At 36.3% G+C, this 1,153,433-nt stretch overlaps 2 protein-coding genes and 5 long non-coding RNA genes across 11 annotated transcripts; 3 read left to right on the forward strand and 4 right to left on the reverse strand.

The window, feature by feature from the left end:
* Positions 1-16,604: 16,604 nt before the first annotated feature.
* Positions 16,605-61,355, forward strand: NDFIP2 (Nedd4 family interacting protein 2). Of its 2 annotated transcripts, XM_066313431.1 has the most exons (9): positions 16,605-16,787; positions 34,580-34,736; positions 36,179-36,306; positions 40,038-40,097; positions 42,733-42,820; positions 51,254-51,378; positions 54,407-54,473; positions 57,805-57,910; positions 59,813-61,355. In XM_066313431.1, exons 1-8 carry the CDS (start codon positions 16,752-16,754, stop codon positions 57,906-57,908), a joined length of 765 nt encoding a protein of 254 aa, XP_066169528.1. In that variant the 5' UTR covers positions 16,605-16,751; the 3' UTR covers positions 57,909-57,910; positions 59,813-61,355. The 2 variants fall into 2 exon arrangements, with proteins under 2 accessions (XP_066169528.1, XP_066169529.1); XM_066313432.1 differs by lacking the exon at positions 40,038-40,097.
* Positions 61,356-81,132: 19,777 nt separating this feature from the next.
* LOC136357832 (uncharacterized) lies at positions 81,133-117,010 on the forward strand. Its single transcript, XR_010742961.1, has 3 exons — positions 81,133-81,408; positions 114,777-115,018; positions 116,157-117,010. It is a non-coding gene; the product is annotated as an uncharacterized lncRNA (long non-coding RNA).
* Positions 117,011-174,761: 57,751 nt separating this feature from the next.
* LOC136357834 (uncharacterized) lies at positions 174,762-907,558 on the reverse strand. 3 transcript variants are annotated; one of them, XR_010742962.1, is made up of 4 exons: positions 907,499-907,558; positions 701,744-701,818; positions 533,166-533,238; positions 174,762-174,836 (listed from the first exon to the last, which is right to left on the reverse strand). It is a non-coding gene; the product is annotated as an uncharacterized lncRNA (long non-coding RNA). The 3 variants fall into 3 exon arrangements; XR_010742963.1 differs by having other exon boundaries at positions 533,154-533,238; XR_010742964.1 differs by having other exon boundaries at positions 533,166-533,248.
* Positions 271,654-272,144, forward strand: LOC136374338 (uncharacterized). The gene is made up of 3 exons (XR_010745882.1): positions 271,654-271,677; positions 271,753-271,888; positions 272,022-272,144. It is a non-coding gene; the product is annotated as an uncharacterized lncRNA (long non-coding RNA).
* Positions 379,416-386,037, reverse strand: SPRY2 (sprouty RTK signaling antagonist 2). The gene is made up of 2 exons (XM_066313434.1): positions 385,166-386,037; positions 379,416-381,195 (listed from the first exon to the last, which is right to left on the reverse strand). Exon 2 carries the CDS (start codon positions 381,142-381,144, stop codon positions 380,209-380,211), a length of 936 nt encoding a protein of 311 aa, XP_066169531.1. The 5' UTR covers positions 381,145-381,195; positions 385,166-386,037; the 3' UTR covers positions 379,416-380,208.
* On the reverse strand, positions 580,453-585,496 carry LOC136374344 (uncharacterized). Of its 2 annotated transcripts, XR_010745885.1 has the most exons (3): positions 585,334-585,496; positions 582,582-582,680; positions 580,453-580,727 (listed from the first exon to the last, which is right to left on the reverse strand). It is a non-coding gene; the product is annotated as an uncharacterized lncRNA (long non-coding RNA). The 2 variants fall into 2 exon arrangements; XR_010745883.1 differs by lacking the exon at positions 585,334-585,496 and having other exon boundaries at positions 582,582-582,692.
* A 193,764-nt stretch (positions 907,559-1,101,322) lies between the features above and the next one.
* LOC136374353 (uncharacterized) lies at positions 1,101,323-1,101,950 on the reverse strand. The gene is made up of 2 exons (XR_010745887.1): positions 1,101,456-1,101,950; positions 1,101,323-1,101,370 (listed from the first exon to the last, which is right to left on the reverse strand). It is a non-coding gene; the product is annotated as an uncharacterized lncRNA (long non-coding RNA).
* Positions 1,101,951-1,153,433: the final 51,483 nt, after the last annotated feature.

Below are 1,153,433 nucleotides of genomic sequence, written 5' to 3' on the forward strand. Positions count from 1 at the left end.
AAAAAAAAACAAAAAAAAAAAACAAAAAAAAACCTTAGGGAGGGGTATCAAATAAAAGTGGTGAGAGTCAGATTAAAAAAAAAAAAAAACAGAAAAGGAAATGCTTTTTCACACAATGTAAAAATTCTGGCAATATGATACTGGAATATTAAAATGTCAAGAGAGTTCAAAAAGCAATGAATAAATGTGTTGAAGGAAATTCTGTGGGGACAGTCAGATACAAAGACAGTGCATACACTTTGCAAGATACAGACTGGGCAATTAATTATTCTGTGATGTGTCACTATATATTTGTCTTGTTCTTACTCCCCTGTTTGAGCATCTGGCAGATTTTGGGAGCCAGATCGAGGTAACCAACTTCCCTTACTAGTATTCTGAGAGAAAAAAGTTAAGTGGCCACTAGCTGACATGATAATTTTTCAAATTATCTTATGAACTCATCATTTTGAATATGTAACACATAACTATAAATTCTACATATCTGATATAGAAGAAAATACAACATCTGTAATGCAAGCTACAGATATTCCTCAAATATTAAATGCTTGGGAGGCAAGGGCTACTAGGCTGATGTAATTACTGTCATTAGTTTTTACTTCTCATCAATACTTAATTGCAACTCAGTCAGATTCCAGGAAGGAATATTATAGAACCAAATGCAAGATTATTATACACCAAGTGCAAGGCAACCTCTGGTGTCGGCCCAGGCTAGGGCTGCACAGATGGGGAGCAGCCCTGCCCAGAAGGGCTTGCAGTTGCTGGTGGGTGAGAGGCTGGACATGACCCAGCCATGGGCACTCCCAGCCCAGAGAGCCAAACGTGTCCTGGGCTGCATCCAAAGCCCCGTGGGCAGCAGGGCCAGGGAGGGGATTCTGCCCCTCTGCTCTGCCCTGGTGAGATCCCACCTGCAGGGCTGCATCCAGCCCTGGGGTCCCTGCACAGGAAGGGCATGGAGCTGCTGGAGGGAGTCCAAATGAGAGACACCAAAATGATCAGAGATGGAACAGCTTTCCTATGAGGAAAGGCTGAGAGAATTGGGATTATTCAGCCTGGAGAAAAGGCTCTGCAGGTACCTTATGGCAGCTCTCCAGTGTCTAAAGGGGGCCTAAAAGAAATCTGGAGAGGGTCTTCTTACAAGGACATGCAGTGATAGGACAAAGGAGAATGGTTTCAAAATGAAAGAAGGAGGGTTTATGTTAAGTATTTGGAAGAAATGGTTTACTGTGAGGGTGGGGAGACACTGGAACATGTGCAGAGAAGCTGTGGGCACCCTGTCCATGGAAGTGTTCATGACTGGGTTGGATGGAGCTCTGAGCATTTTGGTCTAGGGGAAGGTGTTCATCCCCAGGGCAAGTGGGTTGGAACTATGTTATCTTTAAGGTCCCTTCAGCCAAAACCATTCTATCTTTCTATGATACTTTATTATATTAAAAAAAAAAAAAAAAAACACAAAAAAAAAACCCAAAAAAAAAAAAACAGGAAAAACCCCATTTTCCAACAGTCAGATAATGGCTAGAAGACACTGACAGCTCAAGTCCTGGCTGTTCTCAGTATTCTTGATGTCTTACTCTGCCTTCTCTAGAGTTTATTGTTCGTTTTATTTATAAATATGTGTGGAAATTGTGTTAAGATTTTCATGACAGTCCATCCAAGAATAGAAATGAGGCAAGACCTGTGGAAGAAAGACTTTAATTTAATAGAAAACTGCTAGATCTCTGAAATGGGCAGACATAACTGGGTTTTTTTCAGGATATTCTTTCTCTCTACACACTTTTCCTCCTTTATCTAATAGTGGCGTAATGTAAAATCCTCATTATTTTTCTTGGTATTTTTCTAATAGTAATAGCACATTGTTAATGGATATAGTTGCAGATCTATACAGCATCTTACTCATCTGCTGTGCTTTTGTTGTCAGCATGTTTCTGTTTCATTTACTAATGACTTGTTTCTGTGAAAATTTAAATCAGTGTTTCTGTTTTTAAACTTTGAGTACTTAAAAAATTATTTCAGAGAGATAAGGTTATCAATTAAAAATGAATTGTTACTGTGAATATGAGGCTGCTGTGTGAGTTTACTGAGCAGAGTGGGGAGAAGGAAAATAATCAGAGAGAAAAAATACAAAAGGTTGGTTCAGTTGCTTTAACTTTCAATTGCTATTTCAAAGGCCCTCTGGTTTCTAAGGTAGAAACACCCAAAAAAGGTGAGGTATCTCCTAGGTTCGGCCAGCCCTATAAGGATATCATGATTATCCCAAGGAATTTCAGAAGAGCCTCACCTAGAACCTCAAACTATGGGAAAAGGGTGGGAGTGGGAGTGCTTGTTTGCTTGTTTGTTTGTCTGTTTTTAATCTAGCATTTCCAGTTGATTTGGTAACTTGTGTAGCACAACTAAGCAGAGGGAGACAATGAAAGGAAATAATTGCAGTCACCCAGCCTTACTTTCCCAGGAACTGGGGCAAATCTAATCACTGCCACAAGTTATTTCATGGCTATGCTTTTTTAAAATCCACTAGTCTGTGTTCTGTTCCATGGGAAAGCAACTCTATTCCAGAAAATATTATTAAAAAAAAAAAAATTTTGGAGCAGTATAGCAATTGGATGACACCTGAGTTTATTTCATTGCGATTTATGAATTCTGTTTTTAAAGCTACTTCCTAACTTTGAGCATATGAAACAGTTAAGGACATGCAAAGTATCTGGTCCTCACAGTTCAAAGTCGTTTAGTTTGGCCTTGTTTACTTTAAACATAGCAAGTTCTACTACTGCGGTACTGTTAGTGCAAAAGGCAGTATTATTTTATTCCAGACTTATTTTAAAATAAATCATAATGACTCACTGAATCAATTATTCATACTTCGCTGAAGTGACAACGTGTTATTGTACTAATATACAGGAAAATATAAAGTTATATTTGTTCCTTAGCTTTGGACACAATGGCATTTTTAAAAAAATCAAATACTAATGTGTACTTTGGCACAAGATCTTCAGCATTTGTGCCTCCCTCTGATAAAGTTAGATACAAGACCTTTCACGCAGCCTCTTCAGAAACAAGGACACTGCTTCAGGGCAATGCCAGACAGCGCAGTAGCTCTCTGAGGTAGCCAGGGAAAACATGGTCTCCCTTGCAGTTAGCTGCTAGAGTAGCCTTGGTTTTATCATGTTTCCTTTATAAGTAACCAGTTTTGCTCTCACTTGTGTGAATGAATGTTTTTGTAGGAAACCTGCTTTTGTTCCATACAAATTTACAGGAAGGAAGTGGTCCTTCAGGAAGGGTTCATTCTTGTGCATTTATGAATTTTCTATAGCAAGGTTTACAGCAGCAACAATTTCACTACGTTTACCTGCAATTCACAAATAACCTTAAACTCTCATTGCTGTCAACTGTATGTGTTTATTTGTCTTTAAATCATGATAGACATTTAAGATCCCCCTGTGGCCATAGTAAACTAACTCTGTATTTTCATAAAACACCAAACAACCTAAATTTATGTCCTTTTGAATCCATTGCCACCCTCTTGAGGAGATAACAGGTGCTGAGGGGGCTGCACATTAGATGCTGCTTCTGTTTTGCTCTCATTATGGGAAATTAATTCGTTTGTATCATTGACTATGTGTTACTAAGAAAGAAAATTAGATTGCACCTTGAAGTAAAAAGAAGAGGAAACTGCAGCAGATTTTAGCATCTACAACAGTTATTGAATCACAAAGAAACTATTCAAAAGTCACAAGCAATCATTACACTCATTCTTGCACGCTTCATTTTGTGAAAACAACAGAGTTGTTTAAGATCCGCAGCTTTTCCTGGTTATTGTGGGCATAAATACGTCACAGTTTGGAGGCAGGTACTCCAAATCTTGAACTCAGCATGACATTCAATACAAAGTCAACATATCATTATTCATTTTTCTGAAGAACCAAGTTGGAGTACTTGTCTATGAATATTCTGGCTGTGGTGTACATAGTGCACATATTTAAGACATATTCTAGTTAGCAAGGTCCATAGGGACTCTGTTGGTGTCCTAAGTATTGACAGACTTCTGTACTGAAAACACAAAGAATGAAAGGAGCCCAACCACCACACAGTGGTTTCGTTTTTCCCCTACTCATGCTGTTGGGAAGTAAGCCAGTCACTAACTGCTGGGCCCATCCATGGACTGACTCATTGCCATTTTTACCTTAGTCATTTGTTTCCGTACAGACAGTGTGTTTTTTTCTTGATAGAGGTATTTGGTCTAAGTTTTTAGATTTATGAGCTCTTATAGCCAGGCTGTGAGATGATGATCACATAAACAAATTCTAATAGGGTTTACAAATAGAAGCACTAAATATAATTACGTGCCTTTAGTGGCAACAGTACTACTAGTGAAATGAATTAGCAACTGGATCGATTCGATATATTAATTTGCCAGCCAGATTTGGACAAAAAAACCCTCTTTATCTTGGAAAATAGAGGATACTGGCACTGATTTACTGATGGCTTCACTATTATTCTCTCTGACATATCAATCACTATACTTTTCAGTAACATATGTCAGCTATAATGTTTAGAAACGGCAGAGTAAAAAGTTACAGCAAAGACCCAATACTGCTTTGTCCTTTGTTAAATCTGAACTTTGTACTCCAGTGAGAAGCAGCCTTCTCAGAACCAGTAAAGGTTAATTGTGTGACAGATCCCTAAACTCTTATGAAAAAAAAAAAATCTTATTTAAGCAGTACCTTTCTTTCTGTGGGAGAAAAAAAAAAAAAAAAAGAAAAAAGCCTGAAAAGCTCTATTTTTTTCCCTCTTAGCTCTGGTCTTATGGACATCTGGTTCAGATGGAATTAAGGGTCTTCTAGTTCATTCAGACATCTGGTTCTAAAAGTATTCATGCCTTGGTATGATTCCAATTCTTTTGTGTCCATTGGCTTCTTTTGCTAAAAAATACATGAGTAGTTTATATGAGAGGAACTTTCCTCCATTTGAGTGCTTGCTCAGAGTTATGACTGTATCTCCAAAAGCTGCTGAAGAAGGAAGAAAATTGAGGTTGTATAAAAGCATTATAACTAGACTGAGTCAGACAGAACAAAACCCCCACAAATACTTAGACCAGCACCCTCTCCATGACACCAATCCACAATGACACACTAAACTGTGATTTTACATTGAGTTCCTCAGTGTTTCATTAATCCTTGTCTAAAGTTAGCAGACAAGCCGTTCTTATAGCCAGCCTAGAGAACAGAATTAATGTTTCACAGTTGAAACAGATTCTACATCCTCGAAGGTACCCAAAATTTGACTGGGCAAGGCTTGAGCAACCTGACCTTACTGAACCTGCTTTGTGCAGGATTGGCCTAGCTGACCTTCGCATGTCCCATATAAGCTACATGGTTCTGTGACTCTGATTGTAGTATTTAGCCTCCATGAATTGACTGCTAGCACCTGGCATCTCTTCAGTTGTACAATGAGAATGACAAAAGACACAGTCAGTATCTTTTTGAAGGCACAGAGGATGTAGCTAGATGCCTGTATATGAGCTTGACACCCCACCTCCCATTAAAGTCTGTGGAAATCAAATCTACATAGTTGGTAGGTATATCAAGCTTTAAGAATCTAGGCCACAAACTAGGGTCCTCCACAAACTTAGTACTGATATGTTGCATTTAAATTATAGCTTAGGTCACCCCAGCCAATTTGGTGCAATACAACTTATGCAGTTTATGTGGGTCACTTACATTTTATGCAGAACTGAAGATTTACTGCTAGTTCATCGAGTCTAATTCATGTCTCGATAGTCCAATCAAAGAATTTTTATTAGTCTGAGCATAATGATACTATAAATTGTAATTCCAAATATTCAAACATTATGGCTCCTCCCTATAATCATAGGGTGAAAATCAAAATACTCAAACTTTATGATAATTGTCTCTTTATCTGCTATTATGCTCACCCTTCCAGCATTATTCTGGTGACACAGAGATCCTGTCCTAATGTTGATGGTTTCTGTGTGAGAGGTCTGGGTGTGTCATGGCAAGACATCCATGGCAGAGGTGTGATATGGAGGGTTTCTTTCTTCTCTTTACTGAAAATAGGGTATTGGTACTGATGGTTTCCTCACTCTTGGGTCTTAGTGTCATTATTATGTACCTCCTAATACAATTTGTCTGCTCCTTACTCATTGGTTCACAATTCCATATTACAGCAAAATCTTCTATGTACAACATGTTTTAACATATACTAGATACCCGTTTCTTCCTCTTTTTGTCACCCCTAAATTGTTTTACCCATCTGCCAAGCAGCAGTAACTGTCTGCTCCCAAATTGTTTATTCCAGTGGCCTCTGTTAGCAACCCGTGTCTCTACTGCTAAGGCTCCAGTTATCATCTGATGCCTGTTAATCTCTACCCTGTATTTTTATTGTAGTATCATCATAGATCACTAGAGTAAGAAAAAGTACGTACTGTATTTACTACTTATAAATATATATATATATATTGCAATAAGCCTTATGTCAGTCAGCTGTGCAATGGTAAGCAAAGGCTGGATCAAATCAGGTAACTGTTACCTGGTTATCAGACAACAGCTGTTACAGCTAAACAAACTAACCTCAACCTTCAGGCAGGTCAAGGCAAGTCCATTGGAATCCTGATACTTCTTAATTACTGTGTTAAAACTTAAAACACACAGAGGCTGCAGCCTGCTAGTCATATTGGTACTGTATGTGCTGGGCTCTAAGGCTGAAGACTGGACAGATAACTCTGTGTCGGATGCCTCCATTTGAGGTACCCAGTCCTGCCTATAACATCCTGAAAAAATTTTGAATCCTGGGGATGCTTTTGTTGGTCTGCAAGGAGAGTGAATTATTAACATTTACTTTACCTTAGTTCTGATAGTGTTAAGATAAAATAATGTTTCTAAAGGTCATCCTGAAAGGCACATGCTTGGCAAAACTGTTTTGATATGCAAATACCATGGTTCTTATCTCAAACCCTTTACCTCAGCAAGAGCTCATACATCAGAACAACTGGTATATTCCACCTTTGGAACCAAGTTTTCTATCACTCACAAATCTGATGTCCCAATGAGCCAAACAAATCCCACACTTCCTTCATGACTAGAATACGTGTCAGAGTGAAAGTAGTTGAGACCAGCACATCCTGCCAAGTGGACATTTGTGTGCTGAGTTGAACAGAATTCTGTGTTACTTGTTGACACCTGAATTGAAGCCCTGTAGCACTTCCTGAGCTCTAACTATAGCTGCTACATGCAGTTTCACTTTTACTGGGATTCTGGCACAGTTCCAGTTGAAAATACCAGAAAAAGATGCTGTTAAACACTATGGGTCGCATTCAGCTCACAAGTACTGACTTTGTTTCTATTGAAACATAGTATGTTAAATATCAAAGGCTAGGGAATTTGGTATAATGCATGACTGAGTATGTCCCTCAAATGGATTGGGATTTTGTCAAGGGAAACTGAACCCAGGAAAGCAGCCTTAGGTCTCTAAGTATTGAGAGTGAAGGACTATTTCTTAGTTCTAGTCAAACTCTCAAAGTATCAGCCAGCATCTTAGGCAACATGGTTTCTCCCATTTGTTGATTTCCAAGTTTCTAAAGGTTTTTGCAAATTATTTTTCACCTGTTTCTCCTTGTCTGGTGCTTATGCTTCTTTCTGAGACTCAATATTGCCTGCAGATTTTACAGAGGCTTCCATTTTCAGTTCCCACCATGTTAATAGCAGTATTGTCAGCACATGACCCAGCGCTTCTGGAAGATCTCACTGAAGAGCTTTCCAGATTACAAGGAAATAAGCTCACTTAATTGTTACTCAGTGTACTTAATAGACTTGTGGCTGGAACATGTCATGGTCCTGGTCTCCAGTCACTCATTCTCTTTTCTGAGATATGTACCTGATTTGTGCCTTTGGGTGGGTTTTTTGTGTGTTTGTTTGTTTGTTTTGTTTTGTTTGTTTTTAATTTCTGCTTTGGCCACACTGCAGACTTAGCATGGTGACTGATGCCCACAAGGCTTTCATCTCTAAGAGAATATGGCTGGCACATGAACACATTTCCAGAAGCAAACTAGGAGACTTCTCTCCTATTCAAATTCTTAGATACCCTTTCCCTCTTTCATCTTTTCTCCCCTATTTTGTGGTGAGAAAAATTAGCCTTTAAATGTCCTTTTTCTCAACTTTCCAGGTAGAAAGGGCTAATCAAATAAGATATCCCAGTACAATAAAAAAATGTAAAATAAAATAAAATAAAATAGCTACTACATTGAGATAAAGTACCTTCAGCTATTTTTTTGAGAAACATACTCTTAATTCTGCTCACCCTGTGGGTCACCTGTCATTTCCCTCATCTCATGCACTTCTTTTTTATATCTGAATTAGTTTAGGAGCTCCTTGCTCCTCCATGCAGGATCCCTGCTGTCTTTGTTTGATCTCTTTCTTGGGATGGAGCCTTCTTAAGCTTGAAGGAGGTGATATTGAAGTATAAACCAGCTGTCCTGGAGCCTTCTTCTATCTAGGGTCAAGGGTCATATCCTATGGGGTTATTCCAAAAAGTTCTCTGAAGAAGTTGGAGTTCTGAGCTCCCAAAAATGCAAGCTTGTGGTCCTGACTTTTCCCCTGCTTTCTCCTCTCTGGATATTCTTCCCCCATATCCCTTGGGATCCTGTTAGTCCAGTAGTCAAATGGCCACTGCAGCCAAGGCTGCTCCAACTTTGATATCTCTGACCAATTATTCTTTGTTTGTAACTATCAAGTCCAAGAAAGCACATTTCATTGTTAGCACCTTGAGGAGGCTGAGAGAGTTGGGCATGGAGATGAGAGGCTGAGGGGAATCCTATCCATGTGTATAAATACTTGCAGGGAGGGAATGAAGAAAAGATGGCCAGACATTTTCCAGTGGTGCCCAGTGACAAGACCAGGAACATGTATCTTAGAATGAGATGAATAGCATCATGAAAGTGCCTTTTTATCTCCACTCACTTTAAAAAAACCCAGATATCTGGATCCAATGCAGACGTCTGTGACAGAAACACCTAAACTTAGGTGAGCTAACTGCTCTGTAGTAGAATAAATTGGGGCAACAGAGCTGACAAATATTTCAAGATAAGTGTTCCTCTTTTGGATTGGCTGAACTCACACAAGCATGTACAGGATCAAACCCTTACTGAACTGCTTGGTTTAGAGCCCCTCTGCATATTACCAGCAGCATTTAAGACTTTCAAGCATAGGGCTGCTTCCTTTGCCTCTAAACTGACAGGAATGCTGAAATATCATGCCTGAAGCTACCTACACATACCACACAACGAAACAAATGCTAGCTTCAGTGGAAATCTCCACTGAAGATTGTTTCTCAACATTTTTTTTCCTTTCTACCACTGCAGCCCTGGGTCAGATCAGATATTGATGGACACTTCCACTCAGATTCACTGAAGATGGCGTTTTTTCCAGAGAGCCATGTATTTTTTTAAAACAAGAGTATGCAAAGGACCTGAGCAACTGTTATGTGTTTGCATATTACTAGTTCCTGAGCAGTGACTGGATAAAATGTAGGCAACTGCCTCTATCTGAAATAGCAGAGTGCGTTCTGACAATGGGACACAATGTTGTTTGACTGTTAGTATGCTAGACCAGTGAAAAAGAAGTTTTCTTGATGTTTATGAAATTATGTTAAGTGGTCATATTCACATGCTACCTAAGCTTACATGGGTAGCTAATAGGTAAAATCTATGTACACCAGAAATCCTCTGAAAGTCATTTGAAGAGTCATTTGAACCAAGAAACAGAATGCTTACTCAACAGGAAACTCGGGGCATGGGGCCTTAGCCAGAATTTAGGCTGAGTTAGTACTGCAGCTGACTAGGTCTGGTTGATGATCTTGTGGTTAACAACATTTCTGTTATATTCTGCTCTATTTCTGTTTGTGTTCTGCCTTATGTTCAAAGGAGACTAAGTTGGCATTACAAGGAGCCACTATAACAGCTCAACAGCTCTGTAACCACTGTATGGTTTTAAATGCAGTTGCATTATAAACAAAGAATAAAAGGGGGGGTTCATAATAAAAGAGGTTTATAATTTATGTGGAGCTTTATTTTATGTAGAAGAAAATCAGTTTGGGCATAAAGCCTGCTCAAGAGCTGTATATATGGGGAACAGATACCATGATGAACAGACTGAAAGTTATTTAGAAAAACAAACTAACAGTACTGTGCAGGGCAGTGTCACAGCACATGTGATTTCAATGATCAACACCATATGGATAACTGAACAGATTATTTTCATTTTATAGCTTTTTCAATAATATTTTATATTATACACTTTAGGAGAAATGTCAAGACTTCAGGCTTAATGATCAAGCAGTAAATTATTGTGAATATATATCCAGCTTCCTTCTGTTCCTTTAGGACAGAGACTAATACTGCAAACGTTGGCAATACAAGAACATGGAGTCACTTATGTATCTATTGTCTGGTCTTTTCTCTTCTAGTTCTATAAGAAAATGATTTTCAGACAACATTAACGCCTTAACTGATTAGATATTTTTTTTGAATACAGCAAATTTAATATCAAAGTGGCTTTCAGATAAATGGATCAACAAATACTTGAATAATCTTTTTCCTAAGGAATACATGCTAAAACTCTATTCTACTTAATCATGCCTTATTGATATTACAGAAATGACAAGTATTGCCAAGATCAGATTAGAAATATCTTGTCCAAAAAAAGACTTCATAACAGCATTGGATTTCTTCTTGTACCATGTATCTGTATTGACTTCTGATGCATTAAGCCTACAGATATATGTATCTTCTATAATTTCCTCCATTTTTTCCCCAACAGGTTTCAAGGGTTTGGGGGTTGTTTTTTTCTTCATTGTTTTCCAGCTGAAGGCATTTTCTCACATATTTCTCACATTCCTTCAGTTTGGTACATTCTTTATTCTGTATTTCAAATTTACTGTCATCAGTTTTATCAACTCTGACTCACTTCTGCACATTCCATTCAACCTCACTTGTTAAATTAAAATTTCTAAGCCATAGGGGAATTTTTTTTGTTTGTTAAACACTGTGTATTTACATAACAACACATATTGGCAACGGTCAACATCAGGTTTTTAACATCAGGTCTGTAGCTGAAAACACACTGAAAAGCTAGGCCACATAAATTTTGGAAAATTCTAGTTACTTCTCAGCTTTTGACATTTGTGGCGTGTTTAGGTAGTGTCCACCATCAGTGTTCATAACTCTCAAATATTTAAGTTATTATATTTTATTACAAGGGATTTAAAAAAAAATAGTTATAAACGCACAGATTTTTAAGAGAGAATCTAGTTTTAAAGTGAACAACTTCAAACTGGAACACACTCACAAATCTACTCCTGTGATTCTTCTGCTTTAAACTGGCTTCTCTCGAGTACATGTGCTTCTCCAAAAAGGTGGCACTTGACAGGTCCTTTTTACTCAGTGTTAGACCCTCCTCTGTCACCTGCATGAAACACTCGCAGCCTTTGCATTCATTCTTCATTCTCGATGTGTCACATTATATGGAAATACGACTTTTAAGAAGAATCTACTCTGAGAGACAAGCACACACTGCCTCAGCCTTTATTTATGGACTCTGTACCATTTCCTCTAGACTCATAGCTTACTTCACAGAACTGGCTAAGCAATCATCTTTCAGTGGCAGCTCATTATGCTCTTTTTTTCTCCTTGCAAAACCATTGAGCTGTACTGAAGCTGTACTGCTGGTAATGTGAACATTGACTCCCTGAACTTGTCTGGAGCCTTTTTAAAAGATAATATTCCTACACTTCTGTGGTGTCCGGCTTTAACTGTGCTTGTATTCAGCAAAGGTAATTAACCTAGGTTGTAAGGGAGACAACAGAGATGTAGGGATCTAACCATGCTACCAGCATAGACAAAGTACAGCTGTACAATACACAGCTGTGAGGAGTTTGTCAGAATATATTTGAGCTGATTCAGAACTGTCTCTGTGATTTAGCAGGAAATAGCTGCAGCAGTAAAGAGATCCATGCAGGCTGCAAAATCAGTCCTAGATCAAGGCAAATATTTGAGATATTTCCCAGCCTAAGGTCTGTGTTGCAGAAATTACTTTTAAACCTGGTTCAGACACATTTGAATGGTATTTGGACATATCCAAAGGTCAAGTTTGCAAGACTGTACACATGTATAGACACACTGAAACCAGATGATGACAATGTAATTGAAAATCTACATTTGGCTACAAAATCTTAGAAGTAGCCCAGTGCTCCTGCTAATGATGGCTATGGCATTGCCTATGTTGCCTAAAAAAGGAGACGAAAAGATGAAGAAAACCAAGCCAAAGTCCTGCTGTGAAATTCAGTCCCAGTGGTTTGTTTAAGCCAATTTCCTGCTTAAAGTAACTATCTAAGCCCATGCAGAGGTCACAAAATTTAATGCAGTTTACATAAGCAGGAACACAGAAATAAAAACAAATAGTTTATAAAAAGAGTTTGAAAATACAGATGAAAATAAATAGTCAATAAACTCACAGACTGCTTTATGATTGGTCCATGAGTAAAATAAGTACATTGATTTCATTAGATTTATATTTGGAAAAAAATCTATTTATTTCTCACTGACATTATCTGTATTAGACATTTAAAAACACATGCTAAATGTGTAAAACAAAGCTATAAAACTTGAAACTTTACTTGGTTTCCCAGGTTCTGGATAGAACTGTAGAGCTTCTATTTTAATTTTTTAAAATTCTTTATATGGTTCAGTGAGTAAAATATTATAGTAATTGCTGTGTTTACTTAAAATAGTACAAATTTATGTACTATAAATGTAGTATAAATATTTGAATTTTAACCAATACAAGTATTTGGTTTATGTATCTTTATTAAGATAAAATTAACTTAGTTCTGAAATCTGCCTATCCTGTAAGTTCCATAAGAAACCTTAAAAATTTGAATAGGTTTATACAGGTGAAGAAATGTGAAGATAAATACTGTGCTTTCTTATTTGCTGGCCGTTGATTGGATAATGAATGAAAAACAAGATTAAAATTGCTAATAGTCCTGTGCTACTTGCCTTTGTGCAATTAAGTTTAGACTTGTCTGAATTCAGATGCCATCCCTCAAGACAACTTTTCACAGAACTGGGCTTGCAAGAGCTGTTGTTAGCTAGAAGAATCTTTTCTTGGCTCATTTTCGTAGTGGAACAAAGTTTAAACTGTTGTAAGTTTGCTGACTAACAGCAATTAAGATTCTTTTTGCCTAAAAACGTCTGAAGCAATACTTCCTTTTAAATGTAAATTTGAAACTATTTTGATTACATACTATTTAGAGCACTATTTCTGTTTCTTTAAATACAGTTCTTTCATAAAAACCCAATGACCTTCAGGATCCAGAAAATAGTCCTAACCATTACTGTTGTGATGACTAGGCCCTTAGGGTTTAAGAAAATCAAAATAAAAAAGTAAATCTTAAAACTAGCATTCAAGTGTTTTGGTCAACATGATGGTCCACACGATTTGTTCATCTAAGTAATAAAGTCCTAGCACTTCTGAAAGACACATTTCCTATATTCAATATATATTCTGTACAAGAGAGTACAGGACAAATACAGACTCATAAGAGAAAGTCCAGCAAAGAGTCACCAGGGTGAGGAAGGGACAGGAGCATCTCTCCGGCAAAGAAAGTCTGCAAGATCTGGGGCCTTTTCAGCCTGGAGCAGAAGGGTCTCAGAGGGATCTCATCAATGTATATATATATATATATATAGACCTGAAGTGAAGGTGGGCAGTGGATGGAGCCAAGGCTCTTCTCAGCAGTGCTCAGTGACAAAACCAGGACAATGAGCCCACAGAAAACCACTAGAGGCTCCCTTTGAACATCAGGAACTTTTTTATTTACTGTAAGAGTGACTGAACCCTGACTTAAGTTGCCTCGAGAACTTGTGGAGACTCCATTCCCAGAGATATTCAAAACCCCTCTGGTCCTGGGCAGCCTGATCTTGGTATCCCTGCTTTAGCAGAAGGGTGGGCCAGATGGCCTCCAGAGGTCCCTTTCAACCTCAGCCATTCTGTGGAACCTTAAGGAACCTTAGCGCTTGCCAATTGTTTGCCTTATAGATTAATATTATGCTATGGTCAATACCTCTGGAATCAGACAGTTACGTTAAAATATACAGATTATGCTACTTTGAAAACACAAAGACCTGAAAGAAATGCGTGATCTTCCTTCTTTATATTTTAAAGTTCCAGAAAGAATACGAATCAAAAGAAGGGCATCTTTAAAGCCTAAGTTAGTCACATGGCCTGCTTTGGTGTAAGTCCCATAATGACACTTATATTCCTGAAGTAAAAGAAGTTTGGTCTCTGTATATAAGGTAGACCATCCATCCAAAATTTGTCCCTAAATATGAAACTCCCTCTCCACACATAACTCTATTACCTCTACTGAATCTGCTCCTGCTTCTACTGACTCTTTTCCCAAGCACTATGGAATATTTTTCAATTTTCCTATTAAATATACTTTGGTTCTCACCTATTGTCCTTTCTTTCCTCAAAAGACATGAATTGCATACGTTCGAAACTGAAGGTTACATCTTAATAAATGTTTACTTAATTGTATTCCAACATTTGCAGTCTCAAATTTCATTTGGCAGCTCTTAACTCGTTGAAATTTCTTGGAGAGTGTATTGCAGAGCAGAGATACAACACTCAAAAATCCATGGAGATCAGGTGACAACTTCCTGAGCTGAGCTGCCACATGAAACACTTCAGAAAAAGTTTACTTTGGAGATAATTGTTGCTAATGATACAGAAGATGTTAAACTGATTACATGAATGGTCCAGTTTCCCTGTCCCGTGAAATCTGGAAATATAATTAGGAAGTTTCGGTAATTGAAACAGACTGCAATACTCTGTACAAACTTTCTTAAACTCAAGATAACCTTTACTAATACTATTTTGCTATCAGGACAGAATAATTAAACATCCGTTATGTATAATGAAGAAAAAGGAGAAAATCCTGTTAGGAAAATAATATTAGTCCATTTCTAACCTGTATTTCTCTGCCAACTCTGTTTCCTAACTGTTGGGGCTTTTGATGTGCAACAGAGTTGTACAAGAAACAAAACAAAAGCAACAAACAGAATAGGCCCGAACTTTCCAAACATGTTTTTCTTTTCCTTTGGATAGCTTTAGTCACTGCTGCACTGGCCAGGTATGGGGTGCAAGCACGGTCCCAGGCACACACACAAAGTCTCACGCTTCCACCTCCTCCTCCTTTATAATCCTGCCTTATCTCCACACACACCCCCATCCCGAAACAACTCCGATAATGGAGCTCGCTCTCCACTTCTCTGCCCTCCCACGTACCGCACTTCATCCCACTCCTGCAGGTGATGGCTTCACCCAGCTCCCCAGAGACGACTGCCTGCACAGGAACACTCACCCTGCTGCCCAGGGCGGCAAGCAGCTACGGAATGCTGATGACCTGAGCTGCAGGATAAAGTTCTGCGTAGTGATAGCGAGAAGCCGCTTTTGTGAGAGCATTTGCCTTGCAGATCGGCTATAGAGCTGCATACGCGAACACTTCACTGCAGCCAAGAGATGCATCTACGGCTATTTAAAATGGTTGCGTGCCACAGCTACACATCTGACAGCTCGGGAACCTAGAAATGGGTCAGCCTCATTCGATACACCTTTATGGGTGCAGGAGTTTTTAAGTGGTTTTACTCCAGGACGTCATAAGCATCTCAACATTAAGTTTTTTAGGAGGAAGAAGAAAATCACAACATCTCTTTGCCACAGAACGGGTGCTTTGCCGCCACAGAAACAGCCAGCAAACGGGCTCAGGATTCTTAACCACGTTAAGTAAATGCCTATTCTAAATCGTTCTCCGAGTCCCCCAAAATGTCTTCTGTGCTATATTGTACTTCTTGCCCCATGGTGATCAACAGCGATAAATATCAAGGCAAGGCCTGGGCTTGGGCCACAGCAGCCTCACGGAACACCGCTGCCGGGCGAGGAGCGGGGAAAGGCGAAGGCCGGCTGCCGGCAGCTCCCCCGGAGCCGCGCGGGCCGGGGCAGCGGGCGGGGCCCGAGGCACACCCCGGGCCCGGGCACGGAGCGGCTCCCGGCGGGGCGGGGCCCGGGCACGGAGCGGCTCCCGGCGGGGCGGGGCCCGGGCACGGAGCGGCTCCCGGCGGGGCGGGGCCCGGGCACGGAGCGGCTCCCGGCGGGGCGGGGCCCGGGCACGGAGCGGCTCCCGGCGGGGCGGGGCCCGGGCACGGAGCGGCTCCCGGCGGGGCGGGGCCCGGGCACGGAGCGGCTCCCGGCGGGGCGGGGCCCGGGCACGGAGCGGCTCCCGGCGGGGCGGGGCCCGGGCACGGAGCGGCTCCCGGCGGGGCGGGGCCCGGGCACGGAGCGGCTCCCGGCGGGGCGGGGCCCGGGCACGGAGCGGCTCCCGGCGGGGCGGGGCCTGGGCACAGCGCGGCTCCCGGCGGGGCGGGGCCTGGGCACAGCGCGGCTCCCGGCGGGGCGGGGCCTGGGCACAGCGCGGCTCCCGGCGGGGCGGGGCCTGGGCTGGCTCCGCCGCCGCGGGGGCGGGCCGGGGGCGGCCGCAGCGGGGCTGGGCCGGGCGGCGGCGGCGCCGGGCGAGCGGGCGGGGGAAGGAAGGAAGGAAGAAGGGAAGGACGGACGGACGGACCGAGCGACGCGGCTCCAGGTCGGAGGAGCTGCGGCCGCGCCCGTGCGTGTCGGCGGGCGGCCAGGATGGATCACCACCAGCCCGTCAGCCGCTACCAAGTGGTGAGTGCGGCCACCCCGGCGAGGCCCCGCTGGCCTCCCCCCGCCCCTCGGGCCGGCCGGCGGGGCACGGTGCGAACGGGGCGCCCTTCCCCCGCCCCCGCCGCGGCTCCTACGCGCGGGGGTCTGGCAGGGACCGGGGCCGGGACCGGGGCCGGGATCGGGGCCAAGCGTGGCCCGTCCCGCAGAGGCGCTCTGACGGCCGGGCCTTGCTCGGGCGGCGGGGGCTGCTCCGCTCGCCCTCCCGCTGCCCCGGCCTCGGAGGGGGTGGCTGCCCGGCCTGCTCGGGAAGCCGCCTTCACCCTCCTCCTTCTTCCCTCCCGCTTCTCCCGCGGCGGCCGGTCCCGGCCCGGGCTCGGCGGGTTTTCCCGGGCGCCTCCCCCTGCCGGGAGCGGTGGCGGCTCCCGGGAGAGCGCGGCCGAGCAGAGCGGGGCGCGCCGCGGCAGTGCGGAGCGGCCGGGGGAGGAAGTCTCTTGTCTCTGCTACGTACGTGCCGCGGAGCCAACCTCTGAAACCTTGTGATTCCTAAAAGCCCGTCGCTGTCTGGAACAGCGATAGAGTGCAAGGCCGGTGTGAAGATTAGAGGGAGGGAGGGAAGTGTGAAATGCAGGGAGGAGACTGACCTTCAGTGTGTGTGTGTCTGTGTGTGTGCCCATGCACGAGCGCACTCTTCTCAAGAACGGTCTGCAGCTTCGTAGGTCACTGAGACTAATTTTTCTTTCGTTCCTGAACTTAACCACAGAAGTAATCATTTAGAATAGAAAGATTTTCATCCTGCCCGAATTGATTGTCCTGTTTGTTTCTCTCAGTCATGAGTTTAATGTCAGTTACATAAATCTTGCAGTCATTAGCTTAAGGTCAGTTATACTCAAAATATATAAGCCCTTCTGATTATTGGGTGTAAAAATGACTTAGGTGCAGTCAGTCTCCTCAAAATTTTAAATTTTATCCTTAAGTTCCTTGTACTTTATAAGTTTGCTATGAATGTAAAGATGAGGAAGTTTGAAATCTTTTTTACTCTCTGTGATTCAAATTTCTACTGCAATCTTCTAGCTAAATACTGATTTATTTATCTTAGCGTTTGTGTTTTACAGCTTGAGCAGTGAAAAGAATGTCCACAGAAGTAATCACACGTCTGTGAATATGTAAATACTGGTATTTATATTCAGATTGTTCCTAGGTTATGATTTAAGAAAAAAATAATAGGAAACGCTTTTATTGTATTTGGCATATTTATATTGATAGTCTTAGAGCATTGTAAATTTCTGTGTGCTTTTGGACACTTAGATGCAGGGATTGCCACAGAGGTGGTGAACACACCACGCACCCTGTGACGTTTGCCTTTAGGATGGCAGTTGGTCACCAACTGCTTTATGGGTCAGAGCTTTGTAGAACACTTCTTTTCTGGCACCATGCTTCCATAACTTGAAGTCAGTACAAGTCCTAAAGTCATTCCTTCTTTTTTGCAACAGAGAAGGAAAATGCTGGCAGAGCGTTTTCTTGAGAGCCTACAAACACTATCTTCCTTGAGGCCTGAGGTAGGCTGGGTATGTTTTAAAGGGCCTTGAAAGCATATGTTATTAGAGGTCAGACAAGTAGAAGGGAAACTTTAATTTAGTTACTCAGAGGAGTACAAAAAAAACCCCCAAACACACGAAGAAATAATTTGTCTCTGTAATATTTTTATCTTATGCTTATTAGGAGCTTTCAGTGATGGTGCTGATGCCCAGCTTTGGGTAAATGTGGTGTGGCCTTCCGAAAGGGCTTTAATGTTTGACTGCATGAGTTGGCCTCCTCAATTTACTGTGTATATTAAAATGCATAGTCATTTGTTGTAAATCAGTCTGCTGTCCTCCAAAGTTTAAAATGCAGCCCTACTGATTACAGCCCCATAGGAAGGAGTATATTGTTTTAGTTTCTTTGTTATATCTGACTGCTGAAGACTGAGATTTTCTGAAATGTTGTTTACTTACTGTTTTGGGTCAGAGAAAGGAAGGAACAAGGCAATTGCAGATATACTTAATTAGCAGCTGATTATTCAAGCATGTGATCTTAAGTGTTCTGATGTATTTGCTTACATAATGGCTATGATAGGTACTGAGAAATACATCATTGCAGATTTTATGGTTGTGTCCTAGTTTTTAAAGACAAAATGTAGGAAAAAAAGATGACTTAATATAGTTAATACCACATTTTATGAATGTTTTATGAATTTAGTTTGATGAAATCTGGCCAGTTCACTGGCTGTATTCACTGTATTTTTCTTTTTTTTTTTTACTTTTTCTTTCTTCTTTCTCCCTGATTAATAATAAATACTTTTGGGCCCTGCTTGTACCCATTCTGCCTTTATTTCTAGCTCATCTGTTTGACTCTGTTCATGGCAAGTTCTCATCTAAATATAAAGATTTCCAGGTGTATATTATTATCAGAAGAATTATTGCCTTGTGTTTCTCTTCCTGGCAGTAGCACTTCAGTGAAGTTGAAGGAGCAATCTTTGTCTTTTTATTTGTGGTTTCTTCAAGTAAGTTAAACTAAAAGACTTTAGATTGGCAGGCAATTTAGTTTTGAGTTTTAGCACAAAAAGTCAGTTCTATGACTTCTTATGAAATAGAAAAGCTCTCATCATAAAGCTTAACCACCAGCTTTTCTTATTTTTATCTCTGTTGGAAATTGCTCTAAAGCTTCATTCAGGATCTTGTTCTTCTTTGTGTGTCTGCATTTTATTTACAATGCAGTTTAAAAGTGTTCAAACTGGGCAGCTGTTAAAAGCTGGTACTTGGAATTGCAGCAAAGTAAGTGTTGTGAGCGAAGAGCAGGCAGTGCGAAGAGCAGGCAGTACACGTCAGCATTACGTAACTCTCAGCCGCGGGCATGTGTAATTTGTATTGCTTTCTGGCACTCCTCTTTTGTCTCTCTTCATAGGGCAAAAAGACAAATAATTGATGGGTAAGAATTTGTCATACTTCTCTGCAGGAGCATGACATTAGAGGTAAATTAGCCAACCTTTATTGTCTTGCTTTACTTCCTTTTTTATTTTCCTTAGTCACTTGAATGACTGCATTCCTGTTGGTAAATGTGTCTTAAATGTTTCATTTGAGATTCCTTGCAGGTATAAGTCAGTTTAGCTGTATCATCTACTTATTGTTGTATTTTTTCTATTTCTTCCCCTATTCTTCTCTTGGACAAGATGTCAAGTTTAGGAAAACTATAATAGAAATTCTTCAGTAATAATTCTTCTGATTGTTTTTACCTTCTAGTTCTTTGTTATCTGATCTTAATAGCATTATCTGAAACCTCTGCTTCTAGTCCAGCCTGTTTGCAGAAAAAGTGATTGGAATAATGCTCTGTGAATTTGTACTGAAACAGAGGAGGAAATGCAGCTGTTTTCTGCAGCACATAAAACTGAGAGCAACTAAACATTAAAGCCCAAAATTGCCTTTTTTTACTTAGAAATGTGGTGTTCCAGATAACTGAGTCATAAGGAAAGACTTCACGTGCATGTGAGTGATTTAGGCACAGAAAGTGTATTGAAGGCTGCAGGACTTACAAGCTCTACTGCTCATGAATTATAATAACCAGTCTTTCTCGATTAAAGTTTTGGGTAACCAGTTTGGGGTCAAGTAGTCTTGAGTCTTTGACTTACCATTTGGTCAGAGCTAAATAGGTAAATGGTAAAATGGGAAGGTGAGAAAATTATTTGGGTGGAGCCAAAGGCAGCTCTCCACAGGGATGTCAGTTCAGCTGTTACTGAACTTGCCATGCCACTGTTGCACTTGGTTTTGGTGGGGTTTGTAAGTGATGGTTGAGGCAAGACTCTGATGGCAGCCTGCTGTTGTATGGCACTATACAGGGATAAAGAAATTGTGGTTTTTAAAAGGGGTGTTAGTCTTGTATGAGTGTAAGTTGTGTGTGCTTATAGAAATGGGGCTAAGAGGTAAAAATTTGTTCTGTAAACACTATAGCAAAACATGAACTCAGGGCTTTATTTTCTGTATCTGTTACCTCCATTGTTGCTGACTCTTTGCTCTCGCAATGCCACTTGGTTAAAAACCTTGATCATAGTCAAGTTTTCTTTGTGACTCTCATGAAAGTCAACCTACACAGGAAGTGTCACCAAAGAAAAATCTCTTCCTTTTTTTTTTTTTTTTTTTTTTTTTCCCCGAGGACTGAGCCTTATAATGATTGGCACATAAACTCCCAAGTGCAGGTAATTCTATGGCTTTGATGTAAAACTCTTGGCTTATATCTATATATCTACTGTATTTTCTACAGTATTTGTCTTAGGAAAACTCTTATGCAATTGGTGTTACTGAACAGCTCAAGGTAGCTTAGGGAAATTCTGTTGCTTTCCACAGATACGGGGTGATGTTGTAACTGGAAGATAAAATTCTGCATCTGGAGCACTAAGTTTATAATACTGAAAAGTACTGAGGAAAGATGCATTAAATGATAAGTGTTACAGTTGTTTGCTTGTGACAGCTGCACAGATATTTTTAGTGATAGGAGCCTCAATCATAAGAAGATACAGATTTTCATTGCACTGGCTTTTTGCACATAAACACCTAGCTTAGCCTTTTAATGGCTTAGAAAAGCAAATTAGGATCTCCTAAGATGAGGTATAATGATTCCTTCAGACAGTGATCTGTCCTTGCATCTTAGGTGTTTTTTGGACTGTAGTATTAGCCATTTAAGAATTTTAATTTATTTATGTAGCACTTACCTGTTACAAATTTCTCTATTAAACAGTAGTTTCTCTCTTGAAGAAATAGCATTAATATTTTTGTAAATACTTTTTCACTATTTTTAATCAAGAATCCTGCTATAAACAAGAAAAATTGTAGCTGTTGATACTCTTGCATATACAGTAGGGTTGCAGTTAATATGTAAAAGACTAAATTTTACTTTTTTTTCACTTTTTAGTTAAATTTAAAAGTACTTTCTCATTTTATATGAACAAGGAAATAAACTTCAAATCTCTCTGCATGTTGCTTCTAAGTAGGGGTACTAAACAGGTACGATACTTTTTGTATAAATTTAAAGCAGGATTGTTTAACTATGTATTGCCATTACTCTGATTTTTGAATCTCTTGGAGAGCCACAGACATAACACCCTGTTCTGCAGCTGATTCATAGGAGGAAACCCTGGCTTACTGGTACATCAGGAATATCAGTGGTTATGGTGACTTTCTGGTTTTTTATGTGGGCAGTTTCCTTTCTTTTTGATCTGGGCACAGAGTGACCTAAGTAATTTTGCACACAAATTGGCTGTTTCATAAGTTCATAAGTTTTACCATATTGAGGAAAAAAACCCAAAAACCACAAACAAAAAACCCCAAAAAACTAAAACCAGCAAAATGTATCTGGGGTACTGCACTCAGGTTTTTCACCAAATATCTTAGTAGGCCAGAATCCAAGATTGGATCTGTGCAAAGTAGTACATGAAGAGAGGTTGGGAACAGAGCTGGCTTTCTAGTGGCAGTGAGATCTTGGTGTAGCTGAGCCCATCTTGTGAAACTGGAGGATTTTTAGGTACTTGAAAGATGCATGAAACCTGAAGAAAGAGGGACCTGATCCATGCAGTAATATGAAATCACGTAATATAAAAAGGCTGTGGTGTGCATGTCACATCTAGTAAATCTTCTAATCCTATTAGGAAAGTTCAGTAACATGAATAAAATTACTTCAAATAGCAGGGTTCTGAGCAGGAGTCAGCTGTGTTACTGCCAAACTAGATGTTCTTTCTGTGGTACTTGAAAAAGGAGAAACTGTAAGCCTTCTCTCAGCTTGTTTGTATCTGAAAAACGTGGTAGGGACCACATCAGGATAATCTCAGAAATCAAGCACTGCATTAATACAAAATGTTGGTAGTAGTCTTCTCAATGGGGAAAATTAGTTACTTTTGACAAACGGCTAATTACAGGCTTATTTTGAAACTTTCTTCCCTGCGACAGTGTTGACAAAACAAGGAAGATGTGGCAGCTGGTAACGTTGTCGCACCTAACTTTGGGAGACCTCAGTGTTCAACTTAGTCATAGATTTTTGTATTTTCTAGTTTCATAGCCTCAAATCTCCCTCTAGATTTCCATCTGTTTTGGAAAGGGGAATGACCATATACCAGTACACTCAAACCAGGGAAGCCATTTTCAAATGAAGAAGAAAAAGCAATCCTAAGAGATCATGAATTAGGTGTGTGTAAAAAAAAAAAAAAAAAAAAAAAAAAAAAAAAAAAAAAAAAAAAAAAAGACAACTTTTTAAGTTAGTTTTCCTACTGAAACTGAACTACTGCAGAGCCAAGACTGTGGGTTTGAGTTGCCTCAGGCTTAGGTCTCCCACTTCCTGGGCAAGTAAGTCATAAGTAGCTGATTTTAGTAAACTGGGCACCCCCTTCATCAGCTGTGTTTTTTAATGAGCATGACTAACTTTTTCTGGCTTGTGCTTAAATCTTGTCAGGCACAGCCCGCACTCAGAGCATGTCTGATTTACAGTGAAAGTGAAAAATATATTTCCATTTTAACATTTAAATGGTTATTTCACTTAAGTATTGTTTCCATTATCATGGGCTAAGATTAGCCTAAGGCTGGGATAGGCTAGCCTTCTCCTTAACCACTCCATAGCCAAAACATTAGATATTGAGTCATGCCTCCCAACCTCATATATGGCTACTCCTCCAGCTGTGTTTGGAATGCACAGATCAATTAAAAAAAAAGTCCTCCAGACTGTGAGTGGTGTAGACACAATAATATCTGCAATAAACTATATATTTATTTATTTTTCTTTGAAAACCCATCATTCTTTTTCTTTAGTGACTAGGTGCTTAGCAGAGATTTGTCACTTCTTACTTGTAAAATGTGGATTTCCTGTAAAAAAAAAAATTAAAAAAAGTTGATCTGCCCACTATTGCAGGGTAACTTAACATATTCACACACATGATTTGTCCATTTTAGCTTTGGACAGTGTTTTACCTGTTGAAAGTAATATAAATGTTCACTGATTGTGCTCGTAGGGGAGGTCAGAAGCATGTCCTTGGTAAAGATGTCTATGTAGCTTGAGCTATTGAACATGCTTTTGCTTTTCCCTGATCAATCTGAAAAGGTTATATAGAGCAGCCTTGAGGAAAGGTTATTGAAAAGAGGATACTTACAGTTGCAATTGTTTCCTTCCTTCAGGAAAGTTTAGGGTTCTTTTAAAGTGGTGCAAGCTCATGGTTAAACATTGCTTTGTTAATGGTTAGTGCAATTAACACTTGTGGTCTTTGAGGAGTAAATGATGCCTTTGGTAAAAGTGAAACAATTGGGATAGAGGTCTTGGGTGATACTGAGGCCAATTGTCCATTTTGATTGTGGTACTTATGAATCAATTGTCATATCTTGAAATTTAACAGAAACAGTCCTTAAGGTATTTTTCAAGAAATGTACTGAAGCATTAAGGCTCTTAATTGAATCTCCAGAGTTGTGGTCATAAAATTGACTTACATCAAATACATGGAATGAATGGTTAGCAGGAAGACTCGCACAAGCTGTTTGCGCCTTAAAATCTGTTCCAAATTCTAGAATGAGTACATAGTTCAAGTAAAGGAGCTGGCCACTAAAGCCCTGCAGTGCTGGGCCACAGTTTATGTTCAGTGATGTGGCTTATGTTCCTTTTTTGTGTCCCCAAATATATATATATATATTTTTATGAGAATAGTTTCTGTGATTTAGTGACAGCAGTGATTTGGTCATGTTTTGCTGTTTTCCAAAGAGGTGAACTTCCTGGACTGGTGGGGTTTTTTTGTTCTGTTTAGCTGCCTTATAGTCAACAACCTGCTGGAAAGTGCCTGCATTCAGGTGTGTGCATCATCGCACTGGCAATTGAGAGGTCCAGAGAATTGTCCTTTGTGCCACATATTTTGTAGGATTGCTTTAAAATTCTCAGTCGGCACTCTTTAACAGTAGCATTGAAAAAATTCCTAACTACCTATTGAGAGCTACACATACTTTTTCTTTTTTAAAAGAAGGACCTTGAATGTTTATAAATATTGTGTGAGTTTCAAATTAAAATGAAAATCTTATCAGTAGAGCCTGTCCTTGCAGTTCACAATAAGTGTGTTCAGCTGATGTTGTGTATGTGTGATTTTTTTCAGCTGTTGAAATTTGTCTATATAATCTCTGTAAGTTGAGGAGCTCAACTACACCATTTCCAGTTACTAAGAAAATGAGTTATACTGGAAAAGTCAAGCATGACTGGCCTGCTAATAAAAATAGTTTGCTCTTACTGATTAATAGTATCCTCTTATTTATGTTTTATTTAATTAATGATTTCATTTGTGGCTACTGAGTCATATTGTTGAGTAGAAAACTGTTCTGCTGGGCTAGCTTTATTTAAGTAAGTACACACGCAAGAAAATTCCAGGGTTGTTGATAAACTTGAGACTTTCAAGTTTTTCATAATTTTTCTGGAGAATTTCCAATGACACTTATGCATGGTACAGGAGACAAACTTGAGTCCTTTTTTTCCTACTTTTTTCATTTCAGGGGCTTGAGATGGAACTGTATGATGCTTCTGCAGTTCAGTTTTTCCATAATACATTTCCAGGAAGAAACATACGCAGTTTGTTGGTACACAAGATTACGCAGGCAGATTATACCATCAGATTCAAGAAAACAAACTCGCATCAAATCTGTAACAGATGCAAGTGGAATAGGCAGAGATGTACACTTTACCAGCTGTAATGAAACTGCTGTGCATTTTGGGGAATCTGAGGAAAATGTATGTCGAAAAAGTGATTAAGGCTCATGTGCTGATGATTATGTTGGGAGACAGAACATGCCCTTAGACTGACCTCTGCTCTTGGTAACATGCTTCTGCTTTGTTACTGAGTTTCTTCTATCTAGAAAGCTTTTAAGGAAGAAAACCACATTTTATACTTTGTAGAATTTAAACCAGTTCTTCTAGCTGTTCTCAAGTTACTATTTGACAAACAGAAGCCTACATGGTAGGTGTTAATGTTTTTAGTAGCTTCTACATTCTGGAGTAGGTCAGAGTTGCAGTACCTCATTGAGTACAAACTTTAGAGTAAGTTTTTAACAACTTTTTTCCCCTAAATTTTTTTTATATCATGTGGGAAGATTTGAAAATGTTGGTCCCAGACACTGTTGCTATTAGTATTTAGACATACCAGTTTTTTGTTGGCAAATTTCTCCATTAATTCCTATAACTGTGTAATAGGAAAAATTGTAGAAACAATGCTCAATTTATAATTTTACAATAAATATGAAGCCTGTATCTGTTTGGATCATACCAAAATTCCAGTGTTTAAATTCCAGTGTCAAAATTATTGTGACATAATTCTTTAGCAGACAAGAAACCTTCCAAGAATAGAGGAGAGACATGGATATGGTTTGAGGAATAAGACCATACTTCTACTATCATTAGTCTTAGAACATTTACTTTTCTGGAAGAGTTCACACATTTACATCAGGTATATTCTTGTATTCACTAATGACTCTACTTTTACTGTTAATAGGAGGGATTGGGAGGAATACATCTCAATAGAAGCGATAGGGAATGAATGTGGATGTGCATGTTGTGCTATTAAATGTGTAATTGGTTAAATCTGGGTTATAATCCATGTAAAATGAAAGGGAAGTAAAATGTTATATATGAGGTAGTCATTGGGATGGACAGAGAGACACATCTAGATAGATCTATCTGCATACACATTATAAGGTTTTTCTTTTCCTTTCCTTTACAAAGTCCTGATCACCATTGTTTTACTTGGTTTGTTTTTTTTTAATCAGTCTTGTAAGATTCCTTTAAAAAACCTTGAAAACTTCAATAGCCTAAAGATCCCTGGTTAAGAGAGTGGTATGATAGTTTAAGTATCATTTAAATGCATGTGAAACACTTTCACTTGTTACAGATTACTTTATTTTTGCACAAGGAAATTGCTGTGGTAGAAAAGCCATTCTTTGGCTACTTATTTTTCAATAACATTCAGTATAAATCTCTGGATTCTTTTCAGTTGAAATTTGCCTCCAGAGGTTCTGGGTTTCCATGGTATCTAATCTCTGTTTAAGAGACACACTTGGAATTTCTATACAGCTGTGGAATGGCAGCAATGGACTTCTATTCAGCTTTCCTGCTTCTAGTGCTGATTTTACACCTTTGACCTTCTGACATACTGTTGAAAGCTTTTTACAGAGATGCTTGATTAAGAAAAACCAAAAAAAATAACAAACCAACCCACTTCATTATCATGAAGGGATATTGCTAGATCTGAGTGTTGGATAGTTGATGCTTGCCAAGTGATGGGATGGTGAGGAAAAAAAATTGATGTGCATCTGTTCTGTGCAGTCAGAAATTCTAATCAGATTTGATCACTTAGTTTTGAATACATAGAAGGAAAAAGTAGCTGAAAATTTCTATACTTCTGCCTTTTACTGAAGTGCCTTTTAAGCTTAATTGCTTAGTCGGGCAGTGTTTATTAATCTGAAGGTTCACCAATCTTTAGAGGTTTGGTTTTCTCTGGAGTGCTTTGGCTGTAGCCAGAACTATATTGCAGCAGAGCATCCATTTGGTGGAGAACTGGAAATAGTTGCCTTTTGGCAACTATTTGGCAACCTGGTCTGCATGGGTCCATGGGAGATTGGTGTTAAAGCACACATTTGAAGGTGGCATGTCTAAACTACCTTATTTGTGGAGGATAGAACAGTGATACTGAGGAGGAAGCTAGTAAGTTTGAACACATTGTGGTTTGTGTGATGTATTTTCTCAAGAATCCTTGTATTCTAGAAAATTGTGAAATATATCTTTCAAAAACCTGTTTTGTGGTTTTTTTTTCCCTAAATAAACAAGAAAATGAAAACATTTATTTTGCAGAAAGATTTATTTAGTTCTTCTACTCTTAAAATTGTTCTCTAAGTGTAATTACAGATTATTGGTTTTAGTTTCGATTTTTCAGTGGCTACTAGAGACCTAAATCAGAGCTGATTGATCTTAGCACTTGCCTTCAGCAAGTTTGCTGATGACACCAGGCCATGTGGTGTGATTGAAATACTGGAGGAAGGGGTGCCACCCAGAAGGACCTTGACAAGCTTGAGAGGTGGGTGGGTGCAAACATAAATTTCAACAAGGCCCAGTGTATAAGGTCCTGTGCTTGGGCTGCGGCAATCCCAAGCACAAACACAAGCTGGAGAATGGAGATGGAGAGCAGCTCTGCCCAGAAGGGCTTGCAGTTGCTGGTGGGTGAGAGGCTGGACATGACCCAGCCATGGGCACTCCCAGCCCAGAGAGCCAAACGTGTCCTGGGCTGCATCCAAAGCCCCGTGGGCAGCAGGGCCAGGGAGGGGATTCTGCCCCTCTGCTCTGCCCTGGTGAGACCCCACCTGCAGGGCTGCATCCAGCCCTGGGGTCCCTGCACAGGAAGGGCATGGAGCTGTTGGAGTGAGTCCAGAGGAGGGACATCAAAATGATCAGAGAGATGGAACAGCTCTTATATGGGGAAAGGCTGAGAGAATTGGGATTATTCAGCCTGGAGAAAAGAAGGCTCTGCAGGTACCTTATGGCAGCTTTCCAGTGTCTAAAGGGGACCTAAAAGAAATCTGGAGAGGGTCTTCTTACAAGGACATGCAGTGATAGGACAAAGGGGAATGGCTTCAAACTGGAGGAAGGTAGGTTTGTATTAGATATAGGAAGAAATTTTTTCCTGTGAAGGGTGTGAGACACTGGAACCTGTTGTGCAGAGAAGTTGTGAGCACCCCATCTGAGGAATTGTTCAAAGTCAGACTAGAGGGGGCTTTGAACAGCCTGGTCTAGTGGAAGGTGTCCTTGTCCTTGGTAGGGGGATTAGAACTCTGTTATCTGTAAGCTCTCTTCCAGCACAGACAGTTCTATGATTATGTGATGATTATGGTTTAATGATATAGGTTTTATGTGTTTTTCCTAAAATTAAAAAAAAAAACAACCAACAAACACAAAACATAATAGCTGATAGTATGAGCTGTTGATTCTATTAGTTGGCATTCAGAAAAAAGAAACATCATGGTGTGTTTTTCTAACAGGTTAGGATCAAATTTTATTTCAGCATCTTTTTTTTTTTCCTTGAAAATCCCAAGATTAAGATTTTGCTATTTACAGATAAATAAATCTTATTTTTAGACTAGTAAAGCTGAAAAATGCAGTATGTGGTTACAAAACAAGCATTAAATTTGCAGCCTGTATTTGTTGAAGTGAAGTTATTTTTATGTAGCAAGAGATCTCTGCTTTCATGCCTCATTTGTAGAGAGGAGTTTATTGCAGACTTATAAATCACTACCAGTAGGCAAGTGTAAAAAGACTGGAATTTTTTGGCAAATGAAAGCATCAGTTGAAACACAGATGTGAAAAGCTCCCTGTTAGCTTTTTGAAGAGGATAGTTGTTTTTTTTTTTTAACTCACTGTTTGTTGCACCTATCGTATTTACAATGTTATGATTTCTGTGGAATAAATACGTATGCACCAGTATGGAAGATGTCATTAATCTAATGCAGAAATGTCAGGGTACTCTTTATGCACTGCACCAGCAATCTTGAGCCTGTCATGCCTTTCCCTCCAGTGCTAGGAGCTGCAGTAAATAGGTATTTTTGATTGACCTCTTGTCATAATCTGAAAAATTGATAATAGAAAACCAAAGTAACTTCTACTAAGTAAAGAAAATAAATCTCAGTTACCAAGAGTGTTGCTTGTTGTGAAGGAAGTATTTCAATGGAATTCTGTATACCAAGGTTGAACTTGCATCATCTACTTGATTGTCTCCACAGTTTTACTTGAAGCAAAGTATTAGGTCCAACATCATGGAATTTTTGTGTATTGTATTAGTTTTAATACAGTTTGGAAGAATCTATGAACTTGTCAGTGTAAGGTCAAAGCTTCTTCAAAAATTGAATTTCATTTGAAGGGTGCTTTGTAGTTCATGGCTGCTGATGAGAATTTTGTCTAGCTCTGTGGTGCCCCAGACAGAACCATCACCGCTAAAATTTACCTGAAAGTCACATTTTGACAAGATGAACTGGTAATAAAGGTATTAAAAGAAACAGGAAAAGAAAGCTGGCTAGCTGGGGTTTTGTTTTAAATTTGTATGGCACTATCCCCTGAATAATTTTTGTGCTACGCTAAAGAACTTGCGTAAGCGTAAAAAAAAAAGTTTATAAAAAAGGATTTTTAAAGTATGTGCAATATGCTGTTGAAGTTAATTGTGTTACAATAATTTTATAATATACTGGTTTCCATAAATCATATTTTATAAAAGGAGTAAAGCGCAGCTTTTGAAATGTAAAATCAATTACACAGAAATTGAATGGTGTTTGTACACTATGACTAGAATTAGCATGTGCTACTTCAACGCACTTTATCAGAGAACATCATTCTAATCTTGTGTATTTTTGGTACAGGTGACAACAGACATCTTATATCCTTTTTCCCTGATTTTTTTAAATGACAGAATTGAATAACTTGCTTATGTTGCCACTCTTGTCTAATCAGTTCATCAGAAATGAAGCAACCTCTGTGAAGCCAGGAAAGCAAACATCTGTAGGTCAGATAAACTTACTATCTGCAGATAGATAGAAAGTGTTAAGTAAAGAATGAGATCTTCCACTTTTAGTTTTTCTTTTGGTAAGCCTAAACATTTAAAGTATCTGCATCCATCCTCTCAGTAAAAGCTTCTGTTCTAAGCTCGCTCTTGTGGGTCATGTTTCTTTGTAAGCTGTCAGCTGATTTCAGATATTGCATCTGATTACTTTGAAAATAATTATACAAAATGGCAGACTTAAGGAAATAAATTGTAGAAGGAATAATTGTGTACATTGTATGAGAATATTTTATTTTTAAAAGAAATTATTAATGTAGAAGTAGAAAATAATGATAGCTGTGTTTTATCCAATATTTTGGTGCTGAAAGCTCTGGCACTGATTTTAACTTCTGAAATGAAGTAGTGGATCACTATTTTGTAGATCTTTTCTGGGAAGGAAACTGAAGATAGTATAGGGTAAAAATCATATGAGGGGAAACTATTGTGTTATCCTGTGCTTTTGTAGTTGCCATGAGACTGGGTCATTGTCAGCAGAACAACCACTGCTGCTCAATTGATCTTTGAATTTTACATGTCCTATCTTAGACACTTTTTGAGAATATGAGCCTGTAATGTACTGTAGTTTGCAAAAGCAGGGATTGAAGTAATGGCACTAACAGTTTAAGAGTAATGTGTCTAATAGCAAAGTACTCACTTTTTCTTTTTATAGTGAAGCTCCCTTTAGTCAGCCAGATAACCCAAGTACAGACTAAAACATAAAGGAAAAGAATTTTCAGTGGCTCCCACTTTTAAAATGTGAGGGAGAGAATAGAGGAAGGTACTAATTTACAGCTGTCTGTGGTTTAATAGACCTTAGTAATTGTTTTGACCATAATCTTGACAAAAGCAACTGTTTTGCCAGCTACCAAATAATGGTTCATTGGAGGCTTGGGAGGGGCTGAGATGATGAACTGTGGTTTCTCCTTAGTCATTTAATTAAAAATTAGATGAAACATTCTTACTATTGGAAAAAGAAAATCTTGGCCACTGTTTATATACTTTCAATGTTAAATGCTGTTTCAGGTGACATTTAAGTACATAGCATAAGTAATGCCTCGAAACAGACATTTTCTGTTCCTTTCTGGTTGTTTTTAGCTTGGTTTCTATGGCAATGAAGCCTATGAAGAGTGTCGGGCCTCTTTATCCCTGTCTCCAAAAATAAGTTCTAAATTTACTACCAGAAGATGCCAAAATTAAACGTGAAGGGGGAGGCTCAAAGGTAGTCAGATTCCGGATGACTCTAGAGAGGAGAGTCAGTGTTCTGTGAAGAAAAGGCAAAGTGGCTACAAGACAAAAATGATATAACCACTGCTGTCTACCCTGCTGCTGTGGGCAAAATTTCTGATTTACTGGGACAGGTTCTGCTGCAGTTGGGGGGTTTTGTTTTTAACCCAGCGAAGTAATTCTTTAAAAGGTGCCAAGTTACTGCCTTGAGGAGAGAGAGTAGGATATAGGACACTTGAACAAGAACTAACCAAAGCTAGTTTGTGTTCATAGAACAACCTGTGTTTATTATTCTAGCTGTAAACACTCAAGCTACTTAATCCAATTATTGTGGGTTTTTTAGTTTTGCATTCTTTTTGTGTAGGGTTTTTTTTGGTGGGTTTTTTTGTTTGTTGCTGTTTTTTTGCGTTGTTTTTTTTGGGGGGGGGTTGTTGTGTGTGTGTGTGTTGTGTTTTTGTTTTTGTTTTTTTTTTTTTTTTTTTTATAAAGGGGGTGAATGTCACTGGCCACCGCCACCACAGGTGAAGACTTTTCTTTAGGTTGCTGCATTAGGATAGCCTTGGTGCTTTTCAGAATTTCTGAGAGGCCTCTATAATAGAAGAGATAATAAGTAGAAATACTTGGTTCCTAACTATAAGTCTTACAAAATAAAAGCACTTCAAGTGGCGCTGAAGGGTTTAACGGGTCTCTACTCTATGGAACCCTTAGAATGGAATTTTTCCATTTCCTAGTTGCAGTTGAGATAACCATTGGATGACTCATTGACTTTGTCTTTGAAGGCAAGAAGTCTCATGTATGTGTTTGTGTCTGATCTTTATGTTAACTCCATCATCTACTAAGTTACTCCACTAGTTAGTATGTTACAGCTAATTTGGAGTCGAGCAGCTTTCAAGATACTATGTTGAAGATGTAAAATTAAATTCCTGGGGAATGGCAAAGTTTTTTGTTGGTTTTTTTTTTGTTATTTTGTCTTTGTTTAGGAGTAATATGCTCTTTAACCAATGATGTGCTTGTGGATCTCTGTATCTTCAGAATAGTGACACCATTTACTGTGGTGTGATAGGGGAAAAAAGTTGTGGTGATTGAAGAGGAGAAGGGCAGGAGAGGAAGAATGGAAGTAGCAGAAATCTATTTAAGTTTACTTTAGTTTTTCCCCTGCCCAAAGAACAGGTTGTTTTGGTGGGGTAGTCAGAACTACACACACATCCCAAATGAAGCTGAGTGTACCAGCCATTAGTGTAAGAACCATGTCAGTAGTGTTTTGTTCTTTATACCTTAGTTAATCAAATTAGTTTTATTTAAGAATGGGCTTATTTTAGCTATATCCATTGTAGTACTAGATTTTTCTTGTGAATTAATGTACTTAATTTAGAATCATAACATTTGTAGCTCTCAGCTTGCTTTTCTGCTCTGATTAACCTTTTTAGAGTTGAGTGGTTTTTATTCTCACTTGCTTTCTATATCCCGGAATATATGAGGTTATTTTGAAGTGCTTTTGTTTTCTTTGGCTTTAACTACTTGAAATGGCTAAAAATATTTCTCATATTGCTGCTACTTCTGGATCACTGTTTAGGCATTAAATGACCTGATTGCTCAGGACCCAGAAACCCTCAAAAACACCTATCATTTCTATTGAAGGTGATCTCTGAGCATCAGGAAACATTTTTTTCTTTTTTTTTTTCCTCTTATTTTGAGTAATGTGAAGGTTGAGGACTGAGCACTGAAACAGGTTTTCCACATAGCCCGTGTAGTCTCTATCCTTGAAGGTATTCAAAAGGTGTTTGGATGAGGTCTCATACATCCAGCTGTAGGATGTAGGTTCAGAGATTGAACCAGATGGGCTCAGAGCTCCCTTTAAACCTCAACCATTCTGGGAACTTTGATATAATCTGCATATTAAAACAATTTTGGTGTGGGTGTTACACTGCTTAATAAGAAATCTAGTGTTCTTTTCAGAAGGCACTTTTTCCAGTAATCTGATTGTACTTTGCCTAATAGGAAATAATATTCTTAAAAATTATTACTGAAATAATATTTTACTGTAAGGTGTTTGCAAAAATACCAATTTGAGATTATAGAATTGTTCTTTTAGATATATTTAACTTAATCTTATTTTTTGGTCTGGGTTTTACATGTGGTGCTTCAGTTGTTGCTTTCTAGGCATCTTATCTTGTAGTCCACGCTGCTGGGAACTAGCACTTTTTAATTCTTGTACTCTTTCTTTTTAGAAGCGTGATGCATGCTAAGAACGGTCAAGTTAGCTAAAATAATCAAAAACGTCTTCTCTAAGAGAAGATACTAGGTACTGGTTCTGAATTCCCTAGTTTTAATCAACATTTTTCCTTATCCAAATTCTTATTTCTTTGTATGCTTTACTGGACATGTATTTTTAAAACTGCATCTTAATCAAGAAAAAAACCCCAGCAACTTGAAATGTTGTAGGGAAAGTATTGTTTCCAGAGAGTAAAGAAGAGCAGAATATTTTGAGAAGCATTGGAACTAGGTCTTTTATGGGATGCAAGAGAATGAAACTCTCAGTTTCTGAAGTAGAAATGTGTCTTAATTATTTTTCTTCTAGATAAATACAATAAACAATAATATTTCTCACTTGATGTGTTTTAAAATAGGTTAATACATTTTATGACTGTACATAAGAACAAAAATATAATGGTATTAAAATATTAATATAATAGTATTTTGCCATATAGTAAACATGGAAAAATCCAGTTTTTTAAAACTCGCTCAAAATCACTGAGAAGAAAACTGTTCCTGAGGAAAAAAAAAGGCAAGGCAGTTAAGATAATCTTTAGCTGATTGCTTAAAAGAATTTAGCTGGACTACCTGAAATGGTCACGTGCTGTTTTGTAAATAATTTGTTTTGATCAGAGTAATCTTGTCTCTTTGAACATGTCTCTGCAAGTATTAGGTTGTCATGGGAAGTGTTCCCTGGGTGCCTCTGAAATGTGTGTGTTTTTCTCCTAAGCTTCACAATGAGGATGACCCCCCAGAGTCTTCAGCAGCTGAGCAGCCTTCAACATCTGCAGAGACTCCGCAGCCTCCGCAGACAGCAGCCTCACCTGAGGCAGACACTTCCCCTCCTCCTTACTGTAGCATAGCTGTGGAAGCAGCTGCAACCTCAGGTATTTTTCTCAAATAGCAGCTTGTCAGGGATGAGCATGTATGAATCAGCCCTTGGTTCAAAGTGGTCTGATGCTGCCGTGTGGTTTTTTTTCCCATACACACAGTTGCAGTAAAAAGCTGTCCTTTGATGTGCAGCCCTTTGGTTTGTTCAGAAGAAGCACACTTCTAAATTACGCTGATTGTTTCAAATTGCTAGACTAAATGGGTGTTCATTAATTAGTTTAATAGGTTTTATTTAAGTCTGCTTAGAGTTAATTTCCACATTTAATCTACATCCTTGAGTATTGCTCCATTATTAGACCTCATTAGCAATTTTCATTGCCTCTTTATAAGACTCTTCAGACTTCCTTAGTGTGTAACATGGTTTGATGAAAATATCACCATGAAAAGGTTAATTTTGCCTTAAAGGGTCTCCATAAAACTTCTCATGAAAAATGAGTAATGGGTCTCTTTATCCATTTGTTAGCTGCTCCCTTTCTTAGGGGAATTTCTTAGGGGAACTTTTCTTGGCAATATGGGAGACTTAACAGCAGACAACATTGAAGTTCCTGTTTAAATAAAGGTGCATGGATTTGTGTCTCCCATGTGCCAAATAAATATTCTTGGAGTAACTACCAACCTAATTTTTTTTAATGTTTGTTAAAAGAACAGTTTCCTGTCCCTGTTCTTTGAGACAGTGTTGCCAAGTATAATACATAGCTGTGTGGAATTATCCCTATATATAACATCCTTGTGTTGGTGTGCTGACAAATCTGTTGACCATGTGACCTGTGCTGACTAATCTTTACCACGTAAACAGCCTTTTAACGAGCTACTGCTGGCTGTAGGAGGAAGCTCAAGGCATATTTTAAGTACTTTTAATTAATATTGTTAATAATTCTATATGGCTATGTCCTACTGTTACAACACAGAATAATGAAGTCTATGGTCCATTTTGATGGAAGGCACAATTTTGAAAGAATGCGTTGAAATTGAAATCTTGGAAAAACTGATTTTCAGAGAGCAGCTGCTGTTGGCAACAAGGCCACACTGATAAGAATACAGCATGGTTATTACTGGACTGAAGTAACTGATACTGACAGTTAAAAGCTTCTTTAAAAAAAAGATTTTTGTGTGTATATCTTTTGTATGATTGGATAAAATGCATTTGGTTGGAATGCCTGAGGATATAACTAACTAAAATATGATTTTATTCTTCATAAATTTGTTGACTCCTTGCCATAATCTATGTTAAGGTTTCTGCCTTGGGTAGCAGCTCAAAGTAACATCAAACTGTTGAAAGTTTTTCTTCGCAAGTACTTTTAAGAGCTTAAAATGTAAATATCCTCAGTTTCAACCTCTGTAAAAAGTATATTTTAAAGGTAAATAATTGTGTATGCGCAAGTTAATACTCTTAGCATCTTTTTGGTTTAAAAATAAATAACTTCTTTATTTTGAACAGACACACACAATGAGTTTTATCCTGTACCACCTCCATACAGTGTAGCTACCTCTCTTCCTACGTATGATGAAGCAGAGAAGGCCAAAGCTGCAGCCATGGCAGCTGCTGCAGCTGAAGTTGCCCAGCGAGTAAGTGATACAGTTCTGCTGTATTTCAGTTTTGTGAAATGTGTTAGACTAATTATTTGTAACAATTGGGCCCATATTATGACCCACTACTATTATAATGGTGGGCTGATGATTGAAATATTTTGGATGTTTAGGTTTTTTATAGGTAGTGTAAGGTAGTTGTAAATACTATAAAAAGAACATCATATTCAGTCTTTTGAAAGACATAGCTGTCCAGACAGCTTTAAAAGCGAAATTTTGCCCTGTTTTAATAGTTTATCCAGTATTTTATCAACTTTTAATTAGGTATCCCCTACTAATGTTATTCTGTAGTGTTACCATTAATGTGTACTGTTTTGGATGGCAAAACCAAAAGAATTACCAAAGACCTTTAGAGAGGAAGGGAGAATTTCAACAGTCTGCAAGAGTCATGACCCCAAATCGTGTAGATAATTTGTAAAACGAAAGATTTTTGTTGTTTGATCTATGGAAACTTAAATACTGAAGTTCAAAGAAATGTTCCAAGTACTAAAAAAGCCCCTACATGAGTTGTGGTAAACAATTAATAGATGTATATTCAGTGTTTCTAGTTTTGTAAGAATTAGTCTTATGAAGAATACAGTCTTCAAAATAGAAGATTGATATCTGCAGTCAGTGGTAAATGTTAGTTTTGTAAGCAAGTTTCTTCTTTTCTCTGAAGTTTTGGAATGTGGAAATTCTACTGCTTGGTAGTATTGACCATAATATACTATACCCAAAAATGGCTTTCAGTGCTTTCACTAAAAATGTCCTCCTTGAGATCAAATATGGTTACATTTGATGTGCATTTCAAATCTTACTGGCTGCGGTGTGCTTGTGACTGGGAAAACACCTTTACTCACCCAGCAGGAGGCAGGTCCTTCCTTGACTGCAGCGTGGTGCTGGCTGTGCACAGAACTCACTTGAGGGTATGCACAGCTAATGTTAAAGTGAGTTTCTGTAGCATCAACTGTGATGGTGTCACACAAATCCGTTTGACTGAATTTGGTAGGAAAATTTCACAGAGGACTTGCCAAGTTTTAGCAGTGAGGGGATGATCTCCACTGTCACATTTTATCTGCTCTAACTGGAGCATGGATTCTTTGTAGTCTGTTCTTACTGCTTGTCACATAAGTAAAACTTTTGCTGAAATACTGGTCAGAATGAAACCCTTATTCTGAAGTTACAAATTTGGAGAATTAACAGCCCAAACCCTAACTTTTAGAGTACCTGTGACACTAAGACAGGATATGCAGCTCTCGCCAGATTCTTGTTCTTACGCCTCGAACCCTATGAAGCACCAATTTCAGCCGTACAAGCAATCTCCCTTGACAACTCAGCCTCAGGTTCAGCCAATTTCCAGAATAAAGCTAAGTGAAACAAACAAAGCTCCAAAACAGAACAAGTACTTTTTGTCCTGTCATTATGAACTTTTATTTACTCTTTCTAGTTCACATTACTGTGACAGACATGTCTTTTGTCCTTCTTCAGTCTGCCTGGTTTTGGTCAAACCACACATTTTTGAAAAATGAGTTTCCTCAGTTGATGCATACATCTTCAAATTTTGTAAGTGCATGGAGATGGTCTTGCATGAAAAAGTTTAGGCTGCTCATAGCTCTGAAGGGGATGAGGCATCAGATGTGCTGTTCCCAGAGAGCATTCTCAAATATTCTCAAAAAGAGTAGAATTACAGAACTAAAAGTAGATACACCACCTTATGGCTGCTTTTGACTGTTTTTGGTGAAAACATTGGACCTGAGAAATAGCAAATTCTGGTGTGTCCTGAAGCAGTTTTATTAATCTTAGCCTTCAGTTAGAAGGGAAGGGGAAATCCACTAGATTCAGCTCTCTTAAGTGGTGGGTGGAGGGAAGGAGGACAATGGCTGAACCTTACATACTGTGGGAAGAGAAGTCTGGTTTTGATTGAGCAGGGAGGTAGCTGGCTCTAGCAGGGATCAGAGAGGGTGGGTCTAAGTCAAAATAAGAAAAGGCAAGAATGAATGGAGGGCCATGGTATGGACAGATGGAAAGACTTAAATGAGAAAGAGAAGGGAAAAGGATTAACTGAGATTGGTGGAGAAAGGAACCCAAGTGGGGACAAAATGTAGTACTGGGAAAGGAACTGAAGCTGGTGTGGGAGAAAAGAAGACCAGGGAGGAAAAGGAATCTGGAGGTATTAGAGTTGGATACAGTGATGAAGTGAGAGAGAAACTTTTTCACAGTCTGCTTTGCTAGAACACACAGGAGAGCTTGAAATTTGAGAACTAAGTGCTGACACCACAAGAATTTCACTCATGAAAAATCAGTGGGAACACACTATCATTCCCCCAAAGCAGAGATTGACTAAAAGATTCCAGACTTATAGCAGTACTATGTTAGTATCAGAAGTGTATCTGAAAGTCACGTTCTTGCTGACTGCTGAGGAGCTCAAGTTTGACAGTAATTCTGCCCAGTTTGCTTCTGTTTTATTTTTTCTTTTTTTCTTTTTTTCTTTTTTTCTTTTTTTTAAGCAAATGCATGCATACACACGATCTGTATTAGAGAAACAGCATTAAGGTTGCAAAGTTGGGATTTGGGGAAAAAGTAAGAAATGCTGAAGCTGAGTTTCAGTTTTGTAGATGATATTAAAATTATGTGCCAGTGCAGTTTTAATTACTGCTGTTTTAATTATCTTTCCATGTGATGCTGCCACGAAATCCCTACCTTATTTAATACTTCTGGACTTACACTGAGATAGACTAAGACTGTGTAAAAAGACTGTCTTAATGTGGCAGATGGCTGGAATAAGAAAGAAGGCTCTTGTTACAGTTCAAGTGGTGGTTTGCCATCTTCAGGGGAAGGGTTTAGCTCTGAATACTCATGGAAGAACACAGAAGTAGCTTAATTATGTAACAGTAATGCAAAGTTCAATTGTTTTCTCATTTTCACAAGTGACAGCTGCCGACATTATTTGACCTGCATGTTACACAGTGTGCGAAACATAGATAAATGATGTAATGTAGATTTTTCAGTTTTTATTTTCATCCTTATGAAATTAGTGCTCTTATAAGTGTGAACTCTGCTGTGTTCTAAACTTCTGGTTTCTTCCTTGTAGATGAGGATATATTGCCTCTTCACTGCAATAATGTAAACAATTGGAAAAAGTTAAATGTTCTTATGTTACCTTGAGTGATGTGTGAAGGTGATAATTTTCATGGTGTACTCCAAAGCGTGCAGTGAAGGTTAAAATCTACTCATTAAGCAAGAGAGGAAAATGACATGGAAGGGCAGCACACTATTATTATGCAGCTTTCATATTTTCCCCCAAATCATGTTGGCCACTTTAAAAGGTGCTTAATGTGATCATATTAAATACTTCATCATAGGCCCTGTATTAACATAGAATAAGAACAATTTAAACTCAACATTTACTGAAACTTCAATAATTTTATAATTCTTTGTGTTACTCGTCTTACAAGAATAGATTTTGTATAGACATGTATTCTTTTCAAATGCTCCCAGATATGTCATTTTTTCAAAGAAATTATACTAGCCTTGTGTCATCAGTAGTGACAGCATTAGTTATCCTGCCTTTTTCTTTTCAAGTTCTCAAGGTCAGTTTTGAAAGGGCAATTTAAATGGACAAAAATACTGCTAACAGTTTAATGACTTTGTTTGTATGTTGCAATGAATGGCTTTTACTTAATGCTTTTCAGTTGCATTTGTCTTATGTTTTTCTGTTTTTACATGCTTAGCACGCCCAGTTTAGGGAATCTAGGAGTCTGTTTGATGAAATATTCCTCAGTCGTCCAGAGGTATGGTATAGTTCTCTCTAGTTTAGATTTTGCTATGAATTTTCCTGCTGGCAAACAAATGCTTCTGGGGTTTAATTTTACCTTTCCCCCCCACTATTAATTTTTCCCTATTGGTTTGTTTCCTGAAGATATAATTTATGGGGTTTATTAGGTAATTAACCCTTTCCTCAGAAGTTTCTCTGTAACCACTGCATTGGGAAGAGTTATATCAGTTTAGGTGTTCTTTACTTGATTAAGGTGGTTGTCTCCCTATAGACCATACTAGATTTCAGTTTGAAGAAAAGCTAAAAAACATTGAGGAGAAAAACCAGTCCTCCTCTTGCAGAATACTACAGAGAACACTTTAGTTTATGGGGATTTAATAGATTCAACTTCAATAGATGCTGTGTACCATTTGATGTTCTTTTGTTTAGAGAAATTACTCTGTGTGACATGCCATTTATGTTGATAATATAATTTGCTGTTAAGATGTTTCTCTGGTTACAGGAGCAGTAAGTTTTCTGTTCCTACAGATGTCAGCTTATTTAGAAAGCAAGAAATACTGTCCATCTTCCTTAACAGTGGTCAGTTAGTGTTTTCTGTCTGCAGGAATCCTCATAAAACCTCATAATCCTAGATGATGTGGATGTGGTTGATTTAATTTCTTAGTATTCGAAGTATTTAATTTTGTAAACACTCAAACTCAGTTTTGCCTTTCTTTTTGACATGGAGTGTGATAAATTAATACTTGTTCACGCTTAATACAACAGTATGCAAATATCTGCTCATGTTCGTGAGCTATATGTATTGACCTGTGTTTCTCACATATGTAAGCCTCAGAGAAGCCTCTGCTAAATTTGTTACTGTTATTGAGCAAAATTTTCTTTTTTTCTGAGGCAACTTTTATATGGAGAATAATTCACTAATTGTTTCAGAAATGCCAGTATGAAGTACAGTAGTTAGCAGACAGTTTTTAAAAAGTCCAAAGTTATTATGTATGGGGTTTTGTAGACCTTGTGAAATTAAAATTTAAAACAATTTTTTATCCTGACGTGAAAAAGGAAGTTTTATGGCATGCATTTCAGAGATAAACACATTCAAATGCAGCTCTTTTTCTTTAATGCCTTTTCAGCCCTTCCTTCCCTCCCATTCCCTTCCTCTCTATCAGTCTTGTAGCTGCAGCAAAGTTGAACTAAACGAACTGATGCTTTCTTAGTCACTTGGGATGACCATTTAGGAACACCTAAAATTATGTGGAGTTGAGTTACAGTGCCTTTGGATTGTTGTTTAACTGGCTTTTTGTGCTTCCATTGGAATTGTCTGTGTAAATAGCAGTGCTTTTTGAGTAAGTTATCTGATACAATGTCCTGGTTAATTAACCTGAAATACAGAGCATAGCTGGAATTTCATGGCTGTATTACTGAGGGTGAAGCTGACTACTCTGACTTGCTACAGCAGTTTTTAACCTAATTGCCATACCCTGGTAAATTATTTCGCTCTATTCACAAAGGGGAACATATGACAGAGCTTTAGATCACTGTGCTTGTTGAACACCCTTTTAGTAATAAGTGTAGTAAGTAGTAAGTGCTTGTAGATGAAACAGCCAAGTAAATTTCACTTGATCTATCTTGATCTCATTTGTTTTTATAGATAATTTCTTATGTCAGTTCCAATGCATTATGGTAATAGGAAAAATTAGGACAAGAATGTTACCTGTGCTTCTGTTTAGACCATTTTACTGCTGCTACTGACAGCAGTATCTTGTGTCATCCTACATTGATTTGATGTTACTCATTTAAGTATAAAAATGGCATTTAATTGGTCTTAGTTTTCATCAGGCTCTTTAGGAAGTGCTGTCCTTGTGAAAACTTTGGTGTTTGCCAGTCTACAGCTGGAGCAATGTTTCACCTGTGCATAGAACTGCATATATAAAATCTGCCAAGTTCAAGAAAATCGAGTGCTGAGAAACAAAGCAACTCTCACTTTCAGTATTTTAAGGTCCAGCATTTTGACACAATGGGAGAAATCTTTGGATCGTTTTGACTGATGTCTCTGCTTTTGTTTGACTTCAAGTGCTGTGCTTTTTGAGTTTAGAAGCCTTTTAGACACTTTCAATGTGCTCACGCCTTCTAGTGACCCTGGAGGTGTTCTTTGCCTTGCTTATGTTTTGCGGTGGATTGTAAAATTGGTTAGTGCAGTGCTGTTGCATCAGCACTTGATTTTAAGATACTAACCTTATTCTATAACTTTTATTTTGTATTAAGGAAATTATTAGAAGACCTTTCCAGCAGGAAAAGTATAAAGCATACTATGTGATGGCTTTTCAAAAAAACACTTAATAGTTTGGCTAAATATCAAGAAAGTATGTTGGTTTTGATTGTCAAAGTACTAACCTGAAATAATTCTTCATTTAAGATGAATGGACAGTATGTACATATCTTCTACAGAAACTTTTACAGAAAATTTGGGCTCTGTTAATATAAGCAACAAATAAGACTTGTTTTATAGTTATAAGTTATTTTTTAAAAACTTCCTTAATGTGGACATGTTACAGAAATGTCAGTTTTCTTCTAGCTTTAGAAACATGATTAATACTTTATCCTACAGATAGTTATTCTAAACTTTTCACTAAATTATCACTAACCTGTAAATCCAGGAAGAAGAATATCCACCACGGGATGATTTCAGTGATGCAGATCAGCTTAGAGTGGGCAATGATGGCATCTTCATGTTGGCATTTTTCAGTAAGTTATCTTGCATCCCAGACCTACTGAGGTGTATCTTAATTGTACCTTTTTCGTATGGATTATAAAAGAGAGCTGTGATAAATTGCATTAATGTATTTTAATGAACAGACTTTTCTGCCTATGCACCAATATAAACACTTCCTGTTCCAGATACAGCAAATATGTTGCCTTTTTTTGGTGGCCATCTGTCACAGATAAGGAGACAAAGCAAAATCATAGCAAATACTTGAAGGTTTAGCACTGGAAACTCTATCATCTTCTAGTTGGACCACCAACTTGAATTAAAGGTCAGATCATAGGAATCTGGCAATTGATTTTTAACTAGAAAAATTTGAGAGAGACAATGTGCTGTATTAAAGTTGCTGATGTTAATGTAGTGACTTAGGCAGCCGTGAGTTGATTTTTGGAACAAATCCAACCATACTCATTTTCAGGTTGAACTAACCACTGTCATAAAAATGAATTGTCTTTGGATAACCTCTGATTTCAACCAGCCCTCTTGTAGCTCTTCATCATGTACTGTGTGCACACTGTGCATGTCTTGTAACTTGTGTACTGCATCAAGCTAATATTTAGCAACCAGAACCTGCTCTTACGAGGCATCTGTGTTAGATTTATCATTTGCTTATTTCTTTCTAATTTCTGAGGGTTTCTTCCCTTTCTGAAAAAAAAAGTGTTTGGCAACCTGGAAGGAGGTTTGGTGTTGGGGATATATCTGTTTTGGTGAGAATTCATCAGGATTAAAGCTGATTGATTTTTCACTGAAGTCTCCATTATGTCTTTCAGCCAAGGTTTCATGGTAGTTCTTTTTTTCTGAAATCTTTTTTGCAATCTCTTTAACTGTTGCAGACGCAGGTTACAGTGCTTTCACAGAAGGTTTTTTCAAGTTGGTGTATCCACTGTTTGCATCCTGGGATAAAAATGTGTCTGCCTCTCAAAGCAAATCTATAAAGATGCTTATAGAGTAGCAAAGTGAGTTTTGTAGTCTGACCTCTTTCTGTAGTTGGAGCCTAGAAAAAGTATATTCTTGGGGGCAAAGGGAAGTGTGGCTTAATCTTTCTTTTTTGCTTTATTTTCCTCTCTCTTTTCTGTGTTCTTTCCATAACTTTTTTAATTTAACCTATTTAGATCCTTTATTGTGTGAACTTGTTCTTCCTTTTAAATTCTGGTTCAGGCCTTCATTAACACTGTGCTTGGAGGCAAAGGGGATTGTTGTCTTTAATATGTCTTAAGTAATTTAAGTCGCAGATGTCCAAAATTGCATTCCCAGAACCCTGTGTCCACCTTCAAGAGTGAAAGTGTTTACTTGGATAAACTGGCAACTTTCTCTTCAAATAGGTATTTAGCTGAGTCTCACTGCACAGAGCAGTATTCTTACACATTGGGCAAAAATACTCTGTAGCTCATAATTTTTCATGATTGTTCTGAGACTTTTTTATTGATAACTTTGCAACCTATGAAGGAAATGTATAAAATGAGTACTTACACATTGTAAGGTATTTATCTAAGTGTGTGTTTAATTGTAATGTGTTGGTTATTATGGATACTGGTTACATAGGGAAATTGATAAACATTGCTTGCTGCTTGTGCTCATAGTATGAATTCACAAAAACACAGGATATTATGGATAGTAATAGAACTGTTATGTTAGGTTTTAGAAGTTTTTCTTAGGAAATTGGAGAATTAAATGAAAAATGAGCTTAACTTAATGAGGTATATTATATATAGTGGGCTGTGTATTTGCATTTCTCCAATAAGGAGAAAAAAGTCTCCAGAAAGTTGATGTATGTGGATTTAAGAGAGCGGCAATTAAAATGAAATTTACAGTAAGGCTATCTTCTGGGTTTTTTTCCCAGAGTGGGATATCTTTAAGTGCTGCAAGTAGAGGTGGCAGATCACAGAAGGCCTCAAATAAATTCTCTCACATAGTTAAAATGTGAGAAAACTCTATCAAGAATGGTTTTCTTATGAAAGGCTTGTTCGAGATGTGCTCTCCCACCTCCTCCCCGACTGTCAAATACATCTTTGGAAGATCTTTGGCATGGAAGCAGGGGCAGATAGCTTTGTTTTAAATATAAAAGTAAGTTAGCCTTCTTTAATTTCATTTTATTCAAGTGAAGTGTAGCAAAATAAACTTCTTACTGAGCTTACCTGCATATTGCAGTCACTTAGTGATATGTAGCCACCATCTAGTGGTGGCTGCTCACGTTGCAGAAAATTGCTGTCTCTAGGCCATCTAGTGGCCGGATTGTTTGTTGGGGGGTTTTAGTTGTTTAGGAGTCTGGTACATGCCAGTTACAGACTTGTCTCCCATCTAAGCTCTAAAGCGTTTTTCTCTTTAGCAGAACTAAACAGAATAAGACAATACACACTAAAGAAGTGACGTCCTTTGCATGAAGAGATGTTTTTTTTTGTTTTTTTTTCCTGTTTTTTTTTTTTTTGCTTGATCCATAAACTTAGAACTTTGGAAAACAACCCATTTTATTTTTAATATATGGTAAAACCATGTTTCAGGAAATTTGTGTTGTTCTTAGCCTGTGATTATGTTGGTGAGCTAAGAATCTGCTCTCTAATAGTTGGGACTGCTGTCTGTCAGATTCTTGTTTTGAGGGAAATGAATGTATATGTGGATATATTCATTTTGCTATGATTGCAAAATGGAAAAAAAAATTCCTATCAGACCACTTCATGCATTTTTTTCTATTTTATATTTTTAAGTCAACTGTGCCTTATACAGCATAGTAGATATTTTTTAGAATGCCAGAGAAAGTTAGAAGTTGAGTTTCTCAGAATATATTTTTTTGTATGTACAACAAAAGGGAGGAATTTCTGAGCTGTATTGTTTCATTTTGGACACAGCTGCAATTGTGATAGAGCAAGTAACTGTCATGAGCAAAGGTTTTGGTTTCCACGCTTAATCTGCCTGTAGTGGAAGTCTTTTCAATTATGTCTGATAAACTCATACTGGTATGTTCTCTGAAGGAGATCCTTTTGGACATTATTAAAAGGCTTATATGGTTTTCCTTTATGTGTAAGGAATGCTTTAGAATCAACCTTTTTTTTTTGTGGGGGTCCCAAGAGGAGTTGTGGAGCTTATCTGGATTCTTTGAAACCATGTAAGAGAGTTTTGAGTTGTCCCTAGAACATAAGAAAAATTAATTCAAACTTCACAGATAGGTTAATAAGAAGGAAAAAAATGGAGAAAAGTGTTCAGTAGTACAACCAAAGCTTAAATTCTCATGCAGAAATCTGACCTGTTCTTTCTGAACATCTAGGCAATTTGAACACTGTATACAACTCACAGCAATAAAACCTTGTTTTATGGGGAAATGTAAATGTACGTGGTGTCCTAAACACTATATTGAACAGAAAATAACTGTACCAAAGTTTTGTAAATTAGCGTTCATACAGTTTTCAAAACTTTTAAGTGCATCAAACAGTCGATAAACTGCACACAAGTTCGGATACCTACTTTTGGGGTTTTAAGGAAGCCCAAGCTGGAAGGCACAAGCTCAGGGTGAGCACAGCCTCCTGATGTATGCTTCCTGAGACTCCTCAGTATGATAAGCATGGCTGAATTTCCCATGAGAGGCTTCCTCTGTGTAACTTTAGGAAGCCTGACTACTGTACATCTGCATCACCGATGTTATCCAGGTTTCCCTTTGTCATGCAAGAGAAGCTGAGGGGAAGTCACTTCATTAAAATTTTAATGTTGAGAGATAGAGGAACTGTTTTGAGTTCTTATTTCTCTCTGGTTATTATGGGGGAGTTGACTGACCTTCATACACAATCACCTAACTTCTTTCTGTAGAAACAATTTGACTTGTTTTTTGCCTTAGGTATAATACAAAACAATTGGAATAAGGAAGCTTCTACTTGGGTAATAAGAAAAACATAGCAACAAAAAGTAGGAATAAATTGCCAAGGAATATTTCTGAACATTATTTGCTAAGAAAAAAAATTGTCTGTTTTCTGTGGAAGCTGATAGACAATACCTTTAGTGATCATCATCACTCTGTAACTGAACCTTCAGGATTGAGCAAAGAGGTATCCCAGTTAAAGAATGGAACAAATTGTATACAGGAATGGGAAGAACAATTCCTACTGGTGCCTGAAGATCTGAAGAGGATTATTTATTATTTTATATGCTTAGTAAGACTAGACCAGGTACAAAACATTAAGCTCTTTGGTGTTTGCTATATATTAAAATAAAAAGTAAATGAACAAACAAATTGTGGAATAAAGGCTTTAATGGAGCATAAGTTGCTTTTTGTATATGTAGTTCCCAATCTTATTACAGGCTTGAGCCATGGCTAAAATTTGGAACATAAGGCTTCAGATCAGTTTTAGTGGCTTCTTTTCACAATACTGAATATAAACTTAGAACAGGTGATTAATGTGTAGTTATGGAAGGCTATGTAAAGATCAGCAGGTGAAGTGCTGGAGCGACTGGGGGAAAACCATTGTAATACACCTGTCATTATAATTTCATCTGATATATTTCAATATGTACAACTCAAAAGTCCTGTACTTTGTATTTTGGCTGGGATTATCTTACTGAAAACCTTAAGGAGAAATGCAGCATAAATGTAGGTTCTGTGTTGGATCACCAACACTGTTTATTAAAAAGGATCTTTAGTTAACTGTCCTCTTCCCCCCCAAAAAAAATTTCTTATGTGTTTCATTATGAGTTTTGTTGTCATGAGGAGATAATGCAAATGTTTATATTCTTTCAGTGTAAATTACATTTACATAGACTTGCTCTCTCCTCTAGTCATCACCTTAGAAGTTACAAAACTCAAAAATCATGCTTATATCAGTCCTACTTCTCTGAATGGTGCTGGAGTGTCAAAAGTAGATACTGAAATTATGATGCCAGTGCAGTCAGCGTGAGTTTCACCTAAATGTCTGAAACTTACTCGAAGAAAGTTGACAGTAGCTAAAGTTTGGGCTCAAGTAGGGATGTAATCACTTTGGGGATAGAAAACAATTCTTGTTGCACAATGGTTTGATTTGCAGTGGAGATCTACAGGAGGCACACAGAACCTGACTGGATGAAGAAGATGGGCAAGCAGAAGTTAAGAATTCTGCTTTAGAGTCATGATGTGGTTGCAGCAGCTCACTACGTTTTTTCCCCTCAGTTTTAGGAATGGCTTTCTTTATGGTAGCGTGTTATTAATGACACGGCAGGTACATTGTCTATGTGGGAATGTCATGGAATCTGATGTGGTGTGAAGGATGAGGTCATCTCTAGAACAGCTGAGCAGTGTCATTTACAATTCACAAAGTGAGTGGATGCAGAAAAATAGTGGAGGATAGCATTTGTTATAGCAAGGAACTTAGTTGTGTCTAGTAGATAGAGAAGGAAGTTGGTAATTCTAGAGAAATTAGCACATAATTCCTTTTACTGGTCATTCTCCTCACCAGTCTGTTTTATCCCTCAGCTTGATGGGAAAACTTGTGCTGTGGCTTCTCTAAGGCAACATAAGGATGAAAATTATGAACAACTTTCAATGCAATAGTAAGTTGAGACAGGAATTATACAGGAATTAACTGCAGGAACTCTTAGCAGGTGCAAGGTAAAGCTCAGAGCTTGCATGGCTGACAGAAGATACATATGGACGCACATGATGGAAAAAGACATACAGATAGGCAAATGAGACTGATCTTGATGTAGAGAAAAGTAATTGGAAGGCATTGTAGTCTGCTCAGAAGCTGGAGATGCATTTCTGAAAGCAACTAGTATATTTTATTTCCAGAATGAGACAAGGAGAATGATTTTCAAACTACTTGTAGGACATAGGATGTAAGAGATGAGTAATGGGAAGGATGGAAAGCATGTAGACATTATTGTTGTCCTTCTTAAGTTTGTGAAAATGATGCAACACCAAGGCAGTGTTGGGAGAATCTCCCTAATGCATTGCCTGACTTTTAGAGAGGTGGAAGTAATATATTCCCTGTGCTGCTGAAGACACAGATTTTTGATTAGGTTCTCACTGTACAAGTTATCTATCAAATGGTTACAGATAGAAACTTAATGAGATTTTTCTTCTGTATGTACTCCAGTTTTATTGTAATGCATGAACTTGCATAGTTTACAACTTTTATAAAGTTTGTGTCTTTTCTGCTTGCATTAGCTGCTTGTGTACCTTGATGGAACAGCAGACTAATTAGAGAGAAAAAACCCTTACTGTGAACAAGACTGGAGCATGCTGATGCTTTTACTTTCAAGAGTTGAACAAATAGCTTGATGTTAAATATCCATCGAATACTTACGCAGTGACAGTGGATTCTATTTTGAATATTCTTTTGGTTCGAGTTGAAAGTAGGGTAGAATTGTCAGTGCTTCTCTTCAATTATAAAAACTATTTTTCCCCTCTTGTGTTTATGATGGGGAAATCTTTAATTTTTATAAAGCATTTACAAATTAGTTGAGGCAATTTTAAAAAATATGTCTATTAAAATTGTGCATATTCAGAGAATTCCTCTAGTCCTCATAGACCATTAATAACATGTGAATCCTGTGTCCTTTAAGATACCTGTCTTTAGGTATACCTAACCATAGTTCAAGTCACTCTCTGTAGCTTGACTGATGGGGAGAAAGCCGCGAGCTCTTACACTGAGACAGGATCAGATAATGCATCGAATAAGAAGATTTTGAAATCTGTTACTGCTAAAAGATAGTGGGTTTGGAGAGCTTGCTTAAAGTAGGGAAATCAAAACAGTTTATCTAGGTTCTCTAAAATATAAATGTGTCTTGGAAAGCTAAGTAAATGTTAGAGTCACAATGTTCTGTAGGGTTTTTTTCAGTGGGGGTTGGATTGGTTTTGTTTCCTCTGCATATGCCAGTTTGGATCAGCATCTGTTCAAAGTTGTGGGGATTTTTGATTGTGTTTTTTTGGGTCCTTTTAGATTAGTAATTTGTATAAAAGTAAAAATTCTTGTTGCCACCATCTGTTAGCTATGTCTCTGACCGATGCAAGATGTTTTCTCACTTGTACTAAATAATCATTTTGATGTGAAGCCTTCCAAAACTTCTTTTGGAGCTGCAGTTTATTTAAAGTTCATGGAATCTTGCTGCAGTTTTACAGACTAATTTTGCCTTGGTGAGCATATCATTGCATCTTCATCTGGATTATTGGAAGAATTGTAAGAAGGTTTTAAAGTATAAAAACTGTGGGTTTTTTATAGATAGTATTTCAAAATGCTTTAATTAAAGAAAATTATTGAGCAATTTTCTGTTCCTAATTGTGTTCAAACTTTAACTGAAGAGACAGACTTATTTTCCTCTGAAGATTTAATGTCTGAATTTTATGTAGCTAAGGGTAGGGGTTTGGGATTTTAAACTTTAACAATTTGTGGGCATGGGTTTTGTTCCCCTCTGCCTCTCTTCCATTCTTCTTTTCCTCCTCTGTGATTCTTGTGTTTACTGTGGAGTTTCCTAATGTTTTCAAATTTCTACTGTCATATCCTCTCCAGAATTCCTTGAGTTGCCTTCTACCCATTCCTTCAGCTCTTCTGTTTGGTGATTTTCTTTTTGGATGCCCTCACTGACACCCAAGCTTGGCGATTCCCCTAGTTGTGAATTCTCACACTGATGTAATGCATGCAACCTGAAGTCAATACAGATGATGATGCTGATTGCCAAGTACATATGCAGATAGGAAAGTTTTAGTTGCCGAAGTGGGTGTTGTGTAAAAGTGTTAATTGAAGCAATAGTGGTAGTAATGCTCAATGTCCTTTTTGTTCATTGATTTCTTAAACTTCTGTGTAAAGTTTCCAAGGCTTCTTATGTATTGTGAACATAGATCTAAAAGAGAAGACATGAATATGTCTCTATATGAATATGTTCTCTCTAAGAGAGACCCATGGAATGTCAGCTTCTCCACTTAACCTTCATTTCTACACTAAGTTTACAGAGCAGGAGTGGAGACTTTTATTCTGTTCTATTCAAACTGGATAAAGCTGAATATGCAGCCTTGATACAGGCACATATGCGTGCATATAACTATATTTTTTCTTATAAAATATTTTTGGTTATAGAAGTATAGCAAGGGTTTTTCCTCTTTGTTTTAATCCAAATATTGTATGTTATAGTCCTTTTTGTGAATTTACTTTTCATGTACATATATAAATATATTATACTGGGTATAATCTGCTGTCTCTTGCAGTGTAATACTTTCTTTTATGTTGGAATTTTCTCTTGTGTAAAGTAGTAGTTCCAGCCTGTTTACCATTTGCTTTGTCATTAAGTGACTATACCATGGGGAATGTCTGGGTTCAAAGTCAATCTCTGAAAGTGTGAATTACCGGAAGGGAATTAACTGACTGTGTAAGCATGTCCTTAGTAGTTTAAAAGTGAAATTACTGTTAGGTCTATTTGCTTAGCTATACAGATTAACAGAAGCTACTGTTTCTTTTATTTTATAGTGGCCTTTATTTTCAACTGGATTGGATTTTGTTTATCCTTCTGTATAACAAACACCATAGCTGGAAGGTATGGTGCAATCTGTGGATTTGGGCTCTCCCTGATCAAATGGATTCTCATTGTACGGGTATGTTTCTTGATTCACACTCTGTACAGACTCTGTGGAACAAAGCCATAACAATTTATTCAAGGATATAATAAGGGAATTGAAAACCAATTTTTTCTTTTTTTACCTGACATAGCATTTGATGTTCTCATTTCCACTAAAATAAATGCAGAATGACTCATTCCTTGTACAAGTATTTAAAAGTCTACGGAAGAAGTGGAGCAAGTACCTAAAATATCACCGGTATTATGGTGTCATTTATAAAAGATTTATAAATATCTTGGCCTGTTGGGAAGGGAGTATAAGAAAACATTTCTTTCTTGTATTTGATTCTTTTATTCCCCGTAAGATACATATGGGATTGAGTCTGACTTAAATGTGAAGTTAGCCACATTTTTACCATCTTAAATGCTTGATTTCTAAAATGCTTGTTTTCACTGAAAAAATAGATACTTTTCCAAAAGGCACTTAAGCCAAATGCAAGTTACTTAGCTAAGTGGATGCTAGATGAAATGTTATGCTGCTTTCTGAACTTGAATTCTACATATCTGAGAGATACAACATTTAAAATCTCATCCCTTTTAACAAAGAAAAAGATCTTGGATAACTTATATATCTTTCATATTTTGCCATCAGTGATATTTTAAAATTTTTTTTTCCCCTGTGTGTGTTAGTAACTTGATTTAGTCTTAGCATGATAGTAAAAGCATTTTTGAAAAATTGCATGGTCCTTCCTGAATGTGTACAGCATCCTTCTGAGAGCTTTTTTTTAAATTTCCTTTTTGCTCATTCAGAGCAGGGAAATGCTGCTCGACCAGATGTGATTCTGGTGTATTTGTTGTAATTCAGGGGGTGAGGTGGAATTCATCTTAATGGAGAGAGAAGGCATAAATTTTTCAGTCATGCATTGCTTTGGGATATTTTCAGCTTCCATTAAGGCATATAAGCAGAGGGCAGAACTTGCCCATTATGTCAGTTTTATTATTCCTCTCTCCTGGAAAACGTGCTCAAAACAAATATAGAAATTAATATATGCTAAACTTCCTTGCAGAATTACTGTGTTCTAGACTATAATTAAATTATTGTATGTAATCTGTTACTAATTCAAAAATATTAGAGCTGGCCAATTCCAAGACCTCAGGAGTATTTTTTTTTCGTAATGAAGAGCATCATGTTTCTCTGTCTCCCTTCCTAGGGAGAAAAGCAGAAAGCTTGTGAGGTGTGTGTTGACAGTTATTTTAAGGATGACACACAAGCCGGCCTGTGTGCACCAAATTGTTCTGTTCCTTTCTTTCAAGATCTTCCAAAGGCTTGTGTCACCATTTTTCACACAGGGGCAGTGATACAAAACTTTTTAGTGTCTAAACAGCCTGAATTCACATATGCTTGATGTGTATCAGTTTTTACTGGGGAGAAGGAAGAGCAAAGGGAACAAAAGCACAATTTTACTTTAGGGGGAATTCTGCAGCCATGGCTGATTCTGCCCAGGGAGAGTAGGAGAGGAGAGTAATGGACATGGGCAAGTATTTGATTGTTTGTTGTAGTAAATCTTCTTTCCAATTAAATTAAATTTTAACTATTGAGAAAGTATATTGATATGTTTGTGTGTGTGTATATTTATATGCACACACATATAATGTCTAGACAATTAAAAATACTAACAAGTGAGATGGGATCGGTGTCAATGTGTTGTCAAAATCCTAGGAATTGAGTATTTATATAGGGATAATGTAAATACCAATTCTTTAGTTCAACTTAGCAATTCTATTTCTTACTGTTTTTTTCTTTGATTGATGATAGAAATGAATAGAGTCTATAAGAATAAACCCTCCAAGAATTCACATGATCTGGCTTTATTCTGGAGAAAATAAATTGGATTAATAAGTAAAGAGAAAATAAAGTGGATTAATTGAGGAGAAAAAATACAGCTTTATCTAGAGTTCTTTAAATGCCTTAGGTTTTTAACCTAAGATACTGGTTGCATATTTGGCCCAGTATCTTTTGGTTGGTTGATTTTGGTGGTTTTTGTTTTGTTGGGTTTTTTAGTGTTGTTTTTGTGGGGTTCTTTTGTTTGTTCAAGGTTTCTTATTTTCCCTTCATTGCTATTTGGTTGATGTACTGAAATGTACAAATAGGCAAATGGGAAGCACTGTCAGGATGCAGTAAACATAATGATAGCAGGGTAAAAGTGTATAGAAAGTGTGCAGAGCTGCTAAGTAGGTTATTTTATTCCTTCTGGCAACTCTTCACTCATCTCCCCATTTCTGTTTTTTGTGTGGGTTTTGGAGACATTTGATTAGCCTTTTTATCAGTGAAGCATGAAGTCTGGAGTCTGGTAAAGGCACAGATACCTGTCTCCAGTATGATCACACCCTGCCCTCCAGCTGCCTCCCACTTCACAGGGAGGACAAAACTGTCTGCCATGGTCATTTGCAGGAACAGTTGAAATGGCACTTCAAGGTTCATTTAGTTGCCTTCAGCTCACTGCTGGGAACTGAATACTGGTTTGAAAATGAAAAGACTTTAATGAGTTGGGGGTCTTTATAGGGCTGGTATTCGTGGCAGCGATTAACAGTAGGGGGTATACAGAAGGTCAAAAGCTCTTCTTTTGTGGGGTCAGCAGAACATCCCTGTCTGATAAGATTAAACTAATGTGGCTTTTCGTGTTAATATCTAAAGCAGCAGGCTGCTGTAATGTGTTTGAGATGGCAGGCACTGGGGGAAAAGGGGAAAATCAACAAGTGGCGATTCATTTTAATAAAAATGTCAGATTACTGAAAGTAATACATGGATGTTTTTCATATATACATGTATTTATGAGTACACGCACATTTTTGTAGTTTTTTTAATTACTTTGCTGCAAACTGACACTAGAAGTGTTTTGTTTGTGTATTGAACTACTGTACGTATACTAGTGTTGCATTTCAGGAGGCTACATTACTCTTATTTTAACTTGCCTTTTCCTCCATGCTTTCTCTATTTGCATAGTGCATTAAATATGTCTTAGTCATCTATCTTACTGCAGCTAAGCCCCATGTATGAATTTCAGTTTTCAGATTATTTTACTGGATATTTCAATGGACAGTACTGGCTTTGGTGGATATTTCTTGTACTTGGTAAGTGGCAGTTGAGTTCATTTCTGTTTTCATGTGGAAGTAGTCGAATTTGACTCATGTAATTGTAAATAAGAGTTTTGTAGCAAGTTTAGCTATGTGCTTTTCCTTAGCTGCTGATAGTTTAGTAAATTCTTTTTATTTTCCTAGTATTCATGAGGTTATTGGTTCCCATAGTGGTATTATTGTGAGAACTGTGGGCTATTCAAATATCCTTCAGCTCAAAAAAAATCTGTTTTGCATATGAGATTATATGTAAAGTACACTTATAATTTGTGTTTTTTAAGCTGTTTCTACTGATCTAGGGGTGCAGAACTGTGTAATGAAACTTTGGCTTTATGTAGAGAACATATTGAAAAGTGAGTGATAAGTAGTATTCACATGTAAAAACCTATATGTCAAGTATTAAATTTTAAGAAATGTGACTGAACCAAAGAAAGTGGAGTCTGCTGTCTTGTGCACGGGTCACAAAATGTCCTTTTTGAGTCCTTTGAAATGCAAACTGCATCAGCAGTTGCTCAGTAGGATGAGAGAATGGCTTCATGCTTGCTGATCACAGCAGTCCCATGATGTCAGCTTTCTCTTAAGAGCTCTGCCTGCCCATGTTCAAAGTCTTATGCATATCAAATTCTGCTCTTCTGTTTCTTTTAATGAGGATATACCAATCCAAATTGCTATAACTTTTCTCCAACTGTGGATTTTGTAATTTGGGTATGGAATGATTTTCTTTTACAGAAGTGAATGCTGCTATGCATTTTAATTTCTGTTTCCAGCTCTGGAAGCATGGTAAACTGTTGCTGGTTCAGTAGGTGGCACTCTTCCCTTTAAGTCAATTGATTCAAGTGGCTAACAGCAGATGTTAGAATGAAGTGTTGAGTCAGTTAAGAAAAAACAAAAACGCTGAGATCTTCACTGTTTGTGACTCATTATCTTGCAAGAAATGCCAAAAGTCTTAAACAACATTACCTGAAAATTTCTCTATCTGCCTTTTAGTAGTGTTCATGGACATTCATTAGACTTTCTAATGCTCTGCTACTGTGCACTTGGTTGCTTGAAATACATAAACCCAGCAAATATTTAACATATCACAGCATCAGTCCCTTGAATGTTTTTTGTGTTGTTTGAAGGTAATGTATTGAAGTAGGTGAAATGACTCTTTGCAGACACAAACAAACATTGAAGTGAAATAACTCTTTGCAGGCACAAACGTCTCCAGATAAGTTTTTAATTTAAACCAAGCCCTGTTGTGCCTGAGATTGAGGTTTGACACCTTTTTTCACTAGGATGAAAATAGTGTCCTTCCCCTAGCACTCCCCTGCTCCCGCATGTCTATGGAAAAAACTGCAGTTGTTCTTTTTACCAGTCTTTTGCACATGTTCAGGAAATAGCTCACTTTAATTTGGTGAAGCTTTATTTTTGGTCTGAAGTGTCTGAGGATTTTTTATTTTTCTTTAAATCATGAAGATTTTAATATGCCTTGGAATAAAAAGCACTCTGAGGCATACAGTATGTGTCCGGCAGTCAGCATTCCCTTGTGTTATGTTTGTTTTGCATGAAATGTTCCAACAATATTTTTTAACTGATAAAGTGGCTATTTGGTATTGCTAGAACGCCATAGAAGGATTCTACCTAATAAGGCTACTTAGCTTTTGGAGGAGTATTATCATGTCATGGGAACTGCCAACCAGATCTGTGTTTTGTTGTTTTGGATAACCTTTTGTTAGAGCACACAAAGTAGTATGTCCAGCATCTCTCCAGGAGTGAATGAGTTGGAGTCCTTCTTTTGCATAGCCCTTTGACATCCTTCAGCCCACCTACTGCCATCTTCTCTCTTCTGGTGTTCACCATTCTGTTTCTACTCACTTTCCTTCTTTCAACATCTGGAAAAATCTGCTTACGCATCATGGAAAAGCAAAGTCGACTTCCAAACAGCTGTCATATACAGTGAAAAAATTGGAGAGAGACAATTCTAAATTTTAAATTTAAATGTTAGCCAATGTTTCTTGTTGAGGAACACAATGGAAAGTGGAGTGGTTTTTCTTTCTTCCCTTAACAGAGAAATGTAAAATATGGGTTGAGCTTGGATTGGTTTGCCAGCATGCAAAATACAGAAAATATGCTATCAAGCACCTAAAGAGCTGCCTGCCCTCATTTTTCTCTTTCAGCTTCTTTTCAGTTGAAAGGGGGACTATATCATATAGCCTTTGGGTAGCAGGTTTAGTAGTAGACTTGCAGTCAAGATCTTAGTGCTTTCTTCTGTATGGAGAATTTGCCTTAATCACAAAAATGTGTCTGGCTTAGATTAAGTTCCACTAGTTAACAGAGCATTCTCTGTTGTCTCTTTATTAATGCATGCATGCATGTCCTAATGAAGCTTTAGTTTAAAAAAACAAAAGGAAAGTTTAAAAAAATCACAAACAAAAATAATTTAGAGAAGAAATGATTATTGGAAAAAATCAAGGGTTTATCCAGGACGCCAGGAAGAATAAGTACATAATGTAGGAAAGAACAGAATTAAATCCTTTGCTAAACTTGTAAAACCTCAGTTTGGATTTTCATTTGAACCTTTGGAGTTTTAAAGCATGCGTATATATTCACATAAGCATGTATCGTTAAAGTACCACTACTGCAAATGTAACTTCTCTGTGACTATTGTGTACATCTTTTTCCACTTAGCTGGAATATTCTTTCAAATGCAGTGAAATGTAGATAAATAAAAGATTTTGAAATTTGGAGTTGACAAAAACTGTAATATTTACATATGTTGAGTAATTTTCTTTGGCAATTGCTCTTCCTCGACTTGGACAGGTTTTTTTTTTTTTTTTTTTTTTCTATAGCAGATTGTCTTGGGTTAAATCCCAAGTCACAATCTGCTGTAATTCATTTTTGACTTCTTGCTAGAGCAATCCTTACTTTGTCTTATTTTTTTTTTTTCCCCTCTTTTGACTTGCAGTACATTTATTGTAAACATTGTTAAAGGTACATTTTGTAAACCAGATACTCTTCTAACAGTAATTTATTTTGAGAATTCTACTTGAAAAGAATTTGCCAATTGGATTCTTTTACTTTTCAGGATTTTTTTTTCTTTGTAAGTATTTCCATGCAGTCTTTTTAGCAGGTGACATTTGAATTGAAAATCACTAAACTTTGTGAAAAACTCTTATAAAATTGAGTCCTTATATCAGAAGATGAAAGCTGATTTGCTTGTTGAATTTGTGAATGATAAATAAAGACTTCAATTTACATATTTTTAAAATTATGTTAATAAGAATAATGTGGGATAGTGTGTATTTATGTTAATATACTTAATTTTGTGCATTTTCTACACTACCAGGACTCCTTCTGTTCTTTCGAGGCTTTGTTAATTATCTTAAAGTCAGAAATATGTCTGAAAGCATGGCAGCTGCTCACAGAACAAGATTTTTTTTCTTGTACTGAAGGTAAGCCATTTTTAATGATGAGGTCATCTTTCCCAGGAAAATCGAGAAGAAAGAAATACTAAAAATAAGTAATCAAACTTCTGTAAGGAAGTAGGAATTGCATGGTTTTTGAACATCTGTCATGAATATTGTATATATATTCTTCATGGGCTTAGAGACGTGTGAAATCTCTTACTTGAAATCAAATAATGCATCCTCATTGCCTCCAGTCTTCCCTGGAACAAATGTTCAGCAACAAAAAATGGGAGGAACATGTTGTTTTTCCTAAGGAACAGTGTCTGCTGCTGTCAGGATACTGTCTTTTGTGCTGGAAAACTGGCTTTAGTAGTCAACCTGTTGTCAGCAAGTTAGGAAGCACTAATCTGCCTGCATATTAAATCTGATTGACATGGGTTTGAACATGCAAACAATAGTTGAGTATTGTCTCTCTTTACATGACTGGATTAAGACAGTCATGTACAAATATGATTATTGTATATGCAACAATGTGCTTTATGTATCCTTCAGGTAGCTGACTAATCAGTCTGGCACATATCCACCCTTTTTTTTTAATACTATTTATCCGTTAAGTGGATTTATTGGACTTCACTATGTAATTTAAACCAAAGGTCTTTATTTGCATTCAACATTTTTTTTATTTAAATTGCATGACAAGATAAATTTAAACCTAGAAATAAGTATTGCAGCATTTTCATTGCACTGCCCTTTACTAAAAGTGCTTAAAGACCATTTTTTGACATACCTGGGAAGCTATGTTTGCTGTAAAAAAAAAAAAGAGTATATTATAAATTTTCTCCAGGATCAAATTGAAGTAACTTGCAACACATTTTTAAAGCCTGAAAACAGAGAGTATGTGACTGAAAAAACCCCAACCTGGTTCTTTTTATATAAGACCATGATAAACATTTAAAACCAGCTAATGATGAATGTGTTCTATACACCTATTCATACATATGTGTATAGAACAAATACACATACAAGTGTACACTTGATTATGAAAAAATCTGTTAATGTAACTGTGACATAATATTTCTTTTAAATGTGCTATTTTTTCCCAGTTATGCTCTAAGTTAATTAACTGAGGTGTATATTGCCTTTTAGCAACCAATCTAAGTTGGCAACTACGTGGCAGCATTCTTTTTGCAACAATTAGATATGGCTTCTTTTCTTAGTGTTGTGGTAACCTCTTCAGAATACTGAAATCTGTACAGGTGACTGAAAATATCTTTCAGTAGAGTAAAGCTTAAAAATACTATTTTAAAACCACTTGTAAGGACTAAATCATATTTGAGAATTGTAATTTGAAGAGAATAGTGAAAGCGTAGGATAATGCAATCTGGGATTCCTTGCTCTTCTGCAGTTAAAATTCTGTGTTGGGACAAAACACTGTCCCAACAGTGTTTTAAGCCAGGACTTACTGGAGTTAATGAGCTGTCCTATCAGAGTTCAGTGGCCTTGAAATTTTTCTTTACCTGTAAGCGCCACTCAGATGTGCACGTTGTGGGCTCATAAGATCTATGGGGTGTTTAGAGAGATGGACATGTAAATATTAGGTTTTTGAAGCATCTTAAGTGCTGAAACAAGAAGCTAAAATTAATTGCTATCATATTTAAATGTCCTTGTTCTTGCATAGAAAAGTAAGCTCCTCTAAAGTGACTCCTCTACACTGATTATTAGTTTTATTGAATAACAAATAACACCCATACAGTTGGAATTATTCTCAGGTCTTCTTTTGAAATCATAACAAATAACAGTAAATTGTTGGGGTTTTTCTCCTGTCCTGACATGGGGGATGGGGAGTCTGCTGTTTTGCTTGCAGTTCAGGTTTGCTGGTCACTTAGCAACGCTGCTTCTGGTGAGTCACGGTGAGGAACTGAAGTACAACTTTTTCTTTATCTCCAGACTGCACCGAACAGACATTCCTTTCCTATGCTGGTGTGAAACTTCCAGATGATCTGTAACCCTCCAGGTTAATAAGATAGAAGGCTACTAAAACCAGAAGACAAATTAATGAAAATATGGCTTCAAAAATGAATGACAGGATGGTTTATGATCAAGTACCAGTTCTGGTTGTTCTAGTAAATATTTATAATTGCTGCCTTTTGTTTTAGCACATTTGTATATGTGCTTGTTAAAAAGATAGTACTGAAGTAAAAGCAATCTGTAAGTATAGATTAGGTACAGTCAGACTCAGTTAATCTCTGCTTGTTTTATCTGAAAGATTTGAGTGGTAAATTGTTTCACAGCTTGTGTGTACCACTGACTTGGTGAGCTGAATTTCTGAGTACAATAAAATGAATTAAATGATTCAGATTAACCAGTTCAAACAGGTTTTTTAAATATAATTTAGATTCATCTGATGATTGTATAGAACATTTTTAAGTTTACTAAACTCTAGAGTTTTTTGTCGCAAACTTATATTCGCCAATATTTTATTGAATTCAAACCAATATATTGGTTGTGCTAAAACTGATACACTTTGAGTCCCCTGTAAATAACTCTACATAAATGACTGTTTTAATTGCTTCTTAGGAAATACGTAAAAATATATTTTGTAACAGCATATTCTCTAAATTTTGTTTAATCTTAGAGCTATAAACTTTTTTTTGTTAATTGGCTATTAAAGATTTAGTTAGTAGTAGATGTAATTTTGGAGGTTTGCATTCTTGAGGTCACTATAAATAAAACATCTGCATTGAGTGCTTCTCAAAAAAAATTCATACAACTACTTTGTAATGCTTGTTTAGAATAAATACATTGCTTAATTTCATAAGAACAAACTAGTTTAAATGCAAGGTAATTTGGGAAGTTATCTATGAAGGAAAAAAATCTTTTAAAGCTCTGAAAGTAGAAAATGTGTTTTACCTGTCCCTTTATTCATTTAAGGTATACCATTGCATTCTTATAAATATCATCTCTTTAAGGGGTACTGTCTACTGTTCATGCATGTGTAGATTCTTTTAAATTTTGTGAAATTTTTGCTTCTTCTTTAAATAGGAGAAGACATCTCTCAGACCTTTGTACAACTGGAATCTCAGTTGCAAAAATACATTGGCTGTTGGTTGCACCTTTGAGGAAAAAAGTACAAGTAGTTTCCTCCATTTTTATTTTTAATTAGTATTCTGCTTTTTTATTACTAACATTAAAACCAGTGAGGTTTATGTTGTGTTAAGCTAGTGCTGTATTGAGTTTTGTATCTATAATGAATGTTTAAAATATACATATGTAAACATTTTCATTTTCCTAATCTTTCAGAGATGACTGATAGTGACTAAAACTTTAGGGGCACCTCTACTTAGCTTTTTATGGAAAGAAGAAAGTTAAGTATTATGTTCAATATCCTATTGGGATTTCCTTCTAAACTTCTATTTGTTTCTGTGTTCTTTTGCATTCGTTGTCCAGATGAAAAAGAAGCAAATAATAAAGCATTGCTTTGTTTTGCTAATTAAGACTTAATGCTTTTTGGGGTTTTTTTTGTACTTCATGGTGAAAAATGCATACTGCAGTATTTGTGTCAACATGGAATTACAGACAAATTACTTGGCAAAATAGGTACTAACCAATCCTTCCTGTTCTTTATCATCCATCTTTTATGGCACCAAACTCTGAGGATATTTCTTCTAAGGAATTAATGCAACCATGCAAAGCCAGCAATATTGCTTCATTTTCTATGCTTGCCAAAATCAACTAGCACTATTTTCAACTATATCAATTTTCCCACATTAAGTAGCAACTTCTGGTAGAATTACTTCTGTTTGGTCCATGCATTTTATAGGAAGCTTCATACGCATACTTTGTGTACTACCTTGGAAAAATTCTCATTTGGTCAGAAAGAATATGGAGGGTTAAAAATGTACACGTTATCTAATCCTCTATAGCTGATGCATCAGTTTGGAAGCTTGAAATCTCATCAGCAGGAGGAAGAGAACTGGGACAGTATTTTCAAAGACTCTGCAATCTATTCCAGATGTGTCAAATGCTGCATATTTTCCTTGCTATTTCCTGTGAGCTTGGTTTGGAGCAGCTGGCTCTGTGGTTTAGAGACACCTGGCCAGCCTTGCTTTGTGTCTTGGGGGTGTGGGGGGAAAAGCTCCAGTATCACAAGTTGACTGTAAACAGATCTTGTGTGAATGCAAATAAGGCTTTGAAGCTTGGGACTAAAACAGCTGAAGAGGGAAGGTAAGTAGAGAAAATTCTGTTTTATTTAAGTAGATGACATTGAAATTTTTCTAGTTCTGTCATCTACTTCTATTAATGTAGACACCACAGGAAGACTGGCATTCTGAATGTGATTCAGGTAGCCTGTGGGACTCTATTAACACATTCCAGAAATGATCTGTCACTCACTTTCAGTCCCTTTACAGAGCAGAGGTTGTCTCCAAGCTTCTGCTTTGCTGTCTCACCTAAAGGTATGGACACGGTCCTCATCCTGCAACACCTTTTAACCTGATTTCAACACCCTGCTCTTTCTGTGTCTGCTTCCCTCGCTTTGAATAATGACAACAGGTGAGGAAAAGTGGCTTAGTTTGTGTGTTATTGTAACATCAGAAAGCTTTTAATCTCGCACTTTTTGAGAATGTTTTCCCCTAACACTCCTCCTGTGTGGTTACTTAGATTGTTTTTTGTTCAGGTGAACATTCGTCCCATGAAATGACAATAGATAGTTTCCTGGGCTTTTGAAGAGAAGATAAACAACCTCTGATATGGAGGTAGATATCTCTCAATAAGGCAAGAAAAAATTCCTAATCATGCTAAAACATGATTAACATGTGCACAGTTACCCAGAAACAGCAGAGTCCAGGCTATTTGTTTATCCAGTGTATGTTGTTCTTTTCCACCATCCACGGATTCTTATCTTTCTTCTTTATAATTATGAGTATACTTTTACCATCTGTGTGTTCTCTACTTAGCATATGCTTTCCAGTTCCACATCCCTTCTCCTTTCTCTGTGCATTGGCTGTGCTCCCTGCAAGGATGGGCAGAAGGCTGCTCTTCTGCGTGTTGGCTGCAGTTAATAAATAAAGTACCTAGAAATTCTGAAGGGTATTTTTTTATTTCTTACAACAATGGACTTGTATCCCCATATATCCATATTTTATTATTATTTCTGATATGTAATTGCCTTTCCCCCTCAAACCTCTTCAAATGAAATAAAGTCAGCTTTCTTCGATTTTTACTTGTGGTATATTTCCTACTTGAGGTAACTAGAATTCACTGAGGCTTGAAAGTATTGCAAATAGCATCAGATCTCCAGCTCTTGTTCCTTTTTTTAGGAACAGAAAGGTGTCTTTTTAAAATAAGCTAAAAATGTTTTGCTACTGTCATGCTGAGGCCTGGTCACAGTTATTCCCATGTTTTTACTACTGTTTTTTTAGTCTTCACTCCTAATCTTTCTTGTGTTCAAAGAAACACTGTGTTTGTGTGGGAATCTTAGTGTAATATGAGAAAGTCTTCATTGATTCTTCATTATACACAGCTGCACAGATGCCCATCCTTCTTAATTTTCTAGGGTGGTGTAGTCCCGTGACTTCCAAATGCCCAGTTGCACAGGGAACATGGACTCCTGCTACTGTAAATTGTTTATGAGTTAAATAACTATGAAACATGCTTCACTTGGATGCATTCATAAACCGAGTCTGGCAATTTTAATATAATTGCAGTAGTGTTGCTGGTTACTCCATTTCTGCTTCTGTTGTACACAGCTTTTTCCTGGAGTCTGAAGTTTTAGGTGTATCTTGTCCAGGTGTTAGAGCAGAGTTTTCTGGTCTTACTGCTGGAAGGATTGCTGGGATAAAACCAGTGCTAATCATCATGTAATTGGTAGCATGAGCATTTGTGGGACCATTGCTGACATCAAGCTGCCCTACAGGAGAGCTGACTGGGTACCTTCAATGAGGGGGTGTGGGGTTAAGAGCTTCATACTGAAAGAGAGCATATTTCATTAAGATATTAAGAAGAAATTCTTTACTGTGAGGGTAGTGAGGCCCTGGAACAGGTTGCCCAGAGAAGCTATGGGTGTCCTGTCCCTGGAAGTGTTCAAGGCCAGGTTGTATGGGACTTTGAGCAACCTGGTCTAGTAGAAGGTATCCCTGCACATGTCAAGGGGGTTGGAATTGGATGACCTTTAAGCTCCATTCCAACCCAATATAACCCCTATAATTATTCTTTGATTCTTTGACTTCTAATTAATTAATTTGACGCCATCTCTTGCAATTTTCATAGGAAGTCTTTAGAGGGATTTTTATTCTAGAGAGTGACAAGCTGGTTTTGATGGATCAAATTTACCTCTACCTCTAGAAACAAGGAACTTCTTAAGACACTACTATTGGGTCATTTTTCTGTCTACAGAATGATGGAAATGATATCTTCAAATTAAATTGATAAGCTATTTCTACCTGAAATGTATATCAGATCCCAACTTAAAAGCTGTTACTTTGAGAACAGTATAATGCTGTGATTAGCAAAAAAAGGAATTTCTGTTGTGAATAGTTGTTGTCAGTCAGTTGTAATGTTACTGTGCTTTGGATTCTCAAGTGCTGCTACTTTTCCTCTGAGAAGTCAAGTTTTGGAGTTTTGGTTTTGTTTTCTGGTGGATTGATACATATATAAATATATATATTGTTTGTTTGTTTGTTTCATTTTTGGTGGAGGTTTTTTGTAGTAAACTTGCATACCTTAAGTGCAAGAAGCACTGGTAGTATAATTCTGTGGTTGTCAAACTGAGTTTGTACATTCAGGGTTTAAATGTTCCTGAATTCTGACAGAAAGCTGACATCACATGTTGGACTTGGCAGGTTATGTGTGTCTGGCTCAGGTCTCCACCTAATTCTTCCTTCATAATGATGGTGAGTGCTGCTACACATTGTGCTCTGGATGTGTCATGGACTCTTTCAACACTGAAATTTACATTAATGAAGAATCATTTTATTCAACTTTGTATTTTGTCACAAATCTCATCATGCTGGACCTTCCTTACCCTTTTACTTAGTGTGGTACCTACACAAGGTTAGAGGAGAAATAGGTGTGTTCCCTCCCTGAATGCTCTTTAAAATTTCTGCGGTGGACTTGATGTGTTCATTAATACTTGTTCCTGATCTTGGCAGGACCTCTCTACAACTACATGGTGCAAAGAGTCAGTAAATTTTGTGACAGGCTGCTTAGGAACTAGCATTTTAGTCATAAAATGTGCACTTTTTAAAAGAAACTGCTGCTTACTAGAAATGCCAGCTTTTCAGTAACAGCAACAGATGTATGGGGAACATAGACGAGAACAATAACACTTCTTACTGATTGTGTCTCATCTATAGCAATTTTCAGTGAGTGAAAAATTTCAAGTACCATGTTAAATTATTTATGTTCCAGTGTTATTTTACTTCTAACTTTGATTTTCACGTTTAATATGAGTGGAGGATGAACATATCTAAATGGTGAGTGTTACAGTTCTCAGTGTTACAGAGGCTGAGTCACTTGGTTTGGTCTTACAGGGTCATGCATCTTTGATGTGTGAATCTGAAAGTTTCAAGAGCAATGAATTATCAAGAATTTAAGAATCAAATTGGTCAAGGAGGTTTACCTAAGAAATAAAGCAAAAGCTGTTGCGTGTTGTTCTCTCCACTCCCCCAAATAAGTAAAAAAGTCTGTCAGCTTTTTTATTTTTTGCCATTGCTGGTTGTGATAAAGTATCTTCAGTTCTGCAATATCCTGCCTTGCACATCATTGAACTTAATAAGAACTCAACAGAATAAAGTGTCCTTCCAATTATGCCCTTACAGTTGAATTGGTATTTGGAATCTTCCCACAGTGAGCACTCATATAATTCATGATATAAAAATTCCCTACAAAGAAAACTAATGATTTTATAACTTGAGAATATATCTGTTCTATGATAATTATTAACTTGAAATTTTGTGGACTTGCTGTTAGTTCTAAGGAATGTCTGGGGTAAAATGTTATTGGGACTTTATTTATATCTCGCTGATCAGACTCTTCAATGGAGTGTCATGAAGCCAGTACAATTCTTCAGGCTGGCTGTAGACGTTAAATCTGACAAGTGTGCGTGATGCAAGACATTAACATGATTCTTGCCTTCCTCAATTCTCTTAAAGGCATATAATGCAAGGAGATGCTGAAACTTTGAAAATTGTAATATAAAAACTTCTGTTATATAAATAAAAAATATTTATATAATAGAATGATATAAAAATAAATTACTTGATAGTATTGCAAGATGTATTATTCTTTATTTGCTTTTTGCTTTCACAAACTCAAATAACTGTAAGAAGTCCTGTACCTGGGTTAGGGCAACCTCTGGTGTCAGCCCAGGCTGGGGCTGTAGAGATGGGGAGCAGCTCTGCCCAGAAGGGCTTGCAGTTGCTGGTGGGTGAGAGGCTGGACATGACCCAGCCATGGGCACTCCCAGCCCAGAGAGCCAAACGTGTCCTGGGCTGCATCCAAAGCCCCATGGGCAGCAGGGCCAGGGAGGGGATTCTGCCCCTCTGCTCTGCCCTGGTGAGACCCAACCTGCAGGGCTGCATCCAGCCCTGGGGTCCCAGCACAGGAAGGGCATGGAGCTGTTGGAGTGAGTCCAAAGGAGAGACACCAAAATGATCAGAGAGATGGAACAGCTTTCCTATGACGAAAGGCTGAGAGAATTGGAATTATTCAGTCTGGAGGAAAGAAGGCTCTGCAGGTACCTTATGGCAGCTTTCCAGTGCCCAAAGGGGCCCTACAGGAAAGATGGGATATAACAGTTTTGGCAGTCTGTTGCGATAGCACAAGGGGTAATGGCTTTAAATTGAAAAATATTAGATTTAGACTAGATCTGAGGAAGAAATTTTTTATTATGAGGATGGTGAACCACTGGAAAGGTTGCCTGGGGAGGTGGTAAATGTGTTATATATGGAAATATTCAAGGCCATGTTGGAGGAAGTTCCTTCTTATTGCAGAATGGTTGGACTAGATGACCTTCAAAAGTTTCTTACAACTAACTTTATAAATGCTATGACAGCATTTTTTATGTTGTTATTTCCCTGTGGCTTTTGTGAAGACTTACTCACGGTATTGGGTTGTATAAGTACAATGTATAAAATTTGATCTCTGTCTGTGGTCCCTGCTTATAAAGTGACCCACTGTATTTTATGTGTGGGCAGTATACATTTAAGTTATCAAGAGAAAAGATAGTGTGGGGGTTTTTTTTAAATAAAAAATGTAGTGAAGTTTGCTTTTGTTTTGCTTTAGAAGCTTCAGCAGACTTCAGCAGTTTATTACTTCTGCATTTCAGCCCTAAATTGTTAGTTGTAGTGGTAATAGTGATTTTTACATACTTATTTCCTAGGATTTTTTTCTTTTCCTTTTCTTGATGCCTGTGTTCATGCTTGTGCAAGTGTTTAGCTGAGTCCCACTCCCCATCCTTTTCAGAGCTTCTAATTATAGATCATCTGTGTTACAAAAGTGATTAAACAGCTCACGTTACAAATCACGTGTGTGATTTAATCCATATTTAGGGCTTGTGAAATGCATAGAATTCAGTCCAGTATTATTTGTACTCCTAATTAGTACAGAGTTGTTTTGCACTTCAAGTGTTAGATACCATACTATTGACTCTCAGCTCTCCAGAGGCAGCTTGTCTTCATGGTGAATCCCACAAACTGACTCCTGCCTTGGTCTTGTTTGGCACCCAAGTCTGTGCTTGGATCTGTTAAGTCACAGCAATGATGCTAAGAGCTTGGATTTAGGTTTGAGTTTGGAAAAGTTAACCACAGCCACCCAAAGTCCCTGATCCTGAGCTAATAAGTCCTTTGCATCTGATCTAGCTGATCTAGCTGCATCCAGAGCTATCTTTAATTTCCTAGACTGTGACTAGTATCATCAGGACTACTGGGAATTATAGTGCAGAAATTTAGATGTAGAGCTAGCTTGGGTTTGACATGGCTGGTTGTAATGAAAATAGAACAGATTTGGTGAGGCTGAAGCACTTTCCTTTTGGGACCAGGTTGAGCATGAGCATCACACTTTTCAGCTAATCTTAACCATCCATATTAACCAGTTATTTTTTAATGATAATGAGAAATGAGTATCAGACTGATGTATATTACATTTAAGTTTCTCTATGAAGCCAAATTTAGGTGTATTGCTTGGTTGTACAATGGGTTGTCCTGAATTCCTTCTTCCAGGATTATTTCTACATTTAGCATAGATAAGTCACCAATCTCAACTCCTATCTGAGCACTATAGCTAATTTACAGCGTTGAGCAGCTTCTTACCTGCTTTCCTTTGGACCAGTAGTCTCCACACGCACTGCACAATCAGTCATTCAGGTTAGAGGGGACCACAGGAGGTAATCTGGTGTGGGCTCCTGTTCAAAGCAGGGCTGGTGCTGAATTCAGACTACATTGCTTTAGACTTTGTCAGATGGATCTTAAAAACTCCAGAGCACAACGATTTTCCACACACCGTGGATGACTTGTCCCAGTGCTTGATTATCCTCATGTGTTGTCATCGCTGACCAAGTCTTGATGAGGGATGTGTTCAGTGCCTCCTTCCACAGCACCCCAGAGCTCCGAACTTTCTCTTGACAGGGAGCCCTGCCATGAGGAGAAACATAACCTAGATGCCTGGGTTACTGAGCAGCCCTGAAAACTGCTCTGCTGTCAAGTGGCAAAGGGCAGAAGGCATTTGGAATGAATGTCCAAACTCTAATGAATTGCTCACATTTCAAACACTGAAAAAAGGATTGTGCATCTCCTACAATTTGCTGCCAGCTTGTTTAAGCATTGTAGCACACAGGGCACTGGATGCTGTGAATACTCTTAATTGTTACTGAAATTATCTCCCTCCTGAGGCCTTTTCCTCAATACATGGCATCTGGGTATTCTCCCATGATTTCTGTTTCCGACTGACTAAGTTTGAGGGCCTGGATCACTTGCCACAGGACTCATGTAATCTGATTTCATTGCCTAAAAATTTGCATTCATTTGCCATCTAGTCTAAGCTAGTTAGCAGCTGTTGCCAGATCAAGAAATGCAAAATTGCATTTGAAATTAAATAATGCTTTTTTCCACCCAAAACCATATGTCCAAACTGGAGTCAATGGAATCGGCATTTAAAATAATAGGAGCTTAAACTACACCTTTCAGTACCTTTCAAAAATGTACCTTTCGAAAAATGTGCCTCAGAAAACAATAGCTTTTGGTCTCTCTCACTGGAACTTGCTGAAGACTTCCTCAATTATAAGAAAATCACTTTTCTTTCTGTGAAATTCAGTTGTGCAATTTTCCACAGTTTCCAGTGTTCCTGCCCTTTGGGAACATCTGTCCTGTGGCTGAGGATACCACAACTTCCAGAGCTGCCAGTCCCCTGGATTCCTCCCGGATCCTGCCTTGTATTTGGCAATAGACTTCACTCTGTGGTGTTTCGAATGGAATAATTTCGGCTTTGTGAAATCCTGTTTTCCTACAGACTTTGTTTCATAAGCAAATAAGGATCAGCTGTTTGCTCCCTTCTGATCCAAGAATTGTCAGGCCATAATGAAGCAAGTATACAGATGTGAACATTTTTTCACAAAACATACTGTTGAGTGTGGGAAGTGGGACTCCCCCCAGTATTTGTGTATTTGTTGTGATTAAAGTGGCTGAGTTCTTTGCAAAGACCAGAGAAACCAGTTTTCATGGCCAGGCTACTTTTTGATATGGCTTGTGAGGTCTGTATGTTTCATTGATACAGCTGGCAAGGTGTATTAAGAGTTCCACGCAGCAAGCTGCTGGTCAAAAATTTTCATGTTCCGAGCTCATTTACTTAGTTTATGAACTGTCTTTCTAGATGTTATTTTGGGATTATTTGCTACTTGAGTAATTTTGAGATTTTGAGGGGTCACTCAAGTGCTCTGAGGCCTACAGCTCCATTTGATACTTGAATCTTCCCACTGGTTCTGGCACAAAAAAAGAACAATCCTGCTGCAGGAGTGCTGCTCAGCCACTAGGCAACGCTTTCCAGATGGGACTTAGGGACTTGCACTGACATGGATTGAAGTGATTTGCAGAGGCAGCCTGAGTGCAGTGTAGCTGCAAAAAGAGATCCTTGACACCCAGGCCAGTGGTGCAGAACAATTTACATTTGTGTGGATACAGCAGACCTGCAGCAGACTGACTGCATCCATACTGCATATGTATATAATACTCAATTGTCCTAGTACTTCTGAAATAGTGTTTGGAGGACTGAGATGGTAGAAGAGGAAAGAGAGTCAAGCCTGGTGCAGTCTTAGTCATACTGCCTGTTGAGAGCCTACTCTAGAATAATTTCATGCCTGAGCTGCATCCAAGTCCAGTCAATAGGGAGAGAACTTACACAGAGCAATCCAAAATTGCACCAGAGGATGACCTAGCAACTCCTCTGTGTAGAAGACTGGAGCTTTGGTGTTTGCATTCAATCCATGACTCTTTCATTGAGCAATGTGGGCATTACCTGAAAACTTATTCTCGTGACACCACAAATTGATATTGCTGCAAGCTCCGTCAGGTAAAGCCTGAGAAACACCTCCAAATTGTTTAAGAAGTAGTAGAGACTCCTTCTGTCAGCTCTGGGAAAGTGAGTCAGTTGCTCCAAAATAAGCAAGATTTTCTTATTGTTTGGAAGGTTAAGCCTGAATGTTTTAATCTGTTACATGAAATGAGAAGTGATCCAAAGTGGGGAATGGGAGAGTCTAACACCACTTGTAAGCTCAGATTTACCCTCACCACCACTATACAAGTTAAAATGTTGTGACTGTGTGACTTCCAGGCAGGTAGCAGAAGGGGCATGTTAATATTTAATTTTCATTCTGTGTGACATAGGAGTGCCTGCCTGCTCCCACCTCCACTCCATGTCCCATCTTCTGGCAAGGCAGTTTCCACACAAAGGAAGAATGTTTCAGAGAGCTCTGAAAATATCCTCAGGTCCAAACAGCCATGAAAGAAAGGTGTGTTACCAACTACACTCACCCTACCCAGGCAGGGAGACCACCCTTTGGGTAGTTTCACAAGCTGTAAGGCCTCAAATTCTGCCAATGTTTGCACATAATCTTCACTTTGCATTTGTAAGTGGTCCCTTTACTTTTGAAGAGTGGGGGAGTTTAGAAGAGATGCTTTTCCTTATGGGACTGAGGTTTTCTCTGATTTTTTGTAAATTTTAATCAATGTTTTTGGTTAATGACCAAATACTGAAAATGTGACTTCTTTAATATTTTAGTAATGTTTTTCCTCCTTTGGTTTTCTGTAATGAGGTACAGAAAGGATGGCAGAGCTGTTGCCACAAGCATAAAGGATAATCGGTTGCTCTCTGAGGGGCTGGGTGGGTGTCTGGGAGGTAACACTTCACCTGAGCTTGGTCTTCATCCTGGTGGTTCTGCCCACCCAGAAGGCTCAATAAAAACCTGTTTTGTTTGGTTTCTTTCCTTTTGCCATTGTTCTAGTGAGAGGAGGCTTCCTGAATTCAGCTATATAAAGTTTTAATGAGTGACCTATTTGTGAGACTCCTTTCCACATTGGCAAACAGTGTGGATGGGAGGCAGCTCCTCGTGCTCTCTGCCCTGCAGCCCTCTCCTCCTTCCCATTCCCTCTCCATGGGGCCCAGCTGAGGCAGTGAGAGCCTGACCCAAACTCGCCAGCTGAAAAGCAGAGCAGCTGGATGTGGCATTTCTGCATCTTGCTGCATCTATACCAGAACAAACAGGGGCCTCCTGGTGAAACTGGTGGTGTGTGCTGTCTGCCCCGGCTGATGAGAAACTTCTCAGGTCCAATGCAAGCATCTCTTGCTTGTGGAGGCCCACACTGTTGTTGACATAGCGATAAAATAGCATTTGCACTTTACAGCATCCTTTCTTTTGCTGCTTGTGAAAGGTGAGGTGCGTCCAAGCACCAAAAAAGCTGTGGGTGTGTCATGCTTTGCAAGGAGAGATCCCAGTGTTGGTCTGGATGGGGCATAACATGTCCTGCTTTCTCCTCCTCTACCTGCTGTTTTCAGGTTTGGAGTTTTTTCTCTAAACACAAACTCTGGATTAATTTATCCATAAAAAGAAAAGGCAGTTCCTTGAAGTAATAACTTTTTCATGCTGATATTACTGAGGCATACTGTATCCCTGAAAATGGGATTAAGAAGTAGAACTGGGGAGAAGCCTGAAATCCAAAGCAAAATAATTAATGAGTGATTGAAAAAGCAAAGATGGAATTTTGCACATTCTTTGAAATCCATATGAGTTCATAGTACACAAGACAATATTGCAGGATTTTACAATGAATAATCCAGTTTATCATATGATATTCCAGTAAATACTGGGGAAAAAAAAAGGATTATTTCTCAAGGTTATGAGGCCAGATATTTTTCATGAAAATAGTGCTGAGTTAACTTCCACAAAAAATTCTGGTCGAATTTGTTCCTCAGACAGTTAGCAAAGACTTTTTGAAGAAAATGCCACCAGTTAACTTTAAATACTTAACTTTTGCTTAAACAGAAAGGAGTTAATGGGCTGTACTGATGACAATTCAGTCCTCCATCTCTGACAGGCTTGAAAGGTTGTCATACAGCTAGACTGAAGATTAAATATGTACATTACATATGTTGTAAAGAGACAGGATACATAAAGAGGAGGATAAGGAAGCATCAATTAACATCTGGTTTCACCTGAGGCAGGTACGGGTTTCACATCTTGGATTTGGTTCCATTTTACTGTTCCACATGCAGGCTTTGTGAGAGACCAGATGCATAGGTTGATTTCAAGCAGAGTACATCTTTGATATCTACATACCTAAGAATGCAACGTTTAATGCTGTATGCGAGGAGAAAGGCAAAACTATCCATGTTTGTCTTGAAGTTTTACTTGGAAAGGGAAAATGCCCATTTCAAGTCTGCAGCATTGCTCCCTTTTCCATGGTTTTCCAGTGAGCTGCTCTGGAAGCCCATCTGCATCCCCGGTATTTCATCTGCAATTTCTCCACAGTAAATCATAAAAGTACAAGAGTGATATCCAGTGTCCTTGAAATGCCCAAATTTGACTGCAACAGAGTTCAAGGTTTGTGTAAATATCTTCATCCTGGAACTTGAATTCAAACATTGGTTTATTCAGCATTGGATAGTTTATTTGTATGCATCTCAAAACCACTGCATAGTTTGGCATGGGAAGGGAACAGCAGCCAGCTGGCATGTCAGGAGTGAGGTCAGCTGGAAAAATGGTGAAGAAGCTGGCACAATACCTGCCTGCCACTGGTTTTGCTCCAGCTGATACTAATGCCCCATGCCATCAGGAGCTCTGAAGTCACCCACAAGTCAAACAATGTTAAAGAAACATTGTAGACGTTTATATAACACTGTAAACATGAATCAGTTTTTGGTAACTGAATGTGCTTTATCAATTGAAATGGTAATCCAGATTTGGGGGAAAGAAGACTGGTGGGAGGTGGGCTGTTTCTGGGGATGGGGTGAAGAGGAGTCTTTTCTTTCAGAAGAGTGAAATTCTTTCCTCTGGAAGGTCCCCACCAGGTGTTTTGGTCTTGGGGAGGAATGTGCAGTAATAAAAAATTGAGATTCAGTGAACAAACTAGGAGGCAAGGATAGATTTATGTCCTTGGCAGCTCAGGCCAGTCTCCATATGTTGTTAGCATTAGATGGTGAAAGAAATTAACTGTATCATATGCTATTGCACAGCCTGCATGTTAAGCTTCTCCTGTTTGAAAACAATTTAATACAAATGGAAAAGATACTATGAGAATTTTTCTCAAGTGAGAACAGATGGCAGAGTTGTCAGGCTCTGGAAGTCAGGGGGAGACTTCTCCACGGCAGGAAAGAGGTTGGACAAGGAGCTCTCCTCAGGGCACGGTGTCACCACTTTCTACAGCAGGAGTGTTTAAATCCTCCAACAACGTGCATTGTGTCACATTAGCTTACCTTTGGAGCTAGCCATCCTCCTTTTCTTTGTTGTGCTTTAAAGCTGAAAGTATTGTGGGCATAAAGTTCCGTGACAGACATGGTCATTTCTCCTGATGACACTTAATTCATTAAACTGCATTTGCCAGTTCCTGCTTCAGGAAGACTTGGGGAGTATGATGTAGCACTGTTGAGTGTCTTGGTGGTCTTCCTTTCTTATATCTCAGGAAATATAGGAGCTTACTATTAATATTTGTGGTGTTTAAGTTGTCCTCAGACCATCTGTCTGTCTCCACCTCTTCCTGGGCTGCAGTGTCAGTGAGCAAAGGAGCTGTAACAGACATTGGTGGGACCTGGAGGTATCCTGCCTGGAGTCCAGTGCCTCCAATAAAGCAGGGAGGATGCAATTAAAACAATTAATTCAGGAACTCTGCAGTTTATTTAAGTTATTACAAATGTGGCCTGACTTGAGCTCCTTAAAAGCCCTAGTTACAATTCTCTTCTTTTAAAATGTGAGCCTTTTCAAGCTCTGAAACAAGCTCCACCTCCCATTTTGTCCAAAGATTTTGTCACTAAAACACCTGCCAGGGGAAGCTGCAATTCTCATTTTACCTGCAGGGGATTTTTTAATCCATATCCATTTGTAGTATGCCATGCCAAAACAGCACCCCCAAGTGACCAGATGTGTGGGGGCTATTTTCCCAGTCCCTGATGATGGATTTTTTCTTACCCAATAAAAATTTATTAGGTCTCTGAAGTAGCAGCATCATTAATTAATTATTTACTGGTTTGCTTTACCTCCCAGCAGAGTGCCCTAACTGATAGGCCTTAAAGTAATTTCCCTCTCTCTTTGTTCAATGTATATTTAAGTAATTACTTTATACAAAGGGGTGGAATGGCTCCAGGAGCAGAGCTTGGCAGAACAGGGCTGCTTTGTCAGAGCAGGCAGGATCCTCTCCCATGAGATGACTGCTAAAGATTCCACATCCTGAACCAGCATCTCCCAAATCCAGCGTGCTAGCTGTTGAATAAAAGCACTATTGCCTTCATTTTGCAGATAATGCTGAAGCTCAGCTGCTTGAGAATATCATGTGCCCCAAAACAGTTTGGTTTCTTTCAGTGTTATTAAGGACACTGCTTTTCAAGTCCCATTCTGCTTTGGAAAAATGCCTTTTAATTTCTTTCAGTGGTTTATTTTCAAGACTTAAGTAAAATTAAAAGACTCAAGGAATTTATTGACACATCTACAGCTTACTGGGCCTTGCAGAGAAAGGGCAGCAAGGGAAGTGCAGCTGCAGTTTGATCCCTGCAGGGCAAGGAGATAACTTTGCATTTTCTGTCTGCTGCAAGATGATGAATTTCAGTTCATCTGGAAAATAGTCGTGGCTGTAGGATCTCAGTTCAGCTTTGACCTTCTGGGCGGTTCCTATCATCACAGAGCCTGGGGGTTTACTTTGTTTTGTAATCACTTTTGCACTGCCTTCTGCTCAGTAAACATTTTGAAAGCTGACTGCAGCTCTAACTGCTAGAGACTTTATTTTCCAGTGTAATCGGAGACCTGAGGCATGTTTTGCAGAAGGGATGAGCTGTGGGCACTCATGAAATATACAGCAGAGGCTGCCATCCCGCATGCCTGTGTTCCTAATTGCTGTCAAACCTGGTAGCAACTAAATCACTTTATAACCCCTGCAAATAACAACTGAAATAGCAGGCCTGCCTGATGCTGTAGTATGACTGCAAATAAACTGCAGTGTCTGGGTGATTTTGGGGTGGATTATCTGACTGATCAAATTTTGTAAGGTGTAGTCTACAGTACAGAATCTGAATTTCTCAGCAGCAAGTCATCAAAAAAATTGAATGATTGGCCAGGAAGTTAATTGTTTACACTAAAACAGCTTTCTTTCAAGACTTTGGGTGTGGATGAAGCATAATATTTATTTAAAGATGGAGATAAAACTTTACCATTCTCACATAATCTTGTATGTACATCTCTGATGTAAATACCTTCTTATCCCTAATGCCTCTGACTGCTCTAATTGTGTGTTGCACTATTTATACCAGGAAGAGACACGAAAAAGAAAATCCTGTATGTCTTTTAGGGGTACACAAAAGCATCTAAATGAGGGAATCAGAGCCTTTTTTTTTTTTACACGGATTTTGTAGATTTTGGCAAAGAAAAAGGCTTCTAAGCAGACATGTTTTCTTCTACCCCCATAATTTCTAGCAGTTATGGTGTAGTTTATGCCTAGAGAAGATCAATCTAGACTTTTGTCCCATCTTTGTAATAACAGTACAGCAGAGAGTTGTGGGTTTGGTGCTCCATTCTTCACCTCTTTAAGCTGCAGGCAGGGGCTCTGAGAGGCAGCAGCCCTGTGAGCAGTGAATGGCACAGTGATTGCTTTGGTGAGGAGGTGCTGAGCAGGCCAGTCCCAACACGACCTATTTCTCCCTTACCAAGGATTCCAAACTTGTTGACTGGGAAAACCCTACTTGCCAGAACAAGATCTTTTTACACACATCGAGAACAATCTCCTATTGTCTCCGGGGATAAAATGGTGCCAATAAAAGATGAAAACCCCATGCCAACACGGTGATGCATAAAACTATGTTAACTGCTTCACCACTATATTTAACTATGAGGTAAAAGCCTCTGAGAGAGGTGTTTTTTGGTCTAACAAATCCAAATAAATGGTATGTAGTAATTACACTGAAAACCCCCAAATTTTACATTCACAACTCTGTAACTATGGAACAGAATATTACCATTTTTTTTGTCTGTTTGTTCTTGTGCCCTGGCTGAGTTTCTGTATGGTAGGGCAGGAGCAAATGTTCAACTGTCCCCTGCTGCCTTCCCAGTTTTGTGGGGCTATTGTCAGAATTGAAGCATTCATATTTTCGTTCTCCACATCTGGAAAGAAGATGCAGTGACACACTTCAGTTTTTCAGGAAATGTGCAGTTTCTGGTGCCTCCTCTCATGCTGTTTCTTCCCTCTGCAGAAATAGACCAGCCCAGCTTTGTATGAGCAACAGCTTCCTGAGGGTACCTCTTTGGTATAGCTAGGAGTTTTTAGGAAGTGGAAGGAGACTGGGGATGGGTCTTGTCTAAGACGTGCAGTGACTCGAAAACTGTGGAAGCGGGTCTCATATTTCTGGTTCCCTCTTCTCAGCTTTATGCCCTTACAATGAGCCTGAAGAATAGTTTTTGCTGCCCCCAACTCCTCTTCCTTCTCCAATTCACACTCTTGATTGCCTGTCCTGCCAGGTAAGGTGCCCGGGGAGAAGAGCAAGTAACTTCCAGTGGCAAGGTACTTCTTTTCACCATGGGCTCTTTATGTAAGCTTTGTAGGTGAAGCCTGAATCACTTTCTCCAGAGACCTCCACAGAATAACAGAATATTCTGTGTTGGAAGTGACCCACAAGGATCTGTCTGACCAACCCTTCAGTGAATGGTCCATCCAGGTATTGAACCCACAACCTTGGCATGATTAGCACCATGCTCTGACCAGCTGAACTAAAATTGTGCACAAAGGGTGCCAGAGGTGTTCTCAGAGGGGACCCTGGATGCAGCAAGCACCTCTTTCAAGATGCAGAGCAATTTAATAGCTCAGGTCTGCTATATTCAGTAGTAATGTCTGCAATGAAGTGAATGTGAAGAACCAGCTTGCAGAGCTCTGTGTGGGAGATGGGTGCCTCTTCATAGAGAGGACTGTGCTCAAGGCAAGGGATTCTGGAAACTCCCAGGCTCTCCAGAGAGGCTCTGCGGGACTGCAGGACCCTCAGGCTTCAGTGCTGCTGTCCAGTACAGGCTTTCAGGAGCCTTTGACTACGAAGATATATATAGGTAGCCAGGAGGAGAGTTTGGTGGTCTAAATCTTGACTGAATCGTGTCTTCACCTGATATTCCCTACACAAAATGATAATTCTGCTGACAGTTTTGAAACCCATCTCTGCTTATCCTTTGATCTGGTATTATTCTTGTCCTGCTTAAGCCCATTTTGTAAATTAGCTGGATCACCGTACTGGCATTGCCTTTGAGCTGTCTTCAGATGTTTCCTGAGGGGCAGTTTACCTTGAGCTATTCCAGCCCTTTCTTCTCTTTCTCTTCCCCACCTCCCCTGCTCCAGCTTCCCTTCACTAAGCTCAAACCATGTATCTCCTAAGGATCAGGTAGAGAAGGAGTTTGTACTGTATGAATATGTATGTACAGTGCACATATGTATGTATGCATGGGTAGTGCACATGTACACATACAGAGCATGTATGTATATATGTATATGTATACACATATATAGAGTGCTGCAGAAGAGCTCCAAATGCTGTGCAGTCTCTAGATGCTACTCCATACAAAAAAACAGCCCCTCTTTGAAAATCTGTTTTTAAGTTTGGATGTGCTCATTGTGGAAAGCTGGCCCCATTACGGGGCTTGCCCTTTTCCATTGATTACATGGCACCAAAATGTAGAATTGAATTCAAGTCCAGGTTCATGCTGAGAAAACCCTGCTAACCTCAGGGAGAAAGAATTAGTCGGTTTTGGAATTTTAATTTGGTCCCAACTGTATTTCAGCTTTATTTCAAAAATCTGAAAGCATAACAATCAGGGAAAACATGCCACATAGATCCATGCAATTGAGTTAAAATGTTTGTTTGGAATAAATAAATGGAAACGCAAACCACTGCGAACAATCTGGTTGCAGATTGTTGTCAAAATTATATACACACGTGTATACATTTTCATTTCCTTCCTTTCCAAGATAAATTATTCTTTAAGCTTCTCCTGTGGAACACATGTGTCTCTGAAATTCCAGGGGACTAAAAAATGTGTGGAAATGCAACATGTGAAATCAGAATTACATCTGGTTATGTACTTTTTGATTCCAGTGTGGCTCAGTCCCTTGCTTCCAAACAATGTTTAGATTAAGCCCTCCAAGGTGAAAATGGATTCTCTTTGTGTGTCTGAATTTGCAGCCATGAGGAAAAAAAAATAAAAAAAGGTAAGGAAGACTTTTTCTGATGTAGTGTTTTCCTGTATTACTCTATGTTGTTCTTTTTTTTCTTTAGTTGGTAAAATCAGCTGTTATGACAGAGGCAGCACGATAAATAATAAGCAGTAAGCTGTCCAAGCAAGAGCTTCTTTCTCACGCTTTTTCCTGCAGAGTCAGATTGTATGAATGCCTGCAAATATCTAAACTTGGGGCAGCATTTGAACATCCCTATTACCTTTCTGAGCTTTAGATCCAGTTCTTTGATTTGTTCTCTTGAGCTCCTTAAAGCTCCTTCTCTGCCAGTTTGGATGATGTGTAGGAGTCTGTAATGAATACGCTCATTATCTAATACAAAGTGGCATAAAACACTCATGCCATGAACTCCGCCACACAGCTATACCCCGCTGCAAGTCTCTGATTCATGCTGTACGAGATTAATAGCATTTATGTTATTCATATATCTTGGTTGACCTTGATCTGTTAGAAACTCCCTCCTTTTTATCTCTGTCCCATACTGGGGAGGTTTTGTCCCACATTAACAATGGAACTTTTGTACTTCAAAGCACATTCTCCCCACGCCCAACATCCTGAGTTTTAATTTTCCTTACATATATAATATCTGTTCCCTTCTCTTTCCCTCTCATATTCTTACCTATGTTTAATGGGCTGATACTATCTCAGGAGCTGTAAGCTTTTATTTAATTTTTTTACATATCGTAGTAAGTTAACCCTTTGAAATCTAATTGCAGGAAAATATTTAAATTCTACCAGAAGAAACAAAAACATGATCTAAGAAAAAACAGTATTTGTAGCTTTTCTGCATGGCATTTGTAGGGGAAATACTACCATTTCAGCTGTGACAACAAGTAAGAAAATGTATGTATAGAGAAAAGATCATATAGAGACTTGAATTGGTGAAAGATGGAGTCACATAGTTATAGATGTGATTTTTCAGAATGCTTTGGGTTTCTCCTTGGGCACTTTGTGAAACTAAGGCACGTTCCTGCCTCTTGCATTGCTCCTGCACTCAGAGAAATGAATTTGCCCCTGTGATCCCCCACTTCTGCTTCCCACTGCAGCACACTGCTCCCTGCTCATGGCATTGTGAGAGAGACCCTTTGTGAGAAAATTTGGGCTGTATGGAAAAAAGATGTTCCATGGGAAGAAGGTGTCTGTGGTCTAGTACGTCTCAGCTGAGGTCTCCCTTTGCTGGTTGCTGCCTCTTCCCACAGCTGGTGATGCACAGGGAGGTTGAGCAGTGAGCAGGAGCTGGGGCTGGGAGGAGCCGTCCCCTGCAGAGGAGAAGCCATCCTTCCCTGTCCCCTGGCACAGCAGCAGGGCCCTGAGGACAGTTTGCTGCCATGCTGGTGGGGAATAGAGCACAGGATGGGCCCAACACCTCTTGTCCAGAGCTGGAGCAACAGCTAACAAGGGTCTGGGGTGGATGTGCCGAGGAAGAGAGAGAGGGACAAGAGTGGACCTGGGCAGGGGCTTCTGGCAGTGCATTGGGACAGGGAGGTGCAGAGGAGCACACAAGCAGATGCAGAGAGAACAAGAAAAGGAAACAAGACAAGAAAAAGATCAAAAGTGGGATGTGGTAATAAGCATGAGCAACAGTCTAGTGAAAAAAAGAACAGAACCCCTACATATGGTGCAAGGAGAGATGCCACCTGAAGCACTGGTGCCAGACTCCCACCTCAAGTAGTCAGTCATGGCTCTGCTGTGCGCTGGACATCCTATGTCCTTACTGTCTTTCTTGGCCACCTTCCATCCCAGTTGGAAGTGGGATTCAGCTCTGTCTGCATTCCAGTCTGTCAATTGCTGTGACACCATGACAGGCAAACAGGGAACTCCAGCTACCACTTGTCTCCTTTTTCTTTTCCTCAGCACATGCCAAGACTGAGAGCTGTCAAAACAGGTGTATGCTTGAGTTCAAAAACTGCAACTGGCAAGGACCATGCGGTTCTTAGGTTTATAACAGCTTCCCAGTCTATTTGTTTATTTGCATTTCCCTCAAATTTGTGATTGGCAGCTTCTTAATTTTTATTTTCCCGTCAGTTTTCTGGAAGACTGTGTTAAAAATGTAGTTGCAAAAAACACTGATCTGGAAATACTCATGCAGGGAGAGGCAATGTCTTTTATTTAGACTCTGATACCGCTGACAAAATAGGCAACTTCCAGATATAATGGCTCAACTTTAGGTCATGAAATCTTGTCTTTATTTTTTTCTCCAGTGGTTAGGCCTAATAAAAGACATGACATCTCCTTGCAGATCCTTCCTTGCCTATGTTCCTAGACCATCGTCACTCCAGCAGCACTTATCAGTAAATATTTGTGGCTGGAGCTGTGCTGCTTGGAGCGGTTTGGCCCCTCCAGCTTGGGCCCTCCAACTTCCTGCCTCCCCAGCTGTTGTCTCCTCGTGGCCCCACTGCCGCCAGCCTACAGCCCCTGTGCCGGGCAGCAGCAGCCCCAAGAGCACAGAGGTGTCTGGCTCTGCTCCACATCTGTAATTCTGCGTTCACTCACAAGTCTGTTTCTAGGGGATTTGCTGAAAGGGAAATAAAACCATTGCATTTAATGCAGAGTAAACAGAGCAGATGCTACAACCTTTCTTAGTGATTTATGGTGAGTTCTGTGTATTTTTTCATTCTGTTTTACAAGTTTTTTTCACTATTTGAATAACCATGAATCAGAGTTTCGAAGCAGACAGTGCTCAGAAATACTTATGGGCCTTCCATGTGCTGTTGCCCGGGTCTGGAGAATAAGATCCATCTTTGTTATAATGCATTGAATTAGCTAGGGGAGAAAAACAGGAGCCACCAAGATATTTTTTTTAATCTTTGCTTTAATCTTGCAAAAAACTTGTGACACTTTATAATATAATTCCAAAGTAATAACAACTTTACTGGTATTAGGCCCATGGTTTAGCTATACTGTACCTGTGTTAAAGGAAAGCACTGTTGACTCTGGATTTGTGGCAGAACATATACTACTTTCATGGGATTAGAAGCCTGTATACTCTGGCCTTGTGAAATTGTTTTGCTTTCTCGGCATGTTCGAACTTCTTGAGGAAGTGAAGGACTTCCTCTATGAAGGGCTGTGCTTACTTCATTTCTTTTGTGCTCCAAATACTGAGACAGCAAGTTCCTCAGGACATCTGTTCTTTGTTCGCCTTGGGTTTATTTATGACATGCATCTGCCTGCCTTTTCCTCTCTGCATTCAGTACTAAGAAGAAAAAAAGAAAGGGAAAAAAAAAAAGGAAAGAAGTGACTCTCGGTGCTGCTACAAAACCATATCCCCTAGTCTTTATTCAAAGATAGGCTGATGCTTTAAGGCACAGTTTCACACTAAATTAAATTGCAGAGTGCAGTGCCAGGAAGTGTATCTGAATATCAGCAGGGAAAATATCCTCCCCACCACTATTGTCTTGGGCTTGGAAAGAGCTGAGCTGCTTTCCTTTTTTTTGGGGGGCAGGCTATAAGAAGCAAGCCGTGTACCAGTACAGCCAAACATTTTCTAACTTCATGGTCTTCACCAGGCCAGAGCCAATTAAAAGGTTTATTTTCTGTCTTTTTAAGCCTGAGTTTTTTTCTAAGATTTTCATGCAACTTAATGTGCCACATTCCTTGTTTCCAGACAGGCTGTGTGATTTCCCACAAGTGCTACAGGACTCATGTATTGCTTGCAAAATTGTGCAAACAGAGTGCTTAAACAGGATGGGGCCCCAACATACTTTGGGTAGGATCAGGCTGTATTGCTGATGTCCTACAGCACCACATAGGACATGGATTGAAAAGCAGTAAAAACTTTCTTATTGTGTCTTCTAAAAAAACTGCACTTGAAAACCACATTTTTTTTTCTGAAATAGACATGTAAAAGCACAGTTTGTGATCCCAGAGTTGGTTGCTAGGCTTAAAGTCTCTCTCACTCCAAATTAAACTTATCCTTTAATGTTCCTCTGTGCTCAGGGTTGATGGATTCATCCACCTCAAGAGGAATGGTCTGAAATAAGGATTGTTCTCTCTCTCCAGGGATTCTTCCCTCCTTCATTCAGGGGTAGCCCAAGCAGTATGCTTAGGCTAGCTGACTTTATGTTAGATGTTTAATATTTAGACAAACTATTTCCTACCATGGGCAAATAGAAGTTGTTCTCAGCTGAAAGTCAAGGTACCCAGACAATGACCGAGTTAATACAGAGACACTTGCAACAGTTCCTCAAATAATTCCACAGCACAAAACCACACATGGGGCTTCTTTAAATGGTCATATGGTGCTTCTACCTTTAATACAGCTAATTTACTTGCTACAACTAATTGCTGATTCGCAGCATAACTTGAGAAAATGCAGTGGAAGAGGGGAGAGTGATTATAGCATTTAAATTTAACCTCCAAAAGGAGGAAATTAATCTTCTTTTCAAGTCCATTGGGAAAATAAATAATTTCAATAATTTTCTTAAACTAGAGTGGAAATTATTTTGGCCAAAACCCTTTCTGGCTTAAAGGGGGACTAAATGCTAAACTAGACTAGAGGCTATGGAAATCTAGAGATTAAACAAACTTTGGTTTAGTTTATATAAATAAACAAGATCAATTGAAAAAAGATGGACTTGCTCCAAAGTTACAGAATGCATTTCCCAACGCTGATCTCTGGGCATTGAAGTCTTCTTCCTACTGCTGCTGCAGACGAAGGAGAGTCAAAGCAGGAGTCTGTAACACAAAGAACTGAGGAGTGACTTAACTGATGACTCTGGACATGGGGGAACTTTTTGCATTGTGCTAAGAGAGTGTGATTAAGGGGTTATAACAGAAACCTGAACAGGCACTGCATTACTCAGCAAGGACTGATGAAAAATCTTTAGAGTTAATGAGTTACATGACACAAGCCTGGAAAAAGGCAGCCAAGCCCAGTCTGATGTGAATTTGTGAACTCAGTAAAACTTCTTTCAGGATGAATGTAGAGTGGCTAAGGAATGGTAAGAAATTTCAGGAAATAGAGGAAAGGATGTAGCAGTCAGCATGACAAAGAAACAATGTTCTGTATAATATTGTGTCTTGCTTGTTTGTACATCCCTGCCACTCTATCCTCTATAACCATCTGCATTTGTTGCCTGCCTTGTTTGGGATCTGGACAGGGGCTGTATTTTTAGCTTGACTTCAAACATTGTCAGTGCTTGGCTCTGAGTTGCAGGGGCTTTTGCCATTTCTAATATTCATTGTTTGGGACTGGGAAGCCTTATATAGCCTTGAGCTGGAAGACAATGTATTCAGATTCTACAGTCACAGGAACCAACTGATTTACATCCACATGATATTAAGGATTTAGGTAAAGCATTCAAAATCGTCTTCATGTTGTTGAGTAGAAATGGAAAATTTCTAACTTGTTCCATATTTCACAATTTCCTTTTACCTTGTTTCTTTTACAAGTTTCTTTTAAAAGTGGATCTAGTCTGGCATTTGAGATGAGGCTGTTGTGGTAAGGGCTGTGGGTCTGTCTGAAAACACCAATTCCTCTCTGTTTACCATAGAGGGAGCTGAGAGGGCCAGCTTGGATTACACGTTCATCTTTCTGCCTGCTGACATTAGATTAGAGGAATCTGTGTCTCTGTCAGTAGTGAAATCAAACCACGAAGAGAGAAAGTGCCAGAAAGCAGATCCCCAGAAGTCAGTATGGAGTGGAAAAGCTTAGCTAGCTTTAAGGAAATACCTTTGAGATAGTGTGGTTTAGGCACTACTTCAGAAAGTGAAACACTGTCTTTGAGGTTCCAAAGAAACGCCTACTGGTGGTCAGGGTCACATCTATGAAACAACTCCCAGAGCTGAATTAACCTTTCTGCATTTGTTCTCATAAAGGCCAGCAGAGTATTCTCTGGACATGTCAGAAATATGAAGCCTTTCTTTCCTCTTTTGACTGCCATGTGTGAGAAATGGCTGGTTTAACAGCAGTCATCCAAGAGATAGTTCTTGGCCATAAATTTCACATGAAGGGATGTGTACTATGGTTCAGACTCAAAACTTGGAGCCTAAGTGTATCAGAAATCACAAAAAGTGTCCAAGGTTAAAAGCACTGTTCCCTTGCCTGTGTGGACAATGGAAAGAGCAAGAAACACCTACAGAAAGAGGTATCCCTGCTTGGAGGTTGAGAAGGGTATCTGAGACACCTTGGGAGCCTTTGGGGCGGCACCTTGCCCTGTACCACTACTACAACTTTTGCCACAGAATAAGTGGAAATGGATCCTTTTCTTATGGACCTTTATTTGCACAGAAATCAGGAGCAAAGCTGTGCTCACCTATCATAAAGTAATTCTCTTGTAGACAGTGTGAATTTGCACGTTCTAGATACAGATGGGTTTGAAACTAATCAAGTGTTTTGATGAGATCTGTTTCATAAATCCTGTTGTATCATATGATACGACGTGTTTACTTTCAGTTTACACTGTTGGCTCTGTGTATTGCATTCTATTAAAGTCCAGCACACAGGACTTATTTTTAAGTCTTGTTGGGAGAAAGATAAACTCCAACATACGGAATTACTTAAATGACTAAACTGAAAGTACCTGAAAGTTTCTATACTCAGAAGTGCATTATTTGAATTTCTTATGTGGGAGCATTTTCTTGCAAAAGACAGGATATTGATGTTCAAACATTCAATTAACTAAAAGGGGACTGTGCCTTTGTACTAAACAAAAGTATATTGCATAAAAGCTCTGGCAGTTTATTTTTAACTCTTTTTTTCACTCATTTAAATGTATGAGTACATATATTTTAGTATGCTATTACAGTAAGTTAACTAAACGTAGTCACACATTTGTTAAAGATCAGCTTTCAATGACTTAAAAGCTCACAGAACCGCTGATATAAATTGCTTCAGTGCAAGCTGATCTGCCCATATGTTATATTGGTTCATTTCTATATTTTAGTCACAGGGTCATTGAAAACATCCTATCAGATCTCCTATGCAATGTAGCCAATAGGTCAATTTGCATTTAGAGTCAAGTCTATAGTGTTTATAGGAGCTTGAAAGCTTCTCAAAAGGCGTCTCATTCACTTATAAAGACCGATGGAAGGATATTCTGCCTTAATATTACCACCCTGTCACATTTCAGAAATGCTTTTAGGTTATCATCATCCTTCTGTGCCAGACATCCAGCCTTCTAGTGCACCTGTTTCTTTTCTTTTTTTTTCTTTTTAATTTTTTTTTTCCCCAGGCTCCTCACAAGTGTCTGCATTCACAGTTTTTGTGTGTCTGTTTGTATTTTACTCTGCCATCTGACACCCTGTTTCTTTGCTGGGATGTACCTCTGCAGTCCCAGTCTTCCACATTTCCTGTTCAGTTGTCATTTTTATCCCACCCTCTACTCCCAGACACAGAGTTACCTTTGTGCTCTTGACATCTCTAGCAGATGTCTTCATCTGACCTGAGTGCTCCCCAGCACCTGTTAGCCTTCCCCCAAATCCTATCTAAAATAAGGCCTTCCCTTTGCAATTCCATCCGTCTTCTTGAGTAAATTGTCTCCACTGCACTAAGTAATCCTTTCCTTGTATGATCGTTTTTGTCTTTATTCCTATCTTATCCAGTATTCAGGAAGAATAATCCTCCTTTTACATATCTTTTGCAAACATTGGGCTTTCCTTGCCAAATACTACAAGGTGTAGTAATACAGAGCAGTTCAGGATGGGATTTGTGTGGCAATTTCAGCCCTAATGACTGTGAAGTCATGCTTGCATAAGGAGATGTATTCTGTGCAAGGTCTTCAAGAATAAACTGCATTAGTACCTCACTGATGAATTACGGATGAATAAGGTGGAGCTGGTATGTAGAACTGAAATGGCTCAAGACAGGATTCAATAACCCAGAAATCCAAAATTTGAACCATATTTCTGATTATTGAAGCATCATTCCAATGATCTTTTTACACCTCAGCCATATGTGAGATACAAGACTGTGGTCATTAGCAGAGAAATATGCATCCCTGGAAAGATACCCTTCAATCTTGTGAGGCATCGAGTTACCCTGGTGAGTGAGGTCTAAGGGCAGGAGATGCTGAATCACAATTGCTGCATCTGACTGGGGCAAATCCTCTTTTGTAGGCACACAGACGACATACAAAACAAGAATATGGCCTATTGTTGATTTTCCTTGGCTTTTCTAAAGCCTCTGTGGCAGTGACCCAATTTGCTGCACCTCTTAGTGGCACACAACCCAGACTCTAACACACAAAAAGGCGTTGGCCTTTATTAGAGAGTGTCCTCATCTGCTGCTTTTTGCCCATTCCCACCCCAAAGTGAGCGAATGTCTCTGAACTACCCTATACCATGCTGCAGATATTTGAAGTGCTATATTCAAGTGAAATATTCTTTGGTCCCACATAAGATTTGCCCATATTCAGTTCCTTGATTTAATTGATCTGCAACCCTCACAGTCTTGCATTACGTCAACAAGGCATGATTTTCTGCTTGGGAACTGGTGACATAGACAACAGCTTAGCACATGCAAACTATTTTCTCTGTTTAAAAGTGAGGAAAACTTTTCTCTTTGGATTGTATGGTGTGAACATTGCTTTTAAGAAATGCTTGGGTTTGTTTTTTTAGGGAGGAAGAGGGTACTTCATCCAGAAACCTATCAAAAAGTCTTCCCAAAATGTGCAAAATATGGTCTCTGCTACAATCTAGCAGGTGTGTTTGAATTCCAAGAGGATGCCAGGATTCTCCTTTTGAAACTTATTTCTTATTTATCAGCACTCCTAAAATACAACAACGTGCAAGATTTGGCATGGTGGGATCCAGCTGCTTTCTGGACTCTTCCGCTTTTTCTTTCTTTCATTCATTCATGGATCAGTTTGCCATGTCTATGAGTTGTGCCATCAGGCAGTGGCTATACTTGAACGTTGATTCTTGATAACACATTGTACGAACAACATTTCTGTTTGCTTTACATCTGGGCAAAGACCATTTAAAACAGTGCAAAAATTCATAGGGAAAGTGTAGGAAAACACTCAGGGTATTAGCTAAACTCCTCTCTGAACTGTGGCCATTTTCACTGCCTGAGTGTCCATCTCTCTGTACGACAGAGCAGCCTACACCACATCTGTTGAGGACCTGCAACTGCATTAACCTCGGGATTATGACATCAAGAATGGCATTTGTACAATTAAAAATGTTATCTCACAGGGCAGCCCTTGTTGCCCTCGGCCACCTTTGGGTAAATTGTGTGGTAGGAAAGGTTAAAAAAAGCTGCTGGAACTAATCCTTTTGATGAAACCTTTAACAAGTATGTCAAGCTCCTCTGATCTTGGCCCTGGCAGAGTGTAGCTGTAGTTAATGTCCCCGGCTCTAGCTCACCATCTAAGACCTTCTTTCCTGCCGTGTGTTTTCTTCATCAGTTTGTATTTCTGCCAGTCAGTGTCACAAAGCACTTCCTGCTTCATCCCCGCCTGACGGGGTTAAGCCACGCTGATGGTCTGCAGTTGTGTGCAGCTTCATTTTTCATAGATTCTTTCTGATAACCATAACATGAACTCTGGAGTATGTGTTAGGAACTGAAAACAGGCCAAGTGTTTTGTATTAGAGCCTGTATTCCCACATTCACCAATTCTCCAAGGGTTGAAAATGCATCAGTGACATGTATGAGAAAAAAAAGGCTGGGACTAAAATCAATTTTCTCCCCTCTTGCCTACATGAAACAAAATTAAAAGCACAATGAGCCTTATTCTTTTTTCATTTACTGCTGAAATTCCTCTGCTGTCTGTGAAACAACTCTTGTTACACCACTGTAACTGGAAGTAAAATCAACCTCAGTATCTGCTGCAGATGTTTACACCTTAAAAAAACCAGGAGCATACACAGTTTCTCTATCTAATTTTTTTTTTTTTTTTTTTTTTTTTAAGCCAGTAAACATTTTATCTTTGTGGAGGGAGCTAGACCCTGGAGAACTGATTACCCAAAACTTGTAACATGGTCTAAATGAACAATCTGATACTCCCTTATACATGACCGCCTTTCAATATCCTGGTGTGTATTGTGGCCCTAAGCTGTCAGTTTAATGCCTGTGTTAGCACAGATCAAAGGAGAACAGAAACAAAATATAAAAATACAGCAATAAATAACCTAGTGTGCTTTCTTATCTCTAGTGAACATTTTATATTAGGTTGGTTTGTTTGCTTAGTGTTGCAGAGTCATCTTTACTTCCGCTGAAATAAACTGGGGTGGAAAGCCACAATAATCCTTCAGATAAAATGGAAAAAGTTATTTATGATTGTGCTATTCATAGATGTCTCTTCTTAGAAACTGGCCATTTGTGGTTTTGGTTTTCTCTGTAGCATCCGCTTTTCTCCTTGAGATCTCACAACTTTTTTTTATTTTGAATTTTAGAAAAAAAAAATACTAACCATAATGCAGACCCATGCTAACAATTCTGGCTGTCAAAGAGATTTCCTGTGGTCTGTCTTTGGCTGTGCACTCAGCCAGTTGCACTGTATATCAGGCATTTGTTTAAAAAGTAAACAGCTACAGTCATCATTGGCATAAAAATTAACCCATGACGTGCGGGACTTCTCACTTTCTTGGTGTCTATCCATGAGCCACCTGAAGACTCGTTGAAAGGTGGACAGCCAAGAGGTTGAATGCATCTGAGGCAGGTTGTTGCTGCAAGAAAGCCAAGCCATGTGTCATTGCCTGAATGCTAAACAGAGGTAACCATGGATTTGCTCATGTGATTTGTCCCTTTACGCTGCTCAGAGAAAGGGATGGAGGAAATACTGCAGAGGCCCTTACAGCTGGGGACAGAAGGGGACAGTCCCTCCCTCCCTGCCAGCACCAAGCTGTGCAGGTTCCATGTACACCATTAAAATAGATCAGCTTGATTTTCTAAGAACAGATCAGCTATGAATTTTTTCATGGTATTGTTTAAAGAATAATTGTGGTTTCACAAGTTATTTTTCACAGTAACATGTGAAGAAAAGGCTAAATTATTCTACTCTGTTCAGGATGTAGGGGTATGTGGAAACATTTTTATCTCGAAGGGGCCTTTTGACTTAAGAAGGTAAATATTTTTTGGTTAAGTTTTTTTTCCCCCTCTGCTGCAATTTTGACTTAAGGTGCCTAGTCCTGTTTTAAACATCAGATCACTGTCTGGCTCAATCTTGCAGTTCCTAAGTATTAAAAATGTTTTTTGATGCTTGCCAAGAATGCTATATGAGTGAGTAATGTGATTTGACTTACTGAAAGGATTCTAATGCAACATTAATTCAATGTAACAAACCACTCATGGAGCAGAAATACAGCTTTCTTTAAAAGCTGGTGAGATACCATGCTATAATGTTGCAACCATAGAGATTTGCAATGCATTAATTTTAGGCTGCCTATTTAAATTTGGGTTATATAGAGATTAATCTGCATAATTATTTGCTGTAAGAATGAATCAGAATTTATATTTCCTGTATTAGACTGTACTTTTAAAGCAAGTATCATTGGAGATAAATGACACTTGCTTGACACCTCTGTTTGCAGCAACAATGTTTATTATACATCTTGCAGAAAGAGCGTATTCTTTGTGATACAGAAAACAAAACACTGATAAGTTATGTGGACGTCCACAGGTTTTTATCAAGCTTGGGAAACCAAACCTAGGGTTATACAACTAAATTCTTTACATACAAACAAATATACCAAGGCATGTTACAGGGTAATATGGAATAGGTCTGATCTAACTTTAACTCCTCAAAGGTAAGTCTCCAGGAACACGTGCTTCTAGTGGATTACACACCCCATCCTTTAAGGTAAATGCTGCTCTCAGAGCAGTGAAAGTGCCTGGTTCTAGGAAGGCTTGTGAAAGCACTTCACATTTGGGGTCCTTTATGTGATGTGACATGAAATCACTTTCTAAGCTGAAACCATGTACTTCCAGTGCTGATAATGATGCCACTGTAAGTCACTCATTTCTCATATTAAGTGGATCTGTTATTTTGGATCTCTGACCTTCCAGTTCCAAGAACGTCCTGGGATTTTTTTTTTTTTTTTCCTGAAGCTGTATTTCTTTTTGAGCAGACCATGAAGTGGATTAATTTCTCTAAGGAACATGAATAAAGTTTGTTTTTCTTAAATTCCTGGCAAACAAGTTGATAAAACCCATATGGATCACAAAGTTTGAAGCATGAGTACAATGTTCCTAGGGTGAGCAAACACTTGTCTTTTAAAATAGACGACTTTTAGCTGTGGGGATTATATATATACATATTTGAGATCCGTTCTGTGAGCCATCAGCTCAACTTCAAAAACATAAGACAGGAAGCTGACTGCTTCTGAAGGTGTTTTGTTTCTTCCTCCTGTTAAGCATACATACTTTTCAGATAAAGATTTTTAACTCAAATTTGTCATTGTATCTTATAATTAACTCAAAATTGTTAAAAAGTGGCTTGAAGCTTTCATTTTAAACCCTACTCCTTCTCAGCCCAAATAGGTCAGAGTTTTAATCTAATTCTTACGGTTGTGAAAATACTTTCAATTTGCAGACACATAAACACACACAGAGACGCACACAGACAGACACAGATATAATGTGTCTCCTACCTTCGCCAAACTGCAGATGATCGATTCTACTCAATTTTGAATCAATTTCTTTTCAATATGTTCTGTACACATCTCCATGCCCCAGCATGTCTCCAACTACACCTTGTTGGCAACAGTAGATCTGAGACATCCTTGAGTGCAGACTAGGATGGGAAGGCATCTTTGGGGGCAAGTGCTTTGTAAGGCTGCAGAGAAGGTTCTTATGTGTCCCAGGCTGCTCAATGAAAAACTATGACCTCCTCTCCTTTGAAAAAGAAATGGGGAGACCAGCTTAGTTAATTAAAAAATGTTTGTTTGTGAAATGAATAGAGTGAAATGAATCATTGATTAGCAGAGCGCTTCTGTATGTCCTTAAAATCTGTATGCTGCTTTCTTATCTCTGTTTGTACATGAAATGTAGCCACTTCAGATGCTAAACCCTATGGCTATGCCACAAGTGGGGGATCATGGTCTTCCACCTCTTTGGCTTCCCCAAAACCTTTCCTGGGGGTTTCCACACTAGCCAGGTACTTCGCAACGTTTCTTCATTTAGGGCAAAAAGAAACAGACATGCTTAGATGTATTCTCTACTATCTTCTCACCTCCTCAAAAGACAGGAGAAGTGGCAACAGCCTTAAAGTTCCAGAAGTGTTCATGGAGGAGAGGATGGCTGCCCTTGCACCTAGGGGCTGGAGGTTGCTCCTGTGGTGACCCTACAGAGCACAATTCATTATCTGTTGATATGCAAAATAAAGGGTAAGCTTTTAGTTTAAAGTCTCAGAAACATTTAAAATTGCCTGAGAGGAGAACAAAAGCAATTAGCAAAATATGTTGTTAGAACTGAGGCAGTTTCCACTGATTTTTTCCTAAATATTTCTTTTGTAGTGGAGGGAGCAGTGTATAGTAAAAAAATTAATAACAGTGAAAAGTATTCCTTGGCAAAAAGCAAGCATTTTGAAAGCAGCTGAAGATGAAATGTCAAGGCAGCTGCTGGATTGCAGTCTCCATGGCAATCATAACACAACACTTTGATTAGTTAGGCACATGGAGGAGCCTCTGGATAAGAGTCCGGGGGTGGTGGTGGTGAAGGGCAGGTTATTGTTTTTTAAGAACATTAAAAAAAATCGACATAGAGAAAGTTCTGTCCTTTCTAAAGAACAGAGTGTATCAAGTTTTCTCTTCAAATGCATTTGTACACACATTTTGGCATTTAAAAAAAGAAATCTTAAAATAGGTAAGTCAGATACTTTTTGCTAAAATAATTCTTGCAGAATAGAAAGATGATTCCCTTATTATGGGGTCCAAGCATCTTTTGTCTTTCATACATTTATATTTTTAACACCCTGTAGAACAACGAATATGTGTCTTTTATTCACATATTTTCTTGTGGGGAGAAGAAACCAGAAAGCTGTGGTGTGGACTCAGGAAAAAAGGCAGATGTTTGGGCACTGCATCACCCCATACAGGCACATCCAAACTACTTGTCAAGTGAGTTGGGCTCACCTGTGTCTCCATTTGTGCAGAGTTTTGACAGTGGCGTGAACTGAACATGCTGGAGGCAAGGGAGAGCTTTCTCTCTTTTTGCTCCTTCACTTTTGTTCTTTTCTCTCCTTTTGCTTTCCTTCACTTCCCAAACCCCAGAACTGAGCCTTAAATATTATGCTATTGGTTAGAGGCGGACAGTCCTTCCAGTCCACGTTTCAAAAGGAAGGAAAGAGGGTTATTCAGTTTTGAAGTAAGGACTTGGCCTCCCAACTTCAGTGGTGGGTTTAGAAGTGGTAAAATCTCCTGGTGGAGCTGAGCATGAGTATGTCTGGGCGAGGTTCCCATCAACATGCTTCCTCACTGCTGCCTTTTTGCAAACAAGGACATTTCAACTCCGTAATTGTGGGTTCTCTTCAGACCTTTTGCCTGTTGTGTTTATTTTGAGTAGAAACCGGGAGGAGGTGTGTGTGTGCACAGGGACACACGGGACTGGCTCCTGTGACATGTGTGCACAGCATGGTTTGCCTCTGAGGTGATGCTGTAAGGATATGTCACCAACACAAGCAGCACAAATAGTGTTACATATTTCAAAGTGGTGAAATATGTGAATTACATAGAATGACACATCACCTCTTTATCCTGTTTTCTTTCAAAAACCCCACACAAATCAAGACCAATTTGTGCTGGCTTTTTGTTGGTTTTTATTTGGGTTTTTTTTGGTTTTTTCATGGGAAAGTTTGAACAGGAAAGAGTACCAAATCTTGTAACATGTTTTCCCAGGACAGGTTTTCTTACCTCTTTTAGAGCTGCTGCTAATTCTGTGCAGTGCTGTTCTGCATTCTCACAAATCATGGGTGTTAAAATCAATCCCTTCTTCATTTTGTTTATCAATGAAAAATCCCCTCTTGCTTTTTTAAATTCAAGGGTTAATCCCTTTCCTTTACCTGGCACGTTTTCCTGGGTAGGAGCTGGCTTCCTCCACTGTCACTTGGCACCATGGCATCTCCAACACCCTCATTTTGGGCAGCCCTATCCCAGAGCAGTCCCCTGACTGTGCTGAAATTTCTCTGATCTGACTTCATGGATCAGCTTGCAGGGCAGAGATCTCAGCACACAGCCTGAAAGTCATTTTAGACTGAAAAGCACAGAAGTAACGCGGTAATGTAAAGTAATGCCTAAACAAACCTGCAAAACCTAGAAGAGAAGAAAGTCATGTAGTTGCCCTAAGCTTTGCTAATTGGGAGACCTCCAACTCTGATCAAGGAAATTGATTTCATCAGTTGTCAGTCATCCTCCTTTTTCTATTAAATGATCAGAAGTTCACATCTCCTCCAGGCAGGGCAAAGTCCTGCTTTGCTCTGCTCCTCTCTTGTCATGCTGAAAGCCTTGACTATAGTCAACTCTTGCATGTTAGACAGGGAATTTTCTCTCTCCCTGGTGGTTTCTCTTGCTGGAATCATGCTGAGATGAGTCCCTGTCCTGACAACATCACTTGGAAGTTTCTTGTATAGCTTGTTCCTTCCGGCCTTCACTTATTAACTACTTAATATATCTGACTTCTAGGGCAGAATTTCTGTGCTGGGTTTGAACTGGTTTCTGCTAAATACAAGAGGGCACCCTGAGAGGGTGTTATTAGCTATGATGAATAGCACAAAAATGCAGGACAATGCTGACCCTTTTTTAGAAAAGAAGGGTCATACTTATTTCAAATTTATATGAAACTGAATTCAAACAAGCCATATTGTGAGTGAAATTGTTTTGTTTGACAACACATCAGGGAATGTTCCTTGCCACCTCTCCTTCTCTCTAGCACAAAGCTAAGTCTTAAAAGAGCTGTTGAAAGATGGAATTTTATCAGAAGGGAACTTGAAATTTTGCTAGCTACATATCCATCAGTTCTTGCTTGTTAGGGTTTCAGTTTCAGATAGATGTGTATTGACAAGTCTTGGTACTACTCTTGGAAAAATGAGAGAGGTCTTAAAAAAAAAAAAAAAAAAAAAAAGAAACCAGAACAGGCACGTCTTCCTCCCTCTTCATTCTAAGCAAATTATTCTGGCAGTGTTTTTCCAGCTGACTGGATGTGTATAGAGGAAAAAGCTGTACCAGACCTTCAAACTTTCAGCACTGACCTTTAGTCTCTGTAGAAAATCATTATTTTTAAAACTGTTGAGGGAACATTTGTGAGGAAAAGAATTTTTGGGGTAAGATGAGAGGTTTTGCTTAAATGCTGAGGGATTTTTTTTCCCTCTTTCTGCTTACTGTATTCAGACTTGTTCATCTAAATTTGGACACCTGCAATAGGGCACATGAATCCATGCCTGAGGTCTGGTAGAAGAGCTGGTAGTGCATTTAATTAAAGGGCTGCATTTAATCACTGTTCCCAGGAAGTGACTGGAACTGAAGGGACAACACAGGGGACAGTATTGCAGCTCCCACCAGAACTGTCTTGCTCCACAGCCCCTCACTTAGCATTGCTCTTGTCTTGAAGCAGTGTCAGCAGTGGTGGAGTCTAACTGTGATGCAGACAGTCAGAAGTCAGGGAACAGAAATGTCAGTCTTTACCATTGCTGGATGACTCTGGGTTGAATTATTAATTATTAGGGGTTTTTAGATACAATTGACATAGATATAGATTGAGTTAGATGTGCTAAAAGTAGTAAGTGAGAAATTAAAAGCCACTTCCAAACTCTTTTATTTTCACCTACATTTTGCGATATGTGGCACAATTCCACCTCTCTATAAAGTTTGTGTGGGACTTCCCTCTGTGCTGTGTATTTAAAGGTCTTTGTTCTGTTATAAAATCTTGAAGCTGTGTGAAACAAGAGCAGTTTGTGAGTGAAGGCAGCTTGCTGTGACTCCACCTTTCTGGAAGTGCCACCTCTGGCAGGCGCAAAGCCTGGTGTCCATCTGAAGACTGTCTGCAGGGGAAAGTAGATATTTTTGGAGGCACCCTCCAGTAGTGCTCCATTCAGTGCCAGTTTGTCTCTACGTTTAAACAATAATCAAGCTCTTCCTGTCTCAGTCGGTGATTCACAGTAATTTTGTGCTATACAGGCTCTAGATTAGATGAAGGCAGCTGCGTACATTTGATCAGGCTCTCACATCAGCTGAATTCCGACAGGCTGGCACTGTCCTGCTTTAGCACCATCCTTCTTGCATACAAATGTTCTGGCATGAAGATTTCCTAAATGACATGGCTGAGGCTGGCCAGCATGGGAACCCTGCTACTGCAGAGAATGAATAAGTGCCTTGCCTGTGAGGTTCAGGCTATTTTGTTTCCCATTTAAGTTGCTGCACTGGAAATGTGATACATGCAGTTAATCTTCAACCAGCAATCTCAGACGCTATAGATCCACTTATACCTTGTGATGAATTACTTCAGTATCTGGAAAATATTAAATAGCATTACTTTGTTGACATGGAAGTGTGACCTGAAGGCTGCAGCTGGTCCCAGTGTTTGGTGCTGTTTGTGTCCTGCTGTCTGGCTCTTCCTCCCTCTGTTCTCTAGCTATTGAGACTCAGCTGGTTTATGTCCATCACTATCAATGGAAGGGCATTTCCAAACTGGTAATTGCTGAGAGGATCCGGTGCTGATGGTTTCTGGAGCTGCCAATCTGGGGAGCAGCCTTTGGCTCCTGCTGCATACAGTATGTCTGCAGTTTGACCATTTATCTCACTTTACATACTTGAACTGAAAGAAAGGTTTGTGCAAGTACTTGCTGCTCATTCCATGGGATGTCCTTCTCTCTCTCATCCCCTCCCTCCTGCTCTTGTGTGTTATCAGCTATTGCAACAGCACCTAACTGTCAAATAAAGTGAATGCTGTTGTCAAATTCAGAGGTAATGCTTCACGGTGACTCCCTTCAGAGTCGGGTGGGGACTTGGAAATAATCATGGGTTCAACATCATGGGAAACAAAACAATTATGCTGGCTAAGTTCTGAATGTTGAAGGCCCAGACTGTTAAATTGTGGTCTGTAAATGCAGTTGCAAAAAAACTAATTCAGAATTTTCAAATGTGTTTCTAAGCTCAAAAGCTGGTTAAAACTCTCTGTTAAGGAGACACAGGAGGTGGATGAACAAAGAAATCAACCTGCTGACATAGGTGATTGAATTGCTTCGTTTAAAATGTCAGATGATAAAAATGTTGAGTGGGATTCAGTCTACAAAACCCTGCCTATGCTGTGACTTAAGTTCCTATAAGTCACTCAGTTTTCAGTTTTGCTTAATCCCGTAGGCATCTAAAATTCACTAAGCCATTAAACCTTACTATCTATTTGAAATCTTCAGTTCCTGTTTGGATTCTCCTTCAAACACTGAGATTGCCATTGCTAGGAAATGAGTGTCTGTCAGCCATCTAAAGCAGTTTGGGATTCAAGATGATGAGGACAGGCACTCAAACACTGTCCAAGCCCCTTAGAGAAGAAAATGAAAAATGGGATTTTGTCAAACCACTGATTACTTTTGTTTGACACAATGATAATGCCCATGTGCTGCTGGTTAGCACAGTGTCTTGCGTGCTGACAGAAGGAGGAAGATGCTGGCTGGTTAGCACACTGACAGAAAATTGACAACAGAACAGAAATGCTATTTAGCATCTTTCATCCACAGACCCTGTGGAGCCCTTAGAGCTTTTAGTAGAACCCATCTGGACTCAGCCAACTGCAGTGTGCATCTCCTTTCTATTGTATTATCAGTGGATAAACAACCAAAACTGACTTGGGGATCAAGATAGTAGGTGTTTATCCTTTCTCCTTTAGTTTCTCAATTTTTTACTAAGTTAGACAGAAATTGTACTGAAGAAAGCTCCTAAAATGAAAATTTTACCCCTTCCCTTCCCTTCCCTTCCCTTCCCTTCCCTTCCCTTCCCTTCCCTTCCCTTCCCTTCCCTTCCCTTCCCTTCCCTTCCCTTCCCTTCCCTTCCCTTCCCTTCCCTTCCCTTCCTTCCCTTCCCTTCCCTTCCCTTCCCTTCCCTTCCCTTCCCTTCCCTTCCCTTCCCTTCCCTTCCCTTCCCTTCCCTTCCCTTCCCTTCCCTTCCCTTCCCTTCCCTTCCCTTCCCTTCCCTTCCCTTCCCTTCCCTTCCCTTCCCTTCCTTCCCTTCCCTTCCCTTCCCTTCCCTTCCCTTCCCTTCCCTTCCCTTCCCTTCCTTCCCTTCCCTTCCCTTCCCTTCCCTTCCCTTCCCTTCCCTCTCCTCGGCTGCTCAGCACGTGGAAAGAATGCTGTCTTTCTGCTTTGGTATCTTCTTTGTTTAACTCAGCTGTTGGTCAACACTGCTCACATCCGTTTTCTTCTCAGGCTCCATGGAGACAGAGTATAAATCCAGAGTGAGGTGACAAAGACCTCATAAAAAGGTGTGTTTACTTCCAGAAAGATATTGAGAAATATCTCATAGGTAGCCACCAGATAAGTGGAAGTAAACATATTTCTGACTCTGTGGGATAAAGTTCACAATAATCCCTTGTTTCTTATCTTATGCCTTCAATGAGACATCACCAAATAGCAAGAATTGAAGCAAAACCCCATATCCCATTTTTCTCCTCACCATTTTCATCATAGGTCTATCATATCAGACCTGTTCTAGGTGCAGGATGGAGAACATCACTCACCTCTTTACAAAAGACTGGGTTTAAATAACTGTAATAGTGCTCTGTGTAGAAGGCTTAGTCTATGTCAGACCCCTCTGTCTGTCTGTGTTCTGGTCCACATACAAATAGTGTGCCATGGTATTTGGAGGAGGAAGGAAAAAGGAAGATGTAGGTCTGCTTCCCTCTCTTGCACTTTGTGCCTGGGTGTGCACAACTCAGCTTTGCAAGGATGGCCCCCAGCAGGAATTAGATCAGCTCAGTGCCATGTCTGGTCTGTCTGTGGAAATCCACTCCCGATTCAGTTCCTTGCAGTTGGAGAAAAAGAAAAAAAAATAATGTTTTAGAATGACTTTCTGGCTCAAAGGTGCTCAGTCATTGAAATGCGACAAATTAATATGGAAAGTAATTGATGATTAGTTTGACAAATGATGGAAATGATTTGTGGCACAATCAATTTCTAATTATTATTCAATTATATGTCTTAAAAAATCTCATCTAAAGCATATTCTAAAAAGGGAAAGCTCTTCAAAACCATAGGACAAAATATGTGCAAAGTCTTTCCGTGCTGTCTTTTTAGCAGTATCTGGCAGCTTTTTATGGCTGCAGGCAACTTCAAATAGAACATGACAGCAAATCAGCCTGAGCAAAGAATCAATGACAGCTAAACTAGTAGGCAGTAAAGCACAAAAATAACTCATACCTCCCTTTAAAAAAAATAATAGAAATATGGTGCTTTATTCTTATTTTCAATTGGACATGGAAGATGAGAATTTAAGGACTTTCAGTATGATCTAGGACAGCCTTGTTAGACAATTTTATTGATTTTTTAATGGAAAATTTTGTTCTTTGTTAAGTTTTATAGCAGTAGGTGTTTGAATAGAGAAAACCTCACAGAGAGAACACTTACAACATTTCCTGCCATCTAACATTTGCCTAAAGCAGTAGATTTTTGCTTTTATTTACAAAATATAAAAAATGTAAATATATATTTTGGAAAAATATATATTTTATTCACAAGAAAGGTGAATAAATGCATTTTAAAAGAAGAAACAGGTGACAGCCAAGATTGGAATACTCCTAAACTACAACAGTTCTTTCACAGAATTTATTATAGCCAATACTGTCCTTAGGAAAATCATTGTGCATATATTCTTATCCCAAACCAAATAATTCATTCACACATAAGAGTGTGATATATTTGTCTGTAGGTAAAAAGAATAAACTCTTTAAATGACAACACGTTCATAAAACTGCAATAATGGCAAAGGAACTGTAGGAACTGATCTTCCCATTTACACCAAGCAACAGCAGGTGGATTAAGCCATTTGAGCTCCTTGAGGTGATAAACACAATACATAACATCTCCCCCCACCCCCCCTTCATAAAACTCTGAATTTCATTTTCATTTCCTGAGTAAACACTGGAACTCTGTATCAAACAGCAGGTGCAGTGCAGCCTTAAGGCCTAAATCCAAATATTTGAATGTTACATGAACACTGGGATGTGAATATGACTGGAACTTCTGTGACCTCAGTGAATGAACACATAAGCTTAACTAGAGGACAGTCATCACACAGAACTGGAGCACATGAAGACACTCAAAATGAAAAAGGACACCTTCATAAAAGACTCAGATCAATAATTCTGTAACAGATGAAGAAAACAAAAGGCAAATAGTAACATAAGAATGCAGAATACAGGTTTGCCAAATTCCATTGACAGTAAAAATATTCCTTGGCAGTGACTTTATGTGTTAAGTAAATAGTTCATGCATTGCAAACCTTAGACATCAACAAATATATATATATATATATATATACATATATGAACATATGTAGAATAGTACAGAAATTCTTTATCTCAGTTTTCTTTCTCCTTTGAACATACAAATACACTTGCTACATTGGCCTCTCCCTCAGAAATTTATAACCACTATTTCTGATGCAGTTGTATATGGGGTGAGGATGAGGAAGGGTAAGGCCCTTCAGGATTCCATTAGCTCCTCCATCACCCCCTGCCTCATGTCCCCCTGTTCTTGGGGTCTATGGGACCCTAGAGCTTCCCTCTCCACAAGAAATACTATGGAATAGATCAGCTACCTGCTACTGATTTCCCCACCACATCCCAAAGCATGATTTTGGGGCAAACCCTGTTTTTGATATAGTGAAAGCTTCTGTGCCCTGTCACTTGACATAGATCATGGTCCATCCACTCCTCCAGTTCCCATCACCCCATTTTCTTGTTCAGAAGAAATGTGCAGTAAATTCGGAGTTTCTTGGAGAGTTATCAATATTTACTTGACCATAACTTCTCAGAGAAAGTTGGGTAACCACATGCTGGGAAGAAAATTGGATTATGTTCTTTTCAACTTCCATATTTCTTGATTTAGCAAATACTCTTTCTCTTCTAAACTAAACAGTACTAAATTATAAGATTCTTGGTCAGGTTCCGTAAGTTTCTGCAAATAGATTTTATGTTTTGTTTGACGTATTCATGATTGCAGCTATGTCCCAAGTACAAAGTGTCTGCTTCCCTCAAACTTCTGTTGTACAAGAAATGGAGCTGTCACAGAAGGTCATTTCTGAGCCTGTACTAAGCATGATTTGTCTTATACACGTAATTTCAACATTAGTTCACATTAATGGTTTGATAAACTTTATTGTCCACTGTCCAAATAATGTTTCTTGAATAAAATTGTCTCTCATTATACAGCGTGTGCTACGTACTTCACTGGTATTTATCATAACTCTTTACATTCCTCCTATACTACATGGATAGTTTTCTTCTTTAACGCATGCCAGAAAAAGCTGAAGAAGTAATTTCTAGCCCATCAAAAGAGTTCTTTGTGCTCCTACCCTAACTTTAAATGCTAAGACTTGTATCTCTAAAGTCTGAGCAGAGAAATAGAAAATGTTACCTGGAAGGTACATTTGGTTTGCCAAATTCTTTAAAATTCAACCAGTGAGAAGACTAATTCTCTGATTCTCTGCACTCACTGGGTACTCTTGGACTGCACTGCATTTTGATCTACAGTCCAAACTTTATTTAAATCATGAAAGACAAATCCACAATAAAATATTTTTATTGTTTAATACAAATAACTAGAATTGAGCATCCAGAATTTTCCTTTCAACCTATTTACTGTTCACATATTCTCACCTCAAACTGTGAAATGTCTGACTGTTCCCTTTATCTTTTTTTTCACTCGGATTAATAGGTGCAAGACACACTAAATATTTCATTTGTTGTGCCCTGAATTATATCATCTCACCTGCTTCACTAAAATAAATCATTAACACATGGGTTTATAAATAACTTGGAAAACATCCTGTCTGAGAGCATTTCTGATATAGTCTGGTCAGGCTGAATTTAAAACATTCCTATAGCTCTAAAAATATACATACTGATGGTTTCTTCTGTTACAGATTGGTTATTACTTGTGGTACTAAAGTCTACACACTACACACTAAGAGCTCCAACATGGAATTTTCTAAAGCATATTTATTTTATACACAATAACATTGGTTAATAACTGCCTAGTTGTGCTTTCTCTCTAAAATATCTAGAGCATTTGCTGTCCTTTGCTATGATTACTGAAAAAATAAATAGTAGTAATGTTGATTAAATTTAATGCTGATGGAGTTAGACTGTACAATTCATTAAAACCTTCCTAAATGCTATTCTGGGCATTTTGGAGGTTTAAATTCATTTTTTTAGTTTTTTACTTTTTTTACTAAAGACTGTTTCATCGAACTTAACTGCAGAAAAAAAATCTATTTCCAGAAAACTTCCTTCAGAATTATAAAAGTTGCAGTTTCCATTATTTTATTCTGGAAATAAAAATCAAACTATAATTTGTATGAAAGCTTGTCTTGACTTTCCCCCACCCTTTCCATTCCCGGACTCTCTGAAACATCAGAATAATTTTCTGCTTGCAAATAGCATGGGCTAATAAAGTCTACCTCCATTCTTGTAAGTGTTTTCAACTTGTTTAGTGTAATAGCTTAATGGTGTGAGTCCATGACTAGCAAAATAACCGGTATTATCTCATGTTTTCATCGAGTTATATCTGATTTTCTTCCAAGAGCACTGAGAACTTTGTGACCTGAAAAAAAAAAAAAAAGGAAAGCGGAAGTGCTTGTGGATATATGGTCACAGGAAGAAGCCTGGGATTTTCCAATTCAGCTCCTATTACAAAAAAATTAGTGAATATGAAAGCTTTAACTGGGTGTTCAGTTGAAAAATATCCCATGTTTAAATGGTGCAGTGTACTGACAGATCAATAAAATTCTGAGTCACTAGATGGAGAATAATGAACAATTTAAGCTCTTTGAAAGTGAATTGGTCACTCCTGCTTGAAAAGGATTTTTAAGTTTTCCACTGACAGTGGAAATGATCAATCTACTGTGTTATAAATATGTTTCCTACATTCCTGCTCCCTCATAGCTGTTATTCCTAATGAAATACAACAATAACTAGTAATTATCATTGATTATTTAACAAATTTGTAAATTATCTTGGTTCCCTTCCTACATAACCTCTGGAAGAGGAGGTAGCCTGTGGTATATCTGATTTTGGATTTTGTGCACATTTGCTGGATGGATAGGAAGTACAAACCAAATAGCCTGGTTAATAGAGGATTTCCATCATCCTTTGTTAAGAAATACAGGTGGAAGATTTGTGGATAAATGGAGTAAAAGAAAGGGCTTAATTGCTCTGGACACTTCTGCATGTTCTGCATCTTCTGGATGAATCAATATTTCTGCAGCACACATTGGCAGCATGGCTTTATTCTCATATCACCCTCATGGTAGAAAGAATATTAGCCACCATAATTAAAAAGAAGGTGATGTTTCACACTGCCAGGTCTTGCAAGGGAAACTTACCCAAGCAGTGATGAGCTACTGTGAGCTCCAGCAGGTCCTGTGGCACGAGCAGGAAATTTTATGACAAACATCCCTCTGCCATGTGTCTTGATGTGCTGTGTAGCTAGGCAATTGTAATTGCATTAGTTCAAGTTATGTCATGTCTGGACTTGGAACTGTTGCCTCCATTTCCCTTTCTGGGCAATTAGCTCATTGCCATTCATGTCCTTCCTTTCTGGACTATGAGAAAGGCTATTTGTAAAATGGCTTCATCTTCACTGCTAAGACAAAGAAAGCTATCTCAAGCACTGAGGCCCCTGTTACACTTCTGGTTGTGCACACAGCTTAACTGCTTGCTCACTCCATTTCAAAGTGTCACAGGATCATGCAGTGGTTTAGGGTAGAAGGGAGCTCTTAAGATCATTGTTGATGGAATCTAAATAAAAGTCAGCAGTGCCCTGGCAGCCAGGAGGGCCAACCCTTTCCAGGGGGGCATCAGGCACAGGCACTGCTCTGCTCTGCAGTGGGGCGGCCTCACCTCAGGTCATGTGGGCAGTTTAGGGAGCAGCAATATAAAAAAAATACATTAAATCATTAGCAAGTGCCCAAAGGATGGCCATGAGGTTGGTGAAGCACCTGGAGGTGAAGCTGTGTGAGGAGTGGGTGAGGTCACTTGGTCTGTTCAACCTGGAGGAGACTGAGGGGAGACCTCACTGCAGTTACAGCTTCCCTGTGAGGGGAAGAGGAGGGGAAGACACTGATCTCATCTCTGCGGTGCCCACTGGCAGAACTTCAGCAAATGGCCTGAAGCTGTGTCAGGGAAGGTTTATGTTGGATATTAGAAAAATGTTCTTCACCCAGAGGGTGGTTGGACGCTGGGAGAGGCTCCCCGGGAAAGTGGTCACAAAACCAGCCTGAAAAGGTTCAAGAAGCATTTGGACAATGCTCTAAGGCACATGGTATGACTCTTGAGGATAGTGCTGTGCAGGACCAGAGCTTGAACTCAATGATCATGATTGATTCTTTCCAAATCAGCATATTCTATGTTGATGGTTCTATGAGCTAGTCAACTCTCTCTGCTCAAATGCAGTCACCTAGAGCAACCTGACCGGGAAAATGCCCAATCGGGTTTTGAATATTTTTAAGGAAACTACACAATCACTCTAGACCACCTGTTCCAGTGTTTGATCAACTTCAGAGTAAAAAAGATTTTTTATTGCTTTCATTCCATTCAATTGGAATTTCAGGTATGTTAACCTCTGCCCATTGCCACATGTCCTATCACTGGGCACCACTGAGAAGAATCTGCCTGCCTTTTCTTCATTGTAATAAGTAATTAGCACAATTTCATCAAAATGCCATTTTATTAAGAATGATTGCGAAACAGAAATTTGAAAAAGCCACAAGCAGTGGACAGCATCGAGCCTGGGATCGGCGCTGGGTGAACCTCAGATCTGGCAGTGTGTCGTATCCTCCCTGGTTCACAACATCCGCTTGTGCATGGCTGGCTTATATACAGCTTTTCGGCCAGAAAGAAGGTGGCCTCACCCTTTCGTCCACCCAGTCACTGTTCCATAGTCATATTTCTTTTCTCTCCATCTGCAGGTCCGATGAATGGTTTGCAGGGCAGGGCTGGGCATCTGATTGCATTTACAGGAACCTGGTATTGGGATGCACACCCAGGCCAATGGAGATAAGATTTCCATCAGGTGTTGATCACTGGGTCGTTGGTAATCCCATATTCGGAGGAGATCCATCTCCTGGCAGAGACACCCTTCTTTCTATTGCAAATGCCATGTTTCCCCTTTTCCTGGCAGAGGCTGCAGTTTCACAATTACTTTTTATTTGGTGGATTTAAAATGATTTAATACCATATATTTCTACAAAACACAAATTAATTCTCCAATACTTATAACATTCACCAATGTATCAGTGTAAACTTTTATCACATTTGACAAGATCACCTCACTCTGCCGCTGAGCTTTTTTTTTCCAGGCTAGAGGCCCAGTTCTCTTGGACTTCTCTTTCACTCACTATCTGTTTGCTAGGTGCATGCTCTGACTGCAGAATTCATTCTAGTGCAGTTTTGCTCCATCACCTTTATTGTGTCATCGATGTTGTTGAAGGTATTCAATTTCCAAGTCATACACACGTACTGGAAGAAATGTATTCCTCTATGTATTCTCGGGACTTCCATGGTAGTTTCAGCTACCTGCAACTTTATCGGGTAGAGTCATGTACATTTTTATAACAAAAGGTCATAAATGAAATCGTCTTTTTGAATGCTTAGTGTTTGGTAGGACAGGCACAAACCACTGATTTGCACTTTAGCCTCTCCTGATACCAGAGAACTATAGTAACACAGCCTCTGGAATCACCTGTGGGCAAGTAGAGATTGAGGCTCCTATACTAAATTTTATTCCTATTCAGTAATATTTTTGTTGTATCTCAATCCCACCTTTGAAATGGAATGGTCACACTCTTATATCCATTCCTCCTCTGTTCAGTCAGGCAGGCCATGATGGTGCTGACCTTACCACGATCCATTTTTTCATCGCATAATGTTGTTCCTATTTGATGGAATTTCTATTTTATTATTAAATGTTAATTTTGTTTAGCAGGATATTGCTGTCTCCTTCCAAAACTCTTCAGATTCACTGGTTATGGTCCTCAATTGTCTTTCCTCAGGGGAAGAAAAGCCTGTTTATTTAGATCTTGGCAGTTATCTTACCATCACAATGTTTACTTTATTTTCAGTACAAAAAGCTTGTTACCAAATACAAGCCAGATGGTGCCTTATTTTTCCAAAAGATAACACGTAATATAGACAAACATGCTGTGATGTCTCTGAGAATAGAAAAGTATTTTACATCAATGATGTGTCTCAAAAATTTTATTTTGTGGAGACCATATTATCTTTTATTACATTTGTGGGTTGTTCTGTGTCTATAAGAAGTGAATATATCCATCTGTCCTCTCTACAATGGCCCTTTTTTTTTGGTCTTTACTTATGGTCTGTTTTTAAAAGAAATTAATCATCCTCTGATTTTATAAAAAGGGAACTTTGCAATGACTGATCTAAAACTCCAAGTTTGATCATCTGCTGTTGGGATTTTAGCTGAACACTGATCAAAGGAGAACTTTCATAGTGTAATGAATGATATTGGTCTCCAAATATATTTTTCACATCCACTATATAAATTCCCCTTGTGGGTGTAAACCCAGCTTTGAAAGATGTCTGACTATTATTTTTAATTTCTTTAGCTTGGATATTGCTTATAATGTTATTGAGTTGTAAGTGCTGTTGTCTCTGACCTTGTATTAGCCTGTGCATCTGTTCAGTTTAAAATTAATGATATTCCCCTGACTTTCAAGATCTACTGATGTTCTGCTGTGACACAAGCAAATACTCCCCTTAAGAGAGGTCATTTAAGGTAGTCCTTTTGTTGCCATCTTTCTTGTCTAAACAATGAAAGTCCTGCTGGCATTTGGACAGTTTTGCAAAGTAATGCTCTGCATTGCAATCCTAGCTTTTCCTTAAAGTGCCAGGGATTTTCTGGGCTTATTGAGTGTGTGTTTAACATGTAGTGTTTTAGGAATATATGCTAACAGGAGGTGCTCAGAAGTAACTTAATGACAATAAGGAAAATGAACACGGTCCTCTGCAGAGAGGCTAAAACTGAACAGCATTGCTGGCTGCATGCTGCCCACAGCATTTGTAGCCTGTTCACTGGGCATAGGCACCAATCTCTGATGTGTGAGATATAATATAATAATGTGTTTCACAGGTTTGCTTCTTTATCTACCATGTGTGCTGGTAAAAGGCTGGCAGCCTTCAGGCTCAGCTCCTCAGCAATCCAGTCGGTACCTTATCAGCAAGCTGAGTGAAAGGATAGGAACAGTCAGCTTTGGGGTGCAAATTTTCACAGTCAGCAGATCCTGGAATCCATGTGTGCTTCTTCACAACTTTCTCAATGTCATATAATTTCTGAGAAATGTTCCACTTTTGATTAATCACCTGTCTCTGTCCAAAACAGTTCCATTAGGAGACTTGTATCAAGTCACATGTATGGCTGTAATTCAGAGTTCTACATATTCAGTAGGATTTTTTCAGGCAGTGTTTTCTAGAAGCATAGAGTGAAAGTCCATTTCTGTCTCACAAATATGGCAAAAGACTGCTGACACCGGAGTTTGAAACAGACTAGCCGAAAAGAAGATAAACATCCCACAACATACTCTTATAATGTTTATCTGTGGGGTGAATTTATCAGGTGACTACTTATGGATTTTTTGGATATACTTACAATTATATTTTACTTTTTTATTTTGAAGCAATATTTTAATTTAAGCAATGCCTTAAATTAAAAAAAAAAAAGGAGATAATTTTAAGAAAGGATGTGAAGTTATCTAAACTATCAATCATACCTTTCATTTGGAATTGAAATATTTTATATTAATCCAAAAATCTTCTTTCAAAAGCTTGGTTGATTATTTTGCAAAAAAAGTCTTCACTTGATTACTTATTTCTTTTGGAGCTGTTCTCACTTTTCCATCCTCTGTTTTTTCATTCTACTAAACAAAAATATGAATATTCATAGGGTTCTTTTCTGAGATATTATTTCTCTGTGGATGTTCCAGTCCTAACCAGAAAAAGCTGAGATTGCAGCTTTCACTAGGAAAATGCTAGTGCTACAAAAATTACTAAGAAGTCCTTTTTTTAGATATTATGTGAAGCCATTGAAAGAAATCTGAAAACTATTAAGAAAAAAGAAATCCAGCAATTACAACCAGTTTTTTTCTCTTTTTTGACAATATGTTTTCCTAAGGATGTCTTCCTTTTCAGTACAATTCATATTGATAACCCTCTCTTTAGCATAACGAAAGTGTTATCAAGGGCATACTATTCAATTTTAATTCCATATGTCAAAGCATTTGTTGCTTCTCTTTCCAGCCTTAAGAAATATTTCTATACCTAAAGGCTGGTTTAATTCTTCCACCTTCATCAGTAATAGATACCAACTGCCTCAAATAATGTCCTACCTGTACTTTTTAAAATTAATGTTACAACAAAATACTACTTCAGAGAGAGAGATTTTGTAGACAATATTTTGGAGACCCTCTCTAGTTTTCTCTACTGATTATAGGGAAGTGCAAAGGACACTAACCTCTTAATTTCAACACTTCATTATGTAACATAAAATTTATCTATCCAAAATACAGACTTAAGTCTCGATCCTTGCTTCCTCACCAGACAACCAACTATTCATGAAAGTCTAAAGATAAGTGGATCAAACTGTGAGAATGTCAGCACAGAAAAATCTACACTGTAGAAGTCAGAACACAGCATTGATTTCTACCCAATCTTTAGACATACAACTTCTGGATTACAGAATATTCTTCCACAAAAAGAATTAAATTTACCTGAGCTTTATCTAAGGGCTCTTTGTCACCAGTGGCCCTAGTGGAAGGATGCCTCAGTCTCTCGGGATCATTGTGTTGCAGCTTCCAGGCATATGGTGAAATCAGAGAATGATATCCAACATGCACCATATGATTGGTCATAGTCACCAAGAAATCACTTTCTTATGATATTATGTGCAGACTCGCTTAAAAACCCCACTATTTCTCCACACTCTGAAATTTCCTCTGTGGTAGTTCCAGAAAACTGCAATCTTTCAGGGGCTCTGTGTGGTTTTGGTTTCTCTGCTCCCTATCTGAGTGCTTTGTGAAGGAAAAGGGAACTTTAAAAGGAAAGGCTGTAGAAGTTAACAGGAAAGGTGAGACAATGGCACAGATAAGAGGGTCAGGTTCTCAGCTTCAAAGGAGTTCAGATAACAATGGCTAGGACACCAAGTGATGGGAAGCATTTTCCTGTCTGGCTCCATCCTTTCTGGGATCAAACGACACGGAAAAAACCTCAAAGACCCTTGAAAACGGAGAGGACTCAGAAGAGTGCCCAAATTGTGTCAATGAAAAGGCACTGGTGAGCTCCCTCCTCCCACATGAGAGAGAGAGGTCACTTTTGACAGAGAAATTGGGAGTAAAGGAGGGCTTCCTTTTGATAGAGTGGAGAAAACTTGGTAAATAATCCATGTAGTCAACATAATTAAAAAAATAAATTTCCCAGTATTCCATTCCTTCTGGTGAAAAAAACCCAAATGTCTTGTTTTCCATTACAAATGTTTTGCTTATTAGTGTAGAAGATATTCAGGTTCCAGGAAGAGACCTCCTAGAAAGACTAGTTATATCTGTCTCCTATTTATAGCTAAGAGGATAAAATGTTCGAGAATGTGTTTTGGATACTTCTCTGAGAATGGGCTCAATGAAGCCAGTCACTCTGAGAGTGAATTCATTCAGAGTCAGTAGTGTCTTTACAGTTTCTATGTCCCTCTGTGTATAATAATATGAAGACCAGATAGACCACATTCAAACAGAATGCATATTTCTCCCTCAGGAGTCTCCTCTGAACAAAAATATTGTGATGCACATCCTCCCGTCCATCATACACAGCATTTCCTGCTTTCCCATAAATGTCTGCAAGAAAACTATTGATCACAAAAGTATATAAGCAAGAATAAAATTATTCATATTTCCAGGAAGCTGTTGGTCTCTGTTTGGGCCTGTGGTGGCTATTACAGGAACATGCCACAGGTGTTGTGGTTATCAAGAATTTAGAGTTTGCTGGTAGACATTTTTGTGCTAACAATAATAGATCACCTCTCTTTCTTCAGCTCTTGTTTTAACAACTCTCTGTAAATCTTTCATTAGGAATTAGTAAACCTGGACTAATTTTGTTGTCAGTGGTAAGAAATAGGTGTCTTCAGAACATAATCATCATACCTCTGTTAGCTGTCTTTGCACTCAGCCTTGGGAGGATGAAAATTCAGTTTATTGGCTGAATTTTCTTATGCTCTGTTAGTTGTCAATATGTTGACTTAAATACTTCATATATGTGTGTGATGTCAGAGATGTGCCAACCATGACTCACAAGAAACTCTAAAATAATTGAGTATTTTTAACTTTAAGAAGAAAACATTGAAACCATAAATTGTTAACCCAAGTATTTGAATGGTACAAAGAGAAAAAAAACCACAGTCTTTCCTTAGTCCACTGGGATATGAAAAGAGCTGCATATCATGGCAATAGGGTGTATTTAGGTTAGATTTGAATGAAATCAAGTATGATTATCAATTAAATGAGCAGCCAGTGGTGATCATGTGATCTCTGTCCCCAGATGTTTTTGAGAACTGTACGGACAAACATCTGTCAGGAGCACTGAGCATTTGTCCCCATCTACAAGAAACTGTTGATCTTATCAAACTCCCTATATCCCTGTTTTCTAGGGCTTCATCTATACTGATAATTTAAATCTGCCAAGGCTCATTTTCTGACGTGACTCCAGCTAGTATAGAGCAATGTGTATCTAGACTATTTAAGTGCCTTGGCCACCCAAAATGAGGTGGCCAACTCCACCCCAGTCAAGATGGACACTGGGCTGTGCCAACTGCCCAGCCATACTGAGAATTTGTTCAGGAAGCTGCTAATTGATATCATCCAAAGATGTGTGGAGACCCTTCCAGCATTTGAACAACACCAATGATCAAGAGAAATTGCTCAGGAATATTCCCTGGCCCAATTTAATTTGCTGGTATCACTACATTTTGTAATTCTGTAACCAAGTCTGTCTACATGCTCCTCTGAACTGTCCTCAAGTTGGGAAATGAAGTTTAATGTTCTGTACACCTGAAAACAAGCAGTCTTTTATTACTTGTACTAGCTGGTGAAGATTCTCTGTAGGTCTCCTACTTAGATTCCTATCCCTTTTTTCTCAGTAGAGGGCATCCTTAGTACAGCCACTTCAGCAGCCTGCATCCATGCAGCAAAGTGTGGGGGGAAACTTCCTATTGCCTCCAAAGCAGACTAAACTGAGTAAACACTTGGTATGCACACATATTTATGAGAAACACTAAGTCTTCTGGAACAATTTGGGCCAGTATTCTCTAGAACAGATCTTCTTCTCTTCACCATAATAGACAAAATAAAGCAAAACAAAACAAAACAAAAAAAATGAAAAAGGGAGGGGGGAGGGGGGAAATAAGGACTGGAACAATAAAAAAAAACACTTGTGAAAATGTCTTGCCTAACTTTTTTTGGGGGGGTAGAGAAAAAGAACCAGTTTGACCATAGAGTCAAAATAGCATACTTACGTTTTTTTGAGAAGAAGAGGGGAGATTTTCCCATTTACTTTAATTAAAGTTCTCCACAAGCTTTTTTATTTTTTCTCCCTTAGGTTTGGGATCTTGGCAGACTTTACGTTTTTTTAGAAACATCCAGCATGCTCACTAGGCAAATTTTCCCATGCTTTCAAAGCTGTACTGCTTAGGCAATCAAATGTTAATCCAACCACAGTCTAGCTTTTGCTGTCTTCCCAACAGCTTGATATCTCTTGCCATTACTGTTATACCCTCAGATGTAGAGTAGACAGTGCTGTCGCTGTCCAGCACATAAGTGGTAAGGAACTGCAGCATAAATAATGAATTGATAACATGCATGTGTTCCTCACCCCTAGAGCATATGCAGCACTAAGCCAGCTGCAAATGATTTATTCAACGTACCAAAGCTATACTAAATCAAGCCAAACAATATTGCCTCTTTTTTTTTTTTTTTTATAAGGGTGAAGTATTTCCCACGAAGCTTGTAACTCATATCTATTAACTTATAATCTCTATAACTCAAATGCTTTGCTTCATAGCACTCTGCCAGGGGTAAACATCAAAACAATTGAAGGCAGTCTCTGAGGACTGTGTTAGCTTAATATGCAAATGAAATGAAGAAGGCACCTCTAAGGAAAGATACAGTATAAAAGTGAAAGTCTAAATAGTTGAGGGATCTCAGACTTTGAACACTTTTTCACTGAGTCTGATCTGCAAAGAGTTACCACCCTGAATATTTTAAGAAGTAGACGAATGTAAAACTTGAATTACAGCCCTTAAATCTACCTGATCTGTATTGTTCTTCATTGGTGGCCTTTACTGATAAATGTAATATTTATCTAAGACATCTGATAACAGAAAAAAAAAAAAAAAAAAAGAAAAAGAAAAGAGTAAGTTTAAAAAAAAATTAAAATTTTTTCTAACAAACATCTTCATTATAAAGGAGGCTTGTAACATTTCTTTATTAGAAGCTAAATTTGAATGACAATAATTTTGCTGTGATTATTTTTGATGATAAACTGGAAACAGCATACAGTGATCACTACCACATGTATTTAGACTTGGGTTGGCTAGACTTGTGTTCTCCCAGGGAATCTGGGTACTTCAACTGGATTTCATTTTTAAAAATTTATATCTCACTGAGAAATTTCCAGCTTAGTTTCCAATCTATTTATTCACAAGAATTCTTAGGGTTTCCACTAACTGTTGCAGATGTTCTTTGCTAGGCTGGGTTCCGCAGCCTTGGAACAGGCTCTCGGGAGAGAAAAGGCCTATTTTATGGGATCAGACTGTTTATTCACACTGAAGTCAAAAGGACTAGCTGTATCATGTTGCAAACAACAGCAAATTATCTGAACAGATAGATTCCTTTTCATTGCAAGGATAAATGTGCACGTACGCACACACATGCACACACAGACACACAGGCACATGCACACGTATGCATGAACTCTTTGGGAGTAAATCTGAGAAAAAAAAATGAGGGAGGGATGAGGTTAGCAAAAGTTAATGGAAGAAAAATAACCCCCTTGGGCTTAGCACTACTCCTGTCAAAGAGTAATAAAGGGGTTTTGTTTGTTTTGTTTTGTCTTGTTTTTCCCCCCATGAAAACAGATGACTGAGGTCTGATTCTGTTCTCAGCAAAACTATTGTAAAAGCCAGAGCTGGATGTTGAGCAAAAAGGAGCACTTGTTGGTGCTTGCCCAGAGAGAGGAGCTTGAAAGTTTAGGGCCTAAAACTAGTAGTGTGACATTAATGTCAGAATATTTGGACTTCTTTATTTATGAAAGAAGTGCCCGTGTCTTTTTAGGTGCAGAAGTTAGATGGATGCAGCGGTAACAAAGGACCCAGTTTCTCAGAGATTCTTAAGAGCTGCCAGATAAAATTAGGGTTTCATGAAAGGCTGAGAGAGTGCAGACGCTCATAAATAACGATGCTGTCCTCCTTCCTTCAACAGCACTGCAGTGGGCTCTTGTGGCAGCAGGCACTGTGTTAACGCTTTTAATACACTTTAAAAATTAGGTTTTTATTTTAATGAAACATCCATGTCTGCTTTGAAACAGATTTTTGTTTCTAACTAGAAACCTAGAAGTTACTTTTGTTCAAACAATATAACTATCTTGTCTTCCTCATCCAGAATGTGGAATTTCACCCTTGAAAACTCATAAGGAATTGCAAAAAACACACAGCCATAATCGTCATTGGAGCCACACTGTCTCCCAGCAGTGTATCTCTGGATGTCAAATATATATGTCAAATATCTTTTTCTCAGTGAGAAATGAAGAAGAGGGGGAGTCACAGTTTGTCACTTCTTGTATTTACAGCAGAGGCTACTCTGTATCGTGTAGGGTCTCTCCCAGTGGTCAGCACAAAGCTGATAGTGAAGAAAGGTGATCCAATGGATTCCCATATAAGCTTGATCCCACTCCAGAAATAATCCAGAAATAATTTCTTATAAGCATGAAGGCTTCATTTCATTTAAAATCATGACAAAATGCATACTTGTTTCAAGCTGCAAAACTAACTGCTATATGGCAATATTTTGTGCCTTAGAAAACAAGGGTTTGGACAGGCCAAGACATTGTCACATGAGTCAGATAACAAAACAACTCAGTGTGAATGACTGTCAGGGGAAAACATCTTACCAGGTTTGTTTCTTACTCCTTGTCTGCTAGAAAAATAACTATTCCACTGAACTTTTTAAAAATACATTTAAAAATGCAAACATGAGGACAAATCACCAAATCACCTCTCCCTCACAAAAAAACTACAACCATAAGGCAAGCAAATAATATTTAGCTGGAGTCACTCTTCTATTTGAAGCAAAAATTACACCAAAAAATCTAAATGACAACAATAGCAAGCCTTCCCTGACTCTGGAGTGATGGAACCCTCCATGCTTTTTGATTTTTGTTTCTGAAGGAAATCCACCTTCCAGTCATTCAGACCCAGAAGCTCCCTGGAACATGTGGTCTCTAAGCTCCAGGGGGAACCAGGAGGCTGAAAGGGAAAAGGTCCCAACTGCATCCTAACACAGCCTGAGAAAAGACTTCATTATTTGTGTTTCTTTATTGACATTCAACCCCTTTTAGAGCTGAGGCAATACAGACAGCTGTTCCATTTACTTCAAATGCTCCCTGTTTCTGGGGTAATCATTTGGATCTGGTAGCTGAACCTCTGAACAGAGTCTGCTTGACTTCTCAAAAAGAGATGAAAATCCAGCCTGGAGATCTTTGGGAACTTTTCTGCTGGTTCTGGATAATGGAGATAAATGTTCTTATTATTCTTTTCTTTATCTTGCAGGCAGTCAGTCTTCCTGCAGGAACTGAGGAAAAATAAAAAAGCAATTTATAAAATCCAGCCTCAAAACTAAATCTTACTGTGTAATATAATCTCTCCTTGGGAGTTTGTTTTTCCCCCTTGGCCAGGCTATATTGCTGCCAATTTCAGGACTCCAAAATTTGTGAGTCACATCTTGATCTGTAGAGGAGCTGGGTCTTTTGCCTTGTCACATATTGCACTTGCCTTTCCCGCTGCTACTGTGGGTGAGTATTGCCAATTCCATTAGCGTGGCTAGCGGTTCTAATTTGTTTCTGGTTTACATTGGCTGCAGGGAAAGCAAATACAGTAACCCTTCACTTTAGGTGGCACCAGTAGAACTAGGTTTGTCATGCCACAGAGCAGCCAAAAGAAATACAGTAATTTCTGGGAAACAGACTTATTTACATGTCATATTCCTTTTAGTGCTATACTGTCATAGCTGTCTGTCTGCTTAACAGGCTTAGACACAAAAATCTGGATGAGGACTATAAAAGAAGCAGGGGAAAGTGGAACAAAATTAGGGCAACACTGGAAGTAACAGAGAAAACCAGCAATGGAATTTTACTGAAATGCAAATTTGAGACAAGAGAATACTGAAGATAAAAACATTAGTAACATAAAAGAAGGAATTGAATGTGATCAAATTCAGGTCCTCTATGTTTAAAAAACCAACAGCAAAAGAGTGGTGAGAAGTATAAGTAGTTGCCTTCTGGCTTCTTCATTTATGTGGATCCTGTTCTCTGCAAACAGCTAAAGCTCTCGGCATCCACAAAACCCATAGCTGGGCCCCTCACTTTCCTTGTCACTTCTATGTCTAGGACTTTTGTCCCTGTTACATCTAAACAACAACTATGATAAACAAAAAATACCTACAAATATAAATACATGCTAATGTATTTATATAGTTTATTATTTTCCATTTCCTGTCTGGAAATGGAAAGTACCAGGCAAATCTTTTACAACATTGATGAAAGAAAAGTCACAGGAGGGCCAAGTTGTTTCCAGAGGATTCTTGTGTAATGTTAATCAAAATGTTAATTTTCGTAAGGGAGTGAGCAGGGAACTGACCTTAGGACACATAAGACATTAGAGAAGCATTGAAAGCTGCTGGGCCTTATCGATCTCAGAAGATGTCACAAAAAAGTTGTAATATTGAGAAAAGGGTTGTGAGGAAGGTAAAAGCATTTGAAGATTGATAAATAAGCATATATATTTTAAACATTTGTCTCAAATACCCCCAAATTTCAACCTATACTGAATAGTAAATTGGAAGTGTTAAAGCAAAGAAGTATTAAAGCTAAATTATGTTCATCATTCAATGACAAACTGTCAGAAGAAATTAATTGCTATTGTTTCCTTCAGTAATTTCAAGGGGTGTGGAGAAGGCTCTCAGAACAATTCAAATATCTGAATTGCAGAGAACCAAGTGAAAGGAGACAGTCACAGCTGAATTTGTGAGCTATTGCCCAATGGCAAAATATCTTTTCTCTTTGAGCAACACATATCCCAGATATCTGCTGCTGGCACTTTGTAATCTACTTCATCGGATGCTGAGCTTCCTGTTTTGGATCATACACTAAGCACATGTGGTAACTAACTTTTATCAAATCTGACAGCCAACCACTGTTTGATAGACTAGTTTCTAAAAAATGTGTGGAACTTTTTGGACTTAAACACAAGGAAATTCAAACCCAGCTGGACACCCTCCACTGACTTTTATGCGAAAAACCTCTGCTTGACAATTATTAAGAGCATTTTCTTTGAAATATCTCTAAATCAGCTTTGAGACATTGCAATTCCATAGCTTGCCTCATTATGGGGAAATTGTCTGGAAAGTTTAATTTCTTGAAGGCAAGTAGAGATGACTTTTCAAGCTATCAAGCAGAGGAAACCTGATTGTGACATCTCCATAAATGCTCAGGTGACAGCTGCCAATTGAAAATGCGCTTTGCCAAGAAATGCACTATAAAAGAGGGGTGACAAAAACTGTCTTTGGAAGCTGGGATCAGTGTCTGGCTGGGAGAGTATGAATCCTAAAAAGACATGTCTCTGTTTCTACACAATTTCCAGCCACCAGAGGGAAACCACATGGAATTTAAAGCAAACCTCCTCTACCTTTCCATCAACTCATCGATTTCCAAAGCAGAGATCTAATCTGTATTGAATTTTACTGGATGGCTCTAAATAAACTTCCACAGAACATTTATCTACACCTATATTGGTTTCATCTCTCTTATATTTTATAAGATCTTTCATATGAATGAGGAAAAGCCCTTTTTTACCTGAAACAAGGGAAACTTGCTCATTTAAAAGCCATGGGCTGAAGATACGTATCTATGGCACAGTTCAGTTTCATGCAGAGATCCTGGAAGCCGCCCTGGATATTCTTGCTAGGTTATGGGAAGCATTATGGCTGTATTAACACAGGACTTTACCCAGACTCATAGTTTGCTTCTCAGTTGGGCCTATTAGCCTATAGAAAATGTTGTGCCAATACAAAGAGTATTTTGTTCCACAGTAACCTATTTAGATTTCACGTACCCTTTTTGGGACATCACATCCTGTTAAGTAGAGCTTCCAAAAGTAGCTGAAAAGAAAAAAAACTTTTGTGTGGGAGGTGATTCATCCAATATAAATTAAATTCACTGCATCCCCTACAGAAGGTGTCAACAAATGGGAACGCCAAATGCAATTATTTACCATTGATCCTGATTGTGGTGATTATCTTCCAAGAAGTAGGCAGATTAATGTGCAGTGAGGAGGAGGAAAGCGTTTCTAGTGTGGTCGAGTAGGTTAGCCACAGGCCTAGTGATCTGATCTAAGGCACTTGAGCTGAAGTTTTCAAATGCCTCTGCCTTCCCACTTGTGCACTTTAACACAGTGAGAAGCTAGTTTTTCCAAAGCACATATGAATCTGATCCCAGGCTATGTCTGAAAATTTAAAGTAAAGGTTTAGATCTTCCTGGAATGTACCTAGAATGAGCAGTATGTACTATAATTCGCTCCACTTTGTGGTGATTTTTGTTATGCTGAGGGCAGTCTCCCCATAACATGCAGCAGCCTGTGATTGCCAATAATAACAAAGATTTTTTAAATTTTTTTGTTAAAGGGCGCAACTGTTTTATCTGTACAATGATAACTGCAATTTCAATTTAAAAAATTGCCCCCTTTGCAAGAGCCAGGAATTTTGTTCACCACATGTGTCAGGATTCTTTTACATTATCCCAACACACACACAATTGTCAGGCTAGACTTTGACAATGAAATTAGTGTCATGAAAAAAAAAAAAAAAAAAAAAAAAGAGCTGCTTTAGCCTCTAGGTGCACCTGTTTATAGCAACTAGGCAGGCTCAGTCAGGGTGTGTGTGTCAGTCTGCCACTGCAGCTGTTCCATTACCATAAAACCCATAGTATTTATTAAGTTTTAAGCCTTTCTGAACTCCATAACTTTGGCTTACAAAGGGAGGCTGTAATGCTATGTCTGGACTGTGATAATAGTTCCGATAAAGATTCAGCATGTGACTCCTAATGAAAGCATTAAGTCTATTGGAAGGAACTATATCAAACTATATGCAGTAAAGCAGACAGCAAATATGAACCATGAAGAATTAATGATTAACTATTCACTGCATGCTTCACTTGGAACAGCACTGCCATTGAAAGAGTCTGCAAACTGTGGAAGAAGTTAATTCACAAACTCATATTACACAACAAGGTAAAAATCACAAATGCATTGCTCAAACTTTGGTTAGCTGGTTTTAGTGCAAGAAAATTTTTTCCTTTGCAAGTAAATGTTTGGTCTTGTTCACGTCCCCAGTTCTGCAGCCAATTGTACACAGACAGAACACTCCACACAGACTATCCAGGCACGCTGAATTTATTGGCAGTCCCAGGCATGTCCACATGGATTCAGCTAAGGCATAGGAGTCTCAGTCATGATAAACAACCAACTCTTAGATGCTGAATTACATCCTTATTATTCTTTAAAACTCCTTGTGGTTTTTCTTTTCCTAGGAGAAAGTTGTGTGGGATTACCCTTGTTAATCGTTGTGCATTCTGTTATTCCAGCAAACCGTAACATTTGAAAACCAAATTTGAGATGCCATCATTTAAATTACTTCTGCGTTAACATCCACAACTTCAAATTAACATCGCTGGCAGAACTGGAGGAAAACCCTGGAGAATCCAATGTCACAGCTACTGACAGGCTGTGAGGATGACATCTGTCTCCCTCTGTTCCTGGCAGCAAGCAATTGCTGTCTTGTAACTGGTCTCTTATTTCTATGAAAAGTACAAGTCTTGACTCGTCGTGCTCCGGTGGGAGGAAAAACTGCCCACTCCAGGAGCACTGCCTACTCCAGCAGCAGTGCTCCTGCAGGTCCCGGGGATTAAATCCTGCTGTCAGCTGGCGTGCTGTGGTTCACCACTGGCCATGTCAACAGTGAGAGAGCCAGCCTGCTCTGCTGCCGTGCAGGGTAGTGGTGTGCTGGGGATCTGCTTGGCCTGAGAAGCCCTGGGTGTGCCCCAAGGACACATTGCAGCTCAGATCCTGACTTGGCTCCACACCCTGGGCACCAGAGGAGCAATCTTGTGCAAAACTCATTCTGTAATCAGTGAAGGAAAGCAGACAACCCCAGCGGTTAATTCAGTTCTGCCTCAGATTTAAATTGCTTAATTGTAGAAGACGCCATTGACAGCGTGAAAGGATGAGACTCCAAACTTAAGGCTCACTGGAAGTGCATGGTTGTTTACCTAAGGCAAGCGCCAAGTACAGAAATTATGTTTATGCCAACACAGTTCTATTTATGGCATTTCTATTTATCTTGCAATCATGAATGGGTCTAATGAAAATGAGGATGAGCTACAGCATATTGAGGAAAGTAGGTTATAATATCCTCTTCCTAAAACTACAGAAAATTTTCAGTGTTAAACAAGAAGTACTTAATGGTTTGGGCCAGTGTTTTGGTGCAGAGTGATGCAACTCTAGATTGCTCCACCTCCTGGCACTGTATTCCCATCACTTCATAATCACCATAGTGCATACGAATTCCATCTATGTTCTTACAGAGGCTTTTACATTTTTTTCCTGCTGCTAGATCAGTGGGACTTTGAAGGACTCTGAATTAGTTATATTTTATGACAGATATGAACACTTTAACTTCCCGTGGTAGACTAATCTACGAGATACTGACCCAGCCTCTCTCTCTCCCCCTCATCAACAGGACAGAAGGGAGAATATAGGATGGAAAAGTTCATGGTCTCAGATAAGGACAGGGAGTTCACTCAGCAGTTACTTTTATGGACAAAACAGACTCAACACAGAGAAAATCAATTTTATTTATTGCCAGTTTGAAAGATTAGAATGGTGAGAAAGACTGAAAGTAATACACCTTCCCCCTCCTCTCAGGTTCAATTTTACTCCTCAGTTCCCAGGTCCTTCAGCTCCTTTCCCAGGAGTTTTACAAGGGGAGGGGGGACAGTTCCTTCCTGCCGTTCTTTACTCCTCAGAGCTTTTCCATCATCCAACATGGGTCTTTGCCAAGGGCTGCAGTTTCTTTCAGGAGCCTGTTCATGCGTGTTGCAGGGAAATCTTCCATGCCATGGTCTTCTTGGGGAGTAAACTGCAGGGAAATCTCAGGGGGATGTCCTCCCCTCCTTTGACATTGTCCTTCCCTCCTCTGTTGTTTCTCACTCCTTTAATTTCCTTCTTTGCTCTCTGGAGATCTGTGGGTTTTTTCCCCGTTCTCAAATATGTTTGCCATGAGGTGCCACCACTTTCACTACACAGGGCTCAGCTGTGCCCTGTTCTTGGTTGGTTGGAGATGTCTGGAACCATCTGTATGGAGCATGAGTCAGCCTTGGCCAGTCCTCACACACTGTGGTCCACAAAGGCTCAGATCCACAGGAATATTTCCTTCTCAGTCTCATCTATGTAAACTTTTCAGACAATTTCATCAATACACAAGTTTAGTTACATGTGGGAATGCTTGCACCTATTTTATACATCCAAAAGTCAAGTTTCTGGTTTCAGTTACTGATTGGTGAGAGACAGGCATCTTGAGGTGTGTGTTCTGTACATACTAAACTATGGATGAATGGCAGGGCTGGACATCCCTTCAGCAGACTCGTCTTTTTCCACTGACTACAGAGGTAGACAAGGCAAGATGTTATTTCCCTCTTTCCTGAAGTATCCTTCATGTCTACCCTAAAACAACACATTTCTCTGCCTTTCAGAGAGGAAACATCCCTTCTTTAATGACAGTTGGATTTTAGAGCTCTGTGGATCAAACAGCTTTAGAACTTCACCATCATGACAGACCATAATTTTATTATGGAGATATCACAGCCCAGTACTGCAATAGGACTTCAGCAAGATTTGTGCTAGTTTTGAAGCATTTGGATCTTGCATGTGTGTGTGCATCCAGTGTTCCAGTGGACAGGTTAGGGAGGGGGTTTGAGTTGCAGGACCTGTAATTGTCCACCCTGTTAAACTACCACATCTTCAACTGTGTTTTGGACTGCCCCAACTACCTGTCTCCAAGACAAATTTCCTCAGGAGGGCCCAAACCAGTCAGTGTCAAATGACTTTTGATTTATCAACAGAGACACAACTGTTACTTGTGCTATCATGACACTAGAATATTGTGTGCTGAATGGGCCTGAGATACAAATAAAATACTGGGTTTCAAGGAAGAAGTTAAGAGGTGCTTTCAAAAATAAGGATAAGGAATGATGACCCTGTGGGAAAGGTCCAGTTTCAAACAAAGGCATTTGGAGCTATTTGAGGTGCCCTGAGGTACCAAACATATCCGCTTGGTGCTGGGAAAGCCCAGGGTTCATAGGGAATTTGCTTCTGGCATGGAAACCAGGGATCCACTGAATTATCCTGTGGCGACTACAACCACAACAGGTCTGTGCGTTTAGACAAACTTATCATACACTCATCCATTAATCTCACGTTTATATATTTTCTTTAAGGGATTGATTTTAAAATTTGTTTTCTTCTTTGCTTCTGTTTCTAGGTACCTATTTAGGGAATTATGATATCCTTACTGGAAATGAGTAGCACTATGCATTATGGGTAGATATTCCTTTCAGTGTTATTTGCCTCACTGATAACTTTACCAATTAATGTGAAAAAGGAAAAACCTGTCAAAAATGAATATATGAGAAAGGGAAACTGTTCCTAATAATCACTATTAATTTGAATTCTTTTTATTTGGAAAGGAATTCCTTCCTTATTTCTTTTCCCCTTTTTCTTTAAAATATCTTGGAATCAGCTAAATCTTTCTTCAACTTGGTTTTTAAATTAGTCATTGCTTTGGGTTCTCCAGCTTTATAATTTAGAGAGAAAAATCTTCCTTGCATTACAAAACCACATTTCCTTTTAATTTAGTGGCTGCTTTCCAAAGCAGGAAGTTAAGAAAACAAAGCAACTTTATACCCAGAGTAAGATAAATAGTACTGTCCTAAGAGGCAATGCTATTTATACTCTCTTTGTATTTTTATTTCCTACTCTGCCCTCTTCCCCATTCCACTGACTGTAATTAAAATCATAGCGTCTGAAGTAATTTTACATTTCCTTTACAGTGCTAATGTTGTTCTATCCCCTTCAGAAATTATAATGGTGTGGTTGCTAGTGTAAGCAAGCTAGAAAGGACAACTGGCACTTTAATCTGTTCTATTTAAACCTTCTCCTTTTAGTTGGATCATTATGATGAAATAGGGGATGCTTTCACAAATGTTATATCGTGAATTGACTCTTGAGGCTGCACATGTTTTAACAATTCCATTGCTATGCAAAAACACCCATCTTTCTGGTTGTGGGTCCTCTTCTTGGAGATCACCTGGCTTTCAGTAGGGGAGGAGTCATACAGTGTTTACAATGACTCCTTATTCAGTCCGTACAGAGAAATAAATGCCTAGGGTGCTTGGTTTGTCTTCTGTAGCTCTTCAAAGACACACATGCCTCTCCACTGAGAGAAGAGGGAAGCATGTTACATCATTTAGCAGAACTGTGCTGCTCAGAGATGAGGATACGGACCAGGTGCCCTAGAGCTGGATGCTAAATTAGCCACCCTAGACCTGGATATAGGCTATTACATAATAGTGGTGTTATCGTTATCAGCAGCAGAAACTTAGTAAAGGAAAAGCTGGAAATAATTCTGGCTCACAGACTCCAAGTGGCTGAGATTGGATAAGGAACAAAGGGAGGAAATATTTCAGGAACACCTTTGTCCTCAGGGCCTGTGTCTACATGGCAAAAGGCATTTGTTCCAGCTGGTACAAAGCAGCCATGTCACTGCAGCCAGGGCTGTAGAGGCGATCGGCTGGTGGGAGTGATGCCTTAGTTGTGTCTGCCCAGGATGGCTCACAAGTCAGATGTCATAGAAAGCACGTTGTTTCACTTCAAAAGAAAGCCAGAGAGCTTATTAGTGCTTATAAATTATCTTGCTTATGGTAATTGGAAGTATATGGGGGAGTGCCAAGACTGTATGTTGAAGCAAGAATTTTAATTTTTTCCCCCTAAATTATTATATATTATTTCCTAAATTGTTTCCCTAGCTAGCTGTGGTGGAGTCTTCCTCAGACACCCATCCTTTGCTAAGTTAACTGGATTTAACTGTAGATGCACTTCTGGCACTGTAGTCCCTTAATGAATTTGATTATAAGGGCATTAAAAATGTGGTAGTGGGCAGCAACTTTGTGGAACTGAAACCCATTCATACAAAATGCACTGCAAAAAAACAGCAACAAAATTATCCTGCTATCTTAAATTCATGTTGTTTGGGACTTGAGAGTCACTATAAACAAATGGCAAAAACAAATTAAAACAATGCAGAGTTAATTGGCAAGACTTTTTTAGGATGCATAAATTTCCTTTCACAGAAATGCAAATGAATGCCAACCACAGTGAAGGCTGATCCCTATTTAGGATCCACAGGCAATATAGGAAATCTGCACAGTCTGAGGCTGCCTCGTCATGCTCCTTCAAAAGTGAAATAGAGGTGGTAGAGTTAAATCACTCAGAATACCAGGGCTCCAGTAAGAAAGAGCACTGTCCAGTGTTGAGTGACATAAAGAAAAGCTGATTTAAACCAGTGAAACATGCCTCTCTCCATCCCTCCTCTAAAGGCAGTGAGTGGTATGACTAAAGCCCAGTCATACCTAGAGCTTTTCCAAATTGGAGATGTGTGAAAGGGGTGTTTGGCAGATGTGGAATAAATCCAAGATAAATGCAGGACCTGCTGGACGGGCTGCACGTGCAGCTCAGGGGGCAGTGCTCGGGCTGCCTGGCGGCTGCTGCTCCATGGAAATGTCAAGGGAAGGTGGGTGGCCAGACAGGGCACCTCAGAGGAGACTTGACTGACCTGTCATATGGCTGGCAGCTCCAGGTATAAAACTTTTGACCCGTGCCAGGGCTACCAGACATCCAGAAGTCATGAGTAAAACTATAAATGTATCAAAATGTGCCTAGAGGGAGCGTCTCAGCAGGAAGGAGGGAGCGTGGTGGAGGAGCATGTTCAGAAAAATTTGGAAAAGCCTGCTACGTGCTAGATTTTGTGCATGAAACAGATCTCATCTCTTGGTGTTTTTGAGGCTAGAACATTCTTTTTCAAGTATTGTTACGGATTTTTTTTAGCTTCTACGTGTTAAAATGTGATCAAACTAACAGTTTGTTTATTAATGATGTGCTCTAGAATGGAGCAGTGATTCCTAATTGCAAAATGGGTAGTACTCAGCCTGGCTTTCTGATTGGCTTCAGGGAGCTTGAATGCATGGCCTTATTTCGCTGCAAAGCCCTGGCAGACTTTGCACATTAAAATTCTAAACTGTCTAAGTAGGTGTGAAACTAATTTTATGTTTATTTTTTAAAAACCACCTATGATCATTTAGGGCCATCCACTTCACTTTGGGAGGCCCTTACCTAGCTGCAGGTGGGCCCTAGGAGACAATAAAGCCCACCTCAGAGAGGATAATTTTTTGAATATCATAACCTGAATATTTATAGCTTCTGGAATCGTAGCTACTTATCCATGTTTCCAGCCACAACTTTACTTAATAAGAAGGGCTTTGAAAAACCTGCTAAATCTGGACATAAAAGGAAACAGAAATTTTCCTAGTGCAGTGGAATTTTTTAAAAGTCACATAGTAACTTTATTGATGAAACAAGGAAGAAAGCACTTTTCCACCAGACTTTGCAGAGCTTATTTACAAAACACAAGATTTTTTCATTAATGTGTAGGCACGGCAAAGTCATGGTGAGGTTTGCTGCAGAGTGAGTGTGCTTATGTGGCGAGTCATTTCATCAGTGAGTTATCTTATTTGTTTGCTTGTGGTGTTCTAATATGTTTATAAGAGATGAACCTTGGGGGGAAAAAAGGCTTTCAAAGAGACATGAAAGAACTCAAAGACATTTTTGAGTTTAAAAGTTTTATTTTACATGTGAAAATGTGTTCCATGTCCTATTTATACAATTACAAAAATGTCTACTAATGACATTTGCATCTATCATTCCTATGATTACTGGCTCTCTTTCTAAGCTCACTCTACCAGTGAGAGACAAGCTTCAAAATTGGTCAGCAAAGTCCAAGTGAGCACCGAAATCACACTGGCTGACCAGGGTTCACATAATTTTGGGTATCTAATTAAAAGTTTCTGCATGTAAGCTAGAGAACTAAACTTCTTTTCATGTCAATGGGGAAGTGAAGAGATGGAAGAGGATTCAATTACCTGTTGTCACATGAGACACCCAAGTATCTTCCATCAGGTTCCTTCTGATGCCTAAAGGAGGTTCAGGTGTAGCATGTAAATGGCGATCATGTAGTTAGGACAATGTGCGAGCATAATGCGCACGCATACACATGGCACATCTTCTTGGTACATATTAAAGGAAGTGTGGCTGATAACTAATTTAATTTTCAGTATTTCATTTTACATTTCTCAGAGTCCAAAGTTCTGAATGGGAAGGTACAGTTGAGATGTAGGTGTTAAGCAGTTGCGTGTCCCTTCTCCACTTGACTGACGCTAGAGAACTGGTAAGACTGCAGATAGAAGTCATGTCATTAAATAAACTTTCAGAAACAGAATCAGATTTTCAACAGTCCTGCAGACAATACCTTATCTGTCCTCTGCATGGACAGTAGGCTGAAAAAACTTTTGCAAATATGCCCCTTTGTTTGCAAGGTGCAAAAAGATACTATCATTACCTAATGGGGTAACTAGCTGCTGAATGAGGTTACAAACTTAGTGCTGGCAGGGTATAAATAATTTGGGGAAGCTGTAATGCCTTATTGCAAACGATGGGAGCTAGGAAGCATTGCAGTTATGTGAAAGTGTTATTACTATGTATGCTTAATTATCTTTTATGTATGTTTATGTTTATGTGACTATGCATGCTTGTGTTATTACTACCTTTATAATTGTAGGGAATAAAAGCTTAAGTATCATTTTCCCACTATATATAGTCTCTATAAATCAGGACTACACTGTAAATGCCTTAAAACAGGTAATCAGCAATGCCATTCTCTGTCTTGTGAGTAAATAATTGCCCTGGAGATGATCTGTTCAACAGGGTTTTTTTTGCCATAAGATATTAAAACCACAAGAAACTGTTCTTTCCAGCTGTGAGGACTTCTCTCCTTTAAGACAAATCTTGCAAATAATTGACTGTGAGTCATAACATGCCGCCTTGTTTCCAGAAGGAAGAGGATTTGGTTCTTCAATTAAGCAGTCCAAGTACTTTTATTTTTTTTCTGCAGTGTTGGAAAAATAAAATAAAAAGATTGATTGATTATAACAACAAGCTGAACACCAGATGCTTTATGAATATATAGCTTCCCCAGCCGACACCCTCGTGCATGCAAGAGAAAAAGAAAAAACAAAGGGCTGTTTATAATTGTCAGAATATTAAAACCTTTGCTTATTCAATGTTCTTTCTTTGCTGGCCTGTTCATCCGGCCAAAAAATTCATTTATGACATAGACCATTCATTGCTTGAGTTTTGCTTTCCAAACTTGGTAGAAGTATTTCATGGCTGTAGTCAGATGTCTTTCTTTATGTAAATTTTGATAATTTGGAGGCTATCTTTAAACCAGTTCCTGAAACCACAGGCCGCAATAACTCACTCGGTTTCATGCGCTCTGCTCAGCCCCATCAAGACAAATTGCTGGGCTCAGTGTCCTTTGCCAAAAGAGAGGAACATTCCCTTCTCCTGTTACATAACACTGAGACACTTGAGCGGGAGAGACGGGAACCAAGGCTTGCTGACTAGCAGGTATTCTGCAGCTTTGGGGCTTTCTGCCACTCTGTAGAGTATCTTTTATGAAATCTAAGTACTGTTCTACTGGAAATTTGTGAATGTAGCTATTGCTAGTGCATCAGTCTTTTCCTAAAAGACAGGCTGCGGACCAACGCTTTCCTGCAGTACCCTTACAAAAGCTTCTGTTTGCTTTTAAAGGATTTTTGTGTTACAGCAATGTAAGAGTTGGTCCAAGAGCACCTAAGAAAATAATTCATCATACTGTTTTATGGTTTCTATAAAAATCTATGGTTATTTTTCCAGACCTGCCAAAAAGCAAAATCCTGCTTGGATTCATTGCTATCTTTAACTCCTTGGATGACAAGGCACCCGAAACTGAATTTTTAATGGCATTACTGCTTTCAGGAGTTTATTGTTTCACAATTTCATAATTTGATAGAGTTCCAAAACACACTTCAGACTTCACATGTTGGTTTGAGGCTGTTACAGCCCACTTTAAAGACACAGAGTATATCTGAGTAGCAAGCATTAGCCTCCCTTCACAAGGTTACAGTTAGCTTGAGTTAGGATCTTCAACTGCCTGAATCTGTGCTTTGCATGTGCTACACTTTGATGTAGGTGAAATGAGAAGTGCCATGACTGCTTTGTTTAAACTGTGAAATAGCTAAAACAGTATCACATAAAATCCCTTGCTTTTCTGTTTGAACTGTTCTTCAGCAGTTTTTATAATCTGTATATTTAAAATAAGATAACTGCCGTAGTATTTTCCCCAACTTAAATATATACACATATGTGCATGAGTTTAGTTTAGTTTCTGAGGGATGAAGCTTAGGCCATCACATGGTGAAGGGCATGTCCATACATCTTGCTCGTTCCTCCTCTGTAATAATTTTTGAACTGGTTGCTATGTAACAACCAAAACTAACAATCCAGAGGACCCAATCTTCCTACACATTTTGCAGAAAGGGATGGCTATGAAGGCAAGAGAGACCCAAATAAGGGCTGCTATCAAAAGCAAAGCCATTGTAATCCATCTCTGTTATGTTTGAAGGGACTGCAAGTGACCAGTTTGTACACACTGCTGGCTGCAGAACAACACACGCTGCTGCTTTGCTGACCAAAGAGTTGGGGCTCTCAGGGGGCTGTGGAGGGATGTGTGGAGAGGAAATACATGTGGAAAAATATCCAGTTCATCTCCCTGCTCAATGAACAATTTATGTGTATATCTGTATATACACAGCATAATTAAAAACCAGAATAAGTTTTATATGTACCGCTGAGGGCAGTTAGAACTCATCTCTCCTGCCATCAAGTTGCCAACAGCCGTCTGAGGTTGTCAGGGTTTCTTAAGCAGTATTTAACTAAAGAAAGAGAAAATAGGGAAAATAGAGGATTCAAATCCCAAGCTAGTTATTTCTGGCACTCAAATATATTTTGTTAGCTTACTAGTCTTCCCAGACCAAACTCTAATTCTTCATTCTAATGGATCAGCAGGTGTTTTTCTGATGCAGATACCGAGACAATATCCGGTCAGTGTATTTATTCTCCATGAGACCATCAAATAGACTCAAAATTTCTCTTCAGTGTCTAAGTAGATAAGCCTTATAACAAATATGTTTATTTCAACATTTGACTTTTCTACTTAAAATAAAAGTAAAAGGATTGCCTTTTGCAAGTAAAATTTTATAATTCCTGATATTAAATCTCTAAAAGAGGAATTATATTATGCTGTAGTCTAGAGAAAATACAGTGTATATTTAGCCCTTTAAAACAGTTTTGATTTCTTGGTGAAATTTTATTTCCATACAAGAAAGGGTTTCTGTAAGACTACCAAAACCAAAATTGGCACGTTAATTTTAGTGAAAGGCTTGTGAGAATCCTGATTATCCCTAGCAATATGTGGAAATTAATCTCCTCTGTTCTTTCTTCTGTATTTTCCCACCTAGTATGAGGTCACAAATTGAAAAAGACACCCTGTGAATTAATGTGCGGATTCATTTTGAGCATCTGATGGCAGTGCACATGGTCTTTCTATGAAGCTCTGTATGTTTGTATCTGTTACACAAATCTATAGATAGTTATAGTACTCTGTAACATTGTCACTGAAAATGAGATTCAAAGATTTCAGCAGCTGACATATGCTAGGTGGTTAGCACAGGCCCAGTTCTTCACTATCACCTCTGACAGAAGTTGCCATCTCCTCTGTTCTAGATTAAACATTCACTTAACTGCTCTAAACCAAATTTTTGCAAGTATCTTGCTTTAAATATATATATATACACACACACATTTTTATTTATATAATTTTTGGTGCTGGGGACAGAAATAAGAAAATGCTTAAGACTTGGAGCAGTTCCCTACGGGCTTTCTCAAATTCTTCTGGTTTTGATAGGGGCAGCTCATGAAACTGTTTCTAAAAAGTCCACAAAATCTTTACAGGAATTACCTCTTTTCTCAAAATCTTGAAACATATTCAGGTATCAAGCACTCAGTACTTAAAAGAGTAAGTTCCTCACGTTCCTGTGTGCAAAGAAGTGTCTCAGAGCTCTGCCACACATTGTGGGAGTTAAGGTACAGTTGCAATGGATCCCTCCTGGCTCCAGGGAGCAGATGCTCTAAATGTGTATTACAGCCCTGAATTTTCAGCTTGCCTGCTTCAGTCTCACAAAGAAAACCTCTTTTCAAAGAGCTACATTTACATATTTTATACCTGATTTTGTTTGAGCTTACATTGAAATATACCAATATTCCTAAAGATTTATTTTTGTGCTCTGTGTCAAGTGCTGCTCTCAGTAAATAAATGTTGATTTCGAGACACTGTTTATGGTAAGTAACATCTCAAAAACTGGAACTGAATTGATCACAGGCAAAAAATATTCTGTCCAGCAATTCAGTTTGTAACAAGACTGAGGAGTGGAAAATGGAACTTTGGATAGCTGAGATCTTTTCTCCAAGAGAAGAATGGAAAATACATGAGATATTGGACAGTTTAGCAGTTAAAACAGACAGAGGACAGGAAGAGAAATTGTGATATGATAAATATACAAGGGGAAGAAATAATTCTTACTTTTTTCCACACACAGGAACACTTACATGCAACTTCCTTTTTAAAATCCGCCTATGTCAAATGCATGAGGAACCTGATAATGACATTAATACTAACAAAAGAGGACATTTGATATCCTAAACTACGCATACTGTAATATCAAGTTTATTTTACACAAAAGAGATAGTATCAGCCAAAAATAATCCCTGCCACAGAACACAGACAGCGTATCTCATTCAAATAAAACTCTGCTATTTATAGCTGACTTCAGTATAAACTTTCTCCTTCAGAGATGAAATTATTTAGCTTCTTATGAAATGTAATAGCCAAAACCACCTTTCAAAGTGGATCACTTTCGTTAAGGTGCATTTCCCTTTCATGAAAGTGTATTTCACTATTCTCAATTTCCAAGCTGGTAGGAAAACGAGACAACTATTTTGATTTCATTCATTAAAGGAAAAGAAGAGAGAAAAGCAGTTGGAGAACAACCTTTTTGGGAGCTGGTCCTACAATACACTGGTTTTGAGAGCCACACAGTGCAAAGCAGGCACATTCTGTTTTATTCAGAAGCACAGCCCATGGAGGTGCCCACCTTTTGTGCAACGGCCCAGAGCTCAGGGCAACGAGGAGACCTGAGTGCAGCTGCATGAGCCACGTCCAAATGGAGGAAACTTCTACCACTCCTATGGAAGCTGGGCTGACAATCAGTCAAAATGGAGGAAATTCCATAGATCAGAGGGAGAAGAGTTTACTCCCTTTTAGATAAAAGTTTTAGTGCTAAATGTATTAGATGGTGGTGAAGGAGGCACACCATGCCTCTTTCAAATCACTCTGCATCTAGATCATCAGATCTGGCTCTGGTTTAAGGCTTTCCACTAGGGAATTAAACACTAATAACTGAATACTAGGAACCTTGAGAGAGGCCCTACTTTACTGTCCTACTGAAATTTGCACTTGAAATAAATATGAATGGGAATAAGAGGACTAGAAGTTTATAGTGCAGAGAGTTGAGAGACAAAGGTCATTGTTTGACTGCAGACCTGGTGGCTCCCATTTGTCATGCAAAGCAGGACAGCTTTCCACAGAAAAACCCATGTGTTTGCTAGGCTGGTTATGTGCTCTGCTAAGTCAAGGGATACATTTTAATTTCAAACTCATTTTTGCTACTGAATGAAGCAGAGGCAAAGGTAAAGCTTGAATGCTAGCTTCATATGTTGGATAATATTGTGTGAATTTGTAAGGCATATGCCTCCTCTGATTTGTGAATTGTTCCAAATGTCCTTCATAAATGTAGCTTTTCATTACCCTTTTCTTTCAGAAAGACTTAGATGAGACAATTTGTAATTTTAATTTTTTTAATTATCTTTTGTGCACCAATCCAAATTTGCCAAATCTGATTCACATTGAAGAATCACTTTCAGTTGAAATAGTCTTCTTTTCCCCCTCGAAATTGCATTATTTACTGAAAATAATTCTCTTGACTACTCTAGGGTACAGCATCCCTGGCTATATTATAAGAGAACAAAGTATTCTTCTCAGTGCCTGGCCCCCCTGTTTGGTGCATTTTCCGAGGTAAACTTGGCAGTTTAATTCTATGTTAGAAAAATGATCAGAAAGCCAATTAACTACCCGTCTGAATAACTCTCTGCAGTGGGAGGTGTGAGCAAGCTGGAATCTTCTAACCCTACGGGGCAAAAGTGTAAAGGAAGAAATTCAGCCAGGCTGCATCATGAGCTGCCAAGTGTTCGGACAGAAATAAGAGAGGAATCTCTGGCTGCTAGCAGTAATCCTCCCAGATCTAGAGTTTGCTGATGGCACTGCCAATCATTCAGACTCTTTTAGTGTAGTGCTTTCACATGTGCTTTTATTTATCCATTTCTCTACTATTTATTTATTTATTTATTTCCTAGAGAATTTTTTATTAATTTCATGTAGGATTTAAATAATTAAAAATTGCTTTCGAGGATATGGATCTTCCCGTAGAAGCATTGCGATGTCCAACCCTATAAAAGTGTTTGGCCCAATGTTACTGTATCACTTAGTTGATATTTACCTAATGCTAAATAAGAATAATCATTTTGAGGCAGTTTGTTCAAAGATGGGAAATGTGGGAGATTTCACATCCCATCAGAATGAATGAGTGAGAAAAATGGTGTAACAAGCCTTTTTGTAGATGTTTTTTCCTCCTGCGTTTTAGAGAATGTAGGATAAATGGAACCATGGAGGTTCCCAGAATTTTGTTAAAACAAAACAAAGGTCCCTGTTTCTTTTCAGCTTGAAACCACCTGATCCTCATCTAAACCTGGAGAACTGACATTCTCTTTGTTCTCCCCTTCAATCAATCAAGTGTACGTGCACAGCTTTTTTGAATCTGCTTACTGCTTACTCCTGACACCAGAAGGATGTTCCAAGCTGGTGGTCACTGAATTCCTTTGCTTAAATCAAAACATTCTGTGGAAATCTAAATTTAACCATCTTTTTTTCCCCAAAGACTGATAATAAGCAGACTCATAAACTAAGGGGGTACAGTATCTTTCCAATACAGTGTAAAGGCAGAACTGTATCATATATTTAGGCTAGCTGATAGAGGCCAAATTCAGTCCTCTGCTGCATTCTTTGGCATCATGTTGAATTCAATGAGAACCACCTGCACTCAGAATTTGACCCCAAAATGAAAGCCTAGTCACAGATTTGATTTGAATTACTTGACATAAAAGAGAGTTAGGGGCTTTTTTTTCCAGTGTTTTTGAGTAGTTGTCATAGTGATAATAAAGATAGGACATTTCTTTATGGAATAGGTAAGACAATATTTGGAAATACTTCTGAAAAATAGTAATGATCTGCTGATGCTGTACCACCTATTAAAAAGTGCCATTTTCGTGTGATGCATTGGAGCCATTATGTTTGAGATAGTAGGGCTATGTGGTGCCAGATGACTCAAAAATTCAGGTGAAAAGGAGTTTACAAGTGAGTTGAGTTTTATTAACTAGCAGAACTGTCTGGACTTCTTCAATTTAAGCAGTCCTGTAAACTCACCATACACTGTGGTTAATTCCCTGCACTGGAACACAAGGACAGGAAACAGAATGAAACTCCCATAAATCCAAGGGGAAATTATCAGCGACCTGCTGCACCAGTTAGACACACACAAGTCTACGGTTCTGGGTGGGATCCACCGAAGAATACTGCAGGAGCTGGCAGAAGTGCCCACTGAACAACTTTCCATTACCAGTTACCAGCAGCTCTGCCTAACTGGGGAAGTTCCACTTGACTGAAAGTCAGTGAATGGGCCACCCAATTACGAGAAAGGCCACAAGGAGAATTCAGGGAATTACAGCCCTGTGAGCCTGCCCTCAGTGCTGGGGAAGGTCATGGAGCAGGATCATATGGAGTACAACCACATGGGACATACAGGACAAGTAGGTGACCAGGGCTGCCAACATGGAAAGTAGGTCCTGCTTGACCAACCCAATCTCCTTCTATTTCAAGATGACTTGTTTGTGGATGTGGGAAAGGATGTGGATGTTGTCTACACGGCCTTCAGTGAAGACCTTGACTCCTTTTTCCATAGAATTTTCCTGGAGAAACTGGCTGTGCATGGCTTGACTCTCTTCACTGGGTTAAATTGGCTGGATGTCTGGACCCCAGAGAGTGATGGTGAAGGGGTTACATCCACCTGGCAGGTGGTCACTCATGGGCTTCCCTAAGAATCAGGATTGAGGCCAGTTCTGTTTAATAACTTTACCAGTGATCTGGATGAGGGGATAAGTCAATTCATAAATGACACCAAGTTGTATGGGAGTGTTGATCTGTGGAGGGTAGGAAGGTTCTGCAGAGGAATCTGGACAGACTAGATCAGTGTGCTGAGGCCAGTTGTATGAGGTTCAAAAAGGCAAAGTGCCAGGTTCTGTGCTTTGGTCACAACAAAACTCCCTGCATCACTACAGGCTGAGGGATGAGTGACTGGAAAGTGGCTCAGTAGGAAACGACCTGGGGGTGCAGGTTGACAGAAGCTGAACATGAGCCAGAGCGTGCCCAGGTGGCCAAGAACACCAATGGCTTCTGGCTCGTGCCAGCAAGAGTGTGGCCAGCAGGACCAGAATAGTGAGTTTCACAGCATTGATGCAGCCATGCCTTGAATCCCGTGTATAGTTTGGGGCCCCTCACTAAAAACAAGGCACAGAAGGGCTTGAGTAGTTCCAGAGAAGGTAGAAGTCTGGAACACAAGTCTTATGAGGATCAGATGAGGGAGCTGGGGTTGCTTAGCCTGGAGAAAAGGAGGCTCAGGGGTGACCTTATCACTCTCTACAGCACCCGAAAGGAGGTTGTAGCAAGGTGGGGGTTGGTTTCTTCTCCTGCGGGGCAAATGTTGGAGCAGGGGAGTTTTAGATTGTGTAGTAGGAAAAACTTATTCACTGAAAGGGTTGTCAAGCATTGGAACAGTAGTCAACATCTTTGGAGGTAATTAAAAGGTGTGTGGATGCGGCACTTAGGGACATAGCTTAGTGGTGAACATGGCAGCTCTAGGTTAATGATTAGACTAGATGATCTTTTAGGACTTAAATGATTATATGATTCTAACTTGTTTTTAATGTCTTTTTAAATGCCAAAACATGTCAGCAAGGAAATTATTTTCTATTTTGTTTGCAAGTAAGAAGATAAAAATAATGACAATCCCTTAATAAGAATTGTCTCAAAAAAAAAAAAAAAAAAAGAAAAATATTTCTCACTGACTTCACTGTAATGTTCTTCTGTTAGCTGTACTGCAGCTAAAAGGATGACTGGAAAATTTTGGCTAGCATTTCTTGAGTTCCCCTAATTTCCTCAATTAATCATGGCAATAATGAAAAATAAGCATTCCATTATTTAATGTACACTTAACTACGTGCCTGTCAGTAAAACAAACTAACTGCTGAGGTCAGAATATCTCTGGTTCATGTTCCTTCTAAATAACAGTCCAGTGGTGGCAGCAACGTCTAGTTGTTAGAAGTTAAAAGTGCCCTTGAAATATTTCAAATACTCTCATGTAGTTGAAAGCTAAGCACTCATTTAATAAAAGTGTAATCTTGAACAATAGAAAGTGTTAGTGATTTTAAAAAGATTTAACATGTAATCTTTTGAAACATAGTTTCTCCTTTTCTTTTTTTGTACCCTTTGTAACCAGAAAAAGCTCCACAACACAAGTGAATTGTACAGGCACCTCTGAGGTCTGTACTTAAAATTCAGTGGCTGGATACCTATGGTATTTTCAAGGCGATGAGAGACATTGACTTAAACCAAGGACTGAAACTACTGGAACAGGTTCTTAGGCATATTCTCACTCCCCTTCTTCTCTTCTGCTCCTTTGGTTTCTCCTCTTCTCTAGAAAAGTGTTTGATTAAATAGAAGAGCTCTCTTGCTCTTTGAGCAGTTACGTGTTTAGGGTCAGATCAGATACCTTTTCCTAGAACAAGTAGTATCCTCCTCCACAAGAGTCCTTAAGATTGCAGTAGGAACTAATGGTGTTCCTTCGAACTAACCGTATCCTGGCCATTTAAATGCAAAAAGGTCACTTATACAAGATGTTTCCATTATGTATTGGAGGTGTACGATTATCAAGAGCAGTCGGGGCATCCAAAGCAGTGTTACTGAAATGAAAAGGATATAGCATGAGCTGAGCAGGATCCTAGATATGGATGTGAAGACTGTGTAGAAACATGTGCTAGAGTGGTATAAGTACCAATGAGCCTCACTGGAGCTATTTCTTCTCTTCTTGGGAGCTGCTTTTAAGCTTTTTTTAAAAAAATTTGATTACAAAAATGAGTCTAGAAATAGTCCATCAAAAAAGTTTACATGGTGTACTTTTGAAATTTGGACAGATGAAACCCTATATTATTTGGTCCTGTCTCTGACCAGCCATTGGTCACATTCTTTGTTACCTATGTTCTGCTCTGAATATTTTGAGTTTCTTATATTCTCTATTGTGGCACAAATGGTCTCTTACTATCTGATTCTCTAGGTCAGAACGTGACGGTAGAGTTGTGTAGAGTACCTCACAACCCGGGTATTACTACTGTAATACAAATTATAATTTCAGCATTACATTAAATAAAATCCTTCTATCTCTCTGTGGCTAAAATTATACTGAAGTCAAAACCTAATGTCAGAAGAACAATACAGCTTAGTAAAAATTTGAACTAATGCCCCATTCCCTCCACCACATACACATCTGAGATATAAAAGCACTTTGTGCAGTCATACTAAATTTGTCAAATCTGTTTCCAGGGGGTTTAGAATGATAAGGAAGAGCTTGGTTACTGAACCAAGGAATCTGTGACAGTTCTAGCAATGGTTATTAGTATGTTTTCATTTTCTGAAAACTCCTCAGCCTCCTGGTGTCCAGCAAATCTATTACTCTCCCAAGAGATGATGATATTAGCAGAACCACCACTGTCTTGCCTCTGAGATGACAATGCTTTCTACTGTGGATAGTCTCATTTCTAAATCTGAAGGTGCTACTGCCTAGATATCTTTGGTCAGTAAATCACCCCCTTTGTGTTTATAGCATTTGGTGACCTGATTTTGTCTGCATGAGATTTTCCTTAAACAAAGAGTTCAGGATTTTTAAAAGTAGAGTTTAAAGTTTAGTTCATGGCAAGAACCCGACTGATTTTAGAAATTTCTGAGACCATAAAAGCTTCCATATATTTAAGCTGCAGTCAGCTTCTTCTCCTTGGTGAACCAGCTTGCCTGTCAAGCTGTGTTTGATTTTAAGCCCTAGGAGCTCGTAGGTTTCCTTTCCAAACAGGTTTTTTTTTTTTTTTTTTTTTTTTTTTTTTTTTTTTTTTTTTAGTATTTCTGGAATATGAACATGGATCCTAAAAGATCTGTTTGGCTAAAAACGTATCCAAAACTCAGCTGATGGGGGCTTGTGATGTGTTTCTTTGCTTGCCAGCCATAGTCAGCTTGTGGGTACAATTTTGATCTTTGAAAGTTTTGCACATGAGTTCATGAGTTAATCTAAATTAGCAGAGAAAACATTGGCAGAATTGCCTACCTCTTGTTAGCCTGAGAGTTGGGAGCACATGAAGGCTCTCAAATCTGCATCTCCCACATGGCATCCCACTGCTGTGCCCACTTGAGTCAAAGGGCAAGAAGCAAGTACTCCTTTGAAGTACTACCTTAAACAAGAGATAAGGAATAGTAAACTTAACTGAAGCCTAACTGATGGCAAACAATTCTGTCTTCTCATGCACAATAAGCAATTGCTGAAACTGTCTTTCAACCTGTGTAACGTAATCATGACAGCAATCAACCAAGCCCAGTCTCTTTTTTTGCTCTTCCCATGTTATTCTTTTACTTCAGCAGATCTTCCCTATAAAGCTGAGTGATAAGACTTAGAATTGCATCCATGTTTCTGAAGAAACAGTGCACAAGGTAATGACAGGTTTTGTCACTGGTGGCTGGTGGTGGTGGCTGTAAACATTTCCTAAGCTTCCTGTTGTTGAATGATATTGCGCTGGCTTCCTGCAATTACACAATACATTGTCATGCAGATTTGCCACGGGTCACTGCGTAGGGATAGGAAATTTCTGAGGTTTCTGTTGAACCTGTCAGGTTGGCAGATCTAATGTAACTTTGGGATCCCCTCCAGCATTCCTCCCCATAGTCCACACAGCTTATTGCAGGCTCTCTCTGAGGAGGGGGTGTAAAACATGTTGGTACTCTTCGCCTGAGGAAATGCCCCAAACGCCTGCTTTAGACACAGGCATTCAGAATCTTCAGCTCCTTGAGGGAATGGTTAGGCCTGAAGGTTTGCAGGAAAGCAAGCTGAAGGAAACTGCAGGGATACAGAGGAATTTATTTTAAGAACACAGGAGAGTTTGAGAAGCTTATGGGCTCAGTCTGTCTTTCTCTCAAACAGGGACATTACAAACATGCACATATACAGCTACAGTCCTTGGGATGAAAGGAGAAAGATGATGAATATGTGTGTGCAGCTTTTCCATTAAGTGTAGCTTTTTCATTAAGTTGCCAAGAACAAATCTGGGGAAGAGATGTGCTTCCTCATGCTCAGGAGTTGGCATTTAATGGTGGTCTTGTTATGTATCTAAAGTCAGGGGAAATATCCAATAAACCAAAGAGATGAGGAAGAGATATCAAAAACAACATTTAAGTTACGTTTAGAAGCTGAGAACAGGATCCAAGCTAACATAAGCATGGAAGGAACCAGTCAAAGTCTGTCTGTCTGCAATTTAGAAAATCTCACACAACCAAAGGAAATGACAATGCATTTGGAGCACAAATCTCATGCTGGTAACAGTAATATAAGCCATGTATATGCAGATTGCATTTAATATGGAAAAAGCCATGATTTGGAGATTTTATGACAAAGCTAAGCTTAGGAACTCAGCCTAGATTTAGGAACAGATGTATCCTGAGTTAATCAGAAAGCACAGTGGTGGGCTATGATAAAATTAGACAGTGTTTTGGGGATGTATAAAAGCTGCTTGCCCTCCCCTTCCATCCCTTATTGTGATATTTTTATATACACACACACACACATATATATATATAATCAAGTAAACTGTGTAGCAAATGCAAGTGATTCCAAAGGACAGTAACCATGCTTCATGACATTCTTTTCAGAAGACCTTAAAAGTGTTTTCTCCTATTTTAGGGGTTGTCTCTGAAAAGAGTTTACACTCTCTCTACCTTTGCAATAGGCAAATTCCTTGTCTGTGACAGCATCAGCAATTAACCTTTCCTCTGCTTTCTGTTAATCTTTCCTCTGCTTTTCAGGGATACTGAGTTTCAGGTTTGATAGTTTTGTGAACATTTAGAAAACAGATAGAAAAAGGTAAAAAAGCAGCTGACAGGTCTAGGAGTATTTTGGGTTCTATTTCACCTCCTTTCACTTAAATATTCTGCTGAAGGCAGGAGTTCTAGTCGGGACAAACTAGAAGTTTCACCTGTGGGGTTACTGTGGTGGAAGAAGAAATCATATATTTATATTCCTGACTTGTTTTAAGCACTTAGTAAAGCTGCTGATATGAAAATTCTTTTCCCCTCCCCCACCTTTTCTCTGTTAAGTAGGTGAACCTACAAAAATTATTTTTAAAACATGATCTCCACTATCCCTCAACAGATGTCTGTCCCTCCTTTCTGTGTCCCTACTGCTGCAATTATCTTCTTGAAGCTGTATGGGGAGAAGCACAGGCCAGACATTCACTGAATTGACTCATTTATTAATCATTCATTATCTTTTGTAAGAATGAGAAAATTTACTGCCTTGTGTCTGAACAAGAGTTTCCTGAACAGATTCTGCAAGTCAGCAGTTTCTGAGGCTGAAAAGATCCTGAAGATGAGAAAAGGCCTGTCTTCCTCCATTAACAGTGCTTCTCCACTAATCTGCTGATTACCCTGAGTAGCCAGAGTAGCCAAAATGTGGATTATGCCCTGGCACAGGCTTCATGCATGCAGAACATCTTAACTTCTGTCATGGTAGAGGACTGTGTTCTAACAAGCTGGTTGAAACTTATGCTTCAGCTTGCCATGGTATGTTTATTTAAAGGCTTAACAGCTTGCCATGGTTACACTTGATGTTATTATTAATAGGAAGTGTTTTGTTTTGACTCTCTTTCCTGCCTTACTTAGGGTCCTTTTTTACACCGTGGCCATCCCCAGACATCTAAATGCACCTTCCCTCGATGCCTTTCCACACCCTGTGCAGTCACAGAAGTCTGTGTGGCAAGGTAGGCACAGGAATCACAACAGATAAAATCTAGGCCAAAATGGTCACGGTGTCTGCGTCAGGCTGGCCTGATTTGAAATCTTCTATTTGGAACAATTTTTCACGTATAAAAATATCCTTTACGCCTCAGTACTCTTTCTCTCCTCCAACAGAGGCAGAGTCTGGTAGAAAAATCTTCTTTTGGGAGTTTTACAGGGAAATTCAGGTTTCATCTGTCGTTTCAGTTAGAAGAATGTGATAGATGACTGCCTTAAAGTGAAGATTTTTACAGAGAAATATAAATTAAATTCCAACATTTCTGTGAAGAAAAGCAAACCCACCCAACCCCTTTTTATTTCACTGGAATTAAATTTTAGAGTGAAAGAATATGCCTGTACAAAAGTTAAGTTCTGTGGAGGTGAATAGCATAACTCTTCTTGATCCCAACAGAAGCTCCTGGGTCAGAGTCTGCCTGACTTAGTTTACCCCAAAGAGGGCCAGTTAGTAGGTGGTTGATTGGTGTAACTGAGTTCTAAAAACAAGTGCAATAACTGTGGTGGGCTGATGAATATAGCTAAACTGCTGTTCTCTAAACAGTCACATAGTTAATATCACTTAAGCAGCTTGGCCTAAATTACCTTGGAACAAGTTACTGTGAAAGGGAAATGAAAGCATATAAATGAGTCTGAGACACTTGTATTCATTTGAGGAGAAGTGAGGGAAACAATTAAGATAAACCAGAAAATGGCAGGCCTGTCGAGCCATATGGCCCTTTCCTGTTCCTAACACTTCTTTTGTTTAACTTTTCCAAAGCAATTTTGTCACTATTACTACTGTGGTTGTTTCAGTTTTAAACATGTTTTCCTAGCATTCAATCTTTTCCCCAGCTGCCCTTGCCTAACAAAAAAAAAAAAAAAAAAAAAAAAAAAGGAAATGAACAAAGTCTCAACCCAATGAAAAATAAATGCTAGAAAGGTCTTTAAGGTGCTCTTCTTTGGCTCATGTTGCCTTTGAAACTTTGCACTGTATGTTAGTTTCTTTTGGTTTTTTGCTTTCTGCCTGTTTTGCCCAGCTGTTGGGCACTTCTGTGTTCTGCTATAGCAAAACAGATGCAGACTACAGATCACATGGACTCCTTCAGTTGAATAAAAGCAGCTTTGGTCATTAATTCTGTCTATAGGCTCTTTTGCCTTTTTTTAACAAGTTGTCTTTTTTTTTTAAATTCTAACTTTTAATCACAGTTCTCAAAAAATTAAGAAACATGTCTCAAAAAAGGTGCAGGAGAAGGAGATCAGGCAGGGTGCTGTGAGCTCTGAAGCATAAAAAATAAAGGGAAAAAAGAGGAGCTTTTATTGTCAGGAAATGGCAAATACCTATCTCAGTTTAACAATTCTGTCTGGCTGTAAGATAGGGAAGTAATGCCTTTGGCAGCACATAAACTCTTGTTTTCTTGCCCTTTGTCTTCCGGTGTAAAACACTGTTGAAAAAATCACCTGTCCATAGCAAAGTTAAACTCCTGGCTTTAACACAGTTGCATGGGAACTTTGGTTTATTAATGAATACAGCATACCCTCTTTGATTTGAATGCTTTCAGAGCGCTGAAAAGATTCAAAAGGCATCGCTTCCTGCACCAGCGGCGTGCCTTTATCCATCTCAGTGGTTCACCCCTACCCAGCTGCTATATCTCATTAACAAGCGTTTGGCCATCGCAGCGAACTTCGCAGTGTTGACACTTGAAAGGCCCAGGCAGGCGCTGGCAGGCTATCAGCTATGGCAACAGGAAACTGCCCCAAGACAACACTGAGAAAACAGCAGCTGCAAAAGCCAAAAGCAAAAGAGGACAGGGAGAGCTAGGTGTTTCCAGGCTGTGCTGTTTTCCATATGGGCTGTTTGTGCAGCGGAGCAATGCCAAGGGAGGGGAGGAGAAGAAAGAGAAAAGAAAGGTCTAATAAGGAGGTTGATATAAGCTCGGTAGGCACTGGGGCATTAAATACTTTTTTGTTACATTTTAATGGCTTCCTGAAGTCTATTTTCATGCAAATAAAAGCCTGTCTGTCTAAGGAGTTCACAAAAGCCAGGCTTTGGGGCCTGTTCCCTGAACCATCTCTGGCCTGGGGTGGCTGGAACCTGCCACCCTTCCCTAAGGAACGTGCTGTCCTTGTCCCCTTGCTTGCAGCACGTTCCCTCTGCAGACACGCTGGACACCTAACTCCTACCACTTGGTATCATTATACCCTGAGCAACTGTGGCTGCAGCCTTCAGCCTCAACAAGCTGTGTTTGCCAAGTGCCGCTGGAGTGCTGAGGACTAAGCCTGTCAGCCAGAGTGGGGCACCTGCTCTGCTGCTGCTCTGCCCCAGGCAGAATGTGCTTTTCACCATCTTTGTGTCACACAGGGAGCTACAGAACTTAGAGGGGAGGCGTGGGAGGGAACCTACAGGACCCAGCATGGTGAGTTCTCTTATCACTGTACCTTGGGACAGAGGAAGTTTGGTGTCAACTGATGACAGAGGGATGAATAAGTAAAGGAACATTGAAATGTGCAGCATTGAAATTAGGATCCTTACTTAAGCACGTCACACTTCTATTTTACATGTGTAAAGAAAAAGTAAAGCCTGAATGCAGTTTATCCTACCTCTTACTCTGCGCTTCCACTGCCATGCCTGATGTACCAGGTTAACTACAGCTCATTCTGCATTTGCAGCAAATCTTTAAGTAGTAGTGGTCAAATTCATACAACAGTATTGAAAGCAGCAGGAGCAGAAAGCAAACTGGCATGAGCTCAACTCACCACCACCACCTTAACATTTTCAATGGCCTGGAAAAAACCTCTCAAATAGTTTTAAGTTTTTAATAAGGATCAGTCTTTATTTTTCCAGCGGTTCAAATGCAGCGCTAACCATTGCCATGTTTCTTCCTTCGGCTGCTTCAGGGGTTTTGCAGCTGTGAGAGGCTTAAGGGCGGATGTTTAGATAATTCAAGCTTGTATTTTACATTTACAGGTAGAAGTTGTATACACTATCACTGTTACAGAAAATGGAAACTATTTTCTCAAGCCTCATGCACGTCAAGCTCTGTGGTTTATACTAAAAGTGGATTTTATAGCCTGTTGTGTACACTTCATGTTTCCTGTGCCCAGGAACCACAAGACAGAAAACCTGAAACCTGTGAAGTTTTCCTGCCTTAGACCTCGGTGTTGCATCGTCACCAATGGTTTCCAGCACAGCAGCACACACTTCCAGTTCTGTAATCTGTGGTTTAGCTGCAGGGTGACTCAGGTGGTGATTCAGTAGGTGGCAAGCTTCCCTCTGTCAATATTGAACTCATGTCCCACTATCCAGGTACACAGCACTGTTTAAAGGACCAACCTTCTGCTGGGATACAAGAGAAACACAGTGACTGATGGCTGTTGTTCAAGATCCCATGGCACAAGTGGAAATACTAACTCCTGGGCACATGCCAGCCTTCAGTTTGATGGAACACATTGTGCCTAAATTTTCCTTTCCCAGCCTTATGTTGGTTTGTAATCTTGTTCCTGGTGGCTTCTTTCCACATGACAGAAGGCTGCATTCTTTATTATGGGAGATGATTTTTCTGGATCCAAGGGACAGGGGATGTTGCAGAAATAAATCATAGCAGGAATAATGTTAATCCTCTTTATTAAAAAAGTTCACACACCCTTTGTTCAAAAGTAAAAGAATGTAGAGATATTTGAGATTGATCCTGGATTCTCACTGACATCTGTTGGTAAAGGAACGTGCATGTGAGAAACTGCAAATGCCAGCTCACCATGCTGCTTATTACCACTGTACAGGCCACTGGGAAATAGCACCTAATTCTAAGAAAGGCATTTTTCTAACAAGAGTTGTATGCTGCAAGAAGTACATAACTTCATACTGTTTCCATTTAATCTAACTAAACTCTTAATATCATTATTGTTGTTGTTATTATTATTATTTTTTTTCATTTCTGGTAAAACATTATGTGTTGAAACTGATATTCCTAAAAACCTCCCAATACTTCAGATGTTTGCCAGTTGAGAAGTGGCTGCTGGCAATTGAAATGAGCAATGCTTGTTCTGGGCTGGCACATCCCTGGAACAGAGCAATCAGCTAGCACACATTCATGCCAGAAGGACGTGCATGTGCCTGCCTTCGTGTGTAACTCTCTCTCTTTTGCTCATTTGTGCAGCTTCACAGGGTTTTTCTTTGCTTCTGATCAGTTATTTTTGTGTTTTGGTATTTTATCTCTTGTTGCATAGATACAGCCTCTGCTCTCTTCTTGAGAAAGAATTGCAGCATCCCCCCTGTGAGTTGCAAAACCATATCTAGAATATATAGGGGTGTTTAATGATTTACTTTTCATATGTGTCACCCAAATAGGGAATTGCTGGTCTGCTGAAAGAAAAAATAGAGAATTTGGAGATGCAGTGTTATTTCCCCTGGGTGCTATGTTAAGACAATGAAACATGTATTGATATTGGAGTTGGTTCTTCAATGTCATGAAAAATAAAAGCCACTTCCAGCCAAAGCATGCTTATAGAAATAAAAAAAAAGCATTTTCTGAGTCTATATTAAGAAGTATTTATTGCTGATTTTGAGAAGCAGCAGAATATATGACAGAATATACCCTTGCTCTAGAAGTGTAGAAAAACCTGTGTATCAGCCCTGGTAGACAAAACCGGTGTTCTGACTTGCTCATCAAACAGTACCATTTTAAATATATGAAGACACATGGAGACAGACATATAAGAAACAATTACCAGGTGGGAAGATCATCAAAGAGCTACTTATTGTATAACTATAATAAACTATGGCTATGCTGGGAAAAAAAACCAAACAAAAAAACCCCACTGCCAAATACAGAGCAAATCTATGCTCTTTTCAAGAAGTCAATTTTTTTCTTTAATTTTAAGAATTAAAAGTCCCTTCCCTTATGAAATCCTGCATACCTCAGATAACATGAAACATTATACATGCTGTTCAGACTAAATTGATTGATTGCGATGTTCTGCAAGTATTCATACTAGTGTATCTCTTTCAATCCCTCACTGAATCTGAAAAAAAGTTTCTGACCTTGTATGTTTAAAATGAAGACATAACTTAGTTTTTCCATATTATAACTTAGATCCTTATATTGAATTATTTTCACATATAGAAAGGCTAGGAGAGGATTAGAAATTCTAATTTCAAATTCTATTTCTTAATTTTTACCGGACTTTCAGGAACACGGACTATACAAAACAAAACTATGTGCCCATCAAATAAAATTTATATTAATTTGTTTCTGGAATGAGATTTTAAATATGAAATTTTGCTCCAAGGCAGTTTTTTCTCTTTCATAAACTTAGGATAAGATGAAACAAAATACATAACAAAATGTTAACCTTTCTTTAATTCCAAGAATTCTACTGGACATCTCTTAAGGAAATCCTCATCTTTCAAATATCTTTTAAAGGAATTTAGTTTTGAACTAGTATCTTGGCCATATAGATTGTTTAGGAGTTTTTTGGCTTTATTTTTTCACATGAGCATCTAAGATTATTTCTGGTAGACAGAGCATCTAAGCTCCAATCCACAAAGCCCACAAACATTTACACATTTTCCAGTTCATAAAATGTGGCATGAAAAAGAGCTCATTACAGGCATATTTATTTGAAAGATTTCTTGGTATTCTACTCCAAGAAATGATGGCTGATTTGAAATTGAGAAAAGTGCCATAAAATGGGTTCCTTCAGCTTGATCAGGTTCAGTGAAGATCGTGAAGGACTGTAAAAGCCTAGATTAATTCAGTCTTGTGCCTTTCCAAAGCTCCTGTGAATGTTTTGTATCATTGCTGTCAGATGTGATTTTTTCTGCTGCTGCAGATGTGCACAACAGATTTACTGTTACAAGTAATAGATAGTAAATTCCTGACATAGAGGCATTTAGGACCACTGCCAGATGTCTCATTTTAATAATACGTTTGTATATCCTAGTTCCAGAGGAACAATTAAGCTGTGAACAATAAAGATAAAATCATTGAAGGACAGGTATTACCACTTTATTGTTGTAGTCAATCTATGGTGCTCAATAAAATGGATGAATTTAGTTTTGGTTTTGTGTTGTTACAACAGGATTACTATTGCTTAGATCTCATTCAAAAAATAGTGGATAAGGACATGTCTTCATTACAGCTGTCTGCATGGCAAGAAGATGGTCTGTTGCTCCAACTTTCCTCTGACAGTTTGGATGCAGAATTATCTCCATCAAACTCCAGAATGCATTAGCCAAATGGAGTCTCATTTCTATCCTCAGCAAATTAGGGATTTTGAGAGAGCTGTTGGCTGGGCACCGACAATTTGTTATCTGTGCAATTGAATTGCCTGGAAAACAGTGTCCAACCTTGTGAAGGGCTTATCTATTTTGCTGCAGGTACAGGAAAACTGTACAGGGAAGTTTCAACAATTACCTGCTTTCTGGCTTTCCCTTGGGCAGTTTTGAACTAGTTTTGTTTAGCTTTTTGTTTAGCATTTGGAATAAATGTTTAGCTGGTTATGTCCACGACAAAAGAGTGTCTGGGAGTTGCTTAATGTAAAAACATCAATCACAAAGAAAAAGAGAGGGCGAGTGCAGGTACACATCATATCTTTACTTAAAATTAGTAGGATCATGAAGACATTGTTAAAAGCAGTAAAAAGCCCAAAACATCTACTGCAACATTAGGTGAGTCAAGGCCTGACCTTTCCAGAAATTCAATATTGTTTGAATTGAATGAGAAATTCTGATATTGGTACCCATTGCTCTATGCTTGCCCCTGTGCCACTCTTTAAGATACACTATATTTAGGTGTTAGTATAAAGAGGTAGATGGATTATAACAACCAGAAGAGAGAGGAAATAAAGGGATTACTGAAGGAAGCCTTCTCTAAAAACTTATTTGTTTACAGTGAATCTTGCCTCACCTAAAGATGTCATAACTCTTTCCAGTCCACTCTTACACTTTGAAACTGATTGTCTTTGACTCTTCTTTTCTCATAATGCCTAAATGAGCAGCTGCATGGGCCCAAACTGCCCTTTTCCTGGCTTACAAGGGTCTTAAAAATGGTAAAAAATGTGGCTGTGGGCAGTGAGCCCTCTGGACTGTTATTTCTAGCGATGGATGTTGTTTGAAATTGGCAGTGGCAGAATATGGCACGGTCCCTATTCCTGTCTCACATTTTTGGTGTCTTTCCATGGCTGAGTCAGTCCTTTAGAGTAGTGTCCTGTCTCTCAGGTGACATGACCCAGGTGATGGCCCCCACTGAAGGCTAAGCAAGATGGGCAGTGTACCTCGTATTCATGTACCCCAGAACCTCTGGGGTGCACACTACAGTCAGAAGTGGCTGTGTTCTATCCTCACATTTTGGGGGAAAAAACATTTTTAGGGGTAAGGAATGAACCTTTAAATCTTCCAGTGCGTCCATCAAACTAGAGTGCAGGGTGTAGGCCTGCATCTGCCTTCAGTTTAGACACATACCTTGTGATGCAGAGGAGACAGGAAAGGGGTAATAAAAAATACTTTTGAAAGGTTTGTTTTTGAGGATGACAGTTGGAGAATCCCTCTCTTTTCACATCTTTTAGTGTACATCTTTTAGTGTACATTATAGCTTCCCACCATAGGGTCACCCTAAACTCTGATTTGAAGGAAACATGCTTGACTACAATCTATCAATCTGGATCACATACTTCAGTATATTCAATTTACAAGTGTTCTTCTTCAAACTACCCCTCCTTTCCTAGTAAAAATGAGACAGCTTTAGACAGGCAGTTTTAAGAATTATCCCGTGGGTACTGTTAAAAAGACTTATTCATAGATACTCATGTGTTAACCACATGTGTGTCACTGACAGCAAGTACTCAGAACCTAATGGTGATGGGGTAATGAAAATAGCTAAAATAATGGCAAATCATGAAAAAAACCCCTGTTCAAATTTCTTTAAAAAAATCAATTAACAAGCTACTAGGCTATCAACATGGAACATCAGAATAAGAAGAAAAGCTATTAACAGTCCTGCCAAATCATCATTAGCAGTCCTTAGCTTTCTTCAGATACAACCTACTCCCCTCCCTCTCCACTGCCTTACATTTTTCTTTGTAAATAGTGTAAACTGAGTGCCAAATTGCTTCCCTGGTTTCAGCAGTCCAGAAAGTCTCCCTGGCATAAATCAACCTGCTTTGGAGACATCTCCCTTCAGCTTGGTCTGGCAGATTAACAATGGAAAGGGAAGAGACAATGGTACAGTCAGACAGCTCTCCAAAAAAACACATTAGTTGAGAGCTAATAGCTGATTAGTAAAATCTTCCCATCATTTAAAGATGCATTTTCTTTAGTGATGAAAACCAGGTCTCGAGTCAGTGTCTGATCTTCTAGGTCAGTTCCAGGGTAGGTTTATGTTGTGATTAGAATGGGGTCTGCAGTTTGGGTGGGCATTTGTGCAAGTTAGCTTTTAATGTCAGGACAAGATTCAGGGCTGTAGCTGCAGCAAAACCAGAGAAGCACACTCTAACTGAATCCTGTGCTGCTGTTGGGGTCCAGTCAAGCTAATGAGCCACGAGGCCTTGAGTGAGGTGGAAGCAGAGCACACACTTCACCGCTGTCCTCTGTAGTGATTTCAGCATTACTTCTGCGTAGGAAGGCAAGTAATGTCATCTCCCTAGGTGCTGAAGAGTACCATTGGTCCTTTACCTTGCTTTTCCTCTGTAAGACAGAAAGATCACCCATGTGAAATATGCAGCATGTGAGCTATGATTATCTCTAGTCTTCAGAATTACATTTCTGCAATTAATTACTGGTAACTACTACATCCAGTCTACTTCAAATTCTGATGAATGATTCCATGAGTATCTTCCCTTCTTTGTCTGCTGTTGCATAAACCCAACTTTTAAAGTTGCTGGAATGCAAGGTTATGTGAACATGAAAGAAGTTGCATCTAGGTGAATACTCAGAGTAAATTATATATATTTCAAAGAATTTATAAATAATTTAATGATTTATAAATAACTTTCTGTATTTAATCCCATTTTATCATCAGATTGTAAATCCTTTATAAAATGGAAAAGAGGATTTTGCTACAGAAATACTTTTCTGCAAAAGAATTCACATAAAAAATGGTTTTTGAAGCATCTATGACTTTGTGGTCTTGCTTAATTTTTTACTGTTGTTTTAATAATATGAAAATATTAATAATAGATAATTTTTAAACTATCAAAATCTATTATTATTGGAAAGTGATTTAATGTTCTTTGGAGCATCTACTAAATAGATCAAGAATTGCAGTAAGTAAAGAAGCAATTTAACCGGAGTTGAATGGGACTAGATATATATCTTTATCTATCTATCTATCTATCTATCTATCTATCTATCTATCTATCTATCTCTACAACCATATAATCTATATCTATATCTGTATATCAATATGTGTATATTGAAAAAAAAAGTAGAGCTATACAAGACACAAAACCACCACTGCTTTTCCCAGAAGCACCTATACTAATATCTGCCAGATAAAATTTTCATGTAATGTGCCTTACAAAATTCATGTTTCTAAGTCTTGTGATATGCATATTTTTGCTTTTTTCCCCAAAAGCTTTAATTGTCAGAGTTAGGGGACTAAGAAGGAACCTTAGCTTTCTTTAAAAATCCTAACATTGTCTCCTATCTGACAGCTTTACAATTATATTGACTAAATCTGTTTGACTTTTGTAGTTACCTGGACCCTGAGAGGCGTATTTGCAGAAGCTGAAACAGCATATTCTCAATCTTTGGGTAACTAAATGTCTCCCCTCGTTGCTGAGACATTCTCTGATTGTAAAACTGCCACAATAACAATGAAGAGATCACGATCCTCAAGCCTCAGAGACTCCTCAAGCCCTGGATCCCTGATTTCCCTTCTTGTTTAACTACTATTTCATTCCCTGGTTCCGTTTTGGACTGCCCCAGTAATCTGACACTGTGACAAAGCTCAGGAGTGGCTAAATAGGGCTCATTTCAGATAACATGACTGTATCAATCTGACCTCAGTCTGTCCCAAACAATCCTCTGACAGCATCCCAAGCTTCAAACACCCATATAGGCCTTCACAACATTCTCTGAGGAAGGCAATAAATAACTTCAGTCCTCCCTGGCATGTGTGACACAGTCCCTTTGCTATTTTGGGCACTTTTAACTGGAACAAAACATGAAATGAGTAATAGGAACATCTCAGGGAATCATGGTACTGAGGACCACTCTGGACAAACTGCTATATAGAGTGGGCATGGCCATGTTGTTCTGGATGCCACTAGCCCTCGGATCCCAAAACCAGGCAATCTCGGGATCAGCACCAGTCAGTGATAGATTTTGGGGTCTTTCCCAAAAGCATGATAGATTTTGGCAAATGAGGCTTCTGTGCTTGTATGCAAATCTAATTAGTACATAGTTATTCATTATGCCAATTTCCCTCATCAGGGAAGCCAGTTTGCCAGTTACCAGGTCATTAATGAATTGTCTGATTATCAAATTTAAGTTGATTTTAACTGCTTCCCTGGGGATTAGAATACCTGGATGTTTTAATACTATTGGGCACCACTGAAAATCCACCAAGCAAGTAATGCTTTCTATGTTTCTTCCTGACAGCTCAAGTTTGTTCCTGTTAATTTTGTACCAAGATAACTGTCTGAACTTTTCAGCGTATTATAATAATTTTGTGTACAGGCCTTTACAAATCACTTTAAACCAGGGTAAAACAGAACAATCTGAATCCTACCAAAGTTTAAATTTTTATGTTGTATTTCTCTGGGCACTAAGAGAGAACCCTGCTTGGTTTATCCTGTGAAGCAAACATTTATGTCTGCGCCTGCACATGCAGGGTTGTACTGGAACTGGTGCACCTACGCTTAAAACTCAGACTATATAACTGGACTGAGTCAAACCTCAGTTCCCTCAGGGCAGGGCCCTTAGTCATTCTTGCTGGGATGCTTAAAAAGGAAACACTTGCCTTTTGCCAATTCTTCCTCCAAGTCTGGTTTGCAGTATGTAGAAATTGCAGCTCAGAAGTGTTTTGGTAGGAACTACCATGTTCTCTGGGGCCTGCTCAGGTTAGGCACCATCTCACAGCAGAAGCAGAGTCATCTAGGCTCTACTATTTGTAGGGCCATCTGAAGAACCTTTTGGGTATGAGCTGTTCAACTGCCCACCTTCCAGAAAAGCTCCTCCACAACCTGTGCCCTCTCTGCTGCTCTTAGGAGCTGTGGGGTGCTCTGGCAGTGGTGAAGCGTGGTCATTCGCAGGAGAAATGGGGGGGAACTGCACCACCTGTAGTGCTACCAGCCCTCATTCTGAGCCATTCTGAGATTGTGCTATTTCAAATTCACAGACTGTTACAGGGTAAACATAATTTGGTCCTTTAAGTCAAGAGCTCATGCAACAGCAGCCTGTCAGACCTTTAAGCCAAAGATTTCTTTAAGGAAAGCATGAGAGTTTAGTCAATGCCAGGTATACCAAAGACTTTTTCTGTTCACCTTACAGAGGATCAATTGTCTTAGCCACTCAGCACACATTTGCCATGCTCCTGCCTGTCTACAGAGCCAGAAATGGACTCAGTGATACCCTGTTCACCAGTCCCCTTTGCCAAGGAGGGAGGACTCCAAAAGTAATACAAGTGTTCCTCCAAGAGTGGTGCAAGCTTCTCCTACACTTCTCCTACACTCTCTGGCAAATCACTCATTCAAAAAGGTGCATTGGGTATGTGTGACTTCACTGACTGGCTGGTAATCTGGTGTCTGGTGATGAAACAGAGGCTGCCTGAAGTGCTCAAGGTCTGACAACCAAGAGGATGCTGAGAGGAACTGCCTCGAGGAACTATTAAACTGGGCAGTGCCATATTCTCATGAAAGAGAGGGCAGCATGTCATGCCAGAGTCAGAGATTTGGAGGGGAATATTATGTCTAGCAGTGTGATTCTCCAGGTCATGCATGATTCTAGTGACTGTAGAAATGTATCAGTAGGTCATTAGGCCACCTGGAAAAGCCCACTGGAGTGTATTGGGAGAGGTGGGTGTACCATTTACTTTCAGAGTGCCTTGAAAAATCACACTGTAAAGTGCATAATAAGGAACTCTCCATTTTCACAGCAGTAGCCAATATCCTGAGACAATTTGTGCCAGCAGGGTGAGAACAAGGAAGGGGTCCGTATTGTCTCTTAGAAATAGAGGCAACTTCTACAGGCAGAGAATAATGAGGCAGTGATGGACACGAGTGGCTGTGGACAGTTAGGACCGACTGCGGGGTCCCTGCTGGATAGTTCTCGCTTGCCTTCTCACCCCCAGAGCAAGAAAATAAGACTGTTTTTTTGTTGACAGCTGCAAGAAAAACAAAAGGCTGGGGGAAAGCTCACTCCCAGCCCTCCTTACCTTCACAGAGGGAGGTCTGGAGCAGGGAGAGCTCAGCAGGGTTGAGGCCGGCGTTTGGGGGGTGATGGCAGGGCTCGGGGGAGACAACGAGAAGCAAGAACCCACTGTCTCTCTGCCCGGTGCAAACACACACAGACTTAACCTACAGCTGAACTTTTGCCCTTGAGTGACCAGTGCCATTAGGACGCAGGTCAAAAGGTTGCAGGGTGACAGAAAATGGAACTTTATTGAATGAAAGAGAAAATGAAAAAATTCCTTTGTTTGCTTAACTCCTTGTGGTTTGTATAGCCACTGTGATCCCATAATGGAGTCCAGAGTGAAAAAGTAACTTGATTTATCACATGCAAAGGAAAAAAAAAAAAAAAACCACAACGAAAAACCAAGGAGGAATTTTACTAAGGGAATAACTAAAAAAACAGTGAAAGACTAAAACCCACAAATCCTTAAAACATTAGAATAAATGTGACTTTAATCAATAAAAACCCTTTTAAAGATATGAGGCAGAGGGAGATTTTTCATTCTTTAGGAACAAGCATATATTGAGAACACCAGTATATATATCCGTGTACATGAAGGATACCAGCCAGGCATGTTAAAAGAATATTCTTCCTGTATGAGTCAGGAAAAACGTGCACATATATGAGCATCTGGCTTAAAAATACTTTGTTTTAAAATGTTTGACTGCCAAATTCATTGCTTTATATGCATAATCCACCTGAATTTATATGCAAAGGCAAAACCTAAATATTTAAAATCCACTTGAGGAAAGGAAACATCTCTGGATAGGTAAAGAGAAAAACAGTAGGACTGGTAGGACTCTATCTAGAACTGGAGATCCTAAATGAACTTAGCTAATGCAACCTGAAATTTCAGTGTGCTTGGAATGCTTAAAATGCATTGTTTTTTTTTCATTTCTTCATGTAATATCAATAAAGATACAGCTGGTTGAAATTAGATGCTTTAAAATGCTGGATTTTTAATGGAGTGACATATTCTGAATCAGATCCAAAGAATTTTAAGGGTTAATATGCTAATTCTGAACTGTCTCAACAATGTCTCAACAATGAGATAGCAATCAGTGGAGCTACAGCCCAATAAATTGAACAAAGTCCAAAGCTATGCCAGGAAGTAATACTCAGGATATATAGATACTCCTAGGAACACTTAAATAATAATAAAAAATGTCTCAAAGTGAATTAAACATTTCATGATCTGTCTTTCAGATCACAGAGGAGCAGATTTTGCTACCTGTGTGCATATGTAACTGCTGTGGATGAGATGAGGGGTACGACACCCAGTCTGTGCATAAATACTACTTGAGGGACATGAGGCTGAAACGCTGCTTGGTATGACCAGGGTGTCAAAAGCTGCATCCCAGCTGGGACTCTCACCTCTCTGTTACTCTTCCCCCTTCCCTTTGCATTGTCTCCTTCTCTGTCCCTCTGCTTTTCATCAGTAAACCTGCAGGGCTACAGAAATTACACCTGCATCTCCAGTGCACCCCATAGCTTCTTCTTTTTGATCCCAGTGCACAACCAAACCTCCTGGCCTGACACTTAGGTCTAGGGAGTGACATCCTCTGTAGGGTGTGTCTCCAAGGGTCCTCATTTCCAGAATATATTTATGTCTTGCTAATTCTTTTTTGTATTTTGTCACAAGCACAGGGCTTTTTTTCTCATCCTATAGCTAAAACTCATATCCAGACCAGTTTTGGTGTTGCAGCCACAGATCTCACTGCAGTATCCTCTGCTTTTGCTCCTGACAACTGCAACCATGCTCTCATCATATCTATTTGGATTGCTGCTGTCAAGATCGTTATCCCCATCTGTTGCCCTGAGTCTGTCATATTCTGTTTGTCTCTTTGCACTGTCTCCTTCTTCTCTACTATAGCATATGCACCACCTTTCCCTATTCCCACATAAATGACACTCCAATCAGTACTGAAAGGCTGGCTGCTGCCTCCTCTGTTTTAAGAATTTCCATCACCTCCTTTTCAATGTTCAGCCATGTATTTTCAATTGTTAGTCTTTCTCTCGATCTAGGGGTGGGAGGAAATCCCCACAAACTCATGCAAACCTCCTTTATTTCCTGACTTCAAAAAGTGCTATTGCAGTTTCCTTCAGCTCTCCCATCAGGCTGTCTGATTCCATCTAGTGCAAGAGCTCAGACTCCTGAAATCTTTTTTTACTGTCATTGTACAATGCCTAAAGCAATGTGGTCCTCATTCCTGAGTAAGTGTTCCAGTTTGCTTCAGTAATACAAGTAATAATTATTTGTAATGACTTGGTCAAATAAAGTTAAAAAAAGGATAATTTCTTTGACTCTAAGCATAGAGAATCCATGTTTATATGGGTATAATGGATAACAAAAAATATTTCTATTTTATTTTTTCTGTTCACCTACAGAGACTAATAATCACCATACACCTCCCCTTACACCCTCCAATATTCTAAAAAAAATGTGACTTTAAGAAAAATAGAAAATCCAAAACATATAATGAAGTGAATTTCATGTGCAATGTCTTGAACGAACGTTGAGGCTGTGAACTAAATGCCTACAAAATTCCTTAAAATGCTACTTAAACATAAACTTGTTTGTACACGAAATCTTGAAGGCACTGTAAGTTTCTTTTTTCATTCCCTCTTTTTTCTTCTCACAAGCGTAGTCAAACACATCATAATTTACTGGCTTGCGACCTGTATCTTTGAAAACATTTAAAGCTGCTTTTTAGATCATGGAAAGAAGCTGAAAGAAGAATATTTAATATTTTGTGAAGAAAACTTGGTTCTGATCTAAAATCCTTTATGCCAAGTTTCACTGAATTTTTGCAGCCAAGTTATACACTTCTTCTGACAAGTTTTAATGGTACCAGACAATTTGGCTACACAGTATTGTTATCAAAATGCTAAAAGAAAAACTCAACAACTCATTATATTGGGGAACTAGTGTCAGTAGACAGTTATTATGACTTTTAGTGTTTCTGTTCAGCAGGTATTAACATGTTCGGAGAAAGGGAAAAAAGGATGGTAATAAAGGCTAGAATTTTTTTGTGGGTGGGTGAATGATTATTCTTCTACACACTGCCAGAGAGAGAAAGTAATTTGTGGAAGGCATTGTTTAAAGCAGAGGTATTTTGGGAGAAAAAGTATTGTGCATTGTATATGTTATGCCAATCTTTTTGTCAGTCATGTCAAAGTGGCTGGAGAAATTTTGGGGAAAAAAACAGCAACAAGCCTCACTGCATTTCATTATCTTTAACAACTCACCAGGAATCTGGTACCTGGAAAGTATGAATAAAGCAATTTAACTTGTCTTTCTCAACCATAATATCTGCCAGATAATATATATGGATCCTTAAAAACAAAGCTGTTTTATTCTGTTAAGTGATAGAGAGTTTCTGCAGCTATTACAGAATGGTGTGTAAACAATGTTTAAGATTTAAGGTGGAATTCTAGAAAGAAACTAACACTTCTGCTTGGTATGGACAAAACCCCTGTGGATGTATTTTTCAAAGGAGAGATTTGGAGTACAGTGGCAGTCTAGATGATTCATTCAGACCAAACAGAGGACACATAGATAGTTGAATTTAAAGACTATGAATCCTACTCACAGAAACTACCTAGTCTTGTTTTGGCACTGTGTGTGTAAAGAATCAACCTCTGACCATGGCTGGTAGCATCACAACAGCTGTCACAGTGTTGAATGAAGGCAGAATGCATTTATACAAAACCAGCAAGATGATCCCATTTAATATCTAGAAAGCTCACCATAAAAAAATGGCTGACTTGAAAAAAACAAATACGTGCCTTACAAAACAGAGCAAAAATAGGTTAATCACTGTTTGGATATTTACAAGTGCCATGTGCAATCAGGCCACAGCATCTTTGTGAAAACTGCCAGCTTGTTCTAGTACTGAGAGAGAAGGGCAACTGCTGGGAAATAACTAAGCCGTCCCCTCATGTAACACAGACCACAGAACAGCTGCCGGATATGAATGCCTTTCAGTCGCCATTGATCAGGAATCGATTCAAATTAGTGACCTAGAAATAAAAGGCTGCATATTGGAGAACAAATTTCCTATACCATTCTGTCTTCAGTAATGAGAAATACAACTGTCTGCCATATTTAACATTCAGCTGTCAATTACAAAAGAAATAGATGACCTCAAAGCATGATAATATGAAAAAGAGCTCCAAAACTTCAGACATTTTATCTTATAAGTGGTTTTTTGTTTTGTTTTGTTTGTGTCTGTTTGGCAGCTTCCTCACTGAAGTTGGCAGTTAGGTGTTTACAATATTAGGCAAACATAGGAAACTAATATTTTGTTTTCCTCACTTTCTCACAAAACCTGGCTTTAGAAATGGTTTTTCATTTCTAAGCTTCTTGTATTACATTAAAACCCACAGGGAGGGTGTGCTTTTAAGTGCCAGGCTAAAGCACTCACAATTTGGATTCCAGTCCTTGGCTTTGCCTTTGCAAGGACTACCTCCACAGCCTTGGCAAGCTGCTCATATTTTCTATATCTCAGATTCCCATTTAGAAATGGAGAAAACTAATGTTTCCCTATCCTGGGAATATTTTGAAACTAAAGTCACAGGTAACTGAAAGACACTCTGCTACGCACATACAAATGACCAATCTGACGATCTTACTTGGCTCTTTGGACTAGCTAATGTTTCCTTTGAAGGCTGAGTTGGAAATGCAAGGCTGAAATGTGATATTTATGGATATCATTTTCATGCTTATGGTCCTTAGAGATAAAAACAAACAACATTCCCCTCTCCCCAACCACTGGAGAAAATGGGTCAATCGAAAATTATCACAGTGACAGGTTTTTCCTTTCATTAGGATTACAAAACACTCAGCGTTAGTAAGAATTGTAGAGATTTTTCTGACAGAATTAATTATTCTGAATGATTAGTTTGTTATGCTCCTTGCAGGCACCAAGTTTGGAAGAGGAAGTGCTTTGTCTTTCGATTAAAAATATCCAAACAGCTCTGTGGAGTCATGATCTGAGAAACCAAAACAAGTCCTTAACCACAGATAAATGAAGGTTGGCTGATCCCAGTTTGCAGCAAGCCAAAGGAAGCCCTCTGCTCTGACCCTGTGCCCTCTGGCATCACAGCTGGTGCATGAGCACAAAGACAACTTCGATGTAGATGATGCTGTGGGCACTTTACACAGGCTAGATTGTAAATTTGTCCATTTATGAGTGTCCTGTGGGGGTTCCCAACTTGGAAGACAAAGAAAGAGCTGAAGCGAACGAAGTATATCCATAAAAGTTCCTCTGATTGCCACTATTAATAAGATGGAGGCCATAAACAAACTTACTGTTTACTGTTTCTTAAGTTGGGGAGCAGGAAGCAGGAGATGCTTCCCTGGGACTGAAGGAGGTGGGTGTACTACACAGGGTAAGAGTGCAGGTAAGGTTCATATGTGCTATGTGCTATGAAAAGTGAGTGTGCCTCCTGGAAATGATTTCCTTTACACTTCTACTACTGGGCCGTGGACAGGAGTTTCATACTACCTGAAATACCAAATTGCCCTAGCAGAAGTTTGAGCAGCATATATTAAACAGATATGTTTGGATTTTTGGAGCTTTTTTGTTTTGTTTTGTTTGTTCTTCATCTAAATTCAGTAATGGAAGAGTAGTTTTAAACTGTCCTGGCATGTGTCAGCATACTCCCAATGCATTTCATGGTCTACCTCCAATCTGCATATTTTTCATTTTCATTCACCCTTTCTAGCAATAAAGACAATATGCTTATTTTTGATGCCAAAGACTACTATGTAGCATTAGATATGGTCCAAAAATCACAGCAACTTTATAAAAGTGACTCAGCTTTGAAGGGAATAATGACAGAGAAAGTTACATTTCTTCCAAAATGCCAGGCCCTGTGGTTCTTTTCCTTCCTGTGTACAGAGAAGGGTTCAGAAAATAGCCTCACTTCTAAGCAAAAGTTCTTGCCTTTTCCAGGACTCCCTGCTCTGGTTTGCTGCTCATGGTGAGGAGTTCTACAAAGCACTGCATTAGTTGGCAAAGTGGGGAACAAAGCTCGGGTGGAGAAGATAACACATCAGTCTTTCATTTGTTCCTGAAAGGAACCAGTTTTGGTTTGACTATGTCAGTCAGACACCCCTTCTGCCATAGTCTGCCTTGCATTGCCCGTATTTATCCAGAAATCCTTGCTGCTTCCCAAAGCTGCTGCTCTGAAGTTAAATACATTTGTTTCTGACTTGGCAGTGAAGGCCCAAAGCAAGTAGCAGTGCATATCCCCAGTGTGTCTACAAGTCAAGCAGGCCATAAGGAACACCTCTGTAGCCCAGTAGTGGGATCTCCCACAGGAGGCGCTGCCCTTTAGCACACCTGGGGTCAGACCTGAAAGCTTGACCCATTGAGGTGCACAGCAAATGCCTAAGTTATATGGTATTGGAACATGAAGACACTACTTGTGCTGTAGTTTTCTGCATTGCCCTTGGAACTTTTTTCAAATAATGATATTCAGGACTTAGAATAACTTTTATACTGAAGAAAACCTGATAACCAGCATGGCACTTAAGCTTCTCCCCAGGGTACCAAGCATCAAACGTAGCCAAGAGATCCACATGGATTTTTTTTTCCTTAACTTTAATTAGCACCAGGTAAGTTCTGGGCAGAAGGTGGACACCTAGTTTAGCTGGAATTCATGTCTGGAAACCACTAAGCAAAGCCTTGTTCCCGTGTTCTACATCCCAAGTCCAACATCTCGTGGTCACACTGTCATGCAGGAGCACTGACAGCAGCACAGGAAATAGCTTGGAGAAACACCCTCATTCTGTTTCATTTGGAGCCCATTTGTTCTGAAACTTCCAGTGGCAAAATTATGGTGCAGTTTTAATAGGAGTATGTGTCTAAACTCATACTCATGTTTTTTCTGCAAATATAGTTCAGAAGATCTCATTTTTCTCCTCCCACACATGTACTCACTGCCAGCTTCACAAACAATGACCTGTATTCATCCACGCTGTAACTCTGATGACATCACCAGGCTACAACAGAGAGAAATTTGGTCCAGTAAGGCAAAGTGCTGTGAAATGGTTGCATTTTTCTCTTTTACCCAAGCAAAATGCATCTGGAAACATATTGTACTTTCATGCTGACACACAGGAATGTCTTCACCATTATCAGGTGATTGATTTTCCTGTAGATTCATGAGAGGGTTTTTTTTAACAGATGCTTAAATTGCAAATGTAGGACATGATATTTTATTTTCTATGGCAATACAAACAATATGTAAGTATAATTATTTTTCTGCTTATAAACGACTTTTTGGAATTAGGATCTTTTTCTTTTTCTTTTTCTTTTTCTTTTTCTTTTTTCTTTTTCTTTTTCTTTTTCTTTTTCTTTTTCTTTTTCTTTTTCTTTTCTTTTTCTTTTTCTTTTTCTTTTTCTTTTTCTTTTTCTTTTTCTTTTTCTTTTTCTTTTTCTTTTTCTTTTCTTTCTCTTTCCAAAATGTTATGTGTTTCTGGCCTTGTTTTTGCTTTTCAGAACATTTGATTTCACTTCCATAGGATCTAAAGATGGAGTATTCAAGAGCACCTAAGTGTTTCTGGAGACTAGCTGGCATTTTCAAAAGTGAGTTGAATCATTATATCAACAAGGTTTAGGAACATGGAGTCAGGATGAACTCAAAAGTGACGTCACTGAGTGCAATAGTGTCACTGGTTAAATTAGAAGGGTGCACACAACCCTAAGTTAGGACCTTAACCTAAGTTTTGTGACCCATGAGGAGGAAGCAGTAATGCCAAAGACTAGGATTTGCAGAACATAGCACACTGAAGAGAGGTACAGCAAAACAACACAAAAGTAAAAGCTATGAGAAAGATATATCTGAGTATATATTGTGATTGTAACCCAGTAAAAAAAAAAAAAAAAAACAAAAAAAAAACAACAGAAAAACCAAAAATTACTACACTCTTGAGACAGGTGCCTCCGCAATGAAGATCTAGAGCCAGAAGTCACCTTTGGATACAAATGACTGGATTATTGCTTGGATTACTGCTGTTTTCTTTTAAATGCAGTTGCTTAAGAACAAAGTGTCCTTTATTTAAAGGGCATCCTTTTCTATACAGTACAATGGAACAGGAGAAAGAGACATTTCATTAGGATGGATTTTGTTTTTTAATTTCAGATTTATAGCACAATAAATACAAAGATACTGTTCACAGAATAAAAAGCTGTTGCATAGTCAATCTAAAACAAACAAGAAAGCATCTAGCTGATAAAATCATTTATCTGGATGATCCCAAAGAAGTCTGCATTACTAGTCCCTGATACTGATAGATTTTTTTCCCAGAGCTCCTGAAAATATGAAAGGCAGCTTTCAAGTGAGTTGCAATTCTGAAATTTCAAATTCACTTGTAAATTACTAATTACAAGTGGGATTTAGAAATGACCATATCTCTGGGTTTTGAGTTTTCTTTTACTTTGGCATAATCAAAGTCAGATTATCTTCCAGAAAAATTGCTATAACAATATTTAAACACTTAAAAGGGGTTTAATTAGTTTATACAGTCATCAGAGATTCTTGCCTGTAAGACAGCGTGCTAATTTTACTGCAAGGAATTTCAGTGAAAATTTAATTAAAATATAGCACAAGGATTTAAATTCCTTACCATATTTGAATGTAATATATTTAATCTTTTTTATATTCCTTCTACAAAGTTTAATATTAAATTACCTGCATCCCTCCCCCTGCAAAAAATCAAGGAGTCAAATGCATGAAGAGTGTTGGAGCAGGAGGATTTTTCAGTAAATAAAGAGTCATCCAATGAGTTTAGAAGGGAACCAGATCTTTCAACTATGTCTTATGATACTGATTTCTATCTTCCTGCCTGGTTTAAAAATACCACAAATAAATCCCATGCAGAAGACAGTTCTGCATGATGGGAATTCAGCCCCTGGTACCAATCCTTCAAAATAGCAACTAGAATACTAGAGAGACAGGAAATAACCTGGCTGCCTCAAAGTGAAGCTATAGTCTCTGTTGGGACGACTTGCTCCCTGCCCAGATAACTTTTTGTGACTGTTTGCTTTCACTCATGTGCAGTTGGCTGTGAGGTTCATTTTGTGGCAGGATTGCCCACATTAATGGCTAGGTAGTCTGGGGAGCAAATGAAGCACAGATAGAGCCGATGAAACTAGAGCTTCATGAAACTAAACGTGTCATATGGTAAATTAAAATGGAAATGGGGATGATTGCCTGGTAGAGTGCACTTCCTCTTCCCATTTTCAAGTTTCATTTGTAGTAAGAAAAAGATGTATCAGAAAAAGAACTCAAACTTTAGGAGATTAGGGAGACTACCAAATGCCTTTTGCCCATATGTACTAGAGAAGATGTTGAGAAGAAGCCCATTGTACCCAGGCAAGCAGAAAATGGAATCACCTAGAATCAAAGAAAGTTTGAGGTTGTTTTGAGACACTTCATATGTGTCTCTCCAGTGTAAAATACAGGGGTAGGATCACCTCCCTTGAACTGCTGGCAATGTTCTAATGCAGCCCAGTAGACCATTTAGCTTTTGCTTTTTCTTTTTTATTTACAAGGGCAGATTGCTGGCCCCTGGTAAAGATGATAGGTTTATCACTGTATTGGATGTCCCAAAAGGAGCCAGGAATTTCATACTAGCAATGGTGTGGCAGTGAATATTCTCTCTTTGGATGGTGGTATATCTTTTAGTTGCATTGCTTTTAAGCAATCAGTGGGCTGAGTTGTCTACCACAGATTTATTTCCTGGCTAAGAAGGAAGTCTCAAGTAAGTTGTTGGTGCCCCTTCTCACAGAATGCACATGATATTCAAGTCTACGCATGTGTAGAGTATACTTGGAAAAACTAGACTGTATTCCTTGTTGACAAATTCACCCTCAAGATGTACTTTATTCCAGCATAAAACCTGTTTAGTGACAAAGTCTATGTCATTTTTCTCCACAAAACAGATAACTCTTAATGTTGCACACCTTGTGAGATCAACTCTAAGAGCCCTGAGCTGGATGATTTGAAACATCAGTAAATCTTTCAGATGCATAAAAAGGCCACTTAGCTCCCTGGGGCTTCCTCTACAGACCAATTCTTCAGGAATGGGCATGGGAATGAGACTGCTGTAAGAAAACAGTAGAGAAGAAGACCTTGTCCTCCTCATGGCTAGAAGCCTTCCCTGGCAGGCAGGAGTTTCAGCTTGCAAGAGAGGATCATGCTCTGAAAAAGAGTAAATTATGTCTTTTAAGCTGGACAAATACTACGGAAAACATAAACCTCTTATCTGAGTAATAATCAGCCTCTTCAGTAATCTTTCTGTTGCAGTTTTTGGCTGAAAGAAAATGGAAGTGTTTCCACTTCCAGTGCTTTGCATGTCATCTCAAAGGGATGCTGAGTGATTCAATATACAAATCTCACTGCTACAGAGACAATGAAGGCTTGAAAGATGAATCTGCTGCCTATCAATACCTTTGAGAATTGTCAGACTTGGAAGGAAATCTCCGAAGGGGAAAAAAGTTACCCACATGCTGACAGATCAGGCTTTTCATTTTCCATCTGCCAATGAGAAATGAGATGAAGGTGATAACTGCTTGAGAGATGGTTGTATAGTGATCCTCTTCCTGAGGAAAGGAAGATGTAATGCATGATAGTTCCTTACCTCCTTACACTTCTTAGGTACTGGGAGTGTTAAGCAAGGTTGCCACGTGAAGTGTAGTTCTAGAACCTTGTGGCTCTATGACAAATACCTCTGTGTATACACCCAAGGATGGATTTAGATCACCTCTTTCAGCCCTGCAGACCTATCCAAGCCCATGGTGCCAGCTTCTGTATCACAATCTCTTGTATTCACAGTGCAGCTCAACAGCTTCCTACTTGAGGGACAACTCAGGAAACCTGAGTGTTTTCTGAAACCTGAGAAAAAGCCTTAGTGTTACTCTGGACTTTTCTGGAAGGTGTATTTCTTTGGTAGTAGCCTGATGCCAATCTCCTCCACAACGTTCTTCTTGGTTTATTTTTCAAACCATTCCAAGAACCTCAGCCGCATGACTTGGACATTGTCAAATGGCTGCCCCGTCAATAAGCCAAGAAGTTTGTCAAGCATATAAGTAAATTACATTTTTGCCAGTTTTAGTTCTGTAAAAATATTTAAATCTTCTGTTCTCTAGCTCAAAAATTGCTCATAAAATTTCTTCATGAAAACTACATTATCATGATTCAGAAAGGAAGTATTTATTTAAAAGATATTTCTTTTAATGCTTTTAAGCTAGAATAGGCCAAAGTCAAAATGAAATTGTTAATCAGACTCTATTTTCCTAATATATATGGTCCCATTGATTTTATAGAATTATACAACTTAATAAAATAAGCTAATTCTCCCTGAGGTAAACTTTTAAATTAAAAGCTGGTGGAAATCTTGATATGGGGAACTGTCAATTGAATTTGGAAGATGTACCTCTGATTCTGGAGCCATTCTTTTCTCAAAGACTTTGTATGCTTTTCTACATATATTCTACGCAACAGAGGAGAAAGAGTATCTCATTAGAAAAATGAAATGCCAGTATATTTTCATGTTTCTTCTCTTTACTCTTTATTTGAAATAAATGATTGTTTTAATGTGTTTTTTTTAAATTGAAATTATTGTAGAAAGCTAAGCCAAAATGTTTCCACTATTCTTTTGAATTCAGTTAAAGTTATATTCTTATCTGCTTTTTTTATTTATTGTTTGATATTTTTAATTTCTAGGACCTGAAAGCCTGCATAAAGATGGCAATCCTACTGTGCTGTTTGCTAAATCCTGCTTTTGCTGGAGCAGAGAGTAGATTTCATGGCCCCTCCCAGCATCTATTACATGCACAAATGTAAAGAGGTACATTCCACAAGTGTAGGGCTATTCCTATGTACGTGGATGTGAGTGTGTGTGTGCACACTTGCCCTTTCACACGTGCACTTTGCCCTTGCTTGAGAGTCTGATGTGCACTGAGAGAATTTTAATCCCATTTATTGACCTTTCTGAGAAGTGAAACAGGGGAGGCGGAAGCATACACACCTGCAGTTTATTTCCTTTAAACAGAGGACTAGAAGATGAAGAGATGAGATAGAAGAGGAATAGGATAGAAGATAGAATAGGAATCCCTTGCCAGGAGCTTTGCTCACAATGCATATGATACATGGCCTGAGAAGCCAACTGGGAACTGTTGGACATTGGAATGAAGAGCAGTATTGCCGGGGGCCATGGAGCAGGGAGTGCAATCGATTAGAGGTATAAGTCTTAAGATGGCAGCGGGGAAAATGTCCAGTGACCAAAGTAATCTGCTAAATCACTTTTCCTCCAGATGTGTAAAATATTATTCTTTTACAAGCTGAATTTGCATTCAGGTGCCTTAGCTTAGCTGGTTTTGAAGGCACTGGAAATGAAGAGACTGTCTGTGAGAAGATAACAGAACAAAGGATTCACAAGAACACTTATTTTGCATGAAAAATATCTGCCTGATATTTAAAAATGTAACTACAAGGGAATCCAGAAACAAGGTGCAAGAAGCAGAACTTAGCTAATGTTTACTGGTGATAGGTAACTGATCATTATTTAAAGTGCATTCCAAGTCCACTGATGTCAGTGGTAGCTTTTCAGGAGAAATTTAACTGGGTCTTTGGTTAACATCATCCCCACTGCATGGGAATCATTTTGATGTCATCATTGGATGCTATTTAAAGCAGCGGACTCCTAAGCAATTACACTGTTTATGACAAGCCTCATTTATGTCCACTATATAATGACATATTCTGAATTTATCTTATGAATATCATGACAGTTTCGATATATAAAAGTTAAGACTAGGCTGTTTTAATCATGTTAGGAAAAGATGCCTCTTTGGCCTTAACTTCCTTCTGTCTTTCCTTTGCTCTGTAGGGAAAAGAAAGTACATGTTGCAGTATGCTTAAATTAATCCATCACTTATTCTGTCACATATTTCTGTACACTGTCATTCAATCCTGCAAAAAGAAAATCAAACAAAAACCAACTCTCTTTTGGTAATGAAATCTTTTTCAACACTAGAAATCCTTTCTTCTTCAAATTCTGCTTATGCCTTACTGTGACCTGATTACAACTAGTGTGGAGAAATTCACAGCTCTTTTATGATCTAAAGCAGATCTGAACATAACATTCCAAAGATGAAAGCTGCATGAACACAGCGTGGAGTTCTTGGCAGAAATCTCTGTCCTCAATACCTTCTGTCATGAGAAATGTTTTCAGCTACAAGACCAATTTACGCTCATCACGAGTGAGGAGTGAAAGTGCCTGCTCCCAGATCAACTGCAGCATTCACTGCAGAAAGATTCACTGGTCATGTTGGTATTGTATATTTACTCTAAATGTTTCAGCCACAAAGTCAAATTACAATGTTGAGTTTGAAATGTTCTTTGATGGATTAGTGCATATAAATGTCATGATTCTGTCATGATTTTTGATAGAATTCGCTCTGCTAAAAGCTATTAAATCAGACTGAGTGAAAAGTGGTATAAAACATATAATACCATGTTACAGCACAGTTTTTGACATATTTCATGATTTCAAGATCACTTTGTAAGACTGATTTCAATTTCTTTTAAGTCTGACTGCTGAATATATTCTTTGTTATGACAAGAACACCAATGCTCATATCAAAGAAAGATACAAACGTGATGGAAAATGTCAGAAAAGATTTCCGTTCCTGTATTGGGAAGTATAAAGGTTACACTACAGGATCTGCTGTGCTCAAATGTAAAAGTAGCACTTACTGAAATGCCTTGAACTTCCACATTTGCTGCTTCTTTTTATGATAACATTTTTTGCACTAGAATACTAGCTAAACTAATCTTTGAATAGTATTTGTTGAAAATTTGATAGTTCTGATAATGATGGATTTCCCTCAGTGTGAGTACCCATATGCAAGAGGATTTTTGTTGCTCTCACATCCTGTTTGATGGTGTTCTACAGCTGATATCTGAGCAGCACAGCAAGTAACTGATATAAGAATTGTCAACATTTTGCTGTCTTTAGCAACTACCCACAGGCACTACTCTCATATAAACTCTGCAATCAGCTATGATATACAGCATTAAATCTCCCTGTTGCTGTAGCCGGGCAAGAAAAATGTGCTCAAAGCTTTTTTTTTTTGTTTGTTTTGAAAGAGTAACACACTTCAACAATCAAAGGGTGAAACCAGATAAAAAGTCACACAGAACTGTATTTAAAATCATTGGTGTGGGAGTATGGGGGGTGTGTGAACAAGTTATGTATGGGAGAAATCCCTTTAACTAAAAGCATTAGAAAAATGGAATGAATGTAAAATTCAGCAGTCTAATTGGATCTTGAGGAATTATCTTGGAACCTGCAAACTGGCTTCCAAGCCCTGCTAACTAACTTACCTTCATCAAATGCTTAAAGGCTTTCCTCACATTGTCAAAAGCATTTTAAGCAAGCACAGCACTCAGCTACATACCATGACAAATTTTGCCTGCAGGCCATTAAAATGGCTTTAAACTAGTGAGGCGTGCTCTCAAATATACATACATATATATATATATATATATACTTTGTATATATTTCATTCTGAGCTGGCTCCCTCCTACCAAGCTGCTTTCTTTGTGGGTTTGGGTGGGGTTTTTTTTTGTTAGGGTTGTTCTTTTTTCTTTTAGGCTTTATATCTTCGGAGTCTAGCAGGGTTATTAATTAATGAACTTGTGTATTTTCTGTCTTTAGCTGCTGAAGAGTGAGGAACTGTCAATCAGCAGGGACCCTCCTGAATTAGGTGAATGCTAACATTTGGCAAGTGTCATCACAGTTGCTTGCCCATGCCCTTGTAATTCTCTAAGCCAGTGACCCTTCCCTCTTTGTCACACATTTCAGGTAGCACTCAGAGCTCATTGTGTGCAGCTGAGGTCAACTGCCAACCAACCAAGTGCTCTGTCCTGCTCACACAAAGCTTTCCCTGAAGGCAAGAGAAAAGAATAATAAAAGGGGGAAATGGCCTGCTGAGCAAAGACTCTGAGTCTTTTATAACAGGAGGTCGTTTTTGATTATAGGAAGGAACCTTCAGTGGCCATGGAAACCAAAATGCCACACAAAAGCCAGAGGGTGCTTGGGAGGTAAACAAGATAGATGAAAGGTGATGGTGCTTTTAATCTCCACAATCAATGTGTTTAGGTGGGTGACTTTAATTTAATCCATGTCTGATTAACCCACTCCCTTTGTTTACACCATTATAGGAGTTTTTCTCCTATAAATTTTTTAAACAAATGTTAAAAGATTCCAGGAGAGGGCTGGTCGCCACAGTGTTTTCATCCTATTCACCCCACTGATGTAATCATGGATGTTCTCATTATCCACATAAATGCCTAATCCTTCTTATTCCTGCTAAGCTTATCCTCAGTGCTATATTTTTGAATGAGAGAGTGAAAGTTCTTATACAAATACAAATTCTTGTGACTTTCTCTTTTAGACACCTAGCAGGATGAAACAACTGGAAACAATGCCACTCAGTAAGGAGACCTTTTCCATCAAGAAGCCTTGGAGCAGTTTTGTGAAAACTGGTTTTGATTTGGGTGAGTTATGAGTCCTTGAAAGCTGCCCATCGTACGAGCTTAGAGGTTTTTAAACAGCAGCAGAAGTTTTAATGACAGCTGAGCGTTCGGAAGGAAGTTGTGCCGTGCATGTGTGCGCGGCTAATTTACCCTACTTACTGAAAAATATACTCAGGGGTAGTGCTCCGAGTGAACCCTGCCACATTCAGTTTGGCTGGCTTACACGACTGAAAACTTTCTCCAACGGCTGTGCAAAAGTTTTCCACAATAGTGAGCATTTTATGGATGAGATTTTCAAAAAGCCAGTCCCCCTTTAGGAGAATGGATCCCATTCAGACAGGAAAGGGAAGGGAATTAAAAAAAAAAGCCCAGAGGAATTTGTGTTCCTACATCCCTTGGGGTTAAGGGGTACATTCAATAAAGACAGGTATTTAATTAATTGTCTGAGTCTCAGTGTCATTAGAGAATAAGTTTTAAAACCTCTCTGAATCTTGTCCTGGTTTCTGAATGAAAATAAAATGATCACTCATTGAGTTAGGTTTCCTAAAGGGTCTGGAGTAACAGATAGATGCTTCAAAACAGCATTTGCTGGAAGAAACATCTAAGTTTACTGACTTCAAGTTATCATAGCCCTTTCTGTAGCTAAGATGTCTTTGCCACGGTATTTAACAGCTGCCTTATCCAGCCAAACACTAGTCCTTTCTTGAGAGCAGCTGCCTATCTCAAGTCTTTGATAAAGTAAAGCAGAGCTTAGTGCGCGCTTCTACAATGCAAAGGAGGCACTGCAAGTGGTGCTCTGTGTAATAACCCAGCAGTAGGAGTGCTTGGGAGCAAGAGACTTGGTCACCGTGCCTTCCCCAATGTTGAGGTGATTGAACCTGTTTTTCCACTCTCCAGGTCAAGCATGGGGAGGAGGACATTTCTGGGGCTGGGATGCTCCATAAAAACAAACAGAATGATTGAGGCCCAGGAAGAAAAAAAATGCATGTGAGCTCCTAACTCTGTAATCCTGTCAAGAAGAGATGGTCTGTTTGAGGAGATACCGCTTAAGTGAAACAGGGATCAATCAATGTGCCTGGATATTACAGCTCTAGAGTTTGACACTCTCTGAGGAAAAGCACTGATGCTGTTAGTTGCATTCTTCGAACAGTGAGCACTCACACACCCATTGAAGCATTCAATTCTGATTTCTGTTCAGTGTGGAGCTCACGCCTTCCTCCACAGCTCCCTGGTGGGGTCTCTGTCCACTAAACCATAAGATATTCTGAGACAGCCATTAGAGACAGCCTAAGAAAAAGTCTTCTAAGCAAAGTGAGAAACCTTTTTCTTTTCATTGAATCCATGGCTATTTCTTGTTGAAAGGATTGTATCTAAGAATCTTATACATGCTAAATCAATATAATTATCTCTTTCACCCAACTGACATTTAAATACTTTCTATAGGATGGAGCAGCATAAACAAGCATGAAGTGAAGGGGCCTGCCTACACATGCATCTTTCAATAACTTTTGCCCCAAAACCAGAAATTTTTTGGTTCCCGTATCTGTGTGATATGAACTTGGTCATGGATCAGGGATACAAACAATTACTATTTATTTTCTTCTACTTTGATTAACCACAGTAAGAGATTATCTTCTGGACCTCCTTGTAGCAAATCTCCACCATACAGCTGTGCAGTGCCAGGAGTTTGAATACTATGTGTAAAATCAAAATGATAATTGAGGGAAAACGGGGCCTTCAAGGTGAAAAATCAGCAATTATGGACTGGGGGTGCTTTTAGGGTTAGCTATCAAATGATCCATTGTTTTTCAGGACCTTTGTTAGGAATAAGTTTTACAACTCATGTTCATGAATCTTTCCATGACAGAAGTTTTCAGCACTTCCAAAAAGCACAATAATAAATCTTCTGTATCTAATATTTTGAAAGGTTCAAGGCCACTCCATTGGCCAAGAATTGGTCTTGTGCACGTAACACTTGTATGAATGCAGTGGAAGCAAAGGACTTTCCTTCCGCCTTTCCTCCTTTTATCAACATAAAGGTTGCCTAGAGCTGCACTGATCCATGCTATTAGGATTCAAATTTGAATCAAACTTGCTTTGACTTCACACAAGTTGGTAGGCATCTTTCAAGGCATTATAACCTCCAGTTTTTTGGCCTAAATATGCTCAGGAAAAGGTTTTTGAGATTCTCTTCAGTGAGCAGAATTTGCGTTGGTCACCTAACCAACCCAAGGATTATAGTTGACCATGTACTGTGTCACACTGAAGCACTCACAGCACCATTCTCACAAAGGAGCATAGAAAAACTTGCTAATGCAGCAAACCTTCCCTAATTTTGCTCAAGCAAAATTCAGCTTAGTATGCTAGTCTATTTAATGAGGACCTTGTGATCAGTAATACCAGTTGCATTGTAGAATTCAGGCTTTTGACACAGTACACTGAATCAAAGAGCCTGTGAAATATTTCTCAGATAACTACATGGCAGTAGGATGGAAAAAGAAAGAAAAGTTTTTCCAGGATTTTGGCAGGTTTTCAAGGGCCTTCCACTGACTAGTCAGATGATTACATTCTCATTTTCACTCTAAATTTTTGTTTGGTCTCTTTAAGAAGGTAAAGAATGAACAGAAAATTCAAAGAAAGTAAGTGGTGGAAATATATGCCATATACTGGAGCTCTATCTCACTCTGTAAAGACAAAGTAAAATAATATGTGATTTAGACAGCAGGTCATAGAACTACTCAAGAAACAGAGAATAATGACTGAATGGAAAAGATATTTTACTGATTGAAGGGAGTGCCAACAACACCAAGTCTGAAGACTGAGTACATTGCTATGAGGATGAGGAACTGAAGAGAAAGGTGATTAAGTGATATTTCAGATGTTGCTTGTGGACCTCTAGTTTTGGGCTATTCATGACTGCTTGCAGCTGTTTCCACTTGTCTCCTTTGACTGCTTTAGCAACAACATTCAACCTCTCCACATTCATAATTTGAACACCTCAGAATGAATGCATTATTTATTACATGCTCTACTTTGCTGAATGAGCCCCCAAGTTGCTGTGGGATAAACCTAGAGTTCTGAAAAAGACCATTTCTCTCTTCACTGTATGATTGGGTTGTGACAGGTACAGCATCTGAGTCCTGAAAAATTGCTAGGGTCCTAGAAATAACAATCATGCTGCTTTCTGCCCAATGAAAGAAACGTTATATGGCCAAATTAGGCAACCCAGTGACCACCATGAAATCTGTTTGAAGCTTTCCTTAGAGTTGATGTGGATACTTAGCCAAACCTCTTTGGCTGTGCAATTGAGCTTTATCATACTCTTCTTCCAGCTAAAATTACAAATACCCTTATATTTCTGGTAGTGCACACACCTACCAGGAGGCAAGGGTAAGAAAGCTGGCTCTTTTAAAAATTAATGAGCCTTGGAAGGAAATGAAGCTGATGAGAGTATGAAAGCATATGAATTTCTCCTATGCAGAAGAACTAGCATTCATTAAGCTGTAACTCTACACTGTTCAAAGCTCCAGTCCACTTCAGCAGTAGACTAGTATGAGTAAGACTGTAGAGTTCAGAGTATGTGTTTTTCTATTCCCTGAAAAAATATATTACTGCATCTGTGGATAACAAGATTAGCAAAGACATTTACTGTCACAGACACATGTGCCTACCTGTACATTAGATGTAATAAATTTGATTTTGCAATAGTCTGAGAAAATAGGAGGTTTCTATCCAATGTTAAATTTGGGCCTTTTGCCATGGTAGCAACTGTAAACCTAATCCTATTTTTACACTGTCAGATGATGGGAATAATTGCATAATTGAGTATGTTAAAAATGGCAGCCTGAAGGTTTTGGTACTAGTTAATATTAGGACTTTGAAGAGGTGAAAATGAATGTTCTTACAAATAATTCTATTAAGCAAGATATCTTTTACTTGTTTTTTTGTTTCTCTTTTTGCCTAAAAGTATTAAAAATATAACCCTTGAAAGCTCTCTTTATGTCCAAGGAAGTGAAAATTCTTAGAAAGATATAGATTGGATTATTCACAATTTTTTCCCCAGAGATGACCACATAATTTCAAATTTATATATGAAGTAGGTATGTTACTTATTCTTTTTCATCTACGAAGAAATAGTCTCAAGAAACTCATGTTCCAGGTCAGAAAGCTAAAGAAGGGCATATTGACCTGGATTCCTCTTGTTCTGTTTAATTTCAGACTTTTGCTCATATTCAGTCTTCTATTGAGGGTCACTTCTGTACAAAACATTTCTACCAATATATCTGTATCAAATGAAAGTTTGCAGTTATTTAACATATTGTGCTCATAGTTACACATCTGTGAATATTATTCCTTACTACCATCTTGGAATAAGCTATAAAAAGGCAACACAGATACAGAAATGACTGTGCCTATGCTAATGAACCATTATACCCTCATCACCAAGGTAAAGTAAGTAAAGAAATACAACTTTACAATTCTGAAAGGAAACTGCTGTCAGATACAATGGATTGTATTTCCTGGCTCTGTGGTTGGTAAATTTATATTTAGTCTTCATTTGATTACTGGTCACTATATTGTGTTTATTGCATAATAAGTGACTGAGGAGTGATCAAATAATTTTTGATTATTTGATAATTTGATTTGTGAAGACACAGATTCAGCATTAGAAATTAAGACTTTTGAGGAGACACTCAGACTTTCATTCACTTTGAAAAAAGCAGCTATGCAAAGGGTGGGCTAGCAAAAATGGGGAAGATTAGGTCTGTATTCTTTCCAGATAGCCACTGTTGCCATTTTAAAAGAACATTATTAGATGCAAGTAGGGTTGATCTGATGGAATCCTGTATCTGGACAGTTCTGCTTCTCTAACGAGTATGTGCAGGATGTGAAGTCCCAAAATCAGAATAATGTTCAGGTGCTAGTCACAAGAGGGAGCTCAGTGCTTCAGAGCTATAATAGAAATAGATGTAGATTGAGGAGCAAAATTTGAATTGTTTGTAAAAGGATATAGGGTTGGTAAACCAATAGCAATTTTCAGTGCTTGTATTATGTTACTTCAACTTGGATTTATCCTAGAACATCAATCTTTGGCATTAAAAATAAGACTATTTTGCACTCAGCTAATATATATTATATATACACACTCTATATACTCACTTTCTCTTTCATCTCTTTATTTTCTCATATTTCTATTTCTTTATCAAAAGTAAAGTTGAAATGGAATGGAACCTGACAGTTTATAGAGCATTTCAAGGCCAAAAAAACCTCCAAACTAGCAATATTTTATTTACTCTATTAATCTTTGGAATGGACTGGAAGCAAACAAATTTATTATCATGGTTAAAAACATTCAGAACCATAAGTTTGAAATATTGTAATATTTGAAATTATATGATAAATGTAGACACATTGAAATGGCATCTTTCAAAAAATTCCAGTTGCTCACCTAAATATGCTAGTTTTAAAACCACACATTGTAGATGAACTAGCGAACATCACAGCTGGGAGCATGGCACCCAAATGGGCACTTACACCAACAGCCCAGGAACCAGAGTGTAGATGAGCTGCCACAGAGCCAATCTGGTTGTTTAGGTAGTTAACATACTTGCCTGGAATATTTTTGTTTTAAAAAATGCAATCATTGAACTGGGGAGCCTTCTATTGATAAAATTGTGGCCAGGTGATTCCAAAAGTAAGGGCATTAACCTAGAAATCGTGACAATTAACATGACATTTTAAAGAAATCCAAACTTATTTTGATCCTTGGAGGTGAACAATTTTTAAATTTTGTTGATTCCCTCACACAAGTTATATAATGGAAAAAAAGTATGATTTGTGCATTCCAGACTTTGTTGTTCCAGATTAAACTAGGCCAATTCTTTAACAATGGTTCATTTCTTATTTGCCTCACCCACTCCTCAGGTTGCCTGGGTGATGTAGTTGTTCAGATGTTGTGGGCTTCTTCAAGTGTTACTTATCAGTAGTGCAAAGCCTGTGGAAAGGATTGGCTTGCTGAATTGGATTTACAAACAGTGTTCTTCCTCAGGACAGTAGAAACTATCTGAAATGGTCGTATTCCTCCTTCTTGCTGTAGGTTCCCTTATCTTTGTGTGTCTTAACCTACACTATCTTTGACAATCTCTCCCTTTCTCATGCTCTATGTTTCTGGCTTGTTTCCCACTCCTTGCAAAACCTCACCTTTTCTTGGCCAGCTGCTTTGAAAACGTCTGGTTTTCAAAGTGGGTAATTTAAAAGTAGAGTCTGCCTGTATCTCATCAGAAAAAAGATTTGTCATGGTTGCAAAATAGACCCTGAAGAAAAAAACCTCTGCTACACCCTTTCTAGGAAGTTCTGGATCCTGTGGTAGTTATAGTGCTTAAATCAAGTTTAAGTCTAAATGGTACACTTTCAGACTATGGACATGGACTTCATGACAAAATACTTGCTAAAATTCCATACTCCGTGTTACACAATTGTGCAACATAAATCAGCCTAACAATCCCTTTTGGCCTTGCAGAGTTTTGCTCTTTTAATTTAAAAATCCACTGTGTCCCTTTGATGAGCACCAAATCAAGTACTAGGGTGTTACTAAGGTAATTTATTAGGGAAAACCCCCTGAACATTAAATATAACAGCATATTTCTTAAAATGTATATTTTAAATCAACCACTTTATTAATTAATTTTATTTTTAAATTTTAAAAAGTAGTTTTCTAAAGTGAAAGAAGTATAATTTTTGATAGCCTAAGTATGCATTTGCAAATAGTCAAATCCTTGAATTAAAAAACCCCAAACTCAGTTTGAATGCTGTCAAAGATTCCATGATAGACTTGCACAAAGCATGATTCAGAATTTATATTTCCATATATAAATAATGGATCTATAACGTAAAAAGAAAGAAAGACTTGATTAAAATTTTCCACTTTTATTTTCTTTGTCAGAAGACAGAATGATAAGTAACTTGCCTTTTTTTTTTTTTTTTTTTTTTTTTTTTTTTTTTTTTTTTTTTTTTTTTTTTTTTTTTTTTTTTTTTTTTTTCCCTAAAATCTGAAGTACCTTTTATCCATTAAATGTTTTCTTCAAAAGTTTTTGGCCAGACTATATGAATGTCTGGCTTTAAAACTATTTTTCCCCTTGTTTCCCAAAAAGCAAGGTGTGCATTATTACACTGTCTGAATAGCCTTCCATTTCTGTTTGTTATCAGCTCTCCTAAAACTGCCAAACCTTGTTGGCCACTTTTTTGATATAATTCCTATGAGTTTGATCAGCAGTAACCAACTGGGAAGGAGGGTCCCATTTATGGAGAATGTACAGAGATCTTTTTTCTTTTCTTTTCCTTATGGATGTGCAAGAGTCAAGATGCAGCTAATATCTTACTGAGAAGCACTTGCTTCAATAAACAGACAACCAACGCATATATAGTTCAGCCATAACAAATGATGCTCCTTCCTTTCCAGCAGGTCTGAAAGTCAAGGATTTGCAATGTAAATAGGGATATTCCAGTGAATGGAACACAAGACACACAACTTTAGGAAACTGGGCTTCACTTGTTGTTCTTTTCAGTAGAAAGACAATTCACAAAACAGAGGAGACACCTTCTCATATGGCCATTAATTAAGTTCAAAAGAGGCTGAGTATCTTACCCTGAGAACACAAACTGGGAAATTTGCTTTTAACCATCTAGTTGCTCTTGCAATCAAGGCACAAAGCAAGCTATAAATTAGCCCAGGACAATTTGAGATAATTCCAATACCCTTAACAGGCAGTGTCTTGGCAGCCAGGATCTGATGGCTGTGAGACTTCTCAGTCACACTTTTCACCCAGAGACATCCCCAGAGGTTTCTAGCTGTATCCCACTGCTCTTCCCTGAGGAAGCACAGATGGTCCAACTCTACAGCTGTAAAGGCACTAAGAACATCAAAGCCAAGACTTCATTTCCCTCCAGCACAGCAGGTTTTAAAACAACGACAACGACAACAAAACCTCCTAAACTGTCTCTAGTTCAGGAAGTAATCCCAGCACAAATTGGTAAGAACTCAGATAACTTCAATTGGAAAATGTGCAATTAATTGCTAAATGCAAGGTGACAGGTCTGAGAGGATGGTTTGTATTTGAAATCAGGGACAGTTGATTAAAAATTGTGCTCTCTACTAAGAAGGAAACAGTCATCCTTAATCTATGATTTAGAGCATGATTTTATTGTACTCTCATTCAAGTATGCAGTGCCTGATTGAAAGGAAGCAAATCTAATTAATTAATATTGGCCTCTCATTATCGTGCATCTGCCCTGCAGTTCCTGAACGACCAATCCTAAACATTAAAAAAAAAAAAAAAAGACAGATCTCTTTATAATCGAGGATCTCATAAACAACAAATTTAAAAAAGAAAAAAAAGAAAAGGAAAAAAAAATCCACGAGTCCCCGACCTGTATCCTCTTGCTAGGAATAATCCAGTGGCGTTCCAGCCGCCCCGCGGAACAGACCGGCCTTATATCGCGCTCCCAGCCTGGCCAGCACGGGCCTGGCTGGGGGCCAAGGGAAGCAGATTTCAGCGGCGCGAGCCCTCCACTGAGAACACCCCACCGCTGGCTCCCCCCGGCCCGGGCACCGCGCGCTCATTTTATGTGTGCTGCTCCTGTGCCTCCCGACTGCCACGGCCCGTATTTTCTTTATGACTTCAGCTTATTTGAAGGTTTGGCCGCAAGACGTATTTTCACACAGTGCTCGATGCAAAGTCTAGAGCTGGAGCTCAGAAATGCAGTCTACAAAACTGAAAGGAGCTAACTTGATCTGTAGATATAAATAACTGTGGAAAGACAGAGGGATCTACTCCTACGTAGTTTTGATAATTTCTGGCATGTGTGATGACACCAAAGAAGGTCATACTGAAAGTACGTGTAACTCTAGCTGTCAGTTGGGTGAAATTTCTTCACAGATACCCAACAGAAACATAGAGAAGTCAGAAAAGGAATATTGAGTCACTAGTAGCAGATAACATCCACAAATACCCACCACCACCTTTGTATCATAGACTGGCATTCTAACTTTTCTATCTCTTTTAATAGCAATTTCCCTCTAGAAAGCTACCAATGACCAGTATATGGGGTTTTATGGATCTTTGTGCCTGAAGGACTAAGTTGGAATTGGGGAGGGGAGGACAGTGGTAGAGAGGGGAGATAAGACAAGGGAAGAAGAGGAAAAGAAAAAAATATTGGATGTGTAAGCAGAGTCACAAGTGCATGAGCCTAAGGTAGCATCACAGAATAACAGAAGTTTCTGCATTTTAAGAGGCCCACAAGAATCTTTGAGTGCAACTCCTAGCCTAGGATGATCCCCATGTGCCTTAGGGTATTGTCCAAAATCTTCTTTAACTCAGACAGGCTTCATGCTGTGGCCAGATCCTTGTGAAGCTCATCCCAGTGCTCAGCAACCCTCTGGGTGAAGAACTTCTTTTCTAATACCCAATCTAAACCCCTAAACCTTCCCTGATACAATTTCAGGCCGTTCGCTCTGGTCCTGTCACTGGTAACAAGAGAGAAAAGATTAATGTCTGCCCCTCATCTTCCATTCATGAGGAAGTTTTTCTGTGGACTTTTTAAAGTTAAGGATTGGTGAATGGAAGAAGGGATATCTGCTATCCAGACATGGATTTCTTTTCCTTTCTCTTAGGGTCTCCAGATTGTTTTGTATTGTACTCTAAATGCTATAGTCTTAGCAAAATAAAATAAAAATCAGCCTGTTGACTTGACAAATATGTTGTTTCAGATGTTTATCTTCCCAGTTGTTGATGAAAACCCTTTCAAATTTGTTCATAGACTTCCATTAGAATTATTTTTTTTCGTAAATACAAAACACTTGTTTGAACAGATTTTCCTTTCAAAAGGCTGAATAACATTGAACAATGAAAAGAGAGATGTTGTCTGTTGCAGAACAAAATCTCTAAGCCATTAGGAGACTGCTGTGGCTAGGTTCTCTCCATCCATGCTGTTAGGATTTAGGGGTTAGAAAGAAAAAATATATTTGTATTTTTCCACAGGAAAATATGCCCGTGATCTGACCTCAGTCAATGAACTCTTAAGATGCAGCACAGGTGCCAGAGATGGCTAAGAAGAGACAGTGGAGAACATATTGATTATTTTTATTCTACACTTCACGCTGTCACTTGATTTATTAATCCAAAACACTTAACTCTTTCCAGCACCTGGAAAAGATGTTGATTTCTATTTCATCCCTAGCATTTCCATCAAGTAATGAACTATAACATTTTTGCCTGCGAACTCAAATTAAAAAAAGGTCAGACAGAATCAATATTTTTTCATACACTAAAACTTTAAACAACTGTCCAACTGGATATTTTCAGGTCTGCTGTTAATATGTTGAGTGAGTTCCATGGATGATATTATAATTTGCCAAAATACTTAAGCATATGTTTGATTTTAAAGTCTGAATCATCCCATTTGCAACAGGAATTTAAGAAGGCAGGCCAAACTAAGGATGGAGTTGGAAAAGATAGCAGTACTCCCATACCTCTCAGTCATCCGTCTAGGAGTTTTGCTATTTGGATGCAGGTGGCCTAGCTATTTTACAGGAATTTAGGTTTGGCAAGAATTTACCTGGAAGCAGGATAAAAATACTTGAAAAAATTAACCCAAATCATATAATGAAGAAACAGCAAAAATCTGTCATTGTAGAAAATAGGCAGGAAAAAATATGGTATTTGTGAGCTTTAGGATTTATTTATGCCTTCAGTTGCTTCAAGACCCTCATTACAAAGAAGTTTGCGATTAATGTTCCCTGTGATATTTCACAGCCAAGTTATAATAATAATTTTATATTTGACCAAGTGTATAGAAACTTCCAACTGCATACAAAAGGAGCACTCTGGAGACAAAATAGTTATCTGAACATACAATGGTATCAGTGAAAAATTCTGCTGTACTCTTGTTTCTCATGTAGAGCAACAGGAGTAGGACTAAATATAGTCATCACAGAGGCTGAATGCCTCATTTCTCTAATGCAGTCATTCGTCTGGCATTAGAGCCAAGTTAAAAATTATTACTATCTCTATTGCCATGAAAATCTAGACATGTTTGAATGTATTTTTGTATTTTTATAGTTGACCTCTCAATATATTCAAACATGGAATTGCATCTTTAGTGTGTATGGATACAATATTTCAGTATTGGAAAGCAGGCAATGCAATAACAACAGCTGTAATATCAATCTCAGTCTTGCAAGTTATTTTAGGTGCAAAATGAAGGGACACTTAAAATAACCTTAAGTGTGGCTTTAAAGGCCTAATTTACTCAAAAATGCTATTGTCTAGTACATAAGAGACCAACTGGTTTTGTTATGGTGTCTTAAATTCTGGAGATTCTTAAATTCTGAATCACAATTGTGGGTGAATCCACCCTGAAGGTTTCTGTGTCACTTGTCACTAAGCATTTCCTCTTGCCTTCACAATGGTGGAAAAAAACCCAATCAGTCTGGGTTCATCATGCTGAAAGCTATTTGCTGAAAATTCATCACATGGTCAGTGTAGGTTTTGAGTGCCAGATTTTGTTAGCAAACTCTCTCTACTTATTTTACCACCAAAGTTAAAACTGCCAGAGACCCCTTTCTCTGATGGCACTACTGACAGAGTCTTTGTCAATCTGGAATGGGCAAACAAGTTTAGGGAAAAGAACTGACTTAAGCGACTGTGCGAAACTCAAAGGTGTTTCCAATGAATCAGTACTTTGGTTTTGAAAAAAGCTGACATAAAGTTTCTTGTCTGGTTTTTGTTCTCCAGTCACTTTTAAAATTCCTGACTCAAGCCAGGCCAGTAAGTAGAAACAGAGCCAGTAAATGCTACAGACCTACCTTTCTTGTGGAGGTTTTTGAAAAAAAAAAAAAAAAAAAAAAAAAAAAAGGGAAATAAATAAATTAAAAAATTATATTTTCACATACATGTACATATTATATATATTTATAAATCTCTCAAGAATATCTGACTTTGCAACTAACACCAAGATTTGCAAATCCAAGTTTAAGCCAATCCAAACCCAACTTCCCACTTGCCAAATGAACCAAAATCTTTATTTGTAGTGATAGTTTATGTCAGAAATCTGATGTGACTCCAGACTGGACTTATACACAGATATAAGTTTCCTTAATGATTTAAAAGATAGAAATATCATCATAATTGCTTTATGGAAAGCTTACTTTCACATAGTCTGAAAAAAATTGTATTTTATGTTGATAGCATCCTAATATAACTGGATTTGAAGGCTCAACCTTTTTTCCAAGTCACAAGAAACAACAGCAGGCAATGTTTTTATCAGTTTTGTTTTGGCACATGGTAAGAGATAATGGAACTTCTAACTGCAAAGATATCTTTGAATCCAAGTATGATTTATTTAAAATAACTGTGAGAGCAAACACAGGATAGACAGTCTCTCTTTAAAAAAAAGGTAAGTCTGAAGAACCTTATGAAAATTATTCCCTAAAATTAACAAAAGCAACTTACATGTGAGTTCTCAATGGTGAGAACAAGATTAAGGCTGAACAAAAAGTGAATGTGACAGAAAAAGACTAGTACTTGGTGTTATTCAGAAGCAGTGATATTGGCATTATGGCTAATAAATGAAGGTAAACTAGGTAAATAAGAAATATATGCAGCAATTAAGATTAAAGCAGACAAAATATAGGCAAGAGCAAATGCGTTCTGCAGAGGTTCAGATAGTCTTTATCTCATGTTGTTGAAGTTAATCTACGCACTTACAAAGATCTTGTAGGGTGTACTAATGATGAGTTGGAAGTGTTAATTCATCAAGCAGTGAAGCAGCTCAATAAACTTAAAGCACAGACATGTCACAGAATCTTAGAACTGTAGAAATGTTTGGATAGGAGAGGACCTCTAAGATTGAGCCTAACCTTTAACCAACACTGCAAAGTCCACCACTAAACTATGTCCCCAAGTGCCATATCTATGCATCTTTCAGATACCTCCAGGGATGGCGACTCCACCGTTTTCCTGGTCAGTCTCTCCAGTTCTTGATAAGTATTTCTGGGAAGAATTTTTTTCCTAATATCCAATTGGAATCTCCTCCGACACAACTTGAGGCCAACTCCTCCCATCCTGTCACTTGTCCCAGTGAGAAGAGACTACAACCTCTTTTCAGGTTGCTGTAGAAAGTGCTAAGGTTCCCTCTGAGTGTCCTTTTCTCCAGGCTAAACAACCCCAGCTCCCTCAGCTGCTCCTCATAAGACTTGTGCTCCTAACCTTTCACCAGCTTTGATGCCCTTCCCTTGACCTCCTCCAGCACCTCAATGCTCTTCCTGAATTTGGGGATCCAGAACTGGACACAGGTATTAAACAGAATCAGCCCCCCATACTGAGCTCTGGGCAAGATCACTTTTGTGCCCAGACGCCAACCAGATGTGACTCCAGTCCTTCTCAATTGTCTTTAAGCCACTGTACTATAAGGAATGATTAACCCACTTTAAAGTCCCCAAATTTAGGACAGGCAATAAGATGACCCAGAAGCAAATGATTCCACAGACTTCTGATGAGGATAGTTGTCTGCAGTTCTGACTTTTGCTTTAACTTTGTGTTGTGATCAATAATATCTTAATGAATACTGAACACACAAGGTACAGATAAACAGAATCTAAAATATTTTTCTTTTCTGAAAGCAGTGTGCTCATCACTAAATAAGAGAATCAGCTTTTTTCTTACTTATTTTCCCAACGGCCCCATTTTGCTCTGCAGAGTGGAAAACTTGCAGCTTAAGGCTCTGTGGTGGTGAAGGTATTTTCCAAGGAGGTGGGAGCTGTGGGACTGGTTTCTTTAAAAAAATGAGGGAAAAGGTCTTACACATCTGGTTTTCTGACTGCTAAACAACTCTGCAGAAGTCTGAGCACAACTTGTTCCTCTACCCATGTAGAAAAGAAACTTTCAAGATGTATAATGAGGAGAACTTCATTCTTACCTCTAAGTCTTGGAGATTTCAAGCTGTAAATCCCAGGTGTGTGTAGGTTTTTATCTCAATTGTAAAAACATCCTTCTATGAATATGAGAGAGAAGACTTAAACATGCTTCATTCCTAAATAGTGTTACTACTTGGCTTGAGACTTCCTTAAAGGTATAGGCATCTCTCAAGTCTAGAGTTTCATATAGATGAAAAACTAACTCAGAATTATAAATGCTGTTCTCACTGAACTCCAGGTTCAGTTATGCTTAGCTGAGAGTTACAAACACTTCTGGAAAGTGTTTTATAAGACCAAACAAAACAAACTTTCCATCATTATATGCCTGCCACTCCACCTTATCTATGAGCAAGCTGCCTTTCTTGCCTTTTGCACATCTTTTAGACAGTTGAGAATTAAAATAACCTGTTTATTTTACTGCACCTCTTAGATGGTGCTTTTTCAGAAAGCAACTGCATATTCTCTGTAGGTAGGATTGCAAATAGAAGTCCAGTCTGTGTGATCCCTTCCTCAATTATTTGGAAACTATTCCTGGCCATTAGAGGACATTAGGGATTTGATCCCTTAAAATTAAGCACTCGTAAGTGGTTGTCTGAGGTAAAGCCCAAACCAGTAGGCAATTTTAAACATACAGATTTTGTCCCATAGTTAAAAACTTAACTGAAAAATGTATTATGACATTCTTGTGAGAAAAATATACAAGTGAAATGAATCCCATTTGTATGTTTGGTGAAAAGCTTTGGAGTTTATATAGTGAGAAAATGGTCTTGTTGTTGTTGTTGTTGTTAATGTTGTTGTTTTCTCACGCTTTAATGAACTTCTTTCAAAAAAATCTTATGAATGGAAGAACACAGCCTGGATATTTTTTGACATCTTACAGTGCATGCTAGCAGGCATATGCTTGACACCTTTTCAAATCAAGAATGAACAACACCTCAAACTATATTTCTTTAAAAGCAGTTAATGTCCTCACAGTTCACATAATGAAAGTACAGGTTTTTATGTGCAAAGGTACAGGTTGATTCTTTTAACTTTTTTTTTCTTTTTATTCCATTGAATTCTATGAATTTTACTAGATTTACAGAGATGTAAAGTTGAAATAACACAGTGTTAAATCCAGCACATTAAAACCCATAAGTACATCTAGTGCAACATTCTTCCAAATATCTCTACAGTTACATTTTCCTATTCCTTGCCAGACACTTTGTTTTTGTCTGCCTTTAATTTGGAAGCTTTTGGGGAAAGAAAAAAATCACTATTTCTTTTTGTAAGTTTACATAAAAATACAGTCTTTACTGCAAGAAAAATAATGAATAAAGTTTACTCATGCTGTTTGAACAAGTTTGAGGAGCCTTGCAAGAAGTGAGCTGACAATGCAGACTTAATAGTTTGATCAGTCAAAGCATATTCCCAGCAATAGAATTAGGTTGATTCCCAGCAGTCATATGTCACTGAATGCTTTGTGATTGTGCATTATCAGTTGGAAATTGATTGAATGACATCCCTTGAGCTTTAATCTTTTTCCTAATTGCCTATGATGTATTTTTCAGGAAAGTTGACAGCTTTGGAAGGGTTTGAATTGCTCTGTTAACATATCTGGTTTCTCATCTTGTGGCATAGACTGACTGGAAATCCAGAGATAGTGGCCTTTTGTGTAACTTCCAGACAGATTTAATTATTAGTAATTACATAGCAAAACAAACAAAAATACTTTCAAGCAGTGCTTTTTGTCATACTGCTGCCATCAAATAAAATGCAAGCATAAGCTTCTGAGAGAGAAGGAGAGGCTGAGAAGGAATCAGTGCTACCTCCTTGCAGTAAAAATGGATTCTCTGGAGGGTCCCATGGCAAGAAACACCTGATCTGTGGTGGACATCTACATTTGAACTAGTCTCCCCAGTTCTCTTTAATATTGGGGACGGGAAAAGAATGGTTAATCTCACTCTAACACAGACAGTGAAATTATGTGACATTAATTGTTCTTTAGGAGTATGTACTTTGGCTATGAAAGCAACAGAGTGGCATTAGCTCAAGTAAAGGCACCTGCACTGACAAACTACATCTAAACACCATCTAGGTCAGGTGTATTCTTCTTTGATAGTTTTGTGTCTAATGTTAAATTAGGTAATGCCAAAGAATGAACCCCGCTACTGGAATTCAGTCATTTGCAATATTATTATTTAAACAACCCATGGTGTGATTTTTGCCTATTCCTCTTAAGACTTCACCAAAAAGTTTCTTGGCATAGTTTGGGAGCAGACACAGCCATTCCCAGCACATAATGTGAATGTAGGCACCCTGTCTTTGAAGGTAAAAGATTTTAGAAATACAAATGGAAATAATCTACATGTGATGTTTAATTTTCTGCTATAGATGTATTTGGAACATCTAAATTTGAGAGTAATGGTAGGGGACTGTAAGCCTTCATAATGCAACATGTCACATATTTTCATCAAATTTTTGACTGAATCATCTTAGTTTATCTGGTAATAACAAATATGTAGACTAATTAAATGAAGATGAGACAAATTAAATGAAGATGAGAAGAGTATTTCCACAGTACACAGTGAGAATCACAGTGAAACACCTTCCTGAATAATACTGATATACTCGAAAAACACAATATGGCCTTTTGTATCTGTGAATGCATCAATTGCTCCAGTATGGCTTGTGCATGAGGGTCCTGATACAAGCAAAATTATAAGAACAACCAACAAGGTTTTTTTGGTGCAGTCAATTTGCTATACTCTACTGCCTCTTTTCCTTGTCCAAATAATAATATAGAAATATTATTAATAATATATATATATTATTATATATAATATATATATATATATAATATATATATATATATATATAATATATATATATATATATATATATATATAATATAGAAATATAGAAAATTCATGAGCCCTGTGGGATATATTTTAATTAAACAGCTATCATAACATCCATCCTCTACTATGAAAAGTTGTTTGACTTTTTAGACTTTAATGACAGCTTATCATTGCCGTTATGGCAAAACAGTATTTTAGACTAGGCAAAAGTTATTCCTGATATTAACAAGACTTTCATATGCAATATATAATTATCTGCTTGGAAGCTAAATGCATATTTATATACATATGCAAAGTAGACTTTGCATAGTCACTAGTACTAAGTAATCACACAGGTTCCCTCTCTATTCTAGATTTTTATATTTGTGCTATTATCAACGGTGTGAATAACATACTGAATGTCTTTTGAAAGATAGAATTTCTGATAGTTGCTTTGAGTTCCAGGTAAATTATTCGAAGAAAATGACATCTGCAAAGCATATACTTTAAAATTAAACATATCAAGCAAATAATTTCTTTAAATATAATAATTTCCTTATATGGAATAGATAATATGTTCTCTGATTCAAATGAAAAATTACAAAGTCAGTGAGAAATGAGAACAGGCTGTTTGCAATTTTCTGAGGTATGAGAAACTGCTGAGCCAATTGGTAATTTCAATTCACATGCTTATTTCCCTATTAATGCTACTGTAAAATAAAGAATAAACAGCCTTTGCTGTGCTTGTTGCTTAATTAGCCATAACAAAACTTTCTGAAGTATGGCACCCCAGCAATTGAAGGTATCATGATTGTAGGCAGTGGCCTGCCAAAAATAATATGAAAAGATCTTGAAACTTGCCGAGACTTCTACTCAGCAAGGCTGGAGCTTCTCCAAGTTATCTGAACCAGTTCCTGCAGATGCATTGGGCTTTTTCATTCAAACAATTTTTGGAAGCTATGTATTCATCATATTCTGGATATCTTCTCTTAACAATATTGTCTTGAGGTTGTTTTTGGAAAACATGGTCTGGGTTCCATGTAGTAAGAATTTTAATTCAGGACAATGTTTTAGTGAATTCCTATGATTGCACTGCACAGTATTAACCATATTCCACTGATTTTCCACGAGCATTTAAGATGAAGAAAAATTTAGCCATAATATTCTTCATTAGCTTGATACTGGACGATGGTTTGGATTTCCCAGGGAAAGAGTTGGGTGCAGCAGAACTGATGCTCTGCAGTCAGTGATCTGCTGAGACCAGGTGGACAGAGAGCAAGTGGGATATGGTGGGCTGGGATGGAAGAGGGGCCAGGGCCTTTTCCTTCTTACTGGCTAACTAGAGCATCTGGGCTTGAGAGGACAGGGAAGTAGCTCAGTGCTGATGAAAGCCTGCAGTTTTTGTGTGTCATTTGGGAGCAAAAAGGAAACAGGAAGGAAATCGTGCCACACCGTCCCAGAAATGCTCTGCCTCCCAAGACTTTTCTTGGGTATGTGCCACTGGAGATTCCATTCTTTGCTTTGGAGAGGAGCTAAGTTAAACCCTGGGTTTTGCTGAGTGCTTGCCAGCCTCAGGCAGGCAGGAGCTGCAGGGAGACCACGCCAAAGGCATGCATGCATGCCCATGGTTTTCATGGAGGCTCTTTCGTGAGGAGAATTCTGAAATGGTGCCCCCTTTGCACAGCTTAGATTTAGTAAATTTGTGCACACACATATGCAAATAATCTCCCTGCTTGGACTCCCAAGGTCCTCTGCCTTGGCTGTAAACGTCCTCTGACAGTCATGCTATCCTCAGCACACAAAGGAACACAAAGCACAGCACCATCTTGGCTCAGAAATGCTCCTTATTTTCTTAGATTAAATGTATTTTTATGGCCATATCCATTTTAGGGCCTGAGCAACTTTATAGTTGACTCCTATTAGGTCAATGGAATCTTATGGAGAACACATAATTTCTGCAGCCATGAAAATGAGCAGAAACCTTCTCAAGTAAGAGATGCAGTTACTGTGGCATGCACAGCGACACCTCTATAGATATTTGGATAAAAATTACAAATTCTCTTAAGAAAGAGAAAGGGTAGAAAATGTGAGAGAAATTGCAAATCAAGCTATGATAAGCTATGATAACTGCAGAGTGTAAGACCTCTCCAGGCAAACATCAGCCAAGTGTCACTGTTCACAGAATCTTCTCTGTATGATTTCCAAGTAGTCTAGCTTTTTCTGGTGTTTGTTCTTCATCTGGTTAGGACTGTTTGCTCACTTACTGAAGTCTAATGCATGTTATATGATAAAAGACACATCCAAGAAGCCTACCATCTGCTTTATTAATCACCAGTCTGATCCACAGCTTCCATAACAGCCATCTAAATACAGTTCATTCTCAGTTGGCAGGTTCCATTGGCACTGTGGGACAAAAGAAATTAGTATGGGAGACATTTTCCTGTTCTCTCTTTTACTTTTAATGGCCTCTGGGGAGACTGCCACTCATGTAAGCCATCCTTTGGGTAGAGTTTTCACTGGAAGGACAGCAGTTCTCAGTGCAAAAGCTCTTTTACTGTAAATAGACGTCAGCTTGCATCCAGCAGCAGGCTAGACAGCATCAGTCTTAATACACCTTATTCTCCATCCCCAGACCCAGCTGCTGCACTCTGCCTATACTGGCCTCTCAGGTGGTCTGGTTTGTGAGTCTGTGAGCAGAGCCCTTCATGGCAAAAGCAGTGTTATGCTGAAGGGAAGATGGAGACATCGGGAGAGTCTGGGAGAAAGTAATGTTTGTGAAGAAAACACTTGTGAAGTTATGCCTTTATTGTTGCAAATCTATAGTTCTTTGTTCCTTTGGAAAGGTGGGTGCAAACTGAGTGCCAAATGGAAGCCCAAACTAGTGGTGTCTGGCTCTCATCTTGCAATTCCTTTAGATAATTTTGAGTGAGCATGTATAGAAACAAGGCAATGGATAATCAGGCTCCTCAGGTAGGCAGGTATGTATCTTCCACTTTAGAAGCCAAGAGAAAAAATTGTGTGATGTGGTTGCTTTGAAGGTGTTTTATTTTGCTTTTTAGCTGGCTCTCTGAAAAATAGGAGTAGTGCCAATTATTCTAATACAGAGAATGAAGAAATAGATCTTGTTTCAGGATATTTTTCTAGGTCATAAAGACAGAAAGAAAGGATTTTAGAGGTGAAAAGAAGAACGAGAGGAAACAAAAATACATTAGCCTTTCAATTTTTTTTAATAAAAAGAAATAATTATTTAACTTTCTCTGTGTGATGCATCCAATGTCTGCTTTCTGATGTGTATCTAAGAAGAAAATTTACATACAAGTTTATTTTTGGCACTTTAGCATTGGAGATAATAAATTAAAATTCTAAATAATATTTTGCCATTCTTAAGTGAAAAAAATTTATTCTATTCTCCATTCTAAAGCTACTCCTCACTTGCTTTAAAAAATTCTCAAATAAAGAATTCCATTCTATACTATGATACTAAAATTGTAATTTTCAGAAAGGCTTCACTGGGTAAGTGTTAGCTCTCTTCTCTCTTCTTATTTTCCTTCTTTAAGTAGTCAATCTCCTCTTTTTATCTGTTTTTTATTTTTTAATCTTTTTTTGCAAGAATCACATCTAAACTTTCCTTTTATCATCATCTTGCAGCAACGTTACCATTACAGTCACAGTACCAGAGGCTGTGGAATTTGATTTTCATTATTCCTTTTACTGTCCTACTGGATATATGGTATGTGAAGGTTTTAAAATTACATTTCTTTCTAATAATATTACATCTCTTTCTGTCCTCCAAAACATGAATAATGCTAGTTTGCCAGGTAAATCAAATCAGTGAGTCTGGATGTCTTTTTCTCTTAACACTTCCCAGCCGACACAGACTTTTGATAAGAACTACAGCATGAGTTGATTGTACCTTCAAAGAAAGTGTGTGAGTAAACCTGGGGAGCATGTAACTAAGGCTTTATTTCAAAAGACAGAAACAGGAAATGGAGTATCAGGATCCCACCTCCAGGCAAAAGAATGCCTCTTGGCCAAGGAACTAGAGACGCTCATGGTAGGATGGATCTTGATTCCTGATTTCTGCTACCAAAGCAGTCCTCTGTGTTTGGGACCCAGGCCAGACCCCAGACTGATACACCCTGTTTTGCTGCTCTTGAATTCCTTACCAAGTTTGATACCGCTCTGCCAGCAATTAACAAAAGCTCTGGCCTAAAGCTTGACTATGATTACCATAAGCATCTACTACAGGAAATATTTCACTTATGTCAGTGTCTCTTGTTCAATATAAATCTCATATATTTTATTTCACATCTTTAAATAATTTCATGTCATCTACTGCAACTTTCATCCCAAACCTAGAAATCTCAAAAAAATTGGCAGACTGCAGAAAACGCATGTCAGTTTCTGCAGCCCTTTGACTGCATCCTTTCAGTGAAATCTCATAACAAATTCAGTTGGATTTTCCTTGAGAAAGTAATGAGTAAGAGTTGATTCTGTGTCAGAGTCAACACTGCTACAGTCAAAGCTAAGATTGAGTCACATTTGAGGAAAGAGTGTATGCCAAATGGCAGGGCTCTGTGTGCAAAGGGGCAGAGACAAAACTAGGAAGCAGAAGCTTTACAGACATGTCTTAAATGTGGTGAACAGTTGATAGGTCGATATGCAGGATGGGAGGCCTGTCTTAAGCAGAAGGGCATTTCTGTTTGTCTGTGAAGATGCCACCTGGGAATGCCCCTAGCCAAAAGTGGTTGGCAGTTTTAGTCAGCAACCTCCTGGAAGTTTGTCCCCACAACAGGCTATCATCTCCTGACTACATCATGTTGGAAATGACTCAGTTGGTACAAATATGTTCCTATGATATGTTAGACCTAGCACAAATTCTCTAAATCCCAAATATATGGAAACTAGAGCAATTCCGTGAAGTTCCACGTTGTAAAAATAGTACTGCTTAAAAGCATTTAGTATTATTAGACTGAATTTCCCACAAGAAGAAATATGTTCTGAATGTAAGATCACTTTATGTTTTTAGCCTCCTAAATCCACCTTCTTGTTACAAATTTCCTGACTTTTTCCCAACCTCTGTTTCTTCGACAGAGCTGAACAGTCTGTTGTGCATCTTTCTGTTAATGTTATTACGTGTATTTTCTGGTCCAGGCAATCAGTACCTATCCAATTGCATATTTTCAGGCAGCTCACTAAAAATGGAGCTCAAAAGCAATGCAAAAAGTGGTATTTCTGTGTATAGGAGGATGTGAGTGAGAGCATAGCTCTTTCCCTCAGCCCTGGTGATTTACATAGAGTAACATCATAAACCTGTCTTTATGTGGGAGACTCCACGAACATATCATGAATCTGTCAAATTCCAATCTCTCTGGTATACTTGGTGGCAGTTTAAAATCTTCTAGAGACTGAAAAATGTATTCTAAAAATAATATCTTCCAGATACAAAAAATAGACACCACAAAATGCAGTGATAAGCACTTCATAAGGATATTAGTGGATATCTGCTTTCTTTGGTAGTGTTTCACTTCCTACAGGTTTTTCCCTGATTATAAACCTGTCTGCTTTATGTAACATGGGCTCTGCATCAATATTGTCACCTGCAGACTGCTGACTTCTCATAGAACTGTCTCCACCGGAAAGAAACAATAAAGCTTGTTTGATAAATAAAACTTTTATCTATGCTCTTGGTCAAATACAATTTGCCGAGACTTTGAAAATCTACATCTGTTCTGTATACAATTTGTATTGCCATTTGTTCCACAGATGTGTAACAAGACAAATACCTGTCCAGGCTTACATGTGATTCAGAAATGCGTATGTTAATCATGCTGGTGGAAAGAGGGGAAGAAAAAGACAATAAATCAGCTTACAAATGGTTTCACTTGGAAAGGTCTAACAGAACAGGGTTATTTTTATCCTAGGATGCTTTTAATTTGAATCAAAAATGCTTTACCACATGTTCTGCCAGCAGTTCAAAAGAATTGGTAACAAACATTTAATCTTTTTTATTCTGGGATTGGCACTAAGCCCTCATCAAAAAGCGTATGCAGTCAAACAGCTTATCTCCATTGAGCTGTTTTCCTTAATGTGTTCCTAATTATAATCCTATATACTGCTCACTGTGGCTGAGGGAACAATATGGCAATAATTTCTTTACAGACCTCGCTGTTCTTTGAACTGCAAGTACAGAGGGCTAGGACGGAACCAGATCAATGGGATTTGAGTGCAGAAGAATCCAGCCAGATGCAATCTCTAGAGAATGCATTTCCAGCTGTTCTCCAGAAAGGGACCAGAGCAGACAGCTGGTAATTGTGCATTCCCTTTCATACAGCCTCACAGATCTGTGCTGCAAGGTGTAGTCCTTATCTTTATTGCATTCCACACCTCTGGGGAGGGATTCACACAAATTCCACACAAAAGGTGTTTTTTAACAACAAGGATTGGAGTAATAACCTGCCCCTCACCCTCCCCTCCTCTCAAGATTTCATTAGACTATTAAAAAGTTTCTGAAGGACTATTTGAACCAAACTTGGACAAATATTTCCATAAGCTAAAAGCTGTAAAGTGATGCTGAGAGGAAATAAAAGTATTTGTGCTGTAGTGTTAGCTATGTTTATTTGTGGAAGGTTTTAGGATGTATACAATCTGAAAAGTCATGCCTTTTATTCTTAAATTGCCTGCAGCCTTAGGAGTTGCAAGACTTTCTGCCTCCTTTTCCCTGTGTGAACACCTGGTTCACAAAGAACACGTTTTGCTGTAATGTGATAGATACCAAGTAAGTGAAAATAGTTGTAGCTGAAATTATGTTTATACCAAAACAACCGTTGATATTTGTCAGCTACCACTTAGCTCTGATGCAGTGATAGTTAACAAGGAGAAAAAAGTAGTTGATGAAGGATTTGGTACTCTTGTGTAAAGTTTCCCCTTACAGATCATATTCCTCCTTTCCTGATTGAAGCACGCACTTCCTTTACTGGGATGTGTTCCCATTGCCCACATACCCCTCACATACAGAGGACCCAAGCAAAACAGAGCATAGTGCTTAATCTTTAAAACAAGGCAGATCTGAAAGGCAAACTCCTCAGACTAATCCTGCATAATTCACAGGACAAACTGGGTAGTCTGGGGCTATAAATTTGTTTTGGTGGAAAAGAAGGCATTGTAAAAAGTCTTTCTAGAGACCATTCAGTTCCTCCAGAGGGTGTTTGGGCAGATACTGCATCCCAAGCCTAAAAACCACAAAATGGTATGTTTCATAAGTGCATGTTGCTGATGTTACAGGGACTGAAAGGCAGATAAACTCATCTTTGCCATCCCCAAAGGATCCAAATACAAAGATTTATTTTTTATTCACTCACGCACAGTGAACACTGTTCTGAATTTCTGACTTGAAAGTTTCATCAAACCCACTTTTTCCATCCTTGGGTCAAACTGCCTTTGCCAAACAATGTTGGGAATTTCACAGTATACCCTACTCACAGTCTTTTAAAGGCCTGGTGTCTGTGAAGTCAAGGTGTGGATTAAGATCACTTGAACAACGATGTTGCTTAATATACCATTGCACATACAGGTAATCAATCAAATAATTAAAATTACTGAGGATGTTCAGCTGGGCTGTGAGGCAGTTAAGGCTCATTGAGGGTCTCCAAGTAATAAAAATCATTGCTTTCAGAAGATAGCATTACCCTTGTTTTTTTACTTTCATGTCTTATGCCTCAACTTTTGGGGTCGTTGCCTGCAAGATATCTGAATCTTCCCCTTTCAGACAGGTGGAAAACATGTCACTGTTTCTGTGTGGTTCTTTTAAAGGTGACAAATTCTTATTATTCCAGACACTCTACTGCTCACTCCTTTTGTTCATGCTCATTTTCCCCCCAGCATTATTTTCACAAAGTGTGGCCAGACACCAAATCATATTTTGTGATACAGGATATGTGTCTTTTGTCACCTTTTATATACTGTCAAGTCACCAGTGACCTTCTTTCCATTTCAAATGAAGATTGAACACTTTCAAATAAAGAGACGGATAAACTATTTTTTTGATGAACGTTTATCCCATCACTTCTGTTGAGTCCTCGAGAAAGAGTGCTGGTGATTGTCAGATTGTTCTGCAACTCAGCCATTTTTAACTGAAAGAATATTCCCTTTAGGGTGGGTATTTCTGGGTCACTTACTAGCCTTGAACAACTTTATGAGCAGTTTAAGCTACTAGAACCCTCACATGAACAAAAGCATAAAAATTTTTACACCATTGATGAAGGCCAAAGATTTGAGCAGATGAATAATTGCTCTTTGTTAGAATCTAAGATGGAAAAAACACTGGTTGCCAGTTTCAGCTGTGCTTTTACACGAAGGCCAAGTCAATAGCCCATTTGCAGCATCTTCTAAGAATTTAATGCTCCTCATGTCATGATATTTTCAGGATCAGCTTCTTTGCTTTGGTTTCTCATGTCTGTTAAATAACTTTGTACAGTAACCTTCCTAAGTAATCAATTTAGGCTGTTAAACTAAGAGCGTATACATGAATCATATTTTCAAATAATTTTGTATCAATTTCACGTCTAGTAAAACATGCCTGCTCTTGAAAGCCTCAGCTCTGATGTGACCTACCACTTACAGTCTTGCATGCATATATTATTGTCTTCACATACAAACTACATTTCTGCTTGTTCAGATTTATCTTAGCTGATCCATGTTTTCCAAAGTTTCTGGTTATGCAATACAACTTTTTCCTCTCATAATTAAACATCATGTTTATAGTCTTTTGTATCCTCCCTACCAACAAAAATGTTATATTTTGCAGTCAAACCCCTCAGGGGTTGGAAAGAACCCAAATAGTAGACTGCAGAAACAATATTTCTCAAAGGGACTGTTGAGTGTGAACAAATACCTTCTGTTTTTCTTAGGGCCCCTTGTTGAAAGCTATTTGGCATTATCTGTGTTCCCCAATATGTCTCCTCTCATAGGCAGAGGAAAGTTGTCACGATAGATAGATAGATAGATAGATAGATAGATAGATAGATAGATAGATAGATAGACATCTTCAGAACTTAAACCAGGCAGAGATTTGTCTCTTTTAAAATCTGAATGGCTAGCAAATGAATACACACTAGTAGTTCTTTTTTGTTACTCCCAGAGCAATAAACATCATCGTGTGTTTCAGGGTAAGAGGATCTTTCATTTGTACATGAGCTATTGATTTTTTGGCTCACTCAGCAATTTTCCCATTCTTACTTCTTTTTCTTACAATGGTTTGAAACCTCTCGCTAAAGTGTCAGACAATGTCTGTGGGAAATTTCATTCTTAAGTTGAAACTTTGGTTGCCTGTCAAATGCCAACTGTTTTGCTAATAATGATTTCTAGGCTTATCATATGCATCATGCTTTTTTACTCACCCTCCTTTCCTCCTTGTTCCTGTGACCTGTTTTGTATCAGGGAGTTGCCAGCTAATATTGCAAGCTTTTTAGTCTCAGATCAGTCACAAATTGCTCTGTTGGGTTTTCCCTCCTCCTGCATCATCTCTTAGATGAGACACGTTCTTCTGTGAATCTTAGGTTTCTAATTAACTTAGCTGACTGAAAACCATTCAGAACCATCTGTTGTGAAAAAAAGATTGCTTTCTGAATTTCATTGTCTTGACTGTCACTTGTATCTCAGAGGCAGAGAATGAGAGGTCTGTTTCAACCTGATCCAGTGGCATCACAGTTTTCCTGAGAGCCGTGGGTTTGACACAGGTTCTGACTGCTGCACTATGCCAACATTCACATGGTGTATTCTGAGAAGTTCTAATTTCTTTAACATGTGATACCCACATGATAATCAGTGAGCAGATTTACAAGGGATGTAACATTTAACTCAAGTCAGGTCAAACACGAAAATTTCCATTTATAGTTTACAGGAATTTTACTTTCCTAGTTTTATATCTAAGTAGTTAACTCACACTTAGGTACAAGTGCTTTTGTTACATGTTGCTATTTAAAAAACATGTGAACAACAATTGCAGTGAATACACAAGTAAGGATATCAGCACTTCCATTTCTACTAGAGATAGACTAATTTTCCATTAAAGTCTCACTAAGTTTTAAAAAGCAAAATGAGCATAGTCAGAAAGGATGAGAACTTACAACTTCCTTTATAGATGACTGATGTAATCACAGAACAGCACAGTAACAATATATCTCCTTTTTTTTCTCTTTCACCTATAAACATTAAATTCCTCTTTGAACAATGACATAGCTTCATGAGGAAGAATGTTGTGTTCTTATCCTGGCTTGCCATGGCCTTTATTGCAGTGGCTGAGACCATGATCTGAGAAACAAAAAGCAGGAAGTTTTGAATCCCCTCAGGTAGAATTTTTTATTCCTGTTTTCTCATTTTCCACATGAATATTTAACTGTTGGTGAATGCATTATCTTTCTGCTGTTTTCATATTTTTTAGGTGATTTCATGTCATACTGTGAACTCGATCTCCTCCCACATTTCCCAAAGAGGCAGCTTGAAAGGAAAAAGACCATTTATTTAGATTAGATTCAGTTCAGGATTGAGCTGGATTCATCCCACTGAACCTAAGAATTTAACTGTGGAGGCTACTTTGCCCTAAACTCCATTTATATTCAATAAATCTCCCAGTAGAGGGTAGGATGACAAGTCTCCTATTTTAGGTATGTCTCTGCTAAGTGGTTGAAAGTAGGTAGATAAACCCAGGCTTGAGGGGTGTCCTCTTAGACCTTCAAGGCACTAGTTCAATTCTGAACTTAAGCACTTGCTTAAATATAGTTCTATTTGGAAAAGCACATAAGCACACACTTTCACTTAACACCTAAAACTTAGGCATAGAATCCTGCAATAAATCATCTTTTCATGACTACTGACTGTGACATATTTTTTAAAAGAGAAATGCCTCCTGCAATTCTATTTTTCTGAAGCAATTTTAAAACTCCCTCTGGTAATAAGATATTTCCTACTAAGCCAAACCTTATTAACTTTCTCAAATTTCACTGTTGTTTTTCCATCATGTCCTTCTGGTTTGGGAAATTCCTGAAGTTTGCAATTCCATTCACTTTAGTTTGGAAAGATGACACTATATATTATATTCAAATTAATGGTTATAATTGAAGAGATAATCTGGCTGTACTTGAAAAGATAAATTCTAATCGTTATTATAGTAATTGTAGCAATATGAAAAACTTTCACTTTCTATTTTGCAGATTGGGAAAACCAGCACATGAATAGAAGCATATTAAATATTTGGACTTGTTTGATCTTTCGATAGAACTACTCAGTCATTTTATTAGTAAGCATCTAGTAAAATCCATATTCTTTGGCTAATGAAAGTCTAGTAGTCATGTTTGGGATTCTCTGAAACAGGTGGTCTAGTTTTTTTAAGCATAAAATAAGTAGAGGATATAATAACTGTTGAGATTACAGTATGTTTATAAAATGAAACCTGAGCTAGGAGCCATCTATTCCCCAAATACAGAGAAAAATTTTGCACCAATTTAGCCAAAAGTAAAACCCCACTTCAGGTACTAGAAAAGTAGCTCACTCTTTCCTAGGGTCCCTTTCATTGCCTTCTCCTGTTTTAAAAGTCCAGCTTGTCTCCTCGTCTTTCCTCACTCCATTGCAATCTTCCTTCCATCCTGTATTAGCATCTCTGTAAAAAGCTCCAGATCATTTTTCCGAGCCAGTTTAGGCATTTCATTTGTACAAAGAGACCAAATTATTTCCCTAAGGAAAGAAATATTTGAGTGAATGTCTACTTTAGGGGTAGGGTACTTGAATTATGGTAGAAACCAAACATAGTTAAATACATATCTGATACACAACCATTGAGCCTGAAATAGTTTTACATATGACTACAACTACCTTTTAATCTCTGCTATATCTAGAGATGGTCTCCACTGAAGTTGTCATGTTCGTCTTGATGGAAATATAACTAAATAAGATCAAAATGAAGCAGCTGAGGCAGAGAGATTTGTAACTGGTGCCAAAACAAATCTATGGGACCAGAGTTTTCCACCTAGATTGTTTCAGTCTAAACAGACTGAAAAGTTTTTCCCCTAGTAAGAGAGAAATCATTAAATAAGCAATTTTAATAGTCCAGTCAAGCCTCAATTTATTTGGTGTCCCCTTTGAGATTATCGAGTGAAACAAAAATAGTACCTTTCTGTATCTTTCTTTCTATAGTAAGCAATGAGTATAGAACATACTTTCACCCTTTCCAGACTTTTGCTTCTTGCTGCTTAGCCCTCATTTCCTTATTTTTAATGATAAATAAATTAACATTAATTTTTGGTGTTCACAGCACACCATACACATCAGGTGAAAAAGGAAAATGGTTAGTAATTTTTTAATGGAATGCAACGTGTGCTGCCCCTTCTGTGAACTCAACACTCATTCAGGAAATTGATTTGTCAAGATGTAAAAAAACATGCATCATTTCATCGCATTTTTGGAAAATATGGGTCTAATCTTATGAGATGCAGAGAAGGCTCAGCTCCCTTAAAGCATTTCAATGGAAGCACTTAGCACCTCACAGTAACAGGCTGATTTTACATGTCATTTTAATGATCCTTTTAATAGTTAATTCTGAAACCAACAACACTGAGCATTGCAGTGCCCGATGCCCTTTGTTGGGCCTGGCTCTGAGCCAGCTTTACGCTTTACAAGTTATTTGTACCCAACAATGTCACCTTAAAAAGCATTTGTTTTCCCAGGATGCAGGTGTTGATATAGCTGCACTGTAGGTAAGGTTGTTGGATCAGATTATAAATCAGAGCAGGGCGCTGACTGGGGAACTGAGTTCAGGCCTCAGGGCGGGTCGGAACAGTTGCTCCCCTCCTCCTCTGCAGTGATCCTGTGCAGCTCAAGAGTGGTCCAAGAAAAGCAGCTTGTACAGGCACTACAATGTCTGGAAAACCTTGCTAATATTGATTTTCAGGCCAGAGAGGCAGATACATCAGGCATAGCTTTCAACACTTTACACAGGCTTTATACCAGTGCAACTGAACTTTACTGAAACTTTTCTGGCATAAAACTGGTACTATACAACTGACAGTGTGGCTCACTGCTGTTGCTGCCCTTCTTTTGGCCACATGAGAAACAGTGATTTACTTTGCCACATTTTAGAATATGATCAGTCATGACAGAATTTTTCATGGACTCTTGATCTCTCTAGTACTGCAACCTCAATGACACAAGGTGTAACAAACCATTATTGCTCTCCAGTACTAATAATAAACATTTTTGAAAATGTATCATAGGGAGAAAATCCCTTGTTATCTGATCATATCTTTGATTTGTATTTATTTTGCCCCTTGAGCTTCAACCTTCCTCCCATTGATATCTCATCAATGATTTCCATCAATCCCTTCTACCAGATGTAAATTTTTTGAGTTCATACTTTTATTCTGCAATATTAAGACAAAAACCTTTATTTGTTTTTATCTTCATCATCTTAATCCTCATCTGCTTGCACATCTTTCTCATGTAATGTCTGTACAGCCTGTTGTTGGAGTCCTATCCACTACTTCCTTTAGTTATTCAACGACTGATAAATTTTCTGGAATAAATTTGTTAGAAAATGTCGACAAGCCAAAAATTACACATATCATCTTCAGCAAAGTGTGAGAAAATACCAATTATACTCAATGGGGTACTGGAAGAACAAACTCCTACCTGGTGCCTTTTTCCCACTATTTTTCAAGTTGGATGATAGATTTTTTCTGGTGAGGAAAACACAGTGGATCTTCTGGTATGCCTGGCAAATCCTGAAGTCCATAACTGGCAGCTGCTCTTTTCTCAAACTGCAGGTCTTGATGAGCTGCCTGCAGCCCTCTGGGTTCCTGACATTCACACATCTGCCAGAAGGTGAAAGTCTCCACTTCCAGAAAGGCTGAGATTCTGAACACAAATTTTTCAACTTACTGAGTGCTTTTTATCAAAACTGCATATATCTGAAAACTCTAACTGATTCTATGTATCTAGAGCAAAGTACCACAATGAGGAAGGGAAAAATAAGTTAATAACTGCAGGAAAATCCCATGATTTTCATTCTGGTTTAACGTAAGCTGGATAGCTCTTGTCCTTCCAAGAGAAATTCTCTGAGTTGTAGCTGAGTAAAATCTGAGTAAGATCCTCAGAACTTGGTTCTCAGTAACTCAGAATTCCCTGGAAATTATTAGCTAAATGTTTTTGAGAAAAGTAGCAGACAGAGAAAGAGTATGTCCTGTGGAATAGTTGTATAATTTTGAGATCAAAGATTATTAGGAATTTCTAAAGATGGGTTTTCCGTGCTTCTGTAATAAGTGCTAGATTCAGAACTTTGGCCAATTTATGATATTTTCATAAATTGCCAGTTACTCAGATGAACATGTAAAAGAAGTCAAATTAATCCCTGAATGAATGAAATTGTTTTGTTTTTATTTCTTTATTCATAGTTCTCTGCAACAGCAAATCTATAGAACAAACAATTTTTAAAAATTAAAAGGCAAACTAGAAGGGAAATCCGGGACATAAGATGCAAAAGTGGAACTACATTAATATTTCAAAGGCATCTACAACTTGTACGCTCAGAATAGCTCTACTACTATTCTGTGAGGAATATGCAGCAAGAGATGACAGGTAATGCTTTATTTCAGAGTAGGAGGTGGTTGGTGTAGGGCATTCAGGACATGGGATGGTGATGGCTGTGGTGTGAGTTACACTGTTAGAACAAGGCTGTGGTGTGGCATTTGGCCAGTGGCTGAAGTGAAAACTGAAAAGCGACAGCTTTGTATCCTGCCAAAATCTGGTATTGTCCCACAGGCTTTTCATTTTATTCCAAAGGTCATAATGTACTGTATTCAGCCAAATCTGCTTCACGAAACTCCCATTCTAGAAAAACAGTTCTTGACAGAGTAAGTGATATACTGAATATTTTGTATTTTAAAATGAATTTTCTTTGTACAGAAATAGGTTTGTACAGTAATGTCTGTGCGCAAGAAGGTAAAATCCTTTGAAAAGTGTGACACAGTAAATGGATAAATCTTGTAGCTCAGCAATTTGTGTCAATGTTTTACATAGGAGGAAATCCTCTGTGACATGTATCAGATAATGGAATCATTTCCTATAAGGGTGCTTACTGCGTGAGGACTTTACTCTCTGCAGTGCCATACAATGGAGCACATTAGCAGCACAGCACCAGTTTAACACCGGACATTGAAGGCTGAGCCCTGCTTTTAGTTATTGCATCAGCAGGAGTTAAAGAAGCCTTGTTCTAAAAGTAAAGGCCAGGGAGGCAGGGTTGAGAATTAGCAAATACTGAAGAGTGAGGCTTTTTGCATAAGTTGGACCAAATTCTCTTTCCAGTGCTGTTTTTATATACTGAGTTACCCTTCTTATTTAGAAAAACACTCCTCACAAACTTCTGGTTTTGAGAATCAGATCTATTTTTCCATCTAGGTTCTTTCACTTCATTACCTAAGTGGCTCCATCACCCTAAGTACCTAATACCTCTCATTATCTTAGTGAGTCATTTAGGGATTGACTATTTAATATCATGAATTCATCTCAAATAAATATTAGAGCTAAAATCTATATTTGCTCTGGAAGATGGAAAACTTTTTTTAATTTCTGAGGTCCAGGTTACTTAACTGCATTTTAAACCACTGGAAAGGTTTTACAAAGAACCCTGCAAATAACCTTAACAACAGCTTCCCACTGAGATATAATATTTTGCCTAATAATAAACAATCTCATTTATTGTTAAACCAATAAGTTCTTCTGAGCAGGAGACAAATTTAGCTTTGATGTGGGTTTCCTTCTAAACTGAGCTTTCCAGCTTGCTAAGGAAAACTTTGTCCTCGAAGGTGAGCAAGAATTCAGTCAAGTTTCATCCTAGCAAAGTCTTCATGTGCCAGAAGAACAGGCAGATTTGAGATATTGAAGCAAGATGAAATGTCTTTCTTTTCCGATGCCCAGACTGTTTTTTCAACCATACAAAATGGTCTCACTTTCCCTCAATGTAATTCTGATGGCTACCACCTAATGCTATGCTGTGTTGAGGGAGCTCTCATTACCGAAATTTCTTTTGTGGGATCAGAAGGGCTCTTCTGATCATAATTTATCTTCTGTAATTTTTAGTTGCTTACAGTCCATACTTACATTTCTGAGTGTGCTTTCAGCAAGACAACCTAGATGGACACTTCTGCCTGTTCTGCCTTGAAAGATGACCCAAGCCCAAGGATGTGTCCTGCATGGACAGGGCATAACCACAACCAGGGCTGTTCAGCAAAACCATTCACCCAGTACTAGGTGATGACTTCTGGGGATGTCAGATGGTCAGGGTCAGGCCAGGAAGTTGTATAAGTGTCTTACTAAGAAGGGCTTATATTAAATATTTCAAGAAGCGATGAGATATAGAAAAGTGCATTTGCAATGGCTTTGAATTAATTGAATTAATTTCAATGCTTTCAATTAACTCTTACTTACACTTTTGTTCTTTTCAAATGTGATGTGGTCCCTTCACCCTACAATTTTTTTCTAAAATTGAATCTCCTTTCAGTCTGAACTAGGACTGAAACCACTCTAAATGCTGCTTTAAATTAGAGAGTTTGGGTGAAGAAAAGGCCAATTGCAGTTATTTAGAAAATAGTTATCTAGATTGAACAGAAATTTGAAAGACACACATCTATGGGTTTGCATGTTGTCTTGCTATATGTCTTGCCACGTGCTCAGAACTAAAAGGAAAAGAGATCATTCCCATTGGCTGTGACAAACACCGCAGAGCTCAGACAGTGTGGTACTGTATAGGAGCACAAGGCATGCTGCATTCCAGCCTGAGCTCTCCTGATTCCCTTCTGACTGTGTAAACACCAGTCTTTCAGACAGGTCTGGTGCCTACTCTGTCCTTCTTCCTACCAAATATAAGCTCCCTCTCTTGATCAGGAAGGAGTAAGGAAATCCAGAAAACAATTTTTCAAAATTATCTGCCTTGCTCCTCTAGCAAGCTACCTTTCAGGAAAGCTTCTCATCTGAATGTTGCCATGCCCTGCCTTCCCTTTCTCTTCCCCCAGAAGACTATTGCTTTTTTTTTTTTTTTCTATAAGAAGACCATCTCTTATAGATGTGTTTCTGTTTTTGCTTTTGTTAACTTGTATTTCTTCTTTTTCTTCCTCCATTATTTCTATTTCTATTGCCTTAATTCTTCTGGGCATTATTTCCTGCAAAATCTTGACCATATATCTGTTTCTTTAGATCTCTTGATGCTGCACTCACAATACCTCTTGCAATCATCTTCAACAAAATTCAGTAAAGCATTGCTTTAAAAATACAAAGTTCACTCAAGTTTTCTAATGGCCAATGGATGATGAAGGGTCAAACACTTTAGATGGTCTAGCACCTTTTCCTCCCCTCAGTGCTTCTACCCATGAAAAAACTATGAGCTCCACAGTGTCTGCTCAGGCATGCCAGCTGGCCTCTCCATACATGTTTTTTGTCTCATTCATCACCACATGTAGAACAGAGGCCTGTCCTGTCATTTGGGAAGGAAGAAGGCATGAAAATCAAAGAGGTACTGGCAAAGTCTGAGGTGTTGCCAATGAGCAGCACCTCAGGTGGTTCATGGTGTGAAAACTGATGGAAGAAGGGAAGATATGTAATCCAGCCATTTGTGCTGCTCAAGAGATAACTGGCTTTCTGTGCCTAAAAGGACTTAAGAGATTCCTTGCGTATTTTCAGGACTTCTTTTAGCCATTCTATTGCTAGCACGGACATTTATAGCTTTGATCTTAATTATGATACACACATGTAGCACATTGTGATGACTCTCACCTGATTGCTGGCCATGCTGTGTGGAAGGACCAGAATTTATTTAACCTGTCCTACCTAATCATCTTTGCAGAAGAGGTAAATACTCATACTTGGACTTGAGGACTGAAGAAAAATAGCTGGTGAAAACTTAGTTTAAAGTCATGGTAATGGTTTTCTCTTTCAAGTTTTATTAATGTGATGGTTTTCAAGTCTGTAACCCAACATCTGTGCAAGTCAATGTGAGAGTTTGGGAGTTCAGCAATGCATTTTTGGTTATCATGTATGGAATAGAGCTGCCAAAAATAAGTACAGTGAGCCTCTGTCCATATTGTTTAATAAAAACATTTATTATATCAGTGTGGTGAGGGAGTTTCTTTTGTATTAGAGGAAAAAATTGCTGTTGTGCATTTCCAGGAAAATCCTTCAGTTTTATTTCTTAACCAGGATCCTTTAGAAATGTTACTTTGCCTCTGTATGAAAGAAAATGATTTGGGCTAAAGATTTGAAAGCAATAAAATATGGACAAACATGAGTCCACAGACATGGACTCAGCATTTTGAGACTGCATGAAATACTCCTTCTGTCACCTAATTTCCCCAGAGTATATGTATGTGGTTACCTACCCTTTTGTTGGAAATCTCTAGGGAGTTAAGGAAGCTGGCTATCCTATGATCAGGAGCATGAGCCAAAGTATTCCTCCCAGTAAATGGCATCTGAAGTGTTTACTGGAAAATCACCTCCTCTTAGGTACTGCAGAGCTCCACAGCCTTGCAGTACCCATGTTTAAAGAGAGCAATTCATGTATCAAGCAGGCTGTAATCCCAATGAGGATGTGATATGCGAAAGGGGTCTGGGAAGACGGGATGTTTTTTTCTGCACACTGTGCCTAACAATGCTGAAATGTTTTTTCCCTGTCCGTTTGCTTTAACAATGTGCCATTCTGTACCTCATAAGCACTTAATTTATTCCAACTCTTTGGCCTGACCTGTAATCCCCCCTCTCCTTACCCATCTGACCCATCTGTGTTTCATTTCCCACTCATCAGCATCCAAAGAGCCAGGCCCAGGCCCTGTTTGGAGCCATTAGACAGAGATTGGCACTGCTCCCTCTTCCTGCACCACATCCTCCGCTGAAAAAAATGACCATCAGATCAGAGAACAGAGCCTGCTTTGTCCCCGGCAACCAAGATCTGGAAGCACTTTCAATCATTTGCACTCTATACCCACTCAAATGCATTAATGTGATCAACATTGGGCCTGTTGTGGGCATTTTTTCCAGCAAATAGCTTGCTAACATTCCAGGCATGTACTTCCCTGAAAACAAGACCGAGACAGGGCCCTGAATATTCAATTGGAAAATCACCAAGAGCAAGAGCTTAGCTTGGCACGGCTGGTGTTGATTCTTAATAAGTGACTTCCTAAAGCTGAGGCATGGGGCTTACAGCTTCAATGACTTGTTTGAAAAATATTTTGTAGGTGCCTCATACCACTTTATTTCCTGTGGTATGCGTCATATTGTGAGCTATTCTGAGCCAGGCTGTTTAAGCACACTAACATTTTTTTCCAAGATTGCGGTGTTTAACTAAAAATGTGCTTATACAAGATGAGCTCATAGCTATTAGTGCTGATGTAGTTTTAACTACTTGGATACCAATACCCCAAGACCTAAGACCTGCTGAAAAGGGGGAGAAACCTAAGCAAAAACCATCCTTCACAGTCATTGAAGGCTTTTTGTAGACAAGAGAACTGGAAAAATATTTTAAAAATTGGATTTTGTTTCTGTAGGACATTTGGTGTGCAAAATGCCTTTTGACCTCATTATAAAAGCTTGCTACTAAAAGATTTGCTTATGTAAATGGCTGAAGAGAATTCAGAAATGCACTGAAAAATAATTCCTTCAATGTTTTTTCATGTACTACAAATATCACTTCCAGCAAAAGCAGTTTGTGTGTGCTTCTCCAGTGCAGCTGGATGGACTAGGTACATCCTAATGTTTTATTCATTGGAATATGTCTTCCATTGACATGGCTACCATGACAAGGCAAGTTTGACTGTGCTAAAGGGGGTCAGCAAAGATTTTTGTCAAGGCATGCCATTGTGGAGGAGAGTGTCTGGCTGTCACAGTGCTATTGTTCAGTGATGTGCTCTTGTATGAGTCCCTTTCTTCAAGCTGAGAGAAGATGGACGCATTTTGCATGACACACTTGAAAAGTCAAGGGGTGGGATTTTTGGAGCTTACCTTGGTGCCTAAAGAGGACTATGAACAATGGGAGGTACCTTAACTGAGCCTTGTTTCAAAGTCCATTTTATAGGAATGGCACTTACCTAGATTATATCAGGTCATGTCAGGTATAAAGGTATTCAAAAATGTTCTGGGTAGAAGAGTTAAAATGGAAATACATGAAAGAAAATGGAAATAATTTACATTTTCCCAAAATATGATATGCATGGAGCAAGGGGAATGAGAAAGGCAATGATGTGCAAATAACACATACCATGATCACTTTTTCAAACCCAAACCATTTAAGAGTCAGGGATTTACCTCTGGAAGAACTTATATAAAAAGGACATTTGCATGTGCACAATTTATTTTCATCCAAACTCCTTTTCTGTATTTCAGTGAAAAATAACTGAGACAGGATTTACAGCTAAAAATGTCAACAACGTTTTGCAATTTGTATTAAAAGATCTATTTAAAAATTTTGTTGGTGAGCTTATTTTTGTGACAAGTGCACACACATGAATTGAAGTTGAACCCTTTACAAACAGGGAATATAATAGTTTCTTCCTGAATTACTGAAAAAAGATTCTGTGCAATTCTAGAATCTCTGCTAGTCATTTTCTGTGGATTCCATGGTAATTTATGGCACTTTGTTCAAGTGACAGTGCTTTTTGACAGGGTTCAAGTACCTATGTTTGTACTTGCACATCTGTGTCTTAACTATGCAGATATCTCACAGGAGACACAAACCCAGTTTCGGTCAGAAACCTGTGCAAATAATTTGATTGTGCTAAACATCCCCCCCCCCTCCCAATTTTTATCAAGAACTTCTCTCTGAAGTGAGTTAAGATCTCAGTGGAGTATAGTATAGTTTCAGTTCCCCACAAAGCAAATTCCAAACCTTCAAATCCCTTTTATAATACACTATGTTTATTGCAAATTGTTTTACATAATAGAAAATAAGCTTCCCAAATTTAGCAAAGTAATGGGAAGAGAATGCATGCAATAGAATGTCATAATAACAAATTCTGTGATCAATCACAGCATTTCAGTACAAGTGTAGAAGCGCCAGTGGTGTCTGCTGCAGTGGTGCTGAAGTTTTGCCCTCGTTATGTTTGAGCTGATTTGAGTTTTCCCCGTATTTGGCCCCATAACAGAGCTTTAATGTTTAACATGGACATAAATTCACTGTAGCCCTCAAGTGAAGACTATATTTAAAAACTGAATAGAATGCTTGAATTTACTCTCCAAATTTTTCTTCCATGATCAAGTAAAGTTCCATGTAACTTTCCTTCCCAGTGCAGCGCACACAAAATCTCAGGAAACAGCAGGGCTTAATTAGGACCCTATTTTATAGTTTCACCTGAAAAAATATATTTTAAAAATCACATATGTTTGGCTGTGCAGATTTTTTAGCCAATAAATTCTTGTTAATTAATCACATTAACGGCAGTCCTTAAAAGTTGAAACAAAATCACAAAACAAACCAAGTATCCCATAAATATAATACATAAAGAACCATTCACCAATGCATAAACTACATGTCTAAAGCATATACAAATATTTATTCTTTTTCATCTTCTTCTTCTTTTTCTTCTTTTTCTTCTTTTTCTTCTTTCTTTTTCTTTTTCTTTTTCTTTTTCTTTTTCTTTTTCTTTTTCTTTTTCTTTTTCTTTTTCTTTTTCTTTTTCTTTTTCTTTTTCTTTTTCTTTTTTTTTTCTTTTTCTTTTTTTCTTTTTCTTTTTCTTTTTCTTTTTCTTTTTCTTTTTCTTTTTCTTTTTCTTTTTCTTTTTCTTTTTCTTTTTCTTTTTCTTTTTCTTTTTCTTTTTCTTTTTCTTTTTCTTTTTCTTCTTCTTCTTCTTCTTCTTCTTTTTCTTTTTCTTCTTCTTTTTCTTTTTCTTCTTCCTTTTCTTCTTCTTTTTCTTCTTCTTTTTCTTCTTCTTTCTTTTTTTTCTGTCTTTTTCCTTTTTTTTCTTCCCTCCTCCCTCTCCCCCCACTTTTACTTTCCCCTATTTTTTACTTCTTATTCCTCTTTTCCTCTCTTTTATCTTATTACAGGCACAATGCCAAGACAACAGCTGCTGTCAGAGGTAAGAGTTCAGTAGATAAAGCCAAACACTTTTTCTGGGGGAAAAATATATTGTATTTGATTAAATGATGTAACACGTTTCCCCTTCTATCTTGACTTTAAAGGCCTGGTTTAGAATTTTAAACAGAAATGACTGCAGTCACTCTACCTCAGACAAAAAGTAAAATGTAAAGAGAAGTCCCATTCAACCTTTGTTTTTTCCAAGGATGCTGAAAGCATTAATCCTCACTGCAAACTATGGCACTGAATACTGCATTATGATCTATGATTATCTGATGTAGAGCTGATGACACCAAGACAGGATTATATTGAGTCTAAATTATAACATAAAAAAATAAACAAGCAAATAGAAACAGTCTGGGTTTCCTGGATTATCACTTATGACACAGCTACTTGTTTAAATCATCAGTGCAAAACCACAAAAACTTAACAGCATGGTAACTTATGAACTGGCAGACTCCTAAATCATGGAATATGTATTTTTTGTCAAAATGTTTTGGATGAAGCGTGAGTGACAGTAAAGACTACACATCATGCTTTCCCTTACTAAGAAAATTATTCTCACTGTAAAATGATTCCCACCATGTTTTGTTTTCAGTTAAGAGACAGTTTCTTTGTATAAATTTTCAGTCCTTTGAGATAGACTGAGAGACTATCCAGCTCTTATGATAGGTTACTTGTGTACGTAAATAATATTGGATTATTATATATGAGTAAATTCACTTTATTTTCTTTGTTATATTTAAAGGATTTATAATGCTTTCCTGACTGTAAACTTTGCATATAAAAATGTCTCTGTTAAACTTCTAAATTAAAAAATTCAGAAAATGATAAGCGTAATGACTAGAAAACAAGGAAGATAACTTTTATTTTGCACGTTAGTACAATTCTGATTATTCCCCATTTTTCTTTTTCGATAACTTTTGGATCATTATCATTTCCTCTACAGGTTATCCTCAGTGTTTCTGTATTCTCTTCTGTATTCTCTCTTAGCATTATCACTTTTCTGACAACATCCTGCCTTCAGGAAATCTGCAAGATGTTCACAGAAAGGGTTCCTTCTGTGGTCTTCTGCATTTGTACTTTTTAGTCTCTGTATATAATACATGACTCAAGCATCCAAAGTCATTACACAAAGGCAATTCCTTTTCCCTTATAATTATTATTAAACATTTTTATTATTGTTTTTGTTTATTAGAATTTTTTAACTCACTTGAGTATTTGTTTCAATGGGACAGATAAGAAGCAATTTTAACTTTTACCAATCAGAATGCTCCTGTAGGAAAATCAAGTCAAACCAGAATCATTTGAATTTCACTGACTTTGATAATGTTGCTGCATATTGTGTTCCCCACAGGCAGAAAGCTTTTCCAAAGAAAGTGGGGACTGACTACAAGCAATTGGCCTAGCTGCAGCCTGATGGTGTTTGTGCGGAAAAATGTGTCTCTGTTGGTAACAGTGCATAGGGCACTGAGCAGAATGGTTTGAGTACAGATACAGACATTTATTGCCTGCCCTGGAAACCAGGCCAAATGGAGAGAAATCTGATTCAAGACTGAGTCTGTGAAACATCTGTCTACTTAATGGCTCCAGTCTGTTTGTGATATGGCACAAATTATTTGGTATTTATGAATGATTTTTCTAGATTTGCACGATTACCAAAACTTTCTACTATCCGTCTTTTATCTAACTTCAACTTCCACACACTTGTTAAAAATGGGTGAGGACTCCACATATGAGACAAATCTTGAGTATAAAGTGGAACAAAGGTTTGTCTGGTCAAACAGAGTAGTTTGGAAATTCTGAACAAGCTGAGAGGTAGGAATATAAGGTAACCTGTTCTATGAAGGAAATTACTGGAAATGGTGGAATATTCTAGGATCTATGAGTTCTGGACTGATAGAATATATTTCCTCTCTCTTAGATTATCAAGGCATGAGATATGATTTTTTTCCTTTGTTATATTTTGTTACTTCCCTGTAGCAGCATTAACACAGTCTTTCAGCTTTCTCCCTCAGCATCTCTATATCCTTCTGAATAACATACTGAGATGGATTAACTGGCACATTTATACACTGCCCTTTCTCTCTGGATTCTGGAGTTCCTAAAGATCACACTTTCTATCACTCCACTTTTACATTTCTTATTGTTTAACCACAGCCAACAATCAATTACCTCTTGCTCACTCCACCAGCAGCAGGACTGAGGAGAGAATCAGAAATTAAAAGCTAGAGAACCCATGGGTTGAGATAAAGACAATTTAATTGGGAAAGCAAAAGCTGTGCATAAAATGAAAGCAAAAGGAGGAATTAATTTACTGCTTCTCATGGGCAGGCAGGTGTTCAGCCATCTCCAGGGAGAGCTGAGCATTTGGGAAGACAAACACTAAAACCCTGTTCTTCTCCTCCTTTGTCCCCCCACTTTATTTACTGAGCATGATGTTATATTGTCTGGAATATCCTTTTGGCCTGTTGGGGTCACCTGTGTTTCCTCTCGACCTCCCGTGCAATCCCAATTTCCTCATCAGCGTGACAGTAAGAAAAGCTGCAGGGGCCTTGGCTCTGTGTAATAAGACAGCCTTGACCACCTATAACAAAACCAATTCTGCATTATCAACCCTGTGTTCAGCACAAATCCAAAATACAGCCACTCTACCCCAGCCAAAACCAGCACTACACTGAAGATGTTCACATTGCTACACAGTGTGCAACAGTGCATAATCTGAAGATAAATATGGCCTGGATTTATGTTTCTGTAAAATAACTGGTTTGTATCATGATGGACACAACAGCAAGGCTCAACAGGTATATTTTAGCACACAGCCACTTTTTGCATGGTGGAAAACCATGGAAACAGTGGTTTCCATGACATCCATATATGTGCTCAGAAAGGGGGACAGGATACACATCAGGGACCAGCCTTCTCCTGTTAGTCCCAAACACAGGACAGTGAGGCAGAACAAAAGCTTCTGTCTCCTTGGAAAGATCAAGCACTTCCATGCTGTTTGTTCTCAAAATCTCACATTTTTCCTGTTCGATGGCTTCTAGATGCAGGCACAATAAATGGTGTACACCACTTATTCCATACCTACACCTCAGCACTTCTACCAATCCACTGCCATGTGCTGACTGTATTGCAGTTTGAACAGAATTAGCAGAAGGGGAAAAGTTCTTATGGTTAAAAATTAAGTACATTTTACCATTTTTGAAGGAAGCAAGCATGGAACTTGCTTTGTTATTTTGATGTCAGACTTTCCAGCTCTGTGTTCTCTTTTATGACACTAGCTCTTCTGTTACTCAATTCATTGGAGCAATCAACTTCCTAGAAAAATAAGAGTGCTAGTTATTTTATCTAAGTGGATACATGTGATTATTTTAATAATAGTAGTGGATAATTAATTGGCTTAGATCTAAAATTAGACCATTAAAGTGGTAGTATATGAAATTATCCCAAATAAATGTCGTTTTCTGTTACCAAAATATCTTTTGCTGTTGTTTTAAGTTGTGCTATAGTCAGAATTGCCTTTGAATTGGTTGCACCAATAAGGCTGTTAAAATATTGAGTGTTGCAGAGTGATTGGGTGTGACTTCAACAGGAAATATGATCTTCTGTGGCTTGACTGTACTCCAAATCCTCTTGATTGCTTAAGGTTTTTTTGCAGAGTTTAGGGAAACTGAATGAAGTTGGTGACATGCCACAAGATATCATAGTGCAAAGTCAGGAGGAATTTTAAAGATTACACAAAATTGATTTTTTTTTAAAACTGCATATTCTCAAAAATGAAATGTCATCATATTGGTCCTGGAATAGAAGCAACAATATTAACCCCAAAATTAAGATATTCCCTGGTCTACAAGTTCCAGAGCTTTATTAATAATTGTGGTCTTAGAAAAATATTCCTGAAACAGTAAACAGTATTCTTTCTTGTTATCTGTTCTCAGGTGTCTACTTGTAATCTGCACTGTGACAAAGGTACTAGTCAAGAGAATTTGCAGGTGAGAAGCCATATGCAGTTGGCAGCTGTAGAAGATTTTAATTTCTTTTTTATTTTTTAATCATGACTGTGGAAGTACTTAAAAGACTGTGTCCTTATTAAAAAAGAACAGAAACTTGAAATTATCAGAAAAATAGGTTTCTAAATACTTAGACTTTTTTTTCTTTTTCCACATGCTCATGCAAGAAAGATTTTCAGCCATCTAGAACATAGATTTAAGCTGCACATTGGCAGTATTTGGAGGCTACGTGCTTTTGGAAACAGCTTACTTCCGGATGATATTATGAGCTCCAGGAAACTAACAAGGCCCATCACACTAAGGAGAGGTAGAATCTATAAGGAATCTTTAGTAATCCTGTTCTGTGCACTGATGAGCAGTGATGGGCAAAGGAGGTGCTAAGGAAATTTCTATTTAAGGTCTACGAGGGCAGGTTGGACAAACACCTGTCAGGAATGACACTTGCGATCTCTTCCAGTTCTGGGATACTGAAATTTACAATAGTTTGAGGAAAAAAAGGCCCCTCAGAACAGCCTATGGGTATATATAACTAATGCCTTGAAGTTTAGTCATGCTAGTGTAGTGAAAACAGAGCATGGTTCAGACTCATCTTTCATTTTGACAGTTGTAAAGTGTGACATTTGTAAAAACAAATTTGTAAAAATAAATTACATGGGGGCAAATAATGTAAGATTAATCAATAAGCTTATACATTCATGTTTTTGGGAAGGAGAGTTTAATAGTAGTATTAATAAAATTGAGTAGCATTAGTAATTAAGAGCAACAAGTTAAAAGTTTTATAATTGCAAATGATGAATTCTGTTGAAAGTTTATCTTAAAAGTACATATCAAACTGGACCTTGCAAAATGTAAAAAAGATAGGTGTTCTCAGACTTTTAATCCCTATTATGAGTTTAATAACAGTATTTTCCCAAGGCAGTAAAATACCTTTGCCATACAAAGGCAGTTCCAATGGAAAGCCTAAAGTTTCTTCGGGTCAGATCTCATTCCTTTAGTAGCAAAAGGCATCTCATTCCCGGATTAATATGCAATATGCATTTGGAATTATATTTAGCTTATTGAAACAGAATAAAAAAACTCCAATTATTCTTCTTACTCAGGTATGTATATGAAATGCATGGAGAAACTGATATTCAAGTCCTCCTTAGAGGACAACTAGAGAAAATTAAGTATAATGTCACATACTAACCCTTGAGACAAAGTGAGTTCATCTTTGCTAATGCAATTGTCCAAGTGGTCTTTGCATTTCACGTGGCATAGCCTATGGATGGTTTTATATGAATGTATTTTTTAAACATAATTTAAATTATTGTTTAAATTATCATTTAAATGAATGAATGGATAAATGTTATATGTGGATATATAAGTAGAAATTTGAAATAAATGTTTTCTGGTCCAGCCATAAAAATAGTTTCAATAAATTCATTGCCATATTTTTACTTTCCATGTAAATAACTACCTAAAAATATTTCTTAAAAAAACCCAATGTTATAAAATTTTCTGCAGCTGAGTCTTTTTCCTCCAAGAGTTGTGGCAGCTGGACTCTTGTCAAACACCCAAAGACATTGACCAGAACAATGCCCAGGGATGTAACATGTAAAGCAACTCATTCTTCATACACCTGAGAGTATGAGAGGATTAAAGATTTGCAAAAGAGTGACTTAAACTGTGATGTAAGATACTATAAAAATCACACTCAAGCTATTTTAAGCAAAAATATTTAGATCAACATATTATTCAGGTATTATTTTTATAACAGCATCTGCAGCTGTGAAAAAAAAAAAAAAAAAAAAAAAAAAAAAAAAAGGAAAAAAAAATAAAAGAAGAGACCTGGGTAGATTTGAGTTGAGACATGGTCAGATTCTGACAGGTGTAAACTGGCATAGCTTTGTGGGACATTGGCTCAGAAGGAGTCTCTGGCTTGGGCTATGCATAATTGATCAGACAGACATCATGACTCTCTGATTTAACCTTGCTTAATGCATCTGAGTCTGCAAAATTGCTTAGGGGAACAAAATGACTGGTTTTGGATATAACCATTAGCTTTTTTCTTTCTGATTACTCCATTATGTTTAAGCTTTGACTGAGCTCATTTTTTCTGCCCAGAAGTTTCGAACCATGAATTGGGAATGACACTTCGCTAAGGAAAAGAGTACAGATAAGTAAAAAAGTACATGGATATATTAAACTGTCATAACCTTCTTTTATTAAGAGACTTTAAAATGCTGGAAGATAATGTGATAATTGCACATTATCTGCTCAGAAATATCTAGAATAACCAAAGAAAATACCCTGGTTAGTCGTTGCATGGGAATGACATAGTGGCACAGTATTATACTGACAGAACCTGTACAACTTCTTTATAGCAGAGATGCTAGGCTGAGTTCTGACTTGCATTTTTGTGACCTTGGGGAAAATAATCTCGGATCTACTGGTACAGTGTGGAAAAAAAAGATTTTCCAACATAGCAAATACTATGGCTGGCTTTTGAAGGATCCTTTTGGTTTTTTCCTTAGGAGAGTTATGACAGAAATTGGGACATGCCTGAGATTCATTTGACAAAGCGTGTTGTCAATCTTTGACTAATAAAATACACATAAGTTCAAAGGAACAGACATTCTAGACAAGGTTTCTTCTTCTAGTCTTCTATTTCTTGGAAGGAAGAGAAGGCAAAAAGAGGGAGAAATACATTATTTGGAAAATTTTATTTTTGAGATTGACATACATAATATCAGAATTTTCCTTAATGTCCTTTGTTTTACTCCTGGAAAAAAAATCTTGTATTTATGAAATATAAAACTTATATTCTGCAGAATGTGGACAATTGGCCTTGGAAAGGCTCAAGAGGAAAAGAATTATAAGAGAATTAAAAGCAGAAGAGAAAAATTAATTTTTTACTTATCATAAAAGGAAGCTTATGTTTCATTTGTATTACATATGAACTAACAACCTTCATATTTTCCTTCTGAAAAGTGGAGACATGACGGGTTAAGTTAGTTGAAATTTTATAGTTTCTTTTGCTGAGAAAGTTGGCTCCATCTAATCTTTTGATGACAGCTTTTGTTGTTCCTAAGAAATAGGAAAATTGAAATCCTAGTTTTCAATGCAAATTTCTTGTTTTCCTCTTTTTACTGATGAATTAAAAAAAAAAAAAAAAAAAAAAAAAAAGAAAAAAGGGAGAAAAAATCTCTAAAAATAATTGGTTGTCCCTAATTCTTCTTTGTTATAATCATGTTTACTAGACAATGGTGTAATCACAAGCACCTTCCACAGGGAATATTATGAGACATATGCTGATTTTTATTAATGCAAAGTGGTAATAAAATTAGTACAAATAATCATCTATTCACACAACAAATTAAGAATGGAAAAATACTAACATAGAAAGTACGTCCTCATTACATCAAACATGCATCATGAATAAAGGCAAGCTTATAATTTCTCCAAACAAAATATGCTGTTCTCCCATCTCCCTACAATCAACAGACACAGATTATAAGTACGTATTTCTCTAAAATTTTCTCTGGAATGATCTTTGGAACTTTGCCAAACAGGACATAAACTAGAGCAACATTGCACGGCAAAAAAAAAACCAGATGCACTTGACTTAGGTCAACTTGTAGTTCTATCTTTCCCTTTTAATAGAAGATATGTAATCAAGAGCGAAGATAAATTACTTCCTGGTTTTTTTTTTTTTTTTTTTTTTTTTTTTTTTTTTTTTTGTTTTTGTTTTTTTTGGGTTTTTTTGTTTTTGTTTTTGTTTTTGTTTTTTTGTAACTACATTAATTTATTCTGGGAATTTGGTAAAAATACTGTAAAGAATGACTGGCATTTTTTCCTCTCTGCACAGAAAGTAATACATTAGAAGTAAAATGCTCCATTTACTGTAGTAGCAGTTTGGAGATTTTTGGCATAGCAAGGAAACTGTGACGTGACTTTCTCCTGGAACTTTTGCTTTGCCTTTTAGTGATTAATGTTATTAAAGGGCCCTTCAAAATGGCCATTTTGCAGCTTAGCTGGGACAATGCCTCATTCTTAAGACTTATCAAGACTCAAAGCAAGGGGACAAATGGTAGCTATCAGTCACGCAGATTGACCTTACAAATATTGATAGCAGGACACAGGATCAGGCTGTGATGACTGGAAAAGAAAGAGAAGTGACATAGATGGACAGACATCTGGATGGGACAGATAAAAAAGGAAAGAGTGGGTGAATTTATTTTTTGCTTATTTTGTCCCCATCAATTTATGCTGCATCTACAGTGTTTTTAAGGCATTAATGTCCGCATTGTTCTCCACCATCAGCAAGAAGATTTTTCTTCTTCAAGAGTCTTCTAAGAAATTATAATGTCCTTGAAGTCAGCTTACTCCTCAATCACTTGATTGACCTGAGGCCTCTTCCAACCTCCTAAAGGTCCCATATATCATTATTCATGCTGACCATAATAATGGAAACCTGCATCTGTAATTGATGACCACCAAGAAAAGTAGCATCAAAATAGTGGATTTGCTGCACATTTGGATCCACACATGTCTCAGTCACTCTGCTTTTTCTAGACATTTTTTTGTCCTTAGACTTTTAAGTCTCCCTTTGAAGTGAGCTCCTTTCTGCAAACTTGTAATTATGGCTCATCTTTCTATGGGTTGTAAAAAGATAGAAGATATTTTCTTGCTGCATAATCCTTTAAGGCTCTCTCCACGTTTAACTCATTGAGAGTCCTGCCTGGAGAGTCCTGCCTGAAGAGTCTGGCCTCTCTACTGATTTACATGGAACTTGGAAATTCCTGTTCATAAGCCCTTAACTCAACCAAATGAGAATTGTACCTGACTTGGACATTGAATTGCTATGGATTTTTTTTCCGGAATTCTTTTCCAGTTGCTCTGGATTTTTTTGCAATTGCCCTGGATTTTTTTCTACTATCACAGCAGACATCGTGTCAAGATAAAATTTTTTTTAACTAGATCTGTACCATGTGGGTGAAGGATAGGGACAGTGTGCAAAATCCTGCACTTTGCAGGCCAGGACCCAGCCCTAATTTCCTGGTTTCATTGACTGAGAGGGTACTGGAACTTAGTACTGAAATTTCTTTCATTAAATGCCTCATTCACATATTCCTGGCACCTAATGACTTGTGGGGAAGAATGGGTTTATTATTTGAACCCATTGTCTATGATTCTGTCACTAGATTTAGACTGACAGTTATTACTTTCTAAGAGTACATGTCCAAAATTAAAATCAGTTAAAGACATTTTGGAAGGCAAGTATGGCTTAACATTAAGGACAATAAACCTGTAACTATGAGATACTAAAATAAAACTTTCCCAGGACAAAGAATAACTTGTAACAGGGTGTTCTGAGGTTTTTTGCTTTCATCACTGAAGCAACTGGTACCAAACATTGATGATGGAGAGCTCATATACCTCTCCCTCCCAGAGACATTTTTATCTCTGGGAAGGAAAAATTTCAGAAGAACTTATAACTGAAAATGACTTTATCTAGAATTGAATATTCCAGACTTTGCTGGGATTCATTTAAATGCTTTTTGGTGGTTGGCATGGACTGGTTTAGCCTCTGTCAGCCAATGAACAGGTATCATAATGACACAGATGGTAAAGACAAGTTATCACTCAGTCTACAATGGCAAATAGCATCAAGCATTGTATTAAATTCTACATAGAAATATCATTGGAGAGATCAATGCTTATGGTCCTGTATCGTTCTGTTTAAGTACTTTCAGTGAGCTGTTGGAATTAGATTCTGCTTAGTATGGAGAATTCACCTAGTATTCTGGACAAGTGTTTGAGTGTTATTTGTGAGGGCTTAGGACTTGCATGAGGAGGGGCTGATGTTTGTTGATTGGGAGGGTTGAGCCAGAATGTTTGGTTTTCTCTTGTGCATTTGCCAACACATGGCCTCTGCCAGAAAAAAAACCCAACAAAAACAAAAACAAACTGATGTAATCTGCCTCTGTATTTGATTACTAATTGGTTTTCATAGAATGACATGTTATATCACCTCATGTCATGGCTCTTCCTGGCTGAGTGTGTGCCCCTGCTAGCCTAAGCCATATTCAGCAGTGAGTTCCAAGTGTGCACCAGCACAATATAAACACAGAGACATAGTACACACATCAAACACACACACACACGTATTCATGCACATGCACAGACAGATATTCACAAACTCTATATACACCAAATAAATACCCACCACTCTTACATATGTGTGTGAGGTCCTGTACAGAATAAACTCAAGCACATGCCTCCAGTGGGAGCAAAGACACACTCCAAGAAGGTTGGAGAAAAGCCAAAAAATATGCTCTGATAAGTATCAAAAGATGAAATTTACATATAGCTATAAAAACTGATTATAGAGCAATACATGAATGCATTTGGGAAGGACTAGGTTGCAGTTCTTGCTGTACGTATGACACCAGTACTCTGATGCACACTGGCTGGTTATTGAATTATGAGTAAAGCCGAAGAAATTGTTTCTGAGAGTTAAAGTTCTTTGTGATGCTCACTTGGTTTAAACACTGTTGACATAATCTGACAGTGCGTCAGACCTTCTCTCTGGGTGCAGGCACTCACCTTAACAAGAGTGGGCTGCCAAGTGTGTTCTTTCAGCAAGGAGCCCTAAAGAAATTCACTTCCATAGAGTACATCTAAATATCAGGGTAATTTCCTGCCCCTCTTGGATCTATACCTCCAGAATTTTTTCCAATTTATGTTTAAGAAGAAGAAAGCAGATATATCTGCCAGAGTAGTTAACTCACTTTTCTGTTGTATCTATGATGTGCAAAACTCAGTACCGTCCATGTAAGAGTTGGGTAATTCCTGTTTGTCTACATTTGTTCTCATAATTAGGAGAATAGTGCTTCTTAACAGCTTTGGTGCTTTTATTTCCAGATGAATTAAAATTTTCTTTTTCATTTCATATATATTTTCTGATGGGTACACCCTGATGGGTACACCCTGATGTAATTTTATTTCAGACATATAAAAAGACCAAATTTAGAAAGTTTACATAAGAAATGAATTCATGTGCTCTGTATGTAGTTTAGCATTTTTTCTATATTTCAAGCCTGAGAACACACTGCACATGAGTGACTACACCCTGTTTTTATAGGCACGTAGACCTAATCAATATATTTGTAAAAAAGCCTTCATAGTTATTTTCCACTGAATTTTGTGTAAAGATATGGGACTATGGTGTGCACAATAATAGTGAATGTATCTTCTCTACTGATCTGAGAACCTGATATTAAAATATTTTGCTTTAAAGACCATCAGCGAGAGATTTTTCTTTTTTTATTTTCCTTCATCATCATGTAAATTCCATTGTACATCACTCATTTTGAAACTTACTACATATACAACAACTTCCTTACACAACCTGCACATGGAAAGGAATAAAAGAAAGACAGTAGCCACTTGTTTAGAAGTTGGGTTTGGATATTTGACATCTAAACTCAGAAGTGCTTGTCTAGGCATTGATGAGAACTTCAACAGGGCCTGATTTGGAAAGAAAATATTAGGCTAATTAACTGTTAAAACTAGGATCAATACTAAAATATACAACTTTGGAAAAGAAGGTGGAAAGAAAGGAATTAGTTAGCAGAGATAAGTGTGTAAAGGAATGAAACAGAAACAGTGTCATCCAACTCACCCTGTTTCAATTCAGTAAGATTTCACAAAGCTGCCTGAATTACTCAACAACTGAAAGAAGAACATTTTCTTGAAGCAAATTCAATATTATAGAACACCCCAGAAGGTCTGTAATATTGTTAAAATATTAAGAAAGACATAGCTCTTAAAAGAGCAGTTCTTAAATCAGCTCCCAGGTGGAATATGATTAAAAGTTCCTAAGGTGTCAAAATAACACTGTTGCATTGAAAGCTGATGTTGCTCAGTTAATTTAGAAAATACTATAAACTACTATACAATGGGAAATTGGTAAAGGCATCTTTCATTAATAGGAAAGATTGGTCTGTGCACTGCAAATAAAGTGATGTTTATATAATTTTGAAAGATCTTTCAAAGAGGCAATATCCTTCTGGTGTGGCTTGCTGTAAGCATCATAATAAACTTGCCATTTTTAATAAAATTTAAATGCCATAATTAAGTAATTATATTGTGGGGAAAATGCTTGCACTTTGGACAGATACACAATTAGATTTTTAGTAATTCCTGAGGATTTTTGCTATTAAAAAAAGCTTTCACACTGAAACATAGCTCTAAAGGGTACTTGTCAGCATGTGTCAGATTTAGTCTGAGACCAAATTCTGTGAGGTTTATAAAACCTAAAATTTTATGGTAGTTAAAAAATTGTTTAACTGCAAAAAACTCTCCTCATTTTCATTTAAGCCTGACTAATTTCATATTTGGATACAATATGAATACTCCTTTTCAAGGTTCAGTTATTAAAAGAAGGTTAAATTATATTTAGCTTTGTCATAACCCATTCAAGAATAAGTCAAATAGATTTCCTCACCATTTCCTCCATTGTCTAATTGTTGTTGTTTTCTTTGCAGAAACACTGTTGAATTGGCTCCCACTATTCCATGGCTAGGACAACAGGTGAGACATGCAGATTTTTGTGCACACCTTGGTTTCATTCTGAGCCCATCATTTCAGTGGGCTTGGCTGTCAGTTACATCTTTCATATTAAATCTGAGATGAGAGTGGAAATAACTCAAACCTTCATGAAGCACACAAAGAGAAACACAGATCTTTGAAGACCTTGTTGCTCCATGAGGTTTTGTCCGAGATTCTAAATCGAAGTGTGCATGATGAGGTGTGAGCTTGTTGAGTGTAGCCATTGGGTGGACAACTAGCACAGCCCATCTGACACAACTGGGAATAACATCAGTTTATATGCAATGCTAAAGAAAGGGTGTAAAAGGGTGTAAAATACACCCTGTAGCAGGGTGTATTTGACACCAGACTTTGCTAAAAATTAAGTATTTATGTTTAGATGTGTAATGCTAATATAAGGTATGTACAAGTATTTCCAGATAGGTTTGATATTTTAGGTTTCATAAAGGTGATGCTTTAGGAAGGCTGACCTGGAACAGAGACTAGACAGGGCTAGGAGAATAAAGTAGGTATTTATTAAAAGGCCTTTAAAGATACACCTCAGGTAGGAGAAGAGCCTGGACAGGGCTATACCCAAGCCAATATGGTAACCCCAAATGGTCACAAAATGGACCACAGATCACGAGGTCTCACACGTTTAAAGTTTTGGGTTTAATTGTCCAGTTACAGCTTCAGATTATGAAGTCCCATCCTTCTTGTTCTGTCTCTTCAGTCCATCGTTGTTTATGCTTTTGGGCCTGAAAACTTGCAACAGTTGTCCTCGGTCTCCACCTGGGAAAGGATTTGTTTTTTCTGCCTACTCTGTGAAGAGAGATGAAGCTCAGAACCACATCCCTAGGCAGCACAGAATCTGGAAAACATGAAAGCTAAAACTTAAGACTTAAGAGGTTTATGGTTTATTTTAAATACATGAAAACTAAGAGTTTACAAGATAAAAATATGTGAATTTCTAATGGAATGAAATTCATTATTTTTATCCAGTAGTAGCTAGTCTTGATCAGCAACAACAAAACAGAACTCTGGAAAAGGAAGAACAAATCTGGATGGAAGAAATGAGAGAGAAAATTTCAGAGAAGAAAAATGAAGGAGATTTGTGTACCTGAATGTAAGCAGTAAAGGCCCTTATATTTAAGCTTCATTAAGGGAGATTTAAGGTTCATTATGACTGTTTTTCATAGAGCTTTTAAGAGACCATCCTTTGTGCGCCATCACATAACAGTGTAATGGATAAATAAATTAACAAGGTACATCAGAAAATTATTTAAAACGACCTTTATTTCCAATCTAAACTCTTTTTAGTGCCTTAATTTGATCTAATATATGGGACTTTCTGTATATTTGGGATAATACACAGAGCAGCCTTGTTCACTTGTCTTGAGCAGAAAAAAAGTACAAAAGGTTTTTCTAACTCGAATGAATAGACATCTAAGGTTTCTTGTTTTTTAAGCTTTTGTACTGTTTACCAAAATCGAGAGAACAGAATTTGTCTTGAAATTCTGATATACACCTCACAATACAAGGGCTGCAGCTCATAAAGAAATCCTGATTGAAAGATTTATCTTCTGGAAGAAATCCATGTGGATAAAGTGGTGAGATAAGAGAGGATGGAATAGCATACAGTAGAAATAGGTTTTTATGCTTTTTGCAAATGGCATTCTTTTGTTCATTGTGTAAAATATTCTAATAGAAAGGTTCAGTGTACATATTAAGTGATGAGATTTAGAAGCACCAGATATGAAGCCCACACACACTACCTCTGTCTCAGAAATCAAGTTTAATGGAGTATAACATAATAATAATATAAAGTTTGCTTTCTGGGTCATCTGAGAAACACCTGGACAGCAATCAATTGGGAATATGTGCAGAAAAATAACAGGCTTGCCTCTGTGGGTTGTTGTCCCAACAGGTACACAGTAAGAAGTTTGTTGTATAAGAAAAACAGGATTGGATCCTACTGCATTTTTTTTATATTGGCAGCAATCATTTGTTTACTATTAATTAAAGAGCAATTTGGGCAAAGAAGCCCAGACAATTAATCTTAAAAAATCCATTGTTTCTTCCTACAAATCTTACCCATGGTCATGAAAATATTTCTTCTGTTAAAACATAGCCTGGACTTAATTCAGGAAAACGCTGAGGTTTGCAGTCCCTTTCAGATTAACACCTAATGTCATAAGTGGCTTTAAGCACATGCTTATTATATTCATTTATTTCACAAGGACGGACACACATTTCAAATTAAGCATCTGCTTCAGTGCTGTCCTGCAGAGAGATACTTTCCTGGAGTGGAGAAATAATAATTGCAATTAGATCAAGCTGAACATAGCTATTTTTCACATAAATTCTTTTATTACTTCATCTCTCTTATTACCAATAGTTCTAAAAAGTATTACCTTTGTTTTTCCAGTTTGACCTATATTTCACACATACATAAAGCTTGCCATGGCAGTATTGATAATTCTTTTTACAGTCTGTGAAAGATTTCTCTTTTGAAAGTTGGAGTAAACATAAATTTGGTTAGCACAGGAAGGATAGGAAGAGTTTACAAGGTCTGTAATTGTGGTCATCTCTATTCAGCCAAAGGGAAACCTCTAATTTTCTAGCTTATGTAATTGAATTTTTGACTGGTGTACAGTGAAAAGTCTTATTTAAAAATTTTTTTTATGAGAGAAACAAATTAGAATTTTAAGTATGATGACTCCAACATTTAAATAAGCAAATAGTGTTCTATTCTGACATTTCCTCTTCTGAAAACAAACAAACAAACCCCCCAAAAACTGAACAAAACCAGACACATATACACACAACAAAACCTGGAGGAAAAACTTGAATGTGTTACAAATAAATTGTTCCCTATAATCAAAATTGCCTTGCTATTTAGTCAAGGAATTTGGGTCTAGCAGGATTTAAAGGATTTTAAGGATTTAAAGGATATTTTAAGGATACTAAGGATTTTAAAAGACAACCATATGCATATTTTGTTTTATACTTTCCATTTTTTTTCTCATTTCAGTAATAGCGTAGGTTAGTGACTAACAAGTATCTGAGAAACTGAAAAACAATAAAAGTCTTTGCTTGGAATACTGCCATGGAAAAGAAGTGACCCAGGAACATTCTCTTGTCTTAAGCTACACTATGTTCATGACTCTCATTTGGAACAAAGGAGAAGGAAAAGCTATTTGTGGTAACATCTATAAAGTATTAAGATCTCTTCGGATGTTCACACAGAACTATGCTTCAAGAACTCTAAAAACTGAAATCAACCACAGTTAAAAAAATATAGTAGTTTTGGAGGTTAGTTTTTGTTCAGAGTTGCTTATAAACAAGTGCCCTAGAGCAAGCTACTTCAATAAGAAATTATATTTTACTTCTAATATTAAAAATGATACAACAATTGCCAAACCTCGTTCTTTGAAGAAAATATAGTCAAAGTAATGTGAATTTGAGGACAGGAGGCTTTATGCTTTTGCATAGGGTTCTTTATTATAAATTAATTTTACAGTACCCAGATCTACTGCCCTTTAAACTCTGTGTAAAGGTTCTCATCAAAAGCAAGGAGCCCTCCCAGGACTCCTGAGGGCCTTCTTCATTGATCTTTCATGTCTCTGTGTGTTTCAGAGAGTCGGGCTGTCATGAGATGCTCTCTCTTGCAGCACTAATGTACAGAATGAGCCTCATGAGCATCAGTTAAAGTGTGATTCAGGGAATGGGATGTAAAATACTACTGTCTGTGCTCTACTTTAGGCACAGTCTGGTTCAATATGAACTTTTGCAATTAGTAAACCTCTATCAATCTGACTGGGAGAGGCATGGCACAGATGCATTGCTTCCCCCCTCTCTGTGTCCTGCCATTCCTAGATGTACTCCATACCCAGTTTACCCATTGACATTAGTAGGGAGGACCACTGGAAACTAGTTTTGGTCCATAAATATTTGGACTTATGGAGAAAGAAAAGAACAATTTTGTTTGTACTCTCTCTTTACATGATTTTGCAAATTTTCATAACAAAGCTGCATTCAATGAAGCCAGAATATTTCTTTCCAACAACCCACAGAATGATACCCCAAGGTGTGAATGAAATTATCGAGTGTATAGACCCATGAACTGGTGTCTCATAAATGGTGTAGGGAACAAAAGAACAATAGCCATCTAACTTACAGTAGAGAAACTCTGATAAGAAAATAATATTTGAACTTTAGAGTCTAAAAGGCCACAGTATTCAATTTCAAAACATCAAACATGGGCATATTATCTTCCTGCAAATAAGGTGAATGCATTCAGATGCTTATCTCTCTTTCGTTATATACTGATATGATGTCTCCTGCAATTCACATGGGGATTGATCTGAAGTCTGCTAAAATCAAAAGGACTCTTTGTGTAGCATTCATTGATTCATGAATCAAACCTCCAAAGTACAATAGTGAGATGAAATTTTTAAGTTCTGAAATGTGTCCCATTTTGGACAAACATTTAAAAGCAAGAATGTTTCTCCCAGTTGGACCAAAGCCTGCTTATTTGTGATTTCTAGAAATCATTCTAAGTTCCTGCAAGAAACAGTTTGAGATTCAGTTCATTTTTATTCTGCCTGGACTGACCTGTATCACAGAGTCTGTCATTATTATGCATTTTATAGCATTTCTGTTTACAGGTTATCAAACATCCAATTCAAATTATGCTCGGTTCACTGGAAAATTTCTCGAGCATTTGATTAGCCCGACCCTGTGGGAGTATCTCTCAAGTCTTTTTGAATAATTTACTGAAAAATTACCAGTACCATTTGCATCCTCAGGCTGATTTGCCTGCTATTGTAGATGAGAAAGTTTCTGCCATATATTGATCAGGAAGCAAAGGAACTAGGAATAATAAATGCATAAAAAGGAAGAGAAATAACAAGGTAATTATTAAAATATAGAAATGGAAATTAGTGTGTTTTGACCTAGAGAACTAAGATATTTATGAGACACTCTCGAAGGCAAAATATTATTTAAAACAGTCAGGTATAAATGGGAACTGTTCATTAGGTCCTCAGTGATACTTTAGTATCTAATTCAACTGTCCTGTAGTCTTTACTTATACATTTGCCTAAGATGTGTAATTTTTCCACTGATGTGCAGGGTAGATGAACTCCCCAAAGCCCAGAACACCTTAAGCAAAATCTCACTGATTCTGAAGCAACCCTCTTACAAAAAATGAAGTTTAATTAGCTGCAACCATTCCAAACTCCTCTAAAAAGCTTTGAGATTTATAGAGTTTGGGTTCATTGCATGCTTCCTAAGCTTTCTTCTGTGATGAAGAAAGAAGGAAGGCTGAGGATCAGATCCATGCTGCTCCTCAAGGCTCTGATGTGATCTCCATTTCATCCCACACAAACCATTCTAAATGCTGGACAGTTGTCCAAGTTTGGACTAAATATTTCACCTTGTGTACACTTCAAAATACACATTGACACCTATTTCTCATCAATCAGCTGCTAAACCATCAAACCCATATCCCTTCCTTCTTTTCCATTTCATCCTGCTTAGCTGCTATTGGGTTATTTAACAGATGCCTAATCTCCACTATTACTGTTAGAGGGAACCCTGGGAATATAATAAGATCCAAGATCTGACAGCAGAACTCTTGAGACTTAACTATTGAAGTGTCTACATGCTTTGAAGAAGTTAATCTCTGTGCATCTGTTACTTGAGATAAACATTTTGGAAAAAAACCAAACAAATGGACCAGAAAATTTTCTCTCTTCAAGAAACCACTAAGATATGAAATCATACAACCTTAAGGAAGGAAACCATTGAGAATTTACAAGAGTCAAAGCTGCAGTCTCTGCTGCAGAAAACCAAGACAAATGAAACATAGTCTGAAAAACACTGAATAAACACTACTTGTTCTAATAGAAATTAAAAATACATTTTGTGATATTAACAGACAGAAATTAGATCATTAAGATCCTTCTTAATTTATCACTTGGGTTATTAAGGTAAAATCCAGCAGGAAGTAATTTGAAAATTTTCTGAGCAAAAGCTGAGTGAGAAATGAGTAAAACCTGCAGAACAACTTTATAAATGCAGACTACAACTGGACATCACTGTGACTTAAGATGGAAGAAATCTATTTAATATGGGAAGACCTAATTTGTGAATCAAGATATGGAAGAACACAGAGCTGGGGACCAGAAAGAACTTGCATCTGCACATACACGATCTTGCATGAATGATGGATCAGTGGAGGCCACCATCATTACCATCCTGCTTGGTCTCACACAGGCTACAGCCAGAGGCAGGATGTTAAAGGAGACATTGCTTCCCTAGGACATGACTTAATGGCTGTTGGGTTTGAATGTTCCCTGGGAGAAGCAGAAAAGATGGTTTAACATACTAAGAAAGTGACTCTCTGTATGCCTAAGGCATACTTTTATTCCCGATCTTCTAAGCAAAAATGTCATGTTAGTTAGCAGCACATTTCTGTGGTGAACAGTTCTAGTGAGTACAGTAAATTTAGTGGTGAAATTGGAAGAAGAGGAAAAAAGCTGGTGATACTGAAAGATCATTTTCACTGAAAATGATATCTTAGAATTCAACATCAAATCTGAAGCCATGAATGGCCTCCGATTTAGTAGTGACTGTGCTGTGAACACCATTTAGGAAGCATTTGGCTAGAGAAAGAGTTTAACCCATTACATTATTAAAGAGTTTAACCCATTACGTTATTACACAGAAATTTTGTTTTGATTCAGTGCTTTCTTATTAAAAAACAAACAAACAAACAAACAAACAAACAAAAAAAAACCTGCTGTTGAAATTAAAACATTTTATCATATTTTCATTGAAGAAATTGTCAATTCAGAAAAAAAAAAGGGAATGTTAGTGCCATGTTTTACCCAGGCAGCAGCAAAAAGAAGTAGTTTTAAAGGCATAACTGTCAAACTCACCTAATGCATGATCTGACTTGAAATCACAAGGGTTGCAGCAGGTAAGATTCTGTCTTCTTATGCCTCTGACAAATGTCTGTGTTTGAGATTGTGCTGCTTCTGCTGACTGTGATTACTGGTGAGATTTCAGCAATATTATATGTTATACACCAAATGTGGGACTTTTTCCGCTGCTGTGTTGGAATTTCTCTGATATCCAGTACCTATTATAAAATAAGTTGCATTGATCAGCACTGTGTACCTGTTGCTTATCTTAGTGTCCTGAAGGAGATAAAAAAAATAAACAGAAGGGAAGAAAAAAAGCTGCTACTTTATCTTTGAAGTGGCTAGGCTGCAAGGGGAAGTAGTTAATTCCCCATGGGTAGGCACAAACATTCCTTCACTTGTGACATGTGCAAAGGTTGCTGTTAGGAGCAGACTCTTTTCAGGACCCATTTCTTCTGGGCACTTACATTTCTAAACCCCTCAAGAGGGCTGTACTTCTCAAAAAGAGAGTGGAAGCTCTGGTGTTTCTGGGCTAAGACTACACCAGCATTTTTGTGAACAAACTTTGGATCAATCCAGAGTTGGAAGTGAACATGAAAAGTGTCAGTAACTCTTTTATAAGTCTTTTTGTGGTGCATGTGATTGACCCACATTATGATGTACAATAGCATGAAAGAGTGTTAGTAATCAGTGCTAATGAATACATGTACCTACCTGATTCATATCCTGGGCATTACCCCTCACTAATGCTTTTGTTCTGTATTCATTAAAATTCCTATCATGACACAAAATGCTGAACATTTACTATAACAAAAACAAAGGCAAACAAAAAAAATGAGACGCAATTATTGCAAATTTCAGTCAAAAACGTATAAATAAGGAAATACCATAGCACTGGGACATTGTCCCAATCCTACTTTACTTTAGTTCATTAATTGTTTTTAGAAAAGATATTTACAGTGAGACCTCAGGCAAATACTCAGAGAGAACTTGCAGCATAATCCTTCTCTGCCCCCCACCCCCTTCCACTTCCCCCACCTGCAATGGAGACTTGTTATTCCATTATTTTCTTTCTTTTTTTTTTTTTTTCCCTTTTAGAGTCCAGGCAGGATTTAGAGAAATTGTCTTCACAGTTTAGATTTATGTTATCTTTTCATCCATCTCCTACAACACATTTACTTAGAAGGAAGAGATAGAAAGGATTCATTTGGGAAAGGCACTGTGATATCACAAAAAGGATTGGGGAACATGAAAGAGGCTTGCACAGTGACAAAACAAAAAGGCTTCTCTGAACATAAGCATGTAAGATACCGTCACAAAGAAGGCTAATAACCTGCTTTTCTGCACCTTTCTTTTTTCCTGCCATTTACTGCCAAGAAGATGTGCTTGATGCGGTTATTTGTAGAAAGTCAGGAATGGAGAAAGCCAGTGTACAAAGAAAGGTGGACAGCCAGTGGTGCTCAGAAGGATGATTGTGCAGTCACAAGTCTCTCATAAGCCTGGACATCCAACTACAGGTACACTTTTCCAACCTGATAGGGAAAAACAGGGATTTTTTTTTTTCTCACTGAAAATTTAAGATAAAAGAGAAGAACACACATGCTACTCTTCTGCCCAGTGCTGTGAGAACATCACCACTAGAGCTAACATGTTCAGGATAAAGTCAAACACAGAGGACATTTTTGTTCAGATATCATGAGGTTTATTTCCTGATGTGAAGTCTATCACACTGAGCCCTCCAGGACTTTAGATAAAAAAACCAAAAAAACAAAAAACAACAACAACAACAACAAAACCCAACAACCCCCCCCCAAAACAAACAAACAAACAAAACCAAAAAAAACCCCAAACCAACCAACCAAACAACCCCCCCAAAAAAACAAAAACAAAAAACAAAACAAATAAAAAACCCAAACCCCACCAAAACTTGTTTGAGGGTTAATCTGAGGATTTCTCATAGTCATAAGTATGGAAGGCGTTCTGCTCACACCTTCCAAGGCAGCAGCTATTGCAGAGGTGCATGGAAGCAGACATAAATTTACTAAAGAAGACATAAATATTAAACATAAAGAGTCTTAAAGCATGAAGGAGAAGTTTCTTGAGCATGGACTCCAAAATTTCCTTCAGGAAATTAGATGGTGGTGTCCTTCAGGGACCACTTCTATTTCATATCTTCATATCTTCACTGATGTAGACAATGGGATTGAGAACACCATCAGAAAATTTGCAGGTGACACCAAGCTGAAGGGTGCAGATGACACACCTAAAGGATGGGATGCTATCCAGAAGGACCTGGACAAGCTTGAGAAAGCTGGGAATGTTATGTTTAACAAGACCAAGTGCAAGGTTTTGCACTTGGGTTGGGGCAAACCCCACTATCAATACAAGCTGGGGAATGAACAGTTCTTCCAAGAACAACTTGGGGTTGCTGGTGGGTGAGAGGCTGGACATGACCCAGCCATGGGCACTCCCAGCTCAGAGAACGTGTCCTGGGCTGCATCCAAAGCCCCGTGGGCAGCAGGGCCAGGGAGGGGATTCTGCCCCTCTGCTCTGCCCTGGTGAGACCCCACCTGCAGAGCTGCATCCAGCTATAAGGACATGGACCTGTTGGAGGGAGTAAGGACTACCTCTTCTATGAGGAAACACTGAGAGAATTGGGATTGTTCAGTTTGGAAAAGAAGCAGCCCTAGGGTGACATAATTGCAGCCTTCCAGTACATGAAGGCAGCCTACAGAAAAGATGGAGAGAGAACATTTATAGGCATATAATGACAGGACGTGGGGAAATGGATGCAAACTGAAAGAGAGTGAGTTTAGATTATATATAAGGAAGAAATTATTTTCTCTGAGGGTGGTGAGGTATTGTAGCAAATTGCCCAGAGAAGCTGTGAGACACTCACTGCATTTGTGAGTGTTCAAGGCCAGGTTGGATGGGACCCTGAACAACCTGGTCTAGTGTAAGGTGGCCACTTATGGCAGGGAGTTTAGAACTACATGATCTTTAAGGTCTCTTACAATATACACCATTCTGTGATGATTCTATGAGGTAAATGTGGTTTCCTTTGTGGATTACAGATGTGAAATCCAAATAATTCTGCTTTACATATAGAAAGCTCCACAGTTTAGCCAGAATGTTTTTTTACCCAGGATATACTGATTTCTCCTCAATGACTTACCTGTATGCAGCTTCTTAGCTCATGAGATGAGAGTCCTCTGACTGGGACATTTTTTCTACAATGATTAATCCCATTCAGTCAACACAATTTATTCCACTCAAATCTCATTTTCCAGACAGCTCACTACCATTAAAAGCAACTTGTGTTTGTTTCTTTGGAGGGAGGGGCTTTAAGATTTTCTCTTTAATTCATATAATCAGTCCTCTGATTCCAGCAGTGCATGAGGCTCATGCAGCCCAGTGAGACATTCTGGTTTGTATAATTCAGCTGCAATCCTATTTGGCTGTGTCATTACATGTTATTCAGTACTTCAGCTGTGCTTTTATGCTTCTCTCATGGTGGTATGAATATTTGCTACTCATTGTAGTCCTTTAGACTCCCCCATTTCAGAGCTAGGGAAAGTGAAGTGCAAAAACCAAAGCTTTCATTTAGTGAGAGAAGGGAAATGCATAGAAGATTTATGTCAGGTTTCCTAAAGCACAGTAGAGGCTTAATCACCTACTATTGAATGCAACTTAATTCAAGATAAACACCTAACAATATATGTGATTATATAACATGACTAGAGGTACAAATACTGGATTCTGTTGTTTCAGCAGCAGAGTACTGATGTCAAACTATGGCTGTCGTTCAGACTTTGCCATCATTCTGTACAACTGGTGTTTCTTTGATGCTGCAAAAGAAGGAAATCAAATAGAAACTCCAAACCAAGAAACCCCAAACAAACAAACAAAAAGTTTCTTTCCTCCAGAAGATCAAAAATAGACTGCAGCCAGTCCCCACTAATTACACTTATTGAAAGCTTGGCTTTTTAAAGATGCTCAAAAAAATAACTTTGCTGAGGGTAAACTATCACACTCTGAGGGATGATGAGGAATGCCAGATTTAGGCATGCTGTACTTTAGACCTCACCCAAATGATCTGTTTCTCATCCTTACTTATTTCACTTCATGATATGACTCAACTCATGAAACATTTCAGACTCAACCTGGGTCCAAGAGAAAGTGCTTCCATCCTGCCCAGGAGTTCTGAGATGGAGTTCTAGAATCTATCACACTACTAAACAGGGACTTCCTCCTACTCAATTCTGAGTAATAGTTTGGAAGTGAGACCTCAGTATTCCCTCTGAATGACTGCACTGTGGTTTGGAATGAATCACTTATGCAGTAGGTAGATTATGGAGAGGGCAAATTCTGCTGTAATTTATTCTCACTTGTAGCTGGGGTGGATATTTTTCACTCAGTTCATTTGCTTCATCAGCAGCAATTCAGCCTTCCAACAAACCACACCCTTTTCAAAAATTATTGCAGGAAGGGGAGGCTGAGTGCGCATGGCTACTCATTTCCCTCTGGGCGGATTGCCTCACATCATCCTTCAGGGGATGCACTCGTAAAGAAAATCAGAGATCTTGTAGTTTTTGATTCCTTAGTGATAAAGCCACTGCACCTGCTGTGTGATGGCAATCACACCAAGTTCCTGTAGTTTCTAACATCCTCCAAGCAACGCTTTCACAGACCTTCTTTGGATCTCTTCCATTTGCCTCTCCTGGATTCTCTGTTTCCAGATGGAAGATTATTAACTCATGAGATCAATAACCTGGAAAAAACAGTAGCCCAGGAGGCTCCATTTCAAAATTAAATTGTTCAGATTGAACTAGCTCAGAGCTGGTTGACATTCCTTCTGAATACAGTTTCCCCCTATAAAGGCTGAACGGATTTTAGAAAATACCTTCAAAGGCTGCATTATAAAATCTTATTACATCCTTTCTTTATTTCAAGGGCCATAGAGCAAGGATTTGGGCCAAAAACTATACTCATAAAATTTTCTTTAAATACTGTATCTGGTAACAAATAATTATAACAAGACCGGGTCTGGAAAGAAATCAATCCCCCTTGTCAAAAACCAGACATCTTTTCCCCTGTGAACAATACAATTTTGCATATTTCACACATTTATTGGCTTGCACAGACAAAAAAATATGATGGCCACAATATTTACAAGACTAGAACAGTTGAAAACTGGTTCATGAGAAAGTCAAGACTTTTAAAGGTTCCTTGGGAAGCTGTCACAAATGGAAGAAAAATTAACAACAGAAAAAGAAACAGCTCATATTTAAATGTCCATGTATGTATTCAAGGCCAGAAACAAACAGGGATTTACAAATTGGGATGTTGAACATAGTGATGCCTACAAGATTCAAGGACAGAACTGAAACCATTGAACTAAGAACCATGATCAGCAGAGAGTGAAGCTCCTAGAGGTGGGCCTAGACTGATTATCTCTTCAAACGTAAGATACACTTTTCCATGAGCAGGAACAAGTAACAGGGTATATCTGAAACTGCAGAAGGAAATTTCAAAAGCTCATGGAGTTTACTGTGACCAAAAATAAATATTCTGCAAGAGGGAATTCAGAGCATCTAAATTTGGATTTTCAGGCAATTGCATCCCTATTTTTTATGAACACATGTGTGAAAGAGGCAAAACCCTGTCTCTCAGAGCCATAATATGAACCCCAGGAACACAAATTTTGAACCCACTGAGTGTATCTACATTACTAAATATAAGAGGGTCACGGAGAAGGTTGTTCATTGAAACTCTGATTTTGCAATATTTAATTACTATCTGTCTCTCTCTGTCTCTCTGCTAGACTTCTCCATCTAGATTTTTTTCAATATTTATCTGCCTGAAGGAGTTTAGCTCTTGGCAGAAATCCAGCACCTTGGCATTTTCTTTTATTTACCAGTAAAGCTGATGTGATTAGTGGAAGCTGTTGTTTTAAGTGACATAGATCACCTCTGAAGGATTTGTGTATATGCTCCATTGACTTTTATCAGAGCTCAGGTGAGCATCTGGCTTCAAAAAACTTAGTTCATCTTTTCCTCATCAGAGCTAGATGCCTAAAATATTTAAATATGCCTGCATCCTATTTTGTCACACTAGATGCTAGATTTAAGTATTTATTTTTTTGTTTTACACACTGAGCAAACATGAGTGAAAACAAAATACCAGTAGGCAAAAAGTATCTGTATGCAGTTGGTATAGGATCATCAAAGGTAGGTCAGTAAGAAACTGGAGAAAGCGGAAGATATATCAGCATTCTAAATCTATGAAGGAAAAGATTTCCAGAGAAGTCCCTATACCTGGGATCCACTAAGATAGATATGAGACTGAACAGTGCAACAGAACTGAGAGACTCCTGCCCTGGGAGGCCTGAGGCCAGCTTTGTTCCAGCTGTGCAGACTGCCTATAAGGAAGTATATTCACAGATCTGTTCCTCTCCTGCGCAGAGGTGATAATGTTACCTTTATCTGCTCTGCACATTTGTTTAGAGCAGAGCCTAATGCCTGCTCTAAACCAAGCTGCAGAGGTGAATGCCCTATGTTTCAGGTCCTCTAAAGAAAATTAGTTTTCCAGCAAAACCTAGTAAATACAGCAGCATGTATTTTTTCACTCAGACTCTACATCTGCAAAGAAAGTGAAGATCATCCTCTTTTCCCCTCTGCCTGCTACCAGGAATGGAAAATTTGAGGGCCTGCAGAGCTTTGAGGCAGCATCTGATAATTCGCAAGTTACAATTTGTACCAAAAGTCTTCTTTTTTGCAGAAGTTTTTCACGGTGAATGCAATTGTAGCTACCAAATTCACGGTGTTCCCATTTCCTTGTTAAGAATATGCAGTAACAGGTGTCAGTAGAGTTCCTGTTCCTTTTGCTGAAGCCAGCTGAAGCTGAAGGCTGCCATGTACCACCAAAATGCCTGCAAAGCTGCACAGAAAACTTCCCTTGATTCTGGTACCTCTTATTCATGGGAATCATTCCAGGGTAAGCAGGGAAACATTTTTCTACTTTATCTTAGTTTGCTCAAGGAACTGAAATCATCCAGTACTGAGTCACATGCCATTTGCAGAGCCCCTGACTAGGTCAGGGCAAATTCTAAGAAATCCTTTATTCAGAGTGTCGTCTGGTTTGGTAAGGCCCTGGAATTTGGGTGACCACAGGAAGGAGTTGAGAGGTTTTCCAGCCTGACCCTATCAGCCGTCTCACCACAAGAACTTCCTATTTTGGCTGAATCCCTTCAATCAATTTGAGGCTGCCCTGTATGATCAATAACAGGCAGTTTAAGGATGGCTTCTTTACCTTGTGTTTGTAAGTGGTTCTTGTTCTCTGGTTTCTCTGTCATAAAGCAGGGCTCCTACTGTTTGTGTAAAGGCTTTAAATCATTGCTAGATTTTACAAAGAAAAGCAAAGAGTTAAAGGCATATATTTTATACTGAATTTCTTTAAAAGTTAGCAGTAAAATAAACAATGTAAAAGAGAAGCAGAAAAGACTTGGAATAAATTACATAGATAAGTATAAGATAGAGAATGGCTTTACAGATAAACTGCACTTAAATGATAACGTATATTATCCAAAATACATATATTAAAAGTATTTGTAAACTCTATTGAAATTGAAATAAAAAATTCAACTCTAAAACTTATAACACATATAAATATGTGTTAATATAAATATGATAGAAAAAATGTAAAAATGAAATAATAAACCACTAAGTACTCTTTGCTTTCATACAACTCTTAAAAAGTTTCATAATCTTAGGGAGAAAACAACAGCCACAGTACAAAGCCATTAGTGTTTCATGAAAATAAGCTAGTGAAAGCTACTTCAGTATGCGAAAGAGATTTGCATTGAGGTTTTTCTAGAGGTGTGGGTAAATGAATGATTTCAGTTACTGGAAAATAATATTTGCATTAGATAGCTTAACATTTGAATAGGGCAAAAGGAGTGCAACTTATCTGTATCAGATCACTGTGTCCTATCTCAAAAAGAACTATGAATTTGTTGTTTTTCTTTCACAGAGAGGCTCTTCTTTTTCGAGAAGGGATACGGTAGGACAAATGTTTAATTGTTTTCATAGTCCCTGATCTTTTAATCTCAAACTCGGCACAGATATATAACACTTCTTAGTGGGGGAAAACAGAGATTTATTTGATTGAAATAAATGTTTGACCCCTAACAGGACATATAGACTACCTGGAATACAGTGGCTATTTTGTTCAAAAGTTATTCAAATTGTAGTATAAGGCAATTTAGTTGATCTACAAAACTTTTCAGATAGGACCTTTTATCATTAGCTGTTCTTTAGGAAATCAGGCACAAAAAAGCTTAAATACAAAACTGGTGAAAACTAAATTTTATTTAGTCATTTTTTACATTAGAGAAGGCCATTAAACTGTGACAACTTCCTTCATGCACAGAGCAAGGATAACATGGAGGACCAATGTTGGTTTAGTTCTTTTAATATACCCACCCACATGTACAGTACAGGAAATAAAAATAATTTCCTTCCTTACTTGGCGACTGGTTTCCAAAATCTGGAATGAAGATTACTGTCCATGAAAGGACATTTGTTCAGAGGGTGTTCAGCCAATTACAGTGTATGAACCAAAGCCTGCTTTATGAGACACATCTAATTCCTGATAAAGCCCAGAGGCAAAATATATAGCTAAGAGAATCCTAATATGTTACTTGATGTGAAGGAAAGAGATTTTCCATATCTAAGAGGGGTGAAAAGCAGAAGCAACCATCGAGCTTATCTTCCTGGTTTCACATTCGCCAGAGTATGGGCCTGAACAAAAACAATTTCAGCCAATATCATAAAACATATCATAGATCATAAGAATTACTCAAAAAATATAATTTCATCTTAAAAGCAATAGTGATGAGCAGCGGATACTGCTTTAGTGACCAAGATTCCAAAGTAGTTCAACACTCTTCCACTACTATACATTTACAAAGTTTAGCTGTAAAATTTCACATGTACTCAAATGAAATATACAGAAGGAGAAGTTGCAAGGCCGGTAAGGTGTCTAAAAAGTATTTTAATTTCTTTTTCTTTCTGTTTGACTCTCAGATGTGCTAATATCCCTTGCTCAGTGTTCATTTTATGCAGAATCTTTGAAATATATATGTGAATACAAGGAGGTCCTCCTTGTACAACAAAAAACTACATTAAGAGTAGTTTCTTGCTCTGCTCCTCTCATAGAGCTTCCTAAACTGGTGGACCAAGAACTTTTTTTCTTTTATTCCCAGGACACATCTTGCCAGACTGCTTACTGCTCTCTGATGTGGCTCCCAGTGTCCACTTTTCCTTCAGGCTAGCCCCTTGGCACAACCCTTTTGACTCCACTACTTTTGTCCAACAGAACTAAACTGATTTGAAAATTTCAGGCAAAACTATTTTAAAGCTTTGGCAAGTAAAAAGAGACAAAACAGGAAAAACAAACAAACAAAACCAAACCAAAAAACCCTAATGTGAGATCACTTTAGTTTGAACCCTCACATTGACAGAAATGCTTTGCTTCATTTGCCTCAAACATGACCAGATAATTTTTATTCTGGCATATGATCACACCTGTGGCATTTCAGAAGGATTAGCTTAGGTTTTATGATGTTACCACAGGTCAAAATCTGGTTTATAATAGGAAGCTGAAAGAGAAAACTATAGTGTGGCTACTTTGTTTCCCATAACTATGGAGAAAAGTTACTGTCCAAACCCAGCGTTTTTTCTGGAAACAGAGTTTGTCATCAGGAAAATAGCTGATAAGAAGTGCAGCATTAACATCTGAATCACTAGCATTTGCTATATGCCCTCAGTGAATTTCTTTACAAAATCACTGAGGTAGAGTCATAACTAAAGCTGAAAGCCATAGATAAATCCAAAACTTCCCTACAGTGAGAAGAGGAAAAGAAACTCTTGAGACCACCCTAGCACAACACACGTGTTTATTTACTAACCTTTAAAGTAAGGAAAGTATAGAAAATGTGAAACCAGAACAAAGAAACCAATAAACTTCAAAAAATTAGTTGGACATTACTTATTTAAATTATACTGACAGAAATTTGTTCCTCTGTAGAAGTGGGCCCTGGGTTAGTATTTTGCCTATGGTGAAGTTACAAAATTTACTCTTCAAATGTTTGTGTCAATCTGCTATCAAATTGTATTAAAATTCACAATTTCTTTACACATCATGGCTTGCCATGGCTCCCTGAAACAAGGTCATTACGTCTTAACTGTTTAACACACCCTTCCTGCTTAATATGTGCAGTCAGTATTCTGTGGGAAATGCTTGGCTGTCCCTTGCAGCTTTGCAGAGCTGTCAGGAAGGCAGGCTTTCCCTACAGTTTAATCACACTTTTCTTTTCTCACACTTCAAGACTTCCACATGCTGCTATAGCATTTCCAGCTGAAATCAAACATATAGAATCCTCTCGTCTCCTGGACAGACCATAAGCCTCTTCCAGGGTGTTTCTGGTATTATGGCTGCATTCCATTATTTTAATGTTGAGGCAAAGTGGACCACAGCCAAGAAACAAAATTATACCAAAGTCTCTGCATCACTGCCAGATCATCTAAGCCAATGACTGAAATACAATTAAAATTAATTCCACTTCTTTCTCTAGAGCAGCAGTGGACATGGAGTGCAGCTGTTGTGATCTGGTTTATGTGCTATCATTCCCACCTCATTTAACTCTTGCTGGTGCATTTTTAAAGTGAAATAGTAGACATTCTTTCTGCCTGTTAGATGGGAGATACAGTGCTCCACATTTCACATAATAGTTTTCCTTCTTTATAGAGTGCCTCAATTATCCAGAGTTCTTTTCAAAATAAGTAAAAAATAAGGTGGCTGACAATTTTAGTGGTGTGAATTGGTAGCGGGTCTACTGATTTCACAGGGAGGAGACTGAGTATTATTCAAAATAACAAAATCTAAACTAAAATCCAATTGCTATTCACACTTTTAGACTGTCTCAGATGCCTGATTGCACATATACTCAGTCCTACGTAAGTACTTCCTGCAGACCCTACACATTTATACTTCATGGATTTTCTGTTGATGTTTCCATGGGCCTTCTTAGAGGTGCCCTGCAGTTATTGTGCCAAGGTGCCATTACGATGTGACAAATGAGGGCAGAATATATCCTTTCCTTTGGTATTCAAATTACACCTGTATAATACCTGAACAAAAGTTGACAGAAAAATAAACAATTCCAGCCAAAATTCTATCCCCTAGTAGTGATATATGGAGAACTGGATATGGCATTTCCTCAACCATCGTTTATTCTGCTAGAAAAAACCTGAATCATCCTCATCAAAGGAGGAGTTACGTAGCAAATATAAGCTGCTTGTCCTGAATAAATTTTTGTTCTATTAATGATTTCACAGATTTCCACACAAAAACATTTGATTACATTGAACAAAATAAATTTTAAAAAAATTTGGTAGGAATGTTAAAATTCAAATGAATTTAGATAATGAACTATTTCTCCTGGCCTGGACACTCAGTGATTTTGTATCTGCGTATGCACTAAATTATGTTTTTTATGTATGTTCCATGTAAATCAAACACTATGTCAGTTTAGAAACTATAAATTGTATGTGTAGAAATAGATGATACAAAGAATTCAGCCTTCAGTTGAGGACATGAAGGTATATAATAGAAGGAATATTAGTGTATATATTAATGCACATTGATATTTCAAACAATGCTTTCAATTTAGTATTTTTCTTTAAATGAGGTTCCAGATCTGATTTTATCTTGATGAATATCTTATTTAGTCAGTATAAGTCTCACAGGTTGGTTATGATTATATATTGGATCCTAGGTCTCAGTCATGTGTAATAGTTACATACTTCTTGATTGTTCATCTGAATTTTGAGAACAGTACCAAAATAAGAAACTATGTGCCTAAGCAGAGACACATTAAAATGCATTCTGTTCTGTATTCTGTCACACACAACTCTGGGTGAACACAAAAATATAATGTTGTTTATGGATAATTCTGCAAAATAATGCCTGCATAATGATTCAAGTGACTAAGCATAAATTGAAATTATTATCCCATGTAAGCTTCCAGCCTTGGGATTTTTTTGTTATTTTTTTATTCTAATAAAAAAAAAATTATAAATATTTGTCCACAGTTTGGAATTTCAAACTTTTCTAGTCTTTTTATCTCTGAGTAATTTTGAGGATAAAATTTTATCAATATGCATGCTGGCTGAAGGGCACTCTCTTTTTTATGGAAGAATCTACTTTCACAAGTCTGTTAAAACAGGTCATTCATTATGTATTTTGGTGCTGCAAATCTAAGTTTTGTTCAGCAAGACAGGCAACTCTGAATTCTCTCCATTTGCTAATACTAATATTCTACATAGAAAAGATCCAGGTAGTCAATTTAGACTTCTATCATGCTTGCATTTAAAGAACTCTTTGAAGCTGTTTTCAAACAGTAAAGGCCTTGCTACAATACCTGTAGGACTTGTCAAGGTGTCTACAAGGAGAGCTCCTGTTCATTGCCAAAGGACTTGCTTCTCTCCACACTTTGTATGAGTTTTGTAGCCAAATCCTAGTCCATACTTCCCTAAATGGCACTAGAAAATGTTCCCAGGCTCTGAAAATCATTTATCCTGTTAAATATTTGAAGTCTGGGTTGTGCTAAGGGAAGTCTTCCAAATTCTGGGCATTGTCTGGGAGTTAGTGCAGTATAAAATCCCCTCCACCGAGCAGGAGCAGTTAACAGATATGGCACAGTGAATCACAGAATCACAGTACCACAGGATTGCTCAGGTTGGAAGGGATTACAGTGGATCATCTGGTACAATCTCCCTGCTCGAACAGGGTTATTCTAGACCACATGGCACCGGACTGTGTCCAGATGGTTCTGGAATATCTCCAGTGAGGGAGATTCTACAACCTCCCTGGACAATCTGCCCAGTGCTCAGTCACCTGCACAGTAAAGAAGTTCTTCCTCATTTTCAGGTGGCACTTCCTGTGCATCAGTTTCTGTTCAGTACCCCCTTGTCCTACTGCTTGGCATCACTGAGATGGGCCTGGATTCATCCTCTTGGCAACCCCAATTTAGATACTTACATACATAAGTGAAGTGAGGTTCTAGATTCAAAGTACAGTTCAAGTAACTCCTGGTAAGAGCAAAAAAAGGTTTTCCCAACAATATTAAATGTTTACCTGAAGGAAACCTACATTTTCTGTTGTTCAGAACTAAATAATATGAATTCCAGCAATACAGGGATTAAACACAGTCATGAGTAATTCTGGAGTTAAAATACATTTGTAGTTGTCATATCAGTGATTGGATTGATATGCCATCTCAATGAAATATATGGCTTTTTAAATAGATTTGGGAGAGTACAGCAGGTTACAGTCATGCAGCAGTAAATGCATGTAATTCAGCATAATTAGTAAAACTGGACAGGTTAATGAACCCACATGGAACTCAGCTAACTTAATGTAACTATTTTGTGTTCTGTAGCAAGTTAATCCTGCTTCAATACCTTGACTAGAGACTGTAAAAATATCTTTGTCAGGAAAGGGTATCAACGTTTTAATCTGCTTTGTGCTGATAAGGAGAGGGAGAGGGAAGGAGTTCATTTTCATGGAATAAGATGGAGGTGAAACAAAACCCCTCTTTGTCTTGAGAAATATTGCACCTGCATTAAGTTTCCTGCTGATTCCTTAGTAGAAATTTGATGGTTTTCCCTCTCCTCCCTCCCTTCATTATTTTCAGCCCTGCGGAATGTGAGGCATGCAAGACATCCTTCTTGTCACTGACAAAATGCTTTCTTCATTTGCAAAAAATAGATCTTCCTCCCCTAAGTTACCATCAGCAAGTCATCTCAGCAATGCACCTGTACTGTGTAACACCATATTATACTTTCCAGGGCTTCATATTTGTGTGGCAGACTTGAGAGATCCATTTCCTGGTCATTTAAAACCTATGGTTACAGTTTCTATTCTCACTAGGAAGGTCTTTTAGGAATGTATTGTGATTTCCAAACGATGGAGAAATTATTATTTCTTTTATTTTATATAAAACTCTTTTTTCAAGAAAGCTGCAAATTCCATTGTACCCTCCTTCCCAAAATAAACCTATTGCATCTTCAATACGTTGTTTAGAAACTAGATTTTCTTGGATGTACTCTTCTCATTAACTTTACACTTTAATGCTTAAGACTCAGAGTATGGTAGGCTCAGACAAGAGATCCGAGGTTTCCCCAGATGCTTTGGTCACTGTGGAAACCCAGAAAAATAGAGGTTGTGTGTAGGCTGGCCTGATAGCCCTAAAGTGATTACAAATTATGTAGGCAGGAAAGCACACAAAGAAAGTCTCTATACAGGCTGTGTAATTATGAGGACTCAGTAGATTACACAACCTTGTAATAGATAATCATGTACTCCAACATTCCCCAATAATTTTCAGACCTATTGGACAGACCATCACTGAGCAATCCTTAGGCTGGTAACAGCCTTGGAAGATTTATCTCTCTGATGATGTACCAAGCTGTTAGTATAAGAAGCACAACAATGTAAGTGAGGCTAGCTTGTTTCTTAATTGGATCTAGTTCAGTCAATCAGGAGAGGTAGAATCTGTGTACCTTGCTTCAAAGAATGGTTATCAATATATTCATCTCGTACTTTCAAAGTATTCCAAATAGGATATTTTAAAAGTCTACCCTGAACCTGGATTAATTAATTCTGTGCCTTAACAACTTCAGTTACAGAATATAATTTATATTGATGGCCTTTACAGATGACAGCAAGGCCACCAAGGTTGGTATAAATTTAAGAGTAGGTGATGAGAATTTAAAATAAATTAGTGAACACTGAGAAAATGTTCAAATTGAACAAGATGGAATATTGAAAAGACCAGTGCCATATGTAGGAATCAGAAAGCAAATTCTTTCTTTTGGGAAGCAAAAATCGCAGAATACTGCCTGGCGGGTTATACCAGTAAAAGAAAAGGAAGACCTTAAGATGAAAAACAAGCTCATTATGCACCAAAATAATTTATGTACTTTGCATAAAACGTTAGAAATAATAATTCCTGTTCCACTTTGCCCTGATATATCCAGATGAGATTCCTGTGACTTTCAACCTCCTTCTTAAAAGAAAGGTATTACTGGCCTGAATAGAGATCAGAAGAAAATAGTCCAGATGGCAGCAACATCAAATATGAGAAAAACAAATTAAAAATTACAAAGTGTCAAAGGCCCTTGTATTCTTTAACACAGGAAGGACAAGTACAAAGAGGAACCTTGTCTCAGCATGTTGTAAGACAGCATTGATCAGTTCAGCAAATCCACTGGCATAATGACAGACAAAATCCATTTGACTGCTAACAAGATTTGAGCCACTTATTCAAGAACTGGCATGTGGTTCTACAGAAGTGGAAACACTTAGAGATTACAGTATTCTTAAAATCTAAAGTTGGAGGAGAAACTTTTACAGATAGATTATATTTGGCTCTGCAGCAATGTAGAATTCGATAAGGTTGGTTTCATGCTTTCTCAAACTTGCTTTCTCAATTTAAATAGCATGGTTATTCCCCATAATTCTGTTACAATTCCCATTACTGGTGGTAGTCTCTCTTAATATTTTTGTCTGTAAAACCCTGTATCTACTCGCCCTTATATTGACAAATTAACTATTAGTATCTAATATTTTTCCTTTTTTTACATTTTGAAAAAAAAACAACTTTCTGCTGCTCTTTGTTATTTCCAATTTTCCAAGAACTCTTTGAAATTAAGAACTTCTCACTGAAGTTTTAGTGAGAGGTTCTCTTTCTCTGACTGGAGCTGTAGGAATTGCCTCAAGTACTATTAGACTTCAACAATGTCCTCTTGCTGACCACCTATTAATCTCTGGTATAAACCTTCTATCTGGATTTTTTTTCCCTCTGAATGTTGTAACTAGAATGTTTGTGGATCATCAAAGTTGTAACAAACAGGAAAGCACAGACATATGCACATTTATAATAAATATATATACACATATATAAATATATATACACATATATAATAAATATATATACACCTGTATAATATTTTGAATTTTTTTTGTCAATTGATACCACAGAGTAGCAGTATTATTCTAGAATTCCTAGGCATCATACATCATATGTTCTTCCTCATTCCTTGGTATGTAATTTGGTTATGTTTTATATTGCAGTTTCCAAAATTTCCCTTCATATTGTATATGGATTTGTCATTATGTTCACATCAGTGTCACTAATTATTTTTCTTTCTGGGTGAAGAAACCAGTAGATGAAATTTCCTAGCTGAGATCAAACTGAATCAACACTCATTAACAGATCCTATGTGTTCAGTAAGCAGTCAGTATTAGAATGGGGAAAAAAAAATGTTCTTTTAAAAACACAACACTGAATTCTTTTCTGAAATGCAGATGAAAGAAAAAATTACTGTCCACAGTGAACAAGAATATCTTCAGAAGTAAGCTACTTGTCTGAAGAGCTAACAGAACATTGAATCTAGCTAGTGGCAAAGATATGTGTTCTGCACAGAGCTACACAGTAATTATTCCTTTAATCCTAGGAAATTAACAAAGCTTGATGGATTATGAGATTCTGTCCCAACGGATGTAGACCAATTGACGACATTGTTGGCACTTTAAAGACCTCTATTAAGGGCAGGGTCACCGAACCTGCATCATTTGTTATTACATTACAACTCCGTGTACTCTGCTGTGAACGGCACAAACACACAGCGTTTCCCTTGCTCCTGGCTGCAGATAACAAAGGTGAAAAAAATTATTCCCATTACTTCCCCTTGAACATTTATTCCTCTCTCTGTTCTTCTATGCACGGAAATTGAAAAAAGTCGAGGAAATTGTGTAAATTCCCTTCACTGCAACCACTGAGGTCTTAAGAAATGCAGAACAAGTTCTGACCTCAGTGCTGTCCTTTCTTTGAGCAGAATGACAGAATAATGGCTTCCTGAAGTCCCTTCTCACATGAATTTTTTTGCGATACTACAGTTTTAAAAAAAATCTGCCAACAGTTAAAGACTTTAAGACCTGAAAGTGCTTATTATCTAACAGTGCTAAATCTCAAGCATAAAAAATCTTTGTTTTCTTGCCATACATATTGTCTCTCTCAGCCTTTTTAGACAAATCAATAAAAGTTAAAGAAATATTCAATTCATATACACAATCTCCATAAAAGCATGAAACTGCCTGATTAAACACCCCCGGAATCTCTTCATCTTTCACAGAAATCAACATAATCCAGCTTCCCTTCACATTCAGTTATTTGGCATCCTATCAAAAACAATAGGGTAAGTACGACACATATTAACCATGTAGTTGACCTTAATGTAATGATGTGAAATTGTCTAAATTTGAGTAGCAGTTACTATCTTCATCCTTTGAAGAGCATTTTGTGGGATGCTCCTGGATGAGAGGCCTCAAACAACTGGAATAATGTTGTGGCATTTTCCACAGTCAATTTCACCTGCAACTACTTCAAACTTCATGTAACTACGATGCATGAGGAAATTATCACTTCCGATAGAGAGGTTTGATTCAACTTACAGTTCTTTCAGTTACATATAAATATGAAACAAATAGAATTTAATACTGAAATTTGGAAAAAACTATACAAATATTTCAAACACTTACTTAGAGCTTTAATTTATTGTCCACCAGCATTATCTAAAATGTTCCGCAGCAATCACTGTGAATAATATTTGACACTTGTTTATAACTTCTCAATGTCTTGTTACAAAAAAGTGGTAATGCTATTGAATTTCTTACCTCATCTTCTCTCTTTGTTGTTGTTGTTGTTTGGTTGGTTTTTGTTTTGTTTTTCAGGTGTGGTGTTTCCATATCTATGTGCATTGCATGACATTCTCCAATAAGAATATTTACCTTACATAAAACCTTGATGTTCACTCTCTATCTAAATATACTACACACAGACACAACAAAGACAATCCCTGTTTTGTTTGCTCCTGGAGCCAGGATTTTTGGTGCCTGGTTGTCTGTTGGTATTTGTTCCAGAGAAAAGGTGGACATGATTTTCTGTAGTCTACTCAGGAGACAGGCTTCCATCTCAAGAGGATGGCATCCTTCTCTTTGATGTCTCACCTTCTCTTGGAAGCAGAGAGAAGTACCTATTTAGATTAAACTGGATGGTTGGGATTATGTCACTAAAGTGGACATACAAAAGGTCAGTGAGGATCATATGCTTCAGATAACAAACTTTATGTACTTCACTATGCTACCCATTACATATGAAGTAAACCAAACATGTGCAAAATATGTCTTGTAAAGTCTCACAGCTTTATTTAATCCAAACTGATGTACTCTTTTGTCCAAATTTCAGCTTTGTCTTAGTCTCTTTACTTCAAAGAAATTAAGATTTTGAATATTGGGAACTTACAAGAAACTTTATTAGTAGTGGTATAAGAATCATTTTGATGACAGTACCTGCAAAGTGGGCGAAGACTAAATTAATTCTCTTAAAATAGTGAATATCTTAGACTGGAAGGCATTTCTAGATTGCAGAACAGAACAGAATTTAGAAAAAAAAATTTTTTGCACAAAATTTACCTCAGAATCAGTATGCCAGTATCATTTTCTGAGAAAACAAAACCAAAACCAAAACAGAGGAGAAAAAAAATGAAACCCAGAATTTACCCTTCATTTTTGCTTTACTTGGTTATCATAATTTTTATACGCTTCATTTGGTTTCTTCTGCCTCTGTGAGGTTCCTTTTCTCAGAGGAACAAGGAAACCTAAAAAATATTACTTAATTTCTGTGTTCTCCAGAAAGATGCAGAGCAGTCTTCAGGAGCATCTGCTTTACATGGATTGTCTCCATAGCTGGTGCTTTTCCTTGTTTCTGCTAACAAATAAAATATTTTTTCATTAGCACTTCAAAATGAGTTATGTTCAATGCCAAGTCATTAAAACATAAAAGTAAACACATCTTTCTTGCAAGAAACATGCAAAAGAATTTTTCTGAGGTTAATATTATTCACAGACAATAAGTTCTCATGAGTTTTACAGAATTGACATATCCAGACTCTAAGAGGTTTTGGTAAGTTGGTGCTAGGCTATGATGATCCCAAATGGCAGTGATGGAGAAAATTAAATGATTTCAGGTTTACAAGTTTTCTGCTTCATCCATCATGTCAGGACTAATTCCAAAGACTTATCCCACACAGCATTGGTCCTTGCTTAAGGCTGGAGACCAAGAAGTGTAGCTGAAGAATTAGGTTTCCAATTAGATCTTTTTCAGAAGTTGCAATTTGAGCTGACTCCAAACCACAGCCGAATCACAGATTTCTTCCACATTGCTACCATCTTGGAAACATCACGATTTTTGGTGAAAATAAAAAGTGTGTGAAGTACATAGTCTACAGATTAAGTACATGCTCACACAGATAAGACTCCTAGGGTACACCCTGTCCTTATTTGTAACATCTACTCTTTGGTTATTGCTTGCTTTCTCTTTTTAGATGGAATGGTTTCAGCTTTGCAATTAAAATGTTCTGTTTAAAAACCCTCTGAGAAAGCAATGTGTATTTTTGTGTGTGCCACAAAGAATAAAAATACTAATATCAAGTCCTTTACATTCGGAAGTGCTAACAGTGGATACTCAGAAGGTTTCTCAAATCTGTTTAAGATTAGGCCTAAAAATAAATTGGAGTAAAAGGAATGTTTTTATGTGCTCAGATATTAGGACCAGCTTGAGCTGCAGATCATCTTGGCAGACATTGCTGGACCTCCCTGGTGTCTAAGGAATTGCAAACTCCTTTCCAAATCCTTTCGGAAATTGCCAGTTTGATAGAATAACATTGCAGGAAACCACTCAAATTTAACATATTTGCTGTTTCATGTTCTGCCAAAACAATGACAGGACACCGGATTAGGTCATACTTTGAAAAATAAAACCTCAGACAATAGATCTGAATTCTGCATTATATTATTTAAAATATATATCTTATTTTTGAAAATGTAGAGTCAGAAGAATGTCCACAGTCCCTATATAATTTTTTTTTGTGGCTAGTTTCATAAAATACATCATGAAAATTTTGTTTCAAGGAATAAATGCTTCTTTACAGAAAAAATGTTATCATGTAGCTGAAAAATATATTATGTATGTTTTTTATTCCTGGCAGTATATACAAAATACATTGAGAGAGGTCATTAAAGAAAAAGTCTTGGCTTGCCCCTAAAGAATTTAAAATTTGAGTAAGGTACAGCTAAATAGTTCAAATTTTAAAACTATTACATTTGGTTAACAAAGAAAATTAGAAATTATTGTCCACTTTCTTAACTTTTATTGTAACTTGGATTAGAGTTCAAATTCAAAGATTAACAAATAACTTCTTATTAAGAAATAAGTATCTGAGAGTGGTTCAAATAATAGACTTCCCCTAATCCAAGTTGCAATGAAATGAAATATAAAAGCTAAATGTCAACAATAGGTTTTATAGGAGCTATAATCATGATGAGACAGAGATAGGTAGCTAAATGATATCCTTAGAGGTACAAATTATGTATATTTTTTATGTAGGTGCAACATGATGGGAAACTCTTAGCAAAGGAATTTTCTTTCTGTTTCTGGCTTTTTAAAGATTAGTTGACAAGATCAAACTTAACTCATCACAGATCTGGAAGGGGTGTGGGGAGGGATATGGCATGTTTTGAAAGCCACTGAGTGTTGTTTCAAAATACACTGAGACCATCTGTATTAATTCCTCAGACACAAGCTGTCTATAGCTTGTGCGTTCTGTTATTAGCACGAGTAACTCAAGTTATGCTCCCATGGAAATGTTTTGGCAAATATTGATCCTAAATCTAGCAGTTGATAGAAGATTAGGTAACTTTGCTGTTCTATGTCAGCAAAGAATACTCCAGCAGAAGATGGAACTTCTCTACTAAAATTCTGATCTTTCATCCTTTTGTGAAATATGGACCTGTGACTGATTTTGTTCCCAACCAAAAATGCTAAGCTCTGGAGCTTGAGCATCTCACTGAACATCTTTCCATTAATCAATTATGATTCTACAAAAGCAAAATATTTCCTAAAAATACATTTTTAACCCTATCTGTGAAAATTATAAAAATTTTTTTTCAGAAGATTTTTTTTATGATGATGAGTGTATCTAGCATGGCATAAATTAGAGTGCTTTGGATTTTATATAATTTTATGGTCAATATCATAACAATGCTATCAAAAAGAAATATTTTGAAAGAAAGTTTATATTTTTATTATTTTTCATTTGCTTTAAAAATTTTTCACTAACAATTTTTTGGAAATACTAAACTTCATTTCTAATGGAAACATACAGCATTCACCAGGACTCATCAACACTAGGTGTGGCTTTTTTGGGTTTTTTTTGTGGGTTTTTTTGTGGTTTTTTTTTGGTTTGTTTTTTGTTTTTGTTTTTTTTTTGTTGTTGTTTGTTTGTTTTTTGTTTTTTTCTTTTGTCTGATATCTGCTGAACAGAAATGATGTGGTTTAATGAGACTGTTGAACTCTTTCGAAGCACTCCCATCTTCTGCAGTTTTTGGTTCCTTACAACCTCGATACATGAAAATTCTTTAATATAAGAAAATAATTGTTTTTACAAAATGCATTTCAGTACTATTCATGGAAGTTAATAACTTTTTCAAATGTTGGATCTTCTATGTCATTAAATATGTTTGAGATACACTAAAAATGAATGGAAGGATCAGTATATTTTTCCTCCACAGCAGATAAGAGGCCCTTGTTTCCCTTTCAAAAATTGAAATGGCAGCTGTTTTGGCAGCTGCATAGCCATGTAAACAAGATACGGTTTTCAAGTTTCCACATATTTATCATATTACAGGCACTGGGAGACTGAATCAATGAAACAAAAAACTCTAGAGATTGAGTGAGTTATACTACCAAGAAGGAGAGGTGCTGTTACCCTGCCTCAAAAAGCTCTAGGATAATGAGGAAATAAAATGTCAAAATTAAAGTATGGTTTCTTTTCTAATGTGAAAATTGATGTTTACTCAGAATATAACAAAAGTACAACTAACTGAATTCATAAACCAAAAACATATTAATATTTTGTTATGATTCAACAATTATTATATTCAACAAATATTAGGAGTAAAATTCATATTTTTCCATTTTTTAAATTAAAAAAGAAAACATAAAAATATTTATTAAGAGAAATTACTTATAAGATTTATTCACCTTCAAAATACTCCTAACAGACTTAAAATATAAACCAGAGTAATAGCTATCTGCATTTTCTTCCATACAAATAGACTAATTAATTCCCTTTCTTCTTGTCACCATAGAAAACTAATCCAAGGAAATATAATAATATTCATCTGGAAGTGTAGAAGGTAAAATATAAACTTGTGTAGAGTAGATATGAAGATATCTTTGGCTTGCACTTTGTAGATTTTTGTATTTATTTTCAAACCCTCTACATCTGAATCTGTGATGTAGATTTTGAATGCAAATACATCCATAAATTCCAGTAAAGTCAAAAATATAAATTATGCATTTAAAATAGCTGGATCTTGGAACTCAATAAAGTGGCTGAGCTTTTTTTTTTCTTTTACCCTAAATATATGAACAGCCTCACTGACTCTCCTAGAGCTCACTTTCCCTCTTGTGTCTGTGACAGTTATCATGTTCCCAATGTTTCACAAACTTCTAGTCCTTTTTCCGGATAGATAACTATGGTTTGTCTTTCTGTCTTATCAGGCAGCTTGATGTCCTTGATGTCCTCTAGATTTTGCAGAAAACTCTTTCTCAGACACTCTTTACAGATTCCAAATTTTACTTCATCTCCACCTTTGAAAGTTATTAAAAAAATGACTGGGGAGGTCTTCCAGAGAGTTATAAAACCTGAAAAAATTGATCACAGAGAGTTGGATCCAGAGTATAATGTTGAGGGGTTTTATTTACAAAATAAACACCTTTTGGGAAATATTCAGACCACGTGAAGACTGTCTTGTTTTATACTCAGTGAGAATACAGTTTGCTGTAAACCGAGAAAGTAATCCAGAAATCTTATTTCCAGCATGCCCTTTACTCTATGTAGTCAGATGTGATAAATTGGACAATGAAATTACATGACTGTAAGTATATATACACACAGACAAAGTTATACTTAATCCATTGATGTGCTTGGAAAAACTTTTTTTATGGCCCTTCTGAAACTGGGAACATATTCTTTCTAGAAGGACAAAGTTGATACTTCTGATTCTGCAATGCTGGAAAATAAAAGTCAGATTTTTTTAACTAATGAAGTGTAACTAGTGATGTGTAGCTGCATATTAAACCCAGTTTTTCAGATAGTGTTCTGTCCCTGTGAAAGAAAGACAAAAAAAAGTTATGGTCACATAGAAAAAAAATGTGGTAGCTGTCTGAGATCGCTTATATGTTGTATAATTTCCAAGAACTGTCCAAAGGGATCAAGGAATATGAAGCAAACATGAATTCAATACAGCACATACCTCAGTGATAATGTAGCTGTCTCAGACAATTAAACATGTTTCATTATGTGTGTGTTCGCACGTACATGCATAACACTTCTAAACAATCACATACCAATACATGCACACACATATCTATTTATATCTATTAGTTTTTAAAATGTATTAACTGGGCATGTGACAAGAAAACTTAAAAAACCACAGCAGATCTACCTTACCTAAAGCACTGAACTTCTAAGGCCAGGTTGACTGGTAAGTTGGCTAGCCCTGAATGATGGCTTCTTGTGCAAGAACTGGACCACAGCATACTTAATGTTCATTGGCAGCTTTCCCTCCTTTAAGGCAATAATAAAGTCCCTTCTTTAACACTCAAACAACCAAACTTAATCAAGAGATTCATGCAAAAGTATGTGAATCACGAGAAAATAATAAATAAATGGAGTGGTCTTTTGGTCTTGCTGAAGGAAAGAAATATTTTATTCTGCTCTTAGATGTAGGGCAGAGAAGTTGAGACAGGTGTCAGAGACAAACCAGATCTGCATGCCGTAGGTAGGGCTGAAAGGTTCATGTGCCAACACTGTGGTAAGCCAATGGTGACAGGATCTCTCCCTGGGTGGTCAGGCAGGGAAAGATTTCTATCAGTGCAGAGCTGAAGCAAAGCCAAAACATCAATTTTGAGTGCATCTAAACTGAACTGCAGGTGTGCACTGCGGTATGCCCTGAATCAGAAATCTGGTGGAAGCGTGTGATGGCTCTGTTTCAGACAGCACTCCCAGGTAACCATCCCATAGAAAACAGATAAGAGACACAAAGCTTTTTCTGGTTTGGAGGCAGGGCCCTTTTCCAGACCCATCAGCTCTGAAGTCCTCCCAGTTCACCTCCCAGTTTAGATTGCAGCCACCAAGTTTTCAAGCACCTACTGCACTTGCTCTATATCTGCCAATCTGTGTTATAATAATCATACCCATTTTCAGGGTGCAGTAATAGGACTATATTGCCGAAAGAAAAAAAAAAAAAAAAAGGTCAAAAAAAGAGAGGTTTTGCTTTTCTAGAAAACAAGTCATATCTTAAGACAGCAGTCCAGCAAACTATTTTGGCACTAACTATGGCATTTAGTACCCTCAGTTTTGGGAGAAACAATCTAATCCGTTTTGTACTTGATATATGCTAAGCACCCTAAAAGCCAGACAAAAAAGTGTCTATATGCTCATATGCTCTGTGTAAAGGCATAAATGCTACTTAGAGTCCAAACTCCATGACCTGAATGTTTGAAAATGATTTTCTATGACAAACAGCATCTGTTTCCTGTTCATGGTTTGTTGAAGTAATAGGAGAAGGGGATCTAGATTTAGCCATTGCCTTGAAGACTGATCAACCTTGCATCTCCTCTGTTATTACAGAGTGCATCAGTGAGACACATAGTTATCCTAATCAACATCTGCAGTGCATGTTTCAGGCTGGAACAGGTCAAAATCACTGTTTTGGTAGCCATCAGTGCATATGATTTATACACACCTGCCTGCATGGCTAAAATTTCTAAAGAAACCACAAGATCAAGCAGTCCCACAAAGAAAGCAAAAGAGCTTGGGATAAGTTTCTAATTGTAATAGCTCATTCCTGAAAAATTTATTGGTGTCAATAAACACTCTTTCCTGCTTTAAACTTATCTGCTAAGTTTGATAAGCCAGCAGTGCAAACCAACTGTTTTGAACTTGGGTAAATTTTAAGTAGCTTAAAATTCTGGAAGAGGGATTTGTACCTACTCAGAATAAGTTTCAGTTTGTGACTAAATGGTTGCCACATCAGCAGCTAAAAATAAGAACTGTAATTTTCATAGATTTAAAACAACTCTGATTTAAGCCTGTGACTGGTATCTGGTCTCCTCTTCATGTGGTTCTCTCTCCATCTGTCAATCAAGCCAGGAGTTTTCTGAGGACAGAGAGAAGCAGCTGCAGATTCAATAGGAGCTCTGAGTAGCTCATCAGCACAGCTGTTCCTCCACATTTGTTTCCAAAGCAAAAAGTCTTTTGTGTTTATATTAGGTAAGGAAATGTACTATTTGTGCATATGAGACTTTTTATGAAAGCTTCTGAAAGGTAAAGAAGGAAAAAATATGCTTTAGGAACAGCTTTTGATGGGAATTTAGAGTTAACTTAGAGATAAAATGCTTGCTAATATTGGTGAAGATTTTGTGCTGTAGTGCTTGTAAAGTGAATCATGGCCTGGCTGTCAAACTACCTTTTATGGATCTCTTCTCTTCTCTTCTCTTCTCTTCTCTTCTCTTCTCTTCTCTTCTCTTCTCTTCTCTTCTCTTCTCTTCTCTTCTCTTCTCTTCTCTTCTCTTCTCTTCTCTTCTCTTCTCTTCTCTTCTCTTCTCTTCTCTTCTCTTCTCTTCTCTCTTTCTTTCTTTTTCTTCCTACTCTTTCCTACCCTTCTTTTCTTCTTTTAAAAAGAAATGGTATAAAGTAGCTACATTTAGCAAGATTATATTAATATTCATTAATTAATCTATAAATAATTGAAAGTCAGAATAGGGTTCTCTCCAGTACATATGAGGATTGTATATTTGACTTAAAAAAACAAAGAAAAAAAAAAAAAAACCAAAAAAAAAAAAAAAAAAAAAAAAAAAAACCAAAAAAAAAACCCCAAAAGACCCCCAAAACCCACAGAATAATTGGATATTTTCCCAAAATTTGGAGGTATTCTGCCTCTGAAGTTCATGGATGACTAACACTAGACCTTCATCTTCATGAGAAAATCCATATTTTTAAATAGAGGGATTATAAGAAGTTGCTGCTGCAGTAGGGAAATTTATCTAACACTGCAACAGAGATTATTCTCTGATTCCAAACTGATTCAACAAGATTGCAATTTGCAATTTTGTAATGCTTTTGCACACATAAATCCTTCATTACCTGTCTAATGAGCATATCTAAAGTGATTTGTGATTTGTGTTATTTTCTAGCAAGATTTTGAAGCAGCAAAACTTGTAAACAGAAGTTCCAAATCAAAGAAGACAAAGTGATTTCTTACTAAAATAAATTAAAAATCACTGGTTTTGTGCAAAACAAACAAAAAATAAGCAGCTTTCTTTTTGAGTTTGTACATTTAGATGCAGTGGTTCATAAAAGGACAGACTCAAACCCATTGAAATCGATGAAAGTTTCTGTTGACTTCCAAAGGCTTTGGACCAAATCCAGAGTACACATTCATGACTTCAAAGTAGGAGACCCATTAAAAAATATGCAGCTCTTGGTGTGTAATGCTACAGTCTTTTGTGTTTTCATTATAACAATTACAACAGAAGACCTTTGTGCCAGATGTTGGGTCACTCACAAGAAACATCTGTTAGTAGCACGCAAAACCTGGCTGGATCAGGGCCATTAGGAAAAATAAACAAAAATACATTCTTTGTTTTCATTACAAGAATTATTGTAATTCTCCCAAGAACATGATCTTTCCCCACAAGAGGAAGATTTTGTGAGCCATATACTAAAACCTGAAGACATGAGATCAGTGCCAGCAAGACCTTTCCTGGAAACTTTTAGACTCATTTGGATCTGGCCTGAATCAAGGCAGAGAACTAGCTTGTCTTCTCTCTGACATAGTAGACTTGTTTTTTCTCGCTGTCTGAGGGTAAGAAACCAGCTTCAACACAAATCACTCATAGGACATACAAATTTCTTTTTTTTCCTCCATTTTTTTTCTCCTTTTTGTTTTCACTTACTTGGTAAGCCATTTGGACTGGGGTCTATTTCAAGCTTTTTGGATTGTTAAAAGTTTAGCAAGAAGTTAGGTCAGACTTTTAGGTAAAAGCTGCATGTCAAGTCAATTGTCAAAGGCTGGTAGCCAAAGTTCACACAAGGTAGTCTTGTACCCCAGCAGCGGATGGGAAACGGTCTCAGTGGATTTGCTCTTGGCAGAGCATATTTGTGCTGGTTTGTGCTAGTGGCCTGGGACACAAGCTGGAGGTCTTCTCTCTGGGAAGGGTCATATGCTGAGCTGAAAACTTGGGGCCGTGCCCAGTCATTCTTAGTAGCTGAGCTCACATCTGCAGAAGATGTTTGAGAGGAACTCCCAAAAGTACCCAGACCAACCAAAGGAGACAGATGGGTTTTCCTGCAAAGGAACTTAGCTATTGTGCTATTAAAATATCTTTAAAGTGATGAGGGAAAGTGGAAAGTTCAAAAATAATGGCAATTGCACAAATATTGTGCTTTCATCAACAAGACTTGACTTAAATAAAGTTTGCTGGGGTCAGGGGTGATGGTGGGACATGGCCAAGGGGTCCAGGGTAAGGATTAGCCTATTTGAGGAAGATGATGGAAGGAAGACCTCATCAAGGCTTGTTTGTATAAAATACTGAGGAGACAGAGGAGTTTGTTGAAGGTGAAAATGTCTCAAAATACATGGGTTCTTTTTTTTTTTTTTTTTTTTTTTTGTTTGTTTGATTGATTTTGTTTTTGTTTTTTTTTTGTTTTTCGTTTTTGTTTGTTTGTGTTTGTTTTTGTTTCTGTGGAGCATGTGGATTTTGCAGATCAACAGTTATTCTTAGATCAAATGTGGAATTTCTCATGATACAATCAAGGAAATGTTAAAACCTCAGGAGAATCAATAGTTTAATGACAGCCACTTCTTTTTCACTCTTATTTTACCCAACCTATATGTGGTCATGACATTTATCTTAGCTGTCCCCCCATCCCCCTTTCCTGTTTTTAATAAAAACCATGGGATTTTCTGGCACAAAAAAAGGAAAACTGGCCTCATGGATACCAGTTGCCTGTTATAGTCTTGGTGTTGCTCCTGTACAGACAGGCAAGAGATGGATGGAAGTGCAATTGTTGCTGAATACTGCAGGAGAGAGAATGTTTAGGGGAATATTAGCCTGTTTCTCTTCATATATGAATTTGCCCATGGAGCACACATAGCAGGCACTGCTCATGTGGGAGGTGGAAGATGTCAGGCCAATATTTTTCATGACCTCTCTCAGCATTATTCTCTGCAAAGATCTTGGGGATGATGCCATGAATCCCCTTAGTGAATTTTGCTTTTGCTGGCTGACACTGGCTCAGTACAACTTTTCTGCCTGGAAGGTCCTGCTCATATAAGGGAAGGAAATGCAGACGGTCACAAACCTCATCCTCCTGGAATGAAACAAAAACATGCCTCTCTGGGAACACCTGTTACTGGTTTAAATGTCTGTTTACACTGACCCTTAAAGCAAGCTGAAACTGAGAGAAGGGTGGGTCTTGGAAAGGAAAGGACAGCTGAGAAAGATCTGTTCTGCATGCAGTGAAGATTTTTAATTTGCAAAACACCAGAACTCAGACAACACTGTCTAGTGGTGTCTTGATGGGGCAATAGGAAGCTGGGTCGTAGAATATAACTTTTGTCTAATGTCAAGCCAAATGCCCAACAGGTGTAAATTCCTATAAATCACTGGAGCTTGTCTTCTGTATGTTGTGCTGCTCTGTGTTGAGGGGCACACAAACAAACCTCTGTTTAGGCTTTTTGTAGGGCATTAGAACTTTTTGTATGATCTGCCTCCTGTTTTTGATGTTTTGTCAAAACCCGACTGGTCCAAATTGCATTCTTTGACCTCCTCTATCACTTTGTTACCTCCTGCATGTTATTTGCTGGACTCTGTTGCACTCATCCGCCTTGTTCATGGTCAAGCATTCAAGATACATGAGTATCTAAAAGAAAAGCTGAGGAACAGATTCGAAGTCAGATGGAGAATGTGATGACTTGAAAGTTTCATGACCAAAAATGTTCCTTGTTCTCTGGCCTCCCTGTGACAATCCCACACAACCTCCATGTAAACAGAGGCAAGTGTGCTGACCATAGCCAGTGCATGTGCCCTGGCTGAGGACAAGCTGTCAGGAATTAGTCATTCCAATTTGGAAGCAGAATCATTGATACCCTTTTAAAATTACAACTTGACTTTTTAAATTTAGTAGGCTTGCAGGAATATGTGCAAGAAACCCTGATGCTGGAGTGTGTTGTTTTGAAAGGGTCACCTCACAACTGATTATGGAAACATTTAGTTTCTCTGTCATTGCTCATCTCTCCTAACATATTTCTTTATTTTTCTCATCAGCATTAACTGTTCTGTCTGGAACATACTTTAAGAATTAAGAATTAAAAAAAAAAAAAAAAAAAAAAACAAAAAAACCGGCTTTTCTCCAGCATATGATAGTTTCTCTGAACATCTTAACAGCCTCTATTTATCTATTTCTAATACTGATTGACTGGCTGAGCAGATTTTTTTTTAGCCTTACCCATAGAGTACCTTTTTTTCCCTGAAGCAATTCAGAGTTCAGGTAATGAAGGCAGCTTTCTGTGAGCAGTGGATGAAATAGAGAGAAGTTAACTCTTACAGGACTGTGGACCCGTCTTTAAAAAGGACTCTCTGCTATCCAAAGTGGTTGAATGAAACACAGAAAGCAAAACTTAAAACCAGAGCACTTTACCATGATAATTTCTAGAGGAAAATGGACCTCAGAGCTTTACTTTTTCTTGTAGGTCTTTAAAATTATGTATATAATATTACACAGCCCAAACAATTACTACTCTTATCATTGCCCTAGATTATGAATATGCGTACAGAAAGCAGAGGGGAAAGACAGACACAGTCAAATCTGCATTGATTTTTCCATTGACTTGCCATCCATGTAATACAGGAATATTGGCACAACACAGAACAGTGTGACTGTTCAGATACTGGGACTGCAAATATGTATTGCTCTATCAACACCCTCCAGGGCAATTCATTACCGACCGTGTCTAGCATGTCATGCATGGTTTAATCTGCAACTGGCTGACAATATCTGGGTTTTCTGCATCTGACATTTGAGGAACAAATATTGTATGGATCTGTGATCTACAGCGCATGGATACATCTGGTTAATAGGATAGTGTAGGTTAGGGCTTCAATACAAGTTAAAACTCATTTTCCTTACCTGATAATAGTGCTTATCCCTACACCAGAAAGTTGTTTCTGTTCAGTTTTCATTTGTTTTTGTGATTTCAGAGCATTCATAACTACAGGCACATTGCTATGGCACACACAGCACAGGTGGAGAAAGTGGACAAAGCTCCATAATTGCAGCTGTTCATTACACTTGCCTAGATTATTATAGATCTCCTAAAATTCCACAGCAAATCTCAGAGAAATTAAGGCAAAGGCTCATCCTGAATTTCATTAATTCAATGCAGTGTTAGCTAATGCTCAAAACCTATTTCCCAAGCCGTGGTCTTGAAGTTTGACTAGCAGTATAACAATATTGATATAATATTGGAATACTTGAAAGTAGAGGTTTTATCAAATCAATCTATAACTGAATGAATAAGTGCTTTTCTTACAGGCAGGCAGGACCCCAGCTCAGCTCACCTTCCTCAGTTTCGGAAGCTTTTCAAACAGAAGCATTTCAGAAATGACAGAAAAATTTGTTTAGCTAATGTTAGATATCTACTTTAGACAAAACAAAAATTTTCTAAATGCTGCAGAAGTTCAGCACAAGCAAAATAACAGCCGTACTGACCACCATTATGGAAGAGAAAGTAAGGAAGTACTCATGGAAATGTATAGACACAATGTGGGAAATAGATATAACTCAGTGTAATGTATTCCATAATAATAGAAATGAAATTTGAAAAGCTGAAATGCCAAGACCTTCAGATAAGAGATTGTCCTACAGAAATGGTGGTAACAAGTATTTCTCATCTATATTACTTTTCCTTTTGGTATTCCTGTTAAAAGGGTCAGTGAAACCACCCCTATAATATTTTTTACTTCCACCCCAACTCTCAAGTTCATTAGACAGACTGAAATAATTCTGATTTTCACCTAAGAAATGAAGGGGCACATATTTAAGAACAGAAGATTTGTGTGACAGATGATGCGATTTTGTTACCTGAAATGTTCATATATCCTCTTATCCCAGATATTCGTCTCACAAAATCCCCAAGTTAAAGTCATGGATGATTTTGAGCTTCTGATTAAACAGGCAAGGAAAAACTGAAAGAGATTTTTATGCACAAAGTTGTATCACATCAGTAATTATATAGCCACAATGCCGTGTGGCACTACATGAATAGTATAAGGCAGTGAATTATTTCAATTTCTCTTTTAAACCCTATTGCATGCAGAAAAGTATTTGAACAGTTAAAGCCTAGTTAAACAGTTAAAGTTTATTGTACAATGAGCTCTGATAGGTATGTCCTTTAATATAGGGAGGTTTGTCACCAACCAGCCCATAGTGAACAAAATAAATGATTACTCAAGACTTCACCTCCATGGAGGTATGGAAAATGGATTTCAGACAGATGTTTTAAACAAGTGGATTACATATTTAGTGTTGAAGAACCAATGATTTGCTGTATGTGTGTGTCTCAAACACTGATAAGCTGGAACCCAACAAGGGTCAGTGGTAATAACACACCGTGACAAAGAAGAGGATGTAGCTGAAGAAGGAGGGCATATCGAGGGGTAGGGTATCACTTCTCCGGGACAAATACCCTTGTTCTAGTTCCTGGAGATAAAGACAACACAGTGTGGAAGGGTAGGGAGAGATCAAGACCACCAAAGCCCCCTGAAAAGAAGGCAAGAAATTTATGTCTAGGTTGAGGAAAACTTATCTATAAAAAGGTAACCCACAAAGCCCAGAGGTGTGAGTGCCAAAGGGCCATGAATATGCTAGCTGGACTGATGCTGGATCCAGGACTGGTGATCTCTCTCCTCTCCTTCCACCCTTTCATGATCTCTCTGTCTCTCTCTGTGTCTGTGTCTCTCTGTGTCTCTCTCTTATTCATCTCTTTCTTTCTCTCTTCCCACTCATTTTACTCCGTTATCCAATACCCACTGCTGTGTGCTTATCCTAGGAGGTTGGGGCTAACACACCAATTTCCATATCAAGTGTGACATTTGCTAATAAAACTTTGTAAGCCCTTGCAGTCTGTCTAACTTTTGTCATTCTTTCCGACCACAAGCATCTATGAATCTTATGTTCCCCTTAAGGCTGGGAGGCCACAGCTGCTGTGACAAGTTTTTGGGATACACAACAACAGCCTGAGATGCAAGAAGCAAAACCCTTTTTCCTTTCCTTTTTCCTCAGGAGAAAATCTCCCACCAATTTCAAGACATTATCAATACCCTTTAGCAATTTTTACATTTTGAAATACTGTATTTAATTATTTCATATTAATTAGCACTCTTGTAGTTATTCCATGCTAAGGTCAAGAAACTTATGTATAGAACTTTTCAATGGCTAGTTGCTAAAAGCCATAACTGTTTTTAGGGTGACCAGTTAGAAGAAACACACTCATATTGCTGACTAAGTAGCATATTTTGGCAATGCTGATCAGATAAATATTATATTTAAAAGTGTAACAGGTTTACTAGCAGCAAAAAGGTTGAAAGAGGCTTTACATTAATTGAGGTATTAAATATTGCAGAGGTGATGACTCATTACACCCTTTCTGGCATAAAATATGTATCAGAAAAACACATGGCTATGTTTTGAAAGTCTTCAAAATCCTTGTGGGAATGCCAGACCTCTTTTGATGAGGTCATTTTCTGCATGTTTAGTACATAGAAGTACTAAGTGCAAATGAAAGTAACAGATACCAGTCCTATAGAACATTTAGCCATGGCACAGCTGGCAAAAAAATACTATTTAGCATATTTTGGTTAAACTTTGGTTTTAATCTCAAGATGAGGAGTTTAAAAACAGCTCCATATAATATTGTGAAGGAAAACCATATGAAGTTCTGAGTTGCTGAAAAGCACGGATAAACATGCTGGCCTACAAAAAGCTGGTTAGCCTTTAATTCTCTACCACAGCAGTTCCTTAAAAGTGGTTTTCAAAGTCAAGAGCCGCATTCAGGTTTATGGCAGCTAAGAGACCCCTTTTGGTTTGAGATGATGAAAAAGAACGGAGTCCCAGGCAAAAAGGATGTTATTAGTAGAGCTCTTTTTTTTAACATCTGTGAAAGCATAGAGAGAAATGCTAATATCAACACAGGAAAAAAATTCTTTAACTATATGTGTTAAGCTATTTGTCTTCATATTGAAAAAATACAGCAAAATCTCCACCCACCAAAAGCATCTCTTGTCTCCCCAAACGACTTCCCATGTACTGAAAACCCATTATAATAAGAGCTGTGATCTGCAGTATTTAATAGCTTCTAATTGGCATGTGTAAGGATAGACAGAGTTTTATTACATGAGTTCATAGTCCGGTTCCATTGTACCCCATTGTCTCTAGCTTTGGTGATCCTGATTGTCTGCTGTACATTAAAACAACTCCCTGATCAAGTGGCTGGAATTATGTTCTAAGCATTGCTCAGAGCTTGACAGAATAAGAATGGAAAGTTGTGTTTCAGATCAACACTGATGAGTAGTTTATTAAAGTAAGAACAACTGGCTGCTAATAAGAACACAGGCATGGTTTCCTGATGAATATGAACCAGTTAAATGAGTAACTCTTCTGTAAGTTTATACTTGGCATGGCTTATTCATTAGTCTGCAAGCAAATTCTTTTCTGCATTCAATACAGAAGGTCTGGGGAGTTAATAAAATGAGGGAAAATAAAAATACCACAGAGCAATTCAAGCAGTGAAAGCTAAATTATACTCTTGTATATTTTGAGACTAAGTGTTTTACCTGGTTGGTTGCACTCCAATCCTATTGACATCAATTGACATAGCTACAATATGTGTGGAAAACAGCACTGGAAGTGAAATTATGATATGCTACATTGATTTTGTAGAACTGCTGATAAAATGCTGCAAATTACATATTAAAATACTTGTATTTAAATGGTAAGAGAGGCCAGAAGTTGCAAATATGTGTTATTGTCACCATGAAATATTATAGTTAATGTTAATTTCTTAGCAAAATCTTTTATGGTTCATGAGAGGCATTTCAGATCTTATTATAGATTTGAGACATTGTCATATTTAGTGTTTTACCAATGCCTACAAATGCTAGCCCTGCTGCAGATTCTAGACTATTTTGCACCAAATGAAGTTGAGAATTTACTCAAGAATTGCTGAGTTTTCTGGAGGGGTTATATGCCACTGTTTATTTGACTTGTCACAAAAATCTTATTCCAATTAGTTTGCAGTCATGTTCCTCAAAAAACAATGGCAGGAGGGATCCATTTTCCAGTCACACAGCTCTAATGAGAAGTTTGTTTGATATGGTGCAAACCTTAATCTAAAGTCATTGTGAAAGGGAACTGGAGATTAGCATGTAGATCCATACACTGGGATAGATATAGTCCTCAGGATGATACAAAAAGCACCAAGACACAACCACCCATGACAGCTTTCAGATAGAAAACATTAAGTTGGATCCTCTGACTTTAAAATTATATGAGCAACAAGAGAAACCTAAGCCTTCTGAACGTCTGAAAAGTAAAGCAGAGTAAAAGCCCCTTGAGATTATAAAATGTCACCAATAAAATGTCACCAATAAAATGTCATCCCGGCAAATCAGGAATTTGGGCAAGAGTAAAGGGAAACAAAAATCCTGCAAGATATTTCTTGGTTTTATTCTCGGTTTAATTAGATGCTTATGAAGGCCGCTACAGTTATGATTTCTGAAGACATCTTAAGTATTTAAGAATAGATATAATAGATCGTTTTCTTTCCAACTCCATAAACAATTCAGTATAGGTATTTCTTACATAGGAATTTTCTTCCATTACAGCAGAAGGATGTAGTTAGGTCAATATAGCACTGATGATCAGTGTCTTACAAAGATTGTTTTTTCTCTAAAAGAAGAGGTAGTATTTTCTCCCATTTTTTAAAGCTACTTTTAAAATGATATACATTAAACTGGGAAAACATGTACTTCATCCATAATACAGTACTGAGATTTTTGAAACAACAGTGGTTCCTGTTCACAACTCATCTTTTGTGATTTGATGTTTGAAGGCAGTTAATTCTTACATCTCTGTCTTTCTTACATGGATATGTAGCTGAAAACACAGCCATGAAAGACTTCATCTACATGTATTAAAACTGACAATTCATGCTTAAAAGACATTTCAAAATGTTCTAAGATTCACTTGCTAATCCAGAATGTCTCTGTAAGTGCCATGAGATACATGAGCAATGCTCAAACCCCAAATGTGGGACAATAAGATCTCCAAAGGAAAGTCAAAATATTATAGAAAAAAGTAAAAGCCCTCAACTTCTAAAATATTTCTCTTGCATTCTCACTGTTCACTCTGCTGCTCTTTTTTAAAGTTATCGCTGCCAACACATGAAGCTCCTTTGTTTCTTAAAAAAGTAGTAGTAGAGATTATGTTAAATGAAAGTGATGAATTTTAAAATTAGCTGAAAAAATAGCATAACACCTGTGCACAGTCCCAATAGGGCTGCATGCAAACTTCCAGCTTGGTGCAAGAGGACACAATATCATCATCACCTTCCCTGACTGGCACCTAAGTGATACTACCTGCTCAAATACTACCACTGATGGAGTGGTAAAAAAGAAGTATGAATGTGTTTCTCTAGTGGACAAGGCATTGCTTGCAGAAATGGAGCATTCCTTCATAGTTTTTATAGCTAAATTAAAAAAAGCATCTAACTGGTATATGAGCATGAGACTGGTAATAACAGCTCATAATCTCCACAATTCCACATGAATTATTTTTTATTGTGTGAGGGAATCTTACTCAAGGGTAAAGCTAGTCATTGATCACTTAGCACTGACTAATCATATCAGCAGTAAACACAACTGCCAGGGATAAGGAATCTCTGTTTTCTGAATATTGAATTTAGATGTGAAAAGAAGGTGAAAAGGATCTGGTGGACATATCGCTAGCACAGGAATTTATAACATTTCAGATTATTACAACTTTTCTGAGTACAATATTAGAGAATGGCAGGAGTATAGGTCAGCAGAGCCTAATTTAGATCTCTGTTTCTTCATGAGAATTCTGTTCTCTCACTTTAAATCACGGTAGTAGCTACACACAGACAGACACAGACAAAAACCTCTTGTTTTTTTCAGGCAGTAAAATTGCATTAGCAAAGATTAATGACCTAAGTCACAAAAAATCCAAAATTATTTTTGGAAAATGAAACTTCTATGCCACTTTCTTAACTCTGAGCTTACAGACATAAGGAAAGTTGTGGATCTTTTGTTTTTTGTCTCACCATCTTTATCCACCTAAATTTTGTTTCTATTTATTTCTGATCCTCTGATCTGCTTTATAAAAGCTGTGCAGTCTTGTGCTGGCTTTCTCACATCCTATCTGTGTCACTGCTCTTTGTGAAGAAATTTCTGCTGTTGCTTTCTACTGTGTGAATGATCAACACGCTCAAACTTCCCCATGAGCTGTACCATTTCTTGGTCATCTCTGACCTACCGACAAAAACATCTCATCTTTTAAATTCAGTTCATAGAATTTTACTGAGCTAGTGTGGTAGCTGTGAAGTACAGTACTCTGCAGATATTCTTTGCCTTATTAATAGCTTTCTTCAAGTTTTAGTAAATGAATCATGGAGTGTTCTAGTAGTGACTCAGAAGTCATCCCACATCATTGCACAATTCATTGATATTTGATGTTTAATCTATATATGAAATTTTTTTAATGAAAAAACTGCACTGAAGAAGCAGAAAAATGTCTACTCTAAATCACTTGACAGAAATCTTGCATTCCTGACCTTAAAAAGCTTTTTTCAAATTATTTTTTTATACCTTCCTAGACTGAAGTTGTATTAACAACATTTCTACCCAGAAGTGATAGGTGTAATTCAAAAGAATGCTAAAAAGAGAATTAGATATATGTGGGGTGAAACATTAACAATTCAGGAAGGAGCTTTCTTATGCAAAACAGAAAGAGAAATCTTTTTTGATGCCTGCTTTGTAAGAAAACAGGGAAGAAAGTGATAGTCCAAAAGTTGCTTTTGTAGAACACTAAAATAGGTATCCTAAAATTTTAGATATTCTCTAATTACAGTCAGCAAGTTGTCCATTAAAAAAAAACAACAACAACAAAAAAAAAAAAAACCCAAAAAAACCCCTACAAACCCAATACTTCCTGTTTGCTGGGAATATTGTACAACTGTGGTTGTACAACAGGTCTAGATATAGACAAGGTGTCCCTCAGGGTCAAGGTATCTGGAGAACGATTTGGGCAAGATCTAGACACTTCAGTCTAATAAGTCATTCTGAAACACTTACAAGAGGTCCTTACTCATCGTTTTATACTTGTGGCAAGGCTGAGGTTGCATAGGCAGGGTGTTTTCCTAAGTTATGTGGGTTTCCCCTAAATTATGTGATGACAGAGACTCCAAAACTACCTCTGGCCTGATCTAAGATATCCACAATGAAGAATTGTTTGAAGATGCTGATTTGTGCCTTGGTGTAGTACAGCTGTGTTAGCATATCTCTGAACCCCAAATAATAAGCTTGGCTTTTCAAAAATGTGGATTTAGGCTCAATTATGTGTTGAAAAAACTGTACAACTTTCAGTTTGGATAAGTCCCAGCTAAAGCCAGCTTGGAGGTCTATGGATCATCGTATAGTCCATGCTGCAAACAAACAGAAACATGACTAGCACTGCTGAACTGAGTACTAAATTTGGAAATAATAGTAAGTAGACATCAACCACAACAACAACAACACAATTTTTTTAGACTGAAAAAGCAAAACCAGTCTAGGTGCAGCCAAATACATATTCCATCTCTTAGGTATGGGGTATATTCTGAGAATTGATTAGTATGGTGCAATTATTTAAGTATTGTCATGTAGAAATGACATAGTAAAAAGTATGAAATGACAAGGTAAAAAGTCATAGGTGAAAAAATTCTAGTGTTCCTTCTTTGGTAAATCATAAATATAGCAGTAAATAAATAGAAGAAAATGTGTAGATGACAGAGATAAATTTTGTATTCAGTTGTTACTCTGAAACCTTGCCTTTTTCCTCCAACAAGAAGGATTTGTTGGTACAGATGTTAAAAGATTAGACCATTCACTGGCTAGGAAAGAAGAAAATACTTTAACTGAAGTTTGGTAGGATGGCTGAAGAAAAACTTTGTATAGCTGTTCTAGGACTTTGTAAGACTGCAATTTTACAGTGCTCTGCACTCAAATCAATGATATTTTTCTGACTGCTACTTAGCTTATAAAAGTCATAACTTGTTCCAATCCTAATAATTTGCAGGTGTACAGATTCCTGGAAATTATTATCCTTCTCTTCATAAAAAGCACAAAACAAGAGTAGAAATAAAGCTAATGGTTTAAAGAAATGAATAAGGAAACATCCCTTTCCCACATATCAAATTGTGGCGAAAGTCCATAAGCCACTTTACCTTTTTTGTAGCACATAAATGATGAAACAATTGTATTGGTTTCTTTCTTTCCAAAAAGAAGATACCCATATCATCAGGCTAATGTGACACATGGCCAATGAGACACCCATGATATTTAAAAGGGTCATTTGAAGACTAGTCTGGATGTTTTGAAATGCAAAAAATAGGCTGACAGTAGATGCATGCTTTACTAATTGAATCCCAATCCTAGTCTCAGTGATGGGTAGAACAAAAAATGGTACTTGTGATTCATATTCATAAATTTTTGCAAAGAAATCTGTAATAATGATCACTCTGAGAGCTGTCAGTATAGGAAAAATACACCCTTTACATCCTCCATTACTTTGACAAATAAGGAGGAGATGTTCCACGTTAATATTGTCATGGTTCAGGATATGCTATTGTTCTACTGGTTTTACCTATATAACCTTAAGTAATCCTTCTTCATCTGTAACTAGGATATCTGTTTAGCAACAATAAAGGTTAGTCTGTCTTTAAGCAAAATTATCATAAAGACAGAAAGAGAGAGAAAAACCACTTCCATTTAAATTATAACAGCTTATGATCTTATATTGATTATTTGAGTTTAATGAATATTTAAAATTATAATGATAACTAAGTACATGAGCTTGGACATTAAACTAGGATATAAGTTTTGAGTTAAAACTTTCAGAAGAGCTTGTACTCAATACAGATTTCCTTTGTTGTTAAATAAGTTCATATCTTTTGATGTGAATTATATGCATTCTGAGCTTAAGCAGTGCAGACAAGCCCTGAATTGATCTGGTTTTGCAGCCCTTTCTCTCACATAAGCAATATGAGAGAAAGCAACCAATATTTATTCCTTTTAAGTAAACAAGCTTCTCAGTGGATCTCTATGTGTTAATAAAATTCACAGAATCAGAACTCCCTATACTAATACGAGTATAAAAATGTAAAAAATATATTTGAGTGCCAAATGGACAAAATTTTCAGAACAGAAATGTGATGTCACTTTATCAAAACTACTGCCAGCTATAATTACAGATTCCTATTAGGAAGTTGGCTTAAAAGCATACATTTTTAGGTGGCTATCTTTACAGACATGTATCAGCCCTTTTAGCTGGTTTTGTATACCAAAACTGATTTGTTTATGTAAACATCAGCCTTATTACACAGTACTAAAATGACACATTTAGCTAGTAACACACATTTATTTTTTGACTATCAGAGAAATGATGTTTATTGCTTATTCTGAAAAATGGCATTTGTGGCTCTATCAAAACAGGTAGATCAGCAGCATATATATATATGTACGCCAGAACAACATTATTTTTCTGCAAATTGTACTACATTGATGTGAGAGAAAAGCAGGACAAATTAAGAATCACATATCACTCATTTTGTAGAAGTGCTCATAAGATATCCTATATATGCGTTTTTTTCTAGATACATAGTTTTGGACCAGATGTATGTATGTAAAGTTCAACAAAATGCAGTTATTGTAGAGAGTTAGCATTGAAAAATTAATTTTTGGCACACGTTGGACTTTGAAGCAACTGCATCTAAATGAAATAGATTAGTCAGAGGCTGATTTATATTTTCATTTATGTCACTGGGAATTGAACATATTAAGTGTTTCCAGAATTGATTTCCAGGTGTAATCACTGTCTTGCATGATAAATACCTCATTTTCTGCAAGGCTTTCAAGGAATTCCAAGTTCAATAGAACTTCAGTTTACAAGGTGGAACCCATGTCTCATTTTGGTCCTGGGTTAAGCATTTACAGTTTAGGCTTTTCTGCCACCTGTTAATGTTTCCTCATGTTTTCATATGTTCTCCTAATTGAAGGTCATATTAAGTTTGGTTGTTTCCCAAATTATCTTTAACAAGCACAAGTCAACTGTACAAATATTGGCTTTTACCAGATACAAAAAAGGAAGATCATCGTATTTCTTCTAAAGAAGCAGTGTCCAGATATTTTCCAGGCAATTCTACCTCTGCTAGTTTCTCTCTCACTTTCTCCTGCTTTCCATGAATCAACCCCAACCCAATGCCCCTTTCTTCTGATCTGATGCTGCTCATCAAATTCCTTGCATCTTTATCCTTGTGACAGTTTCAACTCTTGAATAAAATATAAGTTAGTAAACCCAGGAGAAAACCTGGGCTGCTCCCATCCCATATGTTGAAAAATTGGATTGTCTTTCCAGTGAGAGATTTGTCTTCATGGATCAAAACTCTGTTTCACATCATGCTTGAAGCCTCACCAATGTGTGCTTCTTCAGGCTCAGGCTTGAGGCCTGAGACAAATTCTTTCAGATATGTTTGCCAGATATGTTTGCCACTAGTAGGGAGAATGGATATGGCTCATTTACTTTCTCCACATAAATGGCACCTTATGTGAAACATCATTTTAGGAAAGCTAGCATAACAGAGTAGTCCATCATAATCCATTCCACTCAAAGGATGCAAATTCAAGAGAGAGACTGGGTTGATTTCTCATGGTGTTGGTGTACATGCACTTAGTTTCATATAGGTGGAGAGCTTATGCACCTTGCTACAGAACTTCATTAGAAAACAGCCCCTATTGTATCTCTCACCAGAGGAAAAATGTTTATTTCTATTTACTGAGAAAGAGATAAAACAAATGTGTTAACTCTTCAGTCCTAAACTATTTTATTGAATGCAGGCAGAAAGATATTTATTCTTTCTTCTTCCTGTCCTAGAGATTGGGTTCATTTTCATCACCTTATTTTGCGCTGCTAAGCTGGAAAAGCTTTTCTTGTGTTTACATTTTGGACATGCAGTCCATGTTTCACAGAAAAGTCGATTATACTTACAAAGAAGAGTGCATAGCTAGAAAGTAAAAAATGTCATATGTAGTATTAAAGAAATATCACCTTTACTAATTAATGTATCTATAGTTGCAATGAGAAGAGGGCCCAGCAGTTCATTATTGCAACAGTGTTCAATTTAGTCCCAATGACTGATTTAGCCATTTAGAATGATACAATCTTCCCAGAAATGAGAATCAGGAATTAGCTGGGTTGGAAGGCACTGGGAATGCCTGTTGATCAAGATTTCTTGAGGCTTCTGTTTTCAGAGTTACTGAGGTAAGTGTGGCAGAACCCCTGTCAAGGAGTTATGTCCTTTAATATAGAGTATCATAAAGGAAAGGAATCTGGCCCTGCATATTCTGATGACACCTCAACACTCTTCACTTCATTGACTTTTTTTTTTTTGGTACTTGTGGATATGATTTATTTAATGTATTATTAGTTTATTTAAAACATTTCCAAGTACAATGGAGAGGGAAAAAGAAAAACTGTTTAGTTTGCAGTTCATTTTTTATTTTTAATATACTTGATGAGAAGCTTTTGATTTTCCCTTCAATAAGTGCTTAATTCTTGAATCCCATATTTCAAACTAGCTTCACCCAAAACAGACTGAAAAAAAATATTTTGCTCAGATCTGTTTTGAACTCGGTTTAACCACAGGGGTTTTTTTTCTGAAAATTGCAAGGAACCTTTCAATGATTATTGACCAAACAGGGAGCAGCAATGTAAGTGAATCAGGTACATGTATGTTTCTTAAGTTTTACTGCAAATATTTTTCGCTCTCCCTGGTGGGCCAACATCATCCCAAATTTCAATTTACCAAGGTCAATGTAGCTTGAACCAAAGAACAAACTGGCTTATTAATTTTTAACACAGTGCTAAAGGAAATACTGATTGCATTTTTAAACTCTACCTCTTTTCTTTCAAAAGGAGAAAAAAAGAAAACCAAGAAATATTTATATAAAAAGAATATTGGAGCATCACCTAGTTAGTAAACTTCACAGTGGTATGACACTGGGCATGTTAGCTAGTGGAGTTTTAAGTGTTTAAAGTGTTTGCAGAATGTATACATATTACTGAGGAGGGTTTGGCACTATCACTTGATGTCTGGATTGCAACAAGCATTTCTTTTATTGCAGACAAATAGAAAACATGTATTTGGCATTATTTATTTTTTTCTGTGGAGCATATGTCAAGGTTTGAAAATGTGTATTTCCCTAGGCACTTACTGAGTTTAGTTGATATAATTAAGTTGCTAATGTCTGGCACAGTAACCAGTCAGTGGGGTTTGATTTGACAGTATGGGAGACAAGTTTTACACCTCTGGAAGTTGAGGAGGAGATGTCAGCAACACAATAAATGAGATAAATACTGACCCTTTTTTAACAATACAGATCACACTTTCTAAAGTCGTCATTAGTTCTGGTCTCCTCATTACTTGGTGAAAAAACCAGAAAACGTCCATCAGCAACTGCACAAAAAAATGTCGATTAGCTAGAGCCCTGAAAAATAAGGGATTCTATTTTTATTTCAGGAATACAATCAAGGTTTGAAAAGTTGACATAAAATTTTCCCCTAAAATGGTAATTTCAAAATTTTCCACTCTCATTCTGGAATTACTAGAATGGCTGGTCAAATCTGAATAAGTCTATCCCACGAGAAAAGCTCACAATTCAAAATTATTCCACTTTGCATTGGAATGAAAACAAATTACTTTTAAGCTTTGAAGCAAATGTTTCCAAGTGAATTATATTTTACTTCATTTTTTATTATTATTATCAGTTTTGCATATGAATATATGTGTATGAATTATAAAGAACATTCTAAAATGCAAAATCAAAATAATTATTTCTAACATATGGCATATACTTGAAATTTCAGGTAGGTAGGAGTGCTTCTACAAAGCAGTTATTTTGAGAATTTTCTTTCAATGAAAATAGCATTACAAAGAAATTTAGACTTTTTGCAGTATTTTGCTACGAAAAAGAATGTGGACTACATATTCAATGCTACAGTAATTAGCAGGTTATAAATGTTACTCACACGATGAAATGTGGAGTTAAATGCTACAGTTTAAAGTTTTTTCTTTGTCTCTTTGTTTCTTCATAATGTTCCTATGAATTCAAAATATTCAAAATACATTGATATGCAAATGGAAAATTTCATTAGCTTGACAAAATAATCATAGTGGTTGAGAAGATCAGAAAGCCCCTATTCAGACTCTGTTTTTCATATACAAATGATAAACATTTCATGTAAATCAAAAGACAAAAATGAAGGATGCAATCCCAGGCTGCAACTATACATCTACATAAAACAGCAGAGACATTGCTTCTGTGACTCTTAAAAATTTACCTCTACAAGTAAGGATATTGGTACAGGGAGCTATAAAGGGTCAGATAGAATGTTTGATAGTTTACATTAAAAAAACAGCAAGAACAGCAAAGTTGTTTAAAAATAGGAGCTCTATTAGTCTCAAGAAATAAAAAGAAAGAAAACATTAAAAATGTGTCTGTAACCTACGCTTCTTTTACAGCTTGGGGATATGGATAAACTACACTCCACTGTGCAATGAGTAAGTTACAGGTGATGATTTTTAAAATTGGAATATGAAGTTTCCAGAAGAGATGTAAGTGATTACAGGACAGAGATCAAAAATGTGACCAAACCCTCTTACCTCCTGTTTTCAGTTACAGTATGTTTTGAAGCGTGGGAAGGTTTGTCTCATGTCAGTTTTTGTCCATGATGGCCATGGCATTGCTCCCTATTTTGTCTGTTCCTCAATTTTGTCATTTTTTAGTCTTAGTTTTCTAGGACAGAATCTTTCTAGGTTTTCTAGACTTTCTTAGTCTTTCTAGGGAAAATAAATAGATTAGAGGGAATATGACAATGTAAAGTTACCTGGTTAATTGATCTCAGCAAAAAATCTCCAGATTGTCTTTAACAGAATTAATGGACCTTAACAGCCCTGTGTTAGAAGATGGACACTGTTCCTTCCATGGTGCTGTTAATCAGTAGAACCATTTCATACCCAGATTCAGGGCCATGAGAAGCTTACTCCAAGACATGTCAGAAAAAGCAGTCCACATGTAAACAGATGAAGTCTTACCAATGAGGAGTCAGTAGAGATGACCTGGGGACATAATGTACAGCCAGCATTATAAATTATTATGGAGCAAACTCAGAATGGAATATAGGATTTAGTCTGTATTTCATCAAGAGATATGTTCCCTTAAGGCAAAGTGATTTAGGCATGGCTATTTTTTCACATTATATAAGTAATAGGGTCTTGTACATTAGGAAAAAAATCTATGCTGAAAAGGTGGTCAGACTTTGCAACAGGCTGCCTAGGGCAGTAGTGGAATCACCATCCCTCAAAATATTCAAAAGACATGTCTTGGTAACACAGCTTGGAGGTGAACATGGTGCTGGGTTAAAGCTTGGACTTGGTGACCTTTGAGCTTTTTCAGCCTTAACATTTCTTTGATTTTATATAAATCCCATTTATAAATAAGAATTGTTACCATTAACGACCATTGATTTTTTATTTTTTTTACCAATAATTATGACCAACTTCTGCCCAGGATCTGCCAAAAAGAAGCCAAAAGAGCTCAAAATAATTGAGCACTCCAAACAAGAGTATTTTTTCCTTTAAATATTTGTAGCGTTATCGGTCTCATTAACATTTTCCATCCACTCTCACGCCTGGTGCCCCTGGGTTAAGGTGCTGTTATCTGAATTAGCAGGGCTTGCACAGGTGTGACCAAGGGCAATAAGTAGCCCATTCATTCCACAGTCTCTGCTTCTTTGAGGATCCCCAGGGAACATATTACTGGTAACGGGTATTTGTGGCACTTAGTAGTTTCATGTTCAAAGCTGAATACAATATCTTACTGTGTAACTCTCCTAGGATTAACACTTTGATTAAATCTGAGACTGGACATGTTTGCCAGCAAGAATAGGGAAGAGTTTGCTTTGTGTCCCTGTAGTTCATAAAATTAGAGGGAGGTAGAGTGATTTTCCTGGGCTACTGATTGATTTGACAGGTACACACTGTTTGTCCCCTTCCTAGCAACTGTGACTGTTTTCATCTGAAAGCTATAAACTCTGAAAATGCAAGCTCTGCCCAAAATGCACTGAAATTAGCTAACAATTTGTGCCTCATTTCTGCTGCTCTAGGTGGAGCAGTGTCTGAAGAAAGACAGTTGAATTTCACCCACTGCACACTGCCAAGCTGGAGATGCTGGTCAGAAATGTTTTGGCAAGTGCGCTACTTATCACAGTCCAGGAGGCGATATAAAACTGCGGCTGTGAACACAAGAGTCCTGCTCTGCAGACTGACATTGTGAGGCCACCATTCCAATGTTTAAAAATTCCTGTCACACATAGCCTTATCAGATGGCCTTATTTACATTCAGCTGCAGGTGTCTTTACTCATACTGCATGACTAAGGTGGGTGGAGGTACCTACAGAAAATAACTTTTCTTCATTCCCTTCCAAGAGGTGCAATATACAACTTCAGCTGTGCAAAGCAATCTGGGTTAGGGGTTCTGAAGCATTTCACACTGGCTTAATTGCTCCTTAATTGTAACTAATAGGAATGTCTTAATTCTGTTGAACTCTTGAAAATCCTAACACATTAGGGTTCGGTTTTTTAATATTCAACATTTAAATCTGCTTGCTGTGTCTTGAGTTCTTCTACTTCAATTACCCTCCAGATTTCATGAACATAAAAATTGAGGAAGCCTCCTTTCTTAGGAATTTATATCTTGTCCTTTGATACTTCTACAGTAAGCTGTGAGTCTTCACCCAACTGTATTCACACAACTTTCACATGGACAGAATTTATTGCATCTAATAAAGATTGCATTGCAGGTTCTAATGTCCTCATGAAATTTAGAATAACTTATCTCAGCCAATGTCCTCTAAAGAGAGAGGCAGCAGGTCCATCTCAGATGGTGAAGGCAGTGTGCCTTCCATTCCTTAGGAAGACAGACTAAGAAAAACCATTTAGGGAACATGGGACACGTTTAGCTTGTTGCTCAATATTTAAGAGCTAAAGCAAGTTTTTTTAATTCCATGTGGACCTAATGAGTGCTTGTGAGGTCTTCAGGTGGCTCATATGTACTGTTAGACAGCTGCATAGAAGAATAGTGGGAGAGGGATCAAAGACACTGTATATAAATAAAGTGATGTCTTCTGTCCAGCTAATGAGTCATTTTTCCTCCAGACCCCATCCTGTAGGTTTCTGTAGAACAATATTGCTCATGTTTTCCATAGCTGCTTCAGCACCTGATTTTATGAACCATAAAAGTTTCTTTTCACTGAAGCAGAACTATAGAAAAATTCAGAATAAAAGAATTTTCTGTAAGAGAGGTGGGGAGGAGGAAAAAGAAGAAGAAGAAGAAAATTGAAGTTCCATTATAAGTTAAGCATTGCTTGTGCATTGAATTTGAAGCAATCAGTTTCATAAACAGTCCCCTGGTTTTGCTGCCCTTCCTGCTCCCTATCTCAGCTCCCCAGACGTGCTCAGAGCCAGTGTTTCACATTTCCTGTAACTGGCTTTGGTGGATCATGTTTGTGGCTTGCATGGCCACTGACTGCTGATTTTTTTTTTTTTTTCTGGATTGCATGTGAGATATTACTCATCAACATGACTAGTCAAATGGTTTAACAAATGAAGTATCATCCAATGAACACACACTGGTGCTTCAGCCTGACTAAGCCAGCTGTCAGGGATGGCAACAGCTGCTGATTCATGAAAGGAATGGAAATATTTCTTTGTTAAATGAGAACACATCCAGCAAAATCTGTCTTAAATGGAAATGAATGAATATAGCTGTGCATCAGGTAATCCAAAGTGGAAGTCTGAGGGTTGGGAGGAATTTTGCAATTGCAGAAATCTGTTTTAAACAAAAAGTTGTAAAGAAAGGCAGCATTGATATTTTTTATTTCATTTCCCAAGATCCATTCAAAGTCCAATGAATCTGACACAAATCCCAATATAGGCAGGTGATTCTGCTAGGAAAAAGATTCTGCGTACAGGTCCCCATTTTCTTCTGTATTTTCAACTTAGTTCTACAAAGCCTTCTCATAATGTAACACACTTCTCCCATGTCTGCAAATGCTGCTATACAAACTATAAAGATAAATGAATCATCATAAGTCTGAATAACTTTGCTCAAGCACTCAGTAAAGCATGAGGACATTCAGACCCCATTCACTCAGTTGAAAAATATCTTCCATCACTAATGTCTCAGCCCTGAACTTCAGATAATAGCTAAAATTTGCTTCTTGAATGGCAAACTTATCTGAAAGTTAGTGTTTCTTTTCCAGTCAGTTTTATAAAAGGTATAATCTATCACAACATTATTTTCCCATTCTGTGACAAAAATCATTGTGACTGCTGGTATAGTAATACTACTTTATGTATTTCTTTTCTACACAGTAAAAGTATAAAAGAACTTAATAATATTTCACTCAGAAGTGTCTACCCCTAGATGTAATCATCAATGAGGTTCCATATAAGATCCTCATTTGAAAAACTGGAGGTTCCAGAGATAAGCAGTAACTTTTAAGTTTAGCTCAGTTTGTTATGTTTATTCTATGTTGTCCTACAGGAACAAGGGTACATTCAACAAAATTGAAAAAATCACATGTTTTCTGAAACTGTAAAGCTTTTCAAAGCTAACCTGATTTTGCACTTGCTGAATAGAGTAGATCCAGTGCTTTTATCTCTTACTGTTCATAACATACTTCCTCATACATTACCATTCTCCAGATTCACAGATTGAATCATGACTCCCCAATGATTTGTCCTGGGAAGACTCCTTCTGCACATTGAAAATAAATATTTTCCTGTTTATGCATTTTTTCTTCCCATACAATATTTTATAGTGTCAGAGGTGTGACAGTGTTTGCACAGAAGGATGCAGAAACCCCCGAATGAAAACTCTGGGTTGCAAAACATCATTTCTGCTTGCCAGAAGAATTACTTTCCTTGCTGTTGGGCTATTTTTATTTTTTTTTCTAGGGCTAAGAAATCTTATTTCATGACAACACTGTGAAGAAATTGGGGGTGTTTCCTACAGAGAGATATTATTCTCTGCCAGGAGATATATATGAACTTAATATTTTTAGTTCTGTTTTGATTTTGCAAGGCATTCCCCTCAGCAGGTTGGTTAATCTGTCCCACAGAAATCGTAAGTGTTGCCAAGTTTCTGTTTAAACAGAATATGAGTTTACTTTCTGAAAAGTAAATGTGAGGAATGACCTTTTGTAAGAGGAGTTACAAAGTAAACTGTTGGTGCTTAAATTCTGTCCAGTAAATTAAAATTAAAAATTGTCCTAAATAAGATAAATACCTTTTTAAAAGAAGAATAATATATTATTAACCTATTTCCATTATCTACTTAATATATAGCTGCCTGTTATAATGGTGTCTTTACTGTTCAGTTATTGAACTTCAGTTGGCAGATAGGCAAAAAATTATATCACTCAATAACCCAGCTCTGGAGTGGCAAACCTTTATCATGATGAGCAGACTAGCTTATTGGGTAAATCTTTTATCTAGAGTATTAGTAGAATAATTGTAATAATAACTTTGAAGAGGCTTAAAAATGTCATTGTCTGTTTGCAGAGTCATCTCACCTTTCAACAGTTCTTCAGTGGGAGGAATTGAAGGCTTTTAAATATATCAATGATATAGATCTGGTATTATTTCTATAACAGGAACAAAATATGTTTTAGATAATAATGAAAACTAGATATTGTATAAAACAGTTATTGTACATGATCGGTTTCCTTTTAAGATGATAGAGGAAAGAATTTGATCTTTTTCTGTGTTGCCAGTGAGCAATTTCCCATTGAGTTCTAAGGACATAAAGACTTCAATAAATAAAACCCTGTACTAAATAGCTCCATTGGTATATTCAACTTATTTATTAACAAACATAGAAAAGAGCTTTCTATAGGGTAGGGTACAGCAGAAAAGTAGTAGACACTAAGTGAAAGACTCACCTCTGTGACAGGTGTTTCAGGCATGAAGGGCAATGTAGTGCTCAGGCCTACTTGCTGACATGTCAGGTTTTCTTTCCTGCAGACCCCTTGGTGGTGGGCAGCAAAACACAGAACAGTTCTCCACTTCTCTGCAATTGCTCTCCATAAAGACCAAGCATATTTTAATTTTACTCCTCTTTCTTTCTTTCTTTCTTTCTTTCTTTCTTTCTTTCTTTCTTTCTTTCTTTCTTTCTTTCTTTCTTTCTTTCTTTCTTTCTTTCTTTCTTTCTTTCTTTCTTTCTTTCTTTCTTTCTTTCTTTCTTTCTTTCTTTCTTTCTTTCTTTCTTTCTTTCTTTCTTTCTTTCTTTCTTTCTTTCTTTCTTTCTTTCTTTCTCTCTCTCTCTCTCTCTCTCTCTTTCTCTCTCTCTCTCTCTCTCTCTCTTTCTCTCTCTTTCTCTCTCTCTCTTTCTCTCTCTCTCTCTTTCTCTTTCTTATAATGGCAATTTCCCTTTCTAATCTACATGTCTCTTTTGTTCAACATTGATAGTACAGGCTTCACTTCTGTTTTATTACATGTAGAGACCATGAGATGCCTCAATTAGGAATACAGTCATGTTCAGATGACCTCCATAATCAATAGTGAGAATGAGGCAGCAAGCTCACTATAGAGACCTTGATTACCCTCTGGAGGCCACAGTATTTCTCCAGCCATGACAAAGGAGCCATGGATGACCCCACACCATCAGGAGCTGAAAGATGGGCTGAGGAGAATGAGCTCTGGTGCCGTGGTGTTCACTGTGGAAATTCTGTGGAACCACAGTTAGGGCATCTTTCCTTGGGGTGACCAGGTTTGTTTAAGAGTATCCTCGTGGGAAGATTGGCAACAGTCTTCCCACTTTAGTAAGGTCTCAACAGCAGTTGAATAGTTCAACTATTGCACATCAGTTACCAGCTGCTAGACCAGATTTTCTTCAAGTGTTTCAAAACAAATAAAATTGTTGAAAATTAATAACATAGCTTTCATTTTTGTTGGTATCTCATTCTTCTCTTCCCCTTTTCATTTCCCATCACTCTTTTTTCAGATATTTGTTTTTCTCCGCTATCTGTTTTAGAGCAATTTCAGCAAATACAGGTCTTTATGTTTTGCATGCTGTGAGGGAAAATAAACTTGCCACAGTGGCATAAAAAATCTTTTTCAAATTTTAGCCAGAATAAACTTTCACTCTTTCTGTGTTTTAGCAGAATTATAGTGATAGACATTAGAGACAGAAAAATAAATCCTCCTTCTTAGGCTGACATTTAGTATGCCCCTGGTCTCCTAAAATCATTGCATACTAAACAGCAGATGATCATTAGTATCATATCACTAAATGTCTATCACACTTCCATGCAAACCAAAATTATTTTAAATAGTGATTCAGTGCCTCTAGGAAAAGAAAGCAAAAACATCCTCGCAATGCATTGAGAAAAGGACAAAGAGAGATTAAGAAATGGTTTGAAGCTGAAATAATCCAGCCAGACATAGATCCAATACTTCCTCCACTGTGCATCAAAGTTTTCAGATACTATAAAATGCATCTTCATATTTTGGAAACATGTTTTGTGAGTTTAATGCTGGGTGTTTATTTCTCTCTACAAGATACACTTAATAACACTCCAAAATGCCTTAACCAAATGGAAAGAATATGTGAATCTAAAAACGTCAAAAGAAAGACTAAAAGAATGACAGGCAAATATCCTTTTCAATAAAAAAAAATAAAGTTTGACAAAATATTAGGATATGACATTTTATGTGACTGTTCATTGCAGAGGAACTCTTTTTTTCATCTGATGTTTATACTGGCTCTGTGAAGTAAACCCTTCATCACCACTGCAGAGTTGGTTCATGCAGCACTTTTAACATTGCCAAATATTCTATTTGTAAGACTAAGCGGTCAGCTGCTGAAGCATAATGTACTACTTTTACAAATGCTTATAGGTTTATTTTAAATGGGAAAGGACTTTTTTATATATTCATATATTTTATGTATGAAAATGTGTTTCAAAGCTGTTTTTTGATAAACTCATTCTGTAAGCTACTTAGTCTGTCGAAATCAACACAGCTTCCTAAAAGTGTTTCCCAATATATGGCTGTCTGGATACCATAAAAGTGGTAAGAAATATAAACTAAAGATAAGAACTTTTTTTTTTTTCTAAACCTGTAATTTATTTTGTTGAGTAAAATTTTTTTTGTCACAACTCTGAAAAGACACACTTCTTCACTGCTGATATGAGTGACTCCTAGCCACACCAATCAGTTAAATAAAAAAATTAATGGAAAAATACAGGTTTTGCAACATTAGACATTTAACAACCTTATGTCAATGTTTTGGATCCACTTCAGTTTCTGAAATGGTGAATTTTAGAGCTGAAGCTGTTTATGGACAACAGAGATATAATTCTGAAGACTACTCTTTTTTTTTTTAGTGTCAGTTTAATGCAATATAAAAATTCTACTTAAAACATCATGTTGATTTTTCCAGGCGAGGACAGGAGGACAGTAGAAAAGGCAATCTAGACATCAGTTATCTTCTAGCACTAATCTGTCATTCTCACAGCAAACCATGCATCAATTTCATTTATTTATTTACCGAATTGCACACAAATTAATCTTTTAAAAGAAAATACAGTTTTTTCACTTAGGGGAAAAAAGTGAAGAAAGCTGAAATTTTTTCACTTAGGAATTTCTGTCCTAAGAAGAAAAACTGTTCTAAGAAGTCATGCATCTTTTCAACATCCTACTATATTTTTTTTCGTCTTACAGAAATCAGAAAGAAAGAACAATTTTTCTATATATATAGGTCAGTATGGAATTAAATCAGTGAAATTTGAGAAAAACTATGAAGGGGAAAACTGTGGCTTTTGAGAAGTACCAGTAGACACAAGTATATTTTTGTTATTATGTTCTTCTGCAGCATTTATTCTTCATATAATCTCTTACAAAATAAAAGTATTTTGCTGCAAAATTGATTGAACTTGGCTGAAAACCCAAATCTTCTGAGTTTAAATGCTATGGAGCTTTCTGGGACCAGAGTGAATGTTAGCAAAAACAGAGCTAGTTACTTTGGTATAAAACATTTATATTACATGTTGGAATAATTTATTTTCCTTGGGCAAATAGCTGAAGCATGCATTCTACAAGAACTTGCTGGTGATGCTTTATACAGTTTGATGCTGACAATTTTAGCCATTTTTATACTTGTACTGGAAGGATCTAGCTACCGGAAGGCCAGATCAAATTTCTCAGCTCAACCGCGCTATTCTGTAAAATCATTTATAACACAGACCATCTCTGTGTATGCTGGCCAGAGATACATCCTGCTAGCAAGAACACTGCTTAAAAGACTTCCTCTTAAAATGTTTCCAGGACAGGAATAGACCAAGAATTTTTTCCCCATTCAGATTGCAACTAGAATTACATTTTTTCAAAGGAAGTAACCTTGTTTTCAGAACCACCTAGGTCAGAATATGTCAGAATGGGTCAATATTCTTCAGCACTGGATCATTATGCTCTGAGAGGAGAGGTTAATGGGTTGTACTACATCTGATGGCCAGTTACAAGTATTTTGAGATCTGTCCTTTTTAATGTCAGAAGCATGGAGGAAGAGAAAGATTATACCTTAATCCAGTTCACAGATGGCAGCAAACTGGGGTATCAGTCACTGCTAAAGGGTAGGGACATCTTTCAGAGGCACCTACTAGGCATGCTGAAATATTGGGCCAACAGGAACCAGGCTCATCACAGTGGTGTGTGGTGGGAGAATGCGGGCAACAGGCACACACCGGAACAAGCAGCATATAGGAGAAATGAGAAACTGGATATAAGCACAACAGCTGAAGCTGAACAGGTGGAACAGGTTGCCAGGGGAATCGGTTCTCTCTTGGAGTTTTTCAAGGGCCAACTGGGAAAAGTACAGCACTCTCTGCTCTAGCCTCTGAGTTTCTCCTGTTTTGGGCAAGAGCTTGGACTGGGGACATTCTCACCCTGTGATTATGTGGTTGCAGCTCTTGTCATTGCCATCTGTTTGTTCATACTCTGCATTTCCATATGAACAGCATTTGTGGTAAAACTTCTCCCAAAGGCACTTTACAGTATTGTTCTTCTGCTTCAATAAGGAAGCGGCCTGAAGAAAAAAAAATACAGTTATGCAGAAAGTATTTTGTTCTAATAAAACTGTTTCAGACTGAAATGAATGCTTTAATTTTTAAGGTGAAAAACTAGGCCGATTATTACTTATCACTGAATATTCTCATGTTAATTTTTTAAGGCCTTTCACATTAGTTGAATGTCAATGTATAGTAGCAGTTTTAGACACTTGAGTTTTCATTTTGGCAAACTTTATCTTCCAACTTTTGAAGAAAATATCATATTTATCTGATCAGCAGTTTCTCAGTATATCCAAGTCATTTCATATCCTGACAGAGTATAGAATTATTTTTTTTTGGATTGGTACATTTATATTTACTCTTTCAGTACAGTACCATGATCAAATTCCTCTGCTAATTTTCATGCTTTACCAAACTGATTGGACTAATTTACTGCATCCTTTCTTCTTCAGGTAAAACAGAAATGGAGGATTAAAAAAAAAACCAAAACAGACTCACAGAGACAAAAAGTTGCATCTAAAGTTTTAATTGCATGGAGTGTACCGACTTGCATTTTTCCAAGTTAGATTTTATTTTCCCACTAGTATTTCAATTATCTTAGTTACTAACATTAAAACAAAAGAATTTCACTAGTATTCTGCCACCTACTTACAGCTCGTATCTTAAACACTTTATTTCTTATTTAATTAAAAGGTAACAGCTTTTGATGCTTGCTCTTTAATCTGCCTCAGCTATTGTCTCGATATTTCAATTACACTATTGTGTCTCTGTGCAAAGAACAGGTAAAACAAGCACGATACTCAAGAGATATGCAAACTATCTTATAGCAAAAGCCTCAGTCTTCCATCAGTTTGAATGTATATTGCCAAAATCTGCCTCTTTTACTTTGCTCTTCTTAAGAAAATCAGACTTGGTTTTGTTTCTCCCACCCAAAGACTGAGCAAAGCCAATGAAGCAATGTCTTTGTGATAAAAAGTACTTATTTGCTGGGGGATTTTTAGATCTAAGATGTCAGCTGACATAAACTCAATTGATATTTTATTAAATGGGTTGGCAGCATTTTGGTAGGTCCAAAATTATTCGTGCTATGTTGGCACCGTTTGCCTTTCTTTGGTGGTAAAACTGTTAAATTTATATGTATCATATCCTTTTGTCCAAAACCTTTGGCCTTGAAAATTAACTCTAACATATATTGGGGAAGTGCTGACTTTCATCTCTAAAGGTGGCTCTAGGGAGGAAAAAGCAAAGAAGGAAAAGAGGGACAGACTCTATAGCTCATCAGTAATGGTATTAACCTGAGAAGTAAAAGAGGCCTATTACAGTTCTCATTTTTCTACATTTGGAGTGAATTAATTTACCCCACAACTGTCAGTTTATTATCAAATTCTTGCTTGAAGTTGGAAAAAGTGATCCTACAACAGTGTCACATCAACATGACACTAACACTGACATAACTTTTACAAAAAATGAGGAAGAAGCATCTTTGGTTGACAAAATACTACATGACTACAAGTTGCTACTACCAGAGAAAGAACAAGTAGAAAAACACCAGCATTTGGATCCACCAACTATTAATGTGAAGTCTTGAAGAATGTAAAAGGATGGAAAGCAAATCAAAATAGGTAAAGTCAGCCAAATAGCCTGGTTTCAAATAATTGTGGGCTCATGATATTCCAATTGCTGTCAGACAGTGGTTGCTGCAGAGATTTCTGTATGAATCCCAGAAAATGGCATTTGCACTGCCTGGAACTATAAATGAGATGATTTAGCTAGTAATTTCAGAACTAGACTTTGATACACTTGAAAATCAGCTATATTTCTATAGACACTCTCTCAGTAGCTATAAGACAATGACTTATTCCACAGACATAAATCAGACAATTAAGTGGCCAGTACTGTAGCATTGCTTAAGGGTATTTGTACAATTTGACTGAGCTACAGGACATGCAAAGTACTCAAGGATGGGAATAACTGAGCTGTGTTTGTTGGTATGTGCTATGTTTGTTGTATTTCCACTGCTTAGAGAATTTGACACCTCATCTTAGTCTTTTGTTCTTGTTTATTACTTCTGGATGTCCTTCATGTATATTTGTAATGCTTACCTATCACAGAAACATGCTACTATAAAACCTGGGCAAATACCTTAACTTTTTATACATTTGTGATGTCCATCAATACAAATTTAGCTATTAAAATTTTCTGTCAAATATGAGTGAATACATTCTACTAGGAAATCCCATTTCATGGTAGATCCTGGCATTCTTGCTGGCTTTGTAAACTAGATTTAGTCCTAGTTTCCATAACATCTGAAGAAATGCCTCTACTGCAGGTACTACTCTACAGTAAACAAAAGTTCACAGCAGGTGGAATAGATAGATACTCATCTCAAAACCTCTGAAGTGAGTGATACTGATCGCTCCCTTAGTGCCCCAGTCAACAGTCCTCTATATCTCCTAGTTGCCCTTGCTTACAGGAAAGAAGAAACAATGAGTGTTTTGCAAGAAGAGGAAGAAGCATTATTGCCTCATTCCATCTGAGCCGATTTTGCATGCTTATCTAAGCTGGAAGAAGAGGTTTCCCTATTGGGCTATTTTCTCCTGGTTAACTGTTTCAAATTTGTTTTTGGTTTTTTTTTTTTTTTTTTATTTCAAACAAATGGACAGCACCAAAAGGAAAGACATCCCAGTCGTCTGAAACAAGATAAGGTCTTTTATGCATCTGGTTTTCTTTGGCAGACTCTGTTTCAACTATTTAAGCAAAATTACACTACCATAAACCACGACAATCTCAGGTCTAGAGTATACATTTAGATCTGCAGTTTTCTGAAGTCAGACGGAGAATAAAGGTTTACCTTTCTTCTGCCTCTATCATTACCACTGACAGCATCAGTCCTCCTTTACAAGTGTAAATCTGCACCTTTGTTGAAATTAACAGCTGTGCCCAGCACATTGTTAACCTGCAAGCGAGAATCAGATTCTCGATATCTAAAATAATAAATTTGCAAGGCAATGAAGAGCCTAATTACCACTTCAGACTCCTGCCTTCTAGAATGCAAATTGAGTGAATCACTGGCACATCGTATGCCAGGTAAGGCCGCAGTAAAAGAGCAGACAGCAGCAGCAATCCCTGGTCAGCCTGGTAACCAGCGACTTGGCCACATGCTAGTTCATACTATTTAAGGGGATTCAGATGTTACAAATCTGGTTTTTGTTAGCAATATGGAGATAAATGCTGGGCAGTAATAAGTGTATGTTTTCTTAATTTCTAATGGTATCCTGCCAGTAAATGCCATACAAAGATGATGATGACATCTGATCCAAGATAAGGCACAGATGCATTTTTATAGAACAGTGGTACATGTGTAGCACTACATATATAGAACACATGCATTTGATTTCCTAAATGCTGTACTGCCAGAGGCAATCACTATATATTTTAACCTTAGAGAATCAGAGAAGTTCTGTCTATGTTTCAGGATTCTGGTAAAACAGTAATTAATGTATTAGATGCTACATGCAAGTATGCAACCACTGTTGTCTGGGCATCCATACTACCACTGAGACTGCCTTTGCACTCAGCAAAGCTAACCACTGCATTCTCCACCATCCATAAATCTACCTCTCTTCAGTGCAAGTCTAGACAGCAAAACTGGGCGTAAAACTGGACTCATTCAGCAGATTGTCCTCTTGCTCTCCCAGGCAATACTCTGCTTTAAGGTTATGAGTTAATCTACTTGAAATAGTTCAAATGTCATCCCAAAAGAAAACAGGAATATAAACAGGAGTATATTGAGCAATTCTGCTTCCTTCCGTTCTGCTTCTTCTCAACAATAAACAAGAGGCATCAAAGGACCCCTTCTGATCAACATCAAAAGCCCAAGATTTTACCAAGAGGACTCAAAAGAGTTCCCATTTGTGGTCAGTGGGAAAAACTTCGCTTTTGCATTAAAATGCTTTTAAAAAACATTTAATAAGCTTTCTCTAGTTTAAAAAACCCAAACATCTTACACTATAGCAAATGTTTTAATTCAGTGCAGCAGTAATCTTTATTCAATTTAAAAAGTGGACAAATAATAAATCAGAAAATAAAAATAAGAGAAAACCCTTCACACTCCTGAAACTGTGGCTTCTCCTCTCCGCTTTTTTCTGGTTTCAGTTGTAGATAAGGCAGAGAATTATTTCTTGGCTAACAGTAATCGAGAAGAAAACATTAATAAGTATCAGATATAGAGCAAGTTAAGAATGTTTTCTATGGAAACTTGCATGCCAGGAAGGAGCAAGTCAGTGAAAAAAGTAAAAGGGAGTGGAGGAGGGGAATGGTCCTTAAAGACACAGCACCAAAAGACTGTGAAGTAGATCCCAACCCTGTGAGTTTCAGGCAGCCCATGCCTCAGAGAGTAACCACCTGATAACCGGTGCTCACCGGGCTATTTTTAAAAAAAAAAAAAAAAAAAAAAAAAAAAAAAAAAAAAAAAAAAAAAAAGTACTGTGGTAGGAACCAATCAGGAGGATTTCAGCCTGGGAAGATTCATTGCTCATTCTAATAGAGACCAATTGGACATTACACTGGAGTCATAAGAGATGGAAAAATATGTGGAGAGGGCTTGAGGAGGTTTCTGCTATATCCAGGCAGCTATTAGTGGGAAAATGTGTTATTTATGGCAGCTCTGTCCAGGTGCTTTGACTCCCTAAGAACCCCTTAGCTCATCGGACCACCGCTGGTACAGTACAGTCCACAGAGCACCACAGCCACCAGAGAAGTGGGTGCAGGCAGGGACACAAATCCTGCTGCAAGGAGCTTCTGGAGATACCATCTCAAGTCTCACCCCAGCCCTCAAGAAGTCTGTCTTTCCATCCTAAAGGGCTAATAAACAGATAGCCTGCTAGCTCTCTACATTACTCTACATCCTTTTGCACAAGGTGGGAAGAATGGATAGGGCCAGTAATAGGTACCACAGCAGGGATCCTGCGATGGGCCCCTCAGGCTCCTGGGAGGGATGGAGGGGGGTGGGGGAAGGTGGCTGCAGCCCACACCTCCACCCTTCCCCAGGGACAGAGCAGTGTAAAAGGCCTTTCTCTAACAGACAGGCTCAGACTCTTGGCAAAAATCCCTATTTTAAGCCATTGGGGCTGGTAGAGGAGAGAAATGAGATTACAGGCAAAATAAACCAAGGGAAGGGATAACTATGTAACAGAAACAATAAGAGACTGAAATTTTTGATTCTGAAGGTGGACGTGGGGAAAACAGGAGGTTTGGTCAGGCTGCCAGGAAAGCCAGTGTGCTCTCATGGAGCTGCAGAAGTCCCCTGAACACAAATAAGCAACAGGTACATCCCCAGAACTGCTTGCAAGGTATCTGGAAAGTCTCATCCCGGCCACTAAGCTTACTGATAACACAGGGCAAGCTAGCATGGTGGAGAGTAATGGAGGAAAAAATAAACACACCTCTTCATCTTTTGTAGGACCTCGCTGTGGTCAGGTCTGGCAGCAGTTCATCATGAATAATGCCTTCTAGAAAGAAATGGAATTTCCCAGTGTTTCCCAGTTACATTTTTAAGGAGCATGCTGTGAGCTTTTGAGGCAGCTCATCTGAAATTAGAAATGACTGTGCCTTCCTGACTTCATCAGATTTCAGGATGTGAAAGTGAACCCATGGGGTTCTACCTGTGGAATCCTTACGCAGGTGGCAGCTGTAAGATGAGGTTGTTGCCTGCTCTCACAGTCAGAGCTGTGGTTGCTAGCATTGAACCAGAAGTTGTTCTCCACTGGTGAGCTTTGAACTATGCAAATACTTCACTGCGAACAGTGTTTCCTTTCAGACTCACAAATATTTCCAGAAAAGGTGCCTGATTTGGGAGGAGACAGGAGCAGCCAGTTTCTCTATACATGAACTTTGAAGAAACTATATTAATAAAGTATTGCAGCTACTGTGCCAAACTGTTCTCAAATAGATTAATGCTGCACTTGACAACAAGGTAGCTTTTACCTATGCAGTCCTGTGTATTTGTTTGTCTGTGCACCTAGTTGTGTAGATAAAGTCAGGGGTGTTCCTGTTTGCTAGCACCTCTCTGCTACTGCAGCCTTAGGTCTTGAGCAACAATTGCTGTGCTAAAACCATCCTGTGTTGCTAAAATCCCAGTTTTTCAACATGAAACATTTTAAGTGCTTTCTTTAAGTGGTGGTTGCATGAGGGGAAAAAAACAGAAGGTAGGTAAACTGAGGTATAAAAGTGCAAACACACAATCCGTTGTCATACATGTCACAAAGCTAGAAATAGAATAAATACCTCTGGAGTGCTGGCTGGAGAGGCAATCTCCTTTGCAAGCAGGTACCTCATGGTTACCCTCCAGCTACTGCTTGGTTTTAACTCCTCCTTCAGATAGGTCACAAGAAGGAGTGACTTGGGTTGTGCCAAGACCTGAAATGGGAGACTGGTGCAAATGGCAGATAGCCAGCAGTGAGGAGACATCTGGCATAAGACAAGGCTCTAAGGTGTGTTGTACATAGTTATGAAACTATTCTACCTTTGTTTTCTGTGTAACGTTATATTTTTAAGAACCGTGCCTGCCTGATGAGACAGTAGTTGTTTTGTTCTTTCAATTGCTGTAGCCTCGGGGTGTCAAAGTCATTTAAGCACAGAGGGTTGAATTCCATGTTAAATTATGGTTCGCAGGTCACAGTATAAATACACAAATTGCATACTTTCCAGCACAACAGTATCCCAGTGATGTCAGTGGAAGTTCACAGAGAGATTGGCATCACTCAGCTCAACAATTTGCTCCCTTTTAAGATCACAGTTCTCAAGCTCCATATTACCCTCATTCCAACAACTCTTCATTTCAGTTCTTTGAGACATGCATTTCTGCCCCTTCCCTGCTGCTTGTTGAAAGTGACCAGCAATGATGCAGAAATGTGTTTGGGGATATTCATCGGTCTGGGAGCACTTCAGGATGCCAGTGATCATGTGTACTATGTATGTGTCTGCTATGTGTAGCCACACTTGGGAGCTCTTCTTTGTAACCAAAAAGTCTAGAAAAAGGAAGCAGGATTTTATATCCAGTGTCCCTGGATATGACCTATAGGCTAGGTTTAAATCTCCTTAGTACAGGATGAGAAGAAACAAACCCACAACTCTGTGTAACAGGAAGGCTTTTCTCTGCTAGCTCCAGATCTATTTGAACCATGGAACATATATGGAAATAAAATACTACCAAGTTTGGGAACTTGCCCAAACCTCTCCCACGTGGACCCTTTGGTGTCTGATTGTGTGATGGACCACACTCAGCCTCAGCTTTTATCTGTCTGGGCACATATTTCCATAGAATTGTAAGATTTTTTTTTGTTTGTTTGAAGTCATTCTATACATGTAATGAAATAGTTGGTTTGTTTGGAAAGGATGTAAGAATGTGAGCAGGAAGGAAGGAAGGAAGGAAACAAAAAGAAGGATGTAAAACTCTGTGACACTACTAGTTACTGTTCGTGCTGCTCTTAAGACATTCTAAATGCTGACATTAAAGTTGGGCTGCTATTCCCCAGCACAGAGCATGGGTTGCCTTGCACATAAAGGAATGGCTGACTTTCCACATGGAAATGTGTGTTTGCATAAATCTCTCTATATTCACATCTTTAAATCTCAATTTCAGCCCTCTTGTCTTGCTCATCCCATCCCCTCCTCCCTTGCCTCAGCATGGGATGCAGATGTTGTGAGAAGATGGTGAGATTGGAACATCGATTTTCTCTTCTCCCTCACAAACGAACAGGAGATTGCTTTTAAAGGTATTAAATGGACACAGGTGGGACTGTAAACTTAAGTGCCTCCACATGGAACATCTGCTGCATGTTCTCCAGTTCCTGTTATCTTTATAGCAGAACTTGATCTTTTAACCCCTTCACAACTGCCTCCCTCAGTACTTGTGCGAAGATGTGCAGTGGCTTTTCTTTGATGTATGGAGAAGTCACAATGGATCTCTGTGATGTGACTGGCGTATGGTGCAGTGCTTTGAGCTTCAGTGTGCTTAGCAATTTGCACAGGTGGGTGGGGGAGGAAGACAAGTGTTGTCCAGGTGTTCTCAGTCTTGCTACAGATAAGAGGATTCCAGACATACCGCAATACATCGAATATCCCCATTCTCCCGCCTTCTGCCCTCCCTCCTGCACTCCCCCAGCCCCAGGAAATGTCTTTCTTGGGGGAAGAACATATTTGTGGGGATACTCCAAGCCAGTTAATATAATCTGAGCCATTTGGGGTGTAAAAGAAATTTTTCTAAATGTTTGCTATGGGCTTAAAAAAAAAAAAAATTCCTTTCATCTCCAGAATCCATCCCTTCTCCCTAGTGCTTCTTCCAAGCCTTCTTGCTCACAAATTCAGGTACAAAATAGAAACCTAGACCATGTTAATGTATCTTAAACCTCTTCACTGGCCTCTGGCCTCTCACCAGTCCACAGCATTTGTGCAACAGAGCTGTGTGATATTCTCCTTTGAAGTCCTAATGAAGTTGGAGTGGATCCTTGAGCTGGGGCTGCAAGTTGGTTGCCAGGTGAAGCATTCACATATCTTTTTCATGTGCTCAGTCTGAAGAAAAAAGGAAAACTTGGATGAAAGCGCACAAAACGCATAATTCCAAACTAATTTTAATGTAGAATGAGATTGAAAGCTGTAAACTCAGAATAAAGTCTAAATAAAGTAAACTCAGAATAAAGTCTAAATAAACAGAATAAATATCTGTTTCTGAGTGTATCTACATATTAAAACTCTTAATGCCATATCTGAAAGCTCATTTGCAGCTGGAATGAGGAAGAGAGATAACATGGCAGAGAACATGGTAGAGCAGCATCAGTGGCAAGAATTTATTTTAAAGCTTGGTAGTTGTACCATATGGGAGGCATCCCAACAATCCAACTTTGTGCAGAAAAGGTCCAGCATTATGTCATGGAAGAAATAATGATACACAATTCTCAACTATCTGCTTGAATGCTAAGTACATGGAAAATATTACTATTTTGTTTAGCAGAATACACCCAGTTATGCAGTTGTTCATCATGAAGCAACTGGACTAGGAAATGAGAAATCAGGAACAAACAAATATTCCCAAGTAAAATGAAAAAGACTTCAAATGTCTTTGAAAACCCATGTCTGTGTCCCCCTATTCTGCTCTTTCTTTACTGGGACTTAGGCACCTGTGTTGCTCTACACAAAACAGTAAATTTGATTTGTGGTAAGCTTATTCTTCTAGTTTTTAGGAATAGACTTGCTTTCTAAGACAGGGATTGGAAAAGCAACTAGTTCTTTTATGTCCCTAAAATGAGTCTCTCTGAGTTCCTTCCCCATGCAACTCGAATAAGAATAGATAAAACTCTTCCATAAAGTAGCAGTGGTTTTGGTTTTTAGCCACGCAAATTCTAACTGATCTGCCAGTTTCCCTCACAATCTGATCGTGACCTTTTCCAATAGGATGCTTACAAAAATACTATGGAATAAAAATGTCTGTGTTTTCAAAACATTATTGCTGCTCCTATAAAAGGTGCTGGGAAAGGATGATGGTCTAATATCAAAAGAGTCCACTCCATTTTATGTTCTCACAGCCCCTGAACTGCTATTAGATCTCTTCAGCCACATCCTAAGCATCTTGACATACTTTGCACTGGCAGCCAGGTTATGCAGGAGCCTCCTGTATTGTTATCCTGCATGCTCTCTTTGCCTTGGATTCATTCTACTACTGTTCCAAGCCTCTTTGTCTTGTGTCATTTTCCTTCTTTCCTTTGTCTTTCAGCTTAGTAATCACCATCTAACAAAACTCCACTCCAGTAATTTAAGAAATTGCTGCTCCATCTAGAAGAAAAATGTACAAGTGAACAACTAGGAAGACTCATGCAAATCCCATTGCTCAGTATGTATTCCACCAGCTTCCTCCAGCCCATTGTCCAATTTGTTTATTTAGATCACAGCTCTCTTTCAGATAATAAATCTCTTGCTATACCCATACTTACTGGCAAGGACATGTTATGGCACTCTTCCCCAACCCCTACTCCTGATGCTCCTTAGAGCAGTGTTCACCTGGACCAGGTGCCTGGGCTGAGGTCCACCAGGATCAAGGACTCAGCCAGAGCCTGCTCCTGGGGTGGGAACTTGGAATGGCTCCTAGGCTCTGAACTCTAGATGTCTCCTCTGTTACTCTCTGTGCCCAGAACAATGACATTTTTCTTAATTGTTCTCAGTTGGCCCCTTGGCAGTCTTGTCATTTAAAGAAATAATTCTCCAAGAACATATGCCTGGCTGTAATTTGCAGGACAAGCACTGCCCATGAACACTTAATATTTTTAAAAGCTATGTCTGTGCTTTTGGTTTGGTACTAAAAAAATAATCATTACTTAAACAACACTTATGCCTGAAAAAACCTGCAGTTTCTGGGGCAACAAATGGGTCAATGTTTTCAGAATTGTACTTACAACCAAAAGAAATTATCGTGGCTGGCATGAGAGACAGTGTTCCCAGAGAGAGTTAATTCAGAATAATTTTGAAGGATATCGTGTTATGAAACAAGTCTTAGTGGGACATTAAAAGTACCTCCCTTACTGTAAGCCCTGTGAGAGGTGATGAAGCCTTCTGTTCTTTGTGGTAAGTGCCTTAGGTCAAAAAGGGCTTAGTATGTACAGGAGGCATAATTTCAGTTATCCTCCTGTCCTGAATCCCAGCTCTTTTAGCTGTAACAGAAATTCTAAGCCAACCCATACTTTTTGGATTACTTTAAAGTCCATCACAGTGCTTTTCTTAAAGCACTTTATTTTGAATAGGATCCATGAAAGGATTCTGATACGGCCTGAAACTAAATCACTTTCAAGGAAATGCAGCTGGAAGCACACTAATCTAAAAGCTTCCCAGGGAAGGCAGCACAGGCCTCCATTCTGCTGTGTCTATGCCCACAGCTAAAGTGCACCATGCCTCTCTGAGAGCCCTTAACCCTTGAGCTGCAGCATTGCCTCACCAGCAATATTCAGGGGATAAAAATAAAACAGTGTTTTCTTTCAACACCCCCTCTGTGTTGCATGCAGTTTTCATCTAGTTGTCCGGGTATAGGATAGAGGCTTAAGGTCATCATTCACAGACTTTATGTGTTGAATTGCAATAGTGGTTCTAACCCTGGGATATAAGTTAGGGCTGTTTCTGTTGAGGACTCTTCCTTTGAGTCCCAGTAGAGATGACACTGTTTATGTTACATTTTATACGGCCTCTGATTCCTGCCTGCCCCACCCTGTGGGAGTGTGCAGCTGAGGCTGATGTGCGTCAGGACAGGTTGTGATGGAATTTTTAAGAAATATTTCAGCTGTTTATTAAAGGATTAGAAAAGCTGTAACTAACAGAGGGTATGTTTTAGTTGGAAACAAAGCCAGGCAATGGTGTGGAGACTGAAGAGGGGGAAATGCCAACATGTATATATATATATATATAGCAGTTCATCCCTCCCACAGCCCTTACATAGGAACTCCTTCTTTTAAAATAAAGGGGACAAGGGAGGTGATCTCTGTAGATGAATCTAGGCCTAACTAGCCTGTGGATTTGTTTTGCTTTTCCCACATATGATGATTTATATGCTTTCTTTCTCAATTTCTCTTATTACCTCCTTCAAACCAGTCACAGCCTACATAGCTGTCAAGCCTACTGCTCTCCATGGACTCTTTCAGGATTCAAGTTAGCAACATGTCTATCCAGAAGGTAAATCAGAGTTTCATTTTGTTCATTTGAATGCAAGGCTTTAAGATTGCAGGAGGGTTTATTTTCCACAGCTAAAGGACCTCATCCCCCCACCTCCATTCCAGGCAGCTGAATTTTTTTATCTGTGGACAAATGATCACTTGTAATAGGACAGATAAGCTTCTACTTCTTCAGCTCCTAGCCTGTATATTATTATTATCCTTCCTCCTGAAGGCCTACTTACTGCATCCACTATTGAGCAGTTCCTCCTAAGAACAGAAACCTTGGACAAGGGGGTGGGAGAGGTGGATCAGGGGATGGTCTGTGATTCAGCTGCCCCAGACAAAATTCACCTTCAACAACAAGAGAGAGCCTTCCAACCCCACTGTAGTTCTGGCAGCTGAGACAGTGCTGAGTACCTTTCAACTTCTTCTACCAGTGGAAATCACAGATTACAATAATGAGCTCACTAAAGTCAATCTCTGGTATCATTCAAAACTATTTCAAAAGGCACTAAAGTCTGTTTTGCCCTAGAAACAGCAAAAGTAACGACAACAGTAGCTGACCAGGTGATTTCATGCTGTATCAGGTGATTTACTTTGAGAAGTGTTTGCATACTGTTTGACTTTTAGCCAGCAAAGATAAGCCCACATTCAGGACTGAACATCAAGGTGCTAATGGAGTTTTCCAGTGTTATAATTAATAGATTCAACAAAATGGGCAGGGATGGGGAAAAGGTTTGCATCAAACACTAAAGCAGTTGCATGAACTGTTTTGAATCTACTTTTATACTCGCATAATTTTAACTTGTATATCTACATAAAAGTCTGTCCAAATGTACTGATAGAGAAAAAGATTCACTGATATAAGATATATGTGCATAAATAACATCATATTCTTAAATACCAGGATGTCTGATTTTTTTGATTACTGCATATATTATAATCCTTTCTAAGTTTTCATTGCATTCTTAAATGAGGCCATAAGTTTCTGTGACCCTTTGCAAAAATGTATCAAAAATTTACATAGAAGCATGTGGAGTTTAAAAAATCCAAAAGTTTGCTTAATTAGTGTACAATGATATATGGAGCAAATAAGAGCCACGTTAGGCCCAAAAACCAAAAAAGGGGATTGTTACTGATACTTACTATTTAGTCAGAGGAAGAAAATGAATTTATATGGTGTATGAATGGTTTTTGTGCATGCTTACATTGAGGTCACATACTCCTATCACGACAAGAGTAGGAGTCCAACCTAGAACTCACACTACAGGTACACTGCCACCAGAAGAATAATCCTACCACGCTTCCCCAAACAGCCTTGTGCTTCCACTGATTCTTGTGTAGACATGGGATCATGTCCCCTGAGAAGAAGCTGCTTGGTGAGGCCTTGGGAGCTTGTGGAGAGATGGGAGTGTGGCTCAGCCCTCCTGGCAGCACCACGGGGCTTGGCTGGTGTTCATCTGGTGGCCAAAGCACACTGTGGCTCCCAGCAGAGCCATGGCCATGTTGCAACTCCCGCACCTTCAGATCCCCTCCTTTTTGCTTCAGCTCCCCTGTGTTTTATTCGCTGCTGTTCTCACATAACTTCTGGAAGGAAAGTCTGTTACTCTTTGCCAAAGTCGCTATTTTTTCGCTCTGGATTGTTTAGATGCCACGAAGATGAGGTGGAGCATCCAATTCCCTCCCGTTAGGAAGCTGTCCTTTGGAAGGGCATTGCTGCCCTTGCCTCAGCCCAGATGCTCCCTCCAGAGCGAGCGCTGTGGCTTTAAGGCCCCTCGTCCCAGATCCACAGCACACCCAGATATTTGTCCTCTCTTTGCATAGCCAGTGCCAAGCGGTGACATCTACTCTAGTCCCTGGGACACGCTGCTCTCTGCAGCGGAGAAAAACGGGGCCGGGGGGGAGGGAGCGGCCGAGGGAGAGCACAAACCCCGCTGTGTTCCAGGAGGATGAGTCACTTCCTCGCAACAGCTCTGTGATGCTTTATTTATTGCCTCTCCACTGATATGAAGGCCGGCTCCCTTGTCCCTCTTCGGCATCCCTGGACTCGGCCACCCCATTAATCAGGGGGCCTTTGGGGAGTGCACGGGGAGCGCGAGTCCTGCCCGCTGGTGGCCTTTAGCTGTCTCCAGTTCAATGAAATTACCTTGTGTGAAGACTTGTTTTATGAGAGATTGGTTGATTTGTAACTAAACTACTTCCTCCATTATTTGATAAGCTCAAATATTTGCTACTGATAGTCAGAGAGTGTCACATTTATTATCCCGTTTCAGGCATTGCTTAACTCCTTTGTGTTAGGCTTTTTTAACCCCTTTGAGGGCAGCAGAAAGCAGACAAGAAAAAAAGTCTTATTCCCCTTACTCATGCTTCAAAAAGAACTGGGGTTTACTCTGTAAGGGATGTGGTTGATTAAATTAAAATTCTTTGCAGTAGTTCTTTATATGTTAACACTTAGCAGGGCTGACTCATGCTTTTTTTTTTAGAAATCCAAAGCAGTAGAAAAAGAAAAGTGAGCAATGTCTTTTTCTTCCCTCATATGTAACACTTCAAGATTTAGACATGAAGCACCATGGTCCCAAGGATGGGGCATGAATATCAATACTAAGTCCTGGTTGCTATCTTGCTCCAATGGTTATGACAGCTCTGACCCATTTGTACCTCAATCCTACAGCCCTAAGTTGTACTTTTACAATAACTTACTGTCATACACTCTCAAGTTTTTCTCTTAGAGGAGAAAATTTTACTTTAGAATATATTTATATTCCTTTTAGGATTTATTTAGAATATTTTTCTTTTAGAAGTCTTTCAGACTTTTTTCAATTTCTTTTTTATTTTTGTGGATGTCAAGGGGTTATGATCTGTTTGATTCTAAGGATTCCAGCAGTAGATCACAAACCCAATACAAAAAGATTTTTGCATGTGTTAGGAGGAAAAAAGCTACTTAACCCCAAGAGAGATCTTTAGGAACCCCATCTGACTTCCCAATACTTCTTACAAAACTTTTGTGGGTACTTGATATTCCAGTAGTATACATACTTTAATCGGCACTGTCTTGCCTAATCTGAGCATTTCTGCCAAGACCACAGACTTCTACCTCACTATCCTCCATAAACATATGCTCAGATGGAGATGGGACAGGGAGAAAACCACTCTTTGTCTAATAAAGAGAAATAGGAGCTTGGGATTTGGGGTTGTGAAATGGAGAGGCTCTTGAATCGCATTTGATACCTTCCCAGCATCCCAGGTTCAAGACCTTAAGATGCCTGAGGCCAGAGGAAAAGTCTTTGAGAGAAAGCCCATGCCTGCCACACTTCATAGGGAGGGTGGTTATATTTCTGTAATGAAAAATTAGAGAATAGTCACTATTATTTTATGGGAATGGTGTAATTGCAGGCCTGCTGACACATTTTGCACAGAGAGTTTTCAAGGCACTTCTGTTGGAGCCAGTAGGCTTTGGGGAGAAACTTTGGGCTGGGCAAACAGCACTGTGCCCAGAGCCTCCAGTGTGGTTGAATGCAGGAGAAAATTTCTCTATTTGTTCTTATCAAGGGCTCCACTGAGAAAGTCCTGCTGCTTATATTCCAGTATACTAAATCCCATCTGAAATTAATGGGACTGCTCTTATTTAAAAAAAAAAAAAAAAAAAAAAAAAAAAAAAAAAAAAAAAAAAAGTGAAAGGGCTGATCTATGGAGAACAGGATGAGACTAGTCGGAAATCTCCCTCCTGTGGAGGAAATAAGAGTTTTGAGAAAAATATATTTAAAGCAGATTAGATAGAAATAGACAAGAGTTTCGTTTTCTCAATCATTTTGAAGTACATACATGAGTGAATTTATTAAAAAAATTCAAAATGTGAATTTTCAAATGGTGCTTTTAACCTTGCTGAAACTTTATAGTCCCTCAAATTTCAGAGGAGTTGGGTTTGTTTCTCTCTGAGTTAAAAGTGACTGAGGGAAACTATATGTTCACCGTGCTAACTAAGAAGGAAGTAATGGTTCATTCCATCTGTGACAGATGAGTAGAGATGCAGGCAGTCACTTGTGCACTCACAGTCAGATGCAGCAGGCTCACGGCACACGGATACGTGTCAGTTGGTAAGACATTCTGAAATGATAAGGATACGTAATGCTGACTTAGGACTGTAGCCTTCCAGAATCCCCTCAGGGAAGATCAGGCCTTTTGCAGGTGGCTCAGCTGATTTCTAACAAAGAGCCTGCTGGTGAGAGTCCAAATTGGTTGTTTCAGCTGAGGTCTGCCCTGAAAGTCAGGGAGTGAGAGCTGAGCCTAGGGAGGTTGAAGGTTCATTAAATATGTTTGTCTTGGACTTTGACATGAAGATGTTGCTATTCCAGTTGCAGCTGAACTCTTAAGGCTTTGGACTTAGGAGTTACAGGAGGAGTAAAGCTTTAGCTGTGATTTCTGTACCACAACAGGGGCTCACTGAGACAGCACTCTTCTTTGACATATCAGTTTAAAATAAATGCATTGTAAAATCACAATAAGCTGGATTTTTAGAAGAATATGTTACTTAGAAAATTGTAATTTTAAAAGCAGGCGTGCATTCTACATTTTTCCATGAGCTCACTAGAACACAGATAAGCCCAGGTAATTGGTGAATTTATTTTTTGTACAATTTTCAAGGCACAAACTTATAGTTCTTGGTAGGAAGATACTAGAGCATTATCAGCAATTTCAAACAAAATTAATTTATAAAACTTACATGCAAACTGAAGTACACATCTTTAATATTTTGCTATTGCTCAGACAAACGTTCCTCTCCTAAAACACTTAGATTCTTCAGGCAGTACCTGTGCTCTGTACTGAGGATTAATTCAGTCAAAACACCAGCTTGGCAGCTTGAAAGAATTAGATTCTCTCAAATAAATTATTTTTTCTTAGATTATGACCAAAAAATCCTCTAAGTACTTCATTTTTTCATAGCTGTGACTTATATATCGTTACAATTACTAAAATTTTTCTTTGCATGCTTCTTCCAGATACCATCTATATGTGAAACTTATTGAATAGGAACTGACTTACACCTTCAAGATATGAAAAGATGCTTTGTTGAGCAGAAAAAAAAAATGGTCAGATCTATGTCTACATTACTAACTCATTCTCTTCCAAAACATAGGGTTGGTAAGTCCTACTTATGATTCAATACAGCCCTAAGTGTTTGCTGTTTGTGCTCATCCCTGCATAATTGGTTTTTTTCCCCTCCTTACCTATGACTACTACTGAGAATTTATTAATTTACCCTTCTGATAATTTGAAATCTCCTGGGTTTTTTCTTCTTGTCCAAAAGTAATTTATACAAATTTTTAATTGTGCCATCATTATCTGTTAATTTTAAAAAAGCATTTTTCCATTTATAGTGTTTATCTGGTTGCCTGTTCCTAAATAATGTCTGGATCTTCACAGGCTTAGCCTTTGTTTTGGGAATCTGAATGTTCTTCCAGCTGCATCTGATTCTCAGGGAGAAATTTACTAGACTGACCCTCTCTGTTCAGCAGAGTTGCATCCTTGCAGGCATAAACACCTGTTTGCACTTGTTCTTCTTCACTGATTATTATTTCACAATAGAAAAATGTCACAGGCGGTAGTATGTATTTTTCTCTGCAAATGGTGGAAAATAAATGCCTACAGTCAAGGAGACATGCCTAGTATCCGTCCAGACGCAAGTACTTTGAGTTCTTGCAGGAGACAAGTGGTTGAACTGAAATATTATGTTACTCCAAACTCAGATGCCTTCAGCATGTTTTCAGACTACTTTGAACTGTGAACTATACCGATATTTTATGCTGCTATTCCTAGCGTTCAGGTCTTTACCACAACTTTTATCTCTTTCATGGAAGTCGGTGCCTGGCAGAACTTGATTTCTTCGAGTTCTAATATGTGTTCTGCTTCCTTTCACTCTGATGGGATAATGGCTGGAGGGCTATTCATTGGCACTTAGCTCTGCCTAGATCTAAAAATCTTTCTGGTTTCAGGACTTGAGCTTTCTCACACCAGAACTGTGACCTGTCATTTGTGTTTACAAAAGAATTATGTTTGTCACTAACCAACCTGGGAGATTCATATTGTTAGCAACTGATAGTCTAGCTGCCATCAGAGATTATCTAGGAAAAGAGGAGAGTTTAGAGTCCACATAGAGGCCACATGTTCTGTTGACTTTTATTTCAGCTAAAAATGCCTTAAGTAATGTTGGGAGAAATTTTCAGCTATTTGATACTCTAAGTGTCCTGCCAAAAAAGCAGGAGTCACAAGCCACAAGTCCTACTTTGAGACAAGTACACTGGAAGCCCAAGAAAAATATCATAAACCAAATGGAAAGAAAAAGTATGATGAGCTCATGATCTTTGCTTGGAGTTATGAAAGAAAAGATGATAAAACATGGGGAAAGAAGGTGTGATTTGACTTGGGTTATGAAATAAGTAACATATAAATAGATGAACTCTAGGTATAGCTTTATTAACAAAAGATATTTAAGGGCTACTTGGATAAACTTTCCTAAGAGAAAGTAGTAAAATGAAAATTATGTGTTCCAAATTTTGTTCAAAGATGCAAGGCAGAATACTCAAATGCCAATAGAAATAATATATTACAGGACAGCATTTTTTATGTTATTCATCTAAGGTTTATTTAAATGTTTTTGTTTGTTTGTTCACTGTTTTGAGGGTTTTGTTTTGTATATGAACCATGGTAAAATGTGAAGAATTTAAACCCTTATATTTGGATTTATGGCATAAAGCATGGTATATTGGAACATGCTTTACTGTCCACTTTCCATAGCAAAAATCCTTCTTGATCCCTTTAACGTTGCCTTAGGAGACCTGTTTTCCTGCCTTATTTTAGGTTTTATTACATCTTTGTACACTATCAGCAGAGTATTAAAATTGATTTTATCGTAATTATTGTAAAATTATGTGTGGAGACACTGTTTGTCATCCAGTATTCTGGGGCTGCAAATTGCAGATGAATTGAGCTGCCAGAAATTTAGGGAAATAAACCCCCACCAGTTCCTTTAGGACTGACTTCTTCTTCCATTGGAGTCAGTGGGAATTTTGCCATTGACTTAAGTGGAAGTAGGATCAGGCCTTTAATGCTGTGTATTTACTTTATTTAGACCAAAAGACACACAGACACAGAGAAGATACTGTTCAATGGTTGCAATTCTAGTCAATAATTCTGGTGCTTGCTGGCAGTATGGCACCTCTAAGGGAGCGAAATATTACAGCATTTAAGGAGTGCTTTTGGCAATATGTATATTATAGCATGAGGCAATACAGCTATAGTTCTGTTTCCGAAGATGTAATGAAATTTTAGGTGCTAGACTGAGAATGTAGTTGGAAATGCTAGACTGGAAGCCTGTATAAGTCTTCTTGGGAAGTGGCACTGTCTTAATTTTTTGTTTGTTTTTAGGTTTTTGTTTTTAATTTTTATTATTCTTTATTAATTAAACCTGTCTGGATAACAGACAGGAAGGTGCACCTTGAGACATAGATTCGTTTCCAGGGGTCTGCCCTGGACATCCTGTGTGACCATGAGCCAAGCATTTAATCTCTGCAACTCTGTGCTCTGTTTGTAAAACCTGGATACCAACTCTTCCTTTCTTTTGTCCCCAGCCCTGCCTGCTTGGCATGGAAGCCCCTCAGGGAACAGCCTCTTGCTTACCCTGAGTGTCCATCCTCCCAGATCAGGGCCTTGGCTTTGGCTATGACCAAAATGTTTAAAATAGCAAAATAATACTTACTGCTCCATACTTTTACATGCAGATATTGAGCTTTAACACACGTTAATTTCAACTTTTTTTTTTTTTTTTTTTTTTTTTTTTTTTTTTTTTTTTTCTCCTTTGGGTTAATCTGTTGATGTTTGTCTGACTGACCCAAGTGTCTACCATGAGAGCTGGCATGACTTAAGCCCATGACTAGTCTTTCACAGCTCCTGCTTTCTACTCTGACCTCTTCTTTGCTTGAGTTGGGTTGCTGACGAACTTCCATTACCCTCACATAACAATGACTCTGCATATATAAATGATCTGAGTATGTGCATTAGCTCTTTTTTATCTAGAACACATGAGACCTGCTGTACATCTGTGAACTGAATTATACTTGTCTGGAGAGACTGGTTTGTGCTGAACATTGGAGGGGCCATATGTGAACTCATCAATGGCAGGGCACACAGCACAGGATCTGACACTGCACCAGACGTGGTGCTCAGGCACTGCTGATTTGTGGAGAAGTGTGAATCCAGTGTGTCCAGGATGCATTGAATTTCCTGCATCTGCTTAACTCAGCTGTGTTTGAGTAGTAAACCAGAGGCTGGTCACTGGTGAGTTTATAAAAGCATTTAACAGCTCTAAATCTGATCTCTGATGTACCTTCACATTTCACTTCATATAGGTATATGAAACACCTCAGTAAAATCAGTGAGCCATGTTCACTCATAAAATTTCACTTGTGGCTTGGGGTCAGTAGGAGCATGTGGGTGTGTTACATTTGCTCTGAAAATATTTCTTGGATTAGCTCTCCAAGGACTTTTAGGAAAGATATCTTTTTTGCTGGGTCCTAACTAGGATCCTGACAAGATGGGTGGTGACATACTTTGCCGTGCCATGAATGGTGGTTTTCTGGGTACAAGGTAAGGCATAGCTCTGTGTGCCAGAAGAAGGAGTATGAAAATTTGAAGTGCTCTTATTGAATGGAAATGTTTCCATGAGTTGAGTAATTTGGTTTCACTTTAGCTTTTTGAGAATTCAATTTATTTTTTTTTTTTTTTTTTTTACTCTGGCCTTAAATTATTTCATTAAACTTAGGTGTTGGGGAAAGAATCAGAGCTAATATCACTGAAACAACAATCCAGTTTCTACTAGAGCCTTTCTGGAATATTGAGATCATACCTGGATATGTTTTGATTCACAGAAGAATGAGACGGTCATTTTTATAAACCCCTTCTATATTTCATGCTGTTACATCTCTTGGAAGTACTGGAACATCCAATTACTTATTTCCAGGTCACTCAGCTCATGATTTTAGAAAATTAGGATCTTTTTTTTGAGAGTCCATCTGCCTGTGAACCAGGCATCACAGTCCTTAGATCAGATGCTAGCTGAGAATAATGGAGGGAGCTTATACAGGTTCCAATTCAGCCCAAGAGATCAGTACCAGAAAGAGAGGCAGCACGATATCCACAGGCTGTAGCACAATGATTTCACTGATGTCTTTGAGCATTGGTTCTTCCATGAATTACTGACTTGATCTAGCCCAAAAGCCAAATTACTCCACGTATTTTACAGGCAGAACAGAACCAGCCTTTCTTGAGGTGAGAAAAAAAAATCAGTTCTTCCTATCCTTGGTGGTTTCCTTATCTCTACATGCCTGCCAAATGGGGACAAGATGAACACCACATGTCACAGGTTAATACTAAATAGAGTGGCTGGTGCTCAGAAATATTTCTATTTACTGTAAATTATTTTAGAGGGTTGAGGGTGGCTTTGGCTGTGCTAAGACTATTTGTGTGCCCAGGTGCTACTCTGTGATGAGGCCACAGGTATATATATATGCAGCAGAGCTCAGTAACATATACATCAAGTGCCTTATCAAGATTTCCTGTGTCCCCAGAACTACGCAAAAGACAGAAATAAAAGTGTAATGATGGTGCTATTTTTTTTTTTTTTTGACTAAGAAAATCACACTTCTTCAACCTCAACAGCGCAGTGTTAAATGATCATATGTTGCTGTTTTATTATGTAGACCTTACTGTAAAAATATAGAACCCATAGGTTCCAAATGGATATCTGGATAAGGTGATTTTCCCTTGCATTAGTCTTGAAAAGAAAAATTTTATTCATTCATTTTGCATATAAGAGCTTTTTACATTCTTGATATGTTCAGGAAAAAGAAGCACTAAACATCTCAGAGCATTAGATTATTCCTCAGGGCAAGAAGTTGTTATTGGTACTTAGTGCATAACACAAACCTAGAATTTCATTCTCCTGTTTCTGAAGTTACAGTTCATGTTGCTTTTTTTCCCAACAAAATAGACTTGGTAACCTTTAGTTCCAGTATCTGAGGCTTTGTCAGTAAATAAGATTTGTACTTAAATTGTGATAGGAACTAGACTCTCATAGATCACTTGCAAAATTTTTGCCAGAAATATTCTTGTCTCAATAAGAATTAAAAGTCAAGCTACCATGCACACTGCAAAGAGAAATTAAGTTTCCCATGCTGAGACCTGATGACTCTCAGCATATGAGACTGTATGATCATTAGTACAGAAATTCACCAAAGACATGTAATATTCCATTGAGCTTGTAACAATTACCAGTTTTGGCAGGAGCCTTGTGAGCAACCTTCATTTATTCTAGTCAAGCTCACTAACAGTGCAGTCATTGTGCATCACCAAAATTTTTCAAGAAATACAGCTGTCATGCTTTTGGTGTCTCCTCTGGAGTGAAAAGCATGTTGCCATAATGTACTTTAAATTAAACCCATTTTCCCTGCCCTCATTTTATTCTTCTGTAGTCAAAGATGTATCTGTATTCCTAAATAATTCTTTTTGCTCTACAGTGTTTGCATCTTTCAGGCATTTGTATGCTTATGTCTCTACATTTAAGAGTTCTGGCCCTACAGGCAAGATTTTCTGGTTTTGCTACAGAAATTCAGTGGAGCAAAACCTGGCAGCTTTGCACAGTTCTCTACACGTACAGTACTGCAGGTCTTCTACAGCTGTAGGTTTTACCTTGTACAATATCATAGTTTTCACAGCAACTTTTATTGCTTTTAACATATTCACATTCAATATTCTTCACAAACTATTTATCTAAGTTACCAAGGATTGCTACCTGTGACAAACTACATTATAGTCTGTTTTTTTTTCCTGTAAACTTGTCAAATATGCTGCTTGTTTCTTTTTTAAATACTGTCTGTGTCTAAAGTAATAAAACAAATTATGGTTATCAATTTTCCTGGTTTGTTTTTTGTCTCTTTAAAGATAAAACTAAGGGGAGTTAAAAAAAAATCCTTCTTGCATTCCAGTAAAACATTTTCCAAAATTGCATTTCACAACTCACTTGTAAAAGAATGTTGTGCTTCTGGAAGGAAGCTCCCAGAAAGTGCTGGAGAGCTTTAAAATCCTACAGTTTACACATCTCAATGCACATGGATTTCTTTCTGCATTTCCATTTGTTATCACTGACCTACATCTCCACCATTTCTAGGTCTGAACTCAAGTTAACCCAGAGGTACACTTCTGTGATTTTGTCATATGTTCATTAAATAACAACAATGCTCCCCCCTCCAAAAAAAAAAAAAAAACAAAGCCCAAAACCAAAAACAAAACCCCAAAAACCAAGCACAATGGATAGAAAAAAAGATTTGAAGATTCTGATATTAAAGAAAGTTCTGAAGAAAAAAATCTGTTGATGTAAGTAGTTCAGCAAATGATGAAATGCTGTCTAGTAAAAGTATACTCCATTTACTTTCAATATGAATACTGCAGCATTAGTACCTCTGGCATACTAAGCCAATTTGCATTCTTTATAATCTAATGCTTCAACAGGTTTGTATTACATGCAAATAAGTCTAGTGTTCAACTCCTTAGAAATTGGCAGAGTTAATTAAACTAATCAGTCTCATCTAGATTCCTGTATTAAACTGTATTTTTATCATCCACAAATGAATGTGCAAGAGACTCCACTGAAGATAGCTATGGAATAACTTGCCTGTAGAGACAAGATATTCTGAATCTTTCAATGTAGCAGGTATGTTTTATGCTTTTTAATAGACTATTTAAACTGCATAGTGTATGGTCATTTTCTGCACTGTCCTTCTATACATAATGCTGGGCTTCTGCTCTCTACAATACTATGTGCCAATAAAGTTCGTGGCCTAATTATGCGTAATTTGAAAAGGAATTTCCTTTTCTCAATTTTTTTAAAATATAATGAATCCTTCTGCTGTGTTATCTCAAAGAATAAAAAGAAGTATTTGATTTCATTTCCTTATTAAGTCTATCTCCATATTTTTATCACATCACTTTTCTTTATTATAATTGCAGTTCCATTCTGAAGCTCATTATTTTCATTGAGTCTACTTTTGATGCCTATAAACTTGATGATATATTTTGTTTTTTCTGGATTATGAAAAGTCACCTTTAAATAACTGGGTTTCAGTTATGAATGTTTGAATTAGATTTTTACTTTTATTTAATTTTTTTGCAAGCAAATAAAAATTAAAATTTTATTTATTACTTTGAATAACAAGGATTAGCTAGACATCTGTAGAAAATCTATGGAAGTCACGTGCTGGTTTATTTGTTTTTTTTTTTGTCAGTGGCATAAACTTAGCAATTTTCGTGCTAAAAACTTTAATACTTGCTGAAGATGTTTCAGGTAACCATGTGAAATAAGAAGCACACACACAATGCTGTCTCAGTTGAAGGTCGAAACTCCTGTTCTGTTTCTCCCAAAGCTCATGAGTCTTTTGAGGTGAGTCAGATTAGCTTTCTTTTTTGAGTACCTAAGCATGAATTTAAAATAAAACCTTAAATAAATCAGATGTTTGTTTATATCAAGCCTTTTAAATATATAATTCTGTCATTGTGATTATCATACTTTAAATTATTCACTGATAGAGTCCAAGGCATTGCTAAGGAATTCCAAAGCTTTATTAGTGTGTGAAGTCAGCTCCTGCTATGGGCACGGTGTGCCCACCCGTGTGTGTGTGTTTGGATGTGGGTCACAGGAGTACTATTGTGTACTGCAAAAACACTGTCTGGGGTTCAACCTCAGCACACTGACTCTGTGCACCCGCCTTTGGAGTACTCTCTGTTCTTTTGTCATGAGCATTTATACCAAGAACATGGATATTTCTGTTTCCTTAAGATCTACAAGAACTGGCTGTTACTGTGGTCTGAGGCTGCTTTCAACTTTTTGTCTAGTACAATTTTTTTTGCCCCATCAATGTTGCTCTTGTCTTCAAGTTAAATCAGACTTTCCTTTTTGTAAATAACAAGAGGTATATGATAATGAAGTGGAAAATGGGAAAAAAACCCAACAAAAGACCAAAAAATTTGTACATTTTCCATGCTGCAGAAGCATATTTTGCTTAATACATTTAATGCATCCTGGCCTCCATGGTGCTGCAGCAGTTTAGTCAGAGAGCTTAGGAGTCCCGTATTCTCAAAGTTTCACAGAGGACACCCTCACCTACCCAAATCCACAGTTCTGTTGTTCCTGTAGCATGCACATCATGAGAGAGACTAAGAGCGAGGATCCTGAATTTCGCAGTATGGATCTGACTTCCAGCAGGCTGGCAATAAGAAAGCCTGTACTACCACTTGCATATGTGCAGCTACAACTTCAACGCTCAGTCTTTTGCTGGTTCCCTGAATAATTCTGATGCATGAATGTACAGCTTTTTCTCCCTCTGTATAAGAAAATATCAGCTGTGTGTCAGGGGTTTGCCAAATACGCTCTACTTCTTACTTCTTGGACTTTTTCTCAGGAAGAGGGGCACCTGGAGCCATAGCTCTGCAAGAGGGTATAGCAGCTTCTGTCTGAGAGATTCATGTGTGGAGGAGAGAAGTGTGGGAAGGCCTGAGAGCTTCTATCACTGAGAAATGATTGGGTTGCCCATAACCTGCAGGGACACACCATAATTAGTCTGGAAAGAGTTTAATTTTTTTCATCTAGACTTCCTTTAATATCTATATTCTTTGCCTCCATCTGCCTTTTTCTGGGGTTTGTTTTTCTTGTTTCTTATGGTTAAATATCCTACTCTGTGTTGGACTTCAGCCAAAGCATGCTTTTACAGGCTAGGAAGAACTTTTCCCACCTTACAGACTGGCATCTAGTGGGTGCACATTAGTTGCCTTCCTAGGAGCACATAGGAAGCCTGTCTAAAGAGGGGATGTTACTTTATTGGAAGTTCTTTATTGCAGTCATAGACTTGATCATCCTAGGAAGCTTATTGAGGTAGTTATAATTAATGATGCTTCCTGTTCCTCATAAATGTTTTGCCTCTCTTTATGTATAATATCTATGGTTTTAATATTTTTAATTGCTTTCTGACAGTTCCTGGCTATCAAATTTTATTTCATTTTAGTGTTTCAACATTACAGCTGTCCACTTCTTTCATTGCCTTATGATTTTTGTTGCTGAAGCCAGCATTATACTTTTCCAGAAATGTCCTGTTATAGTTTATATCACCATCTCTATAAAGATGCTCTTAAAAATCTTGGCTTTCAGATGGCTTTTGGACAGCCTTTTCTAAGGCCTCTCTTATTTTTACCAAAACTGAGTTTGGCTTGCTGGGCTCCTCTTTACTTTTACTGAGCTCAAATTTTTGTGTTATTTGTAAAACTCCAAAGTGAAGTAAGTGCGAGTGGACTTCTTTGTATTCAATCACCATTCTTTCATCCTTTGGGCTTCAGCAATCCTACAAGAAGTTAAAATTTCCTAACAGCATAACTCCTGAGAATATTAACGCACAAAAAACTGTCTACGGTGTCCATCTTATTAAGAAATATCAGTAAAAGCATTTGCTCTTGTGCTATTCCTCTACTGTGGAGAGCTATCCACTGAGAGTACATTTGAGAGATTTTTAGAAATACTTAGATATCTTTAGATGTTTATTGATTTTTTTTTGCTATTGCCACTGTTTTTATGTCCCAGGTTGAAAGGAGATATGAAGAAAAGCAGCAAAATCAGATGCATGTGTTGGACACATGAAAGCCATTAGATTCACTTTCTTTTACCTTTCAAAGAAGATGGCAAGAAAAGTATTAAAATTTCTGTTGTCTACAAAGTACATTTTTTTAATATCAGTGACTTAACTGGAATTTTTTAGTGCTGTTATAAAAGATATGGGCATAGAATTCTTCCTCTGACAGTTTTTTAGTGAGGAACTCTGTTGTGTGAGCAATAAGCTACAATATTTATAACTCCAACTTGCACAACTTGATGTATATTCATAACTAAAATGTTCTGTAAGAATTTTGCTTTTGTTTTCTATTACCCTTAGTTTTATGTCACCAAGATCATTAAATTTATAACATTAATTCCATATGTTGAAAATGTTGGCAGAAAATACATTACCTTAAATCCCATAGAAAAAAATGGATACAGTTAACTCATAAACTTTATTAACTTTCATCTTCTAAACCGAGGAAAAGTCCAATCGTACACAAGTGATTTTACCAGACCCTATTTTTATTGCTATTGACACTGCAGTTCCAGGGAAATAGTACATATTTCTAGGAAGTACTTATTACCAGTTTCAAAGAGATTTTTTTTTAAACCTTAAAAAAGTTTAAAACCTTAAAAAGGATTTGAATATTGATTCTATAAAGACAAAAAATAAAAAAGCATCAGGATACCAAATACAATCAATGTTTCTGACAGCTGATAATTTGTTTGCTAATGAAAATGTCTAACTCGCCACAGCATCCTTGCTTATATAAATGACGCTGTGCTCTTAAGTAGTGCTTTGTTTAAAGAACATTTTTTGACTGTTTCCCAGGTACACATCTTAATGATGGAAAATGTTGGCACTTCTTACATCTAACATTTATGTGGAAAAGCTGGTAAAAATTGGCCTTGTCTCCATCTTGGATATTACCTGTGACTTGGTCTGTACGTGTGTTGATTCACACACTGCTAGTATTATTGGCATGTCAAATCAGAGGAAAGGGATGTCATGGACTTTCAAACTCTTGCTGCCAAAATGAGCATCTAGAAGGTTATACTGAAGAAAATACATGCTACAATGTCTGGAAAATGTAGTCTGACGCACTGGTGAATGTATTGGGGGTTTTTTTTCAGATCCTTGAGGTGGAAAGTGGAGGACAAACTTCCACAGATCTTTTGCCAGAGAAGGGCTTTGGAACCTTGTGCAGAGATAATGTCTGCTGTGAGATAGGAAGGTGTCCCCACATTCACTGGAGCTCCTTATTTTCTTTTCTTCTTTGCCTACATATAAAGTAGTGCTTTCTGCAAACATATGAGATAGACCTGTACATAAGACTGTACATGATTTTTATTTTTGTTCTGGTCTAAGAGGTAAGATGCCTGCAGTTTTCCTTGGCCTTTTGAAGTACACATTTTTTATCTATATTTGTTTCTAGACAGGTCAAAATTATACAGCAATAACAAGTCAAACAGCACAGATTTAAAAAAAATGTAAAGGTTTTGCATTATATTAGGTCCATCTGTGAGTGGAAAATACATTGGTTGGTACTTTTTCTATAAATCAGTTTTCCAAAGTTAAAAAGCAAAGTGCAGATTTGAAGGTTTTTGAAACTTGTGAAAATTCTGAACAGCCCTGTGTAACAGTAACTTCAACTTGACACAGGCCAGTTGTTCTGGTTCTTTATTTCAGGCCTCTTTATTACATGCACCTGTTTCAACTAACTTGTAGCTGTTTCTGAAACTCCTGACTGGCCTGCAGCCAGGATGCTCTGCGTGTTCCCACAGTTAATATGATCTAGGTCTTTAGAGGGTTCATGGGGATATGGGTAATAGGAAAGTCCAGACAGATAAAACCTTTCCCCTTGCCTCTGCTCAACAGTAGGTCTACCTGTTTACTTCTGTTCTCCACCAAAATTTTTGAGAGAAAACATTGTTCTTGGAAACTGTCTTCTGCACAGGTGGCACTTAAAGTTCATGAGTCTAGGGGAGTTTTGCTCCGTTTTTGATTTCATTACAACCAGTTCATGCGATTTTGGACTAATCCTGCCTATCCAGTTCCATAGTAAAAAAATGTGGGTCTCTAATGACATCAACAGATAAAAATAACCAACTAATTTGACAATAAGTGCCTTATGCAGTTGAATATTAATGTAAAGATACTTTTTCTGTTTGCAGTTCCATGTTGGCTCTGGGCAAGGTTAGGTAAAGTAAAGCTTTAATAAGAAAATATGATATGGTCATCTTATTTCTGGGAAGAATTAGGCATTTGTGGGCGTGCTCTGTGGCTGTGAAGCAAGGAATAGGGTAAAAAGCTCTCTGTAGAAGGGTTTGCCCGCTGGGTAGGATTCTCCACAACAGGTTACCAGGCTTTTGTCTGCAAAAGCCACATGCAAAAGCATGTCTCCCTCTCTAACACCAGTCTATAGTTTCAGCATCTGCTTAAAAATTAAAATTAGTACAAACCTTCATTAAATTAATTATTAAGCTTTCTTCACATAAATTAATTTTAACAGAAAAACATTTAAAATCTGTTTCACTACTTCCTGGACTTTTTTTTTCCAAAGGTCACAAAGGAGGTACATTTTCATGTGTCTCAGGAATATTTTTCAGAAAGCTCAGCACATTAGAAAGTAGCTGCACATATTTTATATGATTTTTAGAGGATTTGCTCTTTGATAGCAATGGAGATATTAATCAAAAGGAACAGACAGACTTTAACTGCAAGCATGAAGGGAAGCACTTAACAGGGTATTTTTCCATTCTGTAGCTCTGTGGTTGCATGAAAGCAAAATGTGATACTTGGTGAGATCAGAAAATCAGAACCTGAATCAATAATACTGCAGTTGTTTCAGGGAGGGTCAGTTTAAAGAAACAGCATTAAATTGAGATTTAATGGAGTTAAAGGAGAAAAACTGCATTGTAGTTATAAGAAAAGGTTATTTTATTGCTAGTAAGCATCCTTTACTAATCATTTGGGAGAAAACAGATAGATTCTATCTAAGTGAAAATGCTGCAACATTTTAAATGCTATAAAATGGTTACTTAGGAAAAATATATATTTCTCTAAAACCTTCCTAAAACAGATTTCTCTAAAGATTACTTTAAAGTAAAGTACATTTGCTTATTGAACTCTAAAAGTAATGAGGAATGCATACAGCTGAAACAAAAGGAGTAGGCAGAGGAAGAGTAAAAATTTCTACAAATGAAACTCAATTTTACTTTTGCATTTAAAGCCTTATTGTCTAATTATTTGACCACCTCTCTGCAGAAATCAAGCTAGTTGGGGTAAAAAGGACTGTATTTTGAACTTCACAAGCAGTTAACCCGAGGTATGTCTTCCCAGGCTAGTGGGAATACCTCATTCACTCAAGGTGCAAATAGTCTCTGGCAGAAGAAGACCCACTCCTTGCTGTGGGTCACCTTCTGCGAGAGCAGCTGGTAGAACAGGGTTTGCTTTGCTTCCTGTTCTGACCACCAGTTAAAAGGTTTTAGATGGGAAGGTATTGACTTTGATATTACGATGATGAGAAGTGGAGCAAGAGTGGTGTCTCCTTTTCCCAGCTCTGTTTGTGGGAGACCAATATCCAACTGCTTCAGGCCAGAGCAACTTCTCATCAGTGAGTCACTGCTGGAGAGGATTGGAAAGACCAGACAAACCAGCCAGAGAATTGTTGCTTGTGGTCAGTGGTTTCTGCCAAAGATTTGCTGACATCCTGGGACTTTAACCTCTGCTTCAGTCTGCAGACGGCAGTGTGTGCAGAGGACGGAATTTTATGCCCCATCCCTCCAACTATCTTCCTACCCGTGTGATCTTTCCACAGTTTGTATCCCTCTGCTTCACCTGAACAGACTAATCCCTCCTGCCACAGTCTCCACATCCATTTTATTACAGTATTTCCCCACCCATCCCCTCACCTGCCCCTCACCCCTTCAGTTTTTCTTTTTTCTTCTCCTCAAGCAATTTCCATTTTTCTCTAATGAGACCTTCTTTTGTCAACCTATTCTGATTCTCATAATAATGGAAGCTAAAGCATTAAAGGTATATTTATCACTTGCAGACCTTTAGCATTTAGCATCCCATATTCAAGATCATCCTTTAAAACTTAATTGTGCTTTTCTCTATATTCTAGGAGTAGGTCTTTAGTGAGGGATGCTGAAGAAATGCAGTAGCTGTAGGGTCTGTCTTTAGTTCTTTGCTTGTAAGCCACTCCTATTTGAAGTGACTGGATTGAAAACTATAGAAAATAATATTTATGTAAAAGGAAAAATGTTTCTGTCTATAATAGGACATCATAATTAGCAAATATAGTTTAAATTATGATGGTATCTTTTTCCTGGACTTTCTCGTGACCATTTTATCTTAATATCTTTTAATAGTGATGAGGCACTATCAGGTTTTAAAGTGTGAAGAAAAGGAGTTAGCTGAACACAGTGATCAATAATAAATTACTAAACTGTAATGAGCTCCCAATGAGCTGAAATAGCAAATGACTGGTAGACTAACATTAGTAGAAATTTGCGTCTAGAAAGTGGCGTTTCAGAAAATGAGGCAAAAGTTTAGGTACCAGATCTCTGTCTATCAGCATGACAGGTGATCTATCAGCATGGGCTTTGATTCAGTCATTAGGCTTTCAGCTTTCTTATATACACTTCACATTTCTGTCCTCTCCAGTGTTCTGTGACCATTTCTCTTCCCATTTTCAGTGAAACCAAGAAAGCAGCAAAATTTGCTTGTAACTCAGTGTTATTTAAGTTACCTCAGACAGGTAGATACTGTGCAGAAATATGGGGAGCTTTAATCCCTCCAGGATAAGTAACACAGCTGCAAATTACATTTCCCGGTTCAAAACAAAACCAAACCAAACCAAACAAACTAACAGGCACTTTCTGGAGAAGTAATCCATTATGAAAACCTTCAAGTTTGCATGTTTCCAGAAGAGTTGGTGGTGTCCTAAGAGGTGCAATGTCTCTTTGATTCTTTAAAAAAAAGATCAGGTACAAAATTGGTTTGAGGGTGTAAAAAGGAAATGGAAAGACTCAAGCAAATATAATATGACATACTCCTGAATAGAGTACTAGTCTATAAATTCAATTAATTCTAGGTAACCAAAAGTGCTTCTGTTTATTGCTAACTACTTCTGTGGTCTAGTCACTGCTTCACAGAGAGGGGCAGTGAGACGATGGTCAGGGACCACTTTTGGTTGGGTTTTCTTATATATAGATAGTTTCATGTTTTATATCCAGTAGAAATCTAAGGTAAAATAAAAGAGAAACATTTTTATTAAGAGGAATAACACAAGTCTTCCTGAAAATTTTGTTTCCCTTGATGTTCTAGAGCCAAGCTCTTCTTTACCTGCTGCTTTTCTGGCCCTGTGACTTGTACATTCTTGGGTGTACAGACTAGATTTAAGAGAGAATGATGCTTTCACACAAAATCTAATTAGTTCAGATCCTCAGGGTACCTGAGAAACTGTTCTGTGCAAACACCTCTGGCTGCAGGTCTTTCCTCTTAAGCAGTTATTTGAACAACTAGGCTACTGTATATATACATATGCACATACATATCTACATACATACATATATATACACACACACTCATTCCTTCACCCAGAGAATACCATGGCCATCCTTGGGCAGTAGTCTGGAGATGTTAGGGTGTCTAGTTCACTGGTTTGATTTCACGTAAGATTTTTTGACTTTTTCATCTATAAATCTATTATCTGCAAGTTTTGTTAAAAATAGCAAGGTGCATTGACCCTTCTGTTTGTGCAAACTGAGAATGTTATGTAGTAGAGAAAATCAGAAACAATACACCTCCCTCTGTCTCCAGCCCTCTGACATGCTCAGAGATCTCAGTGACATGAGGTATGCATAATTAATCAACAACCACTCTCTGAGTACACTTTCAGCATGTTTGCCAATGGAAGTCTGCAACCTACTACTAAGCAATTTCTCATGGCAAGGTCAGGGATCAAATAACAGGTGGCTTAAATGATACAGCAGTCAGATTAGATGACTTGCTCCAAAAGGACATACTACCTTTTCTCCCTGTATTTCTAGCTATGTTGATAGAACAGCTTGTTATTTGATGAAGAAAAGCTCATAACGGTGGTCTGATGAAAACTTTGTTGAGACAGTCATCTTTAGGGCAAGAGTTTTATCTGAAAATATTATCCTATTTAATTTATAGACAATAAATTGGATCTATCTATCTATCATGATTTTGGTGATGTTTTTCTTTCCTTTCAAACATATATAGAGTCTCTTTTCTGACAAAACATGAAAATGAGAGTTCTTGTATCGAAATCATATCCATATTAGTAAGGTTGTTTACTGAGATTTAAAGCGTGTTTAGTCCAACATCATGTGTTCAAAAGTAGCTGGTAGATGGGACCTTCTAGTGACCTCCAAGAATTCCTTCACCAGACAACCCAGTTATGCCTTTCTCTGAGCTCCAAGATGATAGAAGGATGTGCCTCATTCATTCCAGGCCATGGAGAGCCCACACGGGTGCAGGGAAAGAATGTGAGTGGGCAGGAGCAGAAGAGAGAAGCTGCTACGTGCTGACCATACCCACCTCCACCCTGGGCCTGTGGCATGAGGAGAGGACAGAGGAGTGTTAAGTGGAGGATTGATGCTGAGTCTGGGAGCAGGATAAAGAAGAGAGTGTTAATGTTTGTCTTTGTTTCTCACCATCCAAATCCATCTTCGTTATATTTTGCCACTGGGTGGCTGAGCCTGTGGACAGTTGAAATAGCACTCTCAGTAAAGCAAAATAAAGGAGGCCCTCAGCTCCCTGAGGAGCAGGTGTCCAAGATCTGCTCAGCTTGGAAGAAGAGAGCATTGGAAAGGCAGCCTTGCAAAAATGGAGTATGTGTTGGACATAGACTGTGCAAACCTAAACCAAACATTTTAGCAATTTCTATAAGGTCCAGATTTTCCTCACTTGGCTCAAATATACAGTCAGGCAGCGGCATGGAGCAATGCAACTCTTATACCCAAATTGGGAATCAATGGGAACAGTGCCTAGTAAAGGTTGCTTGAGGGAGGAAGTATAAGGAAACAGAAAATATACAGTAACAGTATTCCCTTTCTGCAGTTAAGGGATTTCCTGAGTTAGAAGACAAGCATCTGTCCTCCACAGTTTTTATAACAGTTTCATCCAACTGAGCATTTGCCTCCTTGTCTTTCTCTGGTGACAGATTTCAGCAAGGCAAGGTAAGGCAGGAGAGGAGAGGAGAGGAGAGGAGAGGAGAGGAGAGGAGAGGAGAGGAGAGGAGAGGAGAGGAGAGGAGAGGAGAGGAGAGGAGAGGAGAGGAGAGGAGAGGAGAGGAGAGGAGAGGAGAGGAGAGGAGAGGAGAGGAGAGGAGAGGAGAGGAGAGGAGAGGAGAGGAGAGGAGAGGAGAGGAGAGGAGAGGAGAGGAGAGGAGAGGAGAGGCAAAAATTATTTGATTTTATTGATTTTAATTTTCTGGGTGCTATCTTTTGCTGTAGTGCAAAGAGGCAGGTGACCTCATAAGAGGCAGGTGACCAGATTCAGAAAAAAATGTTCAAATGGGACTATGATGTTTATTTTTAACATAGCATAAGGATGTTTTTATTTTTTAAATATTTTTCCTTATATTTTATAACATTAAAACTACATTTCCATAGCTGCTAATACTTGAAGTTTGCTTTTTGTTTTTTTAAATCTGTCTGTAATGACTCCAGTGTCTTCCTGGGTGATAATATGTATTTGAAAGTATATATTTAGTTAGGTTTATTTTTCTCCTTCTATGTTTCTTTCTGCTTACTCAGATTTAATTTCTCCTGATGTTTTGTTCCTTAGAAACCCTATTACCCTGTGATCCTGCTACATTTCTACTCAGTCAGCTTTGACTCTCCTCAATAATTTTGTGTCATTGGCAGCAGGCTCTGTTACCTGAGTGTTTGTCCACTTTTTCTGTCAGTCCTGAATACACAGAACACAATACACCACTGAGCTGATAATGTATTTACACCAAGTATTTCCAAGTCCCTGAGTGGTTAGGGATCTATCTGGTAGAGGTCTGAGTCATGTAAAAAGTCTTTCAGCTTTGCCATTGTCAGACTCCTAAAAACTTTAGAGGCTTCTCATCTTTTGTCTGGATTTAGTGACAATCTTGGAAGCATTTTCTACACCCTTAATCATGTGAATACTAATTTTATATTAAACATTGCCTTCACTTACAGCCCTTGAGCAGGAAACTCCAGAAGGTATTTTGGTTGACATGAGAAGCAGTTCTCTTGTGTAGTTTGCCAAAAGTCTAAAGAAGAGAAGAAATCTAAGAAGTTTAAAACACATTTATGCTCATGCACCTTTATTTTTAGCTGTTCTTCTATCAAAGCATATGGTTTATCTTTTTTTGAGGCACTAAGCAACTGTGTCCCCACATCCCAGAAGGACAGAGCTTGCAGTCTTTTCTCTTTAGATGTCTAAAGACAATAGAAAAGCAACGTACCTTAAGACCTTCACTGAGGACACCTTTATTCTCTTGTACAGGCAGTATAATAGAAACAGGAGAAAAGGGCATTTAGTTGTGGCTGAACAGCATCTAAGAAAATTATAGTCACTTATTTTCAAGATACTGCAGCTTAGTGTATTGCTAAAGTAAGAGTCTTTAATTTGTGGAAGCTGGCATATGTAAGAATGTATGCCAGGACTTGTGGCACTCACCTGCACATAATTGGGCCTATAAATATTAGTGAAAGGTTTATTTTTGAACGTTTAAAATTAAAGGTTCTGTCTTCCCAGAAAATTATCAGAGTAAACTACATTCTTCCCAGAACATACACATTTTAGATACGGCCCTTCCTGAAAGGAAATATTTTATAATAATTATTACCAAAATTGTAATTTTGTGCTTTCATGGAACAAGAGAGTGCTGGAAAGAAATCAGTTTATGTATTGAGATATTTTGTACACTCAGCAGGGCTGAATATTTTGTTTGTTTTAAATGCTTATATTTTTATTAATTGTGATCATTAAGTTGTGAGAAGGGAAGAACTTTCACTGCCTTTTATAAATTAAGGAAATTCAGAGCTGCTCAGCAATTTGCAGATTTGGATTTGAGTTTTGTGGGGTATTACGTAGCCAGCTACTGAGCTGAAAAGGCTTGTTTAGCTGAAAGACCAAGCTGAAAGAAAAGACTTGTTTAGAGGATGCCAAAAAGGTAAAATGAGGAGAGGTTTTGAGGAAGAGATTATGGATGGGTATAATTAAGTGAAATATCAGGAAAACACTTTCTAATTGTGAGGATTATTAACCTACAGAACAGTGTCTCAAGGGAACCAATTCAGAGGCAAAGGAATATATTAGCCGAAATACAAGCCTTAGTCTTTGCTTTCCCTATGATTTGTGATTCTTACCCTTTAAAAATGTGGGTTTTGCATAAACTGTGTTTCCATTTAAAATACAATTTATATTATATATGTATATAAATAGATAGATATAGAGATATGTGTATACATGCCTTTAGTCTTGTGCTCCCCCTGCCCTGCCCCTGCTCTTTCCACAAAAATAGAAGCTACAGCATTTAATTTCTGCTCACTGTGCCTGGGACAAGCTCAGTGCTGCATGGTCTTGACTATGCAAACATACTCATGTAGCTTAGCTTACTCTTACACCCAGCCCAATCACTCCTTGAAAAAACCATCAGTGTCTGTGGAAGTAACAACTTGTGTGGTACTGACTGTTAAGAGCACTGAGCCCTAATATTGCATTTTATACTGATTGATTAAGTGGCCTGTGGGCTTGGAACTGCAGTCAGCCATGCTGTGGCTTTGCTAGAACTGCTCCTGTCACATTTGTTTCCTGCAACAGAATCCTCCAACAGCTTCTGGTCCTGGTTGGAGAGTTAGCAACTCCTAACAGGTGAGGGACTGAGTTTTAAAGAATAAGAGATTTAGATAATACAGTTGTGGGCTCTTACATATCAGATTGCCTCAGACTCAAGGAATGACCCTGATTCTTCTAATTTACAGTCAGTCTTTAGTTTTAAAATGTACACAATCAGTTAGATTACACAGCTTCTTAGTTTACAGAAATGCTTATTTGCTATCTATTTTCTCAAAGATATTTTTATTTCTTTGCTCCTGAAGTTAATACTTCAGAAAAAGATTAATCACTGATATTCGGTCCCCTTTTTCAGGGCTAAGTAAATTCAGGGTGGAATGATTTCATAGTGCTTATCTCTCTTCTCAGCATTCATTTGATGAGTTTCTAAACTAACTTTTTGTGTAAGACCAGAGCATGAAGTTACTAATAAACCTCAAATAAAGTATATGACAAATGGAATTAATCTGACTATAATAGTTTCGAGAGAAAAGCAGTAATTTTCTGTTTATCTTTGCCTCCTAGTTTTGCCAATTACATGCTTTTATTTTCAGCATCATTTCTTTAAAATTTTTAACTAGTTTTTCTTTTTCATGTAATTCAGGGCTCAATGCCAATTCCTAACAATTATTGTGAATGCATCCTGATGGCTGTCAGAGCATGCACAGATTGTCAGAGACACATGTTAATGTTTACTTGTCTTGGAATGAGGGTTCAGAGGAAGAAATTTATTTCATTTTTTCCACCTTCTTTATCATTCCAAGTTATTAATTCTTCTTCTTTAATAGACATAAAGCCACTCTTCTGTTGTTTCCCTCCCCTTCTTCTGCGAGTTTTGTTCACTGTTTTCTTTTTGATACCACCCATGTCCTGAAGACAAAGACCAAAAAGTGTAAAAAAAAAAAAAAAGTTTGTTGAGATTTATCTTTACATTTGATATTTTAAATTTAAGATATCTAATGTGAAGGTTGGCTGATAAAATGCAGCTATATACAGGGCAAACTAGTTTTCAAGACTCCAGTTATATAATTCTTTCACATGAATAATTTTGTTTTAGAGAACACATCTAAAGCAGGCCAGATGAATTGCGTCTAAAAAGTGCTTATTTCTCTCTCAAGAGAGGATTTCAGCAGCTGGACTTATGTAACTGTTATTCATTCATTATGTACACAGCTCATTCTACCCTCTTTTCTATGGTAAGCCAATATCTGAGTGGAGTATTCTTGTCCAGCTTTGGCACTTACCAGGAAGGAATAAGTTGCCCTGTTGAGATGCTTGTTCCTCTCTGCTGACAAGTAGACAAAGTGATTAAAGTGAGTGGACATCCTGCTTAGTGTACCTGAGACCCTCAATTCTGTGTCCAGGATGCAGTGGTCACTTTTTCCAAGAGAAGAGACAACACAGAGGAGCTCTTCATCCTTCAAGTTTTGCACACACATGCACATCAGCTGTCTGCCCTGGGCTGATGACTTGCTGTGACAATCCATGTGACCTCTTCACTGGAGCTGTGGGGTCCTCTTGGATTGATACCTGCTTCCAGCCCACTAGTTGTGCTGTGAGAACCCTCAAACCCTGTGTTACATATGTGGTATATTGCAAGTGTTAGTGAGCTTTATCTCAGGGGATAAACTGCCACTGCTTTTAAATAACGCGCTGGATTTCAAGGCTGTCCCTTGTCGACCTTTCACTTCATACAGCACTGAAAATCCCTCCTCTATAAATATGACCTCATTAAATCTTTAGCAAAAACACACAAATTCTTACTTATTTGTCCTTTTCTGTACTTGTCTTGTCTCTGGTGCATGTTCCCTCCAATGCAATAACATATTCTTCAAGTGTGCATTCTGGGTCTGGACTTAGGGTTGCAGTAAAAGCTGCCCCAGAGGTAATATGATCCCCTTAGAGCTACTTCATGTTTCCCGCTCATAAATTCCAGAATCGTTTTAGGTCTTTTCCTACTGTGGTCCTTTCCTAGATGACAAAGACTGAGATAATCTCTCATCCTTAAAGTGTGCCCCGAATTGTTTGTTCTGATATTTCATAATATGTATTATTTCTGCTTGACTTCTATCAAAGGGTACAGAGGACACTTTAGATGAACTGTAGTGACACCATTCTCTTGGCTTTTTTTTTTTTTTTCCACCTACAAACTTCATTAGAAAACCCTTGACATTTTTACAAATTATTATAAAAAATATTTACTGCGATATTGTAGACAAGAGTTTTCTTTGGAACCTTATTTTAAAAATTCTCAATAATGATTTTTATTGGAGATGCATTTAATTATGGAAGAAATTATAATTTTTTTTCTCATGGAACTTGAAACTTCCCATTTTTTATCCTAACACAATCACTTTAGAAAAATTCATCCTACATAAATTTAAAAAATATAAAAAATTCTAATAGAATGAGATACAAAAGAATCTTTCTTCCTGCACTTAATGTGCCACTTTTATCTAAGCTGACAATTCATCTGAGTTTATAAATTGACATATAAAAGGCAAATTTGAATAACCAAAACATAAGGTATACTAATTTTCAGAGCTTGGTTAAATAAGCTCACAGCTGGTACAGGACTCAGGCTGCCTGGATTCTCAGGTAGCTTCTCTACAGTATCTTCCAGAGCAAAAACAGATTAAACCCATGTGGCAGTTAAAGAACAGCCATACCAATGCAGACCTGCTCATCCTGACAGCAAATGTCATTCTGAAATGAGCTCAGAACATGGTGCTAGTAACACCAAGGTTGTAAGCTCAATCCCTGTATGGGTCCTTTACTCAAAATATGGATTTGGTGATTCTTATGGATCCCTTCCAAATCAGAATATTCTGTGAAACCACCAAGCAGACTCATCTTGGGAAAACTGAGACAGTCTAAAGACACTTTTCTACATACCCAAGATAGCATCACTAACTATTTTGTTTGCAAATATACTGCTTCTTTCCTGACACTGATGCATTTTTCCAACCCAATTCTGCTGACTTTGTAGCATTCAATTGCAAATACACACTAAGACATTATTGTTATTGGTATTGGTTTTTTATTATGCAGGAAAATGCAACTCTCAATTTATAGATGTAAAACATGCTGAGGAAAACATGCTTTTATACATATAATTGCAGTTAATAGAAGAAAGATGCACTTCAGTCTTCACAGACAGTGAATAAAACATGGCAGAAAAGCTATAGTGTATTGATCCATTTACTGCCTACAAGCTTGTGGGTGAATTTTAAATTAAAAATCTGACCCTATTCTCTGTTCCCTGAATGACTTCTCTCTGTTCTCTTCCTCTCTAAGAATGTAGACATAGTATATACTGCATTCCAGAGCTTTTACACACACAAATTCCCCTAGAATGGATATTATATTTCTATAACTATCCTGGGACAAATTTATTTTTTTCAAAATTATTTTATTCAATTCTGTTTGATCTAGATATCTTGTACGAGTCGTTCAAAAAAATGGAATTACTAATTTTAGTGTTCATAGCATAATTCCCCAAGCATGCAAACAAAACAACACAGACAACAAGTCCCATAAACAGAACATTAAAAAATATTACTTCTTGCTGAAAGCTCGAATGAATGATTCCCTTGGATTTTTAGAGATTTTCATAGTATAAATGTCATGGATTTAGTCTAAACTTTTTTAAAATAAGAAATCAGAGTGATGCCAAATGTCAGTGATGCCAGTGATGACTACAAAAGCTCTGTTCTTTATGGAGAAATAATTATTCACATTTAATATCTCCCTTCTTAAAAGAGGAAGAAAATAAAGGGGGAAAAAAAACCCACAGAAAAAGCCTTGTGAGAAGTCCAAGGCAAAATGCCAAAGACAGCATTCAAAATTAGAGTTAGTTAAAATGAGAGGGACTGAAGCTGCATAAGTGGAGTCTTAGCAGCATGACAGGTCACCTTACAGGCACATGTATCACTATTTTTTCCCCCTCCTAAATATAGAAAAGAAATGAGGAGAGTAATTATGGTTTTGTGGCTTGAGTATTGACCTGGGTTTGGTTCCTGTTCTGCTTCCAGTCTTACTTTGAAGAAATCACTGAGGGTCAAACCACATTTGATGTTAATGCAGCACAGTCAATAAAGTCATGCTGCTTTAATCCTTCTGAAAATCCTGTTGGTAATTTTTCTGTGCCTCAGTTCCTTACTTGTGGCATTATAGCCAATACTATTTTCTTTCTCCATCCGTTTGTGAATCTTGCTTATTTACACAAAAGGAAAAATGAAAAAGAAAAAAGCCCTATACAGGAATACACTACACTTTCATTAGCAGCTGAACAGATAAAGTCTAAACCCTGAAAGGCATAGAAGCTTTGTAGATATTTTCTTTCTTTTATGTATCCCATGGTGCAGGCTGAGCATCCAGATGATCACTGCAGTCATGATTTGCAGTCTTTAGGAGGTTTGAGGTACCTTGCACTTTCTTTGACCGCTAGAGCCAGATCCAGGTTTGTAGACAACCACTGTGCAGTTCTGAACATCTGTTTCTCAAGTTCCATTGTGACTCAGCATCCAGGGATTTTTGTCATTGCTTTTCTTCACTGAAATAATCTAGTGATATGCACACCAAACAATTAACATGAATTTTCTACCTCCATCTTAAATAATTCTGATTTACTGGATTCTGAGTGAATGCACCAAAGAAACATCCTTCTCACAGATGGTTTGGTTGGCAACTTTGTTTGTTTCATGTGAGGGTTTGTTGTTTGATTTTTTTAAAATTTGTTTTTGGGTTGATTTGAGTTTTGGGTGGGGCTTGCTTGTTATGTTTGGGCTGTTTTTTTTTTTTTTTTTTTTTTTTTTTTGGCTGGGGTCTAGGAAGTAGATACACAAAGGCAATGGAAATGAGATGGAATTTTGTTCAGTTTCATAAATGTATCTCACTTCCGAGAGAAGGAATATCACTCTCACTGGGCAGAATGGATGAAGACAAAAGAAATGTATATAGAAATGTATTCAGAGCACTAACATAGAACCTGCATGTTCTTCCCTACCAAAAATTCTTTGGATTCTTTGCAGTTTTTGAAAAATGCAAAGGAACTGATAGACTGCTTTCTTCAGATCTAATTGTATTGGCTACCAGAAGATTATCTCTTATGAAAAGTAAAGGTTTCACAGTAGTTGGTCTGTTTTTTAAATTTTTTGTTATTTTGCTTGCTTGTTTGTTTTAATACAATGATAGAGATTCCTCATCTAGGGAGTGCAAAATTAATTTTCTAACAAGTGTCAAGTAAATACATGGAGAAAAGCAGATTTCCATTCATTAGAAAAACTGTAGACTGTACTGCACCACGGTAGTCAACTGTGCCAGTAATTTTGGCATTCCCTTGCAAATTAGCCAGGCTTTGTGAGTACAGGTCTACTTTACTGCACAGGGGGGCTTTCAGCTCCTGGAATCTGGCAGGGGTTCAAGATCAAAGTGTTGCTTTGAGCCCACTTGTTAGCCATGCAAAATAAACACAATTTACCTTGCAATAAAAAGCACCAGTGAGGCAAAAAAATGGAGAAGAAAAAAAAGAAAATAAGAAAACATTTTTGAAAAACCTTCAAATGCAAATTTAATACTTACACTATTGCTATTAACTTAGAATAAGGAGAAAAAAATTAAAATATTATTTTAAAATGATCTACAGGTAAAAAACTTCTACAAGGAAGGACAAGTGAGTTTGGGTTTTTTCCTGATCACAATTGCAGACAATGCTTTAAAGCACAGAAAGCATCCTGATGCTGCCGTAAAAAGTTCCATGGCTAATTATTTGTTCACTTCCTGTGGTGGATTTATGCTAAATCCTGTTATTAGTCTTGCTCTGCAATTGCCATTGTCTGTGACTGGAAGCAAGGCTCAAAGGCTACAGTCAGCCTTTTATTACAAAACATGTGAATGGAGATTTGACCCAATGTTCGACTACTTCCCCTTTTGGTTTTATGCTAGCTGCTGAGCCTTTCCCTATAAATCACTATGTTGAAATGAACTTTTACTCTTGTTCTTCTCTTGCAACCCTGTTGCGTTTGGAGTTTTGGATTGGATGTGAGTTTTTTGATTTTTTTTTTTTTCAAAAAGTAATCTTATTTTTTTATTTTTTATTTTTTATTTTGTTTTATTTTCTCTTTTTAAATTAAAATTAGAATTGTTTAATTACAATCCATCACTAAGGTTTCCTACATTATTGGAAACAAAACAAATGCTTCAAGTCCTGAGAACTAAGCAATTCTTGAATCCGTTTGTATTTAAAAAATAAACAAAAGCCCTTTTTATAAGTATATATTGCTTAAAGCATAATTTAAAAATAGTTTACTGTACAAATGAAAAAATCTCTATGATAATTGTGGCTACAAATTTCTCCACAGTATTTCATTCTTTATGTGTTCAGGCAAAATTTGGTATACTTTTTTATTTGGACAATAAAAGCTTTCTAGTATAAATATAGAGATACAGGGATGCAAACAAGCTGTAAGAATGAAACATATCTAAGGCATTCAGTCATTATAGATGGAGAACCTAGTCCTGCACTCATCACTCAGAATAAAATTCACATTAAACTGATAGAGCCAAGCACTCAGTAAAGGCAAAAGTAGATTTACTTGTGTAATTATGTCCAAGGTACCTGTTTTTGTTGGCACTTGAGTCACATACCTGTTGTTATTTTTCATTTAAATTAAAATTAAATGATTTAAATTAAATAAGCGCTTGGAACTAAAACTTATATTAAAGTATTATTTGAAATCTTTTTCTCATCATACTGATATAAATTGGAAAACTTGAACTCAAATTAATGTGGTTGAAATCCCTTTTTCTCTAGTTATATTCTGACTGCAAGAAAAGTAAACACAAACTTGCAAATGACTGAAATAGAGGTGAATTCAGGGAATTGTCAGACTAATTCACATTTCCAAAGTAGTAAAGGAAATCTTCCAATGATATCTAAAACACATTTTACTGATTTGATAACCAGTTGCTAACAAATAATAAGGTAATAGTTTGTGAGGCTTTAAAAAAAGAAAGAAAGAAAGAAAGAAAGAAAAGCTAGTTGGAGCTCTCCAGTGGAAAAGCATTAATAGCTAGTAACTATTATGTCAACATGGGTAAAGTGGCAGGCTGTGAGCACTTCCCTCCAACTCATTTCCCCTACCAAAATAGCTTCTTTCTTTCAGATCCAAAGTCTGAAGTGCCTTGTCCATGTTCTCACAGAATGCAACACCTTTATGAAGGCTGTGGGATGGACTTATCTGTATTTGTTCACCCAAATGACCACTACGTGTGCTCTGACAGGGAACCAGTTCTTATTCACCCTCCAAACTCCAAACACCCCAGGAGCTGAGTGTTCAAACCGCTAAGGTAGTGTTCATGAGGAGTTTATTAATAGTTGGCTACTACTCGGATTAACAGTTAATTTGTCATGTTAATCCACTCATGCATCCTGTTGAGCCAAATCCTGTCTTCCCTGACCCAAGCCTAAGGAGCTGGGTTTTGCTCAGGAGCATGCCTTAGGCAGCAGGAAGGTTTGATTGCTTTTTTTTAATCTTTTTTTTTTCCTCTTTGCCACAAAGAAGTATTGAAAATGCTGTGTCTATTGCCACCACTAAAATATCCCCACTAATTTTTCTGCAGGTAAAGCCCACCTCCCAACAGAAAGAGGAGCAGGATTTTTCCCTTTCTCTGTGATTTTAAGTTGTTTGAGCTTTTTGCTCTCATTCTTTTCTTTTCTTTTTTCTTTCACTTGCTTTGACTTCTGTTTTCTTTCTAAAGCTTGTATTACAGATGGTTTTTCAGTTATTTGCTAAGAAGCAATGTCTAAAATAAATTATATTGTGTAAACTGCTGATCTAATTTGAGGAGAATGTATTTAAGGAGAATGTTTTACATATGACCTTTCTGAGAAAGTCACAATTTCTTCATGTAATCTGAAACGCTCATCATAATTTCTATAGACTTTGTTGACATCTCCTGCTGAGCGTGGAGCTGATCAGCTCCTGACTTCCTGGGAAAGAGCCGCGCTAACAAGGCTGCCCCTATTCCTTCCCGTTAGCCAATGTTTCTGCCTTCTGGGCTGGAGCCTCCTCACACTGAGGACAGCAGCAACTGGCTCTGCTGCTGTCAGTGCCTTGAGGATCAGCGTGCCTTTGTCTGTGGCAAGCTCACAAAGACTCTGTACCTCCTCAGTCCAAAAGCAATCTGACAATTTGGTAAATCTGGCAAATCGGACGAATTTCCACAAAACTCCACGTTTATTTACACAAAATATTGGTTTTCATATTTTATGCAAAATGTGAAAGGAGGATGTCAATCCTTTGTGGGATGTGATGTTTAGTTCCTAATTAACAATCTATGTCCTGTAATTGTAATCAACATATTGAATGAACAGGGAGCTGAATTTTAGTGTGTGCAGAGGGTGAGGAAAAGAAACCATTTCCAAGTCAATTAATTCTACATGGTTTATTCCTTCCTGGATTTAGAGTTTTGTTTTGCAAGTTTAACATAACTATTTACAATGTTGTTAAAAATAAAATGACTTGTCATTTAGCATGAAATTATTCTGAAAGTTCATCATGTTTTCACCAGTAACATGACCACATATAATAAAAGCTAGTAACAATCAACATTTGTCCATAGTTAGTGCACAGTAGGTATCTCCAAATATTTTTAAAGAAGTGCTGTATAGCACCAAGGGGTAATTGTTGACAAATGTTAGTTTTTATAGAAAACTTGGGAGATGGAATTTACAATAAACATATAGAAAGTATACTTATGAATTAACATTAATTATGGTTTCTATTAAATGAAACCTAGTGTTTTAGATTTCTTTTTTCCCCTACTTATTTTTAAATTTTCTTGACAAAAAACAACTATAGATTGCAGCTCATTTTTCAAGGGGCTGTTTTGGGACAAAACCTCCTGGTTTAAAAAACAAAACAAAGCAAAAAAATCCTCTATAAAGCCCAGAAAAATAACAGAGTACATAACACATCTATTTTTATTCTGGAAATTGCAAAAAATTAAAAAATTATATAGATCTTCCTGTTGCAACTTGTTGGGTAGAAGAGAAAGGAATCAACCAATAACTGCCATGCAGGAAAAGATGATGGGAACAGTTCTTATTCAGTGGAGGGCAATGCTCAGAATGAGATTTTCACTTCTAAAGATAAAAATATTTGCCATGCTGCTGATGTACTGTGATATAAAACAGAAAGCTAATTATAAATGGGCTGCTCCACACTGTGCAGTTCTCCATTTTGCAGGGGACTGTCAGAAGAGAAGGCTATCAAGTCTAAGCTACCTATATGGAAAGGTGTCCCTATTGAGAAAACAAGAGTCAGTCAGACCAGACCAGACTGCTCTGGGCACTGCTCAGACAAGACTACATGTAACTCTCAAAACGGAGACTGGTCTGTGGGGAACATGCCTGAAAAAGAAGCAAAAATTGCTCATGTTAGTACTGAAGGAGGGACAGATTTACTGCTGAAGTGAATTCTCCTAACAGTGTTTTTAGCTAAAAAAAAATAAAATAAAATGCTAGAGATAGCAAAACAAAACATTCCCTAAATAATATATTTTCCTTTCTTAAGGAGTAAGGCTCATAAGAAAACATTTTGCAGCCATGCTGAAGTTGAATCAGGCTCCAGCTGACATTAAATTGGAGACTTCAAAATAGTTGGAATGATTTCATGTGCTTGATGAAATTAGTAATGCAGTTAGAGATCATGGTAGAATTTTACTACAGAAAGACCAATAACAGCACTAGAAATATTTATATTTTTAAGGGCACCTTGTCAAAGCAAAAGAAAATTTAAAAGAAACAGAAAATATTAACAGAAATTATTAGTACTTGGAAGGACCATATTTTCTACAAATTTAGTCACTGTTGTCTATAAGACTATTTCCATCTGTAGAACAGTTTGCACTGTATTTTCCAGGTATCTCCTGTATCACTTTGGTAGGCTGTATCCCGCCACTCTTACAATCAAGCCCTTGGTATAGCTTCACAACTTCTATGATGCTGCAGGTGTGAAAAATCAAAGGCCTGCATCTCTTAATTGTTCCCTTTGAACTTTCAAGTTCATGTTGCCTGTATTGTGTTATACACCAGGCTGATGGGTCTTAGGCTGATATTTAAATTACTGACGTACAGACATCCTTATCTTGACACCTAAAAGTCTTGGTCTCCCTTTTGGGTTAGTGGAAAAATAATAGGTACTTCTAAGATATGATTCATTTATCCCAAAGCTAGTATCTAAAATAAGTCAGATGAACTACATCTTAAAACTGTTTCTATCTGCTTACTATAAGGGGAGCCTGGGGCAAATAAATTCAGATGTACACAAGTTAATATTTGCTTCAGTGAATGCCACTCCTGAGAAAATGAGTTAAGTATACAGATACCATGTTTTCAAAAACATAAGGGTTTCAATAGCTGCCATTGTTTTCCATATTTCATTGGGAAGTATTAAAAACTTCTTTACATCATAAGATGTGTTTACAGTCTATAGTACAAACACATATGAGTGGGTCCTGCTTATGTTCCAAACTGTAAAAAGCCACATGACAAAGGCAACATATTGCCAAACTCCAGCTAATACACCCTGGAAAAGTTCCCTAATTTAATTCCCAAGTATGAATTCTGGTAAAGAATTAAAGAAATACACTTTATGCAGTTGAAAATCAGGATGGCATTTGCTAGTATCTTTTCACTTCTCTTTTGCAACAATGTTCTCATTCTTAGTAGCTCAATTAGGATACTTACATTGTTTCATAATTGATTTAATGAGGAGGATAATTTAAATGCAATATGTTGAGACAAATAATTAACTACTGTGAGGTTTTTTGGAACGATGATTAATGATGCTGTCCTAGACCCAAATGCATGTTCACAATGATGCATTCATAGGGATGTGACAGGTGATAATAAATGTGTTAACATTCAACTATTGTACTCCAGTATGATCCAAGCAGGATTTCCTCTTATTACATAGTTTACAGTAAATTTTACTACAAAGCTGAAATAGAAAAGACTGCTCCAGTGATTTGTAAACTGCTGTAATTTTTGCTGTCTTGAAACCCATAATTTTATAAATTCCATCTTCCACCAAAATGAGCTTTGAGCAAATGTAGTTTAAGGGAACTAAAACTAAATTTTCCCTGAAGGTCTTTAACTTCACAAATGGCACAGCATGCCCTGGTTTTAGGCTAACTTTAGGTGCATTTAGTACACCCTTTTACACAACATGCATAATTACCAATACTGTACTGAGTAGAGCCTCTTCCTGTCTTCTCCATAAGAGCCTAAAGCGTTTAGAAGTTTTGCATGGGAGATTTGGAATTATATGGGAGCCCGGGTGTTATCTTGGTTGGATCAGGGGCTCTAACCTGTCTTAAGGATAAACTCAAATTCAACTGAGACTGACACAGTGATCCAACACTAATAAAATCCTCCAAGAAGTCATTGGGAGTTTTCTTGTTTCAGAGCTGAACCAGCAGATGCAGGACAAAGTTTTGAGGCTAAGTGCTGATCTGCATGGAATGAGATGGGACATACTGGTGGTTGTGTTGGCCAGAGAGGACAAAAGGTATGAAGAATAAAATACAGATACAGAAGCATCTCTTTAATGTTTAGTTGACGCAAACAGGTGGATGAGTCTGTAGCTTGGTGAGTAATTACACTGATTAACAAAATGTGAGGTTTGAGAAGCTGTAAACTGTTGATAATTTTCCTTAGAATATAAAAGAGGACATCTCAAAAATGGTTTGGCAATTAGTACGTGAAGATTTTTCTGGCTTTCCGGAGACTTGGTTTTCACAATGAAATTCATTTACCCTTTCCATTTATTAACATATATATTTAATTACATAGGCTTACAAAAATTTGGTGTGTATCTCTGAGCAGGCTCAAGGCCCAGCTTTTGAAAGAATGCTTGATACCCATATGAATGCAGTTTAATTGTATAATAATCCCTATATACTTTAAAGACGTGCAAAACATGTCTGCTTGCATTCCTAATTTCACTTAAGTGGCTTTTCTCATGAAAAGGTTTTGTTTGTATTCCTTCAGTTGGTAAAAAAAGGAGCTGCATGCCAAAAAAAGCCCCTAAAACACAGTGGAAACAGTCCTGAAAAGACCTCTGCCACCTGTTTTAGTTCAGATATTAAACTAATGTTTAAAATACTTAACAAGTCTCCAGAATTTAACATCATCAGCTTACAGCTCAGGAACTCCTGATTGTGAGGGGTGAAGCCTCTTTGCACAAGCAAGGAAAGGCCAGAAAAGTAGCAGTAGAGAGTAACCATTTAAAGAACAAATGTACAAAAATGACATTTTATCTCTTCATTCAGGAGTTCTGTAGAGTCAAACTGAAGCAATATGGTCCACCACAACTTACTTGGTTTATTTATTCACTACTGTAAAATTCCTGGTGTAGTTCTTTTTGGATTTCCTCAGGAATGTAGAGTTCAAATATACTAGAGAGGTACAAATGTAGTCTTAAGTAACTTCAGTCAGTTTGCTCAAGATTTTTTAAAGCAACTTTAGTGAGTTGATTTTTTTTCTGCACGTCTAAAACCTGTTGATTTCAGCCTAACTCAGTTAAATTTTTGAATTCCTCTGAAATCTCACAAACACATCACAATCACTGTAAATGTTTTCACATTGAAATTAAAGATGTAAATGAAGTGCTTTGGTCTCTGTCTGGTTTTAGTTACAATGTCTGTTTGTTGACATCTCACATGAAGGCCTGCTGTGTCTCTGGCTCTGTCTACTTCATTTCCCCTCTAATTAGGCTTTGCCCTCAATTAAGTTAATGATGCAACTTTTCCTATAGATCATTTGCCCCTTCAATCAATTAGCAGAATATGAAGGGTGCATCCCTCTTTGGCTTTGGATTTGCTTGCCTCAGGGCAGACTGTTCAGTTCACAAAAGTACTTAGGCAAAGCAAGCTGTTTGCTCTGAAATATATAACCTGACTAAATTAGGGCTTGCAGAAGTATGATCTTGATTAAAACAGGGGAACCAACCAACCAAAAAAAATCCCCAAACCCCAAAACTAGACAAACCTCAATTATTTATGACAGTATTTAAATAGTTACAGCAATCTGGACCACCAGAGAAATTATAGAAATTCATCAGATATTAAATGGCAAACATTTTTAAGGGCATACTTTCAATGACCAAAAGAAGACAAGACTAAGCATTGGTTGCCCACATGCTCTTTCTTCTAAGTTCCTGCCTTCCTTAGGTTCCATCATCGAGTTTTTTGATGAGATCCTTCCTTTCTTGAGTATTTTTTTACCTCCTTCTCAGCGAAACAACTCAGTTGGCATAACTTGTCAGCACAAAGTAGTCCTTAATGTCCTGTGCTACCACCTGCTGCTCCCCTGTGAGCTTGGTTCATAACCACATTCCATTGGGTTTCCCATGGTCAAAATCAGTCCATCCCTAATGTGGCATAATCCCATCTTGCTATCCTAACACAGTCATGGGATTATTGCTCATGCTTGCTCTTTTAGTTTCACCATCCAGTGCACTTCCAAATGCAGCCCATCTCATGTTTTTCCCTACAGATTCTTATATTTTAAGTCCCACCAAAGAATATTTGTCTCTGCATTGGTGAGGTCCACATCACTATCCTTCATTTCGTTGCTTTCCTATCTTATTTCTCCTCTTTCCTTGTTTTTTTTTTTTTGTTTTTGTTTTTGTTTGTTTGTTTGTTTGTTTTGTCTAAAACACTACTATGAAGTAGTTGTGCAGATTATTCAATCATACTTACCATTTCTACAATATATTCTGCTTCTTATGGTATTTCTAAATTTCCTTTTTTTCCTCTTGAGGAAGCAAAACAAGCCCTGCATCCCCTCCTTTGATGTCTATATGCCATATATCAGCTCTCATTTCTTCTTATTTCCAGTCTGTTTGCTTCACAGACTTAGCTGTGGTGATAAAAGGAGGTGTGATTTTTACCTTCAGGTAACTAACAAGCAGGAGCTGTACTGAGGTGAAAACAAAGTAAAGATCAAAGCCTGTTAGTTTTACCACAAGGTAAACTTGCTGAGGTCAGCCATACACTTTGGCCAGGAGCTGACCTCAGCAAGTTTACCTGGTGGTAAAATGACAGAGATTGCTCTTCGCTGTGTTTTCATACAGGAATCTACTCTGCCTTTCAATTATTAAATTTGGGGTAAAAAATATTCCCCCCTTTTATTAAGCAAAGGAAACCCTTCTTCTCTTTTTCACTTTTTCTTAGTCATATCTCTTAAACTGCATATGACATAGTTCTCTTTACTCATAAATAATTATTATTTATAAATAGCCTTCTTTCTAAAACCAGATAACTCCTAGCCAGCTCTGGCTTTTTTTTTTTTTTTTTTTTTTTTTTTTTTTTTTTTTTTTTGGTGTGCGTGTGTGTGTTGTTTTGTTTTGTTTTTGTTTTGTTTTGGTTTTTTTTGTGAAATATATTGTAAGCATTCTTGAGGGTTTGTATACAACTCAAACCTTTTGAGTTGCACATAGCATGACATCTGACTCCTCTGAACTGTTTGGTTGTATTCATTTCCAACCTTTGCAGCACACATTTCAGTAGACTCCTAAGCATCCCATGTATGTGCAAAGTTCACTTTGATATAGCACATCATTCTTCCAGTGGTAAGACTGTTATCACTCTCTTGGTTTAAATTTCATTTGCATGTCAAGAGACAAGCAAAACAAGACAGACAACTTTTTACCATATTTTGAATGAGTGGACAGCCAAAGGCTCTTTTTTTTCAGATAAATAAGAAAGAATTAATTTATTTTTTAATAGACATAGTTAAATAAGGTAATTTTAATAAAGCAAGTGTGTCTTTAAATTATACTAAACCCACAGTATTTGTTCCTATCATAATTCATGATATAGTCTTGCAAAGAATGACAAGGGCATGTTCTTAAAACTTATACTGCCCAGAAATTTCTTATGAGAAATTGAATAAAATGCAGGGCAGTATATAAATCTGGATGCCTTGAATCAGCAATTCAAAAGGAACCAGTATCATGCAATATACATTTGACATACCATGTCTGTGGAAACATAGCATTTTGATAAACAGATGTTCACCACCTCAGCTGTCTTAGTGAGTTGGGTAAGCAATAAAGATAACGCAATCACAGTAACTGTTCAACATTTAAAACAGTGGGGTCAGAATGGAAAAGGATAAGATTCATATCAACCAAAATCTGAGTTGGATATCAACTCTGAGTTGGATATTTTTAGGCTCTCTATGTCTGCAAAGGAAAGTGATAGGCATCTCCAAAGGGCAGATCATGCCTTTGCAAGACCAATGACTACAAGTAGTGGAAATAATTGTCCAGTGAAGGGACAATTTTTTTCTTAACTGATTATTGAGAGCCCCTGAGTGACTAGACCAGGGTCCTTCTTTCCACATGTCTTTCAGCAGCAGAAATTCAGCTATGATGCTGCAAGTGCTAAACACATACACAAATTTAAGCACTTGGCTAATCCTAGAAAAGTGGAGGATCCTCTTGGAGCATTTACAGTCAAATGCGTATGACTGATTGCACACTTAGAGATTAAAATAAGCCTTCATCATCATGTTCTGAAGTCTGGCTTGCCATACCTATCTAGAAACTCAAACATATCTGTGATTTTCTAATTTTATGATGTGGAGTTTAACTGGGAAAAAAATCTGTTGCATAGACACAATCTTTTTAATTTCTAGTAGCATAGAAAACTTTGGTCTGGGTAAGAATTTGTTTGAAATTACTTGACAGCTGGATTTATTTTTTTATCTAATCTACTCAGGAAAAGTAACAAATTTGAGTTCCCTCAAGCACACACTTGAAAGTAAATTTTACTTATAATATGGTATAGCTCTCTTAAAAAAACAACTGTGTGGAACACAGTGGGAAGGACCAAAAGTAAACCTTTGCATCAGTTATATTACATCAAAAGAAAAAATCAATCTGTAACATAGTGGATGTCCAACCAGGTAGACAATGGTCAACTCAGCTTCCTACCTGCTTCTATCCAGTGAGGTGATGTAAGGAATTATGTGTCTATGATAGAGCATATACTTCTTGGAGGAGTAAATTTTATCCGTTATTCTTGGTGACATTTTTATGTCATTGCATTGCACTGGTTTTAGCTAACATCAAGAAATCAAAAATTTATTGAGTTCCATCTGTCAGATGCAAATGGCAAGAAGATTCCACTATTAAAATTGAGAAAGAATGTTGAATGGTTTTAAAAAAATTCAGTGATTGTCATATTTCTTTATATTTGAACGTTTCCTTCCTCTTACAGAAAGGAAACAGAAAGAAGAAGAGCAAAAAGGTATGTAGAAAGAAAGTGTGTAAATAATGAGGAAAACCTCCACCATATGACTATGTCTGTATGAAAACATCTGTATGTGAGACAAAAAAGTGCATTTCCTCCCTTGAAATATCCAAATGATCTGACATGAAGAATTAATAAATAAATAAAGAGCAGGGATTTGTTTTGATCAAGCAAAATTTGAAAGCTTTGTTGATTCAAAAAAATTCAAAACAATTGATGAGTAAGGAATGTGATAGCTGATTTCTTGTCCGAGGACAAAGGGCCTAAGGTTGAAATAGCTTTCCTTCTCCTGAGCTATTTTCTCCTCTGTGTAAAGAGTACTTCATTTCAACTACACTGCTTTGTTTTATTCTCCCAATAATCATAAGATCCCCTCTTTGCCTTCCTATTCAAGAGGAGAGATGTGCTTTCTCTCTTAGCTAGACAAGTCAGAGTTCTCTACCTGTTCTTCTTCTTCCCTAACACCTCAAAGAGTGCTCATGAAAAAAAAGGAATAATCACTTTCCTGTGGAACAGGGAGTTTGAAGAAAGGAAATAAGGACTTTTTGAAAATTGAGTGGTAATGTATTTGAGAATATTTCTTCATCTTCTGTTGCTTTACCTATGGAGAGGTACCTCTTTGCTTATCATTCAGGTCAATGCAACATTCTTTCCAGAGTCTGAGACACGTTCTGTGTTGTCCGGACATGTGACCCTGAACACTGAACACCAGCATCACTGGTGAAGAAGGCTATCACTGCCGTGTGCTACGCCACACATCAGAAAGCCTAAGACTTGTCAGTGACATCCTTTGCCTCCTCTGGGTAGAATCCACTGAGGAAAATATGCAGAGGTGACAGAGTGCACAGATCACAATAGTTAGGAAAGACTCTTTGTAGAAGAGCAGATACTAATAATGGATGTCTGGAGACACTAATGAATGCAAAAAGAAACAAAAGTTGAGACAATGACTTTGATGCTATGAAGAGGTAATGTATTGTGATTTGCATTTTTTTTTCCTTTCATTTAAAAATATTTTCTTTTTCCCACCATATCCACATGTGTCTTGTCTGGGTTTTGTTTCAGTCTGCTATTTGCCACCTACCTGCACATTTTAGCAACATACAGTAGTGTATTCCTTTCTGCAGCCTTGCTCTTTGGGACTGATGTCTGAGTTTTGAACTGTCTAAGGATTCCTGGGTCAGTAATTCTGGACTAATGCCTAGGATGCAGGCAGCAGGCTACACTTCTCATTATAGCCCCCCAAAATAGAATGGCAAAATTTAAAATGGAAAATAATAACTAGATACATACTTTCCAACAGCTGCAAGTAGACAGTAAAAAATTATATTCTTCCATACATTTGAGCTTTAGGAAAAGATTGGTTGCAATGAGGCAAAAGTGAGGAAAACCTGGAACAGCCTCAGTGCCCAGAGCCTCAGTGGGGCACTTGTACCCGAACACTGAAAATGATGCTTTCTAAAGTTTTCTGTCCCAACCAACATAATCCTTATCCATCATACTTTCTTTTTAAAAAGATTGAAAAGTTGTAGGCTTGCACAGGAGTTATTCACTTTTTTCAAGCTGTCTGGCTGAGAAGAAAGGACAGTTTACAATTCCCTTGAACAGTGGTCACTGAGCTCATGAATTATCTGTGGGCAGATTCAAATACAATAATTTTATGTAGCTGTTTAAGAGAGTAAAAAGCACTTGCAAGGGAAAAATAGTTTTTACTTAGAAGTTTTTATTGTCAAGCTTATTTAAAGTACTTTATTTAGTATTGGCCAGGTACATTAATTCTGAAACATTCATAAAGATTTTTCTCATGAATCACAAAAAATGGAGGGTTTTTTTAATTATTATTGTTGTGTTCCTATGATTCCAGTTCCACTTACAATTTTTGTTGCATACTGGAAAGGCATAATGATGCTTCAATGTAAAAACAACAGTAAAAGAACTCTTTTTTTGAACAGCTTTTTTTCACCTCCAGATCTCTCTACTCCTACCAAAATGTCACCAGGAAACACTAAACACAGCTTTGAGGGAAATGCATGCAAATGTGATAGTAGGATTGCAAGAAGAAATCAGCCACAAATTATATGGAGAATACTGAAATATTTTTGACACTTGTTGAAGGAAATTATTTTACTTAAGTTTGTACAGAACTACTAAAGAGAAAAAATGCCAATATAAATATAATCTTAACTATTGTTCATTACATTTTCAAGACAGTGAGGCAAAGCATAGTTTTAGTTCTAGAAGAGTCATGATGGTAACCTTTATTACCTACAGTTAATACCATAATAATTCTTTTTATCTCATCATGTACATACACATTCCTAGGACTTAAAGCCAGTGATTGTGCAAGAAGCTATTTGTAGTTGAAACGAAGTATTTGGATGATAAATCAAGAGGTTTTATAAAATTCTAACTTGTGATAAATCATTTTAATGCTGCTTTGCTCTCTCTCCAGTACAGCACCAACTCCAGTTCACACAGAACATAAAAGACAGTGTATGAATTACTGTCTGCTTATTTATTTAAATAAATTGCTACCTTTTGGGTAAAGAAGGTCATTTCTTGTGTGTCTGTGTGGCCCTAAGCACAATCTGAGTATTGTAGTAGTAAATAAGTGGAAATAAACAAAAGTGAAATGAAAGAAAGACTGACCAGTTTTAGTTGAGGAAAATCCCCATTTTTTCCTAAACTGGAAAACTACAGGTGGGATCAAGCTCATCTCACTTTCATTGTATCTTAAAATAATTGTATCTAAAATAGGTCAGCAGAATCACTGTCTGGGAATGTTTCCTTGTTGACAATAAAAGGAGCCAAAAATGGCTAGGTTGGATGTAGACATCAATATTATAGATAAGGAAATGTTTCCTAAATTAGCCCCTACAGACCACATAGGAGTTTTAATGTTATGATGCAGAAATTAAAATAGTTTCTTTGTGGTACTTGTGATCCATAAAGCCTGATTACCAGAAATGCCAAATAATCACAATTCCTGCATATTTCAGAATTTAACTGTGTAAAGTCAGTGTAAAAATCAGTCTCATTAGGGCCCTTTTTAAATGAGATGTACACAAGGGCAGCCTGAAGTCTAAGATTGTAACCAGGAGTGATTTGGCTACAATGACAGCCATTTGTTCCAACACTGATCAGGAAGAGGAAAGGGTCATGGAAAGGGGCTGTGTAACTACCTGGCCCCCTTGCCTTCGTGAGACATGGACAATTCTTCAGCATTATAGCAGCACAATGCAGTTACAATAGAGTCTGTCCTCTTCTTCTATTCTACCCACTTTCCTCCCAAGTGGCAAATTTTCCCCCTGCATAGGTTAGTATCAGTAATCTTCTTTACAACAGTGGGATTTAGATAGTTTCCATCGTTATTCATTTAAATAGGTTCAAAACTACAGAGGAAAGTAAAATGTAACACATCTATAGATAGGGTTGTCTCTAGAATGCATGGAAAAGAGTAAGCACATAGAAATAGTCCTGAGAACATGAGAAACACAATCACAGTTCAGGCACATAATATTGCCTCTGTTGCACTTTGATAATTTACTATAGTCAATAAAGCCATTTTGCCTTTCTGTGATTACAAGTCTGATGTATATCTGTGAATTATCCTTCCAGAATATTCTTCCAGATTAAGAATGCAATCAAAATCCATGTAATGCCTGATTAATCAAACACAGAATGTTGTCCAGCAGCCAAAATAGTCTGAGTCTAAATACTGCGTGTATCTATACAGAGAGACATATGTAGATATACATATTCATCTATTAATCTTATCATATTTGCTCCTGCCAAAAAATTTATGAGTCAGTACAGGAACAAATAGACAAGCAGAAGAGATAAATCAAACAAAAACATGAAATGTGTTTCTTGTACAGCTAACTAGCCAGTTAGAAATTATGTATATTTCTCAGAAAGGGCCATACAACAACTTATGTCACACATAGCATTGACATCCGTGCAAGTTTTGAACAAAAAATAAGAGTAGATGACAACTACTATGAACCACATCTGTTCTTGATTATATTAGTGCCATTTTGATTCAACCTGGAATATAAACTAAGTGTAAAAAATTGTTTTAAGTAAATATGGACCAAAGGTTGAACCTTGCAAACTTTCACAGCAGAATAGTGCTACTGATAGGCATCTGATCCTGATTAACTCAAAGTGCAAGGCAAGCTCCATGTCCACAGGAGTTTCCTTAGCAGTAGGTTTAGGCATCCTAATTTAAATCAAAAGTGAAAAGGTACTTTGGAAAAATTCTTCCCCCAATGTATTTCTCTCTCATGTCAAAGTAATGTTAAATCCAGGACTAATTTGTTGTGATATTATGCTGTAATATTTCCCTTGGCTTATGTCCCTTTTTATTTAATTAAATGTCATCAGAGATTTCATTGTCAGACTAAAACATTTGTATTCTCTTTTTTATATCTTAATGGAGTCAGTGAAGAAATAAAAAGTGGAAGTGGCATAAGGAGTGCTTTCTTCTAAACATTTTATGGCTGTAGACTGTCTGTAGGTAATTTAATATACTCTTTGCCATTCTTGGTATATTGTGTACTAAAAGATCACCAAGATTAATTTAGATTCAAATGAATTATTGGATCCAAACTAATTTTTGCTGTTCTATTTCCATTCCTTGCATTATATGATTGCCTTGTGCATTACTGATTTGCAGGTAGGTCAAAATATTTCAAATTACTTCCACTGTCTTAATGGAGGCAGAAAGAGAGGATGCTTTCACTCAGCTGCCCAATCTGGTTTTCTTTTACCCTCTCCAGGATTCACAGGAGGTATGTGTTTGCAGCTAGAACAAGCTTTGCAGAGATACAGCATAGAGCATAGAGCATACAGCATGGGCTCCCTCACATCACTCTGCTGGCATGTTTTTATCAGGGGTAACATTACCAGCATTGAGAAGATCACTGTTTTACTCCTGTGGCTGCCTGTTGGGACCATCAGAACGAGTGCCAAGTAATATCCACTGTCCCTCCACACACACACCTTTGCACTGAGAACAGTGTGACACTACCTCCTTCCATCACTTCATAAACACAGTCTTACAAGATTCATATGCTGGATTTCAACTGGCTACCAAGGACTAAAACATTTTTTGCTACCATTACTGATCTCACAGGTCATATTGCATGTTGGATAAGGGCTCTAAATTGGCCATTTGAGTACCATGGCAGGAAGAGTTTTAGTTGTTGCATGCAGCAGTGGCAAGACAATAATCAAGGGCATTTAATGGGCTGACTATGCCCTTGCGATAAAGAAACTTGCAAGTATTGAGGAAAGCACGGAAAATTTTTCTTTACAAATCTTAGTACATGTTCCTGTTGATGAAATCAGATGTCTTCACATGAGCTGTTCTTAACTGAAGTGAGCTCAGCAAAAATGGGGGGTTGTTGGGAGTGACAAGAAAAAAAAAAAAAAAAACATGCAATGTCATTTATACTTGGGACGAAAAAGGTAAGATCCACTGATTCCCAGGGAATAAAATTTAGCTTGACCTGATCCAATAACTTCATAGTCCCCCTTCCCTGCACTCCTTATGTCATTTTAGAGGCTCCATTGCCTCATTTTGTAGTCAGGTACCTGCAGCCCACTTGCTAAAGAAAACAATTGATTTGCTTGGTGATGGGTAACGAAGCAAACCATGGGATTGGCAGTCACGGCAACCTCAGGTAGGGTAAAAGAGTAGATATGGAGATCAGGGAAAGGGAAGTAGAATGAGAAAGAGCTAGTACTGACCACAAAGAAAACTGTAAAATCAACAAGGAAGAGTGTTGGCATGCTTTATTTTCCAAAATAAAAGGCAGAAAGAAAGATAAGTAAAAATATTTAAATTTCATCTAACAGATTACATATCAGTGGCACAGGTGAATGCTGGCCTAGCATTTATGTTTTGAACATCTATGGATTCAGTTTTCCCTTTTTAAACAAATCTTGAAATCATCTACAATGAGTAGCAGATTCACATGAATTTAGAGCCTTAAGATTCAGAAAACATCAAAATGAACTAAGGTACAGACTATGTTGTTTTATTTTGCATCAAATGTTCAATATACCTTTCAATGACAGAACATAAAGTGATACTAAATTTAATGTGAGAAATGCCAAAATTTATCTACCTCTGAACAACAGATTTCAAGACATTAAGGTTTTTGTAAACATTAAAGGAGTCAGACAGGCCTATACTTTTCTGTATCTGTCAGATTATTCATGGGCACAGTCTCATGGATGTTTACTTACGCAAATGTACATATGTGCGTAAGTATTTAGAGAACAGAAGACATTACCAATCAACATTTCCAGCAAGAGGATTTTTATACTTCTGGAGAAATTAACTGGAACACAACATTGCACTTTGATGGTTTGTTTCAGACAGACCAGTGATTCAGAGCATCTTTTATTTATTTCTTTTCCTCCTGGTATTCAGCAAATATAGCTGGGCAATTAGCAACAGTTAAATAGCTGCAACATTACCAGCACTGAATAATTTACTAACTGGCAGAACAATTCCCATCTCTTCCATTTGACCGGATATTTATTTTATGTGTGTGCTTGATATGCAATATTTACTCCTGATAAATTGGGGGAGGTAAGTGTATTTGCTTTTGCTAAATCAGGAGTAGCAAAACTTGTGGTTGAAATTATGATAATTATGAATATGACATTAAAAATGGAAATAGAACACTTCCATACCTTTTTTTTTTGTCGAATACAAGATGTCATTTGTGCTCTGCACTTTTAAAACAGGATTATTAGCTATTCAATGAAAAAAGATTATGTGTTATAGATCTCAAAAAGTTCTTCAAGGACTGTTTATCCATGTGTTAAGTTTTGTAGGTTTTCTGCTTAGGTAAATTAAAACACTTTGGAACGTTTTTTCTCTTAAAGGTAAGAATTTAAAAGTGAAACACTAAAAAAGGGCCAAAATTATGAGCTCTTTGTAAGAATACATTTGTAATACAACTTCTCTTGTTTTTATAACATGGGCAAGCTGTATTTTGTTTATGTGGTTTTCAAAGGGGAAACTTTATTTTCCTCATTTGGTATGAAAACAGTATCAAAGTGAACATGGTTTGCTCTCAATTTCTTTGCACTATCTGATCTTTGTAAGTAATCTATAAAGACTTAAGCCATAGGACATGCAGGATACTCAAGTTACAAGTGCCTCAGGGTTTTAAGAGATTTTGTCTGTGTCATAGAGTTGAAACAGGGAACATGTAAATTTAGTGATTTAAGTCTTTCAGTTCTGGCATTTTAAAGGTAGTAGTGCCATTATGAGTAGGAACAACATTTTATCTGCCTCATTACATTAAGGTTTATTTGTTATCATTATCTATATCCTCAATTGCTGGTCACACTGATAATATCCCAAACAGAAAGAATTCCAAATAATTCAATGCCTGATGGAGCTCTATCCAAATAAATGGATCTTTCTTCTTTTTTAACATTAAAATATGATGCCAACAATTGGGGAAAAAATCAAAATATTAAAAAAAAAAGTTAAATGAAAAATAATTCAGTGGTGATGGAAAGCCGTTCTGAGAACAGCAGCAAGCAAGACTTTATTTTAAAATAATACCTTAGAAGTAGGTTTATTGGTTTCAGTGGAAGAAAAGCAGAAGTTTGATTGTTTCTCCAGTTGTAGATGTATATACCTGAGAGGCTTGTATATGTAAGTCACAGAGAGAAGCTCAGCTGGTACAAATCAGCAGGGTTATTGAAGCTGGTGGAATGGTAGGAGAGTTTCACCTCCTCAGCATCTGGTCCTCCTACAAAGTGAACAGCTGATGATTCAAAAGGTACAGAACATTTGTACAAGCAAGGGAGACACCTTCCGTGTGCATCTTGTTAAAAGTCTGTGGCTTTGATTAAAGTGAATTCAATGTTTGCCTGACAGGCAAGATTGACAGAACAGGAAACCGATGTCTTCCATTAGCCCCAGAGTAGATAAAAGCAAAGGCAGGAAGATGCAGCTCCCCCCACTCAGGAAGCATTTCCTTTAGGACAGAGCAAGCCATTAGCTTTCAAAGGCTTTTATTCCTTGTGATGAGAATGCCAAACGTCAGACCAGTCATACATTAATATCTGTTTTTCCCAGTATGTTTTTTGTTGTTGTTGTTCACAGAAGGTGTGTAAAAAAAGAGGCAAGGAATGCATGTAAAAAGAAAGCCATCCCCTTGTGCCCTTCCTGGCCTTTGGCAACAAGCATTTGACAGATTTTCTTTGCTAGACACAGCTTTTATGCTGTCAAAAATGCATGGGACTATCCCACTGTCCATCTTGTAAACTTGTGAATTTAGGATATGTCAGAGTTTAAACAAACGCAACTGAACCAACCATCACTTTATAGCATATAAATGACTCATCTTTTTTAGCATGGTTTTATTTCCTGATAACTGTTACTCAATTCTGAAGCCAGTAAGGTCAGTGGGGTCTCTTGCAAAGCCTATTCTTGTCAGTACTCTGGGTATCTAAGATATTTGGGGACATAGAAGTTCTCGATAAATAGAAAGTTTATTGGTCTCCACATGAAGAGAGGATCAAGTTCTGCTTGATTTCTTATATCCAGCTTTCTAGAGCACATACAAGATACAAAAGGTAAGCCAAACAGTTCTGAAAATTTTGGTGTACTTACAAGTGTAAGAAACATCTTCATTTTGAAATGCTGCTTACCATTATATCTGGATTTTTATGAGTAACAAGAATTCTGCAATCACTTAGGAGAAAAATGTGAAACACTGCTAAAAGACTAAAAGCCTGCTAGTACTTCTTTAGCATTTAGAATCTAATTTTAATCAGGTGTTTTCTACACAGAGTTTTGGGGGTTTTGACATGCCTGGTAGGTTAAAGGATAACATGAGCCATTCTAAGGAGGCACTAAGAATGTGAAAGTTAATAGATTTTAAAAACAACATTTAAACAGTCATTTTATTTGCTATCTTCTTCTGAGTCTTTCAGCCAATTTTTATGTGTTTACTACTGCTTTCATCTGGAGTGTCCTCCATGTTTTTTTCTCTTTCTTTGTTATCATAAGCAACACTAGCACAAACAAGCACAGCAAAGCAGCAAGGACTTTTGCCCATGAAATGCAGTCCAAGTTAGACACAATATCATAAATAAATAGAGCAGGACCAGTAACTGAGGAACTGAGGAAATCAATGACAGAAAAGGGAAAACAGCCCTTTTCTTCTTGCATGTACGCTGTAAATATTTATTTTGGTCTTTTTCCCCTGATACAATCACAGGTGTGAGGAGAAGTGGTTGGTGCCAACCTAGAGCATATTGACAGAAAGGTAGCTGCTGAGAGTGGGGCTTTAAGGAGGGCTCTTAAGGAGGCAAGCCAACACTGTGGGGACTGAGACACGTTTGAGTTACATTATCCACAGGAGTTAAAGTACAGAGTGTGTCGTGGCAGTGGAAGTTGTGCTGAAACCACTGGGCCAGGGAGAGAAGGTTTGTGACACTGAACTGCCTGATGCCATGGACACACCATCGCACTTCCCACCGGCACCACCAGTGCCTTGCAGGAGGAAACAGTGTAGGGGTAAGGAGGGAAAAGCTCCCTCTGTGCGTTTAAGTGATGACACCCAGAGGGGTAGGGGGAGAGACTGAAACAGAGGTAGGTGGGTGATGGTTCAGAGCCTACCAGTGGAGTCCCTGACAAAAATTAAATCTGACTTCTGCCAACATGAATGTAAATGAGCTCACTTTTGGACACATTTGGATACTACTTCTCACTGCAGACCAGAGGGTATTCCTGAGGGAAGGAAGGAGCTTAGCATGTCTGGCCTTGTACTTTCATAATACTTGGATGCCTCAGACACGCATGCATTTCCAGGAAGGTAATGTTAATAGCAATACAATGTTGCTAGCATAGTATTACTCAAAAAAAAAAAAAAAAAAAAAAATCCAGCAAGACCAACCAACAATCCATTTTAAAAAAATATCTCCCACAAAAACCTCCACAACTGAAAATAACCCAAACCTTTGGAAGTTTTATATTCTCAATATATATGAGGACTACAGAAGATATAAATTTAAGGTATAGGTGTCAATGCCAAGACACAAATCTGGAAGACTGCAAAGTATGAATGTAGGAAATTTTCCAAGGACTTCAGATGTTGAAAATGGAGTGTGCAGGAACAGTAAGCTAACTGTAACTTTGTGTCTTCTGAAGAACATTTTATAAAATAAACATAATGAAAATATTGCTCCTACCAAAGCATTGAGTAAATAACATTTACAGCTATATGAACTTCAAACTGATCACTAGCAATGTGAGACATCACCATTTTTTTTATATGGCAGATAGCATGTCCTTTTCTATTTTCATGAAACGCATACACTACCACCACATACATATGTTCTTAAAACAGCAATGCCATTCATGAACAGTATCCACCTGTTGCTCAAAACAGAATTTCTCAAGAAAAAAAAGGAAACTAGAACTTTCCCTATCCTAATTGTTTGATCTTTCTTGATTATTCCATAAATGTATTTATATTATATATTAATATATAGTTCTAAATAAAACTCAGATACCACACAAATGTAAGTCTTCCTCTGTTTACTGTAATTATTTACTGTAATACCAGTGTAAGACATAGATTCCTTTACAGTCATTGACTAATTTATGTTTTGACATTGAATTGTACCAATAAGGTTAGAAGAGCTTCTGCCTCTCCATTCTTCCTTTTAATAAATCCCAAATGACATCCCATGTTATGCTTTTGCCTCTATAAACAATTAAATCATATGTTCACATATATTTGTAGCTCTCTGTCAGAGGGAAATTTCTCACTGTTGCTTCTAGTATTTCAGGCCCGTTACCAATCCAACCAATTACTCTATATGTAAACTATAACAGGCACTTGATTTGACCTAAATCTCACTTATTTCTTATTTTTCCCACTTTCTTTTGCATAGGATGTAAGACATTCTCCTAAATGAACCTTAATTGAAAACCAACATGGGTGGATGTGATGGCAAATAATTCTACAGAATCTAGACACCAGTATCTCAATCACCATAAATCATAGTGTAGATGTAGTTAAGGTCTGAAGTGCTCATTTATGTTGAGTAAAATAAAATAAGCACTTCAAGAGTATGATTCATCCCATCCTAAAATAGATGGTGAAAATAGGTCAAATGACTTATCCTTAATGCACCTTTTTCTCTCTCTTCCCTATAAAGGGAATCTAAGGTGACAGCCTCGTACAGATACCTGAATTCTGTGAATCCCACCTTGTCCAGCTTACCAGCAATTTTTATGGGCCAGAATAAGGCTTATTTATTTAAATCCTGAAAATTCCAGAGATTCTTCAAGAGGTCTAGGTGCTAATATATGTGGGTGTTTCAGAGTAATTTTTTATGATCTTCATATCATATCTTTTTTCCTTCTATCTCATTGTGATTGCAGCTTTTCTGTTTAAACAGTTGTATAGAAAGTAAGGAAAGAAATAGGCCAGTGGTGAATCTCTGATTACATCTTAAACTGAGTATTTCAGAAAGGAATTCAGAAAAAATTAAGCTGAGGTACAATCCTTTTATTTATTCTTTCACTAAAATGTGTACAATATTCCCTCAAACTTTATGGCCCATGAACTGTTTTGCACTTTCAGGAGCAAAGAATCAAGATTTTTAACAATGCTATGATGTGTTTTTACTGCAACACCAGTGAGTTTACACAAATGTTTTACATGGCTTTAGTAAAGGATTTGCTCTTTCAATAATGTTCAGTGCCTGATTACCTCTGCCCTCCCACACCATTAATTATATGTAAATGTTAGAACCCTTGTCCAGCCAGGGCCTGATACTTGTACTTCACATTGTGTTTTGCCCCAGCATGTCACTAGGACAAGTTTAGGGAAAATGCCCTGTGTCTTCTGCAACAGATAAACCTGAATTCCTCTGCAAAGCTGTGAGGTTCAACCCATTCTTGTGTTCAGAAGGGGGTCATCTGGAAGTGCTTTACAGTTTTCAGTAACAGAGATTTATTGAATGTGGTAATATAAAATGCAAATAAGTGAATCAGAGAAGCATTCTCTGTGTTACATACATTGATTTTTAAACTCAAACAACTGTATATTTTCATGCTTCATGTCTGACTTTCCATACTTTTGCAGTGACAACACATTTATTGCTCAGTTTTGTGTGATGCATGAAGATCCATATGATGGCCTGTGTGAAAGGCAAGGATTGGCATTCCTTGCAGGATGCCAAAGGAGAGACAATACCATAGGAAAATGCTGTTTTTCAACTCGCTCTACATTGGAGTGGCTGACACAATCCTTCTCTGAGAGAAAATCACTGTGTCTCAGGAGAAAAAGGGAAACCATATCATCCCTAGCAAAGAATTGCACACAATTTAGTAGGAGACCCATTTTTCCAAGCCTGACATTAGACAGGACTGACACTCACAAAATCATAGAATGGCTAGGGTTGGAGGGGACTTCAAAGATTATCTACTTCCAACCCTCCTGCCCTGGGCAGAAACACCTTCCACTCGACCAGGTTGTTCAGTGCTCCATCCAACTTGGCCTTGAGCACCTCTAGGGATGGGGTATCTATAACTTCTCTAAGGAACCTGTTCTGGCATTTCACCACCCTCAGTCTAAAGAATTTATCCCTATTATCTAATATAACCCTACTCTATTTTAGTTTGAAGCCATTCCCCCTTGTCCTGTAACCACACGCCCTTGTAAAAAGTGTCTCTCCATTTTTCCCATAGGCTCCCTTGTATGTACTGAGAGCCTGCAATAAAGTCACCACAAGGCCTTTCCTTTTCCAAGTTGGACAATCCCAATTGTCTCAGCCTTTCCTCACAGGAGAGATATTTCATCCCTCTGCTCATCTTGGTGACTCTTTTATTGACTCACTCCAACAGGTCCATGCCCTTCCTGTGCTGAGGACCCCAGAGCTGAATGGGGGTGGGATATCACAAGAGTAGATGGGATTATTCACCTCCCACAATTACTGCCATGAAGAGGTTGTTGGGGAAATCTGCTGGGTTTAAGGAGCTGGACATTTGGCACTTGGAGCTTTTAGCATTTTTGAAAAGGATTTTGTTTTTTTCTGTCACCTATGGATGGGAGGGATTTCAAACAACTTGAATGTCTATACAGCCCTTTGCATCAACATTCTTGACAAAACAAATTTCTTCCTAGGTTTTTTTACCTCATGATCTGCTGCCTTATGCAGCTATGTTTGATAAGGACTGCATTTTTTTAAATCTTTCCAAAATGATAAGTGAAAAGAGATTTCATTCACAAAACTGGGTGACCTAGTTTGAACCAAACATTAACTCTGTAGGGATAGATTTTCCCTAACATCTATGTTCCCTCTATCAAAAACAGTCACTGCAATGAAAAGGGCTTTGAAGATGCTTAAATTGTATGTACCAATCTTGAGAAAAAATTGGGTGGATTGAATTGTAGCCTTTAATTGACATTTATACTGCTGTCTTTATAACTCTGTTAAAATTGTTAGAACCACGTCAGCAAGAGACTATATCTGCTTGGATGTAATGCATACTTTAGATCTGGGAAAGCAAAACCATAGTGGTTTACATACATTTTAATTTAAAAGCTTTTTCCCTGCTGTAAGATTATGCGCCCAAATGATGCTAATGCTGTTTACAAAGTAACTCATGAATACAATTGAATTTCTTTTGATGTACAGTGTCATTATCTCAGAGATCAATAACTGAGCTAAAGGAAATGTGCCTCCTATATTAGCACTGCTGTATAGTTAATTCTTTTGTCTATTGATCTATAGTAGATAAAACTTTTTTTCTCCTTTTAATTCTCTTGGACATTGTTATAATATTGCATACTCCGAAACACATTTTCTAAGACACACAATTACCAGTGTCTCTTACCATTATCGACACTAACCAGATGAAAAATTTTGTAATTATTTTTTACTCCATTAATTCTCAGGCAAATCCTTCAGTTGCTTTGGTCGTTGTGAGACATTTCTCAATCCACTTGCACATACTGCATCAAATCTCTAGTGTCCTTCTTCACCTTATTATGAATCCTTTACATTTCAAACGTGAGTACTACAAAGTAATAAAGCTGTGAAAGAGTCTTGAGGATCAGACTGAAACTGACTTTCATTTTTTTTCCCACATTTGCTCATTTCTCCTGGGCAGTCTGTCTATAGTTAGGTTTCATGGAGTTCAATTCATAATATCAAACCATTCTGATTTTGAGACTATTTGTGGAAAGCTTGAATTATTTTTCCTGTAATCTACCTAGAAGGTACAAATGTCCAGCTTTTGCTATTTGATATGCTTGCTGTGTTCACTATGGCTGCTGTTGAAGCCAGATTCAATGGAACAAGGAGAAAGACAGTATTTGTATTGTCCACATCTGCCCTGTTTTGGATCTCATGTTTGGAGAGTCATAAACACAATGTCTTTGTGAGGCATTTTAAACAGGTCTACTGAATGTGACACACTTCGGCTGTGTCATATCATATCAGTGCCAAATCATAACAAGGCACTGCATAGTGTAAGCCAGTTAGCCTGTTCTGTCTGTGGCATAAAGCAAATGTATTGCTCTGGAGGAAAAAAGTCTCTGCCTCTGAATTGGGTTACATTCAATTCCACATTCTTGTGGCATGCTGTCATTCCCAAGAAAAAAAAGTGTCACTCCAAGTTTGTGCTAAATCAGGGAGTGTCTGTCTGTGAACTCACACCAAGCATAGTTTTAACCAGTGTCACCACTGCCTGAACATCCTCTCCTTGTTATCATGCAGCACCAAGTGCCTAAACATAATTTTTCTGCAAATATCTGAGATTTTTATTTTGTGGGCCATGTGCAAATTTGATTGATACCATGCATGACTGTCTGGCCCTGTGAGCTGGACATGGCAAATGTTTTCTTTAGCATTGCTTTTGTATATGGTAACATTCTGCATTTTACTTTCTGATTCACAAGTATAAGCTAAAGAAATGCAGAAAAGATCAATAGCAGACACTAAAGGACCTAGTCACAGAAACTGACATAGTCACATTTTTAAATGCAAACACAGTAGTTTATTCAGAGACACACACGTACTTACGTGCAGCAAAATGAGTCAGAAAAAGACAAGCGTGTGCCACTTGCAATCTGATTTCTAACCTTGTGTATTGGCCACACAACTCCAGTGATGCTCTCTGTAGGAATATTTTGTGTATCTCCACATGGTAAATCTTTCTGTATTACATGTGGATTCAGTTTTGTAGAGTCATAAAATGAATTAATATTTAAGCCACCTAGCCACCTTTTGCTTACCCCTTTACAGGAGAAAAAGAAAATTTATGTATTTCTATACTCATGACATCTTTACCAGAATTTAAAGAAAAAATTCCTTACAATGTCATTGTGAAAATTGTCTAGTTCAGGAGAGGTTCAGTTCACCTAATGCAAGCACAAAACTGATAAATTCAGCTGTTTGCTGGAGCAGACAGCATACTCCAAAAAGTAAGTGCTTAAATATCTAGTATGTTTGAAGGTAACCAGACAGAAAACCTGTCTGCTTCTACATCAAATTCCCAAACTGGGTACCAAAGCCTCAGCAATTAAAATCTTTCATAAGTGCTCAAAGTCACCCATTCCGTTGTGTTGACCGTGTCCTTACATAGTACATATTATCTTTGGTGCTACTGCTTCATTTGTTACCTAAAGCAGAGAGACAAAGTAGGTATCCCATTAGATAGTTAGATGTCACCGTGTACTTCTAGTCTGGGAATTCTGACATATTTTATGACTGGATTTTAATACAGACTTTATATTGCACATACGCACAAATATATATATATATTATTATAATGCAGGCTGATGCTTGCAAATGAGCTGGAGAGTTTGGGCTGGACTTGGTCTTTGATGCACAATTCTGATGGACTTTAAAGGAGATGAACTTTCCCAGGGTGGATTTTCACCTCTATACTCAGACCTTTACAGGTTCTCAAGCTTAACACTGTGGTGCTAACACTGTCTGAAAGCAAAGGCCAGAATCATTGTCTTTTCTTGTCTGGTCTTGACTTTTTTCATATGAACATCTTAATCAATATTAGTCATATTTTATTAAGGCAGGATTTTGTTTCTGTATATATTATAGGGAATTGATGAGTTCATCATGTTACTAAATGGACAGAAACAGGTTTGTTCACTTGTGTGTCATAAATACAATATTCTTTGCTAGCCCAAAGTTTCTTCTCTTTTCTCCAGTCAAGCTCTCCATGCTTTTAAACTTTCTGCTGTTAATAATGATTATTAAAGTGCTGCTATACCTATGAATTTTAAACTTCTGTATGAAAAAAATCAGTAAAAATCAATGCAGAGCATATTAAGTTGATGAGATGATAACTTGGTACAGAATTTTTGAGTTAGGATTCTGTAACGTACTTTAACAAAAGTTGTTTCCTGAAAATACTTACTTTAGCAAAACATGTTTCCTGAAAGATTCCCTTAGCATGGATGCCTTTTGTAAATTCTCAGTATTTTTTGTTGATATATCAATATTTTTGCTAGCTCATTTTCTTACTCTACCATTTAAAAAAAATACTTATTTATTTCCCCCTTGCACTGATTGTTCCATATTTTTGCCCCTGAGAGAATGAATTTGCAATGTAGTTGTGGTGAAGTCATGCTTTGTGTTCAGAAACAAAAATGCATTCTGCAGGAGAAACAGGACATTCCAAAGTGTCCTGTTCCTCAAGTGTTTCCAAAGATGCTGGTTCCTAAATACAAATAGACAGGAAACAAAAATATGTAGCTATTTGTAGCATTAACTTATAAGATTTGTCTTTCTTCAAATGCAGTTTTCCTACCACCTAAATTAGATTCCTTAGCAGCCAATCTAAATGTCTAATTGAAGAGTAGCTTTCTGAAGAGTCTGTAACTGTCGCTTGGCTTCGTCCTTCTCTGTTTGTTCCTAAGGTTTCTTTCCTCTCTTGTTTTCCTTCTGAAACAACAATGCACTCTATTTTGGGGTTGCTAGTCATGATTCCAGGAATGGGAATCCAACTCTTGAGTACAACAGGCTTTACATAGTAACTTCTTGGCAGAAATTCAGAAATGCTTTGGCCAAAAGGAATTAAAAAAAGACCCAGAACAAGGGTAACTTGAAATGAAAGACATTCACAAAAAAAAAACCCCAAAAACAAAAAGTGTGAAAAACCTCACAAAACCTCACATAAAAAAAATACCTTCAGCACATAAAAGATTGAAGAATTGAGATAAATTGTGATATTTGTTTTTCATGCTTAATTGAAAGCTTTTTGCTACTCTATCACCAAGTATCATGAATACTAAGATACTTCTCTTCTAAATGTGTATGTGTATATGGGAACGTTCTAACCCCAAGCTTGCCAAACATGAAGTCCTTCTGTTTGCTTTCTTTTTAAAATTAACTCTTGATGGAGGATCGGTTCCATTCAGCAAAGGAAGGAGTTTAAGTTTTCCCTAAGTCTGGCGAATTAGCATAAGAATGGTCCTGGAAATGATGAACTGTCTGTAACACTACCCTGCTCACAAAGGAATGGTTCACAGTTCCAGAGTACCTGTCTGGATGCTGCTTCTCTCTCTCCCTCCCACCTGTGCCCCCCATAACACAGGAGAGATGTCTTTGGAATCAGAGCCACAGCAGGACCTTTGAGATTTGGCACCTGAATATGTCTCTTTATATGTTTTCCCTCATAAGTTCCTTTCCTTCTTTGAGGTTTTTTCTGACTTATCATTTTCCCCACTAATCATGTCTTCCTCTTGAGATGACTGTCCCAAGCTGGCAGGATATGGACACCTAAAACAGCCTTTCTCTCATACCTCAGAAAGCTTCAAAAAGTAGGTGCTCTATTCAGTTCTGTCTTTAACAGTTCTTTTAGAATTTTAAACCCCATAAATTCCCATGTTATTTTGCTCTACTTTTGTGCTTTTTCATATCTTGCCTCCCTCCATCCTCAAACCAATTAAGAGAAAGAAAAAGAGTGCACAGTTGACAAACAAATACACTTTTCCAAAGAAATGACAGACCTACTTATTGCCAAGGTGAGCCATCTCTCTTCTTTCAACATTTATCTATTATTGCTAAACATTCTAATGCATCTATCATCTTTTAAACACAGTAATTTTCAAGCTATTTAATAAAGTGTACTGTGTACTTATGACTCCTTAACCAGAAAACCATACCCTAATGGATAGATTTCAAGTTCCTGACCCAAACCCCTTAATTAACTGTAAACCAAACATTCTTATTCTTCTTCAGAGGAGTATTATGTTAGCAGATTTGGAAGTTAGTTCTGAAGGGACCTGTTTTTATAGCACCACAGATCCTGAGGGGGGGGAAGTAATTTTCTATTCCAAGAAAATATCTGCCACTAGTACCACTGAGAAGAAGAGCTCCAGTTGTTTGGTTTTTGGTATTTTTTTTAAGCCCTAATGACTAATTTTTATTCCATAATCACAGAGAGATCCTTTCACCTGATGATTTTTGTTCAGTCTTCAGCACACTTCCTTTCCTTCATCATTCATCAGCTATGAGGTCATTAATTTAAAATGGGAGATTCTCAGTAACCAACAGAGAATTTCAACATAAATCAAAACCTCTCCAGCTGATAAGTTAATTTGACTGTAAGGCAGCTCACCAGCCTTTTTGCTTTCCACAGAACTTTCCAGACAGTCCTTTAGGCTGACTCCAGAGAAATCAGGACCACCATTTACCATGGGCCTTCAGTCTTGATGAGGGTCTTCAAAGAAAACAGAGATGATATTATTTTCCTTGTGCTCCCAAGGTCTCTATACCTACAGCTATCTCTGTTCTACTGTCTGCTGGGATATGTTTGATCATCCTGCCAATCTATGGATGGATGCCAAAAAATTGTGTACGGCCATTAAGGAACACTTGTTCTCTGGCTGAAAGGGCCCCTTTACACATGTCTGTCCTGGAAAAAAAAAAAAAAACAAAAACAAAAAACAAAAACAAAAAACAACCCCCCCCAAAAAAAACAACAAACAGAAAACCCAACCCAAACTTGCACAAAAGCTTAATCTCCAAGATATGACAGCTAACAAACTCATTACAGTCTATATGGGGAAAGGGACCAGTGGGACAAGAAACCAAAGTACCTCAGATGTCCACTATGTTTTCACATCAAAATAGCAATCAGAAAAAAGCTTCAGAGCCAGCAATGGACAAACTAGGTGTAGATTAGCTGTGCTGAGGAAACTCCACAACAAAACACAGGATCTAGCATGTGGGAATTCTGTTAAAAATCATGTGCAGCCTGGTGGAGCTCAGCAAATTGAAACATGCTGAATTAGCATTAACTTCTCTGTCCAAAGAAATTTTACAGGCCAGACCATTGCTTCTGTTATGACCTAGGTTTTCCCTACACAAATTGTTAGGTCAAGGAAAGGGAGACGAGCAAGCACGTACTTGCTTCATTGGTGCTCTGACTGTACACATGGTGTGCCGGTTAGGGCAGCTGAGCTCCAGTGTACATTGGCCAGAGGAATCAAGAACATGAGCTTTTCTTCAGGCCTCCTGGACTATGTAGAGCTTTGGTATAGACAGGTGTTTCACCTGCCATGCATGCATGCTCCAGAAGCATGATTTCGGCAAAAACTAAGCTTTAATACCCAGTGCATGTGGACAGGTGAAATAATGGCAAGTCACATTTCTAGTTGAGATACTGCGTTATGACAGTACAGTGTTCTCCAGTTTTGCTCTAACATCCTTAAAACCACCTCTTCTATTTCACATTGCTTTATATGCAGACGGGACTAACAGGACTTGCCAGAAGGAAAAAAGGATAGAGACATAACTTCAGAAACCTTCTGCATATTGGGGTTTTTCTTCTGAATTTCCAGGAAGAAGTAGAAGTAACTGCAGAGTATGTTCCTGTGCAGTTATTCCAGGCAAAGGCCACTGGTAATGGCAATATCCTTGGAACACCAGCAGCAGTTATTCTGCAAATGAACACTGGCTCCTTTACTGCTGTGTTCTCTCTTTAGTTTTGACCACAGCATCCTCACAGCTGTCCTTTTTCATTCTTTTTTTCACCTTCAAAACAATTCAGTTCCCTTTTCCAGGTGATTTTTGAGGCCATCTCTTTGATTATGATGAGCTATAAAGTGACCTCTATTCTGACTGCCCTGTTCCTACTTTCCTCTTGGCCTGGACCATTGGGATCACAGCCAAAACAGCCAAGGATTAATTACAGGGCTGTGCAAGAAAGAAGACCCTTCGTACTGGGATTTATTGATGAAAAGCCAAAATATTTTGACTGCTTATAGCACCAGGGCCTGATCCTGTCAGCAAGCCACATGCAGACTTCCCATTGCGTGTTCTACAGGCAGGCAGCTGGGGACAACCAGCCCCACTCAGAAATGTCTAACAGATCTGCACAGGACTATGAATGACACATAGTGATGTGATTTTCCACATGTAGCGCAAACTCAGCCTTGTTGCTGAAGCATTGCAGTGGCTGAAGGAACACGTTTCTCAGATCCTTTCCCAGACTTTTATGATTCAGGGTAGTTAACTGGAAATGCAAAAACCAGCCGAGTTGCTGGGTGGCTGCTCATATGGAATTTTGATGCATCAGTAAAGGAGAGAGAAGCCATCTTGCAGCACACTTTGTGCTATCAAAGGCGTGCTGGGGCAGTAACGCTAATTGCATTGCACTGTGTTCAAATAAAAATGCTTGAAAGCAGTTCTGTCACAGAGCTTTGTGAATATGTGGACAGAGCTTGTGTGTGTGACTGTTGCAGTAAAGTGAAAATGTCTCTCAACAACAAAAAAAAGAGAAAGAAAGAAAAGAAATATGTCATTAGTACCTCACAAGAAATTTTCCCTCCAGTTTGTAACCAGTAATATCATCCACTCATTTCCCCTTTAAGACATTTTCAAAGAGGTGGTTTCTTGATCATAAAAAAAATCATGACACCAATAAACCCCCCAACCAGAACAAGACACTCCATTGCACATGCTGCATCTCAAGGGAAAGGATGAGAAAGTAAAGAGCATGCAACAGATGTTATTCACGTTGCTTCATGCACTGTTGGAAGGCTCAGACACTGTAGTTCTGAGCATGGTGAAAGAGCCCGTAGACACAGAGCAGGGTCACTAACAAGATATTTTATTTAGGAAGAGATAAAAAAAAAAAATTGTTATTTATACATGCATAGACAAAGTCTTAACAAAAGTAATAATCTTGAATCTTTCTGCCCCACTGCAGCCCTTCCAATAAGATACAGAAGAATACAGAAATTAATAAAGATTTCAGAGTATTTAAAGTTTTTGAACTAAGAAATATATATGCTAAATAACAACCTTGGTAGCATCTTATAAGGACTATCTGGATCTGTGCTAGCTTTGAATCATGGGGTTTCAAGGGAATTTTTTATTATAGTTTTGGCTCCAGTGTACTAACACCATGTGGGTTTTTGCTTTAAGTTCTGGGTTTGAATGGACCAAGTACTGCAAAGCAAGACTCTAAAACAGAAAAACGCAGTGAGTTTCATATGCTTTCCACTCAAAACCATACCTTGGCCCAGATTCCTGTACAATGGAGCCCAGCTTCACTTGAAACTCAGCCCACATTTGTTGAAAGCATTTACAAATCCCATCAAAACTGGCCCAAGTTTCAAGTTTGTAATAAAATCCAAATTCAAGAGTACTTCTTGGCTATAAATTACTCTCTGTTCTAGTAATTCCTACTTGTTTCCATTAAAAGGAAAAAAAATGGTCTCATTCATGCTGATTTCTTCCTGTTGCACTGACAAACCTGGAATAACTCCATTAACTCATCAAGATTGTTTTAGATTTGCACCAGGATAGGTGTGAGCAGGTTGAGCAGAGGTTTTACTAAGATAAAAGTGGGAAGCTGGCTATACTCCAAGGCCACAATTCCTAAAAGCAACCCATGCCTTCCTGTTGAAGTTAACAAAATGCAAATGCAGCCTGTAGGCTTCCTTGGGTATAAGCAAATATTTCCGGCTACGACCATGGCATTTGAAGTGTCTCATCTTGGTGGCATCCCAAAAAGCAATATCCATCTTTCTGAACCCAGACTCTGGCAGCTCCCTATGCTGACTGCCTCCCCCACTCCCTCCTGCCCTTTCTGTCAACAGTGACCTCTGTACAGTGACCAGGGGATCAGGCTCGAGGATTGTGATTTGTTTCCACCTGTGTCCATGCCTTGCAAGCAAGCAAGACTTGAAGCAATAACATTTACTAAGAGGACGGTTCTGGAACATGCAGCTGGGATCACCAGCAAGGGTGGGAGCACTGGAGTCTGGATTTAGAGTCACTTAAACCATCATGAAACCATCCCTGGGCTTGCAGAAATAGGATTGTGTAAGTACTGTGGCTCTGCATTTGCCAGGCTCTGCTATCTCACTTTACATCACAGATCTGCAGGGAGATTTTATCATCTATTAACGCTATTGTCTGTCATGAAACATTAAGAATGATATCACTGACACACCTATTACCTGATCCACCCCTGGATCTTATTGTCTGAGAAAAGTCCACCACAAGCAAAAAAAAAAAAAAAAAAAAAAAAAGAGCCTACGGCTATTGTTATCCAGACACCAAACCATAGTAGGAGGCTATCCCATGGTCACATTGCAGTAGGCATCATAGCAAAATCCACACTGCAATGCTATGGTTGCCACCTGATTTGAGACTGGAAGTGCTGAGACCCTGCAGGGATGTAATAGGGCAGGTAAAATGCAGCGGCAGACAGATTTTTGCCCTGGATGCTGAGTCCAGTTCCCCTTTTTGCACTTCCTCAGTCAGGAATCCTCAGGAGAACTCACCCTGAGACCCCATGGCATTACTACCAGCCGAGGCCAGGCTTGCAGCACCTTGCCCTCGCAAAACCTGTCCCCCTATCTGTGTTTTTCATTCTTTCCCGTTCTCTGGGGAGAAGAGGGAGCTAACTGAGATACAGACTGGGGAATCAGAAATCTACATTTTTGAATGAGCCTCTTTCAAAAGGCAGGTGTGCTCTTGTGCAACCTTTCCCACCCCACCCTTTGTTACCCCGAATGATGTGTGTGTTGTTAAATAGCCCCCAGCTCCAAGCTTCTGATCATGACAGAAATATGTCCTGGACATATTTCCTGTCCATGACAGAAATAGCACTGGAAGGACTGCTCACAGGCTCCTACAGTTTGCTAACACACTTTCTTACCATCCAGAGGCAGCCCAGAGGCAGCTCCGAGCAGCTCCACCCCACCTGCGGCTACTCTCACCCCTCCCTGCCCTGACCCCCTTCTCCCCTGGAGAAATTCGAAGGGCTGGGGAACTCGAGGCTGGCTACCTGAGGCCCTGAGCCGTGAAAAAGATGTGATGCAGTGCAGGGAAAACAAAGCAAACGCCGTGAGAAGGCCGTCCGTCCCCCGCTGGCCCCCCTTGGCCAGGCGGGCCCACCAGAAGCGGCCGGAGCGGGAGCCGCAGCCGGGCCACAGGGCTGTTTGATTGCCTAAGCCTGGTGGCCAGACAATAGGACCAGAAAGAATGGCTGCTTCCTTCCTTCCTGTCGAGTGTTCTGCCTGAGTGAGCAAATTCAATAGCACTTCGCTTCGCAGCAACACCAGGCTCTCTCGCACAGGCGAAAATCAACAAAGAGCCATTCTCGGGCATTTCCAACTGCACCTAAGCCAAGGCACTGAGCTGTGGAGCCATCCGGCCTGGGGAGGGGAGCCGCGCACACGTCGCTCTTGGGTGTGCGGCCAGGCACAGTGAACATCCAGGTTATTCTGTGGTGATGGGGAAGGACTGCTTTCCCCCCCGCCCTCGAATGTCAGGCACCAGGCAGTTTGGTTCCCCATCCTACCCCCAACCCTGCCGCTTACTCTGTTGGTTTGGGGGATTTTTTTTTTTTTAATTTTTTTTTCTGTACCTTCCTGATGAATTCGCTGCTTTAAACCCCTCCGTACACGCTGGTTGAAGGGTGCTACTAGGTATTCACGGGTAACTAAACCGGGTGAAGGTGACACAAGAGTTGCTGTGTAGAAAACCTGAGCCTGCTGCTTTCTGCAGGCTCAGGTGGTCACACATTTAAATCACAGACTGGCTGAAAATAAAATAGGTGCCTGGATTAAAACATTTGATGAAAAGCAAATTAAAACATTTGATGAAAGCGGGCAAGCAGGTGACTAAGACTATTCTCAGGTGGGTATAAACTGAAACACCAATCCCTGTAAATTTCATAAATAAGAAAGTAAGATAATAATTATGTAATGCAATGTAATGCAGTTTTTATTAGTCTAAGGCTCTTTTCTGTCTTCCAGATCCCATTCTTTTGTTCAGTGCTGTGCCAAAATAAGAAGGAACATTGTGTTGCTAAAAAGACAAGGACCCAGGCGGTGCACACCCAGAGCTGACAGTCAGAAGTCACACTTTTTTGTAAGCGCTGAATTTCTGGATCTTTAGTGCCTCTAAAGTGTGTTCAGCCCATGAAGTTTTTCCCTTGCAGAAATAAATGCACGCTGTTTGTCCATCACTTTGCAGCACAACAGTTGGCACTGAGAATTCCTGTGCATCTGCAGTAAGGCATCTCCCCTTGCACTTGCATGGCATGGGGCGTGAGGGATACCGAGGGACATATTCTTGTGAACATCTGGGTTTGCTGATTCAGTGTGTGTAGGAAGAGGAAAGGGGAAATGCAGAAGGAATCTCAAAAAAATTAAAAATTTGCACTGAATTATTGGAGTGATCTGTCCCTCTTTCTCTCTGTTAAAAAGCTAACTTTTTGCTTTTTGTCTTTGAAACAAGCAGAGTAAGATTTTGCACTTGCCTGCTGCATCTGTTTTCTCAAGCAAAGACCTGTTTGTTTTTCCCATTGTGTGTGAACCATATTTGAAACAGACCACTGAGCCAAGTTACATCAAGCCTGTTTCTTTTCTTTTCTACTTCTGAACTATGACAGATTATCCTAACCCATCTGCAGGCATGATTAAAAATATGAAAATAATTTTTACTTTTCTTTTGAACTGCTTTTGATATAGTATTTGCTGTCAGATAATCTATAGAGTTTTAACATCTGGTAATGCAAAATGGTATGTTATTGCAGCTGAAGAAAGAACTATTTAGAAATTTTTATAGCAATTTTTTTTTTTGTGGCATCCAAGATTGCAATTGTGGCTTTAGTTTACAATAAACTTGTGGTGGTACAATTGTGACTAAATTATTCTTTTTTATACATATGAACATCCTTTGTAACACAAAGGAAAAAGCACCCAAACCCAGCACAGAGGATCTTTATTAAGATACAGATCCTGCTTACATGATTGGGATAAGTGATGTTCAGATATGTCATCACCCAATCATAGGAAACTAGCTCAGACAACTTTCTATTAAGCAATAACATATAAGTGACAAAACAATATCTATTTCAGTCATTCCACAGTGAAGTTTAGATTACTGTAGTTGAAAGATTTTTTTCTCTTTCTCCAAGAGCATTCACAAGAAGCATGCAGAGAAAAAAACCAGCAAAGTAGGACAGCTGTGTAGACTTTTGTATTCTAGAATTTGAAATCAATGGGAATTCATACAATTTATAGATACAGCTGATTTAGTTGTAGGCATTAATGTTCGCTGTCTCTTTCCCCACAGAAAGATAGTCACTGACTGAGTACAAGACCCACTCCTGGTTTGGTTTGCTTAGCTTTCCTTTGGTTATTTTAACCACTGGAAAAGCTCATGACACCATGCAGGTGGTTTACTCCTAACAAAAGTAGTTAACCTAGGGGATGAGGTATGCAATGTATATTTTTTAACCTAATTCAGACAAAGTTTCCCTAAGAAAGCAGTCTACTGTTGCTTGTCCTGTAGAAAAGACTTTGCAACTAAGGATAAAGAAACTTATTTAGATCAAAGAACACCACCACCACCAAACTGTATTCTGATTGTCCCAAATCTGGTATTTATATGAATTTGATTTATGCTGCCCCTTACTCGATATCCTCTGGAAGTGATATGCAGGTAGGTACCTTCCCCACTCCCTTCAACTGGAAGTGTGCATTACCATAAGATTTCAGAGTTAAGTGTGAAGATTCCACACATTCAGGTATATCACATTAATTCTGAGGTCAAAGCCAAACAAACTATCAGATTCTAGCATCTGTGAAGGTGGTTGCTGGCCACGAGCTGCTCATTATAACAGAACCTCTTTTCTTTTTAACACCTTCTGTTCTTTTAAAATGGTCTGGTGCTTTTTTTTTTCTTTTTTTTTTCTTTTTTTTTTTTTTTAATTTCCATTGTAGTCAAGCTGGAGAGAGGTCAGATGAATCAGACATTGGCTAAACCAACAGAACTAAGATAACTTTTGCCAGTTATATAACCTCCCACCTTCATTTTAGGAGATTGCTCATACCTCTAGCCTATAGGGCTTCCCACATGTTCCTAGGGAAAGTTGAGAAGATAACTACTTGGTATATTTTAGATTATATATTAAATACTCTCATTAACCCTAGGCACCTGCATTCCTCAGAGTCTTTTGATATGTTTATGTTGAGATTGCATGTATGAGGTAGATTGATCCTTTTACAGGTGAGGAGCTGAGGCCCTGTCTTCACTGCCAAGGGGCAAGTGTGGCAGCAGCAAGGACAAGCATGGCAGTGTTAGTGGCAGCGACCAGCTCAGGCACTCAGGCGCTCGTGGAAACACAGACAATGCAGCCTGGGATGCACAAATCTGCCTGGGACCATCTGCATTTAACCCACATTGAAGCCATGCCATTGGAGTGATTCCCATCTGCAATTCCCAATTTATAGCAAGTGGTTTGCTGAACCATATAAAACAAAGTGGTCACAATGGTTCTTTTGATTAAAATTTTTACAGGGGGCCACAGTGGCCTTTGAAAACAGTAGGGGTTGACAGTGTCTAGTGGTGCTGCTAAAAAGTTCAGGAATGCTGAACTTTAAGGTTAGGTTGTCTGACTGCAGTGCAAATATATGCTAAGTGACATGCCCAAGGTCATTTGTATTATGATATCTATAGCAGAGCAGGCACTGAACACTGATTTTCCATAGCTGTGGTTAGTGCTCTAATCTTTGCTATGAAAAGAAAAAATATTTTCTAATCTGACTAAGTATGTTCAATTGTATCTTAGGCAAAGTTTAACCGGCTATACAATATACATAAGTAGGCTAATAAACATATCAGGAATCTCCATCTTTACTTCTTCCCTATGTGAACACTTGAATTGAAACAGCAGTTCATTTTAATTTACACCTCCTGATATTTTTGATGCAGATTCCAACACGGGAATTGAAATGGAACACACTTGTTCCCAAGTGAGTGGAATCACAAACAGGTTTGGACAGAAACAATTAATGACCTGACTTGAAATCACTTTTATTTCTCTCTACTGGAGGAAGTTGCAGTGGTTAACTAAAGGGACAGTTTAAATTAATTTAGTTAAACTACCTTAAACAGTGGGTGGAGGTCTGTTATGTGTATTCAGAATAAACAGTTTACAACAGTTTAGCTGGGTCATTTTTGAAAAACCATGCATATCTTTGTTCCATAGACAAAGTCTGCCATTTTTGGGAGGGACATTTCTTTATAACCTAAATTTCAGAACTTGAAGGGAGCTTTTCTCGTTTAGGTTTATTTCCTGCTGTACCTCATGAAATTGTCGCTCTCCTGCTTTCCAGAGACTAATAAATCATGGGGCAGACTGTCCTTCTCAAAAGAGTTCAATGGCTTGTCCATATTGCTAATATTGCAAAATTACTTATTATTACTGTAAACAGTGTTCAATGTCTTTTCCAAACAAGCTGACTGTACTGATTTAGATGATTTAGATTTAAAATGATTTAGAGTATCTGAGAAACTGAAAATGCATGTAAATACATATATTAAAGTTTTTCAAATGGAAGAAAACCCTTTCTCTAGATGGTTGTATTTTCATTGGGTCTTATTGAAAGAGAATTTGAACATTTAGAATAAATAATAATTTTGGAAATTGTCACTAAAGAAAACAAAAAGTAATAAGAACAGAAACAGCAGTGGTGTGTGGAATGTCACTCAGGGTATACAGGAGTGTAAAGGAGCAGCCTTTTTCATACCCCAGAACTGTTGTGCAAACACTAGTGGAAGCTTATGCAGGGGGACTAGATGGTGTAAAGATTGCAGTAGTTCTGTAAAAGTATGTCACAAGCTCAGAGAGACAGGGAGACATAAGTGGGTAGGCTCTCTTTCTTTTTTTTTTTTTTTTTTTTTTTTTTTTTTCAGAAAATTAATAACGGGCACAGATCTGAAGATCTAATATGTCTGTGCTTAATTGTATTGCCAGCAACTTACACCTGCAAAAGAAAACTGCCCCTTTTGCAAATCCACCTCTTGGGTGTGGAGTTGGGGTGAGAACTACTGTCATGCAATAATTCATGAAATGGAAAATGACTGCCTACTCCTTTTGTTGCATCAGGTGCTTTGCATAGTTGTTTGGTTTACAGTGTGACAAAGTGCAACAAGCTGATTTACCCAGCAGCATGACGTGAAAGTGCTTCACATTAAAAACTGTGAACCAAACTATTTTTAAATATAAGCAGAATCTATAATAAGCAGCAAAACGCCCATGCCTCTCATGGCTAATGAGAATTCCCATCTGTAATGGTCTGCCACATCCCTGGTTAATTAGAAACTAAATTACTAACATCGCTGATTATTCATAATGACATTCTTTTACGTCTGTTAAATTAGTTATAAAAATGATTAGCATAAGAAATGCTCGGCTTTGAAATACTAGTCAATAAGTCAAAAAGCCTCTGTTTGCCTATTTAATCTAATGAAAGGTATTTTATCTCACACGGCATCTAAGCACACAGGCAAAATTAACCCTGTGAAAGTAAAGGGTTTTATCAAACAAAGCAGCAGAGCAGGGTTGCACTACTCTCATTTACATGTACAGACTGTTTTCACTAATAAATGTGTTTCAGAATACTATACATACTTTGAATAAGTTACATAATTTTCAAGAGCGTATGCAAAAGAAAAAAAAAAAAAAAAAAACAACTTTGAAAAGATGTATGTCATGATTTAATGCATTAATAAAAAGATGACCCAACTGTCTCCCAGGCTTTCCAGATACTTGACTAACCAATTTGTTTAAAAGGTGTGTATGAACAGGCAAGTTTTCACAGGGTGTCATTTTCCATATAATCAGGAGGGCTTTGTGCAAAATTGTATAAGAAAGCATTCAGGGTTAAAATTCAGCATGACTCTCCCCCAAACAACCCTTCCTGCACCTTCACCCCCACTCCCACTTAAACCCTTTTGGAGGTTCCTGCCCTCCCCTCCCTGTTCTCCTCTTAGAAACAAACTCAGCACCATTAGCACACAAATGCAAAATAACTAGCCTAGGCCTCTTCCCAGGAATACAAATTAGGGGCAGGTAGTTGAAGAGCTTAGAAAGCTGAAATAGCGAAGTTCACAATGAAAAGGATGAATAGATGAGAGACTGAAAGTGGGGTAAAGTGTTCAGCTTTTGTCATTTAAAGTGACGTCTTTAACTCTTTGCCTTCATGAGGCTGCTCTTCACAAAAATAATAATGAATTGCAATTAAGACCTGAAGGACAAAAGGGAATTATGTGGGAGGAAAAAAAGAAAAGGAAAAAGAAAAAAGAAAAAAATTATGATGACTACAAGATTATTTTTTCCCTCTTATGCAGCATATGAATATCTGTCAGGAAAGCAGAGAGGGTAGTTTTAGAACTGTCATTGTTTAATCTGACAATGGTGCCACTGTAGATAGTGAAACCAATGATGTCATCAAAGCAGCTGGAGAAAAGTTTGAGATGGCTCATCAGATCTTCTAAATTTATATCCACACATGAAGCCCTGTAGCTGCTTCATGTTCTGTTCTGCTTTTGGGGACATGGTACTGCTTCTTACTGAAACAGGAGATATTTTAGTTGTAAAGTGCTGCTATGTTTAAAGTTATTTGTCCTTCAGTTATGCAAAGCCTTTGATTCAGCTGCACCTCTGGACTTGACTGCCACCTGTTTATCCCCTGCTAGAACAAAGTACTGTTTTATGGCATAGACCTATGAATAAAGTCGTGGTGAGAGTTATAGCTTTAAAAGACTTCTTTAAAATTTATTATTTGTGAATACAATATCCTGCTGTCAGTGTAAAATGGAATGGCTTTTTGATCACACTGAGGACAAGCAGTTCTTTAAACCAATCTGATCCATCTGAATGTGGGGAATGGATAGGGACCCAAGATATTTTCTCTTCGCTTTAAGTTATTAGAACATCTCAGAAAACTTGGGAAAGGTGCCTGGAAGAATTCCATAAACCCCTGTCCCATTTATTTCTGCTACAGTATTTCCAAACAAAATGTGGTCATCGGTCCCTCATATTCACCCATAAAAGCACAAGCCCAACAATAAGCCATCACTGTGGCAGGCCATGTAGGATGCAATATTTGGCAGAAGACTCCATCAGTACTTAAACAGCAAAGTAACCAGTAGAATCTCAAAATACAGCTTTTGAAGATGGAAAAAGAAAAACTGAACAGACAAAATAAAAGTAAATAATAAACCTTCAAATATTTATCATAAAAAATTAAGTGAATAGTATTAGACAACACTGCTCTAAATGACCAGTGAAGATTATATATCCATCTTCTATTTTTACCTGGGATGTTCTCTCTAATTACTGAAGATGCAAATGCTTTTCAGACATTGTAATGACCATTTTACATTTACATTGTTACATTACTGAATTTAATAGCAATATACTTTGGAAAAATTTTGCCAAAACACCCATTCACGTAACACTTAAAACTTCAACCTATGGAATCTTATCCAAAGGTTACCAGGACCTTTAGTTTTATGAAAAAAACTGAACATTTTACTGGTTCTTCTGTAATTCCTGTCCTAATAGCCAGTATTTCTGGATCAGATTTTGAAAATGCCAAAATTCTTCTTAAAATAAGAAGAAACATTAAAATAAGATAATAATGAACAAATTAAAGGTGACTGCACACAACTAAATTAGCTTTTCAAAAAGGGTTTATGTCAATTTCAGCTATTGCACTTGCATGACAGTTTATGGGTGTGGGAGGAAAAAAAATCTCATTTTATTTGCATTGTTTTACCTATTTTCTTTGTTGAGGATATTTCAGCTCTATGATGATTACTTGACATTCCATATTCATTGTTTACTGTGACATTAAAAAAAAAAAATCAGCTATTTAGCAGCTTTAGGGTATGTCTCCAGGGACAGGTACAGACAGATGCAAGCTTGTCTGTCTGCTCTTCAACTGGCCAGACATGAGCCAGCTCGGATCCAAAGTCATATAGAGGCATTCACATGGCACTTATGTTTTGAAGTAACCAGCAGGGTTGAGCAACCAGGAGTGCAATTAGTTGATTTTGGACAGGATCTGGCTCTGTCTGACCAGGTCCTCTGCACAGCCAGAGGACCTTAGGTTTATGCTTGTCCAAATAGTCAGGCTTCAAAAACCTTCCAGAACAAAATGATGGACAACAGTGACAACTGAAAACAGCCTTTTCAATGTCATTATAATGTAAAAGAAAAAAAAAATCTTAAGACCAATTTTCTTTATGGTAACATGAATTTGGATGCTTTTCAACAATCTCACCACAGTAAAAAATGAGTTATAGCTTTATGTTTAATTACATCTTAGAGATCATACATCTATTGTGAGATTTTTTGATTAACTAGTTCTTAAAAAGACCCTCCAGACAAGAAGTTTTTGTGGCTTTCTTCATTTCACAATTCCTTTGACTTCTTAAGCATATTTTAATGATTTGTCTCTTTCTTATATTAAAAAAAAATCAAATTAATGTTCTTAAATTCTGTTGTAGTTAATGGAAATATTAAAAATTATTCAGAACTACTCATTTTCCTTAGCATGCCTAAGTAAATATTTCCAACACTGTGGTCTATTCCGTCTTGAAATTCCCCAGTGAAGTCAATAGGAACTGAACACGTGTATCAAAAGTCAAACTTTGCCTCTTTATGATTTCTTGGGCATTTTAAAGTCTCTGAAGGAACAACTATATAAAATACTTTCTGAGGTAAGCCCCATAAGGAGAACAAAAGCAGGTATTATGTAACAGCCTCACCAAAATGTAGAGGATCTGGAATAAATCAGGAAGAGTTTGGAATGGATTTTTTGGAAGGATGATGCTTCTGTTTAGCTTTCCATTTTTTACGGGAAGAATTAGAAATGTCATTTGGCAGATGTCTATAATGTTTTTGGAACTGGAAGGAAATTTGGCTTTTCCATTTGGTGTGGGTGGATGTTCCTCTAGGCCACATTTAACATGTAAAATGAGAGAGGTGGGTTTGAAACCCTTCCTAAATGTAGACCTGTAGCTGCATGTTTTGCAGACTTACCTTGGAAAATCCTCTGCCAGCAACCTGCATACCTGATCCATATATTACCCCCAGGGAGATGCCCTAAGCATCAGTTTCACCCTTTTTGCAGCATGAAGATTTGAGCCAAAAAAATCAAAGTATCAGGATTCAGAGCAACAAAAAATCAATAGACCAGATAAACTGGTTTATCCTCCTTGCTGCTGTGCAAAGGAGTTATAAACATGACCTAACCAGCCAGATTCCACCAGTGCATCTAACCTTATCTGTATTTCATGCCACTAAGTACATTTTGGGTTTATGCTTGACATTATATATAATGGGTGTCCTCTTTATCCCTCCTGGAGCAGGATGTAATTCTAGTCTTTCTGGATTTGGGGGGGTGGGGGGAGGGGGTGGGGGTGGGGGGGGGGGTGGTGGGAGGGAAGGCTACTGCTGATAATAATAATAATCTTGATAATAACAACTGACACAGAAACAGTGAAAGCCCTTATATATTGCAAGAGACTACAGGAAGCTTCAAAGAATACCACACTCTCAGTGCTAGATGAAAAAAACTGAGAAGATACAAACCTGAAGAAGATACAGAGGGACTTGAACATTTTACCAAACACTGATAGAAAAATCTAAAGTTATTATGCCCCAATACTGAGGTACGTTTCCCTCCTGATGAGAAGAAACTCCCAGGGAATAACTCAGCTGCTATTCATACATTTGCCTTACAACCAAACAATGACATTGCTATTTTTGTACCCTGCATCTTTTTTGATAATTGTTGCAGGAATTTGAGCTGCAAAGACAAGGGAAGCATCTGGCAATATTTCTTTTCCACGACTTAACAAAAACATTAGCAGCCTGATAAATGTCTACAGAAAACAGTGAGGCTTGGTGCTGGGTGCTAGAAACATATGTACCCAGTTGGATGAATTAGCTTTGTGCTGTACCTGAGGGTTCATACTACTTCAGGTAAAATGCTGCCATACAACCAAGGAATTATGGACCAAAGTATAGATCAGTCCAGTCAGTGTCCCTTCAATCCATATAAGGGTACTGGAGAATATCTATAAAAATCAGTTTGCAAGTCTTTGGGGGGAAATAAATCTTACCTTCTTTGGTCAGCTAAAAGCTAGATTTAGAATAAAACTCCTTGCTCAATTTAGTGGAACTCCTTGCTCAAGGATATTGTGGACAAGCATGTTAGAATGGCTCGAGATAGTAGACTTTAGAAACTAACAGAAAAGTCATTAAAAGCCATTAAAACACTAGATTGGATGCAGGAAGTTTCTGGGTTGAAGAAGTACTTTACTATTCCTTAAATACTGATGTATCAGTGGTTATATCTTTTTCTGGATGTTCCAGTGCTGATCTCCTGGGCATGAATTTTTGCTAGCATCACCCAGCCAACTTGCTAACTTTGCAGAAACATCCATAATGTTGGTGTTCATATCTGTGTTCACATTGTTGGGCTTCCTGCGGGATGCCAGATGCAGAGTCTTGCTGACTTAAATGCTTGAAAAGCTGAATTTTAGTGAAAAATCTTCCCTAAGGTCACTGTTGAGAATTACTTTATCAACATATTTAGCAGAACAATTTTCATCTTTTTCCAGGGTCAGCTATACCCATTCACATTGGAAAAAAGTCTTAGATATAGCACCACTCTATGAGATTGTTTTGTTTTGTTTTTGTTTTTGTTTTTTTCGTTACTTCTACACATTTTCTAGGAGAATCCAGATGGAGATGCTGGCAGCTATCTAAGCCTTGATAGGCTGTAGTGGACAGCAGCTGACACACAAGCAGTGACTATAATTTGCCTACACCTACTTCAGGGAAACCCAAGGTAGTTCTGACTTGGTATTGATTTCTGTTTCTCAAAAATGCCTTAAGAACACAGAGATTTTCTATGGCCTCAGAGGAGTGGTTCATATAGCCCAGGATGTATTTTATGATGGTGACAAGAGAGATGCTCTTTAGAGATAATTGTGCAGACATGGCTACTGTCTGCAGTCCATTCCCTTCCTTATCCCTCTCACGTGTGTCACTGTTGTTGTACTGGGACAGTAAACAGTACACCCAAAGCCCCATTCATTTTACTTTCTGTTTAAGGATTTATGGTGCATAAAGCAAACAGTGTACAGATACACTCAAACTGCATATCTTACTTTTAACACCAAATTGACAGAAGTGAAGGAGGTTAAGGCTGCCCAGAAGCAGGTTGCAGTTGGGCTGTGGAAGCCGGTTATCATTATGGGTGTTGATGAGACTGTGTCTAATTGTGAAGGCTGTTTGTCCATGAAGATTGCCTTATACATGTTCTCAAACAGCTCCTGGTTATGGATGCATCTCAGCCTGGCTGCTACTTGTCAAAAGTCTCCTACGAGGTACCTAAATTAACCTATCATCAGGCTCTTCCCTTACTGGATGTTCTGCTCTTTCTAGTGTTTATCTAGCAAGGGAATACGAAATAGTAGCTTATTATAGCCCTTACAAATGTATAACTCCTGAAAAATCTGTTATAGTTCCTGTAAATTGGGGAAAATTGAATCCAGGTTTTAACTGCAGCCAAGATTCCATTCTGTGCAGGGCAAACAGGAATCTGAAAGCAAAGACAGCTCTTTCACAATCACACTAAAAAGCAAGATCAAAAAAATGCAATTACCAAAAATATTTACAGTCCTGTGGTAAGACTGCTTGCTTACCAAAAGGATGTTTACTTGTCACATCATTTAGGATGCACAGTGACATAGGCTCCCACTATTTCTTTCTCTCTGCAACCAGGAGGGGGATCTCCTGAAATGTTCTGCCTGTACTTCCTGCTTCTAGACCAAGATGAAACAGATCCTGCTTGGGAAATGAAGTGGTGAGTACCTGTAAAAACTCCTTGCAGCTGGTCGAGAGGAGAAGAAATATTTGGATTTATAAAAGCAAGGTCTCTTGCATTTTAAGACACACATGTGAACTGCAAGGTCGTTAGCAACATCTTTTTGAAGGTGTTAACCAGAAGCTCAGCTCTTATCTTCTCAAGAGAAAATTGGTTGGGCAATGGCACTTAGTTGCTCATGTTTTTTAAACAAACATTTTCTACTTATCAAATGTTAAAATCACAGTGCTAAGAGTGACTGTACCTTCTGACATGTATTAGTAGAGATGGTAAACATTTTCTTGGTAGCATGAATGACCAAACCACATGCACTGAAATTCCAGCAGCTGTAACCACATGAACATTTTACCTTGTGCTAATGATCATGTGTGAGCAAGCAGTTGGTAAAAAACATACGCTTTTTTTTTCCTTAGGAGTGTGGACACAAAGAAAACAGCGTTCTTCACCTAAGATAAATTAATTGAGTTGACAGAACTAAGTCATGGAATACTTACTTCTTTTGGCCTCTTAAGAAAAGGAAGAAAATGAGAACTTCCGAAGCATCACAAATATGAGGGAGGAATAATTTCCCTCCATCAAGAAGTCCACAAATTATTCTGAAATCTTTTTAAAACTGTAGAAATACAGGTGACAGTCTAAGAAGAGAAGGTCAGTAGCTTCTCTGATTGAAACAGCAAAAGCTTGGTGGTGAACAGCAACCAAAGCCCAACAATTGGCAAAGAAGCCCTATATTCTGTGGAAACCAGGCTCTCAGAAGCTATTTGTCCTTAAAATGAATTGAACTTTGGGTACAAGCTAAAAATTTTCCTTGTTTTTAAACTGTAATATATTAATGTTTTCTATTTTATCTTCATGCTTTTAACTGCACTCTAGGTTAGGCTTGTTTGCAAAATTATAAATGAAGTATAGAGGAACCAGGATATTGATTGTTATTTCTTCATCTAATCTCTAATGCAATTCAAATGTTTTACATGAAAAAATGTGAAATTTGTGTATAGGCCAATGGCTTTACACAGGTGTCAGATTCTCATTCTTCTGCAATGTAGTCCATGATGTGTGAAGTAGTCCACCCATGGTTACACTCAATAATAGCTTTCATAACTCCACATAAAACTACTTCATGGCCTTCATGTGCTCAAGAGCTGTAGGTAGCTTTCTTGCACAATTAACCCATTGACTCTTACCGAGCAGAGCTGATATTACCAGAAATTACAGATCACTTCTGATTCTGAATCTTGCAGAAATGGCAGAATTATCCCCAAATAGTCCAACAAACAAATAAAGACCACATTACGCCAAAAAGAAGGTTTCGGTATCAGCAGGGCAGTCCCAGTGGTTGTGCAGTTGTAAAGTCACAGTCCCCAGAGACGCTGCCTCACGGATCACAGCTGTGTGAGCCTGCCCACTAGCCTCCTTCCAAGGGCCTAGGTTTTTCTGTCTCCTTATTTTTCATTTTGCATTTGTCAACATCCCACTATCTCCGTCTAGGAGGTAGAGGAGCTCCCTTTTGTTTGATGTGAGCTAAATGCCCGGGGGCAGGAAGGGGTTAAGTGGAGGAAATTCTTGTCAACTTCAATAGAGAATAAGGCATTTTAAAGGATTCTCTGTAAGAAGAACCCAGTATGTCTGACATCAGAGCCACAGCACATCACAGTGAAGGAGTAAAATTTTTACTTAGAGGGTTTTTTATACTTTCGGAGTGGAAAATATTCATATTGTGGTTTCACACTAAAAATAAATTCTTCCATTCACAGCCAGCAACAGGTAGCTGAGGTTAGATCAAACCACTAGCTTACTAATGACTGTGAATTGCAGTATCTTTAGAAACGACCAGAATTCAAGACAGCCTCTAAAATAACCCAGATGAATCATTCTTAAAAAATATTATTCACTCTACAATAAATGACCCAGCATAAATGTCCACCACACAAAGCATGCTTTAAGTATGTTTTATAAACTTAAAACACTGTTGCATGTAAATTGAAATTATCAATTTTCTACCTTTTGCAGGAGTTCTGCTTTTTTTTCCACAAGTCTGGGAACACTGAAGTGATCCCAGGATCCTAAACTTAAATGACTTAATTGAAAGCATTCCTTTTGTGCAAGCATCTTGAATGTAATTTTAAAAAATAACTCTTAAAGTATTATAAATAAGGAATCTGAACTGTCTTGAGTTATAGTGAAAACTATTGTTCAACAGTGATGCAGAAAAAAATAAAAGCTGATAAAATCTTAATATTATTATTCTACTGTGAAACATGAGGGGTTTTTTGGTAGTAAGTTATTGGCCAAACATTCTGCTTGTGGAAATCAGCAGGATGTCACTGTCATTAGTGGTGCCAGGTTGATTTACCCAGCTTGTGAATCTGGGCCCCAGTTAAATTACTAAAAACCATAACCTAAAGATCACAAACTCCCCACAATGACAGCAACCACTGTCCTGCAGTGCTGTGATATAGTTTTAGACAGAGTTATAGGTTCATACTTCATATCCAATGTTTTCTCATTAAGGCAAATGCGTGATCTATGACCATAGGACTGGTAGGCCCTAAGAGGCCAGAAGAAGACAAGGACTGTTAGGAAAGAAAGACTGAAACAACCAGTGGATAAAAATCACTACCACCAGAACAATATACCCAACCTGCCAAGGAAGTAAACACGAAAATAGCACAAAACTTTAATTTCAGCATTTTTTTGGTGTCTGGCATTCCCTTGTCCCAGTAAACCTTGTTGTACATCTCTGAAATTGTTACCAAGGATGGCAAGTTGTTTTGTTTTTGTTTTTGTTTTTTCTTTGTATATATGCATCCTATATCCTATAGCCATATATTCCATATATCAGGGAAAAAAAGAAAAAAAAACCTAAAAGACCAAATCAAAACCAACAAAAAACTATTGAAGAAAACAATACCTTTCATGCCCTCAACATGAGATTTCTAAATCACATGTGGATAATTGCAGGTTTAAGTACCTAAATTTAGAAATTTAGAAATTAATGTTCTTTGTATCTACTTAGTGTCTGTACTACTGTGGGATTGAATCTCTCAGTAAAGTCCCACCAACAATAAACCCACCCCTCATCATTTCATGGCCACTGCTGCTCATGGTTGGTTTCTATACCACATCATATCTGTGCACTCATCCTTCTCTTTATCACTCAGTCCTGTGATGATATCTCCTCCCAAACTAGTAGTTCTGCATATCTGTGTATCTGCACAAGAGCTGCCTATCGGCTGCTTCGGGAATTGACAAAAGCTTTCAAAGTTGCTATATTTATATGATTAGTAATAAAAAACCCCATATTTTCATCACTCATTTGTCACTGAGCGTACAAAGTGGAAAAAAGCTGTCCTGTTTACTGGACCATCATGCCACGCCTGGGAGATTCAATATACAGAGTACAGGGCAGATGGACTCCACTCTGCAGATGGTCTCTCTCAGGGGTGGGAGAAAGGAGCACCTTTCATGGTAGCATTTAAAAACCACGAGAAAATGTTATAGCAAAAGTCAATACTTTGGAAGAGGTATATTGGTAACAGTGAAATACAGTCATTCCATTACTCATTCCCCCAAAGAAAGATGTAATTGTGATGTGTACATATCTATTTACCTATTTCTCTATATATCTGTATCTACAGTTGATATAATGCGTGATGTAGAAATGCAACTTTAACAATATTTTACCCATTTTAATGGACATCTCAGATGAAAGCAATGCTCGTATACACTGACACTTCTGTCTGACAGCAGCTCACTGTACTTGAAGCGTGTTTTCACTCATGTAACTTCAGGTAGCACTCAGAGCTGATTTAGTAACACTCACAAAACACTGTGCAGATACTACTAGTATGAACGAGCCTATTCCAATTAACCAGACTGTCCGCTAAACCAAATGAATACTCTCCCTACAGTTTTTTGCATGAGCTGAGCTACACTGAATTCAAACTGTTGCAGCTTCAGTATACAAGAATGGTTTGATAACAGTAAGCTGAAATAAAGGGAGAAAGTCTATACACAAGCTTTTATCAGCACAAGTCTGTCAGCAAAAAAGCCTAACAGGAACCTACAGAACCCTCAATGGAATTAACCCCCAAAACAGAATCTCTCAGCAAAATATAAAAGATTGATGCCTAAAGCAAGCAACTACGTATATCCTACAGCAGTGGTAGGAATAAATTATCGTAGTAGCAGAGTAAGTTAAACAGGATCAGAACGAAGGTTAAAAACCCTAAACTAAGATAGCTACTCCTTGATTCAAAAGTGTGTGTCATGCAATTATAAACTTTTTTTATTCCCCTAGGCAGCTGGGATTTTCCCAGGATACCCATTCAAGTGTATGCTCAATCAGTACATATTCAGGAATTCACCTCTTGTCTATACAAAGTTTCAAGGAGGTCAAGGAGAATTTTGTCATTGCCTCCAGTGAGGCCAGGCATTTCACCCACCAATCCTGCAGATGATGTGAGGTCTTTGGATAAAAACTACGTGAAATGTAAACAGCACAAATCTTGGACACATTTAATAAACCAAAGAAAATATATTTCTGTCTAATATTTCACTTAGCCTAATTTATCAACTTCAAAAAAATAATCGATATTGATTCCTTTTTCTAAAGCAGAGATCTTAAGGGGTGAATTTTGAGTCCTTTTCTCTCCCAGTCTGAGCCGCATCCCTCAGACTGCATGTATGTAGAAATATATTTTGCATACACTTGAAATATTTTAATGAAATCTGTCCTCTCACAGGTTAAGCTCAAGTGCAATATTTTACACACCGGTTTTTCTCTGTGAAAGTCTGCAAAATCACTAAGCAATCTCAAGGTTCCATAAGCCACCCACTCTATAACCTTGGGGCTAAGAGAGCACAGGGCTGAAAGCAACAAAGAGAGAGCACTTTCCATATTTTGGGAAAAGATGAAGTTGTAATGATTACCATGGAAGGAAACTGTCTTTTGTGACTGTTTTCTTCAGAGATGTATGTAATTTCCAAAAGCAAGAAACACCATCTCAATTAATTTTTAATAATCAAGTGCTGTGACATACTAGATCTTACTTTTAAGTGAAAGAAAATATAGGAGAAAAAGTCTGTTTTTATGACATGTCAGTACATACTTAAGAAATAATTAGAAAAAAATGAATGCCATTTCCCCAAACAAAAAAAAAAAAAATTATTAGTTCAGGTTAGTTACAAAACTAACAGTGTCAGTAACTACATTGGAGCAAGTGCTCCAGTCACTTCAGCTTTGCAAAATTCTAAAAAGTTACCTTGTCAAGTACCTTACTCCTTTAAGATAAAAAATTAAGTAGGTTGCTTCAGTGTATTTAAGTTTCTACTCGAGGATTAGATTGTGTCATCTGAACTCATGAGAATGTCTGGTTTTGTGAGTGAATTTCCCTTGAAATGTGGGAGGGATCTCTCTCCTCCTGGACTGCAAATAAATCTATCCAAGAATGTTCCTGGGCACTATGTTCCAGCTGGCCCCAAAAGGACAGTGTCCATGCTGGGCAACTCCTTTAACCTGTAAAAGAAGGAGCTGCTGGCAAGCTGACCTTTGGGAATAACTCCTGAAATGTGGTAGGGAATAGCTCGGGGAGAGTACTTTTTGGCTCATGCTTAACTCACATCAGGCAAAGTCTTAATGCTTCATTAGCGTGGGCAATTGCAATCCATTGTCCAGGAACATTTCCACCTACTGTCTGATTATGAGTAGAAGTGGTCAGAAACGCTGCTGCACGCTTTCAGACTTTGTGCAGCAATTGTGTGTGTGCGCAGGACAGGACAGGTCAGGCACAGCCCTGATGGGAAGTTCACCTTTTATACCATAACCCATGCCTTCCCCCAACCATATGTATTTCAGAACAACTCACACAGTCTTTTCCGTCCACTTGGGATGAAGAGGTGTGAGGAGAGCCTTCCTCCCCAAGAATAGTAGTATTGAGAGTAGTAGGCAGTGGGCAGTTAAGATAACCTTCACATGTGGCTAGTTGTTTTTTTTAGTAACATGCACTACTTTTAAAGAATGAACATAATGTTTCTCCAAAAAAGAAAAGACACTGAGGTCTAAAAACATATACATGATAAACAACTGCATAATCTTCATCTGCAGAGCAGCAGAGGTAGAAGAGGGTAAGCCTACTGGTGAAAGATACAATGCATTCAATGAGTTCTGCAAGAAGGCATTGATGCTCCTGCTTCGGCTTACTATCTAATGCAGCTGCACTTAGGTTAAGTTCACAGTGAATTCTTGTTCCCTTAACTGCTCTATTACATATTTCATACTGCCATATACTTCAGGGGAGAGACTCTGAGGAGGATGGGGAGAGAGGGGAGGAAATCACAAAACAGCATTCCATCAAATTAGCACTCTATGATAATTAAACAAAATTCATAAATAAAATGACCCAAAGCAAATACAACCATTTCACAATTTCCTCCTCTTTGCAATGCTTTGTGAAAGAGAAATGAGAGGGAAGAAAAACTGCTCACTTAATGCATTTGACAGTTTGTGATACACCAACTTTTATATGTATCTTACAAGAAGCAACAACACTTTAAGTAAATCAAAACTGCACTACAGAGGAAGCTGACAAAGGTCTGAGTTGATATTGAGACCTAAAGTGGAACTGTGTCTAATTATATATAGCAACATAGTTTTAACATAACCAATTAGTGCAATTTACTTACAGTGCAACTGATTTTGAAACATGGCTTGACATCTACATCTACAGCCTTGACATCTGTATTCATTTTTGAAGATGACAGTGGTAAGTTTGGTCATTTAAAGATTTTCCATTATGGTGTGGTTTTTTGAGGCACACTATAAGAGCATCAATACATTCTTTCATGAGTAAACATAGCAACGACAACAAGATTTATGACTCATTCATATACACCCCTTCTGGATCAAAATAACGTGACTGTAAAAAAGAAAAAGTAAAAAACTCCCTTTGTTCAAGGGACTTTCTATGTCTGTAAGTTGGTGATTCCTCCTAATACACCCTTGTGTACCAGCTCAGATTCTCCAAGTGAAACTTGTGCCTGCAACTCCTAAATGGCATCAAGTGCTATCTCTTGTAACATATCTCAGGTTCACCAAGTGGTTTGTATTTGGAAATACAGCAGTCTTTCAGGAAAGCAGAGCTCCTCTGATTATACAGTTCCTTACCTTTCAGAAACAGATTATCTCCCTTGGCAAGACCATTCTAAAATGTAACTTAAACCTCAAAGTTTTAAAATATCTATAAATATTCCTACATAATAGCAGACTACATTGTCAAAGCTTCTGATTATTGGTAACTTCTGCTGAAATGGGAACTGATCCATTTTAGTTTAGCAATTTGAGCATTTTAGCCCTAAGCTTCTGCAACCAGCATGCACAGTTAAGTCAGAGAAAAAAATAAAAGTTTCTTACACCACGCATAAAGAGAAACTTCTGATATGCAGCACAGCCTCTGTTGCCTTCTCCCAAGGTTGAAAACACTGAACTCCCACCCTGTTTCAAACAAAATCACTGCTACTCATGTCCAGAGGTAATTACACTGACTCTCTACTGAACAATCCCTGTGGCAGAGGAACAGCAGCAGTTCACACTTTTATGGTAGTAACACCTCTGCCTCTTTCATCTGAAACACAGTGCCAGTGGGTTAAAACAAAGACACGCAGAGCCTTCTTGAGTAATAAAATTCACACTAAAACAATGAAAATAAGATTTTTCTGGAATAGTGGATTCAATGTCACATGAATGGATAAAACCCTTTATATTTCTGAAAATGCAGGATATGTGCAGCCAGGTAATCAGTTTCAGGCACAGAATATAATGAGAAAAGCATGTTTCATCCTCCTCTTTTGTCCTATAAGTGGCAATAAACCTTTATGCATTATGGCCAAGGAAGATCAAGGAAAGGAATAAGGACGAGAAAGAATAATATTTCAAAAAGAAGAGAAATAACACATAGGAGTCCACAGATTGAAACATGAAATATTTTTGAAGTCAAAAGTACTATACATATCTGCACTTTATATGCATGTGTTTTTTGAGTCAAACTGTCTTGACTTCAAGGAGACTTTTTTTTTTTTTGGTAAGATTCCAGTTTAAAATCAGATCGCATAAAGAGGAAAACAGCCAAGTATTTTCATTGCTAAGGATTTGGTGTGCTTTGTCACCTGCAGTCCCATGTCTGGTGTGCTGTGTACCTGCAATCCCAATCTGTAACTGAATTATTTATGATGACCCAACATGACAAATGCTGATATTTTCAGTAAGACATCTATTCAATACTACTCTTACAGACATTACAGACACTACTCAATCAAGCGTGCTCTCATATTCAGCCAATTTCTTCCTGGGACTCTGCCCCAGTGACTGATTGAGAAATTAGTCTCAGCAGATAAAATCATTGTTACTTGCTGTACCTGCACCCATCTAGGAACATCTGAGACAAGACAGACTGTTCAAATCCATCTTTCTCAACTGTTATGTCCTAAAAATATTTAAATGTTCCACTGTGGAACAGAAATGCATTCTGCTCTCTTCCTGCCACCTGAGAAAAAGACCTAAGATTGAGGTCATTACAAAAACTAATTATTTTGTATTTTACTAAAAGTGAAAAGGGTAATACAGGTAATACTGTATATTTAAATGCTAGGAGTTTAGTAAGAATGTGCAAAAAAATCTGTTGTGTTAATCATGACCACTTAACTACTGCACTTTTGCACTTGGAGAATTTTTGGCTTTTGAAGACTGATTTGGTAAACGCATTGATTGTAAATACTCACCTGAATATGAGATCAAATCCTTTAGGAACACATTTTATTTCCATCAAAAGCACTATTTATTCTCCACTTGAATCCAAGTCTCTTTCTTTTTCTTTTTTTCTTTTTTTTTTAATGCTATGATCCCTATCTCAAAAAAGAAATTATAATCAAGTTTCAAAACATTAAAGAGCAAAGTATGAAAAAAAATCTTGAGGATATTAATAGATGAATTTCTGAATTTCTCTAAATTTGATGTACTTATTTGTAGCTTACATCATACAGAAAAATAATTTGAAAAAAATTCCATTTGTTTCCATTGTTCCATTGTCAACTGTCACTCCAATCCTGCAAGTCTCTATACCTTAAACCTTATGAAATCTGTAAGTTAACAGATCAAAACTCTGAAGCAACAACAGAACAAATGGAGCAATATTAAGGGTTTTGCTCTCTCTCATGACTTACTAGCAGCCTAAAATTAAAGTCTTATATGATGTATATCAAGCATGACTTTCATGGTTATCCTCAAAACCTGTGTATGGAAAATTTTCCTTACTTGGACCTCCACTTTCCTATCTCAAAGGATAAAGTAGGCATGCTTTAATAACATTATCTCAATCCACTTGAAAAGCCCTCTTAATTCTTATTAAAACAATCTAATCTGCTTGAGGCAAGATTTTGGTTTTATTTAGAATACTAAACCTTATCTAATTAAGTGCAATATTAGGATGTTAACTACTATACACAAGCCAGCTTTTAAGAGTCTAGTGGGCACAAACATCAATCCATACTAACTGAAGGCCAGACCCCAGTGCCATAGTTAGCCCAACAGGCCACACTTCCCTACAACCCTGTTAACCAAGAGTCACACACCCTATCCAGTTTCTGGTAATGGGCTTTCCTGGAGTGGGGGGATCCACTATTTTATCCTGACTAAGAACCCAGTGAAAAGTGACAACCATTGCTCAGTGTTTAAACCAGTTTCAAATTTCACTGTCAACAAGAAGATGGTTTTCCTTTTCCCTTAAGAACCTAACGAGGCAGACAGAGAACTTACTATACTGCAAAAAGATAACACATCCACAATTTTAGTATTGGACTTCAGCTTGTAGGACTTTTGAATTGCACCCTCTTTGACTGCTATGCTGCTCAGCCATGCCAGTTTTCCAACTTCACCTTCAGCTTTCTGTAGTTATCTTTGACTGAAACATAAATCACTGAAAAAACAGGGCTTGCCTTCAATTTGGTCAAGTTCATCAGTCCAGTGAAAACACTGGATTTACCCTCTACTGAAATCGGTGGGATTTGGGGTTTCCAACATAGAGCCTAAAGGTCAAAGACTCCCCTAATGCTTGTTTTCATGAACATCCAGCAAGACTAACCCGGGATAGTTTAAGCCTAAGCACCTAACCTAGTTCAAGAGCTACATTCAATGAATGGAAACACATTATGCTTATCAACCCCCTTCAAGAGCAAAATTGGTAAAAGTCCCCATAAGGAAATAATAAAAATCTCTGTTTATCAGCAGCCAAGCACAATCTCACATACACTCTCCACTACTCAGTTACAGTATACTGATGCACTTTAAATATGGACAAATTGTACATTTTACATAAGCTACCTTCTTTCTGGCAAATTCCACTCAGAAAGCTAAATATATACTGTTCATCTTTGTACACCAAGGTGTCCAGCCAGCTGATGCAGAGAGAAAAGAAAACCAGCTTATATTTTTCATCAGAGGTAAGAAAAAACCCAAAAACAACAACAACAACAACAACAACAACAACAACAACAACAAAAGAAAAAGAAAAAAAAAAAAAAAAAAAAAAAAAAAAAAAAAAAAAAAAAAGAGAACAAACACTTTTTAATTTCCCTTGGTGATTGATAACCAATATGCACAAACACACAGCGTAAGATTCTTGAGTACTACAGACCTATGTAAAATCATCCAAATACCAGATCTGAGATGAAAATTAAGAGGCAAAAAGACAGAACATTTACTCAATGCTCTGTTTTTCAACTTTTAGTGAGTTCTTAATTTATAAGTAATAACTTGTTTTTCTTGGAGGAGGTTCAGAAAAGGCTGGGAGACTTTTTTAAGCGCCAGCTTAAAAATACTTACAACTATTCTTACATGCCAGCTTAAGAAATGTATAAATAAAATTGAACATTAAGACCTTTAAACTTGGAGAGACATGCTCAGAACAGGAAATGATAGTTTGTTAATAAAGAAAGGTAAATCATTCTCTAGGCTTCCGGTGGGAAACTTGGCAGGGAAAGGATTTTGACCTCAGTGGAAGGTAACTGCCACAAATGACAGATCAAGCAACTTTCTTCTTACAAGCAAGGCAAATGTTTGACATAAGGCTGGACTGCATTCAGATCTATCATTCCCTCTGGCATATTCTTCTAACTTTAACAAATAGTCCTGCAAGCTTTTTGCATTGACCATATTAATTACATTTTTTCCCTCCTCCCTCTAACTGAGTAAAGCCATGCAAGCCTAACATTTTTTGTGAATGATTACTTATTTCCTATTTGAAGCACAAAAGCTCATCACTTACAGAACAGGCCAAGCTTTCAGTGCCTATTAGTCCTAGTCTGGAATGAATTAATGCATTTTCCTGTGTGCGTTTTCCTTTTCTGTTGCAGGAACGGTATATGGGACATTTGTGCAAAGAAGGGAGCAAAAATCCTGCATTGTTTTCAGGTGAGGAAGTAAACGAGAACAAAAGAATACACTTTAAAAATCTTTTTCATTTCACATTAGGCTCACAGTGACTACAGCACTGTGAAGTTTGCGATTAGAAGTATAAGTTCTCCCAGCTCGAAACAATAAATGGGGGGAAAAAATGACAAGTAGCCCAGTTTAATTTCAAACGTTAATATATTTTCTATTTTATAGTGAACATATGCATCGTTCACCCCTTGTTTGCAGCAACTATGACGTCCTCATAAAAAGGGGTGACATTTGTAAGATGCCTCTTAAAATAAATATTTCTTTTTATAAAATAATAAAACTTCAAATAAATATTCTTTACACTAAACAATATGTTGAAAAAATTAGAAAATAAAGGCTGAATTTTACTGTAACTGTACAATATACATGAAGTCCAAAGGGAAATCAAAGTCTTGTAATAGAAGGTTTCCGTAAGACAAAATACAATCTAAAAACATACTGATTGATTCACATTCTTCCGAATGTACAACATATTAGTATAATATTTTGTGACTGTGCCATGTCTTATGACAGCACTTACTTTTTCACAGTTGAAAATATTATTGTATGTACAAAAATATACGACATTATCTCTGGCAGAAAACAATGAAAAAAAAAAGGAGTAATTTGCTAATTTACAAATTTTGCAAGTACTATTCACAAACAATAGAGTTGCCTAGGAGTGTCTGTGTTGCTTTAGCTTATGCAATATGTGGGTCACAATGTACTGCATCCCTTTTTTTCCCCTGTATGCCACTAGCTGGATTCTAACAAGCGTATCAGTTAAGATGGCACACACACAGAAAAGCATTTCACTGCAAACAGCAAAGTACATCCCCAACCCTTCTACTACAGTGCCAAGACCATAGCTGCTTAGTTGGTTGCATATGTACGTTAAAATAATAATCCGTGTTACTTTAGTATTTCTGGCTAGTGATGCTGCTATGTCGGCTTTTCAAAGTTCCTGGGGGGTACGCTGGGAACTTTGCAGCAAACGGTGTTGGAGTGTTTACAGCGGCACCCAGGCCGATTTACCCGGTCGTAACAGCCCTGGCACAACTTAAGGCAACCCTTGGCTGGTAGGTAACACCACAAGCAAGGCAGAAAGAGGGACACTACGCCCATGGCGGACCACCTAGTGCAGCAATGTGACTGACTGCAGGAGCAGGGGTTGTCAGCACAGTTGTCCTCATCATCATTAGAGCAGTGATAGAAGAGCCCCTTCACACAGCAAACGCATGTCCCGTAATCAACCACGTTCTGGGCTGAGCAAAGACACTGCTTGTCACAGATCCAACATGAGGGGAGGGTCCTTGGATAAGTGCACTCCTTACACTTACACTTTCCACAGTCCTCACACCTGTAGCTGTGTGCTCCCAAGTCTTCTTTGCTCAGTGGCTTCAGCTCACTGGACTTGAGCTCAGACTTGGGCTGCATTCGGACTATCCCGTCAGCAACTGGTGCCGAAGATGATCCCAGAAGTCTTTGCTCTGATGAATTACTGCTCGTACTTGTCCTCGTACTGCTCCGTGAGCCTGTGCTGACCGTGCTGATGGATCGGGACAGAGGCGCTCGAGGAGACGCGTGCGTTTGCGTGTGCTGGATCCGGCTAAAATGACGATGCTCAGGCAAGCCATGGGGCCTTTCATTTTTGGGCTGGGTTGTTACCCGAGGTGAAGACTTGACCCCTGGCCGTGGGGCCACCGTAGGCCCCTCCGTGTATTCATTCGTGTTTCGGATAGCTCTGATCTGGTCCAAGGACAGGACGTGAACCTGCTGCATCAGGACATCCCGCAGGTCGGGCTCCCCGTGCGGCCTCCCGCTGTCACGCCGAGCCTGTAGCAAGGGCTGCGACCCGCTGCCGTGCTGAGTCTCCATCAGGGCCCGGAAGCTTGCTCACCCCGCCAGGCTTAGAACACATCTGAAATCCTGGAGCAACAAAGAGAGGATTCACTATTGCAACACATCTCATGCTCTCTCCAGCAGCCTTTCAAGCCTGCAGGACCCCACAGTACCGCAGACAATCAAGTAATGCATCAGCCATTAAAAAAAAGGAGTCACATCTGGGACAAGCACAGGCAGCAGTCAGCTGAGCGCACTTCCCTTGGCCTGTTCTGCCTACTGCTGTGGAGAGCTTAAAGAGGATTCTTCCCTAGGACCATGCAGCTTAACCTGTGGCTCTGGAAAGTCTGGGAATTAGACTCCTGCTAACTGAGGGTTCCCAGGCCATCTTCTGGTTAGACCATGGCCTTTAAAGTGATTACATTTCAGCCACTTGAAGTGACACTTCTTTTCACATCAGGCTACTGAAAACCTTATACTAAAAAAACCCCAAACAAACTATCCTGCAAGTATTTAGCAAGTGTAATGTGACCTGCTGATGACAGACACATAATTCTTCAATTTTGTTTAAAACTGGATAATATTTTGGTAGGCTAGTTTCTTTACACATTAAACTCTACATGATGTAAATAGGAAATTTTAGTTTAATACCAGTGGTCCCAAGAAAAACACTAAATAGCAATAAAATGTTTGAGGCTAGACATTAAATGAGTTAGTGCTACCAAAAACTTCAACAGCAGAAGTAAAAATATCTCTCTCCAGTATTTTAGTGTGTGTCATACTGGTGCACACCACTGTGATTGTTATTTTAAGGCTCAATACTACAAAAGCAATGCTACCACAGTTGTTTGAGAGTTGCTTTTTTTTTTTTTTCATGCATAAAAAATTCCATAGACTACATTTCAAATTGTAAATATTATCGAGAGTGGCTTGTGGGATAGAGGCATGCATAACATAATCAACTAATGCCAGCATCCAAGAAGTCTACTTGATTGTGAATACTACTTGAAAGGACCGTTAACTACAAAGTAGAAATGCAGACTTTACAATTTAAATGAAATCCCAGTAAAAGACACGGAAGATGAGAACTTGCAAATAACTTCCAGTCAAATATGCACAAGTTTCAAGTACTGCCCTCTAAATCAGTTAATATTTGTTTTGCCTTTATCACATTTTGAAGTGGCTCCAAAATCCAATTACCTATACAAAAATCCAGGACAATATTTTACAATTAAAACCCAAGCAGGAACCAAACTTCTTACAGGGACCACACAATGTCTCCAATTATACCTAGAAGGAGCACCATAGTGTTACTCTGTACACATCAGTTACCAACAATAATACTGTACTGCAGTATAATAAAATATAGTCAAACAGTTTAACAAAGAGTATCTCAAGACACTGTCTTTATTCTAACATCAATGCAAAACATTTAACCTTTTAACTCCTGGCTCCCCTCCTTCAAGCATTTTTTGTTTAAAAAAAACCACCCAAAAATCATATAGACAAATCCCTAACTTTTAAGAATGACCACTTATTTTAAGTATTGCTAAATCCTGGTTTTGGACACAGGATATATGTTACGGTGTTCATTTCTTCCCCCTGCTTACCCCCCCCCCCCCAAAAAAAAAACCCCAACACCCTAAAGTCTCACAAACTTGGCTTGAAGCATTGCTTATGCTTTTTTTTTTTTTTTCCCTCCAAATTAAAACCTCTGCCATACTAAAAGTTTCAACCAACAGCCTAAGTAGACGTTCCCCTCCTCTGAAGCTGTCTGTAGATAAAAAATAATAGAAAATGAAATGCTTTCCCCATTCTTGAGAGTAATTGGCAGCCCTATCTCTCCTCCACGACCAGGTTTCCAGCAGCCCCAGTCAGCCTAGAGGGTACACCGGATCAACCCCTGCCTCTCCAGAAATGACAACCCACTGCAAAAGTAAAGCTGACCCTGACCTGAAGGCGCTTCAGACGACCCGGGGATCGGTGGCGGAGCACCCCTCAGACGCCAAGGTGGGAGCTGGAAAAGCAGCCTCCGGTCTGCGCTTCCCTCCCCGCCTCCAACTCCATCTCGGGCGGGGGGCGCGCAGCAGGTGGGAGGCGACAGCCCCTCGCCCGCCGGAGAGTGCAGACAACCTGGAGATAACCAGGAGACATCCTCTGGGCTGGGAGGTGGGAGGGGGCTGCTTCAGCCGCCTTATCAGAAAGTCAAACCCATGTTTCCTTTTAACTCTTCCCCCTTGCCCTCCCCCAGGAGATGCTAAAGGAGCTTCCCCTCCCGGGAAGTGCCAGGCGCCCTGCAGACGGTTCAGACAACACCTCCGGGACAGCTGGGCAAAAGGCAGATTACCCCCTCTCGCCTTGCCCTAAGCACCCATTCAACTTCACAAAGCCTGCCGCTGGAAAAGCTCCTCTTATTTTACGCATATTCTGCAAATTGCCTGACCTTCAGCCCGCCCAGCTCCGCCCCAGCCCGGAGGGACCCAGGAGGCATTTCCAATGGGGCATCAGGCCGAGCCGGGTGCTCTCCGTTTTTTCTCCCCTTGATAGATCCGCTAACAGGACAGGATGCAAAGAACCAGCACATTTGCAAACCTGCATTTGACTGAAAATCCTTAAGGGAATGGACATGCCTCCCTCCTCTGACCTAATACTTCTCCCTTTTGCATCCCCCAATAGCAAGAGAAGCAGATTTGCCTTTTTGTGTGTGCATGTGTGTGATAACACGATTTCCCACTTCTAAGAGGCAAAGTCCACTCTCACCGAGCTCAAGTGCCAGGATCACTAACTTTTTTTAGCTGGGCTTGGCATAAGGGTGAGCGAGAAGGACGGGTTTCGCGTTCGGCACACTTGGGGAGGTTTAAAACGCGAGGGGCTTCTTGCATGCTGTGGAAAAAACCCGTGTACCGCCGGCCGAGGAAGGGCGAAGCCTAAGGGAGAGAAGTCCTCTGCCCGTGAATTTCTGTTTTGTGGCCCGAGCCTGTGCAAGGCACCCCCACCCCCATTCCCACCGCACACACACCAACCACCTCCTCTTCTTTCAAAGTGCTTTGAAACCCCCATTAAGGGCCGAGTGTGTGATCAGACTATGGATTAGGGCAAAAGGGACTTTACCATCGGGGTGGGGCAAAGTGACACACAAATAGCTTGCTGAAACACCAGCAGCTTTTTTTTTTTTTTTTTTTTTTTTTTTTTTTTTTTTTTTTTTTTTTTTTAATGGGAGAAGGAGGTTGTCACGAAGCAAGCCAAGCCAAAAAAAAAAAAAAAAAAAAAAAAAAAAAAAAAAAAAAAAAAAAAAAGTGGCTTTTCCTTCTCCATACATGTCCTCTGCATAGAAGAACTTAGGGAACGACTTTCCTCGTCTTACAGATCGAATTAATTTCATCACAGAGGAAATATCTAAGCGTGCACAGACACACATATATATTTGTACCAGACGTACACTCACTTCCGAATCGCACGGATCTCCTGACGCCACTACAGACAGGCGTAAATCACGCACTGAAAGGCGGGTTGCTCCTTCTCCCCCAAGACCTGGGGACAAACAGCCCCGACGCTCGCCAACCCCGCTGCGCCCTCCCTTCACCTCCCCCGGGGCTTGTCGGAAACCCACGCGTGCCCAGCGAGGCAGGAGCGCACAGGACCTCCGTGCCCGGCTCCCCGCAGCAGCGAGAACACGCCGGAGCTGCGGCTCCTCCGGCGCACCCCCCGCCCCGCTCGCAGCCCCCGCGGGCACTCCGCGGCGCCCGCGCAGCCCTCCGCCCCCCGCGCAGCCTTCCGCACCCCCGGGGCACCCCGGCGGGGCGCGAACGCGGCGCAGCCCGCTAACCCCACGGAGCTCCCCCCACCCCTCCCCGGAGAGAAACCGCTCCGAAATCCCACCTCCAGCTCCTCTCTGAGAAAGGAAGGAGAAGGGAAGGGGGGGAGAGGGAGAACCTGTACGAATGGAAAAGGGATCGGCCTCAAACATTTCTACGAGTTTTCTTGGAGCAACCAAGGCGGGGGGGGGGGGAGGAGGTTACTGAAAAGCTTGTTTTGCAAAGAAGGAAAAGGCTCTCACCGTGATCGCGGCGCTGCACCAAACCCCTCTCTCTCTTGTATTTTCTTCTTCCTGCGGTTTGCAAATAAATCCAACCCTAAAGCAAAAAAAAAAAAATTTTTCTTTTCCAAACTCTGCTTTAGTCCAGCTTGCAAATTAGAGTAAGAATGATCACCATGTAAAAAAAAAAAAAAAGTCCAGAGAAAAGTTAGGTGCCTCTCCCCAGATCGATTATAAATACGTGTGTGCGTGTATATACTATAATAATAATCGTAACGCCTCTCCAGATCGGGGTGGATTTTCCTTGCTCTTCAAAAGAGATCACTCAGTCTTGCAGACACACACTTTCCTTTTTTTCCCCTCAATGAACAGGAGGCCGAATCGCCAATACCAAGTCACTTTTTTGTTGCTGTTGCAAAGTGATCAGGAGGAAGGGGAAAAAGCCAAAGAAAACAAAATAAAGTGGATCTAAAATAAAATCCCAGAGCTTTCTTCCACTGAGCTCCTCCAAAAAAGCAGCTTGTGCAATGTAGCCGTTCTGCTGAGAAGCTGCTTGCTGCAGGCTCCTCTCCCCTCTCTCCCTCTTAGCTTTCTCGCTCCCTCCTCTGCGAGCGTGTGTGTTGCAGGCAGTTCTGTGGTTTGCAATCGGGGGGGGGGTGTGTTTTGGGAGCGCAGCGGATTTGTGGTGGTGGTTGTTGTTGTGTGTTTGGAGGAGGTGGAGGAGGAGGAGGAAGATTTGAGATCTGAGCTGAAGGGGCACGGCGTTTTTCTGCTCGCTCGCTCTCTCCCTCTCTCTCTTTTTCTTTCCGGAGGAGGTAGGGTGATCTCTCTGCAAAAGCAGCAGTAAATGGCGTCATGTGGATCTGAGGAGGAACAGAGCAGTTGTTGTCCCAGAGGATATATCGCATCCGGTCCCAGCTCATTGGCTCTGCGGGGCTACATTCACTGGCGCTCCCAGCGCCCTGCCAGCACTCCGAGCTGCAGGAGGCATTCAAAGGGGCAGTGCTGCTGCCGCCGAACCAGCCCGGCCGCTCGGGCCCCGGCCCCGGCCCCGGCCCGTCCGCGGCGCTCCCCGCGCTGCACGGGGCGAGCGGCAGCCGCGCTCCCGGGGCCTGGCCGCAGCCTGTGCTCACGGGAGGCTGCTCCGTGCGCCGTCTCACGCCGCTCGGGGTTGCTTTTGTGCTCGTGTATTTACTCAGAGGCAGGCGGCGATAGATTGGAAGGGAAACTGAGGGGCACTCGCTTTTCGCGGGGAGGAAGGCACGCTCTCCCCGCCGCTGCGGGCGTTCGTGAGACCTGTGTCCAAGTGCTCCCCATTCATTCCCACCCGTTTTTCTTCACGAGTGGAATAAAAGTTTACACTTTCTGCCCCTCCCCTCCCCCGCTTCGCCCTTTCCAGCCGCCGGTCGCCGGCCGCGCAGGGAGCAGGAAGGGTGATTACTTGGGGCATTGTCCCGCGGATTAATGCGATTAGGCGGCGCGGAGGGCGCCCCCGTGCCCGGGCGGGAGCGCGGAGCGGGGCACGGAGCGGGGCGGAGCGGGCGGCAGGTCCCGGCGCCTCGGGCGCCTGCCCGCGGGCTGCGCTGCGTCCCTGGCACCGGCGGAGTGCCTTCGCCTGTGCGGGGGGGCCTGGAGGTGTAGGGTTTTCTCTAATAAATTGAAAATCCTCCCCCCAGCCCCTGCAACTTTATGTTAGACAGTTGCCATTCGTGCGGGGGACACGGTCTGCGACCAGCTCGCGAAGGTGACTGTTTGTCTTCTGGGCGTTTCCTGACACGGCCGCAGCTCGGTCCCTTTGGTCCAAGCTGGAAGCACTGACGGAGCCACTGTGGTTGGTTTTACGCGGCATCTTGCGCCGACACGTATCTGTAGGCGCACCCCTGTCCCCAGGCAGGCATGCACCGAGCACGAATGTTCCCGTGTCACGTGTGGCGCTGCTTAAAATACACACCGTGTGTAAGGCAGAAATCGCTGCGCTAATTCACATGGACAACCCTCGGTGCAAAACCCCAACCAGCCCTCTACTACTCGAGGAGATTTCGCAGGCACTTCCTCTCCTACACCTGCTGGTCACCGCTCTGCGGAGGGGGTGGTCATTCCCCATAAAACGTGTAAATAAGGAGGGCTGTGTCTCACATGGATGGCCTTCGGGTTTTCTTAATTTTGTACGCAAGTATCCGTTCTTCCAACAGTAATATTCTAAACCTGCAAACTAGTTTCCATACTTAGGTGACAATAAGGTCGGCCGGAGTTAAACTGGGCTCGCTTCTTTTCCTTTCAGGCGGGTTCCACAGCCCGCACAGAACCGCTGTAGCCCGGCCGCCCGTCCCCCTCCCTACCCTGTTCGACCCCCGGCCCCGCAGACGGAGCGCTCTCCCGCCGGGTCGGGGGCTGCCCCTGGGCTGGAGCCGCAGCCCGGTGGGGCTGCGTTACCCTCGGGGCTCCGGGGAGCGGCGGCGGCGCGGTCGCTCTCCCCAGCAGAGGGAGCGCGGCGCCGGGGCGGGGGGCGGCGGGTCAGGCCGGCTCCGCGGGGACAGCAGCCCCGGCGCCGGGCAGCGCCGGAGGGAGCGGCGGGCCTGCCCCGAGCTTCCCCGCGGGAGGGGGCACCCAGCGGCCTGGCGTCTGCTGAGGATGCGCCGGGCAGCCCCGTGAGCATCCTCGGAGATGTGCCCTGCGCGTAGGCTGCGCGCTCTGTCTCAGCAAGGCAATCCACACTGAATCCAATGTTCAGCTGTGAGAGACAAGTATGAGTTAAAATATCCGGGAAACAAAAACCACAATATTCCCTCACTGCAGAAAGACAAAAATCACTTCCTCCCACATAGGGAAGTCAAAAATAGGTTAAGAACTTTTTGTGCAAACCTATACACATGGGAAAGGTCTGTTATATTATTTATCATCGTTTATGTTGAGTACATAAATAGTGTTCAAAATGGAAAGTTCATAACACTATTTTTAAATCCGCCGGTCAGTAGTGCAATCAATTCTCACACCAGTTCTCAACTACAGGTGTATATGCTTAATACAGAGAGTAGTCTCAAAGACAGATCTGAAAACAGTGAAGCTATTTTTATTTACAGAGCCAGTCATGTGTGCGAAGTGGTGAGGCATCACTGTCTTAAAGCTCAAAAAAAGAAAAAAGAAAAGCGCTAAAAATAAAGCCAGCAAAATCCCCAAGAATACAGCATCCTGATACTGAAGAGTTTGAAAGAGAAGCCTAAAACTTGCAAAGATTTGTGCGCTAACTGGCACAAATGTAAACAATAAATAGTGCACAGATCTGCAAAAAATTAAGTGTCCTCCTTTTTTGTGCATGTGCTTGTGTGTGTTCTTGTTGGAATCTTGACTCTGATTTCTCAGATTTTTAATCTGATGGTACCTTGGAACCAGCTTTTGGAGAATTGCATGTATCACTCACATTTCACTCACATTTCTTGTAGAGCAGAGTGGCTTGATGCATGTGATTATGTTTCCCCTAGTGGTTCGGTCTAACCACTGCATGATTTTTTTTTTTTTTTTCTTTTAGCCCAAGCAGACCTTGTTTTTTGAGATGAAGTTCTTGAGTTTATTCTCAGCAGAGAAATATGAGTGTTTTATATATATCTATGTGTGTGTGTACAAACCAACATACACATATATTTATTTGTTTTATTGTATGTCCATGATATATTTGAGTAGTAGCAATTCCAGTGGCTTCAGGTGAAAAATGGGGCACCTTGTCATGCATTTGAAAAGTGTATGACATGACATACACTCATCTGAAGTAGCTGAAACTTTTCTGCTTCATCCTGACATTGTTCCACAAGTTTTTATTTGATTTTCAGACCAGGACCTGAAAACAAGTGGTTTCCCCTTTTACTTTGAAAAGAGAGGGAAATTCATTCATAAGGAATTCTTTCCTGCAAGGGAATGGAAGTGCAGTACTTTGCTGACTTTGAGAACATTTCATGCATTATCTCATGAGTTAATGCAGTGGTATGGGAATATTGATTCTGCACATCTTAAAAGGACTAAGTTTGGCTGCACGTTGCTTCTGATGTCCAGAAGTTCCACCAAAATGTAAACCTTTAATTGGTTATCTTCCATGTTTGTGACTCTGAATAAGCTAAAGTACATAAAGGAATTTTAGAGCTTTTTAAAAGTGTAAAGCTTTTTTGCCTACTGATCTTTCATTGAGGTTCTCAGGGCAGATAAGGCCATTTAGATAAATCGTATAGAGAAACAGAGAAGTAAAACACACTTCATTGTAAACAGCTGGATAATGAAAATTTTGTCCTTGACTCAGTACTCTTAGTTTTGCTTTTGCAATTTTTGTTGTAGGTTACCTGAAGGAAATCCTGGAGTTCTTTTCCCTGAGAAGAGGGGGAAAATGAACATTACGTTCTAGAACCACAGTCTGGTGGGACAAGGATCAGCACTGTTGCATGTGAAAGAACTGATACCTACCACAAGCTTGGCAGCTGCTCAGAGATTTAGTCTCCTGCTTTTAGTGATGCCCAGATATTCTCTGATTAAACTACTATTTTCAGATCTAGCTCATGATAGACACCTTCCTTAAAGGTGATATAGGCTAGATCCTGTGTAACTTTATCCCATCTGGTGATTGCCCCAGTATACAGAGGGACATTGGCCAGAAGGATATTTTCTTGTTGAATACCATATATACTTATGTAAACTTAAAGAATAAGCAATTCCCTTTCCTGATCCTTCTGAAATTATACTGAAGGATACATACATTTAATACTTAATATAATGTGGAGCTTTTGCATATAAATTGTTCTAATAAAGCTAGTATGCTCTTTGATGTGTCATTCAATGTTATTTGGTTATATTTGTGTCCTTGATAAAATCAGCATTGGTTTTTTTTGAATTCAACTTTATGAACCTTTCTAGCTTATACGATGCATTTTATAATTTATTCTCTCTTCTCAAATACCTTGAGACCAAATGTTCATAGGTGGGACAATTTGGCGTGGATTGGGACTAAGTGAAGTTTATTTGCTAAGCTGGTATTATGGCAGGCTTTTTTATGGTGTATGTCGTGTATTTGTTTTTTGGTAGGCTATTCTTCCTAATGTTTTTGGTTTCTTTGGTAGAAGTAATCATGAGAATGACAGCACAGACAGGCCTTGTCTGTTAGTGTTTGAAACACTGTGCTTTCTAGATTCATTCAGTTAGAGGCTAGATAACACTGGGCTTGACTATACTGGAATTTTATGCAAAATCAACTGATTGCCTATTAAAATGTTAGTAAGTGCTAGTTTGGGAATTCCCAAAATATTTTGTAGCAGGATGCAGACATTTATGTGTTAACCTGTGATTAAAGTCACTCAGAAGAAATGGAAGAGGTCATTGGGAAGAAGTTATGGGAAATTTGAAAGAAGGTTTTATGAAGAGACTTATCACATCTCTACTGTGGTTTGCAGCAGTAGAGATGTGATAAGTAGTTTTCAGATTTCTTCAATCTGTAGACTTTTTCTATGCTTTAGAAGAGGAAAAAATGTAGAGGAAGCACAGACTTTTTAGAAAATTGTAAATTATGAGACCTCCCATTTAGAAGTGGTCTATAGGAATTCACAGATCGTAGTTAGAAAACCACTGATGTAGAGATACCTGAACTAGCTCTAAACTGCAATGTAGTAGAAAGGTAAATGAATATCTTTGGTACTGTCAGCAGTGGAGTTGGAAAAAGCCTCCCAGAAGTGTGAGGTAGCCTGCATGGACCTCCATGCTGTGATGGCCACTCTGGTCCCAGAACATAAGGTATTTTTCTGTGCTGGAGGCTGCAGTTCAAAACATACTCCTAGAGATTAGCAATTGGTAGCACAAGTCTTCAAAGTCAGTCAAGGCATATGTACTAGTCAGACTTACAGATTTTGCTCTGAACAAAAGGAAGCAGATTGAACAAATATATATAAAAATAATCATGTTTATCCTATTCACTGAGATTATTTTTGTTTTCCTCAGTTGTGAAAGACTTGTGTTCATCTGAATACAAGCATACAAGCACATCCTGAAAGCAGAGGTGATGCATGCAGAACAGAACAATTTTCTGGAGCCTAATGAATTTTGCATAAAAAGGAAAATAAAAACTGGTGTTTCCCCATCACTTGTCTGAAAATCAGAACACAATAAAAATAAAATACTGTTTATATGGTTACATCAATTAAAAATATTAAAAATTGTGAAATACCCTGATCCTGCTATCAGATCTGTACTGTCTTTTTTTTTTTTTTTCACTGATTATAGTAGCAATATCAGTGACATTAATTAAAATGATGGATATTTTATCAGTTTTCTCCACAGATCTCAAACTAGTTTTCAGGAGATGTCACTGCCCATTTTAGAGGTGAGAAAAAACAGGGAGGAAGAAAGAGGTGATTTACCTCAAAAGCAAGAAATCCAGGACTCTCAGGTCCCAGTCCAGTCTCTGTGCTTGGTACATGCTGCTTCCCATGGAGATCCAAGGTGTTAATTTCCTTCTGACCTCCAGAGTCCTTCCGCGCAACCAAACTTTCAGAATCTGTGTCTGATAGAATTGGAACATGTTAAAAATTCTGAACTGTTAGACAATTATCTTACTTTGAGAGGGAAGAGGACAAAATGTTTTATTATCTAAACAAGGTTATCTCTGCAGGAGCCTCCACTCCTACCCCTTAATTAAACAGTTCCTCTAAACTTCCATCTCTGCATCTGGTGTAGTTACTCCTATCTCATTTGTGGTTTTGTAATCATCTTTTTCTGTATTTTAAGCAGGTCTATTACTTTCAAAAGTCTCATAGATACAAAGGCAGAAATTAACAGAGAAGCTGAATCTTGGAGCTGTTCCTCCTAAATAAGCCCCTGACTCCTTCTGGAGCCTGAGTGAAAGTCTTATGTGCTCCAGGCCAGGGAGAGAACCCACTTGTCCAGAGCAGCTCCTAGGATGGTGTTCTAAATAATGAAAATTAAAGCAAGCATTGGAAATTGCATTACAAACATAGTCAATAAATCCACTGCATCTGACAGAACAAGCTTGCAAAATAAGCCCACTGGAAAACTTCCTTCATTCTTGAGGTTAAGTGTTTAAACCGTTTAACATATTTTAAGTTTTCTTATTGTTGCTTACTCACAACACAATTCAAATTGGCAGAAATTACATCCAGTTCTGATGGTGTACGTTGTGTCAAAGCAGTTGTGTTTTCCAAAGTATGTGCTGTTCAATTTCCATTTTCTTTCTTAGCTCTGTAGATTTGTTTTCTCCACAGGGACACAAATTATGGCTCTATAAAATCTGTTTTAGCTAAGGAAATTTCTGTTAATGCCCTATTCAAATCCCAATGTAGACAATAGAAATAAAGGCAACAACCTTTATTTTGTTCAATAATTTTTGCATCAGGTAAAATTTGACTTCTCTGAAGACAAAGTATTTGCAGAGGTAGAGAATATATGTAAATATATGTCTAAATCAGACGGTCAGTATGCAAAATTATGTATACAGATGGTAGATGCTGGGCCACAGCCCGGACTAGTAGTAGTTCTTTCAAGTTTGGTCGAAGATGGAGCTTAAGCTGCAAAGGCAAAATCTTCATTCAGCCCAGCTTCAAACCCAAGGATTTTTTCTGCAGTAAAAAGGACTAGGAGAGGGAAAGCATTTTCTCTGTGGTGAGAGAGCGGCAGGAGGGAAGAGAGCTGCCTTTTTGCTGAGACCCTCTCGGATTTAGCATTGCAGAAGCTGGTTCTGAAGGCAAGTCAGTGAAATAGAAACGGGAATTTCCTCCGCTCTCCTTCCTGCTTCTGTCTTTGCCTGTCTCACCTTTTGAGAACCTGATTTGTATTTGTATACATGCGTGTGATCCCGATTTCATTGTTTGCCTTTTCACACAAGCACTTTCACCTACATCCCCCTCTCCACCCCTCCCCTCCCTTCCTCTCATTTGGCAGCCAGTTGGGCTTCTTCCTGCCTTGAATACCGCATTCCCTGGTTATTCAAGCTCAGTCATTAGCACCCTGTCCCCCCACTGAAATTATGAATGAAAAGCCTTGTTGTTCTTTACAAATAACTCGGGCTTCCTCAGTCAGTCAAATTCAAATGGCAGTGACTGCCAGACAAAGCGCCTGTATGATGGACAGTCCTCTCAGCAAGCCGTCAAGGCACACAGGAAGTTTTTAAAGGCACAATCTAGGTAGCGCAGCCCGGGCCTTCCCCCCCGGGAGCGGGATGGGGAGCGAGGATGGGGCTGGGGATGGGAAGGAGGAGCGGGGATGTGGATGGGGCTGGGGATGGGAAGGAGGAGCGGGGATGTGGCTGGGGATGTGGATGGGGCTGGGGAGCGGGGATGTGGATGGGGATGTGGAGCTGGGATGTGGATGGGGCTGAGGAGCGTGGATGTGGCTGGGGATGTGGAGCGGGGATGTGGATGGGGCTGAGGAGCGAGGATGGGGCTGGGGATGGGAAGGAGGAGCGGGGATGTGGATGGGGCTGAGGAGCGGGGATGTGGCTGGGGATGGGGATGTGGAGCCGGGATGTGGATGGGGCTGAGGAGCGGGGATGTGGCTGGGGATGGGGATGTGGAGCGGGGATGTGGCTGGGGATGTGTGGCAGCCGCCGCCCTCCAGCGCCGGCAGCTCGGGGCTGGCCGGGCACCTTGTCCCGGCGGGGGCGGCGGGCTCGGAGCGGCGGCACAGCCCCCCGCCGCCCGCACATTGTTCGCCGGCCCCTTTCACGACGGGGGAAAAGGTAATTGACAGCCCCATTGTCCGCCCCGGCCCCCCGCGGCTTTTAAACACTCCGGGGCCCCAGTCACACGTTGTCAATGGGAGCTGTCGGAGGTGACGAGTGAAGAAGGGCTGTTCAGGAAACAGTTTGAGCCCTTCAAGTGGACAGGCCTCAGTGACTTCTCCGGCACTCCGGCTGCCACAGGCAGCCCCTTCAAAAATAACCTTAAAGCAATAAATCATACATGTTTCCTGCACTATACAAGGAACAGCTGGCTATTTTTCTGCACTTCCCCTCCCCCCCCTCCTTTTTTTTTTTAAGCCTAAAAATTATTTAAGCACAGGAAATCAAGCATGTCAAAGTTTGGCAAAGCAGTTTGGGTGATTTAGCAATTACAACACTTCTTTCTGTGTTAGCCAAACTTTGGGCTTTGGCTTTTTATCTCTTAATTTCCACTGGTTTCTGCATCTGCTCCAATGACCGGGGTAGCTCATCCCTTGTCTTCCTCGCAGCAAGGGAAGCGATCTGCGTGGTTTGCAAGGAAAAACTGTTCACTCTGATTCTTCTCTTTCACAGGAGCTCTGTATCCTGGAGTTAAAAAAAAAAAAAATGTCATGGGTTTAGCCCATTGATTTATTTATGGAACAAAACCCCTGAACCTGAGAATTACTGATGTGTGTCAGCGTAGGCAAGTCTGTACCTCTGTGCTTCGTGCCCTGAACTGATGCAGGCAATATTGACGCATCTCCACGTGTGATACATCATATATGATATGTGTGCATAATAACGTGTTGGATGCATTGAATTTTAAATACAAATACAGATTTTTCTCCTAAGGTCTCTGCAACCTCAGGCTCTGTTGCTGCAGCTGGATCCACACGGGCCAACATTTGTGTTTGCAGCAACCCTTTTTAGGAGCCCACCTGCCTGGATCTGATTGCAGCCTTGGAGCTGTCATTTCCTGCCATCACACGAGGTAGTTAGTCCATGCTAACTAACTAAAACCCAGATCTGTTAGACTTAGTGTTGCCGTTTAGCCGTGTCCAATTCTGCCAGTATATTCAGTGATTGGAGCTGATGATGATACACTTAGGAAATAAAAAGCAGGGGTCAAATATTCTTTGCAATGTTCTGCAATGTCTGTACTGTGACTAAAACATTGTATTCTAGCCAGAAATGTAACTCTTAAAAAAAAAAAAAAAAAAAAAAAAAACCCCCAAAAAAAAAAAAAAAAAAACAACAAAAAAAACCACAAACACAAAAAAAAAAAACAAAAAAAAACAAAAAAAAAAAAAAAAAAACCAAAAAAACCCAAAAAAACCCAAAAACAAAACAAAAAAAAAAACCCCAAAAAAACCAAACCTGACAGAAAAGCCGAAAGATGAAGTAAGGAGAAAATCAAACATTTATGGAGGTTTGGGATCTGTGAAAATCAAGGCAAAAAAGAAAGGACTAGCTAATGTGCAGCAGCATTACATTCTCTTTACTCACATAACGTATGATGTATGTTCTTATTTCTTTATCATGACACATATGAACAAGATATAAAGAATATCACTGTTTCCTTAAGGGTGGCCAGAGGGTATTTAATTGAAAAAAATGATAACGAGAAAAGAGGTGTACAGCAGCAGGTTTAAGTCTATGATCTGCACAGTTCATGATATTAACCCATCCATTGCACAGCATTGCACTGGTAGGTCAGGCACTGGGAAGGAATATTTGCATATTTTAAAATTTTTTTGAGTATTGTTACTGTTTTTCTTTCACTTGCAGTATGATATGTTTGTATGACTTTTAGTGTAATTTTGTCTCCTCGTGGGTGTAGTTTCAGTTCATCTATCCGCAGCACATTTCTGACGTGGTTTAAAGGCTAAGGTAACAAAGACTTGCTAAGTGCCTGAGACTAGTTTACAGGCAATTTTAGCCAAACCTTACAGCATGCTGTAAGACATGGCCCTCCTAAATATCTTTTGAAATCTTATGGGAGTAAAAGCTGTTCAAAACCTCAGACCAGATGCTTTGGTAGGATCCAGCCTTTAGCTTGCAAATTACTCCAGGCAAGGATCTCCTTCCTGTTTGGCAACTTCCTAGAACACTTTTGCAGCCGGATACATAAACTGCTTATTATGTTGAGGAGGAGATACTCATCTGGGGTGATTTACCATTGCTCACTTTCATCCTCTGAGAATCCAGCACCATATGGAAGTCAGAGGTTATCCATGTCCTGCAAAGGGAACCCATGATGGAAAGCTTTTGCTGTAAAAATCTGTTTTCTTACTTTCCTTTACTGTGACCAAGAATTACACATTCTCATATGCCACATTATACCAAGTAACCTAAAGTCTGCTCACACAGTTAATATAGCAATATTTTGCTGTTAAAATGAATGGCATTTTAGAACCTACCACCTTTGGGGCTTTGAGGTGTGCCTCTTGTGCTGGGGAGCAGTATAAGAATGTCCAATAAGTTAATAAGTTTGCTATTGGCCTTGCCCAGCAGTGCAAAATGATTGCCTAGCTACCTTGAGATCATTGGAGAAAAGGGATATCACAACCAAACAATAATTAAGGACCAAAACCTCTGCTGTTCACTGACTTACATGTAGAAGAGCACTTCAAAAGCCATTACAAAATATGTATTCTTATTCCCTAGCAGAGCTGAATCCTTCAATTCTTCCCATCTCTTTAGGTAGGCAGAAGAAAAAAATCCAGTGTTTTGGAACACTGCTGGTAGAGAAACTCAATGTCAGTACTTTCCTGACAGGCTTTTCCTACTTAGCTAAGCTCATTTTTAATGGGGGATGAGAAGCAAGTATGACAAATATTTTTCTTCCGATGTACAAACAGATCAGTGAGCTAAGGTTGTGAATCCTGCCATATGAAAAAGTGACATCAAGATGGCAGGAAAGCTGGGGTGGTGAAAGAGGAGTGACAGAAAGGCTGACAGAGAAGCTTAACTGGGCAGTCAAGTGTGAAGAAAGTGCGGCTAGACAGGTGTCTGTAGATGACAAGATGGGAGAAAAATGCCAAGAGCTAGTCACTCTCTGTAGAGGGGATTCATTTAATTTATTTATATATTTATTTATATTTTTATTGCTTGCCTTATTGCCCTGGAGAACCATGCATTTTGTCTGGATTGCAGCGAGGAAACTGTTCTTGCTTTTACTTTGCCTTTGCCTCAGTCTTGCAGTCACACTCCCTTAACACTTGTTGTGAAATCCTGAGTCTAATAAAGTCAAAGGGAGTTTTGCCATCAAGTTTAATGTGGCCAGGATTTCACTAAGTTTCTAAGTCCGGCAGTGTCAGCAATATTGGATTTGCATAGATCAAAGTTAAATTTGACAACAGGAGGGGAACTTTTCCTGCATTTCCCCCCACTCCTCTTTCCAAAAGAAAGATGTAAGCCACTGTTGAAAGACAGTTAATGGTCCTTAGTCAGATCAGTGTAAACTTGGAGGAAAAACACCCATTCTGCAAGGTATAGGCTAAATACACCCTGCAAACTCAATTTGTGCAGCTTGTAACCTACTCCCAGGAGTAGCTGCAGGAGCAGCTTGGGAATGAATTGCATAGCAAATTCACAGTTTCTGGGAAACATGGTGCTAGTTTGCATGCCAGCCCAATGGAGGACTCCATGAACACTCTAGCTTCAGCTATGTGAATTGTAAGTGCTGGGGTAGAAGGCTCTCACTGTCTCCTAAAAGGAGGTATTTGCCCAGACAGTCAGAAAAAGTTGGGAACTACTGATTTAGATCACAGTAAAATTTTCTTTTGAGATTCTTGTCAGTGCTTCCACCATTCAACCAGGAAGAAGTTGGGCTGCCAAATGAATTGAGGTTGAAACCTGTTTCTGAGCATATCTCTGGGTTCAGTAGGACATAAATGTAACAGATGGAGTTTTGAATCTTTTGAAGTCTATAGGAAAACTACCCTTGACTTTGATGAGGTCTGAATTTCATCTTTTTCCCATCACCTTCTTCTTCCCCCTTCACTTAATTCACCTCATAAAACAAAAACTGAGACTCGTGTGTTTTTGTATGGCTGCATTCCTTTGAGCCGTGCACCAGCGTAGAGGCTCCATTAGTATGTACAAAAGCCAGCTATACATATGTAATTGTAACTGTGCATGAGAAGATCCTCTACAACCTTAGGCTTCAACTTATGAAAATCTGATTCTGGAAGCTTTATGGTTCCAGACTCTTTTCAAGAGAGTCAGGGAGCCAAGGGATGTCTCTGTCTGCTACATTTTGCAATGAGCATTTTACATGGGAATAAAGCCTGCAAGATGCTGAGTGCTGCTGTTTGCTTTAACAGGAGTTCCTTTGAAGGCATGGTAACGTGGGATGCAATTTTGTGAGAATCCAATAATGAGAATCATGAGGAAAAGAAAAGGCCTTAATTGACTCTGTCTTTAAGTTTTCTGGAGTCTTTTGTATGGCTCTTCTAATGCGTAGAAGGGCTTAACACGCGTTTTTCCTCTGTCTGGAGTCAGGGGGTGAACAGGCCCTGCTGTTGTCAGCTGTGCAAAGTAGCGCAGACATCATGTGTTTCATCCTCAGAAGTCCTGCAGTTGGCTTCAGACACATGGGAGTTTCACCTGAGTAGCGACAGGAAGATAAGGCTCATTAGCTAATTAATTCTCGCGACGCCCAGGTCACAGCCCTTCCGCAGCCGCTGTGGCACAGGTGTGTTGGACATGCAGATGTGCACAAACATGCCCCTTGTAGAGAGAGCAGCGTCTCCCCTTTGCGCAGTGGCTGCCGTGCCTGAGCACGTGTTGTGCCGCTAACTGCGGGAGATTTGAAGATACATTTTTGTTGCACAATTTAGCCACCATGCCCTGGGACATCTTAGGTCTCATCTTGGTGAAATTCCCTACCTGTGTGTGCCTTGGTTGCTCCAGATGCTAGACGTTGATTATCCTACGGCAATCTGAAACCTGTGTTACCTCACAGCTGTATTTGTGATGCATAAAAAGGTGCTTTTAGCAGAGAGCGTGCGATCATTAGGTTTTAAAAACTTTTAACTTGGGGGAGAAATTGGAACAGCAAAGTAAAAAGCTCCCCTTGCAGGTTTGAAGCCCACAAAAAGCAAAGCTCTATGCTCCCTCTGCTGGCACCAGAACAGCCAGTCCTTCCTTTCCTAGATGGATTAGCACGCCAAGGCACTGACACTATTTCAGCACGAAAAAAACTCGTGGATTTAGTGGCACTGCTTTTGTTTGGTGTAACAAATAACAAACCATTTCAGATTTTTTTCCCTCCTTCTGTTTTTCAGAAACAAGTGTTTGTGAAAGAAAGAGGCTGCATAGCTACATCTAGGCTTCATGATTCTGTCTTTTTACTTATGTCTAGCTTGAATATACTGCTTCTTGTTACATAAGCTACAGACAAATAAGGAAAATACATATTTAGGGTATCATTGATAGAGAACAGGGAAATAGCACTACATAATTCTTATTTTCTTGTTGGGGTTTTTTTTCAGATTTTTTTTTTTTCTATGAGAATCATACCTAGGCTGAGTGTTGCTACTCTGTGACTTCTGTTTTTCATTCTAGCTGTTTTGGAGGTTCTTATGTTATTAATATAGGTAACCTACTTATTTAATGAATCAATGAATATTAAGCAAGGTTTTGCTTTTCCTTTAACAAATGCTAATACATGGTAATATTTTCCTCTAGTAAAACACTATTTGCACTGGTCTAGCGAGCTGCAATTTATCACAGATAATTTTTTTAAACTATTGTGACTTTTAAAATCTCTCAATCATGAAATTATATTTATCTAATTTTGTCAATTAACTGTGTAATTGTCTAACTGTCAAACTGAAAAGAAGAATTATTTTCCAACTAATTTTTTATGCAATACTTCTTGATGATTCTGACAAAAAAAATGCAAAAACAATATTATTTTATTTATTACTTCTCTTATCTCAATATGCTTTTGTTTGCAGTGAAGGCATTGGTGTGAGTGAACAAGAACTATGTTTTTTTCTAACTTTAGCTAAGAAACCGTGCAAAACCTTTAGTTGAATGGCTGAAACATCACTGGTCAGGTACCTCTTGAAGAAGGAGAACAAAGGTCCCCTTGAAGAGTGGAGCAGAAGTGAGAGAGATGTGCAGACACTGGCTCCATAATGATCCTTCTGTGCTGTCCTTGCTGAAGAGAAGTGATGAAGATGCTGCCCATCAACTGCAGTCCATTGTTCCTATTTTCTTCCTCTTTATTATGCACTTTGCTTCCTGCAAAGAAGGGTATAGCTGGAAGAAGAGCCCTGTTGACAGAGGGGAGAGCTTTAACAGCTTTGCTTCAGAAAAAAAAAAAAAAATTGCAGTAAGGGTTACTTTGGTATAATATAGAGGCTTTAGTGTAGTGCAGATAGGAAAGCACATTTTATGCAGACAGGCATAGCTGAAGCCAACCTCAAAGCTGGCCAAGGTCAAAATATCAATGTACATATATAGTACAGACCAAATAACTTGGAAAAATTTGGGATACTCTCAGCTTCAAACAATGTTCTTATATGCAGTCCCAGAATACTATGACTAATTTTGAAGGTTTGACTTACTCTTCTCTCTCCAAAATCAATGACAGTGGTTGACATTATGACCAAACAAATTTCTTGAAACAGAATCTTTATTTAGTACAGAGACCCTTCAAAGAAAGCATGTTTGAAACCAATTAAAGAAATACATGCATATCTAGCTTTCCCCTGAGGCTTATCTTTCCTTAGATCTAAAGGGCCTAACAAATTTCAGCACTCTCCACAAACCTATTCTCTTCCTTCCCCCTCCCTCTTTCCCTCTTCCTTCCTTCCCTCCTTCCTGTGCCCTGGTATTGCTCTGGCAGCTTCCCCCTGTCTGTCTGCTCAGGGGATTAGCTAGGACCTAGAAGGACTGAAAGGAAGAAGTGAACATCAGTTAAGCAGAGGAAGTCAAGGGAAGAAAACATGGGTGGGAGGCCCTTTTTAAAGTTAAGCAGTTATAACAAAGAGTAGTAAAATGAAGAAAAGTGCAGTCTGAACTCAGCTTGGGGCTGTTAGGTTGTATAACTTAAAGCAAAACCTCATAGTATGAGCTTCTATTTAATTTGGAGGATGCAGGCTGATGAAGAAATTGAAATTATGGTGGTATAAAAGTTTGTCTGAATTTAAGCCAAATAATGGACCAAAATACACAATTTCCTTTAGTAACCACAGGTTTCAAGGAATGTGATTGAGGGCCCTGTTCTGAATGCAAAAAGCAAATGGTAAAACTATATGAGTGTTGTCTATTGGTAAAGCCTGTGGCACAGTCTCAGAGAAGACTCTAGTTCAGCTTCTGGTATAATGAGTTGGGATGTGACAACTGGTCACAACAGTGGCTTGATTTCAGTGAGATGAATGGGTATTTGTACTTTACTTTCCCATGTACTGGGAGATTGTTGGTCTCTCTGGGGAAGAAGCAGCTGATGTTTATTTCTCTTGCTTAAAGCAAGTAGTTTTTGTTTAAAGCTGAGAGAATTGCTTGTCAATAATTTGATCAGAAATGTTACAATCCCACAAAAGATTTTCTGATAGGAAAAAGCTCCTTCCCCATTTCTGTCTAGCTTTAGCAGTATGACTCATGATAATATTTCCTCTCCCCTGTCCAGTTGTGGAGGTGAGTGATAGAACAGCTTTGGTGGGTGCCTGACATCCAGCCAGGGTCAGCCCATTGCTGACAATGGTAATTTCATTTCACTGACTAAATTGCAAACATAATTCCCAAAATTACTATTCCCATAATTTTATTTAGCAGCATGATCAGTTGTACAACTGCCACAGGTACTATTCTGCTGGATCAAGTATCAGTCTGTCTCAAAGGTTTGTGCCACATTTTGGAGGAAACGTTGTCATACTGCCAGATAGTATTGCAAAACCAAAAAATTACCTCTATACGTGCACACTCAGAACGAAAATCTTCCTCCAGTGGTAACTGGATTTTGGAGTCATTCTGCAGTTGGCTGTAGCTGCTCAAGCATACCCTCAAATAAAATGTTGTGCATTCATTTAGCCCAGAGGGTCATGAAAATGGATTTTATGGAAATACATTATTTTGTTAAGATACTTAATTTAGCCTTATTTTTGTGTGCTAATTAGTAGCACTCACTTCATGGAACAAAACCATCCAACTGGTTACCTAGGGGATATTGTGTCCCATAGGCCAGTTCCAGTCCTCAGGACAACTACAACGTCAGATAAACATTATTTTCCCTGAGAAAACATCTGTGATATAACCCATCCCACAGTAGTCAGGAAGTTGTGCAACATGAAGGTGAATCAATGTTGGGAGCCTGGACAGCTCACATAAAATGAATATGTGCACTGGAAAAAATAATGAGTTTATCATGGGCAGAATGGATGAAAGATGACTCCAATTCTGCTGAAAATTGCCCCCCTAGCTACACCTGTGAGAGCTGTTGTACAAACATTTACCCAAGTGCTGGATGTACATAGTGGGTATTCCCAAAAAAGAGATTTAAATGCTTGCACATAAGAAGGAAATCGCTACTGTACTAAGGCACATGGACTGTGACAGCACTCTCTCCTTTCTGAGAACAAGCCCAAGGTTAGTGATGATGAAGGAATCAGAGAAAGGCTGATGGGTTAAATGAATGTTTAGAATTCTGCATAGTGCAAAGAATTTTTCTATCTTCTTGTCTTTTCCCCTTTTTCCTCCAATTTCAATAGCATAAATAATCTCCCAGACACTTATCCTTAGCTACACTGGAAAGGCAGAATTTATCTTCAGAAACTTATGGTTGTTGCTAATGGAATATGGTTAATGGACAAAAGCAGACACTTTTAGAGTATTTCAGATGGGTGCTACAGGTTAAGATGAGAGACATTGTGCAAGTCCTCTCCAGTAGCTATAAAAGAAACCAGGATGACTAATTTGGAGGTAGATATCTTCAAGTACTGTGATAGCTTCATCACAGGGCTCTTTATTAGGTCAGGTGTAAATCATTGTAATTGAACTCTATCTCCAAGTTTATTTGTAGCCTTGGATTGGGAGAGCACTGATGATAAACTGGCATTTCATATAAACACATTGGATTGCTGTATGTATGCAATATGTATATATAAGATGGAAAAGACAAAAGGTATTTTTTTAAGTTAGTTCCGTACCAGAGATACATACTGGAGGAATTAATATAATCTAGGATAATATTAGAGGGAATAATATTGCAACTGTTGTCATAAACTTCTTCTTTACATCTGCAGATGGAGAAACTGATTATTCATTTGGATACTTTTGCTAGATTTAACCTTTGTTCTGCAGGGAGGTTTATCCTTTCTGTATGAGAAACAATATTGACTTGTGTTGCAGCGTGCTGGCTGCTGGGTCAGCTGTCACCAGATAACAATGTATAATTGCATACTGCCTACATGAGAACATCCTGTCGCCTCGTCTCCAAGAATAACTTCACTGCAGAGTTCATTGTTCTGTAGGGTCACTGCCAGTGAAGTCATGTGCTGCAGACCTCCAAGAAGAGGAACAGTTACACTGGTCCAAAAATCCACATTTAAAATTAAAACAAAAACAAAAACAAAAACGACAAAACAAGCAAAAGAAGAAAAGTCCCTCCTAACCCCTCCTTCTCCCCCAAACCCAAGAAAAAATACCCAGTCAAACAAAGTCCAGCAAAAGAGCCCCAGTGGTGAAATTTGTAAGAAGCAAAAAATAAGGCCTGCTAAATAAAGTAAAGGAACTTCTTTTCCTTGACACCCTTAACACTCCTTTTACACTACAACTTGCAATCCTATGATTACATACACCCTTTTTATTCTGGAGCCTCTGACACGTTTAATATGCAGCCTAGATTATGTTCTTTGATTTTCTTCTTGCTTGACATTTTCTAGGTGTTGTTTCATACTGCTGATTATTAATTCTTTGCAAATGTTTGTAGTTTCGACATTCTTGTCCTTAGGTTCTTTGTATCTCTTCTATCTCTTTCTGACATCGGTGGCAGTTTTAGGTGTCACAGCTGTAGGGGATAAGGTCTTGCCTGACTGTAAAGAAATTTAGTATATATTTATGAGTGGGAAGACAGTATCATTCATTTTTCTTTCCCTTCTTTTACGTGGTCTTTCCTCTCACCCACAGTACTGTAACACTGAGATAGTTACTGCTTTAAATATTCTTCTAGAGTTGCTGTAACTACCAAAGTAAAGAGGCAAAGAAATAAAAGGGTATTTTCTGTGTATTAGGAAAGAAGTGAGTGTTCTAGTTGTAATGGAATGCACAGATATAGAGGTATATCTAATTTCTCATAATAGTTAATAGTTTTAATTTTTCTCTATGTTTTTCATGGGCTCACATTGCTAATGAAATATATAATTTCCACAGTAGTATTTTATAAATGTAGGTACATAGAAGTGGAGTTTTATCCTTTTTCTGAGTCCATAATGAAATGGTTAATTTTAGATAACTGGTAACTAGTGAACAGTGCTCATCATATGGGTGTTATCTGAGTTGTAAGGTGAATACTATATGGTTTATATTACAAATTAGTATTTACATTATATTATATTATATTATTTATATTATTTATATTATTTATATTATTTATATTACAAAATAGTATTTTCCTTAAGAAACAGAGTTCTATAAAGCTGAATTTTTTTCAACAGTTAAGTACTGAGTAATGTACTGCTAATTTTCTACTAAGTTCATTTCAAAGTGAGAAAAATGGATGAAATTAGAATTTGTGATTTTAGTCTGGGTTTTAAAGAATTTGGTGATCCAATTTTTTCTGTCAGATCTGCTGGTAAATGGATTATTCTGTCCTTTCCATTAGAAGAGGATGATTGCTGGGAAGATAAAGCAGTTTGGTGCGGCATCGGAAAAAACCATGGCATGCACATACAGTGCCAGCCTCAGTCAACATGAGATGCAGGTCTCCTGCACATTTCTTATGGCAGCTTCTGCCCAATAAGTTTGCTCCATTTTCTAGATGACAGGGCCCACTGTGGTGACAGTGTGCTGGCAGCAGTTATATCTTCCAGTAAAATTGCACCACATTTTCATTTATATTGATGGCTCCGTCATGTTTCCATGGTGGTGCCATTAAAGGTGTTAGATCATTTATTTTCTTCCTACTATACAATACTTCTCAAAATGCACTCTTTACATAGCTCACATTACTGCGACATGGACAATCTAAAACTTCTGAGAGCATTTAGGATTATGTTTTCCCATTTCATCCCCTCTGATTGAAGAGATTGGACAATGACAATACCTCCCAGGTCTTTTATTTTTTACTTTGCTAATATCCTTTTTTTTCTACCAATGTTTCTTTGTTTTCTGTGTCTTAACTGGTCAACATTAGGCATTTTTAGTAAGATATGTATTTCACTTATATTTCAGAGGGTATTAAAACTTAATATTGTGCGTTTTCCTAATGGTGGACCTAACATTCATCTTTGTTAATATTGTCCTTTTTTAAAATTTTGCTCTCTTAAATGGGCTTACGTTATTCTGTACACTTTTCTGGTGAAATCTTAGTCATAGTGGAGTTCATGAGAATTTTGGCATCAACTTCAAAGAGGGTCTGATGTCCCACTTGTGCCTATTTAAGTATACTTGTATTTTTCAGTGTGAGAAAGTCTTACATTCAATGCTTACCATGGAGCTTTGAGAGAGTGGAATTAGAGTAGAACTTGGCACATATTAGAACATCAGATCAAAAAGGTACAGTGTCCAACCTAATACAAATACTGTTATCATAAAGAGGATATGCTATTTTTACCATTCACAAAAAACAGACCTAAAAAATAGTCATCTGAATTTCTGAATTTTCTTTTATGTTTGAGTCAACTTCACATATCACATGCATGCATTAATTAATCCTTCTAGATTTTGTAATATTAAGAAAGCAAGGGCGATGTTTGCCTCATATGATTTGAAGCATGCACAAGTTAGATCTCAAAATCCAAATTAGGCTGCTTTTTGTAGCCCCAGTAGAAAAGTAAGACATGATGTGTATGATCTTATTCTAGAAGCCAACATTGTTATGCAGAGTTTATATCATGGTTTAACCCCAGCTGGAATCTAAGCCTCACAGAGTTGCTCACTCACTCATCATTCCAGTGGGATGGGGCATGGAATTGGAAGGGTAAAACAGATATCTCATGTGCTGAGCTAAAGACAGATAGGAAAAGTGAAAGTTGCACACACAAGCAGAGCAAAACAAAGAACTCATTCATCACTTCCCATGGGCAGGCAGGTGTTCAACCATCTCCAGGAAAACAGGACTCCATCATGTGTAGCAGTGACTTGGTGTTGTGGTTTAACCCCAGCCAGCCAGAAACCGATTACCAGGCAGCTGCTCTGTCACTCACCCACCATTGGGTCAACAAGAGAATCAGAAGGGTAAAAGGTGGAAAACTTGTTGATTGAAATGAAGACAGTTTAACAGCAAGAGCAAAAGACATGCATGCAAGCGAAGCAAAACAAGGAATTAATTCACTGTTTCCCATGGACAGGTGTTCAGTCTTCTCCAGGAGAGCTGGGCCTCATCACGCATAACAGTGACTTGGGAAGGCAAACACCATCACTCCAAATACCTCCTTTCCTTCTTCTTACACCCTCATTTAGTGAGCATGATGCCATATGGTCTGGAATGTCCCTTTGATCAGCTGGGGTCACCTGTCCCAGCTGTGTCTCCTCCCAACCTCCCATGCACCCCAACTGCCTCACCAGTGTGGCAGCATGAAAAGCAGAAAAGGCCTTGGCTCTGTGCAAGCCCCGCTCCCAATAACAAAAACAGCTCTATATTATTGACCCTGTGTTCAGCACAAATTCAAAACACAACCCTATACAGCCATTGTGGAGAAAATTAACTCTACTCCAGCCAAAGCCAGCATATTTGGGAATACAAAAGCCATCACTCTGAACATCTTCCTTTTCTTCCTTTTTACCCTAGTTTTTTATGCTGAGCAGGATACAACATATGCTATGGGATATTCCTGTGATCAGCTGGGATCAGCTGTCCTGGCTATGCCTCTGAAAACTGCTTGTGCACCCCTGGACTGTGTGCTGGTTAGTAGTGGTGTTAGTAGCAGAACAGATCTTGAGTCTATGTAAGCCCTGCTCAATGATGAAAACTTGTCTGTACTATTAACATTATTTACAGCACAAATCCAAAACACAGCTCCCTACCAGCTGCTGTGAAAAAAAACCAAAAAGCAAACAAAACAAAACAAAATCTCTATGCCAGCTAAAACCAGGACAGGTAATTTCCTGTTCTCCTTTGTCTGTCATGAAAAATCTAGAGGGACTGGCTCAGAGAGACTGGTGCCTTTATTGCCCAAGATAGAACCTGTAAACCACACCCTAAATTTCCTACATTCCATGCCAAAGATAGGTCTCTTGATTACTCTTGATCCTTGAATACTTCAAAAGTACATTATAGGTCTCAATGTGGTCTTTTTCTGGACCCGTTCCAAACAGTTGAGGATGATTTTGGAGGTGTTGGCTCTAAATTGCTTGTAATATTTCTTTTCATGCTAAATAAGAGACAAGGTTTGCATCTTGTTTTATTTTTCCAATTTAGATTTCTTTTTCTTTCCTATTTCTTTCATTGGATAGAATGTTTTTTGATCTTTGTACTTCTTTTCCCCCTTTGGTAGCTGTGTAAGTCCTTTTATTCTCTTTTTCCCTCTTTGGCCTGTTCAGATTTAAGAGTCCTTGGATTCCTTTCCTGCCACTCCTTCCTGTATATGTACTTTGAGCTCTGAATAGCCCTTTTGAAGATACTCTGACTATTGCTTCACCTTATATCTCCTTTCTTTCCCCCCCACAGATGAATTTCATTTCTTTTGCAGTTTTCCCAAAAGTCCCTAATTTAAGCATTCATCCCATATTCAACATTTTATGTTGTCTACAATATTTCTGAAACTGGAGTTAATTAGTTAATTCCTTACACCGTGGTGTTTTTTTTTTTTTTTTTTTTTTTTTTTTTTTTGGGGGGGTGTTTGTTTGTTTGTTTGTTTTTGTTTTGTTTGTTTGTTGGGTTTGTTTTTTTTATTATTATTTTCTTTCTGTATAAGATTCAAGTACTCTGCTTTCATAGTTTCAGTGTCCCACTTCCCAACAGCTGAAACTTTGACCCAACTCTTCATCTTTAGTTTTTGGAATTCATTGTACGTGTTTGACAACTTTGCATCTGTATGCACTGTCTAGAGACTTGATCAACTAAATTGCAGTCAGGGGTTTGTGCCTTCCCTGGCTCTGTTCCAGAGTACTGGCCTAAGGGATATGAATGAAATTATTGCTATAGGGTTTTTTTTTTTTTTTTTGTTTGTGTGTGGGTTTTTTTTGTTTATTTGGGTTTTTTTTTAAATTTTTTGTATGCTCACTTGAGATTTTTACCATTTACTGTTGTGACTGTCAAAATGATAAAACATGTGCTTTGAAAGCATTATACAACTTATTTTACACCTATTGATTTTCTCTACTCTGCCTTTCCCATACATACTGCATCCTGTCTTTTCAACACAAGGGAATTATCCCACTAAGTTTCAGTTAGTCTTTCCAGATCATAATCTCCTTTATTTAGTACAGCACCTTCCAGTTCTTGCTTGTTTCCCCACACATTTGAGTCAGGCATTATACTCATGTTATCCTTCATCTTTTGCTTCAGAACAATTTTAGTTTCTCGCCTAATTTGTATGTTGGAAGTACAAGCCAGATTATCCAAATTAAGTGAAAGCTTTCCCTTTCCCTCCTTCTCCTGAAGGTTTGCAGCCTGCCTAACAGGCCCTGCCAGTTCTGAGCCCAAGAGGCTGGCAACCTGTCTGCATAAGGGGAGACAGTATAATCCAAACAGTTGGCTGCGGCAGCAGGAGGTATGCAAGTGATCTGTGCATTCAAACCCCTCCAACCTACCCATCGGATCTTCTCTTGGTTGGCTTCCAGCATGAGCATTTTACTTTCTTCACCCGTGCTTGACATGGGGAAGTCTTCTGCAAGCTCCTTTTCTGCACATTTCCAATTAATTTTCTTTTCCTTACTGTCTGATGAAACAGTTTCTTGTATATTATATCTATACTTTATTGGTTGTCATTTGTTTCTTTAGGGAATATGATGATTTAGAACTTCTGGAACATTACTCAATAGATCTAGCAACACCTTTGTTATGACAGTCCTTTTCATCCTGGCTCTCTATTGTGTTTTGCTTATGTAATAATTTGAACTACTTTCCCTGTACGCAAATTAATCAGTTGGGACTGCTTAGCCTTTCTGTCTTTCTGACAGGTCTCTTTCAGTGCTTCTGCTGCAGTCATGCATGGTTGGAACCCTTTTTTTCATATCGAAAGAATAACACACCTGTTGTAGGTGTTAGCACTGTTTCCACACATATTTCCCATCTGCTTTTCCTGTGGGCTTTCTTTGGATTCTACCTTGGCAAAAAGCTTTGCTTTTCTCCTCTTCTATATGTGGGGTCTAAATTGCCTCTTCCTTTTATTTTTTTTTTTCCCTGATAATTTCTTCTCTCGGTCTTTGTCCAGTCCCTGTTTCAGTCTGTCTTTCCCATTTGCACTTCATTTGGCTGTTCCTTTATCATTCATAGAATACATCTATTCCCCACTGGGTTGTCCATGGAAAGGTCATGGACAAGTTTTGAGCAGCTGTTTCTTCCTGTTCCTCAGGCTGGTTTGAAATGTCACAACCTTTTGCAACCCTTTCTACATTGGCTGCAGCCATCCTGTAGCTGATTCCTGACACTGCCTAATTTTCTGCCCTGGTTTGCCATAAGCTACCATTTACCTATGGTGATCCTAGCTACCACTTATGACCAAAAACGTGAGAGGGGGAAAAATGGGGGTAAAACTAGACCTGTATTTTCCTGAGGCTGCAGCACAGTGGGAGACTCATCTTCCTGCTGCAGCTGTCTGAGTGGCTGGTCACAGCTTTCCCTTAGTTTGGGCAGATTTTGTGGCTAAATACTGGGAGATTTTTTATAGCCATGGGTAACAGCTATAATCTGTATAACAGTCATTATAATACTTTGCTTTCAAATATTTTTTCTGGATGGGAAACACAGTCTTGTGGAAGAGGTACAGCCATTTGGTTTGAGGATGGAACACCCCATGCAACATCACAGTTACAGAATCATAAGACAGCTTGAGTTGGAAGGGGCCTTTAAAGGTCGTTAAGTCCAAACCCCCTGCAATGAGCATGATTCTCCCATGCACCTGTGAAGAAAGAGTAGGTTTTCTTGGGTCAGTAAATGAAAAAGTAAGGAAAAACCTCCAGGCACTATTATTCCAGAGCCAGCAGGTTCCTTCTCCATATGCCCTGAGACATACCTCAACTGCTTTGTATCCCTGAAGGTGTTCAGGTGACAGAGAAGAGCTCCTGCCTGCCTCCCCCTGGAAAATGTCCAGTCCACTCTGCATGGATTGTCATCCTTCTTGTACCCATGTATGAATTATCTTGCCTAGGTGATATTCTCCACCGGGCCATACTACTGCCACATGTAGCAGAGGACTTTAGAAATATAAGGAACTACTCCTTGGTTCGAGGCTAATTAGGCTTGCTACAAACTTCGAGGAAGCAGGTTTGGGGTCCCTGGTGCAGCTCTTTACATAGTGGGTTGTGGGGCCATGCATAGAAAGTGGATATAGGTCACAGAGGCTCTGAATTCTGCTTTTTGCCCTCCAGATTCTTTGATGTGAATTTGCTGGCAGTGACTCCCTTCAGGCATGAATTCCTCACTGAAGTCATGTTGTCGGTTAAAAACACTTTGTTTAAGGGAGATCTGAGCCCATTTCCATGCAAAGCAAGTTTCCTAAGGAGACAAAGATGTTCAACCTTGTTATCTGTATAGGGTATTACTCAGAATACAATTTTCTAAAAGCATTATTTAATTTTGCTATCTTGTATTGTTGACTTCTGTTGATATTCTGTGGATGATTTGCATTTTTATTTCATTGTATTTTTTTCCTCATCTTATGAAATAGTTATGTATAGTTTACAGGCCTCTCTAAAATCAGGTGGCTGAGTAAGAGTTGCAAAAAAGAATATAGCAAACATTTTAGAAGAGATTTTTGTCATTTTTTCAAAATGGACCACAATCAAACATATTTGTATTAGGTCAAAAATAACATTGAAATTGGGGAGAGGGTAATTTTGCAGTCTGCTAGTAATTTTCCCTTCTCAAGAAGCAGACTAAGTTTTGTTCAAAACAACTCAATCTCTACTCTTCTCACTAATGTACACAGAGTGTTTGATATTGCATTTCATTATGTAAACCTTTAATGCTTCTCATTACTTCTGCTCAAGTAACCCTGAATAAATGTAGTATCTGGCACAAGATGCTATTCCTATCGCATTGTTTCAAAACTAGTGCCTTTGTATTGCACAAGATGGATCTCTCAGTGACATGGCAGAGTTTCCACTTTAAATCTTCAATTTAGGAAAGCTGTTCCATCTAACAAAAGCCTGACATCCTACATGAACTTCCAGATCCCTACCCCAGGGCATCAAGCCAAAAATGCAGGATTAAGTCCTAGTTATGAAAAGGTCTTGAACTGAACATGAATAAGAAAATTTTGGTTCAGGCACCATATATAGAGAGCACTAGGGAAAAGTCTTTAGTCTCGTCTATTTGCGATCTAAAATCATTGTGAAAATAGTTTCTTTACTTTGCTGGTGTGGGCAATCAGAGAAGCAGGAGTGAAGGAAGGAAATGAGAGACTATCTAATTATGCTTCTATAAATGTCCTCCAATCCCTTGCTAATGTGGCTGGGGAAACTTTTTCAAAACTGAAGTAGACAAATATGGTGCTTCTTGCCTAGTTGAAATGTGAAACTAACATGCACCAAGCTTGGCTAGAAGGCTCCAGGAAAGCTTGACTTTAGCTGCATAGCCATGCTGCATCATTTGCTGCGTCATCAGCAGCCAACAGAAATGACAGCTGAAGCTGTCTATAACATAGCACTGTCTTCTAGGCTCTAAAACCTCAAAGAAATCCTTCATTTGACTCCACTGTGTCTATTCTAGGAATGATATGATATTAGAACCCCTTCCCCCTAAACATTAGCAATGTTTAGGTAGATGGTACATTTTGTCATTGTATAGTAAATAAAAGAAGGGAGGGAAGAGAAGTAGAGTTCTGGATACAATACTGTAGGCACTGCTTAACTGTTAGCTCAGTCCCAGGCTCTGGGAGGATGTCTCCAAACAACTGTTTCTGAGTCAATATGTGGCAGAGTTCTGGGTCTAATTTGTTCCAGGGACCACCTCCAAAAACAGTCATATTTTGTTTTGGTCTCTGGCCCAATTTTATTTATCATCATAGGCATAGCCACGGGGTTTGGGTTGGCATGTGGTATTATGAGGCTTTTCATGACGATTCTGTTTCTCAGTGACTTCACCTCATCAAACTTCAGCTTCAGCCTGTCCAAATTCCCATCTGTCCTATTATATTTCCTCCATCCAGCACATCCAAGGTTCCACACATCTGTGATCTACTGTTTTATACAAATGGTCATCTTGTGGTTTGTGTTTTCTGTTCTTGTTTTGTTTAGTTGGGTTTGAGGGGGTTTTATTATTACCTTTGTTTTGATTCTTTTTCTTGTTGTTTTGCCATTGTTTGAAATTTTGATCTGAATTCAACACAAAAAAACAACAGAGTTAAGTTCCTTCTCATATATCTCCTTCATGTTTGCATGCTGGTAAAATTTGTTTTTTTCACTAGCATGGCTTAGCCAACACAAGCATGTGCAGAGGAAAAATTTTAAAATATATTTAAATACCTTGCCTTATACTAATTTCCATTAGAAACATAAAATGCAATAACTAAGGTTTTCAACTTAAGATGTAAGAATTTTACAGCAAATGAGTACTTTCTTTGTATCTGTATTTTACTAAATTAATCTTCTATGTCAAACAATTACCTACCTAAGGAGAAATATGTGGAGGGATGTGATAGGTTCAAGAGTATTTAATTAAATTTATCTCAAAATCATAGCTCTGGGATTAATAATTGAGAGAAGTTCAAGTATTTCGCACATTTATGTTCATGGTACCTTCAACCCTAGAATCAGTATTTCTACAAGCCATTAACCTTATAATGTAATGCAAAGCCTCCAATTCAGTTGATATCACTAGATATCAATTGCTCTGAAAGTCAGAACATTTTTCTAAATAAAGTTTATATTTTAAAAAGGGCTGGCATTGTGCAGTGTTGACAGCACAACATGAAAAGTCCTGCTGAGCTTGTCTATACAGGTTTTGCTATGGCTGAGCATAAAATTCATTGCTATGCAACTGAATGAATATCAAAAGAGAATGTGAATACATGTAGCAGGGAAATGAAGTGTTTTTTAAAAGGCCTTTCCTCTGAATGAAAGAAGAACAAAGAAAGATTGGTTAAGAATCAGCAAGCTGGTTATATTTTTTTCTACCTTGGGTGGCTCTGAGGTCTGACTGAGTGCCAGTCAACAAATTAGGTCACTGATATGTTACTTCTGCATGTGGAATAATTCTTGATAACTGTATGGTTCGTCCACACATGCGAGACTAATTTTAGTTTCTGACATCCTTCTTTCTCATTTGGGGAAAGACTTTTTACTGTCAAAGCAAAATCTATTGATGCAGACTTCACCCCACCACTCCCCTCCCTCACCCTCACCATTTAAGAAGAAATTAAAAGGAAAGAGCTTGTCAGAAGTTATTTCATTTCAAACCACCTCTCATCAAAAAGAATGATAAATAAACATGACAACCAACTCTCCATCTTCTTAGGCCTGTTGTGTTTCATTTAGAGGAAAAGGACACAGTCACATTTTCAGTGACAGAAAGGTAAAAGCCTTTTTTGAAATTTTAAGAAGAGCTAATCACAATGTATTAAAGTAAACGTATATATTATTTTAAGTATATGCTTATTTCGTGTGTCTGGGTTCTCTTGGAGTAGGAGAACTAAATGCAAAGCATTTACATTTACTAAATGCAAAGCTACATAATGCTACTGTTAGGATCAGGTAGTGATATAGAATCAGGTGATGATTGACACATATTTTGCACGAGATGACTTCACAGGAACTCAGCTTCCTCGGCCTGCTTTTCAGTTTTTAGCATCTATGAGTTTGTCAAATAGTGTGCTCTGATGATGTCTGCATTTGGCCCGTCTTCTGGATCACCTCCTTTCTCGAGTGTTCCCAGCTCCTCATGTGTTCAGCAGATTTTCAGCCCCCCACCACCGGCACTGCACAGCCCCGTGTCTCCACATGGCCACCTGGCAGGGAGACAGACTGTCTCCCACTTCCATCTCCTGCTCCTCCCCTCCCACCCGGATTGACCAGCAAAAGAGGCAGAGGAGGAGAGGGAAGGGGAAGTGGTGGCTGGCAACAGTTCCTATAGGAAGGTCAATTAAAGGCTGGGAGTTGAGAAAGAAAGGATGAAAGAACTTGGCTGTGATGGTGTGTAGGGAGCAGGGAGCCGGGGATGACTTGAAGAAGTGCAGGAGAGGAGGAGGGAAATAAATTTGGCCACAGGAAGACTGAGTGTGCAGTAGGGAGGATGAACCACAGGAATTGGGACTTTGGAAGGATAGTGAAGGCAAGATGACTGATGTTAATAACGGATAATTTAAGGAGAAGGAGACACAGGAATGGGAGAGCAGAATAAGACAAGATGTTAGAATTTTCTGTATCCTATCAGATGAGGCAGCCCCTGCCATGCTAATCAAGAACTTCAATACAGTAATTCTTGTTTGAATGTCATGCAAGATGGTGATAAATATGTTTTCTGTAAATTAAAAATTAGATATGTCAAATGGGAAGAGAAGGTACTTTGCAATGGAAAAACTCAAATAAGATATACAGTGTAATACAAATTATAGTGTGTAAAAACAGTGTATTTCTATATGCTTCTTACTTTCACTTGTTCTCTCAAATCTTTTTGCCATGTACCATACCTTATCAGTTGTCAGTTTTTGTATCATACCTTATCTTTTGCATGCACTATCAGAAGAACAAACATTATTTCTATGCATCCAAACAAAGGATTGCCAAAGAGAAAGTTGAAGAACTGAATCGTTTTTTGCAAGTCAATATGCATATTTATATATTTATGTATAAATATTTATATTTCAGGCTGTTGTGAGAGGGCTTTATGGAATACTGAATGGTAAATCAGGCTTGTTTTAGCCTTTGAAACATGACTTTATTGGATTGGTATTTATAGACAAAGAACATCTCAAATGATTAATTCCCTTTTTGTTTGTAATCATTGTTATTACACATTCAGAGCTGTTATTCTTTAACAATCCTATCTTAAATTAACCCCTGATTATCTGCACTAGTTCTTTGGCTCTGTTCCTATGCCAACCTTTCTGATATATATATATATGTTATAGAAAGGGTGACACTAGCAATCTGGATGCAAGTCAGGCAGTGCAAATAAAACCAGAGCTCTCTCCTTGTTTTGACATAGTAGAGAGAGCATGGGTGATCTTGGAGAAGACACTGGACAAACAGTGAGTTTTTCTGGTTTGGCTGTATTGTGTTGGATTAAGAAACTGCCACCCCTAAGAGCTTGTTCTTAGCCTCCCTATTGTATTTATTTGTCTAGAGAATTTGAGATTTATTGATCTAGAACAAAAAAATTGCATGATTTAGTGTACTCACCAGAGGATGGGTGTGCTCACATCCTGTCTCTCCTTAAGGCTTGTTTATACGAAGGGTAAAAAAAATGTATACTCACAGCAATAGCAATTTCCGCTTCTACATATTGAGGCTGGGTTGGAGTTTATTCTCAGAAATAATAATGGTTTTGTCATCCGGTTTAGTTTCACTAAATCTTCCCATTTTTGGAAAATCAGGAAGAGATACTCATCAGGCTTGCTATTTTGGATTTATTAAATGTTGTTTTTTTCCTGTAAGGACATTTTTAAATACAGTTGTAGATATTTCTGAAGGGATTACCAGTTACTCAGAATTTATTGTCCAGTGTGTTTACATGAAAAAGCATTTTTACCTTCATTAACAAAGTCACAATGCAAGCTTGTGGTGTTAATGTACAACGAAAAGAAGCATTGCTTCTGACACTGAATAGATACATTTTGGGCAAAAGATCTGTCCTGGGAGTCCGTACAAAATTACAGACATGCAGTCAAGGTTTTTATAAATGAATTGCTAAGGCATTTTTTGCCATGGCATTTGTGCAAATGGAACTGAACAAACCACGGAGATGCTTTAACCTCCACATACACTGTCTCAAAAGGGTGTGTTATTCTTCTTGTAACTACAGCTCTACATTGTCTCGTCCCTCCAGGGACATAGCTGATACTAATCTCTCACCTTGTGCTGCAGTCAGACAGAAGCTTTATTAATAATGACAATGGCACATCCTTTGCAGCGTCTTCCTGCTTCACTTGGAGCCTTCTCAGATGTTATCTTCATTGTTTCAGAGTAGCTATAAATACAAAAGTATTTACAATGAATTGTTTCCAAAAAATAATTACTGAATTATGAACTAAGTTTACATTGGCTTTGTTACTCCCAAACTCAAAACTGAGAGCAGAATCAGTTAGATAAATGCAATTCTTCATATTTGGGGCATGAAAGATATCTGATCTATCATCGTGGAGTCATTTTCATGTGAAAAATATGAGGCAGCATCTTGGACAAATGTGACCCTGGATGATTTCAGGTTGGAAAACAAGCACTAACTAGAAAAAACAAAAGACTTCAATTTTTCATCTGGTAATTTCATTAAAATTAGATTTATAATAATTAGCATACAAGCTACACCTTTTCTTGTTTGTAAGTCCCAAAGGAGTCTAGAAATGGATAACACTAAACTCCAAAGGAGTCTAGAAATGGATAACACTAAACTCATCAAAAAATGGAAATGCCAGAGATTACTTTACATGCCCAAGTCACATTGCTCTTCAGAAACAAACTGTCAAGATTAGATCTTTAGCTGATGAGACAGGAAATTTCCACCTCTTCATGTTGTCCAGGATGTTTTCAAGAAAATCTTCTTGGGTTTTTTGGTCACAGGCTTCAACAAAAGGACCAAGTATCTTAATAACAGATATGAATGAATACAATAATGTAAAAGATATATTTAACCTAATAAGGTTGTCTCTTTAATTTTCAGACATAACTAGAAGCAAAAGCACTTAGAAGATTTTGAAAGGATAAACTTGATTTTTAACTGTGTATCCCAGAGTTCATAAATTTGAATAGCACCTACCTAACTACCAAAATTGTCTGTGGTATATTCCTTTCTATAGCTCCAATAGCAATTAGAAACCTTGTTCTGAGAAAGCTGAATATAATTCTCAGCTGCATATACTCTGTAAAAGTGTGAGAAATATGGTATTTTACAAAATACAGTATACTGCAAGACCTGGTATACTACAAAGTAATAACTCACGTTTTCAGATGAATTTGAACAGCAAAAGCATTTACTGGAAGGGATATTTATGTGTAAAATCATGTGCAAGGGGTGATATTCCTAGTACTCTACCAAAATGGGTTTTCATGTGATGCTGAGTCAATGTAAAAAAAGGGGTTTTTTTGTTTAGGTGACATAATAGAGACTGAAGTGATGTTTCTTCTACCATCATGGTTGTGCTACAGATCTACTTTGGTTACTCTGATAAGCATTTTATTCACCATTAAAATGGAAATGCGAACATAGGGAGGAAAAACCTGAAGTTGAGCAATTCAGCAGAGTCGAACTGGCACAGAAGATGAAGTGCTGAGGCAATATTTATCCCTGCCACTATGTGAAAACTTAGAAGCCTTTTATTGCTAGTCATAATGGGATTTTTCCCTCCTTTATTCCTGTGTAGCATGTTGATATAAACAGGAGGTTGAGGAGGAAAGAGATTCAAGAGATGGAGCCATCCCAGGGGAGCCCTCAGCAGGACAAAGGAGATGGAATTCCCCAGAACTCCACCTCTCAGTCCTTCCATAGACATGCAATTTTCTGTCTCTCTCTGGATGGAAATTGTTGCGTTTCATACTTTCACCATGGGAAGGTAAAACTAACCTTCAGTCAAACACTTCAGTTCAATATTTGATAAAGGGTTTTAAGCAAAAGGGTTTTAGCAGGGTCCAAGATACAGTGATTTTGAGGCTGAGAAGTGTCATATCCCAAAGTAGCAAGCAGCCTTTCATGAAGACAGTACAGAAAGCTACTCAGAGCTTATGCAAGAGGCACAGAAAACCCTTTAAAAAACATCCTTTCTTTCAGCCCCAAGCCTTTGGGATCACGAGCCGGGGCATGTTAAAGAAGCTGTTAACCCCAAACTGCTGAGCGATGGTCAGGCCACAGTTTCAGTATACACATGAGGAAATGATGTCATGCAGCATAGGAGATATATCCTAACCATGACTGTCTGCATGAGACTCTTTTCTTGAAAACATCAACATCACCAGCACTTCTTTTAGTTCCCTGAGAAATATTGTTGACTCCACAGTGTCAGCCAGAGAGAAACAGAAATCCAATTTCCTATTCCAAGATGGGGAGCAGTGGTTCAAGGCATTAAGCTCTTACCTAGATTGGATCTTGTCAAAACTTTAAGATCAGTTATTAATTCTTCTTTGTTAAGTGCAGAATATGTGTTTGGTGGTCTGTAAGGCATTCAGAAAGCTGGCACCTACAGCTAATTTCTTTCACCTGACCCTTCACAGTAATGCTTTCCTATCCCATTGAAACTCTGTTTGAATGAACAAGGTAATTTCAAAGACAAACAATTTACATAGAAAGATTCTGGAGGATATAAATATTTAAATTAGAATTGTCTCAACTGGATATAGGGTGGAAAACTGACATGAATATACCTGCAAAAGCCAGTAAATGGAAACACAGGAAAGTAAAATTTTGTAGTTGTATATTCATTGTGTTCATAAAGTCAGTTCCTGGTTATAATCATTATACTTTGTTATTTCTGGTTTGTGGGAATAAAGAGAAACTAATTTTTTTTTTTAAACAATAGAGTTTGGAAAGAAAATGAGACATCTGTGGTCTCGTTGGGACCTGAGTAAAGCCAGTAGTGCATTTTCCATTAACTTGAATTTAATACGATCTAAATTTGATTAAATTTAATTCTCAATTTTCTTTAATACATTTTATAATGCATTTTAAAGAGGTTCCAAATTTGAGATGATAAAACATTTCCAAATACGATGCAGCTAATATTCAAATAGTATTTATGCCTAGAGGTATGTTACAGTGGTTGATCCAGATGTCAAGAGAAACAGCTCTCAAAGCTTGCTGGTATTTAGAATGGCTTGTTGATGTGGCTGCTGTGGCTATGCTGGAGCTGCAGCTGAATGGGTCTTTCATTGGCAAAGCTTATACTCATTTTCCAGACAGAGGAGGTCATGCTAGAAGAAGATATTTTTGCCATTATAAGTCAGTAACCGTTCAGCATTTCTGTTACTTGTTTTGTGTGACTCATTCAGTGAAGCGTCTGTCTCACCTGCCACTCTGCAGTGTCTGTAACACAAGTATCACTGTGCTGAACGTTGGGGAGTAGGGCCTTATATCAGCTGTGCCAGGCACAGGGTGTCCACAGAATAGGGGAGTGTGTGACCTCGGAGAGGAGCGTGAATGCTTTCTACAAATATCAGAGATTCCCAGAACTCCATCTAGAAAAATGTTGTCTCTAACTGCAGCCTCTTACCAGATGCCTACTTTAATTCTATTTGCTAACCGTTCAGTGCAGAAAAAACCCCAAGAAGATCTGTTTATTCTGGTGGGTATAATTTGGTTTCATAGAGATTTAGCTATTTAACTAATAAGGAATTAATAGTATAGAAGGTTCACCTCAAGAACCACAAGAAGTGCAAGACTATTTGAAAGAAATAGTCCAAACATGTGAGAGATGAGCCTGAATGCTGGTAGTTACATGGAAAGAGAGACTGATGGAGTTTTGCAGTAGGCTGCAAGAGGAGAAGTGTACTTGCTTTCTGCTGTAATTTCTTTTCTGACTGAAATAGAGTGTTCAGAAAAGAGTGCTGAATATACTCATGTCACTGCTCATACGTGCTGAAATTACTTCTTGGTTGTGATGTCATAAATATAGCAAAGAAGTGTGATCCATATCCCTGTCGTTCTGCATACATGTTATTTGCAATATGAGAAGAGGGAGAATGCAAGCCCACTGTAACCTGGCATATTAAGCTTGCTTCATTTTTTTGCTATTTTTATATAGAGGGTATAAATTTTTTGGGGGGAAAGTGCCTGAAAAACCTGTTATTATGCTGTAATAATGTGGTAGTAGTGAAACTATTTTGACTGCTACTTTTAAAGGAATACTTTGTTTTAGAACATTGTCTAAATTAGAACATTTAGAACATATGAACATGTTTCTAATGCAATTTTTTTATCCATTTATTTTTTGGGGGACTGCAACATATGTTTTTCCTCTTTCACTTTTTAATATTTTGGTCTCGGGTGAATACACATACAAAAACTTCCTTCCTTTAGTTGGAGTCCACAAATGAAGAGCTTTTCTTTCTCTGATTGCAGATTAGCCTGCCAAGAAACAAACTCTAACTGGAGAATATCACTTTAATTTATTTATGGGATACAGATGACAAGAAAGTCTGTCCTCTTCTCAGGCTTTTTGGAAAGCTTTGGGCTGACCCAGCCCAACAGAGTTCATATGGCAAAGGCAAACTATGCCAGGAACCAAAGCCAATAGTCAGTGCAAACCTCTGAACCAAAACATTCCTTTAGTGCTTGAATTTCCCTATAATTTGTGTAGATTCCCTTTTTTGTCAATGAGGCTTGCAGTGGATAACTAGCTTAGTGCAATCAGACTAAACAACTGTGCTATTCATTCAGCAATTAGATGATAGCAGTAATGCATGCTTTATGGTTTCCGTTCTTCATTCTTTCCTTTCTTTTAAAGTCCTTGGAGACAAACCCTGAAATGTTTGGCAAAGAGGAGGCTCTTGCTGAGAGATATCTTTTTTTTTTCCCTTTAGTGTTGTTAATAAGTTCTATTCTCAGAAGCAGAACATCAGATCTACATAGAAAGAAATGATCAGCTGGAGAAAAAGCAACTCCACGGTCATTTACATATATGAACATTTGCTTTCATCTATTTCAATGCTGGAGGAAGAACTATTTTTTAATCACCAGCAGCATATGGCTTAATTTAGAATAAAATAAGTATATTTTGAATGCAAATAGTTTTAGCAGAAATAGAGTAAGGCATGTTTACTCTATAACTTGCTCTAAAGAAGCGTAGTGCTAAAAGTGGAGAATTTTGCTTTTGTTGGAGAAGATAAATCTTTGTGAAAGGATAGGTTTCAGTACTTCGGCTTTCAGTTAGACGTTTAAGCTTTGGCCAAAATCAGTGATTTTTACCCTTTCCTTACTGCTGCACATAACTTCTCTATGTTTGAAAAAAGGGATGTATACATGGTTAATTTGATGATATTGTTAGTGATCCTATTAACTAAGGGGCAAAGTTCACCTTTGTGTGTATATAAAAAAAAAAAGATTTGACTATGTCAATAAAAATATTAGACTGCTTAGGAAATGTTCTCTTGATAGAGTTGGAAAATAAGTGTTTGCTTAACTACGACTTTTGCAATTTCTTATTCTGGCAATTCTTTCTTTGCTTTAGATCAGCTTCTGTGTGACCTCAGACAGATCAAATAAATTCCCTGTACTGTAGTTTCTTCACTTAAGGGCTAAACCAAACCCCACCAAACTTAATGTGGGCACTGAAAGATTAAGTACTGGCAGATTTAGTGTTGTAGCTTAAAGCATTACAGCACCCAGATGTCTTTGCTATCTCTTTTCAAAGGATTACTTCCCCAACAAGGAAGGATAGGAAGGATAGGATATGAGCCATGTGTCAGTCACCATGGTTTGTTGTACAGAATATTAGATTAAATTGCAATGAAGGTATGTGCTCCCTAATAAATTGAGCTGTAAATGTGACAATTGAGGCACAGATTCAAATCCTGTTCTGTTGTTCTGCAATATTGGTGATGACCTAAGACAGATGGCCAAGTCAAAAACAGAGGTTACTTACTCCTCTAATGATAAACATGAAAGATATCTTCCAGACTTCTGAAAATCCTACTTGAATACCTCAAAAATGTTAGAAAATGGTGATTTCTTTAAATTGCTTTAAGATCCTGATAAAAGGCAATAAATAAAAATAAAGAATGATTGTACATCTCAAGGGGAAAAATGGTTACATTTAATTCTGAAACGCTGAAAGGAAAAGACATGGGGAAAAGGAGTTTCCAGCTGACTCCAAATACATTGGATTTCTATTCAGACCACTTCATTTGGTTTCCAAATACGCTGTTGTGAAACACCTTTCAGCATAAGGGCAGTAATTTTTCTCACAGTGACATTCAGTCATGACAATATGAATGTTTGTGAGGACTTGAAATGGAAATAGAGAAAGATAGAGTAATGAGAAGCTAATGGGGCAGCTGGCATTCCAGCATGGTTTGTACTAACCACTGAGTTGAAATACCTTCTTAATGTTGGGACATTACTCGGAAGCTGCTGTAGTGCCTCTCTAATCACCCACTTGAGTGTGGTGAGCTCGAGGTCACTCCACCTTTTTTAGATATTTAGCTGAAGTGCTCATGATTAGGATCTTGTTTCTCTGGGTTTCCTGTCTTGTCAGTGGTCAAGGATGTTCAGAATTAACTGGCTTTCTCTCCTTGGTGCTTGAAGAAGGAGAACGAAGTGGCAAGACAAGAGGAAATGGCCTCAAACTGTAGCAGGGGAAGTTTAGCCTGGATATTATAAAAAGTCTCTTCAGTGAAAAGTGGTTAGGCATTTGAACAGTGTACTCAGGAAAGTGGTGGAAGTGTTAAAAAAATGTGTGGCTGTGGAATTTGGTAACACAGCTTAAAGGTGAACAGGGTGGTGCTGGTTTACAGTGGGATTTGATGGTCTTAGAGAGCTTTTCCAACTTTAATACTCCTTTGCAGAATGGGGAACTCAGCTGTGGTCTGCCTTTTCTCTACTGACACCTTAGAGGCAGCCTTATTGTTACAACAGACAAATTTAAGCACTGTCTTGCCAAAGGCAGAATAGTTCAGAGTTTTGTTTTCAAGTCTGAAGCTGCAATCTTTATGCAAATTCTTCATATTACTTTTTCTTTAGTTGGATCAAATGTAATATGATACTGCTAAGAGTAGCAGGGCACAATGTGAATGGTATCAAAGCATAGAGGGCTAACAATATACAATCAACACAGTATTGGTTTAGATGTTACCAAAAAAACCAGAAAAAATTAACCCCCACTCCGCTGAAAATCAATAGAACTAGTGACTTCTGCTTGTTAATTAGTAAGGCTTGCCTTGAAGTAGTGGATGAAAATTAAAAATTTTAGAAAACTGTTGCTAGTGACTAGATCATGTACTCTACTTAAGCTGAGAGAAAAGGGCAGTTCCAGAACAGAAACAAGTATATAAATTCTCCCACATGATGACTGTATTTTTCAGTAACTACAGTCCTTTAAACACAGAAAAACACAAATAGAACAGCTGTTTTTGTGGGTCAAGGCTAAGGGAAAAAAAGAATAAATTTATACAAAATTATCTTGTGGGAGAAACAATAATTAAATGCAAAATGCACATTAAAAAAAAACAGTGGTATGAAAAATATACTGTTTATTTTACAATAAAAACATTCTTACTGGTTAGAATATGGCTTTGGTTGAGTTCCGGCTGTAGTGAAGTCTTGGAAATAAATGTGTGGTTGTACAGGAGGTAGGCTATCATGCTGCCTTTGAGCTTGCTGTTTTTCACATCTGGGACATAAACAGTTATCAGTAATACATCATTAATAAATTTACTTTATTTGTACTGCTTAGAGGACAAATTTGTAGTGTGTCATTATTTGAAGTTTGGTGTAAGTCTCAATTGAAACATTAAACTTCTTATGAACTGGAAATCTTGGAAATCCTTCAGAGGAAGGCTTTTATTTATGATATTGTAGTCAGTGTTTCCATTATTTCCCCCTGTTTTCAGGGATTTATAACTTAGTTGTAAAAAAATCATTCTGGACTGAAATTTGGCATATGGGATTGAACTCAAAGAAAGTTGTTTTTGCCCAGTTTGAAAATAAGTCTGATCACACATAAACTGGAGGATATATAAATGATTAAATGTATTTTTAAGGGTTGTTTTGCTTTATTATTATGTTGTATTGCATTGTACCATTTTTTTCAATTAATCCTGTATTAATAACTTTATATTTCATTCCACATTCCTGTTTCTTGGATAAAGAATAGATTGATTACTGCTGTGTTTACCACTGAAATGTGGTATGGTTGAGTGGTTTTGTAGCCCCTAGAAAAAATGGTGGTTACATCTCCTGAGTAGCATAGCTCACTAGTTTGTTGCATAGATGAAATCTAAGCAGACGAAATGCCAATAGAATGACAACTTTTTGCCAGCTAGGCATTGCCAGAAACCAAACAGCCAGCAATAAATAAATATTTAAATATATAAATCCCAAAATTAGAGAAAAAAAACCCCCAAAAAACCAACTCCAAACCCAAAACAAAGCCCAAGATAATACTGAGTATCTTAGAGGCATTATAGCTAAGGCTTTCTAGTTTCTGCAGTCAAATGCTGGATAGGGTGATGCTATAGATTTTTTGTTATTTTTCATGATTTCCAGTTCTGTTCCTAGCTCAGAAAATGACCATCTTTTCACATTCCTGTTACTTCTCCATTGTAACATCACAGTAATGATGATCAAGGAAAAAATAAAGCTTGTTTTTGAGATTAGATGTTGTTCACAACTGTGCAGAGAAATTTCATGTGGCCAGACCTCAAAGTTTAAGTTTGCCAGTACTGCGGGAGACAAAAATAGCTTTAAAAAAATATGCTAACAGCAAAAGAAACTCCAGAAATTACATAGGCCAGTTTCTTGATGAGTCTGGACATCTCACAAATGATAACATAGACAAGTTAACTTATTAGAGATTATTGAAAAAAGATCCATTGAGACGGCGAAGTTGTATGAAGAGCAGCAGAGGTCACTTTGTTTGTTCAGGCTGGAGAAAAGGGGACTGTGGGGGGAATCTCACTCTGGCCAGGGGAGGCACCTATCCCTCCTTTCTGGTGACCAGTAACAGGACCTATGGGAATGGCAAAAAGTGGTGTCAGGGGAAGTTTAGGTTGGATATCAGGAAAATGTTCAACCCAGAGAGTGGTTGAGCTCTGTAACAGGCTCCCCTGGGAAGTGGTCACGGGCACCAAACCTGACAAAGCGCAATAAGTCTTTGAACAATACTCTCAAAAATATGGTGTGATTCTTGGGACTGTCCAATGCAGGCCCGGGAGCTGGACTTTGATGGTCCTTGTGGGTCCTTTCCAATTCAGGATGTTCTGAACCATCTGTGACTGTTCAGTATTAATAAGCTGGGGGAAAATATCTGAATCAATAACTAGATATTGCAAAATGATGAGAAAATGCTGAAATAGAATTGCAGAAAATCAACACCTTATTTTGGTACTTGTCTATGGATAAAGCAATGCAAGAGGGCAGAAATGTGCACAGAAAGAAACAAGGAAGAGGAATGAGAGAACAGTAGTTTGTAGACTAAGTTAGGGAGGATGTAGTTAAGCTGTCAGAAATTAAGGAGTAAAGTTAAGAATCTGGGGAGGGATCAGTTAAGAAAATTAAACTTGTAGTCTTGAAAAGGGAAAAATGTATTTACGAAGGTTCCTCAAGAAGTGTTAAGAAATATCCTTGAGAGTGGTTTTATTGCATCTTTTAAAATGTGCTTTGTTGATAAAGTGTGTGATACAAAATGAGGCATTGGCAGCACAGTTAAATGATACAGGCAGAGCTGACAGACTGACAAACCTGAAGGAAAGGATTCTAGTAATTCCTGTTATCATCAGCAAGATATCTTCCCGAGAGGGAAGACAGGATGTGCTAATTAATCAGAGCAATTTGATCCAGTACTAGAAAAGGAATATGACACATAGAATATATCCGAGATTCAGACTCAGATGAGGTTTTGATGGGGCTTCCTTCACAGTGCTTACAGTTTTGACCATCCATATATTTAGAAATGTGTTAAGCTGAAGCAAGGACAAAGTAGGAAAGACAAGATAGCTGGGGAAGTTCAGTTTCTGAGAAGAAACTGAATAGACATGGTATTTAACTTACTGGAATGAAGACTGGGATGAGGATTTCATTACTGTCTCGAAATGTGTTAAGGGCTTAATGCCAGTAAGACAAAAAACTATCATGAGGACAAATGTTCATATGAAGACTAGATGCATGCAAAATAACCAGAAAGATGTACAAATTAGGAGTTTTTAACTGCTGGGATACTGAAGCTCCAGAACAGATTGAAAAAAGAAACAAACAGCCCAACATTCTCTAAATACAACTTCGTAAGTTCATGAAGGATATCCTATGGTATGGATGTTAGCAGGAAAGCAAACCTGATGAACCAGAAGGTCATTTTTCTCTTTGCTAAATGTCCTGAATTTTAGAAGTTCTTGTTTAATGAAACTTTCATTGTTGTTTTCCTTGAGAATGTTCATAATTTTCCTTTGAAACTCTTAGCAGCCAAGACCTGGTAACTGAAAATATTTAGTAAGTTAATAGATTTACTCTGGTATGAATAACCTATTTTAGGGCTATGGCAAAGTAAATTTTCAAACACTTAAATTACTACAATCATGTATGTATTTAATCTAGTGCTATGGTTGTTGGCCTGCTTATCTTGCTAATGGACGCCATTGAAAACAAGGGAGCAACCAACTGACTCTTTTGCATATCATCTAAACACCACTCATGTATTCCTTTTCTCAACCTCCATGACCTTCCTTTTACTCTGCCACCTGCCAGTATATATTCTCCTCCTGAGATGATCAGTGGAGAGCCTTAGCTTGCACCAAATTTTAAATAGATACACATTCAGAAGTTATTCTAGGTTTGGTGTGGTTTTCATGAATCACAAGTATATAGTTTTGCAATTACATATTTAAATGACTGATCTTGGCTGGTAGCTGTATTAAATGTAGCATTCATTTTTTTGAGCACTGCTGAAATTTTCAAAAGATTGTGCATTTTGTCTAATATCCTTATTGTATAAGGTGAAACTTCATGATAACAGCTCAGAATGAGGGTAAAGATATGTAGGTTAACTGTGGCTTAAAGGAATACTGGGAACAAAGAAGAGAAGCTCAGCAGAGTGACAGAATCCTCTGTTTTATTGCTTATTGCATTTCTGTTGGTGGGATTTGCAGTCTGGCAAGCTACCACCAAATTAATGAAGTTCATGGACTGGAATTTCACCCAGAGTTATAGTTATTTGTATTGACATGTATCATTTCCTCTATGCCCTCTGGCATTTTTATCTGTACCTGTGCTTTCAGGAACACAGTATATATTCTTTCGCCAGGTCTGCAAGATCCAATCTACTAAAAAACCGATTGGTATTCATCCCCTAGTATTAGCTTTGATCTGCCAAACGTACTTTGTATCAGTGGGCAAAAAGAGGAGTGTGGGCTGAGCATTTTCCACACTGACTTAGTATGCTAGCTTGTAATTGCTAGCACAGGCCACTCCTCAGTTCCTGCATAGGCCTGCCTACACTGCAATGTAGTTCTGACAGCTTCTACCTGGATTTAATACAAGATCAGCTAAGCAGGTGTTGATATCTCTAGCTATGTTTTAAGGTCACAATTTACAAAAGCTGACACAATATGTCACCTGTGGTTTGCTGTCAAGGGCTGAAAGGATACTTTGTCACTGAACAATACCTGTCGATTTGTGCCTTGATTTCCTCTATTTCTACCAAATATAGAGCCTGGGCCTTGTCTGTTAAAATGTACACTTAGGATTACCTTGTTTTTACTTATTTTCATATGCCTTTCCCTTATTAATCCAACTTTTTTAGTCAAAACAGGACCATAATATTGAATCTGTAAAACAGTAATTATTTTTACTTGGTACATTCTGACAGTCTTGCTAACTTCAGTTGTACTCATCTCTCTCTCTCTTTTTTTTTTTCTTTTATTTTTTTAAATTTAATTTAATTTAATTTTTTGACAGTAGATTCATTTTGAGAAGTACCAAGTAAGAAAGCTGTAAACAGTGACACAAAGTTGCTCACCTTCATGCTACCAAAGACCACTCTGAAGTAGATATTTCCTAGGCTTAGTGGTCCAAAACAGAGACTGTGGGCAAGCTAACTCTTAATCTTCATGAGCAATCGGCAGTTCAGTACTTGAGTCATTCCCTGGCCCTTTTTCATTCAGCAGTACAGTTATAGCTTTAGGCAATGTCTATATTAGTAAATAATATGAACCAAGGCCCATCCTCTGGTTCTGGGTGTGTGCACGGCACAATTTGTGCCCATGTAACCGAATATTCTTTTATGTCTGTGGTGGTTGCCTTCATATATAGCAACAACTGAGAGCAATCTGTGGCTTGTGCTAGCCCTAAACTCGGGATGGTCTGTAAGAAACTCTTAGGGAATGTAATTAATAATGATGAAGTTGATTGGTTGTGAGATGGTACTTTAGTTTGTGTCCTGTCTCTTTGAATTATACTGTCATATGCAGTAGCCATTAGTCCATCTGCAGGCTGGACCTGGATTTCCTTCCGAAAAATACTGCTGAGCATCTACAGCTCTTTCTATGCCGTCCTTCTGAGTTTGCTGCCCTTTGCCATGTTTGTATGCCAGTCTCCTGCTTTTGGCATCTAGCCTCCAAGATTCCCTTTGCTCCAGGCCTGTCTCTACACTTAATCTCCATCACCCACCTCTTCTGTTCTCCATGTTCAGGGTGAGTTTTCCAGCTCTCCCTCTAACTTCTTCCCTCCAGCAAACTTTTCCCCTGCTCTTACCCTATTCGGTTTCTTTCTACTTTTTTTTTTTTTTTCCTCCTTACTCTATTACTCAATTTTACCACATTTCTCCTCTAGTTCTCCTTACTTTGCTTTTTGCATGGAGTTCAGTCCCCATAGCCCCATGCTTTCCACATTCCCTCCCAGGCCCCATGGTAGGTCTGGTTTTTTCACCCTATGGCCTGCCAGTGTGTAGATGGATGTCCACAGACAGCCCCAGATGCTCCTGCTTTCCATGTCCTATTTACCAGTCCCCACATTTTTTCCATGTCTCTTCCCGTGTCCACCTCTTGCATGGATGGATGAAAGAGTCACCAGGGAGGCTCAAGCTGTCCCCTATAGTTCTAGTTTTCTTCCCTCAGGAAAGTACATGCACTTCTGGGTGAGCAGAAAGTGTAATGAGGAACTGTGTCATACCCAGTGAGGACCCCCCTTTCATGGAATCATAATGCCTGAATTTAGGCTCTGCCTTACATAGCCTAAGTGCTTCATAAATCTCTTTCTGTAATGTTTCTTGTTGGCTGTGTTTTGCTGCAGAAAATGTAAAAGAAAAACAAGTAAAGGCACTTCAGCAGAGATTAGTGTCCAAGTCTGAGCCTACAAATCCCTGTAGAATATCTCAAAAAGGCTGACTTTTGAAAAATTTAAATGCAAATATTTCTATGCAGATATACTTCACTGACAGAAAGTCAGCTTCCCCCTCTCCATTTTCCTGCCACTCCAAACTTCAAACTTTTACTTTCTGCATAAAAACACTTGGACTTCTCCAGGAAAAGGTTGCCAGTATTTTTTCAACATTACTAAACAACAGATTTTCTTTAACCTTATTCTCAGAAACAGCTGTACCATTTTGGATGAAACTTCCTGAAATATTTCTGCCTCAGGCAGACACCTGGCATGGAAAATTTCAGCCCAAACATTTAAGGTTTGGCAAAGTGATACGCAGCTGAAAACAGGCTCTATAATGAGAAGTGTTGGGTAACTTTAATACGAAACAAAATTACGAGCCTCACCCCTGTACCAATCCTAACTGATGTGCCAAGCTCTATGATAAAATACTTAGTTTAAATGAATGAAGTTCTTACATCTCAAAGAACCAAAAAAAAACAAAAACAAAAAACAACCAAAAACCCGACAACAACAAAAAAACAAACCCCAAAAAACCCACCAAAAAACCCCCCTAGGAACAGAGTCTTCTTCCAGATATAACAAACATTTCTGACTTAAGGCTTAGTGATGTAAAGAGAATGCAGTAGATTACTAACAAAGCATAAAATGTAATCTTGATTTTGTGTCTGTTAAAGAGAAGAAGACTCAAGTGTGACGTGTACTGACAAAGTTTGTAATAACTTTGTTGTTTAGAACTTATGTGTTTGAGTCACTCAAAAGCCGGATGGTTTATTTTCTCCAAACTCCCCCAAAGTTTTAGCTGGAAAACTACTTAGACATTAAGATGGCAAATGTAAGTTCTGAACACAATAACATAATTTATTAACCTTTCAGCAAGTCACCCAAAATGTTTAACAACTGCTTTTTCATTTAATTTCCCCTTCCAGTACAAGAAGAACTTAATTTCCTATTTCATTTGTTCTCCTCTCTAAAATATAGCCTTGTCATGGTAATCATGTTGTTCTTTAACCAAAATAAGTTGATAAATATGAAGACATGTAATAAAATTCATTCTTCTATGCACAAATACAGTGAAACTGCTCTATAGTTTTCATGTCTGTAAAAACACATTTTATTGTACTTTTAATAGAAATAAATTTAAGCAATATATATTTATTTATTAAAGGAGAAATTAAGCAAAAATATAAAAAAATTCTGCTATATTCTATTCTATTCTTTTTCCTAGAGAAAGAAACACAGTCCCTGAGTATGACCTTCACCTGGGAGAGAAAACAGGGTGCCCAACTGAGTAATTCATACTTCATTTATTCTTCACTGAAGTCAAGAAGAGGCTTCATCTCAGATACACTTAAATCTTCCTCATTCATCATCCCTAAGTTCAGTTCAGATAATGGGAGATGAAAAACAAGAAATAGTTTAATCTGTATCCTGTAAAGAAGAAAGGAGAATTTGCTCCTTCAATCAGTACTGTCCTATGTCCTGGGTTATGGCTTGTCCTACTGAATATCAAATATACAAACTGCATGGGAAACAGGGTCCTGATTTTCCTCTTTCTCTGGGACTGCTCTTACCAGTAGCCTCAGGGAGAAAGTGGGAAGCCTAAAGCTTTCCTCTGTCTTTCATTAGAACTTTGTGTAATAGTAACTTTGTAGTGAAGCGAAAATGGTCAGGCAAATTATTTTGAAGGTGAAGCTCTGTATCTAAAATGAGGGTCTTAAAAGCTCATTTTAGTTTGCTCTGCACTTTATGTTGTATAAGACTAAAGCTGTCATGAATTGAGCTGCCTCTGTGATGTGATGCCTCAGAATCTGTCCTAGTCTGCTTCTATCAGTAGAAAGAACATTATCTAGATTTTCTGTACAAACAACCCCTTTAGGTAAGATAAGTGGACCCAAACACATAAGTTTAGGTAACATCTTGATCCACTTAATATTGACAATGTTTAATTTCATTTATGCCAAAGCTCATTAGATTTACAGCATTAAACTATAACGAGTAGTAAGAGATGATGAATTACATATCTAATGTCTGCAAATTGTGGGATTTTCCTTTGCTAATGATATCTTTAATGCATGGTGACCAATAGAACTATTTTAAAATGCATTTATCCTTTAAACATGTACCTTAAGGGAAAAAAATGTACTTATATTGACTCTTCTTCACTAAGTCAACTTATAGCACCTGTCTTAAGATACTACATTAAGAAAAACCAAAAAAAACCCCTGAACCAATCAACCAACCAACCATAAAAAAACACCAAAAAACCAACCCAGCAAAACAACCCCATGCGGAATTAACAAATTATAGAAATTGTCTCTGTGTCAAAACAAGATACATGTAACTAAAATCATGATCCTGACATATTGCATACACCATCACTGGCAAACTGCCTCTAAAAAGTACCAGGAGCATTATGCTGTGATGGAATCAGAGGAATTCAAGGAACAAAAAGACTCCACTTTCTGTGAAGACTGTCTGATGGAAGGCATCACCCGACTGACAACCATGTCACTGCAGAGAAAAAGAAGTCAATGGAATCAACAGTGCATGTGTCCTGTCACTTTACAGTGGGAGCAACGAGGAAAAATTCTCTCTTTTTCTGACTGAGCAAGTAATTGAAACACACATTGGGCATTGCATATAGCCTCATGTACTGTATTGCATGGTAGTAACACAGGAATTTGTTTTAGGAATTGCTGTTGGGATAGCTGTTAGTCAGCAGGAGAGACATCTTCCCCACTGCTAGGATGCAGTGGTGTCAGTATCCTCAGGAGGCACCAGGTCAGAGAACCAGTGACTAACTTGGATGTTTGTACAGACCTTTTACAGCTTCCATGGTACATGTGAAATTCAGGCAGCGTAGACTGAGTGCCCTGCAATCCCACAGACCTGGTAAAAGTGTAAAACAGTTTTCTCTAATAGCATGACTACAACATTCAGGAAATGTGACTTGGGGTCTCATTACTGTGTCTCCACTTCTGACATTTACAGTTAAATGATGTTGTTGATTCCGGCAAGAGACGTTATAATTTCTCTAATTAAAGGAGGGGAAAAAAAACAACCCAAAACAATCTTCTTGTTCCTTCCCAGATTGTTTCCATTTACTGCAAATAAGCATGAGTTCCTGCCTGGAAGCACTATCTGCAAACTGCAGTCAGATGTAAAAGAAGCCTAATCAAGCTTGGGAACCAGGCCTTAATTAGACTGCTTGGAAAACAGAGCAGAAGAGCAAATGAAAATTATTAACCATCACTCATGATTCCTGTTTCTAATTTTAAAGAGGAAATCATGCATTAATCAAATGCTAGCCCTAAGCTCAGATACGTATTTTAGAAGTATCCTGAAACAACAAGAGGAAATCTTTCCAGTATTTAGAGAAAGCAACTCCTGATCAGCTAGTATGTGTAGCACAATATATTTTGACATGAAATAAGCTATGTTTCAGTATGCCTAAATTTTGTTGGATCCAAGAAAAACAAAATCAGTACCAACTGAAATGAAGTCACATCACAACAGTTGGGGTTAATCCTAGGTTTTGTTAAAGGAAAACAGAAATGAAGTGTATGTTGTTTTCATGGATAAATAAAAGATATGGAAGAGTAAGAGTAAAAGGAACAGTGTGGCAACATTGCTGATATTGTATTGTTTGGTCATAATAAAGAAACTCTTTGGTTCACATAAACAATATTTACTACAAATTATTTCTTATAAAAAACAAAAAGTATGAGCATAACTTCTATATATTACCCAGAGATCACTTGAGATCATGTAATAGGATTTATCAGAACTTACCTCATAGTTTCTGTTATATTTGGACTATAAAGATAATTTTCTATTTTTTTGGCAAACTCATATGAGTTTTCTGGCTGTAATTCAGAAACTAGCCTTTTCTGATGGAGTCAGATTGAGGTCTTCAACTTTTGTGGAAATCTACAGAATGAGGAAAGAAAATAGAGTCTAGAACTACATTAAACATTGTATCCATTTCTGTTGGAAACATCACATTACAAAGAATGCTCAGTTTTTTTTAAATACAAATATCCCAGCTTCTTGCTTTGAGTTACAAACAATGCTTTCTAGAACACACCAGTTTTCCCCCTAGCCATCCAAGTATTTGCTAAGTATTGCCTCTTCAGATTTCTAGAGCTGGTGGTTTCATCAAGTGGCATATCCAGAAGTGTTGATAGCGTGGATGTTTCTGTTGCTATTGTGACTCACAGACCACAGTTACTGTTCTGTGAACAGATTAAAATATGAATGACGAATGAGAAAAGTACAGGGATTTTTTTCATCTATCATATGCCAAGCTTTGATAGGACTAAGCAATCAAGTTCAGTGATCAAAGTTGGTGATTTGATAGAGCATTGTGATCTGGAGGAATGGACATGGATGAAAGTTACTAAGTACTGAACTTTATGATAATTTTGACATGGTTTCTTCTAAAATCTTGATGAGTAACCTCCACAGTTCGGCCCTAGGAAGAAAACATTCTAAATAAAGTGAAGGTTTCGTACCTTTGCCCTGGCTGCTAGAATTCAGTTGAAATGCTTTTTTTCTAAATTAAATATGACAGGATTTCAACTCCTTATTTCAGTGGATGACTAAGGACAAGATAGAGCTTGTCTTGTCCAAAAATTGGTGCAGGTGCCTTTGAAGTGAAAGATGAAGATTTAAATCTTCTTAGTCTGGACAGGAAGTTAGACACACATTTCCCATCTATGGCATGAGTGCTGTTAAGTGGCACACTGTTGTGCAGAAATGTAAATGATAGGAGTATAATGTTTTGTAACAAATTAGCTGAGACTTCTACTTGGTGCTAGAGTGAAAGTCACCTCTACATGTATTATTTACATCCCTTTAGTTTAGGCTGGGGTCAGAAGCAGAGCTCAGGTGATAGGTAGGAAGGATGCTTGTAATGCAGAACAGCACTTTTCTCACTTTTAGATTTCTGGAGGGTTTTCATAGCTGAGTCTGGGAAGATTTAATCACTTTATGGACAACTGAGAAAATAGTTTAATACAACTTAAATGATTATATTATTTTTTTAATACTTGTAGCTCATTCATTTTTCTCTCTGGTTTTGAACTTAATCATTGCAGTATAGCCATTTTTTTCTAAGCAGTACCACAATAGCAGAATCTGCTGATATCTGCCTTGTTTTCATTATGAGAATGTGTCCTGCCAAGTTTTCCTTACAGGTCAATGTACTATTCTGGGGACTACCATGTGATTTCTTGTAGTAAATATTTTTCCCTGCTTTCTTATCCCATCTCTACAATTATCCATCAGAATCATACCGTTATCAACACTCAGAACCCTAAAGTGGAAATGAGCCTGTCACTGTTCATTCCATATTTATGTACCAAGGTAACAGCCTAGTAGAAATAAAAATTTGATTTGATTTTGAGTGTGTTCCAGCATTACATACACATCTGCCATGTGCCTCGTATCAGCTAACCCTGATTTTTTTCTCTTGTTTTTATCTTGGCATTCATTTTTAGTCTTTAGACATTTGCAGTTATTATTGTAATTACATGTTTTTGGGTAGCAATTGAAAAGTTCTAGGTGCTTTCCAAACATTAAAAAAGAAAAAAAAGCAAGCTCAGTTTCTTGGCTATTGTAATCATGTCCTTGCAGGTCTATCTCAATGCACCCTTTATGTGAAATATGCCCACAAGCACGTGGCTTGTTTGATTTATAGCTGCTTGTGTTTTTCCAAGTGACTTGACTGTTGAAGAACTCCAATGACTGCTCTGTTTGTGTACTTTAGCTGAAGCTGGCTCAAGCACTTAGGACTCTGCATACTGGAACAACTTATTCATAAAGTTTGGTTTTGCATTACGTTCATCTGTGTTTAGTTCCGTTTGCTCCATGTTTTTTTTTTTTTTGTCCTGCATTTGGTAATTCTGAACACCATGTCTGTTCTGTTGTTCCATCCTTTCGGAAGTTTCACCTTGAGCGTCTCAATGATTGAATAATGGTGTCACTTCAAAACAAACCCAAAAAATATTTGTATGCTTCACTCACTCCTCTGGATTTGTCTTATTGTTCTCATTTGATGTCATTGCTGTGTTATGACGGAGGCTGCAACTGTAATCATTAAAATAATAATAATAAAAAGAATACAGTGATGCCAAACCAAAGAAGAAACAGATAACAAGCACAATCTTTGTTTCTAAAAGGAGCTAACCTGGAGCTCTGAGAGCACAGCACGAACTGCCTCTGAAATAGATACAAATACGTATTCGACAAATAAGACCTAGTTTCTCACACAAAGTAAGAGCTTATTGCTTTTCTTCATGGTTGTTTTACCAGACTTTTCCATATTTGGAGTTTTATAAGGCTACATTCACTCTTCTTTTGCATGCTTTGGTGCAAGCTGAAGTCCTAACCTACCAAATACTCAGATTGTCCTTTGATTAGAATTTGCTCTTGCTCCCACCAAGACTGCAAGCATAGCTTTGTTGCAAGGAAACTGGCATGTGGGGATTGTACATGTGTTGGCAGGAGTATATGTACATGTGTATGTACAGCCTTGCAGGAGCTGTAGCATGTCTTCTGGATTGGGGACTGGAAAGGGCTCCTTGCTAATCATGCTACAGCTGCTTACAGCATTTGAACAGCAATCAAGCATGGTGCATGACTGCTGAAACCGTATAAGAATAGCTTTGGAATGTGACTGTTAAATTTTTATTAAGGGAAAACAACTAAATGTTTTTTGCAGGAGAGAAATGTATACATTTGTAGATGAGAAGTCTTTAAGGAGACTCTACAATTAATGATGGGCCTTATGATACAAGCAAGAATTTTGTTGTATTTGGGGACTTCAGGACAATCCTCAAAATTATGTTTTTATTATTTAACAGAGTGGAAAGCTGTTTATCAAGCTGGAACTGGTCACTGAGGCTTTGTCTAAATGTTGAATCAAAGACAGCTGGGGTTTGGTCTAGTCAGTGTAGATGCTCAGGACTAGCTCTCTTGGGAGAAGAAATATCATGTAGGAAGCTGCTTTGAATAGTCCAAAACAGATGCAGGAGCAAAGCTATAATGAATTGATGAGGACAACAATGGATCCAGTGTTTGAGGCTGATTTCTGGCCTGGCTTTATTTACCAGTGAAGACAAAGCCTTAGAAGTCTGAGTGCATCCCCCACATCTCAAGCTGGACTTAGTTCTGCTGCACGGAAGACGGGTTCCCAACAGCTAATCTACGTCGAGACCACACAAGGTGGAGGGTTCAGCCATTTTTATAAATTCATTAGCAAAATTGCTCACCTGGGACATTCCCAGTTTAGCTTTGCTTTACTGCTCTATTTCAGAATTCCTCCCTGACCTAGGAGAAGGCAGCTTCTGTGAAAATATTTTGCCCACCTGTAAGATGAAAACTGCAGTACTTCTATCAGTGTTATGAGATGCTGCCATGCTTTGGGACCAGGGATTCTACAATTTCTTAAGTTACGTGGATGCAGAGACTACTGTTGGAAGAAGATTTCCAGAGCTGATTCAGAGTATCTCTGAAGTCTACAGGCAGGCCTACTTCCAAGTTCAAAGCCAAATTTGTTCTTAGAAATGAGATTAAGCCAATAAAGAGATGACCTCATTGAAAGACATGAAGAGGTACATCATGTACAAACCTTTCTCTTTATTTCAGAATGAAGGAAACATTTGTGGTGTTCAAATACACTCCTTTTCCAACTTACCTGCCAGGGATATATTGCCATTTTACTTTGTTTTTAGCTTTCACTTATAAATCATTGTAAAACAAGACAGAACCAGCAGATAGCACAAAGTGTAATAAAATCCTTTAGAACTTGATTAAAAAATGAAAGGAAGAATTTATGGCAAAGAAAGATGGAAACTCCATTTCAACATTTACACACAAGGAAAGGAATGACATTTGTTTTTCTCTCTGTTCTTTCTACTCATTCTACTTTCTCCTGTGTCTATAAAGTGTGCTTAACATTGATGTAACTTGAGCTGAGGAAGGTCTTTGCAAACCAATAAACAGAAGTGCTTAAAGATTGTCTTGCAAATGGCAACCTGCATTCCTGGTGTTGACTGCTGTGCTGCAGGGGCTGCTGCTGCTGCCTCAGTGTTGGTATTGACAGACCAGTTAGGCAGGCTGGCTTTGATCTAGCTTTTATGTTCCTTTACCATAACACAAGCCGACTTTATTGGACCAATTAAAATTGCAGTCTTCCTTTCTTATCTCCATAGAGTAGACCAGGGATGGACCAAACTGAAGTTAAGCATTTTCATTGGTATTAGGTTTATGAATTTTTGTTTGATGTTTTAAACTTGAGTTTATAAAGTGCAATTTGCCTTGACCTTGCTTATCATTTATGTAGTATAATTTTTAAGACCAAGGATTAAAAAAATATTAGTTGGAGATGTATCATTTTACTTAAAGCTCTTTTTGCAACATTGATTACAAATGTGCTTTAATTGATCAAATGTTAATAAAATTATATAATTTGTTTAAAATTGCTTATATTATTTTGCTAAAATGGAGTTTTGAAAATACAACATTTAGAGAAGACCAAAGTGAGAGGCGATTTCATGTGTGTCTTTAAGATATAAAAGTTGTGATCTTGACATCCTTCATGTACCAGAATTATGTGGCTCCAGAATGTGCAATCAACTGTGTTAAATTAATTATCTAGTGGTGCTTAATATTATTTTTATGTTATTGTTATTTTCCACAATATCATCTCATGCTGTGGCTGCTGTTCCACCAAGCACAGGCTAGTGCTGGTAACAAATGAAGTATCCAAACTGATACTTCAGTTCCATTTTGGGGGGATGGATTTTAGCTGCTCATGCCACAGCACTTCTTCTCTTCTTGAGTATGAGCACTAGTCCTGATGAAATTCTCTCTGACTCTGGTGAAAGCAGTCTTGGTTTCTAATTACAGGCTAAAGTACAAATGTAATAATCTATCTGTTTACTGATGTTATGCAAAACTACTGTATCCTTTTATTATTGCTCCCATATTTTTAAAGCTTCATATACAGAGAAGGAAATGGCCTTGTCAAGGACGTTTAACACAAAAGAGCTGTGTTTGTTAAATATGGTGTTGTAGCTACTCTGAGAGAGTTGGTTTTGATGCCTTACAGGAAACATTTCTTAATGTGAATGTCTGTCATCCGTCTGTATGTGTAAAAGCCTAAATGTTACCTCTCTGTTGCCTATCTCTATGCATTTCTCAAGGACTTGATAGTTATTGTATGTTACAACTATAAAGTAGTAACAGAATTTTCCTAGGCACTGGAATTCAGCTCTTTTAAGCTGCATTCCCTCTCATGATTCTGGCAGAGCAGCTCTCAACCTTCCAGTCATTTTTCAGGCTTAAGAATGGGTCTCACACAGATGAGAGACCATTTCCAATTGTCAGCCCGGCTGTGGCCATGATGTTTCAGAAAGGAGAGTGTAACAGACTTGGACATTCCACATCAGTGGATCTCAGTGCTAGAGAATATTTTGACACATAGTTGATTATTGGTGTGAGCTAACAATAGTCCTGTCCTGTTTTTCAGGACTCTCTGATCTAGACCTGTATTGTGCTGATAGATTCAGTTTTAGGGTGCAGTGTTTTTCTAGGAATAAAAAGACCATTGGACTGAGGATTTTAATATAGGGTTGCTGAGATGTTACTGTATTTGAAAGGATTGCTTTATATAACAGGAGGTATCAAGAAGCTTGCTAAGTTAATTCTGGTTAATTTTTTGTTGCATTATCATTCTGAAAATCTTAAAGGAAATAAAGATGCCAAGAAGTAAGACTTTTTCAAAACCCTCAATAAGCCTATTTATGAGAACAAGAGAGTGGTTTTTGGGAGAGGGGGAGGTTGTTAGTTTGATACTGGATTTTTTTCCTCCATGAGGAAATCTAAAGGAACTGCAAATTTGGTCCCTAAGTATGTAGTATATCTGTAACACTGTAAAAGTCATAAATTACCTACTTTATTTGCAACAGCAGAAACCAATATTGACTGGAGACAATATATATATAAAAAAGGAAGTTTTATTAATTCTAGATTCACAACATTTTGCACTTTTCATTTTTTTTTCTGTGAAATCATAGCCCTGTCTCTGTTAAACACAGTCCATTTGCTAATCATTGTATGTGACTACAGACCTTCCTCTATAGTACTATCTATCTTCCCTTGTTTGCTGTAAAGGGGTGGTTTTGTTTTTGCTAAATTTCTTAGGAAATACCAAGGAATGAAAATTTTAAAAACTTTTTAATTGTTGCTAAAAGGCAGCCTAATGAAGGTCAGAAATTTTGTTCTCTTGTAATTTTTTTCTTTTAATTAGCAAAAACCAGTGGCAACTGCTGGTAAACTAATTCCTATTTTTCTTCTATAGAAGAATCTGATATTTTCTTTACAGATACTTTTCAGATAAGCTGAACTTGTGTGAAATTTGCAGAAAGTCAAAATTGAGTGGCCTTAAAAACAAATGTTACCTAATGTTTACTTGGTAGACATAATGTAGACCTGTATGTTTTAGTTAATTTTCCTTATTAAAAATGCTTCAAGACACATAACAGATTGGTGGGCAATGAGCAGTAACTGAAGCTCATTTTGAGGAAAGAAAAGAGGAAGACTGTGTCAATAGACTTTAAAAATGACTTTGCGGTCCATCTCAGTAGTATTCTTTTTGCTCTCCAAACTCAAGAACTATAGTTTCAGAATAATTACTAATCTAATCTGTACTCATAATGCCAAAGCTTTGTATAAATTCAAGCTAGAGGACATATCTCAGGAAACTGCCATTCATTAGCTGCATGCACCAAATATGTGGTCAAGTGCTGTGCAGTTTCTTCTGTGAAAAGACCTCCTTGATTAGAATTTAGTATGGGAGCAATACACTGAAAACCAGAAAAAGATTTATTATGAACAAGATGACTTCTTGTGATCCATGGTGATCAAACATATTGATAGTCATCTGGTTCCCTTTTATATGGTTATACTGCCTTTCTCAGTATTAATAACTTTTCCATAAAAACAAAACTATAAGCAATTTAGATTGCCACAGTTCAAAGAATTCCATTTTAAAATTTAGAGAAAGCAACATGTTTTCATTGTAAATGCCAATGTGATGCAGCATCAGTGTATGCTGGGTGACACCACAGTAAGGACTAGCCTCACCTGGTTTTAGCCATCTCTGATTCTGGAGCAAATGCATCCTGGAGGAAGGACTCCATTCATGGGACTCCACTTGACTGAGTCAAGGATGCTGAGTAATTTCCATGTCTGCTTTTAGAAAAACCTAAGATTTGGTCAGTAAATTGTCCCACCACAAGTTATTTCCAGAACTCTGGCTACATCCAATTTGGTTTATATTCCAATAATAAAGTAAAAGACTAACACAGACTCAAGGCATAGTTTTCAGTAGGAATGTAACCATGTGTAACTAACACCACCATTTATCTCATCTACGAAGTTTTCTGCTACAGTATTAATGATCTATATAGCAAGAAGTCAATTTTAGGCTGTTTTCATGTGCATTCTATATTGTGTACAGTATTGCCTGGATGTAGGAGGAAAGAATCACTCTATATTTTGGTTGAATAGCAAGGATAAGATTAATCATCTCTAATAACACTGCTGTTTAGATAACAAAAACTTCTTCTTCCAAGGTTGTGAAATACTTTTAAAGCTTAGCAGCTGGAAAATATCTTCAAATGCTTCCACACTATTTATATGCTTGTAGGAAGAGAACTGAATTAATTTTCTTTGTCATTGGAAACTTTCTGGAGAGTTTAAGGCAATCTTGATATCATTGCCTCTTTGAGAGACATCAAGATGTTAGAGAATTTGTCTGCAAGTCATAAATGTTATGTCTTTCTTTGCTCAATATTTTTATAGTCAAGAGTTCAATTAAAAATTTAAAAATAACAAAAAATTGTGCTCGTGAAACACAATGACATGCAAATTCTGAAATAAAAACATAGCATCTTTTTTTTATACCTAGGTATAATTTTTATTGAGTGTCATACATAAGGAATAAGAAGACATCAGGATAGCAGCACTACATCAGTGCACATCACAACCATATTTATTCTATGGTAAACCAAAACTTTTTTGTTTATGTATTGAAAACCTGAAGTGAAGCTCCACAATCAGTTCAAAGTTGCTAATTCAAAATTAGTAAATGCCTAATAAGCAAACTGTTCTACCCACTAACTTAGTTTTTGCTTTCCCATAATTTTCCACAAATACAACTTAAAATTTCTTCCTCCTAATTGTTAGTTTGAACATAAAGGTTGAACTTATTCTCAGTTGCAACAAACAAGCTTTCACTGTCAGCCAGCTGTTCTTTAAGCATTAAGAGCTAAAGGGAACAATACAATCAGCCAGTGCTCAGACTCATGGAGCAGCAAGGTGAGCAGGACAGATTCAGAGGTAGTGGCCAGCTCCAACTCAGTCCAGATCATGAAGCAGCATCACTGTGATGAGACAGATCTGAGGTCAAGGAGAAAGTCAGGCTGGATTTTTTTTTCCATATGTTCACCAGTCATGATCATTATCATTGTCACAATTAGTGCTGCACTTCTTAGAGAGAATGTCAGTGTTTCATTAGGTAGAAAGACCAGACTCTGTGCTCTTTGCTCTAAACCTATGGGATGAACTAAAAACATAGAGAGAATCTGTGGGAAGCAGGGATTATTCTGCCCATTTTCAGAACTGTGAAGTGGAAATATAATCATGTGAATTGTCTGCTTGGAATTTTCCTTGGAATTAGAGTTTTGGGAGACAATGTTCAATTTTTCTTTGCAATTACTTTCCCTGGAGTAGAAACCTCACCACCCTCACAGTAAAGATTTTCTCCTGAATATCTAATCTAACACTATCCTCTCTCAGTTTAAAGCCATTACCTCCTAATTATTACTATGTGTTCCCTCTATAGGGAACAGCTTTCTCATAGGCTCCTTTCAGGTACTGGACAGCTGCAATGAAATTTCCATGAAACCTTCTATTTTTCAGCCTGAAAACTCCAACTCTCTCAGCCTGTCTTCACAGCAGACGTGCTCGCATCCTCTGGACATCTTCATCTTCCTCTTCTGGACTCACTCCAGCAGGTCCATATTCTTCTTATGCTGGAGAACCCAGAGCTGGATGCAGTACTTCAGGTGACATCACGCAGAGGGGCATAATCCCTTTCCTTGGCCTGTTGGACATGCCTCTGTAGTTGCATCTCAAGTTTACTTTCTGGGCAGCAAATGCACACTGCCAGCTCATGGTAAACTTCCTGTTCCCAAGTCTTTATCTCCAGGGCTATTCTCAATTCGTTCTCTGCCTGACCTGTACCTGTGCCTGGGATTGCTCCAACCCATGTGCAAGGCCCTGCACTTGGCCTCATTGGATTTCATGAGATTTGCATGAGCCCACCACTTGAGGCTGTCAAGGTCCTTCTGGGTGGCATTCTTCCCTCCAGTGTGTCAGCTACACTGCACAGCTTGCTGTCATTGGCAGACTTGCTGAGGGTCCACTCAATACCACTGTCACCAAAAGAGGTGCCTGAAGAAGTGTGCTGTGCCCTTCCCATATAGATGGAAAGCGGAGGAGAGAATAACGACAACTGCTTGGTCAACCCAGAAGGCAAAACACATTCAAAATTAAGTGCTAGAAACAGTACATCCATTCTGGAAGAAAATAGTAGCCTATTTAATTCTTGACTATATTATGAAGTGATAGTTTGTCAAAGCCTTATAAAGCCTTTTATGAAGTTTTTATACCTATTTCTACACCTACCTGGCCTATTTCTACATCTACTTAAACCTTTCTATCTCATATCATATGAAGTTTGCATTCATCTTTGAAAATACTTAAGCTTTGGATTTGGTAAGAATTGAATCAGTCAAAAAAGGGGATACCTTGAAGGTAGAAATACTGTTCACTTAGGACATTTGAACATAATGAAATATTTTATTCCATATATGTTTGAAGATATTGCATGCATTTATTCTGCAATGAACTCAAAGAATGCTTGTATAGCACTAATATTAAGGCTTGCAACAATATGTTCACTGCAGAAAAGAATCTTTCTATAACTCATTTCACTGATATTTCTCAAAATTCTTAGCTCAGCTTTTAATAATGACATAAAATTGGCTTATTAGAAGAGAAGAGGCTTTCAAAGAAACATTCTTCGCATGTTCCTGCTTTAAAAGCACTAAATGTTTTTTTCCAGTTTCATGTAAGACAGCAGACATGTTAGACATTTAATTGGGCCCTTAATTTTAATATTTGGGCATCTACATATTGTTTTCTAAAGTCAGTCTATTTAATCTGATTTTTTTTTTTTTTTTTTTTTTTTTGTGCTAAGTAAGTAAGAGTCCCCAGCATAGCTTTATGGAATTACAGGCTGTGGGGCAAGCACTTTGCATGTTGAAAAAATTTGCAACAGACTTCAAGGAAGCAGGGAGCCGTCATGCAAACAAATTTCATAAAACTCAACTGACTTCAACTGAAATCAATGGGAGGCTTTCCTTTGACTTCAATGAGAGTTGAAACAGACGCAGAAGGGCAGTTTATAAGGAGACAAAACTAGTTAATTTAAGATTTTTGTACCTAATTAAAGAAGTATTCCATTATTCACATATGTGAATGACAACTTGCAACATGTCTTTAATGATTGAAAATGGTTGGATAGCATCCAAATGAAAATTCTGGCTACTTCTGGCTATGTGGCCTAAATGTAATAAAACGCAATGTATCAGATTCTTGCAACACCATGTGTATGCCAAGGATGATCTTTCTACATCATACGCAGTTATTTTACATAGGATGAGTTTGGAAAGGTGGGATTCATTAAAGAGCATCTGCACTGTTAGGAAATCTATGTGTCTTAGGAAATCTAATGTGTTGTTAGGAAATCTACAGTGGTATCAGTGTAGCATGTTCAGCAAAAAAACCTGACACTGATTATAAGGACCTATGGACATTACTTCATACATTGCCTAAACTTGCACAAGAATAGCCTCTTCCATAACCAGAATACTTGAAGACACACTCTGAGCAGAAGCATATTTCCCTCTGTCCCACAGATACTCAGAAACAGATGTGCAAACACATGTAATGTTGTGTAGTCTTACGCAGTTCACTAAAAATACCATATTTTTACTCAGTGCTTTAGTCAAAAGTATTTGCCTCTTCCACATGTACGGTTATATAATACGCCAGTGTATCACTGTGGCGGTGATAAAACTTGTAAATTATATGAAGAGGTATTTCAGATATTTTATTTTAAGGGTCTACCAAAGATACTGTTTCTAGGCTATGGCTGGCTTAGCCATACTATCATTGTTTCTACCTCCTGTATCATGTTAAATGCAAAGTCTCACTCTCCAATAAAAGTGTCTCACAGTCTTGTCTCCCGAGTTGTCTTTATCTCTCTTAGTATGTGGACATAGATTTTTTCCTTCCATTGGCTGCAACCTTCCCTGTATTAGGTACAATTGCAAAGAAGTATTTCTATATTTTTCCCCTGCTCCTCCTAATAGTCGGAAAAAACAGTCTCTTCAATCATCTGCAAGCCTCTGTCATCTTTCTTCAAATACTTATTTAAAACTTTCTTATTCTGATTAGCATTTAAAAAAATAAAATAAAAGAAGCTAAACAAGCTTCTAGAAGAATATAAGAATATGACTGCCTGACTGCAAAGGCTTTGTTACGGAAATACAAAAAAACCTCATTTGCCATTGTACAGCAAAACATAATTATTTATAATAGCTGATGAAATAAGAACTATATTTAACTTTTTACAGTGACAAGATGAACCATTTAGTCAGTGTTTAAAAACTTCTGAAAGGGAACAAAACTCTTAGGAATTTTATTTTCAAGCTTAATTCAGGATGATATCAGGATTTAATACCCTATCTTCAATCTAACAAGGGATGATTTTGCAGTTACCTCAATGTTTGCAGCGCTCTGTGACTCATGAGCAAATTGCTTTCATGGTTCGGTTGCACTTACCACAAGTCAGCATGTGAATTTTACATGCAGATCAACAAGATGGGACAGATTCAGGTGTGGGCATATTTATGTAAAGGATTTGAATATAGGCATGGAAGAGCAGAAAGCAGAATATCTGCACTGGTGCGTTTGCTACTTCAGGCAGAAATTCAATCATGCTGATGAAACTTTAAAGAGACTAAATTCATACAAGGCATTAAATAGGATTTTGTCAGAGAGTCTGTGGTAGAAGAAGCTGAAAGCCAGTGACATCCCAAATCCTTAACTAAATATGGATTGATGCCATGTGTTAATCCTTCACTTAGAGCAAATTATGTGGACCTCATCCCAAAGATGGCAACCAGCCATATTAACCTCTTTTGTGAAGAGCAAAATGCCACTGAGCTTTAGAGTGTAAAGGGAAACTACATGCATGCAGTTCACATAGAAATAAAATACAACATATTTTGCAGTGTCTCCTACTAATGCAACACATGGTGCTCAACATGGCATGTTGATGTAACTGATGTAACCGGGAGGTGGCTCTTAGTTACACACTGAAAATTCATTGCTTAGGGGGTAACAGGTGGATGCAGAACTTTGGTGATAAAGAAGATATTGCTTAAAGGAAAGGAAGATGATGAAGCACCCAAGCTAATAGAATTTAGAAGATGAAGGAGATTGGGCAAAGAAAGGAAATTGAGTGTGTCAAGCAGGACTTTCCCATGGTGAGCCTGTGAACAATGCCTGCATAGGCTTTCAGGCTTTCCAGAACTCACAGAATAATCTTCTTCATTATTCTGCCAAGCACTGAATGGAGACTGACAGGCCTATAGTGACCAGGGTCACCCCATTTGCCCTTATTGAAGATTGGGACATTTGCTACCTTTTCATCACCTGGGACCACTTAGATCCCTTACAGTCTTGAAAAGCCCATTGAAAGAAGTTTCACGATGACATCTGCCAGTGTCTTTTTATTTGGTTAGTACATCCCTTATAGTCCAAACGTTCCTGCAGATAAGAATGCAGTACAGTATATTCAGGATTTCTAAATTTTTATTTAAAATTAATATTTCTTCATCAACACACAAACACATAGGCATGGAAAATACTTCTTTAGTAGAATAATGGTATGCTGATAGACTTCAGTTGGAGAAGTCTGAAATAAAGTTCAGTGCCAATTTTATCTGCATGTTTTATTTAAAAATCATTCCATGCTTGAACCAGAATTGTTTGCAGGGGGAAATTGCTCTTGCTTGGACTTCTGAAGATGAAAGGGGATAGTAGTTCTTTTAAAAGGAGTGTTAAGAAAGTCTTGTATGTAGATCGTCAGGAGTATGTGCAAATGTGCTTCTCCGTCCATGTGCATGCCGGTGTCTGTGACAGAAAGAGAGAGGGGGCAGAAAAAGAGAAGGGGAAGAAGATGAGAGAGGATGAGAGTTTCAAAAAGGGCATGAGCCAACATCTGAATGCTGAGAGAGGAAGTAATGAATTCTGAAAGCTCTGGGATTTTTTTAAGCTACACTAGCTGGAAGAACGCTGATGTAGTTTTATCTGGGACTCTGCATGTGAATATCAGAATCTGCCACGGTGTTTTAGACTGGTCTTAATGGATAGCTGAGTTTTACAATATCCATTAATAGTTTATGATATACAGAAATAGACTAGAAGAAAAAAAGCCCTGTTAATGTACTAACTTCGTTTGGGAAGAGGTACAAACAATAGAAATCCCACTAAATTGATTTATCTCATTTAAGTAGGATCTGGACAGCATAGTCTAGCCCTGTTGAGGATTGGGTTTCTGGTTTGGTAAATGTGTTTTGTTCCAACTCTTTAAGTACCAGGATAGTCTTCCTTCCTCTTTCTCTGCATTAAAGCAATCATATCTGTCATGGATTTGCCATTATTTGTAAACCATGAAGGAGCTTTAGCTTAGGACAGAAGTCTGGTGCCTTGAAATTTTAGACAGATATAAAGCAAGTGTGTTAGTATAATAAAACATTTCTCATGAACTTATGAACCTGTAACTCTTACAGATTTGTCTCTCATGGTTTGCTGTATAAATGGTATGTATACTTTCCTTACTAAGTATCTGTCAAAATGATGCATATCTTTCACATAAAATATATCTCCAGATGCATCCAAATATAAGATATGTCTAAGAAGGAAGGAACATGCTAAAAGGAGAAAAAAATCTACATTCTTTAAATAGCATTTCCGAGTGCCATCTAACCTTCTTTTTAATGAAAGAAAACAGTGTTGTTTAGTCAAGGTCTCTGTCATCAATGAAATTTGTATAAATTCACAAGCATTTGAGGAAAGCAGCAAGATTTTCTGGTCACTCTGATCAAATTGCCACAAAGTCACTGTGGCATACTGTCATGGAGTTTTGAGTGTGAGCATGCTAAATTTTTGAGAGAAAAATTATTTCAGAAAGCTAAACAAAAATCAAATAAATGATGACTTCTCTTTAACGCTGCTTTCAAGATTTATTCTTAGGTTTCCAAATGGCATGAACACAACTGTAGAGTAATGAGAGAAAAGAAATTTTTAATGAACACTTAAAAAAATCTTTGTAAAAGACCTCAGTTCAGCAAAATGCTGAATCAATTTTTAAGTATTATTAAAGTAGACAGAATCAAAACATGAACTTAAGTAGGGACAGCTTCTGATTTGGGCTGTTAACCACAGCACTGTTCTTAAATAATAATATAGTGACATTATTTAAGCTCATTATCTTGAAAAAAGAACCTAAGTTTTTCATAGGAGAAGGAAATTCTTCTGTTGAGGCAGTGCAAGGTTTTTTTTAGTTTTTAAAAGTTTTTTTTCCATGTAGAAAACAGTATCTCGATATATTATGATATTTTGGCAGATAGAAAAAAAATAGAAATTCCAGTAAAAGATTTTAAGAAAACAGTAATCTCCCTCTTTCTGTTGGTCCAAAACCTTAAAAGTAGCAGTCTTAGTACAAAGATAACCTGGTTTTACAGGAAAGACATGACAACAGTGACCATATGTTTCTAAAGATATTTTATAATGCCCTAAAGACATTTTGAAATGCCTCAAACACATTGCATAAAACAAATACTTGGTGGACAATGATTTCTATTGTAATTTTTGTAGAATGCTGTGCCTAACTCATTCTTGAGTAATGTGACCATCTGAATCTCATTCTGTCTTTTGCTTCAAATTTGCTCCTTCCAAATGTAATGTCCTTTGGTCCCTGTCTCTGACCTGTTTCCTCCTATCTGCCCCTTCAGAAGAAAAATGTCATTGTCCAAATCAGCAGTTTTTGTGACATATTCTTATCTCACAGGAAAGGCTGTGTTTGCAGCCTAAGCTCAATAAGCCAAATGCGTCTTTGGGATGTTAAAATACCCCAGAAGCCATGTGTCTAGGATGTGTTGGACTTGAGGATGTGCCGCTCAACCTTGCATGAGAAGCGCAAAATTCTTCCAGATGTTGAGTGTCTTGTTCTATGCTGCCACTCCCATTGTATGATCAGAAATCTGGAAATATGGAAAAATTACTGATTTCTACATCTTTGTTTGTAGGAAGAAAACATGTCTTGCTACAGACATGGGATGCTTTGTCTTGATGCGAGAATGGGCTAGGGCTTCCTACAGCAACTTTACTTCTTAACACTCTTTTTGATTCAATCCCATGCCATTAGGAAATTCTGTTCTTAGAGTGAGAAAAGAATGATGAGGAGAGAGAAGCCAGTATATCTTGATTTTATGTATGTCACCATTTCGTGTTTTTTTTTTTTTTTAAACAAATGTATGGCAGCTATTAGTACATAAGTATCAATATTTTCTTTCAATATCCACAGGTTTGAAAAGAAACATTTCCACAGAAATATGTCTTGCTTACTGTTACAGAGTTTATCCTGTTTTGCTGGGTAGATAAGATGTGTCAGTCCTGAAGGATGTGTAAATTTCTTACAGTTGTTATTCAGTTTTAACTCTTTATTTGAATGCTGAAATGTACTGTCTTGCTGTGCACTTACAAACAAAGCATGTAGAAATTGCTAAGACCTGCCTTTTAAAAGCAGAGTTTAATAAGCAGATAAAATTGTCTTTCTATTATTTTTTTAAAATATGCTAAACCAGTTAACATAGTGTTTCTTTGTATCATGTATAAGAGTGATCACATGAATAATTCACCCTCTACATTTGCTATTTGTTTGATCAACTCTTGTTTTATATAGGTAATATTTCAGAAAAAAAAGAAAAAGAGAAGGAAGAATGAAAGAAAAAAAAGGAAAAAAGAGAAATATAGTTCCTCCTCTCTAACAGTATATCCTAAGTGGTCTAAAGAAAAGAATGATCCTCTTGCAAGACCGATTTAAGTAGCAATTGAGCCAGAGTCACGGTTCTTTCTTGTTCTCAACTTTCTGAGAGTTTATTCCCTCTTCACTAGGTGACAGAAGAATTGGATGGCACCTGCCTTAGGTACTTCCACCGTTGTCATCTCTGTAGTCAGAGACCATTGTATATACACGTGTTTAAGGGCACACCTTTCAAAGGTGTCTAACCTTTTTCTACAGTGCATGGCTGACTTTCTTCCTAGCCACATCTGCAGTTTAAAATTACAGGAGTGGTTCAGAGTAGGTATATCTACCTATACATTATTTTAGGCTTATCTTATATTTTAAAGGACTATTGATAGATCCCAAACAAATTAAATGCCATGTCAGCTTTCCCTAATACTACAGGAGATGAGTAAGAAAGAACCAGAGATAATTTCTAGCTTGTGGCAGAGAATTATTAAGAGGTTCAGCACACTGTTCACTGCCAGGATAATTGTCTCAACTATCATTTGCTGCTTCAGTCTGTAGTCTGACAGAAAAATATTGACATTATTTGCTACACCTTGAACAGAAAGCTGAGTCCTAAGACTCTATCATGGCACTTCTTCACGTAGAAGGTGGAGGGACAAGATGCCAAGCATCATCTTGCAGTATGAGCTTCTATTCCTGTGTATTCAGTATTTACCCGTTCAACAGATCAGACATCCTACAGTATAAATCCTGCAGCAGTGGCTGTAGAACTACTTTACTGGTGTGTCTTGGGTCTTAAGAGCAAGAATCCTCAAAGAATTTTTTCTTTAATATTTAGGACGATGTAGCTGACTTTCACATGGGGAATACCTAGAAAGGGGGAAAGTATCCAGCCAGTGCTCCCTGGCTTCCACATCTAGGGACAGTGATTTAGCACTGAGGCACAGTATGTAGCAAAGAAATATCCCTGGGCTGATTCAGCTGCAGGTGGTAGTCAGTTAATTGTGTCCAGATGTTGACGAACAAAATATTCAACTTCACTTACAATCAGTACACATCTTGAGAATTTGTCAGTGGAGTCTCAAGTATACGGCTGATCAGCATATGTTGTTTATTTGAAACTTGATACTGAGTCCTCCACAGATTTCTTTGCGGATACCAGCTGGGGTACAAGCTGGCAAAATGATGTTTGAGATGTCATAGAATATCAGACATGACCTTGTTGGACTTAGAGATGAGAGACTTCATGTATGAGTGTTATAAATGAGAAGAAGCCAATTAAAAATAACAGAATTTATTTAACAAATTTAAAAAGACAATTAAGAAACCAATTAAAAAACAATTTAAAAGCCACAATAAAATTGGACAACATCGATCGAATGTTGGGTGGGCAGAGTGACAGTAACAACAGTACCATCCATCCTCAACCACACACCCTGTGTCCTGGTGTAAGGGTTTTTATACGGTTTATTTGTCCTGAGGCTAAGTTCATTGAAAGTCCAAATATTGATGTATCTCTTTATTTCCAAGCGAGGTCTTGTCAGAGGTTCCCGTAAGTGTGAGAAGACGTTGATAGTCTTCCCGGATCTCGTCTTTGGGGTGTTGATTCGATCATCCTCAGGATCTCCCACCGAGATGGACATCAGATGTCAATCAGCTGTGAAGTGGAGGCCCATCCTTGATGAATGGGCCATCTCCAGTCCGGCTATGTCATTTCTGTTGCAAATTTTGTGGTTTTGCAGCTTGCACCACAGGTCTTGGAATCTCGGAGATGCCATGGAGTAGCTTTTAATAAACCAAATCTTTGATACACGAATTTATACATTACATTTACCACAATGAGCATTTCCGAGCTCCATCAAATTTGGTGTTTGACATCAGATAGTCTATGACATCATTAGTGCTGCAGACTGATATTTCTGTTAGTGCTTATTTCAATGTAGCAGGATGAATGAGAATAGTGGCTGAGAGGTGGGCAGCAGATCTAGCAGAGAGGCCAGGGATGATGGCTGCAAGGAGATCTGCATGCCATAACCAGCTGCAGAATTGGGTCTGTGAATACTTGGCACAGTTTCTTCTGGAAAAGGGATGCTATCATGGGATGTCCTTAGAAGCAGGTCTTGTTTTTCCAAAGGTTTTGGCATTAGTGCCTTTGTAACACATAATTCAAATCTTAATGCTAATTGACTATGGACTACATGTACATGCAATAGTAGTCATTATTATTTGGTGATAAATTCCTGGCAGCTGGAAAGGACAATTCTGTTTCTAAACAGACAAAAGTGCATGTATTCCCTGTAGTGCCTGTAGTGTAGGTAATGTGTAGCTGTACATGTGTTGATCTGAGAATATTGGCAGGTTTGGGGGTTATGATAATGCATTTTATTAAACTAGACTTGCTTTGCTTTAATAGATAAATAACCTTTTCAGAGTTAGAACTTGCTGCAGGAATGTAAGAATTTCCATTTGCCCCAAGCTTTTAAGAGCACAAGAAAAACAAGGACTCAGAGATGACCTATCCACTGAAGGCTTCAGTTCTAAACAAAACCCAGGGGCATTCCTGATATTCAAGTCAAATGAATGTAGTTTGGACCTCAGAGTTTTCTCCTTTTAGTGAACCAGAGTCAGAAAACTGGTTGCTTGAAACTAAAGTGTGAGATGTGCTGCAGTACACATAAGAAGTTGTCTTTTTATTCTGTTCTGTGTGTTAATGCTTGTACTGAATGACTGCAAGGATTGTCTCTTGTTCTTTGGAAAGAAAGTCATTCATTAGGATGCTTTAGCTTTGCTAAAAGACATGTTTTCAACTTTGGCATGGCCACTGGCCAGAAAAGCAATTTCCTCTTTTTTTTCCCTTCAAAAAAAAGGAGGATGTAAACCATCAGCCTGTATCAGAAAGAAGGATTTCAGTTTTAAAGGTGAAATAACGTTTGCTCCTTTTTCATGATAAATGAAAGAAATAGGATACACTAATGAAAGAGAGAGGACATAGCAATTAAAAATACCAGGAGAGGGTGGTACACAAGTCTATCCTCATGTTATCTTAAAGTAAATTAGCATGAGAGGTTAAAGAAGCCAGACTTCTTTTACTACATAAATTACTCAGCTTTCAGTACAGATTTTACAAGAGCACATATTACTTACCTGAACAACTGATAGTGTGGTATTTATCACATGCTGTCTCCATTTGTAAGGTCATAAATTCCCTTGCTGTGGTTGCCTGTAACTTGTTTTAGTGCTAAGTGTAGCAGTAAAGTGCTGGAAGAAAATCTATAGATTCAGCTTATAATACCTGTCTCTGTTTTATCCTATCTCAAAGGAAGTGAGAGATAAAGCTGAGGTTGCCTAAAATGAGTAGATATAGGAATAATAGCTACTTAGTGTCTTAACTGTCATTTATACATTGATTCTTGGCATTTTAATGGATGAAGAATGCAAGCTTTTTCTTCCTGCATTAAGCCAAGGTATTTCAGCTAGGTATCGCCCCTGAAACTCTTATCCCTTGCAAGCTAAACACATAAATCAATACAAATATATAATTTCAAATGCTAAATGTACATATATGAAGATATATTTACAGCGTATAATTGGCATTAAAGTAAATAATAATAATTTTAAAAATTACTGTACTGTTTTTGCATATGTCGTGGTGATGGTAAAATGCTGGTTTGATGGTCTGTAAATTTCAAACAAGAATGAGGCTTTTAAACTCTAAACTTTTAAGGTAGAAACTTTTCTTTGCTTTCTTATATGTATCTTGCCTCAATGTCTCCTTATACCCCAACATATGTTATGATAATTTACTGTAGGTCTTCATCTGTTTTTTTAATCTATTTTTTGTGTTTTTTTGTTTTGTTGAGTTTGTCTCATAATTTATGATATATGAATTCTTACTGCTTTATGGTGGCTTGTTTGTTACACTGGTTTCCTTTTGTGAAATAATTATGAAATCTCAAAACCAGTGGAATATGCCATTTACTGCAGATCTAGAGCATACTTTAGGCTGCGAGGACTTCAAGTCCAACAAAATTATGTTTTGTTTACAGATATCTCAGTTGATCTTTGGAGGCATCATGAGATGTCTGGAAATAATTTGCTATGGATACCTTAACAAGGCAGAATCAGATTGAGGTATTATTGGAAACCAAGCTGTACTGTTCTGTGATTTGCATTTCCCTAACAGGTATGACATCTGCCTGATGACTCCTGGAGCACGGTTAATAATGCTGCTGGCAGGGTTTGCTCTTTTCTGCATTTTGCAGATGTTACATCCAGTGGTGCACAGTTTTATGCCTCTCCTGAGGCATTCATTAAAATCTGTGGTGTTGTATGAATGTTGTATATTATGTGCTACAGGACGGAGATGAAGATGACTTTCTCAGGTCTTTCTCAGCACTATGACATATGTTCTTTGTGACAACAGGCATATCACTTAGGAGGTCTTCAAGACTACATATATCCTGTTGAACAGAAAGAGATTTTAGTGATAGTCATGTACTACTGCTAAAATGCATTCAAGTTTAAAAGAAGTGTTTGCATTTAATTATTATACATATTTACTAAACAAACCACAAATACTTATCAAAATTGAGCAGCTTACATGTTAAGTAGGCTGTTGCCATAATCATCTTGTTTTACACTCATGAATACAGAGCAGTACTAATCCTGTATTTCAGAGACTGAGGGTAGGGCAAATTATTTCCTCAGGGTTCCAGAAAGATGTATTAAAAAGCAAGATTCTAAAGCAGAAGTGTTTTGACTAAGATGTATGAAACTAGCCATTTACATAACCTACATCTTAATTATTTTTTGGCTCAATTCAGACACCAGAATTTAAGTATCTGGTGACATTTGGGATGACATAGGGTACATGGGACATGCTCACATGCCTAGGAGGTATCACACAGGACCAGGAGGACACTCAAACTCTTTTGATGCAGAAGCTGAAAGGCGGCATGATATTCTAAGATACGCTAGGATAGGTGCCTACGCTCTAGCAGCTGAATCAGGTCTTTATACATTCTTTCTATTCTTTGATATAATTTAGATTTAGATAGAAGATTACCCAGTACATTTGCTGGCAGAATACAGATAAATATCTTAAAATTTCAGTCACATAATTGCCACAGTGACAATTGTCCTGCAATTTTTCATTTATTTGGAGTCCTGAGAAGAAAATCCAAGACCAGGACTTCATAACCTACTTCAGTGAACAGCTGCCTGAGCACAGATGAGCTCTGGATGGGCCCTGGTTGTCTGATCATGAATCTTACACTTCTCTCCCACATTAAATTCATGTTTCTCACTCTTTTCATGGTCACTGTTTTGATTTAGGAAAGGTATTCTCCAATTTAGTACTCCCACTAAAAATCACACGCCACTCCTCCTCCCCACACTCCAATTGGAGGCAAAAAAGACAAAGATCATAGGTTGAGATAAGAACAACTTACTGGAAATACAATGAAATAGGAAAATGAACAATAACAGCAACAATATTAATAACAAAAAGTAGAAGAAAAGAAATTATTCACACAGAAAAACCCTGCCATAATAGGCATAACCAGACAGCTCCCTTTATCACATTTTCTTGATGAGACAGAACGCCTGCTCCCTGGAAGATACTCCCTTTCCCCTGCCCCTGGCAGGAGGTGAGGTGGTAAAGAATCCTCCATGTCCTAGCCATGCCCCTTCCTGGCTACTGCAAAAATTAACCCTCTCCTGTCTGGAAACAGGACAGTCACACGGGGGCAGGGAACTTGACTACTATAACCAGTATGAAGCTGGGATTTGGTTCCGGTAAGCATCTCAGGCTATCATCATAAGAGAGAGATAAAGCTATAATTAGCTGCAGAAATTAGCCTTTACAATCTTTGAGCTAAGCCAATGCAATTTTTACATACTGTGTTTTCCACAATGCCTTCAAAAACTGAGGAGGGTACTAAGGACTTACTTTAAAAGAAAGAAAGGGTAAAAATTTTGAAATTTCTAGGATGTTGAAATTACAGCTTTGTAATACCCACATTGGGAGACTAGAGTGAAGAAGGCTGCTGTTTTCAGCTTTGCAACGTAAGGTAAAACCACAACACAAGACTACCCACACTGAGTCAAATTAGGGATTTATTTAGTTTTGAGAGACATTAGACACCTTGGCAAGAACATGACAAGCAATCAAGTAAATGTACTCTGCACTACATTACCTGTCTAAAGCAATCTAGGGTGTCCCAGAAAAATGTCATCTATAATATAAAATTATACTTCCAAAGGAAAACCACACAGAGGTGGACAGAGGTGTTGTCTTTGTTTTTAATAGCTCTTGATGAATTCCTCACCACATCTCTTTTTTTCAGTTGGTTTTTGAATCGTGAGAAAGAGATATTTGAAAAATCACCTCGTCTTTGTTCTGAGCCTGAATTTTGCAGTCCTCATGACTCTCAGAAGAGCTCTTCAGAGTACTTATAGCACTATTAATGAACAAAATTTCAGGGTAATCATTAACAAATTCTTAGCCTAAACTCATTTTACATAGGGAACTGAAAAGTCTGTGTAGAAATGTCAGCAGTTGGTGTCTTACTGAGCCTGAGCTTTAGATAGCAACAGAGAGGTGAAAGGTTCCTTATTCTGTTCTCATTATCAGTCTCCTGCATGATAGGATGCAGGATTTAAATGTTCAGAAAAGTGATTTCCACTGATATGACAAAACTCTTCATGGTGAAAGCCCAGCTGGAGAATTGCAGAAGTCTAACACTGTGTTATTACTAGCATCCTGAAAGTAATTTGTGACAATAAGGAAAGAAATAGGTACATAAATCAGCCTGCCACTTCCTGTTTCAACCAGAACACACTCAAGCAACAGATTGTAAACCAAGATCTTTCAGTGTTCCAGTTTAAGAAACCTTTTCTTGCTGATGTGTAGCCTCAGGAGGAGGAACTGCATGATGCTGGTAGTGATCCTTATTAAATTTATAAAATAAATTTCTGGGACAATTGGCTGTTTCTTCAGTCCATGTGCCCACACACTGTATTTTTTCCATATATATACAAAGCAGATTTATGCCTTAAAAGTAAGTACAAAGAGAAAGGAATATTAATAGTAATAAGCTTGTACCAGATTTTATGACCAGCTCTGTTAATAAAGGAATTCAGCTACTTTGAATCGTAGGGTCTCTCTGATCCTACTCACTGTTTTGTAGGTCCTGATGAAAAACTCAAGAACTAGGTAGAGAAAATGCATTTGATTCTTTCATTAAAAATTGAATACTTTTGACAGTAATACTGTTTAAACAGAGTGATGTTAAAAAAAGCCAATATCTCAGGTTGAATAGTTTAATTTTATTTTGGATCCTGTGTGTTAGCTTCTCAGCTGATTCTTGGATCTCCTTGTTTAGGAATTTCAACCAAGAAAGTTTTTAAGTATATTTTGCCAATTATGCCAATTGGACCCAATAGTGGAAAAAATGGGACAATGACAAGTCTCTTAAAACTTGATTTTTTTTCTGTATGAATGAAGTAAAGCCTAATATCTGAACTAAATTAACAGATCCAGCTGAAAACTTGTCTATTGATGCTCTAAATAAAGTTTCCTGTTTCCATAGACATTGTTCTTCTAGGAAAAAGAATTGCGACAGCCCATTTTCTCCTTTTTTTTTTTTTTTTTTTTTTGTAATATATCTCTCAATTTCTTCATATTTTTAAAAAGCAGTGAGGATAACCAGCAATATAAAGCTGTTTCTAGGAAGTGGGGATGGCTTGGCATTCCCTGAAGGGAGGACCTGTGCTCCAGGGGATGGGATGCCTCCTTGAGCCCACCAAAGGGCACAGGTGTATCGTGCTTCAGGGAGACGCTCAGGCCAGAAGATCCCACTGGATTTCCTGGTCTTTGTTCAAATAGACCCTGCAGGAACAATATATGCATATACATATGCAGGAATTATATATGCATAATTTCAAAAGCCACCTTAAATAATGCTCAAGCCTTTCAAGCTTCCCCCCAGGGAGGATGCATTTCCAAGAGAGTGATTTTGTGCCACTAGTGGTCAGACTTATGTAGGAGAGCAGCACCTGGCATTTTACAGTTTTTTAACAATCTGCTTTTCTACTCAAGTGCTAAATGGTTAGGTCCCTAAAAAACTTGAACCTGAAAGCAGGAAGTGTTCAATTCAGGAAATTTTAAGTAAGACATAAGAAAAAAAAATAAAATTGAAAAATTACTTTTAATGAAGAACATTAGAAGTGTGGCATTTTCAAAGCTCTTTGTAAGGAATGATGCAGGAAAGAAATCTTCTGTGCTTCTCTCTTCAACCTTCAGTTTATCACGAGTATTTTTTTCCTTGCTGTATTGAGAACCTTCCTTTCTACTGTATTGTGTCTCAGGATTAGTCACATCATTTTAAATTCCTGCTTTCTACATTTATTTTACTAATTTGGCTGGAGTATGACAGATCTAATCATGTTTGGCAGGATTTGTTTTGAGATGAACGGCTCTGCAAGTCTTTGCTTGCAAAGTATGACAGTCCACGTGTATACTCTTAGCTCTCACTCCATTTATTAGTTTAGTTGTACGTGTTTTCATATAATTCTGTGTATTTTAATTAAGAGATATATATCTAAAAGCACATTGGGGGAATCTGAAAAACAGTGCTCAGTACTCTGAAATTACATTGAATTTGGAAGTGATAGCAGATATGAACTTTAAAAAAATATTTTCTAAGCAAGATCTTGTTTGTGAAAATAAACAGTACTATTGTAGACACAAGGCTTAAATTATGTTCATTTGAAAATTTGACAGTTGTTTCCATTTGGCCACTTCCATGATCTTCTATTAGTAATTTATAAATAGTCATGACAAAAAAATTGTGTAAGTTAGAATATCTGGAAAATGTTTATTCTTTTATATGCATACCTAGGCAACGGAAATAGTTTTACTTAAACAAAATAATTCACTATTATTTTATGTTTTAGAAATCTGTCATCTTCTCAGGGAACAGATACCATATTACATGATGTAGGCAGCTTAAAGACACAAAGCAAATGTTTTGTAAATGCATAATCTAGAGTTTATAAATTATTTACGTATACAACCTGATGTGTAGAGTCCTTGCTCATATTTTAGTGACTGCACCACCACCCCATTGCCTTTAATGGAATTTCTTACACATCTAAGCACTTGCCAGCATGAGCTCTCACTGCCCAGCAGTCCTTGATAGTGGGAAGAGGAGTCATAAAATACAATTTTCCTATTGGCTACACATTAAACTTGAACTGTTGCATAGACAATTGATTTTTGTTGGCTTATGCAACTTTAGATTTGTGTGGTGAATAAGCTTTTTTTATGTAGGATTTTGAGCAAGTATAGACTGAAATGGAAAACAGTTAAATACCAGAAAATGGTGGTGTAGTATCTTTATTCACTGTTTTGACCCTAGGTTATTGCAGGGATCTATCTGAAATGAAATCAGGCTCTCTGTCAAATTCCTGTAATAACTTTTAAAGTAACATCCTCACTGTCAGAACTAAAAAGATATCATTTTAATCCAGTTAATTCTCAAAACAGGATTTGCAAAGTCAGAAACAAGTGAATCAATATCAGGTGAAAGTTGTTCTGTGCTTACGAGTCCAGGTATCCTCTGATGATTCATATAATTACATATTGATTTGGTATAGTTATCTATGTCATCAGCATAGATAACGACATTATTAGTTCCTCAAACAGCTTCCAATAATGTGTGAAAAGAGCACTTACATTATCATGTGGGATTTGAGTCATGTGGGGTGGGAGCCTTGAGATCTCATGAAGTCCCCAATGCATCACTCCAGGAATACTTGGCCAGGTTGGAAGGAGCTTTGACCAACCTGGTCTAGTGAAAACTGTCCCTGCCCATGGCAGGGGGATTGGAACTAGGCCGTTAAGATAAAGATTTTTCCCTTCCAAATCTACTGATTCTATGACTTTGTGATTTCTTGGAAGTTACAGAAATAAAAGTGTACAAAGAGCAGGACTGACCAAAATTACTTAATGTTAAATCTAATTAGGATGGAAAACAGTGAATTAATCACTCAACTAGGAAAAAATATTTTCTTAATATAACTAATAAGAATCGGGTCCATATTTTATATTTAGCCAAAGAATGACCCAGTGATGAAAACACATGGCTCTTTTGAAAGATATTTTCCTGAACTAGAAAGCAACTGCTGACATAATGAAGGAAAAGGTCCCTATTATTGGGTTGTTTGTGAGAGACCAACAGAGAAAATAAAATAAAATAAAAAAAATCTGCTGCACTTCAGACTGTAACTAAAAATACAACCACTGGTTAAAGAAAGCTAATGCCATAAAATGTCTGAAAAAATACATACTTTATTTGTATCAGGAAATGAGAGGAATTATTTAAATTCTTAGAAATAACTGTAGCAAGATATAGATTCTGTATGAGACAAAAATTATCTCAGCCATTCAGAAAAGGTAAGGCCATTTAATGAGTAGCCATTTGAAGTCATAGAATATAATCAGATATATTCAGTAAAAAAAATACTGTATTTGAAGTAGGAGAATCAGTTAATATCTTGCAATGCCAATGAAGTGCATTCTGTTTCATCAGTAGCTGTAACAGACACTAAGTGACAAAATAGAGTGAAACAATATTGGATCCAGTAGATTTTATGACTTGTAACCAACTGTATTAAAGGCATTTGCAGATGAGGTTTTGGAGACATTTACGTTGACTTTAAACAATCCACACAAAATTGGAGGCTTTGCAGAATGCTGAAACAAAGCTAATGTTGTTCTAATATTTTATGAGAAATATTTTATGAGCAGGGTTTTATGAGAAGTATTTTATAAGAAAGTTTATGACCCACATAAGTATATCTCTGTACTAATTCTGAGCAAGAGGCTCACAAGTGAAGCATCCACAAAAGAATTAAATGTAATTAAATCTAACCAATGTATTTCAGGGATGTTGATAATTTTTCAGTAAATATATGGGTCTTCTTTTCAGGCTGACTATTGTAACAGAAATTTATGCTTGTACTGTATTTGATTTTATTTCATATGACATCCGAAAAATTGCAGTCTAAAAAATTTAGGAGAGACAGTCTTTCTTGTATCCTTCCTTCAAGCAGGACCTTGAAAAATTTGGAAAAAATTGAGAGGTTTCAAAATGGACCTGTAAACCTCTTTTTACAGTTGTGCAAATATATTGTCTACTTCCAGAAAATTCAAGTATCTTCCTCATAAAAATTAAGACTTTTTCTTACACACACTCTGCTCCATGCAGAGTGGAGTAGCTGTTTGTGGCTATGAGCACTTAATGTTTTCATTAATGCAAGCAGAGTTAGACAAACTTGTGAGGGAAGGCAATTTCTAAAATTTGTTAGGCAAGCTTGTGTTAGAATTCACAGATAAAGAGACCACTGTCTTAGTTCATGAAAAGGACAAATGAAAGAAATAAAAATGTATAAATTCATCCCATCCATTCTCATGTGCCAAGGAGATCAATAAGAAGTGAACAGGTCTATAGCATCTTGGAAGTTTGGGGATCAAGCCTGGTTTTGAGTTGTATCTTTTCTGCCACACACCCTGCCCACACACTGGTCTCACACTCTAGTCTGCAGAAAGTCAGCTGGCTCTCTGATTCTCTCAGGAAATATTAGGATGTTTGGGTTTGGAGACAGCGAAAGGGCAACAAGTTTCAGAATACATGCAACTGACAAGCTCACACGCCTCATGGTTGTGCAAACTTAATCTTGAGCTCAGTTTATCCATCAGTATAGCCATCACAACAAGTAATTTGCCATATTTAGTAGTGGGCAACTATTAAGTATTTCATATTCACTCTTCACTATTCCACATCTTATATTCTTTTCCCCTGACTGAACTGAGAAATTGAAATCCCTTTTAAGTAACAGCTGCTCTCTTTAGCCCAGCTGGTGCTCTTACCATAGGGATATTTGGAGAAAACTGGTAAGCCTGTGGGCCTGGTAGCCTTGCACTGATGTGTACTGGGTCTGCAAAGATGGAACGCAGTTTCTGTGCAGAGCTGAAGGTTTATCTCTATCCACATCTCTCAGGTATGAATCCTTTGCTTTGGAAAGGCAAGTAAAGCAGGTGGGACTTCAGCAAACTCTATCTCCTTCCTGAAGATTCCTCATGGGGCACATGACAGTAAGAAAGCAAAAGATGCTTTTTCAGAATGCTGATTATTACACAATAAATAAATCTATGGAAGCCCAGGGGAAGTGATGCATTTACTCATGTCAGCACAAGGGGCTGTATGGTCGTGCAACATATACTACAAAAGTTGGCTGGCCTTTCTTTGCACCTTCAGCTCCAACCTCCCATCCAATCCCCCGCCCACTCTTCTGTTATCCAGCAGAATCTGGAAAGCAATCACTAAACTGCATAGCTGTTCCAATAGCAGCTGCCTGCAAGGCAGCCTTGGGAGCCCATGTCAATTCCTGTGCTGTGCAGGGCTGCTCAGGGCTCTCATGTGCTTCTGGCAGCTCCCCACTCTCACAGCTCCAGCACAAGGTTGTGTGCAGGCTCTGAAAATGAGTGGAAAGAAGTGAAAATGGCATGAAGTGGACAGCATGACTTGTACAAATTACCTGTGTGAGGGAGAGTCACAGCTTTAGATATTATGGGGCTTCTCCTCATTTTCTCTTTGTTGTATTTCTGTTTGATATTTTGGGTTTGCTTGATTTTTTTCTCTCTTTATCTCTTTCCATGGCCTTTTCCACATTTTCCACTGTGCTTTTATGTACCTTCACCTCTTTTTATATTTTTTCTCACTTTCTGGTCCTTATCCTTCTCTCTTTTGAAATCATTACAAATATTTATTCTGCTTCTCTCAATTTCCTCACATATTTCTTTCCTTTCTCATTTTTCTTTCTGCTGTTCTTCCTAAACTACTTCTCTTCCTTCCTTCCTTCTCTGTCTGATTTACTCTATTCTGCTGTCTTCTGCATTGCCCCCATCCTCCCTCCCAAATCCCCTCTCCATTATTCCTTATCTCTGGTTACAGGTGCTGCAGCTGCGGCAATCGGAGACACTCCGGGAGGGGTGGAGTGGGGTGGATGGTGGTGGTGCTGGGGAGCGGCTGTGCCACATGTATTCCTCCCACTCTGCAAGCAAGAGGAGGGATCTGCCTCTGCAGGTTTCGGGACAGTGGTTCCTGTCAACAGGATGGGGGAGTTTTATTTAAACGTGCGAATGTCCCATGGAAATTGGGACATCTGGCACCCTTACATTCCACGTCTGACTTCAGCTTCATCTGCTGCCGTTATGAGTGTCATAAACATGGGTAATTTCACGAGCCCTAGGAGTCAGAGTGCACAATAGCATTGCATTGCAGATTGTATGCTTGCCTTTAAAAGGACTGGGTCTTGTAGAGCTGCAGAGATTGCAGCTTGGCATATCCTGGAAAGGGAAACATGAACTCAGGAATGAAAGATTCCACTAGTGTCATCACACACAAAACATTAAAAATATTGCAGTCACAATTTAAAACCAGAAAGGAAAGAGATCAAAATATGCAAATGGAAAAGGAATTACACAGCATTAATGTAGGAGCTATTGTTCAGTACTGGTCTTAATCACAAAATCGCATTTATGCGCCTAAATTAGCAATTTCCCAATAATCCATCTAGAATTAGTGAAAACATCTCAAGGAGATCACTCAGAGCACCTAGGCTGATACTCTGCTCTTGCTAGGACCCTCTAAGAGTGTCTCTCTCTTCTAGTCTGGTCTGGCTTTGCTTCTCACCACACCATGGTTCAAGTTAGTCTTCCTCTTTCCTGCTGTTTCAACGCCTCAGAATTCAGCATAGCTTCCTGGAATAGTTTTTCCACAGAAATAGGCAAATGGATATTTTGCTGTATTTATTTGGTGTTCTGGTCCTGCCTTTTACTTTGAGAATACTGAGGCCATTCCCTCTGTGTTGTAGCAGTGGTCTGGTTCACAGTACTAATTAAAATTTTGGCCCCCGTTATTTTGATTTGTAGACACACTGCCAATCCAATAACCAGCAGAGGGAGTGCAAGTTAGATGTCTCAGTGCCCATGGCTGTTGGTGCCCCAGCAAGGAAATGGCTGTAATGTAAATAGCAGAATGTGTTCATTTAAACAGGAGAGATAACATGATAGAGATGAGTTGCCAGACGGATGAGACTAACTGATGAGAGGAATGTTTTCTCTAAGCATTAAGAGGATCATATGCACAATGTCAGATGAAAAATAAACTGGCAAGAATTTAATTAATATCATCTGCTTAATCCAGAATTTTTCTTTTTTTGGTTGTTGATTTAAATCAGATTCTTGTGCAGAAGTTTATCTAAACAATGCTCCTGTTGCTTTCAAGAGTCTGCACTTCAAATTTTGCCTCCTAAGATACGGCTTAGAGGGAAAGGGGCGGTGGTGACAGAGGCTGCAAAGGGAAACAAATTTCTTTGGGAGCTGCACTCCTTTTCACAATGATTTCCCATCTTCCGTATGAGATAATGTTAGCTACTTACCAGGAACTCATCTCCATTTGTTTAGGCACATGGTAGATGTCCCAAATACAGGATGACAAAAAGACCTGCAGACATCTCATGTGATCCTTAGCTGTAAAGATTTTTCTAATGTACAGGGCCTTAATCCATTTAGATGGATTTAACAGCCTCAGCAGCCCTTCCTCTGGCCTGGGTACTTGGTGCCTATCAGATGGCTGTAGTCACAGCAAGAACACAGTACAATAGGTACCAGGAGCTAAACTTTGCCTCGGGGCTTGTAACACCTAGTTCTTTAACCTCTCTGCTGGGCTATTACCCAAAACATAAACTTGTCTCACTTGATCAGCATATCTAACATTTCCTTTAGAAGAACACTGTGGGTCCATGAACCCACTAAAGGATGGAAAAACTGAAACCTGGAGGCAGTAGAGCTCTAATAAATCTAATGACAAATTAGTTTGACAATGAAATAGTGTATTTTTGATACCACAGGCAGGGAAAGTCCGTCACCACGAATATATGATGGTTGATCAAAACCCTGGATGCACACATGTATTTGAGACACTTGCTAAGAGAGATATCAGGTTTCCATTAAAAGAGCAGAGATCTCTTCAGACATGGGCACAAGTGTCTTACCAAATTTCCAAGGAATTCAGTGGGACCATGACATGCAAACAAAATCTTTTATTTCAAAGGAAGAGAATTGGACCAAGTTTTTCCATTGGTTTATCTTGCTCTTGTTAGTCTCTGATGCCTTTCTACAGAACAATCTGTAGAGGAGATTGTAGGGAGAAGATATTTTTTGTTAAATCATTACTCTGCAATATTCTTCTGTTCCAATAGATTCAGTGGTACAATAGTTTCTCTTGTTTCAGTGAGATTTATGCACTGGAATAATGGAGTGAAGAAGCTAATTAAATTGCTCACAAAAGGTAAAAATCCATCTCTGCACAAACAGGCTCAGTGCAAACATATGCTGCAAAATGTTATTTAGTCAGTGCTTTTCTAACTGCAGTATGCTGAGAGCTGGCTGATTACTCTGAGCAATCTCTCCTTCCTGCGTTCAGCTGCTAAATTATATTAGTCATACTTTCCTAATACTTATTTTCCACATAAGTAATTACTCTGTGGCTTCACTGGATGGTAAATATCTATGTGAGTTTGTGGTACTCACTGTGTTGCTTATCCTTTCCCTAGGTGATTTAGAAAAATTGATGTCCATAACAGAAATTTAATTATTATTCCATTTTACCTTTCAATAACATGATAGTTTTAAATGAACTGCTATATAGAACTCTTTCCATCTTTGATCTGTCCATACAAACTTAGAGTTTGAGAATAGGAGGACAGCAGAAACAGAAGCTTTCTTGTACTAATGTCATAAGTACAAGGAAACCAAGACTAGAGACAGTGTTTCAGAGAATTCTAATCTAAATTCATACCTTTGTAAAAAAGTATCACCTTTTGGAACAGAGATCAAGACATTAAAGTTTCACTCCCCTGTTCCATAGCAAGGACTCCAGCACACAGTACTGACCTGACAGAATGTGCACTTCATACCCTTATTAGTATTCTTCCTGCCAATATTAAATTTTATTCTGCTTATGCAACAGCTCCATTGCAAGAAAAAAAGGAACCCCTTTTCGTGTGTGCTATTCCATAACTCAAAAAAACACTTAGTGGAAGAAATTTTTAAATATTGCCAGTGAAGAAAATATGCCTATTAATTTTAATCCTCACAAAATTAAAATGGAAATAACTTCTGGGAATGTACAATCTAGAATGTTCAACCACATATAATTAATATTTTTTCTCACCAGAGGATTAAAAGTATTCCACGATGTAACATTTTGCAAATTCCTGTTTCCTTGTGTAGCTGAAGTTCCTCTTAAAATATCAGCTGCTTATGTATGATATGTGTCTAGGAGGTAAATATGAAGGCAAACAATCTTAAATTAATAAAGGAAGTAAAGCTTACCCATGCCTTATTGAATGAATATGCAATTTTTTTGTTACCTCAAAATCTCTTCTTTAAAATACCTGAAAGTAATGGTTCCTTTCCTCTTGCTTTCACAGTATTTATTATTTGATAAGAAAATGCCCTTAATGATTTTTGAGAAGTGGACCATTTATGTTTGTTTCTTAGAAAAGTTAAAAATTGCAAAATTAGCACACAAGATGATGAGAAGGGAAGAGGGAGTGAAGGGCCAATGAAAGGGGAAAGAAAGATGAAACATTGATGTAATTGCCAAATGTTCTGTCCTGTCTTGTTGAGGCTTGAGACACCAAATTTTTCTTGCCAGCCTTGAAATATACTATTAGTCAAACTCTTCTGAAACATTTGAAAATATTTTTTTCAAACCATTTTGAGCAAAAGCTCAAAAGCACTATTTGTTTCAAGCACTTAATTGTTTAATCAAATATTAGAATGAGCTTACTGAGAAAGATGTCAATGTGATACTGCTAAGTCTGCCATGAAAAATCCATAAAAAATTTAAGAAGACTGAAAGTGTATCCTTTTCATTTGGGATTAGTGTCCTGATTTCTGATGCTAATATCCTGAACCGATGCTGAAAGCCTGTGCTAATTATTGCTTTATAAACGCTTAGTTACCTGACTGCATTTTTAAAATTTATCTTTAAATGCATAAAGAAATAATACTTTTTCAAGCATATCTTATCAAGCAGATCAAGCAGAAGAAATAGAATAAGGTTCTTGTATCTGTTTTTTGAAAAACAGACTTAGGAATACAGAGGTAAGAGGTTACCTGATATTTGTACCTGATATTTGATGTAACAGTTGAGCAATGCAAGTTTCCTGTAGGCAGTTTGTTTTGATGCAATAATTATTACGAGGCATGGCTCTAAATTTAGGCCAGGAAGGCAATTTTAAAACAGTAGAATTATTTATCTTGAATGAATGATATCACTAAAAGCATTTAGAATTTCATCCAAATGCAACTGAAGGAATTGGATGCTTTTGTTTTCCTATAGTTATGAAAATACAGACTTAGACTGTTGGGTGAGACAACAGGTTTCTAATGCAGAGTTCAACACCTTTTTCTTGGCTTTGCTTTCAGGAATCAGTTGCAAGAGAGTGATCTGACAAACCCCCTCTTACTCAGTTATCTTTTCATTGCTGTCTGCAGAGATATATGGCTTCAGTTGAACAGGTGGATCACATCTCTCCTGACTCGGGCGTGGCTTTGTGAGTAGAATGCATAGAGGATCAAGTCTCTGCAGGCTGACAAGTGATTTGAATCCAGACCTGTGACTTTGTAGGCAACTGCTTTCATAATAAAAAAATTATAAAAGTGTAGCAAAATTATTATAGATCCTGTCTGGATTTGTAATCAGTAAAATTCTTTACACAAGTGTTTGCTTTCATCTCAACATGGAGACAAAGGTGTCTTTTCCATGTAAGGACCTACCTAGTCTACAAATGCAGAGTTGAGTAGGCACTCAGCTGTTTGGATCAGCAAAGAACATATCCTCTTTAGGTATGTGCAATAACAGGGTACTTGGATTTTGGAATAAGTGCTTCTTGGGACCTTGGCCAAGGATTTTTGAGAGTGCTCTGGGACTTAGATGCCTGAATCTCATTGAAATTGTACTGTGTGGGCTTCTGTGAAGTACTGGATTGTACCTTTAAACACTTATGATGTGGAAAACTTTATATGTTTGAGAAGACAAAGATTGTATCTTTACTTCAGGAATAACTTAAGCCCAGAGAGCTTCAAGAACCTCACAGAAGTTTTCATTGCCTTTTCATTGAAAAGCCTGAATTCAGGCAAACTATGCATGCCCTGTGTGCCTAAGGAAAGTGGGCATGTTTCAAAGAAGGCAGCCATCAGTCATGTCTTCATGTTGCCTGGGTGATATTGTCACTAAAACACATAAAACACAGGAAGGCAGTCATACTTGGGACGTCTCTCTGTATATTTAAGGTTTGATTTGTGGGGTTGTTTTTGGGGTTTTTGTTTTTAGGGTTTTTGTTTTTAGAGTTTTTGTTTGCTTGTTTGTTTTTTCTGTTTTTCTGTTGTTTTGTCTGAAGTTTGAAGTTCTGACTATAATGCAGTTTTCTCCCACATTGAGCCGCCAATGCTTGAACTTGTAATCAGTGGGCTAAAGCAACTGCTATTTCACGAGAGTATGAGCACAGAAAAGAGATTATCTGTAAATCATTATTTCCTAGGACATGTCCTTGGGCCTGACACTCTCCAGCTAAAGGGGGAACGAGACAGAATATCAACACCTAAACCCAAAATGATGATACCGAGGATCCTTACCTTATTCTTCAGTTCCATACTCCTGACTTCTACACTTCTTTCTGTTTAGTTTTTCTTTTTGAAGCATCCTAGAAGCCTTACCATCATGATTTTTCCCTTTCTGTATGCAGTATACTGAGACAGAGGGAAATCTGGAGCAGATAAAAAAAATTGACTCTGTGGAAGTTTATCGTGGGGTAGGTAGCATGATAAGAAACAGAAAAGTGTTTGTTTTCTGTAGAGTAACTATAATGGATTTTGTTATGCCTACTGTAAAACCACAATGATTTATGAGAAGAAGCATTTTAACTACACAACAACAAGCTAAATGTTTCCCTGTGTGGGATAACACAACACTTTCTCAGCTGGCTGAGTCTGCAGGGCCATCTACATTTATCACTCTCATAAAGTCCTCTGAATAAGTAAAAGCTCCTCTCTCCCGCTCTTGCCTGTGGCTTTTAAACAGGAAGGAAGTATCATTTTCTTCTGCCCTAGCACAAAGAGAGCTCTGAGCATCTAATTACAGTTTCTGTGAGCAAATGGAACCAGAAAAACATTTCCCTGTAGCTAAAATGCCTGAGCAGAGCTCGCACTCTCTCAGTTTTCCCAGACTAAGGTTGAAAATCTGCTCTCTAAATTATTCCGTTGCTTTACAGAGGAAGTATTAATTACATTACTGCAAATGTAGATTGAGGTGGGATGTAATTACAGGGTCGGCTTTGTGTCTGTTGTCCAACAGAATTAGGCAGGAAGTGTTTGCAATGCCAGCAGTTTCAGGTGTTTTGCAGCCTATTATATTTGCTGGTTCTCACCAGGCCTCACGGATGGATCAGGTGACTTTCTGCTGCCCGATTGTCTGGAAAATCCACAAAGCTGCTATTACTACAGGTTCATGGCTTTTACAAGGCTGATGGGTTTAGATTTTTAGAGGAGGAAAAGAAAAAAGTAAAAATCCATTCTTCTCCGTTCAGCCTTTGCTGAATTTTGCTTTCTTCCTTTAGTGAAAGGCTTATTTTTCTGTTTGTTTTCAAGTTTCCTACTTCTAATCTTCTATTTTTTGTCCATTTTTTTCTACTCTTCTGAGAATATCTTTCTTGTTATGGGGAGAAAATGACTGTGTGTGCACAGGAATAGCCATCAGGCTCTGCAGCAAGAAAAAATGTGAGCACTGGGTTGCCATGACTGGGCACCATACAAGGAGATGCACTTGACTTCCAGTTTAGGCACAGCATGGACTTATTTTCTGGAAAACATCTCTGGTTTTTGGGACTTGGTAGATGGTAGGAAGAAAATCAAACTCCTGTACTCTTCAGTTGCTGGCACTCTCACCAGGCATAATTTCAGCCTAAGCTGAACGAACATGTGCCAGAAAAATGCCTGATCACAGCTTGGGAGTGACAGAGACCAGGAGGCTGCAGACACCTTTGATACAGATTCCTTGTGTAGGAGAGAGAGAGTTGTTTTGTATGGAGACAGGTTGTTATCACCCAGTTGATCTGGGTCCAAATGGATGGTCTGGGGCATAGTTAACTTATTTCTGCAGACATGATCCATGAGTTTGGATATATTTAACTTGAGCTCTGAGCAAGCGGCTGTCCTTGTTTAAAAATGCTTTCAACAAGAATTTGGGATGACCGTTCATCAGGGAAATAGATTTTCAAGAGACAATTCTCTGCTATTTGACGACTATTTGTTTCTTCATAAAACCTCTTTGTACTGATTTCTGTGCAGGAACAATATGCTCTGATCTGTAGAAGCCTGAATGAAAGAACCTTATCCACTGAAAACAGATGGAGTGGGAAAGACAGTAAGATCTCTTCATATATCTTCCTTTGGATCAAAGTGTGCGGCTAAAGATACCACCATTACTCTCATCCGTGTGTTTCTGCTGCTGTATTCTGTCCAAAGAGCCACTTCCACTGAACAGGTAATTTTGTCTGACCACAGTCAAAGTGAATTTGCCTGCCTGTTGTGGAAAAGCAGGATGGGGGGAAATGGCAAGAAGCAACAGCACAGGGTGAGACCTGTGACCAGGCCAAACAACACAAGTTATAGATGAAAAAGGAAGTAGCAATCACAATAAAGACACTGCAGCTGTATGTTTTTCTGGCACTGTTACTAGTTATTTTATTTAGGGGGACAAGTCCTAAAAAGAAATATTCTGGTATTGTGTTTTATCCAGTTCTGTAAAACCTTAAGGTGAAGATCAAGGCTCATAAAACATTAATTAGCTTGATTCTTAGAGCAAACATAAGAACATTGTGGAAGGCTCCAGGTCCACCCATTTCTCTATGGCATTTATCTTTAAAAATATAAACATTCAGAATATACCAACATCAATTTGTCATGGAAAAGTCTTTGCATATAGTTTTCAGTTTTCTATGTTAGCAAAGATGGAAGACATATATTAAGTTTCTTTTAGCCCTTAAACTTATATAAATATGAAAGGTAGATGCCAAAGCAACATACGCCTTCAAAATTCCTAAAATAGATAGGATAACTATTACATATACACAGTCCCCATGAATGCCAGCATTTAAGATGCATATTCATGCATATACTGTGGCTGGTGTAGTGGAGTGTGGAAAATATTTATATTCATTCTAGAAGAAATGACCTTAATAATTCATTTTGGACTCCACCTCTCCTGAATTACAGTTGCCTCACTTGTGGAGTATTTTCCATATCTTGGAAAGACCCTAATAAATTCTAATACTTTCCTAAGTGTGGAAATAATTAGTAGTTTATGATGTCACAGATTTGCAAACTTTTTTCATAGTTGTGGTTGCAAGAAGCACATATTTCCTTTCTGTTCCGTCATGCTTAGCTGTGCTTTAAATTTCTTTCAGTGATAATTAGGGCCTTTTTAGAAAGATGCAGCATTTGTTTCAGATGTGCTTGGAACTAACTGGAAAACATGTTTGAAAAAGGACAATATCCATAAGATATCAGTGATAAGAAACACAAATAGTTTTATTTTAAGCACTGATACATATTGTATTTTAAGGTATTATTCAAAAGATTACTTTTCTAATGTACCTGGCAAGGCTCACGCTTGATATGAGCTAGCAGAGCCAACAGCAGGTCATCATGCCAAGGTTTTACAGGCATTATTTAAACATGATTCTATTCTTAAACAACTTTGCATATTACTGGAACAAGTTGAAAAATATCTAATAATTATTAAAATGTGAGGATTTTCATTCAAAGGTTGAGGATTCTGGGGTAAGGATTGCACCCAAATTTAAGACTGAACAATGCTAAATTTCACTTGGAATGACATTCAGAGGAACGAAACTGTTTAAGATGGTTTTGATTCAAGTGCAGGTTGGATCAGTACAATTAAGCCTCTCTCCAGCAGAGATTCCAATGTGTGTACAGATGAGTGCAAGTGAAAACTTAGTAAGAAAGCTTAGGGCAGAGAGGGAAAAAGATTAGGAAAAAGTGTCATGGGTTAAAGGAATTTACCAAAAGAGTAAAGACTCTTAAATGTTAGCACCACATATATTCTGACTTGGTAAATATATGTGGTGCTAACTGAATAAAAAAGTCAGCCTTCTCTTCATATCTAGTTTGATTCTCATCTTTTTTTCACATCTGGAACTTACTAAAAGTCAACTGCAGATGAGAGGGCTTCAGCACAACAATGCATTACCTTTTTAGCACTCCGGAAAGTGGTTATTTAGCAAAAGAACGGAATAACCTCGCTGCTTTGCACAGTTCTTTTGCACATGTGTGGGGGTGGGTGGAGCCCTGGCTGCTCTGCCCTGGAGGGAGCCAAGCTGAGGAGTCAAGGAAGAATTTTGCAACTTCACCCAGAGTCCCTAAGACAAAGACAAACCTCCTAGCCACGGCGACCTGTCTGGAGACCCACAAGCCCCCTCGGGATTTTATGTAGATCTGTTACAATTGATTGGTTCTGTACCCTTTTCCTCCCACCCTGGTGTCCCATAAAAACCCCTGGGTTTCCTCTGGTTGGCAGAGGTACCTCGTCTCTGGATCCCCTTCGCTGGTACCATTCCAATAAAGTACCACCTGCGGAAATTCCATACGAAACCTCTCTCTCTCTCACTACGGCCAGCTAAAAGAGGGGCTAACTCATAAGGGCATGAGCTAAGAGTACTGAGCTGAAATCACTGAAAGTTGAAATCACTGAGCTGAAAAATCACTGCTCTACCCACTGCTGAAAAGCCACTCTGTCCAGCTGAGGAGCGCCCTGACCCCCCAAGGAGCTGTTTCTAGCGAAACATCCTTTGGGGTGGCTGTAACTCTCTGAGTCCCAAGCAACGGACCCCATCCACCAGCTGGGATACACATGAATTAGTCCTTCAAGTGCTTAAACACTTCCCAAAATATAAACAGATGTAAGCTTACTAAACAGTTTCAGGAATGTCAAAACTCATATATATTTAAACTAAACTTTTAATCTTCTGTATATTTGTTTCCTTTTTGACACGTTCTCCTGGTCTGTAAATTTGTAGATTTGTATTTGTCTTTCTCTTCTTGCATTTGATCTCTTACTCATCCTCTTTCCTTTCTCTCTCCAGCTGTCTGTCTTGTTCCATTTATTTCTTTCTCTCTTTCTTGGGAAGTGGGAGGGGATTGTTTGGTTTTGGATTCCCCTCCCCCCCCCCCCACCCCCCCCACCCCCCCCCCCAAAAAAAAAAAAAGATGAAGTACCAGCTTTTTAGATAGGGATTAGTAAAGACAGAGGTAGCAGCCATTCTAAAATTGTCCACATGGTTCAATAACGGAATAGCACTGGATTAAATAAATAAATAAATAAATAAATAAATAAATAAATAGAAACATTAGGAAAATGTGAAAGGATACATGTAACATGCAGGCTACTAAACAAAGACCATCTTGTGCAGAGTGTAAAGAAAATATAATGACTACAACCTGCCCTAGGGTTTGAAAACAATTTACTGAGAAGTCTTTTACAGTGGCTAGCTTTGGAGCCATTTCTAATTAGGTAGCAGGTAATTCAAAATCTGTTTAAGTATGTTCAATAAATTTCCTTCAGAGTTTCAGTGTTATAAATCTGTCATGATGATTTTTTTGAATCTTCAGGAATTAACAGATCCTAATCTCAGAGCTACAACACAGTCATATTTCATGACAGCATGTTTCAAAATGAATATATTCCAAACGAAAAGTCCCAAGATAAACTGGACCTGAGAGATGTCAACAGAGTAAAATAGTTTGGAAGTGATTCACTTCTTGCAGTTAGAATACTGTCTTTGTGTTTTGATAGCAAAATACAAAAAATGACACAAAACTTTGATTTTAAATATTCTTTTTGATTTTACATGAGGAAAGTGCAAATCCTCTCAAAGTATCTAACTCTATTCCCCCTTTTAATTTCTAAACTTCAGTCTTCTGTAGTGGAAAATATTTACAAAATTATTTGGTTTGTTTCCCTCTCAATGCAAATTTAGGAAAAATGCATCCCCTATGTTATGCATGACCTTCTAGATAAGATATGGCTAGATATGCATAGAGCATCTAAACTCCACAATGTCCTACTAATTTTCCAGGATGATGGAGATGAGAGATCTTGGATGACATAGGTAGTGCAATGTGTGCCTGAGAGTTTTTGTCACAGACAAGCAAGAATAACTGTGGGGAGCCAGCTCAAGTCTGGCAGGACTTTTGAGTCCTTTTCAGTTTCCAAAACCAGGCAAGCATGTACTGGGCTAACCTTGGAAGCAAGGAATCTTTGTTCATGTACCACATCACCACAATGGAGTATTTGTCTGCAAAATGAATGCACTGCCCACAGGTGATGGACAGTCAGTTGTACCTGCTGGCGTATTGCAGTGAAGTATTCTGTGCCCTGAAGGTGTGTGCAATGGAGGCAGATGAGTGTGGAATGGAAGCTGTTTGAAATAAAGAAGGTGAAGAAACTGGTAAATAGGGCAGGCAGACTGAAAGTAGAGCAATGCAAAAACAAAAGAAAGAGAAGGAATCAGCAAACTATTTAACCAAAGAGTACTTCCAGGTTGGGAGAGAAGGGAATTTACAGCCTTGGAAGAGATAGAAAGAATTGCAAACAATATCTAAACAGACCTGTTCAGAGCCTTAAAGGACAATGAATTTGTGGCACATAATTTAAATGTAGAACAGAGAGCAAAATGTTTTTGTCTAAGTCCTGACTTGTTGGTAATGCTTATACTTCTGACTTTTTGGCTTTTAAAGACAATTGGAATGATGCTAATGTGACAGTGCTACCTGCTCTATAGTCTGCTTCTACTAGCAGGGCATTAATGCTCTGATAAGTGAGTTGTGTCCGTGAACTTTATATTTTTAGTTCCATCTTTCATTGGTGACTAATGTTTGCCAGTATTCCTACTGAATTAAGAAGGATAAAAAGAAATGAACAATTGTGCATATTATTCAATTGAAGTAACTTGCAAAAAAATTAAAAAAAAAAGTAAAAAGAAAATACACCAAATTGTTTTTTTAAAGAAAGCACCTAGAGAATCGTGCTTTGCAAAATAAAATGCATAACAGATGTGTTTTTCAGACACTCTTTTTTTTTCATCTTTTTTTCTGTGTCTCTTAACCCAAGAGTGGAGTACACTCTGTGTGTTTCTCGAATGGGTAAATTCATAAAACTCTTCCTAAAGCTGCTTCTAGAGCCTCAAAGAACATTCCTACTGTGTCTAGAAAAAGCAGAAGTGTCTATAGTGATATGAATATAAACATTGAACATCCTAAACTGGATTAAAAAACCTCCATATATTCTGAGAATAACATAATGAGATTACAAAGGAAAAAAAAGAACAGTGAGTGCCTAAACAGATAGCAGCTGTTTCATTTTTACCTTCCAGGGCTATATTGTCAAACACATGTGAATGGGAGCAGCTGTGTTGCTGCTATCAACATCCGATCTGATACTGTCTGTCCTTATGAATTTATGTGCTGATTTTCTCTTTCCCTGAAGAGAAAATTCTTTGTATATTTTGGTATTGTGAGCAATAGCGGACTCTGCTTTCTTTCTCTGAGTATTCTTCTTCTCTATAAGCTCTTCAAGCCCATGACACTGTCTCAGTTCCCACTTCTTCCTCCTAATTTTGTCTGTAATCTCTTCATCACCTGTCTTAGATGAAAACATGGTGCTCGTATCAGGTTCCTCATCTCAAGGCTGGAAGCAGTGACAGAGCATCCATCATTTTCTTGGATTGCAGCATACTGAAGGTAAAGAAATTTCCCAAAATGAGACTCAGATCTTGATTCAATTGCCTTCACATGCAGTTCCAGTGCCATTTGAACAATCCTATGATATCTGGCCTGGCCTCCAGCTACTCTGTGGAAGACGCAGGTTTCCTACCCATACTGTATCATGTCTATCAGCTCCATTTCAAAATCTAAAATACATGAGAATGATTCAAATGGTACTGAGAACTGAAGTGTGCCCGAGACAGGTCCTTAGTATAATGTCTGGTGCGTAGTTAAGGCATATCTGTTCCAGATGGTTTCCATTTTTTAGCTTTTCTTTTTCTTTGGCCTATGTATAGTGCATGGTAGAAGACAGTTGTGCTTTGTTCACGAATCTGGTAAAGGTTAGGCTAGTGCCTTCTCTAGAGCCTTTGTCACAAAAAATTCTACTGAGAAAGGTTAAAATTTAAGGTGAGGCACTGGAAATCTAGGATTCCTAAAATGTTTTAGACCTATAGGTTCTGCATTGTAGAGTCACCTGGAAAGGAAGAAACATGGACTGATATTCTTGAAACAGAGAAAGAAACTAAAGCTCACTGTTTGAGTGAAAGGTGTCATCACTTCAGTTTTACAATAATCATTATCCTTCTTAGCATCTTTTAGTACAAAGAATGAGGCTTTAGTAGCTTTTTCAAAGAATTCTTTCAGATGATAACACTCAGAAATTACTTTTTGAGTAAAATATAATTTTGTAAATAATTTTGAATAAAACCTGCAATGGAAATTTGCCTAGGTTTTGGAGAGTGGATGTGCTATTTAGAATAATACCTGGAGTTTCACATTCCCATTGTCTGATTTCATACATCTTGATTGAAACACAGAATTTCCTGTTATAACGCTTGAATGTCTCAAGGGAAACTCTAATGGGTTCTGAATTCTGTTCTGAAATTGCCCACCAGAATGACAAATGCAGAATGTGAAGTACATTTAGAAGGTACTTTTTGTCTCTGGACCCTTCCTAATTGCCCATGTCATGCATCACAAGCAGAATCTCAATAACTGAATCAGAATGATAATGGGAAAAGTAACTGACAGAAAAGAATTCTACTGGAACTCTCTAACTGAGATAACTGTTTTGAAGCATTTGCGGAAGGATATGTCTATAAGAAAATTAAAATAGTTAATGTTAGAGATAAAATTATAAATGAGTTGTCTTTGGAAGCCCTTTAAAATACAATTGAATGTTAGAATGATAAACTGTACAAGTTGAAACGTTTCATTTATGGTAGCTGAGTTTGAAAGTAGTTCACTTAACTTTTACTACAGATTGCATTGTAAATTTGAATCCATATCTCCTCATCACTGCCTGAATGACTACAGTAGTCATTTGCCAAAGCATGGCTATAATAACAGGGTAGTGAATGATGCCAACTCATGGAATAGCATCTGTTGGCAAAATTAAGATCTCTTTGGGTCATGTTTCATCCCATGAAAATCTTTGATTTTGAAGTGCTCTACCTACAGATAGAGTAGGTTGAAATCACACCTGGGTCATGATCAAAACATCAGTGGAGAGGGAATCAAGAGATGCTCTGCTCTTTTGCTCTGGAAAACTAAGAGATTTCCACCATGCTGGTATATTGGTGTAGACCTCATCACTAACAATAAGTGAATACCAAGGGGACAGTGAGGTAGTTAAGACACAAACCTAAAATGTTAGAGAATGACAGAGAGCAAGCTTGGGGGAGCATTCTCACAAATTTTAAGAAAATCTTTCTAGATAGCTTTTGGAGGGGGGAAGTCTGCCCAACGAAAATTAAGTTGAAAGTGAAATGTTTTAATAGCACCATCATCAGGAAGGCACTTACTGGGTCATAGAGACTGATCTCTGAAGGTAACTCATCCTAAACAAAAACCTAAAATATATTATGCTGGATGCGACCTGCATACATCAACAAATTCAAGCGCCAGCAGCAATGCTATCTTGAAAATTAAATCTATTTAGGAACACCGTTTGATGACAGTCAAGCTCGTTCTTAAAATTGCTTCAGGACATATATGAGTCAAAGCTAACCTTGAACCTTTGGTTAAAGTTCAGAGATGCTTTGGCTTAGATATGGCTGGAGATCTAATTCCAAAATGATTGTATCTGTGACTATATTTACTCCCTTAATGTGTCAGAGTTCTCTTTTGTTTCTTCTCTATCTCTACTTTATCCTTTATTTATATATATATATAATTTTTCAAGATTAAACAAACATTGCTCATTTAAATCTCTCTTCATACAATAAGGTCTACCTTTATGATCTTTTTTCTGCCAGATCTCTACCCTTCTCTGCATCTTTTCTTGTTTAATTTCCCCTGTATTGTACAGTTTTTCATAATTCCTTTTACTATGTTCTTCAACGGTGGTCTTTATATCTCATTGCAAGCGAAAAGTCCATCATGGAATCCTAAGAATACATGCAGGGTTTTTTTTGCAATTCATGTTGTTTGTGCAAGTCAACCATTTAATCTGAAAATTGCCAGCCAGCTCTAAACTCTGGCACTTTTTGTATTAATTAAGACTGCTGGAACAAAAATAACCAACCAACCCCAAACCCCAAAACCAAAACCTTACATACTTTACTTTTCATTAAAGACTAGAAGCATTAATGTTGGGAGAGAAAACAAATCTGATTGTTCTGGCATGGAAAAAATGTGTTTTCCTAAAAATGTTTTGAAAATCCAAGAGGATGGGCAGACTAATAATGTTAGACCCCCACTTGAAGCAGTTTCTAACCAAGAAGACACAAGCGGATGATCAGCTGCAGTCATTCTCAGCTAAATTACAAGTTCCCTGTGATGAAAATGACCTAATCTATGTCTGATATTCCCTCTGTGTAGTAAAGGATTTCAATCTCCTGTTCTATATTCGTGCCTATCTAAAATCTTAGGATCAAGGAACAAGAAGAAATTATTAAACAGATGACAATAATTTAGAGCTATAAAGTCATAGATGAGAGAAAATCTTAACCAATGTGCTGTTGGAAATGTTAATGCTTCCCTTTTAACACGTGGCCAAAAGAATATTAATTTTAAAGGCATTTTTTTTCTTTGTCATATTGTCATAATTGTACCTTGTAATAAAATATTCATACATGTTTAAATACTGTTGGATGCTTTCTCGGGTATACTGAATTCCCATGAGAAGGAGTTTATGGGTCAAAGGATTTACACTTTCAAAGTCAACACTTCTACACATCCATGTGTTGGAGATGTCTTGATAAATACAGTTGAGACACTATCTGATAGCATGTGACTGAAGTAGGTGAGCCAGGCTTTTCCCTTCAGCTTTGTGTTGAAGGGTAAGAAGAAATGCTGGGATAAATGAATGCAATTTTACTTGGTTGTGCCCTCTCATGTTAGTTGTTAGTTTTGCTCTGTGTGTTTATTGGCTAGTATGGTTCTCTACCTCCCTTAATGCAAACTCTCATGTTCTTTCCTTTACGTTCCCAACCACTTTTAAAGGCCAAAACCTTACAAGTCTTTCATTCATAGCCCAGCAGGAGTTTTGATTTATGATAAAATAAATCAAAGTTCTCTCATCAGGAGGGTAGAAACATGATAAAATGATTCTTCCAGCCCCACTGACACAGAGGCAAATAGAGTATTTTTCAAATTTTAAATTGCATGTAGTACTTGTTAAAATTGACCCTCTCATTTTTCAAATGTTACCTAACTGTTTTTTCAGTTGTCTGTGGTAATAATTATCAAGACTATTTAATATTCTCAACTTTAGAAATATTTATTCATTTGAACTGATAGATTTTTTAAATGCTGTTGAATCTACCTTTTACAAAAAAAAAAAAAATTGAATTTCTGTTCTCTTATTAGTGAAAAAATCAAAACTTCATGATATGAACCGCAGAAAAAGGTAAACATTTCACGTAGTAGCATCTAGTTAGTTTGACACAGACAAATCAACACGAAAAAGCCAATGTGAACCTCCTGCCTCCTCCTGAAAAGAGACTGACCACATTTTCTCTCTGGTCCAAATCCAGGAATGGTGAGATTGTTTTGGTAAGACAACTAAATATGCAATTTACTACTGAGGTTCCTAGCTTAGACCTTCAAAAAATACTAATGATGTCACAAAGTCTCCCATTCTCAGGATATAAAGGGGTCTGTGAATTTGTAATGCAGTGATTCTCTATTATCAGGGGTTGTCTATATTTGGTCCCCAAGCATTTTAAAATTGCTCCTCTGAACTTGTGCATGGTAAGAGTGTAATATTGTAGGGGAATTATCTAGTTATTAATAGAAATGCCAGGCTGGAATTTTAAATTCTTTTCCTATCCTCTTTGTATGTGCATATGTGAATGAGAAATAATGAGAAACATTACTATAGTATTGGAGCAAACGGATCTAGGTGCCTATAGCAGACTATAAAGTGTATTTGGAGAGGAAAACATGCCAAAAGGGTCAACTGTCTGTGTTTCAGCATTTTCTCTGAAAATAACGTAAAAGTATCCCGGCTCATCATGGTGAAACTGAAATACGTTGGCCTAGTGAAATGTGCAGCTAGAGAAATTGTACCAGGACTGTGTAACAGAGAATAGGAGAGAGGCAGACATATTTGTTTCTTTTCTACACACTTATTTTGGACCTTTTTCTGTTGTTAATCACTGAGCCAATAAGAGCAGTTTTTTACCAGTTATTTGGACAATACTTCGTTACCAAAACAGAGGGGAGGTGCCCTACCTTGCCTTAGGTTTAAATATAGACTGAGCCTTTTGCAAAATCCCAAATATCATGAGTTGGTCATAACTACTGAGTATTGGAAAGCTCATTTACAGTATTGAACATTGCTATTTGGGATCATCTCAGAGGAGAGTGAACTACAAACACCATGAACAATTATGTGTAAAGTCAGCAGCCTGTACACGCCCACTCATCTCTCTGTGAATAAGTGGTCCCAGTATATTAAAGAGCAAGATATAGTAGAGTTGGGAAGCACTCACTTCTTGACACATTGTTAGCATAAAATGAAAAATCTAGCTCCACAGGAGAGAGTGCTTCAGGGGCTGACTTATAGACCCATACCAGTCTCTTCTAAGTTTGTCTCATTGCATGAACTACCATGAAGATAAAGATTCAGCACGGGCCAGACTAACTGGTCATCCTCTGTTTTGAGAAAATTATCTTTTCAGAAAGATACCAGTCACAGCTTTCATACATCAAGGATATAAATGATTGTTCCAACTGGAAAATCAAAGCAAATGTATCATTTTAGTAAGAGATCATAGAATGAAATATAAGGAACCCCTAATTTTTAGCTTTTTTTTCCCTGGAGTGTTAAGGATTGAATTTAATGATCTATATCTGAAGGACATGCTTGAGGCTGACAAGGTCAGAACTAATTTTACATGTGGTACACAGATTTGAAATGACTCTCCTCAACCATGGAATGAATGATCTATTCAACTTCCCTCAGCAGCAAGGCTCAATGAGTAGTAGCAGATTTTCATGCTGTTCAGGTATAATTACAGAATCACACAGGTGGTATTCAGTCTTTCTCTAATTCTAAAACAAAAATTCTTCACGTTGCCCTGAAGTTAAATGTTTGCTTTCTTTATAATTTTTGGAAACAAAGCAAAACAGAACCAAAGCAAAACCAAGCATTTTCTTTGTCTTTGGACAAAGAATGTAAGAATGCCTTACATTTTGTGCTGTTTTGCCTACAGTAAAATTTTTATGCAGAAAAAACTCCTCCAAAACCCAACTTTACTGAGACAAACCTGTTGTGTTTGTTGTAGGCTATTTATATGCATATGAACATGTGAGTCTTGCTGAGGATTTGCCTATATGTGACTTTAAAGGGGCACCAAATTCCTTCTTTTATTCTTAAATGCATATTCAAAATATTTGTTTCATCACACACTTGTCCTTTGTTGCACCAGAGCCACACCAGAGATAGTAAGATTTTTAGGAAAAAAAAATCACAGCCTATTTCCTTTTTCCTACTTAGATCACAGAATTGATTTTAAAAATTTTAGCCTGTCTCAATACATTTGCAAATAGTGGACTTGCACATCAACTGCACATCAACTACTTGCATTCTCTTTGTTCTACAATGAGAATAAGAAGTGTTTATGCCAAAAATTTGAGAGCTTTGAGTTTATTGAACAAAATGTTTAACTGTTCTAGTACATTTAGTGCTTGAGGTAAGTATAAGATGACTAACTTATTTTTCTAAATCTATCATTTGTTATGAAATAGAAAAAGAAAGATTTTCTCATTTCACCTGGAAATATATCGATCTTTTTCCCTGAGGCAAGAGAGATTTTGTACAGATAGGAATTTTTCTCAATGAAAACATCTTAGAAATGTACACAGAGTATGATAGTTATATATTGTTCATTTATTTCCTTTCAATTCTTTGTATAACTACTGAAAAACTCTATGTGCATAATCTGTCTATACACATGCATATGATTTTTTTGCTCTTGAATGTATTGTGTTTCAGTTCTGTTCATGGTTTACCTTCAAATTGTTGAGGAGATTTTTAGAAGTGTAAGTCATAAGTAAGTTGTACCTCACATATACGCTGGCCAGGCCTGAAGGACAATGGAGGTCCCAGAAAACTGATAAACTAGCAGGTTTGCACAATGTCATGTGGAGATGTAAGCTCAGATCCTAAAAGACATATATATATATAGTGTTAATTCTATTTTGTAGCTGAGCTAATAACCAAATCTCTCAACAGCACTAATTAATGTAGGCTCAGTATCATGTTGATGTACTATATTTTCTTCCAGTAACAAAATTAGATAAATGGGTGATAATTTGTAGATTTTCAAGCTACATTCCATTCCTATCAGTCAAAGCCTACTAAATTGCAGTCTAGATAAATCTATATCTTATAACAATAGGGCAGAGATGCTACTAAATAAATCACATTTTTAGAGCCAGCTAGCTCTGCAATTTTGGGCATGTCAGCTTGCAATCTGGAACCCTATAGTAAAACCCTGAGCTTGTTATAACCCATAGCAGAACTGGGTAGACAGTGAAAATGAAATGAGATGGCAATACTTTTATAATTCTATTCTTAAGCTAAACTTCATGAGGCTTCCTCAAGAACAGATGATAAGGTAAAGCTAAAATAAAAAAGCAAGACTGGAATAAAAACTGAGGAACAGGAGTGTTGTTTCTTTTTTCCTAACTGGTCCAAAGAACAAATATAAGGAGTTACTGTAGAGAATTGAAGCCAGTGAATAGTTTTTAAAGAGATCTGACAATAATTTGCAAAGCACAACTGAGACAACAAAGCCAACCAAATTAATTCCAAGTTGCTTTCTGATTTTTCATTTATAGAGATAATTAAGGATCTCTTTACAATTCAGAGTAAATTGAAAGCTGCTCAAACTTTAACTGACTGGTTAGGGTTCCTGGGAGGCTGTTTTACCTTTGTGGAGCAAGGTGTGTGATGGCCACCTCTGTGACACCCCTGTGACCAGGGATGCACACAGCAGCACAGGGTATTACCACAAAAGGTCTGATCAATTCTGGACAAGGAAAGTAGAATCTGTTCAGAAAGTATTGCTTTTAGCCAAAATATTTTATGTTTGTCTGGCCTATGAAGATATCTCCCTGAAGAAGGAACACTTATCTTCCTATTTGAGGCAACTTAGACAAATATTGTGTTGCAAGAGTAATGCAAACAGGGCCTTAGCCTAGGGTATATAAGTGTACTAACCACACATAACTGAAACAGATAGTTCTTCCTTCCTCTGTGTAATGAAAAGTTGAAGGTCTGCCAAAAAAAAGTTGACTTGCCAGAAATTCTGTCAATGTGAAGGCATCTTTCCGCCTGTAAATCAACTACACATTTAAATTACTTCCTTTCATAATCTATTAAAATGGTTTTGGCACAGTTGTTCTTTGTGCAATGTTTATTGCATAATTTCATTTCATTCTTGGTCAAGAGCTTTTACTATTAAGTCTCAAATGTTGTTGAAGCAGAGTATGCATCTTATTCTGTAAGTTATAAAAACGATCTAAGTAAATATAAGTATGTTTTTAAAGTGGAATAGAGAATATTATGCTGAACATTTAATCTACTAGATTTGTCAGCCATAAGGAAATGGTTGGAACAAAGCTGTTTTCATGCAAAATGAACTACTTTCTAAATTACCTGTTGATAGCAAGGATGTGCATGAAATTCACTCATCATTATTTCAAACTATATGAACCTGCAGTTCATCAGAAAATGGTGACTTTTAGTCCAAAACTGCTGAAACATCAATTCTGAATTCATAAAATGTCCTAGAAGCAATCAAAATCATGAAGACTTCCATTGCTAGGCTAAAGACAAGCCATATGAATAGAATGGAAGTTATAAAACATTGTAGGACTGTAAAATTCAGCATTTGGAGGGAAGAAACTGTTTGCAAAACCCATAAAATATTTTTGGCAAAATATCTATTGCACATTACATGAATCTAGAGCCAGACAAAAAAAACTACAAAATCATTTAGAGTCATACAGGTTACTTTTCTGTATATTTAAAAGGTCATGGTAAACAAGGTTTGCCCCTTCCTTCACACTTTTCTCCATACCTTTTCATTTAAGATGTAAAAGAAGGAAAAAATGGCTTGATAAATTTTTAGTAATGCTTATGAAACACTTAAGGAAATTCCCAAAATGGAATAAAATGAAGGTTGCTGGGCTCCCAGGCCCTGTAAAATTTTTGAATCCATCTGCATCAATTGTACAGGTAAAGAAGTGAAAAGTTCAACTTACCCTTATAAAATGAAGAAATAAACCTATTGACTACTATTACAATTCCATATTTGCCAGGTTTGGGGAGTTATCAATGGCCACTGCTTTTCAGCCTGCTGATATCCAGTTTTTACTGGTGCCAGGGGTGGTTCCTCCCCAGATGCAGTACTTTTCTCCTAGTTAAAATGTGCCATAATTAACAGATAAGAAAAAGTATTTATATGTTTAAGTTCCATTCATTTACTGCTATCTTGAATGTTGGTGGAGGAATTGAAGTAAATTAACAGATTGTCACTATTGGGGGATGTTAAAAGCATCCATTGTTTCCAGCAGCTCCAGCCTGTGTCCCCTTTGTACCTCTCTGCTGGTCTACTTTGGACACGTGGGACTCTGCTCAGGCTAAGGATTTCAGCTGCTGCCTTCCCATTTGAAAATTCAATGAGAAGGGCAACTGAGCAATATCCCAGAGACTTGGACACAGAGACATGGACACTCACACAGATGGCCATGCACAGGACTCACAGACAGCTGTGTCCCCTCCTCCCCCATGGGCTGGCAGAGGCAGAAGGCCACCAGTGCAGCACACTGCACTTCATACGTTCAAAAGTATGTGCACATCCATAGATTCATTCTCTCGGCACCGATGTGGCACTTCTGCCTCCCTGGCACTCACTCTCTGGTGAGCATGGACGTTACTTTTCATATTCACATCTATCTAAGCAGCAGCAGTGTTTATAATTTTCCATCTTAAAATACTTGTTATGTATTTAACAAAGCAGTATAGCATATAGACAGAACACTGACTCTAACATTCAGTCTGTGCCAGTATGTTCTAATACATACCAACTCAGAGTGGCTTTCATTTACAGAAAACCAAGATATGATTTCCTTTGTACATATCTGTCTTGGGTTGTAATATATAACCAAAAGCATGTATTCTATTCCCAATCTATTGAAACCAGTTGAAGAGGTTTTGATTTTTTTTTAACTCCAGGGGGAAGGGGGCAGCTGCCTTCTATTAATGGACCAGCTGTTAAAACCAAGTCGAGCAGTGTTCCTTATCTCTTTCACAACCAATCCTCTCTCTGTGGGGATGTTTCCTTTTAATGGGACATTAAGGCTCACCACGACTGATAAAATTACATCACCCCATTGTGAGGTGCTCCATCCACTGGATGCAGCCAAGCATTCCTATCTAGATAAAAGCTGAAATTCAACACAGCAGGACAACCTGTTTTCCACTGGATTCCCAGAGAAAGACTGGACCCATCTTGCCACAACTGGACCTTTCTACAGGATCATCTCTACCCCAACAGAACCACATATGTTACTCCAGGAGGACTTATTTGGACTACTTCAAACACCCTGACCAGGGTGTCAGGTCATATTATGACTCTGTCAGGGTTTCTAGGAATTTTTTTTTTTTGTCTGTGTGTTTGTTTGCTTTATTACATTTGTATTTTTTAATATTCCTAGTAAAAACTGTTATTCCTATTCCCAAATCTTTGCCTGAAGGCCCTTAATTGCAAAATTATAGTAATTTGGAGGGAGGCGGTTTGCATTCTCCATTCCAAGGGAAGCTCCTGCTTTCCCTGGCAGACACCTGTCTTTTCCAAACCAAGACGATATGTATGAATATCAGGGAGAAGAAATATCCTGATTTGTAAGAGTACACAGTAGGAAATATGCCAGAGTTTATGTCTGGAGAATACTCTTGGGAACATGGCATCATTCTTGGGGAAGGTCCTGTGCAGGGCCAGGGGTTGGAGTTGTTGGTCCTTGTAGGTCCCTTCCAACTCAACATATTCTGTGATTCTATGATTCTGTGGAACAGGAAATCTTCCCCATAGGGTCTCCATGACAGAAGACACACAGGAGCATGACGTGACATACCCAAAACCAAGGGGACTGAGTGCAAGTGTTTCCACAGGTACACTCAGCTGGTTGCCCTGGTCAAGTCTGTGGCAATGGCTTCTGCAGCTATTCATCTGTTCAAGTGAGAGAGAAGAAGCTGGGCAGCGAAGTTGCTCATTATCAGAGCTTTAGCAACTGAAAGGGCTGTCAAGGATTGAAACAAGCTGCACAGGGAAATGGTTAAGACACCATGCCTAATGCTGTTGAAAAGAAACATACATGTAATGCTTAAAGATAATATTTAGTGGTGGTGCACTCTTAATGCTGGGTTAATGATTGAACTCCATGATCTTAGAGGTCCATTCCAACAGAAAATATTCTGTGAATCTATGTAGAAATGTATTTTATTCATTCCCGAGGAAAAAAAAAAAAAACAACCAAAAAACCCCATTTTTTTAGTATAGGAAAGATAGTTCATTTAAAGAAAAATATTTTCTGGTTTAGGACAACAAAGTAAAATTTCATGCAAGATCTTTTATTTACTTGGTTAGAGTAAATTTATATTACTCTGTAGAGTATGAAATTGCAACAAATGCCACATTAATATTTTAGTCTGTCCTGACCCAGTGATGCCTGCTTTCCAAACTCTGCCATTTGAGGTCTAAGATGATTCTAGTTAAGGACATGCAGCACTGCAAAAACTGATGTTAATATACTTACGGTGTACTCAGGACTTATTAGTTTCCAAATACACAATTTCCCTTGGCTGCAAGCTCAGCTTGTCCTGCTGTGAGCAACCTCAAGAGCAAAAAACTGTGCTTGTGGCTGGATTTATAATCCAAGTTGCCACTTTTGGCTCACAAGTGGGTATTTAATATCCTTGGAGTCTCATTCTAAATTAACTAGCATTAAAAAAAAAAAAAAGAATAAAAACAGATTATAAGGGGAAATATTAATGAGTTTCCTTTTGTAACTGGCTAGATTTCTCTCTGGGGCCAGGTATGACTAACATGTGCTGACTGAAAATGAGTCTAAGCTGCAAGAGTTTTATAAAGTAGTTTTCGAATTAAACCTGTTAATTTCAGGAGGGGTAAATTCAAAGATTTGGTTTAGCCCACTAGAGATATACAAATACCATACTTCTTCCATACACAGCTGCTTTCCAACCAGCTTCTTTGTTTGTTCTGGCTTATGGAACTGTGCCTTATGTGGTACCATGACACTGTGAGTGTCATAAGAAATTCAATGTGGAAAATTTGTGGGAGTGAAATTTTCCAAACAGATCTGCTGTAAAGTGCAGTATGTGGAAGAACATTTATTTATTTACTTATTTATATGTGGGAAAATGCATTATATTAGAAACTTTATTGCAAGAGTTACCTTTGTGCAGACATGTAACAGAATAAAATAATGAGGCATGAATGCCTAATCCAAGTCAGTTCAAAACTTGACTGACCATTATGAACTGATCTTGTAACTTTTGGGCCCTACCTTTCTCTGTAGAATATTTATGCTGAATTATTTTAAATGACAAAAATAACTGAGGAAAATTATAAGATAATTATGACAATCTAGAAAAAAATAACATTGTAATATTTGTTAATAAAGTTACTAACTGTGTTTGATTTGCTGAAATGGTTTTTCAAGAGGTGCCTGAATCAAAGGCAAAAGACAGAGATTACAATTTGATTAATGACTTAGGTAATGCAGAATGATATTTTTAAACTCAATTCCTTGAAATCAAACACAATACATCAATCTATTACAATGCTTATTAATGTAATGAAAACTAATATGCACTTCTGAGGCTTCCAAAAATATTTGCCTTTGAGGATATTTGACATTAATGCTTTAGAGAAGGTGAGACATCTGTCCCACAAATTATCTCTAAGTGAAGACTAAAATGCTCAATGTGTTCAGCAAGACGTGAGTAATTTAAGAAATGATCTAATACACTTTTATCCTACTTTATAAAATTATAACAGAAAAAGCTTCCCTGCTGACATTAACAGATGTTACTGTAGATAGTTTTCTTAACAGCAGACTGGATGCAATCATCAAGGAGTAAAGTTCCATCTACCACAAGTAAAGATTTACTTCGGCCATCAAAGGTTGAAAAAGGATATTGCTGTAAGCAAGTTTAATTTAAAAGTCCCCATCATTCTCTGTTTGCTGAAACTTTTCTTCATCCTGGTTGTTCTATGTCCTTAGCATAAGAAACCTTTTCTGTTATATTTTTCCTAGAGGACTCTGGCCCAGAATTCAGTGATGTAGTCTCCTACGTTTCTCCATATACTCATATGTCTATCATAATTTTCATCCTGGAATCTAACCAGAATAAGCACTTCGAAAACTGTTGATTAAGACATTTAAAATCTGAATTGATCCATACTATGCATTTTTATTGGCCTCTAATATCGGTTTCAGGCACAAAACAAACAAAAACCAACCAATATAATTTATCTGCCTTTTTAGCAGTAATAGCAGGGATGGATTGTGCACAAAACTGCACACACTGGAAAATAAAAAATGAGTCTACAACAGCTCATTTGGCAGATTCTTTGACCAATGACTGGAATTAATGTGTTCAGTGTTACAGTTACTCAGCAAGAGTTCCCTCCTATAAGTTTCAAGATATAGCAGAGGAACGTTGACCTTTCCTCAAAATTAATGGTAGACATCAGAGCAGAAATGCGTAAGTAAATATATTTCTTACTCAGGGGAACTGCAAAGACACTGGTATGAGGCCTGAGGACATTGCAGGCAATGTTCTTGTAATTTGAAAAGAAGGCCTTCAAAATTTCTTTTAGTTGTATATGTGAACATGGCACGTTTTGAAAGTGTCAAGTTGAAATTCTTGGTTTGCTATTCATGAAAACGAGATTTATAGTTCAACAGGACTTGCTTCACCTTTATGTCTAAAAGAGGCTGGCTGCTGACAAAACTAGATGTTTGAGAAAATTGTTTTTTGTAACAGTTTAAACTCAGATGCAGCTTAGTCAGAGAATATAACTCAAACATGGCTGTCTTGTAACGAGTATGACAGTAAAAAAAAGGCTTGATGTTTTCAACAAGCTCTAAACCCATTTTCACAGAGGCAAAAGAGGTTTTAAGAGTATGAACATTCTTTCTTTATTGGAAACTAGACTAGGACAGTTTGTATGAACAGTTGACAAGGAGTAGAATTTTGTCAGCTGTTTCTCTAGGGCAGTGAGAAAGACTTAGCAGGGAGGTTTTATAGGTTATTTGGTCTATGATTTAGACTGTGTAGTTTGGTGTTATGCATTTTTTTTTCTTAGTTTCTTTGGTTTATTTTCTGTTGTTTGTTTATTTTGGTTTCTTTTTAATATAATTTATTTTTATTTTTTCTAATTTTTCAATGTGTCAAACCAAAATTGTCTTCTGTTTATATCTAATGGCATCTTTAAGTCTTTCTAAGGCTGGATAATTCCAGAAGTCAGTAGTAGAATTTTTTTATTTTTTTCTTTTTCAATGACTAACAAACCTAGAAAGTATTGATACAGCCTCATGTAAACAACTACATCTGATCTATGGAAAGATGTAGAAGTCTTTAGTCAATGGAGAAAAATATTTAAGGAAGTGATTGATCTCACCCGAAAATGCACAGCTATTGATGAGTAATACAATAAAGCACACTTTTTCTCCATTATTTGTATATAGAGTATAGTGAGAAGAATTCAGAGTACAGAGTTCGGAGATCTAAGTTAGACAAGAATCCAAGCCTTCATATCTCATACCTTAGTTTATAAACATACATTACAGATTTGGGTAAAAAAAAAAAAGCTGTAGGATATATGATAACAGAGTTAAAATATATTAGTGTGGTACTGATGTTTTCGTATAAACTATATTATAAATTATTTAAAACATTAAAAGGCAACTAAAAAATGAAAGGCAAATTAAAATTAGCTAAGGACAGGATTAACTTGCCTAAATATATGTGTCTGGTGACATTTAAGATGTCTTGGGGTAAAAATTAGGAACAGATTTTATATTTCTTGACAATTTAAGCAAATGAAATTCTCTCTGAATGTTTACGTTAACACAATGGGGTTCTGCTCTAGAGATGAGGTACAGCTTGCAAATGGAGACATCTACATTTCATTATGCCTCAGCTCTCATTTTACCCAGTGGAAATATGGTCAATAAGATATTACATAAAATAGTCAATGGAGTCTGAACAACAGTACATCTTCATAAATTTGGAACTTAAATTTGGAAAGCTATATAGCTCTCTAAGATTTCATTGAATTTACTCACTAGGTCTACTGCATATGGATATCCTGATTGAGAAATCTTTCTTTTCTTGCCTCATTTGAATGCCTTGGATAACGTGAATTGTCTCACAGCCAAAACTTGAATCAAGCTTCTAAATTTAAATTACTTAATCTTTGAGCTGAATCCCACTGGGAAGTGCTATGGATACTCAAGTGCTAGGGATATGATTTTTAATTGTAATTAAACAACAGCAACAACAACAAACAACAACAACAAGAAGAAGGAATGTAATTAAGAAGATATTTTAAATAGAATAAATCTAATTCTTTACTGCTATTTATCCCCCATGTTTTGTTTTCATATGTTTCTAACTGTGCTTTTTTTGGCCAGAGTAGATTTAACTTTCTTCACTGTACCTGCTCTGGGGCTGTGTTTTGGATTTGTGCTGATCACAGGGCTGATAATGTAGAGTTGTGTGTTTTTTTTTTTTTTTTTTTTTTTTTTTTTTTTTTTTTTTTTTTTTTTTTGCAGTTGCTGAGCAGGGCTCCCATAGAGCCAAGGCTACTCCTGTTGCCACACTGGTGACAAAGTTGACAAAGTTGGGGGTGCCTGGGACATTGAGAAGAGACACTTGGGACAAGTGACCCAAGTCAACCAAAGGGGTATTCCAGACCATATGACACCATGGTCAGTATATAAAATGGAGGAGGGAGAAGGAAAAAGATATTTGGAGTGATGGTGTTTGTCTTCCCAAGTCACCAGTACACATGATGGGATCCTTGTTTCCTGGAGATGGCTGAACACCTGCCTGCCCATGGGAAGCAGTGAATTAATTCCTTGTTTTGCTCTCCTGGTGTGCAAGGCTTTTGCTTTCCATATTAAACTTTTGTTATCCCAACCCACAAGTTCTCTAGTTTTTACCCTTCCAATTATTTCCCTGATCCAGCTGGTGGGGGAATGAGCAAGTGGCTGTATGGTAGTTGGTTTTTGGTTGGAGTTGAAACCATGGCACTAGCTAATATTAAAAAGAAATCCTAAACTTAATTATTTCTTCTCTTTAAATCCACCAAGAATAGAAATAGTTAGTAGTATCAATGACAGTTTGACTTTGTATCTGAATATTAAGTGAAGGTCATATATATATTTTAAACAAACATTAGTGAAAGAAAAAAAATAGATTTTGGCACCTATGGTATTGGCCATATATATGCAATCAAATTCAAACTTGATTTTTGTAGTGCAACAGTACATAGATATGCAGACAACCTAAGCAGCAAGTAATTGGAGGCATATGAATAATTATTGGGTTTAAAAGAGTCACCTTTTTTATTGTCACATACTTTTCGTATTCACTTATGAAACATATATCTCTTTTGTACATATATATAAATATTGCAATGCAGGTGTAAAACCATATATGTGTTCATCTGCTTAGTCCTGAGAAAATAATCATATTCCTTTAGGACAATGGGCATTTAAATGTCCAGATCCTTTATTCATTATGTCACTTTTTTTTTTCCTAAAACGTTTGTCTTCTTCTCAAAATGCTTAGAAATTTGCTTATCTCCAAAATTGTTGAGCTCCCATGAAGATTCCATTTTTGAACTGCTGAAGAAAAAGATGAGAGTCTGCATACTGAAGGCAATTAATTTAATTTCTTCAGCTTGACTGCTCTGTCATTCATTCTGAACATCTGGATTTCAATGTAAGACATAAAAAATGTACAGTATAGGAATGAGTGTCCATATTTGTAACAAATTGAAAGCTCAAAATGTAAATGTAGAATATGCAGCTAAATTAATGGAGGTTTCCAAATGGCTTGTTAAAGAGGGATCCTATACTGGCTGGTAAGCAGACAAACATCAGTAACAATTCAAATATGTCTAATTTAAAGTACTGAGACACAATCCTTAGTGTTTGCACAGTTACAAAACTCTTACAACACAGATAGTTATACCTTTTAAATTTAAAGGGACTTGAATTTGGAGGTTGATTCTTATTGGTTTTGGATCATTCTAAACTGTACTGCCTTAGTGGAATTAGCCCTACATACATAGAGGTATTCTGATTGTTGCTATTTTTGGTTTATTAATTTTAGTATCCTTACTAATATCTCATCAAGCTTTTAAAGACTGTAATCAGATGTCTATAATCTAAATATTAATTGAATGTATAAATACAGAAAGACTTTTCTTTAGTAAGAGACAATTAATGACTGGCTTAAGCAGTGGTAACTCTTTATAAGACCAGTAGCACTTACAGTTATTTTTATTTCTATTATTTTTATTAACATTTGCTACTCCATTTCTCCAGTGTAACATTCTGCATCAGATCTTTAAGTCTTGATTTTGACTCAGTTTAAATTAGAAAAAGTGAAAAAGCAATGATAGGGGATGGGAAGGGCATAGCATGAAAAGACATAAAAAGCAAGAAGTGGAAACCTCTCCAAAAAGAACATGAAGTTGCTGACAAACAGAATATGGAGTGCGGATTAAATGGGCCAGACTGCTTGTTCTTTAGTGACCTCTGAGAAAATTAAATGCGCAGCAAAGTCAGGAATTAAATAGATCTTTGCCCTTGTCTGCTGTCCAAATGGACACTTATTGATTCTGCTTAGATCTTTTTGTTTAAAGCTCCAATAATCTCCCTTTGCAGCTGCATAAGAAAGATACAAGCTATTTCTACAGTTCTAAATGCATCCTCCCATGGGAATAATTCCTGGCTCCAAAGTGCTGCAGATTGCATCCACATACCCTGTTTAAGGCTAGATCTCCACAGAACAGTTATCCCATGGCCAAACAACATGCACTTGGGCCAGCAGCCTCTTTGGGTTGCCACAGGGCAGTAGAAAAATTTGATAGATTGTGGGTTTTTTTGTTTGTTTGTTTGGTTGGGTTTTTTTCTGTTTTGTTGTGGTTTTTTTGCTAATGTTTGTTTTGCTTTTTTGTTTGTTTATGTTCTGTTTTGTTTTGTCATGGAAGAGAGAGGTGGGAGCATTGATTTTAGTTTATACTGATATAATGTGGCAGCTTTGTTGGCATTTGAGACAGGTATATATTATAGGATGAAAATGAAAGTGGATGCTCAGGAATATTTCATTTGAATGTCTATGAGACTGAAGCACATGCAGGAGACCCCTTCAGGACAGGATGATAGGAACAAATGAATCTGGTTTAAGGTTGTGCATCTCACCTTTTATATATAAATTCCTGAAGAGAGCTGTTACAACAGCACATGAAAAGAGCTTCCTTTTTGTAAATTCACACCTAGAACTTAATAGATATAGCAATCAATCAATTACTTGATTGGTTGTAATTTATGATTTCTGGTGGCCAAGGCCCTGTGTTGGGTCAGGGAGGAAGGGGCTTGATGATTGTGTTAAGTAATTTCTATTATAGTACGGTCAAAAGCTTCTGACATCCATTTGTTCCAGATAAATAAACTGATCTTTAGCTGATTCTTCCACTTATTTTGTCAGCACATTTAGGTTTAGAAGAGAAATTTCTTCCTTTAATTCAGTGGTTTATTTTGTTGAGACGTATTTTGTCTGTTTCAATTTTAGGCCACTAAAAGTTCAGAGCATATACTTCAGCAATTAGACTCACATTATAGACAGAAATGAATGTGTTCAAAGGGTAGATCATTTGACCTAGACAGATATTCACATGAAGAAGTCTGTCTAGATGTGCAATTTTATTTATATTGGTTACCTTGCTTGGGATTAGACATTTTTGATCCCTAAAGACAGCATGGAAAGACATTAGACCTTTATCTATTTCTTTATTCATTCGTTTGTTTGCTGTGTAGTATCTCAAAACCAGGTTATTTACATTCTGCAGAAGTGATATATGAATAATATAACATTTTAAAAGAGAACATAGAAACCTGTTATTTATAAAAGGATTACATTATACATGTATGGGGTTTTCTTCACTTTTGCGCCTTTTGGATACTTTTTGCGGCCTCCTAGTCCTTGGAGATGTTTCTTTTAACTCTCTTTTTTTTCTTAAAGTGTTTTTGCCAGGTTCAGATACAATCAAGTTGGCTTTCTCCACCATAATGCTTTGGAGGCAATTTCCTCTTCATTTTAAATTTGTCACCAGGGAAACATTTTTCTTCCTCTCAGCCAAACAGATGGTTTATATTTTTCATTTTTTATTTTTTTAATGTTTCCACTAAAAAGGTCAAGATCATCCTTGTAAAAGTGAAATTCTGCATTTTCATCCACTATCTAAAAATAAAAGCATATAATTTTTTTAAGTCCTACAGGTTGTTTCTTTTTCTTCTCAAATGTAACTACTCATAGGTGACTTTGGCCTTTGTCATTATAATACCTAAAATTCTACAAGCTACTAATGAGATTGTCCTCTGACCTTTCATATGAAAGTTCTTGGACAGCCTTGAAAGAGAAGAGTAGATTTTGGTCTGATTAAGATTAAACCTTATCTTGAATTCAGGAAAGAAAGCACAAGCTAGATTAAAAGACTTTCTCCAAATTTCACCAATAGTTTAGTCATATGAACCAATAATAATAGTCCAACAATTTATAGCACTGCATAGAAATATGAATGTGTACAGCTGTCCCATTTCACTTACAGTACATATTTACTCCTAAAGTGAAATATTTTATGCCCATACAAAATTGTATTATTTTGCCTTTAAGATAAACATGCAGGAATATGTATGTGTACTGGCAGTTACATGTCTATCAGTGTTCTGTAATTTTTTGTTGTACAAATGTGAGTTTTAGTATCATCATCAGTCTTTTCACCATCAGTCAAAGAGCAATATTAGTATCAGAATTTGTTATTAGTCTACCAGATAGAACTTTAGGAAATACATTGAATTGTTCCAGAGGAGGTTTAGATTGGATGTTAGGAAAAATTTCTTCACTGAAAGGGTTGTCAAGCATTGAAACCCGTTGCCAGGGAAAGTCTTGAGTTTCCATCCCTAAACATGTGACGTTTAGGGACATGGTTTAGTTGTGGGCTTTGTATTGCTGGGTTGAACCCCATGGCCCATTCCAACCTAAATGATTCTGTGATCCCATGATTGAATTAATCTGGTTAATCACACTATATTTTAGGAATTTGGGTCTTCTCGGCTCATGAAATCCAGTCACTGTTCCAAGCAAGATTAGAGATTCACAGGAGTATCAGCCTTTGCTTAAGAGCTTCAGACTTGTGCTGGCTGGACGACTATAGGTGCTCTAAATTTTGTTTCCTGTGCACTCTGTATTTTGCCAAACCATCTCTAACTGAACTAGATTGTCCTTACTGAAGGTTCCTTCCTACTGAACGTTTCTGTTCCTGAAACTCCTGAGCTATTTTCTTTACATTCAGGCACTGAAATGTCTATCTTGAAAATCTGCCTAAGTGTACTATTCCTTAGTGTATACATCTGACTGAGGTAAATGCATAAAAGAGCTTTGCTTCCAGATTCATAATTACATGAGCCAGAATCCAGTGTTGGAGATTATTTGCTCATTGACCCCAGTGCATTAAGCTCTTTCAATGTTGTTTCCTCCTCAGTTACGGCATTTTCCATTCTCATGTTCTTATTACCATTAGCCCCTTGACTTTGCCTCCATGTACTACATCATTTGTAGTTACTGAAATCTGCGTCAAAGGTTTTTTTTGGCAGTATCTAAATTAACTTTAATCTTTGCCCCTATACTTGCTGAATTGCCACACCACTTCCTCCTTCTTTGTTCTCTTTTTCATTTTTGTGGCTAAAAATCTTTTTACTGTTTGTTTTAATTTCCTCTGCAAGGTCCAGCTCAGCTTGATAGTTGGCAAGTCTTACTTTTCTCCTACATATTCTGACCTTCAAGACATATCTTTCTGTTTAGCCAGTCTGTTCTTGCTGTTCCACATAAACTCCCAACTTACTCCAGTAATTTTTTTTTTCCATTGATGTGATCAAGGTCAGTAAAGTATAACTGGATATCTATTTTCAGCAATATAGAATTTGCCCACATCTCAACAGCTGCAGAGAAACATCACACGGAAGACTTTATTCACTCCTTGGTTACTAAATGAACAGTTATCTAGTTAGGTCTTGTATATTTTCCTCTCAACCATTGTCTCTCTTCTTGTAGTACATGTATTGGCTTTCAATCTGTGATTTAAAGAAGCTCCAAGATTCTTCTCAGATAAGATTTTAAACTTTACAAATCCAGTCAACTGTCACTGATTTCCTAACTTTTCCAAGATTTTCCTCATTAAATTGTTAAAAATTTAGTAAATTGTTAAAAATGTGTTTGATTTTATTTTTCTTTGTAGTGTAACTTTACCAAAACCTGATCATCATCACTTAATTCAGGATATTTTTTCGTTTTCCAGCTGTATATGGGTTTTTACTGTATCCTGGTCATGAAGATATCATTGCTCTTCGTGGCTGTGTTGTGTAAAAAATACTTGCATGATGCAATTTTTGTTGGAATGTGTTCTTCAATCAATATGTGTAGTGTAGCAACATTGTATTAACCTTGATACTATATATCTCTCTGATTATTAGTAAGAACTTTATTCAAATATGACACTGGTTTTACAGAATAAATTAAGAAATATCTTTCTAGAACTTTTTAGTACCTTTCTGAAGTTTGGCTACTCTGTGTTGTCAAGACAAGAATCCAGGTCATATTCCATTGGTGATCTTGCATTTTAAGGACTCTTGAACATTCACTTTCCAGAAATTTACTTATGTAAGATATCAATTATTTGTTTCCAGCTTTTACAGATGTGTTGTTTACTTAATAAGAAGGACATTTAGAAAAAAATCTAAGCCCCAAAGCAATAGTATTTTTATTCCTTCTTCCTCCTGCCTTCTCCTTTCAAATTCAGAATCATCCTCTCTGCCCTAACTGAAATCAAGAAATGATGCTACAAAAATTTTAGTAAACAAAGAATTTAAGCTCTGCAGCAGAACATAACCTTGCAGTGGCCTCTCAAAGTCCTATTCTTATTCAAAGTGGGGGTTTTTTTGGTCATAAAAATGTGAAAAAATAAAAGAGGAAATAAAACTTAGATTCCATAGCTAGTTTAACAAGTTACATAGCAGAATTGCTGTGACATTATCTGGTGATTTATCTAATGACTTGAAAATCCCACTAAAAGAGAGCTCATATCAAAGGTGGTGAAAGAAAATGTTCAAAATGTCAGCTTTAAAGTGACCCCTGTTGTTTGTGTCTTTCCTAATCAGAGGATTAGTATGTTAGCATGCTGCAAGTAGATAATTTTTTTCAGTGAATGAACTGTCTGCAAACTCATTTATGGAACCCTTTAGCAAATTACAGAACATGGAATTTATATTTGAAGAGACATTATTTAAAAAATATAATTTGATTCCATGTCTTCTGTTGTTTCTTAGTTCTACAAATGACCTCTGGGATGTTTTTTATATCCTGATTTTTAAAGTGAAATTCTTTCACTGTTTTGCAACATTTCTTTGCAGAGAAGAATTCTCTGCAGCTCTTCCTGTGGGCAGAGAGTATAAGTAGATGGTCTCCACTCAACGTTGCTGTGACTACTTGGTTAAGCCATTAGGGATGGGTAGGTCAGAACAGGTCAAATGCACACTGAACCACACTGATCTCTAGCACAACTTCATATGGAAAATGTACAGAAAGCCTTACTTTCCTGTGTACTGTCAGCACTTGGGAAAAGTTGCTGAGGTTTCTCATCATCTTTTTTTTTTTCCTTTCAGTAGATCTCCTGGGCTGCTTTACTGTGTCACATAAGAACACAACAGTCTGGCCTTAGGTGAATCCTAGATTTATGCCTAAAAGGATTTTATTTGCACACCCATGCATCTGATACATGCTTACATAAAGACTTATGGTAAAATTTTTGCTATGATTAAATTTATAGTAAAACTACTTCTATGCAACAAAATTACTTTTTAAAAATATCTCCTGTTTCTGTGCATGTGGCATCAACATAGAAATAATAGAAGAAAAAGGCTTAAGGAATGGGAAGACAGAGCTGATACATATATAAATATACACAATCTGATGGAGAAGCATAAAATTCAAGACATCAGAAATTATGTTGGAAATTTCTAAAATTTAAATTTATGTCTTCCTATCCTAGTAGTTTTTATTTTGAATAGACTGTCCATAAATACATTATTTGACATAAAAAAGCAAGTAAAAAACAACAGCCAAGTAAATTTTAATGCCTTGGTACATCCTTGCTAACAGTCCAGAATCATTGAAATCTACATCTATCCACAAAGATTAGAGTGAGAACATTTTATTAAACCATGGTTAAGGCTATGTTATTCAAAAGTTAGAAGTATTCTTTGCATGAAAGAAAGATTTTTGCATGAAAACTGTTCAATGATCCTTTATGCTCATATTGCCAAGAACCACTCAAAATGGTCTTTTTTTTTGCAAATAACTTACGGTTAGCCATATCTGAATCAGCAGGATTAAGTTAAATCGTCTTTTGATATCTAATGTGTTATACTTCCAAAGTAATTCACTGGCAGAGACAAATAGTTGAAGTCCAGGAAATTCACAAATGCATTCCCAGTGGCAGCAAATCTTCAGGGCAGTGAGCATGGGAAATAAAGAATTCTTATTTGTGTTTCTTCCAATTTCTTGCCATGTTTCCTCATTCCGGCCAGAATTGCACTGCTAAAGATTCCAGAGTGGCCAGTGAAAGGATGAATGGAATTTAGTTCTCTTTTGTGAGCTCTGTGAGGAAAGAGAAAGGACACAGTAAAGCTTTTATTGACCCAACTCCAAATCCAGTGTGTCTAACTAGGAAATTGCTCATTCAGATGGAAGCCAAAAAAGTGTCTATGCCTCAATGTGGCTGAGACAGCAAAATCAATTCAGAAAACAATAGATCTGTTTAGTAAGGATTCAAAAGAAGAAAGTGTACCTAAGTCAATAAATAATATATACAATAAGGCATTCATATGGCATAATATTTTATTAAAGCATCAAGAAATTAAAAAAAATCCATCAGCTTCTGCAAATACTGGCTTTTCACAGGCCAAAAGGCCTAAGTGATTTTTAAAATTAAAAACACTACCTTAAAGGGCTTAAGGACTTATGAATTTACTCACCGCTTTCCATGTAGAAATGTTCTTACCACCATTTATGCCTTGCTTACATTGTAAAGAATGCTTATAAAGCCACAAAATCTCAAAACATTGGACTCTTTAATTTCATCTTTCTAATCATGACCCTGGGATTCTTGCTGCCTACAGCCTTACAGCTCAAGAGAAAAGCACAAGAGTCATGATCAGCTCTAAATTATTTGGCTCCATAACTAGTCTTTTAAAGTGAAGGCTCTGCGTGAGTATACTTCCAGTCCAAACTTTTTCTCATGAAACATCAGTATTCTTAAATATGGAGACTTAAAGTGCTCCGTGTACATTTCATTTAGTCAACATTTTGCTTATCCTTTTTCTTGAGTAATAAAGCAAACTCATAGTGAAATTATTCCTTTTTAAAGTATCTAAGTTAAGGGGATGGGATCCAAGTACTAAAGACGTATAAAGTCTCCCATTTTTCATGCTTGGTATTATCTGGTTGTTGAGAATTGTAATGCCACTATTTTCACATTTTTCAATACTAATTTGTGCAGCAGATAACATACTTAGCCCTCATTTAGGATATAATTGCAAAATAGTTTATCAGTAAAGTGTAAAATATGATTCATGCGTTTACAGAGAAGCATGAAATAGCCCTTGTCAACTAAAAAAAAGGAAAGGGTGGAACGATGACCTTTGGTCATTTTTAACCCTTACAGCAGGGTCAACCTCCTTATCTTCTCATATGCCTTCTTGTTTATGCCCCTGCACTCCTCCCCATCTGTGGCAGAGATGATCTTTGGAATTTCCACATCTTCCCACACAGTTGTTTGTTCCCAGAACTCCACATTTTCCTCCACTCATTCTTTCCAAATTTTTAATCCAAATTTTTAATCTTTCCAAATTTAAAATAATTAATTTAATTTTTAATAAATTACCTCTGATTTCTCTGATGCTGCCTCGCAGAAGTGCTGGACTTTTTAATTCATATTGGACTAAACACTAAGCTATTTTGAAAGCAAGAAGAGGAGACTGTTGGAAACAGGAAAACTTCATGAAAGAGATGGCAGTTCTAACAGTTTAGTAGTTCTTACAATCTATTAAAAATACCTAGTGTGATAGACTTGCAGCAACCTGATGGAAATTATCCGCTTTGGGAAAATTAGGTGAGATGGAATAAAATAAATTGAATTGACTGTCACAGTATACAACATAAACACTTTGTTCTAAGGGAGGGTGCACTTTTGCACCCAATTCACAGAACAAGATTCAGTTCAACCTTTCATAGATTCCCTAATTGTTATTATCAAGCTGCTCAGACAGATGATTACTTCAAATTATCATAAAAAAGCACAATGATCTAGTCTGTAAATTGAGGGTCACACCAGCAAGCTTCCTGATGGAGGATGGAGGGGAAATATGTAGTGGACATCTGCATATCACACAAATTCTCTGTGGAAAGCCTGCATAATTGAATGGGAATAAGATGGATATATTTATTAGTTTATTAATTAGGAAAAGGATAGCAAACATAGTCAACTCAATCATGCTCATTTGGTATTGCCTGTTGCAGATTTTCAGGAAAAAAAACCAACAAAAAAACCCCAAAAAATCAGACTGAGGAAGAATAAACTAAAGGATTATTCTCCTTCCCTGAAACTTATGTGAAAGCAGTCTTCTGCGTGTACTATCCTTTAATTTAGTGATGCAAAAAATGCTTTTTCTAAAAAAAATCTATTAACCTCACCTTGATATAAGCTGGATCTTGGTAACTGATTTCAGTTTTCCTGAATTTTTCTTGTTCAAACTGTTTCATACAGCAAAATTTTATTTGTACTATTGTCCAGTATTTTCAGTTTACTCTTTTTTGACACCCTTTAATGCATTTAATTCTATTAATTTCTGCATTGCTTTTAATTTTGGGGCCATTTTTATTATAGTATGAAATAATATATAGTGTGCAAAGCTACATTTCTCCTACTTGATCCATGAAGACCCTAGGAGAGAGATTTATTGCCAAAAATTTCAGTGAGGATATACAGGCTGAATATTGTGGGACAGTGAAGGACCACACACCTCAGAGACCTAAATCACTGTTATCAAACACTACAGAATTTCATCACATTTATTATAATCGATTAAAATGGGAATAAAACTAGTTGTTTCCAAATCACTGCAGATAGATTACTCTTCTGGAGCCCTATTGTTCTGAGGTAATCCAAGGACAGTACAAGGATGTCTTTCTACTAGGTCCCGTAGAAAGAAAATTAGTAAGGCAAAAGCTTGGCTAGAAATTTATCTGGTCACTGCTGTGAAAGATAATGAAAGTGGTTTTATGAACACCTCAGTAAAGAAAGACAACAAAGCTGGTGAAGAGTCTGGAGCACGAGTGCCATGAGGAGAGGCTGAGGGAGCTGGGGTTGTTCAGCCTGGAGAAAAGGACGCTTGGGGAACCTTATAATTCTCTACAACACCTGAAAGGAGGGCATCACAAGAAGCCTCTTCTCTCAGGCAGCTAGTGACAGGACAATAGGAAATGGCTTCAAGCTGTGTCAGGGGAAGTTCAGGCTGAACATCATGAAGAATTTCTTCACTGGAAGGGTCATTAAGCTATGGAAAATGCTGCCCAGGAAAGTGTTGGAGTGACCATCTCTGGAAGCGTTCAAGAAATGACAGACTATAACTTAGTGTTATAGTCTAGTTGGCATGGTTGGTGTGGTTGGCATGATCTTGGAGATCTTTTCCAACATTTATGAGTCTATGATTCTATGATAGAAATATTAGTTCTGAAAATGTATTAATCCTGGATGATTTATACACATACCTTTTCTATTTCCAGCATTTTCCTTTAATTTAAATAACCTTTCCTTCTCATGGACATTTATTCACCAGTGGGTTTATATGGGGTAATAATACCTCTACTCAACATTTTTTCTGCTGGACCAAAGAACCTATATTATTGTTATCTAGTCTTGGACAAAAAGCTTCCCTAATCATGCCATTCCATCCTTCTTTGAACTTCTTCTGATTTGAAATCATCTTCTTTCGGATGGGTGAATGAAACTTTACGCAGCGGTGTACTTACAGGCTCTTGGAATCCATGCTTCTCTGTCTTTACAGGAAATTGTTTATTAATACAGCTCACAACCATGTCTACTTCATCTGCAGCAAATGCACAACAGTAATACACATGCACAAGTTTCAGTTACCTGCTGATCAGAAATCTGATGTCTGCTGAGTTTACATATCAGCAATAATTGTCTCAGTGGATCACTCTACGGATTGTTGAAATGCATGTCTCTGGGAGGAAAACTGTTTTAAAGAGAACAATACCCCTATACAGTTCTTTTGAATAAGAAACAACATTGTCCAGTGAAACTTTGAGTGTTTAGCAGGAAGTACATAGCAATAACAGCTGAACAAGTATTTTGTAGTTTCATTACAATGACTTAAATCAAACCTAGCCATGAAGCTGAAATTCTGCAATGCATTGCCTAAAAAAAAATGCAACTCAAATGCATTGTATTTGTCCAGATATGCAAGGCAGGTCCTCAGCTTTAATGTAACTAAAAATCAAGATTGAGTATCTATGGCACTCTCTAAGATACTAAAAAATAAAACAGGATAAAAGTTGTGGGAAGGGAAGGGGCCTATGACAAAAGATGTATGCTTATAACATACTTCAGGGTGCTTTATTTCACAGTACTCTCTGAAATAACTGATGTCCTCATAGATGTTGATTTCCTCATTATATGATTCAAACTTTCATTGCATTCAGTAATTTCTCCTTCAGTACTTATGTTTTACCAACCTTCTGTCATCACTGTCCTGTCACAATTTTATTTTTTCACAATAATACATTAGATATGTGCTCGAATCTCCAGCTTTCTCTCTAGTATAGAAGGATTTTCAAATGCCTCATGGTTTCCATGACAGAAAGAAATATATGTCTCTTATGTCTCTCTTATGATCATTAATAGTTTTTTCCTCTTTTTCTGGCCTGTGCTTTTTGCTCTGTGTTCCTCTAGATTTTGCATCTTACAGTTTGAGAGAGATGAAAGCAAAACTTCTGTTAGAGAAATACATTTTTGTAAAAAAACTTGGTATATTTTGCATAAAAAGAAGTAATTGCAATGAAGATTATGGTAAGATGTGTAAAACTTAGTACACTACAGAATGGTGTTCACATCTAGCATCACAGCTGTTGTCACAGTGTGTATCACTTAGTTCCATAGGCATGCTTAAATTTACCAAACTGCCTATAAATATAAGTCATGATCTTATTTTAGGTTTTCTTGTTCTCCATTTCTATCAAAATCTCCATTTGCTCTTAGACACATCTACTAGAAAAAAAATTAGTGGGTAAAATGAAATGCTATAGTGACTGAAACAAACTTTGTTCTCTGGCTGGACTCAGTTCCTCCCCATTTTCACAGTGGGTGTTAGATAGCTGTGGGTTGGTATATGAGCTACCCTGTATGTATTTTTTGTAAGCTATGCCGCTGTGACCTCTACTGTCTGACATTCTCCATCTCTGATTTCCCAGCTGCACAAAGATATTTTGGCTGCCTTATATTTGTGTCATGCATCTAGATGGATGAGAGCATTAGAGACTATAGAACAGATCTCAAATCCTGCACATAGACCACCCTCTTGATTGTCATCACTTACCCGATTGCAAGGCACATATATCTTCTATTTCATCCTTCTGTATATGTTTTCAGGCTCTGAACCTGTTTTCAGGTTCCTTTCTCCCCTTTCCTGTCAATTCCTTTCAATTGGTCATTTAAGGAGCTGATTTATACTGCTGTTTCTCTCAGCCACCATTGCTTTTTCTTCTGACCCATGCGACTGACAGAAAGCAAGGTGTTTTGTGATCAAATGTACCAAAGATAGACCATAAAAAAAAGAATTAAATATAATCTTATTATATAAACTTGCTCAAGCATCACCTTCTTCCACAAATAATGATGAGATTCATACTATATAAGCTAGGACAATAATTTTTTAAAACTTCATGAGGCCTCATCTTTACAATATATTAACTATATTAGATTTTAATAAAAAAACTTTGCTATTAAGTAAAGAACAAAGATTTTTGGACACTAACTTCATTATGTGAAAAGTCATCAGTAACATTTCTGGGGTTAGTTTACATGTTTGAGGTTTTTTGTTACTCTTTTTATTAAGGGGGGCTTTTGAAGTACCTCTGTTAAGGGAAATAAACAAGAGCTTTGTCAATTCATGGCATAATAATATGAGCTTAAGCTTTACTGAATAACTATTTTGGAATGCCTGAATTCAGTCGAACACTATCTTTACAGAGAGTTTGGTGTAATTATTTAATTAATGGAAATTAAGTATTGCAGCACTGAAGTGTTTGAATAGGTGTTGAAGAACAATGTGGGTTAGCCCCATGGCTTGGCTGCAGCTCAGGGTAATTCACATATTTGAATAACGAAATGGTGATTTTTCATTGCTTGTCTCTCTTTTCCTTTTTTCAGCTTTGTTACATGATGGAACCAAAGAAATCTCTCTTCTGCCAGAGACAGTAGGAACCTAGGTTGCTGGGACAACACATCAACTGCAAAAAACCCACTTAAAATAAAGGTGGCTTATTTCCAAGTCCACATTTTTTTTGGCATTTGGAGTTTTTTCCATGTTTTCATGGAAAATACACTGGCAAAAAGGGCTTGTGGGAGGTTTCGCAATCAATAAACATGTTCTTTATAGAGGGATTATGAATCAGAAATTAATGCTAAGCAGGTGAGAAATGCACACCAACATTTCTCAATTTTAAAAATATGAAAATCTCTAGAAGAAGTGCATAAAAGTTTTAAAGGCCCTATTTGGAAAGCATCTGCTTAGCTAAGAATTGGTTGCTAGGATTTACAGAGATTGTCGCAAAGTTGTTTCCAAATCTGCTTTACTGGAATGCTAACTGGGTGAAAAACATGCTCTTAATGCTAAATGGACTGCATAGGATTGAGCTGCACGCTTTGCATTGGATCAAAAGAGACCTGTGTAGGTAAATTTGAGTTCAGTCCTTTGGAAACACCCATAGTGCATCATGAGTACAGCAATATTTCAAGTACAGAAAACCTCTGGTTTTAAGTGACAAAAATGTGACTCAGCAGAAACAGAACACAAGAAGCCCCCCAACCTCTCCCCCATAAAAAACCCAAAAAACCCTCCCCAAAACAACAACAAAACCCAAACCAAAACACCTCAAACTCCCAGAAACCATCTCATCCCTGAAACTCTGTAGTACCTCAAAATTAGTAACTCTCCTCTTCCATAAGAACAACAAAGTATATTAACAGTAATGATACTATGGCAACTGGTACTTGAAAAAAAACAAAGCCCATTATGTTGAGGTGTTGACCAGCTTTTATTTCTTCATATTAAAATTAGTCTACTAGAGAAATTGTGAAGTTGTTAGAGACGTAGACCTTTCTTGGACTGCAACACAACATGATGTCAGTGACTTTTCTGAGTCTGATAAAGATCCAAAGACTGTATTTTAGGATACATCCTATCTAATTTAAGTGCCTATCTCCCTGTTCAATGTTGGAAAGCAGAAGGAAATGCCAGGAGAATGTGTTCACTTGGGAGGTATTTGCTGAGTGAATTTCATCCAAAACTACACATGGTATGTAGATAAAGGTGCTTGGGACTTGCATTTTAGCTTAAAATGCAGGTACACTAGCTAGAAGAACTGGAGGTGGGATTAAAGACAACTAAACTCAGCATCAGGCAAGGAAGGAATCCTCACTGTGGTCACATACACACCCCAATAGACAGAGTGATCAAGGTCATCCATGGAGAGGAAAAAAAAATTACTCTGTTAAAAAAAGTCAGTCTTCTTCCCTTTTGGAGACAGAGATCACTTAATCTACATGAAAAGAAGGCTCCACCACTGTGTGCCTGTAAAGAGAAGCAGATTAGGCTAAACAGAGGTGATAATTTGTGCAATAAACTGCAGTATGTTTCCTGTGAGATTCTACATATCAGATTATGTGATTCTGTTGCTCATAAACATCACAGGTTCCAGCTTCATTTTTTGCTGTGTAACATGCAGGCTCTGATGTCCTGGAAAGCACCAAGGGAATATGCCACTGCCATATAGTGTCAGCATACTGGGATCCTTAACTCTGATACAAGATATGCAAAGATATATGCCAAGGAAGTAGGAACAACTGGATGTGCAAACACAGGAGTTCAGCTGAAGTGCATATTGGACCCCTGCCTGTGTGTTATGAGGTCCCATCCACAGGGAACCATCGTATAGAAAAGATTTTTACTTATGACTGATCAGCAAATTTCAACAGACAAGTACTGCATGCTAGCATTTCTAGACTCAGTTCCAAGTGGAAGAAATTTTTCACATGGTCTGGGGATTTAAATTTGATAGCCTGTTTCTTGAGCAGTCTCTAGTGGGTTTTTTGTATTGGACATGTGCTCACTGATTCATTTCTAAAATTGTGCAATTCACAGAAATGTCTGTTTTGTTAATCCTGCTGGGACTTGATTTTGAGCAGTTCAGCAGTTCAGATGAGTATAGATCTGGCCACTAGGAAAAAATGGGAATTCAAGTGCTCAGTGGTCTAACCAGGGATATTTTGAATAACAGGACAACTGAATGTTAGGCTTAAGAAATAGAAATATATTTACATGTTTAAGGTCATATCTACCACGGAAGCTAGTGTAGTTTTGATATCCTTAAACTAATTCAGACTCAGGCAGTTAATGGTGCATAAATGCAGTCACAGTGCTTTCAAACCAAAATTTTTGTTCAGAGCCAGAAGAGATGGCTCTGCAGTGTGCCTTTCCCTAGTTTCTACTGTTAGCCTATGTCAAGCCAGAGCTTTGCAACAAAACCCATGGAACACAAAGAAATACTATGAATAATTCAGAAAGTAAACTGGAACTTCCAGTCTGCCTGCTTGTGCTTTCAACATAAATCCTTTTTAAATGATAACTGCATTAAAAAAAATAAACTTATGTTGCATTGTGATCTTTATCCTTTTCATGGAACAGCTTAGCATCTTCTTCATAAAACTACACTGTTTTTTTTTTTTTTTGTTATTGTTGTTGGGGAGACAGATATAATTTTTTCTTATCATAGAGTTAATTAATTTACTGCTATTAGTCAACCTAGAAACATTAGTGGATATCAAGAGTGTAGGTACAAGTTGCAGGGCAATTTAGAACTTACCAATATTAATGTGAGATTATGATTTGTGAAAGAGTGGAATTCTTAGTGATGCCACAAGCTCAGGACGCTGCAGAACTTTTTATAGTTTTGGAAAAGGGATGCTGTGAGAAGATAAATGCTTCTCTGACTCTGAGACATCTCCCTTTTCATGTAGGCCTTTCATATGAGAAATTAAAAACTTAAACTAACCATCTGGATTCTTACTGCCATGAAATTGGTGCCACCATTTGGTTGGGTGAGGTGAATGCTGCTGAGCATAGGCGTCTCTGGCAGAAGATCAAATGGTCCTTTCAACCCTTGCAATTTATGAGTTAATGACAATATGAAGCTGCATTTTTTGACTCTGTTCAGAAAGTTCATGAAGCTAGGGAGCAAAGGGCCAATTCAGAACCACTGACTGAACCAAGAAATGTATTATACAGGCAGAATGGACACTGAAATAGTTTCTCTCTCAAAATGCTATCCAGAATGAAACCTTATCAGGACAATAGCGCTTTAAAAAGCTGGTATGAAGAAACAGTCATCTTAGGAATTGTACTGAAATCAGACTTCTTAACATCTCAGCATCATTTATTTCTCAGATGAAAACTACTTATTAAAACTGCTACATACTTTGGAAAAGCTTACCAGGACTACAATCTTAAGTAAGTTTAATTAGTATATCAGCTAGGATTTCCTGATTAGAAGGAGTGGCTGGACATACACACACATCAATCAGGCCCCAGTTTCATTGTGAGGTGAGATTTGGGAACTTTTTTCTGTGTGTTACAGAATCACAGAATCACAGAACAGATAAAGTTGGAAGGGACCACTGGAGGTCATTAGTCCAGCTTCCCACTCATATAAGGCCCCCCAAGAACACTGTTATTCAGATGACTTCTGAATGTCTCTGGAAATATTAAAAGTATAAGATGTACAAGACAATTAGATAAAGCTGTATTTCAGTATGTGCCATGAAAAGAGGACCAGAACTAGAAATAATAATAATTTAAAAAGAAAAAAAAAAAAAGTCAGTAAACGTAGCCACATTTAGAGACTGACTTGTTAATTTGGCTTAATAATTTTCATGTAGTCTTGTTCATATTGCTTTTGGAAATAAACAGTCCAAGGCAGGGATGAGGGAGAGAACACTGGTGTGGCAGCTTGAATAATCAGGCATCTTTTTCCCTGGGCTGTGGTATTTTAACAGCACAGATGTTCTTTTCAGGGACTGGAAGCAGAGAAGGGGGACTGGTTGGCCTGTACATCCATGAAGGATGAAAGATGATGTTGGTTCTACAATAGCACAAGAGTGCTTGTGTAGTATTCTCCATGATGATGTGGGCCTACAGCATTATTGCAATATTGCTACATTTCTTATCTGGGGTACATCTCCTGTAAGAGCTGTGGGAAACAGTCTTATCTAGGTTTATCAGACCAATATGGGAAATTCAGGCAGAAATCTTAGCAGACTTAGTAAGCCTAGCAGACAAAAATATTGCTGCTGAATGAAATGTAAAAGTGTCAGCTGTTTCACAGTTCTATGAAGTCCTTTAAGTTTTTTAAGGTCTGTAGAACTATTTTTTAGTCTAAGTGTTGTCACTAAAAATGTTCATTCTTTTTCATGTGTCAGGTGCAGTTATGTCATTTTATATTCCTATTTTGTCCTTTAACCAGGACCTAAATTAGATGAAGTATGGCTTTGTAACTTTTTTCCCTTTGACTTTTTTTTTCTGGTTAATATCTCAGGAATTTGTTTTTGAATTATTTCAATATACTTTTTGCTTTGAAAGTCATAGACAAAACTGCTATTTTAAAAGATTGGGGTACCCTGTTTTGTTCTTTTCTTTCAGTAGAGCTTAATCCGTTTTAAAGAAATGAGGATGAAAGAGAAACAAAATAGCATTTTCTCAGGTGAAAATTAATATACTGGAAGTTAGGTAGCTCTTTAGCTTCCACAGCCATTCTGAGAACTGGTTGCACAGTGTACTTCAAGAATTGTTTCCAAGTTGTACGGTGAGTCGTATCTTGTAGGTAAAATTCTCTCCGTTGCGCCCAGTATCACAAGAGAAGTGTTGATGTACATTTTAGCTTTTCATCAGTGAAAAGATTCTCATTTGTTTCTGCCCTTTAGAACATGTTATCACAGTGCTATCACAGTGCTGGCACTGGATATAGGTAACGGTAGGATGTGGGAGCAATTAAAATTCCAAGTTATACTGTTACATAGTGACAGAAACAAAACCCAGAAACATAATGCACCCATAGTGTAATGCTGTAACTGAAAACCAGAAAGCATCAAAACCTCTATTCCACTTCTGGGCATTCTAGGGTATAATTCTTACAACATTATCTGTGCTGTAGTATTATGCTGGCTGTTACACTGAGGAATAGTTTCCCCTGGGCTAGGCTGGAAAATATGCATATGAAGACATGGAAACTGCTAAGATGTCATGTTGGTGAACTATGGTCTAAAAAGGAAGAAACATTTCACGTAGTTTCAAAGGAAGAAAACCTGTATAGGTGAGCTGGAAATGTTGATGGGAATGCACAGACAGCACACAAGATCAGTATCAACAAAGTTTGGTATGCTCAGAGCAAAACAGTGGCAAGGCTATGAAAATTTAACATCTAGTTTGCAAATTGGATGAGAAATATAATTTCCTCTTGTTATTCTAGGCTAATGGATACCAAATGAATAAGTAGCCTAAAACACATTCTCATAATACAGATTTTTTGTTTAATCATACTTTTGAAACATCCTGTGAGCAATCTGGAATCATTTGTTGTACATAATTATCAATATATCTGCACTTACTGAAAAATCTCGTGTTTAGTACACAAAATAGGAAACAAAGGCAAATGAAAACATTTATTGATGTAGGTTTCTTTTATAAGAAATTCAGAGAGAGACTACTCTGTGCTGAAGTCAGTTCAAAAATTAGATAAATTAATTTTGTGTGTAATTTATTGAGCTTCGTGTACCATATATGAATTTCATGATAATCAAATTCTGTTAGAATGTATCTGATAAAATATAGATGACTAAACACTTCAGAAATCAATTCCTTTCATTCTAATGCACATATCTAAAATAGCTCAACAAAATCATTCCTTAAGTGTGTGTATTTCTTCCACTGCCTGTAAAGATTTTTTGACATAATAACTGGATCACACAGAGTAAATTTTAGTTGTCTAAAGTTAGGTGGGATAAATCTAACACTCCTCCCCTCCCTACTTGGATACTACAACTGAGCTTTTGAATTTGGATGGCTCTAAAGATCCACCCATGCTCTACCTTTTTCATTCTCATTTGGGCAGGAATTCCTTTATATTTACTGAAGAAGGAGAAGGAAGAGAAGAAGGAGAAGGAGAAGGAGAAGGAGAAGGAGAAGGAGAAGGAGAAGGAGAAGGAGAAGGAGAAGGAGAAGGAGAAGGAGGAAGAGTAAAATGAAAGTTTGTAATAATTTGTTAATAAAAATTAATAATATATAATATTTAACTGTCATATACTCAAATAGTTCTAGTAGTTTATATTTCTCATTTTAACAAAAATAAAATATGTACTATGTCATAAAGTATGTAAAATGTCATACAAAAATAATGTACGCAAAAGACAAAATAATTTCTTGAATATTGTTGTTTTCAGTTACACAACTTGAAAACATAACCACAACCATCAGTGCATTACAAAACTGGCATACAGTGAATCCTTTAAAGGGCAAAAATTTAATCCAATGTATGTAATGTTTTTCTAGTTATATAGTAACCATGAATCAAAATCTTCCTTTACAGTACATTGGTTTACTTGTCAACTTAGATTTCTGCCTTTTGTCTCCTTTATCAAATGGGGAGACTTATTACATCTCAGCATAGCCATAACATACACTGAAAAAATTTGCTTTTTTACTTTGGGGATTGGGCCCGCACTTCAAATCACTACACAATGAAGGGATTATACATTAAAAAGGACTGTATGCAATCAAGAAGAAATTTAAATTAATCATGAATAGAACTGGTTTTATGGAAATAATTTGACCTGACAGTTCAAGGTCTGATCAGCACATCGCAGAGATTAAAAATACTTTTGACTTGAACAGACAGAGTCCCAGAGAGTCACTGCAGCCTGAAATACTTTAGGAAAGCTAGTGTGTACAGATCACACAATGTCAATGTTTCTCTTAGTGCTTCCATTCCATTAGGAACCAATGCAGGACTCTTTTAACTTCCGAGAAAGCTTCCAATATCATGCTGTCCTGGTCAACGCTGAAACAACAGAGATTACAAGACATCAAACTACAATTTTTTATCCCATGTTCTGTGTGTATAAAACAAGGAGTCAGCTTCCCTTTGAAGTACTAATTGACTGTCTGTACCAATCAGCACCTAATCCCTTTCCTGAATGCATTTAGGTCTCCACAGTAACTGAGCTGGCCTTCTCTGGGGTCTAGGCTGGAAAGCACTTACAGTAAATGTGCAGTATGCAAAGGGAGTTATTGATCTCAGCCTAAGAAAACCTTCCTAAAAGCAACTAAATCTCATAATTCACGATTAAGTCCAACAGCAAGAAGATACAAGCTAGAAGAATTCAGAGGCACTACAATAAAAATTAGCGGCAAAAAGGAGACATCTGATATTTTCTTTCATTTCATTTTTTTCCTCTGCTCCTTTAACACAGATTATCCAGGAACAGCGGACATCAGAGATTTCCTGATTGTTCTGGGTCCTTACAAATAAGGCTGGAGATAAAATCAAAAAGAATTTGCTTGATATTTTCAGGTACAGCTTCAATGACTACCTTGCTCATTACAAGAATTGTTAGTACAAGAAATTACAGATGCATTTTACCCATTGCTGGGAGCACAAGCCACACATAAGTGATCATTTAGAGCTGATAGCCCAGAGCCTAGCCAGGCAGCTGAAGTAATTTGCGCTTATTTGATTGCAATCTCTGGCCCTCCCATGAAATAGAGATCAGGAAGGAGCCCACTTGGAATGTCAGTTTGCAATATGCAAAAGAAGAATGAAAATGACATAGTAAAGGGAATTTGAGGGAAATTCTCCAGCAAGTATACTCTCTGTTAATTAGAAGAGAAAAATGCCACAGATGACAGTAAAGAATCAAAACCACAGGACTTCAGGTGTCCCATGAAAACCAGCCATTCATGTAGGAAGCACTCTTATGAGTAGAAAAAGTTTAGACCTAATGAATACTGACTATTCAGAGAATGTTTTCTCTTCTTTGAGGGGGGCCATAGAAGCATTTATATTTTAGAAGTGTGATAAGGTTTTTATTCTGCAAAAGCTTTTTGGAAGAATTAATTCTTCCTCAAAAGGAAAAAATCTGGTTAGTATTAATTCCCAGCAGATAGTATTTATGCTCAGTACTTATCTCCTTACCTAAAATAGCAACACAATATTCTGTGTGTTCTTTATGCTATGTATTGTTAAATTATTAATCTTTCAGATTGAAAGATTTAAGACAGGAAGGTTTTATTTTCTTTCACATAGGACATGGAATACAGTCGTATTTTCTTAAGAGGAAGAAGAACTGCTCCACTGTCTCTGGTAAACAATAGCTTGGATTAAAATAGAATTTTTTAAATATACAATGGAATTTCCAGTAGAATGCCTACCTTTGTTAGACTTCAGAGTCCAACAGTTGACATGGTTGGCTAAGAAATTTTCCTGGTAAATACAGTCATCATTTATTGTAGACTGAAAATTTCTGCAATTGCTCACAGCTTTGAGTGCCTCTGTTTTGAGGTTATCTCCCTTGCTATACCATAGGGAAAAATTCAGTTATTAGGAAACAATGTTTCTTAGAAAAAACATTCAAGTAGTCCCCTTTCAAATATCTTTTCCAGCTTTTGTTTATACAGCCACAAAATTCACTTAAATGTTAACTGAAATAAGAAATTTTCTTCCTCTTAGGCATTTATTTTAAAGAGCTATATCATGGTTTCCAAGGACTTATTTATTTATTATTATTTTTTGTCTTTATATAAAGTTCTTAAAGGGGAATTTGATTTGCTGGTCTCTTGGGTGGTCATTTAAAACAGAGCTCTTCATATTGACTAGACTTGCCATAAAGACAGGCCATTGTAGCTCTGTAACAAGGAGGTCAAGACAGAGGGGACTGTAGAAAAATAAACAAATCAAGCAAAGAAAACAAGGCCACTTGTGCTCTAGCTGCTTACACCTTAGCAGTTTTTCCCCCTCTGCTTATCACTGAGCAGCACTAATCCATGTGGGTCTTTCTTCCCCTTTCAGGAACAATCTAAACTCTCTGTTTAGAAAACCTGAAGCCTAAAGCCTAAAACCTATCCCTGGCTGTCATGTCCACCTTGCCCTGACCCTGACCTTGTGCTATGGCTCTACTCACAGTTGTTAGTTTAGGAGAATTTGGAACCAGTCCTCTTTTGACAGAAGACGTTTAATCTGTAGAAGGAAAAAACAGATGAAACCATTAAGGACTAGACGAGTAGATCTACAGATCTACTGTCATTATCTCATTCATTCTAATTGTCAGAATTTTGATATTTCTAACTGACTTTTCTGATAGCTCTGGCTTTGTCAATGAGATGATGCCTCTGCTCTCAGCAAAGCATGAGAGGGGAGGACTGACCAAATCTGTGCTCGAACAATGCGTATTTCTGATTCCTCCCCTGTCCTATGCCTATGAAAGAACAGCATTTGAAGAGTCCTCACCTTTTACATCTGCCCTTATCCTTCAGGGGCCCTAATTGATTTTATTTCTCTGGACAAAGACAAGGAGGGAAACCACTTTCAACTCAGATTCTTACATATAAATTAAGTCTAGATTGATAGTTCTGGGATGAACTGAATACAAGACCACCTTCATATTTTCTATGTCATAATCCTTGACATAAGGATTTTTTATCAAATTTATTTAACTAGAAATCTTGTAAAAGGAGAGGGAGAAATTCTGATAACAACACTAGAAAGTGTATGGCACTGTCCTGACTCACAAGACAGACTACCAAAATGACATTATGGATAAAAGAGTAGAGGGATCTATAAAAAGGAACAGTTCACAGATTAGAATGGGTCTAAGGTTAGTCACAAGAGAGCTGGGCTTTAGGCATTGAATCACATCTTGTAATATGAAGGATATGAATGAGTATAAATAAAATTGAGATAAAATAATTAAAGTAAAATTGAAGAAAATCAGACTTAAGAGTATTTATTTAGGAATTTATCTTATAACTGTTAGGTTAAGTGAAAAATAATATCTTACAATGAGAACTGCCCACTATTATTTGTTTCCTTGAATAGTGTCCTTAATGGTTTATCTAGGATTAAGGTACTGCTAACAAGTGGTAAGGGGTAACAGTCAGTTTCTGATAGTCACAGCATGGCTCATATGTATTATAGCTTAGTATTTTACTTCTTCATAGCAAGCAAGTAATCAAAAATATTTCACAAAGTTGTTTTCATTTCTACTTCTTTGACTATTGTGTGATTTTCTCCTTCACTCACACTCAAAAAAGTCAGTTCATCACTACTCAAAGTGTACCTGAATTTGGTTTCACTGAGTAGCATAATAGCTACAAATTCCTCATTATTTGGCTTGAAAAAGTGCTTGTCTTCCCTGTGCCAGAGGAAGAAGACCTGTATTTATTATTAATAATTTTCTGTATGTTACTAATCTTAGTTTGAATCAGAAAACCTGACTTCCTGTGAAAGCATTAAGAATTATGTGAAGGGTTCACTAATGGATGCTTTATAAAATATCATTGGTAATTTACAGGCTTTAGGAATGCACCCATAACCCTTCCAGGAAATATGCCAAATATTATCTATGAGAACTGCTAAATATTTTATCAACAAGAAATAATTTAAGTCACCAAATGGATTCCAGCTTTTGGTGTCATCTTGGGTCACTGTGAGTCTGGCATACACTGACTGTATTGGTCCTCAGATCCTCAGGAGGTAAAGTCTGAGTCAGTCCTAGAGACCACTCAGCCAAGAAGAAACTATGCATGTTGGGATATTCAGAAGATATTAGAACATTAAATGATGCTTGGCAAAGGGAGACATTACCTCTCTGGTAGGTTTAGAGAAAGATCAAGGAGTTGGAGGAGGCAGTTAGAGCCTCAGGTAGTCCCATACAGGAGAGACAGTAAGCATATTCCACATGATCTGTGACTTATTTTTGGTCTCCTTCTCCAAATTTTCTGAGCAACACTGATGTGACAGATGGCCTTTGCATATTATTCCCCTTCAGGGTGGTGGAGGTAGTTGTAAAGTAGTAGGCAGTAATTCAGCTGATAATCAGGCAAGTCAACCTCTTTGGAAAGGCACTATATGAAAACCATGTGGTGTGAATGATCAGCTCAGGGTATTGCTGTGAGCCAGGCTGAGCTCTGAAGCTGTGCCTAGGCTGCTCTCAGGGAACACAGTGCAAAGGAGGTAGGAAATGCATTTCTTATCTCACATGCTGCTGTACTCTTATGCATCATATATGACTTTTTTTTATATAATTTTATTTTTTCTTTATTTTTGCTTAGAAAGAAATCTTTTTCTGAAGGAAATATCCATCATTACATTATATATATATATCAACAGGTTTTGCATTCCTTCTGGTGTTATCATGCTCTTTCATCAGCTAACCAGCCAATTTACACCACCACAGCCTTCCTGTTACAGATAGAAGGAAGGACTTGATGCAACCTAAAACCCTAACTCACTCATTACCCAACAGAGGGTCACTCTGTTATAGTAGTAAACCAAATGAATATAAAAGCATTTTAATGGAAACCTTCCCTGCAGCTGGAGAACATCATTCTGTTTGAAGAATTTCTGGTAAACAGGCATTTTCCAAAACATAAACATTTGGGTTTTAAATGAATATTTATTCTGTTTCACTCTACATTTATTTGTAAAAAGGAAATGTCTATATAAATAGATGATTAAAATCTAGAGTGTATATTACCAAAGAGGGATTGTAGCTTATTCCTGATCCCTGTAGGAGAGAAAACTTTCTGAACCTCTGATGGTCAAAGGAAACAAAATACTGAAAGCTACTTGCAGCACATTTAGAGTGGAAGAGTGCACTGTTGCATGTTCAGAGCTTTGAGTACTTCTGACTTTTTATGGTGCATAGGACACAAGTATTATCACAAAGCAACAGCCAGAATAATTTGTAAAGCTGAAAAGCTCGTGTGTGGTCAGAGATGGCTTGGGGACTAGCATGTAAAGAAAGAGAAAGGAAAAAAAATCTTCCTTGCATATTACTCGAAGCCCTTAGTATTGCTCATGAACTCCTGAAATATAAAAACAGGAGCTAACCCCATTCAGTCAACTCCATTCAGCAAGTTAACCCACATTTAGCATCAGTTAACTACATGAACGGTCTCACAGAATGCTTTTAAATTTGTTTGCAGTGTTCCTCTCTTTAAATATTGGATGGCAGTTTGATGCTTTAACTGAAAAAAAGCCAAAATTTTTACTCACTTCTGGCCTTTGTGCAGTGGAGGGAATTGCCAATGGTGAGGAGACCTGAGCTGATCATTGAACTGAAACTCTTGTTGTCAGTGTGCTAACCAAAAAATTCTGATCCGCACTTCCAAGTCTCTACTTTTGCTTTTCTCAAGTCAGCCTAACTTTAAAAATAAAGCTTTCTTCTGTAAATCTTCTTTCAGATAGTTTGAAAACAGCAGAATAGCCTTTTGTCATCATAAATAGCTATATATTCTATTAGATCAAAAATCTGTGCTTGTATAATCACACAGTTGGCCAGAAGGTGTCAGTTAGCCAAGGTCAGTATTGACATATTTCTGAGAGACATGCTTACATCTGGGCTGTGATGACTTTGAATTACTCTGCATATTTTTTTGAGGATAAAATTTGTTCTTACATGCAAGCTCATCATAGAATCTAAGAGGAGAATCTGTGACATTCAGATTTCCACCTCCTCTGACCTCCACCCTATCCATTTACAACATCAGGTACACACACAAACATGAACCAAATACAAATTTTCCTCAAAACATACACTTACAGTGAACTTTCCAAGAGGACACGTAAGCTATCAAAATAATGAGGTGACTATTGTTTTTAGAGAGTAGGTATTCTGACTTTGTGTTAATTTCTTCCTGTTGCTCCTTTAGGCTTAATTGCCAGAGTGTGACTATTTGTAATCACCTGAATTGCAGGTTAATCTAATAAGAAGATCCTGTCCAGCTCTGTATGACTCCTGTCTAATTCCCCTTGTTGAAGTTTCCATAACCCCCTTGAAAGAGCTCAGGAATGGTACTCAATACCACATGTAGAGTTTTTCAGAAGTTATTTTCAGATTCAAATAAAACAAACAGTTCCTATAAGATTAAAATACCTTGGAAGAATGGAGTTTTCAAAAAAAAAAATTGTTTTGTAGGGGTCTGCAAATTGCTGAAGAAATAATTCAGAATATTATCTTGCTTTATTGCACTGTATTTTGCAAAATAAATGGGATTAGGGGTGGACTCAGAACAGCATTTTTCCTTGATCCTTTTTTTTTTTTTTTTTTTTGTATAAACATATTTAACATGTTTGACTTGAATGGCCTTTTTATGTTAATGGTTCAGAGGCTTTACAGGAATGTTAGCAGGAAGGTATCACTATTGGATTCTGTGGTTATTTTCTTTATATCCACTAAATTGCAGTACTCTTAAATTGTAATAGACAGAATAATATCTGAAAAATTTCTTTGTTCAGTGCTCCAATCTTGCTTCTCGCTCATTCTTAGCTGCTTTCTGGGAAACCATTTAAAAACAAACTAAGCCCATAATGACCCCTAGAAGGGTAAATGACACTTAAAGTCAAAATGTTCTAAATACAAAGACATGTTTCTCTGAATGCTTAGCTGTTTAAGCCCTTACCCATGTGGTTAACCTTTGTCCACCTGTGTGTTTCACCATAATATTTTGAATTATGTTCATCTTTGCTGAAATAATAAAAATTATTCCTTTCCTTGTGAAGTGATCATCCTGCTGAATACTGCTTTAGAAATTGATTTTATATGTATGCATATATATTCATGTGTTAATAGATACAAGCTTGCAACAACAAGTGGTATCACTAGATTTCATATATATATATATATATATATTTAAACTCAGAAATCAAGGGATCATGGGACAGAAAAAATTGAGGTAAATCTAGGAGGTAGCACTACTATTTCATGGGCTATTTCCCAGCTTCCATCTACAAAAGTCAAAGCAGAAGAAATTATGCTTTTCTTAAAAAGGGAAGTGAACAGCTCCCTTAAATCCACCTTTCACGTTATTATAATTTTTAATTCTAACATATTAGAGACTACATCTGTGTTTTTAAGAAAAAAAAATAGCTGGGAAATAATCTTAAGCACCTGCCTGGTTACTGACCTTAAAGTATTCTCTCCTTGTTTTATTCCAAACAAGTAAAACCCTCTGCCCTGCTCTTATCTGGCAGGGAGTAGCTTTTGGCTGTGTGTATGTAACACAGTTGGTGTCACCTGCTCTGAGGGTCAGGAGTCAGCTTCTTTTACTCAGTGGCAGAAAGGCAGGTATGGTATATACGACAGAGGTATAGGGGATACAGAGTAATGACTGGGACTCTCAAGGTCTTTAACACACAGTAGAGAGTCCTCATTAGTCTAATTTATAATATAGATAAAAGTTAACCAGTTGATACAGACTGAGGAACAGGATATAATATTCAGACAGGCAACGATGTTGATGAACCATCTATGTAGAACTGAAAATGTTATTGTCCTTAAGAAAAAAAAATGCTTTAAAGAAGGATTAAGAAGATTTAGATAGTGTTAGACAGTATTCCTGCTATGCCTGAAGAAAAAATATGGAGAGGGATGACTACAATAATAATTTTTCGTACAGCTATTGAAAAGGTGAAAAGCTTTGGAATTATATCGAGAATAAAACTTTACAGGAAGTAACTTTAGGTAACTTTAGTTACTTCCTGTAACTAAATCACAACGTAAATTTAAGAAAGCGCTGAGCAGCAAAGACAAGAAAAGCTCATGACTCTTGATGAGAGAGAGAGAGTGAAGAAAGAGTGTGGAGTAGGAGTGTATTTTATATAGACAAAGAAATGTCTGTTCTGGTAGTGATGGTGAGAGCCTGTCATGAGAGCAGCATTTCTGAGGAGAAAGAAAGCGAGGCATTGAACTTGAGGAAAGGCTCATGTTGAATATGCTGATGAGATTATGTGCTTATAGAGCTGACTAAATTATTAGCCTATTGCTAATTGAGGAAGAAGATAATAGAGAAGTTTTGGCTAATAAATTTGCTTAATAAATTGAGTGTTGTGGTTTTTTTCTAACCAGTGGAGAAAATTTTATTAGAAATTCAGATCATCATTTCAGCCTAACAAAAGTGGAAAAAACCAGATAGATTAATGGCCATTCCAGAAAAGTCAGCTTTATTTTGTGTCTGTGTTTGTTTGCCCAAAGACAAAGTGACGAGTTCTTTGACATCAGTGTGAAAAAAATAAAAGAGCATGCTGAACTAGAATTGAAGAATAAACACATTTATGAATTATAGAATGCACAAAAACCCCAATAAAATATAACCAACTGCTTTCAAACTGGTGGATGAATGAGATAACTAAGAAGTACAAATTTTGCTCTTCAGCTAAACAAAATCATGAGAAATTTCTCATGAGAATTTCAAACCAAGTGCAATTGACAAAAAGCTGTTTTGGAGAAGCTATTGATATTTTATAAATATAAAAACTAGAATTGAAGTGAGTTATCTGTGGTTTGTGGTTTTTTTTCCTGTCAAGTTTGTACTGTTGGATTTTGTGGAAGTGATGCTGCTCCAATAAGTGCTTGTAATGTATGACCAATTTATTTAATATTGAAGGTTCAATTGTTAACTAGATTCCTGTTCAACTTGAAGCATGTATATAATCCTGCTGTCCTCATTAGTAATTTGAACAGTTTTGAATTTTTTAGCAAAACATTTTAAAATATTGATTCATCAGAAACTTTTTTTGTGATGATGAAATTTTCCTCAAGGGTGTTTTCAGTGCTCCAGACTGAAGGTGGAACTGAGACAGCTGATGACATACTGCCATCCTAGACCAGGGCCTGGAGCACACAAGTGCTCCTGAGCTGGTTCCTCCAATGGCTGGTTTAGAATACAGACAGTAAATCTGAATCTTTTTAAGGCTGAGTTATCTCAGACCTAGAGCTCTGGCTACCCTTGGCTGGATCTTCATGTTTTTCTCTGCAAATTATAATTTTCTTGGAGCCTGTCCACCAAGAATTAATACAGCTTGCCTTAGCCGTGCATACCTTTTTGATTGGTATGTCATATGTATATTTGAACACCTTGTTATGCATTCTCATCACATTAGTGTTTTATTTGATAAGAAAGGGAGCATTTAATGCTAACAGTCTTTAAACATTTCATCGATCAGCTTTTTGATACTTAACTAAGGAACATTTTCCATATGGCTTCAGTTTATAAGCAGTTTTTCAAGCACCTGAAGATGTGTCTGTCAATATTCCATTGTCTAAACTACTTAGAAGAATTGATGTAGCATCAAATGGCTTCTTCAAGTTCAAATGTTGACTACACCTGCTGTTTTACATTTGACAATTTAGCAGTTTCTAATTCCTAAAAATGGTCAATTGAATTTTAGTCTGACTTCTTGAAAATATTTTATTACCTATCATTAGCTATTTTAACTCCACTCTGCATGATTCTTGTATTTGACTTGATTTTTCTGCTTAGTTTTTTAGTAAATCATTCAATTTCAAATAATTTTCAGAAAAGGATTTCAATATATTACTTTGTTACTCATTGTCTCAACGTTTATGAGACTTCCTTTACTTCTTTTTGGCTCAGGGAAAATGGCATAGCTGGATTTATTTGGCTTTATCCATATTAAGATGTACTGTTGTCTTGGTGAAACTTTGCTGTCCTAAATACATTTTATTAATGGAAATGTCTAAAACTTCAACAGTGCTTTTTACCAGCAATTACATTTCTTAAGATTAGACAAGTATCTGAACACAGAATTTGACAAGTCGTGTCTTGGACATAGGCATTCAAAGAAAATTTCACTATGACTAGTTTGTTTCTCCTAGATTTCCTATTGAACTTTTTTTCCGATTGAACAGACCCAAATTCCTCAATCTCTATGTATCTAAATAATCCAACATCTATTCCTTTAGAAAAAGTAGAAATGTTTTTGGAAAAAAGATAATTCTTGAAGTTAAAAAGGTCCTATATTAAGAAGTAGAGGTCCTTTCTTAATGATCTTTTTATGAGGTCTGTTTTCATTCACTGTACCGATTAGATGTTTCAGTACTCTGCATTTTTGTGCTGCTCTTTAATAAAAGTACTACAGGTTTTACCGCATTTAATTAAAAAAATAAAAAGAGAAAAAAGAAGAAAATAAGCCAAGCACAAATCATTTTACAGAAGCACATTCAGACCTTGCTTTTGTTTTTGCAGCAGAAGCAATCTGTCTGAAATATAATGAATCACTTCCTTCACCTGCATGTCCCTGTGCATAGCTGTGTGTGCTCATTCTCTTCACACTCTTTCACTAAAGAAACAGATGTTATTTGCTCCAACAGGAAGGAAAAGGTGCTAGCAGGCTCACGGAGACCAGCTGGGTATGTAGAGCTTATTATATCCCTGCAACAGTTTATTCTTCTCAAGACTGACTTATTGCTTTCCACTTCTCCATATACAAAACTTCCTGTGGCCGGAGGACACACACCCCTGCCATCATATATCCACTTAAAGGAGCGCATCACCCAGCTCTAGCTCTTTCCTAGTCTCAGTGTTTTTCTCCTAAGGTACAATCCATTAAAAAAACCAAACCAAAACAAAACCAAAAACAACCCAGGAGACTTCGCAATCACAATTGCAGCATTTACAGCAATTAGGAGCAGTAAATGACTGTGTCTTCTTCTGTAGGTTATTTGGATTCTTATCGCATTTGCAGTCTGAAAGTCTTTGTCAATGATACCTGTGCTTAAGTGTATGTCAGAACACCACAACAAAGCAATCTTCTCCCAGGCAAATTGCTCAGATGGCCAGCAAACTCGTGTTAAAGCTAAACATTCAAGGTGCTCAGAGATGAGAAACAAACCCGAAATTTCAAACCCTGTCACATGGACATAGTAAAATTAAGGAAGCAGTTTCATATTTTGTGAAGACTGAGCTAAATTGACTTTACAAATATTTTAATTTTACCTGGGTGGAAGGAGAGAGATTTTCCCATGTCTAATTCAGAGCTAAATAAAAATGAAAGGACTTTGGTAAAGTTTCTCGTTGAAATTTTACAGTGTCACCCCTTTCCTTAACTTGCATATCTTTGCAATGCTGAGTCAGTCTTTTTTTTTTCTGTCAACAATGAAAGATTTGACAACCTTCCTGAACAGTGCCAAGTCCTGTAATACCTATTCTGTGCTGCCAATAACAGAAGCAAAAGTAAATCTAGTCCAAAATTGCTGGCATACTCCCTGCAAACCAGTGTTTGTGCACAATCTAGGGTGAAAGCCTCATGTGCTGACATCTGGCTATAACCTGATGAAAGCACTGCTCATTGTGAAGGTAGATTGTGTTTCTAAGAACACCCAGAAACCTTATGAATAATAGGAGAACCTAAAACTAAGACATCAAACATATATACATGAAGTTTCTTTTGTATTTTGAGGAATATTGTTGGTATAGAACCTCTCAAATCTTACGTCTTTAAAGCAGTAAAGTAACCTAAAGAGAAATTGGAATGAGAAGTTGATGCAGTTAATCATATGCACAGATTGTGTTTCCAGGGACACCTTCCACTAGACCAGGTTGCTCAAAGCAGTTTTGATTTAGTGAAATTACAGAGACCATTAAAAAAAAATCAATTTGGTACAGTACAAGGGTTCCCCTATCATGCAGTGCGTGGATCTAAACTCTATTCAGTTGCTGTTGGAGGGGAGGGGGGTGTCCTAGCGTGCTTTGTATTGACAGAATATCAAAGTAGACCAGAGGAATGATAATAAGAGGAAGTCAAATGTTCCTGGAAAAAGAGCAGGTGGAAACAAAAAGAAAAGTGTTTAGAAGCTAAATTATAATTTTCTCGAATTATTTCCACTCAGTGTAAGAACAGATGTAAAACACATGGCTTACAGGATGAGCATTTTGCCAGGACAAAAAAAGTAAAAAAACAAAAGTAGGAAAAGAAGAATAAAAACATTACTAACTAGAAAAATATGATAAATTATTGGGATTGTGTTGGACTGGAGACTGGGTCTGTGTTTCTTGCCAAAATCTAGGCTAGGCCTAGTTAGAGGAGGTCATAATTTGAAAAACATAATTATACTACCATATTTACATGGGGCAATGAAATCTTCCAACGGTCAACTGAATAGTCGCTTTCCTTGTGATCTTAATAAAAGAAAAACACCTCACTTTTTATTTGTGTGTCATTTGCCCAGTGAATGCTTCAAAAAAAATCCGGATTTTGACCATCAAGATCTTTGATAATGACAATTTTTTTTTGTAAAATAATCAAGATATTGACTCCTGCATGACCCAAACCCTCCTTTAACATGTGGATGTCATCATCTCAGTTGCCGTTCTTCAGAGGTTCCTTGGGTGTTAGACTTCTGGGAACAGTATAGCACAACAAAAACATTTTTTTCTTGAGTGAAACCAGTGGCAATTTGATTTCAAGCCAGGTGAAACGTTGCTTAGCATTGTGACATTGTTCCTGAAAATTTCATACTGCCTTGGACAATATTATAAAAGGTATTTTGGCTGGTAATACCAAACTGGTACACTAGCCAAGATATGTTGCATCTAGGAGGACATCTCCATCAATAGTAAAAATATGATTATATTTTTGTGGTGGATTTATGCATCCATATGATTTTTACATCTTCATTAAAAAAACAAACAAACAAAACAAACAAAAAACCCCCCAAAAAACCCCCCAAAAAACTAGAAAAGACTGAAGGAAATTTAAAAATTATTCTTGTCTCCTCTGTTTATTTGCTATGTTCTATTTTAGATTACTTTCTTATTCATATGGAAGCCACATGAAACTTCAGTAAATGCATCTTATTGTAGGATGTTATATTTACTATTCTTAATTATTTGTGCTAAAAGGGAAAACAACAGAGCTCTTCAGTTAAGGCCTAATACTTCTCCAGCATTAAGAATTTATTTTTCATTCTAGGTTTTCTGGAGCCATTCCCTGCTTCTCAGCTGTGCAGGAAAGACAAGTTGGTTGAAGTCCATAGCATATCTACTAGCTATTCGTGCTGAGAAATTCTGATTTACCTATAATACATGTAACAATGAAGAAAGCAGGGGGAAATTCTCATCTTTTTGTAATATCAGTTTAACTATGTGAAACTGGTTGCAGCTGCATGAAACTGTCTTTATGTGACTCTCTGGTAGCAATGGCTACGGTAAAGACATTGGAAGTTTTTAAGCACTGTACCTTGTGAGGTCATGACAACATCTGAAAAGAAAATAGAACAAAACATACAAATAACAGGAAGCAAATTGCTTCAGTTCACAGAAGGAACTTAAAAATAAGCTAGTTTTCATTTACAGAATGAGAAAGAAAATCAGTTGTCCATTCTAGGAATATCCTCATTGCCACAAACTCTTATTGTCTTTTGTAGGCAGAGGTAGAGTATTGAGTTTTGACAGCAAAATATTAATTGGTTTGCAGCAGAATTTTAAAGCAAATTTCCTCATATAGTTTGCTAAATATTATTATAAATACTTTCAGCAGAACCCCTCAAAAACACAAAGATCTCTTGCAATCCACAGTGGTCAATGGACAAGAGTCATATGAAGTAAATCAGAGCAGAGAAAGGCTGATGCAGGTGGATGTGTTTCCACCAGATAGTGGATTACCTTCTCTAGAAACTATGTCTGATCCATGCTGTGGGTAAGAACGGACTCAATCAAAGATATGGACCACATGACTTTTCACATACTTTTCTTTTTCTATAATTTTTTTTATTTTCATTAGTTCCAAGGATTAGTTAGTTCCTTAGTTCAAAAGGAAGGCTACATGGAGAGGAAACTAAAACATATAAAAGTTTGGGTGTTGCTTCTAAGAATTTATAGAGCTGAGCTACAAAATGACCTATCAAAGAAAAAACAAAGAGCCAGGAGCATCAGTGTGGGGTTTGGGACAACCAGCCTGCTGAGGGACAAAATCTAAGCTTAAGAGCAGGAGAAGAAGTGTGAAGAAAAGTATGTTTAAACCAAATTTACTCGTGGACTTAAGTGTTTTTTTTTTCAAATTGTAGAAATCAAGATTCATGGTGTGTTGTCTGCTTGTTTGAGATATGTGTGCAATCATTAAACATTATGGTTAGTAATTCTATTTATTATAGTGGATATTCATGTAATGAGAATACTGTAAATATTTTCAGGGGAACAAATCTTTCATACACTTCCACAATTAAGTTTAGAAACATCTGACATCCAGAGACGACACAGTTGCACTTTTTGTCTCAATGCATTTTTCCTTTCTTACTATCCAAAATATTTATTTCTAGTAGTTTTAATGTCTTGGTTTCAAATCCCATCTTCCACAAATATTTTTTTAGTAACTTGAATAATAAAAAAAAAACCAAAAAAACAACAACAAAAAAAAACAGCGAAGAGACAAGGGATGTACTTTTAAATTTCTTTTATTACAGAAATATACAGAAATAAGAGACATAGTCAGTACTTACTCTGAAAGACAAAATCAGAATATTTAGCAATCTTTGAGATAGGGAAGCTCAAAAGAAAAGGTGAATAATAAATAGCAAACAATGGGAAGTATATAAGCTTTTAAGTCAATACACATTTGTTCGCAGACATTTCTAAAACTCTATTCTCAAGCTTAGAAAAGAGGTTTAATTTGAGTTTTTAAATATCAGAATCAAATTATAATGCTAAATTGATAACTGACAAAGGCATATTTCTTTATTTTACAATGCTGTTTTACAATTGAACTCCTTTTTGTAATAGTTAAAGCAGTTATGATGCCAATGATGGTTTAAAATTAATAAAATTTTGAAGGAAATGGCTAGTTTAGCAGCATAAAATATTTAACAGTGGTTCAGTATAAAAACTTAAAGCAGAGAATAATTATATCTCCACTTGAAGAATCAAGAACTTCCTCTTATTTCTCATTTTGTCACTTATAGAAGTTTCTAGTATCTCTCATTTAGATGGAGTGCCTGACCTGCTGATAGCTAGGTTTTTATAGATGTTGCTAAATTTACATTTATATTCTAAACCAGGAATTATCTCTTTTTTATGTTCATGTTAATCTGCTCGTCCTATATAGCCTTGGTGAACTGTACCAAACTTTTCCGGGTGGGGATCTGGCCCTTTTTGGCAGGGCTATATAATAAAATTTTTGTGCAACTTTCACCCAGATTCGTAAAACCTGGTAATGTCTTGCACAGAAAAACAAAAGCTTTGCTATCCTATTTGGAAATTATTATGGAGCAAAAAATGCAAGATCTGATTTAAAGTAACTCCTGAGTTCGTGGCCTCATATGATTGGTTGATTTGCAAGGTTCAAAGGTAGGAAATAAGAAATCATTTGCATTAGAGGAGGACATTCTACTTATCTGTAGCATAGGGTCAAATGAGGCCTTGCTTTTTATCCTGACAGAAATGAAACAAGTGAAGTAATAATTTTTTTGATAAAGAACATCACTGTGGAGGATGAATAGAATCTGGAATTTATTTCATTGTCCTTTGCCAATAGTACATCCGTTAACTATGGGAAGCACATTTTTATGCTCCAAAGACTAAAAGCATTCTAACCAAAACCAGCTGCCAACCAGTTGCAAATCACATCTTTCATAACTACGCTAATTCAGCTTGAAATCCTGGTGACTTCTTTCTGAAGTATTTGACTTTAAAATAAATGTCTATTTTATTCAGCAAAACAGAAATACATTGTGTTGTTGCAAAACCGATGAGCCTACTGAAACATTTGCTACATCTCCAGTTTGTAATAGGACATTGTGTTGCCATGTTGAGTTCTCATGACCACATCAAATCTGCCTTCTTGGGTATGGCCCAACTTTCCTCAGCATGATGAGTTGAATGCAAGGTCTATTTTCTCTTCAGAGAGTTTAATGGCTTGGGGCTATGGTTTTCAGAAGGGGGCTATGACAAAAAGAAACTGTCTATGAAAAAGATATGCTACGGTGTAAAAGGTGGTTGGTTATCCCAAATTTTAAGATAAGTTCCCAGAGGAACAAAGGGCTACTGTACTTCTCACTAGAGCCTATGAACTATCTCTTCCAATTTAAACACATATCATTCAGGGTGTACTGCAAAATAAGATACAAAAAAAGACAGATATTCTAATACTTTGGTAATACAGGAAGTACAGGAACACATAAAAAAGTAATTTAATGACTCCTGAAAAAATGACTGGCTTTGAGATGACACATAGAATTTGAGCAGAGAAAAAAAAAAAAAAAAAAAAAAGAAGCTTATTTGAAAAATATGTGTCTTGAGATTTCCAAACCATTCAAGATTGGTCTAACTCCACAGCCACGAGAGTTGATTGAATACCCTCTTAACTTGTAACTCCACTGGCATCATCTGGAATATTTTTAACAGAGGTCATTAACAACAGATTCATATTTCAAAAAATCTGCAGTTTTGTAATTTTTAGTAGTTTTGAAAAGAAGAAATCAAATTATTTTGATATTCTCAGCAACAAATGGAATCACACTCTGTGGTCAAATTTGGAGAGCATTCTGAGCTTATTCTTAATCTCTTCCAGTAATAAGTAGCAAAAATTAGATATACTCTTTCTGATATCTTAAGAAATTAAGGAAAGAAAAAGTAAAAGATAAGAAGCATTGCTCAATTCCATTTCTATTCTATAAAGTGTATTTTAAAGGGAGATTTGGCTCTCAATAGTCATATTATTTTTTCATTAATTAGATAGATGAAGAAAGCAATTGGAAATACACCTTCAAATATTTTCATCTCTTACCCTGAAAGCATATGCTTTGATTTATATGAAAACATAATACCTCATGCAAAAATCCTACTATTAACTTTTTTTTTTAGTTTGTTTAATTAAACTTTCATTCTCCTCAAAGTGCTTTAAAACAATCACACTGGAAATGGTAAAACTCCACTTAAAATAATAGGAGAATTTGCTGGGGTTTTTTTCAGAAACCTTCTTGGATTTGACATAGCAAACACTGAACTGGAGTCAGTAAGTCTGGCTGGATTCAGGCTGAGTTGTTTCTGCTCCGTGTTGTCCATGGAATTGTACAGCACCTGCATTGTTGGTAAGACACATTATTCAAATTCATTGACATTTTGGATAATGGACACCTAGCTTTACTTTCTTTGAGATACATTATATGTTAGAAGCATGAGTCACTCTTTCTTCACAGAATCATAGAATGGTTTGGGTTTGAAATCATTCGGGTTGGGAGCAACCTTTAAAGACCATCTAGACCAATCCAAGTGCTAAAGGTAGGGATACCTTTCATTACAACAAGTTGCTTAAAGCCTCATTCAACCTGGTCTTGAGCACTTGTAATGATGCATCCACAACTTACCTAGGCAAGTTGTTCCAACCTCTTATTTCCCTCATCATCAAATATTTCTTTCTTATATCCAGTATAAACCTACCTTCTTTCAATGAGAAGCACTATTCCTTGTTCTCTCAGTACTGATAGAACTATCCTCATCTACAGAAATTAGTATCAGAATGAGTATGGTGATCTGTACATTTCTATTTCTCTGATAAGAAATAGAACAGCTATTTCCTTTCTGCTGCCAGATCATGCCTGGATATTTCTTCTTTCCTACCTCCTTATCTAGTCTTCTGCTGAAATATGGATTTTTTTCTCTGGGTTTTCTGAGACTAATTTTTCTACTTCCTGTTTTCTGCTTGAATGCTTGATTTTTTAAAAAAATATTTTTGGTTCTTTTCTCTTGAAAAAGGGTACCAGACACTGTATATATCTGACTTATTCTCCCTCATCCTCAACTCAGTCTTGATTAGGAGAACATAAAATGGGACATAGTCCAAAAAAGTGCATCTGGTATATTTTTTAATATTGGCTCAGCTATTTAACCAGAAGTGGAAGAATGGAAGGATTGAAGCCATCTGGCAGAAGCAGTATGAGGAGATACTGCTGTTTTATTTTTTTAATGGCTCCCTCTCAGGTTTTCAAACCACTTCATTTAAGTTACTCTTGCAGCTGTGGCTAGATCTTTGGCTTCTTGTCTCGTTACAGCATCGTAAAGGAAGTACAAAATCATTAATTATGAAGTCACACTAATATTTTATTTTATTTTTTTATTTTTATAACCTCATTTCATATCTAGTTGCATCCAATTGTATGCAGGGAATGATACTATTATCTTATATATGACTATTTTATTGGACATAGTTTTCATCTTAATGAAATCTTAATTGTGGACATTATTGAAATCTAAAATATAGACCAGAATAAGTTTAATATGAACTAAATATTTAAAGATAATTATCTTTAAAGTAAATTATTAAAATGTTTGTTACTTCTGTATACCAGAAACAGGGAAATTTTGTTACTAAAATTTACTTCTGCACTGACTTGATTGTATTCATTAACTGAATGATTTCAACCAGCAGTAGAATTAGTAGGGCAAGTAGAGTGACGTTCAGCTACTGTGTCAAAGAAAATGAGGTTCAGCTTTTGCTTTTACTAAGACCTGTAAAACATTGCAGTCAACAGAATTCCACTGACTTAGTGTTAGTCTAAATTAATAACAGCTCCTGGAGTCTACTCTTTTTGTGGAGGATCAGCTAACAAAATATTCTGCCTAACCTAGAAGTGTTCCTACTGAAATTGATTGTGGTGTTGGAAGAGTGTGGGTAGGATTTATTGCAATGCATTACTTTAGATAAAATTTTGAGTTTCCTAAATAGGATGTTGTCTCACTTGGGACACAGCACTGATGTTATCGAGATATCCAAGCTTAGGCAACAAAAATATTGGAAATAGAAATATCTCTGCCCTTCCAGAAGAGAAGATGGTAGCCCAACAACATATCCAAAAGTGTCTGTGGCAACATTAGATTCTTATGCCTGAAGTAATCCAAATCAATTTCCCTGTCCTGGTGAAGGCAGGCTCATCTTCACTGAAGGATTCGTCTGAGACAAAGATGATCCTGCCTCCCTGCACTGAGAGGGGGTGGAACCATAAGGAGTACCTTGGTCAAGATGGACAACTCTGAAACACCTGAAGCTAAGCAACATCATTCTTATTTTAATTGACTTAACATCTCTTAGTAGTAGTAGGCATAGGTAAACAGTACCGAGATAAAATGATGCATTTAGCACTTTTTTTTTTTCCAATTAGAAATATGTTTTGATCCAAAGTATGACTAAAATTAATAACACCCTTATATTAATGTAAGCAAGGGTCATCAGGGTCTTATATTAAGGGTAGGAGAAAAGTAGAAATATCATTCAGACAAAAAATCTCTTTTGTTGTCTTCAATTTACTTTAAAAAAAAGCAGCTTCACAGATCTTTCATCATTCATATTGAGGCCAATGTTGCCTTTGCTGTCTATTTTTTTGGGAGAATGATCTAATCTCATTTTTTGCAGGAAATATAAAGATAGTTAGTAATTTAAAGCTATGTAACATATACCTAGCAAAATTGCATTAGAAAAAGTAGAAAGAAACTTCTATAACTTAAAGCACAGATAGTTCTTGCAGGTCATCTGGCAAAACACCTGAACTAAGAAAAAAAAGTAGGAAAGAAAGAAAACACCAAAAAAAGAGACACAGAAAGAGAAAGGAAGGCCTGTTTTTAATCTCCATGCCTGTCATTTATGTCTTTCACACAAAAAGTATGGGACACAGGTGGCTGAATGTCAAAGATCATACCCTGTCTGCATGCTTCATAAGGAATGGGACAAATATTTGAAACAGGCTGGAGGAACAGAAAAATCACAAGAAATGGGTGCATTTTTAGTGAACCAGGTCAAAGGTTGCAGTGCTTTTGGTGTTTTACAAATGTTTGACACATTAAATGCCCAACTCCCGTGGTAAGCAAATAAGCCATGCAAGTAAGAGTACTCATAAGAAATAAAACTTCATTCAGTGTCCTTATTGTGAGGGATCAGGGTCAACTGCCTATGTAGCACATGTATGCTCTCTCAGTACACATGTACACTCCTGAACTATGTTGGATTTTGGAAAACACATATTAAAATAATTTGGTAATGGTAAGTTAACACCCTGGTAAAGGATTAAAAAAAGGATCTCAAAATGGATTAATTAAATCTCAAAAAGTATAAATCTCAAGAAGTAGGCAGATAGGATACTTTGATATCATTATCAAAGAAGAGGATAATTTTATTATCTCCTATATACATATTTGGTTCTTGGATAATTTTCTTGAGTAAAAGTCTATTTAATGCCATTTCTGTTTTGCATTGCAATGGAAATAAGTAAGAATATGGAGTCTGAAAGACCACAAAGTTGAAAGGCATCATAGTCCACAGATCTATAGCAATATTATTCAAATTATTTCTTGTTTGTGTTCAAGGCCACAATGTTCCTTGTTCCCAGCAGTCATCAGTCTGACAGGTAAGGTAAAATGCTGTGATTGTTTGCAATAACATATTTTCACAGAGTGGCAACACAAAAAGTTCTTAGTAGGCCCATGAGAGTATTGTAAATGCACTTGAGGATCAATGAACTATAAACAATGAAATAAAATATTTGTATAAGTATTGATCCTTACGTACACCTGTATTGTGGCAAAATATCATTCCAGAAGAGTTTGTCTGAGTGTCATTACAGTGTCTCTGGGAGTTTTTGTTTGTCCTTGTTGGGTCTTTCTTCCCTTTGGCAATTTCTCAGGGTAGAAAGCATCTATTTTTCTTGGTGATTTTTTCTGCATGAATGACTATTAGAATTATCTTGTCAAGAATCCACACTGTTTTACATCTTCCAAGTCTATGGTTCTTACTTTTAAAATGCTTCTCAAAGTAAGTTTTTTAATTTGTTCTCTGTCCCTGAAGATTTCCTTAGGTAAGTGGGAACGGGATCAGGACTGGACAGCATTATATGCTATCACAGAAAAAGTGTGATTTGAGCCCAGATTTGACTATGGCTATGGAATACTTTCATTCCATTATTGAAGATTTTAGTTTATTTTCCTAAGGAAGCAAAGTTTCCGAGGTCGTACTTCCTCTCTTTATTTTTTATTCTCTTGATCTGTCTCATTCTGTTCTTTCATCCTTAAATCAAGCAAATTCTAACATATTTCTGTCAAATTGCACATAAGGGAATGGTGTCAGACAAAGATGTTTCTTTAAGTAATATAGGGCTACAGTGATGAAAAAAGATATTAGACGTGTTGATGTCTGTGGGTTGTTGCTTGCTGCAGCTAAGTCTCCCTGTATTGACTACCAGAGAAGCCAGGAAGAGCAAATTTCCCCATAAAGTTTCAATCAAAGCTTGCAGTCAACCATAAGAAGCAAAACCATAGAAAATCAGCCTCCCTGAGCGATGATGTTCAAAGAACTTCTTGTGTCACTAAAAATTATTGTGTTTATATTTTTTTTTTTATTTTTTTTTTTTTTTTTTTTTTTTTTTTTTTTTTTTTTTTCCTTTGTTAGGCTTTGCAATAGGGGTTTTTTATCAGGGCTTAATTTGACCAAGTTACAATGAAAGATAACTTGTTTTTCAACTTTCTCTGAATTACTTAATGCATTTCTGCAGCATTTTTCTCCCTAGAAACATAGTTTTTGGATTCATGTTTTGAGTACTGAAAATTCTGAAAACTTTTTAAGCAGCAAGAGAAATCAGAATGAATTCTCTCTATAATTTCAATACGTTCTTCATGTCAGAGAAATCCCATGCTTATGTCTATGCTATGTGGAAAATTGTAAATCAAATAAGTTTAACCTTAAAAATATACTCCAGATATTATTTCAAGATGATGTCAAATTTTGCAGCTGTCACTGACAACTTTTTCAAGAAGGAGAGTTGTTTCAGAAAGAGCAAAGGCTTGTGAAGCAGCAAGTTTCAAAATCTGGTAACTGGCTACTGAGAAAAGATGAATAAGACTTACTATAGTAGAGAAGACTGTATAACTGCTTATCATTTTTGCTCCATATCCTACCTGTTGATTGAAATGCACAGAACTAATTTTTTTTTTTTTTAGCTACAGACTTTACAAAAGGGAAAATGCATGTTCACACTACCCAGAACAGCAGGTTGGGCACATCTTACTGAATGTTTGTGTTTTGATATGTCTATATGTTCATGCATATGGGATTTGCGCATATATATATATATATACATATATATATATATATATGACTTTTATGTGCATGAACTACATGAAATTTCAAAATAATTAAACAGATCACAAAGAAACTTAAAGGTATCTACCTTACTGAAGTCTCCTTTTTAGAGCATACATTGTGGTTTTATTTGGGAAAAAACTACGCGTTCTGTTCCTTCTCGTGATTTCGCCTCTGCATGTGCATAAGGGTTAGATTTCTGCACTGGGTGGATGAATAGGTTATGTTACATTTGAGTGTAAAATTTTTGATAAAAGCAGTGCAAAGCTCTAACATTTCCTCTTCTTTTCAGAAATATTTGCTGCTTCATTTCAAGGACTGACATGGAATGACTGACTCATTGAGTCTCAAACCCAGGTGTGAAAAAGTAAGATTTGACAGGTGCCTCTCCCTGTTTCCACATTGTTTGTGCTCTGGATAGGCCACATACAGCCCCTCAGAAGGTAGTAGCCACACACCAGACCTACTCGCAGAGAGCTGCTCCTAACAAGTATTCTGCTTGGCTTAGCTGAGTAGCTTCCTGCCTAAGTGAACTGCAAAATCAGCTTTACATTTGACAGCAGAATAGCACCTTTTAACAAGCTAGAAATGCTGGGTAATCACATGCAACATCTAGGCTGAACAGCAGTTTCCATGCCTTTGGCTGTTGGAAAGCCGTGTTCTCCTCATTGCTTGTGGTGCAGATGTGGTCAGAGCATGCTACATCTGTCTCTTGGCATGCTTCCTTGGGTCTTCTTTTTGTTGAAAGGGGCAAGAGAAGCTGTGATATGTACCTTGAACTCTCTCCAGTTTGAAGCTGGGTTATGTAAAATGAAGTTACAGTGGCCATTTGAACTCAGAAGTTTGGAAATGTTCTGTTTCATGCTTTAGTTCAACCTCACTATCCCTCCTTCCTTCCTGGTTTGCTTTTCCTGAGCAGCTGATCTGCGACCAGGTTTACCTACTTTTACAGGTAGAAGGACATCCTGCCAGTCCTGGAGACAGAATAGCAACTTGATGGGCCATGACATATTTTTATATTCTGCTAAAAACTTGTGGGAAATGCTGTAGCTGGGAAAATTAGACATGTATTCCGTGCAATAGAATTTTAAGACAGCTTTGTGTGAAAGATTTGAAAGATACGTACTTGTTGAGGCAAACCTTCTGCTAGGTGATTGTTTCACCCTGAAAGTAACTTCCAAAAATTATATTTCAAATTAAAACCCTTCCACACAGTTTAATTCTCCGTAAATCTCTAGATCCAAATTTCCTCTCTCTTGCTGCTAGTTTTTATCTCCGAGTTGACACAATATTACAAATTCTAATACACCAAGATTCAAATCAATTTAAACTCAGAAAAATGTCTCCAAGTGAATATAAATGACATACTATAATAACATGCTATGTGATTCTTCAAGCAGAAAGAATGATCACTGATACATAACGCAAGGCAAAAAAGTTACATGCTAAGCTGAAAAAGAGAAATCCAAGAGGACATATCACTCTCGTACTTTAAAGGCTGTGGTCTTTCCTGGATACAGAATTGCAAAAATATATGAAAAAGAGGGCCATGGGAATTCTGTGACATTCACCAAATATAGAGCAGGTGATACTTCCTAAGATAAAACACACCTGTGTGAAAGGTTCTGGTAGAATTCAATGCATTCCCATTTGAAACTATCAATTAAGAGCAAAATGTTTTTCAAATGTGCCATTTTAAGGAGTCTCTCTGTTTTAGGAGTATGTGTTGCTCACATGGAAAGAAGTACTGCCAATATAAACATGTTTTATCTGATATAAAACCCAAAGAGAACATTATTCATATAGACCCCAAATAAATCAGTATTTTTTACATTTACTCCTGAGTTTGAGATATTTTTTTTTTCTTCTGAAATTTTATATGTACCTGTGTGTTTGAAGATATATGCATATACATACATATTTGTGCATATCTGAAAGTAGGGATGATATATTTTTGTACTAATATTTAAAGATAGTGAAAAAAATTTATCCCACCATAACTTGAGAATGGTGCCTTTTGGTCAACTGGTAATAAATCGCAAAATTTTCTTTCTCTTTAACATGCCTACTTTTCAGGTTAAAAGAAACAAAAAATCTATTTGAAAATTATTTAAGCTAAATATCTTGAATACAAAACTGTACAAAAGCTGGACCAAGATTCTTTCTTTAGAGCACCGTAAGAATACATTTAATTTTTTTGAACACTATTAATTTTGCAGCGGTTTGTTGGATGATGGATGGAAACACACAGCAAAGGATATCATGTACTACACTCTATATTGGTTATTCCTCTAAATACTGTGATGATATTAGATGTACATAAGAAAACAGACAATACTCAGCATATTTGCTGGAGAATATAGAAGATGAATAACAAGAGGAATAAAGACATTTATTTTACATAAAGTAGGAAAATAATGCTTCACATTGAACAGTAATTAAAAAAAATATATAGCCATTACACTCTTCAGGAATAGTAAGGAAGTGTAAATACTCCAATATCATTGTCTACAATTCTTTATATTGCAAAATAAAATGGTCAAGACATAAATTGACTGAAACTCAGTTTATTGAAAGTTTCCTGAAGATTGACTGAAAGTCAGTTTGTCCCAGCTTCTTACATTTAATTAGAATTTCTCTTATTTCAGCCAGTGTTCATTTCCTCCTCTTCTGCTGCTGTGAACTTCTGAGAAGTGGTCTCCATACCCTAGCATGGTAGCTGTAGACACATGTAAGTCTCCCTTGACCTTGGTCTTCTCCAGGCTAAAGAGGCCCACTTCTCTCTGTTCTTCTACAGCCTGTTCTCGATTACACAGGTGTCCCCCTCCACTCCAGTACATCTTTCCTAAAAGCAGGATCCCAAAACTAGACACAGAACTGAAAATACATATTCACATATGTTAAATACAGTGGAACAATCACTTCCCTTAATTCTTTGTCGACACTCTTGCTCCTACAGACCTGAATTGACCCTCTCTGCAGCAGAGTGCTCTGATAACTTGTATTCAGCTGATGTTGAGCAGTGTTCTGCCTTCCCAGACAGAGGATCTTGCATTTGCTTTTATTAAATTTTATCAGGCTCATGTTAGCCTGATTCTGCAACCTGTGGAATTCTCTCTGAATAAGCCCTTCACTCCAGCATATCGGGTACTTCTCTTGAAATGTGATATCTGTAAATACTGTCAAAAAAATCAATAAAATAACTTTTGTTTAGTTTAACAAACTGATGGTTCCATTATCTTTTTAATGACTATACCTTTCTGCTCTGTTCCAGGCAATCAGGGGCTGCAAATACATGCTCAACACCACTTTTCCATTTTGGATGTCCATTTTGTGGTAAAAGTTGGAAGAAGCAGTAGTGCCACTGACTAATAAATCCATGAAAAAAATAGTGGCTATTTTTTTAATATTAAAAAAAAAAATCCAATCTCAAGTACCTAGAAGAAGAGGAAGTTCTCATACACTCAGGGACTCAAGCAGTAAAGTGCAGGATGTGAAAAACCTGGATTCAGATCACCCCTCTGCATTAATTGTTTCAATGAATGTTTGCCCTTAACTTAAACTAACATAAAAGGGCTCTTTTAATGTCTCCTGTTGACACTGCCCCATTGCATATACTCAATTAAATATTTACTGGAGAGAGTGGTCATGTGTTCCCATCTCCTGAGCAAGTGTCCTAGCTAGAGGACTGGAGAGCTAATCTTGTTCTCCATCTCAATCATATTTTGAGCATTTTATCTGAAGTTGAACAATGTCAACAGGAAAGGTTGAAAGAAGTGTCCTAAGAGTACCTTGCAGACTTACAGTTCACACCTTTGTCCAATTCAGAATGGGGACTGAAACAGCATAAATAACCTTTCAGGTAAATTGCCTAATCATCAAGTATTTTCAAATGTCTCCCTCAATCTCTCTGCCTGGAGTAACTTTTTATGAATTGCTTAAATACAGATTGAGATAACACATGACTGTCTTGACTGACAGCTGGAATATTTTCAAGCTGAGAGATTGTTATTCAAACCTGCTTGGGCAAAAGAAGTACTGAGCTGATGAGCAAGATATTTCATAGTGCTCATTTTATCACAGTTAAGAAAAAAAAAGAGATCTTAAAGCTCATTTATTTCAGAAAAAAAATTTATCATGTGTAAACCATGTGCTCCCTGAAAAAAACAGGTTTTGTCATGTATTTACTGTCAGAACATAAACCTGTCACATAAATGTTTTTCCACAGGTGTAAGTGCCTCATACTTAATTACTTCACATCATGAAGTTAGATTTACTCTGCCTCATGCAAGAAGCTAGAACTGTATTTCTTGACCAGAAACATTTTCAGTTTCATTCTTAAACTAGCACCTTAGAATTTTTTCCTGGTTGATGTTGATTGAATGATTACAGGAGATTATGATGGGGAAACAAACCTCCAAAAGAAACTTGGTGGCTGTTGTATAATACTTTATCATTTTTGAAAAACGCCTTGGAGTTTTCCTTGCCTCTCGTTGTTAGCAGTACCAGATTGGTGGTTTTGTCTTCAAGCCAGACTATAAATCATCATCAGTGTTAGGCATGATATTCACTATTAATGCCTTGTTTTCCCTACTGAAATATACTTTTGTGCTTATTTTCTCTTGATCCTTGGCATTCTACTACCATCAATCAAAAGAACAAGTTGGACATTCCTCCCTGTCTTGCCTCGGTGAACCCCTGATTTTCTTGACCATTAACCACCCTCTGGAATGTACATTTACTTCTGGCATCTTTAGGCTCCTATATCCTCCTCCCCCGGCTACGGGCCCTTCCTGGCACCAGGTTGCAAAGCAATATTTCCCATATACTGAATAAAGAGCATGTCATAGGCTGTTTGACATGGTCTGGGAGCCCACAGAAAACCAGTGATGCACAAACCAGATTTATTCCACAAGACTGTGGGAGCCCAGAGGAATAAGCAGCCTTTCTGCTAGGGCGAACACACCTCACACAGACAAACACAACATTCCTACCTTTACTGTTTAATAGGTTTCATTTTCATGCAGAAAAGGATTGCAGACTGATGTTTATCGAAAGTTGAATCTTGAATGAATTTTTCTTGAAATGTGTGATTTCAAAAGCTTGATTTCATGCACCAGCTGTTCTCTTTCTTTACAAAAATGCAGTGTTTACTGGAGTGAGGAACAGTCTTCATTAATTATTCAGGAGCATGGAAGTTTTGACTTTTTCTTGAGCTTCTTCAAAACCCTTCAAAGGAAGGAAAAGGAAAATGGTTCAACATAACTTCTGTTAGATGGTTGAATAACTTCTAGTGGTATTTCCCAAGAAAGCTGCTAGTTCAAATACTTTCTTTTATAAAACATATGTATCAAGAGGCCTCTTTTCCTTCTTGGACTCCTTGATTTTGATTGGGCTGAAAGCTAATAAATATTTTATCATCTTGCTGTGAGAAGGGAAAAATGGGTACATTCACTATATCAATCTGCTGCTTTATCTTAGTCATGGGCCTTTAGCACTATAACTAATCAAGTATGCCAAGCAAAAGGCTGTGAGAAGTTGAAAATACTGATTTTTCAAAGCCTTCTAATTCACTCATGATAATTCCTTGTCTATAGTCTACCAGTACAGTCACAGTAATTCTGATAAAGATTTGTACCTTGATAGTAGACATAGTCTGTGGTTCTTTGTATGTGTATTGTACTACAATATTGCAATCTAATGAATTGTCTTTCATATGTAATTGATTTGGCATGATGTAGCTAACAGCAGTAAACCCTCCAGCACCAGAAAAGTCATGGCACTTCTTGCTCTAGCTATCTGATGAAGTGTAGCTCAGCTAAAACCTACTTTAATCATGTAAAAAAGCCCACCAAAATCAAAAACCCCAAACCAACAAACCCCTGAAATTAATTAGAATTAAGGACTGAAATAACTTTTTAGTCGCATGATGATATTAGAGAGGGAAGCTGGACAAGGAACCAGATGAGTTATCACAGTTTATACACCTGCAGTTTATACACCTACCATCTGACAACCAGACATAGTGATACCTTCTAGATGCTTTGGTCCGCTCTCACAGTGCAAAATAGCCATAAACTTGGCTTAACTAACCTGCGAAGCTAAGTTTATGACTATGTTGCATTGGTAGAATTATAAGTAGCAGCTGTCATGTAGCTATGAGATTGATCTGTGCCTCCTAGGCCTTTGTACCTCTTATTTTGTGATTTAAGGAAAGAATGGAAGAGTGTGTGTAAGTCTACAAGAGAAGTATTACATACACTGGCAGCAGAGACTAGGCACTTGAATTAGCCCATAAATGAAAGTAAGTGTGTGGACATAGTGGCTTGTAATTTAGAGTGGGATTTCTATCTTCCAAATTTAGATATCTAAGCATTGAAATCTGAGCTCATCTCCTTGTGTAGTGAGTGGAGAGGAATAAGCAGAGGCTGTTCTCATACCCCTAAGTCTGTATTTCAGTTTAAGATGAATTCCGTTTTAGATTGCCTATTACACGGAGCTTATATAAATGTGTTCAGGCTTAAATTTCTAATTTTTAGGTACCTGAATTTTAGATTCACTACCTTAGTGACATGCACACTTACTGAACAGAAAAGCCATTAAATGGCAGACATTATGTTGGATAAACTACAAGGTCCTCTTGCAAGGGTAAATGCTTTGCAAACAAGATCCTTCTGTTTTCTTCTCTTTACTCCTTACTGAGGAGATTTCAGCCACAGAACAGACAGTGCAGTTCCTAGACCCTTCGTCTTCATTTGTATCAGTCCTACTGAGAACAAGACCTGCAAACTCAGTTTCTTACAGGCTATGAGAAATAACTGAGAATCAGGAAGTTGTACATATTTTGTTCTTCTTAGATGGATATACTTCTTTAAAGGGTTGATACAGTTCAAAAATATTTTTAATACCTTAATATTATTATTTTTCTCCTTCATCACATTTTTCTTTGTATGGTGATTCATATTCTCCTGCTCTAAATTCAGTTTCCAGTGCTAATCCATTAAAAATACCTCTCATATCTATAAAAAGTTGTATTAATAGCAGAATATAAAAGAATCACCTAAATTCTTTTTATACACACAGAACTTTGTCATCATTAATAAAGAATATTTATTCAGATTTCAATTTCTTTTAAGCTCAATTTAATTGGAGAAATTTGACTGCTGTTAAAGATCTTGGGATTTTTTGGGGCCTAGGAAAGAAATAAGAATAAATTTCCAGGAAATTCTAGGCAAACTTGTTTCCGTATAAAGCAGATGCATGCTCTTTCTTATACCACAGATTTTTCAATCTATTTGCATGTAAACAAAAGATTAAACTAGCCAAAATAGGTAGCATTGACTTTGGTGGTTTTTTTTTCCAAAGTTGGTGCTGAAAATCTTATGTACTCATTTTTAAAAGCCTCCATGTTTCTTTAGTTTTCTGTACAAAATTTCTTGCTAAAGAGAAATAAGTGGAAGGGGAAGGTTGTCTGCTCTGCTCTGCATTGGTGTGGCATCACCTCGAGTACTGTGTGCACTTTTGGGTACCACAATATAAGAAAGACTTTCAGCTATTAAAGAGCATCCAAAGGAGAGCAACAAGGAAGGTGAAGGGCCTTGAAGGGGAAGCCGTGTGAGTGGCGAGGTCACTTGGTCTGTTCAGCCTTGACAAGGAGAGACTGAGGAGAGGCCTCATTGCAATTACAACTTCCTTATGAGGTGAAGAGGAGGGGCAGGCACTGATCTCAAGTCTGTGGTGACCAGTGACAGGATTTGAGGGAATGCCCTGAAGCTGTGTTGGGAGGTTTAAATTCCATATTAAAAAATCATTCTTCACACCGAGGTTGCATGATGGATCAGGCTCACCAGGGAAGTGGTCACAGCACCTGCCTGAGAGTGTTCAGGAAGTATTTGGACAATGCTCTTGGGCATTATTATTGGGAATGCTCTTGTACAGGACTGGGAGTTGGACTCAGTGCCCTTTGTCAGCCCCTTCCAGCTCAGCATATTTTGTGATTCTGTCTCTTCTCTGAGAGCTCTTTAGTAGAGCTACATTATGCAAGGTATCCACTTGGAGAATAATCTCTGCATCCCATTCCAGAAAGGTCAGATCAGTTTGCATCCACTCTGCTCAGTGATAGGCCCCTATAGACTGATTGTATTTTCCCGCAGAGGCCACATAGCAAGACCCAGAGATGTAACAATATGCTTTGTTGTTCTTATTTCTTGTCTTGTTTTCTTTTTACTTTCCTTCAAAAAACATCTGAAATTATGCCAGGATTCCCCAGAATAGTGCTCTCTAATGAAGCAGAGTGTGTGTTTCATGTTTTAGAGAATGATATGAGGGTACCTCGGGGTGCTGGAGTGTGAAAGACCTGCTAGGGTCTTGGTGATGTTGGGTGACTAATAAGGTAGAGGTGCAAAACTCCCTTCCACTTCCCAGATACAGTATGTGGAAAAGTCTTTTCCCAAAACAAGAAAAAACCTAGGTTTCATCCTGGAGAAAACTAATTGGTTTATACTAAGAGAGAGACCAGGAATTAAATTGTCTATGTAATGGGGAGGATTTGGGGATTAGGATCTGAAGCACAGTAAAGTAGAAGGGTAAGTTATTGGCCTGTGTGAGAACAGCTATTCCTCTGTCTTCACTGCTGAAGTAGGGAGGTGAATAAGGTTTCAGTACTGAAAGTTACAGGTCAAAAGAAACTCCAAGTAGAAAGAACTATTGTTATTCCTCAGTGTTAATTTCTCTGTTTATGCTACTGATGCTGGACTTTGCCTATTTGATATTTTCACTGCATTCCTCCCTATAACTCTTTATTTTCCTTTTCTTTTCTGCTTTCTTTCTTTCCTTTTCTTCTCCGCTTCTCACCCTGAAAATACAGATTTTGTTAAAAGCAAATTTTTTATGCTAAATAGTCCCATAATGACTTCTGAATTCAAAACTGATAAAAATGTATCAATCTATCATTGTTGTGGCACCAAATAAATGCAGAAGCCTAGGGTGTTGTATCACTTATTCTGATCCTGTCAAATACCTTTGATAAAGCTGTGCATGATGTTGTTTGTTACATAGACTAAATGGGCATTTCTTACATCTCCTAGGATGGTTTGGTCAACTTGTATACCCAAACTGGTCCATTTCCATATATCAGCATAGCTTCATGGGCATTCTTATTCTTAGATTGACAAGTGAGGATCCACCCAAGGAAGACTGAAATTTTGCTGAGACCTAGAAAAAAGTGGACTCTTTGTGTTTTAGTTATTTCATGTACACAATAACTTATTGGCTTATTTTAATCCTGCCAAGAAAAAAAAGTCATGGTCATCAAAAAACAAGTCTGAATTCTTGTGATCAAGACTTCAAGTCTGAATTCTTAAAGTGATCATCAAATTCAAGATGTTATATCTTAGAGGGAAAGAGACTGCTATTTTGTTTTTCTTACCCTAATCAATGAGGCAGAATAATCCAAAGAAAGCAAATACACAAAATATCTCTTGAGGCAGATAACCAAACACAGTAAAATATTCTGTAATTCCTGAAAGACTGAGTAATATGGCAGAAGGTGGTGCTAAGTTACGAAAACTTGAACAGATTTCCCCACCTCTCCCAGGAAGCTGAGAAACTTTCTAAGTCACTTCATGTATTTCCTGTTAACTCTGTTCTTATTTCTACTGAAATAGCTTGCAAACCAACATCTAGTAACAGCCAGCCAACTATCAGACATATCTGTATTAATTGAACTAATCTGTTGATTATGAATGATGAGAAATAAATTTTAGGAGGTCTGATGGATGGTTGTTTTATACTAACTTTGGAGCTCTGAATGTTCAAGTTTGGAAATATTTATGTGATTTTAAAATACTAAAAAACAATACTGACATGAGGTAATAAAAATGCTTAGAAAGGAACAATTTATGACTAATAAAAGGGGACATTACTCTTGAAGACATGTAATCCCCTAATTATGCTTTAAACATTGGATGAGATTTTCATTATTTGAGTGCTTTCCATTTGCCAGTGTACTCTTGGCAGACTTTTTAGTAGTTTCAACAGGAAAGAAATGAAATGAGATGGAAAACATTAAAAATTATACTCAAAACACTATTAAGGCATGTGATCCTCTTATGAACCTTCACAATGACCTATTAAAATGCATTCATTGACTACATAACAAAGAGGTAACACGCTGTAAAGGAGATTTTAATGTGGTCAATTATCTAAAGAACATAGGTGTAGACCTGATTTCTTTACAGCCCATGTGTAAGCAGCATTGAGGAATTTGTCTTTCTAAAGACCATCTACTGAACTTGCCATTTGGTCAGCGAAGCTCTTTCTCCACTCCATTTTAACTGCAGCAGTCTTCCACAGACTTGATAGGGATTAGCCTATTGCTTTATTTTCCACATCTGTATATGGCTGCACTAATCCTGTAACAGACAGTAACCAGCTCTTCAGATCTTCAGAAGACAATGCTTTCTAGTCTTAGCAAGACAGGCAATTACCCTCATCTGTTAAAGAGTGTCCAGCTCCATGGGTCTTATCTCTTCTCATCTGTCACCCGAGTCGGACAGACAGGAATCCCATGACATTCTGATTTACTTTTCCCCACCAGAATCCTGGAGAGCACTCTGTTGTTCAAAAGCCTTTTATGAACAAAAGTGAAAACACATCTTTTATGAAAATCCAAGAGGTTATTACTGGTATAGTTGAGATTTTAAAGTCTAATCACAGAATCGATATTAGTGCACATCTACTTGCAACAGAAAATAAAAGACAAAAAACAATACCCAAATAATGACATAAAAAGTTTATTATTATTATTAACTACTACTATTACTATAAATATGGGTAGGGCACAGTGAACAGTGAATTGGGAGCATCTTAATTTCTCTGCCTGGAGGACTATAGACTTTCTTATCCCAGGGTCTACTTTTTATATCTGCTAACATTGCTTTACAGCTTTCTCTATTGTTACTCGGTTGCAAGCTCATGGTGAATCAAGCTTGACTCTAAATGGTGCATTTTACATAAGCAGTTACTGGTTTTATGTTCTGTGTTGCTGCTACAGTTGATTCCTTTGAGGTTCAGACCTGCATTTTACTAAGGGACTACCGGTGATTTGTTTAGAGCTATGGGGTCCCCAGCATAAATCTGTACCTTGACTCCAAACATCCTGTGCCTGCACTCCCCTGCATCTTTGTGTCCCCACTTCCCAAGGCATCTGCTTTCACAGCAGGTTATATTTCCTCATATATATTACTATTAGTATAATAATAATAATAAAAAAATAAATTCTAGACAGAAAATTTACTGCTTACTATTACCTACACAGAGTTTTGGTTATACCATTTGATAAATAAAAACTCCAAATTAAGAGTAGCCAGGTCAACATTAGAAAAATGGCAGCTACAACTATGCAACATGGACACAGAGATCCAGGTAGATTAGAAAAGTTCAGAGAAAGGGAAGTTAACAAATTTCAGTCCTGTGGTCTTGCAAAATCTCTACAAAACCAGTATCCTACTATCAGCAATAGCAACACACTTTTTCCTAGGTTGTAGGATGTAAGTACCACATCTTCATTCAGGTCTCTTAACAAAGCCAATAGAATTAGTTTGCTACTTCCAGCAATTTGTTTATTTCTTTAGATGCTGAAGCCTAACTCAATTTAATGTGGTAATTGGGTTTTTAAGCTAAGCAGAATAAATATAGGTCTTCATGCTCCCTCAGTGCCAATGTGACGATGACAGAAAAATAATAGTAAGGGATAAAAAAAGAGACAAAATCTAAAATGATTTTACAAACAGATACTGGATTTTTTTTCAAGACAGACCTGCAACCTGGTTGTATTTAAGGCTGAGATCCTTGATTTCTCAGCTACAGGCCACTACTCATGCTCCTGCTTCAGTTCCTAGAAGAGCAGGACCACAGCAACCTGGAATGAAATAAAGTGGTGGGGAAAACTATAAAGTATTTGCCTTCAAACTTTTCTATCTGGAGAAATATTGGTAATTTGGTAAAATAACTTTGATTTCATAATTCATTGATCATCAGTCTCCCAAGATCTTAGTGACTGAACTAGTCCAGTTTTATTACACAAGTTTTACATACGTGCCTTTTGAAAGGCTAAATATTTAGACGGCAGTGGGTAGTTAAGTAAAGTCATGTGTCTGTACTGTGAGTGCAGTGGAACCATTCTTCTGTGCTTGGGTTTTTTTTTCTTACTGGACTGGGACCTCAATTTGTGTAGTGTGCTGCCCAGCCAGTGTGCAGCTAAACAGCCTACGTTATGGGCAAGTGGCCTTCAGACCTATTTACAAAAGCCTTCAGAGACTTAGACCTTTGCCTAACTTATAAGGTGGAGGGTATGTTATGTTACAAAACTCATCTACATGCTCACAGAGACACTGTAGTGGTTTTAAAGCAAAACAAGTGAGAGGCTCCAAGTCAGAAATACAATTTAATGAGAAGAAAAAGGATAAAAGGTAAAATAAATGCAATAATACAAAAGACCACTGACAGAGTCAGAATACAACCTGAGCAGGGTGATGGAAGCAGTCCAGATGAGGTGGTCTTCCTGAAGCAGTGATCTCATAAAAAGGTCTGGCAGCTCTGATCGTCTGGGAATCCAGTGGCTAAGAGCTGCCTATACTGTCCCACATCCCAGCTTATATCCAGGTGAGAATGCTTGGCTCCTCCCCCTGGGCGGAGCATCTCACAATGGGATGATGAGTCATACAGAAGGTCCTTGATGGCCCATTAAAGAGAGATAGCTCCAGGAGGGAGTTATCTATGAGTCATGCAGCAAGGCATTGATGGGCCATTAACAGAAGGCACCCCAGAGGGAGGGGGGCCTGGGAAGCACACTGCTCCAACAATTGGATTCATCAGTTCATGAAGATGGTGATAGAATACTTCATGCACATCCTATACTACAAACCAGGACAGACACTCAGAGAGACCATGAAAGGAGAGGGATCTCAAATAGTACTCTGCCAGCTGACTTCCAGGAGCCATCAGTCCCTCACATACCAGCTGAGCAAAAGAAACAAAAATGTTCATGTTCTTATTCAAAAGTCTACAGCCCTTCTCAAAATTTTTCTAGATTAGGGGAATTTTAAATGATCATCCTTGTTTTATGGATACTCCTCAACTGTTTATTCCTATAATGACAAATGCAGTAATGTAAACAAAAGTGAAAACAAAGCCAAACAATTCTGAAATTGCAAAGTCTCCAACAAAAAGCCTTGCAAACAATGATAATTTTTGACCACAGAATTAAAACTGTATTTTATGTTTTCTGATTCATATCTAAAGAGGTGATTATTCTCCTGCAATAAGAACTATAGTGCTCTCACCTGGAGTACTCTGAGTGATTCTGGGCTCCACAGTCTGAGAAGGATGTGAAGGTACTTGAATGTGTCCAGAGAAGCAAAATAAAATTGGTGAGATGGCTGGGAGGAATGTCCCACAAGGAGCCACTATGGACCATGGGTTTGTCTAATTTGAAGAAAAGGAAGCTAAGGGGTAACTTCATTCTCTCTTAAGTTTCTAGAAGACAATAGGTAGAGAGAGTGCTGCTGTTCTCTAGTATTCATGGATAGGATGTCTGAGTATTCAAAACTTCATCTGGGAAGGTTCAGACTGGAAATTAGGAATACTTTTATTTTTTTACTGAGAGGCATTCAAATCTTGTAACAGGCTTCCTAGAGAGATTGTTGGTTCCCCAAGCCTACCGGTTAGAGTAGGTTATTGAGAAATGTAGATTGCAACTGATGTGTGTCCCTGACATAAATGCCACTGATATGCAGGAATCAACAAATGAATTTAAGAAAACCCCAACTTTTCTAAAAACATGTATAACTTAATTGTCTAAATGTACATTAATAAAACATTTGCATATTTTTCATATGTTCAGGAGATAGATATTACTACTACTAGCATATAACTACCATCAGTTTAATGTCTTTCAGTCTCAGTGGTAGTCACCAAAATATCCTAATCAGCTGAGTTGGGATTGGATCTTTCTGCCCATCTGAACCCTGTGATCCAAAGGGGCCCAACATTCTACTTCATAGTCAGACAATATTTATTTCCTCATCTTCCCTTCACATACATATGGCAACAGAATGTGAGAAAATTAAGAATGTGTTGTAAATTACAACATAGTTCAGAACCTTCTGAGGTTGAAGTTAATTTTGTCTCTGGCAAAACGGAAGGTGTCTGGCTTTCTCTACAAATGTCTAGAGCACATCCTTCAGCAGTTTTTAGGAATAGAGCAAGACTTATTTTCACACACAAAGGAAAATATTGATGGCTTGGCTAAATTTTCCAGTAATTTAAACTCCCCAGATTTTAGTAATTATGTCTCACTTGAAAAACAATGCTTTAAATGATGGAAAATAATGTTTTCTAAAATAGAACAAGTTTCCTGACATCAAAACCTTTGAAAACAACTTCTAGAGGGTTCAGAAAATCCTTCTAATCCTCTCATCCATAACACAGCTTGCCACACACTTAAATATTTCAACACTCCTTCCCTTTTCTGCCAGCAGATAGCAAACCTGTAATATTTGTATCTGTCAAGTTTATATTTAACTTTCCCTTTAAAATAAAATGCTTACATCCTTTTATGTAAAACTTAAGGGTTTAGTATGAGGGATCAGAGTTAAGGAGAAAACTGACCTCTGAAAGGATGAGTAATAACCACTTAATGGAAAGGAGGATTGCAGCATTGCTCTTTCCCCATAAAAATGTATGTTGAATCAACACTACAAACCTGTTGAATATGATAGCAGATTTTTGATCAAGAATTTGTATGCCTGGGTTCAGTGAGATCATTTGAAGATTTCTGAAAGACATATTCTGTTTCTTTAGAATAGAGTAGAGACATAAAAGACAAATACTTTAAATTGAAATTATGTTGAGATTTGTCTTGTGATTTGGAGGAGGAAAGATAGGATTCTAAAACCATCTGTTTTATAAGATGTTTCATCTTGACAGAACTATATTTCCTGTCAAGAACCTGTTTCACTGTCTCCTAATCTGTTAATGTGGATCAATTCTCAATAGTAGAAGTCTGTGACTTTTTATCTATCAGTATATTTTTACTTGAAGGGAAAGACTGAATTTTAAGAATAATAACTGTATGAATCCTGAACTGATTGCATATTAATTGCATCTGAAGAAGGATTGTTAGAAGTTTGAACAATTTAGGTCATAGAGATGTTAAAATTCCAACAAATCTCAGAGAAAAAAGATTGTAGTAAAAACCTTCATGAGACCTGAAGTTTACAATATAAACTAAATTTTCAGTAGGTAAACTCATCCTGAAGAAACCATAAAATGATAATCCTTTAAAAATATAAAATAAAGTAAGAAAACCCAAATTATCAAACCAAATGAAATGACTACCCAAACAAAACAAATAAAACCCAAAACCAAACAAAAAACCCAAAACAAACTGCAAAAACCCCTCAAATCAAAATAAAACCCAAAACCCCCCTAAACAAACAGACAGACAAACAAACAAACAAACAATCCCACACAAATCAGATTTTTCTTTCATTCTTGGGATTTTTTTAGTAAGACAAACAGTCCTGAAACTTTCTTCTGACTTTCTATAGTAATAGAGTAATGCTCTGCTCTTGCCTTCTTTTCTCATGCACAAGCATAAAATGCTTTACAAAGACAAGGAATCCTGAGTAGCTTCACCCTACAAGGAATGCACTGAGGTTAACTGTGCTAAATTTCAGTCTTCTTGCAGAATGAGCTGAAAATCTGTGTGTAGCAGTTTCCCACGTGTTATTTGTGTTTCCAGTCTGTTGCTCTGTTGTTTGTAGGAAAGATTGCCTAATGCTGTTCCACTGCACGTCCCCAGGCCCTGTCAGAAAAGGAAAGGCTATTTCTCAGTGGAGTTCTGGGGTTAAATATTTTAATACAGCAGAAATAAAATAAAATTAAAATAGTAAGACACAGGAAAAATCATGGTGTTTGAGAAAAAAAAATTACACTGAACTGCACTTTTTCCTAGGACCACCTTCATCTTTCAAATAATTTCATTATTTAAGTCACAAGATGAAATCTTATATATGAAATAGAAGGAAAAATCTATGTTTTCCCAGTTATTATTAAAATTTCTTGGCTTCTTTTTAAAATTAATAATTTAATGATGCTCCTAGTCAATAAGGCCTGGAAATACTGCAGGCCAACTAGGACAATATAGGCTGCTTCATAAAGCATGAAATATCAAAGTATTCTTATGCCAAATTTTTGCATAAATTTTAGAAAAAAAAAAGTATTTTAAATTTTAAAAAGGGTATATCTCAAGGCCAAAAATGTTACATTCTTCCTTTTTTTTCTACAGAAGTTTGAACTGAAAGTGTGTACTTCTAGCATTGCTTGATAAGGATCAAACCTCTTACTAAACTATTACTCTGCTAATCTAAAGATGTGATGAAGTAAAAACCTTAAAACTTATTTTCAGAAGTCCTCTAAATATTAGAAATAATAATAAAAAATATTTATTAATATAATCCCATAGAAATAAGTTTTCTTAAATATTTTCTTTTTTCCCTTATTGAGATAGAATAATTTTAATGTATCAAATTTTTTTTAATGGCTATATAGAGCTTGGTTATTAATAAAGCCCAATTGTCTGCAGGAATATTTTCAGAGACAAGAACAATTATGCAGTTTTGAAAAAAAAAAAGAAGTGCTCTTGTGTTTGTTATGTTTGGTTTTCATTTTTTCCTACAACAAAAAAAGATTTTTTAATTGTTCCATGAAAACGTATCTTCCACAGAGAAATAACACCTAAATTGTTCTTCCTGCATTCCTACCTCTTTTTTCTGTGTTGTATTAGTTTTTCTCTCAGCTCAATTTCTACATGACACCAGTAGTTCAGCATGTATTCCCTAGACAGAGGTGATTACAATGTTTGCATGCTGCTATCTTTGATTTAATTTATCTCAGGAGTAATCTCTTTGGAGATAATTGAATTTTTGCTGTTATCACCAAGGATGCTTGAAGCATCTTTAAACACATCATAGCGTTCTTCTGTTAAGGACCTGCTCTTACAGTACAGCATTGCTGTTCTGGAGGCTCTGATTCTGAGTCAACATACACACACACCTGTCTACCTTTGATATGTAGTCCTTTATTACAGAACTACCAGACTGAAAGGAATGGTGGCAAACCATTGCAATCACATATCTAGCAGCACTGAATAATCTAATTATAATTCTTTGAAATAATTCCAATCATCCTAAAACTCTATGGGATTAAACTGGATAAAATTGGAGCCATTTTCATGCTGAAGCATGGCCAAATGCAGTCACTTTTTATATATATGTTTAATCACTGAAACATATATGTCTCAATATGTGTGTGTGTGTAGATACAAATAGATATAGATGATATAGATAAATATATGTAGAAACAGAAAGATTTCACTAGTTTAGAAACCCGATTTTTTTTCAAATACAAGCTGCCAGCATTTCCTACTTCCTGAACACATTTAATTGCCAATTAATTACGCTCTAAAGCCTAGAAAATAACCAGTTTATTCCTTTAACCATGAGTTTAAAGAGGTCTTTTTTCCCTCTCATCAATACTTTATCCAGTATTTTATTTATTGTTTCACCCTTAAATATATCATGCATACAGCAATTGACTGTATTTTGGGTACAGGCACCTGTGCTGTTACTGTCCATATGCAGATACACGACTAGAAGAGAATGAATCAGATTTATAACTTTTCTCTTTCCTGTAGCATTTTCTTTAGTATTAAGTTCAACATTATACTTACAGACTTTGCAGCTTTGTTGTTTTGGCACACTTTGGGATCAAAACACAGGATTCTGGAGCTCCATTCTGTCAAACTTCCTCTGCGACATGAGACCATCAACTGCACAACTGGCAGCCACCTGGTAAAAGCCATGAGGTAAAAATCTCACAGAGACAAAGAAGCAGGTTAAATAGTTAAACCAGAACCGCAAACATTTAACATATTGAATATTCCATTACAGTTTTAATAGTTACAACTGCTGGTCCTCATTTCTATACTTGAACCAAAATTTTAATTATTGAATTCCAGTGAAACATAAGGAAAATAATAATAACACAAATTTAACCAAAGGATGGATTAATAATTAGTGAAAATTTGTAGAATACTACTTGTTTTATCCAAATCATTACTGATCCTTAATTTAAATTTTCAGTCAGGGAAGTACTGCTTGCCTCTCCCTTCCAGCTGCAGTATGCCCCCAGCACATTTAATAAAAACTGAATGCAATAAACTATTTGTCTGATTTTTGTACATTTGAAACAACCACTTCTCCTTCTTTCCCCCTACCCCACAAAGTTGATGAGACTCTCAAAAACTGAAGCCAGAGAAGATACTAATTTGCTCAGACATAACAATTACAAGCTTCAAACATAGCTTATAAATTGCATATAATTTGAAAGCTTTACTGGAATGATATGCACCTGCAAATTGTTAACTAACACCCACAGACATTTTATGGCTCATGCTCTGCTCTTTTAACAGCACACACTACAGGCAGCTGGAAGAGTCTAAGAATGGGGAATGCTTGAAATTTGCCTTAAGTGGTGTTGACATTACACTGACTGAAAGATACAACAGTTCCTCTTCTCCTTAAGAAGTTGCCTTTTTTTTTCCTTTTCCTTTTTTTTTTTTTTTTTTTTTTTTTAAGGAATAGTGCCTCCTATCCCATCCAACAGGAAAACAAAAACAGATAAAGCAATAACTCTGGGGCTGAAAATTGTGGCCAACAATACAGCTGCAAAGTTATAAAACAGCCCCAGAAGGACTGATGATTATCTTCACCTGGCATCCTTCCAGACCTAATGGCCTCCACCTCACTGAAAAAAAAAGAAAAGCTGAAAGGTGTTCCACCATTGTTTCTTTTTAGATAACTCCAGTGTATCCATAAGGATGGAAATATTGAAGCTGTGGAGGTTTTGGAGCAGTTAACTACAACCTTCTGCTATAGCAATAATAAGACTGAACTATATAAGATTTTTACATTCGTTTACACAATAAGATTAAACAATTGTTCTGGGTACTATTGACAAAAAACCTAAAAAATCCCCTCCAATCACTAATTTGCACATAAAATCTGAGAGCTTTAAGGTGAAACACATCTATTAGTATGTCACCATAGAAGTAGTCTATTAGAAGTATGGATTCCCAGATTTTTTCATGTCATATCTAAAATGTAGTAAAGAAACTCATATATAATAGATGTGATTTTTTTATTAAACTGCTTAAACCAATAGCTTATCTGATTGAAAAACTCCCACAGATTTTTGTTTTTGTGTCTGTTAAACATACATTTTGAGTTAATTTGGTCATTCTATATGTACATTTGCAAACAAAAAATATCACAGAAAAGTCTTGCTGAACTTAGTAAAACTAAGCCTCCTCATCTACAGTCAATGAAATAGGAGTACCTTATTTTTTTTCCTCAGAAGTCTAAAACTTGAGAGCTTTTTAGAAACCTTTAAACCGATATCTAGAGTTTGAAAGACAAATACTTTTATTGCTTGTGATAATTATAAAGATGCTAAAAATGTTGCAATTATTTCAAATGAACACATTTTTCTACGTGAGAAATATTTTTTTTCTCTCATAAAAAAGATGACTTAGGAAAATGACATACTGGATAGATGACAAACACTTAAAAATCCAACAAGAGGAGTTCTATGTGCATCTTACAGAACCATCTGAGACAGAGCAGAGAAAGAAGCAGAAAGTGAAACAGAGCAGATGAGAGCCCATTTGACCTGAATAAATGTTGTAATGTTTCTGCCTTTTAAGGTATATTCTGTGACAAAGGTCTGAGTGTGTCTAACACATGGAAAACTTTGGCATTCCCAACATTTTACACCCACACCACTAAGAGCCTGTTGTGCCACTAGTACTTCCAGATGAAAATAAAGTAGTAACCTTCTGTGAATTTTGTTTGTTTTGTTGGTTGGGGATTTTTTGTAACAACTCTGGAGCTGGCAAGATGTTTACTTTAGTTCCAACTTGCTCTAAATGCTCTCTCAGTTTGTTATGTGGTAAGGCATAGCTTTGCAGCTTAAACAGACTTTTGGCAAATCCTTGCCTATCTTCAAATTGCCCCCTGCCTACTACATACGAAGCTAACCAACGCCAAGCAAATACTTCCAACTGTCTTCATACTGGGCCAGAGGTCAACCCAATCGGAAAACAGGGGCTTCAGATGGCATTTCCTTTACGCCAGCTAATTGCAACCATATGCTTTTTGTGACAGAAAGGGAGGTATGTAAGTATCAGACCCATTAGCCAGGTTAATTGCTTCTTCCACAGCTGATACTCACTGTGCAGCTTTTGTCCTGCAGTTAAGTGTAGTCTGTGCTGCCTGGTTTTAATTATTTTGTTGTTCCTTCTGCCGTTATATTGTTTATTGTCAGCAGTGATTTGTAAGCCGTGATGTGGGGATTCAGCTTTTTCTATCTGAAAGTAAGAATAGTTTTTTTCTACCAAATCTTGTCAGGCAATTCTTGGCTTTTTCCTGCTTTTTCCTGTGTTAGAATGGTTGATTTGGAGAATAAAAAGCAGAGAAGCCAGGATTATTATAGGAAAGACATAACATGTATGCATCTAATTGGGGTGATGAAGAAGAATTTTACAATTCATCACTAACATTTCCCTTGGCCTACTCATGGAAGAAAATCTAGTGAAGCAGATGAAAACTTTGGTGTAGTTAATGTGTACATCAAGGAAATATAGCATAAAAAAACAAAACAAAACAAAAAAAAACAGCTTTGTGAAACCCACACTCAGCTTCAGAGTGTTCTGAATTTGCCATTTAGTTCCTGCCTTTTCTGAAGACGTTTCCAGGCTTTGGAGAGGTAAGGACATCTCATTTTCCAAACCATGAACCAACAGGGAAGACCCACATGATCAAGGCAAGGAGGATTTGCTCTACATCAGTAGCCTCATGCACATAAAGCAACATCCACATTCTTCATCTTGCCTTTTGCCACCTGTAATCAGCATGTTGTCATGCAGTCTTTAACTTAGAAAATTAACACGAGCCGAACAAAACCCTCTAGACTAAATGAGTTGCCATAAGAAAATAATTAAAAAGTCACCTGTTGTGAAAAAAACATATTTAATCTAACACGGGTAAAGAGACCACCCAGGATTTGCCTAAATTTGTGTTTTTCTTTCCCCCTCCTCTCCACAAGCCTGTTATTTGCAATACAGGTGCATTTATACGAACGACTCATTGTGAGGGGCTGGGATGATGATCTCATCTCAACAGATCTGACAGTCTGGATATTACATAAGATGATAAACATTGATTAGTTAACAAACACTTTCTTTAACAATTTGAAAAGCAGGAGGGGGAACAGATAGAAATGTATTTGTATTTTAAAATATTTCTTCATTTTAAAACTAACCCATAGACATTAAAATGTGAAACATTATTTCTCTAACCAATGTGCACAGAATTATCTTTTTCCAGATAAAGCCAGCACAGTCTTGTAATAGAGACTTCAGAAATTATCTTAATAAAAAATAATCCCAACAATATTTTGAGATAGAAATTTCAGGATCAAGCCCATGAAGACTCAAGCCAATGCCAAAATTAAGCACCAGGATTATAAACATTTCAGTAATAATTTTTGGAAGCTAACATGGTTGTATTAATGACAAATGAAATTGATTTTGTTGAAATTTAACCCTTAAATGAAGAACTATTATACATTCAAAATCTCTAAGTATACATTAACACAAAATTACAAGTTGGTTTCTTTTTTCTTCCCTCTAAAATTTATGCACTTTGTGTGCCTTCACACATGTATGGTCCTTCACCTGGAAATAAAAATTGCTGCTCTGGTGACCCTGTACATCCTTTATGAATATAAAGGGTTGTCTGAATTTATTTTGTTGTTTAGAACTTTTGTTGACAGCTCATCATAAAGATTGTCCTGCTGTCCTTAAATGCTGGAGAATTTATTAATTAGGGGAAGTTGCAAAAATCAAGTTAATCCCTCCATATTTCCGTATATATTTCACTGAGCTACAGCTTTGTATGTTGTACAACAGCAAATGTTTTCTAGACAGATCTGCTATCACTACTTATTACTGGGTTTGTTCCTAACTTTCCACCAGAAATGCCTGCTTTTAGATGATTCTACTTTTTCTAGTTTCAACACTTGAAGTAAAAATTCTTATCTGAGGTTATTTTTATGGAGGGAAAAGCCCCAACTAAATAACAGACCCACCTTTGTTTATTTCTAAGAATAACATTGAAGTAAATAATTTGTTCTTATAATTTCGATTAACTTTTCTTCCCTTACACCACTCACACTACCAATATTGAAATAAGCACAGTAATTTGAAATTTATGAACTTTGCTATACAATATTCCTGTATCTTTATGATTGGTGATGAAAATCTATCACCGGGTAAGATAATCATCTGTTTTAGACTGAGATGAGACTTTACAGTGAATCTGTCAGAGAACTGACTTACTAAATTTAGATGCTTAAATTGGAACTAAATTAACTTTACCTTTATGGTTTTAATATTTTCAAAATATCTGTCATTCATCTTGGAGATGAGCAAGAGTTTCCTAAATTTTCATGAAGAGTGGCATATGAAATAATAGGGAAAAGCTTTCTTCCTTGTGCTGATATTGTGTGGAGGGAAAATCTGTTTTCTTCATACACAGTTGGGACAAGAGACCCTCAGTACTACAGTGGGACTCTGAGGCCAGTATAAAATGAGACAAAGAACCTGAGACAAAGGACCAAAATAGTGAAAAAAGGAAATAAGTTGTCTTTTCAAGAAGTGGGACCCAGGCAGAAAAAAATACATATCTATAAGCAATAAACTGAAGTGAAATGACTGCTCGCAGGGAGATTGCATCTCTCCAGGCATATTGATCCAAGAACCAATGAAGTCAGGATAAGCTGGAAAATGGAGATGGAAAGGTGGTTTTGACGAGTCATCTGCCATTCAGAAGCACAAAATATGAAAGAACAATGGGAAGTGAGTAGATGGTTCCCACATGGAAGGTGGTTGTAGGTCTCATGAACGGAAAGGAGGACTGTCTGCCACTGGGAAGTTCAATAGAGGTGAAGAGAGACCAGAGTGGGAGATCTGAGCTGGTTTCAAAAAGGCAGTGCAGAGAGGAAAACACAGTGGGGACAATCCAACTTTGTAGAAGTCTGTGGATAACCCTAAGTACGCTGTGGAATACAGCATTTCCTCAGTATCTGGCAGACCAAGACCGAAATTCCTAAATATGTAGAAATTTCAACCTTATTCCAAGACTCAGTCAAAGAATGTGGTATAACGGCAGGAAACTCATGGGTTTAACAAGCAATTCTACTCGACTCCAGCTACCGCAAAAAGTATTCACTGAAAATATTTGCTTATCCTAGAAAACATGTATTTTTGAGTGCAATTTTAAAGTGCATAAAAAAATTGAGGTGAATGAAATATAAACTTTCAGCAAGAGAGAAACTAACCCTTTTGCTATAAGTTATGAAGTAAATAAGACTCAGATAGAACCAGAAGCTGGAATTAGTACTTCAGTCATAGAATATTCTCTTGTGACACTACATTTCCCTTATTTGCTTGAAACAAATATCAAGACGGTTATGATGTTAATAGATAAAAACTCTCTTTCATTGAAAGTAACTAATGGAGGTGAACAGTTAAGAATGTACAAATTACAAAATCTTCACAAAAAAAAAGCATAAATACTGCTGTTAGTTTGGTATCTGTGCAAAAAGAGACTCCTTAAAGATTCATTTGCCACCTCAATTTTGAGAAATGAGTTTCTGCATTCACATCTTAGTCAGAGGCTCCATTTTCAATGGTCTTTGAGGCTAAGAATTTGATGCGAGAAAACTTTTACCATAGACTCAGGTGGTGGTAAAACTGCATTTAATTTTCTGTAAATGATGGCATACATGGCAAAATGATATTTTCTGACAGCTGAAAAATCCAGCATGAGATGTTTCCATGACTATTATTTCTTCACTTAAAAATATCTCCTATTGCTTAGTGTTTTAATTTACTGGATATGTTCTGTTTAAGTTGAAGTGGGCTGAGGAGAGGCTTGCCTTACTGCTGGCAAGACTCGCTATCATTTCTGGATTGATATGAGCCAAATGCAGAACTTCACATCCAAATCTTTCCAATATCAGAGAGAAAGGATCAAATCTGAACTTTATTTTCTAACCCACCAGTGTTGCTTTGATCCTTGGTCAAATACAAAAATAGAATGGGCCTTTTATAGTTCAAATTTGGACACAACCAAATTCTGTTTTCATCAGACTGTGTTCCAAGAAGGAAGAAATTGTATGTGAGTTTGCCACAGTTATGTGTGAAGACAGTCTTGCAACCCAACCTTAATTTTGCCTCAGACTCAAGCTCCAAACCATACCCCAAATTAATGTAGGTTTAAATCGGACTTCCTTATTTTACCTGCTCATAGAAGTGTGTTTCTGAATAATTATTTTCTAATTTTGGAATACATCAGATTATATCAAATTGCTAGTAATTTTTTTGCAAAAAATAAAAAATAAAAAAATCCCCAAAGCAATGTGTTGGAATGCTGTCTGATGCACATGTTAGTGATCCTTCTCACTTATCTGTAATGTACTCATTTTGAACAGTGACTAAAATAAAAACAAAGAAAAAAGCTCCCCCAGCCTATTCGCCTTCCCCCTACAAAAAGAGTAAGAATTTAATTTTCCCCCCACTTTGCTGAGACAGCTCCAAAAACCAGAAGCAAATGAGGGAGAAGTAGCAACAGAGACCACCAGCAAACAGCAGCTGCAATATGAAACCACTCACAAGATGGAAAAAGTTGCTCCTCCCCAGTAAACACTCGTGCAAACATGAAAGCAACCAGCAAATATTCCCAGCAAAGTAAAGATTGAATCTAAAAGTATTGAATAACTACAAAGATGGAGAAAAATCCAACTTTGTAACAGCAATGACCAAGACATTGTATTTAACTCCTCTGAAATTTAGATGGAGAGAAAAATTGATGTCTTCCAGTTGCACAGAGACACTGTCCTGATGAACATGTTAGTGTCATTCTCCACTAAAAATAAGACACAGGAAAACTTCTGCTTGTCAGAGGGTTATTTTCATTATGGTGATAGAGTAAAAAGAATAATAACAATACAGTCTAACGAGAAGGATTTATTCAGTAATTTCCCACTATCTGAAGGCATATTTATATCTAAACCCCAGAATGTTCTTATAAATTACATATGGGCAATGTATATGTAAGCATTCTTAAGGATGAACTAGAAAGAAGAATCTAGTGCAATTGGTGGAAACCAGGGTTAGCTACAGGAAATTCAAAATATGGATTTTGTGTGTTTTTATTTTTAAGGCATACAATTTGTTGGCAGATTAGAGGAACAGTATGAACAGTACTGGCATTACAACTGTCAAAAGCTGAGTTTGAAGAAAATGAGTTTAAAACTATTTTGAAAAAAAAAAAAAAAAGCTTAAAGCTTCATAAAGTTTTGTAAAGTTTTTACAATTAGTGTGAATATTGCATTCTCTCATAAAAAATAAAATTATTTATCAATTTGCAAATTGCAATTTCCTTTTTAGCTATACGCTGACCCAAAAACAAAACAAAAGGCCCACCCATCAAAGATATTGTTGCGTTTAAGCTTTCTCTGAAAACAGGGCTTTGGAAGGTGTTAACATACCTCGTGGTTGCTTCTGCTTGTAAGACTGCTTTTAGATGCTATTTTAATTTTTGGTGGATGGTGCATCTCATTATTAAAATTCTCAGGCCTACTCTCCTTTTAAAATTTGGGAACAATGGCTTTCTCTGGGAAGCTTGCACCACAGCACTTGTCACTCATTCTATGCCTCCTTTTGAATTTGGCTTCTGGTGTTGCTACATTTATTTCCATTCTTTGATGCCTTCCACTATTCAAGTGTTCTCTGAATAGCTGGTTCATACATGTGACTCTGCAGTTTGTTCACTATAAAAATGTATCTCCTCCCATTTATCCAAGAACTCTTTCAATCCTCCCTGCCATGCTTTCCATACTTGTCTAAGGGATCTGTGTGTTGTGGCTTGAGCCACCCTGCTGTATCCATGCTGCTAAGGAATAGGGGAGAGAAGAAGTTCGAATCCTGGATTGTGATGTTTGTAGTTTATATTCTGACACTGTTCTGGACCTTTCCAGCTCCCCTAGAGGACAATGAATCAGCGGAGGGTGGGAGGCAGTCCTTGCAGCCCAGCTATAGCCATTAGCAGGAGTGTTCCCTCTGGTTCAAGGGGAGTGGCACTGCTCCTGCAGACTGATATCACTCCACAGAGGTGCCGATTATGACTAAGTTTACATATATCTCAAGTCATACATATACCTCAAACATACCTAAGTTTACATATGCCTACTACATGCATTTTTTTTCTCCTGCATGTCTTCTTTTTATTATCAGGGAAGTAATTATAGCTATAATACACAGAAAATGAGAGAGGATTACAAAGAGTTCTTTCTCTCTGCTGTTTTCCTTTATTCTTTTCATCTATTTCATCTAATTCCTATCCTCCAGGCATCTCTGAATTTAGAGGTATAATTAATGATGAAAATCCTTCCAGTTGTTACATGCATGTGGTCATGCACACACACTTCAGTTCTCTTCAAAGGAAGAACTTTGATACAAATATGCACACATACACACGCACACACACAATTTGACCAGTTTTTCTACAGCATTTTTTAAAGTCTTATAATATTTAACAGTAATTCAAATACATATAACAGAACATACCATACAATAGTTCCTAAAAATGTGATGCAAAATAGCTGGATAAAGGGGCAATCAGAAGAGGAAATTAGTTTTTTCCAAGCAGGAGAAGTGTTACAACCAACATAGCTCAAGGGCGGATTACTCACCTATATTGCTTCCTTCAGGACTGTTTTGAGTTTTGGTTTCTTGAAAGGGGGTTTCCATGTGGAAATCCAGTGAAGAGTAAAAAACAACTGGTGAAGAGTAAAGAATAACTGGCCAAGAAATTTATGAAATAACATGATTTGAATATAAATATATATATATTATTTCAATTGGAGGTCAAATTACATGAAGACTTATGTTTCTCCGAAAAAACTAAATTGAGTGTAGTGTATTCCACGTGTATGTTTACAAGCATGACTACATCAAAATTATCTACTAAACACAAGTATTTTATTAGAAGAAAGAATTGCTTTGATGAAAGATTTGTACTACTTAAGTTGTGTACTCATTACTGGAATCATACACTCTCAGCTGACATTATTCTGCCCATTTTTCATGTGTTTCATATGCACAATAAAACTCTATGGGTTTCTGCACCTGGATAAAATGTTACTTTCCCAAATAAGTTGATACAAAAATAACTTCTTATCCCCTCATCCATTAATATATGGCACACAGGCCAGCTGAGACAGGTTGATGAGTGGTAAGCTACAGGGAACCCTGACTTCCTGGGATTTTCTTGCAGTATCCAATGCAAGAAATGTCTCAAGTTATTTTTCAAGCTATAGGATGGACTGCCTGGTGGCTTGGCAGGGGGTTTTGGAGCGGCAGGGATGGGCCTGAGAGGTCTCTCTGGCGTTAGGGGCCCTGTGACCCCCTGCATGGGGCAGCCACCGCCCTCTTTTGACCTGGAGACCCTGACATCTGTGGTCTTGGTAGCCTGTCACAGTAGCTTTATGAGGCAGATTTATACTTAAATAGTTTGCTGGTGAGTACTTTACATTTTCACTTCCCTAACTGGCAGGATTTCTTTCTCATAGTTTGTTAAAAACCAAAACAATAAAAATTTCAAAGCAATTGACATAAACCAACCAAATCTCTTTACCATGTGCTGCCTAATAAATGTCTAGGATATAATATGTGAATATGGAGACATTTAACAAAAATTTCAGCATTAACCTTTGGAAAATGCTGCTACTGCACCTACTACAAGGACCAGCTGTCAGCTTCCTGCATTTGGGATGATAGTTATTTGGGAAAATGTGATGTACACAGGAATATACATGTCCTGTTCCTCCAAGGAAGCAAGCCCAAATCTACTGACATCATTCTGATCCTCGGATAGGCACATATTTATAATATTTTTCCTGATCTCAAAGTTAATGGCTTTGTTTTGTATGCGACTACATGAGTGCACAGTAAAAATTACAGTAGGTAGGACTTTTATAACTCTTATTCCTGAGGCCTCAGATTTTTACAAACATATGATTGATTCTCATCTGATGCACTGGGAATGAATTCCTTCAAAATTCCAGATGTACCCTATGATGATTAGCTTACTGAAAATATTTTCATATTCACATATAAGATGGGAAAGAAAAACAATGCTAAAAAAGTTTACTAAAGTAAATCAGGCCTTCAACTCATTCCAGCCAACAAGTAGTCTCCAGGGAAATTCCAAAAAATTTGGTCCTTCTTACTTAATTATTTATTGTTAATAAACCAGAATTTATAGCTCTTTTATGTATGTGATTTGCCCATGAAGTTTTTTAAAATACAGGTCTGGATATGCGAGTTAAATGACCATTTTTTGTTAATATGTAAGATAATTCTTCTGGACAGGATATCCTAGAGAAGCACTGAAGACAGTTTGGTATTACATTTAGAAGTCAAAATGAAAATGCTTTGAAAGGAGATGAGAAATTCCTCTCCTCATTGAATTGGTACCAACAGGACATAGGAACTACTAAGTCCAGAAGGAAGGAGACACAGTTGAAGAAGTTTAGAACAGGACCACTGAGTAGGGTGAATCTGGAGGAGATCAGCTGATATTCGTTAAAGATGTGAATTTTGCTCTTAGAGGTAAGAGAAAAGATGTCATGTCTTTTCTGGAGCAGTTAAAGAAAAGACAGATATTTATTACATTTTCTGATGTAAGAGACTGTTTGTACCCTAATAATATCCAGCAGCTCTTCGCTGCTGGAATCATCAGGCTTGTGGTTTTGTTTGGGTTTTGTTTTGTTTTGTTTGTTTTTTATGATTCCCATAACATTATGATACTGCACTCATATGCTGAGAATTGTAATATGGAATAATAATCTAAAAAAATTTTTTTTTACTGAAATCTTCTGTAAATATGAGAAGGGGGAGGGGACAAGCCATGCACTTCTGTGACTTATAATATGGGAATGGAACTGACCACTGTGCTAGGAAAACCTGTGGTAGGATTGTTTAACACTTTTCTTTATCTCACAAAAATATATGCTGGAAGTAAGTAACGGTTTATCCCTGTTAGTCCTGCAAAATCCAGGTTGGCGCATTCTGAAATCCTGAAGAGCTGAAATGGGATATTTGTAAAACTATAAGGGGATCATTAGTGCAAGCTCTCCCCTTTTAATCTTATCTAACATCTGTCTGCCCAAAATGACAGTTATAATTCTTTATAGAATCATTTATTACTCATTGTCACTCGTTTGGCCAAGGCTTGCTGGTTACTTTAAGGATTTGCTTAGTGTCACTGCTAGCAGCGCCTAAACTCTGGGTATTAGTAAGAGGTAGAAAATCTTCATGTAGCTTTGCACATTTCTATTTTTTTTTTCTGATCATGAATGAAACTATTTTTTTAATATGCATAAACATGCAGAAAACTTGCTGAAAAGCAATATTTCAAAAGAATTTGTTCTGGTACAAAATCACAGCAGATTTGCATTTGGTTTCAAGGACATTTGGATTCAGTTCCATTCTACTCTGGAATTGAAATTTCAAGAGTTTTAATTTGATTCTGCCCTATTGCCACTTCTATTTTAGAGAACTCATTCAATACTTTGGGAGCAGTTTGTTCCCCTTCCCCTCCATCCCTGACTGAAGTCAAAATTCTGAATGTACTAATAATACCAGGATAGTGGAATACAAGTTCCTCCTATGAAATACTCTAAAGGAATAAATCTACAAAATTGTCTGCGGCAGCTGAGTAGGAAGAGGCTATCCACTGTTTTACCTGTTACTTCCCTCTGACCTAAGCATTTAGCTATCTGTCTGTAGAATAAAAGTGTCTGCATCCATGAGTTAATATGTTGTGAAGCTGGGTTTAGGAACATCAGCTTTATCTCCCTAGTAAAAATAAGCCCCTGACTGGATTTAACCAAGATCTTATCTGGCAGAAAAAACGTGGAAAGCTAATGGTTGAACTGAAATTTGTTTCTTGACAACTAGATTTAGGTAAATGCCAAGTGAATATTAACTGCTTTTAAAAGTCCTGCTTGAACTATTTGAGATTTTAATCATTAGATTGGCCAGCAGTGTTAAGGTGAGCACCTAGCATCTCTGAGATCCAGTCCTCCATCTTCACACAAGAGGGCTGAGCCCCAAACAGTGACTGCGGAAGTATTTCATAGCAGAGAATAATTACAATATAACTGAAAAAAAAATAAAAATAAAGGAGACAAATTTTTGTGATGGTATTTTATCTTTTAAACAATTGCTGCTTTGCAACTAGGTATGTTTGCTAATGTGATCATATATGTCACAAACTTGGTTTACTTTTTCTAATAAAAACAAAACCATATCTTTCATGAAGTCCCTGTAAAAGAGAGTAGAACACTGAGTACTCAGTATCTGCAGTGCTAATCTTTTCCTTCTCCTATGTGGTAGTTTCAATAAATGATTTTGTCACACACAGGCATGAAATAAAACAGAGTTCAACATGCAAATTTTTTTTAAAGAAAGGTTTGTAAGTGACAGTGACTCATCTATTATTCCCTGCTTGTTTCGAAATTACTTATTAAAATTTACCTGTACCCAAAGTTTTAATGGTTCAGTGAATCTATCTGGTCATATCTTGATGGGTCAGTTGTTTGATTAATTCCAGCCTTGTAAAACCTTTTGTTCTCATTTTTCTTTCTGCCAGTGTAATTATGACCTACATTATAGATGAGCATGAGTAGTTATGTCAACATATTTCAAGTTGTAATGAGGAAAATATATAGGGGTATAATAAAGATAATGTGATTTCAGCTATACTTTGTGAGCATGCCTCTTGATTTATGCTGTTTTTAAAACCACCATGATAACATTCTTGGAAGCAAACATAGTGAGGTCTTGTTATGCTGAATGTCACTCTGAAGACATATTCCAGTTGGCCAGAGCCTGTGGCTGCAGCTGTCTCTACTTCATTACACCACTTCTAGCACCTGCATCTTTAGGAAATAACTAAGATTTTCAGCTGACATCTTCTAGGCATTTATTTATGCTGTGACTAAAAATGATTCAATCTGTATGCTAGAGGGGAGTGTCCTTTCATTAAGGGCAGCAACTGATGAGAAGAAAATGTGCTCTAATAATGAAAAATACTAATCTCTATCACAATACACAGGAGAAAAATGGAGGTTAAAATAATGTTAATTTAACAAGCAAAGTAAATGATGTTCTGATACTTATATGACCATTTTAGTTTATTATTAGCTTTCTATTTTTGGAGATTGTTAGAAGTCTCCAACATCATGAGCTATTATATATCACATTTCTGTTTGTATTTAAACACAAGATAATAAATTAGAGATAGTGGCACTGTCATACTTTAATTAAAGGTCTGCTTTCTTTCATTGTTGGAATTCTTGAAAGAAACATACTTTTCTGGCCTTTCATAAATATAGAATTCTGAAAGTTGCTTCACTCCTTTCAAAAGTGTATTCCCAGACCATTAATAGACCTACTGTTATCTGTATCATGCTTAAAATCAACCAAAGTGTAAGAGGTATTTGGGAGGTAAGTGCCTGGAGATTAGAGTGCTCTACTGAATTTGTAGATATAGTGTAATGACATCAAACACAAAATTAAGCTCTGTTATATTTAGTATTTGATAAATATTGGAGTAATTTCAGCAAGCATTCGAATTTATTTTAGTTCTCCACAATTTAATAAAAAACGTGGTCTTAAAAAAATCACACTAGCAGAATTGCTTTACTCTGGATTACTACAACATGGGGTAATTTACCCTCTATGAATTTATTCTTCTCAAGGATGCCCCTAGCTACAGGTGTTTCATAATCAATCTACCTGGAAAACTATTACAAGGTTATTCTAATGAAGAACAGGGTGTAACCTCTGATCTATTAAGAAGAGTCACACTATCTTCAGCTGTGGAGTGTTAATATCTGTATTTCGACAAGTTTAATTCTTCTTTCTTAGATTAAAAAATTGTTTCCCACCTAACTTCATCTGCTGGATTTAATGTGGAAAACAATCATTGTAATATATGTGACAGATGCTTCATATGTGGATTTAGAAGATGTAAGGAAAAGCTTATGATGAGAAAACTTAGAAGAAAATGACAAATGACTGTAGCAGAACTATCTGCCTAAGTGGGAATACAGGAGCTCAAAATTTGCTTCATTTACAAGTTATTGGTGATAAGATTGAGTAAGAATAGCCGTCTGCTCTGAGTGCTGCAGAATGCTGAGACCAGCTTGAGCAAAATATGAAACCCACCATGAGGACATGCAAGACAGATTCTCACTGAGGTCAGGACCAGCAAGGCTGTGCAGGAGAGAGATGCTGAGCAGAACAAACTGAAGAGCAGGTGACACTTTTTTCAGCGCAAAGCTGAAGTTCATTTTGCAAAACACATTTTGCTGATTAAGCCTGACAACACATAATAAAAAATGTGTGTGACTGACATCTTGTACTAAAAATAGCTGGTCCCACTTTTCCCATTTCTGCACAGCAAGGACTTGTAGCATATCTCCCTAAGATGTGTGAAGATCCTCAAATTTACAGTGAAAGAGATATGACTCATTGGTGTGGGTGAGAAGTATTAATCTCTGCTTAATAATTGTTTTCCTATAATTGCTTTAACATAATTGATTCAAAATTGCTTCAAAAAATAGTGCGCTATACTTAGTTATAGCCATTCATACAGTGTAGTAAATATTTCTGATTAAGCTGAATTTATTTCTTACTCATTATCATTATCGTAATAATTTTAAATATATCATTCATTTTATTTGTATCAATATATTTGGCTTGCCATCCTTGATCCTGAAGGACAAAGTTATATAAGGGTTTAATTACACCAATATACATCAATGTATAATCCTCTAGACATAAACCACTAACAAAGTCTGAGGTCAGGGTTGGATCCAGCCACACCCAGGCTCCTCTCTGAGAAGGAATTTAGAAAACAAGGGCGTCCTTTCTGTATCTTGTCAGTCAATGGAAAGGCTTCTCTAATAATGTCTGTCTGAAGCTCTCACTCTGCTCCTGACTATGAAAACCTAGACTATTTTAACATTGCATAAATTGAAAATAGTATGGGATATCTTTCTTTGTTAAAATAAATCCACTGGACCACTGAAACACCCCAACTCCTTTAAGCGTGTCCTCACATAGAAGAGGTTCTCCAGCCCTCTAATCATCTTTATGGACCTTCTCTGGACCTGCTTGAGCAGCTTTATGTCTTTTTTATGCTGTGGATCCCAGAGCTGATGGAAATGTTCCAAATTCAGTTTCACAAGAGCAGAGTAGAGGTGCAAACCTCAGAACTTAATTCGAAAAGCAAGTTTAGATATTTTATGTTGTGGCAGAAATCTCGCTCTCCAGCCACTGAGAGTCTTAAAAAATTAATCCAGTCTGTAGAGCTTTTCTCTCTTAGTTATGTTCTTTCTTTTCCTTTACAGTAGTAGAGACTGAATACCTTTTAACTTGAGCAAGATGAACAAAAGTAGAACTGTAGATATTACCTCAAAGACAATAAAACTTTAAAAGCTTCAAAGTGGTGGATAATGCAATGTAGATCATGGATACATTCTTTAAACAAATTTTTTTGTCCTTCTCCTAAGCTGTTGTTTAATGAGAAAAATCTAAGCATTTTAGCAAACTTACTTTGGCATTAGTTGTGTAATTATTGTTTGGAAATACAGTTTTTTTGTAATATTTCCAAGGTAATAACAAGAAGGAAGAAAAACATCAAGCGACTGCTGAAGATTGTGATTACTTCTTGAAATTTGGAAATGCTTTATCAAATATTTTTAAGACTAGCTGCACAAAGCTTAGAGAATAAGAGAAAGTACAGTCACATTGCTAAGAAGGATCTCTATTGGTTATAAGAAATCATAAGATGGAAATGATCAACAAAATTAGTTTACTCTAGAGATTATATACACAAAAGGCAAACATCATGATGAAACACATAAACATTGTATGCATTGTTTAAGTGACATATGAAGTAGTTAAATTCTGTTTGGCTTTTGGTTAGGCCTCAGATGCAGTATTATGACCAGTTTTGGGCTTCATGCTTCAAGAAGGATACAAACCAATTGGATTGGGTCCAAAAGAAAATAGCAAGAATGGTTGCAGGTCTAGAAAACATAACTTCTGAAGAAAAATTGAATGAATTAGGCTTGTTTAGTCTAGAGCTAAGGAGACTGAAGGCAGCTGTGACAGCAGGATGTAGAAAGGTAAAAACAGGAGACAGGGATAAGCAGTTTTCCATGGCCATCCTGGATAAGAGCAAAGTAAAACAGAATTCAGTGAAGTTAAGTCTAAATGTTATTGGAAGTTTTCTAGCAATAAAACTGTTTGAGCTTTGTAATAGATTGTGAAAGGAGAGTCTTAATCAATGCCTCCTTTTGTGGAAGAAAATAATAAAAACACTTTGTGGAATAATTTAGTATCTTTGAGTCCAGAAATGAAGCGCATAACTCCTTGTGATCCCCTCCAACTCCATTGTTTATGATTTTATGATTACTTATTTTGCATTCTTTTTATAAGATATGATGTGGAACATACTTTAAGAAACATATGTAGGATTGTATGTGAAAAGCTCATCTTCACACCCAGAAAGGAGCAGGGACAAATAATGGCAGCTGGGGGAGCCAAGGCCAGTCGTGGGGACCAGCAGACCATAGACATTCATCTCCATAAATCCAGAGAAGTACAAAGGCCTAAAGTCATGTGGGAAAGCAGATTAAAGGCTCAAGGGTGTGACAAAATGTCTGAGTACCTTCCAGAGCTGTCTCATGAGACCCTCAGCCCCTGTGACCTGGAAGGAAACCACTCAGGATGGGTCAATGTCAGAGCATCTTCTGGGCTCAGGAGATTGCTGCTTGGGGTTGGGACATATTATGGCTTGCAGGAGGAAAATATTTTGTGTCACACAGAATTTTCTATGGGATATTTAGGGGATGAACGAAAGATGGGAAAATGGATGGTGTGAATTGATTTGAGGAAGAATAAATGTGGGAAAATTGAAAGATAAGGAACCAAGAGATGCCAATCTTAAATAAAAGGTTTAAATAATAGGTGTATTTTTCTGGTCATTCCCTGTGCCTAATCAATGTAGTCTGCCCCACCTTGTTATTAAATTTTTTTTCTTTTTCCTGGGTGAGGCCTCTGTATTTGGTATGTGAACATGTGTGTATGGGGGGATTTGGATGCAGAAGTAAGTCCCACCATGGGTTGGATGGTCCACATGCATGGGTTTAGGGACTGGAAAGACTGGACTTAATGAAACCAAACAACAATGAGAGAGGTGGGACCATGAATGACAGAGGACCCTTGTCCCTGACCTACCAGGAACTGGAATAATTCTGGGAGTCTGAGTGCACAATGATTAGTGAAGATCAAGATGGACAAGCTAAAGAATAGGTGAAGTGTTTTGGGAGCTGGGATATTATAGTCTCAGTGGTCAAGAGCATGGAAAGAGCTGGCTGTTCATGTACCTGTGAGTCTCAGTTAGCTCTGGGTGTATGTGTGTTCATATATACCAAAGTACACCATGGCCTGTAACTTCAGCTGGTGTAAGGCTGTGGACTCAGAGGAGACAGGGATCCAGGGTCAGCTCCTGGGCACACTGAGTAAGCATAGGGGTCCACCTTGGCAGAATGAGAGAGAGAGAAAGGGATTTTCTTACTATTGGACCTTCATATCCTGGTCAGTCCAAATGGAGGGTAGATGAGACTCTTGATGCTTTCTGTACTCATCAGGTGATGACTATGAATGCACTTTTATATATATATATATATATGATGCATATGTGTGTATGTCTTTGTGTGAATGTAGTTAGAAAGAATACATTGCCAACCTTACTGTGGCTTGAAATTGGGGTAATGGTGATGCAGCATCCTCAGTTTCATCAAGCTACTGCCTTCAACCCTAGACAACCAATTATTTCAGTTTGCAGAGCTCAAATTGTGCTTTAGTTACTTGGTTATGTGTGTTTTCTCATCTGCTGTATTGATTAAAAACAAATAGATTTTCATTGTTAACATTTCTAAATATTTGAGTGAACTCCAGGACATCTTCCCTGACTTCTTATCCCTAGCACATTTGTTTTTGTTGCATTCCCTGTTCCAACTTGACAACAGTGATCCTCTTTAGAGTTTCCTGCAAGAATACTGGCATTTCAGACTTCTGAATGACTTCTGTGCCATCACTACACACTGTTACACAGTCTCAATTTTATAGGTTCTTTGAGATAGTTGAAGGAATAATAGACATGGCAGAAAACAGACACCACTATTCCATAGGAATGATTCTAGAAAAAAATTATAGCAATATGGAAGAAATTAGTAATCTTATCTCTCTATCAAAGCCTTCTGACCACTTGCTCAGAAGTCATTTATATGTTACTTTTTTGAAAATTACTTCTATTTTTCTGTATTTGGGAGTTTCTCACACTGAGAAGTTAAGCTAAATGGTCCTGCATGAGCACATGAGGTGTGGACGTACCATGGATTTACATTCAGTGCATTTCATCTGTGTAAAATAGTGCATAATATAACTTTGTTCCATAATTTTATAGTTTTAATTAAAATATTTAAATCATGCAAACTTTAACTCATTGCAGATGATTGCTTTGAAACACAGAAGAAATAATAGAGACTTTTTTTGCTTTAGCAAATGATACCTGATTAATAGGAGTTTAACTTTTTTTCACTGAAATGTAGTAGATACTCATGGTGGTCTACATTTTCAAAGTATTGTATGATGGTCAAATCCAAAAGTGTCTTAGTAAAAAGACCTGACAGGAGGAGACTCTCCTCTCACTGCCTTTGCCCTCAAGGATTTACTTATGTTTTCCCATTATAAACAATTTTCTGAAGACTAAATACTTTGAAATGGAAGAAATTCCTGACTTGACGTTGGATGTACTTTTCCTGTGCTTTGAAGATATAGTGTGCATTCTTATTTATAGTTCATCTTAGATGTTTGCTACAAATCCCCTTCTCTTAGAGTTGCTTCACTTCAACCTCGCTTTAACTGTCACCCACATATCCTTTCCTCTCATCTTATCCCTCTCCCACTGCTTCCACAACTTGCTTTGTCCCTTGCCTCATCTTCAATATCATCAGTCAACAAAGAAAAAAAAAAGAGGAAAATTAAAGGAACTAATAAGAGAGCTGCAAAATATTAATGAAATTTCTGTCTTTTATATCTCTTAAGTCTTAACCCTTTATTTGTTTTATCTATTTATAAACAGTTTGGGGTAAAGGCTGTACTTTAGACTTTGCTGACAAGCTTGGTAACATAGCCTCTCTTCCAACTGCAAGGTCTAGCATTTTCTGTAACACAGGCTGTGACAGTGGAAATGTTTTGACAGACATGAAAAGCAATGTTGCATTTAAATGATGAGAGATATTGCTTTGTCTAACTGAGAAAATAGATACTAAATGATCCGTGATCTCTCTTCTATAGTTATGTTTTGTTCTTGTTGCTTACTTTTGCTTACCAGAGTTGATTGCCTACTTCATCAGACTTTGTAACAGGCCTGGTGAGGCTTTCATACAGACAAGGTTAGTGCTGAGCTGTAATGGAGGGCTATTTCACTGTATTTCCTGCTTTTGGTTCATACTTCATAAATAGTCATTACCATGACATTCAAGGTGTAAGCTGCACTATTATCCTAGTCTGCTAAAGATGTTGCTGACACTCTGACATAGTGGACAGAAAGATAAGAATCAATGAAAAAAAAGGAGATGTCAATTTCTATCTCCATACTCACTCTAGGTCACCTGGTACAACCGTAAGTGTCAACATAAAGATCTGGAGCAGTCTACCTGTCGTGTTTGGGATTAAAATAGGGGTTATTCTAGGAACTTAACATGGATTTTGAATGGATAAATAACTTTGAGCTTTAAGGTTCCTTCCTCAAAAGTTTTTTATGATTCTATGATTTCTCTGAATGCAAAAGAGAAAAAACCTAGAGCTTTTCAAATCAGTGGATTTGCTGTCATAATGTGTATGTAGTCAGTATTGAATAAAATGTGCACTGGATCTATTAAGGAGTGTTTGCAGGGTTAAGAGATGAACTGAAATCTGAATCCTTACAGGTTTGCATGCTTGCAAACTGTCTTGAAGAGGAATTCAAATGAAAAAACCCTTGTTTTTGCTAACTTCCTAAAAGGTTTAGAGAAACTTTCAACCAAAAAAGGATTCAGCTATTTGATTAGAGTTGGCAAAGTTGGAACCCAGCTATTCCCGGGTGCTGAACAGATGCCAAAAAAAAAAAAAAAAAAGAGGAGGGATCCCTCTCTCCGTATTGGTATAATTAATTAGTTTACTGACAGATTGCTCAATAAGATGGCTGCTTACCACAGTTATGACTTGGATTGATTTTAGCAATACATGGTTTGTACAATTAAAGCCTTCGTGTAGCTTCAAGTTATAGCCTGTTTGTTTACATAAGAATAAGAACTGTATATATTCCATTCAGTAAACTTATTTGTTAAAGTCTCAGTGGTTTAGCCCTCTAATCCCATCAGAGAAATAAGGATGTAAGAATAGTCTGTACTCCTAGATCATATTAAAAAGTAGACCACATCATATAAATACCACAAATCTCAATTGAATCTCATTTTTACTTATGTTTTGGTTAAGTAATATTTTTGAATCTTTTAAGTACCTTTTATCCTAAATGAGTTCATATATAAAACTCATAACTTGTTCTGCTGTGCACATGGATGTCCTGACCCTGCACATGAAATAGTCAGGATTTCTTTTTTTTCCTATGTCTAAATGGTCTCTATTACTCTCATTACATGTATAATGGTGAAATGAGGAAAAAGAAAAAAAAAAACTAAGAAGAAGAAGGAAGAATAATTGAAAAAAACAGCACAACAATGAAAAAAGAGATAAAAAAGAGATAAAATAAATATTAGAATCCAAGGAAAATAGTTCTAGGGCAATGAATGCAAAGGTTGGTACTAATGCATGATTTAAACCAGTACTATTATAACTTTTTTGAACCCATTTTCATTGGTTTGCACATTTTATGTTCAAAGTGAAATTGTATACATAGTTTTCAATATTTTGAAACTAAAAGTTAATTGTTTTTGCAAATGCACCTCATTTTTTTTTTTTTTTAAGAAGCTATTTAAATCTCTGACTAGGATATCAGGACATTAAATACTGTACAAATTAATAACACAAACCAAGAAAGAGAGAAGAAAATTCATGAGGATTGTTCATAGTGCTTGGCAAACACTGGTTTCAGCAAGTCAGAATTTTAATTATATTAATGTCTTTTGTACACATCAAGGCTGAAGACAAGTTTAAGTGCATGGAAAGAAACAATGAGCTGCTTCAAAGGATGCTAAATTCAGAATCCAGAGGCTATGAAGAACAACATCAAAGTAAGAAGTTACTGCTTCAATAAAGATAGAACAAATGGATGATGATGTAAGTGGAAGAAGGAGTTGGCTCCCTGGAAATGACTGAAGGCCTCTAGGCTGCTTAAATGATCTTGGCCACTAAGCAGTTTGAAATCTATGCTATAATTGTGCTCTCTACATCACCACAAGATAAATAATTTGAGAACTGTAAAGGAAATGGACAATTTTTTCCATGTCTTAGGTTATAGAGTACTTTAACTGAAATTCTGCAGTTTCTAAGCAAGTATTCTGTTAGGAAGGATTATGAAAGACAGGGTTAATACACCTACTGCTACCTGAGAAAGAGAAAGAGAGAAAGGGAGACAGAGTAAACAAACATTTAGAGCCTTCTTCCAAATAGGAAACCAGAACTGGGGGAAGTGGAAACAGTGCTTCTTACTGGTTCCTTATAGGAATGAACAGCAGATGCAGGAGATTTACTAAAGTTGTCTTGAGAGGTCTTCAGATGTGCCCATTGTTTATGAGAGTAGTGTCTATCTAAAAAAGACTTTCTTCCAATGTGTCTGAAGTTCAGGAGCAACCATAAGGCTCTTAGGAACACCAGGCTGCTACACTGGTTCTAGTGTACTTATCACTGTTTCCTATGCATACAAAATGTTCTTTGTGCCTGCAAGAGTGTTCAGGTAAACTAAAAGGGAAGCTATTGCCTCTATTTAAACAATGAGCAAGTTATTTCAAATATAGTGGAAGGAAAGCAAGCAATTAAATTTTGTCTTTGGGTGAATATTTAATAATCTTTCTAAATGAATTCATGTAAAGAGACATTTGTCTTTCCTCATCTATACTCTCATTGATGTTAAGTGCAAGAGGCAGAAAAGAGAAATAGTTGAGATGGAAGCAGAAAAAGTAGAGGAGATGCAAAAACACAGATCAAAAGACAAAAGACTGTGTAGCCACAAATTTGAGGACCAAGCCCCACAATTTATAGTCATGTATCTAAACCTATTCCTGAATTATGTACTTGAACTCTACAATGCACTGAGTTCTGGGAAGACCAGCTTACAGGTTTGTGGATCAATACAACAAGGGTTTGTTGTCAAAACCTGATATTCCTTAAAGGATTTCCTACTCAGTTAAGAGAAGCCAGTTTTCCTTGCACCTAATTATTGCTGGTTAGAAGCTTTCATAATTTAGCAGCAAAGAAGAACTGTTGACGTAGGGGGAAAAGGGAGAAAAAAAAATAAAAACAAATAAAGATCCCAGTACCTTACTGACAGGCTGGTTAGCAGGGTATACTGGGAAATAGGTACTCACAGCCATACTAAGACCAAATATCCCCAGAAAGAGCTTTCACTCTGCCACGGAAAGGAAATGGATGAAGAATTACTGGATTAATACTTACTTCTGACTGAAATAACTCTTGTATCCAAGGTCCAAGAAAATTTTGAAAATAGACTCTTAATAATCTCCTCAAATTATCTGTCTAAAAAAGCAATACTTTTGTTTTCTTTATATTTTGAAATATGGTTCTATATACAAATCCAGTGTTTGTGTAATTTTACTTTGCAGCCAGAGAGAGCAGTGTAGCATTTTATATCAATAAATTTATAATGACTGGAAAGTTGGTAAGCAATTTCTGTAAAAAATGATTTTATAGTTCAACGTACTCAGTGATTTTATGCTATTGATACACAGATTTTTTAAGAACATGCCCCAAAAATTATTCCTAAAATGACTCAATCTCTCCAATCCATCTGTAAAAAACATCTTTAGCCAGTAGACTGGTTACAAATGTTTGCAATTTTTCACATACATTTAATAATGTAGAAATTTTACAAAGGAACAAGGAATAAAACACTATAGCAGACTCTGTAGCCTATTTCTGCTGATTTTTTTCATATTTTTCCTTTAGAATGAACATGTTTTTACAAGCAAATATTCTCAGTTGTTTGTAGAGTGTTGTGATGACAATGATATGCTATTCTAACTTCAAATCAATGTAAAATTGGTTTTAATTTATTTTTTCATCTTTTTTTTTTCTCCCTTTCTTCCTCTTTCTTCTTTTTTCCCAGTCCCACTCCCCACCCCCAGTCCTATATTTCTTCATTCATTTTTCCTTAGTGTTTAAGTAAGTGCCAGAGATTTGCTAAACATCACATGGTCTATTGCAAACAATATTTAGAGGATTTTGAAATATTTACATGCTGCTTTTTGAAAATCCTTTAATGCCTTGAAAATGTGTACTTATTTGGTTGCATATGAAAGAACATACACAAGATCAAATAACTTCTAATTGCAAATAAATTATTTATGGAAATCTAATGTTGTTAATAGAGACATTTAGGAAAAGGTTAGTTTCTGCAGTTTTATCAGCAGACACTGTCTATAAGCCTGTCTCTCTGCAGGAAGCATGTTGCCTCTCCACACCTTAGGCAAATATTTATATTCCACTGTAGTACATACTTGACATTGTTCATGCTAACCTTTACTTTTTTCCCTTGTAAAATGTTAGTGAAGCATATCTCAATAGATGCTTATGTAATCGTATAAATGTTTTAAATTAAGAATATTAATTTACTCTTATTCTGTTCCCTAGAGGAAATATCATCAGAGCTTTTACTTTGCTCCTTGTTTTGCCTGTCTTCGTGCCTTAGGTAAAGAAGAAAGGCCAATCTGTCTTTGCTTTCTTGCTACTTCTCATTCTAATTTGAAATTCTTGGGTGCAGGGGAAGCTTATGCTGCTTCTCTTGATCACTTTCATGGTAATCTTTCTTTAGAATTGAACATTTTCACAAGAGGTGAAGCACATCTTCTTTTCTAACTGTAAAGCATGTAATGCAAATCTGATCTGTTGTCAAATGTTTAGGTTAGAAATTAAATTCTTATCAGTGCATCTTAAGTTTTCAGACAAGGTGAAAACAGGTAATCCAAATTTGTAAGCAATTCAATACAATATGGCATAAAAAATGTATTGCAAAGACTTTTTGAGTAATGGATTATGTTTTGACGCCAATAAAATTAATGAAACAGAGTCACACGGAGTTCTTGTAAGTAAGTTAGAGAAACATATTACCATAAGGTGACTCAAAACTGGCTGAAAGCCAGTAGATAGTTATCAATGGCTCATTGTTAAACTGGAGAGTGTATAAATTTAAGTCTTCACAGCTGTATTTTAACTGTTTCTCAGTGATAATGCAATAGAGAATACTTTAAAGAAATTACAGTGTATGATAGATGTTAGAGGTATATCAAAGAGAGGTTAATTAGTTCACCATAATGAAGGCAAAAGTTGAAAAAATATTTTCTTGAAGGATATAGTTCATGGAGAAAAGAAAAGGTATCTATATTTAGAAATGAATAGACACAACACTTTGAAAATATCTGCAGTATGGAGTGGAACTCAATATCAATATCAACAGAAAGCTGCTTAAAACGTTCTCACAGAGAGGAAAGGATAATATGTTTACATATCCATAGCAGGTAAGAAGAAAAATAATGGATTTAAATTACCACAAGGAAAATATGGGCTAAATAAAACAAAAAAGAATTCAAACAGGAAAACCAAGAGAATACTAGAATACACTGCCTGTGGAGACTGCAAAATTTCTACTACCTGGAGATTAGATTAAGATGGCTGAAACCACTCTCTGGCATGTCTTGGCATTTCTTGGTGAGCTTGATGGTTCTGGGAAGTACACTGTACAACGATAGCATGTATCTATGTTGTATTTAGATGGCAAAATCTGAAACCCTTATTTTTGTTGTTAATATTTGGAAGAAGGAAACAAAACTGTATGTTCAATTTTTGACAGGCTCAGTTTCTCAGTTTTCATTATGTAACTATTACTGAGGCCTCACACTCTTCCTGCCAATTTTATGGAGCCCAATCTGACAGCTCATCTACAAGAGTTTAGGGTTCAGTTCCAACCCTAACTTAACTTACTGCTTAGTCTCCATTCTGAGACTGTAAACAAGGGTAGCAATGAATACCAAATGCAACTGTGGTTTTGATAAACTAGATATTGATTGAAACCAGGGCTTTAATGCAGGATGAGAAACAGTTAGAAGATAGTAATATATTTGTGTCACCACCACCATAGGCTAGAACCATTACTGGTGGTATTCCAAATCTTTTAACAAAGATTTTGAAATGCCTTTTTATCAAATTTATAGTGGGTTGTGGGTTTTTTTTGTTTGTTTGGTTTTTTAAAAAAATTTGTTAACATTTTATTTATTTTTGAAATTTATTTTATTTTACTTATTTTATTTTATTTTTAATTTTTTTTTTAATTCCCCTTCATATAATTGCTGTTGTGGTATATTTCATAACTGTTAAATTACAGAAAAATAGAGGAATGCTATCCCATTTAAGAAACTAGAGTGCACACAGGTTGAAGGCTACACTTCCAAACAGATATTTAACAGCAACATTTTCTGTTGTAGTTTTGCTTTGGTATTTCTGTGGTAATGCTAAAGAAAAACTCAAAATTTATGTAAAGAAACTGCTAACAAAGTCTGTGGCTGGAAGAATGTCAATTTCAAATATCTGGTTATAATTTAAAAACATGTATCCCAGAAATCAAATATGTTGTTCATAGCTGCCAATATTTTTTCTGCCTACAACTCCACTGACAACCTAGTACTTGAATGACACAAGAAGCTAGTCACATCATGCTTTAATATATTTTACACTAGGAAATGAACCTAATTTTTTATAGTATTTCCTTTTCAGCTGACAGTATATGTTGGCATACACATAGTAAGTGAAACAAGGAATTCTAGGAAAAAATATGGAATTAATCTTTTGAGCTTGACCTATGAGGGCTTACCAATAGTACTACTTGGCAAAAATCTCCTAACGGCTTTATTTCTGTCACAATTTATCATTTGTAGAGCATGGAGTTTCATGCAGGAGTGGAGACTACTTCCTATTCAGAAGTACATTATTCCACATCTGGTAATGGTGAAATAATGTATTTTACCTCCCTCTTTTCCAGGTGCAAACACTGTTAAATTTCTTATACCTGGTGATGTCAGAAGATACATATGTAATTATACAAAATGAGATTTTAGCAACCATAAAAGAAACTGTTTAAGCCCTGGTAGCTGGAATGTCACAGAATCATGGAATGATAGAATGCCTGAGTTGGAAGGGACTTCAAACATCATCTAGTTCAACCTGGATGGCCGGAGGTTGATTTGACAAGAGGGCAGGGATGTCACTTAATAGATTAGGTTGCTCAAGCCCCCATCCAAATGCTCTTCGAACATTTCCAGAGATGGAGCATTTCTCTAGGCAACCTGCACCAGTGCTTCACTATCTTCTGAATAAAAAAATTCTTCCTAACATCTAATCTAAATCTGCCCTCTTGAAGTTTAAAACTATTGGCTCCTGTTCTGTTCCTAACTGCATAAAGTCCTCCCTGTCCTTCTCATAAGGCACTTACAGGGTACTGGAAGGTGTCAATGAGGTGTGCCTGAAGACTTCATTTTTCTGGACTGAACAACCCCAGCTCTCTCAGTCTGTCTTCATGGGAGAGCAGCTCCACCCTTCTGATTGTCTTGGGGGCCACCTGTGGACTCACCCCACAGTCCCACGCCCTTCCTGTGCAGGGACCCCAGAGCTGGATGCAGCCCTGCAGATGGGGTCTCACCAGGGCAGAGCAGAGGGGCAGAATCCCCTCCCTGACCTTGCTGGTCACTTCTCTTCACACACAGCCTAGGACGGTGCTGTCCTTCTGGGCTGCACATGTGCATTTTCAGCTGATGCCCAGTGCTTTTCAGTCACAAGAACCGCCAAACCCGTCTTGGCACGCAGGGCTGTTCTCAGGGACTTCTGCCCATGTCTGAGATCGCCCGGACCCTTCAAGTGCAGCACACTGAACTTGTTGCATTCCATGAGGTTCCCATCCATGTCATACATTACCTCCTCTTTTTTTTTTTTATTATTTTTCTTTTACTAAATTAGACTGAGAAACAGGAAATCTAGCAGTTTTATGTGCAGAGAATCCTCTTAAAATAATGTTGTAATTTTCAATAATAAGTTACTTTAATGTAAGAAAAACTTTAGTGGGTCGAATCTATTTTTTTTTTTTTTTTTTTTAATTCAGAGGCATGTTGTACCCAGTGTCAGGTCTTAAAGAGAGAAAAGACAAAATAACACCACCTTTGAAATGTCCCTTTTCACTTTCCAGAAATTTGTGTGCTTCCTGAACTGGAGCCTGGAGATATTCTTTGTAACCCAAATAAGCTTATACACTACGCACTTCTGTATTTAGTTTCTGGAGGTGCTTTTGCTCCTGGCTTCTGCAGCAACTTGTGGCAATGGTTCCAATGTTCATACACCTCTGTACAAATATATTTTGCAAGAGTATATAAGATTAAGTGCTTAAGTTCTCTTTAAGGTAATGGTCTACCATTTGAATGTATTAAGATAATATTTGCATCCTGTTAAAATAAGAAATGTACAGAAGCACTACTGAAATCAGAAAAAGAAAATAGATGAAATAAGGAGTTTTATGGATGATTGTCTCAAAAAAGAATCAGATACTTCTTTTCCAAATTTATACCACAATCATTCTCCTAACTTGGACCCTGATTATTTTCCTGCTCTGTGTATTTTCACAAATTTTATATTTACTGATTTCAGAGGAGTCCTTCTTCTGTGCTCTGAGAGTGCACCAAAAAATAAATGTAAACTCTTGAAGATAGGAGCATTTCTTTCTCAGTCAAATGCAGAATATATAGAGTGGTTTTGGTAAAATTGTAAAATGGATCAGCTCAATTGTGCAGCAGATTGCATGCAAAAAGTTCCATAGGTTAATATGTCAGTTACTGGTTGACTTACCCCTCAAAGCATCTAAAAAATATTACAAAAATCTATCTTTTAAAAAAACTAAAATCACCAAATTAAATTTTAAATTTTTATTTTCTTTAAAATTTTATTTATATTTTAAATTTTTGATGGCTCATGTATGTAAGTTTTTCATGATAAACAACACTTCCTCTTCCTTCTGTTTTTCTATTCTTTATCAATGAAGTTATGGTTAAGTCATTAAGTCATGAAGACCAATTAGAGTAGAATAAAACAGTTGTCATTGAAGCCTCATTGTCTGTAGCACAGCAATTTGCAGGGTAGGCTGCTCACTTCATACTGTTTCCAGTTCAATCTTGCAAACTAGATTCTGTGAGGAGAGCGAGCATATAAGGTGAAGTTCTGAATCACATCTTCCAGTAATTTAATCCAAAATGAAAATAGTTTATGTACTTCAATCCTCCTCTGTGCTATCAATCAAAACAGGTAGTATCCTGGAATTGTTCTGATGGTCAGGATATTTGTTTTGAAAATGCATTCCTGATTCTTACCTAAAATACTATATAAAGAAGCTCTCAGTAATCAGGACTAAGTAAAAATATTTGTCTTGAATAATTTTGTGGATAAAGTTTGGAGTTTGTCTATTAATATCTGCCTGTGTTGAAAATGGACTGTTATCTTCTGTCTCCTAATAACTAATCCATATTTCTTCATTTTTTACTTTTCCTTTACCTGCGTTTGATTAAGATATCAAAGAACTTTGTTAAAAGGGAGACTGCATGTACATTCCTCTGTAAATGTTTCACTGACTTTCTCCAGGTTCTAGAGCAGGAAATGATTGGATGTTTTTGGGTCACACAGGAAAATATCTTTAGTAGTAGGGATTTGTATGAAATTTCTTGGCATTTCTGCATATAATGTAATCTGTTGGTGCAATTTTCTGTCACCTGCTCCTTATCTGTGCAACAAAGAAGCAAAGGTAGGACAAGACAACCACAGGGAGAATGAGAGCAGTAAAAACATTTCCAGGAGCAAAATAAAACCCAGGAAAAATTTAATGAGTAGATTGCATAGATCAAGTTTTCAAGCCAGATTTTGCGATGTAGGTATAAGCATGGAGAAGTCTGGAAAGGAGGATCAAGAAGAACTGAAGGAATGGCTGGTAAGAAACATACGTAGTCTTTGATAATGTTGTGAAGGAAAAAGTATCCAGAGATTCCAGAGTAATCCAGTTTTCAAAATTATAACTAATGTAATTTTTATTGTGATTAATCCAGCACATGTATGGACTACTCTGCATGCCACAGGTTAATTTATCCTTACTTCAGAAGCTGAAAGCACAAAAATCCTAGTTTCCCTTCATAAACATGATTACTCTATTTTCCTATTAATTCAAATGCTTTATGAGAAAAGCAGAAAAATCTGTGATTATCAATTTTGTCTTAAATAAAACTAGTTACCTCAATACACTTCACTGGAAACTGAATGAATATTCTTGAAAGAAAGGAAATCAATACTGAAGTTCAAGGAAATGAGTCACCTGTTGGTGAAACAGTGCCAGGCAATGATCATGACAACAATCAGTTGCCTAATTTGCTTTTTTAGTGTATAAAACCAGACGACCTTTTGTACATTCTAGACAAAGATAGGAAAAATATGCTTCTTCTTCAAAGAAGCAGAAAAGATTAGATAAACATCTTGTAATATAACTAACACAGAGGTCATGATCAGCTTGCTTGTTTCACTTGCTAAATCTAGGTCTAAATCTCTACTTGAGAAATACTGAATGCCTGTTTCCTTCCTATGCACCAAAAAATTTTGGATGCAATTCCTTGTGACCAAAGAAATAATAAAACCATCAACATCAATTTGAACAAGGCTACTTATGGAGATTAAAACCTTTTGATTATACTTTTTTTGGTGATATATCCCTTCTAATCAGTCAGAAATACATTAAGTTTCTAGATCATATCTCAGCAAATTTTTTTTTGATAAATAAATGAACAATAGTGAAAAGAAATTAGATTTTTGGTAGATTCTCTTATATCCACATACTGAAATAGAAACTAACAATCTCAGCAATTTAGGTAACTGAATTTTTAATAATTTTTCTGGATTCTCTTCTATCAAATAGTAGATCATTTTTCAGCTTTTCTATCTCTTAGGTCACTGATTAATTTTTTTTCCTTCAGAAAAATACAGGAAATCTTTAAGAACTTCATACCTTTAAGATCACTGTTCCTCAGTCTGATCTGGCTCAAAAGTCACCACTGTTTCTTTAAGGGAAGTCAGAGGCTGATGCCAATAGTCTTTGTAGGCTTTGCTTCTGTAGAGAAATGCTAAAAAAACCATTATTGTTTGAAATTTAACCTACACATAATTATAAGAAAATTCTGTCCACCAATTTAATTTTCTCAGTTTGCAATTTAGGTGCCTTAATACAGAAGAGGAAATAAGAATGATCCAATAGTCTGCTCAGGATATTCGTGTATTAGCAGCCTGAAATATGGAAATCACATTATGGGGAGCTGGAGGGCTTTCAGTCAAACATTTGAAATTATAGATACTGTCCTGTAACTTGAAATTCCAAATCATCTTTAGGTACTGCCAAGAAATCCTCAGAAACTTTGAATAAAGGTTACAGATGATTGTATACCTTACTGTTATTGACTTTATCCCAACTCAGAAATCATCTCTGGTGAGTGGGATCATAGTGTGTGTTGTGTGAAAAGACAGAATAGTTGGGATAACATATCTGCATAACTGTATGCAAAACAGAACATGTCCAGTGTACTCACAATACAAAAGGTTCTTTACAGTCAGTGCTTGGTGCTTTGTCAGGATGAAAGAATCAAATCTGCAAGTCATGGATGATGTTTTCTCTCTCTATCTTTCATCTTAGCTTCCCTCTGAGGTTCTTTTATTATTTCTGCCTAATTTCTAACCTAAAAATGTCCCTTTGAATTAAAGACTCCTGTTGCCACAGTGGCTATTACTTATTTGTGAGTAGCATAACCCTGCTGAAATTTTGATTACTCAGCAAGGTTTTGGCAACACTCTGTTTATTTAACTCTTATATTTGGAACATGGCCTCAAATGACCACCTAACTCCTAAACCTGAAAGCAAAACACGCCAAAGTAACCACATATCTGACAGATGTATCTTTCTAAGAGGTAGTAGATATTTGGTGATCCTTATTCAAGAGCTTCTTTTTTCATTTGCCTGAATATTGGAAAATTAAGCTTAAATCATATGACTAATTTCTTTGCATATTACTACATTATGGAAACATTTAAAGCCATGTTACTGCATACTCAGCTTTTAAAAAACTTGTGTAGTAGAAAGTTATGGAATAGAAAACAGCTTTTGTAGTTCATAGGAAGCAGTCAGGAAGCTTTGTAAACACTGAAACCTAAGTTAAAACCAGTCATCCTGTTTGGTACTGTAGGATACTTATCAATTACATATGCAAACAGAAAGTGTTTCTTACAGAACTTACTTCTAAATGAGCTTCTGTTTCTGGCTGAAAACTAAATCCTTGTAAGCTTCAGTATTGCAGAAATCAGAGAGAGTAAGCTGATACTTTTTTTGCTTAAATCATTAGTGTTTTAAGCTACTCTTACCTTTTGTCACCCCACCAGTTTTCTTTATCGACCAGCTCTTCATGTAAGGGGTCAGTTTTTCAGGGTCTGATTGTGAGGTTCTATTTCCTACCTCCCTCATTGTGTTTATAGCGAATGCACTGTTTGTATATAGAGAGAGGACATCAGAAACTCCACAACTTACTGGAGTTTAGTCTATGAAGAGCTGATTGTAAACAAAAATGAGAAAAGACCAATTTGCTTTGCACAGGAATGCTGTGTGGTGGGTTGATGTGCTGTTTTTGGGGCTTTAAATACTCTTCTTGCAGTTTATTGCTGCTTTCTTAAGTATTCAAACAAACCATAAATACTATCTCTATGAGATGTAATGGCTCCTAAGTAGTCATATACATTTTCAGTTCCTGGTATAATTATTTTTAATGGAAATAAGGCTTATTATAACAAATACTTTTTGCAGTCATGCTTAATTGACTCAGGACAAATGACCAAAAATAATTTAAATGCTCCAAAACATAAGACAAATCTAATACAAAATAACCTAAATCCTCCAAAAAGTTACTCTGTGCCCTGAATTGACAATAGACAGTGCTGAAAAGAAGGTGTACGGACACATTTGGGGCACATCTCTAAATTACTATGTCTCCCTTAGTTCCAGACTGCTGCTGGCAGAGTATAGTACTGCTGATATAAAGAGTCCCTGTTTGGAGATAAAGTTGTAAAGAACTCACTTCAGAAAATTATTAGTCACTCCTTGTATTTTCTTTAAATGTTTAAGGCTTGAATTCAAAGTGTTTTATTTTTATAATCAGTACAAGCTTTCCAAGCTTGTTCATTCTGTGATTCTGTGGTTTTGTAATCCAGAAACTTGAAAACTGAGTAAGCACTACTACTATTCAACAAAGTAACAGCTTTTAAAAATACTTGAGTCTTGTAGTATTTTGTGGATTCAGTTATGTTTCCATTTGTTTATGGTGATCACTGCTAAACTATCAGAATTTTCATTATTCACTTAACATGATTTAGCTTTCCTCTGTAGCATATAGTTTCATAAAATTTGGAATGTGGAACTAGTGCAGAGTCAGAGTTTTCCCAGTTTTAAGAACTTTCTATTAATACTGAAGTCTATTTTGTAATTTCCCCGTCTTCAGCAACTCTGGCGGCAACAGAAGAAAGGATTCAGTTTTCAGACAGTTTGAATGCCTCTGGAGGCTGCCTCTTCATCAACTGTGTAGAGAGCCTTAGATGGCATTATTCTGATAAAAGACATTTGACATGCTAACGAACAGTTAAAAAAACCACAAACAAATAAAAAAACCTATAAAAGACATATTCCCTCTCTGTAATCTTCCTCTTTAACATCTATAAGACAGAACACACCTTACTACTGTGTATAGTCAAGAGAGCCACTGCACTCAAAATGCTTCTTTAAAAACTTCAGAAGGCTTCAAGGATCATCACCGTGTTATGTGGAAGTCTTTAATACCTTTTCCACATAGCAAATGCATGGGCAGCTCCATATAGCTCTGGCTCTTTCCTTCTGCTGTTCCAGCTCTCTGCTTCCTGTCCCTGGTACAGACACCCAACCCTGTCCGTCCCTCGTACAGTGGCTTATCTTATCTGTCCCTCACACAGCCTCCTGTCCCTTCCTCCTCACAGCACAGCCAGCAGACCCCAACTGACTCTCTACCAGCTGACTCACTCTTCTATCACACCCAGCTGTGAGGGCAGAGCTGTTCCCACTCTTCGGTAACTAACACAGCTGCAATATAGCAGAGGCAGGATTGTCTTTAGCATTATCTCTATCTGTTTTCCCACAAATGGGTGATACATGAGGTATAGCTGTCCTGTAAGAGAGATCTGTGTCATCTTTGGTCTGTTTCAGAGGTTTCTTGTACCATGCCATGGGCATACCACGAGTCAGATAAAACAATTCTGGCAACAAGAGGAGCCTGGTCTTCACCTCTGTCGTCTTCAAGCCCTTTCCAAGCCACGAGGGCATTCGCTGTATGTGTGCTCCATGTGCACAGCAGAACTGTTCTCTCTGTGCTCAGAAAGCAGTGGCTTCCTGGCCAGTGATGGTCCTGGGGACCATTCTGTCAGGGCACGCCTTGCAGCACACTCAGCAGGCCTGGGAAATGCAGCATTCTCTTAAGAGGCATTAAAAGCATGCAATAATTACATACACAGAGGGATTCTTCCACATTTTCCCTCCATGATACTTTATTTCTATTGCCTAGGCTTTTAGCAAGGTTTCCCAGTTTCTGCAGGCTGCCTTTGGAAGAGGTGAATTTTTATTCAAGGATGCTGCAATAATACTGAAAAAGTTGGAAGACTCCAGAGACTTTTCCTCGTAAAATCTCTATTACAAGCAGAACTTAATTTACCTTAATCTGGTAAAGTCAGGTGCAGTTCACTAAAAGATAGACAACCAAAAAGGATCACAGATATCTTAACACATCTAGAAACTACCTCTTTAGATAGATTAGATCAGATGCAAGATTGGGCTTTTAGGAAAATCCAAAATGTATGTGTTTCCTGTCTCCTTTTATTCCTCAAGAGTTCACAACTTATGCAGAGAACTGTCTGGTACTAAGGAAAGAAATTACAGATAAATATTATATAATACTTTTGTTTGTCTCAGATCAATATTTCCAGTATACAGTTTCAACAGTGGCTAGTTATATATTTCAAAGTGTTTATTAACAGCAAAAATCCATTTGAAATGCTAGGAAAACACAATTTTTTTCCACAGAATATCTCTGTTTTGAATTAAAATACATGCACAAATATATTAATACATACACAGAAACAGCAAACACTTTTCTAATGTGAAAGAAAAAACTGAAGTTCTCAAGACAATGAGCTTGAGAAGATTGCATAATTTAGCTAAAGGGTGTATTATGATTACCTGGGAATAGCAATGTCTGAATTTCCCCAAAATAAGTTGGTAATATGAAAGATCTGCACAGCTGGACAGGATGTAAAATAAGTGATTGCAATAGAGACAACAGCAATGAAAGAGAATATATTAATAGTGATGAAAACGGACATGCCAGAAAAGTCTGGTGATTCCAGGCCTCTGAAAGAAATGTGGAAAACAATAAGCTAAGAAGAGTTTCCTTTGCATGCTATGTAAAGAGAGCTCTACCATTCTGGTATATACTTGTGCATACATTCTAAACAGCAGCCCAAATAAGTCTTGGAAGGGCAAATGTTACAGGCAAAGATACAGGGCTTGAGTTTGGAGCTTCTTTGTTTGATTTGGGTTTTGAGGAATTTTTAAACTTTTTTTTTTTTAATTTATTTATTCTAAGCACTTTCTATAAAGCTGGGACAAAAGTTATTAGCATCACAGAGATTAAAAAAGATTTATTAGCTTATCTCAGTGTCAACAAATAGATAATGAAGAAGCTTCTAATTGTTTCCTTTCCTTCTGGAATTAGAAGATTAAATGTGGCATATCTCCATCAAAAATGTTAAAAAAGATTCTGAGAGATGTGATCTGATGTTTCCTTTTAATCTTTGATTGCTTAGCTATTTCTTTGAACTCATTCCTGCTACAGGTAGTGAAAGCTGAGGGCATGTTATTTTAGTTATTCTTCCTTCCCAAACAGGAAATCGTTCTTTCACAATGTGCATTTTTTATCATCTGATTTATAGCCTTTGTTTGCTTTACCATTCTGTCCTTCTTTCTTCCTAGGAAAAAATATCTCATGCATACCTTTGTCTAAGTTTCTTCCTATACTTTACTAGATCTGTAAAGCTTATTTTGGAAAAAAAAGTTCAGATTTCAATGAAAGGTAAGATCAATATTCAAATGGTTATATTCTTATTTCAGCTGTGAAATAAATAGCTCTCTTTAATTATAAGAGTATCTAGTGTATTATTCTTTTAATTTCTTTTTTATTATTTTTCCCCATCAGCAGGATAGTGTAAGTAGTTATTTTCAGGAATTCTGGAAGCAACAGGACAGAACTTTTAAGAATTATATTTATTTACTCATTTCATGGATTACTTTGTGTCACCAAAGAGAACACAGCCCATTCTCTTGTTACACAAACATCTCCAATTTTTACCCCACTGAGAACAACCCCTTAGCTACAACAAATAACACTAAAGCCTTCAAGAAATGAAATGACCAGTAAGTCTCCAACTTAAAGAGAATGGAGTGAAAAGATACAACAATTGAAAAGATTTTATGGTAAAGGAGGCTGTAGTTTTGTGTCTATTTCCTATATAACATGTATTTTAGTATATTTTTAAAAAGTGATGTAAAACCCATGCTTTTAAACAGTAATCTAATAACTATGCTCCTTCTTTTTAGTATCTCTCTATTGTGTCATATCTGGGGTTTTATGCAATGACTGCAAAAGGCATTTAGCATTGCCTGAATTCTGTAGTGTGTTGGGGCAAGATCTCACAATAGATACAGAAAATTTAGCTCTGTGTCTTGGCACAGATACATTAATTTTATGAAAACTGAATCATATAATGTAAATTAGAGAAATATATCTCTAGTATAAAATATATAGCTTAAGCAAATTATTTTTTGCATTGGAGTCAAACTTGCCTATTCTTAGAAGAAATGCACATTATCTTATGTTTAGGTATCTATAGCCTGCACTTGGTTACTCCCAAGTTATCTGAAATAAACTAACCTCAAAATAATGTAATGTGCATTTTAAAACATCTGTTATTGACTATGATTTTGGAGGAACAACTATTGTAACTAAGTCTCTGGTCAATGAGAACTTGGTGTGCTAAACAACAATATAACAGCAGATGTACAATAAAGGCCAGAAGGCTGAAATATTTTGGCTACTGCCTCTTCCTTGGTAACAGGAAATGAACAGCTCATGGCATAATCTGTCATAATATTTCTTTGTCATTCTTTGCCTGACTCCAGCATGAATTCAGTAAGACAGCACTTTGTTCTCTTGAAACATCCATATTCCATCATCTAAGTTTCAGTGTTTCTTTTGCACAAGCAATGCTTTTGTACTGACTTAGCAAAGGCAAATATTTTCTTTGGGGCTTGAATGTTTTTGTAATTGTTTTTGCAGTGTTTCTACACTTTAGCATTAATTTAAAAACTCTTTGAAAATTGTGGTTTGCATTTAATGTTTATTAACTACTTAAAGATAAGATTAAAAACAAAAATTAAAGAAAAAAATCTTCAGTCTATCCCCATAATCTTTTTAAAAGAATTCATCCTTTTTCTCACAAGGAAATAATTGCATCTATTTAAAATAAATAGTATTTGCTTATTTTCCTCAATAGCTTATTTTCTACCAAGTCACCAAGAATTTTGCATGTTCTTATAACAAGTCTTTCAAATAAAATGGTTTTCCATAGAATGTACTCCTACAGTGAATGAAATGACAATTTTTGCCCACATTGAGTACTTGAAGAAGGTATTACCTTGATGTCTTGGGAAACAGAAATGTAGCAAAATTCATAAAAAATCCAGGGAAATATGCAGGGAAATTTTCAAGAAGAGCCTCCTGAAAGGAATATATCATACTTTTTAATTTACCATAGCCAGTAATAGTAATATGATTTTTTTGATATCCACATGAGTTAAAAGACAAACAGCCTTTTTTGACCCATTACTTGCTTGCTTGACATTGTGGATTTGTTTGGTTGGTTGGCTTTGTTTGTTTGGTTGGTTGGTTTTTTTTTTTTTTTTTTTTTTTTTTTTGTTTGTTTTGTTTTGTTTTGTTTTGTTCTGAACAGTAATAAAACACATTTGGTGAAGGTGCCATTTCTGTTACTATTGAACAATAATCATGGCATTTCCTATTGATTTGTTATGCCATTTTCCATTTAGTGGGGAAGAAATTGCTCCACTTAGATGTGTCTTTCTACCTAGGAATGATGTTTTGGTCTCTCAAAATCTGGCTGTGGGTTTGCATCTCTAACTTATGTATCATTAGTCATGATAGACTGAAACATTATGAAGCAAAACTTTTTCATATATTTCAGAGTTGGGTTATATTTTTGCACATATTTTTGCCTCAAATACTTTTCATTACAATAGGGCTGGAGAAGCATCTCTGGGGATTTTTGGATCAAGGTAAGTCTGAAGTGCTTGGTACCACAATCAAGAGTTGGTAATGTGCTGGACATTATGTTGTGTGTGTTCAATCAAGGCACAACCTTTGGCAGAAGTATCTTTAAAGATTCTGTCATTCTGTTTACATTGAATCCTCTACCATCTTGCCATAATGCAAAAAATATGAAGAAGTTTTTACAAATTTGTCTGGACAGCAGGTCTTTTCAGGAGTATCTAAAGATAACTAACTAACTCTTGTTAGTTCTGTTAGTTTGGCTAGAAAGACAAACAGTTGGCATAGACTTAATGTACTGCTGGCTGTAGGAATCACAAACAGCTTTGACTTTCCCAAAGCACTTTTTTTAAAGCAACTTCATTGTATTATCCAAACAGTAATTTATTCAGTAGCTAACAAAAGTGATTTATCCTGGCATTAGCAACCTTCTTAAAGTTTTATGATGTTCACGTGATTTTTTCCATATCCCACTTTACAGGAAGAGTCTCCGTTAATATTCTGATTAGGAGATGAAGTCAATGATTTCTGCTGGAGAAACCTAAGTAGCTCCTACCTTGCTTTGCAGTGAAACCTTTTACAGTTACTGCTAGATGCCTTTAAATGGGGAAAAGTTTCATTTCATGTTGCTCAAAGAAGACTATGTTGGCAAACTGTCAAAAACTCCAGGGCCCGTACTCAGTGTCTTCTTTTGATCAGCCGAAAGGACTTGACCATATTCGTTGCAGAGTGGTGTATAGTATGGTGGTAGATTTTTTTTTTTAATATATATCTCATAGAACTTTCTGAAATCTTCCCTACTAATAAAAGCTTTTCTCCTTCTCATCACTTTTTATGACTTATAACTAGTGTTTCCTGTTTAGCAGCATAAAAAGCAGATAATTTGTTGGCCAGTTTTCTGGGGTTTTTATCCAAACTCTACTTGGAATAGACACACAGTTTACCAACAGTCATAAATGGAGCATTCATCATCCAGTTCAGATGTTTTACAAAAACACTGCATTACCATATTTGTTTCTCAGAATCTTCTATGCTGCTTCAATGTTTTTTATTTGATTTGGGAATTGAGTTGTAACAGCAACACTCTTAGTTTATAATCATTAGAATATGCCATTTTGAACAATGCAAGTCAAAGTTTTTATTGAATTCAGAAATATTCTCTATTTTGGCAGGAAATAACACCCAGTATCTCATTGGTCTACAGTGAATAATCACCACCAAATTTGACTGTGGCTATTCTGATGTTATAAACATCAGTTGAATTACAACAGAATGACAATTACAATGCCAGTGTCTGAATCTTGGTAGTACCTACACCATCCTGTATTATTTTAGCAATCTGGGACAGTGCTGAGTGCTGTACATGCTAAAATTGCTGAAGGAATTGGCATCTGTGGTGGCCTTGAATATTAGGAAGAGACAGGGTGTCATCACGCCTTATAACACCAACAAGAAAGCATTGTAGAAAAGGTTATTTAATGTCTAACTAAAAACTTTAGGAAGTCTTTCAAGCTATTTTGTGGACGTTGAGTTTTTTAATTGAATATGTTTGCTAGAATACCTCTATCAGTTTAGTCAACTGGATCATTGACTTGTTAATAATTTTAAGGTGCTTTGCTTGACTACATATTGTTCTCAAAAATTCTCAATTAACTAGAATTTTGTCAAAAGCCACATACTCATTTAGAAATATTTCAAAGAAATTACTTAGTGTCAAAAAAAGTACTTGCAAAGTTTTGAGGCAAAATCAGTAATTTTTGATTTTGAAAAAGGTATAAATTGAGAAATAGTCAGAATATTTACTTTTGCATACACATGGGAATGCCAGCATCATATTCATTTAAGAATGAGCCATTTACATATAACCTTTTTCCTTAGTCACTCATACAGAACCTACTAAGGACATGTCCATGGTGAACACTCCTAAATTCTAGTGGGAATGAGGAGAATCAGGAATGTATTTAAAGAAAATATCACAATCAGTATTTACAAAGTGTTTCTGTGTGTAAGTATAATTGCAGGCTTGCTGTGTGTTTAAATTTTCTTTATACAACTTTAAATTAAAAAGACTGTTAGAAGAAAAAGTACTTAAAATACATCTTTTTCAAACCTAATTTACAATTTAATGATAAATACATAATGATTAAAATCTAATGATAATATAATTATAAAAAAAACCCTACCTAGCATTCTAAAAACTTATATATATATACACAAGGTTACTTGATATATTTTTTCCAATGTGCATGAAATTTTTACTGGCACGTATGCAGTATAATATATTAAAATTTAGCCAAAAGCAGTTCACCATACAAGATAAAAAAAAAAAAATAGTAATCATTAAAATCAAACAATCTTCCTTTCTCAGCTGGTCAGAAAGGTCTCTTTAAGGCCTTGTGTCTGTTTTCACTTCCTTGATGGTTATATTGTAATCTTTTTTGCTGCACATGCTCATTTAATTTGGTTTTACTGATATTAACTGTGATTTCTGTTGGTAACAACTATGTGCTCTAAACAATTTGCATTCACTAGGACAATAGCAACAAAAGTGGTTAGACCTGGAATGACATACTGGTATAAAATCATTGCCAGAATGGGAAGCTTTGGTGAATTATACTGAGCTGATAACCTGCTATGTTAATGGCATTTCATCTGTCCTGACTTTTCCTAAAGAAATTAGTACTGGGAACAAGAGATAGAAATTAAAACCAAATAAACTTAAATCAAATAACCCATTTGATATGTTGACTCTCTTTTTTTCGAAACATTTCCAAAATTTTCATGTGCTGATTTATAAGTTTTAGGACATGTACTTCAGGAAAGCTTCAATATTATCGCATCTACAGGAAATTCTGAGCTACAGTCAGTTGCTTCATTTAATCAAGTAGCAGAGAAAGTTTAATATTAGAAAACATATGAGTTTCTGATGGATTTAGAAGCAGCTACACAGAAGTAAACAAGTCAGAATTTTTCTCTTAAAACACCTTAACTATATAAAATTGAAAGCTTAAAAGTCCCTTCTGAGTGATTTCCCTCCAAGTAATGGCTTGACTCAGAATGTTTGAATGGATGCACAACTATAACTGAAGAATTAGATGTATCACAGTCAGATATGAGGCCTGGAGGGCAATGACAGAGAGGAAGAGAGGCAGCCACATATGGAAGATGTTAGAAGAGTCTGCAAAATCCAGCTGCAAATCTTGCATTTCTTTTCTTTTTTAAATGCTTCTAAATAAAACACTGGGCACCAACCCGTTTTCCAGAATCTGTGGGTTGAATGCAAGAGATTCAAAATCCAGCTCTGAATCAGAGTTCTGTGTCCCAGAGTCATCATTAATGTTGAAGGATAATACAACTATGACAGTGTGAGAGATGTGTATTTATATGCACTACTCATGAAAATCCCAAACAACACTAATGGTGTTTTATTTGAGAGCCTTTGATGTTAATGAGAGATAGGCTTATGCCAAGTCTGGCACATCAAACTTTTGAATTGTATAAAGGCAGCAGCCACAGCAGCTTTGTTCTGCATGAAGGCTTACATGTTGAGAGGGAGGTTGTGCTTACAGTTGTGAACAGTGTAAAAACATTTTCAGAGGCTGTAATGCTGTTTCATGTCAGCTATTTTTTAAACAGGGCTATCCACCATCTGACATTTTTCAAACTAGTGGGAAATGAAGCAATGGATTTCCTCTTCTCTTTTATACCAGACTCTTATACTTTTTATTGTAGTTAGCTGTGTCCCAGACCTGAAAGTATTTGAAACTGTTATATTTTACTATCTACCTAGAAATAACAATTCCTAACCTTCATCTCATTTTGGTTTCATGCAGAAAAAGAAAAAAATCCTGGTTTTGAAATGGATATACTTAAGTGTATGTCCACTCTTGTTTTAGGGGGGAGGAAGTTAGAAAACCTAGCTATATCCATGAAGACTCATGGATCTTATATATGTCTATATATCTATACATATGGTTTAAAATTACAAATGATATAGTTTTGAAATAGACATGATGAAATGATGAGAACTAAATATACAAATGTTTTGAAGATTCTCCCAACCCAAAGAACTTCCGGTTTCAGATCAGTTTAAGTTTCTGAAAACCACATCATCATCCTTCTACAGTCACCCAAATTTAAGTATCTAAAAATGAGCTGTCAGCACTCAGCAGTACACCATTTAACTGGAGAGTCTTTCACAATGGTGTCTGGAGATCAGGATTTCTAGCTATTGAAAATAAGAATATTCTGAAATCACTTACAATTTGATGTCAATCTTTACAGTTTCATGTATAATCAGTTTTTGAAGAATGGATTTTTTTTATTTCAAAATGTATCACCTAAAATAAAATTTAAAAAAATGTTTAACATGAAAAGGTTTTATATAAAATGTTAAGTAAAAGGTAATGAAGTTTTAAATAAAAAAATATATTAAAGTTAAAATCAAATGCAATTCCAGTATTGAAGGTAAGCATTGCATCTATCTTCAAAAAAAATCCGCTTTTTTACTAGCAAGATCAAATCAGATAGTCTAAATACTCTGTGTTTTTGTTTTCCTCTTTTTACCGCCAAATTTATGTTTTTTCAAACCCAAAATTTCCAGTGGAAGTCCTTTTGCCACTGAGCTCTATTTGATCCAGCCCTCACATTTAAATTTCTACTCAGAGACACTTTTCAGTCTTCCTAGTAAAATTACTTTGATTGGGTATTTTTTGTGTATTAATTAAAATTGAGAGACTCAGTGCACTTGTGTCTTACACAGAGAACTCTTTTCAGTGCTTATTCACTGAATTAAGAACATACATATTCTTCTTGGAAGAATTAATAGAAGCAGGAAATCTGCTAACATTTAGAATGGATAAATGAGATTTCTGATTAAATTCCTTTCCTAGAAATTCAACTTCTAAGAAAAAAAAACAGAAGTACTGCACAGTAATTCAAATCACACTTTATAATAACAAGCATGATATAATGATTGGATTAATGCTCATTTTTATCCCTATTTGATTGTTTATATTAAGTCATTTGTTAAAGAACTGACTGTGCAAATGTAATTTTTTGTTCCACCTCAAGTGATTGAAAAGCCTACCTCATAATGCTGGAGACTGAGCATTACTAAGTTGGTAGTTATATATGTATAGGGTATTTTGTACAAAAAAAGATGCTGAACTTATGAAGACAAGTGTTAAACACTTGAATAGAATCATTATTGTTGAAATTTTCTTAGCATACTCAACCCTAGGGAAAATCAATTTTAGAAAATTGGAATTTCTAAATAAAAATTTGTAAGGAATTAAATAACTGAGGCAGGAGGCTTACAATGGTTAATGTGGGAAAAAATTAACTGCAAATGGAATTACTTGTTCCACCTATGAGAGAAGCTGATTTTTTAGACTTCCTTGAGGCTGATTCTAATGAAAATCTTAGTAGCAATAATGAATTCTTGCTTTTCCACCTTAAACTGTGGCTATTTCCTATAACGAAGGGGCCCACTGTGGTAGTTTTCATATCTAAGAGAGGCTTGGTCTCTAAGCAAAGTGAAGTTAACTGTTCAGTCATGGTTAAGATGAGGTTTTAGACATTTTTGCTACAACTACCTTCTTGATAGTTTACTTCTTGATAGTTAATATCCTCTTGATAGCTTTCAATAGAAATAATGGCTTTCCCCTCTTCAAAAGGTAGTTATGGCCTGGAACCAAAATATTAGGAGTTGGGAACCAGAAATGTAAATTTGAATTCCATCATGATATCCAAACATCCTAATTTAAACTAACTCCTGTTGTTTTGTTTTGTTTCCTTTAATTGCTATGTTTTTCTATTTTTATTCTATTGCTGAGATAGATTTTTATTATTTTATTCTGGATGTATATAAGTCACCTCATTCCTGCTTAATTCGGTGTTCTGGGTTGAGCTGCCTCCTATCCCATATATCCATCCCATATCTTCGATACATTGTTATGTCTCGCAGCTGAATCCCTCCCTCTTGGGCAGGTGCCTGCAGTTTTTTTTTTTTTTTTCTTTCTTTCTTTTCCTGTTTCGGCTCTTTTCTTTGCTAGCTCGGCTGCCTTTGCCCTGGCTTCGCTCTATGGCTGCCCCTGCCGCCGGTTTTTCCCCCCCACCCCGCTGCTTCTGTTTGGTTCTTTTTTTTTTTTTTTTTTTTTTTCCCTCCTTCCTTCTTTCTCCCCCTCCAAGGTTTGAACCGGCTCTGGACCTGACCTGACCTGAGAAGTTGGAGAAGTCCCGGGGCTTGCAACAGACGCGTCACACCCTCCTCATCACAGTAACCCGTCTTTCCCACTATTCGGTGTTGGGGAGTGGGTTTTTTTGTCAATAAACCGGTTTTTCCACTTTTCCTTCAAGGTATTTTCCTTCCTGAACCCAGGGCTGGGGGGGAAGGGGTGGTGGAGGTTTGGTTTAGGGGACTCCTTTTGGAGGTTCTTCCCTAATTTATTCCAAACCAGGACATTCAGACAACTTGTACAGGTTCTAGGTAACTGTGAAAAAAAAAAAAAAAATCTATATAGAATTTATTGCAAATTTGTCAAGTGCTTGAAATTTAATTTAAAAAATACATACATACATACATATGTATATATATATATATAATACAAAGCTTATTTTAATCAATACATTCCCTTGCTCTTTTTTAGCACACTGAAGAAAAAGTATCACTTATTATAAAGGATTAATTTAGAAATTTATTTATTTAGTTCTATTTAATATTTGGTGTCTCTTTAGGAAAAACACCTACTGCATAAGCATCTCCAAACAGTCCCAAGATCTCACCTCCAGTTACACAATTCACAGTAAAATTCTTAAGGAATTTGACAGAAAAACCATTATAAATGGCTTTCCATCCTTCACTAAATAAATTCTTTCCATGTTTTTGTGAACACACACACCCATACACATACACACAGATGAGTCAGTGCTTTTCTTCCTATTAGTCAACACAGTTCTTGATGTTTGCTGATTTATATTAATGCTGGTCAGTAGTTTTGTGGCATTGGTTTAAGGACTTTTTGTTTCTTACTTCTGTTTAAAGGACATTTTAAAGGATAAGGTGGAAGATTTTCTGATTTTAATCATATGTTATTAAGAGATAAATATTAATCAGTTAAGGGGGAAGAAGGCTGTTTTATGAATACAAGACAAAGAAAACACTATACCTGCAAGTCCTGAAATTTTCAACAAAAAATCTCATAAATATTTCATATTTTCTCTGAATCAGATAGCATGTGTGTTTTTCATGAGACTCATTTATCATTTAAAAATTATTTCTTCCAATGCCCCACTCTTGCCTTAGATGTGGGAGGGAGGTTTCTACAAGTTGACTAGTGGAATAATCTACCTTGGCTTATTTAATACTGATATCAGCCATAAGCTGATATCTTTCTCTACCTTTCATATGAGTGCTCAGCCTGCTCTGACACTTGATAAGGAGTGGGATTCTTAGAATAGTTGGCTGAACTGGAAAGAAAATCCAGAAACCTCTTGTTTTATAAACTCTTCTCCAGGCAGAGAAATTGTGGCTGTGAAAAATTGAATAAAACGCTAGAAACAGTGTCTCACCAGCCGAAGCACTGATGTGGGCACATGCCCTTCAGGAGTGACAAGAAGTAGCAAATATTTCTTCCCTTTCCTTGTCACATTACCCTCATGACAATATTTTTCATTGCTTTCCATACTGAGGCATGTAAACAGGATGGGTGGAGTGAATTGTAAAGTTCTTGTAATTTAGCATAGCTCATGTAATTGAGTGCTTTGGTCACTGCTGATCTGAAGTTGTAGTGGAGGTCATGGAATAACTTTCTGGAAGAGTGACAGGAAAGACGTTGGGGGTGGTTCAGGGAATTACTTAATTCCCTTAACTTAAGGCATCTCTGCTGCATACACACGTACTAGCATGCAGTTGAGAGAAATGGGTAAAATGGGATGTTATCATATAAGGCATTCTTGCTTCAGGGTAAGATAAATTAGCTCACACAAGCCCCCACTGGAGATAGCATGATTGACTCACATATATCATCCTGCTTCGGGGACTTGAAGTTACATTCAGTTGACTGTGTGTACAATTTGTGGTTCAGAAAACACTCAAACTCCACTTCCTTCTTTTATCTTCGGAAAAGGTCACAAGATCACTTCAACACATCTTGGATGACAATGGAGGCTATTCTGAAAGCAGAGTACTTGCAGGAGCAGGATAGTCTTTACTGTTAGATTCTTTCCCAAGGAGTCTAGCTAAACAGCAGGCAAATTAAACCATGGGCATTTATTTTGTCTTGTAGTTCTCCTGCACTGAGGCAATGAGTAGAAAAAAAGCTAATTTACCTTGTCACCTTCCCCCCATCCCCCCATGGCTTTTGTAAGTATGAATGGCTGTATCTTTTAGACTGGCTTTAGAGTCATAGTAAGAAATCACACCAGTTTTTGATGCTCCAGATAATAAATCTCTGTGTCTTTTTTTTTTTTTTTTTTTTTAACAGTGCAGTGTGCGGATAATATTCAGTAACTAATGAACATGAACACTAGTCAGTAGCAAAATATATAATGATCAGCTTTTCTCTTTCTGTCTCCCAACCTTTGTCCCATTGTCAGTCTCCATCTCTCCTTTTGTCATATGCCCCCCTCCTCTTTCTCATCCGGAAGCAGTAATCTCAGGCTCAGGAATTAATCTTAGGGAGCACTGACACAGACCAACTTGTTCACCTAACTGGCTCCTCTCAGCTGGTTTTGACTGGAAATGAACAGAAACTATTAGAAACATGAGTGCTCCCCATCCCCCAAACCTCTTTATGAAAGTAGTATTTTGGACCTCTCTCTTTAAAATTTACAGTTTCCTATGTATTCTTCTACCCCAGGTGTGTAGCTGACTTCCAAGCACAGATGAAGCCAACAGTTTCTCTCTTGCAAGTTGCAGATTCCCAGGGGAAGTAAATAGTAAAAATTAATTACAACATATATCCTTTCTCTTTCCTGTGATTTGCTTTTTCTTCTAAACCTGGGTTTCTTCTCCTACATTTTTACTTTATTATCTGAATGGGTGCCCCAACATCAAGTGTTGCTGTTAATTGAAAATACAGTAAGTTAAACTGTAAGTTTATAGAAAATAAGAAAACTAAAGAACATAAGTAAGATAAAGAAGAGGAGAATGCTCATCCATGTTCTCTGTGGATTCTTATATCTGTTAAAATACTTTTTTGCATTTTTTCACTCAAAAGAAAAACTTCTGGTTTCTGCAGGTGCCCATATTAGGGTTAACATGCACCACAGGTAGTAATTCTCAAGTCCAAACACAGGTGGAGCACTGGCTCTAGGGTTGGCATCTGCCAAGACATTAGTACTGTGATTCATGAAATCCAAATTGTTTTAGAATTCAAATTTCTAATAAGAACTGTGGCACTGGACTTGGAGTTATTATAATACTTTTTTCTTCTAAGTATGTTGCAAACATAATTTTATTTCCCTCCCCCCCCAAAAAAAAATCTGCAAAGTAGATAATAATTTTCATCATTTTTGCAGAAACTCATGAAAATATTGCCAGAGCACAGGGGGGTTAGTTCCATAGCTGGATCAGACGATGTTTTATTGCAATGCTTAGATCAGAATTTCCGAAAACTTCATGATCCTGAAAGAACCCCAGTCTAAATGCAGGATATGAAAGAGGATGTGGTATGTTCTAACACACACATACCCACATACCCACCCCCACGCATACAGATGCTTCTTGAATATTACATCAGATCCCCTTAGGACACAGAGGACTTCATTTGGTCTCATCTGGCTTTGGATCTGATCCTGTCTCTATGATGAATGAAAGTGAAAAAAAAAAAAGGAGCTTAAATTCTCTTTTTATTAATAACTTTTTTCCTCTTTTTTTTTTTTAAATCAAATAATTAAGAAATAGAGGTTAACTACTTGAAAGTGATTCCCCCTTAGAAAAATCCTCCCCAAAACCCATAAAAAGTCAAAACAAACAAAACAACAAAACAACAAAAAAAAAGGAAAAAAGGAAAAAGAACCAACCAAACAACAACAACAAAAAATCTCAGATGATTTACTGGCACGAGTTATGCCTGAAAAATTTGTAGCACCCACCCACAAATTTCAGAGAAAAGAGCACATTAATTTATTTTTAAACAATATTTAAAATATAACATTTCACTGTAAAAAAAAAAAACCAAAAACCAAAAACAAACACAAAAAAAAAAAACCACCAAAAAAACCCAACAAACCTAACACAATAACCATTTGTTTGAATAAATGCTCAAAGGAGATCAACTTCTAGCAAAGCCTCTTTGTCTAAATAAAAAAAAAAAAAAAAAAAAGAAAAGAAAAAAGATAACCAAAAAACCAATCTGACTCATTCACAAAATTCTTTACGTTTCTTGCCAGAAGAATTCCCATTTCCAATTTCTGATGACTTTTGGGAAGCGGGTCAGATGCGCTGTCTCCCGTGGCAGTGCTCTAATGTCGCACGTACTGAGCGGATCGCCCATCAGAGGCGAGCGCGTCCAGCGCTGGGCTCGTTCCCGGCCGCGGGCTGCCGGCCCTCGGGCTCGGCTGCCAGCCCATCAGCTGTGCCCGGGCCTCCGACAACAGCTGCCAGCAGCTGCAAACATCCGGCCTCCCCCGAGAGGCATAAAGGGCCAATTGAGAGGAACGGACGTCAGGATGCACAGGAATACCAGCACGGTTATAAATTAATTCTTTGAATTTTAATAGTCTTAAGGGAGTGAGAGAGAAGGTAAAAGAAAGAAAAAAGAGAAAAAAACCCAAACCCAAACCCCCTCCCCTCCACCCCAAAAGAAGTTGGTGTTAAGATAAGAGAGAGTGTGGTATATCAACATTTTGTTCCTAGTTTCCCCATGATGATTGCAGGGAATTTTACTAGAGTTGCTTTGGATTTAATTCCTTCTGACACCTTCATTTCCTTTGTATCTACTCTTGCAAGTAAGTTTCTGCAATATTCCTGCTAAGCCGAAAATCATTTGTCTCTAATGCTGGGGTGATTTGTTTCCTTGTCAAAAGACAGATAAACCCATTATTCTGTCTCCGAAGCCTCAAGTGATAGACTTAGATGGATGTGTTGGTCTTTCATGCCTATGAACTTATACCCCTGCCAAACTGACTCTCTTGTAGCTATCTTGCAATTTGTAATTTTTAAAATATCTTTATGAAAGCTTAGATGTTTGAGCAAATGAGCACTGCTTTGTTGGGAGATGTCTCTCCTGACTGAGTTAACAGTGCCAGATCAAACAGAATTTCTTAGCAAAATACTATTGCATTCAATCTCCCTTTTCAAAAATGAACATGTAAAAAGACCCATGTTAGAAAATACAAAAATGTTAATTTCGTGCTATAAGATATGACTGAGTCTCTGTGGCTCATGATCAGTTATTGTGGAAAGCTAATTCTTCCTACAGTTAATGCAGCATTTCAAAATGAGTCACTATAAGCCTGGAGTTCATGAATGGAGTATGTTCATACAGAAGAAAGGCACATTTAAATGATTGCATTAGGAACTCCAGTGAACAAACACAAGACAATTCAGATTATAAAGTTTTCTCCAGTGTCTGTGAGAATTCACAGAAAGGAACAACAGCATGAGCTTGTAATGGAACATCATCCTTAACTCTCAGTTTTCTGGCAGTCATTCATCTGAGTCACAACTTTACCAGTGGTCACTTTTTGATTCCCTTTCCATGTGAATCCCCTAACTTGGGTTTTGTTTTGTGGTTTTTGTGTGCTCTTTTTATTCTTCATTTATTTGTTTCTTTGTTCTTTTTGTTAGTTTCTTTCTTTGTTTGTTTGTTTGTTTGTGGGTTTTTTTGGTTTTATCTTTAAAATTTGTTTTGTTGCTGTTGTTGTAATGGCTGTTTTAGTATCAGTTTCTCTCTATTATATACACTTGTTGAAAAAAAAAACACAAAAAGCATGTTCCACCATGATTTTAAAAATACATTCTTTTTCAGGTTTGAAACAGTCTTGTCTTCACAAATAGGCAAGCTCCACTAACCTTTCTTTAGCCATATATGGGCTCTTGGCCAGCAACATAATGTTCTGTTGCTTTGGATCTGGAGACAAGAAGGAGAAGGGCACAGGGTTAATAATTCCAGCAGGAAGCAAAGCCCAGCCTTATGCAGGCTGCATACATAGGAGCAGAAAGGCATTAGAAAAGCAAATGTAGGCCAAGACTGATGCAGGACTAGATAATCTAATACTTAAAAAGCATTTTCACCCTTTCTGTCTGTACAGAGGTATCACAGAACCATGCAACTTCAGGTGCTAATATTTGGTGGATACCCGGGAATAGACTTTATTATCCCCTTTTTCAACCCTGTATTTGAAAGCTCCTAGTCATAGATTCACATTAACACTTATGCTGTCTGTTTGTCAAAGACTAGCAGTATTCATGGCTTACTAATTACAATAAATCAGGCCACCTTTAATCAATTTTTTTCTTCCTGTTAGCAGGAAAAAATCTGAATTTATATCTGTGCCTTCAATCAAGTTTTATTTGCTATGAGCAAAAAATTCAGGATATGTTCTTAGGGTTCTTTTTACATTAGAAAATATTTTATTAGAAAATAATACTTTGGTCAGAACTTCACTGACTCTTTTGCTATTTAACTAAAATGAAGGTCTGAGATTTAGACTGGCTAGTCTTATACAAGCAAACCTCCCAGTGAAATTATAGGCACTATTGTTCACTTGATTTTGGCTATCCAAATGATAGAACTTTTCCTCTGAGTGGCTACTTTAACTCCTTTCTATGCAACAGAAGGAAACTGTCTCCTTTATGGCTATTTAAAGTTATTGAACTTAGCTTATGTAGCTAACTTTGGGTAAAATGGATTATTTCTCAAACCCCTGTTCTTTGCCTATAAAAGATCCCTAGAGTGAGTAGATAAGATGGATCAGTTTACAGTTTAGGGAAATAACTTCTACACTGTGTCATTAAGAGCTTTAATAATGAAAAGAGGCCCCAGAAGAGAACAGAGCTGGCAGAGTCACCTAATCATATTGATCACAAAACCTTGACAATAGTTGGATGAAATTTTTCCTAGGATGAGAATTTTGTACTGTGAAGTCAGTGGGAACTCTAGGAATTCAGCCTCCCAAGAGATCAGGTGCAAAGAAAGCAGCACTTTTCACTGAAACAGGTCCCTGCTTGCCTGTTTCTCCCTTTTCTCCCTGCATTCTAATTCTTGCCAGTTAAAGTTAGGGTGTTTTGTCCAATGACTCTTCAATGCAGAAAGTATAAGCTCTTTGAATCAAGAAATGGAACTTAAGGAACTTAAGAAATGGAACTTCTCCTTCCAGGAAGTGCAGCTGTATTAACTACTGGGTAATGCATAGGCTCTCCTGTATTTCTCACTGACCCTGTTTAGCACAGTAGGCCAACATTTATTGCAAGAATCTTCCCACTGTAATTTCAGCTTTGCACATAGACTACAAATTAGGTAGTCTCTTTTTGGAAGATGAAATGAACACCAATAGTCCAGGGCAAACCTGCAGTTTCTCTCCATCAATTTTTGGAAATGGCAGTCTGTCAGACAGAGCTGTGCGGTTGTGTCATTCTAAATGCTGTGAGAGTGCTTTAGGTGTGGTCTCCTCCTCTCTCCTCCCTTCACCTTTCCTTCCAACATATGCATTATGTGAGTTAGGCACAGTCTTTGGCTTGATCTGAACAGCCTAAAGCATGATACAAGCACTAAGACCTTGGATCAGACACAATAGCAGCATCTCTAAACAAGTACAGTAGCAGAACTCTAGTCATCTGAGTACGTAAACACTCCTGCTTTGAGCCCTGTGGTCAATGACTGTTCAGGAAACTGAGCTAACTGGTGCCCTAAGTCAGTCATGATTTCTTCTTGCATAGCTCATTTAGTAGTTTTTTGGATTTCATCCTTAATCATCAAACTAGTAGAGTTTAGCAACTTTTAACAAAATCCTTTAATGTTTAGGAAGCAGAGAAGTTACTGTGGAGGCATGCATAAATATATCTGGCCTGTAAACAGTATAATATATAATTTTTCAAATATAAAGGAACAATGCTGCAGTTCGTTTTCGATATACCTTGTTTCTTTAGTCTTGCAAATTTAGTTTTCTAAACCAAGACTTGTGGAATTTGGCATCTATTTTGCTGTTCTTTTGATAAGTACCTAAACAGGATGTCCTTGCAAATCAAATGAAAAACAGCTCTGGAAGATTTCCTCCCTCAGGAATAAGTATTAAGATTGGCAGATGGCTTAAGTGGAAATACACAGAAATGCACTTTAGCCAGTACTTGAAAATCATTCCAGCAGATATTGCTGAGTTAGATTCGTGAAGCTCCATCAGATATCTTTCTTCGTTGAATCAATTTTTAATGGCCCTGATCAAGTGTTTTAATTTATTCTATCCTAATTTTCACAAAACAGCCTCACATAAAAGCAAAAAAACCCCCATAAATATCAATATCCTAAAGTAATTTTTTTTCAAATACTTTTATATGGCAGAAATGGCAAGGAGGGTTGTTGATATACCCTAGCTAGCAAGAATTTCTGAAAACTTGATGCAGGGTCTCAGGCAACTTGCAACTGAGTTCAAACGCATGTGCACATGCAAGTAAGTATTCTTTTAAATATCACCATTAACGTACTGGTGGGTATGGAGAGCATTTTTATGTAGTAAGTTGAAGAAACCTGGTAAATATATTTACTTATGCAGTTCTGATCCCACTACAAAAATTGTGCAGTTCAAATCTTTGCTTTATAACAACTCAAACAGATTCTGTGAGAAGCGTCCAGTGGCTTCAAACAAAGAAAACAAAGCAATGACAAACTGCCAGAAGTAATATTTGCTCCTGCTCCAGATTCTTCCTCCATTAGCTATACAACGGGAAAGTTAAAGAATTCTAGTATCTACTGGCCCTCTAGTGGTAAAAACGAGCCTTTGAGAATGTGTGCCTTCAGATTCCAGAAGAAAATACACCAAGTCTCATAATTTAGTAAGAAAAAGAAGGAAAAAACCCCATAAAATAGTATGCTTTTGTATATGCTATATATGAATGTAAATATAGATTACATGAATGTATATATAGATAGATGGATAGGTAAAAGCTAATTTAAGTAATTTTTAGAGACTTCTGGATTGGTTCTTAATGGGTTTGAGAGCCAACACATCCCGTTGTGCCATACTAGTGTGTCTGATGGCGGTATTGCCACGGTTTTCATAATGAATAAGGCCTCGACTTTCTTAGTTGAAGCACAAAACAAAGCAAAATGAGTGTGCTGAACGATTTAACACTAAGAAAAACAAATATCTTAGCTAACTGTCTTTAGCCGACACATTTAAGAAAAGAGATGCATATCTGTGTCTTTCCAGAAAGGAGAGAAGAGATAACAATAGGGTTTAGAATTGCCGGCCATGATTTGTGATAAGTCTTTTAGTTGTATGACTAACTCTCAGGGTCAACAGAGAGGCAGGAACTTTCTCTTTGCCTCTACTCTTTGTTAAAGGAAGGGGATACTCTTTTTTAGTCATCTCTGGTGCACTTTTGCTGTTGTGAACTTCATATTCTTGTAGTGGTCCTTTTCTTCCTATTTGTGGAAGTCTAGATGCAGTGAGATGAGACACACTGCTATGCATACTGAAGTGTTTCCTTGTTGTAAATGAGACTTTCTGTGTTGCTGTATCACCTGTTCTATGCCATCTGGAAACTGTGAAGTGAAATAAAACAGGTGCTACAATTTCCTATTTAATTGCTACCATACAGCAGAATATATATGAGAAAGAAGAGTGAGCTTTAAATGTTACAAAGACAGTTAATTCAAGGGGTAAATTAGACAATAATGTGGATGCAGTTACAATTGAGAAGCACTGCTGGTAGGATCAGTGTTATTTTAGTGCCAGGATTTTCCTTTAGGAGTGAAAAAGGCTTACATTCCTATTCAGGACTGTTACATGAAACACAGACTGGCTTCCATTTTATGCAGAGATGAAATTTTGACTCTCTAAATAGTAAGATATAAGCTGTACTTACTCTTACATAGTGCTTTTCATCTTGGATTTCCCATGTACTGAATGAAATTACACTCTTAACAAAACTGCATGAAAATATATCCTAAAATGTTAAATGTGATGAACTATGTTTTGATCATGAACACAATAATGTAGTCACAGTATTTCAAATTTATAGCATATACTCAAAAAAATAGGTAAACCTGTAATTTTTTATATAACTAACAAGAATGAGCCTGGATGCACTTAGTAAAGAAGAAAATATCTCCATAAAATTGCACTTGTAGACTGGGTTTGTTGTGCAATGATAAAAATGCACTTTCTTTTTTTTTCTTTTTTTCTTAAATCAGAGTTACTTCAGCCTCAGAAATCTGCACAAAATGAGAAATTTTCTTTGATAAAAAAAATAAGTAAAAGCTGTTTATTCTAATCAATGTTGAAAGCCATGGTTATATACTGTATAGGAGGTATATTAATTCATATGTTTGGGTGAAATAGATGAAAGAATAAAACAAAGGTATAAATTTTTTTCATCAATAGTTCTAAAGTTAAAAATCATCTCTGAACAATAGTAATGAGGAAAAGAAGTCTGCATTTTTTTATGTTAATACCTCTTCTGACTGGTTCTGTGTTTTTCTAACTGCTATTTTTAATCAATTTATTCAATGGTTTCCTTCAAATTTCTAACGAAGGAGGGATAACAGAAAAATGTGTGTAGGTTTTAGAATGCTGAGGTATATTTGAAGTTTTTTGCAGTTGTCAGTCTTTTGCCTCCCAGTTTTTAAGCATATTAGGAACTGGCAAGTAAATTATCATTTCTATCCCATTCTAATTAAAATTTTCAGCAACATATTTCCAGCAGCAATTCAATAAGGAAAGTAATCTGAACCACAATGTTGTGTTGAAGTAAAGCAAAATGTTATTAAATTCTAAAACCTTTTTCTCAAGAAAGAAGAAAAAGAAAAAGACACATTTTGAGGAAAATATCTCTGTACAAAGACAATACTTTCACTTGCTAGAGGACTGAGTTGAGAACAGGATGGTTAGTTATAAACTGCTGAATTGTTAAGCATGAAGTAGTTGTGTGTGTTTTCCAAAGGAAGCTCAATTTATTTTAGCTATAAAATCAATTTAGCTATAAGAAAAGAAGCTCTTAATAGCATTTACTTTTACTATTTTCCTGGCCAATAATATCCTCATTGCTCTGACATCAGGGTGAGCATAATGTGGGATTGAAAAGGACAACAGCTTGTTTTTATAGAGGGATATTTGTGGGTGTAGACTAAAATCCTTAGGGAATGCCAGCTGATTACCACCAGTGGCAACAATAGGTTCTCTCTCCTCAGCCACATTACACCACAGGCTCAAGCTCTTATTTCTTGTGCTCCACAAGAGACCTTTTACAGTACTATTTGGGATTTTTATGACTGAAATATGTATAATGGCATTTCTTGGTTCTGTGTCATCAAAGAAAGATCAATTGACATGAATTTACAGTGACTATTCTGTGTGAATAAAAGTGTTTTGAAAGTGTTGGAGTTGTATAACAGTGATACAGAATATTACATCCATAGACATCTTACATTCTTACTTTTTTTCATATGTGTTGTAAATTCCCATTAGCAGTTTCTAACATTAGGAAAATCTTGTTAACAGCATTAATAATAAGGCATAGATTTTCTTTGAGACAAGCTGATAATATTTCTCTATTAAATTTGTCTCCACTACAATAGTATTCCATATTTAAAGAGAAACCACATTTTATATCGCGATTAAATATATTTTATCAAAATTTTATCAAGTGTTGACTTCAGAAAAGTCAGTTCAATTAAGTTTTAAAGTAAAAATTAATGTACTTCAAAGGTGTAGACTTTAGATTAAGACTGCTTGATGTTCAGTCAGTTTCACAGCTATTAAAAATGTTTGGCTTAATTTAATCAATGGAGGACTGGCAAACCTTGTGACAAGTGATTGGTGTGAAAGTTCACTGTATTCTACCTCATTTGAAGTTACAAATACTTTACAAAAAATCAGCACTTCTTTTTCCAGTATCTTTCAGAACTGAAACGACGAAAATCTATAAAATGAATTTAAATAGGCTTAGGTCACAATGCATACCAAATTTAGCCTACAGAGCCCATATAATTTATGAAATTTGGCAGACAGACAAGATGATAAAATCCCTGGTTCTCATGTAATTAGTACTTAATCCCCACCTTGATTATCTGAGTCATTGCATTAAATTTATGTTACAAGTGAGGTTACTAGGCCTGTTGGCATGCTTATAGCCAAGTTCATGCTGAAAAAACTTAACAGATTAATATTAATGAAGGCCTTTGTCACCTGTATCTTGAAAACTTCCATTTCTCAAAATCTGGAGCATTTCTCCCTTAGTTAAGGCTTGTAAGATTTGAGTTTTTCAATCTGAGCTGATCATAACAGTTTCATCATAGTCAGTGAAGAAAAAAGGGAGTTGACCTGAACTGAGATTTTAAATGTGAAGATGAGACAAACTGTGCTTCTGAAGATTTCATGTTCCTCTGCTGATGGTACAGGGAGCACAAGGCAATTGTAATATGTGTGGATGATCCATTTTAGGCATTTGAATCTACGTGAGGTGAGTCCCCTCACTTGAGTTTGGACTTTTAATGTTTTTATGCCTACTGGTGAAAAAAAATTCTAGTTCTAATCTTCCAGTAATGGGATCATACTGCAACTAAGAATGCTAATTCATGCAGGCATCTGAAGTAAGGAATTTTATAAAACCTAGTATATTCAATTTATAAAAAAGTTCCTCCTACTGCTTTCTAATGTATTATTTTTTCAGTTAAAAAACATACCCTAATTTATGTGCCCTTGACATACATATATACATATACTCACACAGAGAAAAATGACACTCACACACAATTCTCAAGGCATGAGCATTTTTGTGCTTTTTTGGGGCGTGCTAAAATATTGCACTAACTTTAAAGCTCTTGCTTAATTAGACAATTAAAAAATGAACAATATTTCATATTTTGATTTAGGCTAGTGGTGGTTTTTTTTGTGGGTTTTTTTTGGGTTTTTTTTTTTTTTTTTTTGCCAGCACTACTTTTCAATTAAAAAAAAAAAAGAAAATATCCTGAGCTCAGTTAAAATGAATTCCTGTCATTTGGAATTTCATCAGTGTTCAAGTCTGCCGACATACCTAAAGTAGCATACGATGGATAGAATAATGATTAAATTGCCACAGACTAGTGTGGTGTTTAATGATGAAGGGGATATCTTTGGTCTTAAGACAGTTTCAGTCCATCCATTGAAGTCCAAACAAACAAAACCAAAACTGGTTCAACAAAACCAGAACTAACACGTATCAGAGTTGAAGCCCCACCATAGAGCACTGAAATGCATAGGAAATTTTGTTAAATGAAGCTCATGATTTCAGTGAATTCTGGAGAAAACTCACTATAAGGTGAAAACAAGTAAAAATTAATGAATTGGCAGGTTTTTCTATTGGGAGATCCAAACTGACAATTTCATGAGCAATTTAAATAACTTCCCACTGTCATATCAATAAATGTATGTTAATGTATGTCAACATCCTTCACCAACAAAAGGCATTGTAAAATAACACACTAAACCAGGAACCCAGATGAGGACATGTGTGCAAAAGGTTTCTCAGTACACGAATGCATCTGTCTACTTTCCAAATTGGAGTTGTGGCATGAAACTTAACCAGATAAAAATATGTAACATAGAAAGACTGGGTTTGCTTTGATGTGTTAATTTTTCTGCAGCTTGATTCTGATATTTGTAGTTATTTTACAAATTATTCTCCATAAGGTAACAGAAATACATCTGCTATTCAATAAACTGTGCTTAAAAACAATTTGTATAGTAATCTCTTGACATTTTATCATTCCACTGAACACCAGAAGTAGAAAAACTATGCTGAAAATCAACTGACTAACCAGTGATATGGAACGACTCCCATGAAGACTCTGTAGACAGGTGAGGAATTTTCAGAAAGAGATAAACATGAGGGATATGCAACAGAGGTCTTTAAAATTCAAAAGGGAATTGAAAATTCAAGCATATATTTCATAGTCTGTGTCACTCAAACACCATCAGAACTAGATATTCATGATCATGCTGGTACAAAATTAGACAGACACTGTGATTTCTAAATTAATGATGTTATTTTCTTATGATTATTATAAAAATCTAGTGACATGCAATAATGTGTTAAATTATTAAGAAAAGTAACAGAGCTCAGGGCCACAGGATAACATTGAATCCAAAAATACCAGTAGTTTGAAGAAGAGACTAAACAGATTTGCCTATGATAGTTAAGTAAGTAGAACAAGCAGTGGTCTAATGCTGAAATGTTTACATAGGATTGCTGCATATCTCAAAAATATATTGGAAAGATTATTTTGAGGCAAGCTTTTAGGCTTACAGATTTCTACATATGCTTTTAAAATCTTTTAACATGAAGATAAATTCCAGAAAAATGTCTTAGACTGCCCACTGTTCATCCTGGCATTTTTTTACTTTTCCTTTTGGCAAAATGCAAGATTAGAGAGACTATAAGAAGTGGTCTGCAGAAGATCACTTGATGTTTCAGGCATAAATTATTTATTTTAGTTGATGCAGAAAGTTTCATTCAGCTTCCTCTTCTGGAATGGGTAAAACATAAAGAACACAGATGAAGATCTGAGAGAAATAGCTATTCATTCAGTTTTTGATTGTGGTACACACATTTTATTCCTTGAGGGAGGAAAAAGGAAGAAAAAGGAATGAAAATTATAATAGCATATCTCCTCGGCAGACGGTTCAAAGGGATATTGTCCTTCCAAAGGAACTGAAAGAATAATTCTCTGTCAACAAGAGAGTTTGCAGATAATGCAGTTGGAAAGACTTCTCATTGCAGAGGAAGTAGAGGCCTGGGAAAGTTGGTGAAAAGCAAACAAGTAATATCACCAAATTGAATTGGAGGGTGCAGTTACTGGGAAAATAGGAAAAACATATGAGTTTATTAATTATTTTTTCTTGTAAGAAGAATACTTTAGAAGATTTTTATAATTAGACTTCTGTAAAACTTATGTATTCAAAAATAATATTTATAAAAATATCAGGACAAATCTGATTGAATATAGGCATTTTAAAAGTAAATATCAAATACTCATAAGAAGGCAGTCTGTAATACTTTTGCAAATATTTATTACCAAGAGGGAAGTCTGGAACAGGATGCAAAAATTTTTAGATAGAAATGGAAATTTAAAAAATGGATGCTTCTGAGGTTGTTGTGATACTTCAAGAAATAGCTGTATAGAAAAATTTAAGGACAAAAATTTCACAATTTTCATAACTTGAGACCCAAGCAATGGGTCCAAGTGCAAGCTTCCAAGTGCAGCAACTGAAGCTAGTTCCTCTTTGCAAATACGTACTCTGAAAAGCAAGACCAATTCTTTGTTTCTTTAATGACTCTGCCTGAATGTAATAAAAACCTATTGTTTAGCTTAGGGGCATTTCCAATTAATGTAAATAATTTTGAAAGAAGACACATTTTTCCTGTATTAGTATCTTTGAGCATATCATTTTCTGAGCTCTTAACCCAGGGTGGTACTATAAGACCTCGAAGTCTCATTTTCCTGAGTGCTTAGGGCCCTCAGGGGAAATAAAAACACAGGGAATTTCAGTATGGGTAGATGATGATGGGCTCCTGCTTCTCAAGGCTGTGTTTGAAATGTCAGGACCGCACTCATTTATTCTGGATACCACTTAGTGACATTAACATGGCACAATGCCACAAGAAATATAGCTCTTGTTGCTGCCATTCAGTCAGACATATCTGATCTTTCCTAGGAGTCAGGCTTACTCAAAAACAGCACCAGCCAAAAATAGCTACACAGTTTGTTGAGCAGAGTTGCCTGTCTTTACCCCAGGTGACAGAACAAGGAAAAGATACAGCGTCTTTTAACTCATGTAATACTCTGTGAACATCAGGCTGTTCTCCAGCTATAGAGGTGAGGAGCATTATGATTATTATTCACCTCAACAAATATACACTAATTTACTATTCATTGACCTTCATATATGTATAATGTATAATATAATGTTATATATGTGTATAATGTATGTGTGTAGGTTAATGCTATATATGTGTATAATGCATGTTCAGGGACATATCAGCAGATACATCTCATCCTAAGATAAAGTGTTTCAGTGCAATCACGTGAACTCCTTTCTGTGATTCCTGCAGAATCTCATTCTGTAGGGATGCCCACATAGCATGAAGTACATGCATCTCTACACCACAAACACATATAGAACTTCAACATATAGAACTACATTGTTTTCCAACCAGTTATCTGTGAGTTTGCAAGCACTTTGTTATTCATATATGAAAAATATTTGCTTTGTGATCCTCAGTTTCCTTATTCATACTTTTTGAATTCTTTATCTCCATCTTTATTGGATGGGAGCAGGGGGAGAAATTGTCACCAAGACTGAAGTACTTAATGCTGTCCTTTCATCAGTCTTCAACAGAATACCAGTGACCTTCAGGGCAACCAGTGCCCTGAGCTGGTAGACAGGGGCAGGAACTGGAATAGACCCCCCCTTCCAGGAGAAAGTAATTAGTCACCTGCTGTGCCACTTATGAGTTCATACGTCTGTGAGGCAATATGGGATTCACTTGAAGGTACTGAGGGAGCTGTCAAAAGAGCTCACCAAGACTCTCTCCATCATTTTTCATCAGTCCTGCCTGACTGGGAATATCCCAGATGACTAGAGGTTGGACAGTGGTATGCCATCCACAAGAAGGGCTAGAAGGATGATCCAGGCAGCTACAGCAAGATTATGGATCAGTTCATCTTGAGTGCGATCACACAGCACAGACAAGATAAGGTCCTAAGAAAGCCAAAGACATTCTGACCTATGTCAACAATAGTGTGACCCAGAGGACCAGGACAGTGGTTGTCCCCTTGTACTCAGCTCTGGTGAGGCCACACCTTGAATCCTGTGTTCAGGTTTTGGCCCCTCACTACATGAAAGTCACTGAGGTGCTGGAATGTGTCCAGAGAAGGGCGATGAATCTGATGAAGGGTCTGGAGCAGAAGTCTGTTGAGGACCACCTGGGGGAACTGGGATTGTTTAGCCTGGAGAAAAGGAGACTCAGATGAGACCTTATTGCTCTCTACAAGTGCCTGCAAGGAGGTTGTAGCCAGCTATGGGTCAGCTTTTTCTCCTAGACAACCAGTGAGAGGACAAGAGGACATGGCCTTGAGCTGCACTTGGGGAAGTTCAGGATGGAAATTGAGAGGAATTTTTCGTAGAAAGGATTGTCAAGCATTGGAATGGGCTGCCCAGTAGGTGGTGGAGTTACCATCCCTGGAGGTATTTAATTAAAGGCTGGATGTGACACTTGATGCCAGAGTCTAGTTGACATGGTGTTTTTTGGTCAAAGGTTGGACTCAATGATCTCAGAGATGTCTTCCAACCTCATTGATTCTGCAGTTCTGTGAGTGGCTCATAAACAATTGTTACAGAAAGGCTATCTATCTATCTATCACTTCAGAGTCAGACAGGAGATAGAAAGACTATCCAGAGATTGTTGGTCTGATGAATATCTGTTGCTCAGCAGATGCTCACACACCATGTCTGCATTAGTAAGTGCTATGGCACAACCCACCCTACAGGACCCAGCTGATGTTGAGGGTTTGGTGTGTCAACACTATATGCTTTTTAGGACGTTTCACAAAATCTAGGGGGGTCTCATGGGCTGAACATCCGTTATCAGTTTTGAGAAATGAAGTTTGTTCTGTGTACAACTTGCATTTTACTTTGCGTTTTACAAATCCATTTAGCACTCACTCTTTCAGACTACATTGTGAGGAGAGTGGCTCCACAATGACCAGGAGATTTGGTTTCAAAAGTGCATTCCTGATATGACTTAAAACTCAATTATAGTCACACCCAGTGCATTTTACACCAACAGGGATAGGTCTCTTGGCATAGACATTGTGGAATTTGAGTACTAGACTGTTTAAAACCAGCTAAAATTGAACTCTTGAAAGATGGAAGCTCTGGCCAATTGTGTGAAAGGGATGTGTTTGTCTCTGCTAGTGCTCTAAGAAGGGCTATAAAGTTAAATTGAAATGTCAGGAAGACAAACACAAGGGTTTATATGACTATTGTGCACAGATGCTTCAGCTATTTAAGTGCACAAGACAGTGTGTCTGTTAATGCCATCAGTCTCCAGTACTAAATAAATAAGATGGAAAGGAAAGGAATTAGATTTGATCTTTAGAAGTGAGGATATAATCAATAACTCTCTGCTCTATCTCAAACAGCTTCTTTTTAATTTATTCAAGTCACCTTTAAATTCCTTTTTATATTTCTTTATGTGACTGCTTTGTGGATTTTAAATTCTATTTCTTTTCTACATTAATGCTTGATAACTGCTCATGCATGCATACTTTGTTTAGCTTTTGCACAAGAGAACCAACAATGCATAAAAGAATTGCTTTCTATGCATAAAAGAATTGCTGTACAGGTGGTTGTAGGTGTTTGTTTCTTCCTGCATGGACTTTTTTCTTAAATATCTGTGGGGATAGTGGAGGAAGAACATGAATTAAGGGAGGATTGTTATAAACAGAATCACAGACCTCCTCCGTATAGTTGTGAACAGGTTACCCCAGGCTTGGCCTTGAACAGTCCAAACCCCTGCGGGGCAAGCTCACTGGAGTGCAATGGCCTGCTATTAGAGGGCTGTGTTTTCTAACACCTGGGCAATGAATGGAGTTTCCAGCTAGTAATTAGACACCTCTTGCAGGCAGCAGAAGAGTCCGCTTTTTTGCACATTGTTTTCAAAGATGGGGGAAGGGATGGGGAGCCTAAAAAAGCAGAAAGAAAAAGGGTCGGTATGGTGTTTCATGTTAGCTTACACTCTGTCAGGGGAAAAAAAAAAGAAAGAAAACACAACTCGGATTGTAGTTCCATATTAAATTTCATAAGGGGACATGCTTGCTGGATTCTAGATTTTTTTTTTTTTTTTTTTTTTTTTACTCTCTTAAAACTCAGTATCATATTACAGGTATTGAAAATAAATGTGTTTTGCAAGCTAATGGGTAATGAGGCACTTAGGAGAAATCCCTGGACCCCTACACCTCTCTGGAGCCCAGAGAAGTTAGTATTCATTGACAGCTCCAAGGGGATTTATTTAAGCCTAAAATAAGTATTTCTTTGGACTTAATTATAGGAAGTGCTTAAGCTGCTGAATTCAAATGCCAAAAGGGATTCATTTAGTCCAAAGAGAATCTCTTCCTGTTCTGAAATGAAATCTCTCAGAACAGTTTGAAACAATCAAGAAAAAGATGAGTGAAGATTGCCTATTTTTTTGTTGTGTTTATGCCTATTTTTGACCATCAATTTATCCCTATATGATAAAAATCCCTGTTACTTGGGAAGCAGCTCTTGTTCACTTCCTTGATAATGTCTGAAACAAGTATAACAAGCCCTTTTTTTACAACAGTGAAAAAACTTCTCAAAATTCAAATAATTTAATAGTTTGAAAAAAGTTGTTTAAGGCTTCTGTGAGTTTTTATGTGTATATACAGTCTGTGATGAGCACAGGAATGCGTGATCATTGGTTGTTAATTTACAGCTTTATTTCAGTCTGTCATACAACTCGTATTAGAATTTCCATGTCAGAAATTCTAACAAAGTGCAGCTCCAGGGGCTGCAGTGAAGCTCACTGGCAGCAGATCTCTTAGCAGACAGAAAGGCCCAGTAGGCTGTAATAGCCTAATGGCTCAGTATCATTTGCAAGCACGAAAAGATCTGTATTGATAACCTATGCATCTGTAGAGGAGCAAAGGTATGCCTGTTTGGCGTAGTTAGCAATACCTGAGGCATGATTTTTTGTTCAATGGAACTATATTAAGCTATTATTAATATTTTTGTTATTATTCTTGATTTTTTTTTAAAGTAAGGACTTAATCGTCCTTCTTTTGTTTGTTTGTTTGCTTGCCTACCTGACTGTTCTCTCCTGATGGAATAAATACTACATATGTCTATTTTTCTCAGCTTATACCATTAGCAATTATCTATCACTTTTGACTAATGTACCCTGTGTTTTCCAAACCTCTTGATCTATACCTCCTTTAATTTCTAAGTCACTCTCTCTATTGTCTTAATAGTGTAACAGCTATGGTAATCTGCTGATGATAATAGAAGAGACTTAACAGAAATGCTTTGGTGAGGTAAAATAGGGTCATTTGATTTGTTGTGGTACAGTCTTGAAAATAAAACGAACTCTCTTTAATCCTCAGGTTCAGACCTGACATAGGGACTAATGTTTCTGACTCTGATTGCTCTGAAATTCTCTGATCTGTTAGAAATCACTGGTATCACATTGCTCTGAAGACTGTACTAACCTTAGCCAGATGAAAACGAATGTCTCATCAGTTAAAATGAGCTATTCTGTTGCTTCAGGTCGTCAGAATGTCTAAGACAATTGGCTTTCCAGCACTTCAGTTCCTCTGAAGTTCTGTCACTATAAGGCTTGGAATCTGAGAAGGGACAAGAGAAAAATAAGGAAGTTTTTACTTTTAGTTATACCCCATCTCCTTCAGCCCAGCTAAATACTGGCATAGTTACCTTGGAGAGATGAGCACTGTGTCACAGAGAATGGAAAAGGTATTCTTTACCTGGTGTTGCACCACTTCTGTTTCACAGACTGTTATAATCTAATTTAACAAATGCATATCTAAATTCTGTTCACCTGACTGGAAAAGTAAAGGTTTTTGGTGTAATCAAAACAAACATGTGAAGGAATAACTGACATAATGAAGAGCGGCTCCCTTTTTTTACTAATATTTATATTGGCTTAATTAGACTGTGAAACACTCAATGAAGGGGCAATTGAAAATTCAGTACTGATGGGACCCCCACCCAAAAAATCTAATAAATCAAATTGTATTGCAGTCTATGAGATCATTGTTTTCAAAAAATCTTACAGTTTAAGAAAACAACATCCTAACTCACTAAATAAAATAACTCCTAGTTCAAAATCCCAAACAAGTAAGATGACTTAATGATTCATGTGACTTTAATATGTTGCAAAAGCTTTTACAAATCTGTTCTGCAGTGTGGAATTTACATGATTGCCAGTTCTTTATACTGCATTTATCAAGTTAACATGATTTTGTACAGCAGCTAATTTTTTTTAGCATTGTCTTTGCAGCCACAGAGCTTTGAATCCCATTAACCTCTTCCATTAATGATGGTGGTTTGATTCTTTTCTTCTTTGTTTTTAGCCTCGACATTCTAACAATGTATTTCTATTATTTATCCTTTTTTTCCTATCAGACACATATGTGTGTGTGAGTATAGTTGTTAATATATATACACAGCAACATAAAAAACATAGAGGTATTTATTTCAAATATTTTAGGGAATTCAATAGATTCTGATGTACAAAAACAAAACTTCCAACTAGAACTCAGGATTCAAAGTAGTAGGAAATAATGAAGTATTTATTAGAATTTATTTATTAGAATTTATTAGAATTTCCATGGCCAATGCTATGAGTTTTAAAGAGAAGAAAAATCTCCATTAAATATAATAATTTCTTAAAGTTATCACATTAATATTGTATTTGGTATCATAAATATATTTGCACTTATTAAATATTAAATAATTACATAGAAACCTATAAACTATAAATCAGTTAAATTAAAAGGATATATCAATATGAAATAATTTTGTTACAAACTGAAGCAAAAATCATTGGCTAATAATTTTTCGCAGTCAATTTAATTTATTGTTTATAGCCTTATTGTCCTTTCTAGATGGGTATAATCACTGGATGCATGCTTGAAAAGATTGTTCTTCTGTTTTGAATTTCAGGGAAGCTGTGTTTTCTTCAAGTTGTGGGGCACATTACTCTGTAAATTTAGTAGAAATTCAAATTATGTCAAAGAGCATATATTTGAGTTTTGTTTTGTTTTCTTTTGATGAATCACAGTATTAAAATTTAATTTATTAGAATTTAATTTAAAATCTTTTGTGATTTTTTTCTTTTTTTTTCTGGACTCTGAATTGCTGATGTTCTTCCAGACACTCTTGCTCTCCTACTTAACAACTGGGATTTAATAATATAATCTGTAATTAGCAATGGAATCATTTCAGTTTGCAACACTGGGAGAAGCAGAGGGACAAATAAGGGGAGCACCTTGGAAGAATACCACAGCAGCTGCACACTGTGCAATTGCATTTGTAAAATACATAAAAGGTCACTTGGCTGATCTTTAGTGCTCTTTGTGAAATACAGTATGTCCTGTTTCAGGAACCGGGGCCAGATGTACATCTCAAGCAGAATTTGACCCTGTTAGTTCAAGGAAGCTGGAATAAAGCCTTACAGAATTCATGTTTAAAATTCAGTGTAGCATGCAGATTCTAATTTAAGCAGTTGGATACTTACAAATCTACAGTTTTAATTACATCAATCACAGATGGACCAGAAAGATATACTAAGTTGTACTCTAGCAGTGTTCTAAGCAAACAATGTGTATGAAAAAAACCAAAAATTTTTCAAATTCTTCAATTTGTTACGTAGGCCACAAAAAAGTATTGCTGTTAGTGTTATTAAAAGCATAAATAGAATTTCTACTTTTGTTTTCTATAGTAAGAGTAATGTTTAATTACTCAATTAATTAATTGAATTAATTAATTTAAATGAAATTATTTAATGCCAGGACTTTGCAATCCACTTACAGATTTTATGTTTGTAAATATGCTGATTTGCAAAAGATAAAGGATAAATATCTAAATTATGTTACTGGAGAGAATGTTAACGAGATTTATATTTAATTTAAACTTTGAAAAATGTGAGTGAAGATACCAGCAAAAAAGAAGCCATAATATTACTTTCACTAACACAGAAAGAAACACTTCCTCTTTTAGAGCAGAAAACCAGGTCAGGATCCAGTATTGAAACACAACATAGTAAGTGACCAATGTAATCTCATGATAGTGGATACAGATAAACATTGCCAACTTCTCCAACTTCTTTAATTTCAAGCTTATCTAAATCAACTGGTTGTATTCAACCCTCTCTTTTCAGTACTCAGTTTAATTCTAATTTTAAATATATAAACTCTGCATACTTTAGTATTTCACGAGGAAGTACTGCTTAAACCTGGTCTTTTAGAAACTTAGCATGTCAGTGATTATTTCATGTCAGAAAGCAATAAAGATTCTCAGCCCATTTTAGGTACTTTGAAACTATTTAAAAAATCGCTGACTGTCTTTAGCATCAGGATTTTATCCTGTGTTACTTTCATCTCATAGTTTTATGCATCTTTTGAACAGTGCTGATTGCACTGTGGAATCTCTTTGCATCTTGCAAAAATCCTGAGCTGCAAAAGGGGACATTGTCAATGTGGTGATTCACAAAAACTAAATTTAATTAGTACTTTCCATTTCAGGTCAAAACTTTCTGACAAATCTGCATATTCAGATCTGCTTGTACTGATGTCACAGTGAGAGCACTGGCCAGTGTCTTCAGTCTTTTTCCTTTTCAGTCATTAAGTAGGTTTCCAACAAAGGTGATTTCAACCATATAATTAAAGTTTGCTTTATCAAAGACATTTATTTGGAGAAAGGTAGAAAATAGTTTTTCAGACCAGTTTTTTCCCACCATTATGAAATCAATCCTTTAACACTTCCACACCAGTATTTGCTGATCAAAAAGGGCATTCTTACTGCCTTCTGATCCTTGATTTTTATTCAAATTGTACTAGGCCCTAATCCTATATAGCAGTTCCATTACATAAATTCACATCAAGCCTATGTTCAAAGGTGCAGAAACTTGTTTTTTCCAGTACTTTCTCATCTTCACTAATCCTCCAAATACAAAGATAAAATACAAGGACCTCTTAATATATATTTGGAGGAAAAAAATGAAAAAAATGAAAAACTCCTGTCAATATTTTTAATTCTGTTTTATCTAGCTGTGATCACATGGCCTGCCTATATTGTAAACAATTTAATCAGGGATGTTTTGGCTTGGTTTGGGTTGGGTTTTTCCCCTAATTGCTTTGGAGTTGTTACATTTATTTATTCTTATCCAGAGTAATAGCTTCAGGATTTCCCATAAGAAGGTTGAGACACGAAAGATGATATATCAGGAAATGAAAACTTAAATGTCCCGAAGGAAAATGTGTTTCATTTGGGGATTTAGAGCAGATGTTTACATTTTTGCTGTTTTTGAGGAATAACATATGTCTCTTGCATTGATTTGTTTATCCAATAATGATATAGAATAAGATTCTTCCTGTAGTTTGTAATGAGAAACAAAACAGAGGTTTAGATACCAGAAATAGGAAATAAGAAGATACATTACAAACCTCAGACTAAAGGAAAAAAAGAGCTCCTTCGATGTATACTTTTGGAGATTTTATGGGGTTTTTTGAGAATAGTTCCCATTTTGTAAAAAACCCATTAATATAGTAAAGCCTAGAAAAGGAGAAAATCTTCATGAGCTTTAGAACTACCTCATGATGGGATGGAGATTTTCCTTCCTGTTGAGCAGACAACTGTGGTTCCCTAAAGAGACTCTATGTGTTACCAGGTCAGTAAAAGTTTCAACTATAAATGTAGACTGCTTTTGCACCAGAGCCCATTGGTTCAAGCTTCTCTCTTGCTGAAATTCTTGTCAAAACACCTAGTACAACCTGGGCTAACACTATTTTTAAGGAACATTTCCACATGTTTTGTGAGAACAGAAAATGTCACCAAACGAAGTGCTATATAATAGTGCTATATAATTTAATAAGAATAAAAGTGCTATATAATTTAATCTTTGTCTCTTTTGTTACTTGTGAACCTCAAGTGAGAAACTGCTCTGAAAAGGTCAAGGTACTCTTTATGCTCCACAGGTGTCAAACCCTTTCCTCCCTTCCCTGGAGGAAATTAGGATTTATGTGTTGGGAGTATCCCATAGGTTTATTTTGTTTGGTTCTTTCTTTGATTTTTCCTCCTCCCACTTTTGGTCAAGAGAAAGCATAGTGGCTCTTGAAAAGCACACACATGACTATTTTGTGGATTTATCCTAAGTAGTTATCCCATTTTTCTGTCATTCATAACTAAGGGACCACCAGTAAGCTTAGCACAACCTCCTGGACTTCATTAACCACATTGTAGGTTATCCCTCATGAAAAGTCTTTCCTTCTTGTCTTATTCTGTGTCACCTCATGGGTTAAGTGCCTTAGAAAATGGGATATTTTAAAGAAGTAGATTATCCATTCATGACTCCTTGTGTGCTTTCCCCCCACTTCTGCTCCTTTCTTTTCCTTTTCAATGTAAGATGGAAAATAACAAAGGGACTTGAAGGAAAGTCAAGCTAATCAGGTTGAATGCCCTTTACCTCAGATATGCAGGAGTTAAATTCATGCTCTGCAGTTCATGCTCTGAAGCTGTTCAATAAATTCAGAAGTGCATGTTGAGGGGAGAAGATGGGGGGAAGCCAAGGAGAACATTCTTTTATGGTGTTTTGCAGCCTCTGGGAAAGGAAAGCATAGCTCTCTCAGAAGAGTCAGATTAGTGCTCTCCTTCAGGCACCTCATCTGGAGAAACTTTTCCATGGCTGGCTATAATCATTGTCATCTGGAAAAGAAGGGAAATGCTGTTTTTGTAATGAACTATATGATTAATTTGGAGCTGTCCAGCAGGGTGTAGGCTCATTGACAGTTTTTCATTCTGATGCAGCCACTCTTCTTTCAGTAATAAACCTATTGAGATGATATGGAAAGGCAATTGTTAGCACTATGTAGTTTATGTAAAACATGAATGTGCTATCAATGATAAGATTGCTTGAACAGTGAAAACAGAGAAAAGGACACTTGTATCTAAGAGTTTTCAGGTCACTGCACTTTTGGGCTTTAGGGTAGGAGATCCATTTTGGGCGGGGTAGGAGATGCATTGATTTAATCTTGACAACTAATTTGTTGTAAAGGTAAGAATGTACTGGGGTTTGATTTTGGTCTATTTGGTACTTAGCTATCATTCTTATGATCAGCCTAGAAAACCCTGCTGCCTTAATTTTCCTCACATCTCTAATGCTTTATTCACAGTTAATTCCACTTTTCATCACCAGCCCAGTTAGAGAGGGGAACAGTTCAAATAGATTTTTTTATTTAACCGAGTCAGAATTACATTGTTTTGCCCTTGCACACTGAGAATTATATCTTATTCCATGATTTCCCAAATGCAACAGATAAAAATTAGTGTAAGTACAATTTAGAAAAATTCTTTTACTGTAACATTGCTACAGGTTTAAAACTCTCTTTTAAAAATAAATAGGATCATGTCTTTTGTATCCAGGATCACTGCAACACATCTGGTGTTTCTCTAATAGCAGGAGAGAATTGTTATTTGAAAATATTCTGATATAGTGACACTTGATTATACCATTTCCTATATAGTGTTATTCATATAACGTTGTTAAAAAGCAACACAATTAATGTTCTACAAGCTCGGTGGTTTTGAAAGGGAAGAATAAGGAGTATAATGCTATAATGAAAAATAGAATGTTTCTCATTTTATAGACAAATGAGGAGTCATAACTTCTGCTAGAGCACTGCTGTATAAAATTTCTGGACTTTTATTAAACTTGTCCCTCTAAAGCTAACAAAAACTCAAAGTTCCTTGAATGATGAAAAAAAAAATTGCATACAGTGTATGTACTTGGTATATCATTATCTGGTCCTGCATTTTTCTGTACAGTCACAGATAAGCATGCATTTACAATAAACCTCATATATTTTCTAATGAGATTTTATTAATTCAGAATTTAAGTGACATAAGTTTTATGGACAAATTCAAATTTTTATAAAACTCTTTTTTTATTTTTTTTTTCCCTCTCACTTCAGTCCAAAAAGAAATTCTGGAATTAAGGTTAATTTATATGAAAGCTGTGTTGAGAGGTAGCAAAATACTTCTCAAAAAAAGTGGAGGAAAAAAGCAGTGTGGATATGCAGAGGGCTGTGTAGGCAGGCACATCCCTGCATCCTGCCAGAGCTCTGCTGGAGTTAATATACACATGCACAGCTGGAGGATTAGATACTCAAATGGGGACAAAGCTAATTGTTAACATCTTAGTCTGTAATCCACAATGCAGTTTCATACTAACTCTTCCAAGATTGATTCTGAGTGGATTTTTAAGACTGTAGAAGGGTTTCTAATCACATGAAGGATTTATGTAGATGAGGAAAGCAAATTTGGCCTAAACACCATTTTCTTATATGAATCAAAATTTCCATAAATGTTCAAATCAAAATTTTCATATTTTAATGCTGTTATCTAACATGTGGATTCACTTTGTAGATTGAAATAAGAAAAGAGAATGCTTATTTTTAGAAAAATAAATAGATAGGTATCACTGAAACTGGTAATTTAATGACAGTTACGTAGATTTTTTTTTTTTTATTAGCACTCTGCTGGGTGTTTAAATATGTCTGAACTAACTGACATGAACATAAATTAAGATTTATATCTTATAGCCAAGTATACGCTTACAAAATTTAGCTCTGACATTTCCATCCAAAACAGACTAGACAATTTTTTTAGTATTTTCCTAATTATTGATGATATCAAGAGCTAGAGTTTTCTGAAGAAAACAAAAGCATAAAAAGTTTGATTTTTTAAATGTAATTAACATGAAGGTAAATCTTCTAATGGTTGGATTGTTGCAATATTACCTCCTAGATACTCTGAGCAATTTTTGCTGGTCAGCTTAAATCAGTGATTAAAATTAAAAATGAGGAGGTGACAAGTGCTTCATCTCATGTATGTTTTTTCTTTAAGAATAGGTGAGTTATTTTATATTTGAACAACTTTATTTTCATCAAAGCATGCAAGGGGACTGATGAGTGTTGACACAAAGTCTGGTAACAGATTTTTACAGTAAAAGCAATTAACAATTTCTCCCTATCACTATATTGTCTTCCAGGCTTACCACCCTTTTCAGATGAATGAAGCCGTCTCATTCACAGGAGCATAATGCCATATCCATAACAAACTTTACAATAATTATTTTGCAAAAATAATTGGAGATGGCCGAAGGAAAAATAATTCAAGCTTCATTATTTCCTATAAAATTTAGGAATCTTTAAGAGGATGTCTGTAAACATTAATCCAAAACCAGCAAGGCCTGTGTGGACACATATTAGGTATTGTTTCATATTCTACCCAGCAAGGCTGACCGCTACTTATTCACAGCTAAATAAACGTAGTAGTTTTGATTCCATCTGAATGCCAAAGCATTTAGTCTTTATCTTTATTATGCTCTCAATGTCAGTGACTTAGGACAGATTTATTTTAAACTGAATTAATGATTTTACAAGGTTACAGATTATTTGGTACTTTAAAACAATTATCTGTGTAGGAAAGATCAGTATTTAAAAATGGTGCAATGCAATTAGGTTGTCATTCTCATAATAGCTCAAGTACTTCCGCATGGGACTGTACTGTGCAGGCTAATTGTATCTTAAAATCTAACCAACACCAGCCTGATGCCTTTTCTACAGCTATGAAACTGTTAATATTCTAATAATTATATTTTTATATTTAGTTCTCAATCTCTATTAGAATCAGAATTCACTCATCTATTCTCTTATGAGAATCACATTTAAAAGGATGTTTGTAACTTTTTTATAATCATTGAAGACAACCTTTGGAATTAATCTTGGTCATCTCTTTACTGACCTTGAAAGATTTAGAGAATCTGAAACTTAAAGAATCTAAAATATTTCAATTGCTCTCACATCTTCTTTCTGTTCAATCTGTATTAAAGCTCTCAGACTAAATAATTTCTCTTCTACCAACCTAACTACCCTGAGCCAAACCTTGGTTTACTGTAAGAGTTATTGCAATACTGCTAGTAAGTGTCAGATGACACCGGAGATCTATTTTGTAGACTGAAAAAGAAGCAGCGAGTTTACAGTCTAAAAAACCCCCAAAGTCATCATTATGATATCTTAAGAGGTTGCCAAAGAGGAGTTGAAGGAACAGGGAATTAAATTAATGAATGGATTTTGATACTTATTAATCATGCTAAAACAGTTTTAGCAGCTTATGGACTTCTAAATATTTTCAAAATTCTTTCATATCCTCTAACAAAGCAGGGAAGCATTCAAAGTCCATAGGAAACTGCTTTTCTCCTAGTGACCATATGCACACAGCTGTTCAGCTTTTGCAATATTCCTCAAACCTTCTGACCCATACCTGAGCTGCAGTGGGATTCTCATATTGCTTATTTAATTCTAGGAATAGCGCCAGTGCTGCTTTCAAAGCAGGGCTGGTAAAAAAACAGGGAGATAAAGAAGCTAATCTACTCCCTCATGTCTGAAGATCCCACCCAGGCACTGGTAAATGATAATGGTTCACCTGTGTCCTCTCCCCAAGTCAGGCTGCTAGTTGGAAGGAAAATTGTACGTCTCATAGGGCAAATGTTTTGTAGGTGAATTGTGAAGTCTCTAAGGTTGAAACCATTCCATTAATAAAAGTTTTTCAGGACACCAAGACAACCCTTCTTGGATAAAATATACCTTAAGTACCACAAAGTATATGACTTCTGAATGTACATTAATATTTGGGTGATATAAAAAGCCTTAAACTATCTTAAACTCTGAGTTTGTCTTTATAACTTAGCTTTCACTTTTCCCATCTCCCAGCTTTTCTCATCCACCTTTTGCTCTTCACTTCCAAATGCTTGTGATGAGACATCCGAGCTGGGCTCTAGTCCTGTTTCAGTGGTCCTGAGAAGTTCTGGGGTCCCTCAGTGGTCCCTGTCACTGGCCACAATCTTGGGCCATTCCACTCAGCCCCTGCAGGATGCTGCCTGTCAGAGACTGCACCTGCATTGAGTGCTGGCACTCATTCCCAAAATTTTCAGTTGCAGAGACTTTTTCAAAATCATTTTATTAGCAATGTTATCTATAATTTTCTTCATATCTATTCTTTCAGCACCTCTTAACTTTACTAAACCAACCCTAGTAATAGATTCAAGAGACTTGGGAAAGGAAAAATGAGAGAACTAGCTGAGGAGTTGCTTGGAGAAGATCAGAGGATATCTGCAATCAGAGGAAGTACCAACAAGAGAAAAATATCATTTACAGTTTTTGCAATTTGCAGCTTCTCTCTGTCCCCACAAAAACTCACACCAGAATGTCATCAATAGGGCTGAATCAATAAGGCTGTGGAGAAATGTTTACACCTAAGGCGAGGAGATAAAATTTTATACAGGGATATAAATAAACACAAAATCATTAGTTATACACTCAAACATGCCTTGTTCAAACAGAATCACAGTATCATTTAAGTTGGAAAGTACCCTTAGGCACATCAAGTCCAGCTACTAACCCAGCTCTGCCAAGTCCACCACTGAGCCATGTCCCCAGGTGCCACCTACTACATGTTCTTAAATGCAATGGTGATTCCACCACTTCCCTGGGCAGCCTGTTCCAATGTCAAACAAGCCTTTCTGTGAAGCAATTTTTCCTAAAATTCAATCTAAACCTCTCCTGGCTCAGCTTGAGACTTCCTCTTTTCCTATTGCTTGTCACCAGAGAGAAGATATTAATCCCCACTTGGCAACACCCTCCTTTTTTGGTGGTTGTAGAGAGCAATAAGGCAACCCTCCCCACCCCAAGACTCCTTTACTCCAGGATAAACAATCCCAGCTCCCCCAGCTGTTCACCATAAGACTTGTGCTCCAGCCCCTGCATAGATTCATTGCCCTTCTCTGGACACATTCCAGCACCTCAGTGACTTTCATGTAGTGAGGGGCCAAAACACAGGATTCAAGGTGTGGCCTCACCAGTGCTCACTCACCAGTGAGTACAGGGGAACAATCAGTGTCATGGTCCTGCTGGCCACACTATTGCTGATACAGGCCAGGATGCCATTGGCTTTCTTGGCTACCTGGGCACACTGCTGGCTTATGTTCAGCTGGCAATTGACCAGAATCACCCAGGTCCTTTTCTGCTGGGCCACCTTCCAGCATCTCTGCTCCCAACACTGCCTGGGACTGTTTTGACCCAAGTGCAGGACCCAGCACTTCACCTTGTTGAAATTCATAAATCTGGCTTGGGCTTACAAACCACCCCATCCAGATCCTTCTTCAGAGCCTTCCTATATTCCAGCAGTTCATATTCCACCTTGCTTTATCAGTCTCAAGGTATTGAAAATGTTATTGCTCCTCAACTGCAGTTAGGGATTTCTGAACTCTGTTACAGCAATTTCCTTTAAACTGCCATTTTTTGACTAAACAATATCCACAAATACTCTTTGATTCTTAGGTTGGTTTTGGTTTCGATGTTTGCTTGTTTGTTTTTTCAAGAGTACTTTTCTAGGTAGCTTTTTCGAGGACATTGTTATCCATTCCTGACAGAAAAACCCACTGGCAGTTCCATTCATTTTCCCACTTCCTAGGGAAACTCAGGATTTTAGGTTTCCTTCTACTTACCTCTGCAGTTACTTGGCCAGCACTTAAAAGTTTTCTTGATTACCTCTCTAATGTATCTGCATCCAGATTTTGGATATCCTTCAGAATGCCAAGTGTTTAGAAATTACAGGTGGCAGGTTTTAAGACATATGAGGTTTTTCTGTATGTTTCACTTCAAACGTTTTTAAAATGTTTAAAATACATTTGTGTGTGCACATATTTGCAGAACCAGGTCATTTCTACAGCAAATAGCAAAAAGGTATTATTTCTAGGTAGCAACTGAGAGCATTGGAAGAATTTATCTAGTCAGCCTTTAAAAGAGGAATGACAGCAAGAAGAACCATATTCCTCAAGTCAAAGGCTGTTAAGTATATAAATAACCTATCAAAAACAATGGGAAAAAAAAGAAAAAAAAGAAAAAACAGAGAAAAAAAAGTGAGATACAAATTTCAAATTTATGCTTTTAAATTTGAAAAAGATTTTCTGTTAGGCTGGGAAATCTGGAAAGCTCTACAAAAAGAAGCAAACTGTGCTGAGATCTCAGGGCTCTTCTGTTATTTATTTACATCTGAATCAAATCCCATTGTAATTCTCCTGAGAGCAATTGTTTTCAATGTGCAAATCAGATAATAATAAATCAACGAATACACCATACAGAGGCCCTTAAAATAGCAATATGCATCTCATGAAAGAAATTTTATTGAAGCCAGGACCCAATAAAAGAGCTAAGACTAGAATAGATACTGTACTTACTTTTAATTAGATAAAACTCTATGTCTTAAATTACTGAAACTACAGAATTTCTCGAAGTTATGAATCATTTATAGCTTCCTGTCTTGGGTCACTGAACACTCACTGTTCATCAAAATATATAGCTACATTCTTCTGTCATTCCCATAACATTTTCTCTCACTAATGTCCCTTTTTTAGATTATCACCTCAGGGCAGATTCAGTTTTATGTTAGTGAACTTAATGATAAACAGCAGATGTACAGAATACTTTAAATAGAATAGCAACTAAATAATACAGAGTTCTTTGCAGATATACATTTGTAAATGATTTTTTTTTAACCTTTTGTTCCCAAGAATGCAGAGAACAAAAATGAGGTAGAATCTTCATAACAGATGTGTTCTTGGCTCCAGCTAACTATTCACAAAGGAGAAATATATTTTCATTTTAAATGCAGGATATTGGATTGTTTCTGCTTAAGGCACATTTAGAGTTTAAGTATTTGCAGGATCCTCTTAAGCTGTATTTTGCCTCAGCACTTGTTAGTGGCTGGTTTTTTTTCAGCAGAAGACTGCAATGAAAATTAATGTATTCTACAAATGCTTAGTTAGAGAGAAAACCAGGATTCTGGGATTAGCTTGCGTGTCCAGAGTTTCTCAGTCTTTGTTTGTGTTTATTTTTCTTTTTTTCCAACTGGCATGCACAGATAAGACAGACATTTAGAGTTCGATGCTGTTCCAAACAATTGCATCTTATTGATATATCTGAATCTGAATAGATTTCAGACATGAGTCTTCAGTCGTCTGCTGTGGTGCAGGTCCTGTGAAGGCATTGAAAAATGGTTGTAAGCTGGCATAGGCAGAAAAAAGAATTTCCTCGCCAGGAGGATCTTCATATTTTCATAAAACTGATGCAAAATGCTGTCCAATTTATCATATGTGACCATGGGGAAAAAAGGGAATGATTGGTTGCTCTTTACGTTTTCATTTAACACTAGGACATCACAAAGGCTAAGGAGGCTAAGAACTCCTTTAGGAGTTTTACCTGAAACACCATATTTTAAGATATCCCTGTGCATCCACCAGCTGCAGTCAGTTTGCTACTTGACAGTGAGTTTTGTAAATTTTTGAACCAAAAGCCAGATGATATTTTAGATTCATGGGCATCAGGGATTTCTATTAATTAATGTTGACAATAGTTATGCGAAGTCATATAGGGAGCTTAACAACCCCTACTATAGGCTCAACATTTCCTCAGTCCTCAAGATTTGATTTCTCTTTCAAAATTGTGGGTATCAGGTGGAGAATGGAGACCCTGAATACTCTGCATTACAAAGACAAAGATTCATATTCCATACACTGAATGGTTTTAATTTCTACTGTAATACTTCTTGCATACTGTTTAGTAGTGTTACATGATGTACTTTGGGAATGAAGGAACCTTATAAAATTTACATAAGATTTAGGTTTTTGTAGTCCATTAATTTTTGCAAATTGTGTATGTTTCTTTGAAGCTATGGGAACAGAACACGTATTTGTGAGTGATACTGCAGTGATTGATCTTCTCTGGAATTTTATTTAAATTTAAAATAAAAAAAATTAAAAATGTCAAGAGACTAGCTGTAGGATTGAACTCTAGCCTTTACCTTAAGACAAGTATGTGTAACAAAGAAAACAATATTCATTCAGGCAGAATAAAACAGATACAGAAAGGACAAAGAAGAAGAACTTTACCAATGCCACAAATAAGTTATAGATTGCTTTGTATGACTACAACATATTCAGAGTCACACTTTCAAATTAATTTGTATTAGAAGATAAGATATAAAGTGTCTGACTTGATTTTAGTCACAGCAGAAAGAATAAGAAGAGTAGTTACTGTCTCAAAATATGGAAGACTGTAGCTACAAAAAAGGTAACTTCACTTTTACTTTCAAATTATATAAATACTTACACCAGCTGTGCCAAATACCATCTTTAACAGTTGAAAAACTATTTTCTGAAGGTTTGGGGTCAAGAAATATGGAATTTAAAAATCCTTTATTTTCCTTTAAAGATATTTTCCACTCACAATAAATTAAATAAATACCCATGATATATAAAATAAAGAACTCATATTGTCTGACAAAAAAAAAAAAAAGGCAAAATTTTTTTAAAAATTAAAACCTCAACAACATAATGAGAAATACGTTGGGTTTTCTTTAATAGATTATGTTGATTTTTTTAGTGCCTTGAAATTGTAATAAAAGCTAGGATATACATGTATTCAAAATTTCAACCACCAACTCCCCCTTGCACTTTCTAGCTGTCTCTGAATTCTGTCCTACTTTTTATTACACTAATAGAGTTCTTTGGGACACAGGAATAAAAGAAAACATTTGCTAATACTAAATAAATATAAATTAATAGATATATCTGAATCCCCTCAAAACAGCTGTGTTCCCTGTCTCCACATAGTTAGAAGTTTTGCTCTAATTTTGAGACAAAAGTTAGTAACTGCCAGTTTTTACTCACTCTTTTTCCACTATTATTCCTTTATCATTGATATGCCCAAGGAGAATAACAATGTCATCTCTAATCTAAGGTTTCCTTTTTTCTACCTATTGTTTGAAGGAACCCATTCTGCAATGTAAAAACAACTCATTTGTAAAACACACATTTTATTTTAACATTGTCTCATTTTTTATGACAATCATTGTTACCTGGATAGGGATATAAATTTCCTCATCACCTAAACCAAATTATAAAGTGGTAATTCATGGCCATGAACAAGAGATCTAAGATGAAGAAAATACAGTTTGGGTTTAGGTTCTATTGAAAATTTTGAGAATTGTGTGTGGATGCAGCCCATAATCTTGGTAAGAGAAGTGTAACAGAGCACAATAGAAATTTAAATGGAGTTGTGATGACTGGGAAAGATACTAGTTGTACATGAGTCTTCCTGTGGAACATCTCCTGTTTCTTTTGACTCCTTTTTCTGGAACAGCTTGGTGTCTCTGGCTGTATAATCATGATTTGTTGCTCCTGAAGGGCTCTTGAAATGACCTCACAGGCTTTAGCTACTTGCATGTGGCTACCTATATATATACACACATACATATTTTCTAACAGTATTCTTTCATTTCTGAAACTACTTAAAGTTTAAAACATCACAAAATGCCTACTTCTTTTCAGTGGTTCCAAGAGTTGTTTAGAACAACTGGTTCAGGTGAAATCTGTGTCAGATTCCAGAAAATTCCAATATTTATTAAATCTCTATTCTCCCTATCATTTGTTTTTTAGTTTTAAAACAGAATTTCAAAACAACTTCAAAAATTTTCATTGATTTTGCTGATCATGGCCTTCATGTACAGTTTAACATGAATTTCTCTATTCTGCCACTGTTTCTATATTGGTGTCCTCGTTTTAGCTGGGATGAGATTAATTTTCTTTCTGATAGCTGATACAATGCAGTAGATATTTGTTTGCTTGAGAATAATGTTGATAACACACTGATGTTTTAGTTATTGCTAAGTTAGTTATCTCAAAATCAAAGGCTTTTCAGTTTTTCATGTTTTAGCAATGAAGTGGTGCACAAAAAGCTGTGAGAGTGTGTAGCTGAGCTGAACTAGCCAAAGGAATATTCCATACCACAGAACATCTTGTTGAGTATATAAACTGGGGAGGAGTTGGCTGGAAGGGGACTAGTGCTACTCTGGAATGGGCTGGGCATTGGTCAGTGGATCACGAGAAATTGTAGTGTGCAACGCTTATTTTTGGGTTCTCTTATTCTTTCTGTTACTTTAAGATGATGATGATGGTAATGATGATGATTGCATTTTTACTTTATTTCAAAATTTGAACTGCTCTCATCCCAAACCACAGGTTTTGCCATTTTAAGTTTTGATTGTCCTTCCCTTTTCACTGTAGGGTGAGTGTGAGCAAGGTCCTGCATGACACTTATTTGCCATATGGAGTTAAGCCATGACAGAACTTTCTGTCCTCAAGGTGGGACATGGCAGGTTGAGCTAACAACAAATCTGAATGAAAAAGATTAGAAAAGAAATTATGAGCATACATTAGATTAGATTTAATAGGTGCTGGTCAGTGTTGATTTATTTTCTCCTAAAGTTGATATGCTTGTGCTTGAAATTGCTTTAAGTAATACCTTACTTATAGTATATGATCCCTATTGTGCTGTTTACTACTTGTGGGAACTGAGCTAAGGCCATCCTGTTATTGTGCTTTGTAACACTGTATTATGATATAATAGAATTGCAGGTCAAGAGACTGATCTGATATTTATAATCAACATTGCTGTCAACTCTGAACTTCGGGAGCCATCTGTTGGAAGCTGTTAATAATTATGCCTTCTCCAAGCCAACCTAAGGGGAAGACACCTCCTTCCATCTCCTCCTTCTGGCTAATTAGAATTACTCTTCAGAATTTTTAATATCTCTGGGATGCTTAAACCAGCACAGTCCTGTCTGAAAGTGTTTCAGGTCATGTTTAGGGTTAGTCTATTTAAGAATACCATACAGAGCTCTCCCACGAGGCTGGATTAGTTGCAAGGTACGTGGAATGCACAGGCAAGTGCCTAGGGCACTCATTATCCTGCTCTGATTATTTTAGTAATAAAATCAATTATTATCCCCAGGTTCAGTCTGTTTTATGCTTTACAATGAACAGTGAGTGATATCTCCTAACCCTTAATTCATGAACCTTTTGCTGTATTTTCTCTTCCCAGTCCAGTTGCAGAGGCAGAAAGGCTTTGTGGGTATATGGCATTCAGGATACGCAGGTCAATCCACTCCAGTGCCTCCAATAGTACATTCATCTTAGATTCACAGGATATTCCAGCTCTCTTCTGTGTATACCACTGACAACAGCAACAATGTCACACTCTGTTGCATGTATAACTTTGCAAATTAGTACTGGCATAATCTTTCAATTTTACTTCCAAAACCTACTTTTCTTGAATACTCGAACCTCACGCCTCTAATCTCATTGTCTTCAGTCAACAGGAAACCTGTGTTGTTGTGCTTTCCAAGATAATTCCTCATTGCAAGTCTTTTTATGTGGTTTGTGTGCCATTCCACAAGACTGTGGGTTTTAAGTAGAGACCACAAGGAATTATAGTTCATCTACCTGATTCATATATTTCTTACTGAATATTCATTTGAGGCATCCTCAAAGTTCAGATTATATATTTGAGTATTAAATTTTCCTGTTATTTTTTCCTTAATCTCTTAAAAATCTGGTATTCAGCATCTTAGAGATTTAGTCACCTAACACTCTAACAATTGATGTCTAAAAACCACCAGTTTCTACAAACTGCTACTCTATTTTTAGGAATTAAAAAACAAAACAAAACAAAACAAAACAAAAAAAAAAAAAAAAAAAGAAAAAGGAAAAGAAAATGGACTTAGAACTTTCCAAGAAATAAAAAGCTCACTCATGCTTTTGTGTCATGAGAAATCTGCTTTCTGTTGACTGTTTTGGAACATTTTTTGTGTCCTCAAGAATCTGCATAAGATTTTGTACCCATTTTTCCAGGAACTATCTCAATATTACTCAATATCCAGTTTCTGTGGCTGAGGCTTCTGCTGCTCTTCAGAACATGCATATCCTTAAAAGGTAATGTGATCCTTCAGTGACTGACATTTGTTTTTCCCAAGTTTAAACCATTACTCCTTAAAAAGCTTTAGAAGCTTTTCCGCTCTTGCCAGATGTTCTTCCGATGTTTTATGGAAATGAATGAAGTCATCTGAATATGTGATGATGTCTTAAATTCTCAAAATGTGGTTTAGATCATTTAGTGCCTTCTGAAAAGTCCCTCATGCTTTCACAGTTTGAAAGTCATTCTAGAGGACTGAAATAATTTACAGGGTGTCATCAATGGGGGGGGGGTGTGTGTGTCCCCTTAATATTTATGTACTCTTTTTTTTTTGTATTTCTCTTTTCTCCGCTTTCCCATTTTGATGGTATACACATTATCCGTCAAAACCAGTAAACTATTTTGGTCTTGACATGGGGTTTGGCATGGAAAGAAGTCACAAACTGTCTATGAGTTCTGTTTTTCTAGTTCAGTATTTAAGGTTATTAGGGCTTTTATTTATAATTGCAATAGGACATTTTCAAGGAAATGAAAATAAGTCAACAAAAATATCTTGCAGCAATCTATTTTAATCTTTCTCACTGCTGATACATTAAAAGAATTAAAAATCCACTTTCTCAGTGCAAATACAAGTACTGGAATCCTGTTGACCTATTGGGATCTATGTAATGCCTGTGAATAGTGTACAGTTAAAAATACTTCAATTAGCTTCTTCACTATCAAATATTTCCTCATGTGTTCAGTCTAATACAGGAGTTAACAGCTGACAGTCTTCAAGTATGTATTTTTCTTCCACCCTTGAAACTACTTGGTAATCAAGGGATTAACAATGGGATGAACTTACCCCACCAGGGTTCTCATATGAAGTATGTTCACACAAGATATTTAACACCTTGGCAATGAACACTGACACTCCCCACTAGAGAAATCATACAGAGACTACTGTTAACAAAGTATGATTTGGTTTTCTTCAGTCAACACCTTCGATAGCATAAGGTCTATCAAAGGAACAAAACATCTAATTATCTCCACAATTCACAGGTTTTAATTCTTGTAAAGATGCTCCTGCCCTCTGGAATCTGCTTCCATTTACTGCAACATCAATGAAAACAGTAAGATTTCAGGGCCAGATGCATATGCAAACTATAATGGTGATCTGAGAACTGCATCTCAACAAGCCTTTTACTGAGAAGTAGACTATTCTATGGATGTGAAAGTGGTAGTAGAAAAAGAAAAATGTCTCAGTTTCACTCAGAAATTTATTACATTTATTGGAAAACTGAAGGAGACATCCAGCCAAACATGGACAGAACCTAACTTAATTTCAACACTGGGTCCATTCCTCCTTACTCTTTCAACAAGAGACAATAAATCATCAGACAAAAAAGCGGTCATTGTGTCATATTGTCTCACTAAAATAACATGACACAATTCCTTAGAGAGATATTACATGAAAATTTTTTTTTAAACTACAGTATTCTGAAATTGAGCTGAAATTGGAGGATATTATCAAAATAATTCTGAATTAAATAATAATTCTGATTTGCTTTAAAAACAATTACAACTACTCTTGAGACATTATTATAAATGTCTTTTTGATCTGTTGGACAAAATGTTGATAAAAACCTTGCATAATGCAATACTCTGAAGGGCAACCCTCAGATCTTCATTGATATATTTTTATGATTCAACTGTCAATAATAGTATTACATGTACTTTTTCAGATAGGTACAAATCCATTATTGTTTCATCTGATATGGAATCCTAAGTTTTGTTAGATATAACAGGTCTACTAAATCACCCATATATAACTGACCTGTTACAGCATATAGAAAGGAAATGACACATTAGACATAGCTATTGATTAGTGTCTATAGTGTCTATTTTTGATCCCCTTATTATTACTGAGATCTTCATATTGCTACTCTTCATTTATTCATTCGAGTGTTTCTGTGGGTTCTTGAATTGGTCTGACTTTTTAGCATTTATATCTTAGGATCCAAAGAACATCAGTGTCTGTAGATTGTGTTTCATGGATTCTTTAGTGCGAGATCCGTCAACTGTTACTGACTGGTAATAAACCAAGTTGCCAAATAGGCTGTGGGTTATTATGGCAGGGGGGTTAGGACCAGATTTAAGGTCTCTTCAAAGCCAAATTATTCTATGATTCTACAATTTACATATTTACTTAATCACTTGTTTATAAATTACTTTTGGCTATAATCTTTTTTTTTTTAGTTTCATTCTTCAGGTCACATGCTTTTTCTTTGCACTCACCCTTAGACGCATTAAATAATTGAAAGGGTTCATGGTGCAGCTATATTTTCTTTCTTCTTTTCAAATTGCCTGCTTTAGCAATTTCAGAAAAATTATATAACCAGAAATTTCTAAGTTGTGGAGTCCAATGCAGTACTAACTGGTATCCAGACTTTGAAATGGGCATTCCTCAGACTTCTGAGAGCATATTTGCAGAACAAATTATGTGATTACCTCTGCATTTGCAAATTTCGGCACAGACAATCATTCATTTTCAAAATAATGCAGTTTTAGTGCAAAGTCCTCCTCTTGGTGGAGGAGTGGAGGATATATCAGAATATTAGGAATATAGTCTATCTTTCCTGTGAATCATTCCCACATTTGCCTTTACTCTCCTCTGAAATATCTTTTTATTTTCTAGATACTTTAATGCAGAGTTTAGAGAGCTTGTAGGACATTGTTTCTCTAGGCCAAAACTTTCTGAATAGTGAAATGCAGAGCTTTTTGAAATATTTGAGGTCTGCTACAATGCTCAAGTCAAATGATACTGCATAAGTGCATATTTGCTTAAAGAAAATTTTATGTGATTTACAAAATTTTGGAAAATAATTTTTTTACATGGAATCTTCCTAAGTTGTGATACTGATGGTGTTGTATTATAGTGTACAAACTTGAAGTTATACATAAACTGCTTCTTAAAACTAAGAAACTGACAACATTTTAAGTGAGATCATTGAAAGGAACATATCCTCATCCACACCTCTACAATTACCCTATGGTAATTCTCATATACAGAGAAGTGAATCTGTTTGATTAAAATTTAGGAAGGGATATCAGTAAGGGAAAGTATTTACTATGATCAGCAAAGGGTTCTTGGGGCCAAATGAAGTGGTAACACAATTTGTTGTAATAACATTTATTTCCACATAGTGGGATAAGATTTCTGGAAATTTAAATTCAAATAGCCCCATTGAAGTCAATATTTGTTCACTGGCTCCAGTAGAAAAAAACCCCCACAATTTAAACCAGCTGAGAAGTGGGATTGTTGTGATTATAATAGAAATCATGTATGCTAAAAATGTTACATGTGACTGTCAAATAAAGGATGGGCTCATATAAAATGTCAAAACATCTGATCATATAACAGGCATTGTAGGGTAAAATTATACTGCCTTTGAAAAAATGACACTTAAAAATGTTTTGGAGGAGGAGGTTGGCTAGCTTTATTGATTCTAAGCTGAACCATTTTTAAAATATGTGAAGACCTTGAATAATTCTCAGCTACTTTGGCTGTTAAACTGGTGGTGCTCAGAAACTTTATGACTTCAAAATGGATTAATTTAGGGCACTTCAATTTGAGCATCAGTATTATTGAAACTATACAGTCTTTTACAGTTAGAGAAACAGAACATGTTTTGTAAGTACACCTTTATAAATTTTGGCATAACAAAAGATTATCTTGTCCTAACTTTCTTCACTTTCCCACATGCTAATTTAAAACACTAAAAAGTACGTACTGCTGCAAAATGTTTAATCATAGATATGGCAATGGAATTCAATAGTACAGGGGGTTTTTAAAATTCTTTCATTCTGCTCAGAGGAGTTTGTTCTCATGTACAGTACATGAAATGCTTATTTTATGTTTTCTGTAAGAAAAATCTTAATGAAATTTGTAATGAAATTTGGCCTCCTGTATCAATATGCAAATTTAATGGAACCACATTCCTTCAATATTATGCTTTTAATGGTATTCTATTTGGTAAATGTCAGGTGGATGCGAGTTGAACGGGACAGGGATAATGCTTAAATATATTAATCAATATAATGAATTTCATACCCATGGAAAATCTGCCATGCAGATGTATGCAGGGCTATCCAGCCATTGGTAGAATGAGAACCTAAATGCTGACTTGTTATGCAATGCCTGAAATTTGGCACCATCTTATGTATATCAACAAATGAGAAATTAACATACCTTTTACTCTGCCATTCAGTTGTCTATCTCATCATATATGATTCCTCAGGCTTTGATAAATATTTTCAGACAAAGTTTAAATCTTTCACTAGCTACTTTGTCAGCATTATTAGGTGTGCAGAGAATCACACTCTCTAGATGATGTCCTGATAAGTACATAATTGTCTTCTTTATTTTTGTTTTAACATTTTTTTTTGCATATGGCTCTCATTGTTTTAGAAAACGCACTTCTTCATACAATTTATTCATCACCAGTATTACATAGGCTTTCCGAAGCTGATCTTCTCACTTTTTAAATAAAATACCAAGTAAAACACACTAGAAAACCTAAAGATATAAATATTTGTACAAATAAGGCATTTGATTTTCTACTGAGGCAAAAGAGAAGAACAGAAATCATACATGTGACTAGTTCTGCTCTCATGGTAGCAATCTTCAGAAGAGGGACCAAACAAAGAGCTCAGGATGTTTATTCCATAAACCACATTCACAGAAATATTTGTGTCTATGTCGATAGGGTTTCAGGAATGTATTCAGACTACTTCAGCTGATCAAGTTACTGCTGTTTATCAAGTTATCTCTTCTGAATTGAATCAAGGTTTATTAACATAAGTGTACCTTCTTTTCTCTAACCTATCATGGCCCTGCAAATGAAATGAGATACATTTTTTAAGTGACATTAAGTACATTAACCATTTTTTAAGGTTACAAGTCAAAAGTAAGCTGGTCAATTGACAAATGGTAACGTGTTAGACTGCAAAAAAATATAATGATTGAGCTCGTGTGAGCATATGTTTAAAGTAAAAAGATAGGAATTAAAATTAAGAAGTTAGGCAGAAACTGAACCAAAAAAGATTTAATTTTTAAAAGTAAAACTGACAAGCACAAGCATCTGGCATTAACTTGTCATATGTCATCGTAGCTGGAGCAATTGCAAATGCAAAAGCAAGTTTTTCAGACATTGAAGTGATGGAAAACTACATTGTGTTGCACAGCCAGTTTTTAGTCTATAATTACAGATATGAAGAACAACTGTGTTCTTCTATAGATATGCCTCATCTTTATTTTAAAAAACTTTTTTTACTAAAAAGATTTATGATATTTTCCATATAAAAATGATAATGAGAAGTTATCTTTCATATTTATGATGTCATCAGAATTATTTTGGTGGTGATGACTTTAAACTACTCAGGCACAGGCTTATCAGTTCCACGCCTGCTGATAACACAGTTAGAGCCTTTATTAGAAAGAAGACATTGAGGGCAACAAATAATCTGTAATGCATTATTGTTTGTATGCAAAAGGACCTTTTTCATGTTCTCTAGTGTCAGGATTTATGTATTCCAGCAGAGGGTGGATGGAAGAAACTCATTGCAGAGCACACTGATTCACAGCCTAAGAGGTAAATCTAGATGCAGCTACTCCTTTTTTCATTGAAATAAATAAATTTTCTTCTAGCACTTGCAAGAGACTTAGTGCCTCACCCAGTTGCTTTTATTTAGACGACCACTACTTTTTGAGACACTTTAGCATATGGGGTCCAGCTTCCACTTTAGAGGTATGTGGGTCTCTTTATGTTCTTTGCCATGTCTGCAAGGTCTGTGCAAAGTCTTGGGTAATATCCCTGCTATCCCAGTCAAAACTGGGAGAGATACCTAGACCTTTGTAAGTGGCACTGAATGTGTTATGTGTAAGTAACTGAATTAAGCCCATGACATTTCTTCCTATCTGAAATTAGACAGGAAAAGACACTATTTTTTCTTTAAACACTTTAGGAAGACAATTCAGGTTCTAAGTGTAGATACAGTGATATCTTTGCCTGTGTAATATGGGATGCCTAGTTTACACTATAATCAAAATACAAATATAAATAAAGAAGACAGTAGAGGCTGGAGAGATATTCAGCTCATCCTAACAAAGACACCTAGATTTTTTCAACTGGAAATTTATCTGCCTCTACTGTCTTAGCTAGGTGTCAATTGAGTTAATACATATACATGATATGACAGATGTCTTCAGTCTGTCATTGAATCCTACTTAGATTATCCTAGACTTGGGTGCATGGGAAAAGACAGAAAGGATAAGAAACAGAAGTGTGTTTAATTAATGGATCATTATACTACAAACTATTTTTCTACTATAAATAATGTGTGTATATTTCAAAAATTTCGTTGTAACAGAAGATTTAATGGAACTGAAATTGTTATTAGAATATTAGACAACCTTGTATGTCTTCAGAGTTTTACCCTTCCTCAAAGTCCTCAAAAACATTCCCTTTACTGATATATTCTGAATGCAAGACAGAAATTTCTACCAGGGTAAAGCCTATCATGGAACAGAAATTAGTCTCAACCCTTGCAGACATCCCAAAACACTGATGACATTACCACCCACCCAAACAGACAAAATCTCTGCTGTACTGTATAATAATTGTTGGTAAATATAATACTACAGCACATGTAGTTTGAACGATTAAGTTTTTCCAAATTTAAAGAAGAAACCACAATGACATACTGTTTTCAAATATACAGCCAGTTGATTTTAATCTGTAATACAAGAAAGGTCATATTTGCTCTGTTGGATTTATTTAACCCCTTCTTTTTACTTTATTATAGCTTTATTAAAATTCTATACTTTTATTTGCTTGCTGCTTTTGTGTGGGATGAAAAAATATATCCATAAATAATTATTAAGTGTATAAAATATTATTTATTTTAGTAAATTTTAGTCACATGCAGCTCAAGAAATTTGAAACATATTTATATGTAAATGAGTAGAATAAAAAATACAGGATAACGTTACATATCATTCTATCAGAGGCAGGACTGTAGTTTAAATTCTTCATATAGTGAAAGTTAATTGTTCCAATAAATATCCTTACCTAAAACAGCAGTAAATCAAAACCACACTTGATTTTTTTCCTGTTAGCTTAAATACATATGTTAAAACTATTTAGGAACGTCTATATAATAGGAGGGAAAGGGAACCCCCTAGTGCATGAAGTAAGAATTAAACATGGATATTACCTGAAGCTGTATCCATCAAAGGTGTGCAAGCTGACATTCAAGCTAGATTTTGTATGCAAGGAAATTAAATACTTGGAATATATTTTAGTTTTGGGACAAGCTCAAAATATCAAGATTTTTTTTTTTTTAAAGGTGAATGTAGGCGAGTCCGCGGACAGCTGGGACAAGGAATTCTGCCAACCTGTATTTTCTAGAATATGTGGTTTTATTGCAAGGGTCGTGTGTAAAAAGGCCTTGCCTTCAGCCACCAGCCTCGGCTGAATAGAAGTCCCAAAGAGAGAGGGAGAAAGAACAGGAGGGTGTGGGCTAAGTGAGGAGGGAGCGAGAGAGCCAAGTGGCAGGGGAAAGAGAGTAAGAGAGAGCAAGAGTAGGGGGAAGAGGAAGGGTAAGAGTGAGCAAAGAGCAGCGGGAAGGAGAGGACGAAGAGGTAAGAGGTAAGAGGTAAGAGAGTGAGGTCCTTGTTACAATACATTATATCTCCTTTTGTGATGAATATTCTAATTTTCAGTGACCAACAAACACAAGATACAAAATCATATAGAATCTACATACAGCCTATAAGAACTACTATATTACCATACTGTGTTATATTTTAAACTCTAAAAACTACTCTTTAAACTTCTGTTTTGCTACATTGACCTTTGGATCCCTTAGCCAGCAGAAAGGGTTCTGCTGAATCAGAAGGGATTCTCCTTCAGCTAGCTAGACTATTGTTTTCAGGTTATATAAAACTTAGTATCCTACAACTCAAAGTAAACTTTCATTTCTATCCCGATTATAGGTTTCATGTTTTCAGAATCTTTTGCTAAGCAATCATATTTATAAGGTTTCCCTGATTCATCCTCCCCAACAGGTGAGTTATTCTATCTCTCCTTGTGAATAAGCAATACAATGTATTTGATTTTACTATCTATTAGAAATTGCCTTCAAATTTAAAAACAGTAATTAACATTATTGGATCCATCATAAACTCTAATGACATATAGGCTAGTGGAGCATGATAACTTTTGTTCTCTTGAAAATATTTTATATTAACCATGTCTAGAAGTCACTATTTTGGTATTTTTCTCTGTGTGAGTACTCTGTGAACCCTTATCTTTGCATGTTCACCCTAACATTTTCCTATTTCAAATGTTTCCTTCATTCCTCATGCTCTTTGATGGCTTTAGTAATACTTTTCTGCTTTTGCCTGGTATTTATTTTTTCTGATAACTATTCAGCTATAGAAATAATATTGATGTACCAACACCCTTTACCTAATGGCTTGTTTAAATAATCAAACACAAATATGCCCTCTCAAATGAGTGGAGATTTCTGGTTTGGCAGCTGATGTATTCTCATTTTGCATTCAATATGGACAGCTGTCAAAGACAACACCACATTCCAGCACTAAAGACTCAAGTATCTTTATTAAAGATTTTCTGTGGGGAAGAGCCTCTAGAGGAAGCTATATAAAGAGTGTCTGAGGTCACTTGACTTATTCAGCCTGAAGAAGAGAAGACTGAGGGGAGACCTCGTTGCAGCCTGCAACTTCCTTCTGAGGGAAAGAGGAGAGGCAGGCACTGATCTCTTCCCTGTGACCAGTGACAGGGAATGGCCTGAAGCTGTGTCAGGGTAGGTATAACTTGGATGTTCGAAAAAGATTCCTAACCCAGAGACAATGGAACAGGCCCCTCAGGGAAGTGGTCACAACACCAGCCTGAGTGATTTCAAGAAGTGTTTGGACACTTGGTGTGACTCTTGGGGTTGTCCTGTGAAGGACCAGGAGCTGGACCTTATGACCCCTATGGGTCCTTTACAACTTGGGCTATTCTGATTCTATGATTCTGTGATTCTTTTAGACCACTTTATATTACCTTTTCACTCATTTTAACTAGGTACTTCCTGACTATAATGAAGTTATCTCTGGTTCCAAAGAGGTTTGTGAGATCCACCCCTACATATATTAGCTTCTGTGTTTTTATCTGTTTTAAATACATGGCAAAACCAAAGAGAACCAAAGGTGCAGCTGCATTCTGTTTGCTTCCCATATTGCTAAAAGAACATTTGAAAAGTTATGGTGAAATAGTCCTTTTCACAACCTACCTCATTGTTTGGACTTTTATGTCATTCATAAACTCAGGTTAACCTACTTCTGCCAGTTAGCTTATTCTGTCCTCAAGCTTCTCAAAGTCCAGAAAGACTGAGAGCAAATATTGCTGCTGCTACATTTTAGTTTTGGGCCAGATGAGAATAATGTATCCTTCTCTCATTACATTCACTCCACCCTTTGGCTGCTCCCTGTCAAAGGACAAACTGAGAAGAACCCAAAATATTTTTTTATGCTCAATCATCAGTTTGGGAAATAGAACTAGGAGGAAGTTTTAGAAATAAGTATTCTGTCGATGAGCAGTTTGAGAAAAAAACAGTGCAGGAAAGAGGAGAGGTGAAATAGAGAGCAAAACTACTAATGGCCAACAGCCAGAACAATTCAGTGGTGAAGAAGGACAGCCAGGAAGCTGGAAAACTTAAAGGAAAGCCTGAGCGTCCAGCCAGAAGCCACGAGTTAACAAATTCTTGTGGGAAAGCTTGACTGAAGGATCTTAGCACTCCTAGCCCAACAAGAAGGAAAGACAGGTGCACAACACTGAACCTCACAACTAATTTTGTAACCACAGTCCAAAGAAAATAAAAACTTCATTAGTATTGGAAAAACTGACTTTCACTGCGCTCACTTGACCAAATTAAGTACTTATACCAAAAGTATCAAGCTGTACTGGTAAAATGTGTTGCATAAGCTCATTCTGTGTAAAGTCTCAAGTGGTGTAAATTTTGAAAACTCCATTAGTTCCAGTGAATTTATATTTATATAAGCCAGTTGAAATTCTAGCTCTCAGAATTCAAAATTAATTGTGCATGAACAAGCACATATGAACTTGTGGACTGCTGTGTTACTGTTACTGTTCATTATGGATTACAAAAGCTAATTACTAAAAGTGCAAATTATTGGGACTTTATAGTCACAGACTCTCAAGCTCTGAGACTGTCAGAGTACTAGCAATATTGAAAAGTTTTAGATGTTATTGGCATGTATTTGTGATCTAAATCTAAATCTAAATTTGTGAATCTGCCTGGTTTCAAGCTGCCACTTTGGAAAGGCTGAAATCTCCTTCAGGGCCTATAATACAGGCTGTGTGAGCTGTGTGTCATCCTCACACAAATATCTCAAACTATCTGCAACATCTCAGATTGCAATAGGTGCCTGCATTTAGCTAATCAAATCAGAATTCTGTTGTCTAGACTGCCAATGTCTGTGTTTGAGCTAGATTTTGCACCTTCTTTGTAGTCTTTAAAGACAAATCGACACCTTTACTTCTAAAAAACATCGGTAAGATGTAAATGTTCTCTTTGGAATGACTGCATCCAAGAAAAGCCTGTTCATTCTCCACTAAAAAAGGAGCCAGAAGTAGTCATCTTAGATTATATATAAATTAACATTTTATGGCATTTTGCCATCTAGCACCATAATATTGCTCCCAAAGGAACTTGTGTCTTCCTCTTTCCCTGTTGTCTTGTTTGTCATGATAAAGATTTATGCCCCCCGTGAAACCACTAGTACCAATGCCAGCTACCACAGGCCCACCTGGCCTGAAATAAAGTGCCATTTTCTCCTTTGTCTGTCAAATGATTGACCCTGTGGAACAGCTATAATCTTTGCTAAGAAAGCCTGGGGGACTGTAGCTTAGTTCCATATAGGATATGGCCTTACAGGGAAAATATTTTGCCTTGTTTCTCATTGCAGCTGGACAATGTACTTATTGCAGTAATCTTCTTCCACAGAGGAACATAACAGGTCTTATTCACCTCATTGTTTAATAAATTAGCTTTCTGAGGTACAAACAGAGGGTCACAGAACTTAAGCTGTTTGCCAGAGAATACATCTGCTGCTTTTCTTAATAATGTTTTTAAATTAAAATCTTCAAACCTCCTGAGACTATTGACTGATTTTGTTTTCCATCCTCTTAACAGAGAGAAAATAAACAACCCTCCAATATTTTTCCAACCTTGGAGGAATCAGCTTCATTTATTCAAGAAGAAGATAAAGAAAAAATAAGCTGAAAATTATTATAACTTTCAGTAACTTGTCTGTACATAAAAATTAAACTGTAACAGAATCTAGGTATTCATTGATATGAGAATAAATAAACATGTATGTATGTGTGCACATATATGCATGTACACATACATAAACATACACCACTGAATTCAGCGGATAACAGCTTCTGAAGAGCTGTGTAAGGGTGTATGCATATAAACAGATGGATATCCTTACCTTCTAGTAGAGCCAGAAGTTTTTTCTACCCTTGCTTCTGGAAAAAAAAGAAAAGAACAACTTAGTTGAATTACATGTAGAACAAACAATGTAAAAAAGCACAACAAAAATAAATCTTCACACATTTGTGTAGTGTATGAATTACACAATAAAACGTTGTCTTCTACATTCTTACTCAGGTACAAATGGGAACATTGTTTTCATACAATATAACAGATTATGATTTTCTAATTTCTTCCCTTTTTTTTTGTTAGCAGAATACCTAATAAAATTTGTTTCCATCTTCAAGGTATTTAATTTACCAGTAAATTAAAGGCAGATGATTGTTTCTGATAAAAAGTACTTGTTGCCAAACTATGAAATGTTGACAGTCTCCAAATACAAAGACTATAGAGACTTAAGACATCTAGGTTTTATTCTTAGCATGACAGTACACCACAGTGTACCACTGCATCACTTCTATCAAATTGCTAATTCAGAGTCTTGAAGTCCTGAATGAGCGTTCTCTTCCCTGTTCTGTTTATTTTGGATGAGATAAGGTTATTTTTCTCCTAGCAGCTTGCACTTGGTGCTGTGTATTGGATTTGGGACTACGACACAGGGTTGTTTCAGTTATTGCTCAGCAGCGCTCACATTGAGTAAAGGCCATTTCTGCTCCTCACCCCACTCCATCCCACCACTAAGTTGGGGGTTCACAAGAATTTAGGAAGGGACACCTGTGGGACATCTGACCTCAACTGACCAAAGAGATATTTCACACCATCTGATATTATGATAATAGGAGCTGGGGAAAGGAAAAGGAAGGTGGGATGTTAATTTATGGCATTTGTCTTCCAAAGTCACTGTTGTGCATGGTGGGGTCCTGCTTTCTGTGGATGACTGAACACCTGCCTGCCCAGGGGCAGTGCTGAGTCGGTCTTTGTTTTGCTTTGCCTGTGTGTGTTGCTTTTGCTTTACCTATTAGACTATATTAATTTCAACCCACAAGTTCCCTTACTTTAACCCTTCCAAGTCTCTCCCCCATCTCACTTCTGGGGAATGAGCAAGTGGCTGTGTGGGGTTGAGTTGCTGGCTGGACTTAAACCAAAATGTCTATAAAGATCAAGCATTGTTCAGCTATAAATTACATTTTCTATACCTGATGAATATAACATTTCATTTGTAAAATTTAGCAGTAAAATTATTTGAAATATTTATTTCTCTACCTATTTTGCTGCTGGTAAAATCTAAATTGCATTGTTAGAAAAAGAATAAAATCTTAACTGAACTGGGCACCAGTGAAGAAATCAGTAAGCCTATTGGGAAGAGCATTCTGTGGGCACTCTAGGTCAGAATTTTATGTTTCAGAATCTAAAGTATTAAAGGAGGCATGTCATAGATCTGCTTTAAACTATGTAATTAACAATGCAGTGCCTTGCTCTGCACATTTGAGTCTATCCAACCTGACCCTCTGGAGGATGCTCCAGGATGTCAACATGGAATTGTGAAGCTTGAATATAATTAGAAATGTCATGTAGAACACCAAGAAAGAGCTGCTCTGGACATCTGCATTACTGCACTGTTCTGTTTAGAAAATACTAATTTGTCATGTAGTATTACATGAGGACTCCTCTGCTATAGCCAGATACCAAAATGACAGTTATCACAATAACCTTTGGGGAATTTTAGTGTTTTGGCTGATATAATCTGTAATTACTAATTCACAGGATCTGAACATAACTATAACATGTAAAACAGTTCAAATAGCAATAGATAACACTATCAGCTGCTCAGCTGTGACTGTAACACTTCCTAGTAATGAAAGCACCCAGTAATTTCAATAAGAAGACCTTACTTTAAAATCCTTAATTAAAAAGCACCACCAATGTGCTCTTCCTCATCTAAGCAAATTTCAGGAAACCTGAAGCATAAACTAATAGAATAACACCACCAGCCTTTTTTACCAATGAAAAAGTAACACTTAATTTTCTTATAATAAAAGAATAATTCTCATGTCTTCAACTTCAGCCCCAAACTCCAAGTTTTGAAGCAAAAAATTAAAATGCTAAAGGGGATGGACTTTTAAAAGGATGTTAAAAGGATGTGCTTTTTAAAATTTATGACAGATAAAAACCCTATCACAACAAAATTGTAAGTAAAAACACTCCTTCCCCTTTGGACAGTTTATATCTGGAATTCTGTGTATGAACTGATTCTCCTGGCTGCACAGAACATCAGAGTCTGTTGTGGGAAGACTCACACAACTGCATTTACTAGGGATAAAGGAACTTACTTGGACAGATGTAGATAAAAATGACCTTGTGTCATATGGCCTAAAATTTGCCTTAGTCTAAGTAGCCTGTCTACTGAGGTATGAAACAATGTGCACGGCCCTGATATTTCTTTTTGAGTCATGACTCACAGTGAGCCTGGGCATTTAACTGAGCAAAGGCAGAGACCCTTCTGGCTAAGCAGAACTGCAAACTTCTGGGAAGTACTTGTCAACAGCATTCAATGTTTAGATGCGTCAAGCAGGTCGGTAATGTTAAGCAAAAGGTTTCCCAATTGCTAGCCTTGATGTAAGTACACACATGCAATCTAACAGCATTTTAGACTCCAAACCCCAGCATTGAATCAGATCCTTGTGTTTTATGTCATTTACAAAACTAAAATAAATGCATGCTCTTCAGTTTCCATAACTGTTGCAAAAGAAATCTGTCAGCTGTAGTAACATATTCAAAACTTACTACTATAAGAAAATCTCATATGGAAATTAATAAATGGGAGTTTAATCATAAATGGGAGTGTTTAAAAAAATAGGGAAAACCAGGAGTTTTTTCCATGAAACTTCTTCCATTTCATATGCATTACCAAACCTGAAACTTCTCCTAGCAGAGAAAAGAATTTTGATAGAGAGAGGCAGGGAAGCAACAAAGCCATTTCCAAAAGAATAGAATAAATGATAAAAAAGCTAAGTACTACTTATGATTAAAGACAATGTTTGGGGCTGGAGGGACAAATCGTTTTGCAGAAAAATGTAAGAGACCTCTGTTTTATGTACAAGTAATTGAAGTTCAGGAGCTAAACAGTGAGAGACAAATGTAGTGTTGAGAAAATATTTTCTAAATTGACAGCTTAAATTAGTTTAAATTTAAAGTTTAAATGAGATAAGGATAGTCTGTAATATCACACCAGAGAACAATGCTAAAATTAGGAGCATATAATCATTGAGGGATGAAAGAGAAAGGCAAAGATATCTAGAAAACATTTCACAATTAAGTTTTTCATGTATTTATGTGAATTGATGTTCCAGACACACCTTACCAGCTCTCAGTAAAAGAAACTCAGAAAACAACATTACAAAAAAAAGACAACTCAGGTGGCTTTTGAATAAGAATTAGCCCAGCTTTCATTAATTTTATGTTAGAATGATGGTGGTTCGTAAACTACAGTCCTTCAAGATAATAAAATTATCTAATAAAGTCCGAAACTTAAACTAAATCAATGTTTATTTCAATCACCATATGCTGATATTTCCATTCAGAGTGGAAAATAGCTATGAGATTATATTTTATTGCCTGTTTAATGAGCTATTACAAAAACACTAAATAGCACCATAAAAATTGGCAGGGGAAATGTCACTGTATTCCCAGTAACTCATGCTTGCAATTATTTAATTATTTTAAAATTATTTAATGAAACAGAGATCCGTTTAATTAAACCTGTAAAACCAAAACACCAATGGAAGAATTTCAAAAGTGGGACCTTCCACTTAAATTAAGGTGGTTTTTTCTTTTGTGCCCACACATTTGTAAATTAATTTTCTAGTGCTACATTGAGAAAAACTTTTGAAAAGCTTGACTTACTCAAGAGCTTAAGCATAGAATCCCTGTGAACAAATATGATTTGATTCCTGAATGATCAGATCTTTAAGTGGGAACAGATATCTACCAGAAATCACAGAAGTCTATGCCAGAAGTATGAAGTTTTATCTGCACTATCTCTAGAGTAACTGGAAGGTGACTGCCTGGTAAAAAACTGCTGGATCTGTGACATATGTAGATGACAAAATCCTGACGTTGTAAGGCAAAGTTTGTAAGCAATTAATTTTTGTTCTTTCCTCTTTTTGAAGAATGAGAAGTAATAATACTCTCATCAAATTACACATGTGGTTTAAAATTATTTAAAATTATCTTTATGCATTTCTGAATTATATAAAAAATTAAAAGAAAAACAACATTTATAAAAATTCTAATTGTTTAAACCTTTTAAAATGTACTATAAAAAAAGATAAAGCAGGATGAAGTATCTTGACTGCTGAGTATGTATGTGCTGCCATAGAGATTTAACTCTTTATTCAATATCTTTATTTATTAATGCATTCTCATAAAGATTAGGACATTTCATTAGGAACAAGGTTCAGGCTGTCAGAGATACTAAAGTCAAGTGTTTAATATTGAGATACTAAGCCATGTTAGGAGAGCTCACATACAGAAGCTGGGTGACTCTGTGACAGATAAGGTCTTTGGAAATCTCTTTTTGTATGAAATCAATTTCTCAGTTTCCCTGAAATATTAAAGGAAGAGATAGTAACTGAAATTGGCATAGAAAATTGTTACCTGCAGATTGCATGCTTTTGTAAAATTCCCTGTTTGCTACATTTACTCAGTTTTGCTGCAAGAGTCATCAGTCCTGTTGCATAGGAATCAATTGTTCTGAATGAGCAGTTAAGTTCCTGGGTAAAAAGAATAACACGTAAGATGTTGGAAGTATGCTCATACTACTTTTTTTTTTTTTTTTTTTTTCCCTTTTATCTTGGTGTAGGCTACCCATTCCTTAAAGAAAAGTGAGTACATAAAAGGTGGGAGTCAGGTGAATCCAGTCAAACTTAATCTCGTCTAATCAAGCCCTGTTCACTTTCCCTAAGCAAAGTCTTCAGTCACATGAAGAACGTTGAGGGGAGTCGGAGCATGAGATTGGTAATTCACAGCACTTTTCCATTTGAAAATTCAGTTTGAGAAACTTTCACTTACCCTTTTTATACAATGAAAAGAAGAACTATATTTGGATTAAAATTCAATTTTGGTTTAAAATGGAAATTTTTTGTTTGTTTTTTGATACAATATACATGAGGTTTCTTATTATATGCTTGCTTGGAGTTAATTTTTGTTTTAGGTTTGGGGTGTTTTTTTAAATTAAAATCCATCTTTTGGTGCCATGTATTTCAGTTTAGCATGTAATTCAAGAGTTTTGTTTTAGGGCTAACTCATAAACTCTTTTGAGCTTCTTGCTTTAATTCCAAGCAATACCCTTGCAAACACAGAATTAGGACCCATCTAGCTGTAACTGATTTATTTTCTAGAGACTCTCACAATCTCCAGGCTAAACATCTGTGTAGACTACACCCTATTTTAAAGAGTTACTTCCTCTTCAGAAGCAGTCATGTGGTGTTGAACTGAGGTTATGCCCCACAGCCTCCGAAGCAGGCACTACTGCCAGAAGTGAAATCCACAGAACTCCACCCCACATTTCAGTGTTGTTCAAATGTAGTTTATATGGATGGTGCAAAAGGGTAACTTGTGTCAATGTGCTTCCTATAAACGTCTCTAAAATGTTGATACATGGCTATTGCAGTGGAGGTCACAGCATGTTTCTTGGATGTGCTACTCTAAATAGTTGAGACTTTTAATAATGAATGAATATAAATGAGTTTCTAAATAATGAACACTTCTGAAAAAATGTTGCCATTCCCAATCCCTTACTGACTGCTCATTTTTTAAGTTTCACTTTGAAAAAACAAACTAGTTTTTTTATATTTTTATTAATGTACAGATTGTATATGTAACATTTTTAATCTATGGATTTAATTAATGGTGTATACAGTACTTGGCAAGGCAAGTATCAATCTCTTCATGCATAGCACTAGAATGTTGTCTCTGAATAAAATGGTAGAGACTACATCTTTAAATGACGTTTTAAAAACAGAACAAAATTTGATATAAGCAAATATTAAATATACATGATCTCTCATGATTCCCAGAAAATGGAATAATTATTTGTATTGTTGATGGAAGTGCTGAAAATATAACATCTGAAAGATGTTGCGTCAAAGAAAGGAATCCTTTGTTGTTCAGAAGCTATGTTTCAGGGGTCTCTAAAAAGCACACTGTCCACATGCCAATTACTCAAAGAAGAACTGATTAATACACAAGTTATGGACCTATGTGAAGCTGCAAAAGTTGTAAGGATAAATGCTGTAAAAAAAATAATTATATGGTAGGATAAGACTGCTGTTCAGTCACATCTATCTATTCCACTTTTTTATTATCCAGCTGGCACAGACAGTCCTTTTCTCTGGTCCCTTAACTTCAGAAGGTACCAGCTAAAGGGTTAGAACCATGAGCAGCATGGAAATGGGAAATGGGAACATATTAGAAAAAAAAAAATCAGTAATTTGAAAGTTTAATAGTTGTGAGGAAGCTTGATTTGAGTGATATATGCAGACAAAGAGCTGTAAAAGGACTACTATAACCCCTGTTATTTTCTTTTAACACTGACATTTCCCTACAGAAAATTAAAGTAGATTTGGAGGATTAGGAAATAAATGTCTTAGAGCCTGTGGGAATAAAGTTGTTAAATCTAGTGTCTTGGCCACACTCCAGTTTGGATATTGCATTATTTTTGTAAAGTTGTATATTGTAACTGTCTCTATTTCCTGTCTCCTGAACTGACAAGGAGCCTTGCTTTATTTTGTTAGACAGCTGCTTATTAAGTAGTTTGTAAGGCGTTGGTGTAAAGGGTGGTACATCCAAAGGTCTGGATCAAATAGATTGCTTGGAGTTGCCAAAAGTAAGATTTACATAGCAAAAGTTGTAAAGGTAAATTCTTCTCAGAGTTCCTGCTGTAATGTGTATGCGGAGAGCATGGGAAAGGAATATATTCCATGCATTTAAATGAGCTTCTGGCAGCAACACTTCTATTTTGGTTCTCATTGCAATTGATGAAGTTGTCTTTGAGACAAGGCAAAGCATTTGGAGTCCTTTTCTTGAGTTAAAAATTGGCATTTGCATATGTTCTGTCGTGTAGATTTTCATACAGCTACTCTCATCCACTCAAGAGTATAAGAATTCTTAGTTTACATAACTTAATGAATTAAAAAACAAGAAAGAAAATAGAAAAAAAAAATCAATGCTGAGGCAGAATACTGGTCTTCTTAATCTTTTCCTGAGCAGTGAGCTGGGTAATGAATTATGATATCATCTTTACAATTCTCATTAATGAGAAATTAATCTTTCCCTTAGGAAATAAGACCTGCTAGATGTCATTAGTCAAAGTTTAAAGGATTGCTTGCCAGGACAAATACTGTCCTGGCTGTACTTGCACAAGCACAAACAGACATCTTAACTTCTGTGACTGCTGGGCCAGTGCAATAAAATATGGTTTTAATCTCAGTAACTAAAAGGGAGGAAATAAAGTCATAAAATAATTACCTCTTTTCTGTTTGCACCCAAGGTCCTTTTATAGTTTATTTCCTATCTGTATTTAGCACTGCTTCCACTATGATGGTTTTCAGACTAATTATTCTTTTCCTTGGTCATATTTGCTATGAAAGTAAAAAAAAAAAAATACTACCAAGAATGCTGTTACAAATTCTACTTTCATTGTAGCTTTTGTTCTTGCTTAATAGCTTTCTCTTCTGCTTCATTCCATGTAAGGTTGATGAATATTGTAATGAATAGTTTTGGGGTGAAGGTAAAGTTCAGGCAGGTTGACTTCTGTATGACCCTCCGTGACAGTTGTAAATGGGGAAAATATTTCTAGTTAGGAACTCAGGCTTACAATGGCTCTCTTCTCCATTTAGGAGCCTGGGGAGGGAGGAATGGTCTTTACTAGCTCAAACATTGTGCTGCCAAGCAACTTGCATTTCACATGCAAGTGGTCAATTTTAATAGACAGGCTGTGACATTTTTCTAAAAGAAATAAAAATAACATTTTCCCAGCCCGAGGTAATATAAGAAGTCTTGCAGTAACAGAACACTTCAGCGATGCAATATCATGGGAAAAACAACTACATGATAGAAGTGGGTAAACAGAAGTAAGTGAATTCCTACGTTGAAGTTTGTGCTTATTAGGGACATTCTAAAACTTTTTATCATGCCAGTGTTACATCATTCTAAGGACTAAGTTTATTTAATGTTGTAGAAGCATTAGTTAGAATACCATTGCCCCTCAACACTTGACTTCAGAAAGGCATGCAAATGCTAACACCTTCTAACGGTCTGTATGTAAATATTTACTTTCGGTGCTTAAGATGTCAGCCTCTTTTTCGTTGAAAGAAGTCTAAGACAAAAGGGATTATTCCCACCTGATTTTGTTAAACTGGGTGGAAGAATGAGATTCTTCGAAAACTGCAAGTGAATATTGAGGCATCTGTGCTGATGTCAGCCCCAAATGAATTTTAGCAATTTCATGTGAGTATTGTTTCTCGAGATTAATGCAAAACATCAGGACCTATATAATATGAAAAGACATGCAGTGAAAGTATGGATGGAAGTAAGAATGCATTTTAAAAAATATTTTAACCTGAGGAATCCCAATTTTTTTTTAAATTCTCTTCAGAAGTAATTTCGTTTATGAAAATATACAAAAATATAGTATTTTAGAAATGTAAGTATATTTATAGCCTTGTTTTATGGCAGAGGTAGGGTTGTTTGCATGAGCTAAACAATTATTTTGATGCCTATGTATATATCAATTTCTTTAAATTTTTTTTTTTTGAAAGGTGCAATGCCACTGCAGTTATTTAATCTTAAACTTGGCTCCAACCTAGTGTAGCCTTTGTCTGCAGCCATTGTTTAATGATTATCTTGACAATGTACACAATCTATTTGCACAGAGAAATGCAAACACATGAAATTATCAAACTTTGGTGAGATAACAACCTTTAACATATTTTTCTGTATGAATTAATGAGTAATGTTAGAAATTTGCGGGAGCTGTGTAATTAGCTGTTCCAATGCCAGAAGACTGCACCATTATCTGTATTGATGTGGGCAAGAGTGCACAGGCAATACAGCCAAGAAACACACGCTATTTTTGTGATCTAAGTTACTGAAGAGATGATGCATGCAAGCCATAAAGGAACAATTGCCATGACTTGTATTTTCAGCCAACTGCATGCTGTTTGGCAAGTTAACAGGGGAGAATTACACGGGTTATATAGAATGGAATGTCTGAACAGCTGCTGTGGTGAGAGCAGTCGACAGGTTTGTCAGCTTTTAGAGTAATTAGCCCAGCAGGAAATCCATTCCCAGGTGTCTACTGGAAAGAATCAAGTTTGGTGAGGCAATGATGGATAAGAAAACGAGAGTGGAGATGTGTACAAGCATCTCTCTCTTTTTATAGAACAACAAACACTTTCCTGAAATTTATGGGGTTGAGATATAAGAACAGAAACACTGTTTCAGTTTAGTTATCCATCTAGATCCAAAGTCTGTCTCCAGAACTCTCTGACTGATAATAAGCAGGTATTTAAGGAAGAGTATGGACGAAGCAGACATATGGCTTCATATTATGCTCTCAAAATCCAACTGATTTCAGCTCAGGGGTTCCTGGATGGAGTCCCAACTGACTTCTCTCCTTAATCACTCCAGTGCACGACTCCTCCACATGGCCATCCAAGTTTCTCATAAACCTTATCAAATCTTTACAACCACAATGTTCTTTGGCAAGGAGTTTCACAGCTCTGCTGCCCACTGAATAAAAAAAAAAAAAACAAAAAAACAAACAAACAAACAAAAAAAAACACCTTGCCTCTCTTTGCTCAAAACTTGTACCCTCCTTGTTTCTGCCACTGTTTTTTTCTTCTTTCACTGGAAGGGATTAAGAACTGTCAATTCCTGTGCCTTCTTTCTCTTAGACACATCAGTATATCCCACTCATACTCACCGTTTTCCCAAGCTGTGTCTGTTCCATAGTGATGTATCCCAGCCTATGTGAATTTTACGCACACAAAGAAGTAACTTCATACACTTTTTATTTGATTTGCCTTTCTTTGAAAATAATTACTGAATGAAATTGCATTTGATTGGGTAAGCAGAGTGATCACAATCTAATCTTTGATCACTTTATATTAATTAGATTACACAGGCTAAAATAGATGAACCAAGAAAGAAATATATGATGGATAATCTTTTTGGAGATTAGTTACAGACGAGTTAAAGAAAATAGATGGATCCAAATGCCTAAAGGTAATCCCTTGCTTTTAGTTCAGTCCAAGTCAATGCACTGTGTGAGACCTATTTTTACATAGCACCACAGTGGTGAGGTAGCAATATCTTAAGTATTCAGGTGTCTAAGTGCTGGGGAGGGACTTCCCTTTATATTTTGAATACATTATTAGCCCTTTTTGTAACACAAAATAAAACTACATAAATTTCCAATGGAAGATTTAAATGAAACATTATTTTAATATCTTTTAATACTCAATTTTAAAGTCAGTAAAACCAATATATCTCTATATACTAATATATCTTCAATATATATATCTCTATAACAAATACCATAAAAAATATGACTGTCATTGTAAATTCATTTTATAGTTGCCCTTAAATAGAATTTCTTCAATTTCTAGCATTGGCTCACCCACTGTAAATATCCTGAATTAGACAAGACTCCAGGTACCAGAACTAGTGACTTTATTTTGTGACTTAACATTTGGACTGTTTATTTATGTGTTGGTGTCATTGTAATTATTTTTTATATACTTCAGGTTTGGAAAAATAATCAGTTTTTGTCAAAGAATTAATGAAGATATGTAAAGAAATCAAAAAGCTGTAAACTGGGCTGGGTGGAACTTTGCTGCAGTCATGGTTCAAAATAAATTGATTTTGGTGAAAACTGGTATCAAGTTCTCAGACAGATTTCCCTTATACATTAGACAGAAATCTAAATCAAAAAAGGAAGTTGTTAAGCAATGCTAAATATTGCAAAACCTAACTTTTTGGTTCCTGTCCCACAGCCACATCCATATTTTAAATTAAGTGCATAACCTGCGTTTATAAGGTCAAGTGGGAACTAGATACCTTAGAAACAGATCCAAAACAATCAACATGATAGAAAAACACTTTGGGGCCACAGGCTTCAGACACCAGAATTAAACTAGAGGTTGCCTAACAGTCTATAAAACATGCTTTCATACAAATTATGTCTTTATAATTTTGTATTGTGCCATCCTCAATATCTAGTGTCTCGATCTCTGACTGCATTATGACATGCAAATGTATCATATCAGAAATAATATTCTGCTCAGTTTTTAAATAACGAGAAAACACTTTCTATAAGAAGTCTTGAAGTATTTATGAACAGAAAATTGGGATATTAAATAAGAACACATTACTTTCTTCTATGTTGTTAGTCTATTTGAATATACATTGCTAAATATCAAGTACAGAAATGAAGCAAAAATGTTTTTAAGACACTATATCATTCTTCTGGCCTGGCATTCTTGGCAGAAAAGTAGGAAATGAAATGTCATTACATTCTGTGCATGAGAAGTACTTTAGGACCCTGGAGCCCTGATTTATTATATTCTTTGGGGACCTTTATTTTTTTACTAATTTTTCCATTAGCAATTCAGCAGCTTTTGGAGAAACTTTCTCATGCTATTGCTGTATTGATTGCTGTTTACATGAAAAATATCCTCTTTTCTGTTACCACCATATCCAGTTATGTTAGGCAATGTTCAGTAAGCTGTATTTCATTTCTTTCTGCTTTATGTTGTGCCATATTTTACTCACACTTCATTCTCCTATTATATATCTAATATCTGTTATTTCAATAACCTTGGTGTTGTCAGTCTTTGTACATCAGACACTCATAAAGTGAATTCAAAGAATTATTGGAATTAAAATCTCGTGTTTCAAGGCATAATACCAGGGTCTGTTTCTTTAAAAATAGCTCTGATACAACTACTTTGGCTTATTTAATGCTGAGGTATCTAGAAGATGCAATCTCTGAGAATAAGCTGGTTGGATACGCTTGGTGGAAATTGAGAAAAAAAGAGAAAGCTACTGCTTTGTAAGGAAAAAGAGACCAAATAGTGGATAAGAGGAAAAGCTGACAGCTGACTGTAAAACAGCTAGAAACTTTCTAAAGGGGTGATATCCTTGTTAGTGTGCTTCCTTTCCATTTGTCAGGGGTTTACATGAGTCTGGGAAGAAAATTGCCAGAAATCATGCCCTGGGCAATAGAGCAATTAGGAAAACTGGGAGTTGACTGAGTATGAAACCTGAAATTAGAAAAATAAAAAAAAAATTCGTGAAGATCCAGAAAGGATTTATTGAGTGAGATGTTTTGGGGGAAATCTTTGACATCTGAGGATGTAGAACACTCAGAATTCTTCACAGAAATACAAAATATGCTAGAACATTTACCTCAGGGCACATTTCTCCATCAGGAGAAAATACCAAGCCTGTGAAGGGTCTACTGAGCAGAACTAATGCATGATGCTAGACATAAGAATGACAAGGATGACCTTTTGAATTTTAACTGAGATTTCCTTTTTACTGAAAGGGAAAAGTTTTTAAATCAAACAGAATGACTGGAAAGTAAAATGCACCTGAAGGATATGTGTGAAATCACTGAAACAGGCCAGGATAAAAGATGAGGAATTTAAAATAAATGTTATGTGAGGATACATTTCATTATATAATATCCAGGTGCCTTAGCTAGATATGTCAGTGTTTGTCAGAAGTTTGGTGTCACTTGGCCCATATTGTGAATGCTGTGGGATTCACAGGATTGTTTTATAAAATAAATGAAAATTATGTGCATAGAACATTCTATTTCAGAGCACTAAATTTTCAAAAGCTTAATGGTTTCTTCCAATTTCAAGGCAGAAGAAATGAAGACAGCAAAGAGCTGTCTCTTAGATACAGGCAGAATTTAGAATTTTTGCTTAATCAGACCCAGATGACCATTTGACAGAACCTTTGAACATAAACAAACTTAAAATCCACAAACCTCAGGCTCTACAGAGGTGGCACATGGGGTTTCAAGATCAGTGCTCTGTGCCAGGAATCCACATATACTTGTAAGGATATCTTACATTCCAAATTTAAAAAACATGCAAAGACATTGAATATATCCAGAAGAGTGTAACAAAGCTGGTGAGCTAGGAGGTATTTCTATAAGCAGTAGCTGAGAGCACAGCATTTGTCTAGTTTGAAGAGAAGCAGACTAAGGGAGACTAAGCAGACTAAGGGGTAGCCTCAATGCTTCCCACACCTTCTTGAGAAGGGAAAGAGGATGGGAGGCACTGATCTCTTAGAATTGTTATAATTATGGTGGAATTAATCCATTCTTTCTAGATAAATATCCTGTATAAAACATACACTACATCAAATGCCTCTGTCTCTTTGAAATAAAAGTATGGTGCAACTACGAGTTGTTTCCAGGAATAGGATAATTCCCATCTACAAAATAAAAGAAGGAGTTTCCTGAAGGAGATGCGCCTTCTCCTGAGATGGGATTGCTAATGACCTGGTGATCATCACCTGATTGGGATCTTATCTACAGTCAGACCAGTGGACATGTGAATGCCAAGTTCCCGAAAATCTAATCAGAAGTATCAGCTCTGTCTGGAATCCCATTCATCAGACCAGCAGAGGGAAAGAAAAGAAATATGAATTTGAAAAAACCCACAGAGTGGACAATGGAATGAGGCAACTTTTGCCTCAAGTAAGAAAAACTGTATAAAACTGGACTGTGCATGGGCAGAATTTGTGAATGGGGAGGGATACGGCACGCTGTCGGATCTGAGGTTCACCCAGCATTGATCCCGGGATCCATGCTGTCCAATTGATTTTGGCTTTTATTATAAAATTCTATTTCACAATATTCTATTAATAAATTAGCATTTTTTAATTAAATTGGTTTAGTTATTTATAACAGCATCCAGTAATGGGATACATGGCAATGATTCAAAGCTGCATCAGGGGAGGTTCAACTTGGCATTAGGAAACATTTCTTTACTGTGAGGGTGGTCAACCACTAGGAGAAACCTCCTAGAGATGTGGCCAATCCCCCATGTCTATCAGTGTTTGAAATGCTTTTGGACAATGTCCTTAGTAATATACTTTTCCTGTCAGACAACCCTCAAATGGTGAGGCAGTTGGCCTAGATGACCATTGCAAGTTTCTTAAAACTGAAATGATTTGTTCTGTTCTGTTCTGTGCTGTTTTAATTTAATCTCTTCATACAGTTTGAGGATTTGCTGCAGACTTTGCACTTACTTTGTACCCATAAAAGTGGTCACAAAATGACATTTTAAAAAAATAAGTATGTTTAATTCTTTCTTTTTTTGGAAGATATAATGTTATAAATGATAAGAACTCAATTCAAAATAACAGAATTTATTTAGCAAATTTAAAAAAAAAACTAATTAAAAAGCCAAAATAAATTCGGACAACATCGATTGAATGATTGAATGCTGGGTGTGCAGAGTGACCGTAACAATGGTACCATCCAACCTCAGCCACACCCCACTGGGTCCTGGTGTAAGGGTTTTTATACGGTTTATTTGTCCTGAGGCTAAGTCCATTGAAAGTCCAAATATTCATGTATCTCTTTATTTCCAAGCGAGGTCTTGAAAGGGGTTCCCGTATTGATAGTCTTCCTGGATCTCGTCTTTGGGGTGCTGATTTGATCATCGTCCGGATCCCCTATCAAGATTGATATCAGATGTCGAGGAGCTGTGAAGTGGAGGCCCATCCTTGATGAATTGTCCATCTCCAGTCCGGATGTGTCATTTCTGTTGCAAATGTGGTTTCACAGCTTGCACCACAGGTCTTGGAATCTTGCATGGGAGAGAGGCATGGTTAAGGACAGCCTGCATATGAAGGAGTTGAATGTCCAAAATCAATAAAACTCAGACTTCTACTGAGTTTAGGTATCTCTTGAACAGATATAAAACTTTTTCAGTTTTGGTTTTTTAAGCTTTTTTTCACTGTAGGAACTGTATCTGGTGTACTTGATTATTGTGCTTTCTTGAAAAGATTTTTCTTCATTTTGATAGTGTCTTTAGAAAATTAGAATTGCCTTAGAAAGATCCTGATACAACTGAATTCAGAGTGTTTTTGGGAAAATCTCTCACTGCATGACTTCAAGGAAACTTTGTAGTCATGAGATAAAAGTGAAACTGAGTACTTGTTTCAAAATTAGAAAATGAGGAGTATAGTTAAATAATCTGATATTTCTTTGAGTGGGGCTTATAATGAGATTTTTCCTCAGGAAACTTTATTTAGACCCCAGAATCCTGCAGTTCCTTTATTGTATAGTATGGAATATAAAACCTGGCATTTTTATTGCCTTTAAATCACAGAGTCTGGAAGTGGTAGAGCTAGGTGGAAGGCATGACCCAAGGTAAGAAGAAGCACATTTAAGTATTCCCAGCCTTGAGACAGACCAACCAGAAACCCAAGAAACTCTTTCTCTTGAAACCTGATTTTTATCGGATGAAGCTTTATGACAAAACTTGAAAGTAATTCTTTTGGTCAAGTGCACAGAGGGAAATTGTATTTTTATTAGACTGGCAGTTTAGAACTGCTATTTCTGCAAATCCATTGAAATTAAAAAGCACTTATTTTTTGCCTACTACCATTAAAAGTGGTGATGCATACTGTATTTTAAAAAAGATATAATACGCAGAAAAAATGGTTGAGAAGTAAAAGCAGCTCATCTTTAACTTCTCAGTGAAAATAGTCCATGTCTGCTGAATGCCAATTTTTTTTTAATTTTCAGACTTCAAATTTTTCTTTTTGCTCAACTTTGTTTGACAAGAAAATTATAAAGTAATTTTTAAACTTGCCTTTCCTCACAATGCTAGTGAAACATAGTGATGTGATGGTTTAACAAACATCCCATCACAGAGCAGAAATAACAATGTGCTTCTCTCTGTGCACATTCCTCACCTGATGAACAGAGTTCTGCTTGCCTGTTTATTCAGGAAAAAAACTATTGGGCATCTTAGTTCAGAAAGAGATTGCAAGAAAAAAGATACAGGAGAAGCTGTTAAGAAGCTGTTTTTCTTCCCATATATTTTCTTCCTCTCTCTCTCTCTCTCTCTTTCTCGTAGTTTAGTGGAAGTTAAGGGACCTTCTTCCTGGAAATATTTTTGTTCTTTCATAGTTCTGTAATTTTTTGTTTAAATATCATATTTCTTGTATGTTAGAAAGACAGATGTGCATACTTATGTTCACCTTCACCTGAAAATATATCTGCATTCTGAAACATATGTCCTTTTTTAATTTGCAAACATCTTTTCATCTATGTCACAGGCTGCCAAACCCAGCTATATGACTGCACTGTTACAATGTTTGTTCCACCAGAAAAGGATAAATTTTTCTTTTAATTTTTTTTATTTCCTCTTATTTTTACAATGGATAACACCTGCTGAAATTTTGTGCTGAATAAAAAGACATGAACTTGCAGAAAACAAGCAAAAGCACAGTTTTCTGGCTCTTTTGACCTCCATAAACTTGATATGCATTACAGCTGAAGCCTGGAAAAGTCATCATAAGTTTTGTAATAAATGCAGTACAAGTGTGCAGCCTGCAGGCAATTCATATGAAGGTGAATTGGTGTCAGAAAATGATTGCATAAAGGGGAGTGTATCTTTAGTTATTGAAATAGATTCAGCCACTGGTGAATGGCTGGTCCAAGTTAATAGAATGATAAGAAATGTGTCCATGTGATGGAAAAGAAATGAAGATTGAACAAGAAAAAAAGATAAAAAGGAAAAAAACTACTGAACTTTGTAATTCACTAAAAAGCTACATTTTTTCCCTTTGATCAGTCTCTTCTCTTCCCTCATTTTACACTTATTCCAGTAGGTGAATAAAAAATACTGACATGCTCGATATAAAATGCATGTGAATGTCCTGACAAATGGAGTCGTGGTGAACGATATGTCAAGTTGCTTGTAAGAATATAGCCTTTGGCTGTGGACATTTTATCCTGGTTATAGTCTCTTTATTCAGAAATGTACAGCTGTGCTTACTCCACTGGTATAGGGCCCATCAAAATTATGTGAATATATAATTTTCAACTATAACATTATGTCAATGATATTCTAGAGTTCTCAGTTCTATAGTTCTCCTACTTTCCTCTCCTCCATCTGCTACCACCTTTCCAAATTATTTAATTACTGGAAAGCTTTTAAAGTAATCTTTAAATAAAGATCATATTTTAAGATTTTAAATTAATTACAGTATTTTTTTAGAAAATCTTCCTCCATTTGAGTCCCATTCAAATATCAGAAGCTACAGCTTTAACTGTGGTAAGTCTGCAAGATACACTCTGAGACTCTTACTTAAATGCTCAACTGCAATTGCTTGTGGCAATTTGCTTTGTTTGCTAAATTTCTGTTAGCTTTACCAGCTAAAACACTATTTGCACATGAAAGTTTTTCCCAATTACAAAGGTTCCCTGGGAAGCAGAGAGCTAGAAAACAAAAACCTGCATTAGCAGCCAATGTATGAACCAGGGAATCAATAGGCCATCAGAGAGATGAAAGCAAAAAGGAAATTGCTGGAGCTCATAAGGATGTTTCTCTCTAGAATTTGTTCCTCACTCTTCTGCAAATTAATTTCTTCTTAATGACCCTCAGAGATGCTGGAAGACTCCTTGCTGATGAGTTTGTCCTTTGAGAGACATTAAAAAAACAGATGAAACAGTTATCGTGAGGTCATTAGGCATTTGACAAGGTTTGCATAGATTTGTTAAATTCCACTTGTTTGAATGAAGCTACAACTTTCCTCCTAGTCTTGTAGAAGAGTGAGATGATAGGATAGCAGAAACAAAATAAACCCTCATGAGATTCCTTCATTTGGGTGATGCAAACAATCACAGTTTTTTTAACATTTTATGAGTCTTTTCCATACGCCAGTATATGTCCATAAAAGACTTTATGGATAAAAAGAGAGAGTTATATTATTGCAAAAGAATTATTTCAAAATTACATTGAAGCTATTATTTGTTCATAACTTACACTGAAAGTTTAAGAGGTAAAAATATAAATAAAATATTTGAAAAATATTTTACGCCCTTAACTTTAAGTAAATGTTTTCAACTTCAAGTAAAGTATAAAGAGACAGTCATTGTACAATTAAGAAGTTTCTTTTCTCTTTTTTTTTTTTCCTTCAGTATGTACTCTTGGAAAAAAAAAAAAAAAGAAACAGTCTTTATTTCTTCCTGAAATTTCCAACATATCCAACAGGAACAGAAAAGACTTTAATTTTTACCAGCCTCTCGGAATTTTAGTCTTGGACACAGGAAATACTCTTCATAGTTGGTCAATATGTCTGTCATTTACGGTCGCAGAAATTATAACCAGAATTAACCTCGAGAGTCATATAACTGATTTCTCTACTTTCAAATTAATTCTGTCCAAACTATTCCCACCAAATATTTGTCAAATCTGTCCTTAAGGGCCTCCTATAATGGAAATGTGGGGTCTTTTCCCTATGGACACCAAGAATAAATTATTTCCTTCTTTTTTTCAACAACAACCCTTATTTGTACAAAGACTATGATCTTAGTCTTCTGCGGACTAAACAGCGCTCATACCTACAGTCATTCTTTGTTAGTTACTTTTCCTGTACTTCTGCACCTTTTTGTTGGTACATGCTCTCTGGTTTATGAGGAAAAAACCTCTCTTTTCTTTTCCTTTTAGTCTTACAAGCAACACTCCTGTTTATGCATCTCAGCACTTGTTCCCTTTTCTGGTACACTTTGACAACTGATTTATGTTCAGATTAAAAACTGTCAAAGACACACTGAAGAAGCCTGATATAAACTGTCTGTCACTATGATGGTTAACCTCTGTTTTAGTCAGTGTGTACAGTTTTCTAGCAAGCTTGGCTCCTACTCTATCACTTTTTTTTTGCTTTGTGCCGTGTGCCCTAAGTCTTATTGTAAGGTCATATGTTAAAGTTAGGGAGAGTGAGAGAGTTATACTCCTGGAAACTTGTTTCTTCCTTTTCCAGATTGCATTGCTCTAAAGTGATTCGTTCTGAACACTATCTTTGATTTTTCCAAAGGCTATGGATTACTATAGGGTTTTGTTTGTTTGTTTGTTTGTTTTTTGTTGTTGGTTTGTTTTTTTTTTTTTCCAGTATACTTCTGGAAACTAAGATTGGGCTACATGATCAGGAAGCCTCTTTCTGTCCGTCTCTGTCTGTCCTTTCATCTGTGTGCTGTCTTCCTGTCTCTCTGTCTGTTCTTCCTCTTCTGCTTTGGAAATCTTTGGAATCTAATCTAATTTGGATATCAAATCTAATCTTTAGATATCATTCACAAATTCTCAAAGCTAATAGTGAATAGTTGACATTCCTTTAAAAAATGCTTACTTCATCCAGGTGAATTTCATCATATTTAGGCATTTGAAGTGATCTAGTTATCAGTGTATGAACATCAGTATTAAAAATGGGGGGTGGGGAAGGTCTCCTCAATTAATCTGATTATTTGGCATAACTTTTGGATAATCTTGAATCTTACTAGAAGCTGGGAACCAAGGTGAGATTTTGCAACCTCAGAAAACTTTCCTCCTTCATTAAGCACATAAGAGGCATGGAAAACTTGAGGTTACTGGATTCAAAATGCAGTGGGAGCCAGTAGTGGGAGCATCTGAGAGGAATGGGACTGCTCATCAGCCAGCTTGTCTCTGAGGTGCAATTTCACAATTGGCTTCAGTCCTTTTAAATCACACTGATGCAGCAAGAGATTATTCAGCCCTGCTCCTGTGTGTCTTTTGGGAACAAGGGCAAGACATGTCGAATGCAGCCCTCTCTCCTTCTCCCTTCCTATTAGACTCTGGTAAGACAGAAAGCTGCATGCTATTACATCTGTATACATTACCTCATGTATTAACTCAGCAGTGTGAGGATGGCTGATGTACTCACTTCAGCAGAAGGCTTTCTGAAGATGAAATGCTATTAGCTGCTAGAGGTGAAGGTAATGGATTTGTTGTCGCATGAAATATCAGAGAATACTCACTTAGTTAACAGATACACTCTTCAGATTTAATTTGTTTTGTATTTAATCTATTAAATCATGTACACGATGATGTGTGTGTTTGAAGGATGATGAAACTTATGTCTGGTATGGATTTGTGGCAACAAAAAGCACAGATAAATAAATACCTCCTTTTTATATGTATCAGAATACATGATAGCACCACAATATGTCCTAGAAAGGCCAATATATTTCTACTTTTTCAAATGGAATTACTAGTACATATATTTGGGCCACTCACCTGGAAAACGGATTTTGCAGAAAAGGGCAAGGGAGTCTTATCGGAAACCAAGCTGAAAATGCAACAGCATTGTACCCTTACAGCAAAGAAGGCCAGTGGTATCCAGGGCTGGATTAGGCAAAGGATTGCCAGCAGGTCAAGGGAGATAGTCCTCTCACTCAGGGGTTCTGGAGTCCTGTGTCCAGTTCTGGGCTCCCTAGTACAGAAAGGTATGGCCCCAATAGAATGAATGTAGTGAAGGTCCACAAAGCTGACAAAACCTTCCTGTGAGGAGAGGCAGAAAGACCTGCGACTATGAAATCTATAGGGAAAAAGGATCAGGGCGCTTTTCTCAATATATAGTAGTATCTGGAGGAAGAATATAAAGAAGTTGGAGTGAGGTTCTTCTCAGGGGTTCCCACCGGCAGGACAAGAGACAGTGAGCACAGACCAAAATGTAAGTGGTCTCCTCTGAACAATATAAGGTATCTTTTCACTCTGAGAGTAATCAATTACTGACACAGATTGTCCAGACAAGTTGTGAGTCACCATCTATGATGTATTGTCTTGTGCGCACCAGTATGAAGAAAAGAAAAACCCCAAAGCTACAGGAGTGGTATGTGAAGATTAAGTTACTCTATGGTGACTAGTTAATTAAGTTCTTGGGCTTCTGCTGTTGAAAGGTAATTTTCATTAAAGAACTCCTAATATTTCATGAACAGCTTTCTAAATAGTTCTGCTAATTTTCCATTTATTTGAATAAATTGTATGAAGTACTCGAATGCCATTTCCGATTTTTGGCTAAGTTTATTTGGAAGCACAGATTCACAAATATGTCAGGTGTTCATTAATCAAAACACAAATGGATAGTGGGACACAGCAGCTCAGCTTAGAGAAGTGATGCGGAGTACTTTTCCACCACGGTTTTTTAAGTTCTGCTATCTGCTGTGCTGTTTGCAAGGTAAGTCCACTAGATGGCATACTGTGCTTCAAAATAGACAGTTTTTACACTTTATGTAACAACATTTTATTAACTTTTATAATAAGTACCCTACATTTAAAAGACTTAGAGCCCCAGAAAAAAGATAGACACACATAACCAGCTGTTAATTAACCAAGTGTAGAAAACACAGAGCTGTCATTATTGCTTAAATTTCCACAGATACACAGGAGCAGAATGACTGCAACTGCACCACTTTAGTACTGAGAAAGTGTCACTGCACTCAGTAAGGGAGGAATTATAACAATCTGATGCTGCATTAATTCCAAAAATTTCTTAGTAAAATTCTTATACTGGCCGGTTTAGATATCATTAATTTATCATTAAGTAAAAGCTGCATCTAAAAAACAACAAACATGAAATCCTTTTAATCAGGCTACATTGAATATGCTTTCATTATGGCATTTCTGAACTCCTCAAATTATGTCCCAATATTTTTTATTCTATGATACAAAATTAAGAGCTGCTAAATTATTTTTTAAGCTGTTAGTTAAACTGAGATGAAAATTTGCTTTCTTAGTATATCCGAATGCAAAAATTTGTTTTCTTATAACTTTGAAACCAAAATTATTATCTTTAAGAGTCAGTCACTTATATCATGTAGTTATATCATTACTGTAAAGTATCTAAGATCATTCCTGAGTTGCTGCTCTGCAGTCAGGTTCAGTATGTGTTACAGCCAGATAATGGAAACCCTCATTTGAATAGGAGCACTCATACTGGGAAGATTCTTCAACACAGCGGGGAAGTAGCTGAATAAATTATAGCACAGAGTGAGGAGGGCATAGCAAACTCAAATTCTCGAGGTACAAAGACCAGGATCTTGAAAGGCTGAAGAGGCATGATAGAGGAAAGTGCAACAACACAAGAAGAAAGAAAAAGGAAGGGAAGAATATCTACAGGACATAAGAAATGGAAATGAAGACCTATAGGGAACTTGAAAGGAGGATGTCTAAGGAATGAAAAGTTAAAAATTAATTCAGAAACCAAAACCCATCTTTCATAAACAGCTTAGCTTGAGATGAATCTATGTCTTCTTCAGGGTTCCTCATAATTAGAAAGAGAGTCATCCCAGAGTGGGAACTTATTACTAATCCTGACATTCTTAAAAGCTACACCTTTATTTTCCATTTCCGTTTTTTTTGTTATTATGGCACTACATGCAACGTCAACATATTTTAGCTCAACTTCACTCATGGAAAAGGTAAATTCAAGGGGAATACAAAATATATAACATACAAGGTCTTCTTTGTTCAGAAGACGCTCTTTAAATGAGACTGTTTTAAATGGCAAAAATGGCATTTAAAAATGCCCACCCCCAAAAATACCCCACTACTCAACCCATGGATTTCTACATGAAATATAATTGGTATTCTGGAACACCACCAACAAAATCTTGCCCTGAAAATGCAACCAGACTTTGTGGCTCTTTGGATGTTTTTTTCCTTTCTCTGTGCTGCCACAGTCAGAAATGTGAACTTGAAAGTTTGACAAAACCATGTTCTCATTTTATTTCTACTGGCTTCCACTGTAACTTTACATAGATTATGTTGAAATCAACATTTATAGAATTTTGATTTTGAATGTGAGAATCACATGATTATGATTCTATATGAGATCTAGACAAAAGTAGCTAGACTTTAAAATAAATGGTAAACCTATAGAAGTCATCCTTAAGCTTGTGTAGATAAAATATAGGTTTTGAATGATACTCAAATAGACTGGCTGAAATATGAATTACTTGATACAGTATATGCTTTAGAAATATAGAACTGTTTTCCTTTAGAAATGTAGAACTGTTTTCCTTTTGGTCATATCATTTGCCATTTATGATTTACATTTACTGGCAATATCTTTTTTTGAAATACAAAGCCCCCACTTCTTTCTGCACAGCCAGGTAGCTGGTATTCACCTGATATTCAGATACAGATATTCCTGAATATGAGTTTTATTTTTACCATAAATAACAACACAATATCTTGATACTTGTGATACTTGGTTTTTGTTCTTGTGAGGAGTTGCTGAGTTCAGAAACTTGATAGGGGGCTGCTGCAGCTCCCACTTCCTAGGTCCAGCTAGAAGTGAAGCCGAGCTCACCTTCCCAATAGGCACAGAGGCAAACACACACATAGATTTATAAAAACAGAATCTTAGAATATCCTAGATTGGAAAGGACCCACATGGATCATCAAAGTCCAATCCCTGACCCTGCACAGGGATTGCACTCTTGAGTGACCCTCAAGAGTCACTCTATACAGTATACATATATATACATAGACACATCTGTCCACAAGGATCAACACAGACACGTTCACAAACATGAATGTCCTTCATGAATGACACCAATGTCCTCATCATCTTTGTCTCTCTGGCTGACCCTGGAAAATGCCAGAAAATAACTCCAGACACTCAGCCTACCCAGTAACTGGCTTTTGGACATCCATTATTTGGTTGCCTCATATAAACATGCTCATACACACAGGCAGGTATGCAGACAGGTTTCTCCACTGATTCCAGCAGATCTCACCAGCTCTGCAGAGGAGTCAGAGAATACATGTAGAGTCTAATGAAGAAACAGGGTACAGTGGCACAGTGCAGGGATCAGCTGCAAGGCACAGCTTTACAAGGACATTGATCAGCATTTGCCAGCATCTGTCAACATGACTGACCCCACTATTTTTTATGTCTATTTCTTTCCAAACCACCTTGATCCCTTCTTTTCCCTTTTTTGGTTCTTCCTCTAACATTCCTTTCTAAATCTAGTGAAATTCAAATGTGCTGCTCCTTTGCACCCCAATATTAACCCTGTAACACTAGGCAGTAATACTACCCAGTTGGGGAAGTCATCTGGAGAGCCGCTCCTGCTGACGCATGGTGATAAGTTTTCTTCCCAGACCATGAGGCTGAGACTCTCCTGGAACATCTGGGAGCAGAGCCAGGGCACTGATTGCCTCTTTGATTAGAATATTAATTAGAATATTGCTATTTTTCTTCTGTGATCCTTGTTTTTTGTGGATTCTTCCTGAACATTTAATCACATAATCTAACAGTTTCAAAAAGGTTCTTCTTTCAAGGAAGTAATAAAAAATGTTTAGAACTACATATCCTGTTTTCAGCACATGTGGAATAGTTTGTACTGAATGTGTTCATAGGGGAAAAACATTAAACTACAAAAATTTATATATTTTAAAATCTCTGCCTGCTCTTCTATTCAATTCTCTTGAAATCTGTATTCATTCAGCATTCTAGCCAGAACAGATTTTTATTGCAAACACTGACTACAACCTCTTGCAACTATTTCTTAGGTAATAAAATTGTCTACATTCGATTGATAGTAATGGATTCTCATTTAACCATTTAATAGTAAAGCTGCATTTTCTTTAGACTGCTTTATGGAGTCCAGTATACTTAGCAAGTGCCATTTTTTATATGCACCATAGTCTCCAGAGTATTTTAGACTTTATGAGATCAGCAGACCTTAAATGTTCACCATCCCCTAGCATTTTATTACACTGAGTCCATTTCCTAAGATGATTTCTCCATTTGCACTGATCCTGTTGTTCATTGAACAGCAAAGCAGTAGTCTTATTGAGCCTTGAAGTGCGCAAGTGCTGCTTTGGTGATTGCAGAATGGATATCCTTGGTTGAATTGCCAAGGAAATTGAAACTCCTCTGGTCGACAGGCCTTTTTCTTAAACCAGGGGCTTTTTCTGCTCCTCTGGAATTGCTTTTCACCTTGATCATGGCACCTCTTATATCTTTCTTCTGAACATCCTCTACATGCTTCTATATTTCATTATTATTGTTCTCCCATTTAGGATTTTCTGCTGTTGTTTCTTAAACTCTGCTTTTCCTCCAGAATGTGTACTCTAAGATTATGACTTGCACAATATATATACATACTGTATGTAGAAATTGCACTTTGTTGAATTGTACAGTTATACTGAATGCTTTGATCTTTTTAAAGTATCTGTGATGTCAAATGCTTCCTATTTATTGATTTTTAATGCTATTTTGATAACAAGAAACAAAAAATAAAAGAGAGTTACACAATTTAAAATAAAATTAATTTTACAAGGTCTTAGTACCTTTTCTTCAAAGACAGAAAAATGATAAAGTCATTTCCACAACACTGGATACCTTTTCCTTTCTCATTCTTTTGACAAATAATCGTGAAGTCAATTTCTATTGAAGAAATTTCTATTGCAAAATTTTGGAAAGAAACATGTTAATTATGAAAAATAGGTAGATAAATTTTAAACTGTGCTTTTAACTGTGGTTGAGTTTCTCAAAGTTTGGACATTTTTAGGGTTAAATCTAGAAGATTTAGCTTTCTTTCCAACTAAAAATTAAAGAAAGAAGGTAGATGCAACTACATAGATCAGAGTATTTAAAGAGGGCTCTGGAAAACTGAAATTATCTACCTATGGCTAAAGTTGAGTTTTGGCTTAAAAATGAACATTCCACACAATGCATTCTATGGCTGACACTTTTATTTTGTCTGAAAAAAAGCTGTCTCGTGTCTCTTCCAAATACAGAAAAAACTTTCACTATACAAATGATACTTGCTTTACTGACCTTCAAGGGCATCTGAATCTCTTCATATAAATTCACTGGGGAATTTTATGAAACTCATTCTCTCACATCAAAATTTTGGCATAACAGATTTCTAAGTTCAGCAGACTAGATCACAGCTGGCATTTGTATTCTGCAGTCTTGAAACTCTTTCCTTTGTCCAGTATTCTAATAAGTGCAATTTCTAAAGGCTTCAGGTAAAAGGGTGGATTCCTTTTCTACTGGAAAATATTTCTATGCAAAATAGTACTTTCTTTAAATTGAAGGAGAACAATTTGAATAAACATAGTGTGGTTCAGTAAATTAATTTGTAAGTAATCAACTTCCTCTAATTGAATTATTTGCACATCAATATTCTTACCTTTCTTCTGTGTAGAATTATTTCAATCTTTGAAACTATTCTGAGCTGAAATATAAGGTTGTTCTGATTTTTTTTTTTTTTTCACAGAACTTTTGCTTAGCCTCCCACCAATCAAGGAAATGTTAGCTTTCTCAGAATCACTGGAGATCTCCTAGTCCGGTATGCCTGTTCAGACCAAGATTATCTAGTATAAGTTGTTTGGCATCTGCTCCTGATTATCTGCAAATATGAATACTCCATGTCTCTGAACAGCCTTTTCCATCATTTCTCCTCTACCAGAGTAAAAATATTTGTTTTACATTGAAGTAGAATTTATGTCTTTTGCTTCTTTTTCTGTCCCATCAGGCCCCATAAAGTGTATGCCCAACTTGTTTAGGTGTTTGCCATCTTTAATCTTCTATGCTGAAACTCCTTCCAAGTTTCCATGAAGAACTGCAAGTATGATGACTCATCCAGTTTCCTGAAGAAGACATCATTCTCTTCTTCCTTATCAGGCAATCTACAGTAGACACCCACCACAACACTGCCATCATTGGTCTGCTCTATAATCCTGACCCATAAATTCTGAACAAGTTCAGCAATGGTCCCAAGGCTTCTATCAATGCATTTCTGCTACTCTTTCTCTCTGTCCTCCTAAGGAGTTAAGATTTAGGACTTCATTCCTCATCTGGTGAGCAAAGTGACTGAGTAGCACCTTTTTTTGTGGCTCCAAGTGCTTTTTTCATATGCATTTCCAAATAACTGATTATAAAAGAGCATTGTGGTTTGTTTTTTTTTGTTGTTTTTTGTTTTTCCTAAATTATCTTTAAAGCACAAGTATTCAATGGAACAGTTTTAATGAAGCATTATTTTCTAAACATCTTTTATTTCTGATTTTAGACTAGAACCCAGTGGTCTATGCTTTTCATTTGATCACTAAGAAGGAGAGAGAAAAGAAAAATATCATTGAGGTAGCTTAAGAGAGGACACAAATTCATGAAGACTAGTTTTCAGTGTTTCACTACAATTAATGAAAGGATGAATAAATAAATTAAAAATCCTAGCAAATGCAAGCTTAGGATGAAACTGCTTTCTTTTTTTTTTTGTATATTTATGGATGTAGCATACTTCCTATTATTGTCTGTCTGCAATGAATTGCAGTCCTGCCTCTTTCCCCTGCTCAAGTTTTATTGAGCCAAAACTTCCAGCTGTGAAAAAATAGCACAGCAAACAGGATGCATAGTTATCTGCCAGTACATCCTACTCTATTACTGCAGCAAGAGTTTATTCTCAAGCAAGTTAATAAAAGTTAAGAGTCTCTCTCTCTTGACTTAGTGGTCTTTTAACCAGGTGGAAATATATTATAGATTAATCAATTCAGGAAGACAATCTGGGGTTTTTTGGCAACTAAGAAAGTTGCCCTGACTCTTAAGTAGCTGAGGTTCATTTGGAAACTTGCCTATCATTCATTCAAATCAGAAACTTCTGTTTTGTGTGTCATTTCCAGACAAGAATTTGTAGAGATTCATTTGTTTATCTATGACACATCAGAAAGCTCATTTTCCTGACTCAGTTAAAAACCTCTTTGAGAATGTGCACAGGAAAATCTGTGACAACTACCAGAGTCAGTGGACCATTCAGTCTGGAGTAAAGTACATGGCATATGTGATGTCCACTAACATAAATTCTTAGAAGAAGATTGTCATTTATTTGCCACAGGCCTTGGTAAGTAGTGTTTCCCATAGATTTTTTTACCTGCTTTCAGGTAAAATTCATTAGCACAACACCAAAGATATATTCACTACTCATCTGGCTTCCAGCTGCCTCCCATGACTGTGCCTTCAGGCAATTTACTGAGAGGTGGGAAACCTGGAAGTACAAGGCTGAATTATTGTGTCATCAGTGTCCACGTGGATCATCACTGAAGTCTACCCCTTGAACAGACTCTCCTGGTAAGTCACTCCAGCTGTCATGATCCATAAGGTTCCATCCCTCCAGCCATTGCACACCCAGAATACAAGCTTATAAGATCATCTACCTAGAGCAAAGTTTTCTAATTTTGTCATTAATTTTTACCAACTGGCAGCTTACACCTTATTTAACAGGTAAAAGAAGAGCCAAACTGCAAAAAAACCCACAGGGATCAATGTGCTCCTCATATGAACTGTCTTTGTAATTCCTTACTGAGCTGTGACACTTTTAAGAAAGCTCCTTTCTTGATAAGGAGAAATCTGGTCAGGTCTTATGCATGCATAACTGTGCAGGATCAATTCTGTGCAAAAGATAATTGTTCTCATGTTTACTTCTGTCCCACATATGTTCTGAAGGTGGCCTACTGCTCTGTGAGATACTGCATTACTATTCAGATATACTCACTGGTGCTGCTGCTTTGCCATCTGAAGATGCCAAAATCCATAAAGACAGTCTATGAAAAATATGACTATCCCACAGTGTTTTTCTTGGCTTTTGACAGGATAAGACATGGATAGGCTGGCTTGCGGAGACAATACTGGATGACTATACCAAATGCAACACATCTTCATATTTTTTTTTCTGCCTATGAAATACATAATTTTGCCTACTGTCTGTATGTTCTTTGGGAAAATGATAGTTGAAATGGGCCCAAAGCATACCAGGGAGTGCCATAATTTGACAACACGTAGAGTGATATCTGAGATATATATACTTGCCTTTCCTAAACCCATGTCAGCTGGCCCTGATCACCAGATTCTCCTGTGTCTGATGGAACTCAAGACGACCTACTCTATGACCTTTCCTGACACTGAGGCGAGGCTGACAGGCCTGTATTTCCCCAGACCATTCTTCCTGCCTTGTAGACAGTCATCACATTTTCTAACTTCCAGTCAATGGAGTCCAGCCCAATTAGTCAGGACTGCTGGTGAGGGATGGAAAGTGGCTCAGTGAGTACTTAAGCCAGTAGCCACATAGACTTGAGGGTGGGTAACCCTACAGACTTGTGTGTCTAAAGAGTGCAGCAAGTTTCTAACAATTCCCCCTTGGACTATGGGAGCTTCACAAAGTTCTCTGATCCTGTTTTCTAGCTCAGTTTTTCTGTGTTCCAGAGAACAACTGGTCTGTTAGAAACCAGAGGGGAAAAAAAAAAAAAAAAAAAGTATCAGGTACATCAGCCTTTTCCTCATCTTTTGACAGTATGTTTCCCTTCACATCCAATAAACGATTGAGCTTCTCCTTTGTCCTCCTTTTTTTGCTTATGCATTTATAGAAATATTTTTTGCTGTTCTCATCCATATTGTGCCAAGTCCTTTTGCACCACAGCAGTTTTCATTCTCAAGGTCAGCAAAGGCTTCAGAGTAAGCCTGGAATAACTTGTAGTTCTGCTGTAATGCTGCTAACACACCACAGTATCATCTACTATTTGGTTTGGAGATCAGTTGCGACTAGAAACAGAAATCTTCAAATAGGAGCATTTCTTTCTTGATGTATGGGTCATATTCATCAAGACAAGACTTATAAGGTTATGGAGGTACTGTATGTCTGACAGATTGCCTTGTTAGCTGTCCTTGATGAGGATGAAAGGTTATTCATCAGTGAGAAACTTATGCATGTTAATTTTGGGAAATAATCCTGGAAGTTACCTATTGCTAGAAACATTAACTGGCTTGATCTGAAAAACAGCCAGTTAGGGTGATTTAAAACAATCAAGATCCTTTAAAAACTAAAACCAAGACTGACATTATTAAACACTGTGAGTGAAATAAGTTTCTCAGTCTCATTCAGTATGAGGCTTTTTTTTTTTTTTTTTTAATTCATGCATGCATCACCTGCTGTTTTTTAATTTTTTTGGGGGGAGGTGGGGAGGGTAGAAGGAAGTACCTTTAAAATAATGTAGACATGCCCTAAGGAGCTACATCACACAAGACATGGGGTTTTTTTTTCAGATCAATCCCTTTTTCCTATCTCAAATGATATTCTAGTAACATTTACTGTCCTATGGGATGTTTAAAAAAAGACTTAAACCTAAGAAACTAAAGCAAAACAAACCCATGTGGCTTAAGTTAAATCTTTTACAGAGGAAATGGGTTTTAACTTCAGAACAACACTTTCATCAAATACCTTTGGATTTTTCTGGGGCATAAAACTGCAAGATACATATATGAAAGTTCCAATCTCCATTTTATTTTCAGTAATCTGTTTCTTATCTTTCAATTTCCAGTCTGGTTTATAAATATTCTTGGAAATTTGTATGTCTATGCACAAGTGGAATTAGATTCCTTTTAGATAGAGATTCTTAAATGCACATCTGGGACTAGATTCTTTTCTTCAGTTTAGTCATGACAGTATAAAAGGATAAAATAAATTTATCCTGATTGTAATATGCAAGACTACATGACTGCACAATGTGCATGTAAGGAAGAGCTCTGTGCAATATGCACAAAGATATTAGATTGATTTGCAGAGTCTATTACATCCAATGTAGTATCTCAGTAATACCAAACACTGATGGTTATGGACACAGGAGATTTAATTAGTGTGAATGTTCCTTTTAGCCATCAGGATGTAATAAATCCTGAATTATACAAAAGTGTTAAAAAGTTTTATTATCCCTTCAAAATAATTTTATTTCCTCTGAAATTGTTTCAGAACTTTACAGTACCCTTCCATAAAATGCCATTAGGTTTTTTATCCTTTTGGATGAGAAATTTTTTTTAAATCTCTTTTTAATAAAGTGGCTAAGTTTGCAGTTTTATTCCATTATGTTCATATGGAACTCAATGTAAAATGGATAGTTAACACAGGCAAAGAAAACTGAAGAAAATACAGGAAATGAAAGAACAAGATTTAGTACAACACAATAATTTTCAGTACCATATAATCAAGAGATTTTGTTTGTGTAGGGATGCAGAATAATCAGTGCTGTTTCATAGATTTGCATATGAAACCTAAATGATCAAAATGTACCTCTCACATAAATATTTTAATTCTTCTTATTTTTACTTTTTTTTTAGTGCTATGTCAGGTGAAACAATTACTAACTTATCTAAATTATTTGTTTTAAATTATTTAGAATTTCCTAGCAGGCAAGGAATTATTGTATTCAGCAGACCCTCTGGAATGGACTATATGAGCTAAATGCTTTTTTTTGCTTTTTTTCCCTTTTACAGATGTCATTACTCATCAAAAATTGTAGAAGATTTGATTATTTGATTATCGCTGCACACAATACTTCAGACTATATGGATTTCTCCTGCAAGTTGGTTATAATGAAATCAAATATATTGAAAGGAACGGCAGTCAAGTATCTAGGAAGCTTTAAAAATATAGTACATATTGCAAACAGTCTTACCATAACAATGTGACCTTCAGTTGTTTTGGAATTTCATATATATATATATATATATATATATATACATATATATATATATAAATGATTAGTCAAAGAAATTAAATGGCCAAGTAGCTTCCCTATTTCTCAGCACATTTTGTGTAGAAATTCCAAAATTTACCTAACCTGTGAGTCTAAATAAAAATTCAGAGTCAAGCAAAATTCATAATTATTGCAGGCAAGACGTGTTTTGAAAAGTATTGAAAATTTGCAGTTAAAGCAAACAGTCATGATCAAGGAAAAAAATTAAATAAAAACCTGATACTTTGTGAGATATTTGGAATAGGTATCTTTCTAAGTATACTGATATGGTTGTGAGCCAAGTAATTTATCTGAAGTTTCAAAGGACCAATTAGGTTTGGAAAGAATGCATTGAGGTTGATGGTAATCACAAATTTACTTGTCACACAATGTAGTGTTCTATTTTATTGAGGTTTGTTGTTTTTGTTTCTGTTTTTTGTTTGGTTGGTTGGCTGTTTGTTTTGTTGGGTTTTTTGTTGGTTTTTTTTAATTCACTCAGGACCAATATTTCGTAGGAAAGATAGAGAATTTCTGAAAGAGTTATTAAGTTCATAGCATATTCCAAATATCATTTTGGATGAATAAAAATACCAACTAAAAAGAAAGGCACTAATTATGCAATTGGTTTTTTAATAGTTCCTAGAACAGATACTTTGAGTGACAAGGCTCCAGATCTCACTCGATGAGTCTCTTAAAGGGCTTAAGATTCTTTTATGTACTCTAAACCAAAAGCACAGAATATATTAACAAGAACATCAACAAGATATTTTTCAAGAGGTCAAAAAACCAAAAAAAATTACTGGCAAACTTCAGAAAATCAGGGAACTATGGAAAAGTTTAAAGCAACATTCAATCAACTTAAAGCATTTCACAAAGCTTTAACCTAGCAAATTCTATGCCCATTCAGCTTAGCAAACTCCAACCTGTGTGATATTAAGGTACCCAAACTTTGAGAAGAAGAAATTAGATGAAGAAAGAGAAGAAAGGAAGGAAGGAAGCAAGGAAGGAAGGAAGGGAAAGGAGAATAGAACAAATAGAGATACCGCTCCTCCACTGAGGTTCTAGATTTCATAGAATCCAAGAAATAAGGTCAAGACAGGTGCTTATGTCATGCTCTGCCTAAAGTACACTTTGGTTTTCCTGGACCCTTCCCTCTGGTGGGATTTCTGGTCCGATGGCTACTTAGGACCTGGAATAGCAGCTCCAGGGGAAGCTGTGGGGCATTGCCTCCAGTGTGCCAGGATTTGTGGCTACTGTAGGGCTGGAATACAGCCCCAGGGGGTAGGGTTTCCCTAGCAGGGAATTTTCTCAGCAGAGAAAGATTTGCCTTTTTCCCCTACACTCCTGAAATATTTCAAGTTAGCAGTCCTTCCAGTCTCTCACAATGCAACAGAAAAATGCCTATCTGGGAAAGTCCTTCTGTGGGATCAAGGACCAAAGTTAACAGAAATTCAGGCGTAGAGAAAAACAAGTTTCCTGGATAGGCTGCTGATCAGATTCACTTTTGATTACTGGTGTATCCATCTGTTTGGATGTGTAAACATATTATGCTGGATATTCCTAAACTACACGGTATATTAATTTTAGGGACAAGGAGATTTTTTTTTTTTAGCACACAAATGATTTTTTATTTGTCAAATTCAAATGCTTAGAGATTCTCTGTGGGATCCTTTTAATAAATTTTGATCCAATCTACAAGAAATTGTGGATTTACTGCTGTGGAGAATCTACTTCTTAACATATTAGGTACTAGCTGCAGAATAGTTCTCCTGATGAGTAATAAACTAGCACATTTCAATGCGACTTAGAACATTTGAAAACAAATTGTGGGAAACCGCTAAAAAGCTTCTTTAAATTTGATTTGGCTAAAGAGAGTAATAATTTTGGTGGTACTAACATAAGGCCACAGCTTATAAACTACAGCAAAGATTTCTGAAGGATTTATCAGTGTATTGGAAAGCTCTGTGACTCTTCCAGGTAAGGAAAATATTCTGGGTTGCATGCAAATACTTTGGACTTGTTAATGGTAGCAGCGGAGCTACAGGGGTGACTTCTGTGAGAAGCTGCCAGAAGCTTCTTCTGTATCTGATGATGTAAAGGCCAGCTGGTTCCAAAACAGAGCCGCTGCCTGTCCTTATCTTGAGTCGTTAGCCCTTTGCTGTATTTTGTCTCTTCTACCTAACTGTGGAAGTCAGGGTCAATGGGTCTCAACATCATATATATTAAAATAGCTGTAAAAATTCAATCTGCAAAAGCTAACTTAGTGGATTCTCTGTGTTGCCTGCTGTTGACTTTGCAAGTATAAAAAGTTCACATATAACTTTGTTTCGGAATATTTTCTGTAATGAGAAGAAAATGGGCTTTGGGATGGGATACTAATTTAATCACCTAGTATTTTCCTTAGCAGGTATAAACGCCAAGAAATTTGTAATCTTAAAATGCATTGGTATTTTGCTCTTTTCTTTATTACCTAGAGACTATTTTATTTTTGTTCTATTTCTACAGTAGTGCTAATTCCCTTGTGCCTTTTGTTGTTACTTCTTTATTATTTAATACAACTGTGCTCAGTCTGATGCTGAGAAGACCTGATCTTAAAATGTGTAATGATCATAATGGTGTATCCAAGTACAGGAAAAAAAGATGTTTTAGAATTTTCACTTCTTCTTCTTCTTTTTTTTTTTTTTTTTTTTTTTTTTTTTTTTTTTTTTTTTTTTTTTTTTTAAGAGCATCCATACAAAGCCAACTGAAATTTAGCTTCTTCTTTCATAAAGGAAAACTGTCAATTTTGTGTCCACATTTGGCATCCCTCAATGAATTTCCTTTTCACTTTACCTGCATGGAAATTCAGGCTTAATTCTATCTTGCCTGAAAAAAATTGGGGGTGGAGCTTTTACTTGAAGGGCAAACTGAAAACTGAGAAGTAATAGAGACAAAAGGATTTTGCAAATCATGAACAGCAGCAGAAATGTTTGATCTGTCTCTACTTCTTCACTAAGATTTTCCCTTCCTGTATTTCTTTTCCCTCAGTAACAGATTCATTTAACAGAATTTGGACATCTTGGTAATAGAGTGTCACAAAATATTTGGGAAAAAAACAAGAAAAATAAGGGAAGAGAGTAAGTCAGGCCTTCAGATAATGCAAATCAATACGATGCAATCCATTTCTACATGAGTCTGTTGTCTTAAAAAATTACTTCAGCACACACACGCCCATCACCTAGAGAAAAACATCCATTAACCAATCTCAAAGAATGAAAATGGGTGAAACAACAAATGTATGATTCTTTATTCACAAGAATAGTTTTGTGCTGTGATCTTAGACAGGATTATAAGAATCATAATATTTTTAATGTTGAACAATTAAGCTCTAATTACAATAACCAATCACCCTGCTGAAGCAGTATGTAACTTTCAGAGTAATGGCTTTGTTGCTTTGATATTAATATTTTATGTGTGGCTGTTTATGAAAAACTGAAGTTAAACACATGAATTTGTCTCAGTGAAACAGAGAGAGCAGATGGTTAAATCAAGAAAATATGTTTTTAAATTATACATTAATAAATAATACAGAAAAATAAAGAAAGAGAATAGTAGCCTTTCTCAGGGGTTACTTCTGAGAACTCAAAAAACCCAAGTCTGTAAAAGATCTGAAGAAGCTAGAAAGTTCACCTGCAAACCAACAGTGAAGTAATGCTATTCAAAAGGAATGCTAGACGAATATTGCCAGAAGGGAATGCAGACTCTAAATCTGTTTTCTACATGGAGTGATTTATATTATCTATTCCAGTGTTTATCTAGGACATGTTTAAACTTCTGCAAACAATGTACAGAAATGCTCAGTCTCCCTTAAGCTCATTAATTCTTGTCCAATTCAAGTACTTTCTACAACCTACACTTCTACTTTGCAGCTGTCTGAAGTATTTGAGTACTTGTCTTTCAGATATCTCTTCCATGGATTATGGAGCCTAGAATAATTGTGTTTCTTACATTTTCCTGTCTTTATCTCCTGGGCTTTTCTCCTTAATATACTTTAGAATTTAGCATAGAGAAGATTTCAAATTTCCAAGACTGAACGTGATTTGAGGCATGAGCTAAAAGAAAAGTAAGCTAATACTCCCTCTTCACCTATCTAACAAAACATTTACTTTAATTAAGTCCAGCAAGCATGAGTTTCCTCCTGCTTTTCCTATCAGATTTGTTTGGTTTTGTGTAAATAATTGTTTCTTCCTAGCTATAATTCTCTGTGCTCTCCTTGAATTTGCACACTACTTATTTTTAATTGTCTCAATGCACTTGTCTTTTATTGTGCTTCCCTGTGTACTTACAAGTCCAAAGATGCTTATAGTCCAAAACTTAAATGTCTGCACAACATATAGACATCTTTAAGAGTTCATTCATAAATGAATTTTTGTCTCCAGGATGAGAAATTCCTCCCATTACTCTTATACATGATGATTTCATAGAATACTAAAATTTCATCTCTCAGTACTATGCTGCTGTCATTATATTCCAGTCAGAAAGCCAGGAAATTCTTATCAGTCCATAGTCTTAATGTTCAAGAGTCTGAATATTTGAGACAGGCAGTACATTTCAGGAAGTATGACATTCTGACAGATAAGGATGCTAATTTTCCTAAAAATTAACTTCAGGCACTTGGCCCTACACATCCTTATGATTGCCTTTTGTAAATCAGTTTGAATATGTCAGATGTTGGGTCACATTCTTCCCTCATACCTGAGAAGATATACTTCTTATTCTCATTGTATTGAGATGGTTGATCAAGAGAGTTTTTCAGTTATGAGAAGTGCCCACCAGTCTGTTCCATCTGCAGAATATTCCCTTCATACATATTAAACTTCAGCAATCCTCTTAAGAAAACTGCTTTTCTCATCTGCAAAGTTTCTATTTAGACTGTCAATTTACAATGAGTCTGGATGTTGTCAGCAATCAGAGGCTCTACACACCTTTCCCTTTACCAGAAATTGCTCAGGAAGGCAACTCTCACACCAGCCTTGCTTATCTGCAATGGGTTGGACATCACAGGTCTTACAAATTTGCATCAGTATATAGGTAAAGGCCTATGTTTTTATTATCTACTCCTTATCAGTGGAAATGAAAGGATAACAGCTCCATGGAGATTATTTTGTTCTATAGATATTTTCCTACTCTGCAATTTTCCTTCCGAAGTACGATTTCCTACAGTTGCTCTTTCCAATAGCCATCTTCAATGGATTTTTCTTTAACTGCTTAACTTTTAAAATCTTTTTATTTGGTGATCCCTGCCAGTATGGAGCTTTTCTGGAATAATTTTTGAACACCTCTAACAGAACAAGAAGCAAGAAGTAAAAAATTTAGTAGTCTGGTTTTACCTATTTTCCAGCAGCCAGATGGATGGTGATGTGTGTTGCTGACTGCATGCAAGCCTCTGGAGGTACAGCATGTGGCAGCCATGAGGGCATCAGACATTTCTTAGGGGACATTGGGGTAGGGACTGGCAGCCAGGACCTGTTTCACTGACCCAGCTAGGGAAAAAGGCAGCTGGGGAAAACTGGGAGAGGCCCAGACCTGGACACTGGAAATTCCTCTGGGCATAGGGCAAGGCTAAGGGCATTACCCTGTAGGTAAGGTCCTGGTTATGAGACAGCAGAGGATGGAACTCAGGCCAGTCCCAGCAGTACATCTCCATTTGGGAGGAAAGGGAGGTAAACTCTACCAAGTCCACCTTCTTCAGAACAATTTTCCCCAAGACTGTGTTATGTGCTCTTCCCCAGCTGGACCTGAGCCCAGGCCAGCAAATGCCCAGAAGTGAGGAGATGTGCATGAGGTCACTGCAATAACTTTTAAGTCCTCAAAGGTTTACTCAAATGCCAAAATTTAGAGATCTATGTCTGTGCTATGTTTCTATGTTCCCTTCATCATCAGTGATGAGATGCTTCTATCAGTCAGGGAAACTTGGAGATGAGAATCAGCTCTTAACTGTAGCAGTACTTTCTGGTGTGCTAAAGGTATCTGATATATTCATGCAGGTCTGACAGATACAAATTCACACAAAACTGGGAGTGAGGTGAGCTACCTCTTTTGTATGAGCAGCTGAAGGCTGGGAATAATAAAATTGTTTAAATTTTCCAAGTTGGTTCCATGTGCCTCTGTTTAGGCAGTTCAGTTATAGAATGGAAAGCTGTACAGATGTCCAAATACAAGAAAAGAATCAAAGTTAGATAAAATCTGCGGTCTTGGAGACTTACAGTTACACACTGAATTTTAAGAATCAGAAGCTGAATCTTATCTCAGTAGCATGAAGTAATGTTCTAATTCATTGTTGCTGATTTCATAATTCTACCTCATCTGATTATACATAACTGTTTTCCAAGTTTGCATTTTATTATACATTCAGATAGTAAAGTGTTATCATGCAAAATGACATTAGATTAAAACAAATGTGGCTTTATTCGTAACAAATTAAGGAAGTAGAAAATAATTTTTAAGCCATGTAAGGGTGCTGAAAGTTTCTTCAAAAAATTCTATGCAGGCTCTAAGGCTGAATGTGTTCCTAGTGGACTTATCACATTTCAAGATGGGAACTTTTTTTTGCTTTATATCAATTTTGAAACCAGCACAAACAAAGAAGGAACTAGGAAAACCTCTCCAAAATTATTTAGAGCAATTAAGATAAGAACAATGACTGACTATATAAGATAATGTAACAACTCTCAGTGGTTGTTTCATGATTAATTGAACCTTAAACATGGCCTTGAGCACATTTTTTTCAAAATAGATTATAAAAGAAGATTGACATCTAACAGCAGAAGTCTACCTGCCTAGTGTATTAAAGAATCTTTTGTACTCAGGCATGTGTTCATGGTTATTTACAAGTCTAGTTTTTTTTTATTTTTTTAATGAGTGACAGAAAGTTTTTTTATTTAAAAATAGGAGTAAGTTTCTATAGAAGTAATTTAAGCTGTTTCTGTGTTTTTCAAAGTATTTTGTAATAGAGTCAGAAAATTTCATGAATAATAATCAATAACCAATGCTTAGCATTTCACTGCAAAAATATTCTGAGGTAAATAATTGGTTCTTTTATATTTTTTCTTCTTTGCAGAGATAAAGTTGACTGAAAACACATGTTTACTATGAACTATTCTAGTTAATAAAATGAAGTTAAGAAGAAAACTGTATATTAGATTTTTTGTTCTTATCTCTACCAGGCATATAAGAATTCAAAGACTTGATGTGACTGATACAATTTGTTTTCCATAAAGAAAGAAAAAATACATGTTTCTATCTGTAGGCTTTTTTTTCCTTGTAAATCCTGAGAAAAATAGGTTTTCTGTAAGTAAGAGTATGCATATTAATGCATAATAATCTTTATTATTACCAGGCTAGCAATGAAAAATATTGCACATGTTGTGCACATGAAATGGTTTTTTTCATTTAAAACCCCAAATTGGGAAACACTAGATAGCAGACTGTAAACATAACTGAGTAGAAATTATTTCTAAATATTCTTTGTCTTTGTACCTTAAATATCCTCATCGTTTATCCTGTGCATATCCACAGACAAGGATGCATGCTGTATGAATTGCTGAATGAAAATTATTTCATTACTTGAGATTTGCTCCTTTCATGAAATGAATGAAATCCAGCCAAACTTTCCAGTTCCATTTGGAAAACATCACTGATAGTAAATGAATATGCATACCCATCAGTATTACCAACATTATTGTTTTCTTTAAGTAAAACATCAGGCACTCTATATAGTCTTTATACTATATAACTTTTCTTTGCAGTAATAATCAATGAGTGGTGGAAGGGTCATCTGATTTCCTAATATGACAGGAGATTTATTAAAGGCATTACCGGAGAAGTAGATAATGAATTAGAATTGGTTTGTGCCTCCTACATAGCTAAAGATAAGCCAGAAAGAAGTAAAAAAAAAAAAAAAAAGGCACAAGAACCCCTTTTACCCTTTGAAGAATGTAAAAGAGACTGTTTTTCCAGAACCAAAACCTTTTGCAGTGCATGGCGGTGAATAATTAATGCAATACATGGATTCAATTTTAAATATATAGCTGATACAGCTGAAGTCACCCCTCAGGACCTCTACATATCACTGGAAATTGCACCACTTTTCATGAGTACCTGATGTGAATTACAGAGTGAGCAGCTCCCTGAAGCTGGCAGAGAAGTGTAGGAAGAGGTGGCATTGCTCCTTGAATTGTGTTAGTTTGCTTTGATTTTTATTAACTCATTCTTTCCCTCTTCCTTCTGAAATGATTCTCCAAACGTGGGAGGTTTACACTGTCCATGTTTAATGAAATCTTATCAGTTACTGAATTTGAGCTATTTTACAGTTTACCCTGTATTGTGCAGGGAATAAAATGTGTCAACAAGTCTTATATCCAAAGCAGGCCTCTCAGCCTTACAAAATGGGCTAATGAAAATGGTCTATTTTCAAATGTGTGAGTTCATTTGTGCCATTTGTACCTGCATATATTTTCTCTTGACTCTCAAAGAATAATACCAAAACTTTTAATATTCACAGCTATTCTAGGTAGTATCTTGCAATAGCATTCCTTAATACTTTGGGATTTTTTAGAGTTCCTTCTAGCAAATGAAGAATGATTTACAAAACTAATTATACTATATTATTATAAAACAGACTACTAACATTTATGTAAATTGTTCAGTAATGTTTGCACTTACTGGCAACAGTTGTGTAAAGTGTTGCTATGGTTGATGCAAACTTCTAAGGAAGCAAAACTTCCATTGAATTATTGACAGAAGAGTTTTCATAAACATGAAAATGCATTTCAAGTATAACTTAAATTAGTAAAATTACAAGATGCAATATAGGATGCAAAAAACCAAACTCAGTTCAGAACTCAGACCTTTTTGAACATTTTCAGCTCTAAAGTCATATTACATGTAGAGCAAGAACCATTAAAATCTTGACATTTACTGCTGATGGTAGTTAAACTTCACATGGTATTTGCCGTACTCCTCATTCAGGCTTAGGGGGACTGCAAATGCCTCGCCAATGGCAAATACCATAGTGTGATAAATGTCAAGATTTTAATGGTTTACTGTAATAATTATGGGATAGACTCTTACAACTCAGACTAAAAGGGGTAGCATCTTCCTCCATGAAAAATCTCACTGACTTTAGCAGGATTGTTTCTGATAATGTTTGATATTACATATTATATAATGTTTGGTATTATATATATTGATATTATAAATGAGAGTGAGCTCATATTTGTAGGCATTTACTGCAAGTTTGAAGTCAAATTACAGTCTGTATTATGTACCTCAGTATTTTTGTCAACTCAGGTTTTTTTAACCTGTTTCCAAAAAAGAATCTTCACTAAAGCTTAGTCCAAGGTAATGCCTACAGCTTGATACAGTATAGGAAGATATGTGAATGCATGAAATACATTAACGCAGCACTGAACTTAGTTGCTTTCTGGGGTCAAAATACAAAATGGGGGCAGCTGTCCCAACTGTGCCCCCTCAAAATCTCTTGGCAACTTCCAGCCTAAACAAAGCAGAAACAAAGAGGGCCTTGGCACTTTTTAAGCACTGTTTAGCAGCAGCTAAAACTTTGTTATTAACATTGCTTGGTCACAAATCAAAAAGACAATGCATACAGGTTACTATAAGGAAAATTATCTCAACAAAAACCAGAACAAAATCTGTTTCCTAATATTGGAATCAGTATAATAATATGTTTAAATTATGCTACTTGTTAATGCATTAAATTCTCCAAGTCTGTGTTGCTCTCAATAGTAATTGGTGAGTAGTTTTCCTATTTTCTTTTAAATCCACAATTTTTCTAATCCATGTTCTTTACATCTTTTTCCCATTCCTTCTAGGGAGAGGGGAAGTGAATGAGCAAGTGGTTGTGTGGGAACTTTGCTGCTATCCAGGGCCAAATCACCACAACTAGGAATTTTCTCGTCTTTTCCTAGTTTATGCTTGCTCCCGGTGGAGCATGAATGCGAAACTAAAGTAAGGCAAAGATAAAAGTGTTGAATTCTGGTCATTCTATCTGCACCCATAGATTCTTGGGGTGGGTTTTAAGCTGATAGTTCTTCTTGCGTTCTTATTCTGATATCTTGTAATGAGGTATGCTTTAGTCGTCTGAATTTGGAAAACAAACTTTTGTTTGTTTTTTATTGTTTTGTCAGCTTTCTATTTCATTTACAATGCAACTGTGCCTGCAAGATAAGGGTCTGATGTATTTTTAGACTTCCTTTATAGGGGAAACTTGCTAAATATTCAGGCCTTGCAGATCTTCTTTAGCTGTTGTTGAACGTTATGTAAATTTGAAGTTTTTCATTGTCTAACAAGAAAGCTAAACTCTCACTAGCTTAAGAATATTGACAGCTTCCTTTCTAGACTTCTGTGTCTATAACTGCTGGTTATATTAAAGATAAAAGCTTACAGTGTAACACTCTAAGATAAATTCTTTTGTATAATGTTTTTACTAGTGTAATTCCCTCAAAGAAAGAGATCATGGCTCTCTCTGCAGTTGTGCAGATCTGTAAGTAGAAATTATCTTTCAACTCCAAGCTTGACAACTGAAAGAATAACCTGTTAGTGAAAACTTAAAATTTCAGCTCTCTTTAACTTTATGTCTCTCTTATCTTCTGATTCAAAATACCACAAAACATCCTTTCATTATAGAAGCACGCAGTGTGCTATTCAGCAAATACAGTGCAATAAAGAAAGTACAAGATATACTAATGCAAAATAATGGTTGACATTTAGCACACACAAAAGTCAGCAAAGTCAGTGTTATTCTCCCCAAAGAAACCATATCTCATCTTCCTAGCATAAACATATTCTTTAATATATGTGCACAAACTGGCTGAATTATGGTTTCCATGGGAACAGTATCTCTGGCTATACACATTCAGAATTTCTCTGTGTAGAGCACTCATTAAGAAATTGTCTTTATTGATAACCTTAGTTTCTTAGGCCCCAGCAAAACATTCATAAAAAGTGGCATGAACATTGTGAATACAGAGACAAGTAATAGCTTTTCAAATTTTCTGAGACTGTTAGTCTAAACTTCTCCCTCTGATCTCAATTGTTGATCTTTTTGTTTAGTTGTGGATTCTGCCTATGATTCTTATCCGACTAGGAGTTTTTACTGCTCACATATTTAGCAACATTGTTAGATGTATATCTCTCAAGGATGCAGCAAGATAGACAAGCAGAATTATTCATAGGTTTCGTAATTACTGAAATTTAAACTGTGTTGCTAAAAAGGCTTGAATATCGTTTGAAAAACACAAAAGATCAGAACGTTTCAAAGACTGATTTTACAGATTTATAAGGACATGGGTTAAATATTTGATTGAAATACACCAAATAACAAAGTATAGGATGCTAATTTTCTCATCAGAAGGAACATGTAAGCGTGCATTTTCTGCAATCACAACCAATTGTAGTTTCATATTTGTGCAATACAGCAATGTCATATTCAATTGTTGTTCATGACAGAACTTCATAATTAAAACCTCTGCTTCAGGCTGCTTTGTTGTTGGGTTTTTTATAAGGAGGTATTTTTCTCAGTGTGTCATCAAAAGATTGATTTTTTTTTCATTCATGCTTAAGTCTTTTAATAATCTTTATCTATTTTTATATAAAATTATTTTCATGACAGTTTGTGTGATCTGCTTCAAAATATGGATAATAGACATGAGTCTATTAAAAATAAAACTTTCTTACTCTCATTACTCTAAAACAACTAAGAAAATTCTAGCACAGGTTTTTCTATGTTTTTTTTTCAGTGTTGAGCTTTATTTTAGAAATTAGTGTGTAACAAGTAATGAGAATGAGGTAAAAGTTTTATATTTCATTCTCATATCTATCATACTATCTGATGTAGTAATGAACTTGATGTGCTTATTAAAAGCATTATCCTTAATGATTTTGTGCACAACTCACAGAAAAACTATTGGAGGTAACCCCTGTTGAATGTGCATCCAAAGTTTTGTTTTAATTTTGCTTACATAATTATTATGTCAAATAAATTTACCTCAATTCAATGAAAGATTTGTAAAACCTCAGGGAACTGTACTGCTGCTGAGGTTATTTGCATATAATTTTGTTTTTTCCTTAGAATCCTGTTTCCTGGGCCACTTTAAATTCTTGTTTAAAGTAAAGAAAAAACAATATGTTCCAGACAGAAAGAAGTAGTCTTAATCTAGAAAATCTCAAAAAAACTCTGTTTTTTCTAATTTTATGTGAAAAACTTGAGTGCCCTGTCAAAGGATTGATAACAAAAGAATCAAAATCTTAGAGATTTATGTTGAAACCAAAACTACATGGAACTCTTCTGTTCCATGACCATACCTTGTGTGGAGGGTGGAGATATGTAATGCTTTTTTGACTAACTTTGTTATCTAAGGTCTTTCATATTGGTGTTGGTTGATATAATAATATTTTAAGTGTATTTTTTCTCTCTTATTTTACTTAAAATCTCTCCATGTTTTAGAATGTGTTGTTGCTGTCCTTGACAAAATAAGAGAAATGTTGATAGGCTAGATCTGATATACTTTGTATATGCTACATCTTGATTTACTCTTATGAGCATTCTAAGGTATTATTAAAATAGTAATGTAAATAAAAGAGAAAAAGATCTCAGAGGCATCTAATAAATTAGCTTTTGATTTTCTTCTCTAAAGAAATGCAGTATGAGTAAGATGATAAATGTACTATATTACTTTTTTTGCAGAAAGATTGATGTGGATTTGCCAGAAATGGAAACAGAGGATGACCTGGTTAATTAAAAACATAATCAATTCCAACATTTTATTTTGATGAGATACATACAGAGTGGTTTCCCAGTTAGAATGAATACAGGGTTTAGTTATAAGAAGTATGGTACATTTGGTTTGAAGAGGCAAATATCAATGTTGATGTAATGTTCAATAACAAAGTGAAGCAGTATCAGTGAAGATGGCATTTGATGACTGCTTAAATATACATTCTATCTGAAAATAGAAATATAAGTCTAATGAGTTAGGACATAAAATGTTTACAGACAGTTTTGACAAACATGCTTTTTCAAAAAAAATGTTATAAAAATTTATGAGTCATCTTACTTTTCCCAGCTCACAAACTCCTTGGTGTAGATACATTTTGTTTAGAGTGTGTCTTTCGAATTTAGCAAGAGAAAAAGTTACTTCCATCTAGTTCAATTTTTACCTGGCAGAAGTGATTCTCACAGACAGGGCTATTATAAAGATGCTTAGAGGACTGAATGCACGAGAAGTGCAATTACCTCTGTCATAACCTGTTGGGCAGGAACAGTTATCTCTAAACTTCTACAGAAAAGAGAAATAATTAGTCAGAGCACTACACTCTAACGCATAGAATCAAAAATACTTGAATGAGGACCCAAATTGACAAGAGGTATCAGAACACTGTAGAGAAAAAGCATCCTACTCTTAATTTTCTTTGCATTTCTGGTACAAGAGAGAGGAAAAATTACAATAAAGAAAGAAAGAAAGTAAGTAAGAAAGAAAAAACAATTAAAACTGAAAAAAAATCCCTAATTTAAAATATTTCCCTGAATTACAGAAATTCTACTTGTTATATGTTGAGATTTTTTAGATATTTGGATTGATTGAGGGTGAGCAATTTCTGATTAGGCCCTTTGGCCTGCAGAGCTTGTGGGCCCCTGAGCTCACAGGGCCTGCAGGCCACAGTGGAGCAGTAGAAAACTCACAGTTTATACTAAGGTGTTCTGGGAAGTAATGGGTTTCTAAATGTAGAATTGTAGTTCTAACACTTTAGCCACCTTAAGACTTAGATAAATAAGGGTTGTTTGCATTCTTTGTATAGCCTGTAACTGTAAACTATGTGGTGAACCTATATAACTCTCCATGGGCTGATAATAAAGGGGAATTCGACATGGAAGCTGCATCGGTTTCAATGTGTCATCTGTTCTGTCCGATCTCCTAATAGTCAGGACCCTTGCTACAGTTTTATTCCCCTCCTGTAGGATTGTTAGAATTTTCAAGACTGCATCTTTAATACAATGAATTCTGAAATGCCATTTTTGGGCTGTAAAACATAAAATGTTAGTCTTATGCCATCCTGTAAGAAAGAAAATAGTCAGTCTAGGAACAAAGATAGTTAAACTTCCTTGTTGGCACTGCCAGAGTTAAAAAAAAAAAACACCAAACATACCAAGGGTGAGAGGCTGAGACTGAAATGTCAGATTTCCAACTATAGATGGTAGCACCTGTTTCCAGAACTTTGATCTGGATATGGCACCACATTCAGTAACACCTGCACCAGTTGGCACTAAGGCTAGAGACATTGAGTTAGATCCATCATCTGACACTGAAGCCTGAGCTATCAATAGAAGACACTAAAAATGGGAAAGTAGACTCCTCTCAGCATTCACATTCACATAAATGACATAGGTAATTTATGTATATACAGATAATAAAACTTCTTCTTCTTTCTCAAACTTCATTCCCTATCAGATCCTTTAGTATCTTCTAAAGACCTGGAAAGCATTTGGATAACAATAGTGTCATGATCACAACACAGACCAATTTAGATGGAAAGGTTAGTCTTATATCCTTTAGCTGTTTCTTGAATTCTCAGAGTCATTCCAAATACTAATAGCAGATGAAGGAGGTACGTTTTATTCAGAACCACCTAGATTTACAACAAAACAGCAATCATAAATCAATACCCTACCTTGAAATTCTTCACACGATTTTTTTCCCCTTGTAGAGGATATGTGTGACACCAGTGCATGTTATCTGAAGCCTGTTGTAGCATAACATTTCTTATAAATAAACCCATATAGTATGCTTCAGAATTTTACCGATATCATATTCAGAATAAGGTTGTTCATTGTGGAATAGTAAAGTGACTAAGGTGCAAAATGTGTGTGTTCTTCAGTTATTGATTACGTAGCTGAGCAGACATAATTATCCAAATATCATTATTGCATAAATGTCCTGATATGGGCAGCTCTGGCAATTTTATGCAAGTTGTTAGTCATGGAAAATTCCCTTTTATAATAATCTAATGAAATGATGAAACCCATCCTGGAAAATCAACATAAATGCTATTTGCTCTTGCACAATTTCATACATAATTTATGGAGATGGCAGACGGGTTGACAGCAACCTGATTGTTAGACAAATCTATTCCACACAACTGCAGTTAATCAAGTTACTCTTTGGCTGTGTTGAATGGAATGTTACTGGTTATAATCCCTAAACACATCAAGGAACCAAAGTTATTTGAAAAATTGTCCAAAACATGTAACATCTTCCAAATTTTATCTGAATACTAAAAATGAGCAGTCTACTTCCTAAATATCTTGTAACAAAGGCATAGTCTGTCTTTCCCACCTTTTGGAGGAAAATACATTTAACTTTTCTTTGTTTATCCAACTATCTGCCTCATTATACTAACTTTGTCATTCATGGGAGAAATAAGTCTTAAAAATATCAATAGATGACCCAGGATCACTCTTATTTAAATAAAAGAGATTTGCAGAGAGTTTTAGAGAAAATAAAAAGCTTTTTGATGCTTTTCTGAGTGAATGGATCATTGCCTATATTCTGTCAGTATTATTTCAGCAAAAATATCAGAATTATTATTATTATTATTATTATTATTATTATTATTATTATTATTATTATTATTATTATTTACAGCTGTATTGCTAAGCAGAAAAACCATAATATAAGTCTTGTTCTTTTGGACGAGAAGGAGTAATTATGAAAGCAGATATAGAACTTGGAATGTTATCTAAGAATCCAGATGCAAAATTTGAATCACCAATACCATATCTGAGCTATGTCTTAAATCACTGTTAAAAATAATATTTTTGAAACTAGTTTGAATATTCATTTAAAACTTTGGCAACTTTTCAAAAGGGAAAATATGGCTTAGAACATCATATAGAATGTCTTACTTTAGATTTATTCAAATATCACCTTTTAAAATATGTATGTCCATGCTCATATGCAATGCTTTAGAAATACTGTCATTCTTTTATATTATCATATTTTTCAAATTAAGTGTGTATGTAAGTATGTAACTGGTTGAATTTCATTAAAATTGACTATTTATCACTTCTTGTACTGCGAGAAACTTACTTTAAGGATATGTGGGGTGAAATAGCAATCAATAAAAACTTTTTGTCCTGGCTTTGGGGCACTCTGAGAAAAACACTGAGAATTCTAAGAAGCTAGTGAGTGAGCAGTTATGTAGGAGATTTTTCTCTGGCAAATCATGGGGGATTAGATGATTGAATTATAATTGCAAAACAAGTACTAACTGTTAGTTTCTAATCTTTGAAGTGAAAAAGAATCTTGAAAAGAATCCAGTCTGTCATTATATTATAGATCGTCAAGAATTTGACAAATATCTTGATGATTAAAATATAGATTCAGATTATGGGACATTTCGATTTGCTATTTCATTTTGGTAAATTTGGATCCACATGTCTCAAAGAAATTAGACTAACACTGAAGACTTCCCCAATGGATTCCTGCAGACTCTTAACTAAGCAGGGAAACAAAAAAATTGATAAAAACAATTATTACAACACTAAAATTTCCTTTAACAAGGGATGAAACCCATCTGAGTTTCATTTCAAAGTCTGAAAAATTCATTGGTCTGATCTGAGTTCTCAGCCTTTAATTCCTTCACTTGCTCCCTCAGGTTCTGGATGTTTATGTGTATAGATTCTGAGTGTGAAGAAAGGCTGAAGCAGCACGTCCCTTCAAAGTCCTAGCAGCCATGTCCATTGGCAAGCAGCAAAAAGTGTATTACTGCTTGATTTTGCAATGCTGTGTGCCTGGTAGTCTCAGTGTCACTAGGCAGGTCACTGAGTGCAGAGGAGGTAGAATTTGCCTGCTTACTAAGCCCCAGACCAATTGTGTGTATAATATACTGAAAAACGTTTCTTCACCAATTCTACTGTTCCTGGACTGCTGTGAATGTAAGATTGTAAACGTCTCAAAGGCAGAGGGAGGTGGTACAGACAGGCCTGAATGTAGTCTCCGAACCCTGAACTCTTTTCTCTTTCTATGTTACATAATCATTTTCTAGAAACAGAAAAAAGCCAAAACAAAACAAAGGAAAATCAAGCAAAACAAAAAAATTTTCTTCCTCTGGTAAAGCTGCTCTCTCTCTATCAAACTTGTTTTTTATTTTCTTTTCTTTATTAAAGGGAAACAGATTCAGGCTTGGGAATGCTACTCTTCCTACATTAGAAATGCACTTGGTGAGGTTGAATTTGATTCCACTGTGTGTAATATTGATGAATTATTTGTCTCAGTATGGCTCCTGGTGAGATACCACTCATTCTTGGTTTCCACTTGGACATTGAAAAGTTAACAGTAACTCTTCGAAGAAGCTATCTACCCAATTTCTTAGTCATTTAGCAGTTCATACATCAAATTCATATTTCTCTAATTTAGTGACAAGAATATTGTGCAATATTGGAACAGTAGCAAATGCCTTACAAAAGTTCAAGCAGGTGCAATCAGTAGTTCTTCCCCTTTCCACTGAAGAAGTGCCTCAGTTCTAGAAGGCCACTAAGTGATTAGAGAATTTCAACATAAAAATATTGTTGCCGAAATCGCATAACAATGAACCTGTCAACCTCTGCACAGCTAGCTTTGTTCCCCTCAAGTTCCACTGGAATAGTACTTCTTTAAACATGCTTTTTCTGACACTTCTGGGCAAGAGAGATGTTTAGACTAGCCACCATATAGTAATTGCTATGTACATGCAGATAGTCCAGCCTATTCCTAAATAGTTTGTACAAAATTTCTGCTTCTTTTTTCCTCCTGTGAAAGCACAAACCATGGTGGCATTTGTCAGAAGTTTTAGGAATTTAATTATATTTAAGACTTGTAGCTCTTTCCATAATGTAATTGAAACTATCCCAGAGACCAAAAATAATTTGCAGATGTAGAGCAATACAAAAAATTGTATTACTCATACTGGTAACAATTAGATTAGCAGACTATAAATCAAACGACAAAAATCAAGGGTTTATAAGGAACTTAAAAAATATATATACATTAGTATACTACCTAAATTTACCTTACCAGATTCAGAAGAAAAACTCATGCTAATTATGAGAAAGAAGATGGAAACTACACAAAATCAGCTCAGAAAAATACTGTGTACCACGTATTTGATTTGGATGTAGGATGCAGTATTTCCTTGACTCACAGTAATGCTTTTATTGCTATAAACAGCTCAGTTGTGGTCCCTATTATCTGTTTGACTGCTTTTTGAAGTTGTGTATAATTCCACACTCAGTTTCCTAAATTGGATCAGCTGAAAGACTTTTTTAGTCAGAAAAGCATGTTTGTCTCTGTTTACCTTGTTTTCCAAAATGCACCCCTGTAGAACCTGACTAAAACAAAAGGATTAACTGAAATGGAGCCAGCTCAGCAGATGAAAACTGTAAGAATATTGGCAGAAATACTATCCAGCTTCCCAAGTTTGACAATATAAATCATGTTAACTGATATGCAAATTTTTCATGAAGCTGTTGTTTATTCTACAAACATTTGTGCAATTCATGAAGGCAGCAGCTGGTAACCATTGTTAAAGCACTTGACAACCTAACTGGGAATATTAAAAAGAACTGGACTTAATGAATACACCAATTTATGGGTTTATTAATTTATTTGTTTCCTCTAAGCTCTTATTGAATAACGTAATTTCTTTGTGAATAAAGTGATGCTGATGAGTCTCCAGAAAAAAGGGTTGGAAGGGTAGAAGTTACAAGCAGTGCACATTAAACCTTGAATTATCTTGGACTAATGGGCAGTATCAAACATTAACTCCAAATTATGATTGGCACACTGATGTATTTTAGGAAAAAAACAAATCAAAACCAAACAAACAGACCAAATGGTGACCTACCTCAGACAGTTGTCTGACATTTGAGAACAGCTTATTTTCCCACCTACATGTTTTCTCAATGGCCCATTTCATAATATGAACTCACTTCTCTGTCTTTGTGATCCACTCATTTGCAAGATTTTTTAGAGCTTTTAGATGGGTAGCTTCTAAGTTTGTTATTTGTGAGGAAGATGGGAGGTGGGTGTTGTTCAAGAAGTGTAAGAAGCTGGTATAAAAATTATGTGCATCCTATGGATGTGAAAATGTCCATTTATGATCGTCCTTCATCACAGAACAAATGCCATAAATATTATGTGTACCTCCTGTATACAGCAGTGGGTGAAGTTGTTTCAGTGACATATCTTTTAGAAACCATCATTCTGGAAATAATGTTCATACACAACAGCAAGAAAGGAAAATGATAATTCTTACTGCTCTTGCAGGAGTCAGAAATATAGAAGAGGCTAGTAGGAATTAAATTGTGGTGGATTTTTTTTTTTTTTTTTTGCAGACTGTGTGATCAGGGCAAAGAAGTGGATAAAATTTTCTTAAAAAATTTGAAGAAGTTTCTGTATCACTGCACTAGAATGGGTTGGCCAGGATTAAGCTTTTGAATATCTCCAAGGACAGGTATTCTATTTCTTTCTGATAAAAAGTTATCAGTGAGAACCTTGAGACACAAGATCTGCTATTCAGTAAAAAGGAAGAACTGGTCAGTGGTTCTCTTGTCAGTAGTAACCACAAAACACTGGAGTTCAAGATCACAGAATAGCTATGATTTTTTAGAAAAATATCAGCTGGACTTTTGGTTAATATCTTTCCTGCCTTATTCATTATATGCATTAAAAGACAATTACAGTACTAGGTTAAGTTTTGCATTTCATATATCTATTTAACTGACTTTAAAGCAAGTTACTTCTTTCTTACATCATTATTTTTGTGGAGTTTTTTAAATAGGTTAAATTTATTGACATTGATGTTGAAACTTCTGTAAAAAAAACTCAAACACATTATACTGCATGCTGCGGTTTGTAAGATAAAGTTAACAGTTCAAGTTTATTCACAAATAAATAAATAGGTATTAAGTGTCTCTTTATTGTACTCTCACAGCAAAAATTATTATGTAGAGATGAATACTAATAAAATCTAGCCCTAGCTGTCATCTTAATGCTCCTTATTCCAAAATAGGATGCCTGTATCTGTTGATCCTTGTAAAATTTAATATTTCTTCATTGCAAAAGTTTGTTTATATTAATGATCTTGGTTTTCAAATTTTGCTTTTCAGCAATATATAATAGAGGATAACAAAATTATATTTAAAAAGCAAACACCAATTTAGTAGGAGTGCTAATTCTCTTTTTTTCTGTGTTTTAACCATTTCCAAACACAAAATAAAGAAAATAAAACCAGCCAACCATTAAACCAACCAAAAAAAACCCTAACCCACCCAAACAAACAAACAAACAACAACAACAAAACCCACCAAAAAAACCAAACCCAAAACTCCCCCCCGCCCCAACCCCACCCCCCCACCCCAAACCAACCAAAAAGCCCCCACAAAACACCAAACTGTAAGGAATGTAATCTTACATGCAATCTTATAAAAACGTCCTTCATGGGGCATGAAATTGGGTCAGACTAATGTGTATAGGGTTATTGGATCCATCATGATAAGTTTTCCTTTATAATTTAATTACACCTACATCTCTAGTCCTTGATTATCAGACTTTTAAAAGCAGTTAACCCTTCCTCGTCTGGATCCCAACAAATGTTTTACATGGAACTAAACAGTATGTTCTGTATTTCCCCAACTATGAAGATTTTTAGATGGCACCATGATCCTCCTGTAGTTTAATAGCATGATTTTCTTATACTGAAAAACCTTCTATGTAGAGTGGAAAAGAAAAGGAAAGCTGGACAGCTCTCTCCTACTTCAGCTAGGAAATATATCTTGACCTGATATTTCAAGGTTTCACCGTTCAGATGACATGTCATAAAAAGTGTCCATTTGTTGTTGTTGTCGTTGTTGTTACCACAGTATAACAACTTTCCTGGAAAATCTCATATTCAGCTGCAGATCACAAGAGAAAAAAGTTTCTTCTAGTACATACTACGTACTATGTAGGTAGACCAATAAGGAAAAAGTGATATTTAACCCCCCCCCCCCCATATTTCACTATTATTGCATTTTTGCTGCCTCTATTGATTCCTCCCACAGTACTCAGAACATGAGAGCACCAATGATGTGGTGCTCTGTTGTGGTACCATAATGAAAACTCTAAACCTAATCATAATAATAGAATTGATTTAAAGGTTCCTTAATAGCACCTTAAGGAGTGCCATGTAACTCAAATTTCCTTAATAGAGATACAGATATGCTATATTTTATCTGTATATGTTTATTGCTTAGACGGTTTTTTAAGGGCTATACATACTGAGGAACGTATTTTTAAAGATTAATAGCTAGATCTAGTGTTAACATTACATGATTTCCACCAGGGAACTATAAAACTTCAAGGAGGAGATTATAATGAGGTAGAGAGATATTATGAGTATTATTTACTGTGTGCTATAAGATGTTACTACCAGCCTTGTACATAAACAAAGGTGTACACATTATTTTATTGTCTTGAACAAAGGGAAAGCGCAGAAGAGGCTGATGTGAGTTGGGTGCTGCCAGAAGTACCTGCAGGAGATATAAATGTCCCTGTGGAGCATTGGCAACTGGGAGCACAGCAGGCAGGGTGGGCAAACAGGGACTGAGAGGCCACTACAACTTGTGCAGCAGCACCCACGGAAGGGTGTGAGAGAAGGGCCGTGCACCCTGCTTGCAGGCCCAGAGCCCTGCAGGGGAGGGCTCCACGTCTCTGCCATAACAGTAGGCACGTGCCTTGGAATTAAAACTGGTGGTTCTACACAGAAAACTCCTGAGATGTCTGGAGGCCAGGTAAGGTCCCTGAAGACTAGAAGAATGTTGTCCCCATCTACAAGAAGGGCATAAAGGAGGATCCACAAAATCATAGCCCCATCCATCAGTCTTACTTCAGTTCCTTGGAAAGTTCTGGAGTGCATGCTTATGTGGGCTATTAGAGGCCTAATAAAGTGTGAATGGCTGGGAAAAGTCAGCATGGATTCACCAAGGTGAAATTGTGCTTGACCAACCTGTACATATCCCATGACAAGGTATTCTGCTTAGTTGATGTAGGGTGAGTAGGGGATGCTGTTAACTTGGGTTTCTCCAAGGCTTTCCATACAGTTTCCTACAGCTGCCTTCTAAAGCAGGTGAAGCACTACCTGTCTGGGGAGCAGCTCTGTGGAAAGGGACCCTGGCAGTCCTGGTGGATGAACAGTGTGCTGCTGTGGCACAGAAAGCCAACAGGAAGCTTGATTGCATTAACGAGGACTTCAACAGCAAAGATAAGTCATTATCTCACCTTGCTGCTGGGCCATATCTGGAAGACTGTTTTGAGTCTTCAGTTTTGACCCCGGTTCTGCAAAAGATATGGACAAGCTGAAGACAGTCCAGAGAAAGACCAAAAAATTATTAAAGAAATGAGAAGCCTGTTATGCAAGGAATCGGAAGGAACTGCATTTGCTCTGGCTTGAGAAAAGGCTTGGGAAAGATCTCACCATCATGATACAGTTTTAAAAGGGTGACTAGAAAGAATAAGACTCCTTTTAAGAAAGGAGTCACTTGGAAAAGGTAAGGAGTAATGGGTGGAAATTACTCCTGGGGAGATTCTAACTGGACACAAGAGGAAATTTTTTCACAAGATCATTATACTCTCCCCAACAGTGGCAATGTTGGACACTTGTAAGATTCAGGTGGACAGAGTGTTGGGACATATTGTCTAGACCATGCTTTTGACAAGAAAGCTTGGTCCAGATGATCCCTTCCTACCTGGTATTCTATGATTCTATCAAACATTAAAGATTTTGCTGGACTGATTTTATATTAAATTCAGAAAAAAACGCTGCAAGAATTTAAAGTAACACTAAAAGTTCAAATTTTTCTTTGCTTTTAAGGGGCTGTGAAGCAAAATAGCATTTTCATATATATGGGTATTTTAACTAAAATGTGTATCCACTTGGATAAATAAAGAGCTAACCTAGTATTTGTTCATTCCTTGAATTAAAATTCTGTTGGCCTTCGGAAATATCATAACATTTTCATTATTTCAAACTTGTATTTTTTTTTTTTTTGATCTTGACTACTGCTGTAGGATTATCAGACAAGAATACTGTAAAAGAATCTGAGTTAAAAAAATTCTGTGTTCCTATACTCTGAAATAAACCTGGGGGTTTTTTTTTCTTTTTTTTCTTTTTTTTTCCCCAAAAAGGTACAAACAGTATTGAGCAGCAAAAAAGTTTGGGTTATTATTTCCAACCTACAGCGATTCCCTACTGTACATCAAGACTGATGCCACAGCTTTCAAAATTTTATTTGGAAAAAACAGCCATCAGACAAGTCAAGGCATCAGGCATCAGGCCATCACGCAAGGACACTTGCCTGGGAGAAAATTTTGCTCAGGCCCATCAGTCTTAGCCAAGTAACCATGTATTTGAAGTTGAATTTTTAAATCCCGTACAATATATTTGAAGTTCTAAGGATACCCTTTCCTTTCCTTTTGAATAGAAGTATTGCCTATATTGTGTATGAAGAAGTTTCTAATACTAGGTACCATTGAAAAACCTTTCCATTTGATAATTTTTTATTTTTAGATTAAAATCTCTTAATTGGAAAAAAATCTAATTTATCATCTCAAGATAAAATTTCATACATAAAGCATGAAAACCATCAGTTTTAGTTAGAATTTTTCATCCTTTTAAATGAAAAACAAAAAGACCTTGATTATTATTTCTTTGAGAAAGAAATGAAACCATATAATAAAAAGGCCACAAACAATCCAATAAACTTGCCTCTCTCTCCCCCAAGTTACTAGGGAGAACAGGTTCTGATTCAGTACAAGCTCCATCAACCCTTTTACAAATCTTGTCTGCAGTGTAGATGACTCGTGGTGGGCCAAAAGTGCCAGTCTGGTGCTTTAATCATGCGCCAGTCATAGTTTTATCAAGTTAAATGACAAACTGTTTTTCCTGGGATAGCTGCAAAGCTGGTTCCTACCTTATATTAAGTTTGAAAACTAAATTAGCTTTAAATAGAGCATGCTTTACATATATATATATATACAGTTTTGGGGATGTGTTTTGGTTTGTTTATTTGTTTTGGAAGCAAGAAGAAATCTACACAAATTCATAACTATTTTATTTTAGAGCTATGCTCTAAAGTCTAGTCCTATTTGGTCTAAAGTAAGAATTTTCCTGCTTATAATTCCTTTTTTCAAAATTGTAACCAATTAGAATTATCATCTTACTAGTAGCCCAAAAGGTTGAGATTTACCATTGGGTTTACGTAGTTTTAAGATCTGTTTTTGTGAGCAATACATGGCTTTTGGCAGGGAACTCTCATTTTATTTTATAATACAGAGCCAAGACTAAATATAGGAAAGATAAAGAAGACAAATTCTTTGGCTTTATTCCACTATTTCTGAACTATGAGCAAGTGCAACCATTTACTGCTAAGTTTAAAGGAGCAGAAAGAGGAAATGCACTTATCAGCCTCAAGCAGAAGCAAGCTGGAGGGTTTTACATCATTATATTGATTTCTGGATGAAAATCCACAATAATAAAATCTGAAAATATAATGTAGCAGATATAAATTGCATCTGAAATATTTATTTTAAACAAATGAAATATAATGACTACTAAAAGACAAAGTGAATTTGTGCATTGTTTATGTCACCAACTCCAAGAAAGGGATTTTACAATGCAAGGATATTTTTTTTTTTTTTTTTTTTTTTTTTTTTTTTTTTTTTTTTTTTTTTTTTTTTTTTTTTTTTCCTTTAAGTAGGCATTGATCTGATTTTGATTTTTAGCTCAAATTCTGTACAGGTGACATTGCTTTTTTCAGTTTTCCCAAAGAAACTACTCTGCTACAAATAGAAAGAAAAGGATGAAATATATGAATAGTTTATTTTTGTGCAAAGGAAAATTTATCCTTGCCTGCTCATTAGCAAGATTCTAGAAGAGGTTCACTTTCTCACAGTCTCATATGCGTTTCTCACAGAAACATCATGTTTCCCTTGAAACCCTGCTGCTACCAAAACCTTGTCATGCAAGCCCAAAACAGCAGAAATCAACTATTTAGAGAGTCATGTGAATAATTAGTCTAGGATGGCAGCAAGCTGAGTTAAAGATTTTGGAGGATTTCACTGCAATGAAAAGGCCTTGGCTCTGTGTAAACACTGCTCAGCAATAATAAAAAACATCTCTATTATCATCACTGCATTTAGCACAAATCCAAAACAAAGACCCATATTATCCATATTATATCCATATATTTCTATGAAGAAAATTAACTCTGCCTCAGTCAAAACTACTCTAGTGCTTTAGAAGACCATCCCATGACTTCATTTCTACTTTATATGGAAAATGCAGGTGATTTATAAAGCAACCTTTGAGATCTTCAGACTCCAGTTGCTTAATCTTCCTTTTGTATTCCTCAGTTGAATAAAAAAACCAAAAAACACTAAAACAAAAATAAAAAAATAACCCAACCAAACAAAAAAGCAACCAACAAACGAACGAGAAATCTGAATCACTTTCTTCGCTTAAATTTACACTTCAGAAAAAGAAATCTGAAATTCTTTCTTGGCTTAAATTTACACTGTAATCAGTGTTGCTCTGGTTGCTACAATTTGAGAAAAATGTAGTATTGTCCTATGCTTGCACTCAGTTATTGATCATTGTATTAGGAGATCTGCTATATCAAATATTAAATAGAATACTGTCAATAGCAGAATATTTTGGCAGAACCAGGTCTAAAGCCAGTACCCAATACAAGATTTTAAGTAGTGTAAGTGGAGATAGCCTTTTTTAAAAAGGAGTGACAATCAGGAGGTATGGGCAGCAAGAGTCACCTTCTATCTTAATTCAGCTGCTGCCACAGAAACATCACTTCTTTAACCCCTAGGTCTACCAGGAATGTAAGGAAAAGTAAATAAGATACCTCTGAAAATGGATCATGAATAACAGCTTAATGGTATGCAGGAAGATCTGAGACCTCTTCTACTGTTGAAAACAGCTGTAGGTTCATGCAGATGCTCACAGTGGTTATTATACAAAACTACTTTACAATCAGCAGAAGCAGCACTAGCAGAGCAAAAGCTAAACTACAAAAATGAATGCTTTTGTGGGGAAGTCTGACATTTCCTTCATCCTAGCATAACTGATACTTTAATTTTTTGGCGGGGGATTATTTTGAGTTTTAGGAGGAGTCTTTTGGTAATTCTACTGAAATTTAATAATCATGTTATCATATGAACCATTGAATGTTAGATTTAAAAAGAAATATATTTAAAAAGAAATAGATGTCAAAAGAATAGCATTTTAAATTGTAAATTATAAAGACAATACAGAAAATTATTGAAATATGAGCCTTTGAGAAAATGGATTAATTAGAATGACATTTATTTAATCTGTGGAGTGGTAGAGAGGGGAGGAGATGTGAGGGAGAGAGAGGAAGAGGAAAAGGAAGAGGGAGAGGAAGAGGGAGAGGAAGGCCATACCTAAATTAAAGTCTATTACTAAAGCCTATCTGTCAGAGAACAAAGATAATATATATAATAATACATATTAAGAATAAAACAATTAGCTCTGTAGTAGCCTTTTTTCTCATTTTTAATGAATGTACATAGACACAACCAAAACTTAAAAAGAAAAGTGGTATGGGTGGTAAGGTTATATGAATGAGGAATATGTCGCTGATCTGGTATAACTGCTGCTGAGAGCCCTTAGTCTAGCATGCAGTTCATCAGATAGTCTCTGGCTCATTTCTCCAGTCTGTGTTATGATATAGCAGAACTTTCTGGGTCAGAGAAGACCTGTTGGGTATTTTACTCTCCTTTATTTTTTTCTTTTTCAGTAAAGTATCACAAGCTGGTAAAAAGGAGATAGAAGAAAAATGGCCCTTTTCTCTCATATGACATTTACTCTATAAGAGAAGACAATAGTAGAACTCAACATTTCTTAGGCTTATTCTTATGATTAGTTGAGTAGTTTCAAGGTGTTTCCACTCATCAGCCAAAGTCAAGACATAGTAGTAAGCCTAGTGGTGCACAAAGAGTGTCCCAAGTAAGCCAAGACATCCACTTTTCAGTCCTCCTGAAATTCTTTCATCTTCAATTTTTCCTTTTCTGAGAATTCTCAAATTCATGAGAAAGAGAATTATTTTATCAAATGTATCTAACTTTTCATACCTTAACTTTCAGAGTTATGCTCTTTGTACTTGTTAAGAGCAATCTAGATATAGAAGCCAGAGATGGAATTAATAGATACTATGATTTTGAATCAATATTCTTGGTTGCTTCAAGCTGCTTCTCTTCTGAGACATTGAGATGCATTCTCAATTCTTCTGCCTTTGTCATCTTCTTTTGCAGCTTTCTCATCAACCCATAGCATTATATTTACTTGGGACATTTTAAAAATTTCCCTTTTTTGCGCATAGCCATCTGGTGCAGACCGAGCCCTCATAATTACAACATAATGAAATATATCCTTTGTCTTTCTGTGAAAGCAATGCACTAACAAAATTTAATTTACTATCATTTCACACATAAACCAAAATCTATTTCATTACTTAGCTAGTTTGGAGTGATTTCTAACCTTAGACTTCCTCCTAAATTTGTTAATGTTAGACCTCCCTCTAAATTTGCTCAGTGCTTAAACAATAGGTTACAGGAAAGAGCAAGGTAAACTTCTACTTTGTAAGAATTTTGGCTATGCATTTATTTGATAAAGCTTGTAGTTACAGTAAGCCTAAATGATGAATCAGAAATATTCAGAAGAACAAAAATACTCCACCATTTCAGAAACTATTACTTTCAGCTGTCATCTAATTTTGTACAGAATAGAATAAATTTCTCCTGCTGACCCCATGCTCCTGGCAAGTCTCGAACTCTTCTACAGCTCACCATGGAGAAAACTGATCAGGACTGCCATCTCTGTTGTGCTTAGAGTTTAGATGTGATACTGAGATGCTGTTCAGCCTTATGCAAGTCCATTGGTGAAGAATTGAAAGAAAAAGTCACATGGTACTTCCTATACAAGAAAAACAGGAAACATGAAAAGACAGATGATGATCCCACTTTAGACAGCTGGTAGAGAAATGCAAGATTATTGACATGTGGGAATTGCTAGGTTCACATTTAGCTTAATTACGTTTGAGAAATATATATCTCATATAAATATTTTAATGAAGATCAGAGAGTGTTGCAGCCTGTTTTAAGACACTGCTTCTATCCGTGCCTTGGGTAAGCAGTCTCTCAATCCTAGACAATAACTTCTAAAGCCAGAGTGTAAAAGTTATAACCTGAAGAAACTCATAAAACATTGTCAAAAAGTCATTAATATACTGTGAGGATGCTGTAGCGTGAGAAGGTGTTTAGGAATTCCTGTTCTGTGGGATTGTCAGCTCTTTGTGCTACATGCAGTCTGCCTAAGAGCAAGAGGCAGCAGCTGCTGGCAGAGCTGTAGTGTGGGAATGCAGCAAAGGGAGAACAGCACACGAAATTCATGCTATTGTAGCAAGACCTCACAACCACGATATTCAAGTCAAGTGTCAGTGCAGGAGAAAGCAAGCAACCAGCTGGCCTCAAAATTGCCTCACCAAAGGAGAAGACTGTTAATAATAGATTATGTCTTAGGAATTAAATATATTCTGTTGCCTTGTTTGTCTTTAAACAGCTTCTTTCTCTCCTTCATGAAATATTGTTTGCTAAAATAACTGGATTCTGTTTTCCAGTAGAAGAAAATTGATCTTCAAAATGCGTAGTTTAATCCTCTGATGTCTTTGGGTGGAGTCCTGAGCCAGTGCCTTATCAGCTACCCAAATTACATGAATATTGTTCTGCTTGCTGCCTGTCAAGTATTGGCAGAAAGGTTACAAATACTTTGTATGCAAAGAAAAAAAAAAAAAAAAAAAAAAAAAAAAAAAAAAAAAAAAAAAAAAAAAAAAAAAGATAAAGCCATTTTTTTTCCATTCTATTTATTTGTAATTTTTTTAAATTAATAATGTATTAGCAAAAAATGACTTTTGGTGAAAACAGCAAACTGGTAGAGATGTGGGAAGAATGGATCAAAGTTTAAATTAAAAATAATTTAAAAATGTAAATATTATGCTAATTAAATGAAAAGCAGAATAATCTCAGCAACTGCTTGCTCCCTATTGTTGTAGGAAATGATAGTAGTGATTGGAGTTGAAAGGAGGAAGATGCTGTAAATGAGAAGACATACAGGTGGTAAAATGATTAATGTTTCATCTAAAGAGTACAGGTGTCTGGCATTTCTTGAGATGCCCAAGAAATAAATGGTATATTTGTTCTCCTTGACAGGAAGAGGAAAAGTTTGTGCTTGATTCTCCATCTCAACAAATGAAGTGTTGAGTGAACTGTTCTGTTGATTTATTATAGTTGCATCAACTAACACTCTTACTGAACAATTTCCCTTGATATTTTTTGTATGAGCCACTCTTTCGCATATTTCCCCTCTAACCATGAATGTTTAAATTTAGAATATGCCGCATTCAATCTGGTAAAGCAGATGGACATGAGAGACTTCTGATACAGCTAATTCTGCTCTCTCTCTTTCTCTCTCTCACATTGTGGTTTAACTCCAGCTAGCAACCATCACCCAGCCACTTGTTCACCTTCCCCACCTTAGCGGGATGGCAGAGAGAAACAGGAGGATAAAAGTGAGCAGATCTGTGGATTGAGATAAAGAAAGTTTAACAGGTAAAACAAAAGGCACAAACACACAAACAAAGTAAAGCGAGGAATTGATTTACTACTTCCCATGGGCAGGCAGTTGTTCAGTCATCTCCAGGAGAACAGGGCCCCATCATGTGTATTTGTTAGTTGGAGAAAAAAAATGCCATAATTCCAAACATCCCTCCTTCCAGCTTCTTCTCTCTGCTTTACATGATGAGCACGATGCCATATTGTATGGAATATCCTTTTGGTCATCTGGGGTCAGCTATCCCAGCTGTGTCCCAACTTCTTGTGGACTCCCAGCCTCCTCACTGACGGTGATATGAAAAGCAAAACAAGCCTTGACTCTATGTGCTAAGCACTGCTCAGCAATAGCCCACTAACCTCTATATTACTGACATTCATTTCAGCATAAGCACAAAATAAAAACCCGTGAAGAAAATTAGGCCAACACTAACCAAAATTAGTGCATATGTAAAGCAAAATATGAATCCAAAGCTTGCATATTTTCCTACAATTTATTTTAGTAATTATTCGATTTAGAGGATCAAGATCCTATTCCTCTGCTCTAGATTAATAGATGCATCAATATATATTTAGATTTTAGTACAGACCATAGTCTCCTTCTAATGACTTATTCATCTGAACAGTTTTGCTTTTGTAGTTGTTTCATCATGAATGATTTGGAACCCAGCCACTTGGAAGTTCTGCCATGGGAAGTTAATCTCTACCTCACTTTCTAAAACTTCACATGCTTGAGAAAATTGCATCATTTCTTGGTTTTATTTTTGAAAAACAAACAAGCAAACTACTATCATAAATCCTTATCTGAGGTACAGTAGCTTGAAATTTCACTGAGAGATAAGATAATTCACAGATGTAGCTATATTAAACCTGCCATCCATTCATATTGTTGTAGACTCACAAAAGGCATGCATTTTCATATTTCTATTCAACAACATAGAAAATTAACTTTTGTTAGAAATATTACTATGTAAAATAAAAGTGGAAATCTTGGCATAATTCATGAACCTGGCCTGATACATCTACTAATATAATTGGCATTTGCCTGTGTAGTAGAAAAACATTTCAGAGTGTTAGTATTTCAAACAGAAGTTATTTGTACTAAGTTCGTTTGGTATTTCGTGGTGAGTTTGCTTGTTTGTTGCTTGTTTGTTTTTCTAATAAGGCATCTGTTCTCTTTTTGGATAAATCTTCATCATGGAGGATAATACAGAGAGTCAGGAGCTCATTCATGCGTTTTGTGGTATTTTCTTTCTATATTCTAGTTTCTTGTAGAAACAAAGAAGGAGGGATGGAGACAGGGAAGGAAGGAAGGAAGGAAGGAAGGAAGGAAGGAAGGAAGGAAGGAAGGAAGGAAGGAAGGAAGGAAGGAAGGAAGGAAGGAAGGAAGGAAATGATAGATTAGGATTTTGCCTATAAAGGTGTATTGTATATTTGCTCAGAAAGGTATATTGTATATATGCTCAGAACACACCAGAATATTTTGGGAAAAAGTTTTTGGAATGCTTCATTTCGTCAGTTTGATATTAAAAAGAAAAATAAATAAGAAAAAAAAAAAGAAATAAAAGAGAGACAAAGTTTGGTTTTTTCAAGAAAATTAGTTGAGTAACTGATTTTAGGCACATTTGACAAAGTAGAAATGTTCTTGCAAAACAAGTGTTTTAATTCTATTATTATTTTTAAAGACAAATCTTTCCAGTCAGACATTTTATATTACATCTTTTTTTTAATATTTAGTACCATTTGTGAACTATTTCGGGGGTATAATGGTTTCTATATTTACCAATACAGCAAATGCACTCTCTAGATACAACCTTTTTCTCTAACATGCATTCAAGTTAGAGTATAATTGATAATACTAATTAATTTTAATGTAATACTAATTCCACATTAAAAGGATTATTTTAAAAGGATTTCTACCACTGCTCAATTTTTGAAGTACCATGTCACCATATACCTTGTTTACAACAGTCCTGTGAAATACCTCTTAGTGTAATTTCTTCATAAGGATGATGAAATTTTCATCCTGTTTATTATGTGATCTATAAGTAGGAAGCTCTTCACAACACTGCTATTGATAGTCTGATTAAATCTTATCATTAAATACCTTTAAATATCATAATTAGCAAAGGAAACATGTTGTGAGAAAATGACAGATGCTAACAGGGCTTTCAATCAATATCATTGCAAAAATTTAGTTCACAGTCCTTTCTAGAATTGTCATTTGCTGACTGTGATATCTGATATTGGTCCCCTTTCATTACTTTATTCCACAACAGCAACCACATACCTCGATACTGTCATGTCCCACTTTTTTCTTGACAGTTATCCTGGTTGCTTCTTGTTAGTGGCGAAGTTAACTGAATATCTGCCTCTGTACTCCAACCTTCTTCCAATCTACTGAACAGATGGTTTCATAATAGTTTTGTCTAATATTTTCAGTTTAAACCCCTAACATTTCAGAAACAAGTCTAACTTTTGAGGTGTACTGTTTCTTTTTCCCTTTAAAAAAAAAATTCTTCTCTGTTTTTAGGACACAAAACTAGCACAAAACATTTTTTAAAAAGTCATAACAAAAATATAAAACAGTGTATTTCTGTTTATGGTTCATTAACTTTGCTTGAACTCATAGTTATAAGGTTTTTTTTAGAAGTTTTCCGTTTGTATGGAAGAAGATAAAGTTTAACTATTGACACAAAAAGAAGTGCAGTTCTTGGTAATGCCATGATGTCACCAACTCTGTATAAATCTGACTTCATTATTAGTTAATTAGTGCATTAGATACTAAACCAAATCCAATTCAGTCACAGGCTTTCTGGGAGATCTGAGCAAATCATGTAGTCACAGATTCATCTTAGCCAGCCTGATGCACTCATTATCCTTATGCTTGTAATTGCAGTCTCCTGTCATAATCCATATAGAGAGACCACTTCTTCAAAGAGGGATAAAGTTGCCGTAAGAAGTTTCTGCATGTTTTTCTAGACTGCAGAATTTCTGAACATTTTCTCAAACCTTATTTTGACCTGCAAGATATGCTATTAGACTGTATAAAGCACTCTTTATCTAATTTACACTCTATGTTTGTGCATCATTCTCATATTAAATCTAAGACATGTCACTGTACCAGTTACTAAGAAACATAACACTCTTCTAGTGGAAAACTGAACAGTTTAGGAGTTATGTGATATAAATTATATGAGCATTTAAGTGTTGACAAGGTATTAATAAGACAACTATTTGTTGTCAATGCAAGAGTGTTGTGGCTATTTTTCACAGTGATATTTCTGGAAAGCTACAGGGAATCTATGAGGTAGAATTTTATTTGGATGAAATATTTAAACCAATTAGTTTTTAAATCATTATTGAAAAATAGTCAATGTAAATTTACATGCACAAATATGACCAAATTTAAGTGCTCTTACCCACAAGTCAGGCATAATATAATGAGAATCATAAGCCCTCTACCATACACTTCTCTTCAGTGTTGGGCAGAATTTACTCCATCAACTACAACTACAAATACAAATATGAAGTATTATCTTATGGGACCGAGGTACAGATATATATTCATCTATCTATCTATCTATCTATCTAATTATTATTATTATTATTTCACTGTAAATAATAGCTTGAGGAAACTATTTAGACCTGGCAGTCAGGGAAAATAATTTACTTGATCATCCTCTTAATAATCAACAAAGCTTTTTTTATAGATCATTAAAAAAACCAACAGATAGGAGTCTGAATACTAGACAACAAAGACAAGATCTATAACCTAAGACATTTTAATTAATCTTTTTTTTCTAGATGCCTGAGAGATGGCACATTAGTTTATGCACTGGATGAAAGGTCTTGTCATGAGCAGAACATAGATTTGAGTGAGATATAGTGTAATTGACATTTTTACTAAACTAGACAGCAATACTAAATAATTCTTTATTATTTGCATTGCTGTAAATGGGAGGGCTTTAGCCTGGAGGTGTGACAGAGGGAACACAAAGATCAGAGAGCAAGAAGAAAAGGTGCTCCATGACAAAGGAGATACTGCAGACAATGGAGAGCCTGAGCTAGAGAAGATTTTTCCTGAAGTGTCTGTAGCATGTGTGAGAACCCACTATGGAGCAGATATTTTTTTTCCTGAAGAACTGCAGCTCATGGAGAACCTGCACTGCAGGAGGGGAAAAGAAAGGAGAAACAGACAGGAGATGTTATGGACTGACTACAACCCCCATTTCTTATTCCCTGCAGTGATCAAGATGAGGATAGAAAAATCAGAAGTGAAGAAATTAAACTGAGATTAGCAAAGAGTGAAGGAAAAAATTTTGTCTTTTTCTGTTTTCCATGACTCAAATTAGAAATTGTATTTTTCTTTTAATCACTATTATACTATTTTAACATTCCTCCAGTAGAATCTATTTTGCCTGTAGTGTCGAATTGGTAATCTCTCCATCCTTCAATCTGTGACCTTTTTCTTCTTGTTTGTCTGATTTTCTTCTGCTCTCTTGCTAGAGGAGGGTATGAGCAAGCCACTGGGTGGGCATTTGGTATATAATGGAGATGGCCTGGACAATTTTCCCTCAGAAGATTTTGTCTATATTTAGAAACTTTAGACACTTCTACCCATTTTTCCCTCTCTCCTTTGTGTCCCACTTCTAGTTTTCAGCAATTCACTGATTCACAGATTCACTGCATGGTGAATAAACCCACCACCAATAACATCTAAAGGAATATTTTTTAAGTTCCAGTTCTGCTGCAGGTGAAATAATACATATAAAATATATTCTGCTTTGGTCTGTCAGAGACATGCATCTGATTTGGACTGTTTTATCTTACTACTTGTGCATACAAAATGCAAATAACTTGACTTTAACCTGTAAGAATAATTATATCTCATTATTATTGTTGTTTGTGTGTTTAAATACTGAAGCTTTAAACTAAAGTAGTTTACAACTTAGGCAAATATACTGAGTTTAACAAGTTAGCAGGATCATAATTTTTAGAGTAGCATGTTCATGCCACTGTATGTGAGATGGTTTTACCATTTCCATTATAAATAATTTAAGTGATTTTAACTCAGTAAGAGAAAAATCAGTCTTGCTGCATTTTAGAAAAAATTATAATGATTAATGCATCTTCGAGGCTGAAGGGAACATATGATAAAATTTAGCATTTTCCTCCAGGGGCTTTAGGAAAGAATCTAGACATTCTGCTTTAACCAGAAAATTTAAAAAGGATTCTAAATGCTACTTTAAATGTAAAGTTTGTTTAAATATGATGTAGTTATATGCCAGGATATGATGATTTGGGGATGTACTTCCAGAACATACGCTGCAATGACTACCACTGTTTGTCAAACTGAGTGATAAGAGCAATGTTACTGAGAGGACAAGAGAGAAGTCACAGGGAGGAGAGGATATTTCTTGATACCAGGTTATCCAGGAATCATGGATGTGCATTAGAAACGAGAAAATATAATTCCAAGACTTAAAAAAAAAACCAAACCTGAAAACTCTTAAACGTTGATTCATTTGTGTACTAGTACATAGCCTTACTGATTTGTTGTGAACTATGCACTTGGCTGAAGCAGACATTTAAAGAATTCCTGGATTGTTTCTGAAAGGGAGACGTTTTGAGCATTTTCATCCATCTGTCTTAAAATCTGGAACCAAAAAGGAAAAAAAAAAAAAAAAAGAGAAAGTGAAAAATGAGTGGTCATCTGGCAAGCAGGGTTAACCCTGGTCTATTTGTTAACCAAATGAGCTAGGAATTAGAAATACTTTAACCAGTGTGGAAGCATTAGACACTGAAGGTTGTATTGGAGTCATCTAAAGTTCAATGAGTTCTGTGTTTGATTCTAAAGCCCAATTTTTTTTTTAAATTCTCACTTTCGTCAACGTTCCACAGCAGGAATAATGGAGTTAAAATTAATATAAGGACTTGGTTATAACTGTTGAGAAACAAAGCAGGAGTGCTCTTCAGTGGGTGAATAATAGTTGGTCAAAATGCTACTTGTGCCATTAAAAAAAATTGACTACATCACAGTTTCTGAGTTTTATCTGGACTTTTTTTCTTTTTTTTTTTTTTTTGATCCCTGCAATGTCAATGATTATACAAAAATTCTGCATACACTATTCTAAAACAGCAGCAAACAGTTAAGTAAGCTTTGCATGAAGTAAATACTAGGACAAAAAGAAAAGACTCATAGTGGGCATATCTGGTCTTTGCAAAACCTGAGTGATTATTGCACTTTTCTACATTTCTTATGAGACATGTTTAGTTCAGGAGATATTAGGTGGCTTTTTGCATGGTTGGCTTGCAGCTTTTCCCTCTCTCCGAAAGAGACACTGCAAAATCCTATTTTTTGAAACACTTTTTTTGCTTTGTCTTAAAGCGCATTCAGTTTTGTTCACTTGGTACGCCCATATCACTTGGAGTGCCATTGTATCTAAACACTCAAATTATACCAATCTATTGAAATCAGCATGACCAAATAAGAGGTTTGATTTTGTAGACTTGACTAAGAGCTCATTAGATACCCTCAGAAAAGTTTTGCAGACCCTGTGAGGTTTGTAGTGCCATGTTGCAGATGAACCACCTAAGAAGCCAAAAGGGTCAAATATGCCTTGAAAAAAATAAAGCTTTGAAGATTTTTTTCTTGTTTTTTCTCCCATGACACTCTACGAAACCTTCAAAAATAGCTGCAGCTTGCTTTAGGTTTCATATTATATTCTCTCCCACTGTAACTATATCTGGAACTATATCCTCCATAGTCTTTGAAAATCTCTAACCGTATTTCTTGTTCGTGAAATAATCATCCAGGTTTAGGGCTTTAATTCAACGCTGCTTTTGTATGTTTAGTACATAAAACTGTGATTTAAGTAACTATCCCTCTCATAAGAAAAATTACTATTATGTTAATTTATCTAGTGTGCAGACTTCTTTTAAACATGCAATATAGATTTTAATAATATTCCATTTAACTTGATTGGTGTTCCAGAAGAAACTACCTATTCTGAACAAACTCACAAGGCGTGGTTTTCTCAATTTCAAAAAGTACATTCCCATATATTCCTGGCTTTAAGAGTATGGCAGCTATTTTGTAACAGTGCTCACTGCTTCTAACCTGACTTTGACTGTTACCATTGAGCCTTCCTCTCTGGAGAAGGTTAGAAAAACAATCCAATAGAAAAAAACTCCAACCAGCAAGCAAACAAACAAACAAAAAAAATCCCCCCCCAAAAACAAACAAAAAACCACCCCCCAAAAAAAACCCAAGCAAACAAAAAAAACCAACAAACGACAAAAAACAAACCACAAACAAAACCCCCCCAAAAAACCCCACCAAAACTAACCAAGCAGACAATCAGGGAAGAAGTAAGGTTTGGTCAGTAGGTGGCAGTAAGAGCTAGCAGTAAGAGTGCAGGCTCAGCTCAAACCTTTAGCGCATTAATCATACATACAGCAAATTCCACCCAGCACAAGCTGACAAAGACCTTACTTTGCTACAATCAATCTTTATTCACCACTAGATTACAGTGGTTAGATATACTTGATTGCCTCAGATCTAGGATAAAGCTTATAAAAATCTATATATGTAATCGGCTTAAATTTTTGCTATTGTATTTTAGATTTTGTTTTTATTTTAAACTGAGCTTTGGATGAAATTGGTTTATTCTTATCTCTGCTATGGGACAGTCCATCTGTCACCTTGACTGCGAAGCTGTAATTTTAATGTTTGGCTCAGTAAATGTTTAAAGTGTCATTCTGTTACTTACAAAGGGAAGTATGCAGCTAACAACCTGTATATGAAGGAGAACTGTCTTAGCTCACTTGTCATTATTCCAAGACTTTTGCTACTGCGTGTCTTTGTTGTAAGTTGAAATAACACCACAGTTGTGAAATAAAAGCTGTATTGGACTGCAGAATCCATTTTGTACAGCTCTGTTCTCTGGTCTCATTTTCTGTTTCAAAAAGTCAGAATGTATCAAGGATGCTCATTTTGGAAAGTTAACAATGCAAACATTCTCCTAACATGCACTCTACAACAGAAACTGTACATGTATATTTCAAACAAAAAGGAAAGAAAAACGGAATAATGATGTGGGTTGTCTTTTCATTTCACTCTATACTGAAAAAAACTTATTTAGAAATGTATATTTAGGTTTGTGCAATCTTGCAGATCTGAAGTGCTTACTTTATATAAAATTGAACTCCATACTATATTTCTTTATTTGACTCTATTTGTGCAATCTATGTACTTCTGTAAAAGTTCCATGTTATTTGATTATTTAACAGCCCTTTCTCCATGAAAGAAATATCTGTTAGTTTTCTGCTTCTCATTCAGTAATGCAAATATGCAAAACAACAACAAAAAAAATTAAAATCCTAAAACACCTTGCTGTGTATGGTGGTCTGTTTTATTTTCACATAATAACACTTAAATGACCTTCTGTAAGGTAAAAAAATACTAACATTATCAAATGGAATAGGAATTATTTGCTGTATTCAGTTATAATTCAGTTATAATTCAGTTATAATTTTAGAGGTTGTTGTGCGGTACAAGAATCACCGTGTAGAGAAGGTGTATTGAAAAATACACACACATATAGATATACATTTATATAAATGATATTAGAGATGGTGACAGGATAAGAATTCTTCTAGTACTTCTTCAATATTAGGACTCTCTGCACGGCTTCTGAGTACCTGCCTTTGCTCTTTGATGCTTCCTTTAAAAACTCAGCTGCCACAGTTCAGATGCAGATGTACGAGTCAATAAGTACCTTCCCCCAACCCCTCCCTGAGCTGCAATGCTGTTTTATATTCTGCTGAAATCAGCTGAAGTGTGCCATACTGACACAGAAAGAAAACAACAGGTGGTGATTTCAGATTTCCCAGGTGAGCACTGCAATCAGTTGATCAAACTGCAATTGCTTTTTGCTCTGGGATAAACACAAATATATTGGGATTGTTCATTGGGGTGTTGTTTCACTGGGGTCCAGCTACTTCTGACATCATCAGCTTAAAATACATCTCCTATAAAGGCAGAAAATGTTGTCCTTTTGCCAAGGACATTCATATAAGTTACAGTGCTCTGTGCATGCCTTGGCTGTAGACAATTTTCTTTAACTCTTTGAGAAATAAATATATTTCACTGATAATTCATCCATTCTAACATTTGGGCATCGATTGTTTTTCTTTAGTCTTTTATTTGTCACTCTCATTAAACAGAGAATTCTTAAAAAAAAAAAAAAAAAAAAAGCAAACAAAAAAACCCCCAAAAAACCCAAAAAAACCCCAACAACAACAACAGCAAAAAAAAAAAAAGCCAAAAAGCCTTTCTAATCAAGTGCCAAAGAATGCACAATAGACCTTTACAAAAAACTGTGATTTATTAATTGCAAGTTTAAGCAGTATTGAGAAACCTGTAATCTAATACTTTGGTATTAGATTTTTTTTTCCTTTTTCAAGTGATTGCTAGGCTGTGGAAAGCTCTATCTATTTTCTTGATTAATACAGTAAATTATTGCCTTTGTTCCTCCACCAGCAAGAAGGTTGACATAGACAACATTTCAAAGAGAAGAAAAGAATGTTAAATACGTATAGTATTTTTTGAGTAAAATTGTTGCTGCCAGGCTGAAAGAGTCATGAAATACCAGAAAAATATTAAAATTTTGTAGGAAAATGTTGCAATTTTTAAAAATCTGGCTTTTTTTTTTTTTGCCTGTTTGTTTTTAAATTTGTTTTACACAATCAGAATGTCTGGATCTTGAGTCTCCTTAAAAAAATGTCCAAATCTTCCTAATACCTGTCCTGAATTTATAATCACAGCTTGAAATTAGTTGGAATTGTGAATAAAGTCAGCAGATCAAAGTGTATTTCATTAAGATTATATGAAATAAAATAATCACACTGATCAAAATCTATTCCACATTATTAATTCAGAATGAAATCAGATAAATAGAGGCTTAACAGCTTCCCTGTTTAACCCCAAATTCAAATGGCTGGTGTGAGTTCTGCTAGTAACTTTTTATGGGGATATTTAGAGTCATCTTCTTCTCCATTGCAGGTTTCGTATGGCAATATTATAAGGCAGTAATATCTTGCTCAGGAAAGAGGTGTTTATAATGTTAATTTAGTTCTCTTTAGTATTGGAACTTTGGAGCTAGTGACAAAATGATGCAACAAGTTAATAGTGTTTGAAAAGAACAAATTAAATAACGATCTACAGTTCAAGCAATATCAATACTTTTGAAAATTAAAAAGATAAAAGACAGGTAACTCCAATTTGACAACCCACCTTGAGTATTTGGCAATGAAGGAAAATACAGAAGAGAGAACTGGAAGTACATAAAGACTATAGAGAAGTAATTTTCATGTAGCATTCTAAATTATGGTATTAATCTCAGTATTTCAAAATTGCAAAACAATCAACTCACAATGAAGAAAACAGATTTTTTTAAAAAATGAAGGTTCAGGTATCAACAGTATGAAATTAATTTTGTTTTTTTATCAAAGAGAAAAAATTTGAAGCTTTATTTGTCTTTCAGAGAAAATTACAAAACCTTTTTATTAAACACAAAGGCACTTGCTGCAATAATGTCCTATCATAACTTCATATGATCCAGTTGACAGTCCTTTATATACACAGTTATTTGTATTGAATGCCCTTGTTCAGGCTGGTAGCTTAGCAGTAGAAAATACCTTTCTCCACCTGTCTGCCCATGTGTTCATCCATCATTTGTGAAATATACTGTCTTTAGACAGAAAAATCCATTCTAACAGCGCATTGAAACCACTGTGACTTGTTAGGTTGTTACAAGACTTACAAGATACAGTATGTTGATTAATTACTTTTGCTTGTGGATAGCAGAATATCCAGGCTGCCTTCTTGCAAAAGCAATTAGTTTTAAGTGGTATTCTCTGATGAAAGACAGAATGGGCTGGGTGAATGACAGAAGTGGATAGTAAAGCAGGTGGCAAAATTAATTCAAAAGGTCAGCTGAGTAACTGGCTCACAATTCCTAGTGATGTCTCTTAGGGTTCAATAACAGGAGCAGTAGATTTCAGCAATTTTTATAAGAGCTAGCTTGATCCCTCGATGAGCTTGTTGAAGATACCAAGCTGGGGGAAGCGGCTGACAGTCTGGAGCACAGAGCTGATACCCAGGGTGACCTGAACAACTTGAAGAAATGAACCAACAGAAAGGTTCTGAAGATCACCAAATGTAAATGCAAAGCTCTGCACCAGGAAAGAGAGGAACACCTGCGACAGTGCAGGGTGGGGGCTGGTTGGCTGGAAAGCCACATTTCTGAAAAAGATCCAGGCTCAACAATAAATTGAAAGAGTCAGGAATGTGGCCTTCTAGTAAAGGAGACCAAATGCACCATGGGAAGAACTAGCAGAATGAGCCTAGTAGGTCAAAGCATGTTATTATTCCCTCCTACCACTTGTGTGATTGCACTGGACTGATGATTCTGCCTTTGGGCTACCCATTTCAAGAAAGACATTAGCATACTGGAGGGATTACTAGAGGAATCCATCAAAATCAAGAGCTGGAGCATGTAAAGCAGATGAAGATGAAGAAATTTGGTTTGTTGAACCTTTCAAAGTGAATACTGAAAGGTGGATCTTATTATTGTCTTCAAAACCCTAAGGGAAGTGTGTGAAGAAGAAAGAGTTAAAATTTTGTCAGAATCTCACAGGCAACAGACTCAGGTTGGACATGGAAAATTCTCAGTTAAAAAAAAATAAACAGAGGGATCATTTCAACATTGATCAAAATCCATGCAGCATTTCCTGCAAGTACTGTGGAATATCCATCCTTTGGAAACACTCAGAATTTGACTAGAAAAGTTCCTAAACAATGTTCTTTAACTGTATGAGTTTGTAATTCTTTCTATAAGGGGTTTAAACCACAAGTCTTTTGGAAGTACATTCTGAGGTTTAGAGAGGGAAACTCCATTTGCTGGTTCTGTGTGTGACAACTGGATGAGGTGGGAAGAAAGAGATATTTCTTCTCTGAACAAGAGAGATCCAAGTGAAGATGGTAAGAAGTCTTTAGAAGTGGGGTTTTAGAAATACCAGGACAATGAAGCTTTGTCACAAGTAAAAGTTACTGTTTCTGTGAGCAGAAACCAGTCTCGGCTGTATTGAGACAATGTATTTATGTACTATAAGTGACTCAGTGGGGCATAGAATACTTTGGTTTTACTTAAGATTCATTTAATGAGTTGCTTGTGAAGATCACACCTCTACATATTACTGAACTGCATTCTTAAAATTCTTTTGGTGTGGTGGGTTGCTCTTGGCATCTCTAATTACAACAAATATTCTGAGAGCGTGTCTATCTTACATAAAGCAATACCATGTATACGCAAATATTCTACTGTTTGATATGACAGATCCAATAGCAACTAGTCTGCACATAATTCCATATGCATCTGCTGGTGGTATCTGGGAAGTTGAAATCTTCCATAAGGATAAGGAAGATTTTGAAAAAAGTGAAGTTAGAATTGCAATACATTGAAAGGTACATACTCAACTTTCCTGATCTCTACCATTTTAGTGCCATCAGTCATGCTTTTGGACACTATTTTTTTGGGGTTTTTTTCTTGGGGTTTTTTTTTGCCTAAAATAGGCACCCAATGTCATCTGAGATCCTTTAGGTATGCACCCAGAGTTCACAGATATGAGAGAAGATTTAGAGGAGACATATCTTTCTGAGCAGCAACTTGAAATCCAAAAGACTTCCCCATACTGCCTAAAGCTACTCCAGATAAATATACTCAGGCAGTTGATTATCATCCTTCCTCTTCTATACTTTGAATCTTATTTTCTGTCTAAGTTCCTTAGAGGTCTTGGTTAATTCTTTCAACTATTACCATTAGTGAAGGCAGTGTGAATGCCTCAGTCAGGAGATAAAGTTGCACAGCTTTCCATTGAGATCAAGCCTGCTTTTGTCCATATTTGTTGCTGTTCCTTTTCTGCAACGGCGGCGGCTTGGCCTTTTAGGAGTGACAGCACAGCGTACACATGCTGCTGGTGTCGCCGGGCTTAGTAACACACTTACGCCAGTATGGTGGACGGTTACAAGCGTTTATTATCTCAAACATGCAGATTAAATACTCTGGGGTTCTTTACTACGTCAGAGGGGTCTTGCTAAACTTCCTGGGTTAGAAGGGAGAATGGAAAAGTACTGGCACATGTTAGTAAAAGCTTACATTCTTTTGGTGATAGCTTATCTTTGGGGGGTTGGAGTGTTCTGCTCTTCCCGTTACAACCGAGATCTTCCGAGCGCCTGTCCCTATCCAACCACACATATTAGTTTGAAAAATCTTTAAGGCAAGATAATAATGTCTTTCTATACAACACCCTGTAGCCTGTTGTTGTTGACAGAGCAAATGCTTCTAACAAAATAGTGGGAGACGAGACTTCAGACTTAGTGTTTAACTGAACAATACAATAAGGGCATTTTGGATTGTGAAAAAAAACTACAAGAAAAAATTAAAACAGCAGGGAAAAGGTTTTCCTTTCCATGCAGGATATGCTGATCCCGTAAGATTAAGTCTTGCATTATGACAATAGGAAAAGAAATGCATTCCAAATAAAGCATTTACAAGTCTAGGGTAAGCACCTTTGTAATCAACTAGATCTTAATTTGTCTCTCAAGCTCTTAAGGCTCTCAGGGTGAAAATAGCATATAAAATATGAAACAGAAGAAAAAGTACTTTGCAAAAGATTAATATTAGTGCAATATTAGACCCTTCTATTAAACCCTTAAGGACTTTACACATTTGTTATATGTTTTCTTTCAGTAATATTTGGCTAAAACACATAAAAAATCAGGGAGAAGAAACCTAGTATTCCTTATTACAGAGCTATATCACTTTTATTTCCCTTCTTTCTCTCTTTTTTTCTGTATTCTTATCCCTTTAATTCCCTTGCAGTTGGATATTGGTTTTGTGAGCATTATTCTAGATTTTTCTGTTTGATAAATGTTTTCAACCTTTCATACTTTCTGGGCAATCAGTGTTAGCCAGCTATAAGCTTTGTATAAAAATTATTTAACTGTCTATGAGAAAAGGTGTTTATAATTTCTGTGTATCAAACTGAACTCAAAGTTAGTGTGTGTTGCTGTACTTTTTACAAGCCTATTTTAGCCAATTCTTCAGGAAAAGTGGCCAGGAGCACAAAATCCTGAATGAATGCTGTGGTGTGTTGACCTCAGGTCTCTGCAGACACCCACCTGGCTGCCATCTCACTTGCCCCTCTCATCAGAAAAAAAGGAATAAAATAAGATGAAAAAGATTTAGAGTTGAGGTAAAGACAGGGAGATCACTTATTATCACTTGGGAAAAAAGAAATTTATTTGATAAAAAATATTTTATTTCTTGCCAATTAAAATAGATTTGACAGTGAAAAACAAGGACAGAAATTAAAACAGCACCTTTCCTCCCCACATACTTTATTCAGGATCAGTTAGAGCTTCGCTCTTCAGCACTTTGCCTTTTCCTTCTTCCAAGCTAAGAGGAATAAAGGGGATGGGCAACTGGGAGTTGCAGTCAGTACATAATGGTTCATATCAGCCAGTTATTCTTCTTCCTGCTTTTCCAGTTCCAGTGTGGATTCTTCAGGGGAAGAAGGCCAGTCTCACTAAACAAAGAGCTTTGGCTTTAACTCAGGAGAAAAAACAGAATGGATCACCTTTGGACAAAGGGCAGGCAACTTGGGAGGACTCTAAGGATGTAATGAGTTTATGCAGGAAAAAACTTGGAAGGTCCAGAGCTCAGGTAGATTTTGCTCTGGCCATCATCATAAAAGACAATGAAAAATATTTTTACAAATACATCAGCAGCAAAAGCACCATCATCATTTACTGTCTGCTTGGGGAAACATAGTGAAAAAGGAGGAGGAAAAGGCTGAGAAACTAAATGCCTTCTTTGCTTCAGTCTTCAAGTGCAAGACTAGCTGTCCTCAGGGTACCCAGCCTTAAGAGCTGGAAGAAAGGAACAGGGAGGAGAATGACCTTCCTATAATCAAAGGGGACATGCTACACCACTTAGACACACAAAGTCCTGAGGTCAGATGGAATCCACCTAGGAGTACTGGGGGAGCTGCAAAAGTGATCACCAAGCCACTCTCCATCATTTAGCAGCACTCTGGGTTAACTGGAGAGGTCCCAGTTGGCTGGAAGTTAGCAAATGTTCGACCTATCTGAGGGTTAGGAGGAGGGCTGGTCAGACCTATTGGCCTTACCTCAGTGCCAGGGAAGATCATGGAGCAGAGCATCTTGAGTGCCATCACATACACAGCAATCAGGAGATCAGGCCCAGCCAGCATGAGTTTGTGAAAGGCTCATCCTGCTTGACCGAACTGATCTTCTTCTGTGAGAGGTTTACCTGCTCAGTGGCTGAGGGAAACATTGTGGATGTTGTTTTTGACTACCTTTGCCACAGTTTTTCCTGGGAAAACTGTCTGCACATGGCTTATATGGTCATAGCCTTCACTGGATGAAAAGCAGGCTGGATGTCCAGAAGAGGATCTGGGGCTGCTGGTTGTCAGTCACTAGACATGAGCCAGCACAGTGTCCAGATGGCCAAAAGAGCCAAAGGCATCCTGGTCTGTACCAGGAATAGTGTGACCATCGGGGCCAAGTTAGGGATCAAGCCCCTTAGTCGACGCTGATGAGGACACACCTTGGATCCTGTGTTCAGTTCTGGGCCCCACACTGCAAAAAGGACATTGAGGTGAAGGGTCTGGAGCACAAGTCCTGGGAGAAGCAGCTGAGGGAGCTAGCGGTCTTTATCCCAGAGAAAAGGAGACTCAGGGAGGATCTTCTCACTCTCCGCAATTATCTGAAAGGAGATTGTAGCCACGTGGATGTTGGCCTCTTCTCCTACAGAATCAGTGACGGGTTCAGAGGAAATGGCCTTCAATTGCACCAGGGAAGGTTTAGATTGCATAGTAGGAAAAATTTTTTCAAGGAAAGGACTGTCAAAAATTGGAATATGGGCATAGTCAGGCATTCCAGGAGTGGTTGGAATCACTACCCCTGGAAGTGTACAAAAGGTGTGTGGATATGGTGTAGCGATCAACAAGACAGTGCTGGGTTAATGGCTAGACTCAATGGTCTTAGAGGTCTTTTCCAGCCTAAATGATCCTATAACTCTGTATAATATGTGGATTTCACTCTTATGTGCAGGTTCTAAATATTTCTCATGGATTCAAAGTTTACTTCATAAATCATTCCATTCTTATCAAATGCTACCTCCCTTCAGGAACCAGATGAAGGCAGAATCCTAAATTCATCACTGAAAATTATGTCTGTTTCTTGAATCACAGCTTTTGGATCCCTTGGTATACAAATAATAAAGTGATGGACATTTCAGAAATCCTAGCTGACAGACCTACAGTGACTTGGGAAATAAAATTTTCAGTTTGTACTGCTTCAAATATATCAAGTAATCAGCTTATTCCTTCTGAAGAAAACCAAAGTAATCACATACACAAGTGATTTTTTCACTGGACCAAAGACCTGATGTTGCTTTCAACAGCAGTAATTTTACAATACAATTCTGAATTCTGAACTTAGTTTGATTTGCTTCAACCTGAGAGGACTGTAAATCCCTAGGTTTTTCTATAGAATATTCAATTTTGTTAAGTATTCTCTGAATATCACAAAACAAGATAAGATATATAAAGATTTCTCTCTTTTTTTTTTTTTTTTAATCTGCTGTAGATGTTTCTTGTGAAGTATATGAAATGGTTGTTTCAACACAGTAAGTATCTTTCTAAGGGCTAAAGTAAAACTCCATCTGTCATTGCCTCTTTTGACATTAAGAGTTTATTGAGACAGTTCCTAAGGGCTTTTCTAAGCAGATACATCCAGACACCTTTATGCAGTATTTCCAGATATTTAAGGAACCGAATCGCTATGAATTTGTGCCTACTTTGTCCTTCTCTCTGCGCTCCCAGTGTTCAGGCTGCCTTTTATGCTAATATCTACTCTTTGACAGATGATGCAACTTAACTTGCAAAACAAGCTATTTACCTCAAAATGACAGACCAATTATAACTCCAAAAGTTTAAACTCATGAAAGATACGTAGTTCTGGATGTGAATATGTTTTCTTCATAATGCTTTCCTTTTTTTTATTAACAACTTTAATTTAAAGTTTACACTTTCTGCAAGTATCAGCTGTAACATTCACATCTGAAAAATAGCTGACAAATTAGCAGTTAAAGTGTCATATACTTCAGAGAACACATGGCAGTTATTAAAATTCATAAGAACTTCACAGTGGTCACAGATCATGTGTCTTTCATCTAGGCAGTGTTGTGCACAATTTTCATCAGACTTTGAGAGAAGAATTTTTTCATTCCTCTCTGCTCGGAGCATATGCTTTCTACCTGACTTCTGGAAAGTGATCCTGTATAGGCTGCTGTGACTCATTGTAGAGCTCAGTGGGGATTGAGGCAAAAATTGAAATTGTAGCACGCTCTGAGTTCTTAATGAACTAGCAGGAACAGCCTGTGTGCTTATCAAAGTGTGATGTTTTCTCTTCCCAGCTTAATCAATTTGTGTGTTAATGTTCCTTGCTGACCTGCCAACCTAGCATCTGTCTGGTACACTCACCTTCCATTGCAATAATCTAATCTATAAGTACAAAAGTATAAAAGGCCATTGAAAACATGACACAAAGGGAATTTATATTAGATTTTTTATACAATACCAAAGTAAAATAGCAGTAGTTGAGGGAGAAGGCTACAAAATAATTTATCAGTAGAAGACTTCAATTTAGTATTCTGCAGTATCATATCACAGCTGATATCTGCTTTGGTGTTTATAAATCTACTGAAGTTAGGTCTGTCTGGTATCGTGTCTGTAATGGATTAATCATTTTTTAGTTTCACAGACCTTTTTATTATATCATGTAATTATCTCCAGGAGGAATTCTTTATTGTTAATTTCATCTGTGTAAATGAAAATTTTGATGCAGGTGCTTTACCGCTGAAAATAGTAATTCCTCATTTGAAATCAGTAAGAAAAGGAGATACCAGTATTTTTTTTTAGTGTTTTGTCACTGTTATTGTTTGTACCAAATGACTAATGAAGCTCTCATTCTTTTTGTTTATCTGGAAATATTTGGCTGAGTGTATTTCATCAGCAAGAATATCAACACTTAAAAGTCACCAGTGACTCTCCTAAAAAGGATTTTTTGTATTGATTTCTACAGTCTGAATTAGTAACATTCATATTATGCATGATTTCATTATTGTTTTGAGATTTTCCCAAACAAATTCCTCAGTTGTTATCTTTAGAATGAATTGAAATAACATGAATCCTTATTGTTCCTTTACAAATATCAAATAAAAATACTTATAGAATTATTTCTTCCTGCTTTTGCCTTGCAGGTTTGCCTTAGTTTCCTCTCCTTCCTTCCTTCCTTCCTTCCTTCCTTCCTTCCTTCCTTCCTTCCTTCCTTCCTTCCTTCCTTCCTTCCTTCCTTCCTTCCTTCCTTCCTTCCTTCCTTCCTTCCTTCCTTCCTTCCTTCCTTCCTTCCTTTTGTTCCTCCATCCCTCCTTCTCATCTTAGTGCCTACTAATGGTGCATTACAATACTTTTCTTCATTGAAGACTTTAGAAAATCTTATATTTAGGTATGCCAACACTGGTTTCCTCTGCATTTTTGTTTCATACAAAGTCCATTTGCCATCATTCTTAATTGATATTTAATTTGCCTCTTAGCATCTCATGTCCTTCTATTGTATTTCTATTTTTAATTGCTGTCTTCACTTTAGAACTGGATTGGATTTTAGGGAGCATATATATGTGCTCCATTTTATATTAAAATTAATCTGTATTTCTTTTTCCCTACAAAAGAGAAAAAGATAAGGCCTGAAGAAAGAGGGCTCACAGACATTGTCTTTCAGACATAATTTTAATAAGCATTTGTGAATCAACTTGTGAAAATAATTTTTCTATGAATTAAGAAAGAAACTTTAGGAAAATATAACCAACAACACATTCCTATATTAGAGTATCCTGTCGCATATTGTGGCATAAATAAGGGACTGTGTTTTTGCTTTATCTACTGAAAATGAACTATAGCAGAAAAATCAGCCAGTTATCAGAAAGGAGCTCTCTTTTTTCTCCTTATGTTTGTATTTTTTTCTAAATATGTATGCAAATTAATAAAAATTATAAGGGATATAATTTGTCTTTGCAGGACTTCATTATTAAATGCAAGGAATTTATGCTAAATACATAATGTCTATTAGCAGTACTCTGAACCCTTACTGGACTTTTATTATGGAGCAATTAAGGAAAGATTAGAGGGAATAAAATGTGAGAGATGTTGTGGCTAAAAATATTTGACCCTCTTCCATAGAAATGCAAACGCTAGCTGAGGACAAAAAGTTACTGAGCAACCTAGGAAAAAGGATTTATGGTAATCTAAAGATAAAGACTTAAAGGAATCCCACAGCAATTATTTTTTAAGCAAACTGAATTGCTGAATTGTCAAAGAGGTCAATACTGATAAAAATTCACACTAGTTGTGCATAATTTTATTGATGCTGACAATCAATATCAAAGGAAATTTTCCTATTAGAATTTTTACATTTTATATCTGTGATTATATCATTCAGGTAACTGAAGTGTCCTCTTTCTGAATACATCTCTAGCTGCAAGTCTTGAATATACAATCCATGAAATTTTTGAGATTAGGCATTTCATTTTTTTAAGAAATGGTTGAAAGTTATACTCCTCCTAGCAACAGTAAACTGCTCCATGTTTTGATATTAGCCAAATATTTAGCAAAATATGCAAAATAACATAATAGAGAGAAAATTTATTTACCATTTCTAAATCTCACAAAACCCCCTGATATTGGAAGAAGTCTCTGTAAACCATCTAGACCAAAATCCTGCTTGGACCGTGGCTATGTTTGAGTCACACAAGGTTGCTTAAAGTCATGTCTTGTTTAGTACTGAAATTCTCTAGATAAACTTCTCTTAATGTTTCTTTATTCTTTTATTTTACTTACATGTGTATCACAATTTCAACTGTGACTATGACCATTGTCTCTCCTCCTTTTACCATCCTTCTCTGAGAAGAATCTGGCTTTGTATCTTTCTGAAATGATACTTGCAATGAGATCTGTTTTTTTCCTAGTCTGTCGCTATGTATGGCCCTTGAGACAAACCCTCTCACGTCACTTCCTCAGCACTGGTGGTATTCCTCCTTGTCGCCATCTCCCTGATTTATTTTTCCCTTCTACTGGTTCTTTATTTCTTTTCTTATTCATGAGGTAACTTAATGTCATCATGCAGTTTTCCAAAGCATAAAGTAAAACTTCATGATAATTCAAAAAACCCTGCACAGGCAAGTCTATGGCAAATTGATCATCTATTAAATCAGTTTAAGGTTCAAAGTACTATATGTGTCTATGCATTAACTAGAACAGAGGAAACATGCTGTTGCCAGAACTAAGGCAAGATAGGGAAGGTAAGAGCTACCTGGTTTAGAGTAGGAATTCAGGCAAAACAAGCCATTCAAGGAGAAAAAAACAAATAATCAGGAAGGCTGATTTTGGAGGTCAATTGCCTTTTTTGAGGGGAAAAGTCTAAGCCAAGATTTCCTTGTTCTCATATTTATTCACATACAAATGTAATATCATAGAAGAAAAGCTGAGTTATATCATTCAATTGGTAAGCACCTTGACATGAAGATATCAAGAACAATAGAATAGTAGAAAACAGAACAATACAAACTACACCTTAGACTCAATCTAAATGATGCTCAGGCAACCCCTCACAGGGTAATATTCTAAAAGTCTGTAAGGCTGGTATTTACCTTTGGAATGTCTCCTAAACATGAAGAACAGTGAATGAGTCTTGTTTCTTAAAATCAACCTAAAGCCTTTTAAAAATATAATCATCTGTGCATGAATTATGTTTGTTAACAGAAGAGTTAGAAATATAGTACATGAATTTTATTGTAGCAGCTTTTTAAAATTTATTGCAAGCAATATTCATCTTAACTCATGTAACTCCTTGTTAGGAATGCAGTTTGTGGGTGACATTAATAATGCAAATAGCCAAACCAGTCTTTGATATGCAGGCATTCAAACTTCTTGCTTCACTGCACCCAGTTCAATAAGAGTATTATTCACTAAGAAGTTCTGAGCAATTTCCTATTTTAAAGCACAAAAATTAGACATCTTTCAACTGTGCAGTTACTATCCATTAGTCTTTAGACTTGCTTAGATTGTGACAAATTTAAATAGTGACATTCTTTGCTCTCCACTGTTAGAAAAACTACTAAATAACTAACAATAAAACAAAAATATTTTAATAGCAAATATTTGCATCTATTATTAAATAATTCAATAATTCCTAAGTACTTAAGTACTAAGTTCTTAAGTACTTTCTTATATTTTGAATAAGAAATGTCTGCAAAAAAAAAATCTGCTTAGTTTAAAATAAAAATAGAATTAATTTATTTCTGGTTTCTAAAGCAAAGAAGTTTTTTCATTTGTCCCTTTTTAAAGTTTTCTGTGGATCTCAGTATTATTTTGCTGATATCACCAAGCTGAATAGTGATTTAAGAAATATAATGTTGAAAAATGTTGTTCATACTTACCTCAGTTTTCATGGTTATCTGAACAAGTCTTGATTATCTTGGTTTTCTTTTTTAAATTGCTTCTGAAGTTGCTGAAATTATAACTGTGAGATGACTTTTAGAATCAAACAATCCAGAGTGAAATTCATCCCTGTCTTTCTTCCAGCCAAAGTCTTTTGCTTGCCTTATTAGAACATCCTGTCCACCCGTGAAGAATTGGTGATTAAAAAAAACATTGATTAAATCAAATATGATTAAAATCAAAGAAATAGTCTTGGTATTAGAGACATGTAGACTAACACACTATAAACATGATTTACCCATATTTTATTTTGAAGACAAAGTGGCACAGAAATATCTCCAGTGAGAGAGAAGATATCAGCTTTCCTTGGTATCTCTTTAAGTACCAGGCAAGAGGCAGACACATGAAAATTACCTGCTGGTTGTTTTCAACCATTATATTTCTATACAACATACATATTTCTAGAAAAGCCAGTCTCCTTGTGATCCTATTTTGAAAAAATAGATATAATATCTGGGTATTTTCTTCCTCACAGATTACACTACAATCTTGATATTGTCGGGTTTTCTCCTCTTGTAAAGTCTTCACAGACATACTGGTTTTATCTGCATGGGATATCATAGACAGTATTTTGTATTTTCCCCAATTTACAGAAGATGATTTCTCTGTTCTTATAAAGTCTAAGTTCTTTTTCAAAAAAAAAAAAAAAAAAAAAAAAAAAAAAAAAAAAAAAAAAGAATTTTCTTAAATCACATTATTCCATTAAAAATTGTCCTCAACAAAAAAAAAATATTTCTTTTTAAGGATTTTTTTTACACATAAAAATGTAATTTCAAAGGGAAGGTAAAAATAACACCTAACCTAGTAAATAAATAATCTTACAGGTCTTACTGCATAGTTTTTCATTACTTTAAGGGGCAGAAATTGGTTAAAGCACATGAGAACAAGAAACTAACCTTTTATAGCAACAGACAAATAGAATTTTATCTCTGCAGAGAATGGTCTCCCTTTATCTTATTTTCAATTCTGACTTAATCAGGGACTATATCAGTTGTTTTTACAATGAAAAGATACCAGCTCTCCACATCACAATCACATCATGACCTAATACCATCTCATGGAACAATCCCTTAGATGTGCAGGATCCTATATTTGATTATGAAACATTCTCAGTTGAGAAGGCTGAATTTAAAAGAGGTTAAGATGAGAAATACAAATGAGGTGCCTAACAACTTTTCAGAATACTGTTTTTCTGTGATTAGATAGATAAAATCTGGCCTACCTGTAATGCCATGTGGAGAGTATAGACCCTACCTTCACTCATGAATCAAAGAGAGTTCCAGTTATCTCTTAATCTCTCATGCAAATCTGTAGTGCAAGCTAAGATTTTGATCCATTGTCTTGGCTTATGTAACAACAACAACAACAACAACAACAAAAACCAAAAAAAACAAAACAAAACAAAACAAAACAAAAAAAAAAAACCAAAAAAATAAAAAAAACCCACAACACGTTTATTCAATTCTATCTGTTGAAACCCAGTGAAACCCAGTTGGGGAGATTATTTTTTTTTTTTTCCTTTCTTTCTTTATCTGTTGTAACTCCAGGAGGGAGGGGATGGCTGCCTTTTCTGATAACAAGCCAGCTGTTAAAATCAAGTGAGGCATTGTTTATTATCGCTGTTCACCCTCCCACTACCTCCATGGGAGTATCTTTTGTTAATGGGCCTTTAAAGCTCACCAATGACATGACACATCATGCCATTGTGAGATGCTCTACCCAGGGAGGAGGAGCCAAACCATTTCCATCTAGATAAAAAGGGGCCACAAGTGTCACCAGACATCCAGTGTTCCCAAGGGACTCCCAAAGGAAGACTGGACCCATCTCTGGACCTTTGGCTCCACAGAATTGCCACTGCTTCCAACAGGACCACATCTGCCACTCCAGGAGGGCTTACTTTTGGGCTGTTTCCAACACCCTGAACAACAGGGTGTCAGGCTGTATTTCTGACTCTGTCAGGGTTTTCTAGGATTTTTGTTTATTTGCTTGCTTGCTTATTCCTTTGTATTACAACATTTGTATTTTTAATATCCCTAGTAAAGAACTGCTATACCTATTCCCAAAACTTTGCCTGACAGCCTTTTAATTGCAAATTTATAATAAGCTGGAAAAATGTAAGGAGGCCTTACATTCTTCATTCCAAGGGAGACTCCAATCTTCACTGGTGGATACCTGTCTATCTAAACCAAGACATCCATTTTCCATACCAACAATTTTCTAGTTTCCCTTTTAATTTTTTTAAATAAAAATAGCCATTAATACATAAGCAAAAGAGAAGGACAGTTTTAGATTTTCAAATACTATGTAACTGCCGAGAATTGAAAAGTGGTATAAAGGCAGTTCAAAACAATAAACCTTTGATATTGCTAAATCAATGCTGTGTTTGATTCATCTTCAGCATTTTTAGAGATTTCCACTCACACAACTCCTCCACTCCCAAAACAATGGTGTTAGGGAAACAATCAGTATTTAGAGATCATAGGATGACTGACTTCAATGTTTGTGGATGATGTCTTCTGGAAAAAGATACTTCAGAATGAAGATATTTGATTAAGGCTGCATCTGAACCTGAGATACTGAGAAAAATGTTGTATGTGCAAAGTTTATGTATTTTTAATAGACTGATCATTAAAGTTTCAAACCTGTTTCATTATTTTACTGCATGAATGTTGTATCTAAAAAAACCTGAGTCTTGCCTAATTGATGACTGTCCAGTAATTGGACCAAATAAGCCTAGTTTCCTTGGCGTTGTTATTTGCCTTGCAGCTGAAAAGGAAAATGTTATTTATATGACTGAAACTAAGGTCCTTGCAAAAATCTTCCTCTTTCCATTAACTATGTGGGATTTTACTGTAAGCATTTTTCTTTATATCCGCTTAGATGACTAAATGTGTTCTAGTGCAAACCATATCAATATATTTCCCCAAAATGGATGCAGCTGTGCCAAAGAGCAGCTAATGTCATTTGAATTGCTGACTGCTTACAGGTTCAATGGCATCTTGGGGATGGGAGTAAAATTTATTTTGAAAATTCTGACTTCATCTCTTTTCATTTGTCTAAATCTGGGTCTATTTCTAAAAGAAGTTTATTCTTTATATGTCAATTGCATATATTTCTATTCTAATAATGAAACAAAACTTAATTCTGGTTTATATAGCATTAAACATAAGGAAACTGCACTCAGGAATTTCTGCTTCATTGTGATTAAAACTAATTTGAACTGTTACAAATAAGTGTTTTCAGTACATGGGCATTTGTATGTTTCTTACCTTATCTGAGTTTTGTTTGAAGTCTTTGCCACAGCACCACAAAGAAATCTGCAATCTCATTCAAGACATCTATTAATAGTCACTATAGCCTCATAAGAATAGTTAGGGATTAACATTTTGATTTAGTAAGAAACTCTCTAAGTGCTTGTATGTTGCTTAAAGCACTACAGCCAGCATTCCAATTTCTGCTTCTGAGGCACTTTAATAGAAGGAATAAGTAATATCTGTTCAGGTCATAAAGGCCTGACATACAGTATTAACTGCTTCTCCATTTCCCAGCCCTGGTTATCTCCAAAAGTGGCAATGTCCAAATTTTCTCCTGGTGTTAGCAACTTGAGCAGAAAAGCATGTCATAACTATCACAGAGCCTGTTTTCTTGTGTAACCAGGAAATCTGGATAATTCATAAGATGTTTATATAAGCACTGAATTTGTAAAACCTTATGGTAATTTGAGTACCAAAATCTTTGAAGTTCAGTCATGACTGTTGGGGCTTAAGTAAGTCCACAGTCTGTCAACTGCTTGTGCTAATAAAGCCAAGTCATTAATTACACTGTCTGTATGAGGGGGTTCAAATTAAACCTGTACACACTCTATTTTCTGCATTAATGACAATGACTTTGAAAGCTGACTATTCAGCTAGGGGCTGGGGGCTGAGGGAGGGAGATTCATCTGTGTGAGATAATAGAAACCCAGCTGACTGAATTTAACCTACAGCAGACAGATTTATACATTCCTATCTTTACATTTTTCATGTCTAATTTCTTTTGAAGTGTCTAATACATATCTGAAGTGACTTTGGCACTAGGGATAGGAAACCTGATTGGGTTGAGTACTTTGATCCTAGATGCAGATATCAACTGATCATTCTGACAAATATTCAATATAGATTTCTTCATTTTACTTAAAATATTGATCAATATTTCAAAGCCATATTTGAGACTATGAACTCTGGAGTTTCATTTATCTTCTATCTCCTTTAAAACTTTTCAGAAATGTCTAGAAGTAGCTGTATCTCTAAACTTCAGAGTAATAATTGTGGGATGCAGTTACCCCAACTTATTTATGAAGTCTTCTGAATGTAGTCTGATGGCCTAAAAGAGAGCAGCAATAAGTGTGCAAAACCATTTCCAAACCAAGAAAGGTCTTTAAGTCCTTTTCTTTAGACTAATTTTGTCCCAGGAAATTGCAAATATTTGGTGTGGGATAAATTTTATCTTTATTACTATATTTTATATTGGAACTGAACCTCTTTAACTAGAACATAGTAAATATATGCTAGCTGTATGATTAAAAATAGTAATATTTTTATTACAACAGGGGAACTGAAAAGTAGAAAGAGTTCACCTAAGAGGATAGAGAACTTGTAAATAAGAAAGTTATTTGTCAAATAACTCAAGATCTTTGATAATAGTTAAGTGCAGACTGTGATTTGGATTGCACACGATGTCCACTGAAAACACAAATTCTGTGGTGATTTGACCCTGTTTGTGTGCCAGCTGCCCACCAAAGCCACTCTAACATGTCTCTCCTCAGCTGGACATGGGAGAGAAAATATAAGCAAAGACACCTGGTTTGAGACAAGGTCAGAGAGAGATTACTTACCAATTACCATCACAAATAAGCTTAAAGACAACTCAGAGAAATCAGTTCAATTTATTTATAATCAAATCAAAGTAGGATAACGAAAAATAAAAAACAAATCATTAAAAAAACACCTTTTCTCCAACCCTCCTTTCTTCTTGGATTCAGCTTCACTCTCAGTTTTCTCTCCCTCCTGCCCTCACTGGCACACGGGGTGAGTGGGGGTTGCAGTAAGTTCATCCCATATTGTCTCTGCTCCTCCTTCTTGCACACGAAGAGGGGTTTCACACTCTTTCCCTGCATCACCTGTGGGGTGCCTCCCACAGGAGATAATCCTCCATAACTGTTGGGAAAGATGGGACAGGAAAAGCTTACAGATATGATTGGCTGGCAAGGGATTCTAAAAATATAAAACCTGTGAATGAAACAGAATTGAAAGCTAGCTTTGAGATGTAGGCATGGCAGGCAGGAGGACAGCAACTAGCTGGAGATGAGTTGAGTGGTAGCAAACAAAGGGACACCAAAGAACCCAAGGGTGTAGCCCCACCATACTATCAGGGAACTATAGGTAAAGTGGAGTTTAGAACACAGAATGATACAGTAATATAACAGTTCTCACAGACTGTATGCAAAGTCTCTAGGTTTTGTATCTCACACTGATTGGTTAATGTAAATGTAAATAAAAGGAGATTTATTGTAACAAGAACCTCGCTCTCTTAGCTTTTACCTCTCTTACCTCTGAGCTTTTACTTCTCTTACCTCTCGCTCTTACCTTTTACCCTCCTGTCCCCTGCTCTCTCTCTCTTGCTCTCTTTCTGTCTTTGAGGCATCGTTTCAGCTGAGGCTAGTGGCTGTAGGCAGGCCATTTTGCCCATGACCCTTGCAATAAAACCACGTGTTCCTACATTGTTTCAGGTCTGCAGAGTTCCCTCTCCCTGCCGTCCATGGATGCTCTTACACATAACCTCTACGAGTTCTTCCCACTGGCTACAATTCTTCATGGTTTAGTCCAGCATAGGTCCCTTGCATGGGATGCAGTCTTTCAGGAACACACTCCTTCAGCATGGTCCAACAAGTCCTGCCAGGAAACCTTCTACAGCATGGGCTCCTCTCCTCAGGAGGCCAAGGTTCTGCCAGGAGCCTGCTCCAGCAGTCCTCCCATGGATCACTTTGGGGATCCATTGGCTTTGGTCTGATGTCCTGCATGGACTGAAGGTGGGTCTCTGCTTCCCTATGGACATCCATGGGCTGCACAGGACAGCTTTCCTCATCATGGTCTTTACCATAGGCTGCAGGGGAATCTCAGCTACATTTCCTCAATCATCTCCTGCCTCTCTTTTTGCACTGACCTTGGTGCCTGCAGGGTTGTTTCTCTCTCATATTCTCTCTTCTCTTTCTTCTGACTGAAATTGCCCCTGCACAGTGACGACTTCCCCATTTTTCAACCTGTAATACGAGGGGCACTACCAACATTACTGATGGACTTGTCCTTTGCTAGCAGTGGGTCTGTCTTGGTGCTGGTTGGCATTGGCTCTGTGGGACACAGTGGAAGCTTTATAGTAGTTTCTCACAGGACCCACTCCTGTAGCCCCCACTACTGAAACCTTGCACATAAAACCAATACAATGTTGTTAAGAATAACAGCATTTTTCTATGACATATAACCGTGTTAATGAGCTGTATACAGCTTCATTATTGATTAACTTATTTATTTTTTTTTAATTAGGCTGTTGGGTTTTAATTTTGTTCTGTTGCTTTTTTCCTTCCTTTTTTTGGGGAAAAAGCGACAGCCTTGCAAATTGATTCCCAAGTAGAAAGAAGGATTATAAGACACAGCCAAATTATTTGAATCCTCTGCATTTAAAATGTCTAGGATAGATTGTATTAAAAAATAACAAGTTTACATAGATGAGGGCACATACCCCTGGCCACAACAATTCAGGTGTCTGAATTTGATCTTGTCTTTCATACTTTTTTCCTTTTATTCTATGTCTTGTGTGTATGAATAGAAATAAATGGCTGTAATAGAGAAGACAGCTAGAATCTTAAACAAGACAGGGATCTCATTCTCTTTTATCTCCTGCAACACTGCAGAGGCTGTTACTGCGCTCATGCTTATGGTAGCATATGCAGATGGCTAATTTGTTGTCTCAACTGTTTGTTCTTGACAGTTGAACAATCAGACAAATAGTATGCAGTTTTTTATCCATTGACATTTTTCTTCTGTCTCCCTGAGAACTTCAGATAAAAGAATATCTTTTCACTTTCACAAAAAATGACAGAAACTCATACTTATAGATAACAAACACTAATATGTTGTAAAGTTTATAGATAACAAACACTAATATTTTTTAAAGCATTACATGAGGAATTGCCTTTCTGCAGCTTCTGTTTCAAGTCAATGTATTATAAATAGCTTCAGGTCCCCACCTTAGACTAAGTGTACTGCAGACTGAGTCTCTAGCCACAAGGCTGTAAAAAAACCACCACCAAAACAAAATTTTTTTAGTCATCAGAAAACTGAGTAAGGTAAGATCTTCTCTGATCCCTTGTAAGAATAATGTGTGACTTTGAAAAATAATGCCAGAAAATGAGAACTTAGAATGTATGTCTTTCTGAAAGAAAAGAAGCTCTGCCTGTAAGCATAGAAATTTGTTGACTTTTCTTTGCACAGTTAATTGATAGCTATGCAAATTTTGTTTTTTTTTATCATAGCCTTTTCATTATTGAAATTAGATATCTTTAGAAAGGGAGGAGGGTTTTAGTCTTTTCTTATAGGATCAGTTGAAATTATATTGCTCTCAGCTATATTTTGTTTGATTTTCAAAAAAAGTCTTTTCCTGTTCCTTCTCTGAGTTTTCCAGGGATTTTCAAAGCATTTTCTTTACTTCTTGCAGAGTCAAATAATGGCTGGAATCCAGAAGCTCAGCAAAACATGATAAAGAAAAACTAGGCATTCCTCCATTCTTTTTTCCCTAAAAAATCTTATCTTAAAACAATGCATCTTGTGTTATTTTATCTGTTTTTTTGGGGTTTTTTCCTTTCCTCTTCTCACCATAAGACTGAGAAGATTCTGTTGGGCTTTTCTGATTTTGAGGAGCAAGCATGAGAAAACAAGCAAGGCCAACAGGATGTCCTCTCCCAGCTTTGTCTTAATTTCTCAGTCCTAAACAAGACTGACTCTCTCAGAACATGTAACTACATAAATAGATGCAGGCAGAATCAAGATCACCTGCCCACAACTTCATTCTGAGCTGTCTGAACTGCTTGTATATGTGAAACTTATTAGTGCAGCTAATAAGTGATGCTTCTTCTGGACTGACTGGCAGCTCTGCCCTGAGTAGCATGCACATGGTTCAAGAATATGTCCACTTGTCCATCTCCTTGCATTCAGCAGGCTTTGATTTCTCCTGGTTCATTCAGTAGAAAGTGTCTGCACTGCTTCAAGACTGACTTCAGTTTTTCATTAACATGAATGATTAGTCTTGTGCATATTTAGGGGTTTGAAAACTCCTTTGAGAAGCCATAATTAAAAATTTGCAAAAGATTTTCACAGGAAGAGGTGTGGGAGGGGGTGGGAATTAAACCAGGCCTTCACACTATCATACTGATTGTTTTTCATGTCAGTGCAGTTTTTGTGTGTGTTTGTTTAATTGTGATCGCCTGTGTTTGACATTGCAATAAGGAAAATTGAAATTAAATCTTCAATTAAAGGAAGCTCAAGAAGAAATTGACTTTTTTTCCTCTAATTAACCTATTCCTTAGGAAAATATGGCCTCTGCAAATCAAACGCAACAGGATTTGAAGAGCATCAAAAGATAGCAAACGTTGTCTTTTCATGGCTATAATTTCCAAACTGTTCATGCTCTCTTGAACTTGTCTGGGAAGGAGGAAGTAGACTAATTTGGTATCTTTGTTTCTTTACAGAGTATTTATCTTTATACTGTTCACTAAACAGGGCAATTAGAACACCAATCTTTACAAGAAGCATATGATGCAGGTCCGTTTAGAAAATGCTTGTTTCAACATTAATATTAAAATAAATGTTAATGATCCCCAGTGAACACAAGGGTTTTTTTTATTATTTTCCCTTTTAAATCTTGCCAATATTTTTCAACATGTACTCTCATGCACCTGTAATATTTCAAGCCCAGAAGATATTGCAAAATTAATTTATTTTTCTTTAGATATCTAGCTATTAGGCATAATAAATTAAACACAGAAATTAAACATTAAATTGACAGTTTTACTCACCTAGGTACAAAAGGAGCACAAACAGTTTGTTGCAGTGCTTGCATGTGGGCATGTATTTCTTCTATATGACATGTCCCCTGAAGAGCCTCTGGGAAATTCCATCTTGCTGTGCTACAAATGAAATGTCCTCTTGTAGTATACTGCACCATACTTCAGCAGCAGGCATCTTCCCAATGTCCTTCAAAATATTAAAAACCACAGCAATGATGTGCCCGAGGGGAAACCTGGGAAGCTCTTGTTAAAATTTCATCACCAAATTAAGTGGAAGCTTGGAGTGATTTTCCATCTTCTGATGCAAATTGCAGGTTCATGCAGAATGTGAAATCATCTCCTTCAGAGAAAAATTATTTCTAATTTTAATACAATTACCTTAGAAAAGCAAATATTTTGCCTGTTGTATAGGGCTGCATTGGACCAAAGGGCAGGTTAAAATACCTGTCTACATGCTTTCTTACATTGCCTTAACATACTTGATACTTTAGCTGTTGAAAATGATATAATTTTTTTGTAATATCATTGAATTTTTTCTTTCTTTTTTTTTTTTTAAATCAGCTCTTTAATAATTGTAGTAATCAAATTTCACTGAAATTAATAACTAGCTTGTGTCTTGTAATACATTTGTACTACTAGCACACATATTTCAACTTTAAAAAACCCAAACAAACAATTAAAATAATTAGTTCTGTTCAACATAGGATAGTCATCTTATGCTCCCAGTTTTTATGGGGAAATGGAGTGCATAATTTTTCACTATGTATTTTAAATTAAAAAATACAGTAGTTAATGTTTTAGAACGAAAGAGATTCCTTTGAGGGAAGGACAATAAAGGTGACTATTTTTTTCCTAATCTGTATTTCACCTACATTTAAATTTATCATGTAGAATGTCATATATTCCATCAGGTTCTCATAGACAAATTATTATAAAATAAACTTATTGAAACACCTTTTGTTTATTTTTTGAAGAAAAAAAATAAATCCAGAGTTATAAGAAAAAGGAAACATTTTAAGACTTTGGAATAGATGAAATCATAAGGAAAAAACATTTTACAGAACAATGGGAAAATATATGTACCTTATTTAATGAAATCACTGTAGCCAGAGGTAATCTCTGTAAAATGTCTGACATAAACTCACTGCTTAAAGCAAAGTCAACACCTATGCAGTTTGGTTTTGAAAATATGTAAGATCTTTTCAGCACCCTTCCTCATCAGATCTTTAAACAAATAATATCCACCACTCCCTCAGTCCTCAGAGCCTTCTCCAGATCAAATAAGCCAAAGTCTTTCCTTCTTTCCTCATATAAAAAAATCTTCCACGCTCTTGTTCATCTTTATGGCTCTTTTCTGGAGGCACCATAGTATGCCCATGTTTTGTTTTTTCTAGCAAGAATTAGACCCCATATTCCAACTTTGTTCCACCAGAGATGAGTAGAGGAGAAGGATCCTCTCCCTCAGCCTCCTGGCAATGGATATTCAAAATCCAGCTGAGAAGTTTGTTGGAACTCTTTTTTGCAGGGACACATTGGTGCCTCGTGAGCATCTTTGTGTCCACCTGGAGATCAGGGCCTTCTCTGCAAAGCTGCTTCTCCTACAGTTTTGTGCTGCCTGGAAACTTGCTGAAAGTGTACTTTGGCATTCTGCCATGTAGGTCATTAATGAAGGTGTTCTGAACACCTCCTGTAATGAAGCATTGCTGAACACGGTATTGGTTCCTGGGAAACACCAGCAGTTACTGATCTCCAGACTGAGTTCATGCCACTGATCAAGAGGTTTGAGCCCAGAAGGTCAGGCAGTTTTTGGTGCACCTCACTGTCCACTTTTAGGAATTTTATGTGAGACAATGTCAAAAGCCTTGCTCAACTGAGAAAAACAAGCAGGGCTCCCCACATACTGGTATTGCCTGTGACTGAGTAAATTTTGTTCACAACAGTGATACATTTTTTAAATTAAAGCTTAAATGATGCTTTAGCTATTATTGTGCTGTTCTTTCACAGTGTCAAGAACTTTTCTGTTTCTCATTCTGCTCTCTCAGCAGGTAGACTGGGGGTGCACAAGAAATTGAGACAGCTGACCCAAATTGACCAAAGAGAGATATGCTATAAGATGCTGTGCTCAGCAATAAAGCTGGGAAGGCACTGGCAAAAAGGGGGTTTCTCTTAAATTGCAATTGCTCAGAGACTGGCTGGACATTGGTCTGCTAGCTGTGAGCAATAGCATTTACATTACTAACCGAGGTTTTGTTTTGTTATGTTTTTCTTTCACCAGTGAGTTTTCTCTTTGTCCTTAAAGTTCTCTCAGCCCTGACTGTACAGCAGGGGTGTGCATGTATGACAGGGGCTGTGTGGTGCTTGGTGGTCTGCAGGGGTTAACCCAGCACAACACCTTGTTCACTGAGCAAGTCATTCTGCTCTAGGGGGCAACCAGTTTGGTCAGGTATGATTTCCTCCTTGCCAGCCCATGTTGATTGCTCCCAATTATTATCTTGTTTTTAATGCATTTGGAAATTTTCTCAGGATTATTTACTCTACCATCTTCACAGGGATTCAGGTGGGGCTGACCAGTCTGTAATTCTTTGGATTGTCTCAAATTTCAGATCTTGAGATGCAGCTGCTGCTTTCTCACTAATATTAAAGAAAGAAATATTGAAGAAATAAAATACGATTTGATCTCAGTAACAAACTAATCCAAATTTACTCTTTCTTTAGCCCCTTTAAATGCCTCAATGTTGGAAAATTTTCTTGATCCTTCTTGCTATAAGGAGAATGTCTGGGTTAAATGGATAAAGAAAGCAAACAAACACCAAAACCCCCAATATGCTCCTCCCCCTAAACTTCAAGAATAGAAAGAAATGTGATTTTTAAAAATTTCCTGGTCAGCTGAGGACTTCTTGGTCACTGAAGCAGAGGACTTCACCAAAATAAGGAATATATTGTCGTATCTTCACAGAATGTTTCATCCTACGTTTGACTGAGGGGACAGCTAAAATGGAGAAGTGATGGGTCTGTAATACAGAAAATCAGGACAATGTGACATCATTGTGGGGTTGCTTAAATGCAAGTGGAAGTGAAGGCTACAACTGATGTCATCAGGTTTAAGAGACAATGACTTTACTGTATTAACATGACTCTAAGAACCACAGAAAGAGAGGTCAGGAAGAATTCTAATGAGACTACTTATCCCAAATATGCACAAGGCAGATAAAATATACTGATAGTAATTCTGGTGATTTTGCCTTACATATTTTTTAAAGGCTTCTACTGAAGCATGTTCTACAGAAATAAAAAGGTTCTTCATCACAGCCTTTAGCACATCAAGTTGAAGTGAGGGATATAGTAGTTTGCCTGAAATAAGATAGTAGTCCTTAAATCATGTGATAAACTATCTCCTTAACTAAAAACACTGTTGAAGTATCTTTTATATAAATACATACATACATTCATAGTTAAAAGAACTGAAAAAAAAAAATCCAGCTGATGTCAATCAACAGACTCCTATTGACTTCAATAGAACTAAATCTATCTACAGCAGCTGAGACTGGCTCCAGGTTTTGTAGCCCAAATCTCACCATAAAGCAGAGGGAAGTTTGAGGAGGCAAACAACCCACAAAATTAAATTGATCTGCAAATGTGGAGTATTTCTCACCATAAATTAATTTGTCAGCACATACTGGCTTTTATAAAGTAATTTCAAGAATCTCATTTAGCAGTGAAGGAACTGAAGTGTCAGTCAATTGTAGTTTCTATGTTTTACCCTTCAGCACCTTCAATATAAATGACTAAAAATAGGGGTTTTAATGGAAAGCCTGTAAAATCCCTGAAACAATAGCAGAACAAATTCAGCTGCAGTAAATTTCATCTGCAGTAAAACAGCATAAAGCAAATTTACTAGAATGATATGTAGCCAGTTCATCATCACAAGTGTAGTAACATTTTACGTAACAGGATGTCTGCTCCCTGGGCACAATGCAATTAGAATGAGTTCACAACAAATGTGTTCATTAAACTGAAGCTGCCCACAAAAAAAAGAAGTAAAAAAGATCCATCAGAGAGACTACTTCTTTCGGTTTCTTTTATCTTTTCCTCTTCTTCCCCCTCTTCTGTATTTGAAAGACAGATATTTTTCTTTTGTAGTACCCACATTAGATGTTAAATTATGGTTGTTTTATTGATTTTTCCTACATAAGCTTCATATGGGAATTTGTGTTTCTTCTATTAAGGTTCATTTACTTATTCATTGGACTAGATTATAGGGAAAAGCATATGAGTTAACTGTGAATATCTCATGTATGATTTTTGTGGTAGCTGCCTTTTTGCCAGCTGTATGAGTGATGTTTTCGTCCAGTTGCATGATAGAATTTTATTGTGCTGAGAATAAAAACCGTGTCAAAGGCATTTAAAATCTGTTTAAAGGAGCTGATTAATCTAGTAGAGGAGCAGATGAGCTTTCCTTTCTTTCTCTTTTTCTCCCTCTCTTTCACTGCTATATTTCCTGACTCACTAGTGGCTTTTATTACAGCAATTTATCTAGATCTAGCAGAGCTGAAGGGGAATATAGAGGAAGAAGCGCGTTCCTATGTAGTTAATAGTTACTCTATGACATGAATGGTTGTTTCAGGTTACAGAAAGAGTGATGAAGATAATGCAGTTTCTAGTAATTGAACTTCTTTGAACTGGTTTTGTTGTCGCTGATAAATGATGTAAATCGGGTAGACCTGGTTGCACATATTAAACTAGTGAAGGTGTACTGAAGATCAGGGTCAGATGCTATCTAAATAACAAACAATAAAATTGAGTGTGTTTTTCACAGTTGTAAAGGAAGATGGCTATTTGTAATAGGTCTGTGGAAGTTGTAATTGTTTATTATAAATAATCAAGTCTTTGGACTAATTAATTGTTAATGCTTTGTGGTTTTTTTTTTTTTTTTTTTTTTTTTTTTTTTTACTTTTAAATAAATGAAGCCATAGTCTAATAAGAAATATGAAGTACTAAGTTAATGAAAAATAATTCTGGGAAAGAGAGTTCCAACACCAAAAGTTTCAAAAGTGACTGATATTGTACTCTGAATTTTGACACAATTAGGATGCCCACATTTGACCTCCTAAAACCCTACATTTAGGTGTGTAACTTTTTAGTGACATTATCTTCCAAAATATTAAATATGTAATAATTTCCATTGCCAAAAAGGGAAAAAAAAAATCAAAATGGGATTAGAGCTGATAAAGACTAGATCACTTTGAGCAAATACTAAGTGGAGATGATTTTCTAAAGTTCTACAACTTTGTCTTAAAGAAATATTATTTTTTTCAGAAACATCATATCATGTAATATTTTTGCTTAACTTGAACAGTCATTGAGCCATTGCAATTCTGTCACTCCCTGAGCTCTAAGAATCTTCACAGTCAGCGTAAAAAGTGAGTGTACAGACAGACACTGAATATTTCCAGGACATACACACTCCAAGGTCACTTACTCACACAGAGAAGGCATTGATAATGGACTTCCATTTCTCCTGCACAGCAGAGGATGAAAAAGTACTAGGGGATTGGTCAATGGGAATTTAAATAGATCTAAGGTAGACAGTCTTAGGAACCTGCCTATACTTTTTAACAGTGTTTTAGCTTCTAGGAAGTTCCAATAGGGCAGGTATGACCTCTGAGTATGCTCCTAGCTTTTATTTACAAGTTTAGTTGCTCTTGATGACACCATAGAGTCTGTTGATTATCCTTAGGAGAGAATTTTCTCTGCATCCCAAGTGGATGTAAACTACAGCCTTGGGCATATAATTTTAAAGATCTTAGTGATTTCTGATGACAAGGCTAGTTTCTTCCTCAAAAATTCAGGTTTTTTTTTTTTTTTTTTTTTTTTTTTTTTTAATCTTTGCTCTAAAAGACCATTCCTACACATACTGTAGGAAGGACTTGGGAACCAGGTGTGGTTCTGGATTCCACTTCCAGGACAGCTCCCTTTAAAGTGATCCTTGATATAGCTTAGAGGAAAACTTGTTTCTTTATGAGATACAGAGAGGTGTAACTGAGTTTTGGATAGTGTACTGTGAGGACTGGAGCCCTCAGTCAGGCTTACAGAGCCTTCATATAATAAACAAAAAGCTGGATATCTTTAAGTGGTCTCTGAGTCAAACAGCGCACTGCACACGTTGAAATAAGAAACACAGAGCCCTGATTGAAGTCTCAGATCCCTTCCTCAGCTGTGCCATGGGTTTTTGTGAAGAAATGCCAGCCATTTGTGATTTATGTGAGACCTTATCTGTGAAGGCAGGTAATGAAATTTAGCTTTGGGATTTTTCCTCCCAAATAATTTTCTAGCAATTAGGCAAAAGTTTTCATTTTCTCTGTGACTGCAAGACTCCACCACCTCCTGCTGTGCTAAAAGAGGTGCTAACCTCCAAATGGAGCCTGCATTTTATGGGAGGGTGTATGCAAGTTATACCAGTAGGAAGGAAGAAGCCTACAGTTTTTACTTTACAGGGTCTGATCACATCACCTGTCCAACAAAGTTGATTTCTGAATTTTCCAATCTGCTCCAAGACTTTTTACCCTACATAATGCCAAATATTGTGTTTTAATGATCTAATTATTAACAGAAAAAAGCCTTTAGTTTATCAGAGATACTTATTCAAAACTTTCATCCTTATCTTCATTCTTCTGAGTACACTGAAGAAGAATTTCAGGTTAAAAAAAAAATCTATTGCCAAGTTATAACATGGAACATTAAAAAGAATTTAAAAAAAAGTTGGCACTCGCCAGGGCAGGAGGGGGGTGTGTATATATATACATATATACATATATTACATATGTACATATATTACATATATACATATATACATATATGTATATATATATACACATATGTGTGTGTGTGTGTGGATGAAGGGTTACCTTGAGGAAAAAAAAAAGTTTTTATGTTTTTTTTACATAAAAGTACTTAGAGTATTGTGAATGGCTGCAATAAATATTAAGGAGCAATTATAAAATTATCTTTAGCTATCCTAGTCCTTTTTAGACTTTCTCCATCAATGGTTTTGCTTCTACTAAATTTAAAAGAAAGTAATCTAAAATCTGGTCATTCCATCTTATAAGAAACAAAAGCAGACATACAGCCAATTATATCACTCATTATTTAATATGTCATTACACAATTTTCTCTTTGGGTGTTCGGATGTCTAATAAAGTTGCTTGACTTTTCCTGTGTGGCTTTGCACAGTTAAATGTTTTTAATTATGGACCATTTACCTGTTCCTTGACATCTGATCAAAGTGAGATTTATGGGTACTATTTAAGTACTGAGTAACACATTCAATTACATTTTCATGAAAATTTTAATTTTAAATGTTCCAGTTCCTCAAAATAAGACAAAATTTAAAGTAAAATGTACCTCAGAGACTGTTCAGACCATTAATATTTTCAAATTAGAGGCTTTCCTATTACAAAGAAAGCAGAACTGTTGGACATCTGCTGACAGCAGTCAGAGTTAGTTGATCAGAAAGTGGAAGTAATTTCAAGTGAGTTAGTAATTGTCCAGTACTCACTCAGAAAAGATTCATCTATTTATTAATGATTCAAGATTTGAAGAAGTACACTTCAGTTCTCTTTTCAACAGTTTTTTTTTAAAAATTTTGGCTTGCATTGTTACTTTGATAGTGTATCGTGCTCAGGGTGATAATTAATAGTCCGGATATTATTCTCAAGATATATTTGTAGTAAGTGTCATGAAGTCATTGTATTTACAGTTAAATAAATTTGTAAATTGTGAATAAGACACAGCAGTGCTTCCACAACTACTTTTCACTGTAGTGAGGAACATAAGAATCCTTTTATCCTTCCAAAATAGGTTTTACTTGTTTGAACAGATAGATGCCACTTAAGAAAAACAAAACTTTCTCTTTGTATTTGGGAACAAGGAAAAAGAATCTGTATTTTTTTAGAATCTGTATTTGTTTAGGAGTTTATTTATTTTCTGAAAGTAGTGTTCTTTAGGAGCAGAAGATGTTTTGCATTAAGTAACGTGTTTTAAAAGATTCCAATAAACAAACAAATAACAAAACCCACAACCCTGAATATATTCTGCTTGAAGATTATATATACCAAACAAAGTTCAGCCTACCCTTCCAAAATTTCATAGCAGAAAGGTACTAGTCTTCATTCATATTTCATTTAATCATTAATAGTGATCTATTACAGATCATAATTTCCTTTATTAAATATTTAGCTTGGATTTTATCTTGAGTACTCCCTAATAATATGACAATCAAAATTCCATAAAATTTTCATAAAAGTCAGAGGGAAAGTAAGCACAAAATTTAAGAAAATTCTTCAAAATTCCCAAGTGGAGGTAAAGACGAATTTCTTGGTTTGTTAGGTAGCTAGCTACATTTCAAATCTGTTCAAATACAGTTCACAGCATAATTTCTATACATTATCCTCCCCTCTGCAATGTCTGAAAGGGAAGCTAGAGTGAACAAACTTCACTTGAAATGTATTTTCCCTGTAAAGAGGAGAAATAACATCTTATAAAGATAAAAAAAGAACAAACCACAAAAAAAAAAAACCCAAAAAAGAACAGAACTATAAATCTACCAAACTCTTGACTAGAACGATTAAAAAAAGAAAGCCTGACTAGCCATCTACAATGAGCCTTTAGAAGCCTGTATATGAACAATGGAGTTTTGATTAAGTGAATAATTTCTTCGGATCCCTGACTGCATGATTAATGCCAAATTTTTTAATATAAGAAAAAATATGGAATCTCATCTTGATGCCTTATCTCATCCTGCCTGCCTTCCAGTTGTCCATTTACAAGATCAAGTATTTTCTGCAGGTTCTGATTTGTCAGGCTCACATGGCCCTCTTAGGTACCTAGGTCATCTCAAACGACCTAGGTAGACATTTAAATGAGGTAAATTAACTGACTCCTCAAACTTTATAAGCTCTTAGATTTTTTTCTTTAGATCTTATCTGTGAATGCCTGCTGTAAAAAAACCCTGAAAGTACATCTTTCAGGCTGAACAACCCAGGGCTGCTAAAATATACTTCCTACTGGAGTGTTTTGCCTTTCTGGAAAAAAAGCTGGAGTTCAGCAGAATATTTCTAAATGGCATTCATGCACCACCAGGAAGAAAGAAAAAAGACCAAATGAAACAATATATTGCAAATGTTATAACTTTACTGAATATTTTCTGAAAATTTGTTTCTCAATCAGCACTTTTCTAAAAGAAAGACATTTTCTGTCCCACCAAGACACACAGATAGTTATGAAAGGAAGGAAAGATCTAATCCATACCTTGAAGCTGAGCCATTTGTACTCCTAAAAAAAGATCAGAGAGATTTTTTAGAACTGTACAAGCCAATCAAACAGAGCAATGGCTCATTTCAGCAGAACAAAACCTTGCCATGAGTGTGATTATTACATTACCTGTATTGTGTCTACTATATCATATTTATGTAGTATAATTTAAAAATATTTCAGCATATCTGGCTTTGAATAACAAACAATGTATTTATATTTTCAGTACTTAGAAGCATCCTACCATATAGAAATAATTTTAAATAAATATTTGCAAAATAAAACCCCCCAAAGCTCTTTCCTTTTGAGTTTTGTTTAGAAACTACAAGCAATGTATATATTATTATATTAATATTTTTATGGATCTTATTAAAATAAAAATGAATGTTTTATTCATTACTGAATGCAGAGAACTGTAAAAATCCAACATGACCTCATTGATTTTTGGAATAGAGGTAGCACAGTTCTTCTTCTGGATGCATTTAAAGCATAAATTATTCTTATGTCATTTTTCCAGCATAACTTCAAGAGGTGCTACACTTCAGTGCCTTTATTGGAACTGTAGATAATTTTATCTTTCTATATGATTGTACATTTATCTGATTTACTCCAGGGTCTGTTTCTTATCAGCCTTCTGCCCCATATGGCTCAAAACCCAGCTTGTTGCTAAACAAGGGTCAGTTTGTCCTGGTCATCCTCCAGCAGTGCTGTTTACCCCCTCTGTACTTAGACTGTTCTTGTGCAGACCAGAGGGTTTGCCACTACAAACCTCTCCTCCTCCTCAGCAAATCTGGCCTCAGCAGAGCACCTTGCCATTTCAACAGGTTCCCAGACATAATTTGGGGGGTTTGTCCACCATGGTGCCCTCTAGACACTTCCTTGCCTACATGAAGATGCTGGATGCAGCCCCAGTCTCAGTTGTGTCGACTTTTTGATTCCTTTCCTTCATGCCACCCCATAATCTTACCTCAGCAGACCTGTCTATTGCTTGCTATCAGTACTGCTGATTTTAATCTTCTCCCCATCCATCCTACCTTAAAGCCCTTCTAATGAAGTCAACAATGTTTTCTGAAATTACAAGACAAAAATTTAAAAATATGTATCTCCTCTGTTTTCTCCTGCAAGACTTTTATTTTGTTGCAGACACTGTAAAAAGAGCTTGATCATTTATTCTACTGCCATAACTGTATAAAGTTCACCACTAAATTGTATTCTAAATGACCTCTTTCTCTGAAAGCATCCTTCACGTGTAGTGGGTCTGACTGGAACAGAGCTGATTTTCTTTAGAGGTAGGTTCTGCATAACAAGGTTTTGGTTCTGTGCTGAAAACAGTGTTAATATTACAAGGATGTTTTTATGCTGCAGTGAGGGATAGAGGGCAGGAGCTAAACATACAATCTGCTCAATGATTATGTGGGAGAAGATATTTTCCTTAACTACACAAGTGTTTTCTATATAGACCCTGTGTACAATTTCTGTATTCTTTCTTCCTGCAGGATGAGGATGTGTGGACATCTCTTTTCTCTCTCTCTTTTTTTTTTTTTTTTTTTTTTTTTCTTTTTTTCATTCCATATTATGTCTACTTTAAAAGGACTAGATGTGGAGTACAGAGATTGGCTAAGATTTTCCATTACATATCCAAAACTCAGAAGTTCATGATACTTGAAAACATACAGAAAGTTTAAGTTTCATTGATAATTACGAATCCATATTTCCTAGAACAGTTTCCACATCAGAATGGAGTGTGCCATTGTCCAAATTGACTGCCAAAGAGTAGAGCCAGAAGAGTGCCCAGGTTCTCTCTTGGGGCCAGACTTACCAGGGACACTCAATACCATTCATCTCATCTATAGTGAGAGGACACCAGCTTTCTGGTTCCAGACCTCAAAGATATTGCAGTGTACAATAACAACCATGAGTCACAAAATCTCTGCAGTGACATATTCGACATTCCTATTTCTTTTATATGCACTTTCCTTAACATGTACACTGACTTCTTTTTTTTTTAACTAATTACATCGTGCATTCCTGATGCCTTAAGCTTTAGCTTTAATATTTGCAGGTTCTGTGTTGCCTAGGGATATAGATAAGTGACAGTAAGCTCTCTTCACAGAGTAGGTAGACTAAACAAATCCTTTTCCTATCGAGGACCAAGGACAACTTTCAGACCAACAGCATTAACAATGGTGGACTCAAGAGAGAAAAGAAGAATGAGACCTCACAACCTGAAGCTGTAATTGGACAATTAAACCCCAATATGCAAATACACCAAAAGAGTAAGATCATAAACATAAAAATGTAAGATTCCATGACCACTCAGGCATTTTTGTGAGTATTTGTAGTCCACCCTAGGTGTAGCCCTGGTCAGGCCCTGTCCTGCCGAAAATGGATCCTGGTGGCCTTCCAATAAGTACCTACTTTATTCTCTAGCTTTGTCCTGTCTCTGTTTCAGGTCAGCCTTCCAAAGCATCAATACAAGTATGAAAATAACTGGATTCCATAGAACTGAAAAGGAAGTTTATTGTATCTATATGAAAGAATATGACTTTCAACAAAAAGTTAATGCCTATTCCTTAAATACATCTGTTTTCAGACATACACTAAGAACATATTTTTTCATATTAGGCAACAGAGGGATTTCCTGGGAGTGAAAGTGTTGGAAGGAATCAAAGATATTTCCATATTCAAACCAAACCTTGAAACTGATATTTTCCATTTATTTCAGATTTTACGTTTCTAGATTTCAGATGACAAGCAAATATAGCCACAGACTGAGAAACATAGATGCAAAAAAATTGCTTTATATGAATAATCAGAGATAATGAGCTCATGTTGCTTCAGATGTGCCTGTTCATGCTGTGCATTTGTGCTGATGGAAGTAAAATAAAAAAAAAAAAATTAAGTGCTGGACAGCTCATTGCCTTCCCCAAGGCTAGAAATAGCTACATTTTAGAAAAAGAAATATGCCACCTGAGTAATAATTTAAATATATGAGCATAAAGTTTCTGACTTCTACGAGGTATTATCAAAGTCAAATCCATCGTTTTGACAGTACATCATGTATGGTAGCTATAGATCTCAGTCCTTTAGTAATTAGCAAGTTTATGAGGAAGTAATGGTCCATTATTCTCTTCTAAATGGTTTGAAATTTTCCTGTCTTTAGAAAGGGTGACTTTCGAGTTCACAAGTACTTTGGTAAGGTATGCTCTGAAGTAAGCTCTTGTGAAATCAAACAAGGTGATAGTAAAAGGAGAACAAAAACACAACAAAATGAAATTTACACTCTTGACAATAATTCAGCTTTTAAAATCTTGTTAAAAATGTGTATCTTTTCAGATACTTTAGCTTCTTGAGGTAAATTGACTTTTTCTTTCAATTTTTCTTCTTCTCTTTTGTTTTTTGTTGTAGAAAGTGAAAAAAAAGCACATTTAATTTCAGTGATTTTACTTTTCTACACAGCGCTCTTCAGAAAATATCCTGACACAAAATGCCAAGTATTTTTTAGTGTGATAAAGAAAAACCTGATGGTTTCATATTAAAACACATGAAATGAAACTGGAAATATGTATATGTTTTAAAGGCAGAGTGATTTTTTACATTCAAAATTAACCCATCCAAAGACAGACTGTCATCTGTAAACAGAAATTGTGAGATTCATCGGACATAATTGATTACAGTTTCACTGAATTAAAGAAAAAATAAAACACTGGTACCAACTGGTTATCTACCCATGAGTATTTAATTCACCTGTATATGTTACAGTGCATTCAGATTTTTTCCAATGTCATAAAATATGATTTGATCTTCCCACTTCCCAACATTGCCATAATTGATTTTTCCCAATGCCAATTCTAAAATGTCTAATCTGTTTCTATTATTTCACTCACATTCACATCAGGCCAGGTAAGAGCTTTTTGAATGACAACTGAAAAAGAATGTTGAAATAGTTATGAAATTTGCCGATGTCAAAAGCACAAGAATTTTGTTAAGCTATGTGTATCATATTCTGTTACAGCATTATTTTATTTTCAACATATTATAAAAATTGGACTGAAAAGGGCTTTTTAAAAAATCTTTTACTTATGCTTTTCTTAATGCTTTTCTCAATGACAGGAATTAACATTTTTGATGATTTGAAATTCTGTTAATTACTTTGTACTATAATTAATGTTTGTTTATTTAATTCAAGCAGATTATTTCCCTCTGAAAAACTTCTATAGTTACTAGAAACAATAGGTGTATGCAGTATGTACAGTACATTTCATTTGTTTAGCCTGGAGAAGAAAAGACTCCATGGGGAATCCATGGTGTCCTTTCAGTACTTAAAAGAGGATTAACAGAAGATGGAGAAAGACTTTTCCTTAGAGTCTGTAGTGACAGGACAAGAAGCAGTGGTTTTAAATGGAAAAAGGTTAGGTTTAGTTTGGACAAACAGAAGATTTCTTTTTTTTTTTTTTTTTTTTTTTTTTTTTTTAATGGAGGCATGAGACACTGGACACTGTGGCACTGGACACTGTGGCACATTGTCCAGAAAATGTGTGGATGCCCCATCACTGCTAATGATCTAGGTCAGGTTGGATGTGGCACTGAGCAACCTGATCTTTTAGAAGATGTTACTGAAAAGGGGGGTTGATTTTCAAGTCCCTTTAAATGCAAAACCTCCTATGATTTTGTGATCCTAAGACTGCAGTCACACTTTCATATTCTTCAGCTGTGTAGTTTCCATAGATGATTTCAACAGGCTGGCCATAAGTTAAATAAATAATCTGGTTTTGTATATAGCAAACTCTGACCAGGTTTGAGTGAGTTACAGCTTTGAGTAATATGTGTGCCTATTTGTTGTTGCTTTCTAAGGGAAAGGAACATGGCATTTCCTGTGGATGGACTTGATGACATTCTTGTCAACCCATTTTTCCAGCCTGTTCAGGTCCTTCTAAATGGCAACACACCCATATGATGTACCTATAGTGAGTTTTGTAGTGCCTATAGTCTTGCTGAGGGTGCACTTTTCCTTCTGTCACTCAGATAAAACAGTGCTGAATTGCTGATGGCTGGGACACACTGCTGGTGACTGCCGTCCATCTGTACTTGATGTTGCTGATCACAACTATCTTGGCCTAGCAGTTCTGATTGCTTTCAATCTAACTCACTGTCCATTTTCCTGTTTGCTAAATATCTTATGGATGCCAACAGTATGAAAATTCTTATCGATCTCTCGGCTTGAGCTATTTACAACTAGTGAGAGACAACAGTGAAGTTGCTAGAAAATGACCTTGGCTAATCAGGAATAGAGCTCAGTTATACCTCCATTGCCTAATTAAAATAGAAACACTGCTGAAGAAAGATTTATATTGATCAGAAACATTTAATTTTACTTTTTAAATTACTTGATGATTACAAAGATGATTTCCTCAAGACTTAATGTTTTTTCTAGTTGTTTAACTAGTAGTTATTTGACTAGTAGCTAATTAGGGTCATCTGATGAAGATTTTCTATAGATATGAATTCTTAAATAGCGTGTTTTCTGAGTTTTCTTTTGTGTGATGAAGAAACATAAGTTAAGTGCCTAATAGTAATTGCATCTAAATTCAAAATGTTTGTGCACCAACTTGTCTGTGTGACTCCCTGCACATTTTGTTCTCATTAAAATGCTCCTGGGAATCTGATTTGAATAAAACTAACTAAATAACAAAGCCATGCTTGAGATTAATCCTCTTTTTGGAAGAAACACTTAATAGGGATACACATATGAAATCTATTCAGTCTGTCCACAATAATATTTATGATCCTTATTAAGAATATGAAAACAGAAAATAATGAAATGTAGTTTGTCTTTTACTTTTCATAAATTAGCACAATGTTTCATGACCTATGAAATTGCCTCAAAGTTTACATTAGTTGAAAAGACAAGTTTGAATAAGTTGAGCTTCATTGCTGACAGTAAACCAAGACTAAAATTCATACAGAACAAATTCTGCCTTTGACTAATATGGTAAATTGCATTTCAGTCTCACAGACACTTATTTGCCTATTTAACTTTACTAATAATATGAAACCAATTTGATATAATAGTCCTTGACACTATTTTTTAGATTTTTTTTTTTAAATGTAGAGTCGTTTACTTAAAAGCCATGTGTAGATAAATGGATAGATACACACACACATATATATATATACATCTATATAAATATATACAAACACACTATCTTGATATGTCATAGCAATTGGGGTATTTTCACTTTGAAGGAATCTTAACTTTGAATTAAGGTAGTAAAGACAATTTTGAAAGGAAGATTTCAATACCCTAGGATGAAATTATAATTGCATCATAATTTGTCCTGTTTTTTTCTGATGAGAGAACATCTGTGACATGTATCTAGGTTGAATTACACCCTTATTGATGATATTTTCCTAGACAATTTGGGAAACATGTTCAAGAAACTGACACAAAACCAGGGGGATATGCCTGAAGAAACTGCACATCGTGGAAAACCATCCAGGTGCAGGCTTATCCTGGAGAACTGCAGGCTGGGGAGAGAATTTATACTTGAGCAGTGGAAAAGTGTGAGAAGGAAAGAAGACTGGAGATGTTATGGAGACAGTCCCAACACTCCAATCCTCTCCTCCACTTCTTGGATGGGGAAGGTAGAGGAGTCAGGAATGGCAATATGGAATTCAGCCTGGGAAAAAGAGGAATGGGGTAGGGAAGAAGGTAATTTAGGGGGAGAAGAAGGCGGGTCATTGTTTCTTGCCATTCTAGTCTATTTTGACTGAGGATAAATTAAATTTATTCTTCTCAAATTCAGTCTGTTTTGCCTATGTTAGTATTTGGTAAATGAACTCCCTGTCAGTCTTGACTGAAATGTTTTCCCTGCCATTTCCTCACCTGTTGAGGAGGGAGAGTGAGAGAGAATCTGTGTGTGTGTGCATGTGTGGCAGATGGCCAAAGTCAATCCATCACAGACTTTTATTACAAAAAGGGACTCAGTTTGAAAAATGCATTCACAAAGAAATTATTGTATAAAGAGTAGGAAAGTCCCCCTGAATTTATTGATTGACTGATTTATTTATTTACTTATCTTTTTTTTTCATACCTGTATGTAATTCTGGATGTTATAAAAAATGGAACTCCTATGGTTAGAGTGAATTTTTGTCATAAGCTGAAGGATTTATATAGTAAACCCACTGTAAAATCTTACTATAAGTGTAGGAAAGGTTTTTTGAACATAAAATCATATGCTGGCTGTTCCCCTTGGTCAAAGAATTTTTGGGCTGTAGACTATTTCTGAAATTATAATTGAATCAGAACTACTTATTTGGTCCGTTTAGTTCTAGCAGGAAATATTTTGAACACCACTTTTCACTAGAGTATTTATTAAGATAATTAGTAAGAGAAAAAGAAAATAATTCACAAAGTTATCTGAAATCTATAAAATAACATGAAACAGAGAACAATATGCAATGCTGCAATTTTGGGTCAATCCTTAAGAAGTAGACTCATCAGCTGAAAGTCCTTTAGAGTTCCAAATTCTCCTGACTTCTTTTCTCAAACCCTTGTTCAGCAATGGACAGCTAATGCAATGTGAGAACTGTATGCACTGGAAAGCACAGTGTAACTAGATCCTGACATTCTTCAATGGATCAAAGAGAAAATGCCTTTTGTAAAACTCAGACAGAATGCTCAATGAAAAGAAAACAAAAAGAAATAAACCAGGCTAAAAGGAAAAAGCAAAAGAGCAATAAGCCTACTCTACATTCATTCTGCATTAAGTGAGCACCAGTTGATATATTTAGGTAATGGGCCTAGCTCTTTTAGACTTTTGAATGCTCACAAAACAGTTAATTATCTCCAGAGAATAATTCAGATTTTTACTTTAAATCTGTTTTTGTATAAAATATTTCTGTGAAAAAGCTTTGAAAGAAGCATAAAAATCGCACCACTGAAGAAAGGACTTAGTGTATAAACTTGGTCATGCTCTTGTCTTCCTTTCACCACACTATTGACTTTCTCCTACTTAGAAGATAGTAATCTAGCTTCCAAAATCAAAGGCTCAAAAGATTGGAAAAGCTGAAATGGGGACTTGCTGTACATATTCATTATGATAATCTCTTTAACTGCATAATTTTCTGACATTTTTCCAATAAGATCTGCCATTCAATGTACACAGCTAATGAAAATTTATCAATGCTGTGCAGTAATTCATATTTTAATCTGCATGTCATGCAGAAAAAAAAAGCAATTCCTAAACAACCCAACAAAACCAAAACAACCCCCCAAATCTCAAACAAACAAACAAAAAAAAATAGAAAAATCACAAATGGCTATAGTCCATTTTGAGTGAAAACTGAACTAGAAGCAAAAATTTATGTCTGTTATTTGCCGAGTTAGATTGTGCATGCTCACTTATTTTAGCACAAACCAAAATAAAAATAAAAACTGCAGAATTCAGATATAGTGAAATTCACAAGTATCCAAATTTGCTAATGAATTGTAAAATATTGCTGAACAAGCACAAAAGAAGACAGAACTGTGAAATAAAACTGTGTTGACCTTAGAGTAACACAATCATATGCTACTGACTATTATTTAGATATTAGTATTCAGTATGGGAGAACATGTCACAGAGTATGTGAAATACATGTATTTGGGTTCACTTATGATATCTTCTAATTTCTCTTTCCAAAGAACAGAAGTCTCATTGAAACCTCTTGTATGTACAGCATTAATTGAAAGGTGCATTCTAGGCTATCACAAGTGAACAAGGAAATACCAAGAAGGTTTTGCAGAAAGAAAAAAAGAAAAAATAATGAAAAGCTAGTTGTAACTTGGATGCTTTTTGAGTTGTAAGGATGGGTTCAGGGTTTACAACAAAGAAACCTCATAACAGTTGAGGTTTCCAACCCAAATTTTTGGTTTTTCTTTGGTTTCAGTATAATTTCAAGATCATTAAACTCTGTTCTTCGAACACTCAAATATTTTCTTGTCTTCTGGATATTTGCTCAAGTATAAATACCTATATGTCACACACTGACTAATTTAAAGTTTATGTTCCATTTATTTGTGTTAACAGCAAGCTTTGATAAACTGTAGTAGAAAAGAAGTCTTCTAGCTTGTATGGAAACGAAAAGATTTAAAACCACATACATACAAACAAAATTAGTTTTAATTGTTCTCTTGAATGTTTTGGCAACTAGTACAACTCACAGAAATGGCCATTCAGAAAGGAATGTTTTACGTTTGTCTTGATGGGAGTAACAAAATCAAGGTGAAGAATGCTGTTCTTGACTGAAGGAAACTGGATTAATAATTCTTGGTAAAATTAATACTTTTCAGCTGTATTTTCAGTAAGGATGGAATATTGGTTTTTCACTCTTAATGGAAGCAGACACTTGTTTGTTCTATATATATAGAAAATATGCAGCACATTTGAATACACAAGAGTCCCTAATAATAACCTTTGGCCAGAAGAGAAATCAAATTGCAAGATGGCATAATTATTGGGGAATTAATTCATTCTTTTTAGATAAATATCCTGTATAAAACATACACTGTATCAAATGCTTCTGCCTCCTTGAAATAAAAAGTGTGGTACAATTATAAGTTGTTTCCAGAAATAGGATAACCACATCTGCAAAATAAAAGAAGGAGTCCCCACCAGGAGATGGGCCTTCTCTGGTGATGGGATTGACAACAACCCGGTGATCATCACCTGATTGGGATCTTATCTACATCGGAGAGGTGGGCATGTGAATGCTAAATTCCTGAAAATCTAATCAGGAGCCCCAACTCTGCCTGGAAAACCATTCACCAAACCAGCAGAGGGAAAAAAAAGAAATATGAATTTGAAACACCAACAGAGTTGACAATGGGGTGAGGCAACTTTTGCCTCTAGCAAGAAAAGCTGTATAAAACTGGACTGTGTGTGGGCAGAATTTGTGAACAGGGAGGATACTGCACGCTGTCGGATCTGAGGTTCACCCAGCATTGATCCCGGGATCCATGCTGTGAATTTTGGCTTTTTTGCTGTGAATTTTGGCTTTTTTGCTGTGAATTCTATTTTGCAAAATTTTATTACTAAATTGGCATTTTTTAATGAAATTGGACTCATTATTTATAACACAAGATATCTTTGGTTTGGTGAATGTTAGCTCAGCAAATTCTGGCAAAAAATTTAAAATGCCTGCCCATAGACATATATAAATGATCATCGTTGATATAATTGAACTGATATATTTTGCTTGAAACAGAGTCTGTAACTTTTTTCTTTATGAGACTTTTTCTTAAGGTGATGAGAAATTTATACACAAGCCTCTAATCACTACCAATATATTTTAATTCTCAAAACTTCATTGTGGGCAAAATATTCTCAAATTCTGATAATCATGAAGAAAACTATAATGTGCACAAAGCTGTTTCCTTGCATTGTTCTCACAAACACAGCTGTTCAATCCCATGGTACTAAAAGGATGAATAGAAGACCAAGATTAAACTTTTATTTTACTTCTTTTTAGGTTTTATTGAACTATGCTGAGTGTCAAAGAGGTGTAAACACATTTCAGGTGGATTGGAAAATTTAGTCTTGAGTATACTAGAGAAACACCTGAAAAGCAAAAGAAATTCATACCATGTTTTTGTTACTGCGATCACCACATCAGTTCAGTGCTGTATGAGGTTATGTACTGAAAGGCTACTGCAAAATCAGATTGGGTGGCAATTTTGCAAACTAGCTTTCCCTGTTATGATCCAGGTTGCCTAGAGGTGATCTGAAATGAAGAAAGCCAAAAGCAGCAGCCTCTTCAGCAGCCCTCTTCTTATCCAGAAGAACATAGCTGGTGAAACAGAAGCTATTTGCACAGAGGTGTCTTGAACTCTGTTGAGTGAACTCCATTGACATACATCAGGATGCTGAAACTGCTAACACAACTTAGACTAAGCCCAGCATTATGTATTACCAGCATTAGCTGGCTTCTGGGGCCTAAAAGTCAATGAAATGTGTTATGTTTAATCCAGTTCTACCTGTTGGTCGGGTTTGGAATACTAAACCAGAGGAGACAATTTTAAATTATTACAGCAGCTGTTTCAGAAGATTAAATCTGTCAGAAAAAACAAAGGGAAACAGCTTACTTTGTAAATTTTCATTAACTGCCAAAACAATTACTAAATCCAAGAAAATGCTTTCAAAGTACCACAGTCTTTCTTCTTTTTATGTTTTATTTCAAAATTCTTTATATAAAAAAATATATTTCAAGGCTTTCTTTTCCGGACTAAGAAATGCATAAAAATATTAGAGCTTTTATAACTTCCTCTGGCTGTAGTATTAACTATAACTCAATAACAAAAAAGCCTGTAATAATTGATCCTCTCTGGAGGGATGAAAGAAACAAGGTATCTGACTTCGAAAAGCTCTTTCACAAGCCATCTTTGTATACTCAAAGAGTGTGTAGAAATACAAGAGGTAAAAATGAAGCCTCAGTTTGTAGCAGTAAAACAGAGAATATCAAGAGGTAAAAACCAACAGAAGCCACCAACAGAAGCCACCAACAGAAGCCACCAACAGAAGCCACCAACAGAAGCCACCAACAGAAGCCACCAACAGAAGCCACCAACAGAAGCCACCAACAGAAGCCACCAACAGAAGCCACCAACAGAAGCCACCACAGAAGCCACCAACAGAAGCCACCAACAGAAGCCACCAACAGAAGCCACCAACAGAAGCCACCAACAGAAGCCACCAACAGAAGCCACCAACAGAAGCCACCAACAGAAGCCACCAACAGAAGCCACCAACAGAAGCCACCAACAGAAGCCACCAACAGAAGCCACCAACAGAAGCCACCAACAGAAGCCACCAACAGAAGCCACCAACAGAAGCCACCAACAGAAGCCACCAACAGAAGCCACCAACAGAAGCCACCAACAGAAGCCACCAACAGAAGCCACCAACAGAAGCCACCAACAGAAGCCACCAACAGAAGCCACCAACAGAAGCCACCAACAGAAGCCACCAACAGAAGCCACCAACAGAAGCCACCAACAGAAGCCACCAACAGAAGCCACCAACAGAAGCCACCAACAGAAGCCACCAACAGAAGCCACCAACAGAAGCCACCAACAGAAGCCACCAACAGAAGCCACCAACAGAAGCCACCAACAGAAGCCACCAACAGAAGCCACCACAGAAGCCACCAACAGAAGCCACCAACAGAAGCCACCAACAGAAGCCACCAACAGAAGCCACCAACAGAAGCCACCAACAGAAGCCACCAACAGAAGCCACCAACAGAAGCCACCAACAGAAGCCACCAACAGAAGCCACCAACAGAAGCCACCAACAGAAGCCACCAACAGAAGCCACCAACAGAAGCCACCAACAGAAGCCACCAACAGAAGCCACCAACAGAAGCCACCAACAGAAGCCACCAACAGAAGCCACCAACAGAAGCCACCAACAGAAGCCACCAACAGAAGCCACCAACAGAAGCCACCAACAGAAGCCACCAACAGAAGCCACCAACAGAAGCCACCAACAGAAGCCACCAACAGAAGCCACCAACAGAAGCCACCAACAGAAGCCACCAACAGAAGCCACCAACAGAAGCCACCAACAGAAGCCACCAACAGAAGCCACCAACAGAAGCCACCAACAGAAGCCACCAACAGAAGCCACCAACAGAAGCCACCAACAGAAGCCACCAACAGAAGCCACCAACAGAAGCCACCAACAGAAGCCACCAACAGAAGCCACCAACAGAAGCCACCAACAGAAGCCACCAACAGAAGCCACCAACAGAAGCCACCAACAGAAGCCACCAACAGAAGCCACCAACAGAAGCCACCAACAGAAGCCACCAACAGAAGCCACCAACAGAAGCCACCAACAGAAGCCACCACAGAAGCCACCAACAGAAGCCACCAACAGAAGCCACCAACAGAAGCCACCAACAGAAGCCACCAACAGAAGCCACCAACAGAAGCCACCAACAGAAGCCACCAACAGAAGCCACCAACAGAAGCCACAACAGAAGCCACCAACAGAAGCCACCAACAGAATCCACCAACAGAAGCCACCAACAGAAGCCACCAACAGAAGCCACCAACAGAAGCCACCAACAGAAGCCACCAACAGAAGCCACCAACAGAAGCCACCAACAGAAGCCACCAACAGAAGCCACCAACAGAAGCCACCAACAGAAGCCACCAACAGAAGCCACCAACAGAAGCCACCAACAGAAGCCACCAACAGAAGCCACCAACAGAAGCACCAACAGAAGCCACCAACAGAAGCCACCAACAGAAGCCACCAACAGAAGCCACCAACAGAAGCCACCAACAGAAGCCACCAACAGAAGCCACCAACAGAAGCCACCAACAGAAGCCACCAACAGAAGCCACCAACAGAAGCCACCAACAGAAGCCACCAACAGAAGCCACCAACAGAAGCCCCACCAACAGAAGCCACCAACAGAAGCCACCAACAGAAGCCACCAACAGAAGCCACCAACAGAAGCCACCAACAGAAGCCACCAACAGAAGCCACCAACAGAAGCCACCAACAGAAGCCACCAACAGAAGCCACCAACAGAAGCCACCAACAGAAGCCACCAACAGAAGCCACCAACAGAAGCCACCACAGAAGCCACCAACAGAAGCCACCAACAGAAGCCACCAACAGAAGCCACCCACCGCAGCCACCAACAGAAGCCACCAACAGAAGCCACCAACAGAAGCCACCAACAGAAGCCACCAACAGAAGCCACCAACAGAAGCCACCAACAGAAGCCACCAACAGAAGCCACCAACAGAAGCCACCAACAGAAGCCACCAACAGAAGCCACCAACAGAAGCCACCACAGAAGCCACCAACAGAAGCCACCAACAGAAGCCACCAACAGAAGCCACCAACAGAAGCCACCAACAGAAGCCACCAACAGAAGCCACCAACAGAAGCCACCAACAGAAGCCACCAACAGAAGCCACCAACAGAAGCCACCAACAGAAGCCACCAACAGAAGCCACCAACAGAAGCCACCAACAGAAGCCACCAACAGAAGCCACCAACAGAAGCCACCAACAGAAGCCACCAACAGAAGCCACCAACAGAAGCCACCAACAGAAGCCACCAACAGAAGCCACCAACAGAAGCCACCAACAGAAGCCACCAACAGAAGCCACCAACAGAAGCCACCAACAGAAGCCACCAACAGAAGCCACCAACAGAAGCCACCAACAGAAGCCACCAACAGAAGCCACCAACAGAAGCCACCAACAGAAGCCACCAACAGAAGCCACCAACAGAAGCCACCAACAGAAGCCACCAACAGAAGCCACCAACAGAAGCCACCAACAGAAGCCACCAACAGAAGCCACCAACAGAAGCCACCAACAGAAGCCACCAACAGAAGCCACCAACAGAAGCCACCAACAGAAGCCACCAACAGAAGCCACCAACAGAAGCCACCAACAGAAGCCACCAACAGAAGCCACCAACAGAAGCCACCAACAGAAGCCACCAACAGAAGCCACCAACAGAAGCCACCAACAGAAGCCACCAACAGAAGCCACCAACAGAAGCCACCAACAGAAGCCACCAACAGAAGCCACCAACAGAAGCCACCAACAGAAGCCACCAACAGAAGCCACCAACAGAAGCCACCAACAGAAGCCACCAACAGAAGCCACCAACAGAAGCCACCACCTGAAGCCACCAACAGAAGCCACCAACAGAAGCCACCAACAGAAGCCACCAACAGAAGCCACCAACAGAAGCCACCAACAGAAGCCACCAACAGAAGCCACCAACAGAAGCCACCAACAGAAGCCACCAACAGAAGCCACCAACAGAAGCCACCAACAGAAGCCACCAACAGAAGCCACCAACAGAAGCCACCAACAGAAGCCACCAACAGAAGCCACCAACAGAAGCCACCAACAGAAGCCACCAACAGAAGCCACCAACAGAAGCCACCAACAGAAGCCACCAACAGAAGCCACCAACAGAAGCCACCAACAGAAGCCACCAACAGAAGCCACCAACAGAAGCCACCAACAGAAGCCACCAACAGAAGCCACCAACAGAAGCCACCAACAGAAGCCACCAACAGAAGCCACCAACAGAAGCCACCAACAGAAGCCACCAACAGAAGCCACCAACAGAAGCCACCAACAGAAGCCACCAACAGAAGCCACCAACAGAAGCCACCAACAGAAGCCACCAACAGAAGCCACCAACAGAAGCCACCAACAGAAGCCACCAACAGAAGCCACCAACAGAAGCCACCAACAGAAGCCACCAACAGAAGCCACCAACAGAAGCCACCAACAGAAGCCACCAACAGAAGCCACCAACAGAAGCCACCAACAGAAGCCACCAACAGAAGCCACCAACAGAAGCCACCAACAGAAGCCACCAACAGAAGCCACCAACAGAAGCCACCAACAGAAGCCACCAACAGAAGCCACCACACAGAAAGAAGCCACCAACAGAAGCCACCAACAGAAGCCACCAACAGAAGCCACCAACAGAACGCCACCAACAGAAGCCTACCAAACAGCAAGCCACAACATAAGCCACCAACAGCATTGGCCACCACAAGAAGCCACCAACAGAAAGCCACCAACAGAAGCCACCAACAGACAGCCACCAACAGAAGCCACCAACATGAAGCACCCAACAGAAGCCACCAACAGAAGCCACCAACAGAAGCCACCAACAGAAGCCACCAACAGAAGCCACCAACCGAAGCCACCAACAGAAGCCACCCCAACAGAAGCCACCAAACAGAAGCCACAACAGAAGCCAACCAACAGAAGCCCCCAACAGAAGGCCACCAACAGAAGCCACCAACAGAAGCCCCAACAGGAAGCCACCAATCAGAAGCCCCCAACAGAAGCCACCAACAGAAGCAACAACCGCCAAGCCACCAACAGAAGCCACCAAACAGAAGCCACCAACAGAAGCCACCAACAGAAGCCACCAACAGAAGCCACCAACAGAAGCCACCAACAGAAGCCACCAACAGAAGCCACCAACAGAAGCCACCAACAGAAGCCACCAACAGAAGCCACCAACAGAAGCCACCAACAGAAGCCACCAACAGAAGCCACCAACAGAAGCCACCAACAGAAGCCACCAACAGAAGCCACCAACAGAAGCCACCAACAGAAGCCACCAACAGAAGCCACCAACAGAAGCCACCAACAGAAGCCACCAACAGAAGCCACCAACAGAAGCCACCAACAGAAGCCACCAACAGAAGCCACCAACAGAAGCCACCAACAGAAGCCACCAACAGAAGCCACCAACAGAAGCCACCAACAGAAGCCACCAACAGAAGCCACCAACAGAAGCCACCAACAGAAGCCACCAACAGAAGCCACCAACAGAAGCCACCAACAGAAGCCACCAACAGAAGCCACCAACAGAAGCCACCAACAGAAGCCACCAACAGAAGCCACCAACAGAAGCCACCAACAGAAGCCACCAACAGAAGCCACCAACAGAAGCCACCAACAGAAGCCACCAACAGAAGCCACCAACAGAAGCCACCAACAGAAGCCACCAACAGAAGCCACCAACAGAAGCCACCAACAGAAGCCACCACAGAAGCCACCAACAGAAGCCCACCAGAAGCCACAAGAAGCCACCAACAGAAGCCACCAACAGAAGCCACCAACAGAAGCCACCAACAGAAGCCACCAACAGATCCACCAACAGAAGCCACCAACAGAAGCCACCAACAGAAGCCACCAACAGAAGCCACTACAGAAGCCACCAACAGAAGCCACCAACAGAAGCCACCAACAGAAGCCACCAACAGAAGCCACCAACAGAAGCCACCACAGAAGCCACCAACAGAAGCCACCAACAGAAGCCACAACAGAAGCCACCAACAGAAGCCACCAACAGAAGCCACCAACAGAAGCCACCAACAGAAGCCACCAACAGAAGCCACCAACAGAAGCCACCAACAGAAGCCACCAACAGAAGCCACCAACAGAAGCCACGAAAGCAAACCAAACCAAACCGAAAAAAACCAAAAAACAAACAAAAAAAAAACACCACCACAACAACAAAACCCACAACAAAACTGAACCTTAAGAAAGCACACCAGGAAGAGAGAATAGATGCAAAGAATTTTTGACCTCCTCTCTGCCATGTCTAGAGAAGAAAAATACATGTCACATTACCATCATTCTGATATGGCCACAGGGGAGAATGGTGGAGATAAAAACAGAGATTTGTTTTGTATTTCAATCTTTTAAGAAAAAACAGCTTTGAATATAACTATAGGAAGTGGTTTCATCTCTGCAGACTGGTAAATGTACGTTGCTATTACTAGTAGCAGGCCAGAGGTTTTTATTTAGCTGCAGGTGCTGAAAAAATTTATCAGCTGTGATTTGCCTGATTTGTGAAAATGTCTGAAGTTCTTTTTTTTTCCTTATCTTTAACATCAGTGTCTTACCAACACAAGACTAAGGATTTTGGTATAAATTGTTTTAGTTTTGCTTAGCTTTGAATTACTGTATGATGTAACACAGTGTTATATACATTCAATATATTTTGCAATTACTTGATAGTGAAACACATCTCTTCCGTGTAGTGCAAAGAGTGACCCCAGAATAATGATGAAATGTAGAGTAGTGCAATCACAGAATAACTGCAGAAGCTTCACAAGAGTGGGGATAGGGTGAAAACAGATTTCAGGCCTATTAACTAATTACCAAGAGTCAAATATTTTTCTTAAAGGAATACAATTTCAGGACCTGGCTGAATTTAGTCCTTTTACAAAGGATGATGAAAAAATACACAAGAAACAGACGTAAAACACAGCATATAAACTCTGGTATAACATGCAACTGCAGGCCAGTAAATAAGAAAAAATATGTGGTGGTTGCTGCAGAGTATGAAAGATTATTCTAAAAAGGCTATAAGATGAGGAAGAAAGCATCACCTTTTGTCTCTTGGTGAACAGCTCTAAAAGCTGATGACTCACCTTAACCTTCTGACTTGTTGAGGAAGAGTAAAATCATTAGTCTTAGATGCACTGAAACTAGAGGGGTACTTAAAGGATAAGAATAAAAGAGATGTAGGAAAATGTACAGTTCTTCTCATCCTGATCAAAAACCCCATTCATTGCAAAACTAGCAGATCCTTTTCCATAGAATACAGTGGGATTTTTTTACTGAAATAACATTTAGAAGAATGTATAATTTTCCAAAGCTCTTAAAAATATTAAACAGAAGTATTTGCAATACTCCTGGAATAAGTCCAGCAGAGGTCTAAATGTTTAGGGGAGACAGTGGGGGACAACCTCTCTTATGAGAGCTCAGACCTGAGAAGACTGAAGGAGACCTTGTCAATGTCTGTAAGTATCTGAAAGGAGATTCCCAGAAGGGTGAAGCCAAGCTCTTCCTGGTGCTACCATGCAATAGGATGCTGTTGTTGAGATGGCCACAACACTCAGAATGCCTCAATAAAACTTCAGAGAACTTCAAGCATCAGCACCTTGGTATCTAGGATTCTTCATACCTTTTCTCTGTAGCAATCCTGTGGGCAGCTCCACACAGCTCTGGCTCTTTCCCTCCTTCTTCAGTCCCGGTGCTGCTTCCTATCCCCAGCACAGCCACCTAACCCTGTCTGTCCCTCATACAGTGACTTCCCTTATCTGTCCCTCACACAGCCTCCTGTCCCTTCCTCCTCACAGCACAACCAACAGACCCCAACTGACTCTGCCTACTCACTCACTCTTTTATCACACCCAGCTGTGAGGGCAGGGCTGTTCCCACTCTTTGGTAATTAACACAGCTGCAATATAACAGAGGTAGGATTGCCTTTAGCACTATCTCTGTCTTCCCACAACAGGGCAAGGGGTAATGGGCAGAAACTGATACACAGGAAGTTCCACCTGAATATGAGAAAGAACTTCTTTACTCTAGGTGTTGAAGTGCACTGAACAGATTGCTCAGCAAGGTTGTGGATTTTCCATCACTGGAGATAATTCAGGACCCATCTGGTCCCAATCTCGTGCAATGTACTCAAGCAGAATAACCTTGCTTAGGCAAGGGGGATGGACCAGATGACCCACTGTGGTACCTCCCAAACTTATGCATTCTGTGATTCTCTTGGTCACCTTTTGCTTATGCACTATGCCTTCAGAATAACCACAAAAATCTTTAAAAAACCCTTACAGTTTTATGTCTGTCTGTACCTCAGTGTACATATTTACTTCCAAGTTTTTCACCTAAGCAATTTTATTAATCAATAAGAAGAAGGAGGAATATCTAATCTGTGATCCATCTCATATCTTAAATTGATAAATTATATTGTACTAGAAAATGTCTACTTTTTATTAACATAAATTTCATAAAAAGTACAACCAAAGAAAACTCTCAAGTATTTTTTCATTGAAGACAATTACAACAATGCGAGATGACTTAACCAGTGTATGTGCACAGTGAACATGTGCAAGGAATAATGGTCATAAATATTGTATCATTACAGACAGCCAGTGACAGTATTCATGTAGTGTTTCAATTTAAAGGCTTGAAGTTTGTAACTGTAGAGAGAGGTTTCAATTTTATTGTTTCAGCCTAAATATATATATTAAATAGTCTCTAAGCATTAAGTTTTATGGTGCATATATATATATTAAATAGTCTCTAAGCATTAAGTTTTATGGTGCATATATATATTAACTACATTCTTAGATTCTCAAAGGAGTTAATTTCTTGAGTAAATTTAGTTTTTATAAACCCAAAAACCCAGTGTACAGATTGGTGAAGTGCCACAGAACAGCATATTACAAATCAGTAAGAAAAAAATCTCTCATAAAAAATTTTGGAGTGGGAACATCTACATCTGAATTAGCCATTCTAGTAAGTCTTTGGAGACAGTGGAAAGCAATAGGTGCTTTTAGGCCTCTTATTCTAAAGTACATGTTTAAAATAAGTGAATTGAATCTTAGCCCACATGACATATTTAATTCCTCTTTAAACTACAAAGAGTATGTAATGTGACCACTGAGAAGTGGAAGCTTACATTGTGGATAGCTGAAGCCGTTTGAGATGAATCTTGTTACTTTCATCTACAAATCAATTCCCAAATCTTTTCTACATTTTCTGCAGTGAACACACAAATAGCATCTTGTTACGCTGCGCTAACAGATGAGAGGATTTTTCACTTGTTGCCTCCACTTTTGTGCTTTTTTCAAAAACTAGGTTTATGACTCAACTTTTTCTGTAAACATATTCTACTATAAAATCAGTATAACTTAGAAAATTTCAAATTAACAAATTATTAAGGAGAAAAAAGGACATAAAAATGACTCTTTGTGTTTTTTACAAAGAAGGAAAGATTGATCCAAATTGCAATAAACAAAGAATCCAGTTATAATCAGAGTATTAAAAATTATTCTATTTTAAAAAGTGAAGAAAAAATATTATCTGATTCTTATAAAATTAGAATATTATATAAAAAAGGACCTAACATTGCTAAAAAAGTTGTATGTTCAAGAAAGCAAATAATATGGAAAATTAGAGTCTTCCTTTTAAATATTTCTATAAACTTGCATCCATAGCAATCTTAACAAAAATAAAAACAGTAAGTTTTATTACTGAAATATAAAAGCACAGAAGTATAACGCTACAGTTCAGTAAGGTAGAACATAAGAATGGAATATTCTCAGATACATTGATGGCCTGAATTAGTATCTTATTTCTAACAATGACCATAAATGGATGCCATAAAAGAGGAAGGGCAGGGCAAATACCTCTTCCAGGAATACATCTCCTAGGAACATTCCAGATTTAATCTAGTTTTAGTTCAACTGATTTCTTCAGATATACTACCCGCTCAGCAGGTCAGTAAAAGTTCATTTGTTCTGAACTTGGTTCATATTACCTCCATCTGACAGCCCGTAGTTCTATATTCTTTCTCTGGAGATGGCTTCTGGCTTCTCTGAAATAGTCAAGTTAGCAAAACTGTTAAAAGTAGGAGCACGCATTTTAAAAACCTGACCATAATTATTTTGCAGCTGATGACCAGAAAAGGCTGCCTAATATAAGTGATGAGAAGGCAGAGAGCAAAACTGTAAAACATATCGGGGAAAAACATTTGGTATTCTATGTATTGGAGAAGGGGTTTACAATCCCTGAAAACTCCTGTATGCCATAATGCCTGTAATTTTGCTCCAAGGACTATGGATATTTTTATTCAGTAAGATGGCAGTGTTGTAAGGAACAAAGGTTTTATAAATCAAGATTTTATGCCTGCAATAGCTGCATCTTTCAGGCACAGAATAAATTAACAAAGATATAATATCTTATAGATTTTAATATCTCCGTATGTGTTTTAACCAACTAAATTTCTCTTCTGGGGCCCTCCAAGAAAACTGCAAATAGTTGGAGGCTCTACAGCATTTTCAGACTAAAACTTTACTTTGATAGATTTCTGCCTCAGGGAAGGTGGAAAGATAATAAGCCAGAGAAAAGTGTGATGTGAGGGAAAGAATGCAAGAGAGGAAAGCTGACAGTAAGTCTTAATTTAAGGCTAAAATCTGAGATAGAATTTAGGTTTGAACTGTTTCTTTGTGGTAACTGAGACCACTAGTCAACCTTGAAGGTTCCTATGTTTCTGCCAGGATGATTTCAGAGTCTGTGCTTCCACCAAGGGCATGAACTACACAGTTCAATTTATTCCTGATATAATCCAAATACTTCTTCACAAACTGGAAATTTGCCTTTACTGATTGCACCTGCAGGATTGCAACTCACATATTCTAGCGTGAGTCTACAAAACAAGCTAGATGTGAAAGGTCCCAAAAGCACTGTTAGAAGGTACTGTATTGTGCTTCACATCAAGAAGTTATCTATCTTTTTTAAAAGCTGTCACTCTTATTTTTCCCAAATTCCCACAACAGAGCAATGTGAACTCAGAGGTCTGGATTTACCTGGCCAAGAGGTTATAAGCACTGGCCTTTGTTGAGAAGATCTCTTCCAAATTAGATGAGAGAGTGAAATTAGTAAATAATGCCTTGTGATTTTCCAGCTTGGAGAAGATAACTGTGTCTATGAGAAGTTAAATTGCAGATTAATATTAGGGAGAAAATAAACTGACACTCAAAATTAAATTTACTGCATTTTGGAACTGTTTTATTAAACTATGTCAATATCCTTTCCAGTCAGTGAGACAAGAATGTCTGGGAGATGTCCTTTGTGATTCTCTACTGTATAAGAATGCATGATCCTTTATGGTTCATTGTTTTACTGATTCTCTTAACTTTATATTTTATAAGAAAAATGCCTGTTCTTTGTCTAAGACCTAATTTAGGAATGTTCAGATGAACTCTGAATTTAGAGTAAGTTATAACCTGGAACTTCAGATTTTATATAATGTAGTAATCTTTTTACTATAATACATTTCTTTGAACTGTAAAAAAAATCCAGTGATAAGCATTTTTGATTTTATTAACATTAATTTTATTGATCATGTGTATATCAAAGATTATGAATTTTTAATTTTTATTCTGAACGAATGGAGAATTTTTCACTGACATATTTTCCAGCGTATATGTACTTTAAAGTGACAATTTAAACTTATTGTTGTTCTAAAATTGTTACTATATGTAACAGTTTTAAGCTCTTTTTTGTCTTTTCACATTACTTAACAGTCCACAATAATAGTAAAATTGTGGAGTAAGGGAGAAGAAAAAACACTTAAAACTACAGATTGACAAGAAACAAAGGTAGTGGAAGGAAATAATAAAAGACCGGACACATATGTCATCATATTAGTACAAAACATCTTGAGTAGCAGCTGCAAATTTTCCTTAAAAATTAAAAAATGTTAGCCAATTATATATATATATATATATATATATATATATATACTTTGTACACTTTATATTATATAAAGTGTACAAACAATAGTTTTAGGTCAGGTTTTCCTGTACACAGAGAGTATCTACTCTTTAGAGGATTTAATACCACAATGAAATGAGTTGCTGTGAATAGAATTGCAACATAAGTGACTAATTTTTGATATATTTCAGTTTAAAATGCTGTCACAGTTTAGTAACTGCCGGCAACTCTGACAGTATCTCTCCAGCTGTCTCTTTGTATGAGACTGGTGTTCAGGTCAGACTGTATTAGCTTCTAAACATTGTATAAATTCACAAATATTTCAGTTTATCGTTTGAGCTTACCTGGCTCCCTGATACCCATTTTAGAAACCCATGATAAGCCTTCAGAGACCATTTTATAAAGGCTGGGGAAGTTAATGGTGGGGTTTAATGTAATTTTTAGGTAAAAGATACTAAACTTGAAATTCAACAACATGTTTCTGTGCAGTTGCTCTCTGAACATATTGAACTTGGTACATACTAAAATGAACATAAGACATCTGTGAACAGACTGGACTTTTAGGGGGATTTAAGTTTATTTTCCTTACTCTATTTCTTTCCTGACACAAATATATGACGCACAAACTTGAGAAGAATGGCTGAGAAATGTGAAAGATTGGACTAATACCTAGAGGAACTGCTGGTAAGCTTCTCTACAGTGAACAATGTGTTTGACAAACAATGCATCGGGGCATGGTAAATTTGCACACTCACAGTCTTAATGTGCTTGGAAAACCCTACAGTTTTGCACAAGTAATTTTTTTTTTTTTGCAATTTATAGCCTATACTAAATAAAAAAATTTAATGAGACTCAAAGAACAATTGAGTATCTTTTGATTAAATAATATTTTAAATATTTTTCAGAGAAAAAGAGATTATTCTGTTCTGTGCATTACAGTTTTCTGGGATATTTTCTGTTGTTTAAGCACCTTATAATAGCACTTTTCTTATAGTGATAGCAAAAAAAGTAAGAGAATGTAAGAACACAGTGATAGTGAAAGCTATCTGTAAATATCAATTTTTAAAAAATAGGAAAGAAAAAGTTCTGTATTCTAAAATTTATATTCTGCATTGTCATAATCCCCTTGTTTCAAGCAATATCATTCTATTAAATTTTTTTTCAATCATAAAATCATGATTTTAGTAAGGCATATCGAATCTTGAGTTCAGTAATTTTATTTTCTGGAGTGCAAATGCATATACACTTCAAAGAGGATTTCATTATAACATTAATTTCCTATTTAAAGAATCTTATTAACAGTAAGAAGCTATTGCTAAGAAAAAAAACAAACAGGCAAAATGTTCTTGAAATTTTTTTGTGCGGATGGGTGTAGCGTGTTTTAAATCACACTCATTTTTATTGGGCAGCAGTATAACAGCAGTCCAAAACAAAGCTGACAATTGATCTCCAGCAGTGATCTATAACACTAGTTATCCATCAAGGCTTCCAGTCAGAGACTCCTCTTATGATTTCACTGATGAGATTTTGTATTCCATTTTCTTTGAAGTCAGTTTATTTTGCTACTTGAGAATCCCTTGTCCTCACCAAATCTTTAGGCTGTCATTCGTCAAAGCTTTCTAAGTCTGGTAAAATAAGAATCAGTTTATAGCAAAATTTTATCTCAGTGGAAGTCCATGTGAATTGCTACTGCATATGTCAAAAATGATTGCTATAAGTATGAATAATATTCACAATTTTATTCAATACCAATCCATAATTCTCCTCCAACTCTCTTATAAGTTTCCAGGGCACTGAACAGAAGGAATGATGGAATGGAATCTGACACAAAAATTTAAGAGAGCACCTATGAGGGGAAAAAACCTGTGGCTTCTATTGCACAGTGAAACATTTTATTACAAAAAAAAAAAAAAAAAAAAAAAAGTATGTCTCAAACACCTTCCTCCTCTGATGTTATTGATGCAAGACTGAGGTGAGTAGTCCATAACATTGAAGTCACTTGAGAACGCTTATAATGCATATTTAATTCACCATTAACAAGAAGAAATAAATCAGAACTGCCATTATATAATAATACATCGATCTGAAAATAGGTTTGCTAGCACTCTAGATCACTTGAGGACTCTGAGTACTCCCAGAGGTTTGTAACAAACTTCTCCATATGTCTCTGCTCTCCCAAAAGGACCAACTAAAACATTGCATACAAATTTATAAAAATAGTCATTCAGAGGAGATGGTGACAACAGGACTAAACACCTACAGCAGTAAATGTCCCAGTGCAGTAGTGTGATTTGCATCCTTACTGTGAAAACAGAATGGTCCTGTCAAAATTTCCTACCCTTGGCAGATGCCAGTACATGCTGTTGGCTGAACCACATTTTGACGTGGTCTAGCAAAATAATATAGCAATCAAAGTCACACTGTGAGACAAGTTAATAATTAAATAGTGAGGTGCCTGTCTTGGACTGCATTAGGCTGTGACTTATTTTACTAGTAAACCCTTAAAAATACCTAAAATCCTTCCAATTCACTATAGATACCCTAGGGAAGAGAAAAAGAATGTGAGTATTGTCAAAATAACCCATATCATCTGATATTTAGAAGCTGTATGATTTTCTCAGAGATTTAGTGGTCTCTTCATATTCAGTGTCATCATAGAGCTTTTTCTGTAAGGTTGTTCAAATCCTTTTTCAAGTAATTTTAGTTTTCAGCATCCAGAGTTACCACAGTAAGCCTAACTCCATATTGAATGAAAAAGTCCTGTCTACTGTCTGTTCTGAACCAGTGATCAGTCTGTATCATCTGGTTGACTCTGCTCCTGGTGCTAGAGAATTAAACCAGTTCGAGAGCATTTTCCCTGTGGCACAGTGCAGCTCTCACGGGTTGTACTTGATTTCAGCAACAGAGTGACAGTTAAGAGTAAGTGATCAGGGAGAGATCTGGAAGAGACCCTGAGAGAGCCTGTAGAGAGAACAGAGGGTACTCCACACCTGGCCCCAGGCAAACACCCTTGGGCTGACCTGCCTGACTGTGTTGTTGGCCCTGAAGGACAGAGGATTTGTCTCTCCTGAACATTGAACTTACCTGTGACTACGTGTTTGGTATCTGAGTATTGTGGTACTCACACTACCGATTTAGTCCCACACTGTGTCAGGGACACAGGATTTAGAGTCCCTTTTATATCCCACTTCAGTCATCTGTCTTCCATGCTGAAGTATTCTAGTCTAATGATGTTTTTACTTATATGAAACCATTACAGCTCATAGATCATTCTTTATGGCTCCTTTATACCTCTTCCATCTCTACCTTATTTTGAGAAACACTCATGGGTCATCATGGAGGTACACAATGATTTGCTTTCAGTTCTTTTTACTAATAATCATATATTTTTGTTATTTCTTTTTTGAATTGGGTCAGTAATTCACAAAGTTATCTGCCACAGCCCTACAATAAGCCTGCTTCCACCAAGCTCAGAGACACAATTTAAAGATTGAGATTTATTTTTTGTAGGTGTTTTCTTTACATCTATTTATGCATTTATTTATTTATGCTTTTCACTACGTCTCTACAGAAACATATGAATATCTCAGTGACCTTTATCACTTTTGTCTCCACTTCCTTTTCCATCAACATAAAGAGGCAAGCTCTATTATTCTACTACATGGAGATAACACTCCTGTAAAAAGAGTAAATCAACAACTGCAAAACCTGGACACGTTGTAAATTCTAAGTTACATTCTGGAAATCTTGTGTCACATCCTAAAATGAGGTATGTTATCAAACCTTAAAAAATTCAGAGGTGAGTTGAAGTGTTTAATAATGTGGCCACAGTTGCTACACAAATGTAGGTAGATTTGGCTCCTCAGTGTAAACTAGGAAATTATATTCCCCACAAAATGAACAGTCATTAATGGTCTGATGCTCTGGACTATTACTTTCACTAATATGGTAGAACATAGTCAAGGTCATGCATAATAACCAGATTGATGAGGCAGAAATGTAAGCAAGAGGTGTTCTTTTCTATGACCAGAAATCTGGAATAATCAAAAGACTAGAGTCAGGTAAGACTTAGTAATCACAAATCACAGGTTTGGAAGGGATTAGAAATGAAGGAGAATAAGATTAACCAATTATTTGAAACTCTTTATTCATAGCTGGATTGTGGGTTGACAATATAATTTAATCAATGGTGACCTCAATTTGAGTTATATTCATACAGTAAAGAAAAGTTTTGAAAAATTACCTTATTTTCTTAAATTAGAATTTGCATTACTATAACCTACATATTTTATGCAAAATCTCTCCTATTTATTTCATAGACAATTCCTCTTTATAGTTGCTGTTTAAACTAGAAAATTCCTTCTTTTAATCAACTTTAACTAATTGCTGAGTGTATATTTTATCTCTGTTATCAAATGCATCATATTGTTGTTGCCAAAAAATGTCTTTTTCTTTGTATAACTCAGTAGAAACCAGTGGTGCTTTGAGAATAAATCTGGAAGTAATGGCCCTACTCAGAGAAGCTTAAAGTCTAAATGAGATAGAAAACACAATGAGAAGTGGCAGCATGGAGGGGATGAATAAACAAAAAGAAGGAAGAAAAGTGAAGGGGGAAACTGTCTTTGGGAATGTTATTTAGGGACACAGAATAGTTCTTAAATTTTCTTTTAACAATTTTTTCACATTATTTTGTTGTTTTCAGTCTTTTTAAACATGTAAATTCAGACAAAAAGGTCTCACGGTATAATTAGGCCAGACTTTTTTAAAGTAAGCATAATGAAACAACAAGTATATGAAATAATATTTTAAACAGATATATGTATCACATAGAGAAAGGAATAAATTATGGAAATTATGGAAATTATATAAATTATAATAAAAAAATTTGGCATTGGTATTCACCTAATCTTTTTTATGTGCACATTTTTAAAATATTACAATAAACAAACAAGCAAACAAACCTCTTCAGCAAGTAATAATTTTACTCTTAATATACTATGTTCAAATTAGAGTTCCATAAAATATGAAATTTCTTCCATTCAAGTATGAAAATATTTTCTTTTTCGATTATGATAGATCTGTTTTCAATAATAATTCTATAATTTTCTGCATTTTATCATTAATTTTTTTTCCCAAGTGGCATTTTTTATCAAGGAAGGAAAAAATAAAGACAAACTTTTCATTACTCCTCTTGAAGTGTGTTGGGATATGGGCAGTTGACTCTACTCAGTGTAACATATTTGTAAGTCATAGAGGCGCCTAAATAAGGTAAAAAGAAATAAAAATTAGTTTTCTGATAAACAAGACATGCATTGGACATTCAAGGTTATTAGCCATCCTTATTTTTTAAAATTAATATGTTTAGAGATCCATTTCATTAATCAAAAGTATATAAAATACTATCACAATTTATTTTTTTAAATTTAACTGAGAAAAATACAATATTAATTAAAATTTATACCTAAATTTTAAAATTATCATTTTAATATCTCAATAAATATAAGTATTTATATATCTGTATATCTATACGTGGAACACTTTTGAAATATATCAAGTCATAAACAAAATGTTAGAAAAAGAGAAACTGGTAGTAAGCAGTTCATTCAAGTACTTCTAAAGATATTTAAAGATAGAAAGAAAAGTGTTCCTATTGTTTTCTGCCTAACTATATACAACTATTTATCCTTTAAACTTTGAAACTCTTATTTCTTTCCTGATTCGTCTAAAGAAAGCAGCTGTGCTATCTTTTCTTGCACACTTTCACAAGAGGAGGGTGGGAATATCAGATGGACAATGACTGAAAGAGAAAAGAATAAATATTTCTGTATGAAAAGTGTAGTAACTTTTCAAATATTTATAATTCCTATTGTGAAACAGCTAGGTTAACCCTTTGTCTGGTTTTTTTTACAAGTATCTAGCCAGGAATGAGCTGTTGCACTGCTACCAGTCCTTCAGAGATGCAGCGCCTGCACAATTTTGCTTTATGAGACTGAAATCAGAACATAAGTTAATTTGGAGCCTTGGAAACAGTGAAAAATATGAAAATAATAAGAAAATAAGATAATAATAATAACAAAAATATAAGAAAATATTAATAATAATAATAATTATTAATAGATTTTTATATACTAATTTGGTAAAGTTTTTTATCCCCTTTCTAAGCAAAAAAGAGATTTGAAATCAATCATGACCTGTGAAGATACAATTTTCTATCTGTTTGGCATATGTCTTCTCAAAAGAAAACCCCAGCCATCAGAACAGTTTTCATTAAAATTTAGTTTATGTTAATGGAGTACTGTTACATTTTATTAATAAACAGATGCAGATAAAGTAAAGAAAATTTTTCTGATAGAGAGAAGTGTTTTCACGCCAGTTGTGACAGACTGATGGTCTGGGCACACCTCCATGGAAAAGTGTGAATAAAATTGTAGATGTGATCTCTTTCCAAATCAAGTTCTCTGGACTTACTGAAGAGGAGCTCAGGAAAGCTTCCTGTTCACCTCTTGCTCCTGGAGGTGAACAGTGATTGCACAGTGACTTGCAGACCACACCAGAGCACTAGAGGTTAAGATTATTCCCCCAGTTCACTTCATAGAGACATAGATACCTCTACTCTATTTTCATTATCAACAACTGGAAATGCCTCAGAGTACTCCCACAGCCAGATGGTGTGGATAGGCTTTCCTTTCAACCCACAGCTTTCCTTTTCAACCCACAGATTATCCTCTGTCATGAAACCAAGTTTTACCACTAAAATGACCAGTTCATTGTACTCTGAGTGTGAATTAATGCACATACTGGCAATTCCAAGAAACATGAACTAGAGGCAAAACCGCATTGTCAGTATGAATATGCCAATAGGAAATAGATCTAATTTTCAAACTGCACAGAAGCTTGTCCTGTCTTAATGCTGAGCTAACAGTTAGCTTCATCTGTGCCTGAAAATAACAGCTTTTATTAAGGATTTGATGTTTGGATTGTTCAAAGGCTTCAAAGCTGATTTTAGAAACAGTGTGTTTAGAGACAGCCAGCAATATTGTTTAAAATTATTATTACTGTCTAATTCATAGCACTGTATTTTAGACTTGAAAGTAATTTTCCTGGGAATTAAAAAAAATCAATTATATTTCACTTGCTGAGTATTCAAGACTTAATAATTTTGAACTGAATAAATAAAGATGTTATGGTTACATTGGTTTTATTTAAAATTAAGTGAATTTCCAGACTTCAGACTTTCTAACAATTAAATTATAGACAAAGGTTATGGAAGATCTTAAAGTAATGTCAGTAACAAATAGAAATTCAAAAATCTTATAATAACCAGGATAAGTTTTTGTTGCTGCTTTATATATGTATGTATTTTAAATACTATATTCCATTTACAGCAATAATGTTTTTAAGGGAATGTACTCGAGTATCACCCAAACTCTCTTAACTTAAAGAGAGTATGTGAATCAGGTTCATGTACAATAAAGCTAAAAATATGCCTTATGCACTAAGATGCGAGAAATAAAATACTATTTTTAAGAACTCAGGAATGTCTGGATCACTGTTCTATTCCACTGCTTTTATTGGAAGAGGTTAATAGTAATTAATACTCATAAATCCATAATATTTACTTTACAGGATTTTATTTTGGCTTATTGTCCGCTTCATAGTTTAGCAGAGCATAGCCCATCACAGAACTGGTAGCACTCTGGAGCTAGGACAAAGACAACTGTGTTCAAGTTCAACTTGAACTGTTCAACTTCCCAACTGTTCAACTTCCCAACAAGTGCCATAATTGCAATAATTTAGTGACATAGACTAAAGTTGTACTTTGATCTGTCTTCTGGCAAAGGCTTTGTCAAAACTATCATATTTTTCTGTGCTAGATTTCAATTTGAACATCAATTCTAATTAAAATAATAACTTTTGCTAGCCTTAGCTGGTTCTTAATCTACAATTAAGACAGAAGGAGATTAGTGTTATACCACCAAAGGACACAGAAAAATACCTTAATATGAAGGAAAGGCTAGATGGGGTTTTGAGCAACCTGGTCTAGTGGAAGGTGCCAATGCCAGAGAACTAAATCATCTTTAAGAATCCTTCCAATACAAACTATCCTATGATTCCATGATCCCATAAGGCTATCTTAATATTCTAGAGAGTGAACAGTTCCCCCTATTTTATTTAATGAGAATTAGAGAGTAAACAGTAAGGAGTGGTGTACCTCACTACTCTCTACTGGGACCAATACTATTTAAGATCTGCAGATTACCCCAAACTGAGTGGCATGGTTGATCCTCTATGGGGACAGGATGTCATCCAGTGGGGCCTTGACAGACTTCAGGAGTGAGCCTCATGAAGCTCAACAAGACCAAGTACACAGTCCTCAGCCTGAGCCAAAGCAATATTCAGTACCAGTAAAGACTGAGGGATTGAATGGATTGAGAGCAGCCCTGCCAAGAAGGACTTAGGGGTGCTGGTGGTTGAAAAGCTGGATATGATCCATCAGTGAACACTCAATTCCCACAAAGCCAGCTGTATCTGAACTACAAAACAAGTGTGGCCAGTAGATCAGAGGATGTGAATTTTGCCCTCCACTCTACTCTTGTTAGACTACACCTTCAGTACTCCATCCAATTCTGGAGCCTCCAGAATTTCCTCCTTTCTGCAGGAAAGAATTGATATGTTTGAGTGGGTCCAGATGTAGGTCATGAAAAGATCAAAGGCCTGGAACTTCTCCTAAGAAGAAAGTTTGGAGAACAAGGTCTATTCAAAGACAAAGCTCTCAGAAAGACCTTATTGTTGTCTTTCAATACTTACAGGGTTCTCGTGAGAAAGATGGAGAGAGCTTTTTTACCAATAATAGAATAATAGAATGGGATTCCTAACTTTTCATCTTCTTCACTGGCATATTGCCTCAATATTATGAAATACATGGATGAAATAGTACTTCCTACATTGCAATGACAATGCAAAATGTCTTTGGGAGATCAAAATCTCATTCATTTAAACACAGACTCAGGAGTCATTAGTATATCCAGGAGTTATTTGGATGACAAGACTGAAATTAATTTCAAGCTGGTGACATTTAAATTTATGTGTCTGCTTCCATTATCATTAGTGGAGATCAATGGAGCCCACAGAACAAATGCCATATGAGGGCCAAGTCAGTCAGCTGTCCAGACATAACTCATAATACCCTTGGAGAGGATTTGTTAGAGATCCACACATAGATGGCAGATATGACACTCAGAAGACCAGCATCACTGTTGGATGGCAGCTGGAGGACAGCCAGTATTTGCTATGGTATCACTCATCTTCCTGGACAACTCTGTTGAGGCATTTGAACAGAGTCCAGTGTATCTGTTAAATGTCTTCATGGAAGGCCAGGGAAGAATTACAGTTGGCAAAGCTGAACTCCAGAATTAATTTAGTGGTTCATTTGCAGTTTATAGGCAATTCTCTTAATGAAAAGTTTTTACTGATCAGCATGACTGGACATTTGAAAAGCATAAAACACAACAGAGACATAAAGAAAAAGTTAGGTGCACAAAACACTTGAACAGAAGAATCTAAAATTATATTCTTTATATTGATTCACATCTTCAAAAGTCTAAGCTTTTTCATTTGTGCTTGACCAAAATAATATAGAAGAAGGTGTGTAAATATGGTGACATAGCATTATGATGCAAAGACAGCATACTAAAATCGGATACCAAACACTTTCAAAAATATGGCCAAATCAAAATATTTGCTGGTGCAAGCAGTTCTTAGAGAGTCACAAACATATCTTAAACTTGTTTAAAAGTTTTTAATCACTGAAGTAGTTTAACATTCTGACATTCCACTGAAAAAAAAAAACAAAACAGAAAATTCAATATTTTAATTTTTAATATAGCTAGATTATAAAATTCTGGAATTCTGTATATACATTACAACATTAGTGAAAATGTGATATTTAGTTTGTTATCTACAGTTTCATTTTTATCAGCACAATTTCTAGACAAATATGCCGTCAAGAACAAGTATAATTTGTTGTGAAGATGATGTATCAGCAATTTTATTTTACTTGTTCATTTTTTATGCTAACAAAAAAAAATATCACCTTTCTGACTGTAGCTTTGACAAAGATATAGTTAGCTGTGTATAAAAGGCTTGTTGTTCATCTCTTGGTCAGATATTTTAATCCAAAGATACCACTAAAATGTGTTTCACATTACATTGAAACAAAAAGAATTCATCTGATTTCTAATTTATTGTCAATAGCTATTATTAAAATTAAGATCATCTTTCAATACATTGTTATTTCTTACTCTTAGAATATTTGATTTTTAAAATTTTATTCTGTGTATTGATCTACTTACACTTATTTTTCTTTGAAGTAATTCTTGTGTGAAGGTTTGGGTAAAGAACCTTCCAAGAATTACTCTCAAAATGAAATCTGAACATGATGGCACCAGATTTCTCTGTCCTACACAGAGGAATTATTCAGCAGGCTCTGAAAACTCTTCATCTCAAGACAACTCACTAAAATTCTCTTTAGATAACAGTTTTCTATAAAAATATTAAACTTATTGTATCCATGAAGAAGTTATAGTTCTATAAGATTGTGCTACCAATTAAATTCTTCATTGTTTTTGAACTGTAGCTCAGAAATAAAACATGCCATAGGGTCTTCTATTTTTTGAGTTTTGGATCAATGCTATTGCAAGCATGATAATTGAACTACAGTTTGGGAATTCATGTTGTGAAAAAAGAAGTACCTTTTTTTATTACTATTTCTTGTTAGAAATTGGACAATTGCAGCTATTCGTGTTGGCAGAACTAGGATTTCTGTCAGGTCTATTGCAGAAATTGTTAGAAATGTCACCTTAGGTACTTTCAACTTCTAATTTTCTCATTACAGGAGAAATGAAAGTGAATAATTTAAAAGTATCTGCAGGCAGAGTAACTTTACCTCTCTTAAGGAATGAAGAAAAGAGTTGAGAATGTTATCTGTCTGAAGGCATGTTCAGAGATAATAGCTCGACTACTGAGATCCAGTACTGTCTGTAGGTATCTCTGTAGACTGGCAGACTTGTTCCATATGTTACTATTTATTTGGCTCGCTGGCACTGGATTCTGTACTTAGGTGCTGGGACAATTACAGGTCTGTTAGGACTGACAGTGGGCCTTTGTTCTGTTCATAAAGGCAGATTTACTTTCTTCTTAGCCTTTAGGAACAGACACATTAACTTAATTCTTTTAAAATTATTGTTTTCAGATAAATCTGTGGGGATGGATCTCCACATCTTAGGAATAAGGGAGAACTACTCCTTTTTCTATCTTTATCTGTGGGCCAATTCTCTGTCCTGAAATAACTGTGCAGACTGTCAGTAGAGAAGTTTCCATGAACATCCAGGGCATGTTAAAATCACAGTGCAAATCTCACACACGTCTCTTGAAAGTATTCATGTCAATTTAAATAATAGTAAATTTTTATTTTCATATCTAATCCTTAGACATTGCTTGTAGTGAAATTTCCTGCAGATGATATTAGAAAATTTATTTTAAATATTATTAATAACTAATAGCTGCAATAATCAAGTTAATTTTATATTTAATATATAATATGTATTATAAAATTAAGCATTATTTTAAATACTAAAATAGATTTTATATTTAATTTTTTCTAGGTTGTGGAGATAAGTACAAAAATTCTACATCTTCTGCTTTCTCAGAGTAGAATATAAAACACCAAATTACAATTTTTTTTAAAATCTAAATGAACTGATCTAACATGATATAACCATATCAGTCTTGATAACTTTGATTTACTGGTGTTCATTATTTCCATAATTTTCACTGTCTACACATATACAGTATTATATTACAATGACCCGTCTCTAGCAAGAAATTACTATCATGAATTTTCAGGAAGCAAGCAATTACACAATAAGGAAGACAGAGAAAAGGACATAAAAGAGAAGAATAAATGTTTTTCTACCAAATACATATACTTTGAAAAGCAAGATGTATGTATACACTATGAAAAGCAAAATGTAGGATTTATTTATATGTCTTCTGGGGAAATAATTTAATTTAATTATCTATTCTCTTAGACTTGAAACTCAAATTATTCATTGTGCACCTGATAAAAAGAAAGACAAATATGACAGAAAAGCAGAAAATTATTTTAGTTTGTAGTGCTGAATAAATAATAGTAGAATGCAATGCAAACTTGTTGTAATACCAAACAGCTGGCTATTTAAAGTGTAAGATAACTGAAGAGATTTCTACACTGCAGTGTACAAATTATGTTGAGAAAAGACTGTTCTTCAAAATACTATCAGACTGTCTTCATAGCAACAGGATGGGGTAAAATTAATAATGTTTTTATTAAAAGTAACAGATAACATACCTTGATACTAAAGTATACTAAAGTTCTAAATGGAAGACTAAACTTTTTTTTTTTTTTTTTTTTTTTTTTTTTTTTTTTTTTATGTATTCTTATAATGAAAAAATAAGTAGGCAAGAGTCCATGATGTTGGTCAAGTAGACAGATGATACAAGGTATTGTAAGTCCATTGACTTCACCAAAATGTATTGAGCCAGCAGAAAAGATGATCTGAGACAAGAAAACAGCAACAAAATTCTTCCTGCTCTTTATTTGTCCAAAATGAACAGGTGAATGCAGCAATAAATGACAAGCATACACATGCATTTTAATTACTTATTATTGAATTTTCACTATGCAGTTGTGAATTATGAAGGTATTGCATCTTAATTAGAGGGCAGGACAGATGGTGAAAGCTTAGTCTGTGTTAAAATAACCTCAGGTGCCAGCTGACTATGCACTTCAAGCAACATTTCATGGTAGCAAAGCTATTTGTCCAGCAAAAATTCAAAAGATGTGCTATGTAAATATTTAGCACAAAAAGCAATTGAAACCATGTGACTTTTTTTTTCCCCCTTCTAATTTTATATCAGCTGATAATTTTATTTAATCTTTTACCTATGGGCTAGATAAGCATTAGATTGTTGAGTTTAAAGAAAGAAGGCAGAAATTTAGTTTGTGTCTGAAAATAATTTCATCTCCATTACGTACATGTACATAAGCTAACAAAAAGTTCAATACTTTAAATTCTTTATGGTTGTGGTGCTATACTGGAGCAACACAGAAAGAAATGTTCCTCTCCTAACCAGAGTCTCCTCAATGACAAGAAGATGAATGTTTTTCCTCCTCTCACCTACCATTTCCTTGGATACAGAGTCAGCAGATGTATGGGAAAAATAATAATAATAGGAAATGGTAATATTAAAATAATTATCTATAGGCCAATTTTATCTGTGGTTCTGTTTTATTCTTTTGTGGCACAGTGAAGCCTTGACTTGCTTCCTCTGGATATTTGAGATAGCAAATTCCATGTTTTCTGCCTGAAAGAGTCCATTATGTTAATGTAGTATAACCTCTTCAAAGCAAAGTCATACACCACTCATAAGAGTGTAAAAGAAACAGTGACAAGCACTACTGTGAAAATGTGCATTCATGCACACAAAATTTATGACCTTGTGAAAAGAGTTTTGCCTTGAATACGTATGGATAGACTGAATTCATGTCAGGCTAGTAATGGTTCTCTTTTCTAATCGGGAAACTGATGAATCAGCCTATGGAGCAACAGGTTTTGGAAAAAAACGCTACCAAGACCACCACAACACAAAACCTTGCTCTGGTCCATTAAGATACTAAGTGCAAAGGGTGGTATAACTCCATCAAATGTGAGACAGAGAAATACTATCTAGCTCCCACATCTCAGTGAAATTATTAACCATGTCACAGCAGCTGTGAAGAGAATATTTAAATGACGTTGTTATCCCAGTGTAACGGGTTCCTGTCAGAAGAAAATTTCTGTATTTGGGCTAGAAGGGAGTGAGAAGTATTTTTATAACCCAATCCAGATGACCACAAGATGCACATGATATTTACCCACTTCAACAATAGAGGACTTGGGTTTAGACCAGTTTCACCATATTTCAAAAGTATTTTTCTACTTTAGCAGTATTTTACACTGCTATACTTTTAAAATACTTATAGCAGTATTTTACACTGCTATATTATAATGTTTGATTTTTTTTTATTATGGGAAAGTAATTACAGTAATTCATGAAAACAAACCTTATGAGGGTTCTTATGGGTTTGTGTGCTTACTTCCAATCCAAGATATCCTATGATTCTGTGGTATCTGAACCACATGCTAAAGCAAGTTGTTAAATAACAGCTGTGATCTGGATTACTTCAGCAAAATACTGACTGATGTATTTTTCAAAAAATTTAGTCTAGGCTTCAATTATTCAAGTGGTTTACACACATTATCCAATGAAACGTTACTCCAGTGGGCACCAAACCCCCAGATGAATAGTAAAAAATAAAAGCAGTTAAAAAGTAAGAAGATAACAATGGTCTGTGAGTAGTGATTAGGCTTGCAAGTCAATAAACCTCTCATGCTTCTTTGTTGAGCAGGCAAAAGTTATTTTAGCATTTTCTGCACGTTGAGCATATGCTGCTGCTTTTGGAAGGTTTGTGCTGATTTTGCTAACTGACAAACAACATTTTTCAAATACACTTCTGAGGGTAATATTCTCCACTTTATTTTCCAAGGAAAATGGGCTTGCAAATGTAAGTTCAGAATTAATATAACAACATTTATCACCAAGCAATTAAAATAGATTCAAATATGCATATTTGCTAATGTACATTTCCCATAACAGTAACAGAAGAAAAGCTTTAACTAATTACTTTCTCCCATCGCTGTTTTTATTGTGTTGGAAATATATACTGTTTTTCCTAACAGATTTGCTTGTTTTCTTCGCCTAAAGGAAATCTTGTAGCCCATATTATCTTCAAGTCCAATCACGTGGAGTAATGCTGAAATTTATGGGGTACTAAGGATACAAAACACAAAAACCCAAGAGGGAACCCAAAAGAAAACAATAATAAGAATATAAATCTCCTGAAATTTCTCCTAAATTAACAGATTTGTTACTGTTATCTTCACCTCCTTAACACCTAGTGATAGGAACTAGACTCGTCATGTGTGAGCAAAATTAGCTGCAGGCACGCACATCCTTTAAAACACTGTTTTGTGATAATTATTCTGCAGTGAGAATGGATCCCTGTTGCTTATAAATTTGACCATAAGGTGGAATTATGTATTATAGAATTATGTTTCTGCATTGAAATTACAGGAACAGGGATAGTAACTGGAACAAATGAAATTCAGAGCAAAGTACAAATAAAAAAATACAAAAATCAGATACGCAGGAAACACTATGCATTTGGATTCCACTCAGTGAGGAGAGCATAATGCTGTTTTATGACTGCTGGAGAAACCACAGAGTTGCTGAACAGTCAACATACAGTTCCTTATTCTATCTGCAAAGGGCTTTTTTCCATTCTAGAAATTTTGCAGCAGCATCAGCCTTAAGTATCATTGGTAGAGTTAAACTGATATGCATATTGCTAGGGTGATTACTATAAGCAGTGGCCTATATTGGGCCAGGGATGTTATTTTGTGGAATGCTGGCTGTTTAGCTACAGTACATGTATGGAGTTAATAGTTTCTTGAATGACTAAACAAAGGTACTCTTTACAAATTCAGAAGTATCTCACCCTGATGAAACAAATGCCTACTGTCAAATGGGGAGTTTTGCTTTCTAATCCAGCCTTCCATAGTTATGCTAATGCCATGCAGATCATTGATATGAACAATTTCAAATTGTAGAATCATTTGGATTGGAAAAGACTCTTAAGATCACTTAAGTTCAACCATAAACCTCACACTCCCAAGACCACTAAAGGAAAAATGAATTGAGATGAAAGTCAACATAAGGCAGATAGAATATGGCCTGAGACTGACACAAGCAAAAAGGTAAAAGCTGTAAATATTAGAAATCACTGATTATCAATAGACCATAAGATAGAGCACTAAACAGAATGAAATCAATCTAACCAGAATAAATATGCTCTGGTATGGTAAAACAGATGAGTTTTGATCCTAAACTAATTTCAACATGTTGGTTAATAAGCTAAATTTTCTTAAATTTACAAAATCCATTAACACAGTAAGCTTGTCAAAAGCATGTCAGTTCTGGCTGACATGCTCCAAAGTTGATGAATAACAGGTGGTGATGAGCAAATTCTGAAAATAGCTTTCAGCTTTTTCTGACTATGTAAGTACTTCTAGTTTCCAACACTCAGGACTAGAAGCCTTCACAGTTGGGTTTTTTTTTTTTTTTTTTTTTTTTTTTTTTTTATTATTATTATTATTATTATTATTATTATTATTTTTTATTTGGGGAGTTGTTTTTTGGTGTGGGTTTTTTTTTTTCCCCTCTGCCCTCATTTATAGACTATTTAGATGAGCTTACAGTTATGTGACAGAAGTTAGGTTTCTTTTTTTAGTTAGGCTTCCTTTCTTGAACATCATTATTTATATAAAAAAACCAAGTAATTAGGAACTGACAATCGTAAAGCCATATGGAGCAGTACGGGTATGAAGTCAGGAGGAAAAGCTGTTATGCAGGTGAGATAGGAGCATGAATATATCTACAATTCTGCTAGTATTATAACTGTTAAAGCCTTATTCATGTTTTTATATGAATTTAGGACAAGTGATTACTGATTTACTGTTTTCATTATAAAATTCTCTTTTATCTTCTATCTTTAAAAGATCCAGTTTCTCTTACTTTTAACTAGCTTTTTATTCTGCAGTCTCCTTGTTGCTTGTGCATTTGCTAGTTATCTCCATCCTCAGGATGCTAAATTGAAAGATCGTAGATCTTCATGTAAGCATGAAGGAAGAATGTTAGCAGGATTTAAAAATATTTCTGTTCAACTGCAAGTTATTCTTAGAAGGCAAAACTTAAAAAGTTTGGTTTAAATTATCATTCATCCTAGCACAACAGGACTTTTCAGTTAATTAATATCTGTCTCAGAGTATCAGTCAAATACTCTTTACACAGGTGTGAAGTGCATGTGCCTAGCTAACTTATCTCCCTGACATTTGTACAGTATTTGTACATAGCTGCTTGAGAACATATGCACAAAGCTTTGGAGAAAAAGTGACTTTCTTTTTTTTTTTTTTTTTTTTTTTTTCCAACTTTTGCTATAAAGTAGTTTATTCTGGCTAAAGGTCACTGAATCTTACCTGCTAGTGTGACTTTTTTGTGTTACAACGTGGCAATAGTTGGAAAAAAAAGCAAGGCTTTTTTTTTTTTTTTTTTAAAAAGTCAATTTTATAAACAAAGCAAAGGTCTGCTGAATAATAATAACAATAATATTAATGAAAGCAAATTTAAATTAGTTTTTGGTGTAGATTTGAGGTGGGATGTGATGTCACCCTTGTATTTGTATTTATTTCTATTATACATGATCTGATACAGATTCTTTTGCTGCTGGGGAAAAATTCCATTTATTTCAACAACAACAAAAACTCTCATTTTTTATTTTTTTTTAATTGGCTTCTCTTGCTAAGTGAAATTAACTCATTTGAGGAAAACATAAAAACCTTGTGAAGAAGACTATGATAAGTCTTGAGGAAATCAGTGGTGCATGGGTTTCAGAGAAAACTTGTGGATGTTTTTATGATCAAGATTAATTACATTAACATAGGCATGAAATCTTACAGATCAACAGATTCACATGGCCACAAACCAATGATTAGCTATGAAGGTGTCATGATCCCCACCAAATCCAAAAGCACGGTTTAGATATATAATATTAATAAAATATAAAGCTTTTCTATGTTTGTAGAAACTAGCATAAGAAAATGCGTGTTTATTAAAAGAAAGGAGAATGGGTTAAAAACACTCAAGCAAAAAAAAGCTTAAACAAACCAGGAGAATTTACTTGTAGCTGAAACCATGGATTTACTTGTAGCTGAAAAACATTTTCATTAAGTTGGTTTTTTCAGCTGTTATTCACTTGAGTGTCTAAGAATAAAGAGATTTGTTTCTTACTGTCTCAAACCAAAGCCCCACTCATATTAAAAAATAAATTCAGTGTTCTTTAAAGTTACTTTCTAAGGGCCTATTTTATTAAGATGGAGCAAATTTCCAGGTTAAATGATGTTCCTTTTGTGTCTCCATGCACAATTTTTTAAATACTATTATTCCATTCATGCCATTCAATTTAAGGCCTGATTATAATATTTTTTCAATTTTTATGTCATTTCCATTGCCAGTTCTGCAAAATAGAAGAAGAAATTCCATGGTGAAACACTGTCCCTCAATTAGTTCTTTATTTTATAGCTACCATTGCTGCTCGCCCCGCATATAATTAATGGGAGCTAAGATAGTAAAATCCAGTAATACTTTATAGTCTTCCTTTTTTACTTTATCTGGTGCATACCAGTCCTATTTGTCTCTTTCACAAAGTCCATTATTCTAAAAGACTAGTCAGTGCACAATACTGCCAACTGTGTAATATTTTATATTAATCTCTGCCCAACCTGCTAGAATAATTTATAGTTCAACTCCTAGCATCTGGATAGAGTCCCATCTTCTATATTTAGTCCTTATATCAATATTATTATCTGCTTTCCAATGCATTTCATGTAAAGAACATAATGCCAATTTCATAAATACCATAAAAACCAAATAAATAACTTTTCTTCATCACCAAATTTTGACAAAATTAGATTACTACTGCTTAGGGAATTTTTCCCCAAAATTATTTTAATCCATTAATTTTGTGTTCTTCTTGAATGGCTTTCTATCACAATCTGCCTATGGTCCAAAGCATACTTGAATTCTCTGATTCCTTTTCTTCAGTTCTGTTACTTCCTTCTTTCCAGAGCTCCTGCTCCTTCCTGTGACTAAACCTTTTAAGGATAATACTGCATTAGAATACTAAAAAAAATGAGAGAAAGTTAGATGCTGATTATATTAGTTAATTGAACTTTGTTTTGAAGAGATTTATTAGCCTCTTCACTGTTTGTATTTGTTTGGATTTTTTTCCCTACCTTTATCTTTTTCTTGTGTTTTCATCCTAAACTGTTTAATTTTGGAAAATACTTGCATAATTTCAATGATTTTAATTATTTCTAGGGCTATTGTTTCATTATCCAACATAAGTAAGGAATAGATTTCATTCTTAGTTTAGCCACTACATTCAGCCTTATGCCTATGGACGAGTTGCTTCTCCTTTTAGTTATCAGTCATTTAGTCACACAGATATTTCTAGCTCTTAGCATTGGGTGCACTGGAAGCGTGATATAGCAGTGAAGAATGATAATAAAGAATCACCTGTGGAAACATAATTCTTATTTAGAATGTTGTAGACAGTTTTATTTACATCTCACTGTGTTGCTCATTCATCTCCGTCATTTATGAGTTGTTTTTTCTCTTTTTTTCACCTGCCAGCAATCTGATTACATTTTGTGTTTGTAATTGCATGGATAGTTCATTATACTTGCTAAGTGGAGCAGCAGTCATAACCTGCTGTTTCTAATTCTATATATGCAGAACTTTCCACTCCATGAAAGGCAAAGTTTTTAATACACAGATTAGACACTTCATATCAGCCATATATGTTTGGGGTTACAAAAGATCCTTAGTAATTCTTCAGCAAGCTCTTTAATTTTTAAAATACTTAGGTTGACACAAGCAACCACTACCTTGCTTTGAGAAATTTTGCTTTAATCCCAAAAAATTACAGAGGAAATATTTTCCTGTTGTTAGAAAATATATGGTGTATAAATATTCATTCACTTAAATAGTTAATTATTCTTTCCTGTAGTACCTAACAGATAAAAGGGTTAAGTACCTAAAAAAATGAAATAGGTTTTTATGAATACTAATATGATGAAACTTACATTTCTGAGGGGCCAAAATTTCCATGCATCACTGTAACGTGATAAAAAGTCTCAGGTAAATGCACAGTAAATGAGAATTGAAAATTATTTCCTTTTTTATTACCAAACGTTTTTGTTTAAAGATTATTACAAGGAATCAAAAATGTAAAACTAAAAAGTAAAAAAAAAAATCTGAAATAAAATTATTGGTAATATCATAGAACAGTATTTGTTGAAATGAAAGGGAGTTTCACTGCTCTTGGTTTTTTCTCTCTCTTTCAAATTTGTTTTGTATTCTGAATGAACTCAATTTTAAGCCCAACAGAATGTATTCCAGCCTTCTCTGGAAATCTAGAAAATAGTAAATACACAGTCAATCCTGTGGAAATGCAGATTTACTTATTTATTTACTTATGTTTTAATTCAGTGGAAATTTGCGGAGAGCCTTGATCTCTGCCTTTTTTCCTTTCCCCCCTCCCCCATTGTCTTAGTTTGAGATATAACTATAGGTTTCCATCTTTATTAATATACTATTATATAAAAGGGAAAAGAGGAAAAACACGAAATCTTGCAAGCTAATTCTTGTAACCCTCCCAAAGAATTAAATAGAAAACTGAGTATTCAGTAAAGTGTATCGGTAAACAAAAGATGTCATAGAATATTATAGCATAGAATAATATGGTTTTATGTAGTGAGCCCTGTAAAATTCCCATCATGTTAAAATACTGGTGAAAATGTCTCTGGGTTTCACCTAGTTTTTTAATATTTTACCAGAGATATCAAGACTGAATATTCAAGGCTCAAATAGCATACAGTTGAAAAATGCTCCAGAAATTATCAGATTATATCTACATCTATAACTGGTAGCTGAACTTGAAACTCAACTAAAGCTGACATCCTACCCTGTGGTTCACTCCATTTCATAAAGACAAACGTGAGTGCTTCTTCCTGGCTATCTTTGATGACAAGGATTGGTGTGCAAGTAGCATGCTTCAAGTCTTTCTTATAGCAGCTGGAAAGTAGGTGTGCAATCATCTGGTATCTTAGCAAAACTTTGAGTCCATCTTGACTTTCGTCAAAGAAAAAAGAAGAAAAAGAGCCTGTGTGCTTCATGCTACAACTTTTACACAAAAATCCTGTGGAATTTTATTAATATTTAAATCTGCAATATTCATACAAGCATCTTTTCCTGCCTATGTTTTTGGATGGCTAATCTAAAACTCATCAACACGCAATTGGAGGTCAGGTGAGATATCAAAATGCACCTGAAGTTTCAGTAGCTGAATTTCATCCTGGATACTCATAGACTATAGCTGGGATATAAAGATGCAGAACTTAATTCAACTACCTAGCTGAATTAAAAGAGTTAAGGCACAAAACCTAGGGATCTCTAGGACAACCTAACATTTCTGGATGAAAAACTAGAAGCCATACTGGATAACACTGGCCATCACAAATGGTCTTACGGTCTGACTGTACCCTTTTTCAAGCCTGTAGATCAGAAGTAGGCAACTTTATTTGATCATCTAAAGTAGGAATAACAGTCTTGGGCTGAAACCTATCCTGAGTACTGAACTAACACAAACTTACTGTGCTGGAACATTTTTTTTTTTTTTTCATGTATTAACAGTCATGTTAAATGCTTTTACTAACTTTTACTAATCAGCCTCATATTGCCTAGTCACTCCACTTTGCAGTCAAAAGAAAACTTCCTGAGAAGTGAACTGTCTTCACCAGATACTTGAAAAAGATTTTGAACAAGATAAGTTGATGTTTCCCAAAACACTGCTAGAGGTAAGGGTTAGTATTCTAAAATATTTTGTAAATTGATGGAATTACTTCGTGTAAAGTAGTCTGCTTTCATGCACAGTGATGTCTGAAATTTATAAATATGCACATGTTTTAATGGAAAATCCCTAATATAATTTAATGAATCATAATATTTTGAATTGGAGCACGAAAACATAAGTAGCTTAATTAAGACTAAGAAAATTATGAAAAGCATGCTAAGCATTCCTAAGAGATGTTCAGAATGTAATGATGCACTATCCAGGCAAGTCAGAATTAAAACTGAAGCTTTGAAATTATAATCTGGAAAAGCATTTTGGGTCATTTGTAAAAATTTTTTTACGTATTACGCAGCTGTTGCAATTTCCCAGCTTTAATGGCAATATGCTGGTTAAAGGAAAATTGTTTTTAAGAAGAACGAAGAAGAGAAGGAAGGAAACAAGACATGAATAAAATAATTCTGCAGTTTAATCCAAGAATTAGCTTGCATTCCTTCTACTTTCTATGCTCTAGGTTCCTGAAACTAAGACAGCATAAGGTTATCAGCTGTGTCATTACATCTCACTGCATTGGATTGACACTGGCAGCAAACCATTAAATCGTAATAAATCTTTGAAAGATTTTTTTTCCAGATAAAAATTATACACTGCTTGATAGATTTCCTTTATTAAGACTTGACACTTCAGCATCTGTAAATTACTCTTTGAATATCTGAACATATTTTTGTTGATGTAGTCAATCAGCATATTCCTACTGCATGGCCAGAAGGCAAGATAGGCATCAACATTAAGGCATCAGCTACATCCTGCTATATCAGAGACCTGTAAAAATTCTGAATGGATTTCAGTTCTGCACAACACCCCTAAATAATTGAGGGTTTTTTGATTTCAAATGTAGAACAATAAAATAACTCCCTGTAAATCAGGAAGTATGGAATGCTTCACTATTTTAACATAGAAATAAGAATCTTAAGCTACTAAAAGTTATAGCTTGATCTCCAAGATTCTACTTCTGAGTTTGCAAGAGTTTTTCAAATGTATTTTTACTTTTTAAACTATTTTTAATATATTTGCACCAGATACTTGAGTTTAGATTTCTCTACTCAGCCACATGCTTCTCTTAGTAAATTGGTCCCTTTAGGCTCCCTTTGAAAACAGTGGGAAGATTCATAATTTTATCTTATATTATATCTGTTTTTTAAAGTACTGTTATGCAGTAAGTGGTTCAGAAACATTATTTTTTTCAGAAACATTTATTTTCTTTTCCATGACTACAAACAATATTTGATTAGTCAGATATAGACATCTACACTACACCTGTTTAAAGCTAGGTGAGATGAGTTCCACCTCAGCTTAAGAAATCAATGAAAATTTTAATGTAGTCATGCCTTATGTCCTTCTGGAGCAAGAGTAGGATTGCTACTTAATTGCTAAATAAATTAATTAAGAAGATAATAAATAAACACATGTATACATAACTTACAAATTGAATAGCTATTAGCTCTACAGGCTGTTAGAATTTATTAAATGTTCTGCAGCAAGCACAATTCTTCTGTGTTTTTTCCCATCCATTTCATTCATTATTTGAAGAAAAAAGTATTTTTTCAAAATCTCCTGAAGCTTTCTGTAAAAGCAATACCTAAGTGTTAAGAACATTTTATTCCAACATTTTCATCTCCACTTTAATATGTAGTGTTCAGAGGTGGCAATGAGCAAGGAATCAGATCTATTTCAAAATTTCAATATTTTTAATACCAATATTAACATCTAACTAAAATTTGACTTCTTAATTTATCAGTTTAACTCCTGCTGTGTTTCAGTAGTTTATTCTATCCAACTCACTTTCCTAGATTATTTCCTTGCATCTCAAGCCATTTGAAAACACATTTCTCTTTGAAGTCAACAGATTTCAAAAGGAGGAATACTAGCTAGAAAGAAGCCCTCAAGTTTATTCATTCAGTCAGACAAAAGTCCAAAAGTGGGAGAATATTGATGCAGAATTCTTTATACTTAGGTATTCATCGTTTGGAAGCTAAATTTGATAATTTATGGTAGCTAGCTAACATCTTTCCTAGTTATGCAAATGAAAATGCAATAGAAGTGAGAGGGAAATAAAGCCATTGGTATCATCATATAGGAAGTGACACAAAATGACATCACTGAAGGTTGTGACTTAAAGCTCCTGTGCAAAGTGATGATTAAAAACTGCGCATGTAGAGCTGGCCAAAGTGAGTCCTCCCAACCCAAACTCCTATTTGTGCTCACTGAAGAGTAAGAAGCTATCAAGTGGATTAAAAATGGATATCTACTGAAGCTGGTAATTTCTACAGTATTCAAGATATCAGCCTAGGGCTCACAGGTAAGACCTACAAAACTCAAAACTTTCTGAAAACAAAACTGCATACCAAACAGGGAATCTCTGACAGCACTAAATACCTGTCTTTAGGCAACTGCCATATAAAACCTACCTTAGATGTCAGTGATATCTTCAGGAGAGTCTTTATACTTACATAGTTGTGACATCTCTATAAGAAATTCTATTAATTAGCATTGAGTATATTTTTACCAAAGTTGCAACTAAGATTTTAAAATGCAAACCAAAGAACTATGGTTTATACATAATTCCAGTTACAAATCAAACTTGGGAAAACATAGCCATTGATTTTTAGGAATAGGTTTGACTGTAAAATATTTTGATTTTCTGATAATCAATGCCTTAAACTTATATCCACTAATCCCTTACAAAGAGCATTTAGTTTCTTCTTGAGTGAAAACTGGATGGAAAAATACCTAATCTTGTTTTTTTAAAGTATTTCATTACACTTTTTAAATGCCTTGAGTGTCTTGCCTGTTTTTGTTCACTTTAAAAAAAAACAAACTATTTTACCATGACCTTACTGAAATAGAAATCTTAATTGTAAGAGAAGTTTCAATTTTTTCAATTATTTCAATTAACTATACTAATTTCCAGCTTTTCTGCATACTCTTTATTTTATTTTTCTGACCAACGAGAAGTTTTGACAGATATAAGGGAAAGGAAAATATAGTATTTTCTGTACAAACTAATTTTATTTATTTTTGATATAACAACTGAAAATGGAGTGTCCACTTGAGAAGATCAAGTTTCAGTGCAAGATTGAATTTTTAAAAGTGCAAACATCTTCCTCTAGACTACAAGGAGAAGCAGACAAATATACCAAGTTTAGCTATGTCAGAATTATTTATCAGACAGCCAGAACACCTTAATCTAATCTGGATCAGGCTACGCAGATGAACCCAAGGCCTTATTTCTGGCACTAGGTTTATCCAGTCTCAAACGCAAAACAGGACTGATGCAGATGAATCATTCCATCATTTAGTATAAGAGATTTTAGGGCCTAGTGTTTCTAGGGAAAGAAACAACAACAACAACAAAACCCTACGGTGATTTGTATTGCCATCATGAGAATATGTGAAAATGTACTTTTTCATTATTATTGTGATACCCTTCTGTGTTTCTTATTTGAGTCCTGCACAATGTACTAGCACTAACTCTGCCATTAATAAGAATGTTATTTATAATGTGATGAGACAAATAAAATTGCACAAAGTAGCATGTGTTCTTTACTGTGTAAATGTATGACAGACTTCATTTTAAAGATACCAAAGAAAAATAATGACTAGAAGTTTTGGGGTAGAAAATACTGGACACATTATGAACCATTTTATTATTTTTATTTCATATAGTTGTGAGACATAGAACTCAAATTAGTTACTGAACAATGAGTTGTACACATCTGGAACCTCCATTACAAACAGCTTTCCAAATAGTTTCACTTTTTGAGATAGTTATAGTAAGCAAAGTGCCTTGAATATCCTAAGATGCATCCTCCATAATAACAGAAAGAAAAACTCCCTTGACACCAGTGTTTAATAAGATCCTGATTAGTTGACAAAGAGCATATTTATTTTACAGACTGTTGTGGGGTTTTTTTACATTTATGATTTTAAGCTTTCTTTTTTAAGCTTTTAGTTACTTCACAAAAGTAATTACATTCTTCAGCTATGAAAACTCAACTTGCTTCTAGATTTCTATGAAATCAAAGAACCTGGGTATCTGTCCACTGGTGCTTTCCTTTTGTCCTCCTGTCACAGAACAGACAACTCTTACTTTCATCAAGCAGCAGCACTACTCCTTCCCTTCAGTCTGGGAGCTGCCCATCTGACACAGCTTATTTCTATGTTCTATAACGCAGGTTATTTCTATGACCATCAACATCTGACATAAGGGATTTGTAGGTGAGAGTTTTGTGCCACTGTAGGGAAATAGGCCCAGCTTCAAGTCTTTACTGCAGCCCCATAGGGGCTTTTTGGTCTGAGCAGTAATTGTGCCTCCTGGCTGCTGTGCCGAGCTACACTCTCAGCTGCAGTTCACACCAAGGCACACTGAACCAGGAAATTTTATAGGGATGTGGTAGACACAACGGATGATCAGAAGCAATCATCAGCCCTATAGGAGCTGGCCAAGGTGGGAAGAAGAACATTTTATAGTCAAATGTTTGCAAGTAGTAAAGTAAAACTTTTGTATAACTCCAAAAATGGAACTAAAGAACATTTGTCTGCTATTACTTTGATTACTTTGCTTATTCTACTCCAACTTGCCAAGTAATGCATTTCAATGCATTTAAAATTCCTTTAATGAAACCTTTCTCTCACCTCAAAAGATAAGTGCCTTTTAGACTGTAAGCTCTTCAGGGCAGGGACTAGGTAATTTTACTGTGTATGATTGTGGGGCTTTTTACACCATGAGCCCTCCTTGAAAATTGACTTTAATCAGCAATAATAGTACTGCACAAATTCTTAAAATTTAGCTTTACTGGAAAGTTTCCACTGCAAGGAAAATGACAAGTGAAACTTACTCTGATGAATAGCAGCAACACAGAAAAGCATCAGAATAATTGTAATGGCTAAGTTCTGCTGGCTGCTGTGTAATGTAATGAAGTCAGTGCCTGCTGTGGCCAGATAAATCAAGTATTGCTTTATAGTTTGCAGCTGGACTTTTTAGTCAGATTACTCACAACAGTGTTGCTCCCATTATGGCCATTATGAACTGCACATTCAAAAAATAAATAAATGCACAATATGGTAATGTAATTTTGTGATGATTTAGTAGCAGCATGCAAAATGTGCCCAGTTGCTCCTGGGGTAGGCAGCAGTATTACTGCTTGCCAGAACAAGATGATATATTAGTCTTTACACTTCAGTTACCCAAGGTCAAAATAAGAATACTATCAGATTTTTCTTTTCTTCTGTGATTTTTGGGATCAATACCCAGGGGTAGAAAACATTTGATAGTGTTTATAGTGCAAGAGAAAAAATGCTTTAAGTGCAGTAGGAGGACTTCAACAACTTTACTACATACAGAAGCTTTCAGCACATTTAGAATAAGTAAAGCCTTTCTACAGATTTCTCAGGGCACAGTTTCCTCTAAGGTAAATGTCCTCTGACTATGTGAATACGACAGCTATTTGGAGGTAAATTTCACGAGATGTCTAAATTATATGGAGTTCCTGGAAATGTTATGGCACTGTAGCTGAACACAAACATTTTCTATTCATGCAGTAAAAAATGTAATTGTATCTCAGCTTATTACCAAACAGGCAGCAGCCTGATGGCCTGGCAACACCTGCTTGGGCTGGTACAGGCATACTTTCAAACCATTCATACCATGTGTTTCCTCTTGTTCGAAAAGGGGATATAAACTAAAATATTTTGGTTTTTCTCAGTTTTTAAAAAGAGATACTTCTCAAAATCTAAGCCAGATCCAAGAGCTCTTTATACTTAATCCTATATTGCATATTGTTACTAATCGAGTGTAAATTTAGATAAAGCTAATTTCATTAATATAGATTATGTGTAGATTCCTTTGCTGAGTTCTGTCAAATGATAGAGGCTTGAACTTTAGCTTCTTACCTAGGAGCTAAAGAGAAAATACTGTAGTGTAGTGTAAATCATTGCTGTTTCTAATAGTAGTATTGTTATTTGTGTCAGTTTTCTTTATCTAGATACAGAACAATAACTGGAGCTCCTCCTGTGTTCACCTTTGCAGGAACAGGATCTCTATTCTAATACTCCTTTTTTAAAATTAACAGAGTAGAGTAGTCCTAAACCACTTTCAAATATCTAAAACAACTATATTCTTTCCTGATGCATGCTAGAACCCATGCTTACTAGCACTGTCCATACTGGAGAGAGTCAATGTTTTGATAGGAATAGAAGAAAAAAGAGTATCAATTAAGAAAATTCAAGTGAAGATATTCTTATGCTTGTGTCAGTTACTCTTACAAGCTGAAAAAGCATTCTGTGAGGCAGACTTCCTTTTGTTGAAACTCTCACAGCTTCTCTTTCTGCTGAATTTGAATTTCATTTAGTACCTAGGCCTAGCAGAACACTGGTTTATGTCAATATCCTTTCTTGATCTTCAGGAGGTGTTTTTCTTGCTGCAATCCCGAACTACAGCTGCATTTCATGGGCTCTTTCTCTGCAACTATTTCTTCTGGATCACCAGGTGATTCAAAGTCCTCTCTGTGACTGTAAACTTTAAGTCTGACCTCCTTAAGGCTTACATGGTCAAAGTGATTTTATCTTTCAGGCACTGAATAAAAGCACATCAGGACTTTCTATCTCCAGAGTTCACTAGGATCTGTCACTGGTATGTAAATTTTTATCAGCAACAGTCCAGTTCTGAATGTTGTCTGCATTTCAGCAGGGTCAAACTGATTTTTAGATCCAGAGTTGGAAGTAGGTCAGTGAAGCAGTAAGAATTATCAGAAGCTGAAAGGAGTCAACAGAATGTGGCAAATACATATAGGGCACTACAGAGGTGCAAGGGACCATTATCAGTTGGTAGAAGTAGAGAGGCTATTCTGAATAAACAGAGGAATGGTTACTGTTAGTAGGAATAGCTGCCATTTTCCATGAGTCTAGAAAAATGCTGGAGAAAAAGGTTTGTCCCAGGTCCTGAGAAAAGATAATTTAGGAGATAAAAAGCTAATAACTCAATGCTGTGTGAATATTCCTAGAAAACAGCTTTTGTTATGTGTGAAGCGTGTTCAGAGAGAATTTTCACAGAGAAATGGTGAAACATGCCAAAAAACAGTACTTTCTGCAATGTGTTTGAATTTTCTGCCTTTGACTTCATCTCGGCAATTGCATCTCCATTATGCACAACAATAAACAGATGACAGTTCATGTCTGCCCATAAAATTCTGAAAATAATAGCTCAAAACAACTGCATTTCAAACATATCTGAGAAGAAAATGACAGAAGTTGCCCTCCACAGATGTTCCTCCTACCTTTAATGCACTGCCGCTCAGATGCAGAAGTGATGAGTGCCATATAAAACCTTGCAGAGAGTGCAGTTGGGATATTCTCAAGTGGAGTGCAATCCCATTCAGAAATGCAAAGCAAAACCCGTACTCCATTTAACTTCCAGTAAAACCTTTAGAATACCACTGAAGTGGAGCTTGAATGATAAACATGAAAGTCTTTTGGCTCTCTATATAGCAGACTGAATTTTATCCATGGTGATTCAATTACACGCCTAGTCTATCGTCATTCATAGTGAAGTGACTAATAATTTCTTCATAACAGTTCCCCTTGTAAATTGAAGTGCCTCTCACTCACAAAAATAAATAGCAAATCATAATCAGTCATGTATTTCCACATAAAGAATACACATTTTAACTTGGCTATATTCTTTATTTTATGGCTGTTAGGAAAAGCTGTCTTACACACAATAGTGTCATGACTGCTTGATATATTTTCATTTATTGTGATGTTGATCTTCATTGTTTTTATTCTGGCTACTAATGAAAATAATTAAAGACACACACACCCCACACCCCCCAACTCCAACCCCATACCAGCCAACCAACCAAAACCCAAACAAACAAACAAAAAAGAAGACAGGGAAAACCTTGAAAATAAAGCACCTATACTTCTGGTGATTTCGACAACCTTGACAAATCACAATGAGAAAAGATATATATTAAACTGTCATACTGAAGTTTGCCCAAGGAATAAGGAAGGAAATTCAATGGGGAATAAAATTGTTTTTTCTCTCATCTGTTTTCATAAAACCAAACAGAATATTGAGGACAACTTGCAAAAATAAGTATTCAAAAATACTTTCTGAATGATCTTTTATATGTGACTATAACCTGTCCTGGATTTTTTTACCTATTTTTATGCTTTTGGTTCCAGCTAATGAAAGAGTCAGTAACACAAATCAGAGAGCTTTAAAAGACTGATTAAACTTAAAATTATTTTACTGTTTTCAGTCACATAATCATACTAAATATTTCATACTGGAAAATTATTTATTAAAAAAAAAAAAAGGGAAGGGAAACAATAGAAATAACTAAATGGTGAAGGTCTCCTCAGACCTATCAGGGCCTTATTATAAACATTTTGAATGTCTATTTGTCATTTTAAGCATCAAAAGTGACATTTTTGACTATTTAGGCATATTTAAAACCTATTGAAACAGCTAAACATTTTAACATTTTATTAAATTTTCAAAAGAATCATGTAATGAAGAATAGTGTATATTTGAATCTGAGAAAACATTGTAAAAGATTATTGTAGGAAAGCTGCCTATGACATGATTTGCTTCAGCAACAATTTTGACCATGGCTACGATCTATCTTACTTTTTACTCAAAGATAGATCTAAAGAGCTGTTCTTCATATTTATCTTTGTTTCAATTTTAATGTATTTCCTTCTATTCCCGTATTTTTAATTTTTAAAATTATTATTGTTATTCTTACTATTTAAAATAATAAATTAGCAAGAGTGAGGGGTTGGACTGCAAGTCATATTATTTGAGTTTTATCATTTAGAGGGTATTTAGCACTCATTTCAGTTGCCTAAATGGAAGCACACACTGTGTGTTTAAATACCCCTGGGTAACCTGCATCTGCTTCAAGCCCTGTTAAAAATGAGCACATAATGCCTGGTAGGCCCTACTTGGTACCTACAGGGTTTGTCTCAAATAACGCCTGCCATCTTAAATGAAAACAGATGCCTGGGTGTAGACAATGAAACCCCACCTCTAAATCCATATGAGCTTAACTTTCTAGGAAATACTGGTGTAAGATAGTCTTCAAAAACACCTTAAAATAAAATAAAAAAAAAAAAAAAAAAAAAAAAAAAAAAAACAAAACAAAAAAAACAAACAAAAAAACCCAAAAAAACAAAAAAAAAAAAACCAAACCAAAACTGCTCTTTTCAGAGACTGTGCAAAGAGACAGGAAATGTCCAAAGAGCAATAAATCAGATGTGGTCCATAACCACTTAAGCCCTCTACAGCTTTTGAAATATTTCACTAGTAATAATTTCAGTAATGGGTCAAAGGATGTCCTCATTAATTATATCTTGGCTGTTGACAAGCTGTACCATAATTTCAGTATTGTTCTGCCTTTTCTGCTTGCAGTATTGTTTAATATCTATAAATATAAAAGCTATCTTGAGATGAAGTTACTCCTCAAATCTCTGTTTCGTGTCATTATATACAAGAAATGAATATTAAAACTAAAAATTATAGATAAAAGTAACCAGCAACTGATAAATTTTGCTCACAAAATAGATAGAACCTTAAGCAATTTCTGGATGGTCAGTCTCCTCATATCAATACCTTGCCATATGAAATTAATACAAATATATTCTGCTTTTCTTTCTGTTTTATTTTTTGACAAACACTTTGAAAGAACACTTTAAAGAAACCCTTTAGTTTCTAGTTTCAAGTTCTAAAAAGTGTAAATGGACCTGAGATGGAGGAAACATTGTTAGTGTTGGTAATGTTGATTGCACGCAAATGTGTGATTGATATATTTATATATATATGTATATGTATAGAGATATATATAGAGAGATTTTTTTCACATTATATGAAGGCCTAGAAAAGAAAAAAATCTAAGAAGACTAATGTTTGTAGTTTTTCAATCACTTTTCTCTGCATGAACTAATGTCACCATAAAAGACAGGCTCTGTTAGTCTCTTTAAACCGCAAATTTCTTGAGTTCCACAAGAAGATGGAAATATCTCCCAACTTTTGCTCTAGTTTATCCTTAGTTCTTAAGATAGTTTTATCCCAGAATTTAAACAATAAAATCAAAGCACATATAAAAGAGCTCCATCAGGCTCTTCCTTTCTTGATGTCATGACATCACACCTAAGGAGTTTTCTGTGAGGCTTTTATTATTCATGGGAGTAAATATGGATAAAAGTATTTCAGTAGTGCCAGTAAGGATAAATACAAGAATCACGAAGACAATAATGCAGTTTTCTAAAAAACAATCATGATTGTTTCACTGTGGGATATACAGAAATAATTTTCTATTGAAATAATTAATTTTTTCACCAACACAAGAAGGAAACTCAAAACACCATTAACAAAAAGACCAAAAAACTTGTGAACAGTTGCTTTCTTTTAAATGGGAGAATAAAACTATTTCTAGCATCATTAAAGACAAAACTGGTTTAAGCTTGTTTTTTGCAGTTATTCCAGATTAACATAGTGGTAACAACTGGTATGTATACTTTCACCTTAGCGTCAGTAGTTGCTTTCTTTCTTGTCTCATATTCATTATATTTTTCTTATTCCAGGTACCTACTGAAACATTGGAGTATTTGCATACTAATGACTTACATCTGACATAGATTCAGTGTGCTGTTGGGAGCCAAAAGCTTGTTTCTTATCTCTTTCTGCAAATATTTTGATGATGGTTTTAAAAAAGGTCAATATGCTTCTCTAGAACATATCCGCTAATTCTCTTTAAATACTATTTCGCTTCTTTGACTTAAAAGGTTTCAGTAGATTTTAAGAACAGAGGGTCTCAATATCAGTGCTCTAGCAATTCTGGTAACAACTACATTGGCAACTGTGTGTAGCTGCAATCATGAAATTAAGACACTTTTGAAATAAATAAAATGCGGTGAGATATTTTTGTGTGAAATAATAAATGCTGAAAGATTTTGTGAGTTTTGTGAGTTTTGTGAGTTTCAGACTGCACTGTGGGTAAGGTGCATTGCTAGATATCCTTGGTTAGCTGTGTCACAGGTATTGCATATCCCCAGCACCCAGCCATGCCAAGGGGTCTGTCTGTGGAAACTCTCCTAGAATCATGGAATATCCAAGCGGGAAAGGACCCATCAGCATCATCGAGTCCAACTCCTGGTCCTGTGCAGGGCGCCCCAAGAGTCACACCATGTGCCTGAGAACATTGACCAAACACTTCTTGAGCTCAGGCAGACTTAGTGCTGTGACCATTTCCCTGGGGTGTCATGTCTAAGAAACCTAAATCTTTGCTACTAAGTCTGCCCATTTACAGCACAATGAAAGGCTTAGCAAATCCCACAAATTATCTATAATCTCTCTGTGGACTTCTTGTGGGTCACTTTAGCTCTTGGCCTGTAATAAGAAATGAAAAACCTGTTCTTTATTTTTTACTTTTATAGAGCAATTTTCATTAAAGGACATGAGCTGAGGATAAATACTGAAAAAAACAACAACAAAAAAAGATTCAAAATGGTCTTTAACTTTCCTGAAAACTGGTTAATCACTAGTCACAGTTGTGCAACTGTTTGTTTTTGGAGTTTGTCCACTTCTTGTAAGTAATTTATTATTCATTTAAAATATCTGCTGGAGTAGACATGAGAGATAATATAGAAAAATAAGGCTGTAATTAGATCGGTCCCATTATTAATATTTGGCTTAGATAATTATTACACTAGAAGTGGATTTGCTTCTGCTAATGACTAGAGAATTGGTGACATTTTTCTGTCCTTTCAAATTTATTGCAATTCATATGTAAATGCACTGAGAAAACAAACAAACAAACAAACAAACAAAACAACTCTGGCTCAATTTTTTTCACTGACGGTGAAAAACTAACCACAATCAAACAAAACAAAGTGACTTTGTACCAACTAAACCATCAAACTTCAGGGTGATATTTTTCTCAGAAAGTGAGAAATCACACAGAACACAGGGTTAGGTCTCTAGAAACAGTAATATTCTGATTAAATAATCATTTTCATTAAGGGACTTGTTTAGAAGACCAACCAGACTGACGTCTAATGCTCCCGATGCATCCTAATAGAGCCTCTTTCCCTCTATCATAGGATAGATAGATAACCTCTTCTATTTGAGAAGAGTTTTTCTCAGTGTCAGTTCCTAACAGAATGTTAACAGACTGTAAATAATAAAAGATAGTTTATGATCATCCACATAAACTACTATATAGAAGATTTATTACTTAACATAATTTCCCTTTTTAAGTGGACTGCTTTCAATGTGCAAAAAAAAAAAAAAGTGTAATTTACTGCATTTGATCTTACTGTATCAGAAAATTTTTCATGTGTGTAATAATAGCAAAACATATAAAATGGTAATGAAAACATTTATGCAAGATGAAACAATCTAATACAGTAAAACTAGGTACTCAAATATATTTCCTTGTTAAATCTTTTAGTGATTTATACTGTGCAATGGATTAAAGAGATTCAATATGTAGGTAGTCAATATAATCCATATTTGAAGTATTAATATGTCCTTTTCTTTTTTAACTGCAAACTATAACAAATATACTACTGTAGTTTTGTATTTGAAAACCATTAACTGTGACAATTTCAAATTTAGCACTAAGTAAAGTTATAGTCAATACATATATAAAGAACCATTGCTTGTATTACATAAAAATACACACAAAAAGGATGGAGAAAAAATAAACAAAAACAAAACCAAACAAACCAAACAAACAAAAAAACCACACCATGATAATTTGAATGGTTAATTTGATTCTGATGATCAAAAATACATATCTTTAAAAAGGTCTACTGAAAATATAGTAGTGGCTTGTTGATGCTGAACCTTTTGTTTCTAATTAAATTTTGATCCTCTCTGTATTATATTTGTTTATTATTTTTCTATATTTACTACATACACTTGGTAACTATTTCCTCTTCACTGAAATCTTTTCTTTTTCAAGCTAGGACATGTTTTCAATTACATCATCTTTTCTCATTGATTTTTATGTATGTAGTTCGTCTTTGGAAGAGCTATTATTTATTAATGTATCAAATAGCCAAAACAGAGCCCTGGTGCAACTATAAAGTAATGTGCAAATATTAAGTAATTTATTAAAATATTTATTTTAAACTTAAGCACAGACATACTGAAATAATGTAATGGAAGCAGTGCACAATAATTTTGTAACATGCTGTCAATGCTGATAACATAACTATTACTCAAGAATATATTTTATATATTTTATGAGAAAGTTGAACATAGAGGGAGAAATATAATTAGTAATCACAAGGATGCAAATGGAGATATGTGATATAACTGTACAAAAAGGAATACAGAAAAATGTGCAAGTAGTAAGATCGATCAGATCCATCAGACCGAAGGTTGTAGAAGAGCCAGGAGAGATGGCTGTTGGAACCAGAACTGAAAAGTTGCCTGGTGAAACCAGGATAAGCCCTGCTCCCCATAAAAACATCAAATATGTCGGGCCATATGAGATCACCACCCCTCATTTTGAGGAGAGAGATGAGGAGCATAAACCACTGCTGATGATTAGGGGCAATCAGGAGTAGAAGAAGGTGACCACTTGATTCGAGCTTCCCTCCTCAAACTGCTCTTAAGCCTTGTCCACCTCAACTTCTGCAACTAATGACCATCATGGCCCAAAGACATCAGTGTTGACTGCACAGGATGAACAGAAGAAAGGCAGAAAAAGATGGGTGACTAAGCAAGATACAAGGATTCCCCTCATATTGCAGGTGGACAACTTTTCATTTAAGCTTGTGAACATGAACTTTCTACTTTCATATATGAGATGTATTACTTCATGACTCTCTCTTATTAAGCTTGGCAATAAATCAAGCTGTTCTTATTACTTTAATGTACTGAAATCTCTTTTATTATTACTGCCTGTATTGCTTGCAATTTAGCATCTGCTTCAAGATCCTCACATTGCAACAGAGTTTGAAGAAATGTGTTCGGAGGCACATGACTCTATCTTAGCAAACTTGGAGTCACTGTTTTTTGTAAAAGACCAGAGATAACAAAACAGATATAACAGATCTCACGATTTTTCGTGATCTTCCTAGATTTTTGTTGGCCTTCCTTAAGTCACTCAGTCATTCTCCACAGTGGGTTGGGGGAGAGAATTGGAAGAGTATAAGTGAAAAACCCATTAGCTGAAGGCAGTTTTACAGGGAGAGCAAGGGTTGCTTATTCAAGCAAAGCAAAATAAGGAATTAATTCACTACTGTTCAGCTCTTTTTCATTAAATGAGCCATCTCTGACTTCAGAATCAGAATTAAGTGTAGCAGAATATGCACCTGATAAAACAATAAGGGCCTTGAAAACACAAAAAGAACAGAATAGGCCTCAAGACCATAGGAAGTTAGAAGTAGTTATTTGGTGTTCACTGAACTGGTATAACATTGGCAGCTGTTTAACTCTAGTGTTAGAGACACAAAGGGATTAAAAACCAGTTTTCCAAAACATGTCAAAGAAGAACAGGGTGTAGAGTGGATTAGCAAGCATGTAAAAGTGACTCCAAGGTTATCTATGATTTAGGATGAAATATCAACACGGCAATCCTTTGTCTCCTGGTTGATGATAATGACTAGCTATAATCCTTCCTTCCTTCCTTCCTTCCTTCCTTCCTTCCTTCCTTCCTTCCTTCCTTCCTTCCTTCCTTCCTTCCTTCCTTCCTTCCTTCCTTCCTTCCTTCCTTCCTTCCTTCCTTCCTTCCTTCCTTCCTTCCTTCCTTCCTTCCTTCCTTCCTTCCTTCCTTCCTTCCTTTCTTTCTTTTTCTTTCTTTCTTTCTTTCTTTCTTTCTTTCTTTCTTTCTTTCTTTCTTTCTTTCTTTCTTTCTTTCTTTCTTTCTTTCTTTCTTTCTTTCTTTCTTTCTTTCTTTCTTCCTTCCTTCCTTTCTTTCTTTCTTTCTTTCTTCCTTCCTTCCTTCCTTCCTTCCTTCCTTTCTTCCTTCCTTCCTTCCTTCCTTTCTTCCTTTCTTTCTTTCTTTCTTTCTTTCTTTCTTTCTTTCTTTCTTTCTTTCTTTCTTTCTTTCTTTCTTTCTTTCTTTCTTCTTTCTTTCTTTCTTTCTTTCTTTCTTTCTTTCTTTCTTTCTTTCTTTCTTTCTTTCTTTCTCTCTCTCTCCTCTCTCTCCTCTCTCTCTCTCTCTCTTTCTTTCTCTCTTTCTCTCGCTCTTTCATCACAATCAGCATAGCATGAAAAACTGTGCATGTGTGGGCAAAAAAAATAGCTTTCTCACATTCCAATCCAACTTCAGTGCTCATCTCTACACAGGTTTTTACCAGTCTCATGTTTTTTGATTTCTTTTCAGAGACTATTGGATATTTTTATGCTTCTGTGAACCATAAGACTGAACTGTTGAAATGATCAAACAAAATTTTTAGAAATATTGATATTCAAGCCTTCTACTTGGGCCCAAATTTCATAAAATCCCAACTGAATTCTGAAGTAAAATCTCCATAGATTGTTGCAATATTGTCAATTCCTTATTGCTCTTTGGACAACCACTATATAAAGACAGTAATAAAGCATTGACTTGAGTCCCATATCTGTACTCTGAATGGAAAGGACAAAAAGAGAGGTAATCTATTAAAGAATAAAACAGAAGGAAAAAAATAACCACAAAATGCTGCTCATGTCAATTCATAATATACTTGGATAGGTGACGTGAAACTAATGGCAATATTACTCATGATGTTGCTACTAACAATAATGATAAAGAATAAGTTAAGGGTTGATATTTTTAGGGAACTTCTTGCTATTATGCCATCTGATGAAGAACAAGCCAAAACCTATGCAATTATATCCTGGATGGTAGTTATGCAACTTCTAGAAATTATTTTAAAATTGTCAAGCCTTCATCTGACCAAAGGTTCAAAGTATCTTTTCTGTTCTGGAAATACTAGTCAAGTTTTGGGTTTTACACATTAATATTTCAGGATTGGAAGGCGGGGAAGGGGAGTATGAAGAAGATGAAATTTAATGAGCAATATTTTTCTTCTCAAAATCCCTTCCTGCTCTTTCCGTTACACCACAGTGCACTTTAATAAGACAAGTACCATGAGCTGCTGATGGGAGTTGCTGAGTTGCTCCCTTTTTGAGAGAATTGTATCTGGGTAGAATAAAGTGTTGTTTCATGTGTAGATCAATCCAAAATGATTATTCCTGTTGCAGCTTTGAGAGAGGTAAAGCAGAACAAAAATATAAAAGATTCATAGCACAATTTTTGAGAAAATGTTGATAGACCTGAAGCAATGAACCTAACTCAACTGTGCATGAAATATATTTAAAATCTTCCTTAAATTCATTTTCTATCTCAAAAGATATGAAACAATTTAAAACTTACATTACTTAGCTAAAATTGAAAGTATTCTTTAGTGTTTTCTCTGAGTTAAAACTAAAATGTAATATCCTTAGTTCAAGCCAGAAATAAGATAAAAGAAAGATATTGTTTTTTAAACAAGAAAAATAATCTTCAAATTCAGAGAGAGAAAATGTTTACCCAGTCATTCTATGCACACAGGTAGCAGATTGATAGAAATAGAAAGGATGAATCATAAAGGTAAAATTTACAAAAAATTAAGATACAACTCACTCTAAATGCATTCTGGGGATCTCAGCCTGTCTTCTCTCTGATCATCACACTCACACTAGTAAAGAACAAACTTGGATAAAACTGAACAAGAACCATACTGGGACCAGAACTGACTCAAAAGTGCAACATGCAACAAGCAAATACCTCATACAATTGTTTCTGCTTGAATGACTCTTACTGGGGTTGAAAGCCAGAGTCATGGATTATAGGGAAGGAGAGTCTGGCATCTGTCAGCAGATGGTGAGAAATTGCTTTGTGAATCACTTCTTTTCCCCTTTTTAAAATTGTGTTATTATTATAATGATTAATTATTATTACTGTATTTCAATTTATTTTCTATTATTAAACTCTTCTTTTCTCAACATGCAAGTTTTGCTTTTATTTTTGTCCTCATTCCCCCTAGATGGAGAGGGAGACAGGGAGGTTGAGTGAGTGGCAACGTGGAGCCTATTTTTTAGCTGGGCTTAAACCACAAAGGCTGTCAAATCCATGTCTCTCTATTTTAGAAACAAGGATTTGTGAGGATGTTGTTTTTTTTTTTTTTTTTTTTTTTTTTACTTCTAGACTCTTTGCTTTATAGGAAACTGTCAAAATTCTTCTAAGGTTTAGCTGTACTTAATGAGACAAACATAGTATGGGAAAGATAATGTCTCCATCTTAGGCCACACTCTTCTTCTTATTAAGATCTATGAAATAGCTTGTTTCTGAAGCATCTTTGTATAAATATTTTTCGTAACTTCTCTATATCACTTTCAAAGCAAATTTGCACTTTCATCCTTTAACTTTTTCTTATAAATGATATTTTAATGAAGTAGCCATAAACCAAACATGTTATAAAAATTCACATTATAAAAGTAGGCAAAATACAGCCAGCAAAACTATCGTTCATAATGAGGGTTTTTTATTTTTTTAAATTGGGACAGAAATTATAGTAAAATTGTTTATTTATTAATAAACTGGTCCCTAAACGATTTGTTGAAATGAGAAGTGAAAGTAATTAAGGATGATATCTTCTGAAAACAGCACTGACAGCTAAAAATCCATTAACAGAATATAAAATTACTAATAGCTAATGTATTTTTTTCATGTTTTTGGAGGCTATGAAGAAAGTTGAAAATATTGATTTATCATTAGGTGAAATTATGCCTGATTTTTTTTAACCTTGTCATTTTCTTTTTCAGTAAACTGTGGATGGTTCTATAGATATGATTTAAATGAAGCTTTATCTGTAACTCATCTCTAAACTTCTCTGCAAGCTTTTGATCAATTAAGATATTTTAATTCCCCACTACGTCCACACAGTGCTGGAATTTTTAGCTTTTATGCAAACAGAAGTCATACTTAGTAGTTGAACTTCATATTGGTAGTTCAAAACAAATCATGTGTTTAATGCAAATTTCTGACATTCCATACAAAGTAATGTTGTTTTTCAGTCAGAATATGTCACACTGTGTCATGTCACAAAGTGTCCTGAATGGTACTACTGTAACAAGCCATGACAAACCAATGAGACATCCATAAAGAAATGAAGTATTTTTAAGACTATTTTGCAATCACTGGAATCGCAAGTATCTAGTTTGAATATTGCACTTCAAACAGATGAGTGTAATTTTAGCTGCATTTGTTCCTAACTATCAAGTTAAATCTTCTTTCTTTATACAGAATTATCCTTCAAGTATGTGCAGGAATAGATATATAAATGCACAGGTTTGTATATAAATTTTGGTCTGTGTAACTTGTTATATGTAGCCTTTTGTTGTGAATCGAAGTGTACTAGCAAGGTGTCCCCACTCTGTCACTGCATCAGTGTTTAAAAACACAGCTAATGAGTTAATTCTAATCAGCAGATTAGAATTATGTCCATAGCAGACCTTGTTTGATGGTGTATCTAATGTCATGCTTGGAGCACTGTCCTGTGGTCTTCATACCCAATTATTTATTTTTAGGGACAAGGACAAAAGGAGTTATTTAAAAGTTTCCTTTCAGCCAAAAGTAAGTGACAGTTACTACACTGTTCTACCCTGTAGGGAATATTTTTAAGAGAATGACTGTCACACTCATGATAACTTATCTAAAAAGACTGGTCAGGAGTTCTGATCATAAGAATTTGTTTTAAGATAAATTTTCATGGGCATCCAAGGTAATATTGCTTCAGAAAAATTAATAAAGACTATGAAAGACTTAAAAAATAAGATTCTCTGAAGAATATATATCACAAGTGGGAGTTTTTGATCTGCCTTATCTCAAGTGTCACAATTTCAAACCCTAACAGGAATAAAACATTTTCTTATTACATTGTCAGAAGCCAGCACATTAGCTATGTCCAAGTGAATTAGTTCTTTCCCAGAAAAATATGTTTTAGAAGGAACTATCTGAAAGCACTGGAGACATGAGAAGCTGGATCTATACACCTCAAGGTCCCTGATTGTCTTTGACTTTCATGCATTTAGAATAATAGACATATTCAGTGGAATCCCATCATTATTTTTAATTTATTGCCATATCATTTATTTATCAAACTCAAATCTGCTCTCATCTTGGTCCTTTCTAATTGATTGTAAAAACTTTTTTTCATAGAAAATAATAGAATTTCTAAATGTTAGGCCCTAACAATTATACAAATTATAGTAAATATTTTTTTGATTGAGTGCACCTGCATCAGTCTGATATATGTCACCCAGTTTAGTACTGCGGATGAGACACTAAATTTTGAACAGTGATGGAAATCAGACACTAGAACAGGTAGCTGAGAGAAGTGGTGGATGCCCCATTCCTTAAAGTGTTCCAAGCCAAGCTGGACAGTGGCCTGATCAACTTGGTCTAGTGGAAGATGCCCCTGCCAATGGCAGGGGGGGTTGGAACAAGATGATCTTGAAGATCTTCTTCAAACCACACCATTCAATGACAATAAGATTCTATAAATAGACAGTAGCTTAAATATACTCAAGTATTACTCTGTAGAGTATTGTTTACTTTTGTTCTCTTTTCAAGTTATACTCCATATATAACACATAGATGAGATTAGAAATAAATTATGGCCCTAGAGTTAAAGCCATATTTTTTTCTGTTGGCATATATGCACACAGGGATCTAATAATTCTTGATCTTGCAGCTAAATCTCCAGAAATCTTGACTTAAGCTATAAAGAACAGCATTTAGCCAACAAATATAAATAACTGATTACATCGTACTACCATTAGGCAAATGCCTTTCTACAGATAAACACTCAGTAATGTAATTCACACCATCTAGGGAATCAAGCACACACTGACTCTTGAGTAAGAAGTTTTCTGTGTAAAATTTGTGATTTTCATCAGACCAGCATCATGTATTTTGCTTCAGTGCCTATAAGAAAGCCTCTGGGACTTACTAACCTTTATATGAAAAGTTTTTTATAGCTTATTACCTGTTCTAGAAGGCTTTTTGTAGCTTCCTGTAAATTTTAGAAGAGGATAGAATTGCTATAACGTTCTACGGGAGATGTGATATCTTAGAGGAGAATGACAATTCTCATTTAGTTCCCTAGATATAACTTCTGCAGTATTTCTTCCCTGTATCACAGAATCACAGGATCAATTAGGTTGGAAAAGACCTCTGACGTCACTGAGTTCAACCTGTGACCGAACATCTCCTTGTCAATGAGGCCATGGCCCTAAATGTCACATCCACCCTTTCCTTAAACCCCTCCATGAATGATGACTCCTTTTTCTCCCTGGGCACCCCATTGCACCATGAAGCAGAATTTCTGACTCATTTATATTTTTTTCCTTTTCATTTGTTAATTTATGTTTTATATGGCTGATGTATGTGTAATGGCGTACATTTTCTTCAAGCATATAAATAGTTATTATATTCTTCTTAATGTATTAGATTCCTAAAATAACTCCACCGGACATAGCTGTAGATGCTTTTAAAGAAACAATATATAAATATTCCACACTTTTTAGATTCAGTAATTTTTGTACATCGATATCTTCTGAAATTTTTAGTGAAAATGAAGTTCCCTCAGCTGATTACCAGTACTCACTCTTTTTTAAGTGTAGTCTTAATAAGCTGATTCTGAACTTTTTTAAGATAATGTTTTAATGGGGAACCATTTTATTGAAAACCCATTGTTCTGATGGTTATTAAACAATTCAGTTGATTTCCATTCAAATAAGTTAGACAAATGTCTATACATTGTAAAGTACAGCCATGGAAAAACATGTTCATAAGAAAATCCATGCTTTTCTCATCCACTCCTATGGAAGACAGATGTATTTGCTATCATAAATTCAGGAGAATAGGGGAGAAATGGCAACAAGCTTTTTTGAAAACGTTTTAAAGTGTTTAAACTGAATTTCTTATCATCACAAAATTTAAAGGTGAAAATGTGCATATGTTTTCCCATAAGTGATCACCAATTATTTTTCTAAATTTCATTTTGTATTATAAAAATATTGCCATTTCTTATAGAATCAGAATTCAGTTTAAATTAAGATGTACATGCTGTGAGACTAATCACATCAAGGTCATTCTGTGTAAGGCTGGAGCACAGAATCTCAAAGGGACTACATTTGCTTTGGGGCAGGTATTTTCTGTAGTGCACTCCCTGAGTCCTGATTCCCTGTGCACGTCCTGCTTAGACCAAGACTGAACCCAGATAGTTACTGATGACATTATACAAGGCAATTAGATTTTCCTTCAAAATAAACTCAGAATATGAAAATATCCGTAGTTCTTTGCAGTACCAGTATGTTTAGGGAATTGTTGATAAGTACATTGGCCCTGTAGCTCAAATATGTCCTTAATGAAGAAAGACTAGAAAAGGAACTTTCTGCAGTTTATCTGATAAGCTTGGCAGCAAAGCATGGAGTTCCTTACCTTAAACAATATGAGGAACACAGGCTGTTTTTGAAAAAAAATTAGCCCCTCTTTGAGCGAAGTGACAGCCCAGAGATACAAAAAAGAAGATACTAAGAACCAAATTCAGGACAGATATTCAAGCTTGTCCATTTTAATGTTAACCACACTCAGCTGACAGACAAAAATGAGATCAAAGCAAAAATAATACCTTGAAGACTGTTTCCAGAGATGTTTATTAGGAATAAAGCATTTAAACTAATATTTTTTATTTTCTTTAAAAGAAACTTCCATTTCACTTCAAAAGCTGTGTTCTAACAACACTTAATGGCCCAAAAGATAGTTGGAGGGGGACCCTTTACAGGTATCTCTAGTGAGAACACAAGGGGCAAGTTTTACATTGAAAGAGAGTGAACTTAGATTACACATAAGGAAATTTTTTTTTACAGTGAGGGCACATGAGGCACAGGTTGCTCAGAGAAGCTGTGGATGTCCCATCCTTGGAAGTGTTCAAGACCAGGTTGGATGGTGTCCAGAGTCACCCGACGTAGAGGAAGGTGTCCCTGGCCACTGCAGGGAAGTTGGTGTTTGATGATATTTAAGGTCCTTTCCAATGCAAACCATTATGTGATTCTATGTGCCTCTTAGCAAATGGTGAGAAAAGGTTTTGACTTACTCATGTGAAAGATTCTGAGCACAAAGTTCAACAAATAATGTGATTTACATTTTCAGAACTTATCCTCCTGATAAGGCCCAACATACTGCAAATCTTCACTTATTTCAGCACTGAGTTGCACAGACACATGGATAGAAACAGAACTAGTATTACAGCCCACAACTCTAAAAGACAAAAGTTCCCCCTTTCAGCTAATTTGAGTGGAAGCTGTGATTGGATTTTGTAATTTTGATTTTTTTACTGGTCAAGAAAAATTGAAATACAACAATTAAAGCTTAATTACAAAAGGAGATATTCCCAAAATGTATCAAGTCTGAGAATACAGATAGCAAATATTTTTAGATAAATTAAACAAACTAACAAAAATAATCGAATAATCCCCAAAGAAACAAATCCCTTTCATACAGACCAATGTGTGTTTCAATTGTGTGTTCTTTTATACGTTTTATAGAAAATGCAGCATGAGAAAAGTTTGTATGGTGGAAATAACCTTTTAATGACTACTAAAATTTTATTTTATTTAAAGTAGCTATACCGTCTTGTAAATTTAAGTTTCATTTATATAAAATATCAAATGATGAATGCAGAATTTTTATACAATCTAAATCTGAAGATACCCTAAATAATCCTGTTATGTTATATATATGATCCTTACTGGGATAAAGCCCAAACCACACCTCTCTCCTTTAAATAGAAAAAAAAAAAATCTTCCTAAAATACAGTTTTCTAAAAGCAGATTTATTTAAAGGAGTAAATAATAGCCAGGTTGTGAAATGACTCTAAGACCACACAGATATACAGATGTATAAATGGAGTACTAGATTTTATGAGCAGAGTTCTGGAGCCATTTTGTTGGATTTGAGTCAGAAAGAGCCATTTCAGTGCATTCAGGAGATGGGAAGAGAAATCTCCATCAACCCAAAGGCTAGCAGAAAATTTTCTTCAGGGAAAATGTATCCATTTCTCATGCCTCCCATTTTAGTATTTAGTTTAATGCACATCATGTATTTGGCTTCTGTCTGTGTTTTTCTTTCCCAGCATAATTTTTGCAACAGATTTGCCCTGAAGCATTAACTACCCTTGATAGTTTTCTCTCTTACTGTGTGATTACTTGCTTAGCATAATGACTTTTCTGCTTTTCAAAATGGATATGGTGTCACAGGAACCACTGTCAAAAAAGTTGACTTTAATGCAATATGATAATATCAGTGATGGCAACAACATATAGAATGTTAATGTAACTACATTGCAGGTGTCCTGAATAACCTTTCAGAATTTCCATGCTTTATTTTGGATGGTAAATTTTGACAAGACATTTAAAAAATTCAAATCTGTAATATGAATGTAACAAAACACAGCTGAACAATTTCCCAAAAGAACAATTTATCTGTATTAGAACAAAATGTATAAAACCCCTCAATAGCTCATTAAAAAATGCTAATTTTATGTACATTTTTCTCATGCTAACCTGACTTATTATGATATCAAATTATGATTATCTTCACTCATAAACTGTATACTAGTGTATGTTACATTTCAGCAACAGAATTCCGCTTGTAATCTTCCTTATGCTTAAATAATAAATTAAACATTATGTTATACATTTTAAAAATAGAGATATTTTGTATTATCAGAACACATTTTTTCAAGAAACTCCTGAGATTAGGCCAGTTCTTTTATTTTCTTGCAAATTCTTAAGATTTTACTTTTAGCTTAAATATATGATGCATTAATTTTATTAACTGGAATTTGAGGTGACCTAAATTCAAATTGCTGACCATTTATTATGTGACTTTGTAGCACAATAATATTGAACATTGCTCTACTACCACTTTTTATGATTTTATTAATGTACTAAAACTGTGAAAGAACTCTGGAGCATGGACAATTTTTGAATCAATAACTACATTTGACAGTGAAGACATTTTAGGTTTTTACTGTTCTGGGCAGTGAAAAGTTTAAGCAACATTACAGCAAAAATAAACCAGCACAATACTTATATTATTTTCTTTCTTATTGATTCATGTTAAAAATAATGCAGTGAGGAAGCTACTAAAAGACAGAAAGACAGTCTTCTTTAAAAAACACTGAGCAGTTAAATTGTATAATCCCACTTAATGTTTTGAGTAAATCTCCATATAAATTCAGGGATTAAGTGAGAAAAAATTGAATTTATGAATATCTTTTATTCTCTTGTTAGTAGCAGATATTTCCTCAACATATGCTGTACAAATACAGAAAGAGTGCTTCTCATAAACAAGCCATTGAAATTCTGTTCTTTTGCATAATAGAGCTGGATTAGTTCTGTTCTGCTTAGTCTCCAGGCCCAGGGAAATGCAAATGCACATGTGGGTGTCTAGCTCATAAACTATACTTAACTGTATTTAAGAGGTCATATAAATGTTATGTTAAAATTTCATCAGCTTTCACCATTGAATACCACATTATGCATATAAATGCTGATTTTCTCATAGTTTTCCTAATATCGGAAAGAATTCAAACACATTTATATACACTAATCACAATATTTCACTGTTAGACTGAAATGTAGTTCAACTTTATTGAAATCACCACTAACTTTCAAAACCAGGGAATGCTGAATATGATAATTATAAGGCTTGAAAGGAATTTGGAATAGCCTATGATCTCAAAGAAAAAGAAAATCCACTCCTAAAATAACTAACCTGAACAAGAAAGGGTTTTACACTTGGTGAGAATAATGAATACTCAGTATATACTGTCTACTTCATTAATTATGGAAAATTTTATGGGTGTTTTTTTCAAAAGGCTATTAAACTGGAGTATAATTAAAAATAAAATAGCTGAGAACAAATGCAAATGTTTCTGGAAGTATGAGATTAATAACTTTGGCATAAATTATCATTATTTGAAATATACTGGAATATTTTTCACATCCAGCTTTGCCATCACACTAAATTTCTAATCTACAAGATCACTTCTATTCAGCACTTGTGTCTCAGCCAATTAAAGAGTGGTAACTGTGTCATGTTTGTAAACAGATTCCAATTGTTATTCCAGGTATTTAGCAAATATTCTCTAACTTTAAATTATTTAAAGTCTTGACCCAGGAATTCTGAGGGTAATCACAGTAGTCTTGGGGTTTCTGTCTCTTTCTTTGTCAGAAAAAAAAAAAAAAAAAAAAAAAAAAAAAAAAAAAAAAAAATAGACCTCGTTGAATGCTGTTTGTAATATTTTTCTTGTGTCTGGATGATTTATACAAATGCATTCCTGTATTTTCCTTATCATCCTTTCTGCTAACTAATTTGAATATTTCTTTTTAATTTTTCATTATATAAATCTTATTGAAGAAATATGGGTGCTTTAAGGCTTTTATGCACCTCATAAAAATCATTCAATTATTTTTCACAGTGTAACATCCAGAAATCTCCACCACACCCTGCGGCTGGATCTGCATTTCAGTACATCCTGCTCTAGGCAGATTGGACTTGTTGGCCTCATTTCATTTGCAAGGAAAATATGCTTCAATTATCTCCATGAAGAGACCTGCTAGAACATATTTTTTTATTCCCTCCCTCTGGAAGGAAATTTGCATGTGCAGTGGAGTGGTGAGCTAGCACAGTTCCCCACAACATGGAGCTGAGACTGAAGAAAAATACACTTTGTGCCGGAAATGAAGGATGAAGCGCAAGGCATCCTCACCTCATAGGCATAGCCTTATACTCCATAATATATATTGGATAGTTACATGCCACCATCCTGCCACATTTTCATGCCTCATCTTCATAGATTACAACACTACTAATAAATTAATTGATTTGGGTCATGATGTAAACAGACACAAAATGATAAAACTCACAAAACCCACAAATGAGAGAAAAAATTGTTCCTATAATTGAATTTCCTTATTTTTTAAAGCATGTAAATGTCTAGAATTATTTACCTCTGGTCAATGTTAATGCTCAAACAATGATTTGGAATTTCTGAGAGAAAACCAGCTATTATTACAGACTAAATTGTTCAAAAGACCATTGCAGCAATTTAACAGTGTAGTTGATTGAATTCCAGTGCCAAGCTACTTTCCCTGTTTATGTACAATTTGCAATAGAAGCATAGGTACTAGATATTTTTATATGTAGTGTAATATGTAATGCTGAGCTCAGAAGTAGATGGAAAATAACCTACATAACTTAACCAGATTTCTCACACTTCATTTTATGAAGCAGTTTGTTAACTTACAATTCAGGCCCACCAAGACAGCTGTCCAGTGCAGTCAGGTGGATAGGACACAGAGAAGAGGCAGAGCAGGCAAAAATGTCAGGAGGACTTGTCCCCTAGCCAGAACCTCTTCTTGAGCAATCCACAGTCTACAGATACCAGTTTAATGTCATAATTTTTAAAACACAGCAAAATAGATCAGCTTTTGTTTGGGTATTTCCCCTTCTTCTTTTAAGAGGTTCAGATGAATAGAGATATTTAATTCCCCAAAATAATGCATCTAATAGGTCACACAAGCAATTTGCAATTCAGCTGAGGCATTATAGATCTCCAACAATTAAGTGTTGAAATAATTAATCCATATGGAATTTATAAACATTTTCACCTTATAGGGACACAGAAAGTTTAGAGTACATTTACAGAAGACACATGGACAGCTGTCTTTTTTAGTAATGCTTAATAATTGCTGTGGTAGTTAGGATGTATTAGACCTGGTTAACACAACTGCTACCATAAACCCATTAAATTTATCATGTGTTTCTATAAGTAGTTAGTAGATGACCAGCCTCCGGTTATGAATACAGGAAGTGGATGGACAAACTATACAAGCAAATCATCAAAAATGGCAGCAGGTCCAGAACCATTTTCTGTTGCTAAAATGGCAACACTAAGTCAGACACCACCACTTTCTGTTATTTTGCTTTGTACCGTGTAAAAATCTAACTCCATTTTGTGTATTGCCAAGCATTGGAGCCCCGAAAATAGAAAGTAGCTTTCTCCTTAGATTTCCCACTCCTTAATTGCTCTTCTTCAGGACAAGCAAACCTCTACCTCTCCATGCTTTCTGTTCTACATTTATTCAGTTCATCTTCTAGTTGAACTTATACAAATACAGAAACAAATAAATGAGAAATTAAATTGGAGATTCCTGTCTCAGAAGGGAGAATTAGAGAATATCTGGTTCTGTATAAGAGAGTTAATTTTCTTTGTTGCTGATACAGTGCTATGATTTTGGATGAGAATAAAGTTGTTAATACAGTGGTTTAGCTATTACTGAGCAGTACTTACCCTAAGTCGAAGATTTTTCTGTTTCCCAGTCTCTGGCAGTGAGGAGTTACACAGGAAAATGGGAAGGAGCACAGCATGGACAGCTGACCCAAACAGGCCAAAGGGATATGCCATGCTATAGGAAGTAATGCTCAGCATATAAACTAGGGGAGAGCTAGTTATGAGACAGGAGACATAATAAATTTCTACAGCCTTTCAAAATATATGTAAAAACTGTCTCATGATATTGGCTGAAAATTCCTATGTGGTTGATTAGCTATGACAAACTCTCCACTCAATAACTTTTTCAACAATATGCCTAACAAGTTTATGTTTAAAGTTTTAGTTTAAAGTTAAAATGCTTGAAATGTAGTCCCACAAAAATTCTTTCTTGCCAATTATGTAATTGAATAAATTTTGAGACAGATAGTTTTGTGAAGGAACTTATTCTTGGATCCTATTTTTAGTGAATTGTCACTTTAGTATATCTAGCTTGCTCTAATGCTCTGTTGTTCTCCACTAAGTCTATGTAAGAATCATTCAAAAGTTTTCTAAAATTTACAGTCAAAAAGTTTAAAGCTTTTTCAACCTAACCCAATTACTCTGATTTTTGACATGAAACTTTGCATCTTAATCCCTTACACAGACTGTTTAATAATTTATGGAAGAATTTCAAATGAACTTCTCAAAAATTTTTTTCCTTTGGAGAGAAAAGAAAGAGAGAAAGAGTGATTTCATAGAGCATGGAATTAGAGATTAAGTAACTTTTAATATTTTAATGACCTAACATTAAAAAAAAAAAAAAAACACATGTTGCTCCATTATTCTGAAAGACAAATAACTAGAAATTATGTTTAAAAAGTAATTTGAAATAATACAAATAAACTGCCTATAGATGCCTGAATTTCATCCTTTCTTGCAGTCATTTAAGCTGCTAATTATCTGTGGGGGAAAAAAAAAAAAAAAAAAAAAAAAAAAAAAAAAAGTCTGTGTAATCTTATTCAGTAAAGTTTTCACTGAGGGAAAGATAATGGTATACATTAGTGTAAGAAATTATATCCGACCCAATGAGCCTGAACTTCTGTTGTATAGAAACCTAATTCAGTTGCACAATGTTATGCAGAAATAAGGGAATATGGAGGAAATCAGATGTTTCATCCCACAGAGCTCCTTCCACTAGGGGGAGATGAAACTGCATGTGAATATCAGACACATGCTTAATTTAATAATGTACCACTGCTTTCCCTTTCTCTACTTCGGAATTCACAATGGACTACATCTTTTATGTCCAAATACTATCTCCTGATGGCATTTTTACTAAGGTTTTTACCATTAAACACTTTGCCTCTTATTAGGCAACAGGTAACATACAGAAAATAGTCAATATTTGTGTATATAGTCAACATCTACATATATTTGTGTAATTTCAGGGGCATCAAATATTTTTTTCTTATCAACATCCTCCATGCTCATGATTCTTATAAATATAGACAGATTTTTAAGAAAGTATTAAGTAGTTACCAATATGTAAGTCACTTTTAATAGTTCAGGTTATGCACCATATAGCCACTTATACACATTCATTTGTGTGAAAGTAAGTAAGAAAGAGTTTTATTGCACATATTTCTAACTATTTAGGGTATCTATGAACATTGTAGAATACTATTTTTTTTAACTTCGTGGTTTGTTTTCTAAAAGAAGTTACTAGCTCTAAATGCCAGATTATCTTTGTAGACAGAGAAGAAACACTGTTACCTTTTCTCACCGACTTTATCTTTGTCCCGCTTTGGCTACTTTTACACGGTGGGTCTAATAAGTACTCTTGTAAAGTATTCTGTTATCACCCTTTCCTTCTTCTTCCCCTGAGATTTTGTGGCTGGTCATGACACAACATGGTCTGAGATCTCTCTTTGATCGGTTTGGGGTAGATATTCCAGCTGTGTCCCCTTCCAACTTCTTGTGGTCCTCCAGCCTCCTTGCTGCTGGGGTGAGGTGAGGAGCAGACTCTGTGTAAGCACTGCTCAGAAATCTTAAAAATATCTGTTTTCAACACTGTTTCCAACTCAGGCCATCATTACACTTATGTTGTCTGTCCATGTACAGCACTTTCTCTAGGATAAGAAAAAAAAAGCACTCATAATTTACTTCTTTATAAATCTTTCTTAAGCTAAAAGGAAGACAGACTCTTCGCTGTGTTTTCTAGGCTTGCTTTTATCAGACAGCTACTTGTCTACAAATAGGTCTTCAAATCTGTGCATTGAAGAGTAAAAATTGTCTAATTTTCTCATTATATTCTTAAAAACTCTATGAAAATATTTGGCCTCTCTTATCTCTTTTCATTTCCTTCAATACCCTAAGTTCAACAAATTATTTTAAACTGCAAGTGTTTATGTTTTGCAGTTTTCAATTTTTCTTTTTTTTTTTTTTTGTTCTGTGTTTCATGACTTTGACTAAGCAAAGTAATTTGTTTCTTGACAAAAATGTATGTTACAGGAAATATTGCCAAGTCTTAAAAGCAGTTCTAAGAAAAGGGTAATTGTCCAAAGACATTTTAAAAAAATCTTGATCACAGTCAGGAATAAATATTTTAATTTATTTTATTGCTAAAATATAAAGATTGTAGGTTGCTGCAAGTATCCACTCATGGGCACTTGAACCAAAAAAGCATATAGATTTTAATCAAGCTTCCTGACTTTTGAGAAACACTTAAATCCTTTCCTTTCTTTCCATGCAATCAGTGTTCATCTTCAAAATTAAATTCATTATGCTCTTTCATTGCTAATCTTGGCAGCAGTATTTAATTCCTGATATTCATTTATTCTTCAATCAATATGTTTTATTCACATAGACATTTAATTATTGGATATCTGATAGCTTGGATATGTTTGCGCCTGTGAGTGCATGCCAGTGTGTATGAAGAGCACATATTAGGATTATGTAATATAAAAATAGCAATGGAAGTGATTTTTAAAAATATCAGCCAGAAGGTCAAGCTTCAGAAATAATTTCCAGAGGAGATTAAACTATAGTAGGCTTTGACTACCTCTGGGAAACACTAAAACCTTCCTGCCTTGAAGAAATTATTTCACTCTAATCAGAGTGACAGTCACAGTCTACAGACTACTGATTTCCTCCAAATTTTCAAAACTGCAGATCAATCTATTAATAGGCTTTAAAAAAGAAAAAAAAAAAAAAAGAAAAAAAAAGAAAAAAGAAAAAAAAGGAAAATAAAATAAAATAAAATAAAATAAAATAAAATAAAATAAAAAAATAACAAGAAACCAAACCCACAGCATAACCATGACTCTAGCACATGTAGATTTTCTGAAATGTACACCCTCATCTTGAAAATCCACTAAGGATCTGCAAGTCATCAGCATTTATTACATAGGAGGAGTAAGTACTGATTAGCAGAAAAAGCAAAATAAACAAAAGCAAGCAGACAGCCTTGTCTTCGGAGCTGGATTACTCATGTGTAAATTAAGCACATACATAAATGAGATTTTTTGGGTCTAGGGCTCAAGGCTACCATTTGCGATGTCTGATCTGCAAGAAAATGATTTTCTTCATTTTGCCAATTACTTTTTGCTCAACTTACAATAGCTTCCAAATAGATCATTAGCCAAATAGCAATTACCTTGGGCAAAGAACACCTCTTAACAATGCCCAAATTATTTGGCTCATGGAAGCAGTGCTACTTGTGAAATTGAACTGCAGCTAAAAAGGAGTGTTTTAACAAGAAGCTTACAATTTTAAATAATTTAAAATGCAGGTTTTTTTCAAGAGTAATATTTAGTTTCAGGCATGTTATGATTTCAGTATTAGTAAAATGAGATTTACATTAGTACTGAATAATTTGTTTTGGAAAAATCTGCTATCCTGTAAATTGAATGTACCAGCTGCTGGGTAGCTGCAGTTTTGTTTTAATATGACCATTAATTATAAAACATGGCAAGTGCTAAAAATTCATAATCCTAAACTAAAAAAAGAACAACCAATAGAATTGCTGACCATACACTTGCCATATTCATCTAAATTTATGAACGCTTTACCGTTAAAATTTGGGAATTTATTACATAAAAAACTACAAGTTCAAATAACCACAAATGCTACTGAAGAATGAGAAGAAAAAGAATAAGCTTAAAAATTAATGTATAACTTGCAGAGAAATAGAAATTTTTTCTGTAGTCCTTATTAAGACCAGGGCAAATTCTTTCTGCATTAAAGCCACAGATACTTTTATGCTGAATACAGTGAAGACTAAAATTAAACTAGACTTTTCATAAACAGACAAGGAGTAAAGTGTGACAGCAGTTTTGTTCCTTTACTCTATTATGTGAGCATACCAAAGAATGTGAATTTATTTTTAAGGAGACACTGTCAGTAGACCTTTCAAACCACTGACCTTAGGGCCCATAGGAGAAATGGAAAAGCAATTCCCTTTAAAAACGGATGCTATACAAGCTCCTAAACTGGTCATCTATTAATTCAAAATTAAGAGGAAAAGTCACATGCTAGCCTATACCTCAGCCACTTGGGTTCTTTGGGAGAGATTTCAGCAAAAATTTCCTAAACTTCATTTTTCCTAGGCTATTTTGGAAACCAGGAATATGTTTCTTCTAAAATTATATTATCAGCCTGTCTCTCTGAGAAGCCCCTGACCCTTCTGCCCTGGCACATTATGTGATGAGATTACGAAGTGGCATCCTCCAGCAAGGGAAAAAAGAATATGCATTCTCCTGAGGACCTGTCTGCCTGCAATACTTTAAGCGCAAGGCAGTAACAGAAGCCTCTACCCATCTCATCCCTCCAGGCCTGAGGAGGGAGTGCTTTTCTCATAGAGAGGAAGGGAGGTTGTGAATCATGGGAAGAGACTTTGCTGTCTGACGGTGGCACATTGAGACTCAGATATAATTTATTCATATCTGAGGGAAATGACACTTAGGACTTACTGTAATGATGCTTTGAATCCATTTCGTCTGCATTGTGTAATTATCACACATAATATTTTAAAATTTCAGTAGAATCTGAGTCATAAGATAATGTTAGAATAGGGTTTCTTGTTTCTCTTTTTTGCTGTTCTATTGATTTCCAAAGGGTCTAACATTCAAACTTTTTCAGTAAAATACCAGACAATGTTTTAATTTATGTCTGATCTTGCTTTTATTAGTTCACACAAAGGAAAAAACTCATGCCCGCTTTTGGTTATTCTGACAGTTCTGATGTCAACAGACCTTTGTAAAAACTAAAAAATAAAAAAAGAAGTTTTAGTTTTGGTTTGGTTTTTTTTTTTTTTAACTTGGACAAACAAATAACCATCAAAAGTTGAATGAAAATGCAGATGCATTCTAATATGTTTTTTATTTTGAGCAGTTACATTTGGCAATTTGCAACTGACTGAAAACATGTCATGGCTGTAAATATATAAAGTCACTATTGAATGATAGATTTATTAAAGAAAGTCTAGAATGATAATTGGCAAATGAACATTGTTTGTCCCTACAAATATGTTTTTTTAAGAGCTGTAAGTAACAGAATCTTTAGGCATAAAGCTTGTGATATTCTTAATATGGTAATTGAAAAGATTAAAGTGGTCAGTAGATTAATGGTATGAATTCTCTTGTCAATAGTAAAAATTGGATGGCAAAATTTCAATTCTGCACTGCAAATACATCTTTGTGCTCAGTTTAGTTCAATTCAGTAAGTGTAGAACTTATGGGGAAATATTACTACTGTATTGACCTGTCTTATCATTAAAAAATTGACTGTATATGAAGAATCACCTTTTAAGCAGTGCTGTTTGATTCTTCCACAGTACTTTTCACAAGTGCTTTTCACTACTGCCTATCTATAATACCAGAATTAACATATGGTAAACAAAACCAAAAACAATGACAACAAAAACAACAAGAAATAAAATCAATGAGGCATACAGTTACATTTCCTTTGTGCAATTTTTTTTTGGTGTAATCAGTTGAAATTAAATATCAAGAGAGTACAGCAGGCTTTGTAGTAAAGAAACCACTTGAGAAACAAAATATGGAGACAAATTCTAAACTGGTATTTTGATAAAAATAACACTTGTCACATTGAAGATCTGTCTGCTGACTCACTTTATTATTTTGAACAGTATCATAGTGCAGTATTTTCATTTAAAATGGTGTTCTGGACAACTCTGGGTCTTTTGAACTTGCTTGAGAGTTACTGTCAGAAGTCTTTATGACCCCAGCTGCACTAACCATCTGCCAATAATATGATCAGGGATAGCCTGCTGAAGCACAAGCATGGGAATTCCATATTGCTTGCAGAAAACCAACAAGAGTGGGGCCTTGCCATTTCATCTAGAGCAGATGATTGGTGGCACCCTGCCTGGGGTGGTCGCTTGTATTCCGCTGAGACTGAACAACTAGTTCTTATTTCTTCCTGTTTCCCCTTCTATCCATCATGTTTTTATCTTATCTATATTTACCTGCTCCTTTAAGATATATTCTACATATTTTCACTTTTTTTTTTATTTTATTTTTTTTTTAATCCTGTCCATCAGGTAAAAGATCTCAAAGTCCTAAATCTTCCTTTTAGATCCAAGCAAGTCTGATGGAGCACTATACTCTTACTGTCTTCTTTTTTTCTCTGAGATCTTTTGTGAAAAATTCACCTCAGAAGTAGGAGGAAAAGATTTGAAGCATGGTTCTAAGGGCAGAAATTATATAGTAATTTTTTTTTTTCTGATGCCATAAAAATATTTTGGGGAGTTTGCTCACATTCTGAAGAATTTTACCTCTCTCATGCATAAATAAGTATCGGCCACAGATTAGCTTATGCTGTGAGCCCAGATCCATCTATAGTGCCTGCCTGTACTGTCTGCCTGGATTCTTCTGGCCTGGACATCTGGTTTTTCTACTCCTCTCCCTGAACTGCAAATTCATAAAGCTGTCTTTAGGTTTGTCTCATTTCATAGAGCTCATGGTTGGGTCAATCCTCTGACCACTGGTCATGTGCTTGAAGGTTGTTAGGAAAAATGTGTGGGATTAGATACTAGTAGAGACCCAGTTTCTGGAGCACTGGTGAAGAACATACCTTTCAGCACGTGACCTCTGACTGCAGGAAGCTTCCATGACTGCATTGTTTCTTCTTAGTTTTTGGGGTTATTTTTAATAATTGATCAGTAGATACCCAACCCACTGAAAAGCTACAGTCTATAATGGGAAGGGGGCAGTGGCTTAATGCTGTAAGGAAGAAGATAAGGTGAGAAAAGACACCTGGCAGCCAGGCAATGGGTATCAAACTGGGCATATGGACTGTGATCAGATTCAGGAATGTAACAGGCAAGCTGATCCAGCTCTCTATGTCTAGGTCTGGCACACAGATACAAAGTATACTTAACAGACAGACATGCAGGGCTTTTTCCATAAACCTTTCTGTCTGCCTTCTCTCTTGAGCAACTATGTAATATGACCAATTTGTGCTGTGTTTGCCATTTGAGACCTAAATAAATGTATATAGGCTGAGCAGGGGGACCTTATCGGTGTGGGAAGCAAGAAGTTGACTTGCCATGCTAGGTGCCATCTTAACACACTTAATTATTTCTTGAATATTTTTCAGATTTTTTTTGTAGCTAATTTCTATCTCTTGAAAAAAAAAAAAAAAATTGATTCCCAACTGTTTGGGTTACTGTAGACAAGAAATACATGCTGAAATATATCTGCAGGCTTCAAACACAAGTGCTCATTCAGTATGTGTCAACAAGCAAAACTTTCAGAGCAATAATGAATTCAGTCAATACAACTGTTTCTGGCTTTTAAATCCACATTTGCAATTCACTCACATTCCTAAGGAGATTGGATATTAATTAGACTATGTACCTCAGACTGGTAAATTCTGCATAATCTGAAGTGTTTACTACATATTAACATGGGTTGTATGTCAACTATTGTAAGAATGTAATAGCCAGTAGCAAGGTAGTATGAAGACTATGCTGAAATGAGAAATTTAAGAAGAAACATTCTATCACAAAAATATGACTTCATGTGGATTGCACTTTGTCTTTCCTCCAGGTTTCAGGATTTATTTGCTGCTTAAAAAGTGAGGTATGAATTATAGGATGCACAGCTATCTTGCTTTTAGAAGCATGAGAAGAAAATACAAAAATTAGCAATTATGGAGTTGAGACCTTGATGGCTGCACAATAGACACACTTCCTCCCCCTGAAAACAAGAAAGAATAAAATTTGGTAGATAGTTATTACATCATACAGTGCTTATCTACATTATAAATTATTTACCAAAACAGAAGATAACAAATATATTTAAATGTATCATCAATATATTTGTAATATTTGTAAGGTTTGTGCTTCTTTTGTTAGTTCAATGCACATACTGTAGTCTCTGTTATATGTTTTATTTTTTAAAAAGGAAGTAAGTAATTTACAGCTAAGAAAATAAATAATACAGAAATGAAAATGTTCATTTAATTTACAGTAAGATTGTCAAATCTATTAGCAATTTAGATAACTGTGTATATTGCTTGAGTAAGGCTAGCAGAACTAAGACAGACAACTTCAAAATAATGTGCCAGGAATTTTTCTGACCATTATAAACCTTTATTGGATATCTTCAGGATACTGAGTTTTTTGTTTGGTTGGTTCTTGTTTTTCGTTTTTTTTTTTTGGTTGGTTCTTGTTTTTTGTTTTTCCTAGAAGGTTTGACTGAGGCACAAAGAAAGAAAATTACATAATGAATAGATATAGCCACTCTACTGTGAGCAAAAATCATGTTATGTTCAATAAAATATGCTTCACACAAATATACTGGATTACTTAAGCATTTGTCTAATAGTATGCTTGAATTCTCACTACTTTTCAAAATAAAATTTTCAGTTTCAACTATATACTGTTAATGTCATATGATTTTTTTTTTTAAACACCACCTTCATTATTTTATTCTCCCCCATTCATTTATTTGCATCTGAAATCAGGGCTGCTAACTAGAAATTTTTAAGAAAAAAAAAATCTAATACCATTCCCTAAGGTGTAAAACAAGGGTATGAGGGAGATACACACAAATATGCTACAGCTTAAGGTAACTAAGATTTCAACTGACCCTGGTGTACTTCACTAAGATGATGTGCACCTACTTTTCCTGATCTGGTATTGCTTACTAAGAAATATATGTATGTATATATATATATATATTTAAAGCGTAAAAGTGCATAAGCATATATGTTGATATCATTAGTAAAAAAGTTAACAGTAATATATATATTTAAATCAGCAATCAAGTATGTGTGAAAAATCATGCTGAAATGTAAATGGTCTAAGCACAAGCACCAATTGCTCCAGTGAGGAAATCATAGCTGTGAAAAATAAAGCAAAATACACCATCAATTTTCAAGTTCATATTTTTAATTAAACAAAATCAGCATAGTAGTCTTGCAAATAATGAATATGAATTGAGGCAAGACTAAATTCCTTAAAATACTTGAAAGATTCCTGCAAGTATGTGATAAATTTTGTGACTTTTGGGGGGAGCTTTTTGGTTTTGTTTGCTTTCTTGTTACTGAGTCTTGTGCTAATTTGTAACAAAATTTAAATCCTTGTTCATTGCTAGTGGTTTTTTTCCAGTAGTGTATTTTTTCTAGGGAGAAAACTACTTTTTCTTTGTTTAATGAACTTAATTTAAGCATCCATACAGGTAAATCAATATCATACATTACAATAGGTGTAAATGTCTAGCAAATGCTGAAGACAAGAGAAGTTTTACTAATATGTTGAATATTTTCTTTAAAAAAAATACTTGAACATAAAACAATATGTTATTAAATAATTCCCTATGGAATTTTAAATTTGAAATTAATCTTGGGATTCAAATGAAATATTCCTCGTACTCTGGATACTTAATAGATATAGAATAAGAATTTATGTGTAATTTCCTGGTAATTTTTTAAGAAGTGAATTTGCCTCTGATATTTTTGAGCAATGGTTGTCATGTTAAATAAACTAAAAACATCTCAAAAGGCCAAAAGTATTATTCTTTTCTTGTTGATATTGGTGAAAATAAGTTGTAATACACTGAAAATTTATATTCCTTAACAGTTTTGAAAAAAAAAACCCTCTGCCTGGTTTTGGAATATGGTCTACTAAAGATTGTTACAGCAAGGAAGTCCTCTTCAACCTCTCTAGCTTTTGATCAACAACCTTGAGTATTTTCTGACTACCAAAATTTGCTAAAGTAGATCTGTTAGAAACTGTGAACACAGTATAAACACTTAGTAGTATCAGCACCAGGGTTAAGTACAAATGTAAATGTTTCATTTCACAGTTCCTGTGAAAAGACATCCTTGTGATTTCTCATAACAAAAATGGCTGTGGAACATTGCAGGACTACTTTTTTTTTTTTTTTTTTTTTTTTTTTTTTTTTTTTTTTTTTTTTAATCAGTCTAATGGAAATATCTGTAGATCAGGAAATTTGATTCATGGCAAAAGTGTTCAAATCAGTGTGCACTTTATTCTAAAATGTGATATTTTATATAAAGAGTAATATGACAACTGTCCTTGGAAATTTGGACATCGTGACTTCAGCTCCAAGGAACAAATCCAAAGATTTGTCAGGCTTTAATGATTCATTTCTGGGGGACATTTTGAACAATTTTATGTTCTTTTAAATAGTACTAACAAATGAAATTAACAAATTAACAAAATAATTAACAATAGAAAATTATTTGAATTTTTTCCGTTCATGCCTCATACAAGTATACACCGACAGGCACCAGTAAGACAGAAGGCAAACAGTAGTTTCAAGTAATCTCTGTGATTTATTTTGTGCACAGAGACATAGGCAAAAAATACTGACAAAAATACAAATTGTTAAATAATTTCATAGGAACTTGTGAAAGTTTTGCATTTGAATATTTGTCTTAACAACTTCAGGAATGTTATATTCTAATACCATGACCAAATTAATGGGATATAAAAAATGTCCATCTTTGCAGCAATTTGTCCTTTATTGTCTATAAAGGGAATTTAAATCTGTAATGCACCGTAGAGAATGGCATAGAGAGTCCTGAATCTGCCTGTTTTACTCTCTATCCCCAGATGAAACCAAAACCACTAGCAGTGAGTCTTTCATGACAGGCTCAAGACAGACATACACAAAATGTTCCAGCTTTGTACTTGACTTCCAAAAACTGATAAAAAATAATTAAAAGAACATCTGTTGCCTTTTTGCTAAAAGATCAATGTAGCTACTGGAAGAGATCCAACCATTAATGTAGCAACAGTTTATGTCATTGTAAAAAACAAAATCACGTATACAGTTATTTTTATGACGTTCTTCCCCAAATAAAGCAATTATGTAACTATCTGAGGAGGATAAATTATATGGAAATTTCAAAATATCCAGCTTTCTTTTTCCTTCACAGCTTTTGGACTATTATTAGTGTTAGGTTTCCATAAAAAAAAAAAAAAAAAAAAAAAAAAAAAAAAAAAAAAAAAAAAAAAAAAAAAAAAAAGTGTAATAACATTTGCACTGTGTTACTGTTATTTTCCTTTCATAGTTCTGGTTTGATTGCTGTCTTAGTGCATTGGTCAATCAAGGATTCTGTGCTACATTTCTGATTTTTTTTTTTATATATATATATATATATTTGTCTGCGTCTGAAGAATTTAAGAAGGTTTTCTTAGCCTTTCAGGTTCATTTAGCTTGTGAAAGTTTCAGCAATGTCAGCTTCCAATCTTATGCCTTGGGAAGCAGAGGGAATTGGAGAGGTCAGGGGCTGCTGGGCAGCAGTCAGCTATTAGAGTATAAAAAGTAATAATACTCATGGCTCACTAAAGAAGGCAGCAAGAGAATGCAGAAAAGAGCTCATATCAGAGAAAAGAAGTATTGACTCTGTAAATGTAAACAATATATATAAAATACTGAGATGCTTCCTCAAACAAGCATAGAGAGTAAGTCAGACCTCTATTAAATACAAACCTACCAAATTAACTATAAGAGGTTATTTCATCCCTGTATAATTTCATGATATTAGGTTGTAGGTAGCTTGTTCTTTGACTACCCTTCCCCTCAACAACACTGTTTAAAAAGCAAAAGTGAATGCTGTCCAATAACTGGCACATTACTTGAGAGACTATATACTTGATCAAAGTTAACAAATATTGTAAGTTATAAAATCATAGGGAAAGGCATGGGAAAGATATTTCGGGAAAAATTAAAAGTATAATTACTGGGAGAAGGACTTAAATTGAGGGCTGAAAGCAAGGAACTGATATTCTTACAATATTGTAGGTTTTTAAGAATGGGCAGTGGTTTTCATCAGAGGATGAAGAGGGCTTCTGCCTTCTGGCTTTCAACCACGTGACCCTCAACCACGTGACCCTCAACCACGTGACCCTCAACCACGTGACCCTCAACCACGTGACCCTCAACCACGTGACCCTCAACCACGTGACCCTCAACCACGTGACCCTCAACCACGTGACCCTCAACCACGTGACCCTCAACCACGTGACCCTCAACCACGTGACCCTCAACCACGTGACCCTCAACCACAGTAGTCCCATGGGAGTATTGGCTGTCTTCTCCAACCTGTGGCTCCTTTTTATGTGTGTGGAAATGTTTTGGCTCCACCTTTCTGGGTTGATCCTCTCACAATTGGATGATGTATTGTCTCATGTCATTGGTTACCTTTAATTGCTCCTCTCTTTAATTCCCCACCTGTTTGTTTCAGCTGTTTTTTATTTGCCGGGTGGCTGTGCAATCCCTCCTGTATGTTCAACAGGTAAGGAAAAACATTTCCTCATGTGGGAGTCTGAGTGTGTTCTTGCTTCTCTGCTCCCTCTCTATGTTTCCTGTGATGACCCACTTTGGGGTGAGCTCTGTCTTCAGGGTCTCTGGCTGCTGCCTCCAGTACCTTTTGTAAACTAGCTCAGAATTTCTGTCTGCACGAACGAATGAAAATGGATGGTCTTGGGCACCTGTTATCTGTTTTGCAGACCCATGTGCACCTTTGCAGTCATGCACATCATTTGGCTAGACTTCTTCCAAGTGGAAGACTTTGTTTTGGTGATGCACACTGAGAACTTACTCATTATTGCACTGATGAACAGGGAAAGACAATGTGTGGTTTTATGGCAAATGTGGTTTTCAAAATTCAATTCAGGAAATCCCATTTCTCTCCATGACACCTTGATGATTCTCTGGTTAGATTTCACTGCCCTTTAAGGATTCTATCTCCACCAGTCAACCCATTTTTTTTTTTTTTTTTTTATTTAGAGAATCTTATATGCCTCCTGTATATCTTGTATATCATCAAAATTAGGTCATAGTTAATATGCTGAATCATAAACATGAGAGATGGAAAATCTCACTGAGCTTTTAAATTCAGTGTTTTTAAGTGGAAAAAGGTTCCCATGTAGAACAGAATTTAATTTTTAACATATAGTATCTTCAGTCTATCTCTTCTCTTCTTGGACTCAGCCCAGTAATTCATTCAAATTAATTCATGCATCACATCTCAACCTCATAATCCAATTCCTAGTAAGAATTTTGGTCTATAAAGTCCATTTTATGTACTTCCACTAATTTCCTTGGTGATATCATATGAATCTATTAGGCCTTCTAAGTTTAAGACTCCCTAAATTTGTAAATATTCTCAATATTCTCCAACCTGTTTCTTTTTTTTTATCCACACTTCTGTTTTGAAACATCTTGCTTTGAAAAACCCATGATTTCTTTCACCTAATAATTATTTATTTTTTTATCAGTTCAAAGAAGATTAAGAAATGTGCAGGAGCAGAAAAAAACACAGAAAGGAACAACAACGAAAAGGTAAATAAAAACACATTTTGGGCAATAGTACTCCAGTCTTCAAATTTAGTCCGTAAGGCACATGCATATATTTTACTTGTGACTTCCAATAAGGATTTTTGAAGTGCTCTCATGGTTCTACACCTAATAAAGCCCATGTTTTTCTATCAGGAAACAACCTGATACCGCTGTGATTTAATTCTACACTGGAGCAGGGGCATTATTTACCTTTCCGAGTGACCTTTATCAGCCAATTTACAACTGCGTGGTTGTAATAATCCCCACCACTTTGTCACAGTGATGTATGACTTTGACATCCAATGTATTGTGAGGTAGTCCACAATTACTCCTTTGTGAAATCATCGACAATTTATACTTCCCTTCCTTCTATTTCTAAATTTGATGTTGACAACCAAGAGATGTCTGGTGTGGGATTTGCCCTGATTCTTTGTATTTTTCATATGCTCTCTTTGGTGGCTGCCTCTCTAACAAAGATTAGCTGTGTGACATCATCAATGACTTCGCAACTTTCTGAAAAAGCACCTCGAGAAAAAGCTCCAGTGCACCTCCAAGCACCTGAAATTAGATAAACAAAAGTTATGCATGGTTCCTGAATCCTGTAGGAAGCATTACTTGTATCATGGTGTAAGTTTTCAGGCATATTTCCTGCTGAATTCTTTTCATGGGTGTCAAACTTGTAGGAGATGGATGCTGTAAGGTGCAATGGATCATCTCAAATTTCACCTCAATTGGCTAAGGTAGTAGCTCAAATTGATAATGCATTTCCCTATATTTACTCGTATTAGTTAACTACAAAATTATTGCAATCCCTATGAAATTAGGATTTAGAGATATCTCTTTTGATACATACAATAATTTATCATCTGGCTTATACCTGCAGTCCTAGAAAATTCTATGTGCTCCTCTGTAGGAAGAGAAGTTTTGTTTTCTGTTTCCCTAAAATGATTAGAAGTATATGTGTTTAAGCTTATGCATGTAAGTAATACACATGTGTACATATTTATGCATGATTAATAGCAGGCAATCTGAGCTTCTTAACTGAGGTGTCTAGAGGGACTGATTTATCCTGGACTACTCAGGATCAACACATAGGTAAATAAATGTCTACACTATCACTTAGATTGTACTAAGATTCTAGTAGCCTCACTGTACTAAGATTCAGTAGCCTACTGTCTGCTCTGAATGGATTGCAGTAAGTCACTACTTGAATATTCCTGATCCATTTTGATTTAAAAAAGAAATCTTTTTTTTGTCATAGTCATTAACATCTTTCTAAAATGGTATAAAAGCCCAAGGACATTACAAATGAAGCTGATGTAAAAACAAGAAAGTATTGACTTAAGTCAGAAAGTACAGTGCTCACCAACTTCTGAGCACCAAATTCACAATCCTTGTTGATTTATCACACTATGTTCAAGATACAGCAAACAGGTAGAGAAATTAAAGGCCTTGTTTTACAGTGTTTCAATGTATTCAGAGTTGAAATGAGTGTTAGTGCTTGTAATGAAATATAGAAAACCATTTAGAAGTATTTGGACTTAATACTGGCTAAAAAGCTTCTTTTATAATTTATAATGATGAAGTTGCTAGAGGTGGGATCAGTAATTGAACACTGAGGAACAAAAACCTTTCAATAACATCAGGGAAAAAAAGTCTTAAAATTTAGGAGCTGTAAACATTCTATGGTTCCATAAAGATTTAAACTCTTCCAGGCCCCGTCTCCTTTGGAAACAGAATGGTTGGAGTCAATTAGTAATGCAAAACACATTTTGCTCTAATATCACTAGAACTTTTGCTTTCAATTGGCAAATCAGTCATAAAATAAAACTGACAAGCACTGTCCGCATTGTATGATACCTTCTGACAGTTTTTCAAGACTATTTGACTTCTCTTGCCATGTATATGAAAGTTTAGGGAACAGTTATTGGAAAAACTGCCATTCTGTTTCTTGTCACAAGAAACCTGCATTTACTTTTCTGTAAGAGAGAAATTAGCACTGAAGACTAAAATTAATAGTTGCAGTTTATGCAGGGAATATACAAGAAAAAAAACCACAACCCAATATTATTTGTGATATATTAAATAATTTCTTTAGGAACCCATTTTTAAAAAAAAAGTATTACTTTGTCACACTCAGGTGCTGCAAATTTTTACAGAAAAAAGAGCAGCTGATAGCTTCTTTTGACAAGTATATAATAATTCCTCTAAATTATTTTTAAAGGAATTTTTTTAACAAGATTGCAAGTGTTAAGAATTTTCTTTTCTTGAAAGAATTTACATTTTTTCCTCCACCAACCTGTGATGAACCTGTTTTTATTACTATAATTCAAGTAGATTTCTAAAATACAGCTTGAAGGGAGATTTGAATACAGAAACTAAGATATAAAAGCAGTCTCACTGAAAAGAAGGATGATATATTGTCATAATATATCTTACTATTATAATAGCTTAAAGTAACACTGAGATTCCAGTTTAAATTTCTTAAATAGTTTCTAGTGAGCCCATAATGTTATTGCTCATTTACAATACAAGTCCCCACTAATAAGTTTTAACAGCTCTTGCCTCTAAACAAGCCTAAATGGTATAGCCAGGCTCATCATTGATTTCCATAAACTAGTTAGATTATGGCATTAATATTCAAAAATATTTATATACAATTTCACACATATACAATAAATAAATATATATTCTGTAAAAAGTAGTTGTAGTGTAATGAACAAGTCTCTTTACTCTGACAAAGCTTAACACCATACTATGATGCACAGTGCAAAACAGTATCCATGTGACATCCAAGTTTTCTGGAAAAAAACATGATCCTGGTGAAATCCTGTAATGCCCTTTTGGTTTTTTGTTAACAAAGAAATTATTTTCTAGTATCTTTTTTTCAAAAGAAAAAGAGAAATTGATATTCCTCCTTGCCCCCAAAGTTATTAATAAAATAACATTTTAACTTTATCACACAGTATAAAATTCTTTAAAACTCATTAACTCTGTATTAAGTGATGTTTCCAAATATCAGGTGTGGATTTTGTTCTATATGAATAGGGGTTGGAATCTTTAAAAAATGTATGATATATATGGTAATGACATCAAAGAAATGTGGTTTTGACGAATGGAATAATATCAAAACACACATTTCTTAAGGTAGAAGAATAAGAAAGAAACAGTGCCAAGGAAAGAGGTTTTTCTTTTTGTCAAAATGAGATAAAGTAGAAAAAAATGGCAAACAGAGGAAGCCAACATATTCTAACCTACCCGATTGGCAGGTGGGCTGCTTTAGAACATTTTTATGACTCACCACTATGCAAGTACTACTGCCTAAGGCAGATGCATGAAAATGCCAAGCATATTTGAAGAAGGTCAACAACAAAGATACTATAAGAAAAAGGAAATACAACATTTCTTTAACCACTTTTATGGCACCCCATATTGCAGCTACAAGAACTTGTCTTCTTAAGATGGCCAAGAAGGAAAACCTAGGAGGAAGAAGATGCTTTTGGCATGAAGTTAATTAATTGGCTAGTCTACTATAAATTATTATCTCCAATACCAGCAGGTGGATGTACTCCTTAGCATGTAGTGTAACCCATTGTACACATAAAAATGTTTGGCCAGAGAGCCTTAAAGCTCCTGTTCATCTCCAGTACTTGAGTTTCTATGGAATGAGCCAATATGTGGAGCTGCTATGTAGGGCACACATCCTCCTGGGTTTTGGCTGAATCTGGTTACAACATATAGCTCCTCCACCTATGCCAGGGACACCAGGAGTGCTTCAAGGTGTGTTGGTTTAGTCATATCTCTGGGACCAGTGTTGCTAAACACTTAATTTTTTATTACTTGACATGGGCTTGAGAAATTCTTCAGTGGGGTACAAAGTGGCTTTATGACCAGAAAGGATTTCCTGTTAGTAGGTGGTTGTAGTCTGTTGGGTAGTTAAGTTAGGATCAGACCAGGGGAAGTCTGCCACTCTACTGAGGGGGGTTGTTTATGTTACAAGGCTGCATTAACTATTAGGTTTGCCATTGAGGAGACAAACTGCTAATGGCAGGCTGGAGTTTCTCTGTTATGTGAAACAATGAGGCTTGGCAGAGAGATTGTGCTACACTGCCTTAACACACAAGATTATCAGAATTGCTAAATTTAAACCAGGAGAAGAGAGAAATCTCAAATGACTTTTCCTTGTATTATCAGTTTTCTAATTGATTGTGGTGAAACTTCAACACCACAGTTAGAGTAAAATGGAAGAAGTTCAATACGAGATCTTTGTACTATTCTCAACTCAATGTGCCAATATGCAGAAGCGTTTGTTGGCTGCAAAACCAACATATTTTTTCCAGAATAGATTTAAGATATCTATCATCTGTCTTCACTTGTGCAAAGATTTTATGTAAATCTAGAATGTCATAAAAACTAAGAAAGGCATTGCTTAAGGATGAAATTGTTGTGTACTTTGGAATTTGCTAGGAGAAGCAATCACAAGGACCACTATCTAGTTTGTGTTTTCCATTATATATGGAATAAATGTCAGAGTGATGAATTCTAATCCAAAGCATCCTACATTCACATGAATTCACACTGATGCTGCAATTTTTATATGATTTTGGGGCAGAAGAAGGTGATGAATGTTCCCTAATAATTTTTAGTTCGATAATATAGTTTTATTATGCATTACAGTGTTTCATAATAAATTTATGAAGTGTCCCAAAAGAGTCATTGTCACTTCAAGGAAAGTAGTAGCTCTTACCTTAGCTTCCTGAGATACCTTACAAAATGAAATTCCTCGAGGCAACAATTTATAAAAGTGGTTTTGATTGCTAAAAACACTATAAAGCAGAACATAATCAATAACACCATGAAGTAAATGTTTTTTTTAGTCCAGAACAGTTCTCCCTACTAAGTATGTATTGTCAATAATAATTCCCTCTTAATAAAAGCATTCCTATAAAGTAATTTTTTTGAAACTTTACGGCTTCAGACTCCAAACTCATTAATTTTCATATCTAGATACAAAGGTTTTGGTGTAAGGTCACTCAACCAGCATGCTCAAGTTCTTAATATAATTATCCAATGGATAACAATATTTATTTTAAGCTAGTAAGAGAGTTTATTTCAGGAAATACACCTATCCTTTTCTTAAAAAAAAAAAATTCAGTTATTTTTTGAAGGTGAATATAAATATTTAATTCATGCTTATGTCTTTATTTTTTAATAGCTTGACGAGGTTGCTTTTGACTGCCTATTTATGTTTTCTTTCACCTCCTCCTGTTTCTCTCAAGATGTGTAGGATTAATTCTCAGAAAGGTGGTAACAGTGTAAGTAAATGTATGTGTGCATTGGGATGGAGGACATCTGAGACAGAAAATTACACCAAAAGGTGGATTAAAAGCTGACCTTTGTTGCCTTTTATCTGCTATTTGCTGGAGTTTCTGTAAGGCTCTGAATGAGCTGTGTGTGTCAAAAGGAGTTCATGCTTACTGAGATGGGCTGTCACTCTTTTGACATCCCCTCAGAGGTTTTTCAAAACCAGAATATTTCAAGAGATGAGGAAGAGTCTAATAATAAGGTGATGACAAAACTGGGTCTCAAAACCCTGTTTTAAGACTGGAATTAATAGCTGAGCCTTTTTGATTTACATATATTTGACTCATAAAATTTTAAGGTATAAGGTTTAAATTATAAGAGTTATCTTTAGAACTGAGGAAACAATAGCACACCAAAGTTAAAGACTTTAAGAGAACTCTACAATAGCAAAAATTCCCATAAAAACATATTTTATATATAGAAAGCAAAAAGTTGTCAGAATCTTTGAAGATAGAGAAAAGAAATAATGGAGACTCCAGACTGAGGATCAGACAGGGAAATATTGAGGAATATTAAAGAGTATGAAAATACATAGGAAGAACATTACTCTGTAAGAAACATGCTTATGTATGTATCTACAAAGTCTGTAAGATCTTGTATGATTCTGACTACAGAAGAATGTAAATCTTTATACAGATCAAATTATTTATTACACAGTTTGTTTCCTGATGTGTAACACTGTCTCACACTGTGTTAACAAGGTAACAAAAATTCTTTACCCAGCCTTGCTCACGCCTCTCAAATGAACATGAGTTTGTTAATGTTTAAAAATCAAACAAACAAAAAACAAAACCAAACAAACAAACAAAACAGTGTTTAAAGCTAAATTTAGATTCTAAAACTATAATTTTCAAAAAAAATGTAGTTCAGCTTGAGTTTGTATCTGATAGATCTCTAGTTTTCTTTATTTAAATCAATAGTGTCATGAGGGAGCTCCGTTTGGACAAATGTAAAAATGTGTTGATCCTGGTGTGGCTGAATATTGTGACACACACCTAATATTTACACAATTGGAAGGAAACATTTTTTTGTAATTATTTTGACTGAATGTATTCAGTGTGGTAGACTTCCACCCCTGCCCCAGAAAGTGAAAATATATCCACCTATTTCTTTTTAACTATGCAGACGCTGCCATGAAAAAAAAATATTCTCAGAGCCTGTCTACTCCTAGTTCTCACCATTAAGTACCAATGCACTTAATACAGGTCTGTTTTCAAGTATAAATCTTAATTTGGCATGAAGAGAATGCTAAAATATCCAATCAGGCCTCCAGCTTTGGATACTTCAAAGAATGAATGTTAAAACAGCTGAAGGGAGAGAAAGAGACATTTGAAATCACAACAAGAGTCAGAATGCTTTATTTATGGTCAGATTTCAGGGGCTGGAACTTCTTCCTGGATTTAGTACTTTAGCCCTATAGGGTATGCAAAACTTTTCTTTATTTTTTCCCCTCTTCAGGACTTACTGAAGGGAAGAATCACATCTTGCTTTCCTACATACTAGGGAAGTATTTGATTAATGAAAAAGAAAACTAAACTAGAGACTGAGATATTAATTTTAAAGAATTAAGGACTTTAGTTAAAGTAGACGTGGACTTGCTGACGTAGACTTCCCTTTAAGAATAAAGGACTTTACGTCAGCAATGTCTAGTTTAACTAGACTCCCCTTTTACATTGAAACTTCCTTTTTTTAACATAAGCCGGATTTAAGGAACCGATAAATCAGGAGACTTGTCAACTTAATCAATAGACTCCAAGAACACAATGTGATCATAAATCAGATAGTCGTGAGAAAACAGGATCCAGGTGTCACCAACACTAAAAGGTTAAAAAGGCAAAGCGAGGAAGACGCATCTTACTTCATCATTTTGAGACCCCACCCCCTAAAAAGGACCACCGACCCATTTCAAAGAACAAACTACGCATGCTTAATTGCTTTTTGGCTAATTACCATACGAAGCGGGGGAATGGGATGGACCAGAGTCATGAATATGCATTTGTGTTTTGGGTATTCAACACTTTTGTACATAAAAAGACCCTGTGATCATCTGTAAATTGCGCGTGTGTATTTGGGAACTATCCCTCACGCTGCCCGGCGTCGTAATACACATACACTTTCTAACTTCAAACTGTTAGAGAGTCTTTGTCCGTCATAGTTGGATATTGGTATTAGATCAATACCCATATTTTTTTAACAAATCAAGACCAAGAAAATAACATAGTTTGCAGGGGGATTAAAGACCCTCTATTTTTCCCCCTACTTTTGCTTGATTTAGAATTAGTAGCTGTTTTCGGGGACACTGTATCTCAAGTGGAGCATCTCCAAGTAAAAAACATGTGGAGACTTGAAGGAAAACTTCTCCATACTTCGCCAGTTTCTATCTTTGAATAGACAATCAACAAGAATGTTGGCTGTTGGCAGGTGTTGATAATTATCTTGTTGTTTCTGGTTGCCATTTTGAAGTCTGTGTCCCCATGTGCTTTGTAACAGAAGTCTAATATTGGATCCTGGATTCTAGTTTGGGGAAAACAATTTATCATTTCTTGCTTATTTATACGTAGCTTAACTTCAATATTATTCTAACATCATCTAGGGAACTAAAATTGTACACAGAGTTGAAAAACTCATCCAATTTTTGCATTCAATAAAGTGATGCTTGTGATTGATGTTTAAAGCTTGTGATTGTTCTCCACTACACTTCAGTGGTTCAGTGGTCCCATCGTACCATATATATAGATGTAGGTATAGATTTAGATATAGATAGATATAGAGAGAGAGAGAAAGGGAGAGAGACAGGTGAATGGTGAACTCCTACTACTTCTTTGGAAAAATATTCCCTGTCACAAAATGAATGATTTACTAAAAAATAGGTTGGTTCAGGTTAGCATTTGCATGTTTTGTTTTTTTTTTTAATGTAATAAACTTGTATATAATCTCAGGCTTGACTTGGACACAAAAAAAGTAGTTGTAAAAAAATATTAACTTTGAGAGTCACAGAGCAATTGAATTATCTCCCCAAATAGGGGATTTTCTTTTTAGACTAAATATTCTGATAGTTTTTGGTGTCAGAAGAGGGAGCGCTTGAGCTATGTCACATTTCTAATAGATTATAGAGAGTATCTTTTAACTCCGAAAGAACGTACCTTTGCTCCTTGCATTATTAAAAATGAATTCCCCAATGCTTAAAATATATTCAGGTAGCCCACTTAGTCAAAATGGTATATCCAAGATGTGTCTTTTAAATACATATAACTGTGTGAAAAAAGCGGCAAGAATGGCAAAAGCTGAAACCAAAAATTAAAGCAGAAATAGTTAGAATCTCCCATTAAATAAAAATCACATGAATGCACACAACCTGAATATAATGAGATGGATATGGATCTCATAAAACATGCAATGGGAGCAAGTATTCACATATTTTATTAAAAGTTTCTGTATAGCATTTCTAAGGAAGGTTATTGTTTCTACAAAATAATAATTAAAACACCAAAGCTTATCAGAGTGTGTCTGTGTTATCTTCATCAATCAGTCAATAAATAATTTAGTTACTTTTTTAGATCAAATTGTCAATATAAATACATCCATGACACAAATTGAATGATATTCTGGTGTCATTTCTCAGGAAGAATTTTCAAAGCCAGTGGGTAGGAGTTAATCTAATGCTCCTGACATATGTAGGTCATACAAGATGGGATTTCGTTTACCTATCCCAGCCACCTGGGAGTTAGGCAGTATAATGAGATCACTCCTATTAATGAAGGAATGTTTTACCCATCCTGACACAGGTATTCAAGAAAAGACAAAACACTTTTCTGTGAACTTAATATTTTAATTCATTAGACATCTTGCTCTAAATATTTAATTCCAAAACTGGTAATGCGATGGCTGAATACAATGACTTCTTGACACTGACCAGACAGAAACTCACCCCTATGCTACTCAGGCCATCCACATGGGGCTGCAGTACAGTAAGAGACTTGTGAGAGGCCCATGTTCTTCTGGCAGGTGGAGACACTCTCAGTCATATCAAATGGGATCAGTTGTCCCTGTTACTGAATTGGACACCTGAACTTGTCTATCTGAATCAGGAATAGAGTGTCAATGTAAAGAAACAGTGAGCTTTAAAGGAAGTGGTGACACATAAAAGGTATAAGATACTCAAAGCTTAACTGTGAAGGATTCTAGGCCATCTGATCTACTTCTGAAGTTTACTTTGATGAAGGAATGGTAGAATGGGACCTCCAGAGATGCCTTCCAATCCAGATTATTTTACATTGTTATGATATTATCAAGACCTTGAGGGTTTATTCTGAATCTGTCAGGATACTCATAGTGTACTTAAATATCTGCATGTCTTCTCTGATTTTGTTAGTAGAAATAGAGGAAATCAGTGTTTGAGGAATATCTGCCCTGTATTTCTGAGTATTCACTGCTGACAACATGCCAGATGGAAATGTTTACTCATTTGTAACTGCATAAGCATGGCAGGGATGGAGAGGGCTTACTCTAACAACTGATTTCTCATGTAGTTCAAGTCACTGTGTAATTCTGTAAGGATCTATTTACTTTGCGGCTCTTCTTGTGCCAGTGTCAGGCTCAGGACCAGGCCCACTAACCTCTTTTCAAAGATTTAATTTGTTACCAGATGTGAAGCAGACATATCTTTCTGGGAAGAAAATGATTATGAGGATAATTCCCTAAAGGAAGAAAAATACCATAAGCTTATATAATGAAGCATCAATTTAAGTTCAGCAAGAAATGCTCTCGAGCATCTGAGGGAAGAAAGATGTCAGGTAGATCCAGAACGTAAGGTCAGTCTCCTGAACTATTATGTAATTTGTGTTAGCTATTATGGCTTGAAATGTAGCAATATATATATATATATATATATATATAATTTTAATAATGGGTGACAATGAACAAACTTCAGAAGGAAATCCTTTAATGTAGTTAAAGAATCTATTTAAAGAAATAACTTGTATATTTATGACATTATCTTGTAGTGGCTTATTAAAAAAATATATAATTACTCATTAGAAGGGTTATGTCTACCTAATCAGTTTTCTACTAGAATTCATGAAAAAAACCAACCCCCCGCCAAAAAAAAAAAAAAAATTAAAAAAAAAAAAAAGAAAACAAAAACAATAAAAACAAACAAACGAACAAAAAAACCCAAAATAAAATAATAAAAAAAACCAAACCCTGCCAACATTTATTCCTGGAGTGTTGCTATAGGACACAAAACAAAAGACACACATGCAGTCAGGTCATCAAGGCAAAAAGAGAGAAGATTATTTTCCTACTTTGATTTATATAGATTTTGGACAATGACTATGAATTGGAGAATGAAGATTGACATCTCTCCAACCCCACTGGTCAAACTAGAAGTCCATCAATTCTCCCTCCTCAAGAGAGGAATGATAAACAAAAAGGACAGTTTGCCATAAACATCACTTTGTTTACATGAAATTCTGTGAGAAACTCCACAACAAAAATGCAAACATCAGAAGGCTGAAAAAAATCAGAGTGACACTGGAGCTACCAAACTTTGCAGCTGGTGTCTCTCAGCCATTTGTATGTGCTAAAATGGCATGTATATGTAATTCATTATGATATGACATCAGTGCATTAATTAAAGGCACTTACTAGTAAAACATACTTTTGGAAGTTAATGCAATCTGGAAAAAGGAAAGAGCCAAGTTGGCTAATTTGATCTGAGATGTCTCCAGTGACCGTGAAGCACAGTGTGAGAACCACTATATTGAACTGCATTAATATTTTATTTTACTTTTTTTTTTGCATTGTTATTTTATCTCAGAGCTGTTTGATGTTAAAAGGATGATTTTTTTCATTTATCAAACAAAAATCCTGTTACTTTTTTAAGTACCTCTCCCTTGAAAGCTTTAGAAATACTTTTTATATTTAACTCTTAACATTTGTGTGAAGTCAAGTTGCCATGATTTTATTCTTCAGTAGCTACATTCTGGCATATGTATATTTTAAAATGTAAAAAACCCATCCCCAAATCAAAATAATTACTGTTATACATTTCTAGTATCTGGAGAAACTATTTCAAAGAGTTCTGTGAATGACACCCCCTCATCTATTTTATTTTTGATTTTCTTAACATGAAAAATCTTTACCAAACCCAGTTTATTTTTATAAATACTCCTCTAAAATATATCAGCTCTCTTTCTCTCACTTCCTCTCGTACAAAATCCACATTATGTGCCACAGATGTGCAATCTAACAGATTAACTAGAAAACTGCTTTGTAAAAGTGAATTCCTATATGGCACTCTTAGTTTTTCTGTTTGTATTGAGGGATGGTGACCCTGGTAAGTCACTGTGAACAATCATGAAGGAAGCAAAGTGGTTAAAAAAACCCTTCTGTTTTTCATAATTAACCTCTACCACTGCATAGTAGAGAAGATTGGTAAAACCCACCCACCAAGCTAGATAAAACAACCTCTGTAAATTTATGATATGGACATCTGGCAAACCACAAGTACATATTAAAGGCAAGTTTTAAAGTAATTAAAGATTCATATTTATTTTTTATTAGTTTAATATGCTTAATTAAGCTAAAAAATTAAGAAGCTTATTAATATTTTTATTTTGAAGGATTTAATGGAATGCACAAACCGCATTATAAAATTTAAAATAAGTGTCAACTACAAATCACATTGACTTGCTGGAGTAATTGAAATAAATGCAATGATTCTTCAGACCTTGTGTTTGTTTGTGTGTTGTGCCTTATATGTCCTAGTAGAGTACATAGTTTACTAGAAACCTTTTCTTCTTAAAGTCTTCACCAGGTTAAAGATTTTCCTTAATATCATTATTTCTACAGAAGGATTTATCCATAGCAGACAATGATAGAAGACTTCTTCTCAGGCAAGATTCAATGTTCAAATTAATTTTCTATTTAAAAATTATGGTAAAGTTTAAAATATACAATAAATATATGTAGTATTATATTCTAAAAAAATCCAAAGAATACTTTTTATAAGACTCCTTTATATAAATCACAGAATATTTTCTTACAATAAAAATTAGCACATATAGCAGAAATGTAATGATTTTGATCTAGAAAAAGGTATTCATATCTAAAGGGGGAGAAAAGAACTATACCTAAAATTACATGTAAATAAAAGAAAGAACATTAAAAAAAAAAGGTGGTTTAACTGCCTTACACATTCCAAATATAGTTGAAAAGAAAAAGCAATTAGTGTTTCAACATTTTGACATGTAAGCCCTTTATAATCAAGAGAGCACTAAAATAAACTTTGTTCATATTAATTTCCGAAGAGAAATAGTATAATTACTCATATTCAGATAAGGTTGTATTCTCAGACACTTCCTTATTTCCTTCTACTCATCAGGGAAGTTTCCTTTTTCTGTGTGAAATTGAAATGACAAAGAGCCATTAGACTAATCATACTCACAGAAGAAGAGCTCTTGGCATGTTTAGTTAATCAAAATTTCATAGCAAATGTAATAAAAAATATAGACTGAAAGATCAAAGGGAAAATTATCTTTCTTTTTGACTAAGTCATTGAACTTGTTTCAAGAACCGTATTCATTTTCTGTGGGTGGGAACCTCCTGGCAGATTTGCCCCAACCCTTATCATTGGAGGAATTTCTCCGTGACATCCATGCTGCTTTAACTATTGGATTATACATTTGTACAGCAGATGATGTACAAATGTATAATCATTTTCTAATAGAAAATGACTTTCTATTAGAATCTTAGCATTTTTATGCCTAGCAATGATTATTGGAGAATTTTGCACCCAGCAAATATAAGATTTACCATGGTCATAACTGATTTTAAACAGTAACTTCTGTCTTTCCTTTGCTTATTGAACAGTTTAGAAAAAAAAAAATTACTGTCACAAGTAAAAGAGAAATCAAGCTTTTGGATCCTGATTTCATTTAGATGCCAGTTTTATGACATTTGCTAAGTATGTTCAGAAGCAGGGATTCAGTCTTTTGAAGAATGTTGTTGATAGAAATTTAGGCATAGAATAAGTATTGTGTCTGATTATTTAAAATAAATATATGCTTTTAAATATAGTTCTTTGGACCTACATTTTCTTAACTCATGCCTGATATATCAGTATTGCACTTTCATTTTTGTTTAAATTATAGCATTATACTTGTTAAAATACTTTGATATAGAATTGTACCAAATATAGACTAAAACCAAAAAAGTAAGTAAAAAATAGGTATGAGAAATAGTTAAAAAAAAGGTTCAAATCCATTAACTCGCAAATGCAGAAAGGTGGCTTGCACCCACCTTTCAATAAAAAATTAAATCCTTGTAAAATTAAATGCCTCTTGTCATGTGATAACTAATCATTCTAAACCCTAGAACTCACCTTGGGGACAGATGAGGAGTCATTAAGGACAGGTCAGTGAGAGCCAATGCATGCAAATAGCTAAACTTCAACTGTGGTGGACAGCAGCAAAGAACCTTCTTGATAGTATACATTCATATGTGACCTCAGACACAGCAAGTCAAAGCAATAACTCTTTATGACAACATAAAAAAAATAATTAAATTCCCCTGGCAAGTGGCAAAAAGGTCTATTTGCTAGGGTTATGTTATCCTGCTTTTTTACTCAGGACGTAAGTTGTGGTGTAGGTAGTATGCTCTAGAACTTATTGCAGATGTGTCTCACTGTTGGCTTGAATTGGTTTATTTGGAACAACAACAACAAAAAAAAGCCAAAACAAACCACAAACCAAACAAAAAACCACAAAAATCCCCCACAAAATAAAAAGCACAAACCAAAAAATAACCAACTCAAACAACCAAAAAAAAAAAAAAAAGAGCCCAAACAACCAAAAACTCCAGAAGACAGGTCTAAAGAGTGTTCCTTGTCTCACCTTATAATTGGGAAAGGTTTTTTTTATATTTTTTGTTCAGTAAAATTTGGATTTGCAGTAGCTACTTACTTTAAAGCTGTCTGCTTGAAAAGGTTGGAAAATCTTTGGAGTAGCAATTAAGTGGTTCCCTTGACAAGGGCTACCAGAAAAATGGTCATAACAAAATGTTTCAAGTAAAAAGACACAATTTAAGTTTTACTGAACAAAAAGAAAAAAAAGAATATTTGTCTATCACGTCAAAGAATAGATATTTACTGAGTCAGCCTATTAATTAACTATGTTTACCAAGAGATCATTTATGCAGTTGAAGAAATGGCCAGCTGTAATTGGTCCCCTACCTCAGGGGAGCCAGGGACAACTCTTATTAGGCTGGAATGACACAAATCTGGATCCTGACCAGCTGGAGCAGACTTTCTTCTTCCAATATGCCTATATTTCCCTGCTGAGAAACCTTCTGCCAGAACAGGCCCCTGTCAAAGCTTTCAGTGTGTCTTGTCCATCACCATCATGAATCAACATTTTACTTCGTAACAGGTTTGTAATGAAAATTTGTTATTTATCTGCTTTCACCCTTAATGAAGAAAGATATGCACAATAATTTAAAACCAAATTGGATTCAAATTGTTTGTTTAGGGAGCTTCAGAAAACTCTGTGTCTTATAATATTTTCTCTGTTGCATGTTTTCAATATATACCTCTAAGAGAAACGTCAAGACACTCTCTCAAACAGACACATTGTGCACTTATCACACATAAAATCTGTTTTTGTCAACAGAAAATTGTTATTAAAATATCATGAGAGAAAAAATCATATAGTAGCCAGCAATAACACATGTTAAATGTTGTTTTTCACCAAAAAATCCAAATTGTAGTAACTCTGAGTAACCTTTCAAATTACCATTTTCTATTTAGAAATTTATTTGTTGCAAATTTCCTATTTCCAGATGTTCCCATATCTGTGGTTAGATTCGTGTTTTTACTTTATCAACATTTTTTCTTATCTTGAATGAAAAAATCAAAGTTGTAACAAAATTACTTTCTTTCATTTTATAGAGAAAACTGTAAAAACTAAAACTTCCCATGCATAGAGCTAATGAGCAGTCAGACATCTCTTATTAGGCACAAGGAAGAGTTAATTATATTTTGTGATATTTTTTGGTCAGAACCTAGTTTCTCTTTCCTAATTTAAAAAAAAAAATGTTATTGTTGCCTCCCTTCCTTTAAAATTCATTGTGATGTGATTGATTTGCAGTTCTCAGTGCTGTAGATGATGGTATTTTGACTTCATCAGATAATTTTCTTATTAATTTATTTTTCCCATCAATTTCTACCTATTCCTTTAAACACCAAGGATTTTGCTTGATTTCATGGGTTTTTTCTTCACCTCAAAACATCTCATTTAATTCTGTTGGAGGTTAAAATTGCCTGATCAATAGGTTCTGTGCATGTAATATTTATGGTAAAGGGTAAAGGAAAGAGTTTAATGGGATGTTGCCCATTTGCAATGTTTCTCCACTACTAGGACATAGTGTTCAACTCCATTATGTACTATAAGTCACCTAAAAGCTCCACGTTTAACCATCCCCCAAAGGCATTCCTAATGTGTTCTGGGTTGACCTGCCTCCTATCCCATATATCCATCCCATATCTTGGATACATTGTTATGTCTCGCAGCTGAATCCCTCCGTCTTGGGCGGGTGCCTCCTGCGGTTTTTTTTTCTTTCTTCTTTCTTGTTTCGGCTCTTTTTCTTTTGCTAGCTCGGCTGCCTTTGCCTTCTTCGCTTCGCTTTGCTTTTCTCTCCGGCTGACCCTGCCGCTGGTTCCCCGCCCCCCCCCCCGCTCTGCTTCTGTTTGTTTTTTTTTTTTTTTCCCCCTCCTTCCTTCTTTCCCCCCCAAGGTTTGAACCGGCTCCGGACCTGACCTGACCTGAGAAGTTGGAGAAGTCCCGGGGCTTGCAACAGATGCGTCAGCACCCTCCTCATCACAGTAACCCGTCTTTCCCACTATTCGGTGTTGGAGAATGGTTTTTTATTTGTCAATAAACCAGTTTTTCCACTTTTCCTCCAAGGTATTTTCCTTCCTGAACCCAGGGCTGGGGGGGGGAAGGGGTGGTGGAGGTTTGGTTTAGGGGGCTCCTTTTGGAGGTTCTTCCCTAATTTATTCCAAACCAGGACATAATGTCACAACACAAAAAATTGTGGGAGGTCTGCAAAAGCTGTGGTATTTAATCTCTCATTTAGGAAATAGGCAGGGTGAGTAGAGAGTAGAGAATGATTTCTAGTTTAAGATTTCAATTCTAACACATAAACAAAAGTCTCTCTGTCAAAAACATGTCCTGCCTCGTGTTCTGTGCCTCTCCAGTCCCTCTGGTCCAAGCTGAATCACAGAATGGGTCAGGTTGGAAGAGATCACAGTGGGTCATCTGATGCAACCTCTCTGCTCAAGCAGAGTCATCCTAGAGCACAGTGAAAAGGGTTGCATCCAGATGGTTATGGAATCTCTCCAGTGAGGGAGACTCCACAACCCCTCTGGGCAGTCTTTTCCAGTGCATGGTCACCTGCAAAATAAAGTTATTCCTCAGATTCAGGTGGAACTTCCTGTCCACCAGTTTCTGCCTGTTGCCTTCTTGTCCTATTGCTCAGCACCACTGAGAAGATCCTGGGCCCATCCTCTTGACACCCTCCCTTCAGACACTTAGTATTTTATATATATTTTGTAGGTGAGGTCTTCTCTCAGTTGTTTCTTCTGGAGGTGGAACAGGTCCAGCTCCCTCAGCCTTTCCTTGCAAGAGAGATGCCATAATCCCTTAACTAGCTTTGCAGCCTTGTGCTGGACCTGGTCCAGGAGCTCCAGGTCTCTTTTTACTGAGAAAAACTCTCATTTAACAGAGGTTAAGGAGTTGTCAGTGACATACATAAAATTCTAGAAAGTACAATAGAAAGGTTATAAAGAATTACCCTATTTGTGAAATGTAGATGTAATGAAGAATATCTGCTACCTAAGATGGCAAAAAATAATACTTTAAGTATTATAGTGTAATAATAATATAAGTGAGTATCTGTCACTTTAATAAGTGACAGATACTCACTTATATCTGTCACTAGTTGTGTTCTCTTTAGTGAAAGATGCCTTTCAGTATATCACTCATTATTATCATGGTGGGACAAATTATTTACTGTGCTTTCTGGAGGGTAGGGAAATTGAAGCATGTTCACTGACTTAAAACCTATGTTTTACTTAAAGAAAATATTTTATGGTACTGTTAAGATTTTGCTTGTTTGTTTTTTTATCCTAAATTGTACATTAAATCTTACAACAAATCCTATGACTTGTTGTTTATGCCAGGAAAGGTAAATACCTTCTGCTCTGCATTGTAAGAGCCAGCATCCCACTGTTCTCATCTGTATCTGTTAAAAGAACAGGTGCAAGGAATTTGTATACTGATGGGTCTCCCATGATACCTTCAGTTTGAATGTATGAATTGATGGAAGCTTTCCTAAGCTGCAGAAAGCTTTTTGTCAAATGTGTTTTGGCAGGGAACTGGCATCTTGTCATGTAGCTGTGCCACATCACATTATTCTGTACAATATAATATTCTAGTAGAGAAATGTGTTTACATTAAATCTTACCTTCTTTCTAAAACTAGACAATGCTTAGAGCAAAATCCCAGTTTTGGCCATTGAAAGCACCCTGTTCCCCAAGTACTTGTTAGTCTCTGCTCAAGGCTGGATGCAGTGCAGCTGCACAACCATTATGATGTGATTGAGAAGAGCTGGATGAGATGGAGATGAAGCAAACCTACCTGGCACCTTCCTTTATTCTTGTGGGAGCAGAATTTCTGTGCAGGCACTTTGAGTCATAGCTGGAATTAAGTTGCTGTATTGGCCTGATCCTGGCCTTGGCCTGTGGGCACAGACGTCCCCCATAGGCTTGGGTTTGCCTTGTCTCTGACATCTTTCTGAACATTAGACACCTTGTTCACAATCCCTGTCCCAGCCCTTCTCTCTTGTCTAAATATTGTGGGACTGTGCCTCTTGATGAGTTTCTCCTCTGCTGGCCTGTCACTTTAGCTCCTAGCTTTCTGCTTGATCTCAGCATTCCATTACATTTAAGATTGTGTAAAATACTGTCTTCAAACCTGGAAAAAAAGTTAATGTTTCAAGATGTTTGGTCTGTGATATAGTAACAAAGTTGAAGATTAGAACTGATAAATAACATAATGATTTTAAACTTCCACTACACAACATTGTAGTAATAATTTAATTTTTAACTTATAAGAGACGTAGTTCCATAATTCTTCCAACGGATCCTTCCAAAAGTGAACGGTGAGGTGTTGATCTTGTCTCCTTGGTATCCAGTGATAGGATGGGAATGGTTCAAAACTGCATCAGAAGAGATTCAGAGTTGGCATTAAGAAATATTTCTTTACCAAGAAACCAAAACTGGATTTCTGGAGATGTATTTGGTACCCCAAGCCTGTCAATATTTAAGAGGTATTTGGATAATGCCCTTAACAATTTGCTTTAGTTTTGGGTCAGCTCTGAATTATCCAGGTAGTTGGTACCAAAATTAAAGAAAACATTATGGCTGAAGAATAAAAATATGATGGTAAATTAGTGTATTGATGTTTCAGTTACAGAATTTTGGTCTAAATTCATTATTGCTAGTAACTTTTTTATTTTATTTATTTTTTTATTTTTCTATTTTTCATTTTTTATTTTTTAATCATTGTAAATATAAGACTGTTAAGTAGGAATTTTTGGCCACTAGGAAATTTTTAACATACATACTGATATTTCCTAGAAAACTTAGTTCATCTAGAAGACACTAAGTTTAGAAATATAGAGCAAAAAGCAGATTAATAGAAGTCGAAGAGAATTGATTGATGTATCTTTTGTTGCTTTTCTCTTCTTCTCCAGAATGGATGATCTTTGAATAAAATGGCTGCATCTCAGGTTTTCTCACAGATGTTTCTTGCAGGTTTCAGATCTTCCATATCTTCAGATGCTTCCACAATTCAGAAAACATTTAAAACCTCCTGATTTTCTTTTTTCCTTTGGGGAAAGTAGAGTGTTGCAAGCAGCTGTTGTGGTTTAACTCTGGTATTCACATTATTCCCACACAGCCCGTTGCTCATTTGGATGTAGAATCAAAAAGGTAAAAGCGAGAAAACTAATGACTTGAGATATAGAGAGTTTTATAGGAAAAGCAAAAACTGTGTAGAGGCAAAGCAAAATAAGGAATTCATTCACTATTCTCCATGGGTAGGCAAGCATACCTAGGAAAGCAGGCCTTCAAGTAACCATAGCAGAGTTAGTTGGGAGGACAAATACGACAACTCCAGTCATTTCTCTTTCCTACTTCTCCCCAGATTTTACTGCTGAGCATGACATGTTCACTCCAGTTTTTACTACTGAATATGATGAAATGTGGTATGAAATGTTACTTTTGGTTAGTTCAGATCAGCTGTCCCAGCTGTGTCCCCTCCCTCTAGGAAAGACATAGACCTATTGTAGTGGACCTAGAAGAACTGGGTGAAATACTTGATGTTTATTGTTTATTGATGTGAGGACTTGTACAGGGTCTTGAGTAATTCCTGAGGGTTTTTTTTTTTTTTTTTTTGGTTGTTTGGGTTTTTTTTGTGTTTGTGGTTTTTTGTTTTGTTTTGGTTGGTTGGTTTTGTTTGTTGGTGGTTTTTTTTTTTTTGTTTTGTTTTGGTTTTTGTTTTGTTTTTGTTTTTGTTTTTGTTTTTTTCCTTCTTCATTCTCAGGGATCACAACTCTGTAACTCTCCATGTTTTAAAAGTACACAATACCATTAGGAAGGTTATTGAAGCCATTTGGTGTGCTATGAAATGTAATTCTTAGCGTCTAGGTCACAACAAATCCAGTATGTTCATCTCATCTAAGCCTTCAATGTAGCTCTGATATTATTAAAAGAGACAGGACATGTGAAACAGATGTTCTGAATAGCTTCCCCCTTGGATAAATCTTGAATGGATATATGCCAGCTGTTCCAGACTTCATTTTTCATCCAGCTTTCTGGTTTTCTTTTCTAGAAGGTCTTGAATACACTCAGCTGTGTTCATGTCAAGGAGAGGAAAGCATTTTATTCTCTGCAGTTCTGTTACTACTGCAACACTATTAAGAAGATGCTTTGTTTGATCACTTATACAAAATTGATCAGATCACCTATGTTATGCAGTTTAACTGGCCTATGCCTATGTACTAGCAGCACTAATTATGTTCATCATTGTCTTTGTTAATACTGAAAATTAGGGATAAAATTATAATATTGTTAATATAAAAAATAGCTTATAAACCCTTTAGACTCATTCTGATTATGATATGATATGTTAGAAAAAGTAAAATAACCATTTAATCATTATTCAAATTTATTAAAATTTATGTAAAATCTGAAATTTACCATGAATGCTTCACAGAAATATCCTATGCAATGTAGCCAAATAACACTAGTGGAATAGTCTTAGACACGTTCTCACCTAGATATATGAGCAAAGATACATTTGGAAATGTAGTACTGTAGCCTATTTATAGGATCTAAGGGTAATTCAGGTGTGAAGATACTTCACCAAGCCCTGTAGTCCAAACTCTTGGTCAAAGTGTGGCTGCTCTGAGGTCAAGCCAAGTTTTCAGTGCTCTCTCCAGGTGTCCTGAAAGTTTCCTAAGACAGAGACAGAGGAATCTGTCTGCACAACTTGCTATGTTGTCTGGGTGTTCTCACTGGGAGAAGGTTTCTCTTCAAAATCCAGAAACTGCCCTGTTTCAAATTATGCCCACTGACTCTCATCCACCCACCATGCTACATGGCTTAGTGGTGGACTCAGCAGTGCTTAAGTTAACTTCTGGATTAAATAGTGTTAAAGCTTTTTTCAAACTACATAATGATTCTATGATTCTCTATCGAAGGACCTGGCTGTCTCCTTTCTGACTTTGCCTCAGGCAAATATATGCTTTTTAAGAGTCCCACAGGCATCTGTTCTCCAGGCTGAAGAAGCCCTGGTCTCTAAACCTCAGCTCATAGGGCCCGACTCCAGTCCTGGCTGCCCTGGTGCCTTATCGACGTATTTCCTGTACAGGACACAGATTAGAATCTGTGTAATCAGCTCTGAGAAAAGGTATGAATAATCTCTTCCCTGGACCTGCTGACTGTGCTTCCATAAGTGCTGCAGGCTGTCTTTGCTCTCAGGGCACACTGCTGGCTCATGCTCAGCTCAACATCCCCCAGGGCCCTCAGGGTGTGTTTGCCAGAGCTGCTCCTTAGTCTGTCACTGCCCAGTCTAGCACTGCCAGGAGGGTCTTCCCTGCATACAGCAGGGAACCTGCCATGCTGAACTTCATGAGATTTCCCTCAGCCCATTTCTCCAGTCTCTCAATGTCCCTCTGGATGGCAGCATCTTCATGACCCTCACTGTGTTGACTGGTTCCATCCCCGGACAAGTTTATTGTCATCTTCATAAAAATAAATCAGTTTTTTCTGATCTTAATAGTCTTGTTTACAGAATGAGACTTTTTAGTGAAAGAAAAAAAAAGGATAACTAAAATATTTAAGAGAGTTAATACTTTTCTATTCCAAGTATTATTTCTTGACTCTGTAAGATCACGCACTCAGACTATTGCATTATCTGTAGTGATTGGTAAGTTAATTTGAAATGAAACTGAAGAAGTATGATTTGATACAGCACAGAAAATTCTACACATTTTATGCACCAGATTGCTTTGCAAATGCATTCCTCACAATCTGCCTTTAGGCAGCTGGAATTGATAATACTCCTATTAACAGATGCTCTAGGCATAAAGAGACAGGAGGTACATACACTACTCAGAACCAGAAAATCTTTAATGTGGTGCAATCTTTTATAACATAGTTTTCCATAATCAGAAATAAATGTGATGAAGTCTGACTAGATCAGCAATGCCCTATCTTCTAATTTAGTGTCAATAAGGGGAACATGTTACTTTCCTATGATAAAGATTTTGTAGTTTTCATGAAAAATTAAATGTTTTAGTGGTAATGAATTGGTAGTAGACATGTGACAAGGATACAATTTATCTGAAGATTACAAACATAATTTTTTAACATTGTGAGTACTGTTATTCACTCAGACAAAGACCTTCCAGTACATTAAGAACTGTAATAGTCAGAAGGAAACACTATCATACCCCTAGGGAAAAAAAAAAAAAAAAAAAAAAAAAAAAAAAAGCATGAGTCACTCCCCTTTACTAGACTACACTCTAAAAATTTCAGGTTTGGACTTGGGCATCAGAAAACTAGACTTCTGGTGATGGTCTTTAATGCCCTAGAGCTTTGATTTCCTCACTGATGTATGGCAATAAGTCCCTCAAGACGGTTATTATACACAAGAAAAAGGTGCTTAAGCTGTTATAATCTATCATTAAAACACCTATGTCTTGCTGGGAAAACAGTGCAGAGCAAATATAATTAATTAATGATTGCTTTTGTAAGGGAAATGTTAATAACTCCAAAAGATATCTTCCACTTTTTCCACCACCCTGCTACCAATTATTTGTATCAAAAGCGTAAAAACTGTAGGCACTGCACAGTGGCTTTACACAATTAACATTACCTGTGTCTGTGTTTTAGCCCTAGGATAAAGACATTGATGATGGGAAGGAAATGTGGTCACTGTGTTTGTTCAGACTGTCAACAAGTGTTCAATTAGTGTTCCGTAGGGTGTGAATATCCTGCTGCTGTAAAATGGGCTTTTACCAGTAGCTGCTGTCACAGACATCTTAAGAGGTCATGAAGAGTTAATAAGTTTTGATCAATATACATCCCAAACTGCATCTGAAATGAATCACAATCATAATAAGACTTCTCCAGAGAGCATGAAAAACAACTTAGCCTCCCAGTATCAAAGTATATGCCCTGATTTGTTTTTAGAATAACCTTCTACTTAGAGATATTTGAGGTCAACACCATCTCTTTTCCTATCCAGAATGCTTAAATGAAGAAAAGGACCTTACTTTGTCTTGTCAAAGGCAAGGTGAGTAAAGCTATATATTCAAGAAGGAATGCAATATTTTCCATATTATAAGCAGTTCCTATTAACAAAACATGAAAATCAGGGAGAAGGAACAAAATATTCTTTTTCATATCCCCTACTGAGCTGTTTATTTTAATGGAAGGAGAGAGCACATTTTGATTTTATGGCTTGGTTTGGTTTGTAGAGTCAAAATTCAATTAAAATTCCAGTTGGTAATTCAACTTTTTTCAATAGACAACTTTTCATATTGATTTAATTCCTTTTTATAGAAATTATGGTATTTAATTGTATATATTATTTTATCTTTTTAATGTAAACTCAAACTTATCTCTTTTATGTCACTGATTGTCCAGTTATCCTAGGGATATAAGGGATGATTCTAAAGTACTAGGTGGTATATCGTAAGTAATTCTTCTCCACTTCTGCACAACTCATATTTACAAAATGCACTATGAAGCTATTTGACCTGTTTTGAAATTGTTCCATCTTTCAAAATCAGAACAGTGTTATTTCTAAGATTATGAATCTTCATTGTATTCTCACTTTCCTGTCAAACAATTACATTTGGTGTAAAGATTTGGAACAGTTCCACTAATTTATTCAGCAATTTACGTTCCAGGCTTGTATTATGGTAAAAAAGACAAAAATGCCAGAAGTTTGACAAGATATTACTAGTCCATTTCCTTTTAGAAAGCTGACCTTTTGGCTTACTCCCTTCTAATATGGCCACTTCAGAGGCACATCATATACTTAAGAAACAGTGAAATTTGCTTAAATTAATATCAATAATGGCCATTATCTTCACCTGATGTAAGTCTGCTTTGCTTTTTATGTCATTTTCAGGCCAAATTAAGAGGAAGCATGAATTACATTTCTTCTTAATGCAATTGAAATTGAAAAAACTGCAATGAAAAAGGATAGTAAGAAAAAAGCCTTCATTTTAGAAAAGTAGAAGCCTATAAAGTAGCAATTTTGGTAAGCCCATAGCTAAAGAGATTCTGGCTTACATTACATATATATCTCCAGTAAAATACATACTTCAGTAGCTAAAACCACAGTATATATGGTTTCATTTCAGTGTAATGAAAGCTGTTTTGCTGATCACAATCTATTGATAGGAGACAAATGACTGAAAACTGAGTGGTTATTTCAGTGATCAATTGTAAAATAAATGTATTAAGAAAACCCAAGCTGTACTGTATTTTTAAATATCGCATTATATTTGCAGATTCTTTAAATCTGAAAGGAATATATCTCTAAGCAATAGTGTCCTTAGTAATGATACTGAGTAGAATACCATGGATATTCTAGAAGGAAAGTTTGCAAAATTCTTTCTATGCATAAAAAATTGAGTAAGTTCCTCCATGAAATGGGGAAAAAATAAAAAGTATCAAATATCATTGGAATATAATGGCATCTAAAATATTCTCTCTAGGTGAAGATACAGCTTTAGTAAAGAACATGGTAGAAGTCAGGTGTTTCTACAGTTTGGGAAGCAAAAATTTACTCATACTAATCTAATTTCTCAGAATCCTGGAAGTAAGAGATAGGAAAGACCTGTTATAATGACTAGAGCAATCTCTTGTAAATGCAATTTTCTCATGTTTTACTATCTATTATATATTTTCTAGCAATTTTTATAAAGCAACTTCAAATCATGTGCAAAATTCTCCATTTCTCTCCATAAAATATTTCACAGCTTCCTGGAAGCTTACTACTGGAAGCTTATACTATTCTGACAAGAAAATAAGGAGACGAGGAAACTGCTGATCAGCAGAAAGGTCCACTGCAGGCACAGTTGTGAACCTCTGGGCACTGTCCTGGACCCTGACTGCAGGGCACTATGAAATTCTTGTGGCTTGGGAATTCACAATCCCCATCCTGTGACACCAGACCTGGGAGGCAGGGTTGAGCATGCTTGGCTGTCACAGTGATACAAAATCAAGACAATGCACCCATCAGGATTTAGGAGCTTGAAGCTCTTTCAGGACTGTCAATACGGACATGTCAGGCTCCTTTCAGAAGACACCCCAAGAATCCTAAATGCTGAAGGGCTCTGGGGGATTAATATGCCAAAGGGAAAACCCCTGCAAGACCAAACAGCCATTTGTGATGCAGGATCTCAAGTTTTTCCTTAGGACCTTTGTGCAGTCTTTGGTTCCACTTTTTGATGCCTTAAATTAGAGTTGTGGTTGCCTCACATTTAAAGCTGCAAAAATACTAATTGTATGATGATTATGATTTAACCAGACTGTCAGCTGCTTACTTTCCAGAGTGCAGAGTGATGATTCTGTGATCATATTAGCAATCGATGAAGCACTTGCTTCTAATTCCTTTTTATCACCTACGTGACAGAACATCATTCACAGCAATTTTCTGTGTTATCACTGCTTTTTTACGAGGGTTACAGTCCTTTTACATTTTGCAGTTTTACCAAATTGCTTTAAAAGCTTGAGTATATTATGAAAGAAATAATTGACTAGAAATAAAAATTGCAGCAGCTGTGTAACAAAGAAGTTCTTAGAAATCTGTGGACATGAACCAACTGTGCATAATTTTCCAAGAGATTTGAAATTAAGCATATCCGCAGTACTGAATTTTAATTAATAGAGCTGACTATTCTCTTCAAAACTTGCACCCACATGATACGTAGCGAATACTTGAAGAAGAATCTACCAACTACCATAACTGTCTCCTCAAAGAAAGAACCCTCAGTCTTAATGAAATTAAGGTTTACCTTAATTTACCTTACCAGTCATGGACAACATAAGGACATTTGGGTTTTTTATTTCCTGTTCCAAGGATAAAATATCTCGTCAAGGAGAACAACACTTCTTTGAATACTCTGTGTATTTTTCTTGTGCATTTTATTTCATAAAATGTGCAGGTAAAATGCATGAATACTCATATGAGAAAGGTACCTGAAAGCCTCCACCATGTGTCTCCTTTTCCATGTTATGCAGAAAAAAATATCTCTTCCTATGCTTGGCCACCTGAGTCTTGTACATAGGCACCTCAACAGGGTAACCAGAGGGGCATCCCTCTGGTCTGAATTCCCTCCCAGATAAATGAACACAGTGTTCTTACAAAAAGCCAGTTCTGTAGCTTTGAAACCATCCTAATAACAATGGCCAAATTCCTAGGTCCCCTGATTTGTGAGACCCCAAAGCAGTTGCTTACAAAAGTGAGGATAGAGAAGTGTCACATCCTGAAATTTCAAGTAGTCTTGAACTTAAGAAAGAGGCCATAAGACTACTTAGAATCAGCCAGATTTCCTAAATTCTTGTTCAAGTAGTGGATCCACTAGCCAGTGAATTACCTACCCTTTCATCTGGCACTACAAAAGGTTTTATATTTCTCTGAGTTTTGATCAGATAGGCTAACCTAATGGAACCTTTATTGAAGTCAATGTGATTTGCTAGTTAGATGGTGTGAGAAAAATCAAAGTGTGGCCTGTATAATCATGAAAAAACTCTCCTGAGAAATTAAAACTTTTTTTAGAATAACAGTTAACTCAGGTTTAGCAAAACCAAAGCTTAACTAGCAGTACTGTAGGGTTCACAGGGATTTGTCCGAGGCCAAACAAGAACTCTGGGACAGGTCATGATAATAAATACAGATCTTAGGACCATCTTTAATTTTTGACAAAAAATAATTCCCATAAGAGAATTATTGTCTGTATATTAAAATGGTAAGATTCTGTCCTTTTTTAAGCAAATAAATTTCAATTATTTTGGATTGTGAAAGAAGAATATCTCAGTAAATGGGTCTGTTCAACTACAAATTACCCTAAAAACCCCAAAGAAAACAAAACATGAGCTATTAATGTAACAACATACCAGCTTGTACTACAGAGTAATTTAATGTAATTTTATGCATCTTTAAGGTGTTTGTTAGTTAGTATTTTCATGGACACTGAATTTTTTCCAAGATACAATTGAATGATGCTGGGAATGGTGAAATAAGCAACTGGTTCTTAGTTACACGTCGCTGACTACTTTTGGACTATGGTCCTGCTAACTTTGAAATCAGTAGACAAAATTGTAAAACCTCTGCAGTAACAGCAAGGAATGCATTTTACCACCCCTGAAACACACTGAGTAGAGAAAATTATTTTTCATCCACAATATAGAAAACTTTGCACTTATTACTATAAAGTCTTGTGCTAATTGCTCTTTTATTAAGGTATTGAATAAGCCAACAGGGTTTTTTAAAACTTATAAAGAAATACAACATTTTTAGACAACAGCTCTTTATTCTAGCTCTCAGCACGGCATCTTGCTAGGGAGAGAAATGACAATATTCTGAATAACCTCATTAAAAAAAGCGTGAGAGGGGCTTATTTTTCCCCCTAGTTGTTCCATTTTCTCCCTGGGTTCTGCAGAGCTTACTGAAGAAGTGTCCTTAAAATGCCAAGAGCAGGTTTTAAATGTTACATACGAATTATTTTTAGGAGTGAGCATCCTTGATAAAATATTACAATTCATGTATATGCAACATGTTAAGTATACTTCAGTGCTACAAGCTTGATTTACATTTGTAATAGATGATAATTAGTGTGCCAGGAGGAAAATCAAAGGAGAGATGATGATGTGGTGAAGAACTTGATTAGTGATAACTCTGAAGAGGATGAGACATGAGAGCCAAGAGACACATCATCTTACTTTTATTGGACAAGGAAAGGAATATCATTACCAAGGCTGAGGAAAGGGCTGAGGTACTCCTGAGCCTTCATTGACTTAGTCTTTAAGAGAAATACCAGTTATCCTCAAGCCATCCTGATCTGACAGACAGAGACATGGAGCAGAAGAGATGACTTGTAAAACAGAAGGAAGCAGCCAGTGGCCTGCTGTGCCACTTAGATGCTCAGAGGGTTGGAATGGTCTATGGGGCTGGGTGGAATTCACCTGAAGATACTGAGGCAATTAGCAGAAGAACTCATCAAGCCATTATTTATTATCAGTCCTGGTTAGCTGGGAAGTTAAGCTGGGAAAGTTGGCTAATGTGTTAACTCCCAGTTAACTCTGGGAGTTGGCTAATGTGACACCATCTGCAAGAAAGGCTAGGAGGATCCAGGGAACTGCAGGTTTATCAGCCTGACTGATGCTATGAAGGACTGTCGAAGAGGCTGCCTTGAGTACTGTCCTGTGGCACATACAGGACAACCAGAGTAGCAGGTCCAGCCAGCATGGGTTTAGGAAAGGCAGATCCTGCTTGACCCAACCTGATTTACTTTTCTGACCAGATGACCTGCCTAGTGAGTGAGGAAAAGGCTGTGGATGTACCTAAACTTCAGTTAAGCCTTTGACACTGTCTCCCACAGCATTCTCCTGGAAAAGCTGGCACCCCACAACTTGGGCAGGTGCTCTCTTCACTGGGTTAAGAACCAGCTGGACAGCTAGAGAAGTGTGGTGAAATTTTCTACTTCCAGTTGGTGGAGGGTCACTGCTGAGATTCCCCAAGGTTCACTATTGGGGCCACTCCTGTTTAATATGTTTATGAATGATCTAGATGAGGAGATCGAGTGCACCCTCAATAATTTCAGAGAAGACATCAGGTTGGGTGGGAGTGTCATTCTGCTGAAAGCTAGGAAGGCTCTGCAGAGGAATCTGGACAGGCTAGATCAGTGGGTTGAGGCCAAGAGTGTGAGGTTCAATTAGGCAAAGTACTAAGGCAGCACTTTTGTCACAATAATTCCAGGCAGCACTACAGGCTGTGGGAAGAGTGCTTGGAAGTCTGCCCAGCAGAAAAGGACCTGGGGATTCTGACAGACAGCCAGCTGAACATGAGCCATCAGTGTGCCCAGGTGGCCAAGAAGGTCAATGGCATCTGGCCTCCTTCAGCAATAATGTGGTCAGCAGGACCAGGGCAGTGATCATACCCCTATATTTTGCACAGGTGAAACCATACCTCGAGTACTGGGTCTTTTAGAATCTTGGTGCTTCTATTATTCCCCTTCCCTTCTTCTTCTAAGGTGAAAGAGGGTTCATGTAAGTTTTTCTCCCATGATATAATCATGAATCCCACAGTTGAAAAGTCTCTCCAGATCTGTACAGTTATTAAAACTACTATGTCTCAGGGAAATGTCTTTGGTGAGTCCTTTGGAACCAGATTCCCTGAGAAATATAGAAAATATCTTCATATGTCCAAAAAAGAATGCAGAAAACAAAAATTTGACATCAGAAAAGAGCATAGACATCTGATTTCATGGTAAAGCAAATATTTAGAGGTTTTTTACTTAAAAGCAAAATAGATCCCTAAATAATGAAGACACACAGCTACAAATATGAAAAAAAATCAAAAAAATTATTTGCTTGGAGAAATAGATAATAATTTAAAATATATTCACATAAAAATGTAAAAGAGAAACAACAGAAAAAAACCAGAGTAGTAATGAATATAATGAGAGCTTCTTTGTAAAAGGTGAGAAGTTTTGGGAAATGAGAAGGGTAGGTGTTGAGTGGAGGCTAATTTTTGGGAAAAGAAAAGAAAATGGGCAGCAAGATGTTCTAAAAGCAGAAAAAATGGAAAAAAAAAAAAGTTGGAAAAAACCCACCTAACTGAATTTAAGAGTTATGTCAACAGTAGGAAAAGGCCATTTGAATGTGGGTTGGCACTAAAGAAAAAATAATTAGATAGATAGAGAGATGGAGAGAAAAGAAGATATAGATAGAGAGAAAAGAAGCATGGTCAAAAAAAACCAAACAAACATGAGAATATAAATGTTAAAAAGGCTCAAAAGTAGTAAAATAATCCATAGTACATCCTTCATTTTGCACAAATTGTTTAGTTTTTCAACCACCTGCATAAAAATCCCAGCAAATGTGAAAGTACTCAAAGTAATGAAGATTACAGAGTTCCTTTGATGATTTCCTGACCAGTTGAAGAAAAACCAAAAAAAAATTGATGAGAAAGTGAAGGGCAGCAAAGTGACTTGAGAATGCATGGTGCAAGGGAAGTCACAGATCCATGATTTCAATGACAGTTTTAAGAAAGGTGTATGATTTAACCCTGGTGTCTGGAATCAGGGCTAACGCTATTAATAAAATAAATTTTGAGAAGGTCTGTGTGAGAAAATCAGACACTTTTTTTCTGCACTTTTTGCATCCCCATGAATAACTATCATATCTGAATTGATCAGATAATATCAAATACATAGACATCTTTTGTTGACTAACAACATTTAGTCTATAAATGACTTCACAATGACAGAAAATCCTACCTTCTGTCTCTGTTTTATTGTGATATAAATTTATTATTTCTAGTTCTGATATGCTACTGAATACCTGATTTTACTGACTCTTCCCTGGGTTGATACTTTGACATAGGCTTCAGTGAAGTTGCTGTTTCAGTACTACAAAGCTGTTATGGCTGTAATGATCCAAGTGATCCAGGCTCATCTGACTGAGAGTTTTCAGTACTTTGGAACAACAGTCATAGTCAGCTTTTAGTGAGCTTTCTAAACATCTTTGATGCTGAAATCTGCAGAATAACAGTGTCACTGAAAAAATCACCACAATATGTTTGGTTTTATAGTGTGAAAACAAGGCAACTGGGTTTTTTTAGTGTGATTTTAATGAATCTCTCCAATGTCAGTTTATGAACCAGTTTATCACAAGACTTCTAACTTCTGGCCAAAGGAAAATGGTGAGTTTAGTCAAAATCAAGAGCCAAACTGTTGTAATTCAAAAAGATACAGGAAATTTATGGGTTTCCTGGCACAGAAACATTTTTACCTGCCAACACTTGTGAATTTAGACACCACGGTAAGTATGGTTATGAAAGTATGCATCTCTCATCCCAGTATTTGGCTTAACACATTAAAATATAGCATTTTTTGTGTTGTATTTTTTTCAGTCTTTCATGTATAAACTTATTTGCAATTTAACTATCACAGTTTTAGAAGACATCTCTACAGAAATTTACAACAGTGTACATAAGACATTACTCTGAAAACTAAATTTCTAATCAGTAATTTTCTGTACCTACAGTAGAAAATAATGCCTGTGCATAGTTTCTTCTGTTGTTTTGTTTGTTTAACATGTTGAGCATTACATTTTAATATCAATCAAGATATTGAGCAAACCAAAATGATTAATTTTACCTATACTCATTATTATGCTCTTTATGGCCTTATTTTTGAAATTTTTTCTAAGTGGTAGAAATACTAAAAGTGCTATTGGTTTTCTTGTGCTTTATGTAATGTAATGCTTATTAAAAGTAATTTACTGCAGCAGAGAACCTTCCTTTTATTTTAAATTATTTTGTATGGCTCATAAAAAAATCCTCTTCTCTTAGCAGATTTTTTATTTTTTGCTTACATATCCTACACATCAAACAGAAAGTGTTTTTCTTTTTGCAAAAACTTTTTCATTACATGAACATTTCTGAAGATAAAGAGAGTGTTATGATATTGCATAATTTCTATAAAATCTGGAAAATACCAGAATCATATTTTTAGATTAGCATTAACACCCTAATAACACTACTTTTTTTTTTTGTGGGAAAATATTTTTGACATTTCATATACACACAGTTCCTCTCCTTAAGATATTGTAAATCAATTTTCTTGGAATTCCCTCAGTAAAGATCATAAATTCTAACATGGTTGCATGGATTCTTAATATGATATTCATAATTTTTTATGCTTCACTTAAAAGTATTTTGTTTACATGATAGAAAAGAAGGAAGACAAAAACAAAATGAAAAAAAACGAAGACAATAATACAAGTTGTGATGCCCACAGGCACCAGTTCTATTTTAGTGTATTCTAAGAGCCCAAAACCATATTATTTTTTTTTTTAACCTAAGTGTCTGTATTGGAAGAAGTCCACCAAGTGAGGGAAGAAAACAAAGGAAACATAATCAGTACCATAAATATACACATATTATCCAGCAGTTTATGTCCTTTGGCTTTAAAATTTCTCATACGCAAAGGTTATCAAATATTTATCTGTTTGTTTAGTTTTTCTGAAAATATATGCTAGAAAAAATGGTGTTTCTCTCTTATCTTCCTCCTCCTTAGTGAGTGAATATATCATGGTATGGTTCATCTAAATAGTAGTTGCTCTTTATCTTCTGCTATAGGGAGAAGAAGGTAGTCTTAAAAGCATGAACCTTATTCCCATTAGCATCATTAGCCTTGTGATGTGCCCCAAAATCTTTAAATTCCATGTACTTTTCTTTTGTTCCTTAGTATATTTAAGAATTTTTTTTTATTTTGTTATCTAACTTTGGATGACATCACCACAACATTATTAATCTTCAATTTCTAGTGTATTTTCAATTTTTATATGTATTTTATATATCCTCATCTTTTCTCTCCAGCCTATGGTTTCCCTTTTCCTCTCCGCTGTAGCAGCAAAAGTCAAAGCTATCAGCTCTGCAATCAACTTGTGTGCATCCTGTTAACAAGATTTATTAACCCTGCTGATTTTGTCACCACCTTAGTTTGCATGATTGTGTCTACTTGTATTGAATAAGTGTTCCATAACCTTTGTCAGGTTATTTGATAACATAATAAATACATTAAACAAAGACCTGGTCAGAAGAGAGACAGTAACAGGTAGAGTAACCCCAGTGACTTGCTCAGTGAAGTGAGGACACTGAATTGGCTGCTTCTTGAGGCATTCAAGGACTCAGCCCACAGGAATAAGCTGTCTATCTGCTGTCTATCTACTCTCTGCACTAAAGGAAGACTGCAGATGCAGAACTAACAGGTCCTGAAGATTTTGGAGATGTCAATTTTCAGAAGCTTTGTTAAAAAATAATTGATTTTATTGTGAAGCTGTGACCACTGTCTGTATTTGTTTCACTGTAACAGTTCTCATGCTGTTGAACTAATATTCAACCTAAAATATTCATACATTTCCCAGTAATCCCTTTTATTTCTGAGTTTAGTCTGGCTGAGTTGGAGCTCATTTTCCCATCACAGTCTTCTTAGTGCTGTGCTTTGTACTGGCAGCAAGAAAGGCGTTGATAGCACCCCAGTGCTCTGGGTACTGCTGAGCAGTGCTGGCTCTCTAATATTTCCCATCAAGGAGTTGGAGGTGGGCAAGATGTTGAGAGGGGACACCACAAGACCAGCTAACTCAGTTTAAACTGCAGTATTTCATACTGTATGATGTCAGTTGGGATATAAAAGCTAAGCAAAGGAGGAGGAACAGGGTGGGCATTTGTTATTTACAGTGTTTGCCTTCCTGGGCAGCAGTGATGTGTGCTGAGGCTTGCCAGGAAGGGGCTGAAGAGCACCCACCCATGGGAAGTACAGAATAAACTTTTTTTTTTTTTTTTCCTTTTTGATTATACATATGCAAACTTTCCCTCTTTCTGCTTCAGTAAACTGCCTTAACTCAACCTGTGAGTTGTTTTCTATCTTATTTTCTCTCCTCTGCACCATTAGGAAAGGGACTGGTTGAGGAGCTTGGTAATCACCTGGCATCCACCCAAGGTCAACCCACTAAGGGGTTTTTTTGTGTAAAAACCTATGTGTAGTATCATTCCTCCCCTCCTTTTTTCCTTATTCCTTTTTTCTCACATGAAATCAAGCTTTGTGTGCTGAACACTGGTTTCTTTCCTCCTTCATGTTCATTCATTCATGGATTATTTTGATTTTCTTTTTCATATACAGGGAAAAATCCATCAGTGCTATATCGGCTACATCCTAGAAAATGCCTGTGTGGCAGTCTTTGCTGGACAAGAAAAGGAGCCCCAAAGTAATTAATTTTCCATAGATGAAATGTCAGGGTCTTACTCATGCCAACAGTGCTAATATTAGCTCTCTCTGCAGTACAGGGGATGGATCTGCTGTACAGAGCAGCTGGCCCTATCTCCTCTTCAGTTTTACAGTAGTGTTCCTGACTGTAAGATGTAACTGCCTTTCAAATTTTATTGCAGTCCAGTTTGGGGGCTTTTGTGCCTTTTTCCTTTTGTCTTTTTGGGTTTTTGTACTTTTTTTTTTAATTTATTTTTTTATTTTTTTTTATTTGCTTTGTATTGAATTTTTTGCCTTATTTCTTTGGTGTTTTGCTGCTGTTTGGGTTTTTGGTTTGGTTTAAGTAGGTATGATGGTCTTTGCACTACTACGTTTCCCACTCAGTATAACTCTTTCACTCATTTTATTGCTGCTGGAATACTAAAGTAAATATTAAAATATGCATTGAATCTAAAAAGCATCCTTATCCAGCATTGACTATGAAGAACCTTGACTCCCTCATACTCAGACATCAGTACTATATAAGTCCAAGTGAAGTGGGGTATAACCTTTCTTACTGCCTGAAAGAAAACTAATTTGGATTGTACAACTTGGGCTTCTCCACAGCACATCTGTTTCCAAATTGTTTATGACAAAGCCTGTTAAATTATAATCCTTCACTTCCATTATCCATTTTTTATTTGGTACAGAATATGATGAGTCTGCAACTCATATTCTATTACAGATGCTGGGAAATCTTCAGAGGTTTGTGTCTAAGAGCTGTCCATCCCCCTTAAAATATGCTAATACTTTCAGCACTTTTGCCAACTGTATTTCACGTCATAAAACCAGCAATCTTCAAACAGTATATTGCAAGTAATTCAACCTCCTGTTTCTATCCAAAGCAATTAATTTGCTGTTGTATTGATCCACCAAAATAAGTGATTCCAGCAACTCTTTGAAAATTCTGTTCTCTCCTTCGCACAATACTGTCAAGTAAGAAATACTACTGTTCATGTCACAGTCTAGAGATTAAGCCAGTTTGTGTGATAAAAAGGTCATCAGTCATAAATTCCTTGAAAGGCAATGGACAAACATTTGGAAATGACAAAGGATACTTGTTAGACCCCAAGTTAGACCTCATCTTCACAAATGTACAGCAATGTCAACATCATATTTCAGTTATCAGGCACACATACTTCTTCCAATTCTTTTAACACTTTTCATTTTTAGACCCCTCTTCAGCTGCTCAATGCACTATAATCCCTCTTTCACCAAACATTTCAGTTACAGAAGATGCTAGAATGTCTTTTTAAACAATAAGTAATTACTTAAATAAAAGAAAAACAAACAAAAAACCCCCAGCCAAATAAAAAAAAAAAACCCACCCAAATTCCTTGCACTACATATTTTGCATAAATATTAAAATCAGAACATTCCATGGATTTAAGGTACTTAAAATGAATTGTGACTTTAATAATATGAAGTATCAAATTTTTTCTCCATTACCTTTACCTCAGATCAGAGTTGCCCTTTATGACTAGATGGCATAAGTCACCTACTTTTCAGTGATAAAGAAATTTAGTTTCTTTTTTAGTCTGTGGCTCACTGTGCACATGTAGGGAAGAACTCTCAGTATAAAAGAATCTGAGTTTTCCATGGAAGTAAGATGCCAAAAGATTAAAAATAGGAATACTGGAGTTTAATAGTGTTCAAATAAGGAAGTATTTTTAGTATTACTTTAAGCTAGACTGCTTTGCTAAGCTTTGTTCAGGGTAGTAGTAGAACAAATTTATGTAGTATGACTGTGTATAAACTGTGCATTTATAATGTCCTAAAAATACAGTAACATTAGTAGAAAGCTGCAATGTAGAACAGCTGTTGCTTGTTGCCTTCAGTCTTGTTCATGCTGAGTAGGAATTACTCCAGATGTAGTTTGATTGCAATCCACCTGGATTGCTCCAAGGCTTAACTGAACTCAAAATGCAATGACAAATTCCAACCAAGACAGGTTAGGATCTCTCAAGTAATTTTTTTTTTCTTTCTTTCGGTAAAATTTGTTTAAGACAGCTCTATATTTTTTCTTTTTCCTCCCCTTTGCTACTCCTCAGGATGCAGGGCAGTACTCAACTGCTTATGAAAAACGTATTGTACACATGCTTTGGGGAAGTGCTGTAATACTGACCACTAAAATAAAAATCATAAAAACCCCCCAAGTAACCCCCAATGCTTTGGAAAATTAGAAGTTATCATCTAGGGCACCAAATTTTAGCAAAAATAGATTATAAAAATCTAATTAATAATTTTTAATTACTCAAAAAGTTCAATGACACATTTTGTTATTGAGTTTAAGGACACTTAGATGTCTTAAGTTTCTTAAGTTTAAGATGCTTAATTTTCTATAGAAAGTTCCTTTCTATATCTGCAGGTGGAAGAACTGATAAAAGGAATTTTTGATTGTGGATTCCATATCATGGATGAGATGCATACATATCTAATATTTTAGATTCATCAAAGTTCTTATTAACAAGTAAACCAACTCTGAACAATAGTGCTCCTGTCTGAATGAACAGCAAAAAATCCTGTACATAGTGTAGTATTATATGTGGACCAGCCTCTAATACAAGCCAAGGATTTAACACTGACTAATCTGTGTTCTGAACTGCTATGATACTAACTTCTTACCAATATTTTGCCATTTACTCCTCCTAGTTTTGTCAAAGATTTTCTGCCTTTTTCCCTTCCACCTTTGCTTCATTATGTCTCTTTTAAGAAGAATATTTAATAAAACCACTACATATTTTTTATCAACAGATCTTTATAATTACACAAACAGTAAAGTTTCTTGTCTGAAGAGACACACAGCCTGAAAATCTTTCTAGTGATTAAATAAATAAATGAACACGAAGCAGTTATTAAATAGATTGAAAAGAGACAAGGATGTTATTGATTTTGAAAAAGAATCTTTAAATTGTTATTAAATACATGTTAACTCAAGTCCAATATTAATACAACATACATAAAAATACAAATTATGCAAAATAAGATTATGTACAAAATTTATTGTAGTTGGAAATGCTAAATTATAAAGATTTCAGTAATTGTTTGCAAAATTTTGTCATTGAACTTTTTGGTATTGCTTGTCAAATGAGGCTAGGCAGGCAATAACCATGAAGTATGAAACCCATAAGCTAGCATTCCCCAAGGCATAAGAGAGATTGAATCAGTAAAACTAGATTTACCCTCTGTCATTACAACAACAACAACAACAACAACAAAAAAAAAAAAAAAAAAAAAAAAAAAAAAAAAAAAATTTGAAAATTTTGCGTAGATATGAGATGAATTAAGCAAAATACAAATTACATGGCTTGGAAGTTTTATTAAATGTTGTTTCCCCTTTGCCTTCCTATTCACTTTCTCTTTCCCCTTTCACTTCCTGAAAAGGAATTGCAGGCAATACTAACAGATTTCTGTGTGGATTTTTTTTTTTTCATATTTTGATGGTACATATATTTTTAATTACTCTTAATTCACATTTTAATTTTGCAGCCATCACAATTAAAAACACAATACAAGAATTTCAACTGTGTTCTTAACTTAGTGACTTTAACATTATTCCAATCTGAGCATTCATTATGGTACTCTTGCCAAATGTGTGAAATAAACTGATGCTTCATATAGCATGGAGTATGGTATGTCCAGAAACTAACATTTAATTTTTAATTTAAAATTGTTATCAGCAGTTTGGGACCATCTGACAGAAATATATTTTGCTTTTAGTTTTAGCAGTTGTGGTAATAATATCCTTCCACCCTGCTAAACTGCAGAGAAGGGAATTTCAAATACAATTTAATTAAATATTTTTCAGAAGAATTTGAGTTTTTTTTTTCACTCCTCTCCTTCTGCTAGTTACAAACCTTCTTATTGGGACAGCTTCCTTAGGTGTCCCAATTGTCATGAAATATCCTGTGCAATTTTAATCTCACTTTGTTGATATTAGTAATAATTGTATACACCCCTTGAGATTCCCCTCACACACAGCAGCCCACTCGCAATAGCCAAAATGTTATCTCTATCCTGCTCACAGTTCATCTCCTCATAGATATTACTCCACAGAAAAGGAAGAGCAGTTGGAGCAACTGAGCAGACATTTGCACAGGCATTTTTTGGGTTTGTTGACGACACAAAACTAGGAAAGTGGCTGACACAGCAGAAAGCTGTGCTGTCATCTAGAGACACCTGGACAAGATGGCAAGTTGGGCAGAAAACTCTGGGAGTGGGCGGAGCCCCAGCTGCTTTGCCCTGGAGGGAGCCAAGCTGAGGAGTTAAGGAAGAATTTTGCAACTTCACCCAGAGCCCCTAAGACAAAGACAAACCTCCTAGCCACGGCGACCTGTCCGGAGACCCACAAGCCCCCTCGGGATTTTATGTAGATCTGTTACAATTGATTGGTTTGGTACCCTTTTTCTCCCACCCTAGTGTCCCATAAAAACCCCTGGGTTTCCTCTGGTCGGAAGAGGTTCCTCGTTCCTAGAGCCTTTCGCTGGTACCCTCTCAATAAAGTACCACCTGCGGAAATTCCATACGAGACCTCTCTCTCTCTCTCACCACGGCCGGCTAAAAGAGGGGCTAACTCACAAGGGCATGAGCTAAGAGCACTGAGCTGAATAGCTGAAATCAGTGAGCTGAAAAATCACTGCTCTGCCCGTTGCTGAGAAGCCCCTCTGCCAGCTGAGGAGCACCTAACCCCCCAAGGAGCTGTTTCTAGCGAGACATCCTTTGGGGTGGCTGTGGCTCTCTGGGTCCCAAGCGGCGGACCCCATCCACCAGCTGGAATAGAAAACACCATAAGTAAGTTAGAGGCAAATGTAAGGTCCTGCACCAGGAGAAGAATGTTATAAATGATTATAAGCCAAATCAAAATAAAAAGAATTTATTTAGCAATTTTTCCAAAATCAAATTGAAAGGCCACAATGAAATTGGACAACATCGATCAAATGCTGGGTGGGCAGAGTGACAGCAGCAAATATACCATCCAACCTCATCCACACACACTGGGTCTCGGCATACGGTTTTTATACAGTTTATTTATCCCGAGGCTAAGTCCATTTAAAGTCCAAATATTCATGTATCTTTTTATTTCCAAGCGAGGTTTTGAAAGGGCTTCTCATAAGTATGAAAAGATGATTTAACAGTCTTCCCGGATCTCGTCTTTGGGGTGTTGATTTGATTATCCTCTGGATCCTCCGCCAAGATTGATATCAGATGTCGAGCAGCTGTGAAGTGGAGGCTCGTCCTTGATGAATGGGTCATCTCCAGTCCGGCCATGTAATTTCTGTTGCAAATTTTGTGGTTTCACAGCTTGCTCAATAGGCCTTGGACTCTTGGAGATACCCTTGAGTAGCTTTTAATAGACCAAACTTTTGATACAATATTATGTACACGAATTTATCCATTACATTTTCTGCAAGAATAACCCCAGGCACTAGCAGAGGCTTGGGGCCGACCTGGAAAGCAGCCCTGGGAGAAGGAGCCGGTGGACAACAAGCTGTCCATGAGCTAGCAGTGTGCCCTGGGGACCAAGAAGAACAATGGGATGCAGTAGGAGGAGCACTGCCAGCAGGTCGAGGAAAGTGGTCCAACTTGAGGGACCAATTTTTTTATTTATGCCTCATCACATGTTATATATGAGGTGAAAAACTACTATCAGGGGGACACTTCGCCTTCCAGCCGAGAAACTTCCACCATCGGGCTGCAAAGCGACCTCGCACTGGGCAGCGAGGCAGACTGCTGACTGCTCGGGAAAAATGCCAGAGAAATTGGGCTGTGGGAGGAGCTTGAGCACACAAAAGCAATGAACTGCAACCCAGTTGGGGACGTTTTGCTTTGTTTTTCTTGGAGGGAGCGGGAACTCACCAAGAGCCTCAGCTTGGCCTCCCTTCTCTCCCTCACCTTTTTCTCCCTGCTTCTTCCCTGGGTGTCTGCCCTGTCCACACCTGTCCTGCACCTTTGCCCTCCCTCCAGGGAGGCAAAGCCTGGACCCACGACACCCTCGTGTCTCACTGTGTCCCCATGGAGCCACTGGCGTGCCCTGGCCCTGAGAGCTGCAGCTGCCCCATGAGTGCCCCGTGGGCACAGCAGCAGCCAGGGCAGCCTGTTCCTCACCCATGGAAGGGACACACCGCCGGCTGATGCTTGGAAATCTCGTCTAGCCTCCGAGGAAGCCAGGCAGACCCATCACAGCTCGCAGCACACATGGTACCTCTGCCGAGCTGATGCCAACAGGGTGCCTGGAGTACAGCAGTAACCCTGTCCCTGTCTTCTGTTCTGCTCTGTCTCTCTTTTCTCCTCTTTGCTCTCTTCTCTATCCCCCTTTCAGTAGGAACACCTCTCTTTACTAATAATCAGTTCTCAGATGTAATATTGCTGCATTTGTGTTTTATTTTTATCTGAGAAATCTGTCAGAAAGAATCCTCCCCAACTCTGCTGTTGCAGCAGGACTGGGCGCGGCCCCTGTGCTCAGCCCTGGTGTGGCCACGTCTGGAGCGCTGTGTCCTGGTCTGGGCTCCTCGGTACCAGAGACATGGAGCTCCTGGAGCAGGTTCAGAGCAGGGAAACAAACATGCATAGGGGACTGGAGAATCTCATGAGGAAAGGCTCAGGGAGCTGGGCCTCTTCAGCCTCCAGAAGAGAAACATTATCAAAGAACACAAATAATTGGAGGACAGGCGTCAAGAGGATGGGAGCAGATCTTTTCAGAGCTTCCCAGTGATGGGACAAGGGGCAACAGGCAGAAACAGTAACACAGGAAATTCCACACGAATATGAGGAAAAATCATTTTGCTTTGAGGGTGACAACATTGGAACAGTTGTGGGTCTCTTTCTCCTTCAAAATCCTCCAGGATGAACACCCATGGAATCTCCTCTAGGTCAATGTGCTTTACTGGGAAACATTGGACCCTGTGATTTCTTCCAGCTTCACCTGTTTGGTGATTAGCTTTTGTTTTAAATCTCTGATTTTACATTTTCTTCCCTTAATGTTTAATAGCAGAAGTCTGTTTTGAAAGTATTTTGGTCTTTTACATTCATATAATGTTGTGTGTCTTCCAACTATAAACAGGAAAAAAATGTTTTAAATGTTCTAAATAGTTTTCAGCCTTTGAAGTAAAGCTTTTACCTTCAGAATTATTTATCCTAATAGTTGAAACTATTATTAATCTAATCACTGATTTAGATGCTAACAATATGGGGGAAATAATTCCAATTAATCTGAAAAAAACCAAAACCTCCTTGTTTCCTTGATTAGATTACCTGCTAATGATGAGTGCTTTAATATATGAAAATGTTATTTACATCTTTGATTAATCAGAGTGATTTTTCATCACAGTACTTTTATACTTTCATGTATTTGACAAGAAGCTGCAGCACAGTATTTGTGTAAACAAGATAAAAATTTCACAGTAATATTGCCCTCCTGAAAATAGTAATTGCAGAGATTTTAAAAGTCATTTTCAGTTCAGACCAAAAGAAAGAAAAATATTACTTAAAAAGAGTAAGACCGTGTTAAAGTACTCACATTGTTAAATGGAGTGGTTAATAACTGCAAAAGAAACGATTTCCAGATGATTTCAGATGACAAGCTCAGTAAGCACAAGTGGAAATGAAAGAAAAACAATGCAGAATAGATGTTGAAAAGTACCTTTTCACCTGTAGAATAGCAAATGTACAGAACTGTCTAGCAGTAAAGGATACATAATTACAAATATGAGGATGAGTCAAGGAACAATTAGAATATAACCAAGAAAAAACAAAGTTTATAATGGTGTTTTTATAAAGGCCTACATATTTCCTATCCTGCTCTCCATGTCTTCTGTTTTTAGTCTATTCTTCACCAGTTTTCAACTCCGCCAATATTTGTGATTTAAACTGGCAATTTCATTGATGCACTGATTCTGTTCTTGGTTAAAAAAGATAGAGAAAAAGAATTAAAATAAATCTAATCACAAGAAACATTTGCAATTAAATGAAACCTCCTCTGCAGGAGCCAGGAATATAACTTTATAGAATTGATGTGTATGAAAACTACTGTGATACTATCTAATGTAACTATACATTCAGTGAAAACATTAAAATATGTTCTGGCAGGATCACATAGATTCTACAGCACTATTTGTTCTACAACAGAAAAAAAGAGAATATTCTTATTTATTCCCATTTCGGTCTGTCCTTTTTGCCAAATATTTTGCTTTTTAGAATTTGCTTTTATGAATTCAGACAAGCATTGGTAAGATCTAGAAAGTGAATGATTTTGCATAATGATGCCTTATATCACTCTATAATAATTATGCAAGGTTTTTGCCTACATTTATTTCTTATAATGTTCATATGTATGGGTGTTCGTATATGAATTGAAGATTGTTTCTTTTCCTGCAATTTTTAAAACTGTTTTATCTTTCTTAGCCATTTAAAAGATGCTTATGGAGTAGGATATACTATGATTCTGGTTATGCAAAGGACTAAATCCTTTCTCTTGTATAAGTGCTTCAGACCATAAACATTTGCAAAGCTGAACATTAATTACAAGAAGGGTTCTTTTTGCCCTTTGTTTTTTCTTTTCCTTCCATCTGCCCCTCCCCCCGCCCCCCCCAGCCGCCCTGGATCAGGCATCATAACTCTTTTGATCCACAGTACTCTAAGCATTTTTAGAGACAGGCTATTTTTAGATTTTCTCTTTGGCTATCTGGGCATGAACTACTCACAAAACTATACATGTGATGAAAATACACTAAATCAGATTTTCCTGGTAAAAGATTTCAGTGATTTATTTTTACTCATCTCCAGAGAATAACACAATTTCAATGAAAAAAAAGTGGAATAATGAAAAAAAACATAACATTTTAATATGACATTAATATGCAGTGTATGTGATTGACAAGTCAATGCAAATTACAGAGACAAAAGAAGAGAAGGAAAAGGGTGTGTTTTATATCACATGTTTAAATATGAGACCTGAAAGAGTAGGATCCAATATATTCAAGTAACTAAGTTTAATGTTTTTATACAGTTATTTGTCAAATGAGGGAAGAAAAAAAATTATATATAACAACCTTAGATTTTAATCACATTGTTAGCAAAGAAATAGTAAAATGTTTTCTATATGTTCCTATTACAAATTATATATGAATATAAATTTTTTTTTTACTAAATCAGTGTAAAAAGTTCATGCTTCATTTCTGAGTTGGATTAGCAGGACTGTCAGACCTAGGAAGGCTTCTAATGATTTCCATAGCTGTACACCCTGCCAGATTTAGATTTAGAGCAGCTTTCTGTGACTCAGAAAGAGCAGAAGCCAAATATTGCATTTTCCTATGTGATTTCATTCAATAAACTTTTGAACCCAGATAAAATTTTTATATCCCAAACAACTTCTGGAAAGCTATTCCCTGTGGGAAACAGGTAGCTGTAGACCATCACATAAAGGAATGACTTCTTTATTTTGTTCTAACCCATCACCTCCAGATTCATACATATTCCTGTACTGCAAACAATAAACAAACTTTCCTCAACCAGTCTCACTAAGTAATTCTCATATGAGAAATTTTTTAACATCTTTCCAGTCATTTGTCTTTTTTCCTGACTGAAGAGACAAATCTATTAATTTGTCCTTGAATAGAAATAATTCTGCATTCTTCTTGTACCTCTCAGCAGCTTTCTCTGCCTTCTCTGTCTCTGTTAAATGCTATTTCAGAACTAGGCAACAATAAATATGATATTTAACTTGCAGAAAAATGGTGGATTTGGAGTAAAACAACACTGTTCATTTTGTTTTGCTCTTTTCCTATTTCATTCTCTGTAACTTTTTTAAAGCTATTTTAAGTCATTTTAGACTGCTATGCAGAATGTTTATTAAGAGCTTCTTATAAGTAACACTATGGTTCCTTTTATTTTTCAACTTGTTCTTTAAATACTCAGAGTAAATGACACAAAACCAGCTTACGACTGTGACCTTGTGGTAGACACTACTAGAGAATAAATTCTAATGAACAGTCTCGACATTTTAAAGTTCAAAAATATTTTGCTTAGAATAGAAAATTAAAAAAAAATTAATGAATATGTAAAATCATGAACATGACTACTATCTATATATGTCTGGACCTGTTTAAAGATAGCTGCTTGGAAGTTGACAGCTTTAAAATGAAAGACAACGATTTTCAGCTTGATAGATGATGTGTTTCTAACAGGTTTTTAGGCTTAATTGTTACTATAAATTGCACTTAAAATATCTGAGAATGTATATACAAACAATAAAAAAAAAATTGTTTATAATAGCCACAGTTCCAGTTACTTCTACAAAGACTTCAGGTGCTCTCAATGCCATCTTTACTACCTACTTTAATAAAAAATATCTTACCATCAAGAGAACGACTATCTGGTGCTCAGACAGACCAGATAGCTGCATTCTAAGGAAAATTAAACAATCCATTCTCCATTTTTCTTAGACGCCATGACTATATATTTATTAGATATATGGAAAAGATTCTTCCACCAGCAAATGTTGCAATTCTTACCACCATAAAGCAGAAAGAGCAAATGTATCTCAAATTTTATCATAAGAAGCATTTTCGTAAGCTTAATCCTTTATTGATCTAATGCTATTATTAGACTTGAGATTTAATTCCCTGATGTGTTGTGTCAGCAATTAAGAATGCAAGCAACAAGAGACATGTGGATAGAGATCTCTATTATTTATGCTACAACCTTAGAAAGAAAAAAAAGGATCCTCTTAACATCCCCAATGTTGCAGGGGTTTGTGATCCTACATTGTAGATGTAATTCTGTGGCATCAGGGCCCTCAAAACTACCATCACCTTATGGAGAAACAAGTTTGATGTATGACTTCATCACAGTATCTGTCACCTGCCTTGATAAGATACTGTGCCTAAAAAAGTAAAAAGTGTAAACAACTTTCTCAAGATATAAATAACAGTTACTTTGTTTAAGTTTTCTTCTTCGCTATTTGTAAACCTAAAGGACCTCTAGTTTGTTATAAATATTCCACCTGGAGGGGAAGTAGGTAAAAAAGGTATGAATATCATGGGTGACAGCCCAAACTTCTGTCTGACAGAGTTATCTGTATTTCTGCCAGTTAACATGACAAAAAACTCAGCTAGAGAGAAATGAGAGAGGAAAAAATGCACTGGGATTTGAGATGCTCCTGTGGGATTATAGTGCGGACGATGAGGCCACCAGACTTCAAAGCTCCTGTACAGGAGCCTCAGACAGAGTGGGATGAGATCCAGACCCCAAAGGATGTGTTACCAACCTTTCATGCTGAGACTGCTTGAAAAATCCATAGTAGTCAGTGAGTGCTGAGGAAAGAACAAAACACATGCAAAGAAGTGCAATTTCTGAGATACACACAGATACAAGATAAGTAATGCTAGAAATGTAAGCAGTGAGGAAAATGGATTAGTACATAGGCTTCTATTTTCTTTGCTGGTGTTTTTGCTTGCACAGCGAAAAGCCTGACCTCTTGTTCCAACTTTGCAGCAAGTTGTCTGCCTTTAACCACTTATTAATAAATCTTTTCTATACAGTTCTGTGCTACAGGGGGAAAATTAAACTAAAAAAATGTTGAATCTCCAGTGCATTTACTCTAGAATTATTAAACCTCAGTAAAGAAAGATATGCACATGCCTTCAAAAAAAGTGCTCCCAGGGTGATGGGTCTGATTCTTGCAAATTGCTAGAGGTTCTGTTTATCTTCTGATAATAAATTTTAGGTAGATGATTAATTTCTTCTGTCACTATAAGCAAGCCTTAAAAAGTCACATATATTTAAGTAGAAATTGCAGAAAACCAACCATTTCTTAGATATCCTCCGGTAATTTCTAGGGATGGAAAAGGAAGTGTGGGGAACTACTTGACATTAAAAGGGTATAGGGGGGTTAAAGTAAGCTCATCGTTGTTGAATCTGTGTTTGAGATATATTTAATTATGATTTTTTTTCCTGCTGTCATAGGACTTGGCCTTATAAATCATGGTACATAGTTGCTCCATGCTTGAAGCCCTGGAATTCAGTTGTCATATGTGTAGTCTGCAATGGTAAAAAAAACCTGCGTAGGTTATGTTACATTTTTGTTGGAAAAAATAGAATTGAACAATTGCATAGATAATTTAGGGAAAAATTTTTGTAAAATATCACTTTTGTAAAATATCTGAAAGCTAGATATATTTAGATGTATAAGGCCATGTCTTGACGACAGAATATAGCAGTATGTTAGAGATCCTCAAACTGTTCTAGAATGAGCTGACATGTCTACTTTGTTTAGCATGGCCTTAGTGATGCCTCAAATCAGTAGTTACATTAGAAGTTAATTCAGTCTTCTTTACCTCTACTCTTATGCCAGTGTGTACCTGTCATGGTCAAGATAGCCACTGCACTCAAAGTGCTTTAATAAAAACTTCAGGGGGCTTCAAGCAACAGCACCACGTTATTTAAAAGTCTCCCATGCCTTTTCTATGTAGCAATCCCATGGGCAAGTCCACAGAGCTCTGGCTGTTTCTCTCCTTCTTCTCTCTTCCTTCTGCAGTTCCAGCTCACTGCTCCCTGTCTCTAGCATGGCCACCTAACCCTGTCTGTCCCTCATACAGTGGCTCCCCTTGTCTGTCCCTCACACAACCTCCTGTCCCTTCCTCCTCACAGCACAGCTAGCAGACCCCAACTGACTCTCCACCAACTCACTCACTCTTTTATCACACCCAGCTGTGAGGGCAGGGCTGCTCCCACTCTTTGGTAATTAATGCAGCTTCAATATGTCAGAGGCAGAATTACCTTTAGCACTGTGTCTGTCTTACCACATGTACCAGACTAAAATCAAGCCATTGTGCCTTTTGTTTGGAATTGTGTTCTCTTACACAGGACAGGTAATGCTTGGCATATTGTTCCTCTGCAATTAATTGCATTTTAAAAATACACAGGAATAAAAAACAAGTTTTCTAATGGATCTTCAAGACCAAAGGTTTTGCCTTCAGTTTTAATTCCATAACAAACATCACATGTTTGTGCTGAAGAGGAAAGACTCCACATGCAAGTGTGCTAGTGGGGGTGGGGGAAAAAAGTCATGAAAATACAACTGTTCTGGACACCTTTTCACCATAAAAAATTAGAAGACATTTAACTGATGCTGCTTATTGGTTATGTGACAAACACCTGTGCTCTCAGTCACATTTTATGTTGCAGGTAAAGTATACCACTGAGAGTCAGAGCTAGAGCGTTGTTAAACCTCACTACCACAAAAACAAGTCTGCCAGGACTTTAGCTTTTAGTCTCAGTGCACCTACAGATATATTTATGTAGAAAAACTTCTTACTCACTCTAATTCACGAACACTGCAGGACACCTTATGCTCTGGCTTCTTTCCCAGTTGCTGCTGCATATCTACTCAAAAGTAATTTCCACAAAGAACAAAGTGTTGCAGTACTTCCTCTGTTAAGCAAAAATTTGGATGGGTTCATCCAAAATTTCCAGGATAAATACTGTCTCCCCTCAGACAGAGTTGCAGTTACAGTTGCAGGTTTGCTACTGTGCCAAGGATCTGCAAATGGCAGACTTACAGGCAGCCCTTCCTATGCCCACTTTAATGTAGAGCATCAGTGAAATGTTCCCAAGTCTTATTTCCCTCTAACACAATGCATGAACTGCACATGCAGTCCATGCAGTGTCACCATTCTCGTGGCAACAACACTGGAATTCCAACGCATTGGAAAATGAAGTGTAATGTGTCTTCTTATCTTACTGTTAAGAAACCCATCTGTGAAAAAGTATCAGCCATCACTGTTGCCCACACTGATTTGTATTTAGGAGAATGGTGTAGGGATAGGGAATCATTATCTTATCTCTAGTCCAAAGCCACAGACAGAGATTGATTCCTTCCTTATACTGTCTAGAATCTGCTCGTGGTTCAGATTGAATTTCAGTCTCTGCTATTAATCCTGTGTGAACAAGGTACTTGAGATTTTTTTTCTTGGTACATTAAAAATGTAAGTCCTTCTGTTCCAAAGAGAAACCCAGTAATCTCAGCAAGTTTTATTCAAGACATATTTTAAGCCTAATCTAGAATGGTTTCTGAGAAAATAGTATTTGGATTCTCAAGGCCCCTCAGATCCCTTGTAGCAAAGGCTGCCCACAGATACACAGATCCTAACAAAGAAGACGTTTTACATCAAGTTGAGGGATACAACTGGGTGACGCTGGGCTAACAATCACCCTTGTGCTCAGCACTGGTGAGGCCACACCTTAAATCCTGTGTCCATAGCTGGGCCCCTCAATTCAGGTAAGAAATGCTGGAGCATGGTCTAGAGAAGGGCGACAAAGCTGGTGAAGGGTCTGGTGAGTAAATGCTGTAAGGTACAGCTGAAGGAGGTGGGATTGGTTAGCCTAGAGAGGAGAAGGCTCAGGGGAAACCTCATCATTCTCTACAACTACATGAAATTTGGGGGCTGATTATTTTTCCCAGGCAGCTAATGACAGGACAAGAGGACATAACTTCAAGCTGTGCCAGGGGAGGTTTAGGCTGGACATTAGGAGGATTTCTTCACAGAGAGCATGATTAAAAACAGGAATGAGCTGCCCAGGGAGTGGCAGAAACAGCATGCCTGGAGGTGTTTAAAATAAGAGTAGATGTAGCACTAAGTATCATGGTCTGTTTGATGTGAGGTGTTCAGTCATAGCTTGGACTCAATGGTTACAAAGCTCTTTTCCAACCTTATTAATTCTCTGATTCTGCATCAAGTCTTAAATAAAGTTTGGGCTCTTAAAATTCGTTTTATGGTTTCTTGTCTTGGATTAATTGCATTAAATGTGGTCCCAGAGAAGAATATTCACCTGAAAATTAGTAAAATTGAATTTCTTAGGAAAAGTCCTCTAAAGTTCTAAATTAGGGACATTCTTAGTTATTTTTAAAAACTTGTTTCAAACTCAAATCAAAGTAGTAATATTCAAAAATGCTATAAATTTTGGCGTTGGAAAGGAAAGGATAAGTCTTCTTATCTAAAAAATATTAGAATAGCTTTCTCAATAATCAATATTAGAAGCAGAATTTTGAGTAGGTACACATATTTTGGGTAAAATTTATTAAGGTGACATATCCAGATTCCAGGGATTCCCTTCATTTCTATATAGTTAGTTCACTAGAACTTAGAATGGATAAATCATTCAACAGAAAAACCTTTGGTATTCATGGACTGAGATTTTTATCAAAGTAATGCCCTAAGATACATGCTGTTCATCTTGTCTAGCCTTTAGTTCCCTTTGGAGGAACATCTGGAAGAACTGATTACTGAAATCTTGGTTATTAAAAAAAAAGCAGCATGAGTGATTGCCTTCTGATCGTGTCAGCAAAAAAGAGGGCTCTGATAACAGATGGATATTCTAATAATATTTGATGTCTTTACAGTTCAGGTAGTCATCATCAAAATCAAAAAAGAAAAAAGTTAAATATCTTGGAGCTCCTGATTCATACTTCATACTTAGGAGTTTGGCTAAATTGCAGTTATTTTCTTTGAATTTTTTCATCCTTGACATCAGATTCTGTAACCAGCAAATAACTTTATCTCAGGGATCTTGTCACATCCAGAAAATTCATTTTTTTCCTTGAAGTAGATCTGTGTCTGTCATTAATATTATTTTCTAAAAGACCTTTAAACATGCAGATTCTTTTGGGTTTTAACTCCTTCATAGTAACAATAACTCCTTCACAGTTCAGAGTGCATAGAAGTATGTTTTGGGAATTGCTTTATCATCACCCTCAATTTCTGTCAAATAGTTAACTGAACAACCAGAAAGCTCCTAAAAGTTTGAGTGAATTGAATTAATCTATTTTATGTATTCTTTTTAAATTTTTTTGTCTCTCAGAAAGCCTTTACAAATTTTAAAGTTACTTTTAAAAATGACAATGGGGAAAGTCACACAAGTTTTATTATTTGATACTCTTCTATCTGTATGCAATTCCATTAAAATGGGTTAAAACCGAGGTAAATAAAAGAACACTAAATGCAATGTCTTTTTCTACTTAGGAATCTTAAAATCTAAGTGGATGAGGATAAAAATAAAGACAAATATTTTGTTAAGTTTTGTCTAATAAAACTTAGTTAAAACCTTTTCATAACATGAGAGATATTAAGGCTAATCATTTGTTTAAACTGTAGTTTGAGCATTATGATTTTTCATTTTTGTCAAACATTATATTCTGTAAGTGGAATGAGCTCTACTTCCTCCCATATACATTGCTGTAGAGGAAAGTCTTATCTCTGGAATTCTACTTTTCTTCAGTCCTTTCTAATTTCATAACTTTAAAGTCATTTGCATTTTCAGAAAATGTGTGTTTTATTTATTGCAGTCTTTCACTATTTAGACTTCTGAATATTTCTAGAAAACAAGACTTAACATTCATTGATATCAATTTGTGTTCTACTGCCAACCCATAAAGGGGAATGTGTTTTTCTTTTAAGGTAATTTTTTTCTTTAGCTAATGTATCATAGATTCCTAGATAAGAGGGTCTAAATGGTATAACCAAATTAAAGAGGGAGTGCAAGAGGGCACTTAGGTGGCAGATCACTGATTTTCCATTATTAGAATTAAGAATCACCCCATTGGCAGTTTCCAGACCAGCCCAACTCTACCAGACAGATCTGTCCCAGCGAAAGGCAGTCCTGAACAGCAATGAATGACACCTACAAGTTATTTAGACTCTGCACTTCTTAGTAATAGCTTTACAGCTTCAGGCTATGATTACCCTGACAAAATTAACATAGACAAGACATAGCATTAAGCACTGGTTGAGCCCATTTCCTGTTAGTTTGCCTAATGGTGTTGGATCAGTAATCATTGCTGCAGAGGCGCAGTAATCCTACACAACTCACCACATTTCAGGGGATAAAATGGATGGAGAAGTATTGATAAAACCACTTTGGCTTTAGGGGCAAGCCACACCATATGTCTTGATGTTAGGGTTATAAAGTGGACCCTGGTCCTTTATATTTACCTGTTGGAATATGGCTGAGAACACAGAGTTGTGTGTGGCATAGTGACAAGGATAGAAGGGAGACAGAGGAGCAGCCACTTTTGCAGCTTTGAGGGAAAGTGATTTAGAGATGTGTGGAAGCCGGGAAGAGGACAAGAATTAAAATACCGAGCCAAAGAATTTTAAAGCTGATCCTAAGAGCAAATCCATTCCAGAACGTACACCTCAACAATGTAAGCAGAAAAAATTATTAGACAGACAATTATAGGAGCAGCATCTTTCTTAAGAAAACCCAAACAAACAAAACCAACAAAAACCATCCCTCAAAAAACCAGGTAGAAAACTACTGTGAAATTTTATTTCAGGCCAGAAATAGAAAAATATATAAATACATATAGGAAGATGTTTTATTTCAGCATATATACTTTATGTAGTATAAGCATAATTTTAAAATTCTTACCCAGCCTCCTTGAGCAGAAAAAGAAGCAATTTTGTCTGTTTCTTCTGTATTGACCCATCCACTCATCTTTATGACAAGGATACAAAGTGTATCACTTTCACAGCACAAGTTGAATTTACCATGACTTCCTCATGAAGACTTCCTCATGAATTTTGCAGACCTGTTAAAATCAATTCACTTTTCATGTGACAATACTGTGTTATTCTTTGTGCAGCAGAATAGCCCACATTTGAAAAAAAAAATACAAATACCTTTTAGGATTTTTTATCTTTTGACTCTAGACTATTTTTTTTCTTTGAATGAAACATTAATTTTTTCAGAGACATTCCTGCCATTTAAGGAATGTATTATGATTCAATTTGAAGATTCTGATTCCATATGGCATGGAATATACCTTTATTCAGATGGCTGTAACTGTTCCAGCCATGTCCCCTCCCAGCTTCTTGCAGGCCCCAGTCCACTTGCTGTCAGGATGAAATGAGAATCAAAAAAGTCCTTTATGCTGTGCAAGCACTTCTCAACAGTAACACTCCCCCACCATCTCTATATCAGCAACACAGTTCTCAGCACAGACACAAAATATAGCCCCATGCCAGCTGCTTTGAAGACAATTAACACTATCCCAACCAAAACCAACAGACTATTACAGTTTCTGAGTCTTCCCCCCAGGTGAAAATATCTCAAACTCAACAAAATTAATCAGTTTTTGGGTTTGGTTTCTAATTTATCCAGTCTTTATTTGTAGGAAGTACCACCAAATTGCTGAATGTTAAATTACTTAAGTATAGTGTCATTCAATCTTTCCAGTTACTAAAGTCATGGAAGTGAATAAATTACTCTCTTAGATGGTTTGCTTCAGAAATATGGCAACTTTTTGTTACTCTAGAATGCTGGAGAATACTTAGAATACTCTAGGTTAGTTCAGCTTAAACCAGCAGCTGGGATAAAAACAATTATTCAGCTTTTGCTCATGACCTTTAAATGTGCACTCAATCATGGAATTCTCTGTCTTGAAATAGAGGGAAATAAATGGTAACCACAACATATGTCACTAAATGTTGCCTATTACAAGATATGCACTGAGGTTTATAAAAGTTCATAGCAGATATAAGTAAATCTGAGACAAAGGAAATTTGTTGTAGCGGTTTTGGTACCATTTTTTTGTGTTCTAATGGCATGTTCAGATTTTGTGGTCTAATAACTGAATGGGTGAATGCATTTTCTTTCTTTGGCAAAATATCTAAGTGAGGCTATATGTTGACATGAAAACTAGGTGCAAACACACTTTCCCCAATGTAATAGTTATTTGCATTTCCACATGTCTCACAGAAATAGTTAAGATTTTCCAAAAACATGCTGCTAACAAAGTCCTTATGCCTTATCGTACCTTTCAATTTTGGGTATGGAGAGCTTGTAAGAGGTATTTTGAATCACCATTGGAAACCAACTAATTGTTAAAACCTTTTACAGACTGATATTAAGCATGCATATGCCTATCTTTAAATTGCTCAAATATTCTCTATTTGACTTTTCTTTCTGGAAAAATATATACTCCATTTTCTTGTTTAAGTACAACGTCTGGCAAAATTAAACCCTTCCCTTTAATGCTAGGCTTAAAACAGAACCATAATGTAAATATAAGTGAATAACCATAAACCAGGATTTTGTTATATACAAATCTGAGATCAACTCTTCTTATCATCTACTTAACCACATTATCACCTCATTTTTCCTCCAGTATTTCTTTGTCAATTTATAACAGGATAAAAATTTAAATGTGATTTTACAGTTTAGTATTAAAATTTCATTATGAATATTAATATTAATAAATTTGAGTACATTCATATGTTAGAAAGACTAAAGAGTGAAAGTAATGCTTTCTACTGTTGCAATTTTTGCCTTAATATGATTGAAAATTAAGAGCAGATTTCCAAATCTCAAAATGTAAGGTGATACCAACACAGTTTTAAAACACGTTTTAGGCTCCATAGCAATTCACTTTGTCTAAGTACCAATCAGGGGACTAGATTTTATTGCTCCGAAAAGAGCTGATACCTTTTTTATTATTATTACTAAACTTGTATCTGAAAGCTCAGGTTTTCATTAGGACTCAGTTATTCCTAATTTTAAATCAGTTAAAATTTTGCTATAAATTCCAATTGGAATACATGCATATAAACTCTAAATGATTTTTAAATCATGAGTTGAAGCAGAAGGAAGAAACCATTGAGAGTCATTGTCTAATTTGTATAACTAGCTCATATAGTAACATAAAGGTATTCTTTAATGCATCCATTACTTTTCGGGGTGTGATTGTTGAATCTTCATTTTAAGTGGACCGCAAGGGCTTCCAGACAGGAAATATCTTCGCTGATCTGTGCAATTTCGGTATTAAAAATAGCACTGCCAGAGTTCTAGGTGAATGTCAAGCTTACAGGTGAAATAATTTTTTTATTATTAGTTATTATTTCTAGTATTTTCAAACATTGTTTTCTTATTTTTCCAATGAGACATTGTACAATATTTTTTAATAACAAAACTTAATAAAAATATTGTTTGGATTAGTATTTACCTTGACAAGTAATATTTATAAATTATTAAAATGTTCAGCTGTAACTTTTATATTACAAAATACTCATTAGTATAACTTACACTAAATATACTGATTATATTCAGATTTCTAATTAAAATTCCTTTTGAGGTTTATCCATTTGGATAGCTATCTCAGAATATTAAAATATTCTCTGATCTCAGCTTCAGTTTAAAAGTGCTCAGACTCTAAAATCATGCTTTTTTATGCTCTTTGGACTGCTGCACCATTTTGTGACTTATAGACATATAATTTGAATTCTATATAACTCAGCATCTCGGGAATTTTTCAAGGCAATCTATATATATGAAGTTTCAGCTTCTCAAAAAAGGCATTGAAACTGCTGATAAGAGTCATGGTAGAGTCTAAAGAAAAACAGATTTAAATAAACAAGTTTCATTACTGCCATTAGCTTTGTCATAATTAGATATGTGTGAAAATATTAATAAATGGAAGTTTGGAAAAATACATGGATATGTGTGAATGTGTGTGTGTAAACATACACAAGTATATGCACATATGCATAGTAATAAATATACATGCAAATATTTTTGTTTACATGTGTATTCATTTGCAATTGCTAAATAGTTAAGGTTTTCAGGGACATTGAAAAATCTTGGAACCAGATATTAAAAGAACGGTGATCTTAACACTAGCCTGGTTCAAATTTGAACGAATTATCTGAAATAGGATGGCTCACAAGATTTAGAAGATATCTGTAACTATTTTATAGGTTGCTAAGCAATCATGATTGGAAGAAAAATGAAACAACAGTTTACCTTTCCAAAAATAATACGTTGTTAAATTTATACAGGGAGAAGATATGAGTTTGAAAGGCTGAAGTCACAAAACAGTCTTTAATACACTCAACAGTTTACAGTTAGATTAAAAGGATGATGGGGGAAACAATATTCATAACATTCATTATATTAATAAGAATAAGAATAAGAATAAGAATAAGAATAAGAATAAGAATAAGAATAAGAATAGTAAGTAGTAGTAGTAGTAGTAGTAGTAGTAGTAGTAGTAGTCATAATGGTGATGGTGATAATTATGATGTTTAGGAGTCTGAGAGTCCTCCACAGGGTGCAGGTGGACCTCTGCTCCACCACAGACCTCCATGGGTGGCTGGGGCATGGGTGCTTCGCCATGGTCAGCACGACAGGCTGCAGGGGAATCTCTGCTCTGGCACCTGGGATACTTCTCTTACTTTTATATCTGCAGGGTTGATTCTGTCACATATACTCTCTCCTATCTTCTCTGGCTACATTTACTGCTCTGCAATTACTTTTTTTTCCCTTTTCACAATATGCTATCATATACTGGCATTACTACCATCCGTGATGGACTCATCTGTAGGCAAGGGTGGGTTCAACTAGGAGCTGGCTGGCATTGACTGCTTTGGACAGTATGAAAGCTTCTACCAGTTTATCACAAAAGCCACCCTTGTAGCTCCCCCACTCCCAAAACTTTGCCATGCAAACCCAGTATGGTCTTTGTTGTAGATATGTGAAGAGATCTCTTCTGTCACTGTGCTTATCTTGAGTGCCTATACATCTACTGCTTTGAAATTTTCATTAATTGCAATTAATGAAATTCAGTTAATTGCAGTTAATGATTCAGTTCCTATTCCTCTCTTATTTTTTCACTAGGAGAAAGTATGAGTGGGAAGTTGTTAATATCTTAATATCAAAATATTAACTCTCTGCCTTTATTCTTTAATTGAATTTTCGCACTTGAGGGTAGCAATGATTCAACTCAGCATTGGATTTTTAGTGTATTTGTAACAAACTAATCTAAATGTATGATTTTTAAAGGATTTTAAAAATCTTTGACATTGTCAGTATGGTTTTTTATTTCTAAGAATCTCCCATATCACTCCAGTAAACTTGTTTTTGTCAGGGTAAAGACAAAATGTTTCAATGAGGTGCACTCTCTGGTTGAACCTTTATATGGGAGAAGGAGGATGAAACAGCAATTGGCGACACTTATGATTCCTGTGAAGTGCAGAGACAGCCAGAGTAGGCACTTCTAGCAGTGACAGCAGGAGTAGAGTATGTTTTGACAAGCACAGTGACATCTTTGCATAGCCTGAACTCTCTGCCAAAACTTTGGCAAGAACAGTCGCTTAGGCCTGCTTGTTAAATATGTTTAATTTTAATAAATTGTTACCCTTGTGTGTACTAAATATACTTATGTATAAGTATGTAATTTCATTAATTTAAAATGCACATCTGTGATTTCTTTTCTGCAACAAAACCTCTCATACATTTTATGGACCATGTTAATAATGAATAACTGGGATATGCCAGAAGGTTTTTAATATAAAATAGAGTAGATTTATGGCAGCAGTCAGCTGGCCTGTCACACAATAAATACATGTCATGGGTAGAGGACACTAAGACGTTTTCATGGATCCTGCCAAATCACTGATTACTGTAAAAATAAGAGTTTTGAATGCTTTGTACTGTGAAAGATATACTAAAACTAAGGAACTATTGATTCCAGATGACAACTAGGCTATTTTCAAGAAAAGGAAACCAGAAAAACATGGATTAGATACACGGATACTGAAGGGCAGAATGCTTGTTAAAAAGGGTGATGGATAGGGATTTTTGAATGGGGTACCAGTGTTCTCAGAGTTATCAGTTGATGGCTGGAGGGTGACAGAAGTCTATGTTGCAATGGTCAACACCATCTTTAACTGGATAGTATGTTCCTGCTCTTTCTGGATGTTCCTAATGCCTGTGAACTCCCACAAGATAGTGGACATTGTTTGATGGGAGATCTATAAAGTTGCATCTTGAAACAAGGAAGGATACAAATAGATCCTGTGTCAGTAATAGCAGGTCTATGCACAAATCTTGAGTATTGTTTGACATATAAGATTGCTCCAAATGTATATGTTTTGGCATTTTAATTGCTTTAATACATTTATGCTTCTAAATCTAATTCCATATAATCTGATACTGAGAAGTACTATGAGGTATTAATTTACTTTTGTCCTCTGGTGATTTCCTTTAACCTGGACTTCTCTTTTTAACTGTGAGGGATGTCAGGATGAAATGAACCCAGTCCTAAAATGCTGGCTTTCTTTTGTATCTTAGCACTAAAGATGACCATACGTTATGACAAACAGAGCATTTAATCTCAGAGGTTGTAATTACACAGGCAAATGTCACATTACTTATGGCAGTATACATATCTTTTGCAGATTGTGGAAAACATAAATATTTCCAGACTGCCCTGAAGGAAATAATGTTCCAACACTGTAGCAGGAATGTAGCTCAGTGTAAAATCTCATAGAAAAGAAAGATAAGCATATTTTAAACCTCAACCGATTTCAGTCTCCCACATTCTCATACCCACAAGCCTCAAGACACATATAAATAAATTGTGAGTGTCCAAGCACTAAGACGCCAGCATAGAGGTAGTTTGCACTGGGTTCTTTGCATGGATTGTTAAGTGTGTTGATTGTGAAGCCCTTCTCCACACTTCTTGGCTCCTCCTGAGGGCATGCTGGTTTTAAATGACTCCTTCTACTCTTTAGGAGCTGACAGTGATTGATCTCTATTCCTGCCATAATTTTTTGAGTCATCAGGATTTAGAGCCTGTCTCTGTTTTAGGACTCGTTGTCTTGAGCAATTGTAGGTAGCAGTGTAGTAAGATCTTGTTGACCTGGTCCAGCAAATGATAGCAATATAGGGTGTTTTCATAATCTTTATCTCACTCAAGTTTTGCTCCTGTGTGTTCATATGCACTGTCAGACTCTCTCTTGCTTGGGTCCATTTTCCCTTGGTTAGCTCCTTTGGTGTCATTATCAGCTTCAGCTGCTGTAGACACTCACGTTTGCCTCTCCAGACCACAGCACCTCCATTGTTTTTTCTGTAGTGCCAAAGGCACCCAACTGGTGCTCTGCCTTGAGGGACACCAGCACCGTGCAGGAGTGTGACTATTCTGCACCAGTAAGGGGAGACCTGACCCCCCAGGCAAAGGCTGCTGATGGGTGCTCTTAGTGTATTTGGCAGTCTCTCTTCCCATGGGAGGACTGAGGGCACCATTCTGGCCTCCCTTGCCCAGTGTGTGTGGGATAGTACTGTTGACCATCCCACCTCTCCTGGCAGCCTCCAGCACATGGCCAGAGCTGGCCAGCACCACCACAGCCAGTCAGGTCACCACCTCCCACACCTCTCCAGCTCCTGAGCAGTGGAGCAGGTCAGACCAGACTGGACTAGGCTAAAGCTAGTCACCACCAGCTACAAGGCAGGACATACAATCTTTACAGATGGTCCTGAAGGGCCAGAATTCTTTTTATCTCAGTTCCTGAGTTGTCTCATTTTTACACTTTTGACACTTTCCCCACATCCCACTGGGGGAGAGTGAGCAAGTGGCTGTGTCAGATTTTGCCATCTTCTTTTTCACTTTCTTAGTCAGCTATCCTGTCTGTATGTTGTGGAGAAAAGATTTAGTTCTTATTTTTTTAGTCTGATTTTGAATTTCCTTGATGTGGACTTTTTTTTTTTTTTTTTTTTTTTTTTGCATAAACAAACTCTAGATAAAGAAAAGATTTTTTTTTTCCTATGTGTACATTCCTGTACATAAAGAAGTGTTGGGAGGAGCTTTTGGTGCACAAGTCTTTTCCAAATAACATAATGATTTAAGAAGATAGTATATCAAAACTGCATCACCCACCTAAAATGCCTCTCCTTCAGAGAGAACACATGCCATGCTTGGCTGATTGCTTACCCTGAATCTCTTGTCAGAGAATAAATGGGAATAGATCTTTTCTATAACACAGAGCAAACGCTGCCTCTAGGTACAATACTATGACATTTTATGAGGACTTTTTTTCAACAAGGTGTCACATTCTCAGTGATTTATTATCTGAAATTTTTATTCTCATGTTCCTTTTCATCTGTTGTATCGATTAATGTGTTGATATCCCCAGTACTGTTTCATTAACTTAAAATAGAGAAACCTGGGTTTACTAATAGTAATAATGAAAAACTTTAATAGTAAACTACTAATGATGTACAAAATCATTTATACATGCCTTGGTACTAGCAATATTGAATTTTAACTGATTATTGTTAGCTCAAGTACAGTTTAAAAACAACGGTTGCAAAAATATAATTTTCAAAGATGTTGAAATCTATTGAAAAATGGCTTTAGCACTGTCATATAAATTCCTTCTGTATCTGGGGTTCTAGAAAGTTAAAACAACTGTGAAAGAATCATAAAATCAACAGCTACAGAGCAAACCATTTTCCTCGATGTAAGTTTTAGGCAATGTGACTTAGTTCACTCCTTTTTTATGATCTACTAAGAACTTTTGACATGCTTGTAAAAATGGAAATAGTAAGTGGGAAAGGCAGTATTATGCAGAACTCAAGGCAGTATCTGTGCTTCTACACAAGTATCTGAAATAAACATCCATAAAAGAAATGAATTATGTAACTTCACTCAGAATCATCATAGAATTCATTCTGGAGATATTTGGCCAGGCATTTCCTTAGTTTTTTTCCAGGAAAATGGAAAGTAAATTCCAGGAAAGCAATATGGTGGCAATGAAAATTAGAAGTATTTATAAGTTCTTTGTTTTAAAAACAGGAAGAATTATCTGTTAGAACAGCTGGCCTCAAATGGGCAACTTCCTGTTTCAGGAGTTTCAGCCAAGTTAGCAATTCCCAATAAACTCTGCTTTTTTGGTGTGACTGATCAATAAATCGCTACAGTGGAAGAAATATAGACAAGGGCAATATGCTCTTTAATCTCAGGGGAAATTGTGGGGAAGAGCTGACCACAGCTGTTGGCAATAAAGCTGAAATCATGTCAGCACAAAGGGAACCAGGGGTGGCTTTTATTTTAGCTAAGTGTCTACAACCACTGAGTGGATCAATTGGTTCTATCAGCTGACCTAATTAAGCAGTTATATCAGCTCAGTGAATCAACCAGCTGTTACTGTTTGCCCTGGTTTTGACCAAAGATGATAAATGTCTTCCTGAGTTAGTTAGTCCATTATGGAAGGGCAGAGGAAGGGGTTATTGTATAAATTATTTAGTTCAATGTGCAGTATGGAGAATAAATAATCAACAAATATTAAAGGTGGTTTAAGTACTTCTATTTCTTTCCAGATTTTGGGGATACCCAGCTTGTTGATAGTGAGTATATTACAGAGAATGGCAATGACAATCATATTTATATTGTAAACTAAATATGTATTTGGGTTAATATGCTCTGCTACACCGAGTCTCTACTTGTATTGTGACATATTTATTGTCGTATTGCTCTGCTGAATCAAAATGTTATGCAACATCAAATACCTCAAGTAAGTAATTTTGGTATTAACCATTAAATCCTGTACATGAGGAATGTCTAAAAGAATTTGGTGAAAGAGTGTTCACTCTGGTATTTGGCTTGTTGCTATCTTGTCCTTATGTGTAGACAACAAGCCTGTATTATTTATTTATTTATTTATTTAAATTTAAAACACTTTTATAAAAAGCTTATCTTCATGGTTCACAAAATCTTTTTTTTCCTTTCCATTATACTGATAAAGGTTAGATGCAATGCAGAAAAAGAGCACAAATTTTCAAAAAGCTGGAGACATAGCAAGTAAAAGAAAGTATGGCTATTAAATAGTTACAAAATGCAGCAGTAAAGGAAGGGCCCCTAACTCAAATGTTTCCTTTTGTATTTCTGCTAACAACTGTTTAAAATATTATCATTCTGAGGGGAAAAGATAGGAAAGGCTATGCACATAATTGTGACATAGAGCTATCAACATTACATTTTAAATTAAAAATTTTCATGCTGTTTTCTCATTGAATAACCATAAGGACTTCCAGAAATAAAACCAGCTCTAGTTCTTTATGTATGAGCCAGGTGCTTCAGATTTAAAAAGTCTGAGATTTCCAAATAGAATTGCCCTTGAAAGCTCTCCTAAGTAAGTCTTCACAGCTTCTTGCTTTTTGTAAATAAGTATAGCAATTTGTATTTTACCCCTCTAGAGTTATAATGTGGATACCATTTTCCATAGGCAGAGAGATATTGCTTAGTACATAGCATTTGAGGGTGTGGTTTCTTTATTGGATTTAAGTTCTGAATCTATTTTTTTTTCTATAAAACGAAGCCAAACATATACAAGGAAAGCAATGCCTTAATCTTATTACCTGGAGAATTCTTGAGGAAAAGGTAAAATAGACTATTTTCAACCAAAAAAATTCCAAATACCTCCTCCAACAGTATTGTCTCATATCTTTTAGATGTAAAAAATACTCCAAATAATTACTTTTTAAATCTTTTTTTGACAGCTACTTCAAAACTTACTTTGAATGTAGTAGTTGTTCCACATCCACACTTGAATTGCCTTCACTGCACTGTACAAGTTGAGAGGTTCTTTAGTTGACGCCCAATGATTTCTCCTCTCCTTTGTGAGAATTTCTCTTTAAAACAATATTTTGGCAGCTATTTATTCTCATTGTAAACTTATGTACTATTAATTCTATAAAGTCTAAAAAAATTATATTAAGGAATTTTAATGTTTTATTAGTATTTTAATTTTGAGAAAAGCAACAAAACCAAGAATTTTTAAAGATTCTGAAAACTGAGTAGTTGCAACATCTTCCTTTTGAAAATGTAAAGACCATTCTGAATAATAGATGAAAGGTGGAGGCATTTCATAATATTGGGAGTCTTTCATCTCTCAGATACTGATTCAAAACTAACCTGTAATAATATTGACCAGTAAAATATGTAAAGTGCTTGGTTAAAATATGTTATGACCTCAATACTTTACTTGCCTGGTCTTGCAACATCATGATGTTAAAAGTTGTCTCACATCCTCAGTCATTAAAAATTATTTTTGTTTCATTCTTAAAGCAGTCAAAATAAAATTATATTTGCAAACAAAGTATTCAATTAATGTCCACAACACATCAATAAAAATAATAATAAATGCAGCATAAAATAGGGGAATATTTTCCCAACATGAATTAAATACTAGTGGAAAGCATATTTCTTTGAAGAAAATTAATTATTAAAATAAAACCTGACAAATTCTCTGTAATATGTAACAAATACTGCATTTGATGGAAGGAAAGTCTTTTAAATTGTTAAGTTAGGATCAATAGAACAGACTATTTCAGTTGGGAGGAACATAAAGCCATTATCTAGTCCATCTGTCTGACCTCTTCAACCAAAACTCATCGTACATTGTTAAGAGCAATGTCAAAATACATCTTTAGTGTCACCAGGTTTGAGGAATCAACCGCCTCTTTAGGAAGCCTTTTCCAGCGTCTGGCCACCCTCTAGGTAAAGAAGTGCATCTGTTGTGCCAGTAGTGTTTGATGTGAACTTGAGGAGCTGTTGACAGCTAATAAAATGATCATGTTTTACGTGACAGGAAGAAATGTTCCTTTTTTGCCCTTGTCAGCTGTGCTAGGTTACCGACAAAAATAATAATGTTTCTGTAATGCTGGAGAGGAATTGACAGGACAGCTGTTGAGTGGAAAAGCAAAGGCTTCTTTGCAACATATGGATAAAAATGTATTTTATATCATGATACATGTACCTAAAAATATTCAGATGACAGCCATTTTCTTACCAGAGCCAATTTAAGTTACTCGGAAAAATAAATTAGTATATTGAATTTATTTTAGGAATGAAAAAAATTGTATATCTGGAAAAGTAGAAGAAATAAAGATAGAAATGTTGTATCATCTCTAAATATTTCCATCAATATGTCATCTTGATAAATACCAATATATAAAAATTATGATTTATTAGTCTGATTGTTATTCAAGGGTGCAAGAATATGTTCAAGACACATATGACAAATTTTACTAAAAAAATGCCTACTGGTTCCTGACATGAGATACCCTTCACTCAGAAATTCTAAAGGTGCTTCTAACCAGACTAGCTCACTGGAAGGACCACTTCCCTAAGACAAGTTATTGACAACTGACCTATGTGTGGCAGAACTATTTTAGCTTATCATATGACCACAGCATTGACTATTTAATGATACCCTTTGTTTCAGAGGAATGCTGACTCATTGCAAACAGCTGTGAAGAGAATTAATGTGTTAATAAATTCATGTGTCAATTCGAGTTTGATTCAGAGAAATGGTGCCTAGGTAGGTTGTCAAAATGTAACCAGACCAGTAAGTGGTTTTTGTCTTGGGAGTCATTGAACTGCATGTTTTCTTCCTGTAGCAGTACATCCATAAAAGGTAGGTCAAGTTAGGAAGTAGAAATTTTCCATTAGCATTGTAGTCCTGAATAGACAAAATAATTCAGAATTAATTTATTTAGAAGGAACAAGGATAAGTCTGACATTCTAACTAGTTGAGTTGATTTTCCTTAATGGAAAGACCTGCAAAGCAGTTTTTCTAAAATCTTAATGCATAAATTAAAGAGGACCTATTTGCACCAGTTAGGGTGAATGTCTCAGTATGGAAGACAGAAAAAGTTCCTTTGTCAGGAAGTTCCCCTAGTTCAGATGTAGACAATGGCACGCAAGATCACTAAATGAACAGGATGCGGAGAAAAATCAAAAACACTATATGACAAAGAATTTTCTTTAGATAATTTTGAAGAATAGAAAGAATAAAGTAGAAAGCATAGAGTAGAAATGGAGGAGAGGAAGAATCTGTTCTAATTCCCTGCAAGGCTATAAAAATGGTTTTCTATATAATCACAGGTATAAGATAAATTATTATTTCTTCAAAATGTTTAACAGTATTGAAATTTTCCTCCAGAAAGACCCTAGCAAGATGATGGAAAACATTTAAATAGCCCTTTTTATTACTTTTTGATATCAGAAATATTCACTCTTTGCTTCCTTCTTTAAATAATATGTCAAAGAAAAATATTGCCTCAAACAAAGCTCTTCCATTAATATCTACCAAATATTTCCATTTAATTTTTATCAGGGACCTATAGAATTTGCTTATGAATAGGCTATTATCTTTTAAAATCATGTAAGTGAGGTCACTCCAGATAAACTTACTTTATCATAAAGTGTGAGTGCATATCTAATAATTCATTCCATACTCTCAGAATGCTTTGAATGTTGTAGTCTCATACATTATTTACTGATTAATTAATTCTATTCTATTATTGTGAGAGGACATGGACCATGGGAATTATGCTGTATGCATTAATAATGAAATCAATTAAGCTTCATTTTGCTTGAATGAATCTCACATTATTGAATCCAGTATTTGTTGTTTTTTTGGGTTTTTTTTCATATAATCTGAAGTTGAATAGAACTGAAGTATCAGTTTTTTTGAACCACATTTACAGTAAAAGTGCAGATTCTTCATTTGAATACTTACCACATAAATACTGATGACTAACAAAACAAACTGAATTTTTTTTTATTTAGCTTTCATCTGAATTTTGGTATCTGTTGGAGTCAACCCAGAAAACGTATTTAAAGAACACAACTTTTAAAACAGACAATGGCCTTTCACAGTGCTTATTCATGCCCAGAGTTAAGTTATTTCTAAGACTGTAATGTCAGAACTTTGTGATGTGAAAATATTTCCCTTTTATTAAAGCTATGGTGTGAATTGTACTAATAAACAAGTGAAGCAGAAAATTGTGTAATCTTTTGACTGAACTTGAAGTACAGAAAATTATTAATAAATACCCTGTCAAATGTGACACAGGAGTTAGAGTCAAAGCAACAGGAGTTACTGTAGAATAAAGTACCCATACTATCTACTCAGAGACCTCACAGCCAACCTTTTCCTGTAGAACTTTAGTTCCACTTCACTGAAGTGTATTTCAGTTTCATTTCCAATTCCTTTTAACTTCTTGCTCCTGATCTTATGTGTTCCAATCCCATGAAGTGCTAGACATCTTTCTCGGGAGATAACTATTTATATTTTTTTTTTTCCATGGGTTCTGATAGTTTCTTCTGATACAACTTTTACTGAAATAACCGATACAGTTTGTTTCTGTGTGATTCTGTATCACTAAAGAGTACCAAATCTCTGACAAAGGAAGAACATTCATGTAAGTGTAATATATTCTATCTATAGTTTTCTAGAAGCATAGTAGATTCCTTTTTTTTTTTTTTAAATATAACAAGGTTCTCTGTATGGCATAGTAAATATTGGTTTGATTACATTTGCAGATCTGGATATTAATATAGGAAGAAAAGGAAAGAAGAAACAATTCCTGATGCTACCTTTTTATTTAAGCAAAGTGAAGACCAAATTCAATAAAGAACATTACCTCAATTGTATTCATGTTAAAAAAAAAAAAAAATCTGTCTTTTTTATAAGGCCTAGTGCTTTTCCTAACTGCAGCATTTTACAGTCACCAAGTGCCTTCTGGCAGAAGTTGCAGATCAATATAAATTGCTGGTCTTTAAAAGCAATGTCTCAAATCTATCCCTGTAGTCTGGTCATGTGAATGTTATACATTAAAATTAAATATGGAGCTCATCTTTTATGAGGATATAAGCATAAGAGAAACAGGAATTTCCACCTTAATTTTAAGTACAGACAGGTCTCTAATATGTAGAAAGCAGAATAAAATAGCATCTTAAGTTTCTGACAACACAGTCCTGCTTTAGGTCTGTAGGAATATTGATATTTCTCCAAGAAAAACTATGTACATTATACACATATTTTAAAGGTCTATTGCTAATTTTAATTATGTCTAAGCAAAAAATAAATTTTCAGAATATTAATATTGATCTTTCATATTTTTAGGTGTCACTTTATTCCAGAAAGCACCTGAATTTGTGAAAAAAATTCAGACATGTAAAATAATTTTCCAGTATTAAATGATGATTCAAAAATGAGAATGAGTTTCCTTTCAAACTCAGGGGTTATTAACAACAATTTCCGACATTCATGTTTTCTCCTCAGTAACTCAACTTATTCCCAATCATATTCTTGTTTCTCTTGGCTGTGAAAATTCTCCCATTAAACTTTTCAGTGAAATTTATCGCATTTCTCTCTTAGATATTTACCTTGGCAGTCCCAGCTAAGCTTTTGGTATTTGCTTTGACCTTGAAATGGTTACTCTTCTTTTTTACCATGCTTCTTCCACACAGAAGATCTCTTGATACCAGATATAGCTGCTTAGTTTTGTTCAAATCCATCATCACTAGTTCTTGGGGTTGCTTTGTTTAAAACAAGAGCTACTGGAACTGTGAAGACTCCTAACTATTCCAGCACTACTTGCAAAGAAACTGTGTAAAGAAGAAAGATTTTGGTCATACTAGTTACCCCATTTTGGTCCCAGGCTCAAAGTCTTCTGCTGTGCTGCCCTCAGCCAGCATGGAGGGTTCCAATTTATCCTTCTTCTCTTGAAATTACCACAGAATCACAAAATGAACTAGGCTGGAAAACACCTTCAAGATTATCTACTCCAACCTGTGACCTAACACTTCCTCATCGACTAAACCATGGCACTGAGTGCAACATCCAGTCTTTTTTCAAACATGTCCAGGGATGATGACTCCACCACATCCCTGGGCAGACTATTCCAGCATGTAGTCACTCCTTCAGTGAAGAATTTTTTTCTAATGTCTAAAATGTCTATATTTTCAAAGACTGAAGCATATTCCTATAACTCAAATTATTTGATCCATGGCATTGTTGGTCTTTTGTGATAACACGCAGATGTCTCAGCCTTTCTCAACTGTCTTTGTCTCTCTCCAGTTTAAGTTTCTGTTTCTGCCATAAATTTAGAGCCATTCACCGTAAATTGTCTTGGTCTTTTGTCAAAGAGTTTAACCAGGTTCTTAAGCTGCCAGCACACTTCAAGGGATACACTGATCCTCCTCAACTCCACCCCTAGAAAGCCTACAGGTCACTCAGTCCTTGTTGTTGGCCACATGTCTTTTTCTTGCTGATGCTGGAAGTAGCACCATCCATGCCACTTGTCTTTCACCTAACTTCTCAAATCTCCCATCTCCAAGAGCACCTACATAAGCTATAACTAAGAGCGTCAGGGCAAGCTGAAACACCTGGCAGCAATAGCCTTGTGTTGAGCCTCAGACCATTGAGAAATTTCACAGGAGACAAAATTCACCCAAGTTTCTTTTCCACAGTTCTAACCACAACTTTAGCCCATGAGTTTTGAGAGGAAACTACAGAGCTGACCTTAATGAACCTGTTTTCCTACCTTTAACATGGGTCCCAGTGTCCTCAGCTTTCCTTCATCCATACATTATTTCAAACATCAGACATAATGAGATATATTCTGGTATATTTTCCCCTAGAAATTATAATCCTATCCCAAATCTTGACCATAAACTCATTTTTTGTTCCTTATTTTGTTCCTTTTTTTTTTCTCAGAAGAACCTAAACAAAACCAACCCTCAACTCAGTATACTTTTGTATCATTTCTGTAATATTTGAAAAACAGGGAATATTCTTCTGTTTGTTATTAGTAATTTAGTTGTTAACCTTTCTTCAATGGTTAAGATTGATTTAATTCATTCTCTTTATTCTTTGATTATATTAATTCTCCACTGAGTTTGACTTCTAGAGAGAACAGCTCTAGTTTCTCCCAAAGAAATACTTTTACATACTGCAAAAGGATACCTATTTTTCAACTGTTAGGTAAACTGTCATGTAGAACACTTGTTGTCATGTAACAGTAGTGTTTTTCATGAACTTAGCTCATCCTGTTCAGAAATCTGATCAAAGCAGAAATATGGATAGCACTAAAGAGATTAGGCTTCAGTACATCTTCAATTTTATGTCCATCATTTTTAGGTAATGATAATCATTGATTTAGTTTTTCATCATTAGTGCAGAAAATCTACTTTTTGTTATTGTTGCTTAATTAAGAGATGTGATGATAGGTGTCATATACCCAGAGGAAAAGTTTATTTTCCTCTAAAATATTATTGGTCTTTTTAAAAAATTAAATTTATAATTTAATATAACTGATATCCAAATGCTCCTTAAGACATAGTTTGATATGCATGCCTTCAAATACAGTAGCAGGATATTTGTTTTATTCTGATTTGATTTTATCTTGTCGATTGGATTTTAGCCCATTGTATATTTTCTGTGGAATTAGGATGTTTTAGGGACAACAGAGAATCTTCTGTCTTAGTAAAAGTCCTTGGGGAAAAAATAAAAGCGAGCAATAAGGAAAAAATCCAAAATGATGCCTGGCTTCTTGTCTTCGAGGTAACTTATCTTTATGTAGCTGAAATGAGAACCTAAATCTGTTACCAGCAGACAATGACAAGGCCTCAGGCAAATAATAAAATCAATCATGATGTTCCTGTTTCAATCCCACTTCCCTAGCTACTTCTTCTCAACTCAAAGGAGGGAATGGCACGATATTATCTATTTATTTTTAAGTCTAAGTTGTTCAAGTAAACTGCAGATAAAAATAAGACTTAAAAATGAGACATAAAAATGGACAGATAGATAATTGATTTCAGTCTCAGTTTGTCTTTCATTTGTGGTGGGTTTTTTTTTTTTTTTTTTTTTTTTTTTTTTTTTTTTTAACTTCTAAAGCAGCTAGATCCAAGTTGGTCCATCCACTTTGCAGAAGCCTAGGTTATTTATATAACAATCCAGTAGTGACATTTTGTAATACTATTGTTTAAAGAAACTATGTGTATAAAAGAAAAACTGCAAATATAGAAGAAGGTTGTGAAATAAAGTCATAGGGGATCTAAAGAGTACTCAATGACAGAAAAACCCACATCTATTTACTCAGACTTTTTTTGTTTGCACATTTAAGATAGTAAAGGATAAAAATAAATAAAAAAATCCTAAATTATCTCAGAAACTGAAGGAAACGTAGTGAAATGTAGTTGAATAAGCTCTCGATTTTTTTAAAGGTATTGGAAAGTTGTAACATGTAAATAATTTAATTAAGATTACCTACTTCTGCATGAGAATAGCTTTTTAACAGATTTATAAAGGACTTCTATAGCAAGTGCTAACTGGGTAAGTAAATCTAGTTGTCTTCTCAAAGTGACAACAGTGTGAAAAAATAATAACTTCCTGAGGTAAGCAGATTGCTTAATCCAAAGTGTGAATAGATTTAGTCTTGTGAGAAACCACAGTACTTTGGAGTAGTCAGTGTACAGTTTGTGACCTAGTCATTCTACTGTATAAAAAGTGTCAAAATTTCATAGGAAATAACCTAACAAAAAGAAGTATGGAAAGGGCAATTTATGCTGGCGGGAATTTATCCAACATATAGAAAGTTTCCTGTACATTTAGTTTCATAATTTCATGCTTGAGGTGCCAATGCATCATGGATAAGAAAAAGTAAAATGATGCTGAGTCTAAGTGAAATGGAAAACCATTTGGACATAAACTCTAGATCCTTTTTTTTTTTTTTTCCTCCTAAATAATGAAGAGCAATTGAAATTAGAAATATGCTTAATGGTGCAGAATAAATTGAATATCACCAAAGATAATATACAATGAACACTGAGCTTGTCCTCTTCATTTCTGACTCAATTTAACTAGGTGATGCTGGAAACTGAATCTTATATTTGAGATTCCTAAGGAATATAAATATACATATTATTTAATGTGATAAAGGTGGTGAGGCTGAACTTGATAGTATCTATCAGTAAAAGAAATTGTATAACTGTAATATATACCAGTGGGTTTTACAGAGCTTAATAGAAGTTCCAATGCTAATAATATTCAATCAATGAGTAGAGGTACTGTGTGATCAGTATTGCCCATCAATAAAAACAAAATATCAAGTAACAATGAAATTATTTGAAATCATTATTTTACTCATTAAATGTCTGTCTGGATTTGCAGTACTAGTCAGTGGGAAAGGATGCAGGTTTAAATTATGGCTCTGATGTTTTAAGGAATATTTAATCTCATTGTTTAGCTGTTTATATTGACTTTCAATTGACATTAACAATGGCAGTGATATTAGATCAATGACCACCTCTTTTAGAAATTTATTCCATTAAAATATTGTAAAATGTTAGTAATAAATGCAGTGTAAAATAAAACTTGGACTCATGCAGGCTCACATGTTCAATGTGAGAATAAAAAAGAATTTTTCCATATAATGGTGTAATTTTTTTTTCTGATTCAATAGCAAAAAGGTTTGATGTGCATTAAATATTTGAAGAAGAAAATGAGGGTCAAATAGCTGGAAAAAGAAGACTTTGGTAGGAAAAGATAAGAAAGCTTCGCTCTCGATTTTCTTGATTTTAATTTCACTATTTTTGAAAAGGTAATTTTAGTTTTTTTGTTTGTTTTGGTTTCTTTGTCTTTGTTTGTTTTGTTCTTCAATTTTTTTTAAAGGCAAATAAATGCTCATGTAAAACACCTCAGACTGAAAAATTCAAAGCTTGAGGTTCCAAATAACAAATGGTAAATAACCTTGATTTCAAAGATAGAAAACCATGCTGTTAAAGCAATACAAGGTTCAGCTATCATTAAATGAATTAAAATCAAGAAAAATAAGAGAGTGAAACCCCCCCTCTCCCAAGTTTCTCTAGTGAAAGCCAAGACTAAATCTTGGAAAAAATTGAGATAATAATTTCTGAGAACTCATGAGTCAGATTCATCAACAAATTCAAGTTATTTATATTCAAAAAGAAAATTACCAATTAATTATACACAATCCTTAGGTATATTTTGTTTCTTTGATTTATGTGGGTCTTTTTTTTCCTGCCTTAACTGATTACAACTCTTTGGAATAAACATGATTACTAAGATTGCTAATACATTTTTAAAAAACTGACTGGCGCACTATATTTCTGGTCTATATGTAATCATTGCTGAAGTGATAATTTTTTAAAATATGATTTTCCTGTATTTGCTCTTCAAACTGACAGGTTGACAATAATTTATTTCCTAGAATAGCTAACTAGCTAAGTTTTTTCATTCCCTAAGTGGATTTATCTCATACTTCTCATATCAAGAAACATGAACATTAATATTATATTTTAAAATAAATTTTATAGAGCAAAATGTTAAAAGGGTAGAAAAATATGAGCAAACCAGAAGCATTTGGACTGATGAATACTAAGGCTTTTATAACTACAGAAATAATTAATGTCAAACAGACATTTAATAACAGATATTACATTGAGAAAAGAGGAAATAAAAAAGGAAAGACTAAGAAAAGTAGAAAAGTAAAAAATAATAAAAATAAATCAATGCTAAATACATAAAACCAGAAAATCATATATCTTTTAAGACATGAACTTTAACAACAAAATTTATCAATGTGATAACATTCATAGATAATGAAATTTTATGGAAGATTATAATAAAATTAAATTTATTCACAAATAAAAATGAAAGAAAACAAGTACTAGAAACAAAAAACATCGAGCTGAAAAGGTAGAGAATCCACTACATTTAAAGAAAGACCTGGAAAAGAAGAAATGTCTGCTGAGAGAAACTGTAATTTAAAGAGAATTGCAAAATTGGCCTTCTCCCATCCCCACTGAACAAATCTTTAATCAAAATAGAGGAGAAAAAAAAAATCCATATTCTGTATTACAAACATAGTAGAGGGAAGAAAAGTGTACTCCCTCTTGTATAGTTAGTAAGCTCAACACATTTTTTTGTCTCCTTTTCTCTCTGTCCCTACATCTCCTCAGTGGAAGCTTTACATAAGCTCTAGTTGGTATAGCACTTCAAGATATTTACGTGACCCATCTCTGCCTCATTTCATTCTTAGATTATAGACAATTTGGAATATGTAAATACCATTCTGGTATCATTAAGTAAAGAAGCTGTTGCCTTCCATTAAAAAGTTATTATGAATAAATCAAACTCAGAAAGTGTGTAACTGCTCAGGAAGAAGACTTGAGAGAGCTTTGGATATTCCAGGCACATCTTTGTAGCAGCAACTAAACTAGACAAGAGTTAAACAAGAATGACAGAATATTATTTCCTCCAGCATTTAATAATTGCCCAAGCTGTGGTTTAAAGAGTAAAAAAAAAAAAACCAACCAAACAAAAAAAAAACCAAACTCATTTTGAAGATCACCTCTTGATAAGGAAAAACAAAAATCAAAATCTATCCTGCTCACATCATTCCTATGCTTTAAAACACCCATTTTCTATACAAGTCGTGTTTCTCAGTGCATCATAATGAATCACACTTTCTTGCTCTTTTCCCCCCATTTTTTATCTATTTCTTTTACTTTTCCATCAATTAATGATTGCATAGTGCTATCTCCACTGGTTATTGGCTTTTTCTAATGAATAGTCTTTTGCAGTTCTTTTCTCTGGGGAAGTTATTATCAAAATCAAATATGATTAATCTTTGGGTTTTCACTTCATTTTCTATAAAATCTCAAAGTCTTTACTTTGTCCTCCAACATTTAGTAGCAATCTTATACAGTACTGAACATGCCTCACTGTATCACTTTTATGGCCCAACAACATTTGCCCCTTAAAATTCAGTTGTCTAGTTAGGTGCTTCTCCAATACAGATTCTAAATTCCAGATAAAAATAACTGGCTTGCCATGCAGTTTACTGCCTAAGGGTGTTGCTGACAGCTGTATTGTAGCGATTTTCATTTTGATTTGCTTTAGAATGTCTTAAACAAGAAGAGGTTCCTATTAGGCACATTTTTTAGCTGAAAAAATAGCAAAACAAAGAGAGACATTCTATATCTACTAAAAAAATTAGGGTCAGAATTAAATGTGATTTGTGTACTTGAATTTGTCAGATGGCATCTACACCCATTTAGTTTTGTTTGCATGCATACTTTATTAAGTTTCTTTATATTTTCATTTTAAGGAATAGTGGGTAGAATCAGTTTTACCTGTGGCTGGAATAGACAGCAGCAACAGACAATTCTGGTTTTCAGTAACTCTCATTTGATAAAAAAAAAAAAAGACAACTGGTGCTTTTCTGGCACTTTTCTACATTGTCGTTTATGGGAATAGTTTTGGGTCCCTATCACAGAATTCTGATGGAAATAACCTCTCACACTTCCATTCTCTCTCTCCAGGCTGCAAGGCCTAAATGAGGGCAGGCTGGGGTACCAAACTCAAAGGACTCCACCTTATCTGTTTAAATCTTACTCTACCACTCTCCCTGGCTGTGCAAGTTAGAGGAAACAAAAATGATGTGGTTAGCAGTAGACAACTTTTTTCAATTTGTGGTCAAATAAATAAAAGAAAATTAGAATAAGACTTTACCAGGCCAAAGTACTGAGGAAACACGTGTACAATGAGGTAATGTAGGTGCATGTGCTCTGATTTTGTGTGACTCTGGGACTACATTCAGATTAATATTCTGACATCAGATTCTGACTTACTTTCATGATAAAACAAAAATAGACCATAACTCCACAACAGTAAGAAAACAAAGAGTGAACACTTTAAAATACTTTAAAAATTATTCCTTCCTATTTAGAAAATAATTATAGATGGTTAGTACACACGAAGAACAAAATTACTTTGTTTCTAAGATGCAGTTGCTATCTCTAGAAATTGTATTGCAGCGCAGTTGCATCAACACTTAAAAAATTCTCAGTAAGATTATTTTTCTGCAGAGACAAATTCTAAATATTTCAATCATAACCACTATAAATAGTGCATATTGATTGTTCTATTGCACAGTCTTCGTTTGACTAAGTCAAAAGAGAAAAATAAACAATGGGTTGGAGAAGAATAAGATTTGCTATGATGATGTATCCAGGAAGCAGGGCAAAACCCTTTTAAGATAAAGTGGGTACATTTGTGTTGTGGTTTGAAAGTAAAATGAGTGAGAGGAAGGCTGTATAGGAAAAGAATAATTACCATAACCATAAAATGGTAATGTGAGAATTCACTTTTTAGTCAGTCTGACTGTCACATGGTTATCTATTTCCCCCACACCCCAAGCAAAGAAACAAGAGAAAAACAGAAAAAATATGGCCCTTGACAGTCAGTATAAGTGTCTTTATCTCTGTGCAGCAAGAAATTCAAAAAGTTATCACAATTAGAGTCTCTTGTCTTTTCTAAAATTGACATGCTCTATATTTTTTGACAGAATCTGGGGCAGATGCCTCAGGAAGCTGGAAAGGAAGTTTGCTCATGTCTTGAGAGAACATGGAAGAGGGAACTGTAGACTTGTCTTTTGTGAAGCTACAAATAAGGAAAGCTCCAACATCCATACTTCTTGGTCTGGAGAAACTCAGAGAATGTGTAACTACAGTATGGTTGGATGCAATATGAATACTACAGGTATTACAGGAGGAAGGGATTGATACACAGTCCATGTTCTTAACAGAATTGCTTGTCCAAGACTGCTTGAGCTCTGCTTTTAGCCATTTCAGCAGTCTTCAGGCACCTAAAATTCAGGGAACTGAGGTTTTTATCTTGGTTTCAGGTTTGGATTTTTGTTTGTTTGTTTTTGGGGGTTTTTTGTTTGTTTGTTTTGGTTTTTTGTTTGTTTTTGTTTTTTTGTTTTTTTTTTTTTTTATCTTTAGAATAATGCTGCACATTCAGTTTTCAAACTGAAATTTTCAAACTACATTGAGTTTTCAAAATTATCCCAGTATTGTGATATACATATTATTTTCTATCACTGTTTTCAAAAGAACTATACCATGTAACCAAGGTGAAAAAAAAATAGTTGAACAAAAGAAATAACTGCAGCATCAAATGGAGCATCTAAGTAATTTCATCAGCTCTCATTTGACCTTTTTCACAGCTGGATTTTTAATAGACTAAGAGACAGCACTGAAGTAATGTGCTGTGCTTTCAGCCAATGAGCACAGATTTCATGACCCTGAATGGTTCAGATCTCCATTCAGCACTCTGTTCTTCCTTCATCCTTTTAACTTGATTTTGTTAAAATCATTGCCATACAGCTTTACTTTTTTTCCTCAGCACTTTTTTTTTTTTTTTTTTTTTTTTTTTTTTTTTTTTTTTTTTTTTTTTTTTTTTTTTTTTAAACTTAAGTTCACATCCTTTTTATGAGGGTTTACTAATTCATGGAGAGAAATGTAGAATATTGAATTGGAGGGATTTATTTCAATTCTGAAAATTTTTGCATGTATACATGAGCAAACAGGTCCATTAGCATGAATTGTATTGTTAATATCCTGAAATTTAACATTTATTTTTAAAGTAGCATTTTTCTTACATGGATAGCATAATAAATACCACACTGCACGTGCAGGTGCACTGGAGTTAAAAATTATGATACAGTGGTATAATACCCCAGGAATACTTATCTCTTCTTATGAAGATGATGTTGCATAAACAGCTGTATGATATTCCTGCCTCTTTGGGGATCATATGCAGATGATATGCACAGGTAAATTGAAAAGACTTAGACAATTGGTGTCTGATATAAAAATACAACCTGGTAAGTCCTAGAGTCTTCACAGAACAAGACAGAAAGGTCTCTCAAATAATTATTTCTGAATAGCAAAATAGCCTGAACATAGTTGAGGATAATGCATGTTTTACTCTTCAGATAAGCAGGATAAGATTATAAACAGATAGAAATTACCCTGTTGTTTTCTTCCTTCAATTCCATATCTGGATTGTAGATCCTTTATGTAAAAAGTAAAATGTATACTAATTTTTGCAAAAAATAATTTAAATAGAGATATATACAATTTCACAAACCTGAGGAATCTGAGGCTAACACCTGTATCTTCTCTCCCCTTGAGAAGCTGTATCTAACTAGATCAGTACACAAGAGATGATGACCAGATTTGTATCTGATGTTTGTTTGGGTTTTTTTGTTTTTTTTTTTTTTTTTTTGTATTTTTTTTTTCTTATTGTTTAAAATCTACTCCTCACCCCTTAAACATGTGCACTTATTTGTTTTTTCTTTAAGGGAAAACTTAATGGAAATTTGATATTGGATGTGCTTGCAGGCATCTGGTTGTCTCCACAGCTATTCAACTGACTGGATACCTGTATTAGTTTAAGTTTGTCCTGGGTTGTAGTTTAGGATGTATTCTATCACCATCTTCAGTTAATGGCCCATCAATGCCTTTTGCCTGACTCTCTTTAATGGGCCATTAAGGCTCTCTTCCAACTCATCATCCCATTGTGAGATGCTCCGCCCATGGGGAAGAGCCAAGCATTCTCACCTGGATATAAGCTGGGATTTGGGACAGTAGAAGCAGCCCTCACCCACTGGATTCCCAGAGGACTGGAGCTACCAGACCTTTCTACAAGATTTCTGTTTCAGGAAGACCACCTTGTCTGGACTGCTTCCATCACCCTGATCAGGTTGTATTCTCACTCTGTCAGTGGTTTTTCTTTTTGTATTTATTTTATTTTATTTTATTTTTTTTAATTTTATTTTCCTTTTCTTCTCATTAAATTATATTTCTGACTTTGAGCCTCTTACTTGGTTTGTTTTCAAAACCACAACAAAGTTCATCTCAATATTTCTTTAAAATATATTGGGGTTTTGATTTCAGTTTTGTTTTGTTTGTTTTGTTTGTTTGTTTTGTTTTGTTTCATGGGTTTGTTTTTTACTGACTGAAAGACTTTCAGAATATAACTAAATAGAACTGTCAGTGCATGGGAAGGCTTGCAGATGGCTGGTTTCAATGCTCTGAGACTCATCCAACTTACAAACTCTTATACACCAGCTCCTTTTCAGTAGAAATTAGGGTTCAGATCTCAGGCCATTTGTGTCTCACTCCAAATCTGAAGCAAATATGAAGTTAGTGTGGGAAAATGAGAAGCAATTTAAGCTGAGTCAGGTCATAACTCTATTCAAACAGAAAAGTCTTATGAAATTGGGTAAACCCAGACAATGTTTCTCATGAGAACAGAAAACAGGTTGCAAATGTACAATTGAAAATTGATAGTTGAAATAGTATTCCTGCTGTTTTGTCAAGGAAATAATATGCTTGTCTATATAGACCACAAGTACAACTTCTGTGTGAACAGCACAGACAGAATCACAGGCAGTTAAACCTTGAATTAGAATATTATTCTAAAATAATGAAGGACAAACATCAGGAAAATAAAAACTAACACCACTGTTAGATCCAGAAATACTATTCTTTTTAGGACCATCCATAATAGAAACTAGGGGGCATCTTTCATCTTTAAATGCAGCTCAGAATAGACTTTTGCAGCATTGCCTATGGATGATGGTATAGAAATCTTGTTGTTTTTATCAATTTTTTTTGTTTTCACTAAGAAATATTTTCTGTTAGATGGTACTTGGAGCAAAATATTTCATATACTACTGAAATCACTTACTCCAATTTTGTGTATGATACGACCTAAACTAAGTTTTAGTAGAAATCTTATCATTAACCAATTAGAGTATGAATAGAAGAAACTGACTTTTTGGCTTACTTGGACTAGAAATAGCACTACAGCTGGACCCATGTAGACATTATTCCTACAGGGATGGGCAACATGGACACTGTGTTCCACGTATTCCTCCCAAGACAAAAAAATCTATGGGAAGGGAAAAGTTGAAACCTTGTCTACTCTGTTTCTGTGTCAGAAACTGAGAAGCAAACTGCATTTTTTCTTGTACTTTCCTTTTTTTTTTTTTTTTTCCTTTTTTTCTTCTTTTCTCTTTTTTTTTTTTTTTTTTTTTTTTTTCTTTTTTCTTTTCCCCTGAGTCCTTGTCTCTTCTAGCCCTAGGTTATGGAGGAAAAAGGAAAATCACAACCGAGCATGAATTCCTTATAGTTCATATGCTGTTGTATGTTCAATTAAAATTTTGTAGTAGATTCATAACAATTCAAGATGTATTTAAAAATCCATGGGATTTTGACCTCTTGTTTAAGTAGCACCCCAGATGACTAACAACTGATTTTTTATGGAGTGCTGCACCAGTAAGGAAGGGTTTCTCACTGTCTACAGAACAGACAAATTTTCCCTGTTATAATTTTTTTTTCTCTCTAATTGGAGAATAATGGACAATCTTTCATAAACAGTAATTATTTCCCCTTGAGCAATCAGAGAAAATGCACACAGATTACTACATGCAAAACACAGACTATTCAAAGCAGTTAAGTACACATTGCTCTGACTTCCAGCTGGCCATGAATGCTTTGTAATTATCAAAACATCCAAGGTTCTTTTTTTGTAGTCTCTGATTTGTTTTCCAGCTTCCATAAATACTTCGCAAAATTTAGAAGTGGCAACAAAACAAAATCTTGCTTATATAAAATTTTGGGCCCACATAAGTACAGTTATTACACAGTTTATACAGTTTACAATTTCCATAACCATTCAACTCAACTTTTTTTCTGTATACTGCTTCAAGACATTTTTGTTATGCCTGGAACACACCACATATGGTCCTACAATCATGATATCTAATAAAACCATGGTGCTAACTTTTCAACAGCTGTTAATCACACATGCAGGAGTTTTGTGATGGGGCTGCAATTCATGTAGATCTTTCCTCTGGATAGACCTGCTCCCCTGTCTAAAGTAAGCACATAATGTGAAAGAGTTTCTAATACTGTGATTTTTTTTTATATTATGTGGTATATATAATATGTGATATATATTTTTTTCGTTTTCATGTGAAAATGAAATGAAAAAAATCCCCCTCTTTCACAGAGATAGAAACATCCTAAAGTCTTTCAAATTCTCTTTTAACCCTGTAAAATAGATGCAGTCAAGATAGACTGTAGTATGAAGAGCATATTAAAAATTCCACTGGACCATTGCAGTATGACACATCTTGTCTTTCTTAAATTAGAAACTTTTAGGATCTCTGGAGAAAGAGGCTCACAATCTTGAACAGCATGTGTACTTAATCTAAAGCATGATTTCTGCTGTGCCTCTGAAAGGCAACTGAATGCCTTTTTCACTTCCTTCCTCCACTATGACCTGATGAATTCTTTAAGAGAACCTATCATAGAAATAGTGGACAAATGAAAAACAGACAAAAGAGATGTGCCATTCTTCAAACACAGAAAATTAAAATTCATAAAATATGAATTCTTAAAGAGACTTCTTGAAAACCTATGTATTGGTCAAAATGCATTGATTTTTTTCACTAAATAGATATGTAAGTGAAAACATTCAGTCTCAGAAAGCATTTCATAATTAGTGTCTCACTATTTTTGTTACATAGCATATTCCAAGAATAAAAATATGCCTAATAAGAGTATAGCATACTGTCTTCTTCTTTTAGGAGTTTTGGAGTTCAGATGATGTATTTGCTGGCTTTAGCAAATATTCTGTAGTTAAGTTAATACATTTCCCTTATTACACTCCTATTCCTACCTTCTGGATTGTTAGGAAATAAACTACTATAAATACAAACCGAATCATATTTCTACAAAAGTGAGTGGAATTTATAACTTATTGTCTGAAAGTCCAACCTACACTGGAACCATACTGTAAAAAGCCCCTGTACAGCTTTCTTGACGGCCCCCTTTAGGTACTGGAAGCTGTTATAAGGTCTCCCCTGAGTCTTGTCTTCTCCAGGCTGAGCAAGCTGAACTCCATCAGCCACAGAAGAGGTGGTCCAGCCCTTGCTCCAGCCCTCTGATCATCTTGGTGACCCTCCTTTGGACTCTCTTCAGCAGGTCCATGTCCTTCTCTATGTTATGGTCCCCAGAGCTGAGAGTAGCACTCCAGGCAGGATGCCACAGGAGTGAAAGGAATGGGGTGTAGTGGCTTAGGGAAAATTTGGGAGGAAACCTCCCAAGGGGGCCTCCCTGCTCTCTCCCAACCAGTTCGGAAAGAAAACCTCCTCAGAGAGAAGTGGAAAGAACCCTGTTTAGTAAACAGGCAAAGCACTCCCCAACACAATGATTTGGACAATACCCAATGACAAGAACTTTGTGCCGCTCTGGAGAGATGACAGATTTAAGAAGTTCCTCCTGGTGGTGGTTGCTCTGTCTCAGTCCCTCTGGCACTGGGAAAAGTTGCTGCACAGGGTCGACCTTGGTGGGTTCCAGGTGCAAGCCCCCACGGCACTCCCCCAGGTTCCACAGAGATTCGAACAGTTCCAAGGGAAGGTAAAAAAAGGAAAAAAACCCAACAAAACAAGAAAGAAAAAAAAAAAAAAACCAAAAACAGGAAGACAAAAAAAAAGCAAAGTTTTTCTCCCTGTGCTAGCTACACACTAACTAACCACTAAAAATAAAGGCGCAAAAAATAAAAAACACTCCGTCCCACGCTGTGTGCTGCTGACTCTGACTTTTAGGGCCAGCTGGTGGAGGAGTGTTTCTGAAAACAAACTGCCTCTCCCTTCCCCTTGCTCCCAGACCCAACATCAAAGGCACACAGGGCAATATCCAACACAAACCCAACAGGTGATTAGGGATACAAACATCATAACGTCACTCTAGGACAGGGGGAGAATCACCTTCTTCAACCGGCTGGCCACTCTTCTTTTGATGCAACCCAAGATATGATTGGCCTTCTGGGTGGCAAATGCACATTACTAGTTCTTGTCAAGGTTCTCATCCACTAACAATCCCAAGTCCTTCTCCACAGAGCTGCTCTAAATCCGTTCTCTTCCTAGCCTGTATTTGTGCTTAGGATTTCCTCAACACAGTGCAGAACCTTGCATTTGGACCTTTTGAACACTATGATGCTCACACAACTCCATATCTCAAGCCTGTAAAACCCCTCTGGATGGCATCCCTTCCCTCCAGTGTACACATAACTATCAATCATTTGGACACAATGTTAATGGAGACATTACAAATTATCTTAATAGACAGGCTTGCTACTTAACTAATCTTTGTGCACTGAAGATCAGTTTCACAATGGTAATGTGCTTTTCTACGAACAGTGCTACAGAAATACATAAAAATTAAATGTTAACTTAAAAATACCATTCAAATACAAATGCAATTTAACAGTAAATGTAAATATATTATGAAGAGACTAGTTGAAATATTAGTTAATATTTAAAGCTAGTTTTTTCTACTAGAATGGTAATAAAACTGTTTTCAAAGATATATCATTAAAGAGCATACATGCTTAGGATTTTTTCTCTTTTCTAAAATTCAGCCAGGACATTCTGTATTTTAATAATGCATAAATGATTCTTTCTATACAATACAAAAAAGGCAACTTCTTGACATTTTTGTTTCACCCTAAATTAACAGAACTGAAGATACTAGAGTGTCTAATAAAAATTCAGCATCTACTTTCACTGTCATATTCCTTACATGCTAATTTGGAGGTCAAGGTAGGTGGATAAAAGTTTTAACATTTTTAGCTGAAGAAAGTTTTATTATGCATTAGGCAGTCAGCTGAGCCTTATTAGGACCAGTGCTGGAAAAATTTCAAAGAGGCTTTGGACTTGAGTAAAGTTAAGATAGTAGGGAACAGACTCTTAAAGACACAGATATATTTCTTCTGTAATTCCTAGTTCACAGGAGAGTGTTCAGATTTTATATTTGATTCTTTCCTTTAGGAATTCATGCATCTCATGGACACATTTAATGGTACTAATGTGAATATGTATGATGTTTCAGTTTCTGCTATCTATTTAATCATCTGAGTGTTGATCTTAAATTTGGCATAATGGTGACTTTCTCTGTCCTCATCTCCTCTGACTTTGAAAGAAAACTAACTTTTGGAACTAGTGAAGATTCAAATCCAGGCCTGTAATTACACTTTCTGAGCACTTAATTTTATTTTATGCTGCTGACTTTCTTTCTTCTTCCCCATCCCAATCACTTAAAAAACAATTCTGCTTTAAATGTTTGAAACACTAATCTGAGGTTTTATGGATATGTTGCTAATCACTGATATTGACAGAGTAGTAAGTGTTTGATTAAACTAATAACAAAAAGGAAATTAGAGTTCATGCAAAAGTCAAAGAATTTTTTCATTTTTGGCTCTGTCCTTCTCAACAGTCAATGCACCACTGCTTCACAGACATTTCATGACTATGTTGCCTGACCCATGAAATTACTTTTCTACTTAAGCATATGTTAACAAACATTGATTTATTGTATCTTCTGTACACTAAATGGGTCAGCAGTAATGCACTATGGATTAAATCCTGTGGTGTGGATGTAATGGGAGGTGGTGGTGGTGTCTTTTTCTTCATTTTTTTTTTTTTTTAAACAGAATATATTAATTCAAGGTTTTGCTGTTTATATTAGGGTATGGCATAACTTCAGTATAAATTGCATGAGAATTTTTCATGCAATAACTACAAATCATAACTAAAAATCATAGTAGATTTTTAATGGAGTACATGAAGATAGAAAAATCGTATATAGCTAATAAAAATGAAATACATTAAGAAAGAAATTATTGAGATGTGGTTATTGGATTCATGAACTGTAAGTCAACTTTGCTTACAATGTTTTTCCTTCATATCATATGAACAAACTTTGAATTCTATAAGTGTTGCATTATTCATAGTCTAGTCCGATGAGCTAGGATTGTTGCTGTCTCAAGAACTTAAGAAACAAAGAATGGTATAATATTTCTACATGATAATTGAGCCCAGATTTCCACTGACTATTAGAAGAACTTGGACTAATCATCAATATTGACACCTCAATGTAAGCGAATTGAAATTAAACTAAATTCCATTTCAAAGTCTGATGTTGAATTACACTATAACTATATTTTTTTAGAGTCACTAGTGAAAAGAATCCCAATTTTCTTTCCAATCCCATATACTTTTGCATCATATTTGCATGAGTGGAATTAATTTTCTTCATAGCATGAAGGTGAAATGTTTTGTCTTTGTGATGAAAACAGTGAAAATAACACACCTATGTTACAGTTTTTCTGAGCAAAGCTTATACAGAATTGAGGAGTTTTCTGATTCTCACTGCAACCTCTCAGCAAGGCAGCGGGGTGCGCACATGTACCTGGGAGATGACCCAGCTGGGACAGCTCACTCCAGCTGGCCAAAGGATACCTCACACAATACACCATCATGCTTAGCACATAAAGCTGGATGAAGAAGGGAGGAGCAGGATGTTCAGAGTGATACTTTTTGTCTCCCCAGATCACTGTCACACCTGATGGAATTCTGCTCCCTGGATGTCTCTGAACACCTGCTTGACAATGGGAAGTGCTGAATGAATTCCTTAATTTGCTCTACTTGTCTCTGCTGCTTTTGTTTTCTTTTTTGAACAATTTTTATCTCAGCCCATGAGTTTTCTCATTTTTACTCTTCTAATTCTCTCCAGCGTTCCACCCAGGGAGAGAGTGAGCAGTTGTATGGCACTTAGTCGCCACCTGGGGTTAACCCACAACAGTCACTGTGATACAATCAATTTGTTTGGGTAGCCAAAGGACTGACAGGATGTCATTATCTTAATGCAAGCTTACTCATGGCAGGTTATACTGCCTAACAAAGCCTCAATTTTGAGGGAAGGCAAGGATCATGTTGTGTTTGGAGTTAGGGTTACAATGGTTTAATAATTTTTATAGGATGAGTCTACCCTTTTTTAAAGGTGTGGTGAAACTGACACATCCTCTACAAAAAGCAAACTATTGTCATAGAATAATTTCTATTTGCTGCTTGCTTTTATTTTCATAAATATCTTCCCAAATATAGAGACAGGAAAGAATGTTTTTTCTACTCCAATTTTGGCATCTTCTTTTCAAAATTTTAAACTAATTGCTTATGATGTCTCCTCTGCATCATATGTGTAGAACCATAGCTTAAAATTCAGTTATGTTGCTATTTTATATACATATATATATAAATCTTGGTTTTCCAGAGGCAAACAATCAGGACACAGAAAATTGCTGAAAACTTTCCGACATGTTATGACTCTCAACAAGCAAAAGACAATATAAAGTTTTCTCTCAGAACATGGTGATTCAAAGTATTTTAATAGTGCTTCTAGTGAATTAATTTTTAAAATACTGATTTCACAGAACAGGATTTGTTTGCCTAGATACATCTCAATAATTACAGAGAGAATATAGGCCATGAAGAAAAACAGTTACTTCCAGAGAGAAAAGCATGTAATTTTGATTGTGCATGTGTAAATTGTTCTCTAGAGAGAAATCTCTTGGGTTTTTCCATGTTTTTAGAGAGACAAGAGGGACGAGCTCAATGGGCTCAATGACTGAGATATCTATACACAGCCATTTTGTGCCATTTGAGACTACCTCAAATAGCCAAAATGATCATATATGAATGACAAATATGACAAAGGAGTTAGGTATCATTATGAACCAGTGGTCATTCCCTGGCATCTCAGTGGGCACTGCACATCTGTGATTTAGGAAGCTGACTCACAGCCCAAGTGTGACCCAGCTCTGGATTCTGGAACCTCGATAAGGGTGTCTACACACAAGCACACATGAACATCACCAAACAATAAATGGAGACTACTGAATACAGCAAATAAAGAATGAAAAAGATGCACATACATTGGCATACATTGGTATACAAGGTGCATTCAATTGGTGTATTTCATCTTGCCATATTACTGATGAATATGTCTCTGAGAATTAGAGCAATTAGAGATAATTAGTAATCAACATGACAGAAGTGTTTAAATTACATGATTCAGGAAAGTTTTAAACTTAAAAAACCTTGCTACTATCACATTTATTGTCAATGTACTTTATGTTAGTAGTTCTTACTCATTATCAGTCATGATCATTGTTTATTTAAGGTTTTAGCCATTACAATTTCTATACTTCATGGGCCATGAGTATACAGTACCACGGAGCTGATGGATGTAAATTGGCACTTACAGCCTGCATCCTTGAGGATTTTAGTTGCCCAGAGTGATATAGCCAAGATTGAAAGGTCTTCTACATGGGAAATTTAGTCATAGAAAGGCTTGGGTGGAAAGAAGCATAAAGATCATCTAGTTCCAACACTTTTATGGGCAATGATAACACAAGAAGGGATTGCACCCGCTTGATCAGGCTGCACGAGGCCCCATCCAACCTGACCTTGGACTTCCGGGGTGGGCCATCAACAACTTCTCTGGGTATCCTGTTCCAGGGCATCACTACCCACTGAGTAAATAATATCTTCCAAGCATCTAAACTAAATCTTTTCTCTTTTAGGTTTACACCTTTCCCCCTCATCCTACCACTATCTGTCCATGCAAAATGTTACTTTCCCTCTTTTATATAAGCCACTTCAAGTACTGAAAGGCCTCAATGTTTTCACTATGGAGCCTTATATTCTCCAGGCTATCTTATTTATCAGGGGCATACTATTTTAATCTTCCCCTTATGATCAATGTACCTCTTGAAGCCCCTCTTATTGTTCTTCATACTTGCCAAATTCATCTTCAGCTACACCTTAGCATTTCTCATCCTGTGCCTACTCAGAATTTCTCTATTCTTCTCAGGACATAAGACCCTAATTGCACTGCCTGTACACTTCCTGCCCACACTTTGTTTTGACCAAGGTAGTTCTACTTTCACCATACCTTAAAAAAAGGTAGACTCTGCCTACAAAAATAGCAAAATCATTGTAAATGCAAACACAACATATTTCTTGCTTTCCCTCAAAATAGAAGCTTCACCAGGTATCAAACCTGTCATGAGTAAGCTTGTGTTGTTATAATGATACCCTGTCAGACTTTTAATTCCAAATGGCAATTAAGCACCACACAGCTGCTCACTCAATTCTCCCCAAGTGCAACGGGAGAGAGAATTAGAAGAGTAAAAGTGAAAAAAAATCCATGGGTTGAGATTAAGACAGTTTGACAGGCAAAGCAAAAGCAGTAGAGACAACCAAAACAAAACAAGGAATTCATTCACTCTTTCCCATTGACAGGCAGGTGCTCAGCCATGTCCAGGAGACCAGGGCTCTGTCACAGTCAACATCTATTTGGGAAGACAAATGGCATCACTCTGAACATCCTGCTTCCCTCTTTGTTCCCCCATCTTTATGTGCTGAGCATGATGTCATATGGTATGGAATATCCCTTTAGTCATCTAGGGTCACCTCTTCTGGCCGTGTCCCCTTCCCAACTTCTAATGTACCCCCAGCCTCCTCACTGCTGGTGTGAGGTGAAAAGCAGAAAAAGCCTTAGCTCTGTGTAAGCACTGTTCATTAAGATCGCTGTGTTATCAGCCCTGTTTTGAGTACAAATCCCAAACACAGCCCTATACCAGCAACTATGAAGAAAACTAATTTTATTCCAGCCCAAACCAACGCCATGCTTGTCTCTGGCCTCCCTTGCCTGATTTCTTGCACAAGAGGATTGAGAGTTCTGTCATTCTCAGAAAAAATGTCTTAAAAGAGCTGTGAGCTCTCTACTGATTCTATCTAAGTTACACTCTTTAACAAAACCATATTAGTACTTTCTTTTAATCCTAGATGTATTTATACACTTCTAGTACTTTTCAAGAGCTATATATCTTCTGGGTACTAGTTGCAGGCTATAAGCAATCATACATGATCTTTGTTTCTATTCAGGCAAAATCACAGGTGAGTCATGATTATTTGTGCAGTTACAAAGTTCCAACACTTGGTTTTGAAAAGTTCTGAACTTACTTTTAATGGGTATGTGTATTAACAGCACTGTGCAAGGAGAAAAATAGCTGAGAACTGAAAAAACAAACACTGAGGCATCCTTAAGAGACTTTTGTAGTAAGAAGCTTTTCAGAGAGGACTTCCACAGTCATCAAAACCTTCAGAAAATGTATTCAAATTTAGCTGTGCTTGTATTTACTGCTACTAAAATGGGCTGGTTTCGTCTTTCATATTCTATCTCTTCAGGTGTGCAGGAGGTGGAATTGAAAGATGGCAGTAATTCTAGCAGTTGTCTGCTTTTATAAGCATTCATTGCTAAAAGACACTGACCACTGCCGAGGTCAGCCACTGGTAATAAAATGATTGCATTTTGAAAATCCTCCTGAACTGAGGTTGGTTGTGGTGACAGCATGAAAAGGATTCCTCTCAAAAATAAGAAGACTGTGTGCAGGTGCCTCTAGCTGATAGTCCAAAGCTTTCAAGCATGAATAAGCCTTTTGAACTCATGGCCTGAGTGGAAACTGCATCAAGTGTTATGTTACACTTGAGCAAATCTCCTTTGAGTTAAAGATGAAGGATTCTGCCCAGCTGCTTCTCTTTATGTTTTCTGCAAAGTAGAACCCACAACTATGAAAAGGGACTCTACTAAACTCATTAATTATCAGTCAGGTTACAATTCCAAAAATAATAGAGATTAATGGTTTCAATGTTTTCCCTTTCTCTTTTCTTCCTTAAATTAATATTTTTATATAGCAAATCCCTTTAAAATATTACTACAGTTACTTATTCACCCAAGGGTCAATACTGGACTTAAGATGCCCAGTCTGCTCATTTTAAATTAAAGACAAGCACACCAAATATACTTTAAAAAGAAAATCAAAACTATTTAAACAAAATCTTGTATTTATTTTACATAGTGGAAAATGGAGTCAGCTGCCATAAATGGATTTATGTACCTCAAAGCTGGGCATGTAATATAAACATATTCTATTCTATTCTATTCTATTCTATTCTATTCTATTCTATTCTATTCTATTCTATTCCATTCTATTCCATTCTATTCCATTCTATTCCATTCTATATTACCTTTCTTAATAGTCAGTGAAATGCATTTCTAAGGACTAGTTAATTCTGAATTGTAAAATATGTTGAAGGGAAATGAGGTGAATCTTCCCTGGAAATAATTGCCCCTCTACTCTTGCGAGATCCGAAATGGTTAGTTTGGATCAAATGATAACTAACATGAGGTGAGATGAGTTGTGTTCTAAATTTTGAGCCCAGACTCACATAAAAATAACAACCAAAGTAAGATTTAAATGTTGGAATATCCAGATGACTCTGATCCTTTGATAAGCCAGGACCATTTTTAGCAACCTTTTGACATCTTGCATCTAAATATAACTGTATTTGCTGCTGCCTCCTTCAATACCATTTTCAAAATGCTCTTGTGAAATGGTTTGAAGTTTCCAGGAACTGCCTATGCTTAACAATCATATTGGCTCCATGCCTTACCACTGCAGGGAAAGTGGCCACTTTTGACTTGCTGCCAAGAGGTGTGTGCTTCTTGTAAAGATTACTGAGTGTTATGCTAATGTTGTGCTATCAGCAAGCTTTGAACCAGCTTTCAGGTTGCTTTTAAACAAATCTGAAAGATACACTGAAGCATATTCCTATTATGCAAACTTTAATGCTTTGGTGGTTAAGACACAGAGGTCTCAGCCACCTTCCAAGTTTCTTTTCAAGAACATGTTTAGGAAAAGAAGTGGTGAAATTTAGAGCCTGCTCAGACTATTAGTAAATACAAAGAATAAGATTAATGGATGAATGATAAATAATTAAGAATATAAGGCCAAGTCTATTATTAAAAATCAGTAAAAAAATGGAGTTATAATTTTCTGAATGTTACTTATTCCTAATGTAATTCTTGCACAAATGCTATCACACAGAAAAAGAAAAAAAACAGTTTTAAAAAAAATAGTGCTATATAGGAGGAAATTAGTTCTCTCATAGAACATTTAAATTAAAAAAAATGGCAAACATTTCTATCTACAACATAAAGTTTTATGTAAAATAATAAAAACAGCTACTATAATTAAAGGGCAGAACTGTTCCTGATAGGTTACAACATATAAAAAGAAATCTACTCATAATTATGTAGACTTCTTCCTGTACAAAGCTTCTTATACCCTATTAGTTGTAGATGCAAATTTTACAACTATAGAGATCCTGCAAGAAAGTTTACATATTCTTCAAATGATGCTTTAATTTTAATCTGAAATTGCCTAATATGAACAAGTCTATATTTCTTATTTATGATTCAGCTTCTTTAGCCTCAACCTCACGACACTTTGTTATAGGCACCTAAGTTAGGATCTTAGCAGAAGACCTCTTCCTATTTGACTTAATTTTTTCTTCTTTTTTTTTTCTTTTTGTCCGGCTTTAAGATCAGCAGCACAAGTTGCTTCAAGATATCAAGCGATACTGATTTTATAAGAAGACATAACTAAACAATCCTATAAAGTGGAGAGAATATATATCCTTTCAGAGAATTGTACAGCCATCATCCATATATCTTCAGGGTAACTTCTGGCTATAAATATGTTTGTCTGTCAATTTAGGTTATCTACAGATGAGGCTTGTGTTCATTGTTTTTTATGCAATGCACTTTAATTCAAATTGACCCTGGTAGAAATACTAGCATCAAAATCCCAGTTTTTTGAGATTTTTTTTTTAATTGCAGCCACAAAGAAGCGCTGCCAACTGCAAAAGTGATTTTTTATGTTACTATTTGGACAAAGACTACTCTTGTACTAAAATAACAAAGATTTACTTTAAAAATAGTATTTTAAAGCTGTTCTTAATGAAGCATTGCTGCTTTTTTTTCCAATGAAGTACTGCATGCAGAATACTGAATCATCTGTAGTGTGAATATTTACCAGTGAAACCACTGTTGTACTAGACTGTCAAAAACCACTTCATGAAGACCAGAATCTAGTGCCAAGTTCATACATAATTAAGGAAATAAAAGTTTTAATGCATTTTTGACCCTGATCTTGCAAACACTAAGACATTTAAGCAACTTAGCAAATGTCTCTACTCCTTACTGAAATACAGTGTGGAGAATGACTCATATTACATACAGAAGGAGAAATATTTTCAGGTCTTGAGAAACACTGGACAGGACTCAGTAGCTTAAGTCTGACACTATGCTAATGTGCAGTCATGGCTTGATAGCTCAGCTGACATCTCCCTGCAGAATGTTTAGATTGGAATGTCTGATTTCTGAATGTCTCTTAATTATATAGCAAGAATACAACACACCTCCTCTGACTCTGACTTGATGCATATGTCTTTTAATGTTCTAATTTTAAATCACAAAATTAAAATATCTCCTTTGGAGTAGTAAAATAATTAATTCATTTAGTTTTATAAAGGGTTTATAACAATGAAACCCTTAAGATCTTTTTACTTCATGGTGATCAAAAAGCATTCAATTAAAACGTCTTCCTGCATCAGTTTCTGTTATTTTTTTTTTTAGATTAATAATAAGATGGAAAAGTTGCATATTTCTGATTCTTCTGTGTATTCTTTTCAAAGGATTTTAAAGGAAACAGGAGATGAGGTGGAGAAAAATATGAACTACTATTATATGCTTACAAGACTGCACGCCTTAATGTGTAATAACATAATCGTTGATGACAATTTCTACCTGGTTCTAACATCGGCTTCAATGAGTCTTTAAATACTATTGATTTATAAGTCATGAAAGTCCTTTCTTCAAAAATCAGTTTCTACAAAAAAGAGTTGGAGCATTTTCTTCTGCATTTGCAAACTTAAATATCTACTGCATTTCTGTTTTCTGACACATGTACTGTTATAATCTATGTTTTTATTTCCATGACACCTTTTTTTTTGTGGACTCTTCTGCTATAAGTGTTCAATAGGTTGAAAATTGAGTATCTGCTGCTACTGGATAGATATATAGTGGTATTATTGGTGACTGAAATTTATTCACGGATTTTCCATGAATGTAACTTTGATACTCATTCAGTTTGTTTACAGAGAATGCACTTTAACCTTATTTTTAAATGTCTTGCATATTGTTTAAATGTCAATCAGCCTGTGTTATATATTCCCTGAAATAAGAGCTTCAAAGTCTCCAGCATTAGTATATGAAAAATTTTCCACTATTGCAGTTTTAATTGTTTCTATAATTTCTTTCTCACCGCAGAAAGATTTGGAGGACTTTTCAGGCTTACTGATGTATAGACAAACAAAATTTACTGATGTTTCTGACATGAAATTATGAGATTTCTAGAGGTCCTTCATCTCAATTAAGATACACAAAATCAAGAATAAGAAGATTAGTTGTTCTAAGCAACTTCTAGTTTTTTCTTCAGTTGTAAGCTCATGCCTATAGAAGATTAATACATAACATCTGAGTATACAGATATCCTGATTGAAAAAAAAAGAAACAAACAACCAAACAAGCCACCTTACTATATTGTTTATTTACTATAGGTAATATTTTCTACTTTAGATAGAAACTTCTTGAGCAGATGAATTATTATCTCTGTATATTGATAAGTGATTTAAGGAAAGAATAATCTTTTTCTGAATCTTTCAGAACACAAAAATGAGTAACACCAGGACAGTTCTCATCTATTTCTCTTGTGGTCCATCAGGGGAAAAAACCAAAAAAAACCCCAACCAAACCAAAATAACACAACCAAAAAAACCCCAAACCACACACCCGTCTACTCCTTTAGCTCATTTGGAGTCTTTCCTTGGTCTATTTTGTATTATTAAAGAGAGAAATTCTTGTACCCATAATTAAAAAAGGGCCTTAATTGCATTATATTTTAGTAGTACATCTCAGTGTGATCACTAGTGAATTTAGGAAAATAAGTAAAATTGTTCTTGTTCATCCCACTCTAATTGGTTTGGAGTGTCATTCATATTAATGCATAGGCCTTACTTTTTGTCTTTCTCTTATTTCACTGGAAATAAGAGTAGTAGTCAACAACAATCATCTCATCATACTAACTTTATGGTATTATGGAAATAATATGTGAAGAAAAAATTGTAATTAAATGAAAAACTACTATACTTCATGCAATTTTGTTGAGGGAAATATATCTGTTATTATGCATATCACAAAAGCATTAAAGAAAGCAATCAAAATGTTTCTATACAAAATATCTTTTTTTCAAAGATAGTATGGTTATTTCATATAATATGCCATAAACACTTTGCAGACTGTTGCCAGCTAAAAGCTCCTGACTTTTTAACGGAAGTATTAAAAGTTTAATTCAACAAAATTAATGGAAACTTTTTTTTTCTCAGAGAGGCAAGGTAGCAGTAGGTAAAAAACACCCAACCAAACAAATAAAAAAAGCCCTTTCAATTTAAATGTTTAGTTGTTTGTTTTGGTTTTGTTTTCCATAAACCCGGTTGTGGGCAGGTCCCTCAGAGGTATTCCTTTTAGGAATATAAGGTATCGCCTTATAGCTACTCTTTTACATGAGCTGTTCTCTTTCCTGATACTAATCTTCTCCTTGTTAAACTTGAGAGAGATAAACTCTAGGTAATGTTAAAAGGCACTGCCTCTTATCTTTCCACATTTCATTCTGGATTCAGAAATGAAACTGCTACGTTAAACCAAAGATAAATACTTCGTGTGGAATACATATCCAATTCTTTCAACAACAAAAAAACCCAAAAAACCCTCCCCTCTTTATCCTTACAGAAAGGCTAATAAACAACTATTTTCCCAAAATTTGGTTATTTATTGCCAACATAGACTGTGATCCAGCAAACATGCTAAGATACTATATATCTATGTGCTGATAACATTAATTATAGGCAAAAAATATATGAAATATTCTATGGAAAGGTTTTATTGAATTCAATAAAGCTCCTACTGCCACCCTTTTTGCTTGGGATTCAGTAATGGAGCTTTTACTGATTGCCACTGCTGAAAGAGGTGAGGGTATCAAAATGCCTGTTGGGAACATGGAAGTAATATAATCAATGCCTCCACTCCACCCTGCTTACCAGAGGTACCAATCTCAGCAAGTCTATCCAAAACTCTTTCCCTATTTCTTTCTGGATGCTACATCAGCCTTCTCCATTTTTTCCAGTATAGCCCTCTTCTCTGGACAACTTTTACCATACACAGAGACATTCTTCAGGCAGGATAAGCACAGCTTCAAAGCACAAAGTAATTTCTTACGTGCTGATACACACAAAGATAACAAAGATAACTGAGAACAACGTTTTGTTATGCTCAGCATTAATATGTTCCCCATTCCCAGTATGGCACCCAGTAAATCACTTCCAGCTTGGCAGACATTGTTCAGGTGGTAAAAATTGAGTGTGCTCTTGAAATGAAGACAATCTCTGCTGCTGCTGCTCTGAAAGAATTCCCTTTTCCATTAGAATTCTGACATTTTCACATTTTCACCTCAGTGTTCTGTTGTTTTTGGCTTTTTTAAAAATTTTAAATTTGAATTTTTATTCAACAATTTTACCTTTATCAGATATTTTTTGTCTTGTACAAGGTGAATAAAATACATTTTCTCAGATTTTAATAATTTCCTAAGTTTTACAGGAGTCTAGCATGACCTTATATATGCTTCAGGAGTATTTCTTACAAAAACCAGATTTCTAGGCCAGAGAACTACTTAAAAATACAGATAATATTGATATATTATTCAAGAATTAAATTATTTCTTTCCTACTTTGATTTACTCCCCTTGAAAAAAATAATAATAAAGACATACTTTCCCAATATTGCAGGAGTATGTTAATTATATTTTCATTCCTCTTTTAGCAAGTTAAGCATGACATTTGCTTGGAGTGCATTTTAAAAAATTGCTCAGTAAAATTACTGAGGGAAATGAAGATGGAAAGCAATATTGGAAAAAGGCAGTGTCAGCAGTATAAGAGCTTCTGGTATTTATCAACTCTTGCAAAGATGTGCTGATATTAAAATAATAATATTGTTCTCTGGTGTCTCTTTAAAATGAGTGAAGTGTACCAAAACCACACATGTATGAGGTAGGCTGACTCTCCATCAGCTGCATTGTGTGTGGAAGACTAAGTTGACCTTTATTTCATGAAATACTGAGAACATTGCTAGCACTAGCAGAGGAGACTGTATAATATCATTCTTGTCTAGGGGCCAAATACATGATTCTTTTAAGCAGTGTTCTTTAAAAAAAAAAAAAAAAATTGACAAGCCTGAGCATAAAAAAACAAAACAAACTCCACAGTGGGAATATGTCTCTTGAGAAAGAAATAATTTTACTGCAAATCTCTAAGATATGAAATCATCAGAGCACATGAATTAATTACTATAAAATTATTCAGGTACATAAATCTGTCCTGCAAAATTTGTGGGTTAGAATCTAGATCTGTTGTGCTATGAACACAGAGCTGTGGACAAAGTTCACAAGACTGCTATTTACTTCCTCTTACGAATTATCCCTATAACTTTATGAAATTTGTCAGTATTAACTGGAATTATACATCCTACTTTCTCTTGAAAATAAGTTTACTACTGCTGTTTCTTTTATGGAATCTGCCATGATAACTGCAGGCCTAAGCTGTAAATCTGTTGTTGATTTTGTTGAAAACTGACATGGAGTTTCAGTGTGGGTGGGGTGTGTGTCTATTGTAAACCTACAGAAATCAGTGAAACTCAGTATTATATCTTGTCATGGAATGAGGACTGATCTCTCCCACCACTCCTCTCTAGATTTTGCAGGTTCTTTCTTTGGGGGTTTGGGGAAGATTTTAATTTTTTTTTCTTTTTTTAAAAAATAACTTCATGAGTTATATCATGAGGAGAAGACAAGGTTGAGAGAAAGGCTGTAATCCCTCTTAAATTAAAAAAGCTAAATCCAAATACTACAAGCTGAAATGAAACTGTGTAAGTTAAAAATAAGTAACCAATATAAGAATAAACTTACCAACACGGAAGTCTTTACATTTCTTTAAAATCAAATTTCTTTAAGATGACTAGATTTAGATAACAAATGGGAGATCATTACCTTAACTAATGATCCAATGGCAATTGTCTAGCAAAATTAAAAATCAACTAGAGCTTAAAAAATCAGTTCTGTATAAATGTAACTTATATAAATACTGACTTTTGCTAGGGGATGAATTTATCTGTACCTTAGTATAAAATAAAACTCAACTAAAAAAAACCCCCAAAAATATACTACCAATATACTAAGTATATTACTAACTTGTAGATAAGATTTCTTATAAGCCTTTGTTGTTTTCTTGAAATCATAAAAAAAATCATGAAAACAATCATGAAATCATTAAAACTAATCATGAAAACAAAACCAGGTTACAATGCAATAATTTGATTTTAAAAAGACAAAACCAAATCCCAATACATTGAATATTTCATTTTTCACTTTACTGTAAGAATTTGTAGCAGCACAGAGTACTGTAATGCAATTTATTCTCCTATCCATGGAGATCAGACTAAAGAATCTACTGCATTATATCTTTCACTAAATGCATTGCATTTATTATTCAAAAGACTTTGCATATAAATATGCAAAATACCAGTGTGTTTAGTTTAAGTTATATGAAGTGAATGTCATTTACTGGGTTTTTGTCGTATGTTTCATATTTATTTGTATTTTTAATTGGACATTTTTAATGAATAAAATTAAATGTACAGCATTCACTTTTCCCATTTCTTATACAATGAATATTTCATCAGCAGATAAAAAAGATAATTTACTTATCTTTGAAGATAATATGATAAATAATTAGCACAGTAGTTCTTTAATTAAAATATTTTCAATTAGTATAAATTATGGGTTTGTTCCTAAATATCCAATTAAACTACATTCACTATGATTAATGTGTCTTAATTTATCTTTTTCTAAACAGATTAAAGCAAATAATTCTGGAGAGAGATTTCATTAGTAAAAATTTGAAAAAAATCAGATTCAGTCTTTGGCAGAAAAACTTAGGAAAAGAAGAATGAATTCAAAGAAACTTCAAATTACACGAACTTTACAAATTCAAAGTTTGTTTTGAGATTTGGAAATTTAACATGTTTTTAGAAAAGCGTCTTTGAGATTTATTCTTTCCTCTGAAAACACTATCTTAGCTTTCTCTTTAGGGAAACATCATCAACAAATCAGGACAGTAGAGGACAAAGTTTCAAGACAGGAAGATTAATGAATAGCTGTAGGCAAACATGCCAGCTAGAACTGGAGCTCTATATCCTATGAACATTTCAAGGAGACAACGTTGAGAAAATATAACACAAAACTTGTTTCAATAGTTTTGTTTCCAGATTGCATCAAAATCTGGAAATCACATTTTCTCCTGATACAGTCAGGTGATGGAAAAAAAAATTCTTCCTACTATTACTAGGATCTTAAACAAGTAATTAAAGACTTGTAATCTTCCTCCCTTGAGTCTCTCTGCTTGCTCACACTTCCATCCTCTCCAGTTGCACCAGCATTTTCTCAGTCCTGAGTTGCCTATTTTTTGTGTACTTCTTACTGAGTTCTCTTCAGTATGTAACACTGTACAGGGTTACATATACCATGCTACAAAGAGATGAAGTTTTCCAGATGGGTTTCTCATAGAGCAGAACCAGAACTTTCCATTCCAGCAAATGATACTTGGTCAGAAGAAAATTTTAATATCCTGTCTCCCTTCATCCTGTTTGAAAACAAAGCAAAACAAAACAACTGTAAAACTTTAATAATATTTGGTTTTGTCTCAGTTAGCTTGAAGGAAGATATTTTTGCATGTGACTATTTAAATTCCTATTGATATTGAAGAAAAAATAAATTAAAGATTGATCTTTTATATCAAATTTCAGCCTGAAATGCCAATAATTTTAGAGTTTTATGGCTTCTATTTTGATCATTTATTCTTATGTGCCTCACGAAGAAATGCAATTCCTTCAGCCACATCATAAATTTCATTTAGGTTAATACAATATTTATTTCCTGGGTCTAAATACACTTATTTGGGTCACACCAAAAAGCTTCACTTTATTGCAAGAAGTTGGAACAAAAGGCTTCTCACCTTAAATTTAGAAGATCTAATAGGCCCTCACAAAGCTGACATATTCCTTTAAGTGCTTTTAGTGCTTATTGTTGTTATGGGAATAGCTCAGGAGTCTGTCAAGAGAAGATGCAGCTGATAAAATTATTGTAAATCCACTGATTTGCTTAAACCTTTAGGTCCATTGTGTTTAAGCATGTTTTAAATCTACTAAATTAAATGGGTAGCAAATGTTTTCAAATGTTTTACAGAAGGAGACTGGTTTGTATACTGGGAATGTATGTACTTCTTTTTCTTTGCACAATATTTTTTTAATGTAGATTAAAATCTCAGTGCTTCAGAACAAAATAATAGCAAATTATAGTAAGCTTTAGCTATTCTTATTTTATGATAATTCCCTTTTAAAAAACTGCATTTATTACAAAAAAAGTTTCCACATTTAATATAAATAAAAATGTTATTAATGAAGCAATAGTAATATGATTAATAGAACTGGGTCTGTCTTCCTTGGTTTATTGTGAGCTATGGGCAATGAAATAATCCATTCCCATCTGCTAATGAGAAGTTCAATACACTTAACAAAGCCTCAAAATTCAGCAGTAACATAAACCAAACACGAAAACATTACTTTTTACCTAAACTTTGTTTTCACACAAGTAAGAAAATGGAAAACTGGAGAACTAGAGCCAAAACAGCAACATAATATTCCCTCTATGAACCATTTCGAACACCAATAAGCACTGTGTGCTCCTCCCCAAGTGAAGAAAACTGGATGCAAAAGGAACAGGGGTAGTTTTTAACACTTTTTCTGTAGATGTAAACCACAAACACTGAATTTACAGGTATGGAGGAAACGGGCAGTTCTGTTTAGTAATTTTAGTTTATTCCCTTAACAGCTAGACTGAAAGTTTATTTCCTCTGATTCTTTTGAGACTTCACTGGGAGGCTGCCCTCATCATCTGCTTTTATTCTCAGAAGTCAGACAGATTTACCAACACAAAATATCAAAATATATCTCCTTAACACTCAACTTGTATTAGAGAGGGGATCATCAGGCCTGAGGTCACATAGAAGACACTACTAGCCTTCTGCAGATGTGTGATTCTGAAAGTGTGTTGCTTATTTAGAATTTCTCCGAACACACTACAGTTTACCCATTGCCATAAATCCCACCCCAAGTTCCCAGAGGTTCAGTCCTTTGGTTTGTGTATCATGGCACCTTTGAAATAGATGTCTTCTTATCTTCCCTTTTTTTTTTTTTTTTTTTTTTTTTTTTTTTTTTTTTTTTTTTTTTTTTTTTTTTTCTGGAGGAGCAGTCTTTACATGCCTTATTTCTCTGCTAAAAGTTTCCCAGATACCCTTTTGGTATCATTGTAGGAGAACATTCCTGCTTTCATTGTGGAATGAGATAACATGGTTTTACCTCTGTTTTCTTTGATATTTATAAATATCTTTTTTTAAATTGAAAATTATTGGAAGATTATTCAACCTCCATAGAGTGCTGTAAATGTAAAAGATTGAGCCTTCATTGTAAATTACTTCACTGCAGCCATTTCTTTTGATTGTATAAATTCAGTTATCTGGTAGAATTTTTCTATTAGGAGCACTAGCTGAAAATATTGAACCAACACAGGGCATATGGGGGCTGAAGGGTACTACTGATTCAATATTTCTCAATTAAGATCCTGTAAATAGGTGTTTACCGAAGAAAATCTGAAATACAGGTATGAGGATAAATGTTTCACTACCTCTTTAGATGGCATTAAAGATTTAAAAAAATTATATTCAGAATATTGGCAAGGCAAGGCTAGGCAAGGGAAGGAAAGGAGAAATTGCAAGTGATGAGTGATGAGAAACTCCTGAACTAGCAAGGTCTAATGAAATGCCATTGTATATAATTTTCTCTTCATATATGTAAATTTGTACAGGGGAAAAAAAAAACCCAAAAAACAACCAAACCAAAAAACAACCCAAAACTTAGAGTATAAATGAGAGGAGCCTTCTGGGTACTGCTACAGGCCTTCTGGGAACCATACGTTAACTCTAGTCCAAATGTCATTAGCATCTGTTGCCATCTGTGAATCAGGGTTAGATCCCAGGACTTTTTCAAGTTCATGTAATAATTCAGATTTGAAGTGGAACTGCTGGCAGTGTCAGGAAAGACAGCAAACCTGGCGTAGGGGCTAGCATCTATCACAATTATCATCAGGACAGAGTTGCACTATCATAAGACATTATTTAATGATAAGAAAGTCTAACAGTAGGGGGCCTGATGTTGGTGGGTTCTTTTTTGATAGACCTGCTCAGAGCACAGGGGTCTGGACAGGATTTACCAGTTGCCCTAAATTATAGGCAATTTAAGAAGCTTAGGAGTTTTTCGTGCATTTCAATAACAGTTTCATAATTAGCAAGATAATAAGAAGGGATTAGGCAGGTACAATACATTCATGTATATATATACTGTTCGTACATATAAAAGCATGGAATCATTTAGGTTGCAAAAGAGCTTAAGATCATGGAGTAAACATACACATATCTACACATGAATCTTTCACTATGGAGCTCTGGTAAGTAACAATGTGCCATGACAAAGAACGTATTAAGATTATTTTGAACCATAAGAAGAGAAACAGTCTTCAGTGTTCTTTAAGATATTGTATTTAAGATAATGCTATTTTAAAGATAATGAGCTATGCTGCCTTAGGGATCCAGGCTGAGAAAATGTATTTTGATGATGATTCACAGGATGGATGCATTAACAAGCTGAAGAAAACGTAACCCCACAAAACCAAACCTTCAATGGGGAAACTTATTAACCATTACGTGAAAATCACAGAATTTAACCATGATGAGAATAAGTGAGTTGCTTGAATATGATGTGTATAAAACTAACACAACTGCTGAAGCTCTTTTCCTCAGAATCCAGTATGCAAAATCAACCACTCTGGTTTTCTATATTGATATAAAGCTAAATATTACTAATCATTCAAGAAAAAAATATTTTGCTCTTTGTATTTAGTCTGATAGGCTTCCCTTGGAGGCTTGGTTGCACTTTGCATACTTCACTAGGATTTTATCTATGCCACTTCTATGGGTCCATGTTTTTTTCCCTCTTCCTGGGTCATGCCCTGGTCACAGCACACTGCAGCTCTCACTGATCCATGTGCCTGGGCGCACTGAGTGCTGTTCTCTTGGCTCATCCCAGTGATCCTGGGACTGTGTTTGTCCCTGCTACGCCTCACTGGGCTTGTTTCTGGCCTTGGCCCTTGCCCATTCTCAAGGAGGTGCTCAGTGCCTGGGCTGGGTGTCCTGGTGCTGTTGGTGCCCCTACTTCTGACTGCGGGAGTGGGATGGGCCTTGCCTGCTCCTTCTGTCCCAGAAAGCCTAGTGCAAGATCCCCTGTTTGCCAGTGCCATGGTGCCATGGAGCCACAGACCCTCACTGTTCCCAGACATTCTCTTCCTTTGTATTCTGGAATTTTTATGGTTTGTAAGCAGCCACAAACTTTGGGGGACACAGTCACGACCTGTCACTCATCTAGACCAAATAACAAGTAAAGATATAATAGCAGTGTTCAAACCACAATTGCTACGTCTGGTGCATTTTTTTTTCCAATTTTCTTAAATAAGTATGGGTGATCACAAAAACAGAAGCATGTGAAGCAAAAAGTTCATAGGAAAATAAAAATCAGAACAGACACATAGCTTGACATTGACTATGGTGACAGAGTCATATACTCTGGGATGAATCAGGTACTTAGAAAAGTTATTTCTCTCTACTTAATTTAAATTTATTGTAAAAAGGGAACTTTATGTCAATAAAGATTAAATATGTTTAACCAAGTCAGCACTTTGGTCATAGTAATGTATTAATTATAAAGTATAGTTTAAAATATACATGTAATATTAAATCAATATTTAATAATAAACTGTGTAATAATAATTTTAAAAGGAATAAACTTATGGAAGCGTCTTATATGTGTTACCAACATTTGCTGGTAATTCCATGTTGCTCTTTTCAGTCATATTCAAAAAAACCCCAAACCAAACAAAAAAAGAAAAACCCAAATGACTTTCATTAAAAAAAAGAAAAATACTAACAATTTTCTGTAGCATCCTTATGGTTTAGTTCACCTGAGATCTAGATTAATTTTTTTTTTAAATTTGTGATCAAGTTAAATATTATTTCATTGCAAAACTATATTCTCTACAGAGAAAATACAACTGTATTCCCCTAAATGCCTCCGGTTCAAAAACTACGAGACTCATGCTCATAGTTGCAGGTGTCTTTTAACTTATGCTTATCTCCATCAATTTATTTTTCAGCACAACAATATTATTTTAAAGAGACATGTAATTCTGTTGCATTTTGAAAGCATTGTAAATTATGCACAATCAACAAAGCTATTATGTGACACTGCAGAATGTACAACTAATGAAAATGTAATCATCAGACCTTATCATTTTAGCTGAAGTTCTAATTTAATAATGCAGTTTCATATCCCCAAGAGCTTTCTAACATTTATTTATCTTGTCAATTTCCATTATCTAATCCAAAATAATTGTGTTGATTCTCCTAAATTATACTAACAGCATCCTGAAAAGGTCTACAGTATCAAAAGGTTTATGACAATGTACACATATACATCACATTAATATGTCCATGCTGTAGTTTTACTCATGAACAAAGGTTTTTAGAATTTATAATTTAACCTTGCCAATGAACTGCTCTGTGACCAGGCCACAGATTCAATGGCCCTGTACAACAATGTACCCCTGTACAACAATGACTGCATCAAGAATTCTCTTCACTTCAGATTGTTGCTCATTTACAGTATGATTTTTCCATTTCTTGATGTCCCAATTCCAAATCTTAGTTCACCTTGAAACTTAAGACTATTTAACACTCACAAAATCAATGGCAAGGATCTTTAAGTATTAGTAAAATATTTCATAAATATTTCAAGACTTGACCTTAACTGCTGAAGTTATTTGCTGACAGAATCTCCTCTTTGTGCGACTCCCTCCCACTGCCTATTGGAGCAAGGAGGGAGGTGAAAATGAGTGGTCAGTGAGAAACTGTACTTTGCCCTGATTACACAGAGAACTCTGGTTTGAGCCCCCTTAACCTCCATATCTATCTTGAATATTCAGATATGTGGACATCTCTTTATTCTACTTTCCATCCCATCCTGAAAATTCCTTAACTAAACAGCAACCAATACCACACAACCACTCATTCCACACCAGAAGGATCAGTGAGAGAATTGTAAGGATACAAGGTACAGAACACGTGGGTTGGAATGACAATTTAATAGGGAAAGCAAAAGGCATGCCTAAATGCAAAGCAAACCAGAAATCAATTCACTGTTTTCCATGGATAGGCAAATGTTGAGCCATCTCAAGGAGAGCAGGACAGCAAAACATGTAACAATTACTTAGGAACACAGGCAGCATCACTCCAAACATCCTCCACTTCTCCCTTCTCCCCACTTTATAGAGTGAGCATGATGTCATAGAGTCTGGAATATCCCTTTGCTCAGTTTGAGTTACCTGTTCTGGAGGATTTGTCTCCTCCCAGTTTCCCATGCACTCCCAGCTTCCCTGAACCACAGCAGTACAAGCAGAAAAGACCTTGGTTTTGTGTAAGCCCCACTCAGCAATAAAAATATCTCTATATTAACCTGTACTCAGCACAAGCCAAAACACAGCCCCATGATGGAAATAAACCCTACCCCATCCAAAACCAGCACAGAAGGAAACGCACAGCCAGTGGAAGCATGGACAGGGAACCTGGGAGAAGTACAGGATTACAGTTAGCGTGTGTAGGGATGGGATCATGGAATTTAAGGCACGGAGGTAATGGGACTTGGTAAGGGATGTGAAAAATAGATAGACAGGTTTCTGTGTATACATAAGTCAGAAAAGAGGTGCACCTTCATCAGTTTTGCAGACAAGACGAGGCTGGTGCAGTTGACACAACAGAAGGAAGATAAGCCATCCAGAGGAACCTGCACAAGCTCAAGAATTGAGTGCATGACAACCTCATGAAGTTCAACAAGTCCAAGTCCAGGGTGCTGCACCTGAATGGAGGTAATCCCAGACAGCAGTACAGACTGCAAGAAGAGCGGATTTGGAGCAGCCTTGCGCTAAAGGACTTGGACATTCTCAGGTACAGAAAGCTGGGCATGAGCCCACAGTGTACTGTGGCAGGCACAGAAACTTGAGCGGATCCTGGGCTACATCAAAAGAGGAGAGGCCAGCAGGTCAAGGGAAGTGATTCTCTCCCTCTGTTTTGCCCTTGTGAGACCCCACCTGAAATGCTGCATCTGGCTCTGGGGTACTCAGCATGAGAAAAAGATGAACCTCTTTGAGCAGTTCCAGAAGAGGACCACAAAGGTGATATGTAGGCTGGAGCACCTCTCCTACACAGACAGACTGAGAGAGTTGCAGTTTTTCAGCCTGGAGAAAAAACTCCAGGGAGAATTCATTGTGGCCTTCCAGAACTGAAAGGGGGCTTATAATAAGAGAGAATGCAACTTTTTACATGGGCAGATAGGATAAGGGAGAAGGGCTTTAAACTACAAGAGATTTAGTTTATATGTTTGGAAGAAGGTCTTTATTCAGAGGGTAGAGAGGCACTGGTACAGATTGTGCAGGGAAGTTGTGGATGCCCCTCCCTGGAAATGTTCAAGTTCATGTTGCACAGGGCCTTGAGTAACCTGCGTTAGTGGGTAGCAAACCTGCCCATGGCAGGGGGCTTGGAAGAAGATGATTTTCGTGGTCCCTTCCAACCCAACATTTTCTGTGGTTTTATTTAGTAATGCATAAAACAAAAGTTCAATTTGATAAAAGAACTTCTGCAGAGAATAAACAAATAATTCCATAGTAATAAAATAACAAGATTTATTCAAGTACTTTGACATATTTTTTCTCTAATTCTAAGCAAGTTTCATTCTTGCTATGTTATATTGCTAGTCCCTTTTCCCCATGTTGCAACATCCTCATTCATTCTCCGTTACAGAGATGAAAAATCCAAATAAGCCTTCACATCCTTTTCTAGCTTTTAAGGAAAGTTTCTTCCTATCTCACTTCAGTTATATGCTAGTTAGAATCTTAATCAGTGTAGAATAAGGAGACCCTAAAAAATATTTTCTGTAGCTTGAAGGGGAAATTCAGCCACCACCACAAGCTGCCTGTCATACTGTTCACCATCCCCACAGTATCTACTAAGTCACCAGAATTACAAGAGATTTTTAGAGTATAAGCAAAGCCCCCAGACCGTTTTACCTGGCACAGATACTAAATGCCTCTGTTCCAGTTATGCACCTCCACTGCTGCTTATATCTATGTGATTCCCTTGCAGCCTCGGGGAAGGCAACACAGGAGCAGATAAACACATTGCAGCCTGTGTAGTCTCCCATTATGGAGCAGGTAAATGTTTCCTGAAAAGTCTCTGACCAGCAGAGAATGTATGCTGGAGCAGATTTTTCTGACAAGAGCTGCAGCACATGTGGAGGAAGGAGCTGCAGAGAGACATAGTTATGGCTTGACCAGAGCTGCTACCCCCCAGTCTCCATTGCTATCTGCTGGCTGGGAAGAGGGAAGGTGGAGGAGTTAGGAATGTAGGAGTAAAGTTGAGCCTGAGAAAAATGAGAGGGTGGGATGACAGTAATTCTGTCTGTGTTTCTCACCATCCTAATCTATTTTAATTGGGAAAACAAAACAGAACAAAACAACAAAACTCCAGATCCAGTTTGTTTTGCCTGTCACATATGGTAAGTAGTCTCCTTGTCTTTATTTCAACGCATGAGCATTTACTTCTCATTTTCCCCTGTGTCCTGTCAGGGAGGGGAGGGAGAGAGCAGGTAAGTGGGGTCTGGCAGCTGGCCAACCCAGCACAGCAGTGTATCAAAGGTTGTGCTGGTAGAAGTCACAGCAATAACCAACTGTCTTTAGAACTCTTAAATTATTAGCAACTCTATTGCTATTATTTTGGAATTGGTTGATTTTCTAAAGTGACACTTATATTCTGAATCTCTGTTATTTTCCTGAGCTTCCTCTATACAGAAGTAGAGCCCCTCAAATTAATATTTGCTGCTTGAAATCAGTTAAAGACGTTGCACATGTAAAGGTTGGTGTCCTCCTTGAAACATAAACTGGTTTTTACAAGAGACTTCAACTCTCAATAGATCACAGAATGAACAATGAGACCTCAGAGTTACTTAACAGAGAGGGCAAGGAGCCCACATAGAGATACACAAACCACAGTCAGCCCACAGATTCCACCTGACAACTGAAAAGAGAAAAGATTCAAAATATTTAAGAATTTTATGTAAACAAGTCTTCTACAGCTAAGTTAATTGGAACAAAAACTAACTAATGGATGCAATAAAGGCAATCTACATAGGAAAACTTTTCTGTTTTGACAGGCTATTTCCTAATTTTTTTTAGTCTATGAGTCCCTGAACATTTTATATTCCAGTTACATAGTTATGATGAGAAATAAAATACTCATAAACATATGAGATCATTCTTTGGTCTATTGAAAGAGATGCAGTCTCTTTCAAAATGCAGTTTAAATTTCAAGGAGAACATATATTGAGTACACACTGCTGTTATAAGGCAGTTTTATTTAGGATTCCTTAATACAGTGAGGTATCAGAAACTAGAGGAAAAGGCTCATGAAGGAGGAAAATAGATCTGTAGGTACATCCCTGCAAATAAACTTTATACACAAATGGGGCTTCTTTGAGGACTGCTGACATTGGATGACTCAGCAGCAAAACTCTCCCTTGGCTTACAGCAAAACTCTCATTTTTCCCTTCAACTAGAGTGGAGAAATACATGTTGTGTACCAGGTTCTGTCCTCTGCTATTTCCTGAACAGTATTTGAGGGCTTTTTTAGGAGAATACTAGCTGGTGCAGGCTAAAACCATGAGGTTCCCATCAATAAGTGAATAGTAAGGGCAGCTGCAGGCCAGTACTCAGGCTTGAATTTTGACAAAGCTTTATTTACTAACAAAGGCACAACAATGCCATCCTTTCTGTAAAATCAAATTCTCTTCTCAAGGCCAAACAAACCGTGATCCTCCACTCTCTCTCTTCACAGATCAAGAGCTGCAGCTCTTTAATCAGTTCAGTACTGAGAGTACTTCTGCAGCTCCTGTTTGTATAAAGAAAACAAACAAAAAACCCACTAAAGAGCAGACTGATTTTTGCAAACATTCATAAAACTCTGTTTTAGCTAGGATTATGCTCCCTTGGGTTAACCATATTAGCAGCTTTTCAGGAAATCGTTAAATTGTACTTACACCATTACAGAACTACAGCATACTATGATAAAATAATGATTTTTTTTTTTTTCTGTTTTACCTTTATGCTTCTTGGGATAAACTTAGTTTTGTTCATCTGGGAGTTTGGTTTTGGGTTTGTTTTGTTTGTCGCTTTTTTTTTTTCCCCAGGTTTTTTTTGGTGTGGGTTTTTTTTATGATTTGCTGAAAGATGTTAAAGGAGAGATAGTGAGTAGTTGCAGGTGCAAAAATATGAAAATTGGCAGAAGATACGTTATCTAAGAGAGGATTCTTTAATCTTCCTTCACAATTCCAGACAAGATCTTGCGACTGGCAGTTAGTGATTTCTTAGTCATAAAACAGCTCCTGTGCTGTTTAGCAAAATCTTCATTTAACAAAATCACCTTATTACATAACAGGTGTGAACAATAGGAAATCATATTTTTAGGAGCACTGTCAGTAGTTCAAATGTAAATAGTCTCTATGTCTATACCACAACATTATATCTAGATAGAGTTATCTAGTTATGAACTAGAGAAATTGGGTTGAGCATTAGTGAATAAATGCAAATCTGCACCACTTGAAGTTGTTGGTTTTTTTTCCGTCACCCACTTGACCTGGCAGTCTGTCAGTCACGTATTTTCCTCTTGATATATCTTAGATTTCATACTCCTCACACTTCAGTTCTTTAGATGCTGAAGCAATTTCTGAACTGAAAGGTGCAAAGGAATTAAGTACCTTTCCCAATCACAGAATCCTATGCTATATCAAGATTTAGCCAATGGTATGTTTGATTTGGTAAAGTGTTTGAGGAGGAAGAGGAGAAAACTTTGCATCTTGTATGACTTGCTCAGGTTTAGCACGATAGGGGGTGGTTTCTTTGTTTGTTTTTGCATGTTTTGTATGTTGGTTTTGTACATCACTATATCTTCACTATTATTCTTACCTAATTTTCAATAGATTTTCCATTTTTCTACTTGCAACCCAATTTTCCCGTATTACAAATCTGCTTACCTATTCTATCTGTTTTTGAGTCAGCTGATAGATCTAGGTTGTAGTATTTGGCCACAGATGATGGCTTAAATTAACCTACCTATCTTAAAAGTAATGAATATTAAATTTATTGAATTGTTTTTCATTATCACTATCTTATAATGATAATGAATCACCATTATCTTGCTACTTCCGTAAAACTGAATTTAAAAAGCCCTGATAAATACATAAGTAACAAAATCCATTATTGGATGCAGAGGGATGAGAAGACTGAGGTGCTAAATGCACTCTTTATCTCAGTCTTTAATAGAAAGATCAGTTCTTCCCTGAGTTCCCTACCCCCTGAGCTGAAAGACAAGGACTGGAAGCAGAATGAAGCCCCTGTAATCCAAGAAGAAATGGTCAATAACCTGCTGCAATGGGCTGACATCCGTTGCAGGGTGTTCAACAAGGCAGAGTGCTGGGTCCTGCACTTGGTCACAGAAAATCCATGCAATACTGCAGCACATGATTGTGGACAGCCCGAGTCCTGCTACTTGTCTATGGCACAGGAGTACTGAGGAAGACAGAGTAACATTAAGCTGGAAAAGCTTTCTTAGATGTAAATTCAGGTGACCTATGTTGCCCTCAAAACTGAAGCAAACTCCGGGTGAATTTATATTTCTGTAACCTGTATTCTGAAAACTCATACCTTTAGAATCGTATCTTTCCAAGGCTGAAAACTGCTGTTGCAACAAACTAAACTTACATATTATGCAGTAACTGCCAAAATGTTATGTTTGAAAGATCTTAAAAGTTCAGCTTTAGTTAGATAAAACTCAAGAAAAAATAAAGAAGGAAAAAGAGCAATTTGAAGATTCTGAGGGGGAATAATGTCTCAGAATTTATTCTCATTCATAATTGAAAACGGTTGATGTGTTATATTTTAAAAATAGATATCAATACTTTACAACTAGAGCAATAACGGATTTATTAATAACATTCTCATTGAAGAATATGCTATCCCATTCATCCACCTTTGCTATCTCTGGGTGGTAAATCAAAAATAACTATCTCTGTTTACAGTATATTATCTTGTGTTATTTATCAGAACGAATGTAATTTTAATCAAATTAATTTACTAAAAAATACCACTGATTAAATAAATATTTCATTTTGAAATGGACCTTTGAATTTCTGCAGTACTATGTTCTGCTCAAAACAGCACCAACTATTAATTAAGTTTATGTTGCCCAGTTTCATGCTTTTGGGACTTGAAAACTTCTCAGAACAGAGAGTTATAACTCCTCAAGGCAATCTGTTCCATGGCTCAACTATTTCTTTTGTGTATTTTTTTTTTCCACTAATATCAGGTCAGAACCTCTCTTGTTTCACCTTATGATCTTTTCCTCTTTTTTTTTAATTGGTGTTCCATTTAATTGTAACATATTAAATTATAGTGATGGAAGTTAAAGGGAGTCACAAATGCCTGTGATAGCTGAGAAAGGACTGGAGTATTTACAAAAATGGAAACTAATGTCAGAGATGAGTTAATGAACCTAATGATCTAAAGGTATGAAACAAACCCCTGCAGTCCCCCGGGGTTCCTTGGCTACCTCAGTTCTTTGAGAGGCTTTGGGGGAATATTTCAGGGACAAGACAGAAGATCCAAAAGAGGCTCTTACCCTGGGGGTTGATCCGAGACGTTTATTCTTGAATGGTTCCAGGAGGGGAAGAGGGGGAAAGAGGAAGAACAGGCCCTTATCAAGGCTCCTGCCCAGCGGGGATGGCTGGACCTCAGCCAGTTGGGTCAAGAAAGGAAGGAAGGGTCAAACTACATGGTTACAGGTTTCAGGGGTCCTGGGGAAAAACCATTCCCCAGAGAAATACAACAAGATGACCATGTCTACTGCACTCCTTTTATGCTAAAACTTTGCAAATAACTCATGAAGTAATTTAACTGTATAAGCATAAAATCATATGATGTATTAAGCTGATCATGCCCTTTTACTCAGTTTCATTTATTAAAATGTCAATAAAATAAATCATTAGGCTAATTTTAATCAATGATTAAGCAAAAATAAATTAGCCCAGCAGGTGACCAGTTCATCTGCTTAAGGTGAAAATCAGCTTAATTTCTGTCTTAAGTCTTTCATGCTATTAGATTATAAATAGAATTTTAACTAAGTATACCAAAATTGTTATACTTCATTACTGCATCTTAATAACTATAGTCTATATTTATTCTCTATACAAAATAAAAGGAAATTCTATGCATAGAATAGTAATGACTATAGCTGACTGAAAATCTAATAAAGGGTGACTTGAAACTTCATGTTTAGGAGAGAAGGACAAAATTAAATAAAACTACACGTCTGCAAAACTTTCTGGATTATATAAAATAATTATAAATATAATTTAAATACTAATTTGCAGGAAGGAACAGAAGTGAGCAAACAATCTTTCTCAAAATGCTGTCCTGGGAGCAAAAAGCTTCCCCTCTTCGTCTGCAGCATTTAACACATGTGGAACAGAATCAGGAACTGTGGGCATAACCCATGGCTCACACTATCCTTTCTCTCACTAATCTTGAAAACTGAGATAATCAGAGAATCAGAGTGTGGAAAATTTGAAAATACAGCAATCAAAGGCATCTCTGTCTGTGCTTGTTGCTGTTATTAGTATCTGCTGCAGTTTTTAGATGCTGATGGGTGTTGTTCCAGGAAAAGCTCTTACCAGCTATGTTTTACTGCAGAGGATAGATTATTGAGGAGAGTTTATACACCTAGAGAGACAGGTGGTTAGAGGAGAATTGCCATTTCTCACATCTGTGTTGACTATAGAGTCCACAGTAAATTGCTACCCTAAAACGGGCCTTTCAGAGTCAGAGCTGATGATTTTTTCCATCTTTATATAGCATCAATTCTGCCTGTAAAGAGATGATTGTTACTGTCTCATCTCATCTTTTGTAGAGCAAAAGCCTAAACTTCAAGAACCTGTATTCTAATTGCAAATGTAATTTTGGAGTATGATAACTTGTGTAAAAACAACCAGTTTCTGACAGTTCTACTTTGATATAGCATGAGAATAGCCACTGATTTACAGCTGTAACTAATATCACTTGGATTGTTTGTGGCAAGGGTTTTGTTTGTGTTTCGGTAGCATAGAAACTGATTGTTTCAGTCCTGTAGATGACTTCTAGATGTCCCAGCCAGCTGTCCACTCATCCAGGAGTGAGTTATTTATGTTGTACCAGTCAGTTGTAGCCATACTCTCAGACTGATAAATTAAAGTATAACAATTCCAATTGGTCAGTAAGAAGTAGATTTAAGATTACTTGAATTTTTCAGAGAATTCTTGTTTTCTGTATTTGTGCATTAAATGGACAGTCGAAATTCCCTACTGGGAGCACTTATTTTCTCCTCCTTTTGTTGTCTTCTTGCTTCTATGACCTACCAGTGACCAGGGTTAATTTAGATTAATTTCTTTCTTTGTTCACTTTAGTCTTAGCAAAGTCTGTGGGTCTTAAATCATCAGCTGAGCCAGTGGCACCAGAGATAATTTGAACCTATGCTTGTCAGTAGAGTAAAACCTACATCAAAAGATATTCTTTAATCTTTAATTAATCTTTTTACATACAACATTTTGTTAAAAATTACCTAAATGTCTGTCTCCCAAGGATTTGCATGTTTAACAGGTAGGAACTTCAAGACATTACACAAAATGTGTGCAATATTTGAGAATCCAGGGAGAAAGGGTTTTCAGGTTGCAAGGTGACATGAAAGGAATTCAAAATTCTTTGGTTTTAAGAAAATATTTTTAATTCTCACCTGAGAATATTTGGAAAGAAATCACATTTTTCTCCTGGTTAATATTTTTATTCTTTAAATACATAAGATTTTTCTTTGTTGTGAATGTAATCTGGTGTACCTGTGCAAAGGCAAATTCTTGTTTGTTTAATTATTTTGTGTGCCCCAGTTATCTTTGGCTGACATTGCTTTTCCCGCAGAATTATTTTTTCACTGCCAGTAGAGGGAGCACAGACCCTTGGATTCTATTAGACAAAATAAACGAAAATAAAAGCTGGATTTTATATTCTAAACACATTTTTATTTCATTAATTAGAAAAGAGTAGTTAATTTATATTAAATAATCAAGATTTTAAAGCTGTTTAATTACTATGGTCATTCTGAAAATACTAGTGTGTCACTTTTATGAAATTTTAAGGTAAGGTGCCCGCAAGTAATTATTTTATGAGGAAAAAAATTACTGCCTGACATTAGTATCTTATAATCAGTCCTTTAAAATCAATTTTAATATAACCCAGAATTAGTCTTTACCTACTTAAACTTTAAAATATGAAATAATTTTACTCAAAGAAGATAATCAGAATAAAGAGAAATTTAGTATCATAATTAATATTTCACATAATAGGCTTTTTTCCTATTAAAATTTTTTCAGTGAATAAATATATTTTGTTCTTAACATGTTGAATTTATGGTTTTGTGAAAACCACAATTTTTGATTAACTTGGGAATTAATTATCTAATTGCAATATATTTGAAAATAACATTATCCCTTTTCTCCTGTATTTTCATAGCTTGTAGTGCAATGAACTTTTATCACTCCTTTTCATTACAAGCTGTCAAACAGCAGGTGTCTTATTTCATTGACTCTTAGACAGCTGCCTTTTATGTTCTGACTTTTTCTATATGTTCTTGCCCTATCAAGCTTTAATCTTTCAATCATGCAAACATTCCAAACACAATAGCTTTTGTAGGAGTTACAGCTACCTGGAAGTTCTCAAGACATATAATTTCTGTAATATTTAATATTTTCTACCATTATAACAACAGCTCAATGCAGGTTATTTGATTGCTAATGAATACTTTTTTTTTTTTTTGACTAGTAATTAATCACTGCCAACCCCCTGAATAGTCAATAAAAGTTATGTTAGGTACGGCTTCAACTCCCAAGTCACCCTTTCTCTGCTAAAAGTTAATCGCAATCAATCATAGATTAACTTCACGTAAAAGTTTAATTGTACAGAAAGGATCTGTTTGGTCATTTAGGTTGTTTAGGTTTGGTTGTTTGGTGTTTTGTTTGCAAATATGGGCTATAAAGCAGACACATGTATTAATTTCAAGGTAATTGGCTTATCAACAAACACTTTATAAGCAATAATTCAGTGATTTTGAAGGTAAATAATTTGAAAATTGGTCTTCTAGAGCATTCTGAGCATAGTCTAATATTGTTTGCTTCTGCTCTACTTCTTTTGAAGAAACCTGGCTTTTGCTGTTTCTTGTACAAAAACAACCCTCAACACAAACATCTCAAGTAGATTTTTTTCTTACTATCTATTGACACAGGTATGCACTTTTATATATGTCTCTATGCTTTTATTTCTCTATAGTACTTAAGAAAGTAGTCTACTGTGGCTTCTGGGTCAAACTTTAAATTAGGACACAAAACTAAACCATTTGTATATGCTTGTTTAAAACTAAAGGATGGTGTTGTCATAGCTGAACCTTTTAACTCTCAATGTTGTTATTGCTCCTGCTGCCTAAAAGCTCATATTTTTCTTTTTGTAAGTCTGGCTGCTACACTTTGATTTGTATCATCTGTCTATAAGAGTAGGAAATGGTATCTAAGTAGACAGTAACACGCAAGTTCTATTTCTGTCCCAGATTATTTTCCTTGAAAAATGCAATGGAAGAATCACCATTTATTTCTAAAAAAATATTCTCTAATATTTCTGGGGATCTGAGGATTTGTTTTCTGCCCTTTGGACACCCACTGTATTGTGAGCTTGAGCACTCACAGAGGGCACAGAGTGATTAAAATCCTACCCTTGAAATTGTTCTCAGTGTGGGAAAATGATCCTTTCACCTTCCAGGGCCAACCTTTCCCATAATACCTGAATATGATTTCAATACATTCCTCTTGTTTTAAGCTATATTTTGAAATCTCATTGAAGACTAAAACTCAGAATTTCTATGTATCTGTGAAGATGTGTGTACATTTATAAGTTTTTAAAAATAAGCACTACAACTGCAATTTATTTTAAATGTTCTTCTACTTTCTTTAAAAGTATTCTGATGTTACATAACTGAGTAACAGCTATAGAGATTTATATTTTCTAGATAACTTTCATCATAGATAAATGACAGATATAATTAGTGATTGAATTCTGTATTATGTCTGAATGAATTTACTTAAAAACTGTTTCATTTAAAACAGCCATGAAAAATTGGTGTCTTATTTATATATTTCCAACAAAATAGTTTTATAGTTTTAATTTTGATTCCATATAATCACATGTTTTTTGTATTATTTTGTCCAAAGCAAAATATTTTTTCCTACTATAAACCTTTGTTAGAAAAGATAAAACTTCTTAGTTCACATATTTGTAATGATAAGACATAATCCTTTCCCCTCAAAGCTGAAGACTGGGAGGAGGGGGAGGGAGATATCAAAAAGCCACCAAAACCAAGTAATTCAAGTGGGAAAGCATTATCCCCCTTTTTCTGATGAAGAACTGGAGCATGGTTTTCAATTAGTTTGTGTACTGAGAGGTCTAGAGGATGAAATAAGGTTGACATTTGAGAGACTGAGGGAATTTTCTTTATGTACTCTTCTGGAGTGGAAATAATACTCTGAGGATACAGAAAAATGCTTGTGAAAATGCAGCAGAAGATTTCTCACTCTGTTTTTCTGTAACAAAAATAGAAGAAAAAAAATTCTAATGTGCCTTTTAAAATGGACATATTAGGTAATCATGAATTTCTTAAGAAATGTAAGAAACTGATTAAATCACCATTGTTCCATAGATGAAACAACATCTCATAGTATTAAGAGAATATTTTATAGGGTTTTTTTTCTACAGTAGTACCTTTTCTTTTCCTGTACTGACATGTTTCATACAACGATTCCCAAACTATGATTTTGTCAGCCTAAGATTTCCTGTTAAATTTCTATATTCCAGTTTTACATGTCTGACTTTTCTATCTGTTTCACTTTTAATTTCTTATTTTTCTTCTATTTCAAGTGTGGCTTCCTGAAAATATTTCTTGTTCCAACTGAAAAGTTGGAACCTTCCCCAGGTACCAGCCTTATTTCTCCAAATAATCAAGAAACAGTCGATTGGTCCTAAACAAAATTTTTGTTCTGGTATTTTTGTTAATAAAAGATATTATTTTCCTGTGAAAAGGATTAAAATTAACTTCAGCAGAAGAGCCTTCATTTCCAGAGACATAGCACAAGAGTCAGAAATACCTCAGCTTCAGTTTGAGGAATTTTATATGTCTCTCAGATGGATGACAAGCACATAGCCCATTATATCACGTTTCTCCTAATTTTTGCCACATTTGCTTTTCTAGCACGGCAAATCTAAGTCTTAAGGAACTCATAATAAACCTAGGGCCTGTAGAAATCCAACCATAATCAAGTAATTTCCGTTCAATTTCCTCAGAAAAAGACAATCAATAGTAGTTTAATATAGAAGAAATTGGAAACTCCAGCTCCTATAATAATCTTCATTATGAATGAGCTTTAAAATGCTGATACTGTTCTTGTCACTGACTGAGGATTTGACTGTTAATCTTCGTAAACATAGAATCACAGAATGGTTTGGCTTGGAAGGGACCTTCAAAACCATTTAACTCCACCCCTGTCTCCTGATGTGAGGAGGAATATGACAGATTTTTTCTCTGCTTCTTCTGCACCTGTCAGAGCATAACTAGAGAGCCGACGGATTTCTGCAGTTTTCCTTTTTGTTTTGAGAGTCATTAAATAACTGAACAAGAACCACTCTAGTCTTGGAAATCTCTCTCCCTCTCCATCTATTCTAAAATAAAAATGTGTTTGCAAGGTGGGCTTGGCAGCAAGATCCCTGAAATCAAAGAAAGCTTTTTTCTCATTAATGTCAACATACTTTGCTTTCGACTCTAAATTTAAGTTTCTCTCTAACTGAAATTTAAATTTTATAGACAGAGACCTCTATGTTTTTTAGGATAATTAAAGATTTCACTGCTATTGCTATTTGGTTACTAAAATCCTTTTATATTTTCTTTTGGCTTCATCAAGACTGCCATATGATTACAAGTGGTTCAGCAAGTCATTACCTAACACCCTTAATATAATGGTATTCAATCCATAGTGACCTGTAGACTTATATAAGCAAAGAATTTCTTGATACTTTCTTATTTTCTTTTATCAGCAGTTATATTGACCTAGTGTTCATTAATTACTATTCTCAGAAAAGTTTCATCTTTTCCTGAAAGGACTTTAAAAAAAATAAGGAAGAAATTCAGTTATTTTTGAATTTTCAATTAGTTTTTCTGTCATGAATACTATGCTTGTTATCTCTACTGCCTTCCTTGCTTCCTAATTTATTTTCTGACTTTTTTAGTGAACAGTTCCTTGTTTGTTTGTTTGTTTTTAATTTCCTTTGCAAGCATTAATTTAAGGAATTATCATAGAACATGATCTCTAGAAATGAGAGCATGGACTTTGTAAAAATTATAAAAGTTTCTTGATAAAGGATTTATTTTGTGCACCTTGGATTTGCAAATACATAGAAACAATGAAACATCAGCATCCTGCTGTGTCTACAATTAAGGGGATAGGATGAAGAACACAGTTAACATTTTTATGGGCCCAGTTTGGCCAACCTTAATGAGTATAAACCTTCGATGTGAATAAGGTTTGCAAAATGTATCTCAAGAGGATTATTGCTCTACCTAATCTATGATTGCTTTATCCCTACCATCACTACTTCTCCTCTTTTTGCCTTCTCCCATGTGTCTTATTAGAAATCTAGGCAGACTACTAAAAGTCTAATGCATGTTCACTGAACAAAGTAGTAGCATCACAGAAGCAAACTAAAAAATTGGTAATTTATTTGCTGCTTTTTAGTTTCTTCTGTTGCTCTGCATTGCAAGTTTTGGGAAGAATGATTCATATACTAGGCCTATGTTCACCTTGCCTGAAGTAATCAATTCTTCTGGTGCTTTTCAGGATAGGATTTTTTGTTTCATTCTCATCCCCACCTTTACACCTGCAGTGACAAGATGCAGGGGTTTTATTTTGATGGCTACCTGTGCAACCATCTATGACTATAGATAATATTATTTTTTTCATTCTTCTCTATGGGCTGCAGTCTGGTTTACATGGATGAAAGAGATGATTGCCCAAAGTGTTTTCCTATCAGTGAAACGTTGATGCACTTTTCTCTTTCATATATATCTCAGTGTGTATGAAGTCATAACAAGCCTTCATTTTCAAGTTCTTAGACTGTTTGGAGTCTGTTCCAAAAACGGAATAAGGAATTTCTTATCAGTCTTGGGAAATCACAGTTCTTTTTAAAAATAATGCTTGCAATCAGCAAATGGAGAATTGAAGCCTTCAGGAACATATGTGTGTGTTGATACATTCTTGCTCTACTGAGTGAACGCCGTTGACAGATATGACAGCGCTTCCTGAGAGTTGCTGGAGTAATAGTAAACAAGATGACTGGAACTTGTATATTATAGTGTTTTTAAGTTGTAACTACAATAATAAAATATGTCTCCTTATTTTTACATAATTTGGACTATTTCAGTGAATTAAAGAGTTATTCTAACTAAATGCCCATACTATTTAGACACTATCCCATTTTCCCCAGTGATGAGCAGGGACATCTTCAACTAGATCATGTTTCTCAAAGATCCATCCAACCTGACCCTAAACAGTTCCAGTGATGGGACATCCACAACTTCTTAGGACAACATTTTCAAGGCTCTCACCACCATCATAAGGAAGGATTTCTTCTTAATATCTAATCTAAACCTACCCTCTCTTAGCACAAAACTGTAGACCCTTTTGCTGTCACAGAAGACCTTGGCAAAAAGTCTAACTGTCAACTTATAGAAAAGAAAAATAAAATTAAAAGATCACAACAGAGAAACACAACAAGGTTTATTGCAAGTTTTACCAGAGCAATCTACACTATAAGAGTGAAAGAAAAAATTACATTAAATTTTAAAAGATACATGTCAGTTTCACAGAGCAGAAAAGTGATAACAGCTGTCAAAAGTAAATAAAAAAATAAATAATCACAAACCCAGAAAAGACCCAGAAAAGAATCTCTAGTGGTATGATAATAAATTCTTTTTTTTTTTTGCATCTCTGGGGTACTTCCTGTTTTCATTGGATCTCAAGAGTTGCAAAAATTTTGTAATAAAAATTTGGTTTAGAAATAAATAAATTAGCCACATTTCCAAAATTAGGTATATCTAATTTTCCTCCCTCTTTATGTCAATCTCAGAAGAAATCTTATCATTTTCCTATTATGTTTCAAAACTTTATTTCTGAGACTTATAGACTGAACTATGCATCCTAACATCTAATACATCTCTCAAGCACGTAAATAAATAAATAAAAATATTTCCTTTGCCTAATCTAAAGATTTTCAAGACCAATTTCTCAGCAAACCCTGATGACATTGCTTATTTTGAATCCTAATGCAAGTATATCACAGGCCTCTTAAATAGTCTTTGTATTCTGTTCTTTATACTGGATAATTTTATAAAGTGGAAGTTTAATTTGTGTTCAGAATGGAGTTGCTTAAACCTATCAGTGTGCCCCATACTATGGAAAGACTGAGGTCAGTTTCACTCATGTTTTCCTGAAAGGGAAAACTTTTGAACTCTTTGCTGATTTTCTTTAGTTTAGAATAGTAGTGCCACACACTTTTATTTTCTATGACAGGAAAAATAATTTTAGATGGCTGTGAGAGACTGGGCTGATTAATGGCTCAGTCTATTTAAGTGCCCAGGTGCAGAGAGTGTGCACACTCGTCACAGGAGGCCAAAGCTGGGTGTTGAATAAAATGAGGGAAGAGACTCATAAAATGAGATAAGAGGCAAATTCTGGAACTTTTTTTTTCTCCTGCCAATGTTCTCCCTTACATAATATCTCAGCTGTGAAAACTCATCTTCAGGAAAGTACCAGAGCATTCACAGTGGTCTGAAGGTATTTGCCTCTTCTGATGGGGCAGAGTTGTCTCAGCTGTGCTGAGATGAGAGGCAGCTGTGTTATCCACATCACCACATCATTCAGTGTGAAACTCCCTACCCCAAGGGAGTTACCTGGTGTTCCCACCTGAAACTGAGAGTATGTAGAGCACGGAACTTATGTTTTGTGGGTTTATTCTACCTTTGATAGATTACGACTGTAACCATCACTTTCATCAACAGCCTCTGAAATTGCAAAAAACAAGTCTTGTCATGAGATCCAATGTGATCTTCAATTTCTTCAATTCTGCTCTTATTCCTTCTGGGTTTTTGGGGTTTTTTTTTTTTCGTATTTCTTTCTATTTTTCTACCTCACATTTACTGCTAAATAAAACTCTATACGATTGACTTTGGCATATGGTCTTCTTTGCAGCTTAGTTTGGCCAGAAACATCTTTCTACTGATTTTAATAACTGTATCTTAACAATGACAAAATGGAAGACTGCTCTTGAGAAGTCTTAGGATATGATTACATTTGTAATACTTTGGTCGAGCTAGATTGTACTGGTGTTACTATTACACATTGTACTGGTGTTGTACTATTACACATTTAGAAGAAATTTGTATGATACCATATAAATATAGCTCCAACTAACAGACACAACAATGGAATTACTCACAAGATTAGTTTTCAGTTTGATTAAATCAAGTCTACTTCATGTAGAATAAAATGGAATTTTTTTAGTAAACAAACCAATGAACAAGGATGAGGAAGTGAAATCACCATTTTTTTCTCTTCAGACAATACGTTGTGTAGACCTATTAAATTGAGTCACATAATCAATTGGATACTGTATTAATGTCGAGCCCTGCAATTTAGTGACAGTAATGTTTGGTGATTTATAGTTTATGTAACTATGTAAATGCACACAGAAACACACATTGATTCTCACACACAAAACTGTATTAAAAAAACAAACCAAAACATTCAATGCTGACTTGTCCCTATATGGAAGATAACTTATCACCCAGTGCTCAGTCCCACACCCTCAGTGGAATGGGAGACAGAATCAGGACAAAAGTGAGAAAACCTTATTTTGAGATAAACACAGGTTAATAAGTGAAGGGAAAGGATAGAAAAGACATCAAGTGGTTTAAAGATTAAATGAAACTTCACCACCTCTCACCAGCAGACTGATGCCCAATCTCCCTGCAACAGCTAGCTTGGACCACAGCACCCATTGCGCATCCAGATTTACTGCTCAGCATGATGGCATGTGATATGGAACATCTCATCAGTTAATTGGGGTCTTCTGTCCTAGCTGTGTTTCTTCCTGACTCCCTGTGTGTCCCCAGCCCACTCATTGTGGGCAGAGTGGGGAAAAAGAAGAATTTTATGCTGTGTAAGAGCTGCTCAGCAACAGTAACACTGATGCATGACCCCTGTTTTAGTCACACATCCAAAACACACCCCCGTATCAGCTTCTATAGACAAAATTAATTTAATCCCTCTTGGACCCAGTAGGAAGTGTCTTCTGTCAAAAATGTGTGCTCGACTTTAGATGATGAACATTTCAAAATGTCTGAATTTAGGTATCTGCTTCTTGGTTGAAAAGGAGAGGCATATTTAATCTTGGTTATGGGTACAAATACGACTGAAAATCATGCAATTATTTTATTGCTTGGACAATGGATTCTATTAATATTATGGCTTTCTTCTAGCATAATGGGATTAACTATGTGCTTAGAATTAGTGGGTAGATAGTCCATAGTAGAAGGACATGGTGTTTGCACTCACTTTACAGTACAGAGGCAGGATTGTCCGGATGTACCCTGATATAAACTGGTTGTTTAGCTGTAATTACAAATTTTTAGCTCTCAGTTAAGATTTTTTTTTTGGTTGTTTGGTTTGTTTGTTTGTTTGTTTGTTTAAATTTATTTTACTTTAGTTTTAGTTTGGAAAAAAACCTAGTAGTTATTTTCTGCAAGCTGAGCTGCCTATGACTCCAGAATAAAATGTGGCATGGAAGAATGGAAATACAGGGAAAGTATGTAAGATTCCAGACTAAAGAACTTCAGCTTGGTGTTGCTTGGGTAAAACCAGTTTTAGAAATGAGAGTGTAAAAAAATTGTTTGGAAACTATGAAATGATGAGTACTGTTTTCAGATATATAGTGGTTTTGATAACATTAAAATTAACTCCTGCAGTCTCAAAACTGAGGGAAAAGAAACCAACATCCCTCTCTGATGGAGAGACAGAAGCTTTTAGCATTAACGACACCTGTCAAACACTACAGGATTCTAATGACTGACTTTAACCCTCTGAATGAAATCAGCAGCCTTATGACCTCGAGGAAAGCTGGAAATTCAAGCATAACACCAGGGAAGGGGTAGATTGCATGAAGATATTCTTCTACTGAAGAGTTTTAACTTTGTTATTAACAAACTAATAATTTGAACAATTCAACTACTAAAATTTTAATCAGTATGGAAGTTTTGCCTTCCCTAATCACGTGTGTTCCACTTTTGTAAATGAAAGAATTTTGAGCATACGAAATTACCTAAGTGAACGTGGTAGAAATATGGATAAAATTCAGCTATTTACTGGGGCAGTCAGTTGTCTATACCACAAAAATATACAGTTTTTTGGGGTTTTTTTTGCATTTGCTTTTTACAATTTCTCTTACTGAATATCTTCATTTTCTGTATGTGTGTCTTTGGTTTTTTAAAGAAACTTTCAGAAAATATCATCATGTACTCAGTTCTTAGAAACTTGACAGCAATTTCATTTTTTGGGAAGAGTCTCTTCTGAGCGCGAAATTAAAGCTAGGTTCTGGCAGAAAAGTCATTCCATGAATGTCACCACTGACAATGCTGAGTTTCTTTTTGGATTAGTGTTCTTGAACTGATTGAATTATCAGGGTTATATTGAAAAGTGATGCTATCAGCATGAAGAAAATATCTTGTAGTAGTGAGAGATTTTTTGACAACAGGCACACACTCGACAGAATAAATCCATCAGTGACACTATCTGTTCTCTATCTGGCCTTATACTTGCATTAAATATATAGCACTTTATTTATACTTGAGGCCTCTGTTAAGTCCATTAACTTTCTTTGGAATATTAATATGTTTACCTGGGAGGAGTCTTGCTGATATGTTATTTAAATGTAAATATATCCAAGCTAGTTCTCCCAGGTTTCTATAAGGCTGTTGGAAATAAACAGAAATGATTCCTTTATTTCAATTCAGTTTATCTTAATTTAGTGTCTTGAAAAGTTGAAATAGATGCATGCTAAGATGTACAGTCTGCTCCTGTCCAGGAGACTGGTTTACTTGCCAAAGATTACATCATTTTCCACCCGAGTCAGGTAATGACAAAAGACATTTAAAATCTTTCTGTTTTCACAGAAATTTGCTGAGAAACTGTAGTGCTTTGAAGCCATAGGACTGCAGAAGAATTTAGGTGGTAAGGATCTTTAGAACTTTTCTAACTCTGCTCTAGAAAGGGGTAGTTGTGAGGTCAGACCAAGTTGTTCAGGGTTTTGTCCAGTGAGGTGACAAAAACCTCCAAGGACGAAGACAGCATAACTTCTTAAGGCATCATTTTCCACCACTAGGCATTCCTCAGGTAGGAAAAGCATTCAGATCTAAGTCTGTTGTGTGCCTCCTTAGGCCCATTATCTCTTATCCTCCAACCACACACTGCTGTGAAGGACCTACCTCTGTCTCTTCGACATGAGGCCTTCTGCTGTTAGATTTCTCCAAAATTAGTCTCTTCTCCAGGCTGACCAAGTACTGTTCCCTCAGACTCCCCTAATACAGCAAGTGCCATTGTCCCAAGCATCCCAGCAGCCTTTCCCTGAATTTGTCCCAGTGTGGATCTGTCTTTTTTGCCTTGAGCGTACACTGAGATCCGCACAACACTAAGGTTAGTCTTTGTATGCTTTCACATAACTATTACACCATGAAGAAGTGCTTTTTGACTTCTAAGTTTTAAACAGTTTTACCTATGCAAAAATTTCTGCATTCAAGCTCAATGGTCTTGAATTAATTTTATTCAGAGATTTCCATTTGCATCTGAATATGAAAGTAAAACTGAGGAGATCTAAGCCCCAGCAGATTAAAGCCCTCTGCATAACAAATCTGATTTTTCAACAGCTGTAGACAGCAATGAAGTTTTTTTTTTTCATTCCTTCATTAAAGTCTACCAGCTGTATTTCCAATATTTGACTTTTAAATTTCCAAATACTATAATTTTCTTCCCCAAATTTCCTTTGCTAATAAAAGGGACAGGATAAACTTTCTAATTCTGTTTAACATCTTATATTGGAGTATTTACTGACACAGATGGCTGCCTTTAGCATATGGTTCATTTATTTGGTGTTACTAGTACATTGAAAATATATTAATTACCCATGGTCAGTAGGCATTTTAATTACTCAGACTTCATTTGTTCAGTCACATTTTATTCACACATTTTTTGTGACTGTTCTTTAAACAGAAAAACAGATTTCCCCCCCCCCCCCCCGCCCCATCTTCTTGCATGCAGTATGCGGGGTGTGTGTGAATATCATGCTGTTACAAGACAGGGGAAATTTTAGCTGTAGGGTAAATATTTGTCTATGTGTACTCTCTTTGGGAAGTTCAGTGCTTGAAGAACTCTTTGATAGGACTGCAGAGTACTGTAAATGGCCATTTTTGCAGAACTTGTCATTTCAGAGATAATCCTGAGAAATCAGATTTATTGCCCCCAGAACTTTTCAGTAATGATTAAATGAAAGAAATAAGTTAGGAAAAAGACCCGAAAGATAAGCATGTATATATATTTGCTGCATCTCTTCACAACAATGAGAGTCTTCCTAGAAATGGGGTAGGCATGTAGTGGTTGATGAATGACGTCTGTGTTTCACTGAGACATAAACACAGAAGGCAGGCATACCCCTGCCTCCTTCATGGTATGTGCCTTCATGTTTTAGATACCTGTACCATGGCTTCAAACGTTCTATTAAAGCTGGGTGAAAATCTTATTTTTTGGGATGATTTTTTTTCTGAGTGCTTTCATAGCAGAAACAAAGTCATATACTTAGATGTCAATATAGAGCTACCATTCAAATTAACCCTCGTCCTTCTAAAATTAATTTGACAATGTTTTGAATCTTATATTTTCTCTCAGAGGGAATTCTAGAGAAGGGTTATAACTCATTTTATTGACAGCAGCTTGTTGGTCAAGGACTTTGAGAAGAGACTCTGAGACTTCTGGAGCAGACCATGTAAAAAGATTTATTGAAATTAGTTTTCAGTGAATTATTAGTAATGCTTACAGAGTAAAATTATGTAACCCTCTGAGTTAATTGTCTGTTAGTCCAGCTTAGTTTGATTTCTTCAGGCACATGAGTCTTACAGCTATCTTTGATCTCTGGACATTCCACAAAAATCACGATTTTTATCCTTAGCTTTCAGATACATGCAGAGCTCAGCTGTGTGTGATTGTAGTGGAAGTCTCACAGTTCTATCATTTGTTTTCAAACACAAGTTATACATATGCAAAGTACTAGTCTTTGAATCTAATGCTTATTGTTATGTGATTTGCATAGTTGATTGTTCAAGATATTCTGTTCACAGAGATTGATTGGTTACATTAAAATACAAACTTTTGCTTGTTTCCTGTGTATTGAACAATTTTGATCACTGACATTAAGCAATTTTTTGCATTGACAGTATTTTAGTTTAGAAAACAAATATGTGATTAATCCTGATTTTAGACAAAACTTGTATGCATTTTTCTGTGGAAATCCTAAAACTGAAAAGGACTTCTCCACAAGTCTTCTGCTGAAGGCTAAGTGAGATTGCCTCAATAATCTAGGAGTTAAATTTTCTAGTGCAAGCACATTGTGTATTGGTTGTGCAGTGAATGACAGACCCAAGACAGAAATGAGTGTACCTCTCAGACTTGGTAATGATGCAGGCATCACAGAGATGGAAAGACGTAAGGATCAAGATGGGAATAATGAGCTTACCTGAGAATCAGGTGAAGGACTTGAAAAAATCTTCCTGGAGAAATATACTGGTTCTTCTGAATGCTCTGCTACCAAAATAATGGCAACTCTAGAGAAACTAGGTGAATGAGGAAACCTAGAATCAAGGTTTTTTGAGGTTAAAATTTTCTTAAGTGACTCATTAAATAAAAACATCAGTTGACTTTTCTCTCATATTTGGCTAAGGAGCCACTTGAAGCAATGAGAAAAAATACAAAACCCTCTGGGTTTTGCATAATAGAGAGTTTGTATGTGATAGTCCTGAGTTCATAGAGACGCTTTAGCCAACCTGATCAGCCTATAACTGTGGTTTTCCACAATTCTTTGCAGCTTTCTCCCCAAGGTTGAGCAGCTTGTTTCAAAAGCCAGCTGTGACTTAGTGCAGTTGTGTGACCTTGTACCAGACATCTATAAATGCAGAAAAAATTCCAGAATGAGAAACAAGAAGTAAAAAGTCATATATTACCAGAGAGCTGTCAAATGCATCGCCTGGGCCCCTGTGTGTACAAATTCTGCCTATTGATCTACACATTGCATTTAGGGTCAGTCCTTGCCTGAGCTACATCAGAGATGTGCTGTGTAGCCTTATTTCTTGCTGATCTCAGCACTGCCATGATGGTTTGAAATCTCAAGTCTCCTATGGATTTTCCTGGTGACTGCAGGGCATTCAGCTGAGCCCAGTCACCATTGCCATTCCTGCCCTGGTACCCAGACTTCACTACTTCAAAACATCTTGAATTCTAAACTGAGTAAACATCATAGAGTATTTCTCTCAGTCTGTGCAGGAAATACCTGAGAGTTTTGGTGGTTTTGTTTTCTGGTTTTATTATATTCTAGTTATAAATACAAAGGAAAGAAAATTGGCAGGCATAAGGAGCCAACACACAATGCATAAAAATGCATATCACATTAAATTCTGCTGCTTCCATTGGCTATTACATGCAAATGAAATTTTAAGAAATAATAAAATGTAATAATCACATAATGAGAGATGCTGAAAGTATGCTTTCAATCTACCCCTGAAATTCGACTTCCATTTAGTCTTTTAATCTTGAGTTCAAGAGGAACTTGATCTAAGCCTTTACACGATTTTTGTACCCTAATTTTTACACCTTTTTTTTTTTTTTTTTTTTTTTTTTTTTTTTTCCATTTTAGCTTCAGTTTTGTTTTGTTTTGTTTTTTTCCCACCACATTGATGGTAAAAGGTCTTGGACTTCTAACACTGAACTAATTTCCAAAATGTGCTTTGACAGTTCTCCTTCTGCCCTACAGAAAATATTGCTTCCAAAATTTGCATTTTCATAGCTCGCTAATCTTAAAGAGCTCATGAATATGTGTGGGGATTTGACAGACGTAAAACTGGGCTGCACAGCATGTAGGAATGCTGATGTGCTGATGTTTTATTAAATGTTAAGTGATTACTCAGAGTATAAAATCCAGAATTACAGGATAGTGCTCTTCTAATCTTCATTTTCTGTTTCAAATTAATCTTTAAAACTATTCCAGTCTGGAATTTATTCTGAAAACAGTTACTAGCTATAGTTTTGGGGTTTTAATCTGCATTGATATTATTGTGCATGTGGTTTTAGCAGATGCACTCCATTTGGTAGAGGATAAAAAATTAGGCTGAATTGTTTTCACTTTCACATTTTTCCTTAAATCAGACATGTAGAACCACAACCAGTTACACACACTTATTTCTGGCTTTCTTTACTTGAAAATAGTACCTTTTCTATTTCTTCATGTTCTTTAATTTTCCGTTTATAAAATATAAGAAACAAGAAATTAAGGCAGTCAAATTTCACAGATCTTTAAGCTTTATTGCTCATGCTGAGAGGGGAAAAGAAACTGTAGCTTGTTTTACATATTTTCATTCTTGAAAACAAAGAATAATTAGAGATATGCAAATTTCTAAGAATGCAGCTGTGCTGCTTATGCTTAAACAAAGAAAGAAAGAGATACAGAGTAGAAAGATTTATTTTTGGAACTGGTTCCTAGGGCTATCAGTCTTCTGCTGGTCTTTCCTGTCACCATGTGACATTTAAAAAGATGAGCCTTCCAAATTGCTCTATGTCAAATGTAAACAACAATGCTGCAGTGTGATTTGAGATTTACAGTAAAGACAGAGAGAGCTACTTTCAAGAAATTACCCCTGCGATTGCAGAAATGGAAAGCCAATGAGGTTTAGTAGGATTTTTTTAATACCTTACTATTCAATATCAGTTTACTTTTAAACTCTCTAGAGGAAAGCATATAGATATATTTTAATTTTTGACATTGCAAGAACCACAGTCTAAGAATGATGTCTGAATAAATATATGGAAATTGCTGAAATAGCAACTTCAGAAGGAATATACCAAAAGCTGATATTATAGCTGGGAAGTAAATGGAAGAATAAGGAAAAAATTGATCTCAGTTTGATCTAACTAAATATCTCAGCATTTTTCTAACCATTCCTTCACCTTGATTAATAGTGTCTTCAAAAATTGTTCAATAGCTGTTTTAGTGGGTGATCCATTTATAGACATCATTGAAATCAGTAAAATGCAAGTAAAGTAAAATACAAGTGTATGCTTGTCATCTATGACAAGCATGTTCTGAGTGAATTGACCTGGGAGTTAGGATTGGAACACAACTGAGGGAACATGATTTCAGGATAAGTAATACCAAATATTATTAATAAAGATAATTGTTAAAAGATCTTCTGGTCTCTTTTACATTTTAGTTTTACAGATAGACAAAGCCATAGGGCTAGTCTCAAAATAAGTTAACACTATGTGGTACCTCTTTCCAGTTATGGTATCTGAAGGTAAACTAACTTAATCTGACTTTTCATTTCTAGAAAACTTTATATACCTCCCCAAAATATTCTTTATTGCTTGTGCATAGCTTTATGCAATATGAATGCAAATATATGAGTCATATATGTTATGCTGTACTAAACTCATATTGGTTATGACAACTGGGCTTAAAGCAGAATAGTTTTCTGTGCATCTGGCCATGTTATTCTGGGGCATGAGCACAAATGCTTGTGAACTAAGACTTTATTTGCCTATTTGAGCAGGGAAGGGAATGTCACTATATATCATAGAATCACAGAATCATAGCAGAGTTTTGGTTTAAAAATCATTATTTCCAGTCCCTTTGTCATGGTGAGGGATGTCTTCCCCTAGACAAGGTTGCTCAAAGCCTCATCCCGCGTGGCCTTGATAATGGCTGCCATAAATGTACATTTGACTTCAGAATTTTGGAACAGCTTTCCAGGTGTGATTTCATAATTCTTTATAATTTATCTTTCAAGTGTTGTAGTGAGTGGTTTGTTAGCAAGCTAAAGGCATGCACTCAGTCAAGTAGAAGGCAAATGACTAGCTGCTTAAAGATATTGTTAACATTCTTTTCAAAACAGTCAGTCTCAACAATTTAGAATTGAAAGTAATTTTTTCTTCTTGAAGCTATACAAAAATGTTGTGTAAAAAACCCCCTGCAAATCAAGGCAAACAACCAAAGCAATTAAATTTGTATCTATTAAGTCAAAAGACTAAGTCATAGCAGAATGTGTTTTGGAAAATTAATGGCTGATACTTCTCTGCAGCTTGCTTTTACGTGACACTTAAAATAATCAAAATGTAAAAAGCTGGAGTACCACACTAAGAAATATTTGACTATTGATTCAGAATAAATTGTCAAATCCTGGATGAACAGAACTACTTCCTGGAGCACTTAGAAGGAGCTTTTTACACAATTGCTGAAACTCCCAGACATTACAAATAGGTAGTTCTGAAGAGGTTGTTGATAGAGGTGCTCTAAATACAAAATGAAATGGAAAAAAGTTTAGAACGTGCTCCAGAGAATAAACATAACAGAAAATTCAGACATCATTTTGTCAAGAGATCTATGTAAGATGAATTGACAAGGCTTTTGCTGGTATTTTGCTGGTATACATGCAAGTGACAGGAAGAGCAGCAGAAGGCATTTCGATCATCAGCGAATTAAAGGTATGTCCACAGACAGAGCATCTTATTTCAGTTTTTTTGAGTCACTTCTTAGAGCTTAAGTGAGGTAGAAAGCAAAATCAGTTGTTAATAAGACAAAACAAAATTATACGTCTGATCACTGACATGTACCAGTTTTCTCCAAATATTTTGTTTAAATAGTTGGTCTAAATATTGTCCTTTACATTTCATTATGATCAGCTGAAATGCAATGCCCAGTGGAGAGTGTTAATGAATACCATAAGTCAAACGAGTTTGGGCTAATGGCATTTAATGAGTCATTTAATGGCAGCTTTGGGGATGAATGAAAGGGGTATTTTTATTAATTGCAAAATGGAGGGAAAAAGAGAACTATTCTTCCACTGTATAAGGTCCTCAGGTAAGTATCAAGCACAGATTTGGCTAAAACCAGTTCTCATGAAACCAATTGTGAATGAAGAGGTATCTCTTTGTGACAGAAACAGTGAGCTGGCAAAAGATAAACACTTCAAATCTGAACAAGCAATTATCCTAATTGGTAGAAACAAAGACAATGATTTTTTGCAAGTACTGTTTTGAGAGAAATGGAGGCTAATCTAAGCAAGAAAGAGCCCTTTCTATTAATGTTGTGTTGTGGGACAAAATTGTACATATATATATATACATATATATATATATATATATATATATATATACCAATGTAAAATGAGACATTACTGCTTACATTCTTTATCCCAACAGAAATGAGCTGAGAACAGACCAGTTCTTAATTTGGCCTTGTCTGAAATGTACTTCAATCTCTTATAGATCCTGTTAAAACTGGAGACAAATGGACAACAAAGGTTAAGATGGTTGTATGAGTTGTAAACATGTATAAAAAAAATAAAAATGCAGAAGCAAATAGCTTTCTGATTCCAGAACACCACTGGAGTTTGGTCCTCCAGTCTCTGAGACATTTTCTTGTCCATTCATTTTCACATATATTTTTTTCTAATTTTGTTTCTTATTCAGAGCTGTACAGCAGCTTTGTCGATAAGGTTGCAGTCTGGTGCTAATGTATTTGCTCAGCATAATTGCCAATCCATCTTTAAAACAGAAATAATACCTAGAAGTTGTGATCCATTATCTTCTTTAAATATCAGCTTTCCATGTCCTTCAGCTACTGTCCCAGTGACAGTATTGATTTTACTCTTCATCATTGCTGCTAATAAAAAATAAAAAATAAAAATAAAAAGACTCCAAAACCAAAACAAAACCCCACCAAAACCCCTAAGAAATGAAAGACATAGAAATCACGCTGTTTCTTGCACAAAATCACTAAAAACATACTAAGATTACACTCAAACCTAAGGATAGGAGTTAAGTTTGTAATTTGTTTGATTAAAGGAGATATCAGTTAGCCACCTATGCTGCTTTTAAAGGCAGAAAAAGGGACTTCTAGAAAACTCCATCTCATCGTAATATAAATATTTAGCCCAGGCAACCCAGTCAGTTGTGGTTTGATATAGTTATTCTCTTTCCTAGTTCTACTAGGGAAGTTAGTATTAATTGTATTTTAGATGTCTAAAGTTAGGCAACATCTCATGCTAATTTTTCTGTGCAAACAGTAGTTTCATAGAACTCTCAAAGTCACATAGCATACTCAAAATGGGAAATGGTAAACAAAAGCTTGTTTACAAGAATATTGCTATGACACAGAGTCAGCTTTCTGAATAAACAATGAATAAAAACAGAATAGGACAATGGCAGATGATAATTATTAATTCATTTAACACTGAAGGAATTAAATTGAAAATCCAAATGAAATCAATGACTCCTGGTAATTGTGAGTCTGATGAGTAATGGTTGACAACAAAAGGATTTATGAATATGAAAGTATCCATTTACTTATGCATAGATGTTTAGTACAATGTGGGCCAACACCAAGTGCTCAAGGAACAGGACAATCCATAAATACCACATCTGAATTTATCGTATATTCAGTGGCATACATGAACTTCAAGCCAGAATTTCTTTTAATATCAGTAATTGATATTTGGTGAATTTTTTCTATAGCCTTAGACGTCCTGTATATCATGTGCTGTTTTACTTATTATATTATACCTGTATGTGGTGCACCTTCTTTCAGAAACAGTCTTCCTCTATACTATATATTTTTGACAGGTTATATATATTTCCACTTAGAATAACTACTTGCTTGTAAATACTAATATCTGTGTAAAATGTTGTTTATACCTCAGTTATATCTAGATAAATTGAAATAATTAGGAGTATTGGTTTAATTTATTAGTAGCTAAATACTTCATTTGATGAGATAATTAATAATGGGGGGAAGAAAGGGAGCTAACACAGAATCACGGAACACCATTCTTATTTTCTGTGTGAAGTCACCTTCAGCATCGTCTGGACTGGAGGAAAACACGATCCATAGCAGGTCTTGAAGTGGCATGACATTTCTATTTTTACATGACAAAAGGCTTGGTATTTTTCATTGGCTAGTTCTAGCAGTGGGAGAGAATAACAAGTGCCAATAAATCTACCCTGACAGTAACAGTAGTGCTGGCACATGAGAAGGATCGTTGCAACAAAACAAGGAATCTTGTATTTAAAATTTTTATTTAAGGATTGTTGGATTTGTATCTTGCTTAATTTACCTTACTGGGAAAAACATCTTTATTTTGCTAGTTATTGTTTTTATTTTACAAGTTATTGTTTTCATACAATAAAAGTTATTTTATCTCAAGTTACAAAATTGACTTTTAGGTAAGGTTGAAAACTTTGTTTCTTACAATTAAATAGTCACGAACACTGCTAGGTTCTTGGACTAGTCCTATCATTTCCCAGTCAGCTTTTCTTTTATGATTCAGATCTCAAAACACCCCCAATTTTTACTTTATTGGTAAAATACCTGCCCATAGACTGCATTCTTGATTAGTTAGTATCTCCATATTGCATTTTTCAAAATCATTTTTATTATAATAAAAAAAAAAATTCCTTGTTACATTGTGATGTGAGATTACTTCTTCATTCTATTACTCTGAGGACCTGTTCATCATATTGGCTTCTTCATTTTTTCAAGGGATAATTATTTCCATTACTAAATGTTTTCTCCTTTTAGCTGCAGTTTTATTTCCCACAGGTGTTCCTATAAAAAGTGAACATTTTTAATATGATTATTGATTAAAACAGTGACTCAAATATCCTGTGAAAGATGAAAATGTGGACTAAGTGTTTTGGAGGGCATTTGTTTATTCTTTTTTGTAATCTGGTAAAATTCTTCTAGAAACTCAAACTGAATCTATATCCATTTTTTGTTTAGCATAAAATGTAAAGGCTTATTTTCAATTCAGACTGGAACTGTAAGAAAAAGAAATTCTTATGCGCATTTTCTAAACTAATCTTTAAATAAAACCTTATTTCTTTACTCATCCTTTCTTGATTGCAGTCAGGGTTAAAACACTTCTAACTGCAAATGATTTGTAGAGACGTATTATATCACTTTTCTTATTCCATTTCTATTTATCTTTGCACCAAAAAAAACCCCAAAAAACCAAGAACAAAACAAATGACAAAACTATCAATCAATCAAACAAACACACAGACACACAAAACCACAACCAAAGACAAACAAACAAACAAAAAACAACAAAAAAAATATCCCTCTCCCATCCCAACTCAACTCAAAACAACTCAGTTTTGCTGTGGAGCAAAAAACTGAGAGGGGCTAACAGGTGCAGAAACTTCCTTGCAGAGCCTACAGCTAATAGAACTCACCAATTTCAAGTACCAAAAATTGAGAAACATCCCCCCTGCCCCCAAAAAAACATGCAAATATAAGCATAAATAAAGGGAAGAAAAAGCAATAGAAACATTCTGGCCAGTGGCCTGCCATGAAGAGCAATGGGCAGTGCAGACCAGTCTCCTTCTCAGGCCATCCATTATTTTCTGCAAGAAATCCAGCATGATAACAACTCCCACTCTGCCAATGCTGGGCTATGAGGGTGACAGTACTCAGGACACCAGGACAGTGTCACTGTAGAGCAGCCTCAGGATGTGGAGATGAGAGATCAAGAGATGCCAAATGAATGAAGAACAGGTTTCCAAATTACAAGTGTATGGTCCTTACGTGTGGTGCAACACGTACAGGAACCTTTCTTTTTCCACTGTGAGGTTACGCTCTGTTGATCTCCATTGCAGATCCAGAGACTTGTTCAGTATATAATGTTTTTTATTTGGTACATCAATAATTAAATAGTAATGATTTCTTTTAATTATTGAAGTGGAAGTTAATCACTATTTAAAAAACTAATTATAAAATTATTTTTTCATCTGTTTTAGGTATATTCTTTATCTTTATGTTTTTCTAACCCAGACTATGATGGTGGGTTTTTTTTTTTCCTTTTATATTGCAGATGAATGCACTTACAAATGAAGTCAAAAGAAAAAGTCAGAAAAATTCAGGAACTATTTTGCCTTCAGGAAAAAGGCAGCTCCTCTCTCTAGACACAGATACTTTTAAGAATTTTTAATGAGAATGCAGTCATGTGTATATATTTGCTCTCAATTTATCTTGGGAGTAGTTGTATTTTGATGCCAGCTTTTACTGCATGCTGTGAGGAAGGAAGATGAAAGGATTGTACTACCTTTTATACAAGTAACTGTTACTTATTCTCTCTTCAAAATATTTTTTGCTTTTTGGTCTAGAGTCTTTGAATGTATAAACTCAGCAGAACATTCATTCTAAGGCATTTGGAAAACACAAACAAGGGAACATTTAATGTAACCTTCATGAAGAGATATTTTACAAGCTTTAGACCATTTTGTTTGCCAATTTCCATGTTTTTTTTCATTGAAATAATAATGAGTGATCAATGGCTGGCAGAAGGATTAATTCTGAATCATTTTTTCTTCATTTCTGATCCTAATATTACAGAGAAGAATGAATTTCAAGTTTAAAAACTTGTTGGCGAGTAGGTGGGAGAGAGTTAAAAAAGTTTGAAGTCTCTGAATGGATTCTGAAATCCTTTGTCAAGATTTGATCCCAACACATGCTGCTTTGGCTGTCACCCTTGTGCTAACATCGGTTTGTACCACTCCTAATGACACACTTTCACTCCCCACCACAAACAGAAACCAGGTACTCTGATCTGATTGCTGCTGTTGTGTTCCACTGTGTATCTCTTCAGAGAGCTAAAGCTTATACTCCTTCCATTATGTATTATAAGCCAATTCCTCTGACTAGAACCTGCCTGTAGCAACTGAATAAATGTCATTTGATTCAAATAAAATTTTGTGCTGGCTGACTGGATCCGTTTTCAGGAACTTTCTGAAAATAATTTGCATACTATTATTTTGTTTTGGAATGGCTATATCACCTATTGAATCTGTGGCTGGACAATCTTGTATATTTCTCATTCATTTGTTGGAAGTTCTGGGTTAGATTTATTCATCATTGTATTTCCATTTTTTTTTCTTAATTTTTCCTTCTACTGAGGATAAATTAAAAGAAAAATACTAAATAACTACCCCCCTGCACGGAGGATATTCCAAGCTTGATTCCATTTACTAATACGAGCTACAGGCTTCTGGTTTAGAAAATAATATTTCTCTCCTCAGATGATAAAATACTTCACTGAGAGTTAACTGTGTTCATGAAAACTGAAAGCTTAGGATGAAATGTGCATACATTAAATAAAATTTCTCTTTGTGCAATATCTCTTTACATGTGAATAAATTCTTGGGGCAAATTTATGCTTCAACTTAGTGGAAAATCAAGGGTTAAGCAGTTAAGTAAAAAATAGAAAACTGTAACCTGAAAAACATTCAAAGGCAAGTGCAGGACTGAAATGCACCTGAAAAAAATAGGCTGTGAATGGGAAGTGTGCTAAGATAACAAGTTAGACCAGTCGACCAGGTAGCTAGCTGGAAACTATGTGAGGTCAGAAGGCCAGAATGCAGCTCCTTGAGGACAGACCTATCGATTTTCACATTCTAATTTGTGTGCAGAAAGAAGTGCAGAGAGTTTTTGCAATCATGTTCCTGAAAGAACCATTATTTGAATAAGAGGCTGAAGAGGAGAGGTTAAACACTTGGGTGTCAGTGGTAGGAGAGCTTATGGCTTTTGGGGATAGTCTGGAGATTTTATCACTTTAGGATGTGTGTGTTGTAGCTTAAGCCATATAATATTTGTTTAAATGTTGAGCAGTGAGTAATGGCATGTTTTTTCTTTTTTTTTTTTTTTTCCTTAGTCTTCCCTGCCTGTGCTTACAGTGATGAAACCTAATTCAATAGAAAACACAGCATTACTCTTTGATTTGGCTTTACATAAAAATTTCAAACACTAGACATAAACCTTACCTCTCTGGTCCAAACTTTAAAAAAAAAAATAAAATTCCAAAACTAAAACAAAACAAAAACAAAAACCAAACCAAACCAAACCAAAACAAGGTAAATAATACTTAAAGCAAAAATGCATTGGCACAAAATCATAACTTAAGGTTGTAAATCTGGTTTTTGACAATCTTCTCATTGTCTTTCTTGCTATTAGTCAGCTGAGCCATAGCATTGACATCTAAGTGTTAAACATTTCAAACAAAGTGAGAAGGATTAAAACTGTTTTGGTTTCTTTTTTGGGGGGGAGGGGGGTTTGGGGTGTTTTTTTTGTTGTTGTTGTTGGGTTTTTTTGGTTTTTTTTTACTAGAACTGGAAGTGGGAGAATACATGTATTAGGTTCACTCGAAGAAATTTCATTTTTAAGAAATGTTGGTTCCCTCCAGAGCTGCAAGGTCCTACAGAGAGACCTTGACAAATTAGCAAAAGGAGCAATCACCAACCATGTGAAGTTTAAGCAGGAAAAGAGGCAGATTCTGCACCTGGGATGAGGCAACTCTGGTCTATAAACCAGGAAACAAGAGGAGGGAAAGCAGTGACATGGAAAGGCATCTGGGGGTCCTGGTCGACAGAAAGCTGAACATGAGTCAGCAGCGTCCTGGCAGCCAGGAAGGCCTGATGGGCATCAGGCTCAGCATTAGTCACGCTAAACAGCATATTTTCAGAAAATATTGTGTTTTTTCAAGAGGATTTTTGTGGCTAAACCAAGGTACTTACCTAGAATTTCTGTTATAAGTAAGGAACAAATTGTTCCTTTCTGTCAGCATTTCTCATTGACATAGCGTTTTTCACTCAAAAAGTCTATGGCATGCTTTATCAGATCTGATAAACCAGAGAATCACAAGCATACTTAAAAATGAGTGACACATTCAATAAGAGCAAAGAAGAAAATCCAAACCTGAATTAATTTAAAAATCCATAAAAAAAAAATCCTAAAAAAAAAAAAAAAAAAAAAGTTTTACTTTAGATAAGCAGAAGCACCAGTATTCAAATAATTCCATTCTATTTGAATTACAACCTTTCTCTTATTGATTACAAAATTATTACTAAACTGACATATATACTGAGCTTTTATTTTTTCAGATTTACTGGAAATTCAAAATATATCCTGTTTGACAGAAAAAAATTAAGGAAGAGGTAAATACAGTTTAAGTTATGCTATTCATTTTATAATTTAATTTTTCATATGAACATCTTCTGAGGGCAATACTATATTAGGCAAACACAAGACAGAAGAAGAAACACACACCAGAAAATTAAAATCTTAGAAATACTGTTTTTAAGCAGATCTTTGTATTTCATGATGAAAGCAAATTTTTACTTGAAACATCAGTGAGACAAACAAATAAAAAGGGGACTAAAGGGGACTATCAGGACCAGTTGCAACATAGGTGCCTAGTAAGTTTTTCAAAGTATAGTTCTTATTTTATCAGAGTTTTTGTTATTACTGTCATTATATCTTGAAACAGTGATCTGGGTGCTCAAGTAATTTCAAACATGTAGTGTTTATATGCAAGTCTGTGCCAGTAAGATTATATTTAACTTCATTAATGTAAGATATTGAGTTCATTTTTACAGTGATACAAGCCCTGAAACTTCCAGCTTAGCTGAGTAGAGAATTATTTATTGCAGCACAAAGAATTCATCCCAGTCTTTTAAAGTCTCCATTTCTGTAAAGGAGTAGAAAACAACAAAAGGAAGACATATTCTGTGAGGTCACTTTTTTTTTTGTGTTTGCTACCCTTTTACACGCAAAGTGCCCTTTTTCTCTGTTTCTATGCATTTTGGAAAAGTGAGCTAATTTTGATACCTATTTGTTGCTAAAAATAGCTTTAAGCACCATGAAGTTTATGTTGTGTCCTGTGTTTGACAGGTTGTCTTAAACATTTCTAAAAATCTGATGCAATTTTAATGGCTTTTCCTTTGAAGTGTTATGAGAAACTACAAGCCCTCTATGGATCTTAACCTTCCACATCTTTTTTCATATTGAGTGTGTGTGAACTTGTTTAACCGTACATATTGCATTCAGCTCATAAACACTTCAATTCCATATTGTGCAGGAGCATATTTGCTGACTGCCTGCATTATTCTAGACCCAGTCACCCCAGATTGGCATAAGGCAGCACTGAGAATTTCTCTTATCCCTAGCATGTTTATTTGTACCTGTGTGCAATTCTGTACATTATTTTTATGTGTTTCCTCAACTGAAAAAACCACTGAAGGCTGACAGCTTCGTTCTTGAACTTCAGGTACAGTCAGCATGGTGATCTCACCACTCTTTCTTCACTGCAGACCTATATGAAGTGCTCATTCAGCCTTGTATAGAAAAAACATTCTTCAAGGTAAATAAACTTAATACAATTTATGCCCACTTTAAGCACACTACCGTAACAAAAGAGATGGAAACATGCTTAACTTTCAAGTGCCCTATACTGAAATAGTATTAAAATTCCATGGACCAAAGTTAGTTTTATTAAAAAAAACTAAACTGCTAGCCTAATGTATTTTTTTATTACTTACAGGAAGCTAATTATCTAGACTGCAATCCATGGCTTCAAAATTGCAGCCATAGCTAATAATTTTCTGCTAAATGACAGAGATTAGACTGCCTGTACTATTTACTAAGCTCCTCTGTCAAAATTCTGGCTTGGTATTTTCAACTTCTTTTGTTTTGTTTTGTTTTGTTTTGCTTTGCTTTGCTTGTTTACTTGTTTTGGGTTTTTTTCTGCTTTGTTTTTGCATCTTGGTATAAAACCTATGATTTCTAACACAATATATAGAGAGCTTAGTGAATCATTCAGGTGATTACCCATCATCTTTGTGTTGCTTATTTGTTGACATAAATATTCTAGATAGATTTCTACAATATCTTCTCTAAAAATAATCTTTAACTCCTATAAAAATAAGTATTTATATATAATCCCTGTGAGGAATCTGAAGATGCCTTCTAGGTCTCTGTTGGTTCAGTGTTCCTCAGTCACTTGCCCAAAAACAAAAGAGGAAAACCAGAGTAGTGCACATGTCCTCATCCATCAATGCATCCTGCCAAGAAATGAGTGTCACAGCATAAAAAATTGAGGTTCATGATTTGATGTGGACTTTATATGACTTTAGCTGATTATGAAATTTTGCATGCAAACAACCATAAATGTTAAAAAAAGAAAAAAGAAAAAAAGGAAAAAAGCCCAATCGTTTGCTTCTTTCTTATATTTCACATTGATCCAAACAGTATCTTCCACTAACACCAGAGGGGAAAGAGGAAATTCTGGTACAAAAAGGGTAAGTTCTGATGAAAATAAATTCAGACACTCAATAAACTGCCACTAACACATTTCTCTTGAGATTACTAAGAACAAAAAAAATTCTATACCATCAGGTGAGCACTTAAAATACTGAGGAGGAAAGCATAGTTCCTCTCTATGTCAGTTTGTCTAGTCAGAATGTGACTGAGCTGTTTTCCAAAGTTATACATATTTTGTACAGAACCAACCCATAAAATTATTTCTTCTTCCCTCCCGTTCAATCACTTGCACAATAATGATTTATTTTTGTGTAATCTGTATTTATTGCTGTTTTAGAAGACAAATCCTATTGCAAAGCAAAATCTGAGTGATTGCGTTCAAAGTTTGAGAGATTCATAATTTTTACTCAATAACGTGCTAAGTCTTTTGTTCGTTGAACTCAAACTTTATTCTACAAAAAAACTTATGATTAATAATTTTTCAAAATATAGGCTGGCAAAATGAGCAAAATTTTAGGTTCTAAGTCCTTTATTAGGCAAAAGATTATCAATATATTTCCTATAGTTAGCCTGTTCTTTTTTCTCACCATTCAAAAGTGAAACCCATTAGTAAAAGTTAAATAAAATAAGTAAATCCTGAAAAAAACCTCTTTGAACTGATAAAATCACAGAAATAGAATATGTCTTGATATGGTTCTATATTTATTCAATTAGATGTTACAAACCAAGCAGGAAGGGAACACAAACTATGTAAAGCCATTCTTAAAAACATTCTTAAGGTTATTCTTAATTAATATAGGGGTAGATGTGTAGATATTAAATTTAAAGTTAAGTTTTAGTGGATTTTAGAGATGTACACATCTTATGAATGCAGATCCATATGTAAGATGCATAGATTTTCCCCTTCTGAAATACTGTCAAAATAAGACATCATATAGGACACAACTGTCTGTTGTCTCATATTGGCAGAGTAATAAGAATGCCAGCAGAAGTAATCTGAATATCATAATTCCCATTGCAATCCAAGGCAAGAGTTATTAATCTGATCAAAACTTTCATTTATTTCATCAGACATATGACACAGGTCTTAGTTTCCTTACACTTATCTACCTATGGTTTAATCTACGGTTTACTTCACTCATTTATGTATAGGGCTGTATATGCACCAGGTAATAAATGAGTGCTTTGTTGTTTAGTCCATATTCTATTTGCATGTAAATTTGGTGATATCATTATTAGTTATATATTTTGCAAAGGGGTTTGGTTTGAGATGTTTTTATGTGTTTATGTTTTTAGATTTTTTGGTTGGTTGTTTGGGTTTTTTGTTTGTTTATTTTTGTTTGGTTGGTTGGTTCTGGTTTTTGTGTGTTTTTTTAAATTTTGGGTTGGTTTTTTCTTTGGTCGGTTGGGTGTTTCTGGGTTTTTGTTTTGTTTTGTTTTTGTTTTTGTTTATTTGTTTGTTTGTGTGTTTTTGCTTTATTATGGTCTGTGTATATGCACTTTTTATGGTAATGACTAGAAAATTAGGTTAAATTAGCTGGTTTCTTTTAATGCTTCAGTCATATTGTTCACTGAAGCAGCACTGTGATGTAATGGTTTTGCATTTATAGCTGGGAGCATTTAAACTCCTTTTCCAAGGTTACGTCCTATCTTCAGTTAGATGTTTCAGTTCTATTAAAAAAAAATATACCAGGTAAAATTATTTTGTTGTAGTGTATAAGACATCATGCCTCTATTTCACAGTCTCAGCCCTCCTTATATCTCATAAATACTATTCTTTATTATTAGGATTATGCTAAAAAAAGTATAAGCTATGGGCATTTTCTAGGAAGGATAAAGATTAGAATGATGAAAAATCCTAATATTAAACCAAAATAAACCCAGTCTTAGTTGAGAAACATGGGCTTCAGAGATTGCTGGAGCAAGACTGAAGACTCGTTTGACAAAACAGATCAAAGCCAGCTTTCCTAGGTAACTTCTGTAAAAGCAGAGAAAGAATTTATAGGCAAGCAAGCAAAAGAATTCAGCTGAAGATTTCAGCTGAAAAGGCAAATAATAATAATAATAATAAAAAAAGTCAAAGATTGAAAAAAGAAAGAAATGCTGTAATTTTTTATCATAAGAACTTTATGCAAGCAAGAGGCAAACAGAGGTAAATTCTGGGGAACAGAAAAAAATAAGAGATTCTTCATACAGGTTCTGGATAGTCTCAGAGTTAGATACTCAGGGTGAACATAGAAACTATGACTATTTACCAGTATTCTAAACTCTCCCATGATGATGATGATTTCTAAATCCCTAACTTGTACATGCTTTTTTGTGTGTATTTATACAATCATATATAAATATTTATACATATTTTCTATTGCAACAATGCTAAAAAAAAGTGAAGTTCAAACTTCAAAAACTTGGAATATTAGTTTTAGGAGAGACCTTCCCTTCCCCTACCAAAGGACTTGGATTTTATTTTTTCATTCGATTTCAGCTAAACAGATTGCATCATAAAATGGCTAGGGCTGTATTCTCACTATTTAGTTTTACAGACCTTGTAGTTCTCTCTGCACGTAGGTGGAATACTCTAGATGGTGTGAAAAGACATTGAAAAAGGCACCAAAGCATTTTGCAGTGTGTCTGTGTTAATTCTTTAGTAGTTCATTACAGAAGCTCTGTCCTTTTAGAGCCAATAATATTGAAGACTAACATGCAATGTTACCATACTTCAAGTTTTAAACTTATATTAGTCTATTTTCCCTCATTTTCCTGACTGTCTTTCTCATCTGGGTATAACACTTGTCTTCTGTCTATGAGAGATTGCTTTCTTTTGGATCTATTTATCAATTTTCACCAGTAAAAGGATGATAGAGCAGTACAAAATTGCTTGTTTACGCTTATCCATCTGTAGCTACCTATTTTCCTTTTATGAGATTATTTGTGAAATAGCCTCGTGTCAGTAAAAAGAGAGAAAATGGCAAACAACAGAAGAAGCACACGTCAGATACTCTGAAGTGGAGACATACAAAATAGGGAATGAAGTCTAGGGCATCTTTTGGTAGCACTCAGATTACAGCTATTACAGGAGGTAGAAACACACTTTAGAAGACAACAAAACAGCACTTTGCAATTTCAAGATAAAAACTTTCCCTGTGAAGACCTTTCAAGGCTATATTGACAGTAGTCTAAGAAAATTCTCCAAATCAGTTGGGTATGAGGGGAAATAGCAGGATGAATTGTGGGATGAGGAGAAATAATATGTTGTATTCTTGGAAGACATTCTCTAATGTTATGTTTCAAATAAAAAGAGGCCTTACAAAACATGCAGAGAATCTTACCTCTGTGTATGTTATTATTGTTGCTACATAAAGCTGAATGTCAAAATAAGCCTAAAACAATAGATGTATTGCAGGCAGGAAAAAAATGAGAGAGAGCTAATGAAGAAAAAGCAATACAGAACAGTCTTTGTTCATGAGCACATTGATGAAATTTGAATGAACTGGAAATGATTTCACAATATAAAGTCAAAGACTGAAATACTTTAGTATTTTTTAAGGATACATGTTATTTGAGAAATAATTCAAGAAAGACTGATTCAATTTACATCCATTATTATAACATTTGTTGGCACTAAAACTATTTTTAATGACAGTGATTTTTTTAAAGTATTTTAAAATTTAGAGTCTAAAGGAAAAAAAAAAATGATGGTAAAAGACCTAGTTTGTAAGTTTGAAGGAAATAGAGTTTTATCTCAAGATTTACATGCAAAATCAAATTCTCAAAATGCATGTATCAAGAGATTTTTTAATTTATTTTTTTTAAATGCTTCAATCTGACTAATAGCTTTGGGATTTATATATTTGATCAATATTTACAGGTAGCAGAAATATAAATTACCAGAGTTGCAGACAAGGGAATATATTAACTAATTTAAAAACATAAATCACCCTCTGAACAATATTTCCAATTCTGTAAATCATATCCTAAACCATTAACCTATTCCCAGGCTCCTCAAAAATTGTGTCTATTTGAATTTATAGAATATTATCTTTGTGTTTGCTTTTTCAAATGTTTAAGTGTAGATCTAACAATCAAAATGGAATTTTGAGCTCTTCTTTCCACTGAATATAATTAATTCACAGCAGGCCACAATTTTTTCTAATTCTGTTTTTTTATACAGATACAGCAGAAATAAATCCTCTTGCTTTCACGATTACTTTCAATTCTACTTGAGCTTTGCTTTTCCTATTTCCATCTCGCATATTCAGGCAATATTTCAGAATTCCTTCTGGATGTCCTGTCTTAATTTACACTTCCTGTATATTACCTTTTTATTGCTTTTTTTATTTGAGTCTGGTGATTCAACTATTCACTATTCAACCAGCCTGGACACATGTTGCAGCAGTCTGACCTTCTGAATAGTGATTTGGATCATTCTTGTGCCTGAAGAATTTTGTCGAGAATCTCTCCTTGACATCTTTACTTTTTAGGTCAGTTTCACATAGGACATGTAACCAGATTCATTCATTCCGTCACAAAATTAAACCTGTTTTCTTCAAGTCCAAGTTTTCAAGTTCAAGTTTCTATTTTTTATCTAATTGACTTCTCTGAATAGCAAAAACAATACCATTTTTTGATTGCTGCAGTTGAGTCTATCATGAACCTTAATATCTCCAATATTATTTTTCTTATTCATTTAGTCAGCTTGTTAATCAGCAGTGTCAAATTATTGTCTTTAACATCCTCTAGAAATCTTCAGGATGGCTGATATTTCTTCCTGGGAAATGCTGTGGTAAAAAAGCTTTTCATGAGAATCAGGGCTTGTGACCATCTTTACTCTATCACTCACTACTCCTTTTCTCCTCACTGCTATGTTATTTCCACAGGTTGCAGTCAGTCCCTTTAATAAGGCAGCTCTTGGCAGCTCTTGTCTGCTTGTTTGTTTTGGGGAGGGTATGGTTAGTACATAGCAATTTTTCTTGTCTGCTCCGTTCCTTCTCGTCTTTGGTTCCAGCACAGATTTTTTCAGGCTGAAGCTCATAGAGGAATATCCATGTGCTCAGGCATGGAGTCCACCATAAGCTGTGCTGTGGACATCTGCTCCACTGTGGCACTGTGGAGGGCCATCACCTCTTTGTCCGACCTTGGTACCTTGGTGCTTTCTCCACTGTTTCCCCACTACACCACCCTTTTTTTTTTTTTTTTTTTTTTTTTTTTTTTGCATGTGTGTATGTGTGTGTCTCCTTGTCTCCTTTTCTTTCTACTGTCTGTCTGATTTTTTTTTCTTTTTTCTCTCTATTAAACACATATTACCTGAGACACCATCACCGTGGCACCGTGGCTGCTGGTCTGAGCCTTGTCCTCTGTTGTGTTGGTTGGAACCAGCTCAGGTTGGCACAGAGGCCCCTGCAGCTCCTGCTGCCAGTTCCTGGGCACCCAATGCATCAGCAAAGATTGACTGTCTGAGTAAATGTCAAAATAATGCCTACCAGTGTCTCTTGGAGCACAGGTGTCCTGGTTTGGAATAAATTAGGGAAGAACCTCCAAAAGGAGTCCCCTAAACCAAACCTCCACCTCCCTTTCGCCCCCCCAGCCCTGGGTTCAGGAAGGAAAATACCTTGGAGGAAAAGTGGAAAAACCGGTTTATTGACAAAAAAACAGTCCTCAACACCGAATAGTGGGAAAGACGGGTTACTGTGACGATGAGGAGGATGCTGACATGTCTCTGTCTGGCCCGGGACTTCTCCAACTTCTCAGGTCAGGTCCGGAGCCGGTTCAAACCTTGCGGGGGGCGGAGGAAGAAGGAAGGAGGGAAAAAAACAGAAGCAGCAGGGGAAAAAGAAAACAATGGCGGCAGGGGCAGCTGGAGAGCAAAGCAAAGCAAAGCGAAGAAGGCAAAGGCAGCTGAGCTAGCAAAAGCAAGAGACAAAACAGGAAAAAAATAAAGAAGGAAAGAACTGCAGGCACCCGCCCAAGAGGGAGGGATTCAGCTGCGAGACATAACAATGTATCCAAGATATGGGATGGATATATGGGATAGGAGGCAGGTCAACCCAGCACATTCCACCCCTAATGGTGGCAGAGGATGGTTTCGATCCATCGACCTCTGGGTTATGGGCCCAGCACGCTTCCGCTGGGAGTTTTGGGCTCAATACTGATAAGTGACCTGAAATAGAAAAAAGAAAATATGCTGCTGATCCTTCAGTCTTGTTCATAAGGATGGCTTTTGAGAAATGCTGGCACTTGTCAGACACACGAACTTTTTTTTTTTTTTTTTTTTTTTTTTTTTTTTTTTTTTAATAAAAAATTATTAAAAATAAACCAAATCAAACAGTTCAAACTAAATAAAATTAGATACTTGTGGGTTTTTTAATCACATTAGTTTCACACATTTCTAAACCAAACTGAAAATAATTTTGTAAAAACATATAAAACAAATTTATTATTATTATTAGTGAGCAAGTAACACAGTCTAGCAGAAATTTTGTTAAATTCTGCCTGGATGATACATTTGTTACTTTGAAATTGATCTTATGAACATATAGGTCCTCTTCTCAGCATTGTGGTTATTTTATGCTTGCTTGAGAAGAAAGAAACCTTTAGGAAAAATGTACAAAGAGATTGCCTGATCAGCTGTGGAAAAATACAGTGAAGGAAAACAATGTGCTGGTTCAGAGGTGCAGAATTTGATGAAACCACTGTTCTCCAAGCCCCAAATACATTCCTTTGGCTTCGAGTGCATCTCTCAGGTTTTTATGACATAGGTATTTAATATTTTATGTGGGACATAGTGAAGACAGAATTCTTTCCTTAACCCATTATAAACCAATGGACAATGACTGTAAGAGAATAAAATAAACAAACAAAAGACTCTTTTGGTTCTTTTAGCCATATTTTTTCTTTATTTCATAAAAAAATATACTGACATCCTCTTGAAAACCTAGCAGCCACAAATTTTACAAGTAAATGGAAAGGGAGAAAAATTCTAGAATTTAAAGATGTTTGTTCTTCCTTAAAATATTTTTTGTGGAGAATAAAACCAAACAAACCAAGAAATCAAAACAATCTTGTAGGACATAAATTTGTTTCACTTGAAAGGACTTGCCTTTTGTTTGAACTCTAGGGCAGAAGACAGCCTCAGGGTGAAAATGAAACCAGCATGCCACACAATGTATACATATCAATGAAAAAATATATTATAGGAATTCAAGAATTACAAACCCAGGAAGGTTTTTTTTATTATTTTATTTTTTCCAAAATCATAACTCCCTCAGTTTAGCTTTAGTATCTAAAGATATCTTTTATATAACAAAAATATTTTTTAAAAGATAGAAAGAGAAATATTCTACATATTTCTCTTTCTCTCTCTCTTTTATTTTTTCCCTAACCAGCTATGTTCTGTGTGATTTTGGTAAAGAAAAAAAACTTGGTAATTACATATATGAAGGAAAGGAAAAAAAATTAATGCTAGAAAAACAAACAACCAAAAAGAAAAGAAAAGAAAAGAAAAAAAAAAAAAAGACTAGAGGATATAAATTCTGTTGATAGAATAAGAAACTAAGGGAGCTGGGATTTTAAATTAATCTCCCAAATCACATTTTTCTCATTACTTTTAGGTCATCAAAAGTTCCAAGAAAAGCACAATGAAGGGGTTGACTCCACCTACTTAAGTAACTAATTTTCTTTTTCTATTCCAAGAGTTTAATGTATGTCTCCAAAATATATTTTGCTAAAGTCTCTTCACAAGCAGAAAACAAATATTTTAATGCTAACAGAGTAATGTCCCCTGCATAAATAAAATCCAGAGATGCTTATATTATCAGCTTCAGAATTCTATCCATTTTGCTTTATACTGGTTGTAATTAACTTTTTTGTTGTTGTTTAGAGCCTAAACCTATTGGCTGTGCATTTAAAACCATTTTGCCCAGGGAAACACTGAAATAATTGTATTGTCTTTATTACACCTGCATGACATGACACAAACTGTTCTAGATAGTCGAATCTGTCCTATTCCCTTACAGCACCTTCAAGTGTATCTTTAACACTTCTGGTGTGCATACCCACTACATTCACTCTGTTATTCCACTAACACTAACTAATGTACACAGATGTACATTAGCTCAGTAGCTAAATACAAAGTTGGGAACCCTGAACTTTTTTCTCACTAGTACAGTTCTGATGTCCTGACTATTGGTTTTCAGCTCATCCTTGGTTTGAGGTCTGCTCTGGCCTAACCATTCTATGAACAGCGTCACACATAAATATTCTCCTTGTCAGACAATAAAATACACTCACAGGCACAATGGTTTCAAAACGAGAGGATTGTATGACTCCAATCTGCCTGTTCAGAAATAGGATCAGATCTGACATTATCCAGCCTAAGCATCATCATAAACAAGCAGTCTCCCCGTAAAACACAGTTTATGAAAAAAGGATAAGGTTGATATCTACGTAGGTAGAATTAAATTAAGAACAGATGCTTCAGAGGAAAATATAAAAGGGAAGTAGAGAGCAACATACAGGCAGGAACAAAAGAAAATTCGCTAAGAAAGATGTGTAAGCAAATTTAATTATGTGATGTTTTCTGTGGACTAAGGCTTGTGCTGTTACAGGAATTTAGTTTTACATCCGTGGATTTCAGGTTCATAGGAAAATGTCAGACCTGCACTGCAGGGATAGTTATGCTTCTGTAATACAAGTTATGTTAAATATTGTCTTAGAAAAAGGGCATTATTCATTATGATCCCAGTAGAAAGACACTTAGACTTTTTAAGTTAACATTTATAATGCTATTTGTTAGAGCTAATGCCCTGCAGTAATACAGAAAGCCTTGTGTCCCTTTAGATGATGAAAGCCCCAGGCAGTGTAGAATTGAACAGGACTCCTTGTGTAGTATATCACGCCGACTCCATCCATAACTGACCTACTCCCCTTTCAGTCATCCAAGTTATGGTAGCATTTTCTTGCAAGGAAAAATCTCTTCTATCCTCTCTACAGTTGAAGGAGAAATTATGTTCTCATGAGAGGTTCATTCTGCACACCTAGATAAAGATAAAGCCATGCAGGTGGCATAATCACCAGCAACCAGTGGGAGCTGCCTGTGAGTTGCTCTGTTAGCTGACTGAGGTTATTGTGTAGAAATAGGATTTATGCTGCTCAGCACAGAATTGAAGCCCAGGTTGTAAATTCAACACAACATAGGCTTTAGTCTTCTCAGATGTACTTTATTGGGAATCACTACCTCCTAAAACACAATATTCTTCTACTCAGAATCACTACCAGGAACAAGAAAAAGCAGAGTTCTGTTATCACCTTGACCATAGGTCTCCATTCGTTGATATTCTTGATGAAGGCAACCTATGTATGTAAAAAGAGAGGTGAATTTCTGTTGGTTCATCCTTGTGTTTCAACAGCGGTTTGATTTCTAGGCCCCAGAAGAAATTTTTTTTTGTCTGGCAAATTTATCAGCTGCATCAACTGCTAGACATTATTTGATTTGAAATCTGTAAGTTACAATCAGATTGTTAAAATTCTATTTTGTCCAGAGAGGCAAAAAATATCTGATTTGTCAACCTAACTCAGTTAAACGCTGTGTCAAAATAAACCCCAAGATTATTTGCTCCTACAAAGTGTATTTCTTGGGCACAGCAACCGTGAAATGACAGTTTTCAGTACTCAGTGAAGTAAGGAGAGGCATTAATAAAACCTCTACCCTGGACTTTCAGAGGGCAGATTTTGGCCTGTTCAGAACATTGATGCAGAAAGTCCCTTGGGAAGCAGCCTTTAAAAACAAAGAGGCCCAGGAAGGCTAAATATACTTTAAGAAATAAATCCTGAAGGCACAGGAGCAGGCTGTCCTGGTGTGCTGAAAAATGGACCTGGCTGAGCAGAGAGCTGTCACAGGAACTTGGAGGAAAAGAGAGGTTATGTCACTTCTGAAAAAAGGATCTGGCCATCAGAAAGTATTTAAGGGTGTTATTAGGTCATGCAGAAAGAAAATTTGGTGAAAGTTCAATTATAACTTATCTGTCCAATTCTGTAAAGGATAATTATAGTCACATAGGAGGAGAAAAAGGCTGAGGAACTTAACACCTTCTTTTGTCTCAGTCTTCAAGGGCAGAACTGGTTATCCTCAGGAGAGCTAGATTCCTGAGGTAATAGACAGGGGTGGGAAGCAGAATGGATCCTCTGCAATCCAGCGTGAAGAAGTTAGTGACCTGCTGAGCCACTTTAATGTTCACAGGTCTAAAAGATCAGATATGATTCATCCTAAAGTGACTGGGGAGTTGGTGGATGAACTTGTTAAGCTAGTTTCCATCATTTATCATCTGTCCTGGCTAACTGGAGAGGTTCCAGATGACTGAAGGTTGGCCAGTGTGACATCAACCCATGAAAAGGGCCAGAAGGAGGATCTGGGGAACCACAGGCTGATCAGCGTGTCTGGTGTGCCTGTGAAGATTATGGAACAGATCATCTTGAGCATGATCACAGGGACTATACAGGACAATCAAGGGATCAGGCGAGCCATCAAAAGTTTAATAAGGGCTCATCATGCCTGACCAACCTTATCTCTTATTATGACCAGGTGACCTGCCTAGTAGATAAGGGAAATGGTGTGCATGTTATCTACCTGGACTTCAGCAAGGCCTTTGACACTGTCTCCCACAGCACACTCCCGGATAAACTGGCAGCTCATGGCTTGGACAGGAACACTCTTTGCTGGATTAGGAACTGACTGGATGGCCGGGCCCAGGGAGTGGTGGAGAACGGTGCTGCATCCAGCTGGGGGCTGTCACTAAGGGTATCCCCAGGGATCAGTGCTAGGCCCACCCCTGTTTAATACTTTTATTGATGATCTGAATGAGGGGATCAAGTCTATCATTAACAAATTCAAGGATGCCACTAAGTTGGCTTAGTGTTGATCTGCTGGAGGGTAAGGATGTCCTGAAGAGGGACCTGGACAGGTTGGATCAATTGGCTGAGATAAAACAGCGTAAGGCTCAACAATACCAAACGCTGATTCTTACACTTTGACCACAATAACCCTAGGCAATGCCACAGGCTGTGGAAAGAGAGGCTGGAAACTGGCTCAGCAGAAATGGACCTAGTGTGCTGGTGGACAGCCAGCTGGACATGAGACAGGATGTGTCCAGATGGCCAAGAAGTCCAACAACATCCTGGCCTGTATCAAGAATAGTGTGACCAGAAGACCTGGGAAGACATTCTTCCCCTGTACTCACCACTGGTGAGGCCACACTTCGAGTTTTGTATTCAGTTTTGGGCCCCTCAATTCAGGAAGGACATTGAGGTGCTAGAGAGTGTCCAGAGAAGGGCAACAAAGCTGGTGTGGGTCTGGAGCACAGGTCCCATGAAGAGAAGTTGAGGGAGCTGGGGTTGTTTAGTCTGGAGAAAAATAGACTCAGAGAAGACTGCATCGGTCTCTAAAACTACCTGAAAGGAGGTTGTGGCCAGCTGAGGTTTGGCCTCTTCTCCCAGGCAACATGGTGGAACTAGAGGACATAATCCTTATCTGTGCCAGAGACTTAGGTCGGACATTAGGAAGAAATTCTTCACAGAAAGGGTGATTATATATTGGAATGAGCTACCCTGAGAGATGGTGGAGTCACTGTCCCTGGTGATGTTTGAAGAAAGACTGGATGCAGCACTCAGTGCCATGATTGAGCTGACGAGGGGGTGGTCAGTCATAGGTGTGATTTGATGCTCTTGGAGATCTTTTCCAGATAATTGATTCTGCGAATTCTTTTGACTAAGAAGATAACCACTTCTATTGACCACTTCTTTATAGTCTTGCAATTGAAAATTTCGCTGTTTTGGGGACAGATAGAACATATAATTAGCAAATTATACTTTGAATTACAGTCAATTGAAAATAGAGTTGATTAAAAATACATTGCGTGTATGCAGAAAAAGATGGATTAAAATGGAAGGTTCCTACTTAATAAATAGTGGTTCACGTAAATGCTGTATATAAGGGTACAATATTTCTATTAGTTCTTACTATCATGTCTATTTTATCATTTCAGGTGTTTCTAGGCGTAACCCTAGATGTAGTAATCAAAACTCATGTTTTCTTGAGTTAACCTATAGCTACCATCAAATTTTTAGGTTCCCTTTTTTCATATGAGATAGTTGACATGGTCTTCTTGGACAGAACTTTCACTTGATTGCATATATGTTTCATTGAATAACCACTTTCTAATGATGTAATTCCTTGTCAGTAAGCTGTCCTCCTTGTTATGTGTTACTGATCTTCCTTTTTTCTCATAAGAAAATTGTGAGAGAGCTATGACTGTTCAGCCTGTAGAAATAAAGGCTCAGGGGGAATATCATCAGTGTTTACAAATACCTGAGGGGAGTGTGAAAAGAAAAGAAAATAAAGACATTATTTTTTCAATTTTTTCCCTGTGGATGAGCACAACCTGAAATGTAACAAGATCCTTCTGAACAACAGGAAACACTTGTTTACTCACAGGGTGACGGAACAGGCTTCTGGCAGGAGCTGTGAACATATGGGGAGAGGAGCCCATGCAGGAGTGGATATCCTGATAGGACTTGTGAGCCCATGGGAGATCCACACTAGAGCAATCTGTTTCTAGAGGATTAGGAATTTCTAAAGGATTTCCCTTGTAAAAAGATCAGAGAACCATAAAATAGCTTGAATTGAAGGGACTTGCAAGGATAGCTGAGTCAACCCTACACAGAACCATGTCAAGTGTAACACCTCGTGCCTGAGAGCATTGCCCAAACCCTTCTTGAACTCTGGCAGGCTTGATGATATGATTGCTTCCCTGGTTCCAGTGCTCAGCCATCCTCTGGGGGAGGAACCTACTTCTAATAGTGAACCTAAATGTTCCCTGACACAGTTTCATGCCATTCTCACAGGTCCTATCACTGGTCACCAGAGAGAATGGATCAGTGCATGCCCCTCTGCCTCCCCTTGTGAGGAAGCCTGCAGAGGCTTCTCTGTGATGAGGTCTGCAATGAGATAGGCATTGAAGCACTGCTGGGGTGAGTTCAGAGAAGGGTAGCAAAGTGGGTGAAGGGGCTGGAGCACACACCTTGTGTGAACCTGCAGAGGGTGCTGAGGGGGTTGTTTCACTTAGAGAAAGGCTCAGGGGAGAACTTATAGTTCTCTACCTTCTATATGATTTTGTGTTGGTTTAGTGTATTTTAACACTTGCTAAAACTTTAGCTTTACTCTTAACAGAGTGGGACACAGAAATTTTAAGAGAAGCTGAACCAAGATACTAAGAGCTAAATTACTTTTTAGGTTGACAGAAGATGTCATTTCTGCTGAACTGCAATAGACAAACAATAATAAACAGTCTTTACTGGAAAGGTTTTGTCCATGAGTCTCAAGATATAGCCATATGGGCTATGGCAACATCAAGGATTTAGGCTCTTTCTTTATTGTTGCTTAAATTTTTCACTTCAAAGTCAATATACTTTAAAAATTAACTTGATTTTAGTGGAAAAAACTCCACAACTATAAAAAAAAACCCACAAAACAACCCTCCAAACCAAACACTTTTCCTCAATAATACTAACAGTAATAATGAATTACCACCATTATTTACAAAAAAGTTACAAGTTTTCAGATTTTGCATTATTAAGCTTTATGTTAAAATATATATTGCATTTGAATAGCCATGTTTTTCAAATTTCATAAAGTACTTGCATTCCCTAGTGATGGTGACTGATATAGGCTGCTATTTTGCAGGAAAGTATTTTCCAAAAGGAAAATTTCCTAGTGTCTTGCTTTTAAAGATAATGAAAGGGATATTTTATAATATTAGAGCAAAAAAGAATCCTACTCTACCTAGGGCAGCAATGAATATAGCAAAGCATAAAGTATTCACAAAGCTTTTCTCTACTAACAAGGAAAAAATTGTTGTATCTTCAGGGAACTATTATGACATACTGAAATTCTTTCAACAGAATATGAATTCCATTACAGAAGGAATTAAATTTAAATTTTACATGTATAAGTGATAAATGCAGATAACTTTGCCTATAGTATTAATTTTAAACTTCATGGAGCAAACAAGCTAATATATAGTTTATCTTACTTTTAAGAAGCTAAAAGTTGCAAAGCACAATGAATTTTTTTTATACATTCAGGATGTTTTCCAGGTTTGCTGTTAAATGTTTTGTTTGTTTCTTTGTCTATTTGTTTCTTTGTTTTGCAAAGATGGAAATCAAAGCAGAGCAAATAAGAAATTAATCCAGTAATTTCATAATTTTATTTACCAATTTGTTCTGTATATTTACTTCAGTGAAGAAGGAGTGAAGTGAAATTTTCCAAATTTGCACAAAGTCATCACTCAAGTATTTTATACTCCCTTTGTTGCTACACTTGCAAGTAATTCAAAGATGTCTGGGACCTTTCATCTCAGTGTTTTAGTAAAACAACTTCTTATAAACTAAAATTACTGCCTTCTCTTTGGTGTATGTTGTGGTCCTGCAGTAAGTAGAATTTCATTCTGTTAAAACACAGACGCTTTATACATCAGTAAAAGTCATTTTTCTATGTTTATTTTTTAATCACTTTTTTTTTTTTTTTTTTTTTTTTTTTTTTTTTTAATGAATGATAGGTTTTGAAGGGATGCTGCATGTATATCCTTCCACTATCATACTTTCTTAAAGACATTAAGGCAATAATAATGCTGCATTTGTGGAGGACATGTTAGTTTTATAAAATTTCTATTGGATTTCATGATGATGGAAATTACATCTTTTGGTCCCTAAAAACTGCAATTAAAATTTTTACTCTATTTTTTTAACTCTCATGAGTATAGGTCACTACTGAACACATTTTACAGATTAATGAATTAACTGCCAATAGATTAACAGTTTGTTGAATACTATGCAAACAATAAAAAACAACCTGATGTTAGATCCCTCCTATAATGCAGTTCACCATATAAAAATAATGGAGACAATTTAAGAACTATAGACAGAAAAGAAACGACCAAAATAGACACATTGCTATCCTTGTTGGTGAAGACTCCATGAATGTGAGAGTTTATATTTAATTATGATGAAATCATGTATGTCTTGCTTTATTATGTGCAGTGCCTTGGAACATGATAAATGCACATCCAAGTCTATGATGTAAAAGCATGTTATTCACGGTTTGAATGGCCCCACAACAGGTTTCACTGGATGACTTATTAAGATACTCCTTTTGGATACTGGAAGTCTACCCTAGACTCAAAGGTTACAATATATAAAATATTATATTTTAAAAAAGAAATAAAGATATTTTTAGATTAACTTTTTATATTTTCTTTGTCCGTTTACAGATATTATTTTATTTCTAAAAAAAATATTTGAGGATATTAAGAAGCAACAATATATAATATATCTTAAATAATTAAGACTAGCATTATTTTAATGTGCATTGTTGCCTAGAAAATTCAGTACCTTGTCAGTAAATGAAAAGCGAAAAAAATCCCTATAAAAAAAGCTTCTGTATCCTCCAAGAAAAGTATTCCCTTTTCATGACAGTAATTTTGTCTCTTATGCCCACTTAATGGATGTTCTAAACGCAAAATTGAAAAGCACACATAATTGGTTCTAGAAAAAGCACTTGAATTTGAAAAGAAAGTCCAAAATATTCTTTAGGGCAGAAAGAACAATGTCTTTTATATTACAAGCAGGCCCTATAATCTTGCTAAATTTGTAAATGCAGCTTCAAGTAACACAACTGAGATTGTCACATTTCTGTGGGCTGAAAAACACCATAAATAACTATTAGATAACATAACCTATTGTATGAAGAATTACTATTTCTCATATATTGAATAATATATATTTATTACATCATACTGATTATGTTATCAGTCTGTTTTTCTCTTTATAGCTCTCCAATTAAGGTTCTGATCTGCTAAGGGCTAGATCCTAATCTTTATGACAATGGAATTTGCAATTTTCTGTAATTCAGGACTCATCTGGTATTCTTGTCCACCATCTTGAACTCCAGACTTTATCATTAATTACTCGTAATACCTCTTACTACTTAGATAAGTGTAAACAGTAAGACAGCTGAAAAGAAGCAGTCAGTCAAATTCAGTATCTTTCTGTTATTAATGTCAAGTTGTGCTGTCAAACTGTACTTAAAGACCTACTTTATTAATGATCATTAATCTTTGATCATAAGGATGTCTATTTGACTTCGGTGGACTTCATTTGAGGACCTGGATATTCTATCTGCAAGTTTTGAAATTTGCTCAAGTACAGACAGCAGTTCATGTTGTTCAGAATCCATTATTCTTGCTAGTTTATCTTCTTTCTCAAGAAATCAGCTCTCAATTTTATTCCCTTTTCCAAGTATACCGGTCAAATTTATGTCTTATTTTGGTCCCTATGTTTCTTTCTTCTCCCAAATTGGATTGTATGAACTGTTAAAATATGCTCAAAAATACTGTTTGAAGAAATACAGAAAACAACTCAATTCAGTCTCCTGTTATCATTTGTCTTCTCAAAAAAACAACCCTTAGTTCCTCTGGTGGACATCTACTTCATGTTGTGCAGATCCTATTCTTCTTTCCCTTTGCAAGAAGATTGGGTCTTTGGTTTCTTGGGGGTGGGTTTTTTTTGTTTGTTAGGTTTGGGTTTTGTTTGTTTTTGGTGGTTTGTTGTTGTTGTAGTCATTGTGGTGTTGGTTTTTTTTTTTTTTTTTTTTTTGGGGGGGGGTGGGGGGGGGGTGGGGGGGGTGGGCGGGGGGGGGTTTGCAGTTAGAAGAGCTATTTCCTTCTTAAATGCCCACCAGAGCAGATCTGGCTAGTATCTAGGAAGTTTAGCCATATTTTCCATTTGTTGTAATTTAAATGTAATGTAAATTACCTGAGGCCAATGCCTGTCTCAGGCCCTAGCTCTGGACTAAAATGACTTCCAGGCTTTGCTCGAGATCACTAACTCCACAATCACGTCTTCCACAAAACACTGAAGAAAGCCAGGATACTCCAAAATGGCACAGGAATTTCGTTCTTTTCCACTTGGATTGACCATAACAGTGCTTTCTCCTCATATTGTGGAATGTAAATTTACAGAGCTCTTGCCAATTTCTGACAGATTATTGCTTCCCTAGCTTTTGTTTCCATCAATTTCTCTTTTATATCTGAAAGAACACATCTACTGTCAGCATCTTTCTTTCTCCTCTTTGTTTTGTGTGATCTACTTTTCTTTTTCCTGTGACTTTCTAGATTAGAATTCATGGTATTTTCTGTACAGCTAAAAAAATCTTTTGCTATGGAGAGAGCCTAGATATTAGAAACCTGACTTTGCCTATCTTTCATTATTATCTTTCCTTCCTCATGCTGCACAGACTGGTCCAAATAGATGTCCCTATGATCTTGTATGCATCATTCAGGGAATATTTTATTTCGTGAACTACTACCAAAATATAGAGTGAATGTAACTGAGTTAAGTTTTAGCTGACTATTTTCACAAAACCATTGAAATCTTGAAACAATCAGTATGCTCTCATACTTCAGGACCTGCAATATATACCATCAACATTATGATTAAAGAAAATGAGACTTGTGTGTGTAATAAAATACTCTTCACCCATTTTCATTAGTTTTTTCATTACCTAATGAAATATATATTGAAAAGTAGTATTTTTGTTGTAGTAACCATAGAGAAATACGTAATCTTAAAGGAGAAACAAGGTCAAGTACTCCATGTGTTGACATGTGACTAGCAGAGTGGGCACAAGAAAACTCATAACCTTGGGGTCTTGTGATTGGTGATGTCTTCACTGTAGGAATTATATTTGCAATTTGAATGTAAATATGCCTCTCCATTGGACAGAAGATGAACAACAGCATCACTATTCATTTTTCTCTGATCTTTTGTATCTCAGCACAATATAAATTTTCATCCAACTTACTCACTTATGCCCCAACAAAAGTTACTTTTTTCTATTTCTTTTTCATTTCATCTTTTTTTTTTTTTTTTTTTCCATGTTTATTTGAATGGGAACAATTTGAAACATTAATTTGGTTGCATCATATTTGCTGTAGCTTCTGCTCTGCTAAGATTATATGCTTATTCTTCCTTTTGTAAAGTTTTTCTTCTGCACAGTGACTGTTAAGACCAGTTCATATACACAAGGATTTACAGAGTTTGTAGCTGATGGCACATGGCCACTCTAATGGTGAAAGTTACTTCTGTGGAAAAATAAAAGAGAGAGAAAGGAAGCAGAAAAGGAGAGCATTCCCCCTTGAACAATCCAATACCACTCCCCAGGCAAGTATCTTCTGCAGGATATTCTGTCCAGTGGAGAAGCTGGTTTTTTGTAATATATTTCACATAGCAGTTACTATGTAGATTTGATCAGATTTGTTACAGTTATTCATGCTTAAAATTTTGCTACTAGATCCTCTAATATTGACAAATATCTATAACCAAAGGGCAGAAAAAGAACAGAGAAGGATTGATAGTTATGCTGATGATGGCGATCACTTTCCATCTGAACAGAAAGAAAAAAAAAAAAAAAAAAAAAAAAAAAAAAAAAAAAAAAAAAAAAAAAAAAAAAAGAGGCTTCCTGAAGACACCAATGTGTAAATCAATGAAAAAAATAACACTAGATACTATAAAAAAAAAAACATAGCAACTTTCTGAATAGCGAGAAGCAAATAGACTCCAGAGCTGGATGCAAAAAGTCCTTGAGATTATTAAATTATGATATGTAAAATATAGTGCATAATTTCTCTCTTACTATCCATCAAGTTAATCAGTATTTTAAATTTATCTTTTAGCTAACATATTATCTTAAGCAGAGGCCTACACATTATTGACATAATGCACTTTCTGGATATTTAAGAAAATTCCATATTTAGATGTAGTCTGTTTTAATATTTTTCATTTGCAGAATGATAAGAGCATATTGCAGTAAGAAAATACACAAGTATTATACAAGGATTGGAGAAATGAGTAGTTCTGAGAAAGAGTAATCTGAGAGGTTGTAAAGTTTTCCACTGTAGATTGCAATGTATCAAAATGAAGTTACACTCAACAATGGAGATAAATTGACTATAAGATTGTGATAAATAATAGAGTAATATGAGTTCTGCTAAAAAAAAACAAAACAAAAAAACCCAAACAACAACAACAACAACAAAAAACAAAAACAACAACAACAACAAAAAAAACAACAAAATAAAAAACAAAACAAAAAAAACAACCAAGAGATAATGTGATTTTTGAATGCACAAAAAGAGAAACCTACAAAGAAACAAACATATCAGACATATCTGTCAGGATCTTCAACTTATACATTTATCCTATCTCTGAATCCACTTCTATATTTCACAAGGAAATAATGATGGGGAAACTTAATAATTTAAAAATTCAGAAATATTGCAGACACACAAGAAAGACTTTAGGAGTTCAATCTTTTTAGTCAAAAGACAATGGATATATAGAATTACATAATTTCAGAAGATAAGAAATTTGCCTGAGGAGTGTTTGTGCAAAGTATGATGACTAAAAGACTGAAAATGGTCTAAAAAGATATTTGTGTCATTCAATGCAAAATCCTGCTCAGCATTTTTAGATAGCTTAAAAGATTGAAACACTTTACAACACCTTGTATGGAACTCCCCATCTTTGACAGCTGTCATCAGACTCAATACAATGATGTATTTGAAACAAGAATTAATTCTCAGAAGCTAAGATATGCATAAGATCAAAACTTGATGACTTAAAAATCTTATTCAGGCTTACTCCATGTGTTATTTCATACTTAAAATGATTAGTTCCTTATGTGATGACTTTGCTCAGAGTGAGAATATTTGTAGGGAATGTGTGGGAGGAAATGCTGGGGATGAATTTTTATTGCCTGATATGTTTGACCCATGCAAGTATGTTCTACGTTGTTTTTAATAAATACATAAATAAGTAAAGTATTGTCTAAGAGAAAAATGGGGTAATATTATTTCACTGCTTGACTTTTATGGTATCATTAGATTCTAGGATTTTACATATTCCTCGTATGTATCCAAGGTACTGAAACGTAACTTAGAATACTGTTTGAATAAAATTCCTTTTAAAAAGTATGAGGTAACCTGGGACTTGATAGAAAGAGTGGCAGGGAGAGATCACCATGAGCATAGTTAAATCTCAAGACTTGAATGAACAAATGTCATGAGAAAGATGGTCTGAATTCAATGCCCACGACATGTGTAGGACTTTGGAGTCAGTTACTTTCCAATTATAATTTTCCTGACATTTAATTATTTTTTAATTAGAAGTGGAAAACTTAAATTGAAGTAAATTTTTACTTTTTTAAAATGGAGATTAATAAACTTCTGTTTGTTACTAAACATGCTGAGTAATATTTGAATTGAAGGTAGAAAATACTACATAAGGAGATTTTCTTGTATCTTCTATATAGCTGGCTTTTCTATTACTAACCTTCTATGTAGGCATATCTAGTTAGATAAATATAATAATATTGAGTTTACTCTATGAGAAATCTTTAAATAAAATTTAATACAAGAGTACAAACTAATAGGTATTAGGTATGACATGTTTTGACAACCCATTAAATTTTAGCATGATCATTCCCAAAGTAATGTTTTCAAAACTTCATTTGAAAAGAAACACAGGAAGCTTTTGCATGTGGTACATGTGGAAAAATACATCAAAATTAACATTTTTTCAAATGATATCAATAACCCTGTATCCTATGTCCCGTGTTTACATGAGACCTTTGACAGTTTCAAAACTGAATGAAATATTACAAGAAACCTACTACTCTAAATTTATAAATATTCTTATTCATGTGTGTTGATGCATGAATGGCTGACTCTATTTTCATTTTTGTATACTGCTTTCTGAGTTGTTTTACATTATCCTTTCACTTGGTCTCTGTAGAAAAACGGTGCCCTATTTTTGTCCTAAAATAAGTTTGCTCCAAGTGTAATTTTCAGAGTGACAGGTCCTCAAATAAATGCCTTGACAAGTACTTTAGTATTCTGCTTTCAGAAATGAAGGGATTTTTAAGATATTCTTTCTGCATGACTATCTTAAGGGCATAAAAAAGTAGTGTTGTAGCTAAGTCTTCAAGAATATGCATGTGAATACAAACACTCCTCTGTTACCTGTAGCAAGCACCAGAAACTTTGTTAGAGTGGAACAGAAAAGTGTGCCAGATTTTCTTTCCCAAAGCTCTTAATCTCAACCATCTGTATTTTTATACCATTAGGAAGATGGTTGCACATTTAGTCCCAGGTCAAATAACAGCTCCCAAATAATCTTTAAGCAAAATTTCAGAGCTAGCATAAGACAATGGCCATTTTTAATGAGTTTTTTATAAAAACCATGGTTTTGAAAAGGCAGGAGAGTTGAATAGCATGGATAAAGGTAATTTTAGGTCACCTTGTCTGTACTATGAAACAGCTCATTGCAGCCCTCTAGATCCTGGCTGTGTTTGTAACAGAGAACAATAGTCAAGATATGGCAAGTTAGTTAAAAATACATAATTTCTGGTATGAATTTAGTTTTGCCCTCAGACAGATATAAATTTTGTCTCCTGGTCAGCTTGCAATCATGTAGCAAAGTGAGCAAGGCTTGCTAATAAGCCTCACAAATCTAGGGAAAGAATAGATATTGCCCTCTGGCTTCTGCGATCAGAACTCTTAGTGTATACTTCTTTCTGTTCTTCCGTTAAATGCATGGTAATGGCTAGTCATCATAGCAGATTTCTTCTAAATCACTCTTGAAATTTTGTGATAAAGAAGGAAGGATTGATGCAAATAGAGCTAAAGGAAGGTTTATATGGGACTTATATTTGATACATGGAAGCATGCAACAGAATCAGGATTTTTCACTGGAAAACTAGTTTTGAAGATGAAGGTATCAGAAAACATCTGCATTCTCTTGAATTTGAACTATCAATCCAAGATTTGTAGCTTACTAAAAATATACAGTGTGTTAGATATTCCTAGAGCAAGCTAGAAAACATTGACCATCAAACTGTTGAGAGTTACATATATTTTAAAGACATTGTCCTGTGTACACTTGTCAGTATTCTGATCAAGTTGTTGTATCTTCTTATCTTGATAATGATACTTTTCTTCTGGTTAACAGTGTTCAGCTCTGTGTATATTGTTGGTCATTTCATTACTCCCTAAGTGTTTTCAACACTAGTATTCTTTCCTGTTCCTGATTGAAGATATTTTATTTTTCAGATTAAATTTGACTTTTCTGCTGTTAATTCTGTTTTGCTTTCAGAATGTTGTTTATACCAGTCAGTTTTTTCCAGCCATCTAAAGCTGTGTCCATTTGTAAAGATCACTATCTAAAATCCTGACACTATTTTAATTTGAAGAATGCTTTATAGTTTCAACTGCTCCAAAAATAATATTTGTCCCTGTCTTGACAGCAAATATCTCCTTATATAGACCTGAACTTTTAATACATTTAAAATTTGCATTTCTCATCTCCATATTCAGGTTTGTTGGCTTGATTGTGGAGCTGAGATGAAATTGGCTTGCTGTGAGTCATGACAAACCTTTAAAATTTTTTATTTGGGTAACCTTTGTTCAAATTAAATTAAAAAATGTTCGAAGAGGCAATTCTAAACTTCAGAATCCAAACACAAAACAAAACCACATGCATTTTCTTTTTTTTTTTAATATCTGTTTCACTGAATGGTATGAAGACACCAGGGAAACCAGGACAGCCTGTCAGTTTTGCACAGTCTCTTTACTATGGGTCCAGAACGGCTCAACAACTGGAAATAAAGCTTTCCCCTTGGTACTTAGGCAGGTATATTCATCCCTTGAATGTCTTGCTCTCTTTGTTTCTTGTTAAGGCATTCATTTAACATCTTTTACGTCACCTCTGCTACCAGTCTGATATATTGCCTTCCAGCATAGGTTTTAATGGTTCCCTCCAGCATGCAAAATAAATTGAGAGTCAAGTTAACTGGAATTTTTTCAGCTAATTATTATAGTGTCCTTTTAGCACTGCACGATACTATTTTAGTAGGAAATTGAAAACATGGATGAATAAAAAAATAACCCCCTCTGGAAATGAAAATTAGAATCAGTATCATTTTACTATCCAGGTAATAAAGGTGAATCTTCTCTGTAGAATAACATAGTAACCTGGATCATGTTATGAAAAATATTATATATTAACAGGAAGGTAGAGAAGGTAATCAATCCTTGCCTAAACTAGTATGTCAGTATAAACCTGACTGTTTTCTCTCAAGACATTCTGGAGTTTGGAAAAGAATGACATTTGAGAAGAAGGCACAAGCAGCCTTGCCTCTTTGTTGTACAGCCAAGCAGTTAAAATCTGGTGGAAAGATCCTTTGAGTGGTTATGCACAGATCTTTGTGTGTTGCTTTGGGTTTTTTAATGATTGATGGACACGGCTGCCATTTGAATCCTTATTTGGCTTCAGCAGTTCTATACATAAATGAATAAATAGGATTTTCTTAAGAGAAGGTTTCTCTGTGCATCAGAATTGTGTGTCAAAGTTACTATGCTTTGATAAATTATGTTATATTTGCCTTCACACACCTGAAAAGATTATGACCACTCCTATGAGTTTGGAATGCTGAAAAAGATTTTGAAAACAAGATACAACAGTGTGTGCTGAATATCACAATATTGACAAAATAATCCTAGAATGAAAGTAATTTAAGCCTGGACAGATTTTTTTGGCTGCTTTAGCACGGTGTTGATAGATTAAGGCTCAGATGTGCTAAAAAGAAGTGATTTTGATTACTCCCTAAAACAGGTGAATCATCAAAAGATTATAAATTACACTCAAGCTAGAAATTCAGAACATAAAATATATTCTGTGTATTATCTGCTTTGGTGATGACAGAATTGCTTGAACACAGGTGAATTTGTGAATAACATATCAAATAGCATTGGTCAGCAGCATAAATGAAACATATGAGCAAGTAAACACTACATCAGGACTTGTCAGAAAGTCAAAGGAAAACTGTATGTTGTTAAGAGAAATTTTACAATTTAAATATAAATTGATGTGCTTTCATTTTTCTAAGTAATTATCCCAAATTAAAAAAAAAAAAAAAAAAAAAAAAAAAAAAAAAAAAAAAAAAAAAACACAGTGAACATTTAATTTTTTGAGTGTCTTATGATTTGCATTAATTAATTCCAGTCACAAAAATAGTAATGTCTTGGTTTGGGAAGACAGGTATCTTCCAGGGAAAGCCAGAGCTTCCCTTGGAATGGAGACTGTAAACTACTACCACTACCACTCTTTTTTCTAATTATAATTTTTTTTCAGTTAAAAGCTTTTAAACAAAAGATTTTTGAAATAGAAATAGCAGTTCGTTATTGATATATAACAAAACAAACATACAAATAAACAAAAACAACTACAGCATTGATAACAAAAACAGTACTAAGAACTTTGAGGACTTTGCTTTACAAAAAATCTCAGGCCTCAGTGCCTTTGTAGGATTCTCAGAGCACCAAGCTGGGAACAGTGGAAACGTCCCAGGCTGGTAGCTGGAGTGGCAGAAATGTCCTGACAGAGCAGGGGCAGGGTGTCCCAGCAGGGCAGGGGAATGCAAGGTCACGTTGTATCAAGAGGAGCAGTGCTGATGGAACCACCACGGCAGGGCAGCGCTGGCCCAGCTCTTGCAGGTAGCAGAGAAGCTCAGAACTCCAGGGTGAGCAGATGATGGCAGATTTCCCAAGACTGGACTGCAGTGAAATCCTCCAGCAGGAGCACCAGTGCTTTCTTCTCAAAAGTCGAAAACCAGACAGCCTGGCTATCTCAAACTTTGTCCTTTTCTCTGCCCCAAAACTCCACTCCCCTCTGAGCTTCGACCATCCCTTCGTTTTGTTAAATAGTCTTTAGTACGACATTTAGTCTCCTTGGTAACTTATGGGGAAAAAATTCTTTAGAGTACAAAGGAACAAAATCTAACCCCTAACAAGTAAGATACAATTTTGTTCCTAATTTGCTATTGAATAAATCTTTTAAACAGGAGGAAATATAAAAAAAGGTAGGCTGCTACAGAGACAAGTAGTCTCAGACTTCACTGGAGGTGTTCAGGAAGTTTATAGACTATTTTTTTTCCTTTCTAAGGTAAATATTATTGTCTTTCAGGTCAATTGGCTAATAAATAAATAAATAAATAAATAAATAAATAAATAACCTGCCCTGTGGAAATGAGATCTTGCACACAAAAAAAACCATCAGGACAAATCTCACAGTACTATGGCTGTCTGAAATGGTAGCCTGAAATAGTTTGCAAGTTACATTTTTTGAAAAGTTATAGAATTTTTGGGTTGAAATATCTAGTTTACCAGTATGGGGTTAAATTGACATTTTTAAAGCAAGTAATGGTTTATGTTAAGATTTAAATTAAGCTCTTATTTTCCTAAAAAAAAGCATGCATTCCTATAGATATTGGTTTTTAATTCCTCTAGATTCATATTTGCAAGTTACATTTTTTGAAAAGATTAAAATTTTGGGATTAATTATCTTTGGTTTACCAGTATGAAGTTAAATTTGCATTTTTTTTAGGCAAATAATGGTTTATATTAAGATTCAACTTAAGCTCTTATTTTCCTAAAAAGAAATATTGTACCCCTATAGATATTGTGCTTTTTATACTTCTAGATTAATATAATCCAGAGTGGAGCAAAATGCAAGAGCATACAGATCATAAGGTGGGAAGAATTTTACCAACAGCTGAAGCAGTGCTGTATCCCTTACTCAGGACTACTAATTGATGAGCATGCAGAAGGATTATTTTTTTAAATGAAGATTCATTTTCAAGAGGAATTAAGTTCTTTTATCCAAAATTTGTTAACTGAACAACTTGGTTTTAATGTTTTGTGAGGGTATACCTCAGTTTCATTTAATCCAATATATGTTATTTCATGCTGGAAGTGGTATAATGATGGTATAGACAAGATAAGAAAATTGGGTGCATTTATCAGTACTGCTTTATACCATCTTGAGATTTACTATGCCTAATTTAATTCACATTATGATGAAAATAAAGGGTTTAAACATGAAGACAAGGGGATGATTTAGGTACAGTTATGTATCTTCTGTTAATTTATGGATGCCTAGTCATAATATTGATATACAATATTTATATGCATCTTCAGAAGTAGTTTTTTCTCACATTCCAGGGACAAAATCAAGTATACTGTCAGCTTTATGCAGCCTGGCTAAGAGAGTATTAGTCATAGCACCCACTTTCCAAGATCTATCATTTTGTGTCTTTTATTTTTTTTTTTAAAAATAAGTTGTGTTTACACTGCAATTTTATCAGAGTACTGAATGTAGTTTTGTCAGGGATTTATCTGTGTAAGAAAGTCTTGGTATCAAAAAAGATGGGTTCTTTCCTTTTTAGGAATGTGATTTTTTCTTTTTTCTGCTTTGTTTTGCTGGTTTTTTTTTTTTTTTTTTTTTTTTTTTTTTTTTTTTTTTTTTTGGTTGCTGTTGTTGTTTGGTTGAGGGGTATTTTTTTCTTTTAAATTAGTCTTAATGAGACTGTTCTGTATAGAAAAGGAAATACAAATTTGGATAAATATTGAATTTTCAGTGATTTCCCAGATAGAAATACATTAATATGATGGGTTTTCACTGTTCATTAAGAAAATACATTGTGATATCTAGTTACCTTGGGCTGTGATTCCCACTGGTTGGTAAAAGTTTAAAACTTAGAAAACTTACACTTATATTCTCACATTGTACATTTATATTCTGTCCTCTTTGTTTCCATGTTTTTTCCTTGTCTATGTAGCTTTTATACTCCAACCTTGGGGCTTGAACCTCACCTCAGAAGATGTCAAATTCAAACTTTTCTGGCCAAAGTTAGAACTGATCTGCAGTTTCCACTCTACTTCAGGCATTAGAATGTTATTTAATGTGAACCACCTCTCTCTCTGGCTGTCATTTTGCATGAGAATGGCCTTGGGGTGGCTGTGTTTTTCTTGTATGGATGATATGTGCATGTCAGATGTCTTTGAAAAATCAGATCAGCTTGGGCCTGTCAGTACAGTGTCTGCCTGATTTGAAAATGTCTAAAGAGCCTGAGGCTTCTGAAAAGGCTTGAAAGCTTAGATCTGTCAGCTTTGTGGTATACATGACTCTGAAAAACTACAAAATCTAGAGTATGAAATTAAACAAAATTATCTACAATTCCTTACATTCCTTAGCAGTCATTTTCTGGAATCACAATCTGGGATTTAGGTAGTAAAATTCTATTTAAATTGTACTTTAAAGGATTTTTAGATTTTTTGAGGGGTGGGTGCTATTTAAGAGAGTCACACATGTTTGTGTATTCAATATAATGCTTGTATTTTCCACTTATTGAACTGGTACTACTGACTACTGTTACTTTCATTATACTAACAAAAATATAACTAAGTAAGATGACAAGGACAATTAGAAATGTTATACTGAATTATTGAATAATCATGTATTTATGATTTTCAGTATGTATTAGTATCTTAGAAAGTGAATATAAATGTTTCTTAATAAGTTTTATGCAATCTTCATAATTTCAAAGTCTCTTGTAGTCATTATAGTGGGTAATTATTCTTTGCAAATACACAGACACAAATATATATTAAACACTTCCCAATTAATAGCAATTTTAATTTGAAAAGTTGACTTTGGGGATTAAGGCATTCAAATATTAGTTCCATCTTTAAAAGTCAGCCCTTTTATTCTGTGTTTGGCTATTCATTTTTTTTATTCTCAGCTAAATTATAAACTAAGGTTATCTGCTTTGATGACAAATTTTGAGTGTATTTAACATTCACTGCCACTGCCACTAAATGCTATTCTAGAATCTGTACTTTATATTTCTATGCTCATGTAATGGGATTGTAAAGACTACAGTCTAAAAAGACTGTCCACTTTGGAACCAGTTCAATGGACCTGTTTTGATTTGAATCCCTTATAAATTACAGAGAATTTTCCCCATTCTATGCACCTCCACTTGTGATCAAATTTAATTAATCTCTGGAATAAACAACAATAGCTTCCACTAATTTTCTATAGAGCTGTATATATTAAATATAAATATTGTCCCTGATAGTGTAATCTGTCAAAATCAAGCAGGATGTATTGATGACAAGGAACTTGGCTGTTTACTCAAACCTGAATTGCCAGAAGTATTTTAAAAGTCCAGCAAGTTGGGATTCCCAGCCAAAAGAGCACCTGTGAAGACAATGGAAATAGCTCTTCAGAGTAATTTCAATTTTATTGACAAGCTTACATTGCTAAAAGGAAAATGAGATTAGTGGAGGAAAAATTCTCCTAGCATTATATTCACAATTAAAAAAAACCCCAAACAAACAAACAAAAAACCAATAAAACAAACAAAAAACCAACCAAACAAACAAACAAAAAAAAACCCCAACCAAGTAGAAAACTAACAAATATAAACCCCAAACAAAAATTATGGGAGGAAAAAGAAAATACGAATGGTTTACCCTAAAGGTACCTTTGGTAAAAATAAGTGCTAGAATAAAACACAGACAAGGCCATTTAGATGAAATGCTTTCTATGATTTTTTTCTTCGTGGTAGAAATAATTCTTATATATGCTTGTAATACTGCTGTGTTTGCAGTTCAGTAAACATGCAGCTTAAGCAAAGATAACTGTGTCAGCAGTTGATAGCAGATCAATATTTCCACAGTAATGCTGAGTGTTGAATTAAGAAAGTTGTCTATTTCAGAGATAAATAATGCTGATGACTGAAGTAAAACTGAATTTATCTAAGAGAAAGATCAGTCTTTGAGACAGCTAAAATCTATGTATGTAAATTTTTACCTCCTTCTTTTATTATAGCCATGCTATATAGAAATGAAATATTTGCAGCATGTAAGCAATACTAGAAACAAGAAATATGTGTGTTTCTAGAATAGAAAGTGTATTTCATATTTGTATTTTACATTGCGCTTAGATTATTTACCAACTATGAAAATAACCAAGATAAATATATTCCTGATGCAAACCTGTAAAAGAATAGGTGTGTCTTCCTTTCTCCTCAACATATTTACAGAGTTCCTAGCAAAGGAGTATTGTGCATCTTGTATTCAAATGGAAGGGGAAGTAGTTCATGCAACCCTGGCAAAATCCTGGATTTTTTTTTTCTTTCTACTTATTATTGGTTTTCATCAAAGGCAGAATCAACATGAAAAGCTAATGAAAAATCCCTGTAATAAACTGGATTCCTCCCTGAGGAACAATTCTTAACATCATTTGAAGGACTTAGTAAATTGGCAAGGGAGGCTTACCTTTAAAGAAAACCTTTAGTTTCTGATCCAATGCATTGTGTCCCTCATAATACTTTCCTAGATGTGTGATGACATTGAATCAGTTTGTAGACAATCTTTTTTGTTCATTGATGTTGTTAACAAATTAAGGGAGATAAAATAATTCAGTGTGCAATGGGCAGTGAGTTGTACCTGGGAACCTGCTTTATACACAGTAACTGGGGGCAAAAGATGAGTAAACTGTGGGTGAAAATACAGATAAAAAAGATACTTTGCACTATGAATATATGGAAAAAAATAAGTATATATAACTGCTTACCTTGAAGACTATCTCCAGATATTTCATGCTGACATGGTCCCTAGAAAACCTGCATTTATTATACAACCTCCAAAATAGGTTTTCCCAATGATAGGCTTGTATTTTAAATGCTGCTACAGAAGCCAAAACTACTGACACTTCATCACTCTTATTTAGCAACAACTGTTCCATATGGTAAGCAAAGTTAAACACTGGTGCTCGCAATATTGTCACTTGCTCAATAATTTCCATAACTAATATGAATGTGTCTTATACTAGTGTTATAATCAAATAAAAATGAAGTAAAAATGTTTGGTGGTAAAGTAAGATTTTTCTCTTTGTCTGCCTTCCCTGACAAGAAAAACTGCAGCTGTTCATAGCTTTTGCACAAAGCAGGAAAATTTGGGTATTTGGGGTTTTGGAGATTTTTTGGCTGATTTGTTGTTGTTGCTGTTGTTATTGTTGGTTTGGGTTTTGGTTTGTTTGTTTGTTTGTTTGTTTTTTCTAATAAGAGCTGCAAAAAAACCCCCAAATAATTGGAAGTCCCTAACTTTATGAAAAACAGTTGTCAAAAGAGACAGTTAAAGAGTGATAGGTGAAGGCTGATGGTGAGCAAACTCACACAGTACTATTAAGAATGGAGCTTATGTAGTGCTACACAGCAGAACTGAGATATTTCCCGCATAGCAATGTTCAGTGTAATGGAAACATTTGTGTTTAACAACTGAAATCTTATCAAAAGCATTAATAGCTGTGTCCTGGGCATGGCATCATAAAATTTTTTTCTGTATGAGTTTTGGTGAACAAGTTCTAGAGATGCCAATAGACATGGCTGAAAAAAAATCTGTGAGAAAATAACAGGATGAAGAGTGAAAAAAAAAAATGCTGAGAGGTATCTTGTAGATGTTTCTAACATTTGATGAGCTGTGGAGACTCACAGCCCAGCTGAGTCCACAAGAGCAGGTGAATTCAGGACGTCCATAGTTTGCTGCCGATATCCAAGGCAGTGAGCTCCAACATGACCAATGGGTTTGTGCAGCTGAGAGATCATCCAAGAATGTGGTGGGTGTTGTGTGCAGATAAGTACTTCAGAATTACAAAAACACCTGGTGAAAGAAGAACCTTCTTGAAGGATTTTGAGAAAAACAATCTAGCGGCCACACTGTGATTCTCTGCTTCTGATAACAGCTATGGCTGGCCTGTAAGATGTTGCTCAAAACAAGTGACAATTAATAATTGTGATTATGCATCTGTGCATGCCAATGTGTGCTAATGGGAAGCGGCACATGAATGTATTGTACAGACAATTATCTGTTCTTAATAACAACAGCTTAATTAAAAGGTGTTCAAGTACATAGTGGCTGTAATTGGTGTCTCTCCTAATTAGATCCCCCTAAAAGAGAAAAGGGAATTTACAACAGGAAATGAGTCTCATGCTTTTCATAGAAAGGAAGATCAAGCAGTTGACATGAAGTTTTTAAAGGTAGAATTGAGATTAGTGTCTGTGAGAAAAACAGCAGAAGAGATGAAATGAAAGGGGAGGTAATAAAAAGGTTATGAATGATAAAACCGTTGAATTGATCCAGTGGTCCAAGAAAAGTATTTATCCTCCAATCCACTCAGTTCACAGACCCTTATCAGGAGTGCTGGACAAAACCTCATTTCTTTGATATTGAAATCTACAGGATTAATGAGGAGAGAACTCAAGGAGAGTACTTGTCAAGTGGCCTGTACATACCTTAATCAGAAAGCTGCTATTTTATTTATTTATTTCAACACAAAGCTATGTCATCTCCTTTGAACTTTTAAACTAAGCATGTTTCTAAATTCCATTTTAGGGAGACTAATGCATAAAATACTACAACTTAAACTAGACCAAAATATAGGCCTTAAAATGCATCATTCTCTTGTATTTTGAGAAATAATAAAATGCCTCCATGTTTTTTTCTTGTATTTGGAAATGAGAAAAAAAAAAAAAAACCAAAAAATTATTGTTGCTTTCCAGTATTTGTCCCCATGTCCCACAATGATGGGAAGAAATTTGTATCAATCTTTTAGAAACAGTAATTTCACAGACTAGCCTGAATAATACCTGTTAAGAGCCCATCATCTGGACTAGAACAGAAATAACTGTGCTGTCACAAAGCACAGATTGTAATGCTAATCATTTGGAGGCAGAGTGCATGAAATGCATCAAAGCTCAGAGAACATATTTAGAATTTTACTCTGCTTTAAAGCAGTGATAGATGGGAGGTTTTTATATACTCACATAGCAATTTCACAGTAAAGCTCTCCAGCTAGCTTGAAACATTGCTGAAGAGAAGTGGCCAATACTTTATACTGATCCATGGATAGTGGCAAAGGTGGGAGTGGCTGCAGCAATGGAATCAGACTGACTGGCAGGGCAGATACAAACCCATCTGGGCTGCCACACTGTGATAAAGCATTGCCCAAGGGGGTCAAGCCATTCTCCTGAGTGGAGAACCTGGCTTTGAAGGCATGCCATGAAGATGTTCATGCATGTTCAGCATGATCTGGCTGCTGAGGATCACCAGATCAAATAACACGTGGTCAGGCTGCTCAGATTCAAGTGTCTCAGGTGGATCTGGACTGGCAATATAATGGTGAATTATTTCCAAATCAGTTGGTCCAAAATCAGTTTTAATTCCATCACTTCTGCATTTTGATACAGCCAGACGAGTGCAGAAGTGATGGAATTAAAACTGGCTTCAACGGGCAGCAATCCAACACCTCACACCATCTTTCCTGTTCTGAAAGATAGTTATGATAGATGGAGCCCAAATTCTGGATTAAACAACCTCAACAGACATTACATGGAGATGGCTCATAGGGGATTTAAGGGAATTACATTAATTTGTATGTATTTATCAAACGCTAAAAAGCAAGGGACCTGGACGTAGTATAAATGGTACAGAATAAAGAGTGGATACTGTCCTGGTTTTGATGTGGATAGAGTTAATTTTATTCCTAGTAGCTGGTATAGTCCTGTGGCTTGGATTGGGGATAAGAATAATATTGATAATTTACTGATATTTTTGGATTTCAGTAAAGATTTTGGTATTGTCTGGCCCTTGATAAATTAGTGGATAGAGCAATTGTAGTATGGGAAGACAGATATAGTGCTAAAGGCAATCCTGCCTCTGATATATTGCAGCTGTGTTAGTTACCGAAGAGTGGGAACAGCTCTGCCCTCACAGCTGGGTGTGATAAAAGAGTGAGTGAGTTGGTAGAGTCAGTTGGGATCTGCTGGCTGTGCTGTGAGGAGGAAGGGACAGGAGGTTGTATGAGGGACAGACAGGGTTAGGTGACTGTGCCAGGGACAGGAAGGAGTGAACTAGAACTACAGAAGGAAGAGAGAAGAAGGAGAGAAAGAGCCAGAGCTGTGTGGAACTGCCTGAGACATAGATTTGAAAAATCCCAGCTGATCCTTTATAGTAGATTGAAAAACATATAGTAAATGTTAGAATGTATTCGAAGTAGTATTTTAGAATATATGAGATCACATTTTAGAAGACTTTTAGTGAACACAGAATGCTGTGTCGGTTGCCTTCTTGCATGTTTTTAAGCACCACAAGTATTGGGAGCCTTCAGCGATAATCAGAAGAAAAACTAGCTTAAACTGCAGAATAACAGGGCTAAGGGCACAGATAAAGAAAAGAACACAGACTCTAAGATGGTGTGTTCCCTTGAAAATGTGCCAAAAGGGCCGAAGCACACACGGGAGAGATAATGGGGAAGAGGTGAATGCTTGAAGACCACCCAGAGACCACCACAACTAAGTGAGCATTCCCAGTAGGCTGTGGAGTTCAGTACCAAGTGAGGATAGTTGGAGTCAGGGAATTATGTATGAAGGGGGACCATGGAATGTCATGCATATGTAAGACCTCAGGGAATAATAAATGAGGCAAGTTCCATTGTGTTCATGCAGGTCTTTGGTAAAATTACTCCCCAGGCATTGTGACATCTATAAATACATACCTGTCTAACAACTATTAGTTGTGGAGCTCTTTCTGCGGCATTTCACTGTCCAAAGGATTGTTACATAGAAAAGGTATGAAAGACTTCTAGATAACACGGTGCTGGTGCTTGAAGCCTCCTGAAGTTTTACATGAAGAACTTTGAGTGCAGTGGCCATCTTGGCTATGACAGGCAGTCATCAACCATATAAAGTTCAACAAGGAAAAGTATTGGATTTTAGACTTGGGATGGGGCAATCCTGGGTGTACAGACGGACTAGGGAATGAGATGCTGGAAAGCAGTGCCACGCAAAGACACCTGTGGGTCCTGGTTGAGAGAAAATCAAACATGATTCAGCGATGCCCTGGCAGCCAGGAGGGCCAACCCTTCTCTGGGGGGTATCAGGCCCAACATGACCAGCTGGGCAAGGGAGGGGACTGTCCTACTCTGCTCTGCACTGGGGCAGCCTCACCTCAGGTCCTGTGTGCAGCTTTGGGTGCCACAATACAAGAAAAATGTTAAATCATCAGAGAGCATCCAGAGGAGGGCAAAAAGATGGTATAGAGCCTTGAGGGGAAGCCACACAAGAAGCAGCTGAGTTCATTTGGTCTGTCCACTTGGGAAAGTGGAGACTGAAGAGAGACCTCACTGCAGTCACAAGTTCCTTGTGAGGAAAAGAGGAAGAGGGACAGACACTGACCTCTTCTCTGTGTTGCCCCATGACAGGACCTGAAGAAGTGACTTGAAACTCCATCAGGTGATGTTTAGGTTTCATATTAGGGAAAGATTCTTCACCTAGAAGGTGGCTGGACACTGGAACAGGCTCCACAGTGAAGTGTTCACAGCACCAGGCTTATAGAGGTCAAGAAGCATTTGGACAATGCTCTCAGGCGCATGGAGTGACTCTTGGGGATGGCCCTGTGCAGAACCAGGAATTAGACTTGGTGATCCATATGGGTCCCTTCCAATTCAGCATATTCTGTGATTCTGTGATGTTCTTGTCATTGCTGAGAAGGGGTTTACCCAAAGAACTTTTCAGTATCCCATGCTGCATCAGTGAGCAAGTGCACAAGGTGTGAGGGAGCACACCATGGCAGCTGACCTGAACTACCCAAAGGAATATTCCCTAACATAGACTGTCATATTCTGTGAATATAAGCTGGCTGGGACATGTCCATCACTACTCAGATCTGGTAGAACTGAGCATCAGTCAGAATGTGGTGAAAAATTGTATTTTGTATCACTTACTTGTGTTTTATTCATCTCTCTCATTTCCCTTTTCATTACAATTACTATTATTGTTGTTCTTATTGTTATTATTATTGGTTTTGTTGTTATTGTATTTTACTTCAACTTTTAAGCTGTTTTTATATAAGTCCGTGGGCTTAACCTTTTTCTTACCCTAGTTCCCATCCCACGGATTTGACAGGGCTATAAGCAAATATCTGTATCAGGATAAGTTGATGGTTGGGGTTAAATCATGACAGAAATACATGCTATAAATCATCTTTTGAGGAAACTTTTTTTCAGACTTGCAATATGTATTCATGTAATTAATTTTTGCTCAGATTGCCATCCAGTGTAATGCTTTAGACAATTTCAAATGTGATGGGGAGTTTTGGTTTTTTTGGTTTATTTTGTTTTCTTTTTTTGTTTAGTATGATCATTACATTGGAATTATGAGTTTGGCAAAATTACCTAACTATGTTGATGCCTGATTTTTTTTTTTGTCCAGATTTTTGAGGTTCATGAGTGTATATATAACTTCAGAAGCATGTTTCTTCATCAAGTGTCTGAAATTAGATTTTTTTCCCATTCCACTTTAATAAATATCAATTAAAGCAAATAAAACATCTCTGCATGATTCTGAATTAAAGAAATGAGATTAAAAATTATGTAAGAAAACATTGCTTATGAAAATAACTTTTCCCTGTGGTAACAGACAAACTCTAGAAAAAAGCTTATAAAAACCTGAACATTTTTCAAAGTATTTTAATATTTATTGCATATAGTTTATTTTTTCAAGTATTTAATATAGCTTTGTTCTTTTCGCATGCACTCCAAAATTGTTAACATGAGAGAAAACTGTCTTTCAAATACTATGGTAGATTTTCTGAAGGATTGTAGGAGATAAAATGGTATAAATAAGATTAAGTAAATGCTAGGTTTTATAATCTTTTTTTTCCTCCCCACAATAGTCCTAGACTGCTAATTGTTAGTTGGTTTTTTACTAGCTGTTCTGTTGTTTTTTTGGTTGTTTTTTTTTGTTTGTTTGTTTTGGTGGGTTTTTTTGGTTTTGTTTTTGTTTTTTTTTCTTCAGAATTTCCAATGTAGATTTTGTTCCTGCTGACAGGGAAGGTTGCCATTACACGATTTAAAATGACCCAACTTATTTTATTGGTAGAAATCAGGAGAAAATGCATCATAGTAACTGGAATAACTTTGTATTGTTAAAATATACTCCATGGAGTAGGGACACTTCAGGCTATCTGTTAGTTATTTATCCCTAACAATGAAAAAGCTGTTAATGTAAAGAGCTGAGAAGTTTGTGGTTGAGAAATCTGATGAGAAAGTAGACTTGCTTGCCAAAACATTTAGTTTCTCCACTGTCCTTAGGCTGAAGAGCAGAAAAGTAGGACACTAAGTGTCTTCAGTCAAAGATGCTGGACATTTCCTAACAGCCCCCAGTTCTGAAAGGAGTAAAAAACCTTGTGTTTTCTCCCTACCTGAGAACAACAGCTAGGTTCGCACCCTTTAAATCATTCTAAGCCATATAACATGTTCAGAGCATAATGATCTATATCATTTCACCAAAGAAGCACACGTTTTTTGTTATATAACTAGCTTGAGAAGCAGCTTAGAAATTTATGAGAATTAAAATTACATGAAAATTAAGATATCATTTAACTTTCAGTAGTAAATGGAACATGCAAACATTATTAATAGATTAAAAAGTGGATGATTCACCTTGGAATTTAATTTTGTGACTAAAATATTTGAAAGCTTTATTGTAATTAATCAGGAAATATTTTGATTTCTCAAGAAGTTTTCAAACTTATATAAACAGTCTTTCTTTTTGTCTTCTTTCCCTTAGCATTTAGTGAACATCAAATTTCAATATATTATATGTATCTTTGTGTTTTAAATCTCTTTCCTATCTGAGTAGAAGATGAAGGGTTAACATTTACAACTGTACCATAAATAACTGCTTAAAAACCCCCACAAAAATAAACAAACAAAACCCTCCTATCAATCAACCTAAATAAAAAACTCAGACTTCTTGGAGTTGTTAAATATAGAGAATAAATGTTGTCTGTCACATTGTAGCAAATATGCATATATGCATATGCACTAAATATGCATATCACAAATTAAAAGATGATTAAATTAAATCCTGTATGTTGAAGTTTTCAGCATCTCAAGCTTTGCATTGAGAATGTTTAGTTTTCTAAATATGAAAGGATAACTACATATGCATATGTGTATGTGTTAGATTACTCTATCTGTTTATATGCACTATTTGGATTTAATAATTTTGTTCTTATATCTCACAGAGTGTAATAAAATCTTGCTATTAAGCTGGAATTGCCTTAAGTGCTCTTCCAAATTCTTTTTCTACTTTACCATACCATTGAAATCTCTGGCAAATTCTCCATACCAATGTATATGGAGAATTATACGTATAAATGTAGTCATAAATAGCATAGAATCTAAGTGAAAAGCTGCTCATATATTGAATTATTTGCAAGTCAGCTGTCTGAGAACAGGGACACATAAAAACATGCTTAGTGGAAATAAATGTCTAAAACTCAAGAAATATAATTGCTTTAGGGAAACCAGGTGCCCTCCTAAAGGCTTCATTTTCATGTTCTTCACACCAACCACATCATGTCATGTTTTTAAAGAGGAAGTAGGATTAATTTTCTTCTTTAATACACCCAATGGAAGGCATCTTATGAAATTTAATTTCATGTGTAGTCCATGGATTTTAGAGTTTGACTTTTTTTTTCTAATAAATATATGCTAATCAGAAATATTAGGCAAGTATTTCAAATGTGGGCACTATGGCAGTAAGCCAAATTCAGAAGAATATATCCTCTGGTCTTTCTTTGTTAATTTAATGAAAAAGTTTATTTTAGTAACATGCTGACCTGAAGTATAGGGAAAAGAAAAAATATTGTTGCCTACATATGTATTGTGTTAACTAGATTTTATTATTTTTAAGACAATAAGAATAAAAAAAAATTGGAGTCAGTTTGAGTGTCTTAAAAATATCTAATGTTGCTACTAAAACAGATAACCAAAAATTGCATCATTAATTCTGGCAGGTTTATGCCCAATCCATTAATATTAAAGTTCTGATAACTTCTCCACTAAAAAAAGCATATGATTTTTAAAATGGAAATTGGCAACTGTGCTTTCCCATCCATACAAATATGTCTGCACTGTTTGGTAGAAAAATCAGAATATGCATCTAATAAAAGAATCACAGGTAAATCCGGCAAACTGAGATGTATTCTTTAAAACAATGTAATATCTGAGCATACATATATTTATTTTCTTACACATTTTACTATGTATTTTTGACAAATAGATGTCTCAGCTAACAAATCCCTGTCAACTTCAGTATAGTTCATTACTGAGGATGCATAATTCTCTTTAGGTTTTATACACTGATTTGGTCATTTGACAGTAATTACAAAACTACTTTCTTGCATATGAATTGTAGCCTAATTAAACTGGCCTGCAGGCAGCCACAGCAATGATGCTGGTTAAGCACCATTTTCTACATTCCCAAATGCTACGATGTTCTTTTTGCTTTTGCTGATTTCATGCATTTTCTGCCAAGTGAAGCTATCAAGGCAATGCTGTAGGGGAAGTTTTCACTGAAAATGCATCCTTCCTAGATCTATTATAAAAATTAACAAAGGACCTGGCTGTCCAAATCTGATAATATTTCAGTTAATCGGTTTTATTGATTACAGATGATATAGATTACAGAAAAATTGTGAAATTTTAATTAAAAGTTAATACATTTTGGAGATATTTAATGCTTTGCTTTTCATTTTCATCCAGTGAACAATTAGGCATAAAATTCCCTCAGAACACTTAGCTGTTGGTTGCTCGGGAGGCCTTGGTTTGGAGACAGGTTACTTGCCTTAGAATGATTTTCTTAAAATTAGTAACTAAAGCATAATAATATACTAGTAAGTTGCAGTATTATTTATCTTACTTTTTGAATATGTACTAGTGAGATATAAATTAAAATTAAATCTCCAATATATTGTTATTAGGCAGAATTATTATGTGACATATTTGTGAAGCTTTGTCCTTTTTAAAGACATTTACAAGAGTGCAATTAGCAGAGACTTTCTGTTTATGATTTTTAAGGCTGAGCTGTATTGTCAAGACTTTAGCCAGAAGGTTCAGGGTAATAATTCTTCCTCTGTATCCAGCATGTGTTCACATCTTCTAAACTAGTCAAACATGCCCATGTTAAGATGGATTTGATCATTAGGGCGTCTTCTGAAATGGTTGCTCTCCCTTGTCTGTTTATAACCACACTGTATGCTTTACAATTATCTTCATGCTGATAAACAATGTGCTGGTAATTCAAAATGATTTGTGCACATGTGAAGAACAACTTATTTTCTGAAATTTCTGCATGCACAGGTTCACTTATTTGTGGAGACACATGCTCCATGTAAATGGAAATTATTTTCTTTCGTCTGCTAATGTACATTATTAATGTTAAAAAAATATATAATTTACTTTTAACCCAAATTTTTATGCTTATTTTATTTTGCCATACGGAAAATAAATATAAAGGTTCTATGAGATGAAAGCATAGACTTATTTTGGCTTTGTTGCTGTCTTTTCCTTTTGTGGGTTTCTCTCTTGAATCCTTTAAGACAATATTTTCAGATAGCATGAATAGATTTGGAGCAGTGTGGGCCATCAATAGTAGATCACTAACAGCTGACTTCACAAGCCTCACAAAAATTATAGTTACAGTCTGTCTCTCTGGTCCAAAAGGACAGTATATAGTGTTGGTGTCAGATTGGTACTTCCTGAACAAGTTTTCATTTTTTTTTTATAGATTCTCCAGCAATAATCATCCATCCTCGATGAAGGCTGGAAAACATCTTTGAAGCCTTTCCTGTGTGCTGTGCTGAATGGAGCACAGGAGATATATGTCAGTTATGTCAACATTTTATCCTGCAGAAATAAATTTCAGATTCCATACAGGGAACAGATAATTTTTATTCTTCAGAAGAACTTGACCTTGTTTTGGTGGTATTTAATGTCTATTTGCTTCCCTTATATTCTGGGTTTGGTTTGGTTTGAATTTGTTTGGGTTTTGTGGGAGGATGAAACCTGCCCATATTGTGTCTGGCCATTTAAGGTCTTCCCCAGCTTGCCTTATTTTGCTGCATGGACTAGAAATGCATCTTAAATGTAGTTGAATAAGGTTTCCTCTGACTCACTGTCCTTTTCCTCTCATATAAAAACCAGCTTTGGTTTGGGCACAGAATCACCCCCCCGCGCCCAAACTTTAGGTAGATTTAGGAAGTGTATAGATATTAAACAAAGAGGGATTTTGCACCTAAGTTCAGCACAATAACACACAAAGATATCTACTTAGAGATGTATATGTATTTTTTTCCTCACAGTCCTTTCTTTGTTGTACATTTTCCCCCCATGTTGGATCTTTCTGTTCAAGCTTATCTTTCAGTATTTTTCCAGATAATTTTATACGCATAACAATACTTGTCAGGGTGCATCTTCAAGGCATAGATGTATAATTGGTTAATTTAATTTCGGTGTGCTTTGTTGGCTGAGCTGCATCACTGAGATCAACATTTCTAGTGCTTTGTTCAATACTCATATCTTTATATACTGAGTGAATTCTGGTGTTCATGTTGGCAGCTTAACTGCATATCTAACTGAAACTGTTCCTTCCTTTGCTCTGGTTCAATACTGTGATAATCAGGTTTTTAGATACGCTCTCTGCCAATCATGCTGCATGATTAGGTTAATACCTGAATTCATTAGTGTTTTAACTGATTGTAGCTGTTGCCCGGTGTGCTTAGCAGTCCACTGTACGTGGATCTCTATGTACACACTGGTGATACCCTTGGGATTGAAGTGAATACTGTACCAATGAGTTAAGAGAATTATTGTATTTCCTCATAGATTTCTTCAATTGCTCTTCCTTACATGTGCCTTTTTTTTTATTGACTCAATGATCCTTGTGGGCCCTTTACAACTGATTCCGTGCTTTAATTTTGGATTCCGTTCACAGCACTTAGCACTTGGAAAAGTCGCTATTAGATAATGCTTAAGGACTGAAATGTGTTTTCTTTCACACAATTATCTCTATGAAAATTTCACTGTAATCCAAAACTTTGTTTTTCAGTTTTGTCATCTATATGGAACTGATTAGATATTAAAATTAGCACTCAAAGATTCACTAATGCAAGTAATATGTAAAAATTAATATAATAATATTATTATATTAGTTTATTATTATAAATATTATTATAATATTATAATAATAAAATTATAATAATATTATTATAGTATTAACTTTCTAATACAAATGTATATGTAAAAATCAGTATTTCAGATTATCAGTAAGTAAATGAATGCAAAAAAAGATTACTGAACAGTAAGGAAACAGTTTGATCAATTTTTTGAGAAGTGTATTACCAAATAGGCAGAAACAAGGTTTCTACTCTTTTACTTGCTATCTGTGCTCTATATTCGCTTCTTGGAATGATCATCTCATTACCTGAGGGCACAGACATCACCTCCAAAAGGTGAATTAACCCATGGTTTTATTTTCAGATATGCCGTGATCCTAAATTCCTACAAAAAACCAAAAGGTATGAGAATTTTTCACCTTTGGCAAGCATACAAAGTAAAAAACTTCCAGATGCAACAATTAGAAACTATTAAAATTACAAAAAATCACCCTCAGAAACAAACAAATAAAAAGCCACAAAACACAAACAAAGCAACAAGCAAAAAACCAAACCAACCAATCAACCAAAACCACCAGAAAACGGGAAGAAGGACCCTTTGAACATAAATTTGAGAAAAAATAAAAGGCCAAGAGGGAAAACAAAGTGTTTCATACTCTTTGTATATTCATATTATAATGCTTTTGGCAATGATAAAGTTTATCTTCTTCATAGTAGTTGTATTGTGCTATATTTCATATTTGTGACAAAAGCAGTGGCAAATGAGGGTTAATTTAGTTGTTGTTAGGCAGTGCTTACACAGCATCAAGGCCCTTTGTGCTTCTGTCGTGGTTTAGTCCCAGCCAGCAGCCAATCCTCACAGCTACTGGTTTCCTCCAGTGTGATCAGTGGGAAAAGCTGAAGAGTACAAGATGGAAAACTCATGGACTGAGAAAAAGACTCAGAGTAAGGAAAGCAAAAACCACATGAACAAGCAAAGCAAAATAAGGAATGAATCCACTGCTTCCCATGGGCAGCCATCTCCAGGGGAGCAAAGCCCATACCATGTAATGGTTATTTGGGAAGAAAAATACCATCACTCAAAACAACCCCTTCCCTTCCTTCTTTTGCCCCAGCTTTTATTGTACATAAAAGCATGTTTTATGACCTGATTATGCTAAAGGCCTCTGCCTGAATTAAGGTGCTAATGAGATTATATGCCAAAGTCAATTCAAGTGCATATTTTATTTAATAGTTATTGTGAGGTAGAGAGAGATAGAAAGAAATAGGAAGAGAGAAAGGGCAGAGGGAGAGAGAGGGGAAGAGAGGTGAACAGATGAGGGCGAAAGAGAGAGACCATGAAGATTCCTGTGGTATCCTGCTGGTTCTTCTTCACCCTAATCTTTGATGCTGCTTTCCTGGAACTGGCTGAGCACTTGCCCTCTAATGGGAAATGGTGAACTGATTCCTTGTTTTTCTTTTCTTGTGTGCACATTTTTTGCCTTACGCAATAAACTGTCTCAATGCACAGGTTTTCTTACTTTTACCCTTCAGATGCTTCCCTCCATTCCAGTCAATGAGTGAGTGGCTTAGCCAGGGTTGACTCACAAGAGATGGTCAGATTCCTTAAGGAGTTTTTAAAATTCACTGGGCACTAAAATCTATTGCCTGAGATCAGGTGACTGAGATAAGAAAGTGAAGATGGCAGTAGTATGAATGGACTATAGAAAAACACTAAGTGTTACATCAGAATTAATTCATACAGCCCTGTTACCCAGAAGAGTTACATATATAGTATATTCCCAGCAGAATAAGGTTCTCTCACCTTAAATAACAGGAAAAAAATATAATAGAATTTAAAAAAGGAGATCCAAAATTATCTGCCATTTTTAAGTATAGCACCACATGCAACAGCCCTTTATGCCACCATTTAATGTGAGTATTTACCACTAGTACAAAGACACATCAATTCCATATAAAACTACATGATGAAGAGATAATACCATTGTTTTAATGAGAAAATTTATCAGCACACTATGCCATATTGGCCATAAATTCTTCAGGTTGCTCTTTATGATCCAGTTCAAACAGAGATACATCTATAAAAGGCTATGTGAAAAGAGTATCATTTTAACATGCAAAAATCTGGCAGGAGGGAGGAAGGGAGGGAGGAAAAAAGGAGGGAAGGACTCTCCTCTTAGAATTTCTATCAACTGAACACCACTAGAAACAGGAATGGTAGTTTGTTCTTTTCTATATCTTTTCTATCTTTATTTTTCTTCTTCAATTTCACTCAGAGTTTTGAGAAATGCTTTTAGTAATTTAAAATAAGACAAGCTTAGGTTTTGCTAAGTTGCATGACCTGAAGCTAATGCTTTCAGAAGTGCTTTATGTAGATTGAATGCTACTCTAAAACTTTTGCCAAAGGTCTTTCATTTTCTGAAGTTGCCAGTAAAGTTTTTATTGTTTGGACTTCTTGAGAATATCTTGTCAATATTTGTCCTGTGCATCTGATTCAGAGTACATGAAAACTGTAAGCCCTTCTAAGAGTCTTGTCTAGTGATTTTGGGGCCTTACAGTGCTTTCAGTTTGTAATGACTGTGTTGCAAAACAAATATTACTGTGGTCTCTTATATTTTGTCCCTGGCAGGGTTATGGACCCGTAAAACTGATCATCACAGTCACTGACTGCAATTACAAAAAACATTATGTTATTCATGTTTAGGAGTATAACCAGTGACCAAAAATGCCATAATTCTGTAGATACATTACAGAGTTGATAGGCTAGAATATTCCAAATGGTTTATTGATGAAAATTTTGTTGCATTCCTAATAACAAAGATATATAAGTACTTTGGATTATCTTAGGCATAGATATGTGTTACAGTAATTTTTTGCAGGGTCAAACTAGAAGTGGACTGTGAAGATCTTGTGAACAAATTTGCAATGTAGTTACTGAAAATGAGAATCTCAAGCTTCCATAAACCTTGTCATTAAAGACAAATGCAGATGGTGCTTTTATTTTTGAATCTACTTTCCATCTGTGGCCTGTATGTATGCAAATAGCTGAGCTAATTTCAGATAAGAGGATTCTGTTGAACTGCAAAATCTCAACTAGCCTGCTTTCAGTGAAAATGGAATTTTTATGAGTGAGTTTGCCTAGACAATTGCTCTTTCATTAAAACAGTTTGGATCCAAAGACTATGAATTCCATTTACCAGATGGAAGAAGTATTCCTTTAAAATTATTGCATGAGGAGAACACTTTGTCCTAGACAGAATTTCACCATAACATTTTAATGTTAGTTCATTTTTAAAGATAGTCATCTTGTCTGAAAAAATAGTTTTATTTACCCTTATCAAAGTCAGTTACTGGTAAACTTCTCAGGGAAAAAGAGTGCCTGTGTGAAGAGAAGATATCTGAATTAATAATTTGTGGTGGATTATTAAACTAGGTTTGAATTAGGTTTGAATTTCATTATGGCATGCAATGAGAAAGCAAAATGTATCTGTCTTCATACATCATTGGAACAACATCACAGACAATAATTTAATCCATCAAACATATTTCAACCATCAGAAGAGTCTGCAGGAAAAGAAACATTTTATTCTGCTTTCCTAAGAAATACCTAATTACTGAACTACTAGATAGTCTTTTCAATTAATTTTTTACTCTACTACTGGATAATTTCTCATTTATCTGTTTACTTTCATACAGCAACTACTTATAGATTAGACTATGAAAGCATGTAAGGGACTAAATCTCCTATCCTAAAATATCACAGTGCTTATAATGAGCAGAGTAGAGATGGAAAATTTTTACACCATTCTGGGGAAGACAGAAAACAGTGTAGTCACAACCTAGGAGCTAATACACTTACCAGTTTAGTCACATCAATTCTTAAAAAAGAGGTATGTACAGAAATTTTTGATAACTTAATAATAAAAATAGTATTATTATTTTGTGCTAATATATTGTAAATATATTTATTATGCATTTGTATGGATATTATGATACATTTTTATTTATTAGTTTAGAAGCAATTCTTTTTTCCTGGGGAAAAAGAAATTCTTTATTTGTAAAAATTTTGTAATTATTTGTAAAAAAGAAATTCTTTATTTTGTCTTCTAAGCAGTCCATTATATCCTGAAAGAGCGTAGGTTACCAGCACATTTTATTTAGGTGACTGTTTTGGGGACAGTTGATGAACAAACTAGAACACATAATAATTTTGAAAATACTTAATCTTATTCTGCTTCTTCCTTATCTCTTTTCATTCTCCCTTCAATTTATGGTATCTTTTTGACACTTTCAGTTTGAACTCTCCCTTGTGTTATAGCACCATTGCTTTGCCATCCATTTCAGACACAGTTTAGCTCCTGATATAAAAACCTTTGAAACAGGCTTCTCTGCTCATCATTTCAATACTGCAAGAATAATAATTTCATCATCTTTATATAATGATAATTTTGCACTGAACAAATAATAAAGACTAATGACAATTAGTACAATATTGTCTCAACTTTTAAATACAGTGTAAGTTACAAACAAAGAAATTCTTTGGACACTGAAGACTAATGTGGAACTGCAGCACATGAAATGTGTAAGTCACTGGTAATTCTTTCACAGACCTCTATAATTTATATGATAGTTTCACATATGAGCAGAGGAATCATAAAATGTGAGCATAAAAGCTCACAACCAATGAAAACATGGTTTAATAAGGTTTGTTAATTACTGCAATTATATACACAAACTTCAAGAAGGATTTAAAACAGTGCCACAATTTTGAGCAACCACATCATAGAGTAATAGGCTAAGTAGGCAAAAGAGTCTTGCAGACACATGCAACACTGGTCTTTGAAGAAGTCTTCCAAATACATAAAACTGTATGTCATAAACTGCATAAAAAACTGGCATTTTCTCATCTGTTTCAATGTCTACTATTTGAGCCAATTTACTTAAGAATTTAACACTTTCTATCAGGGCATACATATCCCCATATTCAATTTATATTCTATAGAAAAAAAGCATGGAACGTGTGGCATTTAATTCACCTGCGTGGGGGTGGGCGGAGCCCCAGCTCTTTTGTCCTGGAGAGGGCCAAGCTGAAGAGTTACGAAAGAACTTCGCAACTTCACCCAGAGCCCCTAAGGGAAAAGACAAGCTTTCTAGTCACAGCGACCTGTCCGGAGACCCACAAGCCCCCTCGGGATCTTATGTAGATCTGTTACAATTGATTGGTTCTGTACCCTTTTCCTCCCACCCTGGTGTCCCATAAAAACCCCTGGGTTTCCTCTGGTTGGCAGAGGTACCTCGACCCTGGACCCCTTTCGTTGGTACCTTTGCAATAAAGTTACCACCTGTGGAAATTCCGCCCGAGACCTCTCTCTCTCTCTCACCACGGCCGGCTAAAAGAGGGGCAACTCACAAGGGCAGGAGCTGAAATCACTGAGCTGAAATCACTGAGCTGAAAAATCACTGCTCTGCCCTCCTGCTGAGAAGCCCCTCTGCCAGCTGAGGAGCGCCCTGACCCCCCAAGGAGCTGTTTCTAGCGAGACATTTTTGGGGGCGGCTGTGGCTCTCTGGGTCCCAAGCGGCAGACCCCTCTACCAGCTGGAATACACCTGTTTGGCTCTTTTCCACAATGCATTATGTTTTCTTATGTTGCATTGATTTGTACTGCATATTTAACTCAAAAAAATCTGCAAATATACACATAAGGTTCTCAGCTGCCTCCATACAAACTTGTTTTGATTTCAATAATCTGTTAAATACAGCCTGTAAAAGTTAAAGTGCACAAAATGTTTATAGACATGCTAGACAACATGAAACAGTCAACATTTACAGATATAACTTTCTCAGATGGTATTGTTGTGGCAACACAGTATTTATGGCAATACAGTTTTTATTATATCATATAAAAATGAAGTATTTTAACAGGTACAATTTATGAATGCTTAAATTAAGATGCATTTTTTTTTCTTACATTGAACTGCAAGCTAACAGTGACTTATAAATATTTCATCATTTCTTATCTTGAGTTAAGTTTATACCAATAGAATTTTTATTTATTATGACAAAAAGCTTTTTGCTATATTATTACAGAATGGCATCTTTGTTTCAGAATCAACCTCCAACAATTTAATGAAGGGGAAAAAAAAAAAGCCAAACACAAAGAACACCAAACCCCTAAATCAGAAAATACAGTCAAGATGTAAAAATCAGACGATCATGGAAATTACAGAAAAAAAAAATTACCTTTCTTTAACGTTTACATTTTGTGCTGCTCACCTCTTCCTTCTGTCCTTCATCACATGAAAACTACAATTGGAGCAGGTTACCAGTAGAGATTTTTCCAACTCTGTTCTTGAAGGTTTTCAAAATCAAGGTCAGTGCAGGTCTGAGCAATCATTTCTGACCTTAGAGCTGCCCCTGCTTGAGCAGAATCTTAGAGTATAGACTTCCTGAAGTCCCTTTCCACCTGAATGATTCTGTAGTTCCAGAGTTCTATAATTCTATCAGTCCATTAATCCCTCAATCTCATTGTGCCTGTGGTGAGAATTTGAAGGAGTATATGTTTTGAAACTTCTGCCTTTCTCCAAGCCCTTTCACTTACCATTTTCTCAATTAGGGGGGACTTAACAGTCCCTCATAAAATAGTTCCAATATGTAGAATTTAATATCAGAGATTTGTTCAGACCTAACATTAAACTGAAACCTACTTCTCAGTTCTAGATGTATTATCTTTCTAGGTATGCAGTTCTGCAGCTATGGAAGCCTGTGCATACAGGGATAAATCATACAGTCAGACTATTAGAAATTCTGCTTCTGTGTCACTTTCTAGAGATTTTGCTCTTTTTTCCCTATGAATCATTCTAGCAGTTTGTAGTTGAAATAGAAAAGGATAGCATAAGATATGATTCTGGTTTCTGAAGAATATAGTGAAAACCTAATTGTCTATGTTTTTATTATGCCAGCACCCAACAGAAGTCAAACTGTGGAGAGGTTATTGGCACAGCAACTCTAATTTGTTCATCCACCATAGAAGCTTGAACATTTCCTTTGCCAAAATTTCAGTAATTCCAAATTTCTGGACAACTGTCAGTAAACAAGGTACCTTCAGATAACACTGTGGGTAGACCAGTGGGAAGTTATTTACTTGAAGCAAATGTCTTGCCAACGTTCAATTATAACCTTTAGGTACTTGGGGAGCATCTTCCTGGCTCTCAGTTTGCTAAACTAAGGCACTGTGAGTTTATTAACCGAATACCTTAAGCTGTCCATGTCAAGGGCAGCCTTTTGTGGGGATTCTGAATGAGCATCAATCATTTTTGATTTTAATAGTTCAGTCTATCTAGTATTCACAGTTACTGTCAAGGGAGAGCCCTGTGTTATGACACTGGCAGAGCTGGCAGAGCTTAAGGCTGTTTCTGAGTTCCCAGTTGTTATTTTGAGGCATGTGCACTTCATTATCTTTTGAGCAAACAAGCATTTTTGTTTCCAGGAAAGTTGATTGTGCACAGTGTATTGTTCTTGATCTTGAAGGGATAATGCTGGCTTTGATTTTGCCAGCTGTTCCTTCCCCCTCAGATAGAGATAGGAGGGATTTCCATGGAGACAAACAATGCACGCTTTTGCATAACTTTTATAACCCTACAATTTGTATGGTTTCATATACAAACTTTTTCAGATATCTGGAACTCTGGTTTTTTCCAGCAAATACTTTTTTGTCATATTCAAGCCTTTAACTAAGTAGTCTAATTTCTTGTCTAATGCCTTCATTTGGTGTTGGAAAGGAATGAAATTCAATTAAATAAAAACATTTTTGTAATTTTCATTATTAAAATTCTCTTTTTCTTTCATATATCTGGTAGATGTGAGAGAGAAATAAGATGTAAGCTAGGGCACAAAACCCCCAAGAAGCTCTGGCCATATTTCTTGCAAGATGCTATACTGAAGAGCTGTTTATGAGGACACAATCTTTTAAAAGTCACTGAACCTGGCTGCTGAACTGCTAAGAACAATATCAGTGCTGGTCTGCTGGTCCTCATCTAAAGCTTATCTGACTGCTGCAATGACACAGACCCATGTGTGAAACTAATAGTTCAGTCCGTCAGTTCTTTTCAGGCTGATGCTCAGTTAAAATTGGCTGTCTTTATGCTAATTTGTCTTGCATAGAATAATGAACTTTACGCTGAGAGACAAGGAAATGTGCCAGGAATATTAAAAGCTATAGATATTTCATGTTTAAAACAAACAGGTTAAAAGCCATGCAGTATGAAGCAATCTGCTGAGCCATTTTGAACACCCTTGCTTAAAGGTTACAGCCAGGGGTTTTAAAAAAGCAAGAATAAAATATTACTGAAAACCACTTATATATATTTCTTTGGTGCCAGGGTGAAGATTAATAACATTACTTTTCAGAATAATAATTTTTAACCAGATGTTGAGAAAAGAGAGAAAACATATATGTATCTTAGGCTAGTTCTAAGTATTTGCATATATAAATATATAGGCACATATTAAAATAGCAAAGAATTTATTTCCTACTTTTTCACTTGATCACTGACATTCTTGGGTTTAGCTATAAGCAAGCATGAGCAATGAATTTATAGAGAACTCTGCTCTCAGAGTTTATTCAAATTCTTCTACACGGACTCAAGTTCGCTTAATGTGATCATACCTCACTTCTGTTTGAGGTTGGATTTTCTTCTGGTACTCTGGTCAGAGCTGAAGTCTATGATCTTTGTTTATAGGAACACATAAACTCATGCTCTAGTCTTCCCAAAGCTCTTAGATGTGCAGTCTTCCTTCCTCAATAATTTCAAATACACATGTTTTCAAATCCACGCTTCCAGGATTCTCTTAAAAGTGAACTGTATCCTAAATTGTTTATGCTTTCTCTCAGAATTTAGAAGTCCCTGCTTCTCTAATACTAAAGCCTTATCTGTCCTTAATGCCTCACTGTAATAAATTTGAATACACTATAAGTTTACATGTTCTACACGCTGCCTAGGTAATGATATGGGTCAAAAAGATAATGTCAAAAATGAAGTTTTCAAAAATAATTATTTCTGTTTTTTATTTATATTATTAGTTTTATTTTTTAATTTCACTTTATCTCTTTAATTGCCCAGGAAGAAAGAATGACTTCAGGTGTCCTTTAAGGAAGAAAATCAAATGTTTTCATGTATTTCTAGTCTCTTGCCTTTTGAAATAGAAGACAAGCATGTATTGACTATTACTCTGTAATGCATCAGCACAAGGTGTGTGCACCCAAAGCCATTAAGTGTCTTTCTTAACGTTTAAGAGATGCACCTTTCCTTTAAATGAAAACTATTTTACATCTGAATACACAAATTTGCAACTGACTATAATTTAAATGCCATCTTCTATCAGTTTTGCAAAACATCAATGTAAAAGAACATTTCAGTACAAAATGAAATTACATTTTTGCAGTCTGAAAATTGAAAAGCTTTTACTACAGAAGAAGCCCGCAGCACATGGAAAATACAGTTTAATTATGTAATAAAATATTTTGCAGTATTTTGACTACTCTTTTATTCCAACCTCCTTAACAAACAAAAAAAACACCCCAATCTTATCTAATTTTGGAGTTTTTCATCTTGTTTTATGGCATCAACTAATCATTCAGAAAGGTTCATCTGGAGCTATTTGAAATAAATTCTTTTTACTGATCTTGCTGCTATAGTTTAATCTTCTCAAGTGCACAGTAAAAGCTGAATGAGTCAGGCAATGCAGGTGTAAAAAAGTTGAACATAATACACTTACAGAACTGCCTATCATTAAAAGTAATCTTACTATCTGGCTATAATTTGTCAATTTATCAATCTGCTGACACAGAAATTAAAAGACAATTTTCTTCTTATAACATTTTTTAAAAGAAATTACCCTCATTTTTGGATCTTGTCTTCAGATACAAATTATCCGGAAAATATTTTTTGCCCCTTTTATTTCATAGACTGAGGAGTTAAAAACAATATGAATGACCCAGCACTAGTGTTTCAAGCTTAGAAAAACCAAAATAACATTAGGAATAGAAAATCTCCAGGACTGTATTTTATTGGGCTAGAATAAATCATGATACTGAAGGAAAAAAAGTTACAATGTATCATGAATAATATATTAGGAAAAAAAATTCCAAATCTTTCACATGCTTCTGGGACAAAGGTAGATAATTAGGGAATTGATTGGTTTGTTGGTTGATTGGTTTGGCAGTTTGTTTAAGACTGAAGAGAAAGAATGAGCTTGAGTCATGCATGACAGTGTTACTTGTGCTGCAAATTCAGAGAAAAATGGGCAAGATGAGAAAAAGCCGCTCAGATCCCACTGCATGTGTGAAATCCTACATTAATTTACAATTCATATTTATGAGAATATTGACTTACCTTGACTGTGATTTCAGACTGCCAAAGTATCCAAGAAAATCAAGCTTTGGATTGACCATTGCAAGAAAAAAGAAAAGTCCCAACATACTTTGTAGGGTGTTCATAACTGAAGCAACAAAGTGACATTAAATATTTTGAACTTTCATTTCAAAAATGAAATTAATCTGTTTGTCCCAGAAGAAGATAGATAAATGATGACTTACTCATTCAATGTGAGATATATTAGATCTCATAGACATTAAATTGGATATTATTATGCTTTGGAAAGGTGATATTATGAATTAAGGAAATGGTCAACATAGATTAATTCATGTCTTCAAAGAAAAATAGATGCAAAGCTGCAAATTTTTTTTTTTTTTTTTTTTTATTAATGATTCCCAGATCTTTCAAGCAGAATCAATAGAAATAATTATTATGTGAATCCTGTCAGAAGGAGAAAACACACTGCTTTTAGGAGAGGGATAATCTAGGCTAAATGCTATGGAAGCCAAGGAAGATGGCTATGTGAGAGAAGTAGAAAACTTTAGTTCTTAAAGCAGTCATTAATTGTGAGAAAAGCCAGATACAGCAGACTACCTGAATAAAAAAAAAAAAAAAAAAAAAAAAAAAAAAAAAAAAAAAAAAAAAAAAAAGGGTTGTAGAGTTTGCTTATTCAAACCATTTTCTTCTTTCCCAGCTATCAGACTCTTGTATTGTTTATTATTCCAGCTACACCAGCTTACTATGGTAATTTCCACTTCAAAGAGTAAAAGGCACAGATATGTAGACATTGAATTTTATGCATCAGGCAAGGTGTGACTAGCTTTCCAAGCTATTAATAAATGGGAACAACAAATAATCTTTATAAATGTGTCTGTATTTAAATCAATAGAAATAATGGGAACTAAATTTATATATTTATTATTTCTTTATACATATATTATTTATTTAATGATTTTTTTTCTTGGAGTTATTAGATTAAAAACACAAAACCCATATGTCCTGGTTTTGGCTGAACAAACAGAGCTTTGAATAGGGTTAGTTTTCTTTCTATTAGCTAGTACAGTGTTGTGGTTTGGATTGAGGACAAAAATAATGTCGATTATACATTGATGTAGTTTTTCCTAAGTTGTGCTTACCCCAGGTCCAGGACTTTTCGATTTCCCATGCTCTACCAGTGAGCAGGTGCAGAAGAACACAGGGGAGACAGGACAGCCAAGTCAAACCGGCCAAAGGGATATTCCATGCCATAGAAGAACATGTTCAATCCATAAACTGGTGGAGTTCTCCAGAGGAGGCTGATCGCTGTCAGGGACAGGCTGGGCACAGTGGGTGGTAACTGTAGAGTGTATCATTGTTTTGTTTTGATTCTTTCCCTTGGATTTTATTTGTCTCTATTTTTCTTGTCTCGACTTACTCGTAATTTATAGTAGTAGCTGTAGATGAATTTATGTCAATTGCTAAATTGTTCTTATGTTAACCCACACATTTTACCTTTACCTTTTTCCCATTCTCCTGCCCATCCCACTGTGTGGGGTTTGGAATGGCAGAGTAAATAAGAGGTGCATAGGGTTTAGTTGCTGGTTGGAATAAAAACAGCACTGCAAAAACTACACTAGAAATTTTAAGAATGAGTACTTGGAAATTTTGAGTTCATCCAGATTTTTATTGTATGAATTTTATTTATTTAGATAATAATTGTCTAACTTAATACCATTTCATGTAAAAATAAACCCCAGAAAAATATAATTGATATAAGTATATTCCTAATACAATATTTCATAATAAATTTACCTACATAAAGAGCTTTTCTGCCCACACACTCTTCCTGATCTGAAAGAGAATGCAAATTTAAGGTAATTTGCCAATAGAAACAATAAAAAAACTAACAAACTATTGCATCATAATTGATATCCATTTACTCATTGATACTCACTCTGGAAGAAAACAAAAAATGCTCTCTTATTTAATTTTTGTGTGAATTAAATTCTCACCATTAAAAGATTATCCATTTAAGTAACATGCAAACTTGATCAAACACCTCACTTTTCCCTTCCTTTGTTGAAATTTTTCTTCAGCTATAAAGTCATGAAAGCAAGATCAATATTTCCATTGTAATTTAGAAAGAACCTGCCATTTTTAAAATAAAACCAAAGATTTATATGAATTAATCAAGGATTTTATGAAAACTTTGAAGTATTGGTCAGCTTTCTATTCTCACTGATGCTAGTGCTATATTTTGAATTGCTTTTGCTGCTCTGGAAGTGAAAGTGGCATTTGGCTAACTGAGAATTGTCATTTTAGTAGCATTTCAGAGAGTGAAAATATGAGACCCATTCTGTATTTCTTCTCAAATTTCCCATTTAGAACCTTTGTAGCCAAAGAATTCAAACAATAGGAAATGCAGCAAATGTTAAAAATCAGAGTAACAAATCACACAGCAGAAAGCATAACTGGCTTTAGACATTTCTGGATCTTGATAATTCAGAAGAGTGATACAAAATATGGTGAAAATACAATTCTTCAAAAGAGAAATTAGCCATTGGAATAATCTCCCCTGGGAAGTGATCATTCCCCAGCATTTCACACTTTACAGATTCAGCTGGAGACGGTGTTGGATCATCTTTTCCAATGCTTTTGCTATGGAAGGTTGGACTACGTGACACTTGAGGTTTCTTCCAACTCAGACTGTTCTTTGATTCTGAGATTCTGTGGTTAAGTGCTGATGTTGGATACACTTGCTCGGAAACTTAACAGAGTTGCATATTAACTACCTAGTAACACCAAAGTGCATCTATCTATACATTTTAAGAGTAGGAAATAATATTCACATCCTATTTGGAATTCAAACTGACATTTCAATTTCTAAAGCAAGTTTTAAAATAAAGCTAACCAACCTAACAAAAGCAAACAAACAAAAAAACCCAACAGATGACCCTCCCCAAAATAAACAAACAAAACACTAAAGAAACCCACCAGAACCTCCCCAAACAAACACTTGAGCTCTTTTTCATAGTTCTGTGATGTTTGCAATAGTCCTAAAGGCTTTTCTGTAAATCCTTTAAGGTGGTTCTAAATGGAAACTTTCAGAAAAGTTAAGACCATTTGGCTTAAGTAGAGAAGATAAGTACATTAGTGTCCCAGTTTGGATATTGTCATTCAGAAATAAAGTTATCTCAGTTTCTTGTAACTCAGTGATTTCTCTAAGGAGATCAACCTGTGTAGAACCATGACAACATTGCTTGAATGGCAGCATGCACGGAATAGCATAATGTGCTTTAGCTTTACAATTCTGATGTTTCATCTCCATTTTCTAAAGTGTTTCTGTACTGTCAAGGTCTAATGATAAATAAAATTATGTTTTATGTAGTTCTTTTTAGAAGCAAACCATTATAAAGTACACATAAAAAATTGGAAATTAATCCTGAGATCATTTGGCAGTGAAGAATTACATATGGCTAATCACTGATTTTCTTCCCTTTCGTCTCAAAATATTAAAATTCACTGTAGCTATTAGTCACCAGGAGTAAAGGTGGCAGGATATAATTCTTCATTTTGATGGTTGTTGCTTACTTTTATGGTCATAATACCAAAAAGCTCTAAGATAGGCAGTATCCGCTTGTACTAATCACAATGCAAAGGTAAAACCAGAAATGTTTCTAGTGATTATCCAAGTAGTTGTCATTAATTGTTGGAACAGTAACATTCAAATTAAAGGATCAAATATGAATTATTGGTCATTCCTATTATTTAGCATGATTTTTGTTTGTTATGTCTTTAGTTTCTTTTGGTGTAGTTAATCTTGATTTTTGTCTCTTGTATGGTTTAAGAAGCTTGCATATATACAATTCAATATGAATTTTACGTCTATTTATGTTCATGTAAGTCATGCTCAGATTTGAGATCTATGTGCACAAATTTATTTATGCTTACCTGCAATATCATATAAAAGTGAAAATGTGAAAAGTTCTGCATGGACTTAGTTTTCTTGTGAAATTCTTCTTGAAAATCAATGATTGCTTTGAAAAATATAAAATGGAAGATTAAAATATTTTTAATACATTCCTAAATACAGGGAAATACACTAATTCTGACTATTTAGTATGTTTCAGATTTACTAAAATCTAGTGATATACCAATGCTAACCATTATTCTTTTCAGTGACTCACTTTCTCTTCTGAACTTTTGAAAACCCAAAAAGCTTCATTTCAAAGACAAATTTAACTGTAATATTTTTTTACCTAGCTTGACCAATCTTTCATAATTCATTCAAAGCTCATAATTTGGTCACAGAGAAAAGTCTCTAAACACTTTTGATCTGGAGGTATCAAAAATTATTTTATTAAAAACTGTGTATCAGACACATTTCTGTGGTTCTTCTTCTATTGAATCAATTATTTAGCCAAAGGGAAAAAGGTTTTTTTTTTTAATTAAATTTTAAATTTAATTTAATTTAAATTTTTAATAATTTTCTTGTTGTCTAAAATGCTCTCAGATTTTCAGCCTTCCCTCTACAGCAGTCTAATGAGATAATGAAGAAAACCTGAGTAATCCAAGGTAATTTGTGCCTTTCAGATTACTCACTATTTATGCTATTCTTACTGTATATGAACTGTCATAGAATTACAGTTTCAGTTAAAAAAGAGGATGCCTGCCGTGATTGTTTTCTCAGAATAATTTGTATTTCCTATTCATACAAATTCAATGAATGATACTGTAATCCTCACAGGAATTTGGGACACTAAGAGTACATAACTGTGGTTAATTGTAACACAAGCAGTTGATTGATCCCTCTCTTCATTGATGTCTGATCGGACTCCAGATCATCTCATTCGGTGTGTGCTCATTTTCTAACATTTGTTTTGTTCCTTATCCTGATTCAACTGTATATTGAATGGTTTGGGCAGCAGTTTCATTTCAGTATTTCAAATAATCCCTTCTGTATCCGAAAAGAAAACATTTTTAGCTTTTTTCCCTCTTACTTAATTCACAATTTTTTCACCTTTCTTTTTTTCTCAGAATTTTAGACCTCTAAGACACCTTGCTGTGTTTAAAACTGGTGCAGTAACAAAGAAGTGATTCACACTACAAAGAGGTCTAGTTAGCTTGCAGAAGGGAAGATGTGCTATAATATATATCGTTCTGCTTCACATTACTAAAATCTCTATGGTTCATGATTTTTAGTTAAAAATTGCCTCTCAGTATAATTTTATCACTGCTAAATAAAAAACTGCTCTATGGTTTCCCATAGAGTTCAAATTGGCAATAGGGAATTTTTTTTTTTTTTTTAACCTTTTATCAATCTCTTGTCTTATCTTCCTGATTTTCTAAACACTTTCTGGTCCATAATTGTTGATTGAATGCATTCTGGTAAACCCACAATACATTCCTTGAGATATTGTAATAGTAATAGTTATTGTTTTTCAGTTTCATATGTTTACCTTCAAAAAATTTCTGGAAGGAGGAGACATCCCTTGCCATAGATGTTAAGCCTGTAAAGAACCCCTGTGTAGTCAATTTTTGCCCTCTTCCACCAGAGAATAATCATATGTAGTACATCCCTGAGTTCTCCTTGTTCATAGACTCTCTCAAAAGTCTATTTAGGATTTCTGCTTTTCAAGCAGTAGCCCTTTATCAGATATTTTATATGTGCTTTGAAACCAGAATTACTCTGCTCAATTTAGATTATTTTGATGGTGAAATAAAGATATTAGGAAATGCATTATAGTAATAAGCTTTGAGTGTATGGTGTCTAAGTCAAAGTCTAAGACAAAAAAGATATAGATATATATATCTACTTGCAATATTATAAATATTCATTTAAAAGATTCAGAAATAGTTCTATTCCAGGTGAATCCTTTTCTTTTATTGTGTTTTTCTACTTTGATGTAGCATTAGGAAACAAGATTTAGGAAACAATGTTAGCAGTAAAAATAAGAGGAATAAGAATCATATATTTTATTTTGTGAAGTAAGCAAATACCATGTGACCAATGTGTAAACTCATCACATATGAAAATCAATAATCACATTTCCATGCACCTAAAATCTTGATTAAATAAAAGTAACTGTATTAAACTATATGTTAAAAATACATGCATTTGACTGCTTGTAGGGTTTTGTTTATTTGTTAGTTTGTTTTTTTTACCAAGTTGAATGGGCAAATGGTACAATTTTACATATTTCTGCATTTCAAAGAGCCCATTCGGGAAATAAAAAAAAAAAAAAGAAAAAAAAAAAAGAAAAAAAAAAGCTACAATAGGCACAACAAGTCTCCTTGAGCCTTTTAAAATGAAGAAAGTTTTAATATCTCCTTCCTTATCTGTCCTAGTTTGAATTTAATGATCCATCACCATTTTTATATGCTGAATGATCTATGATTTTGTAGTATTACAGCATTGACATCAATAGCATTGCCTGCTCCTAAGGCTTCAAGGATATTGGCACATTAAATGGTTATGTAATCTTTAAAAATGGAAGGAATCTATCATAATAAGTTGTGTGAAACAGAACTGTATTCTAGATTTACTTTATAAAGACAGACTTTGAATTTAATTTTCTCTGCCTGAACATTCCTTTTAAGGAAAGCCTAACTCCAAATGTTAAGATATAAGATCATACGAATGAAAAGTATCTTAAGATTTTCACACAAAAGGCAGCACTGTGTAAGAGAAGTCAAACTTCTATTTAGGTTTTCTTGAGAAAAGAAAATTGTTAACACCACATGAACTTGAAATTTCTTTTGTAATTTTTAATATTCTGATAATTCAGAGAAATATATTTTCCTGTGAAGTCCTATGGCAAAGATAATGCTGTCCCTGTATGCCCAATTCAGATGCTGAGCATCTGAATTAGAATGTATTCCTTTCTGAATCTCTATTAGAATATATATGCACTTTCCTTTCTGAAAGTGCATAAACAGAAGAAAATGTATAAAATTAAAAATCAGAAGCTACAATCCCACTGTATCTTTATAATATTGAAAAATAATGCCTTCAATGATTAAGGGAAAAATAATTTTGACAAATTGTTCTGTTTCTTAAAATTGATCCTTCTTAATTAATGTCACAGTGCTTATTTTTTAAAGCCTTCTTGACTGCTCACTGTAAGTTCCTTAGTAAGCATCATGATGCTGTTGAATGCAAAAATGCAAAAATGTGGAAAAATTCATTGGAATATTAATGGATTTAAACTAGTCTTAGAAAAATTAAAAAGTGGCAATGCTGTGCAGCTTTTAAGTCAAAGCATGTAACCTCCTTTTAAATCACTCAGTATCATTAAAATCAATTACTTTGCACTTTCATCAAACTGATATAACTTTTTAATGTACCAGAAGAATAATTTCCTCTCCACGTAGAATATACCCTCCACTTCATCTTCTTCTTGCAACTTGTCACTTCCTTGGCAGAATTGGTTTTCATCCCACTTCTTTGCCAGTGGATTGATTATATTTATGCACTAGGTGACTGATTATTTCCTTCAGGTCAGAGAGTGATCATCAGCTCCAGTGTGTTCAAATTAACTCCTTGATTGTGCCAGCTTTCAAGTAAATCTTGGGGTTTGTGCACACTATCCATGCTCACTGAAAATATCAGGCTATTGGAAGTATAGATTAATAAGTAAATGATTATGCATTTTTATGTATAATGTTTGCTTTGATTTTTTTTTTCATGATTTTACTGTTTGAAAATCTTACATAAGTGTGTTTCTTGCAATCTTGCCTCAACACTACTTAGATTCTTCTAAAGGGATCTTCAGCACCAAGAGGAACCTGGGTAGCAACAAAAATAATTGTTGGTTAGTAGGCAGTGTGTATTTCCTAGTCTCAGTTCAAGCTTTAAAGGAGTGACCTACTTCAGAGGATTTTCTTTTCCTTGAAAATCATTTGAGTTGTACCAGAGGATTCTTTGGAGAACTTACACTTAACTGTTACAGAACTCAATTATAATGCATTAACGAGGGAGGTCAGCACAGTTATTTAGAAAAAACCACAGATAAGAAATTTGAAAATGTGCATAGTCTAAAACTGGCTCTCAGTTTTTATGACAGAAAAAAATAAAACCAGATTTCCCCATATTGCAGAAATAAAAACTTAAAAAAACAAAGTCATGGCTTGTTGGTGCATTCCCTTCCAAACAATATTAATCAAATGCACTGTAATTCCTGTCTTGATGACAATGAGGTTTCTGGTGAAATGCATTGCTTTACAATCTACGAGGCAATTTTTTTCTATAGAGATATATTTAGTTGCTCATTTCTGGAAGACATTTAAGTGTGTGTGGGGGGGTGGAGTTCATGTGTTTGTGTGTGTGTGTGTATGCTACACATGGAGAAAAAATATGCTACCACTGCATAGTCTAGGAGATTAAATCTAGTAAAGATTTTACAGTCAGAAAGGGAAATATAGACAAATTTCTCACAATAAGTTAAAATATCTTGTCAAATTAGTTTTCTTCCAAGAAATTCAATTGATTAAATGAAAAAGGCCTTTTGAACTGTTGCACAAAATTCTTTAATCAGCAATGAAAATAATAATGTTCTTGATCAAAGAACAAATTGAGTATGGCTTATTTTGAAACCTTCAGTTAAGATTTTTAATTTGGTTCTCTATCACTCCAAAGTAAGCCATTTGACTAATGTATTTAAGTATTTTGGCTAGCTTCTCCTTTTACACCAATCCCTACTCTTTATTAACTGGTTATAAAGCAGCAACAGGATTAGTTTGGCTTTGTTTGTTTTCCTATAGAATCTAATTGTGTCTTCTTTGTAATGACTTTTATTTCATATTATGAGAAATAAAAACAAAGCCAAAAGCAGAAAGAACACTTTTTTTAATACAAAATGTATGTCTGTGCAATGTAAGGAAACACTCTGCTAAGAGAATGGTAGCTATGCCCTTTCATTAGTGGCTTTAAGAAATGAATAGGTATATAAACCAAATCACAAACACTAAGAAATCTCACACTACAGGAGTTTCATGATAAATCTAGAGGCCAAAATGACAGCCATAAAGTTATAAAAAGTTAAGACAAATAAAAAAATTCTTCGATACATCTTTGACAGGTTGTCCTGTAACTGGGTGATTTCATCATACCGCACATCTTTCTGAGGAGACATTTGCAGTTGCAGGTATTTAAGATTTCCCCAGGGAATCAGTTTACAGTTTCGTTTGTTATCAACAACACTGTTGTCAAGGGACATATGCCTCTGTGCCTTATTAATCTGCTAAATTGCATGACTTTCAGCAAAAAACTGGAAATAAAAAAGTAGCTTTGGCCATTAGCTGAGAAACAGACAGTTGTCAGAAGGCTTTACTTCCTGGAGAGCGAGATGATTTCAGTGAAGGAAACCATGGTAATCCTTACTAGCAGAATGTATTTCAAGACATTTTATTTCATGTGGCATTATCCAGTCACAAAAGCAGCAGAAGCTAGGAGAATCAACCTAGTATGTTCTATTTTTTACATCTGTGAGGACACTATAACAAAATATGCATAAAAAAAAAAAAAAGCTGTTTCAATTACAACTATGTCAAAACTGGCCCAGAAACACATTTTATCCATTATGGCTGACAAGACCCACTTTAGCAGTGCAGTAACAGTAACAATTATTAAACATTACAAATTTTGATTAAATTATTCATGATATGTGCTACTACATTCTTAGTATATCACAGGTTATGCTGCCAGGTATATAGTAGCCTGAATATGTGGTGTGAGAGGTTATTTTGTGTTGTTGGATTTTTCTTCTCAGTGACATTGTTAGAACCTCACTAGAGATTATTTCACTGCTTCTTATTTTGTTTATCAAACAGTGCTTGGTGAATAAAATATCTGATTCATCAGAATTTACTAAACCATGCAATCCTGGTTTTCTATTGAATTTTTTCTCCCAGATACATCAATCTGTTGTTGGCTTGAGGTCGTATTCTTGTTTGGTTGGATTATTTGAGGAGGAGTGAGAGGGCAGTGTTGATTTTTTTCCCCCAACAAGTCTATTGAATGAACTCAGTTCTTTAAGAAAATAGTTATGTTAAATAGAAATGGTCCAACTAACCCAAAACCAATGAAGAATTTTTTTTCTGCTTCTGAGTGATACAAATTAGCCAGCATGAGCTATGTTCTCACATATGACACAGTTTCTGAGTGAGAAAACAGTAGAGACAGCTTGAAGGGTTGTTTTCTAGATATTTTAAATGCTTATAAGTAAACAGTGCAACAAATTTCCATAGCTCAACTTTATTATTTGTTTTTGATGAGTGAAAAACTAATTTAAGGCTCTCTAGTGGCTCCAAAGAAGCAATGTTCAACTCCTTTGAGCTTTAAATCAGCTTTTATTTAAAGGAATTATCTTTTTCAATCATGCAAATGTCTTATGAACTGACATTAATTAAAACTGTGGACCAGCTTGCTCAAGAACAAATTCCAATTTCTAGATCAAGTACCATCTAATGAATAGGAATCAAACAGCCAAAAAAAAGTATCATTGGGTGCTATATCACTAAATAAAGTATTGTTAGGTGCTATATGGAACCTTTATTCAGATAAATTAAAGTGTTCCAAAAGAATTATTCAGCTCAAAATAAAACTACCTACATTCTTAAAAGTAAGAAAATGAAGAGAGTGATTTTGCCTATTTTCTCATTTCATATAATGGTAAAAAAATACTTTCCATGATTATCAGAACTTCAGTACTTGAATTGTAATCATATTCATAATGCATGGAAAATAATGTCTGCTGCATCTCTGAGGTGAAGCGATCCCACTTAAAACATCTCAAGCACACTAGTGAAAGGTTTTAATCTCTGAAGCTAGATATTGGGAAACAGACATTAGAAGAATAAATATTTAAAAATAGAAAGACATAAGCTCTTTTGGGTGAAGCAGAATACCAAACAAGGTCCTCCAAAGAAATTCTGTCCTGATACTGCGTCCAGTATTCCACCTCATTAGTCTTAGTGCCAATTCACAGATTCCAACTGGCAACAAACTCTATCCAGTCTCTTTTGTGTGCCTTCCAAAAGAATTTTTCTTTTACTCTGCTGGGGCTTTTAAATCCTGCTCCCTCCTAATTCTTCTTTTTCCCAGTCTCCTGCTCTTTTCTAGCCTTGTAACTTCTTTTTCCTTTTCACTGCTTACTTTATCTTTCTTTTTTCTCCACTCAACTCCACTAAAGTGTTTTCCCTAGTGTTTTTCCCAATTGCTAGAGGGATAGCAATCCTTCCGTTTAGGTTTTTTCGGAGCCACATGTGGCAGCCAGCACAGAGCAATCAGGCAGAACTCCTCTCTGCTCTCAGCCTTTCACCAAATGGGAAACATAAAACTCTGTTGTATGCATGCAACTGTATGAAAATTAGCAAAATCTGTAATTTATTATAGAAAAGTATAACATTCTTGACCTTCTATGCCACTGAAGAATGAAAAAGAAAGCGAAAAGTGAAAAACAAATTAAAAAATCAAAATCTAAGGAAAAAATAAATTCAAACAATCAAAAGGTTTTTTCTTTATTTTTAAAAATTATTCAGTTTGAGTCGGCCAGTTTTATTACATTTATTTTACTTGAGCCTCATTGGCAGGAAAAAGTTACTAGAAGGTGTCTTAAAATGTGCAATCAAATGCCTTTTGTATATTTGTTGTCTCTGTGTACCCTATGAAAAATGTAATAAATTTTGTTTCTTGTTTTATAGATTCACTTATAGTCAAGAATCTCTACATCGGTGGTTATGGAAAAACTCTAAAACCTTATCTTCTCACACCATGATAGTGTGGGATATGATTTAATATATTGTTTGTCACATACCTTGAATATGACGAGCAAGGGAAGTGATAGCAAATTAGTGGCTGCAAATGACAAACTTTTGCAACCTTTTAATTGAATTTAAGACAACAATGGATATTGCGTTAAAAACCAAGACTTTCCAAATATTTTGAAGAGTTTACATTAGACCCATTATCGTTATTATCATAACTTAAGAAAATAACGCAGAGTAAAATTTAGTAAAAGCACAGAAATTAAATACTTCACTTTAAAGAGGGAAGTAGCAATTTCTTTATTGATATAAAACAGATTTAACAAATTTAATAGTACATGTGACAGTGGTTTCACAAAATTAAAGTCAAGTACACTTGATTATTTACTGCATAGAGGGCAGAGTCAGATAAAGCTGTCAAGGAGACTCTTTTTCGATTCAAGAGATTTAGAAAAGACCAGTTTGCTTCTTAAGCTTCTCAGAAGGAATTTTAGGTGTATCTGGACACAGGTTTAGCCAAGGGTTTCTGCCTAAAGGGCAGTCATATGCACAGTCAATTCTTTATCTCACTTAGCTTTCAAAGTTTAACATGCTAATCACAGAGAATCTCTTGTTGCAAGGGATTTCTTGGCCTCAAGGACAGACCTTCAGAGGCATCCTGGCTCAAGGGGAGACCGGGCATGCAGTCTGTGATGATTGGAGGGCTCTATGGGCTCTGGGCTGTCCATTATTGATGGAGAAAGATAAATGACTCATATTTGCATGCTGATTACAGATGTTACTTTCTTCCACATCTGACTTGAGATGGACATTGATCAGCACTGTGGTTAGCTGGATGTTTTGCTCTAATTAGCCTCTGGCTAGTCTGTTGTTATCTATCTTCCCCAAATCCACTGTCAGCGACCACATTCATCCATTAGACAGCCACTGTTGGTTACCACTGGAGCAGAGTTACAGGAAATAGCGTTCACAATCTTTAAAATTTGCAAAAATATTCGCAATATTTACTTAATAAAAATAATAAAAAAAGAACACCTTCTCAAGTCAATACTTACTAATATGAATTATATATTGTTGAAGGAAAATATGTTAAATGTCTGTTTGATTTGTGGTACATTGAGGTCTCTAAACTTTAATGAAACATTTACAATAAATAGTAGAAATATGGTTCCAGATTTCATGAATACTTCACGTGACATTGACCTTTCTAAAGGTTTAAGTGTGACGCAAATTTTCCATGAGATTGTAAAATATAAATATGAATATAAATCTATGTAAGGACAAGCTTTATACACTACTATTTACTGTTCCTTGTAGATCATTATAATTGAAATTTTAGTTGCTAAAGTAATTTCCAAAGATACAGAATGTCCCCTGTAAAAACATTTTACTTCTGTAAGTGCTTAAATTGTTGGATGTGGTCTTGAGTAACCCCTTCTAGTGAGATAGCATCCCTGCCCAGGTCAAGGGATTTGGAACCAGATGATGTTTAAAATTCCTTCCAATCCAAGCCTTTTTATGATTCTGTGATTCCTTAGCTCAAGTATTGTATAGAGCACTCTCTGCATGTTTTAAAATCTGTCAGGTCAAGTTATTCTGATTTTTCAGAAAATAGCCTCTGCCATGTAGAGATAATATTCCTGACAAGAGTGTCTTTAGTTGGGTAGTAGGAACAGGACATTGCATAAAGTTCTGGCAGTAGTAGAGAATATTCAGCTTTACAGTATTCAGTGAGAAATATCAGGTGTTTATTTTATATGTATGTGTATGCAATCCAATTTTGTTAGCTACACTGAAGTAATGTCAACAATAATGATAAAATAAAAAGGAAGCAAAATAATCAGTAAAAGAAAACAATTTTTCCCCCTTTACAATCTTTTCTGTGTAATGATTTCCCCAACATGCTTCAGGAGAGAGACCAACAGTTGTCATACAAGACTATGAAACATGGCTTAGACTTGCAGAGTGATTGACAAATAATCCAGAGGCATTTGTAACTTATTCAGGAATAAAAAAACAAACTAACTAACTAACTAACAACAACAAAAAACCACCACCTTAGCACAGGGTCCTGATGAGTTTTATCAGACCATCCAGCCCCCTAACTCAGTCTGTGAGTGGCAGGAAGATGCCATCAGAAGAGGACGTCATCATGTCACCCACACCTGATGGGGAATTTTCATAATGAGTTGGGTCTTATGCAGAGAGCTGCTCCATCCTGCCTCTGGATAGCTGGGTTTTGGGGTTTTATTTGTTTGTTTGAGCTGGCCAGGAGGATAGGTTTGTCATTCACAGGAGTTACACTAAAATTTGAAGATATACTATATCAATAAGCTCTGTGCACGAGGCAGTAGCATGGGGACATTCACAGAAAATTTAACATTCCTGTCCATCCTCTTTTCTTCCTGACAAAGGTTTTGTGGAACATAAGTTCCTTGATACAGGATCATAGCTCTGCAGTCCTCATCTATCTCTTAGTCATCTTTGTGGGATGACTTTGTGGATTACACACGTAAGTTCCTCAACCTTCTTTTTCTTTCCTGTGAAAGAAGCCAAAATAGGTGTTTACAAGCCTGACCATCTTCCAAATAAATAGAATGGTTCAATAATGACTTAAAAAAAAAAAAAGTAGAAGAAAATAAAATATTTTTTAAAACTCTCTGCTCTATCAGCTCTAGAAGTTGTCTATTATTCCTATCCTCCTTAGCTGCAACTTGGTCATAATTTCAGATTCTTTGTACAGAATAAAGCAAAGGAAGTATTTTGAGTTTTTTCTCCTCATGTGCATAACAGCTCTTCCTTAAGCATAGGCTTATTTTTAACTTCTAACTGCTAGAAACATTGCTGCAATTTCTATTGATGTTCCCTTTGAGTAACAAAAGTCAGTAATTTAGCCAACAGCGACAGGTTGATTAGATTTGTTGCACACTGATCAATCAAAGCGCTATCTTGATCTCACTGCTCTCCAGAGACTGCCTTAGAAAGACCAGCCTTAAGAAAAGTATTTTGCTTTTCTTTTTCATTCTTTTTAAAATAAACTCAGCAACTCAGAAAGAATGAAAACCCTTTGCTCAACTTTATGTTTAATATCACGAGAATATTGATTAAACACCATACAAGTAAAGAGAAGCAGAAATATAGACAAATATAAATAAAGCAATGCTTCAACCTAGAAAGAGTTATGTAGCAGAAATGTAACTGAATATGAAAAAGACAGAAAAGTTGAGCAGGAAGACACAAATATGAGAATAAGCACAAAACGACAGACAAGAGTCATGGAGAATAAAATTAATATCTGAAAGAAAATTGGCTAATAAAAGTAGAGTATTATGTAATTTCCTTTTCTTTAAGAGTGTTCTTTAAAGAGAAACTCTGGTACAGATACAATGTGGACACAAAGAATAGTGTACCATAATAGATAAATATCTCCTATTCATAACAAAATTTGATTAAAGAATTGGTGAGCTGGCAGAAGAAGAATAGTTAGAATACAAAGTACATTCATGCCAAAACATCAATTTAAGATCCAAATAAAACTTAGTTCATCAGTGTGTTAGCTGCTGAGTTCAGAAGACTAGGTAATAATTTAAAAACCCAAACGAATACAGAAGCAAAACAAAACAAAACCAAACAAAACCAAACAACCAACCAAACAAAAACAAAAAGTCCCAAACAAAAAAAAATCCCCACCCAAACCACACAACAAAAAAGCTTTAAATAAACAAATAATTAGATACCATGGTGTGAGTATGTTCAAGTAAATAGTATGCTTGGTTATTAAATGCAAGAACTGCTTTTTTGAGGGTAGCAAGCTTGGTGTGACACAGGCTTATTAATAATGTGAGAAGATGCATGGATATGTATCTATAGATATAGATGTAGTTTTGGATATAAATAGATATAGATTATTATAGAAAAATCATATAATTTATCTTAAGACACCAAAAATTACAAGGTGGCTGCAAATACTACTATTTGGGATGGAATTTCTTTAGCATAAGGTTAAGATCATGAAGACAGAATGGCATAGAAATTATGAATTTGCTAATTATACTACAAATTTCAGAGGAAATCTTATTGCTGACGTCATCCTATTAGAAAAAAATAAACAAAGCAAGTTACAATTAGTAATTTTCACTTCAGTATAGAAAATAAGAGCTAAAAGAAGGGTGCTTTTTTCAGGTCACAAGTTAGAATACTTGAAAAATAAAAAGATTGCCAGAAGAGCTGGAAACTATTTTGGCCTTGAAAGAATATGATGTTTTGAATTTTCAGATGTGCCATAAAATGAAAGCCAAACTAAGCAAAGGCCATGTACAGGAAAGCAAATTAAGCAAATTTGTTCTAGTCTATTATTAATATTTTATTATTTAAATTTCAATATATTTCAAAAAAAATTGAAAGCCTGAAATTATACAAATCAAATCTCCCTCTGATGACAACTGATATATCTGATCAATATATATATGGTTGCAGCCTCGACCGTGACGAAAATAATTTCAATTATTTGGAGTGAGCTGTGCATACAAATAACTAAGCTCCTAACATCATTATCCCTGCACTCAAATTTTGGCAAGAAATGGCTCACAAAATATATTGTGTATGACGGAATATATGCATATATCTTTAACTCTGCAGTTTTAAAAGAACATCAAAGAAGCTGAGATTACCACCTACTGATCTTTAATATTAATGAGAGAATATCCATAACATCATACATCATCATATTTCTTTACATTCAAAGAGATGAGTAGGCCAAACACGGAATGAAGTTTAGATCCTGAAAGTAGACTTAAGCTTACAGTTGTTAACTGAAAATAAGATTTCAGTCTATTGAAATCTTGCTTTGACTGCTCAGACACCCTGCTAAGTTTACAGGCAGCATCTGTGTCCTCTGAACTGAAACCACAGTAGAGAACCTGTCTAGGAAAACAGTGGGGATTCATGGTACTGCTGTGGGGAGGCTGCACATTATCCTGTATTTGGGGTCTATATTCAGAATCTCTTTTAGATTTCACTGTGTGAACCAATTTTTTTTGTTTTTCTTGTAAGTACAGCAGATATTGCACTTAACTAAAGTTAAATCCCTTGACAAAATAAAGATAGAAAAATCAAAATATAATGAAGGGAAATGATACACTGGAATTGAAACTTTGTCATTAAATGTAACATCAGAAAGATAAGAATAAACATCAAAAGGAAAAATAAGCAGGCTGCTCCTGGGTGTGAAGAGGAATGTGGGAATCTGATGCATACTTGGATGATATGTTCAGGTTTTTGCAGAGATTTGCAATAATTAAAAACTCTATGCCACATCTATTAGAAAGAAGAGGGGCTTCAGAAAACACATCTTCTTAGAAGCAACAGTCTGTGAAAGTGATCATTTAGAATGCAGTTTACTTGAGTAATGCTTGGATTATAGATTCATGAGATCTATATAGATAATATAGATTATGGATAATATAGATATATAGATTATAGATTTATAAGATTTAGAAATTTATGATGTCTATTGTGATGCTTTTGAATAAAAATTAAACTGAAAATAGAATATTACCTTTTGGTTAAAGAAAAAAAATTCTGCTGGGCTTTTTTATGTTAAGAAATTAATTTGACATCACAGTAACACTAGCAAAGTCGAGAAAAAAAAATGTTGTATGTCTTTGGGCATATATAAGAGTACACTAAATTTATAATTTTTCTTTGACTTTTTTTTGCAATACTATTGGGTATATAGATTTAGCTAGAGAACATAAGTGCAAAAGCACTTACCTCTCTTTTATTAAATCCTTTTTTAGTCCTTTGATTTGAAGAAAGTTAATATTCTTCATAGAAGATGGTACAGGGCTATTATTTGAATTTTTTTCTTGAAAATTATGTTGATAACAGACCTTTTAGCTATTGCTGATCAGTGCTTACACAGCATAAAGGCTTTTCTGCTTCTCACACCACCCTCATCAGTGGCCCCATTCAACTGTGGTGAAAAGTGAATGAACAACTATGAGTTTTAGTTGCTGGTTGGGATTAAACAGTCCCAGGCTGGGCCTGGGCTGGCAGAGGGCCAGGGCATCACTGCTATTCCAACCAGGCTGGAACTCCACTGCAAACTTGAATTGAAGGAATGCAGCTTAGGCAAGGCATTGTGGCCAAAAGAGGAGGCCACACTGGAACAGGTGTACGTCAGAGCTTCTGTGGTGGTGGATAATTTTATATTCCAGGTGGTATTCCACTCAAGAGGTAGTGGTTCATAGATACTGCCCCAGACTTGGCACCAGAAAGGACTGTCATGGTTTAACCCCAGCCAGGAGCTAAGCACTGCACAGCTCCCAAACCATTAAGTAGCTACTTCCCTCTTTTAGCTAAAAAGTGACAGCTAAGAACCAGTTAGTAATAACTTCTGCATGGTTCTGTGTGATCTCACTGTCAAAGATTGCTGTAGTAAACTGGATGCTTTTATACAACAGCTTGAGAATAAGCACCTGTCTTCTGAAGCTTCACTACTATGGAGTTTGGGAGTCATAGGTCTAGTAGTCAGTCAGCAGTCAAAGATTACTGACCCAGCCAATAACCAGGAGACCAAATATGAAATGCTTCTTTCTTGTGGAGGAACTTAAGAGATTAGGTAATTTGTGGAAAATGTTAATAAGAGTTACACTTTTTATATTTTAAACCATATAAGTCACTTAAATCACATGTTTAGGCTGGAAGAAAAGGTTCTTGGGCAATATCATCCATATTTAAAGAAATCTAAATTGAGGTGGCAATATTTGAACGATAATACGACGAAGATCAGTGTACTTATGAACCAGAACGTGGCCCAGAATTCATCTGGTTGTCCAGAAACCTTTTTGAACTTATATTGTCCTAGACTTATTGTACCCAGTGCTACATATATATATATATATATATATATATACACTAATACATGCCATTTTATGGTTCATGGGTTTTTATGATTATATAGAGAGATTTTTTGGGTAAAAATTTAAAATTTTATCTGGCTGCAATTAGGCAGTCTGTTCTTTGCTCCTCTCTCCTCTGCCTCTGTCCCTCAACCATAATGTCCCCTAAAAACAAACAAAAGTCAAACCCGGGGTATTAGTAGTCCAAATATTGATTCATGCAGAAGCACAAGGAAAATAGTACATGAGCAGTCATCACTTGTTCATGTCTGGAAAATGTGTTTTTTTGTCTTCAGTTGTCAAAATTGAGAAAGTACTGCCTATTCATTACTGCCCATCTTAAAGGAGTAGAAATCATCATACTTGAAAACCTATTGCAACAGACCTTGCATTAGAGATAGAAATGAGCTGATATTCACACTCCTGTTTGTCAGTGTGAAAAGGTCCCAGTGTATTCTTCCTCACAGCTCAGCCATCCTGACTCCAGCTACAGCAAGTCCCCTCTTTAGGCTTCCCTTGCAGACTCTGACTTCACAGCAGCAATTCTCTCTCCCATTTGTCAGTCTTTGTTTAGTTAAGCCTCCCTCCGGATCACTCTTCCCCTGACCTGCCAACCCACTCTTCTATCACACTCATCCTTATTTGATATAGCTGTGACCTATTAAGGGCAAGGCTGGTTTTGGTAATTAACACAGCTGGGACTCATCAGGGGCAAGGCTACCTATAATCCATTCTCCTACAGAAACCAAGTGTTTAAGTGGTAATGATCAGAAATATTAGAGTAGGAAAAAAGATAACCCAACTTCCTTTAAAGGAACCAAGACAGCATAACAAAACTATTGTCAGCAGACTTTTAAGCAATCTGAAAAACAACATGCAATAGTGTGCCCTTTCGGAGCTGATGATACCAGAGTGAAGAAAACAAATCATCACAACAGCAATTTGTCACCAAGCGTTCTAAAACTTGACATGAAAAAGCCTTTCTTGAAGCCTTTTGCAGAATAAACTTCATGGGGAATACTCCCAGAGAGGTTCTTACAAGCAAAAAGAAAACTTTGCTTCCAGCAAATTAGTGTCATCCTGGTACATTTGTGAACACTTCAAAAGGCAAATTTACAAATTAAGTAAGCGCTGACTTTGAGATGCCCCAATAAATATGGAAGAGCAAAAAGCAGGAGGTAGCAAGGGAGTTTCTTGACCTTTAGTTGTTTTATTTTTCAACTGTTACGAGTGAAAAACTAAATAATCATAAAAACTCAGCAAACCTCTTACATCTGGAGAAATCCAACAACAGGATTCAAACTAATTGAAATATAAAAAAATAATCAAAGTGAGTAGGTTTGGTGTATGAGCTGGAAATACATGAGTGATACTGTTACCTATGACAAGTGGCATAAAGTACACATTCTGTAATATAAATTGGACACACCATATACTGTGGGATTTAAAATGCACCCCGTAGCTTTTTCCATAATCTTGTTTTGATTTCTATAGTCGTGTATGGAAGATTCGAAGGAAGACCTTGGATCATACCCAGAACCTTTCTGTCATGTTGATATCACATGTTTAGCTGTACTTAAAAAGAGATCTTTTTGCCTCCACTAATTTTTCAAGGTTGTTCAAGAAATTCAGCTCTATATCAGTTCTTTATTCTCACCTAAATTTCATTTATGGCCTATTCATGCTCATTTCCTTCCAAGGAAATATTCTTTTAAAGCTAAAATAGCTCATCTCCCCATAAAGCAGTTACCTCTCTTCTCCTCCTTTCCCTTCAGGCAATACATTCAATAAAAACCCGTGCCTTCTACACTAATATTTCATTCAGTTTGGCTTTATAAAAAACAGGTCTCTACTTTAAAACCTTGCCTAGAGAGCAGGAATTACCCACTTCTGCCTTTTTTTTACATAGTGCAGAGGAATGCTGGCTATTTTGCAATCATTCTTTATTAACAGGAATTTGATATTTAATTACCACAGCTCAATTCTTAAAGTACTCTGGAACAGATATCTCGTTTCTCCAATGAGAATGAGTTCATTTCTTGAAGTATTGATGGATAATGAGGTTCCTCAAAACAATAGTGGCATAGACTCCTGGAATATATAATACGTGAAACAAGGACATAGCCCTACCAATGGATGACAGAGTAGACAATTCTTTAGCTAAAATTTGGATCATAGTCTCTACATAGACTTAGCTATAAGTGTGTATTTTTAAATAAGATTTGACCTGCTATAGCTGAAAGAGTAAAATTTGAAATCTTTACAAGAACAAGCTCTGCATACAAGTCTGTATTCAGCAGTCAGCTGTCCAGTTGCATCAAACAGAAATAGTTGATAGACTGTCCAGACATGAAGGAAAATGCTGCCTGCCTGTGACATAATCCTAATTCATTTGAAATTGCCTTGATGTGAAATCAGTTTCCATACCGGATGGCAAATTCCAGATGAGAGGCTGATGCTGATTGTGAGCAGCATTCATTCAGGTACATTAATTATACATCCTACAGTGTCTCATCAACATAAAACTTTAATTATTCTCAGTCAAATTCCTTAGCTGCATAATATAATAACTAGTTAAAGGGTATTAAGCACTGTTGGTCATGAAGGAGTGGGAAAAAGTTCATTGTGGATAATAGTATCTTTTTCAGGAAAGAGTCAATCAATTTCCACTCCTAACATCACATTTTCGGATAGAGTAAAAAGAATGAAAATATCTTTGTCCAGAACAGCAATTAAAATTCTTCATAAAAGAAAAGCTTCTTTTCCAGAGATTAAAAATAAATTAATAAATTTAGTGCTACATTTTCATATGTTTCCATTAAATTTCCTTATATGCCTGCCAGAAATGTTGAAATTGACAAATAATCCTGTTTAATTTGCAATTAGCATAAATTTACCTAACAAATTCCTGTCTTGAATGTAGAGTACATCAATCCCTCTTTTCCCTATTCTATAATACATGTATTATAAATTTAAGTAAATTAGAGTCTGTATGAGACAGCAAACACTTGGTGGGAGAATAAAAATACACTTTGGTTTCAAGGACTGACTAGGCAAATGATGAGTTTGTTTACATAATGGGCTAATAAACCTTGTTACTAACAGAGACTAAAAAGTTTCTATTGTGAGGCCTTACAGCTGCATATAGATTAACATGTCAATAAAGATCTTGTCTTTATCACATTGCAAACAACTGTACTTTACAGTGCCATTCGTGACTGAAGGGGTGTTAATATGCAGCTGTACATGCACTCATAAAATAGTGCATGTTCACTGTCTCTTGCTATGAGAAGTTATTCTTTCTTATAACAGGAAAATTTTATAATTAAGTTCAAAGTTTTCAGAAATGCCACGTGAAATATTTTATGATCCAACCACAATTGCAAAACATGTTTAGTCGTATTTGAACAATTAGGTTCTTAAAGTTATAACATGATTTTCAGACACATATTTTTGTGGGTGAAGCATCATAAAGGGCAGAAATACAAATTAAGGTACCTCCACTACTGAAAAAAAAATCGATAAACTAGCAGCATTTTTTAAAGTTGCATAGAAAAATAACTTCATATTGAGAGTTCCCTTTTTTCTAGCAGTTATTTTGATTAACTAATTGATTAAAGAACCCATATAGTTTCCTCAGTGTCCTCTTTAAGTGTCTAAAACACATAGCAATTTGCTTTTTTTTCTTTCTTAACATTTCTTGACTGAAACTAAATAGCTTATATTAATCATTGCAGCTTCTAGAGAAATCAATGATTTTTTCTATGTTCCTTGATGAGTAGCTTTTTCCTTTTTTTTTTTAGCTAGAGAAGTATTTGAAATATTAGGAATACTTTGTTGCATTTTTCTAGTTATAACTTTTTTTTTTTTTTAGAAAGAAAAGGAAAAGAAAAAAAATGTACATGATCAAAAGAACTTGAAAGCTGAATCTTTTCAGCGTTTGTAGTTTGATCTTATAAGTTGTACCAGATTTGTCTTTTTCCTTACCCTTGTGAGTAATCTCATTGAACTCCAGGACTTTTCTCATGATAAAGCATTTGCAGAACTGGCCCTGAGATAGAGCAGGAAATTAAAGATTCATAGAATTGTTCATCGTGCAAGTCATAATGCACTTTCATCATATCTGTGTGGTAAGTCACTTTGCTGACTGTGTTCCTGGCATTGTAACTTTTATTATGCACTTTTTTTCTTTCCCTTATGGTTGAGATCAGTTATCTAATTTTATGTGGGAGTAAAAAACATTTTCTTACAAATTTGAAGTTAAAAAAGATAATATCTACAAAATTTTTATATGCTTTTGGAAACTTATCTCTCCTCACAGACCCATAGAAAGAGTCACTATCTAGACTTGAGTAACTCACAAGTTCCACATTTGATATGAAGAATTTCTCTGCTGTATAGTTATACAAAAATCTTATCTATTGTCATTTCACAGAGTAGTAGCAATTTTTTGTTGCTCTTGTTGCAGAGAAGAAGCTCACAAATCTGTTTAATATAACTTCCTCAGTCTCATCAAGCAGCATGGGAGCCCTGTTAGTCTTGAAAACCTGACAGCCTAGATGAGTATTCCTGCTGTTTTATGATTGGCATGTACTCTCATTTGACATCAATCAAAGATTTGAGTGTTGCTTGAACTCCTTTCAGAAATGGTACTGCATCTTTCAAATAGTTTTAAACCATGTTTCTCTGCCCTACACAACTGGAGTTTAACTGACATCTAATTTAACATAAAAGGAAAAATATTTCACTAAGTCCTAAGGAAAAATATTTCACTAAATCCTACTCAAAAACCTTCAGTCTGAGTTCCTTAATTTCCTAGTCTGACAGTAGATAGACTTTTTTAAGGGAGGTATTTGCAAGGAACAGGTTATCTGTATTAACTGTCAATTATGAAGATGAGATTCCATTGAGAAAAATCCTGTTTAATTCAGTTCTCTGGTAAAAAGACTTGCGAAGTTTTGATGTTTTTACATAAATTCAGAGCAGTGAATTTATCTGTAGTAGAGTACATTCTAAAAGTCCAGTGCCTTTAAAAGCAATGGAGAAGTTTTAGGTCCAGATTCACAATTCTCCTGTAAAAGGACTGGAACACATAACTGCTATTATTCTGAACAGGAAAAATACCTATCTAATCCATATGTGGACAAGAGATACTTGGGTTTACAAAGATTCTTAACAACATTTTCACATAGAGCTTTTAAGGAAGTTAAGACAGCATGGGATGAAAGGACAAGTACTTGGATGGGTAAATAGTTACAAGACAGGTAACATGACTGGAGTAAATTATTAGCTTTTGCAGTGGAGCATTACCCCTAACAGAATTCTGGGTGGCCTATGCAATGACTTGTGCTGTTTAAGGTATGGATGAGAGATGTAAAAAAATAAATCAAAAACATGCTTGTGGAAGAACTGTAGAAGGACATTGTAAGTGAACAGGAAGAAGAATTGCTGAAGGAATTAATTTTAAATAAAAGTATATACCTGCCAAAAAACAATCCAAATTTCACAAATAAAATTATGGGCACTGAACTGGTGGCTACCACATAGGAACAGCAAAATGGGATTATGATAATAGTTTATGAAAATGTCCCCTTTTAGAAGTTCAAAACAACTTCTTCTAAACAACTTCTTCTATAAAACAAACAAACAAAAAATATAAGCAAAAGAATAAACCCAAATTTTAAATAAAGAAATAAAAACAGTATTCTCCTGAAAAAATCCATGCTTTGTTCAGTTTACAGTGTGCTGGTTTGTTTGATTGAGCTTTGAGTTTAGTTTTGGTTTGGTTTGGTGGGTTTTTTTGGTGAGATTGTCCTGTTGCAAAGAGATAAGATACATTCTATATGATTAAAAACTGAGCAGGCTGAAAGTCTGCAGTTTTAAAAAGAGATATGTTGAAATGGATATCATAGTTATCTGTCAAATAGTGAGTGATATGAACAGAATGGACAGTGATCAACTCTTCATGGTTACATAATAAAAGAAAAAGGACCTCAAATTTAATGAAGAGGAGAAAAATTTGAGTAAACAGAAAGATATACCTACATAGAAACAGCTCAAAAAATGTCTTGGTTGTCATCCACTTTCAGAACTGGATGCAACATTTTGCCCAATTTCAAAAGGGAAAAATATAAAATTATTTATAAGAAAGAACAGTTAAGAGCAATTAAATAGACCTCACATATTAGAAATTCCCAGACCTAAAGACATAAAAACACCCAAGAAGCACTTATGAACAATGGGCTTGCTTCCTGTTGTAGTAACTTCTAGAGAAAAAATTCTTGGCTCGGTTGAACCTTTGTCCTGAAGCAATAAACCACTCTTCCTATTTTGCAGATAATACAAAAAGTTTTAAAGCATGGCAGATGTGGTTACAGTGCAGCTCCAAATTCAATCTCTATAAACACCTAAATATGTGCTACCAGACACGACCAGACCTGCTCTAGGATGCAAGTGACAGAGTTAGGAGATGGTTTACTGAGCAGACTGTGAAACTTAATTGTCTTCAGGAAAAGAGTTGAGGAAATACTAGCAAGGTTTTTTGATACGAGTAAGAGAAAAATAGAAATCTGCATTTACCTCTGCTGGAATTTTTCCCCTTTGCTTGAAGAACCAAATGCCCACTAGGTTAAGGGAAAAAAAAAAAAAAAAAAGTTAAGATACTGACTTGTAATAACAGAGAATAGAGGTTAGAGATAGAGAGCCACCTTAAAAGATGTAGGTGTTTGACATAAAAATGCATAACCTAACATCAGATTAAAAACAAGAACGTAATTTTTCCCTTTTTGAAAATAGTTCCTTAGGTCCCTTATGAGAAAACTTGCATTCTTCCCTACACAAAGACAGTTTAAGAAGGCAATTAAAGATTTTTTTCATTCAGCTTGGAAAAGTAGTTTCTCCTGGGATGTGTCAGAAAACATAATGATGGGTATTCCATTATGTTATTCTTTTAATCTCCAAGAGATGCAATAGGAATATTTATTAGGCTAAATATTTCTCATGTTTTGATTTTATTTTTGATCATTTTTCTTTTAAGTAGTCTAAAGGGTAAAGTATCTTCAGTTTGCTTGCTTTTTTTTTTTTTTTTTTTTTTTTTTTTTTTTTTTTTTAATGAAGTACTTCTCCTAAAGCCAATTAAACCAAGGTTGAATTTTTTTTTGCCAACGCAGCATAGTTTTAAAATAGCTGCAGTATACTTTGATTTAGCCTTCATGGGTGCATTAACATTTTAAATGAAGTTACCATGTATACTCTCTGCAGTAGGTGATGGAAAGATTAACTGTGTATTCAAGTGAATGCTGGCTGAAGAATATCCCCTCATCTGCCAGTAATAGAATTAACATATACAATAAAGGTTAAAAAAAATGTTACTCTTGTGTAGGATACAGGTGTAAATTTATTGCCAATGCAATAAACTGTATTTTAAAATAATATTTTCATTACAGATTAACTGCTTAGTACTTTTTTCATATATGCTTTTAAAGAGGAACATTTTCTTCACTTTCTTGAAACACTGGGAGTTTAAGAGAAGATATATAATTCTGAGACACACGGATTGTTATTTCAAATATCAGAAAAAAAAATAAAAAAGTTTTAAATTGACTTCCAGAAGTTTAATCCAATCCTTGCTGTTAAATTAGATCTATTCTGCTATCAGCATTACCTCATTTCAACACTTAGAAGTCACAAAAGTAGATATCCTAATTCAGGTGCTTACTGCTTCTGATGGCTGTGATGCAAGCTGAACAATTTACCAGGCACTTCCAGTAGACCACTTAGAGCTTCCACTGCCATGCATAGCAACAACAAAGAGCTCCAGCCAGAACTTATTTAATGACAATCTCACTAATTAATTGATAGATTCATCAACACAAGGCCTGGAAGTTAAAAATTTCTACTCATGCACAAGAGTAAGCATGAATCATACAGGCTTTATCCTTTATAGAAAGAAAAGTATTCAAGCATCTGTTTCATTGCTACCAGAGACTGATGATTGAAATTAATGACCATTATAAAAGAAATAAATAACAGGCTTTGTGAATCATCACGCTTTACAGCCATTAAAAAATGAGATGGAGTTATAGTCTAATGAGCATTTAATTATTTTCATATCCATGAACTAGATACATCTATCAGTATTCTACTTATTTTCCTCTGCTCCAACTGCTTTTCCCATTACCTGCACCTCTCCTAGGAGAATACCTCTATGTCACCGTCAAAACTGCTTCTGTTCTTAATTTTTGTTTTCTATTCCTAAAAAAAAATATCTCTGTAGCTTGCCCTAATCATATGCTGGAGGAGATATGTTAAAGTTTTTCAATAAAAGCTGAAATGATATGTAGTTAGCATGAACATATTCTTCATCCATGGGGCTTAAGAACTTAATGTGTGTCTTCTACTGATTTAACTTCAAAGCTGATGGTAGTAGGGAAGAGCACCTGAAACAAAATTTAATTGTAAGTAAATTTCCTTATAAGTTTAAATTCTGCCTGAGGGTATTGTTTTTTAGGACCCTTCCAACACAAACTACTCTATGAGTCTATGACTATGAAAAAAAAAAAAAAGAAACACTACTAAAATTTATTATAAGCAAACAACAAGAAAAAGCCTCAAAAACTAACAAAAAACCCCCAACCAAACAAACAAAATACCAAAAACAAACAAAAAACCAGCCCAAAACCTGTCCTGTTGTAGTAGCAAACTACAAATCTAATAGTAATTAATTATTAATTAATTAATTAATTCATTAAACATTACAAACTCTGCTAGCTTGTCATTTTACAATACACATCTCTCAACTAACCTGTATTCATCAGCTGCCTCCTAAATTATCAAAAGTATATTGAAACAATAAAATATATAGACTTTCAAAATATTTAAAAATAATTTCTAACAGTGAGCTAAACTTTGTATCAGCCTCCAGCTATGCAAAATGAATAAACATAAATTTAAGCACTGAATTCCCTGCTAGTAAAGTCACACTGAAAAATTTTCTAGTATTGTCCTCTTACAATACCTCTAAGTCACTGGGCTGACTATTGTTAGACTAATAATAAAACATTCCAGAACAGATGAAGCCATGATGGGTTGAGGGCATTACGAGACAAAGGCAAGTGTCAGCACTTTTAGAATCCCTAATAGGGTTGGAGAAGAAATTTCAAATTATTAGCAACATTCATAAGACTTTTATTTCATTCTGTATCTACAATTTCCCCTGTTTAAACACAGAGCCCAAAATGCAACTGCAGCTCGTACTCAGAAAGGTAAAATACATGTGTTTTAAATTGTAAATATCTGTATCTGAGCTGGTTGCCTATACTCCTTTTGAAGTCAATAAAGAGGAATGGGATTAGCAAATCCTAAGGGAGTTTTCTTAGACATACCACATTAAGAACTTTCTAGAAATGTCCTTCAACTGCAATGACAGTAAAATAAGTAAAGGGCAATTAAAATAGTTGTGGATATTTGTATCTTTATCTTTTAAAGTGTAGCTTGTTCCTGGAAGCCCCAGTCTGCCTCATTCCAACCTATTCTCTGCACTTTGAGGCAATTCTGAGTTCCACTCAGAGTGAGGACACTGTTTTGTGGAAAGCAGTACCTGTTCTTATTTTGCTCCCTTAAGGTTAAGGTTAAGATTTAAGGAGTCCATAATTCCCATATTTCAGCAAGCAATTTTACCCAATGGACTATCAAACTCTCTAGAATGGGGCCACTAAATCTGTCATTGAACTATCCACAGGAATGGATCCAGGTTTTAATGGGACAAGAGAGAAATAAGCCACATGGAACATTACTGTGTAACAAGTTTGCTAAGGGAATACTGGAATATCAGATTACAGGAGTATCCTCAGTGTGGGTATTCTTGTAATCTGCTATCTTTTTATTGGCCTACTTCTGCATTTTGCATTTAAATCTTATTTGATATAATGCTTTAAAGGTAATGAGGAAAAGGACGAAATGTAGATTACTTCCCTTCCACACAATTTATGAAGGGGTTCATAAGAATATATATTTTAAAGCATCTGGAGGCTTTCTGAACACATTATGAAGGGTAAAAGACATAGTCTGAAATTTAATGAGTGTCTTGCTAACTGCCATTGACTCAATTTTTTTCAACTTTAAATCTCATTTTAAAAATATTGCATGTATATATAAATATTTATTGGCAGGTATGTGCACACAGGTATGCACACACAGTCCTGAAAAATATTTTAATTTGTAAAGAAAACTGTAAATTAAATCTGTCATACTTAAAAAGTATTGTAGACACACTGTAAAAAAAAAATGGATTCCCAGTGCCTTCAAAGATTTTATTTTCTATCACATATTTTGTCCTCATTTTGTTATATTCCTGTGCAACAAATAAATAATTTTAGTTTCCGTCTTTTTGATTTTCAAGGAGTTCGAATAATATGAAAAATATTTGGCACTTGATGAGGCAGTACTGGTTCGCAGATTGCCACATGATCTAATACCAGAGCCTCACTGGAGCTCTATAAATTGCCTTACAAATTATTTCCTTTTTTGAATTAGTGAGCATTTACGGAGTATTTAATTTTTCTTAGTAATTTCTCAATAAATTAACTCTACCTTCTTACAAGTTTTCAGCACTTTGGAATTCCAATATTTAAAAAAAAAAAAAGAAAAAAAAAAAAAAAAAAAAAAAGAAAAAAAAGTAAAAATCACCAAATCAAAACAAATCCCAGATCCAACCAAAAACAACACAAACCTCCCCCCTAAATTACAGAAGTTTGTAAAAAGACTATCCTGTAGCTACATGATGTATACCTTCTAATGTTTATTTTTAAAATTAATTAGAAGCAGTTTATTGGATTTTTCCCTGGATTGCAATAATATTGTTTCAATTTCCATTGTGTCTATGTAATTTTCTATCTTTTGCTATTTTTATCCCTTCTTTTTGTTTCTCACACATGCTCTAACAAAGCACTTTTTCACCTGAGTTTTCCCACTTACATTGTCTCCAAATACAGTGTCATGTATGCTTTTATTCTGGAGTGGTAACATACATGAAAAATTAATATTTTTATTAATATATAATGTCTCTTTTCATTATCCAGTTTCATGGAAGACTAATGCTATATTTGACATATGCCAAATCAAAAAGATCAATCCAAACAAATACAGAAGTTTGTAAGGAGTTCCAAGAGGACAACATACTTAAAAGACACTAAATATTTAAAATCATAACTAACATAAAAAAATATGCATGCATGAGTACATATTTATCCTTAACCATTTTTTGTTACAGACTCATTTATCACATTTAATCTAATGACATATTGTCCTGATTTGATTTCAATTTGCACTAAGGTAATTAGATTTTTAAAATTTAAAACAGGGGGAAAATTTGACTTCTGTACAAATTACTCCAACTTTGGTAAAGAACCTCCAACAAATAAAGCATGCTCTAGTTAAACATTTCATTGTGAAATTCCCTCATCTTGGGTAGGTTATGGAATAGGGCTGGACAGTGAGTGAGTGGCTGTGTGGTACTTAGTGTCAGATGGCCCTAAATCATGACACCTGGGTGTGTTTTTTCCATGTTAGTAGGCCCTGTGAATGCAGTAAAAAAGCAACTTTGCCAGAACCATGATGTTTCTAAATCTGTGAAATTGTAACATTCCATATACACAGCACAGAGACATAAACTAGGCAGAAAAGGGAGAACAAGACACTTGGAAAAACAGTCATTTGCATCTAGATCTAAAAATACATTCAAACTACCTGTGTTTCCTCTCATTTAACTGATTACATATGGGAAATATGTGACTGTTCTTCAGCTGCTTCTATTAGAAACTGCTTTGGAGGAAAACAGCACTTTTTAAAGAATCCCCAAGAAATTGTTCTACATTTTCCACTTCTCAATCAATTAGATGATTTTATTAAAATATCTGTTAATAAGTCTGAATATCTTGTACTCCATTCTCAACAAGGAAAGCCAGGATCTAATTGGTAACCATGATGTTTTTATATAATGGCAATATTAAAGTGGTTTTTTTGTTCCTTAAACATCCTCCTGGATTCTGAAGCTATCAGTTACACACAGATTTAAAGGATTTATGAATTGTATGATTGAGGACATAGGTGAGGATGCTTACTTTTTTTGCTTACTTCGTTTCTGGTGTTAGTTTTACTTTTTGATTTATTTTTTGGTTTTGTTTGGTTTTGTTGACCATACATGACATTTATCAGGAAATGAAAATATTTTCATACCAAACACACAAAGAAATGTTCTCATGGCAGTGGGATTATAAAATATTCTCTGCCATGGGAGGTTTTCAAGACCTGCTGGCAAAACCCCCTGACTTAGGGTGAGACTTATCCCTATTTTGTGCAAGAAATAGAAATGGATACTTCCTGAGGTCATTTCCAATGTGTCCATGATTCTATAAATTTCCAAGAATGAGAGCTTATCACTCTCTAAAATCATGGTTCTATGATTCATATTTACTTTAAACTTCATGCAGGGATATGATGCTAAAATAAAATTCTTTTAGTCAAGCTCCTAATTCCATCACCACTGATTAAAAAAAAAAAAAACACACACCCCCTCCCCCCACACTCCCCCCCCCAAAAAAAAACCACCACCAAAAAACAAAACAAAACAAAACAAAAAAACTTAGCAAGACTTGAAAGCTGAAGACTTGATGGTTGAGCAGGCTTGTTCCTAGGCTTAAATCACAAATATTTTAAGTATATGGATTTTTTCACTTAAAAAAAAAGCATTACATCAGATGGATCTTGCATAATAATGCTTAATATAAATCCAAATGGCACTTTCCTATATTCTCAAGATACCTGCACATCTTTAGTCACTATTCTCTTTTTTCTTTCCTATTCTCAATGACCTGCTACCTACTAGTCCATATAATTGAGAGAGTTGAAATATAAAGGAAGAATTAAATGTCACCATTAAGCTGGGTGAGTTGCTCTGTATTCCAAGTGATATGCAGAATGTTTGTGGGATACTTGCCCATTTTCAATAAGAATACTGTGAGGGTGTTTACTGAATATAAACACTTCCCTTATTAGGGGAGACAAATAGGAAAGTTTCTGATTTGTGATACTTAGAGTAGTTATTGACACAGTTGTGTTAAGCCTCCTTTGTTCCCAGATAAGCATGGAAAAGCAACTTCAGCATTCAGTGTGTAAAACAACTACAATTATTTAGCTACAGTCATGGCTAGCCAGAGGGTAATATGGATATGCACAGAGTTCAGAGCACTCACATTTGCCCTAATCAAAAAATGGAAGTAAGGAAAAATGCAGGTTTTCTGTCCATTAATGTGAAAAGGAAATGTGTACTGCAAAAATCCCTCTGAATACAAATGTAAGTAACTCAATTTGGAGTAATTTGCAGTTAGTGGGATTTGCTTTTAAGCAACTGAGTTCAAATATGTAATACAGCAATAGTGGGAAATGGTTAAATTAAGCAAATAATGTAAAAATAATTTCTATATTTATTTTTATTAAATTTTCTTCTTGTCTCAGAGCTCGTGCTGCAAATGACTGAAAAGGTCCCAGAAATTGCTAAACGTTTTGCAGTACCATATACATGAGGTGACTGAGTATAAGCACTTTGGATGAGATATGCTTATATCTAAGATGTAGATGAATAACTGTGCAGGAGAAATTATGTCAGAATTACCATACTGGACAGTGAAAACCATTTTAGAACATCAATGTGAATATAATGCCTCAGACACAGGGCCCTTTTGGCTCAGTACTCTATCTCATTTTCTCGGCAGAAAACTGGAAGGTTTGTAATAACTTGGGGCTTTATAAATAAACACCAAAAATCACAGCTTGAAGTCAAGCTGCATATATGTATGCTGATTTTTATTTCTTTCTTTGCTTGCTTCTTGGTATAATCAGTTCTTTTTGGTCTAAAATCAAGGTTTGATACAAGAAACTAGAAAAGAAGAGAAAATTTAACTGAAATAATAGTACATCCTAAAATTTACAGTCAGAGACTGAAAAATTCAACTGAAAGACTTGCTGACAAAAAATAAGAATGGAAATATTATGATCTGTGAAATGAATTATGATTATGAAACGTTTCATAATGGAAACATTTAGATCTAGGGGTCATGGAGGCTTGGGGTCTCAAGAGTTGGCTGTGACCAGGCTGTCAATTAAAACACAGAGACAATGGACCATTACATTCCATTAGGAAATCCATAGCTACCACACTACTTCTTCAAGGGCATGGATAGACAGTATTCAGTAATTACTTGGTTTTAGGTCACTGTTTTTTAGTTGTTTAAAAATTGCACTTTATTCCGCATATCAATTGAAACCAAAAATGGACTAATCTGTTTAATCTTTCTTATTTGAATTCAGACACAAGAAGATGGAAAATATAGCTAGAGTAGTATTAAATTGCAACAGCTAGAACAATATTAAAACTGTAGAATAATCTATAAACTATTTTTAACGCTGGCCATTTTACAAAGTAGACAATTTAATAATTAACTTGTCCATATGTAAATTCCACCGACATCTAAAAAGTTATAGTTTCTGATTGGAATTGTTGAGAAAATATATAATATAAGATGAAAACAAAAATAATAAATTTATATTTTTAATGACAATTCTCAATGTAATATTTCACAACATACACTCCTAGAGCTTATTTCTCCTGGGAAAAGTCATTTACACGGACTGATATAGCAATATTTTACTTATAAATACTGCCATTAGGAACTTGTACATCTAGGTGAATTGTGTAAACAAATATTTGTGTTACAATACAGAATTAAGAATTGATGATCAGTGATTTTTCTCTGAATTACAGTAGTTTTTTTCTTTGCCCATGTCCATAGGTAGACTTCGTTATTCTCAAGTGTTCCAGTTATCAAATTGACTGGTATTTTTTTTGCTGTATGAATAGACAGAAACACTATATGTGAGTGTTCAGTATAATGGAAAATACTGTTCTATTGCTTAACTTCAATCACTTTAATAAAAAAAAGACTTTGGTCTACATGACCAGTTTTATATTAAACACCTTTTCTTTTTTACAGGAAAAATGGTAATACAAGGAGAACTATCAGAAAAACATGGGGAGGGGGGTCTCAACAGTTTTTAAAGACCATTTTGAGGAAATGTTCTTCACAAAAATTAAACTCATGCAAGATTCATAGTCTGCATTCAAGTTAAATTTAAATGATCTGATCACAATTACAGTGGGAGCTACATACTTAATTCTAGCTGTGAGCAGTACTATCACATTTTGTACTGCAATAGCTTCTTCCAACCAATTATTTTTTCTTCCTTTTTACCTTCTATGCCACAATAATAATGAATTGAAAAAAAATGGGAACATTGTTTTGCTTTACACTGCTTTGACTAACAAACCATTGAGGCAGCTAGAAACAAAATCAAATTCTGCTTAAGAATATTTATGTAAGAGACAGAATGGTATGTAGTTTTCAAGGTGTGTTTAATAATCTGAACAGAGCTCTTAGTGGGCACAATTGCTGCAATTCATAGAACAGAGCAGCAGAAAAACATAGTACTACCTTTTCTTGTGGATTGGAGAGCTTTTATCCCAATAAAAAGATATTTACCCTTATAAAATTCAATTGCAAAATTGAATGAGAGGGGCTTTATTTCCTTTAGACAGCTAAATTGAGAGCTCGCACATATGCTATTCACCACCTGATAAACATCTGGCTAAGAATGGTTCTTGTTCGGTTTCAGCTGTTGAAGTTAGTGCACTGTCCACAGAATACCCAAAGGAGCACAAGAATAATTCTGAAACTTGATGAATAGTAGGGAAATTTTTCTTGCAGTTTGGTTGATACTTTCTGTTTTGCATAGCATTTGGGCCATTCTTCTAGGATCTATAGATTTTTTGGTTAGATAGATTACTGATTTTCTAGTTTTTCTGTTAGATAGATTACTGATTTTCTAGTTTTCTATTTGTTTCCCAATATTGTACTTAAAGAAACTGGGGAAAATTATAGATATTTCTTTTAAATGCCAAAGCTAGGCAAACAAGATCTCACCCTGAAAGTTTAGGAATTGATCTATATGACATTCACTTACATCCTAAGGGATAAGACAATTTATTCAGGAGTGAAAAAGCTAGTTACCTCAATCAGTCTGACTAAGACTTCATCTGCATCAGGTGGTTTTGCTTGTATATGAACATATATACATGTATGTATATATATATGGACTCTTTTTATGACTAGCTTCCCAGTAATCACAAAACCCTGCTGCCATGACTGATTTAAAATAACATCTTTCCAAGAAAGAACAATGATGATTAACACTGAATAAAAATATACAATAGTAAAAAAGTTTTTTTTATGCCAAATTTGTCTTTCTTACAACTTGCATTTCCTCTAGTGCCTGCAGCTCTTCACATATCCATTCCCCTTCATCAGTATCTCTATCTACCTTGGCTCAGTAATTCTATCTGAGTGCCAGTTTCTGAATAAAGTTATATTTGATTTCATGGCTTTTTATCTTAATCTAATTCAAAGTGACTTCAAACACAATGAAATTTTGGTATTTTAGTTTGCATTCATAACTTTCTTAATGACACTTTTTTTTTTCATATTGGGTGTAGGTGGCAATTTTGTTCATAGTGGAGATCTACAAGAGTGGCCTCTGTGAGTAGAGTCAAGCAGCTGCCACGTGCTGGACTCAGCTGGTTCCAGCTGGTTGCACAATGGACCCACCAGAGGACACAGCCCAGTCTGTCAGCCCGGCTGCTGATACCTTTGGGGAAAATATTTAAGAAGGGGAAAATGTTACACAGATGGAAAAGCATGAGGAAGTAAGTGATAAACAGCCCTAAGAATTCCAAAAGTCAGAGAATGTAGAGGAATAGGAGGTGTTAGAAGCGCTGCATCAGATATTCCCCTGAAGCATTTAGAGTGAACTATGCCAGAGCAGATAACCGCATTGCAGTCTACATCGCTGGGGACCCCACACCAGATCAGCTGGATATTTTCTGAAGGAATTGTGATCTGCTGAGAGCCCACAATAAGGAGAAGAAAATTTTCCTGACAGGAAAGTAGCTCACAGAGGACTTATGGTGGAGCAAGTTTCTTCTGAAATCTTGTGGTGGAGACAACCCAGAGAGGAGTTGAGCAAACATGTAAGAAGGAAGGAGTAGCAGGCAGTAACTGCTATAAACTGACCACAGCCTCCTGTCCCCCGTAGTCCTTGCCCCTCTGGGAATGGAATAGGTGGAAGAATTTGAAATGCAGGATTGAAAGTAAATTATTTTAAAAAAATGTGTGTGCACACACGAGGAAGAATGGGGTTTAGTTTTGGTTTTGCTTTCAGTCATCCAGAGTTATCTTACTTAGGAGTAAATTAAATAAATTTTCTCTAAGTTGACTCTTTTTGCTCATTATTGGAGCTATTAAGTGATTTAGCTTTCTGTATTTTGATCCATGATCTTTATAATCTTATTTTTTCTCACTATCCTGCTAAGGTGGGGAAGTGAGAGAGAGGTGGGGTGGGAGTCTGGCAGCTGGTGAAGATTAATCCACTGCATATTTCAACCTACAATTCAACATATATTTTAATTCTGGTCAAAGTTTTAATTCTTATATCAGAAATTTGATACTTTAGGCCTGGGCTTATCACACTAATGTTAACACTTTCAAATGAAGGCCCCAGTTTTGAAGGCACAAAGGGATGTGCACATGATCCTTCACATTTTAATCTGAATAGCACCTTGAACCAATCTCTGCCATAAAATTTGAATTGCTTCTGCTAGCAATACCTCCATTAATTATTGTCAGGAAATTTTGATTGCAAGCACAGCACTGTGTTTTTGATTATTTTATAAATTAATGAAAGACATTATATGAAAAATTGTTAAAAGATAATGTTTCTCAATATTAATATACTCTGTCCTTTCTTCGTTTAGATTATAAATGAAGATCATAAAAAAATGAAGGAAACATTTGGAAGCTCATACTTCAAGTTCAAGAAGAGAAAAAAAATAAAAATAAAAGAAGGAAGTAAAAACCCATGTTTACATTCTCCTAGAGAATTTTCATTCTTTTAGTTCTGTAGTGCCTGGGGTGCCAGTGTACAGATTAGGCTTCCTGCTCACATTCCTGGTGAATGGTGAGTGGAGAGATGCAAATAAGAGAAACATAGTATCTTCTTTAAGCATTCATTTCTCCTCATGCTGCAGCAGAGAAAATTAGCTTCAGTAAAAACAACCAGCAAAATTGTTAGAAACATTAAATGGTTGAAGTCAGAAGAGATCTCTGGATCATCAAGTCCAAATCCTAGCTCATAGCAGGATTAAATAGAGCAACTTCTGTGGGGCTGTTTCTTATGAAGTTTGGCATTCCTCCAAGGCTGGTGCCTCCACAATATGTCTGGGCAAACTCTTCCAATGTTTAATCAAACTTAGAGCGAAAAAATTTGGAGTTTGGGTTGGTGTTTTTTTTTTTTTTTTTTTTTTTTTTTTTTTTTTTTTTTTTTTTTTTTATGGGGGCAGCAGAGGATGGAGTGAGGGGGGGTGGTTGTTGTTGTTGTTGTTTTTGTTGTTGTTGTTTTATTTATTGTAATTTCTTGTATTTCATGATCAAATTAATTTGAAAAAAAAATGGTGATTTGTAATCTTCAGAATATTCAGATATTTCTGAAGCATTAGGTAAATTTCTGTATTTAAATAATACAATCATGGAAAGGCTTTGGTTGGAAGGACCTTAAGGATCACTTGGTTCCATCCACCCGTGGTCACATCGGCAGGGATGATATGCATTATATCAAAGTGATCAAGGCCCCATGCGACCTGACTTTGAACAACTTCTTCCAGCAAACTCTTCCAGTGTCTCACCACTTCTGACTTCCTAACAACTAATCTAAATCTCTCCTCTTTTAGTTCAAAACTTGTCCTTGCCATCTAATTATCTGTTGCTCTTCCTTTTTTTTTAATATGCCTCCTTTAAGTACTGGAAGCCTGCAATGAGGTCTCCCAAGAGACTGTGTTTTTTACAACACCACCTTTCTCCATGCTTTACAAATCCAACTCTCTCAGTCTGTCTTTGTGAAAGATTTCCCAAATCTCTGACCATCTTTGTGGCCTGCTCTTGACCCAGTCTAGTAGGTCTATGTCTTTTTTTTGCGGAAGACCCCAGACCTGGATGGAGTACTCCAAGTGGTCTCAGAAGGGCACAGTAGAAGGACAGAATCATCTTCTACAACTGTCTGGACATACTGCTTTTTATTTAGTCCTGGATACAGTTATCCTTCTGGACTGCAAGCTCACATGGATGGCTCATGTCCAGATTTTAGTCCACCAGAATGCTCATTGAGCTCTTTTTGAAGTCTGTACTCATGTCTGGGGTTGTCCCAACCCAGTTGCAAGACTTTGCATTGTATTTGTTGAACATCATGAGATTCCCCTGAGCTCATTTCCTGTATTTTTCTAGGTCCCACTGGGTGGTATCTCTTCCTTCTCTTATGTCAATTGCACCACCCATCTTGTAAATTATACAAGTGACCATCGATCTAAATGTAGGTTATTCACAGTATTTTTTGTGATTCTTATGTTATAATAATGGTTGTGATTTATAGCCTTCTAAAGAGAGAACATAATGGTGGAAATGCTCAAGTGTACAGTTCATGAGCACTTAGACTGAAATCTATTTGCAGTAGCTCTCAGAAAATACCTCATAATTCAGAAATCCTGTCTGAAAAGGTACTGAAACTCATAAATGACAGCATTTCTTAAAGTATTATTTGTAAAACGACTTACTCCTTACAGCTAACATCTTCTGTACATATTTATTGCCATCAAAAATAAAACATAATTTATTTCTCAGCTAAGCATACAGAGCATAAATAAAAATTCCTTACTTGTTGGACAATCCCCATCTGACTACCACCAATTTTTTTTTTGTGGTCAGAAAGCAAGTGTTGAGAGATAGGGGAATACTCATTAAAAACAAAACAAAACAAAACAAAACCATATTTGTAAATACACTGACCCAAAGAACATGTGGAGTAGTAAACTTTAAACAAATCAATTAAAATTTCAACATCGATTTATAGGTTATTAAAGCAGCTATTAAAGTCACAATATTGCAAGAGTAGAAATTACCTTTATAAAATAAATTCTAGAGTTTTCTTATAGGAAAACATGAATTCTAGTATTGATATGTGAGGAAAAGTGTGTAAGACAACTCATCAATTTTGACCCATTAGTATTTCAATATTTTAGTATTTTAAATCACTTATTCTTTTTAAGGTATCAGTTCAGTTCTGGTTTTTTTTTTTTTTTTTTATGTGAATAGTCACAAAACCCTTAAATTTTTTTTTTCTTTGATTCAAGTAACAAAAGTAACTATAAACTTTGTATTAACATTGATCCAAGTTGTTTTATATCATGTTGATGAATTGTATAGACATTTGGTTTGATTGTCTATGCAGGTTAAGATAGTATGCTCAGGAATCATTTGGTGGCAGAAGATCACCAAATCTACTTTTACCTGTTTTATAGAATAGGAATGGGACAGAAAAGATAGATCTTTATTCTGGAGCTTGTAGTAATAAGAAAAATGTTCAAATACTCTTTTGAGGTGGACACAACATTCACCAAACCACTGAAAATTATACAATCTATTTGGTTTTTTTCAGTTTCTAGGGCAAGTAATAACATGGCTTCAAACAGTGGTCTTCTAAATTTCACGACTGAATACATCCAGTCTTCTAGCTTGCTTTGTCTATCAGTAGTAATTTGAAATATCTCTTAATCTAGTCATCTTCAGATTGCATGAGAAAGGTTCATAGATGAACATCTGATTAGAAAGTTGTTAGCATTTTAAAAATTATTTAAATAGCTTTTTTCAACAGAAATTGAAAATCGTCTTCAGATTTTTTGAATAGCTACTCTTCTATTAAGATTTCTCTGTTGTTTTGTTTTCCACTGTTAAAAGAACAGCTGCAAAAAAAATCTTTGAATACTATAATGTGCATTATTCTCTGATAACAAAGACACTCAGATGAAGTGACACATTTTTCAAGTCAGTAAAAAAAAATCCATGACTCATCTCTGCAATATATATATATATACACACATACATGCATACATACATACATATATATATATATATATAATATGTGTATGTTGACATGCAGTGGCTAGTGTTTACTAGGTAGAGAAGAGTTTACCAGATTTTGAATCTCAACAGCACTATTTAAAGCTGTGTCTAGAATTCATAAGATATTGTCATTTTATTTCACACTTTATTGATTCTGACAATGATTACACAGCCACAAGAACAAAGACATTGCTAACAAAAAATAAATATAAAATAACGGAGTTCATAATATGATTATGAAGGACAGAATACAGCTTTTTTTACAAATTATTACCAGCTCAGTGACTAACCCTTTAGAAACACTTTCCAAAACATTTACTTCATTCAAACCTTCATTCAGTTTAAAAAGGGAGCCCCTCAAACTTAGTTTTAACTTAACTAAAATCTGAAGAATCTATGTAAAATACATCAAACATTTATTTTGGGTCCAGTTATAATATTATCAATGCTCATGTTCAAACTACAATAGAAAAAAATTCATTGTTAATACTTTCCTAAAAACTTACAAGAAAATTCACTCATGTATGTCTTCAAGGCAGTGGGAATAACTAATGATGAGCTAAAGACTTTGGAATAACAGATTGTTGCTATTTCTGGGATGCAGTAAGCAAGATTTCTTAGGAAAATCTCTACATAAAAGGGTGAAGGATCCCAGGACACATGGTCAATTTTTAAAGACAGATTTCTCAAAGCACCAGAAAAATCCATAGTGATCTCCAAGAAAATTCCAACTTTAATTAATGTGTTTGATTAAACTTGAACACAAGAAGTAGGTATACAGGAGGTGGAAATAGGTACAAGCTACAAAGGAGTGCTATCAGCACATGATCTGTGCCTGCAGAAAAATACCTGGGAAGATTAGAGTATGTCCAGACTTCATACTGGCTGAGGGTAGAAAGATAAACAAGAGGGAATTCTACAAGAATATCAGCTGAAAAAGAAAAAGTGAGCCAAAAAATCATATTCTGTCTTCATAGAATTCTGTTCTATGAAAACTTGCTGACTTTTTTTTTTTTTATCTTACGGAAGCAACAGAAGACATGGGGCACTGAAGGTGCTTTTAAAAACATGGGGCACTGAAGGTGCTTTTTGTCTCAGACTTCATTGAAATTAATGTCTCCCAAATATCCTAACTTAGGGGCAAACATTGAGGCAAAAAGGCACTAAATACAGAAGAAAAATATTGACTTCATAGCATCTCAGAATGATTTGGGTTGGAAGGAATCTTTAAAGTACTTTTTTTTTAACTTCTCTGACATGGGATGTTTTCCATTAGATCAAACTTTTGAATGCCCCATCCAAGCTGGCCTTAAACACTTTCAGTGATGAGACATCTATCAACTCTCAGGGCAAAATGTTCCAGTGTCTCACTACCTTCAAAGTGAAAGGCAAATAAATCAATCTTCCTTATGTCCAGTCTAAACCGATACTCTTCCAGTTTAAAGCTATTATCCCACACGCTACCATTTCATGGTCTTGTGAGAAAGTCCTTCTCCAGCTTTCTTGTAGGCCCCCTCTTGGGATGGAAGACTCACTAAGAGCTTTTTTTCTCTAAACTAGAAAATCTCAAGCGTCTCAGCCTTTTTCTTTCTTACAGAAATGGTGTTCCAGCCCTCTTACCACTTCAGTGGTTCTCCTTTGAATCAAATTCTAACAGTTCCATGTCTTTCTTGTACTGGATACCCCAGGACTGGATTTATATTTCAGGTCACCTCTTGTGAGAATGGGATAGAGACATAGAACATCCCTCTCAACATACTCACCAGCCTTTTTTTATATATCCCAGGTTAGGACTGTCTTTCTGAGCTGTAAATTCTGGATTGTAAAACCTGGATGAGCTGTAAATTAAGGCCAAGATTGGTTTTCTGGGCCATTTATTGCTGGTCTGTATCAATTTTTTTTGTCCATCAGTATCTCCAAATCTTTTTCTGCAAGTCTTGTCTTTATCAATTTGCCAAGCAGTATTCTTTGATATTGAGGATTACATTTACCTACTTAAGTTACTGAAGTATCTGAGTAGTATCTTCTGATTCTTTGAGCACACTGGAAAGTTTTGTTTTGTTAGCAAGCCTACCAATGAATGTCAGCACACCTACAGATGCCTCTTCCATTCTCATTGGACTTCCATTTGCCAGCAACACAGCTTCTAGATTGCTTCCTGCTGTTTTTTCCTGACGTTTCCAAAAGCTTTTCCCAATTTTTAGACCAGAATCTGTGCTCTCCATCTGATGAAAATACATTTATTGACCTGAAAAGTCAGCATTTACTGTCAGATATCTGTAGAGCAGACTGTTTTCAATATTAAGCCTGGAGCTGTACTTTATAGGTTCAGCTTCCTCTGAACAGAAACTATTAGTAAACAAAATTAAAACCCAACTATTTTTAAGGAATTGTTGGTCACTTAGCATAACCTACAATAATTTAAATGACTCTGCGCTTGAAATCTTTGAGGCATTCATTATCTTACAAAATATAATTTGTAATATGCAAGATGAACTTTGTTTTTTAACAAAAATATGAACAAGTTTACTTGTTTACTTTGTTTGACTACAAAAACCAAAGAATCACTGAGTCATCAAGTCTGGAAGATACCTTCTAGACAATCTAGTACAAGCATCAACTTAGCACCACGATAATCACCCCTAAACCATATCCACAAAAATAGTTCTATGACATAAATTGCCACTAGATTACAGAATTCATTATAACTCCTACCTTAAACAATGCTTTTCTCATGCCTCTGTTTTAAAAGTCATGAGATTTTATCAAATTCCATAATTTAAAATCCATTGGTTCATATAAAAATATAGTATGGTTCAAATGCACAATGATATGTTCCATGAAGAGTTAACAGACTCTAGGATTGTAGTTTACTTGCTAAATTTTTGATATTCTTGATTTACAACTTCCGTAATAAAAACTATTGAACAAAAGTAAACAGTAAACTATTTGTTGCATTAAATCATTTTATGCAAGTAGACCTGAATTCTCTTATATACATATAATAGATGTAGACATATATCTGGACATAGATGATATAGATATAGATATAAATATAGATATATGCATATAAGGAGGGATTGCCATGGAGTAAAATGAAAAATTCTGAACTAAATATTCAAACTTTCATCTGAGTTTTGCTCTTATAATATAGGTCCATCACAGGCATGAAGAGAGGGAAGAACAGCCTAACAAAAAAACCATGAGAATCTCTGTTGTATGAGCAGCATAAGAATAATGAACTATCCATATTGGCTAGGAACCATCTAATAAGCCAGAAAGGTTTTAATTGTGGAGGAATTGTGTTGGAGGATAATACTAGCAATTTAAATTGTTGAACAGAAATATCTGAGCTGTGTGGTTCACACAGATAACACTAATTCTTTACAGTGTTTTCCATAAATTGCGTTCCTTTAACCCAAGTAGTTTCATTATACTTACTGTATAATTAAATTACTACATTAGTATTAGTAGTCAAATTTGCATATTGCAAAGAAAAAAAAGTAATGTGGTTTCATTCTAAAAATGTTAAATGGAATTTTCAAAATGAATATTTATTAAGTATTGTAAAGTCTATTTGATGATGATTTTTAATTGTACTGCTTGTCTTTATATTTGCAGCATTATTCTTATGTAAATTGGTGTATCGAGCAGTTGGAGAAAAGAAACTCTCTGGTTTCCTATCAATGTTAGCATAAGACTACTGAAAACAGTGTTGGGCACACAGACCCTTGGACTCCTGCAGGGGCATAATGAATTCACATATACATGTACTGACTTTACGTGGCAAGATTTTAGTATAGGAGGGTTCCCCTCTTGGAGAAGAGACAAATTTTTGCCCCTGTGTGAGACAGAGGGAGTTTCAGGTTTTGGTCTTGCTCTTTGTTTGTTGTTGTGCCACTCTTTTATTAATTCACAACAAATATTTTTCCCCCCACTTTGGAAGGAAATGCAAGTAAAACAAAGCCCAGTAACAGGACCAAAAACAATGGGCTTAATCTAAAACACAGGGGGTTACCTCTAAATATCAGAAAACACTTTTTATTTTCAGGGTTTTTTACAGGTTTTCTGGGCAGATTGTGTAGTCTTCCTCCTTGAAGATAGTAAAAATTATTCTGGACATGTTCCTGATCAAATTACTGTAGGTGGCCCTTCTTGAGCAGGGGAAGTTGAACCAGATGTCCTCCAGAGGTCCCTCCTAATGTCACCATTCTACGAATCAGTGCAAGAGAACAAAACATTCAGTAAAATATAAACAAAGACACAAAATATACTTAACTAATACGTATAGAGAAATTAAGGATGATTATATACTTGAAAATGTAAAAAGCATGTAACTAGTATGAGTTGGATATTGTAGAGGAGTTTGAAAAGTTTTAAAGCCTTTGAAAAACAGCATTTATTTACTACCAGTGGTAGTGGAGCAATCCACTCATCCAGGCCTTCCAGGACTCCTTATGAACAATCTACAAATGTGCATTGTAATTAGATCAGGTAATCATGAGCTAAATATGTAACAGCTTAAAATGAGAGAATGGAAATAGATGATAAATTTTGCAGTCGAAAAATGTACATTGGAACAAAATTATAGGACACAGAGGGAGCGTCAATGATCTGTGTTATGACACGGACCTCAAACAAGGGAAATAAGAAAAGTTATTTAACATTTCTAACAACAGAACATGAAGTTTTCAGACATATCAGGCTTATAAAATAAACAGAATGAAAATGTTTTTTGATGCAATAATTAAGCCATGAAATCTCTTGGGGCAGCACTAAACAAATGCTTTTAGCTGTAATGCAAAGATTCAAAGACATATCGTAGCACAGTTGTTTCATCAGTGGCTATTAGACAGAGGTTATCTACATGTGAGTTTTATTTCAAGCAGAAGTTCCCTTTAGAAAGAAGGGAAACTCACAGTTTTCTACATTTAATGCATTTCTTATTAAAGCTGCATTACAATTTGCAATCTGGATTAATTTTTTATGAAACTGCATTGAAGGATGAAGACTGAGACCACATCTAATGTGGTGTAAGGATTAATATTTATTCAATCCATAGTACAAAGTTAGACTTAGGCCAGAGGAATCATTCTCCTTCATCAAGTCGAAATAAATGAAATGTTGCCCTCTGGACTGACAAATTCTCTGTCAGATGTTCACTGTGTTGTACTAATTTTTAGCACAGTTCCTGTGGTCTAGGTTGGATCAGCTCACATAGTGCCTAATCTATACTTTTTATCTACCCTTATTTTCCTCCTGAAGTATCTACGTTGTCCTGAACTGGTTCTAACCATGTTTTAAATGCTTAGCATTTCTGGCAGTCAAGTGACTTTTCCTTGACCTGTTCTTTTAGTTCTGTTTTCTGTCTGGTAAAATAGCCTTAACTTGAGAGATTTTAATTCAATGTATTGCCAATTCATGCAAACACCCCTAGCTGACTGTACTCCTGTTTTTTTGCTGTGTGACACATGCAGTTTCTCCCAGTTGCGTAAGCAAGGGGATAGACAGCACAGAACCATGAAGTCAGTGCAAAATCTTTTCTTTCCCTTGTTCCTTTTGTTTTCCTCCGCTGCACCATGTCATTTGCTCATTTTCTTCTGTTACAGCATGTGTCAGCTGTAAGCTGCAGGCCCTCAGGAATGTCCCTGTCCTTCCATGAGTTGCTCACCGACAGTATTTCCTTGGGCTGCCCCACCATGGGCTGCCTGCAGTCCTGCAGAAGCACATCCTCTTGAGTATTGGGCCTTCTTCCAAGACTGCTTCTCTAGCTACATCCACAAAAAGGACCTTTTCCTTGTTTTCTTCTGCTACTTCCTTTTCTCCTTGCATGTGTCCACATGACTACCATTTTCCCTTAAATATGTCTGAGACAGGCTGCCAGGAGCTTCCCTTCAGTTTTGGCACTCAGTAGGATGGTCACATCAATGTTAAAGCTGGCAGGATAGACTTCAGAGAAATATGTGTAATGATTTTTCTTTAAGCAACTGCAATATTTTAAAATAATTTTTGGTATGTATTTTTTTTGCAAAGATATTAACTGAAAGGGAAATATTTAGTTGAAGTTTTGTAAGTAATTTTCACGTACTTCTGTTATGTGGTCTAATAAATGCTACTTCATAATACACATATGTGATATCAAAAGTTTCCAGACTCACAAACTAGAAATCCTCAACATTTCCCTCTCTTCTAGGTCCCTGTGCATTTGTATCAGTTGCAGTTTGTCTCTAGAGAATGCAGGAAAAATATTTCAACTGAGGATGTTTTAGTCCTTATATTCCACTCACATTGCAGCACATGCTTCTTAAAACTTTGGAACTTCTGTCACAAGAATTAAATCCAATGGAAATGTATATACAGGCTTTATTAAAATCCTAAGAAAATTATTAATTCTATCATAATTAAACAACTTAATTGTGGCAAATGAAGAATATATAGACAAAGAGATGGTAGGCAAGAGAATTAAAGAAAGTCAGGAATTAATCAAAGTACTTTCACTCTTCTATTTCTAGAGAGGATATGAGTAAAAAAATTCAAAAATTTTCATTTACAGGATTAATTTTTTGGTAATGTAAGTTATATATGTGTATTGCATATAGATCTAAAATATGAAAAGCACTTTTGATATTTTATGCAAAGTCATATTCTAAAAGTTTTATGGGTTTATTTCTATGGCAACATATTTCAAATTTATTAACATACGATACTGTAATTTTCCATGCTTATTAATATTTTGAAGGATATTTGGTTTGTGTTTTTTTTGGTTAGTCGGTTGGGTTTTGGTCAAAACAGCAAGCATACAAGCCATAAAAATATATTTTTATTATACAAATTTAATTAAATTAAACACACACACAAATTATTTTCCATATTTATTATAGAGCACAAACATTAAACAATTGTGAGATACAGGGAAATAGTTTCATGTCAATTCTTATTAAATTATTCCATTTTGCTTCCAGCCTTGTTTCAGAAGAAAAAACTTGTTTTGAATCAATTTTTTTAAATGTTTACTATCAAACAGCATTCCAAAGGCAAATATTTTTAGAACTTTAAGAAGTTGAAAGCTATTACAAGGATTTTTGTTGTTTCATTTTCTTTCTTCTTGCTTCATGCAGTTTCCATAAAAAAGGCAATATACTGTGCAAGTAACTCTCCAGATAAATACATTTACAGTGCTATCCAAGACTGAATTCAATTCCGAGTTTAACCATGCCTGCCAATTATTTCCAGCTATTTGATAGACCAGTTCTATTCAATTTAAATTCCATTCCCAACAAAAATATGCAGCAAAACGATGCACTCAGAAAATGATACGTTGTGAGAGACAGAAACAATAAACAGTTTTATTTTCTTTACTGTTCCTTTTGTTGAAGTAAAAAGAGGAACAGCAAGAATCTGTAAAATATGGTAAATTATAGTACTAGTGTTGTGGATGTTCTAAAGCTGTTTTCAAAGAAAGATGGATGAGTGGGTCTGGGGTTAAAAAAATCTCTCAAGTTCATGTATTTTAAAAATAAACAAACAAACAAAAAAAAAAAAAAGACCCTCGAGTCTGTCTACTTTAAAAATGTGTTTTAAAATTAATATATATATTTCATATTTGAAAACATTTCTTCAGGATTTCAACCAAATATAGAAAGATGTTAATTTTTAAACCCATATCTTGTACACCACATAGAATTTCTACTTAAATTCTGTTGAGAGTAATAAAAATTCTGCAGAGAGTAAGAAAAATATGTACTTCTAAAACATGAGAAAATGATGTATACTTCTTTACAGAGTTGAGGTCTTTCTAATAAAGGGAATAAAAGAGAAAGGTCACAGAGAATTAGTTTTACATCTTATGCATTTCCCTTCTTCACATATTCATAGCCGAATACATTTCTACAAAGTATTCCACAGACTACTGGATCTTCAGTATACCTGACTGCTTTCCTCAAGTGAGGCATAAAATTTGTTTTCCATCCATAGCCTTTACTGACTTTGACTGGCATAACATACAAAGGAAGGAAATAAAAAAAAGAGATTGTTGTCATTATAATGACATAATAATTTTGCAATTATTTTGATATCTTCTAACAGAACATGTAGATAACATTTCAATGTATATCTCTACTGTTTGACCTCTAACTGTATGAGACACTTGGTTTTTTTCTGTAAGCTAGTTACAGTCTATATGGAAATGCATATGAACCAAAATTAGGTTTTGTAGGGATAAAATCCATTTATCTATATACCTTATATAATATGGATATATTATATATGCTCCATGTAATATGAATCTTTAAGCATATATGAACACAGAGATTAACAATGCAATTTTTCATTATTTTATTTGTAACTATTTTACTAACAACTAACTTCTGGGGGGAAAAGTGCCCATTGGCTTATAATTCTTGTGAAATCTTATTAGAATAAGCTCCTTTCAATCATCATATTGTAATTTCAGTGTACACATTCTATGACAGATATTACATTTTATGAAGCAATTTCATGCACACATTGTTTAAATTGAAATTAGCTCTTGAAGATAACCACAAGTGAAGGGACACATTTTTTCAGCTCTATGTTGTAAAGGAAGTGGTGGTTTGATTCTTAGATAAAGCAAAATTTCACTAATTTGCTTAGCATTTTGCAAGAAATATCGTAAATTAATACTATTTTATGTTGTAGGATTGAATAAAATTTTGAGAATATATCATTTAAGAAATAATAAATAGAAGACAACATTACGTCTTGCAGGAAACTGAAAACCAATTTGTTTGTTACCTGTACCAGGTTGAAATATTACTTCCTGGGGAAATCAGTCCATCTCTTTCAAGGAACAGTAAATTCCAGTTTGAAAAAAAAAATAGAATTTTTGTACTCAAAGATGGAAATTTCTCAGGTGCATGTTTTATTGATTTGAAATGCTTGCAAAGAATTTCAAGGCAAAGTTTTCATTTTCAGCTTGTCTGAACTCCTTGGTAAGCTTTTTCTCACCTCTAGACTGGACTATATAAGGAAACAAGAGAATAGTTTACAGCACAACACCATTACCCATAAAACAAAATCACTTTTCCTTAGACAGTTCTTAAAATTGATTGCATATTGTACTTCTTCTGTATGAATTGCTTTTTCAGTGGGCTTACTGGTGAAGAATTGGTCACTGTTTTTATGCCATGTTAACAAAAAGAATATTTTTACAACTTACACAGATCAACTTTTTTGAAATTTATTGTTTGCAGTGAAAATGTTCTGTTTTTCTTCCATATTTACCTTCTATTGATAATTTACAGGGTTTGGGTTACTTTTAATGAGCAGTGGAACTGAATATCCATTGTCCAAACTGTTTTTTACTTTTGTCAGGCTGAATGTATTACTGATTAAAAATCATGCAGGTTGGGAAATTTTAATGATACTAATTTTTAGTGTCAGAACAGCATAATAGGGGAAGAATAGATATTTTCTTGATTTCTTTTTCCGTATTAATCAGTATCATATAATTACAAAAATGTTCTGAAAAGTTAATGTAAATCAAAGTTTGCATAACTTTGTTAAAGAGAATACATTTTTAAGCTGTGGAATTGCTATACTGTTTAACAATTTACACCAAATAATCCATTAATAACTCAGTGATCCTACCTGTTGCACCATTATTTGACTTAAATTCCTAAGACATTTATTTGTTCCCTGCATGTCATAACTCAGATATAATTCAAAGCCTATGAAATTATGCATCACACTATGGATAAAAAGGAGTGCTATCTAAATTTTAGTAACTCTAGGAAAGATTATGCTGCTCAATAGATTATCAGTATTTTAATAAATATCCTATAATAATTTTTTCAGGGATCAATATTTCAACCATTAGTATGTTCCATCACTAATACCAGATAATGGATATGCTTTTAGATTAAACAATTAAATTCAGAGTAATTATTGTCACTGTGAGACTGAGACATAGACATCGGAGGAAGGTATCTGACAACTGTAAGATCAGTCTCAGATTTTCTTGAAAAGTGTACAATTTCCAATCTAATGGTTTATTTCTTTCTTCACTATATGCTTCAGGTGCAGATGTCTGAGTGTTAACAGAACTATTTCAAGAGCTATTTTGACATCTTGGGATATTCCTGAATGAAGAATTCCTGTCATCCTGCCCTTGCCATATTGGAAGGCAAAGCCTCTATCTTCTTTTAGCTCTCCACTGTCTTCTTTAGTATCTCTTTCAGTAGGCAGCTGCACTGACCTTCAGTACATTTAACATTTCACCTCCCACGAAGAGTTTTAGCCCAGCAAAAAGCATTATTTACCTGGACATGGTAATTACAGCTCTTGCACTAAATGAAAGAGGGACAAACACTGACACCTGTCTCCAAGATGAAGTAGAACAGACTTGCTCATAATCATACTATTTACAGCATACCCCCTTCTGTAATAAATTTGTTCAAGACAGAAATTTGAAGCAGTGTAGAAGAGAGGCAGCATGTGAGCTAACAGAATAGGGCTCCACTGTTTGAACCAGTCCTTCATTCTCTTTTATTGATGTACTGCTCTGTAACAAGACACAGGTACTCCTTATATCATTGCTCCTACTGATCTGAGGAAGATCTGCAGCACTCTCCACATACATTACTGTCTTCAGAGCACTCAACTATTTCTTCATACAGCCCTCTCAAAAATATATATGAGGTTAAAGAACAATTTATCATAGACTGCGTAAAATATCTTAAATCAATCTGTAAGGGTGTGTTGAAGGAGAATATCTTCTCCCCTAAGGTCAAAGGAGTAAAATCAAAACATGATCAAGACACACTTGACCAAGAAATTATAAGAAAGGTAGTAAAAAGAGCAAGCCTTGCCACTGCCTTGAAGAGTATGTGGGGTGTGAAAACGCCTTTTTTTTCCTCTCTCTTTTTTTATTATTTTTTTTATTTGAGTGGATGAGGAAAAAGAAAGAAATCAGATGGTCTTAAAACCTGTCCAGTTAATATTTATAAAGACAGTAGGCAGAAACAGTGAATCAGTCCCACTAGCTGATGAAGTATCAAGAGCAAACTGGCACTCTGCAACTCAGAAGGATGCAAACCTGAGGGTTGAGGATGTTGGAAGGGGTTGGTGTGAACATGGAATGTGAAGAAGGGGGAAAAGGCATAAACAAAGGAAGAATATACAGAAAAGTATGTAAATCAGGGCTGATGGCATGTTAATCAGAGCTAGCTAGTACATTTATCTGACCATGCTCTGCACTTGGTCACCAGTTTGTCCTGTCTTCTCATATTTTCTTATTAAATCTTAACTCTGTGCCTGCATACTATCACAATCCACACCATGTGTACGTGAGTGTTTCAGGGACTGGTGCCAGCTACTGAGGGGACCAGCATGGGTGGGCAGGGTATCAGTTCCTGGAGTCAGACTAGGCTTCTTGCCTGTGGCATTGGCTACAGGAGTGAGTTGGGTTCTAGGACTTCACTGGGGTAGGAGCAGTGTCTGCTTTAAAACCATTGTCCTGGTTTTGACTGGGATAGAGTTAATTTTCTCCATTTCAGCAGTGCACCAGGTCCTAAGAAGAAAATTAACTTTATGCCAACCAAAACCAGAACAAGCCACTGGAGCAACCAGGGAGAGTGAGGCAAATGATGGACCCAGCTACCATGGCTATAGTGGGATTGAAGGTCATAGCCCATATACCTTGTTTTAGATTATGGGAATGTTCATGTCTCCCTCAAGGCAGATGTATGTGGAATGTTCTGTGGGATCCATTGGCAAACTCCAAGCTGGACCAGCCAGCAAGTAGACTGCCCATGTTTGGGTAGGGATGAGGAGGTGGGCAGGATCTATTCAGGTATTTAATGGAGATCTGAGAGTGTGTGAATGTTGCGTGCTTGCAGCAAGCAGCCAACTGGACCTGCTGGTGAGTCAGGAATGTGTGGGACAGGAGGAAATAGGATCCAGGCAGGGGTGCCAGGTAGGAGGTGCTCAGTGCATTCGCAAATATGCACGTGCTTCTGAACCTGGAGAGTTCATATACGCACTACACTGTGGTAAGGCAAGTAGAGATAGTGCTAAAGGCAATCCTGCCTCTGATATATTGTAGCTGCGTTAATTACCAAAGTGGGAACACCCTTGCCCTCACAGCTGCGTGTGATAAAAGTGAGGTAGTTGGTAGAGAGTTAGCATCTGCTGGCTGGGCTGTGAGGAGGAAGGGACAGGAGGTTGTGTGAGGGACAGATAAAGTGAGTCACTGTACGAGGGACAGACAGGGTGAGGCTACCACGCTAGGGATGGGAAGCAGAGAGCTGGAACTGCAGAAGGAAGAGAGAAAAAGGAGAACCAGAGCTGTGTGGAGCTACCTGTAGGATGATACATAGAAAAGATATGAAAGACTTGAAACATCCTGAATTTTTGCTGAGGCACTCTGAGTGCCTGGCTGTCTTGGCTCTGACACTACACTTGTAACATCTGATCTCTATCAGCCCAAGAGGAAGGGACATGTCTCTCTGGGCTTTTGCCCAGTGTGAGTCATGAAAATGTGATACTGTTAAAGGCAACCCCTACCCTGTGGCTGCCTGTGTGAAAGGCTGTGTCTGTGTCTTCTGTGTGATTGTGTCTTTGTGTGTCTCTCTAGGTATGTGCTCAGCTTTGCTGCTGGGTGAGCCCTACAATCAGGAAAGCAGCAGCCCCTCTCTCAGCCTGGGCACAGAACCTGGGCAGTGAACTGAGTCCAGTGGCCACACAGGAGAGGTCACAGGCCTGTAGCAGCAGCAGCAGGACATAACCCTACTCTTAAAATCTGCTGTCAGAATCAACTTCCAAAACTGCTTATTTTGCAACACAGGGTATGAAGAAAGCCCAAAAGTATTCACTTAGTTTTGGATTATTAACTCTTGCATGCTTAATATTCAGAATAACTAATCTACCACAGAAGGTTCCGCAGAAAGGTCATTTTTTTTTCCCAATATCGGGATGTTTCTCAGGGTTAAGCTATATCTCTTAAGTGACAGAAGAAATAGGTGGAGATATCTAGTAAGAATATAAGGTAAAATAAAAACATATTTTGAAACCTGAGTTAACCTCAATGTACCATTCAATTGTAGGCATTTTCCTTAATTTACCTCTTGTGTAAACACTCTCTCATGTACATAGGTAAAGATGCTGCCATCCATTATGATTTTATTTGGTTATGGCTACAGATATAAAACGGTTTTTCTTTTATTTTTTTTCCCTGAGGCCCCATGGTAAAGACTATTTATAAAGGCAGCAAGTTAAATTAGACACACTTCTTGATAAAGTAAGCACATTCAGTGCCTAGATAAAACTGGAAACAGTTTTTTCTGGAAATAGCAAACGGCAAACTGGGACAAAAGCGTGAAGTAATTTTAATTCATTCAGTTATTTGGTATTATTGTGGATTGCTTTAAGTTTGCTATTCCCCTGAAATAGTCCCAGCACCATAAGAATGGAGATGTACAGAATACTGACATGATTCAGTCTTACACTTTTATGTGCATGGTGAAGTTATTAGTTTGTCACTGCCTTGTCTCTGTAAATCTATCAATTAAATTATTAGAACTTAAGTGTCTGACTAGTTTTTTGAAGGAAGACAGTAGCCTAGACATATATTGACCTCATAACTGAATGACTATATATGATGACATCTATAACATTCACATTTCAGAGGTTTCCTGTCCCAGAAGAGGCCTTCTCCTTTAAAATAAAAAATATCATTTTGCAGACGTGGCTTCAGTACAAGTAATCTGAAAAGGCAGCATGTTCTTTAAATGACAGTGTTTTACATTTCTAATTCCCATCCCTCTCTCCATTTTCTAGCCCTCTCTGCTCTCTGGCTTGGATCTTTCCTTATCTATGCTCAAACTCCTGCTGTCTAACACATTAATCTACTTCCAGTATTTTCCCTGAAGTGCCCATTAAACCAGTACATTTTAACTGTTTAAACAGCTACTGTAATCTAAAATTATCCCAATGGAAAATGAAATAAAACTAGACATGCCATATGGATGAGATTTATCTAAGGAAATATAGCTGTTCACATGGATATGCGTACATTTGGAACAGCCCAGGTTCCCTTCAGTGATTCCTCTCACGTGTATCCAGATTAAATGAACCAGGACCTTTAAGTATCTATGCAAACACAAAGATATCGAATATATGTTAAAAAAGAAGAAAAAATATAAGTAGGATGAAATAAAGTTTATGATGATCAAACATTAATCTTACCAGTAATGATCCATCACTGAAATAATTCTTACATTTAGGCATGGTTTACATCTTAGCCAATTGAAATAAAAGCAAAAATTTTTTCATGAGGTTATTCATTCCTTCATCAGAATCACGTGAATGGAGAAGTGGAGTTAGATAACAGAAAAATAAGTGAAAACCAACATTAAATAGGTCTCATATTCTGTTTGTATAGTTGAAATATTGCTAAAGCTCATCAATTGCACTAGATATAGTTCAAGCTGTGTATTTAAAAATCACAGAAGTGACGAAATAAACGTGTGGCTAAATACAGTGTTTCTTTTCTGGGTACAGTGGCTGCTTGCTTTTAAATCATTCAATGTGAGAATTAGAAAACTGTCCAACAGAAAGCCCTAAGAAAAGGAAATAATATATTTTCTTTATTTCTAATTTCTTATCTATTTTATCCAAAACTGAACTGAAGAAACATCTTGTGCAACAAAAATGTTAGCTAATTCATTGTCGTATTACCTGCTTTCTCTAGGTTTCCTTTTTCTAAATTTATATACGAAGTGGTTTGAAAGCAAAACCAGTCAGAGACTGAGAGTCAGAAATAATTTAATAATTTAATAGGAAGAAAAAATAAGTAAAATAAATGCAATAATACAATAGACCACTGACAGAGTCAATATACAACCTGAGCAGGGTGATGGAAGCAGTCCAGGTGAGGTGGTCTTCCTGAAGCAGTGATCTGGTAAAAAGGTCTGGTAGCTCTGGTCCTCTGGGAATTCAGTGGCTAAGGGCTGCTTGTACTGTCCCAAATCCCAGCTTATATCCAGGTGAGAATGCTTGGCTCTTCCTCTGGGTGAAACATTTCACAGTGGGATGATGAGTCATACAGGAGGTCCTTGATGGCTCATTAAAGAGAGATATCTCCTGGAAGGAGCTATCTGTGAGTCATGGGCAAGGCATTGATGGGCCATGCACAGAAGATAGCTCAGAGGGAGGGGGGGCCTGGGAAAACACCGCCCCATCTGGTTTCAACTCATGAAGATGGTGATAGAATAAATACTTTGTGCACATCCTACACTGAAAACCAGGACAATATGTTAAGTATTAAAGTTTTAAAACTTAGCTATTAAATATTCCTGCTATTGGAAAGTAAGGATAAGGATAGTCTCTCAATTTCATTACCCCTGAATCTGGTGTTTTGGGAAGCAGGATGCCAAGGAAGGATTGATAAATTTTCACTTTCCAGCAGAGTCTGCTAAAAGGCACAGGCCACAGGTGCTGATAGCGCAACTGTCCCTAAGTGGTTGGCTTCTTTGACCTTTATGGAACTTCAGAAGAAGGATGCATCTTTGCTAGACTCAAGATGCAGACATTTTTCTGAGCTGGGGCAGAGCCTATTCTAACCCACAAAAGATGTGTGATTCTTAAGGAGCTGTGATTCTTGCCATGCTGGTAAGCAAAAGAACCCCTGAGGGCATTCAGTAGACTGCAGCATCAGAGAGATCAGAGACTGCAGATTGCTTCTGGGGCTTCAAGAGCCCAAACCTTTACAAGTTATAGTTACAACAGTAGGAGACCCTGCTGTGAAAAATGATGTGCCCCATTTGTTGACCTGTCTCCTCACAGGAGATGTCAACTAAATGCCAGCATTTTGATTTGGAATGTTATGGGAAGTTTATTAGGGCTTATCCATTGCTCTTCAATGTTACTCTCTGCTTATCTTCCATTTGTGCTTTATTAGGAGGAACCTGTTTCCATCAGACTGAAGGAGGTGGTAATTTACTTGACTACATCTGGAATGATGTGTTGAGTTCTGGCCTCCCTAGTATAACAGGTAACTTAATAGAGCGACTGTAGCAAAGGTGATGAAGGGACTGCCTCATCTTTCATTTGAGGGCTGACAGGGATTTGGTTCTGATCAGCTTGGAGCAGAGATGATTTTGTGGGTGTAAAGGGGGGAAAGGAGGATGGGACATGGCAGATTTTGTTAATATGTATGACTAAATGGGAGATAAGGAACCAGATTCTTCCCACTGCTGCCCACCGATAGGATAACAGAAAATGGTAGAAATTAAAGAATATAATCATTCATCTAATTTAAAGAGAACATTTTTGTAATTAGTGTTCTCATACACAGGAAGATGTCGCCCAGGGGTTGTGGATTCTCCATGTGGGGAGACAGTCAAAAATAGACTGGAAACTTTTCTGGGGAACCTGTTGTAATTAACTCTTTTAACAGGGCTGGATGATCTCAATAGGTTCCTTCCTATATGATCTCAACAGGTCCTTTCCAATCTCAAATTTTGTAGTTTGATGTATTTTCCTTTTTATCAAAACCTCTTTTAAAGGAAATGCTGTTTCCTAGGTTTCCCTGGCATCGCATATCAATTACAAATTGGCTCATGGGAACATATTTCTGAAATTAAAATTACACTTGTTCTAAGATGATTTATTGGCATTAAAAATCTGAAATTACTAGAGTGTGGGGACTTAATTTTAACATTTCATACATATGGATGAAAATACAGAGAAGTCAAGGGAATCCATGGTTGTTTGAAACATTTTTGTGTTTTTCAGTAATGTAGTTATGCAGTTTCAATTTCAGCTTTCTGGGCTGAGTACTAATAGTCACATTATATCCTAGACCCTATTGTTTTAGTGAGAACTAATGCTGAATTCTTCACATGAAATAATGAACATCTTGATCTCACAGTTGTGTAGATATATTTTCATTATATTTTGAGCATAAAGTCTTTGTATTTCGAGTTCCTGTGACTAACCATTAGTGGAGCAACCTCACTTGTTGCCATCTCCTTAACATTGCTTTCGTTAACATCTGCTCCATGATGTTCAGAGGCACATAGGTAAAGCTCACCAGTCTGCAGTTCTATGAGTTTTCCTTTCTCCCCTTTTTAAAAGTAGGAATGATTTTTTCTCTTTTGCCAGTCACAAGGGACTGCTCATGGATCTTCAAAAATACTTCTTGAAAATGCATACATAGAATGAATTTGTGCACTGAATTTCTTTCTGGTCCTGTTTAATGTTTTTTTTGAATGATTTTGAGATGACAGTTTGCTGTCATCGGGTTTTCAGATGATGCCAAACTAGTGGGATCAAGTTAATATGCCAGAAGGCAGTAATGCCATTCAGAGAAATACCACCCTGATTGTCAGGAGACCTGTCTCCCTGATTTTTTTCAGCCTTCTGATGTCTGCATTTTTGTAGTGGAGTTTTTCACAGATTTTCAGATAAACAAAGTGATGTTTTGGAAACTTATTTTTGTTTACATACCTCTGGAGGAAGGACAATTGATGGACTTCTAGTTTGACCAGTGTGGTGGGAGAGGTGTCAACCTCATTGCCCAATCCCTAGTCATTGTCCAAAATCTATATAAATCAAGGTAGAAAAATAAACTCCTCTCTTTTTGCCCTGATGACCTGAAGGTGTGAGTGTTGTTCTTTTCATGTCTTCTACTGACAGTGTACCAGATGGAACCTCATGAAATGCAGAAATAACAAACTCAGAGTTCTCCCTTTAGAAATGATGACACAGACCTTCTCCCTGGACCTAGCAATGGCATTGGCTAGTATAAAGCAGAGCCGCCAGGTTGGTTAGGGCTAGAACACTTGGTCTATGAAGAAAAGTGGAGGGACAGGAGATTTTATACTTAGATATCCTTGTCTGATATGACCACTTTAGGTTCACTATTAATCTGAGAGAAGTTTACAACTTCAGACAGTAATATATCAGATGAACGATAATCTGATGAAAGGACGAAGAAGCAGGTTTTTTTTCCCTTAAAAACTATGTTTTGAAAGTCCTCATTAATTTAATATAAGGAGAGTGTATCACATTTAGATATCTACATTTTAGAAATCTAATGAGTATTTAGATTATTGCACATCCTCCTGGTGAAGTCTCTGGACACTGATGAGTTGTTGCAACTGCCCCTCTATCTTCATCAGGAAAAGTGAAGGTTCAGAATTAGGATGAACTGAAATAATGAAATGAAGATCATAACACCAGCTTGTACATACCAGAAAATGTATAATTTGTAAATTTATAAATGTAAGATAGCTAGAACTACTACAAATATTTTTTTCAGTAATGATTTTTTCTCCATAAAAACTAGATCTACAGTAAAAATAATTCTTTGTTGAGACTGTTTAAATTTATATTAAATTTAAAAAAAATATTAGCACTGCAAATAATGTATATTTTGTTGTTCATTATAAGATTTTGAGAATGGGGAAAAATACCAGAAAAGGGTAATTCCAGTGTTGTTATATTTGAAAACACAGGAGAAAAAATTTTTGCAAGTTAAAAGCAGGCATATATAAAATCTCATGACATACTTGTTTTTCAGAAAAGGTTTAGGAGAGTTTCAGTAGACTTGAATGGGTCGAAAGAGTAAGAGTGCAAGTTTTAAGTGGAGTTTTTTATATCTGGGTCCTGTACCACATAAGTTTTTATGGATGTGAGCAAGTCCTCAGGTGAACTTGGTCTATCAAAATGGATTCCATTTAAAAGGAATAATGAGAATAAATTGCCATTGTTAGTATAAAAAATATATACACAGTGTGGGTATAAAATTTTCATTTGCTTTATAAATTGAAAACAAATATTTCTGTAAATTCATAGAAATAAGTTGATATTTTCACCAGCTGAGGCCAAATGCCATAGATACATTACCATTCACCAATATAAACTTAATGATTCCATCTTTCTGATTTGCTGTCACGTTTTCTGTATAAGCATAAATTTTTTCATACAGGGAAAAATTTATGTAACTACAGTAATTTTTTTCTCAGATTGTGTAAACTGAAATATTTGCCTTTCTGTTTAAGAGAATCAAATCTTCTTAAATTTCTTGTTATATGCTATGATTAGAAGCTTTGAATACAAAAGGAATGCAAAGAAAGAAGTGAAGGAAGACAATAATATTTACACGCTTTTGAATATTAAAGGTAATGTTCGAAGTAAAAGCTTTATTTTGTCTTCAATAGATTACTACTTAGTGGCTTCCTTTGGACAGCGTAAATAAAGTGCACCAAGCATCTTTATTCTCTAGAACAAATTGTTGTTGCTGTTATGTCTAAGAGTTGCCTGGCCACTTCAGCCAGATAGTCCAAATATTTGGTTATCCTTATCTGCTGTCAAAGCAGCATGGTCCTCCCCTTTGCCTTCTCCATGCCATGCTGACTATTTCAATCAGCCCATGAGAGCAGTGGTTCACATGCTGTAAATGGTTAAACTGACCAACTCAGTCTCCCTTCTGCTTGCAATGCCTTAGCTCTCAGTGCTAGACCACTGATGTGCTTTCCATCCAATTCTGTCAAAAACTCTCCTTTTCCTTTCAAGAGCATCCATAGATCTCTGTGTGTAGAAAGGACATGCAGAATTCTCACTCCTTCCTGACACATTTCTGGAGATCTGATTATACCAGTGGATTGTTGATGCTACACTTCTCCATGATGCTAGTCATACATCAACTTTCAGGCATGCAGTATCCACAGAGGTTCTGGTTCATTATGATTCCAGTAAGAAAGGCACTTAGGCCAAAATATCTCCTAAAATGAAGTTTATAAGACCCAATACTATGAAGAAAAAAGGGACAGTACAGATAATACAACTTTCCTTTGGATGCTGGGGACCCTAAATTCTCCATCAGCAAACAAATCTCCAATAAACATGCAGCATGACATGCAGATCACTTCAGGAAGCTTACACTATTTTGCTCCTCTGGACTCTGACAGGATTTTCTTGTAAGAAAAGCAATTCTATTCATAATGTCTACTGTCAACATCTATATAACATAAAACTGACATATTTGATTATAGCCTGAAAGTTATTTCAGTCAAAGATGCTTATAGGGACAATCTGTTTTCCCGTATTCTGCTTTTTAAATGTATTTATTTTGTCTATACAATTTATCTTTTAAACCCCTGATTATGTATTAAATATATGTAGAGTTATGTAGAGTATTTACTGAGTGCATCCATGCTGAAATTCTTCTCTTTGTTTCCTAAAAGGTTGTTCTTTATTCTGTTTTACCTTAATGTTGTCATTATGTTTCTAAAGATAAATGAACCCGAGATGAATGAACTCAAATTAAGAAGAGATAGGAAATTCTTCCTTTGAAAGATTATAACTACAAATTTGTGTTATGCCCCGGTTCAGCTGTACTATTCATTAGTTAATTCTTCATAGAAAAACCTGAATTTACATACTTTTTCTGTTTTGGAAAAAAACTAAATCCTTCCCAAGATTCCCCTAAAGTAGTACTTCCAATGTGAAATTATTGGAATTGAAAAGCTGCACAGTAATTTAATTTCAATTAAGCCATAGTAGTATCGTACTCTTTATTACTATTATTTACATTAGCCTAAATAGTGACAATCAAATGATCATTTGAAAGTGCATTTTGTAGTACCTCTGATCACTGGACACCTTATAAACTTTAACATCATGAAGGTCAATGGATTTACAATGATAACATATAATTTAACAAGATGGCCCCTAATGCAGAAAGAAAGAAGGCAATGTAATAACCTATGAAGAAAATTTCACTTGAAGAGTCAGGAGGTGATATCAACTAGCAGAGATTTATTGGCATTTTAAGAGCCTACGACCTAAGGAACTTTAAGCAGGGGAGACATAGGTTTTATGAGTTTATTTGAGGACATATCCCTAATTAAGTGCCATAAAAAATATGCTGTAGAAACTCAATTGTTCTTTAGCGATCAGCTCTTCTAACATTAAATGACACCTTAAAAATTTAATGGTTTTGCATTAGTTGAAATAATGCTGCTTAACAGCTTAATGGCTACAGCAGAATGCTGTAAATTAGATAATCTATGTCCTCATCACTATTCTGACATTTGCTTTGGTGAGGTTGAAAAGTCAACATCTCTCTGCAACTCCTATCTTTTCTAAAACTGTAAATCAAATATTATATCATTTTCTAGGCTTACTGCGATATTGACCTTCTCTAACTCTACAAGCATGATATCAGTCAGTGCTCTTTCACATGTTTCTTTCCTAGAGTAAAACTCCAATTTTCTTAGTGGTTTCAATTTAAGTTCCTCCATTTTAACTGAGATAACCTTGGGTTATTTGGCTTCTGGTAATATAAGACAATTAAAGGACCTTCATGTAAAGTAATAAATGTCATTTGTAAAAAGCTCAAAAAATTATTAATGATTAAGAATGATCTCTACTTGTCCAACAGCCTTCTATTTATGGACAATGATACATGTGCACTCATTACACGTTCTCCTCTCCCAAGCTCTTTTTCACCTTCTGTCCTTTACATTTATCTAAATTATCTTTCAGGATCTCAGAAATATTCCTGGACTCTGCTATTCTGAGATTTGTTTCGAAACTGTTATTAGGAAAGTAACATTTAAATTATCGTGGAAATAGTTATATAAATACTCAGTAAGAACACTGTTATAGGATTTGTTTGTTTGTTTTCCCCAGGAATTCTCCTGTAGGTTTTATTCTAGGAATTAAAAAGGTAATAACACGATAAATTGCTCATTCTTCATGCAACTTGGACCTGATTTTTTTTTTTTTTTAATTGCATGATCCTAGAGAGGCTTACTTAAAATGTTAAGAAGACACCGTAAATGAGTTACTAACTGGTTGAATATCACCCTGTGGGAAAGGTTGCTCAGTTATTTCTATAGACATAGTGTTGTATGTTATTTTTCCATATACATTTACACAATACTTTCTATGATAAGAATCTCATTTTCAATAACCTTGTGTGTTAATACTAGCAGTGGTGATAAACTATTAGTGACTTTTGAAGAGTTCCATGCTTGAAAGAAATGAGAAATCCTACTTATTCTGTGATGAGTTTGACTGAGATGGAGTTAATTTTCTTCATAGTTGTGTGATTGGTGAATGACTCAATATTGATAATATACAGTGTTTTGGTTGTTACCAGACAGTGGTTGCACAGCAGTGAGGTTCTTTCTTACTCACTTTGATCCCACTCTTCCCCTCAGTGATCTGCTGAAATCACTGTACACAGGAAGATGGAATAGTTGACCAGCACTGACGTAAGCATTATTCCATAACATATGATGTGCTCAGTAATACAAGCTTATGAAAATGAGGAGGGAGTGCAACAGCCAAGATTATGATTTTTGACTTCCTAAGTAACTATTATTCATGTTTTCCTGGAAGAGGCTGAACATCTGCATGCTGGTAGGAAGCAGTGAATGGATTTCTTATTTAGCTTTGCTTGAATGCACAGCTTTTTTCTCCACCTATTGGACATCTAAATGCCTGAAGCTTTCTCCTAGTTTCTCCATGACCAATGGGAAATGGAAGTGAATGAACTGCTCTGTGGGTGCTTGACTGTTGATCAGGGTCAACCTACTACAGAGTCATAAACTTGCTTTTACTGTTAAATGATAAGATAATCAATCCATACCCACTTTTATATTAGAAGTGAAAGACTTAATCACAAAAGTATAGAATTAGGAGGAAAATTATATTTCAGATAAAAGTTTAAAGAAGATAAATTAAATTTGTATCACTGGAGGGAATAATTATGCCTTTTCTTCATTAAATTTGATGCTATATCTGAGCAACTCTATCAACAAATCAGAAATTAGTCATAATTTGACTTGGATTTTATTTCACTAGAATAAATACAGTCCAGAACAAGTGGGGCTTTATTTAAAATATTTATATATATTTTTGAAGAATATTGTTGTATATCTTAGTATATATAGTCCCAGCTGGCAACTAAGCTCAATACAGCTGCTTGCTCACTCACCACACAGCAGGATGGGGGAGAGAAACAGAAGAGTCAGAGTGGAAAACTCATGGGTTGAGAAAAAAAAAAAAAAAAAAAAAAGCTGTGCATGCAAGCAAAGCAATACAAGGAAATCCTTCACTCCTTCCCATGACCATGATGCTGTGTTCCTTTTTGTTCAACTTCTTGTGCACCCCCAGGCTCCCTGCTGGTGGGATGGAGTAAGAGACAGAAAAGGCCATGATGCTGTGGAAACCATGTTCAGCAGTGATATAAACATGCCTGTGTTATCAATACTGTTTCCAGAACAAAAACAAAACACAGACTCAAACTAATTACTATGCACAAAACTAACTTTATCTCAGGGAAAACCAACACAGATACTTACAGCAATTGAAGCTTCATGTATCTATATCTTTGTATCATATTGTAGGATATGAAGAGCAAAAAATTTCTTCCATCCCATCACAAAAGTAGGGGTACAAAAATGGGCAATAACTTCTCAGGTTTTGGGGTTTTTTTATTACTTTTATTTCCTATGCAATGCTTTTAAATTCATCACTATTTCAGGAGATGGTCTCCAGCTCACTTTTTATAGCCCTTTAAGAAAGAAATTTATAATGTAAAAAGACCACATACTTCCACATCACAGAAAAAGTTTATTATTAGTTCTCCAGTGATTTATTTTAATGAATATCAAAATTAAACAAAATGTGAACACCTTCCAAGCATGTCTAAGATTCATACTCATCAATAACCTATTTGGTGTGAGTGATAGGAGTCTAGATTTGTTTCTGTAACCTTAGACTTTTACAGTAAACATTGAGCATTAGTCAGATGCCCTAAAAACCTCCTGAAAATTTCTTGGCCTGGAAGGACTGGAGGAAACTGAGAAACTGGTAAATATTTAAGATCATCTTCTTAATTTATTCTATAGGTTTTTTGGTTTTTTTTTTTAAGTTTCTTTACTTAAAAATAAAAATTCCTTCATTATAATGGTAGATGACATAATTTTCATGAATTATTCATGAATTTCACTATTTACTGTTGAGTTCTGTATTGAGTACTTGTCATAAGCAAATAAAAAGATAAAAGTACTATATTAATTTGTGTCTGAAATACATTGAGAGAGATTTGGGGATTTAATTTTTTTTCTTTTTTTCTTTTTTAATTCTCCATATGTTTTCTGAACATCTGTTAAGAGATGTTTTATTGCAGTTTTTGTATGCTTTATTTCAGCTTCATTGTTCAGTATCATTTTCTGCTCTGCTTACCAGGTACACTTATTGCCTTCTGCTGCTTCAATTCAGTCTTCCAAAATTGTTTTAAAACTCCTGTTGTTTAGAAATTCTCTGGATCTATCTTTCTGTCCTAGCTTAGTTGTGGTAGAGTTAAATTTCTCCCATCTAGCTATTATAGTGGATTTAGGATGAGAATAATGACAATAACACACTGATATTTGAGTTCTTGCTTAGCAGTGCTTGCCCTAAATTGAGGACTTGTCAGTTTCCCTTGCTCTGCCAGTGAGTAGGTGCACAAGAAGATGCGAGGAAGCACAACAAGGATGGCTGACCCAAACTGACCAATGTGATATTCCACATAATATAACTTCATATACAATATACAAAGTGAGAGGATCTGGCCAGGATGGACTGATTGCTGCTCAGATTTGGGTTGGGCATCAGTCAGCAGGAGGTGAGTAATTGCAGTTTGCTCCACCATTCTTTTTTCCCTTGGATATTTTTTCTCTTATTGCGTTGTCTCCCTTCCCATTATAATAGTTATTATTAGGATTATATTTTTTTTTTTATTTCAGCTGTTAAACTATTCTTAACTCAACCCATGGGTATTACTTTTTTTTCTGTTTCTCTTTCCCATTCTACTGGAGAGGCGAGTGAGCACATGGCTGTGTTGTTCATAGTTGCTGTCTGAGGTTAAACCACATCTTTCACTGGATTCAGTGGTCTCTTGAATTCGTGGGTATAGATTAAGTATATGAGAATTCTGACAGTGCATATGTGTGATTATACTTATACATCTATGCATTTGTCTAGCTGGAGCACATTTGCTTACTTACTCAAAGTGGGTTATATTTCTGGAACAACCTTCTCAAAGTGCCAATTATGGAATTTGCAGTTTTGATCATATCTCATAAAGCCATAAATTCAGTTTATATTATATTTATATATTCTATTATATTTTTATGTCATATGTCTATATTTCTGAAATTCTGTTTTACTTCTACTGAAATAAATACTGAAATAAATGCACTCACTGATGATGCAATAGAAGGACCAGAACTAAGAAAACAACACTTCTTAGGAGACAGAAATAAAAATCTCCAAGAATTGGACAAAATATAAGTTTGTCTTATTCACATTTAGTTTGCTTTTGAATTAGTTCTCTAAACTGGCTTAGTGTTTGACAGCATGAAAGGCAGTTTCTACTCTTGGCACACATGACTGAGGACAGTGGGACAAGAAAAAAGGATAATCTCAAATTAAACTTGTTTAAGCTGGCATGGCACCAAACTCTAAGAAAGTATGTAGGGATTTTGGCTTAGTCTAATGGAAGTTATTAGCAGATATTATTATTCTTTGTAAATACAAGGATAAAATATTAAGATAAAAGCAATAATTTCAAATATTAATAGGCATAAATGAGTATAAACTGGTCATGTGTAAATTTATGTTTGAAATAGGGTCTTTAAGATGCAGTTGCTCTCAATAGCAGAGGATTAAACATAGGTGGTTGACAAAGTTGCTTTAAGAGCCATGTTCCTTGAAAAATAGAAAGGAGACAAAGAAAGCCATAAAGAAGTGAAGATTTTAGGAGAGGCATTGTCTGAAAGTGGAGAGTGGATCTGAGTATCATTAAAAATAATGTATACATAGACTATCAATCTGCAAAAGGGAGTTAACATACCTAAAGATATCTTGGAGGATTTGAAGCTTAAATTAATACAGTTATGAAACTAAAGTAGACAGATGCTTTAAAGTAACAATATTGTTTTTCATTCTCAGAGATATCTGGTATAGAATTTTGAGCTGTGCATGACACATTGGTGAATCTTGGGACACAAAATGCAACTGTTTGTAATGGACTGAGTACATAGAATTATAATATAGTTTGTGTTGGAAGGAAATATTAAAGGTCATCTAGCCCAAACCCCCTACAATAAGCAGAGAAATCTTAAACTAGATCATCTTCCTCAGTGCTTCATCTAACCTTACTCTAAACACTTTTAATAATAGGACATTCATAACTTCCCTGAGCAACTTGTCCCACTGTTTCACCATACCTGTCCCTGTGTCTTTCACTGCCTGTGCATTTATTTCTTGTCCTTTAGTTTGATCCACAGTCCTTTACTCATTTATGCTGATCTTCTGCCTTGCTTTACTGGTTTCTTACATCTGGGAATTGAGAGATCTTGCACTGTATGAAAAATATCTTCAAAGTTCTGTCAGCTCCTCTGTGCTCCATTGTCCCTGGGGGCAGTTTCCCAGGGGACCTGTTGACTAAATTCTACATAATCTCTGGAAGTCTAGGAAATCCAGGAAATCCATTCTCAACCTTCCATCACTTACTAGACTCTTTTTCTCTTAATTATTGGCGGGTTTTTTTTCTTATTCTAATAATACAGTTACAGTGACTTAAAAGGGTTATAATGTGTGTTATTCATTTGGATATCAGAATTAGCCTACATGAAGCATTATTTGCATTTGCAAATTGCATTATTTGCAATTCTTCTCCTTAAGTATTAAATTGATCCCCAAACTAAGTAATTTAAAAACCTTACCAAGGCTTAAATCTCAAGTGCTCTGAAGTAGGAATACTACAGTGAATATTGCCTGTAGATATTTGACTTGATCCCCCTGTGTGTAAAGGTGGTGAAGTGTAAAGTGAAGATTGCAGAAACAATTTATCTATGCAATAAATTCTTAGGCACTTGCATTAAATCAGAACTCAGACAGATGCATGCAATTAAAGACTGGCTTGCTCCCAAGTTGGGAAAGCAGACACAGCCCTTTATAGAAATGATTTCTCTTTCACTTCGACTCCATGACAAAACCAGGTGGGAAGGGGAGGTTAGAAAATAAAGTTTGCACTAATCATTTAAGGACTATTTATAGACTAAAGAGAATAATCTCGAGTTCTCCAGGCATGCTTTTTAATTCTAGAAAGAGAATAAGTGAAAAAGAGAGTCTCACACATCCATACTTATTATTAAAAAAAAAAAAGGGTATTGATATAATTGAAATATCAACAGATGTCATATTAAAATAGGAGAAATTTTGATTTTGAAAAAGGCAAAGTATTTGAAGCACAGAAAAAGATCTAAAAAAAAAAAAGTAAAAAAAGAAAACATACAAGGGTGAAAGTTTCCTTTATTTACAATAAACTGTTATTTTAATGCTGACTTTTTCAATAACAGACCAAAAATCAAGGGTATTTAAATATGGGAATTTAGCTGCTCTCTCACAGTAGATGTTTGACTATAATTATTAAAAACAAAACAAAAAAGAAAAGAAAAAGAAAAAAAAAAAAAAAAAAGAAAATTTCCAAAAGCACCTAGGAAAGCTTCAGTTTGTGCATTTCAAAGCTATTTGAACTATGTCAGACATAAAACTCTTTCTTATTTTTAAATTATTTACAAAATTATGGTATGGGATAAAAATAATGGGTAGGGCAATCTAGCCTAAAGTTTGTCTTATTGGAAGAAAATTCTGTATTCAGAAAATAAAATAAAAAATGAATTACAATAAATTTTCAGAGCTAGATAATTTTACTGACTTATATTGTTAGAGGGCTAAGGTTTTTTATCCATCATGGCCCCCACTGTTTTTACTATTAGTATCTTTCCTTCTCACTATCGATTTTTTTCAGTTTTGTTTTGTTTGTTGGGGGAGTTTTACTGTAAAACATTTTATTAAATTCTATTCTTTCTTTCTATGAAGTTTTTGGCAATTTTCTTAAGGGAGATAAGACATTAATAGAAACTAAGATCTTCAGGAGGTTTTGAACACATTAATGTTTAATTTAGTAGTTGAAATGTAAAACTATCCCCTTACTTGTCATAATCTAAAATAGTTTTTGCAGGGAGCTGTGTTGCCACAAAGAACTATATGGGGTGGTTGAGAGAAACCCATAAAATTAAAATAAATAACCTGATTATTTAATTTGTCTCTTCATCTTTTTCTGTTTCCCTCTGAGTGCCCTGGATAGTCCAGCTCTAATCACTGGGGACATTATGCATGAATATATTTTGCTTTTTTAGGGTGCAAGATAAAGGGTAAATTTTAAAACTTTTATTCTGTTTTGATTAGCTTTGCAAAAAAAATTAACTGTTGCACTTTAGAAAAGATGTGCATGAATATCATGGCTATTAATTTCAAAATCTGCAATACACAGTATTTAACTATTCTTAAGGTACATACTAAGCCCAAACAAAATCAAGCAGCACCCAAAAGCATTAGGATCATTAGATATCAAAATACCCACTTCATACTGAAGTCAGTGTATATTTCTTGAAAATCAGTTAGCTAAATGTGAAATTCTTATTTTAAACTCTTACATAAAGTTGCCTGTAAAACTGTCAGACCTGTATGTCTTAACTTGAGTTCTATACGTGCTGTTAGCTAATTTCTGACTGCCAATATCATCAGATCAGGTGATATTAAGCACCAACCTGTTCCAAAATTGGTCTAATTTAGCCTTTTCATTAAATTTAGCCTTTTTTTTTTTTTTTCTGTTGTTAATACTCTTATTCTTATCAACCACCGAATCAATCACCGGACTGATGATTGCTATTTTCAGTTAAATAAAAGGAGAAAAAACAGCTGCTGACTATAGACAAGGTGACCTGATATAGTGGCTGCTAATTAATTCAGGGAAAGTCTTTAGATTTATTGTTTTACTGAGACACTGGGACACAGATATTGTAGATGGTTTCTCTAGTCACTTAACACAGGTCATAAAAATCTTCATTTGAACATTTTAAATTCAAATGGAAACAATTGTATACCCAAAGTTCATGTTACCCTTACTAAAAATTAAGGTGCTAAATAGTCTCATATTGAGCTGGTCATTTTCAAGTAGTGTGTTTTGATTTGTTTGTTTGTTTGGAGTTTTTGTTTGTTCGTTTGTTTGTTTTCCCAATAAGATCATATGTTATACTGTTTTTGGCAGAAAAATACGTGTATATTTACAGAGCAATTTAAAATTTTAGAATAAATTCTGAGGGATGTAAAAGACAGTTTTATGTACACATACATATGCACATGAATTAGTTTGTGGAATTAGTGAGGGAAATTTTGTATTTAGCCATAGCAGTTTACCCACTCATATCACTACTAATATCTGTGCCAGAAGCAGACTTGTATGTATGCAATGAAGGCTGGCTTTTACACCTTGTTAAGTTTAACCACTGTAGTGGTTTAGCCCAGGCAGGCATCTAAGACCCACACAGCTGCTCTGCTTGTTTCCCCTCAGTGGGATGGGGGAAACAACTGGAAAGGTATATATGAGAAATCTCATGGGTTGAATTAAGGGCAGCTCAAAAGGTAAAACAAAGACTGTGCACACAAGCAAAGCAAAACAAGCAATTTGTTCCCCCCTTCCCATGGGCAGGCAAATGTTGAGCCACCTCCAGGAAAACAGGGCCCTATCACAGGGAACAGTGACTTGGGAACACAAACACCTTCAGTCCAAATGTCTCCCCTTCTTCTTCCTCCAGCTTTACATGCTGAGGGTGACACCACGTGTTGTGGAATATCCCTTGGTCAGTTGGATTCAGCTGTCCTGGCAGTGTCTGCTCCCTGCTCCTCTGCACCACCAGCCTCCTCACTGCTGAGAGAAGCAGACAAGCAGAAAAGGCCATGATGCTGTGCAAGCCCTGCTGAGCAATGGGCAGCACGCCCCTCTGTTATCAACACTGCTTTGTGCATAAAGCAAAATTCATATGAGCTGCTGTGAAGAAAATTAACTCTCATCCAGACAAAAGTAGTTCATTATACAATTTAATAGAGTAGATTGCTAAATCTGAAACTGAAATATTAATTTGTCTGTGAGAAAAAGAACCAAAGAGTAGTTTTGGAAAACCCCACCCTCCATAGCATCTTCATTCTCTCAGGACAAGTCAAAGGTCATGCCCACCAGCAAGTACTTGAAAACTGGGGCAAATGGCCTTATTTTTGCCAATTTTGTGTATTTCAATACAAGAAGAGTTCTGTCTGTTTATAATATGGAGGTTTTTTATTTGCTATCAGAACAGTTTAAAGTCCATTCCATACAGAAAGCAACTTCAGAAAAAAAAAAAGCGAGCTAAGAGAAAGACATTTATAATGTTTGTCCATTATTTATTAACATGAAGACCTTAGGCTTCAAGGTAATAGAAGGTGGCAAAACAAAAGGAGGGAGAAATAAGGAACAAAGAAGAAAAGGAAAAAGAATAATTATTTTTTCCTGGCCTCATGTAAGTGGCTGTAAAATTTAGAGAGGAATTAGTGCTATCTGTGCCTTTATTTTTAACCTTCTGTATAAAAACGTAATTTAATGAATCATTCAAATGGTATTATGTTGATTTTGTTACAGACATTCTAATATAAGCCTGATATCCACCTTTCTGCAATCCATAATTATGCAGGAGTAAATTGAGTTTCTATATAGATCAAAACATTTTGCTTCTTGGGATTGTACTTAAAATAAATTGAGGTTGTTTTTAATAAACACATATCAAAATGTATTTCTGCATTTAACTGAAATGATTTTGACTTTTTTTAAATTTTTCCAGTCAATAAGGAAAACAACAACAAAAAAATAATTTTCATCTACTTTATTTTTTCCTTACTGCAGAACTTCAGACAGATTTAGAAAAACTCTTTGGTAGCTAAATTGAAATTGGCTAGTTCTGAGCTAGACCATTAAAATATAGCAATTCAAACATCACACCCCAGTAGCTGCCTAGACATGCTTTATTTAATCTGAAAGTCATTTGAATATTCCCAAGAGCCTAAGCTGCTATCAAAGCACACAGGACACATACAAACACTACATCTTCACAAAATGGAAAAACAGTTATTTTCTTATTTAAAAATTAAAAAATGCTACTGTTTATACAGCACTGCTACTAAAACCACTTACCCCAAGAAATAAAAATTCTATTTAATACACCCACTCAAGATTAAGCAATGGAAAACTACATTTTCCCTGCAGAATATGCAGTCAATGAGCTCGAGTTTGGGCTTCATTTAGGACAGACATAGGGCAAAAGAAAGAAAGTATTTAAAAGGATTTCTATTCAGGCTGGACTATCTCCTAAGTTACAGTTTTAAGGGAGAAATTTAAATGCTTAAATTTAGATATCTACTTCTATTTGAACCATTAAGTATCTGAGATAGCTCCACTATCGTGGCAGACCAGACATAGGAACTTAAGAAGTGCCACACTCTGCCTGGTGTGCAGGCAAGATATAGTCGTGTCCAAAATTACATTAGGAACATGCTTAAACATTCAAATCATGCCCTAAAAGGACAGAACATTTGAATTTGTGGTGGTTTTTTTTGGCCAGAAGATAGTCATCATGTAGAAGAGAATTTTGATTTTTTTAAAACATTAAGATTTTCAGTGTTTAAAGGCCCTATAAGTCTTTACATGAAATGCAATAAGCATTTTCCAAAAGCTTTTCATTTCCATCTCAGATAGCTTACAGTACATTATAAAGAATGTGTAATTGGTAAAACATTAATGTTTATAATGCATAAATAATAAATACTACATTATTTTGAACTTAAATCAACATTGTTACATTATTAAAAGGTCATCAAAATGGCATATTATGAAACATATTTTAAATCCTGATTAAAACTTAACTTATTTGTTCATTAAGCATCTTATGCAATGGGTTACAGCCCAATGGAGTTGTAAAACACAGGAAAACATCTCAGAGTGTCAAATGTATTCCAGCAAGATCTGTGACTCAATTTTATACGAAAAGATTTAAATCTAGGTTTGATACATTTACAGATAAACCAAATTTAGCTAAATTTGTACTGTTAAGCAGGTGGAGGCCAGGGATTTGGATAGTTAGTTTGCACAGCTGTTTTAGACAGAGCTAGTTGGAGGATTTCAAGCCAGGGCCAGTTCAAACAAGAATGATCTTAGAATGAAGATGCATGCACAATACGAAATCCTGGGTTCATGACCCACTTCCTAAGCTGTTTTTAGCCTTATAGATAAATCATGTGATGACTGACTGTCTTAAAAACGTAGTACCAGCTTATTAATGTGTTTTTCAATGCAGTATATTATGTTAATATTGTTTATTCTGAGCCATAGCACAGTCAAATAAGGTGCTGGGAGAAGTCTCATTATCACTAGCCCTTGTTCTCTTGGGAGACTTCAATTTCCAAGATGTCTTCTGGAAAAATAATAAAGATGAGAGAAAACAAGAGAACAATCAGAGTGATACCTGGAGTATGTGTAAGATAACTTCCTAACACAGTTAGTAACTGAACCAACTAGGGTAGATGCTCTACTGGACCTGCTCTTTGTGAATACAGAAGGGCTTGCGAATGATATGACGGCTGGGGCCTTTCCTGGGTACAGCAATCATGAAATTACAGAATTTTCAATCCTTGAAGGGGTGCCAGAAGAACTTCCTTTGGCTTTTGTCAGTCAGACTTTGGTGGGCTTATGGAATTGGTTGACTGGGTTCCTTGGGAAACAGTCCTAAAGGGCAAGGGAGATTGAAAGCCTAAGTAGTCCTCAAGAAGGAAATTCCTCAAGAAGGGAATGTGCAGGCACAGGCTGGCCCCACATGGTGTCAAGTGGTATTGCACAGGGTTCAGCATTGAAGCCACATCTGTTCAATAATTTTATCAGTGATCTGGATGAGAGGATAGAGTGCATTCTCAGTAACTTCACAGATTAAATTAAACTGGGCAGGAGCATGGATCTGTTGGAGAGTAGTAGGAAGGCTCTGCAGAGGGACAACTGGATGGGCAAGGCCAAATGTATGAGGTACGATAAGGTGAAGTGCCAGGTCCTGCCTTTGTGTCATAACAACCCCCTGCATCACTACAGGCTGCGGGGAGAGTGGCTGGAAAGCTGCTGAGGAGAAAAAGACCTGACAGTGCTGATTGACAGTGGCTGAGCATAAACCAGCAGAGTGCCCGTGAGACAGAAGAGGCCCCAGGTGGCCGATAAGGCCAGTTGCCAATTGTATCAGAAAAAGTTTGACCAGCAGGATTAAGGTAGAGATTGTCACCCTGTACTTGGCATTGGTGAGGTCACTTTGAAGCCTGCGTCCAGTTATAGGCCTCACACGACAAGCAGATATTGAGGCACCAGAGTGTGTCCAGAGAAGAGCAATGGAGCTGGTGAAGGGCCTGGAGTACAAGTCTCATGAGGAGTAACTGAAGGAGCTGAGACCTCATCTGCAGAAAAAGACGCTCAGGGTAGAACATGTTTCCCTTTATAGCTATCTGGAAGGAGGTTGTAGAGAGAAAAGGTTGGTCTCTTCTCCCAGGTAACTAGTAACAGGACAAGAAGAAACAGTCTCAAATTGTGCCAGAAAGATTTAAGAAATTAGGAAAAAGTTCTGCATGGAAAGGGTTGTCAAGCATTGATACAGGCTGCCCAGGGAAGTTGAGTATGTTCAACTCTCTGGAAGTATTTAAAAGATATGCAGATACTGCACTTAGATGCTTTAATGTTGGACATTAAGGGTTGGATTAGATGATCCTGAAGGTCTTTTACATCTAAGTGTTTCTATGATTTTATGGAGTGACAAAGTATGATTTGTAGAAGTATACTCACGGTATTGTTACAACATAGTAAAAAGATTTATGTTTCAGAGATTTTTGAAATTACAGAAACTTTGAGATTATGAGGTTTTTTTGAAGAATCTCTACCTGTCTTTTTTACCAATTGCTTCTTTTTCATTCCATGTAGTTACTTATTTATTCCTAGTGAGCATATTCTGCCTTCTTATATGGAATATATATCTGTAGCGTAAGTTTGATTGTCTGCCTGATTGACAGTTTGTTTAAAGGGCAGAGTGTGTCTAAGAGATTTTGAGTATTTAAAGTTGTCTTATAAAAACATCACAAATGGTGACTAGCCTTTTGGTCTAAATCTGATAGGATCATTTATTATATTGAAACTCTAAGATTTTTAGATTACAGCAAAATAAAGATAATATAATGCATCTGAAAAAAAAAATTGATTCAGAAGGCAATCCTGAAGTACCAGATTTTATTTGGTGTACCTTATATATATTAATCTGGTATACCTTATATATTTATACCGTTTGTTATTAATACTGTTGATGTTACTGATTGTTTTCTTCTCTCATTGCTGTTTCCAAAAAATTATTCTTATCTTAACCTGTGATCTTTGCCTTTTGTGCTTCCAATTAGAGCAGGAGAAGAAGTGAGTGGTGATGTGATTTTAGCAGGAGTATTGAATTGGACAATACCATTCCTAAACCATGAAACAAGAAAAGGAAATTATATCACTCAGACAATTCCATTTAGAGTGTTTCTTAATTAAAATATTAGAATGAAAAATCTTTTATTTTAACCTTTTATATATCATCGTGTTCATTATACTGGAATAAAAGCTCTTTAACACTGCTCAGCTTACAGCTAGGTTACTAAATGAGTCACCTAATTTAGATGTTCCTGTGCATACAAAATATGTGCATTGATTGTATAGGCAGCACATATTGTTAGGGACTTCTGATGGCCTCCTGAGGACAATTTGGAATGTGAGGATTTTTCTAGTCATTGAATAGGAAAGCGAGGCATTTCAGTGGAAAGTTTAAATGCTTGTACACATTTAGTGAGGAACCAAATAAAAATGGCCTGGGGGAATATCTGACTGTGTATATTCTATGAGTCACATCTGATTATACAGTTCGCTAGGGTTTTAGGTTTCAGAACATTTGCAAATAAGGTCTAATACATTTTTTCCCCTGCTTGTCAAAACAGTTCCCAGACATATAAAATTTGGACTAAAAGTTCCCTTCTAGCAGAGGGTATATGAATTCATTCCTCTTTATTTTACAACAGCTCTTCAAATATTAGACTATGTAATACCCAAGACAACAATCTTCAGCCTTAAATTCAAGCTAAGCTACAAAAGAAGAGAATGTAACTTCAAAGTTTCAGAACTCAAGTAAGCAATGTAGAAGGTTGTCTTGTCTAAACAAGAATATTCATCTAGAACTTTCATGGAAAAGGATAGTGTATGCACTTTGGAAACAAAGACAGGCAACATTGTAAAACATTGGAAAACTACAGAGATGCTGTTTGCCATTGTAGGGAGAAAATTTGTTCAGCCCAACTGTGACTCTTTAAAATATGTCCCTTATTTGACAGGAGAAAGATATTTTATTTTTGATTATCAGCCAAATAATTTAGTACTATTCTTTCTGGTTATATTTATATGAAGAAATATTTATTGTCCTTAAGATGAAGTGGCATAGTTCATCTGGGTTAGACTAGGTTAGATAGTTTAGACAGCTAACCTATTTTTGCACAAAAAGCTGAGTACCCAAGAATTGTTTGTAAGAATAATCATTCACAGAGGACACAGTATTTCCTGAGACTTTTTTAGTAGTTAGCTAGCATTGATGACCTCATGCCAGTAATTGTACCAAGTTGTACCCTTGTTAAGTTTATTACAATCCATGTGCTCTATCTAGTCTATTTCATCTCAACATTGCAATCCTTAAAAAAAAAAAAAAAAAATTCTTTCACATAAGGTTTTTAGACTTCTGGGATGCATTTTTGGTTTATTTGCTTGAGTTTTGTTTGCTATCCTGTTTACCCCTAAGACTGTTACTTTTTTCTCCCATCTGTATCCCATTTTAAAGTATGTTTCACAAATGAAAATTTATATCAACTACCTCACTTTAAGATGGTAAAGTTATAAGGACTTAAAGAATGCACTTGTTATCTCAAAACACTGTCAAAGCCACAGAAGGAACTTGGTATAACCTAAATCACTGAGCAAGTGGTAACTTGAGGAAAGCACAAAAGGGAGAAACTTGAGACAGTAAGGTGCTAATGCCAGGCCTGGAAAGATAGATCTGAATATCCTCCTAGTTGGAGCAGTCAAACAAGTACTCTCATGGTGGAAATCTGCGGGAAAGAAAACAACTTCTTATACCCATGCCATAACTCACAAATTATGGCAATGGCATCTATGCTCTGGATACCCCAAACTTGGACTGTATAAAGTCGATATCCCCAGAAAAACAACTCCAGGAGCTCCAACAGTGAGAAGAGCAGGGTGACGAAGGATCTTCAGGACACTGCAGGATCCATACAATGGTGGCGACTATTTTCTGTTTAATCTTACTCTTTCCCTCTCTCTCTCCCCCCATGCCTCTTTCCTATTTCTCTCTCCTCTCTCATTTATTGTTAAATAAAATTTGCATTATTGACTTCAGCATATAGTCTCACCTTATTTTGAGCAGAGGAATTTCTTAATAATCATAAGGAAAGGCTGAAAATAATTAAGCTTTCACTTTTCCAGTACATATAAAAAAATAAGAGCAATAGAGACCTTTTCTTCAGAAAAATACAAAAAATACAAGAGTACATATATACCTTTGAGAATAATACTACAATCAGGCTTCTGGAGAAATGAGTTCTACAGACTTCTGCACCACTTCACAGGTTCATCCCATTTTCTTTGCACTTTTCATCAAATAGTAATCATGGACATAGTCAGGAAAAGAGTCATCTCAATGACTATCAAATGAAAGTGCAGATGTCTATCATCTGTATCTGCTAAATGCAAAAGCAGAAATTTATCTGCAATAATTTTTATCTATTTATAAATAAAAAAGCCCTGACACACACTTATATATTTAATAGAATAGGTAAAATAGCTTTTATTCTTTGCTGTGTAATATTTTGAAATAAGATAATACACTCAAGAACTAGAAAACAACCCCTTATCATTAAAAATATTTTAAAAAGACCAATAGAAAATCTTCACAACCCCATAATAATTTATGGGTTATATAAGCTTAGTTACACAATGTGTCAAGTAGAATTATTGAATTCTGAAATTTGCAGATGGTTACTTTGACTTCAGAGTTTTAAAAAGTAGCTTAGAAGAATTTCATCTGTCAGCAGTGACAGGGAATAAAGCTGTATTTTGATGTAATGAAGATTATAAAACAATGTACACATTGATTGGTGGATTAACTGACCTGATTTTAACTTGCAATTCTCAATTGCTGTTACTAATTACTTATACACTAAAAGTTAAACATTTATTTTCTATTTTTAGCATTAAAAACAAGTAGAATATTTGAAAATACTGTTGTCTGCATGGAATTATAGGTGTTATCCTTATATAATCAACTAAAAGAAATTTTAAAAATTAGGACTTTTCTCAGTGAGAATATTAAGTTGTTTATCACTATTATCTGGGAATTGTCCTCAGCTGCTTCTTTATTTATCTGCAGAAACCTTTAGCAAAAAATTACTGGTTCTTATAACTAAGTGAATTCATCCAAGATGTATTAAAAGTAAGATTCAAGAATCTTATCCAATTCAGTAAATTCCTTTTATGCTAAAAGAAGAATAGTTTGCAGTTCAAGAGTAAATATTTGCCTGCTGTATGGAGATACACAGTTAAAGAGGTAGTTAAGGACAAACCATAGAATGCCAAACAATTTAGTGAAACTAATTTTTTTTCCTATAAAAATAACTTGGTAATATAGATTCACATCAAATATGATGTTACCAGGAGAATTCTTAGAATATATTAATAGAAATTGTTTGAATACTTTCCCTTAATAGCCATCATTACACGTCTAAAGATCTCTGAGGTTAGTCTTTAATAATTTAACTTTTGACTATTCTTTTTTGTTTGTTTGTTTGTTTTGTTTTACTGCATTTGAGTAGACATTTTTAGAATTTTTTTTGGCACTCATTATTTTTAAGGATTTTTTTAGGTGATTACTACTGGTAACACTACTGAATAGTATTAATGATTATTATTTTAAGTAATATTAGTACTCTTCTGTCCTGCCAATTTTTTTTTACCTCTACATTAAGGCTGCATCTACAGACCTGGAAGCATCTTAGCTGTCTGGTGTTGTGCTGAGGAGCTTGGCAGGATGATGAGACCCCCACAAGGTGCATGTTCCATCGTACATTTTCTGGAAAGCATTCCTTGAGTAAGCCTTCCTTGGTATTTTTCTTAGAAACATTAAGCCAAGGCAACATACAGAGGCAAGGCGTGAAATAACAGCTCTACTTTCTCTGTGCTGATGGATGGTGAGCTCTCCTGCTAGACCAGGCACTGCAATTGATAGGAAAAATGCTGGTTAGCCCACACAAAATCATGTCAGGGAGCATGACCTGGGCCATCATCTGAGTCTATTTTGTGGACTGGTTTACTTTCAATCTTCCTGCAGAGACCTGGACCTGTATTGGAAACAAAGAAATGTTGCGTACACATTTAGGAAAAGAAAAAACAGAAACAACAACAAAAATACTGCCAATTTGCCTAAATATCTATGATGGTTGTCCTGTCTTTTTCCCCCCAGTCCCATAGAATGGGAGGCAGGCATCTCAGTTCTCATCATAGCATAAATCTAGCATTTCTGAAAGAACAGTCTTATTATTTGCTTCAAGGTAATTACCATATTTGAAGAAAGAAAACCAAGATATCCCCTGAGATTGTTTTAAAAATCAAACTTCTGCATGTTGCTTAAATGTTGCTGTAATGATTGAAAATATTGTCCTTTTTTTTTTTTTTTTTTTTTTTTTTTTTTTTTTTTTTTTTTTTTTCCCTAAGAATAATTACTTGAAAGAAATTTTTAAGAAGTTGAGGAAACCCTGTTAGAATGTGGCAGTTTTCTCTTGTACAGGTAAAGGCAGATTTTTATGCACTAACCTCTTATCATTTTAAGACACTTTCCTTACCTGGAGTGCTAAGCTTTTCAGAACCATCCACTAGTCCATATTTAATTATAGCAGACTCTTACAAAAATATGTGCAACAAGAAAATAAGAGGCAGCTGAAACAAGCTCTGAAGAGATAAGTAATATTTGGAACTATTTTTTCAGACTACGTAGCAAACAAGCAAATGAACATAAAAGACTAAAACATGTTTAAACTCAGAAGAATTTTCTGTAATAAAGCAGAAGTAGATTTTCCAGAATTATTTTTGAGGAGCAGATCCATGCTTTGACTTCTGGAACTCTTACATATGCAGAGAATAAAATTCACTCAAAATACCGAAATAACAGAAAATTCGTGAATGACAACACCACATCAAACTTTTAGAAGGCATTTTTAGGAATTTTTAGAATTAACAAAACCTCTGAAAATTGATTGACTTTACATATGCTGTTTAGTTGTACAGCCACAGTGGTTGTTACTATGCAGTAAAAGCTACCTGGAAATTCCTCAGTGATGTTTCCTTCTCTAACAAATTTTCAGTTAGAAAATTAAGCCAGGCTCTTTTCCTGAACACTGCAAGCACACAGGATAATTCAAGTGAGAAGGTTCCTCAGGAAGTTTCCTGCTGACCATCTTGTTCAAAGCAGGGGCAACTCTGAGATAATACCAAAGTTACTCAGTATTTTGTCCAGCTGGATCTTGAAAATGACCAGCTTTCTTGGGGAAACCTGCTCCACTCACTGACTGCTTTCAAGGTGAAATTGTATTTTCATTCTCTGCCCATTGCCTCTCCCCTTCCCACCATGCATCAGTGTGAAGGGGTTGGCCTGGCTCCTTGCTGACCTTTAATATTAGAAAATACTAAATTTACAGATACATGATAACAATAGTTTGTTTTGGTTCAACCTATGTTTAAAACTGTAGATTTAATTCTCTTTGAGTTCCCAGTTCTTCCTAATAAGCCTTTGAATTTTTAACTCAAACTCAGAATATTTTAATCTAATAAAGGTGTATAAATAACCTCTTGGAAAATAAAAAACAGTTTTGTGAAACAGTTAATGAAATTGCATTAAACATCTTTCATTCATAAAGCCAAGATTTTTTCTTTCCTCTGGCTTCATATTTATAGAATAATAGTTGGAGTTAGAAGAGATCAAAGATCTAGTTCCAATGCCTCCTGCCATAGGCAGGGGTACCACCCACTAAATCAGGGCCCATCCAGCCTGGCCTTGACATCAATCCTGACTAGTTTAGAAAAAGATTTCGGTTTTAGCATAGAAAAGACTACCTTTTTTTTTTTTTTTTTTTTTTTTTAATACTGACTTCACTTTTGTAACTTCAGATCAAAAGATTAAGTATGTATGCAGTGAGTTAAGAATTTTTTAATACCAAGGGTATTTGACATCAAATATATTCAAAACCCTAAGATTGCAATAAGACCAAGAAATAGTATATTACCCTGTTGATTTTTTCTTTTTAATCTCAATTTTCTTATCTGTATATTGCGTTAAAAAGTATGTAACAATTAAAGCCCTTCATGGATAAGGATTGCTTTTTCCTGGTTAATTTCAGTAGTAATGCTAAAAAAACACTGAAAGCAGTCTGCAGGCTTCCACTGTGTCTTGCAGAAAACATGCTAAATATGTGTATTATTAACACATGACAGAATTTACAAGAGTATGTTTGGGCCCTGGGTGTCAAGGGGGTTGCAGCATTTTTAAGGTCCCTTTCAACCGAAGCCTCTCTGTGATTTTGTGATGTATTCTACATTAGCTTTTGGAACAACTTACAGCTTAAAAATACGTTATACACGGTGTAAGCCATTTTCAGGTATTCAAGAGAACTAAGATATTGTGTTGTATTGGGTCTGCCTGAGTGGAGCTCATTTCCCCTTAGCAGTCCTCACAGTGCTGAGCTTTGCATTGGTAGCAGAAAGGTGCTGAGAACACCCCAGTGCTTTGGGTACTGCTGAGCAGTGAGGGCACAGCATCTGCTCTGGCTCTCAGCATTGCCCCATCAAGGGGCTGTGTATGGGCAAGATCCTGGGAGGGGACATGGCCAAATCAGCTCACCCCAATTAACCAAAGGGATATTCCACACCATATGATGTTAACTCAGATATAAAATCTAAAGGAGGGAGGAAGAATGGGGTGCATTGTTTTATTCAATAATATTTTCCTTCCTGATCGACCACTACGTGTGCTGAAGTCCTGTTTCCCGGGAAGTGGCTGAACATCATTTACTGATGGGAAGTAGAGATGAATTTTTTTCCTTTGCTTATGCAAACTTTCACTTTATTTTCTTTCTTCTTCTCCTTTTTTTTTTTTTTCTTTTTCTTTTTTTCTTTATTTAGAAAATTGCCTTGTCTTAACCTACAAGTTGTTTTTCCATCTTATTATCTCTCTCCTGCCCCACTGGGAAGCGAAGTGATAGAGCAGCTTGGAGGACACCTGGTGTCCAGACAATGTTAACTCACTGCACATGTATATTTTCTTTCTCTTCTGAAAGAAAGAAATGTGCATGGTATTTTAGTATAGGGGATACTGCTGTTCTTGCCATCTGAACTCATCCAAAGACAAAAAAATAGTAATTGTATCTTTATAACTTTTCTAAAATCAGTAGGTCATTTTACAGAGTGAGATGGATCATCCTGTTTTAATATCAGTGTCAATATGTTGATGTATAAAAGAAAATTATTCCACAGGCATTCCCTTGTTAATTCAGGCAGGTCATTATTTTCCATTTCTATTTCTGTTACTAGACGAGCTTCTGTGAAGGCTCTGTGGCTGCAGTGAATGTGCTCTGTGAATATCAATGTCTGCTTGAAGGTTGTTACTGGGTACAATTAATGTCAGAAATATTTTACATATTTTACCATGTCAACCATTATGCTTAAATGGACTCTTACTGCATAGTTATCTTTACTTGTATATGTTTTAGTTTTGAAATAGTACATCATGTAACTATTTTCTTTGCTTAGTGAATTACAGCACAAACACAAGTAACTCAGTAAATAGAAAGCAGTATCCTCTTGGCCTAACTCTTTTGCTATTATAAGGACTTTTGTTCAGTTATTTCATACCCATGCACAAAAGAGATCTAAACTTCTGATTTATTTCTGGAATTTGTCACACTTTAACAGCTACCTATATTTGAAATAATTATCGTAGACTCCCATTATCCACATGAGTGAGGAAATAAACATATTTAGGGAGAAATTCTACTCATCTGTTACAAATGTCTACAATACAGGGACAAGGCTATCATATTCTTTTAAAGCTCATCATTTAAGGGTGGGGACTAAGATGATGCTGTGGTGTAAATATCTCCAGAGATAATATCTACACATGGCCAGATGAAAACTGAAAAATCTGAAATACCGGCACAGTGGAGCTGCATATTTTTCTTTGAAGAAAAGATAAAACTCATTAAGCAAAATTTAAAAAAAAACATCCTGCCTTTGCTTGTTTAACCCTAAGTTAAAGGGAAAAATGTATAATGAATAAATTGAATTAAACAGGAATGAAAGAAATGAGATTGACACATGACATTACGTCTGAATGCTCCATAGTGATATGATAAGTTTTCTTCCTTATACATTCACATGGCAGAAAATAATCCGATTCCATATTGAGCGCAGAGAGTAAAACATAGAGGAACCAAAAAAAATGTACTGTACAAATTAACAGGTGTGTGCAACTGCAATAGAAGTTTAAGCCCATTTAAATATACCTTTGCCTCTGTATAAACTTCCCTTGTGTTACCTTTAAGGACTGCCTCCATGGTCAAATCTGCTGACAATCACACTGTAATCTGCCATGGTGTTAGCATAGTAAACACATAATCACAGAATGATTATATGAGGTGCTTTATTGAAGAGCTCAGGGAGCCAGGGTAGAGACCCAAATCCAACTCCAACAAGGGCTCAAAAGTATACAGTCTTATATCCTTTTGTTATACAACCCTATGTTAATCATTAAGCCTACTATTGGTCTATTGTATACACCCAAGCATGAATTTTGGTAAATATCTTCTCTTGTGAGTCTCAAGATTCTGGTTTAAGGTAATAATCATGTTCAGCTACCAACAATCATTACAATTATAGCATCTATCATATGATGATTAGGTACAGTTTCACTCCACCTAGTAGAGAATAGCTTTATTTCTAAGATGCATAGGCCTAAGTACAAATCGTCCTAATCCTCCCTCCCCTCTGATTACCCAGGAAAAGTTATACTTGATTTGGTTAAAACAATAGCATGAAAGCAACATCCTGGTCACAGTGAACCTGAGGTTCTGTTCCCCAGCTTTACAGCCACAGAAATCATTAACCCTATATTATTGATGCTGAACAGGAGACAATATTTAAGTGAATTGCCTGCAGTGTTTTTAGCCTGCAGACAGGCTTTAGTGTTCTGTGACTGACCTAGTCAAATCCATTAGTATCATTTAGTTAGGGAGCACATCGTGAAACCATAGGGACACACTATTTCCACTGATATTTCCACTGATGTCACCCACATTTAGAGCAGATAAAATGTCTGAATAACTTTATATAATGTCTCCTAGAAAAGCAGTATAGATTTGTGCAGCCAAATGCTTTTAGCTGACCACGCTTCAGATTTTTTGTTAAGATGGACCAGTAAAAATATGAAAGAAGTAGACTATATCAGGTTACTTTATTGATAGAATCATACCATATAACAAATTTAAAAATATATTAATAAGAATTGATTTTATGGAATCTCAAGGTTTTGCAGTTTGTTGGGAAAATGAAGCATCCATCTGAAAACAACAAAGCAGAAAAAAATCCAAAATCAGTACCATAAGCTATTAACAATGAAGTGTGAGAATAAAGATACAGGGAGAGAACTCAAATATTTGATCAGTTAGATATATTTTAAAAAAGTAATCTTCTCACTTCTTCATCATATTTTAAAAAAATCTTCCATAATTTCTGAAAGAAACAAAAGTCTTCACACATCGTAAGGAACAACTTAGAAATTATATCAAATGTTGATGTTGGAAGCCAGAGCATCTAAAGAGAATGAAACATTCTTTTGAAAGTATTATGAGGTAACTAGGCCCTTTACAGTTGTTAAGGAAATGGTCTGTCATTCTTTTGTGAACTCATAAAAATATCTGGTGGGAGTTATTAAATGAACATGAGTCCATAGACTAAAACAAAGGCCCTGAAGTTTTTCTAACTCTCTACAGGCTTATGTCATTTGTTGTTAAACAATTATTCCAACATCTAACATGCATCAACTACTTAAAAAAATAGTAATCATGTACTTGAGAGTGATGAAGGCTGACTTCTAGTTTGCCAGTGACATTAACATTATTTCAAGTCCTTTGTGTTATATGTTCCTTTATATGATACTGCTAGTCCATTCAAGTGTGTTTGAGCTATGCTTAGTTGTATTTCCTATCTGTTTGTATTCCTGAAACAAATGTCCTTAGAATTAACAGGACCTCATGTCATGGTTTTAAGTCCAGCTAAAAAAAAAAAAAAAAGCCAGTCACTCAGCAACATTTATTCCTCACCTCCAGTGGAATGGAGAGGAGAATCAGAGTAAAACTTGTATGTTGAGATAAGAACAGTTTAATAACTGAAAACTGAAGATTAAGTACAATATAGTAGTAATGGTAAATGATGATGACAATAATAATGATAATATAATGGAAACAAGGAAGTGATGCACGATGCAGTTGCCCACCTGCCACTGACTGACTCCAGACCCCTTCCTGAACCCAGATCAGTTCCTTTTCCAGGTAACTCCCCCCAGTTCATAGACCAGGCATGATGTTCTGCAGTGTGAAACATCCCTTTGGGCAGTTTGGATCACCTCTCCCAGCTATGTTCCCTCCCAGTTTCCCTTGTGTAGGTCCTCACTGGCAGAGCATGAAACAAAGGAGGACAAAGAGTCCTTGGCTTAAGAGAAACATGACTTAGCAAAAACAAAACAGCAGTGTGTTATCAGCACCATTTTTATTCCAAATACAAAACACAGCCCTGTAACAGCTACTGAGAACAAATTATCTCTATCCCGGGTTAAAACAGGACACATGGTAAGGGGAGCAAACAAACAAGCAAAACAAATCCAAGAGTCTTTTGAGAAACTAATCCACTAGATTGAAGGTACAGAGATAAAAGGAGATAAGTTTTGATAGAGAGCTGTCAAAAACTATCAGTACTTAGCAAAAATATTTGAAAAACTTACAAAATTATAGATAGCTATTGACCGAAAAAAACCTGAAAAAGGTATGAAAGCAAAGAAGGAACTTGATCCTTTATTTGGATGACATAAATAGGAAAAGTTACTATTTTTAGTCAGTGACATCCAAGTAGATGTGCATTACAAATCCAGATAAAAGGTGAAAACAATCAGCTGAACATAGCTGAATTTCCTTAGGCAGGGTTTTCTTGGTAAGTTATACTGGATCTCTTCCTGAATTTTTCTTAAAGGAGTCAGTGTTAAAAATCAATTTTAATCTTCAAAATCGCTCACATATTTCAGAAAGTTCACTTGGGAATTATTATTTCACTCCAGAAAAGATGGGGAGTATTGCTACTATACAGGAGCTGCTAATAAACATAAAAGTATTTGGGATTATGTCTGAAACAGTGTTTGAACTGTTTTATAGGACTGCTTTAGATATTTGCTATGTATGGAAGTCTGGCAATGTTCCTTTGTTCAAAACCTACATTCATTTTCTTATGGAACAAAGCTTTCTGTGCTTTAACTGGCTTTGTCATGAAGCTGGTCAGAGTAGACAAAAGAGAGAGTGGAATTTGTTCAGTATATGAGTGCTCCTTTGGCCAAAATTGCATATTTTTGGATTTGGTTTTATTTTTTTCTGGTTGGTTGGCTGGGTTTTTCTGTTTGAAATCAGACTAGTATTCTGATTCACTTCTCAACTTCACTTTTGATCAATACTATGTTAAAAAAAAAATAATTACATTGCGTTTGATGAATTATTATGTCTTTTGGGGTGAAACTTACTGTGCCTTTTTTCCTGGTTCTGTGTCACTATCTAGAAGTGAGATGATTACCTCTATTTCCTCTTTCTCCCTCAACTCAGGGTGGACCATTTGCACCAGCTGGTGTAGAATGAGAACAGGAAATGCCTTCTTTTGAAGGCACATTTGCAGAGAGTGAGTTTCCCAGATGTCAGGAACAGAAAATAGATGTGAAACAGAGCTCAAAGAAGGTGGTTATTTTGTGAAAAAAATGCAGAATATAAATTTCTTCTCCTTTTACCTTTATAAACAAAAATCCCTTTGTGATACGGTTTTTAAAATTTGTATTTGATACACAGATTGGAATATGTTACCATATTAATGCTCCCATATTTAACATCACAGTATTTTACATATAGTATATACAAAATATCATAGATTTACGTTCACACTTGACTATCCAGTTTTATTAATTTTGCAGTGTATATTTCGTATTTACTTTTGTGCTTCTCTAAATCAATAGCTTTTTTAGTGTTTTTTTATGACAAATGGTAAATTTTACATGAAGGTACACCATTTTCACCTCCTGATATACAACTGTAAGAACTGGGTTTTGTAAGTTATTGATGAGTTCAATGTTGAGTAAATAACTACAGCAGGTAAAAAGCAAGTAAGATGTGTTTGCTGACAGAAAAATATATTTTAGCAGCAGGGGAGACAAATCTGCTAGTCAGGTGACAGAAATTTTTGTAAGAGCACAAACTACATCTGACTGTGAAAAGAAAAATATGCAGTGGCTTTTTTTTTTTCTTTATCACCCTCAGAAAGCAATGTGGGAAGATAATACAAGAAGCCTATGAAACGATCCATTTTATATGTCATAAATGACAAATACTATCTGTCTTTCGAGTACTAGAGACACAAAAGTAGTTATTCTCATGATGCTAGAAAGTCCCATTCAGTGCTGTGGGGAAAAAGAAAAAGGAAAAAGCAGTTTTGAAGACAATGATGGGGAGCAAAGGAATCTACACAGCAGGTATTACCTGAGTTTCAGTAAAAGATAGCTTTTGTATAAACCCTTCAACACACTGAAAAATATGTAGCAGCATAAAAGACAGATGCAATCCATTTCCCAAATATTTTTGCAGAGCATGGACATAAGCAGAAAAAAAAAAAAAAAAAAAAAAAAGTCTAAACCACAGAGCTTAGGTGTTTGAGATCCTGGAGCAAATAGGAGCAGTACCAGTATTTTTATTTCTACATGATTTCATGACAGATAAAACCCACTTACATTGGTATGATAAAGCTAATGAATGACTACCTTATGACAAGAAATTAAGTACACTGGCACTACAATTAATAAAATATAATATTGAGCAGGATAAAAGTCTGCTCTGATTCTATGTGGCAACCCTTATGCCTGAAATTACTCAAGCCTTGATTGTTTGAAGTTAGTTCAAAATTTGTGTCTTATCATTTATTAGCAGCATCTAAATTAAGCATATGAACATAATTAGAAAAGACTCTGATAGTCATCATTCTAATTAGAATGCTGCTTAAAAAAAAAAAAAAAAAAAAAAAAAAAAAACTACAAAATTTTGAAGAAAAGGTTCTGCTTTGACAGAAAATTATGTGTGGAACACTGACATTTTTATAACATGAAAGTTCCTCTCTTGAAATTTTCTCCAGTGCGCATCAAATCCAGACAGAATGAAAACAGTTAGTCACACCTTTTTGCTTAGATCCCTGGACCACCAATTCACTCAGGGCAGAACTGACCAATGACATGATGCATACTGCTAAAATATTAAAATTATTTCTCATGTATTCTCTGTATATGTGTTTCAGGTGCAATTAATAATACCTTAATTTCATGGGTGATTACTTTTTCCTGGCAGTAAATTTATAATTCATTAAATATAAGAATGTAGCCTGATTGCTCATGCAACATGACAAGCCATAAAAGATGAAACATTTACTTTTTTAGTGATTTGGTATTCAAATTCTTTGACAGGCACTTAAGAAAGAAATTAAGAAACAGGGAAAAAATGCCCCTTAGTTAGTCACTAACATAAAAACTAACTGTGAAGATTATTTGAGTGCAAACCAAACAGATGATACTGCAGTCAAAGCCTAATCGAACTCTTTAAAGCCTTGTAGATTGAAATTTTCTAATTGTAGGCTCTAAGTGGACCAAGATACTCCAATTCCTTATACTTATTCTCCTCTGTAAATGCTCTTTGTACTCTGAAATTTCCAGCCCCACCTTGGGCTTTAGTCACCTGTGTTTGTGCAGTGCTCTGACATGGTTCAACTGTGCAGCTTTACCTTACTTGTTTGTTCAGCCTGGATCCTGATGGGAGATCTCATTGTTGTCTTCAACACTCACATGAGGGGAAGGGGAGGCACAAGTACAGATCTCTTACTTTTACTTTTTCTATCCTTAACTATTTTCAATATTACTCTTGTAAATAATTAGGGTAATCCTCAATAAGCAAAGTTACATCTGGTTAAATACTGGTCAATTGAAAGTAGCTCATTCTAAGAAAAGAAAAAATGCTTTCTTCTTTACATGCTTCAAAATATTTTTAGTTTTAAGGTTTTCAAAACCTCTTAAGTAGGAAAAAAAAAAACAAAGTATAATTTTTTCTTTACTGCAAATAAGCTTAAGTGGAATGAATCAATATTTTTCAATGGAAGATTCATGTATGTTCTGATTTTGCTGTAGAAACAGAGAAAACCAGTGTCTTCTTCCAAGGATGGCTTCATGCATAACTTGTGTGAACAATCATGCTCTTTCTTCCAGGGTGACACAGCCTGGGGAAAAGAGTGTTTTCTGGCACCTCTTGTTGAAGATGTCCTGCTTCTTAGTGGTATATAATGCCCTCGACAGGATGTAATGCCTAAAATTAGATAAATTAATGCTGCCTTATATTCTGCTGAACACAAATGAAGCATCACTGCCACTTGCCAGTTGGGCAAGTCAATGGAGGGAATTCTGGTATACTTACCGCTGGTAGAGAAAAAAATCTCTACAATGATGGCAAACAGCTATTCCCTCTTACCATGCCCCTTTAAAACATGAATCACTCATCTGTCAAGAAATACGGGAAAGACTAACTACATCTACAGAGAATAAACATGTTTATTAAACTTGTTTATCATAATTTTGATTAGATCTTACCTCTCTGATTACTGAGGTTTTGCTGCTGCCCTGTTTTTCCCAGGATCCACTTCACTCCTTCATTTTCAAATGCCTCTATTGCCTTTAATCCTTTTCAAGCAGTGCACAGGGGTGAGGAAATGGGGTCTGAGGTCAGTTCATAACAGCTGCTCTCTGTTATTTCTTACTTCTCATACTATTTCCCTTTGATATGGGTCGTTCCAATTGCTGTAGTATTACAGGATACCCTCTCTCCAGCAGGAGTTTTCCATGGACTACAGCTGCCTCAGGGCATATCCACTTGTTCCAGTATAGGCTGTAGCATGCCGATCTGCTCTGCCATGGTGCTCTCCACAAGCTGCAGGGAAATATGTGCTTTGCTATAGTCTCTACATGGGTTACAAGGGAATCTCTGCTCAAGTGTCTGGAGCATGCCCTTTTCCTCCTCCTTCTTCCTTGTCCCTGATGTCCATGGAACCGTTTTCAGATGGTTTTTACGACAGCTGTTCAGCACTTTTACCCTTGAATATATTTTTCCCAGAGGCCCCACCAGCTTTGCTATTTTAGTTGACTTTGGCCAGCAGTAGGTCTGTTGCTGAACAAGAAACATTTGTGTCATGCTCTAGGAAACCCCTGGTCTCCTCTCACACAGGTCACCCCTCGTGCCCACCAGAACTTTGACATGTACACCTGTGAGGAATTTTATCACATCTGCTGCAGCCAGTTTACCCTAACTACACATTTCTTCCTATTTGTAGTGGTCTTCAAACTTCCTTCATCAGTACTTACATCAGTACTGAGCTGGGTTAAATGCAAGTAACATACTCTTTGTTACAGAAGCATTTTTTTCTCAGTTTCTTGTTTGGTAACATACTTGTACATCTATGTTTTGGGACCTGCTATAGCAACTGCACTAAAGAACCTCCCACTGGTTTGTTCTTTGTGATTATTTGAAAAATTAATATCTGGAAAAATTAGTTTCCTCGTAATTATCATGGCCATATGATCTTTTCTCATCATGTACCTGTTAATATGAAATCTAACCCCAGATGGAAAATATTCAATTTATTATTTTCATCATTCTACAGAGTAGTGGTGGTGTTTTAGCACTTATATTATATGAGTAACCTTCTTTTGTATAAAGTCAAGAAAAGCAAATTCTGACTTTATTTTCTTTTACATTTTCTGCAGAATAAACTTTTTTTTGTTAGAAAATTTTAGAGAAAAAAATGCATTTCATGATTTTAGACTAAGTGACATAAAAGTTTTTATTTTAGAATCTGATTTTAACAATAGAAAAAAAATTATCTTCTGAGATTTCCAATTAAATGTCTTTCAGGTTGTTAAAGAAAAGATGCCTATACCCTTAATGTGTCTGGAACTGTATCATCAAAGTATTTGGGAGCTGACAGACAAAATTTTTCACCTTCAGATTCTCATTTTTTTTATTTGCATTCTAGATCACATCTTCAGGATTATTATTCTACCATAATTCTCAAAAATGTTCTCTCTTACATTAAGAGGGTTTTTAAAATTGAGCTCAGATGTTCCTCCTTCACTAGTCAATGAGCTCTCAAAAGGTATTCTGAAAAATAAAAAATAAAATAATTCATTAATATAGACTACGTATTTATTTTTTTTTAAAATTCTAGTCAGAGATTATGCCTAAGAATTAACATCCACTTTACGATGCATTACTTCCCACAGAGAAAAAAAATTGTCACTGAATAGTCTTTCTCCTCTTGAGATGTTTTATTTTTGTTTTTATTGTTTTTGTTTGAGTTTTTTTTTTTAATATATTAGCACCTAAACTTTAAACCCAACAGTTGTATTTTACTTTTCTTTGGATTTACTTTTTTTTTTTTTTTTTTTAACTTAGTAATAACACCAATTTCTCTGCTGAATTTAGTCCCAGTGACATCTCAAAAGCATGAATTACCCTATTATCAGATTTTCTTTAGTCCCAGGTAATGACTGTAATTTCCCAAGGAAGGATAACAGCTTAGAATCTTTATACTAGGTATTTTAACTAATGCTAGAGAAGAAACTATAATGCTTCATTAATTTTATACAAATTATTAGATTGAGCTATTTGTTCTTCAAAAATATGCATTTATGATTTCAATTTTTGTTTTACTATCCCTACAAACTACTAATACCAAATCTGTTGCCCTAATACATTTTTTCTTTAAATCGTCTCTTTTTTTCTGAAAAATAATGCTTGCTGCATACTGAAGCTTATCGAATAAAGTGTCAAAAATCAATCTATTAAGAAACTGCAACTTGCTCAAAATGTTTAAAATGTTATTCTCATATTCTTAAATTTATTTTTAATATAAAAGGCTAATTATAAAATATTTCTAAATGCAAATATTACATTAAAAAAGAGTGGAAATTAGGTTTGGAGACAAGTACTAAAATGACTTGTAACCATTACTGCTACCATTTCAAAAGATCTTTAAGGATGAGAAAGTTAAGCCAATTAAATAATAACATTTTTCAGTGCAAATAGATCAATATGGGATAGTGTAAAAACATTTAGCTATTTTCTGTTTAGAATATCCCTTCAGAGACTTTTGTCAGTTGAGTGGATTAATGGAGTATATCACAGCTGAATGGATCATCTGGTGGTATAATTATGTCTGCCAAAGTCAGCACACACCCAAGAGGGGTGTGAATATGTGGCTAAACCTAATCATGAAAATATTTTCAGACAGGCCAATGGTCTTGAATTGGCTTCAACGTACATCCTCATTCATGGTGACTTGGACACCCAGTGTCACAGAGTCATAGAAATATTTGAGTTGGAAAAGACCTTAAGATCATCAAGCCCAACTCTAAATCCAGCACTGCCAAGTCCATCATTAAACCATGTCCCTCAGTGTTATGTCTACCGTCTTTGATACCCCCCTAAGATTGGTGACTCAACAATTCCATGGGCAGCCTCTTCCAAGGCTTCACAACCCTTACAGTGAAGGTCTTCTTCTCAATATCTAATCCAAACCTAAAACCCTAAAACATAAAACTCATGGCCATTTCTTCTTGTCATATTGCTTGTTATTTGGGAAATGAGACTGACCCCCACCTCCCTACAACCTCCTTTCAGGTACTGCATTGCAATTTGATACATATACATCATGGTTTCAGTGGAACCTTTATAACTATTAAATAAGAATTCTTATGTAACATCAGCTATGTCCAAGTAAGTAAATTTGGTATTAAACTTTACATTCTCCATATATGCCATTTCTTAAAGACTGTGGTCAGAGAGTGTAAGATGCTGACATCTAGTTACCTCCTTTCCACGATATTGATGGCTGTCCACCCTATGTTTTTGCTTTCTTAATTTATGTCATTTTTCTATAAAGTACACTTGTTTGGCAGGTGGATAAAGAGTGAAACAATAAAACTCAAATTTTCTCCTGCAAACGGCTCACCTGAAAACTGAATATGTGAAATATTCAATATATGCCACATTGATTCCTTCCTTCTATATAAATCAGTATACACACAAGCCACAAAGTTCAGTTTCTGGTTCGTGCTTCACAGAAGCTCCACAATGCTTGACTAGGTGGATCAAAGTTATGCTTGAAAATCAGTTGCCGTGTATTTTAGCAGGCTAAATTATTTTATATTCCACTTTTAGTTCAATCTATTTGGCACCATTACAGGAAATAAACAGAACCCAAAAATTTCATGTAGTACACAATCCCTGTGTGATTTATGTAAGTATATTATATTATTAATGCAAAAATTTCACAGTGTCCGTGTGTATGTTTATATGTGCATACAACTTGTTCAGGGATAATAAACTGAAACTCTCTATTCTTGATCTCATTATTGCCAGCTCAGGTAGTAAAGAGCTTTTTAAATATTTTTAAGCCAGTTTTCTCTCTGAGCTTTAGTGTGAGAATAAACAAACTTGTACTGGACACAAATAAAAGAAAATAATTCAACATGAAAATGGTAGTTAAAATATCCTAAAATCAATAGATAAATATATATAATTTCACTATATTAATGATTACTCTTACCTTTTGAAGTTCCTTTGAGAATGGACTGGTGAACCTACTGTACAATAAGATACCTGAGCAGTGTTCTATATCTGCTCTATATCCTAGTAAGGATATTGCTCAGATGAATGATCAAGAGAGGAAAACCAAAACAAACCAGAAATAAAAAACCAATAAACACAAACCAAAACCCAACCAAACCAAAACATTAATGTGTGTGTTTGCTCTTATCTTATAACCCACAGCAAGCCTTGAGTACTTTTTAGAGGTATATTTTAGTTACTGCGCCATCCTTCCTTTGTCAGCAATATTGCTAGACATTGCAAATGAGTTCTCCAGCATATTTTAAGGGGCTGGCAGCCATTCCATCAACTGATATCAGGACAGCTTTTCCTCTCCTAAGACCTTTGATATAATTTCTCTCAAACATCGAAAAAATCTAAAGCTGCAAAACAAAGGTACAAGAGAAAAAGGTCTGGATCGAATGTTCTTATGATAGCTTTTAGATGATGATTAAACCCAACCTCTCTCATCAGATGTTCTTTTCCCTTTTAATCAAACTGTAAAAATAATAATTAATTTTTTAAAATAATATTTGCACAAAAATACTAGAAATGCATCTCTATCTCTGTTCTATTACAGAAACAGAAATTGAGTGGCAGAGGGTGAATGCAGGGATTATTTTGAATGCTGCACTGTCATGGGATTAGAGGTGAACATAGTGTTCTTTTCTAAGTGCTACTGCAGTTTGAGTAGAGCCTTATAGCTATAGATACCTTATTATTACAAGCTTTATGTCTATGACTGATAACATAGAGATGGAAAACAATACAGAGTAATTTTGTTTGTAAGCATGAGGCACATTTTGCTTGGATAGTAATGGAATTTCCATTCACAAATCTGTTGAGGAATGATTCATGGCAAGAAAAGAAAAGCCAGGAAGTTGTTTTATCTTTGTTTGCATCTCCTTGAGGCTGCTGACTAATATCCAGAAAATTAAAATTACTAAAAGCAAGTGCAGAGGGAATATATGCCTTGGACAAACTCAGGTGTCTGAATGACTCTGCAACAAATATTCACACTTTACTATTTGATGCTGTGTGTCCCAGAGGCTGCTTGCTTTGTCCCACATGAATAGCTTAGCTTTCACTGTTTTAGTGGTTAGACTGTAATAGGTCTCAAGTTATGGTGGATCTCATTCAATTCTGAATCAGTAGAGAAGCTGTATTTATGACTACTTGTGCCAAAAGGGATTTCTCTTGCAGTTAATTTCCCTCATTGTGAATGAAGAAAGTAAAAAATACCTTTTATGGCAAAGTTTCTGGCCTTGAGATTTAATCTAGGATAAGAGAGTATTGCATGCATGAAAATAACAGTGCAAATCATTATTTCATTTGAATATGTGTTATATATTTCATTATTTGTTTCTCTGATTAAAAATGTTTTGATAGATGAAAAACATCTTTTCAGATAACTTGCAGAAATTAACTGAACACTGAAATACCTTTTTAAAATCTTTTTGTTGATGGTGGTGGTGATTATTTTAATTTGTTATTATATGTTGAGTTGTTCTTTTTTTTTGTTGGTTTATTTGTAAGACTGCTCCTTTTTCTATTTAGCTCCTATTAATGAGTATCTCACAAACAAATTACACCACAAATAAGAAGACAATTCATTAGTATTTTTGAATTTGAATATTTTAAGAACATTAAAAGGCTGTAAAAAGATAAAATGTAAATGTTGTTGCTATTTAATTCTTCTAAATTACACAAGCAATATAAAAGTAATTGAACTGCTATTAACAGACTGTAATGGAAAGTGTAGTAAAGCATTATATTAGTGTTTAGCAAGATAATTCAATCAAGTAAATTAGATATTAACAAAGATAGTTAAAAACAGTATTTACAGACTGATACCATATCTATTTACTTATAATTTGTATTACCAATGTTAATTAAAAGCTTAATTATCAGATATAATGCATACAGATGTGCCACTGGGCAGATTCACAAGCTTGAGTAAACAAATAATGTAATGGCTTGTAATGGCTTCTTCAATGGAAGACTCTTGTCTGAGATTTCTGTTACATTTTGTTACATTTTAAGGTTCTAAAACTACCAGAATTTTAAGTTCTAAATTATATATTTGCTACTAATTGTATAATTATCTATTATAATTAAGTCAAACTAGTCATAGCCTTAAATATCTTAGTTCTAGGTTTTCACAGGTAGAAGTCTGGCTACCCCTTTGTATATCATGTGCACCTGACTGAGACACAAATAATTGGATATATTCAGACATTCCAAAGAGCTTTACCTAGGAATATTTAAAAATATTTAAAGAGGATAAAAGATGTATTATTCACCATGGTTTTTAACACAACTTTAAGAAGAGAAACATAGTTGAACAAAATAAAAAAATGTGAATCCCCTACATTGCCACACTGACAAGCAGTTACAAACGCCAAAATAGATTTGCATCTACGTATTATTTATAAAGATTATTTTGCTTATTGGTTCTTTCATTATTTGCCAATATGAAAAGAACTCTTTTTACTCAGACACTGTGAGTGGAATCCCTCTCACATTATAGAAACATCCTATTCTTCTTTTGCAATGTTCTCTCTTCTCCTCTATTCCACCTTATTGTATTGTTCCATGGCCTGTCTTTGTCTTTACAATTACACTGCTTATGCTGCATTTGGGAAAAGATTTTTTCTTTTAATTTTTGTTTGAAAAGTACTTCAGAGAAGAAATTTTGCACTGTTAGCCTGATCTAAAACATGACCCAAATAAACATGATTGAGGTAATAAAGCATAAACTGTGTAAGACTTCAGATTTACTGAACTTTTCTAAAGCATATTAACCCATAATGAGAACTTCAATCCATCATGGGGATTCTAAGATATAAAGTTATTTTCCTGTCACCAGTATTACCAACATTCTTCTCGCTAAAGTGGAGATACAGGGTTTTAATGGATGGACTATTGAATAGATAATGAGCTGTCTGAACATCCCTTTCCAAATAGTTACAATGTCCAAGTAGAAACCAGTAATAAATGGTGCCTCTCAAATGTCTGTGCTATTTGATATCTCCTTGGAGACATTATTGCAGCCTTTAAGGAGGCCATGTAAGAAAGGTGGAGAGAGATTTTACACCAGGAGCTGTAGCTACAGGTCAAAGGAGAAAGGCTTTAAACTCAAAAAGAGTTTAGATTGGGGCATAAGGAAGAAACTATGGCAAGCATGGTGAGACAGTGAGAAGAGGTAGCCCAGGGATACCCTGGATGCCGTGTCTTTAGAAGTGTTCAAGTCAGGTTGCATGGGGATTTGAACAATTTGATCTAGTGGAGGGCATCACTTTGCATGGAAAAAGGATTGGACTAGAGGGCATTTAAGGGTCCATTCCAATCTAGGACCGTTCTGTGATTCCACGCCTATGGAAAGCTAACATACCTGACATTAACATATTCATTCAATTCATAGATTCTGTCCATATGCCTTTTTCTTCAAATACAAAATATTGTATAACTTCAGTAAATTTTAAGACAAACAAAAGTACTTAATTATTCAGGCCTACAAACTCTTTATTTTTGAAGAGAAATGTTTGTCTTAAGTCACAAAATCTGATTTTTTTTTCAGTAGTACTCCCTATATGTTCAAGTAAGTCATTTAATGCCTAAAATCAATCTATATATTTAAGGCTCTATTAAAGGATTTTACTTCACTATGACTTCTTTCTCATTCTCCATTACCAAGAGTATTCAACTTGGGAATATTGAGACTTCTTTTTTCAATAAAAAAAAAAGATGCAAACTAATTACTGCCTTAATAATACACATGATGATATATTTTCATTTTTGCTTTCCAGTTATCAGATATTATGGAATATCACCATACAGTTCAGTTTTTCAAATATTCTATCTTTATTATCTTCTTTGAACAAGAATTAAGCTATCATCATATTTGGGATTTAATCTTTTCTTTTCAAGAAAAGTCAGCTTTTTGACCCTAGAAGTGTTTGTATTAATGATTGTGGCACATATTCTACTAGGCTCATTTAAATTCACTGCACATTTTTTAATGCACATAGAAAAACTTGAGCATATTAATATATGTCTGGAAAATGTACATTTTTTTCCATAATTGACTTGAGGGGCTGATTACTTTTGTAACAGTGAAGCCATCTGTGCATTACAGTTTCATTCCATCATCTACACAGCTATAAGATTTCCTTCAGGCTGACTTATGGCTATACCTTAGAGTAACTAAGGCTTTTAAATTAAAGTGTGCAGAAGGCTAAGAAGCCATTTGAAGGGAAGACTAAGAAGCTGTCTGAGAGTTTCTTCTGTATTTTGTTTGACTTTGGACTTTGAGCAATTCAGACTACATATTTACTAATGAGGTAGAAAAAAAAGAAAGTTAAAATCTAGGGAGTTCTGTTAATTGATGAAGATTCTGACATCTCAGAAAACTGAAACCACGCTGATGCTATTTGTTTTAGAACTTCAATAAATCTGTTTTTTTTCTCAGCCACAGAAATTTGTGTTTAAATATTAGTTTTAAAATCTTAGAAATGAATAACTGTTTTCAGAAAATCGGCTTTTTAATTAAAAAAATATTTAAAATCATTTACTTTAAAAAATATTTCAATGAAGCAGATGCCTGAGTTCATATTTTATTAATCCAGTTATATTTTGCATTAATGAACAACTCTACTAGTGTGCTATTCAGACAAAAGAAGTATGATTTATATATATGAATAAACTAATAGGTTTCAGCATCATTGGGAGTATCTACAATATCAGTAACAGTTTTTCAGTTCCAGTGTTTATCAGAAACTATACCCCAGCCCCAAAGTTTTGGATTTGGCCTTCTGATCCTTCCCAGGACTTCCTCCGTAGTACCAACGGAGGAATATATCTACAGTAGCCCAGGTGTGCTTTCATCATTGCTGAGTAGGGAATAAAACTCACTTCTCCCAGTCTGCTAATGTTCTTTCTGTGTGTTGAAGCCCAGCGGCTCCTGACCTTTTTTATCACAAGGACACATTTACTGCCTTATGATAAAATTTTGGTCCACTGGAACTCCCACATCCTGCAAAGTTGCTTTCTAATTAATTGAAAAAGTAGTTTCCAGTTGTCACACAGATCTCTTCTTTCTTAGGTTAAAAACTCTGTGGTCCTCTTTGTTGAACTTCCTGAGGTTCTTGTCAGTTCCTTTCACTAACCCGTTCAGTTAATACACCAAAATAACATCACAAATTGATTCCACAGTACTCCTCGTTTTTCCTTATGTAACACAAACTCACTTCACGTGAAATACTCACCATGTAGACCTCTATACAGGAACTGTCAGACCAGACACTGTTCATAACCAGTAGAGAGAAGTACATGTAAGTAATCTTATTCAAAAGTATGCCAAATTGTGTAAGTTTCTGTCCTTTTGTTGCAAGGCAAACTGGACCATCAAGCAGCAATGTTTACAGTTGAGTGAGATAAATGCCTAATTTCTTTTACTTTCAGAATCATTTATATCCTTGTTGCCCAGCCCTATCCATGTGAAGTGCACCCCTTTGGAGCTCAGTTAACCGATATAGCATTCAACACTGCTTTTCAAAGGAAATTATCTAGGCTGATTCAGAAAATAAATATCTTAAGTCGTATGTTCATTACTGCATTTTATGTCCACAAGACACATAGCTATTTGCTATGCATTCTACACTCACACACAGAAAAAAAGTGCATACATATCTACAAGCATATGCATATATGTGTTCTTCAATATTTTTACAAACGTTCTGGATGCAGAAATTGAATGTACATTAGCTAAGTTTGCAAACGATTCTTAACTAGAAGGAGCTGTGGACTCCCTCAGAGGTAAAGAGGTCTTCCAGAGAGATGTAAATGTGAAATTTAACAAATCAAATGCCAAACTTGCCCCCTGGGATGGGATAATCCTGATTACACTTGCAGAATGGGGAGTGAGAGGATGGAGAGGAGCCTTGCAGAAAGAGTTATGGGAAACTGACTTGATGGCAAGATGAATATGGTTTTGATTCAGCTAGTCCTGTGAGGTACCTTCCAACTGGAGATATTCTTTGAATCTTTTCTACATACACACATGGATAAAAGTATGTATGCACAGAAGTTAGACAAAGACAACTGTGAATGGTCCAAAGAATATTGAATTTTAATTCCTAGTAAGTTTTGCAAGCTTTTTTTTTCACTAGGAGCAAGTTATGGAGTGGCCCTATTTCAACTTACAGTAAAAAGGAAAAAGAAAATGTTGTGCAACAAAGTGTGAGGCAAATAAAATAATTGGAAATTGCAGTTCTAACCCCAAAGGATTGACAGTCAAGGGAAGTTACTATTTTGATTTCATATATCCAACAGCTTCAGTCTCAATGTCCCACATGGTTTTCAGGCCATTTAAACAATCAAAAAAAAAAAACCAACAAAAAACAAAAACAGTCCCAAATGAAAATAAAAAACAACAACAAATCAACCAATCAACCAACCAAACAAAACAAAACAAAGCAAATCAAACCAAAACAAACCAAAACAAACCAAAACAAAAAAAACCACCAAATCCTCAGGCTTCTGTAGAGCTGCTTTTTTTTAGTCTAAGATCACAGTAGGTTTTCCTCATGGAGTCAAGAGAAGTACCCACTCTTTAAACCTTAGTTTAGGTCATTAATCAGATTCCATAAAACATTTCATTTTCACTCTCTCTTCATCAGGTTCATGGAATGACAAAACTCTCAGCCTAACATTACTATATTAAATCTCACTTATTGCAACAACAAAATAATGATCAAATTTGATAATTTAGCTCAAAGTTTAGTACTTTTTGCATAACAGGACCTGGAATATTTGATGTAGCATATGCAGAACAACTCAAGACATTACTTTGGATTTCTCAGAACATTTAAAATTTCTTTGTTGCTATAGATTGAAAGATATTAAAAAATCTGTTTGGGTTTGTGAAATATTTAGAAGACATTTACAATACAATTCTCTTCATTTGGATGATATTATTCAAATCCACTTCATACTAAAGGTGTTATTGTAATTATATGCCACTAATTCATAAATCTGAATGGATTCTTTTTCCTATTTTATCATATACCATGCCCATAGAGTACCAGAAATTAGATACCTCTCTTCTTGGATAATTGACTGTACAAATGAATCTGCTTTTTATAACTCAGTTACTACATCTATTCTTGAGAGTGGATCCACTGTTATTTACACTGTTTTTTCTGACAGAACTTCAATACATTTTCAGGAAATTCCAGAAGTAATTAAAATAAAAGAGGATTTAACTGAAAACTGGGTCATGAAATAGAAATAAACAAAGTGCAGACAAAACCATGAGTGAACTACTGTTCATTTTGGCAGAGGATATATTTGTTAAAATTTCATACAGTTTGCAAGGACAAGTATATGAGTTAAGAAAGATGGAAATCATATGTTCGATACAAATTTCATGTCTGTGTTCTTGACAAAAATAGCCTGATATTGAATTTATTACTCAATCAAATAATCTCTTTCAAATATCTTTGTCCGTGTTACATCCATGACTCTGCTACAGTGACAATATGCATATGCTTCAGAATTTATTTTCAAAATTTGTGAATAGGGAAATTTTATAAGCCCCATTTTACAAAGAAAGAATTTAAAATAAATAATAATAAATATAAAATTATTATATATTAATAAATATATAATTTTATAATAGATATAATTTTAATTTTATAATTTTATATACTATATAATAAATAAATTATATTATATATTAATAATTTTTAAATTGACCTTGAGTGCCAATGTGACAAGTGTTTCAAGCTACTTAGTTGTATGCAGCATTCCTATTGCCTTTTATTCATTTTACTCCCCAAGCTCCCAAATTTGGATTACCTTTAATGCTTCTTCTGCATCCTCAGTACTTCTATCCACACCTTCTAATTTTTTTAATTAGTTTTCTCATTGATCAGTATATAAAGCCAGGTTGTGAACAGCATTAAATTAATTCTGTCTAATTTTGGCCCTTACTAGTTCAATATCTAATCAGAGTCATAATTAATGAAAAGAGATACACCTCACCAGAGGGAGATTCAAACTGCCTCTCTTAAACATTCTGTTAAAGAAATGTGAATTATGCAATTATGCTTTAGAAGTGCCTTAGACTTTAAAGAGAGCCTGGAGCTTGCTTATATTACCCCTAAACACAGTAAGCAAACTTTATCTTCACCTGGGAAAAGTTTCGTTACAAGCATTAAACAGTGTGGGTGCAAACTGGACCACTTAGGAACAGAGTATGCGCAGATAAAGATAACCCCAAAAAAGCATCACTTAGAGGATTATTAGAAATTCTGGAAATTTTCAGATTTACTACATTTTAAAAATGTTCATATTTTTATGTTTAAGTTCCTATTGTCTTCTAGGACAATTAGGTAAAATTTCATAGACATTAATCTTGTTCTGACTATGTCCATTTCACATTTAATGATTGCAGTTTCATGAATAGGGCACTATTGATTCCAAACAAATGAAAAACAAACCTTTCCCTGTAGTTTTATCTGTTGGGGTCACTATTACAGGTCAACTAAATCTTGTAGTACTTTGATTAAAAGTCAGTATTTCAGGAGGAAAATTTGTTTGCTTGTTTTCTAGCATAGCTTAATGGAGAAAACATGTTCTATCATACATTTTAAGACAAAAATATTCTACCATTAGTGAAGGACTGTATGTTTGCAAGTTTTATTAACAAAATGTTTTCCCATTTCATAAATTTGCTTTAAAAAATGCAAAACATATACCAAAATAATTAAAATATTATAATTCTTGTCATAATGAAACAATTATTTTGAAAATATAATTCCATTGAGTGTTTATTACTTTTTCTGTTGTATATAATAAACTGCATGAGCTCTAAAAACATGAATGAGATAAAATACCTCCAGTTTCTCTTCCTAATTGGATAGAGAAATATGTCAACATGGGAAAAAAGTGTGACACTACATGACTACAACATTTAAAATGTTGGCTTAAACATTTAAAATGCGTGCAACCTTGGCAAAAAATACAGTTAAATTTCCAAGATACAAGAACCAAATTGGGTGATAAAGGAAGGACTCATAGTGATAATCAGGAAATACATTGAAAATCACAAGATATATTAAAAAATAGCAATCTACTCTTTTATAATAAAAAGTTCTATACCAAAAATTTAAATTCTTTGTTTTTAGTGTGTTTTAAACATAAGAATAGACTTGGAAAGAAAGAAAAAGAAAAAATAATTAGATAGGTTAGTGTGCTATTTCTAACAGTTTTTGTCATCACGACAGATTTGATTTCTTTTTTAATCAGAATTTCCTGTGTTTAGATACTTTGATTCTGACAGCATTAACAATACTTGTTTTATTAAGTACTTATGAAAGGAAGTGCCAGACTGTAATAATTAGTTTGAGTACTTTTATACATCCACATTGTTGTCTTGCTGTTACTTTGGTATAACAATATTCTAGTTATATAAAAGATTGTCTCTATATTGAAGCTTAATTAATGAGAATTAAATTATTTTCCCTTTCACTTAGGTTGCTACTCACAGCCTTCCAGAAATGAACATATCTTCTAATAGTGTCATGCTCTTCTGCTTCAGGAGTTATGGTTTAACCAAACACATGTAAATCAAACTTGTCCACTTTAGGAACTGAATGTGATTGTTATATGAATTTTCACTATTTAACACGAATAAAATGAAATTTTGGATTCTAGCTGTGGCCCAGCATTTAAACTGTGCTAGAATCCAAGTGTTAAGCTTTGGCTATCAGAGATTTATGCACAGGGATTTTTGCAATTCAAGGTGCCATGTAAGCAACCTAACATATTGACATAGCTTTTATTATTCAGTTTTTATTATTATTTTTTGAAGTGAGAATAACTACTTTAATAATTCAGTGACATTTGTCATTTTGGAAAGCAAGTATTTTTCAGGTTCTGGGTTTGTCCACTTGCATTCTACTACTCTTCCTTTTCACTGAACAGAAATATGTAATATGTGCCAAACAGAAAATAAAAAATCTGTTTACTTGTTTTCCTCCATAGTATTAAAACATCAGAAATATTAAACACGTATTCAGGAAAAAAATAACCATTATTCTTTTTGGGAAACTTAATGATTATTTTATAACTCTATATTTTAAAAAGTCATATTGAAATCACATAAAAGTAAAATGAGTGTCTGGTCTGTGCAAGAACAGATTGTCATGACAATAATAATAATATAACTTCATTACATATTTACAATTCATACAGCAATGGGATTTGAACAAAAGCATGTTTTTACAGTCAGAATAAAGAATATTTTCAGCTATTTTTGTACCAGCGTTCTCAGAATGCAATCAAAATATGGTCCAGGGTCATTCAAATGCTTTTGAGATATTATTGAACAGAAGTTTATCACATTACTTCCTATTCTTACCTGGCACTTCTTCATCATAAATTCCTATTTACCCACACATATCTCTGTTTTAGTTACTGCTTTGCTGAGCATGGATCTCATCTGAAGATTTGAAGAGGATGTGGCTCTACTCAATTTCTTTTTTTTTTTTTTTTTAAGCGCAGAATTTTTTGGTATTTGGGTTCAGCTCCTCCTAAGCCAGCAAGACTCACTCTGCAGTGCAGCGCCTGCCCTGGTGCCATGGGGGAGAGCACCCACCAGAGAACACCCATCACGGGCACACCACTCCTTCCTTCCAGCAGGGATCACCAGGCACTGACACCTCAGTGTGTCTGTCCTTGATAAAAACCAAACCCTCTCATTCAGCGTTATGGAGTTAAATATAACATCAGAGAGAAAGCAATTTTAAGGGGATTATTAACTGAATCTTTTGTATTAGATTTTTTTATCATTGCACTGCTATTAATTATGATGAAAAAAATTAATTCCATATCAAGCCTACCAATATATTTCAGAGCACTATATGAAAAAAAACCCCATCATCTATGAGCCCCTCTCTATAAGGGGCTTTTCTTTGGGATTTCTGTTCCTATCAGCACTCTTTTGCAGCTGACTTGGCAAGTAGAAGAATGTAATAAGAATATTAAAGTAGTTAAATTTGTTTGATTGCTTTTTCTTTCCTCTTGTCTTCGATTAAATCTGCACGTGTGTGAGGGGTAAGGGTGGTTGAGGAGGCTTTTTCGGCTTCCTTTTAATTGTTTTTTGTGGTTTGGGTGTTTTTGAGGGTATTCTTTTTGTTTGTTTGATTGGTTGGTTTGGTTAGGTTTGGGTTTTTTGTGTTTGGTTTGGTTGGTTGGTTGGGGTTTTTTTTGCTTGGAGTTTTTCTGGGGGTTTTCTGTTTTGTTTTGTTTTGTTTTGTTTTGTTTTCCCATCTTATTCCTGGAATTATTGGAGTTATTGCTTGCTCAGGCTGCTAATGACATTATCAAAAATGTGGACAAAGAGTTCAAGAAAGATTTTCTTTTTACCTACAATAATGAGCACCCGTATGTTTTTCCTGGTCTCCTGGAATACCATTTTCCTCATAGAGAGGGCAAATGTATAGTTTTGAAGTGTTTTGCAGTAGTTTTATAACTGTGTATTGTCCACCCTGGGAATGGAGATACACTGAGAAGGCATTAGGAGGTGCTGGGCATTTTCTGTGTGCCTGTTGCACAGGCAGAGTCTGGCTGCTCAGCAGGTCTGCACTGGGTTTACCCGGCTGGCTAAACCCCTCAGGAGCAGAGAAGCTCACTGGAGTAATGACTTTGTGTGAGCCGTATATATTAGCAGAATTGCTGAATTGTTTTTCTGTAAAAATCAATGCAACAATGGAGAAATCTATTGCCTCATTATTGCCTACAATGTATGATTAATTATTGGCCTAATACTGCATGCAAAATACAATTTTCCATGAACATATGCAAAAGTGTATTGATTTCTATAAGAAACAGAAGTGTTCATGCACTTCCCTCTTCAGCTAAAGTGCTTCCCTTATCTACAAACCTAAGCACTGGCCATTGACAAGTTGGTAGAAGAAACAGAAATGCTCTTAAATAATTGAGGATACAGCTACAAAAAGTGTTAATGATTCCTGAACTAGCAGAAAATACTGAGTTCAGGGAAATGTGGATTTTTTAATGCAGACAAAACTGAGATCTTTACATCCTTGCCTTTTCTTTGATCATTGCAGATGTGGAAAACCAAACTGTATCTACCCCAGAAGAGGGCCCAGAGCAGGAGGCAGAAAAACTGCAGACAGCCTCACTTCAAAGCTGGTCTGCATGAAGGGTCTGGAGTCAGATGGGTGTGTCCAGTGAGAGTCCACAACCTTGTATAAAGTTTGTGAGGAAAATTCATTCTGTCTAAGAAAAGGAAAAGTGTGTGAAGTATAGGCCGTCCTCAGAGAGAGACCTACATTTTCAGTAAAAATTAACTCCTTTTTATATCATAGAAAAATAAAAGGGCTTAGGGCATCAGAACTTTGAAAAGGTAATAGCTGATTTTCATGCCTATTTTTCCCCTGTAAAAGTTCAGAGATGGATGAAGTTTGTTGTGTTTTTTTTGTGTTTTTTTTTTTTTTTTTTTTTTTTTTTTTTTTTAGTGATTTTTGTTTTTCCAGACCATTTCAAATTTTTCAGATGATAAGTTGCCATTCCATTTATGTGTAACGGTGTCAGATGTATGTGGTTTCTGGGTACCCAACTGTACTTCAAAGGTGTCAGTTGCATTTTTCAGGGATGTTTCTGGTTCCCAGCTCCTGTTCCCAGGCTCCCAGCTCGCTGGCTGGCAGGCAATTTCTCTATCAGTATTTTCAGCAGACATTTTTTGTCTGTTCAGAATTTTTTCCTCTTCAAACCAGATCATTTTTATGGCTGCTCACATCACTGAGTAGAACTGAATCTGATGGAAATTATGTCTGTCTGCATGTCTATCTGCTTCTGCTCCTGTTTGTGGATCACAGTATACCTACACATAAAACAGGACAAGGAGCTGTGATCAGGCACAGGGCTCAGCCCAGACAGACCAGTGGCTTGTTGATACAAAATCAGCTTATTTATTCCCTTTCACACCATGCTGGTTCTTCCTACATAATTCTCAACCCTTCTTTTTCTTTGCCCTTGTCTCCACACAGAAAAAAATGGCGAGAATGGGTATCACCTAAGACCTTTACCTGCATTATGTATGTTCCTTAAATGGTATCATTTCTGTGGTTGATCTTTCAAAGACTATCAATGTCTCCCTTCTTCTGTCTGTAACATTTGAACATTTTGCACAAATCTCCTTTAGCCATCTCTGAGATCCACCCATCCCTCATGTAGACATCTATAACTTTTTTCAGCTTCTTGCTGTGTTGTGTACCATGTAGCAGTTCTTTTATGTAAAGTTAAGAAATTTCTCATGAGAGTTTCAGTTAGTTAAACTCCAGGCCAAAGTCTAGTCATTTGCCTTCACATGCCAGTCACACTGGGATTCAAAGTAAAGTTGTACAAAACCCACTGTACATAAATAAAACAAAATAATTCACAATAATTCAGTAATATTCCACAAAATTAATTGGTTTATATAAAATGAATACTGTGTTCAAGACATTCTACTTCACCTTCTGCACGACCATAGTTTCCAAATTTTAATTTTCACTGGTAGAAATATTGTAAGATTTTTATAGATAATTTAAGGGAAAATTTACTAACAAGTGTACTTAGTAGTTAAAAAAATCAGTGTAGCATAAAATTAGCTAGATTTTTTCAATTTGAGAAATATAGGAAAGGCTACATTTGGCTTCAAACCAAGAGTCTATGTAACTCAATGCCCTGAACCTAACAATGGTTGTGAGCAGGTGCTTACAGAACACTATTAATAGAAGAGGCATTTATGATTCTTTTCATATTTCCAGCAGTTTGAGGCTCTGAGAATTTCCTAGCCCTGCTATGCTTTTTTCCATTTAAGTAGTCTTCAAAAGTTGACTCTTCCAGTCACTGTTGTTTCCCCCTCTGAACCCTTACTACAGAGAGCGTAATGAACTATATGAGACATGACAGTTCACATCCTTACTTGTCTGAAGGTTTACATGCGTAAAAGTTTTCAGCAAAGAAGGAGATGATTCCCAGTCACCCTCACTCACTCCATGCATGCCATGCAGATACTCTTTGACAGCCTTGCCCAAACAACAACCCCTTACAAATCCCTGCAAGTATACCTTCTGACCTGGCAGGTGCCATGTGGGAGGGACTGTGCATTGTGGTTCCTCCTGGGTCCTCCCTGCAGTAAGATACAGCTATTTTCTGACCATGGAGCTCAGATATGCAGGGTCTGCATCTCTCAAGGCTGGCCTCTCCTGGTGTCACAGATCCCCTCACAGTGCACTGGTGCCTTACTCTGAAGAGGGAGGTGTAAGAAAGGTGCACTTTTCCTTTGGGACTCCTTCCCCATATGATTAGAGCAAATGCCAGTTCCTGTCACACCAGCTGGCATTCTACTCAGACTGTCACTCTGCTCAGACTGTCACTCCATATTCTGCCACTATGGCAGAAGCATAATATTTTTGCTTCAGTAACTTCCATTCCACTGTCATCTTATTTGCAGGGAAGTTTCAAGCAATGCACTTTATACCTAATGCTTTATGCATGGTAAAGGTGCTTTCCAAAAGAGAAATCCAAGGGAACACCTAGGTCAACTTTTTGTATCAACAATGCCCTTTGGCAAGGACTCCATGCATTTGCTACCTTTTGTGTTGTGAAGACATATTGCATTCTTTCCTGGTTTCCTTTTGATGGCCCCTAGCTCCTGCCTATGCCTTTGTACTTTCTTCAAGGTACAACCCTGTACTCAAGTTTTTATAGAAGTCCAGCATATATCCTTCCCCAGACCAATTTAAATCCTTCACCTTTAGAGTGAAAAGTACTAGGATATGGAGTTTTTTCTGTAAGGTAGCCACAAGAATTTTTTTCTGCCCTTCATTATACCTTTTTTTCCTCTCAGGATATTATTTGAGAGAGAAAAAGTTCAATCCTTCAAAATGTGTGTAAACTATAGATTCTACTTCTTTTTAAATCCTGAAAAACCTCATTCATTTTTGGATAAATCTTATTTTATACTGGATGTGAAAAAACAACTTCATCAGTTAAACCTAGTTTTACAGACACTGAACCAGAACTATCTCATTTACCATCTGATATATAGAGCATTAATTCCTGTTTCTGACTAGTTTTCCTTTATGTGTGTAATGAATACAAGAAGGGTTTCAACCATCTGCAGTTTTTCCCAGACAAATATGTTCATCAGATAACAGGTAGTTCCAGAAATCTTTTGATCTTGCCTATTTTTATTTTTTATAGAAACTGACGGAGATGCAAGATATGGCATTCTTGCCACAAGTTATGATTGAAAGATAATGATTCCATATACTGTCTTAGGTATAATTTCACAACATTCCATTAGATCTGCTTGTGGTCATTTTCAGAAAGAGGAAGCTGAGTTTTGTCTAACTTGTTGACACCTTTCCTTTTTAATTGATTACATGAAACAAAGAGCAAAGGAGAACGTAATTGTGTTGGACTTTTCCGAGACTCCCCTGCACTCACTGCACATTACTTTTTTCTTGGATATGTTGCCTATTAATTTTTTTAATCCATACTGTGAATTCATCCAATTTCATGGAGTAACACATGCTGGAGATTCATTGGAATATGAAAAAGTATTTAGAAGTATTTCAGATATCACTTGGAAACAGAAAAGTGCTTGCATTTCTATTTCTTTCAGAAAATTGAAACTCCTAGGATTTCACCCATAAATGGCTTAGAGAAGAAAAGAAGTCAGAAAATATTGAGTCAAAGGTAGTACACATCAACAGTAGAGATTTCTAAATTCCACAGGCCTGATAATTTCAACTAATACTCTGAAATCACCCAATAGAAAATAAATCACTTTAAAATAGGCTTAATTAGATTTCACTTACTTCAGAGGACTACTTATTTTTCATTTGATTTTTATGTATTTGCCCTTTTTCAGGGTAATGTTTTATAGGCTTAGAAGAAAATTTAATATTTATTGCTTTATTATTATTACCATCGCTTTCAATTTTTAAAAATCCGGTTTTAGTACTATGTACCATAGATTTGAAGTAGAATTTTGCCCATTAATATTATTGAATCAACTTAACAAAGTTCAATAGCAAATGAGGAGTTTCGCTAGGATGAAAGTAGCAATTATACTGACTTGATGTACAGTAATGAAGAACATCTGCATGTAACCATTTCTAGCTTTCTTCATGATTAAATAAACTCTGGTTTTATGTGCACACAAATTATTTTTCAACTTTGACATGAAGTAAATGTTATTTGCAGTAACTTGAAAATTGTTGGTTCTATTTGCAATTTCTTTGTCATTTGATGAATAATTTGTCACAAAAGACCAGTGTCTCCACTGTAGACAGGTGGTTGAAGGAACAATGCGAGCTATGGCACACACTTTCATATTCACATTCATTACTTCAAAACTTGATTTTTTGTCATTTCCTGGATAAAATGACCAAGGTTTCCTCAGAAACCCTGTTGATAAAACATACAGCTGCTTTCCACCTCAATAAAATTAACTTACTTGAAGATGCTGTACCAGGCCGTTTTGTCTTTCACAGGTTCATCTTTTCAACTTACTTTTTCAGGAAAAAAATTAAAAATTAAACCTTTAGATTTCAGGCATTTTTACTTCAAAATATACATTGAAGATAAAAATATTTCAATGTTTATATAATTCCTATCTTTAGGAGCTCACACTCTGAGACAATCAGTGTTACAATACTTCAGATTGTGTATTAAATATAATTAAAAAAAAAAAAACTGTTTTTGATTTGAAATTAATTTTTCCTACCTTTTATTTTTAATAATGGATGTTGTGTCAAAATTACTTTTTTATATTTTCCTCCAAAAGTTATCTGCCAGCAATTTGTTATTTCTGACAGATTAATTTTTTAATATATTTTTTTCCTGCAAACCTGGCACGATATTTCAACCTCATTTTGCTACAGTCATATGCCAGAGGACTTACTAATGTGTCAGCAAAAGTGACAAGTTTATTTCTGAAGGAAAATTTGCTTTGACAATAGTACAGCAAAAAAGAGAATATTATTCGTCAAAAAAAGATTTTAGAATATATCCTATTAGCTCAAGAAGATACATCAAGTAGGGACAGAAATAGATCCTCTATGATCTGAAGTAGTAAGTTATACTTCTCCAAATGAAAAATCAGAAGATAAATTATAATCCTATTAATAGCAAAAAACCCAAAACAACATTTTTTATTCTTCCTCAGCTTGAGCAACAGTTTATTTAATTCCAAGTTAATTTAAGAACCCTCTGCTGCCAGAACAAAGGAGCTGTTAAATTCTGGAGAAGAAAAATATAGATTAATAAGTGTGTGTGGTGGGGAAAAGTTTCCAGTAGAGCTTACCAATAGCTCTTAGGATTCAAACTCTAGTGTAGGGAATTAGAAACTTTAAAAGACTTTTTTAATACACAGATTTTTTTTTTCCAGAGTGTATTTGAGGGAAATGGTAATATTCACAGTATACTGATTACCTGGAGCCGTACTTATTTTGCTGAATGTTCACAGTAAGTATGCTATTTTTCATATGTTTTCAACTTTACTGTTTTCAAAATGTAAATGCTTCTCCAGTATATTCTTTAAAGAAGTTTTAAAATGTATGATTGCTGAAGACAAGCCCACAGGTACAGCAAACATTTTTTCTTTCTCCGAGAGTATTTGTCAACTTCACCCTATGAAGCAACCTAGACGATTTTCCCTGGCTGACTGATGGTGAACTTTGCAGAGCTTTGTAAAAGCTAGCTGAGAATATTTTTAACAGATTGTATACAGTGAAAGGAATTTTATTAGGAAGGCCAAGTAGAAGGCTTTTACTGCAATTGTCATACAACAGTGAAAGACAACACTGCCAAATAATCATACTTTTCACCAGTTTTAGGCAACAGCTATGGTGGCCTGCCTTTCCATTTCTGTACCAGCACAGAGTAAGATGACTTAAGAACAAGTCAGATTTTCTTTAAAAGCATATGCTTTGAGATCTAGCATTCTTATCTCTGACTGATTATTCTGTGGGATGTGGCCAATAGGGACTTTATGATTAAGAATTTTTTGTTCTTTTCTAGACGAAAAATATCATCACATTACAGAAAACTTTTCTTGATGCAAGCAATTCATAGTTTTTATCACTTGAGTTCTTCAATAATTCAGAGATGGAATCAGATTCAAATTCAGACACTAAAATGAGTTTTTTTCATAAGATAGATATGAAATGAAAATAAGATCTTAGACTAGTTAGACTCACATTAAAAACAACAGATATTGATTAAAAACTGGTCAATACAGTGATATTTAGTGAGCTTTTCAGAAGACAAAAAGGTTTTTAATTGTTTGTTTAATATCTGAACAGATGGTCAATTATATCTCTTCTGGCCCTCAGCTTCTACTCTATCAATATATAAGTTCTCCAACAGAGAAATCTTATCTGTTAAACTCATCTGCATGACTTGGATATATCAGAAATTACCAGATTCTTTTGCTGATGTCCAAGTCTCCACTCAAACCCTAAATCACTGAAGAAAGCCTAAACCAAAATCAAAACCATAGAACTTCAACTGCATTTACAGCTCAATTCAATGTTCATGCAGTCGTGGTTCAACTTAATTCAAAACAATTTACTTGAACTGACAGTAATTTCGAAGTGTTACAGGTATTAATACTGAGGTGAATTTCACAGGGCTTTTGATATCAGGAATACAGAAATCTATATTTGAAATTAGTTGTCCCTTTATACAAAATGTAAAATGAGAGGTGTGTTTAGGAAAATATTTTATAGGCCTCTGTAAATAAGTAAAATCTGGGTTTTTTCTCAGAATTGATTATGAACAGAGTTCAGAAAATTTGGGTTTGTATACTTATTAGGCAAGATTAATACATATATACAAAATCTGAAGTTTTATGTTAAGGCTGTTGATTTAATATAATTTTTATTATTCATGCTCACATAACTGAGAATCATACAGTTCTGAAATTTTAAATACATCGACAGGGTAGCAACAGGTGCAGAAATTGAGTGGTAGTTTATAGGCACTGTTTAGACACCTAAATATTCTGGGCATTAGAATTGTCAAAGAACTGCCCAAAGCTGCACATAGGTGAGGATAGCTACAGGAGATTTCCAGCTTCCAGCAAACTACAGAAGTTTTTAAGTTCTGTCACTTACTCTTTATGAAACAGTTCTTTGAGCTTTTGTTCCATCCAAACAAAGGAGGGACACTGCTCTTTGAGCAGGTGCTGCAGAGAGGCCAATGTTACTGCCAGTCAACAAAAGCAGTGATTTTCACAGAATAGTGCCTAAGGCCTCTTGCTGAGACTGGAGAAGTGGTGTCCTTGCTTGCAAGTGCATGCTAGGGGAAACTCTGCATTGCCAAGTAGCTGTTGGAGGTGCTCAGTGGACTGCACAACATTGCAGATATTGTGAAGGAGGTTGTCTGTATCTTTCTTACAATACTGCAGCTACAATAGCCTAAATGCTGAGCTGTATTGAAGAAGGCACAGACAAAGGCTGTGCTCTCTGAGCTGGGAAATGGAGACTCCCACAACAGAAATGTCTGGGAGCTGCTTTTTACTACTGTCACAATGAAAAAGTCCACCTAAATTAATTCTTGTAGGAGAATCTATATAATGGTATGTGTGAAACTACAGAAGAGTTTCAGTGTCCTGGTAGCACATGAGGGGCTGGAAGCTATGTTCAAAGATGCACTCAAGCAGGTTGGATCAGCATGTAGCAGCACTGAGAGGAAAGTGAATGAAGGACAGCAGTATGAGACTCCAGGGAATGGAGGCTGCCATCTGCTGACCTAACCTATTTTCTTGTAAGATTTACTGCTCAGATCTGGAATGCTATGAACAGACTGATAAGGCTCTGTCCTTGATTCTTCTCCATGTGAGCATCAACTTTACTGTCAGGGGAGGCCTGCTGAACAGCAAGTGTGAACATGAGGCACTGGGGCTGAGGATCAAGGGCATAGGGACCCAGGTGTTTTTCTCCTCAATGCTGCAGGTGAGGAGGAAGGGCTTGAGGAGTTGAGAGGAAGAGTAGGAAGTCCCTGCAGGTCAACAACTAGCTTTATGCTTTGTAATGATAACAAAAGTTTTGTTTTTGTGACCAAGGCACCCTTATGGATGATCAAGAGAGCAGAGTTAAGAAGAGGTACGATTGAACTAACCAAATGGGAAAAAAACCTTCTGTAAATAGGCTGGCTAAACTGTTCAGAATAGCTTTAAACTATGAGTGATGGGAGTGGGGCACGGCAATCTGTTATTGTATAAGAAAGTGATGGAACATTTGGGAAAGCAAAGCACTCTTAACTCTTTTGTATTTTTTTCTATGTTCCCATTATTGTCCCACTGAGATTATACCTACATTCCTTTCTGCTATGTTAGAATTTACTCTGTTTCTCAGTTAAAAGTGGACATGATAAATCTTACAAGCTAGAAAATTAAGTATGGTCAATCCTAACTAAATCTACTATTGTGTTGTGTAACATGAAATGTGTTTGAGTCTGGCTTTCTACAGTGTTCTTAGTCACTTACTGTTTTGTCAGTAGTTTTCTATATTTATATATACTTAGCTCAATCATCTCTCTTCCCCAGTTTATATAATAATTCAGGTATAAAACAAAAGCAGAGCATCAACACTTTCTTTTCTCTTTTTCCTCACACTTTTCTGACTGAATGACCTAATACTTTGTTGTTGTTGTTGTTTTCCCCCTATTTTGTACAGGAGACAGTTAGCATCCCTAACAAAGAAGTTTGAGACCAGAGGCTTGGGTAAGCAAATTTTGAACTTACCATGGCAATAGAGAACTTTCATAGAACCCAGTAATTTGCCTCCCAAAGAAGATGGCATGGTCAGAAGAAAGGTTTTATTTCTTTTTTCCTGGAATTGAAAATTGGAAATTTCTGGTAAAGCCTCCTTTGTTCTGTGATAAACATAAAATAACACAGAAATGTAACATATATAAACAAGTAATACAAGTACCAAAAAACCCAACCCATCAAAACCAAGGAAAAACTTCACCTATTAAACTTCTGTCCTGTGACATTTCTCATTTCCTCTTGTAATCATGCTGAAGTGCACTTTTAGTTATCATGGCTTAATTACAGAATAGGTGTTAATTTTCCAGTTAGAGGGAAATATTTAATTGCATCACTTATTTTTGCTAAAGGACTTTCTCAAGTTTTGCACCATAAAACTTACAGCTAAAATACAGTCTAGGGATACAAAATCAGTCTTTTTTGATTTTTATTTTCTTAACTCTTGTTTTTATGAGAAATCAGAAACATCAGCACATAAATCTCCACATGCTTTCCAGTCACGTGGCATCTACAATGAGTTTGGTATAAATCTCATATATCTAGTTATTAAGTTTCTGAGCATAATGTGAGTGTAGACATTAATGAACACTAGAAATCTCCTTAAGAATGGAAAATGCCTCGGTTTTAGAACATTCTTCAAGAAAAGCCTGCAAACTCTCACCATCAGCTGCAGGTCCCAGTCATTCAGAACCACAGCTACTGGAAACCAGGCTTCACTAGGTTCCTATGTACATATCATGTTCTGTTAACTGTAGACATTGTTCTGATAACTTCCTTGTAATGAAACTGATTTATTTTTACCTTCCTGCAAAGCTGATGTTGATTTCTGGATGCTTGCATTCATATCTGAATATATGGCTTTTCTTTTATTGATAACTTTCAATGTACCATTTAACACCATACCTAAATTATTCTTCTGTCTTTTTGCTGACCAAATAACACCCTTTCTGGTAACATGTAATTCTCCAGGAACATTCTATTGTCACTGCTGCATTTTTAACAAAGTATTTATCTCCTTTTCTGTATTACTGTATTTTCATTTTCACAACCTAACTCTCAAAACCTAGCCTTCAGAAAAAATAAACACCATCATTATTAGCAATTAACATCATATACCCAGAAGCACTTTGATTACTAAAGTAACACAAACATCTCAAATAAAACTATTCCAGCTGCTAAAAGCTTTAGATAGCAATGGTTTGTGCAATTCTGTTACCAAACTTGTCATTCTAATATACACCTTAAAATTTGGAACTGTCTCATTTTATTTTCATAGCCTTGAGTTTTAAGTCTTACAGATATGAAGTGGGTGGCAGGTACCTGCTATATATAATACATTTTATTTACTTTCAATAAGATTTTGGCAAGGACTGGGAAGCAGATTTCATTCCAGCTTACTCTTCTGTCAGATATTTGAAAGAAAAAAAACGTAATTTAATTTGTCATATTTTTCATATCAGATTTATTTATATGTATTAGATCCTCACCTCCATAAAACTTTGGTCACCCCTTTGCTGTTGTTGATACTGTGTGGAATGATTTCCTTCTCTGTGGAATGATTTCAATATTTGGCCAAAATATTTTTAGCAATAAAAATCATCATTATAAGTACTACATTAATTGCACAATGTAAGCCATTCATCCTCAGTGCTGTATCCTGTTTAGTCATATTGCAACTATTGTTTTACATTTTTATTTCTTAGAGACTTTGAAGAGATCGTGTCAGCAGTTTGAAGACTGAATAAAGTAAAATAAATAATTAGTTTAGTTGCTGAGGGAAACTCAACTGCCTCCATACTAAGGGTAGAACTCATCTGCCTAACACTGAACATCTGGTGTGCTTTAACATTCCCTAAGTTGTGTTATTTAACCATGCATGGCTCTTCCAGATGAGCACAAGTCTCTGTAGGTCCTTCATCTTATTTGACAGCCTTTGTAGCTGTCTGTCATACCTTGGAGCAGCTTGATGAAGCAGTGACAATGTTTGGAGAACTTGACTGTAGCTCAAGGTATGCACTTTTTGACGGCTATTCTGGATATTATATTTTGCATGCACCACTCAAATTTACAATCTGTTTTAGTAAGAAATTACAATAGTAATTAGATAATATGCCATTTGTTATTGTCAATACTGGAAGAATGGATATTAAAAGAAGAAGAATGAATAGCAAGAAAAAAAAATGGTCAATATCCTAAAGCAGGTTTGTGGTATGTGGTGGTTTAACTCTCTAAAGCATACATTTCCAGAATAATTTTCCTTATTATGCATAGCAGCTTCTTTTTCTATAAACAGAATACAAACAAACTCAGAAGGTCTTATGGTAAATTTCTCTAAAATATTTGAGGATTTTGGGTTTCGAGAAAAATTTGGTAGAACATTCCCTCCCAAGAAGCCTGGCATAAAATCCATTAATCCTCTCCTACACAGAGAATATCTGGAACTTCAAGAAGGAAAAGACCTTGTAGTCCCTGCCAAAGAATGAAATCAAGACTCTAAGGAGCCAGAGGAACTCTGTGCTAATTTTCAAGTCTTTGGGGTCATTTAACAGCCTGTGAGCATGTGTGAAATGAATGACAAGCGTTGCTGTGACACACCAAAACATAATGCTCTTAAATCCTATTTGAAAATAATTTAAACGTATGGTTGTATTGTAAGGATATTATTTGACACTCAAATTGGCATGCAGGTATCAGAAACATAGACCAGATGTTCTAAACAGATGAGAGCAGTTGACTCAAAACCTGTTACACTAATGTCTTGACAACTATTGTTTTGGATGGAGGTTTAACTCTTATTTGGAATTCGTATTTACCCACCAAACACAATTGTCATAATTCAAAATGAGGAGTTATATTTAAACCAAAATTCTTAATTAGATTACCTTGAAAATCTTTTCTTTTCTATGTAACTTCAATGGGATGAATGATACATACTCTAAACCTATTTTATTTGCGCTACAAAGTGAAGCTTCAAATACTTTTTAATTTCTTTTGCCTTTAGGACCTCAAGCTCAGAGTTCCACCATTATCATTGCAGATGTTTTAAATTGCAGCTTTAGGAATTAATTAAAGACATACTTTATCAGCATACAGCTTACCCTTTTGGGTTTCACTTTCTTCATTTATTTTAATGCAGTAATTTCATTGTTGCCAGTAATATCATACATTTATCTTAAATTTATTGCTGCTTTCTGTGTCAGAGACAACATTATTAGCTCAGTTCAAAGATGTCAGGATTTCATTTAAGCAGCACTAGAAGATTGACCAGCAGGTTGAATGTGACTGGTATAAAAAAGTCATACTGTAGTGTGCAGAAATAGCTTACTAAGTATTAAGTTTTTGTACCTAACTCCTCTTTATATTTCCCAGTGTATTATGCTGTACTGTTTTGTAGTTTATTTGTTCTACACAAGAGTCAGGTAACTGAATGGAACAGATGACAAATCATTCAATGATTATGCATTTACATGCATACAAGCGATGGAATTACTGACTCAAAAAGCTTGTTAGGAATATTTTTTTCTCATATTGTTTCATTGTTTGAAAACCTCATGCATTTTGCTGGTTATTCTGTTAATTCCTCTATGGATACCTGAATTATGAGATTTTTTCAACTGGAACCTAAAGGCACAATATTGGCTTTTATGATGGGTTTCCTAGTACAGCTGTATCTACGATAAAACAGCACTAGTTTCCCATGTTTGGAATACTAAAGTGATTCTTAAAAGTTTAAAATACTACATAATATATGAAGGCTTCATAATGAATTGTTTGACAGATGTGAAAGATAGGTTATGTAAGCATTCTAAACAGAAAATAAAGGCAAAAATTTAGAAGGAGAAAAAAAGAAAGAAGAACAGACATTTGCTGAAATCCTTTGCAAACTTCTGAAGAGTATTTCATGCTGATATGTGCCAGCATAATTTGTTCTCTTCTGGGGCAGAATTTTGTCTTTACTTTTGTTTTAAATTGGAGCAATAATGACAGGATAGATATTTACTTTTCTTGGTCTTATAGAATAGGAAAGTGATAGGCATAGGAAAATTACAGAGGTAATACTGTACTTTGCACATCACTATCAGCACGATGAATGAACTGAGATTACAGGGTAATATCCTGCTTTGAATCTCTGAGATACTGTATCATTATTGTTATCTTCTTTGACATCATTCAGCCTCAGTGAAGATGACTGAAAAAATAATTCAAATAATGCATTAATCAAATGCTTTGTAAAAATGTATGTACTGCAATGAATTTAATTGAAAATAATATGTTAAAGATTCTTTTAAGTTTGTATTTTGAATTTGTTTATTTTGTATTCTCCTTTTTTCTGACTGCAAAAATGCCCAATTTTATACTGTTGTTTTTTTGTTTGTTTTTTTTTTTTTTTTCACAGAAAGAAATGTTTATATTTCACAGTGCAACAAGATACCTCAAAATCATTAACTACTATTCTAACATGAATAGGTCAAACTATTATCAAGAAAAAATAATCAAGTGTTCCAGTGTAATAGTTCATCTAATCAAATTATATTTCCATACTGCAGTATTTATACCACTGAGCATTCAATTTTGTAATGTAGCTTCTTCTAATGGAAATAGTTCCTTGAGGTCTTCAGTTTATAGTAATGAACAAAGAATAGTTGATAAACACCTTTCTTTTTTCTTACTGAAATTCTAACCACTCATATCTCTCATTTTTTGCAAAAGACAACAGTCAGAAGTATCCAAATTCATTTTAGCATGTGTATGTATAGTTATTATTTTTTTCTGATTCTTCCAGAAAACATTGTAATGAAATGCTGAAAAGAATGGCCAAGAGAGACTGTGTTATTGCTATTCTTGGACACATTCAGAGCCAGCTGGATAAGGCCAGACCTGATATAATTTTGATTTGTTTTTTAGGAGCAGGTTGGACCTGTTGAGAGTCCTCAGAGGTTCCTTCCAGCCTCCATTACTCTGATTATTATTGTTATTACTGTTACAGTTTATTGCTACTGGTGATCTTTAACAATTAAATACTAATACAGACAACAATTTACTCTTCACTAATACTGTTACTAATAGTTTCTTGTTTAGTAAGGATTCAGAAGAATTATGAGGAAGAAATTTTAAAAAAATTTGTTCAACAAATAAGAAAGGTAAAGCTCGAAGTTAAGCTCACCACAGGTCTAACTATTCTCTTCATTTGACATTCCTCTAATACCATGCTATACTTTCACTTTTTTGTTTCTCATATTATTTTGTTATTGCCTTAAGAAATTAATGAAATTTTTTGAAAGTCTGTGACTGTATAGCAGTGTACATGGGTTTCTAATCTGTCTACTGGGTCACCCTACAGAAAGTACCCTAAGGCTAGGATTTTTCTAGCAGTTTGTTATTGTTCCAGTCATAAACTTGGGTGTATATGCACAAAGGTAACTTGTCATCACTCTCTTTCATAATGAAGAGATAATCCTCAGGAACACTCTCATTATTATTCATATGGAAAATTTCAGGAAAAAATAAAAATTGGTATTGGAGACCATAAAAAAAATCACAGAATCACAGAATAAACTGAGCTAGAAGGGATCCACAAGGATTATCTAGTCAAATCATTTACTTAGAAATATTTCTCAGATATGTTTCTTCCTCGAGGAAATATTATGGAAGGTTTCAGAAGCTCTTGTATCAAATTCTGTTTGTTTCAAATTTGCAATTTCCTGATTAGAGAGTTTTCATGGAGAAGAAGACTGTCTGGTTTGGAGTTGATTTGTTTCAGTCCATCCTAATCTAGCCACTTCATTTTATATGAAAAAAACAAAAGCCCAGAAAAAAAAAAAAAAAAAAAAAAAAAAAAAAGAGTACAAGGTCTCTGAACTTTACTGACATTATGGATGTAACTTACTAATAAAGATATCTACATATGGATCTAGTCATTTACATAAAATATGAGACCAAAAGCTAAGTTAATGTTTTCTTCTATACTTTCAGGTAGTTCCTCCAAGCCCTCCCTTTCCTCTCAATAAACAGAAATCTCCTTTAAATGGCAGAAGCCATTTCTATAATTCACAGTTTTCCTTCTGTGTTTTGAATTTTTTGATTGTGTTACTGGAGAATTAAAACTGCATTTAACATACTATGTGGCATTTAATATATCTGGAAAGATATGGAAATGACACAAAATACATATAAAATATGCATTCTAAATAGTGTATTCAGTCAGAAAAGATATGAAATAATCATAATTGCATTTCCTATTTTGTTCTAAAAATTGACATTTTCTTATTGGCTTAGACAAAATATCATTTACCTGGACTCTGTAGATGCATTTAGAAGAAATCATGCATTATTTTTTAATGTATAACATCTGAAGTGGTAAAATGTGTCAAGAGGCTTCTGTAAAATATTACCTTTATTAACATTGTGTCCATAGACATTCTTTGGTACTTTTTTGTTATCAAAATTAGGCCTATGACTGAATAAATATATAATAAACTTGAGGAAGCTTAGTTATCATACTAATATTTGAAAACCTATTGATTTTAATACCTTCAAATGTTTCATTGCTTCCCATTGGTTTTAATTATCTGTTATCAAATCTGGTAGACCCAATCCTGACTAAATCTTACATTATTTCATTTTTATTTCCCCTGGCTCTTGGTAGAGAGAGGAGAAGCAAGGAGATACAAAGAAAGGAGAGGAAAAATTCATGAGATAATTTATTTTTCTAAGTTTGAAGAAATTTTAGCAAACAATCTGTATTTAACTGTACAGCATTCACGAAAAAAAACAATGCAGGGGGTAGTAGCAGCATAAATTATTTCTCACATGTATTCTCAGTAAAGACTTCTCAATGTACATTGTAATTTTATTAATTGCTTTTCTTTTTAAAGGCAACTGGGTGAAACTGTACAAATCATAAAAAATAACTACATAAAAATGTTCTTACTGGAGTGTACCAAGATTATACAGTAAACAATGGCTGTAGATTTTTCTTTTTTCTTTTTTTTTCCTTTTTCTTTTTCATGTTCTTTTCCTTTCCCTTTTTTCTTTTTCCCTTCTTTCTTTTCATGTTCCTGGGACAAAGTGCAGTAATATTCCACCACTTACAGTGTGGCAATGAGTATATCGATGTACAACTGGTTATGATAATATAATTGACAGCATCAAGTGATAACTGTAACAAAGCAATTGCTCCACCAAATTTTACTAGTGTTTCAAATAATTAAATATTTCAACTCTCCAAATAAATAACAGCGATACTTACAAAGATATAAGAAAAATCATGAGGTCTCCTGAGAGATTTCTTGATTATGAGATCTCCTGCCTCCAAGGAAAAGGTTTCTCATAAATCTTCTCACTTAAATGAAGGTTTGTGGAGTAAGTGACAGAGTGTGTAGTGACTAAAGCTTATATGATATAAACACCCATGGAAAATTATAAAAAATGCTTGGATCCCTTTAAGATGTTGATTTTTCAAGCAGTGATTCCTTATGTACTGTTAGCCTGAAGAGTACCTTTCATGTCAGACAATTGCACGTAATCCAAATGACTGTGCATCAGAGTTTACATGGGAACACCATACCTGAGTTTCTGTTCCAGTTAGAGGGGACTAAATTTGATTGCTTACATGCATATCAGACTCTTATCGACAAAACCCTGGGTTATTTTTCTGTCAGTGTGAATGCTGTTCAAAAAAACCACTAAACTGTATCACTATGTGCCTTGTGCTGCTGTTTCTTGAACGCATCCAGGGATGGTGACTCTACCCCCTCCCTAGGCAGCCCATTGCAATGCTCAACTACCCCATTAGTAAAGAAATCCTTCTTGATGTCCAACCTGAGCCTTCTCTGTTGCAGCTTAAGGCCATTTCCTCTTACACTGTCACTAATTTCCTGGGAGAAGAGGCCAAGGTTTTGGACTGGAAACTGAGATACAACAATCAGATTACATTCAGTCAACACATGTACTAGTAGATGCCTATATTGAGGTAACTATATTAAGTTGTATGATTTCATTAGCTAGAAATGGAGCCTGAACAGGCATCTCATGTACAGATGCATATTTACAACAAATTTAGACATCTGTAAATTAAGAGCTGAGTTCTTTGCTCATTGAAGACAGGATTTATTTGCCTGTTCTTAGGCAGGAACAGCCATTCAAGATGTTCAAGCGCATTCTAAATGAATGGCTTACTGTTCTTATTTTCTAAGACAATTTAGTGTTTCTTTATGGCTTCTGAACTAGTGTTTTTTTTTGGCCAATGATACTCTTCTAGAATATAATATTTTCAATATGATGTCAAGGCAGAGAAGGGGCCAGCAGCATCCTTGGGGTCAGGGCACTGCAGGGACCTCAAAGTCAGCCAAGTGCTAGACCTGAATAACATACAGGCATAAAGAGAGGAAAAGTATGTGTCACATGGGAAATGCTCAGAGGCAGAGGCTACATTTTGGAAAAAAATAAGTTATTTTTATATCATGGAGACATAAGTGGACTTAGAACAACACCAGTTTGAGCAGCCAAATATCATGTTAATTTCTATTTTTCACCAATAGCAGACAAAAGATGATAAAGTTTTTGTTCTTTCAAACACAAGTTTATTTTCCCAGACTGTTTTTATCTTTTTCCAGAATGTTTTTCATCTTTTCAGATGATGGGTTGTCATTACAGTTCTACGTGTTAGCACCTATTGGTGTTTTCTCAGGATGCCTCTGGTTCCCAGGTACTCAGTTGTCCTTCAGAGGCCAGCTGCACTTTTCAAGGGTGCTTCTGATTCCCAGACCTTGGTTCTCAGGTTTGCAGGTGTTTTCTCCCATTTTGTAGTTTTCTCTTTCTAATGAGGTCTTCTTTATAGCTTTTCACATCACCAGGGTGCTAAATGAAATTAGCACTCTTTTAATGAAATTCCTCTGTTCTCATTCATTTTAATCAATACCACATTCAAATGGGGCTCTCACAGAGCTTATATGTTTTGCCTTCAGTTGTGAGATCTAGCTATACAGAGAAAATCCACTCCTTAGTAGTTATAATTCATAAGATTGTTGATTTGTTACCGAATTTAGGAGATCTTTAGTTAACTTCTTGGATTTTTTTAAATTTTTATCTGCAATTTATCTGAAATTAATTTCCAATTTTCATTGCAGTCCCATAACAAAATATTTCTGTTGTGTTTATCTTTAATGATGAGAGAAATCTTTAATTATCTCATTATTCTGGTCTCATCATTAAAAATTATCATGTTATAGCTCTATTTTCTTTTCTATGAACTTCAGTTTATATATTCCCATAACATTCAATGTTTAATATTTAAAGCTGGTTACTGAATAAAATAGCAATCTTCCACAGATCATCAACAAACTTGAACTCAGAAGACAAAACTCACATTTAACCAAATTTGCATTTAAATTAATACATTGTCTTTTGTTATCACATTATTGAAGTCAAGGGTAAAGGTATTGTTTATTTAAGTGTTGTTGGAATTGTAGTCCAAGTGAAATCATATATAAGGGATGCAAAACAAAAAAAATACTTTTAGGGGTAGTATTTTAGCTGATGTTGGCAGAGTAGTTCTACCAACAATAAGTTTATATTTGAAGTTAGTATTTAAAAGACAATAGGATTTTGCATTATTTATTAATACATTGTTATATTTTTTCTATATATTCCAAAGTAAATGCATGGTAGAAAAGATTCAGTTGCCATCATCAATTAGATATATTTTGTATGGGAATTCTAGTAAACACAAGTAGAAAAAACACCTCTTGGTTATCAAAAGTGTTAAATCTGATGCATGTTATGAAGTTAAAAAAAAAAGCGAACTTGGAACATGAATAAGAAATAAATGTTGAAGAGCTGTATTTTGATATTCTAATGTATGTAAACTTTGCAGGCCAGCTGCTTTAAAACTGCTTACAGGACTTGTACTGATGTATTGATACATTTCTCTCAAGCATATTTAATGAATACATAGTTTATGAACATTATAGCCCAAAAAGTTCTCCTTCCTATGCTCTTATTTTATAACTTTTGCAAAATCTCTGAATTCAAATTCCACTTTGAATTAAAACTAAGTACTTATGAACTATTTAAACAAGGGAAGGAAAGCAGACATATGTTGCATCTATGAAGACAGCAGCCCACTGAGTAGATGTCTCTGACTGGAACTATGGCCTGGGAATTGTTTAAAACTCAAATGTCTTGGGGATGTGTACACTAAATTACAGAGATCCTGATAGAATTTCATGAAAGTAAAAATTAATCTAACCAATAAAGAACAAATTATGTTACAAAAAAGGGAACCTGAAATCTTTATATGCAATTGGAAAGCCGGGCTGAGTGAGATTACTGGTGAGAAAACTAAAGATAATGTTTCCCCCCATGTGAAGCACTCAGTATCACATGGTGTTCAACACAGACAAAACTGTGCAGTCTTCTCTCTTAGCTGACAGTGGGGGAGCAGCTGCACTTGCTTGCAACTTATCTGGGGAGGTAGCTAGGAAAAGATTTTTGCTCTTCTATACAGATGGATCAAGATTTCACCCCTAGGGGATACTGTGATGACAAAGATATTCTTGAACCTGAATAATTGATTTGAAGTTTAAGATATTCCATAAATCATAGCAGATGTTCTAGAAAACATGTTATTTCTGACTCCCCTTCAATAAAGACTGCAAGGGCAAGTTTCTCATATGTCAAGTCTTGAGTTTCTCTAAAGTGATATAATCCTCAATTTGGCTTTCTTCCTGCTTAACACTGACACTCAAATACAATGAGTCACCCCAATTTTCCCAATACTCCACTGTTTGGAAATGAAGTTAGCACTGAGAAATAAAAATTGATATCACATAATCTGATTTTGGTTTTCTAATACACAGTTGCTGTGCTTTTATGCCCAGATTCACCATAGAAACAGAGACATCCAAAAAGCTCTAAAGTCAAACAGAATGTGATGGATATTGCTGAGCCCAAAGTGAGTGCAACCTTGGTTATCACAGAGCTGTTAGATATGACAGAGACAGCTCTGGCACAAAGTGCACTCTGTGAGGAAATACAAATTTTATATCAGCATGGGAATACTCAATGCACTTTGAAGGGATAATTTACTCAGAATTCAGCTCTTGGAGTTTCTGAAAAGAGAAAGAAAAGACAAAGGCTCTTATTTTTTCTAGAAGAAATTAAACTTTTGAGGTTGATTGACTTGTTAGAATCATCTTATTAGGGTGTCTCTCCAACAAGAAGAAATTTCAACTACCTTCTTGTATGCTCCAAGTCAACATTGAAGCCATCAGACTGTCCTATCATCAACTGAAAGAACACTTATTTTAGAACTTGACATGCGATGCTAAAAATATTTACAAGTTCAAAATGCAAAAGAAAAGAAAAAAAGAAACTGAGTGCTTAAATGACAGAGAAGGTACTATAAACTACAGTTTTGTAAGCCTTCCCTTTTCAAACCATTCAATACTAGGATAAAAACAAATTCCTCTTTACTGCACCCTGTCAGATCTAGTCCTTTATGTACAGAAATGATGCAGTGGCTGATAGACTAGTGAGGAGGACTTGCCCAGCATTTTGTTGGGCTTTGCCTCTGAAGGCAAATTTTATTACTGGCTGTAGACACTCACTGCTCCTTTTGCAAGATCATACTTTCTTATGCTTTTCACATGACTTCGAGACCTCCTTTTTCTTCTTGTTTTGTTTTCCTACTCTGGATATGTCGTCTCTTCTTCTACTTGTTTCTTCCTCATGGATCTCAATGCCTGCTTCAAACATACCCAAATCTGGAGTTTCCACCATTGTTGCTAAGACATTTTTGTCTGATACTATTGACACTACTGCTTGGGTGTCCTCAATGTTGCCCAGAAATTATCAAGTTCATACATGCACTACTTCTTTTATCTAAGAGATTTTTAAAAACAGTGTTCTACTTCAGTCTTTATTCCTCTACCTAGTTCCATTTGATTACAAAAATTTTCTTATTTTTTACACTGTCTGCATACCAGAGCAACAATGTGGAATGTTTTTCCAGATTCTGCTTTTGTGCTCATACAAAATTCTTACTCTCGAATTAAGTGCTTTCCTGGCTCTCTGCAGATGTCTTAGCTAGTTAAATATGCTCTACAAAAATACAAAACCAATGAGTATTTTCTGTACAAATTAATGGACTTAAATAATAATTTGACTACATGAAAAATATCCTCATCAGTGTGTTGCTGTAAAGGTCCCCTTTTCTTTATCCCCTGGGAGCATAAAAATTTCATAAATAATTTCTACCTCAACCAACACAAATCTTGTTCCATGGAAGTTCAGATTAAGCAGGAAGGGAAGGCAACTGTTTCTCTGTCCTTCCTTTTCATTTTCCAAGTTATATCCAGTCATTTAAAAATTATGATTGTCTTTTGGGTACAGGCTATTGAGGGTTCAGGAAGGGATTGTGCAAGACCAGGTGATTTCACTATTTGGTTAGTGTGTCCTTGAGAAAAAGTGATCACTATTTTATCATTAGCTATCATTAAAAAGTTTATGTGAGAAATCCTAAAGGATTTCTAAGCTCATTTAGAGATTGAAGTAGATTTTTTATGGTCTTAACTTTTCCCCTCTTTTCCTCAAAGATACATTGCTGACTCATAGTACTGACTTTGGCAAGGCTGGGTAATTTTTCTGCACAGTAGCATGCATGGGGTTATGTTTTAAATTTATCACAAAAACAGTGTTGGTAGTAGAGAGATCTTTTAGCTATTGTTACACAGTACTTACCCAAAGTCAAGGGCTCTTTTGCTTCCAGCTACACACCCCTGGTGAAGAGGTGGAGATGCACAAGAAGGGACATTGTCAGGACAGGTGACCCAAACTGATAAAAGAGATATTCCATATCATGTGTTGTCATGCTCAGCAATAAAAGTTTGAAGGAAGAAAAAAGGAGGGGATGTTCCTGGCATTTGACTTCCCAAGCAAACACTATGCATGCTGAAGCCTTGGTTTTCTGGATGAACACCTGGTAAGGGGTGGTAGTGAATGAATCTGTTACTATTTTGCTTTGTGTGCATGGCTTACCTATTGCACTCTCTCAAGCCACAAGTATTCTCATTTTTACCCTTCTGATTTTCTCTCCCCCTATCCCACTGGGAGCAAGGAAGGCTAACCACACAACACCCATATTCAAGTTGATGTTCATCCAGACTCCTAGGTCTTTCCCTTGTATTTTCTGTGGCAGGAGTCTGTCATTCTTGAAAAGTAAGTAGTCCCAGTTTCTGCTTAAAATTAAGTCTTGTATTTTGCCTTAATTAAATTCATAGGTATGGTATACCTTGATAGTAACTCCTCATCTTCAGTGAAGCAATAATATCTTATATTTCTTTACAGATAATGAAGTCTACAGCTGAACTAGAAAGAATATTTTACATTATATTGCTTTGTAAAGGATTTATTTGAGAATGAATAAAATAAACATTCTGTACTGTTCTAAGAAAGCTGCAGAAAAATGCTTTCTGCTTTAAAATATTTTGTGAGTTACGATTCTACGAGACAGTTTCTGCAGCTTTATTGATTCATTAAGATGCAAAGAGAAAATCCACTGCCTTGGTTCCCATTAAATATGTGAATTTATTTATTCTTGCACCTTGAGGATAAAAGCAAAGTATGGAATTTGAGGTAGTCCATACTACTATGCTTATAATATGAAATGCACTAACCCTATATTGCACATATGTTTTGTCTCATAAAAGCACCGGTAGATTTCTGAGAAAATGTAGTTGCCATGGGAAACAAAAAGACAGATTTATGCTATTTATTTTTGCCAGAGAGTTGCTGGTGCCTGGAGGTGCACTGCTTAGTTAAGAGCAACTCTAAGATACTATTGTTTCAAGAGCAGAATGCCATGTTTTGATCTCAGAATACATGTGAAGATCCCACCTTTTTCCAGAGGTAGCCTAAACGAAAGCAATGAAATAGATTAGTAGTTGACTCTAATTGGAAATTTTTCCTGTGCACCTGAAAATAATGATCAGCCTTACCCTGAGGAAGGGAAAGCAAATGGCAGATATCTGGAGGAAAAAACCAAATTACATTATTGATCACAAATGATGTTGAAAGAATAACAAAGAATCTAAATCATGTCATAGATTAGCATAGTTGCATATCAATGTACCATAATGACATTAAGAAAGATAATTGTTAGGAGTATCACATAAGAAAACAAGTATTTTAATTCAATTATTCTACTTGGTTTAGAAGCATGTGCTGGAAATAGAGGGAAAAGTGAAAAGCCTGCTACCATAACTGCAACCTTTGATCTTTTTAAGATGTTCTGTAAGTTTCCTTTTTTTTTTTTTTTTTTTTCTGTTTCCAACGTCATTGAGCTTTGCTTTAGTCTGAATCTGTTCCTAATAAAAGAACATCACTTCTGTGACAGCTGTCAAATCATTCTGTAATACTGTGACACTTTGTTCTTTTGTTAGAAAAACCAAAACTCCAGTGGAAATTTTGCAGTTACAGTGTATTTTGTTCTCAGTATGTTCTTCATCATCAGCTTTAGACTCTTCATTGCTTCCCAGTCTCTCTATGGAAAGAAAGTCAGATGGGGAAATGACAATTAAGGCACATTGAAACATAGAAATCGTTTGCTGGGTGCAGTTTTTGTTATTGTGAAACAGCTTGCTGCAACTCTGTCTTATTAGGAATGCAAGCTTATCTGTCAGAGTATTGAAATGATTTGTGCAAAGTTGGTGCCTTGAAAGACTGCAATAACAGATTGTCAATTTTGTGTAAGCTAGAATTTCAAATAGTGCCTTAGACGAAAAGGGGTTAGGAAGCCTAGTATCAAAGTGAAGCTGACACTTTATTTTTTCTTCTTACATTACTTTCTAATGTACTTTCAAATCAAGGAATGAGAAAATTGCATAAATGGTTCCATCAAGTAAATTAACTCAGTCCTCATTGTTAAAAATTGGTTTGCATAAAATCCCTGAAGTTTCTCCATTTTCTTTAGAAAACAATTTCCGAATAAGAGAAATTTACCTAATGAAATGTAACAGATGAACACTGAAAAAATCAAAGAACTAAATAATTTTGCAGACTGTTTACAGAAGCCTCTTTATAGAAGCTCACCTTTTGTCTTTTTGTTCTTCTGTCTCTTCTTTTTGTTTTTTTTTAATAAAAAGATTGTAATTAATATCTATCTCATCTGATTGATATTTGAGAAATCTTCTTCAAAGCAGTTGTAAAAAAGTGTCAAAATATTGTTAAACACTTCATAAATTAAAACATATGATAAATATTTATTTCTGAAATCTAAGGGTAGACTGACAACTTGCACCTTAATTTAAATTATCTGGAATATGGCTACCCCAATCTCTGCCCAATGTATCTTTGTGGCTGTAACCTAGGGTTAACTGTTGCTTAAATTTGGGTTCAACTTTTTTTGGTGAGATCTTCATTTATTTCTTGGAATAGACATTGAAGACCAAGTTACAGACACAGTCAAACTATACTTAGGTGATTGTGCGTAAGACTAGTTGAATTAAATTAGAAATGTGAGGGGAAAACAAAGTACTGGAATCCTTTATTAAGAATAACCTTCCTCCTTGTACCAAATCCCAGGGGAATTTTCTCAGTTTGCAATTGCCTTTCAGCACAATCTGAACTTAATCTGTAACAAAAAAATTACCCAGGGCAAATACTTGAGCTTAAAATCAGAATCCAAACAAGCTGGAGTTCAGCTGCACTTCTCCCAGCCATTTCTCACTCTGCAGCTTCCCCGCAGCTGGATCCAGGTCACCATCCTGAACCCTGCCAGCATGGGGCAGGAGGAGGCACTTGGGTCTCTGATGGAAAGTCTCCAGCTTTGTCCCATCCAAAACCAAAGGAAGAAGACTCTGCCTAATATCACATATCTTTCATATACTCTTTCATATATCTAAGAATGCAGTTGAAACATCATATATAAAGATATGCATTAATAGATAAAAAAGGATCTCTTACTGCTCTTTTGCCTACCTCGCTGCTTAAATAAATTTCATTTCTGGGTGGTCTGAAGTGTAATAAATTATTCTTTGTATTTCACCAGTAAAAGAAATTCTCTGTATTTCACCAGAAGCAATTTTGAAAATGACTAAACAATTTTAAAGAGAGGGAAAGAAGAAAGCTTAGTATTTTTCTATATTCTAAAGCCCTATTTAAATCTTTTCTTTATTGTAAAATATGGATATATTACAGATGAGATGCATATAAATCACAGCATAATACACTTTACATAAAAAGGAGATTCAGAAGAAGGTTCCAGAATACATGCAAAAAGATGAAGGAGAAACAATTAGGGAAGAAAGCTGAGGTCTACATAATATTGTTCAATTCAAGAAATACGTTATACATAGAAATATCATGCAAATCTTTATTAAATACCTCACCTTTTCTCAGAAATTCCCAGGATAGAATGAAAGACAAAAAGAAAAAAAAAGTTATAAAAATAAGTAAAAGCCACATTGTATATTAAATATCAAATACAAACTGTGAAGGCGTGTAACAATACCATCTGCCAGAGCACCAGGAAAAAAAAAAAAGTCTAAAATTAGCAGGTACATCTGTCTAAAAATATTAAATTTTTTTGAAAATATTTCCTCAATTGGAAAATATTTTAATGAAAATTAAGTGAAGATCTGATAATTTCTTTGTAAGAGTTTAATTATAGGAGTAGGAGAAAGCTTTTCCCAAGTTTTTGCGCTTTTTTTTTTTTTTTCTCTCCATGGTAGAAGCATTACCACAGAATTCCTTCTTGCAAGCACACTCCAATTCTCATATTTTCTATGAAGATCTAAACATACAATTAACCATCATAAAAACTAACAAAAATTTGGGAAGCTTAGAAATTTTAGCTACAAAATGCTATGTCTGCTAAAATTTTCTGCTGAGTTTTGCAACTAACCAGATAATTTAACAGGCTAAATATCAACCCAGGGCTGTAATACCTGGAAACCAATTCTGTCTCAGAAAATATTTGTGTAAAATAAAATAAAAAAGCTGGGAAGGTATTCCAGGACCTATGATGCACTCATTTGTTGTTGGCTTCTGCCAGAGAAAGATAAAAAAATTATATGAGCTTTGGATAAAGCAGCAGGCTAATCTTCTATTCTTTAGGGATGGTTTTTTTGGTTGTCGTTTGTTTTGTTTTTTTCTCCAGAGAATAATTTTTCTTCAAAATCCATTCTCTGTTTTACTTATGAATAGTAGTCAGTGCTAAATTGTAATCTACGTCTAGCTTTGTCTTTACTCAGAAGCTGTTGTGGTTTAAGCCCCACCTCTAAATAAGCTCCACTAAGCCCATGCCTCTGGCTTACCTCCTTGGTGAGATGGAGAAGAGAAATGGGAGAGTAGAAAAATTGTCTTGAGACAAAGAATTTTAATAGCAAAAGCAAAAGCTGTCTATACAGGCAAGGCAAACAAGGAAATAATTCACCACTTCCCATGAATAGGCAAGTGTTCAGACATCCCCAGGAAAGCAAGAAATGGTTATTTGTGAAAACCAATACCATTATTCTAAACATCCTCTCCCTACCTCCTCCTTCCCCTCAGCTTTGTAGAAGTCATGGCTGACCATAACACTGTATGATCTGAGATATCTCTTTGGTCACTTGGGGTCAGCTGTCCTGGCTGTGTGACCTTCCATCTTGTTGTCCTGCTCCATCCTCCAGTAGAGGAGTGGTCTTTGAAGTATCTGGAATGGCTGTTGTCAGGTGCCAGAGTACAAAACGCCACTATGCTAAACTAAGGTCATTATGATTTCCCACTCTTAAATGCAGATCTGGAAGATAGAAAGAGGAATTTCTTTTATAGTTGTAGCTACCTAAGGTAGTCTTGGCCTTTTATAAATCCATAGCGAAATAAAACAAGAAAATAGCATGTGCTGACCTTCTCATGCCAGCTTACAGGACAGCAGAAGGACTATGGAGGCAAAAACAGTACCAGAAAGCAGAGTAAAGCCCTCCTCATGTTCTTCCTGCCAAACACGAATTCAGAAATGTACTGAACATTAGACAGCAAACAACAAAACGTGAAATCTTCAAGATGTCTCCCTTCCACCTTTGATGAAAATTTTCTTTGACTAAAAATGTGTTTAAATTTTACAGGTTTCCTTTCTGGTTAAATACAAAATATTTCTCTACCTTTGAAATTGTGTTGCCTTGACAATAATCTTCAAACTTTCTACACCTATGTCTGCAGCACTATTCCTTGTATAAGAAAAAATTTAAGCTAATATATTTTAGCATGATACTTTAAAAAGCACATTCTGTTGTACTAGGGGAAAATTCTCAAGGAAGAAAAATACTCCCAACTCCATATATAGAAATAAAAACTA

Source organism: Sylvia atricapilla, chromosome 2 (assembly GCF_009819655.1).
Source record: "Sylvia atricapilla isolate bSylAtr1 chromosome 2, bSylAtr1.pri, whole genome shotgun sequence".
Taxonomy (NCBI): domain Eukaryota; kingdom Metazoa; phylum Chordata; class Aves; order Passeriformes; family Sylviidae; genus Sylvia; species Sylvia atricapilla.

Coding starts and splice junctions, on each gene's coding strand:
- NDFIP2 (XM_066313431.1), top strand. CDS start 16,752: ATGGATCACCACCAGCCCGTCAGCCGCTACCAAGTG. Junction 36,307..40,037: donor CAGCTGAAGTTGCCCAGCGA/GTAAGTGATACA, acceptor TTACATGCTTAG/CACGCCCAGTTTAGGGAATC. Junction 40,098..42,732: donor TATTCCTCAGTCGTCCAGAG/GTATGGTATAGT, acceptor CTGTAAATCCAG/GAAGAAGAATATCCACCACG.
- SPRY2 (XM_066313434.1), bottom strand. CDS start 381,144: ATGGAGACTCAGCACGGCAGCGGGTCGCAGCCCTTGCTACAGGCTCGG.